Source organism: Zootermopsis nevadensis, unplaced genomic scaffold (assembly GCF_977971745.1).
Source record: "Zootermopsis nevadensis isolate Lab colony 2312 unplaced genomic scaffold, Znev_1.0 Znev_ptg000016l, whole genome shotgun sequence".
Classification (NCBI taxonomy): Eukaryota; Metazoa; Arthropoda; class Insecta; order Blattodea; family Termopsidae; genus Zootermopsis; species Zootermopsis nevadensis.
Window position 1 is genome coordinate 6,715,198 of NW_028259148.1, and position 1,138,475 is coordinate 7,853,672.

At 37.6% G+C, this 1,138,475-nt stretch overlaps 47 protein-coding genes and 5 long non-coding RNA genes across 147 annotated transcripts; 26 read left to right on the plus strand and 26 right to left on the minus strand.

The window, feature by feature from the left end:
* The first annotated feature begins 554 nt into the window (after positions 1-554).
* On the plus strand, positions 555-145,738 carry mnb (minibrain). Of its 4 annotated transcripts, none has more exons than XM_022079645.2 (9): positions 555-2,160; positions 81,267-81,362; positions 87,296-87,513; positions 99,503-99,691; positions 101,849-102,011; positions 105,950-106,236; positions 106,961-107,107; positions 110,613-111,084; positions 126,404-145,738. In XM_022079645.2, the coding sequence occupies exons 1-9, from the start codon at positions 2,025-2,027 to the stop codon at positions 127,066-127,068; spliced, it is 2,373 nt and encodes a 790-aa protein (XP_021935337.2). In that variant the 5' UTR covers positions 555-2,024; the 3' UTR covers positions 127,069-145,738. The 4 variants fall into 4 exon arrangements, with proteins under 4 accessions (XP_021935337.2, XP_087205638.1, XP_021935335.2 ...); XM_087349512.1 differs by having other exon boundaries at positions 101,849-101,996; XM_022079643.2 differs by lacking the exon at positions 81,267-81,362 and having other exon boundaries at positions 556-2,160.
* Positions 145,739-171,095: 25,357 nt separating this feature from the next.
* Cog4 (conserved oligomeric Golgi complex subunit 4) lies at positions 171,096-184,848 on the minus strand. Of its 6 annotated transcripts, XR_002545685.2 has the most exons (13): positions 184,282-184,637; positions 183,598-183,795; positions 183,128-183,305; positions 182,226-182,422; positions 181,762-181,918; positions 180,426-180,688; positions 178,616-178,863; positions 177,042-177,264; positions 175,564-175,830; positions 173,864-174,049; positions 172,435-172,655; positions 171,911-171,989; positions 171,096-171,342 (listed from the first exon to the last, which is right to left on the minus strand). XR_002545685.2 is itself a non-coding variant. In XM_022079618.2 (12 exons), the coding sequence occupies exons 1-12, from the start codon at positions 184,712-184,714 to the stop codon at positions 171,300-171,302; spliced, it is 2,205 nt and encodes a 734-aa protein (XP_021935310.1). In that variant the 5' UTR covers positions 184,715-184,848; the 3' UTR covers positions 171,096-171,299. The 6 variants fall into 6 exon arrangements, 5 of the variants coding, with proteins under 5 accessions (XP_021935310.1, XP_021935308.1, XP_021935306.1 ...); XM_022079618.2 differs by lacking the exons at positions 171,911-171,989; positions 184,282-184,637 and adding an exon at positions 184,691-184,848; XM_022079616.2 differs by lacking the exons at positions 171,911-171,989; positions 184,282-184,637 and adding an exon at positions 184,679-184,848.
* A 26-nt stretch (positions 184,849-184,874) lies between these two features.
* mus201 (rad2 superfamily protein mus201) lies at positions 184,875-202,184 on the minus strand. Of its 4 annotated transcripts, none has more exons than XM_022079613.2 (12): positions 201,718-202,184; positions 200,969-201,095; positions 199,377-199,552; positions 195,851-196,059; positions 194,927-195,122; positions 193,826-194,039; positions 191,051-192,357; positions 189,906-190,004; positions 188,852-189,065; positions 187,931-188,176; positions 186,644-186,831; positions 184,875-186,392 (listed from the first exon to the last, which is right to left on the minus strand). In XM_022079613.2, the coding sequence occupies exons 2-12, from the start codon at positions 201,054-201,056 to the stop codon at positions 185,907-185,909; spliced, it is 3,423 nt and encodes a 1,140-aa protein (XP_021935305.1). In that variant the 5' UTR covers positions 201,057-201,095; positions 201,718-202,184; the 3' UTR covers positions 184,875-185,906. The 4 variants fall into 4 exon arrangements, with proteins under 4 accessions (XP_021935305.1, XP_021935303.1, XP_087205641.1 ...); XM_022079611.2 differs by having other exon boundaries at positions 201,539-202,184; XM_087349515.1 differs by lacking the exons at positions 199,377-199,552; positions 200,969-201,095; positions 201,718-202,184 and adding an exon at positions 198,977-199,003.
* Positions 186,799-188,766, plus strand: LOC110837471 (uncharacterized). The gene is made up of 2 exons (XR_015535298.1): positions 186,799-186,873; positions 187,968-188,766. It is a non-coding gene; the product is annotated as an uncharacterized LOC110837471 (long non-coding RNA).
* Positions 199,434-208,601, plus strand: Su(H) (recombining binding protein suppressor of hairless). 5 transcript variants are annotated; one of them, XM_022079621.2, is made up of 2 exons: positions 199,434-199,568; positions 204,771-208,601. In XM_022079621.2, exon 2 carries the CDS (start codon positions 204,925-204,927, stop codon positions 206,419-206,421), a length of 1,497 nt encoding a protein of 498 aa, XP_021935313.1. In that variant the 5' UTR covers positions 199,434-199,568; positions 204,771-204,924; the 3' UTR covers positions 206,422-208,601. The 5 variants fall into 5 exon arrangements, with proteins under 5 accessions (XP_021935313.1, XP_021935316.1, XP_021935314.1 ...); XM_022079624.2 differs by lacking the exon at positions 199,434-199,568 and adding an exon at positions 202,555-202,578; XM_022079622.2 differs by lacking the exon at positions 199,434-199,568 and adding an exon at positions 202,572-202,678.
* Positions 208,602-213,088: 4,487 nt separating this feature from the next.
* Kua (Plasmanylethanolamine desaturase Kua) lies at positions 213,089-222,757 on the minus strand. The gene is made up of 4 exons (XM_022079705.2): positions 222,313-222,757; positions 221,405-221,616; positions 220,317-220,535; positions 213,089-218,185 (listed from the first exon to the last, which is right to left on the minus strand). Exons 1-4 carry the CDS (start codon positions 222,530-222,532, stop codon positions 217,925-217,927), a joined length of 912 nt encoding a protein of 303 aa, XP_021935397.1. The 5' UTR covers positions 222,533-222,757; the 3' UTR covers positions 213,089-217,924.
* Positions 222,758-231,463: 8,706 nt separating this feature from the next.
* TM9SF2 (transmembrane 9 superfamily protein member 2) lies at positions 231,464-250,361 on the minus strand. The gene is made up of 15 exons (XM_022079635.2): positions 250,045-250,361; positions 248,474-248,541; positions 248,159-248,252; positions 244,939-245,074; positions 244,372-244,490; positions 242,670-242,793; positions 240,488-240,627; positions 239,899-240,075; positions 238,576-238,720; positions 238,092-238,269; positions 237,556-237,715; positions 236,169-236,320; positions 235,424-235,535; positions 235,076-235,247; positions 231,464-234,528 (listed from the first exon to the last, which is right to left on the minus strand). The coding sequence occupies exons 1-15, from the start codon at positions 250,174-250,176 to the stop codon at positions 234,461-234,463; spliced, it is 1,977 nt and encodes a 658-aa protein (XP_021935327.1). The 5' UTR covers positions 250,177-250,361; the 3' UTR covers positions 231,464-234,460.
* A 708-nt stretch (positions 250,362-251,069) lies between these two features.
* Positions 251,070-281,605, minus strand: c11.1 (maestro heat like repeat family protein c11.1). Of its 3 annotated transcripts, XM_087349519.1 has the most exons (29): positions 281,355-281,605; positions 280,775-280,838; positions 279,038-279,183; positions 277,376-277,579; positions 275,751-275,940; positions 274,341-274,492; positions 273,090-273,323; positions 272,585-272,663; positions 272,101-272,288; positions 271,297-271,419; positions 270,958-271,201; positions 269,370-269,549; positions 268,329-268,606; positions 267,720-267,995; positions 266,083-266,297; positions 265,207-265,391; positions 264,324-264,499; positions 263,713-263,961; positions 262,980-263,148; positions 262,606-262,744; positions 261,729-261,882; positions 261,076-261,275; positions 259,964-260,101; positions 259,462-259,576; positions 256,875-257,021; positions 255,939-256,280; positions 254,843-254,977; positions 253,632-253,734; positions 251,070-253,292 (listed from the first exon to the last, which is right to left on the minus strand). In XM_087349519.1, exons 2-29 carry the CDS (start codon positions 280,809-280,811, stop codon positions 253,141-253,143), a joined length of 4,950 nt encoding a protein of 1,649 aa, XP_087205645.1. In that variant the 5' UTR covers positions 280,812-280,838; positions 281,355-281,605; the 3' UTR covers positions 251,070-253,140. The 3 variants fall into 3 exon arrangements, with proteins under 3 accessions (XP_087205645.1, XP_087205646.1, XP_087205647.1); XM_087349520.1 differs by lacking the exon at positions 281,355-281,605 and having other exon boundaries at positions 279,038-279,180; positions 280,775-281,056; XM_087349521.1 differs by lacking the exon at positions 281,355-281,605 and having other exon boundaries at positions 255,939-256,277; positions 280,775-281,056.
* Positions 281,063-282,030, plus strand: LOC147873720 (uncharacterized). Its single transcript, XR_015535299.1, has 2 exons — positions 281,063-281,147; positions 281,754-282,030. It is a non-coding gene; the product is annotated as an uncharacterized LOC147873720 (long non-coding RNA).
* A 1,018-nt stretch (positions 282,031-283,048) lies between these two features.
* Positions 283,049-303,172, minus strand: LOC110837484 (endonuclease/exonuclease/phosphatase family domain-containing protein 1). 3 transcript variants are annotated; one of them, XM_087349523.1, is made up of 12 exons: positions 303,017-303,172; positions 302,664-302,850; positions 300,993-301,204; positions 300,195-300,429; positions 299,322-299,481; positions 298,489-298,735; positions 298,123-298,174; positions 294,500-294,607; positions 293,429-293,560; positions 292,233-292,377; positions 291,595-291,735; positions 283,049-291,081 (listed from the first exon to the last, which is right to left on the minus strand). In XM_087349523.1, exons 2-12 carry the CDS (start codon positions 302,817-302,819, stop codon positions 290,918-290,920), a joined length of 1,752 nt encoding a protein of 583 aa, XP_087205649.1. In that variant the 5' UTR covers positions 302,820-302,850; positions 303,017-303,172; the 3' UTR covers positions 283,049-290,917. The 3 variants fall into 3 exon arrangements, with proteins under 3 accessions (XP_087205649.1, XP_087205650.1, XP_087205651.1); XM_087349524.1 differs by lacking the exon at positions 303,017-303,172 and adding an exon at positions 302,967-303,016; XM_087349525.1 differs by lacking the exon at positions 294,500-294,607.
* A 2,397-nt stretch (positions 303,173-305,569) lies between these two features.
* Positions 305,570-314,841, minus strand: LOC110837510 (CKLF-like MARVEL transmembrane domain-containing protein 4). 3 transcript variants are annotated; one of them, XM_022079708.2, is made up of 5 exons: positions 314,716-314,841; positions 314,212-314,405; positions 313,894-314,067; positions 312,118-312,216; positions 305,570-310,799 (listed from the first exon to the last, which is right to left on the minus strand). In XM_022079708.2, exons 2-5 carry the CDS (start codon positions 314,341-314,343, stop codon positions 310,662-310,664), a joined length of 543 nt encoding a protein of 180 aa, XP_021935400.2. In that variant the 5' UTR covers positions 314,344-314,405; positions 314,716-314,841; the 3' UTR covers positions 305,570-310,661. The 3 variants fall into 3 exon arrangements, with proteins under 3 accessions (XP_021935400.2, XP_087205652.1, XP_087205654.1); XM_087349526.1 differs by lacking the exon at positions 314,716-314,841 and adding an exon at positions 314,517-314,621; XM_087349528.1 differs by lacking the exon at positions 314,716-314,841 and adding an exon at positions 314,482-314,544.
* An 85-nt stretch (positions 314,842-314,926) lies between these two features.
* LOC147873721 (uncharacterized) lies at positions 314,927-317,648 on the plus strand. The gene is made up of 2 exons (XR_015535300.1): positions 314,927-315,306; positions 316,272-317,648. It is a non-coding gene; the product is annotated as an uncharacterized LOC147873721 (long non-coding RNA).
* Positions 316,314-321,621, minus strand: ast (single-strand DNA endonuclease protein asteroid). The gene is made up of 3 exons (XM_022079639.2): positions 321,369-321,621; positions 319,845-320,671; positions 316,314-318,898 (listed from the first exon to the last, which is right to left on the minus strand). The coding sequence occupies exons 2-3, from the start codon at positions 320,667-320,669 to the stop codon at positions 317,297-317,299; spliced, it is 2,427 nt and encodes an 808-aa protein (XP_021935331.1). The 5' UTR covers positions 320,670-320,671; positions 321,369-321,621; the 3' UTR covers positions 316,314-317,296.
* Positions 321,622-332,569: 10,948 nt separating this feature from the next.
* LOC110837481 (uncharacterized) lies at positions 332,570-391,135 on the minus strand. Its single transcript, XR_015535301.1, has 3 exons — positions 390,946-391,135; positions 379,007-382,180; positions 332,570-333,101 (listed from the first exon to the last, which is right to left on the minus strand). It is a non-coding gene; the product is annotated as an uncharacterized LOC110837481 (long non-coding RNA).
* On the plus strand, positions 353,522-372,901 carry LOC110837480 (uncharacterized). Of its 2 annotated transcripts, none has more exons than XM_087349530.1 (2): positions 353,522-353,882; positions 367,533-372,901. In XM_087349530.1, the coding sequence occupies exon 2, from the start codon at positions 367,559-367,561 to the stop codon at positions 369,377-369,379; it is 1,821 nt and encodes a 606-aa protein (XP_087205656.1). In that variant the 5' UTR covers positions 353,522-353,882; positions 367,533-367,558; the 3' UTR covers positions 369,380-372,901. The 2 variants fall into 2 exon arrangements, with proteins under 2 accessions (XP_087205656.1, XP_087205655.1); XM_087349529.1 differs by lacking the exon at positions 353,522-353,882 and adding an exon at positions 365,958-366,525.
* Positions 391,136-393,073: 1,938 nt separating the features above from the next.
* SmB (small ribonucleoprotein particle protein SmB) lies at positions 393,074-397,796 on the minus strand. Its single transcript, XM_022079669.2, has 6 exons — positions 397,630-397,796; positions 397,370-397,463; positions 395,936-396,208; positions 394,718-394,897; positions 394,305-394,391; positions 393,074-393,536 (listed from the first exon to the last, which is right to left on the minus strand). Exons 1-6 carry the CDS (start codon positions 397,630-397,632, stop codon positions 393,517-393,519), a joined length of 657 nt encoding a protein of 218 aa, XP_021935361.1. The 5' UTR covers positions 397,633-397,796; the 3' UTR covers positions 393,074-393,516.
* A 307-nt stretch (positions 397,797-398,103) lies between these two features.
* Got2 (glutamate oxaloacetate transaminase 2) lies at positions 398,104-406,692 on the minus strand. Of its 3 annotated transcripts, XM_022079667.2 has the most exons (10): positions 406,402-406,692; positions 405,139-405,295; positions 404,840-404,968; positions 403,735-403,956; positions 402,802-402,958; positions 400,729-400,827; positions 400,002-400,167; positions 399,546-399,696; positions 398,590-398,744; positions 398,104-398,416 (listed from the first exon to the last, which is right to left on the minus strand). In XM_022079667.2, exons 1-9 carry the CDS (start codon positions 406,488-406,490, stop codon positions 398,622-398,624), a joined length of 1,293 nt encoding a protein of 430 aa, XP_021935359.1. In that variant the 5' UTR covers positions 406,491-406,692; the 3' UTR covers positions 398,104-398,416; positions 398,590-398,621. The 3 variants fall into 3 exon arrangements, with proteins under 3 accessions (XP_021935359.1, XP_021935358.1, XP_021935360.1); XM_022079666.2 differs by lacking the exon at positions 398,104-398,416 and having other exon boundaries at positions 398,483-398,744; XM_022079668.2 differs by lacking the exons at positions 398,104-398,416; positions 398,590-398,744 and adding an exon at positions 398,770-398,996.
* An 823-nt stretch (positions 406,693-407,515) lies between these two features.
* LOC110837491 (ADP-ribosylation factor-like protein 2-binding protein) lies at positions 407,516-424,517 on the plus strand. Of its 4 annotated transcripts, none has more exons than XM_022079679.2 (7): positions 407,516-407,797; positions 408,417-408,536; positions 409,165-409,271; positions 410,035-410,120; positions 410,527-410,623; positions 410,865-410,970; positions 421,252-424,517. In XM_022079679.2, exons 1-6 carry the CDS (start codon positions 407,779-407,781, stop codon positions 410,928-410,930), a joined length of 495 nt encoding a protein of 164 aa, XP_021935371.1. In that variant the 5' UTR covers positions 407,516-407,778; the 3' UTR covers positions 410,931-410,970; positions 421,252-424,517. The 4 variants fall into 4 exon arrangements, with proteins under 4 accessions (XP_021935371.1, XP_021935370.1, XP_021935369.1 ...); XM_022079678.2 differs by lacking the exon at positions 421,252-424,517 and adding an exon at positions 417,293-418,792; XM_022079677.2 differs by lacking the exon at positions 421,252-424,517 and adding an exon at positions 415,652-415,711 and having other exon boundaries at positions 407,517-407,797.
* LOC110837485 (nuclear pore complex protein Nup93) lies at positions 412,313-427,098 on the minus strand. Of its 6 annotated transcripts, none has more exons than XM_022079652.2 (17): positions 426,921-427,098; positions 426,107-426,280; positions 425,227-425,407; positions 424,593-424,721; positions 423,959-424,129; positions 422,700-422,839; positions 421,618-421,848; positions 420,993-421,130; positions 420,408-420,589; positions 419,291-419,482; positions 417,528-417,654; positions 415,559-415,709; positions 414,589-414,681; positions 413,884-414,120; positions 413,285-413,439; positions 412,841-412,886; positions 412,313-412,510 (listed from the first exon to the last, which is right to left on the minus strand). In XM_022079652.2, the coding sequence occupies exons 2-17, from the start codon at positions 426,274-426,276 to the stop codon at positions 412,391-412,393; spliced, it is 2,463 nt and encodes an 820-aa protein (XP_021935344.1). In that variant the 5' UTR covers positions 426,277-426,280; positions 426,921-427,098; the 3' UTR covers positions 412,313-412,390. The 6 variants fall into 6 exon arrangements, with proteins under 6 accessions (XP_021935344.1, XP_021935343.1, XP_021935345.1 ...); XM_022079651.2 differs by having other exon boundaries at positions 426,891-427,097; XM_022079653.2 differs by having other exon boundaries at positions 426,988-427,096.
* Positions 427,099-427,795: 697 nt separating this feature from the next.
* Positions 427,796-430,705, plus strand: ghi (ghiberti). The gene is made up of 2 exons (XM_087349534.1): positions 427,796-428,262; positions 429,784-430,705. The coding sequence occupies exons 1-2, from the start codon at positions 428,175-428,177 to the stop codon at positions 429,906-429,908; spliced, it is 213 nt and encodes a 70-aa protein (XP_087205660.1). The 5' UTR covers positions 427,796-428,174; the 3' UTR covers positions 429,909-430,705.
* A 3,817-nt stretch (positions 430,706-434,522) lies between these two features.
* On the minus strand, positions 434,523-438,839 carry LOC110837486 (Suppressor of cytokine signaling at 36E). The gene has a single exon (XM_087349533.1). The coding sequence runs from the start codon at positions 438,837-438,839 to the stop codon at positions 437,196-437,198; it is 1,644 nt and encodes a 547-aa protein (XP_087205659.1). The 3' UTR covers positions 434,523-437,195.
* A 2,945-nt stretch (positions 438,840-441,784) lies between these two features.
* LOC110837492 (myosin-VIIa-like) lies at positions 441,785-475,442 on the minus strand. 2 transcript variants are annotated; one of them, XM_087349532.1, is made up of 39 exons: positions 475,323-475,442; positions 474,124-474,237; positions 473,398-473,544; positions 472,599-472,783; positions 471,777-471,898; positions 471,027-471,283; positions 470,050-470,215; positions 469,629-469,759; positions 469,053-469,237; positions 468,038-468,248; positions 467,331-467,466; positions 466,229-466,476; positions 465,355-465,510; positions 464,330-464,520; positions 462,380-462,554; positions 461,540-461,590; positions 460,982-461,092; positions 460,198-460,356; positions 459,039-459,230; positions 458,039-458,209; positions 457,476-457,696; positions 456,775-457,021; positions 456,314-456,487; positions 455,534-455,761; positions 454,584-454,760; positions 453,726-453,843; positions 452,577-452,703; positions 451,902-452,071; positions 450,740-450,930; positions 449,992-450,104; positions 449,294-449,552; positions 448,389-448,526; positions 446,543-446,725; positions 445,725-445,926; positions 444,908-445,036; positions 444,445-444,541; positions 443,587-443,684; positions 443,006-443,175; positions 441,785-442,159 (listed from the first exon to the last, which is right to left on the minus strand). In XM_087349532.1, exons 3-39 carry the CDS (start codon positions 473,506-473,508, stop codon positions 441,959-441,961), a joined length of 6,201 nt encoding a protein of 2,066 aa, XP_087205658.1. In that variant the 5' UTR covers positions 473,509-473,544; positions 474,124-474,237; positions 475,323-475,442; the 3' UTR covers positions 441,785-441,958. The 2 variants fall into 2 exon arrangements, with proteins under 2 accessions (XP_087205658.1, XP_087205657.1); XM_087349531.1 differs by lacking the exon at positions 475,323-475,442 and adding an exon at positions 475,022-475,274.
* On the plus strand, positions 463,349-476,174 carry LOC147873722 (uncharacterized). Its single transcript, XR_015535302.1, has 2 exons — positions 463,349-463,854; positions 475,430-476,174. It is a non-coding gene; the product is annotated as an uncharacterized LOC147873722 (long non-coding RNA).
* A 1,465-nt stretch (positions 476,175-477,639) lies between these two features.
* LOC110837490 (inosine triphosphate pyrophosphatase) lies at positions 477,640-480,747 on the minus strand. 4 transcript variants are annotated; one of them, XM_022079670.2, is made up of 4 exons: positions 480,634-480,747; positions 480,067-480,168; positions 479,113-479,263; positions 477,640-478,200 (listed from the first exon to the last, which is right to left on the minus strand). In XM_022079670.2, the coding sequence occupies exons 2-4, from the start codon at positions 480,151-480,153 to the stop codon at positions 477,857-477,859; spliced, it is 582 nt and encodes a 193-aa protein (XP_021935362.1). In that variant the 5' UTR covers positions 480,154-480,168; positions 480,634-480,747; the 3' UTR covers positions 477,640-477,856. The 4 variants fall into 4 exon arrangements, with proteins under 4 accessions (XP_021935362.1, XP_021935363.1, XP_021935365.1 ...); XM_022079671.2 differs by lacking the exon at positions 480,634-480,747 and adding an exon at positions 480,548-480,627; XM_022079673.2 differs by lacking the exon at positions 480,634-480,747 and adding an exon at positions 480,491-480,610.
* A 5,574-nt stretch (positions 480,748-486,321) lies between these two features.
* LOC110837462 (uncharacterized) lies at positions 486,322-495,337 on the minus strand. Of its 6 annotated transcripts, none has more exons than XM_087349553.1 (9): positions 495,137-495,337; positions 493,592-493,750; positions 492,628-492,723; positions 491,926-492,108; positions 491,517-491,691; positions 490,942-491,104; positions 490,144-490,260; positions 489,266-489,408; positions 486,322-486,656 (listed from the first exon to the last, which is right to left on the minus strand). In XM_087349553.1, the coding sequence occupies exons 1-9, from the start codon at positions 495,198-495,200 to the stop codon at positions 486,443-486,445; spliced, it is 1,314 nt and encodes a 437-aa protein (XP_087205679.1). In that variant the 5' UTR covers positions 495,201-495,337; the 3' UTR covers positions 486,322-486,442. The 6 variants fall into 6 exon arrangements, with proteins under 6 accessions (XP_087205679.1, XP_087205678.1, XP_021935277.2 ...); XM_087349552.1 differs by having other exon boundaries at positions 490,096-490,260; positions 495,137-495,331; XM_022079585.2 differs by lacking the exon at positions 495,137-495,337 and adding an exon at positions 494,272-494,505 and having other exon boundaries at positions 490,096-490,260.
* Positions 495,338-495,366: 29 nt separating this feature from the next.
* Positions 495,367-514,190, plus strand: Nup44A (nuclear pore complex protein Nup44A). Of its 3 annotated transcripts, none has more exons than XR_015535305.1 (8): positions 495,367-495,730; positions 497,093-497,249; positions 498,097-498,358; positions 498,821-499,054; positions 499,398-499,552; positions 500,546-500,681; positions 505,342-508,900; positions 511,291-514,190. XR_015535305.1 is itself a non-coding variant. In XM_022079586.2 (8 exons), exons 1-7 carry the CDS (start codon positions 495,620-495,622, stop codon positions 505,466-505,468), a joined length of 1,182 nt encoding a protein of 393 aa, XP_021935278.1. In that variant the 5' UTR covers positions 495,367-495,619; the 3' UTR covers positions 505,469-505,480; positions 511,291-514,190. The 3 variants fall into 3 exon arrangements, 2 of the variants coding, with proteins under 2 accessions (XP_021935278.1, XP_021935279.1); XM_022079586.2 differs by having other exon boundaries at positions 505,342-505,480; XM_022079587.2 differs by lacking the exon at positions 505,342-508,900.
* LOC110837461 (uncharacterized) lies at positions 500,677-520,802 on the minus strand. Of its 4 annotated transcripts, XR_015535303.1 has the most exons (4): positions 520,465-520,802; positions 516,707-519,949; positions 502,610-502,875; positions 500,677-501,121 (listed from the first exon to the last, which is right to left on the minus strand). XR_015535303.1 is itself a non-coding variant. In XM_087349539.1 (3 exons), the coding sequence occupies exons 1-3, from the start codon at positions 520,469-520,471 to the stop codon at positions 502,691-502,693; spliced, it is 3,243 nt and encodes a 1,080-aa protein (XP_087205665.1). In that variant the 5' UTR covers positions 520,472-520,801; the 3' UTR covers positions 502,438-502,690. The 4 variants fall into 4 exon arrangements, 3 of the variants coding, with proteins under 3 accessions (XP_087205665.1, XP_087205663.1, XP_087205664.1); XM_087349539.1 differs by lacking the exon at positions 500,677-501,121 and having other exon boundaries at positions 502,438-502,875; positions 516,707-519,757; positions 520,465-520,801; XM_087349537.1 differs by lacking the exon at positions 500,677-501,121 and having other exon boundaries at positions 502,438-502,875; positions 520,465-520,801.
* A 2,263-nt stretch (positions 520,803-523,065) lies between these two features.
* On the plus strand, positions 523,066-532,197 carry LOC110840538 (uncharacterized). The gene is made up of 9 exons (XM_087349551.1): positions 523,066-523,203; positions 524,312-524,470; positions 525,465-525,560; positions 526,980-527,162; positions 527,361-527,538; positions 528,424-528,586; positions 529,699-529,860; positions 530,692-530,831; positions 531,873-532,197. The coding sequence occupies exons 1-9, from the start codon at positions 523,083-523,085 to the stop codon at positions 532,084-532,086; spliced, it is 1,416 nt and encodes a 471-aa protein (XP_087205677.1). The 5' UTR covers positions 523,066-523,082; the 3' UTR covers positions 532,087-532,197.
* A 5,112-nt stretch (positions 532,198-537,309) lies between these two features.
* LOC110840537 (uncharacterized) lies at positions 537,310-541,325 on the plus strand. Its single transcript, XM_087349557.1, has 9 exons — positions 537,310-537,469; positions 537,625-537,783; positions 537,995-538,090; positions 538,216-538,398; positions 538,621-538,798; positions 539,259-539,421; positions 539,679-539,843; positions 540,298-540,437; positions 541,009-541,325. Exons 1-9 carry the CDS (start codon positions 537,424-537,426, stop codon positions 541,220-541,222), a joined length of 1,344 nt encoding a protein of 447 aa, XP_087205683.1. The 5' UTR covers positions 537,310-537,423; the 3' UTR covers positions 541,223-541,325.
* Positions 541,326-545,427: 4,102 nt separating this feature from the next.
* On the plus strand, positions 545,428-549,426 carry LOC147873723 (uncharacterized). Its single transcript, XM_087349536.1, has 9 exons — positions 545,428-545,572; positions 545,728-545,886; positions 546,098-546,193; positions 546,319-546,501; positions 546,724-546,901; positions 547,362-547,524; positions 547,781-547,945; positions 548,400-548,539; positions 549,110-549,426. Exons 1-9 carry the CDS (start codon positions 545,527-545,529, stop codon positions 549,321-549,323), a joined length of 1,344 nt encoding a protein of 447 aa, XP_087205662.1. The 5' UTR covers positions 545,428-545,526; the 3' UTR covers positions 549,324-549,426.
* A 4,086-nt stretch (positions 549,427-553,512) lies between these two features.
* LOC110840536 (uncharacterized) lies at positions 553,513-557,547 on the plus strand. Its single transcript, XM_087349535.1, has 9 exons — positions 553,513-553,672; positions 553,828-553,986; positions 554,198-554,293; positions 554,419-554,601; positions 554,824-555,001; positions 555,462-555,624; positions 555,882-556,046; positions 556,521-556,660; positions 557,232-557,547. Exons 1-9 carry the CDS (start codon positions 553,627-553,629, stop codon positions 557,443-557,445), a joined length of 1,344 nt encoding a protein of 447 aa, XP_087205661.1. The 5' UTR covers positions 553,513-553,626; the 3' UTR covers positions 557,446-557,547.
* A 5,236-nt stretch (positions 557,548-562,783) lies between these two features.
* Positions 562,784-566,797, plus strand: LOC147873724 (uncharacterized). The gene is made up of 9 exons (XM_087349558.1): positions 562,784-562,940; positions 563,096-563,254; positions 563,466-563,561; positions 563,687-563,869; positions 564,092-564,269; positions 564,730-564,892; positions 565,150-565,314; positions 565,769-565,908; positions 566,482-566,797. The coding sequence occupies exons 1-9, from the start codon at positions 562,895-562,897 to the stop codon at positions 566,693-566,695; spliced, it is 1,344 nt and encodes a 447-aa protein (XP_087205684.1). The 5' UTR covers positions 562,784-562,894; the 3' UTR covers positions 566,696-566,797.
* A 2,575-nt stretch (positions 566,798-569,372) lies between these two features.
* Positions 569,373-576,514, plus strand: LOC110837698 (uncharacterized). Its single transcript, XM_087349559.1, has 9 exons — positions 569,373-569,460; positions 570,224-570,382; positions 571,381-571,476; positions 571,708-571,890; positions 572,113-572,290; positions 572,825-572,987; positions 573,244-573,408; positions 573,911-574,050; positions 575,274-576,514. Exons 1-9 carry the CDS (start codon positions 569,415-569,417, stop codon positions 575,485-575,487), a joined length of 1,344 nt encoding a protein of 447 aa, XP_087205685.1. The 5' UTR covers positions 569,373-569,414; the 3' UTR covers positions 575,488-576,514.
* A 2,724-nt stretch (positions 576,515-579,238) lies between these two features.
* On the minus strand, positions 579,239-594,328 carry ath (ATP-dependent RNA helicase DHX33). Of its 2 annotated transcripts, none has more exons than XM_022080107.2 (13): positions 593,928-594,328; positions 592,981-593,113; positions 591,537-591,702; positions 591,118-591,251; positions 590,354-590,538; positions 588,769-588,844; positions 588,359-588,552; positions 587,666-587,795; positions 587,172-587,303; positions 586,194-586,348; positions 584,567-584,738; positions 583,773-583,973; positions 579,239-582,225 (listed from the first exon to the last, which is right to left on the minus strand). In XM_022080107.2, exons 1-13 carry the CDS (start codon positions 594,122-594,124, stop codon positions 582,028-582,030), a joined length of 2,073 nt encoding a protein of 690 aa, XP_021935799.1. In that variant the 5' UTR covers positions 594,125-594,328; the 3' UTR covers positions 579,239-582,027. The 2 variants fall into 2 exon arrangements, with proteins under 2 accessions (XP_021935799.1, XP_087205667.1); XM_087349541.1 differs by having other exon boundaries at positions 592,981-593,102; positions 593,928-594,090.
* A 121-nt stretch (positions 594,329-594,449) lies between these two features.
* On the plus strand, positions 594,450-605,855 carry LOC110837694 (intraflagellar transport protein Oseg5). Of its 2 annotated transcripts, XM_022080105.2 has the most exons (16): positions 594,450-594,650; positions 594,752-594,912; positions 595,775-595,885; positions 596,585-596,763; positions 597,443-597,532; positions 598,128-598,265; positions 598,498-598,622; positions 598,742-598,990; positions 599,267-599,430; positions 600,013-600,213; positions 601,379-601,526; positions 602,388-602,559; positions 603,082-603,204; positions 603,977-604,116; positions 604,888-605,011; positions 605,642-605,855. In XM_022080105.2, exons 1-16 carry the CDS (start codon positions 594,556-594,558, stop codon positions 605,702-605,704), a joined length of 2,283 nt encoding a protein of 760 aa, XP_021935797.1. In that variant the 5' UTR covers positions 594,450-594,555; the 3' UTR covers positions 605,705-605,855. The 2 variants fall into 2 exon arrangements, with proteins under 2 accessions (XP_021935797.1, XP_021935798.1); XM_022080106.2 differs by lacking the exon at positions 594,450-594,650 and having other exon boundaries at positions 594,773-594,912; positions 595,780-595,885.
* Positions 605,856-607,528: 1,673 nt separating this feature from the next.
* Positions 607,529-667,964, minus strand: GckIII (Germinal centre kinase III). 9 transcript variants are annotated; one of them, XM_087349544.1, is made up of 11 exons: positions 634,816-635,130; positions 633,428-634,027; positions 621,501-621,725; positions 619,891-620,056; positions 619,204-619,361; positions 618,229-618,414; positions 617,643-617,788; positions 615,823-616,024; positions 614,625-614,906; positions 614,031-614,233; positions 611,934-612,323 (listed from the first exon to the last, which is right to left on the minus strand). In XM_087349544.1, the coding sequence occupies exons 2-11, from the start codon at positions 633,572-633,574 to the stop codon at positions 612,281-612,283; spliced, it is 1,758 nt and encodes a 585-aa protein (XP_087205670.1). In that variant the 5' UTR covers positions 633,575-634,027; positions 634,816-635,130; the 3' UTR covers positions 611,934-612,280. The 9 variants fall into 9 exon arrangements, with proteins under 9 accessions (XP_021935808.2, XP_087205670.1, XP_087205675.1 ...); XM_022080116.2 differs by lacking the exons at positions 611,934-612,323; positions 634,816-635,130 and adding an exon at positions 607,529-611,927 and having other exon boundaries at positions 633,428-634,748; XM_087349549.1 differs by lacking the exons at positions 633,428-634,027; positions 634,816-635,130 and adding an exon at positions 667,473-667,964 and having other exon boundaries at positions 621,501-621,722.
* A 1,636-nt stretch (positions 667,965-669,600) lies between these two features.
* LOC110837701 (PITH domain-containing protein GA19395) lies at positions 669,601-691,024 on the minus strand. 4 transcript variants are annotated; one of them, XR_002545791.2, is made up of 8 exons: positions 690,755-691,024; positions 689,659-689,702; positions 688,756-688,833; positions 687,858-687,962; positions 687,307-687,520; positions 685,688-685,787; positions 676,586-676,693; positions 669,601-672,416 (listed from the first exon to the last, which is right to left on the minus strand). XR_002545791.2 is itself a non-coding variant. In XM_022080122.2 (5 exons), the coding sequence occupies exons 1-5, from the start codon at positions 690,935-690,937 to the stop codon at positions 687,310-687,312; spliced, it is 621 nt and encodes a 206-aa protein (XP_021935814.1). In that variant the 5' UTR covers positions 690,938-691,024; the 3' UTR covers positions 687,167-687,309. The 4 variants fall into 4 exon arrangements, 1 of the variants encoding a protein (XP_021935814.1); XR_002545792.2 differs by having other exon boundaries at positions 685,688-685,823; XR_002545790.2 differs by lacking the exon at positions 685,688-685,787.
* LOC110837690 (uncharacterized) lies at positions 670,115-685,465 on the plus strand. Its single transcript, XM_022080101.2, has 10 exons — positions 670,115-670,849; positions 671,747-671,864; positions 672,278-672,480; positions 673,410-673,625; positions 673,707-673,898; positions 675,118-675,331; positions 675,427-675,517; positions 677,191-677,358; positions 677,698-677,951; positions 681,239-685,465. Exons 1-10 carry the CDS (start codon positions 670,115-670,117, stop codon positions 684,037-684,039), a joined length of 4,992 nt encoding a protein of 1,663 aa, XP_021935793.2. The 3' UTR covers positions 684,040-685,465.
* A 1,815-nt stretch (positions 691,025-692,839) lies between the features above and the next one.
* On the plus strand, positions 692,840-703,255 carry SP555 (SPRY domain-containing SOCS box protein SP555). 4 transcript variants are annotated; one of them, XM_022080117.2, is made up of 3 exons: positions 692,841-692,988; positions 696,670-696,782; positions 697,422-703,255. In XM_022080117.2, the coding sequence occupies exon 3, from the start codon at positions 697,468-697,470 to the stop codon at positions 698,191-698,193; it is 726 nt and encodes a 241-aa protein (XP_021935809.1). In that variant the 5' UTR covers positions 692,841-692,988; positions 696,670-696,782; positions 697,422-697,467; the 3' UTR covers positions 698,194-703,255. The 4 variants fall into 4 exon arrangements, with proteins under 4 accessions (XP_021935812.1, XP_021935809.1, XP_021935810.1 ...); XM_022080118.2 differs by lacking the exon at positions 692,841-692,988 and adding an exon at positions 693,662-694,301; XM_022080119.2 differs by lacking the exon at positions 692,841-692,988 and adding an exon at positions 693,662-694,272.
* A 1,582-nt stretch (positions 703,256-704,837) lies between these two features.
* On the minus strand, positions 704,838-715,921 carry eIF3h (eukaryotic translation initiation factor 3 subunit h). Of its 2 annotated transcripts, XM_022080103.2 has the most exons (7): positions 715,794-715,921; positions 715,355-715,481; positions 715,096-715,249; positions 713,118-713,285; positions 711,568-711,817; positions 710,505-710,640; positions 704,838-705,532 (listed from the first exon to the last, which is right to left on the minus strand). In XM_022080103.2, exons 2-7 carry the CDS (start codon positions 715,430-715,432, stop codon positions 705,302-705,304), a joined length of 1,017 nt encoding a protein of 338 aa, XP_021935795.1. In that variant the 5' UTR covers positions 715,433-715,481; positions 715,794-715,921; the 3' UTR covers positions 704,838-705,301. The 2 variants fall into 2 exon arrangements, with proteins under 2 accessions (XP_021935795.1, XP_021935796.1); XM_022080104.2 differs by lacking the exon at positions 715,355-715,481.
* A 60-nt stretch (positions 715,922-715,981) lies between these two features.
* LOC147873725 (thioredoxin reductase-like selenoprotein T homolog CG3887) lies at positions 715,982-722,945 on the plus strand. 8 transcript variants are annotated; one of them, XM_087349564.1, is made up of 5 exons: positions 716,064-716,364; positions 716,582-716,658; positions 717,816-717,945; positions 719,362-719,557; positions 720,096-722,945. In XM_087349564.1, the coding sequence occupies exons 1-5, from the start codon at positions 716,362-716,364 to the stop codon at positions 720,188-720,190; spliced, it is 501 nt and encodes a 166-aa protein (XP_087205690.1). In that variant the 5' UTR covers positions 716,064-716,361; the 3' UTR covers positions 720,191-722,945. The 8 variants fall into 8 exon arrangements, with proteins under 8 accessions (XP_087205695.1, XP_087205690.1, XP_087205692.1 ...); XM_087349566.1 differs by having other exon boundaries at positions 716,068-716,312; XM_087349565.1 differs by having other exon boundaries at positions 716,068-716,308.
* Positions 722,946-723,776: 831 nt separating this feature from the next.
* On the plus strand, positions 723,777-729,692 carry LOC110837691 (selenoprotein T). Of its 4 annotated transcripts, none has more exons than XM_087349562.1 (5): positions 723,777-724,044; positions 725,013-725,142; positions 725,549-725,744; positions 726,515-726,656; positions 728,858-729,692. In XM_087349562.1, the coding sequence occupies exons 1-4, from the start codon at positions 723,875-723,877 to the stop codon at positions 726,625-726,627; spliced, it is 609 nt and encodes a 202-aa protein (XP_087205688.1). In that variant the 5' UTR covers positions 723,777-723,874; the 3' UTR covers positions 726,628-726,656; positions 728,858-729,692. The 4 variants fall into 4 exon arrangements, with proteins under 4 accessions (XP_087205688.1, XP_087205687.1, XP_087205686.1 ...); XM_087349561.1 differs by lacking the exon at positions 728,858-729,692 and adding an exon at positions 728,183-728,527; XM_087349560.1 differs by having other exon boundaries at positions 723,778-724,044; positions 726,529-726,656.
* A 129-nt stretch (positions 729,693-729,821) lies between these two features.
* Positions 729,822-740,757, plus strand: Idua (alpha-L-iduronidase). 3 transcript variants are annotated; one of them, XM_022080113.2, is made up of 13 exons: positions 729,822-730,114; positions 730,612-730,758; positions 731,394-731,534; positions 733,442-733,638; positions 734,828-734,923; positions 735,152-735,437; positions 736,340-736,543; positions 736,753-736,881; positions 737,593-737,854; positions 738,765-738,893; positions 739,727-739,803; positions 740,200-740,309; positions 740,537-740,757. In XM_022080113.2, exons 2-13 carry the CDS (start codon positions 730,619-730,621, stop codon positions 740,653-740,655), a joined length of 1,890 nt encoding a protein of 629 aa, XP_021935805.1. In that variant the 5' UTR covers positions 729,822-730,114; positions 730,612-730,618; the 3' UTR covers positions 740,656-740,757. The 3 variants fall into 3 exon arrangements, with proteins under 3 accessions (XP_021935805.1, XP_021935806.1, XP_087205668.1); XM_022080114.2 differs by lacking the exon at positions 731,394-731,534; XM_087349542.1 differs by lacking the exons at positions 729,822-730,114; positions 731,394-731,534 and having other exon boundaries at positions 730,662-730,758; positions 733,402-733,638.
* A 77,465-nt stretch (positions 740,758-818,222) lies between these two features.
* On the plus strand, positions 818,223-987,597 carry mspo (M-spondin). Of its 2 annotated transcripts, none has more exons than XM_087349571.1 (7): positions 818,223-818,459; positions 966,227-966,438; positions 972,108-972,212; positions 973,569-973,748; positions 982,817-983,052; positions 983,732-983,913; positions 985,651-987,597. In XM_087349571.1, the coding sequence occupies exons 1-7, from the start codon at positions 818,246-818,248 to the stop codon at positions 985,845-985,847; spliced, it is 1,326 nt and encodes a 441-aa protein (XP_087205697.1). In that variant the 5' UTR covers positions 818,223-818,245; the 3' UTR covers positions 985,848-987,597. The 2 variants fall into 2 exon arrangements, with proteins under 2 accessions (XP_087205697.1, XP_087205698.1); XM_087349572.1 differs by having other exon boundaries at positions 983,735-983,913.
* Positions 987,598-1,014,816: 27,219 nt separating this feature from the next.
* Positions 1,014,817-1,022,218, plus strand: LOC110826930 (uncharacterized). 3 transcript variants are annotated; one of them, XR_015535307.1, is made up of 5 exons: positions 1,014,817-1,014,927; positions 1,017,274-1,017,302; positions 1,019,007-1,019,128; positions 1,019,365-1,019,892; positions 1,021,636-1,022,218. XR_015535307.1 is itself a non-coding variant. In XM_022058065.2 (4 exons), the coding sequence occupies exons 1-4, from the start codon at positions 1,014,856-1,014,858 to the stop codon at positions 1,021,768-1,021,770; spliced, it is 1,122 nt and encodes a 373-aa protein (XP_021913757.1). In that variant the 5' UTR covers positions 1,014,817-1,014,855; the 3' UTR covers positions 1,021,771-1,022,218. The 3 variants fall into 3 exon arrangements, 2 of the variants coding, with proteins under 2 accessions (XP_021913757.1, XP_021913759.1); XM_022058065.2 differs by having other exon boundaries at positions 1,019,007-1,019,892; XM_022058067.2 differs by lacking the exon at positions 1,019,365-1,019,892.
* Positions 1,022,219-1,025,683: 3,465 nt separating this feature from the next.
* On the minus strand, positions 1,025,684-1,062,537 carry east (enhanced adult sensory threshold). Of its 5 annotated transcripts, none has more exons than XM_087349576.1 (9): positions 1,062,264-1,062,537; positions 1,057,885-1,061,809; positions 1,056,907-1,057,149; positions 1,055,792-1,055,882; positions 1,054,690-1,054,789; positions 1,052,654-1,052,829; positions 1,051,551-1,051,777; positions 1,050,185-1,050,498; positions 1,025,684-1,048,621 (listed from the first exon to the last, which is right to left on the minus strand). In XM_087349576.1, exons 2-9 carry the CDS (start codon positions 1,061,788-1,061,790, stop codon positions 1,046,878-1,046,880), a joined length of 6,801 nt encoding a protein of 2,266 aa, XP_087205702.1. In that variant the 5' UTR covers positions 1,061,791-1,061,809; positions 1,062,264-1,062,537; the 3' UTR covers positions 1,025,684-1,046,877. The 5 variants fall into 5 exon arrangements, with proteins under 5 accessions (XP_087205702.1, XP_087205699.1, XP_087205701.1 ...); XM_087349573.1 differs by having other exon boundaries at positions 1,057,885-1,061,815; positions 1,062,264-1,062,536; XM_087349575.1 differs by having other exon boundaries at positions 1,057,885-1,061,815; positions 1,062,219-1,062,536.
* Positions 1,062,538-1,062,620: 83 nt separating this feature from the next.
* mRpL49 (mitochondrial ribosomal protein L49) lies at positions 1,062,621-1,063,910 on the plus strand. Its single transcript, XM_022058052.2, has 4 exons — positions 1,062,621-1,062,863; positions 1,063,072-1,063,258; positions 1,063,335-1,063,462; positions 1,063,570-1,063,910. Exons 1-4 carry the CDS (start codon positions 1,062,774-1,062,776, stop codon positions 1,063,714-1,063,716), a joined length of 552 nt encoding a protein of 183 aa, XP_021913744.1. The 5' UTR covers positions 1,062,621-1,062,773; the 3' UTR covers positions 1,063,717-1,063,910.
* A 474-nt stretch (positions 1,063,911-1,064,384) lies between these two features.
* Positions 1,064,385-1,084,237, minus strand: NTPase (ectonucleoside triphosphate diphosphohydrolase NTPase). Of its 5 annotated transcripts, none has more exons than XM_022058044.2 (12): positions 1,083,834-1,084,237; positions 1,080,704-1,080,839; positions 1,080,287-1,080,454; positions 1,079,616-1,079,695; positions 1,077,561-1,077,704; positions 1,076,318-1,076,429; positions 1,075,654-1,075,822; positions 1,075,202-1,075,345; positions 1,074,488-1,074,690; positions 1,073,190-1,073,246; positions 1,072,724-1,072,830; positions 1,064,385-1,069,755 (listed from the first exon to the last, which is right to left on the minus strand). In XM_022058044.2, exons 2-12 carry the CDS (start codon positions 1,080,765-1,080,767, stop codon positions 1,069,678-1,069,680), a joined length of 1,326 nt encoding a protein of 441 aa, XP_021913736.1. In that variant the 5' UTR covers positions 1,080,768-1,080,839; positions 1,083,834-1,084,237; the 3' UTR covers positions 1,064,385-1,069,677. The 5 variants fall into 5 exon arrangements, with proteins under 5 accessions (XP_021913736.1, XP_021913734.1, XP_021913735.1 ...); XM_022058042.2 differs by lacking the exon at positions 1,083,834-1,084,237 and adding an exon at positions 1,083,408-1,083,783; XM_022058043.2 differs by lacking the exon at positions 1,083,834-1,084,237 and adding an exon at positions 1,083,200-1,083,348.
* A 454-nt stretch (positions 1,084,238-1,084,691) lies between these two features.
* On the minus strand, positions 1,084,692-1,096,306 carry Spindly (spindle apparatus coiled-coil protein 1 spindly). 3 transcript variants are annotated; one of them, XM_022058048.2, is made up of 10 exons: positions 1,096,178-1,096,306; positions 1,094,895-1,094,968; positions 1,092,618-1,092,803; positions 1,092,325-1,092,471; positions 1,091,041-1,091,220; positions 1,089,664-1,089,873; positions 1,088,241-1,088,339; positions 1,087,682-1,087,791; positions 1,086,218-1,086,387; positions 1,084,692-1,084,846 (listed from the first exon to the last, which is right to left on the minus strand). In XM_022058048.2, exons 2-10 carry the CDS (start codon positions 1,094,943-1,094,945, stop codon positions 1,084,830-1,084,832), a joined length of 1,170 nt encoding a protein of 389 aa, XP_021913740.1. In that variant the 5' UTR covers positions 1,094,946-1,094,968; positions 1,096,178-1,096,306; the 3' UTR covers positions 1,084,692-1,084,829. The 3 variants fall into 3 exon arrangements, with proteins under 3 accessions (XP_021913740.1, XP_021913741.1, XP_021913739.1); XM_022058049.2 differs by lacking the exon at positions 1,096,178-1,096,306 and adding an exon at positions 1,096,029-1,096,051; XM_022058047.2 differs by lacking the exon at positions 1,096,178-1,096,306 and adding an exon at positions 1,095,816-1,095,927.
* Positions 1,096,307-1,096,466: 160 nt separating this feature from the next.
* Positions 1,096,467-1,101,378, plus strand: Arp10 (Actin-related protein 10). Its single transcript, XM_022058050.2, has 8 exons — positions 1,096,467-1,096,721; positions 1,097,497-1,097,649; positions 1,097,960-1,098,068; positions 1,098,890-1,099,065; positions 1,099,692-1,099,768; positions 1,100,031-1,100,233; positions 1,100,430-1,100,631; positions 1,101,070-1,101,378. The coding sequence occupies exons 1-8, from the start codon at positions 1,096,615-1,096,617 to the stop codon at positions 1,101,201-1,101,203; spliced, it is 1,161 nt and encodes a 386-aa protein (XP_021913742.1). The 5' UTR covers positions 1,096,467-1,096,614; the 3' UTR covers positions 1,101,204-1,101,378.
* Positions 1,101,379-1,102,516: 1,138 nt separating this feature from the next.
* mbt (serine/threonine-protein kinase PAK mbt) lies at positions 1,102,517-1,125,873 on the minus strand. Of its 2 annotated transcripts, XM_022058062.2 has the most exons (12): positions 1,125,747-1,125,873; positions 1,124,737-1,124,966; positions 1,123,416-1,123,628; positions 1,122,330-1,122,482; positions 1,120,726-1,120,920; positions 1,120,340-1,120,513; positions 1,119,291-1,119,479; positions 1,118,236-1,118,496; positions 1,117,399-1,117,543; positions 1,115,782-1,115,897; positions 1,114,876-1,114,914; positions 1,102,517-1,112,601 (listed from the first exon to the last, which is right to left on the minus strand). In XM_022058062.2, exons 2-12 carry the CDS (start codon positions 1,124,953-1,124,955, stop codon positions 1,112,440-1,112,442), a joined length of 1,866 nt encoding a protein of 621 aa, XP_021913754.1. In that variant the 5' UTR covers positions 1,124,956-1,124,966; positions 1,125,747-1,125,873; the 3' UTR covers positions 1,102,517-1,112,439. The 2 variants fall into 2 exon arrangements, with proteins under 2 accessions (XP_021913754.1, XP_021913755.1); XM_022058063.2 differs by lacking the exon at positions 1,114,876-1,114,914.
* A 1,411-nt stretch (positions 1,125,874-1,127,284) lies between these two features.
* Positions 1,127,285-1,136,509, minus strand: LOC110826936 (mitochondrial 2-oxodicarboxylate carrier). 7 transcript variants are annotated; one of them, XM_022058079.2, is made up of 8 exons: positions 1,136,323-1,136,509; positions 1,134,462-1,134,588; positions 1,133,324-1,133,535; positions 1,132,323-1,132,385; positions 1,132,081-1,132,233; positions 1,131,670-1,131,789; positions 1,130,243-1,130,424; positions 1,127,285-1,130,005 (listed from the first exon to the last, which is right to left on the minus strand). In XM_022058079.2, the coding sequence occupies exons 2-8, from the start codon at positions 1,134,523-1,134,525 to the stop codon at positions 1,129,885-1,129,887; spliced, it is 915 nt and encodes a 304-aa protein (XP_021913771.2). In that variant the 5' UTR covers positions 1,134,526-1,134,588; positions 1,136,323-1,136,509; the 3' UTR covers positions 1,127,285-1,129,884. The 7 variants fall into 7 exon arrangements, with proteins under 7 accessions (XP_021913771.2, XP_021913768.2, XP_021913770.2 ...); XM_022058076.2 differs by lacking the exon at positions 1,136,323-1,136,509 and adding an exon at positions 1,135,999-1,136,216; XM_022058078.2 differs by lacking the exon at positions 1,136,323-1,136,509 and adding an exon at positions 1,135,817-1,135,979.
* Positions 1,136,510-1,138,475: the final 1,966 nt, after the last annotated feature.

Sequence of the window (1,138,475 nt, forward strand, 5' to 3'; positions counted from 1 at the left end):
TTACTCAATCTCGCCAGTCACTAAAACCGTGACGTCATACCTAGTTGTCACTGTTCCCACGCGCAGGGGAGGACGTGGATTTGTACGGAAAGGAATCTGTGCGTATTCATTTTTCATTGCCTTAAACAAAGTACTGTCTTCACCAACAAGGTGATAGATTAAGTATGAAGCCGAAATGTCCGTATACACAATAATAGACTGGACTGTAAGCGTTATTACATATAGATTTTGATATATGTAAGTTGATGAAACTTTTAAATTGTCACTTCCATTTCCCTCAAGAAAGGAATTTAAATGGCGCCTTTATTGCGATTGGTTGAAAGTATGCACAATCAGCCAATCATGGTGATTGTTTCCTCACATAGCGACGTGATGGTTTCAGCGTTCATTCACCCAATAGAAGGACATGATGCATTTATCCTTTAGGGATACTTTTCGTGAATTTAAATGTAAACTGTATTTTCATTGGCAGCACGCTTCCACTCGTGATGTCACAAGGTAAAAGAAGCCAATGGGAATCGAGGAAACAAGACAGTTTGGTTGCTGTTGAGACACATCAGACACATCAATCAACGCCAGTATTTTGCTAAAAGCCACGCCTCGCTTAGTCAATAAATTTTGAATATTGAGTAGTGTACGTGTAACATCTGTGCGTTAGAAGTATTTTTGTGCAGTTAAAATCAGATCACTACTGATTTCAAAGATAATAAACCTGGTGACGACCATTTCTCTTGCTGCAAGAATTGTCATAGCGGCTTGCACAGAGCTTTCTGCGCTCGCTTGCTACGCAGCGAGGGAATCACGGGACCCCGATCCACTGTCGTGCGCGACCACGCCAGTTTAGTGCAGTGTCTGCCATGTTTGAAGATTTCTATGCTGTGGGGCGTGCTTCTTCGTTAATGGCTCGTAGTATGGATCATTGAATGATATGTTCAACTAGATTGCGACATTGAAGATTGTCTGCATCGGGGATATCATGGTGTATGCATATCCCAGTTCTAACACCTTCATTGTGCTGGAAATGGTGTCATACATGGTGTGGGAAGCCTCGAATTTGCACCTACAATTTGTAGTAGCTCGAATGAAGTGAAGTGAATGTTTATTTTGATTAATTCTGTTAGTAAACATATTGTTAGTGAGGATGTTGTTAAACTCCAGAAGAACAAACGAATTTTAGAGAGTTATCGCGCAATATTTACTTGTCTGTGGCGGCAGTTCTGTTGATATTTTGCTTCCCGTGCTTTTGACCCGAGTGGGCGAGTCCATTGTAGCCGTCTCGGGGGTGTGTGGATAACAGATGGGGTGTTAAGGATCGAGGCCGAAGAAACCGTAATCGTTTTACCTTGGAATTCTCAGATTAAAGTGTTTGTTATTCTTCAAAGATTAATCAAGAACTGGAATTATACCTATATTAGGTAAACGCTGCATGTAACTAACCGTGTTTGAAAGTAACTTTTGTGCTATATGGGAGAATGATTTTTGCTGCGACTGCTGATTTCTGTGACAATTTGGTCGTTCAGACAAACTGAAGCCGTCCTTACATAGGATAAAGACCAGTGCCCATGAGGAAACGATTAAGTTCTTTATAATTGATTACGTACAATGATGATTGTGATGGAATGATTTACATAGGCCTACCCCAAGTCAAGTGAGTTAAGTGACTGCACCCATGTTGGGTTTGTTTACATTTTATATGGAGCTAGGAATAATAATGATAATGTGCAGTTTCATATTGCCTCAAGTAATTTTATGAATCTAACTTCAAGGTCGGTGAAATATTACCTTTCAAAGGTATATTTTATATTTTCTTGCATTTTGATGTGCAGACAGTGCTACATGGAAATAACTGAAATATAAGCCAATTTAGAAAGTTTTCCATAGAGGACTCACCAAGTAGTTTGGTAGTGGGTGACATTCCGATTATAAGGCCTTAGTGTCTGTAGCTCTGATTGTGAACTGAAAACGTGTTGACTGTAATTCTGGATCCAAACCTGCAGTTTGGTGGCAGCGTTCCTCATGGTTCGATGGTGCTCTTGAATGAGGAGGTATCGCCAGTGGCCACACGGGCAATGGACAGCTCGGTGGTGGTGCAAGCCAAACGTCCTGATGCTTGGCATAAGCACGAACAGTTGATGTTAATGGAGAAGCAGAAAGCAAAAGGTTAGTTTAATTGAGAGTCTTTTTCTATCAGTGGCCGATGTAAAGAATAGAATTTATTTACATTCCATAGATCATTCATAGGCACAAGCCAAAGATGTGGCATGTGTCATAGCTTAAATACAATACTTATTTCTACTTGTTACAAATGTAAATTACATAATTATGGCACTAATTTACACTCAGTTACATTATTACCAAAAAAATAATTACACAAGAAAGCATACCCACTTTTGCTTGCATGTATTTTAAATGGAATCATAAATAAACTAGTATGCCTTTTGTATATTTACACAGGATTGTGACAGCTGATTTATATTCAGATTATGTCACAGAGAAGATAATGATGGCAACATTTGTGCATGATTTTTATTGAAAATTATTTATATGTTATACATTTGGCTGTTACATTATTTATATTAATTACAATATGCATTGTATGTCATCAAGAGCTGTAGAACAAAACTTAACAGTGCTGAATATTTATTTCTGGTAGGAAGTTCAAAAGTAGGGATATGTTAATTTGTTCACATTTTAACATTTTATGTTGTACCTAACAAATACAAAACCTTTTTCTTGGATGGGAGTACAATTTTAACAGTTTGCTACAGGAAGAATGTTTCCATTGTCAGATATTGTTTCAATTATTGTTTTACCACATGGTACTGATTGTGTAGTAGGTTGTAGAACCCATCTGTACCTGATGAAAATTGTACCCCCTTGTCTGTGTTGTGTCAGCTGAAGCATTGTTTCTAGTGTTTCAATTCAAGCAGTCTTTCAGTGACACTTTTCTGCATGTTTAGACAATAACAGTTTAACCTTTTTGTTTATGCATAGCTCTCAGCTGTTATATCATAATTGAAAGCTTAGATGATTATTTTATTATCATGACTTAACAACATAAATATTTTATGTTACTGAGGAATGGAGGTAAGGCTGTATTTATACACTTTTGAACAATACTAAATTGATCCAACATGTAAAATACTAGCATATAAAGGAATCCTTAGCGAAATTATACTGTAACTGTAGGGTCAGTTGAGAGGAAGCAGTACAGATTCCAGATCTATTCTAATTTCTCATCATTTTTAGTTGTTACGCAGGAATGTGTGTCATTTCCCATTCTTTCATCCCTCCGTTTTGAATGGACCTTGTAGCTTTATATTGACAGTCTGTGTTGTGGAACTGCAAATGCATTTATACAGTTATTTATATTGTAAGACAGTTACTTTGTAATTATTTTGAAAGGGGTTTAATGTTTCACATTTTATGTAACATAATTTCTTATGTTTTGGTGTTACATTTGCCAGTACTGGTGCTTCATTACACAGATATATGAAGCAAGTTACTCTCATTGTCAGTACCTCTGTAGATGATTTATAAAATATGAAACTTCATACATGTGAGTGGGGTCATAATGGATAGGAGTCATAAGCAGTTGAATTGCACTTGGGTATCTTCATATTGCATTAACTTGGCCAATTAAATCAAGTATACACGAAATTCTTGCCAGAAAACTTGCAAGTAAAAGACCACTAGGAAGAGCTTGGTGAAGGTGGGAAAATAATATAAAAATGTATCGTATATAAGCAGATTGTGACATTGTGCACTGGATTCACGTAGCTTGGGATAGGTCCAGTAGCAAGCTGTTCTGAACATGGTAATGTACCCATAGTTTTCATAACAATTTATGATTGTCAGAATGACGTACTTTCTCGAGAATGATTCCGTTACTTGAATTTAGTTACTCTCTTATTACTGACTCATATTCTTTGCAGTTCATAATATGTTATTCTGCAAAGGTAAATTTGTACTATGATCCTATAGTGTTACTGAGTTATTATAATGACAGTTGGCATACAATACGTAGGACAAAACTGTGCATTTTGCCTGTCATTAGCTTGCCATAGAAATTTAAAAAAACTCTTGTGATATATGATCCAGACATTACCAACAAAGGAACTGGGAGAAGAAGCTATAAAGTCCTAATGGAAAATAATATTTTTAGTTTGAATAGTTTATATTTATCTGCTATCCCTCCTAGCCTGTCAATCCTCTTGCCTTTTACTTCAGTTAAATGCTTGAGTTTAAATAACAGCCTGGACTTGAACTGTAATAACACAGCATTTGTAGATAATTGTAGTATTTGCGCCTTCATGTGTGTGTATAATTCGTGCTTATGCTTGCAAAAGAGTAATCCCCAATGAATGTTAAGGTTGTTTACAGGCACTTAGTACATTCTTACATTTACAAACACTGTTTATCAACATTGTTTGTTAATGTGATTGATGCAGGTTGTCTTAAACGTATTTTTTCATTGGAATTTAAATTTAAAGTATGTAGTATGCAGCGGATTCCAGTTAATTGGGACACGGGACTAGAACATTTTGGTCCAATTAACTGATGGCCAAATTAACCGGAATCTACTGTACATATAAAAACTGTAGAGAAATTGCATCTTAGCAGTAGATTGATACTAGGACTAACGATCACAATTCTGAATCACTTCATCCACTATCTGTACTAATAACTTGTCCCTCTAAAATTCCTCAAAGTGAGATACCAGGTTCCAGAACTGTACAAAACAGATGGTTATTTATTATGTTGTTCATCAGCAGAAATCAGTCTTCCAGTCATTGAAAGGATGCACGACACAAGATCTAGTACCAAATCAAGAAATAAGACAGTAGGAGCATAAATACTCTGTCCAAGACAAAATGTACATCTTTTTACAACATTTAGATAGAATGAGATTGGAATGATTGCCGTAGCAGATATTAAATTACACTTCAGGAGGAAGAAGAGACATCCCGCACACAAGGCAGAGCTGGAGCCGAAGTTCGCAACGGGTTGTTCGACTTAATCCCTGGATGCAAATGATAAAGATGTTTATTTTTTGGGAAAGTGGATGGAAGAGTATCAGTTTTGTAACTAAATAATTGCAAGCGTTTATTGATTTCATCATGGTCCACATTTATAATTGTTAATGTTGTTCGCAGATTTAAAATAATTTTAAAATAGTTTCAATTATTGATCATAGTCACATTATTATTCCGTTGCTGATTTTTATTCAGTGTCTTGCACATATATGAGTGGAAAAGTCTTGTTAAAGGTTCATGGGAAAATTATTTTTCATTTCTTCTCTCCCCCCCCCCCCCCAAGTTTTCCTTTACCCCTCTTCTGTATTAGCTTCTTTACAAGTACTTGTGATAGCTTCTCAATTGTAGCAGAATTTGTGAAATAGAACATTCCGCCGTCTAGAATCTTTACTGACAGCTTTGTCAGTTGTGCGTAACACACATCCATAACCGGTATCCTGAGTGAAATGACTTGTTATTTTTTTTGAATTTTTCTTATTGAACGTGGATTTATAAACACTGGATTATAATGAAGATGATTGTGCCTCCATCGCTCTGTAGATGGAGGTGGCAAGCACCTCTGAAATGTCAATAAACATCTGCCAGACTGCATGGTGTAACATTCCAGAAGATAGTCATCATCATACGTGGCTCCTTGAGAACCTGAAATTTCACAAACTTATGTTGTTTTGTGGAAGTGAAAATCTTGCGAACTCATAGGAGCACAGTATTTCAGTATCTGAGTTATTTTAATGATCTTATTTTTGAAGTGACATTTCATGGTAATTTTTTGATTTTTAGAGCTTAAAAATTGAAATCTCAAAATTGCCATTCTAAGAAATGTCATGTTTAGAAAATGAAATGGGCATTTAATGTCTGTCAGTTCTCAAAGAACAGTTTTCATTTTGGTTAATTTTCTCTTATTGTTTTGTTCCTTTTGTAAAATTTTGGTAGCAGTTGCGAGAATTGAGGAGGCCATGGACGGAATACGGACCGGGGAGCCATAGAAGGATGAGCTGAGAATGAATTTTTTTAGTGGTTTTATTGCTTTAAATTGTGATCGACGAGTGTCGTGGACGCCTGTTCACCAGCAGAAATAAATTGGTAACTCAAATGTGAGATTTAGTGTGAAGGGACAGAAGTGGGTGTTGGGTAAGAATTTCTAATGGTTCATGCGAAGCCATTTTAACCAAAGGCTGGCAGTGAGGCATGTCTTCACTCAATCTTATTTCACAATTGCTTACACAGGAATACAAGGAAAGCTTTGTTTTGTGATTTGCTTGAATGTGCTGGAAATGATGAAAAATTTTCTTCATAACTCATATCTGTTTCAAATCTGTCCCTCCAGGACGCCATTAAATATCCTTGTAGTGTGCGTATGTCGACCTGAAACTAATTACGTGAGTGGGAGTAGATAAAGTTTGCTGTTGACCTAAGAATACCCATAACATTATTAATTTTTTCTGCCCTTGATTCTCAGTTTATTAATGTTTGATGCGTTATCCGAAATTTTGTAGGTATATTACAGTATATCCTCAGTTTAAAGGATTTTGGATGTAATGGACACAACCTGGTATTGCCAAATTTTTTCTCTGGACACGAGGCATTGGTGGACGTTTTTGATTTTAATGGACTGTCAGTTTATATCTGGAACAGAAGTTATTAAAAACTCGTGCATTGAATTTGCTAATTGTGACTGTGGAAAGAAACACATTTGTAATTTTACAGCTAAAGTTTCTTGGTGAAAACAGCGAGTGGTCACATGGATTGTTATATGAGTCTGCAACACAGACCAGCAGTATAAGCTGTAAAGGCGATTTGTATGACGCATAATATTCGTGAAATTCATTACGTAACAATGACAACGACTTACAGGATCCAGTGAGCACAGATTTGAGACATTTTCAAGTGTTTTTGTCAACCCATCAGATTTGAGGTTTTCAAACTGAAAGACCAATGTTTAAATTGTTTGTAGCCACTGTATGACATGCCCTGTTTGTTTTCTCAGTTACAATTTATTTTGACATAGAAAATATACCATCTTTCTTATTCAGCTCTCTCTTCTTTAAGCATCTTCAAATTCCATATACTCGTAATGTTGTCTTACGGATAGTATTAAATGGCATTGCCTGTAAGGAAAATTAGCCCCATGTTCTTAGGCACCACGCCATGCAGCATAAATAGGTGATTTAAGCAACGTCATGTTATGAAAGCCGATTCGAGTGGATAGAGCATGAAGCTTTTAATGTTCAGGAACCGAAGCACACGTTATGCCGTTTCAGCATCGGATTTATATTTATTACCAAAATTGTGATTGGTGTTGTAGGAGTGCGGTGTGGACCCAAGAAACCGATAGCAAATGTAAATACATCATTAAATGACGTGCGTTGTGTTGATTGGAGAAGAGTAGATTGGATGAGGCAACAACACGAGGACATGAGTTATATGCGTTTGTCTAAAAATAACGAGATCTAGAGACGTTTCGAATTGTAGTGAGGACGCACTTAAAATAGAATGTCAAGCAAGCGGCCTACCGTAGTGCAGAAACCCGTTATGCATGTCTTTTTTTCTGTAATATCTATTGCGATGGCTATACAGCGTTTAATCTGAGTACCTAATCAACAGACGTTTAATATAGTAAATATGTATCTACAGATTTCCAAGACTTCCCGGACCTAGGGAGCGTGTCCACAACTATTTACTTATTTTTTACAAATCTGTTTAAAACTTAGGCCTTTATTTATTATCATAGTTCTTCGAATATCGCTGTTGAATAGTTGGCACACCTGGTTTATAGTCTGAATGTTACAGTGTCGAATTTCGGCCCAATGAGCGAACATCTTGTCTTGGGTTTTTTGAAATAGGCCACTATCGTTTCTTTCGCGGAGCAGCATGGCGGAAAGCAGGCGCCTGGAAATCGAGAGAATTTGGGGGAGATTTCGAGAGAGCAGAACGTCTCCAGTGGTTGGAGAGGAACATGTAGAATATATGCTGTTCAAATATTTGAAAATTTGAAAGTGGAGGGAAGAATTTTTGTCATAATAAATGAAGGTAAAGTGATAAATTGTACTACTACAGTCGATTTAAAAAAAACATCGGAAATGTTTGTGAAAAATTGGTTGTAAGAGGGAGAATATAATTAGTAAGATGTAACAGCAAGTCGAAGGCATGAAGGAATAGAATTATTCACATAAAAACGCGTATCGTATGTTAAGTGAATTGCGTAGATGGTTACAGGTAAGGTCATCTGTTCAACGTTTTAAAACATTTAAGTACCCGTCGTGTTTTATAGCGCATGTCGATAGATTGATACAACAGATAGTGCACAAGTTATTGACGACACAGTAGGTCAATTCGAGATCACCGAGGACGTTCAAGGTGACGTGGAGCTGAGGAATAATTTTAATTAAATTCAAACACATCTCATGTTACCGAACACGGCCTTTTACAGCTATAAGCAGAGTATTCTTTATACCACTTTTCTCCATTTTTATTTCATCGGCTCTGCTAATTGTGGCATAAATACCATATCTAGGGTTTTGTGATGTTAATCCTGAATGATGGTTGTATTGTATTGTAGTTAGGAGCGTGTTTAACTGTGCGTCATATAACACAGTAGAACGTAGTAAAATTACACTCTAGTAGCTATTAACGTTCTAAAAATGTAGTGGATAAAGATCATTAGAAGGAAAAGAAAGAAATGATGGAAGGGGATGGAGTAAAAGATGGAACAAGAGAATGAAAGCTGAAGAGGTCTCAAAGCGTCAGGAAACAATGAATTTAAATGCCAAAGCAAGGGGTTGTAGGCTGACATACCTTTATTTCGGGAACACTAAATATTTTTCGGACGTATTTTTGATGCATACACAAAAGAAGATGATTGCTGTTTGTAATTTCGAATTTATTCTTGGTTTATTTAACGGCGTTTTTTCCCTTGCGTAGGTAATGTAGATTTTTTAGGTTGAATTGTGAATGATACATTGGAAAAGACGTGGAGCTAATGTACCATAATATACATGGGACGTCTAAGGAAAACCATGAAATACATTAGGTTAGTTAGTCTCCGGCTCGAGTTTATAATCTAGGACTTCCCAATTACAAAGCCGTTCACTCGACCGTGGCGTTGGATTAATATGTGATATTATGAAAAATTAAACGTCCGAGCTCTTCATTTTTGTGTTACAATTTCGTTTAGATGGTTGTTTGATTCTGTGTAACAGGCTAAGGTTTTTCAACATGACATCGGTGATGTGTTTCTTGGGGGTGGGGGGGGGGAAATTGAATGATGTCAGCTATAAAGAGGAATTCCAAGAATGCTTGGGCCAATACAGTTTTGCCCACCACAAATTCCCCGTGGACGAGGCAAGAATTTTCGAGTTTGGGATGCCTGTACTCTAGTTACGTAGGGTAGTACTCTTTGGGCGTTGAATGCTTGTCCTCTATTCTCATCACGTTCACATGCGCCATTTAATATCTCTGGAACTGAATTTTAATTCTTCTATTATGTCCTTGATCACAGATTGACACGAGAATCTCATGTAGTTTATATATGGCCCGTTTTCAGAGTGCGATTCGAACCTGCGATGTCAAAGTTTAAGCTCTTTAGAATTACGCAACATATTTATCTTGAAATATGTTACAGTAGCCAGCTGGAATGTTCGCCACGTGCTTCAATACTCGGCTAGGTATTTGGTTGTCTGTAATGTAAGGTTAGTGGAGAATAGAGATTTGGAGTTCCCTGTGTGCGGGTGGATCGAGATGTTTAAAAAAAAGCCGAACAAATGTTAATGTAGACAGGTGAGGACGCCCATCCATATCTACAAACGAACAAACTATTGAGCGCCCTCAAATGATTTTTGGAAACTAGGTAAACGATTGTGGAAATAGCTTCAAGACTGGGCTTTAATATTGCTCAGACTTGGTGTGAACCTCCACGTTAGTAACAGTCTTTACGCCTGTCTTGCGCGACACAGATGGACTACAACTGAACCACACTCGCAGTGTCACTGTGTGACCTTGAGATGCAGTATGACCAGGCCGAAGCAGTGTTTCCAATCATACGACAAAAGATTTCCTTCCAGTTTCAATTCCCCTCGTTGACAACAAGTTTGGCGCTTGGGTGGGGAGACTTTGTAGATATTGACCTTCGTAGATGCCTTTTACGGACCAAGTCGTCTGTGTTGAACATTGCTGCTTCTTGTAGGGTTTGAGGTTTTCACGGCGATGTAAACATTGATTGTGGTCTTCTGACTTGTTGCACCGTGTAGTATTATGGCATGCCTACAGCTGTAGATCACGATCTATATTGCTTCTCCCATTTGCTGCATTTAGTGGCTTTGCTGGCGGAGTGTTGAAGAATAAGACATTGTTGGAGTTCGCAGTTGTGTGGCATTTATTTATTGTTTATTTTACGCGCTCAGTGTCTCAGACTTCCGCGCCGAATGTTTAACTTATGAGTTTAATAGCGATATTCGGTGGGATTATGACGGCTTTTCGGTTTTAATATCACGTACAGGAGTTTGTAGTATTTTAGTGTGTGGCAGGTAGGGTCCTCGGAAAAACCCGCGGATGTTCTGCTGATCTGCGAATTGTGTTGAGAAGGCGTTGCTGGATCAAGCCATGCCGGGGAAGAGATTAGAGCGCAGAACATTTTTTCCCTTCATTGTAGTGTTCAGCATTGGAAGTTCGGGCAGATCAGCGACCGACGTCTAGGCGACAATGTTTTGACTCTGGTATGTAGCTTGCCTGCCTATAATGCACGCGGCACAGTCTAAATGCTGTACCAGCACCTAGCTACTAAGCTCTATAAGTAGCAGTAGTCCTAGGTTTCATGGTATCTGCCGGGGGGGGGGGGGACTCAACGCCTCATTTTAGATTTTTGTTCTAATTTAGTCTCTGTAATTATGTCGATGTCGTTTGTTCATTTTTGGTCCTCTGTACATTGTCGAGGGAGCCGAGATACATGACACTTTTTTGATAGCGATAGGCTGCGGGCTTTACACACTACAGGGGCAGGCATTTATTTGCTTCGTGACCGCGTCAAGCCAGTCTCTGGGGTCTAGTGGGTATCCGGGCGGTTTCCTCGGGGGTTTAAAGCGAACGGAACGTGAAACTTAACTCCGTCTAATGCCGAGTGAATCTGTACTTACGTTGAAAACGGCAGTCTTTCGAGTTGTTGCGACATGTAGTCTGGTGGAAATTTACAGACGTTTAAAGGTGGCGACTGACTTGTAACATTTACTCGTAATGTAACATTCGCGGCGAGCATGTTACATTACACCACAACTGGTGAGGCGCATCGAATGCTCGTTTTGAACGCTCGGCTCGACTGTGCTCATGTGTGCTCCATTCATTTCATTCAATATGTCGGACGTGGAGGTTGTGTTATCTTTGTTTCATTTAATACGCTACTCTTATCTAAAGAACTCGTGAATGCTCGTTACGACGCCGCTCGACTGACTGACTGACTTGTAATGTAACACTCAAAGGGATTCGCGAAAAAACCGACAACACGATGGAGCGCCCGCGAGCGTGAGCAGCTCGCATCGAGCGGCTCCGTTCGCTGTCTTCACTTGTGTAATGCTCGATTTGTAACACGTTACATTACAGGCAAATGTTACAAGTCAGTCGCCACCTTAAGAGGTGCGTACTTACTACATTTTCATCGCCCTGGTGATGGCGGTAGCAAGCACCTCTGACTACACGAGGGAGTAGTTGGATGCTAATTGTGTCGTAGAGAGGGGGCAATGCAGTTTTGAAAAGAGGGAATGGACGCCTTAAAGATGTCTGAGGACTCTGTCCTGAATTGCGGCAGACGTGGATCATGTAGATTTAGTTGTAAATTAATTTTAAGTGATAAAGAAGAAGTTTATTTCCCTTTCGTTTGTTTGACCATCCGAAGTCATAGTTTCTGTCGTATTTGCTTCTGCCATTTGTAAAATTCAGTAAAACCTGCCTATAAAGGAATCACTTCACCATTGGCAGGCCTGTTATACTGTACACTTGCAATCACAAACACAACACAAATACACAGACGAGTGGTACTCATTTTAAGTCCTTTATCTTCCATGGTAACTTCATTTTTTACAAAACCCACTCCTGTCTTTGTTTTTAATTTCTTTCCTTTTTCCACTAAAGTAGTGTCTAAATATTTGGTCGACGGTGGTGCGTAATTATTTCCCTCGTGTTATTTGAACGTTCCTTTTCAGCTCACAGCAAAGTAAAACATTGTAACTTTTGAGTTTGGGCAGAAAATTCGTCGAAGGACACAATACATGTCCCGACAAATAGATTTTGCCTGCTGAAAGAATTTTCGACAATGTTTCCAGACGTTCAGAGGCTTTGGAATAACAACTCCGTTGAGCACAGCCCTTGATAAGCGAGTGTTCACTCAGCTAGTGGGAGAAATCCGCCTTTTATGGAATCAGATTATTCATTACTATATTCACAAAGCCGGTCATTCGTTCCTATCCCAAGACTCACGACTCCTGTTAAATCTTATATCCTGTTTATTTAAGATCCGTTTTAGAACTCTCTCTTAGCTTGCCTAGGCCTCCAAGTAGGTCTCTTCAAATTTTCCAACCAAATTCTGTATGAGTTCCTTATTTCTTCCATGCGTTCTGCATGCTCCGTCCATATCGTATTTATTTGATCATTCTAATAGTTTACTGAAGAGTACAAATTATGAGGTGTGGCATTGTTTTCGACTTTATTCAGTGACTAAATTATTACCTTAGGCTAGTTTAACAGGGGTTTCAACATACTTGATGACGATAGAAAAATCCAGCTTTCGGAACTTTGTGATTTTATGATTTTAAAATTTAGACGTACAATGCCCAAAACAGTTTTACGCGATGAAACGCATCATCGTCACAAACATTGTAACTTAGACGTCCTCATTAGTGTGCAGTTTTATAAGATGATATAGTTGCGTCATATTGTGAAATTATGTATTTAATTAATTATTCGGTTTTTGTCCGTCTAATCACAATTCAAATTTAAAATTTACAATTAAGATAATTAAAATATCATTTGATGTTCCTCATCGAGCAATCGATCGATGTTCCAATTGTAAATCGATTGTTCGATGAGGAACATCAAATGATATTTTAATTATCTTAATTGTAAATTTTAAATTTGAATTGTGCAGTTTTAGTTACTTCGTCCCTCTTGGGCCACCGAAACGTAGTGAAACTATATGCTGGTGGCTGTCTTGTGGATTGTAGATCCTTGCTGCAACAGAAATAATTATAATTGTTATGGTAAAATGTAATAGATTTAGAATACATTGCCCTTCTTTTCAGTCGTTTGAGTTTAGCCAGACAGCAGGTGGATAAGTGGTTTACTTACGTTCTTCCACGCAGATTTTTATCGTATGTGTTTTAATCTTACGAAATGAGTTTGCGTTGTGCTTGCAACGGTTTGCCCTTCAGTTGAAAACTAGAGAAATTCGTGTCTTTAAGAAATTAACTGTTCTGTATGCGTATGATTCGGTGGTATATTGCATTTTATGCAGTTCTTGTACATTAAGCGACTTTAAATATAACTTGCCTGCCAAAATAACAGGTTTTAAACATTCTAATGTTTGTCCAGTTCATTACCCTACACGACTCCCAGAGAAGGTCCTTATACCCAATTACGATGTGGTAGTTGCTGCTAAACTGCATTCCTTGGATGTCGTGACCTGCATATAAGCCAGATTACAGCATCGGCTGCATGTTGCTTGCGTTCTTCATATCACGGAGTAAGCCTGTCATTCATACGCGCAAACATTTCGCTTTTCATCGGTCTGAATGCCGATGTGGAAATTTAACCTCCTGACTCGTTCCATTTTCGTTGCACTTTGCCTCTTGTGTTTTATTATCTATTTTGAAAATATGATATTCAACTTTGCCTATTGCCGCTAGATAGTGGTTAGTACTCTGCTTTCTGATATATACTGAAGAGAGATTTCTGTGTGTGGTATGCATGAATTATATATTGTTATATTCATCAGAATGTCAACATTGAAATTTTCGGTCAACACCAGAATATTTGACCACTTTTACTGTTGAATTTGCTACAGAATGTGATTATGAATTTAATTTCCTTATATCACATCTTTTTCAATTACTGCTATCATAGTTGAAGACAATGAAGCTTAAATTGCCCAGAGAAATCTTGTACAGTTCTTGATGACGGGTCCCATGGACAAAATATTATCTCAGGGTTCAATTCTCTTTATTTTTATTAAGAAAAGTCCATGCAGTTTGATGCCCGTACATTTATTCGTGCCAAAAAAAAGAATAGGAAAAGATGAAGTAGCTCCTCGCCCTGAAGATGGAGGCGGCAAGAACCTCTGAAACGTCGGTAAACGTCTACTAGACTACACGGTGTCACAACCCAGACGACAGCCACAAGTCACTTATTTCTAAGAATTGACTGCATATAGTGTATGCGTCTTGGTGCTTCTGTGTGGTAATGAACACATAAGGTGATTGTTTTCTGGAAACGTGCCCCGTGTAGTCTGGTATAAGTTTACCGACGTTTCAGGGTCGCTTTTGTCCTCCATCGTAACTGCGATGATTTCACCGCATGATGGGGATTTGAAATGTCACTGTACGCCTTGTTTGTTAGGCTTTAGAACACCTTTGTCAGAGAATACGAGAAAACACGCAGGTTGTATGGCCGTGTAGTCTCTTGTCAGCGTTCATGCACTTTTTCACAGCCTTGAAAACCTTAAGTCTCATGCACATTGTAGATTTGATGAACATCAAGGACAGAATAACAAAGAACGCAGTTTGAATGCGTGTGCAGATCTACTCCACGTTTGATTGGGCGTTCGTAGTGCATATTAGCTACTAAGAAGACAGTAACTTGGTTTTATTACTTCGTCGTGGGCGCAGGGAAGTTATACGCAGTCTCCTAATGACTAGTTATTTCACTCTCTTGTAGAAATGAAGTTTACGCGTTGGAAGCAGAATGATAAAGTTTCTGTGACGGTGAAATATTCAAGGCCAAGCGAGCGAAATGTGAGCTCAATTAAAACTGCAACTCGGCATCCTCATGTGTCAGTCACCCGGTGGATGTTTCTGAAGGAGTATTGTACCGGGTTCGTTACCCTGTGGAAGCATCTATCCCACCGAGTTGGCGGGCTGTTCTGGTTTCGTCACACTTGGCCGCTTTTACTTCACTTAACCAGAGAGCTGAGAGAATGACTTTGTCTGTTCATGTTGTGGTTTAAAGATATTTGCTTTACACAAACGTTTCCACATTTTCATGGACACAGCAGCTTGCTCAGGTAGACGAGGCCTAGAATTACGTCTGTGATAGCAAATAAATGAGAGGTTAAGACCCCATCTCTTTCGGTTCCTCAGTTCCAGACAGTCCGAAAGAATTTCTCTATTCGCCATCCAGATGCGCTTTGGGACCCTTATTCAACGTGCGTTTGAACCAGCTGCAGTTTCAGCGCTGTGCTTGTGGTCCGTGTTCAAATTTTACTGCTGTTTTTGAAAATCAGCCAAATTGCGTGCTTGAAGGCCACGGAAGGACTTCACCTCCTCCCCCTCCCCCCTTACCGCTCGGCCGGAAGTCACCTCTAATGCGTTGCTAACTTTGATACGCCACGAATCCTGAGCCGTCTTGGTCTTCGCTGTTCGTATTTGCAACGCTGTAAGATTTTGCTACGACCTTGAAGTATGCAATTTGTTGGCGGCTACTATAATACCGTTATCCCACAGTTGGCAAAGTTGTATCTTCACCACTATCATCATTTGAATTATTTTGTTTATTGGCAGCAGCAACCGTCAGTTCTATGCTATTGGGCGGTGCAGCTTCGTAATGCTGGATTAGTACTGATCTTTAATGTCGAAATGGATTGCTGTATTTTTTTTTTCCTGTGGCTGTTGGGTGTGCAGGTTTGAATTCTGATCGTGGTACGAGCTTCTATAAATTAAGCGTAGCCCAAGCCAGATAAATCCCACCCACCCCCTCATTTTATTTCTGTAATATCTGTTTTATATTTTACTCCCATCTACGCCTGGTTTTCTCGAGTAGTGTCTTCCCTTTAGGCTTTGATCAAAATTTTGGATGAATATATTTTCTTTTCTGCATGCTGCTTGCTTAGCCCTTATCCCCTGTTATTTTATTGCCTTAAATTTACGCTTTAGCCAATTTCAAAAGCGTTTGGCACTTTGGACTCGAGGGAGGTAGTTGGCTAACTGTCCATTCACGTCTTCTAGGAGTGAAGGCATCTTAACGGACGCTGTCTTAAAGCGAGACAGAATTCCAAGCCTTTAGAGTATTTAGTTGGAATGCCATACTTGTCTGAACATAGCTGTCGACTTCATGAATGTATGTTTTGTAAGAAAGAGAGCAATGATTTACTTCTATATAAAGCACTGAATAACAGTAAAATCAGTATGACCGCAAATAAAATTTTGTTGGTTCAAGCGTTATTATCGTAGTGTGGCAAAGTGATTAAAAATAATGCAGTTAACGTATAGGGAAGAGGTCACGAGACAGGGAGGGGTGCATGTAGATTTCTATCAAGTACTGTGGCCCACGCAAATCTACGTTCCATATGCTTGTTTCCGTAATTCTGTCTCTTTACTAGGTCAGCGTTTTATTTTTATTTTATCGCTGTTTAAATTGAATAAATACTGGCAGTTAATTGGTCAGCCATGTGCTGCAGAAATACGGTCATGTTTGATCACGCATATTACTTTTTGTAGTTCGTTTTTACATACGTCCCATTTCGTTACCCTATGTTGAGGTTATGAATCGTCTAATACACGTGAACTGGTATCATGACCTGTTTTAAATTATAGAACCTATAATTCCTTCGTAGAGGGACTGTTAAAGGTACCAGGTTATAAAATTGTAGGTGTGTTTCGTTTTTAACTTATTTTGCGATCTGTTTTCCAACCGTTTAAAATGAACGCTGAGTAGTGATGTTTTTGTGCTTACCTACGTGTCTTAAGGAATTGTCCAACAGACATTTAAAAAGTTGTTAGCGTAATTAAACCTCGTCTTTCTACTGTGTAGAAGTAGAACGTATCTGATTTATTGAAGCAGCTAATTGTAGATTTTTTACACTACATGAAATAAACCTTTTTTTAACGAACTTTTAAGCAAATTTAAGGAAAAAAGTGTGTTCGACATTTATTATGTGGTAAGTGGTGTGGTAGTGGCGATTAATTAGGAATAATTAATTATTTATTTCCTTTTGTTGATGTTATTTTGTTTGAATTTTAAATGGTGAAATTATTTCGATTTGAATTTTTTGAAGCTGATTGCAAGAAATAAGTATCGTTAGTTTGTGTTAATACATTCAAAAAGTATATCTATGTGTATATGAGCGTGTTTTTGGAAAGTTGAAGTAGTTCAGTCCCAGCTTTGAGATTGCAATTATAACGTTCTTTCTATGAAAAACCAATGTATAAAACGTGTTGCTGAGTGTTCGTATGCAGCTTGCGTATTTGAGGTCGTGTTTCTTTTGTTATTTTTACTATGTAATCGGTAGGTCTATGTAGGTTAAAAATTTAGTGCAGGAAGATTGATCTACGAGACACGTTGAGACACGAGTGATTGAGTTTTAAGGCTTCTGACAATAGTGTGGGACAGTGTGTGTAATTATTCTGTTGATCTTCATCGCCAGAATGTTTTTTTTATTTAAAATCACGACGTTCCGGAAATTGGTTCTACTTCCATCTTCAGGTGACCGGTGGGATGGCAAAACCCTACTATCATCTATAATATTTGCTTTATCAAGGGCTGGAATAAAAAAGGGCTTTGTCGTCTAATCCGTCGTTTGAAGACGGAAGTTGAACCAGCTTCCGAAACGTCGTGGTTTAAAGTAGAACAGTATGGATAAAGTCCATAAGAATAATCTTGGTAAAGTTGGTTCTTGGTGAAATTTACAGTGACTACGAAATTATGAATCCAAACTTTAAGCAACATCGCAGTCTTTTAATCACAGCGAATGAATAATTGTAAGATTCATTTGTGAATTATTTACGTACTTCTTAGTCACAAGGAAATTACACACTGTTTACTGTCTCAGTAAAAATACGCGAGATTTAAACATTGTTTTCTTTCTGCTGTAACTAATCACGAATTTATTAGAAGCTGTTAAGAGGATAGCATGTAATATTATTATATTGAGCTGCCAGTAACACTCAACAAATACACAAACTTTGTATAGTTTAATTCATATGTATGATTTTCTCTGTAATAGTGTCAACAGTGTAACTATGGGAACGAACATTGACCGATTGTCGTATTCCGAGCGTGCAAAATGGTGTTTAAACATTTTTGGTACATTTTCAAAGTTCTTGATTTTATTGTTTACTTAAGCTTCATTTTTATTTTTCAAGTCTAAGTACCTTGCCTGACGCTGGGTGTAGTGTTGTTTTTAATGTGCGATGAGAAGAATAATGGAATAAAATTTCTCTGTATTGTATTCAAAATGTGTAAATAACTCCCTTCTGCTACATTCACAAATACCGTGATTTGTTCATCGAAGTATTTGAATAATTAAAACATTTGAATATATATTTTTAAGCAGCTTATGACAGCGAACTCCTACAGTAAGTGAGGGACTAGTCCCGATACAGGTTGCAACCTACCCCAACGTCACCCGCGTAGACTAAACCGATCGCCATACGTAAATGATGGGTTAGGGGAAGAAGAAGAAGAAGAAGAAAGCGTGAATTAAAACTACATTTAACAGCGTTATACTGTCTGAAACGTTGGCTAGCTATTCGACATTTCAAAGAATAACTACAATTTACTTACCATACGTTAAACCTTGAGGAAATTGTCAGAGAAACGACGGACGAAACAGATAAATTTTGACTAAGTGCTTTCGAAATCAACGTTGCACAAGTTTGACCATTCGCCGTGGCGCTCTGTATTTCACAGAAATGAAGAGACAAATGGCGCTATTGCAATGTTCCTTTGTTTCAAAGTGCCCCTCTTTCCCCTCCACAGTTTTTTTTATTGTTTTGGAATGGAGAAAAATTCCATGGTTCTGCAATTATCAGCATCCAATTGTATTTTAGGTTGCATATTTTAAACTGATATTGTATCGAAGCTGTTGTATTCTGAGGCTTTTGTCAAAATTTATGCAAGAATAACTCTGTCTTCGTGTAAAACATTTGTTGTGTAAAATGTTGTAGCCGTTTCAAAATTCCATGATTCACGGGCTCAGGAAAACCGTACAACGTTGCGACGTCTAGGCGAGTGAAGACAGCTCAGAACTAGCAGTGTATCAAAGCAGACACCGCTGTGTTATTAAAACCGCTCTGAAAGGGCGTGTGTTTTTTGTTTGTTTGTTTGTGAAGTGTTTTCGTGACGAAGTATGCAATTTGGTGACGGCTATTATAGATGAAGTGTCATCAGTGACGTAACTATGCAAAGTGTGTGTTGCGAAACGAGTGTGTATCACCCTTGTATTAGACTTATATTAAGATTTTTTTATGGTGTTTCGTTCAGAGAAGGTGGCAGTTCAGTCTCAATATTTGTTGAAAATTAAAAAATATATATAAATAATGTCTCACAAGCCATAAATATTCTTCGTGTAAAATGAACACCGAAAAGTGTAGCTGGAAACTCTACTTTATATTTTCTTATACCGCAGACCTCATAATCCAAAACACGTGTTAGCAGCAGTGTGGCCTCATTCGGCCTACATCGAGCAGGGTTCTGGGATCCATTTAATGTCACTTGTGTGTGTGTGTGCGTGCGCTCATGCATGCATGTTCGTGGGCTTTGCGTCAGCTGAAATCAGCAAAACATACGTCATGATGCCTGCTCCACGTGTAAGGTTATCTTCGTTGATATCTCACCAACAGATTTGCAACATATTTGATTCTGCATATACAGTCTTTATAACTATACGTACCACATTCGTGTCAGAGAAGTTGTTTCCACAGTTAATCATCCAGCGTCCGCAATCAGAACTCACATTGGGAGCTAGATGTTTTTTTTTAAATTATTCATAGGCTTTGCTAGCGAAAGCGCTCGTTTCTGGCATGCGTTTTCAAAAGTTAACAGCACTCAATGATGTTAATCGTTTGTTATGACACGTACGAATGTACGTGTATTCCTGTTTGCCAAGATGGTATTTACCGAAACTGAATATTTCCGTTGACAAAACCAAAACCACTTGTAAACTGTATTGAAATAAATTAAGTCTATGGAGCTGAATTGTACTTGAGAGGTTAATAGTCACTCAACTACTGAGATCCTCTCTTTTATGGAACCTGAAGATTCATTACAGTGTTTAAAAGATCCAGAGGAATGTAGACCACGCATTACAATCTCGTTTCGTTAAGATCCATTTTAATATTATTCTGTCGCCTATGTCTTGATCTTCCGAGAGGTCTCCTCCGTCGATATTTTGTACGCATTTTTCATGTTCCTGCTTGCTGTGTGCCTTGCCCAGTTGTAAGGTTTTTTGGTAGCAGTATACGACCTTTGGTCTCACGATGGCGCTGCTGTCCAAGAAGAGTTGAGTGTGGAGAGGGTTGGTCGGGGTTGCGTGCGTATTGATCGTCTAGACGGCATAGGTTTTGGCGGGGTGGGGCGAGAGACGCCGTCTGGCAGCCACATGAAGTCTGTTTGCGCGACCTGTATGCTTTAGTATTGTGCAGGTAATAAAAACACCCTCCATTCTGTGTCTTGTCGCCGTTCCACCAACTGATCACAGGGCGCTAATGATGTGACAGGGATGTGGTACAACGGGTCTGGATTTGTATCTTGGTCGAGGTAGTCTGATCTTTCGCAAAGTGTTTAACCCCATGTAGCAGTTGAGGGAGGCAATGCGTTCCACGTCAATTACATATGAAAGACAAGGGGATCAAAGGATTAGGAGGGTTACAGATAGGAAGCATATCCTATATCGGTAATGTCTATGGTTTATACAGTACAGTGCGTTCTCTGGCATGGTTACACGCAACGCCTACATCTCGGCTCCAGGCAGAAACTGCATGACCCACCTACAAGCGCGATCATGGTTTTTCCGATGCTAGTCAATTATCGCTGTATAAAAGCAATGAAAGGAACTTAACTATTTTATAAAGGCGATGAAAATTATGTCTCTGTACACGAGACACACATTCTTACCGTTTAAATAGGTTGAAATTAGAAGATGTCTCTTCTGGGTTGTTCGCCTTGTAGTTTGGTCAAAGTTTACCAGCGTTTAAGAGGTCCTTGATGCCTCCATCATTTCCCTGATGATGGAGGTCTAGTCATTTCTTCGCTCACACACAGTATAGTATTTTGAATCATAGGCTTTCCTTAAGTCAGTAAATAACTGAGATTCTGTCGCGTTGAACTCTCATTTTTCTTTAGTAACTGACGAAATGAAGAATATCTCACAAGTAGTTGATTGATTGTGTCGAAATACACACTGACAGCCCCCATTTTAAACTTGAGCGACGACTGTAGGATAATATTTTGTGTGTAATAGATGGCGTGAGCTCTTCTAGGGACTTCAAAACCGAAATTCCCACCAATATCTCTTTTGGAGCCGTTATAATACTTTCTCTATACTATGAAGCAGAAAGTAAAAACTGATAGACTGCGGTATTATTAATATCATAACATGTTCAGAAGCCAGATTAAATTTTTCCTGTCCTTTTCTGGCCCTCCGGCTGTATATTTCAGTTACACGTGCTCTAAATTGAATGAACGGAAGACCACGGAACTGCCTTTGGATTTGCATTCCACAGCTATTCCTCTGTGTAACTACAAAGCAAAGGATTCGATCTTTGTAGGAATTCTATTACTGCGCCGCCATGTCAGAGCTTCGTGTGGTTTTCACGTGTCCGCGAAGTTGAAAGTGAGGGGTCTTTATTCCGTAAATGTACCCGGTAAGGAGAGTCGTGCGCATCTAACTGGAACTAACAGACCCATTTGGCACTTGCATGACAGATATTGCGTGGTACACTTAATTAAACGGCGAATAAGTGGGAGTACTGCATTCCAATAACAGCCCAATAAAGGGCCATTTTGTGCTAATTGATCTCTAGTAAGCATTTTCATCGCCACTGATGGATATATATATATATATATATATATATATATATTTATTACATATTCAATTATACTTTTGACAGGCAATCATCGGCGTAGATTTTACGGGGTTAGCAGAAGGGAACACTGCTGTTTAACGTATATTCACAATACGAGTCAAGAAATATTTTAGAAGTTAATGACACAGGCAAATTCGTTCCTTTTAGAAATCGTCCCATTCTGATTGTTGGGAAATATCAGTTTATTTGATAATCACAGCCCAGTAACTCCTGTTTTCAATAACACTGAATTTACTCAGAAACTGGCACGAAGAATTACTGCACTCCTCAACGTAGACACGTTTCACTCACTACTATGACCTGATGACCGGCCTTTAGAGTTGTAAACTCAGACCAGAGAGTTGGGAGGAAGGAATCGTCACCTTCGACACAAACGGACGGCCCGACTCATTGGTGTGTGGGTTAAAGGCCATAACGGAATGTGGGTCCTATTTCTGACAGAAACGGAAGGAATCAGATATTTGCTTGGAAATTCGGTGGGTGGGACGGGACAGATCACAACATACTCTTCCGCCAACGAATACGGTGTAAGGAGAAGTGAAGTCCGTTGGAGGAAATGAATTAGTTTCTAAAGTGAAAGCTGGGGTTTTTGGAAAGTTGCGTCGAGGGAATTGCGTTGTAATTTCTTTTGCGAATAAAAATATGTATGTAGGATTTGAGGTTTTCACAGCGGTGAGTCTGAAGATTGCTGTCTTCTGGGTTGTTGCGCTTTGTAGTCTGGTCGATGTTAACCAACGTTTCAGAGGTCATACTGCCTCCGTCATCAGGGCGATGAGTATGAAGATTTCTGTCTTCTGGGTTGTTGCGCCGTGTAGTCTGGTCGATGTTAACCAACGTTTCAGAGGTCATGCTGCCTCCGTCATCAGGGCGATGAATTCATCTGAAACGTTGGTGAAAATCTACCAGACTACACGGCGCAATAACCCAGAAGACAGAAATCTTAAAAAAAAATATTATCACATTTTGCCTCAGAGTTGGAGAGTCGCTGGTCTAGAGAATGCCTTTTGGGGAGATGCCCTTTGTCCGTCGATAAAGCTGCCGAAGCCTTTGCCCTCATCTGGTAGAGCTTGCTGAGGTAAAGAGTTGATTTTCCATCACAGCGCCTACATGCCTTCACGAGACAACGAGTAGGCAGGCAAAGGAGAAAATTTGCCTTTACCTAAAATGGAAAATCCATCTACACAAGAAGGTAAAGCCAAGCGAGACGACGCACAATTTAACATGAAATCGTAGATATTAGAATAGGCAAAAAATCATAGGATCACTGATAATGTATTCTACAGTAATCGGTTGCATCAGGAAAAATTGAAAAAAATGTTTCGCATGGTTTCAAGCGATTTTTTCTTCTGCTTTAGTGTAGGTAAGAAGACGCGCAGTGGGAGGAGACAGCATTTGGGAAAAATTGTGTTTTAACCCAAAAGAGCAAGGTTCATTAAGGTACCGTAATATTTCATATTTGTAGCATATTAATGACGTGCGAAATAATAAGTACAAGAAGATTAAAAATGAGAGGTAACTGGTAAAATATTGTCAACTTTGATTGTTACCAGCGGTTTGCTTCCAGTGGCAGTCTCTGCAGAAACGCCTCACGAGCTCTGCAAATCTTCTTGGATCCATGTCTTTCTTTTGTATGTATTTGACATATCTGAACGTCTTAGAAATAAAAACTAACACTGTTATATCCATAATTAGTAACTTTTCCATTAAAACTAATGGAAACACAGCGTCATATCGCCTCCTTCCACCATCGCCCACCTTTTCTTACTGGTAAGACAGATGCTTTTTCGGACAGACGTGGCGTAACTGTGTACAACTGAATGCTTCGTGTCCGCCAACCGAAATTTATATACAGACAAATTTTTCATCACTGTCACGATAAACATGCGAGATAAATATAATGGGAATGAAATATTAAAATTCAGACACTTGCCTTCAACAGCTGTGCTTGAAATTCGTTTGTAAATCACACAAAACTGCTCAAATAAGCGACTGAGTTGGTCAGCGTACATTTTCCTTCGTTGTTTACGCTGCAATGACCACGTTTGCTTAAAATCCCGTATTGTAAAATTACGTTTTCTGAGCCATACGGTCAAGTCATATTCCACTTCCGTAGGGAATTAAATATTTTTATAGATTTTAAATAGTAGTTTTATTTTGAACCCATGTTTACTCTTCCTGTAAACAAAGGAATTAATACATTCGAGTATTCTCAGCAGGTCAGGGAATTTCGTACAGTTTGTGAGGTAATCGGTGTGAAGAAGTCTGTGGCATCTGGTAAGTGTGCTACATTTACCAGCTTCCTGCAAAACACCAGCTAAGGTACTTTCATCTCCTACCCATGTCCGCTTTGCAGTTGTTGGGCATTACCCTTTATTACGTTGAAGGGCTTTGCTGCAGAGAATGTTCAAAGCTCTGGCATCAAGGAAATTTACAATTCACTCGTTGAATCGAATTGTTTGAAACGACTCTGATCCGAAAGCCCTTATACTGAGACTGAACCTTTGTTCTGTCGTTTGATTTTCTGTTAGAACATTTTCACACTTAGGCAGTTGATTGACGATTCTTGGGTTATGCAACGACACAGACATTGGTTAGCGTCAAATGAGGTATGTGGTTATTTGTATGGGATTTGATATTTTTGTACCGCGATTAAGTTGTCGACACTGGTCTTCTGAGTTGTAACGTCATGTGTACTTGAACTTGTAGGAGGTAGTATATAGTCCTTCAAACATTTACATCTACTACGGGTCCACACGGTTTTAACAACTCAGAAGACCGATATCGATGTGATAATTGACGCTCGTTGAAATGGAAATGACCGGGACGAGAAGAGCCACGGTAAATTTTAAGGATCTGTTACGATATTCTTCCGGAATGACTAAGGAAAACAGTGACCGTTTTGTCAACTTAGGTGACGTTCGAAAGGAGCCTTCGAACACAAGTCAGACGTTACTTTAAGGGTAGAACATATATTACAAGTGTTTGGAAACAGGCATATAGCCGCCACCAAATTGTATCCTTTGGGGGGGGGGGGGCACGGAAAGACTAAAACCCCCATTATTGCCCAGCTCTAAGACAACAGTACAACATTGCTGACTTTGCTAAGCTGCGAATTGCGAGCTGTCTTTACTCGTGTGGACTACGCTGTTCAGTGATTTTACTGTGACCTTGATGTATGCAGGTTGGTGAAGGACGGACAGTACAGTTGCCATTTATTTACGTCTGATGATGCATGGAATTTCATAACGTATTAATCATTCCGTTGTTTAGACGGAAGTAAACTGTAGGTTCATTAACCTAGTATTTGAAGTTATGTGAAGTGTTATATTCTGTACGGGCGTGGTATTTATTGTAGTCACATGGGGAGTTTGCATGTACCATGCGAGTTCAATAAAGGTTCGCGCCTCCAGTAGGCTCTTCGTAAAAACGAATAGCGCCTCTATTTGAACCCAGTGCTGTATATGAGAGATGAATTTGCTTTAGTTCCGGGAAAATCCTTAATAAGGAGCATTATACATTAGGATTTGAGGTTCTCATGGCGGTGAGTCCGAAGATGATTGTCTTCTGAGTTGTAGCGCCTTGTAGTGTGGCAGATACTTACCAACATATAAAGAGGTCCTTGCTGCCTCCATAATGCTACGTCATTGCCATGATGATGGAGGCAACAAGGACCTCTGAAACGTCGATGAACATTACCAGACTACACCACTGCAACCCAGAAGACGGCCATCTTTTGCTTTGTAAATTGTTGTATTTAATGCCAGTTTTATCAGGAAAAGTTGACGGATTGCATTTACCTAGTATTGTTTGGGTTGTCAAAGCAAGGAAAATGCATTGAAGAGATAAAAAAATGCATACATAATTTTAGTAGGAAAGCGTGAAAAGAGGTCAGTACTTGGGTCACGTAATCGTAGATAAGAAGTTAATTATTAGAATGGATTATGAATTAGTTGTTAACGCGGATGTTGATTGGATTAAGCTGTCTCATGATCCCTTGTGAACATGATAATGAACCTCTTGATCCACCAAAGGCAGAAAATGTATTTATCGGCTGAGAAACTGTTAGCTTCTCAAGAAGGACTCTGCTCCATGGAGTTGGTACTAAGCCTTTGACCACGGCGGCCTATTCGACTTTGTGTTGTAATTTTTGGAATTCACGCTTATTAATCACGAAAGAAATTTGTTAAGGATTTATGATGCAGTGTCAAGTAGTATCTTCGATGTCATTTTGAAGTTTTGTTTCTAAATTATCGATTCTTTTCTCATTGTACGTAGTGGCAGTCTGCTGTTGAGTAAGATTAGGAATCAGGCTTCTTCCGCCATATTCGTATTTAAGGACTTTTTATTTTCGACCAATAAAGATGTTCCCGGCATTAAGCAAGCCTGCTGGAAACTCTCCAATGTTCGAAAATAGTTTTATGATTGTACGAGGAAATTCCATTTTCTGGTGCGTTTAAAGAAGTGTTGTAGGCTTTATCCGACCTTGTCTTGTTTCTCTATATGACGGTCTTACGAAAAATAATGAAAGTTGTGATATGTTTCAGCGTGATAGTTGGAGTTATTCCAGTGAACGGTTTTATGACTTGTTATGACTTCTAGGCTTGACTTCTGCTGGAGTCATGGAATTGAGGTCAGTAGTTAGTTATAAGGTGAAGAAAAACACTTTCCTGTGAAATAGCACTTTTCCTGTGATATCTATTATTTCATTGCTGTAAAAGCGAGTGAATATTGTTATGAAGTCGACTTTACGTATTTCGGAATTGTATGTGTAATTTAATAATGTAGGATTCTATTATAGATTTTCACTGCGTTAGAGACTTTATTCTTTTCGAATAATTGAACTGATCATGAGCACAGTATTTCCAGCTTGTTTGCGCTCTTGCGCAGAAAATGTAACCACTTGGATTGAACGTTGCGATAATATTATATCGAGCATATATATCATCCTCTTGGCATTCTGAATACCAAGTCCTTGGAGCCTTCTTTGAATCGTCCCATAGAACGTGTGACCTTTGTCTTAAAGAAAATTATGCGTTATTTGGACGAAATTCATAAAATTAAGTCTCGTCAGTGTGTCTTCCCACGTTTAATCTCCGAAACTGCTGGTCTACAATAAAATTTATCGGGTTGAATTTAAACTAAATGCAATAAATTTCTGCAACAACGACTTCTTATTTTTAACATGACATAAAATGCGCAGTGTTATTGGAAGCAGTCGATGTGAAGTACAAGGAAAATCAATTCTGACGAATTTTCTACTATTTTGTATTCACACCAAGCTCTCTTAGTGGCGGACCATTCCTTGTTCGGCTGTCACTGCAGAGGGGGGAGGGAATTCATTCGACACTACGCAAACTGGTGTAACGTCGTTAAATAACCAAAGGATAATACAATACGGACTGCACGGAGGTCAACATACGAGCAGTGTATGAATGGAGGCATCAGTAGTTCGAAAATGTTTCATCATTCAGCTGAAATTACTCGCTTTCCAGTGGCTTAGATTTAGATTTGCCTGTCGTCGTCGTCAGAACTTGTGAGGAAGTTGGCAGTGCGGAGGAATTCTGTGTAAATAGCCGTAGGTATGCCTGGAGAGAAGTGCCTCAAGGCTCTTGTACGCGAGAAACTATTTGTTGCTCCAGCTTCTTTGCGCCTCAGTACAAGCTCTCGCTTTGATCCTTGAAATCTGCACCAAACTTCTTTCCTTCATTCGCTCCAGTTGCTACTGAACTAGAGCACTTGTGGTTAGGGCACAGTTCGATTCCAGTCCACGACAGATAGGTCACAGCATCGATTGAACTGAGAACAGCGGCTAATTATCAGTTGGCCGACATCCTGTTCTTTAGTCTTATAGTTGGAAAGTCGGGTGGGAACAGCAAATGCTGATATGCCTAGGCTCGGGCAGTACAAGGAGGTTATCTTTTTAGCAGAATGCAGGAGAGAGTGGTAGCAAATATTAACTCGATCGCCCACCACTTGCGTGTAGTGTCACTTGTCAGCAGTGGCTAAGACCAGCACAAACAGGTGTAAGAACGTAATTCACAGCTACTGAGGAAGAGGAGATATTTAATAGGAAAGGCACCCAACCGATGTTTTCTGAACAGTCGGTAGAACGCTAAGCCCAGCACAAACAGGTGTAAGAAACGTAATTCACAGCTACTGAGGAAGAGGAGATATTTAATAGGAAAGACACCCAACCGATGTTTTCTGAACGGTCGGTAGAACGCTTGCTCGCGCGACCTTGATGTGGCCAGACCGAGTGAAGGTAGAAAGGCAATTCTCAAGATAACCTGCGCGTATTGCAGTATGTCTGCGGTCTCTTCCAGACATGCTTTGCGATTGGGAGATTTTCCCTCATCAGTATGAAGTTAAACACCAACTGGTTTGAGTTCAGTCACCCATTCCAAATGCTTTGACTTCCTGCCTTGCAAATCAATCGTATGCTCGCGCTCTTATAGTACATGACAGTATGTCTCGAAGCATAAAGACGGTTTTGGTGGGAAGGAAATTTGAATAGTGAACCATGTTCTGTGATCCTAATTGCTTTCTTCTCCCTGATAACTTTGTATCTGGCGAAGAGTACACATTAAGAAGCTAGGCCTATTTATTTTAAAATGGTCAGGACAGTTATATAGTATCATAGAATATAGTTAGACTCATTTCGTGCAACACGTTATTAACTGCACTGAAGTAATTTAAAATCTATTTATTGTTTATCTGTAGGTTACCGATACCAGGCATGTAGTTTCTAGAATTTATTTGGAGTTTGATATTACGTTTAGTGACTTGCGAGTTGTGTCTGTTTTTATGCCAAACTCACGTCACTGATGGCAGAGATAAACGATTAAAGGTGACCGTTGATACTTTATCTCTGGCTGGTTGACTTATTTCACAAGATTCAAACTTTATTATATTATTCAGTAATGCTGCTTTATTCGTTTGCATTCTGTCTTAAAATCAGGATCCGAACTTATTTTTTGACCATGGAAAATATAGTATTTTTCAGGCTAAATTTACGTCTATCGTATTGATTTCACTGTTTCGTACAGGACATTTTTCCGACATTAAAAAAGCCACTTATTTTTGAATCTGACGAATTCTGCTGACAGGTCTTATGACTTGGTTATTTTGTCGTAATGTAGGAACGCTGGTAATAATAATAAAAGTTCTGGGTATGACTCGCAGTATTGAAGCTTACGGTCTTATTGCATACGCTTTGAATTCTACGAGTCATGTGCTGATAATGTTATATTTAGGTAATTTGCGTTTATGATCCTACAATGGAATGACTAGGCTTTTGCGCAGGTCTTGTAGATCGAATCCAGCTCCAGTATGAATCCTTAATAGTTTGCAATTGTAAATGCGTTAAAGATTGTTATTAGACCAAATTATTATTATTATTAGCGTTTTATTTTTCGGGCGAAACATGTACAGATCTTGTGAAAATTTGTTTGCACATTCAACATGTTTTCCGATTGCTGACTTATGAAAAGTATTTTATATGCAATTTGTAATAATTTGTATAATCTGTCTAAAAACAAAATGTTTTATTTCCTGTCAAATGCCGGGTCACAGCAGGTGCCCTTAATTCATTATCGGAGGTATGATGAATGTGGCATTCCATATTGTTGAAGGTCATTATGCCCCTATTATCTTATATTCTTGCGCGTTCCCTGTTGTAATTTTTCATTGAAAAGATGTTGGGATTGCCTCTGGCGGCATTACGTTCATACCAAATTCTGTGAAAATCGGTTAGTTGGTCAAAAGTAGAAGCGGGAGATAGCATGTTGATCTCAAAGCGGCGTCTTCTCTCTTTAGAAAGGCAGGCAGGCAGGCTAAAAACCATAAAAGTTTTAATTCATTGAAGTCACCATTCTTGTAATACGCTGTATGATTGGCCTGATAGAACAGTGAACTGTATCCTTGTTGCGTACTGTCGTCGATTGTCGACATCCAGTTGCACTGTCATCCTAGTAATTAAGGTTTGTTCGCTTTGTGTGCTGACAGTTAACCTAGTTCGTGCATTCTCTGGTGAACTAGTTATGTTGATCACTAGGACACAAGGAAAATAAACTGTTATTCTGATAGGCTTACATTGCGTCAAAGGAAAAAAACAGTGCATCGGGCTTTCAACTTTACAACCTTTATCAGGATCATTAGAAAAAACTTGCGCTGTTCAGTTCATCGGTTTATGAATGAATAATATGTTTTGAATGAGAGGAAGTTACATTTCTACCCATCTCGTAAATTGTCTAGGATTTGTATGTTCTTAGTAACTGACCTCCGAATGTCGTAACAGTGACCTTCATAGTTTCTTCGGTACAGGGTCTATGTTTTCAGATAATGTAATAGTTTTCATGGACGTTATGGATACGAACGCTTTGTATTTGTTTGAAGTTTAATGATGACCAAGCTCCTACTTTCGACACAGATGGATTAAGCTGTCCCTTGCCACATAAAGAACGTAATTGTTAACCAACATACTCCATGGAGCAGTGTGCTTGAGAAGCTAACGGTAACTTAGCTGCTCAAGACATCCCTGGCTTTTATGAAACTGGAAGATTAATTACTATAACGTTATTGAACCTAATCTTCAGCCGATTATTACAGTTTACACACCCACACACTTTTTAATATTATCCTCCGCGTACCATTAGGTATCTCAAGTGGTGGTCTTTCACTTCAGGTCTACCGATGAGACGTTTTATTGCATTTTGAAACACGCAATTAATATAGGTTCTCTCTAACAAAAATACTCTTTTTTGTGAATTTATAACAGCTTTCGGAGGTTTGTAGCTTTGTCTAGTTGGTATTAGCATTTTATTCTCTTGTATGGGAAGTTTTCATATATGAATATAGTTTTCGACGACTGCCAGTTTGAAGCTGTTTGTCCGTCAATTACTCGTAAACAAGTTTCAGATTGGAAATGTCAGCACAAATTCTGTCTGAGACTTTTTAGTCGAGAGGCAATAACTTTTCTCTCTGTAGTCATTTTGATTAAAAGTTTGATGAAGGTTTTCAGGTGTGATCGATCAGAAGAGGCTGCCTCTCTGTGTCTTTGTAGTCTCGTTCAGTGATTTACTGTGTCGTCGTTTAAAAAAAGTTCCAGCGTTCCTCCTCTGCTTGTCTCTTCTCTCGCGTCCCCAAACCGACTGCATTCGAGCGTGTTCATCTCACGTTATGGTGCAGTGGCAACATAACCTGGGATGATTTGGTTTTATCTCGTTAAACGACGCTTCATGTTAGGTTATTTACTAAATGCTGTTCTGGTAAGTTATGACCTCAGTTTTTCTCATCTTATGTTACAGATTTGCGTAGTCTGAAGACTAGTTTAGGTTGGGTGTGACAAATTCTCAGTTTTCTGCAGGATACGTAGGGTGTAGTGTAAAATAGTTGTGAGTGGAAATTAAATAATTCTAAATAATTTATATATTATTAGTTTGTACTTTTTAACTTAACGCGCATTGAAGTTACTTACACGATGTGTAGTCTTCGCTTTTCAGTTTGTGATTTCGTATTCCGTATGTCTGAAGCTTCACAGGGTTTTGACTACATGGAGCAGTCTTGATAAGCCAATAATCGCTGAGCTCGTCACCTTTTATTAAACCCTGAGATTCATTACCGTGTTCACAAGAACCCGCTACTGCATACTGAAATCTATTTGAAGTGATGGCTATGCGCTTGGGTGAGTGCTTTTGTTATTCCTGTAGATGGTAAAGCTGCAGTGCTAATTATGAGCTATGAATTTATGAGCTTCGGGAAGTGAGAAGTTGCTACCAATATTGTACTATTCGTATAGAACTCAAGATGTATAACTTCATTCATATTAACACAATGTGAGGACAGATTTTATAATTACTCATCTGCGTGATATGTTACGTATATGATGCGTTTATGTACGTAAACAGTTGCTTTTGATTATAAGCGTGACCATGCCCGCAGTGGCCATCAATGTGACAGTAAACGCTGAACGTACATTTATCTCGACACTGCTGTTTGTTGGCGACGTCGCCAGTTTTTACGGTTACCGGAGCGTTGACACTCTTGAACGTCGGCCGCTGGTCGCCACAAATCATTGGTTGCGTCAGGCTTTGGAGAATGGAATTTGGTTCTCTATAGATTAGACCAAATGTATACTTATAACGCGCTCCTCACCCTCTTTTTGCAAAATAATGTGGTGCCGTTTGTTTCTTCTGTCAAGTTTCTTGGTCGTGACGGGACGCTCGTGTGGGAACCACATGTCACCTGTTTTAGTCTTGCTATTGGCGCCTTCCTTCCTAGTCATCTTTGTATGTGCGAAGGAACATGAAGAAGCTTCACTCGCCTTGCGAAGAGATCTTTTCCTCTGCTGTTATGCTGCGAAATTGTGACTCATCAAGACCTCACACGGTGCAGTAGGAACGAATTCAACACAAAGCCTCTCTCGAGTTGTGGGTGTGCGGTTCCTGCAGCATCTAAAGTGACTTAATATTCAGTATGAAGGATTTGAGGTTCACACGACAGCAGGTATTAAAATGGCTGTCTTCTGCGTCGTGGGTTGTGTAGTGTGGTAGAAATCCCGTCGTTCATTCGACGGAAGTGGTTGAAGTGTCATCTCTGCACGGACTGTCCAAGTGCCTTGCAGTCTCTAATTGATTACTCTCTGGAGTACCTCATAGACATCGAGAATTTGTGCCAGGATTGTCTGTTGTGTTTTGTTGGATACCTGTCCAGCAACTAAGCCGTCGATAGGGCAGCTAAAGTAGCATTTTGTGCGGTCCCCTGACGTCTGATCGAGCTGTTACTCGCGAAAACCGCCGTCGGGCTGGTTTATCCTCGTGGCAAGGCAGGACGAATGGACGAGTACTCAAGGCAATAAATTGCTGGTGGTGAAGCCTTCCTTGTAGGCGTGGCATTCTCCTTCAGATCCATTAAGAAAGAGGAAGTAATTCTTCTACGTCTCCGGATCGGACACACGCGCCTAACACATGGGCATTTGTTGCGTGATGACACGCCACATATCTGAACTAACGGACCGTTTCACATCCCGGTGAATGTCCACGTTATGGCGAAATCAGCCTTTCATTTACATCAGCACTGCGCGGCATCCGACGTCCTTGCCGATGCTCGCTGTAGTGTTTCTAACTTTTTATCATATTTAAGGGCAATAGAGTTCTATGTAATTTTTAGAGTCTTTCCCACGTTAAGCCTCTAAACAGCCTGGTTTGTGGTTGTAAGTATTTTATTTTAATAAAGTATTACTTTACTTTTGAAAGTATCCAGCTGTGTGTACGTCGGCAGTCTGGTGACTTACCCCGTTTGTGGTACTCATCGTGATTAATAAGTGGCCTCAGAAGATGACTGACGTGCCTCAAACCCCACAAAAATGGTTGCTCTGCAGAGTTCGTGTGTCCGCTTACCATGCTCACGTGCTGTAATTATTTAAACATTCGAAACTGAAACACACGTAAATGATATTCAAGAATTTAGGCCGTACCTGAGAGAAAATGTGTCACAACTAGAAAGGTCGTTTGGGTAATGTTGTTTAAGAACATGATCCCTGTTTACTGTGAGAATCATACGAAACCCATAAGTACAAAGTTCACGAGTTATTGATTATTAAATCAGCCGACACACAGTAGCCACTGGACCTTTGACCTTTGACTTTTCTGAATGGCAGGGAAATTTCCCTTGAATAATCGGTAAATTCCCCACGCGGGAATTCCCTGTCCTGTCACTTCTGCGCGAGCTGTGCATTATAGGGCTTTGTGTGAAGTGTCCGTTATTATTGTCAGATCTTACACTAAACTGGTATGTGGCGACATATTTCAGTAAAAGACTCATCTGTAAAGTGTGGAAATTCATTCAACCGTTTACGAGTTGCATGTGTACAGACTAACGGGGCAATTTTAATACTCGCTCTACAAAGTTGTAGACGGCTCTAAAGCGTATGACGAAAGCTAATCACGTTCGCCATTGAGGTATCCCTGCAGATTCCGAAACGAAACGACATTCATTGCTAAGAGTGGAAGAAAATGCACGCTTGGCTTATCGAAATGCTGATGCTTCTATAAAAGCCCAATTAAAATTCCTTACTGGAAGTTGTTGAAATCTATAGACTTATTTTGTCGGTGGAGTTTATTCTTTTATGAATTCTTTACTAATTGTCTCAGGACGGCATTTCCGTGATCCAGCTCATGGACCGTATGTACACCGGTGTGACATCAAGCGTGTTTTTGAACATGACGATGGCCACATTGGGTTGAAACATGTAGTTAAAGATAATTGATTCTGAACTGAGCTTGTGAAAAGTGATGGACTGAAATAAACAGGAATCAGCGTAGAAGATGTCTTTTATGGATCATGAAGGTTCTTCGCCCTGTTTAACTGCGACCACCACTCCACTCCCAAGTTGGAGGACCGGTCCTAATCAGTTGTCCATGACGACGTATTCAGTATATTTGCAGTTACTGTTCGTCTTCTGCATTTGATAGAGTCGACTTGCGGCTGTAAATCTGAAACCGACATGAATTATCATAGATCTTGATACCATGAAATACATAAGCTTTTGTATTCCAGTCTGCTATCTAAAAACAAAGATTAAGATATACAAAAAGTACAGTTGGACCAGTATCTGACGTTTAGGGAAGAGCACTACAGATTGAATGTGTTCAAGAACAGAGTTCTGAAGAAAATAAGTGGTACTTGAATGGTTGAATTGACGAGAAACGAGAAAAATGCATAAAGAGAAACTTTGTGATTTGCCCACGTCACCATATATTATTACAATGATCAAATAAAGGAGATTAGACATGCACATGACTTGTAATACGCATGGGACGGATTAGAAATGCATACAGAATTTTGATCGGAAAATCTGAAAGAAAGATCATTAGACGTAATGTTAAAAACTGATCTGACGGATACAGGGCGTGGCTGTGAACTGGATTCATGTGGCGGAAGATAGCGCCAGGTAGTGAGTGGGGCTGTTGTGAACATCGTAATGAAACTTCAGATTCCGTAAAATGTAGGAAAATTATTGACTAGTAGAGCGACAATCAGCTTAGCAAGAAGTGTTGCACTGCGTATAGTTAGACCTACTTACCAGCATAGCTCTGAAAATTTTTGACGTGGTGGAAAGTTCGCTTTTTACTGGTGAAATCCGAGTGATTTGCGAAGTAATTGTAACCAACAGCGCGGAATATTGATTTTCTTCATATTGAAACGCAATTTCAGTGCGGGGCAGAGGGTGCTTGTTCGTAGAACTTCATCGGCGTCTCACCTACGTATTAACGTGTCAGCGTTTGTGCCTAGATTTGTGATAATTACGAAAGTTGTTAGAACAGTCGGCATGAAATAAGCCATTTTTGAAGTTTTCTGTTCTGGGTTGTTACGCCGTGTAGTCTGCTAGAAATTTACCGACGTTTCAGAGGTGCTTGCTGCCACCATCACCTGGGCAATGATAATTTTCATACTATTTACCCGTATTTTTTCCATTTATCAGTTTTCATGTATTGGCGTAACAGATTTTAATGTTGATGTTTTGAAAAGGAGAAATGAACTGTTCTTGATGAAATCAGTGGTTAAAGCTCGGGGTTGTGAGCGGGACGAATGTTTGGGAATGAATCGCAGGGCGTTGGCTCTTTATGCTTCGTGCGTACTGATGCACTCAAGTGGCCTTGAAAGGTCAGGTGGTAGGGTCAAGGCACTGAGTCCTGATACCACTGGCCTGCGCTCACTTACACACAAACCAAAGTGTGGTGGGGCACATTACGTGTTGCATTTCGATGAAACGTGTTACATGCAGGGATTTAGGCTGCATCGATTATTTAAAATCTTTTATTATAATTTGAACTCCGTGGAAACTTGCCTGTGTGTCGAATCTCGGAAGTGGTTTTTCTGGATTATGTACTGGTCATGTACTGAGCTAGTGCGTTTGGGGCAGTTCATTTATCGTCGTCTTATGAAGCCGTAAGTTTATTAATCTTTATTTGCTTTTACCATCCGTCCTTCAGTAGCAAATCTGACGGACACAGGGTCTACGTCTTCAACGAATGTCCAGGCTGTTGAGTGATTGATACACCATTCTGAAAATTATTGTTTCTAATATCGGCTTTGAGAGCCGCTTCCGTGAGGGATGTTTTTTCCTTATTCCGTCCAGACGAATGTAGCGATATGCCTAATATATTAAAATAGACCACACTTGTGCAATTAGTAATACATAGTAGGTTTAGGTCTTCTGGATTGTAACGCCTCGTAGTTTGGTAAAAGTTTGTCGACGTTTCAGAATAGGATTTGAGGTTCTCACGGCGGTAAGATGATGGTTTGTTGTCTTCTGGGTTGTATCGCCGTGTAGATGTTTACCGACGTTTCGGAGGTCCTTGCTGTCTCTTTATCGCCATAATTATGGCGTTATAGCTCGGAAGACAACCATCTTTCACGTTTTAGAGTTTTTTTTACTGTTTTCATCATCATCATCGGTAGACTACACGGCGCAAAATCCTAGAACATAGTCCATGTTTTCAATGCCTTGTGACGTCAAATCTCATAATAGGCTGTGTGTTTTGTTTTCTAAGTGCGGAAACGAGTTCTGACTGTTTTATTTATTTTTCAGGTAAGTACATCGGTCTTCTACGAAGATTTTCGAGGATTCAGGTCAGTTCGTTGGATTCTTCGTAGCTAATTTTCCTTGGACCACCTTTAATGTTTATGACGAGAGTAAGTACGTTCTTGTATCTTTATCCTGTTAACTTCGTGTTGACCTGCCACATGGAACATTTGGGCCGAAATGTTATGTGAATATTGTGCCATTTGGGGCCCATCACACGCTTGTACTTTTTAACTCCATATAATCGCTAATATGATCTGAGATACCACCATCTGTATCATCTTTATCTGGGGGACTGGAAATGTATATGGGAATTGACTTTTCAAAATGTGCGCTGGTTAAGTACGTTTATGAATGGGATAATAACAGGACAACAGCTGTGGTAGTGTACTAACTAGTACAGTTATTTTCTGTTAGATGACGCTGATTAACAGTAGGGCGTGTGATTAACAGGTTGTAGACATGCCGACAAAGTTTACATGAAACGTGCTTTGTGTCTTCAAAGTATTAACATGGCGACCGGCACATAAATAATAAACTTACAAGCAATATGAAGAAATAAATGAGAGGGCAGATTGTTATGCTCTTATTGCCAAATGTAAAATTGTAAATGAGAACTTTTAATTTTTGTCAGGTTGAGTAGACCCTCCTCTTTTGAGGGTGTTTACATCGTGGTTTTACTTTTTAGTGGAAAAAATTGTGGCAATATTTATGTATCTCGGCGTAGGCCTTGGCGATGGTGCACGGAGTAAAACATACACGTCCGTAAATGTCGTGCCACACCGGGTGTACTTCAATTGTAATTTTCGCAATTTTTAGAATTGATTGTTGCCCTTGTGTTCGATCACAATGATAACTTTCTGCCAGGAGCGCCAGTATCGCCCCAATATACCAATATTAACGTTGTCGTGTTTATTAATAATTTGTTATACGTATCAATTATCTGAATTGAATTTATTTTGAAAACATGGCATGTGGGAAAAAATTTCCGTTTGGTCGTTATGATTATTAATGGAATACACAATTCATTCACTGAAGATTTCTGTCTTCTGGGTTGTTACGCTGTGTAGACTGGTCGATGTTTACCAACGTTTCAGAGGTCATACTGCCTCCGTCATCAGGGCGATTCTTAGTATGAAGATTTCCGTCTTCTGGGTTGTTGCGCTGTGTAGTCTGGTCGATGTTTACCAACGTTTCAGAGGTCATACTGCCTCCGTCATCAGGGCGATTCTTAGTATGAAGATTTCTGTCTTCTGGGTAATTGCGCTGTGTAGTCTGGTCGATGTTTACCAACGTTTCAGAGGTCATACTGCCTCCGTCATCAGGGCGATGAAGATTTCTGTCTTCTGGGTTGTTGCGCTGTGTAGTCTGGTCGATGTTTACCAACGTTTCAGAGGTCATACTGCCTCCGTCATCAGGGCGATTCTTAGTATGAAGATTTCCGTCTTCTGGGTTGTTGCGCTGTGTAGTCTGGTCGATGTTTACCAACGTTTCAGAGGTCATACTGCCTCCATCATCAGGGCGATTCTTAGTATGAAGATTTCTGTCTTCTGGGTAATTGCGCTGTGTAGTCTGGTCGATGTTTACCAACGTTTCAGAGGTCATACTGCCTCCGTCATCAGGGCGATGAAGATTTCTGTCTTCTGGGTTGTTGCGCTGTGTAGTCTGGTCGATGTTTACCAACGTTTCAGAGGTCATACTGCCTCCGTCATCAGGGCGATTCTTAGTATGAAGATTTATGTCTTCTGGGTTGTTGCGCTGTGTAGTCTGGTCGATGTTTACCAACGTTTCAGAGGTCATACTGCCTCCGTCATCAGGGCGATTCTTAGTATGAAGATTTCTGTCTTCTGGGTTGTTGCGCTGTGTAGTCTGGTCGATGTTTACCAACGTTTCAGAGGTCATACTGCCTCCGTCATCAGGACGATTCATCGCCCTGATGACCGAGGCAGCTGTGAGAACCTCAAATCTTACAAACTCATTCAATATTTGTAGGTTATTCTTGCAAGTTTTTGGTCAGACCTGTGGGATGGCTTATATTTTTATCTAGTCCTGTTTTAATAGATCTGCCGAGGAAAATGTTAATTTCAAAAAGTCAACAAGAGAAAGTGATAGGAATTGTGCTTCATTAGCCCATTTGAACTTAACTGGTAGTAGTTGATTGTTGTGAATACCGTTTAACTTTAATCGTTCAGTTATAAACAGGGAGGAAAAAAAATCTCGTTGCCATATATGGACAGAATCACGCTCTGGTAGCCATGATGGGTTACACACACGAGTGACTGGCTGGACAGATGCACTTTGTGCGCAGAAAGCGTTTTGCACACGCTTCATCAGTTGAAGTAATGATATTACTGGAAGAATGCCATCGTCATTTTATTCGTGTGTATTTTAAACGATCTTTTATCTATTTAAAGTACTTTTACATTTACGATAATCTTACGTAAAGTTAAATACGAAACAGTGGGTTTTACTTTTATGTCTCTTTATATTACGAAAGTGACAACGTATGAGGGTCAAAAGGCGATGAAGTACAGAAAATTGTTTTAAGACAGGTCGTAACTATTATAATTAACCTCAAGGTGCAGGGTATTTATTCTGAAATAAATATTTGTTCAGGTGGTTATGAAACTTTGGCTTTTATGGAACCCCAAGGTTCATCACTGGTCGCTCTGTGACCCAGATGAATTTAGTCCCTACTAGAACGTCCTATTTCTTTATGATCAATTTCGATGTTGTCCTCCATTTATTTCTTAATGTTTTCGGACTAAGATTTTATATATATTTCCTCATCTTTTAATACTTTCTACATGGCCCACCCATCTTGAACTCTTCGATTTTTTCATCGTAATAATTTTTGATGAACAGCACAATTAAGTAAGCTCTCATCATGGTCCCCCCCCCCCCCCCCAGTGTTCTTCCCGATTGTGAATATCCAAGTTTTACACCCATCAAAACACTAGAGAATATTCTAGTTTTGTGGAGGGATTTAGTTTATTATTATATTACTTTTACAGTTAAGAAGAATAAAGTTACATAAAGTTCAGTACGAGTGAGGAAAAGCAGTTTTCTTTCGTTCGTCGTCTCTGCTAATTCGGAAAGCTTATGAACCTACAAAAGGTATTTAATTCCAGAAATCTACTTGAACACTGGCTTTAATCATAGATCCGATTATACCACGATGTGATTCCTAAGCACCGATTTGAAATTACTTATTTTCCAGTTTTAGACAGCTTGATTGGTTGAAATTATTCACATATCTGGAAGGTATCAGCCACTGATATCTGTTTTCTGAGCACCGTGGTTCGATTAGAATGTAATGGCCAGGCGTATTATGGTTCCTTGTACACAAGTCTAGGCACCACCGTGCGTATATTTTTAGCTGATACTGTACCGTGATAGAAGGTAAAGTGTTTTAGAATTTTAAAGTAATTTATTAAACCATGATCTATATTGTGCTGTTTTATGCTCCTTTGTTGTGTATATTTAAATGAGGCAGTGTTTATGTTTTAGTACTAGGCCTACGCTTAGATGTATGTAGTCCAAAATTTTGTAAGTGTATATTCCGTTTATTGTTTTTGTTTTCGGCGTGTGGTCTGTGCGGTGTCTTGAGATGTCGTAAGATATTTTTGTAGTTTAGTGATTTTTTAATGTTTTCGAGGGCGGGGGAAGGTGAGTGCTGTCTTGCTAGGGAATTACCATGTAATATTTTATATATTAAGTTGTAACCAGTCATTGTGTGCGTGTGCTTGTGTATGTATGAAAATGTGTGCGTGCATTATGCACGAACGTATGTGTGTATATATGGATGTAAAACAGCCAACTAGGAAACGCTTTGATTTGTCACGAAGACATTCGCGATTCAGTCACGCGAAGTATGATGAAATCGTCCCATTATTAAAAAATTCTGACCTGCTGATCAATAACGTCATTTCACACACGTGTAGCTGGCTGATAAATCATATCACGAAAGTTGACAAAGTTTAATTCGTATACCATGTGGTTACATTAATTGTTTGGTGACGAGGGATTTTAAATTCAGAGGATTTGCATAAAATGTTTTTAACCGGAATAGTTCCATGTCATTTGTCAAAATGTCGTAGTATCTGCAGTGAATTCTTGTAAAAGTATTTAAATTTGGAGCCCGCAGTGGCCGCGCGGTCTGAGGCGTGGGCCTTGTGCCACTTTGTCGCTGGGACCGTGGGTTCGAATCCCACTCAAGCCACGGATGTTTGTCCGCGTTTTTCTGTGTTGTGCTGTCCTGTGTACAGGTAGAGGCCTCGCGACGGGCCGATCCCTCGTCCCAGGAGTCCTACCGACCGAGCTAACGAAAAGTTGGGACCCGCAGTGCTCAGGCACTTGAAGAACGGGTCGTTCCGAGTATTTAAATTTTCCTAATCATTACGTTACGTAAGCCTGGACGCACACCGGTTAGTCAAGACAAGTCAAATCAAGAGGTGGCTGCGTCAGAGCCCTTTAGTCAGGATAGGTCGCATTGTCGTTTATGGGCGAATGAGACGTATCTAAATATTACTTTTATGCTTTGTATGGGAATAGCGCTTGAACATTCCAGTTAGTCAGTATTAGACAATATATTGACACGGACTAATTTCTTTTGTGTTGTATTGTGAATCATATTGCGATGATAATTGGCAGAACTGAACTGTCCTAAATCTTATCCCCTACTAAAATATCCAGGGCCTAAAATTCCCGTCACACCAGTTTAGAATTCTGAACGAAGTTCACTAAATTATTTGTTGACCGCTCTGATTGTTTAATATAGCTGAAATTCCTATGTGCTTTGGAAGTTTCATCAAGAATATCTAAAACTAAATGTCGCCAAAATCACTTGTAGTCTTTCTTTCTTGAACATAAACGGCCTTATAATTACCGTGTGTGGTAACTTCACATTCTGTTCAGTTCCGCTTGTCACTGTCTAATACAGTTTTTGCGACCAGTGTGTATAATGTATTTTAATACAGACGCTGGCAATGTATGCCTACATCGAAAACTCGCAATTTCATAAAGGTTTAGGTGGACGGAGTACGTAGAGTAACAGTTGAAACCAGCCGTGGGGGAGCGCTTGGTTTTCGTGATTTGTAGGAAGTGTTTTGTATTTTTCCATATTTCCTCTGTTGAATTTTTCATTTATTCAGCCAGAGTAAAACAGAATTCAACGAAACTCTGTTTACAAAATGTTAATATGTAATATGAAAATGTATTTTAACATTTCGTAAGTAAACTCATGTTACGCACCACTGTGACTAAATAATTTTAACCACGGTGGAATTAAGAGCAGTTTAATAAATTTAGGAAACTCTTACTACAGTTAGGTTCAGAATATTGTTTTACATTCCCTTGTTCTTTCTAAAAACCGAAAGATTAAAATAAGCTGTGATGTTACCTGTTTGTCTGTACGTAGACTACGTATAAGGTGTCCCAAAAGGATATATACACATTATAATACAGAATATTAATTAACCTTGTATGTATGTATATTTTTAGGACATTCTATATATGTCTGGTGAACATGGCCCCTCTGATTTGGGAGGGGGGTGAAAGGTTGAGATTTCAGGTTTTCACAGCAGTGAAAATTTGTTAAATCATTTCACACCGTGTAGCGACTCATCTATAATTATATATCCAACAACTATAAATACTGAGCAGTTCTATATTATAGACCAGTGGTATTCAACCTGGGGTACGTGAAATTGAAAAAAAAATTATTTTATGATAAACACTGAATAATCAGTAATGTAATTTATTTAATTTATTTTAGATGTAGATTATATACTATGTATAACTTGAATTATACACCAACAACTTTGGGGGTACAAAGTTGAAGAGAAATTATATCTGCGGGTACGCGAACAAAAAAAGGTTGAATACCACTGGTCTAGACCATACGCGTTTCGGCCTCGCTGAAGATGACTCCTTGGGGCTGAAACGCGTATGGTCTATAATATAGTATTGATCAGTGTTAATAGTTGTTCGATATTTAATTATATGTGGCGAAAATTTGGATTGTGGTGTTCTTGGTTATGACACCTTGTAGAGGTTACCACCGTTTTGCAGGAATCTGTTTCCTCAATTTTCAGGGTGGAAACACTTCTGCAGAGTTTTTGATGTGGCGAATATTCAGCTAATGCAAGAAAATTTCTTTCTTTCCCTGTTTATATATGATTAATTTTGTAAAAATGGTTTGCATTTGTAGTAAACATCACTACCAGAGAGAGATGTATGACAAATGGCAAAGAACGTGTTCGGAAAGTGTGTTTTCCAAACTAGAGTATGACTTACCAATTTTTCAAATTCTTCGGAATAATGTAGGCCCGATTGTTAAAGTAACAATCGAACTATGTTGTTTGGTGGGGGGTAGTATTTTCTGTCTACTGTGACGAAGCATCAGCCCAACTTTTAAATTTTTCTTCTTCTTATATCCGAGTTCAGTTAAACGCATTGATGGTTAGTTCAGAGGTTCCCAAGTGTGGGGCGTGAACCCCTGGGGCGCGCGAGTGTTTTTCTGGGGGAGGGGGGTGTTGTTTGTATGAAAAACTTTTTTTAACGAAATATGGAGAAACATTTTTTACATCCTTTGCATGGTTGAGGCAGTTTAGTTGTCTTACTTTGCTGTAGAATTCAGAGCTTATATTTTATTTCAGTTTTTTAAAATTAAATGCATTTAATAATATATAATTATAAAAAATGTATACTTATAGCTAAATTTTATGTCAGATCTGTTTGCTTGCACTTGTTCTGGAAGAGGGGCGTGAAATTTATGAAATGTTTTAAGGGGGGCGCAAGGTATAAAAGTTTGGGAACCTCTGGGTTAGTTGAATAAGCAGCAGACTATCACTTGTACAGGGTAAGGCTAAGGGAGGCAGTCAGTCGATAGCTTCGATAGTCACTGCGTGCTCGCCACTTGTTCTTTGTCCTCACGCTCGGGCGAGCCATCTGCATAGGCAAATTGCATTTGAAGGGCATCCGCCGTACAGGAACTGCCCCATTACTACAAAGCGAACAAGTCCCGTCCGTGGCCGATGTTATTGCTGTGCTGCAGAAAAATGTTCACACATGTTGCAACGATGGCGACAAATGAAATTACATTTACGAAGAAATTAGAAGCGGAATAAATTAAGTGAATGGTTGCTACCACCTACTTCAGAACTGTCTTCCCGTCTTATGTTTAAACGTAAAGACAAACAGTTTATACTAGCCGCTTAAATTCGGTGTTGAACTTTGATGGTTTCTCATCTTTAGGATGAAAATGTCTGTCTTTTGGGTTGTTTTGCGCCTTGTAGTCTCGTGTAAGTTTACCGACGTTTCAGCGGCACCGCTGAAACATCGGTAAACTTCTACCTCATGAAGGCAGAAGCACCTCTGAAACGTCTGAAAACTTCTACCAGATTACATGGCTTAAGAACCGAGAAACAGCCATTCTCATGCTCTCCTCCTTGAGAACCTGAAATCAGCTGAGGAGGCAAAAATGAAAATTGAACCCAGGACTGTAATGGGTAACCTCATGGATAGCAGGGTTTTTGTTTAGAGTCTGTTCACGGTATCTACCATTCAGTTACATTAATACTCTGTGTATGTAATTGCAGCGAGGAATGGGATCTTACGATATTGTTTTTGTATGTGTTCCACGGGGCAAGGGAAGACCGCGATAAAATTCACCAAGAGTCATCGTATCTCAGCCCCGATTTTGTTTGTCGCACCATTACCTTCATGCGGAATGTTTTTTTATATGGCACACCGTCATTTTCCCATCGTCTCCACTTTTTAAATCCTTACGACAAATGAAAATGCTTTATGCAATGTGCGTATGTTTTTGATCTGAACAACATGGCGATCGTGCGACGAGGAAGTAATATCACGGTAATGAGTCATCGGGGTCCATAAAAGGCTGGGAATTTCTGGCCTAGCTCAGCGATCATCAATTTCTTAAGAAACCTCTGCTACATGGAGTGAGTTATGCGCCTTCATGTATGAATGCCATGCGCGCTTACACGAAGTGTTTGCGTCATGAACCGAGCTATTTATTAATAGCGAAACAAATCTTGGCGAAAGACAAAAAAGAATTCCTTGCAAGGCACTTTGTAAAATCCAACATTACTAACAGAGTTATCCATTTAGAATGACATAGTCAGAGACAAGCAGTAGATTGATTTCACGAACTTATAAACAGTATTCACTGCTAATAACATAATAATTCTTGTGAAACAGTAACCAAAATAAATTATGTACTCACGTGATGGAACAAGAAAGTGAATGTTGTTTCACATTAACCCAGTTAAAATTTTATCGCGTGTCAATAACTGTCAGCTGACCCATTTCTTTGTTTTGGTAAATGAAACGGGAGGACTCATTAAAGCAGCATTTCATACAAATGTTCAGTCCCTGCACTGCACGACTATATCAGTTGAGGACCACATAATAATCCTAATTGAAGTGAAGATATCAAATCGAATTTCCCTGATGAAGGCAGCAAGGACCTCTGAAACGTCGGTAAACGACCCAGAAAGCCATTTTCAGACTCACCGCCATGAAAACCTCAAATCATACATTTTGTCCATTTTTCTTGGGCTCCTGTATGCCGGTTTATCACCTCCGAGGACAGTCGATGTGGGACTCGTGATTGTGTTCCTTTTTCAAGTAGGCCAACCTCGGTCTATCATCACCATTAGACGGGAAGAACATGTTCGTTCGACGACCGGTAGAAGAAATGCCGTGTGTCTAATGTCTTTTAGTTTACATAGTAGGCCCATGTGCGTTTGTTTTCCTTCTACCGGCAAGCTAGTGACGTAGGCGAGACGCGCAGTTTGGACCCGGGGACTGTACTCGGATGCTCTACCAGCCATTTGGGTCCTTTGTTGTGGTTTTAAGTTTGTCCCGGCACTTAACTGTACTTTGTAGCAGGATCTAAAGGAATTATGTGGAAAGGAATTGTATTCTTGACTGTGAAAATATGGGGAAGTAGTGAGAAGCAGCTGTGTTCTGAGAGCTCAATGCTGCGTTGTTGTTAATGTTTGAGCAGAAATGGTTGCGAAAAATAAGTGACGGGTTCAACCGTTTATAATAGCAATCACCAAATTGCATGCTTCAAGGTCACGGGACAAGTCCCCCTGTACTTAACACACGACTCCGAAGACCCCAGAATTGCGTTAGTTGGCTACACTGCGAATTCTGAGCTATCTTTGCCCGCGTGTTCATGTTGCAACGTTATAAGATTTTACTCTCATCTTAAAGGCTACAGTTTGGTGCAGGCTAGTATAACACGTACGGGTTTAACCCCTGCTGACGTCGCAACCGAGTATTTAGCAGTCGTATGCTGTGTTCGAGAGGTCCCGGGTTGAAATCTTATTGGTCCGGAGACTATCCTGACAGGGTTTCCATGGTTTCCGTTAGTTTCACCAGGTACATTTCGTGATCGTACCAGAAATTAGGTCAGTCTCCTCACTTCCATATTTTTTCCAGTTCGTTATTCATTACTCGTCCTATCATTCGACGCTATATATAGTCTGAGCTGCGGACAGCTTCGTCAGATAAACCACAAATCAATAAACATCCAGAGTGACGGATGTCGACGTGATCATCGGGTTCTGTTACGGCTAAATGGCTTCGCTTTAGAACACATTTATTTCCAACAGATACGCAATAACAGAATTTGTATGATTTGAGGTTTTCACAGCGGTGAGTATGAAGAATTCTGTCTTCTGGGTTGTTGCGCTGTGTAGTCTGGTCGATGTTTACCAACGTTTCAGAGGTCATACTGCCTCCATCATCAGGGCGATGAAGATTTCTGTCTTCTGGGTTGTTGCGCTGTGTAGTCTGGTCGATGTTTACCAACGTTTCAGAGGTCATACTGCCTCCATCATCAGGGCGATGAAGATTTCTGTCTTCTGGGTTGTTGCGCTGTGTAGTCTGGTCGATGTTTACCAACGTTTCAGAGGTCATACTGCCTCCGTCATCAGAGTATGAAGATTTCTGTCTTCTGGGTTGTTTCGCTGTGTAGTCTGGTCGATGTTTACCAACGTTTCAGAGGTCATACTGCCTCCGTCATCAGAGTATGAAGATTTCTGTCTTCTGGGTTGTTTCGCTGTGTAGTCTGGTCGATGTTTACCAACGTTTCAGAGGTCATACTGCCTCCGTCATCAGAGTATGAAGATTTCTGTCTTCTGGGTTGTTTCGCTGTGTAGTCTGGTCGATGTTTACCAACGTTTCAGAGGTCATACTGCCTCCGTCATCAGAGTATGAAGATTTCTGTCTTCTGGGTTGTTGCGCTGTGTAGTCTGGTCGATGTTTACCAACGTTTCAGAGGTCATACTGCCTCCGTCATCAGGACGATGAGTATGAAGATTTCTGTCTTCTGGGTTGTTGCGCTGTGTAGTCTGGTCGATGTTTACCAACGTTTCAGAGGTCATACTGCCTTCATCATCAGGGCGATGAAGATTTCTGTCTTCTGGGTTGTTGCGCTGTGTAGTCTGGTCGATGTTTACCAACGTTTCAGAGGTCATACTGCCTTCATCATGAGGGCGATGAAGATTTCTGTCTTCTGGCTTGTTGCGCTGTGTAGTCTGGTCGATGTTTACCAACGTTTCAGAGGTCATACTGCCTCCGTCATCAGGACGATGAGTATGAAGATTTCTGTCTTCTGGGTTGTTTCGCTGTGTAGTCTGGTCGATGTTTACCAACGTTTCAGAGGTCATACTGCCTCCGTCATCAGAGTATGAAGATTTCTGTCTTCTGGGTTGTTGCGCTGTGTAGTCTGGTCGATGTTTACCAACGTTTCAGAGGTCATACTGCCTCCGTCATCAGGACGATGAGTATGAAGATTTCTGTCTTCTGGGTTGTTGCGCTGTGTAGTCTGGTCGATGTTTACCAACGTTTCAGAGGTCATACTGCCTTCATCATCAGGGCGATGAAGATTTCTGTCTTCTGGCTTGTTGCGCTGTGTAGTCTGGTCGATGTTTACCAACGTTTCAGAGGTCATACTGCCTCCGTCATCAGGACGATGAGTATGAAGATTTCTGTCTTCTGGGTTGTTTCGCTGTGTAGTCTGGTCGATGTTTACCAACGTTTCAGAGGTCATACTGCCTCCGTCATCAGAGTATGAAGATTTCTGTCTTCTGGGTTGTTGCGCTGTGTAGTCTGGTCGATGTTTACCAACGTTTCTAGAGGTCATACTGCCTCCGTCATCAGGGCGATGAAGATTTCTGTCTTCTGGGTTGTTGCGCTGTGTAGTCTGGTAGATGTTTACCAACGTTTCAGAGGTCATACTGCCTCCGTCATCAGGGCGATGAGTATGAAGAATTCTGTCTTCTGGGTTGTTGCGCTGTGTAGTCTGGTAGATGTTTACCAACATTTCAGAGGTCATACTGCCTCCGTCATCAGGGCGATTCTTAGTATGGAGAATTCTGTCTTCTGGGTTGTTGCGCTGTGTAGTCTGGTAGATGTTTACCAACGTTTCAGAGGTCATACTGCCTCCTTCATCAGGGCGATGAATATTTCTGTCTTCTGGGTTGTTGCGCTGTGTAGTCTGGTAGATGTTTACCAACGTTTCAGAGGTCATACTGCCTCCGTCATCAGGGAGATGAGTATGAAGATTTCTGTCTTCTGGGTTGTGGCGCCGTGTAGTCTGGTCGATGTTAACCAACGTTTCAGAGGTCATACTGCCTCCATCATCAGGGTGATGAGTATGAAGATTTCTGTCTTCTGGGTTGTTGCGCTGTGTGGTCTGGTAGATGTTTACCAACGTTTCAGAGGTCATGCTGCCTCCATCATCAGGGCGATGAGTATGAAGATTTCTGTCTTCTGGGTTGTTGCGCCGTGTAGTCTGGTCGATGTTAACCAACGTTTCAGAGGTCATACTGCCTCCATCATCAGGGTGATGAGTATGAAGATTTCTGTCTTCTGGGTTGTTGCGCTGTGTGGTCTGGTAGATGTTTACTAACGTTTCAGAGGTCATACTGCCTCCATCATCAGGGCGATGAGTATGAAGATTTCTGTCTTCTGGGTTGTTGCGCCGTGTAGTCTGGTCGATGTTAACCAACGTTTCAGAGGTCATACTGCCTCCATCATCAGGGTGATGAGTATGAAGATTTCTGTCTTCTGGGTTGTTGCGCTGTGTGGTCTGGTAGATGTTTACCAACGTTTCAGAGGTCATACTGCCTCCATCATCAGGGTGATGAGTATGAAGATTTCTGTCTTCTGGGTTGTTGCGCTGTGTAGTCTGGTCGATGTTTACCAACGTTTCAGAGGTCATACTGCCTTCGTCATCAGGGCGATGACGCAACAACCCAGAAGACAGAAATCTTTGTTACCAGAATTGTTGACGGTATCCGTGTTAACGCGGATAGCCTAAGACAGGATCGAATTATTGAATATTGATCTTCGTAGAATACTCAGATGTTCATATTCTGGTATATCTGCATTCGTGAACGATTTAGGCTAAATATTTTTGACGTAGTTGAAGCCATCACGTAAATGTAAGTTTTAAAGCCCAGTTTTTATGTACAATATTCTGGTACTTTGGTTCAGAATATGTTTGGATAACGATGTACTGCTTGTACGTAACGTAGAAGAAACCCGACAAGTTTTTGCGTATGTGAATCACGGAATCTGGTTCTGTTTAGGTTGAGGGTCTACAGATGTGTTAAATTACTGTAGTGGCTGAATGGAATTGGTTGAAAGTCCATGTGAGAGGCATCTTCAGGTCTATCTGAACGTTCACATGCAAAATGAAATTCCGATGTAACTAATGGACCATAGAGTATCAAAGCTGTTAGGAATGGTAAAAGGCAGATTAGGAAGCTGTGGATACTTTGAAGCTTCGCTTCAAAGGTCAAAGCTCCTCTGCCCCGTCACCTAGCTGACGAATTTCCGTGTGGATCCGTAGCTAGAATGCTCCAGTCAAAACAAACACGCCTGCCTGCCACAGGCGGGGAGTGGGCAGGAAGGCACGAAGAAAGATGAGATATCCCGTGGGAAGACGAAATAAAGGGGGAGTGGGAATTGAATTTATGCAACAGTGGTATTAAGCGCAGTCGATAGTTCAGATTGTAGTTCGTAAGTCTTAATTTAAAATTTTATAAACCGTTGACAATTTTTCGGGTGTAAAAGAATTACGTTTTTGCGGATCCCGGACGTTCATTAACGCATTCACAAAATCACACCGGAGTTAGTTCAACGCAGGTCACATTTTCACATCGTATTTATTAAAGATGTATTTTGAAATTATTCGGTCTACTTTTGGGGCTCCCAAGTGATTTGCATCAAACAATTTGGCCTGCATTCTTGGTTTCTCCATGCATACAAGATGTCGATTTAATTGTCGTAACATCAGGCGATGAACACAAACTGTGAATCTCCATTGTCACATTTACCATTTATTCCCAGTCTTTGTGATTCCGATGCTGTGAGGTTGTGAGGACGTTAAACAATTGGAAATGTGCACACTTAGGAGTGCACTAAAATTCCGGATGTGTTTTTGTTACGTTATGACAGGCTGTGACGTCAATAAGTGTCCAAATGGAACAGCGGTACAAGATTCAACAGTGGTATCCATTGTAATTGTTGCAACCTTATGATCAGTGACCATTGTTGTAATGTGATCCAAGCTCTTTGTTGTAATAGTGCGATTAATCACGCAACAAACATGCGTGAACGGTCTTAAAAGCGTAAGAAAACCCAAGAAGGAAGTCGATGTTGCTGAAGAAGCTATTCTTTGCACGGTTAATTATATTAGAAGCGCTGTTTCTACAGCACAGTTCAGTTTACAACCGTAGTTAAGCGAAACTGCTTCCTGGATATTCCACTGTTTCTGCAGACTCCATTACCAGCTGTAGCACATCTTGTGGAAGGTCATGTTAACACGTGAGGAACAAATATTGAACAAGGAAAAAGTGCCTGAAATTAGGAAAGGCACAGTTTCAGGCACATTTAACGCAAAATAAGTGGAGCTTCGTTGACCGTCACAAATACACACGCCGATAGAAAACCCGTTCCTTCCTTGTACTGTCGGATGTGAAATATTACATTTCGGCTGTAGAAGTTGGCGCGTGCGGGTGAAGGCACATGCCTGCATTGCAGGTGTTTTATAATTTCTTCGGTTCACAGAATGCAGTGTAGTGTAAGAGTCCGTACATAATAATGCCGCTCATTGGGTAGAAATTATGTGGGGGGGGGGGGGACAGCGTTTTAAATAAAACAAAACGTGCTCAGACAGACTGTTGGCCTTTTTTGCTGGGGCAGCGAGACAGTTTTTCCTTCCCCTCACTTAATGTGACGTAGTTAAAGCTCGGTGTTGTTTTCCGTCATCTGCAAGGACACCATTTGTAACCATCGTAAACTGTTTGTCTGGTATTAGAGTTGTATTGAGGTGTTTATTAAAAATAAGTTTCAAGCTGCAATAAAAATTCATACAACACGTGAACATCTCGTAAAGAAGGCAAACAACGATTCTATATTGATAGTAGAACTTTGACAACTCAGTGGAACAGATTTTAGGTTGTGATTAAAACGTCTTCGTAGTAATTTGTTTGTGGATGTTTATAAAAACAAGAACACGCCGCTGCAGTTATGGCTGGTGAATGGAGCGAGGTCAAAGAGCTGTCTGTATGTACATGCTTATACCAGATTTGAAGATATGGGTGATACACGTGGTTGACGGCTCCGTCTAGCGAGAGGTTCGTACACTTGTGCCTCGTGTTGGCGGAACAGCCATTGACCCACGGGTCAAAGCTGCTGCAAGTGATCACAACAGGGTTGTTTTTTTTCTGCTTATGACAAGTTATGAATGCTTGGTGAGATTTCAGGTTCTCACTGCGGCGATCGTGAAGATAGCTGTCGTCTGGGTTGTTGCGCCGTGTAGTCTGGTAGAAGTTTGCCAACGTTTCAGAGGTGCTTTCTGGCTACATCGTCAGTGCGATAAGGTCGCCCTGATGGAGGTCATATCTGACAGAAGACAACCACTATATTTATTTGTATTCTTTACTTGATATTGTGAGGGAATGTAGCACGTATTTGAGAAATAAGAAATGTATGACGTCCATATTTTTGGTCAGAACACTTCAAGTTAACAGCCACAGGTGCGTAGGTTGGAGATCTTCAGATGGGTCGCAGAGAAATCGGTCTCAAAAATGTCGACTGCGTTTATGTAACACAAGGGTCCACGGCGATGAATCTTCCGGGGTCTAAAGAAATGGATTTCCCGAACGAACATCTGATTTTCAATACGTTAAGGCATGTTATGCTCAGTGGGTTTAGTACAACGGTTCTAAATCTTTTCCAGACCTTTGGCAACATTGACATATTGAGTCATTAATGTGGTATTTGACACTACTTTTGCTTCGGTATTCTTGTAGTATCAGCATGCATTCCTTCAATTGTTTATCACTAACACGCCTTCGTAGTTTTTGAAACAGAATTTTTGATTGAGTTTATAAGATGACGATACTAATAAGACGTATTTTCTGATATAAGTTTTGTGTTTTTCATCGTGTACCGTGACGTAGTGTTACAAAACATTTAGGCTTACAGTCCACGACTGTAATCTTGTGACTTGCGGGGTGAGGAAGTGGGGTGAAGGAGGAAAGCGTCCGCCTTTAACGCTACGGACTTGCATTCCTTGCAAGTCTCAAGATTACAGTCGTGGGGTGTAGAGGAAATGCGTGGATCTTTGGCGGGTCGCTAGTTTGGAACTTCTGGTTTGGTGTGTTATGACGGCCGCATGCTGTAAACTGACATGCAACCTGCGAAATCTGGGCGAAGTTCCCAGTGTTGCCATTCGGAAGTAGCAGATGCTCGTTACTAGTTTGTAACTTCGGCGAAGTAAACAGATACTGAAGGTTATTGGCATTAGACGTGATGCAAGAATGATAGCATTCAGGGCCATTGATGTTCTGGATGGAAGTTCAAGGCAGAGTCACACTCCAATTCTTCTACTTGACGTTGATACGATTATTTCTTTTTCGTTTTTATTAAGCCTGCGACTTATAGAACGCAGAATTTTGCGGTTTGAATTGTGTGGTCGCTGACGTTTAGCAGACTAGTATGGCTTTCTTCGTATCTTGTCTTTTATCTGGCCGTGCCATAGGTAACGCAATTAGACGCCAATTTCTCACCTCGGAGACCCGACCTTAATCTCAGTGTGATAGGTAAAGTACTTAGAATGGTTATTTATCTCTCTGACGGCTTTCGTTTGCTTTGTCATTCTCCTCATCTGTCACTGGCTCTGAGATAAGCGGTAGGCCCATTCTAGGCCCTCATTTGCAACGTAACCTCTGATATTGAACTTTACCGTCGATATTTGTTTGTACTTGAAGATTTCTGTCTTCTGTCGTATTATTTTTTAACTTGTAAGATTTGAGGTTTTCACAGCGGTGAGTCTGAAGATTTCTGTCTTCTGGGTTGTTGCGCTGTGTAGTCTGGTAGATGTTTACCAACGTTTCAGAGGTCATACTTGCCTCCGTCATCATGGCGACGACAGCAATCTTCAGACTCGCCGCTGTGAAAACCTCAAATCTTACATCTGAAGAAGCGTTGATAAGACAGAAACTAATGTCTTGTGTTGTGCAGTTGAAGCGAAAGCTTACCGATAGGGTAGTAGAATTCTCAAGGCTACATGTTTCCGCACCACAACTGCCATCTTCCAGTCTGGACACTACATAGCGGTGGTGGCACATGAATTGGCTGGCATGTTTTCACCACATGTCACACTGTCTTCTTTTGGGTTATTGTCAGTGAATGTACAAGATTATGCTTTTCTTTGTCGAATAGTGATCACAAATGAAACTATTTTATATATCGTTAGTTATATTTAGAGTTGTTGATAAGTAGAAAAACATTCCATGGATCCGAGAGTCGGTCAGACTGTGGAATGTGGAATAAATCATGAAGTATAAAACATACAGACAATTGCAGTGTGAAATATTAATTTTCACAAATGGCATGTGTCTAACACAAAAAATATTTAAATGTCACGCTGAATCTACTACCGAACAGCATGTTTATCAAACATCATGGTTTTTGCTAATGAAGTTACTGTACTTTAAGGATCGTGAGTCTTTCAACTGTAGGAATTCACCAGTAACATAACATTTGTATTCATGGATCTTTTTAATACTACTTTACATCTTTTATTTTTGTCTGAATTAAAATTCGTGACCCGTGCTATACCTTATATGGCCTGAGAACTTATTTTCACCACCGAGACCCGGTTTCAATTCCAGCTGTCTTCAGGTGACGTCATTAGTGGAGGTGGTGGAGTAAGTGATCACGTACTCACTCATAAATTTCTGTTCTGCCACTTGGCTGATGTGGGAGTAAAGGTAGTATATAATAAAATTATATACAGGACATTAATAATAACATTTTCTTCTCGAATATGTGTTTCCTTCCTTTGGGGCTTAACTCGAAAATATGCTGTTTCAGAAATAAAGGCAACTTTTAGTATCTTGTGTTTGTAATAATTGACGATATTAGGTGATGTAGAAGTAGATTTTTTTTATATTATTTTATATGCTATAAATGGAACGCTTGCAGAATTCTGTGTCAATTTCCTTTATAACTACTCACACCGCAAACCATACACTTGGATACACTTGGAATTCGTAAGCTGTGGCCTATTTGACGTGAAGCAAGTTCTTGCTTTTGCGATAACAGCGTTTCAGCGTATTGTGGCTTAAGTCAGACCGACCAGTACGTTTGGTGCAAGGCTAATACGCAATCATGTCTCGAAACATGATTCTGTAATCTTATCCTCAACCTGAGGTAGTAGTAATTTACCTTGGTGAAGAAATTGGAGACACATTACTTAAACGTGTATTACTTATCGCAGAGTCTTTCCTTATGTACAGACTTAGATATTCTTGTAGCCTGAGCCTTTTCATTCGTGGTGCAAGTTATATTTTTCTCGGGATTTTTAATATGATATAGATAAATATGTTCAGAAGAATCTGTTGTTCTTTGCTTCTAAATTACTCGTTCGATGTACGCTTTACAAAACCTTCGTTAACCTTGCTGTCATAACACACGATAAAATGAAACGAAAAATAAAATTGGATTGTGCTAGACGTGACCATACGAGGCCACAAGGCTACAAAGACACGTTATATTATATTTAGGGACAAGGAAGTGAGAGGTAGAACAAAGGTAAGTGTGTTATAGTTACGAGGAAATGTAAAGAAATCAGAGCGGTCTTAATTTATTTAAAAAAATATGTTGACGGCAGCGGAAAAGATGGCAGATGTAAGCGACATGAATGTACCAAAATTTGTTCGTAGTCTTCATTGTCTTTTGATATGACACGTCTAATATATCTGATGCATTTATAGAACTCACCGAAGAAGGACACCGATCTGTGATAAGATTTTTGGTCAGAGGGTGTGATAGCTAGTGAAACGTAGTCAACACGATAGTTTATTTTGACGGTTGCTGTTACGAGCCAGAGGATATTTTACGATTGGTTAGATAAAAGTAGGTAGGGGTGGACTACTGCTGTGATATACATTTTTGGAAGCTATCGATTGGAACATGTTGAGGTTATGCAACATTTGTCAGCGTATGTGGGTCAATCGAAGAATCAGCATTGATGAAATTACATCTGAAATGAACATCAGTCATGGAAATAATCCACGCAACAGTGGCCTAAGATTAAATGAAATAATTTATTCTGACGGAATCAGCAGACCTGCGAAGTATTTAAATGTATCGAAAAGCAGGGAGAATACATGGAAAATAAGGTGTGGTTATTACGTTAAAATACTGCTCTGTTGTTCACACTTGTTGCACCATACTCAACGAAATGACATCATGAAGATGGCTGTCTTGTGGGATTTAGCGCCATGGAGTCTGGTAGTTTTTCAGCGTTTCAGAGGTACTTGCTGCCTCAAATAACAGGGCGACTTTCTCATCGTCCTGAGCCAGCAAGGACATCTGAAACGATGGTGAACGTCTACCATTTTCATACTCGTCGCCGTGACAACCTCAAAGCCTGCTAAGTAACTGCATGATTTCGGAAGGTTCGATCCTGTTGTGTAATGGCTGTGTGATTCTGTGTTCAGTGTGTCGCCTGAGGTCCTATCGCTGTGTGCACTTTCATAAGATTGGACATATTTTACGCTGCTGTTATGTTTATTACAATTAAAGTAATAGTTCATCACATTGAATTTCGAATTTTGTACATTTTATATGTCCTGCTGGTATTCCTTGCTTTTGGGAAGTTTCCTGAAGATGACCAGTGTTGCTCGAAACATGTCATAATAAACTCCAGATGCTAGATTGCATCAATAACAATTTTAGTCGAAAAAGGGTTGTGTTCATGGTAGTGTAAACATTGTGCCGTGCTATGATTGTTACGTGTTTGATCTATGAAAGAGACGCAACAATGCTACCTATAAATTTGTCTATAAGTAATATTTTGTTTTGGACATTTGTGTGGTCCCTTCCTGTAATAATGGAAGGCATCAGAGACCCCTTGTAGATGTTCAGAAGAAATGTAAAATCGGCTAAGCAATTCGAATAATGGGTTAAATTGCCAGATCATTGGATTTGGCCCCACAAGCACTAGCGTTGTAAAGTTTAAAGTTTTTTCCGCCCCCTTAATGTTAACTTGGTGCAGGTGGCGGCAAGGAAATAAGTGTGGGTCGCAGTCATCAGGGTGAGTGGCCATGCCTGCGTTCGAGACTGCAACATGCCCTTTGTTTTAGACGCCAGGGGCGGAAACCAGGCGGGAGAAGTGGAGGGCACTGAAGACCAGCTGTTCTGTGGACGTTCTCAGAACCAGAGGCGAAGTTTAGGATTTTGTGGCACCGCTAGTACCATATGCGAATTTACATAAATAATTGCTTTCTCTAGGTAAACCGAATGTCGGGTATCTTACTATGTCGTCTTGTGTTAACAGTTCTCTGTGTCATGTTGACATAAGGTTGTCACATGATAAGAAAAATGGAGTAGTGTAGGAATAGCTCCACGAATTTTAACTTTGGTGCTGGATGGATGAAAATGGTTCGCTTCACGCTCCAGCCGTTGTACTCCAGAGAAATGGACATCGGTATTTGTCGAACAGGAGGCTGGCTTGTCCCTAGAACCGGTCCTGCGTCGTGGCTAAGAGAAAATGCTTGCAATCGCTAAGAATCGAACGGTACGGCACATGGCTGTTCGCTATGCTGACTGAGTTATATCTTCTCGTTATATTTGTACCCGAAACGAATACTAGATAAATTGATAATGTAGAGTTATTAATTTTTTGTGCCTTAAAGTTTTCGATGTTGATGTGGAAATGTTTATTATTTATACCCGTAATTTAGCTGAGATTTCGTATTTTAAAGTTAGGATTGATTATGCTGTCTTAGCGTTCGTTGTGTAAATTCTCTCTGGTAACTTATGAACCAGTTCACAGATTTTAATTAATTTCATATTTTGTATGATTTTCTGGTTTCGATCATGTTTCTGGCTGACTTTCATGAACACGGTAATGGGCATTCCGTTTAAAAAATTACCGGGAATTTATTGGTCAGGTAACCGACTGTTAGCTTACCAAGAAGGACCTTGTTCTGTGGAGTGAGTTCAGTGCTGCTGGTGTGTTAATTTCCATACAGAACCACTCCAAACCCGAATTTTAAAGTTTCTGCTGTTCATATTACCAAGAATAGAGAACTTTTCGCTCATTGTACCGCCAGTTATTCGTTAAATCTTACCCGAAAAAGTAAAGTCACCAAAGATTACAGGCTTGGCTTCTTAGCCGCGTAACGCGTAGTGATGAGACATACCGGTTGTGAATGTCACATGCCACGTGTATGAATTAAATATTGTAGAAGATACCAGGTACTTCGCCGGTTTGTTATCTTATAGAACGAATCACACTTGGGCAGTTTGTTCATCCCTGGAGCACTGAAGGACAGCAGTCCAATAGCCTTATGGTAGCGATTGTTCTACGGACGTGTAAGGGTAGTGTCAGCTGGAGTTACAAAACGTCTGTTGCTTATCAAACGGCGAGTTCCACCTGCTGGGTATGGAGATTCTAGGATACCACATGTCTCTTCTAGCTCCACCTGGCTAGGGAAGATGTAATTAACGCTTTCCACCACATGGCAGCTGGGAAATTTGAAACTACATAGTGTAGTTTTGATCTTCCAGGGCTACACGTGTTAAAGTTTGAAGAATATTAGGACACGGTATTTCTAGAGTTCCAAAATTCATAAGCCGTCATCGATTTGAACTTCTGCAGTGAACTACTTACAGTATTTCTTGCTCTCGTGCATTTTACACATTTGATTTATTGAATTGTAAATTAACTCGTGTAGCAGAATCTGCCCTGAAAACTTGCTCAGCTGATTCATTATCGTGTTCAGACGAACACGGTTGGACTCTGTCCCGATCCAGCCAAAGATTCATGTTGCTGTGTATGATCTGAGGTTTTCACAGCGGTGAGTATGAAGATTTCTGTCTTCTGGTTTGTTGCGCCGTGTAGTATGGTAAACATCGACCAGTCTACACGGCGCAACAACCCAGAAGACAGAAATCTTCATTCATATTGCCGCTACTCTCTCGTACAAGCCTGTGTCCATTTATTCCAGGTGGCCTCTTCGCTTCAAGATATGAGACCATATTTGTGCGTGCGTGCGTGCGTGCGTGCGTGCTATCCTGCCCGTGTATCTCGCCTTGATTTGGTGTGTGATAATTATAAAGCCTTCTATTTAGCATTGTCTTCAGTTTCCTTTTCCTTCCCCTTCCTTAGATCCAAATATTCTCCTCAGCACCCCTCAACGTCCCTAAAAATATCGTATTCGCACAACATGCTTAATTCCTGGGGCTCACAAAAATGACAACACGTGTATAACTACAACCAAATTATTTAGCATGCTCGGACGCCTCTCTTTATGATGCCCTGATGACGGAGGCAGTATGACCTCTGAAACGTTGGTAAACATCTACCATACTACACAGCGCAACAACCCAGAAGACAGAAATCTTCATACTCATCGCCCTGATGACGGAGGCAGCATGACCTCTGAAACGTTGGTAAACATCGACCAGACTACACAGCGCAACAACCCAGAAGACAGAAATCTTCATACTCATCGCCCTGATGACGGAGGCAGTATGACCTCTGAAACGTTGGTAAACATCGACCAGACTACACAGCGCAACAACCCAGAAGACAGAAATCTTCATACTAAGAATCGCCCTGATGACGGAGGCAGTATGACCTCTGAAACGTTGGTTAACATCGACCAGACTACACAGCGCAACAACCCAGAAGACAGAAATCTTCATCGCCCTGATGACGGAGGCAGTATGACCTCTGAAACGTTGGTAAACATCGACCAGACTACACAGCGCAACAACCCAGAAGACAGAAATCTTCATACTCATCACCCTGATGACGGAGGCAGTATGACCTCTGAAACGTTGGTAAACATCGACCAGACTACACAGCGCAACAACCCAGAAGACAGAAATCTTCATACTCATCACCCTGATGACGGAGGCAGTATGACCTCTGAAACGTTGGTAAACATCGACCAGACTACACAGCGCAACAACCCAGAAGACAGAAATCTTCATACTCACCGCTGTGAAAACCTCAAATCTTGCAAATAGTTTGTAGGTTGAAATATTGAGTTATTGCATGTGCCGAAACAGAATTGTTATAATGCTCTTTCTTGGAAGTTGTGAGAGACCTGTTGTCGTTATTGTGAATTTGCGGTAGGATGATCATACATTTCACTTTCAGGAATTTTATTTGGACAACTTATTAGCACATCTCTTAACATTAACTGTGTTCATGTCACTGACATAACAATTCTTATAAAACTTGAAAGTTTCTGATGCTTCAGCGATGCCGATTAAACGTGAAATCTAGAGTCTTCAGTTCGCCTTTTCAGTAGTTTTAAATTTATGGCAGTCTTCTGCTTGAAAAGTTTCTTGAAAGTTGCTTCAGTGACAGAGACTTCATCTTCTCAGTCGGTTCATGTTTTTGATTTTATTTAGCGAAGGAAATAGTACAAAATAACGGAATAAAGATGTCCTATTTCAATAAATCATGGACAGTAAATAGGTCTCCGGTTTTTTTTCGTATGGGACGTAGACATAATAGCGAAGGAACTTTGCGTGTCATGGCAGAACGGAAACAAGCATAACGCATTTGACTTTGACTTCCCCGCAGCCCAAGAAAAGTTTTGAAGTTATTAGAAAATTTGTGTTGTTATAAACTCCATGGCTGGCCGAAGACAAAAGTAAAATGTCGTCTAGCCAACAACAAGTTTCGAATGTGAAAAAATGAACGCGCTTTTTCAAGAAGACAATAACATTTTTGTTGTCAAATAATTCCTTCTTAACCAGCGGTGGCTTGTACTTACCGCTGGTTAAACGGAAACTATCATTAGGTAGGATTTGAGGTTTTCATTGCGGTGAGTCCGAAGATGGCTGTCTTCTGGGTTGTAGCGCCGTGTAGTATGGTAGAAGTTTACCCTTCTACCAGACTACACGACGCCATCTTCCATCTTAAGGTAACTGTTTTTCGACAACATTGTGTTTCCTGCCTCTCCTGGACAACTACAATCTCACATCAGAGTTTGAGTTGACTTTATTGCCTTAAGAAATTCGTGAGTCGAACATCTGATGACTTTAATTTTTGTATCTTGTTCGAAATAGAGTTTTAATCTTTATGCTTACAGTACGTATATGGAAATTAACACATAATGGGGCGATAGTGACTGTATTTAATCGGTGAAACTATTGAACTGATTTTAATGAAGTTTAGTATTGGGATGGTCTACAGAAGAAGTTATCAAGCGAATTTCATTTTGGTTTTATCGGTCCGGTATACAAATAAATTGATACTTGTGGATTATATGATTTTAAATCTTCGGTGTTATATAAGTCAGTTTTACCGTGGAGCAGAATACTCACGATTATGATGCAGGTTAGGTTTATATGTATATTGCCTTTAGGGGTACCAACATTATGCCCAGGGAATTGTTGATATGCTATTGGTAGTGCCATTGCGTTTGTAACTGTATTGTTAGTTGTAGTTGTTAATGCGAAACTTCACGAAAGCACGCAGAATTGCAGATATTTGCATGTTTAATCTGTGGAAGTGACTGACTCATTTTTACTAATTTGATACCTTTGAGTTATCTGCCGTGGTGGTATTACCGATTTTAGGACGTTTCTATGATTTCGGTACGTCTCCTAGTGGTATAACATCCGGGCCGGATTTCATTAATATCCGTCCAGCGGTTCTTAACTTGAAACGAACAGACACATATTGTAAAGAACTCGTAAATTAATCCCAAGAGGATCCTGAAAATGGCGGCTTTGTCAGGCTGTAATTTCCGATGCTACGGATCTCCTGCTTTTGCAGGATACAATAATTATCTCACAGACTTATCTTCTTTCTCCTTTCACTCTTAAGCTTGTGAGGGATGCAATTTCACATGCTTTGCGCATGCTGCTTCACGTGTGCTGCTTATAGGCCCTCTTCACTTCATAATGGAACGTATCGAAATGACTCAGAAGTAACGAACATTCCTCTCACAGACTTCCGTTGCCTCACGATCCTGTCGTATGTTGTGGAGTTCGCCTTTGGATTGTATCGGCGGCAACTTCTCCGCCACTATCGCTCGGCGGGTTGAATCACGCGAGGATTTGTAGGAGTAATGGTTACTTTTTGATTTTGTACATCTTCATGTGTGTGTGTTGAAAAAGTCGGTTAAGAAAATAACAGTTTGTTGATGATATATATCACTTTGAGTAACTTTGTTTTCCGAATATATGTCTTTACTCATTATAATTAGTATGTGAAATTAAGTACAATGGAAGATTTTATATGAATGTGGTTTCATAAATCGTGTATGCTTGTTTTTCGTCTTGAAAGGCACGTGTCATGACGAGCTCCTTGTGGATATACCCGTATCTTTCACCGTTTGTTTGGCTGTCTTCCGTGTGTATAGCGAGGAATTTAAAGTAAACTGTACTTTACTGGGTCTTTGGAGAAATCATTTGTCTCTGTGGGTTAGTGTTTAAAATTCATTGCAGTGGTTGCTTGTTGGTAGGTCGTGAGTTCGTTTATCGTTGTATCTGCATTCACTACTGGTTTTTGTCAGGTTACTGGTGAACACTGCTTCGTATTTAAGAGACCCCTTGTTTAAATCTTGACCCAAATGTCACGTTAGTATCTTAAATTAGATCACCGCCCATGTCCTTTCTGATTTATTAATTCATTAATCTTGTCGTTCGACGCTATGTAGCTGCTGACAGTGTTTAATAAACCACAAATGCAACTGGTGAACTTGCAGACCCTAGGCTTTGTCGACATGGCGGTCGTCATTATCACAGATAACTGCTGTTTCGCCACACTGGCCTTAGGCAAGTAACACGTGTGACTGAATTTCGTGACCAACCTATTCAGTTGACAGACCGAAATGGGATGTTTTGGTGTTTTTCAGCAGTCCATGCATACTAATTGCTGATAGTGTACCACGACCACTTCCCATTTTCCTTCCGATTCATCGGTCAGTGTGCATCACATCACATTCTGCATGATAAAAGTTCTTTCGGGCAGTAGTGGAATGTGTCTAACGTTTGGGAATAGTATTTGTTTAAGTCCACTTAAATTTGAAGTTTATTTCAGATGTGAATTATGTACCTCTACGCTTCAAGTGATAGAATCATAAGTGTATCGTGTTACAGTAAGGACGTATGTTGGCTTTGTTATGTGTTTAGCTCAGCATCATCCAGGTGTTGGCGGAATGGTGGTACAATAGAAGGTTAAAGGTGGCCCTGCGTGGGAGTTTCCGACAAAGAGCGAAGGGTGGACAGACAAATGACTCACGCTTGGGATAGAATAAGGGTTGTGGGAGTGATATTCAGTTGACCAGTACATTATTCTCTCGTATAAATTTCACCCGTAAGAATATTAATTTTCGACTTTCGACATTTGCTTTCTGTACTTCGCGATCAAATCGAGACTGGAAATTCGCAGAACTTACCGGAATGCATCTGAGTCTCCGCATACGTTATTTGCGTCTTGCTCTGCAGGATGGCTCATAAGTAGCTACAATTTAAAAGTCAGATTGTGAGTTGTGGCAGGTAGGTTTTCTGGGTGTGTGAAGCCGCTATCATATCAGTAGGCGCTGGTGTGCCTTGCAAATTAAGGTTTTTTACAATCTACTATTAGTTCGGTTATATTATGATTGCCCCAGAAGTAATGTATCCAAATTTTATAGGAATTCTTCTATTATTTTATTATATTTTAATATATTTGATTCATCTGTGAATAAGAATTTATACGGGTGTTTGCTTGCATATGTGTTGAGAAATGCCAAAAACAAATTGTTATTGCAAAGTTATCGCACTGTTAGACATAAATTGTTTTACCCGTGTTTTGTTGAACATACGCCATAGCGGATAAGAACGGCCAAACATTCTGCTTTAATTTTTGCGTATAAAGAACGCTTGATAATCAGAACCAGCCTTTTCGTCCTGACATCATATTCATTAAGCTTCCTCAGTTGTACGTACGTCGTTATCCATTCTGAGAGCCGTCTCACGTTATCTGATGTATGAAGACAGTTGAATCGCGTACTCCACAACTCCAAGTAATGCAGAAGTAGAACTTCGGGACGCTGTGACGTCAGGTTGTCATGGTTGCAGCCGCTACAGCGATATGAATGTTTGAGAGCCGTAGTATCTATTAACGTGATTAGATATAATACTTTGTAGACTGATGCTAGTTTAATGATTTCAGATTGCCAGACATTGTTTATATTGTGTTATATATTTTATGAATTACTGCTGATCAAACCTTAAAATATCTTAAGGAAAATATGGCGTTTCTGGAAATGTATGTCTCTTCCCGTAAAAGATCAGGAAGAAACATCATCTAGGGAAGTATGCAGTTTCGCCCCTTGGGGATGTTTTATACAAACAAAGAAATAAAATTAAGCTTTTTAAGGAAATGTTTTTATGTGAAGTGCAATGGAAAGGAACAATTTTCAAAGGTTTTGACGAATTAAAATAGGAAACTTTTTAAACACCGAAAAATAAGCATGGAACTGTTTGCTTTTCTTTCTTTGTCGCATTCTGTCTGACAGAATAGATTTTTGCTCTGCGTGGACATACGGAACTTCAGTGTCGTCTGAAACAATTTGGTGGGCAGTTGTATAACTATTAGTGATGTGTGTCGCCCGTGCGTGCGTGCATAGTAAAAATAACGCTCCAAAAGTTACATGACAACTGATTACATCATGAAAAGTATAGAAAATATGAATTTCAGTGATATGTAACATGTTGGGTATGTCTGAATTATTGGAGGACGCCTTTGAGAGAGAAGTTAGATACGAGTCGAGAAATCTCAGAAAGTGGTTGTTCCGTTTGCTGATACAGTTGCCCTGTTGTGTTGAACATACTACTGTTGTCATGGGATGGCGAAGTTGGGCGCAAATGCTTTATATCAACAAGAGTAATCAGCAGAGTCGAAATTCGTAAACGGTGGTCTTTTGTATTGACATTTTTCTGGACGTGTGGTTAACAATTCAATGGATTTTGCAAACAAGGTAGGTTGAGGCTTAGTTTGTAAATTCTTCCACAAGAACAGACGTATTTCACCTATTGGTCAGTATGAAGTGTAATTTAAGAAAATAGCGTATTTGCCTGATTGTTCGTCGGCCCGTATGTAACAAGCTATTCCAGCGAGTTGCACTACAGTTTTTGGACACGTTCAAGTTTCGGTCAGTGTTGGACAGCAATGACTGATTCTTTTCACGAAAACCTACACTTTTTCATGCAGGCGAAAGTGACGTGTTGGGGATTCCCCAGGCAGGCGTGCTCTCACTCAGCCACGTCGAGGTATCCCCCGTGATTGTCATCATCCAGTAACACAGGCGCCCACCCGACTCTGACGTCAGTGGCGCCGTTCGTAAAGATCAAATGTGAAATCCTGGCGAACGCACCAGAACTTACGCTGTACGTTTATGTCTTGACCTTTTCAGTTTGAAGTGTAAAGGGTTGCAGAGAACGCGTTTGTAGTATCACCTTTCGCTGTTTTGGAAATGCATGTTCAGACGTCTGTTTTATTAACAATTGTGAGCTTAAAATTTGACGAATATTTGCCTACGAAGTGTGCTCGCCACTAACACAAGCAGTACGTCACGCAGAAGAGGCTGTACCTTTTTTATGTAGTGATATTGCTTTTAATTCCCACTCGATTTGTAGTTTCCCCCAGTCTCCAGGTTAATGCCGTGGGTTATGATGACTACCTACACAGCATTCATGATCAGCTTTCCGTCTCAGCATCTGGAGTTGAAACAGCGTGGTCGGATAACCGAAGAAACATTTAAATCGCCATCCGCTTTGGTGTGTGGGTAAGGTTTTAGTAACATTTCTTTATGGTCTATAAATTGTTGATGAAATATCGGTAGACGGTAAATGTCGGAATGGATTAGTATATTTCTTAATTTTCACAGAAAATACCGGTTATGAGGTTAAATCATTATTTAACGAAAGATGAAAGCTCATACATTATATATTGTTCAGTTTTACCAATTTATTTGCTAAATTTTGTGGAAATTATTCGAATGTTGTTACTAATCAAGTATTTATGTTTTGTGATCATGGTTTATTAAACGATGCTGTATATAACTCAGCGTCGAATTTTAGGACAATTGGTGAATTGGAAAGGATGTCGAAGGAAGCGGCTGTAGCCTAATGATATACTATCCCGGAATTTATTAGGAGGGCCCGAGTAATACCAGGCTAAACTTCAGGATAGCTGGTCTCCGGGTTGAGATTTGAACTCGGGTGGAAAGTTAAGTTGTCTCTGGTAGCCATGAAGAAAGAAGTGTGAGAGAGTGGTGGTATAGTTCCACGCCGTCTTGATCTCGGCACTGGAAGTATCTGAGTGGTTAGCTTCACGCCCTCGAGGGTAGAACCCCCGTACCCTTTGGATGGGAGGCTGGGTCAGAATATCAGCAGCCCTAACCAACCACCCGTACACGATGTTCGATGTCAGATATCGATATGTCATGTGCATCTCTCTACATTTGTATGGTGGGCGGTCGCATTTTTATCCATCAGCTTCGACTTCCACGCACGTGTGTGGGTATGAGGTGTGGGTGGTATTTTGACATGTGTTTTAAGTGTAGGCGCTGCGACCACGTGGGTAGGAAACGTTATCAGCGCCAAGTACACCCCCACGCGTTTGCTTTATTATACGTATTTCCTCTCATCTTGCCCAGCAAAACTTCGTACTTGAAACTACTCTTCTTTTAAAAAATACCTGACAGCTGAGAGGTTAATTTTCGGGATGGCAGGCAAGTACTGGAGTAGAATGCGACGTTTTCTGTAGAAAATTTTCATTCATTTCATATCAAATGCAAATTCCGCCTTACGAAACGGTCTGAATGATTACTTTCTATTAGCTTCACACTAGCCGTCACCATATTGCATGCCCTAAAGCAGCTTTGCTACTCAGCGGGTTCTGAGCTGTCCTAACCCTCCTGGGTTCCGTTGTTCGTGTTGCAACGATGTACGATTATTCTGTGACCTTGAAGCATGCAATTTGGTGACGTCTGCCGTCATTAACTGTACTGTCAGTTCATCAAGGAGGACAGCATTGATGGCCACGTGAAATGTTGAAGAAAAGATAAGTAGGTTGTGGAAATATTAATGTGTAGTTTTTGCTAGCCTAACAGTGTGGAAGGAAAGCATCATGACATTGCTTACATTTTTTTTTGTGTCGGAATGTGACACTCGTGTGCATGTTAGTTCTGTAATTGACTGTACAAGCCAGTGTTGCGAAACAAGGTGCGTATTCGCAATGCACAGGGTATTGACACAATAGCAGCGAGTGGCGTTGACTGTACCTGTCTGGGAGATTATACGTCTCACTTTCTGCGTCACAAGTAGGAAGGGAAACCATTACGTACTATTTTTAGTCTACTCATTGAGCGTAGTGTTCCATCTCCTCCTCTTGAGCTCCCCACACCGTCCTCTCCAATGCATCCTATGTCACTGGCTGTTCGAGGAACCTAAAAATAACAGACTATGTAACTATTTAAACAAGTTTCTGCTTTTAGATCACACTTTTGCACCCCACAAAGCGATCGCTCATTAGTATACTTCTGTCACTTTGCTGTAATAGTTGGTACAGTCTCCTTTATCGACTATTCAGACTCTCGTCACAAGATCTCTTCTGGAAATGATTTTTCTTCTTTTGAAATCACATGCAACTCGTTGATTTATACCTAATAACGTTTCGTCAATTACGGCACTCGGATTAAAAATAGTTGAGCGCTTTTTAATACTTAAAGTTACGTGGCTGAAGCATTGGTGTCTTTGACAACGATTTCATCGGTTGACTTGCGTATTGACGCTTTAAAGCCCAATGGCAACTGTGTCCACGTACTTTGTGGCTTTCGTATGATTCTCGTTGTAAACAGGGATTAGTTCCTTAAACGTCATTAACTAGTTGATCTTTATAATGGTGAGAGTTGTGTTTTCTTTACGGTACGGACTGAATTCTTAAATATTGTGTAGACGAGCTTTGGCTTCTGAGGATTAAGTGATGTACTGTTGATTTAAATTTTATATATTATGTGAATATTACCGAATTGGATTTTGCAGTACCTCGTTACAGGTTATTTATAGATTTATGACAACGATAATAAGTGACTGCAGTTTGTTGATATAACTTGAACATGTACAGAGCCCATTTTCTAACAAGCTGATATGGCGGAACCTAGTATAGGAAGAAAATTGTCACAAATGTCGTCTTTCATGCAGCCGTACAGAAATTCAGAACACTTCCTTGATTGGCTTTCATTTTGTTCGAGAAAATTTATTGAGACAGAAATGTAGTCTTAGTAAAGGTTAAACAACAAGGACTATCGTCCGTGAGGAATAATACAGATTGAGGATGTTAAAAGGGCAGTAATAATGTTCAGTTGGGGAGGAGGGGCATTTGGGACGCTGGGGTGAAATGGGAAATGCATATAACATTTTATTCCGAAAATAGTAAGGGAGGGGAGCGAGAGAACGTGGCGTCCTGCTATTAAGACGGAGTCGAAAGAAATATGACGCGTGTTTTTGACTGAATTCGTCTGGTTCAAGACACGGGAGAAGTGGATGGCTGTAGTGAACTTAATAATGGACTTCCGGGTTACGTAATAGGCGGAGAATTTCTGGACCAGTTGGGCGACTGTTTGTTTCTCAGTCAGGATTCTTTTCTGTCAATGGAAGCGAATGTAAGTTTGCTCACTTCTTCAGAATTTCACTGGGTCATTACGTTGACCCAGGTTTAGTAATTTCTGGAGGCTTAGAATAAAGTTAGGTGACCTTCAGTGGCGTCACCTTCAAACCGTGACGATAAAGTGCAGCCTTTTCACGTGAGATTATTAGTGGCAGACACGCACATTATGCCAGAAGTTTCTGTTCCTTTATTAAATAAACATGGTGTCAAAATTTCACGATAAATTCTGCTTTTACTCAATTTTTTTGTAGACATTTTCTGCTGTGAAGAAAATTCTTTTTATCCAGTCTGCACGTAGTAGCGTTACTTAGGTTGTCCGTTCATTGATAGCATCGGTGAGGTTATATTACAGTAGTTGGTATTACTTGGTTTGTTGAGATGTTACTTCATTGATTTTGCCATTTGGCGTTGAGACAACAGAGAAGATATGAACACTATCCTTCATTTTCTTGCATTGTCACGAGAAACCACTGTGTTACAACTTCGAATTATTTATTATCAACTTTGGTATAAAGTTCATCTCCGTCTCTATTATTTTGGTTATTTTATATGGTTTTTGTTTTGTAAATAATGATTCTGTTTATCCTGAAACGACAGTCCTTCACCACTATGATCATTTGATCCTCTTGCTTGCGTTGTTTAATTAATTTGAAATTTGTCTCTTCATTAGGCTTACACACGTTGGTATTGTTTATTAACCCTTCAGCGTGTATGTCAGTATAATCTGGTAACGCTCGAGGGCATTTAAATCGACTGTATAAGTCAGTGCAGTGCACGCCCGGCTGTTAGCCTAATTCCTGCAGCCCACAAGTATGGAACTAATATCGACTGATATATGATGTTTGTAGTTTATCTGTTGCGAAAAGAATGCTCTCTCTGTTCATATAGGACTAGCTTTGTATTTCATGCGGCTCGGACGGTCAATCTAAATATAACTGCTTGACCTCAAAAGTTATCGGGACTTGCCTCTCAACACGTGGTGTTTGTTTGTGAATGCAGGTTATTCATTTTATCAGTGTCGGAAGTATCATATGATACAGCCATAATTCCTGGAACTAAAGAGAGAGGAAAAAAAAGGCGTATCTGAAGCATTCAAGACTGATCAACGTCGCTTTGTATATGCGTTCTGCAGGTACCGGTGTGTCCGAAATAAGAAAATTTTACTATCCCTATACACAGAAGTATATCTAGGAAGGCTTCTTAGTAAGAGACGGTTGAATGCATTACTGTATAATGAATAGCTGGCCTTCAGTTTCTCAGACAGCTGATACTCTGGCGTAACGGCGCATATTTCTGACACAGGAAAGAATGCTGCAGCCTCCAATACATTACGGAGTGTGCATTAAGCACGAGAAAAGGATAAAATCTATTTATTGGGGTAGTGTGTTAGTTTTTTATGACGTTTCAAATAAAGCCATACGAAACTCAACGTCTAATCCGCATCTACCATTGCTCATACACAGGGCGTTCATATTATAAGGTAAGATTATAAATCCAACATTTTAAGAGTATTTCAGTGAAAATACATAATTATATCTCACATAGTTCGAGCGTTATGATAAATAAAGTGTTTTAGAGCAAAATTTAAATGGCCATTCAGACGCAATTACCGCGGCTCGAGCTCTGTCGCGGTATTTAAATTTACCGCGTCAAAGGGTTAAAGATATCAGTTCAGTGAGAGTAAGATTCATGGAAATGCTACTTATAGTGAAATGCGTTTCTTATGTCTCTAATGCGTGCTGCTTCCCCAGGAATCCTCAGCTTGGTTGATTTGCTCTGCCTGGTATTTGGTGAAAAGTACACAGTGATGCTTTTCATTAAGTAATTCTCTCAATTCCTGTTACCCCCATCTTTTGGGCCCAGATATATTCTCTCTATTAATGTAGCAAACCACACAGTTTTAAAATGTATTATTCTTAAAACAGTTCGTTTTTCTCTCTTTTTCCAGGTGAGTATTTGAACCCTGAAGAGGGAAGGGAAGGGTATGCTGTTCGTACATTGGTTGCCAGTGAGTTTACGGTATGCATTGTCGTATTCTGTAGACCTGGTTCTTGGCTATGGCTTATATATTTATTTCTTCCTCACATTAATTATGTAATTTGGCAGTGAGAAGTGTTCTGACAAGAGTGTAACGAAAGATCAGATATATAAACGTGTATTCCTTTTTATCTAAATGCGTTGTTTAAAATTTTGCTTAACGTTGTTGGGCCAAGCGCAGATTTATTTGAGATACAGTCTTGTTGCAAATTTAATAACACCACAGACATCGCACTACGTATCCGTAAATTATTTTAGTTCTTTTGTGAATATTCGCCAAAGAGAAAAGTATTTTAAGTTAAGGTTGTGGATCTAAGTGAGGTGTTTGTTTTATATTGTGAAATATTTTTTGGTACCTCGAGCCTCTTTTTTTTAGAAGAAGAAGAAGAAGAAGAAACATCATTGCTCAGATTTTGCGCTGTGTAAAATGCGGACCAAATTAGAATCGCCCAATGTCTGTTGGAGTAAAATTCTAGTTACAAATTTCATGGAAATCTGCTCAGTAGTTTTGGAGATTATATGTGTGGAAGAATATACGTTTGGTTATGAATTAATTTTTATTTAATTAAATTAATTATTGTGTGAAGAGCACACAATAAAAATTGTACTGTCGTACGGACAGCAATATTTTGAGCAAGGAATGAAGTAAATTGTATTTCGGTGAATGCAGAAAATGTTAATATGGGCTATGTGAAACGCAAATTTGTTTTTCGTTTTTAAAAATGTAGTCTACAAATAAATTTTCCAAAATACGATTACATTAGAAGCATGAGACGCAAACTCATTTTTGAAGCGTCGTCCGTTAGTTATTACTAACCATGCGATTATGAGGGGTGTTAAGGTGAACGGTATTTTTGTTCTTAATGTACACCCCTGCAACGCCTCTTCGCACTTCTGCCCAACATTGTGAATTGTTGATTGGCCGCACCATTTTCGCAACCAAATGGCGACTATGATGAGTTGCAGGAAGACAGGCTGTCGATTAGAAATCGCGCTTGCCTTGTGCTCTTCGCAACTCCTTGCTTATGCGACATTTTGTTCGCACTTATTAAGCTTGTAAATGGTATATATGGTTTCAAACGCTGCCCGACCCTCATCGAGCTAAGACAGGATAAATCCGTTTATCCATTCTCGAGATATTAGCTAACACAAGCATTTTTTTTAAAATTTCTTTTAAGATTAAATTAAATGAAAACAAAGTAAGACAGTGTTAAACTTGAAATATGTCTCCTTATTGTTCAGTAATCTAAAACCGCACGTTTAAAACAGGATGAAATACGTGACCAGCGAGACCACGCAAAATCTACCTACAAAGATGAGCACACTGAAAATTCTGTGTTTGTACTTTATTTGACTCGTGCAGGTTTCGTTAGATATGGAACCACTACGTCACAAGGATTTTTTCTGACATTAGAAGACAACTAGTAAACCGGGGATTTATGATGAAAATCGCAGACCACAAAGTCCTGCTGTGTATTTAGGCCTACTCCGAACTATTCCTGTCGTATTTTGCAGCGTCCTTTGGACATCTATTAACTTTCTTTTATCTAGAAGTTTATCTAAATTATATTTCCGATTTGATACTTTCGCGGCGAGTACAATCAATAAAATCTTCTTGGGCAATCAGCCGCGTTAACTGGTTACCGTAGTAAATCGACGTTTCGGGATACCGAGGTATCCAGTCACATCAAAACCCTGATGATGGGGACAGAGTTGGTTCTGCTGTTTAAGTAAATAATAGTTTTTATGCTGAGAATACGACGGATCCTGTAAGAAAAATAGTTATTTAATGCTAACGTAGATGGTATATGCAGTTACCGCTGTACTTTAAAGGGCTAAAAGTGTTTGCATTGCGTGGTGTATTACGTTATGATAAATTGATCTTCTGGACTTGTCCATCGTCTAAATATTATATCATTACAACGTTTTGGAAGCGACGTGAAAAAAAAATTAACACATTCTATTTACTCTCGTCGGTCTCCTGGCACTGGAAGGCTATTTATTGGCTTGGTGACGATTATAAAGGCGGGATATCAATGTATGTGCAACTAACTTCATGGAGCAGAACCCGTCTTGAGAAGCGAATATCCGGTTATCTGATCAATAGTCCTCGTCGTAGGATTTGAGGTTTTCATGACTGTGTGTCTGTAGTTGGCTGTCTTCTGGGTTATTGTTCCGTGTAGTCTGGTAGAAGTTTACCAACAGACCCTGTTGATGGCTGCAGGAACCTCTGAAACGTCGGTAAACGTCCACCAGACTACAAGGCGCAACAACCCAGAAGACAAGCCATCTTCAAGTCTGTTGCTGCTTTACCGGTCCCTGAATCACACAGCTTAAGAACCGCTGCTTTGGATGGCGAGACAGCCGAATATTTTGTTTCTGTAACATTTATATCGGAAGTCCGTCAGTGGAAAGTCTTCTGAGTGTAGAAGCGAACAATCCTGAACATTTTATGTACATTTAGAGTTTATTATACAGCCTTAGTGCGAGGTATAAATTAGATTTAGCGACGACACAGGTGGTCGGATGCGATAAGATTGACGTTGAATCACCAGACGATTATAGAGATGTTAAAGAAATGATTTGTGAGGTTGGAGACCGAATTTATCTTCCATTGTGTCAACACGAGCGCGCGCATGCTCAGTTACCTGGTTATTTTAATGTTTTGAACTTTATTGTAATGATCGCATATCTTATGGTTTCGAAAAACAGCTTTTCTCCCCAAGTCATATATTTTATACCCCACTTCAGTCTTTGTTACCCCCCCCCCCCCCTTCCCCGGTTAGGAGAGGGCTGAGCGTAATTTTGGGATCGTTGCTTATCATTCCAATAGGAATACCAGATCTACAAAGCGAATAACTGAATTGACTAAGATTGTGCGATGTTTTATCCGGAAATAGCGTATATTTGTGTCGTTAAACTCGTAAACATTTGAACTCGGCCTGTATATTGAAGCTAGATTGTGTCCAATTTTCATCACTTATTGCGAATTAAGAAGACGATTTTCAACATAAACTGTTTCAGGTTCGAATTCGCGTGTCTGTCAAAAGCTGATCGTTAGTTCGACGACGTTCCGGATGTTTGAGGAACTATGACGTAGTGATCTTGGTCCATGTTAGTTGTGCTTGATTTGGGACGTCGGTGAGTTGGGATGTACGCGACGTTAATATATAATTACACTAACCGCGTTCAGCGCAGAGTTATATGACCCCTTGACATTTTGTGTGCTTTGGCTTCCTCTGTAAAGAGAGGCAGACAAGCAGCACACCCCCCGAACCCCGCTCCGCGTCTGATGCTGGCTGTACCAAATCGATACTGCTCCATTCCGTGCACGAGAGAAACGAATTCTCTCTCTCTCTCTCTTTTATACCTCCCCAAGTAAACTCTTCAAGCTCCCGTAAGTCAAATTTGAGCAGTTGCCCAATTACGACTATTTTAATACTTAGCTTTTATGTTGTCCTTTGGATTACGGAATACAGCCACGGTTTCAGTAAAAATTCTGTTCTGATTTAGGCGATTTTGATTTTGATTCTGAAGGGAAAAGGACCTAGGCCTCGCCATGTTTGTCTTTGCGCATGCCCCGACCAGACTGCGGGAACGGGTGTCCATGGAACTTCGCGATTAAATCATGATTCTGAATTATACAGAATGACTCGTAAGTTTATCGCCTTTATAAAGAACATTCTTACAGGTAGCGAGCAAGGAAATTGGCCAGTACTGACCCTGAAATAACCTAGGAAGGTTAGAATTTATATGCTCACACACACGAAATGTGTAACTATGGCAGTTTTAATTTTTTCGCCTATGGTGGTGCCAAGCTTGTGAAACAATGCTTTAGTAACACATGAATGTGTTTTAGGCGAGATTAAAATCACTGATGATGAGCTCCTGTTTGATATTTATATTGTTTTTTTTTCTCTTTTATGCAAACTAGTCAAGAAAAACTGAACAAAATATTCTGTTAAAATTTGTAGACACAATCTGGATTTAATATTAAACTCGGTTAAATGTTAGTTCAGATCTTAATTTTGTTCTTAATGGTCTTAACATTTTTTTGGTTTAGTCAGCTTCGACACTTTAAAATAAGATTTGAGAAGTGTAAACACCATTTGTAATCAGCCTGTGTGTAGAACTAAGTTAAATGTGGTTATAACTTAGCGGGATATAATGGATTACTTTGGTACTATTTATGCGTATGGATCTGTGTGTGAAGTGAGAGAAAATGGTAGTGTCATAACGATTTAATCGTATTTTCAGATTATATAAGCTTTTGGCACCGTAATATACAGAATGTTCATAGACTTTATATACAGTACAAAACAGTTACTTTTATTAACACTAGCATTACATTGTCCCTCTGGACAACGCTATTTTTCATTTAACGTTATGTAAACAGTAAACAGCTGTCATAAATCCATGCTACCAACCGAGACAAAAATGACAGAGACGTTTTGAACGTGGAATAAGCAGGGTAGAAGCCCCGTCTAAATTTTTAAACACGTGTGGCCAATGGCACAATAGAATACCTTAACCATTCCTGATCATAGACCGACTTAGTTTGTGCCATTGATGTAATACTGAAGTCTTACTACAGGCGACTTTATATTATCGAAAATCCATTATAATAGCAACAGACGTTCTTAAAGATGGTGGACGCAGTTTTGTGAATATCTAAACTCCTCTTTATGTTCCATGTTGGAGTATTTAGTATCTTTTCGATACAGATTTGAAGAACAGAATTTAGAATTTCCATATTCGTGCTTCGCAACTTTGTATACCGCGTGCTTGCGCTGGTTTCCTCCGTCACTCCCACAGACAACGGATAGTTGCTGTCCACCTGCACTGCGGAAGAACATTAAAACATGGGTGAAAGTGCTCAAAGATTGTCGTCTGATGTTCCTTTTTGATTTGGGGTTTACTGACTAGAGGTTGTCTTGGATGTTTGAACGAAGCTATTTCGCTTGGAATTCAATCTTAGGATTTCACATTAAAAGCTTGGAACCTTTGATGTCGAGTTCACAGTTCCATTTACGGTAGCCGTAACTCATTTGTTGGACTACTCCCGATACAACGCCGATATTTTGAAAGATATTCAGTTTTTAGAGATATGAAAAAGTATTGCACATATTCATGGAGTATTTAAAAATTTAATTACATACACATTGTATTGCTTTTTAAATAGGTTACTGTGAAACGTTGTTACAGTCTACATTAAAATTCGCAGAGTCCGTTGGATGGATTAGTTGAAACCACACAGAAGAATAGATGGGCACGTCGAAGATGCGATACGTTCCGATGGTAACGTGGTAATATTAGTATGTTGAAAGAAGATGGCTGTCTTCTGGGTTATTGCTCCGTGTAGAATGTTAGAAGTTACCGACAGGCGCTGATGAGGGAGGCATCAAGGACCTCTGAAACGTCGGAAAACGTCTACCAGACTACACGGTGCAATAACCCAGAAGACAGCCATCTCCAGACTCACCGCTGTGAAGACCTCAAAACCTACGTATTAGCATATATCAAGAACATGAAAGTTGACATGCAGTTTCCAACATACGGGGTTCCTTAAAATGTAACAACCCAGCTAATTTAAAATCGCCGAAACCTGACTTTGCAGATTTATGCAGACGCGCGTGCGCAGACGGAATCGGAAGATGACATCGGGTCCACGGCGCCTTGCCAACGCAGTCGCTTGAGGACTCTTCCGAATGGGGCGGACAACCGGACCGACACAAATAAAAATGAATGCCGGCGTAGAAGTTGTTGGTTCCGTTTGTGTTTCGAGGACAATCATCTTTCCACAGCGGGCTGCATTGGCTGTTAACTAAGTAATAATATGGTGGATAGTAAGCGAAACGTATTCCTTTAACTTAAAGAGAAAAAATGGTATTCGCTTGAAAACGGATAACAGCTAAACTCTTCCATGCAACTAAGTTTATTTTAAACATGTTGAGCTTTCAGACGTTTTTGATTTAATGCCGTTAGTAATTTATTTCATTTATTTATACCGCAATAATTTTGATATTGTTTTGTTAAGTGACAATGTACCTTTGCCCAGTAGTGGCATTTTAGTCGTACACGTACAAGATTTTATTTGTTATTGAACAGTTTTTTTGCTGTTGTCTGCTCTTAACGCTTGCACACACACACATTCTCAGTATTAGAATTTTTTTTATCCTTCTCGTATTCGATAATTTCCAAATAACGTGACGAGTCTCATAAAACTTTTATTATGGTCACATGCGGTCCTCACGTTTCAGACCTTTGATCTTTTTTCATCACTATTAGGCTGCAGGACATTAAAAACACAAGCGTATCTGTTCAATATAATAATTATTAATTATTTTTTGCCTAATTATCTTTTTATCGATTTTCTTATTAAAACGAAGGAGTTAATTGCTGTCTGTGTGTTTACTTTCCACAAATTTCACCGAAATACATGAACATTCGTTCTGAATATTGTTTTCTTTCTTCTCTGCTGATTCAGTTATCGGAAACTGATTGACAGAACAGCGTAGATTCAGAAGGCCTTGACTTTGCTTAATGAACGCAGTGTGTAGCCTGCGATGTTTTGAAACTCTTGTGTTGGTTGGTGATTTTTTTGAAACCACTGTTTTAATTTATTGTAATCTCTGGGAAAATCTTATAAAAACATGATTACCAACGTTACAGCTTGCTTTTCCCCCCTCATTCTCGAGGGGTAATATTCTGGTGACTAAGCGTGATATCACGTGCCATGATAACTGTAACTCCTGTCAAGTAACTCATTGTAAAACGACACGAACAAGAAGTGGACAGCATCCGAGGATTCATGAAAATGGCTTGTTGTGGAGGTGGAATCAAGCAGTTGAAGCAGGTAATTTGTTCTGTGCTAATACCACATTTACCCTTGTCTACCACGAGATGTTTAGTAAGCAAAATTCAGCGTCCATTTCTCACCCCAAGTCTCCTGATTCACTGCTAGATGGCTCTGGCAGTCAAATCGGGATTGAGTAGAAATTGTGCAGAGTCAGTGGGTTGGTCACTCACTACTCATAAATGCACACTTCAAGACCAGGAAACCTCTCAGGAAACCTCTCAGGAAACCAAGACCCGAAAAGGGTTGTAGCGCAACTGACGGTGACCCTTGTCTACCTCGAATCGCCACGTGTCCATCCTCTTGTAGCCTGCTTTAGTTTACTGTCCAAACGATGCACGATGACCAGTATCAATCATGCAAGTAAGTAGTCTGAAGTTTATCGACGTTTCGGAGGTGCTAGCTACCTCCATTACTATAAGGCCGGGCGCAAACGGAGCCACTAGTGGCCGCCACTTGTGGCTAAACACGACCACTAGCGGGATAAACAGTGGTCGGAGGCAGCCACAAGTAGCGAGACACGGCCACTACCTCAGCGAGTGGCCCGGTCGGGCCACTACGAACGCCGTGTCTGCGCTGTCTATTAAAACTTCATACAAAATACAGTCCGCAGCTTGTGGCGGCCACAAGTGGCTGTGGCTAGTGGCTCCGTTTGCGCCCGGCCTTAATCGCGTAGTTTCTCTGTATGTAATATTCTGCGTTGCTATCGACACATTCTAATTTCGGTTAAAGTCGGACAACTATAACGGAAACTTTACAAGAAGTCCTTCATGCCCCCGGCTGTGGAATCCTCAGGTGGGGTTCCCTTCGTGATCAATCCTCTGGCGTGGAAGGACGTGTTCGAATCCCCTGGGAAATCCTGCGTGATGACGTCATTAAGCTATTCATTCCGCCCACTCGGGGGGTTAAGGGGTCCAGTCATCGTGACGTCACTGATGCTTTTCCAAGAGGTAAAATGCCAAAATATAAAGAACGCTCAACGATTGTTACGCCATGCGTACATTCCGAGCTTGTTTTGTTATAAAACTGCAATCAGGAAAACTTATTGTCGTATCATTCTGCCATAAAACAAAAATTTTTGTTACGAAAACACTGGCTTGGAAGTATTTATGAGTAATGGGTTATTGTAGGAAATGTGGAGATTTCTTGTTTGATACGAGTGGCTGTAGTATTTTCCACGAGGGTAGTAAAAAAAAAACCTCGATCCCCCTGTTATAAAATGGGCAACGTTCCGCTTACTTGAAGATTGTAGGCAATATAATTGTTATTCATAGTATTAAATGCGAAGCAGGGGTTACGCTGTTATATTGGACACTTTCCTAATTTAGTAGAACCCAGGGAAATATAAAATAAACCAGTTGAATTAAATTGCACGTGAAATAAAACGAAGACTTGAGACTTTACCAGCAGGAAAAAGAAGTCTTAAGTAGCGGATACGTTGTTATTTATCAACAGTAGCTAATTGACTACGTCTTTTGGCATTTTGCTTGGACACGCAACATTTTGTTTGAGAAGGCGTCTACAGTTTTGTTTCATTAAGCCTATTGTTTTTTGTTCTTGTGTTATTATAAAAGAAAAAAGCCTGTACATTGTATGGTCTATCTTAAAAACAGGTTTTATCGCATCGAACACATAAAAGAAGATACAATTATTCCGTTCTTATTTGCCCATATCATTTAACATGTTTTGTCTGTTTACATATTTTGATGTGTTTTTCGGTTTTCACAGAACTTCGTAGATAAAGCTTGCATAGGCCTGGTGTTTGTGAAGAAGCGATATGAGTTTTTGTCTAAAGATTGTTTTCTCTTTAAGAAGCTACCAAGACAGAAAACCAACCGTTCAGTGCTAGAGAAACGTTTTAATTTTAAGAATTGGAATGTGTTTATGGATTGTATGAGTCGTGCAGTGGGTTATTTCGGAGGTTTAATGCTGAAATGGATGCTTCCTCCGAAATGCTGATAACCACCTACAATACTGCACGGTATCAATTCCCAGAAGACCACAATCGGCATCTTCCCCGCCCTGGAAACCTCAGATCTCATTAACAAACTGTTTGGTAGACGAATAGTCGCCTAAGTTTGTTATAGTGTTATCATTTTAATGTCCGACACATGGCTTAGAAGATGCAGACAGATTTATGGTTTGTTTTAAAATGTAAATGAGTTTATAACTTTTTAGCTAAAAAGGGAAAAAAAAGTTTCTACCAATCTCATTTTCGTTCTGAGGGACGCAAACGCGATATTACCACGAAAGATTTTACACTTAAGTATCGCACGATAAGACACTGTCTTTATTAGCAGTATCCACCGGCTTAATTTTGAGAAGATACGGGACATGGAACCAGACCTTCCGACACCTGTGACTAACATGTATACTAGATTAATATACAGTGCTTGATGTCAAATAGTTTTGCTGGAATTTGAACTAGTTTGGCCTTCCGTGTTTACACTGCTGTCCGACCGTGCACGTTGTCCTAAAAACTGTTTCAGACTGACCAAATCCTGTACATTGGTCGGGGTGACATCGTGTGTTCCGCGTCCGCTTAGAATATTCGGCACATTGAACACAGGGGGCGAGAGGGGTAGCGGTAATAAAGTATTTTCTGTCCTCACTGTGAACGTTGTTTGCCAGCGACAATAGTTTGTAGTAGTTAGCCGTCTCAGTACATGTTTTTAGTTTACGTAGTATATATGTTTAATTTTCGTCTACTCGCAGGCTAGTGTAGGCGAAACGCGAATATTTCTTACATATTCACGTTTCTGACTTAGTTGGACACATGTAAGTTGTGGATATATAATTTTTAAACCTCCATTTATTTTCGTTTCGAATTATCCAACACATTCTGTGAGCATGCGCGCAGCAGTCAACTATTCTGCTTTCTTAGAACCCCACCCCACCCCCTGCCTCGAGGAATTGTTTCACCAGGTGAGCCTTCAGTGTGACAAATGGTCTTTACCATAGAAACTGATATCTGTTTGGTCTCCTTGGAATCGTCAGTCACTTTTACTGTACACTCCACATGGCAATGACGGAGGCAGTATGACCTCTGAAACGTTGGTTAACATCGACCAGACTACACAGCGCAACAACCCAGAAGACAGAATTCTTCATACTCATCGCCCTGATGACGGAGGCAGTATGACCTCTGAAACGTTGGTAAACATCTACCAGACTACACAGTGCAACAACCCAGAAGACAGAAATCTTCATCGCCCTGATGATGGAGGCAGTATGACCTCTGAAACGTTGGTTAACATCGACCAGACTACACAGAGCAACAACCCAAAAGACAGAAATCTTCATACTCATCGCCCTGATGACGGAGGCAGTATGACCTCTGAAACGCTGGTAATCATCTACCAGACTACACAGAGCAACAACCCAGAAGACAGAAATCTTCATCGCCCTGATGATGGAGGCAGTATGACCTCTGAAACGTTGGTTAACATCGACCAGACTACACAGAGCAACAACCCAGAAGACAGAAATCTTCATACTCATCGCCCTGATGACGGAGGCAGTATGACCTCTGAAACGTTGGTAAACATCGACCAGACTACACAGCGCAATTACCCAGAAGACAGAAATCTTCAGACTCACCGCTGTGAAAACCTCAAATCGTACACAACACACGATGTCTTTGTAAGCACTTCCACTAGCATCTTATGATTTTTTTTCACGCAAAATATGTATTTATAAAAAAAATTTGGTAGCAGTATAAATCCATGAACTGTATTTCCTCTTCTGAGAACCAGCCATTTTGATATCCTCTGACTGACTTTTAACAAATACGCAACAGCAAAGCAGCTCGCAACTCGACCGCTGCATTCCAGCTACTTTCCAACATGCCGGTCATTTACGGGAGTTGTAAACCAGTTGCTAGCTCTGAGATCCTCGAATTTGCGTTAGTTGAAGTTTACTTCAGTTCGTGATCATTTACCGGTCAAAATCGAATGCCAACTCGAATTAATCTAAACCCAGCTTTGCAGATGTAATCACTCCCTATGGCCTAGCTGTCAAAGACTCTAATTGTGGGTTCGAATCTCTCTCGTTGCAATGAACGTTTATGATTTGCTTCATTTTCCTGTGCAGGAGGAATTCTTGTATAGTTATTGGCTTACGAGGGGTCATACTGGTTGTTTTAAGGTTAAAATATTTATTGTAATAGAGTCTAGGTCTCAAATAGGACTTGCAGAAAGCCGATACTTTAGTCTGTGTAACATTTATACGAACAATATTATGCGGAGTAAAATTTCATCAGCAGAAAACATACTTAGATGCTTGTTCGTAACGAGAAAGCATTGCTAATTGACGGTTGTCAACATTTTGTACATTTTGAGACGTGTGGTCCGTCACCATAAGCTACGTACATTTATTTGGATCTAAACATATTTTATACGTGTTCGATGATATATATAGTCAGAGGAATGTTTTGTTCACCCAGATTCAACTCGGGCACACACCACATCTGTAGCAAGTTCATCACGAGCGAGACGGAATTGTATGGCACAGAAACACGTTTTCTGCAGGGTGATTCAGGGTAAGTGTGCCGAATTTCGTGGGTGTATTAATCAAGTGTTTTTGAGTAAGACGAAGTCTTCTTAATATGTATTAATCAATTCGGAAGGTTTGGAGAGTCATATCAGACGTAAGGGTGGTTATTGTTTAGTGTTCGTTGCATTTCTCAGTACTCCGCTGAAGTGGATGGCAGTGGTGTACTCACCGGTCTTGTTGACGCCTGCCCTGTTGGAACTATGCGTGCCGTTTACGCTTTATACCCATTATGAAAATGTTTATAAACTACTAATATTTTTGGACCGTCCTTGTAAGATTACAACGTGAAGAACGCGTTTTAGTTTGTGTCGTCGCAAGAATACGTAATTTCTACACCGAGTTATGTGCGTTGAGATATAAAAGCAACTTGTCGACTCGAAGAAGCCAGTGATCTCTTGTGCCTTACTTCATGGCGTTTGCTGTTTGTTTGTTTGGAATATTTGTGTTCTGTGTGAAGGTCATTGTCCTCCGCCAGAGAAAGGAACGCGTTGATTATGCTTTATATGACCTTGTCGCAGGTGCTACATGCATGTTCTACTTCTGGTACGTTTAACATCTCAGTCTGGTATTGGCGACTAGAAGGCACAAGGCACGTAGTTCTAAACCATTTTTTCCGCCATATTTCGGAAACTTGGACACCTCACAATCTTCCTGCGATATTTCTGTTTCGGGTAGTAAAATCCTTCGTACATTTCAGTGCTAGTCTCTGAATGATACACCGAACGAGTTAGCACAGCTCTCGTTCGGTTCGTAACCGTATCGACTTTTGTGTGATAACCGACAATTTTGACATAGGTGTTAACGCTGTGATTTCTGTCAGCCCGTGTGAGAGCCGACAGTGCCATGGATTGAAACCCATGATTGTTTCCCCGCTCATGTTCATTTACGTGTATTGGGGTTGGCGAAGATCTTTCTTACGGGGGTAAAGTGACCGGAACGTGAACCTGATCGCTTCCATGTGGTGCCAGTTTAAAAATGTATCAAATGCGCTGAACTGTAGTTGGATTTATCTGTACTTGTTAGCGTAAGAAAAATGAGGCCTACATTTAGTGTGTACATAATCCACTGCTTTACATTTCAATTATATGACATTTGCCATTCATAACCTCTTCTCACATTCATGCTGTTGTCATGTTTATCTTGCACATTTATTATCTACCCCCATAGAAAACAGGTAACTTAATTAGTTTTCACTGTCTGTTTATTGTCGGAAGATTAGCTAATTGTGCTCAATTAGTGATGAATTTTTAAAGATGTGGATGGAAGCAGTCGGCTCATAATCATGCATTTATCTTGAAGGACTGAGGAAAACCACAAAATGTCCGTAAAATTTTTCTTCATCAGTCAGTTGATCGAAAAAGAGCGACAGAATCAATGTGTCATCACGAAAAACACGAACCAAATTGCTCTCCGTGCATGATTGCGCACCAAAACCAACTTCGAAATTATACAATGGCACTTCATGAAGAGCATGAGGATTTTCTGTGCTTCAGTATCAGTTGCGTATTTTGGTTGTTTTTATAACAATTTGACGTGTACCCACGCCTCGTAAGAATAAAATGTACGTTCTGTCTTAAGAAGTCATTTGAATGACGATTACTGAAACCATCTGCAATGTCATACTCTGGCGGCCAGAGGATATAAGCGATTATTCTTTTGTGAAGCCGCAACTTAGAAACGTTTCACGAGTGTTGGTTGTACATTCTGCCAACAACTGCGTCTTCCCTTAGTCCCAATGCCATCAAGTTCTTCAGTTATTTATTCTGTCAAGAACACCGTACAAATGCATCGTATGGAAACAATTTCTCTTAAGCACTACGCGTAATTTTATATAACCGCGTTTAACAACACTGCGAACTGTATTTGTGCGTATCTCATGAACAACTAACTGAGCTAAGCAGGTAACTCCGTCGATGTGCCAGGAGGCACCGTCTCCAGAGTGGAGGTTTGACGACCAGCCGTCTGCTCATAAATTGGATTTCCTACAGTAGACAGTTAAAATGTACGAAAATGAGGTAGCCTGCAGTGGCTTATTCTTACCGATTTTTATGAAAATCCGTCCAATGATTCAGTTTTATGACACTGGCATGATAGTAACATAAATATGTCTCATAACGAGAGCTGGTGATCAAAACACGATCTCTATTTTTATATCGGGAGAGCACCAGACGATATTTAATTCTACGCCATCAGCGTTCTAATTTTTTTTTCCTCAATATTTTGAAGCTTAATTTGTTATTTATTGTCTGATCTTCCAGACCGCCTGCCACTGTTGTGGGTATGAGATATCTGCAAACTTTAGTTGCGACAAACGTACTTCTGTTCAGGCGCTGGCGTGACCTTGCCGCAAAGAAAAGGAAGGAGGCTCAGAAACAAATAACCATTATTAATTTATTTTAAAAAATGTAATTTTAATCTTTGACAAATTTTTCATTTTAATTTTGTGCCATCTTGTAATTTCTTAGTGAATTTAATAATAATGATGTAAATTGAGTTGATATTTACTCTCGTCTTTTTCATTTCTCCGTATTGTCCGACATTTTCGATTATCTCACCGTCCTTCGGCCATTTTTGGGTGTCTGCTGTATCAGCAGAGTAACTGTGGAGTTCCTAGAATCGTAACGTCACCCACACGCCATGTATGTAAATGACACAAGCGCATGACTTTTTTGTGTGGAAGGCCACTTAAGGATTGTTTTGGGTTGAAGACATTTATTGCATTCATATTGAATGCCTGCGTTATAAGACAGCGGCTTTTATTTCACAAAGTCTGCGAATATAAATATGTGAAGACGTCGAAACGGAGGTCTTGTTGGAGGTGCGGGGTTACGATATAGGGTGTATAACTAGCCGAGAACAAAATTTATCTCACTTACCGACTACCTATTAATTTTTTTTTTTCACATTTGCTGAACAAGGATATTTATTTCTAACTAAAATTCGATTTAGTGTCAATTTACAGAGAAATTTTAGGTGTTCCAGTGGCAGGTTCTAGGTAGCTGAACTTGGCTACGTTGTCCAAGGTCGTGTTTGTTTCTCGCTTTGGTTTCTTGGCTTGGGAATTGCGTAGGTTGCAAGGTAAAACATACCCCCACTGCCAACTGGCATTTCCTCTTCCACTATTATATCGGCCCTGTCTACGGGACTGGGCCACAAATATTCTCCCATGGCATGTCCGGCGTTATAGTGGTTGCATAGGGTGACCAAAAAGTAACGCTACATGTTACAATTGTCGAATTAATTATACTAAAATGATTAAGAAAAGGGTTATCACAAGTTCTGTAAATGTCCACCGAGTTCATAAATGCATTGCTCATGTTTGATGCAACCGGGTGTCACGGAAATGGTTCAGCAGATGAGATATTGTAATTTATTTGGCAGAGGAGATTAGGGAGACTTGTCCCCAAACTCGTTATGACGAGTTATTTGAACAAGATTCCAAATAGTGTTTGACAAAGAACACATGTTGCACTTGTGAAAAAGACATCTTCGCACTTCGACTGCCGGAAGACGACTGACGGACTGGTGCCATCAGGTTACAACAAGACGCGACCCGCTTTGGCTGTTGTAGTCACGTCAATATTGTGGTATTTACCGAAATGTACTAAATTGCAGTCATTAATAAATATTTTAATGTGAGTTACGTTTTTCGATAATTCTGTACAGCGGTGAAATTCATGTCGCCCACGTACATTACAAACCACCTGATAACCGCGTGGCCAGTACGCAGTTACGTTTTGAAATCGGCTTTTCTAATCTTATCGCCTACCTGATGTGGTGCAGTTTATGGGGACATAGAAGTTGATGTTATCGAAATGCCTGTAACTTTAGCAATTTAACTCGCAGTTCTGTCGCAGGACTTTTTACTTCAATTTCAATAAAATCAACACGTTTAAAACAAACACCGGCCCACTTGTAGCCTACACTGTACAGAATTATCAGTAGCCATTTGTAGGAACGCCCACTTCGTATTTCAGCGAAAACAAAAGTAAAACGGATCGTTAACAAATTTCATGGCGTACGACTATACGTGGGAAGATGACATAAAAAGTGGATGTTACATTCAGCAAATATAGTGATTCTTATCAAAGAGGAAGAATACGTTCTTATTATTTTCCTCGTTATATTTATTGTTGTTTTGGCAAAATTTACTAGTTTTGTCTGAACGAGTTGACTAGTAATTTCTTTCTTTACCATCTCATGGAACTACATCACAGTCCAGAGTAAGAAAACAAACGAAGATATTTCTTGGTATGGATGGCGCCGTAGTTTTAACGCTGGACTCACGACATTAGCAGTTATAGGATGGAATCCCACACCTCAGTCGTAAACATTGCTCTCGTCTGAGGCAGTAGACCGTCTTATTGTATTCGTATTTCAAGTGGCTGGGTATTGCAGGATTAAACATTGCTTGTAGTAATATTTCTTGATGGGCTTTGCAATACATTTAAACTAGCTATGACCATGTAAAAAGAATGCATATCTCAGGCAGCGTGGGTTTGACAGTGTGACCTCACGATGTATGATTTGAGGTTTTCACAGCGGTGAATATGAAGATTTCTGTCTTCTGGGTTGTTGCGCTGTGTAGTCTGGTTGATGTTAACCAACGTTTCAGAGGTCATACTGCCTCCGTCATCAGGGCGATGAGTATGAAGATTTCTGTCTTCTGGGTTGTTGCGCTGTGTAGTCTGGTTGATGTTAACCAACGTTTCAGAGGTCATACTGCCTCCGTCATCAGGGAGATGAGTATGAAGATTTCTGTCTTCTGGGTTGTTGCGCTGTGTAGTCTGGTCGATGTTTACCAACATTTCAGAGGTCATACTGCCTCCGTCATCAGGGCGATGAAGATTTCTGTCTTCTGGGTTGTTGCGCTGTGTAGACTGGTCGATGTTTACCAACGTTTCAGAGGTCATACTGCCTCCGTCATCAGGGCGATGAAGATTTCTGTCTTCTGGGTTGTTGCGCTGTGTAGTCTGGTCGATGTTTACCAACATTTCAGAGGTCATACTGCCTCTGTCATCAGAGTATGAAGATTTCTGTCTTCTGGGTTGTTGCGCTGTGTAGTCTGGTCGATGTTAAGCAACGTTTCAGAGGTCATACTGCCTCCGTCATCAGAGTATGAAGATTTCTGTCTTCTGGGTTGTTGCGCTGTGTAGTCTGGTCGATGTTTACCAACGTTTCTAGAGGTCATACTGCCTCCGTCATCAGGGCGATGAAGATTTCTGTCTTCTGGGTTGTTGCGCTGTGTAGACTGGTTGGTGTTTACCATACTACACGGCGCAACAACCCAGATGGCAGAAATCTCCTGACCTCACGATGTTTGTAATTCTTTGAGACTGCCAAGATTCGTAATATAGAAGATTGTTTAAGCATTACTTGGGGCCTTTTCATCATGTTGCTTCGTTATTATCTGTGGACAGATAAATTTTACTAGAAAAGACAACAATGGTGTCCAAAGACAGCTTCGGTCTAAATCGGACGTCATGATCAGTTTATACACGATTTTTTTGGTACCATCGTGTCGGAGCCGATCCCTGGTGACATTATGAACAAGTTCCATCTGATAGGGACCTGTTCATATGTTTCCTAGGCAGGTGATCCAGAAGTGGTTGCCTTCTTCTGTGTGCTTAATGTCAAATGATGATGAAAACGGAGTAATTGTTGGGATGCCACGGAGAAACCGGGGAAGTCCCGGAGGAAAACTCCGTGATACCTGAACCACGGTCTTGCCCAATACAAGTTAAAAATCCGGGCACCATCGGGAATCGAACCCGGGACCCCAGGATAAGAAGCCAAGCGTTCTGACCGCTAGACCACCGTTGCGGTTTATACACGATACTGGAGTAAAACTACGTATTTGCATCTTGTTTCAGGAGGTATTTTTAAGGTTATTAGTGAGAAATTATGTTTTTGTTTCAGCCGGGGAGACGGGGCGGCAGCACCATGCGCCTCTTTATGGGCGGCTGGTGGCCGAGGAGCAGTTGGCTGCGTCCATGGCCGCCGCGGCTGCCACAGGGACGCCTTCGGACATACAAGCCATGCAGGCGCGCATACCCCATAACTTCCGTGACCCCGCGACTGCTCCGTTGCGAAAACTCAGCATCGATCTTATCAAAACCTACAAGCACATCAATGAGGTACGGAACTATTTATTCACCTGCTCAAGTAACGCGTTTTGTTTTGTTACCTGTCTTTTGCTACAACGTTTCGGAAGCTGGACTGTGCTTCTGTCTCCAGGTAAAAAAGGGTGGACTAGTGGTTAGCGTGCTCGCCACTGGACCCAAGGTTCGTGGGTTCAATCCCGGCCGAGGTCGATGGATTTTTTAAGGGTGATAAAATCCATATATTTACGGCATGTAAAAGAACCTTGCGAGCATGATACGAGATGATGTTTCGTAAGCAAAATTCAGGGGCCATTTCTCACCCAATTCTCTTCTGATTCACTGCTTCACTGCTAGATGGCTCTGGCAGTCAAATCAGGAGTGAGTAAAAATTGTGCAGTCAGTGGACTAGTCACTCACTTACTCTCAAATGCACGCTTTAAAGACTATGAAACCTCCGAAAGGAGGCCCTATGCTCTACTTAGGAGTTACAGGAACTAAATTATTTTATTATATCTAACCTAACCAGTTTTACATAATTAATACCATTCGGTTATCAAATAATAGTCAGGCTGATTCTACGTAGAGAATTCAGTTTTACCAACTTTTAGTGAATATGACGTACATTGTCGTCTTCATCTCTCATTTTCCCATCTAAATACTATCGTCAAATTGGAGTCATTGGCTGAAATTCGTCTAAATAATATTTAAGAATTCAGTCCGTGCCTCAAAACGCGATTATTCTCTGTTACATAGATCATCTGATTGACGCTGTTTAAGGAAATAATCTCCGGTTACACTGAGAATCTTACGAAACCCACAAATATAAAATGCAGATTTATTTACTGTTGAAGCCACTGGGCTTTTAAGGGTTAATTGTAGAATCTGAACTATAATTATCTTGTCTGCTAACGTTTTTGGGGGAATTGTTTTATGCATTACAATGGCGGCCCTAAACGAAATAGATATTTACATTATCTGTTTTTCACTGATGGACATAGACAGCTTTATACCTAAGTTTTGCATTGTTCGGAATACGAACCTTACGGCATATCTGAGAAATTTGAAAGTGGTCATTTTGAACGTGGTATTAAGAGCCAACATTTCTATCTTGCGTTGAAATTTCATTGTCAGTCTGTGATGAAATTAGTGACTTAGTTTTTCAAGGACTCTTGCGCTATGAAGCGAGTTATTTGCCTTTTGTGGCCAGAGGTTCGCTCGTGGACACGGAAGATAATCTTCTATCTCCATACCAGCTCAGCTAATCAAGAATTTCGTTACATCTTTCGGCAGTTAAAGCTGTGATTCTTGGAGTTGGTTAATGAGTCCGTCAGGTTTAAGATGTCTCTTACGAATTCCTGTTCAAAGGTAAAGCAGATTGGGATTTTAAAGCGGCGGGCTAAAGACACTCCGAGAAAGCAGCAGTGTCGTCTTTTTCGCAATTCTGGCATAATATTTAGAAAACCACAGATAACTCTGATGAACCTGACGAAACCCCTTGAGTTTCCGAACGCGAGCCACGCACATAACTGTGGTCTGCCGTTATCGTTACTTGTAAGCCGTATTGCTTAAGGCACGTTCTAATGGTGTCTTACGATAGATGGTATAGACTCTGTGAGCAGCTATTCCAATTTATCATTTCCTCGTACTTACGCGGGAGTAGTTTTTCTTGTTTCCCGTCTCCTTCGTCTTCTTTTAGGCCTGATGTGTTGCGGTTTGACATCGTCAAGATAGCTTGTTACTGGGATGCGTGTCTGGAATTAATACCCCATCTGTCCTTTGTTTAGGGCATTGCTTCAATAATGGCACACAGCAGTTACAGTTAACCGTATCTGCTTCTTGAAGGACGCACCGATGAAAAATTTCTGTACTGTACCTCTTTTAGAGCTTGTATGCCATTATAATGTTGCTGGATTTAATTGTTATTGTGATGTATTTGTGGGTGAAATTACAGACATTACAATATAAAAGAAAACCTCCCCTTCCTCACGTTATGGCACGCAGGAAGTGCCTTTATGCTACTGTTGTGCCAAGCGTTGTCCAGGTCGCAGCCGATATGGATTGTAGCACACAGCCGCGCTGTCGCTATCAAGATGAATCTAGTGGGTCCAGACTTTACATTTAATTAGGTTAGATAGTAGAGCAGCCGAACGGGCGTCTTCTGCGTTTTAATTTCAACTCGGAAGCCTTCGTCCGTCTGCAGACGTCGGTCGACCTTCTCGTTCGCTCGAGAAACTACTATTTACAGTGCCCGGTCATGCTGAAGATAGTTCATCCTTGATTGTATGTATCACGTGTAGCATCTTAGATGGAGATGGATGACAAACGGTTTATACAGCAAACAGTTTCCTTATCACGTCGTCCGTATGTTGATGTAGCTGAATCATTGAAAATCCAGTAGTGGCTCGGATGCTCACGAATTGTGTATAGTCTTTTATGGGATCTGAATGTTCATTACCACGTTGACAAGAGCCCGCCGCCGGACCCAATCCTGATTCACTTTAATCCAGCGCACAACTTGACATAACTACTATTTCTTCGACATTAGTTTTTATATTACCCTTCCATCTTCGCCTAGATCTCCCGGAAGGTCTGTTCCCATCGGGTTTTCCGACTGAAATTCTGCATGTATTTCACATTTCTCTCATTTATTTTAATTCCTCTGCTAATCTCACCTTGTTTCGTGTGGTCGCTGTATTAGGTATGATATTTATTTGGTGGAAACTACAAATCATTGACAGCAGAATATTGTTTAGTAAACCGCAATTTCGTTACTGCAGAATTACTTATTACAAAATTCTAAAAATTATGGTTTTGTCCGGTGAATATCCATGTCCCCAGGAAGAGTTTTATATTGGACCGATGTGAACTAAAATTGAATTCTTTCAAAAATTTGTAGTGTATACGCCCCCACCTCCATGGGAAGGACATTCTGTACTCCCGAGGTGGAATTTGTGGATGGATACGGATTATTTTGGTCTGAAATCCAGTGCATTGCGTGATCCTAGACGCGAAGTGCTGTAATTAACAGAAGGAGTAGCATGTATTGAAGATTCCTTGCGGACAAATTATCTTTCTAATGCGGAGAGCTTTTTCCTTAATTGTTTTCAAATGTGAGCTTATAAAGGCCGTCGTTAAAATGGATGTTTACTGGCGCAGACCAGGGCGGGAGGGAATGACATCCTAAGTACGCTGTATGCATGCCGAAGTAGCCTCCAGAGCTGTTCCTAATGACACAAAAATTACTGCTGTCACATCGACGGGTTTTAATATAATTCTGATAATGCCAGTATTTTAGATGCTTTCGCAACCTCTCGGAACCCCTGTTAAAGTCGCTTCTCAGTAGATATGAAACAAGAAAACGGATAGACCCTGTTTGACTGAAGGTAATATTGGAGAATTTTGTGGACGGTATTGAACCGTTTCAGTTTTAATTTAGATCGGACAGTTGTAACGACCGTTTTATTATACAGGCGCGTAAGATTTTCTTGATATTATTTTATCTCAGTATCATTATGTGGACCGCCACGGTGGTCTAGCGGTTATAACGCTGGCCTTGTAACCCTGGGGTCTCGGGTTCGATTCCCGGCGGTGCCCGAATTTATACCTTGTGTCGGGCAAGGCCGTAGTCTAGGCAACACGGAGTTTTCCTCCGGGGGCTTCCCCGGTTTCTCCGTGGCATCCCAACAATTACTCCATTCACACACAGAAGAAGGCAATGGCAAACCACTTCTGGATCATCTGCCAAGAACGTATATGAACAGATCCCACTCCGAGAAAAGGATGGGAGGATCCTGTTCATATGGACCTGTCGTCAGACAGAACACTAAAAAAAATCATTATGTACATAAACAAATACTGGGATTGTTTCGGCAAAAGATAACAGCAATTAAAAACTGTGCGTCCAAGAGCAGCCTTCATCAAATTGCAGGCGTTCGGGTGAAAGCAAAATCATACAACGTTGCAACACACAAGAGACCACAAGAATGAAGTCAGCTCAGAACTCGCAGCGTAGAAAAGATAACAACGCTGTGGTTGTGCGATAAAGGGAAGAGGTTTTGAAATTCCTTCGTGACCTTGAAACATGCAATTTGGTAACGGCTACTACCGTAGTTTTTCAATTAAATGTATATTTTCATTAAATTCGGCAAGATCATGTATCCGGAGGACATAACTGACGTTTTATTACACACTGTTGGTAGTACCAACATGATGGTAATGCGATCTGCGAGGCTGGATTGTAAATTTGTGTAAATCTTGAAGTTTTGTGTAATAATCTTCAAGATATATGCATTGATAGCTTATTTTTATCTTTCTGTAAAAAGGAGACGTCGCGATTCAGTCCGAAAGTTGTACTGGTGGAAAATGGCTGTAGGAATGGATAATGAAATTGTTTAATTTAGTTTTGCTAGCCTGGGCAGTAGAAAGGCATAATAAATACTTAACAGAAGTTATTGATTTAGTGTTTTCCGAGAATTGTTTCAAATGAGCGTTGGAGATCTCAGACGAAGTCGGCGTGTTGTGATAAACACCAGTCGTTGGGCGTGTTCGCAAACGTTCAGATCGGTTGTTGAAAGAGCTCTGTCCGTACGTTCGTACGCGCGAAACAACCAGAGAATTGATGACCTGATTTTGATCAAATTTGATATGGCATAATTGTACATAAAATTGTCTAGCCATTGCTGTTCTAGTTTAGGTCATACGATTTTAACGACCACTTCACGTAAGATCATAAAATAAGTTTTTGGGTTGCTTGTGATAAAATTGCATAAATGGGTCTTTTAGCATTAATTGAAAAAAACCCCATGGGTTAACTCTAGTACTTGGTCTTGTCACAAGTAGGTCATTGTACTCGAATCAAATGCTTTGCTTGTGTCCGCAGAGGATAGCAATTTATAAAACCAAGATATGGAATGTGTACTCATTGGAGAACAGTGACATTCCAAAGGCGTTCTTCACGCCACATCATGTAGGTCATTGTTGCACGATTGTTGTGCAACACTTACAGCAACTACCTTAGGCTATTCTTGCACCCGTGTTGCAACAAGGCGCGTCAGCTACTCCGGCTGTTAGCGCCTTCCTGGGGGGTGTCCCGTAGAGGGCTTAGTCCCCGATAGTTGCTTTTCCTCGTGGGTGGCAAAACCTCTCGTGGGCAGACCATATCCCCTTGAGACCTGGATGACCCTAATCTGAGTTGGTGGAGACTCAGGATCTAAAACAGCGCAGGCAAGGTAACAGGACAAACGAGCTTTTTTTGTTTTCGAAGAAATGTTGTGAAGTCGACCTACCAGCATCAGTGGAACAACGCCTCATGTACGGATGCTGGTGTTTTTAAGCGCGCTCTGTACGGATGGTGAGACGTTTTAAGTGACAATTTGCGAATGGACTTTGTCCTGTAGTGTAGCATCTATCGATTTAGTTTTCCAAAAATTACCAGTTAGCTACGTTGCGATTTGGTACGTGAGATAAGGGAAACATTTCCTCAAACTTCTGTTTGATCTCGCCTGTGTATTCACATCTACAGCTAAACGTGTTCGACCGAAGACACTCGGGCCTCAAGTTACAACGCCATTTTCACCACACCTCCAAAGAGCTCAACGTCCATGGCAGAACTGGTTGAGGAAGGTAGTGGTGAAGGTCATGTAGTCACGTGCGCCAACAAGGGGGTGTGTGTACTTCACTTGAGAGTGCTAAAGTCTTACTTGACAAGCGTGACTTGGAAAAAAGTCAGTGCTACTAGTTGGACAAGAAACGATGTTTTTTCCCGTGAAATTTCTGGCTTGGGCACTGTTCTATTAAATGTACCCCCACCCGAAATAGTTTGTACAGAAAGAACTTCAGCAACAGAACATCTGTAACTGCAACATTTGGCATTATTTATGTAGTAAATAGTTGCCGCTGCGAATAATAAGATAATTCTTATTTTATTCTTTAAAGAAATAGCAGTAATATGAAGTAAGGGTTACGGAGAAGGCACGGTGGTCTAGCGGTTAGAACGCTGGTCTTGTAATACTGGGGTCTCGAGTTCGATTCCCGGCGGTGCCTGAATTTATAACTTGTGTTGATCAAGGCCGTGGTCTAGGCAACACGGAGTTTTCCTCCGGGGGCTTCCCCGGTTTCTCCGTGGCATCCCAACAATTACTCCATTCACACACAGAAGAAGGCAATGGCAAACCACTTCTGGATCATCTGCCAAGAACGTATATGAACAGGTCCCAGTCCGAGAAAAGGATGGAAGGATCCTGTTCATATGGACCTGTCGTCAGACAGAACACTAAATAAATAATAAGGGTTACGGGCAGGAAGCAGTAACTCTACGCACCTTTACTTAACTTCATTTACATACAATCAATCAAATCTTCTCGGGCAATCAGCCGCGTTAACTGGTTACCGTAGTTAACCGACGTTTCGGGAACCAACTCTGTCCCTATCATCAGGGTTCTGATGCGACTGGATGTCTCGGAAGTCGCCTCAAATCCTATTTCATTTACATAGCTTCCCATTTGGCATAATTTCGCCCGCCAGCCAGCACTAAGTTTCATAGATAGAACTTCTCATTGTGTGCTCATTTTAATCGCGGATGTAAAGAGCTTGCAACGTTGACACCCCCGGGGGTAACGGCACTCGCGGCTGGTCACTTCATGGTCTTAGCCATGAAGCCCGGTGCAACTCTTGTAGCCTCCTTACCGAGGTCCATGCGGCCAGCTGGGAAGATTTCCAGGCTATAAATAGAGGTAGAAGCTGTTCACAATCCAAGCTTAGATAGACGTGGGCCAGCAAGTTGACCTATCCATTGAGTGGTACGTTAGTGGTATGGCGACAGGGCATGTAAAGAGAAATACAGGTTATGATGATATTGGAGCACGTATTACGTTTTTGCACTGCGGTAAGTGAAGTTGTGGAAATTATGCGTAACACCTGTTGAATTAGACTCTGCGGTGTGAGAAACAGTGAAACAAATTATAAGATTCAGAAATAAGCTTTAGAAGTATTGACACGTAAAATTGTAAGTCACCCATTGACCGAATTTATATTGATGCTAAATGGAGACTTTAATAATTAAATTTGAACTTGAATTTCTACATCTGAAATAATTTAGAAGGCACTACGGTATTGTTTAAACTACTTTATTGTCAAGGTAAAAGTTGGAATCAAGTAGTTGTATTGCGTAACTAAGCACCACGCGATGCAGACGTGTGGAAGAGTGGACGTATGGCTCTAGGCGTTCTTAACCTCGGCCGTAGTTGGATGTGAATGGTTAGCTTCACTCCCCGGCCGTTTTATCCTCACACGGGAATATCCCCGGTTACCACTGGTATACGGGAAACCGTCTTTCAACACGAGTTTGCCCAACGCGGGTTCGATTATACGCACAAAAATAAATGCGAAGTTTTGGCCGAACGCTGCGTATTTGATTATACGCTGTCCGCCAAACACACAGCTGTTGAAAAAGGTAAAGACGGCTCAGATTTTGCGTATTTGTTTTGGTTTGTTTGTTTGTGAGATACTGGTAACGAAGTTGGTTTGGAAGCAAACGCAGATAACTAAGTAGGACTGTTCACATCTTGTCACAAGGCTACAGGGAAGATTTATTATATAAATTTAACTAACACATCCTTTCAAAATATGACAGTTCAAATACTTGGGGACGACGGTAAGAAAAAATAAATTTACGAGCTATATGAATTCCGGTAAGTTAATTTTGCCCTCCCTTCTGTTAACTAAAAACGTAAAGATTAAAAATACACGCAGCTGTAATTTTGTCTGCTGTTCTCTCACGTTAGGGGAGCAATGCATATTGAGGGCATTAGAGAATTAGGGTGCTTAAGGAAATACTTGGACTAAGGGGTATGACGTTACAGGGTGCTGGAAAATGTACTTAACGAGGAGATCCATAATTAAGAAAGTAAAACTGCCATGGTGGCTCTTGGGAGGAGAGGATGTGTGGCTTTAATTATTCTTGACTGCAGCACTATGGGGGTGGGTCAGCGTGACGCTCTGGCTACTCTTTACCCCCGGCACCCTCAGTATGTTGGTTCTATAGCCGGTCCGGATGCATATGCTGGAAGAAATGTTTTTGCACCTGCTGAGTTTCGAATTCTGTTCGTCTGGTTCGTAGTCAGACTCTATACTGACTAAGCTACCCAACTTAATTTGCATTGTACCAAATATTTGAATAAAAATTTTCTTGGATATTTTCCATCTAAGAAATAATAAAATAGAAAACGACGTTTCGGAGATGGGGCTACAGAGTAGGTATCTGAAGACGGAGATAGAGCCCCATCTCCGAAACGTCGTTATCTATTTTATTATTTCTTAGACGATGGAAAATATCCAAGAAAATTTGTATTCAAATGACTCGCCATCGTCACGAACTTTTAGATTTGATTGTACCAAATATCGTTGCAATTATGAAGTCGAAGAGGAGAGATTAGAGATGCATGCAGAATTTTGGTTCAGAAGTTTGAAGGGAAGAGACCAATCGAAAGGCCTGGACGTCGGTGGGAGGTTAGTATTAAATTAATCGTAGAGACATCGGGTGTGAGGCTGTAGATTGGAGTCATCTGGCTTGGGAATGGCACCGGAGGCGGGATATTGTGAACGCTAATGAACCTTCGGGTTCCGTAAAATTAATTTCTTGACTAGGTGGGCTTGTTGTTATTAGCTTCTCAAAAGAGACTCTGCTTGATGTAGTGAGTTCCTTAATGAAACGCTCTAAACATACGTTCTGCAAAAAAAAAAAAGGCGCAGAGACTGGGACGACGTCTTAGAGACACTAACCGCTCCCATTATTGTATTCATCTTGGCGTTGCTATGCAGAGCGGACGTCGGTCCAGTGAATGCCAGCCCTCTCGTGGTAGACGCTTCCAACCAGATCTGTGACGCCACTATCGATTTTCGTCACTATTCTTGCTACATTCCCCTTTCGCCATCGCGTCGTTTTACCTTCTTCTCCATCTTCGCTCCCTGTCACCACGTCCGTTACAGCCACAGAGGCGAACTCTGATCGCAAACAGATCGTGGGGGGGTGGGAAAATGGCGGTGCTCTCAGATACCCCTGAAGTTATGTTAAAATAAATGACCCGCATTTATTTGACGGCATATCAGATGTAGTTGGTTATTATTTTACATTTACTTCTGCGCTTAGAACATATTTCGCAGCTTTTGATTTACGAATGTGGTTTATGCAGACTTTGGTAGGTGTCGAAAAGGTAAGGCGGGATAAGTAAAATTGTCCCCGCGTTTTAATTAAACGCCGCATGGAGGGAGTGGCCAGCTTCACGCTTCGGCCGTTTTACTCCAGGAACCAACTGGTAAGGAATCTGGGCGCACCCCGGAATCGGTCTAGACTTTGTAACGAGGAGAAAAATATTTGCCTCGGCCTGGAATTAGATCAGCTCGTCGCCAGACATTTTATTAAGAGGTCGTTTGTGTCCTCAAAGAAGTGGGGTGTGAAGGTGTCGATTGGGTCTGTTTGGCTCTGGATATGGCAATACTGCTGGGCTCTTGTAAACACTAACAAAACTTCATGTTTAATAAAGGACGTGGCATTTTTTATGTAGGGCTCTCTCTTACCTTAAGCCTGGTTCATATTTGTAATATGACGACAAATGAAGGTGACTGTCGTGTGGGATGTTTCTGCATGTAGTCCGGTTAACGTTTACAGGTTTCAGAGGTACGTGCTGCCTTCATCGTCAGGGCAGTTAGTAGACCGCCCACGGAATGTTACTGTCTCACCGCCGTTGTAACATGAGCTTTGAAATTACTACATTTTAGTTTTTACCAGTTCGTATTAAAATGGTGTAGCTTGAGGTTCCCACCATTTTAATAAGAATCCCAATAGGAAGATGTAATGGTAGCCACCCAATTGCGATAGAGCTACTGGCAGCGTTGTTAAATAAATAAATAAATAAATATAAACTTGCAACGTCATTCGAAAGACAGTCCGAATCTAGGATAGTATCGATTCTAATGATTCATGTTAGTTTCTTTTTTCTCCGTCTCTTCAAACAAAAATAATAGTCTGCCTACAAAACAAGCCACGGAGTTCGGGAATAAATACAGCATCAGTTTGTTCATTGTCGCAAAATATTAGCTGAATTTATAATAATAAGAATTTGTAATTGCTCATTTTGTTTAAAGAAAAACACGTAAAAAGCTATGATACGGCTATTCTGGCATGAAGGATAGGGAAATATTAAACGGTCTTCGATATAGGTGCCTTCCATTCGACCCCATTGCCTTGATCCGTGACCCGGAGAAACTGGATAATGCTCCTCTTGTTTGTTTTGGCTAGCATTGGGCGCCAGACCACTGAAATTGGAGGAATATAGTGGGCTCTTTACATTTCGCTGACATCAAACGCCATAACATTTTTACTAGATCGCGTACCATATAGGTAAAGAACTAAGTGGTACAGTTCAGTTTTTTAGACATGGCCGCTGTCCAGTCCGAGGGGAGGGTGTGAGGGGAAGAGTAGTGGGAGACGAATCCCCTCTACACACGCGTGCGCACCTTTAACTCCTCACCCGTGTTTCCTGGACTCCTCCGTATCTGTGGCGCATCGTGTTTACAGCGGTCACGTGTAAGGTATTGAAATGTGCATGCATCTAAATGTAGATCACATCAAAATGTATTGACTTTTATTTTTATTATTTGATGTGATGTAATGAGATAAGAGTAAATTATGAGCGCATATCCAACCCTGTTTGGCCCATTTTGATTGGTAGGAGCAATCTCATTTTGTAAGTTACTCAAATCATATGGCAGTAATTAGCGCATTTACTTCAGCTACTTAACTAGGGAAATTAAATCCGTGGCGTAACAGCTCCAGAGAGCCAAAGCCGACTAGCTTGACTGCTGGCCTCACGTTCACATGCCTAAGCAGAGGTGAACGATCATCCAACCAAATATAGGGTGACGTGTGATCAGCACGACGAACCCCCAGCCATTGCTAGTTTTCCTGACCGAATTATGCTACTCATTGTAGCTCCCCAATTTCCTCACGATGCTGGGTTGGCACCGGTCCCATACACTGGTCGAAAGCTTATGAGAATATTTCTTCTCCCCCCGAGATTCGAACCAGCGCTCATTCTGTATCGCCGGTCTAACTAGGGAAATGATCATTCAAATTATAGTATGTATATATTGTACTGCACTGTACTCCAGTTCACTGGAATAAATATGCTGTGTTATATGCAACCCCAGTATGTACTGAATCAATCTACGTAAGATTTGTAAGTGATGTGAATAAATGAGTTGTGTACGAATCGGCATGGCCTGCGGTTTTATGGAAAAGGGTGGACACATAATGACTGACCTGATGAAATAAACTGATGAATGCTACATTGGACACACAGAGTAATACAAAAGTCTTCAGTCACAGGGAAGAAGAGTGGTTTGTTTGTCCATGTGTTGTATAACGACATTGAATTAACTGCAAAGGTTATTTGGCACCATGTAAGATGAGATGATTTTGGTGAAATACTAACTCCGGGGAAGGAGTCATTTCACATCATATTTCAAGGTCTATTCCAGTACTTTTTAAGAATTGCAGAAACCAAAAGAAGACTTGAGCTGGTAGAAGTTGGGATAAAGGGTCACTGGAAAAATTTGTTCATAAAATGACATTTGTAGTAAGATTATCTGAAATAACTTGTCTTATACTTTCTATTTGGTATAAATAAATATTTGCTTTTAAATGTGTTTGATTAGTGAAAGAAGTAGCATTAACATACCTAAATAGAAACCCACAAAGACATTGGTGAAGGGAATTTTGTCAGTGAGGTGTTGATAATAGACTTAAAAGTTGATGGGGTGTATACATTTGCTGTCAATACCTCATCTGAGAAAATATGATCTGGATCTGAAAACCGCAGCTGTCCTATCAGGGTCCTCTTACTTTTCTTTTTTTTAAAAAAAATGCTTCTTCCTTGTAGTATTCAACATTTACTAAGTTACTGGCACATGGTGCAAAGAATTACTGGATTTGCAGAAAACTTAAATGAGAACTTTTTTGTTGCAGGTGTACTACGCGAAGAAGAAGAGACGTGCACAGCAGACTCAAGGTGAAGACAGCTCACACAAAAAGGAGCGTAAATTGTACAATGATGGGTTTGATGATGACAACCATGACTACATCATCAAGAATGGAGAGAAGTTTCTTGACCGATATGAAATCGACTCCCTTATTGGCAAGGGCTCCTTTGGTCAGGTTGGTTAATCGCCATATTGCACATTAGTCTTTCATAAACCAAATTGACGTGAACGATTTGAACTATGAGTCAGAAATATTTAACTTTCAACTTGACAATAGTGTGCTTATTGAGTCCCAAATCACATCTTAGAAAAGTGTTGTTTTTTAAAAAATATGTCAGGCAGGGGTAGGTAATTATTGGTTAAATTGGTCTGTTTAAAGTGACTACAGGTCAGAGGTGTGCGTTAGAAACACTGTCGCTAAAGACAACCTGGGGATGAAATTGACTGCTCCTGAGCGTCTTACCTTGATCGCCCCTAAAACTACTCATTGTTACAGTGAAGATTTCTGTCTACTGGGTTGTTGCGCTGTGTAGTCTTGTCGATGTTTGCCAACGTTTCTGAGGTCATACTGCCTCCGTCATCACTGCTGTAAAAACCTCAAATCTTACAATGTTACAGCATTAAAGCACAGCATGTGGCTGGTAATTTTCTTTGGTGAAGTTGATCAAATGAAATGTTGTGCAAGTTGAAGGCACTGAATGTCTTTGATGCCTTTATTTTCCATAATGGATCCACATTACAGTCCATGAGATCTTAAATTTTGCACACAAACCACCACTTTCATAAACATTGGATGAATTAATTAAATTTACTACAGCAAGTGGACATGCTCTCACACGACACTTTAAAGGGTTTTTTTAATGAGAACATAGATTTGTTCTTCCTTCATTTCCAATTACTATATGCTTTATGAACACAGCCTGAAAATTTGTGATTTTACAATACGTGTATGAGAGGTAAAGTCTGTGAGTTTCAATATATAGATTTGTGTGAATTAAAAAAAATTAACATGTGGAAACACAGAATATCGCCAGGTTAAGCACTCATTCGTTTGCATTTTTTTTATTTATTCACATGTTTATGTATATCTTCTTATGTAACTCTTTACACAATTCCAACATTTATGCTTTTTAAATTTTGCTGATGACAGATACAAAGAAATTAAGTTCTGTGAAAATATTTAATAGGCACAAATCTTTGTACTGAAATGTCTGATGTTCTTTACCCTATTTTGAATTGAATTTGGGATTTCGTATAAGTGCGTATTCAATTTCTTACCACACACAAGTGATCATGTGGAATTACACACTAAACAATTTTTTAGATTCTTTCCTTTCAGTAGTCAATGTCATTGATTTTCACAGTTGATATCACCTGTTTTGTACCTCGACCCATATATAGAAATCCAGCAGAGTAAGGTCCACAGATTGAGATGGCCAAGGTTTTGTACCTCCTCTTCCAGTCCACCATTCTCAGAATTGTGTACCTAATCTTCAACTAACGGTCTGTGTATCAGAAAGTGAGGCTCCATCAAGTCAAGAGATTGGCTATGCCTGTAGAACTGGGTGTATCCTCCAGATCAGTGGTATTCAACTTGGGGTACGTGTACCCCCGGGGGTATGCGAAGACATCTTAGGGGGTACGTGAAATTTAAAAAAAAATATGATAAACACTGAATAATCAGTAATGTAATTTATTTAATTTATTTTAGATATAGATTATATACTATGTATAACTTGAATTATACACCAACAACTTTGGGGGTACAAAGTTGAAGAGAAATTATATCTGGGGGTACGCAAACAGAAAAAGGTTGAATACCACTGCTCCAGATGACAGGAGTGAATGTGGAGTAGCGGTGGAACAATATTGACAAAGGAAAACTGAAGGATTCGGAGAAAAGCCTTTCTGTCCATGGCATGGCCAATGCTTATGCTGACAGTCTCAGTATCAGAGCAGATTACATTTTATTGACATCTGAAACAGTGGATTACATTGGCAGACATGGATTGATCTCGCATGGAGCATACTACCCTTCAGAACTTGAGATTTTTCATGCACAGACTTTCAGAAACAATTCATTTCTTCAGTGTTGGTGACCAAATTAATTTTATCTCTTTTATATCACTGGAAGCCTGTGTAGCCTCTTTTTATTTCTGGCGTTATGCGATGTTATCATATTAGCTTTGAAATAATTTTTCATATAAGTGAAGGTAATTTACAGATGTGCTTGTTTTATTTGAGGTTAATGGCAGCTTCCAACTTTCCTTTACCTAGCCTTCTGCACCTTCAGTTTTGAGATATTTGTACTTAATCTTTTTGTGGCTTGCAGGTTGTTAAAGCATTTGACCATGAAGACCAGTGCCAAGTGGCAGTCAAGATCATAAAAAACAAGAAGCCATTCTTGAACCAGGCCCAGATTGAGGTGAAGCTTCTGGAAATGATGAACAGGGCGGACTCCGACAACAAGTATTACATAGGTAAAGACAAAATAGGTGCGTAACCATGTTTCCGACTAGCCTAACATCACTCATCCACTGTTGCATATTGTCTCAGTATTTGTGTTTAAATTCAGTTAAGAGGAAGGAATCTGGTAAGATAATTTAGTCATAATTATGATGTGATTGGAGGAGAGTCAAATAAAGATGCCCATCGTACACGCCTAACAATGTAGAAATGCTGAAATTTTTGTCTGTACAATGTAACATTGGTGTCAGTGATAGTCAAAGTCGCTGATGAATCATATAGATATAGTGTTTTCCAGAGTATGGGATGAGACTTGACAAACTCTTATTGAAATCAACTTTTGATTTATATTCATGTTGAACCTTTAAATCATGACATAAACAATGTTCAGAGGAAAACAGAAAGGAGAATGATAGAGCATTTTGATTTTGTTATGAAGAGAATGGTTGTGTCAAGTTTGGAAACTACTGGGTTAATGTCTGCTGACAAGGATTGCACTGTAAATAAATAATTAGTGCCTCAATGTTTTAGTAATACTTTCCGTGGGGTTTTTGTCTCGTTTACTACTTATTTCCTTCAGAAATCAATAGAATAAATACTCTGATAACGTACTTGTTCTGTCAGAATTATAAATACAGTTTAAAATATTTAAAGGCTTTATTCAAGTAAAAATTTCAGACTTTCTTTTCTTGTATTATTAATAGTCCTATGTTAGATTTGTTCTGCATCTGTTCAAGCTAAGTTGTTGACATAAGACGTGTAACATTATCATCTATGTGACAAAAGTGAAAAACAAGGCCCAGATGCACCGTATAATGCAAAATGTTGTCAGTGTTACCAAAGCAGGGCCATTCTTGAATATTATCTTTGGAGACATGGAAATAAATATCTTATAAATGGAAATAAATGTCTTACATAATATATCTTAAAAATATGCGAACAATTTAAAGTTCAACCCATTATTAAAATGATTTTATATATGCTGAGTGTGAATGTAAGTAAAATAGAAATTGCATTATAAAACCATTACGTTGACGCGGTAACACGTTTGTTAAAATTTTCGTTCAGTGGTAGATTAAACACAGTTCTTACTCTTGAGCCAATATCGAATACATTTGTATGTGTTTTGGTTTATTCTTTGTGAATTTCAAATAGACCTAATCACAAATTCCATTTTTCCAAACAATGCCAGAGTAGTAGATTAATTATAAACAGGTATTTATGTTGGAGAAACTGATAAATCTATTGCACTGTAATTTTGCAGAAGCAGGTTTCTGAATCATATGCGGTTGAACTAATAACTTTTATAACAGGAATTTTACTTTTATCAACAGAACATGTTTATTTGACAGATGGTGCTGTGGCTCATGATAGATTTTGTTATATTTTTGTTTGGTAATACTATGTCAGTTGTAGTTAAAATTTAGTTTTGAAAAAGTTATTGATTGAAAATGCTGCAGTTATTATTCAAGGGTACTATCCTGGAGTTTTCCTATTGGCTGAGGAAAACCATTGAACACTTCAGTCAGAATATCTGGTGCCCAGGTTGAGATCTGAACAAGTTACCATCCAAATATGAAGTGTAATAAAGTTATCATTACATTATGTGACCCACAATACAACATTGTATGAGAATGAGGTTCTATGAAAAGCCTTGGGTTAGTAAGGTTTTGCAGTTGCGTGTAGATTCTTCTAGTATGTCATGGGAGATGTGCTTCATTTTTGAATATTGTTTAAATTTAGTCCGCAGAAAGAAGAAAGGGCTTCATGGGCTTTGTGTCTAAAGCATGGCAGTCAGTGCTACAGAACTAGCAAGTGCTAATAATTTTCTTACTTGAATTTTTAGTACTTTTGTTGTGAGATGAAAAACCATGTTAAGGTTTAGCTCCCAAATCTGTCCAGTTTCTGGTCAGATAACACAGAGGCCTTGCGTTATTAATGTTGTGTTTTGAGTTCAGTATTATTTTAGTTATTTTATATCAATTCATAGGCTTTAGAGAGTTTTGCACACTGTGGAGCTGCTTTTAGTTTCTACTTTCGCCAACAGGTGCTGTTAAACAATAAAAAATAAATCATTTTCTGATCATATGGAGAAAGCTGTTTTATTCACTGCAAAATGGTTTCTTATAGCAGGCAGTGAAACTTAAGTAACAACAAAATATCTGAAAAAATTGCAGGTGTGCACACAACAGTACACATTAACCCTTTCAGCCTTTGGCGCTTCTATGAAAGCACTTGTTTCTATGCTGCCAGTGCTACACACTTCTACAGAGGGGTCTGACATATAGAGGAGAGCTTATAGGACCTTTTAGTGGCACTTAAACTTTTTGTGTTTGTTTTATTGGGTGGGTGAATTTTGTGTTTGAAAACAGGATTGTCAGTTGGCAATGATAAATATGGCAGACATAAATAGTGACAGAAATATTGGAAAAGACATCTACAACCTTTCTCATTGAGATTTACAATCATAAGTAAGACAAATATAATGCGTATACTCCTGTCAGTTTTAGCAGACTTAGCAGAAGGAGTGTATATCTAGTGTATTGTTTCTTTCTCCCTTAATGTATCGTCTTATGTCAGCCACCCCAGTAAACTCTCCGATCGGAAACATGGCATGAGTATGTTTGAAACACATTCTGTTTTTAAAGGGCGTCATAACTTTGTGCTGCTAGGTCCATGTACTTGTTATTGAACTGTTCAAAATTTGTTTTATAATTTTGCTACATGATTTCAGTTTAAATATTTAATCCAGACCATTAATAATTACTGGAAATAAGATTTTATTATACCTGTTGCAAATAAATGTATTTGAATCAGCATTTAGCTGGAATGAAATGCATATTCATGAGTGCAGAAAGGTATGGAGCCCTGTTACAATGTGTTTGTTGTGAAGAACTCTTCAATGCTTAATCACTTTCATGTTGTGTGTAATCATTTTATTCATATTTAAATTTTTCATTATTGTCTAGTTTGTGCTCGAATATATTTTACCACAAAAAGAGAAGTTAGGTTCTGAAGTGGGGTGAAATATGGGGAAATGCATAATTTATGAGCTTCTAAGAGTGAAATTTTCATGCTTCTCTGCTAAATTGCATGAAAAGATCATAAGGATGAACCTATCAGTACTATGGTGATAGCAACATTTTCTTAAAATTGAGTTAGTAGTTGTAACTGATTCATTACCACTACAGTTATCTAGCAGAACATCTGGTGTTGTATTAATGTTTTTCACACTCAATGTGTAGATATATCAAAAGTACAGAAGCAATTCATGTATGCTACGAACGCTTATTTTTATTTAATTCCTGATGGTAATAATAACGTATGATAATTTAAAAGTTGTCAGTGGCACAAACTTGGTAGCAGATCTTGTCATGCTGGTATTATATAAGTACATCACTCAACATCTGTATGATAAACCTTTATATGCTGGGAGCAGCCACTCCAGACGAATTGTGTTCAGTCTTGCTGTACCTTGTAAGATTTGAGGTTTTCACAGTGGTGAGTATGAAGATTTCTGTCTTCTGGGTTGTTGCGCTGTGTAGTCTGGTAGATGTTAACCAACGTTTTAGAGGTCATACTGCCTCCGTCATCAGGGCCCTGATGACGGAGGCAGTATTGACCAGACTACACAGCGCAACAACGCAGAAGACAGAAATCTTCTTGCTATACCCTGTTTTAGTAGTGTAGTTCATTAAAACATTAGTGTGTTGTAAGAAGTAGATAGAAAACTTTAATTCTTTTAATTATAATGGCATGACCCCCCCCCCCCCATAGAAATCTATTGTAAATTATTAGATATGGAAGACAGCAAGGATTTATTCCCTACCTGAAGTGGACTTTGTACATTACATGTGATGCAAACAAAGATTGTAATAAAATCTTATAGCCATTTGAGGAAGTGTAAAAGAATATCTATATAACTCGTACTGAGAACAGTGTATGAGTTTGTTACTTTGTGTTGTAGTGAAACTGAAGCGGCACTTCATGTGGCGTAATCACCTGTGTCTAGTCTTCGAGTTGCTGTCATACAACCTGTACGACTTGCTGCGCAACACTAACTTTCGAGGCGTGTCTCTGAACTTGACACGCAAGTTTGCACAGCAGCTATGCACGGCCTTGCTGTTCCTGTCCACGCCTGAGCTCAACATTATCCATTGTGACCTCAAGCCTGAAAATATTCTCTTGTGCAATCCCAAGAGATCGGCTATCAAGATTGTTGATTTTGGTAGTTCGTGTCAACTGGGACAGAGAGTAAGTGCAATAATATCATGAACATATAATTGTTGTTCCCTTTGAAATATTTTGAGCAGTAAATTCCTTAGAAATGGCATCCTGTCACTGCTGATTATTTTAATGTCTGTCTAACTCACTCTCGGTCTGAACCCCCTACAAATGTTCGTACATATACTGGCCATCCCAATGGGAAATATTTATGTTTTATTTCCTGTCTCCTAATCATATTTGGAGAATTACTTAAATTGTTGATGCTTCAATAGACCATGCATTGATTTGGAGCAGTGTTCCTTTTACATTTTGGCTGCAGTTCCAAAGTTATTTAAAATAATTGTTTGTTATGAAGTAATTGGTTAACATGTGTTACCTAAATAGGGCCGGTAGAGGATTGAGCCTGTGGTTACCTGAAGTTGAACACAAGTTTTCGAATAGAGAAACAGATTTTTCTGTTAAATAAATGTTGAAAATGCACATTCTTTAAAGCTTGTGCTATGACTGAAGGTCTTGCAGAACTGTCAGGACACTTTACCTATATTCATACTCTACATAGCAAAAACCAAGTACTTGAAATGTTCTAAGTTACAAACCAGTTTGTAGATTCCCTAAAATAGGTCAGCATTTCATTGATTTAAGTTATGAATTTTGTTGCTTTGTTATACTTTGATCTTGGAACATAGGTATCATAGATTTGATTGAACTATGTAAACTTACAGTTCTAAGAAGCTGTTAATATTTTATTCAGATATACCAGTACATCCAGTCAAGGTTCTACCGGTCACCTGAAGTTCTTCTGGGAATTCCATATGACCTAGCTATTGACATGTGGAGCCTGGGATGCATCTTGGTGGAAATGCACACTGGGGAACCCTTGTTCAGCGGGGCAAATGAGGTAGGTCATGGTGAATGCTGAATAGAAGTGTCGTACTCATAGGAAAATATAAACTTATGGGTAGAAACATGGAATATGTATTAAATCCTAGTAAGTAAGTTGGTCCAGAAGTAAACTTAAGGAAAACTGATTGTAGGGTCAGTCAGAATTTGATTGGATTGTGAAATTTGATGTTACATTAACTAATATTAAATTAATTTCACGGCTAAAGAAACATATATACATCTTTAAATGTTGCAGCTGTTTTACAGTAAAACCCCTCAAGTTGGACACTCCTCTATATTGGACACTTATAATTTTAATGAGTGAATATCCTATAATTTTACATATCCACAATACCCTATATCTTGGACACCCCTTTATCCTGGAACTTGGTCACGCCTTTTGTTGTAAGTTGGACAGGTGCATGCATGCACTTCCCTTCAATGCTTTTATGGGAAATGTTTACAGTTAGTATTTTGCTGTTTTGAATTTCTGACTGATGAATGCCTTCTACCTGAGGATTAGCTGATGGTTGAGGGTGAGACATTGAGCACATCATCAGATTGCAGTGAAAGTGTATAGTTATTCTTTTGTTTAACCCTTCACTGGACTATAGTACTATTGCTGGTACAGTTTTACTTTGTCAGTACTGTGCTTGTAACTGAGTTAAACATACGAGGTGCGATCGGAAAGTTTCAAGACTGCGCCTATAAAAACCCGTACACTTATCTCAGGTATTAAATTCAACCATCACCCTCGAAGTAGTTCCCCTGGGAGTGAACACAACGATCCCAGCGCCGCTGCCAAGCCTGGAAGCATCCCTGGAAATCTTTCTTTGTCAGCCTGTCAAGCACCATCTGCGATTCTGCCTGAATCTCTTCTATCGTCTCAAATCTCCTTCCCTTTAGCTGAATTTTCATCTTTGGGAAGAGGAAGAAGTCACACGGAGCTAAATCCGGCGAATAAGGAGGATGCGGGATGACGGCCATGGTGTTTGAGGCCAAAAACTGCCGAACTTTGAGGGCGGTGTGCGCTGGCGCGTTGTCATGATGCAGCAGCCAGTTGTGGTTGCGCCACTTTGCTGGCCGCTTCCGTCTCACATCTTCACGCAACCGCCTCAGGACCCCACAGTAAAATTCAGCATTGACCGTCTGACCTGCAGGAAGAAACTCCCTATGGATGATCCCCTCCTGGTCGAAAAAACAGATCAGCATTGACTTCACATTGCTCTTGACCTGTCTTGCCTTCTTCGGTCGTGGTGACGATGGGCTCTTCCATTGTGAAGATTGCTGCTTCGTTTCCGGATCGTACCCGTAAACCCAGCTTTCATCACCTGTGATAACCTTAGAAAGGAAGGGGTCGGTTGTTGCAAGATCTTTGAGCTCCTGACAAACGAGAAGTCGATTCTGCTTCTGGTCCTCAGACAGGAGCCTTGGCACAAACTTGGCTGCGATGTGTCGCATGTGGAGTTCTTCCTTTAGAATCAGCTGACAGGTCCCATAGCCTATCCCAACAATGTCGCACAAGTCGTTGATGGTACGACGTCGATCTTCGTGAATGGCCTGCCGAATCTTCGTAACATTTTCGGGCGTTGTGCTCGAAGATGGTCATCCAGAACGCTCGTCATCATCGACAGAGGTTCGGCCATTTTTAAAACGTGAATGCCACACAAAAGTTTGTGCACGACCCATTGCGGACTCCCCAAATGCTTGCTTTAGCATTTCATAGGTTTCCGTAGCCATTTTGGCGAGTCTTTGGCAAAATTTGATGCACACGCCATTCCGAAATCACAGGAGGGTCGGTGTAATGCACTACCAAAACGCCCGTAACTAAGAAACAAATGCTAATTCGATGATGCCGGTTGGCACACTGATTCACTATGAATGTAGGCCGCACTCCCTAGCGGCAGAAGTTCATACTACATCCGGTTCACCCTCTATTGACACAGTCTGGAAACTTTCCGATCGCACCTCGTATATGGCCAGTTAGCATTATGTGAATTGCCTAAAAGAAATAATGGAGTTGTGTGAAAGAAAGTTATAATTGGTTTCTATGATGTGACAGTGGGCATTATTGGTTTCTGTGTCACAGCAGTGGATGATGTGTGATTGTTTAAAATTTGGTTAAGTAAGGCTTTCAGTTATTCTTCATCTTAGAAATGTATTAAATGAAGTAAACATCTAAGAAGGGAGAAGGTCAGATACAACAGAAGCACACCTCCCTTGAAGTAAAATGTACCAATGTTTTTCAGCTGAACAGCTATTTATAAAAGAATCTAGCAAATAAGAATACACATAAATGTTTTCACAGCTAGTAGTAACATTATGGACACGTGTACAGCCATGCGTTGTAGTGGAAGGGGTAGGGGTGGTAGTTCAGTACAGCTCTCAGGCATTGAATGTGGAATGGTGGATTGCAGGCTTACTTTAGGGAGGGGAACAGAGAGGGTGTATTAATGGTAGTCAGTGCAGAAAGTCAAATAAAAGCCACTGCTAGTTAGGAATCGGTTGTTATGACAAAGGTGCTAGGAAAATGCCACTTTGTTGCCTTCTTGTATTTACACTTTCTCAGAACTGTATTTATAAAAATGAATATAGTTTCTTCCTTACATTTTTATTCCTCTGAGGTATTATTGGAAATTTGAGATGAGACAAATGTGAACTGTTACATGTACATACAATGTTTGTCCATATCAGTGAGTTCCATTAGCTAGTGTAATAATCATTCTTTACTCCCACCCCTCATCTTTAATGGAGCATCACATTCAAGAGACAACATTTCATTGTGAGTATAATTGCCAGTCTGTTGGCAATGATTTTATATTAGTATAAAGTAATTTGTTTTATCCAGATTAATTTAAAATCTGGATTTAATTAATTACGTCTGTGACTGGGTTGTAGATTGCTTTATAGATGATTATAAAATACCACATCATGTAATATTAATTTTTCTGTTATCTGTTATGTAATTACTTAAGAGAGGCTAAAAGGTATTTTGAACTTTAATGTGTACTCTTTTTTTAGGAAAACTGCTTCATCAAGCTGTGGACATGGATTCTGTTAATGTGCCCTCAGTCATACTATGAAATCACTGTTATAGTGTATTAAACTTGCTTTTGCTGTTTTATCCTTAATCCTTGTAGTTTATCAGAAGTTCGCTAATACATGTAATATTCAAAATACGTTGCTTATATTAAGTCTGCCCATCTATTATCTGGACAGGCTAGTTAGGAAAGAAAGTAATGGCTTTCAGAAAATTATGATTTGGAAATATTTTTGCCTCTTATAAAAGGTATTGATATGTGAATCGTAGGACAAAAGTTGTCTGTGCCCTGCGCTCAGTTTCAGAAACACTATTGTGTGAAATACATTTTTTTTAATGTGCAGTTCAAGGTTCTTTACATTGAAATAGCAAACCAATTGAAGCAATGGACCTTTCAATGCGAAGGATGCAGTGAAGACGTGTATAAAGTACTGTGATGGTTGTGTCAGATACTATATGAATAGTTTGCTCTGTTGTGTAGGTGGACCAGATGAACAAGATAGTGGAGGTTCTGGGCATGCCATCGAAACACATTCTTGATCAGGCCCACAAGGCACGGAAGTACTTTGATAAGCTGCCTGGTGATGGTTCTTATGTGTTGAAGAAAGCGAAAGATGGGAAAAAGTACAAGTTACCGGGTACTCGGAGACTTCATGACATATTAGGTGTGGAAAGTGGGGGCCCGGGTGGGCGGCGACTAGGTGAGCCAGGTCATGCTGTCTCGGACTACCTCAAGTTCAAGGATCTGATACTTCGGATGTTGGACTTTGATCCCAAGACTCGAATTACACCTTATTATGCACTTCAGCACAACTTTTTTAAGAGGACAGCAGATGAAGGCACCAATACGAATAGCAGTGCGAGTAGTGGTAGCACGAGCACCAGTCCTGCTGTAGCCGCCCTTGTTGACCCTGGTAGTCCTGGGGGAGCTGGAAATGGAAATGCACAAATGGGTAAGTTGTTTTCATTTTTTCTTAACATAAAATTTATATGGTGTGTGTTCATACGTATTGTCCCAATGATCTTAATGTTACAATGACATTTTACATTGAAGCATGTGGACTAGCATGAATCCAAACTGTTGCGATTTACAGACTAACAGTGTTCTGCCCACATATCACTTTTTATCAGCAAAGGTTTCATTGTAAGAAACTTGAAATATTTTAATTTTACTATAGTCATATTTGCACTAAGATTAGTCCCTTAGTTTCTAACAAAGGTGTGTCATTGAACTGATGCTTATTCTTGGATATTTTTCTTTGTCTTTTGAAAACATACAGCATTTCAGAAACTGGCTCTGCTTCTGCCATTAGGTAAAACTATGCGACCTAATCCATTAGGACCACTGGATAAAATGAATCTAAATATCCAGGGATTGAGATTAGGTTTTAGAATTTAGAATTTTGCCTGATGATGGAAGCAGAAGCAGCTTCCAAAATGTTATTTGTTTCTGAAACTGATAGATGAAGGAAAATATCCAAGAATTATACATCAGTGTACTGTAAGATGTGTGACTAAATACTTTAAACTAAACATTTGTGTTTTCTCAAATGCAGGTTTAATTTTTTATGGTTATTACAGCAAGATTTGGTTGTTTGAATTTATCTTATTTTTACTTATTTGTGGATCTATGCCCATTCTTACAGAGACTGAAAATGTAAGTGCACATATATCTTGTAATGGTTGTACCTTTTCAGAGTGTTTATTGGTATTATGATGAAAATGCTTTGTCTTTTATATGTCACAAACATAAACTCCTTCATATTTGTAGTAGTTTGGCTGACAATGAAAGACTAGTTATGTGAATGAGTATAAAAATTGATGGGTTTGTATCTGCAGAGAGAAAGAGAGACGTTCATTTTGAGGTGAATTATATAAATTAACACATTTTTTAAGTTTGTTAATTAACATATTTGTTGCAGGTGCCTTATCACAATATGCCCCAATATATCAAGTAGTTTAGATTATAAAGTGGCTGTAAATATGTTATTGTTTTAGTAAATAAATAATTCAGAACCTGCTCAATGAGACAGTAATTTTTTTAAAGACACATTACAAGTCGTTGGTGAAGAACATGACTGTCTTTTGGGTTTTTGTGCCATGTAGTCTGGATCAATGGTCTGGTCGAGGTACTGCCATATCCAAATGGTTCCCATACCTCAGATCGATACCTCACTTGTAGCTTGCTGATCACCCTGATGATTTAGGCAGCAAGCACCTGTGAAATGTCTGTAAAGTTCTACCTGATTTCTCACTCGTTAAGGTTTCTAAACATCCTTCAGATGTTGTGATGTCATGTGTCGTGGTATACTGTGAGTGTAGATTTGTCAGTATGGGATGATGAACTTTGCTCTCCTGTAGAAGCCTCTGCAGGTGACCATTAGCAATTCAAAATCTGGACAGGTTGAGGGGAAGAGGTACAAGTATTTGCTTAGTTCCTTTTAAAGTGAGGGGTAGCATGTCTAGAATTGGCCTGTCTGTATGTTCCTGTGATGTGGACAATTTTCATTTCAGCAGAATAGTTTCTTTATAAAAATTGGTGAGTGGAAATCCTTGTCTGGTGTTACGTTATTTCTTGTTGTGATATGTGTCATTCTGGCACAGAATTGCAGATGATAGTAGCTATGTAACACTTTAGTTACGTTGATAAGCTTTACGCTTCGCTGAATCTCTGGAACCAGTATCACATATTGATTTTTCTGTGGCAGATAAATATGATGCTTCAACTGTACATAAAAATTGTGCAGTTTTGTAAACATTAGAAAAATACAAGACCATTTACACTAAATTTCTTATTCAGTAGAACAGTTCAGATTTTAATGTGGTAGAGAAGTTATGAATTGGAGTAATGTCACTGTTTCAGGAAGTCATTTAACATTTCAGCATAATCAGAAAGATTGATTTAATTAACCAATGCACAAAAGAACGTGCTGTTGTGGTTTCTCTTTATTCCACAGATGAAAATGAGGTTAGTGTAGAAGTTAAATGAGCTACATGATTGTTTATGTATATTTAATTGTTATATCTTCTTTTTCTTGTTTTACTTGCAGAAAGTTACAGATATGAGTATGTTTCTTCATGTTCACATAAAATGGATAACATTATTGTTATTGACGTATTAAAAAGTGAATTAGATATTACACATTATACATTCGAGAATTTCAAGATTTGTGGTGTTTTTAAAACCGGTTGTTACTTTAAAAAATGTGCACGTGTAATGGATCATATTCTAGTTTAATATTTTTAAGAGGTGAGAATGATAGGATCATGTCTGTAATTGTATTTATACAATCCACAAGGTGTATATGCTTGCTTTTTTATATATGTTCTTTCTCTGTGCTGTTTTCAGAACTTACACAGTATATCCCAAAAATATGTATATACGCATTCAGTAAATGAAATAAAGACATTTGTAAACGATGTCATTATGTACTTAAGCATTAGCATTTAGTGAATTGGCAAATCTAATTTATGTGTTTAAAATTAATTCTGTTGGCTTGCTTCATGCTACAGTTGACAGCGGTGAGCAACTGACTGACAAGTACCACCAAAGTTGCTGCTGTTTACATATTTTTTGGATACCTGTGTTTGGCTAGATAGTCGCACAAACCTCATGACCAAGTGATATGAGTATCTTTAATTAAATATAAAATGCAAACTGATCACAATTTTTGAGGAGAAGTTTCTGAGTAGGTTGCATTGTATTCATAGATATATGCATTATAATTATTCTTAAGACAAAATTTTATTATCAGGCTTATTTCAGTACTGTATTCAGAAATAAAAGTTAAAGAAGTATTTTCCTTGCTATTGTCTCAGAAGGAAAGGTCAAAAATAGTTTCTTTGTTATTGCCTTATTTTCAGCAAAGAATTGGCAACATCACAATTTATATTTATGTATTTGTTTTAGAGAACTGTATTGAAATGCCACATTCCCAAATTTTCTGATTTGTTAATGATGTGCACCACTGCTTGATAATTTGAAATTAACATTTGCTAATTTTTAGAAGGGGATTAATGTGTTCTTGTTTATTTAGCTTTTGGAAGTGTATGTAATCTGGTTTAGAAATTACACCAGATCTGGTGATATACATTAACGGAACCGCTGGAAATTCTGCAGATTGTTTATTTGGTGATTTTAACCTCTAAATCCAGCAGTCTGAGTACATAGTGACAGCATAAATTTCCTGAATTTTTAGGACTTTTATGTCTCACCCTGGCACCAGCAAAATGTCATTTGTCTGCCATCTCTTGGTTTAAGATCAAACAAGCTACAGCATTAGCCTTGAAATGTGATTCCACCACTCACATTTATATGGAAGTCTTAGAACAGTGTAGTACAAAGCAGTGTAGTTGTGATATTGGAAGTTATGTAGACATTTCTGACTCTGATGATGTTGCTGCTTCTACCGTAAATCGATATCAGAAAGCAAGGAAATTGAAGAAGAAATAATGGGTGATGCGAGAATGGAGAGACCTAGATTGAGAGATCAGAAGTGTGATTGGCAGTGGGAAAATGTTGACTCTTTTATAACTTCCAAAACTACTTTGATTTTGATACAGAAAAGTACTATTCATTAGAATAGTGTGGGCACAGCAAGAGAATTTATTAATTGTGTATGTTACCTAGACAGATTCTTATAATTCAAATAATGTTTCATGTAGATGAAAGCTATATTGTTTACATTTTGGAGATCCTTACTGTCTCTGTCTTCAAGATGAAGTTAGTGCGTAGTGGGCTGTGCTGATTTCTAGAAACAGATCATTGAGAAACTTTTTTTAATCTGTTGAGCAATAGCCAGTTTATAGTGAAGCAGAAAAGTAGGTCTTTGAAGGGTCAGTCTCCTTTACCTTGAAGATGGAGGCAGTATGGATCTGCAGAATGTCTATAATACAGTGCTGACACTAGGTGCAATCAGTTCAGAAATAGGATTCTCACCTCACTGAACTGCTGCAAAAGCCCGAATTCTTCAAAATTCGTGTTCTGCAACACCTGGCATTTGTAACAGATTGTCGAGAGGTTTTGTGTGGCTATCTTGTCTGCTTCTAGCTGTCTGTTACATTACAGTCTTGAGTTTCTGTTTGTTGATTAAAACGACATTATGTTGTTGCTGAAACTTTGGTGTTGGCTATGTGCAAATGATTAGTAATCCTAATTTGTATTCTGTATTTTAATTTCCTGAAGACCGACACAGTTACTAACCAACACAGCCATGGATATATGATTAAAGCAACAAAAATGCATACAGTATTTCATTTAAGAATATAAGAAAATTATCTTATTCTTTTTACATAAAAAGATAATGATAATAGGGGAAGGTAATTATGGTATATTTCAGGGACATTGCCAATGAACACATTTGACATTATTATTAAAAACAATTGTTTAAGGGTTTGTGTAGGATATGCTTAATTATTCTGCAAATAAGTCTTTATTATGTTTATCTTTCAGTTAATTTTTTAGTATAAATTTGAATTCTTCATATACTATCTGCTGTTGTATAATTGTCATGACTCTTGAAATTGGGATTCTTTGCATATCTGTTTTGCTTTGATTGGCTATATTAAAATTTTGGTTTTGTTAATTTAATTCTAAATACACAGTTTTGGAACTTGGGTATGTGTTTAAATTGCTGTTTTCATTGAATTATTATTAATATCATTATATTGATCAAATTAATTATTATAGTTTTACATAAGGAGCTGTACAAGAATGAACATTAATTTTAAAATATAACTTTTTAATTCAATGTTATCTTTATTAGCATTTGTTGTATTTGACATGTTTTCACGTGAGCAGGGTTAGATTTACGAAGGTTTCTCATGCAAGATGTTTGTATCTGTGCAAAGGAAGAAAGGGAGAAATTATTTTCTGTATTGCTGTTAAATTTAAAAATGGAATTCACTGTTTAATAATTTTAAAGGTACATAATCTTTAGGTAACAGGTGCTCTTCAGGTATCGTACAGAGTGTTTTCCTGTTAAAATGAAACATGTTAATTATTTTGATCATAAAATTATTAAATTGTTGGTTTGACATTTCTGTTGCTTTAATCAACACACATAATTTACAACTTAAGTTTTTAAATGTTGTTCATCATCCATTTCTTCATCAATAATTCATATAATACCATTTCAGATCATCTACCATTTATTAACCTTTCCTTCTAATGCTCTGCATAATCATCTTTGTCTCAAGGTTTTAAAGACTAATAATAAGCATAATTTGTTACCTGCATACATCTTTACCTTTATGCAAAATGCTATGGGGCTCAGAAACACTAAAATCTGTGCACATTTTAGATCTTTGTGGTGCATTGTGATATTTTAAATTTTCATGCTATATTGAATGCTCTGCTTTATTCATGAACATGCCATTATTCATTTCCTTTTTATTACTTAAAATGAGTTATAATAGTAACAGCAGTGTATATGTTGCATTTGCCTAAAAAGCACTCATTAAAGTTTCTCTCCCCCACCTCCATCCAGGATCTTTTGCTGAACCATGGTTCTCAAACTTATAATTTCTGTGGAGTCCTTCAGCAGTAAAGAAAATCTTATGTTTTTAAGTGCTTATTTTTAAATTTTAACTATGTTTTAGGAAGCAGTTTCTGTTGTGCTTAGTTGATGTTGCAGGTAGACCCACTTCTTGGCTGCAAGGGAGTTGAAGTCAAATACAGTTGGAAAGCTCTGTGCTCATGTCATGTTCTGCATTAAGCCAGTTTTGGTATTTCATTTTTATTGCTGCATATCTTGAGAAAACTGTTTCACACAGATATATAGATGGAAACAGAAGTAGCTTCTTCACAGCTATGCTAGAAATATGTACAGACTCTTTCTTCAGACCAGTCGAGAAGTTATTCAGAGGAACATTTGTTGTGTATCTTTCAAACCCATGTTTGTCAAAATGTCAGTTCATTTATCATGTTGTTTTATCATTGCTCTCTGAGGGGGAACCTGAATGGGTTTTATAACCATTGAAAGTCTTCTAACACAAGTGAAAAATACTCTTTCACTGTAGCTTTAGATTTCACATTGCAGTTCATTCAAAAAGTCAGTTTCAGAAAACAGTCTGTGACTCTTTTTTATTCCAACTGCATCCTCTAGTAGTCTATTTTGAATGTGATGGATTCAATTTTTTCATCTTATGAGATAATTGTAGTAGTCGTACCTTGGAATGATAAATTTAGTCCATTTTCTTTGTGAAAGTGTCTTCTAGGCATGCTAACCTCAGGAGCCACACTGTTAGATGTGATGAAAACTGAGAAGGATTGAATCCTAGCATAATGTGTGAGAACAAACCAAAACTCATACCTCATGAAAACCATTTAACCTCCTTGAGCAACAGTAGTGTTGTATAACTGCTACACATCATCTCAGAACATGCTGAAACTTTTGAATTCAGTGATCCTGTTTTCATAAAGTTTACAGCCTTCAAAAGTTTGTCTAACACCATTTTTAGTACCTTTGGAATTCTTTTCACAGCATTAGCTTTTTGTTAAATGATGCAGTGGCTACTAGTGCATTCTTATGTTCAATAAAACCATTTTCCCAACTATCGGTTGTGTGTTGTCTGTGCACATTGTTTCAAACTTAGATGTCCATTTCAGCCATTTTCAGGTTAATTAGATTAAAGTTTTGCCATTACAAGCATCTTCAACTTGTCTGTTATATGCATCTCACAAGCACAAGTGAAACAGAAAGACAGGCAATGTAAGTGGATTCATAAACTTGTGTAGCAAAATGCTGACTGACTGGCTTTAATTAATTCACACTCTGTTATGTAATTCATGTCCTCTGTTCTTCTCTTGGCTGCAGAATTTGAAAGTGGAGCTTTCTTGCAACCTTCAAGTGATATCACAAAAGTATGCTTGAAACTCTTGTCTTCTCTGCAAGATATGATGAGATATTTTAGTAGTCATGGGTTTTGCTACAATGAGCAATATGATAGCTTATTTTTTGTGATATTTTCTATGTATTTTATTTCAGCTTTAATGATTTATGTCAGTTTATTTTTAGAATTCTTCATTTTGTCATATTTACGTCTAAAAATGTTATAGGCTTGTCTTTTCAGTCAACAAGCTTTGTATGCAAAGGCTGATGTTGTTTTGCGATAACCATGGAACTGTTTCCTATAGTTTGGTGGCATAATACACATTGGACCTCAGGCTTGTTGGAATCACCAACACCTGTAATCCAAACTGAAGCTAACTATAATAATATTTAATGTTTAAAATTAACTATAGTGTTGTGATAGAAAGGGCACTATAAAATGAGTTTTGTCTACTATTAGACAATATTCTCAAGCAACACCCCAGGGTTCTGCAGAATACAGTTTGAGAAACACTATTCTAAAATATTTCTAGGACATGTTAGAGAAAAGGTAAATTCTTAAAAATAAAATTGTGTCTTTAAAATTCTCAGATATTACACTTGGAAAAGGTTTACTGTCCCTGACACATAACAGACATCCAGGAATAGGTAATTTCAATCAAAGAATTATTATTCTACTTGAAAATTTAAAATAATCAGGACTATTTCTTCATAACATTTAGATGAAGAATAACTCCTTTTGGCAAAAAATGATAATTCAGAGCTGTGCATTGCAGAGTGCTCCTGAAAGGACTATTTCTTTTATTTTGGATATGACTTGTTAAAAGTATATTATAAATATTTTCCTTAAACGTGCTTGTGGAATCCCCCCTCCTTTTTTTTGAATAGTTAACATTGAATTCTTTCATGTGTAAAATATGATCACATCTACTTTGAGACTTGTATATTTTAATTTGAAATCATAGTCTGAAAGATGTGCTTAGTGATGACAACAGTTTTTATACTTGTCATGACTTAAAAATTCTTCTCTGCTACTGCAGTCAGACAATACTAGGTTGGTGAGACTTATTTTGTTCATACTTCTGTTTGTGGCTAGCAGCAGCTGGAGAATGGCTCCACTCCTGTTTCTGTATCGCTGGTTGTCATTACACTGACCACTAACCTTCAAATAACAAGTAATAAAATACCAGACCAAAACCAGTAATCTTAAAATTAATAATATTAACAATGATGATGTCAGATAGTGACAACCTGTCACCTGAAGGTGGGAGTAGAGCTAACATATGAAATGTTACATATGTCATATGTGGTTGATACAGTGGAGAGTTTCCAACATATTGGTAAAATGAATGCATCATAAACAATTAGAGAATCATGTGATTCCAACCTCAGTGTCCTAAAACAAGTGATTGAATTGAAGCTGAACTGGAAGAAACTTCAGATTTTCTACTACATAATTTTAATATACTTGTACAGAAAGAAAAGTCATGAAAGGCTTATGGTGGTGAAGTAGTTTGTCTTGTGGGTTGTGGTGCTGGATAATCATGTAGGTAACCACCAGTGTTTCAGAGGAATGTGTTGCTTACATTTTGAATAATCTCTGTGCAATATTTATACATTATTCATGGAGGCATTAGATTTCTCTAAAACATTAGTAATGGCTTCTGAATACATCACAACTTAGAAGACTGCACTTGTCATTATATGCTTGCACCTGAAATTAGGTATGCACAGTATGAATTTAAAATTGGCATTTCAAAAGAACTACTCTCACCAGTGGCTTGTATGCAAATGCAGTTTCATGCTTATCGTTTTTGGGCTGCACTGATGAGCCTTTTCTTTTCGTAATGAGTAGTCATGTTACCACTGGACTCTCAGCATCTTCTGTGTAACTTTTCCACATGTGCCTGGCCAACGATCTGTTCTGTCATCTTGTATCATCATACACAAATTTTCACCTTAGTTTTTCCCATCAATCGAAAAAAATTTTATGCAGTGGCTCTTGACTTACATCATTGGCCATGAAGTCCTGCGGCATAGTGAACTACTTTTCCACCGAGTGGCGTTGCTCAGAGTGCGCCCAATGGTGGCGAGTCAATCCAAAATGTGATTGTTACAAGTTTCAAACTAGATGGTGAAAAAAAAATCATATGAATTCCAATTCAAAATTCTAACCCAGTTTATTATTAAGTATGAAGGAGAATATTTAAAAAGGTATTTCTAATAATAGTTTCATTCAGAGTAATATTATCGGACTTATTATGCAGATCTAATAATAAGATCACTTGCAAGAAAAGAAGAAGGATACATTACATAACCTGGAAATCTCTTGATGTGCAGATGTATTACCTGCTCAGTTTGTGACTCGATGACTAACTCTAAGCGGGGGCTCAACTAGCGCTAGTGGAATTCCTCCACATACTTCCTAGTACCTCCAGTAAGTGACCAGCCCAGCTGTGTGCTGGTAGAAAGCAATGGGACTGGACATGACATGGCAGCATTGCATAAACATATTGGAGCACAAAATTATAAGGTCATAATAAGTTCTTCATTGTTGGAATTTTTCTTTAAAGTGATTGGCTGTAAATTATTTCAGTGACTTAACAGTAGTTTCTCACTTTGTTGGACAGTATAGATTTTATAGGTACTGTACCAAAGTTTGTCATATATAATATTAAAATGTTATATTCTCAGTATGCATGCCCCAACTGAGTATAAAGGGATATGATACAAAGGACTGTATTTAGTCTGTTCCCCAAGAACCAGATAAAATTATTTTAACAGTATTTCATTGCAAACATAGATATTTTCAGCGTGATATTTGGGAATGAGAGTTAACATTGAACTAGTAATGATAATGAGATTAGAGTAGTAAACTGGGCTGTGTTAAAAAAATGTGTTTGTCAGGAATAGTGTTCCCACATTACAACATTCACAAGTACCCCTAGACTTTTGCTGACTGATTAGTAGACTTGCAGTCAGATCGATTAAGTCTTCATACACAGCAGACTTCAATCAGGTACTCTTGATGTCAGATTTTTTTGTGTCTGACTGTGGTAGTGACCACTATTTGATTGTTGTACAGATATTGTCTGTAAGTACATTTCCAGTGCAAAAGTTTTATATGGAGAGATTTAATCTCTAGGAAATAATGTTGCGAGACTTAAAGGAATGTCTGATTAATGTAAGACATGGAACTGTTAGACATTTAAGAAACAAGAAAAGGGAATATATGAATGATAGAAGTAATGAACTTGAAACAAACAGTAAGCACAATGTCTATAGGCCTAAATAAATTTAAGACGTAACTTGATAAAATTTCAGAGTGGTGATCTGCTTGTAGTTTCCCATGATGCTTTGAATAGGTGAACAAATTAAGTAACAGCTTTTTAATGAAAATTGGGTTAAAGATATTAGGCAAACATAGATATATACACCTAAGCCTAATAGTTTTTGAGGTTGAGATTGCCATTGAGTTGAAAAGTTATAAATTTCTGGTTATTGATCAAATTGTAGCAGAATTGATCCATGCAGGAAGTAAAACATATTCTGAGATCCATGTACCTATTAATTCTATTTAGAATCAGAATTGCCACCACAGTGAAAGGACTCTATTATGTCTGTTTGTAAGAATGTTGTACAAAATTATATCAACATTTTCTCACAGTTAAGCCCATATATATGGGCATAGATGGAAGGATAATAATTGAATGGCTGTTGATGAAATAAGATGGTAGGGATGAATCTTGGGCTTCCATAAAATACAAGAAATTTATTGAATAGCAGAGCAACTGTTAGTTTATCAAGGAGGACCGTGCTCCAAAGAGTTATTTATTACCACCAGAATTTTTGTACTTTAAAATGAAATTATTATTTTTTCTTCATCCATTTACTTTGGTGATATAATCTATAATTTTGTGTTTTGTCAAATTTATTTTCAAACTAAATTAATAATTTATAGCAAGTTGTATTTAACTTTACCTTTTTTTACTTTCCTGTTATCATCATTGCATTTATTGATTTTTTTGTGATCCTGTTGTATAGTTGAAATTCAGTGAGGAAAGCAGTACATTGTCCATAATTGTATTTGTCCTACTTGCAGTGGGTATTTGTGTGATTATTTTGCCATCACTGCCAGATAGTGTCCGGATGTTTATTCATTAATGTGGCTGAGCTTATGAAATTAGAGTGCTGAGGCACCTAGCACTGATCCCCACTTATGAAAGGTATACATAGGTGACTTATCAGTAATATGTTAGGATTGGAATTTTGCTTATGTAAAAGCAGATGCATGTATATCAGTGAAGGTTAACATTTGAAATGGGATCAGTGATAATTTTTTTTTCTGTCCAGTGTTCCATACCAATTTTCAGAGTAACATAATTGAAATACAGGATGCTGAATGATACGTGTGCATAAATTGCCATCACATTATTTGTTTCACTGTATCAGAATAAAATGCAGTGTTAGACATTTAGCCTGCCTGTCATGTCATGTTTAGCCTTATTGTATTCTGCCTGTTCTTGGCTGAAAAGTGACAGACTAGAATCTGTGTACCTTTGCACTTTTGTTGCCATGTATTCCCGTGAGTATCTGTGCAGTTTTCATTTATAATCTGGCAAACAGTTGAATCTGAAATTCATAATTGATTGCTGCTTACCCCAGTATGAAGTTGTTGTGAAAGGAGTGGTTTGAAAAAGTGAAATTGTGTCTTTACTGTAAAGAAGTCTTTTGTCTGTTCTATGGAGGGCATTACTTAAACATCAGGATGTCTAGTTTCTGTATTTAGAGACTGGGTAAATGAAAAAAAATGTAAGATAGTTATGATAAAATTAAAAGCTGATTAAAATGTGGGAATGCTCACTACTGTTTGGTTTGGAACCTTCTTATTACATCTATGAACAGAAAGGTGAAAAATGCAAAATTATAATTTGACCTATTGTTTTTTGTGGGAAATTTGGTTTCTCATAATTAGGGAAGAATGTAGGTTACGTGGAGGATGTTTCAGAACAGGATACTAGAAAAATATTTGGACCAAAGAAAGAGAGTTAAGGCTGGGGAAAGCTGTATAATGAGAAGCTTTTTGACAACAAACTATTTTCCATTGCTGAACACACTTGAGCATTGATTCCATTAATCTCATAGTAGGTAGTTAGTTATTAAACTTTATTTTTATTGAACTATATATAAAGTAAATATGTAATTTGGTTGAATAAGTTTAAACATTAAAGTATGTTTCTTACAAAAAACATAGTTTATGGACACATTTCCTTGTTGAATACGTGCTTATCATAATGCACAGTTGCTCACTGGATTGTTTTGAAAATGAAATTAATTTCAAAATTTCCCCGTTTGAGAAGAACAAATTCTTTCATGTGAATGGAAATTTTTGTTTGCTCTTTGGTAGAAGATACTTGGAATGTTGGTTCTTTCCCCTTACCCCTGTTCATGTGCTACCTTCTGAATGAGTATCTAGAACATGTCTTCCCCTCATCTTCACCCCATCTGTCACACTCGAGACACTTAGTTAGACATCATACACTCTTTGGCACACTTCAGACCAACTGCATTCAGACAAGTGAGGCCTTGCTGCATTGTAAATAAAATTAAGAGGTATAAATCAGAGTGTAATTCATTCACTTTTCCTTTTACATATAAAAATTATTGAGGCTGATTGAAAGTGTTGTGTTTTTCTTAATCGTACATGTTGGACCCATAAACACACCAGACCAACCTTTACAGTGTTGAGTACTGAATTCAGTAAAGTAATCTTTCAACAGAAAATAGCAATGCCTTCACTTTTGTTTTGGAATGCAGCCTTGTCTCCATTACACAAAGTAGGGATCTTCTTTCTCGTGCTGGAGTAGGTAGAATCTGTGCTTGCTGCATGAGTCTCATTTGTGATATTTTCAGATTTGTTCCTTTGTCATTAGAATTAAGAATTGTTGTGTTTAAATTGAACATCGTGTCATGCATGAACAGTGTAAAATATTTTTTTAAATTAGTTTGTTTGAGGAAAAAGAAAGTAATAACTTTTAAATTTTATGATGGCTTGTGATTGAAATGTTTTTCTTTATATAGAAATGTTAATTCCATTAAGCAACAGAAACTTTAAAAGCAAATCATTTAAAATGAGGGGAAAACAGTGGTATGAACATGATTTTCTTAAATATTCATCTGTGAGAAAGCTATCATTTTAATTGTATTGACTTTTTTTTTTATTTATTTATTTATTTACCGTCAGCTTTCTGTACTAGTCGTAGGTTACTCGAGGTACATTTCATTAGCTGTATTTAAGAACTTGTGGGAGTTCAGAATTATTTGCATTCCAGTTGTATGTGTAACAGAAGGGACACATGCATTGTACCCTCTTCTCCATTATTTACACAACATTTACAGAACATAATGCATAATATATTGTCAAGTTTAAAAGAATTAAGGTTTTCCCCTTTGATGTATTGTCATTATTATCAGTTTTTTAATTCAGGCAGTAATGTGTGTGATGGTGAATGCTACACATAATAATATGGCAATAATGTTTCATAACAATGCAGTCTTGTTACCATATTTCTGAATCTGCTATGTGTGATTTTACTTATTCACAGCTGAAACCCATATATACTTTGTTGCAGTTTGCCTCAATCCATGCCTCACTGTTATATCTTCAGTGTCTTGCAAAGTGTAGCTTTTTTCATTAATTTTTGTCCCATGCACCCATGCCTTTCAAAAGAAAGATAGGTGATGTTAGCATTGTAAGTAGAAGAATAAATAAATAATTTATTAAAAGGGTACTTATATAAATGTATCAGAGTCCACAACCTTTTTAATTAGTTTTGCAAGTTTAGATCATCTCAGGAATGTGTCCTTTTTATGTGGAGGTAGGCCTTTAGCAATTTTATTAAGGAAACAGTTATTTTTTCAAACGTGTTTTTATGGTATAATAAAAAAGCATACACTTTGGATCATATTGATATGCATTGGAAGCTATGGAACATGGATTTAGCGCTGTGTAGTTTAGTGATAATATAAGTGAGTTCCAGTGAGTTGTCTTTGTAGCTAGTGGAAGCAAAATGGCATGACACTATCAGATTTTATTACTGATTGACGCTACATTTGTATTGCCACAGGTGTTGGCAAATGGTGATTGCTCCTTGAAATAAGGAATGATTGCCTCCTTCCAAACCATCGTCTAAATTAAACATATAAAATTATATTCACATTTGTTTGACACTATGTGTATTGTTAAAAGAAGAGTGGACGTTTGTATTCGTGTGGAATTCACATTTCCCAAATGCATTCTCTTTGAATCTGCATTTCTCTTAGATCTCCTTGTTAATTTATTGCAGATATAATTAATGTTAATTTCTTTGGGTACCAATTTTAAATTGAGGTCCCATGGCAGAAATTAACGTTTAACAGTAATTACATAGAGCAGCATTGTTTGGAAATTTCGTCAGATGGATAGATATATTATTTTATTTGTCCTGCTCAAGATATCAGGGATAGAGGAATTTTTAGGGATAAGTAGTTTTGTGGTATGAAAATGGCACAATATTTTGTTTTTAAAATTTATTTGTTTATTTATTTAAGCTCTGAAACCATGTATAAGGAAGAATAGGATTTGGGGTTTTCATGGCGGTGAGTCCAAAGGAAGAAGCCACCTGACCACCTCTTCCAAGGTGTTTTTCTCCATGTCAGTGCTTAGTCATCCATTTATTGCTAATCTTACTGTGAATACAGTGACTTAATTTTTGTCCTCCCCTTCCTTGAGCCTTTGTATGTACGACCCTCAATTACTCTGACTTATGTCTGTTTCCGGTGCTGAGAAGAGCACATCAGGAACAAGAAATTCAGGTTGACTAACAGGGTGAAACCTGCAGTCTGTGAGTGGTGTTGACAAAGTGAAAGGTTTTTCTTTAATGAAATGTGATAAAATTTATTTATGTTGGAACAAACATGTTCTGCAGATGGAAGGAGTACCTTGAAAAATGACTGTAATTAAAAGTGCTACCTGATTGCCTACAAACAGTAGCTTCTTTAAAATAAAATCATGCATTATTTGTGATTACCTTTTACACAAGGCAATAATTATGCTTTACATATCAGAATAATGTGAAAGTCAAATATTTCATAAGATGTTGCTTAGCAGTTGCTTATGTTTCGTCAGCCCTCTGAAGTCTTGCCAGGTTTATTAACAAAAGAAGGCATAGATGTCATTACACATGTAGAATTGTGAAGCGTAAGAAACATTATGTAACTGAAAATGACTTCTTTATCTGAAAATATCTTTGTTCTTCCGAGTATATTCTTTACATCAATAAATTTGCTACATAGGTTAATTTATTGTTAAGTTAAAGGTTGCCTCAACTAACTAAATGTTTCAAGTATGGTTATGATCACCATTTTGTGATTATTAATTGAACTGTCTTGTGCTATGCAGTGTTGGTGAGCTCAGTGTCTGGGAGTTACTCTCGGTCTGACCCCCTAGTGGTTTTGCCTGGGAGTGGGCACCATCATGGCAGTTCAGGCACGGGAGTGCCTTACAGCAACTACACACAGAGTACTACAACACAGACAGCAATGGAGTGCGAGAGTTTCCCCTCATCAGTCACCACCAACTCAGCAGTGGCTCCCCCACCGCGCCCTACACATTTTCACCATGGACATGCACACCATCGTACCTCTCGTTATCAGCAGCAGCGTTCTGGGGGTCTCCTTCCTTCATATGCCCCTTCGTCCTTGCCTCTGGAACTAGCTGGTCATCAACCAGGGATAGATCATGCAGTAGGAGGCTTTATGCCACCTGGACCTAGCTTGGACTGCACTCAAACTGGTAGCCTCAACCTTCCCCTTGTGTCAGCAACAGGGGGCTTCTACCCTGCTGCTGCCACATCTTATGGTGCACCTTCAAACCCCATGGGCTACAACTTTGCAACAGTGATGCCAGGGGGGACTGGAAGTAGCCTCGCAGACTCGGCGACAAGCAAATTGGGTCGGCAAGGTTCAAGCGGGGGCCCTGGCCCCACAGGGCAGAGCAACAGTGACAGGGAGGACAGTCCTATGGTTGGGGTCTGTGTACAGCAAAGTCCTGTTGCCAGTCATTAACAGTGACTGGAGGTCTAGGTTCGCACGCTTGCTTGCTTGCTTGCATAACTCTTTACTAGGGATGGAAGCAAAATGGGCCATAAACGTTGTTTGTTATCAAGTGTTTTAGGGAAATGAACAAACTGGAGTTGTGATGTTCCGCAGATGCAGCAGTAATGGTGATGTGTGATCTTATTTAAGGCAAGTGTACAGTATCACGAATTGTTTACTCAATAATTTTGTACTTGGGGTCTGTCTGTGTGTGTTTTTTAAAGCTATTAAAACAAAAAGAAAAAAGAAAGAAAATGAGAGAAGTTATGGCTGGTTTTATTAAAACTTCTTTGAATTTAAAGTGGTTATAGTCATGATACTGGGCAGTTTCTGTTTTTCTTTCTTTTTTTTTTAATTCTGAATATTTTCAAATGCATGCTCAGAAACACATTTTCTGAAGGGAATTGTATTTGCTTGACATGCCATTCTCAGTTATTTGATAATGACAGACCAGAAGATAAACATAGGTGCCTGCTAATGGGCATTGATTTGACATAGGTTTTCTGGCCTGCAGTTTTGGTTTTAATATTTGGATACTCAAATTGGGTTACGCAAGCATAATACTAAAATATCACTTTATGGCTGGCGTGCGAAACATTATGATGGACTCTGCGTTAATTCTCGAAAAGGCTGTATATTTTTTTTAATCATCGGCTGTCAATATTTCTGTCTGTCAACTCCTACTATAAGTATACCCCTACATTAAAATCTTCTAAAGGATTCAAGAAATAAACATGTTTTTATTTGTGTATAAACTATAACAATTTCACATTCGAACAAAAGAAAAAAGTTTTGAAGTCTGAAGAGTGCTAAGATTATTTTTAATCATACTGCACTACTGGTAATGCAGAATATGTGTTCATTCGGATACTTGGTTAGTAAGTAAAATAAAAGCAGAAAGCAAGAAATCCAGAATGTGGGTAAGGGTAGGAATTATTGCAATTAAAGAACAAAAGGCTTGCCTTCATTTTATATTTTTCAAATCTATTTAACTGCCTGCCTTTGTCTTCATTTGTATTTGCTTATCCTTTCAAACAGTTTCTGATGCCACATGAATGGGAAATACTCTGCCAAGTCAAGATAAATGTTAATTTGAAATAAAAACAGACTTGCATCAAATTGTATGGCTAAATTGTTGTGTTGTGTATAAATAAAAAAATAGGTCCTAGAATCTTGGAAACTTCATAAATACAAAATATTGTACATGGAATTTACATAATGCAGTTGTTTGAAAACAAACGTATACAAGTTTTAACACATTGCAATCATGTACTGAAATTTTTATTTTAAATGTAAGAATAAATTAATTTTTGGAAATGGACTTGCTAGCCCACTAAAGTACAAAAAGTGAGGAAATTAATATTTTATTCCACACTATGCATTCATCTCAGAACAGTGGTTTTGTTGTTTTTGTTAATTTAGGGGAAGCACATGCATTTTATCATTCTAATCCTAATTTAATAATCCTGTTCTTGGCTCAAGTATAGCATAAATGTGGGAACATACATTTCTCCAATATTCAAGGCTAAATATTTCAGCTGTTCTCAATTCATGGTATTGTTTGACATTAACTTTCTTCTGACTCTATTTAGAGAACCCTGGATTTTGCCCTGATATTGAAAATTACTTTTCATTAATTGTTCATAAAATTAATCAAATGGAGCCAGTATGTGAAATGAACACTTTCCTGATACATTATATGATCAGAGCATCATAAAGTTTGTTGACCATTTACCTTGGGACTTTTTTCAGACTTACAAGGGGGGGGGGGGGTGACATTACTTTAGTTCAGTTCTGAGATATTTGAACATATATGAAGTAGTGTAGGTGACTAATTTCTTAAAAGAACTTTGCAACACAAAAAATGTTCTGCATGTAAACAGCCTCTTTATTTATTCTGAGTTCTCGTAACCTGCTTAGATGTCTTGCTGTGTATGGTGGACCTGAATTTTTTACTTCCGCTTATTGTAGGGCTTGTGTATCAAGAGAAGTGACTGAATCTTGAGTCTGTAATTTGTGTTCTGATGTAGAAGTATGCCTTTCAGACTCATCAAAATTTTTTTCCACATCAGTCAGTCACATTTTGTTCCACAGTTACATAGCATTAACCATGCCAACATCTGTGATCACAGCTACTCACAAAAGACTGTCAGATGAATGTATGATATATGAAGTATGAAAGAAATCTTCAAGAGTAATCTCTGTCAGTGGACTACAGATGACTTATTCCATCTGGCAAGAAGAAACTCAAATGATTGTTAAAAATTAAAGAAATTGAAATAATAATTTGTATTCACAAAATTATAATTGCTAGAAGTTAACTCAGGATAATATATTTAGGGCAACATTTTTAAACTGAAGTTTATTTGGTATTAGAAGGAAAATGGTTAACTTCTTCATTAGGAGGCAGTAAAACATGAACATTGTTGAGTGCTAAGGTTAGGAATTATTATTTTTATAGAAGAGATTAAAGCGTTCAGGCTCAGAGATAGTTAAATATGTCAAAATCACTCCAGTGGGGATTCTGCTAAATGTTATAAGATTTGGGGGTGGAAGTGAGAAAATACATGGAGGCATCCTGTAATCCATACACAATTAATACCCCAAATCTGTCAGTCCATCATACTCTAGTTTCCCAAATAGCATATTGTAGGAAAAGTGTTGAATACAAAAAAAATTTCTCATGGAGACAGAGTCCTGGGAACATTTGATTGTTTGCTGTTGGGAAAATTAGGCACAGGAATGGGAAAAAAACTTGCCAGTTTATCACAGAAAATTTTTAAATATAAATAATGTTTATCTTGGAGAAGGAGTCCTGATTTTTTTAGTTCTTTTTTGAAAATGCACAGGGGTATCCACGAAACATGTTATGTCAGAAAAAGCGTAAATACAAGGTTCTCTTTGGAGGTAGAAGTCCAGAGAAATTGCTCGCTTCTTTAAGAATTATGCTTCAGATGCAAAACTACCCTCTCTCTCCCAAATTTTCCATTGTGGAAATAAATATAGAATAGCCAAATTGGCATTGCTAGTAGTAATAATAGTTAAGAGGAATCTTGAAAATGTCTAATGGTGGTGTTTTCAATATTGTGTGTAACTAAATTTCTTGCATTTGGAAAGCATGGCATTTGAATCATTCAGTCCATTAACATGAAACCCATCACTTGGAATACTTTTTCTTGTCCATACATTCCTTCCTGTATTGTATACACCATGTGTTAAAGGGGATTCTCTTCAATATGCCAAGGCTGTGAGTCATGGTTATTAAATATTATGATGGCCCTTTCTTTTCTAGCCAGTTTTAATATTGTTATTTACAAGTTTATCACTGTGAATTTTGTCAGTTTTTATAATTTTTAATATATTTTATACTGGATGTTACGTATGGTTTGTTAATATAATGATTTTAGACATCATTATACTTAAAGCAAAGAGAAAGAAAAGAAATACAATAAAATTACCATTACCATTTTAGGAGATATTTATTGCAGGGTATTTTTGGTGTTGTGCAGCATTGGAAAGTTAAAAATGCCCCACCATTTTGGAGGATCTGTCTCCTTCAAGGCCAGAACAACTCCAAAATGTTGGACGCTTTTGTCTTTTTGACATGGTGCACCACCCAAAAGACCTTGCAGTGAATATGGACCATGGTGAAAACTTAAGTATCATAAATTTGAAGAGAGAATTGGAAACCAAAATCTTAATTATTACATGGCAAAGGCACCAGCATTATTGGGATTTTGGTGTGCATACACTACCTTTCATTGTGGTTCAGACTGTACAACTTTCTGTTAGTTGGGGACATTAAAGAGGAACTGGCCCTAGTCATGTTTGTTGTGTCATAATTTTGAAGCTGTATTGTGCTCTCAAGTATCTGTTGTATTTTCATTTTACCATCAGTTATATAGAGATATTAATTGCTAAGGCTGTGAAGTTTAAAACTTTGGAGGTCTTATAATAAACACTTGAGTGTCCATCTGTATGTTTCCATTTAACAAAATTCCCTGTGTAGATTAGCTATACAACTGTACTGTTTCACTGAGGAACATTAGCACCAGAATGTAAGTTATGGAGTAGTATATTAAGGTGGGTTGACAGATGTGTGTGGTTTATTTATTTGTGATTTATTTAATGATGCTGTCAGTTGTTTGGATTATGTAGCATTCAATGATCGGATGATTAATGAATATTGAATTACAAAATATAGGGAAGGGAGTGGTCATCACCTAATTTAAGATACTATCTTGTCATTTACTTGGATGAACCAAGGAAAGCCATGAAAATCCTCAATCAAGATAGCCATTCACAGGGCTGAGATTTGAAACTGGGACTTGCCAGGTATGAAGTAGGAATGCTAATCATCTGACTGCAACATTCCATTGTTAACAGATGTGACAGACTGCTTCAACACAGAGCTTCTAATTAATTTAATGTATTGTTGAACTGGACAAGAATGGGAAGGTCTACATAAATTTGCAGATGTGTTGGATTTGTGGTTCTCATGGCATTGAGTATGAAGATGGCTGTCTTGTGGGTTTGCTGCGCTGTGTAGTCTGGCAGAAATTTATTGATGGTTCCTTGCTGCCTTTATCACCAGGGTGATCACCGCCTTAATGATGAAGGTAGCAAGGACCTGTGAAACATTGATAAACTAATACCAGGCTATACAGCTCTACAATCCGGAAGACAGACATCTGTTTTGTAAATATGTTGTTTGCAGTTCACATACCTTATTGACCTTGATGTTCCTTCATTGCAGATATACACCCTTTATTGCATGTCTTACCGATCTGAACTGTGAGTTTGTATTATTTATTTTGGTGGTTTAATATCTATGTCTATGTTCATTCTAATATATCACACAGAATACTTTTCCTTTTGTTTTGTTTTATTGTTGTTATTGTGACCAACATTTCAAGTAATTGCTTTATAATGTTGAACAAATGAGAATTATCCTTCAAGAATTGTAGCTATGGTATTCAGCTTTCAGTTTGACTGCTACAGAACTTAGGCATCACCATAACACAAGAGCAGAAGCATTGATTTTAATTTATTTATTTATTTAATTAAGTTTTGTTTTTACAGCATTTTAACCATGAGTTGTGGCCTCCCAGGTTGTGTCAAACTGTGGTACTGGTAGGTAGTTACCAATGTTTTGTATAAATGTATGACCTCCCTGAAGAAGGTGACACATTCTTCCTAAACATTTGTAACTACTCTACAAGATTAAACTGTGCACATACAGAAAACCATAACTCACAATACTGATTCTAATTGCACAGTTTGTATTCTCATTTCTTTCACTGTCAATCTGTGACCCAAATTGTTCATATTTATCTAAAGTTTAATATTATTTGATAAGTAGGGAGGTTATTGCAACATTGATACTTGAAACTACCTCAAAGATGGAATGAGCATAATTAAGTTATGGTTTTGTTACCTATCATACGTAACACTTTTTAGTGTTCCATTCCTTCCAATTAAACCCTTGTGTGGTGACTCCTCTCAGGGTTAAAACAATGGGATCAGAACTAGGATTCTCCAACTAATAATTTCCATATCTCCCCTGCCTTTCCTCACACTCTATATCTTGGATACAACTTGCATGTGTACTCAAGAACCATACATGTTTGTTTTTGCCAAAACAAATTCAAGCAAAACTTCCTGCTCCGTATTCAGTATTAAACTTTTAAGGAAACTGACTCTATTCAGCACAGTCCTTGAGAAGCTCATAGTTGCTCATCTTTGTGGAACTCATATGTTCATTACCATGTTCACAAAACCTGTTGGTGTACCCTATCCTGAGTTGAATGAATCCAGTCCTCACCTTCATGTTTCTGTTTCTGTAAGATGTATTGTAATATTGTCCTCCCATTTGTGATCAGGTCTCCAAGTTGACCTTCCTGACTGAACCTTTTATGCAACTATCTTATTTTGTAATTTCTGCATCACCAGATTTTATAGCATGACTTTCTTTTTTTCTGCTGGCATGTAGATGTGGCATATTTGAAGTTTATTGCTTCTGTTAATAACAAATCACTCCATGCTTGGGCACCACTTGCAACAGTCCAAGGTCTGTTTCTTGTTTTTTATGTGCACATATTTGCATGAAAATACTCTAGGGTTCATACATGGATTTGAAACTGGACTTTATGGGTATGTAGTTTTGGTGTTGTACATGGGTAAAGGTAGTTTACAAAATTCTGGCTAATTATGATGAACATTTGTTCAGCCACTCTTTGATATTGTTTGTAAACAGAACCATACATGACACTTTCCTTTGATTCATAACTTAGAAAAGTTAAATATTGAATTATTTAGTTTGACCTGAAACCTTGATTATGACAAGGTTTTATTACAATTAACACACTTTTCTGATTAATATATCCTGTTCACTAGATTTTTAAGCCGCAAAATTTAATTTAAAGTTTATATGAATTGTGAAACCGTAAACTTTGCAGCAAACTTGCCTTAGCACCAAAACAGTGTCTAAGCCAAATCAGTGTATGAAATGCCAGATGACTACTGGCTGAATAGAAAGTGATGAGTGGCAGTTGCTAGCACTGGCAATTGCTTTGCTGCCAAACTTCAGAATTTTCTCTCCTCAAACTGAATCAAAGCTCAGTCTCATCACTGAATGATCCTTCCTGCTGGATTCTGATTTGTCAGTCAGTGTTACTTTCCAGAATTATACTCTGATTGGGCATTTATACAACTGAAAAAAAAGTTATACAGCTGCTGAAGTATTGTACCATGGAGATGTGATTTAGCCAGTCTTTCACTCTGAGTCTTTCCCTACAATGACATTACTTCAACGGAAATCTGACGAGTTAGGTTGGATGTGTGCTGTAAGGTTAGCATCCTCGCTGTACTGGAAGCATAATTAACAGCTGAGTGATTAAAAATATTAAAATGTAGCTAATTTATGGCACAAATGATCCAAGAAAATGTATGGGTCTCCAAACTTTAAATAAAGCAGCTTTGTGGATATTAGCTTGCACATTTTCTTTAATCAGCAGAATAGCAACAGAAGAATTAATGATGTTCCCATGTGGATTTAACTGTAATTGGCTTGGGATTCAAAGTTCGTTCCCAATGGATCATGAATAATTTTAATATATTGTCAGTTAGTTGACATTCTGAAGTGGTTACCCAGTCTAATACAGTAAAAAATATAGTGAAGAATCAATTTGCAAAATTACTCTTAGAAATTATTATTATCAGCCTCCTATACGATGGGTACCAGGGTCCGTTCCCGGGGGTAAAGCGCGGCCGGGGCGTGATGCTGACCACTCACCCCCATCTAGTGCTGAGGTCAAGAAAGAATAGGAGCTATACCTCCACTCCCCCAATGCACCTACATGGCGTGTAGTGGGACAGCTTACTTATTTATGTAAATGAACATGATGTAATGATCTTAAATACTGAGTCAGTCTCCATATTTTTCAGCACATAATATAAAGTCATGTGTTGTAAGTTTTTATTTCAATAGCTCTTAACAATTTTTAATGTCATACAGGACTGTGGTTCTGTCCCAGCAGGGGCAGGGATTTTGCAGTTTGTCACTTTGTCCTAACGAGGTCTGGGGGCTACCCAGCGAGGCACTGTGCAGTGGTTACTGGGGGGGGGGGGGGGGGGTGCTTTTTCCCTGGGGCAGGCAGCTACATCTGCCATGGCTTGCAGCTGACAATTCACTTTCAAGGTTAAGAATGTGTAGAGCTATACCTCTATTCCAAAACTAGGATATTGCAACAGGAATTGGGTTAGGAAGATAATTCTCTTTATTTTTAGTGCCTAATTTTCAACATTTACTTTTCATGTATAGTATTTATGTCTCATGTATGGGAAAATGTCCCATGGTAGTCGACAGTTCTGCAGTGTTCATGAAAGCAGTATTTAGTGAAAGCTATCATTTCACATCAGTAAACTCCGCATATCTCCACACTGCAACTGGAGAAATTAAATATACCATATATCAGTATTTTAAAAACATAAAAAATCATTAAAAATAGAAAAATAATTTAGTTTTTATATTTTTTTTGCTTAAATAATAATACTAACATTATTATTATTAATGTAATTTTGACACCACAAATATTTTGTATTTGTATACTGTTCATTTCTGCAATGTAAAGTGGAAGAGATATTGATTCAGTGTTGTTCATTGAATTTTAGTGTTTACTGGCATTTAGCAACTAATAAGTATTTTCACTGTTTTAAACTTCGATTTTTTATCAAAGTAAGGATGATATAAAGAACACAGAAGAAGAATGATATTTTGTGCTCTGTCAATGATAAGCACAATTCTAATGCTAACCCCACATCTTCCCTATTTTTACGCATGCTTACAGAAGTCTATTATCATTGTTGGCTTTCCTGCCTGTCCTTGTAAGAGAACTGCTCTGTATCGACGTATTTTTAGAATATTTTGTACAATATTTAAATATTGATGAAATGTATCAAAGACAATTTGTAGCCGTATCTTGCTATCAGTATTTCATTCATGCAGAGACACAAAGTCCCATGTCTACTTACAGTCCATTTTTATAATTCTAATGAATTTGTCATAGTTAACTAAAATTTGAAGTTGTATTAGATTTTTAAATGCGTTGGTTTGTCATTGATGCCAACACACAAGAAGTTTAATCCTTTTAGTGCCAAGCCATACATAAGAATACATGCCACGACAAGCACCAGGCTGATGATAAAACATGACTAACATTTGCCTGATAAGTTTTCATTTCTGTCCCTTTACTTATTGAGAAGTCTTTACATCTTGAGAACCACTGAACAGAGTTTTATTAAATGTGATATTTTGTAGTGTTACTGAGATCAGTGCATTCCAGTTTGGTTAAAATTGGATGGTGGTGGACATTTTACGTGAAGACATCTTTCAGAGAGCATCGTGTAGAGAAAAATTGAACACTTATTTCATATCCAGTATACATTTTCCATAATTCTTACAGTTTTTGAGATATTTAAAGATAAATTATTTTTGTGCTGTCATGTGATAACATGAGAATCTTTGAACTGTCTTTGATTATATTTATAATACGTGTCCTATGTTGTTTGCCTTGTATTTCCTGTATTTGTGACACTTTCACTGCCCCTTCATTATTATGTGTATGCTCAGAAGTTCATAACCCCTGCAATTCTTCGCTCAGTTCTGTCTTGTGCTACACAAAGCACAGTTGTTTTTATAATGAGCCTCCAGATCAGATCCAGCAATTACTGTACCTTCATTTGGCCCATGAACCTCAGGATAAAATTTTTCTCTTTCATTCCTGTTATATGTTTTCAGTTTAAATTGTGTAGATTTTTTCCCAGTGGCATTTTTGTTTTGTAACTCGTAGGCATTCAGTAACATTCTGGAAATTACATATATTGTGACTTCTTTCCAGTACAGGTAGCCCTCGATTTATGCCGGGGATGTGTTCCTGGACGAACCGGCGTAATCGGAATCTGCATAAATTGGAACAATTTTATAATGTAAATCAATGAGAAGTCAATGACATGTGTTCCCAGCACCCAAACATTGACTATTAATATAATGGCATTACATTTAAAGCACTGAAATAACGTAAATAAAATAAAGGGAATTTAAGAAAATATATTTTATACACTTACAATCGGTGATGGTGTGATGAAGCGGCGTTAGCTCTCTGGCGAAGTCCCTGGTTGAGGATCGTCATGTTTTTTAAAGAAGGTGTTTATTGTGGACTGTCGTGATTTCTTTCTTTCAAAATTTTACGATAAGGCCTCATGGATGCCATAACGCATCTCTTTGCTGTAGCACAAGAGAAAATTTGCATATGCAAAAGTTTGCATTTCACAAACAGCTTTTACCAATTAATCTCATTGAAGCAAATTCTTGTTAACGAAACGTACGTAATTGCAGAGATGACTGTATTTATAATTTTTATTCAAAATCAGCGATGTAAGAATTACAATTTAGTATAAGAAGCAGTACGAGAAACATTGTAAAACGTTATAAATAATAGGGTTTTTTTTCACTTGTTGACTTTCTGGTTTCAAAATCGGCGCAAATCGAGGGCTACTGTATTTGAGGACCCTCTCATCTAAGTATCTGTAAGTATGTGTGTGAATTTCTGACCTAGTATGGGAAGATTGTAGGTCTTTGTGTTACCCATTTCCAGAAAACAACAACAAAAGCTTTCTGAGATTTGAGGTTCTCACAGTGGTGAAGATGACAATGTTCTGGGTTGTGATGCTATGTGGACCTGTAGAGAAGATACCAGTGTTTTGGAGAAAATATATACTGTCTCAATCTGTAAGCTTTGAAAAGTCCACGTGGTATCACAGCTCGGAGGAATGCCATCACTGATGAAAGTTTTCTTTTGTCAACTGATGGGATCCCAAAACAAATTTGCAAACAACTTCGAAAGTAGTAAATTCATGAACAGTTTCGTATATTAAGTGAGTTTGGCATGAAGTGGGGAACCTTATTTGAGTCCTACTGTTTTAAGATATGGATAGGTTTGATGGTCTTTATCACTATCTACCAGGACTTTTTGGTACACAGGCTCTTGGTCATTATGATCAGTATCATTTGCATTATTGCCACTGTTATCACTTTTATCAGTAGCCATCACTGTTTCTGGTTTACTAATGCTCAAATTTAATCTGACTGGTCCATCACATACTAACTCAGGAAGATTAATACTCACTTCAGGCCTACTATGCAGAAAGTTTTATAGACTGTTACATCACCTAGTTTGAAATAATAACTTATCACTCACGACATTTACAAAATTTGTTACTTCTTCTTCATTCATATACATGTTCCTGCAAATTAGAACCAGTTTAACAAACAAGAGACTTTACCAGTGAGGCAGTTTTCAAAATATGCATTTTCAAAACAAAGATACACAAAATTTAGTGTCATTTTAAATGTTTGTGTGTAATTTTTGCTATTGATTGTGCTTGTCACATGGTGCCATCGATCAGGATATGTTAAATTATGTCAGTGTCTAACAGGGTCTACACAGAAAATGATAAATTGTTATTAAGCAGAAGTGGCAAACCACAAAATATTATGGCCTGGCTCTAAAAAGATTAATGAGCTGTTATCATGGACGTACTTGATCGTATGCTTTTTCAACCTTTATACTTTGTCCTCCATGTAGACTTCCATGTTTTCCTTTATTTGAAGACAAGAATGACTTCTGGTAAGTTGTGTAGTTAAGGATTTGAAATGGCCGAACAGTTTTTTATTAGAGTGACTTTACCTTGTTTAAGTGTATATGTGCTAAAATGCTTTAGTATGATCAATAAAACAAAGAAATGGGCATTTCTTCTTACCTGTTCGCATAGGGCCTAAAGCTCTAGCAAGTGTGAAGAACCGGGGAAGAAAGTTAATAGATTTCTTTAGAAATGAAGTGCCCAACTCTCTGTATTCCAGGGAGAATATACCTCCAATATTGAGCAGCTGTGCGTAAAATCTTTGACAGTGTTCTTAACCAGGACGAGGGTTTACTTATTATGACTAGTATTGTTTTGGGGTAGAATTCAATTCTGGAACCATATTTTATCGATGCTTGCTGTATGTTACTAGAATAAGAATTAACTAGAATTGCATGTTATGATCAGATATACCAGTAATATACTGAAATGTGAAAAGATTGCATTAAGTTTAAAACAAGCTCATCTAAATATTTAAGAATTCAAACTGTCCCTCAGAGAAAACTTGGCAGGTCCATTACAAAGTTCAGCTGGTTACTGCTGTTCAAGGGAATAATTTCTGTATATATACTGAAAATCATATGAGACCCATGAATACAAAATTAAGAGTTATTTATTGTTAAAGCATGTGGTACCTATAGTTGCTGCTGAGCTTTTAAGGGTTGAATATTGTCAGTTTTTAAACATTTTAGTTTGTGTGAGAGATGATTCAGTTTGATAGTAAGGTGTTCATTCAGATTATTCTGTGCTTGTTCTTTAGTAAGGTTCAACAAGACATAATATAGATTAGTCATTATTTTAATTGCAGAAATCTTTATATCATCCTTGTTGCAGTGGGATTTTTTTCATAAATTCCAAGATAAATTGGTTTTAATCTACATGCAAATTTGTATTAGAACTAAGAAATGAATTTCAGTCTTGACTTGGCAGTGGAGTTAGCGCCATATAAGTGGTATATTCACTAATAGTATGTGAACTGTTAAGATATTTTAGCAACCTACTGCTGGGTTCTTCTTAATTGTGGCAAATCTGTGACTTCTCAAGAATTGGACTTAGGTTGAAATGATAATGGGGATTTTGTTTCCATAAGTACCTACAAACCCTAATTTGTGAAGAAATATCAGTCCAAGCCTCTGTTATGATATACAAGGTCTGACAAAATAATTGGACTGGCAGTGTTGTGCAGTAATTGATACTATTGAGTTGGTGCAGTGTCATATGAGTACATGATTTCAGCAATTTGTGTCAAAAATTTCTTGGGGTAACTTTGTTTTTTGAGTTCATTAAGTGTTATTATTGTCACAGTGGTTTGTAAGAAACATGAGATAAGAAATTTGTTCAGACTTTCAGCAACCCTGATCAAAGGATCTAACCTTTTGGAAAGAACAATGATTGGCAGAGACCTAGGACTTCCAGTACAACCAGAAACAAAATACTATTGTTTCTAACAGAAGTCCAGAGTTTCTGAGGTCAAGAAAAGTATAAATATTTTAGTCAAAGATCAAGGTTGTGGATCTGTCTATTTGACATCAGAACAGCCATCCATTATAAATTTGTTCCTACAAAACAAGTAGTCCTTCCAGTCTTGGACTATTTACTTCAATATATTTATTGAAAAATACCAAATCTTTGGCCAGCCTAGTGGATTTTGAGTTGTGACAATGTGCCTTTCCACTTAGCACTTTCAGTAATGTGATTTTTGACCAAGAAACAGATAACAGTGTTGAAATATCTACTGTACTCAGTTGATTTGATGCTTTGTCACTTTTTTAATATTCCCAAAGGTCTTCTGAAAGGGTATCATTTTGATTCATTTGAAGCTATTAAGAGTAATGAGACAACAGTAGTGAAGTCTTGAAAAGTATTATTTCCAGCAGTGCTTCCAGGCATGCAGAGTTATGAAATGCATGTATAATGTTAGAAAGTGAGTACATGAAGGCAGCTACGGTCTTAAAAAAGGTTAATGACATCCCACCTTCCCTTACAATCAGTCCCATTATTTAAATTGTAGGACCTCATGTTTGTGTCAAACACTGTTGGCAGGGATGTACAATTAAATTGACATTACAATAACAACAAATGTAACAACACATTGACACATTGTGTTAGCTCCCTACCCTCCTTTTTTGCTTTACTGAGTAATTTTGAAATTAACTTGGACTAGTAAAGTTCTCCTTATGCCTGAGGACAATTCTATCAAGGACATGGTGTAAGGTTCCAAGAGCCTTCAGATCTTGGCTCAAATTAGGAGTGGATAATCAGCTTCCTGTTCTTGCTGTCTTTACTCAGTAGCCCAGTAGACTCTCAGCTGTTTGAAACATGCTGTATATCATGTTGCTTCTGACATGGTAACTGCAAATGTGTCCTGCCCAATTCACGTGATTTGTACATGTCAGGTGATCATGGGCCAGTGAAGGAGGTTGATAAGTCCTCCAACTCTATCAGTCTGACATACTGGATTTGGTAATGAGCTTTCTCAACAAAACATAATACTGCAACTACCTTCTGAAATAAGTCATGTCCAGTTAAGCCTATAATGTTTTAATTAGTACACTGACTTCAGGTTTACCGACATAACTGAAGCTGTGAAATTGCTTGTTAAATTTGATGTGATACATAGGGGAACAAGGAAAGTTAGAGCTTTAACTAAATATGAGCCTATGCACATGATAGAAATTAAAATGAAACTCGTTGATATTGTGAGTGAATGAGTGTATGTGTGCATGTAAAATGTTGATGCCATGTGCTCATATTCATTTAAGTTGTCACACTTTCCTAACTTATTTTCCTGTTATGTATAAGTTCTGTCCTTCCAATAGAATTGTTGTATTGGATAGAATTCAATTCTTAAAAATCATAAGTAATAGGTTTTATAATAGACATAAAAGGTCAAGTACATTTGGAAGATGTGCATTGAGTAACATGGAACTAGTTTTGACACCTTGTTATTGTCCTTTAAGCATAGTAGTTTAAATAAACTAGTGCTAGTGTTGCATTAAATGCACCCATGTCAATTTCTACCAAAATAAACACTTCACAGCTGTGGTGATAACTTTTAAATACAAATAATTTCTGTTACAAAATGAGAATTTCATATCCTTGTTAGAAAATATCCCATACTCTCAAATCTTTTCTCATTCATTTTATTTCAAAATTAAATATATTACAGCTTTATGTGGCAGAAGCTTAGAGGAACCTGAAAGTTTATTATAAGTTACAAAAAAAGAGCAATTTATTTCCACTTTAAATATAACTAACTAAACTAGATGGCTTATGGAACCTAAAGGTTCATCACCGAATTAACCAAAGCCCTCCACCGGTCCCTGTCCAGGGCCAACAAAATTCAGTCACCTTCAAATCCTCTCTCCCTTAGATCCTGCTTGATATTTTCCCATCTGTGTCTAGGTCTCCCCAGTGGTCTCTTCCCCCATAGGCTTCCCAAGTAATACTCTCGTGCACATCTCTTGCCACATGCCCTGCCCATCTCATTTTTCTTGACTTAATCACCCAGCAATATTGGAGGAGGAGTACATATTTTTGAGCTCATCATTATGCATTTTTCTCCATACCATGTCCTCTTCTCTCTGAGGTCCAGATATCCTCCTCAACACCCTATCCTCAAACACCTGTAATTTGTGTTCCTCTCTGAGCGTGAGAGACCATGTTTTGCACCCATACAAAACAATAGGCAGAATTTTTTTTGTTTATTTTAATCTCTACATTCTTAGAAATCAGACGGGAAGACAAAATATTTTGAACTTGAAAGTAGCAAGCATTTCTGGAATTTAGTCTCCTAACTTCCTCATGAATATCATTTTGATTTGTTATTGTTGTTCCTCTCTCTGAGGTCCAGATATCCTCCTCAACACCCTATCCTCAAACACCTGTAATTTGTGTTCCTCTCTGAGCGTGAGAGACCATGTTTTGCACCCATACAAAACAATAGGCAGAATTTTTTTTGTTTATTTTAATCTCTACATTCTTAGAAATCAGACGGGAAGACAAAATATTTTGAACTTGAAAGTAGCAAGCATTTCTGGAATTTAGTCTCCTAACTTCCTCATGAATATCATTTTGATTTGTTATTGTTGTTCCAAAATATTTGAACTTTGTCACACTTTCAAAGGATTTTTTATCCATCTAATTTGATTTTGTCTGCTGACAGGATACTAACATGTACTTAGTTTTTTTCTGAATTTACTTGTAACCCCACCTTTCTACTAGCTTCTAAAACTTCTGTGTTCCTCTTTATTGTATTTATATCGTCACCCAATAGATTAACATCATCAGCACATACCAATAGCTGATGTGTCCCATTCAATTGCAAACCCTCCTGCCTATCTTCGAATTTCCTGATGGCATATTGTAATGCAAAGTTAAAGTGCAGCAGAGTCAGGTTTTTTTTCTTTTTTGTTTTCTGTCTGACGACAGGTCCATATGAACAGGATCCTTCCATTTTTTTCTCGGACTGGGACCTGTTCATATACGTTCTTGGCAGATGATCCAGAAGTGGTTTGCCATTGCCTTCTTCGGTGTGTGAATGGAATAATTGTTGTGATGCCACAGAGAAACCGGGGAAGCCCCCGGAGGAAAACTCCGTGTTTCCTAGACCATGGCTTTGCCCAATAGATTTAATTTAAGCATATTCTAATTAGACTCACTAGCTTCTTTGGTATACCAAATTTAATGAGAATATTGTATAACACTTCTCTCTTAACAGAGTTGTAGGCTTTTTTGAAATCTATAAACAACTGATGTATGGTCCGACTGTACTCCAATTTTTTGTCTAGTATCTGATGGATGCAGAAGATCTGATCAATCGTTGATCTGTTACGTCTGAACTCACTTTAAATATGTGTGTGGAAAACAAGTGACACAAACATTGTCAACCTCTATCTTGTGTGTGAACTTATGTAGTCTTTTACATATCATTTGAATATCAGTTCTCTCAGACCTTACACACACAAGGGCTTTGTTATGGTATTTATGATACAGTTGAGCATCATGTTTTAAAATGTTAAGTTCTTTATGGTTCAACTTTCAACAAAGTCGCACATTCATAGGAATTTCCCCCTCACTGCAGTGCACTATGAATCTTTCTGTTGAGTTGACCAAAGTTTAATGTTAAATTAAATGTTCTCTTTTCAGGTATTATGTCTTGGTGTCACAGATTTACCAGAATTAAAACTTCTTTTGAAACACATTGTATGCTTCATACCGATTCCATGCATTGCTTTCAATTTGAAATTCATTAATATCATGATTACAGATAGCTCATCTTACAACAATACAGATGCTTTTTGTACATGTAGGAGATATGATGATTAAATCAGTGATTTGCTTTGCTTGGCTGTCTTATGTCCTAACAGAACAAATATAATAGCATTTGGCATGTCACAAAAAAGTAATTGGCCCATAAATTCTTGCATGTAATTAAATAACAAAATTGACAATTGTCCTTCCTTATCATCACAGTAAAGAGATTCGAAATTACAGTTAGAATTGCACTACTATACTTCTGCATTGAAAATTTTGCCAAAACCAACATCCAAGTTACATGGAAGTTGTATTCATTACTAATCATACACAAATTTCAAAAGGAATATAAATCCTAGCAGATGACAATAAAACTTATTTAATTTATTTTTAAACCTTGATAAAACAGTCTATTTATACTTCGTATTGCTCCATTGTAGTCATTGTGGTGGAGAACCACAAGTTAAAGCAGAATATCCTCTCTTTATACAAACATTTGTCCTTATACTTAGCCAGCCATTCAACTCTTATTAATCAAGATCACTTGAACTCATCTTTTGACAGTGATATACACATTCTTATACACACACAGAGTTGATATGATGCATCCTACAGTTTTGTCATGTTCATATTACAATATAAATATATATAAGGTGACTTTCATTTGTAATGTAATACGTGAAAACATTGTTATTTAAGAAACTGTTTATAAAGACAAAGAAATGCTCCTGTTGAATTTTTTCTATTCATCCAACAACTTGTATGTTTGCAGTAAGAAAATGTTACTACATGAGTTGCCAGATTTTTTAGTAAAAGCATGTTTACGTGTAAACATGTTCGGAACAACTGAGGTCTGCTAAACAGAGTATAATTTCTTTTTTTTGTAATCACAAACTGCTCATAATTTTAGTGTGATTTTTTTAAGAAAGAAAAGAAAAGAAATAAAAACAAAACTGGTAGTTCATATATAATTTCTTGACGTTTTAGTCCAGTAAGACTTGTACATAACACATTGGCTGATATATATATATATATATACATATATATATACACACACACATATAAAAGATTTAAAAAAATGTGAACGTTAATATTTAATGAAATCGGACTTGTCGTTTGTTACTTGTCGAGTCACCAGTTTTACTGCTGACATTTTGAACAATGGAAAGACACACATATTGGCACACTGATTGTTGGAGAAAACCAAATGCAGACTTATTTATGTATACAGTTGAGATTATAGAGTTTGTAAAATGCTGTGCTGAATTAAAAAAAATTAGATAATTGAATAAATAATTTAAAACATGAATCAGTCAGTTTCTTCTGGGGTGTTATTGTTACGTATACCACATTGTTCAGAATGTCTGTATTTAATTTATGTGATGATGATGATGATGATGATAATGTATATACAGTGCTGTTGTGTCCTGTTTTTTGACACTTGTTTTAGAAATGGCATTAGTGGCATCACCTTGTTGCTTTCTGAATGAATGAAAAATATAAATCCTGAAATCTTCCAAAACATCCCATACTACTAATAATTATAATAAAAAGTAGCCTGTATGTATGTCTGGGAGGCATTTGTAGATAGTTCCTAGAATCCACAATAATGCTTTGTTTAGCTCCTCACAATACTCTGGTTTGGAACGAAGAACAAACATCCCAGTCACATGTTGCTGTGCCATTTCTCTAACTGTGCCCTTTTGTCAAGAGGTTAAACCAACTTGTGATTTTAGATTATTTATATGAAAACTGTAGTTTTAGGAGGTAGACCCTACAGGAATAATGCTTTTAGAACATTTGCTTTGGAAGAAATTAAAAATTGTACTATTCTTAAACCCATACCAAGTCTACAGGAGAAATAATTTTTTAAGTTATTAACAATTATCTATTGTAAATATGACAGTGATATTGGTCACTCATTTTATGACTGCATAAGATATATTTTTATTCTCTCTATTTAAACTGTGCAACTTTATTTAGGACTGCTTTAGCAGGTTACCCTCATTGTAGATACCTTTGTGTCCTTTTTGCTCTTTGTATTATAGTTCAAAGTGTAGTGTTGGAGTATTTTCAGATAATTTCCTGTAGCCTTGAAATGGTGGCCTACCTGAGGCCCAAATTGGGTGAGAAACTTTACCGATAAATTTTCCTGGCTTTTTGTTAAATAAAATGAGCAAGAATTTGTTGTAGTTTACTTTGTTTTCAGGCATCAGGAACTGTGTAATCTTGTTTGTATGCAAGTCTAACAAACTACATTCCTGTCTATATTTTTAAGACCATCCCCGAGTTCCTTACAACCTTTTATAATCCTGATGATATCTGTTTTAGTGACAAATTAAGACATTCATTTTTACAGGTATAACTTTGTGTATAAAGTAATACATGGTCAGTATAATCTGTTTGCCAAGGTTTTAAACTATTCAAAAAATAGAAATGAACTCTGTACAAAGTACAGTTAAATATGATTACAGCATGATCGTGTGCAATGTACTGAGGATCTATTTTATTCAGCTGAAATGAGGATGGCAAAACATTTAGTAGAATAAATTAAGACCGCACGCACCTTCTTGAAATGAAGTGGCAGTTGGTGAAAGCTTTATATGGTATAATTATGCTCTGGTTTTGTAACATGTTCTGAAAATTAGCATACTTGAGGTATTAAGTGAAACTTCAGTATAATGTTCCCCATGTAACTTGTCCTCCATTTAGAAGTCACTTTTGTGGTCATAAGAGGAATATATATATATATATATATATATATATACGAGGTGCGATCGGAAAGTTTCAAGACTGCGCCTATAAAAACCCGTACACTTATCTCAGATATTAAATTCATCCATCACCCTCGAAGTAGTTCCCCTGGGAGTGAACACAACGATCCTAGCGCCGCTGCCAAGCCTGGAAGCATCCCTGGAAATCTTTCTTTGTCAGCCTGTCAAGCACCATCTGCGATTCTGCCTGAATCTCTTCTATCGTCTCAAATCTCCTTCCCTTTAGCTGAATTTTCATCTTTGGGAAGAGGAAGAAGTCACACGGAGCTAAATCCGGCGAATAAGGAGAGTGCGGGATGACGGCCATGGTGTTTGAGGCCAAAAACTGCCGAACTTTGAGGGCGGTGTGCGCTGGCGCGTTGTCATGATGCGTCGCATGTGGAGTTCTTCCTTTAGAATCAGCTGACAGGTCCCATAACCTATCCCAACAATGTCGCACAAGTCGTTGATGGTACGACGTCGATCTTCGTGAATGGCCTGCCGAATCTTCGTAACATTTTCGGGCATTGTGCTCGAAGATGGTCGTCCAGAACGCTCGTCGTCATCGACAGAGGTTCGGCCATTTTTAAAACGTGAATGCCACACAAAAGTTTGTGCACGACCCATTGCGGACTCCCCAAATGCTTGCTTTAGCATTTCATAGGTTTCCGTAGCCGTTTTGGCGAGTCTTTGGCAAAATTTGATGCACACGCCGTTCCGAAATCGCAGGAGGGTCGGTGTAATGCACTACCAAAACGCCCGTAACTAAGAAACAAATGCAAATTCGATGATGCCGGCTGGCACACTAATTCACTATGAATGTAGGCCGCACCCCCTAGCGGCAGAAACTCGTACTACATCCGGTTCGCCCTCTATTGACAGTCTTGAAACTTTCCGATCGCACCTCGTATATATTTTTATATATTTATTTCTCTGGCTTTAACTTATCCATATTACATATTCCTATATAAATATCAGGTTTTCAAGACCAATACAATATGTTCTCCTTGATAAAGTATGTCATTGTGTTAGATTGCGATTCAGCAATCTTGGCCGCTGAGCTTTGTGAATTGGAACCTCGGAGCGAGTCACTTGCCAGAAGTTTGCTAGAAGGGATGGACTGCAGAGAGTATTAAACAATTTTAGCTTCTTCACAACTCTTTAGTGCTCTTCCACTCCTGACAGACCTTCGCTTTCTGACATATCACTCGATTCATCACTACCGCATGTGCTGTCCACTCCATTATCTTCAATTATAATACGTTCAATTGCGTCTTCGATTATGCCTTCTTGCTCATAATAAATTTGTTCTAGTTTTTCCACATGCTGACATACATTCTCCCATTCCTCTTGCCCAATTTCCTCGAATCTCTGGCAACACAACTGCTCGACGTCCTTTATTCTAAAGGTTGTCTTCTTGCTTGCAACCCATTGTTTTACATTTGCCCAAATAAGTTCTATGGGGTTTATATCAGGATGGTAGGACGGAAGTCTCAGCACAGTATGCCCCTTGCCTGCCAAAATCTGATCAATGACATAACATTTGTGCTTTGGCTTATTCTTCTTCATTCGCATTTGCAGGGTCTGCGTTTTTTAACTCTCTTGGAGGTTTTATGATTGATATATTTTTTGGACATTGGTAGAAGAACTTGCATGAGTGATCAGCACACTCTGCAAGGCTTCTACCTATACAAACACAGGAGGACGCGGACAAACATCCATGCTTTTAGTAGGTCTCGAACCCACGGTCGCAGTGGCCAGGCGCACGAGGTCCATGCCTCAGACCGCGTGGCCACTGCGCCGGCGTGCTTTGGCTTTTTTAATTTGATTAAATCGTACAATTGATCTTTCAACACGTCACAAAGTCGGATGTTTCTTTCCAAAAGCCAGGCTTTCATTTCGTCCTTTCAGTTAAATGTCTGTGGTTTGTTTATCTGAGTGTTGTGATAGGAGGCGTTGTCAACGACTAAAACGGAGTTTGGTGGTAAATTTGGTATTATCATTGTTTTTAACAAGCGGGTATATTTTGTACTGTCCATTTCATTGTGATAACCTCCTGTTTTCTGCTAGCAGGTAACATTAGGGAAGGCAGATTCTGGTAGGAAATGTATGGGGATAATTTAGAAAAAAATTCAAAAAATTATAAAAACTATCCAAAAAGCGCACAAAACAGAGCCTTGCAGGTAAAGGTAGGGAAGGCAGGTTGTGGCAGGAAACGGAAGGAGGGGATGTTTATAAAATTATGCAATCTTTCAAAAATTGCTGGAAACTGTCCAAAAAGCGGACAAAACTTAAAAAAATTTCAACTTCAAAAAACTTTCGGAAATTTTTGGTTTTGTTCGCTTTTTAGACAATTTCAACTTTTTTTAATTTTTTGAAAAAATTTAAAACAATTTCAAAATTGCCCCATCCGATCATCAGAAGAACACGTCTCTGGTGGTCTCTATCCTGCCACACACGGTCTATGCTTGAATCCCACTATGCCACATCCGGACTGCAAGAATTTTTCAATATTCTCCCTACCCGATCGCTGTCAGCATTGTGCTCTGCACCATCTGGACTTTGACGTAACCTGTCTGACTGATCCTGTCTCAGTAAGGTAAGTCTCTGTATGGCATTGTCTCTAGCCTAAGTTAACCTTACCTAACCTAACCCAACCTAACCTAACTAAACCTATCCTAACCAAACCTAGCCTAGCCCAAGCTAAACCAACCTAACCTAACCCAACTTAACGTAATCTAACCCAACTTAACCTAACTAATCCTATCCTAACCTAACCTAAATTTTGAAAAATTCCACTTTAAATTTTTTCTCAAAATTTCAAAAAAATTTGGTTTTATGCCCCTATCAGACAATTTCCAGCATTTTTTTATTTTTCGAAAGTTTTGGACTTTTTCAAAATTCTCCCCAAGAGATGCATGCCAGCCTCAGTGAATGCCTCATTCTGTCTATGTCGTACTCGGCCTCTGTCTCTCCCGATTGCTGACTGCCATGGTGTAGTGCAGCAACCGGCCTCTGCAAGACTTGCTGTGTGAAGGACCGTGTCTCTGCCTTACGTGGTGTCTGCCGCAACTGGGTCTTACAGAGACGGTACGTCAGAGAACGTATGAGGCACAGACCGCTTTCTTCCGAGACACAGTACATGAGAAACACTCCGAAAGCGACCGGTTCTGCAAGGCATCAGGTGGGGAGAATTTACAAAATTTTGAAAATTTTCGAAAAATCAAAAAATGCTGGAAATCGTCCAAAAAGCACACAAAACAATTTTTTAAAAATTTCACATGCAAAATTTCTTTCTAATTTTTCAAAAAATTTTGGTTTTGTCCGCTTTTCAGACAATTTCCAACATTTTTTGATTTTTCGAAAATTTTGAAATTTTTCAAAAGTCTCCCCAAGAGATGCATGCCAGCCTCGGTCAATGCCTCATCCCGTCTCTGCCGTACTCGGCCTCCATCTCTCCGTATAGCTGACTGCCTTTGTGACTGCAGCAGCCGGCCTCTGCAAGTCTCGGTGTGTGAACGTCCGTGTCTCTGCCCGTCTCGATCTCTGTCTTCCGAAACTGCGTTTTCAGAGACCGTATGAAGCACAGACCACGTTCGTCCGAGACACAGTACATCAGAAACAGTCCGAAAGCGACCCGTTCTGCGAGGCATCAGGTGCGGAGAATTTTGAAAATTTTGAACATTTTCGAAAAATCAAAAGATGCTGGAAATTGTCCAAAAGGCGCACAAAACAGAAAATTTTTAAAAATTTCACCTTCAAAATGTTTTAAATTTTTCAAAAAAATTTGGTTTTGTGCGCTTTTCACACAATTTCCAGCATTTTTTATTTTTTGAAAATTTTCAAATTTTTCAAAAGTCTCCCCAAGAGATGCATGCCAGCCACGGTGAATGCCTCATCCCGTCTCTGCCGTACTCGGCCTCCATCTTTCCCTATTCCTGACTGCCTTCGTGTCTGCAGCAGCCGGCCTCTGCAGGTCTCGGTGTCTGAACGTCAGTGTCTCTGCCCGTTTCGATCTCTGATTTACGTGGTGTGCCGCTACTGGGATTTTCAGAGACTGTACGTCAGAGACCGTATGAGGCACAGACCGCGTTCGTCCGAGACACAGTACATCAGAAACAGTACGAAAGCGACCGGTTCTGCAAGGCTTAAGGTGGAGAGAATTTTGAAAATTTTCGAAAAATCAAAAAATGCTGGAAATTGCGTGAAAAACGCACAAAACCAAACTTATTTCAAAAATTTTGGAAAAAAAATTTCTTGAAATTTTTCAAATGTTTTGGTTTTGTGCGCTTTTTGGACAATTTGCAGCATTTTTTATTGTTTTGAAAATTTTGAAATTTTCCAAAATTCCACCACCTGATACCTTCCAGACCCGGTCTCTATCGGACTGCTTTTGATGTACTGTGTCTGACGAATGCGGTCTGAGCCTGACTCCGGCTCTGCACGGACCGGTCTCTTTATGACAGGGCTCTTACGTGTCGTCTCTGACAAGACCAGGTGCTTCAGGCAACACGTGAGGCAGTCACGGACATGCAGAGATCAGCCCTGCAGAGGCCGGTTGTTGCAGACTCCGAGGCACGCAGCAACTGGGTGAGATAAGAGGCCGAGTCCGAGAGAGATAGGATGTGGCATTCAGCGAGACTGGCATGCATCTCTTGAGGAGACCTTTGAAAAAATTTTGAAACATTTCAAAATTTTCGAAAAATCGAAAATGCTGGAAATTCCTGAAAAGCGCACAAAACCAAACTTATTTGAAAATTTTTGAAAAAAATAATTCTTGAAATTTTTCAAATTGTTTGGTTTTGTGCGCCTTATGGACAATTTGGAACATTTTTCATTTTTTGAAAATTTTGAAATTTTTCAAAATTCCACCACCTGATGCCTTCCAGACCCGGTCTCTGTCGTACTGCTTTTGATGTACTGTGTCTCACGAATGCGGTCTGTGCCTGACTCCGGCTCTGCATGGACCGGTCTCTTTATGACAGGGCTCTTACGTGTCGTCTCTGACAAGACCAGGTGCTTCAGGCAACACGTGAGGCAGTCACGGACATGCAGAGATAAGCCCTGCAGAGGCCGGTTGTTGCAGACATCGAGGCACGCAGCAACTGGGTGAGATAAAGGCCGAGTCCGAGAGAGACAGGATGTGGCATTCAGCGAGACTGGCATTCATCTCTTGAGGAGACATTTGAAAAAATTTTGAAAAATTTCAAAATTTTCGAAAAATCGAAAATGCTGGAAATTCCTGAAAAGCGCACAAAACCAAACTTATTTGAAAATGTTTAAAAAAATAATTCTTGAAATTTTTCAAATTGTTTGGTTTTGTGCGCCTTATGGACAATTTGGAGCATTTTTCATTTTTTGAAAATTTTGAAATTTTTCAAAATTCCACCACCTGATGCCTTCCTGACCCGGTCTCTGTCGTACTGCTTTTGATGTACTGTGTCTCACGAATGCGGTCTGTGCCTGACTCCGGCCCTGCACGGACCGGTCTCTTTATGACAGGGCTCTTACGTGTCGTCTCTGACAAGACCAGGTGCTTCAGATAAGTGAGGCAGTCTCGGACATGCAGAGATCAGCCCTGCAGAGGCCGGTTGATGCAAACACCGAGGCACGCAGCAACTGGGTGAGATAGAGGCCGAGTCCGAGAGAGACACGATGTGGCATTCAGCGAGACTGGCATGCATCTCTTGAGGAGAACTTTGAAAATTTTTTCAAAATATTCAAAATTTTCGAAAAATCAAAAAATACTGGAAATTGCCTGAAAAGCGCACAAAAACAAATTTTTTTGAAAATTTTTAAAAAAATTTAAGTTGAAATTTTTCAAATATTTTTGGTTTTGTGCGCTTTTTGGGCAATTTGCAGCATTTTTCGATTTTTTGAAAATTTTGAAATTTTCCAAAATTCCACCACCTGATGCCTTCCAGACCCTTTCTCTGTCGTACTGCTTTTGATGTACTGTGTCTCACGAATGCGGTCTCTGCCAGACTCCGGCTCTGCACGGACCGGTCTCTTTATGACAGGGCTCTTACGTGTCGTCTCTGACAAGACCAGGTGCTTCAGGCAGCAAGTGAGGCAGTCTCGGACATGCAGAGATCAGCCCTGCAGAGGCCGGTTGATGCAGACTCCGAGGCACGCAGCAACTGGGTGAGATAGAGGCCGAGTCCGAGAGAGACAGGATGTGGCATTCAGCGAGACTGGAATGCATCTCTTGAGGAGACCTTTGAAAATATTTTGAAAAATTTCAAAATTTTCGGAAAATCGAAAATGCTAGAAATTCCTGAAAAGCGCACAAAACCAAACTTATTTGAAAATTTTTGAAAAAAATAATTCTTAAAATTTTTCAAATTGTTTGGTTTTGTGCGCCTTATGGACAATTTGGAGCATTTTTCATTTTTCGGAAATTTTGAAATTTTTCAAAATTCCACCACCTCATGCCTTCCAGACCCGGTCTCTGTCGTACTGCTTTTGATGTACTGTGTCTCACGAATGCGGTCTGTGCCTGACTCCGGCTCTGCACGGACCGGTCTCTTTATGACAGGGCTCTTACGTGTCGTCTCTGACAAGAAGAGGTGCTTCAGGCAACACGTGAGGCAGTCACGGACATGCAGAGATCACCCCTGCAGAGGCCGGTTGTTGCAGACACCGAGGCACGCAGCAACTGGGTGAGATAGAGGCCGAGTCCGAGAGAGACAGGATGTGGCATTCAGCGAGACTGGCATGCATCTCTTGAGGAGACCTTTGAAAAAATTTTGAAAAATTTCAAAATTTTCGAAAAATCGAAAATGCTGGAAATTGCCTGAAAAGCGAACAAAACCAAACTTATTTGAAAAAATTTGAAATAAATAATTCTTGAAATTTTTCAAATTGTTTGCTTTTGTGCGCTTTATGGACAATTTGCATCATTTTTTGATTTTTTGAAATTTTTCAAAATTCCACCACCTGATGTCATCCAGACCCGGTCTCTGTCGTACTGCTTTTCATGTACTGTGTCTGACGAATGTGGTCTGTGCCTGACACCGCCTCTGCACGGACCTGTCTCTTTATGACAGGGCTCTTACGTGTCGTCTCTGACAAGACCAGGTGCTTCAGGCAACACGTGAGGCAGTCACGGACATGCAGAGATCAGCCCTGCAGAGGCCGGTTGTGCAGACACCGAGGCACGCAGCAACTGGGTGAGATAAGAGGCCGAGTCCTAGAGAGAAAGGATGTGGCATTCAGCGAGACTGGCATGCATCTCTTGAGGAGACCTTTGAAAAAAATTTGAATATTTTCAAAATTTTCGTAAAATCAAAAAATGCTGGAAATTACCTGAAAAGCGCACAAAACCAAAATTTTTTGAAAATTTTTGAAACAAAATTTAATTTGAAATTTTTGAAATATTTTTGGTTTTGTGCGCTTTTTGGGCAATTTGCAGCATTTTTCGATTTTTTAAAAATTTTGAAATTTTTCAAAATTCCATCACCTGATGTCATCCAGACCCGGTCTCTGTCTGACTGCTTTTGATGTACTGTGTCTGACGAATGCGGTCTGTGCCTGACTCCGGCTCTGCACGGACCGGTGTCTTTATGACAGGGCTCATATGTGTCGTCTCTGACAAGACCAGGTGCTTCAGGCAACACGTGAGGCAGTCACGGACATGCAGAGGTCAGCCCTGCAGAGGCCGGTTGATGCAGACTCCGAGGCACGCAGCAACTGGGTGAGATAGAGGCCGAGTCCGAGAGAGACAGGATGTGGCATTCAGCGAGACTGGAATGCATCTCTTGAGGAGACCTTTGAAAAAATTTTGAAAATTTTGAAAATTTTCGAAAAATCAAAAAATGCTGGAAATTGCCTGAAAAGCGCACAAAACCAAAATTTTTTGAAAAATTTTGAAACAAAATTAAATTTGGAATTTTTCTAATATTTATGGTTTTGTGCGCTTTTTGGGCAATTGGCAGCATTTTTCGATTTTTTGAAAATTTTGAAATTTTTCAAAATTCCACCACCTGATAACTTCCAGACCCGGTCTCTGTCGTACTGCTTTTGATGTACTGTGTGTCACGAATGCGGTCTCTGCCTGACTCCGGCTCTGCACGGACCGGTCTCTTTATGACAGGGCTCTTACGTGTCGTCTCTGACAAGACCAGGTGCTTCAGGCAACACGTGAGGCAGTCACGGACATGCAGAGATCAGCCCTGCAGAGGCCGGTTGGTTCACACACCGAGGCACGTAGCAACTGGGTGAGATAGAGGACGAGTCCGAGAGAGACAGGATGTGGCATTCAGCGAGACTGGCATGCATCTCTTGAGGAGACCTTTGAAAATATTTTGAAAAATTTCAAAATTTTCGGAAAATCGAAAATGCTAGAAATTCCTGAAAAGCGCACAAAACCAAACTTATTTGAAAATTTTTGAAAAAAATAATTCTTAAAATTTTTCAAATTGTTTGGTTTTGTGCGCCTTATGGACAATTTGGAGCATTTTTCATTTTTCGGAAATTTTGAAATTTTTCAAAATTCCACCACCTCATGCCTTCCAGACCCGGTCTCTGTCGTACTGCTTTTGATGTACTGTGTCTCACGAATGCGGTCTGTGCCTGACTCCGGCTCTGCACGGACCGGTCTCTTTATGACAGGGCTCTTACGTGTCGTCTCTGACAAGAAGAGGTGCTTCAGGCAACACGTGAGGCAGTCACGGACATGCAGAGATCACCCCTGCAGAGGCCGGTTGTTGCAGACACCGAGGCACGCAGCAACTGGGTGAGATAGAGGCCGAGTCCGAGAGAGACAGGATGTGGCATTCAGCGAGACTGGCATGCATCTCTTGAGGAGACCTTTGAAAAAATTTTGAAAAATTTCAAAATTTTCGAAAAATCGAAAATGCTGGAAATTGCCTGAAAAGCGAACAAAACCAAACTTATTTGAAAAAATTTGAAATAAATAATTCTTGAAATTTTTCAAATTGTTTGCTTTTGTGCGCTTTATGGACAATTTGCATCATTTTTTGATTTTTTGAAATTTTTCAAAATTCCACCACCTGATGTCATCCAGACCCGGTCTCTGTCGTACTGCTTTTCATGTACTGTGTCTGACGAATGTGGTCTGTGCCTGACACCGCCTCTGCACGGACCTGTCTCTTTATGACAGGGCTCTTACGTGTCGTCTCTGACAAGACCAGGTGCTTCAGGCAACACGTGAGGCAGTCACGGACATGCAGAGATCAGCCCTGCAGAGGCCGGTTGTGCAGACACCGAGGCACGCAGCAACTGGGTGAGATAAGAGGCCGAGTCCTAGAGAGAAAGGATGTGGCATTCAGCGAGACTGGCATGCATCTCTTGAGGAGACCTTTGAAAAAAATTTGAATATTTTCAAAATTTTCGTAAAATCAAAAAATGCTGGAAATTACCTGAAAAGCGCACAAAACCAAAATTTTTTGAAAATTTTTGAAACAAAATTTAATTTGAAATTTTTGAAATATTTTTGGTTTTGTGCGCTTTTTGGGCAATTTGCAGCATTTTTCGATTTTTTAAAAATTTTGAAATTTTTCAAAATTCCATCACCTGATGTCATCCAGACCCGGTCTCTGTCTGACTGCTTTTGATGTACTGTGTCTGACGAATGCGGTCTGTGCCTGACTCCGGCTCTGCACGGACCGGTGTCTTTATGACAGGGCTCATATGTGTCGTCTCTGACAAGACCAGGTGCTTCAGGCAACACGTGAGGCAGTCACGGACATGCAGAGGTCAGCCCTGCAGAGGCCGGTTGATGCAGACTCCGAGGCACGCAGCAACTGGGTGAGATAAGAGGCCGAGTCCGATAGAGATAGGATGTGGCATTCAGCGAGACTGGCATACATCTCTTGAGCAGACCTTTGAAAAAATTTTCAAAATTTTCGAAAAATCAAAAATGCTGGAAATTGCCAGAAAAGCGCACAAAACCAAAAAAATTTGAAAAAATTTGAAAAAAATTTTAGTTGAAATTTTCAATTTTTTTTGCTTTTGTGCGCTTTTTGGACAATTTTCAGCATTTTTCGATTTTTTGAAAATTTTGAAATTTTTCAAAATTCCACCACCTGATGTCATCTAGACCCGGTCTCTGTATGACTGCTTTGATGTACTGTGTCTGACGAATGCGGTCTGTGCCTGACTCCGGCTCTGCACGGACCGGTCTCTTTATGACAGGGCTCATACGTGTCGTCTCTGACAAGACCAGGTGCTTCAGGCAACACGTGAGGCAGTCTCGGACATGCAGAGATCAGCCCTGCAGAGGCCGGTTGTGCAGACACCAAGGCACGCAGCAACTGGCTGAGATAGAGGCCGAGTCGGAGAGAGACAGGATGTGGCATTCAGCGAGACAGGCATGCATCCTTTGAGGAGACCTTTGAAAAAAATTTGAAATTTTTCGAAAAATCAAAAAATGCTGGAAATTGCCAGAAAAGCGCACAAAACCAAAATATTTTGAAACATTTAGAAAAAAAATTTTAGTTGAAATTTTTCAAATATTTTTGATTTGTGCGCTTTTTGGGCAATTTGCAGCATTTTTCGATTTTTTGAAAATTTTGAAATTTTTCCAAATTCCACCACCTGATGCCTTCCAGACCCGGTCTCTGTCGTACTGCTTTTGATGTACTGTGTCTGACGAATGCGGTCTGTGCCTGACTCCGACTCTGCACGGACCAGACTCTGTATGGCAGGGCTCTTACTTGTCGTCTCTGACAAGACTAGGAGCTTCAGGCAACACGTGAGGCAGTCCGGATATGTAGAGACAACCCTGCAGAGGCCGGTTGTGCAGACACCGAGGCACGCAGCAACTGGGTGAGATAAGAGGCCGAGTCCGAGAGAGACAGGATGTGGCATTCAGCGAGACAAGCATGCATCTCTTGAGGAGACCTTTGAAAAATTTTTAAAACATTTCAAAGTTTTCGAAAAATCAAAAATGCTTGAAATTGCCTGAAAAGCGCACAAAACCAAAATTTATTGAAAAATTTTGAAAAAAATTTAAGTTGAAATTTTTCAAATATTTTTGGTTTTGTGCGCTTTTTGGGCAATTTGCAGCATTTTTCGATTTTTTTAAAAATTTTGAAATTTTTCACAATTCCACCACCTGTTGCCTTCCAGACCCGGTCTCTCGGACTGCTTTTGATGTACGTGTCTGACGAATGTGGTGTGTGCCTGACTCCGGCTCTGCACGGACCGGTCTCTTTATGACAGGGCTCTTACGTGTCGTCTCTGACAAGACCAGGTGCTTCAGGCAACACGTGAGGCAGTCACGGACATGCAGAGAACAGCCCTGCAGAGGCCGGTTGATGCAGACTCCGAGGCACGCAGCAACTGGGTGAAATAAGAGGCCGAGTCCGAGAGAGACAGGATGTGTGTGGTATTCAGCGAGACTGGCATGCATCTCTTGAGGAGACCTTTGAAAACATTTTGAAAATTTTCGAAAAATAAAAAAATGCTGAAAATTGCCTGAAAAGCGCACAAAACCAAAGATTTTGGAAAAAATTTGAATAAAAAATTAAGTTGACATTTTTCAATTTTTTGGCTTTTGTGCCCTTTTTGGACAATTTGCAGGATTTTTTGATTTTGTGAAAATTTTGAAATTTTTCAAAATCCCACCACTTGATGTCATCCAGACCCGGTCTGTGTCGGACTGCTTTTCATGTACTGTGTCTGACGAATGCGGTCTGTGCCTGACTCCGGCTCTGCACGGACCGGTGTCTTTATGACAGGGCTCTTACGTGTCGTCTCTGACAAGACCAGGTGCTTCAGGCAATACGTGAGGCAGTCACGGACATGCAGAGATCAGCCCTGCAGAGGCCGGTTGATGCAGACTCCGAGGCACGCAGCAACTGGGTCAGATAAGAGGCCGAGTAGGAGAGAGATAGGATGTGGCATTCAGCGAGACTGGCATGCATCTCTTGAGGAGACCTTTGAAAATTTTTTGAAAATTTTCAAAATTTTCAAAATTTTCGAAAAATCAAAAATGCTGTAAATTGCCTAAAAAACGCACAAAACCAAAAAATTTTGAAAAAATTTAAAAAAAAATTAAGTAGAAATTTTTCAATTTTTTTGCTTTTGTGCGCTTTTTGGACAATTTGCAGCATTTTTTGGTTTATTGAAAATTTTGAAATTTTTCAAAATTCCACCACCTGATGTCATCCAGACCCGGTCTCTGACTGCTTTTCATGTACTGTGTCTGACGAATGCGGTCTGTGCCTGACTCCGGCTCTGCACGGACCGGTCTCTTTATGACAGGGCTATGACGTGCCGTCTCTGACAAGACCAGGTGCTGCAGGCAACACGTGAGGCAGTCCGGACATGTAGAGATGAACCCTGCGAGGCCGGTTGTTGCAGACACCGAGGCACGCAACAACTGGGTGAGATAGAGGCCGAGTCCGAGAGAGACAGGATGTGGCATTCAGCGAGACTGGCATGCATCTCTTGAGGAGACCTTTCAAAAAATTTCGAAAATTTTGAAAATTTTCGAAAAATCAAAAAATGCTGGAAATTGCCTGAAAAGCGCACAAAACCAAAAATTTTTGAAAAATTTTGAAACAAAATTTAATTTGAAATTTTTCAAATATTTTTGGTTTTGTGCGCTTTTTGGGCAATTTGCAGCATTTTTCGATTTTTTGAAAATTTTGAAATTTTTAAAATTAAACCACCTGATGCCTTCCAGTCCCGGTCTCTCTCGTACTGCTTTTGATGTACTGTGTCTGACGAATGCGGTCTGTGCCTTACTCCGGCTCTGCACGGACCGGTCTCTTCATGACAGGGCTCTTACTTGTCACTCTGACAAGACCAGATGCTTCAGGCAACACGTGAGGCAGTTCAGACATGTAGAGACAACCCTGCAGAGGCCGGTTGGTGCAGACACCGAGGCACGCAGCAACTGGGTGAGATAGAGGCCGAGTCCGAGAGAGACAGGTTGTGGCATTCAGCGAGACTGGCATGCATCTCTTGAGGAGACCTTTGAAAAAATTTTGAAAAATTTCAAAGTTTTCGAAAAATCAAAAATGCTGGAAATTGTCAGAAAAGCGCAAAAAAAACTTATTTGAAAAATTTTGAAAAAAAATAATTCTTGAAATTTTTCAAAGTTTTTGTTTTTCTGCGCTTTATGGGCAATTTGGAGCAATTTTTATTTTTTGAGAATTTTGAAATTTTTCAAAATTCCACCACCTGATGCCTTCCAGACCCGGTCTCTCGGACTGCTTTTGATGTACGTGTCTGACGAATGTGGTGTGTGCCTGACTCCGGCTCTGCACGGACCGGTCTCTTTATGACAGGGCTCTTACGTGTCGTCTCTGACAAGACCAGGTGCTTCAGCCAACACGTGAGGCAGTCACGGACATGCAGAGAACAGCCCTGCAGAGGCCGGTTGTTGCAGACTCCGAGGCACGCAGCAACTGGGTGAAATAAGAGGCAGAGTCCGAGAGAGACAGGATGTGTGTGGTATTCAGCGAGACTGGCATGCATCTCTTGAGGAGACCTTTGAAAAAATTTTGAAAATTTTCGAAAAATCAAAAAATGCTGAGAATTGCCTGAAAAGCGCACAAAACCAAAGATTTTGGAAAAAATTTGAAAAAAAATTAAGTTGAAATTTTTCAATTTTTTGGCTTTTGTGCGCTTTTTGGACAATTTGCAGGATTTTTTGATTTTGTGAAAATTTTGAAATTTTTCAAAATTCCACCACTTGATGTCATCCAGACCCGGTCTGTGTCAGACTGCTTTTCATGTACTGTGTCTGACGAATGCGGTCTGTGCCTGACTCCGGCTCTGCACGGACCGGTGTCTTTATGACAGGGCTCTTACGTGTCGTCTCTGACAAGACCAGGTGCTTCAGGCAATACGTGAGGCAGTCACGGACATGCAGAGATCAGCCCTGCAGAGGCCGGTTGATGCAGACTCCGAGGCACGCAGCAACTGGGTGAGATAAGAGGCCGAGTAGGAGAGAGATAGGATGTGGCATTCAGCGAGACTGGCATGCATCTCTTGAGGAGACCTTTGAAAATTTTTTGAAAATTTTCAAAATTTTCGAAAAATCAAAAATGCTGTAAATTGCCTGAAAAACGCACAAAACCAAAAAATTTTGAAAAAATTTAAAAAAAAAATAAGTAGAAATTTTTCAATTTTTTTGCTTTTGTGCGCTTTTTGGACAATTTTCAGCATTTTTTGGTTTATTGAAAATTTTGAAATTTTTCAAAATTCCACCACCTGATGTCATCCAGACCCGGTCTCTGACTGCTTTTCATGTACTGTGTCTGACGAATGCGGTCTGTGCCTGACTCCGGCTCTGCACGGACCGGTCTCTTTTGACAGGGCTCTTACTTGTCTCTGACAAGACCAGATGCTTCAGGCAACACGTGAGGCAGTCCGGACATGTAGAGATAACCCTGCAGAGGCCGGTTGATGCAGACACCGAGGCAGGCAGCAACTCGGTGAGATAGAGGCCGAGTCCGAGAGAGACAGGATGTGGCATTCAGCGAGACTGGCATGCATCTCTTGAGGAGACCTTTGAAAAAATTTTGAAATATTTCAAAGTTTTCAATAAATCAAAAATGCTAGAAATTGCCTGAAAAGCGCACAAAACCAAAATTTTTTGAAACATTTTGAAAAAAAATTTAAGTTGAAAATTTTCAAATATTTTTGGTTTTGTGCGCTTTTTGAGCAATTTGCAGCATTTTTCGATTTTTTGAAAATTTTGAAATTTTTCAAAATTCCACCACCTGATGCCTTCCAGACCCGGTCTCTGTCGTACTGCTTTTGCTGTACTGTGTCTGACGAATGCGGTCTGTGCCTGACTCCGACTCTGCACGGACCAGACTCTGTATGGCAGGGCTATGACGTGCCGTCTCTGACAAGACCAGGTGCTGCAGGCAACACGTGAGGCAGTCCGGACATGTAGAGATGAACCCTGCGAGGCCGGTTGTTGCAGACACCGAGGCACGCAGCAACTGGGTGAGATAGAGGCCGAGTCCGAGAGAGACAGGATGTGGCATTCAGCGAGACTGGCATGCATCTCTTGTGGAGACCTTTCAAAAAATTTTGAAAATTTTCGAAAAATCAAAAAATGCTGGAAATTGCCAGAAAAGCGCACAAAACCAAAAATTTTTGAAAAATTTTGAAACAAAATTTAATTTGAAATTTTTCAAATATTTTTGGTTTTGTGCGCTTTTTGGGCAATTTGCAGCATTTTTCGATTTTTTGAAAATTTTGAAATTTTTCAAAATTAAACCACCTGATGCCTTCCAGTCCCGGTCTCTCTCGTACTGCTTTTGATGTACTGTGTCTGACGAATGCGGTCTGTGCCTTACTCCGGCTCTGCACGGACCGGTCTCTTCATGACAGGGCTCTTACTTGTCACTCTGACAAGACCAGATGCTTCAGGCAACACGTGAGGCAGTCCGGACATGTAGAGACAACCCTGCAGAGGCTGGTTGTTGCAGACACCGAGGCACACAGCAACTGGGTGAGATAGAGGCCGAGTCCGAGAGAGACAGGATGTGGCATTCAGCGAGACTGGCATGCATCTCTTGAGGAGACCTTTGAAAAAATTTTGAAGCATTTCAAAGTTTTCGAAAAATCAAAAATGCTGGAAATTGCCTGAAAAGCGCACAAAACCAAAATTTTTTTAAAAATTTTGAAAAAAATATTTAAGTTTAAATTTTTCAAATATTTTTGGTTTTGTGCGCTTTTTGGGGAATTTGCAGCATTTTTCGTTTTTTTCAAAATTTTGAAATTTTTCAAAATTCCACCACCTGATGCCTTCCAGACCCGGTCTCTGTCGTACTGCTTTTGATGTACTGTGTCTCACGAATGCGGTCTTGCCTGACTCCGGCTCTGCACGGACGGGTCTCTTTATGACAGGGCTCTTACGTGTCGTCTCTGGCAAGACCAGGTGCTTCAGGCAACACGTGAGGCAGTCTCGGACATGCAGAGATCAGCCCTGCAGAGGCCGGTTGATGCAGACACCGAGGCACGCAGCAACTGGGTGAGATAAGAGGCCGAGTCCAAGAGAGACAGGATGTGGCATTCAGAGAGACTGGCATGCATCTCTTGAGGAGACCTTTGAAAAAATTTTGGAAATTTTCAAAATTTTCGAAAAATCAAAAAATACTGGAAAAAAGCCTGAAAAGCGCACAAAACCAAAATTTTTTGAAAAATTTTAAAAAAAAATTTAAGTTGAAATTTTTCAAATATTTTTGGTTTTGTGCGCTTTTTGGTCAATTTGCAGCATTTTTCGATTATTTTTGAAAATTTTGAAATTTTTCAAAATTCCACCACCTGATGTCATCCAGACCCGGCCTCTGTCGGACTGCTTTCCATGTACTGTGTCTGACGAATGCGGTCTGTGCCTGACTCCGGCTCTGCACGGACCGGTCTCTTTATGACAGGGCTCTTACGTGTCGTCTCTGTCTAGACCAGGTGCTTCAGGCAACACGTGAGGCTGTCACGGACATGCAGAGACCAGCCCTGTAGAGGCCGGTTGATGCTCACACCGAGGCACGCAGCAACTGGGTGAGATAAGAGACCGAGTCCGAGAGAGACAGGATGTGGCAATCAGCGAGACAGGCATGCATCTCTTGAGGAGACCTTTCAAAAAATTTTGAAAATTTTCGAAAAATCAAAAAAAGCTGGAAATTGCCTGAAAAGCGCACAAAACCAAAAAAATTTGAAACATTTTAAAAAAAAATTTAAGTTGAAATTTTTCAAATATTTTTGGTTTTGTGCGCTTTTTGGGGAATTTGCAGCATTTTTCGATTTTTTGAAATTTTTCAAAATTCCACCACCTGATGCCTTCCAGACCCGGTCTCTGTCATACTGCTTTTGATGTACTGTGTCTGACGAATGCGGTCTGTGCCTGACTCCGACTCTGCACGGACCAGACTCTGTATGGCAGGGCTATGACGTGCCGTCTCTGACAAGACCAGGTGCTGCAGGCAACACGTGAGGCAGTCCGGACATGTAGAGATGAACCCTGCGAGGCCGGTTGTTGCAGACACCGAGGCACGCAGCAACTGGGTGAGATAGAGGCCGAGTCCGAGAGAGACAGGATGTGGCATTCAGCGAGACTGGCATGCATCTCTTGTGGAGACCTTTCAAAAAATTTTGAAAATTTTCGAAAAATCAAAAAATGCTGGAAATTGCCAGAAAAGCGCACAAAACCAAAAATTTTTGAAAAATTTTGAAACAAAATTTAATTTGAAATTTTTCAAATATTTTTGGTTTTGTGCGCTTTTTGGGCAATTTGCAGCATTTTTCGATTTTTTGAAAATTTTGAAATTTTTCAAAATTAAACCACCTGATGCCTTCCAGTCCCGGTCTCTCTCGTACTGCTTTTGATGTACTGTGTCTGACGAATGCGGTCTGTGCCTTACTCCGGCTCTGCACGGACCGGTCTCTTCATGACAGGGCTCTTACTTGTCACTCTGACAAGACCAGATGCTTCAGGCAACACGTGAGGCAGTCCGGACATGTAGAGACAACCCTGCAGAGGCTGGTTGTTGCAGACACCGAGGCACACAGCAACTGGGTGAGATAGAGGCCGAGTCCGAGAGAGACAGGATGTGGCATTCAGCGAGACTGGCATGCATCTCTTGAGGAGACCTTTGAAAAAATTTTGAAGCATTTCAAAGTTTTCGAAAAATCAAAAATGCTGGAAATTGCCTGAAAAGCGCACAAAACCAAAATTTTTTTAAAAATTTTGAAAAAAAAATTTAAGTTTAAATTTTTCAAATATTTTTGGTTTTGTGCGCTTTTTGGGGAATTTGCAGCATTTTTCGTTTTTTTCAAAATTTTGAAATTTTTCAAAATTCCACCACCTGATGCCTTCCAGACCCGGTCTCTGTCGTACTGCTTTTGATGTACTGTGTCTCACGAATGCGGTCTTGCCTGACTCCGGCTCTGCACGGACGGGTCTCTTTATGACAGGGCTCTTACGTGTCGTCTCTGGCAAGACCAGGTGCTTCAGGCAACACGTGAGGCAGTCTCGGACATGCAGAGATCAGCCCTGCAGAGGCCGGTTGATGCAGACACCGAGGCACGCAGCAACTGGGTGAGATAAGAGGCCGAGTCCAAGAGAGACAGGATGTGGCATTCAGAGAGACTGGCATGCATCTCTTGAGGAGACCTTTGAAAAAATTTTGGAAATTTTCAAAATTTTCGAAAAATCAAAAAATACTGGAAAAAAGCCTGAAAAGCGCACAAAACCAAAATTTTTTGAAAAATTTTAAAAAAAAATTTAAGTTGAAATTTTTCAAATATTTTTGGTTTTGTGCGCTTTTTGGTCAATTTGCAGCATTTTTCGATTATTTTTGAAAATTTTGAAATTTTTCAAAATTCCACCACCTGATGTCATCCAGACCCGGCCTCTGTCGGACTGCTTTCCATGTACTGTGTCTGACGAATGCGGTCTGTGCCTGACTCCGGCTCTGCACGGACCGGTCTCTTTATGACAGGGCTCTTACGTGTCGTCTCTGTCTAGACCAGGTGCTTCAGGCAACACGTGAGGCTGTCACGGACATGCAGAGACCAGCCCTGTAGAGGCCGGTTGATGCTCACACCGAGGCACGCAGCAACTGGGTGAGATAAGAGACCGAGTCCGAGAGAGACAGGATGTGGCAATCAGCGAGACAGGCATGCATCTCTTGAGGAGACCTTTCAAAAAATTTTGAAAATTTTCGAAAAATCAAAAAAAGCTGGAAATTGCCTGAAAAGCGCACAAAACCAAAAAAATTTGAAACATTTTAAAAAAAAATTTAAGTTGAAATTTTTCAAATATTTTTGGTTTTGTGCGCTTTTTGGGGAATTTGCAGCATTTTTCGATTTTTTGAAATTTTTCAAAATTCCACCACCTGATGCCTTCCAGACCCGGTCTCTGTCATACTGCTTTTGATGTACTGTGTCTGACGAATGCGGTCTGTGCCTGACTCCGACTCTGCACGGACCAGACTCTGTATGGCAGGGCTATGACGTGCCGTCTCTGACAAGACCAGGTGCTGCAGGCAACACGTGAGGCAGTCCGGACATGTAGAGATGAACCCTGCGAGGCCGGTTGTTGCAGACACCGAGGCACGCAGCAACTGGGTGAGATAGAGGCCGAGTCCGAGAGAGACAGGATGTGGCATTCAGCGAGACTGGCATGCATCTCTTGTGGAGACCTTTCAAAAAATTTTGAAAATTTTCGAAAAATCAAAAAATGCTGGAAATTGCCAGAAAAGCGCACAAAACCAAAAATTTTTGAAAAATTTTGAAACAAAATTTAATTTGAAATTTTTCAAATATTTTTGGTTTTGTGCGCTTTTTGGGCAATTTGCAGCATTTTTCGATTTTTTGAAAATTTTGAAATTTTTCAAAATTAAACCACCTGATGCCTTCCAGTCCCGGTCTCTCTCGTACTGCTTTTGATGTACTGTGTCTGACGAATGCGGTCTGTGCCTTACTCCGGCTCTGCACGGACCGGTCTCTTCATGACAGGGCTCTTACTTGTCACTCTGACAAGACCAGATGCTTCAGGCAACACGTGAGGCAGTCCGGACATGTAGAGACAACCCTGCAGAGGCTGGTTGTTGCAGACACCGAGGCACACAGCAACTGGGTGAGATAGAGGCCGAGTCCGAGAGAGACAGGATGTGGCATTCAGCGAGACTGGCATGCATCTCTTGAGGAGACCTTTGAAAAAATTTTGAAGCATTTCAAAGTTTTCGAAAAATCAAAAATGCTGGAAATTGCCTGAAAAGCGCACAAAACCAAAATTTTTTTAAAAATTTTGAAAAAAAAATTTAAGTTTAAATTTTTCAAATATTTTTGGTTTTGTGCGCTTTTTGGGGAATTTGCAGCATTTTTCGTTTTTTTCAAAATTTTGAAATTTTTCAAAATTCCACCACCTGATGCCTTCCAGACCCGGTCTCTGTCGTACTGCTTTTGATGTACTGTGTCTCACGAATGCGGTCTTGCCTGACTCCGGCTCTGCACGGACGGGTCTCTTTATGACAGGGCTCTTACGTGTCGTCTCTGGCAAGACCAGGTGCTTCAGGCAACACGTGAGGCAGTCTCGGACATGCAGAGATCAGCCCTGCAGAGGCCGGTTGATGCAGACACCGAGGCACGCAGCAACTGGGTGAGATAAGAGGCCGAGTCCAAGAGAGACAGGATGTGGCATTCAGAGAGACTGGCATGCATCTCTTGAGGAGACCTTTGAAAAAATTTTGGAAATTTTCAAAATTTTCGAAAAATCAAAAAATACTGGAAAAAAGCCTGAAAAGCGCACAAAACCAAAATTTTTTGAAAAATTTTAAAAAAAAATTTAAGTTGAAATTTTTCAAATATTTTTGGTTTTGTGCGCTTTTTGGTCAATTTGCAGCATTTTTCGATTATTTTTGAAAATTTTGAAATTTTTCAAAATTCCACCACCTGATGTCATCCAGACCCGGCCTCTGTCGGACTGCTTTCCATGTACTGTGTCTGACGAATGCGGTCTGTGCCTGACTCCGGCTCTGCACGGACCGGTCTCTTTATGACAGGGCTCTTACGTGTCGTCTCTGTCTAGACCAGGTGCTTCAGGCAACACGTGAGGCTGTCACGGACATGCAGAGACCAGCCCTGTAGAGGCCGGTTGATGCTCACACCGAGGCACGCAGCAACTGGGTGAGATAAGAGACCGAGTCCGAGAGAGACAGGATGTGGCAATCAGCGAGACAGGCATGCATCTCTTGAGGAGACCTTTCAAAAAATTTTGAAAATTTTCGAAAAATCAAAAAAAGCTGGAAATTGCCTGAAAAGCGCACAAAACCAAAAAAATTTGAAACATTTTAAAAAAAAATTTAAGTTGAAATTTTTCAAATATTTTTGGTTTTGTGCGCTTTTTGGGGAATTTGCAGCATTTTTCGATTTTTTGAAATTTTTCAAAATTCCACCACCTGATGCCTTCCAGACCCGGTCTCTGTCATACTGCTTTTGATGTACTGTGTCTGACGAATGCGGTCTGTGCCTGACTCCGACTCTGCACGGACCAGACTCTGTATGGCAGGGCTATGACGTGCCGTCTCTGACAAGACCAGGTGCTGCAGGCAACACGTGAGGCAGTCCGGACATGTAGAGATGAACCCTGCAGAGGCCGGTTGATGCAGACACCGAGGCACGCAGCAACTGGGTGAGATAGAGGCCGAGTCCGAGAGAGACAGGATGTGGCATTCAGCGAGACTGGCATGCATCTCTTGAGGAGACCTTTCAAAAAATTTTGAAAATTTTCAAAATTTTCGAAAAATCAAAAAATGCTGGAAATTGCCTGAAAAGCGCACAAAATCAAAATTCAATTTGAAATTTTTCTAATATTTTTGGTTTTGTGCGCTTTTTGGGCAATTTGCAGCATTTTTCGATTTTTTGAAAATTTTGAAATTTTTCAAAATTCCACCACCTGATGTCATCCAGACCCGGTCTCTGTCGGACTGCTTTTCATGTACTGTGTCTGACGAATGCGGTCTGTGCCTGACTCCGGCTCTGCACGGACCGGTCTCTTTATGACAGGGCTCTTACGTGTCGTCTCTGTCTAGACCAGGTGCTGCAGGCAACAGGTGAGGCAGTCCGGACATGTAGAGATGAAACCTGTAGAGGCCGGTTGATGCAGACACCGAGGCACGCAGCAACTGGGTGAGATAAGAGACCGAGTCCGAAAGAGACAGGATGTGGCATTCAGCGAGACTGGCATGCATCTCTTGAGGAGACCTTTGAAAAAAATTTGAAAATTTTCGAAAAATCAAAAAATGCTGGAAATTGCCTGAAAAGCGCACAAAACCAAAAATTTTTGAAACATTTTGAAAAAAAATTTAAGTTGAAATTTTTCTAATATTTTTGGTTTTGTGCGCTTTTTGGGCAATTTGCAGCATTTTTCGATTTTTTGAAAATTTTGAAATTTTTCAAAATTCCACCACCTGATGTCATCCAGACCCGGTCTCTGTCGTACTGCTTTTGATGTACTGTGTCTGACGAATGCGGTCTGTGCCTGACTCCGACTCTGCACGGACCAGACTCTGTATGGCAGGGCTATGACGTGCCGTCTCTGACAAGACCAGGTGCTGCAGGCAACACGTGAGGCAGTCACGGACATGCAGAGATCAGCCCTGCAGAGGCCGGTTGGTGCAGACACCGAGGCACGTAGCAACTGGGTGAGATAGAGGCCGAGTTTTGTGCGCTTTTCAAACAATTTCCAGCATCTTTTGATTTTTCGAAAATTTTCAACTTTTTCAATTGTCCCCAAGAGATGCATGCCAGCCTCGGTGAATGCCTCATCCCGTCTCTGCCGTTCTCGGCCTCCATCTCTCCGTATTGCTGACTGCCTTTGTGTCTGCAGCAGCCGGCCTCTGCAGGTCTCGGTGTGTGAACGTCCGTGTCTCTGCCCGTCTCAATCTCTGCCTTGCGTGGTGCCTGCCGCAACTGGGTTTTTCAGATATGGTACGTCAGAGACCGTATGAGGCACAGACCCCGTTCGTCCGAGACAAAGTACATTAGAAAGTGTCCGACAGCTACCGGTTCTGCAAGGCATCATTTGGGGAGAATTTTGGAAGAAATTTTGAAAATTTTGGAAATTTTTGAAAAATTAAAAATGCCGGAAATTGTCCAAAAACGCTCAAAACAAAAAACTTTAAAAATTCCACCAATTATTTTTCAAATTTTTAAATTTTTTGATATTTCGAAAATTTTAAACAAAATTCACTAATTTTTAAAATCTTTGAGTTTGTGCGCTTTTCAGATATTTTCCAGCATTATCTATTTTTGAAGATTTTTTAAATATCTGAATTTTTTTAATTTTCACTGCTTGATCCATACAAGAACCGGTCTCTGACAAAACAGATCTAACACAGGCACGGTCTGACTGACTCGATCTGTGCTTCAACCGGTCTCCGTCAGATACGTTCTCTGCCTCACATGGTCTCTGCCAGACTCCGCAAGTCTCAGAAGTTAGGTTAGGTTATGTTGGGTTAGGTTAGGTTAGGATAGGTTTGGTTAGGTTAAGTTATGTTAGGTTGGGTTAGGTTAGCTTAGGATAGATTAGGTTGGATTAGGTTAGTTTGGGTTAGGTTAGGATAGGTTATGTGAGGTTAGGTTAAGACAGGTTAGAATAGGTTGGGTTATGTTAGGTTAGGTTGGGTTATTAAGGTTAGGTTATGTTGGGTTAGTTTAGGTTAGAATAGGTTACGTTTGGTTAGGTTAGGTTGGTTTAGGTTAGGTTCAGTTAGGTTGGGTTGGGTTAGATTAGGTTAGGATAGGTTAGGTTAGGTTACATTAGGATAAGTTAGGTTGGGTTAGGTTAGGTTGTTAGATTAGGTTAGGATAGGTTTGGTTAGGTTAGGTTGGGTTAGGTTAGCTTAGGATAGATTAGGTAGGGTTACGTTAGTTTGGATTAGGATAGGATGTTAGGTTGTGTTAGGGTAGGTTAGGTTAGGTTAGGTTGGGTTATGTTAGGTTAGGATAGGTTTGGTTAGGTTAGGTTGGGTTAGCTTAGGATAGATTAGGTTGGGTTAGGTTATTTTGGATTAAGTTATGTTAGGTTGGGTTAGGTTAGGATAGGTTAGGTAGGGTTAGCTTAGTTTAGGTTAGGTTCAACTAGGTTGGGTTAGGGTAGGTTAGATTGGGTTAGGTTAGGTTAGGATAGGTTGGGTTAGGTTAGGTGAGGTCAGGTTGTTAGGTTAGGATAGGTTAGAATAGGTTGGATTATGCTAGGTTAGGTTAGGTTGGGTTAGGTAAGGTTAGGTTCGGTTCGGTTAGGTTAGAATAGGTTACGTTTGGTTAGGTTAGGTTGGGTTAGGTTAGGTTCAGTTAGTTTGGGTTAGGTTAGGTTAGGGTGGTTTAGGTTAGGTTAGATTAGGTTAACTTAGGTTAGAGTGTCATACAGAGACCGGGCCTTACTGTTTTAGGATCCGTCAGACAGGTTACGTCAAACACCGAATGAGGCAGAGCACAATGCTGACAGCGATCGGGTGGGGAGAATTTTTGAATTTCTTTTTAAATTTTTCCAAATTTTCAAAATTAAAAAAATGCTGGAAATTGTCCAAAAAGCGCACAAAACCAAAAATATTGGAAAATTTTGCAGTCCAAATTTTTTCAAGGCTTATGAAAATTTTGGTTTTGTGCACTTTTCAGATAATTTCCAGCATTTTTTAATTTCTAAAAAATTTGAAAATCTGAATTTTTTTTCTTCAAATTTTCACTACTTGACCCATACAAGAACTAGTCTCTGACAAACCCGATCTAACACAGGCACGGTCTGTCTCACCCGATTTGTGCTTCAACCTGTCTCCATCAAACTCGTTCTCCGTCTCACACGGGCTCTGCCAGACTCCGCATGTCTCAGAGGTTAGGTTAGGTTGGGTTATGTTAGGTTAGGTTAGGTTAGGATAGGTTTGGTTAGATTAGGTTAGGTTAGCTTAGGTTATGTTAGTTTGGGTTAGGTTAGTTTGGGTTGGGTTGGGTTAGGTTAGGATAGGTTAGGTTAGGTTGGGTTAGTTTAGGTTAGGATAGATTGGTTTAGGTTAGGTGAGGTTAGGTTAGGTTAGGATAGGTTACGTTTGGTTGGCTTAGGTTAGATTAGTTTAGGTTAACTTAGGCTAGAGACAGTGTCATACAGAGATTGGACCTTACTGAGACAGGATCCGTCAGACAGGTCACGTCAAAGACTGGATGAGTCGGAGCACAATGCTGACATCGATCGGGTGAGGATAATTTTTGAGAAAATTTTGAAATTTTTCAAAATTTTCAAAAATCAAAAAATGCTGGAAATTGTCGTTAAAGCGCACAAAACCAAAAAAAATTGGAAAATTTTACCTTCAAAATATTATTAACACTGGTTAGACAAATATGCATTTGTGATAACCAACAAAATAAATGTACAGAAATTTCAATGGAACTAAAACCAATGTTAATGAAAATACACCTTGCAAGGTGCCTGCCGCACCCAAGAGAAATTCATTTTAGAAACAGCACAAATTCTTCAGACTTCAAGATGTATTTTTCACCACTACTTCATAGCTTAAGCCGTTTGATGTCATCACTTCGAAAGTCTGTCCTATAAAAAAAAAACATAAATGTGACTGATAGTTCCAGTTAAATAAACAGTGAAATGAATAAATAAGCAATGTGATACCCCAGACATGATGCCCATTATATATTATTTTAAATATCCTGTTATCTTTCATTCCTCCTGTTCTTGCAAATAAGTATGAGTATCAATAGAGAATAATCTTATGGAAAGTTTCATTCACAAAAATTAAACAAATATAAATTACTATAACTCCTAGCCCAGCAAACAGAGATTGGGTTCTGCTTTCAAGACACAACCTAGCCATGGAAAGAATTTGATACTGTTGGAAAAGATAAAGAAGCTTTATTGTCAGTTGAAACATCCAAGGAAGACAATAAATTATTATTTTAATATAACTGAAGATCACAGAGGCTTATGAAAATCCAGTTTCATATTTGCAGGTTGTGATAATGCGAATAAACTAGTGCACAGTGTGCTTCTACTTTTAAACCAGGCAGCATCAGCAATAAACTGGGAGAACTTCAAAATTATAATTTCCAATATTGGCTTTGTATCTTGACTTCAAAAACAGAGAGAGTAAATGTGTTCTTACAGTTTTCACTGGCGCACTGGGCATTTAAATCTCACCCTCGCAGATTACTTGAAGAGCAGGTTTATGATCATTTTTTCACCTGATACAATTGAAATTCTGTCATTACAGCTTGAACTTCAAATAGAACATTTTGTATTACCTAGACATATTTATTGTACTGTAGCTGAAATACTATCACTCTAAATCCGCTATCATATCATGCAAAGCCCAGGGAAAAATTAAGAAGAAATAATCTAGAATAGAGAATGTTATTGTCATTGAAATGTTAAACAATATGCACTGCCATTTTACAAAACAATTACACACAACAGGAATTCATTTAAAATTCATGCTTTATAATTCTGTTAAAAAGACAAAATTAACTTCAGAAATTTAAAGTTAATATAAAGTAATTTTGTTTAGGTTACTGTTCGTGTATACATCCACAGAAACCCTGAGAACCCCAGGTAGAGAACTACATATCTACACCACAGGAACACTTATAATGTAGCCAGAGAAAAAGAATCTTCCACAGAAGTCCTTACCTAAGGGTCATGACCTGACGAATATCTGCAGGGGTTAGTCTCCAAGTGAGAGGGCCAGAATTGCTACCCCAATAGTCTGAGATCTCAGTCACTCTTTCAAGGTTGAGCACAGTGGCCATCTGTGTCAGGCGGGCAAACTTGTCACGAATTGACCATGATGTGGTGCTTGTGAGGTAACTCACTAGGGCGCGCACTTCCTTGTCAAAGACTAGTCCTCCCAACTGCAAAAAAAAACACTGTTAAAATTCCATTCTATGGCCTTTCTGAAATCTGGGCTCTGTCACCTGTTAAATGTGCGAATTACATGTGTAATTTAATTTTCAAGCATCATTTATGTTTCAGTGTAAGCAAAGAACATCTTATGGGCACATTCCCTCCATTGTATCTTTCACCAAATATTATGGTTAATCATAATGACCACTATGACCAAACCCAGGAGCTTTTGAATAATACACCAGTACACTAATCTGAGCTGGGGGATTCCCTCGTCATTCACAAACATCAACATCTGGTCATTACTCTCTGCCCTGGATGTTTGGGACTGGACCAGCACAGACCCCAGTCCCAAGCTCATTACTACCAGCCCTGGTTGAATATTAGGCTAGTATGGGCTAATCATGTCTGGCCATCTGTCAGTGTCAACTATTTCATATCATACCCACTGGATGTATTGTAAAGACCATCTTCAGAAGTTTCATATACTCCGCAGAGTACAACTTTCAAATCTTGTTACAAGCAACAGAGGCTCAATACAAACTTGTATGCCAAGGATAAGAAACAGAGATCTATTTGCCTTAGCCACAGAAATTCACTGTGAGCTCCAAGACATGCATTATGGAGTCATCAAAGCACTAGAGGCCTTACTGTTGAATTCCATACATATGTGGTATGTCCAATCATGCACAGCTGCTGTACTTCAGCAGCTATAATCAGCATCCCTTAAGTATCTTGAGGTCCAGAGATAAGAAAATCATACAGGGAAAGAAATGGATCGTATGGATGATGCAGATGTCACAAACAGCAGCAGAGAAAGGTAGAATTTCAATAAGTAAGTAAGTAAGTATGTACTTACCACACCACCCTCAGTAAAAATATTAAGATGTTGTGATGAGCCAAGTGGTTTTGAAGATTGCATTGTATTGCATGAGGTTACACATGGTGGATTCTGGCTTCCAAAAATATTTTGACAATTGTATGAATACTGGCAGAAATGTAGGCCAGTATCTTGAATTAAACTGCGTTTAAAGTCTTATTCGAGCAGCCAATATTTAGCTCCTGTACCAAAAATTTTTAAACCACCATGTACAAGAACTAAGCCCACAAAACAGGCAAATCCAAAAAGAACACTGGCTGCTGGCTGTTAATAGTATGCCAATGCCTGTCCTTACCACGAAACATTCAAATGCCACTTATGGTGAAGAATAATTACCCTGTTAAACGTAGACTTGATCACAACCTTCTCCAAATGAGCGGTGACTTCAGCTGTCAGGATGCTGACCAATGTGTCGTAGTTGCTTGTGGTGAGAGAACCTCTGAAGAGGCCCAACAGTCCATCCAAGTTCATTATCAGGTTCTGAACAAATGGTTCATTTGCTTCATAATTTGCAAAGTCCTCCTGAAAATTCCAAGAACTGTTACTTCTCGTAAAAGTTTAGGAAAGTTCATAAATGTATAATGTGCATGTTTCAAATTCTGAATTTATGTTTTATTTATAGTTTATTTTACAACAGTTACAGTGTCTAAACCAGGGATGGGGAACCTTTTCATGTTGGAAGGCTGCATTAATTTAGCTGTAATCAAATAAGGCCGCATTCAAGAAACTTCAATTAGATATACTTAAAAATGTACATTATTTTGTAAAAATCTAACTACTATGTACTTCATAATTTCAAAGAAATGAAAACTTTTTGTTAATTTTAAAGTTAACTAATCTTTTAATGACTTTGTTGTGTCTGCTTTTTGATGGAAAGCATTTGAATGTTTGGTTGCGGCATGGAGGTCCGCAGTTGCAGTTGATCCTCTAGATGGGTATCCGTCATTTGTGACCTTACGGGCGTCTTGAAAAATGTATCAATAAAGATAAAAGGATTTGTTCTGTAAAATTTGGATTCAGTCAAAAGGCGGCATTTAAGGACCTAGAAGGCCACATGTGGCCTTAAGGCCGCATGTTCCCCACCCCCGGTCTAGACCTTCAGATGAGAGAATGACATTGAGTACTGAACTGAAAAGGATGTGGAAAAAAGCCTAATTTAAGGTATTATACTGGCATTTTCATGGATGAACTGAGGAAAACCATGAGAAACCTCAGCCAAGTTAGCCAATGAGCAGGCAGAGACTTGAACCCAGGACCTCCCAAACATGAAGCAGGACAGCTAGCCACTCAGGATCCTGCTGAATAACTAACTAACTAGATGACTTACAGAACCCAAAGGTTCATCACTAAATTAACCAAAGCCCTCCGCCGGTCCCTGTCTGGGGCCAACAAAATTCAGTCACCTTCAACTCCTGTCTCCCATAGATCCTGCTTGATATCCTCCCATCTGTGTCTAGGTCTCTCCAGTGGTCTATTCCCTTCAGGCTTCCCAACCAATACCCGGTGCACACCTCTTGCCCAATCCATGTGTGCTACATGCCATGTCCATCTCATTCTTCTGGACTTAATCACCCTGACAATAATGGTAGAGGAGTACAAATTTTTAAGTTCATCATTATGTAGTTTTCTCCATACCCTATCCTCTTCTGCCCTAGGCCCAAATATCCTCCTCAACACTCTATTCTCAAACACTTGCAATCTATGTTCTTCCCTGAGAGTGAGAGACCATGTTTCTCACCCATAAAAAACAAAAGTCAAAATTATTGTCTTGTATATTTTAATCTTTATGTTCTTAGAAATCATAGGGGAAGACAAAATATTTTGAACTGAAAATTAGCAAGCATTTCCAGAATTTAGTCTCCTAATTTCCTCGTGAATATCATCCTGCTAAATAGCAAATGGATTAATAAAATGCTTATCCCCATAAACTTTACGTTCCTATAATGATATATCTGGGTTTTAAGGGAGGAGATATACAGATAAAGATTCTGAACCAAATAGTGGCATAAAATTCTCTTCAGACTACTGAAACTTACCTCTGACAGCTGATGACTGACAGACAAAAAGGTATCCACCCACGGATTTACTCGTGGTTTGATGACAATGACTCTCAGCTGTTCCATTCCATAGTCAATAACAGCCTTCAAGCTGGCTGCTACTGAGCCCAATCCAGACAAACAGCTTTCCAACTTAACTCGTTCATTTTCTGACATGGTCGTCAACACACTGGGAACTTCGTCCATCAGGCTTCTTCGCAATGTGTCAGTGTATTCAGTGCTTGCATCAGCATTGTTTAAATAAGTCTGTTTGGAAAGAAAATGGCGGTTAAAATGTCAAACACAAACTTTGTTTCTGTCTTCAGTCATTTAGCTTGTTACATTAAGTGAATGAGTATATGACAAAGCCCTGTAGGTGGTTCTTGAGCAAACACTGGAATTTACTGCATTCACAAACAATATAAAATCAGTATCAGTCATTGAATATTTAACATAACATTACATAGAGTCTATTCAGGCTGTGCAGAAAATCCCACGACCAAAATGAAGCTTTGTAACACCCTAAATTTTGTTACTGATTTCTGTTTTATCTATGAAAGTTTGAACTTCATATTATAGAGGGTGAAGGTAAGATGCTTCTGTGCTTAATTAAGAAAAAATTAGCCACTGCTGGGAATTGGAACCCAGCTGTCCACTATGCAGCTAGTCACTATACAGACTTACCTATCCAAGTTCATATAACAGTATAACAAAACTGTCAATTTCATCATTGTCCACATCATTGTCCACATAAGAGAGCTCATTTATCACAGAAAGTTTTAATAATGGATAAAGACAGTTCACACCAACAACTTTTAATCTGAAATTAAACCCTCGTGCTTTTGTGCTGTAATGCTACAAAATTTAAGTTATGTGGCTGAAGATCTGTAAAACTGTTGTTTGAACAGTGACTAATCATGTTAAGATTACTGTGGATACATACATTTCCTTCTCAATTGTAACAAGTTTTAATTTCATCACCAACCTTAATGTGGCTCCATCTGTGGTAATGGTTTGGACATCACTGATACACTAACTCTATGAAGTGCAATAATTTTTCAGAATCTACAAGTCACTTACAAGAAGTTTGCTGTCATTTACGGAATCAAAGGGTTCGTTAACATCTTCGCAACATCCTGTCACTGAACTGAATCCTGAGTCAGATTAATCTAGTTCATGTCCTGATTATCACATCCTATTTATTTAAGATCCAGTTTAACATTATCCTTCCATCTATGCTTAGGTGCCCCATGCGGTCTCTTCCCTTCAAGTATTCCAAGTAAAATCTGTTATGTATTTCTCATCATCCTCCATTGATTCCATCTGCTGTGATTTCATCACCCTAATAATATTATGTAAAAAATACAAATAATAAAGTTCCTCATTATGTAATTTTCTCTTTCCTAGGTCCAAACAACATGCCGTATGAAATAAACTATTCATAGGACAAGGCTGCTCTGTGTAAATGGATGACTCACCAGGAACATAAGACGTGCTTGCTCTGAATCTGATGCCTGCAGGCGACCCTGCTGTATAGAAGTATGCAGCACGCTGTATGCCTGTGTTAGGTCCAGATAACCAGATGGGTAGCCCTGTCGCAGCTGTCGTCTCAGCACTTCACAAAAGTCAGTCTCTAGTAGTGCACAAGCATTATTGATAACAGCACACACACCATCCAGGCTAGAGCTGGTGCCAGCACGACTATAATCAGCATAATAATGACGCATTCTTAAAATAAATGTCTTGTAATCTGTTCTGTTTGAAGTCAAAAGTAATTCTTGAACTGACCATAATAAACAGTGTATTTCTATTGTTAAAAAAACTGTTACAAATGTACCTCCTAAATAGAATTCAAAATACATTACTACTTGAAGTAACCTTCTTGATCTCTTCAGTAGGTTCTAATATAGAGTGGGGTAACTCAATAAATTCTCACATGATCAATCAGCTATAGTGACAAGAACAGTTTCTAAAATATCAAAGTTTTATTTGACACTGATGTGGCTGATTGTCCAAGAACACCTCATTACATTTAGACATTATGAAAATTTCAGACTTGATAAAGACGAGCATTATTTTCATTATTGGGAGTGATAAAGAGCCAAAGACCCTTGCAATAATATTTCCATGCTTCAAGAACTACTACAGTGGACAGAGAAAATCTTGAGGTGTGGGAGACAATACAAAAAGTGAGAAAGTCAGCTGTAGCATGAATGAGTCTGTACACTCTGAACTAAAACACTGACCAGTTCCTTCAAGTTCTTACTTAATGCTTCTTCTCTCACCATAGGGCAAAGAGAGGAATGTTTTGTTACTGGCGACTAGACTATGTCAATGCCATCAGTAATAAGGAGAATTAACACACCTTATATAACATATGAAACCATTTGTGGTACCTGAAATAGAGTTCCTTTTCAACAGAACTACAAACTGACACCAAACCTAATCAAATCTTTTACAGAACTGAGACCAACATAAGTATGCTTTCCTTCAAAATATGAACAATAATTAAAAAGCTGTCCCACTATACACCATGCAGGCACTTGGGGGGAGAGAAGGTATAGCTCCTACTCATTCTTGACCTCGCGCACTAGATGGGGGTGAGTGGTGAGCATCATGCCCCAGCCATACTTTACCCCAGAGAAGGACCCCAGTGCCCACTGGATAGGACATTGGGTGGGCTCCAGAGCCGGTAAGGATACAGAGGCTAGTGCCTCTGTCAGGGATTGAACCCCCACTAGTCCAGTCCATAGCTAGTCACTATACTGAGTGAGCTATATGGGCTCACTAGTTTTAAAAAAAGTGTGAAGTGGGTCCAAGCTGGCTATCTGATTCACGTAGAACAGTAAATACTTTCATTTAAATTAAAATCTGCCTCTCCTACTTCTTTACTTTCTGTATGAAAAAGTAAATACTGATAAAAGGCTGTATTGTTAATAACATCTCAACATTAATACAAGTTAGAACAAATTTTTCATGAGGCATATTACCTAGCCTTACACCTAATAAATAAACAAGATGCAAGATGCATCTATGATTCTCATGCTCTTACCGTATGCATTTCCGGACAATGAAAAAAACATCATCCACCATACTGGATGTGTGAGAGCCCTCTTCCACAGAATCCATTACCACAGCCTTCTTCACACTCTCTTCCATAAAATATCTCTCCAACAGCAGGTAACTACTCAACAGTTCCTGCATTCTATGACATAACTCACTTCCATTAAGCATGGCTTCTAACTCTGATACCAGTGCAGTCCGAGTATCACCACTTGGCACTCCAATCTCTAAGTCATTCTTCAACACACATTAAACAAATAAATAAACATAGGAAGTTATGTATAACTTGTGATAACTTATTTCCTCTAAATGTCTTTGACAAAATAATGAAGCTAGCCAAACTTATTAACATGTTTTTTACATTGTGGCCCTCACACAGTGTTAGATGAGACTCGTACACAATTATGAATGGCAAGTATAGGCCGTTCGGTGGGACATGAGCTATGGCCTTGGTATGTGCAGTGTATCTGCAGCTCGAACAGTGGGTGGGGTGAACTCAGAGCTCAGTTACAAGGCAGACTCGGCCGAGTTCACTTCGTGTGGTAAATTCCATTTCAATAACATTGACCCATTTATAGTAGACCTGTCATATTCACCGTCATTGTTTCTACTCAGCACGAACAGAATGCAAAGCGTGGGCAGAGGTGTAAAGAAAATAGGGGGACGTAGAGTAATACTCAGCCAAAGTAGAGAAATGGTGATAAGTGTTTAAAGTTTTATGAAGAAAGAAGCTGACAGCGGCAATGTGATTAACGTTAATCAAATACAAAATCGTGTTTCTGAAGCTACGCATTTTAAAAGAGTACGAACATAATAAACGAGTGGGAAAATAATTCAGCACACCTCACAAGAAACGGCCAAGAAGGAAAATTGAAACTGATGTAGATGATTTTGACAAGTGTGTAATTCGAAGAACGATTAACGAATTTCACACTACACAAGGTGGGCGTCCTACTTTAAAATCGTTGTTGGCAGTAATTAAGAAAAATATTAACTTCAGTGGCGGGAAGTGGGCTCTTTAGAAAATAATTAGAGATTTAGGCTTCAGGTGGAGGAAATCGGAAAGTAATAGAAAAGTTCTCATCGAAAAGGATGATATTCGTGCAGCAAGAATATCTTATTTGAGAAATATAAGTCGTTACAGAAATGAGACGACAGTGATACCAACAGTTGTAGCAGTAGTGAGGAAGAGGAGAGGGAGGAAGAAGATGCAGAAGAAGATGATGGGGAATTAAGTGGAATTGAAGCTTTGTAAAATGTTCGTCAGCCGCTGTTAGTAATTCAATCTGCACTGATGTTTTTATGTTCAGTAGTACAGAGAAAGGTGTTCCCCTCCGTGCCCTACTGCCGCTAGCAGACAGCGTCAGTACCCTCCCTCACGCGCAGTCCACAGCTCATCACTGAGCGAACGACTAATAGATAAGGATGTGGAAGGTGATGGTCACAGCCTATTTCAACCAACCTTCATCTCAATTTTTTTCCAGTGGGTTTTTTAATATATATAAAGGAAATCATTCCAGGAAAATTAAAGCTACAGAATGATCTACTCAGAATATGGCATTAATCTGCATGTACTCTATTTTATGGTTACATTTCAAAGTCAGAAAAATTGTTCCAGGTGAATCAAAGAACCAAGATATGAAGTAATCCATTGTGATTGATATTATTACCATATATAAATTAGATTGAAATAAAGGAATGAGTGAGTAAATGATTACTGAAATGAGGGCAGTGCTTTGAGTAACAGACAGCTACAGATTTAAAATATCCTTTCCTTATAAACTGGTGTCTTGACTTACCATGACTCTCCTTCTTATGAAGCGCACATATAGCTCAGCACGTGAATGCATGATGGTAAGCTCCCCAAGCAACAGGTCCAGCTCCTTGGGATCCAGCTTGTCTGTTGGCTTGCTATACACATTATTGGTTCGCATGTATTCATTAACTTGCTGCACTATCTTCTCCAAATGCCGACACTTGCTAAACTCAGCCAGGATTCGCTTGCTCTGGCGATCACATTCTCTCTGAAGATATGAAGCCACTGTTAACAGTCGGCCAGGACCTATAGGATGTAAGACATGGCTGTAAGTTGAGATAACAGAGGTCTTGTCTTCAGTGCTGGAAGATAAGACATTTATATAATACTGGGCAAAATGCTAGAAAAGTTTTCATTTTGTACAACTGGATGAATCTTAATAAAAGAGCTCACATTCATGGTGGCCTTCTGAAGCCAAAACATGTAATAAGTAACGTGATATGAATGTGTATAAAGTGTTGACTAAGTATGCAGTCATCACAAACATCAGCAAGAAAAGCAGAAATCAAAGATTTTGGAATGATATATGACTGAACTGAAGTGATGGTACAGAACAAAGAAATGAGCTAAAGACCAGACAAGAAAGTGACTGTACACTGTTACTGACATCCAGAACAGTTCTGATACCTTCCCAGATTCCTATACAAGGGGCTGTTTTTCCACAGACATAGATGACTGCAGCATAAGATCACAACTTTCAAGTTCCATGGTTAACCCTTTAAAGCCCAGTATACCACCTGATTTAAAATTCAGTAACTGCAGTTTGTCCACAGAGCGTATTTTCGGATTTTGTATGATTTCCGTATAAACAGAGATTATTTTCTCAAACAGAACTGACCAATGACCACCTGATCTTTGTCATGGAGAAGTGTTTTATGTTCTCTGTGTTAAGAACTGACTGTTTAAATATTATTTAAATGTGATTCAGCTTTGAAGGATTACATGTGAAACTTTACATCCAGCTTCCATCCTTGTAGTAAATTTTGTAAACTCAGACATCAAATACAGAAACAAGAAAGGAACATAACAATGTCGCTGTCACATGCAAACACAAACTGAGCAGGATGGTGTAGACATGTACGTGGGAGGTACTCAGCTGGGTTATCAGCCATCCTGACTCTGGTTCTTCATGACTTTTCTAATTTCTCTAGGCAAATGCCAGATTAGTTCCTTGAAATAGGAACTACCACTTCCCAAATCTTCACCTATTCACCAACCACAATCGGCTTCTCATCTTATTCAGTGTTAATACGTAACTTCAACTGAAAGACACTGAATGTGAAGCAAGCTAATTAATCACAGTAATAAATCATACAAACCATAGTATGTCTCGATTAGGGGTTGATGGATCTCAATGACTCGAGCAATTCCCTCAAACAAGAGTGTTATAGTATCGGCATAGATAACATTTGCTCGCTTGTCAGATGTGTTTGTTTCCAGTGCAAGTCGCAGGTTCTTAAGAGCTGTATCCTTCAACTGAGAAACAACCAAATTCAATGAACTGTTACATAAAGCAAATTCAAGGTGATTCTGTACAAGGGGATCAGAGGGGTAAGAGGGTATCATATAAGAAAGCATATACTGTACATACTATAAACATTATTACCAATGGCGATACTTTGTAGCTTGCTGTATCTTTTCCTGTGTTGATAATGTCTTTGGTTTATATAGTATGTGCATTTGTTTTCCTTCTATCCATACAAGCTATAGGCACAGGAAAAAGTGCACAGTTTGGACTTGGGTACAGAAGCAGTGATGAAAAGCTTCATATACATAATATTACCTTTGAACAAAGATATGAGGAAAATCTGACAAGTCCCTCATCCTGCATCCCAAGTAGTGGGAATATTTTAAAAAATCTCTCCACTGATGCCAAATCATCAGCATGTACTGCTTCATCAAATTTCTGAGTGACAACAGCACCTAACTGGGTGGCTGCTTCATGCAGTAATGAAAATGAATTTGTGACACTGGTACAATCTGTAATAAAAGATAATTATTAAATTGGTAGCACAAAATTAGAACTAACATCAGCATAATACATTAAAAGTAACTAAATTTGTGGTACACATTCTTCGATGAAAGCTGCCAAATAAATTCAACTTTTTTAATAGACCCATGGTTCATTGCTGTGTTCACAGAAGTGTACCATACCTTTACATCATATTTTGCCTGATCCACTTTAATATTACCCTTCCAGCTCTAATCAAAATATTTTATAAAATCTCATTATTCTCCAAGAGTGATACATTCTGCTCATATTGTCCTTCTTAATTTATTCACCCTAAGAATATCTGGTGAACAGCACAAACTTTGAACCTACCCGTTACACAACTTCCTGTGTTGCTTCATCTCTCTTAAGTCTAACAGTTATTTGTTCTTAATACCTTTAACTATTTTTCTCAATGGGAAACAATCAGACATGATGCAGTCAGCTACTTCTTATCTTCAGTTTTTTTTCAAGAAAACTGTCCATTGGTTGATTTATTATGTATCAATTTCAGAGTTTTGCAATTCAAATTGAGAACCTTCTGAATATGCAGCAGCACACAACACACATTGGTCACGGTGCCAAACCTCTGAATGACTGCATAAAGAGATTTTATTCATCCCTTTGGTTTCCCACAACTGGGTTTTACTAAGGCAAGTACTATACTAGCACATCAGAAACAAGACTTTCCATACCCTCAGCCACATCATCTGCAGTCTGTTTTAGAAGATGCTGGTCCATGGAAAGAAAGCGATGGACATGGGCAGCTGCTTTTTCAAAATCCTCGTTCCGAAGAGCAGTTTGTACGCCATCACTACATAACTGAAGATCCAGTAAATCATGCACCCGTTGTTGGCACTCAGATACCCTGCTCTGAACAGCACATACAATATAAACACACACACAATATAGAACACTTGTTAAAAGATTCACAATACTGAGTTTTAACTACAGAGATTACTTTGCTTCTAGTCATGTGTGAGGAGAATGCTTCTGTATGGTGAACTGGAAAAGATGGAGAAAGATGTGGCCAAGAAAATATTAACCCAAGACTTACATGGACAGATCATTGGAAACCTAGATCATTCCTAATCAGAAACTCAGTTGTATTATTGCTGTGTCAGTCTGACTAGTTTCAAGGTAATATACACACAATGAAACTTACCCTAGCAATATCAAGCTGGCGTACTTTTGAACTGACATTTTCTGCCAAAGTGGAAGTAAATGTTATCATTTCTGCAAGTTGCTGAGCATCGGAATGAACAATCTGCAGATTTGGTAATACCTTAGTAATGCCACGCAGTTTCGCTTCCAAGTGGCATTGCCTTGAAAGAAGAGTCTCCAGTCCATTGTTTATTTCTTCCTGCAATCACAAAAGCAAAACCTCCACATCCTACAGTACAAGGAAAGACATTACAGGTCAAAATGGCAGACAGCAAATGGTAATACATTGCAGTTAAGTTTCACTAGAAGCCAATGTTTTGTGTACAAAAAACTAAATGAAAACTAAGGTTATGTAGGAACTGTGTGTGTGTGCATGTCCCGGTATTAAAATTAGTTTGATTCATGACATCTGAACGCTATGTTTTCTTCATTAAAGTACAAATTAGACAAATGAATATCTCCATACCACTTCTGTCATTAACATAGCCACAAACATTTCTCTGTATACTTTTAAATTTAGGTCACTACATGCACGAATTCTTCAGAATATCCCCCCTATCTTATGCCATGGGATCCACGTATACAGGTTTGTAAATCAATTAAACATAACCTGAAATATTTCGTGTGAATAAAACCTTCTGCATCATAAACTAATTACTTAAAAGTTTCGTGTTTAAATAAATACCTCTTGAGCCACTAATTTATTGTAGACGCTTTCAATACCATCCGACGTACATAATACGTCTTCATTCTTTCCTAAACTTGCCATCACAAACACAATCACAAAAGACACTCTGCCATTTGCTATTTGTATAGTGTTTATCAATCATGCCAATATAGTAAATTTCGTTACTAAATTGGAAAAGACCTCAGAATGGCATAAAGATACCATGGCACCGGTGTTACTCCGGTGGAGACGTGTTTTGGTTTTCACCTGCTCGATTGCAAATTCATGCATGGGTAGTTTCGACAATATTAAATATTCGTTTTCTGTTTGTTCGGCATGAATTTCAATGGAACGTCGGAAACACAATTTCGATTAATTAAATGCTAGGAATAACTAACATAATAGCATGTCATACTTGAATACTAACGTCGAGATCGGTTGTTTGCAACATAAGATTTTCTGTTCTCTCATTTATTCACAGCGGCAAAACGATATGGCGGTAGCAATTGGAGCCACTGTTTTAACAACTGTCGAACTGGAACATTTACTACCATCCAAATTACTCAGTTATCCCTTCCTATTAGTAATACACATATTGTTAGTTATACAGACCTGAGGATAGCTGTATTTGAGATGTAGCGCCGTGTAGTCTGGTATAAATTAACCGTGATCAGCATGATGGCCTAATGATGGACATTGTACCTCTGAACTGTCAGTCAGTTTCTACCAAGTCTAGGAATGTGCAGTATTCCAGACAGTTATCTTCATACTTGCCTCCACATGAACCTAAATTTCACTTTCACAAACGTGGTCCCTGGTACTACACAAGAACTAACTCCACTTTTAAAAAAACAAATGTATGAACTTGTTTAGTTGCATAAAGTCTATATTGTAGCATCCTGGTGTGTATGTTGATTCTTGGTATCACTGCACTTGTATCCATTGGGTGAAAGTTTCTCAGCAGTTCCTATATTGTAAAGGGCAGGGTAGAAAAGAAAAACATACACAACTAAACTCAGGTTGGAATTTTCAGTTTATGTCATATAAAAATATTTATGATGGACTATGGGCTAGGATTATAGTTCAAGGATCTTTTTAAAGAGGTAGAACAAGCTAAACTTGAAGCTCCACAATGGACTCTTTACCTTGTGGAAGATCACTTGAGTATGCATGTTCATAACCTGCTTCATCTTAATTCACATGAAAATAAATTTATATTTAGAAACATATGTGTGCACTACTATACAGCAATTCCACATTCATTATCTTACACCAAAATCAATAATAAATGACTTAGATAAGTATGCATGATATATTACTGTGATTCTGCATGATGTACTCTGCAAACTACTTTGATCCATGCAATGCAAACAATTTATGCAGTTTTGTGTTTATGGAACTGCTAAATTATAGCAAATGGTTCTTCTCAAATGATTTTGCATGTCATCACTAAAGTGTATAATTTTTAAGAATTAACTTCATTTTCAGGGGGGCTCAACAAATATGTTTGTCTATTTATCTGCAATGAGTGACAATTTACAAATGGCAAGTACAAAATCATTTTAAGATATCTCATCTTTATAAGTAAAACATCAAAGTACATGACAAGTGATATTTTTATTTAATCAGTGAATCTGTTTTCTTCAGTCACAGTCACTACTACTTTCAGACAGTTCTGCTTCTATGAGTTCCTGCCGTTTAACCTTCTTCTCTCTTTTTGTACGATCCAGACCCGTTTTAGAGGTGCGGAATACCTCAACAGCCTTCAGCTTCCTCTTCAAGGCATTTATTTTATCTCGCTCTCTTTGTGGAATAAATTCTCCACTAATGTCAGGTATATCACTAGGTTGACTCTGCTCATGCACAGTACCAGACTCATGACTTCTTCCTCTTCCTCTGCTTCTTGCTTTACCATTATCCGGCCGAGTTTTCACATTTGTGTCCGTTTTCTTTTTTCTGCACAAAGAAATGTGGCCACTCTTACTTCCTTCTGAAATGGGCTCTTCACTAACAAAACTGCCAGCCCTCCCCAAACGATGAACAGCCTGCTGCACACGTTTACTCAATTTTCCTTCTGTTGCTTGAAGTTTCGGTATTACTTTGAAATATGAATCCAAAGACATCTGACTCTACAAACATGAAAACAGGAAAATAATAATTAAAAAATACAGTGATTTGAAAATGACATACTATGGGACAGTACATTCCTTCACAGTAGTGTTGCCGTGATGACATGACATAATGACTGTTAGGTAATGTTAACAGCATAATGACTAAGAGCAGAGTTACTATGTACCAACTATTATGTTGGAACTGTGGAAGAGATGGGGTAGTGGCAACTGGTCAATTTTCATATACTGTATTGTCACACAAGTTATACCTTTCTTTCCTCTAGCTTCTTCAAAACAGGGAGCAAAATCTCATCTGTCTTAGTTTTCGTCCAACCAAACTTCTGTCGAGTAAAGTCTCTAAGAGATGTTAAATCTGGTGATCCCCAAGAAAATGTCTCTTTCGATTCATCTACTTTTGGGTGTAGGTATGCATCTACCACTGCCACACTAGGAAATCCTGAAAGTAGTAATGAGAAATATGAACATATACATTTTAAAGGTAATCAGTTCATTTCCTCCATTCAATATCACAAGTTATGTAAGCACTGCAACAAAGAATAATGATGTTATAGCAAATGGAATGTGCATAATATACAGACTGTGTGTGTGTGTGTGTGTGAAAGCCAAAGGTATAATCAAAGATGAAGTGCAGGGGTAAAGAAAATATGGATCATAAGCTGGAAGTGACCTGCTAAAAGATTCAGTGACACCCATGGTGGTGATCAAATACTGCCTATAATAACGTTAATTTTTCATATGCAGTGAAGAGAGACTGTTGTAACTTATAAGGAAAAATACAAATTAAGTGTCTGATGGAAATGAAAAGTTTTGAGATACCCAGCATATATATTTACTAGTTTAAATTGCTACACTGAAAACTGAGAATAAGAAAGTGAAGTAGTGTCCACTCCTGATTTGGTGTTGAGTGTGATACTAATCATAGTTTAGCAGATGTTTGTTATGAAGATGATGAGTTTCCTGTAGAGGTGCTGCAGCTCTAACGATCCACTGACGCTGGAGAAGGGTGAGATCCAAAGTGCAGCAAAGTTTGCATCTCTTGAAATAAATCCCAGCTAATTTTTAATTCAAGGTGTAGAACTGAGGAGAATCTTGGCAAAATTTACCGCTGGGACATGACAATGCCATCTCACTCTGTACCCATATTAAGGAAATTACTTGCAAAACAAAAGTTTTCGCTGGTTCTCATTTCATGCTTATCTAGTTTGGTATGCAGTAAGCTTTTTGTTCCTAAAAAAAACAGCCTTTAATGGCAAGAGATTTCTAGAGGTTCTGACATCCATAGGTTACAAAGTACAACATGGTACATGACATAGTAACTGAACATCCTGAAAGAGGAGTACCAGAAGTGTGTCAGCAAATGTCAGTGTAAATGAAATCACTGTGCAATATCAGTACAAATCTATTGAATACTGAAACAGGTGGCACATATAATTACCACTGGATTTTAAAAGGGGAAGGTAGTAAATGCTATGCACAGTAGCATGTATAGATCATGCAAAAGATGGTGTAGTGAAAGAGATAGTAACTGCATATACCTTCCACAAATTGCACATCTTTTAATTTGTTTTTTAGTGATGTCTTGCCTGGACCCACAGTCATTCCATCATGCCACCACTCTCGGAATTTCTGAAGACCACTGAGAATGTTGCTGTTATCTCTGCCATCAGTAGGAAATGCTGCTAGGATTTCAAGTGCAGTAACTGGCCCCACACCTTGAATCCCTGGTGTATAGTCACTACCAACCAACAGTGCAAGCAGTACCAACTGCTGTCGCTCAAGCTCTGCAGAACATAAGCCACATGAGACTGATGTGTTTTACAGCAGGAGATAATAATCTTGGAAACAACTAAATATATATGGATAAAATCTGGTACAGTAAAGTCTATACCAAAGCAAATTTAATTATGGTTCATACTGATGCAATATAATATCTACTTTACATAAAATTTAACTATGCAGATGGCTGGCTTCTGGGTTGTTGCACTGTATAGTCTGGTAGAAGTTTACTGACGTTTCAGAGGTGCTTGCTTCTTTCTATTACCAGACAAGGTGCAACAGCTAAGAGGACAGCCGCCTGCACACCTGTCATGATGAGAACCTCAAGTCTTACAAAGTTTATCAGATTTTTAAAATACTGCTCATCATACAACAAGTTACCACATAACTTAAAATACAGTGCCTATAAAGATATACAACTTCCACTTTCAATATGATATATATGTAGTGAAATAAAATAAAAAATAATCTATGACTTGGCTGTCTCTAGTAACAATAGTTTAACCAAAATTTGTATCTGCAAGAAATGAGCACCAAAAGTAATGAAGGAATGTAAAAATGCAACAAATACATTGAAAGATATTAGTACTCCAAACATTTTAATTATTGTTTAATTATAACTGTACTAACAATTACATAATGACTGAAATTCTAAAATTCAATATAACAAAGAGGCTTACTAAAACATTGCTTTATATCTGATGCCTTGAAACACAGTACATGTTTCTTCTGGTTGAAAAAGTTCTTGTACACCTTCTGTCCACCAAACAGCCATACATCACTGTCATCAGTAATGGTGCCATCAGTAAGGGACAGTAAGTCCAAGAAGGCACACTGGGCTTCTGCCTCCATTGGAGCTACAATGTATGGAATGCCAAACAGCTGCAGTAGTTCCTACTGGCACAAATATAAGTTGAAGTTAGTCCCTTACAGAGATCATAAACTAAAGCAGTACACATTGTGGATGTTTGTCATGTAACTTTCTTTTACACTGTGTGTTTGTCTTTGGTGCATAACACCCTTACATAAATCACAAGCTAAAGCAGAATATTGTGTGGATTTTCTTTGTCAGATAACTCTCCTATACAGATCATAAGATGAAGCAATACAATGTATGGGTTTGTTTTGTTACATATTTGACAGGAGTTTGATAATTAACCCTTTGGAGCCGAATTGCATCTGAATAATATTTAAGAATCCAATCCATACCACAAAGAAAACATGACTATTCACTAATAAAAAAGATCAACTGGTTAATGCTGTTTATTGTGGGCATCATACAAAACTCATAAATTCAAAATGAAAAGTTACAGACTGTTGAAGCAGGTGGGACACAGTTACTATTTGACTTTACAGGGTTAATTAATGAGGAATGGGGTCCATTTGTTTCTTTGTTAATATGTAGCATCTCCCTCCAGCCCCTTCTTAAAAAATGATAAGAGACTGAAACAAACAACAGACTAATCTTTATTCTATTATTTGAAAAAATACAGAATGTGAAACAATATGGTGGTCACATGAAATATCTTTACAGTTTATTTCAGTCTGATGATTATAATATACATGATTTCTAATAACACAATGGTACAGACACAACAGGAATCTTTAAAAAAATTATCATTGCAACTAGGCATGTTTGTATGATGCACATATTGAGGAACAGAAGATGCACTGCAGAAAAATTAAAATTTTAATGCATGTTCTGTGAACAACAAGCCTTCAGAGAGCTAATACCTGTGCCTCCATGTGCATTTGGTCAGTTATGTTGGCTGCCAATCTCTCTTGTTTGCCTCTCTCTGCCAGTAAGTCTAGATGCTTCTCTTCAATAGAGGTCTGAAAAGAACAATTAACCACTGCACTGACATGTAACAAATGACTTACAGTATCAACTGATCCTCCAAATACGGCTCAATACTTTACATGTTACTATACACATGAACTGTCAGAAACTAATTAAAAGCACAAGTTACTCTTTATACAGGTAGTCCTCGATTTACGCCGGGGATGCATTCCTGGACGAACCGGCATAAACTGAATCGTGTAAATTGAAACTCTTTTATAATGTAAATCATTGGGAAGTCAATGACATGCATTCCCAGCACCCAAACATTGATGAGTAATATAATGGCATTACATTTAAAGCTCTGAAATAACGTAAATAAAATAAAGGGAATTTAAAAAATATATTTTATACACTTACAATCGGCAATTCGTTGCTCCCCGCGATTCTATTGCAACAATACATCCCACATCCAACTAGCCATGTGCTGCATTGTTTTCAAGAAAGAAAGCATCAAGTACATTACACCAGACAGCATTCCCCTTTTCAGCCTTGGTATTCTGTCCAAGTATTTGGTTTATGATTTTCAAACACCCACTCTGTAGTACACCTAAGCCTATGTCCAAAAAAAATTCCCAAATCCCATGTCTTAAAATCAATAGTGACCAACAGTAAGTTGAATTCTTATGAAACTCTTAAAATTACCCAAGGTAATCAATATTTTAAGACCTCATATAATTATGCTTCCACCTGGCTGGGGAAAGTTCAAAATAGGTCTCAGTCTGGACTGCAGCAGAACTGGACAGCAATTACACAATAGCATTAGGAACTGGATAGTACTGATAATTTGGCTGGACCATTACATTGCACTCTGCCTCATATCTGGGAGGTCCCGGGTTTGATTATAGGCCTCGATGCTGCATATTCAAACTGAGATTGCTCACAGGTTTCCTCAGTTCCCCAAAGAAAATTCTGGTAACAAGCCAAATCCTTCCCAGTTAATTATAATCATCTACTCATTAGATGCTACATAACCTGTACAACTGAAAGCATCACTGATAAATTAAGAAACAAAAAGGCACAAAAGCAATGTCTGTACCTGTAACTTTTGGAGTTCTTCAGAGGATAATGTGGTTGTGGTCACTTGAGGCTTCTTAGCTTGTTCTTCTGTTTCTATGCCAGAGATTATACCAACATCCCTTTTCACTTCAAGGTTTTTCTGTTTACAGTCATCCTGATTTACAACATTCCCCATCAGTTCTTTTCCTCCCTTTTTCAGTTCAGATTCAGTGGCTTCTTTAAGACCATTAATTCCACTGCTAATGTCTTCTTCATCGAATCTATAATTTTCTTTTCCCCCTGAACCTGTATGTACGATGTCAACACTACAAGACAGACTGATACCTGTATCTTTCGTCAGTTTATTATTTACTGCTGATAATCTTTCAGATGTTTCTGCACAAAAAATATCAGCAAAGATGTCATCTTCAATTTCAGGTATTTTGTCATGCTTTATTAGTACTTCCAAAGTATTCTTCTCTGAAGCTGTACTGTGAACTGGCAGTGTGGCAACATCTGTTACTTCAACAAAACCTGTATCACTGTCACTGTCACTGTCACTGTCACTGTTCATTTTTTCACCCTCATCATCACTATTCTTCAATCCATTTGCAACTGGGCTTAATACAGGAAGAGAAATGTTGTCTTTCTCTGTTAAGCCCACTCCCTGCTTTGCAGCAAAACTGTTGTTGTCAATGATTTCATCATTTAATACATTTCCCTTCTGTTTATGTAATATGCTGTTCATGTCACTAGTACTGCTAACGCCAATTTTACTACAGCTTGCTTCAGTTGTATTACTAACGTCAGTTCTACTGCCACTTGCTTCAGCTATATTGCTAACAGAGGTACTAATACAAGTTGCTTCACCTATTTTATCCTGTACCATGCTACAGGTAAGGGCATCACCATGACCTTTAAGAGCTATCGCTTTGCTTCCCATTCCAGATGTCGATGGTTGATCAGGAGACAGGAAGTGTTCGCTATTTTGTTGCACCTCTCTTTCCACAGCTTTCTGGTATTGGATAACAGCCAGGATTTGTTGCTGTGTTAGTCCACTATTCTCAAACATGAAATTCTGGGCCAGCTTTAGGCTAACTTTGTCACTATTTACTGACGTCTCTTGAGATGAAGCAAAATCTTCCTCTGAATTTGATGACCAGTCTCCCTCAGACTTTTGTACTTCCAATTCCTTGTGCAGAATTGATTCCTGTACCGCTCTGAGATCACTGTCAGATTCACTCTCATTATCATTAACTTTACAGCCTTCCTGAGTCTGACTGGATGAAGAAGCATTAATATTGGTTCCCTTTGAACTGCTCTTTGCCAGTATCTGTTTTCCAATCTCTGTAAAACAAGTAAAACATGGGTTAGCAATTATCAGAAATTAGGTTTCAATCCTGTGACAAACTCCAGATAAATTTTTATTAACTGTGTCCTACAGACAACACATTTGAAAGTGGTTTCAGTGGAGAAATTAAAAGCTTGCTGTTAGAGAAACTTTTTGAGATGATTTTGTTAGCCATTCACCTAATATACGAGGCGCGTCCCAAAAGTAAGTTTCCCACTCGTCCCACAGCTAGAAAACCTTATATTGCGCGAAGCGACTGTGCGTACGTGATAGAGCAATGACGTAGCATGGCGCATGCACTAACGGCACTTCCCGCATTCTCACAGTAGCATCGTTGCAGCTGTTGAAGATGGAGATTCTTATTCCAGCTCCCGCCGACTGTGAAGTGCGGTCAGTGATAACGCTAGGCCGCACACGGCTCGACGGACAGCAAGTCTCCTGCAGGAGTTCAGCTTGGAGGTGTTTAATCATCCACCCTACAGCCCGGACCTCGCTCCCAGTGATTTCCATCTTTTCCTACACCTCAAGAAATTCCTGTCCGGTCAGCGTCAGCGTTTTGAGAATGACAGAGAGGCGGAGATGGTTGTCACACAGTGGTTCCAATCCCAGGCGGCAGACTTCTACGACACAGGTATTCAAAAGTTGGTCCCACGGTATGACAAATGTCTCAATTCCGGTGGCGAATATGTTGAAAAATAGCTGGACACTTGCTGTATCTGTTGCAATAAATATTTCCTTGAAATTGTGTTTTGTTTCTGTAAACGGCCCCAGGGAAACTTACTTTGTAGACCAGCCTCGTATATTGCATAAATCAAACTACTAATTAAGTTTTAGAAGACATTATTGTTAGATTTTTATACACTGTAATTACTGAGGCAACAGTAAGTAACTCTATTGAACTGGGTGTGTCTTGAAAAGTTAACAGTAACTCAGCTACTTACTAAATTATCTGCCATTTATGAAACCAAAAAATTCATTATAATTTTCACAACAGCTTGCCAAAAGTTAATATTCTCAGCCAGATAAATCCATTTCACATGGTCACATCCTATATTTTTATGATATGCTTAAACATTATCTTCTCAACTGTGCCTAAATTTCTTATGTGGAATCTTGCCTTCAGTTCTCCTGACTAAAATTCTGTATGCATTTATCATCTCAATGATGCACGTTGTATGCCGTCTTACAATGTTTAGCCATCCAAGTCCGAGGCCCTGTGTAACATTCTGTAACATGCTACTTTCTTATAGTGTGTGGGTGCTGGGCCCCCAGCCAACATCCAAGCTAAAGAACTACTCCTTGTTGGCTTTCTGCAACCATCATAAAGAAGTGGAAGGAACTCTTTTATCTGAATAAATAACAAAAACATTCTTCCTCAAAATTTGCCACTAAGAAAAGTTGCCTCAAAGTCAGGTAAATGTGGTGATCATCACAACAGTCAACATGGAGACTGAATAAAGTTACCTTTCACATATACATAGCGTGTGATGTTATCAGAAGCTATTCTCATCCCAATGTTAGAATCAGTAACAACACCCTGTTCACTGAGCAACTCTTCCAGCTCGCCCAAGCTGAGTGACCGACCACCCATCTCTCTTTCTGCATCCTCAAGTGAAACCTGAATAGACCGGCGCTTCAGTAAGCGAGTCATCTGATAACTTGAGAAGTCACCAGATTCCTGCCAAACACAGCAATATGAGGTGCAAACTGATTAATATGTAATTAAATAACACTGCACCAACTATAATGGCTATTAGCAGCAAAAATGATGATAAAAATAGTTTTGGTGCAAAGGAATAATAAGACCATGAGACAAATGTATCATATATTCACATAACAGAAAATTCTTCACCAGTTCTACTGAATTGGATGAAATGGTCACTTTGAAGAAGAAGAAAAAAAAAACTGGCCAAAATGCAGTGAGTCATGCTCAGTAACAGATTACAGGGGAAATTCAAATTATTATATTTACAGCAACTGAAAGTTGTCAACCATCACACAGCAAAACCATTGTATAAATATCAAAAGAAAGAGTTTATAAATGAAAGCTAATGTACAGTGTCAATTAGTATATATGAAAACAGTTCCTAGCATGTAGTGTACTAAAAACAGAAACTATACCAATACATGAAGTATCTTCCAGCTATTATTCAATAAGATACCAGAACAAAATTCAAGATAGAATAAATCAACATTCACAATTAATTTAGACTGTAATCAGATATTTGGATATAATTAAGAAGTATATCTACAATTTTAATGATAGTATAACAAACCTCTGTAAACCTTTAATAATTTTTACACAATATGTACACCTGATGATGGAAACGCTGGTACCAAAACCTGTTGGGTAACAAATTTTATTATTTTAATATTTACCAATAACAACTCTGGGGCCCATGTGGCCTCATATCTGAAGAGTAAAGCAGCCAAAGTCAGAAGCAGACCACTCACTTCTAACTACAGCCAAGGTTAAGAATGCATTATGCCATGCATCACCACCATTTCTCCGTATCTTCATAACATGACAATGAACTTCCCAGATCAAACAGTTAAGATCTTTACCTTTGGCATCTCATGCAATCGTCCCCAAGAACTTTGTTTCCTTGTCTCCTTGAGTTCACTGAGAATATCATGTCGTACATCTGCAGGTAGTGATTTGAAGTGTGAACTATATACATCTACTGCATGCAAATCTGTCATCATCCAGTTTTTGTGGGAGTACAGTTCTTCTTCAGAACTTAATGCATCTTCTTCGCATCTATAAATTGAAATATGTCTTTCAACCTTTGAATAATAAGTAAAGTGCAAAGGAATATATCTGGATATAAAAATTATGCTGGGAAATGTTTCATACATTCGTAACATCCCAATTATATCACTAACAAACAAGGTGCTAAATGGCAATACTGTTTGCTTCCTTTACATTCTGTATAACTCCATAACACAAGATTCTAGACCAAATAAATGTTAAATGACTGGTGATAGGTAACCTTAGTCCATGTGTATTTTATTCGCTGCATGGTACTTTTCCAGTATTTCTGCTCCTCCACGAGTCTTTTGCACCAACGTGACCTATCCTTGTTTGGACTGGCTAACCTCTTAGGGTAGAACAGTCAAGGGCATACATAGTTGGGGCTCTCTCATTCTGAAATCCACCCAATGTGGCACTACTAGCAAAATGTTACGATAACTGATTGAGGAGTGGAGATGGAGGGGAGAAGAAACATAAAACAAAAACTGTGCATGATCTCTGTGTGGGAAGCTCATATATTTCAAGAAGTACAACAGAACTTAATGACCTTAGCAGAATGACACATACTAAAATTAAATTTACCCAACAAGTTTAATGTAAATTCAAGCAATAAATTTCATCAATAACAATCAAGTGATTTGGGGGATGAACTGTGTGTGCGCGTATATGGATCAAAAACAATCATGACCTTCCAATTGTTTCCAAACATAGAAAGACAAGAATTTTCAGCTTACCCAGATAATGTCTCTTCCATTTTTTTATTTTCTGGAGGCAACTCAAACATGTCATTCTCCTTACGCTGTGTAATACTAAGGTCAATATTACTTGCTTTACTGCCAAGAACTCGTTTCAAAGCGGTGTGTTTAACAAGATTCTTCAGTAGTTGTTCTCGAACTCGATCAGCTTCTATTTCAGCTTTGCTCTTGAGCTGGTTTCTTATGGCCTGTGAAATTTAAACGTGATGAGCACAGAGACATACTCTATATCTTCAAAGTCATTTGACCACAAGAGTGCTCAATCTAGAAGGTATTTAATAAACAGACGACTTCTGGATAATTATTACATTCTTATTATTGAAAAGTCTCCATTTTTTGGCCTTGGCTTCATTTCCTCAAAAACTATTTTGTATTTGCTATTTTATATATGTTTGCTTCTTATATTATTCAATGGTGCTACATCAACTGAGGGAATTATGCAGAAAAAAATAAAATTTGGTACAATTATAATGGGTGAGTGAGTAGTGAAATAACATGTGGAGTGAAGCAGTTGTTGTAACAAAATGGCATCTGGAGATGATAGAGTAAAATTACAAGAAGTCTTTCGATAATTAGTTCATAACTAAGGATTTAAATTATGTACTGTCTTTGCCGGTTTACTTTGCATCTGCATTATACTGTAGTAATTTTGGCTTGGTTTGTTATGGCTTGATTTATATAACAGGATGGTAAAGCACTGAACAAATAATGTCCTGAATGTTATATCAATTTAATGTTGGTCCATATCACTTCAACACAATCCCTACTTTACATTAACCTTCAGCAACCACATGTCGCTGCTTACAAGGGATCTAACTGGCCCTGCCTGGCAATGTGTCACACTGGCACACTGCTAAACTGCTAAACCCCACAGTTAAAGTGAAACCAAACTTCACAGATTTTCACAGCAATCGATAATCACGTAAATCTGTATGTGACATAAAATATAAATCTCATCAGGATCTACAAATTTCATTTCAAAAAGTTCTTGATTTAGTGAAAATTTAACCAAATACAAGGAAGAATAAGTTCTGACCAAACAGTGTGATACCAGTGGTTTAATTTATTCATAATAATAGACTTGAACTGTAATAAATTAATATCAAAGCCAGTGTGATATGTGCAAAATCTAAAAGAATGCATTTAGAAAATATATATACTCCACAGGACTACAGCTTATCTTCTTTAAACTTTTAATATAATATATTCTATATCATACTGTAATAGCACCACATTTTTGACAAACCCCTTATGAGAGCATATTTATAATTAGTTTTATTGCAATATTTCCACAATTAAATCATAATATATACATGACTGAATGCTGCAATATATACCCTTACTAAATGTAACATACTGGATTAGTATTTTTCAATCTCTTCCTGTGAAACTTCTTATTCCAGAAGAGTAAAAAGTTTGTCCTGCTATGTGCCATAAAGGCGCTTGGGGTGAGTGGAGGTATAGCTCCTCTCTTTGTTGACCTTGGCACTAGATGGGGGTGAGTGGTCGGCATCACACCCAAGCCGGCTTTACCCCCGAGAAAGGACCCCGGTACCCATTGTAGAGGAGGTTGGGTGGGCCCCAGAGCCGGTCTGGACGCAGAGGCTAGAGGAAAAATCCTCTGCCCCCGTCGGGGATCAAACCCCGGTCGTCCAGCCCGTAGCTAGTCACTATACTGACTGAGCTATCCCGGCTCATATTCCAGAAGAATAGTCAGCATCTTACCGCCTTTTCACCTATTCTCTGCTTCACCAATCATCTAGTATGTATTTATAACAAATCTGTTCATCATGTAAGGATGTCCCTGGACATTGTTCAGTCAATTGAGACTGTGTCTACAGCATTTTAAAGGCTGGCTGTCTTCAACTTCAAGTAAGAAACAAGCACTAACTCTCTTTAGTAGGCCTGATAGAGTAAACACTTCTTTTCAATCCTTGTTTCTTACCTAAATTTACTCACAGCCAGCCTCCAAAATGCTGTAGACATAATCTCACTACAAACAATATCTAACAAACATCATTACATCATGGCATTAGACTACTGTCACAAACCTGCCCACATTGATAAAATGTAATTCCAATCATGAAGACACAGAATAATTGTCACATATTAAATAAAGATTTCTAATGTATATACCACTGAATTATTTGTGATAAACTTCTTAAGCATTATTGAACAAGTGCACATATAAGATCAGAAAAGTGGGGAAAAAAACAGAAAACATTCAATATCACTGTTGACATTAGCTGACAGCCACAAGCAGCCTACAAAATGCAAGATGGATTTTCCAGCTTTACTGTATCCATAATAAGTAATTCAGATGAATACTGATGGCAACACTTTTTCAAATAATGAATCTGTCCCCTATAACCAAACAGGAAAAAAATATAGTTATTTATTTTTACTGTAAACAGGAGTGATTTTTCTGATAGTTCATTTTACAAAATACTGCACAACGTGACTCAGGCAAGGAATCGTTACGATCCACATGTTGAAAACCATTGTTCTACATGTCATTACAGCTTTCTTGGCTGTTTGTGAGCAATTCTGTTCTTTATATGATTGCACATCATTAGCTCACAAAGCACAGCCAGCATGCAAGGTCAATTCTGACAAGACACAGTTCGGTGAACAATAAGATCGTGAATAGATGGGAATGACAAATAAATATATATGAAATGATAATACAAATATGTATTAGTCCCTTCTTTACACAAATAACTCCCAACATAATAAAACAACACAACACTCATATCCTTTGGTTGCAATGCATGCCACATGTGCTTAATGCCAGTTGGTCAATGTTGGAAATGCAAACAAAATTTTGGTCATAAAACCTAATGGAACAGACCATTTCAGAGACCTAAGTATAGGTTGGATGATAATATTAAAATGGATCTTAAAAGAATTTGTGTGACAGTTGCAGAATGGATTTGTGTTGTTCAGGATAGGGACCAGTCATGGGCTCTAGCGAACATGGTAATGAACCTTGACACTACATAGAAGGCAGGAAGTTTCTTGACTAGCAGAACAACTATTAGCTTCTCAATGCCTCTTCTCCATGGAGTTACTTAGTTGTATGAGAATAACACAACAAATACATACCATAGAAAACATAACTTAAACTAAAACAAAAATTCAGAAGATTAAATAACAGAATACGCTGTCAATGAAAACTGTATTGGTTTAAACTAGAATAAAATGAATGAAGCAAATGAATGACACAACAAAAGCAAGCAAAGCAATTTTTCTACAAAAAAAAGTGAGAAGAAATCAAGCAACAAACATGGAGACATAAAGGTCTGAGAATAAAGTGTTAGTTCACATTTGAATAAGGAAATACTTGCCAGTTCCCACAACAACTATAATTATCATAATTCAATTCTCACACAATGACAGGAAGTCAAGGTATGTGTATACTAGATAGAATAACCTTTTGCTGATGAGAAGCTTAATTACATTGGGGGTCATGAGAACATGCAAGCTAGCTAGTCCAGGAACTTACGACAGTCTGCTTCTTCAAGTGGGGGACTCCACCATCAAACACAAACACTGGCTTAATCCTATAGAAGAGAAGCTTACAAATACGGTGAAACAGTCCAAGGAGATGGGCGTTAGGCAAGGGATTCCCATGTGAGTCTTGGAAACCCTTCACTACTTGGTGCAGCCAAATGGACACATCTATGATTATGTTAAGGTCAGTGCTTTATCATAAATTATGAAAAGAAGTTAAGCATGCTCAACATTATACAAGCTATTTCATCCGTATCCAGTAAGCTAACCAGAATAAAAATACAATATTAATGAATGATTTTTTTGGAAAAAGAACAACACAGGACATAAAAAAAGATAATCCTTAATATTATAAATCAGGAGCTTCTATGCAGCTTAAATTTAAAATAACATTCATATCTTCCTTACAAGGTCTAGGTTTATAATACATGTCCTGTGGTTACACACACAAATTCATAACATAATCTGAGTGATTATAACCAACAAATGTTATGTAAGGCTTGTGATAAGTCAGCAATAACAACTGAACCAATTATGCAAATTAATACAATCACACACAAAATAAAAATTATGACCAGTAAATATTTAACTGTAAGAAATTTACGTTGAACCATCTTCTCAGAATAGAAAACATAGTAGATGTATGGTCTCTCAAGACTGAAAACAAAATATTACTGAAATGTTCAAAAACCGAGCTTAAATTAGTACTTAATTTTCATAAACAGTTTACCCAAAGGAAATCATAAGAAAAGTATATATGGCCACAACCCTCCTAATACCATTTTGTCATTTTGACAAAGTGTGGATTTTCACATCAACCTCATTTTTCCTACACCCCAGTAAACATTCAATAAGATATTACATAAGAGGGGTAGCTACTTTATGTTCACAATTATGAATATATAAAAAAAACATTTTACACTTGTGTGATGCAACAAACAGTTGTTCTGTTTTTATATAAGTCCTCTTCTTTCACACAGACACAACACCTTGCCGAAGTTCTGATATGAAGATACTTGAAGCTAATTACTTTCTATAGTAATTGTTATTTTGGTGAAATTTATCAAACTACTTGGTATATTATTTATTAATAAACTAAGGAACAGACTAAAGCATGTTTAGCTTCAAATTGAGCAATGCAAGTATTGTGTTATTGAACTAAAGGATTTTTGTGGGGAGAACTAACATTACATGAAAGTTTTTTGAGAAAAAATATTCCAGAGTAACTAAATAATTTTCAACTGTTAGCATATGTAATTGTATCTTATTATATAAGTTTCCATAACTTGCATGTCTCAGTTATCAAAATCATACTTTACAAAATAATTTCAACTATAAAGAGATGACAATGTGTATTTCATTCATACTCCCAAAAGAACTGTTCAATGATGTACTAGCAAAAACTGAAGACTCATCTCAATGCTTGGAGGTATTAAGAAAATAGCAAAAATGAGAAACAACATAAAAATCAAACTGTGCAATTTTGTCACATATTATTAATCACTATCAACATATACCACAATTTGACACAATTAAAGGTACTGTAACTTGCAAACACATTCTTCCCGATCATAAAAAGGATACCAACTGCAAGCACCTTGTTTTCCAAAGTTTCCAAGGGCACTGGTTTCCCTGATGGATCAAGGAGCTTCCACAAGCCATTCACACCCATTGCTTTGTACCAAACACAAGCACTAACCTAAAATATCACCTTCAAAGAAGAACAGAAAATATATTAATGACTCAAACACCATAAATATCTTCAAATTAATGTTCGAAGCCAACCAGCTGATATCACAAAATCCGGGGTCATTCATACTATGTATAATAATTGTGAGGGGAGGAATACTGCAGCTTGGGAAAGACGGACTTGGCCTTGTACTTGTAGGAGGAGCTAGACTCATGTATTTTCCCATGGGAAAGAAAACTAAAACAATTTATGAGGGGAAGTGCTGAATAGGGGAAGTGGGCATTATCTGTGTTACGTACCATCTCAAGCTTAAAAGTAGGATCTCTTAAACCCACACCCCTCAAGACGCGTGAAATATGATACTTAAAAGCGACAAAAGGAACCTGTACCAAGAGACAGAAGAGGAAAGAGGGCAGTCTCACATGCTTTGACAAAGCATAGATTTTAAATTAAAATTTACGTGCATGTTATGTCCTCTGTTATGAAATTGTCTTCATTCTGTACGCTCGGAACCATAAATCTGTATGCAAGGGACAATGACGAGGAAGATTATGATGATAGTTTTTGCTACTATCACTTGAATGTTCACCACGCTTTAAGCTTCCACTTTATTCATATGGTACCATACTGATTGATGACGTACTGTTGACCACGGCCAACTTCGTTATAAGGTTAGAATTCCTCTTATGAGGTTTAATATGCTACGAGTTTTTACTTCCTCTGCAGTGCTCTTAATATCAGCAAATACTGTCACTCTATATTTTTTTTAAAACGTCCAGCCATAACTTTCTTGAGGTACTCGTGAAAGACGTATTGTTCTTCCCAATCCTTTTAAGTAATGTGAAGGATATAAACAGCTAAATCACCAGCATCCGACATGCATAGCGGATTTACTGTCAGTGTATTTGGTTATTTTCGTTGTTAACTGTGGGTTGGCAAGATGAATTTGTGGTCAATTCTTGTACAGGTTAGTCCTAAAAATAATAACTTTGACGGATGGGAAATATTAAAATATTTTTGGGACACGTGTTGCCGCGTGTTACATACACTAAAATATTTCATAGTGTAGTGCATAAAAATATTACCCCAAATTTCCTAATATGCAATAGCGAAGTGTGTGTGTGTGTGGTGGTGTCTCTTGGTACAAAAAATACATATGTTGCTAATATACTCGTGGTGAAACTGTACATCCTCCGAACCAGTCACGCATCACTCAACACTTAAAAGTACTTTAATTTTCTCATTTCTCTTTCATTTAAATTGCACACACATAACGGAAAGTGCTGTTTATATTTGAAGTTGAGATTTGTTCAAAATCTGTTTCCGTTTAAGACAATCTTATATGGAGATTATTTAGCTCTTGGAAGTCTCTACGCCAAGCGGTTGTCAGATACAAATCTAGGGAAAGTCATTTTCTTCATGTTGGCAGCCGACGACTTGCGTGGGAAAGGGGCCGTGGGAAATTCTCATCACGAGCAGGTGTTTCTCAAATGATGTTTGTGAAGTAAGCTAGAATGGTTTGCCAGTACTCTAAATCAATGATTTTGTACAGTGTGTGAACTGGAAATGGCAAGTCCATGCAGTAAATATTGCTGTTTAAGAGAGTTAAGTGAACTGTATTTTAGTTGAAGAAACTCGTGTGTTGTCTTTGAAAGGTTAGTTAAGTGGGATTTAAATTCGGGTAAGGTTGGTCAATATTTTCGAAATATTTTAGTGTGTTTTGATTATAGAATGCAACTATTTAATGATGTAATCACAGGAGGCGATTGTAACAATAACTATCATTCAGAAAAGCTTATTATTCCATGCCGTTTTGTTTCGTGTCATTTGCATTTCTTTTGTTCAAACTTTGAAAATTTATGTAAATCCAAGGGAATGTAAGGATATGCAGTATTATTAAAAATGATGAGTATTTTGTTTTTGTTCATGTTGTACACTTTACCAAAATTTAGACCCATCGCATAATTTTATTTCATGATATTGTATTTCAGCATCCCATTGAGGTTTTCGCGAAAGCATATATCGTGCATATTACTTTACAGGATGGTTTATGTGCTTCAGAGTTAGTAAAAAATTGCAGGTCAAACCTCTAATACTTTGCATTTGTTCTGTATAACACCTTGCAGTGAGACCAGAGATAGAGAAATGGAGAAAACTGAATGAAAGGGTTTTGTTTTGTTTGTTTTTGCATTGATTTTCACACATAGTACAATGTATATCTGATGGACTTCCGAGAGTCCCAACTTTCCTGATTCTTCAGAACAAAAGTCATCATTGTTTCTGTGCAATATATGAGAACTCTTACTTCCTCACAGGGAAATTTGATGTTGCTGTTTTAAAGGCTGCTTTATTGTTGATAGCGATTTGTCATAAATCCATATAAGAATATATTTGTGCACTGGTCATAAGATGCTTTGCTCAGAAGTAAGTGGCTTTCCTCTGTTCTCATATAATCAAAATCAGAATGATTATGCCTCTGTTGAATAAAATATTTTATCTGAACTCTTCAGGTACAAAGAACACAAATCTTCTGGTAGCTACATCAGTTTAATGTGAGCATTACATTGTTCCTACTATGCATTCAGTCTCTTGATCAATGTCACTTTGAAAAACAGCAGATTATGCTGATGAGTAAGTATGGCAAACAGATTTCAGTCATTTCCCCTGGCTAAAAGCAATTCTTACAAACATAAAAATTGTATTCTCCAGTTTATGAAAGTCAGCATGCTCTAAATGAATAGATGAGCTAAAAAAGTATCAGTTTCTCTCATTAATACACTAATATTTTATGTTGTGAATGAATATATTTAATTCATAAGATTTAGTGAATGGAACATGCAGCAGCCAAAATTGTCTTCTCTTATTCTCAGAAAAATTTCTTAATCCACATTTCATGGGAAACTTCTGTACTAATTTTGAGGAGTGTAATGTGAAAGATCTTCACAGAACAAAATAGCCAGAGCACAGCCTAGAAACTGAGTGATGAGTAAGTTGACACAGAGGTTAACCCAACTTTCACTTGTAGACCTCCTGGGAAAAATACATATATGATGTGAAAACTTTTTTGAATCTAAGTCCTTATTTCTATTGTATAATATTTTTTGGTATTTATCTTCAGCTCTCACCCTAAACTGGGTATTGTATACCCAAGAATAAAAATTTGTGTGCTTTCATAATTCATATCGTATTTAAATTTATGTTGCTAGATACTAATTCACAGATATTTTATATACTGTTGATACATTCAATTTTATTATTCCTCAATGAAGTAGAAACACAAAATTATTGCAAGATACTCATTTTTAAACTCAACTTGGAAACTGACTATCCTCATTGAGTTTGTATGGTATTACTTTCTCTCAGGCAAATTTATGATTGACCCTTCATACAGTGTATAATCTCTGCAGTTTATACATCATAGTTAAATAATGTAGATATCTTTGCTGGTTTTAAAGTTCAATTAGGTCTGTCTGAGTTGTTCAAGCAATGTTATACCAGTGACATTTGCATTTCCTCAGGTGAGAGAGAATGTATCATATTGTATAAATACATTATGTGTGTGTTCTCATTTCAGGAACGGTCTGCTTTGTAATAAACAATGTGTAGAATAGGCTTGGAATTTGGTGATTAAGGTGTCAGTCTGCTAAGAACACCAGCTTTAATATCTAATGTTACATATGTATTCTCTCATTTCAGATATTAAATGACAAAATCAGTATTTTTCATCAGAATTGAATACCTTCAGTGTGGCGTGAAGAATACTTCAGGTCTCTGTTGGATGCATTTCCAACTTGTGCTGATGGAATGTTGCAGTGTTATGAGTGAACTTGTGCTATAGCCAGGTACCACAATGCCACACCAGTTTGGGTTACCAGTCATGGCGCATAGCATGCAGTCACCACCTTCCCCACCCAATCTTTTTGAGAGGTTTAGCTCCATGTTGTACAGACCAGAGGATCAACGGCTCACCCGTGAAGCCATGGAACGGTATCTGCGTGAAAGAAGTGACATGGTAATTGTAATTCTGCATGCCAAGGTAGCCCAAAAATCATATGGTAATGAAAAGAGATTTTTCTGCCCTCCTCCTTGTATTTACTTGTTTGGAGAGGGATGGCGACTGCGCCAGGAGCAGATGTTACGAGAGGGAGAAACAGAACAAGCAGCCCAGCTTTGCGCATTCATTGGAATTGGAAACTCGGATCAAGACATGCAACAGCTAGACCTGAACAATGGCAAGCAGTATTGTGCTGCAAAGACTCTGTATATTTCTGATTCAGATAAGCGTAAACACTTTATGTTATCTGTCAAGATGTTTTATGGGAACGGGCATGACATTGGGGTATTTCATAGTAAACGGATCAAGGTTATCTCCAAACCTTCTAAGAAGAAACAGTCTCTTAAAAATGCTGATTTATGCATTGCTAGTGGCACTAAAGTTGCACTTTTCAATAGACTAAGGTCTCAAACAGTGAGTACTCGTTACCTGCACGTTGAGAATGGTAACTTCCATGCTAGTTCTACACAGTGGGGAGCATTTACAATCCACTTACTAGATGACAATGAATCAGAGTCTGAAGAATTCGCAGTGAGAGATGGCTATGTTCATTATGGTAGCACTGTGAAGTTGGTGTGCAGTGTTACTGGCATGGCACTTCCAAGACTAATCATTCGAAAAGTTGATAAACAGATGGCCCTTCTGGAGGCAGATGATCCTGTTTCACAGCTCCACAAATGCGCCTTTTACATGAAAGATACAGAGAGAATGTACCTGTGTCTTTCTCAGGAACGCATTATACAGTTTCAGGCCACACCCTGTCCCAAAGAACCAAACAAGGAAATGATAAATGATGGAGCTTGTTGGACTATCATCAGTACAGATAAAGCTGAATATCAGTTCTTTGAAGGGATGGGTCCTGTTCGATCCCCAGTAACACCTGTTCCTGTCGTGCATAGCTTACATCTTAATGGTGGTGGTGATGTAGCTATGCTGGAATTAACAGGAGAGAACTTCACACCAAACTTACAGGTGTGGTTTGGAGATGTGGAAGCTGAAACAATGTATCGATGTCAAGAGAGCATGTTATGTGTTGTCCCTGAGATTTCTTCATTTCGTGGCGAGTGGCTGTGGGTGCGGCAACCCACTCAGGTGCCAGTGTCACTGGTGAGAAATGATGGAATCATCTATGCCACTGGCCTAACTTTTACATATACACCAGAACCTGGACCACGTCCTCATTGTCCTCCAGCAGATGACATTATGCGGAGTGGTGGGCAAGTTCCACGCATGCCTGCAATGTCAGATGTACCATGGAGTCAACATCAGCCTCCACCACAGGGAGGAATGTGATGCGTCTGTATCCAAGTTCCTTCTGCTGCAGCTCCATTACCACTACCTTAAGGAATATGAACTATATGTAGAATGCAAAATACATTCAGCTATTATATTCAGAGTTCAACAAACTTATTGAAACTATAACTACATTGTGTGAAGGTTTTGTCTTGAGGCATTTTATTAAAACTAAAATTCATAAGCATTGTACATACGTATATGGTTCTTTAAAATACATTAAGGACTTTAAAACTGTACATACCAATTTTTGTGACTTAGTCATGCTCACTGATTACAAACCAATAAAGATAAAATAATACATTTAACAGTTGATGTTTCCAGATGCTGTTTGTGCTCTTTATTTGAAATATATATAAAATATAACCAATACATATTTATCATATATGGACATCCTCTTTGTTTTATGACTATATAATACATATACAAAAAATAGTTTTTTTGGTAGAATATAATTTCCCAAGGAAGTGAATACTTTATGTTGCTGGTTTTTATGTTAGTCATTCACTCAGACCTGAATCCTCACTGATCAATGTATCATGGACATTACTACTTTTACATGCTGTTTACTTTGAATAGATGTCATCCTTATTGTTATTTAATAATTACAGATGTATCTGGTGTATAAGTGAGTAAAATAGTATTTATGTGAAACGTCTTACGGGCAGGGTAGCAGACAGGGCCTGTGCAATATTGCTGGGTTAATTTAGCATAAAAGTGTCGTGGACCAATGCAGTTTGTATTTTACAGGCACAGTATGAAAGCTAGGCATTCTGTACATTGCTTGTCAGTTTAGGCAAATTATAAAATTTACATATTTTTATTAATTATTATATACTTATTCCAAGCATTTTATAACACATCAAGGCATTCTGTAGAATACCAAGAATGATCCACATGATGTATTTCTTCTTTCATCAAAAGTAATCTGTTCTATTGTGCAATATCATAGGAAGTGTTATAAATTTATTCAGTAATTAAAGTTCCAGATAAAGCCTAGTTTATATTGATGTATGACTGAATACAAAAAACACTACTGAGTCAACTTTATGAGGTTTATTATTATACATTATAACAATTATTATTAATGATGTAATGCAGATGCTTAATTAAAGGGATTATCAAGAGAACAAAATGTTCCCCTAATTCAATTTTCATGCTTGGCATTGTATTAAATGCATAGGCAATGTATGAAACATGTGTTTCAACTTTGCTGTATATTTTATCACTATAGTACACGTAAGTACTGTATTGAATGCTGGATTTTAGGTGTTGCCTGCAATACACATACATGTATTGTGTACACACAACTATGAATCATGTTGAGGTATAAGTCCACGATGACAAAATGGAAGCAGTACAATGTGAACCTTTTATTTCTTAACATTTATGCATTATTTTTCCCTGAATGATGGCGGAGTTTCAAAAAGTAAGGTGAGAATATTTCTATGTATGACTGGCAACACAGATGAGCCCTGGTCATGCTGTGGCTCAAGGTTAGATGATGGCATTCTGTGAGTGTTGTTAAGTTTTAGTTTTCTGCAGGGCAAGCATGGCATAAAGATGACTGCTCGAATAAAGGCTCAATGCAGACAAGTAAGAATGCCCTCCCACTTAAATGAACAAATCATGGAGTGTGCTCAAGCAATGATTCTTGGAAAATGTAGTGTAGGAACTGTGAAAATTGCTGCAAGACTGGGCATTAATTTTTCATGTCTTTGGGGCAAACCTTTAGTATATCAACCATATTTATGCCACACTCCTTGAGCACATGTGGACTACAAATGAACCACTTGGAGCATGACATTGTCTGCCCTTGAGCTACAGTATGGCCAGGTATCAGCAGTGTTGCCAATCATGCAACAAAACTTCCATTTTTCCCTTTTTTAAGTTACCTCATATAATTTCTACTTCAGTAGTGCACTAAGTCTCCTAAAAATCTATGTAATTTTCTGTCTTTAAACTGAACTCTTAATAGAAGACTGATGATACTATGTTGTGGTCTAGTTTACATGGAAATAAGTTATGTGATAATGGAATGTAATTTAAAATGTAAAATTTTTTGCACATTCTAAATAAGGATAATAAAGTTAACACCCAATTTCTCTTACAATTAATCATCCTCTAAGAAGGCTATATGAAACAGTAACATCAGAACAAATATACAACAGTTTCATTCACGTGTATGTTTTAATTTTTTTTTTTAAGTGAAACCAGAAGAATAACATTTAAGTAATGATCTGAAAATCACATTTCGGACATGTTATTGCAGTTTTGAATGTAACATATCTAAATTTCATTAACATTCTCTGTGCTTCGTATGAGATATTTTGCTTCAAGCACTGCATATGTCAGCAATTAAAATTGTTTTTCAAGAGAAGGAAATATAATATAGGTTCATAAATCAGGCCTAAAACTAGCATTTAAAAGGTTGTCTTCATTTATATTTGGGGTAATATATAATTTATCTTCCTTACAAATGTAATTTTGGTAAAATTTATTGTGTCTCAAGACAAAATACAAACTGTTTTCTATAGAGTATAAATCCATTTGAAGATTTATTTGTTTATGTTACCAAGAATGTGCAACCAAAGTGTGGGGTCATTGTTTGCTTCTAACAGTGTTTAGAACATGGAGAAATTCATTGGGAGAATCTTAATTTTTAAACTTGTAATCTCTTGGCTGTGGCCACATCCTGTACTGGTCTATCAAATACTATTCAAAAGTGGATTGAAAATATTTAATACTGATCAGTTTCATGTTAAAAATTGAGTTTTTACAAGTGTATTGGTTTCTGCTTGTCTACACAGAATTGCTATAGAGAACTTCGCTGTGTTAAGCATGATGTTCCAGGTATCAAGCTCTCTTTATCATGTTAAGAATATATATAAACTCTTAGTACCTGTCGGTCCTAAATTACTATTTTGTTACAATCAAACTATAATCTATTGGTACTTAATCCAGTCACATTGCTGGACCAGATATGATGGCATCAGGGCTTACATGTATATTTGGAAAATCACATTAATTGGATTTATTTGAGAGTATAGATAATGGAAATTAGTCCTTTTCTATTATTTTATTTATTTATTTGGAAGGGTTGGTGTCAAAAGTGTGATGCAGTTGGTTTAGTTCAGTAACAGAGAGTAGGAAATGGAGGGTCATGTGGTTTAGTGAAGGAGAGGCTGGAGTGAATCTAGTTCTTTCATTTACTTTATCTCCTACTCCTTACCATTCCCTATGTAAATAAATATAACACAGCCTTGGCTATTCCTGCCGCAGTGCCCTTCATAGTGCAACGCAGTCACAAAAACTAAGAAACTAGACTATTTTGCCAGACGTTTAAAAAAGATTGTTATGTGGTGACTGATAAGGATACAGACACACAAACAGTGTGTATCAATAAAATTATATTAGGTATTAAAGGGATGAGTAAATGAATAGTTTGATATTTCACAGTTGCCTCTAAAACATATATGTTTTTGTATTATGACTTATGATTAACAAAGCAATAACTTTTGAAATAACATCCACTGCAGTGATAATACAATGTTTCATACCAATCTGGATTACTCAACTTAGAAGGAACTGTAAAGTATATTTACAGAATGTTACTGCATTGAATAATGCTGCTCTTGCTCCCATTTTCAAAGTTGTGATGTCTGTTGTTTTTTTTTTTAAATTATAGGTTTAGTGGCATAACTTGTGAAAATAGACAAGGTATGAAGGATGAATGTACAAATGTGTTGATACCATAAGAATTTCTTCACAGTGGAGTATGACACAAGATTAAAAGGATTTGCCATTTGATATTCTTTTGCTTGATAAGTGGACCATTCCTCACTTATTGTCAGAATTGGTGCCAAGATCTAAGACAGCATATACGTAAATGCACAAATATCTACTTAAAAACACCCAGTATCAGGATAATTATTTTGTTAAATAACTGATGCTAAAACATATAAATCCATAATTATGCAGTTTTTACTGGAGCTTCACAAAAGGGACTTGGATTTTGCAGGATGGTGCTATTGTCAAACAGCCAGGGCATTCTGTAGATATCCTGGAGGAAATGTTTAAAGATTGTTCATTTCAAAGGTATCGTGGCCACCCTAACATCTGCTGACAATCTGTGGGATTATATTCAAGAACACTCTTGCACATGTCCCTCAGAAAATGATCAAGGGAACTGATGCATATATTCAGAATAATGGAGGACAGTCGCATCATGTTTTGTGAACACTGATTTATGTTTGTGTTCACCAGATATGGTTTCTGTTTTTGTACAGTTTGAAATCATCACCCTATAATCTCTTATAATTGATTCTGAGTATGAAAAATAGGAGCTATCATGTTCACTCTAAAAGTTACAACTTGTCTGTTAATTTCATCTTCTTTGAGGTCATTGCTTTACTGTTTTAGAATAATTTCAATTAAAATTAAAATAATCTGAAAGTAAGACTGATCTTCAAGATACAAGGTATATGTATTCTCATTTCAAAAAATGTACAGAGATTTGGCAGGTGTCATAACTTCAGTTTCTTATAAAATTTGTTTCATATTTTAACTAATCCTGCCAATTTTGTTACTATATGATTACTTATTTCATGTATTGAAAGTACGTTGAACTTCCAAAACTCAAAATAGGCCACTTTCAGCTAACAGTTCCATTTCTACGTTATATTTGGCTTCATTTATCCTGGCTTCATATCTTAAAAGAAACTACTTTTGGTACAAAATGGCCAGGCAGATAACTGGATCACAACAGTGTGTGAAATAATGAACTGTTGATGTGGTATGCAGTAACCAAATCGATAAATGTAGCTCATTAACTGTTTTGGGATGTGTTCAGTTTCTGCAGCAGAGTGAGAATTCAGTTAACATACCTGTGCCACATTGATTACAAATGTATAGGAAACATAAAATATATAGTTATAATATTAATGTACATTAATAAATATTTATAAGTATTTGGTATAATTTTATTTTATTTCTGGGTTTTTATTTAATGTGACCTCTCCTTAACCATAACTTTTCAGAGCCAAAGCATTTGTTATAGTAATTTAAAAATTGTCAGTGCTTGTAGGATGACACTTCTGTAAGAAGTGGGAGAAGTTATGTTATCTTTAAAATGTATGTTGAAAACAAATGGACACTGCTTTGACACAGCAAATGTAACCTTGTTTTTGCTTCAATAAGTGCATAAAGACAGTATGACAACAATTTCATTCCTAACCCCATTATCTACCATAATACAAACTTCTCATTACTGATTACAGCAACAAACATAGGCAGAATAAATTCTTGAATGATTTCTTCCATATTTTAACAAAATGGGGATGCAGAACTATGCATAAAACAAACTGGAGGAATCATACAAAGGAAATATCATGTACACACAGCTCTAGATATTTTACCTTAATACTATGTAAAGGAACAGAACACTTACCTTATGAAAGATGAGAATATAAAAGTTCTGTTCACACCAAAACACCTGTTGCCCATATCATGACCACCAACTTTGCAAATCAGTGAAACTCTGTGCATAGAGATAGTTTACCAAGAAAAGGTATGAATTAAGCCAAACATTTGGAAAGAAATGAGTTCAAAAACAGAATATACAAGCATGCACATACACGAATCTTACCATTGTAAACATATGTAAAATTCTTATCAGTGTTATGTTTGACTGCCTGAATTCAAAAGACTTTTCCACATACCCTAATATGAGGAATAAAGTAAATGCCACTCACATCTTAGAAGTGTCACTACAGTAGCATCACAAGAAATAATAAAGTATTGAGCCATAAATGAAGCCTCATATTTCAGTCCCCACAGCTCTATTATTACTTGCATAACTCGGTCTCAAATCAGTACTTCTAATCAATGAACTAGTTGCCAGATTTACAATTCAAAACTCCAACACACAGGCACCAATATTAATCTCCCCTCAACATTCTCATCCCAATGAAACAATTAACATTAAAACATATATACTTTGTTCATGGTGACTATGGAGTATAATGCAGACTCCTGTTGGCTACAGATCAGTAAATGAAGCAAACTTTTCCTTTGCCATTCAATTATTTATCCTATTTTTCCCTATTAAATATTCCATTAACTTTATTCATAATACTTGCACTTACACTTATAATAAAGAAATTAAAAAACATGGTTTATACATGTACCTATTTCTTGCAGCAGAATAAGAGGCAGTGAGCACAAACCACTGTGGTTGAGTATTTTGCTCTCCTGATTTGTACTCAAGAGCTCCTGGGTTCAAATCTTGGCTGGGAGACCAGTTATCCTGATGTTTATGTAATTTTCCTTAGTCTCGCCAGACAAATGCCAGAAATATTTCCTTAAATTAGACCATAACTGCTTATTTCTGTAACCTTGCCAATTCAGTATTCACTGATCATCTTACTGAAACAATTGAAATCACTATAAAACAATAAAAAAAAAAAAAAGGTAGTAAATAATTTGTACAATGGCAGTTTCTACGTGACAAAATCCCCAAAAAGGGGGTTCTGGATCTTCTTCCATGTAAAGGCATTCCTGAGAGAAAGATTTTCATGTTACATGTTTGTACAGCTTCAGTGAAGGGCAATCCTGATATTAAAAACTGTAGTGTACAAAGTGACAGCTTAAACGGAGCATCACAAAGTAGAGTGTACAATTTATTAAATGATACAAATACATGGGCGAGCTTAAACTATTCCATATAAACCAACGATAATACAACTGACAGCCAGCAGGATAAAAATGTGTAATTTTTATTTAAAAGATTCAGTACTAAAACTGATAAACTTCTGGCTGTTGTTGTTAAAGGTGCTCAAGATAAAGAGCATTAATCTTTTAGTTTCAATACCGACAAATTCACACTAAAAATTTAAAAAATCACTAAATAAAACAATATTTTGTTGATGAAATTTATTCTTAACCTTGTGTGTTATCATTAGTGATGTGTATATCAATTCACTGTGAACTAGCTTTTGCACATTTGTTTACATTCACTCCATACTCATCATGATTATATACAGGAATGTGTCAACATTATATTGTTGTCATTGCTCTTATTATTCTGGATTGAACTTCTTTCATATAGTTTATTTTTGGACTTTTGGCTCATCTCTTATATCTTTGATATAAATGGTAAATGTGTCAAAGGTGTACAAGAAATATGGATACAAAGCCCCACACATTCTAAGTATCTGCACTTTAGTGATCGGATTTACGCTTTAGTTGCTCTTATTCCAAGGGAAAAGAACTCCCTGTGGCCACTGGTCAGAAAGCAGAGTGGTCTCAAATACACTTCTGATTCTGGTATTAAAAAATTCCAAAAAACCCTAACACAAATCAAATTCTATTCAGTGACTAGCCTGAGCTATCACGGCCCATTTTTTAATACACTGACCCATAAGACCAATCAGAAATATGGAATGAACAGATGTAGGTATAATAAAACAATTTTACATACCAAAAAGAAAACTGTTCAGAAGTAAAGAATTGCACACCATTAATGAATGGTTCTCATTTACACTTTATCATACACTTGTAATCTAATTTCCAAATATTCAAATTTTTCATGGTTACAGAAAATATATTTCCAGCTTAGTTTCTTTGCCATAAACTTGATTTGTAGAAGGTGTATCACATGATCACTGCTTCCTTTACCGGTTACAGTTAAGTGGAAAACATATTTCATAATTACCAAAGTAATCAGCAGTACAGTTATGTGTAGCTGATTACATTGAAAAAGCAGCATTTTTGTGATAAACCTTCTATACACTACTGTTCACTAAATATTATGATAATCAAATCAAGGATTAGATAGGCAGGGCATGTGCCACACATGGGACAGATGAGAAATGCATACAAAATTCTTGTCAGGAAACTTGAATAGAAATGGTCACTTGAAAGACCTAGGCATAGATGCGAGGACAATATTAAAATTGCTAATCTCAAAAATAAATACTGCATGTACAGGGCGCACAGCACTCTCTCGTGACCACCATAATGAGCTTCTGGGTTCCATAAAAAGCATAAATTTGATTAGCTGAGCAACTATTAGCTTCTCAATAAGGAAAAATTCCATCTACTTAGTTACACTTCTGTGAAGGATATATCCCACCTTGAAACTACCCTCAAATCTATTTCAGATTAAATAATTTAATCAGTGAAGGATTAAACAGAAACCATGACAGAGAACTGTTTTGGCTGTTATAAAAAAAATGCTTTTGGTATTTAAAAACTTGAACTGGATTAAAAATTTCCTGGCTACATTGAGCTATTACTTACAAAGAGCTCTGATTTGTACAACCTACCCGTACATTCCACTTTTATAGACTTTGTATATATAATTCAGTTCAACCTGAATTAAAACAAGATATTTCTCTTCACATGACATAAGCAATGCAATATACAACTTATAACTTTTTATAATCCTAAAAACAAAAATTTACTAATTGTCATTTAATTTAATTATGGGTGCAGTAGGACAGAGCATAAATACACTATGACCACAAACACACCATGGCCATCAAAAGATAACAGAATTGTTTGACATCTGTAAACTCATAGAATGTGACGTTAAGCTTGAGAAGAGAACTGTGTGCTTTTAAACATTTCAAAGCAAGAAAGTAAAACAAATCTGATGCAGATGTCAAACCACTCACTTAATGTACACATCATATAAAATATTAATGTTCGATTTTCTATAAATACATTGGTCCACAACTTTCCAAATAATACAAAAAAAAAAGTTTCTCAGTAAAATATGTTTAATATCAATTGAAAAATATAATTTAATTCACTATGAATAAACCTTGACTGAACAAGCTTGAATATAACGAGCTTCACATGTATAAAATCTAATTATGATCCCTACTCTCAATATAAAATGTGCAATTTAGCTTTAAAACTCTCCTCACAACAATGACAAACAGAGGCTTTGCCACACTGAATGTAATAAACACTCAAGTGCATGTAATACTTGATTACAACTTATCAGAGTTAAACAGAATCGACAAGTAAATTTTTTTACAATACACACACTTGCTGAAAATCCAATGTACTAAAATAATTATAACACTTATGGCACATGCAGCTTCGGAGAATGCAGTGCAAAGAGCACCTAGTTCTTCAACACTTCAACAGACAGCACATTTTACCTGCCTGCTTTTTAATACTAACAAAATGTGTAATCTTCTAAATCTACTTGCATTACGCTTACTTTCCCAGGTACCTTACCTTTGATGTTGGGTTAGGGATAGTTTTGAGTATACTCAACCCCAGTTGAAAATTCATGCAAGTGGTGAAGAGCTCTCACAACATACAACAGTTCTAGTAGCATGTTAAAAAAATTCCACTGAAATATCAATACTTAAAAGTATGTTAAAAAATATAGTTGCAAATCTTGCCTCTTGGTGAGAATAGCTGAGCTACAGGGTTAACTTGATGACCTTCCACCTCAGTCTCAATATGTTAAGGAAATTACATTAAAAACAGACGGCTCTTATGGAACAAAAAGCAGTTAGTTGATGGTTTCTCACCACTGCGTCTCAGGTTCACATCCAGGTCAGTCCAGTGGGTTTCGTGGTGGACAAAGTGTCATCTGAACAGATTTTCCTCAGAGTTCTTTCATTTTCCTTTGTTAATATCAATCCACTGTTTATCCATATTAATTTATGTATCATCTGCAAGGCAGAAACTGGGCCGGTTACAGGCTCCAGATCACTGAGACATAGTCTCACCCATTGTGCCAAATAACGAACAAGAAAGAAAAACTGCTATGACAACACAATAAGCAGCAAAGTGTACAAGGCATGTTCAGATTACTGAATCAATACACTGGTGGATATTTTTTCCAGAGATTGTCGCTTACCTAGAAGTTAGGACTACATTAGCAAATGTATTTAAACCCCCTCACAATTTAACTTGTGATACTGTATATAATGTAAACACATTCCTTACCTATCACATTTCATATAAAATAACGCAGGGGTCGGCAACCTGCATGTGGCCCTCACAACTTTTTATCCCATCATATCGCATGATTTTGAAAGTTACCAGTTTGAGAAAGGCAAAAATTTCTGTAATCGAGGAAAACACAGATATAATACACATATATATTATCCATGTGTAAGAAAAAATAACAAAAATATTTTAATGAAACAAAGATTTTGTAGATGTAGGCCTCTTAAAAGTGCATTATTTTGTAAAGGTACATTGTTCCATTGTTCAAACCATACGACACGACACTTAACAAAACAGTATAAAAATTACTGTGGTATTAATGACCGAGTTTTATAAAATTAACAATTGACTTGTCAAGTAAATACCAGGCTATATTTTATAAGTCAAAAAAATAGTTTTCCTTCCTGTGCACATTATTCATTTGTGGCCCTTGGCAATGAGAAGGTTGCCAATCCCTGAAATAAGGTATTGATAGATTTTCTTTTACTGATTGTAATATGAGTATCCCAATGCACTGCATTATTTTAATGTTATACTAAAAAAACAATACTGCAACGCTTTAAGTCACAATCAGCATTATAAATGATTACAAATTACAAAAAAGTAGTTCAGCACTCTTGCATAACATAGATCACATTACTCAAACCCCCAGTCTCATGTGTAAGGCATATACTGAGCCTTTTTATTTATTGGTTAAGCCTACTATTAAGCATGAATTAAATATTCTCACAAACAAAATATGCTGTGAATTATGTGAAATTATCAACGATATTCTTATTATCTATAAGAATGTCTTTGGGCAAGGCTACTACTACGTATATAAGCAATGCATATAAAAATTATTTGTAACTTAACATCCTTATGAAGGATATCCCCTGAGGACATCATCTCTCTCCCACATTTTCATTATATACATGGTCTTTGCATTCTCATGCATAGAATTATGGATACAAAGGAAATGACAAGAAAATAAATCAACAGATGAAAATGTGATCGCTGATGGCATCTCATTTCTTAACATGTCACAATTTCATAAAGAAATTCAGTTAATTAGAAATGTGTATAAAAAGCTCCATATTATATGCAACAACTTGTTCCTCTTGTGAGTGAACCGGCACATCCATTTTCTCTCACTTTCGAATTCGTCAAGAATATCAGTCTCGGCTGCATGACAATATTGTTCCATGTCAGCCATAAATGAGTGAACTGGAAATATATACACGCCCTTTGGTCCCTGAAGGTATATTTATACATCCCCTCAATACTCGTATTTACATTGCACAGTGGCTCATTATAAATAGTTACAATATGGTAATGATTGTTCAATCGACTAGTATAAATTAACATTTTAAATACGTCTCATAATAAAAATATCGACCGGGACTCAATTCACAGCTGCTCAGTGAAGGCTTGGCAACATTCAGGGAAGAAAGGGTTTGCTATTTTGTCCTTTCAATTCACGGGCATCTGTAAAATAACATAATAAATGTGTATGAATATGACTGGCTTGTATAGTGGCTCAGCCTCACGCTCGTTTCTGAGCCCATTTCATGTCATCAGCCCTTGGCCGACACCCGGTCACTTGTTCTATTATCCACTCGAGCATCTGCCAGAAACAAATCTTTTCAAGAGGCCAGTTGAGCCAGCCAGTTGTAATGCAGAAGTACGTCTCATGTGGGGCAACGTGGTGAATTCGATGGTGACGACGCGGTAAAATCACGTGGTACTCTTGGAGGAACACTACCCACGATGGCAAGCCGAAGTAAGTATGGGACCACTTGTGAATCTGTAACACATACAGCATGTGAAGCTACATCATTCCACACACACGAAGTGCTAATTAATAGCAGTAATCATTAAAAAACAGCAACCAACAGCATCTGAAATGTATCACAACTGTTTGGTTACATATAAAGTGTTGCAGAACCAATCTGCCAGAGATCTGGGAGATAATTTCACACAAAAAATGTTAATGCAACATTGGTCCTAATTCCAGATGGAGCTACAGATGTCTGAAGGTAAACCCAAGGAAAATGAAAGACAGCTTTAAGGTGCATACAAGCAAAAATAAACAGATTAATCAGATAAATCTACTGTGACTTTTTAGACATACATCATATAATTATTCAAACTGGCTGTCTTCTGGGTTGTAGCACCATGTAGTCTGTTAGACATTTACCAATGTTTCAGAAGTTGTTGCTGCCTCCATCATCAGGGTCGCCCTGATGATTGAGGTGGCAACAACCTCTGAAACTGGGGTAAATATTAACAATAACAACAATAGAATAACAATAACGTTTTGGATAAAATTCAATTCAATTAATTTATTTATGTGTTTGCCAACAGCAGGAAGTCAATAACAGGCAAACACTGATAATACATACAATAATAATGAAATAATAATGAACAATAGTACACAAACAGATTAACTAAACTTATACATGTACAGTATTAAATATAACTGCCAAGTACACGCAAAGCCAAAATAGAAACAATATTAACACAAAGCAAAATAAATTAAGAAATATAAATAAAAACAAATAATCCACCTAGGGAACACTAACATAATTGTAAAACGTTAAAGAAATATAAAAACAGATAACGAAACTAGATCATCTACAAGACAACCTATCTAGATCATTTCCCTTATTGAGAACGTGCCCTCAAGGGAGACAATGTTTATGCTAAATACGTCCAAAGATTTACATATGTCATTTGCAGCGATGACGCACCTGGCTGAAGGACTATGTCTTAGTGCACTGCTCACACTAAAAGTAGAAAATTCTCTTATTTGCCTAGCCGGCATACGTAAACCAACAGCGTCCATAATGGAATGGCAATTTACTTTGTCCTTAAAGACATTAACAAGAAATAGCGCATCGAGATGTCGTCGTCTGGAATAAAGAGTTCTAAAATTTAAAGTAGATAGGATCAATTCATATTTGCGTGGGATATTAAACTGGAAAAATCGGTAATTGCACAAACTGGCAAATTTTCTTTGAATATTTTCTAATTTATTAGAATCTGTGTGTAAGATTATTCCAAATGACCGAGGCATACTCAAGCTTTGACCTAATTAAAGCATTATATAAAACAACAATATGAATAATGATAAGAATAAAAATACTGACCTTTGGTCCCATTGTTACTGAAAAATGTGACAGGCTGACAGACATGGATGGGCTCAAAGTGTTCTTTGCTCATGTTAAGAGCATGAAGAACACCTGAAAACCAAATTGACATCTGAATTTCCTTCATTCTAAAGCTATGCCAGTTCCCACTTCAACTTTGTCTGCCAGCACCAAACACAAGATAGTTACATCTTAAATTTCTAATTTTTTTACCACTGTCAAATGTGTTGGTCTTCTTCCATGAATGATTGTGCAAAGATATCAAAGTTGAAACATCTGAAGAAGGGTCTATGGGAAGTCATATTATGCACATATTCAACACTGCACACAGCACACCTTCAAGAAAGGTGCCAAAAATTTCAACAAATTTTGTGTATACAGTGAAGGTACTCTTAACCAGTGCTAAATGGGAAGTTTTGGTTGTCGCTGGTATAATACCTAATTTTAAATTCAAATGATTGTGTGTTATTTATAGACTTACCATGAAATGAATTTATCTTAGGTTCCAATTTCTTATGCTAGAGTTTGTACACAGCTTCTGCCAAACACCTAAAAGTGTGACCTCCACATTACTGGCTTTTCATTATTTTATTGTATATTTCACTACATAACCAAACAACGTCAAAGTAACATAATATTGAAGATTTCCGTCTTCTGGGTTGTTGCACTGTGTAGTCTGGTCGACCAGACTACACAGCGCAACAACCCAGAAGATGGAAATCTTCATACTCACCGCTGTGAAAACCTCAAATCTTACATAATATAATATTAATGATCACACCTTACCTGGTTAGTCATGGCTACAAATATCGCAAGAAGAAATAAGTAACAGCTCCATGAGAAATTCTTCTGGACCTCTTCTTCTGAAAGAGTAATGAAGTGCCATGTCATCCGTCCCAAGAAAGGGATCGTCACCATGAAGTTATCCCCATTAGTTTCAATGAAATCATGCCTCGTGATGGATGTTGGGTCAATGTGATGCTCACGAAACGGCCGAAGGAAATTCTGATAACCACAAAAACACATGTTACAGAATAATGACATCAATATTACGGCAGTTCCCTTTTGTGAAGGGGGCTGTCTTGTTCTTGTGATAGTAAACAATATGCGACAATACAGATCAGCACACAACAGAGGAAAAAATCATATGGGTGTTGTCTTTGCTTCGCATATCCTACACGTCTACAGTGGATGATGGTGGCGAGTCCCATGGCTCTGGCCACTTTATACTCTTGATAGTGTGCCTAGTACCTGCTGAATAGGAGGCAGGGTGGTCCCCAAAGACAGTCTGGAGGTGAAGGTAAAGAGACAAATCCTGAGCCATTACTGACTCAATTGTTTGAGTTCCTAGCCTAATCGTGTAATACATTTTGACATTAATACTTGTAATCATTACTGTACATTTAGCCTATTTGTTAATTTTATAAATAAAGCAATGTTTATGGTGACATGACCGCTATTGCTGGGATGGAAATAGGGTTTTTAACAGAGTTATCAGCTTTCATGCAGACTTCATTTAAACACACTGTGTACATTCCCACTACTGCATTTTTTGGTGCTACTGTAACAGTGATTACAGTAATTCCTCTAAATTATAATGTTTAGATGGTCAAAGACAGCAATGTAAGTACAATCATGGAATCAGAATAGCCAGCCTCAGAGTCAAAAATTAAACTTGGGGCCTCTTAAATACAAAGCAAAAATGATAACCACATCCAGTAAATCCGTTGTTAAGAGTGATCTATCAGTCACAGAAAATGTTACAGAAAGGCAGAGTTCATGCCACAAAGTCTTCAGGGGGAGGGTACAGGAAACATGACTGACATTTCTTAAGACACATGAATAACATTAAGTCTAATAAATACAATATTCACCTTGCCAATGATGGGCAATTCCACTGAACCCCATGTGTCTGCACCCCAGTGAACAAGTCCTGAACTCAAGTCAGCTGTGATGATCCCACACAGTGCTGCTACCACAATGGTACTCAGATTCTCCAACCGAAAATGGATAACAATAAAGTAGAAGTTTACCGCCATCAAAGTTATACAGATTCCAACGCAGATGCATTCTTGTGTACGCTTTCCTGAGAATAAAAATTGTAAGAGATATCAATTTTCCATGGCTGTAAAAGTAAGGTATGTGGTCCTCTGGATACACAGTGGAGCCCTCTCCTTGTGGTGTTTAATTCGGTATAGGCAAACATTTCATTATGGAGATTAATTAACCACAAGGACAACTTACCCTTTTAATTAATCAGAATGGGCATATTCCAAGCATTATATAAAAATTTATTCCCTAAGTGCCAAATTGTGTTAGTGAAGTATGAAATTTAAAGTGTCATAAGCCCTCCAAATACGATATAGTTGGTAAATAACATAAATTTTATAATCCACTTAAGTACTTGAAAAGAACACTCTCATATTAAGATACGTTGTGGTACAAAACTTCATAATTACCACAAAAAGAATTTCAACTGTAAGCGATACTTTCAAATCTACGGCCAGTTCAACGAAACAGTTAAATCATGACCATAATTATAATGTGCGGTGAATGAAAATGGGCGTGAACCCAATCTACAACCGGCTAAAGTGGGCGTGTTACTACAAGCCAAATTACACAGAATGCATTACGAAGGGGGTGGCATAAAAGTACGTTCTTTCTACTATGTATAAATTTGGCTGCATTCCCACCCAACATGAATTACATAAGACTTAACACAGTATTATATTTGCTGAACAAAAATTCATGGATCGAAATTCAAATTTAGTACCAATCTTACCTCTGCTGTAAAGATTTGCTAGCTCCTGAGCTCCTTTGTGATGGGGACCCCATCTTGGCTTTATTTTTTCTTCGTGGGTTACGGCTGAATTTGCGTTTGGGTCATCCTCTAACATTGAATTTTCATATATTTGTTGATCTGTCTTTACAGGCGCTAAAAAATTGGACGCCATACTACTTCGAATCACTGCCCTAGTCAATCCATTATCTTTGTACTCCATGCTGTATGGGTCTTAAACGGTATACCGATAAAAATAGCGCATACTCGAAACAAAGTGAAGTAGACGTCATGTAGCTTGTCCAGTTCCTCGTTTTCTGACACGCAGAATGGTCTGACACTTCGCTTTCCTTCTCCCTCACGGGTCAACATTCCCCATCCTCACACTACAAACGTACAGTCGTTCGTTACATTACGATTACATGAACTTTTCCCCCTCTCTCGAACAAATCGAATCGAACGCCGTCAACCGACAGTGGCCACAACCAGTTACGGTAGTGTTACATTAGAGGGTCAGAAATTTCTTTTTGCAGTTTACAATAAATACTACATGTCTTAATACGGTACTGTGACAAATTAAATATCCCACCTAACAAACGAAAACGTTCTCCGTAATGGCATGTGACCAGCAAATATTAAATAGATGGACATCAACCAAGTCGCGAAGTATATTTATCAAGATCACTTGATTTTTTGTTTTTACTTGTATGGAAACAATCAACAAAGAGGGCCAAGACGAATAAATATTGGGCAAAATAAAATAAAATTGGTGTCTGAAATGCAGATTAAAATGTTCTTTAGTAATTTTGATAATATAAAATATTCTTACATAATCGTGGGCTTTTTTAATTCTAAACCACTTGTGTTTGCAAAGAGAGTAAAAAAGTAGGGCAAGAACAAAAACAAAACCATTTGGACTGTTACAAGATAAAGAAAACATGGCTACAGAAATGTTTTATGTCAATTTTGCTGATTGCTACTTGGCAAACAATGTTGCTCTATTTTTTATCGCTCTGAAACACTGTAAACAGTTTTCCACACTTTCCTAACAATTTTGTTTTGTCCTACATATGTCCTCATTGTCACGCATTAAATTATTGTAAGGGAGGTTTCGCTCCGAAGCGACCAGCAACAGGCATGTCAGTGACATCGGTACATGCAGTTGTATATACACAGCCAAAGTTATCCTGCAGAAGAGGGCGGGGGAGGAGATATCATAGAGACTTCCTGTCCTTCGGTTTTACTTCACAACTCATGAACTTAAAATACTGCCTAAAGTGTATTTTAACTTATGTGGTGAAATTCGCCTAGCATACTATGGTTTAAATGCAAGAATTTTGCTGAGGTATTAAACAAGGCATGTACGAGGTGCGATCGGAAAGTTTCAAGACTGTCTCAATAGAGGGCGAACCGGATGTAGTACGAGCTTCTGCCGCTAGGGAGTGCGGCCTACATTCATAGTGAATTAGTGTGCCAGCCGGCATCATCGAATTAGCATTTGTTTCTTAGTTACGGGCGTTTTGGTAGTGCATTACACCGACCCTCCTGCGATTTCGGAATGGCGGATTTTCATGAACAAATCAAATTTTGCCAAAGACTCGCCAAAACGGCTATGGAAACCTATGAAATGCTAAAGCAAGCATTTGGGGAGTCCGCAATGGGTCATGCACAAACTTTTGTGTGGCATTCACGTTTTAAAAATGGCCGAACCTCTGTCGATGATGACGAGCGTTCTGGACGACCATCTTCGAGCACAATGCCCGAAAATGTTACGAAGATTCGGCAGGCCATTCACGAAGATCGACGTCGTACCATCAACGACTTGTGCGACATTGTTGGGATAGGCTATGGGTCCTGTCAGCTGATTCTAAAGGAAGAACTCCTCATGCGACGCATCATGACAACGCGCCAGCGCACACCGCCCTCAAAGTTCGGCAGTTTTTGGCCTCAAACACCATGGCCGTCATCCCGCACCCTCCTTATTCGCCGGATTTAGCTCCGTGTGACTTCTTCCTCTTCCCAAAGATGAAAATTCAGCTAAAGGGAAGGAGATTTGAGACGACAGAAGAGATTCAGGCAGAATCGCAGATGGTGCTTGACAGGCTGACAAAGAAAGATTTCCAGGGATGCTTCCAGGCTTGGCAGCGGCGCTGGGATCGTTGTGTTCACTCCCAGGGGAACTACTTCGAGGGTGATGGATGAATTTAATACCTGAGATAAGTGTACGGGTTTATATATATATATTTATATGCGCAGTCTGGAAACTTTCCGATCGCACCTCGTATATACCGTGGACAAGCCACCAAATTCTTCGAAAAGAAAATTGATAGAAATGCGAGGACAGCTATACTTGTCAAAACAGCAGTTATTACTTCCACGAAAGCACTTATAGCCTCGTTTGAGATCTCATGTTTAAATGATAAAAATAGTAGGCCTCATACCACCGGAGGGAAAATATTGCTGCTAGCAACCATCAAAATGTGTAAAATTATGCATGGCAAAAACTATTCTCAAGCAATTACAGAAACGAAGTCCAAAATTTGCACTCATGATGGAGATGGCAGGTCTGCTGGAACTACAGTACGAGACTGTAATCTTGAGACTTGCGAGGAATGCAGTAAGTCCGTAGCGTTAAAGGCAGAAGATATATTTCTTCCGTCCTCCTTCACCCCACTTCCTCACCCAGCAAGTCTCAAGATTACAATCGCGGACTATACATATGTTCGTTACAGTGTTCTAGAAAACATCGAAGATTTCATGTTCTGTCTACCGCAAACAGAGAGAAGTGATATGTTCAAAGGATGTGACTGAAGATACTTTTTGGTTAGTTTGTGTGGGCATGGAGCAGCAACTGTGACAGGGCACAATAAAAGCTCTCAGACTGACGTAATGAAAGTTGCTTCTCACGTAAACTTTACGAAACACAGCGTTCATAGAGGGGACTTTTCATCACATGACCAATTACATATTGTGCTACGAGAGGCCGTAAAAGTCGCGTATTATGCGAAAACTCGCCCGTTGAACTCTAACCTATTTGCAGTACTATGGGATGAAATTCAAGCACACTAAAATTTTGTTTATAGCATTTGGAGAGTTAGTAGTACTGGGTTTAAAGACGCTATTGCATTTCGAATGTAAAATGGTTATGAAGAGGTGACGTTTTTAAACAAGTATAGTTGAATTCATGGAAGAAATGCACAGGATTTTACGGGACTGATTTCCAACAATATTTGGGGAAGTGGATTGGTCTTCTATCATATTTATCAGATGTACTTCGTTAGACTTTGTCACATCTATTAAGAACTTAGTAGCCATGCACCTGTCTTGTGTTCTAGTGTTAGTACATGGACATGTATCGACTATTCTCACTATTCGTTAATCAACTGTACTTTGCTATGTACCTTAACCGCAATGAAAATTTAACAGTGCAAACAGCGTTACATAATAACTTACGTAATAAGTTTGAACTTTATGCCGACAGGTTTCGTCGGTAGGTCATCGATTCGTTAAATCATGTATATCCATCATCTGGCGGAAATATAAAATTCACCACAACAAGGACGCTAACCGCAAGGGTTGGTGATCGATTGAAAGTCTGAATACGTATTAAGCTACTTCAGAAAACTCCTTGACCTTGTGGTTCTTTCCAAGTATATCCATTCTACGACACACAAATTACGTTACGCAATTATTCTATATTACCGGAACTGACCGTTCTTCGTCCGGAGTTTCTTTGAAAATAAACTGTACTTTAAAAAGGAAAAATCTATTAATTATGATATACATATTCCTGTATTTCAATCTTTAGGATTTGAAACAGAACACAGCAAAATAAACTTCTCAACCGAATTATAATAATCAATCCCCGAATTTAATCTGATCTAAATGTAAGATTTTAACCTCAAAGGCGGAGACAGTATGTTCCTCCGAAACCTTGATGCACGCCTGGAAAAATTGTCTCCGAAAGTGTCCGTTCTTCGACCGAAGTTTCTTATGACAGTCTCACGGATGTGTACTCCCTTTGACCAACTTTCTATTACCACCAAAGCGCCTCAATGTGATCGCATTATGCACTAAACGACAGTCGATGTAACACCGTCGCTGAGAAAGTGACGCTGTCCAAAGGGTTCATAAGAATTATCGTCAAAACTTCTAACAAAAGCTATGAATTTGAATCGTGTAAACTACGATATAATGAGACAGGCAAAGGCTTTTTCTTTTGGGAATAGGATTGGCAGCTCTGGTTTACAGTAGTACGCTCAGACGTCACTTTCTGCGCAGAAACGCAAGCCTGTCTAATTGCTCGTGTAAACATGCGTGAAGACTTGCCTTATTTAGTCTGCACTGCATCACGAACATCCAGTAATGACTAGATGAATCCGCTTTTGTAATTTGGCCACCGTGTCCCATGTATCCCGTTCACGAAATTTCAGTTTGTTCTACTGATCTGTACAGTCGTTCTACATGATAAAAAGTAAATGGACGCCTCCACCTTTCTTAAAACCTAAATTCAACATGGTGTACGCCTTTTCACAAGTCATTGTATTTTAACTATTACACCCCCATATCTAATTCAGAGAACATGCCGTTGGCAGTGTTCTCAGTATTTTTGGTCTAAATTAATTTTATAACGGTTCTTAAGTTTTGGTTTGATTTATTTACTGTATGTGTTTATGGGGCGGATTCAACTGACTCGTGACAGGGTCCAGTGATCGGTTCTTGTAAACACGGGAATGAACCTTCTTATAAAAATCTTAGAATTTATTGGCTCCTGTCAGCTCCTCAAGTATTTACGATATCGGATGCGATTACGCAAGACTTATGAGTTGTAATTCATTTTGTCATTCAGGCTATTTGAAGGTGCCTCCTCACCAGCTCTCTCACCTGTAGGACGAAAATAAATCTGATTTCTTCATTGTCAGACCCGTGTCTTGTCTGTTCGTAAGGTTTGGGAGATCTCAAGTCAGTAGAGTGACTGTTCTGGGCATAAGACCCCAAGTTTCGAAGTCTTAATAAATCAATAAGTTCTGGGAAAATCTTATCAGGCCTATCATCCTTCAACTACTTAATCTATATGATGACGCTATTAGAAGTACATCGTAATTTTTATACTGTACCATAATTAGTTAACCAGTCTGTATTATTTACACTAGTATCTACTCCCATTACGATAAACGTATCAGACATAACTTAAAAGTAGTAGAACTATCAACATGTTTGTAATTGTTAACATATTCTGTTGCATAACAATCGTGGGTATCAGCCTATATAGTGTAACTAGAGCAGAGAGCTACTTTCGGAGCTCCTCGGGGAGTTGGTTGCGTTTTAAAATCTTGAGTAAGAAACTAAACCAACCAACCCCCCCCCCCCCCGAATGGGGGGTTAAAACACTTGACCCCCCCCAAGGGGGGGTTAGTTTAGTGTCTTACTCAAGTCATTTGTTTACTCGGCATTGTTGTGTTGGTACAACAATGCCGAGTAAATAAATATAACGTAACATTGTTTGATGACGTCATTTTTTGATAGACGACAAATCACAAATTTTTATAGTAGAGCGAGATACAATCGACATTCAAAGGCAAGATAACGTTATATTTCGTATCACCACCATATCGTTGTTTTATGTAAAAAAAAAACCGTATCAAAATGTCGCATTTTCATTTTCATTGATATGCAGTACGTAGCACCATCACGGTTCCCATTTGTAAAGCTATCACAGCTGCCATATTAATGTTATCCATAAACCTGGTTTCCTTTTAAAACAAAGAGAAGTCCTCATACTTTGTAAGATTTGAGGTTTTCACAGCGGTGAGTATGAAGATTTCCGTCTTCTGGGTTGTTGCGCTGTGTCGATGTTAACCAGACTACACAGCGCAACAACCCAGAAATCTTCATCCTCATACTTTGCTTATTAATCTTCCATACGGCAGAAATCGATGGCTGTTGTAGTAGCTCCAAGGTTTGTCAATTTCGTTACGTAAGCTCTGACCGAACTGTCTGAAGCTCGAATTCGTCTCTCACAACTACGCCATGCCTGATTAAATTGAAGACAAATCACGAACCGTGAATTACACTTTCTTCGCTTTAGGAAATCAGTGCGGAAGAAAAACTACTCCATTTGTAACACAGAAAGCTTTATACAAGGCTCAGCGAAACGTATTGGGATTCAGGGTCACAGAAGTTGCTGACAAACAAGTCAGTTTAGACCCCGAATGTTCGAACCCACTAACACTAGACGCAATCTACTTATATCCAGTTCACTTTTTCACAAACTCTGTCCTTAATAAAAAAAAAACATTACTACTACCATCATTAATTAATTATCCCGTCACCCGTCTTTCCAAGAAGTCATTCTTAGGAAACTAACAGTCGATCAGACAGTAAAAAAGAAAAAAAATCGCTGTTTATAGTATCCGAAAACTCATTATCATGCTCAAAAGACCCTCAAATGAATCATATTCTGAGCCAAATAAATTCAATCCACAACCTAACACTCTATTGTTTTACGTGCAATTGTAATATTATCCTCTCATCTACTCCTAGGGCTTTAATTTCTCTCTTCGCCTTGAGGTTTCGAGACTAAAATTCTTTAAATATCTGCATTTCTTAATTATCCATCTCAACATAAGCTCAAATAAATTAACGTTATGATAACCAGCCTGATGCAGTTATATTTGTGTGCATAAAAATAAACACTACTGCGTTTAACATGTGAGGTTATGATTGAAACATTGTCTCGCCAACAATTTTTGTTATGTTGTTATACTTTATGTTGCCCGTCTCTCCTGTTAGATGCCTGTACCGGTAAACATTTCTCGCATTCTGCTTATATTATTATATATCTGCTTTTATCTGCTATATTCTGCTGTTATCTCTTCAATGATGTTTACTATAAAACCTCTCACGATCCTTGGAATTACCTTCGTTTATGTTAAATCAGCGTACGCCTATATCCTCCAGATAAGAAAAGCCTTCGCATTATACAGCTCTCACTCTTCTTACTGAGACATGTTACATATCACGTATGCCTCTGTGTTGGATTCTACCTGCAAAAGTATTCCGATTAATTCGTAGAGGTTACAGCACTCGTAAGGTTTATTGAACGATAAGATATAAACACAAGAATAAAAGAAATTAATAAAAACAGTATTTAGATTGTAGATGGCTAGGTTGTTGGACCGTGTAGTTTTGTAGAAGTTTACCGACGTTTCAGAGATTGTTGCTGTGCCTCCAGCTTCAGGGCGATCGTACGGCGCAACGATCCAGAAGACAGCCATATTCGCACTCCCGCCATGAGAACCCAGAATCTCACAATATCTTATTTCATCATAGTTCTAAGTTTCTGTTTACACACCCGAACATATATGTTCCTCGCGAAGTTAACAAATGTTAAGTTGCATTTGAACATGGTTCGTCTTTACTCATTCTCTGAAAAGTACGTACGTAAGGAGACAGTCAGAATTAGTAAGGTTTCACTGGTATCTTTTGTTGTGTGGGTGTTATCTGTGAGGCGTTCATACAGACGGCACATCACACAATTAAAGTCGCAAAAATGGAAGAGACTTCCTAGAAGATCGATGTGTAAGGAGGATGATATTCCTCCATCTTCAGGGCTGAGACCCAGAAGACCAGCATTAACTGGAATTCTGTTGGCAATGGATTCAGACAAGACCCTGCCAAATCAGTTTGTTGGTTGACTGCATGCTAGATGCTTCAGAAACTATCGGGAAGACGTGTTAATGCAGAACACAGATTAACAATCTGGGCTGAAGGAGCCTTGTGAAGTTAAAACTTTCTGCGATTTTTTCTTAATAAAAAAATTATATAGGCTACACAGTATGTACTGATCCTTTTGGTAGTAAAATATTTTTCTGGAACCTTCCAAACAAGAACACAGTTTTTAAGGACATTTTTTATTCACAGCCCAATATGCACAAATTCAAATTAAATCAACCCCATATTAGAACGAGTTGCACTCACCCATTTCCATGAGTCAAGTTAATTGGTGTTAAATTAAAACCAGAAACTATGCAAAGTTGTATCCTCACATCATGTTCTGCATTAAGCCAATTTCACTGTTGCATATTTTGAGAATGTTGTTTCGTGCAGACAGGTCCTATGTAAATGAAAACAGAAGTGGCTTCTACACAGCCACATTTAAAATGCATAAAAATTCTTCCTTCAGACCAGCCCAAAAGCATTCAGAGGAACATCTGTTGTGTATCTTTCTCATCTGCATTTGCTGAAATGACAATTCTCCACATTTTGTTAATAATCCTTGTTCTCTGAAAGCAAACTTAAATGGATTTAGTAACCACCGAGAACTTCCTACAAGATGAAAGTACTTTCACTGTAACTTGTAATTATTGTAAATTTGTCATTACGCCTCAAAGAACATCACTTATAACGCTACCTCAGCATTTCCTGGAGGGACTGGGAAGACCACGATGTCTGCCAGTCTTCATGGCGAAATGTGAATCAGGGACTTCCCAGATACAAAGCAGGAATGCTAACCACTACACCATGATGTCCGGTAACAAGAAACATAAGTACTCTTCAAGTAAGGCTCTCAAAGAAGCTGAATCCACACGGATGATCACCATTATTTCTACTTAACTACTAATCCGTAAAATAAATGAAAGAATGCTTCAAAACCCTAGTAAAAATGGCATAAATAATAAAAAGGAAAGCTTACATTTCAGTCAACAAATTTCTGTATTTCAATACATGCAATTTCAATTCTTGAAATAGTCTTGGTTTGCGAGGTCCACAGACATTGCAGCGTCTCCAAGAGTGAAGCACTTGCCACCACCGAGTCCCCAGTTAAAGCATAAAATTAAGAATAAATGTATAAAGCGAAGCTTTCGCGGCGACTGAAGTCGATGGAAGACTCTCAGGCTTGTAGCCCGAGAATCTCTCAACAAATTAAGAACAAATTGTAAAAAAGGATATTACATGTCTCATGTTCACAAAATTACTCTATTCATTTTGTCTTACCTATCCTCATTACTTTACTGAGTCATTCAATATTGGCTTCTTTTATGGAAATAAAATGTCTCCAGAACTTTACAAGACCTTACAATTCTGGACAACTGAAAACTTATATAACACACTGAGTTCATTGGTTAAATCACAATACCAGCAGACACATAAATAGTACCAATTTAAAATGTATTTTAATTACAATTCTTAGAACGAACATAATTTCTAGAAACAGGATCTCCTAAAATGGAAAAATCACACAACATTTAATGCAACAAGACAGTCTTGTCACCAAATGAGACACGTTTCAAACACATAACAGATGCTGATATATACTGTTTATAACACAAGAACTAAATAAATCCTACAGGAATTTATAAATTTATTAAAGTTTCTGATTAATATTTTAAGAAACTGAGTAATCACTAACAAATGCCTGACCCTTGCACACACCTCACATGTGAAATAAAGTCTTTGCATACATCAAAAGACAATATTTATAGTGTATAAATTAAAAACTCTTTTCTTACATTCAGCAACATAAGCATAAAGTAACATGACTTTAAATTAAGTTGCTTACTACCAAAATGATAACCGTATTTCAGTACTGCACTTAACCTTTAATTGTTCGGTGCATATGAACAGTGAGAATTAATTAATGGAGGCTACTCTTAATTTAAACTTAAGAAATCACTTGCGCTTAAGATTTTTATTATGTATCACATATATGATAAAATGTTTATGAAAACTGTAATATCTAAATAACTGACAACATATTCTGTTGTGTAGTGAGGGTTCCAAACATAAAAGAAATACTGTGAAGAATTCTACAATTCAATCTTATACTGGGTGCGGCAGAGGAAACGCATGTTTTTCAAATGGTTAGTACTCGGCAAGGAGGAGGGTGGAGGATTTCCGCCCCTTGCTAGTAGACAGCTTAGATGATGCAGTTTCAGTAGCCATGGCACCGTGGGCCCGAGAGCATCGATGCAGGTGGTTCATGGCATGTTTCCCCAAAACGTCATCTCCTGTTTCGGTGATATCCCTTGGCCGCCTCGCTCCCCTGACCTATCCGTATGTGACTATTTTTTGTGGGGTTACTTCAAATCAAAGGTCTACAGAAACAAACCATGCAACACCCAGGAACTGAAAGATTCCATTCGCACAGGAAATCACTACTGTGGGGGAAGAAATGTTGGGAAGAGCAATGCAGAATTTCGAAGAGGTGCTGCAAGAGTGTGTACAGAAGGAAGGGCGTCACTTGACGGACGTTATTTTTCGGAAGTAATTCAAAAATGTTCAACAAAAACTGCATTGTAAAACCTTTCTTTTTGTGTAATTAAAACTTTTTTAACTTGAAAATCAACTGAGTTATTGTTATTTGAAAAACATGCGTTTCCTCTGCCACACCCGGTATAATTCTAAAGACCAAGAATAATAATTACTAAAAGGTTACTCTTAAGTTTGCGCAGAAATATGTATTAACCCTTCCACTGATGATCCTCAATGCTATGTGGTCAACCAAGACAATACAAAAAGTTATGTAAATAGTCAATGGCTTACAGGGTTCACTATTTACATGTATTCTACAAGGCAACCTGGAACTAAAAAAGTTCTGAAAGTAAGGAACAAGCAGGAAGTAAATGTTCATAACTAGAAGCATTTTGCATGCAAATGTTTGAATATCAAGAAGAGCACACAAAGACTGCACACGTGTACATGACATCCAAACCAAAATGATAGCAAGACTGTAGAGCTAGACACACATAGAAGTAAAAAATTTAATTCGTTTTCTGCATGGAAATGGCAACAGTCCAACATAAATTCATCAGGAGCTTAATGCTGTGTATGGAAAACATAAGGTGTGATCACGTTCCATAACGTGACACCACACAGCCGGCAGACCCAAAAGTGTTACACAGTCCAGACTTGGTATCCTCAGATTTTCATGTCCTTTGGCTCCAGAAAAACCGAATTTACCGGAGCAGTAGTTTGTGGATTAAGATAATTTTATTGTGGCCATAATAAATGCTGTGTTACAATAAACTTGTGTACCTTACTTTTGGAACATTCCTTATAATTGTATATTTTACATGTGTTTCAAGACATATCCCTTCCACTGTTAGCCAATACTGATCCAAGTGTATGTGCAATAATGCATCCTGATAAAAATATTAACCTCACATCTTTCCTTTCCTTATTTATTTTCTGTGGAATTTCCTGAAACCCAAAACTGATGTCACAATACCCCCTACACTTCAAGGATCAGCTCCATCTGCAAGAATCCACATGTTCCAAACTGGCTGAAATGTTCTGTTCATAATGGTGGAAGGGTTAACATTATCCTTTGCAATCTACCACACTACAAAAGATTTGGAAACAAAACCCATCGTTTAGAGCAATACAGTTTCGCTCGTACTTAAAAAAATCAAACTTCTTAAATCTCAGCTTATATTCAGAACTACTGCAAGAGTTCTACTGAAAAATTATAAATCAACATGAGTGTTCATTCATAATAATAATAATAATGTTGCAAATACTCTTAGTATGCAAATTTCATTTAAACATAAGCCAATGCTGCGCACTACAGATGTGTAACATCTTAATGTCTCACAGTGAAATAACCTCTGTTAATTTTTATAACAAATCACAAGCCCAGAGCACTTAACGAAAAGAAATACAAGCCAATCTGGCCAACTTGTAAACATTAAATTATATCTAACTCTATCATTAATCTAGGCAATTACTGTACAGGTATCTAACAGCTTGACGTCAATGACGAATATCTGTCGTCTGTGTTTAGTCACAAAACAACCTTTCTCAGATTGGTAAGAAATGTCCATCTTCCGTTACGAAGAAATGTTTAAACATTAAATCCATCATTCCATTCCACCAGGAAACTGAAACGCATCACTTCCTGTTCTCAAAATTATGACGTATGACAATGATACATGATTGTCTCCCATTCTTGCTACCTGATGAATTGTATGGCTTTGTGCATTATCATTATAACAGAGCATTGGTTGACAAGAACAATTTACATTCAAACTCCACACAACATACTCAAAATTCCACTTCATGTGGAAAACAGTACTATGATAATTTATGTCTGAACATGTTCTTATCACAAACTTCCATTGTTCAACCAACTGTAATTCTTCAACCGCACTTAATCTACTTTCACCACACTGTAGATTTTCCTTACAAACCAGAAGCACGCAAAAAATCCTATGGATCCTAGAAAAAAGAGAATAATTCAGAGACTGTTGCATATGTTCACATCAAAGTAACTGCCTTCAAGAGGGTGGTCATAAAATCCCATACTTTTATTAAACTCAAAGGACCATCACTGTCTCTACAGAAACCTGCCAGCGGATCCTAACATCTATTTCATAAGGCTCATTTTAATAATATTATCTGACTGATACGTAGTCGTCAAATGGCATCTTCCTTTGAGGCAACCTAACCAAAATGTTAAATGCAAACACGTACACCATCCACCTCACAGCACTCGATTTAATCACTCTTAACAACGCAGGCAAAAAGGAATTCTGAAGCATCAGCCTCACGTAACATCCACTTTCTTATGTCCAAATATTCTCCTCATCATTTTCCTCTAAACACCATGACTTTATGTTCTTCTGTTAGAGCGACAGACTACAAAACAATAAATAACAGCCAAAAAACAATTTACAAAATCCTTTCAAGTTTTATAATTATGGGTATGTTGTAAGATGAGCTCCAGAAGACAAGAATCGATCTAAGTCTTTTAGTAATATCTTACCTGTTAAGAGAAAGAAGAGGAACACCATAATAAGAGTGTATCCAAAATAGACAAATATAGATGCTGCATCTTCAATGTTAAGCTTGGTGACAAAATAGTGGATACAGTACACGAATAGATAGAATGCAGTAAAACCACTTGTGAGGAAACTACGCCACCACCAATGGTAATCCTAGAAACAACAACGACACTCATTACATGTACCAATACATGTGCATATATATTCACAGGAAATATTGATGAAGCATGTTGCAATTTTTCCAAATTTACATTTACTATGCATCTAGCTGCCATAAGGACATACAACATTATTTCAGAAACACTGAAATCAAGTAAAAATTATGTCACCTCTGCACACAAATGGAAGTAGCAGAGCAGGATCGTTGTTTCTGAGCAAGTGATAACAAGTATGATGAAAACCAGGAACAGAAATCCAAACATGTAGTATATCTGACTTGACCTGCAAACCAAGAAATTACAATTTACAACGCAATCTTAAGTAATTCGCATTCCAACATGAAAAATACCTGGCCAAGTTTTTCTAGACACTAGTTTCTAGTCTGACAGACAATCTAGTTATAAACTTGGCCATACATGAACCTAGAGAACAGCAGTTACCAACATCTGTAGGTACCAGTGTGAAAAATCCTCTGAATGTTTTAAACTCTGTACCTCTCGCTGGCCAGACCGAATCCCAGTAATTAAATACACAGATGCAACCTTATGAAAAATAGCAGACATCTTCTAAGCCACTGACTAAAGTTATGAAATAAAAATGGTCCTCATGCAAACAAAAACATGAGCCCAGAAAAATAGTTTATTTTCTAAAGGGTTATTTTCTCTAAAATTAAATATATAATACTTTGTTATTACTCATGTGACAAGGAAACACTTGCTATATTTGTAAACTAATAGGCATCTATCACGCTGTGAAGTACTCCTAAGTTAATGCTCTAATTGGATACACGCATAACCTAACCTCACACTTTGTGCAACTTTTCCAAGAGTAGAACATGTATGTCAATGCAGCTTTTTTTTTTTGCTTTTGTTAAACTAGTAATGGTTATGGCTGGACTCTGTATTATCATCTTACCATAGTGAGTTAAGAATAAAGAACAACTGTATGAAAATGCAGCCAAATGGTAGAACTCCACCCATTATTATTCCTGGAATTGGCTGTGTGTAAAGGCTCTGATCAGGGATTTGCCGAGGAATTTGGTTTGTTCTCACTGGATGTTCAATTGGCTGTAATAACATTAAAAACAACAATGGGAAGTTATAAAAATATTGTACAACTATCAGTAACCTACAAATTCAAAACATGAAGTTTGTGGATTTTCCCCCCTTGCTTTATTACCGTTAGCAACAATAAAACTTGCATCCACTATAATGCATGAAGTTGGACAACAAAAATTAGGAATTAAAGTGAGTGCTAACTGATCAATGTTTTTAATTAATATTTTAAAATTATCAATCTAAAGAAAATAAATTTTATTTAGACAATAATTAATTATGGCAGACTAAATAGTAATGTTTCCATTTCAACAGTTTACACTTACAGAACTAAATCAGACACTTATCCAGCAACATTTATTACAGAATTCTAATAACTATATTCAGTGCCTGCACCAGCCAAATCTTTGCCCAGTCTTGTTCCACACTTCATGCTCCATCCACTTCAACCCCAGAACACTTAGAGCAATTGGATATGAGGCTGGGTGGGCCCCATGACAAATTGACATGCAGTGACAGAGCAAAGTCCCTAAACTTGCTGGGAATCTAAGAGTAATTCTGGTCATCTAATCCATAATCAACTTTATTCAGCTACGCCAAGTTCGCCAACTGAGGAATCATGCTTCGGACTGGTGATACAGAATACGTGATGGTTTGAGTCTCGAGGAAATAAATTTCTCATGAGATTTTCAACGGGTGTATGGGACCGGTTCCAACCCAGCATCGTGAGGAAATTGGGAAACTACAATGGGTAGCATAATCCGGTTGTGAAAACTAGCAATGGCCGGGGGTTCGTCATGCTGACCACACGTCACCCTATATCTGGTTGGATGATCGTTCACCTTTGCTTAGGCATGTGAACGTGAGGCCAGTAGCCAGCTAGTCGGCTTTGGCTCTCAGAGGGCACAGATTATTATTATTATTATTAAAAATAAAAAAGTTAACACTTGACATCTACTGTGTATTTAGATCTTTTTAATGCAACTTCACATTTCTCCTTTTTATCTTAAATATTTTTGAGATCGGGTGGTACACTGTTGAAGATTCTGAGGTCAGTACTGAAGCACCTTTATAAAAACATGAGGCTGGCAATTGATCTATGACAGTTCTTATTCCTTGCATACTGTATATAATTGAATGTCTGAAAAAGTTCTAGGTTACTTACAATTAATTTCAATAATGATATTTAATCACTAGGACTAGACGACTCACTCTGCCAAAATTTAAAAACAAGATATTAGCCATACCCTCTTCCTGAATCCAAAGTATGCTCCGATAAAGGTGAGCGGAACAGAAACTCCAAACCAGAGAGCAAGAAGAGCAATGAGTGTGGTGAAAGGAATAGCTCCTGAGCTGCCCTTGCTCCAGAGAACCAGGTTCATCACGAAGAACAAGCAGAATACAAGGCTGTAACAAGCCAAATTTAATTTATAACTTATTGTGAATTCTACATGATTTTAATTAAATGAGTAGTCTTGACAAATACCTATATTTTAACTCAAACATAACTAATTTTCAAGAAATACCAATATAATTTTAAACTTTAATGAACCTAGAAGCAACAAACATTGTTGCAGCCCTAATTTAGGAAACCACTAAGCATTAGAAATGAACAAGAAATACCTGAAAATGGACTAAGTGACCCAAAACATGTACTGATATGTTACAAGACATGAAAAAGTATATGAATACTGTGTAAAGACAACATTAGACGGAATGTAATATACATTAAACACACAAATAGTATTTGGTAAAAGTACTATCTTCATTACTATAAATTTACCCTGGACTCAGCATTGAAGTAAGAAGTACATTAGATTTCCATTTTTCTCCACCAAAACTCTTGTACACACGAGCAGATACATATCCAGCTGGAGTGCCCAGACAAACAAACAACACCATTGCACAAGTCATCAGCGCTCCACGATTCGCAGGCGACAGGAAACCCAAGCATGCAAATGCTGGAACAAACATCACAGAACCGCAATAAAACAAGTCCTTATGGACTATTGTTATTTGTATTTTATATATTCCTTTGGTATTGATACCATTAACAGCATTCAAACTATTTATTACTACTGATATTTGCATAAGTGTAAAAATGAAGGCATAATGGGTTCTATATTAAAAGCTGAAACTAGCATTGGAACATGAGGTGATGAAACCATTTCAAAAGCCAAACATCACAAAATATCTTGGCCAAACTAGTACAATAACATCTCTATCAACTTTGCTCTATTCAGCCCATAAACCCCATGTAATTTTACCCAGAGTAATGAGGGACATGAAATAAACTTGTGTTCCTGAACCCAGCAGTACAGACAGCAACATTCCTTTGCGAGGCGGACGAAATACATCACCATGCACCAGTTTCCAACCAAACTCTTCCTGTGCATCTTCACCCGAATCAATCTGTAAAATACAGTACAATTCTAGTAACTGTTTAGAATACAAAGGCTACAGAAAAAGTGTTTACAGTATGAAACTGTTTCACAGTAATGTGCAAGTTGTAACCAAAGTATTTTTTTCTACAAAACACCACCTAGCTTATCCCTTATGCTTCATACTCAATGGGCCTCACACATTGTGACATATGCTCATTTCTGACAATGAAATACACCCTATCTACTTTAAAATCAATCAGCAGCACTTAGCACTAAACACATCCATAAATAATGCATAACCACAGTCTTCAAAACTAGTCTGCCATATGGTGAGGGGTGATTTCAAAGGTAATTCAGAGTAACAAATGTTTATGCAATAGTAGTCATATTTCCAACCATTGAGAAGCTATGGCAGTTTCAAGGTACACACAAGAAACATAATTTGGAATATTAATCAGAAGAATTAATTGCTACACTTCATGATATACATCTTACAGATGTTCAAAATGTCTGCCATGGTTAGACCATTCATGTTAGCACATGTAACTACTGACAATTAAGTGGACTTCCTGATGAATAAATTGCCACTTTTAATGGAGGACATGCCTCTGCAGACAAGGCCCAGGGCCTTCTTTCACTATAACAGAGCAATTACACATTTTGGTCATCAGATTACAGCTTACTTAAACCAGGAATATGGCTGTCTTCTGGGCTGTAGCTCTAAGCAGTCTGGTAGAAGTTTACCAACATTTCGGAGGTCACAGATATGCTACAACTCAGAAGACAGCCATCTTTCTATACACCGCTGTGAGACCCTCACATCCTACAACCTGAATCAGCATTATAAAAATCACTGAAATGATCATCATAGAAAAATAACTTGGCTGCCAAGATCACCGGACCTAACCCTGCTTGATTTATTTTTATAGGATCTAGTAAAACAGATAATTGATGGTAACAAAGCACTTGCAAGAAAGGGACTCCTGCATCGAATTATGGACGCTGCTGCTTACACATGAAAACACCCCAAAATAATGCAATGGGCAAAACCCTCTTATTTGGCAAGAGAAAGGCTGTGCATTCTTAACAGTTATAAGATGTATTTCATAACATGTACCAATAAATTAATAAACACAAGATTTCTTGAACTATTATATCTGCAGCATTCATGAAAATATGTGGCATCATACAAAATACCTTATTTACCTGATTATAGCGGGCAATGTCCTTGTGAAGAGTTCTGAGCATTATCATGGCTACCATACCAGAGAGAAAAAGGACAATGACAAGAGAGTTAAGAATGCTAAACCACTGTATATTTGTATGTGGCATTGACTCCAGGATGTAGTCCCATCGTGACGACCATTTGGTGGTATTATTCATCTGAAAAAAACAAGACCCATCTGGACCTAAGTCAGAGCAAGCAACAAAAGGTTAAAGAAATTACACAGGAAAAAGTCCCTTATTTTCTACTCATCAACATACATTAGATTGGTCAAATTGAGAAGGATGAAATAGGTAGGACATAACAGATGCATGTAAAAGGGGAGAGACCACCACATGGGTGACCTAAGAGGTGGGAGAACAATATTAAAATGCATCTTACAGAAACAGCATGTGAGTGTGTGGACTGGATTCATCTGGCTCAGAATAGGGTTCATTGGTGGGATCTTGTGAACATAATAATGAAAAATCAAATTCCTTAAGACAGAGAATTCTCAAGTCACTATAAGCTTCTCAAGGACAAAGCTGAGTGGAATTAGTTTGTTAGCTACTTCTAGAGCAGGATACTTACCACAAACTTGACGCTATAGGAATACACGATATTTAAATCATGTTTCAGTTCGTTGCCTGTTATATCCATTGGGTCTTTCTCAGAACAGTCAAGTTTATCTGGATCTGAGTGCTTGATGCTGCGAGGAGTCACTTTCACAGCTAAATGAAAAGCACAACATTTTGAGGCCAATTTTTGCACTTAAAACACATAGTGAGCTGTAATATTTTAAAGGAACATAAACAGAGAAGAAATTCATACACGTTCGACAAAACAACTGCCAGGGTAAATGGGTGTAAGTCTTGAAAGTTCAGAAAATGAAAAATAATTTTCAAGTAGTTCTCACAAATAATGCTTACTGGTTTTACGAAAAATATACAGAAATATGATTTTCAATTTACACATTAATTTAAGATTGAAGTGACAGTTTTTTGCTATGCTACAGATAATATAAAATGCAGGCAGTAAAGTAGCAATACTTCAGTTGCAATTTCTGGACTTGTACACATTTACCCCAACATCTGAGAAATATAGGGAGTACCAAGAAACACACCATAATCTTCAAAAGCTGTTCTTGCATATTCTTACACTCTGTACAAACTGCAAAAATATTCCATTTAAGAGGAAAAAGGAATCTTTGGACAAAAAATGAGACAAACATGCTTGTAACACAAGTTACAGTCAAATTAAACTCAGATACATACACCACAATTTTGTCTTTTCTTTTACCTTCAAAATCCTAACTACAGTATTCTGTGCCCCAAGGGGCACTTTAATTAATTTATAAATAAATAAATAAAAACACAAATACCCCAACATAAAAAGTTCAATTTACCACCAGTCCATATAACACCTAGGACAAAGTGTGGTGCTCTATAAGGTTCAACTGTATACATAATCCTTCCATCTCATTAGTTTTCTCCATTTCTCCATCTCCGGTCAGGCTGCTATAGGACCACATCAATCTACAGGGTGGCGCACGAAATGATGCCCTATTTGTTTTAACGATAAATCAGCAACCACGTTACGGATGAAGTTTTCGGTCATGTGGGTAAGTGCAGTAGTTCATGGAGATACCATTAGGTGACACATACATCACCTAGCTAACGCGAGGTGATTATGTCACGGTTTCCTGCCAGTATGCAGAAGATGGCAGACAAGGGAAGACTTACAGTTCAGTTTTGTTTTCTGCGGAAACAAAAAGTGTTGTGGAAACACAGAGACGGTTTAATGCCCATTTTGGTACGCGGTGGGCCCCTGCTCCAAAAACTATTCAGACTTCATCAGCAGTTTCAACAGGATGGTACAGTGTTGGAAAAGAAACGTGGACGTGCCGCAAGTGTGCGAAGCCCACAGAACATTGAAGCTGTCAGAGTAGCCATGCAAAGAAGCCCGGGAAAATCAACCCAGAAGGCTACACCACACACAGCAAACGTTTTCTTGGACTTCCTGCACGACACTTTCGGTCCACGTGTGATTTCTCACCGATATCCTGCTCGCCACGGATGTGGACAGAAGTGGCCACCCAATAGTCCGGACATAAACCCCTGCAAATTTTTCTGTTGGGGTTACCTTAAGGAAAAACTGTTTCCAAAAAAACCAGCCTCAATCATGCAACTCAGGGCTTTGATTGTTTAAATGTATGGTGAAATTTCGGAGGATATGTGCCATCGAGTAATCACGAACGTAGCCGTTCGTGTTTTGGAAGTTGCACGACAGAACAGTGGTCATATTAAGCATGTAATCCATAAAGGATAAATCTCCATGAATTGTTCTTTGTGTTCATAGATATATATGTCCCATTATATGAATATTAAAGCCTTTACTTAAACTTTCAGTCGGGTATCATTTTGTGTGCCACCCTGTATGTCTACCGAGGTTTCTAACCAGTTTTCTTTAATGGAAAGAGTGGAAATGCACACTATTTATATGGATAATGTAGCCAGACTGAAGACCAAGAAGGTTATTAGAGGATAATACTAAAAAGAAAAGAGGAGAAATATCTTACAAGAGTGAGAACTAAACTGGACCAGGATAGGTTCTTAATATTGTGTTCTGAGAAGCAGCTACTAAATACTTACACATGGCTATGAACTTCAAATTCAAATAATAATTTCAAATTTTATACCACATACCAGAGACAACATTATTAAGCTAGTTACAATAACAAAAATATATAAAATGTAGCAAGCAGGTTACTCACATATGATACGCCCACCATTAGATCCAAAGCCAACATCCCAATCTTCACCCTTACCACTGTGGTATGTAATGACCAGATCAACGTGGTTGAAGATATAAAAGGTTTTGGGTTTGTTGTAGTTGGACTGCAATTATAATTAAAAGACATCAAGTACTAACTGAACCATTACAAACATCTAGCATTAAAGCGAAAACAAAAAAGGAGTAAAATTTAAAACATTTATAGAGTAACCAATAGCAACTAAAGATTACTTGATACACTGACGTAATAAAATACTGTAGTAATAAATCAAGGAGCAGAATCATTGTAAAGAAGTCAACATTCACTCAGCTGATCAAGAAATCCCCAACCGACGAAGAAAGGTTACGGTTCATTACTGTACCTACAAATGGTCCCTATCCTGAGATGGATGACTCTAACCCACACCATTTCTTGAACAGCCATTTAAATATTATATTCACATGAACAATTCCTCTTTGCGGTCACTTCCATTCAGGTTTTCTGACTAATATTTGCATGCATTTAATCACCTCTGCCATGTATACTACATGCACAAACCATCTTATCCTCCCTGATCTGATAATCATAAAATATTCGATGAAGTGTATACACTACGAAGTATGTCAATCTGAAATTTTCTCACATTTCCTCTTCAGTTCAAATATTCTCCCCGGCATCCTGTTTCAAATATCCTCGATCTAAGTGGGTCCCCTCTGACGAAGCCAGTATACACAAAAAACAAGTAAAATATAATTTTAGATTTAGATCTGTTACTGTTCGCAAACATATTTTCCAAGGATTTACTAGCTATCTTTATATCATGATTCTGTCCTGCATATGAAAGATGAGATATTAATATTACATATTATGCAGGAAGCAAACATGGCACATGTATCTACATCAATATATAAAACTCAGTGTACAGAGCATACCAGTAAAGCACCTTTTAATTCTTTCATATTTTCACTTATTACTTTGCATTTAAGAACTATGATATTTAACATATATCAGTATCAAAAATAACTGTAGTCTGCAAATGAATCCATAGCATATTTTGAAATGCATTAAAGGAAGCTGTCTTTATTGGAAAGTTACTTTTTATGGAAAGAATACGTTTAATGCGGAAAGATAAAGGAAAAGGAAGAATTTAAGAAAATGTAGCCCATGTGAACAAAATTCCATAAGATGATGATGCTATGGCATCAAGATATGCCATGGACAATATGAGTGAGTGCTGACAACATTCAGTACTTATGTGGGAGTAAGACACTGTTAAACTCTAGATGTATATTTAATAAATTATGATATTCACAACTGAACTACCACACTTCAGTTCTGGATCAAAGAAATTAGCAGAAATAGAAGAAAATGTATGTAAATGTGCAACATACATTTAAAACTGGGATATCTTACCTGTATCTCAAGGACATCATGCATTTATCAAAATCCACTTTCAGAAAACTACATCATACACATACTACAATTTACAAAATTCAATTTTTACTGAAAATTGAATAACTTTTTTAACAGCTTAAACTTCAGGGCAAATCTATGTAGGAGGAGGATGCCACTGCTTATATGAGAAAAATAAAAAAATACTCTGTAAATAAATAATTAAACAATTAAGCATGTTTTGGATTCAAATAAGAGCACAGAACCTCGAAAGTGTGAAAACTGAACAATACCGACAATTTGTACATACACTGATAATACAGTCCTGTGATCCGCCATTTTCCCTGACATAACATCCCATGGGGAAGCCTGGGCTACAATACTGACGGTTATCTTCCAAAGGATAACACCACGTTACTGGCATGTTATCTGGAAACAAACCATATTTTATTCCAGATTACACAAACATTTTGCAGTCAGTAGACATACAATGAAGAAAAAAGGACATGGAAGAAAGAAACATAAAAACTGAAACCAGGATTTAGACAAGATATGAAAGAGTAACAATAAAAGTGATGAAATTAAGGATGCATTGGTATGGACATGTTATATGCAAACAGAAATTTAATGATAGCAAGCAAAAAATAAAGATACCAAATAAGAATTAACTGAAGAGACCACGAACAAGATGGAGAGACCAGAGGAAAGATATACAAAAAAGAGTAGGAAAGCAGTGGACACTGTTGCAGGAGGAGCACATAGCATGGAAAAGGATTTCTTAAAACTAACACACTAAGGTGGTTACATTAATGGTAGAATCTGAACTAGATTATAAAGTGACTACCACCACAACATACAGTTCTTGCAAGTTCCTTACCAACAATCCAGTGATGCTGATAATTAAGTCTCATGCCTTTTTTAAGCAAAAGCAGTTTTTCCTCTGAATCCTTATCCTTTATCTTGTATGTTTTTGTACACAATAACTGACAGGGATTATCCTGCATGAACTCAATCTGCAAATATAAATTGGCATTCATTATATGAGTGTCTTAGGCAAAAAAACCATGCCTGACAAAGCTATGCACACACACTCTCTCTCTCTCTTTAAAATTACATTACAATTCCAAGAATCACAACAATGCAGCAATCAGTCTACATATTCAAGATGTTGCATGTTTGACATAAGGTTGAGGACCAACTATCCTGACTGCAGGTTTTGTGACTAGCATCTATTCCTCCAGGATAATTTAAAGCAGGCAACAAGTGCTTTATTTCACTTTCTCTCATATTATCTTAAACCAAAAGCACCCAAGAGGTAACTGTGTGGATGTTACTTGACTTACTCTACAGAAAAGATTCTTTCATAACATTTGTTAGTAACTATAAGCAGCAGTCATTTACTCAGCTAGTCAAGTAATTCCTAAGCTTTGACGGTACCTTGTTTCTTTAAAAGCCACTTTAATATTACCCCACCATCCATATTAAGTTATCCCAAATGGTCTCTCTCCTTTTGGGTTTTCTTATGGAAATCTGTATTAATTTCTCATATGTCCTTCCTACCCACTTTATCCTTCTTGATGTGATTGTGTTTATATTTCATGAAAAATACAAATTATGTGGTACTTCATTATGCAATTTTCTCCATCTTCCTGTTACTTCTGCTCTCTTACGTCCAAATATTTTCAGTGCTGCTTACACATGAATTATCAATTTTCAAGTATAAATACACGGTCATGTAGTACCTCTGCCAATTTTTGTATATAAATAATAATTTTCAGCATCCAGTTACAGACTGCTGCATAATGTTTTTCCTGAAATCACTGGCAGGCACATTTTAGAAGCAAACTATACATATGATTCTAGTTAGTATAATTCATAAAATCACTTAACAGAAGTTTAAATTAACTATGTGCTATTATTTTCATTTTTTTCCAGTACAATCGTTAATAATAGGTACTCCACCTTAGTTTGTTAGAAAATCAGAAACTAGTAACAATGGTCCACTGAAATTCAACAGTGAATGACTTGTAAGACTTGAGGTTCTCACAGCGGTGAGTATGAAGATTTCCGTCTTCTGGGTTGTTGCGCTGTGTAGTCTGGTCGATGTTAACCAATGTTTCAGAGGTCATACTGCCTCCGTCATCAGGGTGGATGACGGAGGCAGTATGACCTCTGAAACGTTGGTTAACATCGACCAGACTACACAGAGCAACAACCCAGAAGACGGAAATCTTCAGTGAATGACTTCTTTCATATCTTTATTGCTTACTCCCACTTTTTCATTTCTTGTATCACATATGCACCTTTAACTCTGTCCTCCTCTTTTTCTGTATTACTGTCACTCCCTTCCAACTAAGAATAATGAAAAATATCAGCCGTGCTACATATCTGAGGTGCTTCTAAAAGCTGCCTAATAGTAATATAACATATAAAATAGAACAGTTCATCACCTAGCATGATTACTGTAGCCAGATATTTTTGAAGGAAGTTAGTTTAAAAACTTGAATTTTTCAAAGAACCATGGGCTGGCTGTTCAGCTTGGTGAGAATTTCCATTGGAGGTGTTTTGGTTTCCACCACCCCACGCCATACGAGGTGCGATCGGAAAGTTTCCAGACTGCGCCTATAAAAACCCGTACACTTATCTCAGGTATTAAATTCATCCATCACCCTCGAAGTAGTTCCCCTGGGAGTGAACACAACGATCCCAGCGCCACTGCCAAGCCTGGAAGCATCCCTGGAAATCTTTCTTTGTCAGCCTGTCAAGCACCATCTGCGATTCTGCCTGAATCTCTTCTATCGTCTCAAATCTCCTTCCCTTTAGCTGAATTTTCATCTTTGGGAAGAGGAAGAAGTCACACGGAGCTAAATCCGGCGAATAAGGAGGGTGCGGGATGACGGCCATGGTGTTTGAGGCCAAAAACTGCCGAACTTTGAGGGCGGTGTGTGCTGGCGCATTGTCATGATGCGTCGCATGTGGAGTTCTTCCTTTAGAATCAGCTGCAGGTCCCATAGCCTATCCCAACAATGTCGCACAAGTCGTTGATGGTACGACGTCGATCTTCGTGAATGGCCTGCCGAATCTTCGTAACATTTTCGGGCGTTGTGCTCGAAGATGGTCGTCCAGAACGCTCGTCATCATCGACAGAGGTTCGGCCATTTTTAAAACGTGAATGCCACACAAAAGTTTGTGCATGACCCATTGCGGACTCCCCAAATGCTTGCTTTAGCATTTCATAGGTTTCCGTAGCCGTTTTGGCGAGTCTTTGGCAAAATTTGATGCACACGCCATTCCGCAATCGCAGGAGGGTCGGTGTAATGCACTACCAAAACGCCCGTAACTAAGAAACAAATGCTAATTCGATGATGCCGGCTGGCACACTGATTCGCTATGAATGTAGGCCGTACCCCATAGCGGCAGAAGCTCGTACTACATCCGGTTCGCCCTCTATTGACACAGTCTTGAAACTTTCCGATCGCATCTCGTAAACTGTTGGCGTCACTAACGGTCAATTCCTGGCCAAGGGCAGTCGCATTTCAGTGTCGCTATGTATCACTAAAAGTTTCAATAAAGTTTTATAAGTAGCTTTTCCAAAACTGTGTCATGTTGAATGCATCCCAGTATCCATGAGAAGATCTCATGATTCTGATGACCAATAGCTAGCTGATAAGAAGTTGAGTGAGGTGTTCGGGCGTATTACTGATAACGTTCAGGTCCATATGACAGCAAACTAACATAAAAGCATTAAACTAGCCTTGAAAAATAACATACATACAAATAAGGATCAAATGCCATCATACAAGGCATTTAATTTTTGATACAAAATAAATCAATTAAAGTGTTTCCCACCTAAAAATGGATGTCTCCATTACTCCAAACCAAACATAAAAATAATATAACTTTTTCACTGAATATATTATTCATACATAAAAATCAATTGTAATACCAAAAACAAAACATCAATAATAGTCCATCTTAAATATGTTGCTTGCGTATTACTAAACTCTGATGGAGTTTTTGTATACAAATAATTTTGAATGATTTCTTTGATACTTCTTAGTACAAATACCATACCTTTTACACTATATGGACAGTACCTTGTACAGGGATGGTCGGATTCTCTCTCCCAAAACAACTTGTCCTAGGTTCTCAACAGGTGATGCCACGCCCTCAACTTGGCAAAAGTCAAAACTGAAACAGAAAGCAAATTATATAGCTTCTTCATCACCTTTCACTTGACTGGGTGGGTGGGTGTATATATGCACACATGCATGCACATGAAAACACAAACACACTCTGAAATTGGTAAAAATGTCAATGAATATTAAAAATCTCATTATGTACATGTATCAAGTATCATTTAAACTTTAACTTACATTCCTACATCTGTTGAACAATATACAAATACTTACTAATCATACTCATAAGGTATGGCAGACTCTTCCGTGTTTAAACGATTCACATACAGTGGGACATCACTCTGCAAGAAGAAAGTTTAATATAAATGCACAAAAGCTGCAATTGGCAGCAACCCTAAATGTCACTTTAACTTTGTTACAATATCAGCAACTAACAGCATAGAAAAAAAGTTACCATACAATTCATGTTTTTATTTACTTCAGAAACTTTCACCTCTCAAAACCTATAATTATAATACATAAAGCTATAATTTCACTTGTTTTGTGTTGATATGCTTACTCCGAAAAAAGGAAAGAAAAATAACTGAATATGACCAGTGTGTTTATAAAATTACCTCATGGTAATGAATATTCCCCAAGAGAATATAAGCAACAAAGGGTGCAAGGACTTCAATACCCAAAAGAGGAGAATACAATAACGTCAAGACGAAGTTCAAAAATGTTTAGCAATTAGATTTGTAAGAGGATATGTCAGCACTGAGTTCAATCAGAATATGCAGGGAGGAGGAGGAGGGTTGAGGAATTTTATATGGGGAAGATGATGAAGAAAATAAACTCAAACTTGATAAAACCCTAGAGGTAACAATTCACTCTCTTTAAACCATAACTACTTTCGGCACTGCCTATGTGCAAACATGCATGACAACAAAACAAGCACCCACATAACTGACAATGCATAATGCACATTAATCAAGATCACATGTGAAGAAGAGTTGATTGTGCTTTTTGACATGAGAGGAAAAGAAACATTCTGAATTTCTTCCACAAGGTCAAACAGTTAATTAAATATTTTCCAAAAAAAGTCTTGCATTGTTTGTGAGAGGCCATCTGAAAGAAAATGCTGAAAAAATGTCAGATGTTGGATGCTCCATCATGACAATACACCCTTCATGTCACTCTCCATCCATCAGTTTTTAAAAGGTATAACATTCCGATGTTACCACAACCATTACTATCCCAACCTGCCATGTGACTTTCAGCATTTCCCCAAATTAAAACAATCAATGAAAAAGAAGTGAACTGACACAAGTGAAGACATAATTTCTAACATTTGTTTTCAATCATTAAAGCAATACATTTGATTGATCTCCTACAGTTAACAAACAGACTCTAAAACAGGATGCAATGGTGGTGACAATTATTATGACTTTAGTAAGAGCAGAATGTGAAGTTCTGCTTCTGTGTAAGCACTATGCTTTCTCAACCATTCCTTTGGATGAAGATGATGTCTGTTTAATGTTTCGGCAGTCATACCCCAAGGATAAAATCCCCAGTATTACATGGATACAGGATCAGGTCTGAACACAGTGGCAAATGAGTCATCTGAATTCCGATGACACACATTAATGAAAATTTTAATGACAAAGCCAAAGAACCAGGACATTACGAAAGAGGCGCACATTACATAAACACTGACATGCCAGTGAGCTGCATTAACGTTCTACTCAGAACTAATATAATTTTGTATGTATTAGCACAACCGAGAATTCTTCGTCCAATTACCGCCCCCTTCCAGAGTAGGAAAAATAAACAGACACAAGAAAGAAACATTTGTAACACATTACCGTGCAAGTTTTGGCTCCAGTTCCATCTCCCTCTTTGCAATAATTAACCGGTGCCAAACCGGGTAAATAAAAGCCATTTGATACTCCAAGTATTACTAAACTACAAATCACTAAACACTCGGACAGTATCATATCGTAAATTACGTTTAAATAAATACTGTCACTCTGTATTCAATATGCTGAAGTATGAGATAAATATTTACAAGACGTAACCTACAAACATTTAACTTAAAATCGGAAATATCTTTCTAATAAAATCGAAAGTACATATCTACGGAATTGATAAAACTTGCAGGACACGTCATGCAATGCATCATGGGTACAAGAATTACAGGCGAAAAATACCAACATTCACAACGGTATCTCAATGCTACAAGTTGGCAACAAGCATAGTGTATTGCCATCTGTTAGCAGTTATTATGAAACTAGTGCAAAGCGTTTGGGGGTGGGGGTAGCAGCCACTGCCAGGAACTCAGCGAGTGAAAACGTCATATAAGAGCCTTCCTACACAATTTGCCCATCCACCAATCATCTCCAATTCAAGCAATGCAATGAACAATTTTACAACCCTGACTCATGGTGCTACAGCAGATCTTAACATCTCCAGAATAATATAAAACCATTATGTCAGCTTAAATTATAACAGGTGGGGTATCAGAATATATAAGACATGAATACTATGACTGGTGTAACCAAAGATATCAAAGTTGTTTTAGTATGGTTTAAATCTATCTCCAAAAGCACTAAATAAACAGACAATCAAAACAAGACACAGCATTTAATTAATTAAGAAATGCCGTGGAACACAGTCCTTGAGAACCTGATTGATCGTTTCTAGTTTTTATACACATTTTAATATTTTAACATTTTCTGTGCAGAGGCACACTTCCCATGGTATGCAAATATATACAGTGCCCAGAGACAATATGTCTATACCTCAGGATATTATGCCTGAGGTAATTCCCAGTCACAAATGTAACAAATATGAACATGAGTCAGATTATCAATGGTTACAGAACTACGGATAGAAATTGAGGATTATTTTAATAACACAAGACACTATAAATGTACTTCCAGAAAGACACTTACTTGACCTTCAATAACTTTTTTCTAAATTCAGCTTGATTTCTAACAAAAGTTTCACTATATTCAGTATGACCACATTTACTGAGAAGCAGTGTTCAATCACCATACTTAAGAATAACATTTTTATTTCATCTGAAACTATAAAATAAAAATTACAATTCAAGTAATTGCCAATAAAAAATTAAATAAAACATGACTAGAAATTCTGCCAATATTTTTGTTACTACAGCAGATGCAGGAAGTTATATGGGCTCATTTATATAAAATTAGTTCTTTCTTGAAACAGGTCTAGCATAAGAGGGAACTACCAGTTACAAAAGTACAGTGCCAATAAAATTTCAGTCTCTTTTCAAATTGTTTTTAGTAAGTCCTTTTAAGACCTAACAAAGAGTCTCACAAGTGTATTCATACCAAACATTATGAGTCAAACATGAAGTACATCAAGGTTACATAGTTTGTTGTCATCCACAAATGACAGTACTTCAAAAAACCATAAACTACATTTATGACAGGAAAAAAATTGGAATGTAAAATTTACCATTGCAACCACCATGTTGACAAATGCATTGTAGTGTCTCCATCATAATGGGGATATATTCTACACATCTCAACAAATCTTTTAACTGTTGTAGACTGTCATGTTTGCCACAAGTACAGCATCTACTCAATGTCACTCCGTGTGCTTATAAACAAAACTTACATAGTTTCAGGTGACAGATTATTATAAACTGGATACTCACTTTGTCAAATATTTTCAAAAACAAAAATACTCTTCTTGACACTTTGTAGTTGATTTTACATGCAAACTTGGCTCTGCCCACATCAGGCAGACACACAGTGTATATGACCTCCTTCCAAAAGAAGGACCTGGATGATTTAGCTTGAATAATGTTCATCATACTAAGATCTAGCAAGTAACACAAAGATATCTCCCTACACAATTGGATTATCTGAGCTCTTCTACTTCAGAGACTTAAACTAAATATCACTCCATTTTAAACATAATTCTATCCAAACCATGGATATTTACTATAGTGTTATATCAAGAATTTAACTGTGGCACATGTTTCAACAAATATGAATCAAAAACTGAAGAACAAGCCACACTTAACATGCTCCTTTCACACCCTAAACTAATGCTTACATAATTGTTGTTAGCAATATCTTGTCCAATTACAATTTACAGTATAGTATACTGGAAGGAAGAAACATACAAGATATATCATGTTTAACCTACTAAAGTAGGTGTTTTATATGAAACACAATTCTTACATTTTTAGTTCATAATTCCTAGATCACTATTAAATGCAACAGTGAGGTGTGTCCATATATAATTCCCTGTAATTGTTTAGCTTCATGTTAAAGTCACAATAACAACATTTGCATACAATTAATGGCAAAGAAATTAAACCATGAATTTGTAGATATGAATATGTGTGTGGGGTTTATATATATATATATATATATATATATATAAACAATGTATTACATAGAAAGCAGGAGGAACTTCAAACTGCAGTCTTATGTTTGGGTAAATATGGTAGTCAGACCAGCAGCTGAGAAAGACACAATCAAACCTTATTTAAAGAGCAGCTGTAACACACTGTAAATGTATGTTAACACTCAAGACTATGGAAGGTATGGGACCATATCTCTTAGCACACACAGTTCAGTCATGCAAATCATTAAAAAATAATTAACTGTTCCTAATTCATAATGTCTAATACAGCAGCTCTGGAAAACAGTGTGCCAGGAGCACATGATGAAACGCAACTTAAAAATAAACTTGGAAATGTTAGCCTTTTATGAAAGAAAACTTTTAACAAAAAAAAAAAAAGTAAAAGAAATTAACTCTATGGGATATTTTGGTAAAATAAAATGTATTCTCAATCACAGGCACTTTAACTTCTGATTAAGGAACCACACCAGCTCTCAGTAAGTAAAATATAATTCCTAGTCTCAGTCTGTTCTTTTATTTATTCAAAGTGAGTCACAACCTCGTAATATTAACTACACCATAACAAGGTAGCTCAAAGCTTTTGCCACCTTTGCTCGCACTCCCTGATCATCATCCTGCAGGAGCTGGATGAGACGTGCACATACTGTATCAATAGGAACTTTGCTTGAAATGTCACAGTCAGATAGATTTCCATACAAATGACCTGCAAATGTAATTTAAAAAAATTAAAATCTTCAAAGACAAATTTCATGGAAGGGCAGGGTAAACGATTTCATTACATGCATTGCAACACAAAACTGGGATTCGATCCCCGACGGGGGCAGAGAATTTTTCCTCTAGCCTCTACATCCAGACCGGTTCTGGAGCCCACCCAGCCTCCTATTCAATGAGTACTGGGGTCTTTTCGGGGGTAAAGCACAGCCAAGGCGTGATGCTGATCACTCACCCCCATCTAGTGCCGAGGTCAAGAATGAGTAGGAGCTGTACCTCCTCTCCCCCAAATGCCTACTTGGCATATAGTGGGACAGCTTTACTTACTTACCAATAAACATAGCTGCATTCCCTCGTATCACTGGCCATGAGCTTTTGATGTACACAAGTGCATTCATCACAAGAGCTGGAGTAATTTCAGGTAACTCTTCAACCTAGATTAAAGAAGACAGACGTTTTCAAGAGACCGAATACATTAAATAATAAAGTAGTAATCTACAGACAGAGATTATGCAAAATTATAATGCACAAAATCTCATATAACTCCTCTTTATTTACTGAGCATCACAATCAAGTGGTTAGCACACCTGCTTCATATCAGATTAAAATCTTGACCCAGAAACCAGCTACTATGAGATTCTTCATGGTTCTCCTGAGTCTGTAGAAAAATGTCAGTATACTACCCTAAATTAGGCTAAGACTTACACATCTTTATAATTTATTATTCACTAACCATCCTCTCATTTGACCCTACATAAGCTAATGAAATTGTCATTAAACAAATCTATAAATAAACCTTTATTTATAAACAAAATTTCTGGTCCTGGGAATATAAATACATTTCCTTGTGGGCTACAACTCTTACAAAAACTTCCATATAACAATCCAGAAATATATATCTCTAGAATGTTCCTATATTAACATTCCACAGTATTTACCAACAAGCTTCATGCTTACCTTGACCCTGGTAAACACCTCTCCCTTTTACCCCCAACTATTCCTACTTCCTTAGTCCTAGTTACAACAAACAAAAAAATACCATCCAGCCATACATTTCACATATTGCTGGCTGCAGTCATGTTATTAGCTGACAAAAAATGGGACAACTCTGTAGGATCTTTTGTAAATAAAAGAAATAAAATAAATATTACACTTGCAGTTCTGTTAACAGAGTAAAACTAACATGCCCATAGCAGTGTAATGGTTCATAATCAAACACAATGATACAGAAATTTTTACTCAAAATGACTCATATAATATAATATTCTGAAGTCTAGCACATGTTTCACAGAACACTGTATATTTAATAAATAAAAGGGGAGATAATTTATGTTTTTGTAGTTGATAATGTATGCCAAGTTCTTCTTTTAGAAGAAGACTAACACATTGTTTTATGCACTGTATTATATGGTCTCTTAGCATACAGAAGGAAAGCTCGAAGGAATTTGGGTAAACAAAAGGACTTTGTTTCATAGATAACATAAATCTATTCAAGAATATCAGGAGTCTACAGAAAACTAAATGAAATTTTAAACAGATTACCATTATCTTCACAAGATCAGCCAGGAACTCTGGGTAATGCAAATTTCCAGCATCTATCAGATGGTCTTGCATCATTGTGTTTATCTTCTCTGCTCCCAACAGAGGACTTGCCTCTCTCAAAGCATACTTACAAGCCTGCAAAAAACGAAGGATGTAGCACAGTGAATGAGATCTAGTCTGCTTTTCATTAATCCATTGGCATGCATACATAAGCAGCTATAAAATATCCTCCTGTTTGGACTGTCGCCACTACGACAACCTGATATGTGTACTTTACCACCATTGATGAAAAGAAGAAATTGTTTAGACGGAGTGCTACTTTTAATGAAACAAATATGGAGTTTTGGAGAAACTCTACTTTCACTACTTTTCTATCATGATGAGAGCTGCATAAAATATATTCTGAATATCAGCAGCAATATCATAGCTAGAATATCTGAAGAGAATAAAACTTCACAAGCATTACCTACAAAGCATCAGAGAAGATGTAACAGTTATCTTCTACAAATAACTATGTTACAAACAAACTACAGGTACATAATCTTCCTCAAAAAACTGATGGTTACTCAGCTGGTCAAGAAATTATTGTATTTATGCTTTTATGAAAGTCAGAAGTCCATCACAATGCTCACAAGAACACTACATTAAATATGATCATAAATCATACTGTATTTCTCAGAGGCCCATTCTAATAAAACTTCCCATGTACATCTAGGTCTCATCAGGTTCAGGTCCAGGTTCATGTTTACACAATAACCACAGCACAAAAAATTGGACATAGATCACTCTTACTTGAAAGGAATAACAAATGCCTAAGGTAACTTGCAATAAAAAAGGTTTGAGGTCATGGAGTCAATGATGACCTCTGTTCTCTCTGTTATAATAATACACCCCGACAATAACCTTACTTCCTACTACTGCAACAATTTATTACAACAATGACCTTGATCTCACTGTTGCAAGTGTGTTCCAAAAACTGGTCTCAGTGCATAAAAAAGTTTTCCAAAAATGAACTTACTCTTCACTGCTTCAACAATGGAACCAGGGTGCCTATGTTAGAGCATAAAAAATCTTAAAAACCATGGAAATAATATACCTTGACCACAGTTTTGCTGCTGTCATCCAAGTGAAGTAGAAGACACACCAAGTTGCTGGTGACTTGTTCTTGAAATGCTCCTTTGGAATTAGTTCCTCCAAATTTTGCCAAGTCTCCAAACATTCGGAAAGCAGCTTCTTGTACATTAGGATTCTCGTTCTCAAAATAGGGCTTTATCCGAAGTGCAACTGATACTTGAACACCTTGCACATGCTCCACATCCACAACTTGTAACATCTGTGAGAACCCTCTCATGGCTTCAAGTGGAATGTTGTTACTACTATCATGGTCATCCAGTCCCTGGATTAGTGCTGACAAAACAGGTTGGCAATGTCGATTCTTCTAAAGGAAAATTGGTGTTTTCAATCATTGCAACTCATTAATTATGACAAGCACAATTCAAATGGTTTACTAATCAAAGTTATTAACTTTTTTCCCATAAAGAGTTTAAGAAAAAACAGCTGGATTAATTTTACCAAAAGATTAGTAATTCATGAAAATGAAAATCTGTCCTCATACATACTTACAAATCTAATTACTTACTCAATAATTGGTAATAAAACATGAAGCTTCAACACCACTAAAATGAAATTCCACATGTGAATATCTTGCTAAGACACTAATTTCTACATAACTCAAACTATTAACTGAGAGTGAAGCATTTTAACTACATACAAGTTGATTTTTTCCTGGAGGCATACAATAACATCTAATGTTGACACCTTTCTTCACTAATCAAAAGACTTGTCTAAAGATATGTTTACTTTTTATTAATGTTTATGGTTCACCTTTTAATAATATGTTGAATTTGATATATGTTTTATTTTTGCCAAATAACAAACAGTACTGTCCCTTCAACACATGTGAGTACCAGTAAGTTACCTTCCAGGAAAAAAGAAAAAAAAACTTAACATATCTAAGATGCAAGATTCTCACCTGCTCTTCTGCAAGATGAGACACAGAAGCCAAGCCCTTAAGACAAAGTTGTCTTACCACAGGAGATGGATCATTCAAACAACTCAAGAGATTGCTCACAATGCTCTCCAATAACACAGCTTGTCCATTGGCATTCAAAGAAACTAACTGCAATTCAACAACATGGAAAATGTTTGAACACATAAAAAAAGGCAATACAGTTTACTTGTTATCTTATATCATAACGATACAGAATAACAACAGTGCAAGATTAAACACCTTTCTTCTACTGACATCACTAATGTAATTTTTTTTACTTTATTCTTTATTATAAGATTTAGCCCCACTAGACCATCACAGTCATGGTCTTCCTAAATTATACTTTCCTCAAGGTTGGTAGTTAAAATCTCTTCTTGGTAATCTACAGGCTGGCATCAAGTAAACATGACTTCACCATTTCTCCTGATATTCCTTAAAGTCACTGGTCATTTTGTTAACATCAAGTAAATTTCTCATATTCTCACTTCACTGTCTGTCTGTCTTTTGAGACCACATAAGAATGTCATTTGTGACGCTTCAATCTTCTTATCCCTAAATGTACAGGTCCAACAACCAGTTCAACATATTAAGCTTGTTTCTGAACCCACATTATAGTCTCAATTGCACCCATTTGTGTATTGTAATGTTTCTTCAGCACCCCATTCATTTTATTATATTTTCTTCTAAATCTTTATTTATTTCCATACTAAAAATACAAAAACCAAAGTATTCAAAATTGTTTACCTGTTCAGAATTACTACATTTACTACAATTTTTGCTCTGATCAAATACATCTATCTTGTTGCTATATGTTCTGATAAAGTCATGATGCACAATTGCAAAATTTTTATTTATTTCATGGGTAAAAAATCAATATGTATACAGTGAAACCTCGATGCATCGTTTTCGGCGGGGGTGGGAAACAAAAACGATGAATGCGGGAAAACGATAGATGCGGGAAAGCATTAGAAATTTAAAAAAAAACAATGTTTCTCTTTCAAAGTTGCTTCTTTTTACCAAAAAAGTCTTTAATGGACAACTGGTTTGTCGAAACTTTACGTTTTAGACCAAACAGAGCACTTTCCACGTTCAAAATGTTTTCCTCGTCACGTTCACTAATATTAAGCGCATAAAAGAACGACTTCACTTTCGCCAATGCAGCGTGTGCTTCGGCAAAACTCGGCAAAGCTTCGGGCTCGCATTCGTCGTCTTCGTCTTCCTCACCACTCCAACCCCCTTTGCTGACAATAACAGGAAGAATGGAAATACTATTACTGCCGAACTCAACGAAACGTAGCTGTAGAAGACCCTGAACCGCTGGAAACGAGATGAACCAGAAGAATGAAAAGTGCCGCCAGCCTTTCCTTTGTACTTATAATAAAAGCATTTGTGAAGAAATTCACACTGTACATGCCATCTGGCATCGCTGGAACGAAATATGAGTGCACCCTAATTAAAATCGTAAAATTTCTGACAATGGGCACCGCCATTCACTCCAACTATCACCCCTGCACCGCTGACCCTCATTCCAAAAGAATGTGCTGGTTGGGCGATATAACAGGTTACCGCTACTGCGTATTCCAAAAACATTGTGCGTCTTTCGGTAATAATTTATCTCAAAACCCAGCATTTTAAATTCTCAGGAACGATCATTGCGGGAAAATTGTGGGCCGGGACTAAGATTTTTGAACGATCGATGCGATAAAACGATAGTTCGAGGAACGATAGAAGCGGGAAAATGTAACATTATTTTATATGGAATGTATTCGGGACCGAACAAAACGGACGATGCATCCGGGAAAACGATAGTTCCGGGAACGATGGATAGAGGTTTCACTGTATACCTCAAATTAACTTCACAAAGCAACCAAGGACATCACCATGTGATGGACATCCCAAAAGCATTCAAACTCAATAAAAGTTACAGAAAATATATGTATATACTTCTACTGTTCGACTCACTTCCATCTATACTTAAATGTTTGTGAATAATTTCCAATTGGTTAAGTACAAAGACACTGCTGTAGCAGTCACAGACACATCAGTGATTCATTTTCATCAAAATCAAAAGGAATTGAACGGAAATTCGTTGTTAAAACCAGTCAAGTATCAGCTTACATCTAGAGTGATGATGTAAGGACATCATCAATGTAAATGAAATTATCATCTGTGACAAGCAACCATGCACACAGAGTTTTAACTCATACCATATTTCATTTGCCAGAGCTGACTTAATGGAGAAGCCGTGAATTTATATAGAAAGTTGATCTATTTACGTTTCTGCTTGCTGTACATGTTACTAAACTAGACTACAAGAAAGAAAAGACAAGTACGGCTTTGAATTGCAGGAGTAAACTCGTATCCAGTAACAAGTTCATTAGTTCTGATTATAGACCAGTGAATTTAGTTACTAATATTTCCAGGCAAATTAAGAATATAAAAGTTATACTTCAGCATGAACTACTTAAAAGAAAGATCTTCTGATCTATTTATCCACTTTTATATTACTATGGTCCTCACTCAAGTGAAACAACCATGTTAACATGAAGTGAATAGTGTGAAAACAAACCTCTGCATAAAAAGCAGCAACTACTATTCTCTGTGGTTCCAAAGAACTGGTGACATACTGGTTCAGGCAGGTCACAAGTCGAGGCATGGACTGAGGCATGCGGTAACACAGAGCTCTGAAACCACAAAAATAACAAAAGTCCTAAATGAACAAAAGTGAAATTCCTCACATGCAAAAACTAATGTGAATTAATATACATTTTTCCCTTCACTTCAGACATTCAATTCTAATATTCATAGTTCAGTCATTTTCCAACCACCAGATACCAAGATACTATTTTCCTGTCTATAAGACACAAAAATCTTATTGACTGCAGTCTTCTGGGTTATGACATTGTGTAACCTTGTAGGTGATTACCAAAACTTCCAAGTAAAAGATGTACCCAACTAGAACACTACACAGCATCAAAGCCCAGAAGACTACAACCAACATTTTCCCTCCATAAGAACCTTGAATAACAAAAACACCTTTATTGCTTAAACAGCATATTCTGGCAGCTTACTTTGTAATAGCAGGAATCATCTCAATGAAAGAAGCAAGGCTATCACCAATACCCACGTGCGTGCACTGGAGCATTGCTTCTGCTACATGCTCACACTTTGAACATAGCAAGAATGATTTAAATGCTTCTACTGCAACTCTGAAATGATAAAGATGTAAGTTCACACATCAGACTTTTAACCATCTTATTTAAAGAATTTTGCACGCAGTGAAATTCAAACAGAATGTGAATCCATGTTATTAGATCCACCAAATACTAGACTGACAGTCTAATACAGCAACACGTAACAATGCTCGATTGAAATTTGCTGGATCATATGACTACGTGATTGAGCAGCTTCATGCCAAACAGTGATTGGAATTGACTTTATTTTATTTTACTAATCTGGATGAAAATTGTAATCACCAGTGGGACAAAGTGCTAACTGACTTCACTGAGGATAAAAAGTGAGCGCTGAAGAGAAAGTAGTGTTACCAAACAGTGCCTCCCAGATCACAAGAAGAAGTGGGAAGACATTAGCAGATTAGACAGGACCTATAGCAACACAAATTTCTTAAGTGCATTGTGGTTATGGCCCATATTTTAAATATAAATCATATAATATTTAAGAAAATAGTAATGACTCAGAAGCAGCATTCCATTCCGTCATAATAGAAGAATATGTGCAACAATGGATCAAGATGAAGGGGCAGCTCAAATGTCATTATTCTACACAAAAGCAATTTGAGACTCAGCATAAGACTTAACCAATCATGAGGATTTAGGATATCACACTTGTTTAAATGGCAAACTATTTTATACTTTCTATAACAGGTGTCACTGAACTGTCATAAAACCTACATAGCTCACAGGATGAGCGGAGAATTGTAACCTGTATTTATTTTTGATATATATTCTACACAACACCTGTGGTAATTTTACACTCAGGTTTAAACTGAAATTTACATGACCTGCAACAATGAATATGAAAAAACTGGGAAACAAGCTAGGTTTCCAGAAGTGGATCATTTTATGTTCAGGTCATCTTATATTTGTGTAAAGAAATTAGTTTCATTGCCCTCCTGACATCACAAACTCAGTCTATCAAGTAGATAAGTACCAATTTCCCATACCTTGCTGGATTCAGCTTATATGCATTTTGGTTAGGAACAAAGACTGACTTGTCTTTCTTGCCCTTTGTATGCTGTGGAGGTGAAGTACCAATATAGCAACTGAGCACAATTAGCATAGTAGAAAACAGTTCTGGAAACCTCTTGACAGCAATCTCTTGCATTGTGGCGAGCCGGAACATTTCTTGCATCGCACTGATAGCCTGCAAAAATTATTATGGACAGCAACACAGAAGTGTACAATAACTAATAATCATATTTATATGCATCCCAGAGTGGAATTTATGAATTACGATCAAAACTGCATCATATGCAACCTTTCTTTTTTATTATGTTTGTTCTAGGTTGACTTTTCTGGTCTAAATGAAACAGAACAAAATAAAAAGGTCATGTGTAACAAAATGTTTGCCGTAATTGTGTTCATTCACTTTTTAAACAACAAATACATTCTGAAAACACAGTAAACATAACTTTACATCTACTGGTATCAGCAAACAACTTCGCACATTTAGGAACATGACAGCAATTTAACAAGTAAATAAAAATGCATATGTCAATGGACCCAACTGCATGACTTGAACTGCTCTCCAGAACTGAACCTGAAATGTTTTCAGCAAGGCACGGTCATTAATGCTATTATATTTATAATTACTCACAGCAAGTGGCTGCAAAGCTGCTATCCTCAGTTTTTCCCTGTCTGTCTGCTCATCATACAGTGCTGCATTATTCATAAGTTGCAGGAAGTGCTCAATAATGTCTGCAGACAGGGCAGGATCTTGAGCCAATACTGACCAACACTCAACCACAGACCTAAAAACATATTTCACAAACTGAGATATGTAGATGATATTAAATTTAATCTTCTCGATTACTCCATCAATCCTCTTTCAAAGTTTGTTAAGTTCTGTAATATGGTGTGCATGCACATGATTTAATTGAAAGAAATTTGAAGCCTTACAAGGTCTGGTTCCTCTAGCATAAAGTATTCTGTCACACACTAAATAAATATAAAGTTTTACCCATTCACATACAAGTCACTATTACGGGAAACTGTTTATCACAGATTATGGCAAAATATAGGTTTCTTGAAACTGAAATTTCCTGAGCTTCTGCTATTCAATACAGTTACACAAATAAAAAAAATACTATTTTATCAGCAAATGGTTATAATTTAGAAGAAAAAAAATAACATTATACGCTAACAAGAAATTTGAGTTAATAGTTCAAAACACAAGTCAGAAGATGCAGGAATGTACTGCTGCAGTCATCTGTTTGATATATCCCACAAGAGAGATAAATATGGGTATATTTTGATGTAAACAGGGAAGAAGGATGTGACACCTTCAAATTGTTCAAACCAGATGGCAACATTATGCAGACCACTAAAAATGTGCTTTCATAGCTTAGCTCACAGACTAGAACAAAATGTTGCTGCAAAAGGAGAAGATTGTTTTCTGATGTGGAGAAAAGTTGAATGTTACAGTGTACAGTAATAAACTAACTTCAAATGTCACAACACATGGGTTAACTCACGTGTCATACGGCAGTGGCTGGTGTAGAAGCCCTGTCACTACAGCCTTGGGGTGGTGATGAGCTAGAGCTTGTATTGCCCGTACACTGCCCATGCGGGTCTGGGCACACTGGATGTTCACCAGTCTCTCCAAAATATTATCTGAAACATTTACATCACATCATGATTTCATTCAAAATGAACAGTACAGAATAGAAGAAAAAAAAACATAATATATATGCACTTCGAATAATCATGGACCAAACTGACAGGTGCAAACTGCATAATTTGCTACAATTCAGTTCACAATCCTTTTATCATTCCATCAAAATCAACTGCAAATATCAATGCATGATGTTATCAATCAAGTCCATATTTCAAACAAGAATTTTCTTACTTAGTATGTCACCGACTTGGTGATACAGCTCTCCGCCATGAGATTTGAGCAGAACCGTAAGCACCACACTGGCACCACTTGAGCTGTATGGCTCCACATCTTCGAGACCATTCACAAGGCTCTCCAAGAAATGTATACGTTGAAAATGAGGTAACCTTGTACATATTATCTGCAAATCAAAAATAAACATGTCAGTAATACACACATCCAAATAATTATATATGTTCTTATGTGCAAAGTAATAATATTAACCAATAATAAATTGCATTATTTTATACGAAGAAGGTTAATATAACAAATGATAGTATGATTAGCATTTCTGTAGTGTTTGTGATTAATTCATTATTACAAATAATAATACAAATAAAATTTAAGTTTCATAAGAAATATATAAATTGTAAAAATTATGTAAAAACCATGCAACAAAATTAAAACACTGAATATAAATTTGTCCCTGTCACAGCATGTACATTAAATATTTCTTGTTTCCCCCTATTCATTCTAAATGTCCTACTGTTTTACAACTGCTGGGAGACCTTTACTTGGAATACCTATAAAATGGTGATAAAATATCATTATAATGGACCTTAGGAAAACAGTTTATCAAGCAGGTTCAAGTTGCAATAACATACTAGTCTTACATTTAGGATACAGCCAGTCAGAATCTTAGCCAGGTCACTAGCTATCCTGACTGAGATATTCTTGTAGTCTTCTTTACTGACTACTTACTTACCTTTGCCAATTCATTTGTAACTTTGAACAATTCATTTGGATCTTCAGTATGAACCTTTTCACGGATTTGTGAAAGATCACTTGCATGGTCATTATCATGATCTACCACATGACCTTCATAAAGTGCTGCCAAATAAAGTACCAATCGCACACAGTCGATAGCCTCCTGCCTCACTGCCATGCAAGGATCTGTACATCGAGGCACCACCTGTCCCAGAATCAGGCCTGATTGGCTAAACTTGCTAGGAGCCTGGAAATATTAAACTGGCAGTTAAAATAGCAGTGCTTTCTTCAGGAGGAAACCATCAGAGGGAAACATAAAACTAGCTTATTTTGCAATAGTACCATTTTAATTTACAGCAAAAGGCATGGAAAGAAGACAAACACAAGTTTTACGTATAGAAAACTATCTTCACACTACCCAATCATGTCATTCTGAATGTGCCAGAAACATACATAGTACAATGTAAGTCAGTAACAATACATCGTTTAATAAATAAAATCATGAAATCTCTCTTAGAGCAAAATATCTTCCACTTATATATATATATATATATATATATATATACATATACACATATTGCTTAAAAACATGAAATGATTGGTAGTCACCTCATAGCCAAAGTTTACATTGCCCAAGTAGCATTGCAGAATGGAATGGAGAGTGTTAATAGAAGCTGCCCTCTGGTGACAGTTTTTCTTAATTAGCCATGGCTCCAAAAGTGTAAAGATGTCATCGAGTGTGGCTGGAGATACAGAGTCCAAGAGAAGCTGCTGGACCAAGGTATCTAAATTATAAATAAAACAACTCGTCAAGGACACAGAACTCATCACAGATTAAAAAACTTCCAAAATTGTCTAAAAGTGTGGTAAAACTTCAATTCAACTTTCAGACCATCATTATACAAGATAAACTGCTTAGGCTGGTCCTAGTTTCCTTTACATAAACTTTACAATTAAAATTCAAGTTTCTGATCTTCATAATTTTGCTGTTCATTCCATAGCAAGGTACACAAATTCAAAACTTGCAATCACATCCCATAAACTTGCAGATGATATAAGGTGTGTATGATGCACTGCAGCGAGATGTGCCCCACCCTCTCAAAAAAGGAACAAAAATCATTCCCAAGTTTCTGTAAACTGGTGTGAGCTTTAGCCAAAACCGATTTTGCAGTTTGGAGGAAGACTTGGATTACTTGGCCTGGCTAGGAGGGTAATGACAATATCATAACATAAGGGTAGATTAAATTCAGGGAATGCTTGTTATGATGAAGTTCAGAATCCCGTCTTCCTGTTGGCTATCTACAAATTTAAAAATTAGAATATACAACACATATAACAACACTCTAGAATGAGAAAATCTCCGTAATAATTTCAATGTTGTATTCAATATAATCCTTTCACTTTTAATTCCTTTCCATTAATGGTTTGGAACACAAAATGTCATTTCAATTAGAAATCATCTCCTATTTCCAAGGATAAGCAGGCCATTTACTTAGGCAACCCAGGATGAGAGTCATATGGTCAGTCCATCCCACATCCACACAGTTGCTGATGTCACCAAGACATTCCTCGGGACTGCTGTCCCCTGCCACTGCAGCTGCAGCGTTGTATACCCTGTCGAAACAGATCTTCAGCACAGACACTCTTTCTTCTGCTGCGATGGATGGTGGCAATTTACTGTAACTCAGTCAAGGAGTCTTGTAACTCAAACTGAAACTAGATCTAAACTTGAAAATAGTATTTCCAAGTGAAATACTTGCAATCTACAATTGAAAAAAATCATAATTCCATTACTGATGAGGATTTTCTGGGGAAAAAGTTAAACCAATAATTCTGTACATTCTATAAAACAGTTCTAAAAAGTAAGATTATATGGAACAAATTCAAGAACAATAATAGCATATGTTTTAATTTAACTGCTAATTTCTAAATTGAGGTATAACATAAACTTATAAACTGAAGACATTTGTTTTGTTATATATTTAAAGTACACAACAGTTTGTAAATACATATCCTGTTTTGCACCATGTAGAAGTAGAAGCATTTCAGCAAATAAACACAGTTTTGAAGACATCTATAAACATGGTTACTGTTTCATAACAATAAAAACATTATACAAGATTCGTGCAAGATTCTCCTTCCAGAGGACTGTGATATTTCATAAATCCACCTAAAATTAGTCTTTTATTCTGTATCCAAAGCCATTCCTTTTAAAGACTAGAAGAACTACATCTCTAAAGCATGTAATTATGTACTAAGCATTAACATGCAGTTAGTAGCAGACATTTAAATTTTGTTCAATGCACAACTGTAGCAACTTGTGAAACAAATTTCTCTGCCCCTCTCTGCATAGACTTCTCAAGGATACATAAGAGCTGCTGCAACACGAAGAACCATGGGATATAAATCCAGTCGCCTATTGTTCAGACCAACGTTACTGTACTGAGGACGCAGTTGATTCAGCGTCTGGTTCAGCACCTCACTACGGCTATGAAGAATTACATTCAATGTGTTGCGATTAGGATGCAGAGCTTCTGCTATGTTGCCAAGTGTTCTGAGTGATGCTTCTCTAACAGATGCATCCTGCACACCAAACAAAACAAACCAGCATCACAATCCTAACTTCATACCCAGGTAAAGTTTTCGGACAACAACATAACAATATCAGAAGTTTACAGCTTTTATAAATTAAACTTTATACTTGTATGGGGTATACCACTTAAAATACAATCTAATGACAATCACAAACTACAGCAAAAAAAATTCTGAAGCAGGTCCAGCCTGATGCAACAGACTCTTCCAACTTCCTCCATAACACTCAAGTCAAGGTCACCCTTGCTGCTAGGCCGCTGCTCATGCCAGTTGCACAAAAGCTGTGCTGGTGCAAACATGGTACATTCAGGAGCTGAATGTATGTTCATTCTCAAACATCACTTTGCAATGAAATCATATGCTGCTATTCGTGAAACACACAACAATGTGTATTCTGACAACAAAGTATCAAATATGACAATATACTGACTGGTGACAAAGTTTCTGTCTGTGACAAGTGGTCATCAATCAATACAAAAACTATAGTTATTGTTGTACCAGTTTCAAGAAGAGTATCAGTTGCAACAACAGAACATGGCTACAATAATTCAATACAGCCACTGGTTTTGCATCTTGTGCAAAAGGGGTTCATGTGTAGTAGTTAGGGTTTCATTTTAAGTGGAACACACCTTACATATTTAATGCATCAATAATTTTTTACATCAACCATACTGAGGCATCTGACTTATTACAGGCATGAACTATGCCTTCATACATTAATTTTAATAATTTCATAATTTTAGTTACTTAATCACACTTAAGAAACAGTGATTAATAAAACATCCAAAACCTTTTTCCTTAAATTTACAATTTTTAGTAATTCAATTTTAAACACAAATTCAAGAACCTTTCTAATGAGTTACACTTGCAAACTAGTTATTGCAGTATATAAGATTTTTTATAGCCCTCAGGCTGATCTCAGTTGATTAGTGTGCCTTAAGATACATGCATGCAATACTTAGGCAACAGGATTTTCACACTGAAGTGTATATGCTTCATAATGATCCAGTTGGTTCAAATGTACAGCATAAATAATCCAATAAAGTTTCTATAAACAGCTACTCATGTATTTTTGATGATACTACAAACCAGGGGTTTTAAACCTTTTGCAGACCTAAGAACACATTCAACCGTGCTTAACTTGCAGGCTGCAAGGTTATAAATAAGAACTTGATGGCAGTTCAATAAAAATGCTACTTACTATTACAAACATGTTCACATATTACACAATAATGTTTTAAACAAACTCAGTCATTATTGAGATATCTCCCACAAAGGCATGCAGGCCACACAAAGTGTATCAGAGAGCCGCATACAGCCCACTGCATGAGAGCCCCCACCAGCACAAATATTTCACATAAAATACAAATAAAACTTAAACTCAATAACTGCCTATGTTTCAACAGCCCTTACCTTTGCAGTCTGGAGCTGCTGAAGCACCCATTGTGTAATACCTTGCTCCAGATGTGGCAGCAACTCACAGCTCAAGGCCTCTAGTGCTAGCTCACCATAACATAACAGCAGTGTCAGTCTTATTCGCTCCACCTCACCCTCATGCTTCACATCTTTCATGAAGCCAAGGAGGCGTGATGATTTGCGGGTCAGCTCTTCCTTTATCAGCCTCTCTAATTTCAGTAATACCAGATTTAAGTGGTTACGAGTACAGATCCCAACTGCTCGTGCACAAGCCTGCAGAAAACAAAGAGTTTTTTCCTTAAATTCTGTACAATGTTTTTGAAGATACAACTGCCAGAGACTAAATTGTGCTAAAAATACAAGTAAAGTAATTCCTCTTTTCAAGTTGTCAGTATATGAAATACAGCATATGTATGCATTAATATGATTGCACAGACTACACAGCACAACAACCCAGAAGACAGAAATCTTCATATTCACCACTGTGAAAACCTCAAATCTTAAATATGTAATATCAGCTGGGATTCAACATTATGTGCCCCCAAATTAATTTCTGAGGCAGACGACTTGGTCATCATACAAGTGTTCAATATTGTGGTGAGATACCTTGCTTTCACTAACTGAATTCTGCCTCATGGAACACAACATAGCATCCAGCTGATGACTGATGAATTGCAAATCAGTGGTGTGGCAAACTGTTACAGCCAGACATTTGTACAGCATCCCCCGTTCCTCTGGGTAGCTCTGATAAAGTGGTGTCTGCTCCATTAACTTCACTCCTAGACCAACTGTCCATTTTTCTTCATCCATCTCAGTTAAAGTTGCTGATAATAATTCAAGAACAAGATCTTCCCAAACTCGTGCATCCCAACTATCTTTACAATCTGAGAAATAATGTGATTAGTACATCATTGCAGTCTCTTGCTGACATTTAAATGAGAAAAAAGCAGACTTAAGATTATACTAATCTACATTAAAGGATGTTCTAATATTAATAAATTCTGGGTATTGGCCCAACAGATTTGTTACAGCCATTGTGGTAACACCTTTCTTTCTACAATTTCAAATCATATTACTACGCTGTAAAATTTAAGTCATCACGGCAGGTGTTCAGGTGAATTCATATTCAATAAGATTAATGATTATGCATGTCAAATTTGGATCAAAATTTAGTTCATGCAATACGTAATCATAAACATTATCCATAATTTAGTTCTCATATGTAACTGAACAAACTTGGAGAGGGGAAGAAATAATAAAGGAAATATGGATTTATGGTTTTCTAAAATTGTTCATCTGTTAAGTTATTTAAAAACACTGTATCACGTTTAATGACATTTAGGATGTGGCCATGGTTGAATGAACATTCAATAAAATCTTCTTGGGCAATCAGCCACGTCAAATGGTTACACAAAAATACCAACATTTCAGGAACCATCTCAGTCTCCCAAAAAAGGGTACTGATCACATCAGAACCCTGTTGATGGGGACAGAGATGGTTCCTGAAACGTTGGTATCTTCGTGTAACCATTTGGCACAACTGATTGCCCAAGAAGATTTTATTGAGCTTAGTCACCACAAAAGCTTCACAAACTTCTTTGTATTCAAGATATTTCCAACTTTTATTCTAATAAATCAACCACTTACTTTCGAGGTAAGAGACCAACTGTGGTATTTTGCTCTCCCAGAGTGGTTTCAAATGGCGACTGACATTCAAAGCATAATTCTTGAGGAACTGAAGAATATGAACTCCTCTGCCAGACTTAAGAGGACAACCCAGTAGCGCCAAGCACCGTCCCAGTACAACATGTGGACCTGTTACTTCCTCTGCATTAAAATACAAAACATACTAATTACAACAACAAAAAATTTTTGAAAATGCCTTTCTATAAGTATTTAAAGCTAAGGTTAAGACCAATTTTGAAAATGCTTAACCCACGTAGTGCCAAGATTGATTAGAGAAGAAGTTGCAGAAGAATTGAGAAAATTAATAATTTGAAGGCCTATTCATCACTACATACTACGCATGATTTGGATGAAAAAAACCACACTCCACCTTGGGATACTAAGCATAAATGGAAGAAAGACTTTAAAACAGATTTTGACGAAATTTTGTGTTATTGTGCAGACTGGATTCAGCTAGCTCAGGATACAGTCAATCAGTGGGTTCTTGCAAATAGAGTAATGGTCCTTCAGGTTCTACACAAGACAAGGAATTTCTTGACCAGCTAAGCAACAGTAGGTTTCTCAAGGAGGTCTCTGCTGCAGGGAGTTCATTAATTAGTTACTTACTTGATTAATACCAGTTTAATTGTAACACTTGTAAAAGAAAATAGCAAAGGGGCTTCTGTGTCAAAGCACCATACTTTGTATGTACAGCTACAGAGAAGTGGACGTTCTTAAACTTAGCATTAGATGGAGGTAAGCGAACAGCTTCAAGCCCCTACCACTTTACCCTCAGTGAAATAACAACTAGTACCCTATGGCTAAGCTTGGTAGCCCCAGAAACAGTCTGAATGTGATAGCTATGAAATTATTTCTGATCCTATTTGGAATCAAACCCTAATTATTCAACCCATAGCCAGTCACTTTACTTTGGTTAGGCTAACACAGCTCAGATACAAAATGCTATCAAAAAGTTTCCAGACACCCTTTGGTGTCACAATAATAATAATGGCATGGAGCTCTGCTGACAGTGTACACTTTTGTAAGGAGTTTGGTAGAAATGCCAATTGTCTAGTTTCTGCAGTGTGATACACATGCTTTCAAGTAAAACCATGGTGAGTGTCACTTACACTTTCTGATTTTAACCACGACAACAGATTTGAAAGTTTTGATAGAACCTCATATAATATTGTCATTTCTTCACACATTCGCTTTCAGTTTAAAGCAGCCGAAGAATATGTACCAGTTCTTCATTTACATCATTTCAGTACTAACTTCAACATGGTTACACAGTAAAAGGCAGCAATGTGGACAAGAGCAATGAACAACATCAACTGGGAGGAGAGAGAAGCTGGGTATACTTTGTCTAAGATTTGTTCCATACACCATGGAAAATTAGCCCTTCACTCATGCACTTTTCTTATATGCATTTTTTCAGGAACGTGTCTACCACATAGGTGGAGAAATTACTGTATCAAATTCAGCAAATACAGGACACTATATTTTATACTTAGACACTAGAATGGGATAATGCATAGCGTTATGTAAAATAACTATGCCACTGACTTACGTGCCAATTTGGCAGAGTTTTCAGTGAAGTTTACTTGGTCTCTCCTTTTTGTTGCTAGAAGTGCTAGACAGCGAACGATATGAGAGCACGCTGGGGTGTACTGACTTGTTAGCAAGCAATGAAGCAGGATTGGCCACAAAGTGTTTTCCACCTGTGGAACTGTGGTTGTAAGGAGATAGAGAGTGTTTGCACAGGTCTCTTGAAGTTCCTCCAGCAAACTACCATTGTTTAAGTCTTTTCCTATCTGACAGGCAAAAGTCAAGAAATAAGATCTGTACAAAGAAATATAACATTTCAGGTATAATTTACAAAAATATCTTAGACAGTTCAGATACTTACAACAGGTGTTGGATGAGGACAACAGTGTTTCACAATAAATTCCACAAAATCTTTTCCTTCAGTACCATCCAAATAGCCACGGTAAGCAAATGCAACTATAGCCTTCAGAAGCACCTTCTTCACCTAAACAAAATTAATTTTCATTTCCAACCAATCATCCTTCCTGACAGAGAGACAAACATAGCATGATGTTGCTACGTATAATAGGACACAGCTTGATTCTCATTACTTAGGTAAGCTTAAAAATTGTACTCACCTAACGTAATTGTTGGAACTTAAAATGGACTGTATACAAACTTCATGTAGCAAATGTAAATAAAAAAACATTTCAAGTAATGGATCCTATTCACTACAAAGATTCCCCAAATTCTTAAGTTGTCATGAGTGTGTCACCATGCAGATAAAAATAATGAGGTTAATCTGCCTTGACTGAAACCTCACAATGCCAGCATAAAACACCAAATATTTGGTTTAGGGAAAAATATTAATATCAAATTCTATGGTTATGGAACACTGAGGAACAAGGACTGAATAATGGATGGTAAATCAGTAAGAGCAGAGGAAAAAGACACCACAGCCTCCATTACCATGGTCCCTAACAGTATTAAAAACAACATGAAAGCAAGCCAAAACTTATATTCCAATTTTTAGACTTAAAAATTATGTCACCATTACTGCAAATAAATAATGTTATGTTCTGTCAAAATCAGTTTCAAGCATCACTCCCAAAATTTACATTTTATCATTGTGTAAAATAACTACAATACTCAAGAAACTTAACTATACAATTAAAGTTTCTCATACCTTGACATTATGTTCTCCCAACATATTTCTCAAAGCAGTTACAAGGCTGGCAATCCTGGAGCGAATGATATTTTCTGATGAGTTCACAAGGTGGGTGACAACAAACAGGGCCTTCACTCTCTCTCTATCATTATTGTTTTTTAGCTGCTGAATCAAAAGTTCAATGACTTTGTCCAGGAAATGGCCCGCTACAAGAAATACGATTATAAAGTGAGGGCGATGCTGATGACAACAACAATAATAATATAAAAAGGTGGAATATATAAAATTTCCAGCTTGATCCTGTAGCAAATATTAAATCTATGTAAATCTTTTTCTGTAGATTACTCAAGCACAGACAAATCTCAGCATTTAACATATCTTATGATACAAAGCATACTGTAACACCACCAAATGTCATGCACACCAGCACTCCAGAAAATCAGAGATTAATACAGAGTAAACTGTAATACACATTTGTATAAATATAGATAAGTTCACTAACCTAAACAGTCAAAACATCGCAGAACTTCATAATGATTCTTTGCAGTTGCAGGCTGAGCGTAGTCTGGTGATATGCATACCTAAATTAACAGAAAAACCTGCATTTACTATAAATATGAAATCTACGGGCAATACAATACAAATAAACACTACACACCTGCAAGTCACTGTAAATACTATGCAATACTCAAATTTCACTTTTGGTACAGGTTTAATTTCAGTTGTAAACAGATTCAGTTATCAAACAGAATGGGTGAAAACAAGAATGGATAACTATACTTAAATTTGAACTAAACCTTTGAGATTTGCATCCATCACTGACCTTTATATTCAGCTATTTTACACATAAACCAACTAATGTCAGACACAAAACAAAAGGTGCAATCCACACCAGAGTACAGTTTCCACATGTGTTCCTTGCACCTTTAGAATTATGAATGTTACCTACAACTTTTGAATCACTTTGATGAAGATGTTAATAACAGTAGAACTATGACTGATCTTACCAAATCAAACATGATATTCTGCAGATTGTCCAAAAGTGGTTCTACAGAACTCCTATGATTAGCAAGAGCCACAAGTAAGACAGCAGAAAGACACTGCGTTACAGGATATGGGTCCACATTCCGTCGGTACAAACCAAGCAGAACAGGAATGAGTCTTGGCACCTGCTCGGAAATTTTCTCAGGTGAAAGTAGAGAAAACATCGGACCAATCGCTTGTAATACCATCTCACAGACCTGTTCAAATACATAGTTTTTTGTATATAAGCATTCTGCTGACTTGATAAATCAATATTTATCACACAATCCAAAAACATTTTGTTATACTGTTGTTATACTGGTACCTCATTAGCCTTGATTATATTTATTAGACAAATAAATCCATTGTTTTATAAATAAGTGCAGTAAAGATCAGAAATTATTTTACTTGTATTCAATCACCATATCAAAAATGTTTTATTAATAAAAATTGTAAGTTTACTAATCTTTTTTATGATACACTATCTTTGAGATAATCTGTTTTAACCCTTTGCGGGCCTATGTCGGATCGAGTCCGACATTTAAAAATCTGAATTCTGGTCCGATGTCGGACTGAGTCCGCCAGGTATTTTACGAATTTTTTACATGATCTGGAGTCAAACTGAGGGTGGCAAACAGTGTCAGCATATCATTCAAGCCTTCTTCTTTGCACTACTTCTATCCTAGTTTTCCTGGTAAGACTAAGGAAAAATATTTCCCACGGTCAGTATTCAAACAACAGGGACTGTGATCCTATCAGAACATATTTTCACCATATTTAGCAAAGTTTCTTCCACTTTATGCAAGTTATAAAAGAAAATCAAACCAGTTCATATTGGTAGTTGAATTTATACAGCTTAGTGGTATTTAAATAGACCAGCTGAGAGCCGCAGTGGTATTTAAAAGGGACCGCAAAGGGTCAAGCTACATGTAAAGTACAAATTATATCAGACCAATTCAAACCAAAATTAAATTCACACAAATGCAAAGATCATAGATTAAATGTCAGTTGGAATAAATATGTTATTAACATGGAGCATGGTGAGATTAAATAACAACACAAAAAACTGGTGAGTTTCATGTGATTAGGAAGTAAAATAGTGACAAACAGAATCACTATAATAAAATTAGAAAAAGAATAAAAATGCAGGAATATTTTAACACATGGTGAGGAGACATGCACTGGAAACTGATTTTTATATCCCTATGATTTCTCATACACTCAAAACTTAATACCTTTGGCTCCCTTGTATGGATCCATGTATTTGCCAAGACATCATAAGCTATATTTATTTCTGATGAAAACGATTCTTTCCTCACTGTAGGATCTGGAGCTTGGTCTATGTTTGCTAAGTAATCAGCCACTGCATCACTGAACCTCCCCAGAGCTGAAAACATGAAAATAAAAACTTAGCAATATATCTAGTTGTGAATTTCTGGGTGGAGTGGATGGTCAACAAAACCTTCAAGGACTATCAGCTTTCCATATGCTAGGCTTTTATATCCACCTTAACAAAACATTGGCTTGGCACATTATCAAATCCTGAGCCAATATAACTCAGCTAGTATAGTGACTATATGAGATTTGAGGTTAACACAGAAATGGAGATATTATGAGTTTCCTGAGTTCTAACATCATGTGGACTTGTACGTTTGCCAACGTTCTTGGAGGAACACAATGACTCCATCTTTAGTGCTGAAGTTATTTCAGTACAACATCAACACTACAGTGAATGACAATATGCTGGATATAAGTTCACTCAGCAGCAAGTTGTTAGGTAAATTTATCAACACCATCTATAAACCAGTTCTAGGGTCCAGCTAGCATCCTATGCAAGGGTACCAGAGTTCTTTCCTCGCAGGTTAAACAAGTAGGGCACAAAAGTAACCACTCACTTCCATGTAGTGCCATACCTCCACTCCAATCTCCCATACATCTATATGGCATGAGCACCAGGGATAATTTGACTTGCTTTTACCTAACAATATTTCATAAAGAGTACAAATTATGAACATCCTCTTTACACAGTTTCTCAATCCTACTGTTACTTCCTCTCTTCGGTCCACATATTCCCCTTGGCAGTTTGTTCTTCTCCTGGGAAAGGGACTAAGTTTCATGCCCATACAAAACAACAGCTAAAATTATAGTTATATCTAGTAATTATACCTCAATCACAAGAGCCACAAGGCAGGTTTAAGTTCATATCAGAAACTACATAGTAAATAATAATGTATACGCAAAACAAATCCATTCAAATAAATGTTAATTAAATTACATATATAACAAGATAACATTATCCAAAAATATACTGTCGTCTCAAGAGAAGCTTGGCATCCACCTTATCTCCTTGTGATATGGATGCACCTGGTGAAATTTACTGAAGAAAATTCAGTTCCGACACTGAATGCCTGCCCTGCCAACCGTGGGTAACTAGAAAGATGGATTATCAAAAGGACATTTTAATTGGAACATAAAACATTATATCTAATCCCCGCAGTTGATAACAGTTATACACAGTTCTGTATCAATTAATGAAAAGGCAAACTTAAAGTAACAACTTCTGAGAAAAGTTTATATACAGGGAAAGTACTAAACAGTAAGAAAGTTTATAACTATACAACGCAAATGAGGACAAACGTACTCACTGTATGAAAATACTTGCTTCATAGCATCATTTCGTAACATGCCCATCATGGGTAGCATTGTACCCAGGGTTGCTTTAACAAATGGTACTATACCAAATACATTAGCCGAAGCTAGAGCTCCCATGGTGTGCAGAATTGAATAGTGTGGAATTACACCTGGCTGGAAGTGCCTGAGAAGACCTCCCAACACCTGAACAGAGAAAAGTTATCTTTGTGTCATCATTCATGCAACATAATAATTAACTACTCTTTAACAAATATTATAATTGTACTTAATCACACTAACTTTAATTATATTTTCAATTATTATCCTTAAATTACAAATTACTAAGAAATGCTGCAGCTTCTTCAACAATAACAATAAATAAATGTCAATAGTCAGTTTTGTTATACTGCCAATACTTACCATCTAGTAAGAAATTATAATACGAGGCGCGTCCCAAAAGTAAGTTTCCCACTCGTCCCACAGCTAGCAAACCTTATAATGCGCGAAGCGACTGTGTGTACGTGATAGAGCAATGACGTAGCATGGCGCATGCACTAACGGTACTTCCCGCGTTCTCACAGTAGCATCGTTGCAGCTGTTGAAGATGGAGGTTCTTATTCCAGCTCCCGCCGACTGTGAAGTGCGGTCAGTGATAACGCTAGGCCACACACGGCTCGACGGACAGCAAGTCTCCTGCAGGAGTTCAGCTGGGAGGTGTTTAATCATTCACCCTACAGCCCGGACCTCGCTCCCAGTGATTTCCATCTTTTCCTACACCTCAAGAAATTCCTGTCCGGTCAGCGTCACCGTTTTGAGAATGACAGAGAGGCGGAGATGGTTGTCACACAGTGGTTCCAATCCCAGGCGGCAGACTTCTACGACACAGGTATTCAAAAGTTGGTCCCACGGTATGACAAATGTCTCAATTCCGGTGGCGAATATGTTGAAAAATAGCTGGACACTTGCTGTATCTGTTGCAATAAATATTTCCATGAAATTGTGTTTTGTTTCTGTAAACGGCCCCAGGGAAACTTACTTTAAGGACGAGCCTCGTATATTTGTATCTCACAATTACCAATGACCAATCCTTTTCACATACTTCCCACTTTAATATTTACAATCATCATGCCATTACATTTTACATAATCCACATTCTGTTCTGTTTTAATTTTCCTTTGCGACACCCCAAAAAGGGCTTTCCTATTGGCCCATACATAGCTCCATCTCCCCTTCTCATCTTATGGTTTTGATTGGAAAATTTGCATTCCTGATCCATCTCCCGTTCCTTTTTAAACCATCTACTTCCACAACACTCCTCATTTCAACCATGATAATGGATACAGTATGTTCCTCTGAAATGTCAGCAACATAATTCATTTTCACATGGTAGCAGCACCCAAAAGCAAGATCAATATCAACAATGAATCACTACTGAATCTTAAAATAAGCTAGTAACAAATTTGTCAGTACAATGACAACCAACCACCTGAAGACAGGAGTACAGCCAAATCCAAAAATGTCCTGTATATAAAAACAACATTAGACAATGAACAAAGTCCAGACATAATATTCATATAACAAATCAAACAATGTCACAAAACCTTTATTGAATCATGACATAAGAAGAAAATGCACATACTTCATTGCAGTGAACTTGTCCCAAAGCTACCAGAATGCCAGATGCAGGCAAATGTAGATCTGGCTGATAGTCTGTAGTCTGAGTTATCTCCTCTAAACTGAAGTCAATCAACTGAAGCACCATGTCACCATCAATATCAGGCAAGTGCTCCTTACATATCTGTTCCATTGTTTGCAACAGTGCTATCAAATGTGATGCCGAAATCTATAACAGTTTCCAATACATGACTCAGCTTCATTAAGTAACATTTAGTTGTACACCATAAATCATACAAATGCATGCACAAATCAAAACAGTCCATGAAATGAAACAATTGCAAGCAAGCATGTATGAAATACACAAGATGGAAGCCATGCCAAACCATGTGATAGCATTATGAGTATAGGAAGGAGACAGGAGTTTTAATAAATCTACTATGTAACAAACCTGTAAACAAAGAAGAAGAGTTGTGATAACACAGACATGACAAATCCCATGATGAGATCTGTATGGTAAATATGGGGTGGTAGGTGTCCAGCATACAGACGAGACTAGTACCAAACATGAAAGCAATGATAACAGAAATTGTGCAGATAACATGTGAGAGTGGCAGGAAGTGTGGGAAAAAATTTGATAGCCCCTCTGCAACACTCCATCAGGATGACAAACCTACCTTGAAAGACCATGCAAATTTTATACATGGAATTTCATATCATAATAGCATTTTGTAAATAGATGAAGTTGTTTTATTACTTTTGAAACACAATCCCAATTTTATTTATGTGGACATATTGAAATTAAATAAAATATGGTATACACCTACAAAATAGTGACCAGTTTCTCAAGTTTATTTTGCTATTGGTATATTCTAATCCTGATACACTAATAGTATTATCCAAGTTAAAACAAACATTTTTATCTCATATTTAGATACTTCTCTAACAAATCTAAATTCAGTGATAAGCTAGACTGAATCAGGCCAGTTTAATATAACTCAATCCATGTCATATTTATAGCAGATCTAGTTACTAGTAAGTATAAATACAGGGTATACACAAAAAGAATGGTGCAACTGTGACTGGCAACTCATTATTGGACATGTTGGAAAGCCGGTTGTTACCCCAACTGAATACCACTGAATACCAATTATGACGATTACATTCTACAACTGGACGGAGCTTCCCCCCCCCCCCCCCATTTTCACAGGAATGTAGGAGTGCTTCTCAATCGTGTTTTTCCACAGCGTTGGATCGGACGAGTTTGATTACCGTGTGACCCAGGGTGCACACATAGAAGGATTGTAATTAACGCATGAGAAACTTGGACAGTTGCCACCGCTGACGGTGTATGTTGTGCCCGTGTAAGGTGAGAAATAAATTCTTTATTAACTTTTGAAACCGCACCATTCTTTTGTGTAAACCCTGTACACATGGTTTGGTAGTAAATAACATCATGGGTGTGCACATACTAAAAATAATCACATAAATGGTAGTCATTATTGTATACCTGTTCCTCAAATACACCAAAAACAAAACACAAGTTTTGACCATTATCTCTAACAGTGACAACAGTCATGGCATAACAGAAAATATACAAGTATAAATCATCAAAATTAAGTTCAATTGCTGCCTGGCTTATTGCATTACCCACAAAATAACATAGTCCTACTAAGATATTTCTTACCTTGGGATTTCTCATCCGACATGAAACTATATTTTTTAGCACAAAATTTGGATGCTTCTTAGCAATTCTCCTTAAAGAAGTAGTGATAATTTCACGCACTGCATGATCTCTGTCAGCAGCTGCTTCAATAAGTGTACCAACAACTACTGAAAATGAAGAAAAATTGTTACCCATTTCATGTTTGTGTATGTATATTTTATTCAACACAGATTTGAGTATCATCTACTAGCAGACAATTAAATTTGTTTATTAAAATTAAGTGGCTATTTTGTACAACTGACAATAAATTTATAGTGCCTTAAGAGGAACCTCACTTTATTTACTTGTCCTAACTTAACTGTCATATTTACAACCAAGATACAGCAAATCATTTATTCAGGACATCCAGGACCTTCCAACAGTAGTAAAACTTATTATCTTGCCTGTGCCTTTTAATCATTATCCCTGCTAGCCATAAGAATCAAGAAATAATATTACAGCAAAACTGCATAGTAAGGTAACATCAGATGTATACAATGACAGAGACCAAATTAAGACCTTACATAAAAAGAAAGAGATTTAATATTGCCTCATCACCCTTCCAAAGCAAACAGTGGAACACTGCAGTTTATCACACCATGTATTATTGTAAGAAACTTCTGCCAATAACATAAAGTGTTACAATGAGAAACCTCTAACCTGGAATGACATTGTCATGAAAGCTTAAAACCTCATAAAAATTTTTTTATTTGTAGTGTTCTGTCTGACGACAGGTCCATATATTATGAACAGGATCCTTCCAACCTCTTCAGGTTGTCAGGGACCTGCTCATATATATATACATTCTTGGCAGAGATGATCAGAAGTGGTTTGCCATTGCCTTCTTCTGTGTGTGAGTGGAGTAATTGTTGGGATGCCACGGAGAAACCGGGGAAGCCCCCGGAGGAAAACTCCGTGATGCCTAGATCACGGCCTTGCCCAACACAAGTTATAAATTTGAGCACCACAGGGAATTGAACCCGGGACCCCAGGCTTACAAGGCTAGTGTTCTGACCGCTAGACTACCGTGGCAAGCAATAAGCTTAATAAAAAAATATGCTACACATATGAAACTTTATAGATATATCATAAACATATGTACAAATTCTGTGCAAACCATTTCTGAAAGTAACAATTACAAACACAGTGACTGTGACACCTTTAAGTTATATCTGACATATGTAACACTTATCACAATCTATGCTAGTGCATATGACGCAGAGAAATGGATTATAAAATTATGTAGTTATTGAGGGACAATGTTTGCAATGTGCCTGATAACAATTTTGACATGTGCATATCACCCAGAGGGCTTGCACTGAAATCAATTAAGTGACATAACTTTGAGAGTTCTTGTTTATGGTCTACAAATGCCATTACTGTGTAATGTATCTTAAAATCATTATGATCATTTAATCTGAAAAGATGACGTAAAGAGTGTAACCTATTCAAAATTATCTCCTAGTATTTTCTGGGAAAACAGTGGCAAACTATAATAAACCATATGCAATCTAACCCAAATTTGTTACATATGTATAACCTAATTTATTTTGATACATTCAGAACAGTTTACGGCATCAAAACTATCCTTTATTAGAATTAATCATGTACATGCACAGTAGCATGTTACCTTAACGTATGAACGCTAGGCATCATATAAAAGAGTTCTGGCACCAACTAGAGTTCTGCAAACAAGTGCACAAACATGAAAGTACTTACCCAGAAGTCGGGAGTCCTTCGCTCCTGAATCCACCATTCTTAATGCAGACTTGTGTTCTCAAAACTATAACAAGTATCAATTACACAGGAATATAGAGAATGTCACTTTTCTGTATCATTTAATTATTTGTCCCCTACTTTGAAAACACATACGAATCGATCAGGCCTACAGCGAACTATACGGACGAAATGACATTTCACAATTTCACTTATTTGTAAGTTCTAACTGAAGGAATACGCAAAGCATGATGAAAACATGTAGTAAAATAGTCAATCACGTGATTATTACTTGCTGAACTGGTAACAGAATCCACAGTCTACTACTTTGGGTACGTACAAGACGGAGCCTAACAGGTCGCTGGAAGCCGGGAAGGTATGGTATAGCATAGCAAAAACCTAGGGCGTGTTTACAGTGACTCTTGTTCCAGGCTTATCATTCCTGCTGACTCAATTCCGAGACTGGTAGTTGACGATTAGGCGTGCCTGTAAAAACTGTTTATTCAAGTAGTGGCAATGACGATGAGGAATTAATGGATATGTGTGCTTCTAAATGGTTCTTGTTGCAACAAGAATTACCTACTGTCAAATAACTGCAATCATGCGCTGACTGCAAAGATGATGTATCACTCAACACATGCGGCACATACATCCCATGTCATTCCTTGGAACATGCTTAGAATGAATTATTAAAACTGTTCGTCGCTGAAAACCACCGATTACAGCATAACAGAAACCTCGTCAAGGAAACTAGAACATTTTGAACACAATTACTTGTTAAGGAGTATTTAATACGTTCTGTCAAAATTGCCACTTTATTCACCACTTACACTACGTGGACTAACCTGGGTCTGCAGTGAGAAGCTACTTCCAAGCTAAAGGAACTGTTTAGCAGTATATTGCGTAATAATTCTTTAAAATTATTCCATTTCCTATGTCATTATCCAGAATCACGATATGAAAATTAAAATTGATTTTGCAGATTTAAGGCATCTAGACGCAGCCTCCAAATTTAATGGAAGAAGCCTGAAGGTTAAACAAATAAAATCTAATGGATAGAACAAATCAGTATACGCAGGGCAGCAAGTGCAACAGATTTTAAATTTTAATTGATAGACCTGACGATGATGGGATGAACATCGAAACATGTCGTCATTTTAAAATGTAACAATATCAAATGTAGAAATGTTATAATTTTATGTGATTTTAACAATCTATAAGCTTGTGTAAAGACGGTGAATAAAATTATTACAATGTAACTGGTTAAAAATGGGCATGAGCATGAACAAAGTAGGTGAATTAGTTGACTCCATGTTAATTAAATTGTAGATTACACTTATAAGAATTCTGATAACCAGGATACTGATAGTAACATTAATGGTGGAAGCTACACTTCCAAAATTTGGGAAATGTCATACCATATCACAGGTGGTGATGTGAGCAAGTTGCTGAATTAATAACCACTGCTCAAAGTAGCTTAAATCATGCCAACTTGAAAGGAATAACTGATACAACAGTAGTATCTAAGGTCATTGTGATGATACGTGCTGTAAACTAGCAATGGCCAGTTATAACAATGTGCCCCACAATTGCTTTGGTTCCCAATACATTCATGAAAAATGTTTTCAAATAATGACCTGTTCCCATTATTGCAACATGTTCCAATGACTGTGGACTATGAGGGATGCCTAGTACCTAGGAAAAAATCATGGTAGACATGGATGAGCCAATATGATGCTCTTCATTCAAGCCAGGGGATGAAGAACACCGAAAGAGGAAAAGAATTTGTAATAATGAAAATAAAAGATATTTAGTAACAACAAAATCACTACGATTATTCCAATGTTGGAAGGAATTTCAGTCTAAATTACCAAATGCTACATACACATCAAGATGCCTAATGTCTTGTATTACATTAACATTCCAATTTAATGTACTTTTATTTGTAGAACTTTGCACAACTTTAACAAAAGAATGGAGAAAATCCTACAGTGAGCAATTAAATAAGGGAGGATGAGATGAGTATACCATGTAGCAAGCAGAGCAAATGTATCCTATGAAACAGGATATGAGTGAGCTGGATTCATGTGGCTCAGGACAGAGACTAGCAGTTGGCTCTTGTGAACATGGTAATGAATTTTTGGGTCTCATAAAAGGCAGGATATTTCTTGACTAGCTGTAAGATTATATTAGCTTCTCAAGAATGAGTGCTCTGAGTTAGCTACATGGTACATTTTATTTAGCAATTGTTTAAAAATATAAAATAAATAAAAGCTATAAAGCAAAATATTTTTATAATCAAACATATCATTATATTCAACATCCTACAATTATGTTAACAATGGATATCACACACTGTAACTGACATGAATATATATTATTTTTTATTCTTTATGTCTTGCCATTAGTATGGAAGTCAAGTGGGTAATATTATTTTAACCAATATTTACTTTTACCAAATTAAGAAGTACTCAATATTGGCACTAGAAATGGAACATTTATTACCATTCAAGACATAATTCATAAACAAACATTTTTGTATTTTCTGTCAGTAGACACTCCTTTGTACAACGATAGTAACAAGCTTCACAATGCTTCATGTCACACAGTCTGCTATGCAACAGCACCCTACTAATGGTAAGAAAATAATCAAGACCGAAGTTTCTATAACAAAAATGTTTGTTTCAAAAGTACTTTATGATACGGTTTATTGAAGTGAATGAACACACACCTGCGATAAAATGAAACAAAGTATCTGGATTTAGCTTTTCCTTTCTCTATCAGACAAGAATATTTACTTTTCTATAATCATACTTACTGTATAAAATTTCCCTTTGTGATAATTTGCATAACAGTGCAGAAAGAATTTTCAAATCTCATAAATGTGAATTGAAAAAAGTTTATTATTTTTTATTACAAACAGACTCATTTTCTGTTTGCTATAAAATAATGGAGAGTTGAAAAGAAAAGAAAAATATAAGTACAATGTAACCATAATGAAACATGTCCTATAATGAGCTTCATTATGATAAACACATGTCTCCATCAATTTCTTATTGTAATATGTAACAAAAACTGTACAAATTTACTACAATGTGTGATTCCTAACTTGTCTTCATTTTTTCCACATATATTTTGTGTAAAATGTACTTTAAATTTCACTTCTAAGGCTATTTACAGCTCAGTCTGATAATCTGCACTGGCAAATGAAAACCGTACACCACATGATATCATCTGAGTATAATTTCACTCATAAAATATACTGGTCTGCCTGCTGTATCAAACAAGGAATTGAAAGATTCTGTTATTATGTCCTGAAGTATGTAAGTGTTCAGTATCAATCATGGAAATGAAATTGAATAGATTAGACTTGAACGCAAAAACTGTGAAGTTGACGTTTCATCAAAATGTGAAACAGGTGGGCAATATGGACAAACTTTCTCAACGGAGTACAGCTTTTGAAAAATAAACTAGTTTTATGTGATGGAAGACCACTGAAATGGAAATGAGTGCAGAATGCAGAAAACAAACTTTGGAGAATGCCCTCTTCAGAGTGGTTCCACCAGGAAAGATCAGCTGGCATGTCAGTTACTGGGACCATTTTTAAGGCAAAAGCAAAGAATTAAAAAACTAAACTTGGTTCAAAACATATATACACATGATGTTTATGTAAACAGTACCAGAGACACAAGTTTAGATTTTCAGCCAACCAGACTATGAAACATCAATTTGTATATATGCAAAAGTAGGCAAATGGACACTAGAATGAGAGGAAGAGTGGTAGCCCATGATAAGTTATTAAATGTTTTTCTAACTTCGTCAAAATTATGATGAAGACTTCAAGAACGCAACATTAAATTTAATTATTTTCATACTACGTTATAGGCAGTTCAATAATGTATAAAACAGTAAACTAAACTTTTATTTTCTTTAAAAATTGGTGTGCTGCAATTATATGCATACACAGTTTTCAGGTATTATAACTGTTTACTATAGTTACTAATTTTTTTAAATTTTGTACATTCTTGCAAATTGATCTTGCATTGTATACATGGCTGCTAATATACTTTGAACAGAAATACAGCAACAACTAATTTGTTTAAAAATGTTTGTTTGTAGCTAAATATATCTTGGACAATCAAACATACATTTTCTCTTTAAAAAATCAACCCTTTCAAATTCTTGGCTGAAAGCCAATTTTCATTTCATTTCTAGCTAAAATATATCTTAGAAAATCAAACAGATATATTTTCTCTTCACACACTCAACCATTGAAAATACTTGGTGGAAAATTAATTTTATACTTAAGATAACAATACATCCCATTAAGTATAATAATGTGTAATTCTTTAATATTTTTGTATGTTATTCATTCTCCCACTTTGTGCTGTTTTCTAAACATCTACAGGTGTACTGCTTTCATATACCTAATGATTATCTAGCAATATTTACACAAGAATATCAGGGAATGTTCCATGAACACTAAGTTCACATTCTACCTGCATTAGCTCTGTACCATATCCCATTCCTAACTGAAACATAAATACACAATATAGGCACAGCAAACTCAGAATGAGTCAGAAAATTCTAAGAAGAATGGACCTTGGATACACACATAACATTTATTGTCCATTGTGCTCCAATTCTCAAGCACCATTACCAACTTTAGCATCACCTGAAGAAATAAAAATAAACCATTCACACTCTATATTAAAACAGAGTTGGGTAAAATAAGCTTTCTGTTCATAATATTTACAATTTTAAAATTCTTCATAATTAAAAAGGTCTATATTTGTCAGGAATGAAAAAAATATATCATTTAAAATGTGCACAAAATATATTATGATATATGTAGATGATAAATGGATTTTACTATATGTACATAAAGTAATGATATAAATAACAATCCAAATATTACAAATGTGGCATTATAACTGTGCAACTGAAATTCTGGTTCCCTTGGACACGTGAAATATGGACTCTACTTTGAATGAAGATGAGGTGTTGGAAGACAACTGTAATATATTAAGCTCTTGTATTAGCCATGCTTATCCCGCACTTTAATAAACATTTTGGAAAAATGTAATGCTTACATAAAAGCTAGTAATGCACTGTATTACAGTTACTACTTATACCAGCTCTTAAGTATGCAAAATTATGAAATGCAACCATTCATTAGTGAAAACCTTTAGGATCAAAATTTTGCATTACAAAGAAACAAATGACAAGATGGCACATCCTCACAAAACATCAAAAAATGCTTCCTTTCCAACAGCTTATGAAAGAAATCACATAGTACATGTAAATGTTAAACCAATGTTTTTTACAATTCCTTATGGCTATTACATGAGCAAATATGCTACATGTGACAGATATAGTATAATATCTTCTGTTTTACATCATTTGAATGTGATATAATATTGAATGAAGTAATAAAATATATAAAATCAAGACACCCATAAAGTTCAGATCCTGGTGCTCATATATATGGGGTACGTGTGTGTGTGTGTGTGTGTCTGTCATGAACACTTTTTAAAGTACACAAAATTTTGTTAGTACTTAACTATACACACACACACACACACAAACAACTTGTTCTTATATTTATAACTGTGTGTCATTCAGTGCCTGTGTTTAGGTCTCTTTTAGTTCTCAGAGTAACAAGTAAGAACTTACCTAAGATTATTAATATACATTTGTGATGGTGATGCATTCTCTTAGAGGTAAATACTGTGTGTATGAGTTCTGTCCTTTAAAGACAATGTGATGCAAAGTGTGATTTAAGAGTTATAAAAATCAATAAGCAAAGAAACGTCATGAAAAGTAATATATATATATATAAACCAGGAACTATGCATATCACTAAAACAATAAACAAATGTGAGTAAAATTCTAAAATTAACTCGACATAATTTAAAGAGAAACATACCTTTGGTATCTATGGGAAATAGCATGCCTTATACCACATTAAAATTTCCAATATTTAATTTACATAAAACAGTTATGTATAACTTATTCATAATTATATCACAGACTATTTATCTGTAAATGTGACATTAATTTTCTTATAAATACAGAGTAGAGCATCTTGCACAAGCAGTTTCTTTGCCAATAAGCAGTATGCATGTAATGAATCATGCACAGACTGCCACCAAAAATAAGAAGTGCACAAATATAGCTGTCTTCTGGGTTACACACCATGTAATCTGCAAGAAGTTTACTCATTGTGATAATGTGCTCTGATGATGGAGACAACAAGGACCTCTGAAACATTGGTGAACTTCTACCAGACTTCAAGGCACTATAACCCAGAAGACAGCCATCTTTGTACTCACCACCATTAGAATCTCAAATCCTATAAAGAAGAACACAGTTAATTTCCATAAATTGTTCAGCATTTATTTTTGTGACCAGTCAGGTGTGAACATTCACTAGTACTTTGTTCATCTATGGCAAAATACTGTACTAAACAATGTTTTCATCTTGAACAAAATTAGTCACATGTATTTGAACCAGGGCAATGCACCAACACACATTGCAAAAAAAGCAATGTCAGCAGTATGGACTGATTTTGATGAACAAATCTACGTGAAGACTGACCATCATGTTTCATGGATCTCAATGTTAATGATTATCTCCAGAGAAACTTGTAAAGACAGTGACCAAAAATAATAAACACATTCTGGAGGTTTTACAGATCAAAGTTTAGACTGTAATTCTAAAAATAATGGAAGGTGAACTTAAATATATCACAGAATTTGTGATGTCAATACAAATTGTGCCTGAATGTTGGAGGATACCATTTATAGTAGGTACTGCTGACAACAGGTAAAGAAAGGGATTTTACTGAAAATTATTTTTGGGTGTTGATAGATACTTCACTTACTCAATGCAGTATCTTGTAGTTTTATGAAAGAAACTGCCTAACAGTATGCACCTCATTCTACTAAAAAGCAGTAATTAGGTTGAAAAAGAAATAAACTGCTCTGTATTTTACCAATGTGTCATTAAAATATAAAATGTGGTACAGCAGGTTATTGCCCAAAGTCCTTAATTTAATTATTCTGAAGAGTGCATACTTAACTATAACAAAATACCAAACAAAATTCATTATAAAGTATTAAAAATATAAACAATGTGAAACAACTTCATCAATATAACATTTTATCTTCTAAGATACATACATTTGTGATTTCAGCTCTGCCCATAGCAAGGTCTAAGGTTACTGTACATTTTAAAATTTCTGATTTAGTTTTTAGCTTATTGTATCATTTATTACCATTCTCATTGTAAATGTTCCAACAAACACGATTGTGAAAGTAATTAGTGTTAAAGATTCCTATGGGCATAATGAAGATCATACATTATGTATAAATATTCACAAACAGAAGGACGTGATTTACATAATCCAAAAGAAAATTGAAAGATTAATTTTGAATCAAAATCAGGATAATACTCAAAGCTTAATATCATGAAAAGTGATGAACCATCAGCACTGTATTACAGCCCGCACAGGGAGACCCTGTAACAGGTCATAATGACAATTAAAATAGTAACAAAGATGCTTCACTGTATTCATATGTGTATTACACACAGGGAAAGACTACTTACTAACAAAAAGATCAATGATACAATATAATTGTGAACATACAGATAAAGCATAACTAAATTACATGATTCCAAACAGCAAAGGCCTTCTTGACAGCCTAACAGTGTGATAACATCCCATTTATACCCAGGTCCTCCAAGTAACCTCTTCCTTCCAGTCTCCCCAAACAATATTTTGTGGGCATTTCTCATCTTTCCCACATGCTCTACATGCCCTACCCATCTCATTTTCCTGATGACATTTGGCAAAAAGTACAAGTTGTGGAGTTCCTCATTATACAATATTCTTTACACTCCTGTCCCTTCTTCCTTATACGTTCAAGTATTCTCCTAAGCACCTTGTTCTCAACACCCTCAGAAATTAGAAACCAACTCACAATATAAATTAAAGTAACAATATTCAACAAACTTCAGTATTTCTTGTTAGCAAATGATCTTCACCCCTCTCTTACCTACACTGTAACATTTTACAACCATAGAGTAACATGCCTTATACTGTATGTTGCAACAAAACCACAGTGATGGATCAAATAAACATTATTGTCATGGCACAAAATACTTTTAGGATATTTTAAACTGTATATAAATTCTGTACATTCCGTCTCTCATACAGTTATCATACTGTCTGCATTACAAACTGATATATGAATTACAGATACAGCAGACAAAAATAACAAGTGTAAGATCTGTGAAACCTTTAACTTACTAGAGACCCATATGCTGGACTTTTGGTGGGTATTCAAACTGCATTAAACAAAAAGGCAGCCAGCAAAAAACCTCAGTAAGTTATTATCATTCCCCCATGTGGCTAGCTAGGGATTCCCCCACCCAATCACTTCTACACACAAAAACATATGTAGGTCTCTATGTAAAGTGCCCAAAATTTTTGTCTGATTGGAGCTAATAGGAACATTTTTCTAAACTTTTAAGTTGTTAGCAAATGTAAAAAAAAAGTATAAAGAAAGAGAAACTGATATTTTCTTGTAACAACTAAGATTACTAGCATTTTCAACAACACTTTATTTATTATATACTCATGTATCATCAACTGGAAGGACGACTTGAGAATGAAGAACTGGAAACAGTAATGACTAATTATTGTTAAAAATTTATTTACATCTTACAAATTTGTAGTTAAACCTCAGTAGTTTTCACTTTCTGAAAATGAATTGGTATTTATAAATCTGTTCTATTGTGTTGGCACAACAATATTAAAGTTATAACACAGAAGACAGACAATATGTGATTGATGACTCTGCTGTAGAGGATGACCAAAGATGAAATCTATACACATCAAGCAACCAACTGAGGTATGATAATGCATTTTCATTTTAGTATCTCTGTCCAGTTAGTGAGAGTGACATTTGTTGCAATTATGCTCAAAATATATAACATTATTCCAAATTTTAATAATTACATGCCTATGTTCAGTAAATTAAAACATAAATATGTTCTTTACTAGATTAAACCAAAAGATGCATAAGTAAACCTGAAAAACAGAGAATACAATGTTTAACAGAATTTAACATGAAAACAGACACTTCTCTAACTTGTAGCAGTATTGGAAAACCTCAAAATAAAAACAAAATGCCAGTTTCACTTCCTACTCTAATTTTTCTCGGTTAGTTACTGTTGTCATACTCTTACTTCCCTTTACAAGTACAACGAAAATTCTCATTATATTTGTTTATATATACATGAACATGCAACAAACTTGAAACGAACCATTATCAAAAGAAATGGGATTGTTTCCCATTTTATACAAATATACTGCCAAAAACATATAATATAAAATTTACAACTAACAGAACTTTCTACTACCTATAACAAAAACTGTCATTATTGATATGTGTAATAATTTAGTTTTGTGACACTTCCTGTAACTGCATAGGGGTATATGTTCCATGAGTAAACATAAAAAATGCTGAAGTTTCAAAGTTTCTGTGGAACCTCTTGTTTCATCTTACCCTACTGTTTGCAAAGTCATAATTTCTAATCACCTCCCATACAATTATAAATTCAACACTTTACACTTCAGCTTAAAATTAAATATTTTCAATGTTCATTGTTCTAGTGCATTAAGTACAGTATTTAATTGATAAAAGAATTCAGACTGGAAAATTCTATTCCATTTAATTCAGTTCATCAGTTTTTTTTCAGTAAAACACTGTGTAATTGCTTGAATCTTAAGCAATAGGTATATCTGACAAAATATATTCCTGGAAGTTTCAAAACAAACGAACAATTACTATTAACCTGAGAATTTCCAATGATTTTTTCATTTACACTTCATGGAAAAATCTTCAGCAAAATGTTCCTACTGATTCATTTTCTACTATCAGCATGAAGTTTCTTCATCACATAAATAACAACGAGGTTTCACGTACAACATACGTGTTTTGCACAGCTTCAAAGGAAGAATCCTAAAGTCAATTTTCTTGCTGAAATATACAATTTCAAACAATCAGTCCATTCTTACTTAGCTTGAAGCTGGATGCAATGCACTAGAACCAACAAACATCATTTCATAGCAGACTATCACTCTGAATAATGTGTTCCATTTGGAAGAACTTTCTCTGCTAGGACTGGTTCTGTGTACAGTTCACACCACACTGGACAGTGCTCGCTTGCTGGACCCCCCCACATCCAGCCTCGAGGAATAGCAAGGTGATTCAAACCTTGTCGAACCATGCCACTCACGCCTATCAAAAGATTACACTTACGTAAATTCTGAAAACACAGCGAGTTCTACCAGTTGCTAGGTGCAAAAAATTAGATGAGGGAAAATTCTTGAATATTTTTAACTGCTCTGCAAAATGACAAGCTTGGTTAGATCAATGATAAAATAAATGCATTTTATGTGTCAACTGTTGCAACATACCAAACATAAGCATCATACTTAAATTCTACATGCAACTGCTCTCTGATGGTACAGGCAGAAAGCTATGCCAACAGCAGAAGGAAATATAAATATATACCAGTAACTCAAAATTATATTGTACTTGCAGCAGTAATTTTACTTCAATGCTTAAAAATTAAAACAAAACTGCCCAGAAATATCTGCATACACAGATTGCGGAAACTTTACATAAATGATTCAATATGACATGCCCCCCTCCTAAAAAGAGACTAACTTTAGAAATTAGGGTTTATGGACATTTTAAATGAGCTAGGATATTATAACCATTCTCTTTAATATTCAGAATTGGTATTACCTGTAAACTGCAACTGTGTTTCTGAGTTGAGGAATATGTTATCTGAGTAATGGTACTCCTGAGCAGCACTGCTACAGCTGTGGGAATTTGAAGACATTGGAATGACACTTTTATACTGCAACCTGGATATCTCATTTTCTCCTGAAAAAAATGTTTTATTAAAATTAATTTCTTCTGTACCAGTGGTTAACCTTTTCTACATACATATTTTCTTATTGGCTCACAGGCAGCAAGTTTATAAATGAGAACAATTTACTGAAATGCCATAACAATTTATAAAAAAGTTATTAATTAGGCCTACCACTGCAAAGAGGTTCACATTTTAATTAATAATTTTCTTCACCAATCACACAGTATTAAAATACATGACCCTTCTTTTGCTAGAGTAACCTTTCAATATCAGGTTTAATTTCTGTTGTTCCAAATGTCAATAGGTTTTGTTGTGCATCATTAAGCTGAACAGTTACTCACAGCACTAATTCCTGCCAAACATAACTACATTAGCAAGATGTGTTTTCTGAGATCGGTCAACTAATTTTCATCATGAATAATTCAGAGTAACATGTATGTATGGTTAAGAAAATACAATAAAAGTAATTAAACATAATATAGTTCTATCATATAAACAACATGAATACCTTTGTTTTGTGACAGTCCAGTGAAGTCACCAAGAATTATAAGCATATCTGTCTGCTTCACATGGCCTTGAAGTATGTTCTCCAGGCTGTAAATATCACTTTTCTGTATGTACATATTTAACAGTGATATTCTTAAATCTTCCACCTAAAAAATAAAACAAAGGCATCACATCAATCATTATGTAACATTAACATTTAAGGCCATGTATCACCACATGGTAATGGCAGTTTTCCTTTCTTATCATCTGTATGTCACCATATGGTGTTGCCTTAAGACTCTGTTATTCTGAGAAGTCTGTAGCTGATGCACTCAGATTTTCATTAGGATACTGTATAAGGCTGTTGCCAATCTTTACATCAGAAATGTCAAACCTTTTGCTGCACATTATTCATACACTGCTTTCCTGTAAGAATGTAAAGCTAAAAATCTGAGCTCATTATGAGGGTTAGATTATTGCCTACAAGATAAAAAATACCAACACACAAAAGCAATTAATATTATTTTTTTAACAAAATATGTCTTTATAATGTTACAACTGCTTATAATTGAGAATCATTGCCATAGGTGCCAAAATCAAGATCAAAATAAAAAAATTTCAATGACAAGCCAGACATATAGCATGTGAGTATAACTTTTTCACATCATATTTCTGTACTAGCTATGCAAACCAACAAGAACACATTTTCACAGCTCAGAAGTAAAGTTGAATGTCACAGCCAAACAAGATTATTCTTTGGTGTGGACTGAAGTCAAATTTTTCACTGTAAGATAATGCACTAACATTTGACTAAGGTCAAATGTCACAGAAATAAGGTTAAATCAACAACAATTCACACTTTCCAGCATGACTTTATAAGGCATTTCTAGCTGAAGCTAACATATGAAAATAAATACTCTTGTGTATGATTGTGGGTTAATCCACAGTGAACAATAATGCAGTTACGATTCAGTGCTTCCCTGGATAACTGTTTGGACAATGTTCTAGATTTCACACAATTAACACAAAAATGAAAGTGGAAAAGAACAAAAAGTTTTCACTAGTTAAAAAAATCCTGAAAATAGAGTGCTCAAAAGCATTTACAAAAAAGTTTTATATTCTGTCTCATCACTTCTCTTACATTTACTGAATAAATAACAAGATAGCTAAAGATATTTGTGTTCAGAATTTATTTTACAATGTACCACTGAATCTAACCTGAAATGTTGCAAGAACTGCTTCAACTTTTGGTGTAATACTGTCCACTGGTCCTGTCACACAAAGTTCCTTCATTGCAGTTAACTCCACTTGATAACTGGAGTCATACAAAAAGCCAAGACCAAGAGACCCCTAAAACAAAAAAAGACATTAACAAAAATGCAAGTTCCACACATACCAAGAATAAATCTACAGAACAAAGTTCATACTGAGAAAATGAGTCACTCAACTGGTCGAAAAATACCACAATTTTCATGGAACCCAAAGCCCGCCATTTGACCACATCCTAAACCAGCCAAATCCAGTTTACACCCTAATTAACCTTCTTGACCAAATATCCCACATATCGAACCCAGTGCTTAACAAACAGCTGAATGTCTAATTTAACAACAGTGTCACTTACTTGTACTGACAGCCCCTTTTAGCTGATTAAAGACATGCAATATTAATTATTAAATTGAAAAATTACACAACTAAAATTCTGAAAACTATGAACATACATGAGGCATTTCACAGGTTTTCTGAATGTTAACAGCAGAAGTTATAAACACAGCAAATAAACAGAAGCAATATGTCACAACATACCTGCAGTTTCCCTATTCAATTTAATCACCACCAAGGTCTACACACTTCTCCCATCAGCAACACAATCACAGCACTTGATCACCTAGTCTCTGATGATACAATTACACTGACATTTTTGTTCAAGGTATTTGTGGAAACAGTGACTGTTTTCAAAGTGGTTTCTTCTCCTCAGCAAACAAAATATATGTACATGGGGTTAGGTCTTTGGAATAAGGACAACTTGCTAGCACCTCTGAACATCAGGCCTGAAGGGACATTTCTTCTGACAACCCAAACTTGATCATTTCCTCCCATCCACATGCTTGAAACTTAAGTGTACTCTTTCACAACCCATAACACAGACCCATGTCAGCATACGCAACTACTGGGCAGCCTACATACTATGTACAACTGGAATTAACCCCACACTTATAGGGAGTTCAAGTTAACCATTACATGCTGGCACCATCATACATAAAACTTCTGGTTCACCACACAATGACTGACCTTGTACTCTGCATTACAATTTTGTGGCAATGCAAACTTCCACGCCCTTTCATTGTCTTTCCAGTCTATCACTCGACGCAGTGTTGGAAAATTTAATTCATCACAAATCTGCAGATTCAAATATTCTCATTAACAACAAATTAAAAAGAAACCAGCAGCATCTTCATTTTTAAGCAAATGTATTATGAATGAGTATTAAGAAAATATGAAATAGGAAGTCACCATAAAATGTCCACATTTCTTTCCAACTCAGTAGCATTTCCTCTGCATTATACTTTCTAATCATTTCTGTGTTGCTTTTCCCTGATATTATGTCTTCTGTGTCACACAATCTTGTTTCAGTATGCATTTTATGGGTTATGTGCATGTGTATATGTTCAAAATTAATGATTTCAAAATAGCTACGCAGGAAAAATCCTGATGCAAAAATAAAATACAAAAAATGTCAAAAAGTAGTCTTTAATTCTAATACTGGGATTCTAGATGTCTCACCTTTATATTATAAGTTTATTACGCATTTGTCCAAAAACTGTACACCTTTTTAGAATGTCTTACTTTGCTTGTATGCTCACTTATTTTCAGCCACATTCAGTTATCTTTTAGGCTTCATATCAGCACTCTAACTCGTTTTATAAATTTGGTTTGTCGCTTGAAAAAAATCACAGCCACTCAGCTGGTCAAGAAATTACCTACTGGACCCTAGCCTTAAAAAACCAAGTACAGATCATGCTGTGATTTCTTGAACATCCATTTAAAAATTATCCTCTCATGTATGCCCTGGTCTCCCAGGTAATCTCTTCCCTTCAGGCTTATCTTCTTATTACTATAAAAATTTGTGATTCCTCGTTGTCTTCAACCAATTTGTCGTCAAAAAATGACGTCATCAACAATGCCAACAGATATTTGTTTACTCGGCATTGTTGTGGAACACAACAATGCCGTGTAAACAAATATCTGTTGGCATTGTTGAAGTCGACACAACAATGCCGAGTAAACAAATAACGCTTCACAACAAGGAAATCAAAGAATATCAAGTCAGTCGCATTATCACTGCTCCAGAAGCAGCACGTCGCATTGTTAACAATTGACTAACAGTTGTCCTAAAACATCAGGAAAGTGAAAGAAGAAGTTATCAAGTATTTGAAGTACCAACTCCAACAAGGTAAAGTGATACTCATTCGATATATTACGATTATGAAAATTATTATAAAAACTGACTTTATGATCGATTTTGAGACGAAGATTTGCAAGGGTGGGGCTGGACGTAAAAAGTTGACTGAACAAGAACAGTTGGCCTCTGAACAGCGACGTAAAGAACTACAACATGAGACCTATTTAAGAAATAAAGAAAAGCGAAAGAAGACTTACATTGATAAATGTAGAAAGTTGACTGACCTAGAACAGTTGGCCTCTGAACAGTGACGTAAAGAACTACAACATCAGACATATTTAAGAAATAAAGAAAAGCGAAGGAAGTCTTACATCGATAAACGTAGAAAAACGTATTCAATAAGAACAGAAGGGGAAAAAAGCAGACGAAGATTTGTAAGGGTGGGGTTGGACGTAGAAAGTTGAGTGACCAAGAACAATTGGCCTCTGAACAGCGACGTAAAGAACTACAACATCAGACATATTTAAGAAATAAAGAAAAGCGAAAGAAGAATTACATCGATAAACGAGACCATATTAACGACATATGTATAAAAACAGACGAAGATTTGCAAGGGTGGGATTGAGCGTAGAAAGTTGACTGACCAAGAACAGTGGGCCTCTGAACAGCGACGTAAAGAATTAAAATATCAGACCTACTTAACAAGTAAAGAAAAGCAAAGGGAGATTTGCATTGATAAACGCAGAAAAACTTATTCAACAAGAACAGAAGAAAACAAACGAAGACTTGAAAGGGTGGGATTGGACGTAGAAAGTTGTCTGACGAAAAACAGTTGGCCTCTGAACAGCGACGTAAAGAACTAAAACATCAGACATACTTAAGAAATGAAGAAAAGCGAAAAACTTATTGAAAAAGAACAGAAGAGCAGAAGAAAACAAACGAAGACTTGCAAGGGTGGGGTTGGACGTAGAAAGTTGTCTGACCAAAAACAGTTGGCTTCTGAACATCGATGTAAAGAACTAAGACATCAGATCTATTTAACAAATAAGGATAAGCGAAAGAAGACTTACATTGTTAAACGAGACCATATTAATAACACACGTAGAAAAACAGACGAAGATTTGCAAGGGTGGGGTTGGAAGTAGATAGTTGACTAACCAAGAACAGTTGGCCTCTGAAAAGCGACGTAAAGAACTAATCCATCAGACCTATTTAATAAATAAAGAAAAACGAAGGGAGAGTTACATTGATAAACATAGAAAAACGTATACAACAAGAACATAAGAGAAAAAAAGAAAAAGAAAAAACAGACGAAGATTAGCAATGGTGTTGCTGGACGTAGAAAGTTGACTGATCAAGAACAGATGGCCACTGAACAGCGACGTAAAGAACTAAAACATCAGAACTATTCAACAAAAAACAGAATAGAAAAAAAGAAGACTTGCAAGGGTGGGTTTGGACGTAGAAAGTTGACTAACCAAGAACTGTTGACCTCTGATCAGCGACGTAAAGAAGTAAAATATCAGATTACAAGAAGCGCTCCGAAAGGATTAGCCATCGTTGTCAAAAAATGACGTCATCAACAATATCACCTTATATTTGTTTATACACGGGGGTTAGTTTAGTGTCTTACTCAAGATTTTAAAACGCAACCAACCCCCTTCGGTGTTTTGGTCAAGTGTTTAAACCCCCCATTCAGGGGGGTTAGTTTAGTTTCTTACTCAAGGGTAAAAACACTTGAATGAGACACTAAACTAACTCCCCTTCGGGACTAACCAAGGTTGGTTGCGTTTTACAAACTTGACCAAAAGGAGCGCCCTGCTCTAGTCAACAAAAATTCTGTGAGCATTTTAATCCCTCACATTCATGCTGCATGTTTTGGCCAACATAACCTCAATTACTTGATTTCATTAATGTCTTGTGAAAAGTATATGATGTAACCTTCCTCTGCTTCGATAATTCCCCTCTTTTTACATTCAAATATTTCCCATAGCACTTTGGTCTCAAATAATCTCAATCCTAAGATAAGAAAGTGTTAGATCTCATTTGAGTTCATGGTAGTTCCTTTGTCTATTGTTTCTTGCATTGTATAAACACACTGTCCTCTCACTTCTATTATTCCTCTTTCTTTCCAGCAACCTATGCTCTTGTATTCAGGCGTTCCTATTAATTAAAGCCTGTTCTTTGATCCTACATTTCAACATTTCTCATGTTCACTGACTGTGTAACTAGTGTGTCAGCTATTTGAAAAGACTCACTGTTTAATTCATAGATGAGCATACACACACATTAAGTAAATAAATGTTGACTAAAGAGAATACATGAATATTCTCTGACTCAGATCAGCTAGTAGTCACATACATGTATATTTGTTTGGTTTCAGTACATTTGTCATATCCTGTCTTATGTTATTTGAAAACAATTAATTTCATGCTTTTGATAAAAAATAAATGTATTAACTTTATTGGAGGAAAATAAATGAATCAAAGGTTAAGTGAAGAATAAACTGTACCTGTTTTAGAGATGCAGCATCTACAATTTCTTGGACAGCAATGACAGAAAAGCTGCAAATAAACAACACAACTGAAACAAATTTTAAAACAGTATCCAATATTTCATTTTGTTTGTTTTAATCAACAGACTGCTGAGCAGGAAACAAGAAAAAATAGATGAACATGGCAAACAGCACAGATGAGAAAGATGAGTAACGCATACAATATTTAGTCAGGAAATGTGAAAAAAAAAGACCCTTTTGGAGACCTAGGCATGAATGGGGGGATAGTATTAAATCACCTTATAAAGGATATAGCGTAAAGTGAATTGATTGGTTTGGGGTACATCCAAGTTAGGAGACATGACACTGAAAAATGCAACTCACCTGTTTTCAAGAATTGTTCGACATACAATTTCCTTAACTCCCGGATTTTCTACTTTCTCTAATGTGAAGTCATGTAGATTCCATGTTGCAATACGTAAAGCTGCTTTTCCATTACGTTCTCCAAGAAAATCGTCCTCTAAAATAGGACGCTGAGAGTATGCTGACAAGAGCTCAAAAATGTCTTTTCCTGGTAAGAAACCATTAGCTGACATGCTTTTCAGTGGGAATGAAGGTGTTTTCCTGGCACCTGGACATGTAACAGAATTTATTTATCAAAATAAATATGTTAACTTACGTACACTCTTATCATTTACTTAAGTTAATTATACTAAACTCTTATATGGTAGGGCAAATGAAATGTAAAAACTAACAAAATGCAGTGTCCATGTGATAAGACTCTCCATATGCAGTACACTTTCAGTAATACACATAAGTAACCAGAAAATAATTAGACAAAGGTAATACAAAATATATTTATTCTAACAATTACTTTTTTAATGTATTCATTCACACATCATATGCAATGTAACCAACAATGCAAGTAATGACACCATTCATATTATGGTCCTGCTACAAGCTACCATTTGTAAGAACCTGGGACAATTGTAGGACTTAAACCCAATGATACTGAAGGCAAATCTTTATTTTTATAAACCAGAAAGAATTGCAAAGCATTAAAAAAAGCCAGTCTCGAAAGTCTGAGACACAGGCTATCATTTCAACCAATTCTGAATCGAAACAGAATTACTGCATGAAAAATTACCATAATATATTATGAGAGTTAAAAGAAACTGTTTTGGGGATCATATAGCATTTTAAAATTAAATACTCACCAGATAATTTTCCATTCATAACAGATTGAGCTAAATTTTGGGATGCTGTAGATATCACAGTACCATTACTGAGGCTACCAGTTGGAGCACCATCAGGAGGAAAATCTACCATTAAATAAGGACGCAAAGTTCCCAGACGCCACTGGTTCATCCCTTTCACCTGAATAACAACATAAAACTCAGCTGAAAATTCCATAAAAGCATTTTACACCCTAGAAAGTCATCAAAATGCTTAAATTTTGAGAATTACATGATTTAGTTAAAGTTTTCTGTGCATTTTGCTTAAACACTGACATGATTGGGATCTGATACATTGACTTTCAGCTTACAATGCAAACTCATCACCTACATTGTATTTTGTTTTTGGATAATAAAATTAAATTACGTAAATATAACTCAACAACATAAAATTTGCAGGAATGGAAATCTGCAAGATACAGTCAAGTCCCGCTTATCCACTTTACCCAATGTGCTGAAAGTCACAGTGAGGAATTAAATTCAATCAAGACTGTGCTTGCTTACATTAAACAACAATCGGAGAAGACCACTAGTGTGACCTTGCCATACAAAAGAGGCTCTAAAGAAAATACCCATTGCCAATCTCTTAAAAAAACTTTCATTCACACAATATAAAATAAACAATTTTTGTTTGTGAGATTTTTTCATATGATGTCACATATTTTCTTCACAATGCCACACATTTTCTTCACAATTTAATATCATAAATTGAGTTATAAACTTAGATGATATTTACCCTCACCTCTTTCTTTCATTTTCCATGAATTTATAATGAACGGCCCAAACTTCCCATAATTATCACAGTTTCATGTGAAGTACGCTAAATTAGATAACTCAAAATGTTATTTCACGAACCTTAATCAAGTCTTCTACCTTAAGAAATAGACCCTTTCTTTCACGGTAGTCGACCACATTTGCTGCCAACTCCTGATTAAATCCAGGCACTACCATCAATTCAAAGACATTTGCTGTATTTATATTTACTGTTCTACTCTGTGAATGTGGAGAGCCTTTAAGATAAATACGGCCATAGTTATTTGATTCTGTACTTGGTAAACTGTCTAATGACTGGGCTCTTGAAGAAGCACAGCTATAACAAAGAACAAAATACTATTAAAAGTCATTCTTCTATAGAAGCATTATACCATGATGGCACTGTAAGGGAACAAAGCCAAAACTATGCTAGGCAATAAGTGGACGTGAGTGATAAGTTTTATGCTGCAGCTTCTTTATTTCACTGGATAGGAGGCTACATGGGTCTCAGAAGTGGTGGCAATCAAACCCTCATCATACAACCTATAGTGAGTCAATACGAATCTTGACCTGTAAACTAGATAACTTGTTCCTTACCATTTTCCTCAGTCCCTCCAAATACTGAGATATTAGTTTAGAACAGCCAACAGCCACTTCTTTCCACATCCTTTTCAATTCACAATACATTACCATCCTTATAATACACTACATAACTTGTGAATTATAATGAAAATGGTAAAGTACTGTTAAACCAAGAGAAGTTACTTCAAGACTGAAAAATGCTTTCACAAAGTGGTAGCTAATGAGATAAGAGTGAGATAAATAATTATTTCTCAATAATATGTAGGTGAATTATTGGTTAATTCACATTCTCAGAAATGTAAAAAATACTCAATGTACCTGACATTTTTACGACGGCTGACACATATCTCTGGTCTAATAAGATCTAGTTTAACAGCACCAATGCCTGACACAAGCGCCAAATCCTCAACTTTCTTAAACCTTCCAATAGCTTGACGGTACTCAACAATATTCTGTGCAATGTTTCGGGTAATTCCTGGAAGTGTCATTAACTCTTCTTCACTGGCTGTGTTAACATTCAACTGATCCACCTGTAACAACACAAAGTGCAGATTATAAAATGAATATCAGTAAATACATTCTTTGCTATTTTAGATACCTAGTGAACCTTAATTACTGCACATGCAAATGTATGGCTGCAATGCTAACCACAAAGCACAGAAGTACGAAGTACAAATGACCAATTTGTAACTTATTTATTTATCTAACAATGTTTTTAGTGGCCCACACTACACAGTGTAAGATGAAACGATGGTAGTGAATAATGATATAAAAGGATGTGGAAGGAAGAAGTTATGGCCTAATTAAAGGTACTATCCTAGCATTTAACTGGGCCATCTGAAGAAAATCACAAAAAGGTTCAGTAAGGATAGCTTGTCTCCAGGCTGAGATTTGAACCCATAACCTCCTAAATGGCAAACAAAAGTGCTAACCACTCTATAACTTTACATTTGATTTATTCACATTGCATCATTCTGTTAGAACTGTGATATCAAGGAAGCTACAAAGGGCTTGGATCATGAATAGGATTGGGGAAAGAAAGAATCTACGAAGAATTTTAGTGCTCAAATCCCTGGAAAAATGACCACCTGAAACACTGAGAAGAAGGGAGGATCCCACAGATACAATCTGAGAAAATTATATATATTAAATTAAATAACCACAGAACAGAATAGCATGTAGTCATGTCAAAAAAGAACATTCAACAAATAAAACACCAACCAGTATTAACAAAACTGGTGTTTTACAACAAAAAGGAAACAAATAATGCAACATAGTAATAATAAGTATATACCAAACTGCAGATTTATGCACAAGATAGTTGTAGTGCATTTTAACTTTAATTTTAATATGCATATAACACCATATCCATATACCATCAGTTACCAGACAATTTAATGATTTTAACCAATTACAATACAATCTAAGTAGTTACATGTACTGTAATAACACTATACAACAACTGTGATGCATTCTGATTTATATAACACACGCTCAGAACTAGTGGAAGCCTATATCAGTTATGAACAATGACATAGCTAAGAAGAAGACATATTGTATTTTAATAGTTAGAATTTAGTTTTCATAATTAAAACAGCAGCACATAGTAATACTGTCCTTTTAGTGTCAAAATATATGCATACAAGTTACCATTTATTTATACTTCCCATTTCATGGGTAATTAGTCAATTTGCAATGCAACACATATTTACAAGACAAAGAAGCCAGGACCCTCAAATCACTGGAATGGAATTTTACCAATATAGCAACCAGTAAAATATAAATTTTATATTTGTATGGGCACCAAAACATTCCCAGGAATTATTGTACACTGTAACAATTATAAACTCAAAAACTGTGCATTGCATTTACAAACATTATCAGTGTTAAGTGACTAGTTATTGCATTTCTTCTGACGATTAAGTACAACACATTTAAAATCAGCTACTAATCTGATAATCACTGTAGATTTTTCGCCAATTTTATTACCTTTAAATCCACATCAATAAAATTGAAAGTAGCACTTAGAGAGCCTTGATGTGTTTGTGATCTTCGTGGAAACGGCGATCTCCATGACTCCCGAAATGATTTTCGTCTTCCCCTTCGGACACCAGTAGGAACACTAGAGTTCTGCCCCATTCTCATTCAAATACGTTCTTGATCGCAAGTGTCATTTCTGTCGATGTGAATAAGAAAAACTAATGTATCAATTACGAAACACAATGAGTACAAAACAATTTCAAGGCACAAAGCTGCATGTAAAACTCCACTATCTGTAACTGAATAACCTACATTGCTTCATCACTTATCCTGCCAAACAATAGTCCACAGATTACCCTTACCTACGTGACTTCATCGGCTGCTACAGAAGCACGGATTACCTATTAACCTGTAATCCGTCAAATCTGTGCTCTAGGCACAGTGGCCACCACAGTCAGACCAATGTCGGTAACTACATTCGTCATTGTACTGCCATCTACTAGCAGCCAGCAGCTATGGTGGAACTACGACCTGGCTATAAGTCATTGCGACGAACTCCCCTTCTCCATAAAAAATAATTAATTTTACACATCTGATCCCTGGAACTGCCGAGTAACTTACATATTAACTATTTTTATTACAATCTCTCAAATCATTTGTTTTGGTTAAAATTAGGTAAATAACACATCTTACTTTACATGAAGATAAACATGTATTTTTATATTCGTGTGTGGGTAGGAAATCCAGATCAGAGGAATCTTGAACCAACTGCACAACCATCGAGGAATCCCATGATATCACCCAGCTATACACCCTGCCCATGCATAAATCACTGGCCCCAGCCAAACTGGGCAGTGGCACCATGGTCAAATCTGACAATCATATCAGAATTATTATATTATGCATGCATTTCTTAAGTAACTAATTTCATGTGAAAAATTAGATGAAAATAAGTTCAACTGATGATATTTCTGCATTCTTGGTTAATTAGCAAGATATATAGGAAGACATGGAATTCTTAACACTGAAGTTTGGCTTCATCCCTGTTTTTTGTTATCTTCTCTTTCCTCCCTCCCCCCTCCAACTTAATATTTCATATTATCACTAACATTAGGGAATATGAATCATCAGCTATAGCAGTTTTATCAAAGCACTTTCAGCATGTTTGGTGACAATGAAAACTTATGAAAGAATACCTACAGAAGTCTTCATTTCACCCAGACAGCTTGTGAAATCAACTTCAGTGAACCAACAAGTGTAATGATTGATCATTTATTACCATCATCTTACTTCTTCTTTCATATTACAATAAAAAGTTAGCATAACCCTGACAAAATCTTAACAGATCAATCAATCAACTCTTCAGTTACAAACAATCAACTACACAGAGTAGAGACCTTAAGAAATTTATAAGTTCAACTTGTAAAACAATTCCCTGCATCTTATGGAATGCAAAGGTTCATTACCATGTTCAAACTAGTCACCACTAGTCCCTATCCCGAGCCAGATGAATCCAGCATATACTATCCCACCATATTTCCATCAGATTAATTTAAATATCATCCTCCCATTTATACCTAACCTAGATCTTCTAAGTTGTCTCCTCTCTTCAGGGTTTCCAATCAATATTTTGTACACAACCAATCTCCACTATGCACACTAATACCCTATCCACCCTCTCCCCCTTGATTTGACTGTCCTAATAATATTTTGTGATGAGCACAAATTATACAAGTTTCTTCAGCCTCCTGTCACGTCAACCCACTTAGGTCCAAATATTCTCCTTGGCTCCATGTTCTGAAAAACACTCAATTTCCTGTAATACAAACACCAAGTATCACCCCCACACAAAACATGTAAAAAAAGATTTTATATATTTTAATCTTTGTTTTTAGAGCAGACAGAAAGACAAACGATACTGAACTGTATGATAACAAACATGCCCCACATTTGATATGCTCTTAACTTATTTGTGAATGCAATTTTCATTTATTTCATTCCAAAATATTTGTTTGAAATTTGCCACATTTTCAAAGGATTTATTAGCTACATTTATATAATGATTTTGTCCTGTAGCGCTGTTTGTCGCCGCTACATGCGTGGGCAGAAAGAACTCTTCTTCTAAGTTTTTGTGGCATGGTGGACTGGCATATTCCCTCCAGCATTTTACAAGAGCACCGTCATATAAGCAGCCATGTGTTGTCTTTATGACGCAAATTCTATTTGTGTAATCTTGGACTAGCGGTTAGAACTCTGGCCTTGTAATCTTGGGGTCTCGGGTTCGATTCCCGGCGGTGCCCAAATTTATAACTTGTGTTGGGCAAGGCCGTGGTCTAGGCAACACGGAGTTTTCCTCCGTGGCATCCCAACAATTACTCCATTCACACACAGAAGAAGGCAATGGCAAACCACTTCTGGATCATCTGCCAAGAAAGTATATGAACAGGTCCCAGTCCGAGAAAAGGATGGAAGGATCCTGTTCATATGGACCTGTCATAAGACAGAACACTAAATAAATAAAAGTCTGGTAATGAGACAAAAACCTCTCAACATTTACTTCTAGAACAGCTTCCTTCTCAATATCTAATAGAGCTTCTGTGTAATCCTTTATGACGTTTATATTATCATCAAATATCTTAACATCATCAGCACCGACCTAAAGCTGATGTGTCACATTCAGTTCCAATTCCTCCGTTTTCCCACAACTGTAAATAGCTAGGTAAAATTTGTATTCGACTGAATGACATTTCACTCCTACCTAAGACAGTATCCTGGTTAACAGTCAACATGTGCATGAACCACAACTACACATATTTACATACACAAGTCTAAAATCAAGACTTTGGTCATAACAAGCAATGTCACAGTATATAACTTTGCTTACATAAAAGAACAAATCAACTTGAACACACTGCTCATAATTATAAAGTGTATTTTATACCCTTGCTGCAGTCTTCACAGTATTATACAAAATATTACATAGTAGTAACAGCAGTAGTATAGGAGTAGCAGTAGATTATTTATTACACACAGTACAGTACATTAATACAGAACTATTCATAAATTTATTTCCATATGAAAATTTAACAATGCTCTGTCAAATATCATGAACCCAAATAAGTGTTGTATCTCCACAAAATACAGGTGTCAGAACTTTAGCTAGTACTTGGCTGTAATCATAACTGGTTTACAACTGAAGACTACAGCACTTCCGCATGACAAAAAATAGTCCCAAAAGAACTACATTATTGACACTCTGTAAGTAGCAAAACTGAGACAACAAACCTGGGGTGTATAAAAGAGATTCCATATCCTTGTTCTCTGTTGCCTTAAATATAAAACAATGAGGGTTTAAAAAAAATTAAATCAGAGTGTTGAGGTACACATAATAAATATTAGATCCATCACTTTTAATATGAATAACATCAATTTGAGACCCTTATGACTAATGTGCAGCCACATAACACAGGACAGAAATTATCTACTTTGAAGATCAAAATCCATAACACACATTTCTGACTCAGAAAAATAAGTAAAAATGAACACATGAAACCTGCTTTGTTCACTAAGAAATGGAATCTCTCATTATCACATCTTGACAGGAATGATTTAACTCAATAGTCAGAGCAACACCTTATGCAGCAAAACAAATGTTGCATTTTACTAAACAGAGCAATTCAGAGACTTCATATAATGTTTCTTAAATAAGAGTAAAACTTCCCAGAACGACTGAATGACTATAGCTCAACAGTCAGCTCTCCAAACAGGACACTGTCTGGAACTACTTTTATATTTCAAAACAGAAAGAAACTGTTCCCTGTAAGAACTAAAATTGTACTGCATAATTAAATAATTGAGCTAGAGAATAATTTAATTTTTTTAAATTAATCTGTCATATACAGAGTGAGAAACAGAATATAAATTAATGATTCAAATGATTATTTCATTGTTTATAACAATACTTTTTCAACTGTTTATGGAATGTAGTTTCAAATGTATGATGGCTTGAATTATGAATTAGAAAGGTTGTGAATGTGGTCATGGCCAGTTTTTTTATAAGATATTAGCCTGGATAAGCTGAGGAAAACCAGGACAGTTAACCACTAAGCTAAAATTTTAACACAGGAATAATAACCACTCAAACACAATTTGTGCAACTAAATTGAACAAGTTGCCCTGATACATTAAACCGAGAAAAATTATGTAACTTCTGAGTAAATCTCAAAAAGAACACTCACAAGATTACACTTAAGAATAAAATTATACCAAAATGTAAATATCTCAATCATGAGAACCATGTACATATATAGTTATTTCCTGGCTGGTTTACCAGAAAGACAGCTGTTATGACAGCAACTCAGAGAGGAAGCAGTCTTGAAAAAACATGTCATTTATTTATGCTATGATGGTATTAGGATAATATAGTGAATTGGAGAATATTAGAGGAAGAGAGCATTATGTTTTTAGTGATAAATTCTAAATTTCTCAGAGACAGATTTAAGAAACTGAACACAAATAGAAACTACATCATTACTATCACTACTACTTGAATCATTATAATAATGTAACTTATCACAAAATAAAGAGTTGTGGGATAAATATAAAAATTCAAAATGTTCCCAAATAATAAGTAATTCTATAATTTTCAATGAAGTTTCTGGTGTTTAGTGCTGAGACTTGCATAATGTGTATTACATGACAAAATACATATTACATGAGATTTGAGATTCTCACAGCAGTGAAAACATGAATCATGGTATTCTGGGTCGTGACACCACATAGTCTCATAACCATACAAGACTACATGCCATCACAACCGAGAAGACCACTATCTACACAAAAATCTATCTAATTCCAAGCTATTCAATGTGTAATCTGCAGGTGGACTTTATAATAATGTTTTAAAAAAAATGGACAACACATCTTGACCTGAAATAACACATAAGAATAGTGCCTTGGAATTCAGAAAACAATGACTGATTTACATACTTATATACAAACACATGTACACATCCAGTAACATCAAATTGAACAGACTACAAATATATTGTATTTATGTGAAATGCTGCCCTTTTCCTTGCTATATATAATTCATCTTGTACGTTTACAGTACAAAAAACATGGATTCTGTACTTTTAATGCCAAAATTTCATTTTTATGACATGCATTTGCAATATTTTTTTCCTCCACTATAAAATGTATCATGTTTTTAAATACCTGACCCAATAAAACAGCCTGAAATCCCAAATGAAAATCACGCTCTGCATTTCAGCATGTATCCTCTCTTCACATAAACATTTTCAAGAACTAGCAATTCATACTTCACACATTATACAATGATTTTACAAACGCTACATGCAGTAACTTAAAATATATACTTAAATAATTCCTTTCCAAAAGAAACCAAACAATATGGCAATTATATCAGCCATAAATACAGTATGTAATATCAGGGCCAACTTATTTTACACAAATACCAAACTGTTTTATATAACATATAATATTCCTGGTGAAGCACTGATGTAATACTTAACATACATAAATTATTAGCACAAAGAGCAATAAAGTTTTTTCTTTGTTTACATTACTAACAATATTAATTAACATAAACATCATTTTTCAAGAACAAACATATAGTACAACATTTACTGCCCTTCATAACCACCAGAACTGCTTGTAAATGTAAATGTAGAAGTACCTAACAGCATTTCTGTACACATGAGATGTTAAAAAGATATTTTTAAATAAGATATGTATTTTATTTTTCATAGTACCAAGCACTCTACATTGACATATCTGCATTTTTTTACCTTAGTTCAGTACTAAGCCAGTATTTTAGAGATATAAAGTAAATTATGCAGTCATAATTCTAAGCAAATACAAGGCAACATGTAAGTGGAAATAATTTTTTTATTTCAAAAAAAAATCTTACGATTAAAATTTAAAAGTGAAAAATATCCATTTATAACTTGAAGCACATCAATTATTAAATGTGCTGTCAAAGTAAATTATTTTAGGTGCTCTAAAAGATCATATTCTGAAGCAATTACAATATGCTTCAGATCAGCAACACTGTACATATCAATGAGAAATAATTTCTGGTAACAATGTTATATCTATAAAACTATGTAAGGTATGTACACATTTCTGTACTCACCACATGGAAAGGCAGAGTTATTTCTTGAAAAAATACATTTTACATTCACAGGAAAAGAATTTGAACAAGTTGTTCAGTTTGTATGACCTGGAAAGTGGGTGTTGATTCTAAATTATATCTGGGTCCTGTGTTTTAAATTCCCTTCCAGCCTGTGTTTATCCTGCTTCCAAGAAAATCATTGCTTTATATATTAGTTTGGGCAGTTTCCCCACTTCCATATGTATATTACTATTGTATTCATTTTTAAGTATATCAATTTCCTTTGATTGTTGCCTAATGATTACAAAAATTGTATAATTCAATCTTGAACCACACTAAAATCTGTACTGGCAGCTTAACTAATGGACATACTGTGTATGTATCATGGCTTAAATTGTTATCCATACCTCCTTATAAATATAAATTAATTGTATCTTCTTAAAGTTATGTGGTCTTATTCTTACAAGTGATCCCCCTTTTGTTTGTACTATTGGTGATAGTAGCTGAGTGGGAAGAAATGGTAAAATTGGTCATGTTGGGGGTGTCCAATAGCAACCCCATGTCCATTACACTTGATATAACATACTTTATAAACTGTTAATAACAGGCTAATCACTTTAAAATTGGTGTGAGAATAATTTCAGAACAAATATTTTATCATAATATGAAGTTCAACTGAAATTAAGTTGAAGACAATGGTAGTAAAGAATAGAAAATATACTAGACCAAATCAAGAGCTGATTTTGAATTTTAAAAATTATGCACTACACAGAACACTTCAAGCTACTCCTGCATCATTACTCTAGATGAAGAATCATTCAAAGATGATCTTCTCCAGAATTACAGAATTCAAGAAGTTTCAAAATTTCATATATAATGCTTATTTCTGTTAATACACTCTGATTTTATATGTTACACATAAATATTAATAATGTATCAGATTGTATTTTTGCATCATACTGTGGTTATACCTGAACATTTGCTCATTTCTGCTTTAACACAACAGTTGTTTACAAATAAAATAATGTGATTATCACATCATTTATATCATGTCATAACTTAATAACTGATCTATAAAGCTCCACCTGAAACATGTCACAGTAATCAGTAATGATATGAAATAAATGATGTGCTAAGTGCATAAATTTATTTATAAACAACTGTTGTGTGAAGACAGCAATTACCAAATAGTCACATAAATAATACAATAAGGCAACATCTCATATGTATCTGTTTGTAATACTCAATGCTGGTCAGTAAACCTGGGCTCATCAATTGTGCTGATAGAGACACTAAAAATTACACATCTTTATTACAATGTTCACATGTAATGGGTTGCAACTGCCATTATAGCATCATAACATACCTTTGAAATAGAGGGTTAAATGATATACCACTTACCCCGAAGTAATACTTAACAAGAAAGCAATCACCAAATTTCTGTACCATCTAAGAGGACCACCAGCAAGAGACAGTGAAATTTGTTACTTAATCATGTTAAGAGCCTCTCAAATATCCTTATAAATAAAAGTAGCAATATATTGCTGCAAGAACATTATCTTTTTACATTTATCATGATCCAACAAATAATAGGATCTGCAAAGAACACATCAGTACACCTTCTGGCAGAGTAATGTAAAAATGAAACCACAAAAGCTCAAAAACAACAGCCCATATTAACATCTCTACTTCAACTTCATTTAATATTTCAATATGATCCTAGATTCCTAGGTATAACCTTTGAGTTTTCTATCATCATTTTCTTGCAAGTACTCAGTCCTCATGATCCTTATTATTTGCATTTACTGTCCAAGCCTCACATGTGATAAAGCAGCATTACTGAAGAGACATGAAGAAAAACCAGCTTTATTTCAGTATGCTGGTGAGGTAACTGTACTTGAAGATTTGGTGACAACACGTTCACCCTGAGCTAGAGCACCTGAACGGACAGCATTGAACTTCAGGAATGCATCATAGCCATATGCAATCATGGCCACAAAACCAAAGAACTGAAATGAACAAATAAACACACCTTTAGAAAGAGGGTCAAAAAAGTAGTTACAAGCAAAGGGTTATTAAGTGGGGATAAGGGAAGTGATAAGGGAAGTGAAGTGTCTTAGTCTCCAAGTGATGAAGGGCTGTAGTTCTTTGGGATAAAAGTTTCATGTACTGTGGTCTGACTTTATATTCTAATCTATTAATTATTGTGATTAATTAAAGGATGTGTGTTTTTGAAATGTGTGTGTGTTTTTGTCTTGTGTGTATGTGTGTCCGTGTAAGGTGGAATGTTTTTGTAGGGGTGGATGTCTAGTTGTGTGTGTAGGGTGTTCTATGGAGTGTACTTGTTTATATTATATGTATTTTGTTGTAATTGTGTAGTGTAAGGACCTCTGCCACCAGGTGCAAACCCAATTGCAGTAATATCATAATAATAATATTCTGTCATAATCTATTATAAAAATTTGTGATTCCTCGTTGTCGTCAATAAATTACGTCATCAACAATGCCGAGTATAAACAAACTCGGCATTGTTGTGGAACACAACAATGCCGAGTACAACACAACAATGCCGAGTATAAACAAACTCGGCATTGTTGTGGAACACGACAATGCCGAGTACAACACAACAATGCCGAGTTTAGTGTCTTACTCAAGATTTTAAAACGCAACCAACCCCCCCGAAAGGGGGTTGGTTGCTTTTTAAACACTTGATCAAGCTCCCCTGAAAGGGGGTTGGTCAAGTGTTTTAACCCTCCATTCGGGGGGTTTAGTTTAGTTTCTTACACAAGATTTTAAAATGCAACCCCCCCCCCCCGAAGGGGTTCTTTGCTTTTTAAAAACTTGACCAACCCCTCCGAGGAGCTCCGAAAGGAGCGTTCTGCACTAGTAAATAAAAAGTGTTTAAATCGAGCATAGTAATCTCTTTTAACACTTTAACTATCTGGCTTCCTTATGCCCTTCATTGACACAAAAGTTTAGTTTATAAATACTGCAAGATCATATACACAACAATCAGTACAGCGTCAAATGCAGCAATGGAATTCTGGTGTATTTATAAACAACCAGAGACAAAACTATCCATAAACACCTAAGTGGTGTTTAGCCGTTAAAGATAATCATGTCCAACACACCTCTTTATCTATGCAATATGTATCATTCATTATAGAAATCTTCACATTAGTTCCATTTGTATCATTTTATGTTGCAAAAGATTTAAATGTATGAGTCAACAAAAAAATTTACATGTTCAGTCACAAATTCACAATATCATTTCAACCCCCCCTACCTAAATGGTAACACAGGAAAGCTAAAACTGCCATTACTTACCGCAGCTGCTCCAAATGCTTCATCATATTTGCCATCGGCAGCTGCCAATGAAGCTGCCAGAAGATAGAAGAATGTCCAAATAGTACAAAACACAAATTCCTGAAAAGAAAAATTTCATAACAAGCTTCAGAAGCCATTCACTACAGATTATTCAATGGCTGTAATGTGTGGTGCCTTACTGATACAGAAGATTTGTGGGAGGGGCATATAGTATACACAGAGGATACAAAATAAATACACAATTCTGATGGAAAATCAGAAGAGAAACTTAGAAGAGACAGTGAAAGATGGAAAGATATTAAAAGTGGATCAAATAGGAGGGTCAAAAGGTATGAAGCAGATTCATCTGGCTCAATAAGGGACCTGTGGCATAATGAAGCATTAGGTTCCATACAAGGCAGACAAGTTTGCAATACCTTATAAGAAACGGATCATTATACCCAAATAACTTTACAAGCGGGCTGCTGTGAAGATTCTTTCAGTCACCTTTGAAGACCGCAGCAAAGAAACAGTGATTTTCAAAGAGTGGTTCTGGAAACCTTAAACACGTCCAGGCACTCAAAAAATACATCACATCATTCCTGCTTTAAAAAAATGTTCAGACAAAATTGTTTTCAGAAACAGATTTGTTCAACACCATACACATAAATACAAAAGGCCTATCCCACATGAACCATGAGTTATGTGGGAGGATCCTATTGTATAACACACAACTAAACTTTAAAAATAAAATGTACCTAACTAATTAATCATACAGAAGATATTCAAACAAAAGGTCCTCATAAACAGTGGCCTGTAGATAATAGAGATCAAAATTTTCATCCACAGTATGTAAACACAAAAGTAATGAACTTGAACATTGTTTCTCAAATGATGATCCACAAACTCCATGTCCACAAGTCTGGGCCAAGGGGTCCATACAATTTTGTTTTGTTCCAATGAAAAAGCACGTGAAACGAAATCTATATGTAAGTAAAGACAAATATGACAAACATTTTAAAAATTTCACAAAATACATTTATCTTTCTTGAATACATATTATTAACTGTGGTACATGGTTTTATTTCAATCTTTCTTTATATGTAGCACAACCTTTCACAAATGGGACCTTTGAAATTACTAGGGCAAGCAAGATGGTTCCTACACCACTTGGTTCCAAATCCAGTGTAGATGGTCCCATTCATTTTAAATTTCCCATAGCTCCCATAGTTGGGGAGGGTGGTGGTGGTAAGGGGTTCTCAAGTGTGTTGAGTACTGTAAAGGGGTCTGTGGACCTAAAATATTTGAGAACCACCAGAACTAAAATATGCTATTTAGGTGAAAATAAGTGAGCAAGAGAGAGAGAAGAGATTGAAACTCTGAGGGAAAGATAATTACCCTATGTACATTTCTCTGAAGTGCCCTGAAACATAACTTTGTGCAGAATGATACATTAAAAAAAAAGCTGTGAAATCAGCAATACAAATGATTTCCTTTCAACCAAACATATTTGGATTGTTGCAACAAAATGTATATTGAAGATTTCCGTCTTCTGGGTTGTTGAATATATTCATCGCCCTAATGACGGAGGTAGTATGACCCCTGAAACAACAACAACCCAGAAGACGGAAATCTTCATACTCACCGCTGTGAGAACCTCAAGTCTTACAAAATGTATATTGTGTACAGGTCATGTTATATCAAAATTCCATTGTTTTACAAGTATTATAAAATAAATAACATAAGAAATGTATTACGTTCACGTGTAATGAAAATACATTCTCAGAACACACTTACTATCTTCAACCATGGAATCCTATAGAACTTCTCAATTACATGAAACAGGTACAAAGCCAATAGTATTCCAGTGAACCAAAATCCACCCATGGCCACAGTATTAAACCAGCTGCCACGTGATGATATTGCTCCATATGATACTGTAATACAAATGAAACCCAAAAGATTCAGCACCTGAAAATAAAAAGAAAACACTAAACTGATCCTGTTCCCATCAGTGTAATTCCTAATATCCGATGTGGAGAAGTTGTGATTTTGACAATCTTCTGGATGTGGTAAAATTAACACTAATTAAAATCCTGGAAATGGGTTACTTACAATCTGTGCTATTTTCAGCATCCCTGGAATGGTCCGAATGTAAAGGGGGTCATAACGAATATTTGTCTGCACAGTGGTATTAGATGATGTGACTGTTGTAGTGTGCTGATCAGGAAATCCTTGATCTGCCATTCTGCTGTGTTAAATTTCCAATTATCACTCCTGTAACTGTTGTTATACTTCAGCAGATATGCCTGAAAACGAAAATAGGTCATCGAAAACACCAGAGCCAATACTACATGCAAGTTTCTTGTTACACGTTTAAACCACCTTTAACCAGGCTAATTATATGATAAAATTTGCACCCAAATAAACAATATCCGACAGCCAGGCAAGTGAAAGTCACTAGTATGAATATTTATCACTTTGTATCATCGCTGAAAATAGGAATACGCCTACTAAATGGGAGGAGTTATTAAATCATTCAAATTACTTGGATACCGCACATTAAACGAAGTAACTTATTTTATAATGATTTTCAAGTTACCACACACTAACTCTTACCAGTAATTTTCAATCACTAAACGCCAATCTAGGTGATTTTTATTAACAAGAGTACAACTAATAAACTAACATCGATCTGACCCAATCTGACGATTTTAAAATGGATCAGGATCGAAAACATAAAGAAATTAAATGTCCTTTTAACATACTTCATTTCCCTTACAATAAGAAATTTTGTATGTAATCTACCACCAAGTACACTCTCATTAACATCCTTGGAAGTTCATCTTTGACGACGGGTTCAAATGCCAAACTATGGCAAGAATAAACATATGCCCCTAAAAGAAGAACAGGTATATTATTTATGGAGGAAAAAACTATGTATTCAGATTCTATGCAGCCTGCTGTTACTTTATATAGTCTAGGTGGGCCACAGAAGCAGTCTGATGTGGCTGCAAGGAAAAAATAACTGCCGGTGCTAGAAATCATACATTGGCTGCATTGCCCAGTTAGGCGTTCTATCTACAATTCTGGTCACCCGAAACTACCATCACATCTGTGCACATTTATGGCAGTGCATTTATCAATGGCCAGAAGGAAAGGATAAGTTTTTGTGCAGATTTCCGGGATTGACACTGGAACAATTTTGTTGTAAAGTTGAAGCTTTTCTATTTGCAGTATTTTTTTTATTTATTTACAAGTTCCAAGAATCCAATAGTGGATATAGAACACGTCACAAACTCAAGTATAAAAACATAAAATACATACATTAAAAAATTATATCTAGACAAGCAGCGTACTAAATTCAAGACAATATAATTAGTATTTTTATTACAATAGTTATCCAATTAAGTACTCATCCACAGTGTAAAACGAGTGAGTAATTAAGAAATGCCTTAATGCAACCTTGAACTTTTTAAAATTATTTGAGGTATTCTTAACCTCTGTGGGTAATTTATTAAATATCTTTATACCCGCATAGTGAACTCCTTTCTGATAGATAGTTAAATTGGCTTGGGGTAGATACAAATTTTGTCTCTGTCTAGTATCAATAGTATGAGAGTCAATGTTTGATGGAAAAAGAGTTTTGTTTTGTAATACAAACAATAATAAAGAAAATATATATTGTGATGCCAACGGTAAGATATCTAATTCTTTGAATATATTTCTACACGATACTCTATTGCTACATCCCATCATTGTTCTAATTGCCTTTTTCTGAAGGAGAAAAATAGTGTAACTACTAGATGAATTTCCCCAGAAAATGATGCCATAGCTCATTAAGGAATGAAAGAAAGCATAATAAATTGTCTTTAGTACTGAAATAGACATATATGGTTTCATATTTCTAATTACATAGCAAGCCTTGCTCAATTTTTTAATAAGTAGATCAATATGATTCTTCCAAGTTAATGCACCATCAATCATAATTCCCAAGAATTTAGTACAGAAGATATTATTAATGAATTTATTATTATAACTTATTGTGACAGTATCTGACATTTTTCTCTTAATTTTAAAATTAATATAATGTGTCTTATTAAAGTTATAGTCTGAGTTACTGTGTTTTGAATGTTTAATTTATTTTTAATTGCAACTTCTTTTTGTTTGTTTAGACACAAATGACTGAATATAGCAGTGGAGAAAAAACTTGTGAATATGGTTATAGAATAGAGCAGAATTTATTTACATTCCATAGATCCTTCATTGGCCCAAGCCAAGGACATACATCTTAGCACAGATACAGTACTTGTTTCTAATACAAATATAAATTACATAATTATGACGGTAATTTTAAGTCATCAACAGTATTACCACAAAAAGTAATTATACAAAAAACCATACCCAATATTGTTTACATTTTATAATAGCTGAGAATTTTTGGATGACAAATTCTTCTATAGAGTACAAGCGAGACAGGGAATCCTTTATAAACTGGCTTAAACTTCTTTATAAAAGGTCTGAATCATGATATAATGTAGTGTAAATATTGTAAAGGCCCTGCAGGAACATATATTTGGAAGAGACTAACTGAAATCTGGATATCCACAGGAGATTACCTTTAAGTTAACGTACTTCTTCAGCAAAACACTGCAATTACACTGGCCTTGCCATAACACTACACACATAAAATAAAAAATAGTTCCTAACATTTGGAAAACAAAAAATGCATAAACAACTTTGTAAGTATAAATGAGTTCAAGACTACAGGATTTAAAAAAAAAGTTGATCAACTTTCAATCTTAGGCAATTGCAATAAATATATATAGTTAAATAAGAATTAATTAAATAACAATAGATCCATTATGGGATTTCAATACTCAGTCATGATTTTTTAACAAGCAGCAAAAGCTGAATTCATACAAATGGAATACCAGGTGTTGAATATATAAATTGTAAAAGTCACCATGATAAATTGTATTAAGTACATGCTGTTACTTAGACCCATGTGAAGAATATTATTGAAATTTAACTTTCACAAATTCTAAAAGACAATTTTCTGAGGTTCTCATAGCGACAAGTAGAAAGATGGCTTTCTTTTGGGAAGGGTGGCATCACTCTGATGATGGAGGCAGTAAGATCCTCTAAAATGTAAGTCAACATCCACCAAACTACATGATGCTACATTCATTTTATGACATTACTGATTACTGCCACCCAAACTGAGGGCATAAAATCTGTTATGGTCTATGAATCTCATGTTTTCAGTCTGTGATCTGACACTGACATTTTCTTCATTACCCCCTGCTGATTTATTATAACATTTCGAACCATTCTTTTTCTTCTTTTTGTGTGTTCTCTTCCTTCTCTGTGTCACTGTTAAGTGTGTGAAGAAATCTGTTACAGATTTTACCATAACTCTGTATAAAGCTGCTACTGAGGAAGCACATTTTAAAAGATGAGTCAGAACATAGTTCTCGACATCTGAATGTTTCTTAAAGCTCATATATGCATTGTAAATAAAAGTTCCTGAATAAAAGTTGTCAACTCGACATTGTATGAAAGGTAAGTTGAGCAGAGCATTGAGATGCTTAACATGCAGCAAGCAGCTCTGAAACTGTGCAAACATGTGTACTACACTCACAGAAAATAAACTCGGATTACTCCTCAGTCCATCATTCATCTGGTGATATTGTAACATGGTCTCAACTAAACACAAACACTCTTCACTTGACACTGCCATCAAAGCATCAGTCACTGAACCACAGTTGTTTTCTCTATCACAAGGCAAATTATTTTTAAACAAATCTAATAATTCTCCACTGTCTCCCTCAATTGTATCAATATCAGTTTTATCTTCATTTTCTTTAACATTTTGTAACATAACAATTTTCTTAAGTTTGTCTCCATTTTGTTTTAAGAAAGTTTTCTTTGACCTGTAATATCCTGCACGTCTGTCAACAACATTCAAAGAAATTATGCTAAATAATACTGCATGAATATGATGTATTGTAAGTGATGGTTCAGACACATTTCTACCCCAGTAAGTCAGGGCAACAATAAATATCTTCCACTCATCTGGAAAACTATTCAAGATGACAATGTCATCAGCATCAAAACCCGTGACATCAAACAGCAGGCTTCTTCTAATGGATACTGGTAAGTCAGGTATACTCTTCAATGGTGGAAACACTTTCACTGAAGCAGTACCATATGTGGGCGACAGAACGAGAGTTTGGAGTTGAGCATTTTTGTTATACACAATATACTGTAACTGTAGCTCATGTGTAACGTTACCAGCTGTGAGGAGGCCATATATGGCACACATTAGTGAGAGACTAATTCTATGGGAGAATGGTAATGAGAAGTTCTCAACTTGTGGTGCAGAAAAGTGAATTTGATGAACAAGCATATTGATGAAACATCGTGGAAGGTTTCCACAACGTAAGCTGTCCTTGAACCAGTCTGGAAACATATTTTGTGGCAGCATATCTATATCATACAACAATGGTTCATCAAGTTTTCTCCTGTTTTCCTTTCCACCCTTGTGTTCATATATCTGAACCGTTTTGATCTGATGTGAATTGTTATCAGTGTATGAATCACTAAATGAATGGATTACATTTTCCTTCCCTTTCAGATTTGCAGCAGTGACAGAGCTGCATTCTAATTCTGAACAGCCTTCCATTGGTATGACCAAATATGGAAACAAATTGCTTAAACGTATTCTATACCCAGCTATTATTTCATTCAGCTTTTTGGTAACAACTTTACGCTGTCGTCCTTCAATGTGCTGAAGGATCTGTAAAGAATTAAAAGGGAATAAACATTACACAGTCCATATAATCATGAGTTGAAATGGGAGATTAACATTAAAACAGACATTTGGCAAGTTGCAAAGTTGTAAACTGGGTCAAGATTATATCCAATGGTGAGTTTTGGTGATATCTGGTTCTATTACTAATGATAAATGGAAAAACAAAACATGCATTGGAAGGTAAGAAAGTGACGTCAAATCTACAAAAACTTAATAATGAAGAACCCAATTTTGGGTTTTTTTTAAAAAACTTTATTTATAGTTTATTTACAGATGCATTCAGTGCCTCAGATTATATAGCATAAAATGATAGGATGACAATAAATAATGAACTGAAAAGGATGTGGAAGGTCATGGACTAATTTCAGGTTCAATACGGGCATTTGCCTGGAATGACTGAAAAAAAACAACATAAAACCTGTCATGATAGGTCTCTGGGCTGAAATTTGAACCCAAGACCTCCAGAATATGAAGTAGATGTGCTAACCACTTGAAGTTCAGTTGTCATATATGAGAAAATTAACTCACAAAATAATAAATATTCCATCTGGTGAAAAAGGAATACTATTACCATAACCTTACACCAACATGGAAAAACTTAATAAATTAATTTAATTAAATGAGGAAAGAATTAAAGATCATTAACAGATTTATACATAAACAAATTATTGTTGTCACAGAACACAGTTGGTCCTGCTATTGGTACTTCAGGCTTGAACTGGATTTGAGTACAGAAAAATTGGGTTTCGAACAAGCACAAGTAACATAATAAAGGTAATCCTCTGATTTTGGATGGGCTGGGCTAGATGGTAAATCAGGCTGTGTAAGGTAAAATTCTAAAATTTCATGCTTTATAGTCTTCAACTCTAGTACAACATAAGTCTTGGAACAACAGAATGAGATGCTAAATGTATGCAATAAACTGACTTACCTTTTCAACAGCTGTCTCCACATTTTCTTTCTTTAACCATTTGAAGAGTCCCATAATTTGTCGTTCAGTTTTGCTTACAGAACAGTTCCTTGGCAATTGTATTTGTGACAGGAAATTTTCAAACATTCTATGTTCAACATAGTCATTCCCTAGCAAAGCAGACACCACAGGAAGCAACGACTTGTCCAAACCACCAAGACTATCAAGAAATTTGTCTCTGTTATAAATCTGACAGTCAATGTGGTGCCTAACATCTGTATACTGTACAGATTCATGCTCTTCTGGCTTCAAAACAACAGTTGAGAATGGTATGTACAGAACATCATACACATAGAAATCTGAATCATAACTCAGAACTGGACATTGCAGTCTTTGAGCTACAGCCGCAATCTCAGCATCTGCCTCAAAGTCACACTGAGCAAATGGGATTTCCATGCTGGCTAACACATCTCTAAAAACTTCAATCATGAAGAGAGGAAAACATTTGAACTTGGACTGTGTTAAAGGTGTAATAATTTTAGCAGTAGAAACTTTGTCTTTCAACCTGGCACGAACAGTAGGCAACTTTCTAGCTTCATATCCACCATCAAAGATCACAAATGAAGTCACACAACTTCTTTTTAGGAGAGAAAAGAAATATTTCACATAATTAGCATATTTGTCATAGTCTCCACCAAATGCAGAATTGCAATTGGATACCAAGCTATAAAGCTGTGATGCTAAACTGTTGCCATCTATAATAATGGAACCATCTTTAAGTTCATATGGTTCCAGGTATTGGTCAGAGTGTTTTGCTATGTAACTAGTTAGTCCCCGAACACCCATTTCTGTAAATAAAACAGCAATAACTGAGCACTAATGACAATTCACTCCTTTTGAGGCTTATTAGCAATAGCAATTGGTAAGTTATTTCATAACAAATGCAGCAGAGAATTGAAAGTGAATGAATTATTTACAAAACTGATGAAAAAATTATGGCTGTGTGGTGTATGATAACCTGTAGATCAGAACCTGGAAAATCTCATCTTATACAATATTTTAAAGTGAATATTAAGTAGATTAGCTTTGATAGTTTAATAGTTGCGATGTAACAAAAACCATGTTAATTGTTTTAAGTGTTTAAAAATTGTAAAGCTGTGTACTGACATTTTGTACTGAAGCATGTAAATATGGCAAGTGTCACATGCATATGTGTAAATACCAATGATGAAGATATTGAACCAGGCGTAAGTAAATTAGTACACAAATTGACTGAAGGTGGTCAAACAAATATGAAGTAATTTTTGAAGATTGTGTTCTGTGTTAAAGATTATAGATATGGACATAAGGTCTACCTCTGGGGTTATGTTTCATACTTTAACATTACTAAAATACATGATAAAAATTAATAAGGACAGTCAGATAAAAATGTTTAATAGTTGTGAATTTATAGTTTACAAATTAACTATTCAGACCACATAAGGCATTATAAATTATCAGTACTTCTAGTTCCACATTCACTTCTTCTAACAACTCCATACCCACCTCATGACTAATCACACCTGATGTGAGAGCCTGGGAGACAACCACTCGCAGTGTATAACAATTTAAATTATACATAAGATCAGTAGATGACACGAGTCACCTAATTGAGACGTAAACAAGAGGCTGCTACGAGCCAACACACTGTGTGGTTTAATTCACTAATTATGGGTAGGACACACAATTGAGCAGTCGAGACCGAATGACGAACTTCAATATCTCCTTGTCAGCAACAGATGGCAATAGACTGGCGACAACCATATTCTGCATCGATGTATATCGATTTTAATCGCTCATTCGTCCAACCCTGATGTTGGAGTGCGTATGGGAAGGGTTTGCACGAATTTTAGTACTGGAGAGTCTTGCGAGCAATAGTCCAACCATGTCTATTTCCACATAAGTTGGAAAATTTTAATGCCCGCTTGACACAAGAGCTTTTTTATACAATGCTTTTTACAAGTGTTTTTTAAGTAGGAGCGTAATGTTCTGGCTGCCTAGACATCAGGCGAAACTACTGGTCACGCATTTATTTCTTCGTGGCAGGACCTGAGAGTTTTGGTTGTCATGACGTCAGACCATGAGGCACTAAGAGAACGAACGCGCCAGAATTGTTACGCTAGATATAACGTCTATCAACTTGTTTTTGTGGCAGATATCCATAGCGGCAGTTTGGTCTTGAATGCGTGCATTGACTGTAGTGATGATTTCAGTAATGTTTTCCGTTTCCTCAAAGTTTCGGATACAGTATAAGAGTATCAAGATTTACGAGTTAAACAAGTGAAGAATGCCAAATCAAGGGACTAAAAAGTTTTACTGGTTTGTGAGATTTGAGGTTTTCAATGCGTTGAGTTAGTTCGACGAGCCTACACGGCGCCAAAACCCAGAACATCACCGGATCACTTGGTTGGTCGTATTATTCTTGGATTCAAGGAACCCTTGAATGTGTAATGAGCTGCAGAAATATCGCAAGTACTTTTCCTTTACCCAGCCACCAGTAACTAATCTAAGCACTCATGACTCTACATCTAGTAAAACAGCTTCGACAATCTCATGTTGCGTGCTTCTAGAACGGATGGAATTCACTACATCTGTTCCGGGGTTAAAATGAAATTAACAGGCTATACTGGAAAATGTTTTATGTTATATTTTTACTTCTTGGGCGCTTTAGGTGTCATTTCGCATGAAGAATATCCTTCTCAATGTCGATGAGCGAGGCCCTCCGAAGTACGGGACCTGCGGCTGCCGCCTCACCCTAAGGACGGTACTGCTTTTGAGAAGTTAATAATGCTCATCTGGTGAAGAAATTGTCTGCCTTCTACAAAACCCGAAAATTCACTAGTGTGTTAAAAAGAACCAGATATTGGTCTCTATCCTTAACCACATGAACCCAGTCCACACTCTCCGCCCTACATTTGAAGACCTGTTTTAATAAAACCCTTCTATTTTTGTTTAGGTCTTCCAGGTGCTCTCTTGCCTTCAGGTTATCAGAATAAAATTCTGTAATAATTTTTCATCTTCCAATGCGTTTTGTATGCCTCGCCCATCTCATTGTCCTAATTTTGTCACACTAATAATACTTAGCAAAAAATAAAAACTATATAGCTCTTCATTTTTCTCCAGTCTCCTGCTAGTTCCTCCCACTTAGGTACAAATATTCTCCTCAGGATCCTGTTTTCAAGAAACTTCCTTTTATGTGAGAGGACAAGTTTCACATCCATACAAAACATCAGGCCTTGTAATCCTGGGGTCTCGGGTTCGATTCCCGGTGGTGCCCGAATTTATAACTTGTGTTGGGCAAGGCCGTGGTCTAGGCAACACGGAGTTTTCCTCCGGGGGCTTCCCCGGTTTCTCCGTGGCATCCCAACAATTACTCCATTCACACACAGAAGAAGGCAATGGCAAACCACTTCTGGATCATCTGCCAATAACGTATATGAACAGATCCCAGTCCGAGAAAAGGATGGAAGGATCCCGTTCATATGGACCTGTCGTCAGACAGAACACTAAATAAAATAATAAGTTTCGATATGTATCTTTGCCTTAAATAGGACAGACAACAAGTTCTGAAGTTATTGTTAATGAGTACATCCGGGACGTAATCTATTCCTAATTCTACAAAGGAAGTATAGTCATAGCTAAAAAAAATAAACAGACGTCCAGATATTAAAGGAAATGCAAGATTTAATAGGCCAACACACATTTGATATTTTTATTCAACGCTTCTTGTCAGAATTAAATTGGGCCTCACGCTAAATACTTTCGTTCAGTGAGCTCCATTCCAGTTTGGATTCCTCCGTGGTTCCATGCTTCTCCATTTAAAACCGCGTTTTAATTGGTTTTCGTCCATTTTTTGATATTTCGCGATTCACCTTGGACGATCTGAGGGGCACTACCTTACTGAATACATGAAGATAATGAAGACGTGGTTCTACGTGATCAGGTCCTATAAATCCAGAACAGGAGGTTATGAAACACGTGTCAATGAGTGCCCACCTTCACAATGTAAACACTAGTACACGTGTAGAAGACCCAGCCTCTCCCCGTCCTTGTGAGGCGGTGGGTAAAACAGAGAACTTGTATTCGTGTCACCCAAGTAGCACGCAGCCTCGGTCACGTCATGGATTCAGTAAACTGTGCCTCAGAGGACGAGCATACTTGCAGTACCAATAGATCTCGAATTACCTCATTAACTCTAACGAGAAGTAAATCCTTTGCCGAGCACATTGGGTGGGGGTCTGAACTCCATTTGAGGCATACGGGTTTTCTGCATTGTGGCGTAATGTGTAGGCACAGGCCTGGCAATGGACCATTCAGCCACCCAAGGAGTCCTGACAAATGTCTATAAGGATTCACAGTTTCAGAAGTTAATGTCTGGAACAGGCCAGAGAGGTTAATCCGTAAAATCTGAAGAAAAGTAACACTTTTCAACTCCCTCCTTCATGAAAAACAAGGGTTCATCACAGCCCGTTGATGGACGCCACATTCATCTCACACCATCCATTTAGCACGTTCAAATGTTTACCATGTGGATCTTCCTCGAGGTTTTCCAACCAAAATTTTGTATCCAGTTCTTATTTTCCACATACAAGCTAATGTTCCTCCAATTTGATTCTTCCTGATGAGCAGAGTTACTCAGCAAAGTCAGCGACTACTCAGTGGACGACAGGGTTTGGATCCCAGCAGGGCTTTGGAGTCGGAGTCGATAAAAATGTACCGCCTCCGACCTCGATAAAAAATCTTAAGAACACTTTCGCTACCGTGTGAGCCGCAGGCGACCTCAAGCTTAGAGGGATTCAACGACGCTTTAAGCCACATGGTGTGGGAATAATGCTTTATAACTTTGGCTCCGGCACCTTGAGAATACAAACTGTCTACAATTCAACCGATTTCTGCAATAACCATTAGACGTGTATTTAAATATAGGTTATAAGTCTAAAATGTAGGCTGATGATTCACGTGGTGGTGATGAAATCTCTTATGGTGCCATTTACCATTTTAGTAGGTTTACCATTATTAATACATATTGAGCTTTTATGAAGGGGTAGGAGTCAGAGTCAGAGATTCTAGTATCGACTCTACAGCCCTGGTTCCCAACATCCGGACCGTCCTTGTAGCCGTGTCAGACTCCTCTTAAGCGCGTACCGCGTTAAAGCAGCCTTTGAGTGAAGATTACCACTTACCTTGATCCAGTGCAGGTGTTAAGAATTATTGGAACTTTACTTCTATCCCCGCCCACAAACTACTTCTCCGGGGTGTCATTCTTGTAAACAGGTTCAAATTTACGTTTTTACACTTCAACTTCAGGTAAACAAACCGTATTTTTAATCATCCAGATACCTAAACCCGAAGAACGCGTCAATGGAAGTTAGGCGATTTTTTCTCAGCATTGTACGAGGCGCGTCCACAAAGTAAGTTTCCCACTCGTCCCACAGCTAGCAAACCTTATATTGCGCGAAGCGACTGTGCGTACGTGATAGAGCAATGACGTAGCATGGCGCATGCACTAACGGCACTTCCCGCGTTCTCACAGTAGCATCGTTGCAGCTGTTGAAGATGGAGGTTCTTATTCCAGCTCCCGCCGACTGTGAAGTGCGGTCAGTGATAACGCTAGGCCGCACACGGCTCGACGGACAGCAAGTCTCCTGCAGGAGTTCAGCTGGGAGGTGTTTAATCATTCACCCTACAGCCCGGACCTCGCTCCCAGTGATTTCCATCTTTTCCTACACCTCAAGAAATTCCTGTCCGGTCAGCGTCAGCGTTTTGAGAATGACAGAGAGGCGGAGATGGTTGTCACACAGTGGTCCCAATCCCAGGCGGCAGACTTCTACGACACAGGTATTCAAAAGTTGGTCCCACGGTATGACAAATGTCTCAATTCCGGTGGCGAATATGTTGAAAAATAGCTGGACACTTGCTGTATCTGTTGCAATAAATATTTCCATGAAATTGTGTTTTGTTTCTGTAAACGGCCCCAGGGAAACTTACTTTGTGGACGAGCCTCGTATGCAAAATTATAAATCATAATTGCATATATGAACCAGTTAAGGGCGTATTACATTAGAGAAACGCTTACTAACAATCAAATCAGAGTTTTTCATGACGGCGAGGACGAAGATTTCTGGGTTGAAGCACTGTGAAATTTTGTGGAAGTTTGCAATTTTCAGAGGTACTTTCTGCCTCCATCCTCAGGTTAATGATCTCACAGAAAGGCAGAAAAACTAAAATTGATAAGGTAAGATAATTTTTCGCGTGGGTCCCATTTTAATTTCTTACACAACGGGAAGACGGCATTTAAGACCTGGTGCTGAGGAGAATACTTGGTCCTAAGGCAGAGGACATTGAAAGGAGGAGAGAAAATTACATAGTAAAGAGATTCATAACATCTTCTCGGTGAACTTCTTTACAGGAACGGGATGAATCAGCAGTCTAAATGTCAATGTAGATACAAAACGTTTTTATTTATTTAATGACGTTGTGTCAATTACAAATATTATACAGAGACCAGACCAAGCAGACCTTATTATTGAAATTTTTATTGCGTGGGCTGGCCAGAATAATATGTATATCATAATTAAACATGTAATAATGACCCCACAGAAGGCAAGTTCAGGGACATATATTAGCATATAGACGTCAATGTTCTTAACTGCGTATCAACGCTAAATTCAACTGTTTCAGTAGCGGGGAAAGAAAATTTACTTATTGTATTAAGTTTATTTTCATCATCATAGGTCATTTGTATATCTTATTTTAATACCTTTAGGTCTGAATTATTTATATAGCCATAAATCTCCAATATTAGTAAGTCTATAAAATATCAGACACGTTTGATGGCATATGTTTGCATTTCGGGCAGCAGTAACGCACTATTTAACGAGCCATATTGACATGAATAAATCGGATCTCGGGGATAAAAACTATTTGAATGGACAACTCCATGACAATGTAATTAAATCCAGAAGAAGTTCACAATTGCTTCGTGTTTGAGAAATCCCTATCACAGTCAGTAATACTACAGATCGCTGTGATTGGTCAATGTGAAAATTGCGCAATGTGTAACGCACAGCCCATCATGCGTGGAGAACCAACCACGTGTCATTCTGGAAGTCAATGACTCTAGATTCGGTCATGGACGTTCATTGGCAAAGGTCGTGCCGAAGAAGTCTTCTGGGAACAGTGAAGAGACTCCAGGTCAATATGGCGGCCACAACTATAAGCTATATTAACAATGGTATTATTAGATATGTAGCTAGGAAGTTTCCATCAGCTCAGATTCCGCAACAGTACAGCCCACTGCGGCTACTTTTAGCGGACAGGGTCTGGATACAGCTGGACAGAATGGATATGTTGAGGGCTGGCCCGACACTTCCGTATTTAAGAAAATTGTCTGTGTTTACTTGGAGATCCAGAATCATATAGTTTTAACCCTTTAAAGTCCAATAGAAATTACATGTCTCTTCTTCAACATAGTGTAACTCTTTATTTAAACAACGATTGATTTCTGTGTTGGAGGCGAGATATTTTCATTTCGGTACGGATTAAATACTTTAATATTATTCAAACGGAATTAAACTTCAGAGGGTTAAATAACTGCAGCAAAAACACGCGTTTACATCGTCCCTACATGTCTACCTGTTCCGCCTAACTCGTCCTTCTGTATTTGAAAACCCTAATAATGTTTCGTGAAGTTTCTCAAGTTCAAGATACTGCTCTTATAGTCGTCGCCGTGCATTCACGGCAACTTCTACACCACGTCTGTTAGACAGATTGCCTATCTGATTATTACAAGGCGTTCTTCATGCCTGACTGCAGCCTGTTGAAGGATAATTTGTCGTTTATTTAAAATTTGTCCGTTAATTTAAGACAGGTACAAACCTTAAAGATCTTCAAAGTGCACAGAAAAAACATTCACATTAAAAATACTTCGGCACTATTTAAATACATTTACAAAGGAAAGTTATTTCTGACGTCATGACAAGTCTTCAGGTTGCAGGTGGATGGATAAAATATCCACTTAATAAAGAGGGTAGTTGGAAATATGTTGAATAATCGCTCGTAAGAAACTAATATGGGGTGATCTTACAGCTTCGGAGTGCAGCTGGGGTTCATAATCCTACGCAGTAGCTGTTACTTAAAACATTTCCTTTGTGAGCTCTTGAGAGCTGGGGATTTCCTGATCATTTGAGCAACTATCATCTTTTCAAGACGGTTTCCAGTTCATTGAGTTGGGTAAGTACACCAGATGATCAAATAAAGAAGCATAACACATAGCATCCATGGGAGAGATAAGAAAAGCATACGACGCTTTGGTCGGTAACAATGAAAAGGAAAATTACACTTGGGAAACCTAAATAACGGCATCAAAGTATTATCTTAAGGGGAAAAGATGCGAGGATTTAACCTTTGAATTCCATAAAAGAAGGGTAATTCCAAGCTACTATTAACTTCTAAGAAGGAACAAATGAACTGTGCTCCACTAGTAAATCAGTTAGTAATTTCATTATCAGGTTTGTCTTTGATCCTTTATACTTCGGTTCTTCCGTGATGATAATTTTTAACGAATTGTTTGCACGAAATGTATAAAGTGACGTAAATTAAACTCATATTCGTCCACATTTTGTTTGAAACCTATTAACAAATTCCATCCTGGTTGTGATTTCATTCAGTCTTTCCAAGAAAATACTGGAACATTATCTTAAAATAAGTCACGACCGCCTTTGTATTCATCATCACTGTAGTCCTACCAGTCGACGGTATAACTATAACCTGTTCAGTTGGCAGACCATTGCTAAATGAACGAAGAAACATATTTCGTCCAATTATGGTAAGTTTGGTATGAGCTATATACGGGGAACACAAATGATCTGTGCAGATTCAAATATTTACTTAATAAAAACGAAACTGTTTACAGAAATAAATCTTACATCAGTGGAAGGAGAACTTCAGATTTACGCTCCCAGTACCCATTGTTAGATTTCTCTACCAGCTTTGAACAAAAGAATTCTGAAGTTCATTTCCCAGTGATGTATGTTTAGTTTATATACAATGTTTAGTTTTTTGTTAAATAAATATTTGAAACCGCAGAGGTACTTCGTGTTCATTCTGTATAGTAAAAGTACTTATTATTTTTGTTTGCATCAGTGCATTGTTGCTCCTGCTATATATGAAGTTAAAATGTTTAAAAAGACTTCCAAGCAGAAATCATAAAGCCTACGTTTTAATTACACAGACTTCCAGTCCTAGAAATCTTACATATTTAATATAATATTTAGGTAATATAAGTTTATAATCCAACAATAATGAACCGCAAGATTTATTAACATCTTTAAAACACTGGATTCTATCGTGAATCAACTAAGTCCAAGCAGGATTTGAGGTTCTCACAGCGGTAAGTACGATGTCTGGTAGAAATTTACCGTCGTTTCAGAGGTGCTTGCTAACTCCACCATGCTTCCTCATCGCCCTGATGATGGAGACAGCAAAGACCTCTCAAACGACGGTAAATTTCTACCAGACTTCAGAGCGCTACAACCCAGAAGACAGCCATCTTCAACTGAATTCAGTTCAACTCCTGACATGAAGATTCAAGGAGCTTACTAATAACACTTCCATTAATAACTCGTCATGGAAAATGTTTCATAATAATTCATTTACAATAATTATTAAAGCAGGTCGTAACAGTCAAGAATGTAGTTCTTATTTTACTTCCAGAAGTTTACTTTTCTTCTTCGTCAGACCAATGTAATACTTAGCTTAATGTGCTTGCAAACCATAACAATCAATTCAACTAAAGCTTCATTACAGTGGTCAGTGGACCGAAGTTCATGACAACAGAAGACGGATAAGACCTTTATTCCATTTGGTGATTGCATAAATAAAAAAATAACAATATATAAACATGGACTTCAAAGAGAGATAAAGTGAAATGGTGGCTGAATTTAGGATAGAGTTCGTTGCCTTGCTGACCTCTCCACGTGTCAACAATTCCACATTTCCCCTTTCCACCTCCGTGCGCTTAACTTGTAGTTTTGGTGTGGGGTCCTTGTCCTCTCCCACGTGGAGCGCGATGCTCCTTATGCCAGGACTTGTGCAATCTCACACAACTCCTTCACCCCCGCCCCTCACGGTCGTCCTGCACTGCCCCATCGCAATGACTCACCCGGCAAACGAGCACAAGATGTGTTCAGGGGATAAAGCTGTCGGAGCGTGAATGTGACCATTCAAAAAGCAACACTTCCAACGTTTCAAAGAAAACTTTGTTCTCAATGATCCAAAACAATAACAACAGAACAAGAGACAAAAATCAGAGATGTCCTTGTGCTTGATTAAGCACACGCCATGAAAGCGTTTTGAGGAGTACAGAATCTCCACGCATTCTTAAACTCTACACTACAAAGAAGAGTGTGTTTTAACCCCGGGAAATGAACTGCTGGTACAAAGTAAATACATTCCAGGCTGGGTGTGTTCAAAACTTATTTGGTTGCTGTGGCAGAAGGAAGTATACCACCCTTTTTGGAATTGTTTCCCACCCATTCATCCAGCAGCCACTTATATAACTTGGCTCAACAGCGACAACATTAGAAGTGCCTTCTCTCTAGATCGTAGAGTGTCTCAAAAGGGTTTATGCGTTATTTATTTTTTGGTTTCATTAACAATAATGCTTTGAACAGTTAGAACTACTTTACGTGAAATCATAGGATGATTATTAAATAATAAATTACAAAGAATGTGGAAGGAAATGACCGTTAACTAGTTTAAAATATTAAAGTATTTGTCCTGAAGGCTTGAGGAAAGGAGTACATGAGGAGAACATCTGGCCTTAAGAGACAGGACGCAGCAGAAGGATGGCGGAGACCCCATAATAATTTGCATTATTCAACAAATATTATTAAGCTTATCAAATAAAGAAGGATGAGAAGGCGGTTTCTGCAGCACACACGGTGGAGATGAGAAATGTGTGAAAACATTTCCGTCAGACCCGGACGTAGATGCGACTGTAGTGTTGAAATGGATATTCAAGGAACGCGGTGTGAGATTAGGCAGCATGAAAGGCACACGCACGCACATCGACCTTGGCCCACCAGCAGTGCGTGTGGCCCATTCAATCGTCGCAATGTGGCCGGGTTTGACTCAGGAACAAGTTCAATGACCCTTAGCTCGCTGCTTGCCAGAGCGACACGTGGAGGCAGCACCAGTCTCTCCACGTGGCAGGCGGTGGTGTGGGGAGATGCTGCGCGCTTGCTGCCCTCACCCTGACTGCTAGGCTACCTCGACCCGCTGATCCACAAGTAAGGTCAAGCCAAATTGTTCGCACAGAGACCTGGTCACACTTCCTCTGTGTACCAGAGTTCACTTTCACGGTTTATGCCCGTCTGTATTCCGTTCTAAACGAAAGCAAGTTTTGACTGATATTCCCTAACAAAATGCAGCCAACCCCTTCACAAGTTCACAGCCTGACCCTTCATTAGCATTCCGTATTTGAATACAATAGACCTCTTCAAAATACAACACGCTGTTCTTTCTTGCGAAGTGCAAACGAAGTGGACGACTGATTAAGCCTTGCTACATATTCTGGAGGTCCTAAGAGGGATGACTATTGTGTCTGAGCTTGTTCGTGGTTTTTCCCAGACCTCCAAGTAAACTCAGGGATATGTACAGCTTGCATCCACGACGTTTTCAATCTATCACTGGCTGTCTAGCAAACACTTGAAAGTACGAGGAGAATTTGAACGGTGAAGCAGAAATGAACTTGGAAACCACTGTGGCCTTCTTCAAGTTCCATTATAAGTCCAGAGGAAGCGAGAAAAATCTGTCAGAAATTACTGTGCCTCAGGTGGAATCCGAACCATGAACCTATCGATTTATTGTTTCGTGCACCGCCAAAATAATCTGTCTTTCCTGGGCTTCAAAGTCACTTCAGGAAGATGTATGTGGCAATGGATGTCAAGATTCATGCTTTCTTAACCTCGACACTAGAAGAAAGTGAACTCAGTTTCAAGCTCCCTGGGAAGAAAACCCAGTACCCATCGAAAAAAATGCTTGGTCAATCCCACATCTGGTATGCTTAAGGGCGAAGAAAATTAGCCCTGTCCCTGCCGGGATTCGAAATCCGTCGTCCATCCCGTAATCAGTCTTTTTGCGAAAACATTCCACATCGGCCTCATACACATGATCGTAACATATCATACCATTTAAAAGCATGAAGATGGCTGTCTTCTGGGATGTTGCGTCGTGTAATCTGGTAGAAGTTTATCGACGTTTCAGAGATGCTTTCTTCCTCCATTTTCTACCAGACTACACGACGCAACTTCCCAGAAGACAGCCATCTTCATACTTACGAGGTGCGATCGGAAAGTTTCCAGACTGCGCCTATAAAAACCCGTACACTTATCTCAGGTATTAAATTCATCCATCACCCTCGAAGTAGTTCCCCTGGGAGTGAACACAACGATCCCAGCGCCGCTGCCAAGCCTGGAAGCATCCCTGGAAATCTTTCTTTGTCAGCCTGTCAAGCACCATCTGCGATTCTGCCTGAATCTCTTCTATCGTCTCAAATCTCCTTCCCTTTAGCTGAATTTTCATCTTTGGGAAGAGGAAGAAGTCACACGGAGCTTAGAAAGGAATTTGGGATCGGTTCTTGCAAGATCTTTGAGCTCCTGACAAACGAGAAGTCGATTCTGCTTCTGGTCCTCAGACAGGATGTGTCGCATGTGGAGTTCTTCCTTTAGAATCAGCTGACAGGTCCCACAGCCTATCCCAACAATGTCGCACAAGTCGTTGATGGTACGACGTCGATCTTCGTGAATGGCCTGCCGAATCTTCGTAACATTTTCGGGCGTTGTGCTCGAAGATGGTCGTCCAGAACGCTCGTCATCATCGACAGAGGTTCGGCCATTTTTAAAACGTGAATGCCACACAAAAGTTTGTGCACGACCCATTGCGGACTCCCCAAATGCTTGCTTTAGCATTTCATAGGTTTCCGTAGCCGTTTTGGCGAGTCTTTGGTAAAATTTGATGCACACGTCATTCCGAAATCGCAGGAGGGTCGGTGTAATGCACTACCAAAACGCCCGTAACTAAGAAACAAATGCTAATTCGACGATGCCGGCTGGCACACTGATTCACTATGAATGTAGGCCGCACCCCCTAAAGGCAGAAGCTCGTACTACATCCGGTTCGCCCTCTATTGACACAGTCTGGAAACTTTCCGATCGCACCTCGTACAGCCGTGCCAACCTGAAACATAATTCTACAAGAAACATTCAGCCCGTTTTAGAGCCTAGTATTTTTTCATAACATTTAATGTTTCGCTCTTATGTAATAACTCACCAAACGTTTTCTCAGACTTATTTTACAGCCTGGTATATTTTTTCGTTTTTTAACTCACAGTTCTCATGTAAAAAGTTTGTCTTTTTTAGATCCCTTTACAGTTAAGCATATAGATTTAATTTTACCAACTGTTGGAGTTTTGAATTTTGAAATTGAATTTTATACAGACGCAAATAGACATACATACTGAATCGCCTTTAAAACCGTACAAAGAGCATTCAATCGAAAATTTAACGAAAACACCAATCACGTTCCTCAACGTGCACATCCATTTTGTTTATTCAGCACAAGAAATTTGTGTGCACTAAATGTAAACCCAGTTTACGGACGTTTTCCAGTTCCAATTATTATTTATTCGGTTATTTATATTGACTTCTGAGATGCTGTAGCTTAATTCTCATAGCATTATCCAGTGTTAGCATTATTAATATCTTTTATGTGTAGCCATGGCAACGGATAACGGTTTTTGTATTAGGGCAAATTCTGACGCAATGCCCCAACTAATTCTGTGAATAACTGTACAGTCTGTGCGAGAGTTCAAGTGACTCAGACGCATTAAGTATTACGCGTGATTACGTCAATTCCGAACACCGGAAAGTTTTCATTTGTTATCTATACTTACTGAAAAATAACTGTATTATGAGGAGTTCGTGTTAGTCTGTCGTTAGGCCATACAATTGCATCTCAGAAACTATTCAATAGATTTCGTTTAAATTTGTTATTGCCAGGCGAATGCTAAATATATAGGAATATTTATTTATTTATTTATTTAGGTTGTGCCCTCTTAACACCGGGCTACACAAGGAGGTTGTACCGAAGTATACGAGGCTCTATATTGGCAACGACCTCAAACGACTGAAGAAAGCAACTTCAAATAAGACAGCATAGCCGTTCACACAGCAGGTCAAGGAATCGAATCCCGGTTGTCCAGGTAGTAATCCATCATTCACTGAATTACTGCGGCGGCTTAACACAACGCCCATCATTCGCTACACTTTTCCGCCTTTTTTTTATTCCTTCCCTTCGTTAGCCTTCCTCTAGCTCACACTATGTTATGACTTACTTCATGGAGCCGAGTCCTTCCTAAGATGCCAATAGTCACTCAGCCACTAAAGAAATTTCCAACGTTTTTGGGGACCCAAAGGTTTACAAGAACCCGACGACACTGGTCCGCATCCTGAGCCAAATGAATCCAGTCCATACTACCCTATCCTATGTCTCTTAGATCCATTTTAATATTATCCTCCCACCTACGTCTAGGTATTTCTAGTGATCTCTTTCCTTCTGGTTTGCCCACCAAAGCCCTGGATGCATTCCTCTTCCTTCCCATGCCCTGCCCAACTCATCCTCCTTGACTTGAACATTCTAATTGTATCTGGCGAGGAGTACAAATTATGAAGCTCCTCATTATGAAACTTCCTGAACCTCCTAGTACGAGGTGCGATCGGAAAGTTTCCAGACTGTGTCAATAGAGGGCGAACCGGATGTAGTACGAGTTTCTGCCGCTAGGGGGTGCGGCCTACATTCATAGTGAATCAGTGTGCCAGCCGGCATCATCGAATTAGCATTTGTTTCTTAGTTACGTGCGTTTTGGTAGTGCATTACACCGACCCTCCTGCGATTTCGGAATGGCGGATTTTCATGAACAAATCAAATTTTGCCAAAGACTCGCCAAAACGGCTACGGAAACCTATGAAATGCTAAAGCAAGCATTTGGGGAGTCCGCAATGGGTCGTGCACAAACTTTTGTGTGGCATTCACGTTTTAAAAATGGCCGAACCTCTGTCGATGATGACGAGCGTTCTGGACGACCATCTTCGAGCACAACGCCCGAAAATGTTACGAAGATTCGGCAGGCCATTCACGAAGATCGACGTCGTACCATCAACGACTTGTGCGACATTGTTGGGATAGGCTATGGGACCTGTCAGCTGATTCTAAAGGAAGAACTCCACATGCGACGCATCCTGTCTGAGGACCAGAAGCAGAATCGACTTCTCGTTTGTCAGGAGCTCAAAGATCTTGCAAGAACCGACCCCAACTTCTTTCTAAGCTCCGTGTGACTTCTTCCTCTTCCCAAGGATGAAAATTCAGCTAAAGGGAAGGAGATTTGAGACGATAGAAGAGATTCAGGCAGAATCGCAGATGGTGCTTGACAGGCTGACAAAGAAAAATTTCCAGGGATGCTTCCAGGCTTGGCAGCGGCGCTGGGATCGTTGTGTTCACTCCCAGGGGAACTACTTCGAGAGTGATGGATGAATTTAATACCTGAGATAAGTGTACAGGTTTTTATAGGCGCAGTCTTGAAACCTTTCGATCGCACCTCGTAGTTCTTCCTTCTTAGGTCCAAATATTCTCCGCAGCACCCTCTTCTCAAACTAAGCATCCTCACTCTGCGTTCCTCCCTTAGTGTCCGAGACCGAGTTTCACACCCATACAAAACTACAGGAGAAATAATAGTTTTGTATATTTTAATCTGTACGTTTTTAGACAGCAGTCGAAAAGACAAAAGTTTCTGAACTGAATGGTAGCAAGCATTACCAGAATTTAATCTGCTCTTAATTTCTTCACGAATAAAATTTTGATTTGTTACTGTCACTCTCAAATATCTTAACTTTGCCACATTTTCGAAGGATTCAGTAGCTTTATGATATGACTTTGCCCTGAATTCTGGTAACGAGACATCAACATACACTTAATTTTCCCTGTGTTTACATCTAGACCCACCTAATTACTAGTTTATGTGCTATTTTATTACTTAATTAATTAACTTTACACAATGGATCTTCCATATTAACGTCCTGTTGTACAATGCTTACAATAGCGAAAACAATTTTATTTTTCACGCTTGTGATACAGAGAATTGTTATATACGATGGCCAGTTCTTGTGCTTGGAAATTACGTACGGCACGCAGCTATGAGAACATGTTGATGAAACCTGATACCACCAAAAGAAGAGAAGCCGAGCGAAATTCCTACCATCAAGACCACCTCGGCAGTTGTTGAGATTTTCATCTTGATGAGGGATGACGTCACGAGTGGTGGCATACACGTGTCGACTTCGGAGTGCTGGGAGAAAGGAGGCATTGACCTCGCGGATCGATAGCACCAGAAGTGGAAGGTCCTGTCACCAGTTGTACCCAAACAAGACTACATTCGCGTAAACTCCCGCTCTGTCCACAGCCTCTCTGTGTTTCTTCTATGGGGGTTGAAGGTTTCTTTTTCATTGTAGCAAGCAAATAGTCAACAATACATAACAAGTATATGTTGTAATCATGGGCATATTCAAAACGTCACCTGATTATCCACAGGACATGGCGAATTAAAGTAAGACACAAAATAAAGAAGAAGAATTTATTTAGTTGTACGTAAAGAGAGTGATGTATAAGGATCTCTTATCTATTACCGAGGTCTTACATCCAGTAACACGACATGATAGTGCGTGGAGACGCACAATCATGTCGTGTTACTGAAGCACAAAATTAGAAATAATATTTTTATTTTCATCGAAACAAAGTACGCTTTAAAGGAAAAGCAGACTTCGACCGCTCCAGATATGTACAATGTCCTGTTTGATGAAGGAGTCACAATGTGTTGAACTTCGTCCAGTTTTGTATACTTGTTATGAATGGTGTAGTATTACAGAACACTACTCTTTTGTTCAGTGCTATCAGGTTTCATTAAATGCTTAAACACTGGACGCCATTTCCGCCGAAGTTGCAGGGCTTTTCTTGTAACAACACCGAGGCTCGATTACCGTCTAATCTCCGTTGTAATTAGCCTCGAATTTGGAAGATGAGCGTTGATCTGGGTCACAAAGAGCTGAGGAGCCGTGGTCCTTGAGGCCCGCCCTCCGTTCCTGTTTCGTCCGCCTAGCACAGGGATGCAGTGTGTAGAGAGGTCAATGCCCCAGGTCCACGTGGCAAGGACAGCAATATGGATGCCACGTGTAGATGCCCTACCCGCCTCGCCCAAGGACGGCATATAGTGGCACGTGCTTAGGCTTAAATTCTGCGTTACAACGCCTTATCCGTTGTCCTAAAATAGGAATCATTTCATGGGGCATTGTGAATAATTTTCAGCGTACGGTATACGTGATGGAATTCAGGAGTTGGTATGCTTTGTTAATTCCTGGGTTTAATAATCCAAGTTCTGCTTCGCCATATTATGAGACCCAATACGATGCAGATTTCGTATGAGCCTGTTGTTTTCAAGGGGGAAAAATATAATGTCCTGTAGCATATATAATCAGAAAGGTTGTAGTGGCCATATTTATGTGAAAAAAGATTCGATGAGGAACCTCTAGGAAAAGAGTTTATTTTAAAGATCGAGGCAATTATGGGGAGAACATTAAGATGGATCTATGGAAAATACATTGTGAAGACGGGAGGCGAGCGAAACTGGCCCAGGATCGTGTCTAATGGCGGACTTCAGTATTAGTTGTATTAAAACTTATTAATCTGCTATCACATCGTTCGTTAACCTTTATGTGTATCAAAAATCACCGTCAGATTCTGACAATGGCGAAACCAGAAAATCACCCAATTGTTCGGCAAATATTCAAAATGCGGTTAATTAATGTATTTTTGGTTTTGTAATTGTTAACATTTTTATTACTTATAGATAAAATGGTCAATGTTAACTACTACGAAACTTAGTTGGCGGGCTGATTCTACCAGTCTGACATAATTAATGTGTTCCGATGGCTCGTCTACTTAAGACAAAACATAATCTGAAATGTGACTGTGGTCGATATACAACCACTGGATTTTCCAGACGACGTAGGGTAGGGATTGTGAACAATATCTTCGCGGGCACAATGATGTCCTCAGAAGGGCGCCCGTAAGAATTTTAAAATGTCTGAACAGAGTTGATGATCTCAGAGCACGTGGTAATTATTCAGTTCTATGACATGGATATCATTCCAGTGCCCTAAATGTTTAAAGTGTAATCAGACATTATGGTAATTGAGGGGTTTGCATGTGATTAATGGTGTCATCTAAGAAAACTACTTGTTATCTATTCCTTAGAGAGGTTACATTTTTTAAACGAAGTGTACAGAGACAGTGTTTTCGAAAATATGAGAACACAGGGTAGACACTCTATTCTAAATATAATTCTTTCATTCGAATGTTTTTGGTACATAAATATCGTACCCGTTATAAATATTGAGCTTCTCCCAGTTTTCCATCACAGACAAAAGTGGGCGAAGTACTGTCTAAAAGTCATCAAGTGGAAGGGAATTAGTAACACGAACGGTTGTAGGTGGCAGTGAAAGTTAAGTTCAAAGTTCAGGTTTCAAATAAATTATTTTATCTTATTCAAATTTATTTTGTGATTTTTGTAATTTTGGCTTAGTGAAATTTGTGGAAAAATGTTTCTTCAGCGAATTTGTGCAGTAACATGTACATATGCCAACTCCTTTGCTAGAAACACGAATGGTATCCATACCACACATCATCATTCAAAGAAATATCTAAAACTCACTATGGGAAAGATAATACTTCTTTTTCATGAAGACAAAAATTAATATTTTTGCCACCTTTAATCAAGTGGTCTATATGTAAGCGGTCCTGTTTGAAACGTTAGAAAGTATTCAACAAGTAAACTAATTCGCTTCTTTATTGAACCATAATGTCCAACAGCGTCTTCAGAAAGAGAAAGTAATTTCTAGTACTAAGTAAGTTCATGTAGCATTGTTCTAAGATCAATATTATCTTCCATCTACTCATAGGTCTTTCAAGTGGTCTGTCCTTCAAGCTTCCTAACTGAAACATTAGATGCGCCATGTCTCACCCATCTCATACATTTTGGTTTCAGCATCCTAATAACATATGCTTCCGGGCTCTTGCAAACTCTGTGATGAACCTTAACATTCTATGATACGCAGTCCATTTTCTGAACAGCTGAGTGATTATCAGATTTTCAAGAAGTATTCTGGTCGATTTAGTGAAATTTCCTTTAAAATACTTGGCTTAAATTTAAGTATATTCTTCATTGCCCTCTTCCTGAACACCTTCAAATTCTGTTCTTCACTTACGACGTGTTGAGGGTTCAGATCAAGTTATGTGTCTTTTAAAAAATATAATGTTGTAGTTATTCATTGTAAATAATGCTTACAACGCAATGATAATGATAGTTTTATTTCAGTTCTAATAAATATAGGAATGACTTACGCGAGAAACCAGACAGTGAATTCGATTTCAGGGTCTCTCTAGTCATGAGTTTAGAGACGTTCATTACATTGTAAATTCTCCCCAATGCGACCTGGCGCTTCCAAGGTTCCTGTGAACTTTCCATTTCGAAACAAAGGACAGCGGCCTGCATGCTAACAAGAGAGTTTACCAAAGGTCGCTGTAGCAAAGTAGGCCTACACTTTGAGAACGTAATGTAAAGGAAAACAAATTCTTAGAATTGATTCTTGAGGGATCACGTGCGCTTCACAATACCCTTTTATCTAACGGTAAATAGCCTAAGGTGTATTCGTGGTTTTCAGTATTCCTTCAAGGGGCAGAAGACCAGAAAATATATTAAAAGGTCTCATCATTTTTATTTAGTTTATATTAAACACGAGATTCAAATTGGGTTGTTATAGCTAATAGAGTGTTGTTATTAAACATGTTATTTATTTCAGGTATTTGGAATTATAACAGTTTACAAACATTATACTAATCTAATATGTGGCTTACTGCATTAAATTATAATATTTTTAAAGAACCGTGTCATGTTTGGGGGCTATTTCTGAGGCATAAATAATAATTGTTACTGTTTTAGATCTGTCTTAGCGCCACATCTCTCGAATGTCCTCAGTTTATGCACAATCCATCTTTTTCATTATTCTGTTTTATGAAGTTTTTTATTAAACAACTCTGGGACTCACGCTACAAGGGTCCAACATCTTCTCTGCGTTGCAGGAATTTATCTCGTTCGCTGTGAGTAGCCGCGCTTGTAAACAAGGCAGTAAATGAAGATTTCTGTCTTCTGGGTTGTTGCGCTGTGTAGTCTGGTCGATGTTAACCAACGTTTCAGAGGTCATACTGCCTCCGTCATCAGGGCGATGAATATTCATCGCCCTGTCTTAGCGCCACATCTCTCGAATGTCCTCAGTTTATGCACAATCCATCTTTTTCATTATTCTGTTTTATGAAGTTTTTTATTAAACAACTCTGGGACTCACGCTACAAGGGTCCAACATCTTCTCTGCGTTGCAGGAATTTATCTCGTTCGCTGTGAGTAGCCGCGCTTGTAAACAAGGCAGTAAATGAAGATTTCTGTCTTCTGGGTTGTTGCGCTGTGTAGTCTGGTCGATGTTAACCAACGTTTCAGAGGTCATACTGCCTCCGTCATCAGGGCGATGAATATTCATCGCCCTGATGACGGAGGCAGTATGACCTCTGAAACGTTGGTTAACATCGACCAGACTACACAGCGCAACAACCCAGAAGACAGAAATCTTCATATTCACCGCTGTGAGAACCTCAAGTCTTACAAGGCAGTAAATCTTACCCACAAAAACCGGGAAATCGCTTCAGAAGCTGAGCGACAGTCAGCTTCTGAATGGCTAAACTTTATTGATTTATTTATTTCCCTGTTTTGGATTTTATTTTCTTTGTTTTATCTTGTATCAGCTGAATGGCTGGCTGATTGGTTAGTGGCATTTCGTGCATTAGAGAAGAGCACAGATTGTACGTAACGCCGTGATAATGCGGCAACTTCTCCGTCAGAAGTGTCTAGCGTGGTGCCTATACCACTAAGGCGCAGCGAAACTGGGCAGTCGTCTTTTTTAAAGTTTATTTTAAAATGCACTGATAAAAATGCAATAAAATTAATTGACTCTACACACGATAATACGAGTACTCCTAATAGTTTAGTATACAAATAAATATCTTGTTTTATGCTGACATTAAACGAAAGCAATAAGTTTATTTGAAAATAACATCGAATTTCACAAGTGTCATAAAATTTCATACATTACATAATGGAATTATAATTAACACCCACCGTTTTTATATAAAGCATGCGCTGATATTACACACATTTAATAAAACATGCAGTATTAAATTAAGCTATTTCATACCCATATGCAATATTATTCAACAACAGAATTTACGATTCTATGAAATACGTTAACTTGTGCTATCGATTTACTATATTTGTAAAGGACTTTTCATCTTCGTATAAAAAGAGTTCGTCTCTCCTATTTTCTCCATTTCTCCGCCTCTGTCATAATACCTAGAGGACCATAAACCGTGTATAGAACAAAAACGATCTATGTCCACCAACATTTCGCAGCGTGGCAATCTGTTAAATGTATAAAGCCAGTAGGCAGCGTTACAACAAATATACTTTCATAAAACTACCATCACATGCAGAAAATTCCATTATTTCAGGGCAGTTTATTCAAAGAAACTTCAGTTCAAAGAAAGGGCCCCTTCGCTTGTAACAACTGCACACCAAAATACGAAGAAAATATTTGGAAATACGTGTTCTCAAGATCCTGATCTAACTTCCCACTCATGTTTTCGAACTACGTTTGTTTTAACTACATCATTTCGTGCCAAATGCACCTTTAAATAACGTAGACGTTGCAATATTGCATCGTTCTTCATTGGATGTTGGAGTCTAAGTTGCTTCTGGTACAGTTTCGTTTAAAAGCAGATGAAACAGCTAGCACAGCTTAATTTACGATACACTGTCAAAGACTGTGTGAAATTCCGAAAGACGACTCAGAAAACAGGAAAAAGGACGTCTGTAAAAAAAATTGATCAGGTTTGCAAATGCTTTGCAATTCCGACTACAGATGGTGCACACGAACAGCTTGTTTTGTAAATTTAATTTCGGTATCGGCCACAAGGTCATGTGCACTAACTTTCATCAGTCTCGTCTTATCTGCAGAAGCAAAACATGCCCCCAGCTGTCTAGTATTACAAAATGGTTGCTGCGTGATGCACATTTTCCGAATTTAAAATCTGTATTTCCCAAACTTTCTGCCTGTGGTGCCATCTCGACAGAAAATAAACTGATGAAACCGACCGACAACTCAATCCTTGGAGCAACCGCTTAGCTATGTTTTTACGTTAGGTTGAGAGATGATATCTCTGACCCAGACAAAACAGTTAAAAAAATTCCGAATATCATAAGCTTTCAGTTTAAGATATCATAAGCTTTCAGTTTAAGATATGATACAGGGGTAAAATAATAAATAATCTTCTGAACTGGGTGATGCAAGCACTCCCCGAATCTAATCTGCTCTCTCGTACTTTTAAATTTGCAAATGTTCCAAAAATATAACAGACGGTTAACTGGATGACTAAGTGGTGAGGAGGTGCAGTTTCTATTCATTTTGATCCCGGTCTCCCAGCACGAAAACACCGTAGAGATATTCGCAGTCCAATTTAGCGACATGCCAGAATTAAAGTGAACTCGACAGCGTGGAAACGAAACATTTGCCACTACGTTTGTGTATTACACATTCGAAGGTACGTTAATGGCTTTCTACAGGTCTCCTTGCCTGTGTGTCTATTTCAGCTATCCGACTCAAGACAGACTGCTTTGGATTAACACGCAGAATAAAAATATGCTTATTACCAGCTAAACACCTCATGAGAAAAGGCCTTGAAACGGGACTAATGAATACACCCACCCGACGTTCTATTGCGTATTACAGCCATCTATTGACAACATAGTCACTGCTCCAGTTACTTGTAATGAAAAAATACAGAGAAATGTAATTAACTGACGAATGATTGTAATTAATGAAAAAATAACAATAACACAATCTTGCCCAGTTCTTTCCAATTCCTATCCTCACAGTCTATTTCCTGAAGGTCTATCTTAATGTTGTGTTCCATTACATTGTTAGTTTACCAAGTAAATGCTTTTGAACGGGTTTCTTATTAAAATATTGTACCCAATAGCAATATTAGTTGGCCTATATAAATTTCAATACTAAATCCTTTTAATCCAATGTTACAAAACGGATCAGGACATTTTGGGAATTTCAGGATATGAAATATAATGAACAATGAAGGAGTTTCCGAATATGTGATAGATACAATTAGTTTTGTTTTTCAGATATCAAGTAACAAATAACCAGCTGTTCTAGTTAACCCATCTTCCTGGTCTCAATATTGCTGTTTTTTAAAGAATAAGGAACAGTTTATTAATGCTGACGAAGTAGACAACTTTCTCTCTCTTAAAATTCGTTACTCGTCTTGAAGAAGGGGAAACTTCTTGGTCGGTATTGTACTGCGGGTAGTAGAATTTAGGTGCCACGTACACACAAAGGCAAACCAGTCCCTAAAACATGAGCACCAAACCGAGTACGTATGTTCATTTGTTGCAAACATACATCTACAGTAAACAATACTAATCAAGTGACGCTTTCGCGGGGACCTGGGAGGGGGGATATTGCAGGAGATTCAAAGTCTCGGTCTTTCATAAAACTAATCAGATTTAGTGATAATACATAGGATATCATCTTTTTATTACTTTCTTACTCGACAAGCCTTTGTTTAATAAAATGTGTAGTTTGGTTTAATCGGTGTAAATGGACCCAGGAAAAACGTATTCTCAACTTCACTATTGTTAGGCCTAACTAGTGCGGATTTTTGCTGACAGAAGAAATATCCCTGATTCATTCCCGACACGTGTCATAATGCGTATGCTTCACTGTCTTCGTGGAACAAGTTCACCCAGAATCCAACCATGAAGGTCAACTTCATTAAGCAACTTACATACCTCCGTGTCTAGAAAGATGTCAAAAATTCATCATCACACAAACGCCTTTCTTTTCGGAAATTCAATGGCTTTCGGATTATGTGAAAAATTAATGCCGTTTTTTTCAGCATGCGTAATAAATTTCCTCCACAGCAAAAGCAAAACCAAAAATTCTACGTGGCTTCTCAACCATCAACTTCTATCACTGAACAAATCATCGTCCATTTGTGAACTTCGTTTCCTATCTTCTATCATTTGTTATTCTTTTTCCGCATAATGTAACTAACTACTTGCAGTAGACTGTTTCTTCAGAAGCTAATAGTCGCTCAGCCGATCTCAATTGTTCTGCCTCATATAAAATCCGAAATATCATTATCATATTCACGGTAGCTCGCCATTGAACCTTATACAAAGCTAGATGAATCCAGTCCACACTCTGTCTTCAAGAATATTTCAATATAACAGGCCTACTCCCATCTACTTCTAGATCTTGCAAGTGTTTTATTCATTTCCGAAATTACGCATGCTTGTTCTAAATCGAACTGTTATTTTTCATTAATCACTATCTATTTTAATATACAAATTATTTATATTATTTTGTAATATTTTTATATATTATTCTGCTGTCGTGGAAATATATTTAAATCAATACGATATTTGAGGTTCTCATGACCCTGAAGTTTTCAGTGTTCGTCTTCGGGTTATAACGCGATGTAGACTTGTAGGTAGATACAAACGTTTCGGAGGAACAAACTGTCCGCATCTTCAGGGCTGAAAATGGAGGCGTATGTCCAACCAGAAGATCAATGTTGACGTGTATGAATCAAGCTTAGACGACTAAAAATTTAAAGTGATGATGGGTCACTATTTGAGATGCGATATAAAGGCAAATGTTTTACTTTATTTTTTCTCTCTGCGGTTTACATGGATTAGACTCCAAGGCCGAAATTCTATTTAGAATTACTGTTGAAACTGCACCATTAGACAAGTGGTAGAGCTCCTAGGATGGGTGAATGGCCTTTCGCAAGGCCTCGGGGCAACGGAACACGTACAAAAACGGTTACGACCACGCCGACAGCGGCATTCAAACCTTGGACCACAGAGTTAGAAGGGTTGTAGATTGTTCCTGGTATTAAAAACTTTAATAATAATTGTTTACAATTTGTATAAGTTATTTGCACCAATAAACACTTAACTCAGAGGACAAATATGTCCGCATATTTATTTCCGAAAGCACTGAAAGGATTTCTTTGTATTTGGTACCGGGAGAGAGTTTTGTCCAGTTGGATAACCGTCGGTTACGTATGAGAACCAATTTACAAGAAACTAAAATCGAACTTCATCGATATACACGTTTAATTTAAAACGTTTCTCTGCATGGTGTATTTTTAACGAAACAAAATAAAAAAATAATTGTTGACTCTAGTATGAAAGCTTTCCAATAATGTAACGGATCTCTACGCATTCATTTCCTCTTCTCTCCGTTACTGAAGATAATAAACACACAGTCGTATTCTAAAACAAATTATTTCAACATTTAAAGAAAGTTTTATTAAAAGTAAAACGAACGTCAATGTCATTTAACACGTACATATCTTAACATTTATTTAATTATACCATAATTTCCTGGAACACGTGAAAAATATTTTTGTGCTTCTGACGTGATTTAGCAGGAAACAGCTCATCCTTACTGATCTTTGTTCTCTCATGTACGCTCATGCGTTTAGAGTCATCAGTTTGAGGTCAAGTACGAACTCTCAAGTTTGTCCATGTAACGCGGAGATTCTCAGCCTTTTAAGACGTGGGTCCACAGTCTCTATTGCGATCCGCCTGGTCGAGTTCGTTCAAACTGAATAGAAATTTATTAAAATGCTACTAACTTAGCCTGTTGTCACAAATAGTTTCGCACATTAGTATTTAATAATTTTCTTTAGTACAGTTGTATCATAGTAAATATTTAATTTATTTATTATTAATTAACTATTTTCACAGAGTGATATAATGTTACGCAGGCCCCAGGTTGAGTATCCCTCGTCTTTGTTAGAAACTCAATAAGGCTTTGAAATGTTACTGAAGACACTATACCAGTTAGCGTCGAGCAATATTTTATAAAATATTACAGTATATATTATTTAAATCTTGTCCGTCTAATCACAATAAATTCTTATTAAATATTAAAATATTACAATAATTAACATTTAAAATATTTAAAATATTAAATGATGTTCTTTATCGAAATATTCGATGGTCTAATGTAAATCGAATATTTCGATAAAGAACATCATTTAATATTTTAAATATTTTAAATGTTAATTATTGTAATATTTTAATATTTAATAAGAATTTATTGTGATTAGACGGACAAGATTTAAATAATATATATTTATTATATCACAATATGACGCAACTTTACCATCTCAAAAATATTACAGACAGATAAAGGCTAGATATTTTTTATTCGTAGCTTTATAATGATTCTTTTTCAACCGCGAATTTTACACAGCGTTGAATCATATACAAATTCTAAAGATGGTGAGGAGGTCCAGTTTCGAAATGAGGTGGTCTCAAATTATTTATCTCTGCACCTGTTTCTTCATACCATAGCAAGTAACTCGGCCATGACTCGAACTGGGTATATAGCCTACCCGCCGAACATAAGCCTTCAGGTTACCGCAGCAACAACCTGCCCGGTGTCAGTGGATAGACGATTGGGCCGCACGTGCGACCCTGACACAGTCTGTAAGTAGTTTCCGCCGTGAGACAGAATGTGGCGGGTTCTTGAAGGCAGCTCGGCCGTCTTGCACGCGCATTCATTTTATTGTCCAGCTCGGGTCAGTGTTCATTCGCTTTTGTTCACTTACGAGAGGCGAAATGTTGATGAAATCTCTGTTATTCGAGAATTATGCCTGGATTAAGCAACAATGATGATAATGTTGATAACAGAAATACTCAGAATATACCGGGCATTAAAAGAATTGTAGAAAACATGTCTTAACACAAAAAAAGATGTATGTGATACACGTAATATTACAAAATGGATTTTATCTTTGCAAATAAAACATTTGTACGGTACGTTAACAAAATTCCTAAAATACGTGCATGAAAAATCAACGAAAACGTAAAAAAATTAACGCCCGGCTAATAAGAATAATTCCACCAGTGAATTTAAAATATTCACCAAATATCACTAAGGTGATCAAATCAAAGATCTGACGGGACGAGGCATGTAATAAGCGTAGGGAAAATGATAAATGCACACGAACGTTTAATAAGAAAACCTAATGAGAAACTTAGGTGTCCATAGAAGAATAACATTAAAATGATACAAAAGAAACATGCAGTCAGAATTTGTACTGGATTTAATTCACTCAGGACAGTGTTCACTGGCTGACCCTTGTGAACGCATTAATAATCCTTTAATGTCCATAAAACACAATGAATTTTTAACCAACTGAGCTACTGCCAGCTTTTCAAGGAGGACTCTGTTCTAGGAAACAGATTATTTTAATTACAAAGTAAAGGTTGTTGTAAATACTAGCAATACTTGGTGTTCGTGTACGTAATAATACACCATTTTTATTTATTAAATATAAAAATATTTAATTAATACCTACATTCTTTAAATTCTGCAGTACAGCCTTCTCCTGATCAAAAATTTTGCATTTCAATTGGAACATTTTTGTCTACGCTGTACAGTCTAAACTAATGACAGTGTTGTTTAAATAAGACACAGAAAATCGATCTTATTTGAGGTTATGTTCAATTTTTCTTTGTAGTTTAAAAATCTTATTTTTTTACTTTTTAATGAATTTAGTTCAAACATAAATCAAAGGAACTCAATAAATCAATTGAAGAAAGACGTGGACCTGAGAAACGACTGATATACAGCGGACTGAAAACATCACGGCTCGATGTTTGAACTCATTTGGGATGGACGTAAGAAATTGCCTTTCACCGAGATTGGCACCCAGCGCCCAACGGGTTTTTTTGACAGTAAGGACAACTGTAACAAGAAGCTGGCCGCTAATCTGCTTCAAGAGGCCCTTGAAAATAGTTGCGGGTTAACCTTGATATCATACAGGTGCAAATACTTGAAGGCCATTGTATGCGACATGCTGACGTGGTGATGGTCGAACTAGTCATGTAGTTTCGTGCCTCTGTTTTCGCCAAGACACCAGGATTTGAAATTTAAATGAGAAGAGAGGTGTACTCCAAACTTACTTACTAGCTACAACCACCCACATACACATGTAAATGTTAACGAAAAATTATTTAATTAACAAATTACTCATCCCCAGCTAAAAGTCCAGGATATTTAAAAGCCTTTCGGGTGCAGCTAAGAAAAACGCAACGAAAGCCTAAAACAGAGCGGAGGTAACGCTTAACGCGTTTTCGACTTTGGAATTAATGGAAGGTGAACGGTGAATGTACATATTCTTCGTTCGGAAAGTAAACCAAAAAATTTTCGTCGTGCACCCATTAACATGCAGCAGGAAGTCTTAAAAACAGACCGTGGTGGAATTCTTAGGAATATTGGCCTCTTCATTGTTTATAATATCTTTCGAAATATTAATTTACGCTGCATAATCTAAAACGTTGGTGAAGTGTTGTAAACGGTAATTTTTTTGATGTTAGTGCGTTACATTGTGTTAAATTGGTCTTATCTCGGCAGAGGAGTCCAAATGAACAATTTAACACCGATGTATCTCTCAAAATTCGCTGTTCAAATTGTCTTCGCATTTCATATATATAGCACGTGTATTTGAAAAGTACAGAAGAATTACGTATTTCTTCCACTCTTGATGATGCAGAGCGTATTTCGGAAGCCAGAAACAAAATTATATTCAAGAAGGAGAAAAAAGTAGATTACATTCAAGGAATTCTTGCTGACATGCAATTCAAAAGCTTCATGTTTCCACAGCCTACATAAAACTCTAAACATTAAGCTGTACAAAAGCATAATTTTCCCTGTTGTTTTATGGTTGTGGAACTGGATCTCTAATCTTAACGAATGAGGAATATTATAAACCCTATAGGATTTACACATATTTATAGATTACATTGAAAAACAGAAACCTAATAGGGTAAGGTTGCTCAAGTCGTACCAGTGCTTAAGTCGTACCACTTGAATTTTGAACGAACTACGACGACAACAGCACATACAACGGCAACCAAATATACATCTGAGTCAACCAAGTTGCTTTACGTATTATTGTCTGCCATAAACCAGCCTCGTTATAAATCAAGTAAGTTTATTTCAATTTTCTTATAATTTTCTGCATATGTTTGGTAGTTAATCTTGCAAGTAAATTATTGATAAAATTATGTACCTTATTAAATATAAATTCAGTAGAATTTACATAATCTAATCTAATCTAATCTAATTAATTTTATTCAATGTTAGGTTATGTTTACTGTTAAATTAAACTTGTGCCGTGTCTTAAGTCGTACCCATATGAGATTCCTAAGTCGTACTGGTACGACTTAAGAAATTACTTCTTGTTTTTACCTACTCTCAACTGACGTTGCTTTCATTCTTATTTTTAGGCCATAATTATGTCAAGGCAGTCAAAGCGAATTTATAATAAATGGAAACAAGAAGATATGGACGAGGCGTTAACCAAATTATCGGAAGGAGTTATTGGATTCAATGAAGCTCATAGACAATATAACATCCCTAAACCAACGTTATGGCGTCATTTTAAAGGATTAAATAAGAATGTCAAATTTGGAAGGCCTAAGGATATGACTGAAAATATGGAGAAGGGGTTGGTTGCACACGTTCTCAATTTAGAATCAAGCTTTTTTGGGCCTACTGCAACTGATCTAAGAAGAATTGCTTATCAATTGGCAGAAAAATATAAATTACCACACCGTTTCAATAGAGAAAAGGAAATTGCAGGGAAGAAGTGGTACTATACATTCATGAAAGATCATCCTTGTTTATCTTTACGTACTCCAGAGGCAACATCAATGGACAGGGCCAGGGCTTTCAATAAAGAATGTGTTTATGGATTCTTTGATAAATACGAATCCATATTAGATGAATACAAGTTCACTGCTAACCAGATATATAACGTTGACGAAACAGGATTGTCCACTGTTCACAAACCAACCAAAATAATTGCTCGGAAATTTGCGAAATAAATTTACCATTATTATCTCGGAAAACACAACAATCCTTTTGCTTGTGCGTGCGAGCAGTTCGCCGTCAGTGACCTAGAACAATCGTGACATATTACCATGCAACAATACACTGTGTCAGCTATTATGCTACGATACATCGATACAACTTGTGTTGGGCAAGGCCGTGGTCTAGGCAACACGGAGTTTTCCTCCGGGGGCTTCCCCGGTTTCTCCGTCGCATCCCAACAATTACTCCATTCACACACAGAAGAAGGCAATGGCAAACCACTTCTGGATCATCTGCCAAGAACGTATATTAACGGGTTCCAGTCCTAGAAAAGGATGGAAGGATCCTGTTCATATGGACCTGTCGTCAGACAGAACACTAAATAAAAAAAACATCGAAAGTGTAGCTAAACAATGGATTAGGAACGCAAACATCTGTTTGTTACATGTGTATGACACGTCTTCACGGAACGTCCATGTAATTATTAGACAAAATCTCGACAAATCAAATAAACTTAAACCCATCACCAATTATTACTACCATAAAACTAAGGTGGACTAGATTGCAGGGCACGCAGTAACTACAAATATGTAAATATTTGTCGTTAAGTCCTTGAAAAGATAAGTTAGGAGTATAATCTTCTATCTATCTCTACTATAAAAATTTCTGATTCCCCGTCGTCGTCAACCTATTTGTAGCCAAACAATTACGTCATCAAACAATGTTACGTTATATTTGTTTACTCGGCATTGTTGTGTTGTACTCAGCATTGTTGTGGAACACAACAATGCCGATTAAACAAGTAACGCTTCACAACAACGAGATCACCAACTACCAAGCCAGTCGCATGATCACTGCTCTACAAGCAGCACATCGCCTCCGAACACCGACATAAGACTATTTAAGAAATGAATAAAAGTGAAAGAAGACGTTACCAACACCAAAAAGGTAATCTGATACTAATAATAATATTCGTTCAAGTCATACTGCTCATTCAAGGGTTAAAACTCAACCAAACCCCCCGAAAGGGGTGTTGGTTGCGTTTTAAACACTTGACCAACCCCCTCTCTCGGGGGGGGGGGGGTGCGTTTTAAAAACTTGCCCCCCCCCCCCCCGAGGAGCTCCGAAAATGAGTTTGACTGGATTCAAATAATTCATTATGGGATCCAAGTATAAAAAAATGGATCCCATAATGAATTATTTGAATCCAGTCTAACTCATTTTCAAGATTTATTTTATTACTAGAGCAGAGCGCTCCTTTCGGAGCTCCTCGGGGGGGGGGGGGTCAAGTTTTTAAAACGCAACCAACCCCCCTTCGGGCGGGTTGGTTGCGTTTTAAAATCTTGAGTAAGAAACTAAACCAATTTTCCCCCCCCCCCGAATGGGGGGTTAAAACACTCGGGTTAACTTCTGGGGGTCTTACTCAAGTCATTTGCCAAGTCATTTGCCAAGCCATTTGTTTGATGACGTAATTTTTTGACTTCAAATAGGTTGACGACGACGACAAATCACGAATTTTTATAATAAATAAGACTTGTAATGAATCTTCAGGTTCTGTATAATCTTCTCTAGGACTCTGCTCCATGGACTTAAGTTACATTTCAGAAAGCACTTCGATGGACCAATTTTGTTTCTCCACTCGTTACTCGGTAGCATTTGTTGATTAGCGGCACAGTGTATAGTGGCACGCTGCACATTTCTACGTATTTCCAATTCATTGTCGTGGTAAACGATGATGTTTATTAATCATAAGTCCAGATTCCTAAACCCTTCGAGTGTAGTTTGTCTCTCGTATCTTTTTTTAGACCTCCCAGGAGCTCTTCTCTCAGATGATTTGTATTCCAGAACCTGTTTCAATATCGTGTCTCAATTCAGGCTATGCAATTTAACCAGTTGTTTTTGGTAGTCCTGAATTTCACTTGCAAAATTTGAAACATTTAATCTTTTTTATATCTGAATTTCGACGGTGATCTAGTTTTGCAATGGGTCTACTCAGTGAAGGCTGTGGAAACATCTTTTCATTAACTTAATTTCTCAGTAACTGAGATTAGCACTTAATAGACGAGTACAAACACCCGACCACTTCGCTTGAGGGTGGAAACATCCTGTTTCCGCAATGTTGCGTTCTGTTCCAAAAACTGGACCAAGTCCAGAACTCCAGTAATACTGACGAGGATATTCCACGATTAGAAACTTTTACAATTAGCTCATTTGCACTGCTTCTAGTCTTCATATTTCAGTTTTATTAGATACTCAGTTCTTAGTAGCATATTACAAAGTGACTTTTGCTGTGGTGTCACGTATAACTTTTGTTACTGGTGCAATTCGTTCACGAAAACTTCTCTAAAAAGCAGACAACACATAATTGAAACTAAACGGTCAGGCACAATATGTGCAGCCTCAACACGTTGTCATTAGCAGTAATTTCTGTATTATCAGCAGCCCAAAACAAGCCGCATTGAGATTGGTCAAGACCTCTTCACTCTCACTTCCCATGACTACACATTTCGTCATCGTGTGTTCACCCCCCCCAACCCGTTCCCCGCTCAAGACGCCAGCCTCAAAGAATATCGAGATTATCACAGAATTCTCAACAAGCACTGCATTTCATCTCATGCTCAACAAAAGACGTTTTGGGCAAAAAGGGTTTCTTAGGCCAATCGCAAACATCATCCAGTCAAAAGTATAATCTTCTTTCAACCAACCGAAACCTTGCACCAATGTCCTAGTGCATAGCAGTAGCTTCGAGGTTATTGGCCTCATTGAGGTGTGCTATGTGGTTTCTCACACAATCCACGTGCAGACAACGCAACTCTCAGTGGGTCATTGTCCACTTTATCTTTTGTCTGAAACAAGCAGTTAACAAAAACCTGTAACCCAAGCCCCGTCTTTAAATAAAATACTGCGACGTGTGTTCGTTGCTTTGATCGTATATTAACGATTATACATAATTTTTCCTTTTTACTTGCTCTTATTTTAATCCTAACATGCAGGAACAATTTAAAGTCGTCCTCTGTCTTCATGTATATGCGCAGCAGTTTTGTTTCAGATGATATTTCATGATATAACAACCAACTTATGCGAATATTCATTTGATTTAACATTTACAATATCAAACCAAGTAACACTTACCAGATATTCCGACTTGGAATAGAAATATTAGTATTTTCGAATTCCAAAATTCCGTTTCAACAATCCTATTTTTATGTTTTTGGAAACGAACCACTGTCACTTCACCTCAATCTGTCGCTCTGTGCAGGACCAAGTGCATTTGGAGGTCCTTGCCTCTGCACGCGCCGTCTGAATGCGAAACCACTGCTTGACGCCTCCACGTGCTGTCTCTAAACGCGTTACCGGCCGAAATTGTAGGTCGTGTGACAGAGCGGTAGAGGGGAAGACGATGTCCCTGGGCTGCGCTAGGCAGTTCGGCCATCTCCGGTTGCGATCGGGCTCCGTTCCGACTTGTAGGAGGTAAACATTAAGGTTCGTTCTCTCAGCTGCTAAGGCGGGTTGGTCGGATTTTGATCTTCATCCGCGAAGATATGGTTTGCAGACAATTATTGTCTTTCGGAAAACAGTGCATTTATAAGTACGGCACTTCCCACTCGGATTATGATGACGTCAGGGCATTGTTGTCGAGTGAAGTGAGTGATGCATTGACTCAAGAGGGGGCTATATCGAATTGACAAGTCGATAACTGCAGAGCGACAACAATAGTGGTGCTAACCCGTTCATTGCTGTTTCTTTATTTTTTGTCGTTTCACGAATGTGAATATGTTTTTCCAAAGTCTTTCCAATTTCGTCTAGCCCACCGATAGTTTACAACAATGTACTGGTAAGTAATTTGATACACATGCTAATAAAAGTAGCTTTCGTTTTTTTTTGTGAAATTTCAGTAGCTTATGTACATGTATTTTGATGTCAATGGTTTTTATTCCACAGAATTTTTATTTTATTTATAATCGTATACTCCGATGAAGTTACATATTGTGTAATTTATATCATTTTAATGCCAATCTGATGCTTCTATGCAGTGGGAAAGAGCTTAGAAAATAGAACATCCCATGCAATTTTTAATAAATCACTCAGCACTGGAGGATCCCTTGGCTTTACGGTCCGTTGTCAATGTCCTTCACTGACCAGCCTCACGGGACTTGGTGCTGACACCCACTTAGAGCTGCTGGGTCCATTAACTTATTCTCGCAGATACCCAATCTTTGTGAAACGAATTTTACAGGCGTGACGTCATTATGCCAATACCGATACATTATCTCGTTTTTAAAAGTTTGATAAAGAAAAAATGTACGAATGGCAGGGTTATATAAATGGAAGTTATCGTACAAGGTGCCTGTCGCAAGGCAGTTTTACCCGTTACTATCTCTTGGCACCATCATAATGGATGCCAGATGTGGACGTTTAAAGAGGTCATTATGCAAAAAATTTAAAGATAAATTATGTACATGTATGGTAGTGGCCCAGCATATCTCTAGCATAACGCGTGTTATTAAAAGATGCAAACCTACAGAAACTGCATTAACAAGTGTACCAATTGGTAGATGCACAGTGGCGGATTAAAGTACTAATTGGCCTATGCTCAGTGGCGGATATTATTGATGCTGCTATTATTATTATAATATTATTTTCATAATCCAGAAATGCTACCTCATTCATGCCTCATATAAAACACAAATGACCATTAATGTCCCTATGTATGTATGTATTTATGGACTGGATTTATCTGGTTAAGGACGTGTCAGTGGCGTGCTGTTGTGAACATGGTACAGAACATTGGATTCTTAAAGTTCTTAAGTTGTTATTTCTTGACACTGAGGACGACTGCCCATGAAGTTAATGGATTACGTTACAAGATCAGAACGGTTTGATGTGTGTTCACAATAAATTTGATAGATCTAGTTGATTTATTTAAAATTCTTATATGCCCCATTTCTATCATGTGTAGTATTTATATACTCCCCGCCCACCTGGGTTTAAATACCACTGAATTGTGCTATCTGTAGTGGCGCCCCTGGAAAACATACCAATAAATAAATAAATACAGGTATGGAATATATTATGGGTTATTAAATGTTTCAGTGTCTCATGCTTCAGATATGCGTGATATTTAAAAATAGCCAAGGATTTCATTCTTAGACTGTATGCCTGAATATTCCTTCAATACCCCTAAAACTTGAATTCAAGTTTCTGCTCTCCAATAGCAAGCATATGGATTTATAAGAAATTTATATTGTTCGTTAGCAGTGTGTAATGAGAGATATTTTCGGGAGTTTGGAAAATATGAAACTGCGGTTAATTAAGACTACAAATAATGACAGATAAGCTGTTGTAATTCCAGCACCTTCATGACCAAGTAGTTTGTGCTTACGTGATCCAAACATGGCGTCGAAAGGACCGTCTAGCGGTGCTCTGCATCAGTAATGAACATTTCTACCTTAGGTTGTGCTAGCCGTGATTATGGTAGGTAAAGATATATTATCTTATTGCCTTTTGTGGTAGTTAAATAGATGTTATCTTAACTGGCATAAACACATCTGGCCTATCCTAAGAATTTTTACCAATACACAACACCGCTGCCACGAAACTTTCGACGCCATATTTGGGTGTCTCGTTAATGCCATAAGTACCCAAATATTTTGAACAAACTTTTTCATACACCTTTAATGACACTGCATACATTTGAAGGCGTGGGTTACGCAAAATTTCTGTTGGCCTCGTAATTTTGTAGTGTTTGAAAAACAAGGGCTTATTAGGAAAGTATGAAGAGGAGGCGATGCTTACAAGCAAATTCGCACCCTATTTCTGTTGTGAAACAGCCCTGTGAGAAAAGTAAGGTAAATTCGTCGACGATAAATGAAAATTATTTTTGCACACTCACCCCCACAAATTCAACCTAATTGATAATTTATGGTCCCAGTAAAAACTTGTTATGGCCAGATACCGATCCCAGGAGGGTCTGGTTTCGAGATTATATTCTGTGTTTACGTTAGTTGCCATCTGCATTATCTTAACACCTAACTATAGAGAGAAATAAGCCGAGGTCGCTCCGGCTGGACGATCTGAGTTCGATTCACGACCGACGCAGTTTTTTTTTCCTTCGCCATCACGCCCTGGATTTCACTCGCGTTTTCCAGTGGAAGTGTTCGGAGCGTGCAGCTGATGATGGTACACCTCCACTAAATGCCGAGGTTTGAGAATGCGTGGAGCCCAGCGTTCCTCCATACGCCTTCATTACTTACAATTACACAACTTTAAAATGATTGGCCATTATGTCTGAAACGTTGTTATGTAGAGCAGACGGTGAGCTTTGAATCTTAACAACGCAACACAAGTAACACTGCTGAAGGGTTCTGTACCCGAGCCAGGTGATATTCTCGACTGCCGTTATGGCGGGAGGGCGTCTTCGAAAATTTTTCCGAAAGACTGATTCGTGTTTTTCACACGATTTCCGCCTAATCCAGCATACAATGGCGATTTATGTGTGTCTTGGACATACTGCATATTGTTATCATGACGTAGTTATGCACATTTTATTCAACCTTGGTAAACTAAATTCCACCTTCTCCCTCAGTAGCACACCTTCTGTCTGCAGGATTATCAAGAATGTTGCTGTACAGTGATTTGTGTCTTCGTATTCGAGAGTACAGGGTTGGAATTCTGAAGGGGGACTTTATATTCTGACGAATACTTTACAATCAGAGCCCTTTCATTCCTACGTTAGTTGAATTACATACTGGATACTGGGAACGACCAGTTCTTCAAGTGCCTGAGCACTGCGGGTCCCAACTTTTTCATTGGCTTGATCGGTAGGACTCCTTGGACGAGGGATCGGCCCGTCGCGAGGCCTCTACGCCCTGGACAGCACAACACATAAAAACGCGGACAAACATCCGTGGCTTGAGTGGGATTCGAACCCACGGTCCCAACGACCAAGCGGCTGTTGGGGAACTACGATGCTATGTATACACTCACAACTTTACAGAAATTAACTTGAATTACACGATAGGGATAAGACAGGAAACTATTTTAACTTTTATTCCTGGCTTCCATAATTACAGCTGCCTTCTAGTGGACGAATGACTAGGTTAACACGAGTTGTGTAGAGTGTAACACTTTTACTGTTCAACTTGTCAGTTTTAAGTCCAGGTGTTTCTGTTTACGGGTTATGTTTGGCAATGCCGATGTCATGCGCTGTTACCACAGTGCAAAATTAAAATATCGTTAACGCTAGAAAGAAAATACCACAGAATTTTCGTCTTATGTGTCATTTTGTACAGATTTGCGACGGACGTGTAAATTCGTTGTCGTGTGTCACTAATTTCAGTGGCGCTGAAGAAAATAAGTAGGTAATACCCGACCTTTGGACCAAACAAGGTAGCACAGTGTCCACTGAAGCCCGTAATATTTATAACTACTTGTCCATGTATTGATCGACCAGAAACGTAGTACCATAATTATTGCTGTTCCAAATTACACGAGGAATGCGCAGCTTCGCTGTGTTTGTTTTCTGGGTGACTCGTCTCTAAATTTACGTGTTGCCGACTTGTTGGGTATATTACGACAGTTTTTAGTGTGCTTTCACTTACTGTCTATATTTATAACATTGTGCTTTTCGGATCAAAAATTTTGTTAAATACTCGTGTTTAATTATTCTATTCACTTGTTTCTGCAAACCGTATACTTGTGCTCCTGGCAAATGTAAATAATTGTTATTCTTTATTAAGTCTTCGATTCACACTACGTAATCCAATACAGTCATTAATATGGCCCCTAGACAACTGATAATTTGGAAGAAAAGTAAAAATCCGTGAACGTAATATTACAATATTGTTCAAAATCAGAATTAGAACTGCGGCAAAATTTAAAAAGGAGCTACGTTTATTATTTAGAGAGAGAGAGAGAGAAACAAATCGTAAACTGTATTTTCATAGGTCTGCTTGTAATTTTACACCAGATTACACGGCTCAACATCTCAGAAGACAGCCATCTGCATTGTCGTCTTCCAAATAGGCAGATATGTTCATGTTGTTGCCAAGCATTAATAACTCCAGAAACAGTTTACGCCAAAATGTTCAAATTTAAAGATGTGGTAATTTCCCTTCCTCTTCCGCAGACAGGTTTCAAAATATATGCACACATTTAACCTTATTCCCCTTCTGTTTCTGCGCACCGCACTTCATTAAAATTCCTTTCCCCTCGTCTAAGTACCGAGCTCTGTATTTCTTTATACTGTTTCAATACAGAAGTTAAACCAGTTATCGGGAATATTGCAACCTTCGACTGCTCACTGGCACGTGTAGCTGACAGTTTGTGCTAATTCATCTGTTGACCCTATTGTGACACAGATTGACCGTGCAAACGACATTGAACTATAACGCGTTGAGACGCCGAGGTCAGTTAGTGACGATGTAGGAAACTATACACGCGATCACACAGGTTGGGTGTCTGATTTCCATTGTCCAATAGCATTAAATGTTGTACGGCGTCTTCAAGCAGAGCGCAAAGACTGTTACGAAATTGTCGTGAAAATTTAAAAACTTGGTAAAGATTCTCCTCATACAATTTATGGAGCATAAGATATAAAATCCGGTACGGGACATACAAGAAACGAAACCACATTTAGAACCAAGTTTGTAACGGCCAGTTTCAGTTCAGTGTAGGCAGCGATAATTTATTATTTGTAGTTACTGTATTATCCTTGTTAACTTCTCTTCGCCTGAGGTTTACGTACAGTGACTTCCACACTCTCTGGAGAGACAGAGAAGGTTTAATCCACCACACAATTTCTGTGGATGATACAACGCTTACATAACTTCTAGTGTCCAACTAAGACCGTCCTGTCCCAGACCTCAGGGTCAGTGGATATATGATATACGAATGAATGAACTGGGTTTGAACACAGACCTTAACTGCAAGAAATCTTCTGACATTCTCCGGGCTACTTACACTGTGGTAGTTTTAAAGTTTTCGAGTTTGTTATCTGCCACGAGGAAGGTTGGACAACCTTGCCTTTAAATATTGTTATAATACACTACGTTCCACTTTACGTGTATTTATAAAACAAGAGTGGACAGATTCAATACTCATAGCATATAAGCCGAAATATATTGTTGTAAAACTTGCTATTTTGGTACACATAACAAATTCCCCGTCCGCCGTCGATTTTTATCTGACCCGCGAGTTACAGATCTTAATTAAATCCGCAGTAGGTCATCGTGTAAGCTGTGGGTTGGACCGATACAGATTAAAATTAAATTCGCCTGACGACTTTTTCGTAGGCCCCCCAAGTACTAACTTTAATTGAATTCTGTTCATTAGATTCGGACATGAAACTGAGGCACAGGACTCCCATTGTACTATCATCGTGCAAACGAAATGGCAATGTTTACTTGAGGCACCTGATTGCTTGCGGTGTTTCAACACACTACATTTTAATAGCCTTGTTTGGTCGTAAAAACGTTCATAACAACACGCTGGAGCTGTTGGAGAGGTTAAAAGTAAACTGAAAAGTATCGCGTTATAATAGGTTATATATTCTATTGTCACACATCGTTCGGTCGGATCAAGTATAAACCTGCTTTATCTGTTTTCGTAATCAAGAGTGGTATGGAGTGCCAAACGTTGGAATGTTTTTGAGACACGGTCGAAAGGCCAGAAAAGGCACGACCTCCCATTTACACACTTGTACAGTGAGCACATAATTAACTGATAATGTAATAATTCTTTCCTAATAGGAGTTACTCTTTTGGAGCTTACGTATGCGACTAATTTGCTATCTAGCTACATAGATTCCAAAATTTTAATTAATTTCGTGTAGCGATACCTTTGCATTTCGTATTGTCTTATTCCCGATGCTGTGACCAAAGTTCGTCTATCAGACAATTAGTGATGAGGCCAACTACTACCTTTTCAGAATACAACATGGTCTTGGACAACCATCCCTTAATCACACTTTAGATGGCTCAGAACCTTCACTTGTGCCATCCCGTGAACGAGTCATCGGTTTTTTTACCCCTTTGAAGCCCAAAGATTAATCTAAATACTAACCAAAGAAGTCCTTTCCTCAAAGAAACACACTTTTCTACTACAAAGATCAATTTAATAATACTATTTTAGGAAGTGATAATTATACGAAACCCCGAGTACAAAATCCAGAATTGTTACAGCAGGTGGTACATATAGTTACCACTCAAGTGACAACAACACATTTCGAACTGCAGACTATCATCAAAGGAGGTGAAACGATCATCAGTGGCGAACATGTAAAGTTACGAAAAACGTCAGTCAGAATAGCCCGTGAGATTCGAGTCCTCTTCCTCATAGCTGCTTGACGAATCCCATAGAGACAGAGGGGCTCAGAACAATTATTGTAACTTATTTAATTAGAATTTAGAAGAACCTCTCTGATTGCATGAAGACGTCGATCAAATTGGGTAATGTACGTATTTCTACTGGCTGAGTTACCCACCATTGTTCCAGAATAATTGTCTTTTTTATGTCAGTTAACTATGATCGAATAGGGCGGGACCTACCCGGACATGCTGCAGAAGGACTTCATTGTTAGCTCTGTGCGTGCTGCGCTGGGTGATGTAATTTGACATCCCTACCACAGGGCCGGTTGGACGAGGTCGGTGATCGCTATAAAAACTGTTCGTACTCCACGTGGCGGCGAGCGACTGTGGTTTGTCACTGCTGTGTTGTACCCACAGTAGTCGCCTCATAGAGAGAGAGGGAAAGAGAGAACTTTGCAGCCGAGCGACAGAGACGGAGATATGCCAGCGGAGGTTTTCTTTTTGTGAAACTAATCTAAATTGTTATACATTCTTCTTCTCATTGCCCTTGTCCAAATAATTATGTCAATGAATAAAATTGATGTCGAATTGTCTGGAGCTCGCATCCCAGTAAATCCATTCTCGAGTGTTATTTGCATGACATAACTGTCACGTCTCTCTTCCTATCAAATTGAAACGTACCTCCAAATTTTTTGCAGTAGACATGTGTATGGTTTTTCTGCACACTGAATAAATCACTTTTGTTGTTAAGATATATTGCGATGTACCGATCCGCTGAATTCATGACGTTATAAAATACTTTCCCCTGGTGTTTCATCGTATTGATTTATCGATATTAAGTGGCATGCAGCTGTTTTGTAGCCAGTCTTAAGAATTAGGAGCATTTCAAGTCTAACGAATGTGATGATACGAACAATTTCTGTAACCTCAGAACGCTTCTAATGGGCGTAAACCTAAATACAGCTTTTTTTTCAATGTCTGTAGCTGAGAACTCTTGGTAATTTGTAATCTGACATATCTGGAACTAACGACATATTTTGACAAAACTTTGTACATGGAGGGGGGGGGCTACATTGAAGTTTGAATTTGATTTTGGTCCTTTCCCAAAATACTTTTAATTGTTCCGAAAAATTATTAATAATATAATCTTCACAACTGGTGTAAACATAAAATATATATCTCTTCGAGATGTATTAATTTTATTTTTAAATATTTGTGGATGTTGTGTACATTCAAGGACCTTCTTACTTCACAGCAGCAGAACCCGAAGATTCAGCACGATTAATACCAAAGCCTACTATCGAATACAATTCTGTGCTAGTTCCATCCACAACTTACCTTCCTTGGTCCTTCACGTAAAACAAATGTCTCAAGCATCTATCCTATATAAACTCCTGACATTCAATGGCAATGTGGACATGTCCTTCAAACATTGCTTGGGTCATTCCTAAGAATCCGTTCAATTGCAAAGAATGAATTATTTATGACTATATTATATGCAGCATGATAAGATTTACAACAGCATATAGGCTATGTAATATGCAATATAACAAAGTACAAGTGTCCTCAAAGTATACCACAAAACACACTAATTAAACTAAAATTAGTTGTTTTATATTTCATGTTTCATGATATATTTACACATATAAAACACAAACAAGAATATAAAATCTTTGCCAACAGATGCTTTGTCAGATAAATGTATTAGCTACGGAGAAATCTAATACTTTCCTGGGGTTTTTAAGTGAAATATAATGCGTTAGAAATGTTGAATGGAACTGTACCATTGCGCGTGCATGATTCAGATAATTATGAACAGGGCTTAATGGTAGAATAATGCGAGAGACGATCTTTGGCGTTATTCGTGTGCGCATGCCCGTCGCGGTCCCTTGGGAACAAAAATTGTAAGCAGCCAACGTAAAACAACGCGTTCCTTTCGATCGGTCATAAGTTTGACCATGGCTCACGTTTTGGTGTTTCTGAAAGGTGTTGGGTGTCACTGAAACAAAAATAGCCATGTCATCATGTTCAGAATGACCTGGGATCAACCCACAGCCTATTGTTGGACTCTTTCCCTGGGAGTGGAAGTGGCCGGTGAATGATGCTGTTTACTAGAGTCTCCTGCTCAGAAAAAGAATGTGTCGAATTTCGTTTTCCTTCGCCCACACGGCGGTGTGCTTAGGACACGGATAGTTACAGTTTTATTTAAGTGAGAATAGAATTATAATTTCAGCCTTGAACACGGAAAACATGAGACAAAGACAGTCTACGACTTGAGCTTTCGATTATATTGAAGAGTATGTTACGGGATCGAGTTTTAAGTGCAAAGTCAATTGTTAATGTCCTTGCAGAATCATGTCGCGAGAACATTAAAGGTGTTATCAGATGTCTGCATGCGTGGGATCTGATTATCATATTATTTATAACACATTGTAAGAAATTGTATGTAGAAGGTGGAGAGCATCTGTTCGAATCTCGTTCGGTCCGTTTTGAGACTGCACTATGAGACTTTTAGAATTTGTCGTTTTTGGTGCTTGGGTGGCGAAGCACAAGTTAATAGCCGATAAAGACGCCATAAGAAATAAGTTCCTTGTTGGTGACCTCAGCATGTTTTGCAGACTACGGTATCCCGTTATGATGTCATAAATTATGTTCTCAAGTTCCCGTGTCCTTTGCTTAGAACAGAAACAAACATTTTGCAAGTAGGCTCTGTATTATCTATTATTTTAAGAGCACCCAATTATTTTTCTCCTCAACTTTTTTCCATTTATTAAATAAATGTTATAAATATTTCACTGCATGCGTAGAATTTTGACATATACACCGTCGACTATCATGGAAAAACAAAATTGTTCTTAGCAAGTGCTGCTGGACTTTAACCCAAGAGTCGAGGAGGCGGTTCATTGCGTCATCTCACGTCTTGCTACATAAGGAGGGTACAAGTACTTAACTGAGTTTCTCTCTTAACATCAGCTGTCCCTCCAAGACTCTATGCGTGTCGTATTAATAAGAGGTGCTTACATGTAATACAGCTTTGATGATAAAAAAAACACTTGGTGTTTTCGTGTATTGAATGGTATTCCATTAGTTATAGTCAGGTCTATTTTTAAACATTCTTTATAATACTGTCCTTGAAAGTTCTTAAAATTTATGTGTTTGCTGCGTAATGTTACATCTGGTTTATTCCTGTGTTGAAATTGTTGGAACGGTTCTTACTGTATAAAATTTGAATCTCATCAATCTTATCTCGCATCCTTTGAGATATGTGTTTACTGGTTACATCAGTTTTCTCAGTGTTAATAACACTGTTAATCTCGGCACCACCGAGTACTATCGAGATTAACACTTACGATCGACATTAACACTTACGATGTGTGACAAATGAGCTATCGATAGTAATCGACAACATATTTTTATACGTCAACGGAAAGTAAGCTGAATACAGGTGATTTAATTAAATTTAATTTAATTTAATTTTGTAGTTAATATTAATTATATATACATACATAAACCATTGAAAATATTCTACAAAACTGTTCACAAATTTCTTTCGATTATATGAACAAATTTTGGTTTCTGTGTGAAATTTCCGTGATATGATGTGTGCTGAGACGTTGCCGATATGACAGAAGATGAGTTAAGCCTATTGGCATTGCACCATGCCATGAAGACGTATAAGGGACGTGAATGTCAGGCTCCACCTATTCTATAACCCGGCGCTATTTGGAAGTCTGGCTGAAGTCTTCACCCGCAATAGGTCAGTTGCTTTACGGTTTATCGTTGTGTACATGCCAAAACCGTTGTTTGGTAAATAAAATCATCCCAAGGATAGTTTGAGATATGTTATCTGAAAACCCAGATGTTCGAGCTTTTTTTTTCCCTCAAAACAACGTGACTGCATAATGGCGCAAGACTTGACGTGGAGACTTGGGCATGGTGGCATTTTATTTATTTATTTAGTGTTCTGTCTGACGACAGGTCCATATGAACAAGATCCTTCCATCCTTTTCTCGGACTGGGACCTGTTCATATACGTTCTTGGCAGATGATCCAGAAGTGGTTTGCCATTGCCTTCTTCTGTGTGTGAATGGAGTAATTATTGGGATGCCACGGAGAAACCGGAGGAAAACTCCGTGTTGCCTAGACCACGGCCTTGCCCAACACAAGTTATAAATTCGGGCACCGCCGGGAATCGAATCCGAGACCCCAGGATTACAAGGCCAGCGTTCTAACCGCTAGACCACCGTGGATATCATGTTGGCATAGCTCCACGTAATTATAATCCACTGCATAAGAGGTTGAGAGTTATTTAAGCACGCTGTTTCAACAGCTTTGTGAAGTATTGAATTGTGAACTGTAAAGGTTATCGAAGGAAACTGTCGTGGCTTATTTTAAGACACTGTCCCGACTTGGAGAGACCGAGAACAACCTTGAAAACGTAAGATTTCGAGTCTCCGGGCCAAAATTCGAAACTGGGATCTCCCACTCACGTAGCAACCGAATGGACAACGGATAGCAACACGTCTGTTTCGTGACGTAATTGTCCTTTGATATCGTGTGTTTCGTAACCTTCAGGATAATTAGGAACTTACACAGTGCATTTCATGTAGATGACTAGAACTTTTTATCCTAAGCTTAGAAATGTTGGCCATTGGGTAGATTTCTGCAGTTGATTACGCCTGAAAAATAAATAAATTTTGTTTTTAAGAGGCCTATGGAGAAGAAATAAGGTATATAAGGCATGGGTAGAGGCTACTTTGAACTGTTCCGGAATTCGCTTGATGAGACAGAACTCTCGAAATCTGATCGAGGTATTCTTCGACCGGTCGAGCATAACCAGCTACCTGTTGAAGCCTTGCTGCCAGTCTGCTCGGTGTAAACGAGAAAAGAAAGTTACGACAGGTGAGGTGTAAGAAATAAGGTGGAGTCTCCCCGAGGTTAATATGACATAATATGAATTTCATCTCGAAGAAATCTACTCACTGGTTAGGTGCCCGAAAAATTTGATCAAACACTGTTCATTAATTTGTTGCATCAGTTTTTTTTGGCATCTTTGATTGGTGTCGATATTTCCACACTGTCATTTTGTAATTTAGAACTTTGAAAAAGTACACAAGAGTTCTCATAGTTGACGCTCGGATGAATTATGAAAGAATGTTCCAACGTGCGAAGATCTCACCGTAATGTTAGAAAGTTCGTAACCAACTGACTTCCATGGGACAGAGGCCTTGGAAGGGTAAGATGGCTTAGCTGGTCAATCTATCTCGTGCAGCTGTCTAAATCCTTCTGTTTTAGGTCCAGATTATCTAAACACTATGTTCTCGAGACAAAGTTGCACGTGAATGTGAAAAATTACACAGAATCGTAGTTCTAAGCTGGTAAATATATTCTATTTGAGTTTAGAGGTTATCGTGGCGGTGACGACAGCAAGATACAAATATTCCGAACTGATTTGTAGCAATGATTCTTCCAAGTTTAATCCGCTCTTCACTTCTTCGTGACTGTAATTTTTTATTTAATATTGTCATTCCAAACTATTTTAACTTTCTCGTATTTTCTCATAGAAATGCATTATGATTACAAGGAATGAGCATCCGCTTTGTTTACAATGTATGCTTTCTTGTTTTTTAATTGGCTCAACACCATTTGGCCAAAAGATTTGTGTGAGAAACCCTTTTCGTCCGCCGCTCTCACTCTCACCGCGGTCGGAAGTTAAATCCGAGAAGCAAGCCCGCGAACTGACCTTTCACAAGCGAATGTGGGGGAAGCCAGTCTATCACTCAGTGAGAGCTAGCACGTGTAGCTCGTAGGAGAGGTGAGGGGGGCCTTACGAAGTCGTTCGGTATATCTCGGATACCTTCGGCTTTGTCATGACGTCAGTGCGCATGAGCGGTTAGGCCCGTTGCGCCACTCCCCCAACTTTGTTTCTAGTACGAAGACTACCTTGCCACGTGCTGTCAGTAGGGGAAGCGATGTAAATACCATAACTCCAACACAATACTCTGAAGATCTCACGCACCCATTCAGTTCGTCGTTTGCCGGCAGCATTGTCGGTTGCGTTTGTCGTCAGATAACTTTAACTCTGTGCAGTAATGGAGGATATATGGGAAAAAACGCAGAAAGAATGGCTAAAGAATTTGTTACTTGCCTATAAACCAAACACATTGCCTGGTAAGAACTGCTGTCGCCGACAACTGCGAATTTTATAATTTGTTATTAGCAGGAAAAGGCACGCGGAAGAAAACTAGTAGTTGCAAAATTAGGCAGTGGATTTAGTTTCCAGTGTGTGAAGACCTTCAGTTTCATTTGGAAGCAAAATAATTACGAAACACATTTTGATTACGAGTTATATAAGAGCGAATTATATATAAGCTGTCATCTTCAGCAAGTTGTGGATATTAGTGGAACAAATTAACTTTAACTTACTAAGCATCTATCAGACTACCTTTTGTTTAATGCACTTTAAGTGTAATTTAAAAGCACAGTAAAATTACACCACATGGGTCTCTCGGTATTTTGAAGGTTTTAAATCGGTTTTCAAAGTACAATGCCTCCCGCTACGTAAATCTGAATAGTGCCGAAGATTAATTCCTCACACAAGTCACCAAATTATTATATGACATTTTTTGTGATCGTTTTCGGTTTCAGGAAGTGAAATGTACAGGAATTCAAGATAATAACTGCAAAGGTACCTGCGAAAATGTGATTATGAACGTGGTTATGAGGGGTAAAATAGTGATTCTGATGAACTAAAATATTTCGTCAATTCACTACTTTAATATTAATTCGCGAGAGACATACGTTTTGTTGTTGATGACAATGGCGCTGAAACTGTCATTTTAATGGGACGTGGTGGCACAAGTTTAATTACGAGAAGTTATTGTAACATGATGTTACATACATAATTACTATTACAACGAAAATAAACATTTTGGGGTTCGAATAATAATTGCAAGCTTCAACTGTTTTAAGATGGTTTGCTGCATTTTATAACAGGCCTAATTCATTGTGAGCTCAGTTAATTTTGAGTGGATTGTCGAATACCAGAGATTGAGAGTGATGTGTTAAATAATCCATGACACATTTTGGATTTTAATGCGAAAGAGCGCACAACTGATAAGTGCGCTTTTATTTGATTTAGAATTTCTGGAGCTGACCGCGTGTGATGTTTGTTTCAGATAACCTTTGGAGCCGAGTATCCGAGATGGTGGGCTACTTCAACACTGAGGACGGCTCAGTTCACGGAAGCGCGGAGTGTGCTGGTCCCATGTTGCCAGAGCAACGCCCAGAACAGCAAGAAGCCCCCGTCAAGCGGCTTGTGTGCAGCCCGGATTTACCCGTGTTCTCGCTCACTCACGCTTTCGAGGAAGCCGCTGCCGCTGCTGTCGTAGAATCGTCTTCACCTCCGGCCTCCGCCCCAGCGCCCGAAGACAAGGCATACGAGTGTTCATTTTGCCACAAGACTTTCCCTCAGAAGAACACGTACCAGAACCACCTGCGTTCGCACGGAAAGGAGGGCGAAGATCCATACCAGTGCAACATCTGTGGCAAAACATTCGCAGTGCCCGCCCGCCTGACGCGACACTACCGCACGCACACGGGCGAGAAGCCCTATCAGTGCGAATACTGCAGCAAGTCCTTTTCCGTGAAGGAGAACCTCAGTGTGCATAGGCGCATTCACACGAAGGAGCGACCCTACAAGTGCGACATATGCGCTAGGGCATTCGAACACAGTGGCAAACTGCATCGCCACATGCGGATCCACACGGGCGAGCGACCACACAAGTGCGGTGTCTGCGCCAAGACGTTCATCCAGAGTGGGCAGCTCGTCATCCACATGCGGACTCACACTGGCGAGAAACCCTACGTGTGTGCGGCGTGCGGTAAGGGCTTTACCTGCTCCAAACAACTGAAGGTACACACAAGGACCCACACAGGAGAGAAACCCTACTCTTGCGACATTTGCGGCAAGGCGTTCGGCTACAACCACGTGCTGAAGCTTCACCAAGTGGCGCACTACGGGGAGAAAGTGTACAAATGCACGATCTGCAGCCAAACCTTTACTTCGAAGAAGACTATGGAGGTTCATATCAAGAGCCACTCGGAGCCCTCGAACACGGCACGGAGCCCACAGCCCCCCGCACTCCCCCCGACAGGGCGGCAGAACACCGACCCGGGCGAATCGTCATGTGCTTCATCCAGTAGCGATAAGGAGAACAAGGGTGACAGCGACTGCGAACCTCCGCCCCGTATTCCCTCCCTCGGGAGTGAGTTTGACCCTGCATCCCCGTCCACAGCTGTGCCCTTCTCCCCGCCCGCACCCTTCCCACAGCAGGAACAGCAGTCACAGCCGCACCCCAACATGCGGGAGCTCTGCTACTATCTGTACCCTGGCGGGGCATCCTACCAGCAGCGTTTTGCGGTGTCGTCCTCCGGGGTGAACCCCGTTTTGCTAGCTGTAGCCGCTGCTGCGTCAGAGGGCCGGAGCCTGTCGCCTATTTCCGGTACCGAAGAACGTAATGCCGACAACATGGTGTTCCGAAGGCGACAGGAAGAGACTCTGCCAGAACCTTCTCTGCCCGTCACCGAACCTTCCGTGTATCTGTGTCCGGAACCCCTCCCGTCCATGCAGCGGCGGTCGTCGCCGTACCACTTCCACCTGCCGCCCCCGGAGTACCTAGAGGAGCCTGTCCACATCAGTCTGCCGCCAACGCCTGCGTACAGTAGCCCTAGCAGCAGTAGCGGAAGGCATCGACGACCGGAGGATGCCGATGAGTCGGAAATAGAGTCCTCCGTGTTGGTGGAGGAGCAAGACCCTCTCCTGACTCCCCCCAGTAGCAACCCAGTGAGTCCCGTCCCCTCTTCCTCGCCAGACCACATCGACCTCGCCATGGTCAACAGAGAGGTTCTCATACTCCCGCCACGAAAGCGCTCAAAGATGATACTCAAGTCCATGGAATCAGCAGCGACGGAGGTGGTGTCCGTCCGATCTAGGTCGGTCATCCACTATGCAAGGGCGTCGTAATGAACTCAGGATGAAGATTAAGAAGGTTTGATCTCACAGACTGATCTAGCTAGACGAAACCTCAATAATGTCTGTGATAAATGTGGTATTCAGGCCTGTAAAGGCAAAACATTGTTCCATTCCCAACCAATGATGAATGTAATTGTGCCCTTCGTGGCACCAAAGCAGAGCAATAACATCGTAAACAGAAGTCAGTGTTCAGTGTCCGCCATTTTCGGAACTGCAGTAAGGTTATTCGTTGTTTCCCGACACTCGTTTGCGTGCGTGTAGACAGACACTCATTCGTGTTAATGAAAATCGTATCCCAAATAAACTACTGCAAGAAAATATATTTCAGCATTGTAAATATATATAAAATATCAAGAATGTAAAAATAATTTAGTGTTATATTGTTGTTCTGGTAGTTCCTTATATAAGCGTGCAGGTTATATATACTTTACTGGTTTGTACATAAGAATCACAGCATGTATGTAGATATAATAGAAAAGAAACATCAGTTATAAGTGCCATGTACCCGATGTAGCTTTGTTAGTGTCTTGTGTTGTACACGTGTCCAATGTGCACTAATACGACGTAAGAAATTTACAGGGATGTATGTGATTGGGTCTTAAGAGTCGGAAAGTAGCAGAGATTTTACGTAGATATGTTAATGAAACCTTCACAAACCCATGCAGTTGATCACAATTTTCTGACCAATTTTTCTAGTCATTTAGTTTCTCGAAATTTCTTACGATAACTAAAGCTACTTCTAAAAATGATTTGCCGAAGCCATTGTTGGCAGGCAGCTATGGACGAAATCTTTGACCACCAATTCAGATACCTATAATGGTATTCCAGTCTTTTTTTTTTGAGTGGAGTTTGAGTTTACAAATGCTTTGTACATAATTTAGTTATCCAAGAAATATGTAGAGAAAAAAAAAATTAAATTTTTACTAGAAATGTGCGTTTCTTTCGGGCCCACACACACCTACCACGAGGCAACTAATTCTAAGTTAAAGCTAACATTTCTAATTGTGTTCACGTCATTTTCGGTAGGCTACGTGCAGAAGATTATCCGAATAATATTTGTGGAAACAAATCTTTCACTAGAAAAGTACGTGTACTTCAACACCCGCCATTTTACAGCTACTAACTAATGCTGATACTGTTTAAGTTTTATTCAGTCACGTTTTTAAAAATACTTCTTTTGTATCGTTTCATATTATCCCGATGTCTTGTTTAAATACGAGAGAGCGTCTTAGATTCCTGACTTTTTATTTCTGCAAAAATAAAATCTTCCTCATCTTTCAAGATCAGTGACTATTCAAAATTAGACCAATCCTTCACCATTTGGCAGGAACTTATAGTCAAAAAATTAGTCCTACACACCGGCGAAAACAACACAGAAAATTTGTGTCTTGAGCGAGATTAGAACCAGCGATCCTAATGTTTTAGTGGTGACTTCTTACGAACCACATACCTCATGGCCTCTTGGGTAAACCATTAAATTAATAAAATTATATTAAGTATTAAAGCGAATAATTTGTAGCGTTTTAATTAGTGTAGGCCTATTAGACGCTACGTAATTCGAAAACTGATTCGTCGATCAGAACATCTGATTCTCCATAAACTAAATTTCACCACCAACCATTTAGTTGACTTCCAGACTTACGCCTAGGCCTCTAACTTCGGGCACGGTGTAATAATTTGGAACCGAAAATTTTTAGGAATACCTCCATCACAAATCTCACCTGAAGATACCCGGAAATGAACCCGGGTCTCCGCAATAAGAAGCCGGCGTTTAAGCTTCTTGAGTTGTGGCAGTAATACCTTTAAAAAGTCACTATTAAAAATGTGTCTGAAGACTTGCTTATTAATTTGATGTAGGTCTATTATTAAAATCATTGCAATCATTTTGAATATTAAGAAAACATTTAAGTCACCTACTGAGTGTATCTGATCCTTTAAGTTAAACGAACAAAGTTACAGTAATGACTTTACGTTTTAACCATCTGAAACATGTTCCGATACGAAATTTATTCCACTTACGTTACATTTTATTTGCATTTTTTTAAGGAAAGTGTCACTTGAAAAATAAATGCGTCGGTTTAACATAAAAAATCCCCGGAAAATATACAGTGTCCTTTTCAAAGAGTCCCACTCTGAACCCATCTGTTTGGCGTTCAACGACGGCTGTTTTCAACGTTGTGACTAATTATGTTTCATTACCTTAACTCTATCGATGCTACAATCGAGATGTATCGATTTGAAACCCACCTCTGTTCTGTAATTTTTTGGTGTATCAAATGAAGTTCCTCAGGCTCTGTATATCTTTATTTCGTGGCATGTTGAATTAAATATCACATGTCAATTCTTGATTTTCCATTTGTAATTATCTATTTTACGGTAGAAGTATAATATATATTAAAAGAATTTTTTTTCTAAAATGGTTGGCGCACGGAGAGGGTTAAGTTGTACGAGTTTTTCGAAACTGGAATATTCCTTTTTTAAAAAAATGTCTGTTCTGTTAATAAGATGTTTCTTTATAAAAACATAACTCCATTTGACCAGTGACAAAACTTTTATGTATTTCATGTGGGATATTCATGTACTATATCCGATAAAATATTCGTACTAACACCGATGCCTGCTTCTATCTTCCAACAAATAAAGTCTTGTGACCGATACAAAAGTGTTTGGTAACAAAATACATGTTTCCTGTAGCTTTATAGTATTGTGTAAACTCCTGAGGGCTCTCCAAAACATCTGTTCTTACTAAGATGAAGTTCAGCATTATGAATAATTTTAGTTATGCCCTATAATGATAAATGTTCTTAGATACGTATCTGAAAGATCGTGATATACAGTTAACAGTAAATTCTAATAATCCGTAGTTTGGATTTAAGTTTGGTAAGCTTCATTACAATATCACGAACTAATTCGAAATTTAGCCACGCTTCGTACAGTTGGTGGGATTACCAGAAGATTCAGACTGCATTTGGATGTGACGCCATTGTTCACTCATAACACAAAAAAATTGAGTATGTTCGTGCGATTTAGTGTGACATGGACGTGTTGAAAGTCTGTGATTTCAGAAATCGTATTATTGCAAGTTAGTGTTACATGTGTTTAATGACAGGAGAAAGTTGGTAATGAGGATTATTTTATCTCTGCCATTATATGTATGAAATACAGTCTTGTTGGCAATGGAAATGGTACAAAGAAAATATTACCGTGATTGGTTAGCAGAGTATATAGCAAAAGAACCAACTGAGTCTTCCGTTGCCAATATTTATGGAATGTAAAATTAACCAGGGTTTATATTTTACTCCGAAGTTCCAAATCGTAACAATTCAGAACATACATTGCAATCACTTGGGCCTTCACTTAGAGGCTATATTATCATCATAAGATGTTTTAAACTGCTCTAGAAAATTTTTAAGTTACACTCGAAAAAATGTAAGCTCTGGTCAGCTTATTAGAATGCAACAAACCACTAGTTAATGTTGTGCAAATAATAAAAAAATTATTATATTTAATAAATTTGTTTCTCAATTATTTATACTGTGTTTAAGCGCAGACCTACCCCACAAGTGCTTAAAACGAAGGGCAGAAAAAGTATTTGGACCTAAAAAGGTTGAAGGAAATATTAAGTAACAGTTGGCAGCGCTGAACTGTTTCAGAAGATCTCTGCAAAGGGTGCTGACGAATTATCGTAAATATTCGCATAGCACTATATTAAATTTACGAAGGCTAAGACGAAAGTATTTACTTTTAGAAGAAAATAACTTAACAATACCGAAAGTGTGATAACATCAAGTCTTATTATAGAGCAGGTAAAAGACCTTGTCATCAAACAGGTAATTACAGTAGATGAGATTTAGAAAAAATTGGGACAATGAAATCAACATTACTTAGGCTTAATAAAACTCAAAATATCATGGATTTTTACTTAGTACTGGTAGTGTCGGCGCAGTAGTTTTTTGCTATGAGCGAGTCACTTTGTGATAGTATAATGCTGTCTGCATCGAGGAGCTTATCGGACTGAACGCCCAAACAAAAGAAATACGCTGACCGTGCCACCTCAGGTACACCGAGTAGGTCCGTCCGCCAGCTCCGCTAGCTTCTCCACCGGCCAGAAACTACTGCGCCGACTATAGTACCATTACTTGCCTGTGGCCAGTTGGACTTGAATCACCAACAACGTAAAAAACCTGAATCAGCAGATTCATTTACCGAGGCCAGTAGCGTGTTATCGTAGAAAAGAAAACAACACCATATAAGGCAGAAACCAAATTTATTAAGCTTGACACAGGAAATGAAAACATCATAAACGTAGAAGATACGATAAGGACAACAACAGAGCGAATTCCACGACAAACGTCACGGAAGAAGCCAAGAACGAGTACTAGAAAAGGTGGAAAGATAAGTTCACACAGAAATTGGATCGGAGCAGGCCGGTGGACCTAAACTTTGAGGAATCACAATCAATGCTATACGATAATGCAGTCCGGGAGGTTACGATGCGCTGCTCGCGTGGCTATGGAGGGGCGGGAGAGAGAAACCATAAGAATACGTATTTTTCTTTAATTTGTTAATTAACGCCCACCTAAATTATGTACCTGGTTGTTGCTAATAGCTTGAGCCCCTAAAACCTGATAATGTAGAACTATCTTTCACAAAGGTAACTGTAAACAGACGAAAGCATTATTGGTAGTGTTTATATTTCGTTTATAGATTTATTTGCGGTTTATTTAATCGCGTTGTTCTGATATACAAAGGCAAATAATAAATTCGAAATTATGTAGTGGTGGTCCAACTGAAAGTACTATCAATATATTTCTATGAACAGACTGAGGAAAACCATGGAAACCTGTTAGGATAGCCGGTTTCTGAGCCGAGAATTGTGAGCTTGGTGAGAACTATTAATTCATTCCATGTTTCGTACGTTGAACAGTTTTTGAGGAAACAAAGTCAGATTTAAGATCACGTATTTTTCTGATTGTTTTCAGCAAAACTGGCGATTTAAAATTCTATAAAAGTCTAATGTCAATGGTCAATGCAACATCTGACGAATTTTGTTTAACATTCAGAGGTCTGAGGGTTCAAAATCGGCATGGAAATTATAGTTTCTGGTTGTATACGCCCGTGTTCAGAGCAGAGGTTCCAGTTCAGCGATTCAATTATTTTAAATGGCTTACCAACTTAAACCAGTTCAAACCGGTTCATGTGTAAATAACAGCGTAATCATCAATGTTAAAAAAGCAGAAGGGGAAAAAAGTTTAACACAAATTTCACAGGTTATTAAAAATATGCAGTAAGATTATTGCTTAAGGACATTCTAACTGCGAAGTGCACATTAATTTTAAATTAACACTTCGTTTTTTCTAAAAGGCAACACGTGGGAATAAGAATGTTACATGCTCACAAAGATTAAATTAGTTTTATATATTTTTAAAAAATACTTTTGAAAGTCAAGAGATTGCAGAATACATTTTCTGAGAGATACTTCTGTCCATATTAAGCACTTAAATAAAATATGGAATACTGATCATTGCTTGTCTTTATTTTAATACGTTAACAATATGACAAAATGAATACCAATGTAAGAAAACCTCTGCTGTGATTTCCGCAAAGCTACAGTAACGTAGACAATTTTATACAATTCAGAGTGAGTCTGTTCTTATTAGCTCGTGGAATGATTTGGATCGCTACCAGCGCAGACTCATTGTCTGACTTCCTGTAAAACGCGAGGAACAACTGTTTTGGGTCTTTAAAAATGTATCGAAGTCATAACAGTCCTCAACATGGCCACGTTAGCTCACAGCGTTTCTCTCTCCTTCTTCAGAGATGAAGAGCAAACCAGACCCAGAACTCTTTTGTAGCAAAAACTTTGTTATTGTCGCCAGGGGAATGTTTTCCCTGAATCAATGTATATAATTGATATAAAGAGCGATTCTCCAAAATAATCTTATAACTTTTATGTTGAGACACGGACTTGGGTAAAACGTGTTCCGACATTGACGTCAATGCCGTATTTGAACCAAATCGAACAGTTCCGATAAGGTATCTGTTTTTATTGTAAATCGTAAGCAGAAGGCTCCCCACTTAATGGTACCTGCACGTTGTGGTGGTGGTGAGGCTTGAGTACCTCAGTGACCCCAAGAGCTACTGGTAGGGCCTCCCTAGCCAGATTGGTCGAGGGGGAGAGGTCAGACTAAAGCCCGGTCTACACGTAACGTCTTATCTTACGTTTTGTTTCATCAGTTAAGATGGTCAGGTAAAACTGACCAAAATCTCATGTCCACACTATTTACGTTTTAGCTACCGTTTTCTGCTCAGTTTCATAGATACCATGGATGAAGTATTACTTGTAGCGATTATTTCATTGCGTCTCGTGAAATTGAAAAGAAAGAAAGTTGTTCGTCGCTCACGGTGGTCTAGAGCAGGGGTGGCCAACCCAAATGATCTTTCGGGCCACTTTGGAAATGCATCATAACTCCGCGGGCCACATATAAAATTATATATCCCCATATTAGATTTAGATACACTATAGACATTTTTTTGGAGTGAAAAATTGAAACATAATGAGTTATTATTATTGTGTTTACTATTATTCTTACATGTAAACATAGATAATATAATAATAATGATACTAAGCGTACATTGTAAAGAAATATATAGCACTAAAAATTAAATATAAAAAATATATAAATATGAATGAAATAAAAATAATGAAATCATTAAAAAATATTTATTTTACTAGTGCGATATTTGTTTCTCCACTCTTTCACTTAGCTTTTGCAAATCGATCTCAATTTGGGTATTTGCACATCGTAATTGGTGTTGCAGGTTAGCGTCCGTTATGTTTGAGCGTGTTTTGTGTTTGGTCAATTTCATTTTCGAAAAAAACGATTCGCAGGTGTAAGTTGAACCAAAAGCGCTAACAACTTTTTGTGCCAGATTTCTCAAATTGGAAAATTTCTCTTTTGTGACGTAAGTGTTATAAAAATCTATTTTTGATTCTGATGTTTCAAAAATGTGTTTTAATTCAATATTGCACTGTAAGTCAACCAGTTCCATTTGGAGATATTCTGGGGCCGACTCGATTTTAACATGAAAGGGAGATGAATATATTTCAAAAATTTTGTTGTATTTGTCTAACTCTAAATTACTGAATCGGCTTTCAAAAGCAGCTGTAAGTTTTCTTATTTCTTTTGCATATTTGATGTAATTGTTACATTTTGATTTCTTAAATTCTTTCAACAATGGAAAGTGGTGAGCGTTATTACTTTTCAATTGCGATTCAAATAACAACAATTTCTTCTGAAATGCTTTCATGTGATTAAATGTATCGATTATAAGGTTATCTTTTCCTTGCAATGATATATTTAATTGATTAAGTTTTTCGACAATATCCACTAAAAAGCATAAATCCAATAACCACTCATCATTTCTTAATTCTGGTACAGGTCTTTGCTTGTCATTCATAAACAAGTCAATTTCTTCTCGTAACTCATAAAACCGCTGTAAACATAAACAGATAATTTTTGAATATATGGATGCACAAATAATGTATTTTTTTAATACATTGGTTTTCACTACTTTGGCCATTATAAAATAAATATATTTTGTAGAAGTGTGATGAATCTCGCGGGCCGGAAAAATGTTCAAGGCGGGCCACATGCGGCCCGCGGCCCGCGGGTTGGCCACCCCTGGTCTAGAGGATGGTTTGCTAAAGAGGGGCAGATTCTCTCATGTGAATTTGCTTCGGGAATTACGTCATGAACCTGAAGATTCGCGTAATTATTTACGAATGGATACGGACACTTATTTGAAATTACTATCGTTAGTAACTCCAGAAATACAAGAAAAGGACACTACCATGAGAAGGGCTATCACACCCCATGAGAGACTGACTGCTACTCTAAGATTTCTAGCGACAGGTAGAAGCTACAAAGACTGACGTTTTACCGGAAAACAATGCTCTAACCGATCCGTTTTCTGAGAGACGTCCGTCTTCATTCAGTTCAGGCAAAACGTCCGTTTCTCTGTCCATACGTAACATTTTGACTGATACGTCTTAACTGATCAAACAAAACGTACGATAAGACGTTACGTGCAGACCGGGCTTAAGACAGGTACCCTGGTCCTCCAGGTTGGGGGTTGGTCACAAGGCTAACAACCTTGCACCGAAACCTCAATCAAAGCCTCGGACAGACGGACCTAACAGAGGACCGAATGGAAGAGGTGAATTGAGGAGGCCATGGACCGAATACGGACCGGAGAGCCATAGAAGGAGAATAAGAAGAAGGAGAAGGCTACTTTGTTACGTCTAATGTTTGTTTCTTTTCAATAATGACATTATGGAATAGGGCTTCATCTTTTCACAGTATTTCTGGCTATTACATTACTGAGGATGGTGGCATATCTCTAAATTGGGGCAGTGATAAGTCTTAAATAAAGGTTCAGTCCGGGTACTGTTTTCAAAGTAATATCACGTCTCGTTCTGTTTCAATTCAACGGTTTAAGAGCTGTAAAAGGTTCGGTAAACCGGTTCACAAAATGTGGTGAATAACATAGACAAGTCTTAATACAGACTGTTCCAAAAATATGTACACACAAATTCAATGAATGAAATAGAGACATTTTAATAAACTAAACCATTACATACGTTAGCACTGGCAATTACTGAATTAGCGAATCTATTGTAGGTGTTCAAAATGACCACCGTCAGATTCGTGGCACAATTTACTGACTGACAAGCGGTCACTGTATTATAATGTGTATACATCTTTTTGGGACATTCTGTACGAATGTTCTATGAAAGAAGCAATTCCATGGAGCAGGGACCTTCTTTAGAAGCTGATATTCCCTCTGTTAATCGATAAATTCCCTGACTTTTATGGAACTAGAAGGTTCATTACTGTGTCCATAAGATCTTGCCATCGGGTACTAATCCTGAGTCAAATAAGTCCCGTCCACTCTTCCACCCGAATTCATTACAATCACTTATAAAAATACTATAATACAAAATAAACAGGCTATTACAATGTATATACAATGAATGGTATAATCACTGCATAATAACATCCTAAATATGAACAATAGACTCGTAATTCGAGTGGAGAAAATGATTTGTCAGAGATGTCCCTGTTTAAAATTGAAGTTATTCGTGGTTAACTACATAATTTGTAAAATATTGAAATAATATAAAATACTATCTCATACATAGTTTGTCTTTAAAAATTTTAAAAGCACATAAAGATCATATTTTTACACGGAAATTAATGATAAAAATTAACAGACTGATTACATTAATGAGAGTGATTTATTATTTTGATAAGAAGTGATAAGTGAAGTAAATATGAATTAAGAGATAGCATTAAAATATTGCAAATAGTGTATCTTAAACCGGACCAATTTACCCAATTGGCTGAATTCGGTTTACGTTTTATGTTAAATGTAGTAATACCAAACACACGATAATTTCAGTAAGATCAAATCATAAGTTTTGCCATGGGCTATTTATGAGGTACAATGCAGATTGGAAGGGAAAAATAGCTACTTGGTATTCAATTTTGCTTCGAATAGCATTCGATTCAGATCCATACTTTCAGCAAAGCGAAATATTAATTCTGTACTTACCAACTGTCCACATATCTTCGTTACCACAAGAACTCGGAACAGACTTAACCCATCTTGTTCTTTAATATATCAGTCACAATACAAACGAAATCAACTGTCTGTACAAAAGAATGGAAACCGTAATAAATTATTTTCGAATTACTCGAAGACAGAAATATACTTCAATTCATAACATTATTCGCGTTCAGTGCTAAAATGACATTTTTAAACAGAAACAATTACAAGGGAAGCCTCGCATAAACTACAACTATAGTTCTTTAAGCCAAAGAAAGTCCACAGACACGCTAAGAAAGTTATAATAAAATCATTGCTTGGACTGACATCCACATTTAATAAACAAATTATTTGTACACTGAACGTAGAACTACAGAACACTGGTTACAAATTTTTAGTACTTGCACACGCCGAGCGTCATTCATTTGTTTAGGCGTGTTTCTACCACAGACAAATGAGCAATACCACGCGTAGTGATTGCAGGTCAATGCTGCTCTCTGCGTTCATAATGCGTACTAAGGGATGATGTCATCAAACGCTACACGTGTAAACAAGTCTGGGCAGCTTTCATTAATATTATATTATTTTACAGGTGAGAGAACTCCAATATGTTGGTGCATACAATGTACAGAAAGTCAAAATTCACACAAGGAAAGTACTCTCAAGGCTTGTGTTTAGGTACAGAAATTGAAATGCGAGATAACTAGAGCACTAGTTCTCAACCTATGGATCGCGAGCCTAAACGAAGTCACGAATACCAATATGATGGATCGTAAACGTTTTATCTAAATTCTGATAATTATATATGACCCCTTTGACAATTATAAGCTATTTAATCTGCGCCAAAAGTCTGATTCAGTATCATATAGGTCACTTGACAGTGCAGTTATGCCAAAATATCGCTGTACAGTCTGTAGGTAGCGTAAATTGAACACGGCACAACTGGAAGCCACGACAAAAAAACTTTATAAAGAAGAGGTTTAAGTAACCATTCATTGAGTGAGTTACATACTGTGAAGTGCTATCAAATAAATAATTCTAGAAAATTACATGCGAAATACGAAAGCAAAACCTGGATCATTGGATGATGGCGATGTATTTTTTAATACTCTAAGTAAAGTAAAGCTGTCCCACTATACGCCATGTAGGCGTTTGGGGTGAGTGGAGGTATAGCTCCTCTCTTCCTTAACCTCGGCTCTAGATGGGGGTGAGTGGTCGGCATCACGCCCTTGCCGGCTTTACCCTGTAAAGGACCCCGGTACCCATTGTAGAGGAGGCTGGGTGGGCCCCAGAGCCGGTCTGGACACAGGAAAAAAAAAAACCGTTTGCCCCCGTCGGGGATCGAACCCCGGTCGTCCAGCCCGTATCTAGTCACTATACTGACTGAACTATCCCTGCTCATATTTTTTAATACTAAAATTTTAAATAAAAGAAGACTTGACACTTCTGGTTTCTCCTAACAAAACTACTGCTACATAAAGAATTGCAATGCCTAAGAAACCGCACACAGTAGCAAAATAATTTATATTTCGCTAAAGATATTCTTTGGCTTCAAGGTCATAACTCATCCATCATGATTACATCTCTTCAAATGAAACTTCATTTATGTGTGCAGAGACGCTAGGTAGTAGGGGGAGTTCAAACCCCCTGCTCTGCCCAATCAATTGTAAGCTCAGCTGGGGGTCAGGGGTGCAACCCAACCAGCGGACCGTCGCTGGTAGCGCTCCTACCATCCTTGGATCGAACCTCGCGAGGTACATCGTACATAATTCTACCGGGCCGAGTCTAGTCTGTATTCTTTTGATAGTGGTTTCAAAATTTTCATATTAATTTTGTATGTGGGGATAATCAGGGTCTGGCAAGGGCACTTATACTGTGAAATCTCGTATATTACATATTTATAAGGTTTAACAGAATTGTTCAGCGCTTGTTAAAATACTACATTTTGCAGAGTTATATACATGCATTTTGTACAAGGTCCATGTTTCCGCATAAACGAAAACTAGTAACAGATAAAAATCTATGTTTTCAAGTGGAATTGACAGACATTCCAATTCTTGCACTAAAGTTATCCCAAATACATGGAAGGTAAATATGTAGTTTAAATCGAGAGTCATATGTATGCCTCCATCTTCCAATATCCATAAAATATTTAACAGTAAAATAAAGTCTCTAAAATTTTGTATTGCTTAAACTATGCTAAAATATAAGTTGTAAAGAAAATTTAGCAGAATTAAAATGTCAGTTTTAACAGCATTACGATATGAAGATGTCTGTCTTCTGAGTTGTTGCTCCATCATCGCCCTGATGATGGAGGGAGTAAAAACCTCTGAAACGTCGGTAAACTTTACTACACGGCGCAACAACCCAGAAGACAGCCGTCTTCATACTCGCAGCTGTGATAACTCTCACTTGGCACGAAGTTACGTATATTTTAACCGTCATATAAACATTTAAAATTATGAAAGTGTTTTTATACATCACTGGACGCTTATATGTTCACAAGCAATCAATCATCTAAAACGTTTGACACACAAATAATGTGTAATGAATAAGATTGCTCGTTGATATTCAATGGGGAAGTTGCTAGTTAGTAAACCAAATAGGTTGCAAATAATCTCGGTGTTGGAGACGCCTGTAAATAGCTTCTATAAAATATTAATATGTAGATCCTGTACAGAACGTTGCTGTATACTGTTAAGGATGTACTGCGCACGCCTCAGAAGAGACTCCCTCGTACGTAAGTGGCGAACATTCGCTTTCACTTAGCATGTTTCGTTAAGAAAACAAGTTCTGAAAAACCCCTTCTCCTCGTAACGAATGATGGGTCCCAAAACCGGTTGCATGTCATAGCAGAGACAAAAAGCCCTTCCACCACTGTTAATCGAAGCCCACAGCCACTCTACTTACCGACTGAGTATTTCGCGATGCCTCAAGACACAACTTGAAACAAAGAAAATATAGATTTACGGTATGATGTCCTTGTGTCTCCCACAACAAGTTTTGAACCAGTTGACGGATTTTCGTGGAATTAGCAATGAACATCACCCCACCCGTCTCCGCACTTCCCTGCCGACAATGATTCCAACATGGCAGCCCTGGGGGTCTTCCGATGTGGGCGGGACATCGGTGCTTCTTCTTTGATAAAATGGCCTCAGCGCGAAATCAGTATTTCTTGATCTGAAGGCAACAAATCATGAAATAGCCACGTGAAATAATGCGTAAACATAGATCACAGTTATACCTACAAATATTTTGCAAAACATCTTCTTCTTTGTCAGAAATTACAAACTTGGCGCTTACTTTCTTTCTTGTAAATATCTGTACAAGCGAAAATGACGTAAATTACATCAATTGATAATTAAACTGTATGAATAACAGTATTCGTATTAATTTTATAGTTCCTCTTATACCCATCAGGAAAACAGACGTTATAATTTATTCGTAGTAGTTCTTGTCGATTTTCGATGTAACATTTATATTTTGTTATTTGAAAGAAATGCCCCAATTGCATAAAGCAGAATTAAACACGAAGACGATCACGAATTGTGGTATTTGAAAAAGGTCGTGACCTACTGCAGCATTCACATCGACAGACTGGGCGAAACATTGAGAAATCTCATAATACCAGTCATTGAGTCCACTAAATCAACCTCCTCGGCAGATCTGAGGTTAAAACAAACTGAAAATAAAATTTTCTCTAGTAAAATCACGCGATGTTAATGTCTTCTTACTTTACGTTTATTACATCTCAGACTGGTTCTAGCTAAGATGGCGGTCAAATGTATGTTGCCTATGTTCCAATACTTGTCGATGGGTTAGGATAACAACGCCCTTGATACTACATTGCTCCGTCGGAAACATATGGTGGAGCTGCGAGCGACATTCCTTGCAATAAAGCGTTGGCTGGCGCACTCTTGCGCCTGCATATTGACCGCCCGGTGATCAACATGCATGGCCTTGACCGCCATCAGCCTCACCCTGCACAGTTAATCTGGGACTCCGCTTCCCGGCTTAAGAACACGACAGAATGCCTTTTGGTACGTGCGTAAACCCTTTCCATGCTTGGTATTACGTGTTCTACGTACAATGCGTAACACTCAAAACAAGAGAAAAACATTAATGTACATCGATACAAAAATAAAATCAGTAGCAGGTTCACTCTCCCAATCTTCCACGTGGTGTTCGAGTCAAGGTCACACTTGTTACTAGGCCGCTGCACATGCGAGTTGCGCAAAAGCTGTGCGGGTGCAAACACAGTGTATTCACGAAGCAGAACACGTTTTCATTCTCGAACAGAACTTCGCATCTTTTTTCGTTTCTTTCATCGTTAGAACGCTTGCCTTGTAATCCTGGGGTCTCGGGTTCGATTGCCGGCGATGCCCGAATTTATAACTTGTGTTGGGCAAGGCCGTGGTCTAGGCAACACGGAGTTTTCCTCCGGGGGCTTCCCCGGTTTCTCCGTGGCATCCCAACAATTACTCCATTCACACACAGAAGAAGGCAATGGCAAACCACTTCTGGATCATCTGCCAAGAACGTATATGAACAGGTCCCAGTCCGAGAAAAGGATGGAAGGATCCTGTTCATATGGACCTGTCGTCAGACAGATCACTAAATAAAAAAATATATAAATATCAACTATTATGATGTCGAATTAGACAGGAAGATGATAATGTAATGTGAATAGGGCTAAGTAAGGTTTTGGAACTTTCAGAGTGGAAATTATATTAGCAAGAATTGTTAAATTTACCCATGATAACTATTTGTACCACCTGTTATAACATTAAATAATTCTGCAGTTTGCCCAAAGAGTGTGTTCTTAACATAAACAGTTATTATTTACCACAAATTAATCGTTTTAATGTTAATGTGTTGTGTTCTCTTTGAGGTACAAACTATTACTTAGAATTTTAGATTATCTTCGTGCTTAAAAGTGTTAACAAAATGTCTGTCAGCTGTAGACCTAGATGTGATAATCGAGTGAGAACTAGATTCCATGGCGATAATACAAAGTTTGATGACGTTTTCGGTGTTGAATATTAATCTAACAGGTATTCTTTTTCACCAGTGATTATTTCGATATTACTGAGCTTTATGCATGCGAATATTGCATAAGCTACTTTTATTTAAAATATTTGTAGATAAGGCAGACATTTTTACGAAATAAAAAAATTATATCAGACTGTATGCTTACTTCTGTAAATAACTCTGAAACAGTGCATTTGTATCTGTAGCGTAACGAACATGATCGTTTACATTACATAATAATCATTCAAGATTTAAATATTAAGCTTACTGTGTGAAGGTGATAAGATATAAGAACCAAAAGTTATGTACAGATGGCTTTTATGTAGAGGGAGTTCAGCGTATATCAAAGAGATGTCCTGTACAAAATTTACATCAACGGGGTTACACATTTAATGATATGAACAAACACACTTATACTGTAATTACAGTGTTATTTCGTCCATACAACAATCGGTAGTGATTAAACTCGTTGAGTTAATTTCAAATAAATATGTAAAATAAGGTATTAAATTAACATTAAATTTATTTTACATGCATAATGAGAAGAAAGGCGTGTTATGTGTAATTTGTACTTACGCTAGGTCCATGATTAGTGTTTTTTTTGCAGACGTAAGTAAGAATCGCAGATCATAATGGCGAGTTGCCTTTGTGTTCATTGTACGACAATTGAAGAATATGCAAAATGGCTGTTGCACCTGCAAGGTTAAAGTATACAGGTCATGCACTTTTTTAATAAAAAAATACGAAGATTAAATATGTAATAAGTTGAAGACTTAACGCGTTGAAGTTATACTATGGGGCGCTATTGAGTTATTTGACTCTCAGCTAGAGCGCTGTTTCGCAAACGTTGAGCCCAGCACACAAGATTTCAGCTGACGCGAATTTTTGTGAGGTACTGTATCTGCGCACACTCAAATATGTTATCTTTCGTAATTATAACTCGTAATACGAACAGACATATTTTGTTTTATTCAAGACGAATATTGACCAACTTGTAACGTCTTCTCAAATTAGAGTAGTCCCACGCCTTTTTTTATTCGTATTTAATCTTGGTAGCATATTAAGGCAATGTCCTACGTAAGCGATAAGAAGCAAGCTGTGCGAGCTGCATAAGCAGCATGGGGTGTCATATGACATAAGGGAATCGTTTGTTGTGTCCTACGTGAGAGAAACACACGGCCTTCCTGCGCATGCGCCTTACTGGCCAGCGCAGCGACCTGCGCGAAAATTTCAAAATATTTGATCTCGGCTTTGGCCGCTGACCGCTTCGCTGTAACCTAGGACAGCGCCACACAAACAGCCAGTTTGATATTTCCGCTTCACCCACGCAACTCGCACCGCTCGCATTTAATCGCTCACGTAGGACACCGGGTAAGAAACGCGAGCCCCCATAAAATAGTGGAAACCTAGATTCCCACATCAACAAATCTGACAAAGGCGTACAGACAGATGCACAAAACTACGAGAACGCCACGAACCATGGATTAAAGTAATTAAATTGAATGTTTTAAAATAATTCCTCTTTCAAAGGCAATACCTGGAACCTCTGACTCATTGCTTCACGGCGTACAGAAAGTGTTATCGTAGTAAAAGCAGCGTTGGGTAACTGCCTTCTATAAGGCACAAACAACAGGGTTGAGTGTAAAGACTATTTGACACACGCTTTAAATTACAATACCAATACACATACGGGGAAACAGTTCGTAATTGGTTCGGGTGGGATATTTTTTAAATCTTGCTTTCGATTATAATTCAGTTAATTTGTTCATGAGTTGACAACAGCCAATCATGGCCAATTACAGCCAGTCACTAAGAACAACAGTATAATAAAATCTACATATGACATAAAAGATCAAGACCTATTGAATATAAACAGGGTCTATAATTAAATTCTTTATTTTAATGTGATAATTCAACAGCTACAGGAGCTAATTACAGTCAGCACAAGAAGATTAAATACACAGAAAAGAAGGACAATACATACATATATATAAAGAAAACGTAAAACATTCCATTTCACAGTACATAACAAAACTGAAGTTAGCAAAAATGCTAATTATCTAATAATCGACTTTAATAAACGATTTAGTATGTTAAAAGATTGTTAAAACAAGTTTACGTTAGACTATTATAGATTTATTTGGCAGCTGAGGTACAGGGAACAAACACACATTTGCTGAAAACAAAGTGTGTAAATATGATTTGAAGCTTTCACAGCGACGTAACTCAATAAAATCTCCTCGGGCGATCAGCCCCGTTAAATGGTTAAACAACAAAACCGACGTTTCAGGGACCGTCTCTGTCCCCATCATCAGGATTCTGATCCCTGATAAATGGGGACATAGACGGTCCCTGAAACGTCGGTTTTGTTGTTTAGCAATTTGACGAGGCTGATCGCCCGAGAAGATTTTATTGAAAGTGTGGAAAGTATCGAAGTCTTTATAATTTTGCTTTGGAACTCTGATGCCAACAGTGACCAAAAACGAAGCGCAGATAACAAAGCTGTTATAAACGTTCCTTATAAACAATACATACAAAATAGTAGCAATAATAATAATTCATATATCTTCGCTCTACTCGCTTAACAGAACATTATTCGTTGCAAAACCTCACATAGTTTATCTCACATGCTCCAAAATATCGTAAAAATTAGCAGATACTTCGAAGTAAAGAATGACAAATTGTTTCGAATGTTTAAACTATATAAAATGTAGGAATCCCGAGAAATACCTAGCCAGTTAGTTGCCTGTGGGCGTAATAACGAGAAGTCATTTGTGATTAGAGGTGCGTCATGCATTACGTTACTAAACGCGACAGTCGACTGCATTTCAAAACATCTTCTCACTGGTGTTTCATGTATAATATATGTAATCGTGTTTGCTGAGTTGCCTGATCCACTTCCGGGGGAAAAAAGTGTTACTAGGACTATGAACTCTGTATTTGTGATTTCCTTTCTTCGAAGATGAAGAGAATAAATGCAGAAAGATAAACAGAGAAGATTCTTATTGCTCAAAATCTATGTACTAAAAGCTAAAATGACGCTACTCATTTTATCCAGACCAGATCTGCACAACATGCAGCCCCCGGAAAGATTTTCTCTGCCCCAGGGGCTATCGGCTCAACCGCGCCGAGCCAATTGGAAAATCGTCTTCCAAAATTAATCAAGTGAAATGAAACCTAACGTTACTTTTAAACAAATGCAGATGATATTTAACTTTTTTCACGTCTCTTTTCATTTTTAAAATTTATTTTATTCTTATAGAAAACATATTTAACATTAATTATTGGCTTTTTACAGTTACGAGTACTTCTCTTTGTATTTCTTCGACTAACAACAACGATCGAATATCGAATGACATCGAGACAGCAGCCCGAAGCACTTCTATCGATTACATTTTGCCCCACAAGTACTTTCTAGCTGTGCAGGTCTGATATAGACAGTTACAAAAACGAACCTTGCTGAAAAAATGGAAAACGATTAAGTTAAAAGAGATATTTAAATAGTTCTAAACGTCAGAAGTAAAAGATCTAGCAAAGATTTTAAAAATATGAAAGTATCAATTACAAACGCTGGAGTCGGAAGTACTTACCCATGTATTAGACACGCAAAAAATGAAATTTTTTTGTTTTCATAATTGATATAATTATCAATACTTTCCTTTCCACATTTTAGTTTCTGTGCCATGAAAATGGCTATATCGTGTCGAAACATATCGCTTATTTAAATTTAAAATGTTAATTATACAGATATACAGCAGGGTAGATAAATAAAGTAATTCAGATTACGCTAACCTTGACCTACCGTGCACGTACTCTGTAATGTTTAACTGTGTGGTATATAATTAGCTACATACACGGTAGCAACATGTATTTACGTCGTTAAATGCATTACAGCCTCGTTTCATGTCTCTTCTGCGAAATGCCGCCAGCTAGCGCACGGCACTGAAAACAGATCAGCAAAGTAGGTCGAGAGGGAGTTGCACATGTCTAGAAAGTGAAACGACGGGACGCGATCGATGTGCAAAACTACGGCCAAGGTCAGCCGTGTCTATTCTTGCCGTTTATTTACTTTACTGTGCGAGTCGGATGTTGGTCGCGCTGCATTCTCGTATCTGAGATGAGTGCGAACTGTTTTGTTACATTTGCTAGCCAGACAGCAGCAGCAGAAACTCTCGCTGCGTGCCTGACCCTCGGCAATGCAGAAGAGCTGAGACTAGACTTGACTACAGAGGGGCTATAGTTCTGCAGGGAGGGGAGGGGTGATTCGCAAGGCCGACAAGCTAGGAGAGGAATGCAAACAGGAAACTATATTGCAGAGAAATGCCTCCCTCCATGATGCCACAACCGCCAAGAACATCATGATGGGAGCCAAATTCCCGGAAATTTCAGTTCACGGAACGCTTCTAAAAAAAGATTCAAAACCGAATTCTTTCGTTGCACAAAACGGAACGTTTTACTTCATAGTAGGCAGGGCCCGTGTTTCCTCAGTCTCTCGAAGCGAATGCTGGGATAGTAGGCCACGAACGTTTCCTTTCACGTTGCTCGCAGTGACGAAGTATGTCCCACAAGTAGAAGGAAACGCCTATAGACTGCCCGGACCGAAACGGTACGACACTTGTACGGGTGAGGTAATAATACATGGGCACAAAAGCAGACTGTAGACTATCCTTTAGGTCATCTGTGACTGTACCTGAGTCTGAGACCAAAAATAGGTTCTTTGCACAAGAGTTTTGTCCTGCTAGTTTGCGTCAGTCACAAGAAAAGTTGACAGTGGAACCACGGTTCCGGAGAATTTGACGTAAATACGTCTTTACGGAAAGGAAGTTTATATATTGGCTTTATTCTAACTATTTCCTTTATACATGCTTTACAATTGAGTAAAGTTTGATTAAAACATTGCTTAATCAACTTGAATTAGTTACGCTTATGATGGGTCTGTGGTAGCTGAATGTAATGTAATGAAATGTAAGGTAAGGTAAGGTAATGTTTTATTTATTTATTATTTAGTGTTCTGTCTGACGACAGGTCCATATGAACAGGATCCTTCCATCCTTTTCTCGGACTGGGACCTGTTCATATACGTTCTTGGCAGATGATCCAGAAGTGGTTTGCCATTGCCTTCTTCTGTGTGTGAATGGAGTAATTGTTGGGATGCCACGGAGAAACCGGGGAAGCCCCCGGAGGAAAACTCGGTGTTGCCTAGACCACGGCCTTGCCCAACACAAGTTATAAATTCGGGCACCGCCGGTAACAATAATGACGAGTAAACAGATGACGTTCCCTAGGTAACCAGGTTACACTTTTTCGTTCCACTTTTTTGCCGAATGACCCTTCCTTATACACGTATTTACGTCAAAAATGGCTTCTTCCTTGAGTACTCGATAGACATGGGTCAAGAAATTCCCCGTCTTCGTGAAATCTGAAGAATCATTACCGTCATTGAATCCAAACCTCAGCTACATCACACCTACACAAATAGCCTGTATGTTAATACTTTCTTCCCACGTCCACGTCCCACCCTGTTCTTTTCCAAATATGATTTTGCATGCATTTCTGGGTTTCCATGCATGCTACATACCTCGCCACTCTCATACTCTTTTGCTTAATCAAGTTAACAGTACTGTACTAGTAAATTAATAAAATGTTATAAAACTCGTTATTACAGGCATATAGTATCGTCATTTTCTGTTAGTTCATCTTTCTTGGGTGCAAATATCGAGACTTAGTTCCCATGAAATACAGAAAGATTCAGACGGTATATAAAATTCTCTGAAGACTGAAAGAAGAAGCTCTGGAAAGTTTCGTGAGAAAAGGTGGGCGAGTGTTAAACTTTTAAAGCATAATACAATCAAATACACGGAATGTCCATAGCTCAGGGGCGTGTTTTAGGTTCAGTTCCAGTCGACAGGTCCGATAAATATGTCAGAAGTCAATCGTTAAAGGAGATACGGGTATTTTAAGTCTGCTGACGGAAATGCAGTGACGTCATTCGGTGTGTGTGTGTGTGTGTGTGTACCAGGATGCCCGCTATCACTGTGCGGTCGACGGAGCGATTCTAAACAAATTCGTTGTTGCTGGTCGAACGCGATTATTACAATTCAGTCTTCTCTCGCTTCCTTGCTACATCTTACGTTTGCGTTCGAGATAAATCGACAACAGGCAAGGGCCATTTTATATAATGAAGAATATATCGATATTGACTACATTTCTTGATAGTGTGACGATAATGCACACGTAACATTCGAAGAATTTCAACGGCGGTACCGGAAGGGTGAGTTTTCAGCAATGTCCACCGGCGACTGAGAGAAAGTGGAAAATTCCTCGAACTGAGACATTAACGACCACAACGACGCCATGTTGGTTTGAAGAACTGCATACTGGAAATGGCTGAGCACATTCAGCCATTAGCGTCCTAATTATATCCGATCGAGATGGCGAACCCTTCTGACATGCAAACTGTCCAGGTTGCACAACCAACTATTTTGCATGTGTAGTAATTTGCTGCAGGCTTCTTGAAGACCAGCAGCTCCACATGAAAATGTTACTCACCGACAACGCTACATACAACAGAGACGAAATAATAAATTCACACTCGATAATCTTCACGCATTCACGGAAAAAAAATTCAGAGCCGTTTATTGGTCAACATTTGGTGCGGTGTTACTGGAAACTAATTTATACCTGCACACAAGAAGTGACCAACCATCTCTCTTGAGGGCTATTTCCATTTCACACAGGGCCAAAATGTCGATAATCTGGGAGCCGATTTTGAACACTTATTTAATTTTCCAAATGTGTCCATCTTGGGCTTCATGTTCTTTTAGTGCACAAACTTCTCAAGAACGAACCTGCACCGTGAGTTACATAAATGACTCATTGGGCGTTACTTTCCTAGTCGTAAGGAAGGAGATTACCTGTTGATTCTTGTGTATTTGCACGAAGCGTCTTGTCGTTTCCTCTTCTGCTCGCGTAACAAACATTACGGCATCTACAACTTAAAATGGGTTCTCAATCATGGGAGCCACACATTAACAAACTTGTGAGGTGAGATAATGTTCCACCAGTCTCGAAGGTGATGTCTGCACAAAATACGAGCATGCGCCTTGCCACCATACCGCCAACATATAGCGAAATGCATTATGGGAGGTCATTTTCATCTTCACGTTTCATTTTCCAAACAGCGGATTTCTATCATGTTTAGGGTGTCTACAATGAAACACTATTTTAGACCGTATAGAAGATTCAATAATCACTTTTCCGTTTCGATTTCAATGATGCTGCACGCATGATTCAATTCTATCAATTTATCACACCTTGACAAGGCACAGAGGAAGGTTTTGTGTTTGAAAGTCAATGAGGCTAAGTCTCAAGGTCGATTGAACCGACAAAGTACGTAAGTAATTTTCCACAGTAACAAATACACGTTGTTGAATCTACGATATTGTGCTGTTATTTAGCGTTACTTCAGCAAATACACTGGTGAAACGGAGGAAAACCAAGAGAAATTTTAGCTATGACAACCAGAAACAGCAATGAGATTCTATCCATTGCTTTAATCTGTAAGATTTTATTGGGCGTATTTTTAACGATCTATGAAAAACAATTTATGTCTTTATGCAATTCATTGCGCACTATTCATAAAACCGAAAGGTTCATAGGTGCTCGCCATTAGATCCTATCCTGAGCTAGTGAACCCAGCCCACACCTACAAACTAACAAGGTACATTTTAGCATGTTAAACCCAGCTATGTCTGAGTCTTCCAGTGGTCACTTCTGTTTAAGTTTCCCAACAAAAACAGGTACACACTTATTAGTTCCAATACGTGCTACATGCCCAGTCAACCTTAATCTTCTTTATGTAAAAGTCCTGATAATATTAAGCGAAGAGTACGATCAGTAATAAAAATAATGCCCACGGCACTGTGCCAAATGCTTCACACGCCTTCCCCGACACAAGCCTGCTACTTGCTTTATCCTGGTTCCCAACTAGTTCAACAGCTACAGGCATATAAAATCTACGCCAACAACCTGTTTATCCAAGATCCTTTTAATATGATAATTACACTTATGCTTTGGCTACGCAAATACCATCCTTCAGCGGATTTTGATTCTTTGGGTTATTTGACAACTTTATTTCCACTGATAAAATCATACGTGAGTAGAAATTAGAATAAGATAAGAAATGGTAAACAAAACATTTGAGAGGTGGCGATAGATAGATCTAGCATGACTCGTTGTAATGTTATGCTCCCACTTTACAGCCTTGTACGAAGCATCCCCGTCAAAATTCCGTAATTCTGAATCGGAAAGGAAAAAAGTAGTCAAATACGAACATTATTATTTCTTCTGCCCCAGATTCTGCACTGACTAATCTAATTTATAACTAAAACCATTTATGCAACAAGCCTACCTGAACAGGAAATACCATTCATTCTTACACTTTCTTAGAAATTCGTACTATTATGTTTTTATATTGTCTTACAAGACATTCTGCATCGTTTCGGAGCATGGCCATTTCTAATCGCAACTATCAGCATTTCCACAGCAACAGGGTTATGAACGTATTTGACTTTCCCTTCGTACAATGCCAAAACAATCACTTGTCACTGACCAACTTTTTTTTGTCAAAGCTCTAGATCCCAACCATGCTTTTCACAGTATTGCCATCTCTAGTTCAGAGTAGGCTTTGAAAACATTATTTACACATTCCAGCGCATTCTCTCGTTTGGTTTGCCAACTACACGGCTTTTGGAAAAGGTCGAGCCACACAACTGCGTATTCATACTTCGGCAAATGTTACATTTTACATAAAATTAGAAAAAAGGAATAGATCAATTGTAATTTAACTGAGGTGGAGGCAGCTGCATAAACCTAAGGCCAAGAACTGTCTCATATACTGTGTACATTCGTGATAACTGCAATTATGTTGCTCAGAAGTGTTATGACTATCAGTGAATTTAAGGAAACTGGCCTAGCAGCTGATCAGGATGTGGCCTTGGGGTGATGCAAATATTATCACAATTTAATAAAAGGAACAATATGGTCACTTAAACATCATTAGGAATATTTCTTTATAGATTCCCTAAGTATTTATTCAATAAAAAATATGTCACACATTACAAGAGGGTGCTTATTCTGTGGCTGTATAGTTTCGCAGACACCATCTTCCCCAACTGTCTCCATGAGTATGTAGGAAGGCTTGTTTGTAATATGTTTCTTGATTCATTTGGCGTGGATAATGTTAAGTTGCTTACAGTGCATTATAGTACTATTCTAACTTGCAAAAGTAATTATATCTGACAGATGATTTTTAAATGCAAGGTTCCCCTGAAAGATTATTTCTAAAGAATCATTATGTATTGTAATTTGGTCAGCAGTTAAATGTGTAGTCACACATTTCATTATCAGGATACAGGCCTTGACATGGCCAGTGTTTGCATCAGTAACAGCAGAAGGTCCATTCACTTATTTGCCACGAATTCAAATTAATATGGACGAGGAGGTCCTGAAATGACAACAAAGAAAAAAATTTAACATGCCAGTAGAAAACCTATGGGCTTACAGTGAAATCCTATCTATTGAAAGCACTACTGAATATTTTGTGATTCCATGAAGTGTTATCTTGTACTAATGTTCTATATGGGCTTTGCTGTTGTAAAATTTCAGATATTACTGTAAATGGAATAAGAAATTAGCGTATTTTATCAACTGCAAAAAGACACTAGTATTATAAATTTATGTAGATATGTTGATGACATTGTGTCCCGTGCCGTAGTCGCGCAGTCTGAGGCATCATGCTTCAGACCGGCGATATGGAATGCACGCTGGTTCGAGTCTCGGGGGAAAATTTTCTCATGAGCTTTCGACCAGTGTATGGGACTGGTGCCAACCCAGCATCGTGAGGAAATTGGGGAGCTACAATAAGTAGCATAATCCGGTCAGGAAAGCTAGCAATGGCTGGGGGTTCGTCGTGCTGACCACTCATTTAACACCAAAATCTCTCGTGTGTACTTATCGATATTCTACACAAAGTAAATCTTGCACACTACTGTCTCAAACATGAATATTCACACTTCCTATCATCAGTGTGGCCAATCTGTCAGAATAACACTCCCTGTTGCCTGTGATTAAGTACGAAAAGCAACAAATGATCGTGCACAGCAGAGAGGCTGAGCTGAGGCACAGCCACCAAAAAATCAAAGACTCAAATGGGTAATCTGCCACCTTTTGCAGTGTCACCTCATGTTCACAGTAGCAAATCGCCTATACATACCTCCTCTCATCATACCAGGTGGTGGCCCTCGCATCCCTGGAGGACCCATTGGACCTCCTCGACCCATTGGCATACCAGGTGGCATACCTATCATCAAAGTGGTACTCCAATTTAATATTCACACATGACACATTAAAGACATACAAAATAAAACTGAGATAACAAATGGCAAGATTTAACTCCAGATGAAATTTTAATAATACTTTCTGATACAGTATTCAGTTTGTAATTTTTGACTTTTATATGAGGCTAAATCCAAACAAATATTCACACCCATTACAAAACCACAGACTAAAACTTTAGTTCTGAATGTGGGAGATATAGCTTGAATGAGAATGCAATATCAAATGGATCATAAAGAAATAGGGTGTGGAAATATAGAGTTATATACAAGAAAAATCAATATAACTCACCCATCATGCCAGGGGGTGGTCCCATCATACCAGGTGGTGGTCCACCAACAGGCATGCGGGGTGGACCTGGCTGCTGTGGCCGCATCTGAGGAGGAGCTGACACCTGTGGTCCTCCACGACCTCCAGGGGTCATTACCTGCTGAGATGGACCACCCACACCTCGGACTGGGCCCTGAAGACCTGCAATATAATTAGCCTGCTTCAACAGTTTGTGGAAGTGTTTAACATTAATACTGTTCACCACCAGAACCAAGGTAGAGCCAACTGCAAGTCCTTCTGTTTGTTGGTAGAACTGCGCATGATTAGGAATGACGCTGGGAAATGCCACAAAGTTCAGTGTTGAACGTAAGACACTGGTAAACAAACCATCCAGTGCAAAATCTTTACAGAATAACAATAATTAAACTACAGCCACTTATTGAATAGCAACAAACTACCAGGACCTATTCAATGAGGTTTTCAGTAGCAGACTACACAGCACTGAATGATTAATGAACAATGAATTGTAAACAATATTGAAGGAAACAATTATGGCATAATTCATGGTACTATCCTGACATTTGCCAGGATAGACAGAGTAAAACCATGAGAAACATCAGTCAGGATAGCCACTTTCAGGGCAGAAATGTTAACCCCGGACTTCATGGATATGAAGCATAAGTGCCATCCTCTTGGCCTGAGGTTTTTAAACCATTTTCAAGACATTATCTTTACATATTTTCACTATAGTGGACAGAGCATGCTAAATGATGCCAATATTCACTACACCCAAAATACTAAAATATCATTGCAGGGTGAACATACGCTTTAGAACTCCTGCAAAGAGATGGAAAAATTCTGATGTAAAGTACTCATAAATATGGAATAAAAGTAAATACATACCTAGCAGACAGCAATGAAATGGAAACTACCTATTGACTGCCATAATAGCAATAACCCCAAACACAGTTCACATCTCTTTATTATTTCTTACATTAAAAGAGGCAGTCAGGAAATCAGAAGCAATGAAGTATATGTACAGTGACAGAGTTAAAGTACATCAGTCTATTAGAACAACAGTTAACTGTACCCTGAAGCAATGTATTATTACAGAAGGGAAATAAAATTTGCTGCTCGAAAGTACTCTACTACCTCATTCCATATTCATCCCTTCCAATTCCATGGCACCTGCTTTATCAATACCTGACAATGAACCACAACTATAAGAAGAGCACATACCTGCAGGAACTCCTGTAGCTCCAGTAGGAACGCCCCTTCCAGCAGCTCGTCCCATGCCAGGTCCAGGTGCTGCTCCAGGAATGGGCACACGAGGAAGTCCTTCTTCTGGAGGAGGTGGCCCTTCAACTGTCAGGGATACAATATTCTCCCCACGCAGTAACACAAATCCAAGGACTCTCTTTTCTTCACGCTCGGGCTGCTTCGAGTTTTTTGGTTTAATCTTACGGAATTCTTCACAGTCTCCGAGGATAAGGTTCATGTGTTTGTCAAATGCTGAAATAAAATTGAATATTACAATGGAATCGAAGGTCAAAGTAATTTGAATCCAAATTTTCTTTCCTACACATAAATATACACAAGCATCTTTGAAAGTCATGAATGCATTATTACAAACATAAAGAATAATAAACCTTTATGGCACAATATTTTCTGCTAAACTGGGATATTCCTGGGGGCCTGCCCATTCATGCAAATAAACCTGTCATGCATGTGGCATAATTCAATAATTCTGCTTTATTAAACACTTTTTTAAATATGGTTTTAGTAGAAGCACATGACATTTTTGAAAAATTCAGTTTAATGTTTAAATGACATAAGTCAACAATACTTTTTTAAACAGTTTTTAAAATTTGGTTTCTAACAAATGCAGTTGATGTACTGAAAAATAATGGATATAATTCAATAAAATGCTTAAATATGAGGATTCAACAAACATATTCTTTGAAATAGTGTTTCATATTTAGTTTCTAGCAGATGCAGATAATGTCCTGGAAAATATATACTAGAACTGCTAGTCGCAAACAACAGAATATATAAATATCAATGTTGACTACACTTCCTGTAATATGAGAAATTAAAAATCAATAGTAATATCCTAACATCATGGGCTTGACCAAATTTGTTAATGTACCACATCCCCTGTATTAAGTAACATTACCACCAACACAAGAGGTAGCTCAGGGAGCAGCACTATCCAACTTCCATGCACAAAGCACCAGGTATGACTGAAAGAGAAGTGACTACATTAAATAATAAATTTTGTGTAAAGTTGGTGTTCCTGGCAGGGTATATTATATCTGGTAGATAACATGATAGGACAGAAGTCAGAAGAATGAGACATACTATCACACATATCGCAATGTACAAGTGTAAGATGTGGAAAGGTGATAACAATGAGAATAAATGTACAATGTTCTAGATTTTTTAAAAGAACTAAAAATGTGAGGGCTTAAAAAAGCAGGAAATGAAAACAGTTAATACTAAGTTGTATTATATCTTGAGAACTGAAAAACGCTACTGCCTTAAACAGAAAACAACTCTAATAAACACGCATATTATATAATATCTTTGGGTACGCCAATGCTTCTGGGATCTTACATACATTAATACACTATTTATTCCTGGCAAAACCGAAATGGCTATTCTATTACATACCCTTAAAGGTTCCTATAAACGTCCTCGAATCCTGTAAAATTATTCGGACCCGATAATTTATATGCTGCAACATTTTGTTGTTCTTGCTGATCGTCTGAAACGTAAATAACATTATTACATGCATAAATAAAATTATAATAAATACAGTAAAAGAATATATAACCTACAAAAGTGAACTACCGGCCTATCTCTCAAGAGCATTATGTATAACAATTTCAGAGTTTTAAGCTTACTACTTATTATTTATAATAAATTCTTACCATCTTTATTAGTAATTATTATGAACTCGACAAATACACGATTACTTCCCAAGAACAACAGTTCTCGGCCAATTCACACACCAACTGCCCCTTTACGCTACAGACTCATGTAACAAATGCTGCCAACATTAAGGTCGATATACCAATACACCGTTCCTACGAGAATAACGCGCGGAGACTGCGTGGTATAATCTTGTTGAAATTTACCGACCGCACGCCTGATTCCATCATCAGGATTGATACCCATTACCATGCAGCAGTATGTAGACACACTTCTTATTACAATACAATGCCGAAAACGAAAATTCAGTGTTACAACAAAACTGAAAAGTTGTACAGAAAGAGAATGACAGTGGGGTGGTGATGTTAAGTTGGTAATAAGGCTAACAACCGAAATAAAATAAATAGGCTAAATTCTCAATTATGAGGAGGTGGTCGTCTTCAAACCCAATCAACGAAAGGTAAAGAATAGTGTTCAGAATAAAAGAGTTCCTTTATATTACAAATATATTTTACAACAATTTTAAAAATCCTTTTCCCAGAATGTATTGAAAAAATCCCATAATTCATAGGTTTACCATCTTCACACATTAAGTCTTGCATAATATCCACTGGTAATGATTAAATGCACTTAGCAGATGAAACATATAACATAATTCATCAAGAATACAATTGCTGTCCTTAAAGCATTTCACAATAATCCCAGGATCTTATTTTTTTTCTGGACCATCCTAAATACATACACAGAAGCCACACTGCCTATCATGCCAGGCACTGGAATGAAATCCTGTATGGAACCAGAGAAGAGGCAAATAATGAGTAAGGATATATTCTATAAATGAAAATTTTAAAATGTAAATATATGTTTAATCTCACATTTTAACATCATCATGTACATTCCATAAACTTATTAAAAACTATAACACATTTCTCACATTCATTAAATTCTGAAACACTCACATGTACATGCTATGTCAGCTGAGTGGATTCAATTACTTGGTAATTTCATGTATGGCATGTGCAAGGTAATCAACATTCTTTGATGTAACTCCAGCCATGGAAATTCTGCCATCTTTGGTCAAATAAACGCTGAAATCCTTCGTAAGACGTTCAGCCTAAAAAATATATTCCGCAAAATAACATTTACAAATTCCTAACCAAATTGCACAATTAAGTAATGGATAGACACAAAGTTATCCAGCTGTTTATATGCCTGTGCCCCCTGTATTCTTACCAAAGTACCAGCTCGTGGTAGGTAGTAATGTAAGAATAAGTGTAGCCAAATATGAAGTTAGGGAAACATACAGATGTGGCTGGTTGGAGTAAGCACGATGTTACTCACAGCCTAAATGACGACAGTGTCAGACCTATAAATTGATACAAAAATTTCAAGTCACGTCTATGCAGTCCTCCAAAACTAATAACTGTCAGTCATACCACAAATATAAACAGCAGGCAGAAATCTCTAAGGGAAAGGTTTTAACATTCGTCATATTCTCTACAATGGTAAAACATCAATAAAATATTGAGGTAAATGCATGAAAACAATTCCTGCAAAGTGCTGATATGTAATTAATGACATATTTTATCAACCAGAGACTATACAAGAAACATAGTGTTTTATGAACACATGTAGCTTCCTTATCCTTAAATATTTATTCATGTTATTGTCTAATTTTGGTGGTGCCTACTTTGTTTTGAAATTATATCAAAATATTTGTAGTTCCAATTTTGCATCAAAGAAATAAATACTGAAATACTTATTCCAATATAGTGATTCCTGAACTGGGTTCTACGAGAGATCTTCCTGGGTTCCTTGTACAAATTTCTCAAAACATTAATTTTTATATGAATGTCAATTGGAAAGGAAATTATCTATTACAATTATAAACCATTATCTGATTCTGTACACATACCTGCTGCTGGTTCATGCCTGTGAAGCAGAACATACCAATCTGGTCTGTGATGTGTGACCAGTCACGCTGTGAGCCTTCTTTCTTTAAGTTATCACGTAGCTGTGTTCGTACAGATATGATACGGTCTGCCATACCCTTTACATCTTGTAGCCTGTACATCACATCAGTTATAACATGGTATTTATCAGTTCTCAATACATTAAGATCTGTCATATCAAACAATGCACATGGTAACAATTGGATAAAGCCATTACTTATTCCTCATTACATCATAACACTATGTATTTGAAACTAGTATGAAGGCAGTAAACACCTCTGAAATGTCAGTTTCTACCAGTCTACATGGCGCAACATATCCAAAAAAATAGCCATCTTACAGATATTTATATCATAATTGTATCATGTTAACATTACATGCTAGCTGCAAATTGATTAATGCAAAAGGAAAATTCTTACCACTGGCTCTTCAACGAAGGATCCGAGAGAATCTCAGTTACGATGCGAGCTCCGTGAATGGGTGGATTGGAATACATGGGCCTGACAATGATTTTGAGCTGTGAAAGTGTGGTCTGGGCTGCTTCCTTGCTGCTTGTAATGAGAGAAAATGCTCCTGCTCGCTCACCTGAAATGAGAACATAAAGAAACACTGCTGATATTCAGAAATGTAAAATTTGTAACCACACTACTCAGTGTTGACCTTACAAGAGTGAGCAACGAGGGAACAGTAGGAACTCAAGGTAGGAAGCAGATCACATATGGAGATGACTGTATTCTGGGAAGTTGCACCATATAGTCTGATGTTTCAAAGGAAAATTGCCCTGATGATGCTGGTAGCAAGCACCTCTAAAACACAATTTATTACTGTTATAAACATAGCTAAATAGAAACCACACGGAAGACACGTATTTCTGTATATCTTGTTTTGAATACACTTACTATTACCATTTTGATAGCCATTTAAACGTGCCCATGAATAAAGTTCAAACAGAGGGCAACACAGTTGCGTGCACATTAAACAGGTTTAATCAGTAGATTACAATACGTGTGTCACCTGGAGATGGTCACAGATTGACTGAAACATGTAGTGGTAAAGTAAGACATAAGATATAATTCATAAAATAAATTGCTGCATAAATAGAATTATTGTAACCAGTGATTCAGTTTTGATAAAAAAAAAACTTACCATAGAGTCCCATGTTCTTGGCATAAGACTGCGTCAAAACAATTTCGTGACCGTTCTTCACAAAGTGTCGAACAGCAAAGGCATCTCTTGCTACATCACCTAAAAGAAAATGAAATGTTAGTAGTATCCATGATACACTCACTTGAACAAAGTACAGTCATCTGTCCTTAACTGAGACATTTCTTCCTAAAACCTTGGCAACTTTAATTAAATAATGCTAAAAAGTGATACAGGGTATGCCCAGAGAGACAGGGAACTTTTAACCCTCTAACAACACAGCATTTAACGGAACCTCATTATGTGTCTGGGGGATATTTAAATATTCACACTCCATAAATGCAATTTGTAAAATTGTTATAAAATCAAATAATGCAGAATTTAGCAGTCCAACATGGCTCTCTGGGTAGCAGAATCTCATGTTTTGCAGACTCAGAATGGGAAGGAGCTGATAAACTTTTCTTCACTTATGATCATTACTTATACACTAATAAAACACAAAAATAATGCCTAAAATAGACACATAAATATAATAGGAGGAACAGAAGACCCTTATCTACAAATCTTCAACATTCTGAGAAACATTAGAATAACACTGACATGTGAGCAATAATGGGTTAATTGTCATTATCTCTTATTGATATCAATGCCATATGGTGGGCAAGAGAGTTACTATGGCTTACTGAGGCTGGCATCAAAGGATTATCATAATGGTTTTCAAACATTCTTAGTTAGCTAGTTAGTCAATGCTATGTGACATACTGTGCAGTACATATGTCATATATCCCTGTAGGTCCTGTACTTTTCTCAGTATGGGATCATAAAAAAAGAACTTGGCACATAGTAATTTGTAAGTATGTGATCTGATTTCTTAAGAAGTATACTGAAAAATTCAATGCATTTAAACTTGTCATCATCATATTCATCAAGTATTAGTCCAAGTGGCCTACCACTGGACTTGCTGCTCTTCGGCCAGTGACCAAATGGGCAGGACAATTATATTGCTTTCAAGTTTCATTTGAACTTGTGCATACTATAAAATAATATTCCACAAATGAACAATTTTTAATAGTGGGTTTTTTACAATTTTCCTTGATAACTAAAAAATTGAAGTTATAATACTGTATTAAACACAAACAAATATTTCTGTGATACTGCAATCATTTGTGCCTTTAAGGCTTAGAATATATAAAAAATGAATTACTTTTGTTATGATTCCTTAAGTGTGACATATGTCTTGCAAAGCAAATTCTGCACAATACCACTATCTCTAATTTCCACATTCCACTAATTTACCAAGATCATCCATATTCATTAATATCTTTCTACATCAAAACTACTCTAAAATTCTACAATTAGGCCTGATTAGTTCACATGTAACACAGTACATATACACACAGATTCTGTTACACACAAAACACACTTGCTTGAATTTGGATGGAAATTCCTCAAAAATCAGATGAAAGCCAAGCTGAAGGAGTGCCTACAAACCATAAGAAAGATCAGAACAATCATCTCGTGCCACCTAAATAAAAATACATGCAATATGTAAATTAAGCAGCAGATAATTCTAATTATATACAGGATAAGTGGCATTTCAAAATAGTGTGAACACACACTTGACACACGGAGACTGAAACCATAATTTTATGTTCTTAAATACCCATCCTTATCATCTAGAACTGTGACACAATCTAAACTTAATTACAACTAATGAACACTGTGGCAGCACAGCGTAAAAGTTCAATATTACTTATAGTAAGCCAGATGCATCCATCTCCTTTCCACTCTAACAAAAATTTATCGAAAAGTTACCCTCCACTTCGTTAGTCCTCCAAGTGGGACTTCACCACCAAAAGTCAGTATGCATTCCATGTCTCCCTCATCCTAAACATCACTATCACAACAATACTAGATCATCTGCATATATCAAAAAATTCCTTGTGATCAACGAGTAATATCTTAAATTGCTTATTCATCCTTTGGTCTAATATCCTCCTAAGCAGGATTTGAAGTTCTCATGGTGATAAATAAAAAGCTGTAGTGTCATGTAGTCAGAGTGATCGACCTACATACCTGATGCAAATCCTTGATATGCCATATCAAAAAATGGAAATAGTTTCTTCTGCTGAACAACTTTGGAAATTTCGGCCCATTGCTCGGGTTTGGGATCCACTCCTGTAGGGTTGTGTGCACAGGCATGGAACAAGATGATGGACTTTTCTGGGATTTTCTGAAAACACCATAGTTACTAACAGTTAATGAATAATTTGTGGGAAATGAAATAAAATTATTCTATAAAATGCATATAATAAACCATTTTGTAAAATTTATTAAATTTAACATCAGTTTATTCAGAATAAGGTGGAAGTTCACTGCTTCAGGCATGACATTCAGAGTTAATACCCAAGCAACGTTGAAGTTCACAATCCAGGCACACACAACACAACCTTGGCTCACCGTAACTCAAGTAAAATTTGGGCCAGTCAACATTAAGCTGAGTAAATCAATTTAGATAATACACCAACTCATGTGCAATTAAACGTTCAGTGTGGTATTACATGAAGTATAGTTTTACAAAATGTGACCTTTTACAGTGCTTTATAACAAACCATCGTTTCATGAATTGTATGATTTTAATAGACAGACAAATTAATATTTTTGCCACTGATGATGACCTCTTGAGGTTGAAACGTGTTTGGCACAGTGTTCCGTTATGTTTGTATGCATGATTTTATATATCAGGTTCCAAGTATAATGGAAGACATACATGATGATCAAAATAATGTGGAAAAAGTAGAAAGAATGTATAAAAATAAGATTACCAAAATTAGCACTGTACTATAAAGATCTGACAAATGAAACAAAGGTTCTTAAATGAGAGTTCACAGAACAGGCTTTACAAACATAAAATCCAACTAGATCAAGAAGAATAATAATTTTCTCAAATACAAATTGCAGTCAAAATGAAAACTATCAAGAATAAAAATAATCATGACACACACTTACCGCAATATCTTGCAAAGCCCCCTGGAAATCAAACCCGCATGTCTTCGGATCATAATACCGATACTGCTGCACATTGAGGCCTGAGTGTTTGAAGATTGGGGTGTGATTACCCCATGATGGTGTTGGTAAATATACTTCTTTGTTTCCGGGAAAGAATTTTGCCAAAAAAGCTGCACCAATCCTCAGAGACCCTGTACCTGAAATCCCTTGTAGTGTGGCATTCTGAAATGAAAGGATAAGAATTTCACCAGTGTTCTAGGAAAACTGATAAGAATAATGGAATATTTATTTCATACAGAATATCCAAAGTAAAAAAAGTATGGTCTACTAACCCCATTAAAGCATCATACGTTGTCCACGATCAATATTGGTTGAAGTTGGGATGGTGGTAAATGGAATTTTTTAATGTTTCTGCATATTTGTACTTATTAAACATATTCAAATGCCACATGGTGTGTGAAATACTGTGGACAGGATCTTCAGAGTAAAAGAAATAATAGTATAATAATATTTTGTGAAGTGTATAAACTATGGAGCTCATTATGCAATTTTCCCCAGCCCCTTGATCACTTCATCCCTCTTAGGTCTAACTGCTAGCACACCATTCTCAGATATCCTCAATCTGGTTTATTTCTTTAACGTGTGACAGCAAATTTCATACCCATACAAAACAACATGAACAATTACAGTTTTGTATATTTTAAACTTCATTTTTTAGATATCAGCCAGGAAGATAAGTAACAAGTGCATGGTAGCAAGCAAACATTATCTGAATTTAGAAACAAATTATTTACATGAACAATATCTTACATAATAGTGTCTTGAGCATGGACTTAGCTCTGATAAATATATTTGATCTATTTCATATAACACAATTATCTATTTCAATGGAAAAAAAGCATCATGCAATTTATGTTGTTTTTGAAGGGCAAACAACATTTTCACATCTATGATTAATTATTATAAAATTAAAACAATAATGTATAATACTTCAGCATGTGACATTTAATTTTCTTGTTACATCAGCTTTTTCAAATAGAGCAAACAATTCTTGATATTTAGTAGCAAACATTCTAAACCTGCTCTGTACATCACAGCTACTTACCAGGCCATTCTTTGATTGCTCATTGTCTTCTCCTAGTGCCAAATTAATTGACAGATTGCAGAACTCTGCACTACCAGCAATAGGTGCATACTCTTTATCCAGTTTCTTTGCACTCAATCGTTCCTCTGCCTAATAGACAAGCAAGAAATTAAGTGATTTAGAAACATATAAATACTCACAAGGTGACCCAACTGAACTGTCACAGAGCTGTTAAAAATGGGAAATTATTTATATGTGCAATTTCTTGATAAGTAACAGAAATATCTTCCTCTAAGGTATCCTTAAGATGCAATAAATACCTTCAGTACACTTGGGAGGACGTAAGGTTTTCCATTGTCATCTCGATATGCTCCTACACCAAGGTTGATTTTCTTTGGATTGGTGTCTCGTTTATATGCTTCTGTAACTCCCAAAATAGCATCTGGTGGGCCCATTTCTACGTGAGACCACCATGAGCTAAAACAAATGCATATAACAACTACAGTGAAGGCATAACGAGCAAATATCTATCATAAGAAAAATGAATAAAGAGCTTAAAACAGCATTGTATATATACATTCTGTTACTCCTATCATATCAGAGTGTCTCCAATTTGTTAGTTTCAAGCACAGACCTAAGAAAGTTTAAGAACTGCAGATCGGAGCTTTACTTGTACAGAAGCTAGAACATGAAGAAGCCTAATGCTATGCTACCAAGTCAAAAAATCAGTTAGCCATCACATTACCTTAATTTCTGTCTACACAAGCCCAAGGAGAACACAAATATCCGTGAAAAAGAAATATAAAAAACTAACTCCTTCTTTAGAAGCTAATAGTACACTCAGCTATATATTATGCTGAGGAGTCCTACTACGTTAACAACCGAACATTAATATAAAAACAAGATTAATGATAGTTACAGAAGCAACCATAGGAAAATTTGATACAGAAATACATGCCATCAACGTTTGTAAATACAAAATCCAACAGTGCACCAGATGGAATAGAATTATTAAGTTGATTGAGACTAAGAAAGCAGGAGAAGGAGGTGGTAGTTATGGAAGTAGAAAATACCTCAGCATTATGGTACGATTGCTGGGGGATTTTAATAATACAGCATTTCCATGTAAACTGATTCCTAGACCAGGATTTGACACTGGTATTCTTCTGTGGTGTTATTTAATACTTTACCAGTCATATAACATGTATAAAATTTCGGAGGTGTATTGTATTAAAAAGGGATACGCCCCACTTCATCATTTGAACAAATAATCCTGAAACCCAAGAAATTTAACTCATGATTGCCAGTGCTTAGTTGAAGCCGGAAATAAAATTTATACACTCGACGACAGCAAAATATTTTTGGTCGACTTAAAAAAAGGAAACGATAATATTTTATGCAAGTATCCAATAATGAAATCTGTATTATAATTGTTATATTCATCACACTCGGATGACCTTCACTCTGACCCTACCAGAAGTGTCACTGCTCATACCTTTCCTACTGTCTCATAACAAATGTTCTAAATTTAATGTCAGTACAATACCCAGTTTTATTTTATATTATTTTAAAGTAAGGCATACCTTGCTCTGCCAACAACGGAAGAAATTCCATACTGATTGTTTTTTAACAAACTAGTCGAAACTGATGCGATTCTCGAAGATGTTGCCATCCTTGAACAAGGTCAAATAGTTACTACTGCAGATTGCTCCTATTCTACAGCACACGGTGCTAATGATACAATCCCATGTAGTATCCGGATTAAGATTACATAAAGGAAGTGACGGCAGAGACCCTTTTTTATCTCATCGACATATATCAGTAACACTAAAATTACATTCAACGAGTATCCCACACAGACCAATCACACTACATGCCAGTTCGGTCAAACACGTTGTCAAAAACCCGCGAATATTTCAGATGTATCCATGTAAAATTTGCGGTTTTCAAGGTGTGAACACGGGTTGTGATGGCCTGGGTTATGATGCCGTGTACCCTAGTTTTGCTCTGAAGATGGAGATGACACGTTCTTCTCAAATGCTGGTAACAACCTATAAGCCTACTAACCAACCAACAATACAGCAGTCCTTGGCACGAAATTCCCCGTCTTTCATGGAAACAAAGTTCATTACCATGTTCACAAGAGTCCGTCATTTGCACCTGTCCTGAGCCAGATGAATCCAATCAGAACCTCAAAACAAGTTTAATATTATCTTCATTGTTCGGAGTGGTCTCTTCCCCACAGGCCACATTATAATCATCACTACTCAAGCAGATTTAGAAGGATTGACAACCAACAGCCATTGGGTCACATTTATCCTCACAACTTGTCACATAAATAAAAAAGTTCAAAATATTTTTGTGAAAGCCAATTGTCATCATATAAGTGAAAAGGTATCAAGTGCTTCAACATTTTTAACATTGGTAAAACGGCAAGAAAACAAATATTGCAACAAGACGACAGTATATAGGAGATCCTGTAAAGAGGGTTGACTGTATATCAAATTAAATGTGTAACACAATCAGAACTTTTCTGTTTTCAAATGCTTTGATGTGTCTGGGTTTGAGCTTACTGATTTGTTTGAATTAAAAACAATTGATGTAATAACGTTACAACAGCGGTAGAGCCATAGATATAAACGCTGATTTACAAGCCGTGTTCAAAGATGATAGAAAGTCGGGTAGTGACATCTCACATAATGCGAACGATTGACGTGATGCGTTTTCAACGAATAGCAATTTTCATGGGCAAGCACGTAATGTACTTATATACTGGTCTATGTCTAATGGAATGGATTCCGTAGATTATTACTAATCTCGCAAATGATGGATGTAGCGGGTTGTTTCCATGTAATTTCCGTGTGTCGAATGATTAAAGAGTTTCTAATTTAGTTACGCATCAATGATGTATTTACTATCTATGGTTCTGTCTTAAGCTATGTTACCTTTCTAGCGACTGAATGATGAAACGATTTAGAGGTTAGTACAGGAATATGGAATTCAGCATAACTTATTAAAGTCAATTATATTACCAGAGCTAATGCACTTTAATATGTATTGACATTGATTTATATTACTTAAAGAAGACACTAATACCTCATTATTTGTATGGCTGTAAACTAAAGTTTTGCCTGACATACCTGACGCTCTTTTACAAATAATCTAGGATTTATAAAGAATGCATGTGTATAAGTATGGATTACACTTTTTCTTTCTCGTAATATTAATATCCCCACATTTATTCTCTCTTCCCTTCAGCCTAGAAAAAATTGACAATACACATGAGAGAGGCCACTGTAAATCATGTTGACAAGAATAAGGATTTTTACTGAGAATGCACTCTAATTAAGCTCAACCAAGCATATCTATGTGGTAGACCAGCTGCTAAAATGACTTTTGTATTTTGATTTGAGCTAATATATTCTGCCCTTCTCTGCAGACAAACCAGCATATATGAAAATAGATTTCATTTACATTCCATAGGATTTTAGCCTTGTAATTTAAAAGTTTTCATTAAGATGGATACATATTTTACATTTTGGTAATTCATAATATAAGATATATCAGACCAAAAAATAACATAAATTTTATGTTTTAGAACAGTGTAGAGGATTTGAAAGTAAATGCAGTGATGACTTGGAAATAGTAAGTACTCAAGCCAGTGACCAGGACATCTTCTTTGACTCAGTCATAGGGCATATTGAAGATATTTTGATGGGTAAGAATATAAATGCTAGTTTTTGATGATTGTAACTTCTAGTTTGACTAAGTTCTGTTGAGAAATAAAGCAAAATAAGTGTAGAAGTGAGACAGCTTACTATACTTCTTATAAAATAAACACTAATAATTTATGTAAGATTTGAGGTATTCACAGCAGTGAGTATGAAGATTTCTGTCTTCTGGGTTGTTGCGCCGTGTAGTATGGTCGATGCTAACCAACGTTTCAGAGGTCATCAGGGCGATGAATACTAATAATTTATGTATTCGAATGTCGCTCTCTATATTCTATGTGTAAAGTGGATTTATGACCTGAAAGAATCAATTTGCACAACTGACTGTACAATGCATAATTGGATTCTTAGGAAAGAAATGGCCCTTAGTATTGTTTTGTCTCCCACAAAAAATAATTTCATTATATCCAACACAAAACTCATGCTTAAAAATATGCTTGTTACAGTAAACTGGAACATAAACTATGTCTCTTACACTGTAACCAACACCTTTATTGTTGAATAGCCATAAGGAATTGATTAATCAGCATGTCACTTCATGCACTGCACTTCTTTGATGTTATTAATTGTTACCAGTAGCTTGATTATGAAATTCAGAGTGTATTTTTGTTACAGAAGAAAATTTCCAAGAACTACAAAAATGTTTCATGGAAAAGTACTGGCATGAGTTTGAAGATGAGGAGGAAAACAAATTATGTTACATGAATATTTTCAAAGAATATGTAAGAATCCTGCATATATCTGTTTCATAACTGAAATTCAGATCATATGAACTACATGAGATGGCATGGTTTTCTCCTGACAAAGCCAAAATGGTTTTTCATTATCCATTTTGTGGTAATGTTGGTTTTGATCCACACCACAATAAGTTACAATAAAGAGATTCTTGTTTTCAGTGAACTGATACTGCAAATAGTTCTACATGATGCAACATCCTAAACTGTACATAGACTTTAACCCTTTTGTCATATATTTTTGGATCAGTTTGTTTTCAGGCATTTGTAGCTTTTATTCTTCTGTCAAGTAAGAGACCATGTTTCACACTCACATAGAACTACTTGTAAAATCACTATTTTCTATTTCCTGATATTCCACATTTGTAATTATTACAGTTTTCAAACAAATAAAAATTGTCCTCCTAATTTAATCTTGAATCTCATTTTTATTTTTGTTGCTCCCAGGTACTTCAACTCTGAAACATCCTCAAATTATTACATACATTGCTTAATTACTGATTTTGGTTTTGTGGTATGTTCACATTTATTTTAGTCTTGGACCAGTTTCTTTACTGGCTTACAGGAAATTTCTGTGTTATTTTTATGGTATTTTTATCCTCAACAAACTGTCATCAGCACCTGATTTAGGCCATTCAATTTCAGCCGTATCTGATTATCTTAAAACTAACTGATGTCATATTCTAGAGTAAGTTAAAAAGCAGTGGGGATAAAGTATCTTGAAGCATTTATAAGAATTTTTTTGTTTCAGACTGACACTATTGAAAAGCATATTGAAATACACCTTGTGAAGATGATACCAAATTTTTCAATGGACGAGTTTATTGAACAGTTACAGTAAGTTCTAACATTTAACATATGTAAATATGATAAATGATAAAACAGTTTAAGTGCATGTGTTTGGAATGAGAAGGGCATTCATATTTTTCTGTTTATGATTTTGTGTGAAAATTTTGTTCTGACTGATAATTTCTTTTGCTGCAACCTGTCAGAAACACCCAATTGAGATGCAAATAATAGCAATTCAAACATAAGACCAAGTAAGACATACTGTGTCCCCTTGGTGGACTAGTGGTTAGCGTGCTCGCCACTGAACCCAAGGTTTGCAGGTTCAATCCTAGCCGAGGTCGATGGATTTTTAAGGGTGATAAAAATCGGCATCACAAGACAGCTCAATAATAGAGTGAACATATTGCAGAAAATGGATCACATTTTATATTCTTAATGGCTCTGTATGTTGCAGGACACGAAAGAATGAGCTGAACGGTGAAGTATTTGAAATGCTGTTTACATTCTCAGATTTCATAGCTTTCAAAGAAATGTTCCTGGATTATAAAGCTGTAAGTTACTATGCATGTTGTTCTAATGTGATTAGCAGCAGAATTGATAAATGAAGGAAAATGAAATACCATACAGAAATTGGCAACATACGCGATTGAAATTCCATCTACAAGACTATGTTGCATCGCAGTTCAGAAGATTACAGTTAACCTCTTCACCGACATGAGAACCTCAGATATTTGCTCTGCTGAAGCATTGAGTGATTTTACCATTCTGTTAACTGTTTGAACTTTTTTTCAGATGAAAGATGGACGAGTGGAAGACTTGAGTAAAGGCATATGTATTACTTCTGGCATTTTACATTAGGAAAAGAAAGATCCTTCTACAGAAGGAATGGATTTGGCAAGTACGTTCTTGAAATATATTTTATTACTCTGTGTTGATGGAACGCAGATACGATTCACATCAGTGTTTATGAATTAAAAGGAAAGTACTAAATATACGTGTTAATGAAAACAGCAGAGAAGCAACACTTAAAATGAAGAGTTTGGCATAAACATTTTAATGTGCATGCAGTGCAACATATCCAGCAGAATCATGGAGGACAAGAGGTTATTGTTTCTAAACAATTTTAGTGTATCCCTATTCAATATTTGCATGGGGAACAAAATGTTACATCTTAGATCAAGGAAAAACTAAAATGGAGTGATTTGAAACTAGAACACAAAATGGATATTTTATACTGCAATATCACAAACTAAACTGTAGTATCAAAATATATGTAATTATTGCACAATTACGTTACTGAAATGAAAGCTTATACGGAATAACTACAATATAGTGACAGCGGCACCTATTTCATATTCTTCCATTTCTATGACAGCATTCTGCATTTATCTTGAGCATTCATAAGTGCTCTGTATAACATTTGTTTCTTAAAGATGGTGAAACCAGTTAATTTCATGTTAGTATTAGTGCTGGTGGATGAACTTTTTTTAATATATATATATATATAAATAACTATAATGATCTGCTATATTTATAGGTTAATATACAGAATCTCAAATGCTGTGGAAACTTCACTTGCATATTGTGTCGCCCAATATGGTAAATCCCTAAACACTGGTCTTATTGCACCAAGGCCAAACACATCAGGTACACACACAAAAATAAAACTGGTTGACTGCAACCAGATTATTGCCAACTGATTTTTGTGGAAATTTATACTCAAAGCAGTCAGATTCTCGTAATGAATTAGAGACACTCTTTGTTTGTAAGGTGACATATTTTGAGGGATGTGGAACTGCATTCCAGTAGCTGCTCTTATGTTCCATGATTTTACATTTCTTCATTACTACTGTGTAGGAAATAGTGTATTTATTTATGCATAAGAAGATAGACTATATGCATAAAATGGCAGGATAATGGATTGTAAAAGACACTGAAGGATGTGGACATGGCCTTATTTAATATTCTGTCCTGGCATTTGCTTGGAGGGACTGAGTTAAACCACAAAAACCTTCAGTCAGGATAACTGGCCTCTAGGTCAAAATTTGAACCTGGGACCCCACAAAAATGATGCAGAAATGCTAACAACTTGTCATGATGTTAAGTCTCAAATGGTCATCTACAAAAGAAAATAAACTGTAAAACTGAAATTTGTTAAGTCTCTCATGAATTATAATTGAGTATGTCGTCACATTGACAGTAGATTAAAACTTATGCACATAGAATGTATTAAAAATGTGTATTGCAAAAACTTTTTATTACCTTAAAAAAAGGACAATGCACCAACTTCATTGGAATCACACGCATGCCAAAGTTTCCTAATGCATGAGAATTTCCATCTGAACGAGCCTGCTATTGGTATCTCCAGGCATGCGATAGGGAACAGTGCCTGCAAAACTTGTGATTGCACGGGCTTTTTCACGGAAATATGCCAGTTGCTGGAACAGAAAATAATTGTAATGAACAAGCAATCAATTTCTTGTAACGTGTTACAAGTATTGATGTAGTAACACAGATTCTTTGAAAACGGTATCAAGAAAATGAGCAAAATATAAGTTAATTTTTGTGGGATGGGACAAGGGTGGCACTGTACCAGCACACAATTATATATTCTTCTATGCAACTGGGAATGCTGATCATCACACAGGGCCAGGGGTTTTCATACATATGTGTATCAAATTAGTTGTTAAGAGGGTAGAGTTTATTAGTGTTACGATATCAACTGCATATGAATAAATTCAATTATCTTTAATGTAAAATATACATACTTTATCTTCTAACCTTCCAGTGCCAGAAGTGTTTGCATCTCCTCCCCTGAAAGAATGAAAAACATTTTAGTGTAAAAGAAAACACCAACAGATAGGTGTGTATATATATATATATATATATATATATATATATATATATGATCTGAAACATTTAAAAAGTAATCCATACACTTTTGTGATGTGGTACTAAAGTACTAGGGCAACTTTACTTACTTTAACTGCACAGAGGCAGAAGCTATTTTTATTTGTATTTCATTAAATATTCACCATATCAAAAATGTTTAGTCAAAAGTTATACAGCTAGATAAAATATATATATTATGCTATATACCAATTCTTTTGTATGATGAATCATTTTTGAGGGGGTGAAAAGGTTACATGAACTAGAATGGACTGTCTGTGTTACATCAGAATCATGAAAGAAGTAACATCTGCTTCACTGACCTTGTCTTATTATACTGGATATAAAGCAAATTCATTGTTGCAAGCAGCACATCTGGGATGTTGCGACATATCTCTTCTCCAAGACGCTTGAAACTGTTCACTCGTTCCTCAACTTCCATTAGAGTCATGGGAATTAGTTTCATTTTCGAAATTGTCTAAAACAGAAAATGCTGAATAAATATGCTACTGGGAAACCTTTCATAGTATATAAAAATGTGTAAGAAACCTGAAATTAAACTGGTACAGACTGGACCAAAACCCATCACAGGATTCAAACTGTTAGTCAAAATTTGTGTATCAGTAAGTTGATACTTATATTCAAATCAAAATAAAGCAATATTTAATACATTTTTAACTGTCAGTTTGTATAGGGTGTACCATTTATAAACACAACAATAATCACATACTACGATGCAAAACCGAAATAAACAGTAGGTTCACCCCCCTTTAACACTGTCTCAACTTATGATAAATGAGTCAAGATAACCCTGGTTGCTAGGCCACAGCTTGTGACAGTTGCACAAAAGATAATCTACTGTTCATGAATTGGACTAATATGAAAGACCATTCCACCATTTGATGAGTTATAAGGAATTTACCTCAAGAGCTTGGTGGTATTCTTGAGCATGATACTGATCAAAGAAAATAAGGAGATCCCGTAACAAAAAGAATGTTGACGCTATGTCTGGAGAACTATTAATCTGCTGTCCCCTGTATCGGCTCGTAATGTTGTCTGCCAGCTCCTGCAGACGTGAACGCAGGGACCCAGGACGATTAACTTGATGTACCACCTGGCTCAACATTGAAGTCATCAAACCCAGAACTTTTTCATGATTCTGAAATAAACACATCACTGTTTATCTCTACCTTACAACTAATAACAAACCTAAAATTAGTTGTATTTGCATTAATTTAAAATTATTACACAAAACAAGAAGGTAAAATCATTTGATATATAGCTTCAATAATGGATTACTTTCAATAGAATGTTGGTATACAGTGAAGTCCTGTCAGTACTACTGTTTATTTGGACTTTATCCATCCTTCATTATTCTAAAACAAAAACTCTGATCCAGGACCTGACAGAATAGGCATTTACACCTAAAGACAACCAGCTCCCAAAACAGTGGCTCTGTTTTAGAATACTGAGTGATAGATCACATACAGAGAAACAGCAATACTAAATGTAATGTACCACTGTTAAAACCATTTAGAATTACAGTGAACTCCTGGCATAGTTTTCTTCTGAAGCACAAAACACGGTTTCATTATGCCACTAAACTGTTTAACAAAGGCATACTTACACCTGCTAGATCATATAACTTAATGGCATCTTCAAACATCCCTTTTCTTTCAGAATCCATGGCAACCTGTCCAATAATAAGCTTTGTATCAGCCTGAAAAAGAGAAATTTTGTTAATTAAATTATTTTTATGAATATTATCATAAATAACTAATTATCTGTAAACAGAACCCAGAGGTTCAACAGTGCTTGCTTTTGGACAAAATCTAAGCCAGTTCTGTCTCACATCCAATACAACCAGTCTCCTTAAGAATCATCTCATCACCTTCTTGGTCTTTCTAGTGGATATTTCCAGAACGATTTCCCCATAAAAATTCTGAATTCATTCCTCATCACCCCGTCCAAGTTACATGCCCAGCCTATTGCAGCCTCTTAGAGATATGACCTGTATAAATTATGAAATTCCTTGTTATGTAACACCCTAAAGTACTCACATACACCATAATTTCTTTAGGTCAAATATTTTTATAGGCACTTTTAAAATAATTGTAATTTATGTTATTTTGTCAAAGTAAGAGACTGTTTTACACCCAGAAAAACAAATAGCAAAATTATTGTTTTGTATACACTAACCTTCAATGCTAACAGATTAAATGATTGAATGTTGTAGTTAAGTGGTTAGATATTTTGCTTCTTATTCAGGAGTTCTTGGCTTAAAATCTTGGCCTGGAAACTGGCTATCCTAACTGAGGATTTTTGTGGTTTTCCTCAGTCCCTCCAGACATGCCAGGATAGTACCTAAAATTAAGTCATGACCACTTCCTTCTACATACTTTCCAGTTCATTACTCACTGTCATCTTCTCATTCAATGCTACGCAATCAAGGTACTTAAAGCGTTGTTAAATAAAACTACAAACAAATTAATTTTCTTGCCCACGACAGCTGAATAAATTAGAACCAACAGCTCAATATCCATTTGAAAGTTATTAGAAAAAATGTTTCAGAAAATCATTTTCAGATTCACACATACCTGCACTCCTTGAAAGGTATCAATAAGACCGGGCAGTCTTAGACCAGTAGATTCCAAGATGCCCAACAGCAAATCAAATTCTCTGGATTCTAGTGCAAGATCACTGACACAGGTCATGAACAAGTTCCCACCTTCAGGGCCCTTCATGTTTCTGCAACCACCACAGGAATGAAGTCACGATAATTATACAAATAAGCATTCAGTACTGGTTAGTCAAGAACACAAAAACAATTACAACTTGTGGAAGATGAAACTTCAACAAGAAGATACAAGAGGTATTAGTACAAGCATCACAACATTCCCCTTGAACTAGCACTAAGGACACACAAGACATCATTTATTTATTTCTTGAGATTCTGACCATCTGATTTTGGGTGTTCCAGGAATCCAATGTTGTAGTTTCCAGATACTGCATTTTCTAGACTTTGGGCATAAATTACATGATTTTTGAAGTACAGTGAAACCTCTATCCATCGTTCCCGGAACTATCGTTTTCCCGGAACTATCGTTTTCCCGGATGCATCGTCCGTTTTGTTTGGTCCCGAATACATCCCATATAAAATAATGTTACATTTTCCCGCTTCTATCGTTCCTCGAACTATCGTTTTATCGCATCGATCGTTCAAAAATCTTAGTCCCGGCCCACAATTTTCCCGCAATGATCGTTTCTGAGAATTTAAAATGCTGGGTTTTGAGATAAATTAATACCGAAAGACGCACAATGTTTTTGGAATACACAGTAGTGGTAACCTGTTATGTCGCCCAACCAGCACATTCTTTTGGAATGAGGGTCAGTGGTGCTCATTGTCAGAAATTTTACGATTTTAATTAGGGTGCACTCATATTTCGTTCCAGCGATGCCAGATGGCATGTGCAGTGTGAATTTCTTCACAAATGCTTTTATTACAAGTACAAAGGAAAGGCTGGCGGCACTTTTCATTCTTCTGGTTCATCTTGTTTCCAGCGGTTCAGGGTCTTCTACAGCTACATTTCGTTGAGTTCGGCAGTAATAGTATTTCCATTCTTCCTGTTATTGTCCGCAAAGGGGGTTGGAGTGGTGAGGAAGACGAAGACGACGAATGCGAGCCCGAAGCTTTGCCGAAGCACACGCTGCATTAGCGAAAGTGAAGTCGTTCTTTTATGCGCTTAATATTAGTGAACGTGACGAGGAAAACATTTTGAACGTGGAAAGTGCTCTGTTTGGTCTAAAACGTAAAGTTTCGACAAACCAGTTGTCCATTAAAGACTTTTTTGGTAAAAAGAAGTAACTTTGAAAGAGAAACATTGTTTTTTTTAAAAATTTTAATGCTTTCCCGCATCTATCGTTTTCCCGCATTCATCGTTTTTATCTCACACCCCCGCCGAAAACGATGCATCGAGGTTTCACTGTAGTAGCAAAAATAATTAATTTCACTCTTTCGTCTACACAGCAATTCAAGCCTCAATGTTATACTAGAAGTCAAAAAGCATAAAATGTACAAAAGAAAAGTTCCTTTCATGAAACTCTGTTCTTCCTCACAAAGAAAAATCACACTCTGGAAATACATGGAAAAAACCTATGAAAATTAATAACAATTAAAACCAACTGTCAAAAATATGTAAAATTTGTGACTGGCTGAAGGGTTATTTTTCTGCTACAAATACATTTCAAGATACCGTACGTAGTTACAATGTTTTTCATGTTAGCCACTCTTCTGACAGAGTGATTGTTATGAGTTAATGTTCCATTTGCAGGAGTTTACAACATTGAATGAGATCAAAAGATGATCATGAATGATACAGATTTTGGAAGTGTCAGGTATGTCCTATTTCAAGGAAAATTACAATAATTGCTAGTCAGGGCATCTGAGATTCAATCAATATACCCATCAAATACAAATCTACTGCCACTAAAACTCTGCTTGATTCTATATGAGTATAAGATAAAGGTTACAAAGTTCTCTAATTACTGTTAGCTGAAATCACCCACCTAAGAAAATAATAGTACTGTAGTGCCTCTTTAGGATCAGTGGCTTCAAACTTGCGAACATATAGCATGATGAGCCGAGCCAAGTTCAGTCTTCGAGCTGGAGGTTCATCACCAGGATCAACAGACACTACAGCAATTCAAGAGGCAATGAAATAGACGTATCACAGTATGGACCCTAAATCTGTATTCAAAATTAATTAAAATTAAGAATAGCTAATTAAAAAACTTAAGTAATACTGCTCATGAAAAGTATTTTATACAGACAGAAAGTGTTGATAATGGTCAAAACTGTCTATTTTTAATATGAAGTAACAAAAAAGTATTTTAGAGGCAACTGTACTGATGGTACAGTAAGTGAAGTATCTAGCTATTATTTCTCTGTGGATACAATATATCTGAACACTTAACTAAGGTAAAGTGGACTGGGACGAAAGAAACTGCATAAATTTTACTGAGGAATTAAAACCCTCGGTTAAACCAGAATCATACTGTACATGTCCACTATCTGCGAAATGACACACACATTGCTTCTGCATTTGTTGCCATTATCACATTCAAATAACTGGTTGTTGTAATAATACTGACAGGCATGTGTTATAATTTTTATTTTCGAAAAAAGAATTTGAAATAAATTATTGAGCTGTGCATTCAAATTGTCACTGCAGAAAATCTTCACTAGGTTACATCAAACATGAGTAAAAGGGTAAATGAACACAGTGAACATTCCCAACACATGACTTTTTGATCAACCTGTATTATACAGATGCATTATAATATTTTTAATTGTGTATTCATCACTGGCCATGATGTTCCTTTATTTAAAATAGAGATCCATTGTTGCAAATCTATTCGCAATGCAAACTCGACACTGCACTGAGTCAGAAATTGTTCTTGCCTTATTCTGTTAAATATTCAGGTGAAAAAACTTTTCAAATAACAGCTGTACATCTTAATAAGATTTACATCTTATGCCATGTACCCATTTCTCATGCAATGAGTCATTTTCATCTTATGTACTACAGCACGAGTTATGTTGGTCTTAATTCCAAAATCCATTCAGTAGTTTTGGAGACAGTCAGACACTACTTCCCAAATGTGTGTACATTTCATGTATTCTGTGTCAAGAATATACATCTAAAGAATAACGACAATAAAGATCTGATAATCAAAGAACAATCTCTTCAGTCAACTACAAAACATGTACCCTTATGCTAACATATATTATGTACATCTTCAGAGAATAAATTGTCTTAAACCACTGCCAATAGTTTGACAGTCTCTGATCTTTGCCATGTAGATTCATGGTCAAAATTAGGCACCTTGGAAAAAATAAGGTTAAATGAAGATTCCACTGTATTAATACCACCCCAAGAGAAGGAAAATTTAAAGTAGAGTTTTCCTTGGTAATTATTAAGCACCACACCATGAAGACATATGGGGAGTGGTGGTATAGCTCCACTCATTCTTGACCTCAGCACTATATGGAGGTAGTGGTCAGCTTTTGTCCACTTTATGTATGGAAAAACAGTTCCCTTTACCAATTAGATAGGATGCTGGGTGGACACCAGAGCAGGTCTGGATGCAGTAGCTAGGAGAAAAATCTCTTGCCCATGCCACAAATTGAGCCAGGCATCCAGCCCATAATCTGGTCACTATACTAAGCTACCCTAGTACCCTGAGAATAGAAATATTTTGTTATTAAGTATCAATTTAGTAACTGTATGTATGAGATTAATCTCCTTGGAGGATTTCCATATACTTACATAAAGGAGCCTGAACATTCGCTGGAATACCTAGCAAATGATGTTCATTGAGTGCTATAGCAATGTGCACAGCATGAACCCGCAGTTTCTCGATACGAGCCAGAAATTCAATTGCTGCTTCAAACTGACCAGTAAGAATCAGAACTTGAAAGTATACATGTGGTTGCTCATGTGCATTGTAGTGACTTTCACCTAAATGTTAAATTAAAGAAAACAACTATTAGAAATATGTAAGATTAATCAATAACTCAGACATATCCTGCATTCATTAATATGTCTGAAACAGCATATAGAATACGTCTTCCTTAACTGGTCCAAATTTTCTTGAGTAATTAGTAAGAACCCTGCTCCACTCAGTTAGTTACTATAACAGTAAAAATAATATGACAATATTTCCTTATCAAATAATAAAGACATATACATATATGCATAAAACAAAGCACAACAGAACCCACAAAAATATGCCAAGGAAGAGTCTTTATTGAGATGGTGACAATCACTCAGATGGCCAAGAAATTTTCTGCCTTTTAAGAAACCAAAAGTTTCATTATCAAGTTCACCATGGCCTATGACTGAACATTCCTAGGCAGCCAAATCCAGCCACCACACTTTCAATCTCCAATTCTTTTACACAAGTATTTAACACTTTCATTGTTGGTGAAGAAAAACAGTTCACAGGCTGTCAGCCAGTATTCATATGAACGTACGAATTAGGCATCAAAGCAATATTTTACCCAGATATATGATAATAAAGTGTTTTTCACTGTAAGATCTGAGATTCTCATGGCAGTGAACATGTCAGCATTGGTGTTCTGAATTGTAATGTCGTGTGGACTTGTAGGCAGATATCATCTCCATCTTCAGGACTTACGATGGAAGCAGAATATTTATCAAAAACACTGGTATCTACCTACAACTCCACGTGGTGTTGCAACCCAGAGGACCGACAATGACAGTGTCTTTTATATTCATAACTCTCTCTTAAAGTTCTCCCATTTGTTGTACAGTTCCTCAACACAAAAAACTGATGTTACAGCACTATGTCAGAACATCCACAACGCATAGCAGAACTACTTATCCATAATATTAAGAAAGTTATCCTTATTGTGATACCTACCATATTCTTCAAGTATTAAAGACTGTAAGTGAGTATAAGTCATTCTGTCTGTAACCTGACTTTCTGTGCTTTCTTCTTCACGAATCTGACAAAGTTTCAACCATAAATAATCATCTGCAGCCTTGGCTACTTCTGAATGTTCATCATTCACATCACATGATCCAATCACACAGTACACAGCTCTGGAATGCACCAGCAAAAACCATGGTTTGATGAAATACTGTCAAAATTTTTTAGATTACAGGAAGCAAGCTAAACTGCATTGGTTGTAGAATTCAAGTTAAATAAATAGAGGCAAAATGATAATACATGAAAACTAATGGATCTTCCATGAACAGAAAAAAGATATCTGAAAGACAAAATGAATGAGCTTGAAACAAAACAGCAAGAACAAAAATATTGGAGATTTGCACAAAAGCATAAATGAATTTAAGAGTTACAATCCTATAAGAACTTCATAAATGATGAAAATGTGTATCTGCTTGTAGATTCCCTCAGAATTCTTAACAGGGGGAAATATTACTTTTGTCAGCTACTAAATGTTCTTGGGGATCCTCAGAGCTGATTTCTCCTTGTAAGACTTACCTCTTAAAAGGATCTGTGGTATTTCTAATATGTCGACGATACTGGAACTTTATCAAAGTCTCTAATCGAGAACTCAGTTTTCTGTCTTTGCTGTTAATAACCTCTTCCAATACTGAACAGAACTCATCCATCCCTGATCTGTAAATAAAAATGAGATATTATTCAAAGACCTAGTAATTAACTCTCTCCACTCAGTATTGCTGTTTCTGTAGCTTCATTCATCATTCAGTATACTAAGAATAAAGTCATTATGTTTTAGCTCTGCTCCCACCTTCAATGACTACTCTGCTGGGTCAGACAGAAGAGGCTCTTTGCAAATCCAGGGATTTCCATGAAAAACATGGTATATGAATGCAAAGAAAACAAAAGAGAGAAACTACAATCATCAAATTTTTGAAGCCACATGACACACGAATCTTGAATTTCAAATACCCATAGCTCCTAACCACCTGAGAATAAGATATTTCCAACTGTTAATGACCTCAGGAATATGATCCTGAAGTACTGACATGACCCAATTTTGAATACATAAACATAATAAACTTTCTAAGGCTTACTAAGTGATGTATGTTTCAATGTTCCTACGAAATAAAATTTAGAAGAATAAAAATGTCTACAGCCTTACCCAGCCTGTCTGGCACAATACAAGGCTGCTGCTATGTCACCGCAACGAAGACAATAATAAACCAGTGGCCAAAATGGTTGATCTTCCACAGTGCCATCTTCTAGACCTGTCATGCCTGGTGGAATTCGAACTGCTACAAAACTACGAACCAATGGAAATGTTCCAGGTACACCACCTCGGCGGGCTTGCTGGAGGTTCCCCATCACAACACTAGTCATATATGTCCTGTATCTGGAACATACATCACCCAGATAATACCAAACACCCAAGTGAAAAATATAAACTTAAAAGTAGAGTCCCAGTAAAACCATAAACAGCAAAACATAGCTAAACAGATTAGAAAGAATAACATGAAGTTATAACCAACAGCACATAAATTACTAAGACAGACACCTAAGAAAAATGCAAGATAAACAAAAATTATATGCAAAGTTGAAAAACTATATAGATAGTCATTTAGTCTAAAGGATATACTACTAAAGCATACAGTATGAAAAGTGTTCAACATAAAAAAACGTTTTAAGACATTATAACTGAGGGCGACTTTGACCAGTGGTCCTGATCTCTAGTGGTAAGGAAAGTAACTATCTAAGCTTCAAGATGTCACTGAAATGAACATGACAATAACTGAATAAAATGTCATCACGAGCGTATACTAGGGAAATTATCGCAAAATGCAACACAGAAGATGACAGCTACACATAAAACAATGAAGTCTTACTAGAAGAGTGGAAGATGTTGGCTATGGTGTAACATCCCAAAGACAGTCATCTTTGATACCAGCACTGGTTATACAAGGTCTTAGTTGGGGCCATGAAAAATACACACTACATACAGGTAAATACTAATTTCATGGAGCAGAATCATTCTTGATAAGCTGACAATCCATTATCTGGCCAATAACTTTCCTGCTTTTTACGGAAAAGTAAGTATTATAATTACATTTCATAATATACATCACCCATGAAAAATAAATCAACACATTAAGAAAATCATAAATATTTCAACTTGGCAGCATAATTGAACAGGAGGTGACAAATTAACATAAACCACTACTAGTAAGAAACTGTGGCTGGACAAACCTGTCTTCCAGATATTTCCTGGCTTGAAAGATGAGGACATTTCTGATCTGTGACTGCATCCGGGAAGCTAAAGGATCACCTGTTGCTCTCGGGGGAACTTCTGACATATAGGAGACCATTTCCCATAACTCACTCACTTTCTGTAACAGACATGAATTACAAGTTGTTATATACAGCAACATACTTCTGACACTATACAACTGTTGCAGTTAAACAGCTTCACTCATTAAATTGAAACAACAAGAACTTACTTAAACCAACAAAAATAAAATTAGTGACAAAATCTTATTTATCACTTTTAGTCTCATACCAACCAAACAATAATCAATCAAAATTCATATAAATATAATATGAAAACTTCCACATCAGAAATTGAAATAATGGAAATATATTAAAGAAATAATCAAGGATTAAAAATAGAAACAGATGGAAAAGAAATAGAATAAGTATCTAATTTTACCTGCTTATAAAATATGACTTTGGGACTGAGAAGAGATACTGACATACATTTACAAAGATACAGCAAAATAGATGCCATAACAAAAAGAACTTTTGGCATATTATATCAAGAGCAACACTTACTTAAGATAGTGAAATTTGAATTTTAAACAAAAAGGAATTCCAGAAATTAAGAGGTAGCTTCTCTAGTTCAAACTGTGCAGCTGGCAAGTCGATAGGAAAGGGTGAATGTTGCCCCCAGGTCTGGAAGAGGTTGAGAACCCTTGCCTTAGCATTAGATGGACACAGTGGCAAAAAGAAAAATCCCTACTTGGAAATGAATCCTGGTCATCCAGTACAGCTTGCATACAACCAACACAGTTCACAGACAACTCAAGGTTATATACCCAATATATTTTGCATCAGAAATAACCGATGTTGTATCAATTCTTGTACTTAGTGAGAAAAGTAAGTTGATAGTATGGGTTGAGTGACTGCATTCAGTCACCCTGTACTTTGTAAAATAAATTGATCTGTCAAAAATAGGATTGAGGTTCTCATGGCAGATCAGTACAAAGATGGCTGTCTTATGGGTTGTAGTACCATGTAGTCTGGTAGTATTTGTAAGGTTAACAAATTAAAAAATGAATCCTGTTTTCTTCCCACAATAATCTTCAACTCCTTAATGACCAAAAATCTCTAATTCTTAACTTTAGATGGCTGGCCTTTAGAGTTAACATATTGATAACTTCTAATTTTCAAGCATGAGGCCAAAAGTCTACATGCAAAGCAACAGATGACACATTCAGTTAATACTGTACCTTATCATTCAAGCTCTCTGCAACTTGAGAAAACTTATCTACTAGAGAAGGCCGAATGATTCCTTGAACCACAACCTTATTGTAGTCTATCACTTGTTTTGCGTATGCCATTTCCTGGTTATCCAGCAGACTTCGAAGTCCACTCTTTGGGGTGTCGCTGATAATCGAGGGCTAAAATCACAATTTCAACATTATTATGTGTTCTTTACATAATATGCATAAATGAAATGTATACAGGGGAGATTGAGTCCATCTACATGTTTCAACTCAAGAACAATGTAATGGATTATGAATAGATAAAAAATTAATAATGGATGATGAAATATGATATCAGAGGTCTTATAAAAAGTTGTAAGATTATTTCAATTTCTGCCCTAGCATAACATATCTATTCAAAGATACCTTTAAATGTAAGATGGTGAACAAGAACTGCAAAAAAAAAAAATCATAACATGAGAAAGTATGTCTTCTGAGAAAACTGTTACTGAGATTCTAATACATACTAAAATGTACCTGCACTTAGGCACCGCTGAAATAAATTGGTTGTGTGGTGAAATGGTTTGAAATGGCTCTTTTTATAGTGATATTCACCCTCTGAATTATTAATTATATAGATAAATTATTTATTTTTAACCTCTGGTTGGAGAGAAAGGTTGAGAAACTCTTCGGAAGTTCCAGCAAGAGCATTGAGTGCCTTCTGTTTTTCCTGTTTCCATTCACTTTCAATGTGTTCCCATTGCAGTTTCTCTGTATCATCAAAACACTGAAACAGTACAAACATCCATATGCAGGTAAGATATTATTAATTAATTTAAAAATAATTCAGCTCCAATGGTTATTAAACACCTGCCACACACAGCAAACAAGCAAACCAACTATATGCAACAGAAGCTAGTAAAATTTCCCATCTTTTATGGAATCTGAGGGGTTCATTATCTTATTCATAGGACAGAAAGTGTAGAGATAAAACTCCACTCACTCTATACTTTGTAACTAGATGCAGGTGAGCAACCAGATTCACATTCTGATTGGTTTAATCGTGGGCTCATAATAGCCACTGGAGATGAGGCTAAGTGGGACCCAGAATCAGTCTGGACATCGTTAAAAAATCCCCACTCCTACCAAGAACTGATTTCAGGCCATACTCCTAGTAGTCAATCACTACTGACTGGCTTGCACTGGGTGTATAGATGCATGGACCAACTAAAAATAACAACAATATATTGTACCTCGTCCTTTCCGAAAGACAGTAAGGCATGGATACTTACACTTCTGTGAGTCTCCTCAATAATTGACAAGATAGCATTTTCCTTTTCATTTTTTAAGAAACTTTGAATATCTGTATCAGGAATTGGCTCAAGAGGTTCAAATGTTTTCCGAGCACTCAAGACCTCAAGCTTTTGTGACAGCTGTGGTAGATCTACTCCTTTTGAGCCCAAAAGTAAATGTCTGGAATTGGAAGAACAAAGACTACTTTTACATTTCTCAGGAATACAAATACAGGTTATGTAGCATCATATTATGAATGATGAACTGTAGACAGAAGTCATGATCTTTTTCTAATTTAAGGTACTTCTAAACTATTTTGCTGAAAGGACTAAGCAAACTCAGGAAAACCTTGGTCAGAACAACTGGTCTCTTGCCTCAGATTCAAACACGGGACCTCCTAATTATGAAGCAGGACAGCCAGCCACAATAATAATATTTGGTAAAAAAGACTAGTAAATGGTAAAACGGTCTCTGTAATTAACTAAGCACAACACTGGAAGATGAGAAGACAACTGTTCCTTGCTTACAATGGAACAAAAAATAAATAAATAAAATGGCAGAAGCCATTCAAAGTAATCCTCCAATACAGAGCCTCCATTTTATAGTACACACACACACACCTAGTACACATTGCATAAAGAAAATTACAACAACAGGCAACACATATAAAGAGCAGCAGATCAGCTGTGAAAAATTCAACACTAAATTGTGGATAAGGGTTCCTAAAATTAAAAAAATAACTGTAATTCTGAGACTGCTTTCAAACAAAGAAAGTAATCCCTTCTTTTAAGGTTAAGACATGATCAGATAGATTCACTTAAATCATGATCATGATGAGCTTTCTTTGCTTCTGTCTAGCCTCTGACAGTAAATACATACGCTTGAATATCCTGTGCCCCAGTTTGTGTCACTCTTGACCATAATTCAGTGGATGCTTCTAAAACTTGGCGTAATGTTCTTTCAACTTTTGGTAGATCACCACTCCCTTCCACTTCAGCTGACAACTGCTCAGCTGCATGAAGTAACTCAGTGAAATCTGATTCTGCCATGATACTGAAATTAATACAAAGAAATATGCAACTGTATTAAATTCTTGTTTCCATTGCTTCCAGAGCAAAGCTTCAGCTCAAAGGATTTACTTGGAGGCAAACAACTTCTAGATTTATAATTTAAATACTATAAATCAGTTGGCATTCATAATTAAATCCATCATAAAATATCTGACAGAACCCCTGACAACTTCCTATGGAAATCTAATAGTTCAACAGAACACAGTTATGGTATCACTGTTCTAACATATTATAAACATAATGGTACCTTTTGTACCTAGTATATATGAATTTAACTGTAGTATTACGTGAGATGCTGTGTTCCTTTCTTAGTAATCCTGTCTGATTCAGTAATACAGAGTTTACCACTTAAAATTCAACCCAACAACAATCACATAGAGCACACAAATGAAGTTACACGGAGGTCCACCCCCATACAACAGACAGTCACACTGTTCACTGCCTCTGTGATTTTGTGGCTACAAGTTTTCCATTCCTTATTTCTCATTTTCTATTTCAGAAATTATATGCTTCCGTTTCTCAATTCTGCTGAATTCCAATCCTTGTTCTGCTTATTTGCGCTCTAAAATAAACTAAAAGACGAAACCACATACCTAATTAGCGGAGTCAAATACACTAATTACCGGAAGAATTATATATGTAATTCATATAAAACTGCCGCCAGCTTTCAACTTCCTTCTACATACTCACGCGACTACAGAACGTGCTTACGCGCGCACACACACACACACAGCTGATTTGTTCAGATGAGTGATGATCGACTGGTGATATCTTGTGTGCTTTGCATGTAATTCTCTGCGTTCGGATGATGTAATGAATGTTTTACTGTGCCTACGAGATAAAGTTCATATTTGTAGGATCCATGCTTCTATCGCAACATCGAAAACCCAAAAGACAGTCTTATCGATACCAAGGTATGCACTTTCTTTTCACGGGAATTTCTAATTGATTATTTGTTTGGGATTTAGATTTATTTTTATTGGTTACTTTTTAATGTACGAGTATGAAATGTTGATAAACTCCTATCACACTACACGGTGTTACAATCCTGAAGACAGCCGTCTTCAGAATTTCTTATAATACACTAGTCTTTACTTTCGGCTTCGATGGACTCTCTCTTTATTTTTCTGGATCTCCTTCAGACTTTGAATTTGTGAAGTCATAATTTAATTTTTACAATGTATGTAAATCCGCAGCTGTTCTTTGAATACGTATAGGCACTACATGGCTTCACTCACAACACAGAGTTGTCTGAACTTGTCTTGTGGATCGCCGTGTGGACGTGCAGGGACATACAAACGTTTCCTAAGAGCGAACTGCTTCCATATTCAGGTTGAAGTGAAGCATACTTTATATAATAATTAGCTGGGGTCTTGGCGACATCTCTCATGACTTGAATGTTTTTCAAGAACGTAACTTCATTTCACGGAGTGAAGATAGGTATTCTATGATAATTATATTCGGAATTCATCTTGTGCTGTTCCCTTATTTCAGTTACAAAACCCTGAACGTGCGTTCAGAAACGTTTATGTATTTTCTCTGAATGTGTTTGTTAAAGTTATTAATAGAATTAATAATATTCTTTGATATACACATATTGAATTACAGATGTTATTGAAGTAAGATACAAAAGTTGTCATGCTCTGCTTTCAGCAGCACCATGCACATGTTATTAGGAACCGAGTTGAAGTAGTCGCAGCCTTCTGAAAGGCATGACACAACTGCGTTTTGGCTGTAGTTGTTACGTTGGCGAAAATAATAAGGCTGGCTGTTGTTGTTACACATAGGAAACAATGGACATGTATTAAAATTTAGTGTTTGATGTTGTCACATAATCTTAAATGTGTTAATTTCAAAGTTGGCCTATTTGCGTAAAGATGATTAAGTCAGCGTGGAAATTTTTATGCTACTGGTACTTTCGGTACTTAATGGTAACAGAACTCTACATGGTAGAAAGATGGGAACGTGGAGTGGTCAGTATCCTTGCAATATATCGGGTTAAGTCATAGTTTTTAAATTGATATGTTTAATTACGTAGTTAATAGTTTAGTTTCAAGAAAAGTGCATCTTTTGCAGTAAAGATTAGGGATGGAATATCATTTGATGCGTGGTTGAGTTATTCGGTTTTTATAAAGTTTGTACATGGACTGGCACAATAGGAGTAGCTAATAGTATTTTGGTATACATAAAATACACGGTTGCAAAATTATTCACACAAAAGACTTGGTCCTTTGATAAATAATGTGTGCAGCCAGGGAATGGTGTTAGAGAAATGAACATTATCCTTTTCATTATGAATGTCTTTCATAAATGACAAAGATGATTTTGTTTCTGTGGACCTGAGGCTGAACCCCCAGATGATACTTGAGTGATTGTGGAACAGTAATGGAATGAAATTGGCAGGGGAAGACTGAAAATCAGAAAAGAAAACCTGTCCCGGTGCCACTTTGTATACCACATCCCACATGGTCTACTTGCCCTAGGTGTGAACCAAGGCCTGTGTAGTGTGAAGCGAGTTAGTGACTGCCTGAGCTATGGCTGTGGCATGGTTAAACAGTTTCTTCATTAATACAGTTACGTTTGCATCAGTGATCCCCTAAGTTTGGAAGTTGGTGATCTTGGAAATTATTTCTCTCTCTGCATTTAGGCCTATATGTGATTCATCTTGTGAAGGGAACCAATTATCATGATGAAAGGCTTACATGGATTTCCAAATAAACTTTTTTATCTTTCTTATGTAGAAATTCCTTTGTGATGAATTAATAATTATTTTTGCCTACTTTTTTAACAGGGTAATGTGGCCACGGTGGGAAATGACTGTGTTAAAATCTAGGTTGGGATGGGAGAACAAATACAAGATTAAAACATTAAAAAATCATACAAAAACATGTGTAAAGATTAAGTTATAACAGTTCAGCAGTTACCTTCATCAAATGTTAACTTTGCTTTGCCTGATGATGATGATGCCATTTTTATGCTGGAAATCTGATTAACACATTATTTTTTAAAATCATTATATAACTTTTAGATGCACCAGCCTTGGGATTCACCCACCTTCCTATTCAGTGGACTTTAGTAGCTCTTTCCACAGTCTGGAGCCTGAAACCTTATGAAGTACAAAGGTCTACAAAGTGTGGGGCTTTATCTTCACACTCCTGTACACCAGCATGTGTGATTGAGTCACAGAGCATGTCAAATCTGTACAGCATTATAAAATGTAAACATTCCTATCTGTGTTGGTTCTATCTTTCGTAGGAGGATTTTGAAGGTGACTTTTAGCATAGTGTTGTGTTGTCAGTTGCTGCATGAAAACATTTGTCATTATGTATCAGATGGTGTATGCATCACACTAGCACATCACGAAATTGTTAACTCAGGAGTTAAAAGTCCCACTGGCAACCCTGAGGTATGGTGTTGAAGGCCTGCATGCCTATTTGATAAGGGTTAAGCATAACTTAAATATTTCCTACAACTTTGGATTAAAAGGTTTATCTTTCCTTAACTCATTTTCATGTGTTGTATTTCTAATTCTGTTCCTTATGCTGGCCTACTTTAATTATGCTGTTATTCTGTATGCAACATCATCAATAATTAGGTATACATTAATATAGCAGATGCCAGGCTCACTACCACAGAACTTTTACCATCATCACACATACTACATACCAGCACAAAAGGAGCAGGAGGACAAGATTATTTCAACTTTGTAACTTTTTCTGGATGAATGAAGATGAATTGTCTGTTTACAATTGTAAGAATGAATTTACATTCCTTATTTTACCATAAACCAAAGAAATTATTAAAACTGTTTGTTGCATTTTTTATGATAATATTCATTCACTTAGTAACTGTATGAGCCGATGAAATATATGTATATCTTACCACATTTATTTTAAAAGACTTGCATTCCACTTTCCATTTGGTGATTAATCCCAAAACTCAAGAATTCTTTATGTATATGAGTTATATCTCTCTTGAAGATAAGTAATACCATCTTTCAGGTGCCACAATCCATCTCCTTTTCATTTTCAATTAAGATTTTGATGCTGACAGCTTTATAACTCAACTTGTTTTGACCCACACTTGTTAATGAAGGACATGGGTGCACAGGGAATGTATCACATGTTGATCTAGATACAAAGAGTTAGCAGTTCTAATAAAATTTTAAATATCAGTGTAGCAGCATATAATAAATAAACTAAACTAAAATATTCTTGCGTGATCAACCATTTCAAAGTTTGGTCACCCAACATTTTAGTACACTCATTTGATATGAAATATTCAAGACATACACAACATATAAAATATATTTATGTACGCTTTCTTCTATACTCTTATGCAAGAGGAAATACTGAGATTGTAAGGAATTACATTAAGCTTAAATAAATGTCCAATATATTTTATTGTCCTGAATGCATTTTAGATTGCAGTTACATCCCCCAAATATCCCAGCACCTAAAACAATGTTTGTCCTATCTATGTTATGGCTTGGAATAATCTTAAAATTGTGATTAAAAATAACAGCTTTTAACAATTTTCATAGATTTTAATTACAACCATAGAGAATATCACCAGTAGTACTGTAGTAATACAACCTCCCCACCACAAATATACACAAATCTTTTTAAAAAAGTTCTTGGGGGGACTATAAAATCAGTATAGTGTATGAGGTGTGTGCACTCATTTACATACTTTCAGTTGAAAGTGATTAAGAAAATGTTCCATTTCTTTACATGAACATGGCAAGGCAATGATGGGGGTGATGGAGACAGTGTATCTTAATACTAACACAAAACAAGAAGCAAGTATATAGACAATGTCTATAATTTAATGGTACAGTGCCAACACCCAAATGTACACTCATCAGCAATATATCGCCATGAGCTTAAAATAAGTTAGTAATGTCAAGAATTGTTAATCACTTGGGGTTCAACCCCTCTATAGAATATCAGCTGTTTATTTACACATTAATGTATGTGAATTTTCAGAAAAACATCTGTGTAAATGGACATGACTGTATTCCATTTTACCAAATGAAGATTCCGATTTAGTAAATGCTTAATCCCCACATACCAACAATGGAAGAAATTGTTGAGATGGTACATTCCATACCAACTACTGATGTATGGATATCAGAAAGTATCTGCACTATGCATTATACTGATTCTATGCCAGAACATGCTATGTTTGAAGTCTTGATCACAACCGTTTATGTCTGCCCCCCCAACTTTCCTGTATATTATATTTCAACATCAATCAGTACCAGATACATTTAGAAAATGGGCCATTAACTAAACACTGGATATGCACGTAACTGTAAAAGCAGCATTAAAGATCACAGTATGGGCTCAGAGACTGTCATTATTACCATAAAATTAAAATTTGGGTGTCTGCATTGCTGAATTTTCTAATTTGCACTCATTATAGTGTGTTATTATGGTGATGGCATGAACATATTTTACACTGCACACTCAGGACTATTACTGCAATACTATATTATTGTGAATAACCTGAAAGAGCTCAACAATTTGAAAAGCCAAATATGTAGAGAGAATATTACATTTATTCAGATATACCCCAATATATCTGAATGTATATGCACTTGCTGGAACAAACTTATTTATAAGAACAGTGCAGGAACAGGTTGCCTGAAATGGCATCCTACATATAATGAAAAGCAGGAATGGTAGAAATTATCCCACAAACATGTCATCACAGATGCAACACAGAAGTGGACAGGACACAATTATCAACTTGGGTGTTCACACACCAGGTTTGCTGTCCATGGTATCCATGTCAAAATTATGGTAAGGCACAGGAGAGATAAACACTTGAGAGACCTGTACATTGATAGGAAGATAATATTAAAACTGATTTTAAAGAAAGGGTTTCAGGATGTGGAATGGATTCGCCTGTCTTAGGACAGGGTCCACTAGCAGGCTCTTGTGTACCTTCTGAGTTGTATGTAAGGATGCAAATTTCTCGAGTGGCTGAGCTGAGGTCCAAAGTGCAGCTCTTCTACATATGCTGATTTTACAACAATTCAGTATCTCACACTTTACACCCAATCTTGTGTAGCCAATATATGGTTTCTTCCTCAGTAAAAAACTGAAATGCAGGATATTGCACCATTTAGACTATTAGGTACTGACTGAAATTTCACAGGAGCTTACTGCCTCTGAACCAGAACAGATTACAGTAGACCTCCGATTATCCAGGGGTGTCTGGTTTAAATTAATAAAAGAAAAACTACTTTCAAAAATCTGCTGTAAAAGTTAGAATATTTGAAGGAAAGGAATAAATATATCAATGGCATATTATTTACTGTATTAACATAAATTGTTGCTAAAACCTGAAGTTTACAACAATATCATTACTATCTGTTGAATTACTTTTCAGAGAACAGTTTATGTACTGTATTAAATTTTATATTAAATCCTATTAGTATATCTTTAACAAATGTATGTCGTGTATGTTTGTAAGTAAACTTACATAGTCGTTGCATTTGCATGTTTTTTTCATGTTTGCGGATTATCCAGGAAATACTGTATCTTTCATTCTAAGAACATGATATTTCTCACAAATGGCAATCTTTCAGTGAGGAACTTTAAGATCAAGTTAAACCATTAGAAAAGATTCTGATTATTTGCTGCCTGTGCCACCAGTCACCACAGAAATTTTGGGTACTGCTTTTACATTTTCATTAATGAAATTACTCTTCAGGAGCATGAAACAGCCAAGACATACTACTAGGATAGACTTTGTTCTGCTACATTTATTAAACATACATTTAAAGAAATCTCAGTATAAATCAATGAGTAATTCTGCATAGCAGTGGATGGTTGCGAGGAGTCTTGTTATTCATATTAAAATAATGTTTGTCCTTATATTTAATTAAAACTGCAACAGACTTTGTTTTTATTCGGTATGTCCAGTGAATATAAAGGCATTTTAGTGTGGATTGGGGCCAGATATAGACCGCAAACATCAATCTTGCACTGAGGTCACTTTTTACAAATGTATTTGAGGTTTTGAATATGATGGAAGACAAAACTTTCACTTAGATAATGGCACTTCACATTTGTTCAGAACAGATGTCACTGCCTACTACAACTAGTCTCTCAGGTCTACGGATTAAAACCAGTGGCTTATCCTGAGGTATATGAAGCTTAACAATACAGATTGTGTAACTGAAGGTTCCAAAGTACAGGTATATTAAAGCAAGAATGGAACATAACTGGGTTAACTAAGATTCATTATGGTGTTCACAAGAGCATGCAACCATTCCCTATCCAGAGCCAGATGAATCAAATCAATTCCCACAAACCCTATTTCCTCATCTATTTTAATATCCTTGATCATCCTAACAATATTTCTTGAAAAAGTACATAATTTTCTCTGTCTTTAATTCTAGACCAACTTCTCCTTATTAGCATTTAAAAGAGCTTTGTTTTTCTTTCTGATTTATGTTTTTACCCACTAAATTAACAACACAAGTAACAGCACAAAATGCAGTTATATACATTTCCAGTTTTAAAAATATAACTTACATAAGTGAACATAAAATGCACATGTGAATGAATGAAATATGTTGCACTCTGCTCTTTGCATTGAGTACAAAGTCAAACACATGGACAGAGAATACTTAACAAAAAGTTCACTTATGCAAATATTAACATGTTTGCTTCAAATTCCTTATTCTGTAAATACAGTTTCTAACATCAACAAGAATTATAGGATGGTACCAAAACCCTGTTAATATAGCTGCAGTTCATGTAGATTATGAGATGAATTCTAATACTCCAATATGCTCAGCATACCACAATTCATTGTCTTAGGAGCATTGCTAATCTAGCAACCAAAACCATTCTGTATATTCTATTCTGTTCATGCCATACTGGAACCAGAAAATACTTTGCAAAATCCCTCTCCATTGCAGTTTCACTGCCCATAGCACACAAAAACTCTGTCCAACAAGGTAACGTAAAAGATTAATAAACAACATTGATTTCTGATGGAAAATTCAAGCAGGAATACAATAATCCAATCCACAGTCTTGTCCTCTTAGTACCAGAATGTGAAATTATGGTCTTTAATGATGACCAGGTTGAAAATTACTATGGTTAAATGCACAAATTCTCAAGTATCAGGCAGTATCTCTGAATCAAAGAAAGAAAACACCACAACCAACAATTCATGTAGGACCAGATCATGCAAATCAAACCTCCATAACCAACATTCTTTTATTGCTACAAGAAACTACATTATGATGACAGTTGTGAAAAATTATGAGTGCTGGCAGGTAATATGTTTCATACATGAAGACTGAATATGATATGCAGTAACAATTAAGTCTTGATAGTTGCAAATTCAACAAAAACTGCATGGTACTTTTTGTATTGTCTGTAAACACTGGCAATGATGAGCTTAAAAATTTGTACTCCTCCCCCAATATTGTCAGGGTGATTAAGTCAAGAAGAATGAAATGGATGGGGCATGTGGCATGCATGGATGGGACAAGAGGTGTGCACCGGTTATTGGTCGGGAAGAGACTGCTGGGGAGACCTAGACGTAGATGGGAGGATAATCTCAGGTGGGATCTATGGGAGATAGGAGTTGAAGGAGACTGGATTTTGTTGGCCCTTCGGGTTCTGTAAGCCATCTAGTTTGTTAGTAAACACTGGCACTGAAAAGGTAAACATGGCTTTACAATACTGAAAATGATAAAACATGAACAAAAATAATGAAATTCTTTCATTTAAAGGAAGCTTAGCATACCAATAGTAGGCACAGGATGATGCTCATTTCTCCTTCATGAAAAAATTAGAGTAATACTTGTAATTCTACAATAATTCCAAAATGGCCATGGTTCAAGTGAAACAAAGGGGGATTTAATTGAAGTTTGAAGGCTGTACTGTGTAAAATTGTTTTTTGGACTTACCCACTGTCAATGTGTTTAAAAAACTGTGGATCTTACAGCACCTAGATGATGGGTAAAGTCAAATAAAACAATTTTAAACAAGCAAGGATGTTTCACAGAGCTACTGTGTACAAAACCAAAGGCAGAATATGGAACTCACAATTCACAAAGAAAACAGGAACTCTTAATATATAACAGACCACTTGTGTTCATAAAAATCTAAAAGCTTCAGATGTTTGTATATTACAATTATTTTTATGGATTTTGTTTGTTATCTAGTGTTCCAAACAGAATTTTCCAAAACTGGACCTGTTTGAAGAGAAAAGGGAAGATGCCTACTCATTTGGGTCTCTTGGGAAGAGCTAATCTAAGGTCAGTTTCTGACAACACCTGATCACAGTTCTTTATATAGATTTATGTGACTGACTGTTCAATGACTTTAATTAGCTCTCTTTGAGACTTCATTCAGTAGGTACTTTCCACATTTTCACTGAGAACAGAAACACCCAGTTTAAAAATTACTGTGCTCTGTTCAGAATACCAGACATTAGACAAAGTCCAGGCCAAGGTATCATCTCATTTAATCTGGGAAACAAGCTCTTAACCAATACAAGGCAGTCTTAAGGTTGAAAGTAAGCATTCTTTGATAAACCAACAGGATGAAAGAAGTTCAGCACCCCTATTCTGCCAAGTGTCACTAGCCACATTTTCCCCCACAAATTATTATATTCTACCAAGAGTAGCATTCAACTGCAGAACCACTGTTTCCATAACTGTGCTTTACACAGAAATTACGGTATTAATTTGTTGTTAAAGTTAAAAATTACATATAATTACAAGAGTTAATAAAATATAACCACCAGTTTTTAAGTGGTTTTACTGCTGAAAGAAATCAACTATATACACTTCGAAGGCTTAATTGTAAACATATAAATACCAGTCCTGAGAAGGATTTGCATAAAGTTAATAATTACACAATTACAAGGATTACTATTATATAAACCAGGGGTGGCCAACCCAAATGATCTTTCGGGCCACTTTGGAAATGCATCATAACTCCGCGGGCCACATATAAAATTATATATCCCCATATTAGATTTAGATACACTATAGACATTTTTTTGGAGTGAAAAATTGAAACATAATGAGTTATTATTATTGTGTTTACTATTATTCTTACATGTAAACATAGATAATATAATAATAATGATACTAAGCGTACATTGTAAAGAAATATATAGCACTAAAAATTAAATATAAAAAATATATAAATATAATTTTTGAATATATGGATGCACAAATAATGTATTTTTTTAATACATTGATTTTCACTACTTTGGCCATTATAAAATAAATATATTTTGTAAAAGTGTGATGAATCTCGCGGGCCGGTAAAATGTTCAAGGCGGGCCACATGCGGCCCGCGGGTTGGCCACCCCTGATATAAACAGTGGTTCTGAAGTGGATTAATTTCTCAGTGTTATGGTTCTTCTATTTTGCCGCTTCTTTACATACAACTGATTGATTCTGGTTCTGAAACTAGTGGATTTTAAAACTTTCATATTACATGTTACAATACATTACTCTAAGAATTATGCAAACTGGTTATTCTTAGGCATCTTACTGGCAAACTGTGTACTTATACATGTTCATTGGTAGAAAACAGTCACTAATCTATGGATGTCTAAGATGGCATGTTGTCTGCACCAGGTACTAACAAATCGGTCAGCTACTTTCTAACTATTGAGCTATGAAGAGTTTATTTTGACTTGACATACCTGCCTAGAGCAACAAATCAATATATTATGCTTATCCACTTTTGCAGAATAGAGGTGAAAGCAATATAACTAAAAGTTGCTCTTGTAAGTTCTAAAATTATAAATATACATCTTTTATTTTTTAAACAGCACCATCTTTGGTTGTTGAATTAAAAAAAAGCATGTTCTGATGTGATATGATATTTACTTCCTCAAACAATCTAATGCTCTAGATCAAATCTCTTCACTCGGACTCTTTGTTTATAATGATATTCTTTCAGGTACCCTTTTAATGCCTTTGGAAGATGGAGTTGGTTGATACTGTCATAGGTAGTCTTGCTGCACACTACAGCTCGGCACAAATGTTGCAAGGGAAAAGTAAAGTTACGATGGAGAGGAAACGTAAGCATAGGTTCAAAGAACATGCAGCAAGATGGGTCCTTATAATGTTCAATAAGACCACAAACTGTTGGAGATGCAAATACACCAGGATCATGAGAATCAAAGCTGAAATGGTGATTCCATTGTTCAATGCGGGCATGAAGTGAACGCCCATATTTACGGAAGCTTACAGAAAATAAATATTCTTCTTGTGCTGAGTCACGAAGCAGAAATGTTCCTTCAGGACGACCTTCCAGCAATTTCTCTGCTTCAAAACGATCCATTTTGCCCCAATAAAAAGAGCAAGATGTTATTTGTAATAAGTCTGGTACCAAACAATGAATATAATCCACCTGTGTATGAACAACACGTTGACTGGATGATGAAAGACTCACATCCAACTGGGACAAAGCTGTAAGAGCTGCCGAATGTATGCTTAAGTGTGTCTGGAATAATGCAGTCAGGTTGTCAATTGTTAATTCTGGGGGACACAGCAACTGGATATGTTGTCCAGGACAGAAGCCGGGAGGAGGTTCGACACCCTCTGCCATTTCCCGGGCCCGTTCCTGCCTGGCTTTTTCATCACAATCTTCAATTGGGTAGTCCGCAGGATTAAACTTAGACATGTCAATTAAGCGGTCTGCTGGTGATGGGGCTGCCACTGCCGCATTTTCTTCACTGATACTGGTACTTGAATCACTGCTTGGGTAAGACTCCAGCTGTCTTGGTGCAGCTTCAAATACTACACCTGCCCCAAGGTGATGTTCTTCTGTTCTTCGATAACTTGTGCACATACAAGATTCACAACCAACATTGGGTTCTGGAATGTCTGTTTCTGATCCCACCCCCCCACAACTACCACCTCCTTTCAAACGAGCACAATTGAATTTAAGAACCCAATTGTTACGCTTCTTCTTATTACTTGAGCTTGCAGTTTCCTTTGGTGATCTCACTGATTTAGCCCGAGATCTTTTCCCATTCACAAAAGATAAAGTTCTAGATGTACCACGGCGCAAACTTCCTATATTTTGTTCTTCAGATCTCTTACAAGGAGGATGCATAGAATTTTCATCTTTACATCTCTTTCCACAAGTATGGTCTTTATTTTGGCATAAGCATGAATACAGAGATCCAGCTTGCTCTACCATATTACCATTTTTTTCTTCACTCTTTGAAGCCTCAGCACAATTACTATATATATTCTCAAAGTGCTGATCTACGCCTTCTGCATTATTACCATTAACATTACTATGTGAAGTGGCTACATCTACAGTTAAACTTAAAGAATTACTGTTACCCATTCCACTTCTATCACTTTCTCCTTCAATATGTTCACTTGAATCATCGCGGTTGATCAATGTATTACCAGCAATATCTGCTGGTATTGTACTTCCTATGTTTTCCATTGTGCTGAAAAGTCCTTTCAAATCACTGAACCTTTGGCCCATCACTATCCTCTTTAGAAAAGGTTTCCACTTCTCCATACACAAAGGTGGTGTACATCCATTTTAAATATTGTTTGCAGTCCTGAAACAAAGTAAAAGTATTAAATTTCCATTACTGCAAGTGTTCCTGGAAAGAATTTATGACCACTATATTTCATACTGCTTCCACCTGACTACAGATGGCAGCCAACTTACAAATTAACAGTGTACTCTAATTTGAAGTATGAAAAAACAAAACAAGTCCAATGGGCAAGATCTGAATAAGTATGGAAGATGTATTCTTAACTATTAAAAGGTATCACACGATATATACACAGCAATACAAAAAATAGGTTAGTCTAATATGATGAGAAATATGAAAAATGTTATTTTGACCTTGCAATCCATTGTTTATAAGATTACTTATAGTATGTTAATTTTAATAACCATGAGGTACAAGTAGCAGACATTATTTTACACATCCTACATAACTTTTCAACATCCTCGCAGTAAGCACAAACACTTGCAAGAATACATTATTTTTAAAAATGCAAAACATCTTTCATCCACACTCTGTACACTTCTGATATGGATTACTGTGCATGATTTCATGGTAACTGATTATGATTAATGTTCTAGAATTTCAGAAAAAGCTTTTGAGAACCCAATTGCTTCTTGGCACGTGTAGTACTGGCCCTGAGGAACATGCAATGTAAGCAAAATAATAATGCAACCATTACAATGATACCGGCATAAGACAGTTTTTAAAATGAACATAATGTACGAAAAAATAACCTAATTCCATAACAATACTTCTTACCTTGAGCATAATGTGGCTCTGGCTTTAATGACCAGAATAATTACGTAATTGAATTGGTTTTGTTCAACCTGCAATGTAATAGTTAAAAATAATACAGCATAAGTTTTAAAATAAGGAGGGCAAGATATGGGCAAAATCTTCATTACAATGTTTCATGAATGAATTCACATGTCACAATGACAAAACAATCAGTCGACGAATATGGTAGCCATCTTGAGCTAGATTCACGAAGATTGAACATGTCAAGACATGTACTGCAATAAACATGAAACTTAACTGTAGAAGTAAACACACGTATCGAATTATTTAAGATTATATGTGCACTTTTATCACCACTTGAAATCCTGTCCCTGTATACAAAAGAAACCCTACGTTTTGATACTACCTTTCATACCTACAATTACATTGTGTTAATTACCAACATCAGCCATTGATACTTGTCATAACATCATACTTTTTTCCTGTTTGTGGGCGAATGCTATTTTGTTACACATATTTTGATTACATGTCACATCACTGTACAATTACACTGCATACACGTACTCTATTTACCTGGACCGACCTGAGCAGGGATTACCTGCAACCTGGGCTCCTTGCTCCATTAACCCAGGAGTGGGAGCTAGCGGAAGTTGCAGTTTTTTGTACGATGACATGGACGTCTCAAGATGAAGCTTTTCAAACAATTAAATAGTTACAAAAATATTCGAATTTCAGTATTAAAATTACATTCTCTAATGAAAGATAAGTAAAACAGTCAATGTGGTTATTTAATAACGTGAAACTGAAAGTTTTGTGATAATATATAAACGAGTTAAAGACGATTTAGTCATCTGAAGTCAAACTCGTCGTAATATTTAATTATTTACACCCTACCTAAAAAACAACCCATAACCATTACAAAAATCTACTGGATAATGCTGTTTACTTTGAAAGTAATATGAAACCGATAAACAAACCTTCCGAGCAAAACGCAAATTATGGAATGTACAGCACGTGGTACATATAATTACCACTAGGCTTTAAAGGGTTAATCATGGATAATACCAACAGTACTATTACTTAATATTATAACATTCTTTTCGAAAACATGCTGACGACAAGAGCCAAAAACAGAATTAGCACAGTAAGAAAATGAGAACACTAAACTAAATAATCACTCAACACCTACTATTGAGATGGTGTCCAAAAATGATATTTGGAGTGCATGACAGCTACCTAACAAGACACACAGTAATAATTATAATAATAAAAAACATCTTTTTGGTTTTGCCTTCCACATGAAACAAATGAAAACAATACATGATAATAACATAGCCAGAAGAAGATATAATATTCTATGCATCAAGATTTGTATACGCCACAGAGAAGCTGATATGATGAAATGCACAATATCTTATTCTTCGAGTGCCTTCTCTGCTAGCAAAGGTTGGCGATCACATCACTAAACTCTTCACGATCCTCTGCGAGACGGAACAAGGCAGCCGCACTTTGGAGAATATTTTGTTACCACGATAGTTTAGCACCTCTGCCCTATTTAAGGGGCACCGGAACTCAGAGCTGTGATTAATAGTGAAGTAGATGTGATTTTCCTTGGGAGTTGTAATGCAGTGGTAATATCATGTTCCATTTATGTAAGGTATAATAACAGCCTGGCACATCATCCAATGGAGACAGTTTCCATGTATGGATAGTAGCTGTAAAAATATTGCATAAGGAGCCAAAGTCAGCTGACAACGAGGCATCCTCCAGCTTGAGGGTTGGGCATAAATGTAAAAATGATTTACACATGAAGGAAAATATTAGGACATAAGAGGGATAAAGGAGGTGGGAAATGTGCTTGGGTAGGATATTACACAATGAGGAATTTTATTTATGTAAGTCATTTTGTGTGAATGATTTTTTCCCCCATTCAACTTACGAAATATACATGAAATTCCTTCATCATGAAAATAAAATTATTTTCCCATGGTATGCATTTGTGATCAATTTAACAAACCAATTTCAAATGTGTCTAACAGAACCAAAATTTTGAGCAGTTAAATGGTGAGCATTTCTGCTTCATATATTAGAGATTCCATGTTTGAACTTCAGAATTGTGGCTGTCTATCTTGTCTTGTTCCTCAGCCTGTCTGGGAAAATTCTGGGATAATACCTTAAATTATACCATAAGAACTTAATACCACAATGTCTGTAATTCTCAATTTATTATTCAGGTTCATATTTATATTTAACATTATATAACCTATACAAATAAAGTTAAATAATTTACTGAGGGAAAATTTTTATATACATATTTCTTTGGCCAATTCTGTCCCAAAAGGGATATAAAGTGAGGTGAAATGACATAATCACTGAATGATCAGAACTGTGTGTGTCCAACATTGAAGGAGGAGCACAAGAGGGATGTGTATGATGTAAGCAAGTCATCCATTTTGTAGCCAAGTGAGGTCTCACAAAGAAGCTTGGAGCCACGCACCAGGTTCCCAATTGAGACATGAAAGAATGTATTCCCTGATGACCAATTGGAAATGCAGGTGAATGGATGCACAGCCAAAATTTCCTGCAAACAAATATGCAGATATTACATGTCCAAGAAGTATGCATGTCATAACCATGGTATTACTAACCAAGTCAAACAAGGAGGTTGATTCTTCTCTGATGTCTGTGTCCTGTAAAACTCATAAAGTCTACTTCTCTGTTGCACAGATTTCTAGTCAACAAGCCTTATGTTTCTTAATATATATTTTTTTTATTATTAGTGTTCTGTCTGACGACAGGTCTGTTTACTTGGCAGATGATTCAGAAGTGGTTTGCCATTGCCTTCATCTGTATGTAAATGATGATGAATGTGAAGTAATTGTTGGGATGCCATGGAGAAACCGGGGAAGCCCCGGAGGAAAACTCCGTGATACCTGGACCACGGCCTTGCCCAACACAAGTTATAAATTTGGGCACCACCGGGAATCGAACCCAGGACCCCAGGATTACAAGGCCAGCGTTCTAACCGCTAGACCACCGTGGCAGTTTTCTTAATATTATATGTAGGTAATGTTCATTAAAAATATACCAAAAAGAAACACAATGTAACACGAGGTGGCATTAAGTGCAGATGATAAGATATCAAATTACATCACTTTTTTATTACCTGCAACAAAATGTGTTACAGAATGTTGTTACTATTATTATGGTCTATTACCTGACTTAGGATAGATTTTTTAACATGGTAATGAACCTTCAGATTTCATAAAAGAAGTGAATTTCTTGACTAGGTGTTTAATTATGAACTTTCCAAAGAAGACACTATACCATATACAGGTAGGCCTCAATTTGCGCTGATTCAGAATAATGCTTTGCTTTGTGATTTGTATGGTTAAAAACAAGAAACAGTATCTGAAGTAATATGTACCTTGGTGTGGGGATGGATTATGCTGATACCCCTCTTGTTAATGGCAACAGTAATCACTTCAGGGTAGCTGCTGTCAGTCGTCTGTTTTACGTCAAAGAATGCAGATCCAAAAGTGGGCCAAATGTGGATATACTGCAGGAAAGTTTCCTTTGCAACATCTGGTTTCATACCTGAAAGACATATAAATAAGTACTTTCTTCTGCTAATTAGTTTGTGTTAACTAACTACATGGAGCAGAGTTCTTGAGAAATTGATAATTTGCTTAGATAGTCAAGAAAATTTCTGCCCTTTATAGAATGCAAGGCTCATTACTACATTTACAAGAGACTGCCAACTATGTCACACTACTTCACTTCTGTTGAATATAAATGTATCACAAAATTAATATAAAATTATAAAAATAGTTAAGAATGGTTTCTGTTAAATTCCAATCAAAACAGAATACTGCAAAAGGAAATTATGACTTGAAGATGTGTTTATAACTTGAAACATGTAATCGCAAGACATAAAGTGAAATTGTTGTGTACAGATGTAGTCAACCAAATCTAAATTATATATAATTGAAGCATTATTATACTCACCAGAATTTTGTGCAAATGCAGAAGAAATAGATTTTTTCCAGTCACTTGTGCTCTGTATTTTCAATAGATTTGCAGGCACCAATTCTCCCAGAATTTGACTAAGACAGTAGTGAAAAAAATGCATTCTTAGTGATTTTTACAAACATTACAGTTATACTGCTAGTGCTAAGACACTAATTTTATGAAAGCCATTACCTTACAAAAACAGTCGCTTGATTTCTGACATTTACTTAAATAAACCAGAAACTGAAAACATCTGGCTTCTCATGGCCTTTATGATGGTGATAATGGACCTCTTAGTTCCTTAACAGGAAAACTGATGTTCAAGAACTGCTCAAAGGAAACATAGAGTCACTTTGCGGTTCAGAAAATGAGTAAACTGAAAGACACAACTAACATTACAGAACAAAATCCTTCTCAAGAATCTGATAGTTTCCAAGCTGGTAAAGACATTCTCTACCATTTATGGAACACATTACTGTGTTTACTAGAGCACACCATGAGCCCTTATCCTGAGCCAGATGTGTACTATATGTCTGCCAATCTACTTTTCCCAGATTTAAGCCTAATAATATTTGATGAATAGTACATATTATGCAGTTTTCTCCTTCCTACGATCTAATATTTTCCTCAGTATTTTGGTCTCAAATACCTTCAAGCCATGTCCTTTGCTTGAGATGAGAGACCAGAAAGTTGGGGGGGGGGGGGGGGGGGAGTATACTCTAAAGGTAAACTGAGTAAAATGCAATAACAACTTATGTTTTAATGTAAATTACAGTTAATTGTTACAATAATTAATTAATTAATTCATTTTTTACTTTTATAAATAGATCAGTTGAATGAAATTTTCATACATACGGAATTAGCTGAAGCTCTGCCCTGCTGTCTCCAAATTTAGTTCTATAGAGAAGAGCTGCTATATTAATGGCATCATGTTTGGTGACTTTGTGGTAGCCTACAAATATAAGATTTATATAGTATAACAAGGGATTCTGATTTAAAAAGTAACACAGGAAATGGATTTTAATCACTTGAGAATCAATGAATAAAAATACGTAAGTTGGCTATATATCAGCCAATATTTATTCAGTTATCAGAAATGGCACATCAGTGTAATATTTCATCCCTGCATGTTTACTTTATACAACAATAAAACAAAAAGTGCTCATGGATGTTACTGTTAAAGAATGGGACAAAATACAGGACATAAAATGGAAGAAACAAGAAAAGAAAAAAACATACACAACAGAAATTGACAAAATGTAAGTTATGAACCGTAAAATGCGAGTTTGAAAAAAGCTGACAACCTTCTAGTACTCACCTCTCAGATATTTTGGCATTTCCTGTGGAAAGTGGAATATAAGATCAGCATTTTTATCCTTTCCAGGGACTGTATTAAGCCACAATTTCTTCATAAAAAATATCTGATACTGGTAATTAACACCTCCAGCTATAATAAATTAATTACATCACAATATAATTATAAAAATAAAACCACTTATTCTTTTATTTTTTCTCTCATTCACTCATATATCATGTAGGGTATGAAGAGTGAGCCAATTCAAGGCTGCACTGCCACAGAGATACTCTCACTGCAATTATAACAAGGCCTATATATATGTGTTGCTTCTTCAATATTAGTTTGATTTAAATTATTCACTTTGCCATTAGTTTGAGTACTGTTAATTTTCACATATGTTTTCACCATGCATTTCTGTCCTGTTAAGTTTATATATAATTTATATGGTTTCTTCAAAATACATACAGCAGATGGTTGACTACATTTTTATAGCAAAACAAACAGTTTATAAAATTTAAGTTTTACCTGACATTTGGTGTACAAATATTTTGCTGCCAAATGTTAGATACTCACTGTTCTGGAAACTGTTTGATTTAACTCATTATTTTAATCCAGAATAGGGCAATTATTTTAATCCAGAATAGGGCACATCTGATGATAAATTGGTATATCATCATATTTGATGATTCAGTTTATACAAAATATTTTTAAATATAACTGGACTTAAACTAAACTTAAAATATCATATTTATAGTGATGGGCAAGTATCTGCAAAACTGATACTTTCATTATAAATTGATCTTCACTGTATTTACATTTCAAAGTAGTTTTTTCTTACCACTACGTGATGGCCGTGCCTTCTTCATCCAGTCAGTAAGCAGGCGGACAAAATCAAAAAAGAAATCTCCTTCAGGGACAGAGAACACCTTATCCCATAGCTTCACAAACAAGCTAAAACCTTCACTTGTGCGTAGATCCAACCGTTCTGATATAGTCTGACACAAGTCTCTAGCACGGGTAGCAGAATCCACTTCAAAAGCCTTGGAATGAAGAGAAGATAGTTTAAAAACCAAACCTGAACACAAAGTTCTTGGTTATTTTGTATGAATATTTAAAAAAAAACAGTAATACTTTAATAAACCCTACAGTTTATAGTAAACAACTCTGCTACTGTCCTTCTTGGTGCTTGAAAAAAACCAAAACAGAATGAACCCCCAGAGTTTCAAAATAAAAACCAGATAAGAATAAAGTCCAACATAACTCTTCTCTCCTGAGGAGCTGATGTAGTTCTTAGGATTACTCAAACAAACAAAAGAAATAAGTCCCAAAATAGAATGTTACATTGACAGTCTGTCTATGAAACAATTTTTAATCATAGTTTCAATGTTTATGAAGGTGGATTCTTACCCCACAGTATCGCTAAGATGTAATTTAAAACCAACCCATATGAAACCTGATTTAACATACCTGCAGCTTAGAGATCCACCCAGGGTGAGAATCAGACACAGACTGCTTACAGAAACCCAAACTCTGTACAAGGCAAAGCCAGACACTTGGTGATCCACCAAGGTTCATGAAGCATGATGGGAAAGGTACAGATAAACTACTCATCTTACTCGAGCCATGGAGCATGGCTCACAATCATACTCTAATTACCTCATCATTGTCATCAGGGAAGTAGACCTTGTGGAAGATCTGAGTGGACTTATGCTGGATAGCTTCAACTTCGACTTGGTGAGGTGGATATTTCCTCTGACCATTCCTGAGAATTCTATGAATGCGGTGCAAAGAATCTCGTGCAACAGGATGTTGACGAGAACGTAGAAACTGTGTTAGTTCCTGAAATAATAAAAAGTTAAGCATGTCAAGCACAAACATAAACTATTTTTATGTAGAATTTCTCAAGACAATAACTAACTAACAAACCAATTTACTAACACTAACTACATGAAGCAGAGTCATTTTTGAGAAAGTGGTAGTCACTGCCAATGGAGTGGGGTACATTTCTTATTGGCACGTTAAATTATTTTCCTGGTTTCTGATTATCATGCATGAATCAGCAGTGACCATAGGCACATGCCATGAATGGATATAAAATCAGAATTTAATATCACAACAGAAATGCATAAAATTTTAATTACCAAATTGGACAAAAGCATCTCTTTTCCTCTGATTGTTATCTAAATTATACGAGGTGCGATCGGAAAGTTTCCAGACTGCGCCTATAAAAACCCGTACACTTATCTCAGGTATTAAATTCATCCATCACCCTCGAAGTAGTTCCCCTGGGAGTGAACACAACAATCCCAGCGCCGCTGCCAAGCCTGGAAGCATCCCTGGAAATCTTTCTTTGTCAGCCTGTCAAGCACCATCTGCGATTCTGCCTGAATCTCTTCTATCGTCTCAAATCTCCTTCCCTTTAGCTGAATTTTCATCTTTGGGAAGAGGAAGAAGTCACACGGAGCTTAGAAAGGAAGTTGGGATCGGTTCTTGCAAGATCTTTGAGCTCCTGACAAACGAGAAGTCGATTCTGCTTCTGGTCCTCAGGCAGGATGCGTCGCATGTGGAGTTCTTCCTTTAGAATCAGCTGACAGGTCCCATAGCCTATCCCAACAATGTCGCACAAGTCGTTGATGGTACGACGTCGATCTTCGTGAATGGCCTGCCGAATCTTCGTAACATTTTCGGGGGTTGTGCTCGAAGATGGTCGACAGAGGTTCGGCCATTTTTAAAACGTGAATGCCACACAAAAGTTTGTGCACGACCCATTGCGGACTCCCCAAATGCTTGCTTTAGCATTTCATAGGTTTCCGTAGCCGTTTTGGCAAAATTTGATGCACTCATGAAAATCTGCCATTCCGAAATCGCAGGAGGGTCGGTGTAATGCACTACCAAAGCGCCCGTAACTAAGAAACAAATGCTAATTCGATGATGCCGGCTGGCACACTGATTCACTATGAATGTAGGCCGCACCCCCTAAAGGCAGAAGCTCGTACTACATCCGGTTCGCCCTCTATTGACACAGTCTTGAAACTTTCCGATCGCACCTCGTATCTACCATAATGAAAGTGATTAATCACTCCTATGAAAAAAAAACCCTCTGTTTAACAGGTTTCAGATTTAACAGGCACAGTCTGGTATTTACTGGACAGAAGGCATTAGTGGACATTAAAACTAAAAAGTCTGCTAATGATCATTGGATTTTTTGTGCTTCATTATCTATTCACACTGCAGTGTTTTAATGAATCTTGTGTCATTGTTGGTGTCCACTTCATATTACTAATTTGTTTAATGGTGTTCCTAATTGAAATTATTGGCCAAGGATGCATTACTGGCATCATAAAAACAACTGTGCAATTTAACAGACAATCAGCATTGCTGGACAAGTGTTCCCCCCCATAACTCTTTTAAATTGAGGATGTAGTGCACACAGTAATATTCTAAAATCTTTCTTTATATACCACTCAATTCTACATATTTATAAATGTAATATAAAGTTTACCTTCATCAGAGTTTGACTACAAGAGAACACCCCAGTAGCCAGCCACATAAGTTCCCATCCTCGTTCCTCACTCAGCCGGTTCCTGTTGTCTGTCAGCTGTTTCATTATCTGGCAATATATCTCATCACGTAACATATCCTGCAGAGTAAACAATCCATCTGTAATAACTTTATATTTTTTCAATAATGCTTCTCAATAGTGCTTTGTACCAATGTACCCTTTTGGCCCATAAAACATTTGTGGAATCAAATATTGAAATAGATAATAAATAAAAATAAACTAACTCCCTGGAACACAGTCCTTACTGAGAAACTGATAGTATTTCAATAGATCAAAAAATTCCCTGCTTTTATGGAATCAAAAGTTCATTACTGTACTGACGGCAGTCTATCATCCGATCTCATTCTGAGCATGCTGATTCAGTTAACATCCTCACATACTAGTTCTTCAAGATTCCCCAGATGGGCTCTCCTGTTCATGTCTTCTGAACAAAATTTGTAAGAATTTCTCACACTCCATTTTATCACTCTAAAACATTTGATGAAGAGTATAAATTATGAAGCTTTTCAGTATCCTCACTATGTAATTTTCTCCTTTGTTCTGCTACCTCATCTTTCCAAGTCTAAATATTTTCCTCAACACCCTGTTCTCAAGCACTATTAATGTACGGGCTTCCTTAGGGTAAGAGGCAATTTTCACACAATTACAAATCAAATCATAAAATTATAGTTATTACATTTTAATCTTTATGTTCTTAGACAGGAATATAAATTCTGAAGCATTCCCTGAATTTAATGTGTTGTTAACTTCCATGTGAATACAATTCTGACTTATTACTGTTGTTCCAAAATATTGTCTGTACAGTTCTAATAACTCACAGTTCATATTAAATTGAAGTATCTTACATTTTTCAGTGCACCACTGAATATCTTGTCTGTATACTCTATACCAGCACGTGCATGTCTGGTTGGCAGGTCCCCCATGTATTTCAGGATAGCAGTGAATGCTATGCAAGCTTCAGCAGCCAATTCTTCATGGTCCATCAGTTTCTGCAACAGTGGTTTCTTCAGAGGCTCTCGGGAGTGTTTCCACAGTTCCTCCTGTGTGGTGCGCCTCGCTGATGTCATCATTTGACCTTTGGGGATTGTGACAGGTTGATTGGCCCTGTACACAGAACCATTAATTTATAAGTTGCATTCTTAATGTAATGATGATAAAATGCATAGAACATTCAAATCAGAAAATGCAAAGGGAAAAGAGCACTTGGGAGATAAAGGCATATATACGATGATAATAATAATAATACTAATACTAAAATATCAAGAAAAATGTATTTCCAACAACGGATTCATCATCCCTGGTATACATTATACCAGTGATTTAAAAAAATTACAAATATTTACCACCATCTTTCCCCTGTCCCAGTACAATAAATTCTACAACACTTATGATGTATGCTAGGTGACAAAAAACTTCCAAATCCTACATCTATATCTCTGAAATAACATTTTGTAAGACAGCAATTAGAAACTCCAGTATCTTGAGCAAGAAACACTGAAATTCCCCGCTTTGTAAAACTACAAGAATGTTCACATCAACCCACCTGAAATGTTGACTGGCATATTTAGCCAGTGTGTACATCTTACGACGAGTGAGTGTCAAGTTTATCTGCTGCTTGCTCTGTTTACCAAATGCACCTTCTTTCTTGAATAAAGCCTAGAATAAATAAATTGAAAACTCTCTTTATTCTGTGCATTTTCTCCTCTTTATATAAGGTGCCCAAAATCATGTCTAAGGGGTGATTTTGGTATTAGCAGCATTGAACCTTTGGGTTAAATTACCAAATAGTTTAACAATTTAATAAGTTAAACTTTAAAGACACTGTTTCATTGTTAATGAACTAGACAAGGCTTTTATGTGTAACAAACTTCAACTTCCCAATATCAAATTTCATGAACTATCATTTCTCGAGCTATTATGATATGGTAAGTTGATGGGAATATTTTTACTACTTTTAGTTCTGAATGCACCTAAAGAAGCATTGATGAAGAGGGAAATCATAAACCTAGCTAATACTCTTCTTTCCCAAAAGAACCAGAAAATGTACGTATACCTATTGTAATATGTCCAGTGGCAGACACTGTAATTAATCTTCAGGTTCCATGAAAACAAGAGATATCTTAACCAACTGATTATCCAAGGTAACTGGGAAAAGCAGGGGCCCAGATAATGGGCAGGTCCTAGATCCCACCTGGATGCAATGGCACTGGTATAAATTATTTCTATGCATAGAATTACACTAATTTTCTGTAATATGACATAATTGTGATGGAACAGTACAGTTTACTTACTAAGATATCTGATGGTGGACGTTTTATTGCAGGCAGCACATACACACTCTCTACAGGGAAGCATCCCTTCATTCGTGTCCTCTCACAGTAGCCTTCACCCCAGTCACCTGACAGTACACTTTCTCCTAGGTTTCCATCTGTTAACTCAATCACATCTCCCTTCTGTAGTATGAGGACTGACTGACCATCAACTGTATGAAAATATTACACTTTCATCACATATTCAGTCCCTTACAGTTTATATATACTGAAAAATATAACTAAGTATAAAATTTAATCAACTACACATAGAAGTGGCAAATTTAAAGAAAACAGTATTATATCCCTTATCAAGATAATATATTTTCAATAAAATTGTCTTGAGGAACAAGCTGTGTCAGTTACAGACAAAAGCCCAATGTTTTGGAGACAATCTCAGTCTCCATCATTAGGAGAATGAGCCCTGATGATGGAGGTGGAGACGGTCTCTGGAACGTTGGGCAGTTGTCCGCAGCTGATACGACTTTTTGCCTAACTCCTGTGGAGTTAACGAACTTCTCAGGAACCTGAATACTAGAGAGTAAATAATAACTTAACCAATTTATGTGAAGTACAGTAAAAAAGTCTGTCAACGTTTTTAATGGCCTCTGAAAAATGCAGTGTTTATGTGACTTCATTTTGGAAAAAAGCATACATAAATAAACAAGGTGATGTGCAGAAACATACATTCACGAACTGTACGAAGCCATTAGTTATAAACACCTTCACTTTTGAAAATCTGAAAATTGGTTAATCTGTAACCAGCTTCTTGGTCTCCTTTGGTACAAAAGTATCAGACCAAGAATGATACCACTGTCCTCTCTAAATCTAGTCTCTGATGATTACAAACTCTTCTCAAGAATTAAACCTCTCTTGAAGAGAGGCAAATTCCACTCAACAGAAGAGGTTATGACAGTAGCACTTAAGATCACAAGACAAAGGTTACAAGAATGCTTCCAGCAGTGGTACATGCACTGGCTGAAAGCTGTGAAAGCAGATAACAACAACTTTCCAGGTCATATGAAGTAAAGTCTACAACAGCGACGGGTCAGCTCACATACACAAAATGTTAATGAAATTATCTTACTCTAACATGTAGAATGAAAGTAATAATCAAGTTTAAAATCTGAAAGGTGTGACATACCCGGTGGGCTGTAGTCCTGTAGTGCTATGACATACCGAGAGCGTTTCTTCAAGCCATCCAGCATGTAGTTCACCAGTTCATGGAAATCCTCAGCAGTCACACATTGGAACACAAAGTCATGACCATGGATTGTTGAAAGTGAAAATGAAGGGGCTCCCCCTAGATTAGTCCTATAAAGTTGACAATTTTTAAAATGTTAATCCCATTTCATGAAATACATTTTTTAAGAAGGATGAGATGAGTAGTAAAAGTATCATGCATGGGGGAAACAAGATATATGTATAAAGTTTTGGCTAGAAAATGTGTATTAAAATGACAGTTTGGGAGATGGGTTGTAACAATGACAGTCTTCTGATGTTATATTTTATTTTAGTTAGGTCTAAACTTCATCATACATAACCATATTTTAAAGTAAATATTCTTCGCTGTTTGTGTGCTTTCTGTACTAAGTTCTTTTGTCTAGCATAATTATGAAATGTTATCATAATTGATTTATTGTTATTTTTATTGTATTAATTAGTTTGTCTTTTCTGTTCTTTTGCTGTACCTGTAATTGGTCATTTGGCTGTTAATGTAACATATTAAAACAGATAAGTGAATTTAATTATTATTTAAAAGCAGATAAAAGTATGGGTATATATTACAACTTTCAGGTATTAATGCAACTGAACTTACTTATTGTGAACTACACCAGTGATTTCTGGGAATGACAACTCCAACAGAACTTGCTCTTCATCATCAACAAAATAAATTCCAGTCCAGCTAACTGCTAGTATGATATTGTTCTTAGGCATATCTGGCCCTGCAAAATACAATACAATAACCAAGACTGTGAATCAGGCAAATGTAACATGTTCATAAGATGAAAATATCATGCTTGTACTATATACATTTATGATGTAATTTTGACTACCTCCATAGAACATCCTTCAGAAGCAAATGGCCAAAAAATGTCCCTGCCTTTTATTAAACCTGAACATTCATCAACATATTTAAAGTTCACAGAATCTACAGTCATAAATGGAAGAACAACATTAAAATATATAACAGAGAAAAAGGTTGTGAAGTTTAGATTAAAATAACTCAGAATACAACCAACTGGCAGGCATTAGAGAACATTCAGATTGCATAAAAGCACAATATTTCTTGACCAGTTGAATACCTAATAATAATAATCTGTGGCGTAACAGCCCTCTGAGAGCCAAAGCCGACTAGCTGTCTGCTGGCCTCACGTTCACATGCCTAAGCAGAGGTGAACGATCATCCATCCAGATACAGGCTGACGTGTGGTCAGCATGATGAACCCCTAGCCATTGCTAGTTCTCATGACCAGATTATGCTACCCATTGTAGCTCCCCAATCTCCTCACGATGCTGGGTTGGCACCGGTCCCATACACCGGTCATAAATCTCATAAGAAATTTCTTTCCCCGAGACTTGAACCAGCGCGCATTCCGTATCACCAGTACGAAGCATGATGCCTCAGACCGTGCGGCTACGGCGCGGGACCAGTTGAATACCTATCAACTTTTTAATAAAGAATCTGGACTAAAGAATTAGTCACTTCTGTGTATGTTATACGGCAGACGATCTAAGATAGATTTCAGGTTTCCACAGTGATCCATATACAATTCTGGATGTGTTCTTCTGGACTATGACAACAGAAGAAACCTGAAAGTTGTGCAGTATCTACATTACTGAAATGTGTATAGTTAGCATAAAAATATTAGCAAAGACAGAGATGTTACATTACGATTAAAAGTATGGTAATGTATATGTTATGTACTAAGCCCTGTACCTTCATACAGTCGTGACAATATCATACCTGATATTTTCACTGTCTCATAAAATCTTGAAAATAAAAGTGGCCACTTCATCATGGCATATGCCACAATATCCTCTTTCACTTTAATGTCAGATACTTGCTCTTTTGCAAAGTAGCTCTGTAAAATAAAATAAAAGCTTACATTACATTTATACCTAACTCCATATTACAATATTATCACAGATGCAAACAATTCCCTTTCTGAAATGGGGGTACCTATAACATAGATTCTGTTAATCCTGACAGTGGATTTATAATGACAGAGGTAATGTATGGATCAAAGTTGACTAATGTTCACAATGCAGACTTGTAATCCTTACATTCAGACAGTTTCACTTTGTCTGAAGTGAAGAAATGGGAAGGTTTTTTTTTTTTTTTTTTTGAAAAATCAACACAGGATAAGTTTGGTCTTGAACCACAGACCTTTGACATGGACAAATTTCTTCCTCATTCATCAACTTCCCCTCATTACTACTAAGATTAGTGCTCATACTATCAAGTTAGTAAATCCTTTTTCACACCACCACAAAACAGACTGACAGTGCATGGAAGAGACAGCCATCATATATAGAGAAGATATGAGGACATATTAAATAAACAGTTGCATACAACCAACAAAAGGTGGTCCCCAGCTTGAGAGTTGGGCAGGAAGCCATCAACACTTCAAATAAGAAGGTAGAATGTTATAAAATGTTATACAGGGCCTCAAATTTGAACCAATTCTTTGGTGAGATCTTGTAAAAATGAACATTTCGGTTCCATAAAAAGCAGGGAAATTCTTGACCAGCTAAGTGACCATTAGCATCTCAAGAAGAACTCTGCTCAATGGATTTAGTTAATAAAAGCTTGAAGCTTTACCTTCTGGAATGCATCTGCAACAAGCCTCTCCCATCTGCTGAGTACTTTATCTCCACTGTTTTTCAGGAATTGATCAGGAATGTAATTGGGCAGCAGACTGGATAACAGTCTTGGATCAAAGTTTGCACCATTCTCCACATAATACTGTTGGGCGGCCATCATGGCAATGTCACTTTCCTGAAATCAAATTGAAGTTTTGTTCACTTTAACACATTCTTTGTCCTAAATTTGGAGTTTCATCTCTGACTTAGCACTTGGCTGGTAACAGATGAAGGTAGTATAGATTTTAATAATAATGATAACAGAAATACACACAAAGTTTCATCCAGAAGACCTAAAGGAAAGAGATGATTTGGAATAACAGGCACAGATGGGAGGATAACATGAACATGAATCTTAAGGAACAGAATGTTCGGGTAGAATCATTTGCTTCAAGAGACAGACCAGTGGTGGGCTCTTGTGAACATGGTAATGAACCTTTGGGGAATTTCGTGAGTACATGAATATTAAAATATCATGAAGCATTCAAATCCAGCAAGTAAATTATAATGAAAACAGCTTAATTAAATTACAGTATATAGAAGGAGCATCGTTAGACATATATGCATGTGGAAAAGAATAGGAATTAATTGTATTCAATAATTTTGTTTCTTTCATTTTTAGTTTATTTTTCTTTCTTAAGAGGTTGGTGGTGGTGGGGGGGGGGGGGGGGGGTTGCTTATGAGCTTACAAAGTTATGTGTGTTCCTTTTTCACTTTTGACCAAACAGACTGATTTTCATGAACTGTAGTATGAATATGAAGCACAAAGCAACATGTCTGATTGGCTAATATATTATGACACTAAAGCAGATGGTACACTTCGTTATCACCGACATCTAACAGATGTTCAATATATGTTCGCCTTGTACTTTGCTTTTATTTATACAATATGCAGAATTGATAACTGACCTTGTCACATCGGTATTCACCAAACTTGGCTCCTCGAACCACTTGCTGAAATATGAGATTGGTAGCCACAGCATCCTCTGTAGGATCATGCCAAGGAGCAAAAATCTCCTTACGGAAGAATAATCTCCAGGGTGCATTTTTCTCTTGTGCTCCTTGTTCCTTAGCATACTGCTCACATTGCGAGATGGCATCCATCACATGGTCTCCTTTGTTTCCAAGAGAAGAAACCTATATGAACAGTAATTTAATTGTGCTTGTATTTACTGCAAATAACAGCACACAAATTTTCTCATATCAATTTTAAAGTCTGAGTATTCAAAACTTGTTTCTTACTTAAATATTTCTTTTCCCAACTGTTCCCTTCTAAAGTTTGAGTAAACATATAAAAAAATATCTCATTTCTTAATATTATTTCAATACGTTCACATGGCACAACATGAGTACGAAGTCTTTAGTGGAGTATTTCAACCAGGAGCTAAAGAAATCAGAAGAGGAAAATTTTCTTTCTTCATTTTTAAACAGGCCTCTTTGAAGTCTCATATTAATGAGTATGAATATTCTGAGTTGTAGTGCTGTGTAGTCTGGTAGAGGTTTACCAATGTGTCAGAGGTCCTTGCTGCCTCCATCATCAGAGAGATCACTCTGATGATGGAAGCAAAAAGGATATATTTGCCACTAAAATTATTACACACAGATAGAAGTAAGGAATAATAAATCAAGATTCTTATCATGATAATTTATGCTAATGCAATGCTGAAAATATTATATTGATATATTTACCTTGTCGAACAGTGCAATGAAGAGAGAGAATCCAAAGTGATCCTTAAGTTTGATGTTGTCATACAGCTGGTTACACAGTTCTTCAGCAGTTGTAGATGAATCTGCACTCAGCTTCTTCACAGTGCCATCCATGAATGTAACGTCTATCACAATAGGTTTCTTTGACTTCGTGGCCTAAAATACAACAGACAAGAATGTTCAACCATAATTGCTGATGATTACGGATGAAGATTCAGAGCAACATGTCACACAGGAAGGTTTATGTATCTCAGGAAATCATAAATTCTAACAATTATTTATTTATTTCATTTTCCTTAGTGTATGCATAATGGCGGATGTTTCATAATTTAATCTTCAGTCTACATTAAACCTTCTCACTCATTCTCAATAGTTAACGTTTTAGTATATGGTTCATAACCTAATGATTTAGCTCCAAATACAAGACATTATGAGATACGAACCTGAAGTTCAATCCAACTAGGGGGCTGAGTTCGCGGTCCATTCTTGAATGTCCTATCAAGTCGACCTTCACAATAAGGAGCATAACCAGGTGGACCAGTGCGAATGAAATTCTTGAGGTAATTAACAAATTCCTCTGAAGGCGGGAAGCAGCCCACACATAGTGACAGCAAAATCCAGCCACGAGCATGAGATGCTTTTGATGGATTGTTTGTCAGCTGCTTGCAAATCTGGCAGTAGATCTCATTCCTGTAATAAGAATTGAAAGTTACAGTTTAATTCTGACTCTCCAACACTGATTTCAAATGAGATATACATTTACAGTCTTATTTAATTATATTAATTATTCAATAAATTTCTGTGCACACAAACACACATATCAGATGGATGAGCATTTAGCTTGTATTCATGTTCAAATTGCAACTGAAACAATGTCTTGACCATCTCTTTCTGCTTGATTTTAGTAACGTAAAAGTTATTAAACTCATTATGCTCTTTTCCTGTTGCTTCCAAATTTTCTCCTCAGCAGTTTCTCAGACACCTTCAATCTATGTTCTTTCCTTAGATTATGCAACCAAGTTTTATTCTGATACATATGAAAGAACAAGCATTACTGCAGTTTTGTATGCTTTAATTTTTAGGTTCTTAATAAAAGTCTTGGTTACTAATATATCTATTAGTGTTCAATTCCTTAATGACCCACCTGAGCTCAGGTCTTAGAATGCCATGCCCTACAGTGAAGTGGAGCTTTTCCAGGTTAGTAGTGCGTCGTCCTTCTAGCCACAGCGTGTAGTTGCTAACAGCAGATTCATCTTGCAGCAAACCCCTCACATTTTCATTCAGTTTGTTCTTGCGCTTAAGAGTCATCGAGATCATTTTACGTCTCTCTGCTGCAGACATCTTTTTTAATGCCATTTCTTCTTCCTAAATAATAAAATATTTGTATAAATGTTTAACACTTCAGTACCTGAACTACTAGTCAACAATATGTATATGTCTTATTCTCTTACAATTATATATTATTTATGTGAAAATAACAAAAATCAATTAAAAATGACTGTCTTGTGGGTTGTAGTGCCATGTAGTCTGGTAAAAGTTCATCAATGTATCAAAGGTCTTTGCCACCTCCATCATCAGGGCCGCTCATTGCCCTGATGATGAATGCACCAAGGACCTCTGAAATGTTGGTAAACTTCTACCAGACTACATACTGCTACAACACAGAAGAGAGCCACCATCAGAATCATTGCATACAATCTCACTCACCTGTATCTGTCTCTCAGCTTCCTTAAATTCCTTGCTGCTAATAAAATTCCTAGTCAGTGTTTGATTTATCTTTGTCATTACAGGAGTGTTGTCTGGCTGTTCAGTATCATACCGAGGCTCTGCTAGGTCACCCATAAACCGAAGAATGGTAACCCAAAGAGCTTTAGCAGCCTGCAAAAATGTAACAGAATATAGTATTTGTAATACTAGACCGCTCTTGGATCAGTCAGGTAGGTTCTATGAAGAAGTCTGGTCTCTCAACTCTCTGATCTGTTTTCATTAATAATTTAAGCATCAGCACAACCACAACATGCCTAGATTGGCTCTGTGTGCGTTGTCCAGAACAATGCTGTCTGACAAATTACTAGGATTTTAAATGCAAACTGCCTCACTTTCAAATTGCCTTTATAATTTTAACTATCACTGTGGTTAGCACAGGATCAAAAATAATCACTATAAACTAATTAGCACAGATCTAATTTTCGCATGACATAATCAAATTTCAAATGCCTGTGAAATAATGGATTTTAAAATTTTTAATATATTTATTTCATATCTTAAATGACATACTTCTCTGAGTGACTGGTTATTTAACCCCTTAAAACCCAGTGGTAACCATGTATATTCACTTGCTTTAATAATCGATAACTCTACATTTTGTCCAGAAAGTGTATTTATTGGTTTTGTGTGATTCTCAAAGTAAATAGTGATGATTTCCTTAAACGGAATTGACCAGTTGATCTTTGTTATGTTGATGCACTGTGTCTTCTTTGAGGTTAGAACTGAATTTTTAAAAGTTATTTAGACAAGCTTTGGCTCCAAAGGGTTAACAAAGCTGTATCCTCTACCAAAATTACAGAAAGTAAGAAGATGACAGAATGCCAAAAGAATTACAAAGGAAATGGAGAACCCAAAAAATTTGCTTGATTGCAACTTATAAGCCATAAATACAGTGTGGACTATGGACGCTGCATACTACTGTCCACCATACAAGACTTACCAACTGGTCAGCTGGAAGTGGAAGATCTAGAAGTGAGTGCTTGATGGGCCTTCTGGAATACTGGTAGTTAACATTTCCACAGAAGTACATTGCAGCATACTTTCTGAAGTTAAATTCAGATAAGCTGCCTGTAGTGTCTTGAATTTGCGGTATGCTTATTATTTCCTGGTCAGGTTTCCCAGTATCCATAACCTATTGAAAGGATGTAAGCAAAAACAGAATAATCAAATACAGAAATAAGGTTTACCATTAAGCATTTCACATTAGTTGAACAATGAAACAACCAATATTTCCACTTTCATTATTCAAACCCACAGGATTAAAACCTGAGCTCTACATATCTATAATATAAAACATTTCTGTCTCCTAACATTTTCTTCTGTCCTATTTGGTAGTTACTAAGAGCAATCCTTCTGTCTTATCCTGTTTCCTTCTGTTTTGACTGTCTGGAGGTTACTATGAACAATATTTCAGTTACAACCATTTCACATGTACTCATTCTATTATGTCCTTAATTTCAGTAACTTCTCTTTTGTAGCATTCCTATTTCAGAACTTGCCTAATACCTTGCTTTCAGATTTTATCCCTTCCCATTTATTTCATAATACTCTGTATAAATTTCATTTCTTCTACTTTCAATCTGGTTACATCTCTCTCAGTCTAACAGCAACATTTAAGCTTTGTATGTTAAAACAGGAAAGTAATATGATTCATATAACACAATTTTAATCTCTGGACATTCTGTAATTCTACAGAAAAAGTAGTAAACTCTGAAAACATTCCTTGTCTTATAGATTTCCAAATTTTATTTCTGTTCATTGGTTGAAAGACCTTCTCACTGACCATTCACTTCATCACTTTCTAATATCTCAGGCCCTTCTCTAAGAATTAATACAAATAATAATTTGCTAACAAAACAATGTAACTATACTCAGTACTAATTACAACAATTTCTAATTTATATATGTTATAATTTTAAGTAATTTTAAACAACATTATTTTAAGTTTGTGTATAGACGGAAAATAAAATATTGTATCAACAATTTCTAAGTAAATAATCATATAACATATCTCACAGACTGGACCAAGCACAAAATAAAAGCAAAGGAAAGAATTCAACCAAATGAATACAAGTAGAAACAGAATTTAGGAAACTTACCCCATACACAGTGGCACCAGGAGAAACATGACCACTATCACCAGTACTTGGATCAAGGAAGTCAAACAATGTGTCAACATCTGGAGGTTCATCTTCCATATCAATAGTGCTTTCAGGCTCGATGTCCTTTACCTCCTTGTCCAGTTCAATAAGACGTTTCTAAAAAGACCAGTTTTTCATTCATTTCTGAATATCATTGTTAATACTAGACTACACTAGATTATTCGTTTTTGCCAAAGGATGCGTCAATTTAAGAAAATACAGGTATGTTGTGACTTATGCCTCTTCAGTGTGACCTATAACACACATTAAGTTACTGCTCTTAGGAACATCTTATAGTTACACACTCCAGCATCCACACAGTTTTTTCTGCATCCTGCACCCTCCCTTTGACTCATTTCACAAAAAGAAAAATTCAACTCCTTTGACCTCATAAATTAAAGCTGTTAACCAAAAATTATATAAAACCTTTGATGATAACCCAACTTCTAACACTTCCTGTAATTAACATTCATAAACCTCATCCATTCCTTAAACAGGATATAAACTCAAGACCATGCAAACTGAGTATACAAAAACCATACTTTTCTAGCTGTTACCACACAGGAAAAGGGGATTAAAACTGCTGTAAGAAAGGTGTTATTGGCCACACTTTAAATCCGGTATTCAATGGTTTAATGATATGCTATCGAGACACAAGGCCAGCTAGAATGTGCAAGAATCATGATGCATGGCCAATAAAAGTTAATGACAATGTCCACACATTCAGCAAGATTATAGCTACCTTGTAATTTTCTTCTGCAATTTCTCTGTAGTTCTTATGCCCAGCTTTCTTAAGCTCTGCTTCTTCCTTCTTCCTTAGCTGGAGAATTTCTTGGAGTCGTCTTTTTCTGAACTACAACAAATTAATTGCAATAAATTTTTTATCTACAAAAATGGGTATACAAATCTCATTAATTTTTATCAACATTCTGATGGTATTTAAAATTAATAAGAAACCATTTCCATCAACAGGACTTACTGGAGTTATCTCTTTATAAATTAAAGGTAACAAATGTCTTAATTAAAAAACAACATGAACATAACAATACACTAACTTCACAAGCCATCAGTCAACATGGGAAAACTACAAAAACAACAGCTTTAGCCATTTCAACAAATTTTGATACCAGGAAAGTTTTAAATGTATAAAGATACAGTAATATGATATATCCACTCTCTTTAGCAAACACAACACATGTTCTTTTACTTCTGAAATTCCAGCAAACACATATGACAACATTTCAATGAATATGAAGCGCTGAACAATTAAAAATTCAAGTGATGACAAAGTGAAACTTACCTGGGATTTCTCTTTTAATGTCTGCCGCACAAGATAACCACGACAAAATGCCTAGAATAGAATACAATAATTATTCAGATTAATAACTGTGATTCTTAAGTAAAAAGTTATATGTTTACATTTATATGATTCCCCTTCTATTCTATCTTAAAATATGTCCATACCAACTAATGACGCTGTTTGTTAATTTGATACTAATTAAATTCCTTTAAACTTTTTCTCTTGGATCTATAACACATAATATCACATTATACATATGGTCCAGTGACACACGTTAGAAGTTGAGTCTTTTAGGGCCCAAATGGGTAGGTAATCACCACCTTTTCCCCCGAAGACAGAAACATATCCAGTTTCCAAAACATTGTTTTCTTTTTGAATATTACACACTGAAAAACCCAGAAATCCAGTAATACTCTTACCAATACATGTCTTGGTCCATGCCAAAGTTTCTGTGCCATATGTTAACGAAGGCATACAGTAACTTTTCCTATTCTTGCATGCGCACACACCACAAAGGATTGGTGGGGTGGCAGCGGTAGAAAGAGCAGCAGCAGCAGCAATAGTATTAATAGTTGTAGCAGTAGTAGCAATGAGCATAATTTATTTCTATTTGCTATGTGCCCAATATGCTATGTCCAAAATCTCATAATCAATTTTATTTTATATATATATTTACTTAGCAAAGCTTTCACTAGCTCAGACCGTGTATTCTGACTACAATTAACCAAAATTGGATATTTTACTCTATATAAAATTCCTGTAATTAGTTTCAAGAGATTAAGAATTTGATTTGTCTGACAGTCTGACCAAGCCAATGATTTTGAGTGTTCAGTAACCCACCTGAAACTTCGAAATACGAGAACGGATATTACTGAAGCTGTGTTTTAGCTTCCTTGAATGAAGAAGAGCCTGTAGTCGAAGATAGCCTTGTCTCATCTTCTGGTACTGGAGACGAGGAACACGGCCACGCCAGTATTTCTGCAGTGTCAATGCAGCTGACCGTAGTCTCAAGAATCTACATATAAATACACACATAATTTTATATAACCTAACCTGAAAATGGTTCACTGGCTGGTAATCAGAGAAACCTTGTAGTGAATGTACTAATCTGGTGAGATTCTTAGTGCAAACTAATGAAAGGAATGAACTTACAGTGCCACAACTTTATTTTCTGTCACTTTCACTACTTGAACAAACAAAACTGATCACCACATCCTAATCAATGTAAATACCAGAAGCAGTTCTGTACTAACTTATTTCATTTATCAACTGAAGTCATTTGATTATACTAATTTCATGCATCAGGTTCCTTCTCAACATTAACATAGCTACTCAAAAAATTCTCCACCTTTTAAGGGACCCAAAGGTCCCTTACTATGTTCACAGGATCCCTACTGGGTAGAATTTCTCTTATTGGCAAATTTCATAATAAAAGGTTGTCATATTTTAATTACTGAGAAATCACATTCTTCAAGTTCACTACTACAACCTGCATAAAACTTACATACATGTTTTGCATCAGTATGTGATTACAAATACATATGAAAAATTCATAAGCCCATACGCAGTTAAGAAATGCAATGCCTTATCAGTTGTGTTACCTTGTGGATTATAATACTGTCTGTCAAATGTGACAACTTTACAAAATACATGATTTATATGCTGATATTTTCGTAAATAAAAAAAATCTAGCCTTATCATGAAAAGAAGCAACACTCTTGTAATTCAATTCTAAAGGGTTTTGACGATGGTAGTTTACACTTAAAATTATTCATTGTCAGAACTTTTTCCATTGTCTGTTCTTTAACCTCTCCGCGCGGACCGACGTGAAAATTCGTGAGGCATAAATACCCCCTAGTGGATATCGGTACAGTGTACGTCGGCTGCAAGCTTAATTTTTGTAGCCCATAACTTTTTAACGAATAACGCCAGCGGAATGCGGTTTGCACTGCTTTGTTCTGAAAAGATAACTGTATGTGGACATATGGCAACACCGCCACATTCCATTGAGTTCTACCTGGGAATCTAAAAATAATATCCTGACCTTCTCATTCTCATCATGGATGTCTCTTCGTCTAGTCGCGTACTTACAGAAGCAGAAAGACGTGCACTTCTAGAAGAAGTTTTGGATGAAAGTGACTGTAAGTATAGTTCGGACACCGACAGTGCAATAATAGACATTAATTATACACAGTTGGTAACAACTGGAGTTAGTGATAATGAGAGTGACAAAAGTGGTGGCGGTGAAATACACGAAGCTCAACTTCTGATCCACATCCTTACACTGCTCACACACAGGGCGTTCATCTTATAAGGTAAGATAATAAAACCATCTTTTAAGAGGATTTCAGTGAAAATTTTTTAATTATATCTCATATAGTTCCAAAGTTATGATAAATATAGTATTTTAGAGCAAAATTTAAAGGGACACTAAGAACGTATTACCCCAAGCTCGGACTTTAAATCTCTGTGGCAAAGGGTTAAAATCACAACATTTCAGAGGCTGGTCCTGTCTCCGTCTTCAGGTGAGAGATGCCTACTCTGTTGTCCAGTGACAGAGACCAGCTCTATCTAAGGGACCCAACAGAGTAGGTACCTCTCACCTGAAGACGGAGACAGAACCAGCCTCTCAAACATTGTGATTTTAAAGAACAGATGATGGAAAAGTCCTGACAATGAATCATTTTAAACTCTTGTAATTGTTATGAATATAACTATATGCTTTATTAATGTTTATAAATATCATAGGAATGATTATAAAATGTTAAAAATATAAAAGAAAGGCTTTACCTCTTCCGATACACCCATGTCCGGATACTCCTCTGTAGCACCAGAATGCTCTTTGTAAGAACTCTCTCCCTCTCCTGTTCCAGAAATGTGTCATGAGCATCCTTCAGAAAGACTTTGGTATGTCCCAGCTGGTAGTCTTCCTTCCTCAGCACCAGCTGACAGATTTTACTTGAAGCAGCTTTGCAGTCAGTCTGTAAATTAACAGCTCGAGATTGGTTATGTCTGGAGAGTTATAATTTAAATATATAAAGATGAATGTCTTCTGGGTTATTGCTCCATGCAGTCTGTTGGAAGTTTACCAACATTTAAGAGGTACTTGCTGAATCCATAATTAGGGTGATGATAGATGCAGGAAGTATCCCTGAAATGTTGGTAAACTTATACCAGACTACATGGCACAACAACCCAAAAGACAGTCACCTTCTTACTCACTGCCATAAGAACCTCAAATCTCACAAATATATTATCTGAGATCAACAGCTTACAAGTATAAAACAATTTAAAATTAGTTAAATCTAAACATCTGCTGTTACAAAAATTCTAAGTCTGAGCGCAAACACTGAACAATCTCTGTTATTACTTTCACCACTACCATCATCATCATGATTATAAACACCATCATTATCCTAAAATTTAGTGCTTCAATTTGTCTTATTCCTGGCCAGATATGGTCTCATATGCCACCTTGTGGTTGATATTAAATAACAGGCAATAAGACTGAAGAATAAGGGAACAAGCTGGAAGAAATTTAGACTGGGATCCAAAAGACATGATCAGACATAAAAATAACTCACATATAACTTTCAATTATATTGTACTACAAATAACAGAACTGCAATATATTCTGAGACAAAAATCTGTAAAATGAATAAGTAAGTACACGTTGGCTGTGTGCTATATAAAACTGCTGCTTTTGAGGAAATAGGACACATTAAACACACATAACAACAATAAAACTTTTCAATAAATTAAATTAAAAACATTCTTAATAGAAGCTAATAGCAAACATTTACACAGAAAATCACCTTGTGTGCATGAGGAGTTCCTGGTGCAAGGACTCTGTACCTCTCAACAAACTCTCGGAAGGCGTGACGAATTGGATAACCTGCTCTTCTGATTTTGGCAGTTTCCATCATGCCTGAGTAGCGTAGTTGTCTGCAGCACAGACTTCGATCAAACACCTGAATACAAAGGACTATATTATGCATCTAAAATGTGAAAATCAAAGCAATTAATGCTAGACAACTGACTGGATGATCAGGGTTCAATTTCTGGCACCAGTAAGATTTCTTTTCATAATTACAGTACAACCAAATCATCTCTGGAGGTCACATAACCTCCAATACAATTCCTATCAAGGTCTCATTCCCAGGAGTTAAAGCAGCCACAGTATGTAAATGACCACTCACTTTCATCACATACCATAGTTAAGAAAGCAAGAATCTTTTAACTCCACAGCCTATTTGAAGGTACAGGTATTCCTCATTATAAGCATGTTCTAAAAGTGTGATTTCATTTTAATGCACTCACCTAATTTACACTGATTTCAATACTTACTTTAATGCGAACTGCTTGCTGGATGATAGAGTGTGGTGATGAGAAGGGGGAGTAGAGTGTTGCATGGCTGGCAGAGGAGAAATGCGAGGGGTGAAAGGAAATTTTCTTTCAGATTTCACTCTCTGCAACTTTTCTTTGGAATGTAGGAGCCCACCACTGGACTTATCCTTAGCAGCTGAATATAATCTACCCCTCACATCTTCTTTAAGAACCATTTTAATATTATTATCCCACCTATGTCTGGGTGTCCCAAGTGGTCCCTCACTTTAGGTTTTCTTCGTAGGGATTATTTCATCGCATTCATTTAATAATATATGTAATGCACCATAAAATACAACATACCTTTGGTTTCTTAAGAGCGTTAGGTTTGATACATCGTACAAAGAATGGATGACAGCTGCTTAATGTCTTCATGAGAACATCAAGAGATTTGCGGAACTGTGCAGATAAAGTCATGGTTCGTTTTTTTGTGTCATGCTGGTTGATGGACAATTCCTCAACAAACAGATTCTTCAGAAACTTGTTGCTTGCAATGTGGACCAATTGTTTCAAGTCTGTGCTAAATGAGTCTCTGTTCTTGTCCAAGAAACCTGTCATAACAAGAAAGTTTGTACTTAGCCAAATACAAAAATAAGAACCATGAATGTAAATTTGTCATTTTGTTTAAAGTTTACATTCTATGCCTTTGTTATATTTATACAAATTCAACACAGAGCACATCCCAATGTCTTAGATAAATTTCTATCCTTATGGCAAAAATGCAAAATACATTTCCAAAAAAATGTGAAGAATTTCTTCACTACCTAAGCATACTAATAGCTTCTCACGGGCTACAGGACTATGCTCCATGGAGATAGTTATTCTTTATGTAACGATCTGTACAGTGCCACTAAGATGCAGCAACAACCTGATAAAACGGACAGTATATGACCAATTTCTAACTGTTCGGACACTGTACTGAAATGAGGGAATTTGAAACATATTTTAAAATCAATTGCATATGACTTTTCACTGATATTAAAATTATTTGGTTATTTAATGATAGTTTTGCAACTGTTTGTTATGTACTGTCAAATGAATGTGAATAATGAATTGCAAAGAATCTGGAAAGGAGTGGCCATGGTCAGTAAAAGTTACAGCCTATGGGCTGGGTTATTGGGGTTTGATGACAGTACAGAAAGCAAATTTTCTCTTCACAATGTCCAGTTCAGTTCTGAGGCATACCTAGTCTTCTATCAAGTACATACAGAGGGTGATTTCCTCAGGAGTAAAACAGCTGACCACACCCAGCCATCTGACGTTGAGGTCTAGACTGTAAGGAGCTTTTCTATCATGCCCCTTATATATCTTTATGGCATGGTGTTTAGGCCATGAGAAATCTTACCTTTATATTATATACTTCTCTTCAGAACAGTGCATGCACCATTATTAACCCATTACTTACCTTTTACATCATAGAACACTTTTCCAGCAAAATGACTCAAGCCAAAGGCTGGAGTCTTGTCAGACATAGGCTTCAGGTAATTCTTATTTCCTTCATGTGTCTTATGAACCTTAGTTAATAATGTTCCATCGGTCCCCTGAAATGTAACGAAACCACGTGCTATCAAGGATACTTTAATTAACCATCTTACGAAGATTCAATATGACAATGTAAACTAGTTCAAGATAGAATGAAATGGTGTGTTTTATACGAGATTTTCAGCATCCATAAAATAAGTCATGAGGATGAAGTACAAACATTTAAAGATCATGCTTCTATGTAACTCTACAAAAGGAGTTCAATTTAGGAAAAATTCATAGATATAACTACATAAAGCAGTCCTCCTTGAGAAGTTGATAACCAATCAACTGGTCAAGAAATTTCCTGCTTTTATGAAACCTGTAATTTTATTACCATGTTAAAGACAGCCCAACACTGGACCTTATATCGACCTTGTGTCTAAGGTTACGACCCTGTGTGACATCTCATAATATACAAGCTACAGGATCACCCCTTGTTAGATGCCCATAACTTATTATTCAGTATACTTGCAGCTACTTCCTGCACCTGGCGGCTTCTTCTACGATTTCTCTACGTTAACGTTACATTTTTAATACAGTACAAACAGAAGATTAAAATGGGACCCAATCAAAGAGATGTTTCCATACCTTTGGAAATCTTGATTCTTCATCAATTAAAGACATAATATTGATGGGCTTTACTCCAATCAGATCCAGGATGTCTTGGTTGTCAACAAATGACATGTGTTGCCAGTTGATACCCTCGCGTGTGTATTCCTCTTGTTCAAGCTTAAAAATATGCTGGACAAAGAATTGTTGCAGATTCTCATTGGCATAGTTAATGCACAACTGCTCAAAACTGATAAGGACAAAAAAGAGAATTATGAAACTGAAAGGGCTAATAAAATGGAAAGGCAAATTCAGAAACAACTCTCCATGGAACAGAGTCCTTAGAAGCTAACAACGATTAAGTTAAGCGAAATGTTCCTATCCTATGGAGCCTGAAGGATCATTACTGGGCTCATAATAGCATGCCACAAGTCCCTGTCTTGAATCATATGAATCCATTTCATGCCTTATTTTCCTCAGATCCATTTTAAAACTACCCTCCCATCTGAGGCCAGGTGCTCCAAGTACTTTCCTCTCTTCAGGTTTTCTGACCAAAATTTTGTATGAATTTATCATCCCCATGCATGTTACATGTCCTGCCCATCTCACCCCCCTTGGTTTTATCATACAAATATTTTGCTAAAGAATACAAATTATGAAACTCTTCAATGTAAAATTTTCTGCAGCTTCTTGCTAATTAATCCCTATTAGGTCCAAATATATTCATCAGCACCTGATTCTCAAACATCTTCAATCTGTGTTCTTCCCTTAATGTGACAGACTTAAGTTTCACAATTATAAAACATATAAAATTATAATATTTCAATGGATCAGACATACCTGTAAACGTAAAAACTTCTGTCACCAGGTTATTTAACATACTAATAATGGTTTTGTACAAAATTTTAAGGTATGTATATGATTTAATTATATTCATAAAAATAATATTTATCTTCTCCATTATATATTAAATGCACCCTTGCAAAAATAGCTAACAAAATGTAGGGTGTGGATATTATGCACTTAAATGTTTGTAAATCAGAGACACACAAACCTGTTGGTGTCAAAATTCTCAAATCCAAAAATATCCAGAACTCCAATTGAGTTCTTTGTTTTTGCTTTGGGTTTGAAGATGGTAATATTGATTTTCTCTACAATCATGATAAAGATCTGTCCATAAATTCCCTTCACAAAGGCATCTCGGACTTCGACAGCTTGCTCTACAGACAGATTAGATACCTATAGAAGACAAATACAGATCTTAGGCAACATTCTGATTTGTTTACAACTGATCGTATCATGTCAATCCTCCACTGTGCCCAACACAGTACAACATAAAAATAGACAATTACTTGTATAAAAAATCATTATAAGGCTGTCTTAAAAACTCTTTCTTGTTAATAATATTTGGGAAACAACTCAATGATTTATAAACATTCTGAAATAAATGCTGTTGTTGTTATAGCTATTATTCCAACATTCATTAAATACTGCCATGAAATTAGAAAACATGGACAAAGAAGTTGTATTATTCCCTTAATTTTATACATTTACTGCACAAAAATTTTCCTCCAAATTTCATGGTTTTACTTTCTTATGAGCCATGATAGTTCAATTTTTCACAACTTACTACTTTCTCTCCATGTGCAAAAATCGTCTTTCTTGTAAGAGCATCAACAAGCAAGTCTTTGGAAACCCCCAATATAGCTGCAACTTTCTGAACTTGTGAATGATCTGGAATTTCTGCGGCATCAATATTTGCTACGAAACAGAACAGACACATAGATTATTCTATACATGGTACTGCATGTTTAAAAATATAAAACAGAAATTGGACTTGTGCACTAGACAGGTTAGTTTCCTGTTATGAGTAATCAGTCCTAATGATGGCTTTTAGTTTTACCTTTATTACAGGTGATGGTTACAAATTACATGTAATTAAATCTGATCATGAACCTCAGACTTCTGGCACAGAAGACCAACAAGCCTGTCCTCCTTACTTTCAACCACAGAGATAATTAAGCAAATATTACAAATTTAATTCAACTTACCAATAACAAGTCCATTATATTTCACATTTCCAAGATGAAGAATGGCTGCAAGTAATCTGACAATATTCAGTACTTCCTCATCAGAAAAGTTCAGAACTTTCATAGCAGATCTAATATCAGCAAACTCAGCTGCATCGTCACGTCCATCACAAGTCAGACACTTTCCCTGGCAAAACAAGATCACCATGCACTGCACATTAAACATAACGTTGCAAATATTTTAAGTAACAGATGTCCCCCAGCTAAATTACCAGTCTATTGGAGTGTTAAGTTCAGTGGTGGGGCTGCCACCTTGATGCACCTGAACTTACACTAGGACACGCTCAGTCTAACGTCATTCATTGAAGCCTTTCCTGCAAGACAGGTTCTGGTCCGCAGTAGCTACACTATTAGTGGAATAGCCTGCCACTTCATTGAGACATGCAACCTCTTCCACCATGTAAATGTGATAAGTAATCATATTTGAATTAAACACATAAATACTGCTGAATGAAAAAGCAGGGCATACGAATTATGAAGCAGAACACTTGCAATATGTAAAAAATTGTTAATTACATTTTTTGAGCTACAGAGGAACAACTGTGGCTTGTCCAAATGATCTGTCTTTTTCACTATTAAAAAAATAAAATGTTCTGAACTTCGCCTCTCCAAACAATTGTACAAGTCTAATAAGAAGAATAAATTTACTTCTCTAACTTATGTGATACACTAATCTGTTTCTAAATTGACACATCACAAAAAAATGCATGTAAAAGAATGAAGGTCAGCCAGTGATGTAAAAAAGAAAAGGTTACATACATTTTCTGAGTTCTCATACAAATCAGCAGCATATTTCTTGTACTACAAAAAACCCCTTTGCTTTCTTTTTTTTCAACTTTACACTAAATAATCAGCAGTTGTGTAAAATTTTATCAGCAACTTTCAAAGTGTAATATTAAATTTTCTCACTGTTTATCATGTGGAAGCACAAAACTTACCCCTGTCAGATAAATATATTGTGATGGGTCAGCCAAGTCCAGAGACTTCTTTTCATCCTGACTCAGTCCTGCCAACATACTGTAGAAAATGTGATAGTTACGTTCTCCGTTGTTCTGAGACACTATGCGGGACTTCTCTAGAAGGTACTGCTCAATCTGAGCGCCTTCTATAGCACCGTCACTGTTGAAGTTTATATCTATATACTTCCCAAATCTTGATGAATTATCATTTCGGACAGTTTTGGCGTTTCCAAAGGCTAAGAGAAATAATGTAAAACCAATTAACAATAATGTAAATAAACTTTTTTATTAAATATACAGAAAAACCTCTAATACACTTCTACACTGATTTTAATAAAATATTATGTTAATGATGTAGTCCTTAATGATCTTCATAATGATATTCTTAGTACAGGACAGATTGTATGATCAGAACTGATTAGTGCATAAGTTCTGGAACCAGGTGGTTATGGTCTGTATGAATGTGCTACCCCAGCATATGAGTCTGGCGAGGTAACCTGTTTGAGATTCTAATTACGCACCTTCCAGATACAAATCTATAGCACCACTACTGCATCAATATGCTCAGGAGCCCATGGTTTTCTTCAATACAAAAGAACTCATAATCCAAAGACGTTTCTGTTTCCACACTTAAGAAAATATCAGACTACAGACTAATGAAACAAACTGAAAACTCATTATATAAACAATCATATTTGAAATATTGTCATAGAACAAGTTCATTTTCACCTTCCAGAATAGGATTTGCTTCCAGAATCTGCTGTTCAATCCAGGAATGTTTCCCACTTACAGCTGCCAAGTAACGTAAGATAAGCTTAGTGCTTTCAGTCTTTCCTGCACCGCTCTCACCACTGCAAAAACCACATTAATGAATATATTAAGATCCTGTATAAAATTCACACTCATCAATTAAGAGGATACCAAAATTTCCACTCTGAAAATGGTAAGATTCAGATTTCTTTTAATGCCTTCCCTTATTATCCAAAGATATCTCGGACTGTTGATTTCTGCAAATAAATATTAACCAAAGTTAATTCCTACCTAAAGACTTAAGATGAAAATACATAACAATAAGTTATGTCTTGTTTTATACGAGTGTGAGACCTGGTCTGTTACAAGAAACAAAAGGCTGGGAAAAATTACACAATGATGAGATTCATATGTAAGACTTGAGGTTCTCACAGCGGTGAATATGAAGATTTCTGTCTTCTGGGTTGTTGCGCTGTGTAGTCTGGTCGATGTTAACCAACGTTTCAGAGGTCATACTGCCTCCGTCATCAGGGCGATGAATATCGCCCTGATGACGGAGGCAGTATTACCTCTGAAACGTTGGTTAACATCGACCAGACTACACAGCGCAACAACCCAGAAGACAGAAATCTTCATGAGATTCATAATTTTTCCATTACAAAGATCAACTGATTCAGGGTACTGAAGTAAATAATCCCTGTTTACAGTGAGAATCTTATGAAACCCATAAAACAAAATGAAGAGTTATTTATTGTTAAAGCAGGTGTTACGCTCAGCTTTAAAAGGTTAAATCACACACACCTTATAACAACACACTGGTTCTGCTGAAAGCGCTTCATGTCAGTGAAGCAGCTGTCTCCAATGGCAAATACATGAGGAGGAAGCTCACCCAACTTGCAGTCCTTATACATGGCAACATCCTTGCTTGTATAAATAGGAAGAACTTGGTATGGGTTAACAGCTACTAGGATTGACCCTGTGTATGTCTGAAATCACAAAATTACCTACTTATTTGTACTGTTATAAAAATGTAATTGGATTTCATGTAAGAAGTGGGTGTGGCTTAATGTAAGATATTCTGGCACCTAACTGGGAAGACTAAAGAAAATGATTAAAAATCTCAGCATAGTCAGTCTCTGGGCCAAGATTTGAACCTGCCCCCCCTCCAAAAACATGAAGTAAGAGTTAACCACTCAGCCATGATTAGTGAAAATACTGATGAAATGTCAAGTCACAAAGAAAAAGGTGTCCTCTTTTGTACTGTACTAAACTGAAAGAGTATAAAATACGCTGGATTTTGGATCGTTTCATGCAAGATCAAAGCCAAAAATAGTCCTGCAGACAATAATCTATGGTAATGCTTCATTAATAATGTGCTTACACATGAAATTGCATAATTAAAATTAATTAGTGTAATATGTCTGTGCAGTTTGCTACTTTTCTTTGTGCTCAGGGTATTTATAATCACTTTCTGGCAAAAACAATTTATGGATTTGGTATTGAACATAAAATTTGTTTTAGATTAATGACAATAAACTTATCTGAAATCCAGTACTCTGTAGAACAAAACATATTTTATAAAAGAAATACTGCTACATACATAGATCAAGTCTTGGTTGTAACGGTAGTGCAGATTTCTAAGTATGGTATATTCCTGTAGATCAGCCAGTGTTATCATGTCTTCTACACCAAGTGAACTTGTTGTATGCATTGGTTTCAGCACCAGGTCTGCTGGAACTACCACTTCCTGCATCAAAGAACACTAGATGTGGTTTTTGTAATTTTGGAACGAGGTATTTTGCTGTGTTTTCGATTGTACTGATTAACAAAAGCTGACAACACAATGCTTTTTATCAGCCCAAACTAATATAACCGACTCCACGGAGAATGGTCGTCCTTCAGAAGCTAACAGCCACTCGGCTGGTTAAGAATCTGTCAACCTTTTATGGAACCGGAAGGTTCAGTAATGTATTTTAGCTATAACATATAATGGGAAGAAGCCACTTGGATATCTAGGCCCAGATGGAAGGATAATATTAAAATGGATCTTAAGGAAAACATTATGTGAGAATGTGGACTGGAATCAACTGGTTCTGGACAAATACAGTAATGAACCTCTGGGTTCCACAAAAAGAAAGAAATTGGTGAAATGAGTGACTAATCAGCTTCTCAAGGACTGTGCTGCATGGAGTTAGCCAGCTCAATAAAATCTTCTCGGGCGATCAGAACCCTGATATCATTAGCCAGCTCACCTAAAACTTTCATCAACTGAATTCAGTAGTTTTATATGCTGCCACCATTTATTAATGATATAAAACAGACATACCTCACCACTATCATCCTTGACTCTAATATTCTTGCCCTGAGTGCTGAGTATCTTGACTCCAACAGGAACATCAAACTCATCATTGCTTGTTGCCTTCAGCCAGACATAGCCTCCCTGGGGAGAAAAGAAAAGGGGGGGAAAAAAATTGTCACAAGGTAGAAGTGAAGTACAACAGATGAGTATACAGGTAGCGAACATATGTAAAGTAAAGCAAAGCTGTCCTGCTACATGCCATGGAGGTGTTCAGGGGAGAGAAGGTTTAGCTCCTATTCATTCCTGACCTCCACATATATGTGGTTGAGTGCTTAGCATCATGACCAAGCTGCACTTTACCCCTGGCAAAAGGACCCTTCATACCTATCGCAGAGTAGGCTGGGTGGGCCCCAGAGGCTTGAAAAATCCTTTGCCCCCACCAAGGATCAAACCCTGGTCACCCTGTCTGTAGTTAAGACATCTTAATGACAGAGCATAGATACATAACTTCCTCTTTCTACCTCATATTTACATAAACACTCATAAATTTTTCCTCTAGCCTCTGCGTCCTCTGGGGCCCACCCAGTCTCCTATCCAATGGGTAACAGGGTCCTTTACCAAATGTTAATACTTGATTCCATAGTTTTTGATTTGAATCTTGTATGGAGATCACAAATTTAAAACGAAGGTTGTATGGGTTCACTCAAGTCCTCTCCAGGTAAATGACAACAAAGTACCTTAAAACAGGTCATAAAGTTTTTCTCACATCTGTATAACCTCTGTAGTAGATACAGTGTAATTAAGCAAAAAAAAAAGGAACAAATGTTACATTCATATACACACACTGAAAAATCTTCTTGTCATATTTTCTGATCTGATAATGCCAATCTCATAATACAAACAGGCTTTAATGTTGAGTACTTACAGAAACTATAGCTTGGGACATTTTGTGGAATTTTGACTTTGAATCAGTTTTAAATTACTTTAAGACAAAACATAGCAACTTTTCTGCTTAGGAACAAACACCAGTAACACAGTTGACAGAGCATGTATGACACTACATTCTCAGTAAAATAAAACACTTTTGACACCTGTATCACTTTATCTCAATTCTGTATCTACAATATTACTATATGACTCACTGATTCCTATTCAATGTTATCTCATCCTATTGCAAGCTGATAGCTTTGTAAACCATTATCACTATCATCACATACTCAAGTTACCTGCCACACACCCACAATCAATCAGCAAGACAGCTTCTTTTGACCAGTAAATATAGCTGCTGTTCACCAGTTTGCTTATTTAATTCATCTCTTTTGTTCTAAGACAGATATATGAAGATGGCTGCCTTCTGGGTTGTAGCAACATGTGATCTGGCAGAAGTTTACCGAAGTTTCAGAGGCACCTACAGCTTCCATCATCAGGACAATGACTGATTGGTCCTTTGGTAGATGCTCTTAGCAGCCTCAGCACTAGATGGAGGTGAATGGTTGGCTTCACACTCTAGCACTCACTGGATAGGCGACTGGGAGGGTGTGACAGTTGGTCTGTATATGGTGGCTGAGAGAAAAATTCCTGCCCCTACTGGAAATGGAAACCTGGTCATCCAACCTGTAGCCTTTCACAGTAAACGGTAACCATACATCCTGTTTTATGGAAAAAATTTATACTCCTTTACACAGCATATCAGATAAAAAGAATCAGCTTTCCAAAGGATTAATAAGCCATTTTAGCAACTGGATGTACAGTATCCCAAAAATATGTACACACACATTCAATGAATGAAATAAAGACATTTTAATAAATTAAACCATTACACACATCAGCAGTACTTAGTGAATTAGAGAATCTAGTGTAGGCATTTCATATGCCACAGAACACATGCAGATCAATAACAATGTTAATATTCCATATTATAATATGTACACATCTTTTTGGAATATTGTGTATTAATGGAATTTAATTCATTTGCTGTCCTATCAATTTAGTTTTAAGCATGATATTTGTATGTTGAAGATTAAACAGAATACATGTCGTCCATAGATGATATGCATAAAATAAACATACAATGGGAAGACCATCTCTCCATTCATCCTTATCTCTGGACCCCCTCCCCCCCACAATATGTTATAAAGCTAAAAGTTTTAAGGAAATTTCCCTGAAATACAAATTCGTTCCAAAATATCTACTTTTATGTAACACCGAATTTTCTCAAATACAGTTCATGGTACAAAATTGTTAATGTCTGTTACCCTCATTTGTAAGGAACTTAACCATTTTGAAAAGTACATGTGTAAAGGAAGGACAGATTATCATATAATGCTTAGAAGCTATCTTAGAAAATATAACTAATTTTCATGCATTGGTACTAATGAACATGGTATCTGATATCCTGCCACATGATAACATTATGATGTAATACAACTGATTAAGTATGTAGTAACAAGAAAAGAACGTCCATTTCAATTCTATTTACAGATAAATGACATGCTATATGGCACTTGAGTATTTCCAAGAGAGGGAAGAGATGATAGCAGATAGCAGGAAGTTCTACATATCTTATTTTCAAAAAAATGTTACAAATTTCTTAAAATAGTTATCTGATGCAAACTGTATAATTGGGAACCAAATCAGTCTTCTATATTCAATAATTTATGTTAACATGCTCATGAGATAAAATTCTACAAAAACATGTTGAAAAAATAAGCATTCATAAGGTCACTCAAAAATGGGAAAATATCAATGCAACAGAATACACTCAGAAAGGTAAGGCCTAATTAGCATAACCTTTGATATATTCATTCATTTAAGTTTAATTCCAGTATTCTAAAATTTTTGCACCATTTATATCCAACATTATTTTACACTGGCAGCTACTTACAGTTCTGGTAGAACTCCAGCAGTTAGAGAAATGATGCTAAAGGAAGATTAAACACTCTACATTTTAAATGAATGTGTCAACAGACATAAACATGTGAGATAAATTTCCAGTTTGCTATACATAACAGTAGGAAAATCTTGCAACAAAACACAAATACCACAAAGAATTTGAAAATTCTTTCATAAGTACAGAAAGTGGTATAGAAATATAGATAGAAGTATATGAACATGTCATGACATCAAAATCAGTAAAAAATATAATAAATAAATAATGTAAAACTGTGACAATGTTTAAAAACCTGAAAACAATAACAGAGTAAAACTTAGGTGCACCAAAAAATTATGGAACAAGTTAGAAAAACATTTATAACCCCTTTCCTAACTTATAAATCACTAAAGATTAAGAAATATTGTACATCAAAATTTAACCTGTTTGTTGTTTTCTATGACAGAGATATGGTCTTTAACCCTAAGGGAAATATATAAGTTGCATTTTAAAAGTGCTGAAGTAAACGATTCAGACCTCAGGGAGGTAAATAAATAAGGAATTGAAAAAACTTACATAACCATGGATTTTATGTTAAAGATTCCTCTCTCACTACCATTAAATCAAGGACGGGATGGGCATATAGCTTGAATAGGAGAAGCAATAAATGCATGTAGACTTTGGATATTTTAATGTATACATTCAGAACTGGGATATACAAGTACAATTTAAATTTTCAACAATTCTGGCATGTCTCTCTGGCAGATATACATACATACACACACACACACACACACACACACACACATATATATATATAAAATAAACTCTGTGTACCTCCGGTATAAAAATTACTGAAATAAAGCATTGAAGTTACCTCAGACTCTTCTGTTACAAAGAAAGCTTTTCCTTATTACTAATAAAATATTTCTTGAATTCTTGAAGAGCTTGACTTCGATGCGAAATCTTGTTCTTCTCTTCCTTAGGTAACTCAGCGTAAGTCTTATCATAGCCTAGTGGTTGAAAACAAGGGTCCCATCCAAACTCACGAGTGCCCCTGGGGCTGACGATAAGACCCTCTGTCTTTCCTTGGAAAAGAAGTACTTCATCATTCTCACCACCTGGAGAGTACGCAAATGTGCACACAGCATAGGCAGATTTGTCTTCCCAGCCGGCCAACATCCTGTACAACCCTTCTGGCCCAAGCTTTTCCAGAAACCACTTAATGTAAGGTCCTGTAGAATAAAACACAGCTAGTTATCCTTCAATACTTGTTCAGCTGCAATGTTACTAAGTATTAAGTGAGACACGAATGATAAATAGATAAAGATTTTGAAGGAGATTGTGATGATATATTTGTAAGCATATCCTGGCATGACCAGAAAGTGTGTGGGAGATATATATTATATTTATATATATAAAACACACACACACAAACTCAGCATGTGTTACAGAAAGTTTATGAAGAGGAACCATTTAGGAGAACAAAGAATTTTACTGAACATCATGGTCAAGTCAGAAGCACACATACTTCATATTCAGGAAGTCCTGTGTTCAAACTTGGCCTAGAGTCCAGCTATCCTGACTGACCGAAGGAAAAGATTTATTGTTGGGAAAACAAGTGATGTTACAAAAGATGGAAGACTGTACAGGAAAATGCCTTCATGTCTATTTAAATAATTCAGTAACAGAAAAATTAGTCTGTGTAAAAGTGTGTACATTGTGACTGAAGAAAAAAATAGCTCACAGTGGAATTCAAACACCTTATGTGTGGAAACAATGTGACCTCCCACTGTGCCACATTGGCTGCATTTGGAGTACCACAAAACTGAAGGAAAAGTACAATTATCGTGTCTTTAGTACCTTACAACTATTCTATGAAAACTGTCTTCTGGGATGTTACAACACACAGTCTGACAGAAGTTTACAGACATTTCAGAGGTGTTTGTTACTTCCATCATAAGGGCATTGTCCTGTCTGCCAGACAACACAACACAAAATCCAACTGCCAAGAGAACTTGAAACCTCACAATTTTGCAACTTAAATTTTCTCATTCAATACACAAATGCAAATATGCAGGTACACACAATCTCTCACAAAGTAATAATGCTACGAATAACATGAAATATCCTCTTTATAATTTTACCTGGAAGACCATTTAAAGCATTGAAACAGAGGCAAGTATCTTCAGTAACTACAGGACCTCTCACTATCCTAGCAGCTTCTTTACATTTGTTAATACAAATATCATTTATTTCCCCTTGACACTCAGGTAAATCTATCTTTCGGTTCTCAACCTGGAAACATGTATGATCATTACATTAATAAGAAAATTAGTCTGTTCAAGATAATATCAGATTTGCAGAATGTGCAAGTACAACAGTAGAGTTTAAACATGAAAAAACACACAATACGTTTGAACTACATATATATGAGAAATCATACAACAGGGACACAAGTTTAAAAATCAGAATACATCACATACAGATATATAAACAATAACCTTGTAATTTGAAAGGAAATGAACATACATACACAATTATTAATTCATAATCTTTTACTAACAAATTCTTGAATTATTACATTTTAGGCACGTGATATTTCAGAATTTTATAATGCCACCAAGTAATCAATTCACGAACTATAAACAATGCCATTTGAGTGATAAATTCAAACTGGACAACAGGAATATGAGAAAATGAAACGTGCCAATGGGGCATGTTCTGCTAGCCTGCCACAATTTAATATAACTAAGGTTATGTGGTAAAGTTTTCTTTTGCATGAAATTCATATAACTTCAAAAGAAACAACCAAAGGATTTTGATTTTAATTATTTTCTGTTGCTTATCTAATCTCTTTTGCATTAAATTAAATTAATATATCCAAGCATATAGCTGAAAAACTTGTAACCATGTAGAACTCAACTGGTGTTGCCAAATATAGAGAAGAATTATGCCTTCAATGTTTAGTTCACATTTTCTACTCAAGTGCATTATAATAAAATTTCAATTCCACTCTCTGTTCAGAGCAATGTGATGTAATGACATTCCTCGGCATTAATAAGAAACTAGAACTACATTTGAGAGACATGCAAATTTACCATGTGTGGGAATGACTTGCCCAGTATGGCAACAAACTCTTCTACCTTCTTCACATTACCACTCACGAACACTATAGGACGTACCATCACAATTTAGAGATACTGAAACAGTAAATATATATTAAGAAATCTGATTTAATTAAATATTGAACATAACAGATTAAAGTTTTGCACCTGCTGGCAATAGTAGCCACAAATGACATCTAAGTTCAATTTTGTATCTCATTACAAATGACAAACTATTCGTGTGGAAAACTGCACAGGAGATACATGGGTTGGAAACAATGTGGCAAGCAATGGTCAACCGCGAATGTACCGAAGCAATAAAGAATTGAGTTATGCAGAGCCATGCTAAATGTGCCTCGAACGATGTAACAGATACCACAACTCGTTTTCTACCGAAAGAACACGACCTATTACATACTTCAGCAAAGAAACAATTTAATCTGCACATTGTAAATAAATAACTTAGTTTATTAACTGAAAGAAAATCTTATTCTTAAATTAAACTTTTCAATATTCTCCGTTAAATCGCGCATTCCTGGAGCGCTGCCTATTAAAACTTACTGTTTGAATTTAGTATTATAGAACGCCTTCCTTCTACCACATAAACCGCTTCGTGGTCAACCGGACATGCAACTTTAGCAATAGAACGATACAATATCGTTCTGCCATCTATCATTCAGGGTAGATTAATACAATGCATGCACATGTGGTGGTCCATGGTTGTAATTTGTTGAAGGGGAGGGAAATTCAAATCTTAACACCTAAGCATGAAACACCTTGCTTGCTAGAAGACATATATCAAGAAAGGAAGCGAATTATACAAATATACGGCGACCGGACTTCCCTATAAAATAATGAAAGTCCTCCTTAGCTTATTTATACTTACAGCTGCCCTCCATCAGCATCTCAAAAAAACTTATGACATAGAGAGAAGCAAAGAAAAAAGAATGTCCTATATATTTTATTTTTAAGATAGTGTAATTGCGTCATATTGTGAATATTCTAACAATTATTTATTTTAATCCGTCTTATCACAATATTTAATTTTTTTTAAATTTTTTAAAATACAAAATTTCATCAAAAACAGCCACTCTCTTAAAAGAATACTGCAATTTACCAAATACATTCAACATAAAAAATTCTATAAATTTAATTAACGAACTTAATGAACTCAACCTCAATAGAAATTTACATATGTGTTCATTCGATATCACAAACATGTACACTAATATCCCTACAGATATATTACAAGATATCATCCACAATATACTAAATAAACAAAACCTCGATACACAAATAATAAACGAAATTAAAATAATAACAAATCTTATTATTAATCAAAATTATTTTCAATTAAATGACAAATACTGGCAACAAAATACTGGACTACCTATGGGTGCCCCCACTTCAAGCATATTATCTGAAATATTCCTCCAATACTTAGAACATAATAACATAATAAACATTTTAAATAAAAACCATATCCAATACTATAGCAGATACGTAGATGACATATTAATAATTTACAATACGGAAAAGACAAATATTCAACAAGTACTTAACGAATTTAACAACATAAATCAAAACATTCAATTTACAATAGAACTTGAACAAAACAATACAATAAACTACTTAGATTTAACTATAATAAGAAAAACAAAAAGATTTGAATTCAAAATTTATAGAAAACCAACTACAACAAGCACCATAATACATGCCTCTTCTTGCCACCCCTTGGAACATAAACAAATGTCCATCAATTACTTACTAAACAGAAAAAATCTATATCCAATATCTACAAAAAACAAACAAATAGAATTAAACATCATCCAACAAATTCTCAGTGAAAACGAATATAATAATCACAAAATAAATATAAAACCTAATAAAACAACAAAACCTAACGAAAATGAAAACATACAAGATAAATGGGCCACTTTTACATACATAGGTAAAGAAATCAAATTCATAACAAAACTATTTAAAGAAAACAAAATAAAAATCGCTTTCAAATCAAAAACACAATAAAAAACCTCCTCAAACAAAAACCACCAATAAACATAAACAATCAATATAACTTACCGGGTATATAAAATTAAAATGTAAAGACTGTCCATTAACATATATAGGTCAAACTGGCCGCACTTTCACACATAGATACAAAGAACACATTGCAGCCATAAAACACAATAAAGACAGTTCTGCATACGCAAAACATATTATAAATACAGGATATGCATATAATACAATAAATGAAACAATGGACATATTCAATTCAATTCTTTATTATTTGTGTGCTGTATCAACAGCCTGGTGGCCAATTACAGATACAGCACAGAGATAAACTCACAAACACAGTAAAACATAAAAGGTAAAACAAGCAATATATAAAATACATTGATACGGAAAGTACACAAAAAATTACTACTAACTACATTAGGATATTTGTAAAATAACATGAATCAATTAAGTAAATTATGCTATTATAGAATATGATTAAGTGTGACAATTTTCGTCTCGAATATGTCCAAATCCCTGCAGACAACATTAGCAGCTGATGCGCATCTAGCAGAAGGACTGTTTTTGAACAAGGGGCTAAAACTGAACATAGAAAAATCTCTCAGATTCCGAGCAGGGACACGGAGACCGACAGCTTCCAGAAGGGAAGGACAGCATTTAAAACCGCGGTAAACCTGTGCAAGGAACAGTGCATCACTGCAATGCCTTCTCTTACGCAGGGTCTGGAGTTTTAAATACTCTAACGCATCAGCGTAGCTGTAATGAACTTGGGGGAGGAAACGATAGTAGCAAAGGGCTGCAAACTTCTGTTGAATACGTTCCAGTTTGTTGGCATCAGTAGTCGTAATAGAATTCCAAAAGACCGAGGCGTACTCGAGCTTGGATCTAACTAAGGTTACATATAACATATACAGGCAATCGAGAGAAGAGAACGGAAAGGTTAATGTGCGAACAAGACCCAGCAACTTAATACAATGTGAAAATATGTGGTCAACATGGTTGTGAAATCGGAGCTTGGAGTCGATAAATATTCCCAGGTCTTTAATGGTATCGGTACGTGTTATGGAGGAATGAAAAAGTTTGTAATCAAAGATCAAAGTAGTGGTTTTCCTGGAGAAGGAAATTACTGTAGTTTTACTAATATTGAGTTTCATGAAGTTAGCAGTGCACCAACCTTGTACCGAGTCAATGTCAGTTTGAAGTTGATTGCAGTCGTTGGGAGATTTAGTGGCATGAAAAATTTTGATATCATCAGCGAAAAGAAGGCATTTAGAATGATTAATTACTTGGCATATGTCATCAATAAACAAGTTGAAAAGTAGAGGACCCAAAACAGATCCCTGTGGAACTCCAGAGAGGACTACAAAAGGAGACGAAAGAGTTCCATAAACGCGAACCTGGGATTGTCTGTTGGTTAAGTAACTACGAAACCAGTGTACATAACCATCAGAGAGTCCAAAAGCACTGAGCTTGTTGAGTAATAGATTGTGAGGGACAAGATCAAATGCACTGCTAAGATCAAAATAAACAGCATCAGCTTGACCCTGGGAGCCAACTATTGGGTTAATAAAATCAAGATAAGTTATGAGATTAGTAACTGTAGATTTAGATTTAGTAAAACCATGCTGACAAGGATTTAATTTCGACTTTATGTAATGTGAGATATGATCATAAATAACAAGTTCAAATAATTTGGAAAAAGTATTAAGTATAGAAATGGGTCGGTAGTTACTAACAGTGGCCGAGTTACCTTTTTTAAAAACAGGAACTACTGCTGCCTGTTTCCATAAAATAGGGAAATAATTCTGTGCTAAACTTAGATTAAAGATGTGCTTGAGAACAGGAACAAAGATTTCCGAACAACCCTTTATAACAAAGCTAGGAATGTCATCAAGTCCGACAGATTTGGAAGGTCTCAGACGACGAATTGCTTTACAAATGTCCAATTCGGAGATAGGGGCTAAAGACAAGAAGTCAGAGGACTCCACAGGGGAAGGGGATACGCCTAAAGAGGTACTGTAGACCGACTGAAAATGCTTAGCAAATGCATCGGCAACAGAATGGGGTTCAGCCAAATGAGTGCCGTTAACCTCAAGCTGAATACAGGCTTTTTCTACGTGATGCCACGTATTTCCAAAATTGCTTGGGCTGCGACTTTAAATTGTCGTCAATCGACTTCAACCAAATATGTCTGTCAGACTTGATTGTAGCCTTCACTAGCTTGCGATAGAAGGAAAATTTACTATAAAAATAATCAGAGTTGTTCTTTTTAAAACGTCTGTAAAAGAAATCTTTCTTCCAGATGTAGTACCGTAAGGCACTCGAAAACCAGTGGGGGAATTTTGATTTTCTTGTAAACCCGCGGGGAACAGCCTTATCTATAGCATTTAAAACAACCGAGCTCAGGCTAGCGACAGCATCATCGACAGCGGTGATACTGTACATGTATGACCAGTCATAACTCGACAGAATGCTATACAACAGGGTGTAATCCCCAGATGCAAATTTACGGTAGGAAAGTTCGGAATTTCTTATACCTGTTTCCAGGGACAATGGGACATTAATAACAAAAGGTGGGTGGTAAACATCCGGCTTTACAATAAAAGTATCAATAAAGCTAGTACCCAACTCACTGAAGTTCGTAAATACAAGGTCTAGGAGACCACTGCTGCCAACAGTTTCCATGCATTGTCTGAGGTCGAGAAGACACGCGGAGGTGTAGATGGCATCTCCCTTGAGTTTCGAATAATAATGGCAGTTAGCCAGAGGGAGACCGCGCTTCCAGTCAAAACGAGGGGTGTTAAAATCACCCATGAGAATAACCCGAAGATTTTGTGTGTCCAAATTGTTTTCTAGAAATCGAAAGTAATTAGCAACAACTTCAGGTTTAACATCAGGCGGAAAGTAATGGTTGCCAATGAGTAGATTTAGACCATCAAAAGAGGGGATTTCAAATAGTACAAAACAAAAAACATAGGAATACAATAGAAAAATATTACATACAACAAACATATAAACAAAACATTTGTCTAAATGACAATAACATATTCCTTAATAACTCCATCTTCAATGCACTACAGATCATTAACCCCAACCCCCACAGCCACCTTTCACTTACTCCTTCCACAAGCAACCACAGTCAGTATTGACCCACACCTATACGATGACAGTCGTACTTCTGGACATATCGGAACAATCACTCCTACATCTAGGGTATGTTTTATTTTAGATTTACTTTTATTTTATATTATTTTTATTTATATCTTACTGCTACTTTCTAACTATAATTTATATATTTTGCATTTTATTCTCTAAATTCTTTTATAAATTCTTTCAAATTCTTTAGTGTTTCTTTCAATCTTCTACTTACAGACCGATATGTTCATCTGATAAAATTTAAGAAAAGACAACACCTCGCCCAAAATTGAAAAACAAATGGCATGAAACATCACCAAATGGAATCATATTTGAGTTTTAAGTTCGTAAATCTTTTACACCTGAAGATGGTTTTATAAAAACTGAAACATGTTGTGTAAAGAATGTTCCAAAATGTAAATCGATCAATCGATATGGAACATCAATGATATTTTATTATCTTAATTATAAGAAATTTTAAATATTGTGATAAGACGGATTAAAATAAATAAATATTTTATTTTATTGCTACAGCCTTGCTGCTTTTTTCACAGTTGTGTGCAGTTCTGTGACTGATAGGTACTTCTCTCTCCATTATCACTTTGGTTCACCAAGCCTCCTATCCTCATGTATCAAGCTTAAAGCATCCAGAGCATGAAGCTGAACACATATGTCCTCTAGAGTAGATGTATAAAACATGTGGAGCTTTATATCCTTGACATCTAAGCAACATGATGGCCAAGAAACACATACCTAATTCGATTAGTAAAATAGCCTGAACTTTACCTTTTATAAATCACATTATATTAGGTAACTTAATTGCCTCCTTTGACAAACAAGCACATCTATGTTTCTAAACAGTAATCCTTCAGTTTTTATTTAATGTAACAAAGCATAACAATTAGCAGAGTTTAGTGACAATGATGTTAAAATGTTGACTGGGGACATGGTTATGGAGATGTCAGTTGTGGGCTTTGATTTGTTATGTCATGTAGTCTTGAAGGTGGTATCAAACATTTTATGAGAATAACATTTCAGAAGGACATCTCACCTCCACATATAAGACTGTATGCATCAAAAACAAGAAGCTCACAATTTGCATAAAATATTTTATTACCTATTCTGTGTACATGTATGTAAGTTATAAGAGTCTGTCATTTTATACACATACATCCAGCAGATAAGGACACATAAGGATACACAGTTATGTACAGGGTTACAATTTCAAATCGACAAGAGTTGCCACAGCAGACTGGAATGCAGCATTACAGTCACAGGATACCATGTTGTGGATTGTTTCCTTGCGGGAACCCACATAATTATCATGACTATCTGGACCTCCTACTAAGGCACCTGTCAGTACGTGGTAATTTGGTTCAGCAGAGTTGTATGTGTCCCAATCACATGGTGCTGGTGCATCAGGGCATGAGCTACAAGGAAGACATGTATTTGGTCAGTCAAGTTCAGTCCTATTTACATGTACAGATATAGGTGTAGTATTCCTTTTTGTGTCCATTTCACTTCTTCCCAAATTTTGGAAAGTTTGTTTTGAACAAATTCTACAAACCTTTCATCAATTCTGTTGTCGGTCTGTATGTAACAGAGTCTGAACTATTTGACTGATTTTGACCAAACTTAGAATTACAAGCCCTATATCCACTATATGACATTTGCAGTGTATGAGAATCAGACCTACTGTGTAAATTTTATTAATTTTAAGGGCCATTTTAAAGCGAGGCCTAACTAAGTGATTCTGTATAGTACATACCTATCCTTTGAAAGATTTTTGTTATATGTGAGTATTACCACGTGTAACTCACCCCAGTAGCCTCTTTATTTAACTAAAGGCCTTATTGAACATTACCTTACATACCTGTATATTTTAATTCTCTGACAAATTTCAACTTGATGTGTGACACTTAGCCCGTGTTATGTAAGTCTTGTCATGTTAAAAGTATCATTCACTTCAATTCACTGTAAGGGGCACTTTGTATGAGGACACATCCCTTCAGCTCTCTAATAATTTGAATGGTATTTTGTATAGATACTAGTAAGTATTACAATGTGTAAGTTTAATTCACTATAATTCTTTTTATGGTCACTTTTATGTGGCAAACAAAGATTTAAGGCATGTCTCTGATTAGTACGATTTCAGATTTTCAAGGTGGTGTGTCTGAAGATGGCTGTATTCTGGGTTATTGTGCCATGTAGTCTGGTAGAAGTTTATAGACGTTTCAGAGGTCCTTGCTACCTCCGTCACTCATCACCTTGATGAAGGAGGCAGCAAGGACCTCTGATATACTTCTACTAGACTACACTGTGCAACCCAGAAAACAGCCATCTTCATGTCTGAATTCTTTGAAAGATGTTGATAGAAATGTATATACAATACTTAGTCATATATTATATTAGTAGATCTATTACCATGTGCAAGTTTAATTCATTTTAAGGGCCACTTTGCTTAACCCCTCGCTGAGGGAAGTCGTCTCCAGACGTGCTGGCATTTAAATTTAGGTCTTCGGAACCACGTTCAATGACGTGCGGCTGTAAGCCTAATTTCAAATGCCCATAAGTATGGAAATAATAACGACTGATATATGATGTTTGTAGTTGATTTGTCGTGGAAAAAATGATCTTTCTGTTCATGTTGGGGCAACGTCGCATTTTTGGATCTGTGATGGCAAAGTCCGTGTATGAATGCGTGACCTAAGAGTTTACGGAATCTTCACTGTGGTGATTGTTTGTGAAGGGAAGAAACGTGCCTGTTATCCCAAAAAGGTTTATTTTACAATCTTACCTAATGCTGTGAAGGACAGAGGGGAAAAAAAGTATCTGAAACGGTCAGGGACCCCATAATTTTTCTATAATATATGCCGTTTTCATGTTTCGGTGTGGCAGAATAACAACATTTTAGCACCCCTACATTTACAAGGGTATGGAAAGAAGCCTTCCTTGAAAGAGACAGGTTATAACTGTTATGTATGATGCATATATTTGGCCTTCAGTTCGGGGTCAGATGGTGGGGTGAGGCTGCAACATTTCCTCCCGCTTATTCCTGACACAGGCCTCATTGCGTGTTATGCAGGAAACGCCAGAAAAGAATAGAATCTCTTTATTTGTGTAGTGTAGTGTGGTGACGTTTCAAGAACTACATACAAAACTCAACATCTTCCATTGCTAACATACACAGTGTTCATCATATAAGATAAGATTACAAAACCAACTTTGAAATTCTAATCCACCTGCTTCCATTCCTCACACAGAGTGCTCATCTTATAAGGTAAGATTATAAAACCATCTTTTAAAAGGATTTCAGTGAAATTTCATTATTATGTCTCATATAGTTTAAAAGTTATGATAAAAAAAGTGTTTTAGAGCAAAATTTAAATGGACATCGAAAAAACCCCCACTGTACGAGCTCGACTGCGGCATTTAAACACCCCAGCTGACGGGTTAAAGAGACTTATATGACTTTAATAAAAAAAATTCTAGTCATCTCTTCTTAATTTTATTCAGAGTACCATAAACTATACATTCCTTGTTTATTATTTTCATAATATAAGTTGACTTGGTAGTCTTAACAGCCAGTACTTAAACTCGCTGTTCTGATTCATTCTGTTCATTCGGATCTTGAAGAATGCTGAAGACTTAGGTTGTATCTTTTACCCTGTTATCTTCTCTAATTGAATTTTCTCTTCAACTGATGTCATGTTTGTTGTAATATCAAGAACAGTTTTTTAGTTGATTCAGAAGTCAGGAGTAACATGATTTAGTATGGTTTATAATTAAAACTCTTAGTGTTCCTAAAAAATAAAATTATTTTTCTTGATATTTTTAATATTAATATGTATGCCTACTTTCTGTGCCATGTAAATACCCAGTCTGAATCATGGAATCATTTACAAAATTCTTTTCAATTAAGTCATTTAGCTTTGTGTATTAACTTAACCAAATTATGCAATGACATCCATACCAATGTCTACTCCTTACTGGCTTCAACAATAATTGCACCTGCATGGGATATAACCATAAAATATACCTGGATCTGTGATGTGGATGAGTCGGTGGATTTTTGCCAAAGCCCACTACAAAGCTGCGGCCTGAATCTCCCAATATGTAATCGATCTGCGTTTTGAAAAATTGCCTATAAAAAGCACCACCACTTGCTCCCAAGTCTTCTAACTGAAACAAAATATTGCTATTAGTTTTATCTACAAATTTTGCTGTGAGGCACCATATTTCACATTTATGAAACACCAGTGTCATGTACGCCTACAGCTTTGTGCAGTGCAAGGATCATGAACAGCCTATGATTAGAATTCTTTAAACCAAAAATTTATATGATGCTGAATGTACAACATACTTAGGTTATCAATAATTGGTATGCAAACTTATGTAAATTGCTGAAATCAATTCAATAAAGATTACATACTAAAACGTAGGATTCCTGTGTATCTTTGCATGTTAGCCTTATGCATTTTAATAGTTGTTTAATCAAGTATTGTGAGGGTGATCAAGTCTGTTGGGACATGCAGCATGTGTGCGAGAGATGAGAATGCAAAAAATATTTTAATAATAAAATATAAAGGGAAGGAACCACTTAGAAAATGTACGTTAACATGGGGAGATAATATTAATAGGATTATAAAGAAAACAGATTGTAAGTTATTATCTGACTAAGAAATATATATGCACCTTTGTCCTTACAAACACTGTTATGAAGATTCGACTATAGAAGGCAGTAAATATACTGATTGGCAAAGTGACTAGTCCTTCCTCAGATTAAGCTTTATTTGGACTAGTGTTACTGTCTCCAAGTCACAGATATACTTTTTAGTCTGATTCATATAAAGGCAACTGAATAATTACCTGAAAACAAATGAAAGCCGCGTTGGCAATGTGACGCAAAGGACCTACATTGTTCATATAGACGAGGCCCTTCGGTGTCCTCTTCTGCGAATCTGCCAAGTTGCCGCAGTAACTTATCACTCTGTCTTTATAAAGAGGTTTTCTCGTCAGCCTAGCCAGCAGAACCTGTAGAAGCACAGTTTGGCCTAACAGTTTCAGTGGGAAACTGAACATGTTGACAATCTTTATTGGTTCAAACAGCAAGACGGTTAAAAGATAACTTCTTGCACAAAGAATGAACTCCATTGCCAAATCCTCCGACATCATATGTAGAATAATTCACTGCTACAACTTCCGAAACATCAAGATTCAACAAACGGCGGAGCTAAAGCCCAAAAACGGTTAAAGAAACTACTGGGCAAGAACAAAAAAAAATAATGTCTAATTATGAGTTTAAACCAAAATAAACTAACTATTTTTTAAAATGGATTTCAACGGATAGTAACATTCTGTTGCCGTAAATTTCAGGTTTTTAGCAACAGCTGATTTAAACCAATATTTTAAATCATCTCCTTTTTATAGTTAACCATTCTTTTCAAATGTTATAAATTTTACAACAGATAATCAACAACAATTTTTAATTTTCGTCCAAACCAGACAGACCCTGGTAAACTGCCCCCAGATAATTGGAAGTTATACATAAGGTGGGTTTTATGGTCTTGGATTTGTGCAGTATTTTCATTGTTCAAAATGAGTGCTGGTGGGACATAAAAATGTTTCCGTTTATCAGAGTTGAATCGATTTACTTGATTCACTGAACTGAATGATCTTTTATAACGATTTTATTAATTATCTGTCTGTACTGACCTCAATTCCTGTGATCTTCGAATCCCAACTGAATTCGCTCCTCCAGTATAGGAGATCCAATTTTTTGTACAGGTATTCAGCGGTGGTCAGGTAGCTGACATCGCCAGTTGCTCTGTACAGCCAGGCGGCTCCCCAAACCAACTCATCATCATAACTGTAGGAGCTGAAGAATTGTGAAAAACTCTGTCGTTAATTAATGCCCTCCGAGACAGTTAAGTGTATAACTGTGATGTACGCAGCTGTGTTACATTACCAAAAACGTCGTGCCTAATAAGTTTCTCTTTTCTGCGAATAATCCCACCGTGTTTTACGAGACATTGCTTATAACACTAGAACTCTTATAAAATAACTAACTCCCCGGTAGCAGAACCGCAGGTCAAACACCAAAGCCCACCACCGTACATTTTAAGCCAATTTCAAAGTAATATAATTAACAGCAGTGTCTTAGTATTTCACTATTATTTGTGATAGTGTAAACTATAACAAACACCACAGAATTTAATTCAATCATGATTAATGTTTACGTTAAGAGTTTGTAGGTTTCAAAATGAAATAAAGACTTTAATAATACTTACTTATAGGAATCCTTTACATCGATAAAATCACTGTATTTTCCGCGATATTTATTGGCGAAGTCAAAAAGCTGCTTTGCGTGTGTGATCAAAGTGTTAGCATAGTTGGAATCTGTTCTATTGAACACAATGAAGGCTGCAGCCAGGGCAGCGGCCGTCTCTCCAGCCAGATCTGACCCTAGACACACACAGAACTTGAACTGCAATATTTGTGTACTGGGATTATAAATATACAGACAATGCTGTAGAATAATTCCAGAATAAAGTTTCAGGTGCCGTAGTAAATGTGATGTATCTTCCAATTTTAGATCTCGGAACTGAGGACGATGAAATAATGTAGCATAGGCTGCAGTGCCTCCTCCGGATAAGTTGTGATCATATATAAAAAAGGACAATTTTGATGAAAGTTTACCTGGATGCGATGTATTGATCTTGAATGCGGGTCTTTCCATTGTCATGTCCTCGGGGCGCCCCCAAGTTGCGCTGTCCAATTTTCGTAGTCCTACTTGCCCGTAGAATTCATTCTGGCTCACGTGCGCCTTCAGGAAATAGTCCGTGGCCCATTTTATGGCTTTGAGACCATCATCCAAGGCACCTGCAGATAACAGTAAAGTACTGGTTGCCCGAAATGTGAGCATAAGGCTACTGCTACTCTCAGGTTTGGCCCCAGTTTTGCAGTCGACTGTCCTCTGTCTTACTGGCCGAACCAAAAAACAATAAAAAAGTTGGCACTATGGTTTATTTATTCTAAAATAATCTTGGCACTCTTGTACTACTTGTTTATGTATTTTTATTGATTTTGATGTGTTTTTGAAGCCCCATTTGTTCCATGTTTATGGCTGAAGTGGTAATGTTTGCCTACATTCAATTTAGACAAATCCCTCCACTTCCCAGCATCGACACTTCAGGTCTGAAGATGGAAGCAGTATATTTTCCTAAACATTAGCACTTACCTACGAGTCTACATGGTGCCAAAACCCAGAAGGACATCACCTTCCTCCTCGCCACCCTAAAAGAAACTCAAATCTTTACTTATTATTTGCTGATTCAGTACACTGAACAGAAGAAGGTACTAGGGCACTCAACACTGCTGTGTGGTCGGCCTATGACGTACCTGATGAAGTGTATCCTCCTTCATGGTCCACGAGTCCCCAAGCCAGGACAGTGGTTGTGTACGCCATAGCGAAGCCGAACTTGACATAGTCACCAGCTGCAGGAACGTAAAATGATAAAGACTACCACATAAATGGGGTAATTCAGTTAACATTTCGTGGAACACGTATCAACTAAATAAAGAAAAAACAATATTAAGCAGACTAAGTAGGCTAAATTTATTTAGTTATTACCTGAAACACAATGTGGATTTGAAAGAAAACAAATATAGACATACATTACAGAATAACATTTTTAAATTAATGATTTATAAGTAACTTTAGTACAGTCCTTCATGAAAACCACATAGTTGATCAGCTTGTCAATAAATTCCCTGTTTTTTATGAAAACCGAAGGTTTATTGCTGTATCCATAAAAAAACCCAGTGTCCCGTTTCCGGGGAAAGTTGAATCCACCCTCACACTCTAGTCACTTAGTGAAAAAACGAGGAAACAGAGCAGTAATTTGGGTGATCATTCATAAGAGATCCTACACTATGTCAAATACTTCGGTTTTTTCTTTGTTTTAAACATGATGTCTTAACCTTTCTCTCTTCACACACACACACACACACGAGCAGGAAAACACAAGGCAGCCTACAATCAATGCCAGTTTTAGTTACACTCAATTTGTTCTTATTATTGTTTTTTTGCAGCCGAAGTTTCAGCTTAAAGGTACAAAAGAACTAAAAGTTTGTGTGTTATTATTAAAGGAACTGTAATATAGTAACTGTAAAATATTTTGCATATGGTCGTGACAAATGGGTCTTCCATTCATAACTTCTAACATACCAACAGATGGGCAAGTGTTGAAATATAGAATTAAGTTCAGTTTATTATTAAAACTCTCTAGAAATATTTGATAATTACTCACATCTGAACTGTATATTTTGAAGGGACTGGCATTTGAAGTTGTGGCGCACTTACAATCATAGTATCCTCCTGTGAGGTCCTCGCCATTTTCTCCCTTGTCATTGAGGGCTGAATCCTTCCTCCACGTGACCTTTTGATCAGGCGGTAGTTTTCCCGATCTCTGAGCTTCGTAAAAGAGGAGCGAATCGCGGAGTACTTCCGCATAATCGTAAGCTGTAACACAAAGAATAACCGTGTCCACTTATAAAATACAAAATGAGCTGGTCTTAGACAGGATAGGCGAAGGAAGAAGTCTATGGAAAAATCTTACCAGAAGAAGAGATAGGAAGGTGGGACACATTTTGAGGAAATGGTAATGGAAAGAACAGCTGAAGGGAAAAATTGTAGGGGGAGACAAAGATTGGAATATGTGACGCAGATTTTTGAGGATGTGGGCTGTAAAAAATATGTGGAAATGAAGAGAGTGGTGCAAGATAGGTGAAAATGGAGGACCACATCAAACCAGTTGAAAGACTGATGACAAACAAACAAACATGAAAACAACTCCTACTTCTGCTCATATTCACTGGCTCAGGATAAAATAACATGATAGGCCTAAGTGTTTTTTCAAACGACTTTAATGGCACACGTCACTTTTGTCAATAGATTTGAAACTTGGAATTGGATAGTTGTGATCGATAAAAACGTCCTTAGAAACTGGTAGCAAAACGGCCTGATCATCCGCTGTTGTTTACCTTGACAAAGTGCAAGCGCAGACAGAAGGCAAATGATCTGCATTTTGATTGGCACTGTTGACTCTATGGAATTGGTTGAAATTTGTCTCTCGTTTCGTATTTATACGTAACACCCATATCAACTAAATGTCACCTTCAGTGTCAAACTTGGTTTCGGCCTATAATTTGAAACTTCCGTATTTGATGTTGAATGTGTAAAAGCAGGTGAAAATGTTTAGAACATATGGTTGTAAAGGATTTATTTTTAATATGCCCACCCCTAATATACCATTATTTGTTGAACATACAATATGATTTTTCTGAAGGACATCGGATTTTATAATTATATAATTGTCATGACCTTGTTGGCCTGCCTACTGTAAGTTTCTGAAATTCTCAGGTTTACAGCATTTATATAACATGACAATAACTCACACTTCCTGTGATTCAAATATATGTTGTATTACATCACTTTCATACACGTTACTCTTGTGAGCCAGATATTTTGTTACGACTGAATAAAATGTTCTAGGTATTCAACAAAGACTGAAGAGTCGGACCATTCGTTTATACACACCATTCCCAAACACCACTTCGTCCACCCTTCAGCATCCATTCTTTAAAATGAACACGGGGAATAATAAACATCTGTGGGATACTATTACCCAAAATATTGACGCAGGCTATGCATGTAATATTATAGCCCCTTTCCACTTATGTAACACTGCCTACTTGTTTATTGCCCTATTAAGTAACAGCCTTGTAATAATGTCTGGAGAGTGTATAGTTATATTGGCTGTTTCGTCCAGATTTTAAATATTGTTTGGAATAAATTATAGTAGGTTAAAATGTAGTCGCTGATCGATAAACAGGTAAAATAACTTACACGTCAAACTAAAGTAAGGTGACACTGATGTACTAGTTTCCTGTAACAAAATGGCTGTACGCATAGATTAACACAAATAAGATATGTTGTCATGAAACCATGATGGGAGGATAATCTCAGGCGGATCTATGGGAGATTGGAGTTGAAGGAAACTGGATTTTGTTGGCCCAGGACAGGGTCCGGTGGAGGGCTTTGGTTAATTCGGTGATGAACCTTTGGGTTCGGTAAGCCATCTAGTTAGTTAGTTAGTCATGAAACCATATGCAGTACGCCAGATAAACTGTGTGTTATAATCCGTGGCTATCGGTCTACGTCCGTAGCTGTCGAAGGCTTTGTGCGTCGGTAAATGTGTGGTGATACGTAAGTTTAGGTTTGTTATTTTGTTGACCTTCAACAAATTAAGCAGAGAATTACAGAACTTCCAGATTAAGGTTATCTCTTATTAAGGGCTCGAAGTAGACGCAAGACGGTATCGCCAGTTAAATGTTCGAAGCCCATAGTATTAATACCGAGCACAAGGATCTTATTCATGATGTTGCGTATGACTTCTATGGCCTACGAATGGCTACCTGTTCCAGTGATCAGTTTGTTAAGGTAACGAATGTTCTGTTACACTGAAAACTGCACTTGCGGTCTTCTTTGATTCATTCCAAAAAAAATAGATTTTTCTAAGGTTTTGACATATTTCATAATGCAGGTATTTTATATGTTAAAATACGACAGCATTGCCAAGTACCCAAAAAGAGTCCAAGTCATTATGAACAAGCCACTGTTAAACCTAGAACAGACATAATGCCAGCCTTTTTTGTACGTTATCAGAACATATGATAGTTTTAGAAAAGGAAAGAATTATTAGGATGTGTTACTAATGCATACTCACACAATATAATGTGTTTAACCCAGTATTACATGAAATTGTGTGAAGTGTTGTTTGTTAATCTTAGCAATTATATTGTGTTGTTATTCTTCTGGACTAAATTCATTATCAGAAATTCTAAAGGAATACCATAATGTTTTGGAAGGGCTTGTCAGTCCTACTCTCAGTCTCTGGTTGCCTTAAGTGAACTAATTTGAACCTGATAAGCAACAGAAGACTTATCAGCAAGAGATAATAAGAAGACATGGAATAAAAATTACAGTATTATATTTGAAGATTTTAAAACCAACAAACCAATAAGACCATAATTAAAACCATCAAATGAAACTAAAAATTTGATACCAAACACAATATATATATATATATATATATATATATATTTTTTTTTTTTTTTTTCCTAATTCTCCTGTGCCACAACCGAGAAGACAACCATATTCAGCCTTAGAACTCTTTCTTTTTAATATACATGTTAAGTTTGAATTAGTTAATGATGAACAGTTTGAATGTTAAGATAATCTTGGATGCCTATTACCTGTGAAAAACTAGACTGATATTAAACTATAAATGTGAGAAATTTAAATTGAGATATCTATGAGTACATATTATATACTACAGTATATTAAAAATGTTACATGATCACTTATTGACAATATAAGAGGAAACAATGTGTGTAAGTACTGTTGTTTTTAAACATGTCTTTAAATGATTAAATCACAGAACAAAAGAATGATGAGTGACATGAAGAAATTAGTGCTGCTTGCATGATGAGTTTAGAGAGAAGCCATCTCAAAGCAAAGATGATGTAAAGTAAATCGTTGAACCATATGTCAGTATGGAGATGAGGATGAGAAAGACATGTTTAACTGGAAGATTCATGTGGGATTAATTGTATATGTTTGTAAGTTGAAAAAAAGGTGTTTTGGGAAAATGTAGAGACATGAAAGATGAGATGGCTAACTCACAGGATTAAAATTATTGGAAAGACAATGAAATAATATATTTCATAGCTACACATTGCATTGTTTTGACTTACCTATAAATTTGCAGAATTCTCCAGGTCCAAGTTAATTTGTTCATAGGTGTGGGACCAGGATGAACATGAGAATTGGAACTTGACAGCAACCTGGAAGGCGCATAGTGGGTCGGTTTGGAAGGTAACATGGGCCCATCCTGAATTTGGACAAGTTCTTGCTACATGTTCTTTTGATCGTACTGCTGCTGTGTGGGAAGAAATTGGTTAGTAAATTTCTAATATTAAAATTCAAAATAAAGATTATACACATTCTTGGAACAATTTTTCTTGATAGTGTTATAAAAATATTAAAATATGTGTATGAAATGAAGTTTTTCTTTCTTAGTTATTGTATGCATTGTTCGTGTAATTTTATTATGTTTATTGTTCATGTTACAATATACTACTTTTCTTTGTTGCATCAGACTGAATATTTTTACTCTTCACTTTTATGTGGTATTCCCAAAAAACCCAATTTTTCCATGAAATCCATGTTGGAAGAAGTAATATAATTTTCTTTGATCCTTAATTTGTGACTATGGTTGATTCATTATACCAGTGTGTTTGGCACTGTCTTTGAGCTACGTTCGGCGTACACAGTGTACTTGGAGTTGGCATAATTACTCTTAAATATGTAACTATCTGTTTTCTTTAATAAGAGAAGGAAAAACATAGGTTACCATTTACATTGCTTTGCCGATACAGATGCATCGCAAAGTTCTTCACACTACCTAGAGTCAGAAATTACAGAGCAGTTCTTAAAAAAGGTTACAGCCTTATTGATGCAGCAGCTCGGTAAATATTGGCTACTGCTTGTGCAGTATAGTAGGAAGAATAGAAGTGTCCACCACAGTCGTCAGTCTCCCAACAATAATTTCAGTTCAGTGTAGGAAAGAAATCTAACCATACTACCAATTTAAACACAATGGTGAAGAAGAAGAAGAAAAAGGAGGATTGGTTTTTTCTCCCCCAACTTGTCCCTTGTGCACGTGAATGTGAAGTTTTTAAATGCTCGGTGATTGGATTCAACACAAAATGATGTTTCCAACTGTTAATTTTGTAACACTGCAGTTGGTGAAAGTCCTGTGCCTGGCGAGCGAGGGATGAAACATTGGGTCCGCCGAACCAACCTGGTGGACTCTCGAACTTCTGTTACTGACGTAAAGTTTGCTCCAAAATCTTTGGGACTTCTTCTGGCTACCTGCTCAGCTGATGGGGTTATGCGAATTTATGAAGCTCCTGATGTCATGAATCTTTGTCAGTGGACATTACAGCATGAGGTGTCTTGTAAACTTCCATGTAGCTGTCTTAGCTGGAATCATTCTTTTTCCAGGTAAAAATTAATTTTGTATTAAAGTAATTAATTTATTTAATGAATTACAAGGGTGTACTGAAGAGTAATGTCTGTATTTTTTTCTAAGAAACAAATCCATTTAGTGGCATAAAGTAAACCACTCTTTAGGATACAGTGTCAATGCAGAATGAAGTATGCGGTAATCGAGTTCTTCACTACAGAAAACATTCCAGTGATTGACATTTCTATCACTATGAACTCATGAAACTACGTGCACATTGACAGAAGCACATGAAGTGCAGATGTGTCTGTGTTGAGAAATAATTTTGTAAAATTACAGAGTAAAATTCAAGAAAGCACCTGTTTTTGTTCCAGTGAAGTATCTGTCCCCATTATGGAAATAATAAATAGATTTTTCTTTTCAGCATACCTTTGTAGTTTTCATTGGACTCTGAAAAATTTGAATTACTAGCCAAATAATGGTTCTTAATGTATTTGCAGATTACATCATCCTACGTTGGCAGTAGGAAGTGATGATTCAAATACTGGCAACGGAGGCAAAGTATTCATTTATGAATACAGTGAAAACTCTCGCCGTTGGTCAAAGACTGAGACATTGGCAAGTGTAACAGAGGCTGTCCATGACATTGCTTTTGCACCAAATTTGGGTCGCAGCTTCCATCTTCTTGCAATTGCTACAAATAATTTGCGAATTGCCTCTTTGAAGCCTTTGGTGTAAGTATTGTGTCTGACCATGAATGTGTGTTGACAAATGGATAAATGATTGAGGGGTATGACTTATGAAGTACATGCTGTTTTTTTTTAGAATGAACCAGGGGAAAGCTGTCGTGAACATATTTTTATTTCATTCAGTGCACTTCTTCGGAGTAAACACTTGTATCATCTTTGCCTAAGGTTTTCCGTGCTATTTAAAATAATACAGTGTGATTTTGATTTAATTGAGAACTGTTATGTTAAGAGTTTGGTACATGCTAATGTTTATTACATTGTGTGGTGGAATCCAGTTAATCTTGTATGAGAGGTGTTACCTGAAGAATTTTGTTATTACATGTTTTAGGGACAGCACAGTTCAGAGTGGTCACACTAGATTTGATATAAATATGGTTGCTCAGTTTGAAGATCATACCAGTACAGTGTGGAGGGTGTGCTGGAATATAACTGGCACTATTCTTGCCTCTTCAGGAGACGATGGTTTTGTTCGCCTGTGGAAATGTAAGTGATAAATGCAAAAGGATTACTTTACAGTAAATTATATTTGTAATTTATGCCTATGCAGAGGATTGTTTCTGCTACCTGTGGTACCGTGCAAGCACTACACAAAATGAATACAAGCATTTCCAGGCAGAACTCATGCCAAGGTAAGTTTATATTCCATTATTTGAATGTAGTTTAGCTAACTGATTAGAATGCCAGGTTCCTGTGTTGATAGTCATAGGGTTTAGGATTTATTTTTATACAAGTTGGAATTTTTTAATTGAAAATACATTACAAAGATATGGGGTATCGTCAGTAATTGAGATTAGGTCTCTAATAGACCACTCAGTCAGTGTACTTGCCTTCCATCTATCATCCTGAGGGTGGAAACAGTTTTTGAAATGTTCTTTTCAAAATACCAGATGATGGACAAGCTCAGAATTTTCCATCACCGGAACCCTTTACAGTTACTTCATGAGTATATTTATAATCTCTCTTCGTAACAAATTTCATATTCCTAGCTCCATTAGTTAATTAGTTATGACTGTAAAGCTGCAATCTAAATAAACGTGACTATCATATTTGCTCGATTTTAAGATGCACTTTTTTCACATTTTTACATTTCAGGAATCAGGGTGCGTCTTACATTTGATAGTGTCTTACAATCAAGAAAATATGGTATATATCACTTTATACATTATATGATTTTTTAGTAGTCACCATATAGAGAGGGCAGAATGATTTTATATAAAAGATGTAATTGGTGCTCAATATTATTTAGATGTTTAAATTAAATGATGCATTTACTAAAAGATTATGCAATAGAAGAAGCCCACATTATCTGTGTATCTGCAAAATTTTAGACTTACAGTACACTTGGTAATATGAAATATATTACTCTCCTTAGTAGCAAATGAGAATTAAACTGATGTATTGGAAAGGTGGTGTTCCACTTTTTCTCATATGCTAAGAAGTATGTAACGTTTAACTTGAATTACTCCTCATTTTTAGCCAATTACTTGAACAACTGGAAATCTGTTGCTGTTCTGAAGGGTGATGGCACACAGGCTCAGACTGACTCTTCTACGCCGGCAGTTCCGGGTCCATCTGGTGGTGTGGCAACCACCAGCCAAAGCTCCACAACCAGGTATTATAAGTTGGGTACCATAAGCAATCCTAACCAGGTGCCTTGGCATTGAGATATTTTGATTGAAATTCGAAGTAGTGTGTCAGCTGAAATCACTGGCCAATTTGAGTGAATATGGTTTGTGTTTATAATGAAAGGTATTTTATTGGTAAGTCAGTTTTGAAGAGTTATGTTTATGACTGAAGTGAGCTTCATCAGATTGTGGGACATGCAAGCTATTTTTGTACTATTATTTTGTACTTTACAATTTGTGAACAATTTGTTCCGTGTAATAAGAATTAATAGAAACAAAATGTTAAATTTTTGTAGCTTTTCTTGGCTTTCTTTATATAAAAAATAAAGTGTTGTAGATGTGAATCTGTATTAAGTTTTCCTCTTCGTATTCTATGCATGATTTGCATGCTCCTTTGTAAACTAAGATTCTCTTGTATCAGTGACTCCTGTGGTGAATTAAAATAATAAGGTTCATTGTAAAATTTGTGCTGGTATCAATACAGAACACACAAATGGTCAGAGAAGGGAGGAAATTCACACCTTTGGAATAAACTAACATCAGAAGTAACAGATGAAGTAGTAAAATATGTGTTACGAACTTGTCACTTGAGAGAGAGTAAGAACTTCATAATTTGTACTTTTCAATATATATTATTAGGATCATGAAATCAAGGAGAAAGAGGCAGAATATGTGTGTGGCACTTGAGAGAGATGAGAAATTCAAACAAAATTTTAGTCAGAAAAGCTGGAGGTAAGAGACCATTTCTGAGACTTAGATATAGATGGGAGGGTGATATTAACTTACACAGCTTAAACACGATCCAGCTGCCCATGTATTGCAATAGCATACTATTAAACTGTAAACCCAGAGTTAAAAGTATGGCTGACAGTCCTGTAGTATGGGGATTTAAATCCTATATTGTATGATAAAGATTAATACAGATTTTTAAGAAATACATTGTGGGTGTATGAACTGCATTCATCTGGTTCATGATAGAATATAGTTGTGAGTTGTTGAAAACAGTATGAGTCTTGAGATTCTATTAAAACGTAATTTATTGACTGGCGGAACAACTATTAACTCTCTAGGAAGGAGTTGGTAAAAACTGAAGATGATTCTCTTTTGGGTTGTAGTGCTGTAATAGTCTGGTAGAAATTTACCAATGCTTTAGAGGTACTTGTTACCTCTGTTATCAGGGTGAAGAGTCACCCTGATTATGTAAACTTCTGTCAGACTATCTAGCACAATAACCCACAAGACAGCCATCTACATACTCAACACTGCGAGAACCTCAAATCTCACTTGGTAAGAATAGTTCATAGTTTTTTTAATTCTTTCAACCTCTCTCTGCCTTGGTGGTTGGGGGCTTGCTTTTATTTTTGTGTTGTATATAGGGGTAATTGGGTTGTGCAGAGTATCACGTTTCAGTATCTCCAGCATTTAAAGCTAAGTCACTGGTCTAATATGAAAACAAGTTTGAAATTATGAATACTGGTCTGTTAAATGTTACCATTACATACAAAATTTTATGGGTTCTTTATTTGTTGGAAGGCACTGGTCTTGTGTTTAATAATCCGAAAATGCAAGTAAGACATAACTAGTAAAGTCCCCCTATTGGATACTTCAGGGGATTTGATAATGATAATTCTCTTTGTGTAGTTATAAAAGTTGCAGAATTTACTACACAAGATGCACAAACATGTGCAATGCAAGGACTATGTAGAGCAGCTTATCACAAAATATTGTTTCTTGAAAAAAAAACAACAAAAAAAACCATGTGAAATACTAACAGATATGCACTTGTGACTGTGAATGTGAAGCATAGCTGCCGATCAGACTTGCATCTTGGTGGCCTCTATATTAAATTCATCAGGCTTCTAAGTGAGTGTGAATGTAGTATCTTGAAACAGAATAACAAAATATCACCACGTACCTGAACCTTCAAGTTATTAGTACATTTGCCAGCCTTCTTCATTATTTCCATAATTCTTGTAATATGAGCATGATGATTAAGCTAGAATCCAATGGAAAGAATCATCCTCCAAGTATTGATGCCAGTTGATAATGGAACATAACGTCTTGTGTAGTTGTGCAGACCCTCATAAGTGCCACAAGAAGAATTCTTCCAGTAGTGCCCCCTTCGTTTAAGGATGTCAAATACTCGGAGGAATGTTGATGCGTCCAAGTCTTGTGGTATGTCTGTGGGAGATAAGTTCATAATAAGCATTTTGTGTACACACTTTTCAGGTGTGTTGTGATTTATATTGTAAGTTTATCATTTTTAAAGTTGTGTTTTGCTGTATTCTTACATATTGGTGGAAAGCAGAACAGGTTGTCTTTGAGGTGATGATAATACAGGTTGAATGTTCAGTGCCTTAGACTATTTGTGTATTCCTACACCCTATTAAATACCTTGTGCTGGTTTTCTTTTAAGTGCTTGGTATGGAACTATAGTGTTTCTGCAATGTATGCTGTGCATTAACTAAGAGCCAGTTGCTGCTTTGATTACATACAGCCTATGTAAAACATAATGGAGCAATGTCACATTCAGAAATAAAGGTACAGAATAAGGCATAGGATGAAGGAAGATAAAAGAAAGAAAAAGATAGGAATGAAGAAAAAGTATGAAATGTAGACTGATGTTTTCAATTAAGTATCTTAACTCTTCTTGTGTGGGGCTGCATAACATATACAATTTAAAGGCTTTGACCACTGTCCTTGTATATTGTTGTATAGTTTAGACTTTTCTATTAGTAAGTTTTTATGTAATTTTGATTCTTTTGATTTATTTTGTGTTGTAAAAGAATTTTTTTCTGGTGTTGGTTTAAACATATCGTCTTGTCTCCCAACTGAAGTAATAAATCAATGTGAATTTTGGCTTGCATCACAAATTGGTGTTGCAAAAAGTGTTCTGATAATGGCATACATCTGAGGTGGGTAGTATGATGTACAGAGAATTTGTTACATTAATACTTGTAACTGATCCCTTATGGGTACAGTTTAGCTTGCAAAATGTAAAGTTGTCCTTGTGCTTAAGAATGTGGCAGGAAGACCTTGACACTGGATGGAGATGAGTGACAACGTCGTGTCTGGGGCCTTAAGATACAGATCCACTAAGTTGTAGGTTTTGCATCTTTATTTGTTCAAGGCTTAAAAATGTGATAAGTGAAATAAAACTTTACATATTGAGTATATAAGAACTTCAGTTTTATTGTAGATGTTGCACAGACAGAATTTTCATAATATGAAATACCTATCAGAAAGGTTGTAATGCTTGATACTACTATATGTTGGATACCACACTTTCTAAAAAGTTGGGAGTTTTGTTGTTGAATAAAGTTGAAACAACTGTGAGGAACTTCAGTGCACAGTTCTGCAGTCAGTTTAGTAAGAGTTCGTGTGCAATTTGCTGCAGTGTTTTATTCCGTCAGATGATAATTTTGTGTTTTTGGTTGGACAAAGCTGATCAACAGCTGTCATTGTCCGAGAATCATCACTGCCTTTATACTTGTGGTAGCTGAAAGATTATGACCTTAGATAGGTCATTGATTATAATGACTGGCTAAAAACAGGATTACTGATGTTTGATTATTAGCAGCAGCGAAGATCTTTCTCCTCACAATGTCCATACTGACTTCAGAGCCCACTCGTGTCTAGTGTCATGGTTAAGAATGCATGGAGCATTACCACCACACTACCATGTCTTCATGGTGTGATGTATAGTCACAGGGGCAACTTTACCTCTAAGTTTATTTGTACAGGCACTCAAATGTACAAAGTAACCTGGTTTTCCTTTGAAAGTTGGTCTGAAATGGACTGGACCTTAATGCTGTTAAGACACAGCCATTGTATAACTCCTTAAAATATTCTTACAGTGAAAAACACTAATTTTTATACAGTAGTCAGTAATCTATAATGTACTACTGCTAAAGGAAATAGTCATTAAATCTATCAGACATTTGAACTATTAGTATCTTTAATTTATGTAATGTAATAAAGTATTTTATAACCAGAAATAAATCATTTTCAATTTTCTGTGTAAAATAAAGCAAAATTGTCTCATGCAGTGAACCTGAGGTACAGTTGGACCCGCAGACAACTGTCTTTAGACTGAGAAATTTTTGAAGCAACATAAGGCTGTCAATGTTCATTTTCTGGGTTACAATTCTGTGTGCACTGACAGATTGATACCAGCATTTCAGGGAAAGTTACTCTCTCCATCTTTAGTACTGATGTGCTGAAGATGGAGACAGTGTATTTCTTCGTAACGTTAGTATCTGCCTACAAGTCCACGTGGTGTTACCACTCAGAAGACCAAAACCAACATCTTCACTGCTATGAGAACCTCAAGGCTGGTTCACTTAATGGCAACGTAGTAAAGCATACTTACATAGTCTGTAAAGCCCAGACATCTTATTTTAACTTCACCCCGTTTAAAGAGTTATTTTATTTAATATGGCCGCAGAAATGGAGATGGGGAGCTATGTGTTAAATGGTTACTGTGACTAATTTTAACGGACATAAATGTTTTGAAGAGTAGTTGTTAATTTTTCTATATTCAAGTGTATATTACATGATTAATAACCATTTTATTGACTCAAGGACTATTGAATGGTAACAGTGAGAAACACATGACTGTTTATCGGATATGTTGCATTTATCTAGGACTTCAGAGGAAACCTCAAGCAAGTGGCAAGCTCCAGTAATAAAGGGAAGATTTCAGAAGATGACGTGGCTTGGCTCAGATCCACCCCCACCACCCATTGAAAAAAACAAACCATTCAAAAAATGACTAAGGTTGAAGGTATTTTAAGTCATGTACATAGGTGTTACAAGGATTATGCTTGCTTAGTGAGCTAGAATAAACTGAGATACCTTGTTCATTTGTCATGTGCTTGATGAATCATTTTTGCAACTGCATATCCTACATATCCTTCCAGTCTTTATACTACACACTGTTACATCACAAACATGATTGTTATTTATTATTAATGCAGTTTTCTTTTATGTTTGGCATTATCCTGTTGTATTACTTAATGTCACTGAGGTGACTTCTGACAATCATTAAGAAAGGTTACAGATTTGTTCAAATCCTGTGTGCTGTGGGGGATTCTACCAATAGAACCCACTTCTCCATAATAACTCTATTGCCATCACACGTAAACCATTGAAGTACATTTCTGAATCAAAAGCAGTGATTATACACACGTGCAAATTAAAGAAGCTAAATGTTCCTTTTTCTTTGTGTAGTGCTGGAAATAGAACAATAAAACTGCTAGCAGAACCTGAAAGCTGAGCACTACTAATACCATAGTTGACCATTGGACATGATCCTGTCATTTGCATCCACTTCCATCTTACATCTCCCTGAGATCCATTTAAATTTTATCTTCCCATCCTTGGTCTTCGCGCTATATATTTTCCAAGAGGTTTCCCCACCAAAATTTTATGAACAGAAAACAGACATGATGGTAACAAAAGTTTTTAATAGATCAGTGGTGACAGAGTTTTAAACCATGAGTGAAAGGATTAAAACTTTATTGTACTATACTTCCTGTGAAATGTGATAATTAAATAATGTCCTGCAGTTTAGTGAAATCCTGATTGTTTCATAAATCTCGAACCTATGTAGTGAGTTAAAAATGTATAAGTAATAAGATCATGGCATAGTATGGGTTGGCTTGGTCCCTAACCTGAGCCAGATGAATCCACTCCACACCCTTTTCTTTAAGATCCATTTTAATACTAACCTGAGTACACACATCTTTCAGGTGGTGGTCTCCCTCTTTGTTTCCTAAACCATTTCCAATATTCTACAGAATATTATTCGGGTAATGAAATTAAGAATCATTAGATGTGTAGGGCATGTAGCATGCATGGGAGAGATGAGAAGTTCAGGCAACCTGAAAGAGGAGACCACTTGGAAGACCTAGGCATAGATGGGAGAATATGAAAATGGATCTGAAAGAAATAGGCCATGAGAATGTAAATTAGATTCACTCTCTGAGGATAGGGTTCGTGATGGGCTCTCATGAACGTGTTAATGCACTTTTGGATTCCACCGAGGTCAAGGAATTTCTTGGTTAGCTGAGTAACTATTAGGTTCTCTAGAACAACTTTGCTGCATGAAGTTGGATTTCAAAATTTGAACAGGATAGTGCCATTTTTCCAAATGACATATTTGCTTACAGGTGTGTTTTTATATAGTTCCTGCATGGCACACATGTATTGATTATAAGAAATAAACTTAAAAAGTATTGCTAATTGTTGCCATTAGTAACTGAATGTAATGCAGTTCTGCTGACAGTACTAGTTGAAGGAATATCTTCATGTAGGTATCAAATTTTACTTTGCCATTTGCCCTTGATGTTTCTTGCATGTTTAGATGTTTAATTGCACAGAACAAATGGCTTAACACCCATTTATTCTCATAATTTACTGGTGAGAGTAGCCATGGTTATGTACATATGCATGAAGAACCTAAGTAAAGACATTAATAAAATGCTAACTGTATGTACCATAACCAGACTCTTATGTGCACATATTTAATATTATGTCACCTTTATTTTTCAACTTTGCTTTAGAAATATGTCATTAATAAAGTCCACGAAAATGTGTAAGTTTTAGTACTGAATGGAACAAATAACTTTGGTCTCTGTCAATGACATTGAATTATTTACTGGCTAAAAACATAAATACCAGAAAGAATAACAAAGAGAAACTTGCTAGACTCTAGTAAGGAGGTTTATATAGAAATAAGCACAGAGAAAACTAAGTAATTGTTTGTGTCTCATCATCAGAATGCACAATAAAATGATATAATAATAATGATTTTGATATCTTTGCTTACTCGTAGGCATATCCTAAAGTAGATGGTATTGCTTCATCTATAAATAATCATGTTACTTTTTGCTTTGTTTTAATTATTAATCTGTCTGTTTCCTAGGAACTTTATTATTATTATTATTATTGTATTTACTTTGTTTTGTTGTGCTGCATCTGTAATTGGCCGACTGGCTGTTGATGCAGCACTCTAATAAAAAGAATTGAATTGAATTGAATAACTTCTTATCTCGCATGGAAGAGATTACAAATTTGCAAAACTATAATTTTTATTTACTTTTGTTTGGCTGTGCAAGTTGATGTTTCACTATTAGAGAAATATATAGAAGGTGGATTGTGGCCTTCTTAGTTGTAAAGCCACATAGTCTTTTAGGTGGAAACAAATGTTTCTGTGGAATGTATCATATGCACAGGCTTCTGATTTGGTCATTTAGTTTCAGAATTCCAGCCCTCCATGATTTTCTTGGACGTTACTAATGGTATATTTTAGAATGGTTTGGATTTGACCCATGATTTTCATTCTTATTAACAGTAATGTGGATTGGTGTCATTTTAATGGGATTGGGAAAGAATGTACGTGTAGGGGGAGAGTAGTTCTAGAAGACTACAAAGTATGAAATAGATAAGGTAGTTTACTGACTTGCCTTGAAAAAAATTCTGGGTCAAATTTGAACCACCCCTTAATGTGGATTGGAATTGCATGAAAGGAATGATAGATTCTTGAATTTCATGTGACAAAGTATGTACAAGTTACAATGAAGCAAACAAATTTCTTATGTATTTAAAATTCAATAAAACGGTTTGTACAGTTAGCCAGGGGTTCTCAGCCTTTAACACCTGGGGCTTTTTGCATTTTCTTATAAGAATGAACAATTGATTCATGGGCTGCCAGGCCATCATATTAAAATTGTTGTTCATTTATAATTACAAACAGATTCACAAACTCCTCAATAATCAGTTAACAAAATCTGCCATTTTTAAGAAACTTGACTACAGTTTTGCTTCGGTACTTTGCAGTATCATGTTTAATTTTTGTTGTATGCATCTGCCCATGTGTGATCAGTAACACACGCTGTTCATTAATCTGAACAGCTGCTTAGTGTTAGATACTGCCACATCTGATAACAAAATAGAGTAACACTGTTACAAAAAATGTATATGGGCTGCACAGAACAGATTGGTGGGCTGCATGTGGTACTCTTGTACTATGCTACTATTTGGAATTTTTAACTTTGTTTTAAATTTGAAAGATGTGGTGATAGTTGATCTATTATGCCAGAATCAATATTAGTGAACAAAAATTTAACTCACATTCAAAGTGGAAAATGCTAAGCAGACACAGAAAATTGACAAAGGGCCATCCTCTTAAATATGTTGTAAGGTACGAGATCTTCATCTAAAAGAACTTGTATATTTCAAGTGTATTTCAAAGACTGCACTGCAGTGGAACTGTACATGATTTTGAATGCTGAAATAAATTAGGATGTTATTTTCATCAAGGTACATTAAAAAGGTTTCAGCATTAATAATTCATTACAGTTATGGCTGGAACTTACTAATATGATGTAAACTAAAAAGATAATATTTTGATATATGTAATTCATTACAGCAATTCAAATCTAAACTTTGTTTTTACTTATTTTTTGTATAATTAAATGCCTGGCATTTGGTCTGTTAATATTAATTGTAATGACACTGAACCTCTTTCATTTTACTCATAGCATGTTTATTAAATAGCTTAATGCTTTAGAATATTAGGTGTGCTTATTGTTGTCAAAATATTAACTCTGATCTGTTGATTCATATGTATAAAGAGCGTTGTTAATGAAATGCAAAGCCCCTTTCTGTTTTGTCAGCCTTCTTGTTGTATGAATAAGTTGAAGTGCATGTGCTTGGGAAAATGTCATTGTTATCTGCTTCCTTGGATCATGAACCAAATTTATTGCCATAGTTCTGTTTTTTGTCAGACTATAATGACAAAAGCTGGGTGTGATAATTGTCAGTATGTGACACAGTGCACACAGTAACTAGTCCCAGAGAATTTTCACACTAGTTAAATTTTTATATTCAGTTACACATTAAAGTAAGTTAAAAGCAGATGGATGCTTTGAATCAGTAACATGAAACATTGTACGTATAACACAAGTTTCTGTGACATTAATATTATGACAATTCTTAGCTTTTCAGTAGTTGCAATATGTGTGCTGTCCTGTTTCCATGACTTTGTAATTTTCACAGGTGAAAATGTAGTGTGTTACATAAGCCAACAAAACACTTTACTAATCACAACACAAGGAGCATGTGAACTAATTTCTTTTGAGAACTCTAACATATGGCATATTTGTTTAAGCAGAAGTTAAACGAATTGAGGCTGATTTTGCAATTGCATTGTGAGGAAGAGAAGCTTTTAGTGTGAACTGTCTGTTTGGTGTTCTATATGTTATTATAGTGTTTTTTCCCCCAATTTTGTTAAACCAAGTTAAAAATCCAAAGGAAAGCATGTAGGTAAATGTGTAAGCCTGATATAGTAATTTCTGAGGTTACAAGACTGAATAGGTTATTGTATTTGTTTTGACAGACACAGTTTCATAACCAAATATCAAAGTGAACAGTGTAAAATTTCAGTGATACATATGTATAACAAGCTGTGTGTTGCGTTATTAAAAACGTTTATTATTAGGTAAGTAAAGTGTAAGTTAGTTCAAGAGTTAGAATCCCGTGTATATCACAATGTTGTGACAACCTGTAGACTTATAGGTAGATTGCAATGTTTAAGAGAATCACTTTCTACATCTTCAGGGTTGAAGTGGCCATGCTGGGAAGTGGAGAGATTTATACAGGATGACAGGGCCCTTATACCTATGACCGATTAACTGAAATTTTCTCGAAGACAGTGGCACATTGAGTTGGTTAATTAGTTATTGTAACCTCAGAAGTTACGTAGTGTCAAAAGTCATGTTACAATGATTGGGAATGATGTGTCAGGAGAGATTCTGACTCAAGCAGTCAAATATTGCACAGCAATGTCTGCATATCTAATTCCAAAGTCAGTTTCAAATTTCCAAAGACAAGTATGGGCTCATTACTCTTGAGATACACATGCTTGGTTTATGTACTGCAATATCTTTAGATATAACTCATAAGTAAGCTTAGAACAATTGTAAAGTTTGCTGTATGTCTTCTGGTTCTTAATTATCTCCATAGCAGTAGCTGAGAAAATATAGTTGATTCGTAGTGTTTTAGTTGGTATATTAAAATTTATTATTAAACAAACTAAATTCCATAACTAAATGTTTCATAGGATTGAAAAATATGTTTATTAAAGAGTTGAGTAATTATTAGTCTTTGGCTTGTGGTTTTATCCTAGAAGACCACAATCTACATTTTCATTGCTATGAAAACCTCAGATCTCATGCATTTATTTATCTGGTGCTCCAGACAAAATATTCTTAAAGGCCATGCAGTGTTTCCTCTATGTCCATGACAATGAAAATAATTCTGTGTTCGAATGTTTCACATGTTTTAGTATAGGATGTATTTTATTCTCATATATATTCTTCCTGAGGAAACCTGACCCATATTTCAGCAAAGAATTATTTTACACAACCTGTAACTTACACAGAATTCTAGGACATGATATAAGGGAAATGTTCAAAGTAATTGAGAATATGGTTTTACATTGATTATTATTAACATCATGTACTGGTCAAGGAAATATAAAATATGTAAAAGTATAATTAATATTGTGGCATACTGTTTGCTTTTTTCTAGCATGGTGCCGGAGAGAGCACAAATCCAGAGAGGAGTAATGAATCCCTACCTGTTTAGACTTAGGAAGAGTTTCAATTCCATATAAATTGTGGCATGTTACAATACTGCATTGGCTGTGAATACCATTGTTCAGTATTACTGTATTGATTGATATGCTAAACAAGAATTGTTTACACTAATTTGGCTGTTTTACTTTATGTGTTTGTAGAGCTTAAGTAGGCCTTATACATAGTTGGATATTCTAAGACATTGGTTACAGATAAGATCAGAACAGTTGTCTCTCATATACAGTTTCTTAATGGGTTGAGACATATTTATGAATTCACCAGTATAATTAAATATGGAATGGGGACTTACATCTTTCATAAAATTGATATTTGGTCAGTATCTGTAAATACTGAACGTTGTTTAATAATTACAAGATTTTGTTAGTATAAGTTACAGTTACTGATCATGAATATTGTTGTGTGTTTGGTACAGTATTCAAGACAGTTCTGTATTTAGTTGCCAGTTTGATGTAGGGATGGGCTTTCTGTTTCCTGTTGTCAGCAGAATTTGTGTTGCAGTTTTGTTCATGTCCAGAACTGGTATCCTGATGTAATGGAAGTATCAAATTTTACTATGATTAATGACATACGTTTATAACGGAAAAGTAATGTTTGGTCTGTACCAGTCACGAAAGGTGCTGTTCTCAAATTTACTGTTCTAACCTTTAAATTAATACTTATAAATCCTGGTATTAAATACTTAATGCCAGAGGTGGTTAGCATACTGTAGACAGGCCTATTTATGACTTACTTTTATGAACTGTTAGGGTATGAAACATCATAATTGTCATTGCTTATTCTTCAATATGTCAGGAAAATAATGCACCCTAAGCACTGTCATCTTGTGCTGCACTCTAAATATCTTTTTTACACAATTTACTTCCATAATTAAAAACAGTGGGAGAATTAATTGTTCTTAAGCTGTTTGTACTAGTGTTGCCAACCTCTTTTCAGGAGTATTTTAAGTGATGATATAACTTTGCTTGTACACACAACTGAGAGTGGAGAAATCGGACATGAATTGTCTTTCCAGTACAGTGATAAATATCACCAAATCATGTGTAGGCCTACAGTTTAAAAAAGGACACATTTTTAAAGCACTTAATTCATTTGCACTGTGTTTTAATTAGCATTGTTAATTTAATCAAATTTAATTAATCTGACAAAGTTTTTTAAAGTATCTTTGTGGGGGTGGGGTCTGCCATCTCTGTCCTATAGTCTCTTGAAGTAAATGGTAAATATGATGCAAGACAAACATGTTCATGGACTATGACTGAGAATCCACTTTACTGCCATGTGGTGTATGCAGTTGGTTTTATTTAGTTATTAATAGTAAACTGCAGTTTAAAAATTGTTCTACATCTTCAGTTTTCTCAAATAATTATTTAGGTAAGTAGAAAACATGTGCAAATATTTACATTGAAGCATATGATGGAAATAAGCCTGCTACCATCATCAGGTATTTTAAACCAACAAAGGAAAATGTGTCCAAGAATATATATAATTTGAAGCTGAAATTATGTTTTGATTTGACCATACTAATATCACTTAATACAAATTATATCACCAATTGAAAAAATTAGACTCACTAAACCATACTGAACCCACTGCTGAATCTTGTTCTAGAAGTCAGGATGTGGAGAAATGCAATATAACTAACCCCACCCCCCACCCCACATCACCATAATGCAAAGGAATTTTAACAACAACATGCCATTGTTGTGTTATATAATAAAACAATTTATTTTAGATTCCTCCAGTTGTAGTGGTCTGGCAGTACACTACTAGCCAGACTGGAACATATACCACTGATTGAACCATTAATGTTACTATTACATTAGTGGTTAAGGGGCTTACGAGTATTTCTCATCAGTATTGTTACTCAACGTTTTAAGGATGAAACACAATGTCTTATGTGAGGATACTATAATATAATATTATTTGAAGATTGCTGTCTTCTGGGTTATTGCGCCTTGTATTCTGGTAGATATCCACCAACATTTCAGAGGTCCATACTGCCATCATCTGGCGCCGCCCTAGTGATGGAGGCAGCCCGGACCTCTGAAACGTTGGTGGACATCTACCAGACTACACGGAGCAACAACCCAGAAGACAGAATTCTTCAGACTCACCGCTGTGAAAACCTCAAATCCTACATAATATTATTTATAAATCTATACTTCAAAAGAACATTTATTTTATTTGTACTAACATTTCATATTTGATCAATGCACAGTATCTATATTGAGTGCTTTCAAGCACTGTACTATCTAAATATTTGTTAATTATCTCACACATATTGAGAAAAACAGGAACAGTATTAATAAAGTGATGTGAAACAAATGTAACTGGCATGATAAACACAGCTGAACTGTGATACAAGTGGTTAAATAAATTATTTCAAATATTGGTAAAGTAAACAGCTGATATTGTTATTTTATGTCATCAGTCCCATGTTTAACAGTGTTAGGCTTAATAAATTTTCTTGCAGACTTGAAAAACAAAGGAATATTAATTTAAGAAAGTTTTATGTAAATACAGCTGTCTGTACGCTGTTAGTGTGATCAGCTTTATCATATGTAAACAGGAATGACAATATTACATTTTATGAGCACTTAACTGTATTTCTAGATTCAGGTAAACAAGTCTTGGTATTTGTGTAGAATCTAAAAGAAATGTGAGGTACGTACATTATCACTATCTTATGTGCAGCATTGCACCAAAAGAGATTCATCACATTACACTGCTTGTTCATAAACATATTTCAGTATTTATGGTACAGTAACATTTTGTGAATAGAAAGGAACTTAGTAAATTATTGGTTGAAGGAAAATATATTAAATATTGCAATTATTTTATGTGTATTCAGTGACTTTACTTTAATCCATACTGACATTCCTATAGTAAATGTATTTCATTACCAGCAATATCAGTGGGACAAAGATATGAAGCCTTGAAAAAAAATGCTGCTCAAAATATAACTTGCGTAGAAACTCTAGCATTTAAAGTGCCTGCTTCCAAGCACAGGGAAGCCTGTTTTTGAATTTCCTGGTTGAATATGAAAGAATAAACTTTATACAATAAAATGAAATCATTTTAGAAATTATTCATACTGTATATAGAGAAACTTTAAAATATGAAAATGCCTGATTTAAAACCAAGGCGTTTAAAGAAATTTCAGAACTTAACATCTTGATGTGCTTGTGTTTTTTGCCTCCTTTGATTTGACCATCAAATTCAGAGAGAGGTGCACAACTCATATGTGAACACAAGTCTTGAATTCAATTAAATGAGCTGCAATACCACAAATAAATTTCTAGCTCAGAGGTGAAACAATTTTCATTGTTTTGTTCTAATGAGCCATCTTCAAAAGAGCTAACTGCAGCAGGTAGAAAATACTTCCTCTTTATATGCTTTATGACTTTTGACTGCTGAAAATCAAACGCTGCTGCCTTATAAAAATCAAATCAAGAAGCTGACTGATTATACATTTCAAACCACTCACACCATGTACACAGAGCAAGACAATCATAACAAATGCATGAAATCCCAACTCTGTGTTCACAAGGCTTAAGTCTTAAGACAGTTGGTTATGAACAGATCAGTAATCCATTTTATAAGCAACATTCACTGTAGCCACCTAAACAAATCAACCATTGGGTGTTTCAAATGCATTTACGTTTGTAACTTGGGGAACACATTGGGGGGAAATGTGGTAACATTCAATAAAGTAGTGTTTTACTATTTGTTGTGCACTTCTGCTCTCTACAGACCTATTCAACCAGTAATGCTTCATTACTCCTTCTCTGTATTAGCTAAATGATTGGTTTTATCCACCTGTGTATCTAATAAAAAATTGTTACCATAAAACACTATTGCAATGTGCTTCTCTCTGTCTTTGTTCAGAACTGTTGGTGTCTTAGTCTTCAAACAAATAGTGTAGGTTGAATATGGTAATTTATTATGGGCAGTACTTTTTGTGGCAAAAGGAGGATAAAGTTTTTCAGGACCTAAAAGTCAAGAGATTCTTTGATCCATTACTGTGGGTAGTGTGGATGGAGGGGTGATGGTTGGGCTTTCTTGGATAGGCCAATACGAATCGAACGCTTGAGAGATACACGGCTTCGATTGGCCCTCTCTTCTGTGAAGTACTTGCATGTGTTTGGTAACTGACATTGATCCTTCCATTCAAAGTTGTGTTCACCTTTGGATGGAGCTATGAAAGACAATGTGACATTTCAAAATTTTGACAAATGAAGAAGAAATGGTACTAGTGAATATTATCATAAACCTACTATGTTATTTTTATTAAATTACAATATCTCACTTTTGAAAATATGTGTCTACCTTAAAACCACTCCTTACATTAAAATGAAACATGCTTGACTCCACTGATGTAGATTTTCCAACTTTTAAAAATTTCCCTAGCATATGTGAGTCTGAATCAAGTAGCATCTAAAGAAGCACAATTTTTCTGTTAGAGAATTTTACTGGAAGGTGGAAGAAATATTTATTTTTGTTTCTGTAATTCTTAATTTTCATCAACTATTAAATTTACAGGGGGTGACATAGAACTGAACCATTAGTACCTCAGCCTAATTCTTTTGAGGTTCAGATCACTACTGAAAAACTGAAAAGATATAAATCATCAGGTGTTGATATTATTATGGTAGAATTTATCCAAGCTGGATGTTAACATCCACAAATTTACTGATTCTGTTTGGAGTAAGAAAGAATTGCACAGCAGAAGAAAGAATCTATTATTGTACCTATGTATCAGAAGGATAATAAAACTGTTTGTAGTAATTATCAAGGAATATCACCAGCTACACAAAATTTTATCCAGTGCTCTTTTATCAAGGCTAATTCACATGCAGAAGAAATTATTGGGGATTATCAGTGTGGATTTTGACATAATTCATCAAATGCTGATAAGATATTTTGCATTTGTCAGATACTGAAGACCCGGGTTCGATCCCCAATGGGGGAAGAGGATTTTTCCTCTAGCTTCTGCATCCAGACCAGTTCTGGGGCCCTCCTATCCAATGGGTACCGGGGTCCTTTCCTGGGGGTAAAGCACGGCCAGGGCGTGATGCTGACCAGTGACCCCAATCTAGTGCTGAGATCAAGAATGAGTAGGAGCTATAAACCTCTCCCCCCAAGCGCCTACATGGCGTGTAGTGGGACAGCTTTACTTTACTTTTTACAGATACTGAAGACTACAGAGTATGAAACTATTGAAAGTTGCATACTAATATAAATCTGACAATCGCTTCTGTCAACATTATAATCACCATCATAATTATGTCAATGAGGACTGGAGAAAGGAAGAGTCACAGTTATAAATAGACTGATTAATTTGAATTTACCTTTTATGATTTGGTCTCTCATATACAGCTCTTTCTGATTCATATCATCTCCCATCCAAGAAATATCTTTTGCAACATCTGGAACCTTGTGATCTGAGTCTACATCCATTTTTGAAGTATCTTGTAATTCCTCATCTTCAGAATCGCTCTCATCATTATTATAATCACAAAAGAAACCTTCATTGGTCTCTGACTTCTGTGACTTTGAACTAAGGTTAATAGGCAACTCACAAATGTCAGGCTCTACATTTATTGATTCCAAGATTTCATACCTTGCTTTCTTGTGTACAGAAACAGACTCCAGGTAGAGAGCTTCAATGTTTCTCTTCAAAGCTAAATTCTGATGGTTTCCATCTTTCAAACCATTATTATTAAATTGATTGTAATTGTTGAAACACAAGAAACAATAATTCTTATTCCACAAGTTGCTGAAGCTTCTTATATTTGTTTGTACTGTAACATCTCGTGTTGGTTTTGCCTCTGTATAACATGATATGTCATTTTCATACTTTTTAATAGCCATGTCCACACATGAATGCAGAGTGTCTTCTAGATGTCTGTTATGAACTTGAGCCATTTGATTGTGACTGTAGTTATTCTGTATACCAGGACAAGATACTTGTTGTGTTTGATTATTTACTTCCCAACAATCTGATACAGACTTTGAAGCTGAATTATAAAAAACGGCTTGTTCATTCTGACCAGGTAGATGTTGATTTACATCACTGCTACAAACGTCATCTGGTGAAACTGATCTTGTGAAAATTTGTGATTTTTGTGCAGATATGTATTTTGGACTTGATATATTGCCCCTTTTCATATGAGGTTTATATCTGTTATGAATTTTGCTATTAGCTTCAGTAAGGTCATAGATTTCTTCCTGTGCCCCATGTGTCTGTGATGTAGGTACATCCACCTGGCTTTTGCTTGTATTAGTATTACTTGGTAAAGTTAGTGCACATACTTTGTTTTGAACATTTTCACCATGGGCATAATTACTATCACATGCTGAAAGTATGGGATGAGAATAGTATCTCTCGTCTGTATGTGTCTTCTTAGTTTTGGGCCTGTTCTGTGGATTAGCATTATCTGACAGGATCTGAACTTTGAATTGTGCGTTTCCATCTGGAATTATTGTATCAACACTGAATATTTTTTCACTGTTGGGTAGTGAGAGCAAGGGATTCTGTTTTTCATTTCTTTCATTGACTTGATCTTCATTTCCATTTATATTTTGGCTGATTTCAGATTCCAATTCAAGGGCATTTTCTCTGTACCAAATATCTGAATCCCGAATAGTTCCAAATGGAACTACATGGGCATTATTACCACCATTCATGTCAAATGATGGTGAATTCAACAGTTTCGTTTCTTCATAAAATATCAGATTATTTTTTGAGTGAAAATTATGTAATTTATTACAGAGTTCATTAAAACAAGTATTTACATTTGATTTAGTGTTAATAACCAAATGGCCTGACTCAATTGTGTGCACATTTTTGTTAGAGTCAATAAGTACTGTTTCTTCTTCAGCAGTTTCATAAGGAACTGCGTTAAGCGTGTCATGAGGCATTGTCTCTGTGTCCTCTTTTCCCTTATTAACTTCTGTGACAGCCCCCAGCAGTTTCGGTATATTTTCCTGGTGAATGTCTTCACATTCTGTGAAAGTCTCACTGAGACTGTCACTTCCATCATCAGGTTCGTCATCTGTGCTACTGTCAAGCCAATATGTAGGTAAGGATGGTTGAGACAAGCTCTGTAATTTATGGAACTTTATTATGGGATGTCCTCCAAAACCAGTTTCATCTGTACTGTCTCTTGTAAAATCACGTAAATGGTACACTGAATCAGCATCCATTGTTTTCTTCTGCATTTCAATGTCTGATAGTTCTCTTCCATCTGTATCAAGACCGTGTTCCTCCAAACTTGTTGACGCCTCACTTTCTATTGTGACATCATCTTCATGTAGCACAACACTTGATGTAAAGGGTTCATTATTTTTATTAATTACCTTTCTGTCATCAGAATATTCCCAGATTTTAACTGAACTGACCTTCCTACTACTGTCATCGAAAGATATGCATTCGGCTAACATGCTTGAATGCTTGTTGGAGCAACTTGAAATGCTGTTTGCGATACATGCAGACTGAATATGTCTGTTTTTACAGATTGCATTGTATGTTTCTAGTACTTGACTTTTCTCACCTTCCAGCCATGAATATGATGTATTAAACAAACTTATGTTATCAGTATACAATGGCATTTCTTCATTAAAAAGAACAACAGGCAAGGAATACCAGAGGATGTTACTTGCATGCAAGTATTTTGTTTGCCGAGTTACTGACAGATCAATTTTGCTGACAGTTTTATCTTCTTCTAAATCACTGATATGATAATCACTTTGTTCACCATGATTCTCAGAGGCACTTGCCATGTTGCTGTTTGAAACACACAACATTTTGTATGTTGTACTTGAGCCAGTGTCATGTACGTGATGACTGTTTATCGCACTATTACAGTTTTTAAGGAACTTGATCATTGTGGATATAACCGCGGTATCGGCTTTTACGAATGCCCGCTGTAAGTGATCAGCATAAATATTGCTTGCTGACTCTCCAGCACCCCAGGTATTTAGATAAGGTGCATGTCTGTGCATGCAAAACTCATTTATTTCCAGATTAAACAATAATTCTCTCTCATATGGATGTTTCTCCATTTGAACTCTGTCATATTTATGTGGACCAGTTTGTATTATTGTCAGAAACTGTTTGCTTTTGACAAAATCTGGCAAGTTCTTCAAAACAGTGACACTTACGTTAGGAACTCTGGACTCTGTTGAGTTACAGATTGTTCCAGAATGAATAATTTTTGTATGTATAATATGATGACTTTTGGCTTTAATTTCCATTGATGATGTAAGTTTGTCATTTTTATTGCTTGTTGGGTACCAAGGCAACACAGTAAAGGATGATGGAGACAGCAATGTAATGGTTTTACTTGTTGCATCCTTTCTAGAATAACCATACTTTTTATTTATTGCTTCTTGGTAATCTGTAATATGAGTCAGTTCACAGCCCATCATTTGAGGTTGTTGAATAACCTCTGCATATAATGGAAAAGGGTTGTCTGTTTCCATATTTATGTCAGACTGGGTATGAATATGCTTATTATAGGTTACGTCACTGAAGTTTAATTTAGATACGTTTGAACCACTGTTTTCAATATTTAGATGACAGCGCCTATCTGAAAATGGCAGTCATTAATTACTTTACTGAACGAACATTTTAAAACAGGATCTGTATCAAGAAATTAGTATTTTAGTAAAACAATACTGAATTTACTGCTTTGAATGTAACATAAGACTTCACATTATTTACAACTGTTTACCATTTTTTGTATATTTTACAGGAGCTGATAGTTGATATGATAAATTAAAAAATAGTGGCGGGCAATTAAAACAATCTTATTTTTCACAAATGCAGTATATTTTAGTAACAATGAAAAACGGTTCGATTTGTCCCTGCACTATACAAAATCTAACTACGCAGAACAGCTCAAGCTATATAACAGTGACCTTCACGATATTTCCCGAAAACTAATGTTTCAGAGAAATACTATAGGCTACCAACCTTTTTGTATAACCGGTTACAGTAAAAAATGCCGTGAATTGAATTACATTTATCGTCCGGTATGGGTATTATGCATACCTTGTTATTCATAATTACAGCTTTATCATTATTACCGTAATATATACTTACGTAACATTTCAAATACCAGTTCAGAGAAATCAGCTAAGTTTAACGATATTTTCTACAAACATGGGCGCAAAATGAAGGTTACTGTATCAGTCACGACAGTCGATTATCTTTATCGATGTTACCTATGGATATAGGCTCATATAAACAACTGGTGTCGTGGGCCAAAACCGAAGGACTAAGGAAAAGAAAATATCTGCAATAAAAACTTTGCTACCAACACAATAAGTAAGTAACAATAAGTATGGTGGTTCATCATACATTTCCTATCCATTCTCAACTGTGTAACCAAGGAGTGGGAGAGGCGGGGCTGTTGTCAGCGTGACGAAATACGAAGTACTTCTGCGTCGCCAGTGCTTGGGGGTGGGGGTGGGGGTTGGGGTGGGGGTGGGGTTGTTGTTGTTAATTCCTGACCCACTTCTTGTTGGACTTAAACTTTTACTCGTCCAGCTGTCCGTGTTTGTCATTATTCATTATTAAAACGTCTTAATTACATTTTAAGTTCTGGAAAGCTAAGTTCGCCGCTTGACACGAAAATAGGATGATACAATACTGTTGCCAACAAAACTGCCTAATTATGACAAAAACCAAAATGCGACAGCTGTAACATACGGCAGTGGGAACTTTTTTCAGACAAAGGATGAACTGGTGAATAAGTGTGCTTTAGATTTGTTGACAATGGACTTACCGTACCTAATAAATAGCGATCTTTAGTTATGTGCAGTAAATACAAGATTAATGGCCTACTTCTATTATCAAGCCGAGACGTTTGGGATTTCACGAGCCTCCACTCTTGGGGACCACCAAAGAACTGGACGGTGTACCAGTGACAACGGGACAAAATCTGTGGTTTGTGTCGATGTTGGGTCGTGACTGCGTCGCATAGAGAATATACGGACTCCGTCTTCTGGGGATGGAACTTTTGCGTGTACCTTGTCGGTGTCAGAATCCAGAATATCGACATTTTCACTGATATGAGAAGCTCAAATTTCGCATATGTGATTTGTGCAAAATGAAGTTCCTGAGAATTTTACAAGCGAAGTAATTCAATTTTTGGGCCTAATTTTTAAGCACTTTAGTGTTTCAGTGTATTTGACATTAATACTGCTCGTTTTCGACGATAAGGATTTGCAGCTGAATCTGAGGCCGGAAAGGTCTATGTTGACAAAACGTCGCGTGTTTGAGTTACATGAACAGGATTATTAATCGTCAAATCGTGCAGCATGCCATGTGCATTGACACCATTTCAGTTGGCAAGGGCAATTTTCTTTGTTGTTAATATGATGTGTGTCACAGGCACGGTTATTGATTTATTTGTTATACAACATTTTATGTTTACTGACGTCGTTTTAGTTGGCAATGAGAAGATGTTAATATTGAGTTAAGTCTCTGAGTTACAGGAATTGTTATTGTTTTATTGTGTACGAATACCATCTCAGTTTGCTATGACAATATTTTATCCTGTCACAAATGTTATAATTATGAGATCTAAGGTGTAATTAATTATTAAGTCTTGCGTATATGAGAGCGAACAATGACGTGTATCGGATAATGGAAATGTCTGGAAAATTACAAATTGTTAATGCTATCGAGCTGACACTGGCAAATAATTCCTGAAGTAAAAATACCAGTCTGGTATTTTACTGTACGTGATATTTTTATCCACAAACAACGAACTAGCTTTTAAATTAAATTTAAATTTTGTGCGCCACATGATCAGCACATTTCATTATCCCTGGTTTATTAATTTAAAAAATATTCAGCGAAAACTAAATTATGAAGCTAGCTTTTTATTAAGTAATTGTTTCATTAATCTCCCTGTTACTTCTTAGGTTAATATGTTTTCCTCGCTTGTTTGTCCATAAAAGCCTTCAATCCATATTATTTTCTTAAGGTGAGACACCAAACTTTGTACCCACATGAAAACGTAACAATTAACTTTCTGGGTAATTCAGTCTTTAGGTGTAGACCATGAAACTGGATATGAAGATGATGCTTTGATTCACTAACTATTCTTTTGTTTACCATTTTATGTCGGACATGCAAACGCTTTCGTAGATAAAAAAAATAGAAAAAGGTAAACAGTAATTCTGATAAATAATTCTGTCGACGATAAAAAAATTCATGGTTATTACTGATGTGTGTATTTATATACTATTTTTATAGTAACAGGTGATAAAACGTTGAAGGCAGTACAATATAACTCGCTCTGGGACACAGACTTTGAAGTCGGAATTGTAAAGCACCAAGACATTTTCTCTAATCTTTATAGGTCGTGCATGTCCTAAGACTGATAAATATATACAGCCAAAGTCTTTTGGTGGAAAGTAATGTCACATCGCTTGTATTACAAGTGTTACTGAAACAGCGCATATGGATAAATTAAAATAATGAACGTGCATCTGCACATATGCATACAAAAATATGTTCACCAGATGCAGTTCTCAACACAAGCGTCGATTATTCCGCAGTATATCACAACACGTGACAGAAAAAAAAAAGATTCTGCTATAAACATATTTGTTGGTTTCGTTCTTTTCCCACGATGCAAACTCAGGTGTTCAATGTTACAAATAAACGAGCCCTGACACCCACTGTGACAATCATGCGACTGCTTTTAGATGCGTTCCGGGTATAAATACGAGGTCGGGGCGCTATCCGAACCACTTTTCGGGGAACATCCACTGCCACCGACAATGAGGGTCTTCGTTTGTCTTCTGTCGGCGCTCGTGCTTTGCCAAGGTAATCTACTGAAAAGATTTATTACGGTCGCTGACAGGACCACGGATCGCCAACCATAACTAGCACCTTGGTGGTGCGAGAATTTGTAAATATCAATAACAATTTAGCCTATAGATTAGTCACTTATGAATTAAAATCAAAAGGTAATTTTCGTTCTACAGACTAAATCTCATCTCTGTTCAATGCCGATTAGTTCTGAATGTTTAGATTGTGATCAGATGTCAAATTAATTAAGGGATTTCGATGTAAGTAATGTTTTGGAAAATGTCTTGATGTGTGAACACGAGATACAAATCTATTTTTAATGTAATTTGCATTTTTGGTAGACAGTGCCCGCTATTAATTTTAATCTCCTCGTAATTTCCTTCTAGTACTGCGTTGAGAATTCGTTTCACTACACTCGAATACCATAGACGATATTTACTACAGTCAAAATTGACGAAATCCATTTCTATAATTTGAAGGAATATGCAATCCGCATAACACTAGTAGCACCAATTGTTACAACGACGACTGTAAAATATGTAATCTAGCAAATTATCTTCGTAGGATTGTCGACTGTTATGAACGAAGGGCAACGTGGAAACAAATAGAACAACGGAAATTACGTTGCATTATTGAAGAGGCATTTGCATGTCGAAAACAGCATGTTTCAAGCTTTTCATTTAGGCCAACTATTGCAAGGTTTGAATATATAATTTATAAATGCTATACGTCCGATGATTAATAAAAAAAATCCTGTCCTGTCTTGCTTGATTTTATAAAGCCGACATTAGGTATGAAAATGTTTTTTAAACTAAAATCCGAGGATATGCAAAAACAATGCTCAGTTTTTAAGCGTTAAATGAAGGAAGAAGGTTTATAAGAAAAAACAAACAAACAAACAAACAGACATGGTTAAAAACAGAACAAAGTCATGCAACCCAACTCTGATCCAAATCCACAACTGAATTAATTCAATAATAGAGGGCAACCAAATGGACTGGTGTTGGTATATTTCTCACTTGCTTCGAGCTTGGAGAACATTCAGAATGTCCGCGGTAATTTCACTAATTACGATTCATCTGCGAATTAATACAACTGTCACAGATAAATTCTTGTGTTACAGCTTACGATTATGGCGAAGTAATTCGCGATTCGCTGCTGTTCTATGAGGCACAGCGATCGGGGAAATTGCCGGCTGATCAGAAGGTCACGTGGAGGAAGGACTCAGCCCTCAATGACAAAGGGCAGAAGGGCGAAGACCTCACAGGAGGCTACTATGACGGTAAGTGTACTCAGAACACGTCGGCCTACGTGCATCCAATCTAGAGACCGATTTCTTATCACTTCTGCTACGTATTCGAGAGGTCCCGGGTTCGTATCTAGGCCCGAGACCGGCTATCTTGACTGAGAATTTTAGTGGTTTTTCCCAGTACATCCAGGTATATGATCGGGTTTTATCTTCAATTTGGTTACTACCGCTTTTTCAATATTATTTCGAAATCGTTCTTCATTAATCATTCTACCATTCGACTCTCTACAGTATGAGCTAATGACAGGTTTATTAAATAAATCACACGTAAATACGTAGTACGTACGTAGACGTTACGTCCAAGTTTTAAACTTAAGGAATAACTCAGATTCACTTTTTCATGATACCGGTACAGCTTAGCTTTATATTAAGTAAGTGAGTGAATTTTCGTGTTCTAAGAAATTGTTCACAACTCACATCTCGGTTTGTACTTCAGAAATTTTTTTAGCGTGAAGGATTTTAAAAAAATAATCCTGATTTTTTATCACTTTTGCTGATTTACACGCTAAATGCCACACGCGCTACCGACTTTAAAATCCTACCGTAAAATGTTAAATTTTCTAGGTAAAATTTGTGTCAGATACATTTTAATAAAATTTATATCTGAGCATACACCATGGCAATTTGTAATTTCTGAAATAAGTGTTGTCAAAGATTACAAAATTAGCTTTTAGTTTTAAAAAAATAGTACCAATAGGGGCTTCTTAGCCCTTGGGTCCAACGTGGAAACTTCTTGGCCCGAGGGAAAAAAGTCGAGTTATCTTCATCTAGAGGAAGAGATATTTAAAGATTTTGTCAAAGTGCGTATGTGTTGTAAGAGGTTCAGTATTTCTGAAGAATATATTAATTTTATCTTTGCTATCTACATGGATAATGAGGTCTGGCGAAATTATGTTCATAATCCTAATTATTTTTGGTTTAACAAGACCCAAGAAACGACCATCGCTAACTTCTAATATTTCTGCAGCTGGTGACTTTGTCAAGTTCGGATTCCCTATGGCCTTCACAGTCACTACCATAGCTTGGGGAGCTTTGGACCAAGAGGCAGGATACACCAAAGCAAGTAAGTACCTGACAGCGATGCTGAGCGTGTACCATTTACTGCACCACTACCATATATTAGTCCACTGCGTTTCTTTTAGTAGGCTTACGTAATTATAAGTGACGTTAAGAACATACTTAAAGCATCAGATTCAACACTGAAGGCTGTAGATCTTTGATGAAATTCAGAGAGACGTTTTTGAAATAACACTTAACCCACTAAATGAGATAACTGTCTTGTAAATTCGTTACAATTTTTGCTGTCAATTTCAAGACCGTTCAGCTCGACTTCCTATAATGCTAGTAAGCGGTTTTCGACCTAACGGAATAGTGACTGTAGGACGATAATTGTCTGTTATACTATTGATATTGTAATACTATTACCCTGTAATTTTGCTTTACTGAAAATTTATTAGTTCCTTCAAAATCTAAAATGAAAGCTTATAGATACTCGACTGGTTCTTAGAATAATGTTACTTAAGACAAAATGAATTATCCACCGGCCCCATTAGTATTATTATAAATAAGTTCAGTTTTTAATGTTTGTCATAAGAACATACAACACTTGCATTCTCAAAAGTAATTAATTTCAATATCTCTTATGCTAAGAATCGTCCTTAAAATTGTTTAAATATAAATTCCCATTCAAACATTCTTAGAAATGAAACTATCGCGTGAATATTAATTTTCGCAGTTTGTCGCTATATAATACATTTCAGAATTCAACAAATTGTGTGTGAAACTAACCTGAGGAACACGATAGGGCCTGTTATTTATATGGATACAAAAGAATAAATAAAATGCTGACAATTATGTTTGAAACTAAATACTGTAGATGATGCTGTGAAGATAAATGTTCTTGGCTTTAGGGATACTACTTTTTATTATAATATTCAACGATACTTATCTAATGACCAGGCTTATAACCTTTGGGGCAAGAAAGTTTGATAACAAATGTAAGCATTTATCGTATTTTCCTGCAGTAACACTGTGGGCACTGTAGTTATATTTAAATTTAAACATTTAATTTTATATAAATATAAAAAATAAAACCAACATGAACAGAACAAATTTGATGTTTCCTCAAATTCCATTCATGTGTGAAGTTACTGGCAGGTTAAATCAATGACAGATAATGACGAAGAAAAAATTTCAAAATACAATTTGTTACAATGTTTTCGGCAGAGAATAATCAAGAACATGTTAGACACCTTTAAGTAACAAACACTGTTCAATATAGGCCTGAGAGAATAGGTGATCTATACCACTATCATAAACTTTTGTAAATAACGATTCAGTTGCTATTAACAAACTGCAAATATTACGTATTATTATTTCTTTATCACCTCGTGAAGCAACTTCAAATCATTCCCATTTTCCCATTACTCTTTCAGTCTCTTAAACGGCACAATTTTTATAACTGCCTTACCATTGTCTTTAGATGCTCTGGAAGACGTTAGGAAAGCAATTAAATGGGGCACGGACTACTTCATCAAGGCGCACGTGAGCCAGAACGAATTGTACGGACAAGTAGGACAAGGAGATGTGGACCACGCATACTGGGGGCGTCCCGAGGACATGACGATGAGCAGACCAGCGTACAAGATCGACACGGCCCATCCAGGTAAACTTTCATCCATAGGTTCTTTGACGTTTCGGCATCTTATCAAGTGGAGTCACAAGGTAAAACATCAATATTAATCTAGCACAAAAATTTGATATGGAATATGCTTCATTCTAAACCTATTTCATAGAACTTTGTATTTGTAAATATCAAAGAACTTATTTATCTAACAGGAAATTACGCTTTGTATCATTAAAGGGTCGGATCTGGCAGGAGAGACAGCGGCCGCCCTGGCTGCAGCTTCTCTCGTGTTTAAGAAAACGGATCCCACATACGCCAACACCCTTCTTACCCACGCCAAACAGCTTTTCGATTTCGCCAACAATTATCGCGGCAAATACAGTGACTCCATCACCGATGCACAGAGTTTCTACTCGTAAGTATTATTCAACTATTAATTTTATCGCAAAGATAAATTTATTGTAAGCATTAATAACTCTCAAAGTAACTGTATCTAACCTCAATGTTTGCATGTCAGTCCTATAATGGAATTACTTCGTAACTGCCATATAATATATATTACGAATTAAGACTTTGCACAATTTATATATAATTTATACAATCTGAGTATTGACATATAAATAACACAGCGATGAATATGTGCTGTTATATTTCATTTGATAATACTACTTGATTATGAAAAATGTTTTTGTTTTTATAACTGTAATATTGCTCCTTTAAACAAAATGTATTACAAGTGAATTTTTTTTAAAATTTGTATGGTTTCGAATATACATAAATGTTTCAAAGTAACAAAGGATAAAATATCAAGACTAGAAAGGTGCATTCTTACCAGAATACAGGCGTTCTCTGCATGTTCTACATTATCACTAAATGTCTTTTGATGCAGCCGCCATATTATTTTACATTATTCAACTGAGTATTTTCCAAGGTCTTGTATTATCCGAAAATCTAAAACCAATGGCTCTACTGAAAGTGGCGCTAGTGTCGATTCTACCTCACAAGTTTGTTAATCTGCCATGTTGGTATTACCAATTGTACAAAATTGAAACGTACGATTTTAGGGTAGTCATAAATGGTAAAACGTCAACACCAAATTTTATTCAAATCCGTCTACCGATTTAAGAGTTGAATCATTCGGGCAGAGAGACAAACACGCATTCGCCTGTTAACAGTAGGTGGCTTTCCATAATTAGGTGTACCGCGGGAAAAAAAGTAAGTAATTTACTAGCCAAAACGAACATACTCGCTAACACTGAGACAATCCAGAATGAAATTCGATTCTTCAAATCCGCAACAGATCCGGCGACTACAAGGACGAACTGGTGTGGGCGGCAGCATGGCTGTACAGGGCAACCAACGACAACACCTATCTGACCACCGCTGAACAACTGTACAATGACTTCGGGATCGGATACTGGAATGTTCCTTTCACCTGGGACGCAAAATCGTCTGGAGCAGTGGTGAGATATCTTTTGTGCCTTACGGTCACGGTCTGACACTAATATTCCTAGTAGGGGTATCATCAGCCGACTCTGTCTTTGTGCTCCAATGCGTAACCAAGACTACAATTGTCTAGAACGGAAGGAAATTTGCGACGTTTTTATGTTTGTTCAAATACAAACACGAAACATACATCTTCGTCATCTCGAAAGCAAATTACGTGCTGTAATTCAATGACTTTCTACACGGCAGACATAATTGTAGTGAATATTGTGAGATTTTACGTTTTCACGGAGGCGAGTTTGAAGATGGCTGTCTTCTGGGGTGTTCCACCTTGTAGTCTGGCAGAAGGTTATTGACGTTTCAGAGGTCCATGCTGCCTCCATCATCAGAGCGATGATTGTTCTGTTGATGGAGAGAGGAAGCACCTCAAAAACGTCGGTATAATTCTACCAGACTATACGGCGCAACAACCCAGAAGACAGCCATCTTCGTTGTAAATATTATTTTGACTTTTAAGGATCATTTAAAAGACTTAACGAAAATATCTTTTGAAATTTTAGGCACTCATGGTGTTAGCGTTCAATACAATTTACTTCTGATAAACAAATGCTATAATTTGTGAACTTTATTAATTTAACTTCAACTTAGGGCCACTTTACTCATGTACCAAAACGAATTGTTGCCAATACCTTTAGATCGTTTGATGGAATTTTATGGGACTTGATATGCCACACTTTATTTATTATCACGTGTAATTTCAGTGCATTTTAAGGCCTGTTTTAAGGGTGAATTTTGTAGCTCCTTCTTGTATTTTCTGCAAATCCCCAATTAAAATATACTACAATAATTTATTCTCGTGGAATTAAAATTTGTATTTTCAATGTTTGAATGAGTTTTCGTTTACAGAGTCTCAATATCATTATTTCAGTACTATGAAGCATCTTGTAATACGCTGTTTAATTTCGCAGTTTTATCAATGTTCCTATCTGTTTGAAGAATTCTGGCATAACTTTAGGACTAAAATAGCGAAAAAAACATTTTCTTATTGCTTATGTTTTGTTTAAAATGCTTGGTACCGAACCGGAACAGGGACTTTTCCACCAGTAACTGTGATATCGAATGTTGGCAGGCTCTACTGGCTCAGATCACCGGCAAACAGACTTACAAAGATTCACTGAAGTCAATCTGCGACTCGCTCCTTTCTAGACAGAAGACACCAAAGGGTCTCACTTTCATCGATCAGTGGGGATCTCTGCGGATGGTTTCCAATGCCGCCTTCATCTGTGTCCAGGTAATCAATCACTGATACACTGAATGTTTATTCATTACATAAAGTTTTTCACATGGTACGACTGAGGTACAAAAAATAATCCAAAACGTTCACATACGTATATTTTAAAATTAATTAAATGCTCACGGAAGGAAAACAAAATATGTTCAGATGTTCAGTACAGTATCAGGAGGGTTTATAAATTTTTTGTACGTACATACTATAATTTAAGGCTATATAAAATTACTAAAGCATGCACATAATGACATTTGAAAATCTCCTGGAAAGTAAATGAAATTAAGTCTTTTCGCGGAATTAGCCATGTTCAGATGGAATGACAATCCATTGTTTCGGAGACTGTCTTTGTCTCCATCATCGGAATAATAGGACGAGACTCATTCTGGACTTGAAGTTCTAAAACACAAGGATTGTGTAATGATGACGACGATAATAATAATAATGTTTTGCTATGTCTGGCCTAAGAAAAAATGGCGCCCTTGGAGACAACTATTATGTTTAGGATTTGAGGTTTTCACGGCGGTGAGTCTGAAGATGACTGTCTTCCGGGTTGCTGCACCGTTTAGTCTGGTAGAAGTTAACCGATGTTTCAGAGGTCCTTGCTGCCTCCATCATCGCCCTGATGAAACGTCAGTAAACTTCTACCAGACAACGCGGTGCAACAACTCAGAAGACAGTCATCTTCAACAATTCTGTTGGATCCGGTAGATCGAATTATGCCCGACTTTTTAAAAATCAGGCGACGTACAAAGTACAAAACAAAGAAGGTGGTAATATAGGCTAATGCTGGCTCAAGGGAAAATGCACAATAAATATGAATACAAATGTTTACAGGGAGCGGATCTGGGCATCAATGCCGATGCTTATCGCCAATATGCCAAGCAGCAGATCGGTTATATCCTGGGAGATACTGGACGCAGCTTCGTTGTAGGGTACGGCACCAATCCACCCACTCACCCACATCACAGATCCAGGTATGTGTCACGTGTCATTTCTAATTTAATTACACGCTAAATGCGTTACTAATTAATAAATTATCTAAGCACATTTTCTACTATTAATAAACCAGCTATGGCGCATTATATTTGCCAATTAATTTAAATTTAATAAAATGAGTTTCATGAGTGGTGAAACCTCAGATTTCATTATAGCGTTGAAGAAAGCCTGCAAATAAATTATGTCCTCAGCCCGTTGCACCTTATTTATCCTTGGTACATTTTAATAATATCATCTCATTTACTTTTAATAACCTTATTATTCTGTTACTGAGAAATTGTTACAAACATTACGTATTTTTTCACATTTCCAATGCGTCTCTCATGCCCCATCTGTCTCGCCCTTCGTATTTCTCCTCCTTGTTAAAAATAAAAATTAATATTTACGAATTGGCTCATTGTTTATTATTCTCCTTTAGTTCTTTACTTCAACTCCCTCTGGCCTATACTATAAATACTGAAGATAAAGTTTTATACCATAACAAACATCTAACATTTAGCCTTGCACGTGGCTAAGTTCTTGGCTTCTACAGAGAACATTTGAAAATAAAGATTCCGAATTGAATAGCAACAAGAATTTCCCGAAACTAATCTATATTTACATTATACGTATAACTTAAATTCGTAATTTATATTATTAAATTTTTTTGTAAAGAATTCAAACCTAGCCAAACATATTTATGGCTTGTAATTACAAGCCTCTAACACAAATTTCCCGTTGAATTTTACATATTTTCATAAAAACAGACGTCGTTTTCACAGACGAGTAGCTGATAAGTTCCACTTAGTACTAGCTCCGCAGAATCATCTTTTACTCTAGATAAAATGGCCAAGCTGAAATCGAACGAAGAAGTACATCGTTGTTCATTATATGTTGCAATCAGAAGACATTGAAATGCAGTGACAAGACAGAGACAAATACTCAAACATTTAGGTCGGGAAAATAAAAATTACACGACAGAGAGTTATGTCGAAACGTGAATGTGGAGTCGGATACAATGTGCTTTATTCTCATCCTAGCTCTTGCCCCGACGCCCCAGCGGTGTGTGACTGGAACACATACAACAGCGCCAGCCCCAACTTCCACGTCCTGACCGGAGCCTTGGTGGGCGGTCCTGATAGCAACGACAACTACAAGGACGAACGCAGTAATTACGTCTCCAACGAGGTCGCCACAGACTACAACGCCGCGTTCCAGGGTCTTCTGGCTTACTTGTTAAAAAATAACCTGTAATGTTAAGCGTCAGACCGTTTGTTGCTATCCGATGGATGTTTTCACCAAATGAAATCAGCACTGTAATATCAAGACAGAATATGCAATAAAAAATATTTCTATATAGTTATACGTGTTGTGTTTTCATTTTCTTTTCAGAGTTATACAAGGGATGGTAGAATTTGGTCTTAATTAAGTTACAGGCTCCAAGCATTCTACATCAAACCAATATTAATTTTCCTTACAATTTTCTCCAAGTTGTCTCATTTTAACTGCTGCTCTCTTAACCATAAAATACATTATGTTTACTACAGGGTGGGTGGGATGTAAGTAGGCATTAAATAATCGCTATAGGTTTTGTAATATTAATGCAATTATTATGAAAATAATGTGTACATATACGTCACGAAATAGGATATCATAATTCGCGCGTCGGTGGTGTGTGCAGTGGCCGAGAGAGGCAATGGCAACAAAGATGGCCGGCCGCATGACTGTTCAGGAGCGAGCAGAGATGGTGGCGTACAGTGAAGGGAAGAAATGCCACAATCCGTCCGGAGACAATTAAGAACTGTCATTCGAAGCTTATGACCACAGGTTCGGTTACGGACGCACGGAGAAGTGGCCGTCCATCATCCCGATCTGAGAAGAACGTGGCGTTGGTGCGGGAAATGTTCACCCGCAGCCCGCATAAATCAACACGTCAGGCTGCTCGCGAAAGCGGACTCTCGAGGCACACGATACGTACGATGTTAGAGAAAGACTTGAATTTTCGCCCGTGGAAACCCCATTACGTGCAGGACGTTGGCTGGGACGACGAGGACCTCACGAATGGCCTGCAAGAAGTCCAGATCTCACGCCCTGTGACTTTTTCCTGTGGGACTGGGCAAAAGAGGAGGTGTACCGGACAAAAATATTTTATTTACTAGACGATGGATAATATCCAAGAAAATATTTATTCAAATGATTATTAATAATCCCAGTTTCTATTCTAAAATCCACCAAGATCCTTAATGTACCTACAAACATCAATATATAATCGATGACACTTTTGCCAGATTGATTAACAGAAGTATTTGGCTTTTGTATCTATTCCATAATTTCCATTTAATATTTCAGGTATATTTCTTTCGTAAAATTCGGTCAGCAACTTTCCTTTTAAAATATTCTTTCTAATTCTACATCCAAAACAACTAACATAGCCCTAACTACTTATTAACTAACACACAATCCCATTTGTATTTGTTGAAATTTCTGTAAACATTTTATCGATCCCTTTTATACTATTGAACTACCTATCCCCTATCAAAAATCGAGTTTTTTGCACTTCCTTTGGAAAAACTTTTGCACGGTCCTTGCTCTTGGGTTTTCGCGGCTGAAGTGCAATGAAAGCTTTGTTAACGGGTTTCGTTATCTTGGTGTCTTTGGACTAAGGGCTATTGCTAATGGTGGAAGGAGGCTCCCATTACGCAACATTCCCTCTGCGAAAATAACTTTTGTTTTATGGATGCTCGGGGGACTGAACCCAAATAGGTTCGGATCGCATTAGCTGAAAGCTTTTGCAAATGGCAGGAGAGAAATCTCTTTAGTTGGAGGCCACCATGAATAGAGAAGCGGACCGTGCCCCTTTTACACTAAACCCTGGATTTTACCTTATCCTGAGGGAAATCAAGAAAAACCTGTCAGGGTACTTAAATAATATTCGATACTAATGGTTTTGTCGACTTCACAGCCCTGTTTTGGGCAGCGTCGACTGAACTGCTGAGGAGCAGACATCTTCAGGTAACCGAGGGTAATTTCATACTGCCTTTGGTAGGCGCAGGTTCCTTCCAAGTTTCCGAAGTAAGGGGTTCTCCACAAACGTAGATAAATTTGAGTCGAACTCTTAGTTCTGTCGTAAGGTCGGAGAAAAATAGAATCCGCACATCCTCGTGAATTTGCCCGTTTCTAACGTAACAAGCTTGTTAGTTGTATCGGGAAGAAACTTGGTTTGCAATACTTGCAGCTTCCAGATATCGCTGCGTCCAACGGACTTCCATACGGGCATGCATAATTGCTTTTTGAACTGATAATCTGCTTCTAAAGGAAAACACCGTTTATGAGATCCAAAGCCACTTCTTCTAGTACCAACATTTTTTGAAATTGGATTCCGTACATCTTCGTATACAGTTAGCCTAATTTAAATGTGTTCGGAATTAAGATATATAACTCTGAAGTCCGTGCATATTAAACGTCTTTTACCTATTCTACATGGTTCGTAACAAGATGCTTTATTACCATTCTTCGTCAAGTTTGTTTGAAAATATGCTGTCAAAGCAAGGTAACGAGAAGGAAATTAAACTGATCGGGTCAGATAAACTTCTTGTATATGTTGGTGATGATAATTTTTTGAGCAGAAACATAAATAGTATAAGGAATAACACAGAAACTCTATTGGGCGCTGATGAGGAGGCTGGTATGAAAGTAAACACATAAAGAAAATGTTTTGATATCTCGTCAGCAGAATATAAATATAAAAAATTACAAACATAAATAATAAGTCATTCGAAAATGTGAAAAGGAACATGTAGAAATATCAGCCAAAAAATTACTTACGTGCTGATTTTGAAAGATAGACCAGAATAGATAAGAGTTTTTTAAAAAATTAACAATTGAAAGGATAATGAAGCAGTGATAAAAGCTTCTTGACTTTTCTGCATTGTTGTCACCTTCAATTATCTTGTACTGTGTTTATTTTCGTCGTGTTCGTTGTAACTTTATTTCTGATCTTGTCGAAAAAGTCACAAATATATAAACAAAAACAACCAATTTCAGCACATGACGTCCAGACTTCTAATGATTCACTGGCCACCATTTGATCGATAACTGAAATAATGTTCAGTTTAGTGGCAAATAATAAAAACATCTCGTAATAATCAAAGCTATAGACGAATTATATGGCCTGCATTAGTTCATTGTCTGATACCGAAGACATAGTTAAATAACTTATTTTATATAAGATTTGAGGTTTTCACAGCGGTGAGTATGAAGATTTCTGTCTTCTGGGTTGTTGCACTGTGTGGTATGGTCGATGTTTACCAACGTTTCAGAGGTCATACTGCCTCCGTCATCGGGACGATGAATATTCAGAACACACAGCGCAACAACCCAGAAGACAGAAATCTTCAACCTGTTTTATATATAAAACTGATGTTTTATGGCTTTTCCAATTGTAGATCGGTCAATTTAAACGCGAGAAACTTCGACAACACTCAAGTATACATATATGTATCTAGCCGGAATAAAATCTGTAACAATTTAAGTACACTATGCCAAAACCGTGAGCATGGAACGTGGTCATCAGATAAATCAGAACTCAAAAATACATAACGACAAAGCAAACAAAATACAGTAATTGGTTCCATGTACGCTTATGTATGGTTCCACCAACCACTGTGCCACTTGAACAATCTCAACTATGTTGACGATCATTATGAGTTATATCTTTGTTTGTACCAAGTTATTTATTGGTATGTTTTGTAATATTCCATGCGTACTGACGCCAGAATCGTTTTGAACGTTGTTATGTACGTGATATTTTTAGTAGATAAACATCAATAGTTGTACTGCACAGTCTTTACTTGTGTTTCAAATCCAAATACTACTTTCGTCGTAAGCTGTCCATACGTCTGCCCGTCCAAATGTGGCAGGGGCAAAAAAATACGTGGCTAATTTCCATCAAATTTGGTATGGTACATGTGAAACGGATTTTATGCACCGATCATTTCAATGGCAAGGTTTCTGTATTTGAATAGAATTTTTCATGCACAATCAAGAATACGATTCACAAGGCCTCCGATATTCCGAGGGCGGTTAACCGGCGTATATCTGGATTGAACGAAAAATAATTCAGAAAATCTATTGTAAAAGTTAGAACGTTTAATAAGAAAGGAATAAATACAACAATTTTACATTATTTAACGCATTAACATGAGTTAACTGTTGTTAAAATCTGTAGTGTGAGACAATATAACATTATTACTATTAGTTGGAATCCTTTTAAAAATAGTTTGTGTGTACCTCATTAAATTTTATATAAAATCCTTTCTGTTAATAGTAAATCTTTAAAAACTTAAGTAGGGTATGTCTGTAAATAAACTTATGTATTTCTTGCATTTGTGTTTCACTTTTATTTTTGCGGATTATCCAGGGCTTCAATTATACGAAGAAATATATATCCCAAGCAACCCGGATCATCTGGATACTGAATTGTTTATTTGGCGTTTTGGGGTTTGTGTCCAACGTATACACGATACTGCGTGTACGCCGAGACGAATGAAATCCGTGATTGAAGATCAAAGATCATGGAAACAGCATTAAATATTCCAGGTTTTTAAGCCAGACCGTTAAAAGCTAATGCAGTAATTCACATTTTTGGTAAGTCAGCTATATCGTTTACGAAACAAAAATAATTATAAATTGTGTAATTCTTGGGTATAAAATCCTTTGTCTATGGTCAGATTGGAAAGCCGAATATATAAATCAGAATGACAAAAAAAGTCTGCTTCGCTCGAACTTTTAGCCTCACCAATGCAGCAAAAATAATACTGTAATAATGTGAATAATGTCGGCATCTATTTCACGTTTCTCCTACTATAAATTCCACACAAAAGCACTGAAATACATATAATTCGCCAAGAGCACAATTTCGGTATGAAAGTTCATTTGTGTTAAAAAAATCATAAATATTAAAGTATATGTTTTAAAATCGGGACTCAAAGTTGTAAATGTGATCATATTAATGCCAATCACCTGCCATATCGAATGGTCTAAGACGGAACACAGAAAATAAACGAAAGTGGAACATTGACCCCCTATTCGCCATTGGATAACACCGAAAAGTTATTAAAATTAACAGATATTTTTCTTTAAATCATGCAGACATAATCCTGATCCTGTTCAATAGACATAGCGCATAAATTAGCGTAATAAATTGAAGGTATACAAAACCCACGTACCGACAAATACGACATTTTGCAGGGATGTTTGCTAACAAAGGGAAGAGGATTCAATTCAAGAAATTATTTGTCCTAAATAATTCCAAGAATACATTTCTGAAACGAAATTGACTTCGTGCAAACTGATTATTCCACAGTATCTCACTTCGTCAGAAAAAACAAAACGACGAGGTGCCATAAATTTCATACGTCGGCATGTTGCAGTTTCACACAAATAAAGCTCAGGTGTTCAGTGCTACAACTGAACTCGGAAATAAGGTGACATTGAGGCGACTGTTATTTTTATTACGTGTGCTTCGGGTATAAATACGAACCCGAGGACCTATCCAAACCACTTCTCGGCGAGCAACCACCGCAACCGATAATGAGGGTCTTCGTCTATCTTCTGTCAGCGCTTGCGCTCTGCCAAGGTAACGTACTGAACAGCGTTATTAGCGACCATGACCACCCCGAACGTATCAGAAAATTAAGAAGACTTTAAAAGAGTCTCACGTTCAGTGAGACGCCATTCAACTTGCAGGACTAGAAGTCTCCTTTAATAACGATAATCATCATTGTGTTACAGCTTACGACTACAAGGAAGTGCTCCGCGATTCGATACTCTTCTACGAAGCTCAGAGATCGGGAAAACTGCCCTCTGATCAGAGGGTCACGTGGAGGAAGGACTCAGCTCTGAACGACAAGGGCCAGAAAGGCGAGGACCTCACAGGCGGTTACTATGACGGTACGTATCCTCAAGTGACGTAGCCTATAAAGTACGAATGTCAAATGCCCACGAAAAGGTACGTGAGGCTTGTAAGTACACACCGTGGAACAATCGTAAAGCGCACGATAAACCCAAAAACAAAAACGCAACAGCTCCCGTCATACATACGATGGGTTTGAATTGTACCGAAATTGGTCCACATAATTTGATAACTTCTTTGTTTCCACAGCTGGTGACTATGTCAAGTTCGGTTTCCCTATGGCGTACACAATTACCACCATAGCTTGGGGGATTGTGGATCAAGAAGCAGGGTACAACTCAGCAAGTAGGTACCTAAATCTTATGGCGAGAGAACTTTAATTGTACTCGCTAGCCGAAGGCTTTTGTCATCATCCTCATACGAAAATCAATGTTTCCGAACACACGTTATCCGATCGTTGATTGTCACAGGCGCTCTGGCTGATGCTCGCAAATTGATTAAATGGGGCACGGACTACTTCATCAAGGCGCACGTGAGCCAGAACGAATTGTACGGACAAGTAGGACAAGGAGATGTGGACCACGCATACTGGGGGCGTCCCGAGGACATGACGATGAGCAGACCCGCGTACAAGATCGATACGTCCCATCCAGGTAGGATTCACTTAAATGGCCCTCTGCTTTCTCAATTACAAAACGTATCCTCAGGATACATTCTTCATATTCGAGTCGTAACATTGGAAGATACACTTCAGATAATGCGGCGGTGGATACTTCAATTTTAAATCACTGTATAATTAGAATTATAACAGCCCTAAGAACCAATCCAGCACGTACAACGCACAGCAGCTTAGAGTTCGCCCCGAATGCTTCTAGGATCGGATCTGGCAGGAGAGACAGCGGCCGCCCTCGCAGCAGCTTCCATCGTGTTCAAGAGCGCCGACTCCGGCTACGCCAGCACCCTTCTCACACACGCCAAGCAGCTGTTCGACTTCGCCAACAATTATCGCGGCAAATACAGTGACTCCATCACCGATGCTCAGAGCTTCTATGCGTACGTCTTACTGATTTATGTTATTTGGAAGTATCACAGAATTCTCGTTACCTGACAAACTTTCTTCATTATGGGAGAGTCTGTCAAGAATTGCTTTGATAAATACCCTCTCATTTACTTATTATGCACGAATCAAACGATCTGCACTACCTCCATATTGATATTTCGATAAAAAGAAATGCTTATCAGCACACATAACTTCTGAAACCTCCACCGTGGTACCGAAAATTACATATTTTAACGACGCCCATAACATTCGTAATTTATGTTCTATGAATTTTAAATATTCGCACAATAAGCATTAGATAGAATTCAGAGCGGCCTAAGTTCATAATATCTACAACTTTTGTATTGAATTCAGCACTCCGTTGCTGATGGCAAATTAATGAATCGCTTATAAGTGATCCAACAGTCATTACGAGACAGGAATATAAATGCCTCGTCTTCAAATGTGCAACAGATCCGGCGACTACAAGGACGAGCTGGTGTGGGCTGCAGTGTGGCTGTACAGGGCAACCAACGACAACACCTACCTGACCAAAGCGGAACAGTTATACAACGATTTCGGCCTTGGGAACTGGAACGGTGGTTTCACTTGGGATCAGAAGATCTCTGGATTACAGGTCAGAAAACTGTGGAGAATTACGCACAGACGAACATTAATGCAGTGTTTAACTCTTTTACGAAGACGCAATAATTTGCATCTGATAGAATCTGCAATTGATGTCACGTTTTCCAGGCAACGAAATACTCGGCCTGATATCGATTCTCATCTCGAATAAATGAAATAGACAGAAAGGGGTGTGAGGGCTAATCACGAGATGCGATATCGCTTTCGTGAAGGCTCTCCTCAACATAAATGTGACGGTATCTTTCACAGGTGTTGCTGGCTAAGATCAAAGGCACACAATCTTACAAGGACAAGGTGCAAGGCTACTGCGACTACATCACGACTTCCCAGCAGAAGACACCAAAGGGTCTCGTATACATCGACCAATGGGGCTCCCTTCGAATGGCTGCCAATGCTGCATTCATTTGTGCTCAGGTAATCAATAATTGTGTGGATGGAATATTCACAAGATGTGATCAGGTGTATACAGACGCCAGAAGTATGGAATTATAAATGACTACTCCTCCTTCTACACTTATTAATGAGCTTCTGTGTTCTGTATTTGTTGCGTGCGAACGTTTCTGCTGGAATAAGTCATCGTCACTATCTCTAATGATGACGATGATTACAAAGACTATGTTCTGCAGAAACTTTCAGACATCGACAAATATGAATCACTGCACCGAGCAACAACCCATAATACATACACCATATACAACATTTAGGAAAGTAAACCCTGAAGAAATTCTTGAGAAAGGAGAAAACATACTGAAACACAATGTATCTGAGAACATGACTTACGGAATGTTTCGTTTCGTGATACACACGTTGTTTAGTATCACAAATACATTAAGAAGGCATATTGTGAATATAAGGAAATGTGTTTCAGGCCGCGGATCTGGGTATCAATGCTGCTAGTTACCGTGCATTTGCCAAGAAGCAGATCGATTACATCCTGGGAGATACTGGACGCAGCTTCGTGATTGGCTATGGCACCAATCCACCCACTCACCCGCATCACAGATCCAGGTTTGTGTCTCTTCTGCTCTTTCCACTTTCTTGCTTGTTAATTACATACCATCTTTACTCTTAGAGTTCTATTAACTCTCCGTCCCCATTCGCTTTTAGTAGCTAATGTTCCTGCTGAAATCTGGTTCGTGTGATCGAACTGATATTTGACAGACGCTGATGGGTAAATATGTGAGGCGGTTAGACATTGTTGCACAGTTATATTCTGCGTCTACTACATGCGTCTCAATGTTTTCCTTTCAAGTACCTTCGGCCTCATTGTTTCTTGCGTCTATAGTGAAGCACACGCCTAGGCGTTTCATGTTTTCTCGACTGAGGATTGAGCATTCTCTGTCATGCTCATCCGACACCTTCGCTATCTCAACCCAGAAATGATGAGGGGTAACTTAAGTTGGCACTTTGCATCAGATTATTGTGCAGTTCTTTACCATTTCAACTCCATTAGAACTGAATGTAATCTACCGTGCAAGGTTCAAGATAGTTGTCGGTACGTATGCAAGCGACGGAAGAACCGCCAGGGTATAATGAATAAAGCCCGCTCTTACGGAGTTCATGCTTTTGCTTATAACAGCTCTTGCCCCGACGCCCCAGCGGTGTGTGACTGGAACGCATACAACAGCGCCAGCCCCAACGTCCACGTCCTGACCGGAGCCTTGGTGGGCGGTCCTGATAGCAGCGACAACTACAAGGACGAACGCAGTAATTACGTCTCCAACGAGGTCGCCACAGACTACAACGCCGCGTTCCAGGGTCTTCTGGCTTACTTGATAAAGAATAATCTGTAAATTTACGCATCAGTGCTATGACATAAATGCGATGGATGTGCGCAAAATGACAAGAAAACTGTAATATTACAACGGAATATTCAATAAAATATTTCATTTCAAATATTTGGATTTCATTCTCAATATACTTTTAATGCCATGTGATTGGACGATGTTGTTTGTTGGTATAATCCGATTGCTCCAATTTCCTTAGTAACCACTCAATAGGTAGGACAAACGCAATGCGACAGAAAGCGTACGATGGGTGTTCCTTCGATGACTATTATTGTTGTCTCCCAGTAAATTGTCAATTTGGTCGTCGAAATGCGGAACGTTCTTTGAAGTACGCACAAGTACATACGTGCAGCTCGCGGGATTCAAATCCCCATTCACAATATTTCGTATGCCCAAATCTTTCCCTCCACCGACGGAGAGAGTGGTCTCCTATTTCTCGTAATCCACATCCCAGAAAAAGACAACGCCGAATCCAAGAACTAACAATTTCTTTGTTTATTTCAAAGCGCAGGACTGAAAGCGTCGTGTCATTGCGGCACGTGAACAACTTTCTGTGTTTCCAATGACAATGACTGCGAATTGTCTTTCTCTGCACCAAATGTATAATGAACTGCAATGCTATTCAAAATAAAATATAAATTGATATCATGGGAGTCCCAAAGGATATTAAATAGATAGTATTTATAGAAGGTCAACGTCATGGTAAATAATGATTCGTTATTAGACAAGGAACTTTTCTAAAATTACATACAACACTGTACTTTGGTCGCAGGCCAATCAGCACCATTCGTTGTTACGAAGTGTTACAGACATTTGAAGCGAGGGACCTGGACTTTAGGAGCGACTTCAGGAGAGTGTTCTCATTTGACTTGCCACCGACTCTTTAACCAGTTCCTCGGGTGTATTCGATCCTGATTACTAGCAGACTGAAAGGACTGCAGGTCGCCATATAGTCAAGCAGATGCCGTTATAGGGCAATTGCACTGATGGATGAGCAGCAAACCTCACTGAAACGTCGGCCAACGTTTACCAGAATACACGGCACTTGCATCCTAGACGGCAATAATCTTCATACTCGTCACAATAAGAAAACGATATCATTAGTAGGATTTAAGTTTCTCACGGGGACGGCACTAATTTTGCTGCCTTCTCTCTTGTAGCGCCGGCACTAGAAACCAGAATTTATGCAACTTCCAACCTAATAAATCCCAAACTTTTTTTTTGTAATTGAAATCCGCGTATATATACACGCTTTTAGGATAACTGAAATGCGATTAATAGTAAGTTGTGGCACCATATTAGTTCAGTCCGTACATATTAAACTATTTCTTATGCAGTTTCCATTGACAATCATCTGAAGCGAGGTGTTTACCACTATTTATTCTAAATTTTATATTAAAATATGCCATCATGAAAGAAAGTAACCAGGAAGAAGTTGAAAATCTTCGGACACATAAGCTCCTAGTTTAATCTTATAATAAAAGTTGATTAAGCAACTATATAGTTACAGTAAACGGAAGTACAGACGCTGTATTGGACGCTAATTAGGAGGTTAGATGGAAGTAAATGGAGAAAAAATATGTTATGTGGTCATGTGTCATCACCATAATACAGAACAAGTCTGAAATATAACTATAGATAATAAATCCTTCGAGAATGTGGTAGCAAGTCAGTAACAAATCTATCTTCACGTTGTGTTAAGGGCAGACCAAATTCAGAAAATGCTTGTAAAATTCAGCGCAGGAATTTCGTATTCCAGATTTGCTTAAGAGTTATTGAAGATCAAATTTTATCTTATAATTTGTTGGGCTCAAGACATGGACTGTCACGTTAAGGTAGGAACTCAGATCCAGGATGCGTGAGGACAGAGTGCCGAGGATAACATTTGGACGTAATAGATGAAATGATAGAGTAAAAATATTGCACAATAAGGACCTTCGTATTTTGTATTTTTCGCTAAATGTTATTAGTTCGAGAAAGATTATGTTGATGGGTCATGTAGAACGTAATGAGAGCACGAAAAACACTTGTGGTTTATTCGGAAAATATTAAGGAGTTATAACTTTGAACATCTGAACTCAGATGGAAGGCTTACATTAAAGATGAACCTCAACAAATACGTCTGAAAGTGTGACCTGGCTTAATTTAGCCCAGGAAAAGATTTTGACAGGTTGTTGTGATCAGGGCTACACTCGATATTCCTCTCTGCTTCTCAAAGAACGGTGACAAATAGAAGTTCATATACAAATGTTCTGCTGAGTAAACGTGAATGACCCTGCCATCAAAGTAGCAAAATCTACATACGACAGTCAAGTGATTTGGAAAAGAGGAGAAAGTATCTAAACACGGAAAAAGTTTCCAATAAAATGCTGCACTTTGATCAGAAATTAGTACTACACGTAATAATAATCAGGGAAGTAGCGGACACTTCTATGATTTACAATAGTTGATTTTGTAGTGCCAAAGATATTTGTATTTGAAACTTATAATACTGTAAGGCTCTACATAAGGTCGATCAGCCCACCTGAAAGTGCAAAACTTAGGCAACAAGCAAATATGCAAACATGCAACTCGCAAGAACCAAACCATTATTACATGGTGCGCTCAAATCGTGTGCGACTGACTGTAAATGTGATCTACATATTAATCTCTCAAGCAGATGAATCGGAACTCACAAACACACGTCAACGCTAACAAAACACAGTACATGTTATCACATATGGATATGTATGGCTCCATCGACCAGTGCGCCACTTGAACAATCTCGGCTATTTATGAGGACGATGATTATAATTTATATCTTTGTTTTGCACTAATTAAGTTATTTATAGGGATGTATTGCTACATGACATGCTTGCTGACGTTGAGAGTTTCGAACGACATGAAATAGTCGATATTATTAGTATATTTTGACGTCATTAGTTGTGCTGCATAATTTTCACATATGCTTCAAAAACTACCTTCAATTTTCGTCGCTCTGCTGAGATCCGTCGTTAAAGATCAATGATTTTGGACATCTTAATAAAGATATAAGGTCTTGCAAACAACCTATTATAAGTCAAGACAGCAAGTAATATCTTTTATAAGTCACTACTAAAATGTACAAAACAAAACTATTTTGAATTACTTAGTTTTGAAAATAATACAGTTTGTCTATGGACAGATTCAAACACGGACATTGAACCTAGAGAGACGATGACAAATCAATGAAAAATAAAATAAGTACCTGATTCTCTGGAGCACCTAAATTCACCAATGCAGCAAAATAAATCATTGTTTACGTGAAAGATAAAACTTATGATTGCATTTTCTCTGTAGCAAATAGTTACTGGTCTGGTTCTGCTTTACAGAAAAACAGGCAGACAAACAAATATAAGAAATTCAGTTTCGAATAACAAAATCTGCGTGTTTCGGTATCCTCTTAATGCTGTTCCTGGTGTAAATTCCATATGAGGAATTTGAATCTTATAGAGTTAAATATTACAGTACAAAACAAGGAAACAGTTCGAATAAGTTGGACTATTTGTGGGAAAACAGCTTGGATATAATTTTATTTTAAATGTAAGGGCCCAAATCTTTAAACGAAACACCGAATCAACTCGAGTATCCTATCGTATCGACTGCAGAGAAATGTCATTAACTTCTTCGTCTTAAAGTAGGCAGACACATGCTTCACTCCGTTTAGTAGATATTTGGCACAAATATGCCTGTAAACTAAAGATATGGATACACCACGGACGAATACAAGGAGCTTACAACCGAATGGAATTATTGAGCCAGCTGTACGCTTCATCCTTTCCGCATATGTACAAAGAACAATTCAAGCTCTTAATTTTGATGCATAAAGCCTACACTCAATCGTTCTAATGACTAAGAGAATGAAGGTTACTGACCGCTGGAGATAAGTGGACCAAACTATCGGTAAACATTACTTATAGCACATATAACAGAGTAAAATGTAAAGGACGCTTGCCACCAAAGGGAAGTGGTTTCAGAGCTGCAATATAGAAAAATGTATAAAATAATTCCAAGAATACATTTCTGAAACGAAATTGTCTTCGTGCAAACTGATTATTCCACAGTATCTCACTTCGTCAGAAAAAACAAGACGACGAGGTGCCATAAATTTCATACGTCGGCATGTTGCAGTTTCACACAAATAAAGCTCAGGTGTTCAGTGCTACAACTGAACTCGGAAAATAAGGTGACATTGAAGCGACTGTTATTTTTATTACGTGTGCTTCGGGTATAAATATGAATCCGAGGACCTATCCAAACCACTTCTCGGCGAGCAACCACCGCAACCGATAATGAGGGTCTTCGTCTATCTTCTGTCAGCGCTTGCGCTCTGCCAAGGTAACGTACTGAACAGCGTTATTAGCGACCATGACCACCCCGAACGTATCAGAAAATTAAGAAGACTTTAAAAGAGTCTCACGTTCAGTGAGACGCCATTCAACTTGCAGGACTAGAAGTCTCCTTTAATAACGATAATCATCATTGTGTTACAGCTTACGACTACAAGGAAGTGCTCCGCGATTCGATACTCTTCTACGAAGCTCAGAGATCGGGAAAACTGCCCTCTGATCAGAGGGTCACGTGGAGGAAGGACTCAGCTCTGAACGACAAGGGCCAGAAAGGCGAGGACCTCACAGGCGGTTACTATGACGGTACGTATCCTCAAGTGACGTAGCCTATAAAGTACGAATGTCGAATGTCCACGAAAAGTTACGTGAGACTTGTAAGTACACACCGTGGAACAATCGTAAAGCGCACGATAAACCCAAACACAAAAACGCAACAGCTCCCGTCATACATACGATGGGTTTGAATTGTAGCGAAATGGGTCCACATAATTTGATAACTTCTTTGTTTCCACAGCTGGTGACTATGTCAAGTTCGGTTTCCCTATGGCGTATACAATTACCACGATAGCTTGGGGGATTGTGGATCAAGAAGCAGGGTACAACTCAGCAAGTAGGTACCTAAATCTTATGGCGAGAGAACTTTAATTGTACTCACTAGCCGAAGGCTTTTGTCATCATCCTCATACGAAAATCAATGTTTCCGAACACACGTTATCCGATCGTTGATTGTCACAGGCGCTCTGGCTGATGCTCGCAAATTGATTAAATGGGGCACGGACTACTTCATCAAGGCGCACGTGAGCCAGAACGAATTGTACGGACAAGTAGGACAAGGAGATGTGGACCACGCATACTGGGGGCGTCCCGAGGACATGACGATGAGCAGACCCGCGTACAAGATCGACACGTCCCATCCAGGTAGGATTCACTTAAATGGCCCTCTGCTTTCTCAATTACAAAACGTATCATCAGGATACATTCTTCATATTCGAGTCGTAAAATTGGAAGATACACTTCAGATCCTGCGGCGGTGGATACTTCAATTTTAAATGACTGTATAATTAGAATTATAACAGTCCTAAGAACCAATCCAGCACTTACAACGCACAGCAGCTTAGAGTTCGCCCCGAATGCTTCTAGGATCGGATCTGGCAGGAGAGACAGCGGCCGCCCTCGCAGCAGCTTCCATCGTCTTCAAGAGCGCCGACTCCGGCTACGCCAGCACCCTTCTCACACACGCCAAGCAGCTGTTCGACTTCGCCAACAATTATCGCGGCAAATACAGTGACTCCATCACCGATGCTCAGAGCTTCTATGCGTACGTCTTACTGATTTATGTTATTTGGAAGTATCACAGAATTCTCGTTACCTGACAAACTTTCTTCATTATGGGAGAGTCTGTCAAGAATTGCTTTGATAAATACCCTCTCATTTACTTATTATGCACGAATCAAACGATCTGCACTACCTCCATATTGATATTTCGATAAAAAGAAATACTTATCAGCACACATAACTTCTGAAACCTCCACCGTGGTACCGAAAATTACATATTTTAACGACGCCCACAACATTCGTAATTTATGTTCTATGAATTTTAAATGTTCGCACAATAAGCATTAGATAGAATTCAGAGCGGCCTAAGTTCATAATATCTACAACTTTTGTATTGAATTCAGCACTCCGTTGCTGATGGCAAATTAATGAATCGCTTATAAGTGATCCAACAGTCATTACGAGACAGGAATATAAATGCCTCGTCTTCAAATGTGCAACAGATCCGGCGACTACAAGGACGAGCTGGTGTGGGCTGCAGTGTGGCTGTACAGAGCAACCAACGACAACACCTACCTGACCAAAGCGGAACAATTATACAACGATTTCGGCCTTGGGAACTGGAACGGTGGTTTCACTTGGGATCAGAAGATCTCTGGATTACAGGTCAGAAAACTGTGGAGAATTACGCACAGACGAACATTAATGCAGTGTTTAACTCTTTTACGAAGACGCAATAATTTGCATCTGATAGAATCTGCAATTGATGTCACGTTTTCCAGGCAACGAAATACTCGGCCTGATATCGATTCTCATCTCGAATAAATGAAATAGACAGAAAGGGGTGTGAGGACTAATCACGAGATGCGATATCGCTTTCGTGAAGGCTCTCCTCAACATAAATGGACGATATCTTCCACAGGTGTTGCTGGCTAAGATCACAGGCAAACAGGCTTACAAGGACAAGGTGCAAGGCTACTGCGACTACATCACGACTTCCCAGCAGAAGACACCAAAGGGTCTCGTATACATCGACCAATGGGGCTCCCTTCGAATGGCTGCCAATGCTGCATTCATTTGTGCTCAGGTAATCAATAATTGTGTGGATGGAATATTCACAAGATGTGATCAGGTCTATACAGACGCCAGAAGTATGGAATTATAAATGACTACTCCTCCTTCTACACTTATTAATGAGCTTCTGTGTTCTGTATTTGTTGCGTGCGAACGTTTCTACTGGAATAAGTCATCGTCACTATCTCTAATGATGACGATGATTACAAAGACTATGTTCTGCAGAAACTTTCAGACATCGACAAATATAAAACACTGCACCGAGCAACAACCCATAATACATACACCATATACAACATTTAGGAAAGTAAACCCTGAAGAAATTCTTGAGAAAGGAGAAAACATACTGAAACACAATGTATCTGAGAACATGACTTACGGAATGTTTCGTTTCGTGATACACACGTTGTTTAGTATCACAAATACATTAAGAAGGCATATTGTGAATATAAGGAAATGTGTTTCAGGCCGCGGATCTGGGTATCAATGCTGCTAGTTACCGTGCATTTGCCAAGAAGCAGATCGATTACATCCTGGGAGATACTGGACGCAGCTTCGTGATTGGCTATGGCACCAATCCACCCACTCACCCGCATCACAGATCCAGGTTTGTGTCTCTTCTGCTCTTTCCACTTTCTTGCTGGTTAATTACATACCATCTTTACTCTAGAGTTCTATTAACTCTCCGTCCCCATTCGCTTTTAGTAGCTAATGTTCCTGCTGAAATCTGGTTCGTGTGATCGAACTGATATTTGACAGACGCTGATGGGTAAATATCTGAGGTGGTTAGACATTGTTGCACAGTTATATTCTGCGTCTACGACATGAGTCTCAATGTTTACTTCTCAAGTGCCTTCGGCCTCATTGTTTCTCGCGTCTATAGTGAAGCACACGCCTAGACGTTTCATGTTTTCTCGACTGAGGATTGAGCATTCTCTGTCATGCTCATCCGACACCTTCGCTATCTCAACCCAGAAATGATGAGGGGTAACTTAAGTTGGCACTTTGCATCAGATTATTGTGCAGTTCTTTACCATTTCAACTCCATTAGAACTGAATGTAATCTACCGTGCAAGGTTCAAGATAGTTGTCGGTATGTATGCAAGCGACGGAATAACCGCCAGGGTATAATGAATAAAGCCCGCTCTTACGGAGTTCATGCTTTTGCTTATAACAGCTCTTGCCCCGACGCCCCAGCGGTGTGTGACTGGAACGCATACAACAGCGCCAGCCCCAACGTCCACGTCCTGACCGGAGCCTTGGTGGGCGGTCCTGATAGCAGCGACAACTACAAGGACGAACGCAGTAATTACGTCTCCAACGAGGTCGCCACAGACTACAACGCCGCGTTCCAGGGTCTTCTGGCTTACTTGATAAAGAATAATCTGTAAATTTACGCATCAGTGCTATGACATAAATGCGATGGATGTGCGCAAAATGACAAGAAAACTGTAATATTACAACGGAATATTCAATAAAATATTTCATTTCAAATATTTGGATTTCATTCTCAATATACTTTTAATGCCATGTGATTGGACGATGTTGTTTGTTGGTATAATCCGATTGCTCCAATTTCCTTAGTAACCACTCAATAGGTAGGACAAACGCAATGCGACAGAAAGCGTACGATGGGTGTTCCTTCGATGACTATTATTGTTGTCTCCCAGTAAATTGTCAATTTGGTCGTCGAAATGCGGAACGTTCTTTGAAGTACGCACAAGTACATACGTGCAGCTCGCGGGATTCAAATCCCCATTCACAATATTTCGTATGCCCAAATCTTTCCCTCCACCGACGGAGAGAGTGGTCTCCTATTTCTCGTAATCCACATCCCAGAAAAAGACAACGCCGAATCCAAGAACTAACAATTTCTTTGTTTATTTCAAAGCGCAGGACTGAAAGCGTCGTGTCATTGCGGCACGTGAACAACTTTCTGTGTTTCCAATGACAATGACTGCGAATTGTCTTTCTCTGCACCAAATGTATAATGAACTGCAATGCTATTCAAAATAAAATATAAATTGATATCATGGGAGTCCCAAAGGATATTAAATAGATAGTATTTATAGAAGGTCAACGTCATGGTAAATAATGATTCGTTATTAGACAAGGAACTTTTCTAAAATTACATACAACACTGTACTTTGGTCGCAGGCCAATCAGCACCATTCGTTGTTACGAAGTGTTACAGACATTTGAAGCGAGGGACCTGGACTTTAGGAGCGACTTCAGGAGAGTGTTCTCATTTGACTTGCCACCGACTCTTTAACCAGTTCCTCGGGTGTATTCGATCCTGATTACTAGCAGACTGAAAGGACTGCAGGTCGCCATATAGTCAAGCAGATGCCGTTATAGGGCAATTGCACTGATGGATGAGCAGCAAACCTCACTGAAACGTCGGCCAACGTTTACCAGAATACACGGCACTTGCATCCTAGACGGCAATAATCTTCATACTCGTCACAATAAGAAAACGATATCATTAGTAGGATTTAAGTTTCTCACGGGGACGGCACTAATTTTGCTGCCTTCTCTCTTGTAGCGCCGGCACTAGAAACCAGAATTTATGCAACTTCCAACCTAATAAATCCCAAACTTTTTTTTTGTAATTGAAATCCGCGTATATATACACGCTTTTAGGATAACTGAAATGCGATTAATAGTAAGTTGTGGCACCATATTATTTCAGTCTGTACTTATTAAACTATTTCTTATGCAGTTTCCATTGACAATCATCTGAAGCGAGGTGTTTACCACTATTTATTCTAAATTTTATATTAAAATATGCCACCATGAAAGAAAGTAACCAGGAAGAAGTTGAAAATCTTCGGACACATAAGCTCCTAGTTTAATCTTATAATAAAAGTTGATTAAGCAAATATATAGTTACAGTAAACGGAAGTACAGACGCTGTATTGGACGCTAATTAGGAGGTTGGATGGAAGTAAATGGAGAAAAAATATGTTATGTGGTCATGTGTCATCACCATAATACAGAACAAGTCTGAAATATAACTATAGATAATAAATCCTTCGAGAATGTGGTAGCAAGTCAGTAACAAATCTATCTTCACGTTGTGTTAAGGGCAGACCAAATTCAGAAAATGCTTGTAAAATTCAGCGCAGGAATTTCGTATTCCAGATTTGCTTAAGAGTTATTGAAGATCAAATTTTATCTTATAATTTGTTGGGCGCAAGACATGGGCTGTCACGTTAAGGTAGGAACTCAGATCCAGGATGCGTGAGGACAGAGTGCCGAGGATAACATTTGGACGTAATAGATGAAATGATAGAGTAAAAATATTGCACAATAAGGACCTTCGTATTTTGTATTTTTCGCTAAATGTTATTAGTTCGAGAAAGATTATGTTGATGGGTCATATAGAACGTAATGAGAGCACGAAAAACACTTGTGGTTTATTCGGAAAATATTAAGGAGTTATAACTTTGAACATCTGAACTCAGATGGAAGGCTTACATTAAAGATGAACCTCAACAAATACGTCTGAAAGTGTGACCTGGCTTAATTTAGCCCAGGAAAAGATTTTGACAGGTTGTTGTGATCAGGGCTACCCTCGATATTCATCTTGGCTTCTCAAAGAACGGTGACAAATAGAAGTTCATATACAAATGTTCTGCTGAGTATAAGTGTATGACCCTGCCATCAAAGTAGCAAAATCTACATACGACAGTCAAGTGAATTGGAAAAGAGGAGAAAGTATCTAAACACGGAAAAAGTTTCCAATAAAATGCTGCACTTTGATCAGAAATCAGTACTACACGTAATAATAATCAGGGAAGTAGCGGACACTTCTATGATTTACAATAGTTGATTTTGTAGTGCCAAAGATATTTGTATTTGAAACTTATAATACTGTAAGGCTCTACATAAGGTCGATCAGCCCACCTGAAAGTGCAAAACTTGGCAACAAGCAAATATGCAAACATGCAACTCGCAAGAACCAAACCATTATTACATGGTGCGCTCAAATCGTGTGCGACTGACTGTAAATGTGATCTACATATTAATCTCTCAAGCAGATGAATCGGAACTCACAAACACACGTCAACGCTAACAAAACACAGTACATGTTATCACATATGGATATGTATGGCTCCATCGACCAGTGCGCCACTTGAACAATCTCGGCTATTTATGAGGACGATGATTATAATTTATATCTTTGTTTTGCACTAATTAAGTTATTTATAGGGATGTATTGCTACATGACATGCTTGCTGACGTTGAGAGTTTCGAACGACATGAAATAGTCGATATTATTAGTATATTTTGACGTCATTAGTTGTGCTGCATAATTTTCACATATGCTTCAAAAACTACCTTCAATTTTCGTCGCTCTGCTGAGATCCGTCGTTAAAGATCAATGATTTTGGACATCTTAATAAAGATATAAGGTCTTGCAAACAACCTATTATAAGTCAAGACAGCAAGTAATATCTTTTATAAGTCACTACTAAAATGTACAAAACAAAACTATTTTGAATTACTTAGTTTTGAAAATAATACAGTTTGTCTATGGACAGATTCAAACACGGACATTGAACCTAGAGAGACGATGACAAATCAATGAAAAATAAAATAAGTACCTGATTCTCTGGAGCACCTAAATTCACCAATGCAGCAAAATAAATCATTGTTTACGTGAAAGATAAAACTTATGATTGCATTTTCTCTGTAGCAAATAGTTACTGGTCTGGTTCTGCTTTACAGAAAAACAGGCAGACAAACAAATATAAGAAATTCAGTTTCGAATAACAAAATCTGCGTGTTTCGGTATCCTCTTAATGCTGTTCCTGGTGTAAATTCCATATGAGGAATTTGAATCCTATAGAGTTAAATATTACAGTACAAAACAAGGAAACAGTTCGAATAAGTTGGACTATTTGTGGGAAAACAGCTTGGATATAATTTTATTTTAAATGTAAGGGCCCAAATCTTTAAACGAAACACCGAATCAACTCGAGTATCCTATCGTATCGACTGCAGAGAAATGTCATTAACTTCTTCGTCTTAAAGTAGGCAGACACATGCTTCACTCCGTTTAGTAGATATTTGGCACAAATATGCCTGTAAACTAAAGATATGGATACACCACGGACGAATACAAGGAGCTTACAACCGAATGGAATTATTGAGCCAGCTGTACGCTTCATCCCTTCCGCATATGTACAAAGAACAATTCAAGCTCTTAATTTTGATGCATAAAGCCTACACTCAATCGTTCTAATGACTAAGAGAATGAAGGTTACTGACCGCTGGAGATAAGTGGACCAAACTATCGGTAAACATTACTTATAGCACATATAACAGAGTAAAATGTAAAGGACGCTTGCCACCAAAGGGAAGTGGTTTCAGAGCTGCAATATAGAAAAATGTATAAAATAATTCCAAGAATACATTTCTGAAACGAAATTGTCTTCGTGCAAACTGATTATTCCACAGTATCTCACTTCGTCAGAAAAAACAAGACGACGAGGTGCCATAAATTTCATACGTCGGCATGTTGCAGTTTCACACAAATAAAGCTCAGGTGTTCAGTGCTACAACTGAACTCGGAAAATAAGGTGACATTGAAGCGACTGTTATTTTTATTACGTGTGCTTCGGGTATAAATACGAACCCGAGGACCTATCCAAACCACTTCTCGGCGAGCAACCACCGCAACCGATAATGAGGGTCTTCGTCTATCTTCTGTCAGCGCTTGCGCTCTGCCAAGGTAACGTACTGAACAGCGTTATTAGCGACCATGACCACCCCGAACGTATCAGAAAATTAAGAAGACTTTAAAAGAGTCTCACGTTCAGTGAGACGCCATTCAACTTGCAGGACTAGAAGCCTCCTTTAATAACGATAATCATCATTGTGTTACAGCTTACGACTACAAGGAAGTGCTCCGCGATTCGATACTCTTCTACGAAGCTCAGAGATCGGGAAAACTGCCCTCTGATCAGAGGGTCACGTGGAGGAAGGACTCAGCTCTGAACGACAAGGGCCAGAAAGGCGAGGACCTCACAGGCGGTTACTATGACGGTACGTGTCCTCAAATGACGTAGCCTATAAAGTACGAATGTCGAATGTCCACGAAAAGTTACGTGAGACTTGTAAGTACACACCGTGGAACAATCGTAAAGCGCACGATAATCCCAAACACAAAAACGCAACAGCTCCCGTCATACATACGATGGGTTTGAATTGTACCGAAATGGGTCCACATAATTTGATAACTTCTTTGTTTCCACAGCTGGTGACTATGTCAAGTTCGGTTTCCCTATGGCGTACACAATTACCACCATAGCTTGGGGGATTGTGGATCAAGAAGCAGGGTACAACTCAGCAAGTAGGTACCTAAATCTTATGGCGAGAGAACTTTAATTGTACTCGCTAGCCGAAGGCTTTTGTCATCATCCTCATACGAAAATCAATGTTTCCGAACACACGTTATCCGATCGTTGATTGTCACAGGCGCTCTGGCTGATGCTCGCAAATTGATTAAATGGGGCACGGACTACTTCATCAAGGCGCACGTGAGCCAGAACGAATTGTACGGACAAGTAGGACAAGGAGATGTGGACCACGCATACTGGGGGCGTCCCGAGGACATGACGATGAGCAGACCCGCGTACAAGATCGATACGTCCCATCCAGGTAGGATTCACTTAAATGGCCCTCTGCTTTCTCAATTACAAAACGTATCCTCAGGATACATTCTTCATATTCGAGTCGTAAGATTGGAAGATACACTTCAGATCCTGCGGCGGTGGATACTTCAATTTTAAATGACTGTATAATTAGAATTATAACAGTCCTAAGAACTAATCCAGCACGTACAACGCTCAGCAGCTTAGAGTTCGCCCCGAATGCTTTTAGGATCGGATCTGGCAGGAGAGACAGCGGCCGCCCTCGCAGCAGCTTCCATCGTGTTCCAGAGCGCCGACTCCGGCTACGCCAGCACCCTTCTCACACACGCCAAGCAGCTGTTCGACTTCGCCAACAATTATCGCGGCAAATACAGTGACTCCATCACCGATGCTCAGAGCTTCTATGCGTACGTCTTACTGATTTATGTTATTTGGAAGTATCAAAGAATTCTCGTTACCTGACAAATTTTCTTCATTATGGGAGAGTCTGTCAAGAATTGCTTTGAAAAATACCCTCTCATTTACTTATTATGCATGAATCAAACGATCTGCACTACCTCCATATTGATATTTCGATAAAAAGAAATGCTTATCAGCACACATAACTTCTGAAAACTCCACCGGGGTATCGAAAATTACATATTTTAACGACGCCCACAACATTCGTAATTTATGTTCTATGAATTTTAAATGTTCGCACAATAAGCATTAGATAGAATTCAGAGCGGCCTAAGTTCATAATATCTACAACTTTTGTATTGAATTCAGCACTCCGTTGCTGATGGCAAATTAATGAATCGCTTATAAGTGATCCAACAGTCATTACAAGACAGGAATGTAAATGCCTCGTCTTGAAATGTGCAACAGATCCGGCGACTACAAGGACGAGCTGGTGTGGGCTGCAGTGTGGCTGTATAGGGCAACCAACGACAACACCTATCTGACCAAAGCAGAACAGTTATACAACGATTTCGGCCTTGGGAACTGGAACGGTGGTTTCACTTGGGATCAGAAGATCTCTGGATTACAGGTCAGAAAACTGCAGGGAATTAGGCACAGACGAACATTAATGCGGTGTTTAACTCTTTTACGAAGACGCAATAATTTGCATCTGATAGAATCAGCAATTTAAGTCACGTTTTCCAGGCAAGGAAATACTCGGTCTCATATCGATTCTCATCTTGAATAAATGAAACAGACAGAAAGGGGTGTGAGGGCTAATCACGAGATGCGATATTGCTTTCGTGAAGGCTCTCCTCAACATAAATGTGACGGTATCTTCCACAGGTGTTGCTGGCTAAGATCAAAGGCACACAATCTTACAAGGACAAGGTGCAAGGCTACTGCGACTACATCACGACTTCCCAGCAGAAGACACCAAAGGGTCTCGTATACATCGACCAATGGGGCTCCCTTCGAATGGCTGCCAATGCTGCATTCATTTGTGCTCAGGTAATCAATAATTGTGTGGATGGAATATTCGCAAGATGTTATCAGGTCTATACAGACGCCAGAAGTAGGGAATTATAAATGGCTACTACTCCTAACACATCCTCAGCTTTTACACTTATTAATGAGCTTCTGTGCTCTGTATTTGTTGCGTGCGAACGTTTCTGCTTTAATACGTTATTGTCACTATCTTTAATGATGACGATGATTACAAAGAAAACACTATGTTCTGCAGAAACGTTAAGACATCGACAAATATAAAACACTGCACCGAGCAACAACCCATAATACATACACCATATACAACATTTAGGAAAGTAAACCCTGAAGAAATTCTTGGTAAAGGAGAAAACATACTGAAACACAATGTATCTGAGAACATGACTTATGGAATGTTGCGTTTCGTGATACACACGTTGTTTAGTATCACAAATACATTAAGAAGGCATATTGTGAATATAAGGAAATGTGTTTCAGGCCGCGGATCTGGGTATCAATGCTGCTAGTTACCGTGCATTTGCCAAGAAGCAGATCGATTACATCCTGGGAGATACTGGACGCAGCTTCGTGATTGGCTATGGCACCAATCCACCCACTCACCCGCATCACAGATCCAGGTTTGTGTCTCTTCTGCTCTTTCCACTTTCTTGCTTGTTAATTACATACCATCTTTACTCTTAGAGTTCTATTAACTCTCCGTCCCCATTCGCTTTTAGTAGCTAATGTTCCTGCTGAAATCTGGTTCGTGTGATCGAACTGATATTTGACAGACGCTGATGGGTAAATATGTGAGGCGGTTAGACATTGTTGCACAGTTATATTCTGCGTCTACGACATGCGTCTCAATGTTTTCCTCTCAAGTACCTTCGGCCTCATTGTTTCTTGCGTCTATAGTGAAGCACACGCCTAGGCGTTTCATGTTTTCTCGACTGAGGATTGAGCATTCTCTGTCATGCTCATCCGACACCTTCGCTATCTCAACCCAGAAATAATGAGGGGTAACTTAAGTTGGCACTTTGCATCAGATTATTGTGCAGTTCTTTACCATTTCAACTCCATTAGAACTGAATGTAATCTACAGTGCAAGGTTCAAGATAGTTGTCGGTATGTATGCAAGCGATGGAAGAACGGACACGGTATAATGAATAAAGCCCGCTCTTACGGAGTTCATGCTTTTGCTTATAACAGCTCTTGCCCCGACGCCCCAGCGGTGTGTGACTGGAACGCATACAACAGCGCCAGCCCCAACGTCCACGTCCTGACCGGAGCCTTGGTGGGCGGTCCTGATAGCAGCGACAACTACAAGGACGAACGCAGTAATTACGTCTCCAACGAGGTCGCCACAGACTACAACGCCGCGTTCCAGGGTCTTCTGGCTTACTTGATAAAGAATAATCTGTAAATTTACGCATCAGTGCTATGGAATAAATGCGATGAATGTGCGCAAAATGACAAGAAAACTGTAATATTACAACGGAACATGTAATAAAATATTTCATTTCAATTACTTTTATTTCATTCACAATAAACATCCAGTGCTGTATAACTGTAAGTCGGTGGTAATGTTGGTCCTCATTATCTTTTGGCTACATTGGTCACATCCTCTTTGGATTTTCTTTAGTTTACCACTGATTAGATCAGTGATTCCCAAAGCGTGGGATTGCTTATAGCACATTTTATTCTCGTACAAATCTGCGTCAATCTGTAAATGATCGATTTGATAATCTAGAGGTATGAAAATCTTATTTGACGTGCAGGTATAAATGTGAAGCTATATAGAATGAAATTAGCTATCTCAATTTTATATTTGTGCAACTGTAGGTCGGTAATCGTGACTGTTCTCAGTGTCTGTCCATATTCGGGGACTAGATACGCCCCATCTTGCATGACCGAATATCTTTACAGATCAATGATCACACATGTCATACGAAGTACGATTGGTTGCCTGAACATTATTAGCTGTTACCAATGGCAACGTTTGCGTGTTTTATCTTTGTTTATATTGATCAGATTATTCGTTGGTATATTTTGAAATATGACGTGTACATCGATGATAGAACTTTCTCAAAATTATGTTAAATAATTGATACTTCTATAAGTTTTACGTTAAAGTGTGTGCTGAATAGTCGAAACGTACTTTTTTGCCTACAGAAAGCCACATCTGGAGCCCGTCTCTTGTGAAGGAACCTCCTTTTGTCTCACTTGTTGACAGTCATGATGTGCCTCCTACCAGATCGGTGTAGCAGGTTTTCTTGTTAATATTGTCGGCTTAAACTTTCGGTATAGAAGGGATCTGCAGTGCGTGTCTTATCAGATGATGACACAAAGTACATTTTAAATGAGAAACTAACGCACTTATGAACTGTAAATTTGTTGACGGAAACGTGGATTTTGATGTGAAGAGTTACTAGCACGGATCCGATAACAGTCACTTGTAATTCAGCAGCTGCCTTCATTCTGAATCCTTTAACTTAACTTATAAATTTGGAAACTTTAAAATTTCTAAAAGAAATCTGATGAATTTCCAGACGTGGAGAGATTGGATTTTCGTCTGTCCACTATCAACGTTGACATGAGAGGGCGTGTCGATGTACCGCTGTAAAACCCAGTCTCATCAACCTTCAGTTAGATAAATCGCCATCATGTTATCTCGTCTCTGATTGGTCAGCACGAATGGAACTTCCCTCATAAGAATATACAAGAAATTTTCCCTTTGGCCGAGATTACAGTATCGTGTGCAAACGTACATTTTGACCTATTTTTCCTCAGTTACGGCAAGGATGTTTATTGGTCCCCTAAATAATAAACATGATTTTTCCAAAAAATATCCCACTCTTTAGTTATAATAACCCAACACTAAAATAATTAAATTCATAGCGAAACCCCCCCTTAAAGTTTATAATCGGAAACAATAAATCTTCTAACTCTTTCAATCATCATATTTTTTATAACACCAACTGTGATTTACCATAGAATATACCATTTCTTTTTGGAAATGTCTAGGTACATCTACTATTGTTTCGTACATGGGAAACTTTCTTTAAAGCAGCGTTAAGATAACCTATGTAGGATTTCTGGTTTTCACGGAGGTGAATCTGAAGATTGCTGTCTTATGGGTTGTTGAGCCGTGTAGTCTTCGATGAATGAGCTTATTCATCGCCCTGATGATGAAGGCAGCAAGTTCTCTGAAACGTCGGTAAACTTCTACCTGACTACACGGCAAAGCAACCCAGAAGACAGCCATCTTAAGATAATTTGTTTTGCACAACTCCTTAAAAGTGGCAAACAGGCACCCATCTGGCGGAAGGGTTGCCATGGACAGAATGGATGTAAAATTAAAAGACTCCAGTACTGGATTAAACTGATATTAAACTTCACCTATTAGGTAGTAGTGAGCCGCTGTACTTTGGTTTCGGACCCATCAATGCGACTCTATATCCATCCACCGGGATGTGGCAGGGCGAAAGTCACGCGAGTGATTCAAATTAATTTAGTCACTGTGGTCCTATCAGAGACAGATCACTGGTTAAGTCAGTAGCACAATTAAGCTGTTCTAATGAACGTATTCGCTAAAGAGTCTGACAGACTTATTGAACAGGCTAATTCTTTTGTGAGACTTTGACACAGTTGGATAAGACTTGGAAAGCCAAGTGCAAGCTTCTGTTATCCTAAAATGATTAATAGTGTGGACCACCGTGTACTTTTTATTAATTCATCAGTGGCTTATTTAACGACGCTTAAATGTACTCATTTTTCAATGTCGTTTTGGGACGAACGTTTAAGGACATCGTCGTGGATAAATTTACAGTATGCTGCCGGGATTGTAAGTGGGGTTGGGGGTTGTCTCCGCCTTGAGTTAACGCCACCATTCTCGTCTATCAAATAGTTTGAATGGGCTAGCTTTGTTTACAAGGACTCATCGGGAGTCTCCATGGTATACCAGAGTAGATCTGCTCTGGCTGCCCAGTTCGCTACTACTTCATCGTCGTGAAGGAAAGTTCTAATGTGGAATTTCTGTTCGAATTTTTCAATTTGGAAGACTGCATACGGTAAGGGTAGCTGAGTGTCATGTCACATAGACGTTTGAAAATATCTGCCATCTGAACTACACTGCAAGCCTGAAAGTATTTTCAAAATAAATTTTGACATACATTTTCACAGAAATCGCTGTGTGAGCTTACTTTATATTAAACGGCAAGTACTTTTCTCTCGACGGAATCGTCAAATGTGTATGAGAGTCAGAAGATGTACATGAGCAATGTCCATTTCTTAGCAAATCATCAAAGAATACGCCTATGAAGAGAATTCCCGTTCCATTGTCTCTTATGACCACGGTTTAAAATTATAAAATTGTTTGTATGAGAGCGTGTAATGGGGGATTTGCAAGTGGGTATAAAACAAAAGTGAAAAGTGGGGCGGATAAACGAAGGAGGTGTGAAAACCAGGCATCAAGAAACCAAGAAAAAGAAGAAGAAATGGTGTCCAAAAACATAAGTAAAAATCCAGATAGCAGACCAAACCTGTGATTACAGTGATGTCTTTAGCTTCCGGAAGGGACCAGTTGAGAAGAAATACAATTAAAGAAATTGAATTATGATTCATGAAAATGAGAGAAGACAATATCGGAGTTGAAACATAAAAACTTGTCTTGTATATTGTTGCCAGGACGTGCAGTGACCTTCCTAGACGGGAGGAAACACGTTGCGGCCATGGTTCATTTTCTACCTCAGCACGAGTTAAGCTAGAAGTAAAGTAATTTTGTCGCTGTCTCTCATAGTTCTGCGTTTCACGGAGCACTTCATTTCTGGCATACGCATTGACTCCCGGTGGATATACGAGGTGCGATCGGAAAGTTTCAAGACTGCGCCTATAAAAAAACCCGTACACTTATCTCAGGTATTAAATTCATCCATCACCCTCGAAGTAGTTCCCCTGGGAGTGAACACAACGATCCCAGCGCCGCTGCCAAGCCTGGAAGCATCCCTGGAAATCTTTCTTTGTCAGCCTGTCAAGCACCATCTGCGATTCTGCCTGAATCTCTTCTATCGTCTCAAATCTCCTTCCCTTTAGCTGAATTTTCATCTTTGGGAAGAGGAAGAAGTCACACGGAGCTAAGGAGGGTGCGGGATGACGGCCATGGTGTTTGAGGCCAAAAACTGCCGAACTTTGAGGGCGGTGTGCGCTGGCGCGTTGTCATGATGCAGCAGCCAGTTGTGGTTGCGCCACTTTGACGGCCGCTTCCGTCCTTTAGAATCGGCTGACAGGTCCCATAGCCTATCCCAACAATGTCGCACAAGTCGTTGATGGTAAGACGTCGATCTTCGTGAATGGCCTGCCGAATCTTCGTAACATTTTCGGGCGTTGTGCTCGAAGATGGTCGTCCAGAACGCACATCATCATCGACAGAGCTTCGGCCATTTTTAAAACGTGAATGCCACACAAAAGTTTGTGCACGACCCATTGCGGACTCCCCAAATGCTTGCTTTAGCATTTCATAGGTTTCCGTAGCCGTTTTGGCGAGTCCTTGGCAAAATTTGATGCACACTCTTTATTCATGAAAATCCGCCATTCCGAAATCGCAGGAGGTTCGATGTAATGCACTACCAAAACGCCCGTAACTAAGAAACAAATGCTAATTCGATGATGCCGGCTGGCACACTGATTCACTATAAATGTAGGCCGCACCCCCTAGCGGCAGAAGCTCGTACTAAATCCGGTTCGCCCTCTATTGACACAGTCTTGAAACTTTCCGATCGCACCTCGTATGTTCTTTTGATATCTCATTTTCGCTTCTGATCTCTTCTGAATTTCCCAAAATCCCCCGCTACAAACATTAATCCCTTTTCTAGACGTTTACTACTAGAACCTAATGCAGACAATCAACTCGAAAAGTTTTGTTTTTATAAGAAACATGCAATTAAAACCTTCACACAAAGACTAAGTAAATGCACAGTGAATTATGTGCCCGCGCCCCCGTTTAAATGGAACATGCTTGTATATGATCATAATTAACTTTTAACCAAAATTAATTGATCGTTGAGAAACATGTCAAGCTTTGTCAGAGTTACGCTAATGGTAATTTACATCCATTGATTTGCTATTATGAACCGATCATCTTCATAATGTTGTAAGAATCGTCATCACATATATTGGTGCCATTTTAACTTCTATGTTTGCGTAAGGATGCATTAAATAGTTCTGAATCACGGATAGACCATTATAACTGACCGTCCTGAATACTATACATTTATTTCAATTACAACATAGTACAATGTGTAGAAATATACTAATACTAATTCTACAAAAATAAGCAAATTATAATATGGAACTGAGTCTACTGATGAACTTATCAGACAATTACTTTGGCATATCAGCACAGTTACCTTTAGAATTAAATTCCTATTGTTTTAGAATTAAATTCTAAATCTAGCTGTACCACGGGCTACTTGAATGATGCTCAAGGACGCTTGGAGTTTAGCGGACACCATTAACAGAAATTAACACAGAGCAGTAAAAAAGTAATAAAATTATCAATAACAACAAAATAGACAAAAGTGGAACACATGAAACGAAATGTCGACTAGCACTTCCAAGAAAATATTTTCGGATTGTCAACGTCATAATGAAAAATGGTTACTCCACAGCCTCAATCAAATAATCGAATGCTATAAATATCATACGTAAATGTGGTGCAGATTCAGGCAAATAAGACTCAGGTGTTCAGTGTTATAAATCAGGTCTGACGACTAAGGTGACATTGAAGCGACACTTACTGCGTGTGCTCCGGGTATAAATACGAACCCGAGGACCTATCCAAACCACTACTCGGCGAGCAACCACCGCAACCGATAATGAGGGTCTTCGTCTATCTTCTGTCAGCGCTTGCGCTCTGCCAAGGTAACGTACTGAACAGCGTTATTAGCGACCATGACCACCCCGAACGTATCAGAAAATTAAGAAGACTTTAAAAGAGTCTCACGTTCAGTGAGACGGCATTCCACTTACAGGACTAGAAGCCTCCTTTAATAACGATAATCATCATTGTGTTACAGCTTACGACTACAAGGAAGTGCTCCGCGATTCGATACTCTTCTACGAAGCTCAGAGATCGGGAAAACTGCCCTCTGATCAGAGGGTCACGTGGAGGAAGGACTCAGCTCTGAACGACAAGGGCCAGAAAGGCGAGGACCTCACAGGCGGTTACTATGACGGTACGTGTCCTCAAATGACGTAGCCTATAAAGTACGAATGTCGAATGTCCACGAAAAGTTACGTGAGACTTGTAAGTACACACCGTGGAACAATCGTAAAGCGCACGATAATCCCAAACACAAAAACGCAACAGCTCCCGTCATACATACGATGGGTTTGAATTGTACCGAAATGGGTCCACATAATTTGATAACTTCTTTGTTTCCACAGCTGGTGACTATGTCAAGTTCGGTTTCCCTATGGCGTACACAATTACCACCATAGCTTGGGGGATTGTGGATCAAGAAGCAGGGTACAACTCAGCAAGTAGGTACCTAAATCTTATGGCGAGAGAACTTTAATTGTACTCGCTAGCCGAAGGCTTTTGTCATCATCCTCATACGAAAATCAATGTTTCCGAACACACGTTATCCGATCGTTGATTGTCACAGGCGCTCTGGCTGATGCTCGCAAATTGATTAAATGGGGCACGGACTACTTCATCAAGGCGCACGTGAGCCAGAACGAATTGTACGGACAAGTAGGACAAGGAGATGTGGACCACGCATACTGGGGGCGTCCCGAGGACATGACGATGAGCAGACCCGCGTACAAGATCGATACGTCCCATCCAGGTAGGATTCACTTAAATGGCCCTCTGCTTTCTCAATTACAAAACGTATCCTCAGGATACATTCTTCATATTCGAGTCGTAAAATTGGAAGATACACTTCAGATCCTGCGGCGGTGGATACTTCAATTTTAAATGACTGTATAATTAGAATTATAACAGTCCTAAGAACTAATCCAGCACGTACAACGCTCAGCAGCTTAGAGTTCGCCCCGAATGCTTTTAGGATCGGATCTGGCAGGAGAGACAGCGGCCGCCCTCGCAGCAGCTTCCATCGTGTTCCAGAGCGCCGACTCCGGCTACGCCAGCACCCTTCTCACACACGCCAAGCAGCTGTTCGACTTCGCCAACAATTATCGCGGCAAATACAGTGACTCCATCACCGATGCTCAGAGCTTCTATGCGTACGTCTTACTGATTTATGTTATTTGGAAGTATCACAGAATTCTCGTTACCTGACAAATTTTCTTCATTATGGGAGAGTCTGTCAAGAATTGCTTTGAAAAATACCCTCTCATTTACTTATTATGCACGAATCAAACGATCTGCACTACCTCCATATTGATATTTCGATAAAAAGAAATGCTTAGCAGCACACATAACTTCTGAAAACTCCACCGGGGTATCGAAAATTACATAATTTAGCGACGCCCATAACATTACTAATTTATGTTCTATGTATTTTAAATTTTCGCACAATAAGCATTAGATAGAATTCAGAGCGGCCTAAGTTCATAATATCTACAACTTTTGTATTGAATTCAGCACTTCGTTGCTGATGGCAAATTAATGAATCACTTATAAGTGATCCAACAGTCATTACGAGACAGGAATGTAAATGCCTCGTCTTGAAATGTGCAACAGATCCGGCGACTACAAGGACGAGCTGGTGTGGGCTGCAGTGTGGCTGTATAGGGCAACCAACGACAACACCTACCTGACCAAAGCGGAACAGTTATACAACGATTTCGGCCTTGGGAACTGGAACGGTGGTTTCACTTGGGATCAGAAGATCTCTGGATTACAGGTCAGAAAACTGTGGGGAATTAGGCACAGACGACCATTAATGCGTTGATTTACTCTTTTACGAAGACCCAATAATTTTCATCTGATAGAATCTGCAATTTAAGTCACGTTTTGCAGGCAACGAAATACTTCGCCTGATATCGATTCTCATCTCGAATAAATGAAATAGACAGAAAAGGGTGTGAGGGCTAATCACGAGATGCGATATCGCTTTCGTGAAGGCTCTCCTCAACATAAATGTGACGGTATCTTCCACAGGTGTTGCTGGCTAAGATCAAAGGCACACAATCTTACAAGGACAAGGTGCAAGGCTACTGCGACTACATCACGACTTCCCAGCAGAAGACACCAAAGGGTCTCGTATACATCGACCAATGGGGCTCCCTTCGAATGGCTGCCAATGCTGCATTCATTTGTGCTCAGGTAATCAATAATTGTGTGGATGGAATATTCACAAGATGTGATCAGGTCTATACAGACGCCAGAAGTATGGAATTATAAATGACTACTCCTCCTTCTACACTTATTAATGAGCTTCTGTGTTCTGTATTTGTTGCGTGCGAACGTTTCTGCTGGAATAAGTCATCGTCACTATCTCTAATGATGACGATGATTACAAAGACTATGTTCTGCAGAAACTTTCAGACATCGACAAATATAAAACACTGCACCGAGCAACAACCCATAATACATACACCATATACAACATTTAGGAAAGTAAACCCTGAAGAAATTCTTGGGAAAGGAGAAAACATACTGAAACACAATGTATCTGAGAACATGACTTATGGAATGTTGCGTTTCGTGATACACACGTTGTTTAGTATCACAAATACATTAAGAAGGCATATTGTGAATATAAGGAAATGTGTTTCAGGCCGCGGATCTGGGTATCAATGCTGCTAGTTACCGTGCATTTGCCAAGAAGCAGATCGATTACATCCTGGGAGATACTGGACGCAGCTTCGTGATTGGCTATGGCACCAATCCACCCACTCACCCGCATCACAGATCCAGGTTTGTGTCTCTTCTGCTCTTTCCACTTTCTTGCTTGTTAATTACATACCATCTTTACTCTTAGAGTTCTATTAACTCTCCGTCCCCATTCGCTTTTAGTAGCTAATGTTCCTGCTGAAATCTGGTTCGTGTGATCGAACTGATATTTGACAGACGCTGATGGGTAAATATGTGAGGCGGTTAGACATTGTTGCACAGTTATATTCTGCGTCTACGACATGAGTCTCAATGTTTACTTCTCAAGTGCCTTCGGCCTCATTGTTTCTTGCGTCTATAGTGAAGCACACGCCTAGACGTTTCATGTTTTCTCGACTGAGGATTGAGCATTCTCTGTCATGCTCATCCGACACCTTCGCTATCTCGACCCAGAAATGATGAGGGGTAACTTAAGTTGGCACTTTGCATCAGATTATTGTGCAGTTCTTTGCCATTTCAACTCCATTAGAACTGAATGTAATCTACCGTGCAAGGTTCAAGATATAGTTGTCGGTATGTATGCAAGCGACGGAAGAACGGACAGGGTATAATGAATAAAGCCCGCTCTTACGGAGTTCATGTTTTTGTTTATAACAGCTCTTGTCCCGACGCCCCAGCGGTGTGTGACTGGAACGCATACAACAGCGCCAGCCCCAACGTCCACGTCCTGACCGGAGCCTTGGTGGGCGGTCCTGATAGCAGCGACAACTACAAGGACGAACGCAGTAATTACATCTCCAACGAGGTCGCCACAGACTACAACGCCGCGTTCCAGGGTCTTCTGGCTTACTTGATAAAGAATAATCTGTAAATTTACGCATCAGTGCTATGACATAAATGCGATGGATGTGCGCAAAATGACAAGAAAACTGTAATATTTAAACAGAATATGCAATAAAATATTTCATTTCAAGTCCTTGCATTTTATTTAGAATATTCTTCCAGTGCTATGTAGGTGGATGATGGTTGTCGGGGCGGTTCTCAGTGTATGTTGTTATAATCAGCAATGTCGGCCACATCCTGGAAGCGCCAGTGTCCTCACAAACCATTGATTACCTCAGATATACGCAAAGCGATGAACCATATAGTGCATGTTACATCAACACAAAACGGAAAGTATGATTTATTTTCTTCGACAAACTGTTAATACTAAGACTAAATAATTTATTTCATTCCGGCTAATATATACAACTGCTGGTTGGTTATTTAGTAGAGGTAACCACTGCAATTTATCGAGACGCTAACGGAACTAGCATAGCCATATTAATAGGTCCCCCTCCGGAACCGTTGACGTCTGCTTGCTATCTCGACGATGGGAAAAGTCACCTGTGACTACTTGGAACTTTCCTGGCAACGAAAATGGCATTTTACTTGCGTTTAGCTATCTTTGTTGAAGTTTTTACTTATATGAGAAACTGCTTTAACTTTATAATTCAACACTTCTGTACTGAGAAGCTCACTAGAATCTTACGTATTTCTTTCAAACCATATCTAACTTTCCTTAATTTTAATTCACTTTAAGGTCCTAAATTCTTACATTACGGTAAGAGAAAATTCCATCAGGTTAGCACATTATCACCAGTTAGTTACAATAAAGTGTGAACAAATTCTACATAAAAATAAAATAATCAGGACTGTCGAAGTTGTTGATGAGTAGAAAAAGGCACATTCTTATATAAATTCACAACAAGGGTATTGGAGCCTGTTTCAAACTAACGTTGTGTAAGAGTAAATTTGACGCACAGACAATGTTAAAGCAAATCAACACTGACGATTATTGCATTATTTCAGTGGACTCTGTGCATGTTGAACGGGAATGTTTAACTACTATTAGGCAATTATCTGGTTCAATTACATTTTGTTCCTTTAGGTTGGTGCACTTATCTTCGCGTTGTCTGTGTTGGTCATCTGGGTTGTGAGGTCGTGAGAACTTAATAGTAGTTACTAAAGCTTCTGAAGAACATAAACCAATGAAGAAGTAGAAAGTACGTTTTTCCGGAACGTTACTGTCAATTTACAAGTCCGTATGTTGTCAGAAGCTACAAGACCAACATCGACAACTCCACCGCTGTGATAACCTCAAAGTCATAATTTTTAGTGCTGGATAAAGGAAATGTTAAGAACATAGAAGATTGTCAGGCTAAACTTTAAACATCTGAAGTGCATATTTTGTTACTGCTGCTGTGTTCAATGATGCTGTTATGCTGCGAGTATCTTTATCATGTATTTATTACGTCTTTCTTCCTCTTCTTTTGTTCCGGTTTACTTATAACAGGATAACATAACACAGCTTTATCATGATCATCCACTGATCTAATCTATATTGATAATTAATTGTATCGCGTTTCAATTAATGACCAAAGACGACTCAGTTTGGTGACAAATGATAAAATCACTTAGTAAAAATCCTAGTTTCATAAGTAGTATATGATTTATATTAGGTCATTGTCTATTGCCACTTTGTATGTTTACTTCCAATATAAAACTGATAAAACGCTATAGCTATACAGATGAACGAAAAGTCCATCGCAAGGCGGTAGACTCCGAGAACACGAAAATCTACAAAAGTGCAGCTGGATCATCAAATTAACAGTCACTATTTTACATCAGTCCAAACCGTGTGTGCCTCCGATCGACCGATTAATCTGTACTTCCTATACTCCAAAACTCCGAAATATACGACGCTCTCGCGAGGAAACCACAATTCTTCGCATCTCGAATTGTATGACCCTAACCATCTGGCAATCTGTGTTGTTGCCGATGACAATGATTATGAATTATGTCTTTGTTTGTTCTGAACAGATTATTAATTATTATGTTTTGAAACATTCTGTGTGGACATGCACGCACGCACACGCACGCACGCACGCACACGCACGCTCTCTCTCTCTCTCTTTGAGTTAGGTGCCTTTGAAGTGAGTGAAATGATGGACGTAACACACGTGTCGAAAAGAACTCTCAAGAAGATATTCTTTAGATGGCTGTCTTCTGAATTGTAGCTCCGTGTACAGTCCACGACTGTAATCTTGAGACTTGCGGGGTGAGGAAGTGGGGTGAAGAAGGACGGTGGAAAGATAGCGTCTGCCTTTAACGATCCGGACTTACTGCATTCCTTGCAAGTCTCAAGATTACAGTCGTGGACTGTACTCTGGTAGTAGTTTACCGACGATCCAGTGGTCCTAACTGCCCCCGTCAGGACGATGATTCGGTAAATTTCTACCAGACTCACCGCTGTGAAAACCTCAAATCCTACTTGGATATTCTTTAAATATGACAACCTTCACGAAAACTGTTTATTCCACTGTGTGCCATATTATGTGAGTACAAACAATATAATACGCTTCTATAAAACACTATACAACTGTGTCGTACAGTTCCACACAAATCAAACGCGGGCATAAAGCGTTATGAATGAGCTCTGACACCTAAGGTGACATTCATAAGATTGTTATTACGTATGTTCTGGGTATAAATATGAACCCGGAGACTTATCAAGATCAATTCTCTGAGGACAACAGCAGCCAGAGACAATGCGGATCTTCGTCTTCTTTCTGACAGCTCTCGCGGTTTGTCAAGGTAAGAGGGGGTTAAGCTTCTTGCGTTGTTAGAAGGTCCTTTACTTGATATCCAGCCCAGCACAGCACAAAGTAAAGCGATACGTGTAAAGAAAACACTGGTTGAAGGCAAAGTTTTGAGTTAAAGTTGTAATTCAACGTATTTAATACATTTCCACCATCTTTCGTAAAGCACCAGAGAATATTTATTTTCGAATATATTTGATTTCCATTCCTTTATGATTGGATCAAGATGCACGTGATACCGTAGTCCTGAAAATACTGACAGACTCAAATAAATACCGAGATTTAAGTATAATCTTAATGAAGATAAAAATGCGAGCAGACGATGTCGCAAAGTAAGTTTTATTAATGGGAACGGCCAGAAAATTGCTATAAAAATAAATATTCTGAAAACTTAGAATATTTTACACATGATGGTCTTCTGTTATGTCCATAGCAGTGAAATTGAAAGGGCGAAACAGAAAACAAAGAGATTTCTCGCGGAAGGCCCATAATAATCCGAAATATTCCCCCCTTTTAGAATCATAAACAAGGCTCAGAAACTTCAAATAATATTTAAAAATCCGACTTTAGATAGGAAAAAAGTGAAAGCAGGTTCAAAACAAAATAATCCTGTAACAGTTGAAGTAATGCTACGCGAGCCATTATGAATCATACACATCACAGAACTAATTCAGTCACGTAAACAGGAACAGTAGACGGAATATGGGTGTTCATGTCAGTTGTAAAATCGTTAATGATCATCATGTTACATGGTACAGCTTACGACTACAAGGAAGTGCTCCGCGATTTGCTACTCTTCTACGAAGCTCAGCGATCGGGAAAACTGCCCTCTGATCAGAGGGTCACGTGGAGGAAGGACTCAGCTCTGAACGACAAGGGTCAGAAAGGCGAGGACCTCACAGGCGGTTACTATGACGGTAATTGCACTAACAAATACATGCACCTATGCCCAAGTTCTGAACCCCAATAAAGCACTCAACACAACATTCTCATAGCACAAGTCAATGTTACATTCGGGCCAATAAGTCAGATACATCGCTGTACCTGCATATACATAAGTTATTTAAGTTCAATCCTCTCTTTAGCTCGATTATTTTATCCAGGAAAATATCCTTGGATAGTAGACCATTTACTGTACGCGAGAGAAAACTTCCTATGACGTATGCGTCCTGAGTAGACATGTACCTTACTACTAGCAGACCGGAAAACGTCGTGCTTGTTATAATTGGTATAAACGTTACTGGTAATACTTTAAAACACTGGAAGTTAAAAAGTAAATAATAAAAACAAAATAAATAAATGAATAATGATACTACGGACAGCGGAAAGTATCAAAGACGTGGGAGAAATATCTTTGTACTAAAGACCAATGTTCTGTACTCAGATATAGAGGGTTACACATGCGCACAAGATCACTTGCCTACCAGGCCGTCCACGTCACAAACACTGACTGTCAGTACCATAATTTTGTAACAAGATCATTTACCCAGAGAAAAGAGGCATGGAACCGATTTTAACATGCTGTGAATTTTGCAATAAATTATTTGGAAATGTACACAGAGCACGCTTGTACCATTTCCTTCTTCTCCCACTGTTGGCAAACTGTTGCATTAAACATTTTAATGTGCAGGCCTAAGGCGTTTTCTCATTACATTAATGATGAATGATCTGGACACGAAATACAGAAATTTTTTCCGCTTAGTAATTTTTAAATATGTGTGTAAGTTTATCATGTTTTTGATTGACACAGAAAATGACTGGCACATTAATGTCTGTTTATGTCTTGTTATCCGACAAAACTCTGCTTACACTATAAACGTTTGGTAAGTCTATAATTAGTAACATGATATGGCTTTTTATAAATGACATTCGTGTGGTAGTGAAATGCGTCTGTATGGTTTTTGTGTTTCCACAGCTGGTGACTATGTCAAGTTCGGTTTCCCTATGGCGTACACAATTACCACCATAGCTTGGGGTGTTGTGGACGACGAAGCAGGATACGTCGCAGCAGGTAAGACATACGAAGTTACGAACAGAATTCTTTAAACGAATCAGGGAATCTGTACCAGAAATTTCGCATTAGGATTTGTAAATAAATACAAGATTACGCTTACGACGCAAAACAAGTATATTGTGAATTTTCTCTGATGTCACTTGAAAATGCTGCTAAAAGTCCTCTCATCTTCCTCATACGAAAATCAATGTTTCCGAACACACGTTATCCGATCGTTGATTGTCACAGGCGCTCTGGCTGATGTTCGCAAATTGATTAAATGGGGCACGGACTACTTCATCAAGGCGCACGTGAGCCAGAACGAATTGTACGGACAAGTAGGACAAGGAGATGTGGACCACGCATACTGGGGGCGTCCCGAGGACATGATGATGAGCAGACCCGCGTACAAGATCGATACGTCCCATCCAGGTAGGATTCACTTAAATGACCCTCTGCTTTCTCAATTACAAAACGTATCCTGAGGATACATTCTTCATATTCGAGTCGTAAAATTGGAAGATACACTTCAGATCCTGCGGCGGTGGATACTTCAATTTTAAATGACTGTATAATTAGAATTATAACAGCCCTAAGAACCAATCCAGCACGTACAACGCACAGCAGCTTAGAGTTCGCCCCGAATGCTTCTAGGATCGGATCTGGCAGGTGAGACAGCGGCCGCCCTCGCAACAGCTTCCATCGTGTTCACGAGCGTCGACTCCGGCTACGCCAGTACCCTTCTCACACACGCCAAGCAGCTGTTCGACTTCGCCAACAATTATCGCGGCAAATACAGTGACTCCATCACCGATGCTCAGAGCTTCTATGCGTACGTCTTACTGATTTATGTTATTTGGAAATATCATAAAAATATCGTTATCTGATAAATTTTCGCCATCATAGGAAAGTCTATCAAGAAGCACCTGGAAAGATATCCTCTCATTTACTGATTATGCATGAAGCAAACGATCTACACTTCCTCCATATTGATATTATGATATAGACTAATGTCTTTCTTATATCCCTGCTGGCAACACCACTTGCTCATGAAAAATACCACAGGTTTCCATATCTCTAACACTCAGAATTTCTACATGATGAATTTTAAGTTACTGTACAATTAAGTGTTAGATCAGTGATTTACAGTGCAGCATATCCATAATACTAATTCTGGTTATACCGTTATGATTTCAGAGTTACTAGGGACGGAATATCGAGGTGTATGCTTGATGCTATTCACAATAATGTACTCAAACCGTGTGTAAGAGAATAACGTCTCCTTACTCACAGAATTACTTACAATTAAACTTAAATGTTCAGACGACTTGCTCATATAAATCGGTTTTCTTCCAATCTACAACAGATCCGGCGACTACAAGGACGAGCTGGTGTGGGCTGCAGTGTGGCTGTACAGGGCAACCAACGACAACACCTACCTGACCAAAGCGGAACAGTTATACAACGATTTCGGCCTTGGGAACTGGAACGGTGGTTTCACTTGGGATCAGAAAATATCTGGAGTACAGGTCAGAAAACTGTAGAGAATTATGCACAGTCGAACATTAGTGAGATGATTAACTCTTTTACGAAGACCCAATTATTTACATCTGATAAAATAAGCAATTGAAGTCACGTTTTCCAGGCAAGGAAATACTCGGCCTCATATCGATTCAAATCTCGAATAAATGAAATAGACAGAAAGGGGTGTGACGACTAATCACGAGATGCGATATCGCTTTCGTGAAGGCTCTCCTCAACATAAATGGACGATATCTTCCACAGGTGTTGCTGGCTAAGATCACAGGCAAACAGGCTTACAAGGACAAGGTGCAAGGCTACTGCGACTACATCACGACTTCCCAGCAGAATACACCAAAGGGTCTCGTATACATCGACCAATGGGGCTCCCTTCGAATGGCTGCCAATGTCGCATTCATTTGTGCTCAGGTAATCAATAATTGTGTGGATGGAATATTCACAAGATGTGATCAGGTCTATACAGACGCCAGAAGTATGGAATTATAAATGGCTACTACTCCTAACACATCCTTAGCTTCTATACTTATTAATGAGCTTCTGTGCTCTGTATTTGTTGCGTGCGAGCGTTTCTGCTGGAATAAGTCATCGTCACTATCTGTAAGGATGACGATAATTACAAAGAAAACACTATGTTCTGTGGAAACGTTCAGACATGGCCAAATATGAAAGATTTAACCGAGCAACAACCCAAAAATATATGGATAATCGTATGCCCTTACACCCCCTATATAATATTTAAGAAACTGGAGGGTTCTTCCTAAAGATAAATATCTTGGGAAAGGAGAAAACATAGTCGAACACAACGCATTTCGGAACAACTTATAGAATGATGCGTTTGATAATACCTACATTCTTCATTACCATAAATAAATTAAGCGGGCATACTCTAGAGATATGAAATGTGTTTCAGGGAGCGGATTTGGGTATCAATGCTGCTATTAATCGTGCATTTATCAAGAAGCAGGTCGATTACATATTGGGAGATGCTGGACGCAGCTTCATTATAGGCTATGGCTATAATCCACCCACTCGCCCGCATCACAGATCCAGGTAAGTGCCACTTTTAAGTTTCCAGTATCTCATTCAGTCGTTAATTAAATAACCTAAATAATTCTATAACTAAAAGCCAGTGTTTGTGCTGCTGCTCTAGTCTGTGGTCGAAATGAAATACTTCAGTGTGCTAATAACTTATCGCTAACTTCGGTATCTTAGCATATTGCACAGTGTCATATTCTACATCTGCAAGACGCCTTCAGCCTGGCAGACGCTTTCTCATTTCGCGATGTCCCGGTGTTTTCTCAATTGAGAAGAGTGCCACGAAGATCTTGCCCATCGTTCTCCCAGTAATGGTAAAGAATTACACTCGTTACAGTTCTCAATCCATACATTGTTACTTCAGTTCGTTTCGATCTGAATGTCTTTCTCCGCGAAAAATTGATAATAGTCGATGAAAATCGTAGCGAATGATGAACCTACGGCTCCTGGAATATGTTGCATGACGGGATGGAGTAACTACATACCCAGAGAAATGAAAACTGTGGGGGACTCCAGAAGGTAAACAATGTTCGGGTGTATCGGCCGAACCACAAATTACGTCATCCGAGACGCGTGTTCACGAGTTACTTCCAGAATTTTATTGAAATCCTACTAATATCGTCACCTGGGATTCGTTGTTTCTAGAAAATTGCACAAGACTCAGAAATGTAATGGAACAAAAACCACGTATTGCCTCCGCGATCTATGCTTGAAGTACAGATGTACTGATCTCACGAAAATTACAACGACCCTTGCGTATTATATTTTTGTGAACCCGTGTATATGCATATAGTTGATTTATTTTTTTGTAGAATAAGTGGATAATTACATGTTTGTAAGAGCAGGCTTTTCCTTCTGCTTTATGGTGTTACATGAACGACTCATAAATTCGCACACGCATATATCTGTTGAGTTCCATTTCCCTACTGAGACTTTCTTGGCCATTAGCAAAGAAAATACAAAAGGCAAGCTGAAAATCAATGGCAGCGAAGAGTAAACAGTATTACATTTCGAACCAATCAGGTAACAACTGTGTCCGCCGATGTAAAAGTCAAATAATATTAAATACGTGTGACGGGTTGGACAGACACACAAGCAAACTTTTCGATAGTGAATAAAATACTGACAGAACGGGGAAGGAAGACAAAGAAAATACGAAAAAAACCGGACATAACAGTTGTAGCAGTGGCTGTATGTGAAACTGATGCCGGATACAATGTGCTTTATTCTCATCCTAGCTCTTGCCCCGACGCCCCAGCGGTGTGTGACTGGAACACATACAACAGCGCCAGCCCCAACTTCCACGTCCTGACCGGAGCCTTGGTGGGCGGTCCTGATAGCAACGACAACTACAAGGACGAACGCAGTAATTACATCTCCAACGAGGTCGCCATAGATTACAACGCCGCGCTTTTGGGTGATCTTGCCTACTTGATAAAGAATAATCTGTAATAGTGCACCAATCAGTTTGGTCTTATACGACTGATGTGTGCAAACATTGAGAAAAAACTTTTAGCGTTAAAACGGAACCTTCAATAATTTTTTCCCTTAAGTTACGTGTATTTTATGTACAACATTCTTAGTGTTTTTAACTGTAGTATAACGAGCTAAATCGGCCACATTATGGACGCTTCAATTTGTATACAAACCACAAAGTGGCGTATAAGCCGGAGAATATGTTTTGTTTTAAACCTGAACTTACAATATTAGGCCCAACAGTCACATCTTGTAACACACTTGTAGGCGCCACAGATATAATGCTAAAATAAATCAATTAAGAGGTAAATGTATTTGCAAACGCCGAGGAAAAAGTTGTAGAGATTTCTACCTACACAAATCGTAGGATTCAGAAGTAGAACAGAAGACGTACAAGTAAATGCTAGCGCCTGCAATAATCTGTTTCGATTCCACGCCGCACGCAGCTGTCAAAGAAGTTGCCGCATTAACACGGGAAAAGTACAGCAACATGCCTGAAGTTAAGTCTATGCCATTTTCACATTTCCATGCTTGATAATATGGAAAGATGTCCGAGTGAGCAAGTGTCTATCTGAACAGCTAAACTATTTCCAGTGTATTGATTAAAGTCTTATAATGACAGCATAATACTCCCCAACATAAGCATTTCAAATGACTGAAATGTAACCAACAGTAAATGCACCGAATATATGGTCCCGACATATGACTTGGTTAGGTCGTTAAAAAATTAGAATCTGATAACTATTGTTGCAACGTAAACAAAAAGAAATTTGCAGGAAAAGTGATTAGTGTAATGCACACATCTGTAAACATAGGGATAAAAAATTAATATAAAACGAATTTTATGAGCAGTAAATTAAATCTGAAATGATTATGCAAGTTATATATATGTGTAGTAAAATGGAGATGGTCAACATGTCTCAACATGCAATGTCTAAAAAAAAAAAGGTGTTGTACCTGGAATATTTTAATGAATAAAAGTAAAAAGATATTTCATCTCTTACATATAGACAATGAAATGTGAAGTAATTATAAATTTTGTGACTTATCGTTACAAATGGGATATTATTCTAAGTTACCATGAAATACTCCACAGATATTTATTTTATTATTTAAGTTTGCCAGTGCTGTGACATAAAACAAATGGGCAAACACAATGATAAACAAGTTATTAATCAGAAGGAGGGGGTAGAAAGCTTTTGTACTTACATGGGAACACCAACTATCGACGTAAACTAGTCAAGAGCTGCAACGAAACTGCATGTCAGTGAAAGAACGCATTACCTAAACCGGTTTAATGCTGTGTGTTTTGATTAAAATTTCATAGATGGGGTTGATAAGGTCCGAATAAGATTTGTTAATGTAAGTGCCTCTTTTACTAAAATATATATATGAACATTTTCTGGAATATTCATGTATTGTCCCTTGGTAGCCACATACAAAGTTGTCATGGTATTCTCTGTTGTGTGCTGGGTATCCAGAAGGAGTTGAGCGCACCTTGAATTAGTTTTGTTTCTTCTTATGGCTTAGACATGTTCTCTACACCGGGTCTGATAGACGTATTTAATGGGGCAATCCTGGCATGTTATTGACATATCATTAATAAAATACAAATTCTAAAATTTCGGCCTATGGAGACCTCTGTCACTCCGCTCGCCCTGTCTCTTCTAAATTGTAACAGAATGCCCCAAAACCACAGAGCCTAATGCACGAACGAGACGGAGATAAGTTACCTGGAGGCAAAGTATGGCTTGGTTATGACCTTGAAGCAGAGCTTTTAAATCAGGGAAATCGGTTAAGGTCCCATTGTAACAGGTCCATAATAAATGGCAAAAAGGACTATTAAAAAAACTAACACAACAGTCACGGCAGGATGGGACGAGTCTTCAGTCTGTGGCGTTCGCGTGTGGTGAACTCATGGTCCCAAATTAAATTCTTTAACTTTCAGTCGGTTTAACACATAGCACTGACCTCTGAACGTATGACTACATGGTTCATGTGTTGTTTGGAGTGCGAATAAATGTTTATTACATACGCAAGTACGGACATTCAAAAATAAATATTATCAAAGTGCCCATAGTTTGCTTTTCATTGGCCAAGGCTCGGGACAGAATGACACATTCATCTCATGAACTACTGTTGTGTTTACCAATAAAAATTTGAAAACTTAATTTCATCATGATTATCGACATGTTAAACAGGCGAGCTAAACAGATAGCAGAGCAACAGAAAACTAGCGCCTTCCTATTTAACAATAAAGCAAAAGGACATTAAAATATTCAAGTTAAAAATATAGTAAAAGTTAGCTTCTTAAAAAAATTTAAAGCACTAAATCGAGCATTACCGAGTAAACATATCGACTGCCAACACAAAAATACTCTTCTGTGCTATTTGGTGTGCTGAGTTCACACACAAACCTGGTACGTCATTTAACCCGAAGTTGGCTGCCCTTGTATAAACTAATAGCACGAGTAGCAATTAGTATTATATGTGACTTACTTCCAAAGTCTTCACTGGGTGTATGTTCCAATAAACGGGCCTTCAATCTCAGGTCGTCAGTGGTGATGAACTCTGACTGGAAAACCGTAAGAGAACCCACAGAAAACATACTTTTGCACACAAGTCTTGAACACCGCGCCCTCTCAACACGCCATTTTCCACTTAAGTAGAGTACCAACATGACGAACGTAACGGCGATAAATACAAAATCATTGTTGGAATACAAGTCAAAACACAACTAAATCATTTGATGTTATTTTAGGTTTGTCTCCCGTACTTCAAACGTCAAAAAATAGTTCTTAAGGAACTGGTTTGTCATCCCTTTTCTCGATTAAGCCACATGCTTTTGAAACCTAATGATCAGTAAATGAAGATTGTTTCATCGTCCACCATCCCAACCAAAGAATAAATAGTAACAAGTCTCCGGAAGAGTCGGGGATCAGTGTTTCTCGATGTATACGATGCGAGCTGAGAAGATTCGGTTTAAACGATAAACGAGCTTACTTTAATCAAGAAGCGCGTTTTACCTTCCCAGCAGTAGCATTCAATTGATCTGTATATAGCATGTTTTTTCATTATATTCTTTTCAGTACATTGCATACTGAATGTTAAAAAACGAGAGGCCCACATTTTAAATGCAACGTTTTTACTGGGTGTATTAATTTTCCTATTTGCCTAAGTTTGTTGTATTGTTTCACCTGGCAACCATATTAAAAAAGTCCCCCCCTTCCTGGAACTGTCTGTAACAGCTTACCATAGATGAATTACGAGTAACAGATACATGTTTGCGGTCTGGAAGCTCTACCAAAATCCAATCTCTGGAAATACTTCATGGGAGTGCCTGCCAATGACACCTAACCTAACTTCATCCACTCCAAACTTCTCCAACACACATTTCAACATCTACCTCCAGTTTTTCATATATCTCATACTTAAATAAATTCCACTCAAAACTCTGTTTTTCTCAACTCTAATGTATGCAATAAAGTCCTGCTATCTCAGCCTTCTTCTTTATATCACCCTAACAAGGGTGAAGAGTAATATTTATTACTCAAGTCATTCTTTGGAATTTCAGTGTACCTAGTCAGTTCAACTTCAACAAACGTCAACTTATTTTTTCCAGAATTATATTTGGTGCCCTTTAGAGATTCTAAGCCACTGAATCCAGATCTGACAACAAAAATTCTGTAGCATGTATGTTTTTAGAAATAAATAAAAACTTCTAATATTTAGGAATTTAATCACTTTTATTTGCTAAAATGTTACACAGCTGATATAAGAACTATTATCCCTTACTCTTATTCAGGGTGATAGTAAACTGTGAAAGGAAAAATAAAGCTATAAAAAGTTGTTTACCCTTGTACTGAGAAAACTATGTAATAGAAATGGAAAATATATGTTTATATTTAACATGTTCAAAATCTCTTTCTGTGATAATTCATGGCAGAAGTATAATATTACCAACTACTACCCACGCAGAGATGCGGCCTGACCAGCTGCCACTTGGCTGTAGCCCCCTCAAACAAACAGAAAGTGGCCAACAGATTGATAAGAGCGAATGTGGTCTCAGGTCCTGAAAGGTTGACAACCACTGTTCCAAAGTTTACAGCCATGGCTATGCATGTAGAGTATCAAATTCAATATATTTTACTTCATTATGGCTTATGCCCCATGTCAGTGGTACGTGACTGGAAAGCATACATCAGTCAAGATATCAATTTATACACATGCATTGGAGCCTTGGCGAGTGGTCCAGACAGCAGCAACACCTACCAGGACTGTGTAAGATTTGAGGTTTTCACAGCGGTGAGTATGAAGATTTGTCTTCTGGGTTGTTGTGCTGTGTAGTCTGGTCGATGTTAACTAACGTCTCAGAGGTCATACTGCCTGTCATCAGGGCGATGAATATGCACAACAACCCAGAAGACAGAAATCTTCATACTCACAGCTGTGAAAACCTCAAATCTTACAAGATTCTATATTTTCAAATCACATTATCATGTGGCCCCCTATGTAATTGCCAGTACCATAGACTACAGTGAAATGAAGATGTTTTCAAAAGACCAATAATTAAACATCTGAGGTAATTTTTACATTTGGAAAATGGTAAAAAAAGATATCGGCTGCCAGATTTGTGAGGTGTTACCTGGAACTATTTCTGACAGGGGACAGCTATGAAAATCCCCCAGAAAATAAGTCAACAGGATTTGTTTCAGAGCCCAACTGTCACAAGCATAAGATGAGTGCAGCTACAAATAACTTTTCCTTTGGAAAAAATAATGGTCTGAGTAATGTTCAATACAGCACTTGATTCTTATCATTTGAACCAGGCCCAAACCAAGCCCAGAACTAACCGTTATCTGAGCTACTGGGCCCAGGCCCCAGGCTGAGGCCCAGACCTATACAACATGCCATCACCCAGAAACAGTATCCACATTATCACAGAATTGAAATTAAAGTCTCATGTCTTCTAAATGGCTTCATAATCTTTCTGTTCATCTAAGTTAATTTCTCAATTTATCTTCGTTTTTGTACATTTCTTTCTCCAGGAAAGAGTTACCCATCATACAAGAGATAACAACCACTGGAAGCAAACACAGACATGCATTAGAGTTTTAAGGCTCGTTAAATACTTTTAATATATTAAGAACTTTGGTCTCTCTTCCTTTTCCGGTTTAACAATGTTTCTACTTTTTCCGGTACCCTTTACAGGTCCCCAACTTTTTATTACTTGGCTTGAATTATGGACATTCGGTAGGACTCCTTGGATGAGGGATCGGTCCATTGAAAGGCCTCTACCTGTACACAGGACAGCACAACACAGAAAAACATCCATGGCTTGAGTGGGATTCAAACCCACAGTCCCCGTGACCAAGCAGCATAAGGCCTATGCCTTAGACCGCGCGGCCACTGCGGACCCCAAAACTTTGGTCTCACTAAATTTTAAAGAAATTAAAAAATAAAAGTCACATCAATCAGTACTTTTACTATTATTGTCTATTTAGTATGCCCTGCCAAATATGTTTTGGCTTCATGGAAAGATCATCAGTGGCTGTGTATCTAAATATCTGGTTAAAACACAGAGCCAAAACACATATGGCACAGTAAGAAAATAAACAGCCGACAATAATGGGATAATTAACTGGCTGATGTAACTTTTGTATACAACTTGGCATGACAGATTTTAAAATTAAACAAAGAGTTTAAAAAAAAATTAAAAACTAACTAATTGCACTTAGGACAGCCCACAGTTTATGAAAACTGAAGGTTCATTACTATATTCACAACAGCCAACTACTGAACCCAATACTGTGTCAGATGATCAGTCCACATCCTCACATCCTATTTCTTCAAGATTTATTTTAATAGTATCCTCCATACTTCTCAATACTTACACTGACTCTATTGATATGATCTCCGTTAGTCACACGGTTTTTTATCCTCCTTTGTACTTATGAAGTAGATACATAAATACATATGTGCTCTGTCCATCCATTTTCCTCTTATATTTAACACATTTTAAACTGCCTGGAAATATCAGTCTACAACTGTAGTTTGGTCATTCTGTCAACCATGTAAGCTTCGGCAACAGTACTTAGAAATATTAATATCCCCTTTTTCCATACATTCCCTAAAACTCTTCTTCATCTGTGCCAAGTTTGATTAGGATGTTCAGGGTATTGGTACCATGCAGACTTGTCAGCAGATGTCAACATTTCAGAGAAACATGAAGTCAGCATCTTCAGGGCTGAAACTGGAGGCAGTGTGTTTCTCTGAAATGCTGACATCTACTGACAAGTCTACATGGCATCAAAACCTGTATCATCATCATCTTCACTACCATGAAAACCTCAAATCTCACATACTACCCGAGGTTTATTTACTAGCTTTTGTATAAACAATGACAACAAATGTTAAACCCTGCATCACATTGAAAATAACTGACCTTGGGCATTTTTCACTTCAAAAGCTTCTATCAACAAGTCTTAATCTGTTCTTTACCTTTGTTTTAAAACACTAACGGGCACAAGTTAAAAGTCGATGATGTCGCATATATTCTGGAACAATGTCACTCAGCCACTCAGGGTCAACCTCTGTAACCTGTCTCAAATAGCATCTTCCAGTCTGTACAACTTCAGTAAATAAAACACAATGAGGTTGAGAACCATACAGTACCGATGAAGGGTGGATGGCAACTGTCTGTCGCGATTCCACCTGGTAAACAAGTCAAGGAAAGAAAATATTCTCAGACAAATATAATCCAATTTGTTTTTATGAAGGTCACCAGAACAGTTTTAAGACACAACCAACAGATCTAAATGCACACTTTAAAAGTTCAGAGCAGGAGCTTTCATAATTTACGAGGTGCGATCGGAAAGTTTCCAGACTGCGCCTATAAAAACCCGTACACTTATCTCAGGTATTAAATTCATCCATCACCCTCGAAGTAGTTCCCCTGGGAGTGAACACAACAATCCCAGCGCCACTGCCAAGCCTGGAAGCATCCCTGGAAATCTTTCTTTGTCAGCCTGTCAAGCACCATCTGCGATTCTGCCTGAATCTCTTCTATCGTCTCAAATCTCCTTCCCTTTAGTTGAATTTTCATCTTTGGGAAGAGGAAGAAGACACACGGAGCTAAATCCGGCGAATAAGGAGGGTGCGGGATGATGGCCATGGTGTTTGAGGCCAAAAACTGCCGAACTTTGAGGGCGGTGTGCGCTGGCGCGTTGTTATGATGCGTCGCATGTGGAGTTCTTCCTTTAGAATCAGCTGACAGGTCCCATAGCCTATCCCAACAATGTCGCACAAGTCGTTGATGGTAAGACGTCGATCTTCGTGAATGGCCTGCCGAATCTTCGTAACATTTTCGGGCGTTGTGCTCGAAGATGGTCGTCCAGAACGCACATCATCATCGACAGAGGTTCGGCCATTTTTAAAACGTGAATGCCACACAAAAGTTTGTGCACGACCCATTGCGGATTCCCCAAATGCTTGCTTTAGCATTTCATAGGTTTCCGTAGCCGTTTTGGCGAGTCTTTGGCAAAATTTCATGCACTCTCTTTGTTCATGAAAATCCGCCATTCCGAAATCGCAGGAGGGTCGGTGTAATGCACTACCAAAACGCCCGTAACTAAGAAACAAATGCTAATTCGATGATGCCGGCTGGCACACTGATTCGCTATGAATGTAGGCCGCACCGCCTAGCGGCAGAAGCTCGTACTACATCCGGTTCGCCCCCTATTGACACAGTCTTTAAACTTTCCGATCGCACCTCGTATATGCTTGATAAAAGATTTCAGGATGATGAAATCATGGAAGATGGGAATGAAACATGCATGGAAGCAATGTGAAACACATACATTTTATCTGGAAAATCTGAGGGAAGACGTAGTATAATATTAAAACGGATTTTAAATAAGGTCTAAGGATGTCAACCGGACTACTCCAGTTGTCTTGAATTTAGATTTTAAATGCCAGTAAAGTGGAACAAATATTTTTCCAAAATTTTGACCCCGTCCTAACTCATATCTAAGGTCTGTTATACTTTTCAGATTTACTTCCACAGTAACAAAACGCCTAGTTTCTTTATGTGGACACAGACATTAATGTGGTAGGAAGCCAGAAGCATGCCTAATGTACATATACAAAATTCTTAAGCAAGAAAAGAATGAAGCAAACCAAGCCCTTCTCACAGTAGCAGATTTGACACCACGCAGCCTTTCAAATATATTAAGTATATGAAACAATGTAACGTAACTTACAGTCAGATATTGCCGTTCTCTCTGTAGTTCAGCTATGTTCATGAATAAACCAGTTACGAGACACTTTCTCACTTGATCCATATTCTGGCCACAAGAGGATATACGCAACTTGCATCGCTGACAAAGTTCAGCCAACTGAGAGCGAACTTCGCTTGCATACTGAAGGTTACGCACATTTAAGAAATTCTCATGACACCATTGCTGTAAAATTTAATTCTGACTTAATACACAAATTATCTAAACTCCACTATGCTAACTTAAGATACTGGACATAGGAGGCACTACAATGAGGGGTGTGAACAGCATGAGGAAGAGTGATGAGGATGGGTAGAGGTGTGCCAACTTGGAGTTGGGAGAGATAGCACCAACTTAGAGGTCAGGTAAAGTACCTGAAAAATTTGTGATGCATACAAGTGCTGATGAAACTACAATGTTTAAATTTTGTAAAATAAATATACCTTTGTATATACTATTTTGTTTTTAACAAAACAGATGGGGTCATTATGGATGCTGTATAAAATCCTTCTGTCTCCCGAGCCAGCTTCTCTCTGGTCTGGTTGCTAAGAAACCTACATTGACTGCTGTTTTATCACTAGGAGACCATATGCAATTTTTATGCAAAATCAATCTATTTTCTATTTCCAAGACTTACCACCATGCAGCAACAGAACAGTATATTGCCATTTATGAAACCCTGTAATTCACATGCTGCCTTAAGCACAGCATGCAATAAAATATGGATGATAATTTACATATTTCAGAGCTAATATTAATTATCTGGACTCTGTACATACCTTCTTCTGAGTAACAGTGCTGAAACTTCTATATATATTGAGCAGAGTAATGTGATCGCCTGATGATGAAACAAACTTTCCATGAGCCACTACTGCCTGCTCACGTTTGCTGGGAGGTATGATAAACACCGATTCACTTGACAACAAGGCCACTATACTTAGAATTTCCTCTCTGAAATCACAACCAGAAATCAATTTAGACTGTGTAATGATAGTGATGAATTTTTGGTATTCATGCTTCAAAGAAGTTTTGAACACTTGAATAACAACTGTTTAAGAAAGGGTTCATACTATGGGGTTGATCAATTTGTTATGCTCTTATTTTCCTTATTCCTGTAACAAACAAAGGGTTAAGAGTATCAGAGTAACCTTTCCTAAAATAACATGACTATTATATGGTATGAAGCAGTGTAAAATAGCATACAAGACGACAGAACATCTATGTGTACATAAGCGTATGGTATATCATGGAGTTGTTAGTTTCTTTCAGTGATTGATGGGTTACATGGCCACAAAGGAAAAATACATGTGACCAAAACAAGTTCTTACCACACCATATTTTCTTTCTGTTTAAATGGCAAAATTACAAAACAAATTTTTAAATGATACAGTAAAATGTGAACTTGTGTTTGGAAAATAAACAAAAGGAAAGCATACAATAGAGATGTTGGGGAAGAAGTTACAAAAAATTGTAAGAATATAAGATAGGTTATCATGGCAATGAAGATGCTGATGGTCTTCTGAGCTGCAATGCCATGTGGACTTGTAAGTGGTAACAATGTTTTGGAGAACATAAAACATACTAAGCAGGACATCAAACTTTACAAACTGTTCCCTAAATTTTGCCACTAACATTAGGAGCACAAAAGTAAACCATGTAGACATTTAAACAAAAGGTGTGCTACACAAATTTTATGAGTTATTAATACTTTTAGCTCAAATAACTATAGTAAAAATTATTTCAGAAGAAAGATGAAAGTGTTCTGTGTTAACAAGTTGTATGTAGTGTAGCATAACTTCTAAATAAACTGTTCTTTAAAATTAATATTTCTGCTTTTTTACATGTATGCACTTTGTATTTTGACCACAGATTAATTTTATAAAATAATTTACAGTAAAACTTCATTAATTCAGACCTTCTATAATTATAATTCGCCTTTTTCATGTATGACTTGATATATTTACACATAATTATGTTCTGTAATTTGGGCTTTTCACTAATTCAGACACCTCCGTCACCTAATAGTCAGAATTAGTGGGGTTTTACTGTAAACAGTTTAACAGCTTTAGGATGTATTTCAAGATGAAAGCTCAGGTTCAACATCAGAGACTGCAAGTTCAATATGTTTCTCCAAAACACTGGTATCTACCTATGAGTCCACACGGCATCACAACCCAGAACAATAACATCTTCAGCGCCTGAGAACCTCAATCTCATTTAAGATATATAAGTTCATATATCTCCATTAAAACGTATATTAAAGAAACTAAACGTGAAATGGGTAGTACTAGTTGAAAAACAGGTCTAATAACAAAATTCAGTGATGACTGTTTTCAATGTTAATGTTCATTAACAGAAAGGAATAAGGTAAATAGTGCTATAAGTTGTTATTTTTATCTTACTTACAAGCAACCATAAACTTCAGCTGAGAGCAAAATCTTGCTAAAGCGTGGGTCAAGTGGAAGCAGAGCCATTCGGTGTCCCAATTTCGTCAGCTTAGTGCCTTCTGCAGTATCAATAGCTCCAAGTTGCTTCAACTGCCATAGTGCACCATTCACAGACTAAAAAGTATATAAATCACAGTATGAAGAAACTGATATTCACAAAGAACTTGTATATGCATAAAGAAGTAGTATAACTTCATTACAGTATGCTACATCAAACAGATGCATGTATGAAGATTTCCATCTTCTGGGTTGTTGCGCTGTGTAGTCTGGTCGATGTTAACCAACATTTCAGAGGTCATACTGCCTCCGTCGTCAGAGTGATGAAGATTTCTGTCTTCTGGGTTGTTGCGCTGTGTAGTCTGGTCGATGTTTACCAACGGTTCAGAGGTCATACTGCCTCCGCTATGGGGCGCTGATGATGGAGGCAGTATGACCTCTGAAACGTTGGTTAACATCGACCAGACTACACAGCGCAACAACCCAGAAGACAGAAAGCTTCATACTCAATCACCCAGATGACGGAGGCAGTATGACCTCTGAAACGTTGGTAAACATCTACCAGACCACACAGCGTAACAACCCAGAAGACAGAAATCTTCATACTCATCGCCCTGATGACGGAGGCAGTATGACCTCTGAAACGTTGGTTAACATCGACCAGACTACACAGCGCAACAACCCAGAAGACAGAAATCTTCATACTCATCGCTCTGATGACGGAGGCAGTATGACCTCTGAAACGTTGGTTAACATCGACCAGACTACACAGCGCAACAACCCAGAAGACGGAAATCTTCATACTCACCGCTGTGAGAACCTCAAGTCTTACAGAAGCATGTATGTTTACTTGCTCTTTTTGTCGGCTTATTTCTTCTTCCAGTTATTTTCTATTTCAAATCTCTTATTTTTTGCACTAAATAACTATAGAAAAACTTACCTCTCTTGGTGGCATATCCATGAAGTCAAACGTTAATGTGTCAATCTTAAGAGCAAGGAGCTGTAGTACAACATTTGTTAAGTTACATCTCTGAATTTCTGGGATGGAATTTTTCAACATTGTATTAAATTCCTGAAAATATATGCACATCCTTCAATAAAAGTAAACTGTATCTTATATAATGTTAACATCTCCTTATCCCTTCTTTAAAGTTGTGTCAATTTACTATACAACTAAAAGATCATGTATTTCTCCATTTAGGCAGGCATTTCCTGGAATCAGGCAATTATCATAAGATCTTGCTAAATAACATACTGTGCTTTGTTGTAGCATGGTAATTTCCAGAGGAGACTTGAGAAAATCAAGGAAACCATCTTTCAGGCTAGCCAGTGCTTCAGCCAAGATTCAAATCAGGTAATCTCCTAAATATTCATCTTCAACTGTGACAACATATACACTGAACTAACTTGCAGTTTCAAATGGAAGCCTCATACCTGCCGTGTATAAACTCGGTAACAGAAGCCAGATGACTCTCTGCCAGCTCTTCCTGCCCGTTGCCATGCCTGAGCCTGTGATATCCTTTGGACTTTTAATATGTCTAGCCCAGTTCCTGGATGATGGGTTCTGATGATAAACAGTGCATCACATTACAAACAGAATAAATAACTCCTTAAAGTAGAATCCATCTTGAAAAGCTGATAACTGTTCAACTTATCCTGAGCGAGTTACATCCAGTTCACCTCCAACCCTGCTGCTTCAAGACCCACTTCATGTTATCCTTCCATCTATGCCTGGGTCTTCCAAAAGATCTCTTTCTTTCAGAAATTATGCGCAAAGAACTTAAAATAATATTTTTTGAAACCTGCTAAATTTGAATTACAATGCAGGATAACAAATGAATTATTACATCACTGGTAAAACATATTTCACCAGTGAGGTACATCCAAGGTAGAGATGGACAGGGCCTGTGACATACATTCAAAATTTTTGCTGGAAGAGACTACTTTGAATGCACAGATGAGACAATAATATTGAAACTAACCTTGAGAGATATTAATTGTAAAGATATAAGTTACATTCAGCTGGCTTTGGGTATGGTCTCATGACAGGTTTTATGAATATAGTGATGAATGTTTTGAGTATTACTACAAAGAATTTTTTTTATCAATTCTTCAAGTGCTACTTACCTAACCTTAACCATGCCACTGTCAATGACGTACTTGATTCCGCTAATTGTAACTGAAGTCTCAGCAATGTTTGTACTAAGAACAACTTTTCTCGCTCCCTGAGGAGTGGATCTGAACACATCCAATTGCTGATGAGATGGCAGAGATGAATATAAAGGGTACACTTTCAGACAGGGGTAAGTGCCCTCCAGATCCTACAGATAAAATATACTGTCACATAAACACTTCTCAAAATATTCAGTAAATAATGAAAAGTTCCATACAGTTTATTTAAAAACAAAGCATTAAGAAATATTTAAATTTACCAGTAATTAATAAATACACTTTCTTGCCCGACATGAATTGACAAAACTTCCCCAAGGAGTTAAAAGCTTTCACTTGATTTTCAAATATCCTTAAATGAAACTCACCTTTGCTATAAGTCTAATGCTATGTGCCATAGCTTCAATTTCTTCTTGACCAGTTAAAAACACTAATATGTCATGGCTGAAAAAAAAACAACACTTTCATTAGCTAAATATCAAAAGCAGTGACACATAGTTTCTACACAGAATAAGAGAATAATACCCACACTAAGCAGGTTAACATGGCCATAAGTGTCACAATAGGAGATAACCTAATTCAAATCATGGCCAAGGACTGTCTATCCTAAGTGAGATTTTAGTGGGTCTTGTGGTCTTCTGGGTTGTAACACCACACAGTCTTGTAGCAGTTACCAACATTTTGGAGTAATGTATTGTCTCCACCTTCAGAGTAAAAAGTAAAGTAAAGTAAAGTTTGTCCCACTATACGCCATGTAGGCTCTTGGGGGGAGTGGAGGTATAGCTCCTCTCTTCCTTGACCTCAGCACTAGATGGGGGTGAGTGGTCAGCATCACGCCCCGGCCAGCTTTACCCCTGGGAAAGGACCCTGGTACCCATTGTAGAGGAGGCTGGGTGGGCCCCAGAGCCAGTCTGGATGCAGAGGCTAGAGGAAAAATCCTCTGCCCCCGTCGGGGATCGAACCCCGGTCGTCCAGCCCGTAGCTAGTCACTATACTGACTGAGCTATTCCGGCTCATCTCCACCTTCAGAGTACAACTGAGAAAATTCAGTAAATTCCCTCAGTTCTTCCATGTGATTCAAAGGATAATACCTAACAAATAGATCACACTGCTTGCCTCACACATAAGGCCTTTCAACAATCAACTAACAATTTTCACTCAATGTTACATAACCTAGTATAAGATACAAAATCATAAAAAGAAGCTCAAACTGACTTCAACTCAGCAGTATTGCAACCACTTCATATTCTGGAGGTAAAAAGTGAGCACTTTGGCCAAACCATTGATTATTCTGATGTCCTGTATTGTTCTGTTCTTCTTAGTGAATGCTATGACAATTTCAACTCACTCAATTCATAAAGCAAAGGCCTCCTTGTAAAGCTTATAGTTTTTCACCTGGCCAAGAAATACCCCATCTTTTATGGAACCAAACAATCCATTACCCTCAGCCAGTTCAATCCACTGCACACCCTCACATGCTATCTCTTTATCTTAAAGAAAACAATAACATTATCCTCCCCAGTAGTTTCTTTCCTTCAGGTTTTCTGACTAAAATTTTGTATGCATTTCTCACCATCCCCCTGAATGCTGCATGTCTTGCCTGTTTCAGCTTCCTTGATTCAGTCACTCTAATAATATCTGGCAAAGAGAACAAATTATGAAAAAATAAAATTCCTCATTATGTATTTTTCTCCATCCTCTTGCTACTTACCACATCTTATGTTACAGTTACTGCTATGCATGCACCAGTTTTACTGCTACTGTCAGACTAAAACATTTCTGAATTTGCAATGCAGAGACTAGAAGCTTGAGATAAGTGGTCAATGTTTTCAGTTCCAGTAACATGTAACAGCAGACATTCTCTCTCCTTGTGACAATAGACACTTCTAAATATAAACAGCATCCAATGTAATGATATAAAAGGCAGACACTATGAGTTCATCATGCACATACTTCGCTGGTGCATCCCGATGTATCTGAAATATCGTGACCAAACAGCTGAAAACGTAGTCATCCTGAGTCTGTACCGCATGAAAAACTTGGATTGGATGCTGCCTTCCCTCCAAATATAATATACGAGCATTGCCAAAATAATCACTGAAGTGATCAACATCCATTGTAGCAGACATTACTACAATCTGAAAAAAAAATTGAGAAAATTTCTTTTCCATACACCCATAAAATGGAATATTTTTTTTTGATTTCATTCCACGATGAATGGCAGGAGCAGTTAAAAGAGTAGCTATATGACCTAATGAAGATAACGACCTTTTAAATTAAAAATTCACTCCCATTTGGCTACACACCTTCCAATCACAACATAAGATTCCCTCATTACTCACAACTATAAACAACACTGCTAGGTATGGTGTTAGTCACTTTACCTTCAAGATTATGACAGTAAACTTCTTTGAAATGATGATAAACCAGCTTTTCATCATCAAGCAAAACCAAATTATCAACAAACCACCATCAAAGCCTAAAACTTTGGTTGTAGACAAAATATGAATATTTGAAAAATGGGCTCTGATATAAACCCTGCAAAATTATAAAATTTCATCTCAGAGGAAGTATAAACTTATGATCACCTAAAAGAAAGGAGAATGATTACGTTATCATTCCTGTAACAGGCCACCTAACCCCAAGAGTGAAAACCAAGATTCTTTATCTTTTACATTTATATACACATACAAACAAACAAAGATCTACTCTCTGACCTTCAAGGGCTTCAGATGTTTCTCTTTTCTAAGTGCTTGTGCCTGCTTCACAATTCCGAACAACACATCTGTATGCACGGTCCTCTCATGAGCTTCATCTAACACAATTATGCTGTATGACATTAATAATACATCTGGAAAAGACAAAAAAAAACCGCTGTAAAACAACCTGTTAAAACACTATAAACCTCAGTCAGGACAACCTCGTAACCACTGAATTCAAGATATATACCTCACCACTTTACAAATCTGCTTGTTCATGGGAATTTATAGTGAAGTCTGATCTAATACAGACTTACAGACATACACAAAGCAGTGACATGCCTGTAATTAACTGATTACATATGTTTATCAATCTTAGCTTCATACTACAAATCTTTAATGTTTTGAACTAAAATTAAAAACAAAGAGAATCTCACCTAACATTGCTTCTCGAAGTAACATGCCATCAGTTAGGTATTTTAATTTTGTGCGTTCTGATGTAACATCTTCAAACCTCACGGAGTAACCCACAGTAGCTCCTAGATCAGAATTCATTTCTTGTGATACACGCTGAGCCAGAGTTATGGCGGCTACACGCCGTGGCTGAAGAATAGAATTTACAAAATCATATAAGGTACAATCAAAACAATTCTGGTTAAGTGTGAATAACAGAATGAGCCAACATAAACTTGCCTGCATGCATGCTTGCCAGACAGGCAGATGACAAGAACTACAATAATGAATCAATTAACAAATCTAATCATCAAGGTAATTGTTTTGGTCTTCTTGAATCACCAGAAACCCCAACAAATAAATAACTAAATCTGCTCAGCAAATAGTCACTCAGCTGGTCAAGAAATTCCCTGTTCTCTACGAAATTCATTACCATGTTCATAACCGTCCACCACTGGATTCTACCCTCAGCCATATAAATCCAATCTATAACCTCACAGCCAATTTTTTAACCTTTAATTGTCATTATTTAAATTCCAGGCACACTGCTGGCTTCTACTGTCTTCGCCAGTTTCAACTGTCAGTGACAAAATGCAGAATTTAATTAACGAAGTTATATTTTTAAGGTAGAAAATTGAAATAAGAACAGATTATTAAGAATGAATTAATGTACCTGTAATACAAACATCTCAAATGACAATTCTTTATATATGCAGCTTAATTTACATTGCATTTGAATAACATGCATTTCTTTCAGACATTTCTATTATTTATTCCATGAAATAAAAGAAAAGTAATCATAGCATTAAAACTGAGCCAGAACTTATGAACACTCCTGTACATTATCTCAGAACTCACATGTTAATTATCATCATTGTTATGCAACCCCCCCCCCCCCCCCCTCAAGGACACTGTACTGTGTAAAGATGGTAATAATTAACATATAAGTTTATTCTACAACATGATGCTGTAATACAATCTTTTGCTTTCTCAGGTTGATGTAAGTCAGTATGCAAACTCTAAGAATACTGTTTCTTAAAAGCCAGAGTTTATATTCTGAGAAGAGAAACATTTTCAGTGCTTCTGTTTACAAAGCCTCCCAGTAGGAGACATTTCAGCAAACTGACACGTAACAGAAAAGTAAATTTACTTTGCCTTGTGAACCCAGAGTGCAATGCATCATTATGAATATCAGTGCATGCCAGCATATGGTGTTGTAGGACAGCAAGACTGGCTATGACACAGCAATTGCAAATATGACTGATAAAGGAACATATGCAGACTTGAAGATGATATGGCAGAGCAATAAAATCAATTTGAAACAAAAGTGAATTAGTGGTTTCAGGCATTATGGTAGTAAATTTCTTTATCAAAAGCTTATAACATGCAATATTATCAGTTCCTCAAAATGTAGATAAGCATACTCACCTGAGTGATACCAATAATCCCATCTCTAGCCAGTCGTACCTCATGCATAAATTGTGGAATCTGCGTTGTCTTACCACTGCCAGTCTCTCCAATAATAATTACTGTGGGATGTTTCAGAATCTCTGAAATGAGTCTGTAAATAAGTAACCTATGTGTATACTGTACATGTTATTTTGATAGCCTGTGTCTCCTTAATCAGAAAACTAGCAAGAGAGCCTGTTTTTGTGAGTATTTCTTACTGTGCTAAAATTATGATATTGCTTATTTTTTACATCACACATCTTAAACAAACTGTTACCTAGGTGTTTGTCAGATTAGTATTCTACAAACATTTTTATTGAACAACATTAGGATGAATGGGATGCCTATAAAAACTACAAAAAAACCTCTTTATCCTTGTCAACACTCACAACTGGAAGTGTCTTGGAAGCAATCAGATACCAAGTTATTGGTTAAGGCATTCCCAGATACCCACAGTTATATTATAAAATTCATCAACACAATAACAGAAGAACCTAAGCAAATGCACAACTGGCTGACCACAGGAATAATGTACCTTCTTCCTAAATCAGAGGATACAAAGAAACATTACTCAATATTCAAAACATTAGGCAGTGAAACAACATAAAGTCGGTACTCCCACATACCCAAGTTAGTACGTTAATATTAAGATATAACAACAGTACTGTGGAATGAAGGTGTACAAACTGATAGGGCGGCCACTTATTCTAAACTTTCATGCCAGGTATGGGTGAGTAATCAGCTGCACGCTGCGGCGCTTTAACCCCGATGAAAACGCCACTGCAACCCACTACATATGAAGCAACGTGCATTCCATAGCCGATCTGGTAGAGTGGTACGACGAGAAGTCAATGGCTTTGTCGGGAATCGAACCCGAGCCGGACACTCTATCAAACTACCATCCCAACACTAAAAACTTCACGTACCTGTTTCGTACACCATATACAGGAAGGAATTTTCTATGTTGAAGTAATGTTCCCGGTCCAGGCTGTGTAACTTTAGTTGGTCCTTGGTCAAGTCTTGGTTTCTTTGGACTACTACTGAAGTTTACAAAAGTTGTAGATTTCTTCGTTGGAAATTTAGAAAACATCTTTCCTACCACGAAATTATATTTGGAATCCATTTTAATTCCAAAATAATACTAAAAACCCCTTTACGCAATATAACCTCACTTCTCTCTACCTTCACGTTAACACATCAAAACGTTGCGCGTGCATCCTTGCGTATTTTGTTACGCATAATCACAGATGATGACCGTCCAGTTCGACAACATTGTTTCACGTCCCTATTAGCTTTACGTAACTCTGTTTCCATCTACATTTTCCTTTGAGTCATCATCAAATACTTCACTTACGTTTAAAAGTATAGATTTTAAAAAAACTGTGTATGTGATATTCAAAAGCAAAGAAATGGAAGAATTTTATACCATTTCATTTCACTGCACTGAAATAGTTGGCAGCAGTTGATTACTTTGACAAGTGCGTATAAACTCACAGAAAATAATAAAAATACAAACATTGTTAGGATTGTTTTGTCATTTGACGTTTGTAAAGTATGAGATTTAAAACTTCTCTTTTAAAGGAACCTAAACATTCAGATCTTGTAGGTTGTGTTGGGTGGAGCAATACTGAAGAAGTTTATTCTTGTGGGTTCGTTGCTTCAAATACTAATGTCGAAAACTATTTGCAATATTACTGAGGTATCCCTAGATGGCTTGATATATATTCGGTGTCCACTGTTTATATTCTAGAGATGACCATGCTATTTTGAAATGGAACCTGGTAACAAAAGAAACTGTTCAAGTGGCCAACCTGCCAAATGAATTATACCCTACAGATCTACATTGGTTTCCAAGAGGCCAGATAGGTAAAAAACAAGGACAGGATCTCCTTTTAGTGACGGCTGCTGATGGTATGTATGCAATCTCTCATTTGGAATAATTTTAACATGTTTTTTTTTCTTGGGCAAGTTTGTATCGATAGTACTTAATGGTACTTGACAGAAGAAAGACTCTCATATATTGGTAACATGAAATAGTTGGATAAAGCCCTTAAACCACGATTAAGTTACAGTAGTATTAAACTTTTTGAGAGCAGTACAGCACAGGAGTACCCCTTCTTTGGCTTGATGGTACCCAAACCATCAGCCCAGTGATTATCTTGTTCTTGGCAACAGTTCACAGTCTTGGTGATTCTTCCTCCAGGAGCCAGGCTTCAATGTACAGCCACTTGCCTGTGTCCTACCTGATCGTCACATGAGAGTCCCTATCCATTCCTTGGCTTTCTCCACTGTAGCATAGAAGACTGCAGCTTCAAAACATACTGCTTACAAAAATTCAAACTTGGGCTTTTTCTTTTTCACATACTTGCAGACAACTAAAAATGTGCATAATATTTGACATGATCTATAAATGAACAAAATTTCATGTTAGTTTTTGGTATGACAACACTGACAGTTCACTTGTAAGAAACAGTGTAATCTTTGTGGGAAATTATTTTATATTATGTTGTTGCACCATGCAGTCTGGTGGTAAACTTCTACCAAACTACATGGCACAACCCAGAAGACAGCCTTCTTCAGACTCATAGGCATTTCTTGAATTTAATATCCTCTTTCCTTGACATGAATCTCATATTTATTTATGTTGTCCTTGTACATTTAAATTTTGGAACATATTGATGACTTCAATAAATGGCTACAACACATACGGTTTGGCCTTTCATGGGCTGATTTTATGTTTTTTCTAAGCACAGTTGTATGTTTTATCATTAAGGGAAGTTTCATCTCATCAATAAGAATGGTAGAATTGAGAAAAGTGTTGATGCACACCAGGGAGCTGCTCTGACTGGGCGCTGGAGTTATGATGGTGCTGGGTTACTTACTGGTAAGGCATCTACAGTAAAGTCTACTTACAATATAGATTACATTATGGCCATTTCAAGTGATTTGAACCCCAATACTCCAAATATATCATTGTGGCTGGTGTCTGTTATAATATGTTTGGCTCTCCTGACCTTTGCGTGCCTTAGCAGTGATGAAGAATTCTGTTTCTGAGTTGGTGATATCTACAAAGCCAACCTGAAACCCCTAATAGTAGGATGATGGCTTACTGTAGCTTAACATGCACTTAAAACCAATTTGTTCCTAATATTCCCCAGGTTCATGAAAGTTCTAGAATTGTCAGAAGGGAAAGGCATAAAAAATGCTTTTCACTGGTCAAGAATCTGAAATTTTGGAGCAGAAATCCAGCTCTTGTAGACCAGCATACCTCCCCCTCTCCCTCATATAGTTATATCTGACTTCCTAAGGAGTTCTGATTGTTTTTATGTTTAAATAAATAGCATAATTTTATTTTTGTTTGCAAAAACATTATCATGAGATACTACAAATAATATTAAAGCATAAGCAAATTAGCAACAATTAACAAGGACAGCCTTAGTTGCAGCACCATCTGAGAGACCCTACACACAAGGGAAAACTGAAATCACTGTTAAAAGTCCCCAGAAAACAATCTAGACAAGAAATTGGCAAGGATTCTACATCTGGAGTGATGAGAGTTAATTCAATTTTCTTTTTGTATCAGCTGGTGAAGATGGCCAAGTTAAGATCTGGTCTCGAAGTGGAATGCTGCGCTCAACTATTGTGCAGTCAGACACACCAATTTACAGTGCTTCATGGGGACCTGACTCCAGTCAAGTTCTATACACTTATGGGAAAATGTTGGTTATAAAACATTTGACGCCAAACAGCAAACCAAATAAGGTTAGTCACAAATATAATTTTTAGTATTTCAAAAGCCAGGAACAATTTCACACAAAGGAGTGAGACTTCAATCCCAATAAATGCAAGTGTTTGGGTTATATGCATCTGTTGTATCTGTGCATAAATAGCTGCCTTACTTGGTCACCAGTTATCTGGAAAATGTATTGAAACTCAAGCATGTTTTTCTTACTGTATATTAGTCAAAATATGCATGAAACACTTCCATTATGGAAGAATCGACTATAACAGCCCAACTCCTTAGCCAACGTGCTCTTGCTGGTTTCTTGCCTGAGTAGTTTTGATATGTTAACACAGACACTGGTGTAGTTTTCTTACAACTTAATATTTTAGGGAGTTGCCTGTATGATGGAAACAAATGGCATGGCACTGTATTGGACTTGATTATAATGCTTAACAGTACATTTGTTGGCAGGTGATGACTAGTGGGGTCTTTGCTTTACCAGGGGGTTCCCTTTGAAGTTGAATAGGGAATTTCTGTTCCAAGGCTTTTTTGGGTGCAATGTGAGAGTGGCAGTATATGGGGGGGATGCTGTATAAGGGTTTGACTGTATCTTGTCATATCAAGTTTGTTACCTAATCTAAAATAATGTGGTTTGAATTTTGTGCAGATATGTGATTGCAGTGTAATTTGTATTTAAAGAGGGATTTTTTATTTTAGTGGAAGGCACATGATGGCCTCATATTGAAAGTTGCATGGAACCGAAGTAATGATCTCATCATATCTGGAGGCGAGGATTGTCGATACAGAGTAAGTTAATTTTTTAGAAACGTCAATTTATTTAATAAAATCTTCTTGGGCAATCAGCCGTGTTAACTGGTTACCGTAGTAAACCACGGTACTACTACGGTAACCATTAAACGCAGCTGATTGCCCGAAAAGATTTTATTGATTGTACTCACCACAAATCCTATGTCAATTCATTTGTCTGTAATTTGAAGAAATTAATTAATTAATTTCAATAGTGCTATGACTCTGTGATCAGAGTAGGGACAATGCACTTGTCTTTCATGCCAAACAAATCACTTTCAAATGGGCAAGAATATATGTGGATAGAAGAAATAATTTCCTCAATCTGTCACTTCTGACAAAGTTAGAATTTTGATACACCAAAAAGCAAGGTCAAGCAGTCCTTCCACACCATGGATTTCCTACATGCAAATGTGCAACTGTCAGAATATCACATAGTACAGTAAGGGTTCTGAATTCTGTTTGTCAGTATAAGGTGAGGATCACAGGATGAAATTTATGCCTGGCAAAAATCACTTGTGAGCCAGTGTAATATATTTCTTACCTTTCTATATTCCTTTGGACATAGCAAACTTGTACAGTGCTATCCTTATAGGTGTGGGACATCTATGGCAGGCAGTTGTACTCCAGTCAGCCCCATGATTACCCAATTACATCAGTTTCCTGGGCACCAAGTGGAGACTTGTTTGCTGTTGGTTCCTACAACACATTGAGACTTTGTGACAAGGCTGGGGTTAGTGACTAACTTTAACGTGCACTTTGAAAAGCAAGTATTTTTTCATGTCTGTCACTTTGCATGTACCAACATTGAAGGCTATGGGATTCATTTTAATGAGAATTTTGTATGCTAAACCTGCACTAAATTTTGTTGAACCTTTACATATTTCTTTTGAGTTTGATGGCAGGTATTAAAGGCTGAAACTATGTCTCTTATGAACTTACATTATTTATATCTGAATCCTTAGTGGTCACATTCTCTGGAGAAACCCTACACTGGCAGTATATTCAATATTGCATGGTCAAGTGATGGAACCCAAGTTGCTGGGGCTTGTGGCAATGGACATGTAATCTTTGCTCACATCATTGAACGGTATGTACAGTTCTTGAACTAGCATGTTTGCAACCTATCACCATACAATGTATATAGGTTCTAGATTAAATTACAGTGTGTTTGTTTGTTTACTGTTAATGGGTCATTCCTTCTGTCAGGCGATTGGAATGGAGGAATTATGAGGTGATAATGACCAGTCGCAGGAGTATCAGTGTACGGAATGTAAGCAATGATGCCTGGGAGAAACTGGAGTTTCCTGATCGTGTTATTAAGGTGGCGTTGGGCTATGGCCATCTGGTGGTGGTCACTCCATCACAGTGCCACATATACACTACAAAGAACTGGAACACTCCAGTCATATTTGACCTGCGTGAAGGTTCTGTCTGCATGCTACTTCTGGCTGAGAGGTTAGTTTCTTAGAGTAACTGCATATGGATGGGAGGTTAATATTAAAATTAAGTACAAAGGTGTGAGGATGCAGATTGGATTCATCTGACTCTGGATAGTCTTATGGTGCATTATTCTGAGCATCGCAGTGAACTTTTGGGTTCCATGAAACACAGGGTATTTCTTGAGTAGGTGAGTGACTATGTGCTTCTGGATGACTGCTTCATGTAGTTTATTGGTTAGTTATACTTTGTGACATACTTTCATTCCAATTGTCTTATTTATGTTTGGAACAGGCATTTCTTGCTGATGGAGAAGTCTAGCTTGAGTCTGTACAGTTATGAGGGTCGCTTGCTGTGCTCTCCAAGGTGGCAAGGGATGCAGCCAGAGATCGTGAACCCAGCATGTGTCAGTATCAGCTCTGATACCATAGCAGTGAGAGACCAAACAGATGAAAAGTGTATGTTAAAAATTAGTTATATTCAATAAAAGTTTTGTTAGGCATTAATTTTTGGTAATTAAAAACTTGAAAATTCTAACTTTAGCTATAATTGTACATTATCCTACACTTAACATCATGTGTTGCACAAGGCAGGGATATTTCTGGCACTAAGGGAACAGTTAGAAATCTATCAGCAAGTGAATGTGTGTAGATGTTCCTTGATAATAGTATACAAATTATGAAGTGACTAATTGAATCTGGCAGGTACTCACATTGGGAATTTACATTGGTAATAAAAATCTGCAATGATGCACATGAATTGGAAGATTCTAACAGGTTTTAGTAGGTTTATTTGGCACCATGACATCTGTGTCAAGATAGCTCCTAAATGTAGGTAATAACTGCTTCCATCCCCATTACTCTTTTTTTTCCCCTTGACATCTATGCCCATTTTGATAAGTGTTTGATGTGAAATTACAGAAAAGCAAAGAAAGAAGCCTTTCTGTTTTGGATTATGTATGTACATGTAAGTAAAGCTGCAAGTGTTTATCACACTGCTGTCAAGATGATAGTTATGTGATCCAGATTTCTCTGTTTCAGTGGTGCATTTGTTTGAACTGGGAACAGCACGGTCACTAGTTGATGCCCCCCCTATAAAACACAGAGGTGGTGTAGTTGAACTAGCCTTGAACCAAGCTGGGTCACCAGGCGAACGGCAGCTTGCTCTAGTCGACAGAAACAGAGACTTGTACCTTACCAACATAAGAGGCTCTGCCACTATGAAGAGACTGTGTAAATTGGGTTAGTTACATTTTGTTTTGAGATTCATATCACAGGCAGGAAAACTTCAGTCTTATTTCTTTCACTGTCAATGGCAAAAATATGCCCTCTGGCTAAATTTTACTGTTACAATTAGGGTATTAGTACAATATTTCAGTAATTTACTCAGAATCTTGAATTGATGACATTTGGGAGACATAGGCACAGATATGAGTTAGAATCCAGAATTTGTTAATACTTGTTCAAAACCATATTTCCAATTCCTAAATCAGAGGATGAGCTCACTTACCTACAAGCATGATGCAAAGTATCACATAACTGCTTCAGTCTGAATGATTCATCTCAAAGACCTAGTACTGTAGCTACCACTGGTAGCAAGATGGTTTGTCTGATCACATCTGTACATCACAGCATCTGAGAGGAAAGACAAAGATCTTGCTAGTGATACAGATCATCATTTATACATAACATTACTTGCTCTCCTAGTGATCTTAGAGATGTAAAAAACCATGGCCTCTTTCCTGATTATATAATTCAATATGCAAATATAATCCAACAATGTATATTACCAAAATTAAATAATAAAAATAAAGTAATGATTTTGAATCACCTAATTTCCATAAGAATGCCCTCAAATTTCAACTGTCAATGAAAGAAAAGAGTACAGACTGCCTAAAAGTTGCATTCACTACAATAAAATTAAAAGAGAAATGACTACATGGGTTTGGTTATACAAACAGAATGGATAGAAGAATTATATCAAGAAATGCATCAGAATTTAAATTAAAGGAAAGAGGCTTTTGACATTATCCAAAACAGGACGGTTCAGCCAGGTACTAGAAGACATCAGAAGAGCTCAAAAAGGAGAAATTGTAGGGCAACAGAAGATACTGGAGACTTTCTGTCCATCAACCAATATATAACACAGAGAGACTGTGCTAGAAGAAGAATAATAGGATCCAGTGGTAGGCTCTAGTGGACATGGGTTCTATAAAGGGCAGGGAATTTCTTTACTGATATAGCTGAGTGACTATGGCTTCACAAGTACAGGATTCCGCTCCATGGAGTTAGTTACTTCGTCCCTTACAAATGTGTGTATGAGTAAATGAATCTGAAGCATTAATCTCTTATCTTATTCTTCTCTATAAGGGGAAATAGATTATGTATACGCCTGTTCATCTTTTAGGGTCAATGATCCAGTCCCTGTGTTGGAACAGTGATACAAACATGTTAGCAGCAGTGCAAGACACCAACCTTATTGTCTGGTACTATCCAAATGTACTGTATGTGGATAAACGTTTAGTGAAGAAAACTGTTATCCATAAAGATGCCAGGTAAATTACTTTGGTATGATTTATTAAATGGATAACCCCAAATAAGAGTTAAATATAAATATGTAGTTTAATAACTGAATGTATGTTTCTCCCCTCTGATGAAAATTTGTGGATGAGTGAAAAAATATATCACTGAAATCATACATCCATGAGTATCCAGAAGTATGTCTGTTTTCTTGAATGTTACAGAAAAAAGAATCCCACAGATCATCAGGTGACTAAATGATTCGTGGTTTCAAAAGGTCATTCACAGTGTAATTTCCAACATGTCAGATGTAGTGGTCATATTTCTGTGACTTGGATATCAGAGAATTTATGAGGTGCAACATACCCCTTATGTTGCTATCATAGTGCATGTATGTGTGCACTCAATTGTTGTGAATAGGTTAATCTGTTAAAATTCTCCTTCCTACCTCATGTATCTGGACTATTTCATATAACGATAGAACATATTCCTGTCATTGATTGCCAACTATTGTATACAAACACATATGCAATACGTAAATTGTTTGTAGGGGTTCACCAGCGAAATGCGTGATGGTAGATTTCTTGTGTGCCTACATTATTTAAGTCATACTGTTAAAAAAATGATATATATGCGCGTGCATGAGTTCACATATAGCATACATTTGCTTATTCTATAAAAAGATAACTTCTTACAGTTTGTTCTAGTTACACAGTTGATATGTGTAGGTTTTTTAAATTCATTTCCTTTAAGAAATGAGTTATTAAAAAGAAACAAGTAGAAGTATGAACAAGCAGAAGAACAGAGTTAAGAGTTGGGGTTTCATGTATTACAATTTTAAAGGAAGAAGCTTGTGGAATTATAATATTTAATTTGTACATACCTTTTAATTCCAGTGAATTTGGTAAAAATCCTGTGGTGGTATCATTTGATGGAAATCATCTGGGTGTAAGACGTTTGGATGGTTCTCTTGTGACCAGCAGTGTATCACCATTTCATTCTGTTCTTCATGGCTATGCAACTTCCTCTCGGTGGGATGATGCACTGCGTCTCTGTAGGTTTATCAAGGTATTTACAAGGTTTAAAGTGTCCATGAATTGGCAAGACATACATTAAATATGCAAGTCTGAGTTTTAGTAGGGAACTTTTTTAATGCACGTTATATTTGTGCAAGTATTCGTTTAAACTGCAATTGTATATTATCAACAAAATCTCTTAAATTTTCTACATGGAATTGATACGAAAATCAGTTGAAAAATTAATTATGATATTCGAAACAGAATGTATAATTACTGTTTGTCTGAAAAGCATACACATAGTGTATTTTCTCCGTACAATTAAAAATCACTTAACTTTAGGTTCAAAATTGTTAACACATCTAGCATAAATAAGCGATTGCATTTGCAACTTACACACATTAGAACAAAACAATAAATCATAGCAATCAAGTACATTATTAATTAATTTTAAGTCAAAAACTTAGAACCCTTACTTGTATAAATGATGGATTGTTATGTTACAGATTTCATTGTAATAACTAGGAACTAAAAACTAGCTGAATGTTTTGGGAATACTGAGTTACTGTTTCAGGACTCCACCTTATGGGCATGTCTTGCAGCCATGGCAACACATGCAAAAGACATGACTACTGCAGAGGAAGCTTATGCGGCTATTGACGAGACCGACAAAGTTACTTACATACAACACATTAAGGTGATATTCTATATAGAAACTTGCTTTATTTCACCCATTAATGCCCAGTAGCATATTTATGGTACAGGATATTTTTAAAGAAATTTCTGGATGAAGATGTCTGTCTTCTCTGTGAAAATCTCAAATCATAAGACTTATGTTCTATAGATACGACTCTGGTCGTTAATGATATCAACTAGCATGCAACAGCATTACTGATTCACAGTTGACTTGCTGTAATTGCTCAGAATCTATTTGCTAACATGACTTAAGACATTTATCACAAATCAACAAACAGCCTAAAGCAAATTATTAAAGTCTAGCAGAACAGCCCTTTGAAATCAACAGGAAATTGAAAATATTAATACAGGCCTCATATTTGTTATGCCTAGTTGCAGATAAAGTTACTCCTTACTATTATAACAGTAAAACTCATTTCTTGCCATGAATCGATATAATAAGTCATTCTTTAGAATTAACAAATCAATAAATATTTACAGTTCAAGAAGAATGAGATATTACAAATTGGTGAAGGGAAAAGTAGTGGGGCAAAATAATTACCAGCTTCCACATGGTATTATGCACACAGTATGTATATGTATAGTGCATGCTGTGACATAAAATAGACCACAAACATGTGGTACAAACTGTAAAAATTATATTATCTTCATTTCTTATTTCAGAAGCGAATGTTTGAAAATGTCTTTGTAGCAACAGCCTTTTGTAAAAGTGTCTGCAGTTTCCTTTAAAGAGGTATTGGCTTTCTCAGTTAATATACCTTTTATTGCTACAGGAAATTCCGCAACATGCAGCACAGTTAGCAGAGATGGCGCTACTTGGTGGCAATGTGCAAGATGCAGAGAGCATATTACTACAGAATGGACTGGTGTTTCGATCCATTATCACTAATTTGAATTTACACAATTGGAACAGGTAACACACCAACTAAATAACTAATTCTGTTAACAGAACCAGAATGTTCAATACTGTTGTAATAGTATCATAAATATAAAAGTATTTTTCCTTCCAAATAGTACTCATATGACTAGTGGGTGGAAGAAGTGGGCAGATCCAGTCAGAGAAACGGTACTGCATGGTACCGTTCATACTGCCACTTTATGTCGCCATAATGTTGAATGAATGAATTAGAGTAACATGTGGATGTCTGATGTGTAACCAGTGGCAGGGATATTGAACACTTGTAAATAAATCTTAACAAATGTTTTCTAAGAAACTGTGTATTTGGTGACAATAAATTGTCAAAGTTGTGCATCTTATTTTGTTGTATCATAGAGGAAATTACAGAGTACAAAAGAAAAGTTACTCTTGGCAAGGCAAACCCAAGAAGATTATTAATTTTTTCTGTTGTGAAAGTCAGGCACAAGATGTTTCAAAAGTTGGTACATTATAGGAAACATTTTAAATCATTTCTTAATGGTGCATTGTAGAAAACCATATTTATTTTGGATTCCCATTGAATTTCAACAAGCATTGCTAATACATATTTAAAGTATATAAAGGATATAAAACTGCCTATTTATAAGCCTCAAGACTATACTTACATCATCATCAGAAGGGCTGAAAGGAAAGAGCAAATAAGCACATGCAATGAAACAAAGTTCACTTTTCACTGGGCAAATGGGAAAGATGAACATACACAATGGCAATTTATTTATATCACATTATGTGTTTTGAATGTTGCAGAGCATTGGAACTAGCCATTAAGCACAAAACACATGTAGACACAGTTCTCTTCTTTCGCAAAAAGTATCTGGATGCATTTGACAAGCCAGAAACAAATCAGAAATTTTTACAGTTTAAAGATGAGGTAAGAATCCTTTATAGACCATGAGATTAGTACTCTCATAATTGCTGAAGATCCTAAAAGATTGGAGTGAGGATAGCGAGTCTCTGGGTGGAGATTTAAATTCGGTACCTTCTAAATACAGAAGAAATCACAAACACTCAGTTGTGGCAATCAGTGTAAGTTTTTATGAAATCTAACTTTCTCCATCAGACACGCTTTGTCATGAGGACTCATTACCATAATTTGTTTTCCAGAATCTTCAGTTTTTACAGGAATTATTTTTGATTAATAAAACTGTATTTGTGAATACTGCTCCACCATCTTTTAGGGATTAGATAGTAAGTAAGTCTCAATGTGAACAATGCCTTCATGAAATGCACCTGTTTTCATCAGTAAATAAACTAAAATACCCAAATTGATTGTTTCTAGGTTTAAAGTTAATTCAGCTACAGTGATCAACATTAGTGCAACTATCAGTATATTAAAGAAATTAAACCAAAACTTTAAGACTAAATGACAAGTAACTTATCCTAAATTTGAAAATGGTATTTCCTACACACAGAGTGTAATTAAAGTAGGAGGCTTTAAGAGACTCATACTACCACTTTAATTCCTATATGTACTGTTAATGTGTATTTATCTTTTGTGTAGGTGGAACTAGATGCAGAAAAAATAGCACATAAGATACAAATGGAATATCAAAGGGAGTTATAAGAAGATGAAGTTCCAGAAAGATACAACACAAGTAAACAGCACATTATAATGTAATATTATATACTGCACATAAAAGACTACCATTTTGCACTGTACACTGAAAATCACTTTCTCAAAAAGAAAAATAAAGAAATAACACCATATAAACTAACTAACCTACTTTCAGCAGGGTGCTTCTTGAGAAGCAAATATTTACCTGGCTAATCAAGAAATGCCCTGCCTTTTATGGAACTTTAAGAAGCATCATTGTTTTTTCCTAACCTGAGCCAGATGAATCCAGCCCACACCCTCTTACATATTTCTTTCTATTCTAATATGACAATTTACAGCTTCACAGTGAGCAAACCTAATTGCCTTCTTAGGCCATAATCCACATGGTGATGAAAAGAAACCAATGTTTCAGGAACCATTTAATCCCCATCTTCAGGTATGATTGGTGTCTTTTGACCCCTTAATTCAGCTGATGGCCTCAGAGGATTTTATTCGTGTTAATATTATCCTCTTATCCATTCCTTGGTCTTCAAAGTCATATCTTCCCTTCAGGATTCTAACCTATGCATTTCTTATCTCCCATGGGTCCTAAATGTCTTACTGACCTCATCCTCCTTTATGTGATTATCTCAATATTTGTTAAAGAGCCAAACTATGAAATGTCACATTATGCAGTTTTCTCCAATCTCCTGTTATTTCTTCCCTCTTGGGTTGAAATATCCTCAGGTCATATACATTTGTGGTTCCTAACCTTTCCTGATTCACAAAGCAGGATTGCAACCCAATCTACCTCATAATTTGCAGTACAAATAATGATAAATTAAATTATTACTAGCACATCTAAATATGATAATTTTCAATTAGCTGACCTTACCTTGCACAAGAGGGGAGTAAATGAATTATTATTAAAGAAACTTCAGTAAGTACTTATAGTTAATAACATGTATTGCCAATGTTAGCATTAATGTTCCTTAACCCTCATACAGACTTAAAATGAATCAAGTTGTCAGAAATCAACCATACCTTCGAGTCAGTAAAAGGAGAGAAAAGTAATCTTAACTTACTTACCTAATGTGGCCTCTGTGCTTGTTTCCGTGAGCAATGTTTATCCAGATAAGGTTCAGTGTTGCTTAATGCGACATGAAGTAATGCTCAACCATCCATTCTGTTTTGCCAAAAATGCTCCTTTACAGATGGACGTAGATGGGGATGGAAGCAGCACTTTAATTGCAATTTCACTTCAACACGCTCGGGCGAAGGCAGGCAGGCTGGCTTGTTTCATTTTAATGAAGCTTCTGTCACATTAAAGTTTAGCAACTTTTCTTCTTGGATCAGTGTTAGGCATGTCCCTGTTCTTCTTCTTTATTACGCTGTCTCCTTTACAGGAGGTTGGCAACATATTATGAACAGGATCCTTCCATCCTTTTCTCGGACTGGGACCTGTTCATATATGTTTTTTAGGCAGGTGATACAGAAGTGGTTTGTCATTGCCTTCTGTGTGTATGGAGTAATTGTTGGGATGCCACAGAGAAACTGGGGAATCACCGGAGGAAAACTTTGTGTTGCCTAGATCACAGCCTTGCCCAACACAAGTTATAAATTCGGGCACCGCCGGGAATCGAACCTGGGACCCCAGGATTACAAGGATGTCCCTGTTATTCATGAAGACGACTGCTGGATACATACACATTTTTATGCCATAAAATAAATGAAAAAAATATGCCAGAACTATAAATTTAACAAACATAATTTACTGAACAATACAGAAGACATTGGAAAGAAATGTTGAAGGATGAGCTCTGACAATAGGTCTAACAGTGGGAAGGATGATGATTATATCAGTTACTTATTTTTATTGTATTATGTCTGTACAACCAGATCTTACATATTTAATTATTAATGTATGCTGCATGTATTCATTCAATGTACATAGTTCATTGCCCATGAATGAACTGTACAAAGGTTAAAATCCACAATCACGAAATATGCTACAAGTACAAGTACTTGAATATCTTCTACAGAGAAAAATGTAAACAATTAAAATTCAACAATCATTAGTGTACAATGTTTCAACATTTAATATTAAAGCATTTGTCTTGATGAAACATATCAATCTTACCTTTCCCAGTATCCCACTGAAAGTCACAGGAAAAAATTTGCTAAATCAACTGTTAGTTTTTGTGGGGTAGGGGAACTGTAATGGTTGAAACCAAAAGTTAGATAAACCTGTATTGTTTGCACTTTTATCACAGTAATTGATAAATCCTTTTTTCTTTTAATTCACATATGAAACATTCACCACTTTTTATGTGAACCACCTAGTAACTGAAATATCTTGTAACTGCATCTTAAGGATTTATACTATTACTTACTCATATGATAGTCAATTACTATATTTACATTAGTGTTAAACTTAACTAACACTTTTTTTCAGACATTCACAAAAGAAACAACGCATTGGCACTTTCTGGGGGCAGAATGTGGCATATTAGTTGGGTTATCACATGCATACAGTAATACTGGAAAGTGATTCATTATTTCACAAGACACAAGTATCACCAGTTTGCAGCCAGTTCTAGCTACCCACCATGACACAGAAGTGAGCCCACAATCTGCTACATCAGTAATAAAGACTACTGAAGCCATTTCAACCATACTCTAGGAAGACAAAGTCAGTCATTTTAATAGGAAGAGAGGAATTTAATTAAAATGTAAACTACATGGCAATAATGAAGTACAGTGTAGGTGGCTGCATGAGAAGAAAATACATTTATCTTCTGCCACATTCTGTAATGAATCAAAATATTCTTCTACTCATAATTTATAAATGCAAGGACTATTTCAGTTGAAAATATTCAAACTTAAATTTACAATGCCAATGTGGATACTGTTTATGCATTATGGCACTACGTATATGTATGCTGTATTGACAACTTCCCCTTGTAGTGGAGACAGTTCAGATATCTGAAACATTGGCAATACCACCTACATCTATGTAGTGCTATCACCCAGAAATCCTACATCCAATGCTGAGCATGCTATACAAATATTACTGTATTTCCTTGAATTTAGGGCACACTCTTTTCACATTTCAAATTAATTAAACCAGGGTGTCTTACATTTGATGGCATCTAAGAATGTTGAAAAATTATATTGCATAACTAAAGTACAATAAAAATATTCATGTCCATATCACAAAGTTAACAACAAAGAAGATTCTGAAAGTATTAATGCAAAGATGTTTTGTTTGAATATTGAAAATTCCTATTATATGATTTTTTTCTGAAAACATTACTAAATCAAGGGTGTGTCTTACAATTGAGGAAATACAGTATTCTTCATGAAGAGGCATTTTCTGAGAAATTCCATTTCTGCTGACACATGAAGATAATACTATATATATGTACCCCTCTATAATATTTGTAATATGTTTTTCTACATATACCAGCGCCTTTCCTGTAACTTAACATTGCAGAGTGCGCTCATCTTCTGCATCACGCTAGCAAACCAAACACTGAAGGGCACAGAGGAGAGAGGAATATCAACAATACAATGATGTTCATTTAATCTGCACTTCTGTTGCTCTCTACAAATCCTCCCTCAACTTGTCAATATTTCACAGAAATACATTATATAATGACCAAATAAAAATGATATACTGAGCGTATTTGTACTCTTCATTTGGAATTACTAACAGACAAAATAATATTTCTTGCTTTTTTACTGATACAAATGTGATATGAAAATAATCAGAATATTTTTATTACATATATTTTCTATTATTTGATGACAGCTGAAAATTAGTAAATAAAAAATCATCTGCATATATTTCAGTGAAACTCAAGTTCAGTATGAAACAGTGACATGAGGTGCTTGTTATTCTTATAGGTCTTGCTATGAAAGAGGAAAGGAATAAAGAGGGGAACGAACTATAATTCCACAACAAGGAAGAGCACGTCAACAATTTGCTAACACTTGTGATCTCAACTTGTAAATGTTGGTTAACAACTCCTCATTTCAAAAACAAATGTCACAGATTCTAGAACTGCAGTCAGATAGTAGCACATATGGATTCAAGACTACCAAACAATTATATATAGATTTCTATATATATATTTATATGTATATACATATCTAAAAAAATACATTCTTGTAATCAAGAAAAAATATGGACAAGTCTTGCTAAAAGTATCCACTCTACATGTACAATATATACACACTCATCCAGTTAGCATTCTAATAGTGGCAGAGGGCAAAAATCAACAAATATAAATATGGAAGTTAAACCACTGGTTCATTATTTTCATTCAGTGGGACAGTTAACAGAAAGAAATTCTAATAACATGTTCAGTATAAAAGATTTAGTGGTAATAACTACTGAACACAATTTTCACACACAGTATATATCCTTCCAGACTTTCAGAATTCCATAAAACTGCACCAACTTTATGATATGTGACCTAGCTAAGTATGGCAGCAGACAGTTAATAAAGAAATTCATACTGTGAGTCTACGTAAGGTGACTGATAATGACTGTGTACTATAGTACCAGGAAAATGATCTTCTACTTGACTAAACTAAAGATACATTACTGGTGCTGGAGGAAGTCTACAACATACATTAAATTAGCTGCAACACTATATTTATTCTTACAATTCACACCTGTTAAAGTAGGAAGTCTTTTGTGTCATCAAGGAAATATTTTTGCATTATCTCAAACAGCAACAGCTTCTGAATGTCCTTGTAAAAGAAAAAAGGCAGCAAATTATGCTTATACAAATTTTGTAAGAACAAAAAGCAATTAAATATTCTCATAATAATTAAATTGCACTCGTGTATATAACAAAAGTGAGCAGAGAAGCAATAGAACATAGTTGCTGCTTCTCTATCGTGGATTTACCAAAGGGAAGGTAAGATTAATTTTCCTATTTCTGAACTTAAAAGTGAATGTCACTCTGAATTCAAATCATACAAATTGTTTGGGGTTCTCACAGAGGTGAAGATACTGACAGCAGATATTCTGGGTTTTGACACTGCGTCGACTTGTAGGTGGGTACCAACATTTCACAGCAACACAACACTATTTTTCAGATGTTTCTTTGAAACACTGGTACCCACCTACAAATCTGCATGGTGTCACAACCCACAAGACCACCGACAAAGTAACTTACTATTTAAATCTGTTTCTACAGTAAAGAATCAATCTCGCTTTTTGAGGCCAGTCATTTAAGATATGATTTGTATATTTTTATTGTAAAGAATAAATATAGTAAACAGCATCCAGTAACTGTTCACTCAATTCTTGGCAGGAGGTGGCTTAAATTCAACACTGCCTCCCTTACAGATGAATACAGTACTTCTTCCCTGATCCCTTAGCTCTAGCTATAACCAAGCACTTATATCAATGTTTTATAATTCTTTGCTATTAATGCAGTTATGAATATACACTCTTGACTCATATCAACCTCTACTAGGAAATGAAACTAAGATATTTAGATTCTGTTGTTCTTGTGTGTTTGAGAGTAACACCAGAATCCCATAATCTCTGCAGCTAAGTTTTCATATGTGACTTCTCATCATGGTGGCATTACTATAGTTCTCTCTCAAGTTCCTCATCCTGCAAAATTAAGAACGCTGGTCTTGGCAGGCCATAAAGAAGATGTAATAGTCATAAATATAGGCCATACAATAATGAACATTTTTTACACTTTAGAAAATAAAAATGATGTTTAACAAATGCTAATAATGTTATGCAAATAAAATACTAGTGCCTACTGGATGGGTAAAACTTAGAAAGATCACATCTATGACCTTGACCTGTCATGGCCAGTACTATAGAATTTATTCCCAAATCTACAGTTCATGACAGAACTGAAATACCTATTCCACGTATCACATTGTGCCTTATGCCTTGATATGAAATACCATCTCTCTCCTTGCACAAAGAAATCTTCCTTATAGTTATGTGAAATAACTGGCACTTTGCATTTATTTCTGTTTCAGCCATGCTGCCAGTCAGAAACTGGCATACAGTAACAAAAACAAGTTCAGAATAACCACAAAATTGTAACTCCATCCAAAGACAATTTCAGAATAACCACGAAATTGTAATTCCATCACTTAATAATACAAGGAACGTATTTATAAAAATGACACCAACTGCTGTACAAGGGAGGTCCTGAGTTTTTGCAACACTTCACCTCACTGCAGTCTGTTCTTCTATGACGTGTCCCTGCAATGAAATAGTCACTATTACTGATGTCACCGCTACTGCATCAACATCTGCCTGTTTGGCCATAATGAAAGAATCCAAAAAGCATTTACTGGTCATATTTCTATTTGTTCCTGATGGTAAGGTGTTGAAGATGATGGCCAATGCAGAACCTCCAAACCATGGCAGTGGCATGGTGTAGGATGAGGAAAGACCTCAAAGCTGCAATCCATGGAACTTATCCAAAAACATGTTCCTGGACTAAGGGTCTGACAGGCTGCGAGAATTAAGTTTTTCTTGTTGTGATGGCGATTATGAACATGAATGTCTTGTAGGATGTTGTGACGTACAGTTTGGTAAAGTTAATTTACGTTTCACAGGTGCTTGCTGCCTCTTGTCATCAGGGTGATGAGCAAGCTGTGGACAAGGAACTGGTTTGAGATAGAGAACCAAGATACAGGATCCTTGTGTGCAATTTATTCATCACCCTGATGATGAAGGCAGCAAGCACCTCTGAAGCATCAGTAAACTTCTACCAGACTACATGGAACAACATTTCATAAGAGTCACCTTCATAAGGATTTTCTGTTTTTCTGTGTGTTCTGTCTCTTATTTGGCTAGAAAGGCTTGAGATTATTGTCTTTCGTATCCCTGATGCCAAATGGCCAATTTTCCCTTAAAATTCTTATGAGGTAAACCCTGTGCCACAGTACTTTAATTCCCATGTTCAACATGTAACTATAAAATATTCAATTTTAATTTTTAAAAATATATAACTCTGTTACAGCCGCTCATTTAAAATAAACTGTGCAGCATACACAAAACAAATTTTCTCATAAATTTAGGGGTAGCATCCTGGTGTGATAAGTGATAAATAAATATACATAATGAAATTACCACTGACACACCTGTTTGAATGAAAACGTTAATCACTACACCTGCAGGTACTGTTCTTAGTATAATGGATGCAAACATCTGTTAAACCAAGAAAAAATCCAGAAGATGGCCATACAGGCTGAAATATACAGTGCACTGATTAATGTTTTAATAAAAACAAGGGCATGTTGATGGTAATTTTATTTATATTATTTACTTACCAAATTTTCTCATATTCACTGTACACATCTGGTCTCCACACAGTCAATTTCTTGGATATCCAGCAGCTGAATTTGTGACCCTCTTAATTAATCCAGTGTCTTACCTCATTTACAGATAAAGGATTTATATGAACTCAAATTTTAATTTGTTAGCCTATATTATAAACAGAAACCTTAATAATGAGAAGTGTCTTAGATCTTAACAGAAATTGGCAAACATAAGAAATGGGATGAATTGAATATTGCTGAGTCAGCTACAGTGCTGTCCCCATATTACTCTTATGGATCAACAAGTCATACAGTGGATATGGTGCTAGTCTTTAGACATTAGTTCTCTGAATTAATTTAATATGGCTCTGAAGTATTCCACACAAGGAAACCAAACATGAGATATTCCTTCTTCGATATTCACTATGTTCAATCTTTGTCTTTTCCTTATTTTAGGAGAAAAGATATACTTATGTCACTGCATATATAACTCTGAACCAAAAGTTTGACTATCGTGTAACTTTCATTATCATCAGTGGCCAGTTCACCTTCAAGTTTTTAATTCCCTACCATCAACGATTTTAATATTATGGCCCTGACAACTTCTGAGATGAGAGTGACAGAAATACTATTCAATGTATAGCCTTGAAATGTGTTCATATCTTTGAAAAATACTGGAACTATTATAACATTATTTTTTCTTTCATTTTGTGTGTGTGTATATATAACACGAATTAACAACACGGACACTATGTGAACTCCATGTCTGTTTTTTATTTTATACTAGTAACCACTGCACCACATGTGAAATTCTAGCACAAATGAAAAAAACAAGATTATGTCTGGCAACATACAGGTACTGGAAATACAATTAGCAAAAATCATGAACAGAAATATATATATATACATATAAAAAAGTAGGATATATACTTATTAACTTATATTTATGTATGCACATGGAAAGCAGCATGTATCATAGTGCCTTCTCTGAATGTACTGTTAAAATAAATACTTTATGCACAAAATATTCAGTACTCACCTAGTAAGTTTGTCCATAACACCTTTTATTCTAGTCTCTGTTACTGCAGGTAACAACTTCTGAACCATTTCACGCACAAACAAATCACTGATTCCTGGACTGGCACGTTCTGCTAATTCAAATGCATTCTTTAGCTCTTCAATTGCATCTGTCTTATGGGAAGACTCGGGACCTCGGGCATTATAAAGATGCCGTCTCTGAAGCTACAGTGAACCAAAATATTTTGTTTATAACTTATTCTTGTATGCACATACTGACATAATTCAAGCACCTTTACACTTTCAAATGAATATGTTCAATCCACTATAAAATACCTATTTTACATTGTACTAAAGAATAAGTTTCAAATTTTATCTATTTGGGAAGTCACATTTCTTATGAAGCTTACTATAATGCAAAAATTGCATGCATATACACACACACACACACACACATCACTCTCTATTAATGATACATCATCATCATCATCATCATCATCATCCATCATACTGCCTGTTACTGACCATGTAACCATATTAAAGTGAAAATCAAAACAATGTAAACAAAAAATGACAGTACCAGACTGAATACAGTATCTTCATCTTTCTAACTCACCTCTGAAATAAGAGGGTAGATAACACCAGACAGACACGGAGACCGCACGTGGCTGGGTTTGCTGCTGCTACTACTGCTATTTGTGTTGGCATCCCGGCCCCTCTGAACAGGTTTCTTCTCTCCGCTTTCTCCAAGCTCTCCCCGATGATCCAATGGACCCATTTCCTTCGAAGTACGTTTTTCCCTACTATGAGCTTCCTTAGTCTCCCTTTCTCGTTCTCTGTCTCTGTCCTTACGGTTGTCCACGATGGGAGCTGCTGGAGCTGCTGTGTGGGGTCGTGACTGGAACACAGACCTCCTTTCAGAAATTGACTTGTGAATGCAATAAAACCAATCATTCCATGAAAAATTTAAACTTCACTTAAAATGGATATAAACTACAATTTAACAGCACAATGATCACATTCTGATTTTCACTCTTAAAAATGGGCATCATATATGAAATTTTTTTTAACATAAATATGGTATTTGTGGTTATTACATAAACTTCGCAGTGGCACTATATTTCACTGAGTTTCATACGAAAGTGTCTGTCATTCCTCTAAAAATTTCTGATCATCTATTATGACAGTAAAAGTTGTAATTATGAAGGTCAAAGTTAAAATAGGCTCTGTCTTATTACTGTCTTTCTGTACATGAGATCAAGTACAAGTATTCCATTTCATGAAATAAGAACTTTTAATCCTGTGGAGTGTTTTAAGTTACATATCTAAAGATATCAAGAGCCTAAAAGTGCTCAGAAAAATAAATTTTACTTCCACTGCTTCGTACATTGCAATTCATGCCTATAAAACCTCCAAATCATAAAAAATCCGAAAACTGACATTTTTAAAATTAGCAATACCTTCCTATATTCTATATTCAAGACAAGTCTACTTATGATTTGTAATTAACTCCTTCACTGCGTAATTTTTGCCATAAAAACATCTTGGCTGCGTAAGTAAATCTGAATTATGCTTTTAAATAAAATAAGCAAAAGCTTCTACATGTTGTCAAGGGAGACCTACCTACTCTTCCAGGATAAAGAGTTGTGCATAAATGTGAGATCTGCAGTCCAACTAAGTTTAAACTTTCAATAACTCAAGTTCCACAGAGTCTGGCTGCAAACATGCCTCACAATATTGTGAGCTTTGCAGCAAAAGAGTTAAAGATATATTTGCAACTTCACATGTAAGTCTTCATGCTTCCTATTACTAACCGGTGTGGCCTTTTCACTCCTGTAATGGTTTAGATTTGAATCTTTTGGAGGAGATTTTGTTTGTGGAGGTCCTGAACCATTCTGAACCTTCTGAGGAATCTTATGGTTTGGAGGTTCATCGTTAGGTGGTTTTATGGAGTGTGGGCCTTTAACTGTCATGATCCATGGCTCATCCAAATCACTGTCTTGTTTTGATTCTTCTCTGTAAAAATAGTATATATTAAACAAACACAGGTATTGTATTTAAACACCATAACGTAAAGTGATATGACAAGCAGTCGGAGCCCCATGCATTCTTGATCTCAGTCTTAGATGGGAAACTACCACTTCCCACCCTAATGCTACTATTATTCCCATACTTCATAAAAAAAATGTGAAAGAATATCCCATATTCGGATAGGGATTCATTCTTTATAACAGTTCTCATTTCAAAAATGTAATGCATAAAATCCATTTTTATGATATACTGGAGGAGGAATTACAGAACATGATGGACAAGTTAGTGGAAACAGGTAGAGAGTATGGAATGGAAATCAACATTGAAAAATCAAAGGTAATGAGGATAGCACCGAGAGCAGAACCACTGAACGTTGTAGTTGGAAACCAACAGCTGGAGAATGTGGAGCACTTCAAGTACTTGGGAAGCATAATCACGACGGATGCTCTATGCACCAAGGAGGTAAAAGCAAGGATAGCCATGGCCAAGGCAGCCTTCGTCAAGAAGAGGATACTTCTCACTAGCAAGTTGGGCTTGGAGATGAAGAAGAAACTAGTGAAGTGTTACATATGGAGCAGAGACTTGGACACTCAGGAAGAAGGAACAGAAATACCTGGAGAGTTTTGAAATGTGGTGTTGGAGAAGAATAGAGAAGATCAGGTGGCCGGATCGAGTGACCAACGAAGAAGTATTGAGGTGAGTCAACGAGCAAAGAAACATTCTGCAGGCGATTACACGAAGGAAAGCTAACTGGCTGGGACATATTATGAGAAGGAATGGATTACTGAGTGATATCATCGAAGGCCAAGTTGAAGGAAAGCGAGGACTGGGAAGAAGACTGATACAGCTAACCGACGATCTTAAACAAGGAAAGAAGATGAAGTTTCAGGATTTGAAACGAGAAGCTGAGAATAGGGAAAACTGGCGAACTCTTTTTGGGCAGAATAATGGACCTGTCGTCAGACAGAACACTAAATAATAATAATGCACTCTGCTAACTAAATCCAGGGCATTTAATACCGACAGTACTCCAACAGTTGAACTACCAAAACAAAAAGGTCAATTTTAAAGATTAACTACAGAGATAACACACACACTGTCTAACCTAGGAATATGATAATGTGTTGCTTAACAAAATCCAGTCAATTGAATCTCAAACTGTAGAAGACACAAAGTAATTTACACTGTTCAAGAAGGAATTTACAGGTTTAACCTTAAATTCCCTCCACCCTCTGAAATGGCTGAAACAAGATGAAAAAAGTAACCTCTTCCTGATAACGCTTAGTTACAAAAGTAAAGTTTAATGATTCAAAGACTTACTAACATGTCTGTCAAGAGTACAGGTGACTCGTAAATAAAACGTCGCTTTTATTGACTGATTTTTCTCCCCTCCTACAACCTCTTCACACTTTCCACTAAAATTTAATTTTGGCAATGCTATTTACTTTTACAGAATCAGATATATAGGCAAAAATGGCAGCACTTTAGGTCCCTACACAGAACTCTTTTAATTGTTATTATGCATAATTTATGATCATTATGTCTTATGTAACATCAGTTTAATGTTTATTTTAAAAAAATATGAATAACTTTGGATACTTACGAATCAGAATTTTCTGATTCTGTTTCACTTTCTTCACTCCTTTGAGACTTCCATTTTTTATATCGATCTATAAGGTCAATTAAATAGGAATTTTTCTTTGCTTTTCTAATAAATGGAAACTTGAGCAATTCTTTAGCTGTTGGTCTCTGAAAGTAAAAAAAGAAAACAAATATTAAATAACATGACAAATACAGTTTATCATGTAACTTACAGGTCCTTTGTGAAAAAGTAGGTTTAACTATTCCTCTTAAAATTCTGAACAGAAGATGACCTCCAGATATGGATATACTGAATTCACAGTTGCAAACAGCTGATAAAGGGTGGTCTTCCAGTTCTGGGGATAATACTCCCTCACCATAAAAATGTTAAACAGGGCCCCATACCTACAAACACAGAAATTAACCTTCAGGTCCCATGAAGGTGGGGAATTCCTTGACCAGCACAACAAATGTCAGTTTCTCAAGGAGGACTTTACTCCATGGAGTTAGATAGGAAATAAATACAAGCGTCAAACAATTATAGTTCCAATAAAAACTTGGAAAACTATTGACTCCATACTCAACACACACAATTAAATGATACTTACATTTTCAGGATCCTTATTGAGGCAAGCTTCTACAAACTCTTTAAACTGTTTTGTGTAATTTCCTGTGAGTTGTGGGGGATTATTTTTAGGGATTAGGAAAAGTACCCTCATGGGGTGAAGCTCTGAGTTGGGGGGTTCTCCCTTGGCAAGTTCAATGGCTGTAATTCCTAGTGACCAGATATCAGCCTGTAACAATAAAATCATACCTCAACAGAAATTAAAAAAAATACTACTTATCTAAAAGGGTTGAAACATTACAGGTAGTACATATCTTCTATTCACAAGTGATTAACTAAAATTGACTTTTAACTGACTGATTAAATTTACCATCAGATACAGAGACACTTCATGCAAAACCACAACATGATGTTGCTGGTAGCCCGTCCGTTGCTTTGCGTCACTACAGGCCACCAGCAACACCACACTACCTGCTGTTTCTTATTTGACTTCACAGATATGGGAACTGAGTCTGTTGCAAAACTGAAGTAAATAAGACGCAAAATTGACATAGATCTGATCAGAGAACCTCTAAGTAGGTGTGTTCCTAATACACGGATGCTGCTGAGCTTTCAAAAGTGGCATACATGTCATAAACTGCACATGATGGCATGCTTATGAGACTAATAATAGTGTATCATCAAAGAAATACAGTAATTTTGAGCGTAATATGTCATAATGAGAGACAAACAAAAGACCCCATACAAGGTACGAGCTTTACTAGAAAAATATTCTGCAAACCTTAAATGGGAAAAAGTACTGTGTTATACAATCACAACAAATAAACTAAGTGACACAAAACATGTATGAAACACATTACAACCAGGAAACCCCTCAATCTATGACTGCAAGATATTGTTAGTTAATTACATGTGTGTTCATAAATTATACCCTTATCTTTGGGTTACAATTATACTTGAAGAATATACAGTTATCACTTTCAACAAAATGTCATGGTGGTATAGGAAACAGTTGTACCTTGGAGTCATAAGCTGACTGCTTGATGACTTCTGGAGCCATCCAAAATGGTGTTCCAACAAACGTATTCCTCTTGCTGGTGGTGTTTGTGAGTTGCCCTGCCACTCCAAAGTCTGCTAGTTTAACATCACCCATTTCACTCAACAAAACATTGGCAGCTGAAAAAATTAAATCAAAATGCTAACAGAAACTCTACACATAGCAACCGTTTACACTCTTTTGTGCAAAATAAGCTGTTTGGGCTAAATTTGATACTTTGATCACAAAAATGACAGTTATAAAGCTGTAATATAATCAGATTCTTCATATTATCAATTATTTTTTGTCTGTTTTAAATAATGATGAGATAAACTTTTATCCACTTATAAAGACATCATATTCTCACATTACAGTTAACAAAAGATATTAAGAATACAAAATAAATAAATAAAATTTGGTTCAAAATTCAAAACACACTAGTTTCTTTTTCTTCCTCTTATGCTCTGCAAAAATATTAATCCATCATGGCTGAATCCCACCTTCCTTCAGTGAGTTGTTCCATTATATCATCCAGTTGATCAAGTTCATGATATGCAGTACACAACTTTACTCTTGATCTCCAAAATAGCAAAAAAAGGTAAAAGGTTTACTTCCCCACCTCTGTTACATAGCAATGCCTTGATTTTGATGCAAACTGTCCAACTGTACCTTTGATGTCCCTGTGCAGTTTTCTTTCACTATGCAGATAGTCTAGACCCTTGAGAACTTCTCTGAGTATAATGGCAATATGCATTTCTTCAAAATTTCCAGCTTTCATGAGATCCAATGCTGAACCTCCTCCCAAATACTCCATAATAATCCATAGCTTTGTGCCCTAAAATGTAACAGATAAATACAATAAACATTACAATAACTATACAAGAGCAACCATTTCTGAAGGATCATTATTAATGAATATTTTCAACAAATGACTGATAGTGAGATTTTAGGTTGTCACAGTGATGAGTAAGAAGATGGCTGCCTTCTGGATTGTTGCACTGTGTAGTCCAGAAGAAGTTTACCAACATTTCAGAGGTACTAGTTACATCTGAAACACTGTTATACTTTATGAAAGACTCTCAGGTTTCAAGCCGCATCAGGTGGCTGAGTGGTGAATAAACCATACCATCTGGCAACATTTCGAGAACAATCTCTTCTTTCATCCTCAGGGCTGCTGTGTACCATGATTCATGATTAATTTATTGACCATTCTAACTCCTCGAGTATCACAGTGAAATTACATACACACCAACATATACACTTAACTTTAATATTGTTATACAAATGATGCACAATCATCAAAGACCTGATCAAAAAACAAGCTTTAATACTTCAAAGAAGGAAAAAGAGAAGGCAATTTAATTGGGCCTCGTGCTGATGAACGAGGTACACCCGGAAGATGGATGTGTTGAGTTGTTGCTTTGTGTAGCCTGGTACAAGTGTACCAACGTTTCAGAAGTGGAGGGCAATAACCCTGTTGTTGGAAGCAGCCATGGTCAGAGGGCCCAGATTTTAAACTGGGACATTCTGAATAGTTAACCTTTACACTGTGATGTTCGGTTCACAGGATGTAATTTCAAGATTTGTTGCCACTGTTTAATGGTATAATCCAAGCCTTACACAGGAATCAAAATTAGACAAAACTTTTTCCTGTGTGTGTGTGTGTGTGTGTGTGGGGGGGGGGGGGGGTCTGTGGTCCCAAGAATACCAAATGAAAACTAGGGTCAAATTCCCAAGGACCCTCAGTTACTGTGGGGTCAAAATTCTGGGGCGAATAATAACGCTTTCGAACTGCTTATGTTACATAGCGTCAAATAAATTTAGTTTGGTGGTTGTGAATTTTATATATTACCAAATATATTCGGCAGAATGTACCTAGTGATCTGTTTGTATGTATTTTTGCTACCGCGGGCCACAAACATTATTTCAAGCATTCACCAAACTTGCAAACAACTCACACAGAAAATTTCAATTCAAAAACTGAAGGCAAGTTTACAGCACAAAACCCCCACCAACATAGCATGACTATGTACACAGTTATCGCCATGAAACATAAAAGTAAATATAGATAAGAGTAGTAGGCCAGCAGTGAACTACATTTACTGACATGTTGAGTTGCAATGTACTGCATCCACACATCAGAAGAAATCTGCCACCCTGCTTTGTAGTTTTCTGCCTAAGGCCTAGGAGTTCCTATGGCTCCTAGTGATGAGGAAAGAAGAATAATGTGAGCTACTGATACCCATAATCTAACTAATCATAAGTAATGTAATACTAACCTTGAGATAGGAGCCAAAGTATTTGGTAACAAAAGGGCTGTCGCATTGTGATAACACCATGATCTCCTGCTGAATATCTTCGATTTCATCTTCTGCCTCTTCAAGGTCTATTATTTTGATAGCTACCACTTGTTGTGTTCTATTGTCGATACCTTTGAATACTTCGCCAAACGATCCTTTGCCTATTCGTTCTTGTTTCGTGAAGATCAGTTCAGGGTCCACCTTCTGGAACAAACACACAGTGTTACGGTACTGGTTTTCCAATTACAATACACTCTGAAGGATAACACACACAAATACAAGGAGATTACAGAATTTCAGCTTTTTTTAAAGGTTCATTACCGTGTTCGCAGAACCATCCGTAATACTAAGATTTGAGATTTAGACGGTGGAAAAGATGATTATGATGTTCTTATGTGTTTTGGCGCCGTGAATGCTTCAGCCCTGAAGATGTTCACATTATATTTCTCCGAAACACTGGCATCTACTGACGAGTCTACACGACGCCAAAACCCAGATCACCACCATCAATCTTTATATTATCCTCCCATGTACGCCTGTTTTTCGAAATCACTCCCTTCCATTCTGGTTTTACGACTAAAATTATGCATGAATTTCTCATCTTCCCCACGCGTATTGCGTGACCCACCTCAGCCCCCTCGATAATACTGGTGAAGTTGCAAAATTACGAAAATCCTTCTTATGTAACTCTTATCATCCTGTCATTTTATATGATATGAACTATCATGTTCACATACACACGAACGAATTTATTTTATAAACCAAACTTAGCCTAAAAAAGGATTAACGCTTTATTTCTGTGTTTAAATAAATCTGATAAATTGACAAGGAAAGTGAACCTATTCGTTCAGAAGATTTACGATACCGTATCCTACCCGAATTATTTATTGTTTTCTGTAAATAGTGAATTCAGTCAGCACAAATCATTTATAACTATTTTACAGCTTTTTATGCACACAATCTTCCTCCAGAGACTTTGACCCGTTATCACTTTGAAATGACATCATCTAGGCCACGAGAAAAAATAATAACCTATCCGTGATCTACACCAAAGAAGATTATCCCATGTATTCCAAATTAAAAGAAGTTGAACATGAAAAAGAAGAAAAACAAAGGAAATAGAACATCCGGAAATATTCCTATTCTTCTTACCCGTCTGAAACAAAGAACGGTCATTACATTAAAGTTTCTTTATCTCAGGTTCATTTCAACTACAAGGGCGGAAGCTAATTAAGCTTCGTGCTGGGCAGAGGCTACTTAAGCGTACACAGAAATTCACTTTCGTCTTCAGGAGGGATAACATTACAGACATCAGTTCTGTAACAGCGAAATGTCTGCGTATTTTAACCGTCCATATTCAACCACTGTACGGAAAATGGACACAACCCGATATAATTCCAACATTTTATCATTAGTCTTGCGGGAATATTTATGATTTACTGCCAGTAAAATCAAACAGAAGTTCAAGAAATAGAATATGCACTTCTCCAAACAGAATGCCTCTCCAACTTTGTTTAAAACAAGTACACGATCCCGCTTTGTGTTCATGACACCACCCCACTCAATATACCGGCAAATGATCTCTTTTGCAGAGTGAGAGCCCAAGCTACGTGTTCGTCTTGCACAGGCCTAATTAAATTACACAAATGCTATTAGCTGCAGATGTACGAACCAATACAACACCTTCGTAAACCAATTACTGTACCTCAAATTAGATTACACCCACTGAGCTGGACTCATAGTTCACATATTTTCAGGGGGTTTACACCCGCTGGTGACGATGTACTGACATTCACAAAAAGAATCACAGTTCAGTACCGGGGGGGGGGGGGGGGGGGGGGGGTTTAACAGAACGAGCCAAATGATATTTCGAATGGATGAAAAAAACTCAAAAGGAAATTGGACGAGCATTCCTATGCGCTTTCTGGGTGACCCTTCGACTATACGAGGTGCGATCGGAAAGTTTCAAGACTGTGTCAATAGAGGGCGAACCGGATGTAGTATGAACTTCTGCCTTTAGGGGGTGCGGCCTACATTCATAGTGAATCAGTGTGCCAGCCGGCATCATCGAATTAGCATTTGTTTCTTAGTTACGGGCGTTTTGGTAGTGCATTACACCGACCCTCCTGAGATTTCGGAATGGCGTGTGCATCAAATTTTGCCAAAGACTCGCCAAAACGGCTACGGAAACCTATGAAATGCTAAAGCAAGCATTTGGGGAGTCCGCAATGGGTCGTGCACAAACGTTTGTGTGGCATTCACGTTTTAAAAATGGCCGAACCTCTGTCGATGATGACGAGCGTTCTGGACGACCATCTTCGAGCACAACGCCCGAAAATGTTACGAAGATTCGGCAGGCCATTCACGAAGATCGACGTCGTACCATCAACGACTTGTGCGACATTGTTGGGATAGGCTATGGGACCTGTCAGCTGATTCTAAAGGAAGAACTCCACATGCGACGCATCGCAGCCAAGTTTGTGCCAAGGCTCCTGTCTGAGGACCAGAAGCAGAATCGACTTCTCGTTTGTCAGGAGCTCAAAGATCTTGCCGGATCGCCGGATTTAGCTCCGTGTGACTTCTTCCTCTTCCCAAAGATGAAAATTCAGCTAAAGGGAAGGAGATTTGAGACGATAGAAGAGATTCAGGCAGAATCGCAGATGGTGCTTGACAGGCTGACAAAGAAAGATTTCCAGGGATGCTTCCAGGCTTGGCAGCGGCGCTGGGATCGTTGTGTTCACTCCCAGGGGAACTACTTCGAGGGTGATGGATGAATTTAATACCTGAGATAAGTGTACGGGTTTTTATAGGCGCAGTGTAGAAACTTTCCGATCGCACCTCGTAAATACTGAGGTTCAGGAGCGGATAGATCAGCGTATCATAGAGAGTGAACCATGCTCGAATGAAATTTGTAACAGATACCATTTCGTAAAATATTGATTAACATATGTTAATAATGGCATATGTCAATGAGTTTACATAGTCTATAAATAGCTACAGATATGGCAAAAGTTTGCAGAAAGATCATAATAACTTCTACAGCAAATCCATAAGATTCGGCTGTTACACCGCCTTCTAAAAGTGAAAACCCGTAATCGAACTCTCTTTTATAAGGAAACAATAGCGAAAGTCAGGCGCCATGGGAATACGAAGGTAATCTGACAGCCAGGATTACAGTGAAAACAATTTAACCATGAAATGACGTGACGACAACTTCCCTTTCAGCATGTGAATTCCTTGTTTAGCTGTTGAGTAATTCTCATTAATTTATCGCATTAGATATTGATTATGTTATCAAAAAACCTGACACTGATAATTCCTGCATTCTTCTGTTTGCTAAGTGGAATGTCATAACATTAACAGAAAACAAGAAATATAATAACGCAAGCAAAATCCTAATGAAAAGTATAGCTGCACTGTGCTTCTGAGCACATGCACCAGCGTTCCTTTTGAGAACCTAATAGTTGCCCAGTTAGTCGAGATAATTTTTGGATTTAGCGAGTTCTTACTACTAGTATATCTGAAAACTACGCAACATGTAAATTTGTCCTTGAGTTAGAAACTGGTTCAATGAGGCGTATTCATTTCGATACCTGCACCGCTCTCAAATCGAAGTAGAAGAAACAAGATCGACAAATTATTTTACTTCAGACAAGCAGGCCTTGACAAATATTAAGAAATCTACTTGTAATACAAAATGTCATGATCTGGCTCACACAATCGCCATATTCGAGCAATTTTTAAGTTAAGAAATTAACAACAAAAACTCCAAAATACGAAATTTCATACATACGGAGACTGAGATAAAAGATGGCGAAGATATTAGGCGCATTTTCGAAACTTACCTGCCAACGCGCCTAAAAGGCACTAATGTCTGTGGGAGCGCATTCGTAGACTGGGCAAATCTTTCGCTACATGAGTGATTTCTGCATAATGGTGCGTCTCACCATTTGCGAAAAAGGTACTTCCGTACCACAAACAAACAAGTATCATCCTTGGAACGCAACACATACCTGCACCGCCCCTTGTGTCTCACGTTCTCCCGAAACTTAACGTTTGAGATTTGATAAATCCCACAGCTGATCACGACGCGTTCCTGTACCCAGCCGAGATCGAAACCAGGTTCTCCAGCCAGTAGCCACTTTGCTGACTAACCTACCTCGGCTCATAAATATGAAGCAATACAATGACAAGTCCTCAACATGAATGCAAGGGCTGTGGACGACATACCAGGCACGCAGTTAGCATTTTCTATGGCGTGAGACCAGAATGAAAAGGTTTGCAGAAGCAGGAAGTGGGACACAATACAGAACACCAAGAAAAGGCCAAGGACGGGCCACGAATATGAACTGGCATTTACCCGTGCCATTTCCAAACCTGCGCCAGCCGTGTCGTCGAAAAGCCTTTTCTTTCTTGTAGACTCTCCTCCGGCAAATCCTGGAAATCTCTTGTCCACCTAGGCTTTTTAAAACAAGTTAAAAAATGAAGATTGCTGTCTTCTGGGTTGTTGCGCTGTGTTGTCTGGTAGATGTTTATCAACGTTTCGGAGATCATCTCCCTGATGACGGAGGTAGTATGACCTCTGAAACGTTGGTAAACATCGACCAGACTACACAGCGCAACATCCCAGAAGACAGAAATCTTCAGACTCATCGCCACGAAAACCTCAAATCTTACAAGTTAAAAAATAATACGACAGAAGACAAAACCGTCCCAGTATTTAAGCACTACGTCAGGAAGATGTAAAAGTTACTGGGGGGAAATTTCCACGCATTATAGCATCGGCACATGGTGGTAAGTTAGCAACTTCACGCTCTGGGATAGCGCTACAGGTACCATTAGACAGAGGATGAACCTAAAAGCCGGTACTGGACTTTGTACTCCAGCAAATGCGATCAAATCAAAGAGACATGAGTCACGCACGGGACAGTGTAGAAACACGAAGGAAAGAGACACTTGAAATAAGTGGGGAGATAACATTAATATCTCGCTCCAGATAGAAACAACCGTTTGGCGGGATCCATACGAGACGAGCCATGTATTCACCAGCGGTGCAACTATCATCTTCTTCAGAATTATTAGATGAAATACAACAGTATACCGAGACAATATCCTCCATGTTCCGCTATTTCAAATTTTTCTTTTCTATCATAAAAGAGTGTTAACTCGTTCAGCCTGTAGATTCACAGGATGATAGAAAAGTAGGTAGGCGCTGGCTGGCCTTGGTCACGCTCAAGCGACACACAGGAATAACGGAAGTTGACATTGTGGTATGCGAGGTGGCCTACAGAGCTAGGAACCCTAACGGCAATACACCGAGGCTGCTACCTCTTCTGATGTTCAAATCCGCGTACCTAGTTCATCGAGGGAGAAGGATATGACAATCTAACTCCACGGAGTAGAGTCCTTATTGATAAGCTGACAGTCACTCAGATAGTCAATAAATCCCCCGGATTTTACTAAAACCGGAGATTCATTACCGTGTTCACTGCAGTCTGCCACGAGGCCTTATCAAAGCCCATCTACCCCAAGTTTTCCAAGCGGATTTTACCCTTCAGGACTTCAGAACAGAATTCTGTAAGTATTCATCATCTTTTCCCCAAGTCCCACTGTTCAATCCAAATTTGAAGTTCCTCGCATAATTTCCTCTATCTTCAAGTTATTTCTTAATATTCAAGTTCTACAAAGGGCGAGGATGTGTGGACCAGCTGAGCGACCACCAGCTTCTCAATGAGTCTGTTCAGTAGAGTGCGTTAATTTTGTGAATACATAAATTGATAATCTATCGGTAGCACATCTGATTAGTCGCTGCAGCCAAGCACTAGTTATATAACAAATTACAAACGGGACAACTTTATTAGTGTTGATAATGAAACGTAGGCAATCCCTGCAGTCCAGCAAATAAGAAAAACATCATTTCAGTCCGTGCAAACGCTACAAGATAACCAAAAATTTATCGTATACCACGTACATTTCGAGGAAAATTAAGGAAAAAGGCATGATTTCGGGGAACTTACAGGGCTGTACCGATAGTATCCGATTATAATTTATTTCAGAAGATTCAATTGCTAAAATCGAAGTTGGTAAATTTTACAATTTTTCCAGGTGGACACGTGTTTCTTCAAGCAGACGAAAATTACGCAAAACAAGTGGTTTTACTTACATACTTCTATGAGTTAAATTTACTAGCAATTTCCGCCACAATACGACATGAATTCCTGTAACATAGTGTCACAGCATCACATCCCGAGGTCGCTTTCTAATATTTCCCAACAGGCTTCGCTGCCGCCATCATCAAGGACTTCATCAAAGAACGAGATACTGAATCTATGAGGAACACAGGCAGACTTCTACCTCAACCTATTTAAAATATATCTGGAAAGTGTAAAGGCACTAACAGAGTCAAGGGCGTATACATAATTTTCAAGTATAATATTTACAATTCTGAATCTCTTGCAGATCCTGACATTCGTTTGACACATGAAAAAACACCTTTAACATTGCTAATCAAAAGTATAAAAAAATACAAATATGGCCGTCTTCTAGATTGTCGCGCCGTGTAGTCTGGTAGAAGTTTACCGACGTTTCAGAGGTGCTTCCAGCCTTCATCATCAGGGCGTCGGTAAACTTCTACCAGACTACACGGTGCAACAGTCCGAAAGACGGCCATCTTCACACCCTTCCATTCACGACATATTTTAATATTACCCCCCCATCTATTCCTGGTCTTCCCAATTGATCTCTTTACTTAGACTGTCCGACCATGAATCTATCCAGTTCCCTCTGCGTTCTAAATCCGTTAAGCAGGCATAAGAAGTATATCACGCTGACGGCCAGGCATACGCCCATAGAGTAGAGATTAAATTTATTAAGATTAGATTTGCATGACCTTAAAGAAGTAAAACACAAGGTACAAGGGTGTGGATTAGATCCACATAGCTCAGTGGCGAGCTGTTGTAAACACGTATTTCTTTAGAAGATAAGGTTCGTTGAACAGGCCCAGCTAAAATTAAATTGTACAAACATTTTATGATGGATCACAGTAGGGACAAAGAGACAGAGAAAACGTCACTGGAATAAGTACTGGGCAGGGGCAAATTCTACTGTTCTTTAAAATAGTTCCATCTATGCAGAAAATACAGTAAAATTTATTAACAACTACACAATTAAGTACCAGACTTTCGTGCATAATTTTCAAATGTATATCTATATATGTTAGTTAAATTCAGTCTCACATAATCTCAAAGATTCGGTAGCCATGATTATTAGTTTTATTGCACACTAAACAAACATACACTTGATATTTATTATTTATCCCATTAAAAATTAACAGTTAGGCCTATATATAATACACTTCTTTCATGTGTTCAATAAATGTATATTTTATACAAGGTTTGAAATGATACAAAAATAGCTTTCTTTAGCCGCTGTCACATTTAAACAAAGTTCCTGTGTTCTTAAATGCCTCAATCGTCTATATGTTTAATCCTTTCCATTTTAGTGTTGTGACTCATTTCCAAAACCAAAATTCCTCATGCAGACATCATAAATATAGTATCTTACAAGCACAAATTTAGGTAAAGGCCCTCAGGGCGACAAACAAGTACAATGGCCTAGGTACATAATGCCGAAAATACTTCCTGTCGAAACTAAACAGCACTTGGAATGCAAAGTTCTTTCTGCCAAGCCGATAATCTCAGATAATTACCACAACGCCATTTATGGAACACGAAGGATCATTACCATGTTCTCCCATCACTAGATTCTCTTATAAACCAGCTGAATCCAATCCACGCCTACATCTCCCACCTCATGGCGTATCTTCCCTTCTATTTTGTTGAGAAGAAGTATTGTACATTTCTCATTTAACCCAAAGAAACTGAAGGGCAATGTGCGGGAAGGTCTCGAGTTCAATCCCGAAACTGGCCATCATGGAGCAAGTGTATGTCCATTGGTGGTAGAGGCATACTCACAAGTCCATGCTCATGCACTTTATTATCCTGCATATTAAAGTAGCAAAGAGGTCAAGTATGACAAACTGGTGCTGTTGTGTTACAAAGCACAAAAGCGTTCTTATGCGTACTTACGCAACCCCACACACACAAGATAACTGTTATATACAGCAACTGTTTACTTTTCTCAGACTTTTATCTCCCGCTCTGTATAAAATGTTCACTTCTGCGAAACTACTTACGCCTATAATGTAGTTTCGGTATTTTCGTTCTAGGGGGCAGACAACTGTCGCATTTTTAAATGTGCATACGCAGGAAATAATTTAGCAATTTAATGACAAGTCATTGGTAACACGGCAAAATTAGAAGAATAAATTCTGAACATAATTATTTATAAGATAGTGTAATTGCGTCATATTGTGAATATTCTAACAATTATTTATTTCAATCCGTCTTATCACAATATTTAAAATTTCTTATAATTAAGATAATAAAATATCATTGATGTTCCATATCGATTGATCGATTTACATTTTGGAACATCTTTTACACAACATGTTTCAGTTTTTATAAAACTATCATCAGGTGTAAAATATTTACGAACTTAAAACTCAAATATGATTCCATTTGGTGATGTTTTATGCCATTTGTTTTTCAATTTTGGGCGAGGTGTTGTCTTTTCTTAAATTTTATCAGATGTACATATCGGTCTGTAAGTAGAAGATTGAAAGAAACACTACAGAATTTGAAAGAATTTATAAAAGAATTTAGAGAATAAAATGCAAAATATATAAATTATAGTTAGAAAGTAGCAGTAAAATATAAATAAAAATAATATAAAATAAAAGTAAATCTAAAATAAATCTCTCAGCTAGTAACGCAAAATTTTCGCCTTTTATGGAGTCTAGATGCTAAATGCCATGTCCAAAATAGGCCCCAAGTCCAAAGCAATATGTAGGATTTCGTAACATGCTAGTTTATTACGGTGAGTGGTTGATAACCTTCGCCCAAACACCTAGCTGTCAGTCTGTTCAACATGTTCCCAGCTATCCTTCATATCTGGAGGGCGTTCCTCCACCAGGAACCTGTGGATGCGTCGGGGCATTGGGATAAGGGACCTACTTAACTCGATAATTATACTTAATCGAAATTACAAAAACATATGCAGCGTGTAATATGTATCGGTACATGGAAAACTTCCACATCTACATTAGTAATCTGAATGCTCAATAATGTATAGCCTTATGCAGACTGCACTCATAACAAACTTCCTAACTAATTACTATATAATCAGTGGATTGTTCGGATGAGTAAATAGTGAATCTAACACAATAACATTCTAAGTTTCAAGCATCAAGTTGCAATCATTATCTTTGTGCGCTGCCTTCGATAATGCAATACAGCTCATGAGTCCGTACTTTTAGCAAATCTATATAATTATGTCACTGAACATAATTACTATTTTAAGGTATATCAATATAACTGCTTTTAAAGAATTTGTTTTTTTATCAGATTCTACGTTAAAGTTTTCTAATACAAACTTAAAGTGCCGCATCGTCGCCATGTAATTTAACTGTTAACTTGCGAACAAATATTCCATGCGTGATTTGTTGGTATATTTACGTTCCACTCAAAATTTCAAACACCCAGATCAATTGGTTCATTGGTTGTCACAAATTGAAATAAAAAGGAAAGACCACCATAGTGTTTGAAGCCCTCCAAACATTACCCGAACAAAATAAGACATTTTTTTCATTTGTGCATTATCATACATTTGAAGACCCTAGATTAAGTGTCGTTCCAACCTCCAAAGTTTGCTAGTCCGCCATATTATTACACATTTTAGAAAATTAACAAACACGAGTTTGGTGCGGCCTCCAAAGGCATAAAGTCCGTATCAAATTTAATTAAATTCCGTCTCCAGTAGTTCTCGAGTTTAAACGCGTGGGCGGGCAGACGGAGAGACATGAACACCTCAACATGTATTAAAATTACGAATTTCTTGCAGATAACACCTAAAAACGTTCGTCAATTGCATCAACATTAGACCAGTCATAATACATAAACACTGAGTCTCTGTCAGCCTACACGTATACATATGAAAACTTAATATAATTCGAAATAGTGTATATATATATATATATATATATATATATATATATATATATAATTCCACTCAGTAATATAAATGCGACTTAAGTCTTACGCAAACTAGAATGTTCATAATTAGAACAGATTACGGAGACTTTAACGCCAGAACAAGCGACGAACTCAACTACAGTAGCTATAATGACGTCAATTCCATGCCAACAGGAAGTTCTAAATCAACAGATTTCCCCAAATAACGATTCTGTACGGTATCAGCTGATCCACCTTCCGAATATAATCATCGATGCTGATCGATAATCCTACTTGCTCAGATCAAGAAATCCTCCGACTATTACGGAAACCGACTGATCTCCATATTGAAACTAGATGAGTCCAGATGACGGCTGTCTCCTGGGTTGTAGAGTCGTGTAGTCTGTTAGAAGTTCACCAAAGTTTCTCCTTGCTGCTTCCATTATCAGGGCGATAACGGCGCTACAACCAAGAAGACAGCCATATCCATGCTCACAGCCGTGAGAGTATCAAATCCCACCCAGATGAGTCCAGAACATACCCTCATACCGTATTCATCTGCCATATTTACCCAATCCAGTTTCATATTTTACAGTGAATGTACTAAAATTCTTTCGACTCGAAACGCGCGAAATATATAATCGTTCGGGTCTACACTTCAGGAACTGGCGTATACTTCACAGAACATACTCTAAAGTTCAAAGGGCCCAAGAGATCGACAAGACTCAGGTCCAAGTTGTTCCTCCCACTCGTGAAACTGTCTCAAGGTTTTGGTAACGACGAGACCTGAACACGAATGGCGTTTGTAGTATGATAAAAGCGACTAAAGTTAAAACCCTGAGTAAACGGCCACTGTACGATTAATAGTAGGCTCATGTCCGCTGGTTTTGTTAAAGTCTCTCAAAAGCATTATGTGGCAGAAACACATACAGAGGGAAAGGCGATGGAGAAAAATACGAGGAGCTCCATAATTGTTATTATTCACTCTTATTAGTAGCAAAATAGAATATGACATGGGACGGGCTCGTTCTAAGCATGGGAAAGATAAGAAATGCGAACAGAATGTTAGTCGTAAATCTCAAAGGAAGAAAACATGAGAGACCTAGAAATTGATGGAACTGTAATAATAAAGTGAGTCTTAAAGAAACCGCGTGTAAAGGTTTGTACTGAATTCATCTGTCTCAGGCAGGATCTAATGGGGCTGTAGTGATCTAGCTATTATATCATCGGGTTCCACAAAATTCGGAGGAATTTCTTGATCAGTTGACGACTATCAAACATTCAAGGAAAACTACACTAAGAAGAAAATGTAATACACACAAACCAACTGTAATTTACAGAATATTTTACTTGCAGTACGTTCTCTTGTATTGATTTGTCATTATATGTCACAATAAAATAATAAAGAATTGAACTGAATTGAAAAACAGTAAATAAGTGTTACAGGGGATCCAAAATTGGAATTTCCGTCAAAATACAGAATGAAGATAATTAAGAAAGAAATTTGATGTTTACAAGTCGGTGACGATATGATTATGTTTCTGGGTTTTGGCGCCGTGTTGACTGAAACGCTGACTTCTACTGACCAGTCAACACGGCGCCAAAATCGAGAAACACATAATCATTGTTCAATAATAAAGAATATAGCCACTGGCCGAACTGTTTCTTAAAATGAGTTTCTTCTTCCCGACACAATTTATATCGTAGGCCACATGCAAGGATCAATCAATGGTCATTACCAAGACAGTTTTGAACTGCGGTGACATCCATAATTCATTCTAAAACAAGCGTGGATATTGACACGCGGAAGAGCTGAAAAGGCAAGACCTCACATACCAACGGTCCTCGCTGCTTGCTCATTCTGGCCATGGTGGGCAGAGTCCATGTCTGCCATCGCAAATGTGGGCTCGAGTACTGACCCCACTGCTGCCGGGAGCTGTAGGGATCCGCTTCGGTGACCGACGGACAGGTGTGCCCCCTCATTACGTCCGCGCCATAATCCACTTGTTATAGTGTTCACTTAATATCGCTCTTTGTTATACCAACTTCACACGGAGTTCAGTACCCAAATACTGCTATGGGAGTTTGGTTTACACTTTTCACTTCTGCTATAACACACTTGTATCTCAAACACAACGGAAATATTAACGACACCTGACACTTAAATATTACCGGGAATATTCTCGTTGCAGTTACACCACAAAACTCTTAAGCACTGTGGTACCTTTTGTTTTTTGTATTATTGTTCGTCACTCAGGGCCAATAACTACCAAACACCCTGCAGCATTGGAAACAAAAGACGCTTATATGTTTAATATTATTAACACTGTTGAAAATTCAAACAGGATATCATAATTACATTTCCATGAATTTTAACGGCCATCATATGTTAACGACAGTTTAAAGCGGCCTCAAAACTTCAGAAGACGACGCAGACTGCCAATTTAAAAACACATATTTTAAACATAAGAATATATCTAGACACCTGTTCATTCCTCCATAACTCCCTACCTGAATACCCTAGCCAACTAACCCCTTCTGTTTAGATATCACGCACAGTATATGCAAAAACTTGGCCTACGCTACGAAATTATTCAATAAATTCTCACAGTCTTCGTAGCAATAAGTAAGGCTATACAATTTCAGTATTGTAATTACTTACTTCAACTTTGGTATAGGACTAATAAGTTTTTCAAAGTCTAGTATGCATTCCACAACCTTTAATTATACTTGATATCTGAAATTTCACAACATAACTTCACGTATAACCCGTTCCCAACAACCAGAGAGAACAAACCTCACAGAACTGATATTAAGAGTTGCCTTCTCGATCTGTATCGTTGCAAATCGCAATTTCTGTAGTCTTATACGTCTGTACGACTTTCTACCTCACCGAACGCATTCCTCGACAAATGAGAAAGTTCGGGCGATAATACACAAGAGAAAATATAATAAAAAAACACACGAACTATAATTTCCAGCGTTGGGCTAAATTCAATTCACTACTTAAGGCTGCTTAAAACGTCTCTCATATCAGTAAACATCTGGCAGAAACCATAACAGGATTTTTCTATAACCTTTCACACTCAAGCACAAAACCCAAATAAATTACCATAAACAGAAGACAGAGTCACTAATAAAATTATCTTCCAAGAAATTGCATCGCGTAATCAATTTTTTAAGATGTACATATCTTAAAGTATTATAAATAAGAACAGACTCACACTTGAAATTAGAAGCACTAAAAATTATGTAAACTGATCAGATTAAACACTGGTTACTACTAAATATCGTTTGGAATCAGTACGACCAACTTTACCAGTAAACGCAATATTACGTTTTACTGAAAGAACTTTGAACGATAACCTATTGTTTTGCTCACAAACGAAAGTTTCGTCGTGAAGTCTGGTACTACAGCACTGTCAGGTTAGTAGAATCACATTCGACTGCTCACTTCCTGCTAAGCCCGTTCGCTTCGCAAATGGAGTCGAGACTTTACCGACACGCAAGCAGTCCGCCCGTCCACTCGTCTCTCTGGGTCACCCAACCGAATGGTGCTCAGTACAGTAATCGCCAACCGTAACATTTACCGCAGGATATCTGTTGTACTGAAAGCCGAATCGACCACTCCGCTTCTACGACAGTACGACCACGCCAAAACAGGCGGGTTGTGTCACTGCATACAAAGTATGACCCTCTCCTTTAGCATGAAGATGGCTGTCACACCATTTAGTCCGACAGAAGTAACCAACGTTTCAGACGAGCTTGCTGCTTTAATCACCAAAGGCCATTGCCCCGATTATGAGGTAGGTTACGTCTGAAACGTCGGTAAACTTCTACCAGATTACACGGCGCAACAACCCAGAACACAGACATCTTCATATTCGCCGCGGTGAAAACCTCAAATCTCATCCCTTAGTAATTAATTTTTGTTTGAAAACTGTTCAGGAAAATATTTGGAACTAGATGAAGTTCTCAGGACGCCTGATGTTAGTTGTTGATGGGCTGGGCATGTGGCTAGGTATGAAAGACGAAGAATGGATACAGAATTTTGGTGCAGAAACCTCTAGGGAAACCAAACACATATGTAAGATAACACCAAGATAGACTTTATACCGATATGAATATATGGCTATGTATAGTAAAAGGTTACAATACCCCTTAAAAGACATACGAATCTATAAGTTCATTAAATCTCAGCTATTAGGAAAATGGGTTGTGAGGATAAGAGGTAATTTAATGGTTCAGGATCGTGACCAACAGCAGTCTTTAGGTGATAAATCTTCTGGTTCTGCTGCAATAATGATTGAGTTTGTCTGTGATAATAAGTTAAAAAAGTGTTAAATGCTGGTACCGTCATATGCCTTCTATGGTAGTGCCCGATTAGGATATCTAATCTAATCCCACCACAAATGTAACGCCCGCTGAAAATTCAACTCAAAGTCTACTCGTGTCTTACATCAACCATAAAGCTCAAAACGGCCAGCATTTCAACGTGGTCTTCATCGCTCATAATCGTCCTATAATCGATCTTGTGTGTCATGGGAGCCTACATGTAGAACCTGTTCCAATTATCAGCCCGTACACATACGAAAGCCTTTTTATCGAACAACATACCGGCTTTCATAAAGTGAGAGCAGAACACACAGCATCACCTACCACATTTTTCATTAAGAATGTTTCCATTTTCCAACACAATGCTACAACGTTACCTAACAACACAGCGAGCAGTCCTTTGTAAGCTAACAGTCACTCAACTAGCCAACAAATTCACGCCCTTCTGTGGAATTTTCATTCATTACTGTGATCAAAACAGCCCTGCACTGATCCCAATTATGAGCCAGATGAATTGAATCCATGCCCTACCACCGCTTATACTAAAGATTCATTTTAACATCCTCCCATATATGCCTAGATTTTCCAAGCGGTCTCTTCTATTTAAAAAAAAAAGGTCGCTTAACTTTCGAAATTACACGCGTCAACATTTACATACAATACAATTAAAAAATATAACTTTAAACCCGACACAAAGGAACACAAATGCCAGATCGCAATAAAACATGCATATACAGACTGGCTGTGGCATTTTACGAGCATGCGCACTACGACTCTCAGACATACATCGACACACAATGGCCAAATTTTACAGTTTTTACGTATCACGCCATTTGGCACAAACCTAAGTAAAAACCTTGGTCAGATTTCAGGTTCTCATGGTGACGAGTATGAAATGACTGTCTTCTGGGATGGAGCAACACGTAGTCTGCTAGATACTGACCGACGTTTCAGAGAAAATTACTAACTCCACCATCAGAGTGATAAGTGTATCGCCCTGATGACGGAGACTGCACGATGCAACATCTCAGAAGACCCCCATTTTCAAAATAAAAAGCTGTTATGAAACAAACCTTAATTGAACCAATCCCCTATTCCTTCACTTAAATATAACAAAAGACATCTTCAATATATCTTACGTGTTATGTCTGCTTCGGGCTTGAAGATCTCATAATTGAAAGAGTTTCCTTATCATTGCCTTCATCTGATCTAACAACGCAACGTTTGGCGCAGAAATCAGATTCGTGGTTTCGACAGCGATAAGAATTTGAATTGTGGTTTTCTACATTATAACACTCCGTAGCCTTGAAACTGATTACAATGTATCGAAGGAACTTTTCGTCTTAATCTTCAGAATATAAAACTGTGGTTTTCTGGCTTCTGATACTGTGTAATCTTGTACGTAGTTACAAATTTTACAAAAGGAATCCTCGCCTCCAACTTCATCGTACAAATTCCACCCAAAAGAAGAGAGGACTTCATCCAAAAACGTCAATAACTAACCACAACACAATGTCATGACCCAAAAGATCGCAATCCTAATCTGGTGTGGCATTTTATAACTGCCTACGGGGCAGTCATAAAATTCCAATAGGAGTTTCCCACTTTATAAATTATTCTACGTATTTAAGTCTTCCTTTCTTTAATACATAAATACAAACCAGATTTCTGAACTACAAAGTGGTTACAACGCCATCATGCATCTGTACACCGGCAGCTAAAAATAAAAATATGTACTTGTCAGTGAACGCTTTCCGTATTTCGTTAAAAATGTTCACGTAGCGTTAATCGCCATGAACACCGCGATGTCTAATACCTCCACTCCTGGTTCCAAATCATCTGTTTTCTCTCTCAACAAAAACACTGAGACCGCCGGTTTGATATCGGAAAAAGCTCAGTCGCGAACAGAAAGAAGTATTAGTGAAATGACTTTATCGCTTGAATGCCCTCTTCATTGGTGAAACACTTTCTTCCTAGTGCAGCGAAATTAAGAGAAGAGGTAAGACGGAAGTTTATGAAGAATTCCCTGTTACTGAGGCATCACATCGCAAAGAGTGCGGCTTGCTGAAAACATTTCGTAAAAACGGTCCAATTCGCGGCTGTTCCAAGACACGCTAAGCCTACTTTTAGCACCAAGTGTCAGAAAGATCGGATATGCAATACATACCGAATATCGCGAAATCTTACAAACCCGTGTCGTAGACTTGCGTTGCAGACAGATGTCGGGTAGCAATGGGCGCACTAACTAATAGGTTATATAATAATGTATGGTGTAACAGATAAACAGCTCTAAGCTCCACGTTCCCGCCGCTTTGTACCGGACATCCACTTATCTGGAGACTGATTGGGCACCAGACCCAAACTGGAAAGAGTGACGTAAATAAAAATTAAAAGGCTCTTCCGGAAATTGCACGCCGATGGCCCAGGTCACAGCCAGTCACTGTACTAACCTATTTCGGCTCATTCACCGATACGTAAGGTCACATGAATGTCTTTAGAAATCATGTGATAGAAACCGTCAAATACACAGCCGTAACTTACCACACAGACTTGACTCTTTTACCTCGTTGCTAAGTACTTCCTTTGGTGACATGGTGATGTCATCCAACTGGTTTACTCACCTATAACAAAGAAAAGATACAGTAATCACAGCTGTCAATAAATGTGCTGACAACACTAAAATACACATTGAGAACGTGATCGTTTTTCTAAAGAATGGAATCGCAACTATAATCAGCTGTCCAAATGGGCTTATCAGCTTTTCCAAACATTAATCAATTAACACAAGCGGATAACATCCCTGAACGTAATATTCGTTCGCTTTATCTGTACAAACACGCGAGCACTTGTTATAAAACGAAAAAGAATATGAATTCCCTTTAAGTTTGTATTAAACGCTGATGGATCACGGACAATCCTACGCAAAGATTATATTAATTAGACCCACACCTTTTTATGGAGGTATGGGCGTTTGTCACTTTGTTTAATGACCTTTCGTCAACTGTATGGGCCTGAAGGTCAAGATGCCTGTGAATGTTAAACGGAGAAATCGGAGAAAGACACAGTCGTCCGATAAAAGGAACGAACTTGTATGGGCCGAGGAAAATCACGAAACCGATACTCGGGCCAAGTTTCCAACATAAACCTCGCAAATACGAACCAGGGTAACCACAGCGGAGTAATGACTTACTCCATGAAGCAGTCTTCTTCACAAGCCCATAGTCATTGAGCTAATCAAGAAATTCCTGGTCGTTCATGGAATCCCAAGTTTTAGAAGCCTGTAGAGTTCACAAGACCCCAATCTCAATCGGCATCCTCGGCCACTTTAATAACCCATGTCCCTCTTTTACACTTGTATCTCCTAAGCAAAGCAAAACTACGTCTTAACACAGAATCCTAAAGATTTTGGAACAGTACAAATGCGCACATCAAAGACTAAATTATCACACGGACTGTGTAAGCATCACGCAAAGGGCGTATTTGGAGGTGTGGGTAAAACTAAAGAATTTCAGACTTCAGTAATGGAATAAGATGAGATATAAGTTTCACATTATCACCGTTTCACTCCTCTGAATGGACACAGATCTTTGGTTCCCCAGAGCCGTTAAGGAAGTTATGAAGTGAAAGAGTGAGTAACTGAGCTTCAAGGCGCTTCAGCAGACTATTCACGCCCGAATAAAAAAGGTTCAAGCTAAAATAATCTGACAGACTCGGTTTAAAACTCCGTGTTCGTCAGACTGTAAAGCGGTCTCACAGATTTTTGCTAAAACTGCAAAAGTAGGATCGGTCAAAAGATATTCAATGAAGTGTTTGAGAGATAAATCACATTAACCCAATCGAGATTTAAACCCTGGTCATCCAGTTCGGAACCACTTTACTGAGCAGTCACAGCGCACGTCCACAATACAGCTGCTGCTGCTGCTACTATTTCCATTACCACCATCATCACCAACACTAGTTTCACAAAAAGTCGCTCAACTAGTCATGAGTCACCTAAAATGTCATTACCTTGTTCACAGGAGAACGTCACTGATCCCTACCTCAAGTCAGACGATCCACTCCACAGTCACGTTACATCGTAACATTATTCTGCCCGCTACGCCTAAGCCCAAGTAGCATTTCCGTCAAGTTTTCCAAGTAAAATTTCGCATGTACTTTCATTTCTTCCGCGCGTACTACACGCGCAGCCCACCTCGCCTATTGACAAAATAACAACAAACAACCTCGAGAATTATTAACCTTTTAGTCTATTCCGGCTTCAAGGTTGAACCCAAGAGCGAACATTCCAACACCTAACAAAATGAGATTCCAAGTTCTCAAGGAGTTGAGTACAAATATATCTGTCTTCTGAGTTGTTTCGCCGTGTAGTCTGGTCGTTGTTTACTGACGTTTCAGAGGCGCTTGCTGCCATGGAGGCTTTAAGCACGTCCAAAACGCCAGTAAACTTTTATCATACTACACGGCGCAACAACCCAGAAGTCACCGTCACCTCTAACACTATTTGATAAAACGTACAATTTATGAAGGTCCTCCCATCGAGCACCCTAAATCCATTTTCTTCCCTTAGGGTAATACACCAAGTCTCAAGTCCATACAAAACAACACGTAATATGGTTAACACTTAAAATTATACAATATATGTTCATATAAACGTTAAGAACACTAAGTTGATGCTGGCGAAACAAACATGCAACTTCGATAAACCCTATGCCTGGCCTCATGTCCGGGTATAATTTACATATTTCGACAAAACACGATATAAGGAGTAAGCGACGACGTTCCTCAGTAAGCGAACATAAACTTTCCAACACAACCACATTCCAATACTCAAAGGTTGTGATGTCATGCTTATTGACAGATAACCGGACTTATTTCTGAACAGCAACTAGAACCACTGATGAGTTAGCGTATACTGGGTCAGGTGGGTATAATATCAGCAACGTAGCGTCAAACCGTTATTGGGATTCCACTCTGTGGGGTTGCAGTAAGTGTTTTGATGGTTCACTATTTATTTATGCGTAATAAATATAACAGGCGCATTAGAACACAAAATCAACACGCGTGTTTAGTACAACTGGATAAAAATACAATTGGCATTAACAAATCATCTATGTTACAGCAAATCTATAGTGTGTTAAGCCACTTTTATACAAAATGAAAGACGTTAACAGACGACAAGAAATTCAGCCGTCAAACAAGTGAAACAAAGTCGAAAAACATAAGTGGAGGTCTGACAAATCATTGCCGAATGACTGTTCGGATGGCAGTAGAACGGTGACAATGATTTTTCGGACAGAAAATCGAAACATAAAAAGTAATCAGTGAAACAATTAGAAAAGAAATGTGCTCGAACCACTAAACAGGACAGTTGGAAGAACACAATTTTTGAACGAAACTATGGCTGATGTTAATACCTGGGCCCTACAGAATGGCGTAAAATCAACATGCCGAAGTTTCCAAAAGAAAATTCCAGTTTTCGAGACAGAATAAAAGGTGACTGTAAAAATCAAAGGCACAAAGAAAAATCATTAGGAACTTGTTCCTCAACAACAACAATTTTTTACCTTCAAGTTTATTATTATTATTTATTATTGACTGCAAATGGGTTTATACCCGGTGGCAGTGTCCTACAATAACATACAAAACAATGAGACAGAACAGAACAATGAGATACATCAACACAATGAGACAGAACAAAACAATAAACAAAAGGACACAACAAAAACAATAAGACACAATAAACAATGAGATACATCAACACAGAGACAGAACAAAACAATAAACAAAAGGACACAACAAAAACAATATGACACCCAAACAATGGGATACATCAACACAATGAGACACAACAAAACAATAAACAAAGGACACAACAAAAACAATAAGACACAATAAACAATGAGATACATCAACACAGAGACAGAACAAAACAATAAACAAAAGGACACAACAAAAACAATATGACACACAAACAATGGGATACATCAACACAATGAGACACAACAAAACAATAAACAAAGGACACAACAAAAACCATAAGACACAACATACAATGAGATACATCAACACAGAGACAGAACAAAACAATAAAAAAGGACACAACAAAAACAACACATCCCACTCAAAATCAACCAACTCATAAATTACAAAACCATCCAACCTCAAGTACTTAACTTAAAAAAAAGAACTTAATACCACCTAGACATAAGACAATAACTGTAATGTATTACAAACGTCATGAACTGATGCACTCACACAACAATACAATGAGACACAACAATACAACATACCACACTCAAAATAAAACATCTGACACAATAAAAAAACACACATCCACTAATTAATCACAATACTTAAGAGTGGAATATAAAGTCCGCTCTCAGTACATGAAAATTTTATCCCAAAGAACTACAGCCCTTCATCACTTGGAGACTAAGACACTTCACTTCACTTATCACCATTTATTCCCAACTTAATAACCCTTAGCTTGTAACTACTTTTCTGACCCTCTTTCTAAAGGTGCCTAATTTACAGGGGAAAGACTCTAGCACGCCTGGAGGTAATTGGTTCCAGCTTCTTATGGTCCTATTTACAAAGGAATATTTGCCTACATCCGTTCTTTGTTTCCTAGTCCTAATTTTCCGAGTATGATCGTCCCTGCCCAGGTAGCATGGCTTTAATAATCTATCCTCTATCATTTTCCAAGCCCGGCCCCCCGTGTATGCTTTGAAAAGGGCGCACATTCGGGCTATCAATCTACGCTGTGCCAATGTTTCCCAACCAGATTCGTTCGTGAAATTAGCAAATTTAGCCGCTCTCTTCTGCACCCGATTTAGTGCTCTTACCTGTCCTTCCCTGTAAGGGTCCCAACACACAGTTCCATATTCAAGTATCGGTCTCACTAGCGACGTATAAGCTAAACGTTTCGTATTGTTATTTCCCTTTTTTAGTATACGCATTACGAAATGGAGAGCCTTCCATGCTTTAATTAGTGTATAATTCACATGATCTGCCCAGCTCAGATCACTGCGAATAAGTATTCCTAAGTACTTAAAGCTATTTGCCTCTGGAATTAATTGATCCCCAAAAAAGTAACTCAGCTTATCCTTCACCCTAGCTCTATTGAAGCTGACTGCTTTACTTTTACCTGGATTTATCTTCATTTCATTTTCTACCGCCCATTCCCATAATCTATTCATATCTGTCTGTAACTTATCAATGTCACTACTATCCATTATTTTCCTGTATACTATACAATCATCAGCGAAAAGCCGTATATTTGAATCAATGTTTTTCCAAATATCATTAACATAAGCTAGGAATAGCAAGGGACCTAATACGCTCCCTTGCGGCACCCCTGACGTTACCCTGACTTCATGAGATAGCTGTCCTTCCACTCTTACTCTTTGCGAACGTCCTAAGAGAAATTCCTTTACCCATAACACTACCCTCAAGTCCACACCGGTTGCAGCAATTTTTGTAATCAGCCTATCGTGTGGGACTAAATCGAATGCCTTTGAGAAATCTATTATAACCGCATCAGTCCTGATTCCCTCGTCCAATGAATCAGCAACATCTTGACAAACCGTGACTACTTGACTTTCGCATGAGTACCCTGGTCTAAACCCATGTTGACCCTCATATAACCACTCACTCCTTTCCCAGACTTGCCTTAGATACCCTGCTATAACGTGCTCCATTTGCTTGCAAACCACCGAGGTTAAACTGACCGGTCTATAGTTCCCAACTACCGATCGATCTCCCCCTTTATAAATAGGGACCACTATAGCTTTCTTCCAGTCCCCTGGGATAGAATTGTTGTTCATCGTTACCTCCAGCAGACGCGCAAGGTATGGAATCATTGCTTCCCCACCTAACTTTAAAATTTCCCCGGGGATGCCATCTGATCCGACGGATTTATTTTTCCCGATTGCTGCTATCCGTTTCCTTATGATATTGATACTAATGGTAAACGTTTTATCTGAATCTGTTGATTGGATTAGCTGGTTATTTAGCGAAATTATCCGTTCGCAACTGAATACCGACGCATAATAAGCGTTAAGGGAGTTGGCCTTTTCTGTTTGATCTGTGATGAGGTTTCCTTTAACGCCCTTGATTGCCGGAATAGTTTCTCTATTACCCTTACGTCTTTTAACATATTTGTAAAACTCTGTCCAGCTTCTCCCCTCTCTTTGCAAGACCGAAGTTAAGAATGTCTCCTGAGCCTTCTTTTTTACTATCAGCAACTCCTTGGATAACCGTTTCAGCTCCGCTTGGTACTGCCCTCCAGAATTTCTCTTATTATAAACCCTCCTCACCTTTACCTTCAGACGTTTCACTTCCTTGGTATAATATTCCGGATCCGGATTTTTACTCAGGATTCTTTGAGGTACAAAACGATCGATACCCTCGAAGACTATATCCTTATAGCTTTCCCATATCTCTTCCACGCTACTACCATTTCCAGCCCATAATTTAAACTTTTCCCGAAGAAAGCTTTGTAATCCTAAAACATTTGTTTTATGGAACATGGGGACTAATCTTTCTACCTGCGGTTCACGGATTTTTTCTTCCCATTCCACTTCTAATATTACCCCACTGTGGTCACTGATCCCCTGCACAATGCTGCAAGAGGTGAGCGAACTTTCAGGCCGGACCAGGTAAACATCCAGCAATGCATCCCCTCGGGTTGGCCTATCGACTACCTGCTTGTACCCATTTTCCCATACCAGTCTATTTATAAATGCCTGATTTCTGCTAGTACCTTCCACGTTTCCCTTCCAATCTGCGTAGGGCAAATTTAAATCACCCCCAATGATACTACGCTTCGTAGAATTTCCTAAATGACTAGTTCGTGCTGCCAATCGTTCAAAAACTTGCATGTCCTCGTTAGGAGCTCTGTATATTCCTATAATTTCCCACGAATATTTTGTATCTATTCCTTTCACTTCTACCGCAATCATCTCAAAATCCTCATCTACCCATAACTCCGTACAGGCAATGAAATGTTTAACACATATGAAAACCCCACCACCACGGGCAGACCTATCTCTCCTGAAAGTTGTAAAATCTGTCCTAAAAACTTCAGCATTGCTAATATCTTCTTTAAGCCAAGACTCCGTGCCTATAACAATATCGGGGTTATACGTGTCAACTAAATTCCAAAGCTCTAAGGCTTTATTATAGATACTCCTACAGTTAACCTGCAGCACCACTAACGACTTGCCTTCAACCCTATATGCTGCTACCGAAGTTAAAGTTTCTGCCCCTGCCCTAGCTTCTATTTCCCTACTCACCAATTTACTCGTCTCTGTTCCCCTTATTTCATGCAAAGCCTTCTGTTCTCCAGTTGATGAATGCCGCGTTTCCCTGGTTGTCCTCGTTCTGTGAGTGCCGTCCACCCAAACGTGTCACGTCTTCCTTCGTGCTGCTCCTCCACCATCAAGTCCACTAACTCTAGCGTACAGTTGTCCTAATCGTCTCCTTCCCCGTCCATTCAGATGCAGTCCATCCCCAGCAAAATCCCCTTCCTGTATCCAGCTGTTCGGATCAACAAATGTAATTCCAAGGACGTTTGCAACCCAGTCTAATCTCTCATTTAGAGCACCAATACGCCGCCATGACACATCTCTACGCCTTAGCACTCCACTGAGGACAAGGTTGCAGTTCCGACATTTATTCTTTACTGTAGTCACCAGCGAGTACACCTCTCCCATTACCAAGTCCAAATTTCTCGTCGATCTTAGGTCATTTGTACCCACGTGAATAATAACAGTTTCTGGACTGCCTAGATCCGTCCCTTCTATTCTTCTGTGCAACTGCTCCGTTCTAATACCCGGAAAACACTCCACCGTCATATCTGTGTGCTCTCCTCCAACATTGCGCACAATTGAGTCTCCCAGGACCATGCACGTTGCAGCCTTTCGCTTTTCGGGCACTATAACCTTTTTCCCAGCTCCCGCCATTCGCAACTTTTCTTCAAGTTCATTGTTTCTCATCCTCAGTTCATCAATTTGCCGCAGCGCGTTATTTAGCTGATCCTGAAGCATTCGAACACTTGCAGCCCTGCACTTACCACAGCTCCAGTTCTCCCTTTCAGCTGCTTGAGACTTCACATTCCCACAACTATAATGGAACCAGCGTCCACATGACTCACATTGGATTCCGGATCTTAGGTTCCTGCCGCAGCCAGTACATAAAAGTTTCACAGAACTATCCCCTTCCGCAACAGGACCGGGATTTCTTTCTACTCCTCCGATTACCAGTAATACAGCTATAACCAAGGAATTCAACATCGTCAACCCCAAGCAGTGACCAGTAGTTTGGTTAGCGTCACCATGCCTAGGCAATCCACGCCACAAGCATCTACCTGCCCAGCTACCCACTCTCGCCCGGTAATCTTCCAGGTAACAACCCATTTTCAACCCTTATACAGGAGCTCACCACAAACACGTCTGAACACAACAACAGAAAGTGAGAGACTGAACAACAGAAAGTGGTAGCATATTCGCAAAACAAAACTAAATCTTTGGCTGGACAAATTAGTTTTTAATCAATACAATTCTTTCCACACAGCATTTTCGGTAAGGCAATTTTTTACCAAGGCCGCTGTCAATTACCCACAATATCCACATAACTCAGCCCCGTGTGACTGTTTCATGTTCCTGAAACTGAATTATCTCCTTAAACGGGTCTGATTTTGAATCACTTGAATACGGGGCTAAAAGAAATGACCTGAGAGGATTCAAACACTTATTTAATAAAAACTAAACGGCATACAGAAATAATTTTTACACCACTGGAGAGATAACTTTGATTAAAGTTATCGTATGAGAGAAGCGATGCAACTCCGACGATCGCCACCAGGAGAGCAATTGTCGACATAGCTGTAAAATGGCGACTCAACCCGAGTAAGCGTTCTGTGCCCTCGAGTTACATTCCACGTCTGATAACACCATTCAATTTTATTTTCGAAAGTTCCACAAACAACCTCCATGTGCTAATTCATGAATCGCCATTTTACTATCATGCCAACATTTGTGCTCCTAGCGGCCGTCTTTGGAGTTACGTCACCTCTCCCGCATGCTACAAAGAATTTGAAAATCTCCTTCCAAAAGGGTTTAATTTCTGCATGGCGTTAAGTTTTTGTTAATAAATATCCCAAACCTCTGAGATCATTCGTGTTCACCCTGCACACTCAGAAAATTCGATTACAGTTCACTGAAGAATTTAGGAAGACGATTTCTAAACATGGGAGAGACCTTGAGATGAATGTATGCAAGCCAGAAGCCGAGTACTTCAATTGTGACCACATTCAATAAAGTTTAATGATCAGAGTCAGTCCAGTTATTTAAGTGTAAGACCTCGTGTGAGATAATGCCCTTTACAATGGTGCCATACCAACTTCTGTGCAGAGTCCCAGTTGTCTGGCTGAGTTTTGTTCTTCCGAAGCACCATCGTTCTCAGGGCACGAAGTAGACCTCGAAGGTATCCCAACGGGCGCAGGTCTGTGCGAGGGCACCGCTGACGAAACTCAACGAACTTTCGACCCACTGCGACTATACAACGCACTCCCAGTCTAATTAATTCCACACATTTGCTGACGCTTTGATGAAATTGTCACACTATCTAAAAATGTAATTTGTCATCCAACACAATTCAGTCTGCCAGTTATGGATCTACCTAATTATCTCAAATAATAAGACAGCGAACTCTTTTTCAAAACTTAGATAACAGACTCAGATATAACGACTATGAGCACATTTCGCGCATTCTTCATGCTGCAATGGAATTTAAACTCGCAGCTTCTAAAAAATGACTCTCCACTATGCGTTCGTTATCTCAGTGATTTCCTCCCAACGTTCGGGAACCACAGTTTGGTAACCGCTGCTTTAGAGAAAAAGTAGATAAGGATGTCATTTGAAAATACGTGTTTAATTAAAGCCATCTGTACACGAACGTATTAAATCCAAAAATCACGCTCCTATAGTAGCCGTAAGTAGCGACAATAAGCACATGCAGATTTAACTGAAAAGTGCAGTTTCTCCAGTCTTGCTGTGTTGAATCTGTCTCCCTCGCCATCTGTTCGAGGCCGCATTATCAACTCCTGTCAAGAGTTTTGAAACATCTGACAGCTTCAAGTCCAAATAAACTTTCACAGATGGAACTTCACGACTCCTAGCACGGCGATACACACGACTATGAAAACAGTTTGTTCGTTATTTCTTCAGAATCTAACTTTTTAAACGAAGCCGTCGAATGAGATGAGAAGATGACTATGGAAAACTTTGTCTATGATCAAGGGGAGCTTCAATCGGTTAGCCGATATACGAAACGGGTACCTCTAACTACAAATCAGAAGCTTTACCACAACTGCAGTTTTCTCGGATATCAGGAATGAAGCTGAAGATGGCTATATTTTGGGTTGTTGTGCCGTGTACCAACGTTTCTGAGGTCCATGCTGCCTTCGCAAACACCTCTGAAACGTCGGTAAATTTCTACCAGACTACACGGGGTAACGATTCAGAAGCCTTCGAGTTTCTTTATTGTTGGCGTAACGTCCTAAAGGTCACAGGAAAAGAATAGCTGGGACACACAAGTACTTAACCCAGTCTTGAAGAAATAAAGTGAGCGTCTGGGTTAAGTTCCTTCGTTAACTCTACGGGCAAATGGCGAGCTCTTCTGAGCACGGTAATAAAGAATCCGATTATATAATCTATTGAATTTAAAGCTCTGGGAAAAAGTGGAAAGGTTCTGTCATAACACTCGTTTGTAGGGGAAGAGTAAAGGTAGGCAAAAGCCCTTGTAGGACAATCAATACTTCGTACCCGAAGGAGTTATGAGACGATCCCAGCATTAACGTAAGTAAAGGACGAGGGAATGACCAGTGATCGGCTGCAGACATCAAGTACAAGGTGAAAAAGTGGTCATTACCTGACGAGCAGTTGCTGGTAGGAGCACAGGAGACCACCATCAAAATAACAGGTGGTTGAATGTGACACACTTTACAGTTTAGAAGGAAAGATGACAGAAACATTCAACAAGTAAGCCCTACTGTATCACAAATGTGTTTCATCCATTATAATTAAAGATCACAAGATGTTATATTCATATGTCGGTTAACTCTTCATGCTTTTACTTCTCTTTCTCATTGTATTTCGTTTTTATTCCTTTTTCATTCGATTTCTCTTTCACAACAATAATAATACTGACCGCACTCAAACATCTTAACCTGAAATTTAAGCGCGCTGACTTTCGAGGACAAGAATAAGCTACACCAGACGACTGTATTACTTGTAACATAAAATTAATTCAAATTTCCCTCACTTCACTCGTCCATTGCAGCGTAACTTACTCTCCACAATGTCAATGGAGTAGTTTTCTCAACTTGTGGAGACAAAACAGCAGTCTTGCCTAGAACACAATTTTCTCCAACCGCAAACTGACTTCGCGTAGTTTTATGCAGATGTGTAATAAAGATTTTAAGTACGATTAATGTCTGAAGTATTACGAAATCATAATAACCGATCCTTAAAAATCCAATTTAATACATAGTACATAATAGCCCACACAGTGACAATTTATGAATTCAGTTCCGTCCAGCGGGCTCCCTTCCTTTTGTGAAGAACAGCATTAGCTGGTGAGCAGGACAGAAAGTCATAAAACTATGCAGAAGAGTCCTTCTTGAGAAGCTAACATTTCGTTCAGCTAGCATAGGAATTTTCCTGCTTTAATGGAACCCTGATTCATTACCGACCTCACAAGAACTCGCCAGATACCCTCACGCCCTCATTAAGATACTTTCCAATACATTCCTACCAACAACGATCAGATCTCAAAAGTAGGCTCATGCATTCCGATTTTACGACTTAAAAGTTTATATCGGATCATCTCCCTCGTACGTACACGTCCCACCCATCTCACCCTCTTCACATGATGGCCCTAAGCATAGTGGCGGTGAGGATGAAGATGGCTGTCTTCTGGGATACTATGTCATCGCCCTGACTATGGAGGCAGAAAACACCTCTGAAACGTCGGTAAACTTGTACCAGACTACACGACGGAACATCCCAGGAGACAGTCATCTTCCCTATCATGATTGAAGACTACAAATTATGGGGTGTACAAACAACACTAAAACAGAACTGGGAAGTAGAGACAATATTATATCTTTCTCTCAAGCACGTTCATAAAAAGAATTCATACTGAATCTTTCAATTATATATACCACTTTATGTATTTAAACCTGCTCACTTCATTTGCAGTAGACCTACACTGATGAAAAGGTTAGCCAGACTTATTAACAAGTAGCAGCAAACAACATACTGCCTAAATGCCAACCATATTGTAGCAACTACTTGTAATATCTTTCATGGTTTAACAATACTTTCAGTTTATTACGATACGAATTTATATGACAATGCTACATAAACCCACATTGATTCGCTTCTGCGTTAAAATCCTTCTGATAGTGTGACATTCATCCAAGCCTTCAGTGACAAACTGTGAACAGCTGTCTACACCAGACAGTTCAACAATATGGGTAGATAACTGTTGCAAACCAAACTTTCTCTAAAACGCAACTGGTAGACATTCATACCAAAAGAATTAAATTCGTTATTTTAGAACAACTATAAATCTGCAAGCGACAGCTTATTTATTAACACAAAGACACTCACGACTTTGATTCCTCAATGAGACTAATGTGAAAAAGGGTTGTGACCCGCCCCGACCTAACTCCGACTACCCTCACGCAAGCCACTCCCGACAACTAATGCGCCAACAGCGGCTAGCAACAAACCACGTACGCTACAGCAGCGCCGTCGAAACGCCTGAATATTGATCCCAAAACGGCCTGCGCCCTCACTCAACACGTGGCAAAACTATACGCGACGTCGCCTCAGACCCCGTACAAGTATTTCGCATCCATCACAGGGCAACGCGTTCTTCGGATGGCCATCGAAACAATTCCTTTGCACAAGTGATCATGAAGATGGCTGTTTGCTGGGTTGTTGCGCCGTGTAGACAGGTAGAAGTTTACCGACGTTTCAGATATGCCTGTTGCCTCCATCATCACGGCGATCTCAAGCATATTTGAAACGTCGGTAAACTTCAACCAGACTACACAGCGCAACATCCAAAGACAACCATCTGGAAGATACTTCGATTCTTGTCACAACCCGGAAGACCAACCTCGACGACTTCACCGCCTGAACCTGAAATCTCTAGTGGATTCTTCGGCGTTCTGCAAATAAATCTCCACGGGGGAAGCGATCCGGAATAAATGTTATTAGAGGGGAAAAAGGCAGTCGAACCGCCACCACGTCCACACTGACACTGGTCAGCCCATCCCATCTCCTATCCAATGGCACCGAGCCGGTAAGGTCTTACTCCTGAGATTAAGCAGCCGGAGGGCAAATACCCACTCACCTCCATCTACTATCGGGTTAAGAATGCGTGGAGCCATACCTTCACTCCCCAATACGTCTTCATGCAGCGAAGTTTAAGCGCAAGGACAACTTTGGCTGTGTAATTACGATATCCACAAGATAATTTTGTATTAAATATACGAATAATCCCAAATATAAAGGAAAATAAAAACGTAATACAACCTGTCCAAAAACGAAGTCTCATTTCATTTCAAACATTTTCAGGTCTGTGAAAATATAGATCACAAACACAGAACTATCCTTAATAAACAAGGAACGGCGACACAAAAGCAAGACAATTTAAAAATTCAAGAAAAGTGTGGTTGTTCTTAAAACACTTATTTTTCACACTGATACGGAGGCGAGCAATGACTATAGTGTTCAGACATTGTAAAAGAACCAACAGCCCTTAATAAACCCTTGGGCTCATGAACAAAGAGTTTATTGAACGCAAATTATTTCAAACCAGCGAACATCATTCGTCTGAGCCAGCTAAGGTCAGGGTCACCACCACACGCGAATGTTGCTGCACTGCGGGCGGTATTGATCCCAGGAGAACACAACTTCCTCTTATACCATACGCTGACTGCTGACAAATTTCGATCACTGAATTCTTCGTTCATAAGTAAACCACGTAAATATTATTGAACATCACAAGATTTCAGAGTTATTCAGTCAGCATTTTGCAAGAGACGGCAAACAAATCACAAAACGCAGCGATATTTTACTCGATCGTTTTCAGACAATTCCAACTGAAGGTTTTCAGGAGTAGCTGATGCCAAAGTTCGCGTAAAAAAATCAAATTCGAATACTGCGAATCTGATTAATAAATTCCCAGCCACGAACAGGGACCGGGACCAAGTCATGCGTTTCAACTACGTCACTAGCTTGTGGGCAGCAAGAAAAGGAAAGCGTGTACTACGTAAACCAAAAACATCACCTGAGAAGGCAATGCACAAATTACAGCCACTGATAAAAAGTTTTGTTTCGACGGTTTCGTCACGACCACCGCATGTTCCACTGCCGTTCACAAGAGCTCGCCACTGGTCCCTGCCGAACGTCAGATGAATCCAGTCCACCCTTCATATCTTATCAAATCTCATCTGAGGTTATTTCTCCCAAAACGGAGTCCAGACTTTCCTACTAAAACGCTAAAAGCACTTCTCGACACAGTTTCTCTTAAACCAGCACAGTACCGGATATAAAAGGGCTAATGAATAACAAAAACAAAAGCGCGTGCACTGCGCATTACAATAAAAAGTCAGACTCCTCTATACCTCAAGACTGTCCTTAAAAGTTACAGTTACAAACTGAGTGAACATAAGCTAGAGCAGAGGGCGCTAGAATGAGGTTCGACAACGCTTTCGATGACGCAATCTTAAAAGTGATTTTCCTGAAATAACCTAGTTTTAAACAGGTGTCGCATAAGACATGATGTGTAATTTTATGGATCCCAACAACGTTCATTCAATACGTTTTATACAGAATACAGAGATACGCCCATTCTTATCCCATACTGACTGTCTTTCTTTCCTTTACCCTTCTCACACATTTACATTTCTCCTATATCCCTTTCTCCTTACTTTAAACTCCGAATAACAATAAAAATCAATCAGCCGCGCTACATAACGCGTTATTTCAACGTTTCCGTCGCCCGTACTAGAAATAATACTAAAAACTGACAGCAGCACTTGCAAAACAAGACATCTTGTCATCTAGAGTCATTACTACAACTTTTAGGCCTCTGTGAACACAACAAAACAAATACGAAGATGGATATTTTACGATACAGAGATGAGCATTTCGTAAAAGTCATTACAAAACAAATATCTCCAAATATTTTGACTTCAAAACAAAAAGTGAGGTTACGTGATCTTGCATAACCAAAAGCAGCATGCAGTAAATGTCCTCGCATTTATATATAAAAATAACAAACGTAACTGCCAAGATGTTTGGTTTAGAAAAGACAATAACATTATTCGTAAACTCTGACGTCAGAGCCTATGGCATGTACTACATTCGTGTGAATTAGTTCGTGTTAATATCACACATTCCTCATCCCGAAAACAACACGTTATATGACGTAAAATGGTTTACCAAAACAGAAGCAACAGCCTTTCAGTGAATCATCTTACGATCAATTCAGCACCTATCCAGCTAATATCTATTTTGACCAATTTTACCAATTTCATGGTTTCTCTCAGTCTGTTGTCTTGTTTGTTCATGGGTTTTAACAAAGTTTTGCCGACGAAATATATAACACGCCATCGACTTGCAAATTATTACGAATAACAAGTATTATACGATATCGTACAGAAATTAAATCAACAGCAGCCTATTTAAGATCTGAACACGCTGAGAATCTACACAAACCTCTTATAAAAACAGCCGGTCTCCGGCCCGAGATCAGATCCCCAGACCTAAACACAAAGCAGGATTAATAACCACTCAACTGCAACGTCCGTCAACCCATAATTAACGTAATTATAAATATATGCAATTGACATCGCATTAAACGAAAGGGTACTCGACTAAGAACATACTCATCGCATTATAGAAGTGATCCCCACCCCCTAAAACAAAGTACGAGAGAAAGTGATGTAAAAAAAATGCTTGTATAACATATTTGCCACTTACTTTGTCCCTTATACCGTTTGTTCAATGGATATGACTTATAATGCTGTACTCACTACAAATTTTGGTTACTCATGCGCATTCTAGCAGCTAGGAAAATTCCTAATGACAAACAGCATGCCTACTCTTAACATTGCCAAGGGTCAATGAACGATAACTACGTACGGGACCCGGTAGACTTGAAACTAGAATATCAGTAGCGACTACAACTTTAATACCCGTTCGTTATTGCATTTGGATATCGAGATGTCAACTGCAGGCATCACCACCAAACGCCAAAACAAGGGAATGGCGATTTTGTTAAATGGAGAATGAACATGTCAATAAACAGCAAACTTATTTTACTACATTCTCATACTAACAACATAATTTCATGGAAAACTCCTCTCTAAGACAATGACAATGGATCAGATGGTCAAAAATTATTAGACATTCATTGTATATGAAGGTTCATTATCGTGTTCACAAGATCCTGCCAAGGGATCCATTTATTTAATATAAATAGCAGGATTAACATCTTCCTATCTTCGCTTAGGTCTTGTAAGAGGCATTTTCCCTTCAGAGTTTTTGACTAAAATCAGTCATCTCATCCTTGAAATTTTACCAAAGTTCCTTATTACCTTCGGCCAAATTTAAAAATAAATACACCAAATGAAACTAACGGGGGGGGGGGGGGGGAGAGAAACAACTACTTATATTTTATAAAAACTCTTAGAATTAGAATACTGATATACTTTACGAAATTCTGAAAATGACGTATTAGGAATTGTTTTGCACTGACCGGATGTATTCACGTTGCCTACTAATGAGTTCTAAAACTGCTATCACACCTTCCACTTCCTACAATGCTAAAGATAAGAACTTGTAAAACAATCTGTAAAAGTTATTATCTCAGGTTATCAACAATCATAAATTACGTGTTTTGAAACACTGTTTCAGTAAAATATGTGGAACAAACGCCGAAGAGCGAAATTTAGTACTTATCTATACAATAATCAAATGATGGTAGCTCAGCTGGTTGCTATTTGGTTGGTGATCGTATGTTATCAACGGGTTCTGTGCAAGGTAAATGATAAGGGATTTTGGGCCTTGTGAGATAATATTTGTGTACATTATAACTGTTGTTATGGCAATGCTGTAAAGGAAATTTGGGCCTTACGAGATATTTAAGACAATGTTTACTACTTCACATTTTTCGGCCATTCTTGGCGGACAATTTGTGTTACATAACAAGCAACTTCGTGAACACACAAGCCATCTAGTAATGTCAGGACTGTTAAAACCAAACGTGATTCAAATGAGCTAGTCACGGAGATGATACGGGTGAGAAAAACAATGAATACAGAATCTTTCAAAACGTCCGAAGATAACTCCAACTAACTCCATGGAGACTCAGAAAGTACACTCTGGTATTCAAGAAATATCCTACGTGGATCATACTATAAATATCTGGCAAGGAGTACAATGGTCAACCTGAGAATACGTCATGTGGCGAAAAGGGGGCCACTCTACACGGAACGAGGCTTCAAAATAATATCACGATGGATGGATCTTCGGGAGATACGATACAAATGAATCGGATGGAAATGGATCAGTATGGCAGTGAATGGAAGAACTTGGTATTAGCGGTGTTGAGCCTTCAGGTACTGCTACCACAACGTTAGCACTCACGGTAACTTGAAAATAATGTTCCAATCTAAATAACACTTTACTTCCCCAATGAAAATACCCAGACATTTAACTTTCTTAAATCTTACCTTGCTTTTACTCGATCGTTTCACGGTTCCACTCGGCGTTCGATTATTCCAAACCGGAGGCATAATTAATTACCTAGACACCGTGCAACTATGGACACATGGTTCCTACAAGCTGACTTAATTATTTCAGAAGATGTGTCAGATTTCTTAATTAACATCACGATCAACCACACTTCAAGCACAGGACAAATTATTCACAAATTTTAAATATTACTAAAGGAAGTGTTAATTCGACAACCCTCACATCACTAACCATCAACTTCAGTGGCTACACGTATCAACGTAATCACATAAGCAAGAATCTTACAACTGATAACGGTATATCTTATCGCAACCAATTATATTTTTAAATTCTTACGTATAGATGGTGTCACCTTTAATAAAGAGAAATGTGACTAGTACTGACATACCTAGCTCTTGATTAAAGCTGTTTTAACTTTGGTGTAATCAAGTTCAGTACCCATGAATCCGTATTACACCCGAAATCAAACATCAGTTCACGACACGCGATTATTTTCTCAATGGCGCACATCGAACATAAACCAACCAACATTTAAGACTCTGAGCGGCACATTCAGTATCAAAACCTTGTTTTAACATACATCAATAATAAGATAAAACCTCATAGGTGGCTCTAAGAAGGAATTTACTTTCTTCCACGCCCGCAGTACGAAGTACATGAAATGAAAACACGATGCGGTCACGCACGGCGTTCATCTGTTCACACGTCTGCATGTTTCACCGCCAAAAACTACGAAGCAGATTTTAATAAATTTCGCCTTTCGGTCTACACTACAATCTGTCGGGACAATTTTCCTTTGAAGAGCATCGGTCCATAGCAACGCTTAATTTGCATACAATTCATTGTCTTATTTATTTATGGTTCATTCAACGACGCTCTCAGCTCCGACTAAGCTGCATCGAATAACAGATTGGAAAGTATGGGGAAGGAATAGGTCGTAGCCTAATCTGAGGTTCGCTTAGAGAAAATGAGAGTAGACGCACGAAAACGTGGTCTTCAGGTCAAAATATTAACCCGTCATCTCCCGAATATGCAGCAGGAATGCTAATCACTGGCCCGCAATACTCGGTAAAACTCGTATCTAACTTTATTAAAGTCTTAAGCAATAATTAATATCCACTGGCACAAGGAAATCCAGTATAACGTGTGTCCGTGTCCTCCAATAACTTCTGATTCAAATGTCGAATTCGTAAGAACATCTTGTTACAGGAGTCCACGTCATCTTTGTACTTGTAACTTCCTATCGTCAATAATAGTGCCAAAGTAGCTCAATGTTCTAATGTATGTAAATGCGGCCGCTAGAGGACCCACTGTTCAGCCCCCCAGATGACACTAGTGAATATGGAGCAATGCTGAAATAATAACTAATACTGCGACAGGAGATCTATGACAAAAACCTGGCTCAGTCAACACTGTGGTTAGGCTACGGGCCGAACAACCCATCGCTTCCAGACTCCGGGATCCACGAGGTTCTTTTTATCAAACTGGTACTGGGGGGGCTCATACTTTGGGGATGAGTTTTACCACTCATTTCTATCAAGTACCAAGGTTAAGAACGAGTCTGCAATATGTAGTACTTAGTTAATCACAGAGGTAGTGTTACCTGTTTTTTAATCTTTACACCCGTGTGTTGGTCTCCCCCCAGTTAACTTCTGAACCAAATGACGACATTACGTATGTCACCAAAAACCACAGCGAACTTTATATACTTCTTATTTCCTACTGTCAATAATCATCTGCATGTATGCAGTTTAAAAATGCAATAATGTCAACTTCAAGAAGTGAAAACGGGCTAACGGAAATTATGCAGAGTCACTAAGGTGTGTAACTTACTGCCTTTCTGTGTGTGCTTAAGTTTACGAGGTGCGATCGGAAAGTTTCTACACTGCGCCTATAAAAACCCGTACACTTATCTCAGGTATTAAATTCATCCATCACCCTCGAAGTAGTTCCCCTGGGAGTGAACACAACGATCCCAGCGCCGCTGCCAAGCCTGGAAGCATCCCTGGAAATCTTTCTTTGTCAGCCTGTCAAGCACCATCTGCGATTCTGCCTGAATCTCTTCTATCGTCTCAAATCTCCTTCCCTTTAGCTGAATTTTCATCTTTGGGAAGAGGAAGAAGTCACATGGAGCTAAATCCGGCGAATAAGGAGGGTGCGGGATGACGGCCATGGTGTTTGAGGCCAAAAACTGCCGAACTTTGAGGGCGGTGTGCGCTGGCGCGTTGTCATGATGCGTCGCATGTGGAGTTCTTCCTTTAGAATCAGCTGACAGGTCCCATAGCCTATCCCAACAATGTCGCACAAGTCGTTGATGGTACGACGTCGATCTTCGTGAATGGCCTGCCGAATCTTCGTAACATTTTCGGGCGTTGTGCTCGAAGATGGTCGTCCAGAACGCTCGTCATCATCGACAGAGGTTCGGCCATTTTTAAAACGTGAATGCCACACAAAAGTTTGTGCACGACCCATTGCGGACTCCCCAAATGCTTGCTTTAGCATTTCAGCGGTTTCCGTAGCCGTTTTGGCGAGTCTTTGGCAAAATTTGATGCACACGCCATTCCGAAATCGCAGGAGGGTCGGTGTAATGCACTACCAAAACGCCCGTAACTAAGAAACAAATGCTAATTCGATGATGCCAGCTGGCACACTGATTCACTATGAATGTAGGCCGCACCCCCTAAAGGCAGAAGCTCGTACTACATCCGGTTCGCCCGCTATTGACAGAGTCTTGAAACTTTCCGATCGCACCTCGTATTTCGGTCTGATGAAATTTGAAAGAATGCTGCTGATCCGCGTGTACAATGTACTCTGTAGATTCTGTGTGAAACATACAAGTATCCTTGTGTTTATAATTCTAAAGATGCCGATTTGATGATCGACTAAATTACCGACGTCTTTGTAAGTAAAGACAGTGCTACCAAACTAGAAAGTCATCTGGAAGGGATGTTACAACTGGCATCTGCATAACACAGAAAAATGCAGCTATAATGCATAATCACCCCATTTCTAGGCTACGAAACTATTTCATGCATTTTGAACAAATGGTCCTGTATTCAGGATGAGTTGCGAAAAAAATCACCTGATGCCTATTAAGCGCAGATTAGAGGATATCTCCTACACACTTTAATCCACGCATTTAATTCATTCTCGTTGCATGTCCTATCTGCCCAGAATGAACAGTATCTTAAGCTATTTGTCCTTCAGCTCAATGCTGGACTAAAGATCATCTGATAAAAACGCCCAATTACAACCCAAGGGAACCGTTATCGACAACCCAAAATCCCAAGTTGGAACAATCTTGGGCAACTATAACAGGAGGCTCTATTACGACTTGCAACGTAGAAAAACAATCACCGGTAATTTGTTTCCATCCTCCTGTTACTTCCCCTTTCTCATGTCTAAATATTCTTCTATTCAATCTGTTTTTCCTTTGGCGTGAGAGAATTTCACATACTGAACTGAATAGTAACAATGCCCATAATGTAATCAAAACGCACAGCAATTTTACCTCTGTTTTGTATAAGTACAAAACTTGGTCTCCCACGTAAAACAAAGACAGGGTGAGATGGTAATGAAGACGTCGGTATTGCCGACAGAGATTGAGGGTGTTTGAAAACAGGACGCAGAGGACAATATTTACGCCCAAGACGAAGGAAGCAACAGGACGCCGCATAAAAACGCTTACCCTTCTTATTAGGGCAATCAAAACAAAGCGATTGATAAGGGCGGCTATGTAGCATGCAAAGGAGATATGAGAAATGTGTACAACATTTTAGTAGAAAAACCTGTTAGGAAGAGGCTACTTAGGATGCCTGGGCGCAGATGAAAATAAAATATTAAAGTAAAACTTAAAGAGCTTGAATGTGACGATATAGATTGGTTTAATCTGGCTCGGAATATGGGCCAGGTTCGGGAATCTTGTGAGCACGGTCATGAAAATCCAGATTCCATTAAAGGTGGGACATTTCTTCGCTAGCCGAGCGACCACTGGCAAATCAAGGACTATGCTCCACGAAGTTGTGTTATATAAGACCAATGACTAAGAATATCACGAAATCATCTGACGTATTCGGCTTCGGTTCGTTTTTTCGATTCCAGAATAAGAGACATGGCCGATGTCGCATTTGATATTGCACTGACACCATAAATACCTTTCCTATAAAGCCGGAATAAATGTGACGCCTTTACATAAAAGAATATCTTATATCTTAATTGCATCCTGCTTGTGTTCCTCAATACAATACTTTTATTTTCCGTCGTTTCACAAGCTTATTGTTAAAATCACATAAAATTTCACATAAAATTGTTACATTTTTAAAATTGACGACATGTTTCGATATACAATTCTATCATCGTCAGGTCTATCAAAATTAAAATTAAAATCTGGTGTATCTGTTGCTCTGCTTATATTGATTTTGTTTTTACCCGTTTTTGATTTTATTACATCTCCAGGTTTCTTCCATTTAATTTTGGAGACTGCGCCTGGGTGCCTATATCGGGTTGTGTGTGATGTGCGTGTCCGTTGTTATTGAATGGCATTGAATTGCTGTCTGCCATTCAATAACAACGGACACGCACATCACACACAACCCGATATAGGCACCCAGGCGCAGTCTCCAAAATTAAATGGAAGAAACCTGGAGATGTAATAAAATCAAAAACGGGTAAAAACAAAATCAATATAAGCAGAGCAACAGATACACCAGATTTTAATTTTAATTTTGATAGACCTGACGATGATAGAATTGTATATCGAAACATGTCGTCAATTTTAAAAATGTAACAATTTTATGTGAAATTTTATGTGATTTTAACAATAAGCTTGTGAAACGACGGAAAATAAAAGTATTGTATAAAAGAATATACTCATCACAATCAGGCACCCGATTATCTTTATTCCAGGTACCTGTGTTATCTTAGCGTTACTAACCCATGCGTCATTGCTTTTTCATAACACATGAATGCTTGAGATACAGATTACAGCAGCTGAAATCTAAGCATTACAAATCCTACGTTTCACTGAGGTGTGGAGTCTAGGATTAGCATTCATAAATTCCTTGACTAGTTCACCTCATAACGAATAACAATGACATACAGAAAAACTTGTGAAGCTGACCATTTCTGTTAAGTTGGTCCCTACAAGACATCTAAAAGCATGAAAAGCCTGATACATAATGTCCCACTTAACGTTGAACCCGCCACAACAGAACGCTACTAAATGGGGACCACCTATACTTTATGTACACGGCCAACTTGGTCAAACGTCAATCTACAACCACTCCCAGTCTGAGCCATATTAATACAGTCCACACCTTTCCATCTTATTCCTTTAAGATCCATTATTACCCGCCCATCTATCCACAGGTCTTCTGATGGTCTCTCCCCAAATGATTTTCCAACAGAGTTTTGAACCTCAATCTCCTTAATTTGGTCATCTTAATAGCACTTGCCAAAGATTAGAAAATATGAAACGATTATGCAATTTTCTTCAGCTTCTGACAATTTCAACCCCCTCATGTCAAAGTTTTCTCCTCAGTGCCCTCTTCTCAAATTCTGTAGGAACATGTTCTCTCTCTCCCCCTCCATCAAACGTGTCAAATTCTCTGGTGCCAACGATGTTCCATTACTATTCTGCGCCAAGGCAGAAAAACACGGTAGCACAGTAATTGGAACATCAGCTTCATAATGTTACGCTGTCCTGAGTTTAATATCATGATGTGCTTTCATGTTTCAATTTGGCACGTGTGTAATACACCATGAATGTTTAAACAACAACATTTAAGGAAACATTTCAAATTCTGGAAGTCAGAAACTTGATGGTTAAAAGAAAATTTCAACACTAATATGCATCAAATACCTTTCTAATGTTACTGCACGATTATTAATTTTCTCTATTAAATATAATAAATGAAAGACTGGGTAACAAGACATCTGATAACTATACATTCACAAGTTATGGACTTCTTGCAACTGATAATGAAATATCAAGGAACACCACTGGAACATGCCAAAGAAGTTGGATTTCCCAACAAAAGGCCTCTGGAAAGCAAATGCATGTGGCTCTATATTTACTGTTTGGTTTCTTTAATGATTTTCTTTTATTCAAGATGGCTGTCTCCTGTTTTGTAGTAAACCCAGAAGACAGTCAGAATAAAAGAAAATCATGGCATGGTTTACCAAAACTTCTACCAGACTACACGGAGCTACAACCCAGAACACAGCCATCTTCACACTCACTACCATAATCCTACTTTCTGTAATTCAACTGCACTTCTTAGCAGTTTTCATGACGTCTGTTTGCCATTCTTTCATCACTGAGGCAATTAAAAAACTGACACAATAAAGAAATAGCCAATGACCTGCACAAGCTTCTTAAAATAATAAGTAACTGTTTTTTTAGAGTCTCACATTACTGCATATTTATTCCTTTCGTATGATATTTTCTCCAAAAATTCCTTCCCAATTAGATTCCTGAAGTAAGCTACTAGTGAAATCATGATTCCTAAGGTCCTACACAGGAAGAGTTTCTATCCACAAGAAAACTGGTTGCGCTCTACATGACAGCACAGTATTCCAGAAATATTTGTTCTTGTTGCTGACACATCACTGACACCAACTTCATCACCATCAACCACCCCACCATGAAAATCAGGTTGTGTTATAGGCCAATTATCTTCCACTAACTGGGACTACAAATTGATCATTTCAGTGCCACTACCATCAGTTTATGAAACTGTAATGTACCCTTCAGCATTCTTCATCACTGTCAGCTGCTAATACAAAATCATCTGAGCAGTAGCAATAAACAGACCTGACATGTTTCTTACCTTTATACCACAGAATTTCTCTGGATCCATACTTAAAGTTCTAAAAGCAAAATCCAATGGAAGGCAAAAGGTATGAAAACTGTTGGACACCTAGTTGTACCTGACACAAAGTCCATGTTGAAGGATGTGTACCCATCTGACAAAATGAGTTACAAAACATACTTTGTTATAAAATTAATATATTTCACATAAGCCTATTTACTGTATAAGTTTCTGTATTTATATCGTCAACATGCCGTCACAGTGGCCCCATGGTCTGAGGTGTGGGCCTTGTGCTGCTTGGTCACTGGGACCGTGGGTTCAAATCCCACTCAAGGCATGGATATTTGTCCGCATCTTTCTGTGTTGTGCTGTCCTGTGTACAGGTAGAGGCCTTGCGACGGGCTGATCCCTCGTCCAAGGAGTCCTACCATCTGTCTAATAGATCAAAGCCAACAAAAAGTTGGGAACCACAGATGCTCAAGGCACTGAAGAACGGGTCATCTAATTATCCTAAGTAAGTAAGTATATCTTCAACACAAGGAAACACCTACAAATAACACAACACTACCAACCTTGTGGTCCAAACTAAGACTTACAAACAATCTGGTGGAAGAAGATGGAACTGTATACAAGAAAAATCACAGGATATCGGCTGTCATATTGTAACTTCAAAGTCACCATACAAAATCTCTGTTCATGTATTTGTGTTGAAAGACTCAATTTAAATTGTCACATAAATCTAAACTCTGGATCTAAGGATTTTTTTTTTGTCAGGATGTGAACAGTAATATGCTTCAAAGTTAAAATACCATCTTGGTTTTATCCAAGTTCTGATAACACCAAATCATGGTACAGTTCCAACTACCATGGCAGGGTCCGGTGGAGGGCATTGGTGAGTTCGGTGATGAACCTTCGCGTTCTGTAAGCCATCTAGTTAGTTAGTTCTTACTACCATTAATACAGTGTGAAGAGTCAGCTGTTATTAATAGTAACAAAGGACCAAGTAGGATATGAGTTTTCCACAGCAGTGAGTACGAATATGGCTGTCTCATTGGCTGTAGCATCTCCAGCACAGGCTATTCAAACATAATGAAAGCTGGTAAATTATATGAAATGCCTGCATTCAACAAATCCACATACCTTCATTTCTATAATGAAAGGTGGGCTCGGATAGTTTGGTCAGTATAAAATCTGGTTACAGCTGGCATTGGTAATGCCTGGCCTGCAGGCTGGATCCACCTCGCCATCAGTGTTAATCCAGCTTGTATAAACTTTTACAATTTTGCAACGCATCATTTAATTCATGTTTGAAATCTATTTGATGTGTAAAATATCAAGGTGCTTTATGTTTTTAAAATTGGAAAATCAATATTTGTATTTAATCATTACACTAGCCTAGAGGTAATAACTTCTTTGATATCATGGCCTGCAGCCATGAACAGAAAACTAGAACCGGTCTGAGGCTACTTAAATCTTGCCCATATACTACTACAAATTCCATAAGTTCTCATTCAAATTTTTGCTTATATTAATAATAAGCATATTCTCTGTAAAAATGATATGTTATCATGTTTTCACGTTATCATTTCATTCCCTCCATATCTTAAAATATGCGCTGACAATATAAATGGGTTTTGCATGTTATCAAGGTAACCAGGTCAGTTACCCCATCTGTAAGTGTATGGCCTGTAAAATACTTTGCCTTGACAACAAATTAATGTGATATTTGCACAGAATTATACTCACTACTGTTGAAAACTTAGCCATTAGCATTAGGTTTGTAATACTACAATACACATGTCATAAGTTTCCAGGATGATATAACTACAAAATCAACAGCTAAAATTCTGAAGATGCAAGTCTCCTTGGATGTTGCGACATGTAGTCTTGTACAAACTGACTGAGCTTCAGAAACGCTTACTGCCTTCATAGTCAGTGCAATGAACACACAAAAGTTATGTTTCTCTGAAACTTTGGTCATCTACCTACCAGACCACATGACATCACAATCTAAAGCAACAAGAGTCATCTTTACCACATGAGAACTGAAAATCTCACAGCTAAAGTTTTGCAAATGTTATGCTTAGATTTTCATAGCTGGGTTTCATTGTGGAAACTCACTTTTGGGGGGTGAGCTGTGTTGAATGTTAAGGTTATCCAATGTTTTAGCAAATATGAAGTTTCTATCTTCAAGGTGAATGTGTACCAGTTTGGAAGCCCTGGTATTTTTATTGGTGGGTCTGGCTTTAGATGCTGTCAACATTCTACAGTCCAACCAACACACATTAACCCTGAATATATATATATATATATAAAAAAATAAAAACAAAGTTGCACATTAAAATGTTGTACTAATTACTCATCTCACATACATGTCCCGCCCTTACCATACTCTCAATTTGATCATAGTAATAGTATCTGATGACAAGTATAAATTATAAAGTTCTTCATTATGTCACTTGCTGTCACAGTGGCTGCATGGTCTGAGGCATGGGCCTTGTGCCACTTGGTCACTGGGACAGTGGGTTCGAATCCCACTCAAAGCATGGATGTTTGTCTGTGTCTTTCTGTGTTGTGCTGTCCTGTGTACAGGTAGAGGCCTTGCGATCGGCCGATCACTCGTCCAAGGAGTCCTACCATCTGTCTAATAGATCAAAGCCAACGAAAAGTTGGGACCCGCAGATGCTAAAGGCACTGAAGAACAGGTCATTCCTCTTTCTTCCATGACCTTTGGTCCAAATATTCTCATCACCTTGTTCTCAAACACCCTCAGTTCAGCCCTTCAGATGAGAGAACAAGTTTCATATTCATACAAAACAAGGTTAAATTACACCTGAAATAAGTGGTAATAAGTAAAGATGGCTGTCTTCTGGGTTATAGCATCATGTAGTGCGGTACAGCTGGTCTGTACACAAAGGCTAGAAGAAAAATCCCTTGCCTCTACCAGGGATCAAACCCAAGTCATCCAGTCTGTAGTCAGACACTATGACTAAGCTACCCCAGCTCCCTATTGATAATTAATGTTACATAATAAAAATGATTCTCCAATAGCAACAATAAACACAATTGCTCAATAATAATAAGAAAATACAATGCGACCAATATAAAAACTGGACCATTTTTACACACATAGGTAAACATACCAGGAAAACAACTAACCTTTTCAAAAACACAGATATCCACATTGAATTTGAAAATACAAATACCACTGTCAGCCATTCAAAACTAAAAACGAAACCATACTGATAAAAGCAAAAGCAGTGCCATCTACCAAATGGCTTGCCAAGACTGGGAACACTCTCAAAGCGCATTACAAAGAACATATATTAAACAAGGATGTTGGAAAAAGTCCAGACAATGAATAATTTTAAGTGAAATCTACCAATGTCAGAACCTTTTTGAGTCGAATAACATATATAAGCCATAAAAACCAATAAAAGTAATTAAAGTATAGACAACATATTTTTGTATCCTCACCTGAACACAATGAAAATTTATAACATAATTCCTTTGCACATCCACTATTTGATACAATTATTAGACAAATTGGCACTATGGCCTTCTCTTCACATCCATTTCTGACAAGCTGATCAACACATTCTTTACCTTTGGGCTAAAAGCAAGTACCACATATATATTACAACCCCATCCCCCAGAATTTTTTACTGTAAACACATCCTTGTAATAATATAAATTTTGACTTAACAGGTTTTGACGTTCAAGACAGAAGTTCAGAAAAATAGTATTATTTCCTACAAGATATATTATCCAAATTTTATTGCCAAATCCACATTATTATATAAACTACAATTAAGTGCAGATGCAGGACCCATATAATTCATGACAGATTTGATGCTTTATTATCTGAATGTCTTTGGCGATGGTCTTTATTACTCCTTTCTATCTTATGGAATTTTTGGCAACAATCTTGTAAAACAGCTTCCTTTTTTTTGGACTTTTTGAGCCTTGCAATACTGCTTTCTTTCATTTGGACAGATCAGGAATAGCTCAGTCTACCAGATTCAGTGAAACAGATGTCTACAACCTTTTTTACCTGAAGAAAAAGCAGTCCATCCGCTGAAATGTTTTGATTTTTAAGATTTTATGAAAAAAATAGATAATGGATAAAGTAAAAAAGTAGTTTTTTTAAACAAAACATTCAATTCAAAACACTGTCATACAGTTAAATTTTTATCATGTACTGTGTGCCACCTGATAATTGCTGTGCAAGAGACTGAAACATGCAGTGGCCCTACTTAATATATAATTAAAAATGTATTATGTAGGCAGGAGAAATACTTTAATATGCATGAGATTTACAGGCACATGATTACAATAAGTTAGTCATTTCTTAGTAATATAAAGTAATCAACAAGTAGAAAGTGAGTCAAAAATAATTCTTTACATGCTATTTTAAATTGTTTACAGTCATCATCGTCATGGAATGGGCTAAATAGCCTGTTGTGGCTCAAGTAAATTATTTACTGTTTGTGAATAGACATTTAATTTTGAAAAGAAGCTTGTTGTACACATTTGTCCCTGCATAGTAGACTCATGTTTCAAAGACCAAGTTTAGCATCTAGTCTATAAATTATTATACTCTAAAGTAAACGAATTCACTTCATCCTAACTCAGGAAACCAAAACTAAGAAATTTAAAATTCACTTCAGTTTATAACCTCAAATATAGGAAACCTGTCATTAAAGAGCCCTGTGAACACATGAATGAAACAGACGATCCAGTTCTATACATCTCTGTGCTCATATATGGCTGGCCTGTCATTAAGCTACAAGTACAGTGATTACATAAAGGTTTACACAATCTACATGTCAACTGTTCACCAAACAAGAACATACTATATATCTCCTGAAATTCGTATATATATTTACTCACCTCATTGAAGGCCATACTTCCACTGTCCAAGTTGTATAATTACAAAACTGACCAAGTAAATTATTGTAGGTGGTACTATTGTCTTGTGGAATGTTCACACATGAATAATCACTTTTGCACGAACTATCACCTATGTACTTTAAACAGTAGCCAATTCCCATACGCTATACATTTTTACTTGAATACTGTTTTCTTTTTACGGCAGAAATTATGCATCCAAATCACACGTTGTCTGAAATCTTCACATTCCTCAGGTGGGATAACAGGCCCAATTCTGGATCCTCTCAACATAAACATAAATTCAAACAAAAATAAAGGCTTAAACGTAAACTTACAACCCACTTCATTACAAACACATAAGTGGCATTTCGGAAAGATGTATACGTAGGAACATGTGTGCATGAACGCAGAAGTTCTATAGTATTTGTTTCCACATCAACATATCAAACACACACAACAGCGCCATTTTGATTTGATGTCACAACGAACCGGGTTACGTTTGCAGGCAGTGGAAGACATGACGCATCAAAACATAGTTCAATTTATGCGTCATACAACCCTGTAACTTTTCATTCTTCACATACAACCAAAAATATTCAAAATTTATAAATCAATAACAATTAACAGCATCGCTTTATATTAAGTAGGGAACCAATTGCTCTTACAATTTATAATATAACCCATTAGTGGTTTAAAGGCCTTCCGCATTCTAGTTCATACAACCAGCCTTCCTTCCACTGAAACACTTTTATCTCACACATTAGCCTTTTCAAGACATGGATGCACAGTTTTCGACGTTGGTGCAACATTCATGAAAACTGCAATATATGCAACGGACTTCCGATATATTTACAAATATGAAAAACTGGTAGTAGAACTGGAAACAAGTCATATGCATTGCTCTACAGTGCTTTACTACACCCAGTTTGTTTAGAGTGTCAGCAATGGGGACAGAGGCCCATGTTACTGCTGATACAAGTCTATTCTTGCAGCCCTAACCATAATAGGTGTGTTGATAATTATATTTCACTGGTCCCTGTCGAAAACGGTTTCAAATAAAAGCTGTCTACCTCAGTGAAACATAGCCGATGCCTAATGATTGGGGGATGGGAGGGTGATGTCATACCACTTTTTATAAATTCTAAGAGCAACCAACGGGAGCTTCGCGGTTGCAAGCCGGGAGTAAATTTTGCTCAAGAAAAACTGAAAATATCGAGTTTGAAACAATACCCCAAAAATAATTTCAAAGAAATATATGGATTTTCAAATTAAAAACATTCACAATTAAAACCCCAAACTACTGTAACATATTGGACAGTTGTCAGTTATGTGTCTAACTACGGATTGGGTGACCGAGGTTCGAAACCCGACAATGTCTTTTCTTGTAGCCTCCATCTCCAGACCGGCCCTGGAGTCCAACCAGACTCATGTCCAATGGAAACCGGGGTCTCAACGCGCGGCCTTGGCGTGACGCCGACCACCCACCATCTAGCGTTGGGGTCAAGAACGAATAGAAGCTCTACATCTCCTACAAGCGCCTCTGCGGCGTGTAGCGGGACATCTTTCCGTAATGACTAATAGATTCCAGTAGATATTTTGTTGACAGGTGTTAACATTTAATTTTTTGCAACAAGATCAAATCGGCTTGCAAAGTTTATTTAAACACCAGTGTTAACAGTTCATTATTTGCCGTGTGTGAACTTGTTCTGGCTGCTAGAATTGCTTTCCTCAGGCTATCTTGAACACGGATAACATTATTCTGAATGTCGAGAATATCTGGCTTTCGAGCTGTCATGATGTTACTTTACAAGTTGGTTTTACATTTCTGACTAGTGTTTTCCCAAGTTCAAATGGAGTTGTACAGCGATGTTTAACACTGCGAACACAGTATTAGCAGAGTTTCTGTTTTAAATAGACAGGAGTGTTGTATTTTATCACTTACAGTCAAAGGGGAAAAATTATTTTACAATCAGATACAAACCTAATGCATATGATTATACACGTATTGGGTTCGTGTCTTACGATAAACAAAACAAAAACAGGCAGTTCTCGATGGCTTCATTTCAGAAAAGGCCAGAGTAGGATGAAAGTTGGGTTGGGTAAAAGCGTAATAAAATTAAATTGACAATTCGCATTTGCCCAAGTTTAAGATACTAATTTATTTTTATACATTTAGCGTGATCATTTAATAAACCCATCCTTTCTTCAAGAGCAGTTGCTGATTATGAAAATAATGGAAAAAGTGGAACCAGCCTGTTAAAAATACCTCAGTGCAGTACCAAACACAGATATCCTTCCATGGGTCCACAGGCTTACATGAATCTATTTGATTGATGTATTACCAGTGATCTCATACAATAGCACCTATTGATTTTAATGCCGTGAGTTGTATCCAGGTCAAAGCAGTGCGAGACACCGCGGAAATTACGTGACTGGTTAATAGTCACGCACGCTAGAATGCGCATATAAGAGGAGGACGATGAAAACCACGAGACAGGGCACAAAGCAGCGGTCAGAGACACAGACAGGTACAGAAATACTCAGAGTTATTTATAATACATCCGGATGTGCTATGATTCTCTGATACGAAACATCCAAACAATGCATACTCTGATATCGCATTGTTACAATGATTATCAACTATGTATTATAACAACATACACATGCCGGATTTCACCCAGGTTGACTTCTACGACAATATCGGAAGTAGGAAAGGAATGGAATCCTCGTGTAAACAGGACGTCGTGGACAGAGGAATGGATGATAAAGATAAAGAGGCAGAAATAAGCAAAGTGATATACCTGGTTTCAGCAAATCACGTTTCGGGTGACGAATTTTATGGTTCTCAGGGGCAAGAATATCAAAATGTCAAGGAATTAAATAAGAGCAGTGTAGTAGTTGAATTAAGAAAAGAAAATCTGCGAACGTTCCAGGATGTGGAAATTATAAAACAAACTGTGAAAAATGTCGTTGAACTGTGCCCAAGACAGATAACTGTACAGGGTGTTGCAGATATGGATGTAATAAACGAAACAGCGGCGAAGCTGCAGGATTTGAGAGTAGGTGAAGGAGATATTGACATAAAAGAACAACCTGTCGAAGACGTACATCTAGTGGCCTCTGAGATACCTGAAGTGTTAGAGCATGCACCAGAGAAAGACAACGAAAGTGGAGTTCCCAACAGACAAAATCCCAGCGATAAAACGGATACAATTGTGAAGATTGAGGGGTTCAGACCAAAATCCGGAAAAAAGCGTAGGAAAAGTGCGAGTAACGAGGGATCGCTCAGTCGGTCTGTGTCGCAGTCATTAAATTCCACTCAATTGTCATGTGAAAAACTGCTGAAAGTTAGGGAAGCAGTGGAACGAGCTATTAGGGTGAGTAATCTAACTTGCCAAAAAATTGTTACATTTATTAAGAATATTATAGCCGGAACTGAATGAAGTAAATGAGGTAGTTGTATAACTTCTTAAACCGTAGCGGTAACTATATGTACCACCTGCTTTAACAAACAATAGCTCTGCATTTTGTCCAGAATTTATTGTTGGATTTTGTATTATTGTCAGAATAAACAGCTATTTATTCCCTATACAGTGTCAACCAATTGATATCTGTAATTGAGACACATTGTGTTCTTTTTTTGAGGCAAGAACTGGATTTTTACGTATTATTTTGATGTGCGTCATCTTAAAATGGTAAAGTTGATTTATTAATTTCTTGTGGGAGAATATAACTATGACTATTATGATGATTAATGCGAAGATAAAGGGATTGGTCTAAAGTAAATAAAGAAAAAAACATACATAAATTAATCTAACATGATAAATGAAGTCTTTATTTACTAAACCTATATGTAATTAATGTTTCAAAATTTAAGCATTTGAAAACAACGCTAACTGATACAAAAGAGGGTCATGAAAAAATTAAGAGAAGAATACATTCTGGAAACGCATATTGTTATTCAGATCAAAAACTGTTGTCACCTCATCTACTTCCCAAAATGCTGGTTTTGGATATGCAATGAATAACAGTAGTTTACCATTGTATTGCATGAAATGTGATCTCTGTGAGCAAAGACCACAAATAACAAAGCATTCACAAAATAATCTGGGTCTAAGAAGGATATAATAAATGATCAATTCAATAGGAAGATTGCAGTCTTCTGGGCTGTTGTGCCGTGTAGTCTGGTTTTAATAGAATGCTTTACTTTATATGCAGCATGTTAAGCTTCTAAAGCATTTAATCAGTGTTTCACTTATTTTAACTCTCTACAGGAGCACAAGACATTCACTGTGCAAGGAACATTCCCAACAATCCGTGAAGCCATGAGACAACGAGGTTGGATTGAGAAGGAGACAACTCGAAACAAAACCACCATACATTTGGATGATGGTAAGAAATTCTTCCATTACAGCAAGGAATGTATGGCCTAAATATAATTTCAGTCATCAATGTCATTTGAATGAAACTATGTCACTAAAAATGCCTACCACTTATTACTCTAAAATTGACATTTACATACATTTCAAGATGTTTTAGAAACATGTTTCAGTGTTAATAATACCATTTCCAAGTTATAATATACTAATAAGAATATTAAAATTCCATATGTTATTAGTTGACATACTGATAACATCTGCAGCCATACACTACAGAGAATGGAACTATTAGGAGATGCACAGTCATGGACTGGTGACCAATTAACCAAGTCAACCAAGGGGTCAAATTATGTCACATTGCTATGAAACTGTCTCTCTAATTTAATAAAACAATTCAGCCTCCCATTTACATTTTTAAATTTGCAGCTTCAATTCCAAGCAGTATATCACTTCTTGCCACCTTAACACAAACAGATGGGAGGAATACAGAGGCACTATTCACAGCTCGACTTCTTCGTAATGTCAATGTCGACTTCCTGTGGACGATGAGGAGTGAGCCCATAGACTGGCAAGCAGTTCAGAGAAAACAAATTGTCAACAGATTTCCAAGAGCATATTTTACCACTAAGGTAATTATACACATGGTTATTAATAATTAAAGTAATTAATACTATTATTAAAATAAATATATGATTACACCATCAGATCTGCAATATGCACTTGTGTGTGTGTTCAGGTTTACTGTTCTGCATTTGTTTGTTTTCAGCAATGTTCTATTTAACCTCACTGCAGACTGGGTGTAAAGTTAAGTATGAAAATATTTATATGTATGAATGACTTAAGGAGGCTTGATAGCATTGCAAAACTCCCTCATATAAAACTTTATATAGCAACACCAAGCGACTGATTACAATTTCAGAAGCTCACACTTGTTATATAAAAGAATTCTGAAATAAGATTACAGTTTCCTTCCCACTCTTTGTTGATATGCAACACAGAATCACACCTAACCTAACAAAGGCTAAGAAGATTAAAGCCACAAGTGTCTGCCTATCCATCAGTCTATGCAGATTTAAGTTTGGGGTAACTAACCTATATTCAAGAAAATCAATAGGAACAGCATACCATTGGATATCAACAGATCTCTGATTAGCTTCACAGTACCTGCTATCAACAATACCAATATGGCAGCCATGAGAACTTGTATGGTAAACCAACACCTTTCTGTATACAAGACTACCAGCACTCAATTTACAATCCAGAATTAATGTATGGTCATGCGTCTTCAGATGTCTGTGATTTTTATTAGAGAATTTTAGAAAACTGCAAGAAGACGATATACTGTTCATTGGTTTGAAGATTATGAAAGATGATTTATTATAACTCGACACTGAACAACAATAACAACAACAAAAAACTGACATAGAATCTACATGTTGATTTGTTATGAATATAATTACTTGTAGTACTGTTAGTACTGAAACCCGCAAGGTCTAACCCATCAGAACCCTAAAACAGCATCAATAATATTTGTTTATATGTAGTCGATGCATTACAGGTGGGGCTGTGTGCCTGTCTGCAGCACATGCACTGGTTCTGTGAAAATGATGTATCTCACATCCTGTTTCCACGATGCTACAATGTGTGCCAGCCAGATGAATTAACAGCATTCACACATGATTTTCGGATCACGGCGTGTCTTGGTTTACTCAAATGGCTAGTGAGTAAATATGAGAAACAGGGAGAATCATCTTTAAAGTCTGCAGAGGGGAAGGTACAGCTTAAACAGAGTTCCTTATCAAACGTATAGAGATCCAGGGAACTACATGAAATCCTGAGTAATACTGTGTTTCAGATTCCTTTTACAGCTGTGGAATTTGCACTTAAACGTTGCCAAGAATATATTGGTGTGCAGACTCATGAGGATATAGACCAGCCAGAACCAATTTCTATATGGGATCACCAGTGGGATCAATTCCTCACTTGGTACTACTTGGCTGTTCATGAAAACTTTCTCCTGTTAGAATGCAGGACAGCATCTGTTGTGGTATGTAAATGTCCGTACCTCAGAGTGTAACTGAGTATGAAGTAAAATAATGGATAATTTGTCAAATTTATTTATGTATAAACATAAAAAGAATAACATGGAAAGGTCGGAACACTTTTCAAAGAAATGTCTACAGAAATTTAAGGTTTAAATGCGTCATGTTTGTGTTTTATAATCAAAATATATAATATAATTCAGGTCTATACACAAACTTTATTTACAGATGTTAAAATTTAAAATTTGCGCTATTCATCGTTACAACAGTATTGTAACATCGTTGTAACGATGAATAGAGCAAATTTTAAATTTTAAATTTTAACATCTGTAAATAAAGTTTGTGTATAGACCTGAATTATATTATATATTTTGTCTACAGAAATATCTAAAAATGAGAATATTTGTGTGGTGATTAAATATCTCTCAGTATTCTTTAAAATTTTGTCTATGGTTCTTAATTTCTCTGCTATTCCATTTAGAGGGTTCAACAACTTTTGGTTACCCACTTGTAATATCAAACATAAATTACGTTACAATGCTAAATACTTTTAGTATTAATGTACAAAAATTACATTTCAACTATATATTTTAATTCCAAATATTACTGTCCCTCCCAATGTTGTGAACCATATCCATTGTGATATGTCGAATTTATTTGTACATTTATAATTTGCATTACAGAGTCTATACTATGGCAACATCAGCATTTCTCATTATGTTATGTTGCTATGTTACAGAGTTGAACATAACACAGCTCTGAGACCCAATCTGTCCTCACACTTTATCACTTTACATAAGGCCATTCACCATGTACACAAATTTATTCAGTATACTTTTGTGTTTATTTAAAGGAAGTCAAGTCTACCTAACAATTTAATTTAAAGGTAATCAAGTCTACCCGTCTACCTAACAATTTCTTACTGTTATATAATTTGAAGCTTTCACGCCAAAGTAACTCAATAAAATCTTCTTGAGCGATCTGCCACGTCGAAATTGTTGAGATGAAACCGACGTTTTCAGCGACCATCCCTATACCCATCATTAGGATTCATCTTTTAACCATTTAACACAGCTGATTGTCCGAGAAGATTTTATCGAATTTCTTACTGCTTTTAGAAATAAAATGCCATGTCTTATTCTTATAGAGATATAAACAAGTGTTGAAGTGTTAATATCTCTATAATAATTGCTTTTTCAACCTGTCTTCGATGTGTACTTTCAGGATTTATATGATTCAGCAAAACATGTTCTTCTTGATATCAGGAAGTTCTGGCCTCAGATAGATCTTGATGGTATAAACAATATCTGGATAGTTAAACCTAGCGCTCAGTCCCGTGGCAGAGGAATTCAACTGATAAACAAACTTGACACAGTGATGGGAAAAGTAAACCCTGTAGCAATGAAGGAGTCCAGATATGTGGTGCAGAAGTATATAGGTCAGTTATGTGCAGTGAGCAAAGACAATGTTCTGGTTCTGATACCACTGTTAATCCCTAAATTTTGAATATCATTGTTTCTGTTTTAATTTCAGAACACCCTCTACTTATTCATGATACAAAATTTGATATTCGTCAGTGGTTTCTGGTCACAAGTGCCCAGCCACTAACCATCTGGATGTACAAGTAAGTTTATATGGCCATAAAGTGTGTAAATATAGATAGTATAAATGATGAAGGTTTGCACAACAAGACTGTCATTTTATGAAATCTGGTTAGCAGAATTATTTCTTCAGTCATGTGAGCATTAACATAATTTTGAGCCTCAGTTTCTAAACTATTTTGAAGTAATATACTTTCTGCTGTAATAATGTCTTAATTACAGAAAGCCTCTGCAGTTTTTTTCTTTACTCTGCAAGCCCTAAAATATGAATTCCCTCTCTTTTAGTTTATAAGTCCACTGGTGAAACTGATAGGACATAGCATTGTCTAGAACAGGGGTCATCAACCTGGTCCCTACCGCCCACTAGCGGGCGATTCAAGCTTTCATGGTGGGCGGTGGGGTTTTTGTCCATTGTTACAAATTTTATTCTTCGTCCATATATCGAATACATTGCTAACAACTTCGTGAGTTTGACTTTTTAAAATATGCTTTTGCAATTTACTTTTGAATTCCATCTCTAAACTTTGAATATAAATAATAATTAACCGGACACTTCTCAAAGTATACTCGTGGACGAGGGAGCAATGGATGAGCTCCGTAGCCAAAGGCACAAGTTTAGTGCACATAATGAGGGGGCTCACTACCGGCCATCACTCGGTCTTCGAGCTGTATGGTGATGGGCAGTACGTGCGGCACCGGTGGGCGGTAAGGAAATTTTAACATCAACAAAGATACAAAAGTGGGCGGTAGGTATAAAACAATTGACGACCCCTGGTCTAGAACAATATCTTTACAGTTCTTGACCTTTGGTTTTCATGGTTAGAGTTTAATGTGCAACTTCGGAGTTTGGGGATGAGCTGCAGTGGAGATTAAGAATTATCCAGTATTTTGACAAACATTGCCATCTTTAGTGTAAATGTATAAAGGTTGGGCACTTTCAGAAGCCTTGCCAGAACAATAAATAATTTTCAACATTCGACACAGCTCATCCCTGAAAGCCAAAGTTGCACATCTTCACAGTCCCTTTATCAGAGGTTTGAAAATATGAAAACTTCACAAGATATGATTTTGAAGAAGACAATAACAATTACCTTGCCAGCAGCAGATGTTTCCATTCCAAGTAATAAATATTTGATTTTGGTTCACAGTTTTGACATCATATTCATCAAGATTCACTCTGCAGGAAGTTTATACTGAACCTGAAATTATAATTTCCTGTCAGCATTACACATTTCAATTCTTTCAACTGTTTTAAATACATATTTATATTTTAAAATAAATGGTCACTATCAAACTCCACAAAGCAAAGTCCTTCCTAAGCTGCTGATACTTACTCAGCTACGCATCTTTCATGGGAACAAAGGTTCATTAACGTGTTCATAAAAAGATAAATTTTTAATAGAATCCTCCCATCTACATATAGGTCTCCCAAGCAGTTCATTCCCTTCATGTATTCAGACAAATTTTGTGTGCATTACTAATCTCCACAGTGTGTGCTACATGGCCCCCTTCTTGATTACTCTAATAATAACTGGGTAAGTGTACAAATTTTAAAACTCAGATTCTTACAACAGAAATACAAACAGCTCAATGAGCAGAAAAGTTCCTGAAGCCACAGATCCCCACAGCCAATACACATGTTCATGCCACTTTATCACATTGCCAAATTAAATTGTGTAATAAATTACTGTTCCAGAGAAAGTTACCTGCGTTTCTGTTCACAACCATTTGACCTGATGAATATGCATGAATCTGTCCATCTATGCAACAATGCTGTGCAATGCAAGTACAAGAATGGAAAACGAAATCCACTATTACCTGATGAAAATATGTGGGACTGCTACACATTTCAGACATACCTCAGGTATGTTCATATCATTTTAGTGTCATCTCAACCAACTTTATCCTCACAAGTTTAATTCGTTAATTTGTGATAATATTTTTGTCAATAATATCAATGTGAGATTTCAGGTTCTCATGGCAGACAGCATGAAGATGATTGTCTTCTGGGTTACTGCAGCATGTAGTCTGGTAGTTTACCGACTACATAGTGCAACATCCCAGAAGACCTACGTCTTAACAAAAATTCTCAGTCTTGATGTTTTGCTTATAAAGAAAGATTTAAGATTTCTCTTGCTTATAGAAAATAAGAAAGTCAAGTAAATGTGGGAGGGTCAGTCAGAAACACTGCTTGTTTATTCAGAGGAATAGGTCATGCCGATATGTGGGATAAATGCATCTACCCTGGCATGCAACAAAGCATCATATGTGCCTTGCTTGCATCACAAGAATATATGGATAGACGGAGAAATTGTTTCGAGCTGTTTGGAGCTGACTTCATGCTGAGTGAAGATTTCTCACCGTGGTTAATTGAAATTAACTCATGTCCTTGTATGCAGTCTACTACAAGTGTCACTGCCCGTATGTGTTCACAATGCCTTGAAGATGTCATAAAAGGTAGGCTGTCAATATCTACTAAAGATATGAACAGAATATGAACATAGAGTTTATGGAATTACAGTAGGGCCCCGCTTTTCGGCGATCCGCTAATACGGCGCTTTTCAATTGCGTGCATATGCCCCACGTGCTCAACAGCTGAGTCAGAGAAGTGTGTCCCGCCAACCCCTGCAAGAGCTTCCGAACCATCACCGAAACGAATAAGATTCGTTGTAGAGTCAGATGATGAAGATGTGCCATCTCCTTCATCCTTCCTACTATAAACATATTAATTTTCAAATTTATATTCACCAATCACTGTAAGCTGAAGACGAAAATATTTTAAGGTAAGCAATGTGTGTACTACTGATATTCATTTTACTTTCATATCGTTTTCTTAAGGTACAATTTGGCTGCACGCGACAGAGACAAGCGACCGAGGCAGGCGACAGAATTGCGAGACCGAGACTGGTCGCTTCCTGTCTGCTCTCTGTACAATCGTATGAAGTACAATTACGAGCGCGAGACAAAGACAGGCGACAGAGACAAAGCACAGGAGACCGCTCTCGGACCAGTAGTGTCTCGCGACGGGCTCAGGCAGCACGTGTGTTGTTGAGTAAAATAATGGCAGAAATTATATTTACTGGTGACCAAGATGAGCAATTGGTAGAATTAGTAGCAGTAAACCGACCACCGACAGAAAGATCCTTCTTCACGTCTGGTTTTGAATATTGAACTCATAGGTTTTCTTTGTTTCTTTCGCAACAAATAACACAGCAACACACCATCTTCTTCGATTAACCTTTTTAGAAGCATTTTTGTACTCATTTTTCACAGAATATGTGCACGTATGTCTCAACAAAACAAAGAAAAAAAAATCACTTTGCCGCATGTCTCGGTCGTCACCTCAAAAGTGTGTGGCGACAAGCTGCGATGTGTCCGTCTCCCGTCTCTGTCGCGTGCAGCCAAATTGTACCTTTAGGCCTAGCGCTATTGTGCACTTACTATATGATAGTGTAAAGATCTTATTAGGCTTTGATATGCATTTGCAATTGAAAAAAGGCAAAGATTCGCTTTTCGGCGGGAGTCTGGTCCCTAACCTGCCGTATGTGCGGTGCCCTACTGTATTTAGAATAATTCATATCAAAACTAAACAAGATTGTAAAAGTATATAGTGTACATTTAACAGGTATGTTCACTGGAAGAATTACAAATGACTCATGATCTTAAAATTTCTGATGAACCTAATCTAATAATGTATTTATTATACATGCAGGAAAATAATCTAATCCAATACTTACAGATTTTTAAATTGAAGTTCTTCCATTTTAACGCAAAGATGAACCTAACCAAACATCCTAACACTCTGTAATAATAATATGTAAAATAATTTATAGCTAAAAATAATGCTCAAAAAATGCTGTTACAAAGAAACAAAGAATGAGAAATATAAGCCAAGCTATGTACCATATAATTTCAGCATTTTCACTGAGGTTCACATTTGTTTATTTATTTCCTGAGTGCAAGCAACCACCCAACCATACATCAAACTGGCTTTCATATAATACAGATAACCTTTAAGTTGCTATGGGAAGGTAAAAGATTTTGAACTGTGTGGTAGCAATTTTTCATCACATATAATCTGCTTGTAACTTCATTAATATGATTTTGATTTGTTCTGTCACTTCCAAACCACAATTTTTAATTTTTTTTTAATTTTTAATAATTTATTACCTACCCTTATTATATGAGTTTGTCCTACATTCCTATGATGAGACATGAACTTGCTGTGTGTGTATATATGCACTTAGTTTTCTCTGCTTCTGCTACCAACTTCTTTACTAGTTACACAACATGTTTTTTTTTCTTTTTCCAGCAGTACTCATGTTTATAGTTGCCTTCCCATTTAATTTTTACAAAATTATTTTCAGCCACAACTGTGAGGTCAATGCAATTAAAATATCTCGTGGTGATAATTTTATCTTATTTCTTGTAGCCTCTTAATATTAATGTCACTTTTCTAGGGCATTTATTTTGATCCAGTCAGAGTCTTGTAATATAAGATTATGCATATTTCATTCATTGGAAATTTGATTACATATGAGGGTGGATCATATAATTCAAGAATTGATTTTATTGTCAGTAACATACTTTCTATGGACAGTCAACCATAAACATTGACTACTAATTTCACAGCAGACTGAAGTATGGCAATGATTTGCATCCATTATGAGTAAAAAATATTTGTGTTCATAATGGACACAACATCGTGAAATGGCTGACATTATAATAAATGTGCTTGAATCAACTTTTGTATGAAAGTTGGAAAGACTGCCACAAACAAAAACCTAATCTGCATTCCAAGAAGAAACAGTCACAGAACATTTGAAGATGACTGATGCCACAACCATCCATCTTAAAATAAGACTGGAAAGGTGTACTCTTTGGACCACACTGAAGTTATCTAGATGTTCTTCATGCCACATCAAGAGTGATCAGGGCAACCAAGAGAATAATACATGCAACAATATCAATAGCAAAAATGGTATCAATGTTGCAGTAATGTGGCACAACAATAACTTCTGTTCAAGTAGTTGTAACAATGCCCAGTTCAAACTGCTGCTGAAAACACAACAGACGGACATGGACAGGCCCATAAAGTGTTCTTCATTTGTGCTAGAACTTCACATTATTTCACTGATGTGCGGTTTGTTTTATTTTGTCTGTAAGCTTCCTAAAAGACCTCCCCAAAGTTAGGTGCCCTTCCTCTAACATGCAGACAACAGAATGAATAATCAGGCATTTCATTTTAACATTCATAAGTCTTTAACAAACTGAAGTAGAACACAAATGACCTGAAAAAATGAATCATGACAATGCACTGTCCCATTTGATGCTGCTCTCTATGAAATAATAACTGACTGATTGTGAGTACAAGTTCAATTGGTTTCCCACCCACATTATACATTGAATGTAGCAGCTTATACTTTCTTCCATTTCCCAAAATTAAACATATCAAGATGGAAATATGTATGAGGAAGTGCCAAATATCCAAAGTGCAAATGTGACTTGAACAAATTGTTTAAAAACAAGAATACCATAAATGTTTCAACAAGTCACAGGGCCACTGAAATTAATTCACTCAATTAGGAAAGGATTACTTTGAAGGAGATACAATAATTAAAAGATATGGTCTTTTAAGAGAGAGAAAAAAAACATTCCCACAATTTTATGATCCACCCTCATATTTTTGAATCCAAACCAATTTTAACAAAAGAATGACTAACATAGTGGCATTTATTTTTTAGTGGTGGTTGATAAACGTTTTGACAGGAAGGCAAGTACAGGAATGTTTGAACTAATCTACAGGCAGCATATTTCCCAGGCACCACCATACCTGGGAATGAGTTTATCTGTGCGTGGAATTAAAGTCCACCATACAGTACCAATTCCAAGATCACGAACCAGGAGTGGTAATATGGTAAATAAACCCAGGGATGGGTCCGAAGAACAGGAATTACACAGCAGTGGTCCTGACAGCAGTAAGAAGAGAAAAAGTGTAATGGTTCAAAGTTCATTCAGTATTGGGCCTATGATGAAAAATTTAAGCGGCACTCCAGGGGAGAATAGGTGTGATGATTGTACACACAACACTTTTGCACAGAATAAATCAAGAACAAGTTTTAAGAGTGAAGAATTATTCAACCAGGTGTCTAAACAACTTGTAACAAAGGGAAATATTATGGCAATTCATTCAGAGGATAGTTTTCATAAACAAGACATAAATAGCAATGATCCTAAGTATACTGCAAATGTTAATTCTAATGTAAATAACTCACAGATAAATGATTCAGAATTTGTGAACAGTGTACATGAAGATAAACTAGAAATGAATCATAACTCTGAAGAATTAGAATTTTTGGACGACTCTGAAACCAAGGTAAAAAACAATCAAAACATTTGCAATAAAAGTAGTACAAACTATATGTATGTCAGCTGTGAAGATGAAGAAATGCAGAAAAATGAAAATGGATCCAACTATAAAGAACAAGGATTGCCCAATAGTACATCAAAATGCATGATGAAAAAGGCTGTCAGGTCAAAGATTTGTGACAGGCATCGGTTAATCAACAGTAGTCAAGAAAATATTCAGCAAATTAAAAAGTCAGAGGATGGTTCTGATGAAGGAGAATCAAGTAATGGACCTAAATCTAACATAAAGAAAAACAGAAGAAGCAGCAGAGTAAAGAATTTTAAGTCTGAATGTGTGGAATATGGGACAGATAGAAATGGGCCTGACATTACTGCACAAAAAAACACAACCGTTATAATAAGAAAGTCACGCTCCTCTTCAAAAGAGCATGAACCAGTCATAAGTGGCTTGGAGGAAACTGTGGTTCGGAGGCTGAAGAATTCAGGTTGCAGCAGCACTGAACTGACACTGACAAAGAAGAAAAGTTGCAAAGTCAAGAAAATAAGTGAGAGTTGGAAAAAGCAAAACTCACTCAACAGTGGATGTGAAGCTACTTTTGAGAAAAAGAACAATATTCAGATGCAAGATTCAGGAAACAGTTCAGAAGAACAAATATCAACAAACAATTGGCCTGAGAATATTAGGGAAACAAAAAGAAGTGCTGCTAAAAAGATAATAAGAAACAGTTCTGAGGAACAAGAATTATTTGTAAGTCACATGGAAGACACTGCATACAAAATCAAGAAGACTTATGACATTTCTGAGGAACACTTCAATAACGAATCTGAAAACAAAGCTTACAAGAATTATTCCAGAATTAAATATTTAAGACAGAATTCTGAAGATCAAGAAATCAGCAGTGAGCCAGAATATCCCTTACAAAAGAAGAGAAAGAATTCTTGGGGGAAAAGTTCAAGTGATACAACTGGGACAGAGAAGAAGTGCAACAGAACAAATCAATCAACAAAGAAATCTACAGAGAAAGATGAAGTTAGTAATTCTTTCAACATGAAGAGAAAAACTGAGAATACAGCTGAGCAAATCAGTTCCAAAACTGTAGATTCTGTTGAAGATTCAACGCATCAGTTTAACAAAACCCAAAAATCAAAAAGGAAAAGTCACAAAACTGCAGTTTGTGTAACAACAGAGCAAAAAGGAGAATGGCCAAATAACAAATCTTCACCTGGATCCAGCACAGTCATCCATAGCAAAGGAAGTCAAATACAGGGAATCGATGTTATAGATATGCAAGAAACTGAGCAAATTCCTATGAATACAGTTTCAGTCATAGAAGAAGTAGATGATAAAGCAGCAAGCAAGTTATGGTCATATCAAAAAGAGTGTCTCAGTATTTCTCATCTTACTGAGACAACTTATCAAAATGTTGAAGAAGTCACAATGAAACCAAAAAAACTAATGTCTTCTGGGTGGAAGAACAGCAGTGATGCAGAGAAGTCAATGGAATTTTTTAAAGAATGGAGACAAAAATTAGATCATACCAAAGCAACCTGTGAGGATATGTTAGCTAAACTTAAAATTGGTAGAGACAATGAGAATATTATCAATAAACCTAAGTATTATTCCATTGATAAAGGAATTAACTGGGAAGATGGGAGTGCAAACAAACCTACTATAAGTGACATCATCAAAAAGTTATCACAGACTCAACCTGAAAGGGAGTTCTTCATGTGCAATATTGGACGGAGATTCATTGATACAATACCACAATACATACCTAATAGGAAAGAAGATATAAAAATAAAGCAATGTGACCTAAGCATGATTATTGGCGATAACATAAACTTTGTAGCAAAGCATAACCAAACATTAAGTTCAGAGCCTTCTGATCAGAAACTGTCTATAACTCCACATGTTTATAGCCCTTCTGTTAATGGGAACCCTGTGTCATTGGCAATGAGAGGAATTCTTCCACATATAAAGCAGAGAAATAAAGAACCATCTCCCAACAAACAGTTCTGTAGTGATCATAAAATGGACAACTTCTATGCTGTTGGTATACGTTTAAAAACATCACAAGCTAGTCATAATCTGAAGAAACATTTCTTGTTACCACTTGGATTTGATCAATGTCTTGGTGTAAATTCAACTGCAACACCCATGGAAGGAAGTTTATAACTAAACAGAAATTAAATCTGAAATATACGAACATATACTCCTTAATCACTTGATTTTATATTTCATATCATTATTTCATATTCTCTTCATGGTAATCATTAACATCACCAATACAAATACTTGGTGTTTCTTTGGATATCCATAAATTTATATAATTTATCCTTTCCATCTATTTAGATTTTAGTAAAATTTCTGTAAGATTTTACCTCCAGTGCTTCAGTAGAGGGTTAACTTTTTTAAAAAAGCTATACAATACCCTAAAGTATCTGCTCTATTTATTAAACTATTCCATAAACCGTAAGAGATACAGAAGTACGTAAAAATAAACTCACAGAGCAAAATTTTGGTTCAACTGGAAAAGGATATGAACAAGGAATAAAGTTCTATAGTGAAGCGGTTAATCAATTACATTTTCAAGGTCCATAAATGGGGCAGTCTAATTCAAAATGTGTAGGATGTAAGCTTATGCACTTCCCATAACATGACTGCACATAATCAGATTTTTATTACATACTGCCATGTAAAAATCCAGGTTGCTGCTTAGTGTTTCTGTATCAGTAACTGCAAAGCTGACTCAATATGTGCACTTAAATTCTATCTGTATTCCACCATTCACAGAACCCAATACACTTACACAAGAATATATGAAAATTAATAAAATATGTTTTGTGGGTTCAATCTGCGGAAGTATAGGTTAGAATACTATTGGATTGGTGGACTGAAACAGGTGACATGAACAAGAGAGATTACAGAAGCAAGTCAGATGAAACATCGTTTTGTACTAGGGTCTCTGAGATAAACAACAATAACATCCCAATAGACCTTTTAAGGAGTGTGGGACAAGGTTATGAACTAAAACAGAATCTTTTATGAAAGAAATGTGTGACAGTTCTTGTAGTGAGTGACTATGGCCTTATAGATCATTACGTCAAAATGCAAGTGCAATATTTAAGCAGTGGTGGTGGAGCCAATCGCAAGGCCCTGGGCAAGATTGATTATCAAAGCTCTTTATGGAGAAGGGAGAATACATGTAAGGCAACAACGGCTCTTTATAAAAAATATTAAAAGATTGTCATTTACTCTCCACAGGCTTTTATAAAAAAATTATCAATTCCTTCAACATTGTTGTGAGCCTGAGGTAAAAGTATATGTATATGTCTAACTATGGCAACAGTGAGAAAGGGAAATTCTGATACAAGCACAGATGTGAGGCACACAGGACCCTGTGCCTTCACCCACCCCCTTCGCCAGCACTGTACTTAAGTGAATTCAATATGCCACCCAATTTATAAGGCATATCAAAGTATGGCACTTGAAGTAATAATATTATAATATGTTTAACGAAACATTTAAAAGTAATAAATTCATGTCACAAAAATTGAAACCATGTAGTAAGAATTATTAATAAATATTATCAAACACAGAACAGATTAAGTTCTACTTTCTTTTGAATTAAAATTCTGGATATTTGAGAGAAATTTAACTTTTAACATTTTTCACTTGAAGAGCTAGTGATGATTCCACATTAATGCTACAGCAGCATCACTTGTGGGAGGAAATATGTAATAGGAACAATGTATCTATAACCTGCATAAGTAAGAATGCTTCAATTTCAAAGTTCCCTCACAACAATGGACACTTGAAATACCTTTCAGCTCATATGAGGAGAGATGTCATGTCCCTGGAAACATTCCATGCCGTATCTTCCTCAGGTTGTAAATGGAAGAGACAGTCTCCAAACAGTGTAGCTGTAAACACACTGCATAAAGAGAGGAGAAGTGGTCCTGCAAAATGGAGGTGGAGGTGGGAAGAGGCTAACAATTCCTCAATGTAAAAAAGTAGTGTTACAAAATTTTATGCAGTTCCTCAGACATGGTCAGAATATCTGAAGGAAAGAGATAAACAACTTCAGAGAGCTAATAATATATTTAAATAAATCTTAAAGCAATAGACAATGCAGGTGTAGAATGGATTAAGTCAGCTCAGGATAGTACCAGGTGACGGGCTCTCATAAATACAGTACAAACTACCAGGTTCCAAATAACGCAGAGAAATTCTTGGCCAGCCGAGCAAGTATCAGCTTCTCAAGTACTGTGTTTGATGGAGTTATCTAGGTATCTTCATTATATAACCATTTCTACTGTATGCTCTGAACTGCAACCTCATCTTGTTTGTCATGGTTATGGTCTGTGTCCTCCTTCAAACTTCTACAAGAAATCAGCACTTTGTAGGTGCTACATCACCAGCACAAGAATAATTTTCTGGCAACACTGAGTCACATGTGAATATCCAAGAGTCTATAATAACCCTTCCCCTTATTTCTGCTGCTGATTTTCAATAACTCGTGCAGTGACTGCATAAGTACAGTAGTGTTAATACACAACTGCTCACAATCACTAATTTAATGAACAATTCAACTACCATATTCTTCTACTCTACTCATTTCATTACTTAGTTACATTCTACTACCCGTCCTACAACCTATCCATCAGTCGGCCCCCCCTCAACACAACCATTTCTCTCTACTTGATAAATGCGTGGCAGTCTTCAGAAATCATAACATATATGGCTCCATAGGACTTTTCTACGCTCCTGATCGACTGCGTATTTGGTCGCATGCTGCTTAAAATGGACTGATTATCTGTTTTACTGTGTTCCAGCAAACAGTAAAAATTATGACATACTATTTCTTATCATCAATACTGATTACAGAGGACAGGACTGTTGTAAGGGTATGTTTGGACTCTGATCATATTGCTTAACAACTGTGCTGATGTGTCACCTGAACCAATAATTAGCCTGGAGTGGAATATTCTTTCATTACAATATTCGCCAGTTTACCGATGTTAGATATACTGTATGTGTAGGATCTGAGGTTCTCACAGCAGTGAGCATGAAGACATCTTTCTTCTGGGTTGTAGTGCCATGTAATCTTGATAGATTTTTACCAACATTTTAAAAGTCCTTGGTGGCTCCATTAGCAGAGCAATGAAAGATGATGGAGGCAGCAAGGACCTCCGAAACATTGGTCAAGTTCTACCAGATTACATGGTGCTATAACATAGAAGACAGACATCTTCATATTGTAAATGGACCTAACAGGACAGAATATGTGGAAAAGTGTTAATAGTCTCAACAGCTTAAAGTGCTTTTAATCATACCAGTGCTACAAACTCATAACCATAAATGACAGATAATGAAATAGCAATGAACTTTTACCAGAAACTTGCATACTCATTCTGCTTATAGAAATATCACAATAATTACCTATCATTGTACTTCATGGCTCACAGAATCAAATGCACTTGTCTTGTGGTCAGCAACATTAGGACTGCTTTCATATGTACAGATCGTAACACCATGGCGATGGGCTTCAGAAAATTCTCCTCTCAAGCCAATGTAATATATTTTGGTTGTTTCACTTCCAAAGTTTCTTGGAAAATACAATGTCAGATGATGGACTGAAGAAAACTTCACTACCCTGCAAAACATTTATACATTACAAACAAAATATAACTAGAATGATTATCCAATAAATGGTAAAAACTAAAGTATCCAACTTATAAACCGCTTTGCTAATAAGGGAATTATCTGCATGGAAAAATACAAGACACTTATAAAGGATAACTTACCTGTAAAAGGATTTTGAAATTAAGTGAACTGAGGTTATGTTTAAGATATGCAAATTAATATTTTGCATGTTGCACAGACCTTATGGTCATTGCCTATTAATATAATTTATCTTCAAAAATAAAAATAAATTGTTTTATCATTTTATAACAACACTCACAGCTAAGCCTACATATATAAATACTAACTTTGTGGAATATTCTAATGTTCCTGTATTATCTGGATGAAGGTCAAACTCCTGATCCACTGGTGCGCTAACATCGTCAAATGTCATGTGTGGTCGATTTTTATACCTGCAATATTGTTCACAAGCAAAAGCAGACATTAAACTTTTTATAATAATTAAAGCAATGTCATAAACATTAATTTCAAATGAGAATGATTTTGCTCAAACATTTTAATAGCTAATCATTAATTAGAATTAATCAGACTATTTTTGAGTCAGCACATGACAGGTTTCTATTATGTTATAATGGATAAGTTTATTTTTCAATTTTTCCATGTCATGAATAACGTATCACACGTCTTTAACTAGTGTAAATCTAATCTTAGAATAAACAGCACAGAGTTAAAGTCTTCAAATCAAGTAGGATTAATCAATTTAATTTTGGCAGTATATCTTCTTCCTCAAACAAAATTCCCACTCCTCTTCTACACTATTCAGAAAACAAACAACAGTTACTAACTGAACATCATATAATGTTGTAGCTTCAAAAGTTCAAAGGATAGGAGCCATGCTTCAAATGTGGCAATACTAAGAAGCCCTTAGCTATAGCTGCCTTTAACTTTAGCCACTATTCAGCAGTTGCCCAGCCTACCTGTCACAATATCACTATATTCACTTCTGTCCATAACATTTTGGAATTATCAAACATAAATATGGATATGGTGGTCAGTTTCACACATTGTTTAGTTTTATCACAGAACAAGAAGTAAGACTTCTTTCTTAAATGGGACATCTGCCCACTGCAAAGTCTCTCCAACAAAGAATTACAGTGATCAATGTCCATGCCCTTGGTAAACTTTCCAAGAACCTGACTGCCTTAAAATGTGTGACTACTTGGATCAGAAATTACATACACTTACAATTTCATTTTTGATGGGTGTGAATCCATTTCTCCACCAATGACAATAACACCTTTCAACTTCACAATTCCTGTGAATCTGAAAAAATTCAGAAGAAGCAAAATATATCAATCACAAATGCAGTTCATTTGGAAATGTACTGTTTCAACGTAACTGAGCTTAAAAGATAGTTTTCAAAACCTTACGGTACAACAGTCAGGAGAAATCAGAGTAATTCATATTAAGACTATAAACCCTGTATGATCTCAAGCTTTCATGGTGACTAACATTAATAAAATCTTCATGGGCTAACAGCCCCGTCAGGTGGTTAAAAATCACCAATCTTTTAGGGACCAACTCCATCCCCATTCTCAAGATTTAATGTGATGTCCAATCCTGATGATTGGACAGAGCTGGTCCCTGAAACATTGATATTTAACCAACTGAAATGGCTGATAACCCAAGACAATTTTATGAAGATTGTGGATTATCTGTGATTTTCCTCAGAGCCTCCAGATAAGTACCAGGATAACTCAAATTATGCCACAACCACTTCCTTATATATACTTTCCAATTCATTTGAAATTTGATGCTACAGAATCTGAGCTACTGTCAGAAACATTAAACTATAAATACATAAGTATTTAATATATAAGGGACCAAGCAATGCTTCTATTTTTCAGGCTGAGAATACCAGACGTTGTTTTTATATCAAGACAGTAAATTCCATTTAATTTTTTAATGAGTTTACTACAAGATCTGATGCACCTGTTACTGTAAAATAATAAGTTAGTGAAGTGAGTTTTTTTAACTAAAATGATAATGTTCCTTCTCGGAATCATTTGTACTCTATCCAATGCTTATATTCTGCACAACTGTAAAAATGGGAAGGGTAAGCAAATATAAAATAAACTTGAAACTTACGGAACATTAAATAGCAGTTCTTCATCAACATCACTCTCCACATACTGTAAAAAAAAAGTTTATTCAATTAGTAATGCATTTTGTTCTGCATGGACATACAGTACACATTCTAATTCAAGGCCACATTAAAAATAAATGTAAGAAGCAAAATATTACCAGACCAAAGAAAAATGTTAACCTTTTAGCAGATGTGTGAAATAATAAAGTAAATTTGACTTATAATATGATAAAGGGCAGCATCTAACATGTATGTATAAATAAGAAAGTTGATCATTACTTGCTTTAAAGTTGAATAATAACTGTCAATACACAAATAAAATAAAATCTTATCTTAATTGCAATGCAACCTTTCTCAAAATCAGATATAATACTTATAATTGTATGATTCGATTGGCACAGATTTGTTTGTGATAAAGGAATATAGCACATGAAGGGAAGGCTAATGTTACATAGGGTTGGATTTAAGGACAAATCCTGCCCATTAAGTTCATACAAGGAATGAACATAAAAAACAATAAAATGAAAGCTATAGTAGGTATTTGTTATTAATGCAGTCAGTATCTCAGATAATATAGTGATGAATGATAGAATAATTACTGAACAACAAACTGGAAAGAATATAGGAGGAAGATGTTGTGGTACAATTCAAGGCACTATCCTGGTATCTGTCTGAAAGGATTGAGAGAAAGTACAAAAATCTCATTAAGAATAGCTATTCTTCAGGCTGAGTTTTAAAACTAGGACCTCCCCAGTTTGAGGCATGCTCTGGAAAGCAAATCCAATAAGGTGTGAAAAACAAAAATGACAGGAGATCCAGTATCTCTATGCAAATAAACTTTTTTAAAGGGAACTGTGTTAGAAGAAAACTAAAACTCACATGGTCTTAAAAAATCACGGTTAGTCTATATTGAAGTTCAAGCTATCCTCTGTTTACCGCAGTGTTTCCCAAGATTTCAAAGAAAATTTTTAAGTTTATCAAGTTTCTAACCAAACATTTTCCATGTAGAAAACTTTATTTATTACTATGCCTTACTAAAAGAACAAAACTAATTTTGGACCAGAGTTTTGTATAAATACTACGATACTAATCGCTAACCTTTTCAAAATTCAATCGATCTTCCCATACTTTAAATACGTTTTTCCCGGAACCCTCACTTTTCTCATTCAGGCATTCTAGATTTTCAAGATCAATTTTGGAATACAAGCTATACTGCAATCCCATTTCTGGTGTTTCGTCGTGATTATGATCTCCATCACAGCCATGCCTGTGTCCTGACATTGCGACAACAACAACTCATTGGTACAAATTGTGCTCCTTGACAGCCACAACAAACCACAAGCGCAACGCATTATCATAACCACAGACATAGTTATCGATGGCAAACGCCACGTCGATGAGTATTGTGCTGCCACCATTTACAAGTACAGACAACGACGAAGCACGTGTCGTAATATCCCAGTCAATAAAAAAGTTAACTACTCTCCAACTTGCAATAACCCTCTCCCCTTTTCTTCCATTTTAGACCAAGAATTATTTTGAAAACAAAGAAAATTCCTTACGTTCAATGGCAAATATCCCGTTGTTGCAAAAATTATTATTGATGGCAATGTAATGAAACAGATTTCATGTTTTATGATACGGTAGCTAAACTAAACAAACGTAAATTTTGTTGTACAACAACAAAATTGATATTTTGGAAAAGATGAGAGAGGAAGATACACTCTTAAAGTTTTATCAGATCTTTGCATTGTTGTATGGCTCAGCAATCTGAATCCGGACTGAGTAACGAAAGATAACTGGATAGCTGAAATTCGCTTCTTGCAAGTTCAGGTTATGATAGCCAAGAAACAGTGAATACATTAAGACAAGAGTTGCATGTACCCTCGCTGCTATTTACAGTCAATAAATACCAAGAACAATTATATGACTACCTGGGAAGAAAGAAGAAATTCCGAATTCCAAAGATAGTGCTGAAGTAGGCGACAAGCCGAAGATGACCACGATATGCAGTATTGTTGGATTTCCTTTCAGCTAAAAAATTCCTATTGGCCATTATGTTGTCAGATGGGGGCATCTTTATCATACACCGTCAATTATTTAACAGTCGGTTGCATTGTTATTTAATAAGGCTATGCTATTAAATAATATCAATAATCTAAAATAAAATAATTCATCAGCGTATTTGACCAATACTAAACTTACTTAATTTTAACTTGCTAAGCTATTTTAATTTTTATTCTTATATACACGAGGGAAACATTAAGATACTGAAATACGTGGTAGCAAACATTATCGGATTACCCAAATTTAATTTGTTTTAGTTTCTTCGTAAATGCAAATTTGATTTGTTACTGCCGTTCCCCCCCCCCCCAAAAAAAAAAAAGTGAACTTTTTCCACTTTTTCGCAGGACAATTAACTACCTTTATATTACGGCCCTGTCCTGCAGTCTCGAATAAAAGACAATTGAATCGTGGATTAACAGACAAATTTAACTCGCAGAAATTATCTCTGTCAATTGGAATGTCGCAAATCATCTAAGATTGGGGAAAGAAAGTGAACTTCAGCGCACACGACTGACTATATGCAAGGGGGAAATATTTGAGGGGCGGTAATACTATTGTCATTGTTCAAAAATCACTGCTGAGACTTGCGCAGCGTGTACTCTATGGACCTAATATAGGTCTGCTTCGTATTTAGTAGGCTACAGGTTAAACTATTGGCTTGAAAACCAGCCATCTTGAATGCAGGTTATTGTAAAGTCTCTCATTAACCTCCAGGTAAATTCTGGAATAGTATCTTACATTAGGCCACTACCGCTTACTTCCATATAATATCCAATTTATTTTTCATTATCATTCTTCTATTGACCGATACACAGTTCGTGCTACTGACAGCGTCGTTAAATAAGCAAAAATTTAAACAAATAAATCGCCTGTTTTGGTTACATGGAGGCAAGTGTCTAACCCACCATATGATGACGTCATAATCATTAAACTAATTTCAAAGGAACGTTCCACCCAGAATAAAGTCTGGCGGAGAGTTTATTCCTTTCCTATAAATCATGCAACAACGAATGAGTAACCTCATAACTTTGCGATATTTACCTGCGCATATGTCGTGAAACTCAAGCGAGGGGAATTATTAATTTACTTATCGATTCTCCCAATTTTAGGGTCGCATGTCGTTCCGTCGCGCAGTCGCCGTCCTGACTTCGGTCAGTAGGCGCAGAGCGAGATGCCAAACACGATATGGACGTCATAGTTACCAGAGGTCGTCGGCACAGATCAGGAGTTCAGACGATTCAACACAATATTTTTATAATCTGTGGGTAAGTGAAAATGTATTACACTCGACTGTCATTTCACATTTTTATCCAGACTATGAAAAAAGTTGCAGGTAGAACTATTTGCTATTACAGCACACTCTTGTGGACATTATTATTCAACAAATATCTTGAAATGTTTGACGGACCATCAGACTAATGTGGACACAGAGCTTTTCAGACATTCAACCATTTTTCAAAACCGTTCGGTCTTGGGAGTTATTTACAAAACATGTAAACGCCGAAATGTTTTTTGTGTTAGCAAAAAAGTTACGTTTCAAGATTTATAATGCTGTATCTAAAAGACGAGAATGAAATAAATCTAGTACTATGCTGAAAATATGTTAAATGCTGTTTTAAAATATATTAATAAAAATTCATTTTATTACAAATATTTTAGTAAAATAATTTGAAAATTCTTATCTTCATTCAACTTTATCAGACGGTAGAGGGTAGGAATACAGCTAACTGACGATAAGGAAAGAAGATGAAGTTTCAGGAATTAAAACGAGAACCTGAGAATAGGGAAAACTGGCGAACTCTTTTTGGGCAGAAGAATGGACCTGTCGTCAGACAGAACACTAAATAATAATAATAATAATAATAATAATAGAGGGTAGGATGAAAGAGGACAATACTTGGACTTACAAGCTGCAGCAACAGAATACAATATATCAACTTTACTGTTGATTTAAAGCTCGTCGTTTAAAATACCAGTTCTTTGTTTACAAACTAACTTTCAATCCACATAAACATTTGTTTGGTCTCCCCAGACATTTCAGGGGCGGTTAAAATATACGACACGCCTTCCTCTAAATTAGGTTTTGGGTAGACAGTACAGAAAATGTTTCAACCATAAAGTCATTGATCTATTTATTGTGTAAACAGAGCAATTATCAGTTCGGTATACTTTGAAGGGATCGGTGTATACATAAAAGATTATGCAGAACTCAAGGTAGTGACGTTATAACCAGTCGACATGTTTTAATGAGTGTTCAATTCCAAATGAAATCAAAATCTGACATGCGCTTCAGGATCTGAAAGATGTGACAGCCTGACGGTGGTCATTCGATCGGTTACGTCGACAGTCCACTAGACGAATCAAGAAGTAGATGGACAGAAACAATTCTCCCATAAGAACTGCTGTACATAACTGTAAATAACTTGAACATTCAACAGTGTATCAATTCGTGTGGGAAAATCATGAAACTCATCGACAAAGGAATATCTCCTTTCTGTGAAAATTGTGAAGCTGAGCGAGACACGTATGAAGACAACATATGTGTTAATGTAGGTCTGGTTGAAGTGTGTTCAGAAAGGTATGGCTGCTTGTCCCGTCTTGGGTTTGTTTTAAGAACTGATGTGTGTGATGTATGCCCGCTTTTCAGTGTTATGTTGCCCGGTGTAGTTACAGGCCCTTAAACGGGCCGATTCTTTGTCCAAATCTCGAGAAACATTCACTTAGCGACGTTTCTTGAGAACGGGGAGTAGCTTTTGAAGTTGAATGATTATAATGACGAAAAACGGGATTGTTCAATTGCATAGAACGTATTGCAATGTTGCCTCGCCACATTGTTAATTATCCAGAAACTTAAGCGCCCTCATAAGCTAGATACTTTCTGACTCTTATCAGAATGTACAAGAGACATTTACACATCCGTTATCGTATCAGTAATTTACATTGCAAATTCTTTTAATTAGGGTAATAATGTCACACAAACAATTATTTCAGATGTCATGACGGGGGCATGGAGATGGCAATCTTTTGAGTTATTGCGCCGTCTGGTAGAAGTTTACCAATTTTTCAGAGGTCATTGCTGTCTCCATCATCAGGGCGCACGAGGAAACAATTTGAAACATAAGAACCATAATCACACTGTCCCTTTCAGCACATCACCTGGCCCAGGGTAGTTCCTTATTTCCTATCTCTGACCTTTCATGTTATTTAGACCAGTGGTATTCAACCTTCTTTGTTCGCGTACCCTCAGATATAATTTATCTTCAACTGTGTACCCCCAAAGTTGTTGGTGTATAATTCAAGTTATACATAGTATATAATCTACATCTAAAATAAATTAAATAAATTACATTACTGATTATTCAGTGTTTATCATAAAATAATATAGTTTTTTAAATTTCACGTACCCCCTAAGATGTCTTCGCGTACACCCGGGGGTACGCGTACCCCAGGATGAAAACCACTGATTTAAACCATTTCCTCTTCGCATATTTCCTTTGCTTATCATCCTCATTTAAAAACAAATGACAACTACATGTACCATCTGTTTTAACGACCAATGACACTGTATTTTGTATTTATGTAATTCTGAGACTAAACATCGATTGTTTCCTTGAACAACATTAACCAGATGATCTTTGTAATGGAGAAATACGTAGACAAACAGCTTTAAAGGGTTAAATAACCCACAAACCAAACTAGCAAACACCTTCACCGAAAAGGTGCTATTTGACGACTGAAAGCTTGTATATTTATAAAAGTCTACATTTGCCCAACACTCTGTTAACAATGTGAGAATAGACGTTTGCTTATTACCAGCTAGTTATGCTTTTCCATAGAACAGCGAAAACTCCCTTTACGGTTCTCGTGCAAAGAAAGTTTGGGCGGTACATTTTATTGATCTGTGTAGCCCGTTGCCTGGTTACGAGGCGCCATGGGGGAGGAGGATTTAATCGAGCCAGTATCACATAGCTACGAGAAACTCTTTACAAAGAAAATGATAATAATCTGTTTGATTGACAACTACACTTCATGACGTATAGCCTACGTCATACTTGAGACCTCTAACTGTCTTTCAACTCTGAAATATATCCGTTATATGGTCTTATATGTAAACTATGTTTTCAGGATGTCTGGGAGTAACAGCATACGCTATGCGGAAGGGATGACCAATTACTGGATCATATACCGCCATCGTGGATAGTCCTATATTGTGTGATTAGGCTATGATCACTGATAAAGCGCTTGGTCTCTTTTGGTTAAAGGATTAGCCTAAATCTACTCCATTTCGTTGTTGGACACCCGCGATTTTTAAATTAACTATGTACCACGAACTGCTTACGAAATATTTTTGAAATTCGATATGGGCGTTATGTAAAGAAATTGTTATAAGCCTAACGGACAGATAAGGCAGACACAGAATTCATATGGCAGTATTTAGAACGAGATTTCAATACTCACTGTAATTGAAATCCTTTGAGTGGTTTACGTAGGTGACAACATGGCCCCCTCGCCGTTATGATAAATTTGTCCGTGTTTATTAATCACGCTTCGCGAGGCGGGAGTGAAGAAACAGCTCTACGTATTCTTAACAGTGTTACTCGATTGGTGGGATGATTGGTCATATTTATTCCCTAGATGCTTTTCCCCCTTGGGAATGAGCCCCATTACTCAGAACACGAGGTTAAATGGGCTTCAAACCAATCTGGATGTGACGCGAAGAGAATGAACTCTGGTCCAGTCGGGAATCAAGCCCCGTAACTAGGCTCTATACTGATCCCCCCCCCCCCTCTAGTCGCTACTTCCCCTAAAATTTACATAAAACATAGAAATCGACCAACGGACTATGCAGCAAGAGGCAGGGTGGCCAACCTGGTACTTATATGAGGCAAATTGTTCCACAGTTTACACTCACTTGTCAGTGATACTTCTTGAAATCGTCCTTTCAGCTTTCCTGGACCATTTTGTAAATGCATCATCATACCAAAGCATCACACCATAACAATGTATATGAGAAGTGGAAGTTTACTCCACACATTCTCAACCTCTACATTCATTGGAGGTGAGTGGTCAGCTTCAGGCTCCAACTGTTTTAACCTTGGTATCCAGCACCTGTCTCTGATTTGGTGGTAACAAAATTACTACCCCTATCAGGAACTGAACTCGTCATCCATTCCAGTGTCACTTAACCACCTTAGCTGATCTGGCTCACCAGTTTATGGTAGCCGAATTGGTCAGCTAAAGAATGTTTGTGTTTAGAGATTTATTTTTGCATTGGTTACTCTCCTTTCTAGTGTATACGTCTTTCATGTAACAAATTTTGAAATGAATTGATGGATTTTTCTTTTAACTTGGTATAAATATCATGTAAAGTGATAACTTTCATACTGGCACATTTACAATTTATATTCCAAATGCATAGTTTTTAAACGCAAATAAATATTCGTGGTTACTTCATCAGACAGCCTCCGCAAAAATGGCATATTTCAATGTGATGCATGGATTTCATCACCAGAAGAATATGGCAAAAGTTTAGGTCTGGAAACAACTGGAAATCACACGGTGCCAAGTCAGGACAACACATGGGCACAAATTGCTGCTACAAATACATTATTTCATATTTTCTGTACCGCTTATCCCAATTTATAAGCATATACAGAACTTATTTTAATGTTAAATTATGAGAAATATAATTCTGTAGTGTTACAGGAAGTCTGCATGCCAGAGAGTAGCCCTGGGACCAGGTGATGGCCACTCTGCCTTTACGACACGGTTGCGACGACCACTGGACGTGGAATCGGCGAGACCGCAGTCATGAAGTGCGGTTGTATGGTCCTGAACTCCGGGTAGCTCACTTCCACCCCGACTGGAGCTGTGGTACAGCAGGTGTAAGGGGAACAAGAGTCCTAAACAATGGTCGTTATTATTGGGAGCTCTGTATCTCGCAGCGTATTTTTGGCACAAGCATGATGTTCGGTATAGGTACCAGACGTGCACGGCTGCATGTCGATCTGTTCAGAAACCTCCTGGGCGAGGATGAACACGGTTGGGGATTGTCACATAAAGGTCTGCTGTGGCACAGCGGTCGATGGACACATTACACAAAACCATTCCGAGAAAATGAAGCGACAACCGTTGGTGTTCTGTTTGATGGCATTGCAGGTACTCTAACATATTACAAAGATGGTACCTGTCTTGGAGTTGCCTTTAAAGGACTAAATGAGGTGCGTGAACCGCTGTATCCCATAATATGTTCTACAGCAGCCAAGACAGAGATGACACTTGCTCTCATGAAGCGAGACTTTGTGAATCTCCAGGACAGGTGTCGTGCAGTGATCCTTAAACAAGTGAGATCTCAATCGCAGCTTGATAAACTGGCTCTACCACAACGTATTAAAGCATACCTGAGTGAACCGCTGGCAGACACTATACAACCATTTCAACCAGTTAACACATATGTAAATTCAGTGTGACAAATGAAAGTCTGCTCCACATTTCATGTTAGCCACTCAATTTTTATCACATGGCAGTAAATATTAGTGTTTAAAGTGGGTTACAAAACAAAAGACTATGGTGTAACATTATCTAGTAGAAACATCTCAAGACAAGAGCAGAATGCATTACAATGTCCTTACTAAGAGAGGTAAAAATTAATTATGATACAATAGACAGAAACAGTTAATTAGTGAGTAGTGAGAATCTGGCGATTTATAAAAGTCACATGGTATAGTTTGTTTCGAAACCTCGATCAAAGCCTCGGACAGACGGACCTAACAGAGGACTGAATGGAAGAGGAGAATTGAGGAGGCCATAGAAGAAGAAGACGTGGTATAGTTAATATAGTAAAATCAAGGCTAGGTTGTCATAGATTAGAAATGCACACAAAATATTGGTGGAGAAACTTTCTAGAAGACAGAGAAGAATCTTCGATACGTTGTGAGGTGGCTGATACAGGCTGTTCAATAATGAGCTTTGGTACTAGGGTTGTTGAACCTTCAAGACTTGTTACTAAATACACGGAATTAAACAAGCTTCTTATTGGACATGACACAGTCAACACTTCAGTATTAGCCACTATGTTATTCAATATAATATTTTTGGATGTCTGAAGATTATATGCGCAGCGCAAATTATATTCATTAGTGATCCATTTCCATTATTTAGCAATGCAAAACTGTTGACATTCTGACTGGTTGTATTAATATATTCTGATATATCAACTGCAAAGCTTTATGCTTCATTAACACAGGTGGCAGTTAGCAAATGGAAGAATGATAAACCAGGCACAGTATAAGTGTGTCTATTCAGAATATGATCAAAATATTTCTGGTTATGTGAAAGGATGTAAAGCAGAAGCCCCAATCACTTCAGTTTTATTGTTTAAATTTCCTTAGTGTCTGATTAAGTTTATGTTATTATCTAAGACCTACACACACTTATCACAATTTTTAACCATCCACTGCAGACGAATTTTGACAAATTAAGATTGCTTCTGTAATGAAGGGTTAAACAGTTTGATTGTTTTGTAACAACAGAAACACTTTGATTTTAATATAGTAAATTAAAACTCATTTAAATATTAATAGTTTTTAAAATTTCAAACAAGGACAGATTAATCTCACAGGGATTTTATGCAAATTTTAATAACATTTTCTGCCTATTGATTAACTACAGTATGGGATTATGCTTTCGTGGGTGAACTGTAACATTTAATGAGTAATCTTTACAGTTTATGTAAGATTAAAGTATTGTACAGCACAAAAACTGCTCAAATATGGCTCTTAGCTGCACAGTGGTAAAGATTTTCACAAACCAATCAATATTCAATATACATAATGCCATGATTTTCAGAGCTCAATCAATATAACTATTTGTGAAGAAAATATTTCAGGATTTATTTTAGTAACATCTTACAGTCTCTAAAACTTGAAGACCAAATTCTGAAGTTTAGATTTTGTATGGACAAAATTTGTTTTTAACGAGTCTAATTATTTCAAATGAGAAGTACAGTATAAAGGGTGCATGGTGTTACTAAATCAGAAGAATTTTTTGCTGAGCATGTGGTGTCAGACCTGAGTTCAACAGTAAGATTTTACAACTTTGTAGTGTGGTAGTTCTGTCTCGCCTGGCACAACAAACGGTCACTCACCCAGAGACTATCTGGATTTCTTCTTCAGTAAATTAAATTACATAACTAACCAACAAGTAATGTGTGCAAATGGAGACTATATTAAGCAAACATAAATTACATTTTATACGGAACAAAACTACGGAATGATTTAATATACCATTTGTTAGGCATTGCTTAGAATAGTATACGACCACCATTTTAAACACTATCAACTAATACAACATTGAAAAGTGTTGGAACCCTTATATTTGTGCAAGGTGAAAGATCAGATGTATATACACCTAACAATATACATAATATTTAAAGAGCTTCTGAATTATTTAAAGTTAATTTTCTCTCAGTCTATCATAAGTGTCTATTATAACTTTCTTTTCACACCCTTAACACTGCAGATATTAGCAGAAAGTCACACTGAGGTTGATTTAAATAATTGTAGAGTTGCCAAGAATGACTACCTTCCAAATTTACACAACTGAAAATATTCTTGTAAAACAAATTCACAATCTAATCACCTACATGAAAGAAGATTAGAACATTTTTAATATGGAAGGGAAGTTGCAATGTTTTTCACGGCAGCTCTTCAAATGTTGTATAGTAGCCACACAACTGTGTTCACAGGCAACAGCTGTATTTTCCTTGTTGGCTTTGAAGTGTTACATTACCATCAACATTTGTTGACAATTTATATTTATATCTTAAATAATATAATTTAATTCTTTTTAATATATAAATTCAACTGATTTATACAGTAACTGAAGGTTATTCATCATAACTGCATGGAACACAGTAACCAATACATAAAAGAGTTATCTGCTTTTATATGATCTGTAGGGAAAATACATGTCCACAAGAACTTGAAATTGGACTATAAACTTTTAAAGCAAGACCCTATACAATAAGTCATCAGCACCATTATCACCCTCAAACATCATTATCACTACTATCATGATTATAATAATAAAAATCAATCTTTCATACTTAAATGCTTGTCAATAAGAATGAACATGATAAATCAATGTGTATAGTAATGGCTAATATAAAAATTTATGACACTATGAACATATGAATAATAGTTTTTAAGAATATTATTAAAACCTACATTAACAACAATAACAGATATTTAGTGCGTGCATGTGTGAACATCTCTGTGAAGTGGTTAGCAATCCTGTCATATTCAGGTCATGAATTAAATTCTAGACGCAGATATTGGATAATAGAATTGACATGGCTTCCCTCAGTCCCTTTAATTCACTGTTCACATCATCCTACCATTCAATGTTGCGTAATATATACAGCTGAAAAAATGTTTGAAGAATTAATCAAAGAGGGTTAAGATCATTAATGAAAATCATTTCCTTCTATTGCATCTCTTGATGGTACTTTGACATTCATAAGAAACCAACATGGATCATACTAATTTACTGTAGTCTCTTTCATGAAAATAGATTTAGTCTAGATGAAACATCTTGATAAGTACTTCACGGTAACAATCCCGTGAATCTCTTCGCCTGTGCCATATTAATGGAATTAACCACGTTACAGGTTCTATGTGTAAATTTTATAAGACATACATTTCTTATATCAATCACATTAATATGCAAACCAGTAATTTTCAATCAATATTAGCGTGTACATATTGTTGATACTTTAATACTAATAATGCCTTTGTAAACATATTGCATATTTCAGATGGTGTAGTCAAAATGTTTTGAATGTAATCTGTTGAGAGAATTTTCATTTTATTCCAGACATGAAAATGTCAACTAAACACAGAAATTCTGTTTTTGTTACCAGTAATTGATTTTTCCTTAATTTTCTTTGTTTTGCTTTATATAATGCAGCAGATACACCCCAATCTGTAAATATTTGTAGTTAAATTATTACTATGTACTATCACACTAAGCATAAGCAGAAAGAATAATTTGATAATGTACAAGAAGACATTTTGTGGAAAAATGGAGTAGTTTATATGTCATTCTGTCAGTCTGGTACATTACTGCAGGACACAGGCCTCATTCAATTTATTTGGAAGAGTGACATCAGTTTTAGGATAAAATAAGGACTGAGCTTTTATTTTAAATAGCAAAACAGAAAAGCAAATAAATAAAAAGGTTCCTGTCATTAAAATGAGACCAAATGAATGGATAAATGCATATGCAGAAAATAAAGTAATTGTTATGTAATAAAAGTCATGGATTATTACATCAACATAAAATATTTTTACTCTAATATCATCCACTTAGCATTACAGAAACAATTAACCCTTTAATGTCCAGTGATATCTATGTGCGACACCTATTTTATCAACAGATAATTCTCATTTTACCCACAGACTGTAATTATGGATTTTTTATGACTGTTAGAACAAACAGCTATTATTTCTGCAAACATCATTAAGCAATAGAGCTTTGTAATGGATAACTTTTATTTCTTCTTAGAGGCAGGGACTGAATTTTTCAATATTATTTAGATGAATTTCAGCTTCCAAGGGTTAATGACATGTACGATTATATTTGTATAGACACAAGTAACATCTGCTTTTACCGACTCTCTTCAAGTGTTGGACCAAATAATTTATAAACGCTGTTCAATAATTCTCAGCACCTTCAGTTTTATCTGCTGATGTATACGTAGTCTAGAATATCTGAGATCATGAATGCCTGAATTGAATATGGTGTTTGAAGATTGCTTTTTTATAATGTGTGTGGATGTTAAGACAGTGAAAAATGGATTCCAAAGAATGAAGTAAATAAACTCATATTTATAAATTTATCTGGTGTGTTTATAAAGTGTGTGGGTGTTAAGACAGTGAAAAATGGATTCATGAAGAAAGATATAATCAAACGTGTTTATAAACCTACCTGCAGAGTATGAGTGTTGTTTAAAAGTCCTATGACGTATTCAAAATAATAGTTATTAACACTAATTTATATATTTTAAAAATTATGTTAAAATGTCAATGTAACAAATTTTATTTGCTTTTATAATGTATTGCAGAACTTGAAAATATAGCATTTCATTATTTTGTTTAGCTAGAAACATGGACAAAAAGTAGTCAACTTGATAAGATAAGTGAAACAGACAACAGCCATTAGTGTTTTGAGTGCCGAGTTATTTCTTAGGAAACCATCTCCTATATACTGCACGAAATATAAAAATACTTAGAAATTTCATCAAAAGATGGCAAAGTTTGTACAATTTGTCGCTGACATACAGATCTCATTAGTAGAAAAAAGTTATAAATTGGGAAATTCTGGGTGAGGCAGAGTCATATGGACAGCACTATCCCACGATATGTAGGACACAACTGTCAAAGAATTAAATGCATATGGTAATGGTTTTTGTGGCAATGCTGTTCTCTTCTGAAATAATGTATCAATAAAAACATTTCAACCACATATAAATTGTTTTTCAATCATAAACAGTACCATGTTTTGACTCTAGATCATTGTCTGGCAGATTCCATGTATTACTGTCTATCAATGCAGGAGCAGTCAGATGACTCAGTACAGCTGTTCATCAGCATGTACACACCAAGTCACTGACAGTGTAACAAGATTTCTGGTTAATCAAAACATATTCACACTGAGTTTCTAATTCTCATTCTGAAGAACATTGCACATTGAATGTGTCAAATATTAAACGTGCATGACTCACAATATAAAAATGATATTGTTGCAACCATAAGAAGCATGGCAAGACAGAAAAGTAAATACAAGGAGTGTAATTCAGTAATTCCAGTGTTTCCAATCCTAAACTGATTTGCATTGTGTACTTTATCTCATATCACAATTTGTATTTCAACTATGAATATACGGTGAAACCTCGATGCATCGTTTTCGGTGGGGGTGGGAAATAAAAACGATGAATACGGGAAAACGATAGATGCGGGAAAGCATTAAAAATTTAAAAAAAACAATGTTTCTCTTTCAAAGTTATTTCTTTTTACCAAAAAGTCTTTAATGTACAACTGGTTTGTCGAAACTTTATGTTTTGGGCCAAACAGAGCCCCTTCCACGTTCAAAATGTTTTCCTCGTCACGTTCACTAATATTATGCGCATAAAAGAACTTCACTTTTGGCAATGCTTCGGCAAAACTCGGCACAGCTTCGGGCTCGCATTCGTCGTCTTCCGCTTCCTCACCACTCCCACCCCCTTCGCGAACAATAACAGGAAGAATGGAAATACTATTATTGCCGAACGCAACGAAACGTAGCTGTAGAAGACACGAGATGAACCAGAAGAATGAAAAGTGTCGCCCGCCTTTCCGTTGTACTTGTAATAAAAGCATTTGTGAAGAAATTCACACTGCACATGCCATCTGGCATTGCTGGAACGAAATATGAGTGCACCCTAATTATACTCATAAAATTTCTGACAATGATCACCCCTCATTCCAAAAGAATCTGTGCTGGTTGGGCGACATAACAGGTTACCGCTACTGTGTATTCCAAAAACATTGTGCGTCTTTCGTAATTAAATTCTAAAAATATCGCGTGAATTTCGTTATAATTTCTCAGAAACGATCATTGCGGGAAAATTGTGGGCCGGGACTAAGATTTTTGAACGATCGATGTGATAGAACGATAGTTCGAGGAATGATGGAAGCGGCAAAATGTAACATTATTTTATATGGGATGTATCCGGGACCGAACAAAACGGACGATGCATCCGGGAAAACGATAGTTCCGGGATCGATGGATAGAGGTTTCACTGTAAATGTACACAGAAATATTTTACTGAATGAGCTTCTAATAATTAGCTCCAACAGTTCATTATTTACTGCTATAAAACCAAAAGAAAAAATAATTACACTTGATTGCCTAATCATTATTTTATATTTATGATACATTACCTTCAAATGCTACCTCTTACCATAAAAAATGACAGCACTTTACACTGCATTTCCTCATATACACATGAATATAACTCTGCAAGCCTCTTTGTTCTTACAAACGAAAGTAGGGACAGAATAAAATCACAATGTACATTCCAATTTATTTATTCTCCACTCATGGAGATACATTATCCTTTGCCTAAACAGTACTTGTTTCCACTGACAAAAGACACAATTGTCTACGGCAATGAATTCTGAAATTCATAACTTGCATACAATTAACTGTATCTCCAATCATAATATTCTAAAAAAAATTTACTCGTGTCTCCTAATAAGTGTCCAGGCTCAAAAGACAGTAGATTTTCTTCTTAAATAAATATTATTTTCAGAAATTTTAATTCAAATAGGTTTGGAAAACATGTACAATTTTGAACTAGGGACGATTTAACGAACTGCACAAACAAGTCCAGATAGAGATCTGACAACCCTAAGGCATCTCCAGAACAGTAGACATTCCTCATATAAATGGGAAAGAAAGTGGTTTACAATATTTGCACCAAACAAAACTATTAGACAGGAGAAATAGTAGTAATTAATTCCCATAATTCTTGGTTCATGGAGCAGCTTTACCTTCTTTGGCAGTCTGTAAAGCTTGAGTGATGTACAACTTTGCCAGAGACTGTGAACAGAACTGTGAAATGTGCTGGCTGTATGTGTTGATCTGACCGGACACAATCATAGGATTCAGACGCTGTGGTACTGGTATGGGGCGAAACAACTTGTTCAGGTCTTCTTCAGGAAGAGGTGGTTCATCCTTGGCCTGTCTGGCGGCATTCTCTTGAGACTGTTAAAAAAAGACAGAGTACCTTTTAATACACAATAAAAAATGATAAACACACAAGAACAAAAAGTATTTACTTGAGGGTACCTTTAATCTTCAATCAATTTTTATAAATTTATTTCATTATAGTGACATGAACTCGGAACTGTGCTTCATTCACATGGAAGGCCGGCCTACAAAGTCCTGTTTGGCTAAGGTAAATGCCTGGGTTGCCTATATGTTCTATGATGAAATTTCAGAGAAGTGGTGGGATCACAATGTAAAACAATTGTTATCAACAATACTGGAAACACATAAATAACACTGAAGCAAGGGCCCACACAAGAAGAAAGGACATGCAGGAATGTATTGTAACGTGGGGCGGTATTTCGACCCTGGATTGTCAACCTCGATTTATTCACGTCAAATTAAATCAGTTACAGAGGTCTGCACATACAGTCAACTCTCTGCCACAACAACAGTCTTTGAGTCTCTGTTTCCTGTTCTCAACATGCGCGCACACACTCTCACAGTCCTCCAAGTCTATCTGGTCCCCCGAGCTCGGCAATCTTCACACTCTTCGCTTACACATCGGCCCGTAGCACCCCACTGGACACACGCTGGCTCCTCGGCCACCACGGTCCACGTACCCGGTGCCCGCTCACGCAGCCGACCTGTCCTTACTCAGCGTCGGCCCGTAGCACCCCACTGGACACATGCTGGCTCCTCGGCCGCTACAATCCACGTACCCGGTGCTCTCACACGCAGCCAACCTGTCCTTACTCAGCGTCGGCCTGTAGCACCCCAATGGACACACGCTGGCTCCTCGGCCGCCACGGTCCACGTACCCGGTGCTCCCACACGCAGCCGACCAGACCTCTTGTTGGCTCCACTCTCTCGACTCTACCACACACTTCTCTTACACCCGATTCACAGCTCTGTTCTTTCCACACTCATCGTTTATCGCTTGCCACCGCTGTCCGCAACAGCATCTCGCTTGCAACTCACTTCTACATCCTGACTCACACCTCAGCTCTTTCCACACTCTCTCCAAAGCCGCTTGCCAATCGGCTTTTAACCTTTCGACGTGTTTCTACATGTATATACGCGGGCATTTAAATTTGAGTGCTTGTGGTTTTACGTGCATATACGCAAGGCTGTTAGCTTAATTTATAATGCCCATAAGTATGGAATAAATAACGCCAGCGCGATGAGGTTTTTACTCGCCTGTTGTGGAAATAAAGCTCTATGTGTATACATATGGCAACAGTGTTACATTCCACAGACCTGCACCGGAGAGTCTAAAAATAAACGCCTGACCTGGTAGTTTATAATGGCTGTCCCTTCGACAAGTCGTCCTCTGACGGAGCTAGACCAAATACAAGTTTTAAATGAAGTTTTAGAAGATGAGAGTATAAGTAAATATAGTTCGGATGATGATAGCGTATTTGACATTGATTATACACAGTTTGTGACACCGGGAACTGTCGTGGTTAGCGATAGTGATTGTGACAATGGTAGTGGCGAAATACAGGACGACATTGTACAGGCAGGTGTGGTTTCCAACAAGTTTTTGTGGGAAAATATAGACTCATTTCCTGCTTCACGAGAAGCATTTTTTAATATATGTGGTCCCCAGTTCGACACTGCTGAACTAGATGTCGTGAGTTCATTCGAAAATATTTTCGATATAGCTCTAGTACAGCTCATTGTTGAAGAAACCAACAGGTATGCTCAGCAGGAGATTTCTAAAAGTGCCCATCCTCTCACATTTCGCTCTAGGATTAGGAAGTGGCAAGATGTTACAGTGGACGAAATTTACGTGGTTTTGGCTCTATTTATGTTGATGGGCATTGTGCAGAAGCCTACACTTAGATCTTACTATTCAAAGAACCGGCTGCAGTACACTCCGTTCTTTTCTGAAACTTTACCTCTGGAAAGACTAGAGCTAATTACCAAATTTATGCATTTTGCAGATAACAGTAAGCAAAATGAATATCACGGACCTCCCAAACTTTTCAAAATTTATCCAGTCATTCAGCACCTAAATAACAAGTTTCAAAATTTGTATCTTCCATCCCAGAACATTGCGATAGACGAGTCCTTGACTCTATGGAAAGGTCGTTTGTCCTTCAGACAATACATACCCCTCAAGGCTGCTAAATTTGGCATAAAAACGTATGAACTCTGCGAGTCTAGTTCTGGCTATGTTTGGTCTTTTCTCGTGTATACTGGAAAAGGCATGGAACTGTCGAATCGGTTTGTGACTGCAGAAACAAACAAAACTGCAGCAATTGTAGTCACACTGTTAGAACCTCTTCTTGGTCGTGGACACACAGTGTGAATGGACAATTTTTATAATTCACCAGATTTGGCACGTTTTATGAATTCCAAGAAAACAGACTGCGTTGCAACTTTACATGCCAACAGAAAAAATGTCCCTCCTGAAGTGAAGAACAAGAAATTGAACAAAGGCGAGCACTGTGGTCTACACTCTGGCGATGTGGCAGTTCTCACGTGGCAAGACAGGAAGCGAGTCACCATGTTATCAACATACCACAAGGATGATATGTGTGTGACTATAAACAAAGCAAAGCAAGAACAAACAAAGCCTCTGGTTGTTTGTGATTACAACAAAAACATCCTGGGAGTTGATCTGAAGGATCAAATGTTACAGCCATACCTGCTGGAACGAAAGAAAGGAACAAAGTGGTACATGAAATTATTCAAACGATTACTTAATGTTGCAATACATAATGCGATGATCATGTACCGCTTCCTCCCAAATAACAAAAACATAGATACCCTGAAATTCAGAATTTCATTAGCACAAGGACTAGTGGAAAAACACGGTCCTGGTGTTCCGCGTCCTGTACACGGCCATCCGTCAGTTGAGCCCCCACCCAAAAGACTCTCAGAACGACATTTCCCGGGGCGTATTCCACCAACAGGAAAGAAGGCAAAACCTCAAAAAAGATGTGTCGTGTGTACGAAACACGGGATAAGGAAAGAATCCATTTATTGGTGTAGTGAATGTGAGGCAAGGTTGTGTATAGATGGATGTTTTAAAAACTATCATACGAAACTGAACTTCTAATCCACCTGCTTCCATTGCTCACAAACAGGGTGCTCATCTTATAAGGTAAGATTATAAAACCATCTTTTAAGAGGATTTCAGTGAAAAATTCATAATTATATCTCATATAGTTCAAAAGTTATGAAAAATAAAGTATTTTACAGCAAAATTTAAACAGGCATTTAAAAAATACTACCGCCGGAACAGCACAACAGCGGTATATGCGGGGTATTTAACCCATCGACGTAGTGATTTAAATACCCCACATATACTGCTGTTGTGCTGTTCCGGCGGTAGTATTTTTTAAATGCCCGTTTAAATTTTGCTGTAAAATACTTTATTTTTCATAACTTTTGAACTATATGAGATATAATTATGAATTTTTCACTGAAATCCTCTTAAAAGATGGTTTTATAATCTTACCTTATAAGATGAGCACCCTGTGTGTGAGAAGAGGTTCTAACAGTGTGACTACAATTGCTGCAGTTTTATTTGTTTCTGCAGTCACAAACCGATTCGACAGTTCCATGCCTTTTCCAGTATACACGAGAAAAGACCAAACATAGCCAGAACTAGACTCGCAGAGTTCATACGTTTTTATGCCAAATTTAGCAGCCTTGAGGGGTATGTATTGTCTGAAGGACAAACGACCTTTCCATAGAGTCAAGGACTCGTCTATCGCAATGTTCTGGGATGGAAGATACAAATTTTGAAACTTGTTATTTAGGTGCTGAATGACTGGATAAATTTTGAAAAGTTTGGGAGGTCCGTGATATTCATTTTGCTTACTGTTATCTGCAAAATGCATAAATTTGGTAATTAGCTCTAGTCTTTCCAGAGGTAAAGTTTCAGAAAAAAACGGAGTGTACTGCAGCCGGTTCTTTGAATAGTAAGATCTAAGTGTAGGCTTCTGCACAATGCCCATCAACATAAATAGAGCCAAAACCACGTAAATTTCGTCCACTGTAACATCTTGCCACTTCCTAATCCTAGAGCGAAATGTGAGAGGATGGGCACTTTTAGAAATCTCCTGCTGAGCATACCTGTTGGTTTCTTCAACAATGAGCTGTACTAGAGCTATATCGAAAATATTTTCGAATGAACTCACGACATCTAGTTCAGCAGTGTCGAACTGGGGACCACATATATTAAAAAATGCTTCTCGTGAAGCAGGAAATGAGTCTATATTTTCCCACAAAAACTTGTTGGAAACCACACCTGCCTGTACAATGTCGTCCTGTATTTCGCCACTACCATTGTCACAATCACTATCGCTAACCACGACAGTTCCCGGTGTCACAAACTGTGTATAATCAATGTCAAATACACTATCATCGTCCGAACTATATTCACTTATACTCTCATCTTCTAAAACTTCATTTAAAACTTGTATTTGGTCTAGCTCCGTCAGAGGACGACTTGTCGAAGGGACAGCCATTATAAACTACCAGGTCAGGCGTTTATTTTTAGACTCTCCGGTGCAGGTCTGTGGAATGTAACACTGTTGCCATATGTATACACATAGAGCTTTATTTCCACAACAGGCGAGTAAAAACCTCATTGTGCTGGCGTTATTTATTCCATACTTATGGGCATTATAAATTAAGCTAACAGCCTTGCGTATATGCACGTAAAACCACAAGCACTCAAATTTAAATGCCCGCGTATATACACGTAAAAACACGTCGAGAGGTTAAATCACCACGTCAACGGGTTAAACGAACACAACAATAAACAAACGCAACAATGTCATTAAACAGACAACAATTATAAACGAATACAACAATGCCAAACGCAACAATATCTATAAACAAACAACAATTATAAATGATACAACAATGTCAATAAACAGACAACTAAACTGTTTATTGACATTGTTGTGCTGCTCTCATCTCAACACGTCACAGCATATAATCTTACCCTTTTCTGCAAAAAGCGATGCTTGTCCTGTTGCTGACGGATCACTTGTTGCTGGTAACGATTGAACTTGATAGCTTCCTGGTTCAGTTCATCCACTCGGTCCATCAGACAGCGAAGCTGGCCTTCCAGCACAGATCTAAACAACAATACAGTATACTGTATGTATCCAAATACCATATGCCTCCACCCACCCTCCCTCCTAATGATGGAGGAAACGAGTACCCCTAAAATGCTGGTAAACTTCTACCTGACCATGTGGCACAACACCCTAGAAGACAGCCATATTCAACAAATAATATAATGTTACCTTGTTCACAAGAGCCTGCCAGTTGGATCTAGTCCACTCTCTTATACCTGAATTAAGGCCCACTTCAATATTACCCTCTCATTTGTGCCTACAGCTCCAAAGTAAACTCTCGGAGATGCAATGTACGAGGCGCGTCCTCAAAGTAAGTTTCCCTGGGGCCGTTTACAGAAACAAAACACAATTTCATGGAAATATTTATTGCAACAGATACAGCAAGTGTCCAGCTATTTTTCAACATATTCGCCACCGGAATTGAGACATTGGTCATACCGTGGGACCAACTTTTGAATACCTGTGTCGTAGAAGTCTGCCGCCTGGGATTGGAACCACTATGTGACAACCATCTCCGCCTCTCTGTCATTCTCAAAACGCTGACGCTGACCGGACAGGAATTTCTTGAGGTGTAGGAAAAGATGGAAATCACTGGGAGCGAGGTCCGGGCTGTAGGGTGAATGATTAAACACCTCCCAGCTGAACTACTGCAGGAGACTTGCTGTCCGTCGAGCCGTGTGCGGCCTAGCGTTATCACTGACCGCACTTCACAGTCGGCGGGAGCTGGAATAAGAATCTCCATCTTCAACAGCTGCAACGATGCTACTGTGAGAACGCGGGAAGTGCTGTTAGTGCATGCGCCATGCTACGTCATTGCTCTATCACGTACGCACAGTCGCTTCGCGCAATATAAGGTTTGCTAGCTGTGGGACGAGTGGGAAACTTACTTTGAGGACGCGCCTCGTAGTAACTACTGCAACTTACGCTGTCCCTAAGTCAAGGAATTTACTGCCATCTTCCTCTGGAATCATGTCTGCTAGCTCAGACAACATAATGTTTGTCAGATGAGAATTCTTGATAACAATGGGGACTTCCAAGAACAAACTTTCATAGCCAATCTTTAGGTTCCTTAGGGCTTCTGGAGTGAATTCATTGTCCTTATACATCTGTATCGCTTGTGGAGTCAAGCGATAAGCTTTCACTGTAAGAAAACCACGAGCTGTCTTCTGAGTATCTGTTTGGGCAAATTAAACAAATGAATATTTCATTATATATACTGTTGTTTAGAACAGGTGATACTTGCAATGTGTATGATAAATATTAGAATGGAGATTTTAGTTTAACCTTCCTCTCTTCAAAATCAGTTGAAAATGGCTAATGTTTAATTTTATACAAGAATTACAGACTGCACCAACAAATCGCAACTTATGTTCATATCCTATAGACTTGGGAGTCTGACACTCTGTATACAAAGACGTTACAGCTCTTGTGGAAATAAAAACATTTTTCAAACTCTGTTATTTCACCACCATGGACTTTGACTCTATAAAGGAAGATTTCAGTGCATAAGGTAAAAAGATACAAGCAGTATGAAGGCAATAGAAAACTACTCTGTAGTTTAATAAAAGAGCACAAACACAGATAAGTACAACATATAAAAATATAAATGGCAAGATTTATACATTCAAATACAACAAAAATAAATACGTCTATACAACTAACACCGACCTTTACAGAAGAAGACATTAATCGCAAACTAGAAATTAATGCAAAATACAAAATCCTGCATGAATACATAAGATCCATAGAAATGAGAACATGCAATAACAAACGTTAAAACACTGGATTAGGTAAAGGAAATGAGCGGTGTTGTTCCTTTGGAGTTACCTGCCCAAGCCCTTTTTTGGAAGAGCAAACCCTTTGTAAAATACTCACTTCTGTTTATAACTGGCCTAAACTATTAGAATACAAATGTAACTGGGGGGGGGGGGGGGGGGTGAAAAACACAAGTTCACTGGACGAAATACTAGGTAGTCTTTCAGAAATTCATAATAGTGATATGATCCAAATAAATTCATAATTAAGAAGACTATGCCCCTTGAGACCAAGATAAATATTTAAAGCTGTTACCATGACCAGGGTTTAATTGAAAATGAGTGAGGGAATGATCACATTTCCAACTTTAATTTCGGAGCAACTTGTTCACTAAAAAAAAACCCCTCAGCTTTTGCAGATGTTTATTTCTGAACACACCTCCAGTACATAAGACAAGTATTTTCTTCTCTAATAGATATAAGCATATAAAATTATTTATAAATTACTTGTTTTATCCAAAAGAGCTTTATTACTATTAATAACATAAATCAATAAAGGGAATATATACATCAAAGCTGACTATCAGCATCAGGCAAAAACTGAAGTTATAAGTTAATAAAACAGAAATGTAAATATAATAAATGAGAAAATGCACACATTAAAATAAAATTGTGCCTTGCAGCTAGAACACTTACAATTCCACCATAATATGCACTCACCATATATGACGACAACAGATTCTTCAATGGATGTCTGGTAATGATATTGTGATTCCAACAAGGGCAAGCTAAGGAAGTTTCCAACATCTGCACTTTGATACCAGCCAACATGGAAATGATCTACATTAACTCTTCGTAAACGTCGCATCATTGCTAGCTGGTACTCCTCTGGAAAATTATTTTAATTTGTGTAACAAAGCCAACATATCCTGTGAAATGATCAACTTTCTTTTTGATCTACATATTTAGACTGAGAAATCAATATGACCAAGTTCATTCTTCCCATTTTTATGTCTACTTCCAATTACTTATTATTACTTATTTCTATTTATTACCTATCTTCTTACTTCAGTAATGTTACATTTAATTCTTTATATGTGTTTGAAATTGTGTACTGTTTTAATGTGCAAAGCATGCATGTAACATATAAATACTATATGCTTCACTCCTTTTATCGAGTGTTTCCAAAACTGCATAAATGATGTCTTTGGTAGCTTGACCAAATGGATTACAGCTAATAAAATTGCATTCAATTCTGACAAAACGAATTTTATGAAATTTTGTATTAACAGCAAAACTTGTGTTAATCTAAATATAGGGTATGATAAAACAAAGATGTACAAAAAATAAAATTTTCTGGCCTACAAATTAACAATAACCTTAAACTGGAAAACACATATTCAATACAGTCACATCATTTTTCTGGGAAAATTCAATGGGGAGCAAAAGAGTATTTTATATCTAAAATAAAATCATTAGAATAATGGCTGGCACTAAAAGAAGAACCTCTTGTAGGGAAATATTTATTCTTCCACTAGCCACCAAATTCTTGCTCTCATTATAATCGTCTGTAGTGGACAAAACTCAGATATTAACAATAAAAGTACAAGACACAGATACAACTTTTGTGTCCTGAATATAAAATCCAGTATACATCAAAATGGGGTTTACTATGCTGGATTAAACTATCATCACCTGCTCTCAAAAGTCTAAGTCCTATTCAGTAAAATAATTTACCATAATATGAAGTTCAGATATTATAAATACATGTGAGTAATAAGGGTGATGCTTTCTTCCATAATTATTTTTGCTGCAATACTGCAGTAAACTACAAATGTCACAAATATCCACTTATAACTGTTTTATAAACAGGTATGACGCGCTTCCACAAAGTAAGTTTCCCACTCGTCCCACAGCTAGCAAACCTCATATTGCGTGAAGCGACTGTGCGTACGTGATAGAGCAGTGACGTAGCATGGCGCATGCACTAACGGTACTTCCCGCGTTCTCACAGTAGCATCGTTGCAGCTGTTGAAGATGGAGGTTCTTATTCCAGCTCCCGCCGACTGTGAAGTGTGGTCAGTGATAACGCTAGGCCGCACACGGCTCGACGGACAGCAAGTCTCCTGCAGTAGTTCAGCTGGGAGGTGTTTAATCATTCACCCTACAGCCCGGACCTCGCTCCCAGTGATTTCCATCTTTTCCTACACCTCAAGAAATTCCTGTCCGGTCAGCGTCAGCGTTTTGAGAATGACAGAGAGGCGGAGATGGTTGTCACACAGTGGTTCCAATCCCAGGCGGCAGACTTCTACGACACAGGTATTCAAAAGTTGGTCCCACGGTATGACAAATGTCTCAATTCCGGTGGCGAATATGTTGAAAAATAGCTGGACACTTGCTGCATCTGTTGCAATAAATATTTCCATGAAATTGTGTTTTGTTTCTGTAAACGGCCCCAGGGAAACTTACTTTGTGGACGAGCCTCGTACAATGTTTGTGCCATGACATGTAGAACATGTTTTGCATAGTCCTATGAAGGATCTACGAAATTTTAATAAATTCTATTCACTCAGCTTACTTTCTCAGTTTTTCAGTACCTCTGATACCCATTTTTCTCTAAAACAGATAATACTTTCTTAATTCAGGAATAAAGGGTCTTCATACATGGACAATATGGAACATTAAAATCAAGCATTACCTTCATCCATACTTTCGTCATTAGGCTTCGGGAATGGAAAACAGTTGGTAATTTCGAGGCAGTTTTCAACAACCAAACCTAACAGAGCTCCTTGTGCAACTTCCATATTTCCCGTCGATTCTTCGTGACTGTGCTTAACCATCTTCATAACGGCCTGAAACAACATAACCTTCGTGCTAAAAGAAAACACGCATACCTGAAGATAGGAATAATAGTTATTTATCAGTACTACGTTAATATTAATCCTCACTATATTTACCAAACCATCCATCTGTACATAAGCGATAGATGAGTCATTTTCTGGCAATCGCCTAGTAGAACCACGACCACTCGCCATGTCTGAAGAAGTGGACACACGAACCAAATATCAACCCAGATGCGTACACCTACGCAATGTAATGCCGTTAAAATTATGATGCGCCCTATGAGCGATTCTCAGGAATACACAACGTTGACGTGACAGTAGCGCTGTCGATAAGAAGGCGAACTACACTTAAACCCTCAAAATTCATATTCAGCCCACAACTTAGACTACTAAAATACCAGAAAACTTTATCAATCTAAAAATCCCCTGTAAGCAACAAATTATAATATTACAATACTTATTAAAAGAAAACACGAAATTTAAGAAAAACCATAACACTACACAATCCCTGTTTTACATATTACATGTGAAAGGTTCAAATAATATATATTACCACTCCGCTCAATTATATCCCATACAACTGTGTCTTTGTAATTATATTCAGTCTTGAGCAACCAGTTACACTAAGATTTTACTAATCGCCCTGATTATAGAGGTAGTTATAACCTCTGAAACGTCGGTGAACAGGGTGACACTGACTCTCCGATCGTTTCAGGAGTTACAGACAGTGTCGGAGTAGTATTATCTGTGTGTCGACGTTTTATATCCGTGGTTCATATTACCACAGAATATAAAACCATACAGATTAGTCAGGTTGGAGCATTTTTCATACTTGCCCTGAAAACCACAAATCTTACCTAGTAAACTAATTTAGTTGGGATAGCGGAAATGTTTGTTAATTATAGTTCCAAATCTAATATAAAAAACCCAAATTAAAATAAGAGCATCGCTGACTGAAACTGTAAAACATTACCAGCTAAATAAATGGATGACATTTCACCATTCTTCATGCTTTTCCGTGTGTTTTTGCATATAATGAATACAAGGTTACAGTACTGTCAATAGAACGTAGGTATTTTGTTTGAGTTCGTGCTATGGATTGATGTACTGTGGTCATAACTATGGTTTGTGCGCATTTGTTTTTCCTGTTTCTATATATATTTATATGCTCGAAGTTCTCTGAACATAACCTATGAAAAAATGGTGTTGATTATGAAGTAATCATTGATGGGTAGCACATTGTGAAAAGAGATGACAGATAAAAATTATTTGAGTATTGAATTTCTGTGTACGATTATGATTTTACTTTGTGTGACAAATGTTTTTGTTGTTTCGCAAAAGTCGTCTTCCGTTGGTAACGATGCACCAAGTCCAGAAGAGAGAAATAATTTAGAGCCGACGTTAAAAATTTTATATTGGTGGGTAAAGGTGAAATGTCATTAACTGATTAAAATGTTATAAGCGTTTTAAAGTACAGGCAAATATGAAACCTCTAATCCACAGACACAACTGAAATTAATTGCAGACTTGTAACCACAGACGGAACATGCACAACATTATATGGATGCGGATCTATATTTCAGCTTTCGATGATGAAGTTTCACAAAATGGCAAAAATGTGATGTTGATCTAAAAAATATAATGAACTTTGTTAGTTTGAGTGTTTACTTACAGTTACTGATCCAGACAAAAAAAAATACCAACTTCCCCACGGTAAACTGGCCCCCATGCCAAATAGTCAGTGGCAGGTTAGGATGTAATTGTGGTTTTGATGGGGTTTTCCCACTTAACATTTTTTCTATAGCTGTGCAGAAATTGGCAGTTTCGGAATTTTATCAGTTACTTGTGTTCCAATACAGTGTTGAAGATAATATAAGCATAAATTTAATTTAATTCTGCTCTTAACTGAGAGCTGTGAAGTTTAAAGATACAGAAAAGTAGCAGGTTTTAGGTTCTTACAGCACAGAGTATGATGATGTCTGTTTTCTAAAGGAATATGTCATGTGAAAGTGAGACACTACAATAAGAGTCAGTAAATTATTTAAAATAAATCCCAATTTTACTGTAGCTGAACTCTGTGAATTCCATTAGGATGTTTAACTAGAGAAACTCGTGTAACTTTAAGTATGTCTGCTTCCCCAGCAATCAGGTTTGATCTCTCAAACCATGTTTTCTTCCTCATGTCCCAATAAATCCTGTGATAACCTCTTTGTATACAACACCTTCATCTATACCAGTCACACCTATTGGAACATACCACAAACTAAGCACACATACCTCTTACCATGTGCACCTAGATCCTGAAAGAGATTAACATTATTCACTTTTCCCCATTTTAAAACTTAAAAGAGATATCTCATTATCATCCATTCTTAGAAAACTGTGCAGAACTATATGTACATTCCACCATTAACAATGCTAGTTAAAACTTCTGACCACTAATGAACGAAAAATGTCATATCACTAATGTTATTGTCCTCTCATTGTGCTATAACCGAGGAAAGAGGTGGAAGGGGAGGTACTTGTGTATAAGCTACCAGAGAGTCAATTAATTAATTAAAAAATTAATTTTCAGTTACTCGTGTGGGTATCGAAAGGTGTTTGAGCAGTATGCAGCCATGCTACAGCAGAAATATCCAGAGATTAATGTAGAAGGTGATCTCTACCCACCCTCAGATTATAATGTAATGTTAGCTAGAGCTCTGGTATGTAAAATATTTATACCCCTCTTATTTATATAAATTAGAATTATAGTATATGACAGTATATGTTAAACACACTAAACTCTTCTTACCAAAGAAAGTTTGTGTGCATTGATTTGCTATGAAAGCTTCAAGACTTATATATGTTAAGAAATAATGTGATGCCAGTTTTGAAGAAAGTTCACTGTGCTGCAGCAGACAGCTGGATTATTCCTTATATTTTATAACAGTGATTCATAAAGTGTTATCTCCAGGGCTGCATTGAGTTATTTGCTCATTATGTATTTTGTAATGAGTTATGTCGTTACCTAATTCCTGTTGGTATGTTGGTTCCGTGGAAGATTTAAATATTCTGAACTTTCCATGAAGGCAGAGAGTTACAAATGCCCTTGCCTTTTATTGGAGTAAATGTACTTTTCCGTTTCAGCTGAGATTGAAGATGTACTAAAATGTATTGAATTTAATATGGAACCTGAAGATGGCTGTCTTCTGGGTTGTTGCATTGTGTAGTCTGGTAGAAGTTTACTGACGTTTCAGAGGTCCTTGCTCCCTCCATCTTCACCCTGATGATGGAGGCCTGACAGACTCCCTAAGGCCCACAAAAGGGCTGTTTCTCAGACTTCTCTCTCTTTCTTTCCTTCTCTCTGCCTCTCTTACACACACACTATGACATGCCCACACACTCCTATTGGTTCCCACCCTGTTGCCTGAATCTGCCACCAGTCCCCACTGGTTAGGAAACTTCTTTTACTGTCTGGTCCCTATAACTCCAGCACTTTCCGCTCGTGTGGCTTATTCATCGTCCTGATGATGGAGGCAGCATGGATCTCTGAAACATTGGTGGACATCTACCAGACTACACAGTGCAACAACCCAGAAGACTGCAATCTTCTGGATATTGTAATAGCAACATAATGGCAAGGTCATGAAACCCCACCATTCATCTGTGTAACCTTGTATTATTAGTATGCGTGTGTCATATTACTCTTGACAGTCTTATATAAATAAATTATAACTATACCAAACTTACCTGATCTAGTCTGTAACTGAACTCACATTTTTGGTTAAATAGAAAGTAAAGTTTAAGTGATGATATAGCTGGCGTAAGTATGTTAATATATTTTACAAGTAACTGGACTTTTTGACTGTATTGTAAAGTTATGTGCAAAAGTAGTTTTACTCATTTTTTTTAATTCAGCCAAGACACTTGACCAGAAGTCAAATAATTTCATTGTGGTAGAGTATTTTAATGCTGATGCTGTTTTAACTAAACATTAATAGTTGAAAGTGACTGTAAACTCATAATCATTTTCAAAGATTCAAAATGGAGATCTTCAAATGCAAAGCAAGAATGTTAAACTGCAGGTCGAAGGACAAGCGACCGTATGTCCTAATATGCCACACTTTTTGTTTGTTAAGGGATCTGTCAAAGTGCTGCTGATCGTGTGTATCCTTGGAAGTGTAAATATCTTCAGTTGGCTTGGTCAGCAAGCACCCTCATGGTGGACATGGTGTACCACAAACAAGTTGTATTCATGTGTGATGATATTTTTTCTTTGTAATGCAATAGAAGGACAATTAGTATCAACTGGAGCTTTTGAAATCTCATTAAATGGTAAGGAAGTTCAGACAAGGTTCTAAAGCTTTTGCATGTTTATTATTAAGTCTTCCCCTTAATCATAACTGTTGTTAACAATTATTGTTGTCATTATTTGATAGGTAAATGACCCTGATACTAGAAGCATATTGGTCCTAAGAGAGAGAAAGTATTAGGAGGATGTAGAAATTTACAAAATGAGGACCAAATTAAGTTGTTCTCTTCAGTAAATATTATTAGGGTGATTAAATCAAGGAGGAGATATTTAAGTATAAATTAATGGTTGCTGTTAAAATGAAACATAGTGTTCTGAATTGGAGAACCAGTACTGAATTTACAGAGAGAAATATTTTGGAATTTTATCATTTTTAACTTAGCATTAATTTGGTATAAACTGACTGTATAGTCATTCCACTGTTTAAAAGAATGTGTGTTTGGTTTCCATGCTTTACAATATCAACCCCTTATTACTTTTCTTGTTCATGTGCATTCATGCTAAGTTGCATGATTGATGCAAGAATTAAAATGGTTATGAACTATTTTATTTCTTTTGCAGATAAACCTGTGTGGTCTAAACTTGAAAGTGGAAAAATTCCTCAGCCTCCAGAGTTGTTCAGAATAATAGAGAACCACATGCACACTGCAGCATAAATATTATAGTGCTATTTCTTATAATTTATATAAAACATACCAGTATTTAATTCATAAACAGTGATATTTAATTATTTGATTTTTTATTGAAAAGGCTGTGTTCAAAAGAAGTTGTTTTCTGAGAAACTGATGACTTTGCTTTAATAGAGTGGGAGATTATCAGAAAGCAACTTGTTCTTATTCAGGTAATGTATTTATACTTTCCTATATGCCTCATACTACCGGGTCTACAATTTATGAGGCTGTAGTCGTGCTTGCATTGTGTGGTCGGTCGGCACACTGTTGATGTGGGCAGGAGTTGTGTGCTTTCTTCTGGTGGGTGACCGGCGAATCAGTTTCAGTGCCGCTAGTAACAGCGAACTACGAATATTTCTCGTCACTAATACATGTTATTACATTAATTGTTCTTACCTTAAATCACAAAAGATTTTCAAACTGACTTTCTTGTGCTTGCAGACAAGCTTCACATCTCGTTAATATGTTTCGAAATACTCGACAAAGCTCTTCTGGGGTAAGTGCCAAAATCAGTTGCCGAATATTTTCTTTAAGTTCTTCTGCATTGTGCGGATTGTTTACACAAACCTTGTTCTTCAGCATGCCCCACAGGTAAAAATCGCATGGGTTTAAGTCTGGGGAACGTGGAGGCCACTCATCGATAACTTGTTCACCAAACACTTTTCTTAATGCTAACATCGACCGATTAGCTGTGTGAGCTGTAGCATTGTCTTGCATGAAGAAACCATAAGTCTTTTCTTCATCGGTCATTTCTTGGAAAAAGGGTCTAAGTATTAAATTTACATAATGTTCACAATTTATTGTTTTATTATAAAATATTGGCCCTATTACACTTACACCAGGAAAACGTCTGCGAAATTTACGGCGGCATCTTCCGTAGGATGAATATTTGGCATATGTTTCGACTAAGAACACACGTTGCTTGGTACTATACACCATATTATCAACGTCAATCCGCAACGAGAGACGCGATGAAACTGATTCGCCGGTGACTCATGGGAAGAACGCGCAATACTCCCCCCCACATCAACAGATTGCCGGCCGACCACGCAATCCAAGCACGACCGCAGCCTCATAAATTGTAGATCTGGTATTTCATCACATGGTGTACATTTTAACAACTTTGCTTTGAATATACCATTATATAGATTAAAGGAAACGGGTTTTGAACTGAATGGGATACGTCAGCTTTTGGTCCATGCTGATGTATGCTAGAAAATTCTTTGAGATTACCAGACGACAGTGAAACATAGAAGGGGGGGGGGGGAATTCTATACTTCTAGCTGTCAGTGATTTTGGTGCACATAATTATAACTTGAAACTATTTCCAGAAGGATATTCAACGTATGAGAAAAGAATAAACAGTTACAAATTATTATAGGGAACAAGCTTTCAGACTAATGTCAATCTGATTTTGTTTTAGACACTGCTGTGAATATTACTTCTGAAAAAGTGATTGGTGTAGTCCTAGCTACATGCATATAATATAAGTTTTTGAGAAAGCATAGCTCCATTTATGTATCAAGCACAACATTTGATAAAGAAGGTAATGCATGTGAAATAATATAAGATGGGGTCTGGAGAAAGAAATATGTCAAACTTGTTGAAGTGAAATCATTGTGTGAGTGAAATATTCGAAACAAAATCAGGAAAGTTTTGTGCATCATTTCATTGGCAAGAGTAAGTATCTTGTTAGTTCCTTATAGTGTACATTTTATTTATTTAATGCATTGTTATAATTAGAGTATATTGGATTTAGTGAGTTTAAAAAGGCAATGTTTTTATTTTTTGCCTTTACAGCACTGAGTTACTGATCACATTTATGCTGATTATTGTAAAATATCATCCACAGGTTAGACATTTTAGATATTGCATTGCTTCTCACTTGTACAAAAGTTTTTAATTGAAATACAGTAACAATTTTGCAGGGGTATAACCTCTTTTTCTTTCTTTGTGTGACTTATTTGCTTTTGTTTATTTCCCAAGTTTTATGATATAAGTACAGATTATGTGAAGGCTATTGAAGGTTTTTGTTAAACAAGGAAGATACTTAGTTTTGAGTGTACTGAAATAATGAATGGCTTGGAATATGTGATTTTATAATTTCATTCTGTTTTCTTCAGTATTTCACATAAGCAAAAGATATGAGTGTATGAATTAAAAGAACATTTCTAAAAGCTTGAAGTACTCATCAAATATTCCCAAAGTTCAATAAAAATTAAATGCTGCATATTTGTAATGATAAATGATGATAAGTGATTTTCCTGTTACCACCTTGAGATCATGTGAGCAAAATAGACTGGGAACAATAATGCTGATGTTTCTTATTAATAGTTTGGAGATTTAAAATGTTACCACTTTTCTGCAACATGTCATGAAAGAGATATTTATTTGTATGAATTTTTTATCTGATTAATTTTATTTAATTTTGGTTAAGCAGTTTTAATGTCTTTATGTCATTCTTAATATAATTTAGAAGACATTGGTTTTCAAGTTCATATTATCCACTTAAAAATAAGACAAAATATTATGATTTTGGTGAGATTTCAGGTTTTCACAGTGACAAGTATGATGTTTCACCATGTAGTCCAGTAGATAGTGACATTTCAGAGGTTCTTACTGCTTTCATCATCAGGGCCCTAATGATGGAGGCAGTAGTCACTTTGAACAACAGCCTTGAATTAGCACATTTGTATATATCTGTTTGTTTCCTTGTGGAATAAATTGTTTTCTGCAACTATTGCTTTGTGTAATACTCATGTTACTAAAATGTGAAAGGCCTCTACTATAAAATGGAAGCACTACATTAGTGCAAGCATTAAGAATGGAAATATGATGTAATAGTAATTACTTATAGTATTTACCAGTTGTTTGGTTTCCAGAGTCATATTAACGTACAATTACAATGGTTCTATGAGAATCAAATTCTTCACATGTGACTAACTGTACAAAAGAATGCCTACCCTTGACTATAGCTGTTTTTCGAAGACATACATGTATGATGGAGCACTTTATTATACTCACATCTTTTACTTGTCACTGGCAATACAACATATCCTGAAATTTATGATTGGCAATAATCAACCTGTATAGCCAGAGTTACCTACAGCGTTGCTAAATGAACTAAAAATAAAAGTATGTAACAAGTGTTATTATTTCCTGTAGTTTGTCAATCATTATCATAACATCCGAAGATAGCAGTGTTCTGGAATGTAGCGCCGTATAGTTTGATCAGGGCGCTAAAAAACAGAAGACCGGAATATTCATATTCACCGCCGTGAGAACCTCAAGTCCCATTGTGACATCTATCCTCGTATCGTTCAATGTATGTTTTGTGCACCGGTAGATGGTGTTTTATAGTTCTGCTCGGACTATACTTTGTTTTTCAAAGGCAAGTAATCTTGGTGTGAAAATTTGAAATGTATTTTTCAAAGTTAAATTTACTTGCTATTAAAGTGGCATTGCAATACGTAACTTCTTCGTATTTAATAATTCATAGCTCACAATTAGGTGCTTAAAATTACCAATGTGGTTTCGTCTACCTGGTCACGTGTTGGTTTATTTACCAGCAATCTATGTTGGTAACCTTGGTTGCAGTATCGTAGAAAACATACCACTGCTGCGTTGTCATTGGAAGTTAAAGGGAAAGTGTGGTTGTGTCGTGTAATAATGGTGGAAGTTCGGTACCTGTCTTTCACACTTTTCGTATTTTTTGCTGTTTTCACAATTAAAGATTTATTTGTTCAGTCGGAATCGTCGGAACTAGACACGAAGGAAATACCCGTGACGAGGGTGGGATCAAATAAGTTTATCGGACCGACATTAAAATTCCTGTATTGGTAAGCATTCAAATATCCAGTACTGACAGTGATTGATACTGGATTAGAACGTTAGTATGATAGCAATACATTGCTCTTCTGTCTTAATTCTACAACAGTAAATTACGTCAAAAGGGTTAGGTAAAGCCTTTGTTAGGAAATGTCAGAAGCGGGTTAGATGTACGAGACCGTAAATGTTTGCAGAAATAATACCTTATAATGAGGATGATTATTGGTAGGGATATCATTGAGAAAAACTTTTTCGGTTACCACGTGACCTGGCTTGATACAGTTAACTTCAGAAGATTCTTAAATGTTTTCATTGTTGAAATTTCACAGCCACTCAGTTCTCCTCTTTGACAAACCACTTGTGGATTCTGAGCTGCAAGGAAACTGATTATTTTCTCTTTCTTATTTTTGTTATTGTGGACGGTTGTTTTGTCAACTCTATAAATAACAGAAGTTTTACAGAGCTACATTCTTCTACTTTACTTTTATATGTATCTTCTTTTTAATTGTTAGCATTATTTGTTTGTTTTGTAGACTTTTTCAAGCCCTAAATGCAGGGTGATTGAAAAGTCACGCAACCATTTTAAAATATTTATTGATTGTTGCAGTTCAGTACAATTTGACTGGATTAATAAACATGAAATATCGCTGTCTATTTAGAGCCCACATAGGTTATGTAATGCTGTAACTTATTTGCACCAGTCTATCAGTTATCTTCAAATTGTTGAAGTGCAAGGATGTCTTTTTCACAAGTGCAGCAATTGTCCATTGTCGAACACTGCCTGGCATCTTATTCTTATTTAACTTGCCAGAATGAGTTTAGGGATACATTTCCCAGTTCTCCTGTACCGAACTAATCTACAATATCTCTTATGGTAAACAAGGAAGCATGCCAGTTCAGAATATTTCAAGCTTATAATCTTCATTTGAAGCATAATATGATCACATAAATTTACACTTTGGATGTTTATATTTTACAGCTTTTCTTGTGGGTATCAGAAAGCATATCAGGACTATGGGAATATTATACATGGAAAATATCCAGAAATCACAGTAGAAGGTGAACACTATGTCCCCCCTGGTTATAACATGTTTCTTGCAAAAGCATTGGTAAGTAGAATTATGTTATTTTACAGTGTGTGTGAGAATTATGAACAAGTAATTAATTATTCTTACTAAATTTTGTTGAGTGGAAAGGAAAGAACTGGCAAATGTGCTTCTTTCATTTGTTAAAGAAAGAAGCACATTTTTTATTTTGATATTATGATTTGTTTTGATATGGGCATGTTTCTCACCATGTCTCTTCTGCTTCACTGACAGATGACTCTGGCATTTGAATCAGGATTGAATAGAAATTGTGCAGAGGCAGCAGGCTTGCCATCTACTACTCTGAAGCACTAAAAGAGACTAATATGACAATTTGATTTTATCAACTGTCCGGCTCAGTCAAAAGGCTTAATCCTTGAAAGTGAGATGAAGTATTGCTTGTATTAAGTTGCTTTAATTCTGTTTTCAGGGAATTGGAAAACTGCTTATAATAATGTGTATACTGAGTGGGGTGAATATTTTTGATTTCTTTGGACACATAGAACCATCGTGGTGGAAGTGGTGTGTGGAGAACAAACTTTATTCCTGTATGATGTTATTTTTCTTGTGTAATGCCCTGGAAGGGCAGTTGGTTGCAACTGGAGCGTTTGAAATATATTTTAATGGTGAGTAGAATATTGTCATTCTAAAGGGTTCGAGAGTGATATGGTATAGTGACTGACCACGGACTGGGCGACCAGGCTTTGATACCTGACAGGGGCAGAGGATCTTTCCTCTAGCCTACATGTCCAGACCAGCTCTGGGGCCCACCCAGCCTCCTGACCAATGGGTACTGGGATCCATTCCTGTGGGTAATGTGCTGCCAGAGTGTGACGCTGACCACTCATTCTTGTCTAGTGCTGAGGATAAGAGTGAGTAGGAGCTTTATCTCCTCTCCCTTCAAGCATCCCAAGAACCTCAGTACCCATTGGTTAGGAGATTGGGTGGGCCTCAGAGCCAGTCTGGAAAAATCCTCTGCCCCTGTCGGGGATCGAATCCCGGTCGTCCAGTACAGTCAGTCACCACTGACTGAGCTACCACAGCTCATATTGTTCAGTAAACAAATAAATTAGAACTTTTTCTTGATCACTTTTAAAGACAACTCCTAATCCACTGATACTTAGTGTACCCACAATTTATCTAAATGAATAACACAGTAGATAAAAAGCAATCATGTTCAAGGTGGTATGATTTTTTTATTCTTGGAATTTTTTCCTTCTGCATGTCTGAAATAAATGTGTCTTTTTAGTATGACACAGTTTCAAGTGATTTTGAACCTGAAGCAAGAGACAGCAGATCACTCCAAAACATCAGCAGTATGTTATAGTTGTATTGTGTCAGTGTTGTACTTTAGATTTATATTTTGATATTAAATTTGTACATGTATGGAATATAGCTTTTTATTTTCAGATGTGCCTATTTGGTCAAAGCTTGAAACAGGCAGAATACCTCAACCACAAGAGCTTTTCCAGATTATTGATAATCACTTGCAATTCCAAACAGAAGTAGGAGCAAAACCTGGATTTGCAAAATAATGGGTTGGTACTTTTTCACTGAAAGTTTAATTTTTATGTCATGGTTTGATGATGACTTGTCTGTTTGAAGATTTATCTCATTGAAGTGGAGAAATGACAAATAATGGCTAATTAGTTCATGTTAAGATGCCTGCCTTAGGTTTGGAATTTCACAGCACGAATTATAAGTACACTGTTCATTTTATTGTGCTTGATGTTTGATAAAGTACTCAGGTATGTACTTCACATAATTCATTTGAAGTTGTCAACTCAATCTTTGACTCCCTTTGTAAGCTTATACAGTGAAATCTGTGTACTAGTGAATCAACTAACTCCATTTCATCTAGAAAAGCTAATAGGCTCTCAGCTGTTCAAGAAGTTCTAGACTTTTTGTGAATCCTGAAGGTTTATTACTGTACTCACAAGAACATGTGATTGGACCCTGTCTTATGCTATTTGAATTCATTAAACATTCTCATGTTTTTTGTTAAAATCCATTTTAATATTATCATCCTCTCTGAGCCTAGGACTTTCTAGGTGTCTCTTTCTTAAGGTAAGCATTTTACATCTCTGCCATACAAGCTACAAGCTGCATGTGCTGTTAATATCATCTTTAATTTTATTACCATAATAATGTTTGGCTAAGATTACAAATTATGTAGTTTCTTATTATGTAATTTCCTTCATCGTCCTGTTAATTCCTCTCTTTTAGATCTCAGTATTCTTCTCAGCATTTTCTCTTTCCATAGCATGAGAGACAAAGTTTCATATCCACAGAAACAAACGGGTAAAACGATAGCTTTTGTATATCTTGGTCTTCATGATTTTAAAAGGAAATCTGAATGTCGTGGTCATGTGGTTAGCATTCCTGCTTCACATTCAGGAAGTCCTGGGTTCAGATCTTAGCCTGGAGGGCTTGTAACCTGACTTTTTCCTGTTTTTTCTCAGTCCCTGCAGGATGTCAGGATAGTAACTAAAATTAGGCTAAGACTGCTTCCTTCCACATCCTTTTCAGTTCATTATTCATTCTATAATTTGATGCTGTATAATCTGAGGTGTTTATAGTGTTGAATAAATAAACAAATTGATGAGGTTGAGAAGGTAAAAGTTGCTGAACTGACTGGTAGCAAGCATTATTCATATTTAATGTGCTGTTAAAATTCATCATGAATACTGGGTTGTTTTCTTATCACTTTTCCCCCCAAATATTTGATCTTTGTCATATTTTCAGAGATTTATTAGCTATCATTAGAATATGATTTTGTTCTGCATTCTGGTGTAAAGAACCATTGTAATATAATTTTCTGGTCTCCTGGGCATTCTCTTGCAATGACCCTTCCTAAACAGAATGTGCATGTATTTGTTGTCTGCAAGTGCGTTCCATAGCTTTCAGCCCAGTCTTCTTTTATTTCTTCACCTTAAAATACCACTAATAATTTATTTCTCATAGGTGCATATATTTTGCTCAGCACTTCATAGATTCCAATTCTTACAATAAATGTCCTTGTTTTCAAAATTTCTAATTGTAATTTCCTGTTTTGTATTTACAGATAAATGATCACTCAGGAATGTTCTGTATTGCTGCCTATGTAGATATATACAAATATGAGATCTACAGATGCCTTCATTGACAACTTTGAACAGATGTAGCTTTCAAAGTCTGAGTTTCCATGAATGCTAAAATCCTTTTAGACTAACCATATAGAAAATTTCTCCCTTGTACTGGAATGTGGTGTGCAGTGTTTATTTTGTTATGGAACTGACAGTTTGCTTTAATGTGATGTAGCATTCTGGTGTTATCATCACTGTTGTGTGTGATTTTTACAATGGAGACGTAGGTGATTTCATTTGACTTGAGTACAGAGTTAATAATGTTATTAAAAGAATTTCATGAACTTTGAAGTGTGGTTATTGTGAATGTGCCAAATGTTATTTTTCAGTAGGGTATCTTAAATTTTGACACCAGTAGAATGCATAGTTCTTGTTCAGCCCTACTTTACATTACATTGCATTATTTTAAAAAAATAAGGGAATATGTGGAAAAATGTATATAAGAATGATTCATTTGGTTTGGTTTAAATAAAAATAGAAATTGGGGATATTCAGATTAATGTAATGGCAGCAGACATACACACATTCTTCTTCTTCTTCTTCTATGGCTCTCCGGTCCATATTCGGTCCATGGCCTCCTCAATTGAGGTTTCAAAATATCTTCCTTTTTACAGTGCAAGGTTGTTAGCCTTACGACCAACCCCCAACCTGGAGGACCAGGGTACCTGTCTTAGTCTGACCTCTCCCCCTCGACCAATCTGGCTAGGGAGGCCCTACCAGTAGCTATGCTACTGCCAGCATAGCTCTTGGGATCACTGAGGTACTCAAGCCCTACCACCATGACAAGATGCAGGTACCATTAAGTGAGGCATACACACATTAAAGATCATAAATTTTTATTTGAAATGTGTATGACCAATAGGATGACTAAAGTGCTGAGATAGCTTAGTGTGGGCTGTGAGCTTGATAGCTGGGGTTAGATTACCGGTAGGAGCACAGACATTTCTTCACCGTTGCCCTCAGACTGGCTCAGATGCCAATCCATCCATTAAGTGGGCACCAGGGGACTTGCTCTACCCTAATGGGGGTGGGGAAAGAAAAGTGCTCAGGGTATGAGGTTTAGTACTCACTTCCATCTAGTGCTGAGGTTAAGAGTGCATGGAGCTATACCTCCACTCCCTGGTGCTTATATGAAATTGGGGGATTCAGATCTCCGTAATATGTGGATGCCAGCCATACTTTAACTACAGGATTGGTTTAATGCTTTAGCACTGTGATTAGGCTGTGATGATGCACAGCTAACAGACGTTAATTAAACACTTTACCTTTTACTGTATATAACTTAAATTCAAAGTTTTGTTTTTGTGTCATGTTTCTGCTGTAATATCTATAACCAATTGAATGAAGTTTTGATGATTAAGTTAAAGAATGTCACTTGCAGTGGTACTGTTATGTTAATCTGTATGGAAATATGTTATTATAAATAAAACAATTCTTTGTTTCACCCCACCAGCATTGTATCAGTAGCAGAAGTTGAAATGTAACAAGTAAGATGTAAGGTTCATTTTGTATGCTAATAAACCTGTGGGTACCATTTCTGGTACCAGCCAAGCTACTATCAGCTTCTCAAGAAGGACTTTGCTCCATGCAGCTGCTTTTAATGCTGCCTAGCATGATTAACACATTTCAGTCGCCCTGCAGCATATTTTTGTAGTCATTTCGGATATGAAAAGTTATAACGTTGGCATCCATGCTTCTCATTGTCAATCAGCTGTCTTTGAGAGCAAGTTCCATCTCCATCATTTAAAAACGCGAGATTAAATCTCTCGATTGTTTGACCCTGACCTTTAGCAGCAACGCCCGCTCAAGTTTGTAATGTGAGTGGTGCTCAGACATAGCTTACTGATAACGGAGATTCATTCAGATCACAGGTAAGATTGTTATTCTGTATCTGTTGTAATAAATTTCGTGCAGTCTCAAACGTAATGCTGTTGCGTCATGTTTTTTTTTCAAATCGTATTTTTTTTGTGAGGCTTATATAACTAAATAACTGACCCATAGAATACGGCTTTCCGAAGAATTAAAAAAAACATGCAATGGGAAGAAGGTGATCGGGGCCTGGATGTGCAAGGAGAAACAATAAATTCCTGTCAGAACATTCGGCCACCAGGCTGATGTTTAAACCAGTAGGCTCCCGAGCAGAAAGCGTGAGGCGTGACGTTCAGGTCACTTTTTCGCCCGTTAGTTATGGCGCTGTATAAACTGCAGATGCCTTGAAGCGGCTATTCCATATGATGATGGTTGTTAGAAGTGAGATGAAAATTTGAGACAATCTTTAGTCATTTGTACGTGTATTATATCATGACGCCACTACAGTTTAGCAAGGAGCGGATAATGTTAATTTTTTCCAATTATTTCACTGTTCTAGCCTTTTCATGTATTCACTACCGAAAACTGCTGCCATCTTATGGTGCTTCTCCATAGTAATTGTAGCGCGAGAGCCCCGAGTGATTGTAAATATTGCAGAGCCATCTGTCGGTGAACTTCGGCACTTCTGGGATAGCACAGGACTATGGTATTATGATTAATTTCAATAAATCGGTCGTTCGGTTTTTCTCTGTTTGTTTGTTTATGTCATCTGTATCGAGATTATGATAATTATTTACAAAACGCATACAAATACAGCAGATTGCCGCTGTTTAGGCTACGTTTATTGCTTCGTGACGGTTGAATTTTCGATTCCCAGTAGGGAGAGATATTTTGCTGTGCATTATTACGCCCGTAACGGCTGTGGGAGCCATCCAACCAGACATCAAGTTAACATCAGTGGCCTTTTCTGTGAGACTAAAGCGGCTATAATACGAAACTTAACAACTAGTACCATATTTATAATGATTTTATCTCCCCACCACTTATCGTTTTATTTATTTTTATTTATTCAAATCTCAGCTCGGAGGGAGACTCCTGTAACTGAGGTATTTCGTGATTACTCTCAGTCCCTAAAGGCAAATTCCGGGATAGTGCCGGGTTTTTTTACATTCTTCCCGATTCATTACTACTAATCGATATAACATTCGATCCTTTATTATCTAAGCAATTGAAAATGTCGTTACGTATGTGTTAAATAAACAAATAGACGAAAGAACGAAGGAACACACAAGCAAACAAACGAAGGAATGAGCAAATAGTCTTATGGTGATAACTTTGCAGTCCGCCAGCTCCACGCTCTGTTGTCGCACGTTTTCTGCTGGCCGAGGACGAGCGCTTCAACTTGGCGCTGATCGGTTCTTTGCCGCATCAGTCATTATCACAAGTCCGGATACATTGGCTTCTAGACCTCATCACAGTGAGGTACTACTACAGCGCGTCTGAGGTCCCCGCTTTACAACCTGGTATGAGCGCGGCTGTCGTGTCTCATTTCGTCAGATATGTAAATATCGGGTAGCAGACCTAACTGAAAACCAGAAGCATCACATTCTACCCTACTCATCATTAATTTTCATCTTGCCATTTTATTCGATGCTAAATAGCTTCTAAAATACTATTATAGACGTAAAATGAATCAGTAAAATCGACATCTATAACACCTTGGTTTAGGATTGTTCTCAAATTAAATTTAAAAATGCATTTTCGTTCCTGAAGTTACTAACTCCTCCGGAGTCAATAACTGCTAAGTTGAACTAAATTACTTTTTATGCAACCCTAAGGTTCATTACCTTGTTCACAAGATCCGGCAAATGATCTAATCCCGAACCAGACAAATCCAACCCACGCCCTCACACCGAAAATATTTAAAATATTTGGTCTAACTCATGAATTGTGTTTTATCGCTAGATTATAAACTTAAATATAACATCAAAAACACAATATACATAGAACTAGAAATCTCTGCAGTAGGAAAAATGTTTTTTAAATTCTACAACCAAACATTTTTTATCTTCAAGCTTTATACCATTTTAGCCTACGGCAGCGCCTTAGTCGATAAATAACAAGTATTTGGCCCGACAAAAGAAACAATGTGACAAAATTGAAAGGATTTCCGGACCATTATTTATAGTATTGTTTTCAGTCTGATGGAAACATTGAAATGGGTCTATAAATTTAGAAGGCGAGTCTTTTAAAGTGATTTGTCGAGAAAGGCCAGTGGTTCTCCACATGAGAGCGCTGATGTCAGTGTGTGGCTATTACATAGAATAATGGAATTGCTAGTGCCGTTTCTCGCTTTGGTTGAGATAACCACAGTCGCTGATTGTTAGTGACAATGTACAGAACGTCTCATAAGTCCGGGAACATAGGAGAACTCTGTTATATGGAAGAATACAAACGGAAAAGTTGTTGCAAATTATGTTTCCGGTCTCAGGTGTTGGAATATTTACCGACTAGCCCTTATGGCTCTCCACTCTTTGCTACCAGCAATACAAATTTAACTGAGATGAACGTCATAATTAAGTGCCTAGAACTCCCGCGTCGTATTCGGGAGGTACCGGGTTCAAATCTCGGCCTCAAGACCGGCCATCCTGACTGAGGTTTTTCGTGATTTATCTCAGTTCTTCAAGGCCAAGTCCGGGAGAGGATCTTAAATCAGGCCACGACCAATTCCTTTCACATCCTATCCAATTAATTGCTCACTATCATAGTCTTATTCGACGCTTTGTAGTCTGAGATATTGAAAAAGTGTTGTTAAATAAATAAATTAACGGGGGTGTTGCCACGTCGACATGTTAGCCAAAGAGGGATGTATTTTCGGAGTGGGGGATGTCGTTCCAGAGTAAGGGAAGCAGTACTGAAGAAGACACAGGTACTGCACGAAACACGAAGTGGACGAAGCCAGCGAAATGTCATGTCAACTTAGCAACATCGAACATCGCCGTAACTTCTTACTACTGATAATGTAAAGAGTGTAGCAACGTAATGGCTGTTCCTGGGCAAAACCTCAAACACTTTAGATTGGAAACACTTGATTTGTAACAATTTCTCCCTCTTTATATTTTTCTGTATTTTGCCAAATAACAGTGTTTTCTGCGGCTGGAACTTACAGAGTGTATATGTATCTGTTTTACGTGTAAATGTAAATAAATATGTGTATACATCTTTTTTTTCCATAGAATGCGTCAGAACTCGTAAAATATTTTCAAAGATATGTCAGACTATGTCGTTATTTGCTTGTATTTTGGACTCGATAACACTACTGGATTCTAATTCTGAATTCTTGAATAAGAACTAGCTGTTTTCCTCCTCACATTTCTACACGATGGAAGCCATCTTGACGACTCTGGAACGCCGCTCTACAACTTTACGTTGCTGGATCAGTTGTTCGACTGGATGCAGATCTACAGACTCAATCCTGGGTTCGAATTGATGGGGAACCCATCTCACCTCTTTCGTGACTTCAACAATGACACACAAGTCGAGATGTGGAGACATCTGGTGAGGCAGGTGGCTAGCAGGTACATTGGTAGGTTGAAAAAGGATACAGTGGGATATTATAAGAGACAGGGAGACTGGTTACGGTCTAGACGACCGTGGGTCGGTTTCCGTGACGGGTAGAAATTTTTATCTTCCCCACAACTTCCACGAAAACACTCATATCCATTTAGTTTTGAACTATAAGAAGCATAAAACTTCTCTCGACGTTATAATAACGTGGTTCTTAGGCAAGGGGACAAATTTATTTTTACATTTTAAAAATTTAAGTATTAGACTCAAATATACATGGCGTGTTCTGTGTTATCATGGTAACGACACTTTATAAATTTCACAGGGAAATATCGAACCTAAAACGTAGGTTCCTTTATTAATTTCAGTTAGATTTTATTGTGGGTCTGTAATAAACTTTTAATTACTTTAATCTCCTTTCCACGATGTCTCATGTGAGCTAAAATCTTGTCAATCTTTCCTTGTTCCACTGGCGGAAAACGTCTTCCCCATTCATCATTAGCGCCATAATCACGAGTCCCCAAAACCAAATCTGTCTTTCCGCGTTATCCTCCTTACAGTTAATTTTACACTTTACCACAAAACTGAAAATTCTGGCACAGTAAGGTTCGTACTGGCACTCAGTTCCTCGGGAGAAGGAAACGCGTGATTTTTATTTCAAAACCGCAGAGGACTAGACATAGGCGTGAAGAAATGTAATAAATTTTATCTTGACAACCTCAAGAGAGAACTAGGAATGAAATATGTGGGGAAAAATCGACTGGAATAAAAATTTAAAAGTCTGTTTTATGAGCGTAAGAAAATGCCAATATATAAAGAAATCGTGCCTGCAAAATGTAGCCATCTCATGAACAGTGTCTGAGAAAAAGTTAAAGAATATGACAGATTTACTACTATTGACATAAAAGGTACAACCTCTTATCTACACAGGTAAGTGCTTCAGCATCGTCCTTATTGTCATGGCGTAACTTTTAGATAATTTGATCTCTTTTAACCAATCAAGGCCGTAAATTTCAACACTTGGGCATGCCTTTTCTTTACAATGACTTTGAGAAACATGTTTGCAGTTTGTGAAATGAAACGTATGAAATTTGAACGTGGTTTTGTTAAGAAACAGAAGTATCAAAACTCTCGAAACACGTTTATAAGGTAGGATATAACGTCAGTTCCAGATTTTATTGTATGCCAATTGTAAATTTTATTTTCAGACCGCTACGGGCTTTCTACAGTAGAACAATGGCGATTTGAAACGTGGAACGAGCCTGATTTGAAGAGTTACAACATTTTAAACTTCACTGTAGAGAGTAAGTAACGCAGTGAATATGACGAATGTAGTCCAAGAAATCGGTTATGACGAGTTATGGTATTTCATGACCATTGAATCTATACACCTTCAAGACATGGTTATTAGAAACAGGAACCTCGTGTTTAACTCACGAGAAGCTACGAACGTTTATATGAAGATGTTAACATTACATGTGAAAATATGTCATGACATAAAACGTTATACCGTAACTCCACTGTACTTGCAGGCTATATGCGATACTTCGAAGCGTCTTCTGGGGGCTTGCGAGATGCTGGGCACGGGCGACTGCGGTTTGGGGGCCCCGCGGGTCTGTTTAAGACTCTGGAGAAGCACCCTTTGTGCTGGGGGTTGTTACAGCACTGCGCCAACCAGACTGCCTGTTCTCTAGACTTCATCTCGTTCCATAAGAAAGGGGCAGCCTCCAGCGCTGCAGTGCTGGAGCAGGGCCTGCAATTCGCTCGTGACCTCAGCGTCATGTTTCCATCTTTGGGAAGAATTCCATTAGCAAACGAGTGAGTCTCGTCGATATAAAACAACGATTATAGGAAATCTGATATTTCATTCGTTCGTCTGGCTAGGGGCAGCGAGATTTGGAAAACGATTGAAACACAGAGGAAAATCGTAAAGAACACGAGGAATTTTTAAATTATGTTTGACGTGAGAAAAAAGAAAGTAACTTGAATAACGTGTAATATTTTAATTTATAGGCAGTTTATGAATTGAAGCTTGGATCGTAGGTTATTTAATGTATCTCAAGTTCAGATGTTATTAACTCTTGAAGACAGTCGGTAATGCTGCGTTTTGCATATATATATATATATATATATATATATATATATATATATATATATATTTATCGGTTTCATATGATTTTCAAAGTAAACTACAATTATTTCTCTAAACGGCATCAACTGATTGGTAGTTGTAATGGTTATGGGTTGTGTTTTCTTTGAGGTGCGGACTGAATATTTAAATCTTTTTAAGACGAGCTTCAACTTCAAAAGAGCTGCGTATAGGCTTTAATTATAAAACACGAAGTCTACATTAACTATAATGCAGGTCTATATCACACCGAAGTGTTTTTCAATACCAAGAGCTCATCTTTACGACATCCAGGGCCCTAAATTTAGGCTTCTTCAGCGTATACTTGTAGACGTGCCCCAGAAATTTACTACGGGTACGTATTGCACTGTTAGTGCCAATATCCCAGCTTCAAGAATTTTCTGTCTTCTATAGGTGTGCCATAACACACAAAATAAAGTTATGTAATTTCAGTTTCTGTAAGAGGTGGGTAATTTCTTTACTAGCTATAGGATAAAGGGTCTTAGCATTCGTTCGCTTGCTTCCTCGCACGCAGACTGTTCCTGTAGTGGTTACGACAAAGACAGCCACGTGTTGCTATGTTTACTTGCAGCGAGGCAGATCCTCTGACCGGCTGGTCCAAGAGTGAGCCCTGGAGGGCCGATGTGAGGTACGGTGCCATGGTCGCAGCGGTGATCGCGGATCACCAGCACGTCATGGTGAGACAGCAGGGGCTGCCACTACAACTGCTCAGTAATGACAACGCTTTCCTCAATTACCACCCGTATTACTTCACGCAACGCACTCTGCTGGCAAGGTTAGCTATTCATCGCTTTGGTGGTGTAGTAGCGTCAAATGTAGGCTCATATTCAAATATTTACTAACAATAGCTTATTTGGATACCCAAATAACTCCATAAACTGTGATTACTTCCGAAACACAACATAATAGCACTTTTTATGTATCCGGTTTGCTTTAAGAACGCCATGGGAATGTGACGTTAAAAAATTTGTCTGAATTTCTCAGGTTTCAGATGAACGAAACAAATCCGCCGCACGTGCAGTTCATCAGGAAGCCCGTATACACGACAATGGCTTTGCTGTCATTTCTTGGTAACCAGGAGCTTCGCATGGTTGTAAAAAACCCCGACTACAGGTACGCTTTATTACGCGTATTCAGTGCATGAAATGAAAGTGTATAATAGGAAAGTATATATATACCTATATTTAGTACCTGTGGGGGTTTACAACCTCTCATTCGGAAGCTAACGTTGCCCTAATATCTGTAAAAGATGTTTTGCCAATCGATCGTGAACACAGTGATAATAGATGGCAGCAAGATTTCGGCTGAAGGTCGCGACAGACGGACAGAACTTATCCATGCCATAGAACACAATGAAAACCTGAAATGGGTTTCAAAGGGCTATAAAAATATTAACTTCCATTGTAGTGTTCAGAGTAAATAACTGTGATTTCCATACTGTAAACATAAACTTTTCACAATTTTTAGTTGTTTTTAGCTCTTTTAATCATCTAAAGGGGTTCCGTATTATCAGCATCCTTTCTTTAAAATTTAATTGAAAATTAAAATTTTCGGAAAATATATTTTGTATATTAAAATTTCGAGAGCAGTATCTGAGAAACAATAAAATTTCAACAGAATTTTGTATCCTATTACTACATATTTGAACAGTGTACACGTTACAAGCCAAGAACCTAGTGGGGTTCCATATTATCTCCACTGCCACTGTTCGAAATTGAAGTGTTGGCTGTCAAGTCAATCCGAAGATGTGGCAACGTCGCAACCTCTGCGCGAGTCACCATCCTTCTTGTTTGACTCATGCAGTAGCTAATGGTTTCTTCGTAGGCTGTCGGTTCTGGCTGCAGGTTCTAGTGGGATAGACCCCTGGACTGGGTCGGTCCTACTGGTGTTCAACAACGACACAGGTTCACATCCCGACGAAATTCTCAACGTGACGCTTCGGGTGCTTAATGTGCCCGGGGAATCCCCTCGCTACGTCTTATACCTGATGGACAACGTACTCACGAACCCTGCGCAGATGTGGCTGCGCAATGGAGCTCCTGTGTTTCCAGAACAACAGCTGAGAGCTCGAATAAGAGCTGTTGAGGTAAGGAAAGAGCTGACCAGCCTCATTCGCGTTTTTACTTATTTGCCAACAATTATAGTGGTAATATTTGTATATGGCGACGTACGTTCCTCGTTCTTTCGCAGTCACTCTTGCGCAGACTCACTGATTAGGACTCAACTGACTACCAGGGCTGTGAAGAAAAGCCTTCAGATGGCGAATGATTTAGTTGATCATTTCTTTATGAAGCGGTCTCTGAAATTTAAACGCGAGATAGAGGCTGTCATGGCACCAAACATAAAGGGGTATAAGAATATGCAGAAGAAGGCAAAGTAACCGAAGATCATTTCTTTCTTCAGTAAGTCTTCTGTGGTTTTCCTCCGCCGTCGATAACGTCGACAGCTTTCAGCCACCACATCGACTTCATCCCAACAAACACCAGCACAAATGTTTTTATATTTATAATGATTAATTATAAATATTAACCATCATGTTTCGTCTGTCTTTGGTTTCCCTAAAGCCATTTTTTCAATACGGCCTTAATTTCGCGTATTGAGTCAGGACGTTGACACAAAGAATTGAACTGAATTGAAATAATCATCATTATTATTAGCATCATCTAACACCGTGGAACAGAGGACGTCTTCAGAAGTTAGTATACTTTCACATACTTAAGAAATTCCTAAAATTTTACGCAACCTAAAGGTTCAGTACATGGTTTACAAAATCTCGCCACTGTACCTTATCCTGAGTCAGATCGCATGTTCACACCTTATTTCTTTAAGACTTTTTAAAAAATATTATTATTATTTTGTAGCGTGTTATCATCTTATGACACCTCACTGACGGCATATCACAGTGCCATCACATGACAGTAACCAACATCCCATCAATTAATTTTACAAATTTGTAACGGACAGTTAAGTGAAATAAATATGTGGTTTCTTGACAGGGCCCCCATCGTGCGAGGGGCCCCACGCGTGTGCCCCACTCAGAGAAGCTACGCCTCTCAGTGCCGCTAAAATTACCAAGCGTTGGTCTTCTTCACATCTGCGCTAAAGCAATGCAGGGACCAGGACACGTGAGTGTATTTTTCTGTTAATATAGGATGAACGAGTACATAATATTTCCAATTTACAAACGAGACGCTTTCTAAAATTCCGTAAGTTCCCCCCCCCCCCCCCCCCCCCGTAATTTGGTATTCGATTTCTAATAGAATTTTATAAATAATATTAGGTTCTGAAAGTAACCAAAACAATATGGCTGTTTATAACTGCAATTATTTTTGTTAACTCTTTACAATATACAATTTTTGCTGCTGTTACTCCACTGAATTCGCAAGTGAGATGTTTTTAGTACCAGTAATGAGAAAAATCAGAAACCAATTAAAGATTACAATACTATCCGACTTAATGATAAAATATTTTTATTACTAACTCGAAAGCTGACACTGTCAGGATAGGATAATTTATGCTTATGCAATCCGTGGAATTTAGACTGTACATTTCGCCGCCACAGGTAATTCCCAGAGCGACCACTGCTTCACACGTTCAACTGACACAGATTAATATCAAGGCAGGGAAAAATTTATTTTGTAAGTTTGATGTTTTTGTCTGGGGGACTTATTGTTTAGTAAGTTTATTGTCTGGTAGCACAAAATAGTGTGGGTATGATGACGTAGTGGACAGTTTGGTCGAGTTTCTGCCCTGCTTATTTACTCAGGTAATTCTTCCTTCGATTTCTATATTCTATAATTATTAGACACCACGAAAACATTAAGGAAATTTTGCAGTGTTTTTAGTCGTATTTCGATTAGTAGTTTCGGATAAGAAACAAGCAGGGTGACAACAGACCGACATGATCTTTGAGCTTTGTACAAAGAACTCGTTAAACGTCATTGTGTTGACGTTGCAGGTGTCTCGCTTAATGGTCTGCAACGTGACTTACAACGAGGTTATGCTCTTTTGGAGTGACGTCACCGTGGTTACGAGGTAGGTATCCAGAATTTAAATTTAAGGTTTAGTCGAATATGTAATAAAAATTATTTAGTATGTTTATTTACAGGGGCTAGAGTTAGAAACAGCAAATTGTTTAAGTTTTATTACTGAAGTCGTGAAAATAATAAAATGGAAATTAATTATAAGAGGAACATTGAAAATGTCCTATGTCTGAGAACTGCGTCCTCTTAATCTCGAGACTGGATGTAGTCTAACGCTTATGCTGAATTTAACCGCGTAGAAATTATGATGTAAATATCTGTGTTGGGTTTACAGTCGTTCTTGATGTAGCAGCGATGCCAGAGATTGAATCTATGTTTCTCAGTTTACACTAACTGTATACTCATGGCTTCCTTCATAAGAGAATTTACGAAATTTCATGTCTTACAGGTGCATCAAAACATACGAAGTAGAATTTAACTCTGTGGTTTCTGACAAATTTCGCCGTGTCAATTCGCAAGATACCATCTTTCTATCGTACCAGTACGCAGTTCCATCTGGTCAGTATATATTCTCATTATCTTTAAGTGATACTACTTAATAGTCTATAGATTGACGCACTGGAACGAAACTAAGAGAACAGTTACTCATAAAAACTTCGTTCCAGCTCGTGTTTTGTTCAATATTATCTACATCATTAGGTCTGAAGTCGTCTGAAACCTTTTCGCATCTTCTATTCGTACGCTCTTAAAGAGATTAAGTTTACTTATCTCTGATTTATTTTCAGACGGAACCCAAGGCGAACGAGTGATAGGGTCCTACAGGGTTCGAGCTGTTGACTACTGGAATAGACCCGGTCCCTTTTCATTATCGGTACATTATCCTGGGAACTTCTCTTGTGCTTAAAATTTCAAATATGGCGTCGGGATTTGTAAGGGACCATTGCGCTTGAAGTATCTACATAACCTAACCTATCAACAGTCAAATGAATAAACTAATTACACGCTATTTATTTTATTTTTAAAACAGACCTCCCCGATTCCTATTCGGCGTGCTATCATCTTTCATCAACAGATTCTAACTGTATATTTCCTCTCTCTCGTCATGCCTTTCATTTCTTCATTCTATCCATATATAGCCACAGTGGTCAAGTTGACTCTAATTAAGGTCATTAAAGAACTAAATAAAGAGGTACTAGGACAGAACAAAAAAAGATGAAATAAAACATAGCTTCAGCCTTGAATTTGTACTTTATCATCGCATTAACATCAACTATCGACCTACATTAATATCGAAGACATTAGTAAGGCTTTAGGAATGCTGCAGTGATACATTACCAACATGAGCTACGTAGGAACTCCATTTTGTTATCGTCACTCTATAACTACGAAATATCACGTCTTTCCGTTATATTCTTGTTTTAAATGGATTTTCGAAATATAGAAATCGATATCACGTTGAAAGTTTAATTCATACGAATATTGAAAAATGTTTTTATGTAACGATATTGGAATTTTACGTTGGATACTGGTAAAAGTAAAAACAAATTTGTAAATACTATCTAGATTTTAAACAGAATAATTCTGTATTTGTTAGGTCTGAACGTAACTTTTGTAACTTCCTCTTTTGAGTAACACAGAATCAGTTTTATAATAATGTGTATTTTTATTAGGCTGTTTGTATTTAACGCGATGGAAGCATTACGGATCACTGTTTACATAACGCGGGCCAATTTTTGTTAGCACAATCAATCGAGCAAGTGAAGCAGGGTACACAGATTTGCGGAGATGTGATGCAGAGCGAAGCACTTTCGTGTTTATTTCTGTTCAATAAATTGTTTTTATTACTAAACATTTTAAAAGCGCCACCGTCGTGTGAAGGCAGAACTAACAATTGCAAATCTGTACTAACAAAAAATGCACATGTACCACAAAGTACGAATATTTTTATTATTATTTCTATGTAGATGGAAGCGTATGAAGGAAAAATGGAGTCGACCATTTCTTCTCGAATCTTCTCTTTAAGTGTGTTCTCGATGCTGTGCGTTTTCCCACAAGGTAATGCCTACATGTTGTATACGTATAATGAGAATGTGTTTGTCCGATCACATGTTTCATATCTAAAAACAATATATAATTCAGTAATTCGATATTGATGGTATGCATTAAAATATGTTGAGTCAATTTATTTTTGGTTTGTATATCTGTCGAATATAAAACTTACTAAAGCCAATCTTTATAGACACTTTTCATAAAAGGTTAATCCAACAAACCATATGTACATTACATAAAATATAGATTTAATTTACGCAATCATGCAAATTTTATGGAGTTATTTTTGTATATGGCGAATATTTAAAGAATAATCACGATAAATAATTTATGACTTACCCTGGCAGTGTGAATGTATTTGAAATTTGTATTTTGGTTGTACCTTAAAAGACAGGGAATTTTATGACCAGCTGAGTGACTATAATATTTTCAAGAATTACTCTTTTGTATAGAGTTAGAACTAAAAATAAGTGTTTTAACTCGCGTAAGCAATCAAATTAGCTTCTCCATACAGCATCGACATTATAAGTGGCGGAATGTGAGGTCTAAATAAATGCCTGTCTCTCCTCTAACTTTTGACGGCGCATAGCAGCCGGAATGGACTCATAAATAGTAATCAACTGGGGCATTCCGCTGTGTAACTATTACGCAAGGTTCACAATGAGTTTGTATTTAGTGTCCTCCCGTCGCAAATAAAAGCTGTGTTAAAGCAGAGCTTTATTTTTTAGATCCTACAACGAAAATGATACGGTTATTCACTTGCAACTATGAAACAATAAAATGCGTAAGGTTTATCGAAGTTCAGTTTGCAGAAAGTATACTCAGTAAAACACCAGTTATTTCCAGCGTTTCTGTTCGATTCACAAGCTATTCAAAGTCGCTGTATCAACCACAGAAGTTGAAATAATGAATATATAGGCCTATTATGAGGGTCAAAGTAGAGAGAAATCTTAGGTGGCCTAGTTTGTGTTTCTGTAATAACTGAGGAAAACCACGAAACGAATTTGTAGACCCTATAGTATTTCTGCGCCTAATATTCAAACGACGTCCCTCCTAAAAGGCAGTTAAAATAGTTGCCGCTGTGAAAATTTGTTCTGTCTCTCCTTGTAAGTTTATTTTGTCGGACGCGTGAGGTCTGCATGTGGCTGTCTTTCATTGAAGCCTGTCGTAGGTTCATGGGAGGCCGAGGAAATTGACTCTGTCACGAGGCAGTGTTGCTGACGAAGGGTTAATTTTAATTGTCACTTTTCATTAGCGTAGCAATAACATTTCGGGTTGGCCAATGGCGAAGCGTGACTTTATCAAAGTCTTAGACAAATCTCATGACAAGGGGGTTATGAAAATGTTGGCAATTACGTATATACGTCGTACTTCATCTCCCATGATGCACAATAATAAGTCATAACAAGGCATACGCGTACAACAAAGGTTACATAATTAAAATCACGAGAATCAAAAACCAGGACGCATAGGAAGTTAGCGGTCCAGATCCAGCTAACATCTTGGCTTCGAAGGTCATGTAATCCCTCTTCCCTTCAATTCCGCAACAAAATTCTTTTCTAACTGCGCCTGCGCTAACAGCAGATCAACGTTAAGCCACGACTAGGCGGCTCAAGGTACAATTTGGCTGCACGCGACAGAGACAAGCGACCGAGGCAGGCGACAGAGACGGGAGACGGACACATCGCAGCTTGTTGCCACACACTTTTGAGGTGACGACCGAGACATGCGGCAAAGTGTTTGTTTTCTTTGTTTTGTTGAGACATACGTGCACATATTCTGTGAAAAATGAGTAGAAAAATGCTTCTAAAAAGGTTAATCGAAGAAGATGATGTGTTGCTGTGTTATTTGTTGCGAAAGAAACAAAGAAAACCTATGAGTTCAATATTCAAAACCAGACGTGAAGAAGGATCTTTCTGTCGGTGGTCAGTGGTCGGTTTTCTGCTACTAATTCTACCAATTGCTCATCTTGGTCACCAGTAAATTTAATTTCTGCCATTATTTTACTCAACAACACACGAGACACTACTGGTCCGAGAGCGGTCTCCTGTGCTTTGTCTCTGTCGCCCGTCTTTGTCGCCTGTCTTTGTCTCGCGCTCGTAATTGTACTTCATACGATTGTACAGAGAGCAGACAGGAAGCGACCAATCTCGGTCTCGTAACTCTGTCGCCTGCCTCGGTCGCTTGTCTGTGTCGCGTGCAGCCAAATTGTACCTTTACAGCGTCCATGCCGTCTATGGCCACATGCCTGGTAGGTTTTTTAAATCGCAAACATATGACGTCCTTACCAGGATGTCAGGGGATATTTTAGTCGGGAGACATGTTATCCTGATTGAGGGTTTTCGTGATTTTTTCCAGTTCCTCGAATCAAATGCCGGGATAGTTTCTCACATTAGACACACGACCACTTCATTTAATATAATTTCAGGTCATTATTCGTTACAAAATAATCTTTCATTTGACGCTATATAGTCTGAAGTGTTTAAAAGATGGTTAAATAAAACGAAAATAAATAAGTAAAAAACCGTGATCGATTTTAGGCACTTTTTGTTCATGACTTTGCTGTGTATACTGGATTTCTGGCATACTTATAGCAAATATATGAAATATTTTGTTTCTGTTCCATCCCTTCTCTAGGGCTACCGAATGAACACACACACGGATCTCATTATAGTGTGGGACCAAGCACTTCCTGTCTGGGGGAAGCGGCGATATCTCCCTTAGACCGTCGAGGCACTTGTGTGTGAAATGTGGACGGGCTGTATAGCATTCAAACGTACGCCATCAGGAACATAACAGTAAAATATAGGGATGTACAAATCTGTCATCCTGCTGCCTCGATTGCATGTTTTATCTCACGAAAAATTCAACGGATTTCGATTAAATTTGTTAGAAGAATTCGATATTTAGCCACGGCTAAACGATGGTATTCGAAGGTAAAATTTATACTAGATGCAAAGTAATGGCGAATTACATCATATAAACTGAAAGTGTTTCAGAAGATGTGTGGAACAATAAGAAGAAGAACAATGCGAAAGAACGCTAAGAAGCATAACTAAAATGTTATAGAGTAAGGGCAGTGTTTGTATCGAATTAAACGATCGATAACTGGGTAAGGAATAAATCGGACTGAAAAAAACATCGTCAGCTGAAATGCAATTCTTAAGACGAGGGGCTGCATTTACCTTCCTATGTTTAAAATAGACGCAGAGATACAGAACGACTTAAATATCTGTAATGTAAATGAGAAAATAGGAAGTCAAATGAGAAATTGGTATGCACACATTTTAAAAATTTACGAAAATTCACTTCCGAAGGCACTTTTAAATTATTACAGGCCAAAGGAGCGGAGGAATAAGAAGACAGAGACAATATGGAAAGATGAATTATAATTAAAACAGAACGAGTTAGAGGACATTATAATTTCTGAAAAAAAAGAAGCCATTAAATAAAGTTGAGTGTATTTATTGTAATTTCATATCTAAATCTGGCTGAAGCAATGACAGAATTTGATCTGTATTAGGGAATGCCCGATTCGATTCTGTACCGGGACACGTATTATGCTGGCAGAAAATTTTTGTGGTTGTCCTCAGTTCCTCCTGGACATAACCGCTTCCTTAACGTTTATCAAGCGATGTTGCCTCAGCTGTTGACACGCGGTAAAGAGCGCGTTTAGGGAGGTGGACAACCCTGTCCAAGTGGTAGAGGCAAGCTTTCCCCAGTACACGTGCTCCGACGTTATGTGGTCACTAATTAATTGCGTACCTTCTGAAGAGCAGGACACACGCTCTGCTATTGACAAACACTGAATGAGAGGGCGTTTTGACTTCATAATTAAAAACATTTCTCATTTTATTTTCCACAAGTCCCTCTCATGACGTCATAAGAGTGGATGCACATGGCTGTTGTGAAACGGTGGATTGTATTTTACGAAAGAGCATAATATTTAGCTGAAAAGTTGAAATTATTCTATTTGGGTTGTTCAGTTGGTAGAATGCAGAAGTTAATAATGAACGGACTCGTGTAACGTTGGTTCTGCAAATTTCATAGCCGAGGTTTCATGGACAGTAGGGAATAAGACACATTCATCATTACAATGATCCTGTAACTATAACGCAGCATCCCGGTGCGTTACTCTTCATACGTATAATGTTTAACTGTCACTTTTGCAAACGCTGTTTACAACTTTCTAATGACCAGAAGTCTACGTGTCAAACATTGACCTGGAATTAAGAAAGATTTTTCTGAAGTTATATGATTGGAGCACAGCGTTATACGGAAGCGAAATATGGTCAGTGGGAAAACCAGAAAGAAGAAGGATAGAAAAATTTGAAATGTTGAAAATTAAGTGGACTGATAAAGTACAAAATGAGCTGGTCTTAGACAGGATAGGCGAAGGAAGAAGTCTATGGACAAATCTTACTAGAAAAAGAGATAGGATGGTAGGACACATTCTGAGGCACCCAGGATTGGTTAGTTTGGTAATGGAAGGAACAGTTGAAGGGAGGAATTGTAGGGGGAGACAAAGATTGGAATATGTGACGCAGATTTTTGAGGATAAGGGCTGCAAAAAATTTGTGGAAATGAAGAGATTGGCGCAAGATAGACGAAAATGGAGGACCACATCAAACCAGTCGAAAGACTGATGATAAACAAACAACAATGACCACTTAGAGACATCGAAATCGAGGCATAGATGTTTTGTGATTTCCCTCAGAAACACATGAAAACAACTGGATAGTTCCCTAAAATAGTCAAAAGAAGCTCTCTTTAACTTTAACATGACCAAATTCCAAGTAGACGAATACGCGTAATTTTATAAACCAATTATCATTTATTACAGGCTCATTTTTCCTCGGCAGTAATTAGTATATAATTAAATAATTTAATTTCAGAAGTAGGAAATCCGAGTAGCCGTTATTTCAATGTCGTTATTTATTTTTCTTTTGTTTCGTTTTATTGTCATCTCGTTCGTTTCTCCTTTATCCGGCCTTCGCGTGATTCTCAAGCGGATAGATCAAGATGAACAGTGCCATCTGCGGTTGAACGTCAGTGCGAATACTCCCACAACGCAACTCAAGCTTGTATCTCTGTTAAGAGATAGGGCTGTGGAAACTGTTCTATTCAGCTTGAGGGATCGCCACTGATCTGTGTTGTCGATTACAGCAATAAATTACCGAAGATCGTCTTCCACTACTGGTAGAGGGGATTCCTGTGCAAAGGCTTTCATGAAGGCGTCACAATTGAATTAAAAGAAACACCACTTTTTAGATCATTGCGACTGATTTATTAATAGGTGAGGTATATAATACCAGTTAGAGAAGTGTTAAATTATTCTCTCTTAAAGAAAATATATAAATAAATAAATCAGAAACTTTGCATTTCTGAAGTTACAAAAATTTATGCTCGTAGTTATAAATGCATAAATTTGAATTTCATATGTGTTACTATTTTCAAAATTATGAATGTCCGGAATCCGGAAACATATGATCCCAAAATAATAATTTTTTGAAACGCTAACTCAAATTTGTATATAGTGACTGATCAGATATATGTCTTGCATGATGTTTACCATTCACAGTACAATGGGAGTTGCAGAAAATATTTCTTTACGCTAAACTTCTGTTAGCGGTTGCAGACAACGGCGGGCAGTGTTATGCCTGTTATATCTGTAACAGGATAAAATATAAACCAGCAAGAAAATAATGATAGGAAAATACTAAATATATTTTAGCTGGATTGTAACTGGTAATCGTATTGGATAGGCTATACTTGTCACTCCGCTGAAACACCCTTCCCCTCCACAAGTTCACGTACACACAGTTCAGGTGCTGTTATACAGTCCTTTCTGAATGGTCATAAAAATGTTTTAGACAGGCCAGAAAATACACGTAATGAGGAAATAACACGTTTTTCGATACGCGATATGAATTAACTTTCATGAGCTTATATTTGGTTAATTTGCTAACACTGCCAACAGAATTGAATTGTTGTTTAATCGGGCTACTAAAATTACCATTTATTTATAACAGCATGTGTCTTGTATGTACGTATCTTTAGATAATTAAAGAAGTCGGTGAACTATCGATTACTGTGGCAGAGTTTAATTTTGTGGTTCATGAATGGCAAGATTGTTTTTAAAATTTATTTTTTGCCATCCTGTAAGTACAAATGCGTGTGTTGCACCTCTCAGTCGGGGTGACCCTGCTTGTAAAGCTGTGCTTAATCCCATGAAATTGCCATAGTTCATGGTTGTTTAACGGCTTTGGAAATAAATGAGATTACAAATATTATCTACCTGTAATTACACCGTAAAATCGCTGCTTTGTGTACGTACTTAACATTTACCAAAATGGATACCGAAATGAAATATATTTAATGATTCCGAGCGGGACTTAAACTAAGTAAAAATATAGAAAATAAAATATTGAATCAGTTCGAATTCAAATTTATATCCAGTATGTTATGCCTACTTTAAGGGCATATTGCTGTATTATAGATTATCGTCAAATAATTTATAACCTGCAGTTAATATATCATGAAAAGCTTCTCTAACGATTTAACGTTGTGATTAGCTAGACTACTAATTTATTGCTAAAAGATACGTCATCATTACAGAATACGTTGGTAAATGGGCCTTGCATGCTTTACTGAATATAAATGAAATATTATTAAATATGAACATTTAGAAAATTTGCTTAATATCTGCTTCAAAGATTTGTTTATTTCCCCCCTCAATTGTTGCAGTCTTCGTTTGAAACAATAAGAAGAATTTGTCTTCTTTCAAAATGTTGTGTTGGGCCTGTAACCTGAATTTTTAACGTCGTTAATACCTACGCCCTTCGCTATATTATATATTTATGCTCTCATGTAACGTGGTCGTTAAAAATGTTCGATATAAATAGAAATTAAATGGGTTAACAGTTTTTCGAAAAGCCTTACACAACCGCCATGTTGGTATTATCGATATAATTTAAATTACATACTCTGGCATGCTTTTATGACAGCGGTTAGAACGCTGGCCTTGTAATCCTGGGGTCTCGGGTTCGATTCCCGGCGGTGCCCGAATTTATAACTTGTGTTGGGCAAGGCCGTGGTCTAGGCAACACGGAGTTTTCCTCCGGGGGCTTCCCCGGTTTCTCCGTGGCATCCCAACAATTACTCCATTCACACACAGAAGAAGGCAATAGCAAACCACTTCTGGATCATCTGCCAAGAACGTATATGAACAGGTCCCAGTCCGAGAAAAGGATGAAAGGATCCTGTTCATATGGACCTGTCGTCAGACAGAACACTAAATAAAGATAAAAACAACAAGACGCTATGGTTTCTCAGTAGGGGCAGTGATTTTTTATTTTGGCACCGCAAACAGGCCCACCCAACTTCGCATCTCATGCATACCGGGTCTCAATCCTCGGCGGTAAAGCGGACGAAGTATGAAGTTGATCGCTCAGCTCCATCTGTTGTCGAGATAAAAGACTAATCCATTCCGCGGTACATCTTCATGGCGCGACAATGTATCTTTACTCTGGCACGCGGTTCGTAACAGTTTAACGAAAATCTGTTATACTTACATATACACACACACACACGCATTTATACTTCGGAATCTTCCGGATCTGCCTTTTAGGTAATCTGCAGAATGATCTTAAATAAGTATGGAAATGAATGGTACTGGAGACCCATTTGCGTGGACCTCTCGACTTCTAAGATTTATTTCTACACTTCTTTTGTTTTGTGCTTATTTTCTGAAAAAAACTTGCGTCATCATTTGTTACAACTCGCACTACGTAAGCGAGACAGACCCCTACCCCCTTGTTCTTCCAACATTGCCCTTATGAAGAAAAGGAAAAATAACAAATGAGTGTAGGAAAGCGAAGTCTCGCTGCAAGAGTTCTTTTCTGTGGCAGGCAATCGTTCATTGGTCCGGAAATGAATAGAGAACCATTTCGTAAAGTAGACTACGATGAATGAAAAGGGGGGGAGGAAAGTGATATAAAACTGGGGAAAAAGAATTAGAGTTTTGCAAAGAGTAACATCAAAATATAGGCCTTGGAGCAAACTTCAATCCTTCCCACTCCCAAGTGCCAGATCTGCTTTCTGCCATGAACGGTGTGCTTCGTCACGTAAAGGACAAAACATTTTTCATGGAGAATATTAAAATTCTAAGATATGTGGCCCACTGTGCTCTCTTGTGCAAATTTGAAGCACATGTTTGTGAAAAAGAATTTAGACTGTGCTGAAAGTTTGATTCGGATTTATTTTAATGTACGTACGATATGAAAATGTGAATGAAAGTGATAAATGTAAAAAAAATACCCACGCACACAAAATGGAAATGTAGATTCTGGTCTTCAGGATCAACTTGTCAGTGGTTACCAACTTTCGGCAGGAACATGTTGCCTCCACCTCCAGGGTAGAAGTCCGGTCGTTGATGAGTAGAACGTAACAGGAAGGTTAGAAAATGCGAATAAAAGAAAGAAGAAACAGGTAAGAAATAAATACTATGCTAATTTTGAAGGACACTCTCTGCACCTTACAGTTAATGAGTCGTAAAGACGATGTGCATTTTATTATTTCGAAACATCTGAATGTTTTCGCTCTGCCATCGTGCACCTGAAGTCATAACTGTGTCTTTGGGTTCTGCCATCTGCTGTCTGTGTGTGGAAGTGAGAGAGACTTACAGAGGGCGTTGGGTGGAGTCGGCCAAGTGTCATCTGGCGATGACAGTTTTCAATATTCGTGGGTCTGTGCCACAGAATTTTAATTCTGTGTTCGGTTTTTGCTATGGCCTTGTCATTAATCGCAACAGTCCGAATATAATTACCAGACTATTAATTCTTCAGCTGTTTGAAATGTTAGCGCCTTACTGAAAATACTGGAGCAGCGTTTAACCTGGACTTGGTACCAAGTTCTAGAACTTTTGTAGCATTCACGGAAACGATGAGAAATGATACAGAAAGATAAATAGAAAACATGAAGGGAAGAGATTATTTGAGAGGCCTAAGAGTAGACGGGAAAACCGGTAACAGGTCTCATAAAGTATGAGGGTAACATTTAACGTGTGAGATTTCAGGTTTGTATGGCGACGAAAATGTAAATGTCTGTCTGTTAGATTGTTGCGCCGTGTAGTCTGGTTCACGGCGCAACGGTACAGAATACAGCCGACTTCATGCATTAAAAATGTCTCAGGAGGGTGTCTCTAGTGGCTGATTTTTGCGAATACAGCGACGAATCTATAAGCGGAAGTACTTTTTTTTTTGGCTAGGTGAGCGACTGTAAGACTTTGAAGAGGGATTCCACTTACAGCAAGTAAAATTTTCTTTAAAATAAGCAGAGTAATGATCTTTGCTAAATAAATCCAGTCGGTGTATACATAACATTGAGTCATGCTGTTTTTCGAGCGAATTAAATGGGCTAAAGTGTTCAGAGATTATACACCGCTTATTGAACGCTGTGTTTAAACAGGGATCAAGTCGGGCCATCAGCGCTAATGCATCCATGACACACACAGTAAAACTTACCACATAAATCTACACGATTCATCAGCCCGTTTGAAATTTGATGTCAATTTACGTTTTCTAAATCCACACTGCTACATAAAAGTTTCGTGAACGCATTTAATTACATTTTTAATATTTTTTATTTATTTTATTTGTTTAAAGTAACATTACGATGCTTGGATCAGGCGTTTCAGTTACTTGAGGCAAAATGTTGATATTAGGCACAACTCACCAAGTGATTACTTGTGGATTTGTATGCGTCATCAACATCGGTGTTCGTTTACTGCATGCACATTACTATTGTAAAGATATTCATAATCCTCAGAACCATGAAACATGTTCATATACAAGATTTGGAGAAAAATGTAGAGTTGTAGACCCTAGTGATAGCCCCTCCCCCCACACACCCACACACGTACACTTATTCACGTCCTGAAAGTACTCCAGTGTTATCCACAACGAGCTTTTCTTAACACAATCTTTGAGCGTCTACTCGTACAATAGAGGTTATGTTGTAATTAAATTGTAATTGAAGCTAGACGCGAATAATAGATTAGTAAATAAAGAAACTTGTTACAATGTATAAATACCTTTCAATGTGCAGCTGTGTAATAGGCCATTGTTTACTATAAGGCTAGTGTTTTTATATTGATGATCTTATCGGCCGTGAGCTTTTGACTTTCACTTACTGCCCAGCTGTCTACAGTCCAACACAGAAGTGATGATAACCATTCAAGTAGCACTGCGAAGTAGACCTTGACAACTCGATACTTGTATCAACTTCTCGCTTACTTGGTCGACAGATTTCCCACAATTGTGGAACGTGAATTATCGTGTTTACAACAATCACACTGGACCCTGTTTTGAGCTGTCTGAATTCAGTCCACAACTTCACACCCTATTTATTAATATATTAATAAGATCTTTTTCGGCTAGGTCTTCCTTCGCTCCAGATTCTTCGATTAGAATTGTGTATTAATGTCTCATCTATTTCGTGCTTAATACGACCCACCCATATCCTCCTCTACTGCAGAAGCAAGTTTTACTTTCTGTCTCTTAGATTCAAATTATCTTTACTGCGTGATTGTTTCTGTAACATTACATCGTCTCTGTCTATATGGCAAAATGTAACCCTTGACAGAACGCAGGTGTAGATTGTAACAAGAATCATTCCGATTTCGTGTCTTACCTATGAACCAAACGTGTTTGATATTCACTCAAAAGACTGTGTATCAAAATGTGTTTGAGATGCGGAAGGAGAAGGAAACACTATTAATTTTATAAAATGTTTGGCCTAACTATACGCAGAACCTTAACCTCGTCACTTGCGTGGGTGGAAACATGTCGGAATTACAAACGGATGACTACATATAAACAATGGCTTTTGCGTCTTCTTTTTCTGCAAAGTGAGAATGAACATAGAAACGGAGACTTTAAACACGTAACAGTATAAGAGATCTTTATTCTTAGAATCCAAAATTGATATGCGTGTAAATACGAAATTTAGATCTGCCAGCAGAAGCAGCCATCAGAATGAAACACGTGTGAAATCTAATACACGCTGTGCCTCTCGGGACCGTGGGAAGATCTGAAAAGCAACCAAGTGTTGACTGTGAATATGGGAAGTCTGTTCGTGACACCGAAGGACGGGCGTAGTTCATGCGCACGGTTTCGGAACAGCCATTAGGACAGGTACTTCATACTGATGAGTTTTACGTCATTCAAAGGACGAATTTTGACGAGGGTGGGTGTGAGTTGAGAGAATTTTCTCCCACCTGCATCGAGTGAAAAATGCCCACGTGCGTAGTTCTTGTGTTAAACGGAGGAAAATTTATGAATTCCTTTGTTCTTTAGTTAATGAAAAATGCGAAATGTCCAATGCATTTACGTTGTGTTGACAGTTCATCTATACATAGTTCATCATAGTTTCAATGTTTATTAAGAATCCAATATATGTTTCGATCTTAGTTGGTCATCTTCAGGTGGTTATCTTTAACTGTTTTAAACTAATAGATATGTCTTTGAAGTTAGATACATATTTTCCGTTGTTGACTTCACAATGTAATGGATTGTGTCTTAAGCACGTTACCTATTTTAATAGAGTGAGCTACGTAGGTGTATTTACTGGTGGAAAGCTCTAGCATGACCTGATAATTTGTGTTGACTTCCTATCCGCTTTCTTTTCTGGTTTTTCGAAAATAGTGCGCCAATATAACGTTTTGTGTGGGCAGAACAGTCGAAAATTCGCGCCGTGATGCTATTGAGTTTCGTGTCGTTACAGCTTTCAATGCCCACCTTTCGTTGCACATGGCGTCTTTTAACGTTCAGCACCGAAATAAGCTCAAGGTATATTATACCCTTTCTTTCAATCTCCTCCTGTATGTGAGTAATGGAGGTGTAGTTGAGAAAGTTTCGGTCAGTCCGAATTTTGCATGTTTTGAGGTTCTAACTCATCGCCCTGATGATGGAGGCAGCAAGAACGTCTGAAACGTTAGTAAACTTCCAACAGACTACACGGCGCTACAAGCCAGAAGACAGCCATCTCCAAAATATTGCAATACAAAATACGTTTTGCCAAATCACTATCGAAGGAAAGGCAATATATATTTAGTGCGAAACCAACGTTTTATGTTTTTGACTAGATCTATACATTCCGAGTCCGGCTGCAACCAACAAACCGGAACTCAGCATCAGTAGAATGAACGCAGTTTACACAGTTCCAAATTACATTTACAATTTTATATATATCTTCCGTTGATTTTATAGCCATTTATTGTAGCTAATAATAAATAAATACTACACTAGAAATAATATGTTGCACAGTCATAAATTCTTTTGTTGACGAATTTAATGTACATTAAATAAAATAAACAAATGCTTCATATAAAATTATAACTAACTACTATAATGTATAACTTACGCGGCTGTTACCGGAAAGCCGAAGTCATACATCGAACTTCAGCCGCGAAGACCTACGGACAAGAATAACTGCGGTAGGCTATCACCACGGAGCAGATCGGATAGCCGCTGAGCTGTTCAAGTGGGAATCCGCTTTGTATTGAACTCGAAGTTTACACTTTACACGAAAGGCTGGACACTGGACTTCATCTTGTAGCGGTCGAAACCAGTCTATACCCTCATATTCTGTGTTCCACATGTCCCACATTGACTGTCCTTGGTGCGAACCCGGGCCTCCGTGCTGAGAAGACGGCGACTAGCTGCCTGTTCTACGGCAAAACTATGCTGTCTAAATACCGTATGTCTTTGGATACATTACGTGAAGGCGGAGACGCAGTTGAACTGGCGTGGAATATGGTGTAAAAGCTGGCTTTCCGAATAACTTACTGTACCTTTGGGGTACACAAAAGTAGAAAATTCCTATTATTTCTTCAGCTATTCATGGAAGGCCCAAATGTTATCTGTGAAGTTACAGTGCAGGTTGTTTAAGCTTCCCGGCTATTATCGCTGCTGAAAACTCGATTCTCAGATGTTTCTGTTATTTCAACAAGTGAACTAGAGGCGTGACAGTCACGAGACAGTCGAACATCGTGTAGTTTTGGTGGGAATGGCGAGGAAACTACAGACCGTTGTCAGATGTGCTACAATATGTTGATGTTGCGTACGTCAAGTGCAATTTTGAGTGTTAATAAACGTTATAAAGTGTGGCGGTGTTACGATATTGTACACTGTGGCTATCAAAGTACAACAGTGTTTGCTGCAGTAGTGATACATTCAGTTTGTGATCTCTATAGTGTTGCTGTACAGACTTGTCTCTCGAGTTGCTGCGGCTAACCTACACTTCAAGCGTCACAGAACAGTGTTACCACAAGACTTGTAAGTACAATGAATGGATAATTTGTAACGTATGTAAACTCCGAATAGCTCAGCCAGGGTAACGAAATAGTTTACACAATTTGTTTCTTGCATTTAGAAGGTAACATTTTTACACCTAAATAACACCAAAGGAAGTTGCATTGTCTATCATTTACTCGAAGATGCGTCGTTGCAGATGGACTATTGAACTGTACCGAGCTCATTTTTAAGTTCTTTCGTGTTGCATAATATCATTCAAAATTTAGTAATTAAAGAAGTTTTGATGGTGTGGTAGTCTTTTAAAATATTCACAACAAAGCAGTACTTGACTGTGTGATTTAATATTTTTGTACATTAATTCCGGAACTTTTTGTCATGTTTCCTCAGCGTAGTAGACTACGTAGTTAAATGTGGGTCTAAAATCAATTACAGGATAGAAAATATTTATTCTTCCATTTCGAAAATTTAACGCTGAAGCATAGCAATATTGTTTTTATTTTTGGCTGACGACAAAATTTGCTTAAGTTTTTAGTTTTGTAAAATATGGCACATAGACGTAGGCCTATGTACGTGTTCTTTTGTAAATGAGAATAACTTTATAATAAGGTGACCATACAATGAAGTCTTCTTAGAATGTCGGCAAACTTAAAAAAAATTCGTACCACTTTGACTTGCTTGCTAAACTCAATATAAGCACGAATGAGAAAGATGAAAGAAACCGCTAATAACTCCATCGCTCTGGTAGTCCAGAAATTCCAAGCGTTTACTTAAGAGGCGCAAAGTTTTGTTACCGTAACCACAAAACCCAACACTGGTTTCTATCCTGAGCCAGATGATTCCACGACACACTACGTCTACTTATTCCAAACATTATCCTCCCTCAACGAATGTATGTCGTTTGCTGTTAATTAGTTTGAAATTCTGATAGATGGCAGTCATGTTTCGAACTGCAATGATGTATGTAAAACGGGAGTACTTTTTTGTGATACGGTATACTGCATTTTAAAGAACAGTCTGACCACACTTATAGTTTCTTGATGTTAATGCAAGATCTCTTTGTGTATCTGTTGGTGCTCATGCCACAGAGTGAGGGGGGAGGGGCATAGCTGTTTTATCCTCTCCGTTAATCCACTAAAATTCGTCTGGGAATTTCTGTACAGTCCCGTTCTCAGAAGAACCGCTTCGTGTAATTGCAGTCCTTAACACGGATTATTTACTCTGGCCTGCTCAAACTCTATTAATTTTGAGATAACTAGAAAAACAGCGAAGCGTTAACAAGTGCTTTGTTACGTTGTGTACAAGTAAACGTATATACCAGGCCACAAAGCAGTATATAAAAATTAAAATTAATTAATGTTGTGTAGCAACAATTTTATTATTTATATTTACGTAATTACAAAACATAGTACAAAGCCATTCACCTCAGTCTCAAATATGATCTTACGTCGAGGTTACAATAACTATGCTGCATTGTAGAACATGACACAATAAGACCCTTAAGCATTATCATGGAAACACTTGTTTTATTTTAACAGAAAGCCGGAATCTCTTAACAGCAAATCCTATGAGGATTTCTTGATCAGTTAACTGACGTAAATACGTCGCTAATTGTGCTGTCCAACATTTACCGGACAGAAATGTTTTGTTTGTTTGTATATTAGTCAAGCCTTTTCTCTAGAAATATGTAATTACTAGTACGCCGGAGTCTATGTACATTCGTGCTACGCGGTTAGATACATTTTTCCTGTTTTTTAAACACAATAACTTATTGAAATATCAATATGCGCTCTGTACTTTTGAAACAAATGATTTCAATATAATATTTACATACAGTGTAATTACTATACCTGTTGTGCTTTTAATATTGGAATTGTTTAGGAATAACAGACCTGACCAACGTATTTCGCTCTGACTAAAGCTTAAAGCAGACGGTTCGTACATATAAAGGGTTAAAAATTGTGATGTTAAGAGAATTTTTCTCTCAGGTTCAAATTTATATTTTTCGTAGGCATAAAACCAATGACTATAATTCTCAATTAGAAAATGTCTATGTCTGGAGTCCTTCTCGAAGGTATCACCACCTTGTCGAAGGCAATCTGCCGGGTGAGGAGGCTTGCGTGCTCAAATGACCCTTAGGGCTATGCCGGCCTGAGCTTCGGCTCATGGTAGGGTCACCCAAGCCGGACAGGTCTAAGGAGATGCGCTAGACTAAGAGTGATACCCTGGTCCTCCAGGTTGGGGGTTGGGTGTAGGGCTAACAACCTTTCACCTTTAAAAAAAATATGTGTTACGAAAAAATCAACCAAGCCTCGGATCAGGACGGACTCTTTGGCACGACCACGGCAATTGAAAAAGGACATGAGATTTGGTACCTGGAACATTAGGAGCCTCTATAGGGCTGGGGCACTGAAATCAGTGTGTAGGGAATTAGGGAATTATAAGTTAGACTTAGTGGCAGTGCAGGAAGTGCGATGGGAGGGGGAGGGCACGATCCCAGTGGACAATTTTACATTTTTCTATGGAAAGGGGAATGACAATCATCAGCTAGGGACGGGTTTTTTTGTTCATAGCAGAATTAGGGCAGCAGTTAAGAGAGTAGAATTTGTTAGTGACAGGTTGTCTTACGTAATTTTGGAAGGACGTTGGTGCGACATCATTGTCCTTAATGTTCATGCCCCAACTGAAGACAAAAGCGATGATATCAAGGATAGCTTTTATGAAGAATTGGAATCAGTATTTGATACATTTGGCAAGTATCACATGAAAATTCTGCTAGGAGATTTCAATGCAAAAATTGGGAGGGAGGATGTCTTCAAACCCACAATAGGCAGCGAGAGTCTCCATGCACTTAGTAATGATAATGGCGTCAGAGCAGTGACCTTCGCTACGTCAAAAGATTTAATTGTAAAAAGTACAAAATTTCCACACCGTGATGTTCATAAATACACTTGGACTTCCCCAGATGGCAGAACACACAATCAAATAGATCATGTTTTAGTAGATAAGAGAAGGCAGACAAATGTAATTGATGTGAGATCATTCAGAGGAGCAGATTGCGACACTGATCATTATCTGGTGGTAGCAAAAGTGAGGGAGCGGCTTTCAGTAAGTAGACGAACTAAACAAAATTTTGACACAGAAAGATTTGATTTGAAAAAATTAAGTGAGGGAGAGGCAAAGGAACAATATCAAGTTGAAATTTCGAATAGGTTTCAAATTTTAGAGACAAATGAGGATAATGAAAGTGTGGACATCAACAGGGAGTGGGAAAATGTCAGAAACTGCATCAAAATTTCAGCAAAAGAGAAACTAGGATACTACAGGAGAAAGCAAAATAAACCGTGGTTTGATGAAGAATGTTCAAAATTAATAGATCGAAGGAAGCAAACAAAATTTCAATGGTTGCAGAACCCAAACAAAACAAATGCGGATAATCTATGTAACGTGAGACGTGAGGCTAGTAGAACCTTTAGGACTAAGAAAAGGGAATACCTGAAGGGCAAAATTGCTGAACTTGAGACAAATAATAAGGAAAAAAACATCAGAGACCTGTACAGAGGCATTAATAACTTTAAGAAAGGATATCAACCCCAGACTAATTTGGTAAAGGATGATAGTGGCAATTTGCTTGCAGATCCAATAAAAATTGTGAATAGGTGGAAAAATTTCTTTAGCGAGCTCTTAAATGTTCATAATACTGGTGATATTAGACAGATTAAAAGGCATACAGCTGAACTGTTGGTGCCAGAACCTAGCTTAGATGAAGTGGAACTAGCCATTGGGAAGTTGAAAAGTTATAAATCTCCAGGAATTGATCAGATTTCGGCCGAATTAATTAAAGCAGGTGGCAAAGGGTTGCATATGAGGATCCATAAGCTTATTCAGTTAATTTGGGATAAGGAAGAGATGCCACATCAATGGAAGGAATCCATAATTATTCCTATTTATAAGAAGGGGGACAAGACTGAGTGTGGTAATTACCGAGGAATATCGCTGCTATCAACCTCATACAAAATTCTATCCAACATTCTTTTGGCAAGATTAACCCCATATGCGAATGAAACTATTGGGGATCATCAGTGTGGGTTCAGACGAAACAGATCAACGATTGATCAGATCTTTTGCATTCGTCAGATACTAGAGAAAAAATGGGAGTTCGGTGGGACTGTACATCAGTTATTTATAGATTTCAAAAAAGCCTATGACTCTGTGAAGAGAGAAGTGCTATATAATATTCTTATTGAATTTGGTATACCAAAGAAGCTAGTGGGTCTAATAAAAATGTGCTTAAATGAAACCTGCAGCAAAATTCGAGTAGGTAAATATGTATCTGAGACATTCCTCATCAAGAACGGTCTAAAACAAGGAGATGCTTTGTCTCCCTTGCTCTTTAACTTTGCGCTAGAATACGCCATCAGGAAGGTCCAAGGTAGGCAGGAGGGTTTGCAATTGAACGGGACACATCAGCTATTGGCATATGCTGATGATGTTAATTTATTGGGGGACGATATAAATACAATAAAGAGGAACGCAGAAGTTTTACTAGAGGCTGGTAGACAAGTGGGGCTGGAAGTAAATTCAGAAAAAACTAAGTACATGTTAGTATCTCGTCATCAGAAGACAGGCGGGCAAAATTATCTTAGGGTAGCTAATAAATCCTTTGAAAGGGTTACAAAGTTCAAATATTTGGGAACAACAATAACAAATCAAAATGATACTTGTGAGGAAGTTAGGAGGAGACTAAATTCCGGAAATGCTTGCTACTTCTCAGTCCAAAATATTTTGTCTTCCCGTCTGATTTCTAAGAACCTGAAAATTAAAGTATACAAAACAATAATCTTGCCTGTTGTTTTGTATGGGTGCGAAACATGGTCTCTCACTCAGAGGGAGGAACACAGATTGCAGGTGTTTGAGAATCGGGTGTTGAGGAGGATATTTGGGCCTAAGAGGGAAGACGATGGGGCGTGGAGAAAACTGCACAATGACGAGCTTAAAAATCTGTACTGCTCCCCCAGTATTGTGAGGGTGATTAAGTCGAGAAGAGTGAGATGGGCTGGGCATGTAGCGCGCATGGATGGGACAAGAGGTGTGCACCGGGTACTGGTTGGGAAACCTGAAGGGAAGAGACCGCTGGGGAGACCTAGACGTAGATGGGAGGATAATCTCAGGCGGGATCTATCCGAGATAGGAGTTGAAGGAAACTGGATTTTGTTGGCCCAGGACAGGGTCCGGTGGAGGGCTTTGGTTAATTCGGTGATGAACCTTCGGGTTCGGTAAGCCATCTAGTTAGTTAGTTAGTTAGCTATGTCTGGAGTATGGGTTAATACCACAACAAAACCAAAAAGTCCATTGAAGTTCTGCTGGATTTTGCAAAGATAAATATATACGTCCCATTACCGGTCTAGTGCATGCAGACTACTAGGATGGAATCCGTGTTTGTGTCCACTGGCACAAGCCAAAGATTTAAATTACCATTTTTCCCCTTTTTATTTCGTATTTAAATCAAATTATATGGTTGAACTGCAATGGATAGCAAAGATCTGACTCGAATAACAGCGAGCGGGACTTCAATGGGCGTCTTGAAGATTCCGCCATAACTGTGAATAGCATTTTTATGACTCTGTAGTACAGTCACGTCAGGTACATCTACAACGTTAAACATGCCACATTCAACTCTGATTCAAGAGCGAGGTAAGGATGCAAAAACGAGAACTGAGATTCTCCTGTCTGTTATAGTCTTGCGGGTTGTGACGCCGTGTGGACTTGTAGGTGGCTGCAGTCCTTAAGATTGAGGCAGCATGTTCATCCGAAATGTTAGTACTTACTTAGAAGTCTGCATGGTGTCACATCTAGGATGTGTACAGTTTTCTAATGTGTTGTGAGATCTGAGGTTTTTACAGGTTTGAAGACGACTGTCTTCGGAGATGTAACGCCATATAGTTCGGTACATACTGAACGATGTGTCAGAGGAGATTACTACCTCCATCTTGAGGATAATGAATCTACCTCATTAAATGGTGTTAAATCCCAAAAGACAGCCATTTCTAGTGTCCCATCATTTCCCCTTTGATTGAGACAAATACCATTCCGATGTTACGAGAAACAATCAATAATAAATTATGTTTCACCGAGTCATAAGTTCTATTATTAACAACGGCACTAAACCTGAAATGGCCAGTTACTTTTCACTTGATGGGGGGGGGGGGATATGTTTTAAAATGCTAATGAGACAAATTCTGTAATATCATTGCTCATTATCATAAATAATTAACACTGACGATTTTCTATAACAAATTGCGTAATGTAAGATTTGAGGTTTTCACAGCGGTGAGTATGAAGATTTCAGAGGACAGAAATCTTCAAATTGTATTATTATTATTTTTAATTATGCGTCCAGGTGAAGTTTTATAAACTCTGATTGGTGCTCTTGCACTAAACAAAATCAGGAATGGGCCTTGCTGAACTTCTTCGTGCGCACAATGCCTCAACCATGTTATTCTTCTCTATTTAATGACTTCTCTAAAAACTTTCAGGCGAAATGAACAAATTATGAAACTCCTTATTATGAAACATTTTAAATCCTCCTACTGTACTGGAAGCAAAGTATCTGCAAACCTGAGCTACGTCACAGTAAGAGAGGAAGAGAAGATGGAAAGGGCAAAGGGCTTTTCCGTCCTCCCTCGCCACTTACCTTTGCAGACTAACATGGCGGAATGACTGGGAGAGGTAGCAATGTGTTGAGTTGAGCGAGAGATTGACACAATTAAATCCTGCGTACTGAGCGATTCGTTTCCATTTCCTGTGGTTGCTAACTTGCTTAGGATCACCAGGTGTACCGTGTTTTGTCTCAGTATTAGCTGAGCGCCTTGTCTCATAAACTACAGACCAGAAAAAATGCTGTCTAGTGTTGTCTGGGATATTTAACATTATCAGTTTTGTGCCTGGAATTTGTTTAATTATAGTTTTGTTAACCCTTTCTTGTGGAGTGTTTATTTAAACAAACTGCCTTCTGTTAGCAGTGGACACGGTGGTGAATAATTTATATTGCTGGGCAGCCACAAATATTTCGTTTTAACTGCTGAGAGGCAGCAGAACGCGTCTATTTTACTGATCTCAAAATAAATTACGATCGTCTGGGCTGTTGCGCCGTGTAGTATTCTGGTTTTGTGCCAATGTTTCAGGGGAACATAATGTCTTTACCTTCTGGTCTGAAATGAGGACTGTTATGAAGTAGGTGGTTTATATAGGGGTAGGGATAGGAGATGGATCGGGTCTGATCAAGAGATTAAAGTGAAGTTTATTGTACTTCGAGGCAGTAAAGATATCACCATTATTTTGTAGGATATTGTGTCTCGTGTTGACGAAGCGCTTGTAAATAATATTTAAGAATTCAGTCCGTACCGCAAAAAAGACAACACATTATACAAAAATCAGTTGTTTAATGCTCTTTTAGGAAATATTGTTTATAACGAGAATAATTTGAAATCGAGCAAAGTGCAGAATTATTGTTAAAGCAGATGGTACGTATACTTTTCACTAGGTTTTGAAACTTTAATGAATAACGACTACTTTTAAAGTTTAAATAGATGTTTATACAGTCAACCGTGAGAAACAATGTTCCAAACCACCTGCTAGTGTTACTAGGCATGAACGGACTATGCGACACTACAATTGTAACTTCGATCAGAGATTCAGAATAATTCAATCTGAGAGACTACATCGTTAACTGAACCACGTTAATCACATCAAGGAGATCGTGACTGAATTTAATGCCTGTGTTGGAACGTGTTGGAAATATGAATCCGTTTCCTAAATTGAGTTTACATGCTGAAAAATTCTAATAGATCTTGATAGCATTCAGTTCAGAATTTACCTTCCGTTATCTTATATAAAACCATATACGATACTACAATTCTAAATTTTTTGTATGATTGTAAAATTTATCTTAATGGGAAATCATAGGTCCAGGGTGTGTGAGAGCAGACTTTTGAGGAGAATTTTAGCATCTAAGAAAGATGAATTAACAGGAAGCTGGTGGAAATGACGAAGTTTATTTAAGCGTATTGTAATCTTCATGAAACAGCATTAGGTTAACACAGTAAAACAGAATGAGATATACATAATATATGCAGTGAGGATGTTTTGGCGGCTGTGCCGTTAGGACTATGAAACGCGGGTAACCAATGCAGTGCTCGCCCATAGAGGAAGTTTGTGCCGCCACCTCATTCGACGGACATCCACAATGTAGTAAACATGGAGCAATAAGAAATGAATATAAAGTGTTAGAAAGACAACCTCTGACACGTAGGCATGAATGGAAGGATTATATTGAAATAAATATTAAATACTGTGTGAGGGTGTAGATTCGTTCCATCTAACTCAGCGCGGGATCCAGTGACGTCAATGAACCTTCTAGTTCCGTAAGAGTTGGTGAATGTTATGACCAGATGAGCGATTATAAGCTTCCGAAGAAAAACTTTGGCCCATGAAAGTAATATTGTCGTCTTTACATACGTTTCAAATTCTGTTATGTGAATTATTTTTAACGTTAATGGGAAATCAACTGTAAACCAGCGTTGAAAATAAATTAACGTGAATTTTTGTACGCAGCTGTTGCACGAAATATGGGAAGTGACTGTCCCTTACGTTTAAAACTTCATGATTTTATTTCACTACGAGTATACTTGCGAGAGCAATTCATAAAATATTCTCTCGTATCGAAAAGTGCAGAAATCTGTTTGAAAGCCAGCAGTGAACGGGAAAAGCAAATCTTCTGTGAGTGGGCAGATTCACTGCCTACCTCGAAAGCTACTGCAAATTCAGACTAGTGGGGCAAAACGTACTGCAGGAAGCTACGGTGATACAGGCCGTAATTTTATCTGCTACAAACGGAAACTGAAATGATGAAGACAGTATCAGGAGACGAGTTAAAATGATATAAAATTGAACTTCATAATATTCATTCTTTATGAAGGCCTAAGTGACTGTGCAAAGAGGGACGAGTGAGACAATATGGGGGCCAATTATAGGTTTCTGAAAACAAAGTTTCCAAGAAAATATCTAGGATAGGCCAACGACTGAAGACCCAGGCTTCCTTCTAATATTGCGATAGCCAAATCTTTGTTCTGTTCTGGGAGCAGACATAAATAAAAACTGGCCAGAGAGCGATATAATGCTGGCTTCCTATTGGTCGATAGCTGGGCAAGTACGTGAGCTACGTTCACGACCTGTACTTGTTTCTCGCTAAGATCGCAATCTTATTGAGCCCATATGGCTCAGATTAAAGCGCTGTAGCTTGATTTCGAACTGCGCAATCATGTCCCTTGTGTTACAATGAGATGTGCCAGGGGCAAGGATCGAGGTTGTAGTAACACAGAATTTTGGTGGGGAAAACTCCTGGAAAATGTGCACTAGGAAGACCAAGAAGGAGATTGGTATTTGAGAGTTAGGTCTGAGGATTTTGGAAGGCTTTGAACCTTCGGGTTCTGCTAACAGTGTTATTTATTGGTCTCTAGGAAGATTCAGATAAATAACAGTACCTAATTCATGCAGAGTTATTTTTTAAACAGGGGCGGAAAATGAAGGGTTTATTATCTAGAATAGTAAAACGCAAGATTCTTGTCTTGTAATGTTTAATAATAAACACTGGTTAGGCCAGCCTGCTGTACTCAGTTTTTTCGTTGAGTAGTGCGGGTTGCTTATCCCGAGACATTTATTCTTTGCTTTCATCCGAACCTGTATTTACGAGAAAAGTTGCTAGCAGCCTGACCGTCTATTTCTGGTTAAGATACGGTTTATGTGGCAGCAATAGCTGTTGGTCTTACGCAATCATTTAACCTGCCCCCTCCCCCGGTCGTTCTCCTGCTCAACCCCCTGTGAGATACAGACACTGCCTAATCACAGTAAAGACCATGTGGTAACTCTGGCTGTTAATTCCGGGTTTGTCACCCAGATCAGTCCACGTCCAGTTTGTAGTGGACGTGGTGGCACTGGGACAAGTTTTTCACCGAATTCTTCTGTTCTGCTCTGTCAGTAACTTTCCGGCTTCTTGAGTCATTCATAAAGTCAATGTATCTGTTGAACAGTTGAATGAGAATATACTTCTGAAAGCGTGATGTGTAGACAAATTATTTAGCTTAAGAGTCAGGGTTAATGAATCGGCGAAGTTGCCCCCCCCCTCCCCCCCAAGCGGTCCGTTGGTTATATTGAAGTGGCTAGCTGAGGCAGTCTGTTGGGACAGACAGCACCTCAGACGGCTGTTACGAGAGTACACGCGGACTAGTGCTCGATTTATGTCCTTTATATCGATTCGATATGAGCACACAGAGCCATGTTTTTTCCGTTTGGAAAACTACTCCTAGCAATACGGCAGTTAAATGCAAAAATCCAGGTCGGAAAATTACGTGGGTCCCTGTAGGATTTACGTAATCTGCCGTGTTATCCGAACTCTGCCGTACTTATTGATGTTTTAAAGAATGCATGAGGCGTTTTCAGAGCAAGATTCAGTAAATTCAGTTCCGGTAAAAATAAATTTATGTTTATATATTCGCTATGCTCCAAAAAATATATCTACTGATTCGCATTTTGATATTCTTCATGGAATTTTACCGCGCACAAACCTGCTTATTATTAATGTTTCGCTGTTTTCGAGCATATGAATGAATTGAACTATTATCTTTTACTGTAGTTTTTAGTGCTTGATTTAAATTGGCTTTGTATGGCTGTTGTAAAGCAAATGAATAAATTTAATTTATTATTATTCCATAGACCTGTAATGTTCCGATTGAGAATTATTTACGAAATTATGGGATATTTAGGCGTGTGGTAGAACTGTTTAACAGAGTTAGCCAAGATAACAGGTTAACATGAAGTGAAGTCTTCGATTTTCATCTCACATAAAGCTCGCAATGTTTTATTGACAATAAACGTGTTTAGTTGTGGTAGAAACAAGTTAGATGTGTAGCCTTTTTTGTACTGTGAATTGTGAGCCAGACAGTGAGAGTCATCGGAAAACCCACAGCTTCATACCCGACCACGAGGTTATACAATTTTCGAAACCACTGCTCGCCTCTACCTAATGCCGAGGTTAGAAAGGCTTAGAGTTGTATCCTTCATACGTGTTCATGGCGTGATACTTAATTAGCCTAAGTGCAAGGACAACTTCGCCGCTTTCGTACGAAAACATAAGGCATAGTCGACTAAATCGTCAGAGAACATTTGTTTTACGGCACTAAATCCTTTTTTCACCAAGCCCTTCATTAATGGATGGAAACACTTCTAAAATAATGAAACCCAGAAGAAAACACAGACATGAAAATAATCAGTAAGTCAGATCACAGAAGACATTGTAAATGGTATCGGGCACTTTCCTCTAAATATTGCCATGTACCGTAGCCAAACGTGCGTAGTTTAACTTTAAGACCACGACAGAGGACTATGAGAGGTTTAAATTAAGGGAATAAAGAAACAATAAACATCGCTCTTATGCAGAAACCAGGTGTGCGATGGCACATCATGGCCGTTTGCTACGACCATCGAAGCTCTTACGCGGTAGTGAAAGGTGTTCCATTGTGCTCGGTTATAAACGATACAAATCGCTTATAGTTACGAAGTTTCTGAGCGATACATACAGCCACGTGCATTTTTATTGCCCCAGAAACGGTCTGATACGGCAGAGTTAATTATTGATAAGCTGAATGAAGCCTGGGTCTGCATTCTTACGAATAGACCCGGTGCTTCTGTAGAATTACAACTTAGGGCATTTTCTTTACGGCCTCGAGGACTGACGAGGGTGCAGTGAGCACGTGGGGCTATGAATTTTGTGTACAGTTCAGTTTCTCAGACGTGACCGCTGTAGATTAAGGAATTAAAGGGAGATGTGGGTTTGTTTATCTACGACTTAGGGATGAATGAAGGTCGTGGCGTGCTACTGAAAGAGAAAACAACAGGTTTGTTTGAAAATGCCGCCTATTTAGAGAAAGTTAAGATTCAAATTTCTCCACAGCCAGTCACGCGATTTGGTTAGGATAGTTTAAAAATTTATGAAGATGTAAGCTCTTATTGGAACTCATGTTAATCTTAAAGCTATCCTAAAAAGAGTAATCGAAGCGATTGGTCTGTATTTTTTCGTGAAAATAATTATGATTTGTGCTGTCTTTCCGAAATGTTTTTTTTACGTCTGCGAAGGATTTAGTGGGTCTCATTGACTTGTCCTACATTCTAATGCACATGTCAAAAACATTAGTCTGATACTGGCCTAATTTACAGCTACACTGCAGATTTATGGGACTTGCTAACTCAGACATCAATTCACGTTCTTCAGAGCGACAGATACGTTTTTAAACTTATAAAAACAAGTGAAATAGCATTATAAATTTAATATCTTCAGGTTAGTAGCCTTGTTTTGTCCTATTTTTGTCCTAAAATGTTTCAAGACCGGCAATTTATGCCAATGAGCAAGTATATTAATAATGATGATAATGTGTGCGTATACTTTATACATGTTGCTGGTATCAAAATATTTTGCACAGTCTTCTTCTTATGTTCTTGGGCATAAACACCAATTTGAATCATCCAAATTATTTATATGTAGACGCGAGATTTTAACGTCCCCCACGACTAATTAAGCCTTCAGTTTCCTGCCCCGCTAATGAATGGGATCGTATGTTCATTAATCAGAACGCACGCCACTTAGCGTGTAGTTACCTCACATGGCGGTAATGCTGTGCTGCTGAACTTAATGGGACTGTTAATTTCATTTAGCGTTACACTTTACTGTTCCGCCTCTAATGACAGTGTTACTGGATGTTTTCTGACGCCAATTTTAACAAACATTCTACTGTGTTAGTGTAAGCCTAATTATAGATTTATATTTATATGTTGTATCCCAGCATTTATATTATAGGTTTCAAACAAGATGGCGAATGTGCGGTTACTCAGAAACAAGAATTGTTATATAATGAAAAAAGCTGTCCCACTATACGCCATGTAGGCGCTTGGGGGGAGAGGTGGTATAGCTCCTACTCATTCTTGACCTCGGCACTAGATGGGGTTAAGTGGTCAGCATCACGCCCCAGCCTTGCTTTACCCCTGGGAAAGGACCCCAGTACCCATTGGATAGGAGGCTGGGTGGACCCCAGAGCCGGTCTGGACGCAGAGGCTAGAGGAAAAATCCTCTGCCCCCGTCGGGGATCGAACCCCGGTCGCCCAGTCCGTAGCTAGTCACTATACAGACTGAGCTACGCCAGCTGATTGTTATATAATGACAGAAGATAAAACAGTCAGTTGTTTATACTGATATTATCCGCCAACGCGCACTGATTTTATAACTTAATAAAATTTGTTTTATTGAAAATAAAGTGTTTATAGTGATGGTTTCGTATTGATGACATTTAATGTAATTTTTAAATGGGAGATGGAGGATAGAAGCGCAGATGCAGTAGAGACAACGTGGAAGTATAGTTTTTAAAGATGTTTAATTATTTTAAACGAATGGAGTAGAATAATGTGCTTGTAAAAGGTGTTCCAGATCGGCTCTGAAGCGCAGTCTCAACCATACTTTGGATAATTGAGCCTTCTTCCCCTAGGGCAAAGTTGACCTTCCTGCTACCACCTTATTCGTGTTTTATATTGTTCTGTCACCAGAGCACAATGGATATCCATCATGTGGGTGCCTCCCCTCTAAAAAAATTAAGATTTATGTTGTCAAGTTGATAGAGACCAGGTTGCTTACTTAGAACGTGGAGGCGTGAATCACAAAAATGTTCTGGAATAAGTAAAATTAAGCTATGGGGTCTGAATTTCCTGCTTCGTCCTGTTCAATTCAGTTCATTTGGGGAAGTTTCTGGATTATTTATTCAAGCTGTCGATGAGTTGTAACGAAACAAATTGTTTAGAATTGTATTGTTACGCAACCTGACAAATGAAGTAATATAATGTGCATCAAAAACAGTGGGGAAAAAGGAAGTTAATTAATTCCTTAATTAATCAATTTAAAATAGAATTTTATATTTATTAGTTTGCCAATGTTGTTTCGGGCAGTGACAGTTAACTATCAGCTTCTGGCCCCACCAACCGTTAATTTTTCAGGTGTATTACTGAAGTATCACATAACATTTGATGGACGTCTGTGTCCAAACTAAATTAACAGTAGCTCTGAAGGTTCTTACAGTATGAAATAAGTTTGTAGTATTATTGAAGTATTCTGTTGGAAGTTTAGGTCATTAACTCACATATTCTTTCCAGAATTCTGAAATTAATTGGATTATAGCTGAAGTAAGCAGAAACACTACACTACAAGCAATTTTTAAATTAAAATTTACAGTTGAACTTCGGGACATGCTTTTGTTTGAAAGCGACCACGGATTGGAGAACCTATCGAAGGAAAGTCTGTTGTTCGGATGTTGTTAAATAGTTACCAACTATTAGCACTAGCTGAATAAAGGCCTATTTTAATTTTACTGATGTTTCAAAATCTAGATCTCTCTCTTTTTATGGAACCAGAATGTTTCTGCAGTTTTCACAAGAGCCCGCCACTGAACATTTACAGTCCGTCAAATCTAGTCAACACACTCACACACTGGTCCCTGAAAATCAAGTTTAATGCTGCATTTCAATCAACGAATGAACCTCTGAAGCGGCCATCTCCTTTCAGGTTGTCCACTGATGTTTTGTATGAATTTATCGTATCCGGCCCTTCCTCTTTTATTTAATTACTCTAATAATATTTGATAAGGCGAACAATTCCCAGAACCCTCGTGCACGGTACTGGACGCCTAGAACGTTGAGGTCTTGGGTCCGAATGAATGCCGATCGAAGTTGTCGAAGTTCTCCTACGAAATGTGTAAGAGTATGCACAGTTTCAGAATTTAATTCTAAATCAGGATAGGGCAGAGGACGTAAATTGTAAGAACACTAAAGAAGAAGTGATCAAATTATGAAATAAGAAAGAGAGTTCTCGACTTTCTGCTTATTGTATGAAGTCTGTGGAGGCTGCCGTTACCCCAAGTTAAAATTTCTGCCAGGAGACTCAAAATCGTGACCGAACTTTTCGTGATTTTCTCAGTTCCTGCACGCAAACTTCGCGGGTGGTACTTTAAACTAGGACACGACCGTCTCCTTCCATACCCTTTCCAATCGTAATTCATCAATCTTTTCGTCATTAGACGTTGTATAGTCTGAGCTATTAACAGCATCGTGAAATGAACCACGAATAAAGAAATTCATACAACACGTTTTGATATCGGTATGACAGTTATTGATTTTGAGTGGAATTAATTAATCTGACGAACAATTAAAGTCGTAAATATAATTTATTGCATGTAACAAATATCCTTATGATTAACTGCCTAACTGCATTACTGCATGAAGAGTAGTCCTTCTTGAGAAGATGACAATAATTCAACTAGTCAAGACATTTTCAGTCTTTTAAGGAACAAAAATTTCATTGTCCTTTCTCAACAGCCCACAACCTGAATTCTGTAAACACTTTCGCACCTCATTTCCATTTATTTTAATATTATCCTCTGATCTCCGCATAGATATTTCGAGTAGTATCTTTGTTTCAGGCTCCCTAACCAAAATTTTGTACACATTCTTATGTCTCTCATGCGCTACATTCTTCACCCATCTTACCCTCCATGGACATGAAACCTCCAGAATGCAAAAGTGGTACAGTGACCAACTCACAGAGAATTTAGAGCCCGTGTGGACAGAGCCCAGGCAGTTCTTAGTCTTGGCGTTAGATGGACAGGAGTGGTCATCTTAAAGCTTCGACCGTTTTACCTCTGACACCCTTCCGGCCGAGAGCGTTACTGCACATGGCTGCGAAAAGACGATAACCGCAAGGCAGGAAATGTACATCATACGCTAAGTTTTGACAGATTTATTAAAGGAATAAATAGTTCGTTGTTGCGTTTAATTTGCTGCAGCTGCAATAAATGCAAACGTTATTTAGACATTCAAGCGAAAGCTAAAGTTTTTCCTTTGCCAAGCACTAAATTATAAGGGAACAGTAGAAAGACTCCACACATTCGTTATCTCAATAGTTGATCCAGGTGAGTGGTTGGCTTCACGCTCCAGCCATTTTATCTCCATATCTCCAGGACAAAAGTGTAAACAGGAGGTTAAGTGGAGAAGAAAAGATTCGCTTTCTTTGACGGGAATAAAACCCATTTTCGTTCACTGTATCGAGTTATAGCCTTTCTATCACTCTGTTAATATAGCCGGTGCCGTCGCTGAGATTCGAACCAGCAAACTCCTGTTGCTTTTCTCGGTTAGCGGTGCTTACCCAAGCTGCCAGGGATGTGATGAGTAGGGTATAGTGCGTGAACTTCTGTGATAAATTGTGAGCAGAATAAAATTACGAGAGATCTGCTGTACATTACATCCCTCGCGTTTGGGACCCCTAGGTTTATAATAAAAATAATTCATGACGCAGCACAGTTTGTTGTGGGGGCAGATTAATTGTGTAGACCATTTATGATTATATTATTCTGTGGAATATATGCTGCGCGGGTATTTGGCGAATGTTGATGATCCGATTTCATTGTGCATGTCAGTCATTCACAAGTAATTTTTCTTTGTAAATTATAAAAAGTGACACTCCGAATACCATTGTATAAAAACACATTTAATTACAAATTAAACATTACCTATGGCTCCAAATACAAAACAAAAATGGAAAGCTATAGGGGATGAAGGTGGAATGGCGGTCAGGCATGTTTATAACAAAAGACAACAGCTTTCAGCTGGTGCTTTCACCTGATATTTGATTCATTGAATTGTAAAAGAGAATTTAACCATCTGCTTCTGGTACAGTTAAAGAGATATTTGCTTCTGTTTGTTTTGTGATTCCTTGCTGTAATACTTTTGATTCAAATATTTGAGTTGAGTGGACTTTTACTTAGAAGTCGTACGTTAAATCGATTTAGTTGTGTATACATTTTGTAAGGTAAGCTATATGAATCATACCTTGAATAGGAAGTATTAACATTTTGTTTCTGAAAATCAAATGTTTTTATTGTTTCCATTTTTATATTTATTCTCGGTTTTCCCCGTTGTCCCACGATTCAGAATGTCTGTCAATTTTAAATCTCTATTGAAAACAATCCTTAAGCACAACAACCTTGTGTTTGTTGTGTTTCCTGTAAGAATAGGATGACACAACCATTCAGTTTGTATCTCAAGAACCATGTATCAGAGTTGGTAACACTGTAATATATATAGTTTTCTTGCTTCCCGAATCAATATAACGAAGTCATCTAGATTGTATCATTCAATTTACTGCTCTTCGGAACTATATTACGAAGTAAGTGACCCTGAATCATTTCGTTTGCCTCTCCCATGTCTCATTTTTATTAAATAAGTGGATGTTATATGATTTAATTTTATGCTGTCCGGAACCAAAGAGCTACCGAAGTGGACTGCTCTGTACCATTAGATATGCAGCTTCCAGGATCAATTAAACAAAGTGGGCGGCGATGTATCGATTCGTTTCTCTTCTCAGAATCCATATAATTGTGTGAATGACGACGTAGCATTTAGTTTGCTCTTAACAGTACAACAAAGCTCTGCTTTTTGCTGTGTATGTAATTACAATGTGTCTGAAACAGAAGGCAAGTAAATTACAAGTTGGTGCTGATATAACCAGAGTGTCAAGCACACACAGTGCCTTGTCCTCGCTAAGACAATTCTTCATTCAATACAGCGAGAATTCACATTCAGCTACTAGACTCTACAGTAGCAGACCGAAGATCTAAAGTGATTATTTCCAGTCCGTAGAATATTGTGCCTGCACATTGTCTGTTTGTAATGGGTTTAGTTCATTACGTATTTCGCCCTTGTTTAGACAATGTAACAGTTGAAATGCTTTTAAACTATACGTGCCTGCTACCCCGAGCTTAAAACTTGTTTAATATTTTAATTCCTCTTTACTGTTTAATTCTGTGAAATTTCTGTCAATTGATTGGTTTAAAATACACAAATGTATTACGCTGATATTATTTTAATGACAGTAAAATTTAGATTGTAGAAACAATAATTTTAACAAATTATTAGTTATATTTGTTTGGATAAAGGTGAAAGTGTGCAGACAAAGGAAAAATATACAATTATATTAAATAAAATAAACTGGTTGCTACAGAAAGAAATTATTATAATTGTAGAAATCTGTTCATTGGTTCAGTAGTTATCTAGGTAAAGTACACAAACACCAAATAAAATATCGTATAACTCATTTCTTAATATAAGGACGTGTGTCATAGACACTCGATAACTTTTGTATTTAATTGGCGTAGGAATCGGAGTACTGTGATATTTAAAACACGCGCACACGTGTAAAGGACATACAAATATTTGTTCAAAGCAAGAACAGCAGCATCCTGTACATGATATGTTGTTTCTAGTCGAGAATCAGCTTTTAGGAAATGCAGTGCGTGTTTTGTTTTGGAATAAGTATTGCGCAGTTGAGCAAATGAAAACAAACATTGATACAGATCTGTTCAGGTTTTGTGTGTATGTGTGTGGAACTATTAGGTATACAACGCTTCATTTATTGTGTTTCCTTGTTGATTTGTGCAGTTCTACTTCAGCATTCTAATTACAACACAGTATTATTGGTTCTAACTAGAAGTACAGGCTAATACATATACAGTGTTCTGCTGCAATTCGCTCGGTTTACACCCTACGTTAAAGCAAGAGTGGATTGTAATTCATGACGAGAATTTTGTTGCAACTCACAAAAGACAAAGTAAACTTCTTGAACAACTCGTAATTAATTATTCACATTATTTAGTAATTACTTGTTTGTATGGAAACAAGCGATTAATCAGAGTCAAAACAAAGTTGGCCATTTGACGCTGTTGCTTACGAAAGACTACAAATTAAAATGATTGTAGGACAAGGCAGATTAAACTCGGCGACTGTTTGCTACTTTCGATGTCAGAATATATATATATTTTACCCCGTTTTATGCTTGATAATTCAAAATATATAGAGTTACTAATATAACTGTTTTATCGGTGAAAAATCTTGTCCATTATTTGTAAGGGTTGGGAGTTTGAGAATGGCGTGCTGAGTGGTATTATGGACTTAAGAGGGATAAAGTTAAAATGGGTGGAAATAATTGTGTATTGAGGGCCACATATGTTGTACTCTTCACTAAGTATTAATGAGACGATTAAAGAGGTTGATGTAGGCGAGACGTGTACAACGCGTGTGGAAGATGGGAATTTTTTACAAAAGTTTAGTCGATAAAAGCCACTTCGAAGATCTAGATGGCAAAATGAATACAACATGAAACTTTCTAAAATGTCAGCGGGTTCTGGTCTAATGATAAAAATGTAGTAGTTAATGAGCCAACGGCAAAACAAGGTTGTATACACTGGTTGGTAACGGGACGGCGGAGAAAATTACATAATTAGGATAATTAGAGTATTATTGACGAGCCGGCGTAGCTCAGTCGGTATAGTGACTAGCTACGGACTGGGCGACCGGGGTTCGATCCCCGACGGGGGCAGAGGATTTTTCCTCTAGCCACTGCGTCCAGACCGGCTCTGGGGCCCACCCAGCCTCCAATCCAATGGGTACCGGGGTCCTTTCCCGGGGGTAAAGCCGGCCGGGGCATGATGCTGACCACTCACCCCCATCTAGTGCTGAGGTCAAGGAAGAGAGAAGCTATACCTCCACTCCCCCAAACGCCTACATGGCGTATAGTGGGACAGCTTTACTTTACTTAGAGTATTATTACACACGAAGAGGTTCAAAAATAATATGACGAGGAAGCAGACTTTGGTTTTGGCCACGGTCCTTCACAAGCGACCCGGTTCAGATTTGAACCCAGCACTTCTGAATATGAAGCTTGGGTTCTATGTACCATAAGGCAGTGCCGAACACAAAGTATAAATTGTGCTCTGGTATGTTATACGAAGGGAAAAGCAACAGATAAAATCAAGAAAAACCTAGCTTCTTAGAATTCATGGCTGTCCGTGCAACCGGACGCAATCAACATTTGTGTGGGGAGGTTTCTTTCATAGGTCTCAATTTTCCTCTCTTCTTTTAGTGGTTGGTTAAGGACGAGATACAACCTGAATGTACGATTCCCTCAAATATCAGTCCTCTTGCCGGACGACGTCTATAATAAAACCACAAAGAGCTCTCTGTACTGCACTCTGTGAACAGCAACTTGACTCAAGAACCTACACTGGATTCAAAACAAGGGGAAGGAAATAAAAGAGAAGGCAGAAGACATTTACGACTTTCCTCGAGCTGTATGGCCTTTGCTTTCACTACACGTTTAATCTGATCCTGAAACTGTTCTGTTTCATTACTCTGATCGAATACAAAGGATACTGTCAAACGGGTCCCTCATGCGATGTTGAAAATTCAGTTCTGTAAGAAAATCAATGATGATGATGAAATTAATTCAAAATTTATATGTAAAGTCGCCACTGCGTCATTGAATTTTGGTCACTGAAGAAACTAATGTCGTGAAAATCTAAAATTTATGTCGTGTGCAGCGTTGATTTTGGTAACCAGTCACCTAATACAATGGAGCACAGTTCTTGAGAAGATGGTAGTCGCTCATGTAGCCGTCTGCCGTCTACAGAAAATGAAGGTTAGTTTTGTACACAAAAGCCCAACACTGTATCGTATCCTGAGCTAGTTGAATCAAGTCGTCACTCTCACACAATTTCTTTAAGATCGATCCACTTTAATATTATCCTTTCATCTACACCTAGATATCCCAAATGGTATCTTCTCTTCAGTTTACCGTTTATGGAGATAACTGTGTTATGGGATATTACTCCGTGTGGTATGGTAGAAATTGAGTACTATATTTTCACAGCGGTGAGTATGAAGATTTCTGTCTTCTGGGTTGTTGCGCTGTGTAGTCTGGTCGATGTTTACCAACGTTTCAGAGGTCATACTGCCTCCGTCATCAGAGTATGAAGATTTCTGTCTTCTGGGTTGTTGCGTTGTGTAGTCTGGTCGATGTTAACCAACGTTTCAGAGGTCATACTGCCTCCGTCATCAGGGCGATCGCCTTAATGACGGAGGCTGTATGACCTCTGAAACGTTGGTTAACATCGACCAGACTACACAGCGCAATAACCCAGAAGACAGAAATCTTCATACTATATTTTCCATTCATATTCGTCATAGATTTATGCTCTTACGTCATCTTTATTACGCCCAGATATTCTCCTTTGAATTTTCAGTACACAGAGGTCATTCCCCACAAGGGAGTACCTGTCCGCCATTTTAAAAGCGCTCAGTGCTGCAACTGAATTTACCGCATTGCGGGCCGTGATAGGGAAGAAAACAGTGCAATTGCAGCGTCAATGAACATTAATTTAGAATTATGGAAATTTGAAACTGTTGTGGGACCGGTCAGACCATTGCTGCATGGAGATGGTGACATCATGTCGTGCCATTTGTTTTGATTGCGTGACAGAGGTTAATTTATTGGTGACAATCGGCTGGAATAGGGACGGACGATAATTTTTACTCAGAGCTGTAAGTGATCTCGGGCCCAGCTTCAGGTAAAGAAAAGCATTATTTTTGATAAACTGATACTTGCTCAGAGAGTCAATAAATCCATTCTGGAATGGAAACTGATTATAATTAACGTATTCACAAGTGATCGCAATGAAGACACATGATTTAGTCCACACCCTCGCAAATATTTATTTAAGATTCGTTTGAATATTATCCAGCTATGTACGTCTACGTCTCTCATATTTGAGTGAAATTAGGATTTCAGACTTAAATTTTATATCTTTGTATTTTCCATTCCCCCGCCCGACCGTCTAATCTCTCAGCGTTGAACTCGGCACACAAAAGAACTGAACCAATCAATTCCTCATTCTTGAAAGAAGCACTTGCAATGTACGTTGGCAAGCAAATGAGTAGCTGTCTGTAACCGCCCTATTTTCCATTCACATTAGACTTCAACAGCTTTCATTGTCCCCTCGAGACGCAAAATCACTTCAACAAATGCTGATTCAATTTGCACACACTTTCTATAAGCCTTCGCGTCTGAATATTAATCCTGACAAATTTATCGTGCCCTTTTAATTCCGTTTGTTGTTTGAAACTTAGTTGGAATTATTGCACTTAAATCCACGCTGATGATGAAAAATGTTTGTGATTAAGCCGTTTTAAAAACGGGCTTTAAGTGCGTAATTTATTGCCACTTGTGGGTTTCCTCTATTGTCGGGGGTTACAGATTCTGTAGGGGGAATTCCCTTGCCATAGCGGGTCTAAACTAATATCCGCGCTGCTTGTATTTGTTTTACCATCTCTGTAACCACAGTGAAATTGTCCACCTGAGAAACACTTCGTAAGTGCAGAGGCGTACTTGGACGATGTTGTTATTCTTGGTCGTAAGGCCGTGTAGATAACAGCGTTTCGGGAAAATATACTCTCTATCTTCAGGGTTGAAGTGGTGATAATATGTGTCTCCAAGACGCTGGTACGTAAGAGTCTACAGGGCGTCATAACTCAAAAGAACAATTCTGTAATTTTCATGGCCGTGAGAACATCAAATCTCACACAATAAATATTTCGTAAGCTCCTGAATGTTACACTTCTTGGAAACTGATAGTTTTATTCCTGAACGTTGCAATGGAACTGAAGTCTGAAGGTAAAACAGCGTAATATTGATGTATGATCTGGATTTCATCACTTTAGTACCCTGAGGAAGAGGACGAAGATGGTTCTCGAAACATTGATTTTTTCGCCTTTCAACCACCTGACACGGTTGGTAACCCGAGAAGAATTTATTATAGTGTAATAATAAATTATTATTTTATTAATGTCTTTACTTACACAACTAAGTTTTTTATAATATGATTCTAATGTTCCAATTTATTCTTATTGGTAATATTCCATCCGACTTCCTCCACCATGTCAGAGAAGGTTCTCCATTCCCTTAGGTACAACGGCAAAGTACGAGCTAGTAGTTCACATCATTGAGGTAGATTAGAGGCCGATGATTTTGTCAAGAGACTGTTTGTCAACAGACCTCCATTTGGCTGACTGATCGCCCACAAAGAGCAGAACTAGTCTCGGCCAATATAGGGCATGCTATTGCACGTAATAAATTAAGCTCGTATATATAACAAAATATATTAATAGTCAGTACAGTTTCAGAAATGTGTCAACTGCAGAAATAGTGTACAGTAAATCATCATGTGACAGACAGAAGTAAACATCTGTTTTAAATCATAACAGAAACAAAATGTCGTCTAGTGTAATGAAGGTACTTCATGGCTCGTGCAATCTGGCGTATAAAAGGGACTGGAATTAGCTTGCTTATGTCAACAAATGTAAATGCTTTACAGTCACGAAGGTTCACAAATACATTCACTGCGAATTATGGCAGAATTAGACTAAAGACGCAGAGGAACTACAGATTTTGTACACAGTATGGAACATTAGAATTACTTATAACGCGTACATTACTTGACGATCTCTTCATATTATACATATGTTTATATTGAAGCGAAATTTGTGAATTAGTATCTACTGCATTTCTTTCAAAGAAATTTAATTATTACAGTTAATAATTTTTAAATCAACACATAGATATTTTAAAAGATAATTTGTGTATGATGTACTTAAATTTAAACCAAATGTGACACATTAACAGAGGTGGGCATTGTGGATGTCCTATTTTAGAATGAAAAGCGTTTGTCAGTAATGGACTGATATGTGTAATAAAAGCTGTTGAAATTTTAATGACATATTTGCTGTAATCAGAACCAATAAATCGATTATTTAAAGTGACTACAGAATGCATATCGGCGAACGGTGAAAGTTGGAAATGCGTATCAGACTACCAGCAAAATATAATGTAAATTTTAAGCTCGCTAAAACCTAGTGGTAAATATGTGTCCCACTCGGTTTAATAATCAGAAAGTCTGAATTTCTGTCTGTGCGTTTCATATGATTCTCAGTGTAAACAGCGATTATTTCTTTAAAAATCTTTAAGAGTGTTTTATAATGGTGAACTGTGGTGTTTACTTTGCGGTACGAACTGAATTATTATGGGCTAGGAGTTCCCGCAGTTTTTAAATCATTATTTGTTGCCTGAGAACTTGTCATAGGCCTTATCATTCGATACGTTTTGTAGAATATTACATAAAAATTGTTTTATCCTTAAACTCAACATCTACACCGACATTCGAACCCAAGACAGTTTTTAGACTGGGTTTGGCGCCATTTTTATATTATCCTTAATTTCCAAGCTGCAGGAAACGCTCTCACCGGGACTCAAAATCAGGATACGTTTACGAAATTTTTGCCTTTCTGTGTTGTATTCTTGGTTTCAAGGATAAACATTTCAAGTTTAGTGCAAATCGGTGCGACCGTTCTTGAGACAAGTAAAAAACTTACCCACAATTTCCATTTTCTGAGTTAGGCGTGTATGAGATTTCTTAGGCAAGCTCCGAATTTAAAGGGTTAACGTATTTCAAAACGTTTGCTGAAATATAATAAAATTCTATTGAACATGCAAGAGCGGCACATCATCCTTTTTCAGGAATGGGAGAGACATTACGAGCGAATGAAACAATGGTCTACACACGCCTTGACTCTAGAGAACTGTCTGGAAACGTGCTGTAAAACGTAGGCGCGTCCTTGAACAGCGCGGTTTGGCAGAGATATAAACTCATTATCAGTAATTTTCCATGATACCTCGTGTAATGAAGGTGGTAGCCCTTGGTGTGCTCTGAGGTTATCACGGAGACGACGTCTTCTGGGTTGCAGCGTCGTTCAGTCTAGTAGAAGTTTGCCAAAGATTCAGAAGTCGTTGCTGTCTCCGACTCTCGTCCAGCCACAGAGAGCATAATATTCTTTTTCCCTAAAAATGAAATTTTTTAACTTTCTCGAAAATGCCTTGCAAGGAAACAAACACACAGTTTTAAATATAATCCCCTTAAAATATACAACTTGTAAACAGAATTTTATAAACGTAATTTATATTATAGGAATAATATAAATTTCGTTTATAATTTAAATTAAGTTACAATATACAAACGCTACCCCATGCTTTTGTTTCCATTTACTAATAATTATGTAGTTAAATTGAAATGTTTAATATGAAGTGGAATGAGCTTAAAGTTGACTGTACGTCCTCCGTAGTGTCTAGATTTAGAACCTAGAAATTCTTCCCAGACAGCAAAATTGTGTGGGTTTGGGGGCAAAGGGACAATGAATAATATAAGGACTGATCCAAAAATAAAACAATTTTGCTTGCTTTTACTGAAAGTTTATTTGCTGTTTCATTGTATAATTGATGCGTGAGGGGAACAGAATTAGAAGCGGATTTCGTTGCCTTAGCACGGCTCTGCTGTTGTCTTGCATTATTCAGCTGCCATGTGACTGGGCAGCTGGACAGGACCTCCTGCGCTAATGATACCTCTTCCACATACAGATCCCCAGTAAGTTGTTTGTTTTAACATCCCCTTATTTTGCTTAGAGGCTAATGACAGCTGTAATAGGTTCATTGTAAATTGTTGAAAATGCGAAAAGGATTAGCGTGTGTCCGTTTATATATAGAATCGACTGAAATGAGAAGATGTTAATTTGTTTACCCAGCCAAGAAGACGTAAGAACCGAAGAACAAATGGACGGGCGGAGAGATATGTACATGTCACTATTATTTTACTGAATTACTAATTACCTACCAACGAACGTAACTAGCTCAGGAACTAACCAACTAACTAACTAGCTTCATGGAGCAGAGTCCTTCATGTGAAGCTAATAGTATACTAAACTAATAACGAAATTCCCTGCCTTTTATGGAACCCGAAGACTCATTATCGTGTCCTTAAGACTCCGCCACTGGTTTCTGTTGTGAGCCTTGAGAATCCAGTCTACACCCTCAACCACTTCTAGGTCTCCCACAAGATGTCTTCCTTTCAGGTTCCCAAATGAAACCGTGTGTGAATTTATTGTACATAATTAGTCTTCTTCTTCTTCTTCTTCTATGGCTCTCTGGTCCATATTCGGTCCATGGCCTCCTCAATTGAGGTTTCGAAACATCTTCCTTTTTACGGTGCAAGGTTGTTAGCCTTGCGACCAACCCCCAACCTGGAGGACCAGGGTACCTGTCTCAGTCTGACCTCTCCCCTTCGACCAATCTGGCTAGGGAGGCCCTACCAGTAGCTCTTGGGGTCACTGAGGTACTAAAGCCCCACCACCACGACAAGGTGCAGGTACATAATTAGTCTACAAGACGGATTATAGCATTAAAATGTGAAATAAAAATAAATGTAATTATCTTAATACAACCGGGTGATGTACTAACTATTGTTAGTAATACGGCATTATTCTATCACCCTGCCTTGTAATAATCAATAGGCTATTCATTTATTATCTCGATTCTTGTGAAAAGTTTCAAGGGGTTTCAGAAGTTATAAATTGTGTGTAAAATGTTCAGGAAATTGCAACACCAACCGTAATAAATGTTTTTTTTTGTAAAATTATAGCCGCGTCTATCTCCAAAAATGTCTCAGAAGTTTGATTTCCTTGAGGAGGTGAGATATCTTAATGACGAGGAAATAAAGTGGTTATCCTTTCTGTGTTTACATTTAGGAAATTATATAACTAAAGGATTTTAGCCAGGAATATTCATTTCAGGAACTTAGTTATAAATTCTTTACACAGTCGTTAAATATTAAACGTACGATAAGTGAAATTTAATTATTCTTATACCTAATAGTCTCCCTGGAGCAAGTTTAATGCAGTGTAACCTTGATATTCTGTTTTCCAAGACCCGTTTCAGCGCTCTCCTTCTGACTCCGCCAAACCCTCCTAAGTGTTCTCTTATCTTCAGGTGTTCTGATTAAAATTATGTACGCATTTCTCATCTCCCTCTTGCCTGATACGTGTTATGCTCATATTATTCAGATGATAATCGTTTATAATATACGATAAGTACAAATTAGTAAGGTCCTAATTATGAACTTTACACCCGCCGTTCAGTTAATTTTTTCTCTATTCGATTTAAATATTCTCCTCATCACCTTGCTTAAAGTCACCACAACTCCATGACCTTCGGTGGCATGATATTCGTGCCTATCTAAGCTGTAACGCCATATAAACTCCAGTGCAGCCCTGAAGATGGAAGTAGTATTTTCTTCCGAAACCTTTGGTATCTGCTTACAAGGACACATGGCGTTACAACCCCGGAAAGCAACATGGTCGTCTTCGTCGCCGTGAGAACCTGAAATCTCATATTTTCATTTCGTCAATTGGTGTCTGTAACAGTCGCGTGTTATTTATCAGGGGAAGAGCGGGCATTGTGACGCTGTGCCTGAAGCAGAACTTCTAGTGGGGGAGTTTAATTACAACACTACGCTAGTGGAGGGGTACTCAACTGATTTTAAGAGGGATCTAATGGAAGTGGCTTCTGTTTTAATCCCCCTCGACACCGCCTTGCAGAGACAATGCTTTGTTCTTGTACAGAAGTGGCTTAAAGACTTGTATTTCACTGGCATTGGTTTGTAGAATAGTGTATGTCTAAAGATATGGCTGACCAGGGCTAAGAATCATCGAAAAGCCAAAGTTGCCACTTTCGTGAATAAAGTGTTTGCTTTTTAAGGAATCCAAAGATATATTTCCGTGCTCACAACAGATCGTCATTGGACCCGGTCTGAAGCTACCGGAATCCAGTCCACTCTTACACCGTGATTAAGATTTATATTAATATTATGCTCCCATCTATGCGTTCGTCTTCTACGTATTTTTTAAAGTTTTTCCGACTGAGAAAATATATTAATTTTGATCTGTCAATGCGTGCTGCATGCCCTCCTCATCACATCTTTCTTCACATAATCAGCTCAGTAATACTTGAAGAGTACAGATTGTGAATATCATCACTATACAATTTAATTAAATTTCTTTCGAATACGCTACCTTCTGCGTTGGCATGTTATATTTTGTCTTATTGTTGATAAATCATGTTTTACACCATTAAAATCTTAATTAAAATTAAAATTACGATATATACTTGAACCATAGATTTTTATTCAGGACACAGTAGAGAGGTGGACGAGATTTTAAATTAATCTCGTTTCTTTTTATTTGTGTTTCTTCTGGGGGAACACTACGTTGTGAGTTTTTATTTATCCGCTCCATTATTCAGACAGCTTTGTGATGTAAGAACCTTGTATACACGACAGGGATGTTACATAACCCAAGGTTATGCATATAACTACGTTTGATACGAAGATGAGAAGCGTCTCTCTTTTACTTCTAAGATCGGATCGTAATGGCATTACCATATATAGGACCTAATAATGTGTTTCTTTCCGATACGAACTCGTAACAAGGCTGGGTAATAGAGTTGTGTTTCAAGCTCAAGACTGCAAAATAGATCCTTTGATTTAGAAGCTACTCTCATTTGCTGCAAGGCGTGGGTTGTTCGGCTGCAGCTCTGAGTAACGGTTTCAAACCGTGATTTATATCTTGGCGCGTTCGCGATGGAAAGTTGCTAAATGGCTCCTGATAGTTAAGCCACGTTGGTATGTCCGTCCGGCTATCTACATGCAATAGGCGCAGGTTTACGAAAATGTTGGTTAAAATCTGGCACAGTAACAGACGCTTCACTGGAGACATGAACGCGTTTCGGAGCACGTCTCAGATGTCAGTCATGAAAAAGTTATAGTAGCAAAAATGTTTCTAGAGAGTTGTGTAGAGAGATGACCTACGCGTTTTATTGTATATATATTCTGTGAGTTGGAAGCTACCCTCAGTTTAGAGTATTGACATTCTGCGCCTCCAAAAAATACGCAACTTTGATGAGATAACTTCTATAGAATGTAAAACAACATAGCGATCGTGTGAGAATTTTCTCCAGCTTTTACTTTTACTGTGATAAGTAATGGGCAAATGGAACTGGGAATATGACATTTTGCAAACAGATTACGCATGAATATTGTATATATTTATGCCAACAAACAAACGTGGGGAACTTTAAAGTTATATCACAAATTCAACGCTCTAAACAGATCTCGCATTTATCACTTATCAGCATTATTTAAAAAAATTATTCCCCAAAGAAAATACCTCTACTATTTACCCCCCCCCCCCCCCCGGCTGTCAAAGAAGTCTTCAACAATCTGTAACAAATTTACAATGACAGTAACAAAGTTGTGACTTTCACGACTAAAAACAACTTATAAATGTACGCAGAGACAAAGCATAACATTATTAATAACTAATTATGAATGTTGCTCTAAGCTCTGAGTTTATAAGAACACTAAATGTTTTCTTAAGATGTATGGCTATCAGCTACTGAAAGAAGACTCAAAACAATGATTTGTTTGTCTGGAAGTTGTTGAACGTTACTGTATTAAATGCAGTGATTATTTTGCCAAAGGATTTATAATGCAATTAAGTGTGAGATGGTAAAGTTGCGTCATATTGTTATATAATGAATATATATTATTTAAATATTGTCCGTCTAATCACAATAAATTCTTATTAAATATTAAAATATTACAATAATTAACATTTAAAATATTAAATGATGTTCTTTATCGAAATATTCGATTTACATTAGACCATCATTTTGATCAGATTTTTAGCTGTCAACTACGTAGCGAAGACGTCTTGCTCCAGTCGGAGACTTGCGGGTGCCATTCGGACACGTTGTTTCCGCGTGTAGCTGGGATAAAACCTCAACAGCATGTCCTAATGCCTGTCACATTTATACAGTGGAGATGGGAAGGAGAACCGTGAATAATAGATGTGTGTGTCTGCAGATGGAACATTCACTGTACGACTGGGGCTAAAATACACAGAGTTCTATGAAGTGAACTGGTAACCGCTTGACTCCGACCATGCGTAAATTTTGATTCAACGAAGCTGTTTCAGTGGCGAAGGTTTCAGATACCAGTAAAATAAGCTAAGGAGTGGATGGCCCGGGTTTGATTCCTGGTAGTTGGTAGAGTGTTTGCTCTCCATGTAATCCAAATAGACCCTGGGAACCACTTAGCCTCTTGACCAATAAAAACCACGGGCTCTTATACAGGAGGGATCTAATACGATACATTTTTAATATTGGGCTGAAGACGGGAATGGACCCAAATTCAAAAATGTCGTGTAAATGAATTATATATCAGACACTGGGCAATGTACAACGTAAATATTTTATAGAGGCATTGTATTGAAAACGTCCAGCGTTCGATGCCAACTACCTTTGCTAATATTATAGTAAAAATGTAGTGGCAAACCTGACAGTAAAATGACATCCAGTCAGCTGAAGACGGAGATATAACTCCAGAAACATGGCGTATATGAAATATAGGTCTACCTCAGACAGTGGAAAACGTAGATAGAATGTTCTTGTGACATGAACATATGCATGTGATTTTCTGTGTTGTGTTGTCCCGTACATAGAGGCCTTGCGGTTGGCCGATACTTTACAAAATTGCCTGTAGACTCATTTTATAAATTAATTCTGATTCGAACATAAAAAGTTTATCAACGAAAGATAAATATGAGAAGTATACAATTTCAGATTCTCTCTCGCTTTCCGATTTTCTGCACAGCGACATTGCGTTTGGGATACAAGTTTGCCGCGTCCCATCCCTCAAAATAAAAGCCTAGATGTGACCCTGAGATAAAATGCTACAATTGCACTGTAATTTTCCTGATACGCGAGCAAATATTGGGCTCGCGGAGCGCACGACCGGCAGGAGAGAGGGAACCTGCTCTCGTCCTAATAGCCTGCAGTTGTAAATATTTTTGGGACGCTTTTTACGTACATCCGATTTGGGGGTTTGGAGCTGCGTGTTGCCTCATGCATGAGGATTACACACTCGTGCGTGTATAAAAACATTCCTCTGTATGCATGACAAGCCCCTAATAAAGCACTGTGCAGTACGAATCTTTCAGTCTGCCTAATCACATCTTTGTACCTCGAGTGGAAACGCGTATGATTCGTACTCGGAAGGCACTTGGTTTGAATCTCGATAGCTGTTGCTCACATAACTGAGTTCGTTTTGGACAAGCGATGGGTTTGTTACTTTAGAACGTCAACGACTCCTTACATTCGTATCTCTTTCCGATTTATAGTTCATGTTCACATTACAGGTGATTCTCGTTATGGGCGGGGGTTAAATTATTGCGAATCGCCGTGTATGTTAAAAACACGTAAAACGGAAAACGTATGAAAAGAGACTTTTTGATGTTAAGTTCCTGCCGGAAATCTGTTATGCTAATTTTATTGTCTGCTTCGTTGCCTGATAAAGTTGGAGAATTTCAAAGACAGGTAATAAGATTGACCGCGGATAGGATGCTGATGCTTCTTATAATACTGAAATAAAACAGTGGATAGCGAAAGCGTGTATAACGAGAGTTACCTGTGGGGCCTATATACAAATGGGCGCTACGTAGTTTCATCCGTTGATGAAGTGTCGTAAAATAACCTAGTAACTTAATTTAAATATGCAGTAATTTAAGTTTTAACTGCGGTGTGCATTTAAATTATATTTTTCTGTACAGTTTTGCTGTTTTATAACAACATTTTCGAAGAACATGCTGTCTCCATATTCGTGATTGAAGATGGAGGCAGCGTGTTCCTCGGGAAACTTGATACATGGTCACAAGACCAAATGGCGTAAAAATTTAGAAGAACACAATCTAATTCAAATTCAGTTTTATACGGTAAATTTTAGGTATACTTTTTTCAGCTATTTAATCGATTTTTTATCGTTAAGAATGACGAGATGTTATCACTGTAGTTACAGAAACCTTCCATTACACCGTATTCTGGGAAAGGTGGACAAAGTTTGTTTTTCAGAGTAGGTAATTACAATGCATGCTTTGATGTTAACCTTCCACCTCCACGAACGTCTGTCACGTGGTCGCCACATAGTCCTTCCATATGAGGTTTGCAACAGAGTTCCAATGTCTTTCTTGTTAAGCCTGAGGTACTGAGATCATTCCTGTTTGTCCACTTACGCTAATGAGATAGTTTAAGAGTCCAAATGAATGTTGTGTCTGTTAATACAGTGCAGTATAAAATGATAAGGACGTTGTGTTTACATGGAAAATTGGTAGTAATATACTGTGAAGATGTGTGGCATCTCACAGTGCCTAAGCACATAAATATATGTGACACATTTAATATGTTAACTTGAAAATGAAGTGAAATAATAGTCGCTGCAGAAGATTACCTGTTTATCTTACTTAACGCATGTGGTTTACAGAAACATACTACTTAAATTTTTAAATACTTGTCTATAACAGAAAAAGAAATATATAAAATTTAATACAGTACATGCTGACTATTTTTAATTGGATTTTAACTGATAGTAGCAACGTTCTACTGTTGTTCATGTCAGTTTTAACAATTGATTTATTTTAATACGTCACATAATGCCATTGTTGTATTTATTACCTTCTTTTTAAAAAATTCTTATTTTTTCAACAGGTATTCTAAATTTATTTTTAATTTTTGTTTAAACCATATAGAGCACGGTTAATTCGCCCCCGGATAAACAGAAGTCTGCTATATATACAGTGTAGCCAGTTTGAGTAATTTCTTGTTTGATTGCTCACACAGAGGAAATATTTAAACATGAGCTAAAACGGTGGAAAACCTCCGAGTAATGTATAGTACTTAAAATATCACCGCTGATATGTTTCATTGTTTTTCTATTATAATGACATGCTCTGGAGGGGGAAGATAAAAGTTCTTGAGGTACAAAGGAGAGGGAGAAATGGGAATTGGTATCGAGATAAGGGAGAAATCACTCCCCATTGAATTTCAACGGGCATAAGAATGATTACCCATATTATTCAAGAATAATGATAGGGCGGAAGAAATGATAGGAATGAACGAAAAACAGGAGCAGGGGAGGAGATAAAGGGTGGAAGAAAGTGTATGAAAGAAATTTCCATTGAATTTAAATTACCGTTTTACAGGAACTGTAAAATAAAATAATGAAGCAAGAAGAATTTAATGGAAATTATTATAGATAATATTTATTATTTTCCAGAAGATGGCTGTCTTCTGGGTTGTACCACACAACACCGCGAAACAACCCATAGGACACCATCTTCATAACCCCCGCCGTGAACCCGAAATCTCTTTCTCTTTGTTTGTTTGTTTATTACATTGGTTCTGTAGATGTACTTCCTGGAATTCATCCGAGAACATTCCTTTCACAAATGGGGGGAAATTAATTTCAACTGTAGTTGAATTATTGTTGGTTATTTTAATGGGATACTGGAAAGCTTAGCAAGAATATCAAAAAACGAAGGAAGATAGAAAGGCAGAAGAAATGAGGACTGAAACAAAGATAAGAAGGAGGGACCTTATTAGCAAAGCACAAGCCACGAAATATGAAGGAAATATTAACTAAAGGAATTTGTGTTTGAACGGATAAAGTAATGTTTCATAAATTTTTGTTAAAAGAACAATTTAAAACACGAATATATTAAAAATCGATGTATATTTTGCAATTACTACTAAAATTTTATCGGTTGGGTATCTTTGAGAAACCAGAAGAAACATCCAACGAACAGTGTACTTATATTTATTAATATTTACTTTGATAGTTCTGATGACATTGATACAGATTTGACAATAGTAGATGCTGTTATCTTACGATTATCAACATCTGCTTGGAAACGTTCTAATATTCTGAAGTCATTTTGTGCGCCTGTATTTTTGATTTTCTCCTTATAAACCCGTCATTAGACAAGCAAGTACAGTTACCATTACGTTTAAAAGACTTTATGTCCCGACATTTCTCCTACTCTGAAAGACAGGCTTTCGTAAATGCACTAATGTAGAATAAGTTGTCGCATGATCTAGGGGTTAGTGGCCGACACTAGATCATGCAGTATGTAGGATTTAAAGTTCTCTCGGCGGTGAGTCCGAACATGGCTTTCTTCTGGGTTGTAGCACCGTGTAGCCTGGTAGACATTTACCGACGTTTCAGAGGTACTTGCTGCCTCCATCGAAGCTACAACCCCGAAGACAGAAATCTTCATATTGTTTGTTTTTATGCAATTTTTTTCCTTATCCTTTCTTTCGTTTGTATTACCATCTTATACAAAATGTCGCTGCCTAGTGGTTGGCAATCGCGATATTTTTCGTGAGATCAAACAGCGAGGCAGGATCGAATATGTGGAATTGGATGTGAACGATGTATCCGTAACGCTTTTTCATTTAGTTGAAATTTCACGTGTAGTCAACAAAATGTTCGATTGCTGTACGCGTCGCGGTGGGCCGTTTCTCGAATCGCCGCGAGTTCTGTGCGATTCGATAACCTACGTAATATGCATTCCATTTCCGTACAGGAGCGTGGAGTTTTGCTGGCCGCACGCAGCGTCTGGTACCACAGAATTTATTGCTTTCAATATGTAATAGCAACATGGACGTCGAGATGTAATATATCTGCAATATTTGAGATATTTCATAAGCGCATAGCCTTTAATACCGATTTGTATGGTTTTATCGAATTAAACAGGCTTCACAGCGTGCTTCTCAAACATTCTATTACCATCTATTCAGAAAATGTTAAACATGCATTAACACAACGTACCTTCAGCGTATCATATCACGTCATTTAAGCATCCATTCGATATTCGAACGTCTTTACAAAATAAGTTGTGTTCTCCAACATCTTTACAAGACTCTTTTTAAATCCCACAAGACTTTAAATTACAAGGCCAAGAGGAACTTCAATGCAGTATTATTGATTCCAATAACTTATCCTGCCTCTCAGAAACTATCACTTTGTACTAATGCAGTCAATCATATTTCTAAACCTGACAGCTCCATATTAGCCTAAACAGTTATAAATTTAACGCAATATATACATTTATAACAGTGAATATAATTAAAGGAAGACGTATACGTCTCACGTAGTGTCGTTAAATGCCTCAGAAATAAGACGGTTATGTAAAAATTCTTATATTTAATTACATGTAAAAGTTAGCACTTTTATTGCATAAATAGATCTGTAAAATTCCAGACTACGGTTTCAGTAAGCACTATCCATGCTGAATATTAATCAGATACATAAAATTCTGAGAGACGAAAAATGCTGATGAACGTATCTTAAATACAGCTTTCTTCGCCAATGCATAATTGTAATTTTATTATAAGGTAATTCTATAAAGTAGTCATAGACCACTCTTACATTTAGTTTAGAGTGGAATAAATACTTCTTTAATTCTTGTTATCGTCTCTTCCCATCACACTATTGCTTTTTTCTCTTTAGTTGTGTCTTCGCATTACGACAGTTGTTTCTTTTTGTTCCTTACTGGCTCTGTCACTAATTTGAGAATTTGTTTTTGCGACGTCTGTGTGTACGTGAGAAGAATACAATTATGGCAAGAGAGATGCCGATCGCATGGAAATCATTGCGTGTAGGCCTCCGGCTTGACACTGAATTTAAGAGCAGGATATTTGGATTTCTGTGTTAATAAATATATACAGATCTATGTCCAACTAAAACTATAACAAGCCATGGAGACTATGAGACGTATTTTATATAAGTCACCAAAATAATTTTGCGGAAGAATCTGATAATTTTCACATACAATTTCTGAAACTGGTGTCTAAGAACAAATGTAAAAATGCCGAAAAATTATATTGTATGGCTAAAGCCTAAGGAAAATCTTAATGACTTTGACACTATTCATGTGACAGTAAACACAAAGAAAGCGATGAAAATGATTCAGAAAGTATTAATACAAAGAAGTTTTGTGTTTTAATATTGAAAAATTCTTTGTAATACAAGTTTTCCCCCTCTTCTTACAATCGATGGCTTTTATAAAATTGAGGAAATAATGTATTTATAAAACATCTTATCGGGAGATGATAAATGTTAAAAAATCTTAGTTTGAAACTTGAACGGAAGTGTCCGTTTGGGAGAGTTAGACGTAAAAAATAGAAAAAAATTGATATTAACGAAAAAAAGGTGTGAAGCTACTGAGGTCGGTCAGGATCGGTATAATCCTGTGGCTTGGTTTAACCTATATGTGGCTCTTAAAATACGACCGTTCTCCGTGTGCGATTACTCCCATGCCGTTTCGAGATGACTCGATTTATGATCGAGAATGTGGCGCCTTCCCTATCGCACTAACATCACTTGATTTAATGGTAACTGGACTGCCACAGCGTCCAGCTACTAAACAACATAAATTTTCTTCGGTAACGTCCTAGGAATAAGGCTTTCACTCCTTCACAAATCGATGTGTGGTACCTTTTGTTTTTTGTTTTGTTTTGTTGGTAGCTTTCCCTTCTGTATCTTTCTGTCTTAATTGTTCGTATCTGATTTTGTTAATCTCTTAATCCTATTGAAGTTGAATTAGTATGACTGCCAGAAATAATAGTGGATCGTCTAAAATCAAAACCGGTACAAGCAAATGAATAAAGAAAAATGCTAACAAGAAAAACTTTCAATAATTCGCCAACATCCAGAAAGCACTTCGGTGGTCATCGGAACTTTTATCTTACTTTTCAATCAGCTTTACTAAAATAAGTTTTCGTTCCCAGAAATTAATTTAGATTCTTGTAATAGAAATGACATGTTTTAGGCACGAGAATCTCTTATTTTAAAGTTCAGTAAAGAAACTCAGCAGTGTTGTTCTGTATGTGACACTCCTGGTAAAATTATTATAAAATTGAACTTAACCAAACCAAATTACCATAGCTGATTTATATATCATACATAGAATCTGCAATTTATGTTCAGTTCCTTTATAAAAGTATTGATATATTCTAAAGGAAATATTTTATAGATGCCTATAATTTTGAATCTTTATATATCCCTTCTTCCTGCTGTTCTCGCTGTCCTTTTGTTGCTAGATCGTATACATTTTAATGCGAACTTACAAGACTTCTTTACCATAGCGCGACGCCACGGTCTAATAATTTGAAATATATGAAGCGACTCTTTCTTTTGGTTTTAGATTCTGACTCAAACGAGGAGTAAGAATAAGTGTTCTTTTTTGCAAGACAGTAAACGAAGTTTCATGCATAAGTTAAGAAATGTTACATTGCTCATGAAGTTTAATACATACACATATAAGACTTTTCTTATATACGAGTGTTTAAAAGCATGAATTATAAATTTATGTAATACTTATCCTAAGGATCCACGATATTGGTTGAAATATTTTTTTATAGCTGTAAGTAACCAGCTAAATAAAATAAAAATTAAATTCTGGCTGTAGGTTGTGACAGTAGAATTAGAAAAATTAATATGTGACTCAGACCTAACTGGTAGGAGAGTTTGCGTGCGTTTGTGTCCCTTTCTATTGGGGGAAATACGTAGTTACGACATGAAAGCAGAATTATGATACATAGTAGCTAAAGTAAATAAATATTAAAATTATAATAACAACAAATGTTAGTCGGGATCATTTTAAAACAGAAGTTAACGTTAATATTTATTCTCATCTTTCGATTTTAAAGGTGATAAATAATGAACATATGAAGCTACGTGTCATTTAATTCTGTGCCAAAAAATCTGTGTTCACAAAATGTTACAAAATGCTGAGAGTTCTAATATTTGTGGTATGTCTAGCATCTGTCAGGCTATGGAAAACAAGATTAGTGAAAATCACGCTCCGAAATATATAAGGCTTGTAGTTTCTATAGGCCTACGTGTCTATTTTATAATTTAAGCTAGCCATTGTTCACACATAGAAGCATTTTAACAGTTTTATGCATTCTTCGTAGAACTTCTTGTCACGACTTGTAACTTGAGTGACTCACCAAAACGCAGGTTTCTGTGTTGAGACGCGCTCACTTCACCTGCAGGTGAAGAAACAGGAAAAAAACCACTACAGAACGCAGCTGAGGTTGGAGAGTCGAGTAGTCAGTCCAGTGGAGCGCATAAACTGGAGGACATGTTGCTGCCACTCCAGGGGCAATTTGGCTAGTGGCAAGTCACGACCCTACGCAGAAATTGATCGTCAAGCAGTGCGGGGCACGGCTCCTGCACACGAACCTGACAGAACTCTGATGCATCAACAATGGTTCGGGATGCATAACCAACCAGGAGACTACTCCATTTGGAATATTCGTACATCTTCAGTTGTAGTTCTTCAATTTGGGACTTCGTCATGTAATCGCTCACCTTATTTTTGAGATATTTATGCAATTTGTTTATTTTAACGTGGTAACTTAACAGCTACAGCAACCAATCACAGAGTCAGCACAAAAATAGTTAATACAAAGAAAAACAGTACGACACATAAATGTAATAAATGTCATTCTGTCACACAGCAGTGCTGAAGGCAGCTAAATACAATAACTTCCGACTGACCGATCTAAACAGAAGTTTCTGTGTCAAAAAGTTATTACTGTCAAACTTAATATAAATCTCACTTACACCTAAGGCACGACGAATGGTTATGTTGATCCAAATGGCAGAGAAGATGAGTTAATTATAAACGAATTTTTACAGATATACGTTTAAGAGATTTTAGTTAACGTAAGTCAAAATTGGGCACAATAGCTGAATCTGCTGGTATCTGTATTAAAACGTAGATATATGTCATAGATAATGGAAGAAATTCCTTCAAACTCATATTACATGTAACAGTATTAACATTTCGAATTTAGAATATTAATTTGATAATAATACTCACTCAACTCTTATCACTTAACAATAACGGGTGCTACGGGAGTGGCTGAGCACAATACATATACGCGCGCACTCTTTAATTATGCAAGAAAATAACATAAGAACTTCGATTTACAAAGGCCTTATTAGGGTATTCTTGACTACAGTGCTTCTGAGTAGGATAAAATGGCTGTCGCAATACGAAATGTTCTAACGCGTTTCAAATAAAACCTGTAGATACTAACGATTCTCTCTCCTTTTGGGGAAACAATAAACGCGTTGAGATTTTGGGTTCTCACGGCGACAAGTGTGAATATGTTGTCTTCTGGGTTGTTGCAAGGCGATCACCCTGGTGATGGAGGCAGTAAGCGCATCTGTCGGTAAACTTCTATAGGACTACTCGGCTCAGCAACCCAGAAGACACAGTGATCTTCGTATTAATCGCCGTGAGGACCTGAAATCTCATTTAGTAAACTTTTATGAGAAGGCTAATTTTAGCTACGTTAGGAAATTTCTTTCAGTTCGGATTTATTCAACGCCCTGATGATAGAGGTAGCAAGGACCTTTGAAGCGTCTGTAAACTGCTATCATACTACGCTGCGCAGCCATATTTGGACTTAGGAGGACAGTGAAGAAGACGTGAATCGTCATAATTTGTATTTATCATAGAATATTATGAAGGTTTTAAAATCTAGGAGGATGAAATGGTCAGGGTATGTAGCACGCATGCGAGAGATTAGAAATGCGTAAACAGTTTTATTTTGAAACAGAGAAGTGACGAAACGATTGGGGAGAGTCAGGTTTAAATAATAGATTAATGTTATAAAGTATCTGATGGAAACAGGTTGAGAGGCTGTGGACTGTGTATGGTCTTGTGGCGTGCTGTTGTGAACACGACAATAAATCTTCGGGTACCATGAAAGTGTTTGAATTTCTTGACTAGATAAGTGACAAGTGGCTCCTCAATAAGAATTCTTTCTCGCCTATGGACTTAATTATTTAGCTTAAATTTTATGGTTTACTAAGTATATTGGGAGGCTTGGAGGGAATGTCGCTTATAAAAACTTCTGCACGAAAACAGTTCCTGTTTTGTTGCGGATAATCCCGTGAGTGGATGTTCCATCGCCGGGCCATCGCTTTCCTATTTCCTGCTTATTTCCTCAACACACATCTCAGTACATTCCGACTCAAAAGTGATGAGACACCAACTGGCTTATTCAAGGATGTTTAATTTTAACACGAAGAACATCCAAACTTTTGTTATGTCTTCTCTCGATTAAAAGTAATGTAGTACTCTGTTACAGAATTAATTATATCGACTTAAAATTAAAATAAATGCCTCAGTTTACAGTGACTACATGATTCTGCTATTGAATCGTATCGTGAGTCAGTTTAATCAAATTTTCATCTTAAACCCAATTTCTTTAACAAGCACTTTAATATTATCCTCTCATCTATACATAGGTCTCCCAAATGTTTTACTTTGTTCAGAACTTACAACTAGAATTCTAAATATACTACCAACTTTCCTCGTGCTTTTCCCTTGATTTAATTACGCAAAAATATTTAGTAAATTGTTCAAATTATGATAGCATCTCATTGTGGACTCTTTTCTGGCCTACTGTCAATTCATCCTTCTTAGATCAAATATTTTCCTCAGTACTCTATTCTCAAACACCCTCAATTCTCATTCTTTTGTTTAACAGATCAAGTTTCATAATTATAGAAAACAGCAGATTAAATTGTTAAGATTGGTGGATATAATTTGGTGTCTTTCTGTTGTTCCCAAATGTTAACTTCGGCGCATTTTCGAAGTATTTATTAAGTAATGTCTGCAGTAATTTAATATTAATGCAAATGGATGATGCAACTCACAGAAAACGCTCTGGTAAATGTATGTGTCCCAAATCGAATTTATTTATTTATTTGTGTTTATTAAAGCAAGATTGAAACTGTGCATTTGCTATTCCTTTCTCAGAGCCGACAAGACAGTTGCAGTAGCTATATGAAATAGGCAAATAGACGCGTTTTGGAGTTGAATTTATCCACTGATAAAACGGATATAACAACGTTACACTGATATTATCGCATTTATATTTCCTGGTGAAACACTCAGGTTTGAAATTACGGACATTTCCGCTCTGAGCAAATGAAGCCGCTCCTCTACAGAAGCGTGGGGCTTACGTTTTGATTAATGACGAACAGAATCAGAATTATGGACAGAAGACAAAACTACTTGGCGTCGACATAAGGCCCTTGACAATGGATTTTGCTGAGACTGAGTGTTCGAATCTCGCATGGATATTCGTCCTTGTTTTTCTACTTTATCTTGTGGAGATACGTGGACTTATATCTACCATCTAAGCATATCTATCACCGGTCTGTGATTTAGGGAATCTAAGTTAGAGGAGATCAAAGCTTGAGCGGACTCTTGAGCCAAGAAGAAGAGAAAGCCTAATGATGTGCCGTGTTGTGGTCCTGATGGATAGAACTTGGGAGAACTGAGATTTATCAGAGGGGCGCTGAAACAGATTATCAATCAAGATGTCATTAGTTTTTTATTATTTCCGTAACTCATCTGCCATACCTCTAGAATGGACACTGCCTACAGTAGATATACGTCGACGCAAAACTGAGGATTAAATAATAAACATTTAAAGATTTCTAAAGGATTTAATAACGTCAGTTTTAACAATGCTTATTAAAATAGCAAATATATTTAAATTACATGATATACTACTTACGTCATACGTTAAGAATAATGCACCAATTATCGTTGGTAGACCAACATTTCCAACAGTCATCATATTGCTCTTTATAGTTTTAATACAAATGCGAACTAACTTCCGTGTGAATTGTTTTACTAGTAAACTAAGCAGTTTCTTAAGTAACACTGAAGAGGATTTATATATAAATATTTAAATACTGGGTATGTAATTTTAGTCAGATTTTATACTGCTCCGTGTGGTAATATATTAGTTGTGATTAATATGATTCTATGATTAGACGACTTACCTCTGTATTTTTACCTACATACATACATTACATGTATATTTAAGAGCTCTTATGTCTGCCAAAATTGTCCGTGTTGTTGATGTTCACATTGTCTGTCATCTTAAGGCAAGCGCACAGGTTGAGGGTGCCTGAGGACAACTGCTGATGAGAACATCTGGTCCAAAGAAACAATAAGGGACAATAGACAGAGAAAATTACATAATGGGCCCATTGTCATTGAGACATGGCTCGTTCTCAGGATACGGATACATAAGGTCCCCAGACGTAGATATATTAGAATATGATTATTAAGAGTCGCGGACCACCGACTAGAGGTGGTCCTAGAATTTGCGGGTTAGACGGGCGCTGCAGACTCCACACCGTAAAAATGTCAGCATATTATGAAATGCTACTCAGTGCCTTCGACATGGTGGGTTTTGTGAATATGGGTATACACGTTAGAGTTACGTAAAATCTGGCTGAGCGACTGTAAGCTTATCAAGAAGGACTCAGCTCAGCGCAGTTGGTAATAGGATATTAATAAAATGTGCAGGTTGTGTTGTGTTATGAGAAGGGTCGGCACTGCTCCATAAAGCTTGCCAACATCGATGTAAATTTTGTAACTTTCAAATATGGTAGCGCTGTTCGACACTCACAGCTGCTGAAACACTGTTTTGCGTTCCCCTCTTGACATTTAACGCGATGTATTTAGTGGGATGCATTACACAGAAATACTATCTGGTTTACAATCGATTTAAGATTTATTAATGGAACATCGTATGAAAGTACATTAGTCTGTTGCCTGTTGCTATTGTCCGTTTTACTTTAGTGGGTTATTCTATAGCCATTAATACTTGAATCGCCGCAATGCGTATTAAGTTTAACACAGGATTCTGACGTAAATCACCGCTGCACAAAGGAGAATTAATTGAAGCTGGCTAATGGTAGACATATAGGACTGGTGGATGAGGTATTATTTATTAATGTTAATTATAAAATATAGGAGGCGCCAATGTGAAACGCAGCATCGTTAATAAAACCGGGAGAGCTTGTTTCGGTAACTGGTATAAAGTTACAAATATAGACTTTTAAAACAAATCAAGATGTGCCTCTTACTTTAAACAAACGTTAAATTGACGGTTGCATGCAGACTTTGATTTTTGTTACTGATACAAAGAAACAATAGAAGATGGAACATTGAGATTTACATTGTGGGAAAATAAGAAAAAATAATAATGAATATGTTCATATTTTTAGTTTCGCCGAAAAAACAATTATGTTTGAAACTTTTAAAAAACCAATTCTTGTTAAGACATACTAAAACAATATTAAACTATTGTTGATTTTGGACTTATTGGTAGTAACGCCACGTGGTATGTACCGAGATGGAGACAGTGTTAAAGTTGAAAATGTCTGCTTCTTTACCTTCCAAATACGGAATGATATTCTTCGATCAACATAGTTTTGTCCTTAACAGTCGATTATAACCCTTTCTTAACCCAAATATTTGAATATAAAATTAATTGTCATATTAAATTATAAAAATAACTCGAACACTGAACGCTCGACTTAAAATATACGGTTCATTGCTATTTGCAAATAGTATTAGATATGACGTACAGTGTGTTTACATAATCAGAAGGAAACATTTTATATATAAAATAATGTAGTCTCTACTGTTAATCAGTTTTGTCAGTTATATGTATATTCTTTTTTGTAATATGATGATTTGCTTATCTTGTTAAAAGATTACACGTCTTTTACGGAACAAGAAAGTTTAATACCGTCTTCACAGGAGCCCACTATTTTTTGTGTAAAGAGCCAGATGAATCCACTCTACACCTACACAATTTTCGTAAGGTTCGTTCCCTTCGCATTAGAAATTCGTTTCGGAACATACAGCTTGCAAGAGTGTCAGAGGAATATACAGCTCCTGCAGTCGAGTTATTTTCAGGCGTCGAGGAATGAGATTCTGCTGGAAATACAATGTCGATTTTCATCCCTTTCATTCGATACCCTTCTTCACGAGTGTCGAGAGATCTAAGTTACGACCAGCCCTCTCTTCCTACTCGTAACTACACGACCAGTCGAGATGTCTGAAATTGCTTGGATAGAACTTCGGTTCCTCAATGAGGAATGCACATCAGTTGTCTTACGCTCAGAAGTCATGGGAGCTCGGTCTTTAAGATGTAAAACTCATGTCTTCTGAAGCGGAAATATTTCAATAGTATTCATACAATAAAAAATAATAGGTTTTTATTGCTTGTCTTAGGAAGTTTAGAGAAGATTAAGTTCGGGAATGTTTTCTGATGTGAAGTTCGCATCCGTCTTTTATTTCCTGTTTAAAAGTACGGATTAAAATATAGAGAACTGTGATTTAGCCTCCTAATGTGTCGAACTTAGTCTTTTACCTTTCGAGAAGAATGTCGATTATGGTGTCTGAGAGCGAAGTATTGAGGAAAGCATCTGGACCGAAGAAAACAGAATTCAACAGAAGAAGAAAATTTTATGAGTACCTTTATAATTTCCGGTAAATAATTTTCATTTTAGAAACGGGAACATTTATTCTGCATTTTAATATAACTAATTTCGTTGTAAAATTTGAGGTTCTCACGGCAGCGAGTTTGAAAATGGATGTCTTCAGGGTTGTTGCACTGTGTAGTCTGGTAGAAGATTACCGACGTTTCAGAGGTCCTTGCTGTCTCCATTATTAGACCATTGATATGTTCAAACAATTTTATTGTTCAAGTACACGTTATTTAAAGACACGCCAGACGAAGAAGAGGCACTTTATAGCTAGGATTTTATAAATTCATTTTAAATTATATGTAATGAACATAATTTAATGTTTTTATTTTTTAAAGTTCTTTCAACGATTCATCATTTTTATTTAAAACTATATGCTTCACGTATTATTGTTATTATTGGTTTATTACAACAGACAGCGTAGGTTAATATAAGTAAAATATATTACTCGAATACTTGATCGCCTCAGAAAATACAGATAAAACAATCAACATCTCCGTTTATTGTAATTGCATTTTGCGTTTTGTCATCAATTGAATTTGTATCTGCAGTAAATCAACACAGAACTGGTGAGAAATGAAACACCCCAAAGAAGCATTTAGAAATGCTGTATAAATTTTAGGTCAATTCATATTTTCACAAAAATGCAGACAGCGCTGTTGGTTTTGCTGTTCACATGTTCTCCATAAATATATTTTTTGTGGCTTCCACGTGGTATCGTATATGATTTACACTCCCCCTAACGAAGACCCGTCTTTGTTGGAGGTTTTGTAACTGCTAGAGATTTGAGTCGGGTGCACAGAGCGCTCTAGTGGCGATCTCATCTATCATCTTACTGAGTCTTTTGTTCTGAAAATGATGACGCTATTCTGTAACAGGGACTACAACTTATGCTGCCTTTATATTTGCTTATTTTCTTTGAAGGAGAGTGTATAAAGAAGAACAAAGAATGTAAGACGAGAAGGAGAAGAGCCTCTTTTAACCTCTTTACACTTTTGATACTTATATAACAGTCACCAGCGCTCAACCTAAGAGGAAACCTCCTTTGTGTTCAGAGCGCATCGGTTTTGCAATGGGAACAAAGGACGTGGCATATTTCGCGTTATCGGCGAGAAATATTTGATTCACAGGTCTCCTCGTATCATTAGCATAGTCAAAAGAGGACGGTTAATATGACCTTATGAAGTAGCTCAGATGGAGGAAACATGAATTACAAACATAATTTTTGTGCGGAATTCCGTGAAAGCAGCAATTTGTAGCATCTAGAAGCTTTAAAGTTTGAGGTGTTTTACTTTCATCTTACGTCACTAGAGAGTTGGAATTACAGTTTATGGTTGTCAGAATTACAAGAACTTTTGTATTTGGAGTGAATTAAATTTCATGTCCATTTATTTCAAACTACTTTTCCTTCAGCGCTATTACTCCAGGTTAGATTTATTTGTACCTATTGTGTTTTGTTAAAAAGTAACGCGGAATCTGCATAAAATATAATAAAAAACAAACGTAGTAATAATGCCAGAGCTATACGAGGTCGTTTTCTAAAACCCAAATGGTCCTGAATATAATGCTATGACTGCAATGTACAAGAGCAGGCAACATTTTAAACATTCATATAATTTTAGAATAAATATAAAAAGCACAGCTGGTTTTATGTGTAAGTACAGCGCCATGGAGCTGCGTAGGAGAATGGAGAAAAAACTTCACTAACTGTAAATGTATGTATGAAAGAGAGATAAATAGTTAGCTTAAGGCTACAGCCGCTGTAAACCCAGTGGAGGCTTGTGACGAAAATAATTTTCCTATTCCCTGTTGGAAATCAAACTCCGATTTTCCAACTCATAGTCACTGTATTTACTGAGCTTTCCTTAAAACGTCTGCCCTAGTTTTCTTGCATATGTGTGTTCCGTATATTAATAATTAAAAACAGCGGGCTATTGTGAAGAAGGTAATGAACCTACGGGTTCTGTAAATGACGACGAGGAATATCCAGGCCAGCTGGGCGACAGTTAGAGTCTTAAGGAAACTTAATTTCTTCTTTTGAAATTTTTTAGTTTCGTCGAAGTATTTTTGTTAAATCAACATTTTACCCGATGAATTGCTGTTATAATCTTGCCATCTTTTTCATCTTTCGTGTATTATTTATAAGTTAAATATGCTTGATCAGAGCTCCTGTAGAATATTTTAAATTTTCTCTGTTTTATAGTTGAATCGTGGCCAGGTTTTTAGTACAGTTCCCCCTCCCCCAATTTCATTTATTTTTTCTTCCTTTGTGAATCGTGGGAGACGTTCTGGTAGAAGGGGAGGGTTTAACTCTCCCATATGGATCATTTCACGAAAAAAGTATTTTAGTTTCCTTCTGAAATAACTTAGGGGACGAGCTTAATCCGTATGGTTCAGGGCTGCAGCGACTTGATGCGATATCCATTGATTAATTCTGTAAACTAATGGTTTAAATTTCACCAGGGACAAGAAAACAAAAATATGAATGTGCAAGTGAAAATTCCTAATGGCACATTAAATATGTAACTAAATAAATATTAAAATATAAAACTAGCTCTAATATTGCTAAATTCCTTCTATAGACTACAATAGTCGTTCATATAACATTTATATTCCTTCTTTAACCGATCCATATTATATATTACTAATTTTATTCTAATGTATATGTAGTATTAGAATGGTATATTCCTACGTTTTATAATTCTGCATCGTTGGTGTAATTTATAATAATTAATATTAATGAAGCAACTTAAACGATAATTATTATCGTTTAAGTTGCTTCATTAATATTAAGTCATTCACTACTCAAAATGTGTCCTTCTACTTCACTTTCTCATTTCAGAAAATATTGTTACTCTTTTTATAACATCTTCATCTCCTTCTACCCACAGAGCCTATATACATTTTCCATATTATTTCCTCCTCTGTCTCATTTTCCAAATTCTAGTCTAAAACCACGCTGACTCAGTTTTTTCATTTCTTGCAGAACAAACTGTGTATTCTTCCCTAGTCTAATTCAGTTCCATGTCACAATAGAATATGGAATTACTCATTTTCCATTACATTTGCAAACGAATTCTGCCGTCCGTATTACATTTTATTTACTTTACATGTCCTAACCACACTGTTTGCTCTCTTGTGATATTGCCAAATATATCGCAGTCCTATTTTGTCTCATTATTTCTCGTATTTATGTAAACTCATTCTTATGAACGGAATATGGTGACGTTTCGAGACTAATGCTGATGACATTATAAAAACAGACAAACTTACCATTTGCATACGAACAAGAATCTGATACAGAATCACTAACGATTTAACTACATAGGTTGGTCACCCTGCTAGTTATTACTTTCACTCGGAAGTCCCCTAAGGAGTCAGAAGGAAGCCGTGTATTTTCTGGTAAACAATTCACGCGTAGAAGATCCAGTCCCCAATCGAAAATTTTCTGGTCTGCGTCGTTTCACCCCCCTCACTGTCTGAGATAAACCCCTGTAGCGAGATATTCTTCATCCCCTGCAGAAACAGCAACCCTACGGTTCAGTCATGCAGAAGTTGTCTCCAGGATTTGGTCGGATGTTTATTAATGGAAGAGATGCCACCCCTTGCTGCCAACATTTCCAGCCCTCACATCCCTGTGCGTGATTGTTCCACAAGTAAATTGCCTGGCACTGAGCGGAAACTACCGCGGAGCTATTCTGCTGGATAAAGAACTAAACGCAGGCCTTCAAGAACAAATGAAAACGCAAGGAATTTCGATTTTTTTTCGGATACTGTGAAAGAAATGTGTGGGTGGTATTTTGAAAAGAAACCTCGCTTTGTGTCCTTAGATGGCAGCAGGGCCACGACTGTTCATGCTGAATGCCATTACTTGTTACAAAATATTAAAACGCCGTTTCTTATAAGATCACTGAAGTTTAATTTCAGAATTATGTAACGTAGGGGTTAAATTTTGATAGATAAAATGAGAAGTACGATTTAAATACAGGCATACTTCGGAGATATTGCGGGTTCGGTTCCAGACCTCCGCAATAAAGCGAGTCACACGACTTTTTTGGTTTCCCAGTGCATATAAAAGTTATGTTTACACTATACTGTAGTTTATTAAGTGTGCGATAGCATTATGTCTAAAAAGACAATGCGAGAATTACCAAAATGTGACACAGAGACACGAAGTGAGCACATGCTGTTGGAAGAATGGCGCCGATAGACTTGCTCGACGCAGGGTTGCCACAAACCTTCAATTTGTAAAAAAACGCAATATCTGCGAAGCGCAATAAAACGAGGTATGACTGTACAGATTTCAATGTAGAGACCTCAACACCAAATTTAATCGACGTATCCAGATAGGTTTTGGGGGGAAAACGTGATAATTGATGGACGGAGGGAGAAATTGTACTTTAAACTTATTCAGCTTAACAAACGTCACCTATAGGCCACTTAGTATTACCCGTTTTTGTGAAAATATGCTTCAGCACGCAGTACCTATCACATCTTGTCGGTTGTTGTGTTCATGACGTCTTCACCGCATTGAGAACGCCGTGCCTAAGATGTCTCGCACAGAGCGCGCGAAGTGAATACAGGTTATTACATGAGAGGCAATATCCGCCCGTCAGAAATCTTGCATGTTTCATCTCCGAAACTCCTGAACGAAATTCGTTTAAATTTAACAGTGAAATCTACCCTGAACGTTGCTTGACGGATTTAATTTTGGTCGTATGCACTCACAACAACCTCTAATTTACATTACGCTGAAATTAAACTCCAACAGTTTGAATTATGGCTCTCGGCGCAAAATATTTGTTTGTCATAAATTATAGACTCATTACTACAAAGTTAAAAATTCTATTTTGTTAATATTTAATAAAAAAAATCGGAATATGCAGTGGATCTGCAGTAGAATTTTGGCAATCGATTTATATTGGCAATATATATTGTTGCAACGTATTCAAAAACCTTCCGACTTTTAGAAATATTATCTACAGTAATCAGAAAGTAATGCAATGCGACCTGAAACAGATATGTATTTATATTATAGCCTTTAAGTGTTGTCTGTATGTATTCATGCGTGTTGAAAAAGGTATGTATTGTTAGTTTTAAAAAGGCGTGTGACTTTGTTGCATGTAATACATTGTTGTTTGCTCCCTCACATTCTGGGCTCTTCATCAGTGGTTATGAAACAAAGCTGGAAACCGTAACCTGTTGAAACCTTCTATGAAATCAGACTTTGGTTTATATTTTATGTACTAAACGAGCCAGTTTTTATTATATGCGCACTTTTGTAACGCATTTGATCTGGCAGACATACGTATATAACAGAGAGGTAGAATTATTTCAGTGTGTAAAGAGCTGCTTTGTAAAGGGCGTATGAGAAAAAATGGAATGTTCTGGTTATATGATATTCGATAACATTGTATTAAACTAAATACATTCATTAGTTTCATTAAGTAATTGTTAATTTTGGCTTCTCTATTGTGAATAGAGTTTGTTTCATAAACGTTTACTTATGTTGTTCATAAATTTATTTATTATTTTTCCTAATATACGTTATATAAAGCTATAGCTTCCTCAAATCTAAAACTTCTTGACGATGGTGAAGAGTCAATTGAATAAATTTTTTGGATATTATCCATCGTCTAGTAAATATATGTAGGAACCTGAAGACGGAGATAGAGTCCCATCTCCGAAACGTCGTTTTACGTTTTATATTTACTAGACGATGGATAATATCCAAAAATTTTATTCAATTGACTATAGCTTCCTATTTTGGAGCAGATATGTCTACTTCTTGTAGCCCGTTTAATGTTCAAGTTTAAGGTGAGGTTCGTTTTCTGGAGCCCCGAAGACGTATTTCGATTGTTACTTTGATTGATATCTCGCGGACATTAATTCCTAAATTTTTTTAACTATATATTTAGCGACGCTAGTGTCTTTTTCGCCTTAGATCTCACTTCCACCATTCTGGTGTTACTGTTGACAAAAATATAATTACAGAACAGTTCAATGCAAGTTTCGTGAAGATCTGTCGATTGTTTCCTAAGTAATTAGTTGAATAAAAATTTCCTTAGATATTATCCATCGTCTAGTAAATATAAAACGTAAAACGACGTTTCGGAGATGGGACTCTATCTCCGTCTTCAGGTTCCTATACAGTTGGGCCCACTAGATAGAGCTAATCCCTATCTCCGGACCAACGCTCCCATAGATAGAGTTCCATCTCCGAAACGTCGTTTTACGTTTTATATTTACTAGACGATGGATAATATCCAAGGAAATTTTTATTCAATTGACTCTTCACCATCGTCAAGAACTTTTAGATTTGATAAATAATTAGTTGTTCCTACGAACAACTGACTTCTTCTTATAATTGGAACTATGTTTTGTTTTAAAGTATGGAAAGTGGACTAATAATGTGCATTATATTTATTTTGTACAGTCTATACACAAACGTTTGAAGTTTATTGGTGTTGTAAAAATTATATAATATTAAAACATTTTGTTGTGTAAAATATTATATTCTGTGTCTCTTCACCAGCCGTCAGACGCACGTTACTCTACACAACATCTCTTGATAAATAAACGTCTGACTACAATAAGCAACATACCATGAAAATGGAAAGCTACAAACAGAACTACAGATCATTATAATACATTGCATCAAATATCTAATAGTTTTTAAAATATTTTAAATTGATAAAAACCTGAAGACGACGGTATTACCCGTCGAAACATGTCGTTTTAATAAAAGCGCTAAAAAATATAATGTAAAATCGTATTTACGATTAAGAGCGCTAATATAATATTTTACACAACAAAAGTTTTAATATTATATAATTTTTACAACACCAATAAACTTCAAACGTTTGTGTATAGACTGTACAAAATAAATATATTTAATCAAACACAAACATGACGCATATAAGATACAAAATGTGCATTATGTTTACATCGATACGTGTCATTTATTGTTGGCACTTAGCGAAACGTAATTTAAGAACTGCCCTCACCATGGACTGTTTCATAATCTGAATGTGTACCCGATAAAGCAGGTAACAACCCCACAGTCAACTCGAGGGAAACGTTTCAGGAAATGTACAGATATCGCCAATCAAATTGATTGAATTCGAAAGCGATGTCCAACGAAGAAAGGATGAAAGGTACAAAGCTGAATTTAATTAAAGGGAAACGCCTATAGAGACCTCCTGCTAAAGTCTACTGTACTGCAAACAGCTACTGTTTAACAATGGAACATTTCAATAGGCGTTGTATGTATGCGTTAATAAAGAAGGTTTAACTTATTTGTTATGTATAATTTGTTTTGTTTGTTATTTGTATTCTTACCAGCAATAAAGCTCAGTTATCACCCGGGATCTTTGTGAAATAAACCGTACTGGAAAAATTATACCTTATTTAATGTCGCAGTGTCATAAATAGACTAGGTGTATATATTATCGTATACGAGTGTTCGTACACTTGACATAAAAATGCATGGCTTTTTTAATTCAGCAGTCCCAATTATCTGACGTTTCGATTTATCCAATAATAATGCATATAAAAACACTTTCATTTACTGTGTAAGAAATTGATTTGGTATTTACCCTCGTAATTTTTCTTGGTGTTCCGTATTATCTCACATTTTCGGCCCCTTTTAGGTCTGATAATCGGAACGCTACTCCATTATGAATATAGCATTAATTTTCATAAAATTTTCTGTTATTTATCATCACGATGCCGCATAATGACTACTACTTGATACTTTAAACGGTTGATAAGCAAGAAAACGGCGACCTGTATGCCATTTTTGCACGAAAAGGGGCCTGGTATGGCACGCCAGGAAGAAAGGGAGAAATGAAGGTGACAACTGAAAAAAATTCTGCAGAAGAATTTTGTGTCGGCCTATAATATTTGTGAATGGGGTCCACCTGATACGTTCTCATCTCACAAATGAGCACAAGGGGCGAAGGCAAAAATTACGGCACAGCAAATATTTTCTGAAAGGCGGAATTGTTACAATATTTTTGTTATTCAGTGTAGATACTTTTATTACACTAAATACATGCTACTGACCTGATATTGTTTAGGGACTGGTCATGTTGGTTGGGTGAGTATAGATACGTCTTGGAAGACATTTAGTTGGAAGGTTATTTCGTGAATAAAAGATTAATATATTAACTGTCATTGGAGATATCAGTAAAATCTGTTTAAATCGGTGAATATCTGGATTCTATATACACACTTTAGTTTTATCGGTGTCGAAAGTTAGTAATGTATAACCAGGGAGAGAGATGAACACATGGAGTTTTGGATGAATGGGAAGTCATTTACTGAGTCAATCAGCCGGTAGGACCGTTTAACTAGCCACATAGTAATTAGTTGCACATGCGTAATTAATAGTGGAAGGACCAATAAATAAATCAACGGTGGAATAAAGTAAATTCCGACAAACACAAATGTTTCTTAATTGTCTGCCTGTTTGTCTGTCTGTCTGTCTGTCTATCTATCTATCTATCTATCTATCTATCTATCTATCTATCTATCTATCTATCTATCTATCTATCTATCTATCTATCTATCTATCTATCTATCTATCTATCTATCTATCTATCTATTTTGCTTATAAGTAACTGAATAATAGTTTCTAAAATAGTTAATATAAATGGTTTTCTAGTTATTGTATGTTTTACCTCTTAATATCCGTTTTGGAATCGAGAACTGCAGACAGTCGATCATGCACTGTAAATTTCTGTACGATCGATATTGATATCTTGGTGGGCTGTGAAGCTGATTGGAACATTGCTCGTATAATTGTGTGCAGATAAAATCTACTCAGCGGCAGCATGAAGCATTTCACGTCATGTGGAGACGATTTTCCACATCCGTCCGAATTATGCAAAATTATAGTGCATGGGAAGCTCACAGTACTTTGAATTAAATTCTCAGAATTCCGATTTTAGCTGTACAGTGCAATGGATGTGGATAAGCAAGTTCGTCGAACGTAGTTAAACAGTATCGGTTTCAGTTAGTGCTGGAAATATGTTTGTTTACTTTAGAAATAATTTAATCCTTTACAGCCGAAAGAGAGAGAGAGAGAAGGAGATAATTTGAAAAAGGTTGGCAAAAGAGTAGAAACAAAGAGAAATTTGTGTGGGAGAAGTGACAGACACTTTAATAGCATTGTAATGGAGTACGGTAACATTAAACAATTGAAGTATGGAGCCAGGCATAGAAAGAGAGGGGGAAAACCTGTTTACCGGGTACTGAGATGATTAGTTCGTTAGGAATTTGGACTGTATCTGCTGTTCATTGTATTGTCGTTTCTGCTAAACTAAGCTGATGAAGGAAGATGCGATGGACTAGATTTGTAGAAAGCGTGGGAAATATGAGAAATGCATGCAAAATTTACTTTTTAAATAATGAAGAGACTAAACCACTTTTGAGACCTAATAGTAAATGGAATAGTAATATTCAATTATTTTTAGGGAAACATGGTGTAAAGTCCTTGACTGGATTAAGCTGGCTGAGCACGAGGATCAGTAAAGAACTTCATAGACACTGTATTTAACCTTAGATTTCCATAAATGAAATTTGCTTTTTGCCAAAATGAACAACTGGCAGCTGTTTAAGAATTGCTCTGCACCATCGATGTATTTATTTGGCTAATATTTTGTTTATTCCGCTTCTTGGGATGGTTCGGAGTCTCTGTCGAACAGTTTCCCGGCAAACTCAATTAGTGAAGTCGATCGCTGTAACCAAGTGGTTGAAAACTCGCCAGTCATTTGTTTGTGGCTGACTTCACGCTTTTATTAAATCACTCGAGTAATTAGTGTCAAGAGGAGCAGCAATCCAGACCTCCATTTTATTTCATTCACATGTTATTTGTTTCGTATTTTAAAATTAATGGACGTCACTGTCTGGTTGAAGGTGACATTCCAAGACACACTCAATGTCGAAAGAACAACGCTTTCTGCCGGTAGAGATGTTAGTCCCCAGGGGTCATTAACTGGGCCAATATTTTAATTACTTAGGAGAATTATGCCCGCGCTTTTGAAATATGGATGACCTTCGGAAGAGCTCAACCGTTAATCACACAAATTAAATGGCCAGATGGTCTGTTCATTGATCGACAAGTTAAAAACTAAAGAACGTATGGATAGCTATAATTTCAGTACACCAAGTAAATTAAAATAAAAATTTAATATGAAGTTAAATTTGTATTTTCTAGATATTAACCTACACCTCTTTAATATCAAACCATAAATTGTTGCGTTGCACCATCTCACTCGAAAACTGGCCCATCAATTTACATTTCTACAACAGGTTTCTGAATTCTAGCCTTTGTCAAGTTTATAGAATTTACAAGTACGTATTCTAGCTCGACGCTCGTTAACAGACAAGGTACCGCTGAGTGATTAATTTTTTATGCTTTGTAAATGACCTTTTGTCACATGATCTATGGGAATGACGCATCCATGTACGAGCATGTGAGTGAGTGGAGTTGATCCATCATACGCTGAACAATGCAAGTAGTTTGACAACTGGTACAGATATTGACAGGTCATGTCATGGATTCCCCGGTATAACATACTGCATCGGGCTCGCAGATTCAGATAACTTACCTAGATCTATAAAGTTTGTCCCGCTATACGCCATGTAGGCACTCGGGGGGAGTGGAGGTATAGCTCCTCTCTTTCTTGACGTCGGCACTAGATGGGGGTGAGTCAGCATCACGCCCCGGCCGGCTTTACCCCCGGGAAAGGACCCCGGTACCTATTGTAGAGGAGGCTGGGTGGGCCCCAGAGTCGGTCTGGACGCAGAGGCTAGAGGAAAAATCCGTCGGGGATCGAACCCCGGTCGTCCAGCCCGTAGTCAGTCACTATACTGACTGAGATATCCCGGCTCATTACCTAGATCTATATACATGCAATTTGTTGAATGCGACGGAAGTTTTCAAGGGTGTGAAAACTGGTTTCTTACTCTGAGGGGAAAGTGTAACTGCAGGACTTCTGAAAAGGGCGCTGAAAAAGATATTTGGACCTAATATAAAGTGACAAGAAACTGGAGAATAATGCAGAATGACAAACTTTACAATTTTTACTCGTCGCAATATGTTATTAGAACGATAAAATTAAGAAAGATAAGATGGGCGGAGGATGTAGGACGCAGCGGAAAAATTATAAATGCGTACCAAATTTTAGACTTAAGGCACTAGGGGAAGGACGGTTTTGGAGATATTATTATATTTAAATATATCCTAAAGAAACAGGGTAAAGTGACGGAATCTTGTGACCGCGATTATCAACTTTTGGGTTCATATGATTTCGGGAATTTTGTGATAGCTGAGCGGCTGCTGTAAGCTTTCTTAGGACATTGTTACTCAACATTTTCATGTATTTGTTGCACTAACTTCAGAACAGAAACAATTCTGTTGTTGTTGACTGTTTAAGTGTGGAGCCCGTCACAGTTTCCGCGCGGCCAGGGGATTGAGCCTTGATCTCTCGGACTGTGGGACCGTGGGTTCGAATTCCATATCGATTTATTGATGTTTCTCCTCTTTTTTCTGTGTTATGCTGCCTTGTGTAAATAGAGGCTTTGTGACAGGCTGATTACTCCAAAAAGGAGTTGTACTAATGTCTAAATAGATTACAAAACCTTCCATATATGAGGAAGGCAAGCTCTTTAATGGACTGTAGAGTCACGGATTAAGTAAATAAGTTTGTTTAAATGTAGCCTCTCTCACGACAACATATCATTCGACTAGCTATCGACTAATGGAAAATAACTAGTTCAAGTCGTAACCAAAGAAAATCGACAAATTTTGTTCGATAAATTAAATGCCTGTTTTAGCATTGAAATGGAAAATATTTTTTGTTTAATTAATCAAACTATAAATCGTTTTGTGCAATGTGTAGGTATGTTGTACACATTTTATATGAACTTTATTTAAATTCATGGAATCGCCAGTTTTTAAACGTTTCTTAAAAGAGGTAATTTTTATAGCCACCCTTGATGCATTTCGTGCATCCCGTGCCAACAAATCAAAACCATTTGTGATGGAGAAGGGCTGATGGTAATGTGATGATGATAACGCGGTTATAACTATTAGCGTATGAGGCAGTATATCAGAGGAGTCACGCGTAAATTGTCTCGTAATTCAGAAGCACATGGGATAAACCACCTGTCCCCCTTCCCTCCCTGTTCTGTGTAACTTTGCTTTTAATGCCATCTCTTGTTTGCTGTCAGTGGCAAGGCTTCCTAGAGGAATGAAGTGCTTCTAAAATCCTGACAGTGACAAGATTCGAAGCCTTAAGAGATTTAGATTTTGCTTAACAAAAGCGTATCTTGATGCGTTAATTAGGTCTCGCTTATCAAACTTCGGATCTGAGATTTAGGATATGTCAGGTTAAACAAATGTAACGCCATGCCACTTGCTTGCATAAAAAACTCGTATTTATACGTCGTCCGCCCAAAATTTCAGAGCTCCGGGTTTGAAGATCGGCACGGACATTGGCTATACTGAGATTTTATGTGTTTCTGTCAATTTTCCTTGATAGATCCTGGAAAATAAATTTTAAAATATTTCACGACTGCTATCTTTTACATACTTCCGAATTAATCATGAAGATATGCAATACAAAACCTACGCGGTTGAGAAATAATCGTTAAAGGAACCAAGAATCAATTTAATAATAGGCCAATGTATCATCATTATTTCAGAAGAAAGTTTGCTGTATTTCAAATCGCCTACGTTACTAAATTTAATCAAAATCCATTTCGTTGTTTAGAGAAAGGTGTGGACTACGTATTTTGGTCGTCAAGTTTTCTTTTAAGTGCAGAGTGTAAAGAATGCGTCATTAAATTTCTGTAGTGCAGCTGGACGAACAGAACCTCAGTAGACCTCGCTAATTCAGCGCAATAGCGGAACAATGGACAAGCCTGCGTTGAAGTGAGTGACCTGTTACAATTCTTCATTCCGCCGTTGGCATTAACATGCTGGGAGTCATACGAGTCTGAAGCTACGCCAAGTATGTGGCACCGAGTCACGTATAACATCAGAAATGTATGAGTCGAGCCGAGAAAGCGAGTTTACAGTTCAGTAACACAACACCCAAAGTTTGATGAGGTAGCTGAGACCTGGTGGATAACTTTGTGGCACCATGTCAGGTCTCGGCCGGGTTATTCCGTGGTTTTATTTCCTTCAGTATAGCCAATGACGGAGTAAAACTTATAAGATAAATTAAGGGCGTGGGGGAATAGGAGCGAATATAGATATTCCTGCGTGCTATAACGACTCATAACTTTATTATAATTTTGGGGTTGTGTTTAAATAGGCCACAATAATTCTTCTCCCCGATTGCATCATATACGTACAATATTATTTTGTCATTTGACGATAGATAGAGAGGGGTATACAAAAGCTACTTTTGTCTGTGTGGACTGGACCATTAATGGGCCCATTGTCCTTTACGTTAGCGAATATGCAGCATCAGTGGAATTATCCTGGCAGGAGAAAACAGAAGGTCTTGAAAAAAATCTGTCCCAGTAGTACTTTGTCCACAACTCCCAACCTCGATTACCCTGGGCTCGAAATGGGGACTCAGCGGTGATAAGTCGGCGACTAACCACCTGAGCTACAGCATGGTCCTAACGCTAACCAAAACTATTTTCACTCACAGGACATGAAACTTTTGAACATTTGGTATGCTATTCGACAGTTCAGAATATTATAGGAAACTACTTCGTCAACTGGATGATCGAAATTTGATCCCCGCAAGGCAAATAGGCAAATTCAAGGATATCACGTTCTAGGAGTAACAACCTCAGCTCTCTCAGTCTAACTCTCATAGAAATAAAATAGCCATAAATAGTTTCTCAACAACCTTCACTTGCTTCAGAACTCATTTTCAATATGCTTATTCGGTTATTTACGCTGTTACATCTTATTCGTTTATAAGACGCCGCACTAACATTTGAAGTTCATCTATGCAAAAAATGTCCAAGGCCCTTCAGTATTCTCGCTTCCTGTTACAAACTTGAGACTTCTTCCCAGTCCTCCAACCAAGAGCGTACAGCTTACCTTGCAAGAGCAATACGGAAGTCTCCAGTCTGGTAACGAGCTAGCCAACCAACCAAGGATGTTGTTAGCTGCTTATAAACCTGGTAAAACAAAGAACTGGCACGTCTGTTATTCTCCCCCTCCCCCGCCGCCATGTTGACGCGGTTCCTTTGTTCAGATTCGCATGGTCACTTGATATTCCTGTCAGGTGTCGGTAACTTCCGCTCGCACATTTCAAGCAATATTCAGATGTCGAGACATCTTCCGTCCAGTCGCTTCTTTATTTCTGCGGCTGAAACGAGCCGATTGTCTTAGTGCAAGAGCCAACTTAATCTACCAGTTATGTCCCGCGTTCGATCCCTCAACTACTTTTATTAGGAGATAGACGTTGGTTTCCTTTTAGAACTGGAAATTGCGAATTATACCTGCAGTGGAAAATTTTGCTGAACAAAGTTAAAGTAAGTTTATGGTTTGTCACGGCGGCGCGTATGGCTTGTTGAGCCGTGTAGTATGGTAGAAGTTTATGGACGTTTCATAAGTGCTTGCTGCCTCACGCTATATCAACTGCAGTTCATTATCGTGAATCAAATGCATGTGGTGATTAGGTAAACCAGCTACGCTCGCAGTGAAAGTCAGCCTCAACTATGTTTCTAACACCTGAATGGCTGAAGCTAGCTCATGATGCGTTATATCTGATAAGTTTTCCTGTGTTACAGCCTATGGAGTACCGTTGAACCACGAAAGTAAGACAGAAGACTTTGTTTTTCGTTATTCGAAGTTACGACCTAAAATGTTTCATGTGTCGTATTTCATAAAGGTGGCGCGTAGTTACACTGAGATTTTCTCACGGTTCTGCAAGGACATGTCATCTGAACGTTTTCAAATATTTGTGTAAAACTATGCAGCACACAGTGAAGAAACTTACGTAATTGTAAGAGCTTCATAGATGTTTACATAGTGTGTGTGAGATATGGCGTAAATCCGATGGCCACTAGAAGCGACTCGGCCCGAACAGCGAGTTTAATTCACACATCGGGTTGAGTCGCCATTTGACTGTCATGTAGACAGTTGCGCTTATAGTGGCCATCGGTGGATATGAATCATCTGTCCCAAACGCTGCAGTTCCAGTGTTGCAAGTTTCAGTTCTGTGTGCCGGTTGGCATTTGTTAAATAAATATTTTGAACCGTTCAGATCATTTGTGCTTACCTTGTTGACATATCCAGAGGTACAAATTTGTACGTCATTAGTTAAACTTGTTTTGAAAGAGAACGGATATGAATTTTTACGTAAGCTTTCCGTGATACTGTGGGAGAAACGCTATACAGAACACTTATGAAAGAATGAATACGAAAGAAAGGTACGTCGTTGAACAGTAGAGTATAAAGAACTCCTGTCTTTATACGTTGTCACATAAAGTACCTTTAACAGAGTCAACAAACTTTTATGACAAATAAAAAGTTTCTAATGAGAAAATTAAAAATTACGACGAATTTCACCATGTTATAAAGTTTCAGTGCTTTAAAAAAATTAATAGAATTTTTAATACGTAATCTGAACTTTTTTATAACGCGGTAACATGTCGAGTAAATCCAGATGGATCTACTGTGCGTTTTATTTCGGTGTAATTCTTACCATCTATTTGCGCTGGTATATTCTACTTTGGTAAATTAACTTCGGCTACCGGAAGTGCAGTGGCTAACTCTCGATGTATCGATTGTCATCTGAATTTTATGTAAGCGACATGGGCCTAAGACGGATTCTCGAAACTGGCGTGTGAACTTGGACTAGATAAAAGTATTTCAGTTTAGAACGGGCATTTAAGACGACGATAATGAATATTTCGATTATCCTGACCATGTGGGGGACTATTTGCTTTTCGATGAGAGTTCTGCCTCATGGGGTTAGTTCTGTTGGAAAGTGTGAACTTGTAAGACCTAGAATGAGATAAAAAATTAATATTTCTGGTTTTGTTGATGGCGGTGGTGAACTGTCTCTTTATACTACCTGCGAATTTGGCCTACTTCGATGACTACTAATTAAAATACACGTAGAATGAAGTAATTTCACAGGTGTTGTTCTGGCGTACAACGTTTCGGTTACTTTAAAGACACTTTGTAGTAGATGCGGATAGTGCCAAGTTTGTAACAGGATCCGAGATTATTGAGGAGTATGGGAACATTTTGCATATACATACTTAAAAGTTTTTCAGTGTACTTTACTTATGAGAAGTGGATTATAGTTTGTAATAATCGAGTAAATGTAGTGGAAGTGTGTAATATATTGAACTTTGCTCAGCTTCATATCAGCTGAATGCGATGAAAAATAGCTTCCTTTTCTGTTTGTGTTTTTTCTTTCCTTGGCGTTGGTAATGAAGGTGTTTAATTAAGGGCCTGCTAGCGGATGACTGCGCCATGAATCATTACTGCCGTATCTACACGAGATACGCCCTGTTTAATTTCCTATATGACATCTTTACTTCCTCTCTTACTCCGTACAGCGTTGTTACAAGAAACTGGGTAAGTTAAACGGTAGAAATGCGCTGTGTGTGTCTGGGATAGGGGCTGGAGCAAGTAACCTCTGCCACGGACATAGGGATGAACAGATAAATATCTGTACTTTTTGTTTATAAAGTTTAATCTTTGTCTCGCAAGCTGAATGTGACCCCTTGGTCTCAGACTGCATATGCTGTTACCGCGTTAAATTGTGTCATATGCTTCATGGTATTGCACTAGGACAGCATTATAAAATTAAAACGTTAACGTAAACAAGATTATAAAACTAAGACAATTTGTAATAATAACATTAGATGAAAGAATAAAGCTACAAGATAAGTTACGCGGTAGTATGAGCTTAGTAGCAGCTTACCTAATATTTTGTTGATATTTTATTTAAATTCTAAATTTTCGTTTATATTTTACTTTAATGCTTAATTTCCCGATGATACTTTATTATATTACAGTTTGTTCGCCAATCAATGTAATTATAATATATTTACGATTTTTTGTATTTACCGTGACCTTCCAGGGCCGCGTTCCTTTATCTCAAATAATCTTATGACCAGTCCATAGGTATACTAGAACTGGTAGCCCCTCTGTAGTGGCTTCCACGGAGATAAACTCCAATAAATGGTAAAGGTGGGTTTCTCACAATTGGTGAGTTCCTGCCCTCGGTTTGTCTTCTCACCTTCCCCGGATTGACCGATACTCTCAGTTCCCTGAGGTGGTATACCAGAACCGCTTGGTCCATTCTCAGAAGGATCAATCTCTCTTATGTGGCTTCCGTCAAATCTTTTTAATTTTCGTGTTCCATCTTCGTTCCACGAGACCTGGGGAACACAGGTCTGCACCCGCAAAGACATTGACACGACGGTGTGCCGTTCGGTGCCCGAAAGGATCGTTAGCAACACTTCTGTCACCTCACCGCCTTAGTGCCATGCCGCCTTTGACACTCTAACTCACATAGTGGCTCATCAGTTTAGGTTTATGACTCGTGTGGTTTTGGATCACTCGAAAACTGTGATCCCGGGTTCGAATCCCGCTCAAGGAATGTATTACTATTTTATATTATTCTGCCTCAAGAATCCTGCCATTTGTATGATCTGAAGCTTTCACGGCGACTAAGTATAATGAATTCTACTCGGGCTACCAGCTGTGTCGGGTGGTTGAAAGGCGAAAATACCAACTTTTCAAGAACCACCTTCGTTCTCGTCCTCAGGGTACTGAAGTGGATAGAGATCCAGTCCGTGTTATATATGAACGTTGATATTTCTACCTTTCAACCAACTGACACGGCTGGTAGCCCGAGAAGAATTAATTAAAACTGCCGTTTGTTTGAGAATTAATAATTTCAGAACCACTTCCGAACCTTAAAAGACCTGAGGGCCCAGTTCGTAGAAGACAAAGACGAAGAAGTGATTTAATGTAATGTCATATACAACACCCAATAGAGCGTATAAAAATAACAGAGAGAATTTACGACCCAGTTTGGAGTAGGACCACAGATAATTCTTGAAATGTCAAATGCAGCTCCGCATCCATCAATAGTCGATGTGGTCAAGCTGATTCATATTCACATTCTCTGCTTTAAGTGCAGAAGGTAACAGGTTGTTCACAAATAACATGAACGTTAAATGGGGTACATCATGGTGCACGGAGATAGTACCTGTACACAATTTTCCAGGCATTTCATTAAAAAATGTATACAAATTTATTCTAAAGATATTTCAGATAAATTAACACAGCCTAATAAGACCTCAACTTTATTCTATGTATCTACTGTTCTGTATTGTAAACGGTTTTAATAATGTCGTGAACTTATAGACATTTTTGCGTTTCATTTTAAAGTACACGTAAGAATGGATAGACACAGTCTACGAAAAAATAGGTTTTACAATTCTCATTTCAGAGTGCGTATACCACATTTCATCACAATCCGTTGTGTGCCTAAAATAGGACGGAAAAACAGCGATATAGAGAAATAAAATTGATTAATCTTATATTATCCCATGATTCCTAAACTTTATTTATCCATGGACACTTCTCTGAAACAGATCCCAATCATAAGCTAATTTTCACCTAAAATGAATTTTTTTATGTGTTTATATATTTAGGAACTGTTTGGGAATCACTATTAAGCCGGAAAACAAATGAGACAAAATATGACAACGTTTTAAGAAATTTATCTATAGGAAAAAAAGCCAGAAAGTAACACTGGTCTAATTATAATAGGGGCTGTTGACTTAGCCACTAGGTGATGGCCATCGTAAAAAATACCCACTTTGACTTCTAAGTCGAAGCCTCCCATTTCAATGCTTGTGTTTACCAACACTGTGTTTATGTGACGGAAGGAGCCGAGAGTAGCCGAAATGGCCGCGCGTACTGGGGTTAGGTAGCGCTGCATCTGACCCGTTTCATTCGAGTATTTGCGCTGCTAGTAAGTGGTAGCGAATGGCGTCCGGTAAGATAATGCTTCTGTGCGCGATAGTGCTGGGGTGTTCAGTGGTGGCATTGGGGGCGCCCTATCCAGAGGCGGGAGGAGAGCCCTGTCAACCAGATAAACTCACCGTCTATAAAGTGGTGTTACAGACTTCCTGGACTCGGGATCAGTTCCCGAAACACTACCCGGACTGGAGACCCCCTGCACAGTGGTCTAAGCTAGTGGGTGAGTACCATACTTGCCTGTCTTACGTAAGGTACAGGAAAGATAAAAGCTTGTTTCCATCGGTATGCTGTCTTCTTGCTACGTTTGTGATGCCAGTGGAAAGACAGTGCGTGATGAGACTGGTACGAGATGTCGCTCGATTATTAGGTTATGTTATGACACTCGAAATTACAGGTTATGTCTGTTAAAGTGTATATGTTTGAGCGCTTGTGACGCAACGGCAGGTACGTGGGACGGATCATTCTTTTAACGTACTTTACCGGTATTTTTTTAAATTAAGGCGGGACGCATGAAGGAAACAATTCATAGTGTGGATCCGAATTATTTCTGTGCCAGCACGATCGATTGGAATTCAGGTCTAAGATACAGAAGATATATACAGAATTTGATCGAATGTGGTATGGTTTTCAGAAACGTTCTGTGGATCTACTGGTAGGTGTTAAGAAGAGTTGCAAACGACGTTATTTTTATCTTAGAAATAACAAAAGCGTAAAAAGCATTATTATGATGGAAAATATTGTTGGTCTTTTTACAGTATTTTTATAAAATATGAAAGCCTAATGAAATTCACAGCTAAATATACGACGAAAGGCTTTCATTTGTCATATTTATATTTTAATGTGACTGGTTCCTGAAACTTGAAAATAATTCATTGTAAGTGAAGCCTTAATGAAGTTTGTTTATAGTGAGATTTTGAAGTGATCAGATATTGCTCTAGGGTCATTAATACATTTTAGCGCCGCCCGTATAAAATCGGATTAGAAAAATGCATTCTTGCTTTTTTCATGCGTCTTCCGAAAATCGTAATTTTTCGCGTTATTTAATGCAAGTTCTCTTTTTAGCGCTGGATTTATTTTGGTTTATGGGCAATATAAGATATGCTCTTAGGGTTTGGGAACGTCTGCAAATATTAGTGAACTGGGCGACAAGCAGTAGGGTTGGTGAAGCGGTACGGCAACCTCACGAAACGTGACCAGAATACTGACGAAACGCCGCTCCGTTGTGCTGATCAAATTCACTTTTTGGAAACCGCTTACGTTTTGTTTGCGATGTCACGCTTTTTTTACTCTTATAAAAACAATCATCACGCGAAAACGAATGTGAAAATTTTGTTGAGTACGTAGTTAGTCCGCGAGAGGCAGCTCTTTCTTTGCAAGGCAACTGGTATTTTCACATACGGATTCATCTCTAACCTTTCTGTTATACTATGCAGCTAGCTTCCGTAAGCGTTTAGACAAACTAAAGTTTTTCTTTTCTGCTTATTACAGATTATAATTTAGCTTATCCGTATCATGATGTTACGTTAAAGAAATTAATTAGGCCAACTCCAGGGATATTAAGCTGTGGAGAATGTGTTCAAGAAATTTATGGAACACAAAGGTTCAGTTACTGTGTTCAAAATAGCTCGCCACTGGTTCCTACTATGAACCATACGATCCATCCACCTCTGTAAAATTAATTTTAATATTATCCTTCACTATTCTACACCTATATTTTCCAAGTGAACCTTACTTTCCCTTCAAGCTATAAACATTTATAATGTCTTCCATGCGTTCTACATACTCTATCCATCTCACCTTTCGTAATTTGATCACCCTAATAATAAGATTACCTGAGGAGGTAGTTTTGGCTATGAAGTTGATAGGCGAATGACGTCTTGATGTGATTACACCTGGAAACTTATCTGATGCGACTGGGCAGACGTGTCTCGTTAGAGGGAACTGTCTTCAGGGCAAGATAAAAGTTGCAACTGTGTGTCGTACCATGTACCAAGAGGAAGCTATCCCCAGTATTAAACGCCTCAGAATCAGCAGAGGCGCATAATGATTCAGCGATGGAAGCGATCCCATCTGAAGGAAGAAACCTGAACTGGCAATTGTTTAATTAGTATTGGGTAGGATGGGAAATTCATTGCACAGCGCGTTCCGTATCCGCGCGCGATTTTGTGAAATTTAAAGCCGATGCTACTATTTTGTAGCGCAATTTATAGGATCATGTATTTTAGCGAGTGTAACAATTGAAGCGAATTTTACATTATATGAAAATTATTCTTGTAATGTAGTTTTAATGCATGTGCGTTATCAGAATTTGTATGCTTCTGTTGTTATAAAATGTGACATCTTGCTCTGATTAATTAGTTCACAAAAATTTTAATGAAACAGCATGCGATTACCAGTAAGTATTTTGTGCACGGTAGCTACATAAATTGCAGACGAGCTGTATTAATTGCCAGATGTGATAATATTTTTTTTTATCTTGCTTAATCGATTCGCTGCTATGGAAAGAGTGGATATTATGTTGCGTAGCAGTGTGTCACACGAAAAAAATGATGTTTATAAAATAACTTAATGATAGTCACGTAATTACTGTTTATTTAAAGTTGTTGGGATGTAAAATCATAAAATGAAATATATGGGCATATAATGCTTATTAGCGAAACGTGAAATACACACACGATTTTGGTAGGTAAATCATTGGGAGAGAGGCCTAGACAATGTTGTAATTCATTGTGGAAATATTGCTTCGGTAGCCATGATCATTATTTTATTGTTGTTTTTTCATTATTTTATCTTCCCGTTTCTTAACTTACCTCTCTTGGTTTCATATGTTCTCTCTTTCAGTTCCTCCTTTTTATTCATAATTTCTCTCTTTTCCTTTATTTAGCCTATGTGTTTGCTTGCTTTTCATTTATTCTTTCTCTGGTATGAATGAGTAGCCGATGGAATCCACGCCTAAACCGCGCGGCTTCAGTTGCCTGTCCATAATGAATATGAATTATATTGTTCATTAGCATGCCGGATAGTGTCTCAAAATCGGTCGGGATGGATTTTCGTAACAAATACTGTGCTGTATTAATTCTGATAAAACCAATTGTATGTAGGTTTGACAGGAAACGTGACACTTTCGTGAAGATTAATACACACGCAGTCGAAAATATATTGAGGACGTGGTGGGACCAATTGCTCAGTTCGTAGTACATCCTCATTAAACTCATCCCAGCCCGGCTAAGTTGTTGACTGCCACTACGTCGAGAATCCTCGATCGGTATTCAAACCCAGTAATGAAGCCCTCTTATGCTGCATAGCTCACATCTCTGTGTCATTTCGAGCATTACTAACAAATGATAGCGTGAGAACGAGGGCGTTAAGCATATTTAACTGATAGACCAGCAGGGAGTCACTGAAATCAGGGTCTCTCTCTGCATTTTTGTGCGTCTTGTGAAGTATTTCACTGTATTCTTATGTGTAATAGTATAACATGTTTCTGTTGCGAATACGTTTTAGTTCATGCAGTAAAACTGATTTATATCTAATTGTTTTGGTAATTTTTGGTCTTTCGGAAACGTAATCCGAAATTGTAACGTTGGGCTTGTGGGAAACAACTAATCGCTTATGAAATTTTGTTTCACGAACTGTATCGGTTAACGAAACTGTTCGTAAAATTTGGGACTGCACGCACATCAAACTTATGATATAATGTTATTTATCGAAAGAAAGATTATTGCAAGAAATTTGAGACTGTGCTCCCCGTAACTGATTAAATGGTTAGTGCGATCTCTTTACACGAATTGCATATATATAATGTTAAAGTTCGGGTCGTTTTTGCTCGACCACATGTTTAATATCCAAAATAATCTCGATTGTGCTTGGTGCTGGGGTTATGCACTGTTGTAGGTCGAAGTTTATTTTCGTCCATTTAGGTTCAGTGTAATCAATACTTTATTTGAATGTCGAAAACTGCTTATAGGCGTACAACAAAAAATGTGACACGCCATTAAATGTCAGTGTCATTAAGGGAGTTTTTAATTTGAAGTTTTTTATGTTGGGTTTGTATTAAGCTAGTGTAAATGAACTAATAGTTACATCCTTGAATTATTGTGAGTTTAATGTCGATTAACGCTCTCAAGAATAGAATATGTGAGAACTGTCATTACTGAGGCTACAGAATTATAAATAATACATTTAGAGATAGAACAAATTTATATTATTTCGGCAAACTGTACTTTCTTCTCTCGCTTAAGCCCTAAACGTATTGCTCGTTTGTCCTGGCCTGAAATGACAGCCATGTTTCTATCTGTTTCGTGATAATAGATTACTAATTGCAGTCTGTGTGTCGACATGACGTCTGCTTCATGACAAATTTAGATTTGTTCCTCTTATTAGTGTATGAAAATGATGTAATTTTATTTGTCAGTGTGTTGTCTATGTTTGAACATACTGTAGTTTCATACATTAGGGAATGAAATGGAGGCTTCATGATACCTCATTTTGTGACTTTTTTCTAATAGTCTTATAGACAAGTGCAATGAATGCTTTACGTTTGAAATATAAAATACGTTGTAAAATTTGAGGTTTTCACAGCAGTGAGTATGAAGATGTTAACATCGACCAGTCTACACAGCGCAACAACCCAGAAGACAGAAATCTTCATAAAATACGTTATGCGAATAGAGTTTAAACAAGCAACACTTCAGTTGCCGCTGATATTGTCAGTTAATTACGCTACGTTACTTTAATTTGTTAATGAACAGACTTCAGAGGCCGGCGTTCTGAAGCGACCTTTAGGTACTCAGCCCAATTTGCACTACTTGGCGTCTTATTACTCAGAGGAGGTATTCGGCCGACGAACAATGTAATAATGACATCATCAAATTGTTGGAGGTGATCGACTACGGTCCTAGTCGGTCTTCTGTGTCGAGTGTATATTTAGTTACTAGCATAATGGCCCCAATGCGGGGAAATTAGACACACGCATATATTTTGTATGTGCTATTGCCCAAAACTTAGTTTTCTTACGCCTTGGAATCAGTAAAATTTGTAGGAAGGTAAAGGTTTCGTGGATTCTAGTACCGGTTAAAATGTTTTCTGTACCTTGGAACCTAATTGTAGCAGAAGGAAATATATAAGAAAAAATTTTATGGGTGAGGAGGTACAGATCCAAAGCCCACAGGTCTGGTAGAGGTGTCCTGGGTTCAAATTTTGATGAAGATGGTTTTCTGTATGTTACAAAATAGTTGCAGTAGATGGTGGTGGTCTGCAGATGGACTGACTATCGGTATTATAAAACGTATTGAAACAAATAGTTTTCCTGTTTTATTGCACTTGAATTGCTTATGTAATTTGCGGTAACTTGTAAGAAAGAAAATGCTTTAAAGAGCGTCTTAAATGAATCCCCGAAACGCTGAAACGTTTTTAAGATCCCAGCGCCAATTAATTATGTGGCATGAACTCCGGACGACAGAGTCCAGATGTTCTTTAGAAACACCAGAGATGTTTTTATCGCGTTGTGTCTAATTGGACACTGGAGGTATTAAATGGGGTTAACATTCAGAGAAGTGTGACGAGTTACTTTTTCTCTTCGTTGCAACGCGTTCTGACAAATTATATTAGTACATTACAGCGAGCGGTATCAAGCAGAAAGTTGTCATTTCCAACTATTAACAGTCTTCAGAAACAGGGCTCCTTGACTGTACTCCAATGTACCACATCACGACAGGACTGTCAGTTTTAAAAATTCGCAATGTACGCGGACACAGGGATCTTCAACTACATTATAGCGGGCCATGTCACACAGTAGGTGTTGTCGGCTTCAGTCCTTTGGACGCTTTTATACAGAATGTTACTTATGACGTGATGATGGTACAGTGAAGGCGAAACAGTGACGATTAATCGATACGATAATCTGACAAGACGACAGTCAGTGCCGCCTATCGCCAGAGAAGAGAAGATTAATGTATCGCGAGTGTTTTAGTGTTTCGCTGGGGTAGCAACATGGATAATTTCGTAATTCTTCTAGGTCATTTTGTTTAGTAAAAACGAAGTCCAGAACTGGAAAATATAAAACTTGCCGGTTTACATTATCACAATCGATGTGTGTTTTGGAACACGTTGCTTCTCTCCACGTGTTGCTCTGTTTCTGTATATCTCTCACAAGATTACAACAATTTCAAACATCATTGAAGATGATTATTATGGGCTGTAGCGCCGTAGTTTGGTAGAAGTTTAACGACGTTCCTGATGTGTTTGCTGCCTTCATCATCAGGGAAATGATGGTCCTGATGACGGAGCCATCTTCATAATCGCCGCCGATAGAACTTGAACTCTGATTTAACTTCCTTGTTTCATCGTGTATAATTATTTATAAATTTCACTATTCTGGTTCAGTTCACTGGCTTCTGTCAAGTTTACCCACAGCTTTTGTCGAAGTTCCGATGTACCTTACCTAGTATTTCTTTCTTTGTCTTCTTCCATCTTCTCATTCACCAGAAAACCAATATTTCCTCATCTGATGACATGCCAAATACTGAAGCGTTGTAGGTTATAACATTTCAGTGGATCATCTCCGTTGAGCGAGGCCCATATCATGTCATCTATCGCATCGACATCATATCGCAAGTAAAGTTAGTTCTGTGTTAGAATGCCCTTAGAAATCTTCAGACACAAGGCTTCTCACATACATTACAGCGATCCGTATCGTAGAACGGATTGTCAGTTTTAGCCCCTTACAGTTTTCAGAGTGCTGCAGTGTGTGCAATATGTTTAAACCGTGTTTTGAAATATTTGAGACACACTTATTTTTTATCTGTTGAAAATTAAAGTGCAAACTTAGTGGAACTTAGTTGGACTTTGAATTGAGAAATACAACGCACTAATGTTCTTAATCACATTATTTGCAAAATTTGCGTACAAACATGTAATTTTCTGCACCTAAATATTGTCTATGACACCACTTCATGCAGAATTTATTCTTTGTGAAATTACAAGCCACCGACAGTAACAACGTAACCCATTTTGTTTAAGCAGCGTATTTCATATGTGCACCTCGGTTGTGTTGTAACATCACTTATTTGAATGAACTGAGGAAAATAACGAAAAATCTCATTCAGTCAATTGCTAAAGTCGAGATACGAAAAAGGGGACTTAACAAATGTAAAGTAAGTCATACCATCACGCTGCCATGTTTGGTGTTTCACCGTTCCTGTCATGAACTTTGTGTCCTCTAAGATAAATATTTTATAAGATTATTTCTGGCGACTTGTAAGGGGTTTCCTTCGGTACTACGCTACACTAAAATGCGCTGTGCCAATGGCGAGAGGGTTGTTTATAGGAGCGCCGTCTGTTGAACCGCTCTTGAACTCTGTCCTCACGACAAAGATCCTCCTCGCATTCCTCGATGTGGTCAGCGCTGTCACGACTCCCGGCATCTCTCTTATTCTCTTCATTACTAGAACGACCTTGATGTCGACTTCTGTCTCGCACGTAACTCAGTGTTTTGTTTCCGCGGTGTGGCTGGTGTGCAATACAGTGTGTGTTTGTGTAAACACAGGGGCATGGCGCATATTGTAGTCTGCTCATTTTACAAATGTTCGCCGTAGTTCAGAACACTTACCCACTTTTCGGTAATAGTATCCTGGCCAGATAAATGCATTGTAATTGTTTAATTAACGTAATGATTAACATTTAATGGACGCAAAAAATATAATTTTGCCTGTTTGTTTGTACTGGCGTTAAAGTGATCTCTCGCATTGAGGGGAGAACGCAGATTGAGGGTGTCGGAGAGTAGAATGCTGTGGAGAATATTTAGAACTGGAGAAAACTGCGTGCTACATGCTTAGATGTCATCATCCTACACCCGATCATACAAAATAATATTTTGTGATGGGTACAAATTATGGTATTCCTCACTGTGCTTGAGGAGATGAGAAATGCGTGCAGAATTTTGGTTGGTATGTCTCCAGGTGAAAGGCCACTAGGAAGACGTAGGCAGAGGTAGCGGGGTGATATTAAAATGGATCTGAAGTTACCTGCGCGTGTGTGAGCAGGTTTAACTTCTGTCAGGATAGGGATAATTGGCGGTAATTAACTTCCTAGTTCCGTGAAAGGCTGCGAATATTTTAATTAGCTGATCAACTGTCAGCTTGTCAAGGAGGACTCGTACTCCATGCAGTTAATTAGTTAATATGACTATTTTGCATATGTATTTTCGTTTCGACTTAACTTACCTGACCTTGATTTTATCAGCCTGATAACATTATGCTTATGTGAAGAAAATAAATTATTAATTATTTTCTTTTTGCCGAAGTATGATATTTAATTGATTAAAAATGATGCGGTTAACGTATAATTATAAGATTTTTCCGTTCTTTTCATTGTGTGTTCTTGACAGCTGTAGTCCTGTTGAAGTTGACCGCGTTAATGGATGTGGGACACTTGTACATGTCTGCCCGTCGTCATATCTGAAGTCGCTGAAACAGAAAATGAGCGTTCTTTCCCGTGGATTTTCAACATGCAAATCGACATCTAAGCCAGTTTCATACAGAGACATTTAGGAAAGAGCCGTCTGTTCAATGTTAGCCGCATGAGCATATACCTCTGAGGTACTAGGCTGATTACATAGGCGTTTCTATAGTGAAGAGTCATATTTTCAGGCTTAGATGTACTCACCAGAGACGCAGTGTCTGCAGAGGGGAAATTATCTTTACATCGAATGTGACATTTTTCTGCGGCGTTGATTTATAAACTGTGTCACCTGGGGAAAGGCCGAGCGCTTCGCCAGGAAACTTCGTGTATTGCCTGACACTGGCTGTCGTCTTCAGGCGGCTGTAGTACAAGGGACACGGCCCCTCGAAAACTAATCTTAAGAATCTTTCTTGTGTTGTTTTTTAATTACGGTTCTCTCCGGAGTTATCCGTTTAAGGTAGCTGACGTTAGTCCACGTCTCCGGAATTATTTTTTGTTATCAACCGCGGTGGGAAAATTGTGGGCCTTCGACTTGTGAAGATTAAACAAGAATTAAAAAATGTTTTCTTTACTAGCTTGCATTTCTCATCGCTTCTAATGTATATTTTTCGTAAACAATTTTTTTTATCAACCAGCCTAGGTGGTTAAGAAGTTTTCCTGCCATTTATAGAACCTGACTTCATTTCCATATTCATATAAACCCGCTACTGGACCCAGTTCTGACGCAGTTTAATCCAATCCACACCCTCAAACAGTGACCTAGGACAAAATTCGTGTAAGGGTTACCAAAGCAGTAACATCGGATGACGTTAGAGCAAGAATGACTTACGGCGCAACAGTGCCTCCGGGCCACATTAGTGCAGTAGTTACCTACGTGATGAGGAGAACGTTTTGGAATTTTAGTGTACTCCAAAGAGTACAGTTTTCAGATCTTGTTACATATCGATAAAACTAGTCCATCTGTGTTTATGATCGAAAGTATGTTGCCCACGTGCATGCCTGGTTTATTAAGGCTGACTAGTAACAATTATTCTTTTGTTTCTAGGTAAGTGAAGCATTTGTTTCGTTGCCGAAGTCATGACGAATGAATACAGCCCACCGACAACAGTAAGTGACTTGTTCATTTACATAACTGACAGCATCGAGAAAAGTGTTATGTCCTCAAGCAGTCTAAGAATTTTCTGATATCTTTCGTTATCAGCGTTGCGAAAAAATGCCTGATACCTATATAATTTCGGTATTGACTTAATTGTTCTTAACGTGTTAATAGCAACATTTTTTCAATTAGCTTTCCAAAAACACTTCAACTTCCCACACTTTTATCTACCCTTTATGCCTGTTTTTTTTACAAGGAGACCATATGAGCATAATGCATAAATCTATGTTTACCGCTGTATAGTCGCTAGGCAATGTTGTACAGTTTAGTGCATAAATGTATTTATTTAAATTTAACAAAACTCGTTTTTACGCGACGCATCACATCCTTTCGTTTTCAGAATCGGAATTTATTGGTACGTTATTTAATCTTTGTAATTTGTAGTACTTCAACTCTCATGTCAGTTAAAGTGACCTGCCGTTCTTTACATGGTTTTTGAAGTCTGCTGAGGATTCTTGTGGAAGATAAACCCTTTAAAGCCCGGTGGTAACTATGCGTCCCACCTTTTTCAACGATCAGTAACTATTCAGTTTGCATTGATGGTTTTTGTATGATTTTTACTGTAAACAGGGATTATTTCCTCAAACAGCATTAACCAGCATATCTTTTTAATGGTGAGGTATTGTGTTTTCTTTGCGGTACGGACTGAATTCTTCAGTGTTATTTAGACGAGCTTTATCTTCAAAGGGTTGAGAAGCTCTACGTGAGTGCCTGGGGGATTGGATTAGTCTTGTGGGTTGCGACACCGTGTAGTTTTTTGCATTCTTATAAAAGTTTCGGAACAAGATATCGCCTCCATCGAGTAATATTTTAGTTTTTTATCAACGATTCGGAGAAATATTGTCTGCACCAGCAGGGTAGAAGTTAAACCCTGAACATGGAAACAAAAGAGCACACCGCTGACAACTCACTTTGTCATGGAAACCTCAAATGCCATTCTTGCATGCGCATTATATAACTAACTTTGCTCGTCTCAATAAACCAGACACCAAAATTATGTGGCAAGAGTTTACATAACTCAACAAACAATGTTTCCAGCAAGTTATGCCAAGATGTAATGCACGTGACTTGTGTTAGGGATGATTCTGTCGGATACTGAGGTTTTGTGATATCTTGGTTTATCCACCCGAATAAGGGATATTAGCTTGTAATTGCAGTTTATCCATTTCGATAAGCCGTTTGACTCTAAATAGCGGCCTTAGTTAATGCAGTTTTTAAGTTCCCTACGATCTGTTTAGGGAAACAGTGCGGAAATAATTACGGTTCAGTATATTAGATTGTTTTATTTTAATGTAAACAAGTTCTTTCGCGTTTCATTAAATTGACATTCCATTCCGCCGGGCCTTACGACATTTCTCGGGCCTCCAAATTTTTCCATCAGCTTCTAACCTCCCTCTACATCAATTTCTTTCATAACCGTCGTGGTCTATTTTAAGGTCCGTTTAGGGTGAACAACGAAAACAATGTAATTAATGTTATTAGATGAGAGCATGATTATGTAAGTGAAAATAAGATTAGTAAGTTTGTATTGTAGTTTAACGACACTGATCCAACTAAACATGCCATTCAGTGTCGAGGGAGGAAATCAGCTAATTAGAACTCCTGGGAAGTTCCCGTTTCGAATCCCGGCGCTGAGTATCCTAGCTGAGATACGTCCTGCGTGTTCTCCAGACAGTGCCTGGATTATGCCTTAAAATTGGTCAAGACTAAATCATTCGACATCAGAATTTGTCATTCACACTCGTAGAGCATCGAAGGTATTGAGTTGCTGATAAAGCGTTGTTAAATGAAACAATAAGAAAGCGAATAAAAGTTTACTGAGTCGCTTAGATACAGTCGGCCCGTGGCCCACCACCAAGAGACGTCTATTTTTCCAGGCAGTTCAGGGAGATAATACAATTTCACAGGAATATAACTCGTATCGAACACAGGCGAAAGTTCAGCGTAAACAAATTTTATATATTAAACGTGGATTTGCGTTGTTCAGAGTGCAAAGTTACTCGCTTGCTTCTGTAATCCTGTTTGAAACTGCTTTACGCATTGGACTGATGACAGCTTCCTTTTACTGTATTCAATGGAATGTTTTGTTTTATGACCGGTACCTACTGTTTAAGCTGTAATGTTCAGAAGGAAAAATACTTTTCGGAGTTTCAGTTGCAAGTTTTATGTGTTATCTTCGGGAGGAGTAAGTATGGTTTGTCATTTCGAATCTTTTATTGTCCATTTTTCGAATATTCGTTCAATTTCAATTGCATTTTCCCAGAAACAGGGCTTGAAAGATTTAAACTTCTTAAGCAGTACGTTTAGAATTTCTTGTCGGAAGATCAGGATAGTTTGAACAGTAAAGTGGCAAAACTACACAGTACAAACTCGGCGTTTACTAGAGAACCTGAGGAAAATAGGGAACTATAAGGAATGTAGGTCTTGAGTTTAATCTGATTTTAAACGTTCTGCAGGTTAATCTGTGAATTAATTATTGTGTATTACAGATGACTGTCAATGGAGCACAATAAAGGGAAGGCTTCGTGAAGTCAGAGGTTTTAGTGTTTATTTCAGGAAAATGTGGCAACGTTGCAAGTGTGGAAGTACAGTGATATATTTGTAACTGAAAAATAAGAACAGAAAACAGGAAAAAAGGTTAAAGAGAAATAATAGAAGGTGAAACAGGAAGAAGGGAGAAAAGCATTTGGCAGGCTGAGTGAGTAGTTGGCTCGCTGAGGATCTATCCTTGGATGTAGTCGGGGACACCGCTCTTACAGCAAACATTTTAACCACCCTTAATCTCGTCTATGCAGACCCGGAATTAGCCAGTCGTGGTGCTGCCATTGTTCTATATTTATTTGTCTTTCTTGTTCGTTAGTTCTTTGAAAATTGATTCACCCAAAGGAAATCCTAAGCATCTAGGGGTAGACGCAAACACACCATTAAACATTAAATGTTACACGACGTTCAGACGTATAGACCAGTGGTATTCAACCTGGGGTACACGTACCTCCGGGGGTACGTGAAATTTAAAAAAATATATTATTTTATGACAAACACTGAATAATCAGTAATGTAATTTATTTAATTTATTTTAGATGTAGATTATATGCTATGTATAACTTGAATTATACACCAACAACTTTGGGGGAACAAAGTTGAAGAGAAATTATATCTGGGGGTACGCGAACAAAAAAGTTTGAATACCACTGGTATAGACTATAACACAAATCAGGTAAATGCAAAGTCGCTCGCCTTTGAACAGAACACTATGACTTTGTATATTCATTTCGCATCATCCCATGCTTGTCTGTGCCTCGTCAATCTTGTATTTCTAGTCCTCATATTAAATTTAAGACAAATTAAGATCGTATTTTATGATTTTCTCCATCCACCTGAAATGTTCTCCTCTTAGGTCCAAATATTCTTCCCAGCGTCTTGTTGTCAAACACCTCTCAAGCCATATACAAAGAAATACAACGAATGATTTCATCACTTCCGGTTTTCGAGCTTAGAAAATGTCAAGCGGTTTATTTTTGTTGCATAGAGTGTGTAGTTAAATCTACAAGTTCTTAGGTAGCAGATGGGAAGATGAATTATTAATCTGAACGGTTACAAACGTTTCTTCAATATAAGCTGCTGAATTTGAGGTTACAAGATTAATGGTACGTAGATAGACGGATAGCGGAATATGGATGGATAGATGAATCGATGTAGATGTCTATTATTACCCGTTAGGCGTATACATGTCTCGAAACAAGAAAGTGAAGTACTGATAGTGAGTTGGAGAAGTAATAGAGAAATATACGTGTTTTTAAATGAAGTTTAGATTATTTGTGACTTTTCAAGAATGCGTCTTGACAGATGTCTACATTATCCTTATGTTCTGTCTAATACCAGTCAAGGAGATTAATTGATGATAACTCGATAGAACATAGCTTACAGAACGTTGTAATATCTGTTAACGTCGGTTCCAATTTCTATCATTTGTCATTAAAATTAATCTGTTACTTCCACGTCTGAAATGAAGGATTTGCATCAGCAATGGGAAAACTGTTGTATGGCAGGTCCCGCTGCTGAGTGAAAGACGCTGGTTAGAGGCCTGTGAGCAGTCTGAAAGATGTGCTGGCTGCGAGAGGATTAAATATCACAACCGAAAGTTTTATGGCGAAATGACAAAGCACTCAGCGACACACAAGACGCCATCTGTATCTCGTTCTCTGGCACGGTAAGACAAGTGACCACACTGATCACTCATCTTAACGGAGATAAAAGAGTTGGAGTGATGGGACAAGTTAGAAGGCTGTGCGCAGTGCAAATAAAAAATGTGTGCCGTGAAATATGGTTTGTAAACAGCTTCGATCTGTGGAGTACTTGAAACCAAGAAGGGTCTGATTCTGAAATGTGCCCGTTCATAATATATTTTTACTGGTATTCGACTCTAACATGTAAGTACATTTACAAGCATGGGATGTAATATTTCGTGTGTCTACCAAGTAGAAGTTTTACAAATTACCTATCACGTTTTGCAATAATTAGATTTTTAATACTACACTGAAACGTTAATCGAGATTAAGGAAGCTGTACGAGGTGCGATCGGAAAGTTTAAAGACTGTGTCAATAGAGGGCGAAGCGGATGTAGTACGAGCTTCTGCCGCTAGGGGGCGCGGCCTACATTCATAGTGAATCAGTGTGCCAGCCGGCATCATCGAATTAACATTTGTTTCTTAGTTACGGGCGTTTTGGTAGTGCATTACACCGACCCTCCTGCGATTTCGGAATGGCGTGTGCATCAAATTTTGCCAAAGACTCGCCAAAACGGCTACGGAAACCTATGAAATGCTAAAGCAAGCATTTGGGGAGTCCGCAATGGGTTGTGCACAAACTTTTTGTGTGGCATTCACGTTTTACGTAGGTTACACAAAATCTGATGGCGTCCATACATAAGTTACAATACGGACGATGAAACAAGACCTTAATTCATTATGAGCCGAGATTACGTTTAAAGATGGACACTAGATATTATCTCCAAGACCACTGCCGAAAGTCACCCGTAAATTGAGTTTGTATTTAACTGAATATCGTTCAGGTGGTCAAGAATTTTCTTGCTGTCTATGAAAGCTTAATTTTCATTACCGTGCTCAAAGGAACACATTGCTTACAAGTCTAGGCCTCATGTAGGGTTCTGTGACATTCGAGGATGTAGCATCTCCTCTTCTCGGCTGACCACGACACTTTTTCATACTAACAGCCGTCTCCTGTATACGCAACCTCAGGGCTTGACATGCCTTGGTGACAATGGACGCCCTTAACACTGCCTGGATCTTCAGAGTTGAAACTCCACGTGTTTCTAAAATTAAGTGGTTTAAACTTGTCTATCGAACGGATACTTAAAACATTTCCAAGGAAGAATCTACCAGCCAATAAAGATTACCGGCTAGGCCGAAAGAAATTGACTTTACATCAGTTTGGATATGGGTGTGATTTGTTAGTTTCCATATTAATGTTATCAGCAGATGCTGTCTGGACTTTAATATTGAGAGTTATAGAGACAGGACTCGTCGAAGGTAACTTGAAGGATTAAACTGCATTAGGATGAATTTCGTAGTTTATTTATTTCGTTAAGTATTACACTGCGAGAAAATGGAAGTTTATTTTCGGTAACACGTGGAATAATGGGTGGATCTTGTTTCTTTAATGCGGAGTTCGAAAATACCCTCAAAAGTTATCTCCCACGTATTCTGAGTGAATTTTAAGTGAAATTTGGACTTATTTAAGATTCAGATCGCATGTTGAATACGCCTGAAATGTGGTATCTGGTGATTTGAGTTTCCGGATTGCCTTTTGGGCACCGCCTGCTCGTGTACAGCTGAATAATAATAGTAATAAACATTTTTTATATTATTCTCCTGGATGGTAGTGGTCTGGCGGCTCACTGCAGATCAAGTAAATGGTGTGGGCGGGTTGTATACGTGCGGGGGGGAGTGGGTGGGTGGGTTGGGAGATACGTACAAAATTATAGTTGAAAACCGCGAAGAGGAGAGCACTTTAGAAGATCAAGGTATAGATGGAATAATAATATTAGAAATGTTAAGGAAATAGTGTGGTAGGGTGTGGGCTTGATTAATTTGGTTCAAGATAGGACCTCAGTCCGTGTCTCATAGAAAACACAACCCATTACCATTACAAAGATCAGTTGGTTAACGCTGTTTAAGGAAATAATCGCTGTTTACTCTGAGCTGTATGGAGCCGATAATACACTGTGGGCAAAACGCAGATTTACTGACTGTTAAAGCAGATGGTACATAAAGGAACCACAAGACTTTAAAGGGTAAAATAATCTGTCGGTTCGGTTGTCACTAGGTTGTTTTTAGCTGGTTGGCCCATGTGGTGTGGCTTTGGTGGTGATGATGGTTGCTTCGGAGGCGGCGGGGATTATGATGTTGGGAGTGGCTGTGTTGATTATGATTGACCCTCTTGATAACTTTGCAGGCTCACAGACGAGATTTCGATTCGTCATAATGCCAAGGTTGGTCATGATCCTACAGGGACCAGAAAACACTGAAATCTTGTGCTTTAATCACGCGAATGGCTGTTTATTATGAATAATGCACATGGAGTATCGAACAGCGTTCGTTGCCGAGGAAAGATGAGGCGGATACATTCATCTATATTTATCGAGGTCTTCCGAAGTCAAGAGCTGAACTAGGTTATTCGTGATTTCTCGCAAAATGAGAGTTCATACACGTGCTCAGTCAGGAGCAAAATGTATTCAGTCACATCTTTTATATTGGGTTACCGATACTCGTATTACAATGAACTATATTTCACTAAAAGGTTTTAAGTCTGTGACGATTGTTAATATCTAGGGTCAAGAACCCCAATAGAAATGTTTAAAATATGGTGGTTTATTTCTAAAAAAACTGTTTTCCTTATGTATACACACAACCATTCACTATTCAGTAGGCCTCTCAATGTGTCAGTAAGTCAGTAAGTCAGCCAGCCAGCCAGCCAGCAACCTACTAGCCAGTCAGCCGGTAACTCTCTCCGTAACTCATTAACTCAGCGTGTCACTCTCTGACAGCCATCTTCGAACTCACAGCCGTGAGAACCTCAAATCCTGCACTACTCAATAGCTCACCTTGTACCCTACACAACTGCACATAGAACTGTTGTGCATTCTAATTAATCATCAAACAGTACGCTATAGTATTCAGTAATACCCTACAGTGCAGTAAGTTTACGGTAGATGTAGCAGTTCTTAATGTTTAAACAAGCCAGAAAACGTCTTCACAGCGTGAGAATTACTGTCAGGATCTGACATTTGTAACATGAACCACATAACTCCAGAGCACTGCTTATATCAATACCGATTTTAATGTATTTGTTCTTAATTTTTAATTGGTTATGACTTCATTACGGTGATAATTCTCCAACCGCACGATTTTGAGGACAGGGTCAAGTGAACTCTGAAAAATGTCCTGAGTCTCAAAGACTCTGAAGGTTACAGCCTCGAACTCTGTCCTGGAGACAAATTCGTCATCCGGTCCGGTTCTGTAAAAAAACCGCGAAACAAATAGCATCACATTCCGTCCTTACAGCATTTTCTGTTGTTTCTTGTTTCATCAACGTGAATTCTGTTTTATTTTTGGTTGGTTCCAAATGCGGAAGAAAATAAAAAGCTAGAAGACTTTTTTGCGAATGGAGGTTCGACGTCATTTAGGCAGGAAATTTCACGAACGTCAGCCCATCTGGTTATCCATTTCTTGGCGTGGCTGAGTGAGACAATTGGCAGAAATGTATATACCTAAGACTTTCGCCTGGATCAGTGGCGTTTCAGCCTCCACGGGCGCTTTAAAGAGTCTTTATAACTCATACCTTATTACCAAAAGAAATCTTCCGTTTTCGTATTTTGGAAATACCGGTGTTGAGCCATCAGACTTTATTACTCGATATCAGTTTATTTGTTTCTTGTCACGCTATTTTAGGGTTTTCTTATGTCCCCCGTGTGTGCTATCTGTCCTTCAATGTGTCTTTTATTTAATATTAAAATATTAGGGAGGGTTACGAATTACAGAGTTCTCATATATTTTCATCCACTCCCATTTCGTTACCTCTTCAAGGTCAAGATGTCTTTCTCCAAAAAATTCTCATAAACACCCATCTATTCATCCTCTAGAGTGAGATCAGTTTTACACCATTGTAAACCACAAAGTTATAATTTTCATCTTTACAAGGAGAAAATAAATGTTCTTTGCTTTTGTATCTTGTTCATGTCTTTGTTTCGTTTTTATTTGTTCGGAATTTTAGCTGTTTCTGCCTTATCTTTGGTTTACTTTTTCCTTTTTTCCTTTCCCATCTTCTGATTGATTGGGTCCTTTGGCGTGTCGCGGCTTAGAACTAATTTTGGGGCAATAGATCTTGAAACATCTAATTTGATATGTCATCAGCCCATCTCAAGATATCTACCATCACAAAACAGTAGATTACATCGCAGATGGATGAAGACTTATATGTCTTGAGCGGTATTCGAAGACGCCGTCCTTAGAGCGCAAACGTTTCATGTACTGCACAGGCCGACAAGAGCTGTTGCTGTTTGTACAGCGGGCCCTCAGGAGAAGCAAATCGCCCGCCACTGTGTATCTCGCAGTTGGTACCAATTGCCAACATCCGGCGCGAAGGGAATACTTTGTTTGTTTTCTTATCCCATCGACATTTCGATCCATGTATATACCCGTGTCGTGTAACGTTGGTGTTATTGTTTGACACAGAAACGACATAAGTGATTACTTTTCTTTTCTACGCTAAACGAAAATCAACTTCAGGTAGAATTCTACTGCAGAAAGATCTTTTTCGTATTTAACCCGATAACTTTAAACAAAGTGTGTAAAGATACATTTATATTCTCTTCAGGTCTATAGATTTCCTTTGTGAATGTCTAACAAGGCACATTTAAAAAACTTAATTTTATTTGTCCACGTAATATTATTCTCGTTTAATTTTGTATAGCCAGCAATTATCTTAGATAATCGGCCCTGAGTAATATAATCAGATAATTTAGTATCGTTTACATAATCTAAACTTCAGTGCTGTGAGTTTCGCAGAATAACAAAGCTTATAAATTACAACGCGGTAAATTGTAGGATACGACATGAAATTTAACGCAATAAATTATTTCGCTAGCAGACCTCGCGTTATTCGTAACAATTATCACAGGAAACATTCGGTAATGAACCGAAATTAAACAGCCTGAAATGTCTACAATTTATAATAAAACATTATTAATAACGTTGGTTTTACCATAAGCAAGGCGTGACATCGTGCACACTGTTGCAGCACGGTATGACCGCAACAGTGATGGGTTTTTTTTTTCATTTCGTGCTTTCGCGGTTTCCATCTGTTACTTCAATGGTAGCTTGTTTTTGGCGACAGCCGTGGGCGGTTTGATATTGATCTCCATTGTGCAGTTGTTAGCAGGTATTGAGACCACTTTTATATGACAGATGTTAGTTAATTAAGGCCCCTCATTTATACAATCTTATGCTTCAGTATATGGTTCGTATAGCCTACAGAGGATAAGTTGTTTTAGTTGTTATTGTTTCACAAAGGCATGTCAATTTCATTGGAATCCTCACTACTCATAACAGAACAGAAGGTGACTCAGATACAGCCATACTAATTTAGTGTGGCTGTTGACTTGAGGTGCGCATTAAGTCGAGTGCATAGTGATTTCTTATGAAAGAATGACAATGGATTCGTGACTGACATTTCTGCAATTAAGTGAGACTAAATGTAATTTCATTTTATTTAGTAATGAGGGCTGAAAAATCGGCTAGGTTGTCCAGACCGTGGGATATTCTCCGGTAAAGCAGATTTAGTGCGAAAGTGACTACTCGCTTTCTCCTAGTGACGTGCGGTGGTACTTTGTGTCAATGTCTGTGATCTTACATGGTTTGTTACCAAGGTAATGGGTTAGTTTTATCTTCATGAGTTAAAGTTGTGGTTGGCTTGTTGCACCGATTCTGTGTAACTATCACAGTTTCGTTTTTCGCTCTTTTGTGATTTCTTTAATATCCCAATAACAACACATAGAAGGATAGCTTTAGTAGTAACATTGTTTATTTTTATTCACGAGGTACCGGATTTGAATCTCGAGCCAGAGGGTTTTTTTCTCTTATTTTTCTTGGTCTCGTCAGGTTTCGCGTGATTATACCTAGAAACAGAACATTTAACTTCACGTTAAAAATCTTTACAGAGTAATCATTTAATTATGTTTCCATAATTGTCGACATTTTATAATTTAACGACGTACAAACAGAATAACAAAAGAACTCAGACGTCATCAGAACATTAACTGCAATAAATTGGTTTACTGTTGCTACCTTCGGATGATTTTGAAGACCTTTCAATAACTTGAAGATTGCTGTCTTATGGATTGTTGCGTCATGCAGTCTAACAAACTAACTAAATGGCTTACCGAACCCGAAGGTTCATCACCGAATTAACCAAAGCCCTCCAACGGTCCCTGTCCTGGGCCAACAAAATTCAGTTTCCTTCAACTCCTATCTCCCATTGATCCCTCCTGACATTATCCTCCCATCTAAGTCTAGGTCTCCCCAGCGGTCTCTTCCCTTCAGGTTTCCCAAGTACCCGGTGCACACCTCTTGTACCATCCATGAGCGCTACATGCCCTGCCCATCTCATTCTTATCGAACGTCATGTAGTCTAGTAGTTTATTTTGACGATGGAGGCTTCTGGTACCTCTGATACGCCGGTAAACTGCTACCACGCCGCAAAAACGCGGAAGACACCTGTCTTCACCCGCCGACGTGAGAAGCTAAAAGCTTACTTCCAAGGCCTAGAGGCAAAGTGGACTATACAAATAGGGCACTGGGCTTATTCTGTCTTAATATTTTAATTCTGTTTTCGGATGGGCGGTTACTATAAACATTGCAAGTATGTTTTTTGTTATTTTGTATTTTTTATTAAGTTGTATTTTGTCCTTATAAATAAATCGGTATAAAGTGAACAGTTATTTTCATATGAGTGGATTTAATTTATTGCAGTAACCCCATCTTATTTATAGATAGCTTTTAGTAGAATTACGTTATTAAATTTCTTTCAGTTGTGATTTAATTACAATTGAGAATATTTTAATGTGAGGGGAAAAGGTCATTCAATGAATCGATACATGGCCCTGAAGTGATTTTATTATGAAAGTCGTGGAGAATTATGTAAACTTTAATCTGTTAGTAGTTTGGAAGATGAAATAGACACGAATTGCTCATTTCTAGTTCATTGTATGCTTTCCGCGACTGATACGTCCCCAGATATGCGGAGAGAGGTAGAGATTGAACAGGATAGCAACGAAGATACGGACGCTTATCTGTTTGTTGAAGTTAGCACAGCTCGTGGTTCGCAGTTGTACGGCATCCGAGCATGTAACATTTCATAGAAACATTTCAATTAACTCCATGGCTGTTGTAAACCTGAGCGTAGCAAGGTCTAGGAAGAATGAATTAATGACATTCTCCTTGCTTTATTTTGTGTGAGAGGGTGGTTTATTTAACGACGCTGTCAGTAACTCTGACGGTATAGAAACGGTTGATTTAAAAATCGACTTGAAAGGATACGTAAGAAGCGATCTGGACCTAATTTAAGGAACTATCCCGGCATTGGATTGGGAGGACCGTTGAAAACAATGAAACATCTGTCAAAATGGCCGATATCCGGTCGAATATTTGAAACTAGGGCCTCTCGAATGTGAATTCGAGGCATGACTGCTGAATTTAAAAAGGCATGATTGTAAATGCTATACATTAACACACTGTTCAATAACTTGACTTTTTTATTTTTCAGAAATAAAGTAGAGGCTTCGGGAATTGTTATGAACCGCTATTCAGCCCAGCAACGTGCGGTAATTGTTGAATTTTTTGCGAAAAATTGCTCAGTGTCATTGATGCAAAAAGAATTTCACAGAAATTTTAACACCCGAATGTCTGTAGCGAATCTTAACGCAGGACTTGCTTTTTTCTGTACAATATCCAACTGGTGCTGGCCTACGGGCGATTAATTAATCATGCGCCATCTTTTAGCTCTTTTAGAAACGTGGCATGAGTGTGCAGACTGGATTCAAGTGTATCGGAATAAGAGCCAGGGTCAAGATCTTGATAACTCGATTATGAACATCGCGCTCCGTGTAGGTGGGGAATTTCTAAATCAAATGAGCAACTGTCAGCTTCTTGAAGTTCCACAGCGCAGCCTCGTGTCTTTTTTACGTAGCAGCGCTTCTTAGTCAGGTAATATTGCTGTCTGCAGTATGACAGCAACGTTACGTCATGAGTGTTGCGTGTAGACCATTAAAAAGTTGTTGCTTGTGCATCTGCTGACCATAACCTTACTTTATCTTATATTCATGATTCCCTACTTACCTTTCTTCATTCCTTTGTTTCTTTGTGCCTTTTTCTTTCTTTCGCCAGTGTTTTATCCTCTTTTTTTCGTCGTCCCTCCTTTTTGTTCCACTCCTTTCTCTCCTTTTCTCTGTGTTATTCTTCCTTTCAATGTTATACCCCTTTTTGTATCTCTCTTTTCCTATTTCTTCATGTTCTTTTGCATTTCCTTGTATCGTGACCCTCATTCTGGCCTTCTGTGGTTTTGTAACATTACAACTCTTCGCTTTCTCCCTTTGTGTTACACTCCGACATATTTAATCCACTGTAACCTTCGATGTCTCTTCCACGAACACAAGACATACAAAGACCAGTTTACAATTGTTTTGTGCTCGTATGAAAAATCGTGAAGACCCGAACACATTTTGTGTGCACACTATTGTATAGGAGCACACAACTTCCTTGTAATGGACTGAATACAATTGTAACCAGGAAATGTTCCTGAGTGTGGACAGTGTAGTGTCATGATGTCTCGCCTCGTTGTTCAATCTCTCTCGGGATAGTTGTCGCACAAACGCGGCCAGTGGCTCGCATTAGCTGCAGCAATACACACAGTAGTGCACAGTCAAGGCTCAACACGAACGCTATGGCGTGTAGCATTCTCTGTAGCCGTGGTGCTCGGTGATAATTCTCGCAGTTCGCAAAAAAAAAAAAAAAAGTTAATGGATGGAATTGTGTAATTTTCACATTTTTGTCACTGTCTCCCATCCGACCGACATTCAGTTAATTTCGTCTGTGGAAATTGTGGCATTATTACGAACAGACAAACATTTCTGTAAGCACTCTCAATATATTTAAACGTAGTTAAGTAATTAACTTAACAGGTTACTTAACAGTAATATTTTCTAGCGGACGAATCAGTACGGCTGATACAACATTCATTACTGAACTGTTTTTGTAATGCGAGTTAATTTTATATGTGCATTGTGGTCAGTTTCAAAACAGGCTTCTTCGGGAACAAACACGATCATGTTTATGTTTTGTTGTATTTTGATATTAGTACGTAAATTTAATTACGTTAAATCTCAATAAATGAAACTCAAAATGTGTTACTGATCTGGATTATGTATTTCAGTCGATAGAATGGATAAAAATTGTTTTTTTTGAAAAAATATTTCCGCTGGTAATATTGTTCCTATTTGGAATAATGGCATAAAAGTAAGATTTTCATGGTTTTATGCAGAAATGAACATGGTATCCAGGTGTTCTGAGAAATTAAAAAGTTCTTAAACCACCGTTAAGTAATTTTGCATTCATGTACGAAACGGTTTAAAATTCTCTCCTTGTAGTTGGATCTTTTGCGTGGATCGCAGCGCCAGCCGCTGGAGACGTCCGCTCAGTCTGTAGAAATGTATGGAGCGTTGTGGTTGGCTTATGTAGTGGTTTAAAGCGGATATAAAACAGTCATCGTGGGCGTTATGTAGACTCCCGTTATGATGGATTGTTGCTTCAGACGCGCGCTAAACGGTGCTGAGCAAACGTGCTTGATACGTTATTTGTAGTAAAATATCTTACATAACATAGTACGACAAATTGAGGGATATGAACATTTTTCTTTGAAAATCAGTCTTAAAATACAAATCTCCAAAGAAAAATTCCACAGGGATTTTTCTCTTAGTTGGGCCCTTTTGCCTTGGGAGCATTTTCGAAGCATGAAGACGTAAGGGAAAGACGGTAATGTTATATAAAACCTTTCCACGGTGATAAAACCTAAAAGAATATGTACGATATTTTGGGAATTTAGTACGAAAACAAAACTGTATCAAAAACTACACAGACACTCCAAGTACGGTAAAGTTATTTTCATAAGATGGCAGTGTTTCTGTGCCAAACCGCTCTATTGCCTATACAGCAAAAAAGCAAAGTTTGTAATGTAGTGTTATGGATTTCAAAGCAGTGGTGCCATTTGGAAGTAGCGAGAGGTCGTTTGCATACTTAAGGAAAACTTGAGCATGTTTTGAGCTCGCAATACTTCTTAGACATAATTTCCCTTCGAATTAAAATGCCAAGTTACTTGTTTCGTTGTTTTAAACTTCTTTTGATCGCCCCAACTACAAACCATAGGATTACAAATTCAAATGCTCCATAGTTAATTTCTTATGTTTATGCCGTAAAGTGGTTCCATCTGTTATTAGTCTGTGGAAGATAATGTATCTATGTAAAATTACAATTTTTTTCAGCTTTATTTAGTGAATGGTGGAATTCGTTATATGTATCTAAGAGGAACATGCATAATTCTTTGTGTTGTGAAGTTTACAGAAATTTTAATATGAGCCATGACATAACATCCGTATTATGATTTCATTTATCCTCAGGCTTGGAATAAAATGGAGAAATCGGAATGCATGCACATTTCTGTGGTTATCCTCAGAAATTTCGAGTGATTGTCGGAATAATTTGTGGTTTGTGGTAAGAAATAGCTTATTATATCCACGTATTTACGAGACAATTTGGGAACGACAGTATCAAATCAAAATTGTATTCATGACGACATTAAAACAGTTTAATTTCAGGAAATGGTTGCTAACTTTGAGTTCACAGTAGTTTGTCTTATCGTCCCCTGCATAAAAAAATACATGAAGTTTGAAATTGTCAGAATGATCTGTGAATCTGGATGTGTTGTGTTCAGAAAACAGATTTTCTTTGAGGTCAGTGTGGTAAGGAGCATATGTAAGGGAATTTTCGAGTGATTGTTGGAATATTTTGTGGTTTGTCACAACTCATAATCATCGTAACATCCATCATCACCGCCTACACAAACATAGCTGGGATGCGAACCTGGTAATCAATCAATGTGTCAGAGCGCCGTATCAGCTCACTGACAATTACGCAACTCGTTGTATGAGTGTCGTACATGTGACCTATTTTATTGGTATCCATTTTGTTGGGCTCAGGGAACAACAGGTGCCCTAATTCCTTTGTTACCTTGCCCTAAGGTGCACAAACATATTCCATGAAAGACGTTTTGTTTGGCTGCTAGCAGAGTTGACGTAACGTTTGTATCCGTCGAGGACAGCAGCGCCATTTCATAGCCTGCGGTGTCATCTGGAACGAAGCCTTATCGTACGAGCACGTAAATGCGAAGTGAAAACCAATGTAAGCACAGGAACATTTCTTCCAACAAAGGGAAACGTTTTAACGCAAAAAACGCAAAATACTCTTCTTGAGTTATTTATTTTGTTCTTGTGGGTAAGTTTCGTACTGAGCTCCCCTGAAACCTAGTGGGGTAGACCAATCATGTCACGACTGCAAGAAAATTGGATTCTACTGACTACTGACAAAGCATGTGTAGAATACTTGAAGGAGCTACTGAAAGAGAAGAGAGAATAAGGTTAAGTAAGGAACGAAGACATTATGAGTAGGTTAGCAAGTGTTCTGCATGACATGAATGTCTGACTTGAGATTTGAGTCACAAATGGATAAATGCGTAGCGTACGTCGGGATTGTTAGATTTTTTCTTCTCTGGCGCCAATAATTTTCCCGTTGGTCCCAAGTGTCAAGAAATCTCTCATGACTTGATACAGAAATGACAAATTAAGATAGTATATGCTCAGATATAAATTGTTTAAACGTGTTTAAATTAATACACAGTTCAACATTACTTTAAATTTGCTCCATCAAATGTTTGTGTCTGGCATTTTTTATCTGGAGAACATCAATTTTACGGTAGGTTGCACGTAAAGAAATAAACGCAATTTCTTTCTCAAATCCTTTGAAATAAATAAATAAATGAACATGTACTAATTAGTAACAAATTTGAAGGTAACTTCGCGGTCCTGGTTAGAAGTCGTCTGGACAGGACGTGGACCTTGATCTCAGATGATTTCTTTGTTACAGATTATCCCTGTAACTCTACTATGGTGCTACGTGTTCTTTCTCTTTATTTGGATTAATCTGATAATATTTTGTGAAGTGTTCATATTGTATACCTCATTATTATGCAGTTTTCTCCATTTTCCAGTCGCTTTGTCTGCCTGCTCTTAATATTCCCCTTACTTCTTCTCAAACACTTTCATTTTACATTACTTTGTTTACTTCTAACACGTTATGCCTAAAGCACAGGGCAAACCGTAGAGAGTTTATTAACTTATACTGCAGCATTACTGCTTACGTGAACTAGGATCCCTTCAAAATATAAAATATAAATTATTTTTAGTCCTGAAAGGATAAAAGTAACAGCGTAGTGTCTGTACGTACGGATTTAACGAGCACGCCTCTGTGAAATTCGGTTGACTCGACAGATCTCTGTATAATACGTTACATAAACAAAATTCTAGCATATTCGGCTAATAAATATAATTTAAAAACCTTAAATATCCCGTTTATACACAGTTACCTCAGATATTCTGCGCGTCTGAAGTCTTGGAATCGATTCCCTGGGATGAAGCGTGGATTTGTCATTAGTTAACCTCTCATCGGATTGACCACGCAAAACAGATATGTTTGTAATTTTCTGCAACTGTTTATATAAATAATAGCCTGATTTATGTTATATAAATAATCGTTTGATTTACGTATATTAGTTTCATAGCTTATTCCGTGTTTTGAATTAAATATCCCACAGAACACAAACCCCCGTGCTTGCTTTTTGCTATGTTTATCCAATCCTAGGTTTTATCACCCAAATAATTGGGGGAGAGCACAAATTATATGTCCTGTTATTTTCTCCCTCTTAGGTCCATGTGTTTTCCTCAGAATCTTGTTTCCAAGCTCAGTCGTCATATTCTTACATTATTATGAAAGAGAAAGTTTCACATCAGTACAAGTAAACTCGAAACTTTGTGAATATTAATATTGTATGCTAACCTCTGCATTTCTGAATTTCGTTAAAGTGATTTTGCTCAGAGCAGTGTCAGAATATGAACCATGCGTGTGCTGTTTCGTGTTCCCGAAAACAGAAATCTTCATGAAATGGTCTCAGTTCTAACCACATGAAACTGTTCGGAACAATGTGGCGATGGTACAAGAAGAACGTTGCGGAAGATATTTTTAGTCTTGGCAGAGACGTTGGAAGGGGCATATCATGTTAAAAGGCGATTTCTTTTCTTGAAGAATGACTCCTGTTACGTAATTGTCACACGTCGTATTTTTTCACTCTACTCCCAATATCTGCGAAGCGAATACAATGGGAACTTTTCTTCCCATGAGGCGCTTTTGTACACGCTTTCAATACATTGCGCTGTTCGATAGTGTTCTGTCACATTTCACCAACGCTGCCGCTTGGAGCGTCATGCAGACAGCCAGCTAAATTGAATCATCCATCGGGAATAGAGCTCAATTTGGGATTTTATCGAAAATGACAAGTTCAGACCTCTGCTTTTCCAACAACGAAACAAGGTTCAAATTGCTTCAATTGAATATTGTCCGAATTTTAGTTATCAGTGGAACATTCATATCTTTTCGTAACGTCACGCTAGAGTTTCTAGTGCAGAAGGAAGTCGATTTGAACTATTTTCCGAAGTCAAATGTAAACGATAATTTGTTTATTTAACTCGCTCTTGTGTGTATTTAAACTAAGAATTTCAGTGTTTCCTCCTCTGGTGTGGATTAGCAATGTTTGAGTTTAATCCAGTTTGAATATTGGCCAGTGACTGGCTATTCTGATGTATTCTCTTAGTCTCTTCAGGCAAATATTGGAATACTGCTTTAAATATGCCACGACAGCTATCCCTAACATCTTTGTCCATTGATTTTATATCTTAACTGCAGTATTTCACGATTTTCCTCAGTCTCGAAAGGGAAATGTTAGGCTGGTGTGTGATGGTTACTGTGTCCACGTCGGTGAGGCTGTTGATATTTTGGATTTCGGTGCCGTATAGACGCGCAGGTACGTCTTCAACCCTGAAGATTTAGACATAATATTTATCCGAAACGTTATCATCCACTTATGAGTTTACACGGCGCCAAAATCTAAATCATTATTTTTGGCTGGTATTTGAAATGAGGATGAGGTCATTAACGTCTGTAACATTACTAATTCGTTAGTCGTGACTACCCTGTTTTTTTTCCGGATTTCATGTGAAATAGGTGACAAGGCGGCGTGAAATAAAAATGAAAATAACATAAACCGATTAAGCATATATTTTCTCTTGCATTTGTTTTCGATGTCCCTGAATGCCGAAAGTACAGTAGGACCTGGTTATGCACCATACACAGAATTGACTGTTATAACCAAAATCGAGATTACATTTTATATTAAAAATCACTAACATTTTGTTTAACTATTCTATAGATGTTGATTCCTAAATAAACCATTTGTATTTTAATTTTCTGATATTTACAACCGTCAGAATATGCCTGTGAGTTGAATAAATTTGCAAGATAGAGCATCACCAATTACAGAACAATTAATCTTTTTCCACGATCATACTCTAATAATTATTTTAATAATCTTAACAACAGTACTATATCTATTAATATCAATAACTACAAATAGAAATGTAAATCTATATATATATATATATATATATATATTAGAAGGACAAACAATTGAATTAATTTGAACAATTGCACCAGCTGTAATCTTAGTATTTATTACTACCCTGTCACTACGACTACGAAATTCTTTCTTAAAATTTTCATATCCAAGTAAAATTTCTTACGTTAGCCTTTGCATGTGAAATGCCACAATAGCTGAGAACAAGATGGCTTCTTTTCTTGTTGATTCCATGACACGTGCCTGCATGTGCTTGGTTAGGGTGCCTTTACTCCCTGAATATCGTATTTGATATATTATAGGGGAAAATAATGCAACGCGAGGGATGAAGTGGAGTGAAGGTAGTATCTACCAATGAAGATGGATGGAGTGTGGGTTGTGGAGACTATCTGAAACCCAACCCCATAAAAAACCGAGGTAGGAAACATTGAAGGGAATATAATTGGATGGATGAATGAACATGAAGACGTATAAAGAGGAGGAAGGGTTGCGTAGGCAGTAGGGTGGAACTAGGGGATGAGAAGCATAAGAGAGACGAATGGACAGTGGTGAGTTCTTTCTGAGTGCGTTCGAGATGAAACTGCGTCCCGTATGTTGAATGGAGAAGACCCGTGTTTCTGTGTATCAAAGTCGACTGCTGTAGAGAGCTTCGTGTGTTCTGTCGTTCGCTTTGGCTGTGTTTCGCTATGTTCTAGTGCTTTTCAGGCTGTTCTCCGCTTAACCCCGGGGTCACCGGAAGTTTTATAATACATATTTTAAATATAAATGACAGTTTTCAAGAAAGTTTATAAAAATATTTAAAATCGAAAGCCCTTAAGTTGAGCTCGGCTATGGTTGAACGTGTTGCTTATATTACCGGAATCTAGCATTATTATATTACATTTAATGCAATGAAATCTTCTAGGGCAGGCGAGCTAATGTTGAGTGGTACGCGAACTAAGTAAGAAAATTAAAAGTTAATTCAATTCAGTTCATTTATTAAAATTAACATAAATAACAGTTTTCCCTGAACGTATTTAGTTTATGGTATATTTAATGTGTTAAATTAGAATTAGTGGTACGCCAGGGAAAAAGGTTGAGAACCCCTGTTCTAGGGCGATCGGCCGTGTGACTAGGGAGTTCATGCGTTAAAATGACTGACTGCCCGAGAAAACTTGAATGCATTCAGTCGCCGTGTAAGCTTAAAGTATTTTTTTGTGTGTAGTATGATTATTCGCACTCTACAATCCGATGAACGTAAAAAATAATATAATGGTAAATTACTTTCCTTCAGGATTAATGTTGGCAGCAGTGAAATGGATGGCGGATGTGAATAATGTTTTACATTTTCCCATTTTTGCATCTAGTTCGGTGATTCTAAGGAGATATTTTCTCGTGGTCGTTAAGTTTTAATACAAGCTGATTAGCTTTTTGCAAATGTTCTTTTGTCGATAATTTATATGATGAATGAAAGTTATCAATAGGCCACTTTTTTGTTTCAGTCATTAAAATTATCTGCTGACGCACTTGAGAACCACTGACTATAGTAGTCGTCACTAAATTGCTTGCTTCAAGGTCACAGAAATACTGTACAACGTTTCAACACGAACAGCGATATTCATTCGAGTAAAGACAGCGCAGAGCTCGAACAGTAGCTAAGCTAGCAATGCCGTGCTGATGACTTAGAACCTCGCTAAAGGGGAGGGGGGTTGAGGTCATTCCGTGGCCTTGAAGCGTTCAATTTGCTGGTGGCTAGTATTGTTGGTACTCAGTAGGGCAACTGATAGACACGTTTAACGGGGCCTCTATGTTCATAAGTTGCACCAACGAAGAACAACGATCTGTGATAGGATTTTTGCGGTCGTAGGGTGTGAAAATGATGAAATTTACGGGAGAATTGCAGTTGAGTGTAAAAGGAACAGACTGATCAGCGTGTGGGGTACAGCCTACAAATTGGTACTGATGAATTTGCATCTACAATGAGCATCAGTCATGGGATGAATCGATGCAAGAATGGCGTAAGACCCATTTTATTTAGAGAAAACTGTGGCTGCCGGACCAAATGAATTTAAAAGCAGGGCGATTATTTGTGAATTAAAATGTGTACGCTTCAAACGAGGGTTAATGTGTAAATACTTTACCGAAAGTTGCAACAGAATTGTACCTTTAATTGTGTATTTTTGTGTGAGATGTGCTGGGACAAATTTAGTGCGAACATAAATTTTTGAGTTGTTTGTCGAGTGGGTAAAGTCGTAACCATTTTTCGTATTGCATTTTAAATGTTAATATCAGTATCTTAGTTCGATTTCAGGTACATCATCTAAGCCGTTTTCTTTGAGTACAATATTAATAACATCAGTCCATATTCGTTTCCTATTCGATCTCTGACGCACACTAGCGTCTTGTAATATACAGGTAATCATTTCATTTTTTCTTCCTATTTTTGTTCCATTCTCTTGGCATTCCAGTAACCACTACTGCCAACCTAAACTTTTGATCCAAGGGGGGGAATAGCGAAAGGCGCTGCTTTTTAACGCGCGAGCGGCAGATTTTGATTTGCAGCTATAAAAAGAAAAGTTCCCCCATTTCTCCTGTCTTTGTCAGGAGACTTGTCTAATTAGTGCCTAAAGTTGGGTTCTTACCGCATAGAAAACAACTCCTCACCATTGCAAGTATCAGGTGGTTCATGCTGTTCAGGGAAATAATTGTTTATTCTGAAAGTAATACGAAACACTTAAAGATATTTTATGGGAAAAATGTAGAGTTATTGAGCATCAAAGCAGGTGGTATATATATAATTACCATTCGGCCTTAAAAGGTTGATAGTAAGGTATTCTAAAACTGATTCTTTGTGATTGAACTTAAGTGGACGAAACGTTTCGAAGAGGAGGTCGAAGGGATTCAGTGAAGTATCGAATACACAGTCACTGGAAGAGGAAGAAAGCCTTTTTCGTACATCATTGGAGTTACAAAGCAACTAATTTGTTGGGGTATTATTAGATCTGTGGCGCGGGGGCGTGACTGGGTTTGGGAGCAGAAGACTGCAGCGCGGGTGTGGGGAGGGGAGGGGGGAACTGAAACGAAGATCTTTCACTGCCAGACCGTCAGTCCGTACATCGGTGAGCTACCAGTTTGCGTTGTCACGTCCAGAGAAACAAACTACAATGCACGGAAAGATTCCCGTACTCAACTCAGAATGAAAATAAGTCATACAACCGATTTCTTTCTTGTTGCGGTGGGTTGAGACTGTCTGTCTGTGGAACTGGGCCTCTGTCCATCCCCCTTGTGAATATTTAATTTCTAAAACTGTATTGCCGTATTTTTTCAAATATGTAAATATCTCGCATCTTTGTTAGACTATTAGTAAATTATTCTTATTTATCTACACACTTTTAAATGACGTTAATTAAAATGCAAACAACAGTAGGACCCTTTACTGTCTTAGCTGACACGTAAAGTGGATGCAGTGAAAGAAACGTGTAATGAAGAATTTTTACATTTTGTTAAATTAACACATAATTAAAGAATGTAATGCATTTTTAATTACTTACTGTCGTCCAAAGCCTTGTATTTGTCAAATAGATCGCTTTATGCATTGGCTGTATTTAACTGCTGTGGACAAATCGCTTTATGTAGCAAATAATTTATTTAGTCACCTGCAGTAAGACAAACCGAAGGAAAATGGGAACAAATGCGCTGTATTGGCTTTTTCACTGGTTAAGATAATTGTTTAGGAAAATGTTTTTAAAAAGTTTTTCGGAGAAAGTGACTCTCCTTGTTATAAGAAGGGCAAATACGATGTGCAAAAGAGAAATTTGATGAGAAAAGTAAATTATCAGTATGAAGGATGTTTCCACTACGACTACTTCGCCCCCTGTCGTCAGGCGTATATGCAGTGCGTCGTAAAAGTTCTGCGATAACTGCCTATGCACGGAAAGATAACCAAAATCAAAACAATAAGATGGCTGTCTTCTGCGTTATTTGAGCCGTGTAGTCTGGTAGAAGTTTCTGAACGTTTTAGAGGTGCTTGCTGTCTAATCGCCCTGATGATGGAGGCAGCAAGTACCTCTGAAGCGTTGGTAAATTTTTACTAGACTACACGGAGCTACAACCCAGAAGGCAGCCATGTTTGTACTCACCGCCATGAGAATCTCAACGCCTGCAAAATGAATTTGCCTTCAAAAGCTTATAAAATTGTACGTCATGTCGAGAAAAAAACAAAATATTTTATAAAAAGGCTTATTAGGGAATGATAATAATTGATAATAGACTCACTCCATGGATCACAATAACTCTAGCTTGTAGTATGATAGCCCCTCAACTAGTCAGAAAATTTCCCGGATGTTATATAATCTGATGGTCTATCACTGTATTTGTAAAAGTCCGCCAATGGATCATACATAGATCCAGATGAATGCATTCTACACCCTCGTACCCTATATCTTTAAATTACCCTTTAATATTATCCTCCCATCTAACTCCTTTGTCTTATCTCTTCAGATTTTACGAAAAATAATTTTAATGCATTTCTCCGCAAAAATGGCTCTGATTGTTGTTAAATACCTTACGAACTCTGAAAATCAACATTAAAGTCTTGGAGATATGATACAGTGCATGTCTGAGATTAGGCAGTTTAGAAGCTGGAGTGAAGCTGTGTGTGGTTTTTAAAATTTAAAGTCTGTGTAAAGGGAACGCGCTAGGGAGTCTTCAATTATAGAGCGGTCGGGGTGTCCCCAGGGATGGAGCGTGTTGTTGTGGGTGGAAAGAAGGGACATTGCAAGGGCGGAAGGGTGGAGAGACTGCCTTGGACACGTTGCGTCATCGTAGTGCATTAGCTCATTATTATCACAACACCTAAAGCCTTACCGCAGCCAGTCTCCGGGAGTTTGTAGTGCCCATGACATTTCGACTCTCTGCTGTTAAAGAAACGTCTAGGTTAAAATTACAAAACAGTGATTTTACCTGTTTTTTTAGAGTAAATAACTTGGTTCTTGAGCCTGAGGAAGGACATCGATTGTGAGAGAATATTTGGACTTATGAGAGGAGAAGTAACTAACTAGAACCTGGAATAAACTACACACTGAGGAGCTTCATAACGTGTAATCTTCACCAGACAGCGTTAGGGTGAGGAAATCAAGGGAGAAAAAATTGGTGGACATTTACAAGAAACGAGAAATGCATACACAATTTTAGACGGATATCCTGAAGAGAAGAGACCACTTAGGATACCTAGTCATAATTAGAATTTAATATTACATTTTTTCGGTTTGAGGGTATGGTCTGTTTTACGTTGGGTCCAGTGACGGGTTTCTGTGAACACGGTAATGAATTTTCGGGGTTATGAAAGGCGGGGAATAGCTTCTGAGAAGGACTTTGGGCCATCGAATGATTTGGCTGAGTCTGACGGATGGACTCAGTGACAGATACATAGACTACATATACCTATAAGGGTTCCGTGTGACAAAGTTTGTTCATTTGAATCCCTAAAATCGAGAAAAATCATCCCAGTAAACCCGCGCATCATAGTTTCTCTTGAGAAGCGAATCTTGGCAGTTAAAACGAGAGTCGTAATAGAACAGGTTAGCCAGAGACGCGATATCCAGGAACACTTAAGGGCTGTACTAGAAGAATGAAACGGAAATATAGTCAGTGAAACATGGAAAAGATAAACACAGACAAAGCTGGATACTAAATTTATACAGAATGACAAATGAAAGGATCCAAAAATAGATTATATACAGTATAAACGAAGACCGAGGCAGACCATGGGACAGTTAGAATGTGTAGGCTTGTGTGAAGTCGAAATAGACTTGGATAGCCTTAGCTGTGGATTGAGAAAGAAATTAATTATTTCTTACAGAAGTGGTAATTTGTTAGTGAAATATCGATCAGTTTCTCAACGATAATCCTGAACCATGTAGTTGGGTGTAAATACAATCTTGGGCACTTTTATAATCACTCTTACGATTGTAATGTAATGTAATTTAATTGTTATTATAGAAAACAAATATTGTACAAATCAAGTCTGATCTACAGTTGGAAATAAATTATTTCATTCACAAGATGTTGAAGAAATCAGAACGTTATTAATAAGGTGTTTAACCAGTTATTTTACGACACAGATGTTACACAGAATAGAATTGAATTATTTATATATATATATATATATATATATATATATATATATATATGTGTGTGTGTGTGTGTGTGTGTGTGTGTGTGTGTGTACACAGAGACTAAATTGTGAACCTGTAGTGATTTGGAATGAAGCGATCTGAGGTCGGGATTCGAAGTCGGTACCTCTAGTCGCGTTGCTATCGCAGAGTCGGATCGTCTGGAACTTGTCACGTGCGGACGGACCCATCTGTCGTGCATCCCATCACGTTAACAAGCAGACATCAAGGCCACGCCTTCGTCACTTGAATGCAGATGAGCTCTGCCAGATCAGCATTCAAAGTTTCGGCAACATAACTCGGTTAGCATCTTGTTAAGACACTGCTTCGTGCCTTTACCAGGCGGACGTGGAGATTACTGCTACAAGCGCCGAACACCACGTCACACCAAGAACGGAATCGATATACTGACGTTCGACTTCCTTTCCCTTCATTCATTACGGATTTAGACTGAAAATGTTATATACAAACCCATGTACTTCTTATCTATCTGCTTGTATACTGTTTATTTACCTGTGTATCTGTAATTATTACGTACTTAAAATTTACAAGCGTGTATACCTATGTGTAATTTATTTATCTATGTACGTACCGGATATTTACTTATGTAATGTTATATAACTACAGGATTATGTTTTGCCTACGTACCTACATTATATACGTGCCTAATATTTACTTATATACAATTACGACAAGACCGGAAAGTCCACCAGTAATAGTAATACTGAAAAGAGTACACCTTTTTCCATAAGTATTCTTCATGCCAAATCACGTGGACCATTGTTCGTCGACATGTGTTCTAAAATGGCATTTGGCAATTCTTGTACCAGTGTTGCAACTGGGAAAATGGAAGCACATGGGTGTCCAGGTAGGGAAGATGTGGTCCGTGGGGCAAAGCCCCAAGAGAAACAGTCAACGAGGCAAACATCCTAGGTAAGCTCCCGGGAGGTAAAGACAAAGGGGTTAAATAATTCGCGTTTGGAGTAAGTAGACTTTGGGGGCATTAAATGGGGATGCCCCGAAGGGGATTGTTTTTCGAAAGTGGCCTTCATTTTGTGGGTGGAAAAAAACACACTTGGAGTCAGTTCAGATCCTCCTGAGGCCTGTATAATCAAACCTGACATGGTAGAGACTCTGGGGTTTCCAAAGCAGTGAAGGCTAGGCAATGCCACTGAGGGCAGAGTACCAGAGTGATGGAGTCCGGACGGGGCGAAGGCCTACGGCAACCAGTGGAGGTCTAGCCCAGTATGTACGAGCTCTGTGAGGACAAAATATGGATTTCCAAAACCCCGGTGGGCTAGGCACAAGGTAAAAATGCCAGGGGGCAGAGCTCCAGGAACCGAAATCGCAGGGGAGTTGGTCCCAACGAAGCAAGTATCGTGAGGATTGCACTGGGTAGGAAAACCCCAGGAATTTAACGTGAAATCCCGTTTGGGACTAGGCTTGGGGGAAATTTCATTGAAGAGACGTTTACGAGAAAATAAAGTACAGGATTGGAAAGAGGTCTCTTTAGAGTTCACTTAATTTAAAAGGTGGTCTTCAAGCCGCATCAAATAAGTGATTGTTGTACTGTCAAACGCGACAACTGACATGGACAACCCCTTAAGATGTTCTTTTGTCTCCAGAGCTTGAAGAACACCTAACAGTGTGAGCTTTACGTAAAATATAGTTGACATTAGACAAACACTGAATTTAAATTTTTTCAGTAATTTCGGAGACTAAACATTTAAACAGGCCCCTGCACTCCCTTTGTGATGGAACTTAGTTCAAGACCTGTTGAATTGATAACAATCTCTAGACAGTTAATGGCTCATTCCGTAAAGAATAACCAAGAATCGAAAGTTGTGCTATCAATTATCAGCAAATGCTGCATTTGAAATTATATTCAATATTCGTCCAATGACGTAGCCCGATGGCTCCTCTTTCTGATAACGAAACCTCGCCTTTATTTGAAACAGGAAAATTCGAGGACCAAATTTAATCGAAATATGTTGCTTCGTATGAGAGAAGTAAAGGTAAATCTGACACAGGACACGTATTTAGTTAATTTTGTTTGAATTTTTAATTACCGAATGCAGATCAGTAGTGAACAGCAACTTGGTTTTCGAAATGTCACATCAGCAGGACTCCATTCGAGACCGATTTAACACAACATGGCAATCCACCCACGGCCGATTTCAGCTAATATTTCAGGACAATTCTGAGACTGTAGATGTTGTCGGGATCAGTTCAACGCTGCTCCGAAACATGAAGACTATAGAATGAGGAGTTAAATTACGGAATTAATTAGTTACAATTTACTGCCATTGGTTCACAGTCGGGGATAGACAAGCATGATGAAGTGAGTCTACATGGAAGAGTGAAAATATGGCAGAACTAAAACACTGTTGCTATGGTAACAACGTAATTGCATGTTGAGACCACCTTCACGTCGTGTAAATGAAGTTTTGCGATTTTGGTAATGGAACATGACGGATCACGGCACTGGAAAGAATTCTCAAGTGTCCATGAGATGGAATAAAAAATAAAAAGAAGAGAATCGATAGGAGTGGCTCTGTGAAATGAAATGTAATCAAAACATGGCATAAATTTAATTTGCTAACTAAAATAAACGAGTTGGCTGCTTTGCTGACAAGCTAGACGTTCGTTCTTTTAGTTCCAAGTTTTATATAATCGAAAGTAGCAGCTAACACGTTGTTAGTTGATGTGTTTCAGGACCTGAACATGGTCGTTGGTCTGGGTTTTAATGAATATTGGGGGGGGGGGGGGGGTTGAGGGTACTTTTATACGTGTAGGAACTTAAGAAACTATGTTTACAGGTAGATATTAAGAATAGTAACGGTTTAGTGGAAGGCTAATTGTAATGCGTATATATCTCACTTATTTGGTGTGTTTTAGTAGTAATAATGTCCATTAAAGTAAGAAACTCACCCAGCGTTTATATTCCCGTGTGAATAAACGGAATCTGTAACAGCTCAGAGGCTCATCTGTGTCAGTTGTCAAACCAGCGAGATGTGTTACATTCATGCGTGTAGTTGCATTTTAAAATGGATCTTAAAGAATAGAATGTATCAGATTTCAGTATCCCAGATGATGGCTTCAGATCAGAGAGGATAAATGTGAAAAATGAATAGGAAAGGGCGTGGCAGGTAATATCCTGGTATTTGCTTTTTAGGGACTGAGGAATATCTCGAAAAACACAGTGGTGTTATACTTTCTCCGGCCCGGGATTTAAACCCGGCGTCTCCGAATACGAAATCCAAATTTTATTTGAAACATTTCCCAATATACCATATATTTTAAGGAACTCATAAAAATAGTATAAGGTGGTTTTTCGTAGAAGCAGACCGACGTTTTAAAGGTGCTTACTGCATCCATTATCAGGAAGGTCGCCCTGATGATGGATACAGTAAATTTTCTGAAACGTCGGTTAATATTTACGAGACTACACTGCAGAACATATCAAAAGACAGCCATCTTTATATTCGTCGCCGTCAGAGCCTGTAATCTTTCTTAATAAGAATAAATAAAATTTGAATTCATTCAGTGTAATTTTCTTCAAAGCTATCCTATTGAGAAAATGAACACGAGGACCAGTGATGTGTTCCACGTAACAAAGAACACGTCAGCAGAATTCGTGGGCTCCACTCACTGATTTTGAATTTCTGAGTAATGAATGCCTTTAGAATTTTGTTTCAGGTAAATATAAATTTAAATCATGATAATGAGTCATATATTTGCAGATTACTACGAATGTGTTATGTGTCAGATACATATTTGCATTCGCTTGTTATGGATGTTATTCAGTCAGATTTAATTAACATATCAATGCGTCTGAGTACCAAATGCTTAGAATCAATTAAAAATCTGTACAACGCGAGGCTGCACCTGAAGCCTGTAAGCGAATATACTTCGCAATTTTTATCTGATTTCAGTAGAATGAAGAATATTTTATCAACGTTTGATCTGAAAGTTAATATCTTCTTGGATGCTGCGCTGTGTAATCTCGTAGAAATTGACGGACGTTTCGGATTCAGTGGACTGAGTAATCCTCCTGATGGTAGAGGCAATATGAACTTCTGAAATATCCACGAGATGGCATCGTCGTTGTCATACTCACCGCCTTGAGAACCTGATATCTTACAGTGCAGTGGAAAATCGATGTACCGCGGCTGTGATCATGTCCCCCAATGCGATTACACATGTTTTACATATTTTACATATAACGCGGGTACTGAAGCTGTCCCCTCGAAACCCGCGTTATATCGAGGTTCCACTGTACTTGGCCTTATGCGGAGATAACAGGATTTGAGTTTACCAGTGATTTCCATATATCCTCGGTGTCACCAACTGAACGTCTTTTAAGAAGTTTTCCTAACATTGATCTGTAGCCTGTATATTCTTATGCACATGCCCAGTCCATCGTAAGGACCCAAAGATCAATGGCCTATACTAAATACGAAGTTTGTTGCATTACGTAACATCGTGAACTGCTCAGTTCATCCTCTGCAGGTCAAAATGTTTTCTTCAGTCATTTGTTTCAACCGCTTGTAATCTGTTAAGTTTTCTTCAGGTTAACACAAAGCAATGGACATAGTCTAAGTCTGTCTTCAACAGAAGGGATGGGAACAGTTTTCGAAATGCATAATGAGCATTTTCAGAATTTTTTTCTCCTAATTTGAATATTAGTCTTTTTTTACTTTTGGTCCTGAATACTTAAATTTGTAACATTCCTAAATTATTTGTTACATATATATTACGACATTGTTGTAGATTTTGGCTTTGTGTCGTGTTTTATTTATATTTGCTTATGACCCGTTTACTTATTGAATTTTTGCTTCTTTTGGAATTTATGCCTTCCTTAGCGATTTGATTAATCTATATATATAATTACATTATTTGTACCATTCAATTATATTTGATATTGCTAGTGGCATATTGTGGAGCAAAATCCAGTGGAGATAAGGCATGCCCATATTTAGCCCATAGTGAACTCGAAACAATTGTACATTTCAGCGAATTAAATACCAGACTGTAACAAACTACATTGTCCTATAATTATGTACCTTCTTCCAGCATCTGTTTCATTGAACAACATTCATTCGGCAATTCAGTCCCATCCTCTGCAGAAAAAAAGACTGTGTTGAAGTTTTTGGTATTAAGCAACCGCTAAACTTTCCCTCTCACTATTTTACTGACTAAGTGGGTCTATAAGAAAGCGGGCTATTCATTTGACATATCTGGGAACTGCCATGTCAATACACAAAACAGACTTTAATTAAGTCCCATCACAAAGGCCATTAGTCCCAAGAGAATGAGGTTCTCACAAACTTTATACGCCGTGGATGAAAATAACTTTCCGGACATTCCACGTCAAGTTTCAGTTAATTACACCAGTTCATGGAAATTAGTTTCTTAGCGGGATACTAATGAAAGGGATGTCCAAATTTCATGGAGCCGATTAAATAAAACTGTATTTAATTATAATACGTATAACATACTTTAATGCAGAGCTGCCCACTGCGAGTAAAATATAGTTGGTTTGGAATAGAGTACTGACATGCAAACCCGTTTCTGTGTACACAATAGATCCCAGAGGGTTCAAGGGATAAAAATGAGTAAATGGGTACTTTTGTGAGGCACTGATATTTTCAGTTACAACTTAGCAATAATATATACGCCTATGTGTTTGTGTGTCGAAAGTACCCCCTGCAAAATTAATCAGATTTTCGACAATCAGGATTTTTCTTAGCAGCTATGAATTAAGGGAATAAAATAATATATGCATTTTTGTAACTTTAAAAGTTATATTAATTTCGTATTTTCTAAATTGCCTTTCTGGTGTCTCGATGAAAGGCATAGAACGCTAATTAAATTGTCTTAAAATGTAATTATAGTTGTACTAATTACCTTTCTTCACATATCCGGTCTATAACGTACGGCTATTAGAATATATGTAATATAAAGTTTGGTAACTTGCTCGTGTATATAATTTAAACATACATATTCGGATTATGTTATATCTTGTAATATCTTGGAAACATGTTGGAATATGTAAGACTTGAGGTTCTCACAGCGGTGAGTATGAAGATTTCCGTCTTCTGGGTTGTTGCGCTGTGTGCCTCAGTCATCAGGGCCTGATGACTGAGGCAGTATGACCTCTGAAACGTTGGTTAACATCGACCGGACTACACAGCGCAACAACCCAGAAGACAGAAATATTCATCGCCCTGATGAAGGAGGCAGTATGACCTCTGAAACGTTGGTAAACATCTACCAGACTACACAGCGCAACAACCCAGAAGACAGAAATCTTCATACTCATTGCCCTGATGACGGAGGCAGTATGACCTCTGAAACGTTGGTAAACATCGACCAGACTACACAGCGCAACAACCCTAAAGACGGAAATCTTCAGACTCATCGCCCTGATGACGGAGGCAGTATGATCCCTGAAACGTTGGTTAACATCGACCAGACTACTCAGCGCAACAACCCAGAAGACAGAAATCTTCAGACTCATCGCCCTGATGACGGAGGCAGTATGACCCCTGAAACGTTGGTTAACATCGACCAGACTACACAGCGCAACAACCCAGAACACGGAAATCTTCAGACTCATCGCCCTGATGACGGAGGCAGTATGACCCCTGAAACGTTGGTTAACATCGACCAGACTACTCAGCGCAACAACCCAGAAGACAGAAATCTTCAGACTCATCGCCCTGATGACGGAGGCAGTATGACCCCTGAAACGTTGGTTAACATCGACCAGACTACACAGCGCAACAACCCAGAACACGGAAATCTTCAGACTCATCGCCCTGATGACGGAGGCAGTATGACCCCTGAAACGTTGGTAAACATCGACCAGACTACACAGCGCAACAACCCAGAACACGGAAATCTTCAGACTCATCGCCCTGATGACGGAGGCAGTATGACCCCTGAAACGTTGGTTAACATCGACCAGACTACACAGCGCAACAACCCAGAACACGGAAATCTTCAGACTCATCGTCCTGATGACGGAGGCAGTATGACCCCTGAAACGTTGGTTAACATCGACCAGACTACACAGCGCAACAACCCAGAAGACAGAAATCTTCAGACTCATCGCCCTGATGACGGAGGCAGTATGACCCCTGAAACGTTGGTTAACATCGACCAGACTACTCAGCGCAACATCCCAGAAGACGGAAATCTTCATGTTGGAATATTATTGGAAGTTCTGTGTTGTAAGTTATAGGTTAAAAGATTAATTGAAATTAAAAACAGAATTATTTATTCTAAATTATATTATGTATAAATTATATTGGTAATAAAATAATAGTATGTTGAGGATGAAAGTTATTGTGACCTGTTTAAAATTCTAGTGCAACACAATCATGGTGTCATTGATATTGTTTTCTCAGTTTACACTGGTTACGTTGAGTAGATTATTTAATACTACATTATCTTCTGTGATTTTTCGTGTATCGCATAAAATACTTTCTTGTGGTCTTTTATCCTTATGCTTTGGGACACCACACAAGAGCGCCGATTGTCCGGTTAACAAAATAGTAGAGCCGATATTCGCATATCTCGCCACATAACTATTCGCCTTGGGTGGATTGTATAGCCTACGAACTGGATGCAACCATGTAACCATAACTACAAACGAAGTAAAATATTTACATTTTGATGCATACCGCTGTAATACCCTTAACGTACACAAGAACGATGGTAATTGTAATTTGTTGTAATTTGAAGTTTATTCTTTTATGTATTTTACATTGTGTTTGTAAATCATATGTTTTGCTCTTCAATTGTCAGTCAGTACATATTCAAATATGACACACAGACATTCTCTTCTGGATAATGAGCGGAGTGCAGCTTATAAAAGTTTAATGGATCCACTTTTTCTGGTTGTTGCTTTAGCTGTTCTTTACGTCACTGCCCTGTTAGTGAAGGTGAATTTACCCATCGGAAAATAAATTGGCTTGGCGGAAAACGTATTTCCTAATTGGATTTCCATCAGATCTCAAATTTCAACAATTGAACCCCAGCATCTGAAGCGAAAAATACATTCGGAAGTTAATATTACATAAAGCTCCTTTTATAAGTCTTTCTCACTGATGATTATTAGCCATTGAAGCAAAAGTATCGACAAGATTCATTCGCCCTCTGTTTGTACGACAAAATGGCAGAATGAAAGTCAGGCCCTTATAAAAACGACAGCATGTTGTGTTCTCTAACACATACAGTTTTTGATTGGAAATATATTGAAATGGCGGTATCTTTTGAACTACATTCGACTACAAAGGGACTTGGGGAATACGCCCACAAAAACTGCAACATAATAACGCTGTTTCGTACGTCGGTAACCACTGACCTTTGTCGACGTTTGAAGGTGCTTCGGGTAACTGCTTCTTACGGTCTTTCGCAAAACTATTATAACGATGTTGATTTTCAGGAATGTCCTTTGACCTTTGCATAATCCCCAAAAGGATATGTCATTGCTGACTGGGCGAACAGGTAAGCCAATAATTCGGTCCTCCTCCAAGCAGGGTATTTTACAAATGCCGCGCAAACTGAAATATGAGGTATGCCATCTTTCATTTATATAATATCAGAGCCGTGTTTCAGGAAGAGATAATATAAAATAGCTTGGAGGGGAAAGAGTTTATTATTTAATAGACGAAATTAATTATTACGATTAATAGCGACGTGTTTCATGTTCATATGGTTTAAATTAAACAAAATTCAGATAAATTACAATGCATCTAATGAAAATATAAACTATGTTATTGTTTTTCAAAGCTTTCCACACAGTTTTATTAAGCGTATTGTCCAGTTGAATTTATTTGTATGTACTGCTTCTGTACTTTCATAACAAAATACATGTTTTATATATAATGAACATTCCCCCAAGCCTTTACAGTTTAAACAGTGTAGTTCTGAAAATTATGTGATATAACCGAATACTTAGCTTACATAAAGCGACATATTAACAGTAGATTACATTCTAAAGTTGTTCGCTAAGGTGGTAATTAAACAGGTGAGGGAAGATGCACAATTAAGAATAGGTTACTTAAAATATACAGAATTGTAGTTTGTACCCCATCATTAGAATACAGTCGCATAATCTACTGCTGAATAAGGTGCTCAAAGCAGCATGGACATTAAAATGATCAGTTGATTGAGTTCTCTTGTGCCTCCTTTCGGCTTTCCTAGTATTCTACGTACCTTAATCAGCAATGCCATAAGGACATCGGCTCTTCAAAGGTACATCACTGTCTCGCTTGCTGTTGGTTTCGCTCGACGAATGAAATGGACCATGTCCACCGGCCTCTGGACTTGAATTCCAGGGCTCCTCAACTAAAGACTTAGAACGAACGTCGCCGCTTCGTATTTGGGAGTTATCGAGTTCAGAACTCGGCACGGAACCGGATATTCCGATTGACGTTTTTGTGACTTTCCTCAGACTCTTCCAGCAATATTGCATTAAATTATGCCACTACAGCTTACTTCGATATAATTTTCATTTTATTCGCTTTTTAATCGTTCTATTATTATACACCGAAACGTCTGAGTAAATTAGAACATTAAATTAGAAGTAAATGAAATAGTAGCCAGTTTACCTTGGACTTGGGAAGAGTAAGGATTTCCGAAACGTCGTCAGTACTCTGTATCAGTATGATGCCATCGTCAAGAAACAGAAAATATATGGTTACCGATAGAATAGATTTTCTTCTTAATGTTGATTCTGATTTTTGTGGCATCATATGGAAATGGGCAGGAGAATAGGTTCCTCTGAAACGTCGGCAACACAACCATTTCCACACCCATAAGCAGGATCTCCACCGATAATGTACACCCGCGAACATTTAAAACCTGTTTTTATTCTCTTCTGTAAAATATACAGGTATCTTACAGGTAATAAACGTTATGGTTGCACCTGTATGGTTTACGACGTAATTTTTGCAATTAAGGAAATTTATGGGAAACCTTACAAAGTTTTGCTTCAACTTATGATGCTAATTGTTAAAGTGAAATGATAACTAATGGCAAATTAAATCAAAACTCTTTACGTCATTAAGGAAATAGAAAAAAAAACACTTGTACGGAGAGGCATCTCAAGATTGCTTTATTTTGCTTCTTACTTCGTGCCAGGAGACACGAAACATAGGCCCGTTTAAAACACATTATTTGCTGGAAATGTAGACACTGCAGTGGAATAACCCAAACATTAACTGCACTGAGTGGATCCATTATTTAAGACTCCCAAGAGCCAACCGATTTGATAGGAACTTTCTTGTTGTGTCGAGAGACGTAGAGCGGTAATCAGTGAATGTACAGGGCGTGCATTAAGATCCCACGAAGACACGGCAAGGAACATGTATATGGGATTTTATTGGTTTCGTTTCAGGGTAATTGTTATCATTGTAGAATAACATTAATTTGTATTATTATCGTTGTTATTGTTATCAGACGCCTCTAATGTTCAGACCTGGAAATAGTTTGAGCAAAGAAGTTGCGTTTTCTTTTTAAAAAATTGTATAAAAATGTATATATAATTCAGAACAGCAGAGTGAAGCTACCGAACTTCACAAAAAAATGGTTTCCCCGAATTTCGTAGATGATTAACTGTCATAAAAGCGAATTCTTATTTCGTTATGAAGTAAAGCCTGGAATTAGCTTTGTAAAACGTAGCGAGCTGTAAAAGAATATGAATAATAAATAGCTTAGTGAAAGGAGAATGGAAATTAGTAGGAATCAGACAGCCGTTCATGATGTTGATGTCTGTAATTAAACATTGGTGCTAATTAAAACCTCATCCCTGTAGCGCATTAATTTCTTCGCTAATGAACGGTGTTTGTTGTTTAGTTAAGTTATTTTAGCAGCGGGACTGGGAGGGAGTTGGGCTTTGCACTACATCATCATGGGTTTGTGCAGGGGAGAAGTTAGCACCCACAAGTAACTGTGCTCCGGGCCTCACGCCACCGCCTGATACATCGCCGCATGAACAAGTTAAGTTAACTCAGCAGTTTCGGAGACAGGAAAGCATGTCCTCATGTTGAAGTGCAGTGGGCACTCGACTCAGTCGGCCGGGTTTCGACACCCTTGAAAATCTGTTATTTCAGTGGAGTTTGAACGGATTTAACCCCCCCCCCCCCACATTTTATCATCTGTGGGAGAATCCAAGGGTTATCGACGTTTACTGAATTTGTCTCTGTTCCGAATTACATTTTGCCAAATATGATTGGTTGATAGATACTATCTGTAGTTATGAACCAATAAAAGTGTTATGGAGAAAGGTATATAATTATGACCCTAAAATTTAGGATGGTGGAATCGATGATCAGAAAAACGCAATGTATGACACGCAGAGGGACAACGGAAAATCTAAACCAAATTTGTCAAAAGGCTGTTCGGAACGCGGACTTCTGAAATTACCAAGGTGGAATTTAATGTAAAAATTGTTTTAAAGAATCCGTTTTATTTGCCGCTGAAAGAGAACTTATTATACAGTTACGTTACTTATTATTATTCGTTATTTCCTTATTTTACCGTGCGATGTTATGCTCAGTTGTTTATAACATGCAGTGCTAGAAAGTAAAGGTCACAGCTTAACTGCGTCAGAAGCCGCGCGTTTCGACTGGGTTGAGGAAACCATAGCGAATCACCGCTGGTATTTAGGCTACTGCGATATTTGTTGGTCAGTCCGTAAGTTTTGTGGTGGTGATTTAACATTTTGGCAAAGAAAAGTGAGGTCAAAGATAAAACTATAAATAATTTCGAAATAATCGAGGAGAATCTGCTAGGGATATCGACACTTGGGTACAATATCGAAACCATCTCGATAGCTGTGTAGAGCCGTGTGGTTTTATTTCCTGTGTACACGAACGTGAAAGTTGTTTATCTGACCATTCCGGACTTTTTTGTGCGGAGCGTGTAGTTTGCACTGGGTTGATGAGGTGTGTACGTATTGAGTTAGTGAGGTCCGGAAACTTGTGGACACTTGCGTTGACAGAACGTACATTGGAAGTAAATAAAAACAAAGTTCTCTGGGAGTTTACATAGGCAACAAATCGTATCGTGCCTACCTGGTATTGTTAGGAGGGTGAGATCGGCTGGATATGAAGTTGGAGTGGATAATAAATCAATATAGAATTGCACGGGAGGATCTCTTGGAAGGTGGAACATTGGAAGAACACCGTCGACGAGCTGAGAGAACGATATCGAGAGGATCTTATGAAAATACATTATTTGATGAAGGGTATTGGTTTTGATTGAGATCGTGTGCAGTGGTGGACTGTTGTGTTAGATGAATTTTGGGTCCGTTTAGAGTTCTTTCGTAAAATTTCTCTCAGTTATTTTTATTTTTATGTCTTTAAGATTTTTCATGTAATGTAAGCATGGATGTTGTTACTTTCTAAATAACTTATATTAGGTTTCTGCTGAAATATCTTCAAATGAAACCCGTTCGTGACGCTGCTAACGAATAAGGGCATTTGTAAGTGAGCGCCATGATATGTGGATGACACACCAGCAGTAAATTATGAGCTGTTCAATAGAAGGCTGTGTTACAGCAAAGGAGTACAGTGTACCACTTATAAATGCTTCATTACTGGTGCAGAATCCGTCGAAAAACGACCAACGAGCTGTCATTCAAAGATTCTTACATCGCCATCGACTCAATTATTGTGGAACCCTCAGAGACTTTCGTACCGCCATCAAAGGGAAGTGTTCCCGTATGCTCACGAGGGATATCAACGTGTTGCATGACAACCCTCGTCCGCCAAGTAACCCACACTGTCCAGGACACGCTAGATCGTGCTCCGTAGAGCCTGGAAATGTCACCGTGTGACTTCATGTGCTTCGCCCCTTCAGGGAGGCCCTGTGGTGGTGTAGATTGGGGTCGGTTGAAGGCGTCCATGATGGGATGGTGCAGTGGTTCAAGTAACAGACCAGGGAGTTCATACCGGAAAGCATCCATCAGCTGGTGCGTCAATGGAATGCCGCCTGTCTGTAGCAAACTGCGTTTAACGGCATCCATCCATTCGCCCAGAACAATTCCCAGACGGGTTTCATTTGAAGAAGCCTCATGTTTTACTCGAAACTAGAAAATTGCATTTGAAATTCAAGACTTTTGTTCTACCAGTTTCAACTTTCAAATTAAGGTTTTACAAGAGTTGCATAAAGTATAAATTGAATGTCTTGAATTATCCTGACTTGCATTATAGTTCGTTTTATGTCCTCCATCTACTTTTCCCGTCAGCTTGGTTATCCAGGCAGCGTAATGTTATCCGGATAGGAAACAGACGCTGCAGGGGCTGCGATGCGACAAGTTTCTTATTTTGCATCAACAAGTAATCTAAATGATGAACGTAGTAGTATCTTATATACGAATAAACTGAGAGAGAAAATTAATAATACTCTTACTTATAACTTAAATTTATTATTATTATTTTCCCATCTATTCACCACTTTATGGGGTATGTACTTCCATGTACCCGAGACAGACTTTGTCCCTAAGGTACATAGGGCAGCAGCTATTTCCGGGATACATATTGTTTTTAGCAAGTGCCACATGTATTATGTAATTTTATTTTATGAAAGCGTCTTTTGAATGTTGTATGAAGTTCCCAAAATGGCGGTCTTCTGCAGTTCCCTGATATCTTGTTCGCCCGGGATGTTGGCCAAATATTTCCTGAGTGCCCTGGAGACAGTTCCTGTCGCTCCTATAACTATTGGGATTACTTTTGCTTGAACCTTCCACATTCTCTGTATTTATTATTATTATTATTATTATTATTATTATTATTAAGGAATGTTGATAATGGCTCGGTTACCTATCCTTCGGTTTTGGAAACTGTTGGTATCGAAGTTTTAAACAAAGATTCAACAGACTTCGGTACTCTTTAAAGTTCATTATCAAGCAGCAAATTTCTTTCTGAATTAAATCTGAAGTTTCGTGATGAAGGTGTATTATGAATATAACAAACTTCATGGACTTGTTAATTTAATTAAATACGCGACGTTTCGGAAATTGAAGTCTGGCTTCATCTTCACGTCAAACCTGCTTTGTTAGAACCAACCGATTCAGCTAATCCCTATCTTCGGATATAGTTTTCTAAACGTCGTGTTTAATTAAATTAAGACGGTGGATAATGATTAGGAAGTTGTTATATTAAATGCCTCTCTGTTCGCTGCTCCTTAGCTGCCAGTGACATTTGTTTAGGCCTAAATTTAAAATTTTTGACAATAACATTTTTAACATGAATGTTTTGTTTGAATAGATTAATGTATAATTACCAGGTTTGATATATTCAGCGTTATTATGTGCTATGTACTAGAATGTTTTAATATGTTAACTTCATGTAAGCTGACTCTGTGATTGGCTAGTGTATCTGTTGCGTTAGGACGTTAAAATAAAGAATTTAACTGAATAGCATCGAATGTTGGCCTTATCCTAGAAATACTGGAATATATACAGTCATCATTTGAACGTTAATCTTCGGTAGGTCTATAATCATAACTTGCAAAATTGTGTAAATGTCGTTTAATAGATACTTGTGTTTGTTGTTTCTCCTATCTGTCCGTCCGTTGCTTGTCTGATTTAAATGTGGATTGGCTTATCAACAGATACTAATTTACCATTTTTGGCAAAACTCGGTATTTTATATCACTACTCTTTGGTATTTTTAAATTTTTGGTTTTATTAAATTTGTATTAATCTCAGCAATATCAAATAGCTGAATTGCGAACTTGTGTGGTAGGAACTAGAATAATTTAATATACGTTTTTGAACCTTTGTATGGTCATAGATTATTTTAAATGGAAATAATGAGGCAACAGCGCGAAACGTGTTAGATTTAGTGATAATTTAAGCAGACAACTGGCGCTTTTACAGTGATGGACATTTATAAACACGTCTACACCAACATTTTGTGTCTTGGTGTGCTTAGATTGAATATCATAAAGTTGCATTCAGTGTCTCCTGAGTGTTCATTCGAGAAGTTGGCTTAGTAATGTTAATTCCATGACGCAGAATGCATAGCGAATGTTAATATTCGTAACCTCTGGACTTCGAATGTTTCTGTAACCGACAAATCGATGAGAAAGATTCACGTGTGGGCGATCATACGAGCTTGTCTGAACGGCTGTCAGCTCGTATGGGTTTGTTGTCATGGTAACTTTCTGCTCTCCAAGAAAGTAATGGTCTTTCGAGGGAACTCTAAAGTAAATTGCGTTCTGGGAGGTAACAAAAATTCATGTTGACACCAAGTTTGAATGCATCCGTGAATCTCAAAATATAAATGGAATGGGTAAAAAATTTCACTATATATATCAAGACTGAGACATTCGGGATTTGATACCATGGGTTCAGGTATTGTTTATGTTCATAATAAATTATTGTAGCTTTTTATTTTATTTTTGCACTAATTGCTTCTTTTACTAATTATGTCCCTTCTTTATTTTTTCTTTCCTGAAATTTGTTTCCCTTTTATCGACACGTTATTAACAGTGTATCATCATCATCATCATCATCATCATCATCATTGCATGGCCTGTGCCAACCCAGACATAATCCTGAGGTTGTGAATGTTCTGTAGGACTGGGGGCCAGCTAATCAGAAGACACTTGTCTTCCCAACAAAACACGGTAAACTGCGGACTGACTTCTGTGGTCCAAGTGGGATTCCAACCCACAGTCCGAAAGTTGAGAATCCCATGGCGAGGAACTAACCAGTCAGGATCATAATGAAGACAATAACTTCTCCTGAAACATTGGTCACTCAGTATCTTCCAGAATAGGCGGAGCTACATCCCAGCAGACGGTCATTTTCACAGTTTTAAAATTAGGATGTCTAATTTGGCCTTGTTAAGATATCCGTGCCCTCCTATTTTCTTGCGCGTCCTAAATTCAAGGCGTACATTCGTACGTTCCCGTTGCGGAAGACACATAATCATTGCTTTCCAACTAAACTCACAAACTTCTGTGAGATTTCTGCAGCTAAGAAGCGGAAATTGTTCTCCATCACAAAAGAGTCTTGTGGTATATACGATAACATCTCAGAGTTGGCTCAAATTCCATATTAAATAGTCACAAAGGAGGGGAGACTCATTTCTAAACCATTAAATTCCCCAATAAGTTACGACGGACTAAATGTATACGGCTAACTTTGGCTTTCATTCGTGTTTAATTTATGTAAACTAATTCTTTTGTGTAAGATCCAAAGAGGAAGCACACATTAAAATCCGCGCGTTAATAAGGATAAAGGAAATTAATTAAACGCAGAGAAGAGTATCTTTTGGCTTTATTCTCCGATTTCGCAACACGCGGTCTATTTCTTGGGGTCTATTACTGATAGTTCTACTGCTTGAGGTGGGTTTGAGATGTTCTGAAGAGCTGGTTTCCAGATTTGTAATAGAGAACTGTTTCTTCCAGGCATGAATATTTAACACACCCAGTTCAGCGGATACACTTTAGATAACGTCCGGCTATTTCTAAAATACAACGAAGTTGGATGTTCAGTAGACATAATCGACTTCATTGATTTATTAAAGTAGGCCCTGCAGTGCGCAGGGCAGCACAAAACATACGCGAGCGACATGAGACCCGCTGGCCAAGGGTTGGTAATCCCTGATTTGGACTGTTGTAGTGTATTGTAGTGTTGTAGGAGGGTAGCCCGTATTTTGACATAATCTCCATAGAATAAATCTTCTGGACTGAGGTCGGGTGAACGGGAAGGCCAAAATAACTATTCTTCTCTCGTAGACTTTTTTCGCGAACTAGGCCTTTATTGAAAGCGTTGACAGAATGTGGGAGGGAGGCTTAGTATAACGGTATACATTTTCTATAACCTCTTTGCTTGTTGTTCTAAGTATTACTGGGTGAACTATAACACCAAATTTGACTTTTGTGTCCATTAATTATCCCCTTCATTCGTATTTGTTGACTTTGTATCTTCTAAAGAATTTAAGAATTCTGTGTGCCATCTCTAAGCTCTGTCGTTGGGTTTAAGAGCCGAAGGCAATGATAACACAGAATAACAGCGAAAATATGTTTGAACAAGTATCACGTTGTTGGCTTCTTCAGTGATGTCATTAGCAGAGCCCGGAAACGGTTCTGCAAATCGCCTTTGTCGTTTTTTTAACACTTTCGTCGAGGTTTCTTTACTGACTTTGAATGTAAGAGATGTTCCTTCAAGGACTCCCTATCTACCGGTCATACCGTAGTGTCATGGTCCCAGGCGACGGGAACGACCCTCCTGCAGCCATTCATGTCTCCAGAAGTAAACGTTGCGACAATGCGGTATCATTCATTTTCATGGTTCCTAGGGCTGCGTTTCCTCGTGTCATTTCACCCAGTGAAAAGCGGTACCATCCTTCTGCACTATTGGAGCATTCAAAGCAGAAGTATGAGAAAGTTTCCTTCTCTGCCTTGGTATAGCATAGGCTGTGTTAGTCACCGACTACTCTCACCACGGAGGCGCTGGTTCGTTGAAAGTGGAATTTGTGGTGAACAAAGCGTTATTGAGGCAGTTTTTTTTAATAAGAATCCTTGGGTTTTTCCACATTAGTGTCAATCCAAAGTCCCCCCATGTATCACGTGGTGTTTGACAATAGACCTGCTAGCGACCGCATATTCACAGAGAGACTGTCTCAGTTCAAAGAAATTGAAGTAGGATAAAGTCTTCAACTGGGAATTAAACTGATATAAACGTTGATGATGACTGTATTCTGGGTGTGTTGCGCTGTGCAGTGTGGAAGACGTCTAAAGACGTTTCAGAGGTGCTTGCCGCCTACATTATCAGGGCTATCATCCCACAAAACAGCCATCTTAATACTGGTCGCTGTGAGAACCTGAACTAACTAACTAGCTAGATGACTTACGGAATCCGAAGGTTAATCACCGAATTAACCAAAGCCCTTCCCTGAACCATTTCCTGGGCCAACAAATCTAGTCTCCTTCAACTCCTATCTCCCATAGATCCCGCCTGATATTATCCTCCCATCTATGTCTAGGTCTCCCCAGCGGTCTCTTCCCCTCGGGCTTCCCAAGCAATACACGGTGTACACCTCTTGTCCCATCCATGCACGCTACATGCCCCGTCCATCTCATTCTTCTTGACCTAATTTCCCTGACAATGTTGGGGGAGGTTTACAAATTTTTAACGAGAACCTGATATTCAATACAATTTAAAAGTTATACCAGACTATCTTACTCCTCATATAATAAGCGTAATGGTTATACCGCAGTGAATTGGTCGCCATAGTCTATTTTGTGGCATCGTTGAAGTTTTAGTCTGCAAGGGCCTACTTCCAAAAACACTATATTCAAGAGCCTCCTTTTTGCATTTTAAATGATGTCGAGAAATTCCGTCATGATGGTTTGTTTCGTGAGAATCTCGCAGTATCTGTCAGCAACGAGTAGACATTGAATCATTTTTCGAATGCTTCTGTTCCGTGTCGTATCATCTGTACCGCAATGCTGAACCGAGTGGCGTTTACTATATAAGAAGGCGAGAAATTTAATCCGTATCACGGATTCAGTGGATATTCATCAGTTATGAATAATTTATGGTGGAGTAGGCCACTATGCTTTCAGGATACAGAGCGTGTGTTGAATAACGAGGGGCGATATTGAACAAGATGGCGATACGATACTTTGCGCGGCGGATTCAGTGTCTCCCCGCCACTTAACGATGTACAGCACCACGAATACGTGGTAGGAGAGAGAGGTCAAAGTTCGATGTATGTATCGGTCTTGTTGGCGTTTTGCACATATTTTTAGCAAGGTGTTCAATATTTTTGTTCTTTCTTTTTGTCCCATCTTACCGTCTTTTTATTTATTTTTTGTCTTTGTCCCTGTATGTTTTTCTTTCTTTGTTTCTGTCTGTTCCAGCTTTTGTTTGTGCCATAGGACGCTCATTCGTAAATACTTTTGCGTCGATGCGTCTCTTTTGTGAGCCTGAGTCAGCCATTTTCTTACATCATTGACTGCAATAGTCGGAGTTTCTTCGGTCATCCAGACGCCTATTGCAAAGTTTTAAATATTTAAACAGAAGCAGTGATCAATTTTAATTCGGAAATTCAAGCGAAGAGATCCCTATGGAAATCTGGGCATAGATGAGGGGATATTAAATTACATTAGAGATAAAATTTTGTGAAGAAATGTTTTATGAACGAGGATACTGCGTTTTGAAGCCCGTCTGGTGTTCAAAATGTTTGTATGTGCTTTCATTACTCATTACAGCCTATATATAGGTATATACTTCCCGTTGAAGCGGTTGTTTGTAATTTTAGATAGCACGTCCTTTTGCGGTTTATGAAACTGTGAGCTGAAGTGAACTGAAGTAAGTGTCTGTGTGAATTCAGTTTCTCGATAACTAATAGCTACAAACAAGCTTTCGTGGAAGACGCGTTGCTATGTACGCCTAGTTAGTTAGGCAAGCTTAATTAGTAACTTACTTAGATAAGGCGACTGCACGTTCCATGTCAGATAAAGAGCACTTAATACGCAGCAGTAGGGAATTTTCTGGATACGCCAAACTAATTTAGTAAAAATACTATAAATGGAACAACGTTTCTGTGAAATACATATAGATAATTACAACCCAATTTTTTCTATGCTATTTAGTTTATGCGGGTCGATAGGTAACTAACACATAGGACTGATCCATTACATAAGACAAGCTCGGAGCATAATTTGAGCACATTTTAATCATTCTGAAGTACAAAATCCTGATGTGTTCTCAGTATTTTATTTTTCGTCTTTGAAGAATCGTAATTCTTACACAGCCCACTTTTCACAATGTTAATTTTTTTCAGATTACATGTTTCGACTGATAATGAGTCATCATAAGGTCTGTAAATTATAATACGTTACTACAAATGAAATGTTTTTGCTGAAATCTTTAAAATCATCAACACAACAGAATAGACACACATGGAAACGAAAAACAACGAAACGATTTTCATCATATAGCACTGACATGGAATTAAACATCGCAGAGAAAATGGTTACAGCGTAGGTCTTTATATGTTTCAGAGGATTTTAAACATTATAGGAGAAAGAACGTTAAAATGCAAAAACGTGATGTAACTTTTGTGTAGTTTATACCCTTGACGATGCCTGATTACAGCCGAAACATGAAACTTTTTCTTCTATGGAGGCGGCAACGTGACGTTTAAGTCCCGTTATGAAATTAGCATTCTGCGCGTGTGTTGGCGTGATTCGTCACATAACCCAGCGATATCGCGTTGGATTAAAGAAAATCCGCTTATTTTAAACCAGTTGCGTATTTTTTTCTTTTGAACACTTCCTTTGAAATGGCGAAGTTAATTTTTTGGGGAATTACGCTAACAGATCGAAATTGTGTACAAGAATAAATTACGTGCATATTTTAGTCGAGGAATTTCTGCTATTGTCTAGTTTAGAATTCATTGTCTTCTCATCCCTTATCTAAAAACTGTCAGTATCCAAAACCACATTTTAGTCTATGTGGTTTTGGATGTTGTAGTGTATGAGTATAAAATGGTCTTTCACCCAAAGGAAGGAAAGCGCATTGGAACCGGATTACCTATTAAGGACAATATAGGTTTATAGCCTATACCCTTGAGATATGAAGTAAATGAAAGACGCATATCGGTATTTAATGAAGAGGTTTACAACTTGTTGGCTCCATGATGAGGATATTCATGGTTCGTACTCTTACCAGATATTATTGTGATCAAATTAATGTGAATAATGTAGGAGGGTAATGTAGCACGGAGGATGGGTGAGAAGTGGAAATTATCAGTCGCAGAATCTGTAGGAAAAGATCCTGAACTTCAGTGTAACATTAAAAATTAAATGTAATTTTGTGGCTTAGGATGTTGCACCATGTAGTCTGGTAGATATCGACGGACATTTCAGTCGTATAATGACGCATTACCCTGATGATGGAGGTAGTAAGCTCCTCTGAAATGTTTGTCAGTATCTATCAGACTACACAGCTGAAAATCCCCGAAGACATACGTGTTCATATTACAAGAGCCAGTACGTCTGCGTGGGTATAGCTCAGTCAGTGGAGCTAGTAAGCGATTCTAGTCGGTATGGCCTGTGTTCGCTCCTCGGTCAAGAGCCTATTTTATTTTCTTATTGCTACTACGTCCTGGAACCTCACACTAGTTAAAGCGGCCATATAGTAATAGCTGACCACTTTCGTGCTTTTAATACTGAGATTAATACGCAAAGCTTTACCTCAATGTCACCATAAATCTTCATGGCACCTGCTATAGTATGAATATTATTTGGTCATAAATAATCAGTTGTATTTCGGTGTAGTTTATTTTAAGAAAATCCTTATCAATATGCGGATACTTTTTGTAACATGTATCAGTCCGTAGAATTACACATGTTCTAAGATGAATCGTAATGAATTCTAATTTTAATAGAAATATACTAGAAGAATGGACTTTGTCTAAGCACTCACTGTGGGGAGATGTATGCCAATAGTTCCAAAGAATAAAATTTTCAACGCCGATATTTAATAAGCTTTCTGCTGTCGTTAATTTTCGTATTTTCATTCGTGTAATACAATTATTTTAACGAGCTACATTCGTCATGCATGAAAATAGAACGACTTTTCAATCTTCCACATAGCTCTTGATAATCGATCATCATAATAAGGTTCTATGCAGATGGAAGTGTGAAAAGGAGGCAGCTGAATTATCCTGTATCCAACCAAACACTTCGCTACACAAATATAGCACCAGTTCATTGAGAATAATGATGACGCTGACGTATATACGTTATTATTGTTGAAGAGTTGTCGACATTCTTTTATTGAAACAAATAAACAGCTCGAGGGCTGATGCCGTTCCGCTTTCCGAGCTAAATAGTGCTTGCAGTTTAATTAGAGAACACTCAAGCTGGCTCGTGAATGGACGCTGTAATGAAAGAAACATGTACAGAACTTGAATTCTTGTTAACAGGGCATAGAATCATTTTGTGGTGTGTGAAGGAAGATTCCTTACGTGTCCTCCACACGCTGTGCGCTTAATGGAGACACCAGGTCTATGTGTTGTTAGGTTATTTGTCGACACGTTTAATATCTAAAAGAGCTTCGTTAAAGTTTTGTGCTAAAGGTGTTGGTTAAAGTTAGTTTGTATTCATATTCGTGTACTGTAGCTCCTACTTAACAATTTAAAGCCGACTGGCAAGTATTTGAATCAGCTGCTTTGAAAGTCAGTAATTTGCATTTTTGTATTGTAAGGTTTCGTAGTGAATCTCAGAATAAACAGTGATTATTTCCCTAAACAGCGTTAATATATTTTTATTGGTGAAGTGTTGTGCTTTCTTAGCGGTACGGACTGAATTCTTAAATATTATTTGGACAAAATTTAGGGTTGAGAATAAACAAAGAGAGGAGGGCGAAAGGGAATAAGGCGAGCGTAGAAATGAAAAAAAAAAATACTTACGGAAGAATAGTATGAGGAGGGAAGGAAATTAAGTAGAAGTGAAGAAGAGATATGAGGAACCGATTAATTATAGAATGTGTAGGTACGCTTTATTTTATAAAATGTTTAGGGCTGTATTTCATGGAAATTTTCTTCTCCAGAATAATATTGACGAATTGCAAATTAAAAACAAAAACTCCAGAGTGAATCTTCATTGCTTCATAAAGTTCCGCATAACCCATTAAGTCTCTTGTGCTGGTCTTGTTTCAAGAGCTTGATATTAAAATATGGCACTGTTGCGATGTATGCTGTGCATTAACCTGCTATGAGCCAGTTGTTTACTTGAGTGTATACAGTCTGTTTAAAAAAATTGTAATGGAGTGACATCCCAAAATGGTTGTATGGAATAAATCACAAAATGAGGTCAAAAAGGAACAAATACTATAGCACAAAATATTGAAGATGTTTTTAAGTAGGTGTGTAGTTGTCTTTCTGGTCTTAATAACATACAGAATTCTAAGGCAGTGACATGCAGCCTCTACCGTTAACTAAAGTTTTCAAGTATGATTTTATTTTGATTTGTTATATTCGTTGTTTTGGGGTATCCGAATTGCAGGGTTGATCGGTTGTTAGTGGTTGGGAGTGTGAATGGGTCCGGTTGTTGTGTGACTGCTCGCTTGCGTGGCTTTGCGCTTGAAGCTAGTTGGCTGCGCTCTTATGTCAAAGAGCTTTTCGTAAGCCGAGGATCACTTCTGCGATTTCACTCGCCGATACTGTAAGGTTGTGCAGAAGAAACGTGCGCCAACTGCCCCACACACCTCAGCTTTTATGGAAGATTTCTGTTACCTCAGACACGTGAAACAAATAGGAAACGCCTGTAACAAGTATACGGCATGTTTATGAAATACACAACATTTTAGGGACGTTTTATGCACAAGAATAACATAGAAAGTATTCGAATGCGGGTCTCTGAGCTATGACCTATTGAATTTTGGAAGGAGGGTGGAAAGAAAGAATATGTAAACCCGTCTACATGAATGAATTTATCTCTTATTTCTACGATACAGATTATTGTTTTGACAACAGATTATAAACGATGCGTAGTCATATTATGCAAGTGTTTTTCTTTCTGCCGTCAATAAAATAACACGTGATTTTTTATTTTGGTACGTTTAATAATTCTATCTATTCATCGTCGTTATCATAGGTGAAATAATAATGGTAGCTGGGCGAATTGGAACTAGGGAAATATTTCCACGGAGAGAAAGTCATGGGTCTCGCTCGAACTGCACTGCGGCATGCATGTACGTTCATTTTATCAGGACTGTAACCTGCGTGTCAGATATTTAACGCGATGTGTAACTTACAGATCTAGTGAGAAAATTTAATCCGAAATGAAACACGATCGAGGATTTAGCACCATATAGTCAGGTAGATGTTGAGTGGTGTTTCAGAAGAGTTTTCTGCATCCATCATCAGGGTGATGAAGTGTCCCAAAAGACTCATCGCCGTGAGAACCTCAGAATTCACAAAATGCAATCTGTGTTTGACGAGAACCGCCAGTGAGAGGTCTCTGCCGAGTAGCTTGTGGTGACATGGCTCCAGGAAGTTAAATTAAAAATGCAAGGCGAAGAGAAAAGCTAAAATGAGCTAGGGAAAGGAAAAAAGGAGTAAGAGAAAATGGAATAGAACCGTAAAAAGTGTAGTTCTGAGCCAACATGCTGGTGGTAGCTGTTATTACCCAGGAATATGGAGTGGTAGTATCTGCAGCACACGTGAAGCTAATTGGGTCGTCAAGGTGGTGCCCCTGTTTGTAACACGATAGCTCTCTAGTACTAGAGGCGCGCCCAAGTGTCTTCCTATAAAGTTACTGTATTCTTTCGCGGTGCACCAGTGACTAGTAGCTGTTCCATAACATAGATTAGCACTGTTGGTTGGTGTCTACCTGGGGCTTCTGATTGTCTTCAGATGCTTGCGTTTGTATGAGGGACAAACTAAAGTTGTAAATGAATAAGTATACAACTTGGTAATTAATTATTGTGCTCGATTTTTGTTATTAAAGTCTTTCATTGCCGGAAACTTTCTAGGTATAACCTTACAATTTAACATCGTCGTGAAATGTGCAACTTTCATCAAACAAAAATATTTCATATGCAATTTGTATGTACATTTGTGATATATGCATATAAAAATGCGATATCCCTGTCATCTTTTTCAAATGGGACAATAAATATTAACTCTTCGCAGCCCCTGTGTTATAGGTTTACATTCAACAAAAATTATGAACAAAACTTACAAACTGTTTGAAGCATCACCAACATTTCAGACGTCTCAGAGATAATTAAATCATGCTAGTGACGATAGACTCCTAACAAGTCGTAAACAACGCCAACTTATTTGCGCATTTTGAAATTCGCATCCCTCGGGAAATAAGTACTGTTTACAAACTTGAGCCTTGTTGGACGTATCTCCCTCCATCACTGAAGTCGCCAACTTAACATTTTATGATTCACACGGACATGAGTATGCAGCGCCTCTCCCGGAGTCGCTAATTAAACTACAGGGTTTGCAGGCTGTGTGACGTGTGCAGCAAGTAGAATGGACTGACGTCATAAAGTTTTTAATTGCTGTCGCGTGCAGCACTTCCCGACTTGTTACAAGTATTTTTCTCCTTTTAAAGATGCCGTCTGTATCAGACAAATGACAGTGCTTGGCGCATGAGTGTAATATTAGCAACAAGGAAAGGATTCCAGACTCTGTTACTTACGTCATAGTGTGCCTTTTTATCTAATCGACACAGCACGATCTACCTCGTTATGCAGCAAAGAAAGTTGATGGAATCGTAACATCAGAAATAATTTTTAAGACTTTTCGAAAAATTATATATATATATGTATATATATATATATATATATATATATGTATATATATATCAATTTGGTACTGTAATGAGCTTAGATATGTGATCGTCATATTTTCGTCCTATTATTTGTATTAACGTATGTTTTTAAAACGTTTTTCATTATATAGTTGCCCATTTTCCATGTACACAATCTGCTTTAAGAACCATTAACGCTGTAATTTGTATTTATAGGTTCTGTATGGTTCTCAGTGTAACTAAGGATTATTTCCACAAACAGCGTTAACAAGCTGAGCTTTGTATAGGTGATGTGTTGTGTTTCTTTTGCGGTAAGGTCTGAATTTGTGAATATTATTTAGACGAACTTCGGCGTCAAAGGTTTAACCCGAATCGCCTTCAGATACCATATAATCCATTGTCGGTTAGATATGGAGTGCAAACAGTGGATTAAGAATGCACGGTTAAGCCTGAGCTTTGTTTACCGACCTGTTTTACTTCTGCGTGCTGTAAGATCTCGCCGTAGCTGCCTAGGAAGGGATGTGTGTCAATATTTCAGTACTGTACTTTAGCCCGTAAAGAAAAATGGTTCCCGCCCTCATGGTAAACTTTGGTAAATGAATTAGCAGAAAACTGTTTTGTATCATGTTCGTGATGTGAAATAATGGCTGTGTGGTGTTCAGGCGGTTACAAGCCGTGTTCAGTTTAAGATAGGTTTGAACTGAATTCCAACGTACTTGTACTGGACTTCATTTTTAATATTAATTTATTGGGCAAATGTATAAATGCCATATCAAGACAGAACTTGGTGAATTATGGTAAGAATGTTGGTGTAGAAACACACGCATTGAAAGCTAAGTACCTGGATCTGGGATTCGAGGTTCTCAGGGCGGTGAAGATGTCAGTATTGGCCTTCTGGTTTGTAAATTCGTGTGGACTTCTAAGTAGGTACCAACGTTTCGTAGAAACGCTTGAAAATGGAGATAGCAAGCACCTCTGAAACGTCGGTAAACGTCTACCAGACTTCATGGCGCTACAACCCACAATACAGCGATAATCAGAGGAGGTGGAACTGTATTTAATTAATTTAAAAGTTGATAAACTTTTGAAATGAGTAGGCGATATTGAACCAATTTGTCATGACGTCACAATTAATTTGCTACACTGTAGACTCTAAAATTTTAATATTGTGAGGATCTGAATACATTACTATGTTATATAAGCACGCAACGCTGTGGGAATACCTCAGGGTGAGTGGTGGGTGAATTATTCAAAAGCACTTTTAAATGAAGTTGACTCACATTTACGACCTTACGTAACGAGAATGTGGTTCCTTCGTCATGATTCTTCCGTATCTGGATACCTGGGGCTTTTTATTGTTCGTGGTGTGTTGACATCGGGTTATATTGTCATGATGGACCTTACTTGTAGAAAGTTATGGGATCAGCCATTTTTGGGGGTTATTTTCTTTTAGAGGAACCAATCATAAACATGGACTCACATGTTTAAGATTTCATAACAAACTGAGTGGGTAAACACTCCTGCTATGTATTCGATAGGTTTTCGTGTTTAAATTTCGACCCGCGGACCGTCCTGAGCGTGGACACAGAAGTAAAGATCGACGTTTCGGAGAAAAACTTTGTGTCTCTCTTCAGGACCACGGATCCACACAGGGTTACAGGCTATAACAACAACATCGTTGTCTTTGCCGTGAGAACTTAAAATTCCACTGGCTCCCCTGACAAGTTTGTCGTGGTTTTTCTCAGTTGTCATTATGTTCGATGATGGTGTTTGTAAAAAAATCTGTATAAAATCAAATCAGACCAATAGTCCTGGTGTTGGAGGCGGCGAACACCTCTGAAACGTCGGAAAACCCACCAGACTACACGATGCAACATCGCAGAAGATACCTACAGACGTGATAACGCGCCTGAGAGCATCACATGTACACATCCCGTAGTATAAATTTACTTTGTCTTTGTACGTGTGCTTAAAACGTTAAACCTGAGAAAGATGTGTGTAAAATCCTAAATGTTATTTTAGTTACGACGCTGTATTCGAAATTAATTTTCGGGAGCTCATAATTTCCGAAGTATAAAAAAGTTCGCCACTCTGCGGAGAATTGTGTCTTTTATGGCGACATCAGACAGGCGTAATGGAGTTCATATTGTTGAGCTTATGAAACAGTTTTACGACGTGCTATTACGTCGAAGTATCCGTAAATAATTTAAAGTTTCTTGTCATGATATTACTGACGCTTCCATGATACAAGCGTGGGATGGTTTCAACAACCTACCTGTTCATTCTGTTACGACAACTAATTCCAGAGTCCCCTGCAGAGCGGTTTCGCAGCAGAAAGACTGTCATAACACCGGCTCGGCCGTACGTCATGTGACCCAACCAGCTGAATTGTGTAGTGGGTTGCAGAGCAACAGGGGAATCGTCAGTTTCTCCGTATTAGTACAGCATATGACAGTCATTCTAGCAAATGAAACACACCGCAGAGCGGAAAAAAAGTTTCTGGTAGAGAAATGTCATATGCTGTCATGAGTCTGGTTATAGTTGGTATGAGGTGTCCGGTTTGGTACGTACATGTGTTCGTAATTACATTGGTTAACACAGATTCAAGTCTGCACAAATTTCCTACAAAATTTAGAAGTCAGCATATATAAATATAAGATATGGAAATGTTTTAGTATGTTTTATGACATGAAATACTCATTGTTTTCACAGGTAAGATACAACGATCAGAATATTGTAGTACAGAAAATACGTTATGGCTACCCGAGTTATTGTATTTATTCAGGCCTAAACTAGAATAAATTAACCGTATCAGTTCGTCAATATTACTTATATACAAGAGGGAGAATGTAAAAGAAGGGGGATAAATGTATACTGAGGAATTTTATAATTTGTATTCATCAAATCTAAAAGTTCTTGATGATGGTGAGTCATTTGAATATATATATATATATATATATATATATATATTGGATATTATCAATCGTCTAGTAAAATAAAATATAAAACGACGTTTCGGAAATGTGGCTCTATCTCCTTCTTCAGGTACCAACTCAGTTGGGCCCAATAGATAGAGCTAATCCCTATCTCCGGGATTAGCTCTATCTATTGGGCCCAACTGAGTAGGTACCTGAAGACGGAGATAGAGCCCCATCTCCGAAACGTCGTTTAATATTTTATTTTACTTGACGATGGACAATATCCAAAAAATTATTCAATTTTACTCATCAGTTTGTATTACATGACGACATAAAAACGAATTAATGGATGAAACGTGTATAACGAACGATTGAAGTAGGAGCATTACGCAAAGAAAGCTAAAAAATGGAAGGGACCATTTTGACCAACTAGTTATATAGGTTAGGATGATATTGAAATGTATTAAAGATTTTGGGTGTGAGAATGTGGACTGGATTTGTATTAATCAGGACACATACTAGTGGCTGTCTCTTGTGAATACGACGATGAACCTTTGGAGTCCATGTTTGTGTAAAATATGTCTATGTTAAGTTGTTCCCCGTCACCACGGCAGTGGAGTCATTTAGTTACTGAAAGAGGAAATAGAATTAAGGTATAGATGGTAATTGTGAATACACTGGACGAGAAGACGATGCCATCCGACAAGGGGTGATCCTCTGGTTTGAGGGAGTACAATGTTCTCATCAGTTTATCTTAAAGGTTTCTGGACTCCGCGGAACTGAACGAATTCTTTGATCGTGTCGAGTAGTTTATTATCGGGCACTCTGCCATAGTGTTTGTTTATAAAGCCAGATATAATGAAGATGCTCATATCGTTCCTGTAGTTGAACTGGTGGGTGTAGAGGCACTGCTGTAGATTTACATCCGTATAGTACCAAGTTCAAATCTTAGCCGATTTGATCGGGCACTCTTAGATTTTCTTCCAGGCGAATTTCGATATAGCGGACCACATTGAATTTATGCAACGCTCTTCTCCTTTCAGACCCATTCTATACATCATTAATTGTCATCCTGTCGTCTAATTCAGTAATATGAATTTAAACAACGTCATTAATTAACTTAATAATCTATCAGTCTAAACGCATTGTAATGTTAAAGTGCTTGTAATGTGAGATGTAAGATATATTTTGTGTTGTTTCTCAAACGTACCCACTGGTATTGATTTGTGAAACTTCCGTACTTTTATTTATTTATTTATTTCTTTACTGAGCTTTGCTCTCTTTACGGAAGACTTGTGTCCGTCTGTCGCCGCCCACCTCCTTAAGATCCATCTAGCTAACCTCCTATATTCTTCTTGATCTCTCCGTCGATCGTTTTCCAAAAGGATTTCGTACCAAAATTCGGTATGCACTCCTTGCCTTCCCCCCATGCGCGTTACATGTCCAGCCGATCGGATCATCCTAAATTTCGCTATCCTCACTATGCTACAGACTTTAATTATTATAATTAAACAACCATGCTCCCTTTCCGTGTTCTTTCTTATATCTTACTAGTTTTGTTCTATATTTTACATCAAACTTTATACAAATATTCTCATCTCTTATGTTCCTTTATTCTGCAACATCGCTACAGTTTATCATTCTCTTAGAAGCTCTTAGAAGCTACTTCGTGGGTAATAATAACCTATTTCCTGCTCTAGAAATTCTTTGCACCACTTTCTCGTTTCGAAGCGTTTTAATAAACATCATTCTCCTCTAACTTCTGTGCTTGCTGGTAACTTCCTCTTCGTAGCTCTCGGTTCGGTAGTTACAAAGGTGTTCAGAACTTGAGGAACTGATAGTTTCTTAGGCTTCCCATAAATTGCCCCTTTGTATGGAACCCTGAGATTTTTATAGTGCTTGCAAGAAGCTTTCGTGACCCAATCCACACTCGTACAATATGTTTCTGTTAAGATCCATTTAATGTTGTACTCTTATCTGCTCCTGTGACTCCCGTAATATTTTTTCTTGTTAGAATTTTCAACTAATATTTTCTATGAATTTCCCTTCTTTGCCATTCGTGATCCGTTCATGACCTCTCGCTTTGTTTCATCGCCTTAATAACATTTAATGATTACGAATTACGAAGCTTGTTATTACATAATGCTATCTTCCTATGATATTATATAGTTTCCTGTATTCGCTGTAAGTGAGGTTAGGTACACGGTAGTTTGAAATCGTTATTAGCTTTTGTTGATCTCCATCAATTACATTAAGTAAGCTTCTACAATGCGCTTTGTACAACTAAACCCTAATGCTATCAGTTGCAGAGAATATTCTGTCGATCCTGTATGTGTATCAAGCCTTTGTGTGAAATCGTGATTCACCACAGAATTTGAATTTGGAACTTCACGTGTGCTGTGAGACCGCCAATTAAATAAGTGTGTTGTTGATATATTTGCAGTCGATCGACACGGCAGAATGGGTATAATCCCTGCTTCGAATTCAGGAGGTCTTGAGCTTTAATCTCGACAGAAAACGTCCTTACGGAAATTTTACGTGGTTTTATGCAGTTGCTGCGTGAAAATGCTGGGATAGTACCTTCAATTACTACACAGTTTATTCTTCAACATCCTTCACAATTAAATCTTCATTCATAATCTTTTTATCTGGCGTTATAAGTAATTAAAAATGGCGTTAAGTTGAATTATTTGATTAGCCAAATAATCATCGATGTATCCTGTTCTGTATGTGTATTTATTTCATATAGGCTATTTAAGTAGACAATGGTTCTGAGAGGCTGATTTCTGCGTATGTTTTGTACTGCAGGCCAGCTTTTTCATAGAATATATTTCAACTTTATTTGAGCGTAATGTTTTTATACTAATACTAGTAAGTTTTCCGTCAGGTATGATGGAAAAATCTAACATTATAAGTACATAGTCATAAATATTATTCTATAATGCCCAAAATATTTTGACAGTATTGCCATATATTCATAAATATTATCCGATGAAGTCCTCAAATCTCTCAACAGAAAATGATCATCAAATAACACATATTTTTTCCTGATGACGGAAGCAGGAAGGACCTCTGAAACTTTGGTAAAATTGTACTAGAGTGCATGGCGCTATAACCCAGAAGACAGCCATCTTCGGACTCCGCCACGAGAATCTCAAATGCAACATTTGCTTATTACACATACAGATAGACTACAATTGCGACTAAGAGCATATCTGCGGAGGAATGTCTAGTTTTTCTGAAACAATTAATACGTTTTGAAAGAATCTTACGAAAGAAAGAAAAAGAAGTTCAGTTCTTTTCCTTTTGATGTGAATTGTAGAAAATTGGAATAAAATTAAGTGAAAATTGCTATAAATTGAAGTGGAAGCTGCATAACTAAGAAGACAAATGGCTTGTCGCTTTTCATTTCTAAAAATATTGTTGTAAAAGCAGGTCGGCTTTCTTTTGTCTTCCGTTTTTCCTCCACCCCGACTGCCGTCAGAACAATGATTGAGGGTTTTCCTTGGAAGTCTTAATTAGAAAAGCCAACCCTTCCTCCCACTCTTTGAGACATGAGTGGGGATGCTCATAACTTTTCCCACTCATTAGCTACTTACCTCTTCTCACACTTCTTCCCCAGTCAGGAGGAAACGTTATTTTGGAAGAACTTGACGGGCATTTGAAATTAGAAGCGTCTGGAACATCAGAAAAATTAATAATAGAAAGACGGTTACAGAGAATTATGTGAAAGTGTGAATGGAATTTCATATAACGCTGCATTACGTACGTTACTAGAATTCTGATTCTGGTTTTAAGAAATTAAATCTCTATTAAAATTTAATTTTAAATACTTTTATATACAGCATCGCCGAGGGAGATATGTTTATACGTTTATAATTCTGTTCACGTTGTACTCAGTTTGTGGTTTAGCATTTCGTCAACAGGCGAGCGTTTAATAGATACTGACTGACAGCAACATGGTTCACAAGCGCACTTAAAGAACCACGATAAAGCCTTATATTTATGAATACCTGTGTTTTAATCACGTTTCTAAAAACAATGTTGCGATCTTAATCCAATGATAATTGCATTTGAAACTTAATTGTTCTAAGAGTATTGAAGGGAGAAATAGCCGAAACGTGAAGCTACCCGCGATCTGATATGTAGTGCTGAGGTTAAGAATATGTGGAGCTTTACTTCTTGTTCTACGTACGTATTTATGAGATTATGATTAGGCACAGGGATTACTTTATATTCACACTTCAAATGCGATGCATCCATTACTTATATCGGGATATAAATGCGTACTTTCCACGCGAAGCTAAAGATCTAACCCTGAAGAATGTACATTGGTTCGTGAAGGGTTAGCGATACAAAAATGGCTGTAGAACAGGCGTTCTTGGCAGGAGGTTTGTACTAAGTAACTTGAGTAGCTGATAAACGCTGTTAGTCAAGTGAGTCCACTCTCTTTACTAAATCCTCTAGGTCCTGCCACTGGACCGTATCCGATTCCAGATTAATCTTCAGCCCCTATTTGCTGTTAAGTTATATTTTATTCTGTCATATATTTCTATGCTTCTCCTTTAGATTTTATTACAGAAGTTTATTTTGCGTTCCTAATCTGCCACATGCGTGCGAGATTATTCTTTTAGTAGGATAATCTGAAAAACGGCTAGAGCCGTAGAAAGATTGTTTTTAAGCTTGGAAAAGTCGTGACAAACAAGAAACAGAATAGTTTAATTGAAGCTTCATTTATTGAAACTGTAAACGAATTGGAATTCGGATCATTAAAGCTGATATTACGTTTATGTCACTGAGTTGCCAGTGCTCGCGGGAATGAAGGCTTCAAAATAAAAATAAAAGGATTTGAGGTTTTTTAGGATGGTGAGTCTGAAGATCGCTGTCTTCAGGGTTGTTGCGCAGTGTAGTCTGGTAGATGTTTGCAGACGTTTCAGATGTCCTTGCTGCTTCCATCATCAGGGCGATTCCTACTCACATCGAAACGTTAAATAACTTATTTATAACGTTCATCAAATGTATTTCAAAGATATAGGTGTGTTTTGACTTGAATTTCACAGCCTTTTTTGAAAAACTGTGTGCACCACGAGAGGACAAACTTTACCATGGAGTTAGATGCCACAGGAGAGTTGTATTTCACTTAAGTTCACTTGCAGTAAGTAAGGTACTTGAAGGGAATATGGCCGCGCCAAGTTTTTATATTTTTTCATCATATCAAAAGGGTTTTGAAACAAAAGCGATATTCGCATGACGGTAGGACTCATTTAGCTACATTAAAAAAATATTACTCTGCATTGCGGTTTGCAGACCATTGCTGGTCACCCCTGTGTTGCCTCCTTGTATATGGCAGCCAAAGCAGAGCTAAAGCTTCCAGTAGCAGTGCCCGACGTTTTTCCACGGTATCCCTCCATCCCTCACCAGTGCGCTCTGCCCCTTTTTTTACAGGAGAGAAGGAGAATAAAGCACACGCTGGCTCTAAAACTATATTTAGCTTGGTCTAGAGGGGTATCTTATGTCGTGCTCCAGAAGTGTGTTTACAGTGTGTTAACACTGTGCACTTGAGCACCTGATCAAATTTCTGGGCGTGTGCGTTTTAGGTCGGATTATAAGACGTGTAAGCGCGGTGAGGGATTGAAATGTTAGGTTATGTAGGTAAATGTGTGGATTAGTAAATGTTCATGTTTAAAACTTTAGAACGAAAAGTTTTGGTGTTTTTGTTACTGGTGAAATTTGAAACTTCGTGTTTTAGAATTCTAAGTTGGACCATCACTTTCAAAAAACTAATATTTTGGATCGGAGAGATTATTTTTAAATGTTTCCCTGAAGGTGGCAGCAGTACTTGATAATAATTGTCTCTTTTCCCGTAATAAAATATAACAAATGGTTTCAACTTAAAGATATTTTACCGTGTTGAATCGTGGCATGTAATTACGTCACCAATACACAGGCTACTTAGTAGAAGTGTTAGTGTTAGTTATGCGGTAGTTATGATCAAATGCAAAACGTGTAACCCTCAAGTTGACTAAAATAAACCACGCCAAATATAAATATATGAGAATAGATATTTTAGGTAACGATTGTTAATTAAGCACGAAACGTAACTGGTGTTATGGTGATCTTACAACGAGATTATGTACTGTAAGCTACAGAAAAATTTATTTTTTCCTAGACATAACTCACACATATGAAAAAGAATTACTTTACGATTAGAGTCTGACTGAAATGAACGTAAATATTTATTTCAAAACCTCAAGGGAGAAAACTGTTTGGAGGACCTGCACGTGGATGGGAGAATGTTAGAGAAAGAGGGCTGAGTTGGAACAGAATGGAGTTATTGGTGAGATATTGCAATTAAATTTTGTGTTAAATTTCAGCACTCTAACCCAGCCCACATTCGCACATCCTATTTATATTACAATCATTTTAATAATATCCTCCCATCTACACCTGAGTCTACCAAGTGCCCTTTGTGATTTAGATTTTTCAAGTTAAGTTTTGTATGCCTTTCTCCTATCTCTTCTGCATGCTACATTGACCGCCCATCCCATCCTCATTGACTTTGTGGTCCTAATTAGGTGAAGAATATAAATTATAAATCTCCTAATTATTTCCTCTCTCTTAGGTCTAAACATTCTCTTTGGGGCGTTCTCTTCTCAAATGTTCTTACTCTAAGCTCTGCCTTACGCTGAGAGACAAGTTTTACACTCATACAAAACAGGAAGCAAAATTATAGGTTTGTATACTTACTTGAATATTTATTAATGCCCAGAGAGAATGCTCAATTGGAAAAAGAGAAGGAAATAATTTTAGAGTTTAATTCGTGTCTATAAAGTACTCGAAATATCTGCTTCAATTCGTAGAAAAGTTATTTTTGTGGCTAGTATATATTGATGGAATTTTGTTTTGCGGTTACACCGCGTTTATTGAAAAACAGAAGGTTATTACAAACCATCGTTCACTTTCAAATCTCTAAATATCTCGTTGTGATTAGTTTTTGAGACATATATAGTTCGATAGGTTATTTATTAGGTCTATATTAATATTGTGTTGGGCTTGTCCATTGCCTCAAGTTCATTTAATATATACCATGTTTTGGGGGATTTGTCCCTTCTGTCGTGCTGCGTTGGGTGTTCTACTGGTCTAAACGTTACTGTGCTAGACTGTACGCAGATGGTCCTGGGGTTGATTCCAACCGTCGCCATAACTCTAAAATACGTTAAAGGTGCTGTAAAATCTCTAGTTATTGTGATGATAACCTACCACCAGAAGGAGCGAGTAGAGTCAGCTCCAGAAACTTCGAAAGAGATTCTGGCAGTTTTTAAACTTAAACCAACTTACCTCATAGCCTGTACCATCCGCTATAAATATAAATCATGTTATTGCTCTTCTCCAACCTCCGTGTCTGTGCCCCAAGAACGAGTTTGAAGGTCCATTTTGCCGGAATTATAACGGGAGGTACGCGGTTCAAGTCTCAGCTGTCCAGTTTGTGGTTTACTGCGACTTTATTCGTAACAGATGAACGCCTGGTCTGAAATTACTTATTTATGGGCTGTGTTTAGTCGAATGAATACTTATATAGGATATATATATATACTAACACTTTTTTCATATTGTTAATGACAACGATTGTGATCGAACCCCAGGCTTTCCGAAACGTCATGTGTATTAAATGTGCATCAGGCAATGAATAATGTCCAGCGTGGTTCGTCTGTTTTTCAGGAATACTGTTCAGGTAGATTCTGGTACCAACGAATCTCACATTCGAAGTCTGTAAATAACAATGAAGGTGAAGCCGGAAGCCGCGGTCCGGTAACTTGCTCTGCTCTGCATAATTTGAACATCTCCATGAGCCAGCATCTCTGCAGGAGATGTTGGCCCATAAAACAGCTATTTATAAGTGGGTCAGACCCAGACGTTCTGCATTATTTCCATACAAGAAGTAACGGGTGTCGTGTTCAGACTTTTTGTTCCCATCCTACAAACTCTCTCGGTTAGCCTTTCTTTCGTCATTTCACCAGTATCAAGGTACAGGGGTTGTGAGCCCAAAATACCAACCGAACCCTAATTTCAGATTTAGGGTCTATGTATCGCCTGTCGGTAACCTAATAGAACTAGATCGTCAACCTGAACAAATAATTTAAATTCTAAATTGTGTATTCATATTTGTATGTACATTTTTAAAACTCCAATGAACCTTATCTGTGAGGATTTTCCACAAATACTGTGAATTATTCTTCTATAGTTTCTTTCCCCTAAATCCCTGTTTTAAAATTATTTTTTTTCATTTCATGTTCCCCACATTTATAGGATTTGAGGTTTTCACGGCGGTGAGTGTGAAGATGGCTGTCTTCTGGGTTGTTGTGTCGTGTAGTCTGGTAGAAGTTTGCCGACGTTTCAGAGGTCCTTGCTGCCTCCATTATCAGGGCGATGGGTAAGCCGTGCGTGTGAAATTTTAGATATGCTTGTTGCCTTCATCTTCAAGGCGACTAGACGGCGTAACAACCCAGAAGACAACAGTCTTTATATTCGCCGCCATGAGAACCTCAAATCTCACTCATACGCAGCGTCGGACTTGGATCACCTAAGCAACGGATAAGGCGATTTAAATAATTCAGGAGGCACATAATTCACTTCTGTGGACATGGGAAGAAACTTTTTTCCACAGAAGCGGATAATTCTTAAGTTAAACTACTATTAACTTTCCACAAAGCCTATCATTGTAGAGTTCGTAAGTCAGTTGGTCGAATGGTCGATTCGTTAATTGCTTAGTAAAATTACATGGTAGTTTCCAGGCAGAAACTTTGAATGCCTGCTTTTGGTTACTTGAACTCGCCAGAACTTTATGGTCAGTCTGACCACTGGAGTAGAAGGGCTATGCTGAAAAATGTGTCTAACAAGCAGTTGCCTTCAGGAACCAGTCTTGTGGCAAACTGGGAGGAGACAGTTCGTATCTTCACACTTGTTTGTTTCAGAGCTCATAATATAAATTTCTCGGTCGTAATGGCGCAGTTGTCAACATTTGACGTGTATAGAGCAGACATTGCCTCGTTAATGACAACGTGTTCTTGCCCAGTACTGGAGAAGACGTATTATTCTGAATTCCAGGAGGGCTGTGTCGTCATGTAATCAGAATAAGGAGTTTGGCAACGTTTTAGCATCAGTACAACGAGACAAGCCACAAAACACGTTTATTCTCAAGTTCGGTTGCAAATCTGTATAAAACTAAGTTTGAAATTAATATCTTTGAGATTTCAGAGGTCTAAAACGTCTTAGTAATAACGATTGATCGCAAAATATTCTGTTTACAAGTGTTGATTCCATTAGGCAGCGTTCAGATATAACTAAAAACGTGTGGAGGGAAAAAGTTTACATAACGTAGTACGTAGCACGGTTGATATTTTTGTTGTTTTAAGGTGAAGGGTTGGGAAAAGAACGGGTGCAAGGAGGGAGGTTAATGTATGCAGGTACGGTTAACATGAACGGTCTGCCCGTGCAACATAACAAATGCATGTTATAAAGTAATCGAACGATGTATATTACAAATGACACTTGCCACAAACTCTGAAAGGTCGAACACTGCATAAAATGAAAACTTATAATTGCTTTAACGAAGACTGTAGTAACACTAATGGAAAAGAGATACGTGCATTTAGCGGAGAACGATTTCTCTGGTGTTAGCCTGGCTAACACTTTGAAGAACGAAAAATAACAAGTCTTCCGTCTTGTTTTCGTGGTTCAGTGGTACTCCATACACTGGAATTGAGCAGAACCGATCAGATAAAATGCATCGTTAGGCAGCTCCGGGCAGCCAGAAAGGCTTTGCTGGTCAGCTGGTCGATGTTTACGCTCGCGGCGAGCGTATGAACGCTAACAACGCCTGGCTGGCTTGCTGGAACTGGCAAATGATGTATCTTATGTGATCGGTTTTCCTGCCTTCCAGTGTATGGAGTACCACTGAACCACCGAAGTCGACAGAAGAGGAAGATGGCTGTCTTCTGGGTTGTTGCACCGTGTAGTCTGATAGAAGTTTACCGACGTTTCAGATGTGCTTGCTGCCTCCATTACGAACGCTCTGCCCGTGGTATTTTATCACTTATCTGTTGTGTGTCCCCGGGATTTCATATGTAATTTTTGAGTCTTGTTTGAAAGTTTTAGTTGCTACATGAGTTAAGAAACTGCATAGTTGATATATCACGCCCTTGTGCTCAGTTATTATTAATAGCAATGGGTTTTGAAATCTTTATAAGTTTTTATATTCTTTAGATATTTGTGTGTGCACTTGAAGCATTGTATCTGTAATGGCCAACAGATGTTGCTGGACACAGATCGTGTCGGACATATAGCAGATGTTTGTGCCTTGCTTTCTTGTGCTTTGGGCAAACGTCGTATTTTCTAAAGTAAATGTCATAACGTTGTAACTGTCATATTCTGCGTTTTTCCGTAATCTAATTTCTACTACTACCCACAATATGGTAGTTGAAATGTCAGGACATTTCTTGACAAGTTGAAGCCCAGGTATTCGTTGGCAACATGACGCGCGATGACTATGGAAAGGTTTTATTTAAATAAAGCAGCAGTTTTTACTCTGGGCTCGACGGGGTAGGTCCTGGGGCTTCATCGTGGTTTAATGAAAAATCATATTTGTAAGCTAAAGGATATCCCGAAAAAGCGCCGAATATGCTCATACGCAATTGTCGCACAAATGGTAACTTTAGAAACCTCGTTAAATAGCTCAAGATTTTTTTGCTCGGTTGGAATTAGGAAAGCTCTGAAATATTCTTAATGGAATAATCAGTTTACAGGCCGAGGTTTAAACCTGCGATCTGTAGAATACGAAACCTCTGTCTAATCATTGTACCACAGAGTAGTTGAGATAAAGACATTAGTTTTGGGATTTGAATGATTTTAATAATCACTTTTCAAGAACAAGATGAAGTAAGGGAATTAATTTCTTATTTTTCATTGAATATTTCTGCCTTTTTGTTGACTCATATTCATTTGGCTTTGAAAGCTGCATCGTATACTAGTATTACATGCGTAGAATATAAATGCTATTGAAATACTGGTAAACCTTAGGCGTAGTGTATTTGTTGAGCTATAAATATGCTTACCTTTGACTACAGCATCGTGTTAAATAAATAAGCACGCGGCAACGTAAGACCTGAATCATCTGTACATATATCACTGAGGTTTTTATGTCAAGTGGAATTACAGGTTGATAATAAAATAGTGAGTTGTAGCTTCTGTCGTCCTTTTTTTTAAAATCACAACTGCAAATAGTGTGGTGTGCGGTTTGGAAGCTGGACAAGTTATGAGTTATATTTCCGATAAAAGAGAAGTGCCATTCTCCGGCCACAACCGCTAAGATGTGAGAACTTGGACGGACGCCAGGCGTAGTACGGCATCATCATCATCGGGCCTTTATCATTGCTGCCAACTGCAGCTGCATTGCAGTTATAGACGTCTTTGTCGGGAGAATTTATTTTGGAACACAAAATTTTGAGCTATAACTATGAGTTCGAAGTGCAGATAATTTTATTTCATTATTTCCTTGGTGGTCGTCCATATTTGATTGTTCGTTTAGCGTATGATGAAACCTAAATTAGTTTCAACCTTTGTTTGTACACGTAGGAATAAAATTAGTCCAGGAAGTTCCATGCGTCTGTGAATTATATCAGTATGTTTAACCAGACATGCACACACTGCTGGAACATATGTTTCCAATACTGTGGTAGGTTGGTATGTGTGTACCCTTAGGGCGTCGGACATACTGTGTTTTAATCAACAAGGATACGTAAAAAAATATTCACTAAACATTTGCATATGTATTTTAGCTGGATACTCTGATTTGGAAATACCACCACCACCACCACAACAACAACAACAACAGCAACAACAATAACAATAATAATAAGTAATAATAATGGCGAGCCTCAGTTCTTGACGGAACGTCCAGTGGTTAGCTCTCCTGCTTTGTATTCCGGAAGGCCTCGCTTTAAATCTCGGCCTGGAGACCTGCTGTCCCGTCTGAGAGTTTGCTTAGTTCTACTCAATCCCTCAAAGCAAATGCCGTAATAGTACCTTAAATTAGGCCACGACCGCTTCCTTCAACATCCTTTCTAGTTCACTATCATCCTCCCATTCGACGCTGTATTGTCTGAGCTACTTAAATAGCGTCGTTAAATAAACTGTAAATGAATGAATAAATAAATAAATACGAGGTTCTTTCCCTCTGAGTAGATGGACTGCAGTTTTATCAGTTATTAACATATTTAAGGAAAAAAGAGTTTTCTACCTGATTGATAGAGTTTATAAAAATGAAAGCAGTGGAGCTGATTTGTCGCTTGTTATTATTAAACTATCTTGTGCTGTTGGTTTTATTATTCTTTAACAGAAGAAATATTAACATGCGTCATTTCATTTAAAGGCCGCCAGCTACTAATTCAGAAGCTGATTTCAAGCTACCCACGCGCGTACTTGTTTTCGAGAAAATCGAGATAAAATATCGGCGACACGTGATAACAAAAGGTGCAAAATTTCTACTACTGTCACAGCAAAACAGTTAAACATTTACGACTAATTTCACTTTCTATTGCCAGTTATCATTATCTTTGCCTCCAGCAACGATAATAACTATAATAAATTAAGAATAAATTTATGGAAGTGATATGAGGAAACCACAGGAGACGGGCACATAATGAGGAGCTGCATTGTCTGCAGGCCTAGTGTTCATAAAATATTATTAGGATTGTTAGAAAGGAGAATGAGATTGGGGGACACGTTACACCTTCTCGAAAAGGATCTGTGTTGTAGAGTAGAAGAAAAATGACAGGATTTGAGGCTGATATAACAAATATCTTACAGACGTCGTTTGTGTGCGTGGGAAGTGGATTAAACTGGCTCAGGACAGAATCCAGTGCTGAAGGGGAAAAATGTGGAGTTGTGGAATGGATATCTAAGTGGCTTTGTTTTAACTTCTCACTTATTTAACTAGAGTTTTCCAACTGCATATTTTCGAAGCTTTAGGTGGTTTCGCTTGACATGTCGGTTTTTACAGACACAGTATGAAATATATATAGTCGTGACCTACTTTAAGCTACTGTCCATTTATTCGAATGGCTGTGAAACATGAATTTAAAATGATATGGATGGAAACATTCGCGGCGTGTTTTAAGGTATTATTTCAGTAACTCGTCTGTTATTTTGGAGACTGGCTCTGTTTAAGGAACTTGCCAGAATAGAAGAAAGATTCAGTCTCCGAAACGTTTGTTTTTTTGACAAATAATCAAGACGATTGGCGGTGTTCAAAATAACAGTCGCATTTATGGCAAAACGTCATAGTCAGAACAGAACCTTTTAGTCTTTCTATTTCAGTGTTTGTGTGGAAGGAGCCACTCTTTCGATTTGTGAACACACAGCAATAATTGTATACATTAGATCACAGCGTTCGGTTTGATGGACTGAAAAGTTAGAAGCAATGGCCGCTTCTCGCTTCCAGGTTGTAAGAGTTGCCATCGATTTATTTTCTCATTCGATGTCTTATGTTTACGCGATTCATAAAGGAACGAGTATTGCAAAAGATATTTTATTGTGTTTGATGCCAAAAGGACTTGTATGATAAGATAATATTAAAATGTAATGCCGAGAGAAGTAAAGAGGAGTGCTTATCGTAACGGAAGGTAAACTTTCACTTTTGTACCTGTTACTGACGGACTTGAGTATAAACGTTTGTTCGCAGGTATCAGGAAGAAACAGGAAAATAAATTTTATTTGTAGGGGAAAGCACTTCGGTGTTTGTTGGTTAGGTGCCCCACAAGCCCACAAGCAAGGCCGTTGTTCTAATTAGAGTTGTCACCCCCTTGTGGAATTCTGTTACCTGCGCGTATGCTGTGGGCACCAGGGAGCGATACCAATAATTAACGCAGTTCGTGTTAAATTTCTAAATGAACTTCTTCCGAGAAAGCTCACACGGCCTCTGAAAATTAATTTTCATTATTGTTACGAAAGTTTATTTTTATGATACAAGGTAAGCATGAGTTTCAAAAGATCATTAATTTGTTGTTTATGTAGGTGGTTAGACTACGAATGGGGAAAGTGGAATATTTGACTTGCGGTTTCACAGCGCCCCTCAAGACTGCTGGTTTATTCGTGTCGCAAAACAAAGCGTCCTACAGTCCACGACTGTAATCTTGAGACTTGCGGGGTGAAGAAGGAAAGATAGCGTCTGCCTTTAACGCTATGGACTTCCTGCATTCCTTGCAAGTCTCAAGATTACAGTCGTGGACTGTACTATGTTCTGCTGTGATACTGAGAGGACATGACACGAATACGAAAATCTTACAGAAGCCCACACTACGACTACAGATAACATGAGAATGTATTCTGCTATTGAAAATTACTACTCTGAACTTTTATTGAACCGGTAGTGTTACTGACCACTGGAACATCTGGACTTATCAGACACGCGTATTTTGAGATGTTCATAATGTTTGCATAACTGTAAGCTTTCTTTAACTGTAGAGGCCCTGGGTTAGAATTCCGATTACGTCTATTAGCCGAGTTAGGGACGGCCATTAACGTGATGAATGGAGTTGGAAGTCGCAGCTGGAAAATTTTAAATTTTAAATTACTTACATACCACACGTGCGCACTCACGCACGTACACACATCTACACACCAGCATAGGGGAATTCTGATATTTGGCAAAATACTGAAAAATGTACCAGGGTAAAGTGTGTGTTCCCGTAACGGCTTGTCTTAGGTAAAAGAAACTCACATTTGAGATTGGAAAAACATGATTTGGTACAATTTCCCCTCCTCCCGTTAGGTATGAGGCTGGGTTAGCCGTTAGATATGAGGCTGGGTTAGCCCAGGGTCTGAATATATTAGCTGAAGGTAAACACGCTACCCTGCTGGGATTCGAACCCATGTCATCCTGCCCGTAGTAGTCACTATATTGACTATGCTGTCATGACTCAGTGGGATGAAGCTGTAATTTGAGGGCGTATGTCTGTTTTTGTGTTACAACTATGGGATTCCACGGCTTGCTGCCTCCATCATCAGGGAGATGAGACTTATGAAACGTCGGTAAACTTCTACCAGAATACACTTCGCTGCAGATCAGAAGGCAGCCGTCTTGGTATTCGCCGCCGTGAAAAACCTCATATCCTACAGAGCCCCCACCGTCCCTATCCTGAACCAGTATAATTCATCCCATATCCCCACTCTCTACTTCTTTAAGATCCATTCTAACTTTGTTATTAATATTCATTTACGTTTTCATTAAAACATTTAGGCGCATTAGAATAATCGATAGTCTTTACTTCGTCTTCGCCGTCGGCAGTAAATCTGGAAGTTGATGTCGGGATGCAATATATCTACTTAATCAGAAAACTGTCTTGGGCGATCGATATCACATGATGGTAAGAATGTTTCCCTATTCTTTAAGCCCAGACCAATCAGAGTATCAAATTTTAAGGCTACGGGTTATCGTTATCTGGGGATAAGGCGGCCTCAGAGTGAAGGCGAACAAATGTCCATTTCAAGAATGTTCGAAACGAATGAGAAACTCAAAAGGAAGGAAACAACTTGTAAGATCTAGAAGTAGATTAGAGGATAACATAAAAATTAATCATAAAGAAATATAGTAAGATGATATAGATTGGATTTATCTGGCTCAGGATAGAACAGTGTTGATCTCTTGTGATGACGCTAATGAACTTTTTGGTTCTATAAAACGCGCTGGAAAATCCTTATTGGCTGAGTTACTGTCAGCTTCTCTGTAAGATTTTTACTCCATGAAGTCAGTCAGAGTCTTGGCAAGTGTTTTGGGGGAATGTTCATACAATATTAAATCTGATGTTTGTATATTTGAGGAGCTGCACGCATTTCCGAACTTGTTTAATGAGTTATAAAGTAGCACAAAATAATTTCATGAAAATTATGCACTTCGTATTCAATCGCTAGAGCAACTTAACTCTTACTGCAGCCAGCTAGTTCCCTGTTTCGAAATTTTGTGTGACAAATAATCTTGCGAATGAAACTGCGAAGAGAGAGAGAGAGAGAGATTTCACAAGGGAACGAGAACTCCATAAACGCGGATAGCAAGAGCAGACGACAATAATAGTATAATTTAAAGTGTCTCCTGTGTCTAAGAACCGCAGTATTTACGAGTAGGCTTACAAGAGGCATCGAGTTGCAATTCCGCGCTTTGTGTACTTTGCCACAAGATGGCGGTGATGTCCAGCTTCACGCTTTGGCGGTTGTAAATCAAGGATAGGTTAACTGGTAGTTTGTGCTATGAATACAATATCGAGAGGGCATCCCAGCTCGTCCGACCGGGGACCATGATAGACATCGCTGATCGTGACGAGAATCAGCCCGACTGAGTGAGTTCAAACGTGCTGTAACCGGGACTAAACTCAGCGTTTCGCCTACGTAACTAGCTTTTGGATAAAAAGGAAATAAACGCAGATATTACCAACTTAGGAGCTGAGACAACGAGCTCAAAGTACTGACGCTGGGATATTGGAGGTGTCCGCTTCGAATCTTGGGTTGAACACTGACTATTTCAACAAGTCTTCACCCTCTTCCTAAGTCCGTTTAACTTTCTAGGGGAGTGCGTCTAGAAGTATTCTACGACAGCTTCCTGCCCTATCCTTTCCACTTACAATAATTGTTCTTCATTTTATGCTGTATTACTTGACGTCTGGAGCAGCGTACATGAATAACGTACAGTCTAACCAAGATTAACACATCACACATCGATAATTCAAAGACTCAGATTTTCATGGTGTAAAATATTTTGGTGTAATTCACGAAACATAGACAGGTCACATTTTTTTTTTATTTGATGAATTGACAGTTGTAGCGATGCAGCCTTGTGTCAGGGCATCGAACCACTGATCCCAGTTTAAAGCCAGTGTCTTCCCACTTGCCACAAATGTACTTCCATGGTGGGGGGGAGTGGCTAATAAGAATAACTAGGGTGACTATGAGTGTAGGGCTAGGTGGGGGTGGGTGGTTGAATGATCGTGTGACAGACAGACAGGATAATCCATCTTCTTCACCCTTCAGTGCAGCCTGTCATCCCTCAAACTCTCACCCCCTCCCCCACACCCTTGTCAAACGATGAAAATCGCCCGTTGGATCGCTCCAACATCCCAGAGGTTGCGACTGGAGTGAAAATCATTCAAGTAGTTCATTACGGATTAAGCTGTACTCCATAAACGGAACGGGTAATGATTTTTGGAGTTTTGAGCATGATCAGTTTTCTTCAGGGTGTAGTAGTGTTAAGAAATGGAGTTACTGCCGACGTTTCAGAGATGATTAATGTCTCTATCAGAGCGATATCGCTGTGATGGTGGATGCAGCAAGCACCTCTGAAATCCTGAAACGTCAGTAAACGTCTATCAGACTACACGGCGCGACAACCCAGAAGACAACCATCTTCAGACTCACCGCCGTGAAAACCTCAAATCCAGTTTGCCTGTTGGTGTTATTAATATTGTGTAATTAGAAAATACAGATTTTGGAGACGGCTAGTGATTTATGCTCATGTCTAGTTTCATATAAATTCCTCAATTGGTTTAAGAGTTGTCAAGGGGGAAGGAGGTCATGAAAGATGTAAGATGGCCACTGCTCTGTCCAGGAGTGCGAAAACGTGGTTTACGAGACATGATTTATGGCTTACGTTTGGTCACAGAAAACATATCAGGATCACACCTTGTTGAGCGAAGGTCCGTTAATCTTACAGAGGTCTGCTGCAGAAGTCTAAGCGTCAGTGAGGAATTCATATTTCAGACACCATTAAAGCACGTTCCGGAAATCTATAGTCGAACAGAGTGAAAAATTTCACATTATTTTATAACTAGGAAATTATATGTCAGTAGTGACGGAAAACTTAAAATAGTTCTTAAAAAATATCTTTATTAAAAAGTGTGATAAAGTAGCATAGAAATTATAATATTTATTTGTATTTGCTTAATTAGGATATCTGCTAAACGTTAACACTGTAAACATCTCTCTTGCTGCATGTACACAGCAGATCATGGATAAGCGTTGTATTTTTTCATTGCATTGCATTGTTGATATAGAGCAGCAAGAAATAATGTTTCATAACAAAAACTTAAAATAACATAATGAAATTTTATACAGTGCACTGATACCGAGGTTAAAATAACTTGTTTTGCGTTATGTACGTCGTAATAGTCTACATGCATATAATAGCCCATAATAGAAGTATATGGTTGAATGATCACCAACCATCACTAGTCTAATAGATACTGAAAGTTAGAAGTCTTTAAAAATCTCTAATCCCTCTCCTTTTATATAATCATTTCTCTTGTTCCTGTATTTCTTTGATAAAATTAAAAACTAATAGGCCTAATTACATATTTGATGCATCCATCAGAAATTTATCTCACCCAACCTAAAATTTAGTCGAAATTTTGCCAACATTTCAGAGGTAAAACATGCGGTCAGGCGAAGAGACAGCCACTACTTTCCCATTATGCATTAATTTTTCTAAGCTCGTGCGAAGACCACATAGTGAACCGAAAACATAGGAGATAACTAGACGTACGTTAAGGTAAGGAAAGTAGGCGAAAGCAGTGTCGAATGAAATGTAAATGTAATTAAACATTAAATATGTTTTAGCTTGTGTTGGGCTTCAGTCAGTAACCTCACTTGGTCGTTCCGTGTGCTCCGCGTAGGAACTGAGTGAAAAATATTACTCCATCAGAAGGAATCCGATATTTTTACGCACCGCTGCTCTCTTTTGTTTCATAGCCTCAGCGAATTTCTGTTACATGTATGCAGACGCTCTTCCGCCAGGCGACGAAACCTTTGAACCAGATTTATTGAATTTTTAGTAACATAAATTTATAAAGGGCAAATGAATGGAGTGTATCCCAGTCTATACGTGAGAAAGTATGTTTTGGTTTCTGCTCTTACCACTACAGGCGTTTCTTTATGGTGGTATATTGGTGATAGTTTCTGTTACTAAGCTTGTGAAAGCAAATAATGGCTTGTGGTCCTGAAATTATCCTTCGTCTGTGCCTTCGGAAAGGTCGGTGTACTTCAGGTCGCCATCGGCTCCAAATCGCTCCCTCAGGACTCCGAAGAGATGGAAATCAGTTGGTGCGAGGTTTGGACTCCGTGGAGGGTGGTCCAGTGCCCCCCTTAAAAACATATGGCTTACTGCTTTTCCTTACTTTACGAAACAACCTTGTATGTACCAAATTCTGAATTAGAAATGTGGATATAAAACTCGAAAAAGCTTAGTGAGTTGGGAAGGAAATTGACTTTTAGTGTTTAAACTACGTTGATGCAGAATGTGATTTGAGATAGATCAAGCTTTGCGGTCCTTCTGAGGAGACGCGAGTAAAATAAAACCAAAACTTTTATTTGTAGAATACCAAAAAATTCTTAAACTTGTTTAAAAAGTTGATCGCTTCAGTGATGTGGAATATATCCAAATTATAGCCCAGTTTTGCATCCGAAAAGGTACATTAACTGTGGAAATTAGACCATGGAAAAGATTTACAAATTTTCGAAATAGCCATTTTAAGTGTTTGATGTAGCAAGAGACCCGTGGCGGGCTGTTGTGAACACGATAATGGACTTTCGGGTTCCATATCAGACGGGGAATTTCTTGACTATCTGAAAAATTATTAGCTTCAAAAGGTCGACTCTTCGCCGCGCAGTTTAGTTATTTGTTGAGCTGGATGCTTTTTATTGTAGGTGATATTAAAATTAAAATGTCGCGTTTCTCATACCGTCTGTGTGTGACATATTGAACGCCCACCGCATCTTCTTTGTTTTCATCTCTCCACTGTAGAATGAAGATTACATATTACGAAACTCATTATGCGCTTTTCTGTGTCGCCATTTCTTTTATCCTAGGTTTTCATATTCTCCACAGCACACACACCCACCCAAGTTTCTTAAAATATAAAATAGATATTTTTATAGTTGTTACGGAATCTTACTGATGTTAGAGGCAGCAAAGATCTCTGAAACGTCGGTAAACTGTTATAACACTACACACAGCAACAACACAGAAGACAGCCATCTTCATACCCGCGTGAGAACCTGAAATCTCACCAAGAGGGTTTCTGTTTGTGGATTGTCTTCTGGATGTTGTGTAGTGTGTACTAACGGGTTACTGCCTCTTAATTAATTTATAAAGCGAATCCGAAAATGTATAACACTGGTTACAATCACTAATTTAAGATGGTTTCATAGAACCCTAAGGCATGTGTTATAATAACATAATTAAGTGGATAAAATGATGGAACTAATTGCAGTACCATTACATTTAAGAAGCACCACGGAAATATTACCATTTAAAATTTATTTTAGGTCAATTAGTTTGAGTTCACAAGCAAACGCAAAAAGATGTAGGCAACCTTGTCGAAGCCATGATGCTATGAAGTTGTGTAGCGAAGAAGTTGCTGTTCTAGCAAATAAATCACCTAATCCTGAAACTTGAAAGTCCTTTTCTGTTTTGCAGTCAAGCAGGACATTGATATCTTGAGGGGTGAGACTGTATTCTTCTTGCAGTGAAATTGTTTTGTCAAAGTCATTTTATTCTCGTGACTTCTTGGAGTGTAACAGTGCGGGAACGTGGGATCACAAAAAGGAAATCGAAACGGCTTGTTACTGATGGGTGGTGCATTGCAATGGACAGTTGCGGCCATGTTGATGATGTGTCAGACGCGGGTTGTGTCTCAATTCAAAATCTCAATCTTGTAAATATGTGTGTGTTTCCAAAGTGGTTTATTCTGTCAAATATACTAACCGGACGGTTATGTGTGTTTAACGCCACATTCTCCACGCAGGCTGTACGCACAGCCTATTGCATCACTTTATTCTTCAGTCACTCCAGAAGTGCCGGGTATTTTAACTCTTGAACTTCAGTACACAAATGCAACTCGTAAGGTAGAGCGTGATAACAGAGGACGCCATTTTGTGTGAGATGTTACTCAGGACTACCAAACGTGCCTAAAACCAAGGATTACCATAAATCAGTAAATACATTTCAGTTTCAATGTCCTCATCCGATAAATTTGTTAGCTCCCTCTAGATCTGATCTCTCAAAGGGTAGGAGGAAACGTATTTTGCTTACAAATTTGTAGAAATTTGTAGATTTGCTGTTCAGTTGCTCCAGATAGCCACAATTTTCGACCCTTCAAGTTGGTCACACTGCTTTCCATCACACCCACACGAGGGACTTCAGAGGCTCCCTTCAGCCATCGCTGATTTCCCTAAGGACGAGAGGGACCCTCGTCTGGCTGCAGCCTCCTTGGAGCTGCGTAGATTGACGTACAACCAAGTGGAAACACTTTACCTGTGGTCCTTGCACTTGAAGTTTCCAAAAAATTGACATATGATTTCCATTACCAACTACTGTTAAAATAATTAGGCCTACGTGCTTATAGTTTTCGTTTCAGCCATCTTCTTTCCTGCCTTCATCCTCATATGTGCTGTATGTGGGTGGACATCACTATGATAGCATAAATTATGATCAGATACAACTAAAATGAATTTAGTTAAAATTATTATTTTTATTTTCGTCATTTTGTTTTGTTTTTATTTATATTTTTATGCTGTCCTCTTCCTCTTTTACTTCTTATCCCCTCCATCCCCCCTCTCTCTCATTCTTTCTTTCTTTTCTTTAGAATTTTTAATATGTTGTCAGTATTCTCGAAATTCAGTGCAAATACAATGGCACAGTTATCAAAACTACACCAATTTAAAATTTCTTCCTTAAGTATTTGTTATATCAAGATGCGTATCGTGTTGAGATGAAAATGTTGTCAGTATTTTTCTATGGCTTTTCATTCAGTCAAAAACTTCGTCTAGTGGGTAAAAGTATCTGTGCATTGGAATGTAAACTACACTGTAGTAGATTCACTGCTGTGTCCAAATATATTTGATTGTTTTAACGCCGAGGAAAGTTAGTTACGCGTGTAGATGCGGTTTGAGTGTTCTTTGTGTCCTGCAAAATGTTGCCACAGCTATAACATTCTGTTAACGATCATATCTACATATTAATTGATGAATTCACTTTGGTACACTATAGGAAACTTTCAGGTTTTAGTGTCTGTAGAAGCTTCTTCACATTAAGTTTAATTTATTCGTACATAAATTAATAAAGTATTACTCTTTAACTTAATTCGAAACCCTATCGCCTCTACCATCTCAGGTTAGATAATCCAGGCATCAGGAAGACTTGACTGCCCCCAGGCTAGGCCACTTTCTGGGGACTTCATCCTCCGTGGGCCACCCCTATGTAATGCCCCAACCGACACGTTTACTTAACCCCTGGACTTTACCACTCACGTTCTTCAAACACTTGCTTTGTTGAGGTCTATCTTCTGCGCTCTTAGAGCTTTGTCCCCACGGCTTCTAACCCTGACTACCACACCAGGGCTTTGGAAATCAACTTTCTGCCATCGCAGGGCTTCCAACATGTTGGGTTAGAGCTTCACTGTCCTTCGCAGATCATTGGCCTCTCCGGGCTGCTATATTTTGGTGCCATTCCCTCGGGGATTTCCCTCTGTGGCATTGCTTCTCCTTACCTTGCCCTTGCTGTTTTGGGCACCCATGTTTCTTTAACATCTCAGGTTAGATCATCCAGGCCCGGTACTGCCCATGGGGCTAAAAGCTTAAAACCTCTACATTTGATGCTTCATTTGTTGGGGACTGACCCTCAGCGATTTTTGGTCCAAGGGCTTTGCCCCACCTCTTCCCTACCTTGAAAACAAGGACTCGACACTTCTATGCTATCTTCATGCTGGTTACATCGTTAGTGCAAGAGTGACTTACGGCGTGAAGAACTTCTTTGGAATGTCGGTGTGTTCAGTCGTGTTTATTGTCGTATGAATAGGCCTGCATGTTTTGCGCAGTATAATTTTTTGTTCTTCTTTTATGTCACAGTCTCTGTTTTCGATTTTCCTTTTAGATGGCTTCTTGATATCATCCAACGCGAACATCTGTATACAATTTTAGAATTATATGGTTTATCTGTGCCATTTCTCTAACAGTTTGTGCTTTGCAATTTCACAGAACTGTTAAAATCTAATTGTACGCTAACATTACTGCCTCTCTGACATTTTATATTACTGCCTAAGTAATTGAAATTTCGCACATGATCTAGTTTTAAAGACACGAGACTCAAGAGTCAAGTAAAAAGCAACTTTAGACTCAAGTGCTCTTTTCGAGAGATGTGGATTTTGCACTCAACGAAGCGATCACTTGGATTGCAAGCTAACAGTTAATAATGGACGTAAACGCGGTGGGTTACTGCTACAGGCTTCAGGTAGAGACGTAGTGAGCAATTAAACCAGCGTAGATGCTGATATCTGAGGCTTGAATGTTAATTACTGAAGTCAGAGATCCTGAATACATCATTGCTTGCTGCTCCTTCGTTTTCTTTAAAACAGCTGACATGTGAGATCCCTGTGCATGTGGAGTTTCTCCGCAAAATGGCTCGCTGTGTCTAATCTTTGTGTCATCCATCAGCATGCGATCAGTTAAAGCTAAGCCGTCATAGTGGCACATAACTAAAGTACCACTGTATAAACCCCACAAACACTGTTCAAGTATAGAACTGCACATTCGAAGAGTTTGTTAAACAAATGTTACTGTTAGCTCGTAAGTATACCAGTTGTTACAATACGTCCATAAACACCATTCCTTCCCATATATTTATAATTATCTTTCTTTGTCTGAACGCTGAAATAACCATGACAGATAAGATATCCAGAAACTGTAATGGTATTTCTGTCATTGTGAAATCCTGTAATGCTTATCAGAACAGACAGACTGTATAAAGTACTGTCTTCAGAAGTCTCAAAGCGTTTATGTCAAATGCGAGATTCGAATGCTGATGGCGATTATTCGTGCTGGATCTTACAGAAACACTGTTCAAATTTCAGCTACAACTTACTTCTCTTAAGTGAGAAAGGCAAACTGATGGGGTTTATTCTGCAGCCTTTGTATTTGCTGAGAGCTGAGTCGAGGAAGTTCTGGTCAACTTTGAAAAGGCGGTTTGTAGAACACTTAACTTGCCGCTGACTGTTCATAAATGCGCGTCTCAAAGTGGTTGCCGGGTCAGAATATTAACTCCAAGTTCAGGCAAGACCTCTACCCTGACTGCAATATCCAGTTAACTTTAGAAACGTCGATGATTGTCTTCCCCTGAAGCATGAGTATCAGATTCCGTGGGGTTCATATAGGCACGTGCAGAAATTAACCAAAGTAACATGTTTGTATCCTTTTGTGGACTTGGTCAAGAAAATCCCACACAGAGATTAAGACATAACTAACTCCATGGAGAAAAGTCATTCAGAAGCTGCTAGTTGCTTGTTTGGGCTCGTTGCCGTGTTCACAAAAGCCGGAAGCTGTCGGTATCCTTAGCAAGCCGAATCCAGTTTAGACCCCAAGGTGTTTCGAGTGGTTTTTTCCCCCTAGAAAAATTCGGTAATGGTTAGCAACACTCTTTTCCCCAAAACGACAACTTTCTTTCTGAATTACTCAAACAGCAGCTAATTCTGATTATATTTCCTTCCTTCTTCTTGAGCCGCCATATGCATGCTACAAACTTCTATCGATGGAAGTATATAATCTTTTAGGAATCTAAATGTACATCGATTTCGATTTTACTGGTTTTCGTTTCTTTATTCGAAATGGTGTTTATCTCGGCAGTGAAAGAAACAATATTAGTGGATTTCCTAACATCTGATGTAGGAATACTTGAAGCTAGCACATTTCTTCTTCTTCTTCTTATACGAAATGTCGTCTTCTTATAAAGTCGTATAGCTTAAAATATTGAGCGTACGCATTGGAAAGGATGCCAAAGGATTTAACAGTGTCTTACTTTAAGTTACTGACCCGAACTTCCTTGGTAGTACTCAATAAAAATAAAATTATGTTCGGTTGAGACGCAAACCGAGTTTTTTAATGTGTTACCGCTGTGATAATCCGCTCGGTTGACAGTTTCAGTGTCCCTTGGAGGAATAAAGCACAAAAAAAGTATCTGACGTTATAAAAATTCCGATAAATAGTATTGTTAATAGTATTCTACGTTAATAAAATCGGGCTTGCTTAATTGCTAATTGGAATAAAACCGATCTTAGCTTTATAGAAAGAAATTGCAATTAAATGTGTTTAACTATCACGAAAGAGTGCAGATTAGCACTGTTGCAATTAATCTAATCTAATCAGATTGTGCAAACATTTCAGTAAATAATTGGCTGAAATTTGATATCCACTGAAGTGTAACTGTCGACATCCCGTCATGCCTGCGATGAGACAAAATACATGCGCAATAACAATGCGTGTTAGTTTTAAATGTTCGTATTTACTGAAGTACTGAACTGACGTTGATGAACTGGTGTCATAGAACGCGTAATAGTTGGAAGTTTCTCGTTTCAGTAAAAACATATTCAGTATGTGACCCCTGTATGTTCGGCTTCCCGTAACTGCAGTCTTTGTTTCTCCAACGATTCTCTGCACATCAACAGGTGTAATTTACCTTTTCAGTTCTTCAACCGCATGTTTCGTTATTCATGCAAACATGGTCTCTCAGAAATCTTCATAAGTAATATTCTTAGGTAAACAAATACGTTGGTCGAGACCACCAACTCGAAATCGTTTGTGATATCGATTAGAGATGACAGTACCATGAAAATTTTTACTCAGGTAATAATGGCGCACCATGAGCCGGGATAGCTCAGTCAGTATAGTGACTAGCTACGGGCTGGACGGCCGGGGTTCGATCCCCGACGGGGGCAGAGGATTTTTCCTCTAGCCTCTGCGTCCAGACCGGCTCTGGGACCCACCCAGCCTGCTCTACAATGGGTACCGGGGTCCTTTCCCGGGGGTAAAGCCGGCCGGGGCGTGATGCTGACCACTCACCCCCATCTAGTGCCGAGGTCAAGGAAGGGAGGAGCTATACCTCTACTCCCCCCAAGCGCCTACATGGCGTATAGTGGGACAAACTTTTACTTTTTTAATAATGGCGCACCACACCGTACATTTCAGAGAATGAAATAACGTCTCCTATACAGCGCTGGGGTTTTTCATTGCTTCGCACAAGCATGTTCTGTTTATTGACGTATATATTTAGGTGGAAAAATTCTTCTTCGGTGAATCGAATTTAACAAATAAGTTCTATTTTCTTCTACATATTGAATAATGAACCACAAAAGGCGACTAATCTATGATAACATCGGTCAGGGATTGTTTTATTTCAATTTTGTAGAGGAAAAGATTTAAGCTTTGTTGAGCAATGGTTGGAGTAGACTTTTAAATCCAGCTGTTGAGATAATAGTTTGAAAATTTTTCTTGGGCTGCAAACATTCATACAATGTTTCCAGACTCCAGACTTCTCTCTAACAGAAACAGTGCGTTCGAACATTTTCACAAATCTCGGAATTGTTAATCTCCCTGTGCCTTCTCTGCAGTTAAACCTGTCTTACGTACGCCTTATCTTTGTCGTACTGGGAGTATCACTGACAGGTAACACAGTCTCAACGGTTACATGTCCTACAACACCAAATTCATTAAAGTCGGTGTAATATATAAAAGTACCTCGTCTTATTTTATAACTCTCTGCACTGCAGTTAACGTCGACGTGTGGTAATTCTGCTTCAGAAATGCTCCAATTACGTCGAAGATAACGGCCCTGTAACAAAATGGGTTTTCCTTTATAAGTGCCGTAAAGACAAGGTGCAGTGCCCCATACGCTTTTATTTATAGTGGCCATTAGCTTTGAACTACGCATCTGAACCCTGGAGCAGTTTTGATGTTTTAATTAGGTTATGGTTCACCTATTTTAGTGATGTCTTTAGGTCTTGAATTTCACAGTGTCTGGCACTGTATCTTTTTAGCAGTTTCTATAACAACCGCTGTATTGGAAGTCGTGTTGAACTGAGAGTGGCCACATAAAATAAGGACATGAGTGGGACGTGAAACATTCCAGAAGAAACAAAACTGTCTTAATATAAATGTGATTTTAAGTCTTCACTAGAAGACATAAGGGAAAAACAATTTTAAAATTAATCTTACAATAGTATTTATTGTACCCATAAGGTATTTTAAATTAAGTAGTTCAGAATTGTGTCCGGTAGCAGTCGCTGATAATCTTTCGGTTCACATAACAGATAATTACTTGAATATCTGACGTTCTATGAACTCTAATTACTCTATTATAATGTCAGTTAATCAGCTTGTCATTTGGTTGTTGTTTAACTGACTAATTTGGTGATTAGACAGGTCGTTCGTTAATCAGTTTGTATGAGATTTAAGGTTGTTATGGAGGTAACATTATCGTTTGTTGCCTTATGGGTTTTGAACCCTTTGTTCTTGTAGGCGGTTACCAGAGTTGTGTTGGAAAGTTGGTATACTATATACTTTACGAGTGCACGTTACAATCCAACAAACCACAATTGACAGTTGATCAGTTTGTCAGTTAGTAACGAATATCAATTAATGAATCAATCAATGTTATATATACCTAACCTGCATAATTAAAAGAGGGGATCTAAGTAACTAAAATGAGTCACTTGACGATTTTGTCATTATCATTGTCATAAGACTCTATTTTATTTACATGGTTAAAACACTTCGTTCATTAAGATAAGAACAATCAATTTAATAGTGCTATTTTGTTTAGGCGCCTGACATTAAAGTTCGTTTGAAGCGAGTCGTAATCCATCACTTACCTTACCTTCTTAGCTGTTGCAACGCCGTCTGATGTTAGAGGTCTGATACTAAAACAGCACAACGCCAGGAGGGGAATTAGTCCGCCACTTCACCGATTTAGCTATTACATTAGAGGCCTGATGGTAAATTAGTTTGTTGATCAGAGTCTGTCTAAAAGGGAATGCTTTGTCTTAAAAAACGTAACAAATGTATGGAGCCATGACTCATCTAATGGTCGGAGTGCAACGTGATACCATTTGTTTAGCGAGGCATCTTTCAAAACAGTCAAGCTAATGATGTCTCCCGCAGGTAAACTGAAATTCAATACAGAAGCTATAATAACCTGTAATTTGGTTAGTTGAACCTCAACTTTAACAAGGCAGGTATTGATAATTCCATTAGTAATGTGATCACTCATGGGGGCATTATGCTTCAGGAGTAGCTCGCGAGTCATTACACTGTACTGCGTTATGGCATAATGCATCAAGGATGAGATTACACATTCCTGTTTGTCTCTGGCAGGTCGGTGGGCCAAATTCCGAAGCTTACGTTAATGATTATTGTGCTGGGATTCTAGTACTGTGATATTTGTGTAAACGCTTTATAGCCTACATTACATTCTGTTTCATAGTAGATTTATACAGAAAAATGTATCCACGAAAAACCTCTGGGAAAGAAGTCACTAGGAAGACCAAGGCGTAGACGGAATAAATATTAAAATTGGTTGTAAATAATAAGGTACACGCCTTGAAATATTGCCGCAAAAAATGTTTTTCGGTATATCTTTCTGTACTGTCTAAATACCTTCAAGTGATTCAAAAGACCCCTCTTTCTGAGAGAGAAAAGTCACAGTTGTCAAAATTAGATGAATACATTTCCTTTTTGGTCAAATATATTTTTGTCATGGTGAAATCTTGCTTGTCCAAGGTTTGGTATTTCTTGACAAATGTCCTTTGTAAGATAATATTAATAAACTCAGATATGGAATGCTTTGTTGACAGTTTTCGAGAAAGAAATCCTCATGGATTTCCCTTACATATCAAAACATAACTTCTCCCGCAGTTTAGAAGACCCACCATCGCTTCGTATTATAAACATCCTCTTTCAAATCTTGGTCCGTAAATTGTTTACGCTGACGTGTTTCCTCAGTCTCTCTAGTGAGATGCATTTGAAGTACTTTGATATAATATGCATTACCAGCGCTTGTGAATACATTCTTTCCAGTTCATCATTTTCCATTCATTACGTGGTTTGAAGCGATATAACCTTGAAGCAAGAAAGAGTGTCGTTAAATAAATCAAGGAACAGTCAATCAATATAAAAAGTATTTTTTGTCACAGTGCATTTAATGTTAATACAATAAAGTGGAGGAGTTGTTAAACATGTCTTGCATTTTTACAAGTTTGTTAGTTCTTTGCAAACTGATCTTATTTCTTTGTTTCAGGTAAGTGTGTGACAAATCCACTTCACTGCCATTAACGACGTTATCCATTCTGAATGTAAGTAGATCGCATTTGCTAACTTCCTCCAATATGCTTTCACAGTGAACGCGCATGATACGAGATATGACTGATGGCCCTCAGACGCAGAAATAACTCGACTTTGCCATCTGTTGCTTCTAACGTGAACAGAAATTTCTGGAACAATTAATAAACCTGACTTTGCATTAGTTTACTTGTTTACTTCTTGTAACAATCTTTCAGCGAAAACAGGTCCGCGTTTTCTAAAGTTAAGAAACACAACTGAGATTTTATATGTAGCATACTAAAGAGAATGGGTATCTCATGACTGGTTCGTATGCGGGAGACACAGAGTTTGATTCTAGATGCGAATCAAATTAATTGATTACTGACTCAGAACAGCTCATATATACCATCGTCTTTTTCCGAATTTATTTCTCTGTTGATTTCGTATGGCTTGTGACGCCGTTTGGACTCGTAGATAAATATCAGCGTTTTAAAGGAACGTACTGCCTCCATCTGTAGTGCTGAAGGAGGATTCCACGACCCTGTGACAACCCAGAACAATATCGAAATTTTCACCGCTGTCAGAACCTCAAATCAATGTTCGGTATGGTATGGCAGTACAAAGACTGTGGTCTGCCTCATTCACTTGGTGAACGTGTAACACTTATTATTCGAGGTATGTTTGCTGCCAAGTGAGTTGATTATAGTTTCCGCTCCAAACAGGGCAAAAAACGGCACGTGGGGAAGCATGAGACGGCATGCAATTGTAAGACTTGAACACTAAATTCTTGTTGATCACACTCGACTTCTGCTGTCGCACAAACACGACCGGAATACGTTTTCGTGTTTATTATTTAATACGTTGTAAAGGTAGCTGGTGGAACTTTACGAGTCGCCGAGATAGTTTGGTACGTGGACACCGATTCGTTATTTAGACGGGCGGAAGTTGGGCAGGTCGGTAAACGTCTACTAGACTACACGGCGCTACAGCTCAGAAGACAACCATCTTCATATCTGCCGCCGTGAGAACCTGAAATGTCTCTTACGAATTAAGGCGTTCCTGCTTTTAAGCACAAATCAGACCTTTGCGGTACAGTAGATGGATTTGAGTGATGTGAACTTCACGATTCGGCCTCGTTTCCATAATCTGAGCCAGTTGAATCCATCCGACATCTTCACACCCAGTTTTAATGCCCAGTCAAATATGTTTCCACCTACAGCTGGAACCATAGAGTTTCTGTGGTCAGACAAGATGGAAGCGATGCGTTTCTTCGATGACGCTACTTCTACAAGATACCGATTGACAAAAGGTTCTGAATCCAATGGAAGGAAGCACTCACCGAATTTTATCTGTTCTTAAATTAGTGAGTGTAAGTTTTGTTTGCTAATGTCGTTCACACACAGACCTGTTTGAACTTGCAACATTTTCGACGAATTTATTTACTTACTTGTATAATAACTTTGGATTCTGGTGACCATGGCACAAACCTTCAGATTCCTCTACCTAGAAAGTGAAATGGTAAGAATTTAAACTATCGATTTTAAATTATATTTCCATTTATTTATTACTTAAAAACAAACGAACAATGCTGTAACGTGTTGTGTAATAGTACCGGTTATATGAAGCAATCCGCTACAGATATTATCATTCAGTCTACGTTCTGTATCATTTCGTGAAGGCTTACATGGCCTTAAGGACACGCTGCTTACGTTGCTGTTGGTTTTAACCAAGTCTTCCTTCGGAAACATCTGGAGGAAACCTTTCCGTTCACTACGTATTTCCTTGCTGTTAAGATTGACTGCTTTAAACCAAATGTATCCGAACAGACTTGCTTATAGACGAACGATTGTTTATATAATGTAGTTCAATTGTAAGGGGTCCGCAGTGGCCGCGCGGTCGTTGGGACCGTGGGTTCGAATCCCACTCAAGCCATGGATGTTTGTCCGCGTTTCTCTGTGTTGTGCCTTGCGACGGGCCGATCCTTCGTCCAAGGAATCCTACTGAATGTCTATAGATCGAGCCAACGAAAAGTTGGGACCCGCAGTGCTCAGGCACTTGAAGAACGGGTCGTTCCAGTATCCAGTTCAAATGTAACCTTAAGTGAGGTGTCTAAGAAAGAGTGACTTTTAGGGAAAAGTATAGAAATAAAATAAATATTGAGAGGTAGTATATAAGCACACAATTTTAGTCCGATGAACTTAAAAGAAGAGAATCTGAAGATGATAGTTAATATAAACACTGACGTGAAGAAATAAAACATGGGTGTCTGAACTGTAAGTAATCTCGGCGAGGATAAAGACCAGTGGTGGGTTCTCGTAAACACGGTAACGAACCCTTTTCTTCCATAAAAGGCGAGGAATTTCTTGATCAGTGGAGCAATTATCAGTTTCTCAAGAAAGATTTCTCCGTGGAGCTAATTAGTCAGTTAAAGAGGAAATATCATGACCTTGATTTCTCAGAAACACCTGGTTCGAAGATCGGCTACCCTAATTAACGTTATTATCAGCATCATAATATTATTTTTCTTGTTCTTCTTCAGTCACTCTAAGAAAATGCCTTTAAACAATAAATATATTTCGCCATCTAGCACAGAGGTCTCGAATTCGCTAACCCATACCAACTTGTCCCACGTAGGCATACAGGCCATGTTGCTTGGACAAAGTATCAACTTGTAGTGTGTACTTAGCGTACCAAATTTCATCGCATTTCGTAAATGCAGAGATGCAAGGTAGAGGGAAAAAGTTTTTGTTTCCCCGGGGGAAAGAAATGGAAACTTTAGAGGGAGTAAACTGAATGGTAAATCTGGGAATGTTGAAAATTTTATGGACTTTCACATTAGCAAGTTGACGAAACTGTCTGTACATTACTGTTATGATCTTTACGCTTAACTTTTCCAGTCCAGTCACTCAAGTTCTTGGGAAGTACGTTCTGAACTGCATTAATTTGCAGTTCGACGGCCGACTGTTAAGGTTTGAGTTAATTTCTGTTATAGTATGATTCTGAAGATATAATTTAAACATACATGAGACCGGCTCTGGGGCCCACCCAGCCTCCTCTACAATGGGTACCGGGGTCCTTTCCCGGGGGTAAAGCCGGCCAGGGCGTGATGCTGACCACTCACCCCCATCTAGTGCCGAGGTCAAGGAAGAGAGAAGCTATACGGCGTATAGATGGACAAACTTTACTTACTTTACTTTTTATGAGACGCGAAAAAATAAATACTAAAATTCATAGGACCGCTAATAGAACTATAGTATTTTCAATATATCGAGTCCTTAAATTTTTGAGGTATTAATTTTATATTGCTGAAAATTAAAAATCTTCCCCGTTCTTACCATGATTTAAAATTTCCGTGAATTTCACCTGTGTAGCTGAATGATCTCGAAGTTAAACCACATCGGACAGCCCTCTTCATTGTACGCCGCTTATGAATTGTGTTTAAAGAAGGTAAAACACTTGATTCAGAACGAGATCTGTTGAGTCACTGTAGTGTTGCACAATTCGCCTCTTGAGATCGTAGAATTATTTATACGATAGCTGAAAGAATTGTTCTGACTGCAGTTGAATCGGGATTTTTATTTTACCCACATGGGTCTAGAGGGTGGGTAGCGAATGGATTCGTGAATCATGGATGTGATGTAGGAAGGCGGAGCGATCAGAAACTTGCTTACCCGTGGTCTTAATATTCGCATGGGACACGAAGTACGAAGCGAGCACAGTAGGCAAATACAGAACTGTTCAGTGACACCCACAAATGTTGCGTTTGTCAAATGTTTTACATAACTTCCTTACGCACGTAAAGTGCTATCAGTTTTATGTTTTTCTCACGAAGTGCATAATTCAGCTTTTTGTCCACATGTCTTTCAGAATATTTTATAAAAACAGTAATTTAATTATAAATTAGATTCAATTTTAAGTTGAAGGTTATACTAAAAGTTATTTTATTAAGCAGTGTACGGATTAGAATAGGACTTTTTTTGGTTTCATAGTTGTCTTTTGAGTGATTTTTCTATATCTGTACCTTAATTTGTGAGATTTGAAGTTCTCACGGCGACGAGTATGAAGTTATCTGTATTTTAAACTGTTACGCCTCGTGGTCTGGTGAAAATTTACCGAAATTCAAGAGAATATCATCGCCCTGAATATGGAGGCAGCAAGCATCTCGGAACCATCGGTAAATATCTACCAGACTACACGGCGCAAAAGCCCACAAGGCAGCCATATTTATCTCTTTGGTTTGTAGTTTAGTTCAAGTTTCGAGAGAGTTCTCATTTCTCTGGCTGGCATATCAATTAACTACTTTTCTCTGTAATAATTTATTGTGAATATTTATTTGACTCCCGTATATTTCGTTTTGAATTCTGTTCAATCTGGTATATCTCGTAACATATAAAAGTTTCCGGTTCCGTTGCTTTAATTCTTGTCTACCTTAACTAAAGTTTCACGTGCATATAAAAGTGTGGATCCCGCCATTACGTTACCACGTTTAGTCATATTTACGTTACTTTGATATTAGTGCTGTATTTATTGTCTGATGTATCCCTCAACATCGATGCACGTCATTATTTGCACCGTAATCAGATTTATTAACTCTTCTCTATATAGAAAATATCAACACTTAATTCAGAACGCCATCCACTGCAATTCTGTAGAGGATGTCAACATTTTCACTCAGAATGTCGTTCTACTGGAAAACTCTAGAGGATGTCTTGAGAGTTACCCGAAACAATATTTTATCGTTGAATGGAATAGTTGAATTTCGCTGTCCTCGTCGGATGAATTGTAGTTCTGTCTGTTTCAAAAAAAAAAGAACCGGTTACGTAAGCTTTTGCACAGGTTTTAAAACCGCACGCGTCTGCTTTATTGCCGAACATTTAAATGCAGCGTGCGGCCACATGGTCGTACCCTTACATCTGTTGCTGCAGATTAGTGGGGGGGGGGGGGGGGGGGGCTATCTCGCGACCCCATTTTGGAATCGATGAAGCGTAATTTCGCCCTGCAAGAAACTAGCAATGCCATAAGATCGATACCCGATCTCTCAGACTCAAACTAAGTCGATTAGCTCTGCTTCAAGGAAGCATTGAACTTGAAGAAACTGGGCAGTGTCTGCGTTGTGTAGTGAAGCAAACTTAAAGGTGATTTCGATATTTAATCGAGATATTGACGGTGTGAAAGTACTCGAATTCTGAACCTGACAGAAAACCGATGCATAGATGTGAGAGTAATATTAAAATGTATCTTAAAGCAAGTGTATTGGTTAAGAGATGCCAGTAATCACATAACTTAATCACTAGCCGGGGCAAATTTGTTTTATGGACTTGTTAGGGGCTGCAGAACAAATGTCAAACCCAGACCTCAGTGCCGCAGATAGTATTATGTACTCAGAGAACTCGACTAGAATAATGTAGTCTACTCGGCACAGATGAGCAACTGATAGTCAAACCGGTTGCGTTTAATTAGGAACGTCGAAGAATAACTGTGTAACTGGATGCCTCGCTCCATGCAATTTCAACAAACGGGCCGATGTTAATGACTAATGTCTGACACTGCGTTATTCAGACTTACATGACAGAATTCAATTTCAGGTTGCTAGGTGATAGCTGCTCTTCTTGAAAGACAAATTGCTTCTGAACAGACGCTATTGAAAATCGAACGTAGCATTCAGTGTTAGACCGACTTGTTAACTCCGTTCAGGAATTTCGAGAACATAAAAGGATTCCTCAGGACTAGGCTACATGCTAAGCGAGTTTTAGTGCACAAAGACAATTTTCCACCCCACATTGTTGGTATACAGATAAACCCTATAGGTTAGAGTGCTTTTGGAAAAGCTAATAGTAACTCTGCTGGGTCAATAAATTCTCTGTTTCTGTTATTCCAAAAAGATGTATACGGATTATTAACCTCGTTATCCATCTACATGTGTCGTTTACGGAATACATGGGCGATGATAATTTTGAACGCCTACACTAGATTCTATAATTCACTAAGTGCAAATGCTGACGTATGTAATGGTTTAGTTTATTAAAATGTCTCTATTCTATCCACTGAACGTGTGTATACATTTTCGGGAGCGTTCGGATCTTCGTGAGATTTGAAAGCAAACACTTTTACGCTTAAATCTAAAACTTCTTGACGATGGTGAAGAGTCAATTGAATAAAAATTTTCTTGGATATTATCCATCGTCTAGTAAATATAAAACGTAAAACGACGTTTCGGAGATGGGGATAGGGATTAGCTCTATCTAGTGGGCCCAACTGTGTAGGACCTGAAGACGGAGATAGAGTCCCATCTCCGAAACGTCGTTTTACGTTTTATATTTACTAGACGATGGATAATATCCAAGAAAATTTTTATTCAATTGACTTTTACGCTTGCTACTTGTTCTCAGGAAAGGTAAAGACAATTTACTCCTGGTCAAAGCATTCTGGACCTCTATACCGATTGACCATGAGGTCAGTTTCACACTCCGACCACATCGCCATCGGGGATGTAGACCCGACGTGCACTGGACGGGAGACCTGGGAGGTCTCAGCTGGTCGGGTTGTGGTGACGAACAAGAAATTATCAGAACTGGAACTTATGTCATCGAATCTATTGCCAGTCGCTGGCCTGGCTCACACATTAGTAGCAGAATTTGGGACCTCAGTACGAATATAATATTAAAGTGCATTATCGGACACAATTCTAATCGAATTCCGCCCTCGTTCTATCATTGCAACCGATCGCATTAAGATCCGTCGTAGTGTTGTACAGAATGGCGTATAATTTTCATCTGTAGGAAAAAGTGGGACTGTAGTGTGAGCTTTGCATGGTTTTTTGGCTGCAATTCGTGTATCAGCTGAATCTTGTATGGAGAAAGCAAGTCCTGGGTCAATATTCGCTGCGACCTTTCGGGTGTTAGAATTTCTGCGAAATTCTATCTGCTTCAATGAAATTGAGCAATTTGTTTTTATGAAATAACGTTTCTACAATTGCTGCATGCTTCTGATCTATACAGCAATTTCCCACGCCTCTATTTTATCTCTGAAAGATAAAAATAATTTTTAAATAAAAAAATCCAGTTGTTTCAAACCGCGTAATTAATAACACCAGTAAGCGATCACTGTCACTACTCCGTGCATCGCGCTTAGAATTGCCCAAGAAAGAACACCCCACCCTCAAGCCCGCCGTCATGAATCTAGAGACGGTGGTGAGGTCTGGGTGTTGACGATAGATGTCGTGCAGAAAGGCTTCTGGCAACTCACTGCAACATCGCGAAACGGAAGTGTTATAACTTCTGAACAGTTTTATGTAGAATCGCTTCACGCAAGAAAATAAATGGACGTTCTTCCGGCCTATAGGAAAACTTTGGTTCGGATTGTTGATACAGAAGTGGCGTTTGGAAAACAGAAATGCGTATTCTTTCCTTCCGTTTCGTTATTTGTATTTCATGCGTCCTTCTTTCTTTATTCATAAGACGATAAACAGGAAGCAAACACCAGTAACTGTCTCTGTTAAGCAGCGATCTTATTCAGAAATGAATACGGCTAAGAAATTCTGAATAAAAATTAAGCCCTTGTGTTCATTGCTGTGTTTAGTTGATAATATTATTACGTTCTTGCTTTCAAATCCTTTTCACTGTCCGATTTTCTTAATAAGGTCGTCGTGCGATTTTGTCAGCTTAAAGTGATAATATTTCCATCGAACTTAAGATATGAAATGTTGCCTGACTGTGTTTATATTAAAAAATGTATTGATATAATATGTTAGAAAATTTGAAAATAACATGGCGGCTGCACGAACTGTTTTGATGCAAGGATTGGATTTCATAAACCATTGTACTTCTTATGGCGACGGTGAAGGTGCATTATGCATAGGCCGATTGGTCTTGTCTACGATCTATCACGTCTTTTGATATATCTGTAAGGGTTTAAGTATATCCACCCCAAATTATTTGCACAATTTGATACAGTTTATTGTAAGGAACTTTTTCTGAGATTACACCTCCAGGTAAAAATAATCCCCAAACTACATCAGATCAATAATCTGTCATCTGTACATACTACTTTGCAATAGATAAGTTAAAGGAAGTGGGGAAGACAATTTGAATTGGAAATGGAGGAACGTTTTGATGCGATTTGTCGTTCGAAGCCAGACAGGTGTCCCGATGCACACGCCACCACTGCTCAGCCCAGATCAAGCAGGTGTGTGAATCAGTTCTCATAAAACATTGACTCATGAGAGGCATACGAATCAAATGCCAACTCCAGTGGCGGATTGAAATTTCAGTCGCGTATAAACGTAATGTGAAGGGGAGAAAAGTCTCCTCTGAATAAAAATTTCCTTGGATATTTTCCATCGTCTAATAAATATATAACGACGTTTCGGAGATTGGGCTCTATCTCAGTCTTCAGGTACCTACTCTGTTGGGCCCGATAGATAGAGCTAATCCCTATCTCCGGACCTAAATCTCACAGAAAGAAAAAGGCAAGGAAGGAAATGTGAAATTGTATCACTCTCTAAGGGAGCGTGACGTCGAATCAAAGCTGTACTGATGATGTTTGTGGTGGAATCGTGGCATTTATAAGGGTTAACTGGAATTTGGTGTGAGGTTTGGGATTTGGGGTTTTCACGGCGGGCGGAAGATGTCGATGTTGAACCGGGTTTTAGCGCTGTGTAAATTCGTCGATGGATGCTAACGTTTTGAAGAAAAATACTGTCTCCATGTACCGACGAGTCTACACGACACCGAAACCCAGAACAGCATCGTCAAGAATGTGGTGATAAAATAAAAAGTGTTCTGGATGTTTTCCATCTTCTAATAAAATCATAAAATTACACGACGTTTCGGAGATTGGATAGAATCCCATCTCCGAAACGTTGTGCAATTTTATGATTTTATTAGACGATGGAAAACATCCAGAAAACTTTTTATTTTAAAAGTGCACTATCATCACAAACTTTTAGATTCAAGAATGTGGTGGTTCTAAGATGCATTCGGAATTGGTCGATGTAGTGGAAGATGTTACTTTACCAGAAAGAGACAACATATTGATGAATCATAAGGTAATCTACTCGACCAAGGGCAAGAAAGTGATGAATGTTGTTGAAATTTGACAGGACCGAGGACGGAAATATTTTCTGAATGCTGCTATCAGATAACACGAAGGGGCAAACGAAGAGCTGAAAGAAACACTCCTAGGCCACGCTAGTTGGCTTCGGGATTCGGTCATGCGGTTTAGCAGAAGGGAGTCTGCAGTAGGCCGCGCTGTCCGACAGCATCTGGGTTCGTGCTAACAGGTCGTCATTCATGGTTGTCATTGCACAGCTAATGAAGTTGGAAATCCAACATGTTCGAGTCTCGCGTTTATCATTGTCCCCCTGCAAACCGACTACCCGCACAGCTGACCGCTTATTATCTGTGTAGGGTTTAATTACAGGTTACAGTAGGACGTTACCGAACCTCGGACGTCAAGTTGGTAGTCCGCTTATTTGCGGAAATAGTGTTCCACCATTTCCCCGCGAACTATTTCAGGTCGTGTTTGACAGAGTTAAGTTTTTAGGCGTTCTTTGCGCTTTTGCATGAGTGAAAAACAATTTATGGCCCCGTTCTTGTCTGTTGTCGATGTTTTTGTCATAACAATGGAGCCAAAGGTCTCATTGTTGCAAAGCAGTTGGGCTCAAAGCTGCTCATTTCTGTGCTACTTTCGGACAGCGGATCACATTAATATAACAGCGACCTAAGTGGTGGCTTTCTGAATGTCACTGTACTCCAAAGAGTACACTTTTTCAATATTGTTAATATTCATTTGCTCTTACATAATAAATTAAGGCTTTAGGTATCATAGTAACAGTATGTCCGTCAGAGAATCTGCTTGCCTAAAATATTATAAACCAATCAACTAATTTTCATTGAATTTTGTACCAGTGTCTTCCTAAAATGCCATCCCACATTTAAATATTTTAATTTCTTGCCGTGAATAATACTAACATGGCGACAGTAGGGTCCGCAATCGACCTTCGCGATCGAGTGATTAGGTCTCCTGCTTCGTATTTGGGAGGTCCCGGCTTTAAATATTGGCTCTGAGATCGGCTACCTTGACTGAAGCTTCCTGTGTTTTTCCTCAGTTTCTCCAGGAAAATGCCAGGGTAGTATCTTTAGATAGGTCAATACTGCTTCATTTCATTTATTTCCATATCATTATCCACAATCTTCTAATTCGACTCTGTATAATCTGAGATATTTACGAAGTCGTTAGATAAACCACAGATTAATAGATAATATAATTAGTGTCCAGTGGTGGGCTCTTTTGAACTTGATACTATATTACAATAAAAACATATACACCCAATGAAATTCTTTTACAAGGCAGCAATGGATTTTGGGTTTCTCGAAAAAATTCTTTACTAGAATTGGAAAGATGTTTTAATCGTTGTGCGGGAATTGTCGTTATTTCACAGAGATAGATCAACACTTCACCCAGGTCATCAAGGGAAGTCAGTGAAAGTAAAGTAAATCCGCCACTGATGGATCACTTTGCGCTAGCAGAGACTAATGGGCGGGGATTCCCCTCACGAAGCAAGCAGCATACGTATTGAATACGCAGTGTCTCTGCGCGCTGATGCCAAGTTAACTATCCTCCATCCCTTCTCTCCTCCGCTCTGCCCTAACTGAACTTCCAGAAACTTCTAGACGTTAAATCCCCGGTTACAAAATCACTTTTGTCACGTTACGCTGGTGCAATGCAGGAGGAAAGGATAGCAAAGCTGTTAGGTTCAAAAATAAAACCTGTAGCCGAAATATATGCTAAAAGGTTTCCAAATTTTAACATTAAGAGCCAGCATAAGTCACAGGTAAAGTTCTCGGAAGGTAAAGAAGGTGTCCTAAAAGTAAGACGTTAAGCGCTCCTGTATTACAGCAACACGCAATGAACACGTGTGGGAACTGATGTAAAGTTACAAGTAATTTAATGTTTATTCTAATATTCATATACACACTCAGTGTTTATGAAATACGCGACACCACGTTAAATGCATATAAAGAACAAGAAAAGGCTATGTAAAGTGAGTCCTTGCATGCTTCGTCTTTGAGTTATGGCTTATTTTATTCTGTAAGATGAAGAAGAAATATAAAGTGTAAACCCGTCTAGAGAGAAGTGTTTATTTACAAATTTCTGATTCCAGCCTCACAGTTTACTGTTCTTACAACAACAAATTACAAGAAAAGAGCCCAAATTGTTGTCGTTGTGCTTCTATACTGCGCTGCGTTTCTCATTAAGGATTTTCGCTCTACAAATTTCAGAAGTGTAACGAATTAACTCACTCAGGTTTTCTACGATCTGTTCTTGATAAACTGCATCGCTAGCTGTCGTAGCACGCACGGTACTTTAAGATGACCGCACATATCATAATCCAAGGAGTTTAAGTCAGATGATCTTGCGGGCCACAGTTCGAAATTGACGCGTTCACGGATCCATGTTTAAAGGGATATATTTTGTTGCTTAGATTAGCAGGACATGCCTCAAAATTGATGTGAGTTTCAGAAGCATTCTATGAAAAACTATTTGCAGTTCTGTTTTTGCACGAAGTTTTCAGGTGCTTCCTGCTAAATTGCTGTTACATACGCCGTCTCCATACTATTACTAGGATTAATACAAGAGTTGGCAGTAATGCATTGCTTCATTCCTCCAACGTAGGGCCCAGTATGACCCTCTCTGTGCGTACCTGCCCCCACATTTTCGTCTCAAAACGTTTACAGTTGTCTTCATAAACCATTCACTGCATATAAGGATGTTTCGAAGTCACTGGAGAGGTACCTTTAGTATGTTAATTTGTCCTTTGAGACACGAGAGACAGGGAAATTTTGTTCTTGCTGCACGTTCAAGGTACACACTGAATCGAACTATAATGAAGAGAAGAGAAATCATCTTAAGAGGAACCAGAAGTTCAGAAGGCGAAGGCAGAAGACGTCTTAAAGTCTCTTGGTCGTCAACTGTCCTCTCTTTTACGTGCCTTCAACACAAAAAAATGTACTGAAGAGCAAAGTCCTCGAGTAGGAAATTTGCGTCTCCTGTGGAACCCAAAAGTTTATTACCGTGTTTACGAGAACCCGCCACTGGGCGGTGTCCTGAACCAGTTTATACTCTCCAGTTATGTATTCTTAAGTGTTTTTTTAATATTATCCTGTCTTCTACATCTGAGCTTTCCAATTGTGAATTTCTTCTTGAAGGGTTAACTACCATAATTTTTAAGCGTATCTTAAATGCGTGCTACATACCCCACTCGATTCATTCTTCTCGATTTGATCATTCTAATATTGTTTTGAGAGGTGTGAAAATTATGAAACTTCATTGTATACTGTTTTGTCGCTTCTTGTCTTTACATCTCTTGTATATGCACAGATATTCTCAGTGATCTGTTCTCAGACACTCTGAATCCTTTTTTTTTTCCCCTTAATGCTAGAGACCAGATGACAGAAAATTCATACTGTTTATGTCCGCCATCTTGATCAATGTTGCCAAGATTACTTTTGAGCGAAATTAATTTTATACGCACTTTTTAACTTTCCTTTGTGGTTTTGACTAAACCGATGACAATTTTACGACTGTATGAATTTAATGGTTTGCCTGTTCTTGAAAATAAAGTATAAACATGAAAATACCCAAAAAGTAATTCCTTGAAATGAAACAGGTCGCTTTGGACATGCCTGATTGCATAATTTGTAACTTGGTAACATCTCAGCAGAGGACTGCTGCGTCCTTAATCAAAGCAATACGTCCGTATCTCCAGCCTTGAGCCGGCCTTCGTCTTGTTGACAGAACTCCAGACATTCTGTTGGGGGGGGGGGGGGGGGGGACTATCGGATTAACAGGCAAAAAGATGATTGAATCCAGTATTAAATTATATCCGGATATCGGCCTGTCCGGCTGCGAAGGCCACAGACCATAGATTCACACATTCAGCACGCAACCAGAATATTAGCATTCAGTGTTTCACCAAGACCAACTGCCACGGTTGTAGAAATCGACTAATTTGGAACTATATGACCATTGCATTGCGTTTACTATACATTTTATTAATTTACTGATCTCTCCAATGAAGTGATTTAAATATCTTGGACAAAAACATGGTATCAGTTGACGATGACGTAACGCATAACTTACTCACATCTTATAAACATTGAGACGTGGCGTGGTTAGAGGCGAATTCTCCACCCTTCTGTCTACATCAGGATCCGTCCTGAGTGAGACAAAGCATAGGACAAATGCTGCCACACTTTATAAGCATTTGAAAGACTTTAGCCTGTTCCGAATTTCGTCTTCCCTACCAGAACGCGGGACAGACGTATTGAGTAAGGGTCCATTGTCAGACAGTGAACACCATTCAGCTCGGTGACATCGGGCCTGACTGAGGCACTATTATCTTAATGGAAAGTACTTGAGACACACTTTGAAAGCTTCTAGCGAATAACACAGCTCCGCGTCTCAACTAGACATGCTTATCTGATATGCCACTGTAGGATGGTCTTTTTGATTGTTCCACATATTCAACCTCAGTTGCATCAGATTATGGCTTCAGAATCAATGTTCCTGAGTGACTTTTCTCGCACACGAGATGTGTTCAGTGTTTTGATTACTTACATAATTGCCAATTTATAAACTGGCAAACTCCTCGACATACAAGAACCCCAATATTCGTTTTCCTCAAATTAGAAGCTCTTTAACTCAGTCCTCTCCCTCGTCCTACCCCTTCTAATTTCCCCTAATTGTCCTCTTGATCATCATGGTGACAATTATGATCTTTGACTTTCCTGAACTCTGCGTAACTGGGTCTGTCTTAAAATTCTCATAATCGCTCGGCTCAAGTTATTTCCCGTCATTTGTGGAAGCTGGAGGTTAGTGTCAGTGTTCAGAAGAGACTGCAATGGAATTCCATCCTTAACGACTCATATACAAACCACACACTCAAACGCCATTTCCTCAAGATCCACTTAAATTCACATCTACTTTCAAGGTTCCCAGGTTTCAAGTTTTTGAGTAATATTTTTTATGCATTTTTCATTGTAATATAATACATTCCGATCACTTAAGTAATTTGTGGGCCTGCATGAATTTCATATTTCTATATGCTCAGCCACTCGTAATAATTTTTATTGATTGTGGTTCATTCCCTTTTATATGTATGCAGCAATCTGCATTTCGAGGAGAAATCAAGTAGTAATTGACGTTCTAAGTTATTTAATGATTTGTTTTATTCCTGTTCTTCTTCATTTGTAACTTTTATTGCTGCTTTGTAATATGCAACCCTAAACCGTCTGCCACACTACGCGACACAATATCCCGTGAGACAACCAGCTTCGTATTATAATTAAATTTTAAGTGTAACTACGGGCATTTTAATTTTATCTTCTCTAAGATAGCTGTCTTAAGGGTTGTAGCGCCGTATAGTCTCGTAGAAGTTTACCGACGTTTCAGAGGTCCTTCCTGCCTCCATCATGCTACCTCATAGCCGAGATGATGTAGACATCAAGGACCTCTGGTTAACTTCTACCAGACTACACGGCGCAACAACCCAGAAGACAGAAATCTTCAGACTCACCGCGGTGGAAACCTCAAATTCTACTTATTTAATCGAAATGAAGGTTTAGCCCACGAATATGTTTTTTTGAAAACTAATATATATGATAATACGGAATACTAATGAAAAAGACGAGTGTAAATACCAACTCATTAACTCATCATTTATGACATTATTAAATTACGATGAAAATACAATAAAGCATCAAATGAAAGAAATTTCACAAAATATGGTATTAAATATAATGAATATTTTTAAACGAATGAGTTAATTTCTTTTAAGAAATTTGGAATACGCATTTGCTTTTGAGCCTCCATTCTTTTCTTTGCGGCACGGCAAAAATAAACTGTGTGATTAATTCCGCTACGTGCCGAGTTACTAGTTACAAAATGGAGCGTCCCGACACAGGTCGGATAATCGAGACTATACTGTATCATTAATTATATGCTCCTAATGTGGCTCATTTCTCCGAATCGGAAATTAAATCGACTCTGTTCAGTAACAAGAAGCCACACAAACTACATTTGATAATTTATTGTATGACAGCTTATGAAACACGTTCGTCTTTTTTCTTTTTTCTTTTTTACACTTTGCATCATACGTCTTTCCCAGCTTGCTTTACGTGTTCAGACTACGTAATTATCTTTATTATAAGACCATCCATGTACCGGGTCAGAGATGAAGACCCTTACTTGGGTGTGATAACGTACCCGAAGGAGAGATAATAGATAAGTATGGAGTAAATATGGAATGATCAATAGCTGGGAAAATCCGAAGAACTTGTAGAAAATCCTCTTCCACTGTTACGTCATCTGAGATGACTCGAACTTGAAGTCACCCGGAATTGAACCCGGATACCCACAGTAATAAACCGGTGTTTTGCCTGAGCGCCATATTCGGATTATAAAACTCAAGTTGTAGGACGAACACTTTGAAGTTAGGTCTTTACGAACTTTAGTGTTTAATGAACTTAATGATTATGGGTACCTTTTTTCTCATAGCCTTTGTACTTTTAAAGAAATGTATTCTGTTTTAAAGGAAAAGTAATCCTACACTTTGTATGAAATACGTCAAAATTATGTGTACTGATTTCCAGAATGGAGGATGAAGTAGCTATGTGAAAACGTCGCTGCATACGGAGCGCTGTACGTAACAGAAAATGAGATTACAATTCAATTTTCAGTCCCGGATTGCTCGTCCCGTTTAGTTATCATTCCACCAACCCAAAGACATTAGGACGATGTAGTTTAACATACTGCCCTGACGTTTTCATCTGCATCTACGCTCGATTTGTTCGCAGAGATGGAACACGGATTTGCAAAAACATGCACAGTGTAGTCTGTCCGTCTGTCGGTATCTCCACACGTACAACTGGAACATAACATCGGAGCAAGTTTCAGCTTTTCAATTAAGACTCTGAAAGATGGATGGGTTAGATGTGATAGATGCCATTGGCTACTTTGCAATGATGGAGAGCTGATGGGCGTGTCTACAAAAGGATAACATTTTTCATTTGAATGCTTATTGAATGAGTTAAGTAATATGAACAAAAGAATTTGAGTGACGTAAACAATAAAACTGCTATCTTCTACTTTGGGGTGTAGTAAAGGGATATCTTAATGACACAAGTAGACAAAAATGTAACCAATTTAAATCATGTTACCTTAGATTTCTCTGGATGTCAGCGGTTCGATTTTAAACCGTTGTGCAGTGGAAGATGACTTGTCTTATGGGTTGTTGTGTCTTGTAGATCGACAGAAATTGAAGGACGTCACAGAGCTGATTACTGCCTCCCAGTGTTCTGAACCGCATGGCTTTACTTTATGACACGTGGAACGCACAGATTCGCCCCGACTACTTTACATATGACTATATAATTTTACAACATTACTGTATTAAACTTCACTGTGTATTTATGAAATGAAGCTAGATATAAAACAGTAATATAGAATCTTTGCTTTGCTGTTCGTCCAGCCCGCGTTCAGACCGGCTGTGTGCCCATTGGTACCGGGGCTGAAGCGGTCGAATCAACTCACTGAAATCTAATACCGAGATTAGGAATGTGAGGAGCTTTATCTCCACTCCACTTCACACGTCTTCACGGTGTGGCGCTTACACGTGGGGACAAATTTGCCGTTAATCTTCCCCCCCCCCACAGTTTGTTTCGATGACGTCAGCTGCTACGCCACTGACCGCAATTGTCGGAACAATAATATTCCTTCATATCGGCTGTTAGATGCGGTTTGCCCAATTAATCACTTCGTTACTAGCATAATGAAGTTTATAAAGCCTTCTCTTTCACAGCCCTGCAGAGTAATTCACAGGCTACCACCAATACATCCGCTTTATTCCATAGTTAGCCATTATTCGAAAGCTGTTCCATAAACTCAATTATAGTTCTTATAGGTCTACGTACTAAGATACTTCCCTTAACACTAATACACAACACTCATTATATATACTTTGAAGTGTGTTAATTTGTTCTGGTTTGCAGTGAACAATGCTCCTTTGTGTGCAGGGAGCTCTGTACGAAATAGATTGTGCTGGCTCAAGAGGGGGAAGATAAAAGTGCAAAACAAACAGGACAAAACAGTGCAGTGTCTGAAATTACTTGTTAAATATTTGACTGGGTCCATAGAAATGTGACTGATAATGATCTTGGAATTTCGAATGGCTCTACTAGAGAGGATTAGCCTGACATTGTTGTGCATTAATTTGGTCTAACCATGGCCTTACTTTGATATGATATTGGCCTGTCTTAGGATTGCCGTTCGGGAAAATTTTACATGTATTTTAAATTACCTTGAACTCAACTTCATAGTTAAAATGCCTCTGTTTCATAGCTACTATATCCTAGGACTGACACTGACGTGACCTAGGAATTACCTTGAAATAAATAAACTTAATAACCTACCCTACCCTAACCTAACCTACACCAACGTAACTTAATCTAATATAACGTACTGTAACCTAATAAATTCTAACACAACTTAGCATAATGTAACCTAAACTAACTAAACCCAACCATACACAACCCTTGAATATCTGACACGAATGAAAGCTGTTTTCCCGATTCTGAAATTCTTCGATAATTTTTTTAATGTTTTTACAAACTTCTTAAGTTTACTCCAGAGGTCTCTGTACGCCTGGTGGTGAAATGGTTATAGGTGGACGTTACCACCATATCGACATGGTACTATCGGTGTTTGAATCGAAGGGGAAATCTAGAATGCATCCGAAATAATCGTGTAATGTTTGAATGAAAAACTGCATGGTTTACAAGTATAAAAGTGGAAATTTACGAATCGATTTTATTTCCTTTTTACTTTAAACGGTAAGGTTACCCACACTGTTTCCCCATTGTTGTTTTGCATTGTGTGGTATCATTGTATACAGAGACATGCTTTTATGTGTGTGTGTGATTCGTTTTTCATAAGGTCTGTATACCAGAACCTAAATATTTCCAATAAAAGTCACAGATCTTATTGCATTCTGTGTTCATGTAATCACAGTCATTGTTCGTAAGATGAACGTTATTCGATGTTGTGGTTAGTAATGTGCGTGGGTTACGTAGAGTAGGGTTGGAAGTGTACGTTCGCCTGAGATATCAGTTTCGATAAAATTCCTGAAGTGGTTTGGGAGTTGTAACACGGGAACTTTGGACATACAATCTTCCTCTCGTGCAAAGACCGCGTAACAAAGAAATTGTGCTGTAATTTAGTTGCTGTGAGGACTTGCCCTACTGAACAGAAATATCATAGTTCTAAAAGAACAAAGGCGAGGTTGTTGCTATGTCTGTGGACAAACAATAGGATCACGCGCGAATACTCGGTGTGAGGTGCAAGACCGTATGTTAGAGAAGAAAAGTGATTGTGTTACCATGACAACGCCAGGCGGTGTAAGAGGGTTGGGAAGGAGGAGCAGAGCGAGAAATGTGCAAAACTTTTGTCCAGTTCTTTTATACTTCAGGCGATGTAGTAACGCTTCCCGAATTGAATAAGTAACAAACTTTAACTTAACATCACTTGTTTAGTTTACGTAAGTAAACATTAATCAAATTCTAGCCATCTGCACGTTTCTAGAAAACAAATGTTACTGTTTTTAAATGTCTTTTTTCGAAAATTATGTTCATAAATTAACCCTGTAGAACTCTGTGTTATATTTATTTTGTGCTTATAAACACATGAAAGTTTTCAACGGTATATAGGTACATTCAAAATAAAATAAAATAAAATAAATTTGGCATTGGCTTGGCAATGTAACTTCAGAATCCTTGGCATTACTTATGAATCCACAACTCAGAACATATTTTGTGTTCATGTGATGGCTTGTTAGGTCTGTCATACTCCTCAGGCTAGGATATTACGATTACTGTGAAGCACTGGTGGAGGGATGATTGGCTGGGAACACAGAAACCTGTACCACAAATCCCTTTCGAACTAAACGTGGATCTAAGATTTGAGAAAATGGAATACAACTGCTTGAAGGGCAGCGACCCTCTGACAACCACTGGTAAACACATTGTCAGATGGTAAAATTTAGTTATATCATCCGGTGATAGAAATGTCGTATGTAACATTCTATTCACACGTTTCCTCGCTCTACTGACATTTGCGGTCGGTCTATAAACTCATTCTGGCTATGTAGCGTAGTTGACACGGTCATTACTTATCCAGTACCCCATAAGTGGGTCAAAATGAGCAATGTGATAACTGGCATGTTAATGTTCAACAATCGTTTTACAGAGAAGTGAAATTCTGTCAGAGAACGGGATAAAATCGATGGAGATACAAGTACTTTTAACTTAGTGGTCCAGAGAAATCGAAACTCGTTCAGCTTATTAGGATAAGTGTGCATAGGTGTGTACGAAGTCTAATATTTGGACTTGTAACCAATCACAGGCGTTTTTAACGTTTACTGTCAGATAGCGACCGCTGGTATACCGTAGACCAGTGGTCCCCAACGCGGTGCCCGCGGGCGCCAAGGCTTTTTTGGGTGCCCGCGTTGATAAGGAAAGAGGTTATACTGAATAATGAAGGCCGTTCAACCACGAACATTATAAAATCAAAGAACAGATCTCGACTTACTGACGCCCATCTTGGCGACTGTTTGCGAGCAGAAACATCATCCTACACTCCCAAATTTGAAAAACTGGCCGATGAAATGCAGCGCCAAACATCACACTAACTTCCCACTTGAGTAATAATAATTGTATTTATAAAAGTACGTATTTTTGATTGCGTAGTTTCTTGTATCATTAAACGTCGTGTTGTTTTGTGTATTATTTGGTGTCCATATCTTATTTGTCCAGAGAAAAGAAAATTTGGCTTTGTTAATTGGTTGGTGCCCGCCACGATCTCATAAACTCTCAAATGTGCCCGTGGGCACAAAAAAGGTTGGGGACCACTGCCGTAGACGACTGAACTTTCTAAAGTTCCAGATTATACATACTCTTCAGTGCTGCCACACCACTTCATTTCAAGGGGAAAAAATTCCCGTATCTCATGAAAATAAGACACACTCTAGCCGTGAAGCATCCGGCGCAGATCAGATGCGGATTTTCGGTCTACATGAACTAAAACTCGTAAAAAATTACTCTACAAATGATTAATTAGTTCTTTTAAGTTCGTAAATTGTTAAGTAAAGTTGTTGGTGCTGCCTTGTTCATATATACCAAATTAGCAAGCGAAGGTTTCCTTTTGAATGATGGTGAGTTTTTGAAAAGCCGCTACTAAGTTTAAATGGAGTCTTCCAACCGTCACTTAACCGAACCAGAACTAACGTCAGTTCAAAACGAGTTTAAGCACGGAAATTGATTCCCATCCACTCGGTTACACAAGCTAAGGCTTTTGCTTTAATTTAAGCGATGTAATGCTATACTAACAGGCATTGAACTCGGTAGCAGAGACAGCAGGAAGTATACATTGATTAGAGCTAATGCAACTCCCAATTGATCTTCACTGAATGACTGCTACTGGTCGTGCGTTGATTGGGTAACACCTTGCTGATGAAAACTAGCAGCTACTTTCCAGTACGAAGATGGTTGTCTTCCAGGTTGCAACGCAGTATAATCTTGTAAATGTTTACCATCATTCTAGAGGTCCTGTCAAAGGTGCTGAGAAGACGTATTTTCTTGTTATAGTTACACAGTCGATCAGTGTCCTTTCAGAGCCTGTGGGACTAGAGAGATGAACTGGGCGTATATCGATCTGAACAAAAGTCTAAAAAATAAACATTCAAATTAGCAAAAGTGAATAATTATAGGCTAATCCACTGGAGTATGTATTTTGATCTAACCTGTATTACCAGATTGTTCAGCTTTAAAATTCATTTGGGCTTTACACTTACAAGTAATTTTGTCGTCACCTTTGTCTTTAATCGTTTGGTGAATTGCAATCGCAGAAATTTACGCTTTCAAATTACAAGTCGCAAGTGTAATTGAAAATAGTTCAGTGCGAACACATTTATTCACTCTTTCCGTCTTTAACACTATGTTTCTGTACTCTGGAAATATATTATACCAATTTCTGTTCCCTCTCTTATTATCGTCATTTAACTACACTTCTTTTAAGAAGTGATAATTTACAGAGTTCCTAATTTTGCACTTCTCTTTATTCGACTATTGCTTCTTCTCTCTCAAAGATTTAAATATTCTCCTCTGCGCTCTGCTGTGAAACTCCCTCAGCCTTCGCGTGTTTCTTAAAGGCTTGTATACATTTACAAACTGTTTACAGTACCTTCAGACACTTTTTCGTCTATGTTTGCAGACTGTCGATGAACACTGTTACGCGTCCAGACATCCTACTGGTCAGCCACGTCAAAATATGATGTCATTTTGCTGAAGTTTGCGTTGGTTATATTTTTTCCTTGTTAAATGAGAGTTACCGACGAAGAAATCATAGATGTCGGACTAAACACTTTCTGAAATGAGGGTCGAGGTATGGAGATTATCCTTTGGCATATTTGAATGTAAAGATATGCCTAGCTTAAGAAACATTGTCGGAATAACACCAGCCGACTTTGAAGTGTTGCTACTTATTATTGGTTCAAGAATATCGAGATTCGACTTATTCTTGCTTGTCGACCTTCTGAGTACTTGCGTTGGCGGTAGCTGACGGTGATTTGATGTCGTGTTAAGCAACAAGTGCACACTTTCAGACATTCTATATTTCTTTCCACTTCTAGTAGGAATCAAATGATGTGGAAGTTTAGAGACGATTACAGATGTTTAAAATCTTCATACCGTTCACCCCAACCAAATGTTATTGGTCTCAAACAAAGCTGTTTCACAGTTGTGTGAAATTTGGTCTCTACCTCGGACTGTAAATGCTGTAGGCAGAGTTAACGAACAGTTTGCAAATAAGTGTCATCCAGAGATGACTTTCTTCTGGGTTGTTGCGGCGTGTAGTCTGGTAGAAATTTACCGACGTTTCAGAGGTCTTTGCTGCCTCCAGCATCAGGGCGACGATGATGGAGGCAGCAAGGACCTCTGAAACTTCGGTTGACTTCTACCAGACTACACGCCGCAACAACCCAGAAGACAGCCATCTTCGGACTCACCGCCGTGAAAACCTCAAATCCTACAAGTTTCATCCGAGTTACGTTAGATTTTTGCAAACAGTCCGCAAACAAATATTCGGCGTGAATGTAATTCTGTTCACCGTCATTCCACAGAATTTGAACTTTGCTACGTTTACGAAGGATTTATTTAATAATGTTGTGTATTGAACCCTTCCTTCTGCTGTATATCGACTTCTTTTAAGCGTTTCCATCTTTTCGTCACACGAATTCCTGAGGACAGGCAACACCATTTTTCTCAGATAATAAATTTTAAGCTATTTCTCTGTTGTTATTTCTGAGTTTTTCTCCAACGATTGCAATGCGCTGCGATGTTTTATAGCGCCATTTCCTCTCAGACTCTGGCGATATTAGAAACCTAGAAAGTTTGAGAACATCGGATAACTCTTACAGGTTGGTATACGACCCCATATTCTGGTTTTATGTCTACCCTGCGTTACCTATGCGTGCATGCATCTTTCCCTCTTTCCTGTCATTCTATTTTAATTTCCTCACCTCTTCCTCTTCTTTCCTCTCGTATCCTTCTGTTACCTTTTCTTTAATTTCCTTTCCTTTCTGTATACTTCCTTTCTCCTCTCCTTTTTATTTCTTTCCATTTCAATTATTTATGCCTTCCACATCTTACTGCACATTTTATCCGTTCCCAGCAAAACGTCTCTGCTAGAAATTCGACTCTTTGTATGTGTTCATGTTTGCTACTTCGCTTTGTGATTGACCTTAAAATGGTCTCTCGGTTATGGGCCGTATTAATAAACGTTGATCCTGGAACGCGCTGCTTATCAGAATGCCAGATTCGTTCTGTGGCTACAATGTTACGAATTTGAATTCTGCAACCACTTACACCACCGAGCCGGAAATTTCTAATACTAGCCCAGTGTTCGAGAGATTCATGTCTTGATCTCAGTTAAAACATACCCGACAACAAACGCTCATCTGAAGCTACAACCAACGTGTGACGTTTATTGAATATCTCGATGGATAATAATCCCAGAAACGTAATTTTGTCAGTCCTGTGTATAAAGTGGTATTGAAAAGCAATTTAGATAAAGAATCATCTCTTTCCTTACCATTTATATGAAATGCATCGTACATAGACCTGTAAGAACATTTTAAATATCCTGTCTAGTTTTATGGGTGTATAAAATACAGTGAGAATGTTGAACAGTTGTATCAAGAAGATTTATGTATTTTGGGTTATTGCGCCGTGGGAAGACTACCGACGTTTCAGAGGTCATACTGCCTCCGTCATCAGGGCGATGACATTCATCATTCTATAAGGCATAAACACCCAGAAAAATAACAGAGTTATGAAATTATATGATGATCCACTGGCCTACCAATCGCAGTTGTAAAAATTGAACACTGTACTTGAAAACGTCGTCAGTTCGCTGCCTTTCGCTTCGTTTCCTTCCCCGTCTGAGACCGAGTGAGAAAGTCTCCTGCTGTCACATATAAAGATATAAAAAGATTGAGCAAGCTTTCCACAGCAGTCCAAGTTCTTAAAGGTTAACTCCAAACTTAACTTTTAACTTATACAGATTAGAAATGGAGGAAGCAGTCAATCTGTTCGACATAGGGATCTTTATTTATAAACTTCTCCTTCCAGTATGTATTCTACGAGGTGTTTTATCTCGACGACTTGTAAGAAAGTAACGTACGACCGGTCTACTCTGAAAAAGAAACACCTGCTCAGACTTGCATTACTTGAATTCAATAGGTCGGCCGACCGACCGCACTGCTCATTCTCTTCGTCCCCTTTCCGGCTCACGTCTGTAGATTCGCATCAGCGACCTGGAACATCTGAATGGCTTAGTCCGCAAAGTTATACAATGGCTGACATTCAGAGTAAAGGACAGGCACCAGTACTTTGATCGCACGCCGATTAATAACGGAATATTCAGGAGCTTTCGTGTTAATCGTGTTAGTTCAGCTAATACTTTGAAAAAAGAAAAACAGAGTCTTCCTTTCGTGGTTGAGTGGTATTCCATACAAAGGAACACACATGAACCAGCTCCAGCTAGCCAGGCATTGTCGGACGAGTTAACACGGTGAGAATTTTCGGAATAGTAGAATGTAGTTATCAAATTCTGGTGTGGTAATTTATGTTGTGGCCAAATATTCCTCCGGGAACTGCACAGTTTGTTTACTTTAGTTTTATTTTATGAAGTCTGAAAATTGAAGCATTACGGATCTGATTTCTGAAATTTTGCATCACGGTCATATCAAATTTACTTTTAATTAATTTCGAAGTGGTTTCTGAATGCGGGTGATACATTGCATTTTGGGAACAAAAGTAACAAATTAAAGTATTGTGATAGTTGATTTTTTTATCACTGGAAACTTGGGTCGTTGTCTACTAGGTTGTAAAAGGTTTCGCCTGATTAGACTACCAAAGAAATGTTGACGTTGAAAAATATTTTACCAACAAAATTGGAGAACTTATTTACAAACGGTGGAAAGAGATCTCATGCAGGAAGGGTTAGATCGACCAAAACAAATATGGAGAGACAAAGACAGTCTTGGGTTTCATAGAAACAGAACTTAACGACGTATCTCTGCAATGTTATTATGACTGTGATAAACAGACTTTGTATTAACGTAACTGCCATCTTCCTTCCCATGAAAATTTTCGGTGTCTGCTGTAACGGTGTAGTATTTTAAAACGCTGTTTTCCACATTTTTTGTGCAGTTCTGAATCGTTGGTTGGTACGCGATTTTTGTACTTACGACCTCAGTTATTTTTCGGCTTGTCGGTTTATGCAAATTAATGCGGTTGGAAGCGACTTGATAATACCGCAGTCCACGAAGAGACATTCATTCCACAGTTTTAATGTTATTGAGTCCATAACCCGCTTAAGTGGGGACAATTCAGATAATTCCACCCACTCATCTGCTAAGAGAATGAGTCTCTCTCTCTCCTCTTGTTAATTCAACAGTGTAATTCGTATGTGGCTGGAAAATAACTTCTAGGGAACGCTTCTAATCTTCCAAGCAACTTCACAAATGTAGTGCCTGCCATTTTCAGTCTCGTATTGCCTTATACTCAGGGCTGTGTTAGTAATTGAAATATTTTTAGTTCGTCGCGAAATAAGTGTAGTGTAAGAAGACAAGTTGTGTGAAGCTGTGAAGACTTTTTGGTCGGGCGCACAGTTGTCCCACATTCCCCTGTGTGACGTATTTATTTAACGTCAAGTATGAGGTTAATTTACAAACTCCGTGGAGTACTGTTCTTTGTGGGAGGACTGTAGCCGTTCAGCTAATCAAATTGCCCGCCTTTATGGAACGCGAAGTTAGGAAAAGCCAGATGTATCCAAATGACACTGTTCTTTTAAAACCATTCCTTCTGTCAATACGTAGGTCCCTCAAGTGATCTGTTCCTTTAACTTTGCCTTCTAAAAATGTATATGTCTTGCGCATTCTCTGTTTCCTGATACAAGAGACGGCCTCTAGATATGGAAGATGAGTATGAATAAGTAGTCGCTGACAGCCGAAAAGGGGTAGTCTTTCAGATTGCGGTCGGTCGTGTGGTTTGACCAATGTTTGCCTTAAAATGCTGATAGTGATTTACGAATTGACTGTGTTTCGATTCCAGGCAGATTTATTTCATTCACACGTGAACGTTCCATAAACTAAACTTCGTAACCAGGTGAATAACAATCAGGTGCTCAGAAACTTTGTTTTGTGGATTTAGTGAGATAGCTAACCAGTTACTCAAATAGCTAAGTTAGTAGTTAGTTATGCCGTTGGTCATATTACGTAGACACAGTCGAATGATATTATTTAATCATATTGCAAGTTACTTAAGCAGTGGGCCAGCTTAATACAGGGGAATTTCTTAGGTAGATGAGAGATTATTGGCCTTCCAGGAAGGACTCTTGCCACATGGAATTAGTTACTCAGTTGTAATGTATTCTCTTTCGTCACAGAAAGTCGCGGTCTTTTGGTGTGATTCTTGAGCAGCTGGTACTAATTTCGCTGATAACTGTGGGCTGCTTTACGCTGTGTAGGCAGCGAGTGGCTTTGCACCCCCTCCTCACGTCAAAGATGTCTGACGCAGCATTTTTGGTACCACGGACCCTCTCCCCAAAATTATCTCATACGTTTTGATTAAATAGACAAATTAAATCTGTGTGGAAGTTGTGATTTTTTTCGTCATTTTTAACCCGGTTTTGGAAAAATGTGATTGAAACCTTTGTTGTTGCAGGAGTACGATATTACAAAGAGTAGAATGTACTCGACTAGCTGGCCCCCAGAGGTCCGCAAACCCCTGGTTGAGATAGACCCATTTAAAGAATACATTGTTATGTTATGTTAGAGGGCATAATTGTGGCTCAAAGAGTTATGAATGTGATGGTATCATATACGATATGTAGACCTGTTGTTTATGATTCCGTGTATGTTTTATTGTATGATTCACCAAGTTATCAATTATCATTCCAGGCGACTATTCTAATTTCCAAGTGCTGCAACAATTAGGTAGCTTTTAGGAGCATTTATAAAGGAGATTGTGGTACGATATGGATAAAGCAGATAAGGAAAATGGGTAAAGAATGGAGATACAAAAGAAATTATTCCCCGTTTTATTTAAACGGGACTTTTAAGCGGTATTTTATATTTTTCCCACATTGATGGCCCTAGGACCGTTTTCGGGCCGCTAGTTTTAGTGTCCCGTTAATGTTTAACAACTGGATGTTGCCTTTGGAGTTTTCCATTTCCTTTTAGCCACTGAAAACTTTATGTTGTGCGTTACTAGTGTATGTTTCGTGTCTTCATTCTGCTGTGGAGTGGTGAGGAAGAGAATATGCAGTTTTGGAAGCCGCCGCTACCTCCCTCACAGATGGCGGAGCTGTGTTACAAACACCAGATCCGTGTCTGATAAATATAAATTATTCCATGTTCACTCTGGTGCATTACTTCTGTTTTGATATTTCAAGTGCGCGTGCTTATGATACTTTTTGTTTTCTCGCGTTAAGATTTATTTGCAAATAAAAGTCTAAACACGAATTATGAAAGATTACTTGTTTTTAGAGAGTGTAATGTGCTCTCCCGACCCAAAGGAAAGAACGTACTTTATAGTGTTTGAGAATGGAAAACTGAAGAGATTACGAGTTTGAATCTGAGAGGAAGTAATAACATTATTGAGAAAACTACGTAATGAGGAGCTTTATAATTTGTGTTATTCAACAAATATGACTAGAATTAATAGCTCAATAGTTATTAGACGAGTGGGAAATGTGATGCGTTGTTTAGTAATTTGTTCACGTTTCATTGAAATTTATAGCTAGGAACACACAATGACAGTGCCAGTTCTGAATAAGTACTGTTAATTATAACTGAGATTTAAGATTATTCATTGTCAGGACTTTTTCCATCGTCTGTTCTTTGAAACCACGAAGTTTCGGAGGCTGGTTTTGCCTCCGTCTTCAGGTGAGAGGTGGTTTTAAAGAACAGACGATGGAAAAAATCCTGATAATGAATAATTTTAAGTGTAAACAACTGTCGTCAAAACCCTTTAGAATTAAATAACTGAAATTGTTTATTATGTTTAAAAATACTGCCAGGGGGGGGTTTATTGGCGCTTAGGCACAACAGAAAAACGTTTTCGTCGAGGGCATTTTGTTTTTGTTAGTTATGCTTCTATCTTACACTCTGCCTCACTTAAAAACGGGGTTTGCCCTGTTATATCCACCTCCTGTTTGTTTGTAATTTGGCACGGCATAACCTGCTCCATTGTTTTCATTCGACAACAATTTGCCATAACTTAACCTGATTATTGTTGACTGACATTGCAAATTACGATTGTTGAAACTCACGAGTGCTAAAGTTCAGTGAGATGTGGGTAGGGTGACTGTTAATGATAAGCAATAATTCATGAGAAAGAATGCAGTTACAGTATATGTCTGAGGGGTATGTTAGTCGGTTCCGAAGGAACGTTTGTACAGTGAGACAAGCCGATGTGTACCGCTCGGTGTGCAGCATCGTCAGATAAGATGTGGTCACAGTAAATTTATTGTCTCTAGTTCTCTCTGGGCAGTGGTCAGTGTCGCCATTCTATTTTACAGACCGCTAGTAGTCCTGTTACGTTATGATATACACTCCAGTGAATTGTGTCTGTGAAAACTGTAGCGTAAATTCCAGTCCTTAATATAACGCACTTAGGTCTGTTTTGCACCCGCCCTGTCTCACTTTCAGCAAGCTCCGCCCTTATTCTGAAACACTATACTACCTGTAATATCGAGCGGAATTCAATTCGAATTTAATCGCAGATTTTGTCATTTAATCCAAATTAACAAGATAATCACTTTTGTGCCAAATTCCTCCGCGTATTGATCTGATTTAAGGGGTGGTCAGTTTGTAACGATGTGAGGAGTGTAATTTTATGCTACCCAAAATAAGAGTGCATCTGTAGTTTGCATCTTGTGAAATGCAAAGGCCTTATTAAGTGACTGGAGTATTAGACAGGTATTTATAAATGTTTACCAACTCAAACCGTCTTTTTGAAATTTGACATTTTAACAGCGTTCAGATAAACACCTAGGGGAATATGTATATAAGGAATATGCAAATTTTAAAGGGCGGATAAGCAATGCTGATGTTCTAAGTGTAGAATGTTCATGGCTTTCAGTGTAGTTTGCCACAGGCCCTAAAGAACGTTTCGTATTTAATGTATATTTAGTACAATTTGTTATTCATGCATAGGAAATGTTTAAATTATGCATTTTGTTGCTTCTCAGTTTCTTTCAGTACATCTGGAGTTTTTTCTCGCAGTCATCACTTCGGAATTTTTTTGTCTTTCTTCCTTTTCAGGCAAAAGCTAAATGTCATCAAAACTGCATAATTGCAAGTTCTTGCGAGACCGGTAAATATTTTTATTGGATGATTCAGATACGTTAAGTGTCCATATAGCTGACCATTAATGAATAGCCCTCTGAAATTGAAGCGTTATTTGGTGAATGGTGTCAACGTTTGTATCAACGTCTAGGTGGGTTTTACATCACTGCATTTTAAATTATTTTCGAAGATTGAAGGGTGTAGGAATCCGTCACTTATCGACTCGATCATAAATATAAATCTTTATTAAGTACAGACTAAACAAGTTGACGCTCTTTTTAAGACTAGATAGTGATCTTCAATATCTGGCGCAGCGTTTCTCAACCGGGGTTCCCCGGAACCTTAGGATTCCACGAGCAATCGCCGGGGGTTCCGCGAGAAATAGTGATGAATAGGATAATCATATGTAAATGTTTTTTTGAGTCATTTTTATGTTTAATTTCATATTCGTAATTTTACTATACACGTACGACATATTCTCGGAAAATTCTTGGGTGTTATAATAAAGTCTTCAACCTGTTAGAAATATAATAATCATAAGAAATATATTTAGCGACGTCTATACGGCGCCAGCGTGAAACCGCCTTTAGTGGTCAGTGTACAGGAGCTGTACTCAAGATGAGATTTACTGACCTATCCCTGGACAAGTTCTGGATTTCTGTGAAAGAAGAGTATCCTGCCAGTCATAGGAAAGCAATAAATATATTGCTGCAGTTTTCAACCTCTTACATGTGTGAGCAAGCTTTTTCTTATTTAACAAGTATCAAGACCAAAGACAGAAATCGTCTCCTTTCAGTTGAAGATGAAATCCGTGTGTGTTTATCTAAAGTTCGACCCCGAATTAAGTATTTGTGTACCAAAAGACGAGCACAGTTTTCACATTAAAAAAGTAAATTTTATTATTTAAATTGGCTTCAAAAATAACATTTCCTTGACACATATATTTGTTCATATGACATTTTACTTTGATTTATCTTATGCCTTTTTAACATTGTCAATAAACGATATAGTTATTGTAGTTGTTATTATCTGTTTTCGTTCTGTTTATATGTGTTGTATACGATTTTGGTTATTTATGTTTATTTTTTGTGTGAATGAAAATCTCCGTATGAGGTCTCTTGAACAGGCAGTTCGATTTCAGTTTTTTTGTATTGTCAATAAACTTGAGAAAAACGTAATTTTTTGCGTAAACCAGCTATCAGAAAAAATATATTAAGTTTTCCTTGTGAACTTTAAGTTTATAAAAAAGAAAGAAAGATATCAATAATGATATATAATAATTTTTATTTAGGGGTTCCCTGAGACATGAATATTATTTCATGGGTTCCGCAAGGGCAAAAGGGTTGAGAACGCAGATCTGGCGTTTCTCGCGCATAATAAAGGCTCAGTCTGATAAGATTTTTCTTTTATTTTATGAGTTTAAGGGACGTGATAACGCCGATCTAAATATAAAAGACTGATCGATGTGGGGCGTGGGCCGTCATCCCTCGGACACTGAGATTTTTGGTTCGAATCTCGCTCAAGCATGGATGTTCGTTTTCAGTGTTGTGCTGTCCTGTGTAGGTAGAGGCCTTGCGAAGGGCTGATCACTCGTCCATGGAGTCCTACCAAATGTGTAAATAGATTAAGAAACCTCCCATGTGTGAGGAGGCCAAGATCCTCCAAGGATTGTAGAGCCACTGGTTATAAAGAAAGAGGGAAGGAATTAAATAAATGAAAGTAAGAAATGGAGGAAAGAGAGGAAGAAAGGAAAGTAGAGAGAGTTAAAAGTAAATAATAACTTAATCATGATGCATTCTGTTGTATTTGGACAAGATTTGATACAAATCGTCAAATACCAATGAGTGGACAAAGTTGTTATATAAAATTAATGTTTAATCCTGAATGTTTCGTACCCCAAGAATATTAAAATGTATCTTTTTATGCGAATACGTAATTAGGTTCCCTAATTTAATGCCAGAGTTACTCCTTACATTACCACAGCGCATTTTGGCGCCAGGTATTTTGAATTTGTTGTCTGGAGACAGGAATAATGCAGACCATGTAATGAATTGCCCATAAATTTACTTGTGAAGAGACACACAGCTTGATCGTAAAAGCTAAATGATCAAACGTTAAATTCCTTGATCGACTAATCGTAAATTTACTATGCGGGGAACAGCTTTTTATTTTGGACGTCCCTGTCACAGCAGGGGGCGATCTGTCGGGAGATATTTGAAATATATTTTCGCGTCGAGGTTCATAGTGAAATCTAATGCATTTTTTGCGCAATTTTCTTGTAGATATAATAAATTATAGTCGTAGGAAAGCAACCAAAATGTGGTATTGACAGGAAAACAGGAATTTCGACTACTCGCTATTCAGGTCACCTCTTCAGCAACTAAATCAGGTTATTTCTCGGCTGTTCTGCGGGATTATTTGTTAGTAACTGCGTTGGCACTTGGTGGAAGTTACAGCCGGTAGCCAAAGCTTTTATAGCCACTCGTATGTAATACAGGATATCCACTGCTGAGTTGTAGAAACGGAAAGCTAAGTCAGTTGTAAAATGACCGGAGGCTATTCTGTTGCATGATTGATGGTCAAGTGATGTCAAGAATAACATAGCGAATTATCCATTGAAAGGACTAATAGCCTATGTCTTGTTTTAGAAGGACAGAAATTGTTCGCTTAGTACAGAAACAAAGAGCCTCCGGACAACAAATCCATTGAAGTTGCTGCTTTATTTTTAAAGATTAAAATCAGCTGACACTTTCACAGCCCTGTAACTTTTGTCGGTGTGTGTGGGTATGAAGTAAAGAGTTTCAGCCTAAATTAAGAACATATTCTTCTTCTTCTTCTTCAGTTGGCGCTGCAGTCCTTGGTGGACCCTCGCCTCCTTAAATTATGAACATCGTTACTGTTATAATTACGAGGGGAGAGCGGACTGTGAGTGGAATTTCGGCCGCCAACGTTAAATCCCCCCAAAATTAAAAACATAAATTCAAAATGTTTAAGAAACTATTGATGAGAACATTTGGATCTAAGAGTGAAAAGCAACAGACGGCTGGAGAAAACTGCGTGTTGTGGATGAACAGACTGTCTTTTAGGATGTTGCGCCGTGTATTGTGGTAAAAGTTTAACGACGTTTCAAAGATACTTGATGCCTCCATCGTCAGGGCTGTGAGATTAAGATCATCGAGACAGCTTGTATCTCTGAAACGTCAGTAAACCTCTATCAGACTACACGGCGCTACCCAGAAGACAGCCATTTTCATGCTCAACGTTGTGAGAACCTGAAATCTCGTCTGCATACTGTGGAACTTCGTAATTTGTACTTTATGATGGGCGGAGCGAATAGCACTTGTGGAAAATATGACAGATGCTTTCGGGAATTTTGTTGGAACATGTGGAAGACTGACAGAAACCACGTCGAAGCCGAGACACGATGGGAGAATAATATTAAAATGTGCCTTATATACGGGTGAGTGTGGAATAAATTATTCTGAGGAAAGGTGACCTATGGCAGAACCTTATGAACTAGCAAATGATCCTTTGGGTTTAGTAACAGCGGTGCATTTCATTACTATGTAAACGACTGTCAGCTTTACAATAAGGACTTTGATCTATGCATGAAGTTAGTGCTGTATGAACGAACTTGTAGTCTTCTAACCTGAGTTACCAGTCTGATGTTTTCGGGACAGTGAAGGGTTCAGTTGGAGTGTAGATAGACTTTGGGCGAATCTCAGCAGTCTGTGCTGTCTATTACAGAAATACAAAATTGCTTCGGAAATGTAAATTCACCGCAGAAACAATTTTTCTTTACCAGACCAAGATTTATCTCCGTACTCTTCATGTTCCAAACTGTAGACAGAAGTCGATTTGAACTGAACATCTTTCCCCTCTAGCAGACAGCATCGAGATTACATTTCCATGTATACTGTATATCTCAGATCTGCATTTGTGGTGTTTCTATTTTCAACAACACTTTCTCTCTTCCTTGCTTGTCTATTTTTTTGTAGTACTGCCTTGTACTGTACTTCTATGTTCGTTCTGACCTGTTCCCCCCTGCCTTTCAATGTCTTTTACAACTTTTTTATCATTCGCGTCCGAACGAACAGAACTACACGACATTACAGTATCAAACGATACTATTATGTTGTTCTTCTATGTTGTTTACTTTGTGTAAAGTGATTTGAAATACCGAAACAGAACTAAATGCTTCCTCTAGCTAACATAACTCGAAAATAATCTGATATTGAAATAAATAGGTTGTGAGAATATAAATTGGACTTATCTGGCGCATGAAAGGGTTGAGTGGTACAATGTCGTGAACACAGTAATGAATCTTGGGGTTTCATACAAAGTAGGGAATTTCTTGATCAGTTAAGCGACTGTTAGATTCTCAAGAATGACTGTTCTCGGTGGAATTAAATCGACTGTGATATTTATATGTTGCCGACATAAATATGCTCTTGGTATGGCTAATCAGTTGTAGAGTTGTAAATTGTTTCCCTTTGCATTTTGTCATGTGTACTGAAAAAATACTTCATGAATAGCATCTCCTTATATATTCTGTACCTCGATTAAGAATATTTAAAATAATCGTTGTTATTTACAAATATATCTCGTTTATTTTGAGGTACACGAGTGAACCCACACGAACCAAAGTGGATGATATAATGGTACCCATTAACTTAGAGAGTATACGAAATTTAATAGAAATCTGTTGGACCGATTGGAATGTGAAATGTGTTAACACAGAAACGAGTAAGCATGGTGTCCTCTTTATATGTTATTTTATGCAATTCATGCAAGGAACCTGCTACAACTGATTACCCTCTAGCATTAAGCCAGTTGTGAACTAGGACCAGTCACGAACCCAGCAGTTAGCATCCACACGTTACATAACTTGGCAGCGTAAGAGTTAACACTGGGTCCCTGAACCTGTCCTGTTTGGCTGGCCGCCCGCTCTTCTGCTTATGGACCCAGAAACCAAGCGTCTGTTTTGGCCAGCTATTAACTTCTGTCGGGTTCTTTCTCGGACAGAGTCCGGCAGTTATAAAATAATGTTTCCTAAAATGTTGAACTCGACAATTTCGGCAATGTTTAATTTCAAAAATAAATATTGTACGGTACCATGTGATGTGTTGAATTGACTCCGAAGGAGACAGCGTGGCTCTTCTATGCATTAGAGAAATTACATTCCACTCTAATGTCGAATTCAGTTTTACAGCTTTCGGTATTACAGTTTTAGTTTATACCAGGTGCCCCATAAGTTCTTAGCTGTAAGAGAACTCGATTATATGGCAGCATACTCAGAAATGTAAATAATGAAAAGTTGTTGCAAATTATGTATTTTCAGTCAATATATTTTCTTTCTTAGGACGAGCCATTACGGCGCTAAACTGTTTTCATTAACAATTGTAAAAGTTGTGGTGATTTTGCCACCTTGACAAAACAGCGAAACGGGAATGTTTTGCAGGATTTCATATAATACATGTGTCTCCTTCATTTACGCTTCTTTGTACTTTGGAATCACACACGCCTTTCGCTGTCATGTAAACATAGCAACATCGCCGTAAATTTTACTACTTTTAATTAGTGTGAAGTGACGTAATAGTCCATCCTAGCTAAAAAAAAAAAAGTACCGGGCCCTCGAGACTGGAAACATAATTTTCAACAACTTTTTCGTCCTTAAAATTTTTCAATTTTTTTTATTTCAGTTCTCTGTGACTGGAGTCGTGTGGGACACGCTGTATATGAATAAATATGCATCTCAAATAGTTAAGTCTAGAGAATTTCGTGTAATTTCTCTCTTGTCTGTGTGTTTCAGTGTACATGAGCAGTTACTTGGTCTAGACAGACCCGTTGATAAACTTTGTTTTCACAGTGCTTCATGACACCGTGATATTTCATACCAGCTGTGCAGCTGCGGGCAGAACAAATTTGCACAAAAATATAGCATACTGCTGCAGTTGTCAGACTGACCAGAACAGATAGTCCTCCATGTATTTATCACTAGCTGCTAACAGCCGTTTACATTACCATAAATGCAATATTTATGTATCTCCCTTAGGAAGGGTTACGAAATTTAGTCGGAAAATAAAACCGAAGATGCCACGTAGAAGACTTGGTAGCTGAGGGTGTGGATTGGATTCTTCAGGCTCAGAATAGAGACCATTAGCGGAATCTTGTTAACACTAATATACTTTTGGTTTTAGTAAAAGGCGTAACAATTATCGACCTAATAAGAGACTAGCACCATCGTAAGAAGGAAGCTACTTTACCGTTTTAAGATGAGATAGTGGAGTGTTGATACAATGTGTCAAAACACATAGTAATGCCATCAATTTGAAAATAACATCTTACCAAAAACTGTTCTCAAAAGCCCTTACATGAATTTTTGCCTTAAAGCGAAAGACAAAGTTTAATATACATACAAAAGCATGTTTTTTTTTATTAATGGCATTTAGACTAAACTGAAACTTTCGTGGATGAACACAGAAATTAAAGTAGAATTCAGTCATTGGAAAAGTCCTTCTTAAACGTCAATGAATATAATAAAGAATATTAATCGTATACTTTTAGTAAAATGCAGGATTTTTTGAGTTTTCGCGCCGTGTAGTCTGGTAGTTTACCGACGTTTCAGAGGCTCTTGCTGCCATAATCAGGACGATCGTCCTGGTGATGGAGATAAAGTTTTTCTGACTACGGCGCAGTAACCCAGAAGACAACAATCTCCAGACTCACCGCCGTGAAAATCTAAGGTCTTCCAAACAGGCTTATTTGTCAGTAAATCTCAACTCGTATAAACAAGGGGACAGATCCCGTGAAACGTTCATCAAAGTTGGCATAACAATGCAGGCCTGTGGTGTCAGTTACAGACGAGAAGTATTCTTTAGGAAACATGGCGAGGCCTGCTTGTTCGTCTTCTTTGCTAATTTGTTTCGGAATGTTTTGTGAGCTAGACAGCATGACGTCAGTGCAGCATTATTTCACGGCGTAGCCGGGGGAATTTTGTTAATAAGGCGGCATTCTCTTTCATGCTATTGAGAGCGAGGTCTTTTACCTTTGAGATGTTGGTCGCCCTGACATCTGCGTCTGGCCGTCATTGTCTGCTCTTTGCATTGTTTTATACTGACTGGTATTAATAGACGCCCCGGTGTCCAGTAGGAAGGAAGAGGCGAAAGTGGAGCGTGAGGCTACTCGTCTCGTAACGTAATTAAAGTTTTATATGAAATGCCAGCCTAAAGCACGCCTCGTTCGCTTCGTTTTTCTTGTAATAAAGCGCCCTGAATATAATGGAATGTGTATTTCTTATACAAAACTTCTTTCCAGTAGAGCCTTCATCGTATAATTAACCCTTTGTAGCCTATTGCTAATAAAATGCTTACCTGTTTTAACTGTATATTTTGTATTCTGTATTTCGTATGATTCTCGCTGTAAACAGGGGTTATTTCCTTAATCAGCGTTAATAAATTGATCTTTGTAATGATAAAATGTTGTAGGATTTGATGATCTTATGGCGGTCAGTGGTTGTCTTCATGAAATGTTGTGTTTTCTCTGACTTAATTCTTAAATATTGATTGATTTTGGTCCATATACTTTTGTGTACTAATTAACTAACAAACCATCCATCATAATCTATCTTATGAAGCTTATAGTCGCTCAGTTGGTGAATAAATAATCCGGTTTTTGTGTAATACTGAGATTAAATATTCTCAGCCAGTTTAATTCAATCCATACTACCACACAATATTTCTTCAAAATCCTCCCTTAAACTCCGAGATGTCGGGATTTGACACTTCCCCCCAGACTTTCCTACTGTTATTTTGTATGCATTTATCAAACCCCTACGCGTCCTAGACATCCTCCCTCGCCATTTCAACCTGCATGCATTTGACTCTGTTATGACTTCATTTTACAGTGATGTAGATGAGGAAAAAGAACAAAACACAAACTTTTTTTCCGGTGTGTACTGAACACGGAGCCCCTGGTCATGAAAAACACTAATCTGATTACCGATAAGCCGTATCTTTCTTGTTTAAAGAATCGCATTACCTAATATTTGTTTTTGTTCGTAAATTATTAATTCGAGTAATGGCGTGATGTAGTTCCTAAATTATTAATGGATTGTAAAAAATGTTGCAGGAAGTAAAATAAAAAAGGCTGAAATATTATGTGTGAATGTTGTGAATGTTTTGTGTCAAGCTGAACTATAATATACAGCGTTACGGGTTTCATTTTGTATACTAGAAAGCTTGGTCGTAGTTCTCTGTAAAATTAAGGCTGTGTGAGGCATTTTTTGGATTGAAGGTGTTTTATAACAGATTACCGAAGAGAATGTTTGGACACAGCAGAATAAGAGATAAGAGAGTGTTATAAATGATGACCTTTATAATTTATATTGTTGTATATATACGGCGTGATTCAGTATTTACTTTCATAAATTTTAGGTATTATTTTGGTCATGAAGAAGTAAAACTGAAAAGGCACCAAGATCCTGAAATTTCCTGTGTTTTGATTTAGAGTCCTTTAGAATTTACACGTGTTGAAAATTTCTTGGACCGCATACTTAAACATGTCTACACTTCCAATAGTGTTTTTGCATGTGCAGGTAGTAAATGGACGTTTTGTGTGTTTACTAGGGGTTACTCAAGTATGCGAGAAAATTTATTCTGACATAACCGTTGTCATTGTGCATTAATATGATTTTGGAAACTAAATTGCTATTAAGTGCTACAAGCAATTTTTTCTTTTATTTATTTATTTATTTAGTGTTCTGTCTGACGACAGGTCCATATGAACAGGATCCTTCCATCCTTTTCTCGGACTGGGACCTGTTCATATACGTTCTTGGCAGATGATCCAGAAGTGGTTTGCCATTGCCTTCTTCTGTGTGTGAGTGGAGTAATTGTTGGGATGCCACGGAGAAACCGGGGAAGCCCCCGGAGGAAAACTCCGTGTTGCCTAGACCACGGCCTTGCCCAACACAAGTTATACAGCATCATAACTCATTTCATGAGTCGTGAACCATTGAACTTCTCCGTTCTGTAGTAGAGGCCTTTGGCGTTTAAAGAACACAGACATTGCACAAAATGAAGGATGAAGAAATCACTTCCATATCCAAAATGAGGTACAAATCACCATAGATCATAGTAGTTGAGTTACGTGACCTCTCTTCATCCGAAAACATTACAAACCACAGCCGATTAGAATACTGCAGAGACAAGTACTGCACTGACCAAAGAAAATTTAATCCGGAATATCTCAGGACATGCTGCATATAAAATTAAAGTGGATGTAATGTCACAAACGTTTCTGGACCAATGTGTCTTCCTATTTCATTGTTTCTGTGTTTTATACAATTATTCAAAGACTATGTTAAGGCAATATTAAATCACTCTGTACGTTTGTGTGTAGGTGTATACGTATTTATTTTTCCGCTTTCGTCTATCTTTTGAAGCAGTAACGTCAAAAAATATCGTAGACCCACACATTCTTTTTAAGATTCGTGAATTGAGTTCGAACGAGCTCACTACAACTCGCAATTTAGAATTATTCAGAAGAGACTCCAGAACACTCTGTGTTCTAAACGAACGTATTTTGTTTCTATGTGCAAGTGTAGCGCTGTGAAGTTTGGTAGAATTTGACCGACGTTTCAGAGGTGATTTATGCCTTTATCATCAGTACGATGAGTAAGCCTCCGAGGTTATGCTTTGACTGACTGGTTCCTACATCTGAAACTGATTCGTCGCATGCGGTTTACTCATCGTCCTGATGATGGAGGTAGAAATCACCTCTGAAACGTCGGTCAACTTCGATCAGACTGCAGGAAATGCAGCCCAGAAAACAACCGTATCCAAAGATCAATGTAACGGATTATAACTTACTATCGTCAGAAATCGCCGGACTTGGAGGAATAATATTTTGACTGAAGAACAAAGTCGTTTGGAGTACAGAAAGTTGAAACTTGTGTGAGTGTGAATGAACCATAACTAGCACAAATAACTGAGAGCGAAAGGCGAATTCAGCATCTCACACCTTGTGGCCGACCAGTTTACTGTGTTACCGGGCGAGACTAACATTTGAACAAGAGTGGCGTAATGCGCATTCTTTTATTATTTGTAAATAAGAAACACCCTTGAAATGTAACCTTCGTTAGAAATACCTGCAAACGCACATGAGAATATCATATTTTAGGGAGATTCCTATACTTATTTAATGTCAAATTGATTCTAATTATTTATTTAAGTACATATACGTACATACGCACATCCACGTACAATAATGGAGCATAAATATGTGGCATGTATACATATATATTTATGAAACAAATATTAATTGAAAATTATCATTGCGGATTAAAGCAAATGTGCAGTATAAAGAAATAAAGAAATGTAATAGGAATGTGAAACAAAACAAATCGACGCTATTTAATATTGGCAGGCGTTGATGATTCATTGCGTTTAAAAGTCGGTGGCAGGCTTTAAGTTATAACTTACTGGGTGGCGTGTTCTTGTAACAGAATTCCATTACTTGTAGCCTACCGAAAAAGGGATATTACTCGTAATTTTCGAACGTGTTTATGTAAAAATCGTTGCTTGAACGCTCGTAAATCTAGGTATGGGTCTCAAATTGTAGTTTTTCCCCCCATAGATTATAAATACTTCGGTGCATGTCAGGATAAGGTCAAATCCATTTATCTTTACGCCTGAGCACCACAACGTAAAGGGTATAAGTGGCTCTTAAAGGGGAAGCTCTATTCATGTTTTCCTTCGCATTGGAGGTGAGTGGTCACATTCATGCTCCGAACATCTTTACAACCTGACCACGACAAACGTTAAGGAAACTGTAAATTGATTCATTAGTGAACACTGCAGACAGAATAAACGTGATGAAGTAAATGAGGAATTAAGATATAGGGTACAAATATAAATATCATAAGTAAAACCACAATAGTTCTGTTAGACGTTAGGAAGGAGGTTTGTGTAAATACAAACGTAGTGCCTCCTTACCACAACGCAAGACAAAATCATAAAGTAATAATAGCTGACAAGTACGTTGAAAATATGTCAAGAGTTCCAATATTCTGGAACGACAGTAAGGTATCAAAATTACATTCAGGAAGAAATTTAGTGCGGGTTTATTTCGAGGATTGCTTGCCACCATTTTATTCAGAATATTTTATTATCCCAACTCCGATCTGAAACGTAATATTCATGCATGCAAAAGTATATTTTTTTTGTTTCACTTGAAACTTTATCACTTACTCTAACGAGGGCAGAGTATTAGTTGAAGGAGTGAAAAGAGGATGACGAGGAGAATAAAAGTGTCAAAGAAAGAATTAAAATAGTGTCAGAGAAAACTGCTTATGAGTAGCTTCATTATTTGTGGTACCTACTCCGCAATCTTACGAACTACTCATTCTGCCTTGCAAGAACTCAGGAACGACTGCATTTTTTTATGGAGGTTATGTCATTGGAAACCATTCTGTTAGGTCCTTTTTACGCTCTATCGTGAGAGAATAATTCGGTATCGGTATCTTATGTTGGCCTGTCTGTCGGTCCAGTCTATCAGCCGTGATCTTGCTGCCATCTACCGGTGGTCCTACTAACTACATATTATAACTGTTGGTATGGAGGTTATGACACACATGTTCTTCTTAACTTCCTGCAATCCCTGATAAAATTGTAGCGAATGCTCAGAAGTCTTGATATGTGAGGGTGATTCCCCATCATGACGTCATTGTAAATGATCCCATGCGACGACCGATGATGTCACCGGACTTGATTTCAGTCCCTACACTGAAATTAACTCGAGAACAGCTCAATAGATATGCATGTTTCCGCCATTTAAAGGGAGGTTTCAATAGGGACCTACGGTAAACATTTGGAATCAGCACAAAAATATTGCTCATTCGACAGTCAATTAACGTGACACAACCTGAGTAGACAGCGCGGAGCCAAATACCAGTCAAAGGAATGCAACCGTTAACTGAATACCTCTTCGTCTTTCAGTGAATAAAAAAAAGGAACACGACTGTGAAAAGGTGACCTTTCCAGTTTTTTCACAAACTTGACACGCGTCTTCGTATTTATTTTGTGCTTTTTTTAATGTTATATATCAGCTATAACGAATTGAATATACCTGAAATATGTGTTAATCAGCTAGTGTTTACAGACATACTCAGAAGTAATGATTGGATTTTTGTTAAATACACAATTTTCTTCGGTGATTTAATCTTCCCTTAATTTCTTCCGGAATTTAATTTTTATCTGTTATTCCATTCTTAAGTTGGCTGTTTGATGATGCATTTACGAAGGAGTTTGTAACTCTTCGTATAATATAATTATGTCAGACATTCATCTGACTTACATGCTTGTTCTATCTTAATTTATTTCCTACTTATTGTTTTGTTCATTCATTCCACTTTATTGAAGTCTTACTGTAATTCAAAATCTGTGCTACCTTCTAACACACACATAAACTTCAGTGAAGATTATCGGCCTCGGGATTTGATTCAGAGACCTGCAGAATGTGAATCAGATTCGTTACCGCTGAGTTCACTCGCTAATAGCAAGTTGTAAGCTTCCAAGAAAGTGTTTCCACCAACAAGCACTCTCTACCTTCAAGAGCCCATGCATGAAGGCACGCCATATTTCCACTCACCGCACCTTATCCACCATCATCACACTGCACACAGAGTTCATTATCTTTGTTATCGTGCGATATATTCTGTTCGCCTCAGTGCATAGTATATATGAAGTGAGACACGACAACCTCCCAATAGGACGTTTCGAGATATCGAATCCAATGTGGTATAACACACATCATGTTGCCCTATCGCTCAGCTCAGAGTATTAGCAGAAATCAGCGTTGGCAGTCGATTAAAATTTGTAATTGATTATTAATTTACCTTGATGCGGGTAATGGACCATTGCGTAACTACGCGGAGCAGAATTTTGCCCCAGAAGCTAATAGACAATCATCTGGTGAAGAGGTTTCACGTATTTTCTGAAACCAGGAAGTTTACTGTTGTGTTCACAAGAACGTGACATTGGCTCCTTCCTTATCCATTTAAGTCCAGTCCATACCATCTTATTTTATTTCTTTAGGATCGCCACAAATGTATCTCGCAGCCTATTTCGTTTAGAAGGATAGAAATTGATTCTTCAGTCTTTTTTGGCGTATGTTCGTGGCCTAATTGACTACTCATTTTACATTAATGTATCGTGTTTTGGATTCCGTTTTTGGACATATTTTCAAATGTTCTAGCTATTTTTTAAAATATTTTTTAGCATTGTGTTGCAGTAATTTGTTTACAAGAGCTGAGTAAATTGAAATAAACATTAAAGTATGCTTTAAAACATTCTCTGTTTCTGGTTAGATACGATGTTCTCACGGTGGTGAGTACGAATATGGTTGTCTTCTGGGATGTAGTGTCGTGTAGTCTGGTAGAGATTTACCGACGTTTCAGAGGTACTTGTTGCCTCCATGATCCTGATGGTGGAAGCTGAATTAATCTGAACCTCTGTACATGTTCAGTTTATCTGTGGGTACCCAACGCTGAATTCCGTTTATTAAGCTTTGAGGAGTTTATTAAAGTTTCATACTGAGAACTCCATGCCGTGATTTGCTAAAATGGTTCAGAATCCATTAACCCAGGGTACTCAGAAAAGCGGTGCCATGACACTGCACCAGACGACAGGACTGAATGCTCCAGAGACCGTTCTGTGGAGAATCTCCATCCATACGATGTATGATGACCCTCAGGGCAAAGATCATGTTAAATACTAAACAAACAGGAACGCTGTGTGTGCAGCACTCTGTTCTGTTGGCCAATAAATCAAACAGGAAGCCATTAAGAAGGTCGCCCGCAGGCAGAATTTCAACACAGCCATGTTAGTGTAATAGCCACAAAGGAATGAGGAAGATGCTGACATTATCATGGCCTCATTTACGCACAAGTTAAACTGGCCGTGGTAAATCAGAACTTTCCTGCATGTTGGTTTGGTTGGCATGGGCGTCGAATTTCGAAAGCGAATAGGATCAATAAGGCGCAATATATAGGCTGTTTATCGTACCGAAAAATATTGTCATACCATATTAATGAAGAGACTTAATTGTTCTCAGACACTTCATTTTATATATTTTATACTTTTTTATTATAAGGTATGGATTTTGGAGTTTGTCAATTTTCTGAAAAATTAACTAAAATTTGGGAAGGTGGATTTTGCTTCCGCTGTCAGATCTGAGGCTAGTCAATGTGGAGGGACTTAACAGATCTGCTTTCTGTCCTATTCCCCTTTCTTAACTGGAAGCAGAAGTAAAATCAGGCAACACGAACCTTGTTATTTTATGATTCAGAGAACGGGCTTTTTTCCAAAAGATAAAATTTACATTGTATAACACACCTTCGTCAAAAATCTTCAATCTTTTATTACCTCAGATGAGGGGGCAATTATGGGTTCTTGTAATGACGCTGACAAGCTTTATGACCATCAGCTTCTGAAAAAGGGACCTTTGTCAAAAGCCTCGAAACTTCGATTAGCTCAAATGAGGGAGCAATTATGGGTTCTTCTTACAAAGCTGTCAAGCTGTATAACCATCAGCTTCTGAAAAAGGGATATTCTCCATGGAGTTCAATAGTTACCGTTATTAGTTGCCAGTGTATTTTATAGTATCATTATTGTTAATATGTACCGAACTACTTTCCTTTGCGAAAGAATGTCGACGTTAAGAGATAAGGCCGAAGGAGGTCAGAATTTGCCATTAACTTGAATGTGTATTGGCTGGAACAGAAATTGGCACAAATGCGGTTGGCAGAAATGTTTGTTTTAGCGTGTTTTTCTTGGACTGCTAGTGTTGACTGTACGTCTTCTCGTCCTAGCTGCTTATGTGATTCATAGTGATACGAATTTCTTGGCATAACTCTAATTATTTTGGAAATAGCTTCTTAAGTTTCCCAGGATTAAATGCGGAATAAAATTCTTCACTTCTGAACATCAGAATCACACTTTCCGTGTGAAACTTTGCCATGGATTGAACATAATCGACAGGATTTAATCTCAGCATCTAGTCCTTCGCAGTTTCTTTCCGTACTATAAAATAAATAATTGCAGCCGTCAAATCCAGCTGTGTAATTAATGAAAATGGCTGTCTTCTAGGTTTCATTTTCAGAAATTTCTTCATTGTGCAAGACTGAATGCATATATAATATCGTATAGTCCTGTTTCATTAATATTTTTCCCAAAATAAAGATTTTGTGTACTTATTCTACAATATTTGTCAACGTCCATCGTTTGAGGTTCTCTGTGGTTGTTACACATATCAGTATGGTGACAGTGTAGATGGTAAGTGGTAAATTGTAACTTATGGAGAAGAATCCCTCTTGAGAAGCATAATACTCATTTAACCTAGCTAATAGAATGTCCGTATGGAAAACAAAGGTACAACATGGCAGTGTTTAGAATAACGAGAAACAGGAGCCAATTTAATCCTGTACATATCCTTAATCTCGAAAACCTTCCTTGTGTTATTTTTTTCAACATTCCGCTTTCTTTTGTCTAAGAACCAAATTTTCTCCGCAGAATCGTGCTCTCAAATAACCACAATTTATATCCCTTCCTCAACGCGAAGGACCAGATATTACAATCGTACAGAACAACAGGTAGAATAATAGGTTCGTCTATTTTAATTAATGGATTTTTAGACGGGAGGCAGGAAGATAATTCTGGGCTGAATGGTAAGGTTTTCTCTTAAAACATTAATGCATGTCTTCAGAATATCATCAGTTTTTGTCGAAACAAATTTTCCGCCAGTCTGCTCGGAAACACGTGTTGACTGTGAAGATTCTGTATGTTTCTATTTAACTCTTTGGTCTATCGCCCGTTACTTTAGACTGTCTTCTGACATGATGAGCTTCCGGAAGTATACACCTTCTAGGTCTGTGTCGCCACTGACCCTGTTCAAAAATCTCGTTGCTAGTGTTCGTCATTTCGTTGCTAAAATGCATCGTTATGCAAGCAGCCGATATGTTCACTTCACTGCACCCACGCGATGTAGCAGATGGCGGTCACGAAATTCTCATGCTTTTGTTAGAATACATTGTGAGTCGTGGTGTGATACTTTGAGGAAAGAATATAAATTACAAATGTATGAAAAAGCTGTGCTTCGGAAAAAATATGGAACTGTTGAGGATAAAAGAAATGAACTGCGTAGGATAATACATTACGAAACGTTTCGTGTTTTGTACCTATCCAGGCGGTATATGAAATGTTTCTTATTAAACTGTTTGCTACATTTGATTAATCACGTAGTTTAATAAAGAAGCTTTTATGTGCCATCTGAGGATGGTCGGAACTGATCGAAACATATCGCGGAAATAAGACACTGATAAAACTATATTGACGGAATATATTTGCTACTATCTATATTAGAATTAAGATTTTGTTTCAATAAAGACGAGATTAATGAGAAATCACGTTACTTGACCAAACTTCTCTTACATATTTTTTATTGCTATGGAAACGGTTCGTTGTTAAAAATGGAGCTCTGACTGTACCATCTAGCCACGTATTTGAACCTGTTCGTCAGTAATGACATCCATACCTGTAGATATATGCAGTGTATTCTACACCATTTGCGAAATTTGCGGTCGCAGTAATGGATTACTGGCGACTGCATTGTACGTGTCATGTGGTTGTACGGCTGCTAGGTGTAATCGAGACCCTCAGATCGATTGATTCATGTGTTGGCCGTCAAGGATGAGTAACTGATAAGATGACGCGAATGAACAGCTTATCCTAACACACACGAAATAATTCCTTATTTACAATCATATCAGGCCAAAGTGACTTTTTTCTGTATAATCTCGTTTCCATTTGCTTTGATTTTCTTTTCTGTCCATTTCGTTCTTCCATTTTCCTTTGTTTCATTCGCACTTCCTTTCCGTCTTTAGGCGCTTCTTTCTTTCTTTTTTCTGTTTCTATTTACGTCTTTTACTTCATATTCCCTTATTTCATTCTTCGTTTAATTTATTTATTTCTCATTTCTCTTATTCTTTATTCATTTCATTCCCTCTAACTTTTTTCCTACCCTCACTTGTCTTTCTCATCTCCAGTTTCTTATTTTCTTTCTGCCTGTGTCTTAAGAGGATAATTGATGTAAGTCGGTATGATATGGCGTAGACCGAGCGCCTTCATACAGTTTTTTGTTTTACGCCGGATGCGACTGCAGCTCCATCACGCGGCACAAATATCCGCGACCACAAGGGTGTACAAAGAAACCGTAGACCACAATGGACGATGTCTTTTTGTCGACTCAGGTTGGGAAGTTACTATTTGAACAGGGTGAGGAATCAGTACGACGTGTTTTAGAAGACTTAAGATGTGATGGGAAGAATTTGACAATATGAAATCACAGAATATGATGATAAATCTCCGACTTGTATTCGGAAGAGATCTGAATTGTGTCTTACTGACTGACTTCAGCCTTTTGAAACAAATACCGCTATTGTACGTTAAACTCAACGTGTCTGTCCACGCAGCTTACATTATTATTAACCCTATCGTGAAGTTTACCCGTTCCTAAACCCAGTAGGCGCTGTTGTTCACTACGTTGTTTTCTTCTGGTGCCCAGGACTCAGTGGCTTTTACTTCATTTCTGTTTGGGTATTAAATTCGTCTCCGTTGCATGAATGTATTTTTTTTTTACAAATTTATTTTGGTAGGCTTCAATTTTACAGACAACTTTAAACATCTAATGTCTGTTTCCTGTATATTTCGCTGTATTAAATAGTAAGGGTAGTGGAAATTTCATTTGTAAAAGGGGTTGCTACCCTTAATCTTCTGAATCCTCATCATAAATGGCTACTTGCTCTTGTATTGGCTTATATCCATGGTAACTTAGACTTGAATTACACTAATAAGACTTCGCAAAAGATTTAACTTAGTGAACATAAAGACAGAAGAGTACTCTTTTTGCTGATGTTGTTAAACACAGAAGTTTTAATTTATTCACAGAAAACATGCTTGGTTTTAATGAACTGGATATCTAGTTAATCCCATTCGAATGTAAAATATTATTATTAAGCTATGTTCACAGAATAAATCCATATTATAAGCTTTTGTATTCATTATTTATTTATTTATTTATTATTTTACTAGAGAGATATTTCGGACAGACTTCGGTTGTTCGCCCACCTATAACGAGTAATATACTTTTACATCGTATTAGACTATTTTTTATGTCCATGTATTACTGTAAAAGCATAATACTCTTGTAAATTCTGTATGGATATTGTTTATATATGTCAATTTTAAATACCACCGACCGTACCAAAATTAGAGATAAACTCGAAATATTTAACATAGACATGTGTAGTATGCACTTTGCCCAAGGAAAACATATTAATTTGAATAATTGTAGTGGTCTGTAACATAACATGTTTACACTTGCAGTTAGTATATAAAAAAGACCTTGTTCCACTAGGATTCGACCTGTTATCATCTATGCAGTTCGTTAACTCATGAGCTAAAGTCCATTCTGCCGTTCACCGTCAATATCATTTTAATTTTGTACTGTCATTCACATCCACACTATTGGCTCTATTAGTGCGTTATCGTGTTCCGTAACTATTGGATATAGCCGGAGGTAGGCCTGTATTGCACATGATTTTATATTGTGTCATCCCCTGAGGTCAAAACACAAACAAAGAACACGCACCACCATTTTTTTTTCCAAAACTTGTTATTACTAAAACAGGTAAAAACAGACTAGAAATCAGGCACTTCTCGGCCTTTAAGTCCATCATCAGTGATTAATATGTGCTGCATTAGTTAAACAAATTATAAACAAGTGTTTTGGTGCGGGAGAGGTTTTCATAGACAGTGAAATTAAAATGTGATACCAGCCACATTTTAATTTCACTGTCTATGGAAACCTCTCCCGCACCAAAACACTTGTTTATAATTTGTTCGGCACCTGCAAAACTTACATGGACAACTTTTTATGGCGTTCTACATTACGAAGATCAGGTTTATCCCCACTGCCACTAAAACGTTTCAACACGAACCTGCTGGTCAGTGGACAAGTGGATCGTAGCGTGTAAGTGAACCACACATCTGGGTAACGTGAAAACCTTAAATTTAAGTGCGATGCAAGGTTTAAACTCATCATCTCCTAAGGATTATACATGCCTAAACACAAACCTAGCAGTAAGAGCATGTTGTGTACAATACCGGCCAATGTATTTGATTTTAATTTAATCGCATCCACTTTAATTGTAATTCAATTCAACCTATTAATGTGTATATTAATAGGGCAATTTTACTGCCTAGGCTAATTTCCAAAATATCTTGTTTACATCTTGTTAGACTAATGTAGCACATATTGATCACTGATGATCGGTTTTTTAGGCCGAGATCCCAGTTCCATCTGTCCTCGATTGTCACAACCTCTCTGTAATATCCACCTCAAAGCTGTCCTCACATATCCTTCTACATTTTTTAGTGAATGTTTCTCCAAAAGATTTTCTCAAGAAAATTTTGTATAAATTCTTTGCCTCCTGGCTTTATTCCACTGTCCGAACAATACTAGATGACTTGTGTAAATAAAAAAATTCTCGTTAATTTTCTACTGCAGGAAGAAATCGATTTGCGATGTTAATAGAGTACTTCACAAATTAAAGACGAAGATGAGGGCAAAGAGAACTGAGAATAACGGAGAGAATGACTTAAAGACAGACCGAAATAGGACCAGCAAACGTCACAACACCGTGGAAACTGATGATAATGATGTGTAGAATAAAAATGTTTCTACGAAATACTGAGATTTAAACAAACACGACTTTAAAATTACGGAGCTTATGCCAGCGTGATGTGTTTCTTTCTTTCTTTCTTCTAAATGTATTCAGAGCAGGCTGCTACTGTTTACTGCGGTAGAAACTGTGACTTCCTCTCGAACAAAAGAATGCTGCAGTCCGTTCCTTTTCAGGCGCAGTGATGCTGCTCTCTTGTAATTTGTCAGAAACTCGCCATTTGCTACAACATGTATAATGTTGCTAGCAAGTTTTTGTGAAGAGAGATAATTTTACAAGAACAACGTTCCAACACAGCAACTAACTCCTGGTACATAAAACAGTTGGTTTGTGTGTAGGAACCCAGAAGTTTATTCTAAAACGAATGCCCCATTCCGAAACAGCATGAATATATAGATAAAGAGTGTTATCTGACGCACCACGACCTCACGGAAACAGCGACAATGAAAGTGAGGGATAAAGAAGGCCTAGCCAACAGAACTTTAAAATGTTTCTTTGTTAACAAATGGACCGTGTTCGAACAGCAAGCCACAGCTTACAATTGTGCCACATTTATACTAAGGCAGTATATAGATTAAGTGTACTATTCTTTATAGTACTTTTACGTATTATATTATGTACAAAATACTTTAGTAAATAAGGGTAAATTGTGTATGATACCAGCGAAAATGTCAGTATTAACTAATTTTTCGTAAAATAAACTATATGAAATTACGAAATTTATTTTTTATTGTGTATATGTCATCATCCGTAAGCAATTTTATATTTTTAGTAGTTTGTTTTGGAAAATAAGATTGAAATACTGGTGCTTTCAGTAGCATTAAGAATTACTTGTTATTTATCAATTTGTTTTATTCGTATATATTTCCACCAATTCAGTAAATGATTTTATCGTACTGAACTCCCAATCTTTTGTAATATTCGAGGTTTTAAGACGGAAGAAATGTGAATTCTAGTTTTACTCTAAATATGGATGTTTTATGTTATTTCAAAACGAAACCTTAAAGATCACAGTCCACACATTTATCTCTTCCAGTAAGGAGGCTGTAAGGAACAACTATGTGTTCATCAATCCAATTACACGTTTCTCGTGACATATCCGAATGTTTTTGCTGGATCATGGTATTAAAGGATCGCGTGTCTCACTTAAAAGTCTTTTATAATAAATCGCTGTCGGTGCCGGTGTGGACTCGACTAAAGTAAACAGAACGTACGCGATGTTGACTGCGTGTTGTGACACAAACCGGCTGAAGTACACGCCAAATGGAAATATCTTGTCGCCGTGACAGTGGTGTATTTCACTCGAAACACTGGAAAAGGTAATGCAGCAAGTGGAAATAAATGTACACTAGTGTTTCAATATTCGTTATCGTAGTTTTGAGAATGTATATGACCATATAAAAGTAGAAAGGCTACTATTATTGCACATTGCTTCGAAAACGTTTATATTTTGAGATAACGCATTTTGAGTTTGTACATTGAACGTGCTGAGATTGCTGGTTGGAAATTTATTGGCTAGTACGGTACTTGTCTTTGTTGGTAGTGTTTTAATTTCTTATGGTCTGTTATGGTTTGGGATGCCGGGATGTTGCTCAAATATGAATATGGTATGAAATGATCCCTCCGAGTGGATAGTGAAAGTTGGTGGTTTCATGTAATAGCCTGTAAAATGAACTACCCAAGCTAAGAATTAACTTAGGCAGAACAATTTTATCTCCAAACGCCGAAAACCAGTCTTCATTTTGAACACCAGCAGTGAATTAGCACATTTATATTTATTTTCTTCATTCATTATCAAATAAATGTTCTGTTTTATTAATCCTTAATTTTGTGCAATGTCTGTGTTCTTTAAACGCCAAAGGCCTCTGCTACAGAACGGAGAAGTTCAATGGTTCACGACTCAAGAAATGAGTTATGATGCTGTAGTAGTAATTGCTTGTAGCACTTAATAGCAATTTAGTTTCCAAAATCATATTAATGCACAATGACAACGGTTATGTCAGAATAATTTATTTCGCGTAGTTGAGTATCCCCGTAGCAATCGCTACGAAAACTAACTTTTCATGACTGCCTTAATATGGAAGACAACCTACGTGTTTACAGCTGTGCGGTACAAGAGATTTGCAGCATATGTCGATTTTAAGGGCCGTATCTGAAAATAGATACTTTTCTAGACCAGCATGTATTTGCATTTTTTTCCTTATTTACGTTCATATACTCAAATTTATGAAATTTGATATTGTATCATTCTGTATTTCTTTTTTGCCAAACTACTAGTATGCCACATTAAGGGGCGTGATAATTATGTGCCTGTTTTTATGTTTCATGTTCGTTGCGTAACATAAAACAACTAAATGCACCTCGAGACTGGTTTATAAATTTATGGGTCCTTGCTCGTGTGATATTGTTAATTACGCGCTGTATACACGTGAAACCTTCTGCCGGCGACTTGACTAATCAAATTCCTCGCCTGTTATGAAACCCTTAGGCCCATTTCTGTGTTCACATGAACCCACCCCCGTACCTAGTTCTGAGCCAGATAAATGCAGTCTACATCCTCACACCCTGTTTAATATCCACTTTAATATTATTGTTAAATATTCCCCTGTATATCTCAAATACTCTCTTTGGTTAAGATTTTCCGACTTCATTTTTGTTCGAATTTCTCAATTCTCGCCCGCATGCCACATTCCCTGTCCATTTTTCATCCTTGATCTATCACCGTAATCATTCTTGACGAAGAAATGTATAGAAATTAGCATAATGCCAATTTGCAGACAAGGCTTACGTCGTATTTAACAATTTATTATTCCATTACTTAAAAATGATCAGTTCATTGAATTCGCCGCTTTGTGTTTTGCTGTTTGAGACGGTCAATTTCTGTTTGCCGTGTGTAATTCATACTGGGGAATCGGGTTTTAGCGTTGAGAAAATTTGAACGTGATATTCTGCAGTCGGATGCTGGGATGTTGGATTAACTGAAGCCGCAGACTATTGTCTTGCTACATTCCGTCCCAAATGAATTATTCAAAAGCGTAATTATATAGCAATACCACATACATTAGGTACTTCTCAACGGATTGTTTTGTAGAACACGCGTTGTTATTCAAAACTTAGCTCTGCTCGTCTAAGGATTCCTGGTTTCTCAGGAAATGTAACTTTCCTGAAGTTAAAATGTTGAGTCTCGATGCTTATCTTAAAGCAACTTGCCTGTTTTCATTCTTCACAGCTGCACACATTTCGAATTCTGAATATTTCATACCTCCGTAACAGAACATCTCACTGACAATAGAGACAATAAAAGCCCGACTTTCCAACACCGCATATAGATGTAACAAGGTCTTCCGTTTGATACCAAAATTATGAAATTATTATTTATTCTATCTTCCGTCCGAAATACCTGTACAACCAACCTTAATCATTACTCATCACCCTAATGATGGACCTCTGAAACGTCGGTAAACATCTACGAGACTACACGGCGCAATAACCCAGAAGACAGAAATATTTAATATTTGTCTTGTTTAGTTGGATCGTACGGACTTATGTCTCTGATATTCTTTAGAAATGTTCTTCACAGATTATCTTCTCACAGAAACACTTCAAACCTCATCAGCGCCACTCGCTATTGTTGTCATGGTATGTTCCATTTGGTGTATCTCCCGTCTTTTATTGTCTTCTGCTCTTTTGTTTGTATTTGCATTCAAAGAGAAGGTCTGAGTACTTTCAGGTATTCTTTCCAAATGTTCTTGCCATTTATTTTGATAGAATTTTTATTACTGTATTGATATCTGCTGTGATAAACGCCATTACGTAAGCTACGATCTCGCTGAGAAAAAGCATTTGTGAAGTATTCGCTCTTCTCATTTGTTCTTTTATTACGTCCGACATTAGATTCAGGCATGGTTGTTCCTCTTTATAATTCTAGTAAATTTTGTTTTTCGTATTTCTATTGTAACATGCTTTTATAATTTAACAGAATTGTTGAATTTTGTTTAATTTTATTTTATTATCGTCTTATCTCTTTTAGCGTATAATGCAGCCTAAGTAATTGATATGTTTTCTGGAACAGTTTCACGTTTCATATGTGCTTCATTTCACTCAGTAATATTTTGATTTTAATGTTTTTTTCTGTTTGTTCGCTACATTTTTGTTACTTGGTATACAATGTCACTTATTAACTCTTTGAAACCGAAGCTCGTATAAATAATATTTTAGAATTCAGTCCATACTCCAAAGATACACATTTCATCATTACAAAGATCAGCTAGTTAATGAGGTTTGAGGAAATAATTCGTGATTACACTAAGAATCATAAGAAGCCCGTAAATGCAAAGCGCAGAATTATTGATTTTGAAGCAGGTGGTACGTATAATTACCATTGAGTCTTAAAGAGTTAAATAAATCCTCTTTTTATCCTGAAGGACGAGGTCATGTTTGTTCCATGGTATAGTTCTGTTTGCTGTCATTTGTCGATTCCACAGTATAGTAATCTGCCTGCCCTGGGTTTTTCTTAAAATATGACTGTCTTCAATTTGACGTTAAGTCTGGTTGACGTTTATCTTTGTTTAATAGGTACTTGCTGCCTCCAATCTTCAAGGAATGCGTCCTGTTGATGGAGGCAGCATACATCTCTGAAACATTTACAAACATCGACCAGAATACTAAACGTAACATCGCAGTTCCCGATTTGTAAGTCAGAAAAATCCTTAATGGTCTGGGTGTACATATATAGTCTATTCTCCCATTTCTCTTTCGTATCTTGTGTTATCAATGACCTTTGGCTTTGTTTCCTCTCCATTTTCGTAGTTTCTTTCCATTCACTAAGCGTACTCAAATCTACTTGAATTCTTGTTGGAATTTGATTTGGTTCGGCTGTTATCATGATATTTTATGATACCTACTAAGGGATCTTCTCAGACGTTTAAAATATTGACTAGTTCTTCTTTCTGCGCTCCTTCTAATTGGATCGGCCCTCTTGCTGCTGCTTTCTCATTTATGATACAGCTTGTCTTTATCTGCTGTATAGTAAAACAGGTCGTGCATTGTCAGCAGATTTCTATTCTTCGTCTCAGTATTCCTCAGTTCATTCAGACTCCAATTTATTTCTCCAAAGCTGCTCATGTGCTGAAGTATTGGTACAGCGAGCATTTATACCGCCTTCGTTTTATTCTTGGCATTCAATTTCGTTTTCAAAATCAACCTCAATTTTCCAATATATCCCTTTCCCAGTTTATACTCCATCGTGTCATGTCGAAACTTCCCTTTCTTCAGCTCCTACGTTTGGATTTCTATTCCAATCTTTGTTCAAGCCATTGTGTTGCTGTTTTATCCTTTATAAATATTCTGTAGGACAACATTGTTATGGCTGTTATAAAGCAAATAAATAGTAGTAGTCATTTCTAGTATATTTCTGAAAAAGTGTTTCGATTACATATTTTATGTTCAATTTGCTAAACCTAACCTCAAAGTTGCTTGAGACACCGAACAAGTGGAATTCGCTCCGAACTGGTCCGAGGTGTGGAGAGGATGTCCCTTCATCTTCCATCGCAAGGATCACAGCTTGTCCTGGGCAGTGCGGGTTATATATGAACGGACATTGTCATGAAATTTGGTGACACCTCTCGTTAACATGATGGCGGTATGAAGGCCTTGGAGGATTCCACGGTAGCGCAGTGTATTCATGGTGATGTAAAGGTCCTTGAATGCAAGTCAGTGTCAGCAGTCCGTTGAAGTTATGTTGGACGGATTCACTTCTAACGAATAAAATAGTTCTCTCCCTTACCTTCATTATCCAGCTTCTGCCAGGCACGCGTTGTTAGTGCTCGTAACGAGCGTAAACATGAACTATCGTGCTAACAATTCATTTTATCTGATAGATTTGGGTGTGTTTCAGTAAAACGTGTGCCACTGAACCAAGAAAGTAAGACGGAGAACTTTATATTTTCATTTTCTTAAAGTGTCAGCCGGGCCTAGGTAAAACAAATTAGGAACGTGATAAGGTAATATAATTGTGCAGCAAAGTCAGGACGTCGACTGCTAAGTGGCCGACGGCTTTGGATAAGCTATATTAAGGGCAATGTTCTTTTGCGTTCGGAAAGTTTGTAGAATGATTACAGAAGTTACAGGCAAGTCGAGAAGAAAAACTTTCGATGGAGCGTTGTAAGAGCAGGTTGGTGTTCCGATGAAAGTGTCAACGAGAAATGACTCCTCAAGTTCTCCATATGACCGTTGATGTTGAATGGGGAGATATATGTTCCCGCCGAACGAATGGCCCTCTTGCAAAAGAAGTGTCACACAATCCACTTAAAATTCAACCCCCCAACGTGGAACTGTATGGTGGTATCAGTGGCGTAATTTTCTCTTCTTATTCTCTCCGCCTCTTTTCTCTTCCTAGACAAGTTAACTCCCGTGAGATTACTCAAACCAAACTAAATTGTATTCTGATGGTTTTTATGCGTTTCTTGCACTACGTATATGCATAAGTGAACGCAGTAAGGGGGTGTAAGGTCTCTTAAGTCCGCTTGTTCCATCTTCCAACCCGCTGGATGGAATTTATTAGTTCGTTTGGTCGAATTTTATTTTGGGCTGTATCGATCCGCTTGCAACTCGAATCGAGCTTAATCAAATTCTTGATGAAGATTTCTGTCTTCTGGGTTGTTGCGCTGTGTAGTCTGGTCGATGTTTACCAATGTTTCAGAGGTCATACTGCCTCCGTCATCAGAGCGATGAATATTTCCGTCTTCTGGGTTGTTGCGCTGTGTAGTATGGTCGATGTTAACCAACGTTTCAGAGGCCATACTGCCTCCATCATTAGGGCGATGAAGATTTCTGTCTTCTGGGTTGTTGCGCTGTGTAGTATGGTCGATGTTAACCAACGTTTCAGAGGCCATACTGCCTCCGTCATCAGGGCGATGCAACTTAAACACGGTACAGTTTGACAGTCAATTTACCGAGTAAGTTATCTAAAGCTGTAACGTCCTAGTGCATCCTGAGGTCCCTGTTTCTAGTCCTGGCAATTGCATTGCTGTCCTCATTGAGCGTTCTCTTAATCGTCATTGTTTCCCCCAGGTGAATGCCGGTTGTGCCTTAAAATGGCCCCTTCCTCTCCGATCCTTTCCCCTTTTACCTTGTTATATCACTCATCTGTGAACGTGTTTCTGTCTGCGCAGGCCGTTCGCACAACAAGTCATTCGTGCTGTTCCGCCTGGGGACGCGGGCGTCAAATGGCGTCAAGACGTTCGCGGAAACGGGGCGTACTGACGTCCTGGAGGAGCAGACGCAGGGCGAGGGCGGCGTGTACGACGAGTTTAACGCGCCACCCATCAGTACGGGATCAGGGCGCACAGAGGCTGAGTTCTTCGTGGACGGAAACCACTCCAGGGTATGCCATCCTCATTGCAGTTCGAGTGTGTTGATGTTTATTTGTTAAAGTTACAAAACATGCTATTGATGAGATGATCAACATCACAGATGTTACACTGTATGGTTTCTTCTACTCGTGTTTTGTGATACAGAAGGCATCTAAACATGTTCGAAGTAAAAATTATTGAGAGCCCTTATGACAAATGTTTCATGTAGGTATGTATTGATGGTCGTATTGAATCGATATCTTTAAACGTCAAGTTCTTTCTATATCAAGTTTGAAGAGAATTGTTTCTGGACCCAATTAGGCTGAAAATAGGTGCTGTTAGTTGACATACATAAATTATAAACTGCATATAAAAAGTTTCGTAATTTTGGACAATCCAGACTGAATTTTAGATCAAGTAATACATGGGAAATAGCAAAGCATGGAATATGTTAATTTAATGAGAGAGAGACAGTTCAGTTTTTCACATTACTGTCTGAACCAGCTTCAAGCATACTGCGATTTTAAACATGGCAGTATTTATTAAATGGATGAAAAAGCGTGGAGGTGCGCACTCAGTTCATTTTACCTTATTCTTTACGCCGCCCTAAGAAGTAGATAATCTGGTCCCTACAGTACTTACGACAATGAACTAGCTAAAAGGTCTGATAAATATGTAAGAGCTAAGCCAGCGAGCGAACTCAGTGCTGAGTCCGCTTAAGACCCCGGACTGCTCCTCCGCTGTGTAACGAGTGTATTTGTGTATTTCCGTGCCCAGTGGAATACATGTGGAAGTTCTGTGATCCTCAGAACGCTGTGTAGCTCAGTGGTTTCAGTTCCGTCCTCAGGGACGTCTGACCGCCCAAGTAAATGCCATTCGACTGCTACGATAACAAATACCTTCCTGGGAATTCTATTAAGAAGGTTTATAGTTCGTGTGTCCGTCCGTCTGATAATCCCCTAATGGAACATTATAAGCGCTGGTAGACTTGCTTTTGTGAATTTCGGTATGAAGGACAGGACTTTGAATCTCGATTCTTCTTGATGTGTATTAATTATTACGTAGCCTTGAGGATTTAAAGAAGCAGCGCGAACACAGACCGAAGTTCTGCACTGACGATATTGAATATGAATAAATGGACTGGAGGTTTTGAATGGTGATAAGTTATTGTAAAATATCAATGTTTTTATTAGTTATTTTTAAAAAGGTGAAGTAATAACACGAATAACGGGCTAAATTGGTAATTACTGTTGAATCGAAGTGAATTGACAATCATAATAGTTGTGTGTGGTGCCTTATTAAAACACATTTATGAGTAACAGTGATTGATATTAAAGCTAAAGCTGTAATTCTTCGAAATCATAAGTGGTGAAGTGTTTTAGAAATTTGAATTATATTTTAATGTACAATTAATCTGTTTCTACTAAGATTTTATTTGGATATCGAAGAAACGAATGCCGGTTTGCTCTAGTAACACACTTTAATTTGCTGAGACATATACTGGGCTCTTTACAACGCGTTCCTGTAAATGTGTCTGCTATTATTTAATCTATAAATCCGTGTGGTTGGGCTACAATAACACTTCTCGTTGACCCAGGATCTCCTGAGTTCCGCCTTTGAATCCTGTTTGTAATGACAAGGCATTTATGCATTTAAGTAGAAGAATACAAATATATTACTGCCATTTCCAACTCCTGTTAAATTAAACGTTTGCAATGAACGAAGGAGCGGTGTAATGTATGAAGGAACAAATGACACTCATTTACACTATAAAGTTCATTCTACTGAAATGCAACAAGGACTTAAAGGAATTACCTTAGGGAAATAGGATGTTAGACGTGACACCGTTGGCTCCAGAACCTAGCGTGACATTATTATTTTGTAGCAATGGTCGGCGCTGAATTGATTGTCCAAGTTGTCTGTTATTTGGGGTTTTCTAAAAGTCGAAGCGGCAGAATTTTTATCGTTTGTAAATTTCCTTCTTTTTAATTTTCTATATTTTATTAAAGTCTTTCTCTTTTGTTTATTTGTTCTACCAGATAGATTTAAAGTTGTTACTAAGTGCTAAAGGAGTGATTATCTCTTCTGTTATTTGTCCGTGCCCAGTTCTGCGGCCCATTTCGAAACACCAGCTTCTTTATAATTTAGCGTAATATATATTTTAAACCCAATAAAGAAGCCTTTACACAAATATTGTGGAAAGAAAGATTTTTGAAGAAAATCGGCGAGGTTTAACCATTTGACACGGCTGATAGCCCGAGAGGATTTTATTATTTTTTTAAGAAAATCCGTCCAAGTTATAGATTTCTATATGGCCTTGGGTTTTATTTTGTTTCTCTCCAAACATTTGAGCAAAATTGTAAATCTTGTTTTGGTAGCTTTCAAAATTAGTTATCAGTTTCTTATATCCCATGTACATATACGAGGTGCGATCGGAAAGTTTCAAGACTGCGCGTATAAAAACCCGTACACTTATCTCAGGTATTAAATTCATCCATCACCCTCGAAGTAGTTCCCCTGGGAGTGAACACAACGATCCCAGCGCCGCTGCCAAGCCTGGAAGCATCCCTGGAAATCTTTCTTTGTCAGCCTGTCAAGCACCATCTGCGATTCTGCCTGAATCTCTTCTATCGTCTCAAATCTCCTTCCCTTTAGCTGAATTTTCATCTTTGGGAAGAGGAAGAAGTCACGCGGAGCTAAATCCGGCGAATAAGAGTGCGGGATGACGGCCATGGTGTTTGAGGCCAAAAACTGCCGAACTTTGAGGGCGGTGTGCGCTGGCGCGTTGTCATGATGCGTCGCATGTGGAGTTCTTCCTTTAGAATCAGCTGACAGGTCCCATAGCCTATCCCAACAATGTCGCACAAGTCGTTGATGGTACGACGTCGATCTTCGTGAATGGCCTGCCGAATCTTCGTAACATTTTCGGGCGTTGCGCTCGAAGATGGTCGTCCAGAACGCTCGTCATCATCGACAGAGGTTCGGCCATTTTTAAAACGTGAATGCCACACAAAAGTTTGTGCACGACCCATTGCGGACTCCCCAAATGCTTGCTTTAGCATTTCATAGGTTTCCGTAGCCGTTTTGGCGAGTTTTTGGCAAAATTTGATGCACACGCCATTCCAAAATCGCAGGAGGGTCGGTGTAATGCACTACCAAAACGCCCGTAACTAAGAAACGAATGCTAATTCGATGATGCCGGCTGGCACACTGATTCTCTATGAATGTAGGCCGCACCCCCTAGCGGCAGAAGCTCGTACTACATCCGGTTCGCCCTCTATTGACACAGTCTTGAAACTTTCCGATCGCACCTCGTATTTCGAAGCTCTCACCAGTGCTGAAGTCAGCACGCTCTGTTTGCACTGGTTGCCGGAAGAGGCAGTTACTTCCAGTCACATGGGTGACACGCACTGGTTCCGTTTCGGCTTAGGCCCGCACTTTGCTTCCAGCCAACACAGACTGCAGATGAAGCGTGCACTGTCGCATGGGAGAAGCGCAGACCCCAGTTTTGGACGCATGAAATTTGTATCAGACGAAGCAAACACTGAGAATTTTGCCCATATTTTAGTGGCGTAATGAGGGATGACGATGTATTTTTTCCTCGGAAACTTCAGGATGCCATTCTGTAAGTTGTTTCAACCTGTTGAATGTTATCACCTCTACATTAACGTAAATTACATGTTGATACAGTTTAGAGGCACAAAAACTGTGTAAAATGGATCAGATACACAGAATTTTAATGTTTGGATGACTTGACGAACTTTTTATACGTAAATCTTGTTTTCGTACTTCAGTTTATCCACTGGAGCGGCTGTCAGTGACTTGAAGTCGATCCTACGTGTTTAATTTTCCTAATTTACGTTAGAACTGCGAGGCGATTCAAGGAAATTTTTTTCGGATTCCGCGTAAAATGTTTCGTACGTTCCATAAAATGTTCAGTGTCTCTCCGTAACACTCGTAAAAACTTATTTTGGCGGTAACATCTCAACGTAACTACTTGCAGAATGACGTATGTGTATAACAACCCAGCGAACAGTACCCGCTTTATTTTTTAACTACTGGTCATAGATTGATGATCTCTTTCGCTTTACTTCAAGCATCTGAGCCTTGGTTGAACGCATTTTCGCAAGAAGAAACATGATAGAATGAAAGTTACCAAATACTTGTATAAAAATGATAAGGTATTGCTAATTTATGTAGCGGAGCAGATGCAGTAAGCAGGGCGTCAGCGATTTGTATAGGATTGTATATTTTGTTCTGAGTTGAGGTGGGCTGCGCAGAAGAAGTGCGCACAGCCTCGTACGTGGCGCCCCAGACTGCTTCGTTTAGGAAATGCTTTTTTCCTATTCCAACAGCCAGTCCGGGTGTCATAGGTGATGAATGACTGAGTGTTCGCATTCGTTTCTTCACTTGTTCATCCATTCTTCTGTAAGATGGAAACCACTGCATTGCTCATACATCACCTGCTACTTATTCATCACAGTCGATACATGTATGCCCTATCCCCATGTGGGAACATTGCTTTTTCCTTGAATTATCTTATGTAGGATCCGTTGCAGGTTATTTAAGCGCAGCATCAACAGAAGATGAGGATATACAAAAACATTATCGGGTTATGATTTTTATATTTTTGGTTTCGGCGTCGTGTAGACTCAGCGGTGGATTTCGACGTTTCGGGGAAACAGACTGTCTCCATCTTCAGGGTTTAAGTGGCTATGCAGGACAGTGGATAGATTTATGTAGGGCTTAGTCTTCGTTTCCTCTAACTCTATAAAAGCCCTCCGCTTTCCAGCATAGATACTTAAGCTCTGAAGATGGAGAAAGTATTTTTCTCCGAAACGTTGGCGTCTACTGACGGGTCTACACTACGCCAAAACCGAAGGAAAAGAACATTATCAATAAAAAAAGTGTTCAGAAAAGGAAGAAGCTGTCGTAAGGTTATTTCATTGTTTTCCAGGAAGATTAAATTTGTTGATAAGGATAGTGAGGGGTTCAAGGTTGGCGTCGGGTGAAATAAAGAGTGTGAGGTATACGTCACATTATAACGAGCGCGACGTTTTTCGGTCTGCTAGTAGTGCAGCACGTTTATTTCCAAGCTGCATACGTCACAGGAGTATTTGTGCCACACTGTAAAGACCTCTCGGAGATCCCTGCCATAGAATGCAATGTTTTAAGAGTCCTGTACACAATTTTAAGCTTTTATGAGCATTGAACACCGAGCATATTAGAATGCCATTACAGTTGTGGCGTAATAGACGCTTGTAATCAGCTTAGTACTTCGATATTGTTAATTGGTTTCCTCTTCAGAAGCTGACATGTAGCGTAACATGTAATTTCACCGGTGAACATGAAAGCAGTTTATAAAACTAAAGTATAATTATAGTAATATACCATAATTTTACAGATTTTTTTTTATCTGTTACGTTTGATAGCAGTGGAATGTTCTATGCAAAAGTTTGCTGATAAAACCGATTGCATTTCTCTTCCATATTCATGCGATTTATGATGAACTATTTGTCTTGTTTAACATGTAACATACATCCGCAATGTCAGAAATGATCCTGTGATGTAATTTATCCAAGCCCCGACATCAGTACGTCATTGCGTATTGACTCAGTGATAATAGTATTGCTATCTGATGATAAAACATGTGACAGTTGTTTCATATTTATCGTAAATTCTTTGTTTGTGTCTCGTTTAGGTGTCACTCATGTCGAGGATTGTGCCATCTCCTGATTGGTTTATTGGGATCGACAGTTTCGATCTGTGTGTGAATGGGAACTGGTTGGACAGCATCACTATCGAGGTGAGTCAGTCTCTGAAATACGTCAACAATATTTGCGCCAAGACAAAGCACGTGGCCCCCAATCCGTTAAATGGTAAAGTAAATAAATAGGTAACACTCCATCTATTATGTGTATAGTGTATGACATGCTTTCTTAAAATATGAAGCGCGATATGCGATATATACTTGACGCAAGATATATCCGAGCTGTTAGATACACTCGTTGGCGCTAGTAAACCGACGTACCGGGTGGAGGGCAAGCTTGACCCCCCCTTACCCTTTCTATCTTCCCTTCAACTTGATGAGATATATTTTGTCATACGCTTACCTATCAATGTTGACATCAGTCGTATTTTAAGAAAATCGGTAAAAATTTATTTTTGTCTCTATGTGAAATGAAAATGAAAACTTTCCAACATTTTCCCTTATGGCCCAAACATCAAATGTTACCTATTTACGTATAGTAGTTTGAGGAATTAAACATGCTTACAGATTAATACGATCTCGTAGTTGTGCTTTAATTCTGTGCGTCTTGTGCAAAAACTATTTGTAATCCCATGCAATAAGTGTTGCCCCAGAAACTTCTCCACAACCCGTTTTAAACACGCGCGGCGTGGCATTACGTGAAGCTTTGTAAGCTCAGTCCGTTTCCTTCGCATTTCTGTCCGTTCAACTTCCGTAATGAACTAAGGGAGCTGGAGGGGGTAGTAGAATTCCTTCTGAGTCGGTAAATTCGTATCGAACATTGTTTTTATACACTGTTCAGTCGATACCAAAGACGGAGTCCTTGCTATAGAAAATCGATTTGAATACCGGATTGTTTTCTCGACTTTGTACGATGCAGAGGCCTCAGGTGTTTGGATTTATTTATTCAGGAGATGTGAGACTGTAGGACAAACATCGCGTGTACTCAGATTTTATGGACTTTAAAAGACAAAAAATTTGATAAATGACTACACCAAATTAAATTATAGTTTTTGTATCAGATTAATGTGAAAAATAAAGTTTTTTTATTAGAGACAACTTGGGTTAAGTATGCATAGATGTATATTGAAGAAATGTAAAGAGGTTGTGGATGTTAATTGGCTTACTAGGTCTGTGAAGATCAGTGGCGGATGAGTGTACAAAATAATAAACACTGAGTTTTCACAGGAGGCTGTGAATTTTAGTGGCGAATGTAGGAAATATAGTTATTCACAGAGTCTGCCCCTGTAATGAAATTCCCGTGAGCATATTTGCCTATTCTACTGGTTAACTCCTGTCCTATTCGTTTTTAAAGCTCTTCTGTTTTGTGACGATTCGGCGTGTCCTTGCATTAACGGTTCATTCGCTTCTCAGCGTGGGTTCCACTGTGATCACTCGGTGGTATTGTTTCAGGTGGACCCTGTGGATGCTGGAACGGACAATGGGTTTACATTCACAGCTCCCAACTGGCCCACGGAGCCGCAGGGGTTGATCTACAGGGTGACAAGCCGCTATCCAGCGCACCCCGCCAGTTCATTCTACTACCCTTATATGAAGCGACTACCCCCCATCGCCACCTTTCAGTTTATCAAGGTAAGAGAGAACGCTGTAGTCCGCAGCGGAGGTTATTGGAATCAGACCTGCATGATGTATTAGCACCGGCTGTTGCACGCATGGAGGGGTAGAACTATTTCATAAGTATTTGTTGCAAACAGATGATCCCTGTTATTAGTGTAGATAATATTTAATTAATCTCCGTGTTTTAAACTACATTAACGTGAGGGCATATTAGGGCTATAATTTTCTGCTTGGATAGTTTAGAAGTGTAGTTAATTGAACATATAAGCCTAATTAAATGAAAATGTAATATATTAATGTGATTGATTAGAGACAAATATTTTGAATTAGAATTTATTACAGTGTGTCACGTAGAAGTTTACTACTTCGGAAATGTATAAATGTACACGGGTTAATATCAGCCTAGGTATTTTTACCTGAAGATGGGAGTAGAACCAGCTCCCGAAACTTAGTGGCTTTGTTTTTAGAATACTTGACGATGGATCAGGTCCAGAGAAACAACAATGGTGTACTCCTGCAAAAGAGTCATTGGGAATATCTTGCTCATACACAATACTCCCGGCACTTTGCACCCAGTGACTTTCGCCTCATTGGTCCATAGACCAGGTTCGAAGAAGAAGAAGAAGAACACTTGTAAGGTGGTGGTAATGTGAAAATCGAGGTGCGCTGGAGGGTGCAAAAGCTGTGTCCAAATTTGTTCTTTACGAGAATCGAACAGGTGTTCTTCAGGTGGGAGAAATGCCTCAGTCACTCTTGCGATTATTGAGAATTTGGGTCTGTGGTCTGTCGTTATTTTGGGTGTCTAGGTTGGAGTACAGACCTTTGTAGCAAATCTTTGATGTTACGTATCGACAACCGTGCGTGGTAGCACCGTGTAGTATCGGCAACTTCTCCGACTTTGGTGTCATGATGGTAGCCTAAACAGTGGCGTATAGGTAATGCCTTTGAATAAACGTGTATCTTATCATGTCTTACGCTTTCAGTGCATTTTCCAATTATAATGGAGAGCTGATGTCAAGGCACGTGGCCTGCCCTGTCTCATATCCTGGATTTCATAACGGATTTCCGTTGAATTTGGCACGGAGGTCTGTTTTACTTCGAGTGAAATAAATTTCCTGTTGGCCTTTGTTATCCACTACAATTTCACGATGCATGAAAGTCAAGTCAAACCATTACATTTCTAACATTCAGACAGCTTATCATGCAGATCATTGCTGTGTGGAATAAATTGTAGATGTCACTGATGTCGGCAACTTAATTTGAATATTCCTTCGGTGTGGTAAATATTTAATAGAAGCGTGATGCTGATCACTCACCCCCATCTACTGCTGAAGTTAAGAACGAGTAAGACCTATACCTTCTCTCCCCCCCCCCCAACGCCTCCACAGCGTATACCGGGGAGAGCTTAAAATATTTAAGATCTACATCGGGAAGTAATGGATTCCTCTGGCAAGTAGTGTTTATCTGCGTTGTGATTAGCTTTTCAGCAATTGATTCGTAACTTGAATGAGTGAAAACTAATGCTGATGATGTACATAATTCCACACTTGTTACATATAATCCTGTCCCATGCATTTCGTAACTGACTCTGCAGTTTGATTTCAGGTGACTATATGTTGCGTGTGTGGTTATGAACCAAAGACACGTTAGTTAGTTAATTTCAGTTGAAGAGTCGCCCATGAATCCTATTCGCTAAATAAACCTCACAACTCAGCTTTCTACATGTGCCTGTCCACACAGGCTATAATAACATTAGCTTGATGCGTATGAAGTCGACCGAATAATTAGTGATGGTCATTTCAATTGCACGCATTTCCTCTCAGCTGGGCAGAATAACTAAATCATATTACAAATCGTGCGTACATGCGTAGCTTACATGCCTGTTTATGTACTGGGCTTTATCTGATGTCCTTACACGTGTTTCATTCCCATAGTGGCGTGTTAGTGCGCGTCCACTCCACTAGAGGCACTGACAGAACGGTATCCAGTGCAGGGAGTTGGGTGAAGTTTACTTCTTGTTCTACTTAAGAATGGTTTCGTTCGTGCCGTGTGGTAACGCGGCGCAGAAAAGTTTAACACCATTTCTAAACATAAATTATAAATAGTTTAAAACAAAATGTATCTTGACTGCGTTCGTGACAGAACTGAACTAATTTCAATATTTTAAAGGCGAATTGGATTTAGCTGGCTGCGGACAGGGTGTTATCTTGTGACTACGGAAATAGTTTTTCATGTTTCAAGGACTTTACGCCACAGAGTTAATTCATTCGTTGTTCAAACCAATCGCGTTGATGTACGACACGAAAACGTTGTAGTGAGATGAGTTTTGCACCACAGAAACCGAGGTTAGCGGGCAGACACTTGAAGATTGCCTCACAAGAACTGTCTACATAATTGATTATCCCTGTACGGAATCGTGGCTATCAAACAAGCTGACTGACTTTCAGAGGACGCCTTGATCACTTGAACTGCCTAATCAAAAATCGTCAAATATCATGTAGCACCTTGGTACGTCCGTGTATGTTATTGTTGCGGTCAGAGGGTGCATTTTGCATGAGTGTAATAAACAGAATTATAAGGAATTTCTAGCCTGTCTACAAACTGACTTCACTTATAGACAGAACGCTCTTTACATCATGAAATGAATGGTGATTGTTTGCACTCAAATACCGTTGGATATTCCGTTCATATATGACGACTTGTGTTACCTGATTCTTCCTCACACTTTGTAGCTTGCGACTTAAGGCGTTCTTTTCTGCTTTTAGTACTTATCTTTCACTCTGCTTAAGCTGAACATTTCGACGTTGAAAATCCAAGTAATGGACTCATTATTTGAAAATCCATTCGAACGTAAATGTTGTCCAACTTCTCTTTTAATTTTTTAGTGTGTTCTTTTCCTCCAGAACAATGTCTTTTGATAGGATCTCCTCCCTCTTTTTCTAAAATATCAACTGCATGACGTATGCTCTATAGACCCATCTTATGTAAATATCTTCTATGGAAGACTGCATTTCATTTTGCTAATGCACTGTCACACTTACGGAGTAGAACTGAGATATGTGTATCACCTACGAGGCTGAATCCACTCGATCTTACTGCAGTAAGAGGCGCATGCAGACAATGGGACAGCATCTCGGCTCAGTTGTTCACTGAATGTCTTTGGCGGTGTTGTTATATCACCCCTTTCACCATTTTGGGCTTTATCCATAGTCTGTTGAAAGGTTTTTTAAAGTTTCTCAAAAATCGCAACGATTCAAAGGATCTATCTTCCTTCATATTCGGATAAAAAGAGGAGGCACTCCGTTGTATCCTAAACCGAATTTCTCGATCGGGGAGAACGACAAAGGATGGGTCCATCTTTCAAAACATTGTGATTTTTAGGATTTTTTAAACAAATATCAACAGATGATGGACAGAGTCTTTGTAAGGAAGTAGTGAAGCTTTCCACCCACGTTTAGTAATAAACAAGGCAGCAAAGATAGCTCAGTATTTCTTTGTTTGCTTTATTTTACTGAAATACATTAAATTAATGCATAATGAGATAATATCCGTCTCTCGGCCTGTATATTTTTCTTTCCAGATTTCGTGATGGTCACACTAGAAAGACATTAGAAAGAATGAATTTGATTTTATACATTTCCGTCTGCTCAAACTCTTAATATATATGTAGCTCGAATCGAATTAAAAATATCTTGTTACAAAATATTTTTGTATGGTTCAAATATAAATTTACTTAGATTCCCAAGGCTTAATTTTAAAAACCTTTTTGATCACATATATTTAAGGAAATTTAAGCAAATATAATTTATTTCAACGTATTTTGATATCCCCCTGTTGATTGCTTTTATTAAAAGTAGAACAAAGCAATGTAGTAGATACGTAACTTTTTTATTAGCTTTATAAGAATAGTTTTCTGTCTTAATTAAATGAACACCGATATCAGTGAGGAGAGAAGAACAGCAAAGAATGCATTTGTGAATTGACATGTCTGAGCAATTCCATCAAACTTTGGTGCCAGAGGGCGCCATGAGTTTAACATATGTTGATTTCAGGCTGTAAAAACTGTAAGCAGTTCCATTCATAAGACTTCTGGTATTATGGAACTTTTAAATGTTAAAAATTCCGATGTTTCTAAGATGCATGCTGCCTAGTTCAGAGCGAAACAATGGGACCAGAACATTAACTCGAAATTTCGGACATTGGTCTTACAAAAAAGTTATAATAAAATGTATCTAAAACTTTCACGGTGACTAACATCAAAATTCTTCTTCCATCTTTTTTTAATGAATTAATTTCCGATTACCAGTTATATAGAACTTCAAATCGCCGCGCAGTCTCCTTCACTAACAGGCCAACAACCCACAAAATAATTTCTTGAACAGAAACTACAATTATTATAGTAGCCATCGCAATGTAGCACCTCTTTTTCGCACATCGTAATAAGAGCGTCGCCTGCACACCCACTGACCCGCTATGCAGCTGTAGCGGAGAAGTTGCCGAAGAATCACGGCTGAGTAATGCTAGTAGCTCTAGTGCCTGCGCTCCAACCTTCGCCTTCAGGCACACTGATCCAGAAAGGTGGCCTTGTAGTTTCGAAATGCTTTCTTGCGATGTTTCATCTCTCATGCGTCTTGATATCACTTTATTTACTAACCACATCCGTGTGGAGCACAGACCTTCTTAAGAAGTTAACGTTCCTCAACTGGACAGGAAAGTTAGTTAGAAAGGGCATTTGCACATTAGAGTCTATAGGACAAGCATCCAAAATTTTTGCCCCTATCCTCTGCAGCTGGTATAACGCCGCTAAACATATTCATGCCATTGAAAGACAGAGAGAACTTCGTTAACTAGCGTCACGCTACACCTTGTGTGCTTCCTTTATCCTCCAGAAATGAGCAGTGTTTGCAGACAGTCTGAGGCAGCTAACCTGAGCAGTGTGGTGACATTTATTTTTTATGCGCATCGTAGCCATGTTATAGAGGCATTTTAACGATACCCGTGGGAGATACCTACCGGCAATAGACGTGCGTAGGACTGTGTCGTGACTGCCTGCCCTCTGTCACTTGCATGTCAATGTACCTCTTCTCGTCTATAGCTTTGGATGATCATCCCACAGTGGTTCATATTCTGTTAGGGCCAATTCGAAAATTCAAATGATAAAGCTGTGGGTTCAGTAAATATGAAGTACTTATAGATATATTAAAATGCCACCATTTATGAAGCTAAACTAATTTCTTTTTAAATTTGATTTTAGTATGCTACCGTCGCTCCAAAATATTTTATTTTAGTCATATTTTCGAAGTATTTATTAGTTGTCTTAATACTATGATTTGTACTGCATTCTGTTGACATATATTCAGGTTATTTGCTTTTATTATCAAACCAACCATCTTATTATCGCCAAAAAGTGCTTGTATTTTTATTTAAGGCATTCGTACAATAAACTGACCCAAAACACACATTGGCAGCTGATGCATCCAGCTGCATTACAAACGCTCCACGTTTTCCTGGACCTCCATAATCGGTTGTAACTTATGCTAGTCGACTCAGTTATTTAGTCATTCAAACGTTTAATAAACATAACAGTAGGATATCTGTTAGGTTAATTTACATCTATTGACATAATCAATTCAGTAAGCCAATCAAAATCTTGATGATTGTTGTCGGGAATCGATCGACTAGTCTCCCAAATGCAAGGTCTGGTAGTTCTTCATCTGCCCGTACTGTCATTATGTTGGAGCGCATGAACAGGTGTTCATGAATTGTGCAATAGGATCTGTGTGAAAGCTGCTCTGTCAGAATTTCTGTGTCACAAAAGGAATACTAACTATGGCAGACTGCTGCATTATGGAGCCGCGAAGCGTAATACATCGCCGTTCACTCAGATGGCTCTCAGATTTCATATATACTTAATGAATATGTATTGTCCGTTTGGAAATCTATCTACATGTTTCATGGCGTGAAACATGTACCGAATTAAGATTATACTTGGCGAAGAGTTGCGGAATTGTCGGAGAAATCTCATTTCGGCCCAAATTTGTTCGCTTCACCAATTAGTTTACATGACGTTCAGTTCAAAATTCATTATATGTAAAAGTGGCTTATCTTGAGGAAAGGTTAGCAAACAAAAGCGAAATGCAATACATAGTGGAAATTTAAGTTTTCATAATAAATGATTTTGGCAGAACTGAAAGAATTTTCATGTAAACTTGAAACCAGTTCTTTATTCCTGTAAGAATCGTATCTGAATTAGTAAGAGTCGGAGATGTCTGTCTAGGGCACTGCTTCCGAAACTTTTTCCTTCATTACCCAAAACCGCTTATCAGAAAGTCCTTTTTACCCAATGTAGGTAAAACACTAACTGCACAGAAAACATATTTTAAACATCTCTAAACATTTCAGCGGCCACAAAAAATTTGGTATAATTATTCACCATGAATATTTCATCACGCAGGTCCCAGCAATGAGTACAAAGCCACTGCTCCATCTTATTTACTAAAAGTAAAGCTGTCCCACTATACGCCATTTAGGCGCTTGGGGGGAGTGGAGGTATAGCTCCTACTCATTCTTGACCTCGGCACTAGATGGGGGTGAGTGATCAGCATCACACCCTGGCCATGCTTTACCCCCGGGAAAGAACCCCGGGACCCATTGTAGAGGAGGCTGGGTGGGCCCCAGAACCGGTCTAGACGCAAAATTGGCAGCAATTGGAGACAGAGTACACCTCAAATCGTATTCGGGGTTCAGCAAACAGTTTCGTTTTGTGCTGTTTATGAAGGCAAGAGTGGAAAATCCTACTTCACACATGTAGGTGTAATGTGTATTCCGAGGTGTGTCGTTACCCAAATAAAAACCACTTTTACCCATTTTTGGGTAATTTACCCAGGTTTGGGAAGCACCGCCGTGAAAACCTCAAATCCTACTTAGTAAGAGCCGAATTTCAATTTATTCTATTACATTTTGGTAAACACGGTTTCAGATTGAATATCTTTATTTGAGGCAATGCTCATTAATAAGAAACATTATGTGCTCCAAACCGAAAATGTACTAAAGTCAACTTCATAATGCGATAAAAGTAATCCAAGGTTTAAATAATTGAGTACGTTACACAGTAACAGCTGTAACAAACTGAATTTAAATTAAAAGTGTAACTAGGAAAAGTAAGCAATAAAAGTAATTTTTGTTTCCTTTCGAAATTTATGGCTAAAAGAAGGCTTTTACCAATGGTAAGCTATGGATGTAAACATGAACTCTTATTTCAGGGAATTAAATAAACTGAAGCAAAGCACACAGTAAAATTTTCGACCTCAGAGGGACGCTTGCAGTTAGCAGTCAGCTTTGAACGTTACACGATAAGAATTTTCGTGATTTAAAGCGATCTCCAAACAGTGTTACAACAGTGAAGGTGCTGAACGTCGTAGTCGGGCGGTTGGCATTCCTGCTTATTCTGGAGATCTCACTTTCAAATCTCGACCCTGAGTCCAGCTGTCTTGACTGGGTTTGTTTCGTGGTATTCACCGGTCTCTCCATCCAAATTCCGGGCAGTACCTTAAATTAGGCCGTGTCAGCTTCCTTTCCCATTCCTCCCAATTCATTAGTCACTTCAGAACGTCTACTAGACTACACGGTGAAACATCTCCGAAGACAGTTATCTTAATTGTTAGACATCCTGACTGTTGGTTACGATGTATGTCGCACATCAGAAGAATTATTTTAGATCCAGGTCACCGTCACATTTCATGCAGCCCCGTATCTGCTCGATCTTGGCGTAGTGGCTGACGTTATATTTGTCACTGTTCCATGCAAAATTGTACCACTGGGACTTCAGAAAATCTTGTGAATACAACCACGAAATCATAAGCAGCAACTTCTTAAAAGTACGTTTAGTTCTTTTGGAATGACAGAGATTGGAGACAATATAAATAAATTAAATAAATGGTCCACAATTTGTATTCACACCAACTATTAAGGTCACTGATTGTTTCTTTACAGTACATACCTTACGCTGTACTGACCTTTTTTTAAAATAGACAAACTTTTTTTAACAAAATGAGTAGATCTCGCACGAATCTGAACTTAACCTCCACCGAGTTTCTCAGCAGTCTGCAACGGAGCTTTGTGGACAGTGAATAGTTTCGCCTACGTCAGAATTGTTTGACAGTGCGTAATGTACCGGGATTCGAACCGAGTATCTTTCAAATGCAAGTCACTTCCTTTATAGACCTAATACCTCACTTCATGTACATTTCTTTTCATAGAATTTTACATTTATAGACACGAGGCGTATTGTGTAGATACCTGCTTAAAATTAAATAATAAGCCATTTTTACCTCTGACACACCATTTAAAACTGACTAAAGGTCGATAATGTTACAGTACATCAACTATGGTACTGGAAACTTATATGTTTTTTTTTTTTTTTTTTTTTTTTTTTTTTTTTTTTTTTTTTTTTTTTTTTTTTTTTGGTTATCAGTCCTAGGATTGGTTTGCAACCCCATTTTGGGGCTGTTTCTTGCGAAGATACCACCGTGGTTTCGCCTTGCCTTCCGTGGTCAGTCTTTATCCATCAGACTGGAAGAGAAAGGATGCGGACAAACATCAATGCCTTGAGTGGGAGTCGAACCTACGGTCCCAGCGGCCAGGTGCACGAGGTCCCTGCCTCAGATCGCGTGGCCACTGCGGCCGGCAGCTGTTATTTAATATTTTGATTTGAAAGAAGATGGATGCCTACTGGTTTGTAGCGCCGTGTAGTCTTGTAGAATTTTACCGACGTTTCAGACGTCCCTGCTGCGATCATCGCTCTGATGATGGAGGCAGCAAGGACATCTGAAACTTCGGTAAATTTCTACCAGGCTACACGGCGCTACAACCCAGAAGACAGCCATCTTCATATTCACCGTCGTGAAAACCTCAAATTGTACTTTGATCCTGTGGATTCCTAAAGCAACTGGTGAAACTATTCGCATGAATGTTGCGTTTGAAGGAGTACAAAGTGAGTGAGGTGTTTCACCACTCGGAGGACGACGGGCACCAAGAGCCACTGCGCCTGGAACACAGCAAAAACGAAACAGTCTGCTTTTCAGGTGAAGGAGTACGAACTGAGTGAGGTGTTCCACCACTCGGAGGACGACAGGCAGTACGAGGTGCTCCGTATGGAACACATGACTCGCAACACGATCGACGTTCTCAACAATAACGACATAGAGGCGGAGATCGAGGAAGAACGCAGAGAGCAGGAGCGACGGATGCAGCAGCTCAGCACTACCACGCATGCGCCGATAACTTCCACAACTGGGACCGCCACCCTCGAAAATTCCGCGTGAGTTTAACACAATATTTGCCAACAGTATTTGTAGCCATGATTTATGTCTGATAATTGGCCTCACAACTGATCTCATTCTGTAATAAGAGCTTCGGTAAAACGATTTCGCATTTGAAATAAAAGTTTTGTTGTTCGAGAAGAACATGCCAAAGAACTGTAACAATATTTTGTCGGTATGTTACATATTAAGAGCTAGGTTACAGGTCGGCGTGTATTTCATCGATGATGGTCTTCTGGGCTCTGACCATTGAGATGGGAGCGATACCTCAGTGAGGAGCTACAAGGCCAAATGACGTCATAGCCCAGAAGACCACCATCGACAACTTCACCGCCATGAGGACCGCATGTCTCAGATGACTTGCAGGTAATTCAGCCGTTGAAATGTTCGCCTCAGTGTGTCTTGAGCAACTTCAGCTGCTGATTCGAATATTATTGTTCTACCTGCAGTACGGACGCCAACATGCAAGTCTATGTTCGGATGATCATGAACGTCCGTCAGTGACCCACATTTTCGTACATATGTTGCCTACATTTAACATATTTATTTCGCACTTTCAGCTTCCTAAATGTGACTTGGGACAATACGATAGTGTCTGAATGCCATGGGAGTAGTGGACTGTTACCAGAGAACTGATTATGGTTTACTTTGTCTCTTCAGAATATTTCCTTGTTTCAGCAGTACGAATCAGATGACCTTGGCGCGGGTGTCTGTGCCTTCAACAGGCATTATTCCGAAAGGTGACAAGGACGCCATCTTGAACAGCATCGTGGAGACGTACCGTACTTCGACAACTGGCGACAAGGATCACCACCGCAAGAAATACAAAGGAAAGCCCCGGAATAAACTCCACAAAATTAGTAAGAAATTGTCGCTATTATTACTAAGTATTTTATGTGAATATAGATATTCCATATCCGCCCTGAAAACTGATGTCTGAATTTGAAGAAAAAAAATATCAAAATTCGCCAACACCCGCTTTCTGCCGGACACGGTTTTTAACTGACTTTGTCTCTGAAGGAAGCAATCTCTGCAATGACCCGGTCTGCCTTACCCCGACTTTGACGGAATCAGTCTCCGACGGAATCGGTCTCTGCCGAAGAGATGTTCTGCCGGGCCTCATTCGTGTCGCACAAGATCTCTGCGTGACAGTGTCTGACCCTTGTTCTGCCGGACTCGGTCTCTGCCTCACCCGGTCTCTGCCCTATCCCGTCTCTGCCTCACCCGGTCTCTCCCGTTCCAACACTGACGGACTCGGTCTCAGCCAGGCCGTGTCTGCAAGGCCTTTTTCGGAGGGGATATAGTGAGGTTAAGACCGGGTGAGGCACAGATCGAGTGCGGCTCTGATCGGGTCCAGCAGACGCCGGTTCTGGTAGGGAGCAGGAAGCGAATATTTTGAAAAAAAGTAACATATTTTTCAAAATTTCTAAAAATCAAAAAATGCTGGATATTGTCGAAAAAGCGCATAGTTTTTTTTCGAAATATTCCCAAAATATTTTGAAGTTGATATTTTTCAATTTTTTTTAGATTTGTGCGCTTTTAGGATTCCCCCCCTTCAAAATTCTCTCCTCTCGGTTTCCACTGCATACGGTCTCTACCTGACTTTGTCTCTGACGGAAGCACTCTCTGACGATAGCATTCTCCGCCTGACCCGGTCTCTGACGAACTCTGTCTCTGTCGGACACGTGTTCTGCCGGGCCCGATTCGTGTCGCACCAGATCTCTACGTATCTCGGTGTATACTTCATCCCGTCTCTGCCCCACCCTTTTTCTGCCGTCCCGTCTATGACGGACTCGGTCTCTGCTGTACTATGTCTCTGCCGGACCCATTCTCAGACTGATCTTGTCTCTGACGTACACGGTCCCTGCACGATGCTTTCTCTGTATGACCCGGCTTCTACGGAGCCGTCTCTGCAAGGACGTGGTTCGGCACAGACCCGGTGGGCACATACAGTGTCCGGCAAAGGCCGGGTGTAGCAGAGACCGGTTCGGAGACACCAGTTCTGATAGGGATCGGAAGGGACACGATATCATGGCAGAGTAGGGCACTTGAGCTGGGCAGGGTATGAGTGCAGGACAGGGTAGAGAAGAAGAGTGCAATTATGGGCTTGTCAAGAGGGCTGGACAGGTTAGGGCAGGTGTCGAGGTCTGAGCTGGGCAGTAGGGCAGGGGAGGCCACAAGTGTTGTGATGGGCTGGGTACTAGGGCAGGAATATCAGGCGAGGATAGAGTAGGGCACGAGCTCTGAGCTAGGCGCAAGGTATGGGCAGAGCTGATCATGGCACAAAGGCTGGAATGGGCACCTGTTCAGGACAATCCAGGGTACGAGGGAAGGGCATAAAAGGGTATGGTAATACACAATGGCAGCGGAGACGAGGTCAGTGCAGGGCACGAGGGCAGATGAGAGCACGAACGCAGGACTTGGACGACGTTTGGGCTGGTCACAAGAGCTAGGAAGTACCTGGCAGTGTCTCAGAGTATTAGCCGACCACTATGTTCGAGTTTCGGCCGAATTTCCCAGGTTGCTCATTTTCCGTAGTTATTCCGGGAGAATTTCGGAGTGTGTTTTACACTAACATGAACATGTGACATTTTTAGGGCCACCGCGCGACTGCCGGGTGAGCGACTGGACACAGTGGGGGCCGTGCAGCAAGTCGTGCGGTATTGGTGAGATGACACGAAGACGCGAAGTGATTAAGCACGCGAGGCGCGGCGGCATAGTGTGCCCGCCGTTGCAGGAGACGAAGTGGTGCGGCAGTGCTAGAGCGTGTTCGCGCGGATACTTCAACTGGTAGGTTCCCTGACCAACAGACACTTCGACTCTACTCTGTGGCTGCCTCGGCGGTCACTACAGCCGGTTACACACCGGCAACATTGCAGTAACCATCACTTCTCTTGGGTAACATCAAACAAGGTGGTAGTTACGAGACTTTAAACATCTGGTAAGTCCATTGTGACCTGCGAAAGAAAAAAAACCTGTGTGTCAAATGGCGACGAATTGTATCAAAGAGGATATTTTAGTCGCATGACGCACAATAATTTGCTACCAGAACAATTTTCTCCCAGTTTTATAAAATAATTCAGAACTTAATTTTAGGCTATGAAATGAAATGTGTTCATGGGCTCTTTACGATGTTATAGTACACAGTCACAAAGTACTATGACGATATATTCGAGGATAAACTGAAGATTTTAAGCAATAACAAAATATTGTTTACATGGCTTTCCGTTAATTTTTATATAGTGGTATATAAAAAATAAACTACTCAAAAATAAATTTTTATTACAAATTACTGTACTTTAAATTTTATACGGGCGTATTTCAAAGTTGAATAACTAGCTCATACTGATTATGGTTCTTCGGTTCTAAAAATTATTTCCATCTGTTTCAAAGAAAGAAACTACAATAACTACAATAATAATATTAATAATAATGTAAATGCTCAAAACAGAACATGTTCCTCCTATTGGATTAAAGTAGCACAGATTGAATTCAGCTTCAGTATAGCCTTGAATAACCAGTTGTATTTTCAATAATATGGATTATTTTTTAACTTCAACTTTATACTTTATAATTACCATGAAGTACATTCGTCATGACAAAGCTGGGCCTGATTCTCAGTTAAATATAAAAAAATATTTCTTAGAAAATGTAATTACTGTATAAACCACACATTTGCAGATTGTATTCATAAACACTGTGACTGACACAATTGGAAACTGTCAGCGTCGTAGTGAGTGTCTTTTATATAAATCAGTGAGTGTCCTTCGTCTCCAATTTTCAGTCTTTGAAAGTCCACAGTCGATTGTCATTGTACGGTTTACTCTGCTGAATGTGTTTCAAGGCTGAAAACGCTGTCACGTGTCCCAACTTCTTTACCGAGATGTTCCAGAAACTATGGACAAAAATTTATATATTAATTCTGTAATTTTGAAATGTTTAAAAAATTGCAGTTTGGAAGTAACGAAATCACAGATAACAGCAGTGTTTATAAAATGTCGTCGTACACTACAAGTACAATACGGAAATTAAATGAAATGAAAAATCATCTAGATTGAAAGAAATTAAGCATTTTGATTCGTTCTGGACAAGTTGGCAAGTGTTGGTGTGTGTGAGATAATTCGTGTGCTCTCAGTTTGTTGGAAGTTTGTATGTCGTTTCTTATTTGAAAGTATATTAGTAATAATTTGAAATGAAAGTAAGTAATATAGAATGGAGATCAGCGTTTTGACAATCGGAAGTCGAACAATCCTTGTAGTTATGTACCGAGTTCTTGTGAACATTACTAGGGAAACGTGAACTTAAGTAGTGAATAAACAATCCAACCAACATTTGAACTGTCTTCTACAACTAGTGAAATAATAACTTGTTTATAGTAATGAATAACCAACCCCATGGTTACAATGCAAAGGCTGAAGTGAAGTTGCATTAATTTCTCTTATAATTATAATTAACATGTGAAAAATTAGGTAAAATTTGCTGAATAAGAGCTATATACACATATATAAAGGACACAAGAATAAAATACACAAATAATTTTGTGATTTTAATTTTCTTATTTAATTAAAGACAAAATTTTTGCCATGAAAGAAGTGCAGGGTATCAGGTGAACCTTAAAACTATATGTCTTTATTATTAATATTCTGTTCTCGTTCTTTAATTCCGAACAACCCTTAAACAAATTAAGAACATTTATTTATGGTAAAACAACTCTTTGTTACATGCATACAAACCTGTGCACGTAGGAATTCCTGCAGAAAGAAAGAGCAATGGACGACAGTAAAACGTATTATGTACAAACAGCTGATTCATAAATACACTGCATTCTAAAAAAACATATTTTCCACACCTTAACTGATAAATCTGTATACATATATACTGGTGTTTGTCATCATTTATTTTAATTGTGACAGCTTGAATGTTAAAAGTTAGACACAGGAGCAGGCTTTAATTTTCAATTTCCATTCTCCATTTCATTCTTTACGTATTAACAAATAAGTAGCAGCACAGGGTTGAAGATGGCTGTCTTCTGGGTTCTTGCACCCTGTAGTCCTGTAGAAGTTTACCTTCGTTTCATCGGTCTTTACTGCCTCCATCATCAGGGCGATTGAGAAGACAGCCATCTTCAGACTCACACCGTGTGAACCTACATACCTATGAGTTGGGAGGCCGGGGTTCGATTCCCAGTGCAGGTCTGGAGCTGATGGAGTGCTCTGTGTAACTTGCAGCTCTTTTTTTACCTGTGGATAACGCAGTTTGAAACCAGGTTTGTCGCAGCGGAGGCAGAAATATAAAATTATTCTTCTCTGATGATATTAAAATAATGATTGTTATATGGCGCTGCAGTTCACATATCTTTTCATTAGTTCATGTCTTTGCCAATAGAGGGCGTAGCTGGTCACATAGCTTTCAGTTTTCGATGTTTCTATTCGGGCTACAGGACACCGAAGGAGGTGAACGAGTCATAAAACTTTCGCGGGCTCATTAGTTTGTACCTTCCTAACAGATGGTGAGGCAGTTCACTTACCTTTACACTAGTTCATGTCTTAACTAATAGTGGGCGTAGCAGGTCATACAGCTTTAAGTTTTCGATGTTTCTATCCTAAGAGACCCTGTGAGGCACAGATCGCGTTCGTCAGGGACACAGTACATCAGAAACAATACATCAAAAAATGCTGGAAATTGTCCAAAACGCCCACAAAACAAAAAAAAATTGAAATTTTCCACTTTCAAACCTTCTTTCAAATATTTCAAAAATTTCAGTTTTGTGCGCTCTTCAGACAATTTAAAGCACTTTTTGATTTTTCGAAAATTTTAAAAATCTTCCAATTTGCCATGCATACCAGCCTCACAGAATGCCTCTTCCTGTCCCTGCCGGACTCGGCCTCTGTATCTCCCGATTGCAGACTTCCTAGATGGCCGTGTTTCTGCTCGTATCGGTCTCTGCGTTACGTGGTGGAAACTGTCCAAAAAACGCACGAAACAAAAAAATTTGAAAAATTTCACATTCAAAAATGTTTGGTTTTGTGCACTTTTCACATAATTTCCAGCATTTTTTGATTTTTCGAAAATTATGAAAAATTTCATTTTTTTTCAAAACTCTCCCCGAGAGGTGCATGCCGACCTCAGTGAATGAAACATCCTGTCTCTGCCGGACTCGGCCTCTATCTCAACCCGTTGATGACTGCACCATCCGGCCACTGTACGACTCACTGTGTGGCCGACGGTGTTTCTGCCCGTCCGTCTGCCTTACGTGGTGTCTGCCGCACCTGGGCTCTTCATAAACGACACTTCAAGGAGCGTGTCAGGCACAGACCCCGTTCGTCAGAGACACAGTACATCAGAGACAGTCCGACAGAGACCGGTTCTACAACAACCTGTCTATGCCGGTCTCGGCCTCTATCTCAACCCGTTGCTGACTGCCTCGGTGTGTACACCAACCGGCCTCTGTACGACTCGGTGTTTGGCCGATCGTGTTTATGCCCGTCTCGGTCCCTGCGTTACTTGGTGTCTGCCGCACCTGGGCTCTTCAGAGTCGGCACGTCAGGGAGCGGGTGAGGCACCGACCGCGTACTTCAGAGACAGAGTACATCAGAAAAAGTCCGACAGAGACCGGTTCTGCAACAACCTGTCTTTGCCGGTCTCGGCCTCTATCTCAACCCGTTGCTGACTGCCTCGGTGTCTGCACCACCCGGCCTTCGTACCACTCGTTTTGTGGCCGACCGTGTTTCTGACCGTCTCTCTTTCTCTCTGCCGCATTTGGTCTCTTCAGAGACGGCAAGTCAAGACGCGTTTCAGGCACAAACCTCGTTCGTGAGAGGCTGAGTACATCAGAAACAGTTCTACAGAGACTGGCTCTGCAAGGCAACAGGCGGGGAGAACTTTGATAGAATTTTTGAAAAATTTCAAAATTTTCGAAAAATCGAAACATTTTGGAAATTCCCCAAAAGAGAAAGTACATCAGCAACAGTCCAACGGACACTGGTTCTGCGAGGCATAAGGTGGGGAGAATTTTAAAAAGAAGTTTTTAAAAAATTCAAGGTTTTCGAAAAATAGAAAAAGGAAGGAAATTGTCCAAACAGCGCAAAAAATAAAAGAAATTGAAAAATTTCATATTCATAAATTTTCCAAAAATTTTGGTATTGTGCGCTTTACACACAATTTCCAACATAATTTGATTTTTCGAAATTTTTGAAAATTTTCATCTCTTTTCAAAACTCTACTCGACAGATGCAAGCCGCCCTTCGTTAATGCCACATCCTGTGTCTGCCGGACTCGACCTCTCTCTCAACCCGTTTCTGACTGCCTCGGTTTCTACACCAACCGGCTACTGTACGACTCGTTGTGTGGCCGACCGAGTTTCTGCCCGTCTCGATTTTTGCAGCATCAGGGCTCTTCAGAGGAGCGTGTCAGGCACAGACCGCGTTCGTCAGAGACAGAGTACGTCAGAAACAGTACGACAGAGACCGGTTCTGCAAAGCATCAGGTGGGGAGAATTTTGAAAGAAATTATGAAAATTTTGAAAATTTTCAATTGTTTTTCAAAAATCTCACCAAGACATGCATGCCAGCCTCGGTGTGTGCCTCACACTGTCTCTGCAGGACTCGGCCTCGATCCTTTCCGATTGCTGTCTGCCTCGGTTTCTGCATCAACCGTCCTCTGCAGGGCTCCATGTGTGACCGACCGTGTCCGTCTCGGTATCTGCCTTACGTGTTGCCTCCCGCACAAAGGCTTTTCAGAGATGGCACGTAAAAGACCGTATGAGGCAGATCGCTTCGTCGGAGACACAGTACACCAGAAACAGTCCGACAGCGATACGTTTTACAAAGCTTCAGGTGGGGTCAATTTTGAAAGACATTTTGAAAAAAAATTAAAATTTTCAAAAAATCAAAAAATGCTCGAAATTGTCCAAAAAGCGCACAAAATAAAAAATAAAAAATTCCACGTTCCATAAATTTTCCCAAAATTTCAAATTTTTGTTTCTGTGCGCTTTTCAGACAATTTCCAGTATTTTTCGAAAATTTTCAAATTTTCTTTTCAATACTCTTACCAAAAAATGCATGCCAGCCCCGGTGAATTCCTCACCTGCCTTCCGGACACGGCCTCTATTCTTCCCGATTGATGTCTGCCTCGGTTTCTGCACAAACAGCCTCTGCAGAGCTCGATGTGTGACAGCCCGTGTCTCTGCCCGGCTGGGTGTCTGCATTACGTGTTGTCTCCCGCACTTGGGCTTCTCAGAGACGTCACGTCAGATACCGTGTGAGGCACAGACCGCGTTCGTCAGAGACACAGTACGTCAGACAGTCCGAGAGCGATCGGTTCTGTATGGCATCAGGTGGAGTGAAATTTGAAAAATTCCACTTTGCAGAATTTTTCAAAAATTTCAAATTTTCTTGGTTTTGTGCGCTTTTCAGACAATTTCCAGCATTTTTCGAATTTTCGAAAATATTGAAAATTTTCAAATATTCTTTTCAATACTCTTACCAAGCCATGCATCACAGCCTCGGTGAATGCCTCAACCTGTCTTCGGGACTCGGCCTCTATCCTTCCCGATTGCTGTCTACCTCGGTTTCTGCACAACCGGCCTCCGCAGAGCTCGATGTGTGACAGACCGTGTCTCTGCCCGTCTGGGTGTTTGCATTACGTGTTGTCTCTCGCACCCGGGCTTTTCAGAGACGGCACGTCAGATACCGTGAGGCACAGATTGCGTCCGTCAGAGATACAGTACGTCAGACACAGTCCGACAGCGAGCGGTTCTCTATGGTATCAGGTGGGGTGAATTTTGAAAAAAATTGCCTTTTTTAAATTTTTTAAAAATAAAATAATTCTGGAAATTGTCCAAAAAGCGCTGAAACCAAAATTTTTTGAAAAATTTCACGTTCCAGAATTTTTTCAAAGATTTCAATTTTTTTTGTTATTGTGCGCTTTTCAGACATTTTCCAGCATTTTTTGATTTATCGAAAATTTTGAAAATTTTCAAATTTTCCTTTCAATACTCTTACCAAGAGATGCATGCCAGCCTCGGCGAATGCCTCAACATGTCTTCCGGACTCGGCCTCTATCCTTCCGGATTGCTGTCTGACTCGGTTTCTGCACCAACCGGCCTCTGCAGGGCACAATGTGTGACAGAACGTGTACCTACCCGTCTGGGTGTCTGCATTACGTGTTGTCTCTCGCACCTGGGCTTTTCAGAGACTGCACGTCATATACCGTGTGAGGCACAGACCGCATTCGTCAGAGTTACAGTACGTTAGACACAGTCTGACAGCGACCGGTTCTTTATGGCATCAGGTGGGGTGAATTTTGAAGAAAAATTTAATTTTTTAAAAAATTTCAAAAAATCAAAAAAATGCTGGAAATTGTCCAAAACGCGCACAAACCAAAATTTTTGAAAAATGTCACTTTCCAGATTTTTTCAAAAATTTCAATTTTTTTGTTATTGTGCGCTTTTCAGACATTTTCCAGCATTTTTCGAAAATCTTGAATATTTTCGAAATTCCTTTCAATACTCTTACCAAGAGATGCATGCCAGCCTCGGTGAATGCCTCACCCCGTCTTCCGGACTCCGCCTCTATCCTTCCCGATTGCTGTCTGCCTCGGTTTCTGTACCAACCGGCATCTGCAGGGCTCGATGTGTGACAGACCGTGTCTCTGCTCGTCTGTGTGTCTGCATTACGTGTTGTTTCCCGCACCTGGGTTTTTCAGAGACAGTAGGTCAGATACCGTGTGAGGCACAGACCGCGTTCGTTAGAGACACAGTACGTCAGACACAGTACGTCAGACACAGTCCGACAGCGACCGGTTCTTTATGGCATCAGGTGGGGTCAATTTTGAAGAAAAATTGAACTTTTTTAAAAATTTCCAAAAAATTAAAAACGCTGGAAATTGTCCGAAAAGCGCACAAACCAAAATTTTTGAAAAATTTCAAGTTCCAGAATTTTCCAAAAAAATTCATTTTTTTTGTTTTTGTGCGCTTTTCAGACATTTTCCAGCATTTTTCGATTTTTCGAAAATTTTGAAAATTTTCAAATTTTCCTTTCAATATTCTTACCAAGAGGTGCATGCCAGCCTCGGTGAATGCCTCACCCCGTCTTCCGGACTCGGCCTCTATCATTCCCGATTGCTGTCTGCCCCGGTTTCTGCACCAACCGGCCTCTGCAGGGCTCGATGTGTGACAGACCGTGTCTCTGCTCGTCTGGATGTCTCTGTTGTCTCCCGCACCTGGGCTTTTCAGAGACGGTACGTCAGATACCGTGTGAGGCACAGATTGAGTTCGTTAGTGACACAGTACGTCAGACACAGTCCGACAGAGACCGGTTCTGCCACTTCCTGTCTCTGCCGGACTCGGCCTCTATCTCAACCCGTTGCTGACTAACTTGGTGTCCAACCAACCAACCAAAAAGGTAACTGAGGGCGGAGGCCTGCGCAAGCGCAAGCATCGTCTCTGCCTAGGTGAAACCATTCCTGCGCACAAGGCGTATTGCTGGAAATGGTAAACGGTCTTATTTAAAAAAAAACGGAAATTTTGCTACCGCTAACGGGGTTTCGTCGTGACGGGAGCCTCGACCATTCAAACTGGGATCTGTTGCTGCTGATGGGAGGTTATCCCGTCAGGCAAGTTGTCCAAAGGAATTTGGTTGGTTGGACTCTGAGGTTTGAACCCAGAGAGGGAGGGGCCGTTTCGGCTGAAGGCCTCTGCGGCATGGGGGGAAGATCACTTTAGCTGATGGCCTCCATGATCGGGGGGGGGGGGATGGTGGCGAGCCGTGCCCCTACTAAGTTATACCCTGGCATTCGCCTTACAACTGAGGAAAAGCACGGAAAACCTCAGTCAGGGTAGCCGAGTAGTCTAACCACTCGTGCCGAATTGGCCGTCGTTTGGGGACGGCCTCGGCTGGCCTGCTGAACATCGGTCGCCCTCGGTTGCCCTTGGGCGACCTCTGGCAGCCCTCGTTCGGCACGAGTGCCTCTCGAGTTGCCGGACTAAGGGGTTCCCCACACCAGCTAACCTCGAGACAAATCTCTCAGTCAGTGCTCTGGTGTGGTCGGCAAAGAAAGGGACCCCCAGATCCTCATGTACGAGGGTCGCTCATTAAGTAATGCCCCACATTTTTTTCCTCAGAATATATTTATTCAAGATGGCTGAAATTTAGTGACAATATAAATCAATGTTTCCCTTACACATACTATTTTTCCACATAGTCCCCATCAACTTGTACGGCTTTACGCCATCGTGGAACAAGTGCGTGCATGCCTTGCCGGTACCAGCTCTTGTCCTGTGCACGTAGCCATGTCCTCACTGCTTGAATCACGCTCTCGTCATCTTCAAATCTTGTTCCGCGGATAGCATCTTTGAGTGGCCCAAAGAGATGAAAGTCGGAGGGTGGATGGGGCAGCACCGTCCAACCCAATTTGGTGATTTCTTCCCGGGTTCTCGGACTTGTGTGAGGGCGTGCATTGTCGTGCAGGAGCAAAATTTCTGCTGGATGCTTGTGAGGCCGAGCTCGTCGGAAACGCTTCTTGAGGGTTTCAGGGTCCCGATGTACGCGTCTCGCACCTCTTGGCATTACATCCACAAGAATGAACCCATCACTGTCCCAAAAGACAGTCATCATGACTTTTCCGGCGGAGGGAGTTGTCTTGAATTTCTTCTTTCTCGGTGATTGAGGGTGATGCCACTCCATTGACTGCCTTTTTGTCTCCGGCTCAAAGTGGTGTATCCAGGTTTCGTCACCTGTAATGATCCCTCAGCATCAAAACGCTTCCAACAATTCAGAAGAAATTGTTTTCCTTTGAATCCTGTGGTCTGCTGTGAGACTTCGTGGAACCCATCTTGCGCACACCTTCGAATATGCAAGAGCCCGGATAATTGCAATTACACTTCCATTGCTGACTGAAAGCTGTTGGGCCAATTGTCGAGTTGTGACCCGCCGTTCCTCACGAATAATGGCATCCGCGCGGTTCAACATGTCTGGAGTGGTGGCTGTGGCAGGACGCCCAGAGCGCGGCAGATCATGGAGCTCGGTTTCTTCACTTCCTGAATCTTTAACTCTCTTAGCCCAGCGACCAACGGTGCTCCTATCGACTGCACAGCTTCCATACACAGCACACAAACATTTATGAATGTTCACCACAGTTTCTTTTTCAGCAAAAAACAATTCAATTACAGCTCGTTGCTTGTAACGAGAGTCGTTCACAGACGCCATTTTAACAGTTCACTACAGCTCCGCCATTGGTTGGAATCATTTGAAACTCCGTACACGAACGCGAGAAACATCAAATCTCAAGCATGTAAAAGTACACTTTTCTATCTTCATTATTGGCTGAGAAAAAAAATGTGGGGCATTATTTAATGAGCGACCCTCGTATTTGCCTGTTACTAACGTACCAGGGCGCGCTAGTAACAATGCGAAGACACTTGGATTGCAGAACTTGCAGCTTCCGGACGTGGCTGCGGGCAGCTGACCTCCAGATCGGGCATGCGTAATCCATCATGGGACGGATGAGCTGCTTATAGAGCAGCACACCGTTCCTGATGGACAGGCCACTTCTCCTATTGATGAGCGGGCCTAGCACACGTAATCGTTGCGCCGCCTTCTTTCCCACCTGGTTGACGTGCGCCGACCAGGTAAGCCCGGCGTCAAGGGTGACCCCCAGATACCGAGCTGTTTTGACCCATTCGATCGGCTGTCCGAGAAACTGCACCGCTCTGGGCTGTTGGATGCGTCTTCTCGCCGAAACGAAGAGAACCGCGGTGCTCTTCGAGACGTTGATAGCAATCCTCCAGGCCCTGAGCCAGAGCTCAAGTCTACTGAGGTAGGTCTCCAGATACCTGACGAGAAGCGTTGGGATACGGGACGTGGCTACTAGAGCCGTGTCGTCCGCGTACTGTGCTAACTCGACGTGGCGGGACGGAGTGGGTATGTCGTTGACATACAGACTGAAGAGCACAGGGGAGAGAAGTCCGCCCTGCACAACTCCAGCCCGCATGGCTCGACGTGTAGACGTGGCCGACTAGAAGGACGTTTGGAATGTCCGGTCAGCGAGGTAGGAAGAGATGGTTTTCACCAAGTACGACGGGAAGTTGAGGACGGTCAGTTTGTATAGGAGGCCTTGGACCCAGACTGTGTCGAAGGCTTTGGCCACGTCCAGGAAAACCGCGCCGGTTAGCCGCTTCTCATCAAGGTTTCTGTTGACCCTTTCGACGAGGCGAGCCAGCTGCAACGACGTGCTGTGTCTAGGTCGAAACCCAAACTGCTCGTCGCGCAGCAGCCCGCGTTCGCTGACCTCGTGTAGGACCCTCGTTAGGAGGATCTTCTCGCAGAGCTTGCCGACCATGTCGAGAAGACTGATGGGTCTATAGGAAGAAGGTAGCGTGGGGTCCTTCCCCGGTTTCAGTATGGACACCACGCGAGCGTGTTTCCATGCCGAGGGGACGGCGTTGAACACTTTCGTGAGAAAGGTTACCGCGCGTCGTGGGAGATGTCTCAGGACCCTGTTCGGTATACCGTTGGGGCCCGGAGCCTTGCCAACCTTGAGTCCCTTGATGGCCTGGGCGACCTCCGAGGGACTGGTTAATTTCGGTTCACTTGCGGGGGCATACTCGTATGCTCGCATCGCCTCGTTAACCATGTCAATTGCAGCCGGGTCCGACGGGTTGTCTACCGGCTGGATTTGGACCTCAAGGCTGTCGGCCAGGGCTTCTGCCTTCTCGGGGTTCGAGAGAGCCAGTCCTCCCGGCACTATCAAGGGGGGCGACGGAGTGGGGACTCGCATCACCCGCTTGGTCATCTTCCAAAGCGACTGGTCCTCGCAGTCCAAGGATTCGAGCGTGTCGCTCCACTGTTCGTTCCGCCAATCGTTGAGACGATAGGTCACCGACCTCTGGAGTCGATTGACCTGGGTCTTAAGAGCGGGGTCCCTCGTGACCTGCCACCGCCTCCTCAGCCGGTTCTTCGGGCGTATTTCATCCCGAATACTAGCGGGCAGAAGCGGTCGCCTGTCAACGCGGGGTCGAAGCTTGGGAGCGGACGCTGCTGTGGCTTCCAGGATAGCACTGGTCAGCTCCTCGACGCACTTGTCGATTGCCTCCTCGTCGTTTACCACGGGGTTCCCCGGGAGTCTGCTTTCGAGGCAAGCCTGGAATGCAGCCCAGTCCATTCTCGCGAAGTCCGGGCGATCATGCAGGTTTTGAAAGGACGATCGGCACGTGGTGTCGATGAGGACGGGCAGGTGATCTGAGCTGAGTGCGGAGCATACAGTCAGGTGCACCGGTAGGACGAAGTTCTTGATGAGGACAATATCAAGGACGTCGGGTGTGGCGTTGTGTGTGTAGGGAGCCGTGGTTGGGGAATCCGGCCCGTAGATCAAGCAGGAATTTCTGTTGGCGTAATCACGCAGGAGCGAGCCCCTAGCAGAGATCAGCCTAGAATTCCAGTCCGTGTGCTTCGCGTTGAGGTCACCAGCCAAGAGGACCGGGAAACCCCCGCTGAAGCACTCGGTCAAGTCCGACTCAATCCAGGGCCGGGTGGGTGCGAGGTATGCCGCCACGAGCTTAACTTTCCTAGTTGCCAGCACCAGGTGAATGGCGGTTGCTTCCAGTTGCTGCAGACCCGAGACCGGCACAGGGTAATGATCAATGCCCCTGCGGACAAGGATCGCTGTGCCGCCCCCCATCGTCGGGCGGTCCGTACGGTGGCAAACGTAGTTCGCGAACCTCAAGGCCCGACCCGACGTGAGGTGCGCCTCGTTCAGGAGGCAAACATCGACTCCGTAGTCACCGAGGAACTGCTCCAGCTCCAGCTTCCTGCCGCGAACACCGTCGGCGTTCCAGTAAGCCAGCCGCAAGGCTTTACCACCGTGTCCTCTAGGCCGTGCAGTCATTGTCGGCCATGAAGAGGAGAACGGTTTTGAGGAGGGCTCGCGGACGAGACCCCCCGGGTGGGAGGGAATGGATCGCGGCGAGGAGACGGCGTGTCAACTCGACGCAGACCCGTGGTGAGAGGGTCTCCAGGATATCTGAGATGTCCTGGAGCGGCGACTGACCCTTGGGTGGGGTGGGGTCAGTCTTCTTGGGGGCAGGTGCGGGCTTGTTGGGAACAGGTGCAGTGGGATTTGCCACCGGCACCACAGGCCGAGCGGGCTTGGCACGGCCGGCCTTAGAGACAGCCTGCCGCTCAGTCCGTGCAATGGCGCCAGATGGCGTTGGGGCGGAGTTCCTCATGGCCGCAGCCTTGACGACGCGGCCACCACGGACCACGTGGTTCCACCCAGGGCCCAAGTTCTCCTGGTCCAGAGAAGGCTTAGCTGGCGCCGATTTGGGCTCTGGCAGGCGCGTGGAGACGCCGTCCTTTCTGCCGCGATCCCCTTTCGCACGCTGTGCAGCGGCCGCCTTGGCTTCCTTCCACTTACTGCAACCTCTATAGTTCGCAGTGTGGTTGCCCCCGCAGCTGCAGCACTTAAGCTGCTGCTTGGGGGTGGCACACGACCCGGATGGGTGAGCGTCCCCGCAGGCCACGCACCTAGGTGCATAGCCGCAGTTTCGCTGCGTGTGCCCGAAGCGTTGGCACCGCTTGCACTGCATGGGCCCCTTCGGTGAGACGTACGTCTCCACCTTGACCCGCAGACCGCAGATCTCGGTAAGGGAACGCACTTTCGCCACGTCGGGGCCCCGTGCTACCGACACGATGAAGTGTGGCGTAAGGGGACGATCACCGTCCTGGTCCATGGCCCGGCGCGTCGATCGGAGTTGCAGGACACCCTGCACAGCAATGTGCATGGCGGCCAGCTCCTCGCGTATCTCGGCCTCGGGCATGCGCACGCCCAGGTTTTTAATCACCAGGCGCACGCACCCATCCTCGGGGAGGGAGAATGTGTGAAAACTCACACCCTCGCCCTCACCGAGGGAACGCAGGACCCTGACGGTGGCCCGGAACCCGTCGGCGGTCTCAGGCACAAGAGTCAGGTTTTCTCCCTTCATCTGCGCCACGATCCCGCAGGCCGACTCCGCGCGAATCCTATGCAGGAAACCGCGTACGTCCTTCACCCCAGAGACGTACACCGGGGTTTTGTTACGGCGCTCCCCCGGAGCCGTTTTGTCCACTTGAGCGTGGAAGGAAGAAGCGGCGTCAAATGACATGCCAGTGAGCGGCCCGGACAGGTCCCCGGAAGCCCGGGGAGACCTGCGCCCAGGTGCCTCCTCCATCGAGGAAGCGGGTCCCGGCCGGGAGCCGGGACCCTTGGCTGCGGGCTTCACTGTCCCGCTTGGCGGTTTCAGCGCGGCTGGGTGAGCGGGGGGAGGTCCGCGGGACGACTTCACGTCCCTCACTCCTTTAACCTCTTGCGAGGCCCCGGCTTTAGTGGGGAGCGGTGCCGAGGAATCCACCCCAGCAGTCGCCCCTTTAACCGGTCGCCCGGCCACTACTCCGGTGTACGCCGCGCTGACCTCAGCATAACTTCCGAGTTGCCGGCCACACGAGGTGGCTTGTTCGCCCGTGGAAGCGTTGGTGGAGGTTGCTGTTGCTGCCGCCGCCGAGCCATCGGGCCGATGAACTTTTGCCGGTGCCGGCAGAGGAGTGGACCCGGCTCCGGACAGTGGCCCGGGCGCCGGGCGCCTAGATGCGGGTTCCGTCGAACCGCCCGAGTTGGACAAGTCCAACTCGTTGGCTTTCCTCTTGCCAGCGTTGGCTCGAGTAGGCCCTCCGACCACGGCTGTTGCTGCTGTAGTTACTACTACTGCTGCTGCTGCTGCTGCTGCCCGCTGTCTCTGCTTTTCCGCTTCGATGGCGTCCATAAGCTGCTTCCGCACCTGCTGGAGCAGCTCAGGGAGGTGGGCCTTCAGAAAGGCCAGCTCACCTCCTTCCATACCTCGCCGAGCGCTGAGAAACTCTCCGTGGACAACTATCCGTGAACAACTATTCGTGGACAACTATCCGTGGACAACTCTCTCTCTCACTCGGAGTCCATCCACTAACTTGGTGTCTGCACCAACCGTCCTTTTTACGAATCGTGTAACCGACCGTGTTTCGGACCGTCTCTCTCTCTCTCTCTCTCGCTCTCTGCTTTACGTAGTGCATTTGGTCTCTTCAGGGGCGGCAAGTCGAGGCGCATGTCAGGCACAAACTTCTTTCGTGAGAGGCATAGTACATAAGAAACAGTTGTACAGAGACGCTCTCTGCAAGGCAACAGTTGCTGAGAATTTTGATAGAATTTTTGAAAAATTTCAAAATTTTCGAAAAATCAAAAAATGATGGAAATTCTCCAAAAAGCGCACAAATCAAAAAAAATTGAAAAATTCTACGTTCAAATTTTTTTCAAAAATTTCAAAAAACTTTGGTTTTGTGCGCTTTTCAGACAGTTTCCATAATTTTTAATTTTTAAATTATTTTAAAATTTTAAACTGTTTTCAAAACTCTCTTCGAGAGATGAATGCCGCCCTTTGTGAATGCCACATCCTGTCTCTGCCGGACTCGACCTCTCTCTCAACCCATTGCTTACTGCCTCTGTTTATGCACCATCCGGGCACTGTACGACTCAGTGTGTTGCCGGCGGTGTTTTTGCCCGTCTGTCTGTCGCACCTGGGCTCTTCATAAACGATACTTCAAGGAGAGTGTCAGGCACAGACCCCATTCGTCAGAGACACAGTACATCAGAGGCAGTCCGACAGAGACCGGTTCTGCAACAGCCTGTCTATGCCGGTCTCTGCCTCTATCTCAACCCGTTGCTGACTGCCTCGGTGTGTACACCAACCGGCCTCTGTACGACTCGGTGTTTGGCCGACCGTGTTTATGCCCGTCTCGGTCTCTGCGTTACTTGGTGTCTGCCGCACCTGAGCTCTTCAGAGTCGGCACGTCAGGGAGCGGGTGAGGCACCGACCACGTACTTCAGAGACACCACAGCCTGTCTCTGCCGGACTCGTCCTCTATCTCAACCCGTTGCTGACTGACTCGGTGTCTGCACCAACCGGCCACTGTACGACTCGGTGTGTCCGACCGCGTTTCTGCCCTTTTGTCTGCCTTAAGTAGTGTCTGCCGCACCTGGGCACTTCAGAGGAGCGTGTCAGGCAGAGACCGCGCTCGTGAAAGACCAAGTACATCTGAAAGAGTCCTACAGAGACCGGTTCTGCATGGCGTCAGGTGGGGAGAATTTTGAATGAATTTTTGAAAATTTTCAAAAATCGAAAAATGCTGTCAATTATCCAAAAAGCGCACAAAACAAAAAATTGAATGATTTCACATACATTTTTTTCAAAAATTTCAATAAATTTAGATTTTGTACACATTTCAGACAATTTTCATCATTTTTTAATTTTTCGAAAATTTTGAAAATTTTCAACTCTTTTGAAAAATCTCCTCGAGAGAAGCATGCCGGTCTTCGTGTATGCCACATCCTGTCTCTGACGGACTCGGCCTCTATCTCAACCTGTTGCTGTCTGCCCCGTTGTCTGCACCAACCGGCCTCTGTACGACTCGGTGTGTAGCCGACCGTGTTTCTGCCCGTCTCGGTCTTTGCCGTACGTGGTGTCTCCCGCACCTGGGCTCTTCTGAGACGGCACGTCAATGAGCGTGTCAGGCATAGATCGCGTTCGTCAGAGTCAGAATACATCAGACAGTCCGAAAGGGACCGGTTCTGCCACATCCTGTCTCTGCCGGACTCGGCCTCTATCTCAGCCCGTTGCTGACTGCCTCGGTGTCTGCACCAACCGGCCTCTGTACGACTCGGTGTGTGGCCGACCGTGTCCCTGCCCGTCTCGGTCTCTGCGTTACGTGGTGTCTACCACAAACACCGAGGTCGGCATGCATTTCTCGGGGAGAGTTTTGAAAGAAGTGTAAAATTTTCAAAATTTTCGAAAAATGAAAAATGCTGGAAATTGTCTGAAAAGCGCACAAAACCAAAATTTATAATTTTTTGGAAAAAGTTTCGAATGTGAAATTTTTCAAATTTTTTTGCGCGCTTTTTGTATAATTTCCAGCATTTTTCGATTTTTCGAAAATTATGGAATTTTTCAAAAATTCTTTCAAAATTCTCCCCACCTGTTGCCTTGCAGAGCCGTTCTCTGTAGGACTGTTTCTGATGTACGCTGTCTCTGACGAACGCGGTCAATGCCTGACACGCTCCTTGACGTGCCGTCTCTGAAGAGCCCTGATGCGGCAGACACCACGTATGGTAGAGACCGAGACGGTCACACACCGAGGCGTACAGAGGCTGGTTAGTGCAGACACCGAGGCTGTCTGCAACGGGTTGAGATAGACGCCGTGTCCGGCAGATGCAGGATGTAGCATTCACCAAGGCCGGCATTTATCTCTCGGGAAGTTTTCAAAAAGTTGAAAATTTTCAAAATTTTCGAAAAATTAAAAACTGATATAAATCGTCTGAAAAGCGCACAAAACAAAAATTATGAATGTGAAATTTTTCAAAAACTTTTCTTTTGTGCCTTTTTGGAAAATTTTCAGCATTTCTCGATTAGTAGAAAATTTTGAAATTTTTCGGCTTCTATCTCAACCCGTTGCTGACTACCTCGGTTTCTGCACCAACCGGCTTCTGTACGACTCGGTGTGTGGCCGACCGTGTTTCTGCCCGTCTCGATCTTTGCCGCACCTAGGCTCTTCAGGGGCGGCATGTCATGGAACGTGTCAGGCACAGACCGCATTTGTCAGAGACACTGTACATCAGAAACAGTCCGACAGTGACCGGTTCTACGAGGCATCAGGTGTTGAGAATTTTGAAAGAAATGTTTAAAAATCTCAAAAGTTTCGAAAAATCGAAAAATGCTGGAATTGTCCAAAAACGCACTTAACAAAAAAATTGAAAAATTCAACATTCAAAATAATTTTCAAAAATGTAAAAAGAAATTGGTTTTGTGCGCTTTTCAGACAATTTCCAGCATTTTTTTTATTTTTCGAAAATTATGAATATATTCAACTTTTTCAAAACTCTCCCCGAGAGATGCATACCGATCTCGGTGAATGGAACATCCTGTCCCTGCCGGACTCGACCCTCATCTTTATCCGTTGCAGACTGCCTCGGTGTCTGCATCAACCGCCCTCTGCACGACTCCGTGTGTGCCCGACCGTGTTTATGCCCGACTCGGTCTCTGCGTTACGTGGTGTTTGCCGCACCTGGTCTCTTCAGAGACGGCACGTCAGAGACCGTGTCAGGTTCAGACCGCGTTCGTCAGACACAATATATCAGAAACAATGCGACAGACACCGATTCTGCAACGCATCATGTGGGGAGAATTTTTAAAGAAATTTTGAAAAATTTGAAAATTTTCGATAAATCTAAAATTGCTTGAAATTTTCCAAAAAGGGCATAAAATAAAGACTTTTTGAAAAATTAAACTTTCAAAAAAATATTTAATTATTTCAAAAAATTTTGGTTTTGTCCGCTTTTCAGAGAATTTCCAGCATTTTTTGATTTTTCGAAAATTTTGTAAATGTTCAACTTTTTTAAAACTCTCCCCATGAGATGCATGCCAGCCTCGTTGAGTGCCTTATCCTGTCTCTGCCGGACTCGGCCTCTATCTCTCCCGATTGCTGACTGCCACGTCTGCAACAACCGGGTTACAGGATACCCAAGGTGAGAAACGCGTTCTGTAATTTTCGCGGGTCCATTATTTCGTACCTTCCCAACAGATGGCGCGGCAGTTCACTTATCTTTACATTATAGTTCATGTCTTTGCCAATAGAGGGCGTAGCAGGTCACATAGCTCTGAGTTTTCGATGTTTCTATCCGGGTTACAGGATACCCGAGGAGGTAAACGGGTTAGAAACTTTTCGCGGGCCCATTAGTTTATACCTTCCCAACAGAAGTGGCGGCAGTTCACTTATCTTTACATTATTTCATGCCTTTGCCAATAGAAGGCGTAGGTCACATAGCTTTGAGTTTTCGATGTTTCTATCCGGGTTACAGAATACCCAAGGAGTAAATGGGTTAGAAAATTTTCGCGGTTCCATTAGTCCATACCTTCCCAACAGATTGCACGGGAGTTCACTTATCTTTTCATTAGTTCATGTCTTTGCCAATTGGAGGCGTAGCAGGTCACATAGCTTTGATTTTTCGATGTTTCTATCCTGCTTATAGGATACCCAAGGAGGTGAACGAGTCAGAAATTTTCGCGGGCCCATTAGTTTATACTTTCCCAACAGATGGTGCAGCAATTCACTTATCTTTACATTAGTTTATGCGTCGGTTTACGAGCGAGTTCCGTTCCAAGTCGTTTGTTATATGTTTTTGTTCGTTATGTGTATCTTGCATTTCTGAGCGTATACGATACGTATCGTATACGTTAGCAGCCATTTTAAAGCACTAAAACCATGTACTAAACATCGAATGGTCTATACAATACGTTTTATTATAATGTATGTATGCGTTGTGGTATTTCGCTTAAATTTTCAAAAATATATTTTTAGGTCACCAAATGCAGAACTACACTTGACCGTCTAATATAACCTAGACAAAGCAAGTGATGATCCTATTATATTATAATAGGGGGGATCACCAATTTCTTTCCCACGAGAAAACATTCTACGCGGTGTGGCATGTAAACTAACGTTTTTAATTGGCTAATTAGTTTTAATATCCAAGAACAGTTCAGTATAATTATCATGCAATAATTTTGATAATTATTGTAATAAATACATTTTTAAAAGTTAATTTATTTAAATCTTACAATTATGTTCACTATAAGTTTGGCATTTCGTTTTATAAGGAACTCTATATATTGGCGACTTTAAGAAATTTTGAATGAATTGTGACATTCGTTATAGCGAATATTCGTAAACCGAGAGTTGCCTGTATTTGGTTACTTAATTACACTGTTGCAGCTTGAGATGTTATGTGACATGAGATGAGCGTTTCAGAATGAATGGTGAGTTGGTAAGTATTTGGAAGATCAATTTCGTGTTGTGTCTAAAGGTATTATCTCAGCGTTCATGTGTAGTCAGCTACCTGCAGGACAGACTGCAAGCCAGCTGAAATTATGACTTTCCAAAAAAAATACAAATATGGAGGGTTAATTGTTATATGAACCTGCTCAATTAATTTTCTCTTCATTATATGGAATATCCTTGTAGACTTTTCCTTAGTAAAGGTCCCATTGGACAAGAAGTCGAAGCTCCAAGACACTGATACTCAAAGCAAACTCCCTGATGATGTCACCAAGTCAGGCAGACGCAAAACACTCCACTTTCACGAAGGTCATTGACATCAGACAACTCTGACGTCACTGACACCATTAATGTCAAATTTCAAAGCCTCGCGAACACCCAAGATTGTTACACTGTGAGTGTCTAGCTTTGGTGTATTGTCCCAGCGTTTCAGTAGACAATCTTAGGAAAATCAGGAAAGCTATCAGTCACCGGTCTCTGGGCCAAGAACCAAACCTGGAACCACCTGAATTTGAAGCACGAATATAGTACTACATCTACTATTATCATTATCACCTACAATCTAACTCGTATGTCGGTATGTATCATTAAATGAAAACTTTACATTGTTAATGGCAATATCTATAAGCAGTGCTTTGAAGCTCATGTTTGTTGCACTGCAGTGTATGAAATATGACAAACATTTCGAAACATTATCATTCTTTCCTGTATGTAACCCATTTTTCTATCAGATTGTTTTATTACACTGCCAATATGAGTAAAAGTCCTCGTTCACGTTATACATCGCACACTGTGTAAATAGTTCCTATCCTAAATATCAAAACTTTTAAAAACATTACCATTATTATTAAGTGTAATTATGCGTAATTACAGTGCTGGGTTCTTCAAATAAATAAACTGCTGGCCCACGAGCAGCTAAAGTCTGGGCGATTTGATAGCTTATCACAATTCCTGGAAAGTAAGAGTTTAGGAAGAATATAAGCAAATTAATAATACTCTAGTTACTAAACGCAAAGGGCCATTAAGGTATTCAAATTTGAAGATAGTCTAACATATTTTAAACAAAGTCATTGCTCATCTATGAGCCGACGTAGTTCAGTCGGTACAGTCACTGGCTACGAACTGGACGACCGGAATTCGATCCCCAACGGGGGCAGAGGATTATTCCTCTAGCCTCTCTCCCCAAGCGCCTACATGGCGTACAGTGGGACAGCTTTACTTTTACTAGTGTTAATCTATACCAGTTAAAATTATTCATGGAAACGAATGACTAAACTGGGCAAATATATATATATCCTGCAAGTACGATTATTTAAATAGAATATTTTGAATTTTTTAACTTTAAAAATAAGAGAAGTTGAAACAATAAAGAAGTCAACACTTTTCACACCACTGACTTGACTCTTCTAATTTAAGAGAGTAAGGTCTAATAGAATTTATCATTTTACAGCACAAAACATTTCGCTCTGTTTGCTCTGGGAAGCAAAGCCGACATTTTACGTGAAGTTGTCAAGTCCACAGTAAATTATAATGAGTGGTAGGTACTTGTAAATACATAGACGTTACACAAAGTTAAAAAAGATAAATGTGCGAGCAATGGCGAAGAATAAGAGAAAAGAAACAAAATGAAATTAGAAACAAACCAGAAAATAAATAATGAAATGAGATAATAATTTATGTATTTCTTGTGATGTTTCTAAATTTGATGTTTTTCGTTACGGTGACAAAAATATTTAATAAAATTAATATAACCAGATGTATTTAACTATAATTTAACCTGTATTACGTCGTACCTTTGACGTTGCACAGGGTGTAACAAATGTATGGGCAATGAAGAGAAAATTCCGATGAATATAAAATCAGAAAACTCTGATTTGCTGTATCCCCTCGTGGTTTGGAGCAGAAATTTCAAAATGTTCTCTGTGACAGAGAAACTGCTTTATCGTTTTGTTAAACGTGTCCCAAACAATATAAACCTTGCCATTTTATGACAAGTAAAATTTTGTTTTCACAACGGTCTAATACAGGTGGAGTCGTAAGGACCAAATAAATTTCTTACAGGATATTTAATGATAAATCTATCGTCTCCCCGTATAAATTCGTTACATTATTTGGGAAATGCAAACAGATGGACGTTTAGCCACGATGGATAAAGGTCACGTGAGAAACGAAGCACTGATGAGATGATAATATTAAAATTAATCCTACAAAATAGGGTGAGGATGTGGTTCACGATTGTATCCAGTGGCTGGATACTGCATGCAATAATAATTAATCTTCGTATGAAGATGCTTCTTAACGGACCTCGGCCGTGTTTGAACCCGCAAAACTTAAGTCCAGTGGCAAGAAACCGAGGGCAACATGAAAGTAAAATCACGGCTTCCAGAAGATTTAAAACCACTAATTTTCTTGCTAGATCAGATGAAGAAAATTAAACTAAAATTGTCCCCCCACACGCCATGTAGGTCGCTTGGGAGGGGGGTTACAGCTCCTACTCATTCTTGACCTCGGTACAAGACGGGGTGAGTGGTCAGCATCACGTCCCGGTAACCACTGGATAGGGCCTCAGAGCCGGTCTCGACGCAGAGGCTTGAGGAAAAATCCTTTGTCCCCGTCGGGGATCAAACCCCAGTGGTCTAGCCCTTAACCCAGTCACTATACTGAGCTATTCCTGCTCTCAGATGAGCAAAACAAATTTTTATACAGGACAAAAACTGAAAGGAACAAATGCAGTTGATGAGATACAAGCCCACCAACAAAACCGGAGAAATCATTTGGAATTCTGTTATCAACTTAAGGAAAGACGAGACTGAGGAAAACCCAAACGACGCTAAAGTTATCAAAACCTTGGAATTCTTAGAAGCAAGCCTTGATGGCAATAGAGATTTCTGTACCTGGTTACATATTATTAAATAAGAAACACATTCTGCAGCAGTATGAACGGACTACTTAATACTGCCTATGCAGGAATACCAAATAAATATATACACATTGTTCTGTATCACTTACATAGAATTGCTTCTGGGAATTTTTAATACAAATACTGCAATTTTCACCTCGTGGATACTATATTTTTTCTCGCAAGAATCTAATCTAACTTAATCTCCCTGACTGTGGAAGGTGAGTTGCAGTTAGAAGGGTTAAGTTGGCTAGTCGCCCCGCCCCCTGCCAAATCCCTTTTCAGAGCTTAGCGGTCGCCATGTAATCCCGCCCTCTGCCCTCTGCAATGCACCAGCCTGATACTTTATTGTCTAGCACGACACATTTCCAATTTAGATTGAATTTCATCCAGGACTGGCAGAGAATTTATTTCTATGAGCCTGGTAAGCAAGTCGTGTTAGTGGACTACGTCTGAAAACAACTGGAAACCTGGGATTTACTACAAAGTTCAGCTGCCGACGCAAAAGCGAAAGAACATCGCATTTGACAACTATTTTTAATAAGATGGTCATCTGCTTCGCAATTTGAACGAACACCTAGGCCCTGCGACCACCTATCCCGAGGTGTAACACATCCGCAGGTCATGGCCTCGCGTTTCAAACTAACAATGACGCCTCTGCCTTCCTTAACAGCTACCTCACTTGCAAGCAAGGAAAACAAGTATGTTAGCAAACAGTATCTTCAGTTTCAGTAGTCATACCATTAAAAGTCTCCACATCGATCACCACGCTGTTACGTTACGCTCTCCACGAGCGTCAACCTCAACCAGCTGTTAACAACGCGTGGCTGCCTGGCTAGAGCTGACTAAAGATGTATATTAACTGATCGGTTCTACTATTCTGGTGTATGAAGTACCACTGAACCACAGAAGTAAGACAGAATGATTTTTATTTTTCGTTCGTCAAAGTGTTAGCCGGGCTAACACGGTTAACATGAACTGTCTGCGTCTAATTATGTTAAAACACGTTACTATCATACACAGTATTTTCAGCTGTTGATAAGTTTCACTGAAAACATAAAGCAAGTTAATGTGATTCAGTAAATATAGGTTATGTTATTCCCCATTCTTCAACTAAAAATTAAGTTGTACGAACGGCAAAAAGATACAGCAACATGAAGGCACACCTTGAGTGGGCAACCAACCCATGTATTCAGCATGATCTCCACATATTACCAACATTGCCATGTGGTTAGTTCCATACTTGTAACGTGAAACAATTCAATATCAACATTAAAAAATTTAGTAACATTTATATCTATAAACAGTGATACAGTATGAGGCAGTGTAGCTCAGTCAGTATAGTGACTGGGCGATCGGGGTTTGATCCCAGACGGGGTCAGAGGATTTTTCCTCTAGCCTCTGCGTCCAGACCGGTTCTGGGGTCCACCCACTTTGTGCTGAAGACAATTCAAGTATCCAAACTGACACCCCAACATACATTTGAGTTACAATTTTTTATTCTAAATTTAACTCTGTTGTAAGTAATCATAGGTCACACAAATCGTGTGTTATTTTTGTTAATTTTTCATAAATACGTTTCTATGGCTCTTCTGTGTCCTATGGTTTCGACAGTATCGTGACCGACCCCGCCCAGATGCCCCTTACAGAATCATAGACTGCACTTTAATTTCTCTTTAGAGGCATTTTAATATTTTTTTCAGTATTTAGTGTCTGTCAAGTAAAAGTAAAGTAAGTAAAGTTTGTCCCGCTATACGCCATGTAGGCGTTTGGGGTGAGTGGAGGTATAGCTCCTCTCTTCCTTGACCTCGGCACCAGATGGGGGTGAGTGGTCAGCATCACGCCCCGGCCGGCTTTACCCCCGGGAAAGGACCCCGGTACCGATTGTAGAGGAGGCTGGGTGGGCCCCAGAGCCGGTCTGGACGCAGAGGCTAGAGGAAAAATCCTCTGCACCCGTCGGGGATCGAACTCCGGTCGCCCAGCCCGTAGCTAGTCACTATACTGACTGAGCTATCCCGGCTCATAGTGTCTGTCAAGTACTATTTATAATGAAAACAACAGAACGAGGACAGCATTAAAAAAGACATCTTGGGTGTCAATGAAATGAAATGAATATGTTGCTGGAGGATTTGGAGATACACAGTTAAGAGGGTGAGAAAGTTTTCTTTTCACCAGGCAAATAATACAAGTTTTCACGCTGTCTGTCATCAGATGTTGATTCCAAAGTGTTACAAGTTTAACTGGCATTGCAGTTGCTGATGTATATGACAATGAATTTATGTACGATTTGAGGTTTTCACAGCAGTGAATCTGAAGATTGGTCTTCTGGGTTGTTGTGCCGTGTAGTCTGGTAGATTTCCACCAACGTTTCAGAGGTAACCCTGCCTCCGTCATCAGGGCGCTGAACACTGGTGGAAATCTACCAGACCACATGGCGCAACAACCCAGAAGACAGAAATCTTCATGACAATGAATTGCATATCAGATGGCATTTAATGATGAAGAATGTGATATTCTTATATAATTCATAGAGAGAGATGATAAGATACTTGAACAGCCACAGAGAGAAGATAAATGTCACATTCCCTTTGTGTTCTGTGTACAGAAACGTCATTGTATGTAAGGAGACTTAAGCACGCTGTTACAGATATTGTTTGCAAGAATTTTCCTTGGTACAATGAAAAAATTAATAGATCGGCTGTTAATTTCAAGTCATTTTATCATTATTTATATAAGTACTGAAGCATGTTTCATTAACTATTGTCTATTATGAGAAAACGTTTATTGCCTACGTGTTTAAAAATAAGTTTTCATCACTACAGTAAAAGCCAACCGTGTTCAAATTTCTATCTGATAACACAGTCCTTTATTTGTTCTAAGTAAAAGTTTCAGCTTCTTTACTATATAAGACTTGAGGTTCTCACAGCGGTGAGTATGAAGATATCCGTCTTCTGGGTTGTTGCGCTGTGTAGTCTGGTCGATGTTAACCAACATTTCAGAGGTCATACTGCCTCCGTCATCAGGGCGATGAATATGCCAATAGGCAACCAACCAACCAAAAAAGCTAACTGAGGGCGGAGGCCTGCGCAAGCGCAAGCATCGTCCCTGCCTAGGTGAAACCATTCCTGCGCACAAGGCGCATTGCTAGAAATGGTAAACGGTCTTATTTTAAAAAAAACGGAAATTTTGCTAACGCTAACGGGGTTTCGTCGTGGCGGGAGCCTCGACCATTCAAACTGGGATCTGTTGCTGCTGATGGGAGGTTATCCCGTCAGGCAAGTTGTCCAAAGGAATTTGGTTGGTTGGATCTCTGGGGTTTGAACCCAGAGAGGGAGGGGCCGTTTCGGCTGAAGGCCACTGCGGCATGGGGGGAATATCACTTCAGCTGACGGCCTCCATGATCGGGGGGGGGGGGGAGGGTGGCGGGCCGTGCCCCTATTAAGTTATACCCTGGCATTCGCCTTACAACTGAGGAAAAGCACGGAAAACCTCAGTCAGGGTAGCCGAGTAGTCTAACCACTCGTTGTGCCGACTTGGCCGTCGTTTGGGGACGGCCTCGGCTGGCCTGCTGAACATCGGTCGCCCTCGGTTGCCCTTGGGCGACCTCTGGCAACCCTCGTTCGGCACGAGTGCCTCCCGAGTTGCCGGACTAAGGGGTTCCCCACACCAGCTAACCTCGAGACAAATCTCTCAGTCAGTGCTCTGGTGTGGTCGGAGGTGCTAGATTTATAGGCTGTAAAGTGAAAGGTGTAGCCTGCCCCGAGCCAATGGGAGCAGGCATGGTAGTGGACCAATGGTAGCACGTGGGCGAGAAAGTAGAGAGAGAAAGGTGAGTTTGGTTGTATGGATCAGGGCCCTGAAAGGGCCAAGTTAGTGGTCTGGTTGGTTCTGGCGGCGCACTCTTGCTCGCTCTCGGAGTCCTCGAAGTGTGTGAATAAGAGGCTTCCAGGACCGGCTCAGGTGAAGTCCATCTTCCCTGTTAAAATTATCGGGATGTAGTTCGATCTCGATGGCTTCCCTGATTATCCGATCCATGTAGCCGGTTTTTGAGGAGAGGATAGAAGTGTCCTCGAGCTGTATATGGTGTTCCATGTTGAAGCGGTGTTCAGCAACCGCAGATTTCTCGGGCTGCCCGAGCCGGATGTGGCGTTCGTGCTCCTTGATCCTGGCCTCAACGGAACGGCCTGTCTGGCCGATGTAGACTTTACCGCACTCGCAGGGAACGCTGTATACGCCAGGCGTCTTCAGTCCTAGGTCATCCTTTACCGGCCGGAGAAAACTGGGAATTTTCTTTGGCGGAAGACCAACAGACTTGATGTCGTGCCTGGCCAGCAACCTGCTTATGCGGTTGAAGGTCGTCCCGACGTAGGGCAGGAAGGCAACCGAGGTTGGTTTTCCAGTAGGCGGTGGCAGCCTCGCAGGCGGATTGAGAGCTTTCTGAATCTGACGGTTGCTGTATCCGATTTCCTGAAGGTGGTGGTGAGTGTCTCCAGTTCACTCTGTAGGCTCTCGAGGTCGGAAAGGGCTTTAGCCCTGTGTACCAGGGTCGAAAGCACGGCCTGTTTGTTGGACGGGTGGTGATGGGAATTGGAATTGAGGTAAAGGTCGGGATGGGTTGGTTTTCGGTACACCTTGTGGCCTAATGTGCCATCAGGTGGGGAACCCATAGCCACGCCGTCGGTCTGTTCGTAGAACCGGCCGCCGAACTTGAAATATGAAGAAGTTAATACAAGGTGGAACAGCCTCAAGACGTCGCCATCGAAGTGCCGTTCCAGGAGACGTAGGGCATCACCAACGGGTACCATGGTGAAGAGAGACACGACATCGAAACTGACCATGATGTCCCCAGGGCCCACGCGGAGCGACTTGATAGTATTGATGAATTCGGTGGGGTTCTTCACGTGACGTGGAGAGTGCCCCACCAATCCACCGAGTAATCCCGCGAGATATTGGGCAAGCCGGTAGGTTGGAGCGCCGATGGTGCTTACGATGGGCCTGAGGGGAGCTCCTTCCTTATGGATCTTGGGTAGCCCATACAGTCTAGGGGGCCTCGAACCCTGGGGCCGTAGCTTTTGGATGACCTCCTCTGGAAATTATGACTTCTTGAGAAGGAGGTTGGTCTTCCTTTCAACGGCTTCCGTAGGGTCCTTGGACAGTAACCTGTATGTCGGGGCTTCCAGAAGGGCTCGGGTCTTCCCGTTGTAGTCGTCGGTGCTAAGGACAACCGTCGCGCTGCCCTTGTCAGCCGGGAGGACCGTGAGGTCCGCGTTATTCCGCAGGGCTCGGAGAGCTTTCCTCTCAGCTCCGGACAGATTGTCTTTCGGCTTCTTGGAGGCTCTCAGGATCCGCACGGTCTCTTGCCGGACCTCCTCGGCCGCTTCCACAGGTAGGGAGCGAACAGCTCTCTCAACACCGCTCAGGAAATCCTCGATGGGCAACACTGTAGGTGCCACTGCATAGTTCAAGCCCTTCCCCAGGGCAGCGTAGGCAGCATCCTCCAGTGGCCTTCCGCTCAGGTTAACCACAGTTTTCTTCGTGTCGGTCCGCGGGCCTGCATGTTGAGCTCCATGCAGTCGTTGGAACTTCTGGCACTGCCTGTACAGTGTGTCCGTAAAATAATGGTGAGGTAACAAACAGTCATAGTTTTGGAACAAAGCAAGATAGAGACATGAAATAAACGTCAAAATAAAGAGAAACTCTCCAAGAATCTTACCTGTTCGATAGATTTCGATATGCGCTCCTTTAGTTGCCCTGCAGACATCAAGACGATATTCAAGCTCTTGCCATACACGACCGAGAACATCTGGTGTGATAGATGAAACAGCTTCAGCGATCCGTTCTTTCTAATGGCCCAAATTTGTTATTTGGACAGAGAACACTTGTTGCTTCACATAACTCCACAAATAAAAATCCATAGGGGTAATATTTCGAGAGCGTGGAGGCTAGGCTATCCACCCTCCACGTCCGAACCATCGCTGAGGAAATGTTTGGTTTAGGTAATCCCGCACGAATGTGGAAAAATGTGGAGGAGCTCCATCTAACTGTAGAATGAAATTCTCCGGTATTTGGGGCACTGCATACCCTTCTAACATATCCAGGAAGTTCTTTTCCTTCACAGTTTGTTCAGCAAAAACGAAGGGGCCAATGACTCTGTCTCGTCCAATTGCGCACCACACATTAACTTTCGGGTTATCACGTTGATGTTCCATAATGACATATGGAGGTTCATTACCCCATATTCTAACTTTATGCCGATGGACTCGTCCCGAAACATAAAACGTAGCCTCATCACTGAACATAAACTTGTCTAAAAATTCCCCATCATGATCTAACCTATCCAGAATGTCCGTAGCAAATTCGAATCGTTTCATTTTGTCCTGTGGATAAATTTTATGTAACAGCTAAATTTTATAACCAGTAAAGCGTAGTCGTTTCTTTAAAACGTTGTGAACAGTTGTTTTTGAAACGCCTAACTCTACAGAACACTTCCGCACTGACTTCTTCGGGCTACGCAGATAACTTGCTCGCACAGCTTCAATGGTATCGTTAGACACTGATGGTCGTCCTGGACGTGACTGCTTCAGTAGGCTGCCCGTTTCTTTGAGTTGTTTGTCCCAACGGCGAATGTTATTTTCGTGTGGTGGTTCTTCATTAAACACACTACGGTATTCACGCCTAACAAGTGTAACTGACTCAAACTTAGCAAGCCACAAAACACATTGAACCTTCCTCTGCACCGTAATCATGGCGACTAACACGCTTCACGTGGCTATTGACCTTGTAATACAGCGCGCATGCGCTAGAACCTGTTTACGTAGCGATAAATTGGAGAGTTTCTATTTATTGTGACGTTCCAAAACTATGACTATTTGTTACCCCACCATTATTCATATTCGTAGGTAAATAATGTTCCTACGCCATGGTGTTTACATAATTGTTGCCAAATTGCTATGGTTACTCTGTTCAGTTGTGCTGTTCTGTGGTATTAAGAATACGGAATACGAAGGGAGTTAAACATGTTTAGAAAAGAACGTAATAACGAAAAGAATTTAAGCAGGAGATGGTGGCAATTTTTCTGTACAAAAAAGGTAAGCAAAATTTACCCGATGTTAATTGTACGAACTGTGTCCGTGTAACGAAATAAGAACACAATATAATTTATTTGCGTTTCATATATCCTTCATAGAGCCACGGTGGTCTAGCGGTTAGAACGCTGGCCTTGTAATCCTGGGGGTCTTGGGTTCGATTCCCGGCGGTGCCCGAATTTATAACTTGTGTTGGGCAAGGCCGTGGTCTAGGCATCACGGAGTTTTCCTCAGGGGGCTTCCCCGGTTTCTCCGTGGCATCCCAACAATTACTCCATTCACACACAGAAGAAGGCAATGGCAAACCACTTCTGGATCATCTGCCAAGAACGTATATGAACAGGTCCCAGTCCGAGAAAAGGATGGAAGGATCCTGTTCGTATGGACCTGTCGTCAGACAGAACACTAAATAAATAAATATAAAATATATCCTTCATAGGCCGAAGCCAAGGATGTGGAACATGTTATACCAGAAATACGGTGCTTGTTTCTAATACAATTGTAAATAGTCATTAACAGTTTACAGCAAAACTAATTATAGAAGGCATCACCATCATTACTTACATGTGTTTATAATAGTCGAGAATGTTTAGCATATTCTTCTATGGAGTAGGAGGACTGAAATACTAAATTTTAACAAGTTTTTGAAGAAGAGGCTGTGAGAATCTCTGAAATGTCCATTAATATAGACCAAGTACAAGGCACAACCTTCTCTAGTGTCACGACTTCTTTTCTGTCTGTTCTGCTATAACCTATCCGGCCACATTTCTAAGAAATTACATTTCGCTTGCTTGAATTATGACTGCTTATGTCTTTCGCAATGTCCAAGTTTTACTTTTAAATCTGTAAATCTGGCAATGAAAATATTTCTTGGAGAGCTACATAATTAGTGCTCTTCGTCATATATGATTATAATAATAAAATAAACTAGGATGAGATGGGCCGGGCATGTACCAAGCATGGGGGGAGATTACAGATGCGTTGGAGAGGAGAAACTACCTGTGAGACATCTCAGGGATGGGAGGATAATATTAAAATAAACCTTACATAAGATATGTAGTTGTGAAAGAGATTTTTTCTGGCTCAGCATAGTTACGAAAGGTGGAGTTTTTTCTCGCGATAATTAACGTTCTGATTTCGTAGAACAGTAATATTTTTGCCCAACCGAACAACGACTAGCTTCTGAAGAAGGATATATTTAATATACGAGGTGCGATCGGAAAGTTTCAAGACTGTGTCAATAGAGGGCGAACCGGATGTAGTACGAATGTAGTGAATCAGTGTGCCAGCCGGCATCATCGAATTAGCATTTGCTTCTTAGTTACGGGCGTTTTGGTAGTGCATCACACCGACCCTCCTGCGATTTCGGAATGGCGTGTGCATCAAATTTTGCCAAAGACTCGGCAAAACGGCTACGGAAACCTATGAAATGCTAAAGCAAGCATTTGGGGAGTCCGCAATGGGTCGTGCACAAACTTTTGTGTGGCATTCACGTTTTAAAAATGGCCGAACCTCTGTCGATGATGACGAGCGTTCTGGACGACCATCTTCGAGCACAACGCCCGAAAATGTTACGAAGATTCGGCAGGCCATTCACGAAGATCGACGTCGTACCATCAACGACTTGTGCGACATTGTTGGGATAGGCTATGGGACCTGTCAGCTGATTCTAAAGGAAGAACTCCACATGCGACGCATCCTGTCTGAGGACCAGAAGCAGAATCGACTTCTCGTTTGTCAGGAGCTCAAAGATCTTGCAAGAACCGACCCCAACTTCCTTTCTAAGCTCCGTGTGATTTCTTCCTCTTCCCAAAGAAGAAAATTCAGCTAAAGGGAAGGAGATTTGAGACGATAGAAGAGATTCAGGCAGAATCGCAGATGGTGCTTGACAGGCTGACAAAGAAAGATTTCCAGGGATGCTTCCAGGCTTGGCAGCGGCGCTGGGATCGTTGTGTTCACTCCCAGGGGAACTACTTCGAGGGTGATGGATGAATTTAATACCTGAGATAAGTGTACGGGTTTTTATAGGCGCAGTCTAGAAACTTTCCGATCGCACCTCGTACATCTATGTGTAATTTTAATTTAAATTTCTCCAGCGGGTGGATAGATATAATAATAACTGTTGAACAATTACAATGGCTTGTGTTGGTGCTTTACAAATTAAACTACTTTTTCAGTATTTCTTTGGTGGCGATTGTAAACAAATGATTCAAAATGATTAATATTTTGTTTTTAATGTTTTAGACCGTACAATGCATCATGATAGTTTTGTGACTAAATACGATGACCAGACACGCGATTTTTCAGTGTCTAGATTTCCTATTATGTATTATTTCTTCTTTTTTTCAGGCTACTGCCAAAAGTGATATTAGAGTCAGGTATGTAAACTGCATTGTGCAAAATGCTAAACTCTTAGTTAAATACATGAGATGCATCAATTGCTTAGGCTATTGGCTCACCTATACTGAACTTGGCTAATATTGGCTATTATACTCCAGTATCTTGTATAAGTGGGCGCAACTAGAATTTGGTACTGTGCCATCTCAGTATCTTACATAAAAATCAAATTTTAAAAGAACATCATACCCCCACTTTTTTACAGTCTACTTGAGAACTGTGTCCATAACTCCCCGCCCCCCCAAAAAAAAGCTCATTATTGTGGCTGATTACGTTCTGAAATGATATGTATAACTGCACTAAATCTAAACTCAACTACGGCACACTTACACAATAGAGCAGAGGTTCCCAAAACGTGGGGCGCCACCCCCCTCGGGGGGGGGGGGGGAGTGTTGTTTGTATGAAAAACTTTTTTTAACGAAATATGGAGAAACATTTTTAACATCCTTTGCTTGATTGAGGCTGTTTAGCTAAATTTTATGTCAAATCTGTTTGCTTGCACTTGTTCTGGAAGGGGGGCGTGAAATTTATGGAATGTTTTAAGGGGGACGCAAGGTATAAAAGTTTGGGAACCTCTAAAATAGATGGTTTCTCCAGCAACGCGTCGTAAAAAAAGGCAAATACAAAACAAAGCTCCTTTTGAAAAGACAACTCTGGGGGAAAAGTATATATCGAAGTTAGGCGCAGGGTTGTCCAAGAAAACGGTGCGTCGAAGGAAAATGTTTAGCACAGAAGATATGAATAATGATGTCTTCAGAATTGTAGCGCCGTGTAGTCTGATAAGTTCACCGACGTTTCAGAGATACTAGCTGCCTCCATCATCAAGGCAATTATCTCTCTAATAATGGAGGCAGCAATTATTCCTGAAACGTCGGTAAGCTTCTACCAGACTACACGGTGCTACAATTCTGAAGACGGCCACCTTCACTCTCGCTGCAATGGAAAACTCAAACCATACAGAGAAAATTTCCTTTTGGAGAAACAAAAGTGGGAAAGTTACCGATGTTTCATGTAAAACAATGCTCACGGATGTCCAGGAATTTCATGCAAGCGCGTTCAAGAAGGGACATTATATAAGAAATATGTGATAATACTATTATCTTCTTTCTGTTGCGAAATATTGACACACGGGTGCCCAAAATGTTCACGAGTCGTCGTTAAAGTAGTAAATAAATAATATTCTCCTCTTGAAAAACACTGCAAAATCGATAATTTTTTATTACTTTGTAAAATGGGCACAGGTTTGTCCACAAAACTCGGTACTTTTAAGAAGTAATAGCAAGAAGATTTCTGTCTTCTGGATTGTGTAATATTTGATGCTTCATAATGGTGTTTCAGTAGCTTGAATAATGTCCATGTTTTAAATACTTGATATTTAATACTGCATGAGTATCGTATGACTATTGCTAGTCTATGATGATATAATGATTTGTATTTAATTCTGACATTTATTTCTGAAATGTTTTGCTGGTATGTAACATTAGTTACAGACTCATTATAAAAGAATTAATTACGTTTCATGAAATAAACATTTTATATTTTTAACAGCAAAGGACTTAGAAATGTAAATTGAAGCATGTGTAGAAATTTGTATTAAACTTGTTTTGTATTTCATGTTGAGTTCAAAGAACATTGTCAATATTACAAAATGGAAAAGTAACTGTTTACAACTCTTTTGACTACAGGCCCGCGATGAGGAAAACGTCTAATAAAAATGAATTACCTTTAAATAACATGGTCGAATGTCATTCAGCAACAATTACGTCTGTAGAGCTACAACAATGGAAAGAAGTGCTGAAGCAAGCAGGTTCAGTTCAAAAGAGTACTAATTGTTTAAAATATGATCACACTGATCTTCAGAGAATTATTGAAAATATGAATAAATGCATTTTTGAAAGAAAAATCCCATCAATAAAGATGGATAATTATGCTGCTGTAGATGCAGAAATTGAAAGACATCGTAGAAAATATAACAACAAAGGGAAATGCCATATTACAGAAGCTAAAAATCCCAACCTTAAATTTAAAATTAAATCCATGCAGGATAAGGTCCACAGCAAAACACAGTTAAATAAGGATATTACGCATTTCTTGAAGAACACTGAAGAGAGGCTGGTATCGCAGGATAAGAATTCAACTGAGAAATTTCATGACAGGAAAGACAAAGAGAAAACATTATTTCGTGAGTACAAAAAGGTAATAAGAGATTGTTTGAAGGAGCTGATGGAGGACCATCAGAGTGCCCTAGAAGAAAAGAATAAATATATAATGAGTTTGGGGATAATTATAAGCAAACTGACAAAACAAAATGAGATGGCAAAGGACGAAATATGTGAGAGAGAACAAGAAGTCTCGAAGTTAAGGGCTGAGAATACAGATACGTTGATTCTCCTCAAAAAGGAGCACCAATGCGTACTAAATTTAAAGATGAGAATCTTAAAGGATTTCAAAGCCAAAATCATTTTCACACCAAAAAAAGAGAGGTTCACATCGGAACTTTGTGGCAGAGAATACCAAGGGAATGTATCGATGACTGAATATAAAGAGATTGGAGTTTTTGCGAAGAACCAGGTAAGCCACTCCTTTCATTCCTATTGAGGATGTAAGTAGTTAAATCGATGTCTGAGAGACAAGTTAAACAATGCCCCCACCCGTCCTCATGTAATAAATATAATATAATCTATCCATACAATTTCACTTTGCGTCTTATATTTAGTTCACTTGTGATGACATGTTTTGCGGTTATAAACCCATCTTCACATCACGATTATCTCTTCCATATTATTATACTGTTGTTAAACACTGGGATTCTAATTGTCTGAAATAGATATTAAATGCCATTTAAAATAAGTGTTACAACACTTCACTTCGTTGACGTAAAATTATGACAGAGAATTAAAATCAGTGAATTAAAAATCAGTTAAGAATGTTTGCTGTTAAATTCCAATAAAAATAAACGTCTTTTCTTAAAACTATGTGCCTCACCAATGTGCAATCTTAGTTATAATTATAATGTTACAACATTCCCATGTAAAATCAGGTAAGTTGGAGTTGCCATGGTCATATTAGTGAAAAGTTGAGAATGGCAACAAGTCACAGCGTGCATTCTGTAGAGCCTGAGTAATTGTAGAGATAATACATATCAAATCTAAAACTTCTTGACGATGGTGAAGAGTCAATTGAATAAAAAATTTTTTTGGATATTATCCATCGTCTAGTTTTATATTTACTAGACGATGGATAATATCCAAAAAAAAAATTATTCAATAGAGATAATACAGATGAACAGTATACATGTATCCTATTTAACGGCATTTGATTATTCTGACACTCTTGACATATTAATATTAAGCAATAAAAATTGTTTGACAAAGCATATCACATTGAGACAAAGAAAGAAATACCATGAAGATTAGAACAAAAAGTTTAGTATGACCACTCGATAGAAGTCTCTGGCACAGATATTTAATTTATCCTCAGAAGTGTTAAAGAAGTTAAATTATAATAACAACCAATTTTGCTTTTGCTCAAGGTCCGTTCTCATGCCTTAAAATTTTGAACTTAAAAGCTAAAATCTTTGCATTTATTCTCTGTGACACAAGACTCTTTAAACTTTTTATAACAATAAACTTAATTGGTTTTTATTTTGTTAACTGATCATTTGCAATTTGTTACTGTCTTTGACTACATGCGCCACACAAAAAGGGAAAAGCAATTACAAATACTCGTAGAGAATAGAAAATTAATTAAGTTGGTGTTTCTGGAAACTTGCACTAAATAACTCAGTTGGTAGACAATTGTCACATTATTGCCTTCTGTAGGTCAATTCATAGCAGAACTACGTACAGACAATCTGACAGATTGCCACTTTACCGTCACTACTCCTACATGGCTGATTACCATACGTGTATAAACACCCAGGTTCACTTCCTATTCCACTGTTCAGTCTTATCAGAAACTGAGCAAAACAAAAATACTCTTAGAAAATTTAATGAAACTATAGTCAGCAATTACTAAATAAATCAATACTTTCAATTCAGCAGTAAGGTTGATGATATGCGGACTCTGATGACTCACAACAGCAATAGCAGTAAACAGTATTATAATTATTCAATCAATCAGGATCATTATATTGGATGTTTTGATGTATTAAAAAGTAATTGTAACTGTAAGTTAATGGTTTCAAATATTAAGAAGTAAAGTGGCAAACCCCAGCGACTTACATTCTTTGTGTGGCTCAATCCATAGCTTCTCAACATGGGTCATCACAGCCTTGCAAGGTCTTTGATAAATGTCTTTTATTTTTTTTTTCAGAAAGGTCCAAGGAAAAGGACAGAAAAGAAAGAGGCTCTAGTTTACTCATCATATGCAGAGAATGGTACACCTAGGCTTGGCACACAAAGACATTTGGCGTCACTAAAGGCAACGAAACCTGCATTATTGATGTAAAAGAAGCCTTTGTACAATAATTTGAAAATTTGAAGACAGCAGGTTTCATTTGAAAACCATTATGGTTACGCTACATTATGCCAGACACTTTAGCTAGGCGTGGTTGGATTCGGATAGATTGCATTAGGATGCCAAGCCTTGGTTGGGTTAGGAGGCCAGACCTAACCTAGATTAACCAAACCCGGCCTCCTAACTAAACCTTGGCTTGGCCTCTTTACTCAACCTACCCCATCCCAACCACACCTAGCTAAACAGCCTACTTTAATTTAGCATAAATACTGTAACTACCACACTACATATTAGTCTACTACACTTAACTTTATCCTTTATAGTGTGCACTACCCTACAACAAATTGTGTCAGCATCACAATCAGATGATTCATAATTTTATGTGTAACAATGAATGATTGAATTAATAAATAAATGAGTTTGGTGTCATAAAGTTAAATCTTGTTGACTTTTTTGCCCCCAGTCTGTTTGCAACTAGCTGGTCAATACGTATGCAGTATCTTGCAGGAGAACTACAACATCAACAGTTATGTCTTGATAACGATCACACAATTGACTTTAGTTTGTTACAGTTATGCCATGGTATGCAAATATTTCTTACAGTATTTAATTATTTAGGTTAGAATTTAATTATAATTTCTAATTAAACAGAATGAAAAGGAGATGCTTTGGCACTGCGATTACTTTTTTTAAAGGTCGAAACAGCGGGAAAATTTCCAGTTCAATGAATGTATTATATGTGTGAGACACTTCATCTCACAGTTTTTCCAGCTACCAACTCCCTAACTGACAAACAATGCAATAAAATACAAACTTTGCTACAGAATCGATTTCCAAGTGTGAGCAGAAAAACAAATCCTCACATCGATTCTTATGTAGCAAATGCTATCTGTGTTATCATTGATCTCTTAAATGGAATAAACATACATGAACAATTTTTAATGTGTTACTCACAAATAAACATTAAGCTTGGTGAACCAACAGTATAAATTAATATACAAAGTAAATTATATTAATGCATAAAAAGTACTAAATATCTTGAATTTTTTAGGTTCTGTTTTTAGTTTTCAAATATTTATTATTATGGCTGATTTTTTATACACAGGCAGGGGGCAAAGTTGAAAACATAGTGAATTATGAAAATAATTCATAAACATTATCATCCCTGCCTTTCAGCAAGGTAGTGCTGTAACTTACAGCATTATCAGTACATATTCCCCACCCCAGTACATCTTATGGGGAACATGTAGAGCAGGGGTGGGGAACCTTTTCATGTTGGAAGTCCGCATTAATTTAGCTGTAATCAAATAAGGCCGCATTCAAGAAACTTCAATTAGATATACTTAAAAATGTATATTATTTTGTAAAAATCTAACTACTATGTACTTCATAATTTCAAAAAATGAAAACTATTTGTTAATTTTAAAGTTAACTAATCTTTTAATGACTTTGTTGTGTCTGCTTTTTGTTGGAAAGCATTTGAATGTTTGGTTGCAGCATGGAGGTCCGCAGTTTCAGTTGATCCTCTAGATGGGTATTTGTCATTTGTGACCTTAAGGACATCTTGAAAAATGTATTAATAAAGATAAAAGGATTTGTTCTGTAAAATTTGGATTCAGTCAAAAGGCCGCACTTAAGGACCTAGAAGGCCACAGGTTCCTCACCCCTGATGTAGAGTATATCTATAATTCATTCTACACATTGCATCAAAGAAGCAACTTAATTCCCAAGAAGTCATGATTTCCTGTAAATAACTGAGAAGTTTCTTCAAGGTTCGCTCTTTGCATACTCTGCACAGATGGAGATCAAGAAAGACATTCCCCAAGTAAGCATAATTTGAGTTTTCATGGCACCAAGTCTGAAGATATCTGCTTTCTTGGTTGTAGTGTCATGTAGTCTAGTAGAAGTATACCAACCTTTAGGGGTCTTTGCTGTGACTCATCACCCTGGTCATGGAGGTAAACTTCTACAACCCAAAAGATAGTCATCTTCATTTCCCAGGAAATTTTTCTGGCATTTTTGCATTAAATGGGATGGACTTGTTTCCTTTCAATTAATGTTCACTTATTTGCGATATTATTGGATATTGCTATGTCGGTTTATAAATGTTAACTTACTGCTCGCAACCAATTCCTAACCTGAGCCGGATGACTCCAATCCACACACAACACACAGAAAAACATGCAATTTTCTCATCCACCTATTTGTTTCACAGGTCCGTCCCATCTCATCTTTGATTTCACCATTCTAATGCTTCGGTTAAGATAATAAAATCACAGAGCTCATAATAAAAAATACCACCAACCTTGTGTCACTTTAACCCGCTTCGGTGAAAATATTCTTCTCGGTATCCCCTTCTCATAATTTGTTCTTCGCTGAATTCGATAGACAAAGTTTAACTCCCATACATAGCGACAGGTACGATCGAAGTCTTCTATATTTCAGTATTTGTGTTTCTGATAGAAGATTGCGAAAATTCCCATCTGCATGGCAGCAACTGTAAGCAGTAAAGAAAGTATTGCACAAAAAACGATCCTGCAGCACATTGCACACGATATCTTTATACAAATCCTTTGATCAACACTATTAAATAATGTCCTATGTAAACCGGACACAGGCTGTCTTCAATTTTCGGGTGCACGATACATCGTTCTAGTGAAAACGAGTAAAACCGGTTCAATTACGCAAACAAAACCTGCTTTATCAACTCTTTTCAAGGAACTGGTCTCTTAACTTTCCTTTGGGACATGTTTTTGTTCTGTCCATCGCTTAATAGAACATAACTTACTCTTGTAATTCATTTTTCCACTTAACACAGCAACCATCAGTTTCTCAACCAGGAGTCTCCTCTATTAATAGTAGGCTATATTTAATATCATCCTTCATAATTATTTCATGTTACGATCAACCATTATGAAATACGTACGGACTTGGTCAACTGTCCAATTAATGTTTATCTTCATTTCTGTTCCCACGATATTCTCCGACTCGTACCTCTTATTTTTTCGTCACATTTACAAATCAAAAATTGATCAGTTCCAGATGCTGTGATGATTTGACATTGAATCACACATAAGTGATAATTTCGACCTTTGCTAAGTTCGATCTTCAATAAACATCGAAACTTAGCACTTCCCTCCCATTGATGTACAACGAGAATCGAGTTTTCCCACTGTAGCGCAACGACCCTTCGCCAGACAGGTTGCCTGCCCACGTAGGCTGCTGCCTATCCCACCTCACAAGTTCCTTCGCCCGCCATGTTGGTATTGCCGAGTTTTACAAATTGAAAAATGCTATATCAAAGTACACTGAAATAGCGTAGAATCCATACCAAATTTCATCCAAATCTGTCTCGATTTCAATCTTGCAGTCAGACACGACCAGCCCACAATATGTTCTTCACTCATGCTATGGCATGAAGAACACCTAATGACGAAAGGCTTACTCTTGGGGCACACCAACATTCCTATGTCGTTCTTACACTAAATTTAAACAAGGTCATTGTTGACCTTTGTTACTTCAAGCCAAAGAATTAATCTAAATCCATATATCCCTACGTGATTTTTTTATAGTGAGAAGTCCTATGACCAATTGTGCTGCTGGTGGCTCACACAGCCTGAACATGCTTTACTGTTTCCTAAATTAACACTGCACCAGAAATGAAAACACATATACCTTAAAATAAAAAATATATAAAAAAAACTTGTTCAAATTTATTACAAGATTCTTTATTTCCTGACATGGTGACAGTAACTCTGAAGTTGAGAACTACTAACTGAATATTTTACTCTGGGATCCATAGAAAAATAATATAAATAATGTACTTAACAGATACATATACCGAGTCTCACTGATGAAAAAGTTTAACAATGCACATTAAAATAGTCAAGAATAATAAACAATATCTTTCATGAAATATTTATTTACATAAATCAACATGGGATCCACTTTTCTTATCCTAGTATCAAACAGTTTTATCACCACCACCATTACCATGAACCATCTACAGTATATTTTTACCCTTCAGTTACATCTGCACATCATTCTATCTGACATTGCTTCATACATAAAAAATAAAGGTTACAAGAATGAAAACTGACCTTTAGGCATGATGTGCATGTCGTGTATGGTACGATATGATATGCAAGTTGGGCTGGGCACATATCAGAGTATATTTCTTAAGAAAACTACATCAAGAAGCATTTTATTCTTCTTATGCTTATGTTGCTGTGTAACTGCTTGATAGTTTAAGTTAACACACAGGATTTGGGGTTTTCATGGCAGCGAGTACTAAAATGGGCTGTAGCACCATGTAGTCGGGCAGAAGTTTACCAGCTTTTCAGAGGTCCTTGCTTGTGCTACAACCCAGAAGACTGCCATCTTCTTGAGTTAATATGTTCACACTCATACACTAAAATGATTGCCAAGTATTCTGGTGTTGCAATTTTAGTACAAACATGAACACTTGCAATGAATGGATGTCGTTGGCTGTTAGATTTGATCACATGAAAATAGCAGACTTAAATTATTGTTATCACACTGCCTAAAGGGGTTAATTCAAGATAAAACGAGGGGAGCGAATGAAGGAACAAATAAAAATTATCTAACCCATGTATTAGGATGGAGTATTTTTATGTGTGTAGTATCAACAAGTTTTGACAGTTCTTTCAAACCTACATATACATGCTCTAGAAAAAAGAGGAAGAATATGAGATCCTGTAAAAATAATTACATAAACAGGTCTTAAAAATTAGCAGCTTATAGTAACATGTAATTTGTTTGTTTTTTTTCCCCCAAAATTATCTGTAAGTTCTAATCTGATAATTTAAGACCAGTATAATACTAAAACTAAACCTGAAACCAAGTATTACATGAATCAAAGTTTCTCTAGGATGTAAGCTACACATAAGTCACCTATGTATAATTCATATGAATGTAAGTGAAGTGGAAACTGACAATGTACTAGAAAACTCTAACAAATGCTGTTTAATAAGAATTGTTATTTATGAAACATACATATTATACAACATGTCTGGAAGTATCATAAATGAATAATGTACATTAGATGAGATCTGAGGTTCTTGCAACAGTAAAGACGTCAGCATTAGTCTTCTGGGCTGTAATGCAATGCATAATTGCTGGTAGATACCAATGTTTTGAAGGAACATACTGCCTCTAAATTCAGTCCTGAACATTGACATAACACATTCCTCCAAACTGTAGGTGTCTAAGAGTACCTACAAGTTCACATGGCACTCCAAACTCAGAACACTAACACTGATATGAATATTACAGTTGTTTGACAAGTTAATTTGTAAGTGTTTAGGAAATACTGTTATGGACTTTAACCAGACTCCTACCCACTGCATACTACGGGCTAAAGCAGCTGGGGCATGAAGCTGACCATAGACCTCCATCTAGTGTCAAAGTTAAGAATGCACAGAGCTACACCTCCATTATCCCATGTCTTTGTAGTGATATTCTTAGGCTGAAAGGCAACTTTGGCTTCTAACCTATTCAAGAAATAGCAGTAGATAACAAAACAATTATTTACTTTTACAGGATTGCATTAAAGACCAGAGCATCAAAGAATACATATCTCAAGTCCTATAAAGAAAGAAGAATTATAGCATCACTGTCTTATGTTATAACACTGAATCAATGTACACCCCTCAAAAAAGGGGGGCAGATATTAGTATTTCTTTCTGAGAAGTGGCACAAACCAGCAGCATGTGTAACTTTAAAACAGAAGCCATTAATAAGGAACTGCATGAGCCCTACTGAAGAAGAAACATGAGAAAACAGCAGTAAGAGATGTAAACATAAGAAGTGTGTGGGCATACTGGCACACCACTAGCCAGTCAGAACCCATACAATCTAAAACCCTGTAAAATGTGACTGGTTTCATACTTGTGAGGGGAACCAAAAAGTATTGGTTAATTTTTATTATTTTTTGTGTTTGTTATTTATCAGTGTCTGCCTGTCATATGCTCGTTGCTGCTGGTAAACACTCCAATATAGAAACTAAATTTTTAATAAATCATCCAACTAACTAGATGGCTTACCGAAACCAAAGGTTCATCACCGAATTAATCAAAGCCCTCCACCGGACCCTGTCCTGGACCAACAAAATCCAGTCTCCTTCAACTCCTATCTCCCATAGATCCCACCTGACATTATCATCCCATCTATGTCTAGGTCTCCCCAGCAGTCTCTTCCCTCAGGCTTCCCAACCAATACCTTGTGCACACCAAACATGACATAATGTACAGTTGTAACACCTTCACCAAAAATGCTGTATTCTACCATAAGATTATCTCAATGGAGTAAATAATATAGGTACATGTCAAAAGTCAAGTAGGGATACCGAATTTCCAACAGCATGAGGAGCAGAGCTGAAAATAATTCAGACATCTGAGGAACATAAACGCAAAAGGCACTGTTAGATGATTCTAAATGTAGCAATATGGCACTGGCAGACAAACTGTGAACCAGATCACTGACAAAAGCCATAATGCCAATATTAATGAAACAACCACACTGTTAGTAAATTCAGTGCTGTTTCTCACACAGGGTAAAGCATGTGCAAGGGAGCTAATACATATGCTAATCATGTTGCAGAAGATAAGCAGCAAAACAGTCTGCAACGAGGATTTTAAATTATGCAAAATTCAGGGTGAAATTTTCCATAATAGATTACCATAAGTGATTAATCAAGAATTCTCAATCACAAACAATAAATTAAAAGCTAATTGGTGGAGTAACAGTACAAACAGTTGCCCTGTAAAGTTAAAAAGTTAAAAATGCATAACAAAGTCGGGAAATTTGCTATGTCATACTAGTGGAATCCATTCTTCTTCAAACAGCAAATTAGTCCAATAAAAGAAATTAAAAATCCTGTAAATGGTTAAGGCCTGCATCCAGAGATCACATCTGATATGCACAAGACAGACATGAATGTCAACCTGATAAGCAAACTTGTTACAGCATTAACGAAGAATAACGAAGTCTTTAAATGTAAACAGTAACTAGGCAAAAATTCACCACTAAGAATTACTTATGGCCATAACTACTGTGCTAGAAAAAGTATTGTGATCCCTGTGTTTAGCACAGCACCATTAATATGTACAGGAGGCTCAAAGTTTAAGCTTTACACATTCTTAACAGTTGCATTAGATGGAGGTGAGATTTTAAAACCCCATCAGGCACTTTAACATCAGTCATACAAACATCAGACAGAAGGTAGATTATGGTTCTTTCTCTCAGCTTTAGTGATACTCTACAACATTATTAAACTTCGATTTTGCATCAGACATGCAGGTACAGTGTGTAAATATTATTTTAAAAATTGGTGATTTATACAAGATCAAAAAATGTTACTCTTCAGTCTGACAATAAAGTAAATGCATAAAAATAATTTTTCAATTCTTAGAAATAATTTTATTGTTCTGTCTAAGAACAGTAAGTTATATACTTGCTAAAATATGCTTACTTTTTATTCAATGGTCTGTAACTACCTCTGCATTGTGAGAATTAAGGTTCTCACAGCAAGTATAAACATTACTTCTTCTGGGATGATGCATCACGTAATTATGATCAAGACAGTAAGCTACTCTAAAACATCAGTCATTCATCTACCAGACTACATGATGCAACATCCAAAAGATTTTACATTAATTGTAAAATCATGCATTTCACATGCAAAAGGAAGATACAGCATTTCACCATGCATATGAATAATAGGGGTAACTGACAAATCTGTCCTGCATATTTATTAAAAGAGAAGAGAAGAAATATATGTACACTTGTTTCATTTCATTTCTATAAAACTGTCAAATGTTCACACAACTAGAAACCAAATACCTATACCTAATGGGTTTAAAACAATCAGCTTAGCTGTGCTTTGAACAAAAATACTATTAGTAGTTCATGAAGCTGCCAGTCTTTCTGATTCAGTCACACACATATTGTTATTATATTATTATAATAACAAAAAGTATTTACAATTATTACTATTCATATCTGCATCTTTTTTTATACATAGGACTCACACTAAAATACCATTTTTAACAGCAGAAGGACGTGTAAGAGTCTTCTTTCCACTCTTTCTTTATTTAGTTCTTGTAACAATCCACTTTAATGTGTGGATCACATTTTTGGAATATTTTGAGCAACTCCAAAATTCAACCCAAATTGTCAGATTAGGGTGAAATGAGCTAACACTACTAGTATAAAAATATTTGTGTCAGTATTTTACATACAAATACATGCTTCTGTGTGTGTCTGTATAATGTGTGTGTATAAAAATAAACACAGACTTAAAAAATCAGAAACTTTCTATATGTTATAGAGAGAAGCTTCTAACTCCAACCCACACTTCAGGAAATAATGCAGCACTTGTGCAGTAATGTAAAAATAAAATAATGATAATTTGATAATTTATTTCAACATGGAGATAAACAAGTTTTGAAATGTACAATAACATAACAATTCCAATGCATTAGTCAAAATTTGACCTCTGTAACAACAGGGCTGTCAAAGTCTATTAAATGTTCAGGGGTGGGGGTGGGGGCATGTCAGGTGCCTCTCTGGCTGATGACATAATTATTGGACTCCCCATATGAGTGCACAGCTGGCCGGGCATTCCTTAGATGGATTCCCCACCCTGTCACTTTTGCACGCAGAAAAATTTGAAGGTTTTCACCTGAAGTGTCTGATTTTTAACACTGGAATATGTTGACAAATTTTAGAACTTCTGGATATCAAATCTATGAAACATCATACTAGTGGTTCTTGAGTTGTTATGTGGGGGCAGACAGACATAAAAGTTAAGAGGTGCATTTTGCAACTTTTAGCTCCCAATGCTTATAAAAACTGATACTACATTCCACCCTTGGTTGTAAAATTCAAGATTCAGACTATGACCTATATGAACATAAATATAGATATATCTGAAGCCAATAGTCTCATAAGCATGCACCAGTTACTGCACATTACATATCAGTAATGATAATTCTGAAACTACTAGAATAATGAATTGCTTAAAGTTGGTTTTATAGAAGAAATTATTTGTGACTTTAGAAGAATCATGAAATCAGATAAATTAACAGAAAATTAAAATGTGGAAACCTTAGGACACCTGTTTCAGAGCTTATTTCCTAACAGATGTCTGAAGAGTCACGACATCATCTGTTCAACCTTCTTTACAAAGAACAAAAATACTTCTGTATGTAGTTTTCACATTAAGTTAAAACCATAAAACACACACATATCTGATCCATTACAATAAATCACATAACATTCTGACATTCTTCATGTTTATTATTGAAGCCCTTCACTAGATGAGCCTTTGACTGACAAGAATCACATCAGCCATTTTTCACACAAACTAGTATTTATGTTTTCTTGTTATTGCAACAACACAGTCTTAATCAGATTACCTTATACTTAATTATGTATACAGGCTGTATCAAAATATTCTCATCCATTTTTTCTGAATACCTTCTATTACTCACACACAAAGCAAAACCAAATAGGTTTATTATCCTACATTATATATACTTTGACAATTCAAACAAACTTTCCTTTTTATTATGAAATAAATATTATGTTTTACAGTAATTAATAGAAACAAGTAATCAAAGTCAGAAGGTTTGTGATGATTGTGCATAATTATATGCAAAAATTTTATTTTGTGCACCATCTAAATCATAAAATAATAAAACTACAATGTTTCAAATGTATTATGCTTCTTGAATGTAATAGTTTAATTATTTTATACTTTACATTATGGACAAAGTCAAAAAGGATAATTTTACATATCAGAAGCATATGTATTTATGTTCCATTTGCAACACTGTATGATCCAGTCAATAAGACATGCTCAATAGATATTACTTAAATGAATTTGAGTTAACATGTATTCTTACAAATGAAGCTATTCAGACTGAAAAACATACAATCTTCTGAAACACATTACATATGTCTCAATGCATAAGCCACTCATGAAAATCATGCATTGAAACAGAAACACTTCCAAGTGTAGATTTGTGAAGAAGAAAAAGAAAAACTATCCTTCCATCACTTTGTTTCATTCTTCTTCTTCCTTGGCGCTACAGTTTAATTACTATGGATAATAATAACACAGTAGAACAGAAACTTGTGACAATCATACTTCAGTTTTAACAGAACCATCAGGCATTTTAATGTTCTAAATTTATACATATTAAAATAATTATAAGAAGGTTAATATTCAACAGTGACAAATATTATACAGCACATGAAATAAATTTACTTTCCAAAACAATTTTTTCAATTTAAAATAATAACATACTAATGTCATTATAATATTTGCTTCCAAACACCTACTGAAATATCTTTACTGGCTTGCCAGTATTTCCTGATCCTTCTGCTCTATTTAAACATGTTTAAATGAGACCAACTAACACACCATCTACATATAAAAAGTTCAGTATTATTGCAAAACCTTGGTATCTACAGAGCTAACTTCTTCATTCCAGTATCTAAGTCACTAAATCCATATGTACTTAACTTTTAAGAAAACTTGACTATTTTCCATCTGTACAATGAATCTGAACTGCATGTTCAGTTTGATTTTGTGGACCCTGCATCTTGAATTTATCCATTTATTAACTGTAAATCAGTGCTTTCTAATCATAGTGGCAGTGAATGTGAACAATGGGTATTACAATAAAATATTTATATAGTATCTATAAAACATATGTTAAAAGTCTACATAGGTTCATACCTTTACAAATGCTATGGATTTTCACAAATACTACAACTGTAGAGTATAAATTAATTCTATCTTGGCTTTTCAGGCTGCAGCATACTATGTTAACAACCCTCTGCAAAAAGAAAAACCTTCCTTCTTCTTCAAATAAGACTAAACCTGGCAAGCCACGTGAAAGCCATGACATTGGCATTCACCAACATTATGAAACATAAATAATGAATTCACATTGTGTACACAGAAACAGTTCAAATACTGGAAAGTTAACATAATTTAATCTTCTCTCCCTATTCTTAATAAAATTAATTCAGCAGTTTTATTAATCTCTTATAATCATGGCCTCAAGTACCACACTTTTATAATGGCAAACCAATGCAGGCCTGAAGGTAAAACTTTCTTCTTCACGCTTCAGAGAATTCTGCATTGGAAGTTGTTCTTCAGAAACAACCACATGAATCTCATATAAACAAAATAAAGCCAATTCCAATGTCAACAGACATGGCATGTTACAGCTTCCAGTGATGGTAATGGAGTCAATTTTATGTAAGGATGGTGACAAAAATACCATAATTCCATCAAACAATAGTAATAAATACCAAATCCCATTTTCATAATTAAGAATATGTTCTAGATAATGCTGTGTCCAAACCGATGCAAAATAATGTGACAACCAGAAAACAATGAATTTAAACTTTAATACCAGTGACCAATTCCTCGTAATTTTCATGGCTTCATTCAGTTTCTGCTCTTCACTGGATCCAATAAAGCCAAGCTCTAATTTTTCAACAGGATACGAAATGTATATTACAAATTTATATTTTATATGACAACCTGCCAAAATGAACTCCTATTTTTCAATTTACTTCAATCCAAAATCTGATCATCATGGACTACTATGACTGGTTACTTATTAAATATTAATATTTAATAAGTCAGAACATTAAGAAGTCACAAAAACCAAGCAAGAGCCCCTGAATCATGTAGCAAGACTACATGAATACAGAAAATGTAAACAAACTGAAAACAGTATTGTAAAATATTTCACAAACATATGCTGCTAATGTTAATTCAATCAATGGGAAAAAACTAAATACATGTTCCATGTCTCTGTGGGGGTGGAGTTGGTACATAAATTGAAAATATGATAAAGTTCAAATTCTTGAGAATAACAGTTTAAATAATAAAATTACATTCACAGAGAAATGATAAGTGGATTAAATTAAGGGAATACTTCCTACTCACTCCTAAAATTTCTATATTCCTATATCCCAACAAATGCAAAGTACACAAAATATAATTTTATCTGTTGTTTTGTATGGATGTGACATTTGGCCTCTCATCCTAGGAGAAGAAATAGACTGTTTGAAAACAGTGCTCCAAGAAGCCTATTTGGCCAAGAGAGACGGGAAATAACAGTTTTCTCAACAAAAGAATAATAAGGTGCTTCATAATTTGTACTCTTCAATAACTATCATTACGGCAACAAATAAAGAACACTGAGATGGGAGAAATGAGAAATCCATACAAAATTTTAGTCAGTAAGTAGGATTTGAGGTTTTCATGGCAGCAAGTCTGTTAACAGCTTGCAAGGTAAACTACCAGACTACACAGAACTACAACCCAGAGACAGTCATCATTAATCAGCAAACCAGAAGGGACAAAACAACTTGGGAACCATAGGCATGGATGGAAAGTTATTACAATGGATCTAAAAACAATGGGTATGAAGATGTGAACTTCATTCTTCAGGCTCAGAATACACACCAGAGGTTGCCTGTCTGAAAATATTAATGAATTTTTATGTTGTACCATTTCTTGACTAGCTAAGTGATTTTCAGCTTCTGAAGAACTCTGTCCTACTTGATATTACTTCTTGTGGCTACAGCATCCTGTGAACAGAAGTAAAGCTGTCCTGCTACATGCCATTTAGGCACTTGAGGGGAGAGTTAGTATAGCTCTACTCATTCTTAACTAGATAGGGGTGAGTGGTCAGCGGGACAACGCACTTGCGCTATACCCCTGAAAAAGGACCTCAGTATGCATTGGATAGGAGGCTGGGTGGGCCCCAGAGCTGGTCTGGATGCAGAGGCTAGAAGAAAAAATTCTCTTCCCATTAGGGATCGAGCCTCAGTCTATAATCAGTCACTATATTGATTGTGTTGCCCCAGCGCCTCCCCACCAACCAATATTCTCTTCAATTTTATTTTCTTTGGCACTGACATAATTTATAATACAAAGTCACAATATACGTGATATAAACAAATTCATGTTTGATATAAAGAACAAAACTATCTGAAAATAAATATATATTGGGGTGGCAGCAAAGGGGTTAAGGAAAATGGACTTCATAACACTAAAACACACTACAGTAGTAATATTTTGTATACAGACCTTGAAAACAGTTTTGATGCAATGGACCATGACTCACCCACAAAACTAAAAATCAAAAGTACTGCTAGCCTGAATCTAACACACAGGCCTACCCCACACACAAAAATATCGAATTTGGATGTCTGTAATGTAATATAATACTATTTAGAAGTTTATGAGTATTTCAAAGAGTCTAATAAAATCAGGAAGAACAAATGAACACTTGACCCTTGTCAAACCTTATAAGTGGACATCAAAAACAGTTTGATGGTAGAAACTAATATAGGAAGATAAGCAAAAATTATGTATGCAAAACGGCCTGGTTTAATTGACATGTTCTGGTTAAGAAAAAGAAATTCACAAACTGCACTTGACTACCGAGGTCTCTGAAAACATTATGGTGTAAGTAATAAGCAGCAATAGTGAATCACATGACAATGAGCAAGAATAAGTTCTGTAAATTAATAGAAAGACCGAATCAGTTCACCCACAGCATGACAAAGAAACAGGCTAAGCAAGATTTACTTAAATTGTTTTGGCAATCTGGTGATGACCAGAATATACAAAATAATTGTCATTTGTTTTGTATGGGTGTGAAACATGGCCTGTGTTTGAGGAAAGAACACAAATTAGAACTGTTTTAAAAGATAATTCTCAGGTAGATAACTGGATAGAAAAGGATGAATTTAGATTATTGCAAATGATGAACTTAAAGAGGTGGGGAGATAACATTGATATAGTTTAGGAAAACAGGCTCAGAGGAAAACAAGTGGGTAAACTGGGGCCAGAGTCATGCCAAAGTACTAAATTTTGTATTGGTGCTATGAAGCAGAATACATGAAATGTTGGAAAATAAACCTGACAAATTTCGCACAAGATTTAAAAACAGTCAGTGCATATTTTGACTCATGTTTGACCGAGTACTAAACCTTACACATGAATGGGCAGTGGGGGGTATTACACAAATTTTTAACCATGTTATATGGATGTGAGTACTCACTCTCCAGCTGTTTTAACCCCTAGAAAAGTAACTTTGATACTCTCTGAACAAAATTCATTGCACCCGAATTGGTCTGGACATGGTATCCTGCCAGGAAACAAACTCCAGTCATTATACAGACTTCCAAAAATACCTGACCATGTACATTCACCCTGAAGATGGCAAATGCAATTTTTGCTGAAATGTTGGGACAATTCTCTACAATCAATGTGGCTCATCCCCAAAACCCAAAGCTGCACACTGAGCTTCTGCCTGTCTTACTTATGAAACACTTGGTGAAATGCATATGAATCAAAAAGGAAATTAAACCTGATATAGAAACATTACTCAAGCAAACGTTGTGTCAAATACCTCACTAATAACTGATCTTGTTATAAACTTTGCACAGGAATTATACTAATGATCCATTAATGTCAATAGTTTTAAGATGTTTATTCTTTCTTTTCTTTCTTTCTGCTTCTGACTATGAAAATATTAGTGTTTTTTGCCATGTCCTATCAACTGCACTGATTATAAAGTAATGAATGAAATATGATTACAAATTATGACTTCTAGAAGGATACACAAGGAAGCAGATATAACCTACTTTAAGGTCCTGTCCCAGAATTTGCCTGGAGGTACTAAGAAAAATAAGATTTGGCCAGGATAACCTCTCTCCTTGCTCAGGATTGAATTACATACTTCTTGAACATGAAGCACGACTGTCAACCATCAACCACAGAGTCCAAATTCTATTTTTCATATAACACTCAGAATGAAGAGCAGAACTAAATCTATGACAAAATAGGAGGTAGCATTTTTCAATATAGAAATGTGAAAATAACAGATACTTCAATGTAGCATCAACAAATATTAATTTGTGAGACTAATGCACTTCCTTGTTTTAAAAATATAACAAAGTGTTACCTCAATTTAAAATCTGGTAGTCTGCTGTAACTAACATCACTCTCGATTTATCTTGTTTCAAACCATCAAAAACTAACTTCACATAATGGCTCCACAGAAAATATACTAATTCTGCGGGTGTCAGCACCTTCAGCATGCATTTCAATATGGCATGAAGCAGTCTCTGTTCCATCTTACAAGTATGAGCTTCATGCATGTGCAGCAATTCAAATAAGAGAAAATATGACTATAGAAAATTAATATTCTAATTTCTTAATAAGTTTTGACTGAACAAGCTCTTGAAAATACATCACTGTAAGAATATGTATTTTTTATTTTATGCACCATGATTTTTCTATCTGTGAATTTCCTTGCAATCAAAATAACATAAAAAAATACCTTAGATCAGGAAATGTGAAGAGACTTCAGCTCCAGCAGCTAACTCATCAAGTTATGTGTGCACACTGTACTGTTAACTTACCAACTGCACATTCATTCCTCCCCACATAATGCAAAAGCTTGACTTTAATGTAATTTCACAGATTCTGAGAAAAAAAATATTACTTACAACTTGATGCTATGGGCTCTTACAAGCATTAATGTTCTTGAGGGTTTTGGAACCATATATACTCTAGACAGATAACATTTTGGAAAAACATTGGCATCTACCTATGAATCTACAAAGTCCCAAAACCCACATCATCCTCATCACTGTGAAAACCTCAAACCACATTCATACAAACATTATTTGCAAGACTATATTAATTAATGAAGTCACCACTATTCCATACTCCTCAATAAAAACTCTGAAAATAACAACTGAAAGTGTACAAAGGGGCAGGAATTGAGAGTAATTACAAGAAAATCTCATAAAAATGAAATATAACAAATGTTATCCACAATCATCATTCTAACACCTTTTTTAAACACACAATTAATGCAAATAATGTGGATAACGAGTTCATGCAACTGTTTGTGGGACCAAAATCTGATACAGGTCTAGACTCATACTCCCCTACTCCATATTTTCATATATTTCATTTCATTTCTGCACTAAAACCATTTCCATCATAATATTGAAACCTCACACTGAAAAAAAAGGTACAATGGAGTGCTTGCTCATCATATGAATATCAGGTTATACAACTTCATACTGCAAAGGTACAATTCATATGCAGTATAGTTCACATAAGAACCACATTACCAATTTTGCAAGATGACAGATGTGATGGGATGGTTTCCAAGTTCTCCTTCATAATGGAGGGTGCTAACATCCCTTAACACGTGACAAACCAGCTCACTACAACACATAAAAATGGAAATGCCAGTATTTTCAGGAGTCCTTTTAAAACATTCTACTTTCATTCATGCTATAAAAAACAAAAGGATTTATATTTCCATCACATATGATTACATGTTTCATTATTACAATAATTACTCTTTTTTTCAAATTCATTCATATATGTGATACTCCATTGTATTAAGTGAGGTACCTTAATGACAAATTTATTTGTGCTTCCAATATTTATAACTTTTCATTTCACAATTTGTAAAAATTTGCACATGGCATATGGAAAATTAATATGGTTACATTTTGATTCCACATTTATAAACAATAAAGTCAATGACCTCAACAAGGTACCCACTGCAGTCAACATTTCTTTGTTTGCAACCTTGACACTGTACAGCAAAACTCTGGTGCTAAATTTAACAATTCATTTTATACAAGAATAATGCACTGAACTATTTCATACACAAAGTGTGTACCTCAGCATTTCCCTTTTCAGCTACTATAATTTTAATTTGATATGAAAATGCTATTGCTTTTTACTGTGTTATACCTGAGTGTCTTCAGTGTAATTAATAATTAATAATTTTGAAGTATTAAACAAAAACATAAGATGGTATTTAAATTAAAACATGAAGATGGCTGTCTTCTGGGTTGTTATACCATGTGGTCTGGTAAAAGTTTACCGACCTTTCAGCATTTCAGAGTTGCACATAGTGCAACAAACCAGAAGTTAGCAATCTTCATACGCATCAAAATGAGAACCTGAAATCTCACAAATTAAAATATGTTTTAAAAAATGCCAGACACCATTAAGTTGTATCTGTATTTTCAACTTCTGTTGGATCACAGAGAATATGAGACACAAACATCCACCATAAAACAGTCATACCCTCAAACAAGACCTTAAAACAGGTTTCCCCAAAATTTCCAGCCATCAATATCACACCACCTTTTTAAGCATACCAGTCATAAATTACAGTTTCATAAATTACTTTTACAAATGTTTTGGTTGTTCCGCCATATTGCTGGGCACATATATATATCTACATTAACATTTCCTTCAACAACTGTACAAACTTCTAAAAAAATAATGTAAGCAGATTATAGTATGTTGCATGAAAACAATGTACATTACAAGATATAACTATGAAATGTAGGCACTCACTGATCATGCTTCTCAAAACTTAGAAGTGTCCTGATTTTAACTTCTGACATATTAAATAGAAGACCATCTCAAAGTACAGTTATTCTTCACGATATCTGCGAGCACAAATCAGATACAAAAGCAGACAGCAAGATGCATTCCTGGACATTGTTGTGTAGGGCAAATGTTTCATGTAAGGGTTGAAATCCCAGTTAATATAAAATTACATTTATTCATTAAAATGTTTTTTTTTCTTATTACTCTTAACGTTTTAAGAGACATTGTCCCTCCATCAAAACCACATTGCCTGTTACCACATAACCACATGTTAAAATTGAAACAATGTAAAAGAAAAAGTAGTAAATATTATATATATAAAAACAGTAATTTCCTGTAGCAGTAGTCACTACAGATTTCCATAATTCTTCTAAAGCAGGAGTTTGTGTTACTAACTTCAAACAAATATTAATGAATTTGAATTAACTTATTTCATGTTGTAATCTGAACCCTTTATTAAGACTTTGCCATCTAATAACACAAGGTAACCAAGGCACAACTGCAGGAACATTATGTCTAAAACACAAAGAACATGAATTAAGCCAACCACTTAGATCATATTGGCAGTGACAATAAAAATAAGCATGATATAACTACCATGAAAGTTACATATATACCATACTCTACACCAGTACAAGATGTTTCACTTAAAATGCAACCCTAACTACAACTGCATTTGTAAGCTTTGGTTATATCAATATAAGTTGTATTTTTTTAGTTTGTTAGGAACAACTTACATAATACGAGTCAATGCTATCCGATGCCTGACATGTTTCATGTCACAAACATTTCTTGTGTCTGTAGATGACTGTCTTCTGGGTTGTAGCGCCATGTAGTCCGGTACAAGTTTACCAACATTTCAGAGGTCTTTGCTGCCTCCATCATCAGGACCTCTGAAACATTGGTAAACTTCTACCAGACTATACAGTACTATAACTCATTAGACAGCCATCTTCAAACTCACCACCATGAAAACCCCAAATACAATTTCCCATGTCTTAAAATGTAATCACCAGTCAGTGTATTGTTGTCTTATTCAGTACCTCCTTGTCAGGATACACAACACTAAATACTTCATGAACAGCAGCAGACAATTCTGTTGCAGATGTTTAAGAATAAACATACATTCTGCTCTCAAAAGCACAATGTTCCCACCCACACAGCCTTTACGTAATTGGCATGAGTAGTAGCCTAGCAATGAGGATGACCTTGACTCTAGTGTTATGGGCAGACCACAAAAGTCTGTTATATGAGGATGGACCTGCTTCTGCTTTCACTTTTGTACCACAGGATGCGACTGCTGTTGGATTGCATTTTAAATGACATGAAGATTGCTGTCTTATGGGTTGTTGCACCATGTAGTCTGGTACACATCCACCAACATTTCAGAGGTCATGCTGCCTCTGTCATCAGGGCATGACCTCTGAAATGTTGGTGGACATCTACCAGACTACACGGCGCAACAACCCAGAAGACAGCAATATTCAGACTCACCGCCATGAAAACCTCAAATCCTACTTAAATGACATGATCTGCAAACAATTTTGTAATGCTCAGACACACCTTGTTGTAACAATCAATTAGGGATAAGACAAGACAGGCACTGACAAATGTATTAATTAATTAAGTACACTACATGTGAGTGTTGTGATGAAGGGACAGTGTATGTTTGTCTGTATAAAGGATCTTAGCCAGTATAAAATTCACCTGATGTTCTGGAGGAGGAGGAGGAACAAAATTTTATCAGAAAATATGCGTTAATAAATAACCGAATAAGATCACAGACACGCATTCAAAGAATTAATGAAGGAAGAATTCCACAGAATATAATCAACATACAACTCAAAGTAAGACACACATACACCAGTCAAGATGGAAACAACTGGTTAGAAAAGTGTCATATAGAAAGAAAGAAAATTTGAAGAACAGACGAAGAAGAGAGACAGGTGGAGAGGTTTAGTTGCTAGGTGATCTACACAAAAATTTCACATCGAAAGCAGAAGTGTTCTTAGACAGTAAAGTCATAATTAATAGAAATACAATACTGGTAACAGCTGTTAATCAGATGTGAACTTCAAAACCTCAATAGTAAAAATTATTATTAACACACAATTTTACAAACCTGTATGCCAACTCCTGACATATGCTCGCTTCTGCAGTGTTTGAGCTGGTTCTCTATTTAATCCTATACCAAGTGACTTTAAAGCTCAAATCTACATATTTTGATAGACAGTAATGATCTTAAAGACCTGCATTTTAATTAAGATTGTTTTTGAATACATTTTCATAATTAATGTGTAGGATTTCTAAATTATGCACATGTATTTTGTGAAGAAAGTTGTTGAGTATGTAGATACCATTCATGAAAGTACAAGAAAAAAATATAAAAAGGCATCTTGGTCAAATATGCAGCCAATATGACATTTGCAGAGATTTAAGGCAATCCCTGCACCTGGATATGAATATTACATGATCGGGATTCGTTGAGATCTTACAAAACATGGAATGTCACCCAGTTAAATATCTTATGGCAACAATACAGACACACACATTATAAAACATCTTGCCCAATTCTTAAACTTGTAGCAGTATTTAACTATTTATAAGTACTTCATTACTACTGTATTTATTTAAAATGTGTAATAACATGTCATGGGCATCTCACTGAATTTATGTACCCTCCATCCCAAATTGTGAACCTTCACCCAATTTTCTTATGCAGTGAGGAAACATTTGCCAATAGTATAACACATTTGACTATCTGACGTTTAAAAAAATTGGCAGACAGAAAGACTATGTAAGTTTGATTGATATAAACAATTTTTTTATCTACTAGGTGAAAGACAAATAATGTTTAAGCAGCAGATGTCCTATTTGTTACTATAAGCATGATAAAATAGTATTGTTACAGTTTGAGAACTAAACATATGTTCATATCAGCATCAAAAAGTAACTGGATTTCAGAGAGATTCCGAGAAGTGTTTCAAAATAACATCTACTTCCAATACCGGTCCTAGATTTGATTGCATCTAAATGTTATATCAGAGCTGTGTTAATCACAGTTGGTTAAAATGTTCATCTCTTTCAAGCTAGATGACATTAAACTGAACATTAATAACACTGATTTTTGATTACTAATTACCATTCAATGAATGTTCAATATTGTGGGAGGAAATGGGTCAAATTTTGTAAAATGACTCTCTCTTTGTCACATACACACAGATATGGATTGCCAAGGTAGAGCAACTTTCTACTGGATTTTTGTGCAATTTGCTATCCTAAAGTACAGATATAGTATTTGAGCTCCTTTACAACTAGAACTAAAACATGGAAAACTAAATATTAAGATATCAGATGGAATTAATTCCCCCCTGTTCTTGTCAGATTCAAATGGCTAATTTAAATAAAACATGGATTTGAACTTTCAAATCCACACAGATTAGTGCAAAGACACATCAGTCCGAGTGACATGTATACATGGAAGTAAGTAGCTGTCACTTGTAGGAAAATGTTATATTTACCTGACTACAAGATGTCTTCAGATATAAGTACAACCCCCACTCACAGTGAAAAATTTTATAACTTGCCTAGATAAAATTCTTAGGTGCAATTCTCCAGCATGAACAAAACTTCCTTTCCCCATCTCTTCGTAACAGTCCATTTTAGCTCCACAGAATGTTCTTTCTGGTATGACTTGCACCTAGTATTAACTATTCTTTACTTTCTTCGACTGTCATGCATTGGCCCCAGAAATATTGTACTTCCTTGATGCTATGCAATATTGGTTTCTCTGTATGCACGATAATTAATCAAGAGAACAATGGAATCTGCATATCAAGGATCTCTTTTGATTCCAAGTTGTCCCCCATGACCTGCTTTGTGCAACTACTGTTAGTTGACACAATCACTGTAAACACTTAGAAAACTAGGACTATTAAGATACGTAACGTCAATTACCAATAAATCCTCACCATCAATACTAATACTGCACACCATACTTTGAAATCAGTTCTCAACAATTACCACAAAGGATCACATGCATTTAAGAACCGAGTAGCATCTGGTAACTGTGGCAAATCACAAAATCACCATACCTGTACAACACTTTAAGCAACTCTGGGTTAAGCGGTAGCAAAGATGTTTTACATACAAATTCATGTAAGATGGATGTGTCAAAGACAGAATGACAGTTTCAAGAATATAAAACAAAATAAATTTAATGACAATATAACAAAAATGAAAGTCAAATACCAAAAGCTTTTCAAATTTTTTCATACTGAGGTAATCCACTGTTGCCAGATGTCAATTTTCAAAAAAACAATAAACTACTACTACTACTTTAATTGCTAATAAAGGTTAATTTTTTACATTGTAACTGAAGTAACAAAATGCCTGTCTTATAGTCAGGTAAATATGATATCACAAGATTACAAATTCCTTCTAAGCAGTAAGAACTATTTCACTGTAATTGTGGTTGTTCAGTCAGAGCATGGCATAATTTTGAGATGGGGACTCCATGATTTATGCACATGTCAGGATGTGCACGCACACAAAAAAAAAACACAGAAAAGGAGGAAAAAACTGCAGCACATTGAATGATTAATTAATGTTTTATATCCATTTTCTTGAAAATTAAATGCTATCAACAAAAATATTTGCAGAGTATAAAATATTATTTCTCACTTGGACCCAACTCGTGTCAAGTTTTGACTTCTTGGCAACTAATGATGCAGTAAAGAAATCAAATGTAAAAAGAATGATTATAAAGAGACGTGAATTTCTTTCATTGTGTGACAGATTATAGTAACATATGAAGTGATACTGTATTTGGTATACGTGGAAATAAGATAGAAAACTGTGCTCAGAAAGAAAGTACCGGTACATATTAATTTTTCTTTTGTCAGTTGAAACATGAACCTGAACACATAGTGAGTTAAATACAAGTGGTTGTTAGACATTACAAAATGTCAACTGGAATTTATGATAAAAATAAACAGACTATTACCAAAACAGCTGATATGAACATATGTGTTGTTTCAAGTATGTTACACATTGTAGACAATTCTGTTTTTCCTTAAAGATTATGGCAGATATTAGATTAGCTACCCACAGTCAACACAGCTCAGAAGAAATTGTGTCAATTCTGACAATGAAACTTTTAGGTTATACTGTATGTAACTTTCATTCCATCAAATAATTACTGATTGTAAATTTGATCCCACAGCCCATCACAACAAACACTATCTCGTTTCTTGGCATGACACAAAGATACCAAATATATGACTTCAGTGAATGACCTTTTATGAAATACACTTTTTCACCACTCAAATTTTATACTTTATTCTTTATCTGACAGTTTCATTTTTGTACATTTCCTTAATTATGAAATGCTAATTAACTGTTTAATTACATACACTGCTGCCTTATGAAAGATGATACTTTTCCAGCTTTTCATAATAACCAGCATCACTGCCACAGTTACTGGATTAGTCCTAGACTTCACGTAACCAGGGCCTCCCAAGGCCAAGACCAAAATTACAAAAACTAAAATCAGTAAAATAATGAAGGAACTTTGTTACAATAGATAAATTACTATCATCATAGTTGTGGACAAAACAGCATTTATAAGTATCAGATATATAAATTTGATTATTACAATCAATAACAAGAGATACGTGCTTCACTTCTAACTAACAGCACAACAATAATTTCTTCACAAAAACATATGTGCTTTCAAAACTAAGATAGGTTCAATTCCAACTGCCAAAGCAATTGCAGTTTAAAGCAAAAAAATGTCAGTTGGTATGCAAAATAAAACATGATTATGACAGATTGGTATATACTGACAACTTTTGCTTTATGAACAAGATGAGTCTAGTGTTGATGTTCCGATATTCAGCACATAATTCAGTTCTTGTGGAAGGGTGCGGGTTGGGGGACAAAAAATGCCTTACAAAGACCTGGCACTGAGAAATGTGTGATAACTATGACATAATTTTATGAGAAAAGAAGTTGGGTGTTATCCAACAGGAAGTTATGGCAGAGATCAAAGTGATGGATCAAATTTAGAAAATTCAGGATAGGTAATAAGAAATTGCAAAGGTGGGACAAAAAGGAAGAAGCAAAAGAAGGTGGTCCACAAAAGAGTAGAATAAAAGAAAGAAGCGAAATAGACAAGTTTAAACCAATATGATACTGGCTGTTCAATGAGCAAGCAAGTTAAGTAGAAGGGCTGAATAAAAAGGGGTAAACTCAGGCTTTCTTTAGTCTGTATCTGTCTTTTAGAACAAAATCATGGGGGTGTTTTATTATTTCAGCGGTGGCTCTTATGGTGTGTGGACATGGTTCTCCATTCTAATGTATCCGATTAAGAAAAGAGACCACATCACATACATTACATTCAAGGAAACAATTACTGCATTTCTAGGCTAATGAAGAAGCCATTTTACCAAATGGCAGCCTGCCACGGATCCATGATACAAAAACTTGGTGTATACAAGATTCCCCTGCCCCTTTGTGAAAGTGTATGTCAGCCAAATGGGCTGTCACATCTCCACTATAATCTTGGAATACATCAGACATGCGATGGAAGAACCAAAGATAAGCTGTACCCAAACACTGCGCAGATACAAAACAATCTGGACTTTCAATCCTCACAATCATGAAAGCCATTAAAATAATGAAACACACCTTGACTTCATCCTTAAGGGCAGGCAGACTATGCAAACCTGGTTTAATCTTTCTTATCCCATTTCTTCCTATCTTTCATTCTACCTTTTCAATTTTCAAAAATTTCTTTTCCTGAGTCACACTGTACCACTCTGCTTCGCTGCTCACACAGTGATTTCACTCACCTCCTACTCAATACCACATCTGTGAAAGGACTTATCCTCCCACCACCACCATCCCACAGACATTTACTCTGAAGATGACATCTGCAATTATTGCTGAAACATTAGACCATCTTCAACACTCACTGTAACTTATCCCCAAAGTTGAAGTTATATACATCACACTCTAGCCATGAAAACCTAAGGATAATAATCACGAATCAAGTTTAGAGGAATACATAAACTGACAAATTCTTAAAATGAAATTTGTTACAGTACATTAAACAAATACAATGATGATGATAATAACAATATTATTTAATTTCAACAGTGATTCATTATATTTGGTTAAATAACCATTTAAAACTGTCCACACGATATACAATCATGCAATGATTCAAATATTATACACATTCAAACATTGCATAAAACGTTTCTGAAAATAGAAACTGATGCCTTCATTCTACTTGTCAAATATTAGAATTTTGTGAATTGCTCTTAAAGAAACATAGGTTCTTTCTCTTTTCTCATTCAAAGAGAAATGAATATGACTGAAGTTAGGTGTACCATAACATCTGTGAAATATGTACAATAACATGTAGAATTGACAACACCATGGTTAACACAAAGCATAAACATGCTCGTACTATTACATTTCCAGATTACAAAACAACCAACTAAAACCTTCCTCATGTCTGAAAATTGTCTCTTCTGCACAGAAGTTATGACATTGGGTGATTTGCAATCTGGAACTCAAGGCATTCTGGCTCAGCACTTTGTTAGTGGCAAACTATCCTTCAGTTCTGAAACTGCTTCTTGCAACACAATCTCTTTTTCCTCTAGAACTGCTTTTGTTTTCATTAAATCTAATTTTTCTGATGATGGTTTGACTTTGGAAACACTGTCCCTTTTAGATGAAATTGCTTTTGGTTTTAAAGTAACATCCTTTTTCTCTGTAACTGCTGTAACACTAATTTCTGGTTTCCTAGATAGAATGATGCCAGTTGGAGTAACAATTGTAGAAGGTTTAAAGGTAGTACCAGTGCTTGTCTTTGGTAACAATGACACTGATATATTTGGTTTTTGGTTGCTCTTACCACTCTGTTGTGTCACATTTTGATCCCACAGAGCTGAGCCATTTTCAGTGGCTAAGGATCGGACATCACAAATCAAAGGCCCAAAACACGAACTTTCTTGCTGCTGCTCTCTTTGAAACTGATGCTGCTGTTGCTGAAATGATTGAATGTGGCGTATCTGTGTCAAACCTGGCACTATGGAGAAAGATTTACCACCAGCTGTGACTTGGAGAACATTTGGTATCCTCCTGCTCTGTTGAAAGTGGCTCGCCACTGAAGTCGCAACCGTGTCCATTATCACTTTTCGGGGAACAGGAGATGGGGAATTTTGTGGGAAAGCTGTGAACACTGGCATACGAGACTGGGACGACGAAACTCCTGCTGATGACACTGATGTGAATGTCACTGGCCGAGGCGCTATGCTGACACCGGACATTCTGGTTATTGTTACAGGTCTTGTGGAACCATCAGATGCTGTAAGAATACCACCTCCCAGCCTTCGTTTCAAAGGGAGATCTATTACAGGTACTGATGTGGCTGAAGTTGTACTGGACAAATGAGGTGAAGAAATAAAAGGAGAGCCAAGATGAGCACTGGATGGATGCCCTTCATAGGCTTGAATACGATTCTGAACACTGTTTACATAGTTCGTGGCTCTGGAACTAGCACTGGGAGCAAGAATCAACTCCCCTGATCTCCAATATTTCTCCAAAAGAATAAGGTGACGAAAGAAACTCGAATGATTACCATATGGACGCTGTAGCTGTTGGAACAAAATTTTAGTGTCCTTATCAAACTGAATGGTAGCCGTACATTTCTCCCACTCTCCTCGTCTGTTATTAGAAGTTTCCTGCTCCTTCTTGCCATGAAACTCAAAATTTGCATGCAATGGAAGTTCTTCAACACCAGGATAGAATGGCTTGCTGAGTGAATCATGTACCGGAGTAACTTCAAGACCATCTCGTACTGGAAGCAGTATGGACCTACTGCTCGGTTCTTCACTTTGGTTGTAATTCAAGTTGCTGATCTTACCACTGCCCAATTTCAACTTTAACTTTGTTGATTTCACACGCCCTAATTTCAAGGTCTGCTTTTGAGATGAACCAATGTCATCAAACAAAATTAAGTTTGAATTTGAAGCCCCATTACCTAAACTACTGTAATCAATCATGGGTGTACTGGCACCTGACCTGTCTATGGATACATCACCAAGGCTACTGAAGTCTATTGTAGCTGGACCAAAGGCATCTCCCAGATGCTGGTTCTCAGACTGTGAGATCAATTCACACTTACTCTTGGTCCCACTGTCATCCTCACCATCAACTTTCACAGCAGCTGACGTTGTAGCTTTGGTTTTCCGACGTTTTTGTTTTGGAGGGGCTTCCTCTGCAGTTTCTTCATCCACCTCTTCTTCTATATTATGGAACTGAAGAAGCCTGGTTAAGAAAGAGAAACTTTTGTCAGATACCTTCACTGGCCTCTAAACTGGCTATTATCTAAATCGCACATTAATTTTCTAGATGTCATATTTTCAACAACAGTTATACACTCTTTACACAGTGCAATGCTGATATAATTAACAAACAAACAAAATTAAATCCAAAATCAAGTTATTCTGTAAGTGAGAAAATCTCCATTTCCGTTGACCAAAGCACCTATCAATAACGATTTGTCCGTTAGAATGAAGGAAGCTGTATACTCTTGCTGCCATAGTTTGTGGATTTCTGTATGATATGAGTAATGAATAATCAAGAACATCTCCTGAAACTGAATTAATCAATTCACAAAGCCCGAGCTTTTACAAATTCCACTGTCACTGCAAGATCCTGGCCACTGTGCATCAATACTCATAAATACTTTTTTAACACTGCATTTAGCCATATGCTGATAATGAAAGGTCCCTTGCAATTTAAATACTGATCTCTGTAGCGTGAAGATTTGGCTACTGGGACATGAGTTGATTATGTTCTATGGTTCCAACTGCAGTAGAGAATGAAGTGTTCACTCTTTCTAGTTTCTCCTTCCTATGGGGAACATTTACAGATTTTCCCATAGTTTTAGTAAGTATAGACACTGTATAAACTCCAGCTTTTGGGTATGAGCCACACCGATATGGCTTATGCCCAAAAGTCAAATTTATACATTAAACTCCAGCTGCAAAAACCTAAGGACAAAGAATCACAAACATTGTAGTTTAGTAGACAGTTTTTATATGTATCCCTATGCCTTCTGCACCTCTGGCATGAAATTCTAGAGCACCTATAACATTTGCGAAGACCTGAATATTTGATCTTCCATTCAACCTCCTCCTGCATTGTATAGGCTTATCTTTGGAAGGGTTAAGATATACTAACATAAAATAAATGTTAAACTAAACAGATTTTTGTTGAATGGGATTGGGATTTTACTGTGTTACATTGAAATTTCGTTTCGTCAATACCTGTTATTGTGAAATACTATTTTGTAAGAATATATGGTACTTTGATAAGGGATGAAACATATTTTTGTTATACTAAAACTCTACTATACAGGCATTTGCTATACTAAGATTTCACTGTATTATGTTGTCTGCACTAATACAGCAACCTAAACAAGACAAAGTTTTTATATTTAGACACACGCACATACATGCAGTGTCCCAAATGACTGAAATAATGACATTTTAATAAACTAAACCAATACAAATGTCAACATTGGCACGTAGTGAATTAGCAAATCTAGTGTAGGTGTAATGTGTGGACCACATTAGGTTCCTCTTATAAATACAACAAACAGACACTGATAACAAGGTTAATATTATAATGCGTATACATCTATTTGGAACACATTGTATATTAAGTTGTGATGAACTTTACATTTAATTCTTTATAACTGCATAGTACACTGACTGGAGTCTCAACACATATCAAGTGTGACATAATAAGGCACTACCTGTCATGACTCTACATGCAGATATTTAATTCAGAGGAGAATATCTCTAAACTTTTATCATAGGTTACCTTTTCCTGTAGCCCTGATAGAACAATTTTTGATTCCCTGCCAACTGTGATGGGTCTTTATACTTCAACCTGACAGACGAGAAGTAACGACACAGTTTGCAAACAAACAGTTTGTCTGACAGATGTGCAGGGATGCCATCACTTTCAAGGGCAGTGTTCAACTCATGCACCTCTGGTCCGAGAGGGTACATGTGATTGCGAGTGAGTCGTCGCTTGCAAATCCCACACACCATGAAGTAGTCAATCCAAGTGTAGTGTGTCAGACAGAGTGGGAAAGGTAAATGCTGAGGCATTTTATCCATATCAATTCGAACCTGCATAATGAAAAAATATTCATATTAAAATGCACATTAAAGAAAAATGTCTTCTTAAAAGCCTTTTTACATCACATAAACATGCGATATAAGAGGAATGTAAATCTACTCTTTGCTTGGTGGGAGGGCGGGTGGATATTTTAGTTCAGTTGTGTGCTCTTTAAATATAAATAAACTAATGCATATGAGTGATTTTTCAAAACACTATCAACACATAAACACCCTCTAACAAAAAAAAATCTGAGAAAATGCTTGTCAAAATATTTTAAAAACCCTAAACATTTCAAACAGGAAATCCATCAAACCAGAACCTTTTATATGGATGAGAAAACTGTTCTATGGGCATAATAACAGGGCTACAAAGTTTTGCTTCACATGGCTGAACAAAGTATCTACTTGCTGGACAACCATATCCTCCTAAATAACACGAGTATCCTGGCCAAGAAATCCAGATACATGAACAAAAATCATCAGGCAGGAAACAAATAAAATCCATCCTAATAACATGAACAGAGAGAAAGGGTTCTCCCTTAGCAGGTCATGGAAACCTATTATTCACATCCTGAAGGAACAAAAGAAGGTTCTTTCTTAGAACATTTTTTAAGACACTTTTAGCAGCAAAGACTATACAGCACTGAATGAAAAAATTATTGGTGAATAATAAATTCGAACAGATGCAAAATGAAATAAATGTGACCTAATCTGAGGCATTTTCTCAGTATTTGTATTGAGGGACTGAGGAAAACCATAGAAAACCTCAAGTCAGGATAAATGGCCTCTAGGCCAAGATTCACTCAAACATGACATTCGGTCTCTCTAAGAACAAGACGTTTCCTTCTGACCCAGACTTCTTTACTCGGACAGTAATATTTCACGTGTTACCTATGCTCTGATAAAAGTTGATAGCCATCTTTGTTTTTGCTTATTTTATGAACAAAATATTCAAAGATTGTAAAATATTTTATATATACTCAATGCATAACAAACAGTTACACGATAAGCTCCAACTTATGCGCCAAATATGCAAGACAAGCATATTTAATTTTGCATACCTTCTTAGCAATACTTCGTTTCAACTTGATGAGCCACTTCCTTCTGACATGATGTTCAGCAATCTGTGAGCAACCCCGGACACAACATGGTGTTTTGATCCGTGATGAGACACTTCGATGGTGCTGTCGCTTTTTGTTTGGCTTGTAGGATGGACAATTTGCCTTACGATCTACATGCCGATAGCACGCATCGCACAGGCATGAGTCAGCTGTCAGATGTGTTTCCGCTGCACAAATACAGAATATTATTATTAAATGTTAATTAGTGCAACCCATAATACAGTTATTATAAAGTTCTGTGGAACTAGAAAACTGAAGTTCTCTAAAGGAGTCAAGAAATGTAAACTTTATGCAGAGTTATACATAATAAACACAGAACATCAAGAATTTACTCAAGTTATCGATTGCCATTACATCAATAGATTTTTATAGCTTATATTTTAAAAACAGTAGTGAGGGTTGGGACTGGACCTGGGATCTTTTGAAAATCAGCCTAGTATGCCCCATTAGCACAGTATAATAATCTCCCTATAGTGAATGGTACACTTCACATCCACCAGTAGACAGGGACCACTGTGTAAACAGGTCCTTAGTGCACACAAGCTTTCTTCTTTCCACACACTGCCTTAAACAACATTTATAACCATACTAGCTAGAAAAAACTGGGGTATATTCTTGTAAGAATTTTTGTATAAATGTGGTGCAATTTATAAATTTCCCCTTGATTTTCTAAAATCAAAATTAAACTGAAACCTAAAGATGGCTGTCTTCTGGGTTGTCGCGCCATGTAGTCTGGTAGAAGTTTACCAACGCTTCAGAGGTCCTTGCTGCCTCCATCATCATCGCCGTGATGAGTCATTGCTCTTATGATGAAGGCAGCAAGGACCTCTGAAACATTGGTACACTTCTACCAGACTACATGGCGCGACAACCCAGAAGACAGCCATCTTCAGACTCACAGCTGTGAGAACCTCAAATCCTACAAAATGAAGCCTGTTTTCTTGGAGAACCATTACTTTACTGTTGTCTATAATAAATGGGCTACAATGACCAGGTTCTTCCATCGCTCTCCTTCCACGGTTTTAAATGAAACCGTTATTTACCTTGAAGTATTTTCTGCTGTCGTTCACTACTTTTTAGCTGTGCTATGTGACAAGGAGTATCCAGGGAACCAAACTTTCCAAAACAATAGCTGCAGACATCAGAGCATAGGCGACCTGGATGTATGGAGAATGATGAACTTTTCTCTGGGATTACCAGGTTCCCACTTTGTTTGGTGCTGTATAAAATAACAAAGGTATCTGGACTAGAGATCAAACTCACACAACAGTATTCATCCAATATACAAACTTTCATTATATACCAATTACTAGAAATTATTGATAACAGCATATACATTTCATTTGCTACCAGACCATCTTATTTGTCTATTGTTTCAATGTGTCACATTCGGTTTTAAAATTCTATATGTAAAATTATATTCCGAAATAAGAAAACTACAAACAATAATCCAATATCATTCACTCTGAGAAAGTATCCCTTATTCAAAACTATAATGAGCCCTGTTTTAAATATTAAAACCTGTTTCCACAAAGAGACCATCAAATATGGTGCAGTGCAAATTTTTCCTTGTAATTATTGTCAAAATCAATTGTTAATCATAGCCACAGTATTGCATCTTTATCATGTTCTGTTTTAATCAGAGTTTGTCTTCTTGTCTTTATGCACCATAAATCACTGCTTGATCCAGGCCACTTTACTCTTTAAATGTTACTCCAACATATGTGCTCTGTTTTTTAATGTAACCCACCTGTGACGGAGAAACTGTTTCACTATATACATTGGCATGGGAGTGATGTTATTTAATGCAAATTTCTAGTGTGATAAACATACAATGCTGACTATGACTGACAATCATTTATGTTGACAGTTACAAGTAAACAGCTTTACACAACACATTTGACAATGCCCTCACACGAAATAGTTTCAATAGGAACCATTTCAGTTTAAAATAAAGGATACTGCCTCACAGCCAATAACACTGGATTAATGTTTTGTCATTGTCTTACAGACCTTTAGTAATGCTATAAGCTCAACTGTTATTTTGGACACTGTCCATCACTTTGATAATTGTTAAAAAACATGTTTCACAAAAATGAATCTGTATGTCGTAGACAGGTGCTTACATTAATGGGGTACGCTTAGATATAGATAGTCTGAATCACTGGGCCAGCAGTGATGGAGACTAAATCAGTCTAAGGGGACCCACCAGAGAAGACAACACTCTCTTACCTTCACCTGATCACGGACTCAGATCCAGTTTCTGAAACGTTGTGTGTTTATCAACAAATAACCAAGATAATGAACAATGTCCAAAATAACAGTCAAGCCTAATACAACCCACCATTGAGAGAACCCTATTTAGCAATGCTGTAACTACCACGGCTATCTGCTGTACATAACAATTAGAATGTTAGGCACAATACACTAATATTAGCCAATCTATATTTCACCTGAGAAGTGTCTCCATGCACAGAAAACCTCCATATATTCTCTAAATCACACAATTCAAATAAAGTCAATTCATCATTCTTCTCAGTGATGTGTAAACAAACTTCACATTCATTTTCTGACTACCTTAGTTCATGATTAAAAAAAACAGGCTTTCTTTTTTAAATCAAAGGTCAATTTCAGCACATGCCAATGAATGTTTTAAATTTAAAAATAAAAACTATTGAAAACCAACCTGACCAGTGCCGTTCCTTAGTGTATTCTTTCTCTCTGCCAAAAACAACAAATGTGATATGTAGAACGTGTGAACAAATGAGAAATACATACAAAATATTGCCTGGAAAACGTGAAGGAAAGAGACCACTTGGGGGAGACATGTCTAAATGGGAGCATAATATAATAGTGGATGTTAAAAAGATATAGTATGAAGATGTGCACTAAATTCAACTAGTTCAGAACATGGTAATAAATCTCTATGGGTTACAAAAACAAGGAATAATTTCTTTACCAGTTGTTGCAGACCCAAACTGTATGTACCTTTTAATTTCCTTTTTTCAAATACATACAGCAACAACATTCACTGTTTACTTAGGGCATTATTTTGTGTACATATTCACATAGCCCTCACCTTTGAGCTTTCCCATCATCTTTGCTGCTAATTTCTGGACTTAGTCGATCACCAGGATTGCTCTTGTCAGCAATAAAATGGGGATTACTGCTAATATCTGCTGGAGAAAAATGATATGGATTATGAACAGTGATAATAAACAAATATACACCTGAAGATTTCCGTCTTCTGGGTTGTTGCGCTGTGTAGTCTGGTCGATGTTAACCAACGTTTCAGAGGTCATACTGCCTCCGTCATCAGGGCGATGATGACGGAGGCAGTATGACCTCTGAAACATTGGTTAACATCGACCAGACTACACAGTGCAACAACCCAGAAGACGGAAATCTTCATACTCACCGCTGTGAGAACCTCAAGTCTTAAATATACACCTGACTCCTTCAAATACATACACTCATCCCTAATTATATGAGCTGAATCCATTCTGAAAAATAAGTCGATAAGAATGTGTCAGAAGAATGTAAAATGAGGGACTACCAAAATTAGAACTTCAACCAGTGAAAAAATTAAATAGAGGCCATCCCAAGAAAATATGGAAAGACTAGTTCTTGGAAGAGAGCTGAAGAACATGGCCTTAATAAACCTAGAAAGTCAATTAACATATTGACTAATGATGGGGCAAAGTTCACCTGGCCATGTCATACTAGTAAACCACCGAATCATTAACCCCAGAGTTAAAGTCCAGCCAGTAGCCCCAAAGTATGGTGGATTAAATCCCACATTCCTGTATGAAAAGAATACTCCAGCGGTTTGTCACATAACCAATACTATTCTTATGAATAACAAACAGTGAAGTTTGTGCAAGTCCTATTTCTTTCTTTCAGTCCGCTTTCTCTCTTTTTCATTTTAAAGGTGGTCACCCACAGATATCGTGTGACTACTCTACTAAAAAGTGTATTTTAGCAGGAACACAAAGTTGCACAGCAATGACCCAGGATCAGATTAATGTAATGCCCTGCATCACACATAAATGAACAGACATTCTTCTCACAGAACTGAATGCTACTATACAAAATAAAGAATTACATTAAACTTTAAAACTGATATTTACTATCTATTTTTTATTTTAGGTTAAATTGTTAAAAAGATTAGCAACACAAACCAAAATAGCGGTAAGAGTATGCAGGCTTCAGGCACTTGCGACTCCCAATTCCAAAAGCATATGGATCCTTGGTGTTATCTGATGTTCCTGTCTGAGAAAAGTAAACAAAAGTTTTAAGTTATACATATTAATCATAACAATAGACATTTAATACTTACAAACAACACTGTCTTGTAACACTTTCAAAATTCAAATGGAAGAATAATATTAAAATGGACATTTGAGACATAGACTAGGATTATATCAATTTGCTGAACTGACTCAGGACAGGCTCCAATAGTATAATCTGTGAGCATACTTATGAATCACTGGGTTCACTACCAACAGGGAATTTGACCATTATGAATAACTACCAACTATTCAAGGAAGACTCTGTATCATGGACCTAGTTATATGTTAAACGCAAAATATGTATTTTACAGTGAAATATTTTAGCACTATTCATTGACTGACATGGCAACTGCAATGTTAGCAGAAATACCAACTACATTCACAACATGTAACGGATGAAGCCCAAGAACCATTACTATATTAAGCTTAGCTAACCTGTTGACTCTGACAGTATATATTATTTGTAACAACCATTACATATTTTCTTCTTCTCCTTCTTCCTATGGCTCTACAACCCTGTGTCTTGGCCACCTCCTTTCAGAGGTTTCCTGATATATATATTATGGACATTTGGTACGGACTTCTTGGACGAGTATTCAGCCAATCGCAAGGCATCTACCAAAGACACAGGTGATGGCAGCTCAATTCTGCTTATAAAACATCTCGTTCATGCCTGCAAGGTTCTTTTACATGCTGTAAATCTGTGACAAGGAACCACCGGTTTTACTTCCCCTCCAAAGGAAGTAGTGTTAAGGATTTTTGTTACCGTTAAAAATGTATTGACCTTGGTCAGGTTTGAACCCACAAACCTTGGGTCCAGTGGCAAGCACACTACAACTAGACCACCAACAGCAACCATTACATATTTTACATGCTATAATTTAATAACCACTTAGTGTAATGACTTCTAGCTATTTCATGTATGTAGTAATTCTGTTCATTACTATATTTAAAACATTCAGAAGTTTATACTAAATAATTACCCACCAAAAAGAAAAACTAACCTCTTTGCAGATGCTATATTCAATTTTTCCTTGTCCATCAAAGTCCAAATCTTCAAATTCTTCTTCTCCTTTCTCCATAGAAGGTTCGTCCACACTACTGTGGGCTTTTCCATGCTTCAACACCAGCTTTAAAGGTGTTCTGCGCTTCTCAGGTGACGATCGCTGCAACTTGATCACTGTCTTCAGAGTTCCAGTATAGTTCCCTTCACAGGGCCTCTTACGACTGCCAGAAGCAACACCGCCCTACAAAGCAGTAATAACTCTTAAGACAGATACATCACTCCACAGTAAATATGACATGCCCACACAAAATTTAAAAATCATACTTCACACACACAGAATGTCTCACTACACATAATGGCCAGATTTTTTGGAGCCCATTCTACAGGCCATCTGAATGGGAAACAAAACAGAAAACAAGCTTCATTCAAGACTATTCCTAAGTTAAGCACAAGTGCATTGTAGCACTTAAAACAAAATAAATTTTCCTTAAAAACTGTTGTATTACCATCTAAAGGGGCTTATAGCTAAAATATTACCAATGTAAAAATTGATTTGAATCAGGAGACTTCGGTGAGAAATGGTGGCTAAATTTTCCTTACAAAACATCTCGTTTCATGCTCTTAACATTCTTTTACATACTGTAAATCTACAACATAGGACCACCGGCTTTACTTCCCCTCCAAAGGAAGTTGTGCTACAGATTTTTATCACCCTTAAAAATCCATCGACCTCGGCCAGGTCCAGTGGCAAGCACGCTAACCACTAGTCCACCGAGGGCAACGTACTGTCTCTATACATTTTTATATCTAGTAAAATAACCTAAATTATCAAGAGTGGAAAACCGAAGACATACGAACATTAGTAAATAAACTGGCATTTCAAATTCTTAACCTCTCAAAAAAAACTGTATGTGTAAAATGTCAATATGTTCCCTCCCTGAATACCTCTGATAAGTGCTCAGATGTTGTACAGTACCTGCATAGCTCGAAGAGGCTGCAGTCCAAGAGCACTGAGGACTGATTCTTTGATGGCTTGCTCTTCTGGACTCACATCCTCTTCCACAAATGTGTTTTCAGAGTCTGTGACTTTGGAATTCTTTCCTCCAGCATCTAAATGTCTCGAACTTTCCACCACACTACCATCCGCGGAATTTGAAACATCATGGAGTGACTCGCCAACTTCAAATTTTGAAACACTGTGCAATACACTGTTCGTATCAGGTATGACATGTTCACTGTGTTCTCCTGATACTTTATCACACTGTTCCACATTCATCTGGAAGACTTCTTCAGAAAATGATTTACTGCTGTCACTTGCCTGTCTAACTTCACTTGAACACTTTGGAACACAGGATGGAAATTCTTCCTTGGTAGAACTGCTTGCATGCTGATCCTTGGAATCACAGAGACTTTCAGAAATATCACTCTCACTGCCTTTCACTATGTCATCTAAAGACTTGTCTTTTGAATCACAAGACTTTATTTCTTTAGAGTAAAATAATGATGGTTCAATAGTGTTATGTAATTTATGAACTTGTCGCTGATTCACATCACTAATGCCATCATTTTCAACATCCTTTAACTCACTTATGCAATCCACTCTATCCTTCTTCATCTGCGTCACTTCAGGTAATTTGTTGTCAGTCTCATTTTCAAATTTACTGTTTGATTCAATGCTTAGTATACTTTTCTCCTTAACTACTGACTCAACAACAAATGTATCTTCAATATTTGTAATGTTTTCATTTGCATTCTTTACTACTGGCTTCAAATCAAATGAATCTTCATTTCTGACAGTATTTTCACTGCCACCTTCAGCAAAATCATTCACATCAGAAGTGACCATTTTTGGTCCCAGGATTTTCTGTTTTTTATCTTGGTCCAAAATTATTTGCTTTTCTGAAGTCTTTTCAGGTTGAACAATAAATTCTTTTAGCAGTTTAATATCTAAATTAGTATCAGAAGTTTCATTTTCATTTCTAATGATAAGCAAATCAACACACAAGGTATTTTCTTTTTCTTCGCTCAATTCTTTTTCTTTCCTAACATAAATATCGTTCTCCTTGGAAGGAACACTGTGTGTTTTCAGAACAGTTGTGCTGGTATTAAGTGACAAATCCTCTGTCTTGTGTACGCTGTTTGCCTCAGCAACTACTGCATTTTTCCTTCTTTCTACTTCCTTCATTTCGCCACTGTCTTCTGAAATCATCTGAGATGAAAATGTAACATCTTCACTACCCATGTTACTACCCTCTTCAGTCAAACAAACAGATAATGATTCTGCTTCATCTTTGACAACATCCTGGCTCTTTTCTTGCAAACCAAGTTTTGTTGACTTTGTTCTACCAGCTGTTATACAGTGAAGCATGGCTGCTCGTACTTTTCCAACTGATGAACGAGTTGATCTACGAATACTTCTACCTCCTTCACTAGCATCACTTTCACATTCTGCATGTATTACCTGTTCCAAACCAGTCTTCACTTTATGATCAGAAATTTCTGGCACTTCAGAAAGAACTTGTCTTTGTGGTTTATCAGGTGCATTACTATACTCATATCCATCGTGAACACTGTGAGATACTTCTTTACAATCTATCCCACTACTGCTATTATTTACAGTCTCATTATGCTCAATTATGTCACTAACTGCTTCTTTACAATTTTTAATGGTCATGCCCATAACACAATCCTCATTAATGGCTGTTTTTATATGATGATCAATATCAGGGTTAGTTTTACTGATAGAATCATTAATGTCAATCACAACTCTACCACTACCACTCACATCTGTTTCTAAATCATGACTGACTGAATTCTCACATTCCATAATTGATTGTTTGACTGAGTTCTTGGAATCTACCTTACTTACAACATTTTCACAATCTACTTCACTGTCATGAAGGACTGCACTGCCATCATCCTTAATGTCCAAACCAACTTTGCTGTCAGGACCCTTTCCACATTCTTTTCTGTTACATCCTTTCCCGTCAACGCTGAAACCACTGACACAATTCCCTTTACACGCAAGACTTACATTACAAACAGAATCACTTTTAATGCCTGGCAAATCCGATTCAACAACAGACTCAGAGGGAACATGAGAATTTTCCTTCTCTTGCTGCAGACCAGTACACATATTAAAAGTATCTTGTACTACATCACTCACAGGAACACTTGCTGTACAACCTTCAACTGATGCAATGTTTTCAAATTCTGCTGACTGCTTCTCTTCAGTGGACGAATTCAGAACCACAGCATCTTGGCTAAGCGAACAAGCATCACTGCAAATGATGGAACTCTGGTTTTCTCTAATGTTTGGAGTTCTCGAACCCTCTTTCTCGCCCGAAACATTTAAAGGATTCTGAACAACATAGAAAACACCACTAGAACTAGGGCATTCCTGAAAAATCTTTTTGTTCTTCATGGCCTTCAAATCTCGAACTTTTCTTGTTGATTTATCACGAAGATGGTAAAGACCTATGTCAATTGATAGATTTTGCCCATTGTTGTGCCCCATTTCCTTCAAATCATCATCATCTTGTGCAACCACTTTTTCAACTGATGGTAAAACATGTGACACTCTCTCTTTTGATTCCGAAACTTCACTCTCCGAGTTGATATTCTGGATATTACAATCATGACTAGGCTGATTTTCAGTTGAATTAATGATGGTTTTCTCAGAAGGAACAGGTTCTGATCCGCACAAATTAAAATTTGTGTCTGTTAAATTTTTCTCATTTTCAATAAACTTTCCAAGATCTGTTTCACTTGGATCTAATAGCCTGGTAGAGACTACATCTTCTTCTTCTGTCTGTGGGGCAAACTCTTTCCCAATAGAGTCAAGAAATTTGTTTCTGTGTATTAGCTCTGCAATTTTGTTAGAAATTGATTTTCCTAAACAGCTATCAGGAGAAGTTTCTGACTGGTTTCCTGAATATGATGAACTATGAACACCATGTGTTGAAAGTTCTTCGCTTTTTGTTTCATCCATTGGTACCTTAGAATCCAAGTCAGAATCCCAACTTGCTTTGCCATTTTCCAGTCTTGGAAAATCATAAACACTACTATCGCTTTCCGCAATGCTTGACTGATCATCTAAACAGGTTTCACTTTTACTGCCCAATTCACTACCACTGCCATCTCTGGTCGCACTAAGTAATCGTCTTCGTTTGGAGTACCTCACGTCAAGACCTTCCAGAAGACTAGGATCTTTTAGTTTTCTTCTCTTTCCATTTCTCAAAACTCTAGCTGGGGAATCTGACCTTGTAACATACGGTGTATTACGACCTCTCACTCCATTCCGTACATCTGGATTTCCAGTCAATAATTTCTGTGTGGCAAACCTTCGTAATTTTGGACTCTGTACTTTTGTAGTAGTAAAGTTTGAATCATCTGATACATTTGTATCCTCATATGTTCTGCTCCCCTGTTTACCGCCTTTCGAAACCTTGTTAGTCTTACACAGTCGTGAGCTCTGCAAGCGTTTTGAATCTTTTGAAAGTGAAAATAATTCATTACCTAAGTTTGTCCCACTTTGAGATGTTCCTGTCTTTTTTAATTTATTGGTTTTACGCAATTTGGGGTTTTGAGAACCCCCTGCAGGTTTCCAACATGTAACAGAGCCAACAGCTAAACTACCAGGATCTTTTACAGATGTTTCTATAGCCTCCAAACACTTTCTTGATTTAATGCCACCTGTTGATCTCTTTTTGACAGCAGATTTCTTTCCTTGATTCACATCCTTCTGCACTTGTTTTGATTCTCTTATTTTACTATTAACTTCATCGTCTTTCGTAGTTTCCGTTACTTTACCAGTTTTATCAATTTCTTTTCTAACCCCTAATTGCTTACTGCTGAGTGGTTTTTTTTCTCTACCAGCCATCGTAATTTTCAGTCAACATCTGTAACTAAAGGAATAACTGAATTAGTTATGACACCTCAAACTCGTACCAGTATATACTTTAATTCTGAAAGGTCACTTACCACAGAAAACACATTATTCGTGCTATACATTACAAATGGAAGCATGATACACGGCCAGTGTTTTCATAAGTATAGGAATTTTTTGCATATTACAGCAAGATGGGAACAGCAGCAACACAATTAACATTAAGACGAAGAATGAGGTAATAAAATTATGTTCTGCTTTTTTATTCATTAATGTTCTCATATATTTAAAACTGTCAATAACAAAGGGCAATATCACTATGTGATAATCGGTAAAAAATTACATTTTATTCTTAAACAAAAGACGATCGGAGGTGAATCAGTAATACTAGCAACATTTTAAGTTGCGTTTCTAACACTTACGCTATACTATGCCTTAAATATCCCTTGTAGAAACATTCAGCATACCTTCTCCTGTATTAACCATTATAAAATCTTACACCAAAGCCCCTCGCTATTACGAAAAATTGTTTCAAAAGTTGGAGATGAAGCACACACTGAAAACACCTTCCTTGTTTCGTGTTCTATAGCGCCACCTATGCTCAGAGACGCACGTAGGCCCTAATACGTTCAAAATGTATATTAGAAACGAAACACATTCATACACCTGTCTGGTAAATAAACTGAACTGAATATCTACACTTTCAGCTAAGGCTGTAATTAGTTTCAAAATTAACATATGCAATCAAATATAATTAAATGATAAAATAATGATGCGCGCTTTCTCCATATTGGCAAATAGTCACAGCCGCCAGAATCCGACTGAAGCGGTTATTTATAAGGCTGTGATCAGTCTGCGAACAAAATAAACATGGTTTAGGAAGGGGGAGTAAGAAACCATGCCATTTGTGTAATAATCATATAATTGTGCTGCTGAATGGTGTAATTTTATAATTTATTCTGTTAAGTATTACAAACATGGCATCCAGAGGATTAGCCATCAGGTGCTTGCAAATAAAGAAATTCGGGCAGTTGCTTCCTTCATGTCAGACGGTGCATGTAATATCGGTAGGGCATTTATCTTGAAAACATATAAGTTATTATGCAGTCATTGAGTATTTTTTGTTAAATTTTCTGTTGCCTTGCATTTTGAATAGTCGATAAGAATCATCAATTTCGTGTAAGATTTAAGTTACTGAGTGCATTTGTAATCTCATTCTTTGAGGTTATGATTGGAAGGGTTGCTGACTGACATCAATAACTTTGATGTCCACAGGTGCAACCTACAAGAGATTCCTCGTACCGGTCTAACAAACCTATTGGACCACCAAGTCTGTATACCGATGTAGAGATATCCACATCACCTGAAGAATGGAAATTTGTGGAAAGGCTTCTACCTAAAACATTTGTTCCAAAACCCACAGTAAAATCAGACTATCCATCAGGCTGGAAACCACCTGCTGGTAAGAACAATTTCATATGATACAGTTCATTTTCAGAGTCATAACTATTTAAAATGCATTTTTAATTTTCTGTTAGAATCATCTTGCAGTCATCCATATTATGTTGAACGAAATAGGAATCACATGTACCCACTGTACCTCAAAATACAAGGTCGTGGAGAAAAGAAGACTACAAAATTAAAACATATTCACGGAGACATTTGGGTATGTTGAAAAATTATTTGTATAACAAAACTGGTTGAGTTAACTGTGTGTTTGCAATAATGGTAAATTTAATTTCTAATGTATACCTCACTTATTTAATTTTTCAGGCCCTACATGATGATTTGAAAAAGTACTTGGAAGAAAGGAGCAAAAAGTATGTATTTCTGCAAATACAGGAAGTTTCTGGGCACATAAATATTAAAGGAGATCATTTCAGTATTGTTGAAGAGTGGTTACAAGATAACGGATTTTAATTTGATGATGCAATAGTAGGATAAATTGCTATGTATATTTACATACAGGTATATATACCCAAGTGGATAATTATGTCATGTTCACTAAGCTTTGTAATGATGCATTAGTCTTCACTGTAATAGATAAATTATATAGAACTCAAAGTTATTCCTTGTATTATTGAAATGTGAAATAAAAATATCTGGGATTTTTATTCAGTGTACCAAATGAGATGAATCCTAAAATCTGGACTGTGACATAGGATAACTACTGATCCTTGGTTTTTCTTGCTCGTCACTTTTCACGCCCACTTCACTGTCCACTGTTCACAGGGTGTTTGAAAAGTGACGAACAAGAAGTACAAAGCAACAACAACATATCAGGATTGCTACACTACAGACCAGGAGATATACAACAGGACAGCCATCTTCATACTCAAAGCCATGAGAACCTGGAATCTCATTAAAGACCTCTGTTATCCAACATTGTTATTGGTTTGTCTGTCAACTAGCCATAACTAAAACCATACCCAGTAAAAAGCATTGTCTTAGTGAATTAAGTAAGACTTACATTTTACATCTAAATACGAGATTAATATTATTTGTTGTGTGGAGATGGTCACTTAATCATATATGTGTGATAGGGAACGTTTCAGTAATCTCCATCATGCATAATAAAAAAAAAGATATTACCTCAAGAGTATTATCTTATATTAGCACAAATATGTATAATACTAATGGAGACTGATCTTTAAAAAACAACCACACCATTAGCACCAGGTGTTCACACCACTTTCATTTCAATCACAACAGATATTGCTAAGAAAAGTAATAATCATGTACGTGACAAAAGACTATACTTAAAAGCAAAATTTACAATAAATATATGAAAGTTTTATAACAATTCACAGCATGTAAATTTCCAATTCAAATCTCATACCTTCAATCTTCATAAGGCACTTCATAAAGAAACATCACATACAAGACAGCAACCAGCGTTGCAGTGGAAGACTAGTTTACAAAGTAGCATCCATATTGAAAGGAAGTTACATAAATAGGGTGAGTAACTTATGTAAATTCTTGCAACAAATGTATCATGTGTTCATGCACAATCATTAACATGCCACTGACGCTTTCAATCTTAATGAAGACAAAATTTGATGGTTGCATGTTTACCACAATTCACTTGATTGCAAAAATTTAAACATTTGAAGTATGTCTGTAAATATAAATATACCTCTTGCCTTCAAATCTCAATTTATAAAATAATTGTTTGTAATGCATAGTGTGCTTTCTTATTTGGCAGAGATGTTTCATTCATAACAGAGAAGGAATTTTCAAATTTTATATTCATCACAAAACATAATTTGTCAGTATCATGCAGAAAGTCATTACCTAACATCTTTATAACTCCATTTAAGTAGTGCATAAAACTGAACTTGTTAGGAAGCAATTGTCAAAGAAGTCACTGATATCTTCATGTTTAGCTACAGAAAGAATTTGACATTTAATTAAATGCTGTTTTGATGCAGGTGACAGAAGAATTTTAAAGCTCACTTTTCTCAAAACCATATAAAATGAAGTTAGTGACTTACATGACATCAACAATTTGTATAAATAAATAAATGGATAACTGTGAAAGCAAAAAGGCACCTATCAAAATATCAGACTGACTGGTATTTTAGTTCCAGATCCTTCAATGATAAAACTCAGAGAATAGCCATCTGCAGAGATTTTAAATGTGACACAAATTCTGTCATTTTTCTCTATTTCCCTTCAAATCCCATATTTTGATTCTCTTTTTATTCTATATGCCCTTGTTGTATTCAGATCTGAGTTCTGTGACTAGGAATTGGTCAGAGATGGCTCTTTTCTGGGTTGTAGCACCGTGTAGTCTGGTAGAAGTTTATCAACACTTCTGAGGTCCTTGCTACCTCCATCATCAGGGTGATGAGTCACTACAGATGTTACAACCCATCTTTGTACTCACCGCCATGAGAACCTCAAATCCTACCTAGGAATTTGTCCATTACTTGACCTCAGAACATGAGTCAATAGTTATTCAACTGGTCATATAATTCTCTGTTATACAAACTGAACATTCATCATCATTATGCTCAAAAAAGTCCACCAATTACCTTCATCCCAAGCTAGTTAAAATTAATTTACATTTTCATAATATACTTTTCTGATATCAATATTATATCCCAATAAGGGCCAGAGGTTATACAGCCTATGACACTAAGGTGCTGAAGTCTCTGCTTACAAAAAAACTGTCGAATGAATAGTTGCATCTCAGTAAAATCATTTGCCTTGATTGGGATACATATTGTCCTCACGTCGATACATAAGGTATTTATTCCACATGGTATCATCCGTTGTGGTTTTTCAACCCAAATTCTCTGTGTATATCCCATCCTTTTTTTTAATTAATTACCTAACAGTATCAAGGTAAAATATAGATATATCAGACCCAACCCAGATGTCTCATATCCTGTTTTTTTTTTTTCATTCTGAGGAACATTGTTACCAATACTAAATCGACAGTCACTGACAAATTTAGATTTACAATTTCTATAGTCAAATACATTCTGTTTTACATTATTCTTGAATCTTCACCAAGTTTACAGTGCTAATGCTACTTTTAAATTAATCATGTGGTCACACCTTCCACAAGGAAACCATGTATCTATCTGATGAAGCTTTCATAATACACAAGGAATGCCCAGAGCTACTGGAAATTAACTTTCTAAAAATTAGTAAAGAACTATTACCATCTTATCTAAAGGTTTCTGATGAAGGTATGTCACTGATGCATATTCTTGAATACTTCATCTTTTCATTTAAAAAAACACGTCAGAACCTGGTTCTGCTTTCGTCATTAGGTAAAACCATACAACCTAATCAGTTAGATCTGCTGGAAAGCACTAATCTCAGCTTCTGAAACAATATGTATTCTTACATTTTTAAATTAATAGGTGAAGGAAAATTTCCAAGAATATGCATCAGTCTTGCTATGGTGATCAGAAGCCAACATTGACATGTATGCAGTTAAATAGAGACTGAAGTAACCTTCTAATGGTCTCCTCACCTTTCAGAAAGTTTACCTTTTATCGTAATTAATAAACAGTTTGGCATGTGGGTGACATAACAATTCAAAGGAAATGATAGCAACTCTATTAGTTAATTGAAAATTCATTTGACTATGAACTTGACTTCATGACTTGACTGCTATTCAGAACTGAAACCCAAGAAAAATACTTCCAGCACTTCATGGCCAAGACTTCCACTGCAACCATTACTAGCCCATTAACAGTCACACACACACCAAGTACTTTTCCCACAGTTATGCCAAGTTCAGTGTTTCTCAATTGATGCACCATTATTTTGTTATATACATAAGAAAAACAAATCTTGAGATGATGGAATGAGAATAGCAAGATGTCTGCATATATGTAGCACTGACGTAAACAAATGACTTGAGAGAGTTGAGCAGGCATTATCAATAATATATTTCAAAATACTACCCCAGCAATACCTTAGGAGAATGGCAATACTAATACATATGTGTATATAAAAACTGTTCAAATTTCATATGTAAACACCTCACACATGATAGCAGTGGCACTACATTCTCTGGTGCATTCTAATGCAGTGTGTGGACCAGACACTGATGAGGTGATAAAACACTTTAGCAATAATATATATACCATATATTAAATAAGTATATACATACAAATTAAATATGTTATGACATGAATCAAGAAGTGCTCACAGAATGCATACAAAAAAATTGTGTACTAAATTATGCGCTACAGTTGTTAGAGAAATATGAAGTATCAGCAGCAAGTTTGAAGCATATACTCAGCTTGTGCCATAAAAACTTAATTAACAATTCATTTGCGCAGTCTTCTAGTTTGCATGCACTCCATTTGAATGCACCAGCAAATACAGTGCTACTGCCAGACACTGCCATCACGCATGTCACCAAGCTCAGAATTAAGCGTGACCCACCTCCCACTGTAGCATATTAGTTTATAAAAAATTATCTGAAAAAAAAAAAATTCCTTCTCACATTTCAATCCCTCTTTGTTCTACCATCAGTTAAATGTAACTTCATTTAAAGCATACAATTTGGTTACTATCTGGGTTGCAACACTAACATTTATTAACCTTTAAACAACGGGGATTTAAATGGCATAGTGATAGCAGCCCTATGGAGTTTCTTTGCAGGTTTTTAAAATTTTGTGCACGCTCTACAGAAAACTTTAATATTATCTAAAGTAAACATGATAAATTGACAAAATAAAAGCCATATTTATTCGAATAGAACAGAGAATACATAGTGTTCTTTAAAAATGCAGTTAATATCTTAATTGACTAAATAGGCCTTACTAACTTTACTTTGTTCTTTTGAAGCTCATTCGACATGGTTGTGAACTAATGACCACACAGAAAAATTTGTCTCCCGTACTTCAGTGGATACACATTCTCACCCATCATGCTGAGGAATGTGAGCTTTGATTAGGGGCCTGAAAACGAAGCTGAAACCCACTTGACAATAACAATGTTTAATTCTGTTTATGGTTATATTTTCCGGGTTGACATCTCATGCTGACCTTGTAAAAACCCTAGAGAAAGTGATTCAATATTTGCAGCTCCTAAAATAGGCCAAAAGACGTAGCCAAGTCTTCCTACAATGTTGCAAGTTTTGAGGTCCCCTCCGGGAACATTCGTAGGACTGACTACACAACTTACGTTCCCAGGCTGGGAACGCTAGTAAGATAAAGGTTAAAGTAGTGTGAACTTTTAACAATTTCTCATACTTTTACTTTTGTCATACATAATTAAAAAACACAATTTAAATCACTTATTAGGACTTACAACATCCTTAATGTATATGCTATATTGTCATTACCATTAACATATCATTTATTAAAACCAGTAACATCTTGTGTGTGTGTGTGTGTGTGTGTAGGTTCCCAACTGGTTTGGTGTTATCTTTTTGCTGCTTTCTCAAAAGAATGTAATTTTAAAGTAAAAATCTGAACTCATTACGAGCTTAGATGATTATCTGTGTATATGCATAAAAATCACAAAAATTACCAACACATGTATCAAATACTCAATACTATATTAAAAAACACTTTTTTAACTGCTTCAAGTTGAGAAAACACCACCTTTGTACAAAACAAAACTTTCGGCAGCTTGGCAATATTATGCAAACTAACAAGAATATGTTTTCATAGCTCAGAGAGTGAAGTTAACTGTTGCAGCGAAAGGAATAAAGTCTAATTTCACAGTATGTGGTAATGCATGGACATGAGTTAAATTTGATGCAATGGGAATAGGATTATGTATGATATGACTAAAGAAAAGTGAAACTGTTGAAAACTAACACTATTGAAATGTTAGGGTTGCAACCCAAGTACTAGTTAAAGTGTACTTGCAATGATGATCTTTTACAGTTGAATTACCTATTGACGGTACAAAGAGGAACCAAGACACATGAGAAACAAACATAAGTTTTTCAGAGATAAGTGTTGATAGTCAGAAGGGATAATTTTAATAAAATCATTCCAGTTCTACTTACAAAGTTAAAAGCACAATTACATTATTCATTCTAACCCTTGTACCAACAATACCAACAAAGATAATTGGGCAATACTCATGGCCACAATCATCAGTCCTTTTATATGCAGTACCTTCTTCCATTACATACACATCCCATTTATATTAAAAATCAGTAATTCAAAACTGTGAAGAAAGGAACTAAAAATCTACTGTGCAATACACTCATATCACCTCGGTGCTTCCATAAATGAGCATGCACTCAAACAACACATCAAGCAATGCTACATGTGACCTACTGCTCCAAATGTGACGCTAGCATAGCAGAGGCACAAACAGTAGAGAAACACAGTACTACAAAAGTGTTATCAAAAATATCACTATGTACATAACAATTAAGATTAAACAATCCTAGAGTCCATTCTGTAAAATATGGAATGCTGCTCCAAGCGCCCAACTGATTTCATGGCCATCAACTTGTTTATAGAGCTGAAAGACAAGTGTCAACTGATTATATAAGTTCATATAATTATTATTATTTTTAATGCGGATTTTATCATCGACATCCTTGTTGCTATTTTCATGTTCACCCACAAAATCAATATGAGGCGCGTACACAAAGTAAGTTTCCCACTCGTCCCACAGCTAGCAAACCTTAAATTGCGCGAAGCGACTGTGCGTACGTGATAGAGCAATGACATAGCATGGCGCATGCACTAACGGTACTTCCCGCGTTCTCACAGTAGCATCGTTGCAGCTGTTGAAGATGGAGGTTCTTATTCCAGCTCCCGCCGACTGTGAAGTGCGGTCAGTGATAAAGTTTTTGAATGCACAGAGCATAGCGCCGATCGAAATTCATCGTCAGCTGTGCCGGGTCTATGGGCCTAACGTCATGAGCAAGCAGATGGTGCGTCGCTGGTGCAGACAATTTTCAGCAGGTCGACAAAGTGTGCATGATGAGAAGCGCAGTGGGAGGCCATCCATCATTACAGACGACCTTGTGGAGCTTGTGTAGGAACGCATTATGGATAATCGTCGCTTCACAATTACGGAACTCAGCAGTCATTTCCCGCTCCTTGTTGCACGAAATTGTCACGGAGCACCTGTTGTTCAGGAAATTGTGCGCCAGGTGGGTGCCGAAGCAACTGACACCAGAACACAAAACAAAGCGCGGAAAGTGATGTGCACGGTGTTCTGGGACAGACGGGGCGTTCTCCACGTCGACTTCCTGACCAGAGGTGAGACGGTGAATGCTGAGCGTTACTGCGAAACACTGCAGAAATTGCGACGGGCCATTCAGAACAAGCGGCGCGGGATGCTTAGTGCCGGTATTGTCTTCCTGCACGATAACGCTAGGCCGCACATGGCTCGACGGACAGCAAGTCTCCTGCAGGAGTTCAGCTGGGAGGTGTTTAATCATTCACCCTACAGCCCGGACCTCGCTCCCAGTGATTTCCATCTTTTCCTACACCTCAAGAAATTCCTGTCCGGTCAGCGTCAGCGTTTTGAGAATGACAGAGAGGCGGAGATGGTTGTCACACAGTGGTTCCAATCCCAGGCGGCAGACTTCTACGACACAGGTATTCAAAAGTTGGTCCCACGGTATGACAAATGTCTCAATTCCGGTAGCGAATATGTTGAAAAATAGCTGGACACTTGCTGTATCTGTTGCAATAAATATTTCCATGAAATTGTGTTTTGTTTCTGTAAACGGCCCCAGGGAAACTTACTTTGTGGACGAGCCTCGTACAAGGCACTGCACCACTGGCTACTGGCCTCAGCCAGCTGAAACTGCAAACATCATGTGGCAAATTCCAGACTTAATTTTGTATGATTTTATGACTAGTGAAAATTTTAACATAGTGCTAAAAATGTCTTCCCTCAATCCTTAACATAAGAAAGGTTCCAGACACACACACAATGCATCTGGAGTAAGTAAAGATAGTGTTTACATAGTGTGGTAATTATTTCTGTATACTTTTAGGCACGTCTTATTCACACTACACTGGCAGAGAGAGACTGCTGTCTCATATAATCAGATCCATAACTCCATAATGCGGACTTTACAACTACCACATCTACTACTCCACTGGTTATAACTTCACTACTCTGGCCTCTGTAATATATAGACTTGTACCAAAATATGACAATGCCAGATCTTCTATAGACATTCTTTCCAGTGTATTTCCACATCACTGAACATAGAAAAATATATCCCATATTAATGCTACATACAACATTAATTTTAATCGCTGTATTTTAGCTTATAATATTTTAGTATTCTAGCACACACACATAAATAAAAAGAAAATGTTTGTATGTTACATAACAACTTCCATTTTAAAGAATTCTGTACATTGTAAAGAGCTTGAAGATGGCCCATCAGACCAAAACAAATTCTATCATGCCAATTTTAAGTATTATATAAATAACAACACATGAATGGGGTACATCAGCTTCTGGTCCATACTGATGACATTACTTTACTATACAAGATGCTAATAAGGAGGTAATAATATATGTAAATACAGAGAAAATTAAGTATATATTCATCGTATCACCACCAATAAATCCTTCAAAATGTGGCTAAGTTCAAATATTAGAGAATGACTACAACAAATGAAAATTGCATTCAAGACTAATTAACAGCAGATTAAATTCTTGCTACCGTACAGTTCAAAATCACATGTGTAACTAACAGATTAAAATTTACAAAATTATTGCATTTTGTTTTGTATGGATGTGAAACTTTGTCTCACACATTAAGGGAAGAACAAATATTGAGGGTATTTGAGAACAGGATACTCAGGGAGCAATATGGAAGTTGGACTGAAGCCAGTTTAATGTATGGCAAATTAATTTTTACTTGGAGGCTGAATGAGTTAAGTGACTGCAGGCCAGAGAGGCTGCAAGAAATATTCTATAGTTAAAAATATGTCAAAATAGCTAACAATTATTCACACTGATTGATCCTACTTTGTAGGTATGAGAATTGTATTACCAGGACTAATAATTCACAGACAGCATATTCTAAACTCTGATCAGTGCTCTGCAGGTATTAAGACATGCATCAAATCAAATCTGGAGTGGTAACCATCCTGACTTCCTCAAACCCAGATGTATTAATAGATATAGTAAATATAAATAATACATACATGAACCAGGGAAACCAAAACTTGAATTTCTGTCAAAATCTACTTTTTGTTTAATCTGTTTATTATGGAATTACAATACTTCCTCAATTGAATGAATGAGAGCTGAAATATTAATAAATAGCTGTATTGTTAATGTTAATTGACCATCACCAGGAGCAGACTGGACATTTTGCATGCTACATACAGCTCATGGACTGTAATTTGCCAATCCATAGTTTAATGCATAAGAATCTTCCAAGATCTGCACTATTCTGCTGCATTATACTTTGGTTTCGACAGTATCAAAAATGGTTACTACTTACATGCAGCACTTTATCTGGAGATAGTCCAAAGCCTTGCTGAAGTAAAACTGATATGAAACTGAGGTCCAAACACATGAATGGCTGCTCAGCATTTGGGGTTTCACATGCTGCAGAATAAAAACCAATCACTCAAAATCTAAACTAAAAATCTGTAAATTATTATGCATTCTTTGCCTGTCCACCCGTGACAACCACTGGACAGATGAAATTTGGTAGACATTATGCTGTTGAAGACTACCCCAAACATGTACTTTCTAATTTCCTACAATCAGTAATACCAACATGGCAGATGAATGAATCTGTGAAGTGACAGCAACATTAATATCACCAAATATAAAGTCCTGAAATAATATATGGTAACAAATATAAAAAATATATAACTTTTTAAGATAATTCTATGTGAACTCTAAAACAATGTGACTGCATGAAACATTACAAAACGTAAATCCGTGTTCGACACACTTACTTTTATTCGCAGCAATGTGGTAATCTCGTACACTTACACCACCACCATTAAATGGATCTGTAAAGAGCAGAGCAAAGCATTTCACTGCTTGTAATGACGTATATTTAAAGACAAATAGCAGAGCAGATCCTAGTGTACCAGGCTGTGCTAAAAACTGTTCAAAAAATTGTTGATAATTACTTTGGCATATTAACTTTTAACTAAATTAATAAAATTTTCATATATAGTTTTTATCATTATTTTTGGACATCAGGGTGGAGATCCTTAGTGCAATGACAAAGATGCAGGAAATTTATCCTGACGATGGCCACGCTGGTTCAATACATGTTGTTCAAGTGAAGAGAGTATATGAAAAGTGCAGAAAAATCAAGTATTATTCTGATGGAATCAGAAAACTTGAGGACCAGTGGAAAAAACAATGGAAGCAAAGTGACTGGAAAAAAAGGTATGTCTTCGATGCAATTACTTTGTTTAAACTTACAATAAAGTAAAGAATTGCTCTCATATACCGGTAGCCCTCAATTTACATCGGGGGTATGTTCCTCGACGAACCAGCATAAACGGAATCGGCGTAAATTGAAACTCTTTTAAAATGTAAATCAATGGGAAGTCAATGACATGCGTTCCCAGCACCCAAACATTGACGAGTAATATAATGGCATTACATTTAAAGCTCTGAAATAACGTAAATAAAATAAAGGGAATTTAAAAAATATATTTTTATAATCGACAATTCGTTGGTCTTCGCAATTGACTGCAATTCTTTCATGTGACTGATATGTACAGTCATCTCTGCTGTTATGCGATAGTTGCATTCATGTAAGACGCCGACCTATAGAAAATCGCGTAATAAAAATAACCCCGGTACCTCCACAGAGATTAAATTAGTCCTTTGAAAGTTTAAAGCGCCAGGAATGAAACTGCATAAGAGCAAACTCGCATATGTAAAAGTTTTTATTTCACAAACAGCTTTTACTGATTCATCGATCTCGGAGCAAATTCGCGTTAACGAAACATACGTAATTGCAGAGATGGCTGTTACATTGGGCATATGAACACTAGTAATGCATGTTTGTCAAATCAAATATGCATAAGAATTTAGTATTCTGTAGATTAGCTATTTTGTTAGTACGACTATCTGCAATGATGTTCTTGAATTATTGTATTTTAATAGTTATGAATTTAATTTGCCTTACTTTTATCACTTGTACCAAAGGTGTACTGGCATAAAATGCTCAGAAAACCCATTTTAAAAGAGAACTCTTATGTTTGTAGTGTTCTAACAGCAAAGCACTTACCTATCAGGCCATATTCTGTAGCTCTATCATAGTAATATGAGAAGGCACTAATTGTCTTTTGATTAAGTTCTTTTGGCTTATCTACTTTTTTGTTCACATAAGCACTAATAATCTTCAGACACTCCTCAAACTTCACTATGGGATATTTCTCTTTCACAGATCTGTCTGCCTTCACTTCCTTATAATGAGGTTTCTCTGGTCCCCTGCAATGGATGTTTATATAATCACAATTGTTATTCATTAATGACCATCCAATACAGTAAATTACATACATATATAAAGTCAGGTTCTTGTTATGTTTACTTTACTTTGTTTTAATAAGTTGCTTATATGTCTGATACAAATCAAAAATATAATATAAATGATACAGACAACAATAACTATTAATATGGCTAGGTTGCTGTGCCGTGTAGTCTGGTAGCAAGGACCTCTGAAACATCGGTAAACTTCTACCAGATTACACAGTGCAACAATCCAGAAAATAGCCATCTTCACACTCACCACCATGAAAACCTCAAATCCTACTTAACAATAATTATGTCATAACCCTGAATAGTGTACAATTTGCTACAAAACATATTTAAATATCATCTCAAGCTCTCAGTGTCCAAAATTGTCGATGTCTTTAATCTCTAGGACTGTCATTAGTATGAATGGTTACTAACTACAGTTTTATATTTAGAAAGAGATACGGAAATGGATCAATGAACTTACATGACTGCATAAGTAACACCACCATAGCTCCACTTCGTATTAATAATAGGATTAATGCACTTGCTCCTAAGTGTGGTGGAATCCTGTACATTTCCAACAGACAGAATTTCCTTCCGAGCTGCCATCAGACCAAGACCTAAATAACTATAAGTATGAACAAAATTAATTTCAAATTACAGGATGTCCAAAACATTATTACAGAGTGCAATCAAATTAAGATTCTGTCCATAGGACTATATTTAAGAAGACATGATAAACAAAACTTCAGCGTACATTCTCACTCCCATGTTCAGGCTGAAAATTCTAAGAAAACTGTACTGACAGCAAAACAAAAGCTTCAGTTAAGTAAAAATTTGAGAACTAATTAATTAAGTATTGAAGTAAAATACTGTTCTGATTGAGATAATTTCAAATTAACTGTTTCTTGTTTTTAAGTTCATACTTGAACTTACCTCTGTGCATAAACAGTAACATTATGATGGAAAGCTGATATATGATGTAAAAATTCTGGTTTAGTTTCATCAAGTGTCGCTTGATCAGTAGGCATAAATGTAACTTGTGTAGAGCCACCTCCTAAGTCGAGGGCTGCCAAGGTTTGATCTTGATCACCACCAAAACGATCTGAAAATCCAACAGTTGTCTCTAGAGCCATCTCATTAACTACTTTTGGTTGGAGAAATATATGGGTAATACTCATCCTTTTGCCCAATAGGACACATTAATGGCCAGTCCTGAGTGCCCAAGATGCAAGACATAACTTATTTGAAAACCAAACCAACTGAACATAGCACTGCATGGTATTTAAATCTTTCAATGCCAGGCTCAAAAGATCCTAAAAATACAAAAAAAATATATATATAATGTTTGTTGAGTTTGTATATGTTAAAATAACAGTGTGGGAAGTTTATAAGTGTCCTTAATAAGTACAATTTTAATTAATTATAATACAGAAGATGAAACATAACTGGAGTTTACTCAAACGAGTGAAAACTTGGCATACAATATTTGTGCTTTATGCAAAAAATAAAATATCCCAGTGAGAAAGTGGTCTTTATCTACAATATTGAGCAGGACGTTTTATGGGAAGTATTATAAAGTATCAGCTTACTGTCATACCGAGGAGAAAGTTCACAGTGAACCATGAGAAGAGGCCTTCATCTGATCCATCCATAATGGACACAGAGTTCTCATTTGTCAGGAATGGAGATGTTTTGAATAACTTCCTAACCTGGAACAACAATAACAATATTCAAGACCAAACACAAATAAGCCAGTGAATATGTAAGGTGATACAGATAATGTTCCAATATATTGTACATGTTTGGAAAATACAGTGTGTTGCCATTTACAATTCTTGTGCTAACACTGGCTATAATTCAAGCCCAGGCTACTACTTTAAACTCCACAAAACACAGTCCTTCTTGAGAAGCAGTCACTCAGCCGTCAAGAAATTCTACATCTTTTATGAAACCAAAAGGTTCATAACAAAGTCCTAATGATGAGTCCCTAGAGGAGTTAAACGAAGGCAGGATTGCTCCATATCCACCATCTTCTTCACAGACAAGAAACTGTTGCTGGCAGAAAACAGAAGACCTGCAGACAATCACTACAAAACTAAATTAAGACATGAAGAAGCATGGTTTGAAAATTTTGAGCAAAAAACAAAAAATATGGCTATACATGGATGCAATCAAAGGAGTGTGAAAACTGTAATAGATAGAGAAGTTATGGTGTGGGTGTCTGCATTCACATACTTAGGCTGTCAAATATCAAATTAAAACATAAAATGGACTAGATGAAAATATGACAAAATGTAACAAATGAAATGGATGTATCAAGAGAAACTTTGGAAGAATCATGATGGAAGTAAAACAGAAATACACAGTTCTGAAACTCAGCCTTAGATATGTATGTGAATCACAGGTATTACAAATACAAGAAACACTCAGAATCTGCACAAATTAGTTTGTAGCCAAGCAGTTTGGTACAGTGGCAACACTCTCAATAGGTAATGTCTGCATATGTGCTGATCAATATCATAACAGTAATAAATTTCAGATCGTAAATTCGTAACTGTCTTGGCGAAGATACTGGGATACTGGGAACAACCCGTTCTTCAAGTGCCTGATCACTGCGGGTCCCAACTTTTCATTGGCTTGATGTATAGACATTTGGTAGGACTCCTTGGATTAAGATACTGAGGTAAAAAGAAAATAAACAATGAAGATGGACAAGAATACAAAGAGAAAGAATGTAGTAACAAACAGGAAGAAGGTACAGTAGAATATTAATATTAAGATGCTAAACTTATAATTTCTTATGTCATCTGTATAATGCATTGTTCTACTTCATGACTCACTTCTTCCAGCAAGCCTTCAGCCTTCTCGACAGCCAGAAGTCGCAGCCCAGCTGTGGCCTTCATAGCAAGTGGTGTGTTCTTCAACTCTGATGGTGGTATCACCTCCTTAGCTCTTTCCAGCAGTTCTGCTATCTTCTCTGCTCCCTGAAAAGTGTCACCATTAAAACGTATGACAAAGTGTGAACTTCAGTTTCAGGATCACATACAATGATAAAAATAATTTTATAACAGCTCAAAAGTTAATGTCATATTAGGAAAACTAAACAAAGCTAAAAACATTCAGAGTACTCATAGTTATGGTGTCCTTTCACTGGTGTCTGCATCTTAACATTGTGTGATTTGAAAGAAGATGGAGGCAGTATGTTCCTCCAAACCAATAGTATCTACATATAAGTTCACATGGTTTTATAATCCAGAAGACCCAACAACCACATCTTCACTGCCATGAGAACCTCAAATCTCACATAACTGTCCATTTCCTTGAGTATACACAGTCACAACCATGGGTTCCAGAACCCCAGCAGGACAATGACATCTTGAAATAAGAAACACAAGGAAGTGTGGGTTTTATGAAAGGAGTGGTGATATAACCAGGGGCACATCTGAAGTGTCTTTAGATATTTCTGTCTGGTTTTAACATTTTGTGGGGCAATAACTATAAAAGGCTTCTTGGAAAGAACAAAAATATTCCAACTTCAAATGGGTGAGTCAATTATAAATGAATTTCTGGCAAGCCTACATAGAAACACATTAACCATACAAGATAGTCTTCTTTTGAACATACAAAATTATTAATAGTATCATGATATATTAGGGAAATATAGCACCATTCATCCAACTACAAATAATAGTTACAGAAAACACTACTTCCCATTTGACTGACAAAGGTTAAAGTTGAATAGGATGGACTCAATTTCCTGTACATCTGGCACTTGCTACGACAAATAACAAAGCACACTGCCAAACTTTTGAGAGAGCAGGTTTATACGTAACCAAAAATCAATCCATCATTGGGCATGGTCAATCGTATGTAGCTTTGTCAAGGGCAAAGTCTTCTCAAGGCATAAAACTCAAATAACTGGACAAATACAATATAATTAGAAATAAAGTTTACAGTAAAGTTTTAACACACTGAAGCCAAAGCTCATCTAAATTATATTTAAACATACAGTTCCTACCACAAAGAAAACACAAGATGTATCCATTACAAAACTCAACTTATTAATACTGTTTAGGAAAATAATCAATGTTTATTCTGAAAATCACATTAATGCTTTGAAACCCAGTATTATTCTCACTGTAACCAACGATTATTTCCTTAAACAGCATTAATACCTTGATCTTTGCAATGGTGAAGTGTGCGGACCAAATTCTTAACTATTATTTAGATAAGCTTCAGCTTGAAATGTTTAAACAAATACGCTCTATGTAACAAAACTGCAGTCACTTAATAGCACAGCATGCGGTGCATACAGATACCTTTGGACTTTAAAGGCTTAAGTGAATATAATTCTAAAAATAAAAATGAATTTACTAAATGTTTATTTCAATTTTATTTCTTTCATTTACCTCATTTTTCTTCATTACAAAATCTCAGAAGTGAGGGAACAAAAAAATAAAGAGTAAAAACAGATAACAGTAATGAGAAGGAGAGGAAGGGAGGGATGTATGGGAACCCCCCAAGCTGTGATGGAGCCCCTACTCATATTTTCTTTTCTTGCTACTATTCTGTTTATCTTTGATATCATGCTGAATCACAAGATACTTCCCACATCAATATCACAAGCGATGACATTCACATTGTTACCCATTCATAATCAATGAATCTTACTCTTAACTACATATCATCGAGGATTAACATCCAATTTCTTCTTTACTGGTTTATGTCCTGTTCTCATCCTTGATATTAAACTGAATTTAAACTCACTTGCTTAATCATTCTAAGCAGAAATAAGTAATAAGTTAAGTATAATTGGCCAGAATTTAACTTGACACTCATATTCAGGATTTTTCTTTGCTGTTCAGGATCAAAGGATATATATATATACACATTACCTTTTGTGGGTTGTCAGCAAAAGAAGAAAGTCCTGGTTTTACTTGCACAAATAGCTCGTGGTCCAATTTCAAGTTTTTGTCTGAGGAAAATTATGAAGTATAAATTAATGATAGACACAATGAGTAACACTTATAAAGATGATATCTATGACCAAGATGATAAAAGAATCAGGATTCTAATCTGACACTTGCTAGTAGAACCACACTTCATAAACAATTCATACAGAAAAACATGCTGTTCAATAGTACATCAAACCATATCCACATACACAAATATAACCAGTATTTAACACAAGACAGAGCTGCACTGCTGTGCAAATAATTTTAGCAGCAGTTTCTGTTAGAGTTTTTGCAATGAGTTATGCAGTTCTTGCCAGGAGCTGAAACAAAAATGTTGCCATTCCCCATCATTTACATGGATACTCCAGGCCAAGCAGCAGGGCATTTGAAAGAAACTATAGTGGATTAACATTTGCTGTGAATGTTGTTTTGAATCGTGTGTCAGCCACAGTTGTGTGAAAACATACATTTATTTTATTAGTCCTTTAGCTTGTACGATGCATGATGCCAAAATATTTCAGCTAGCTTCTAAAATTTTAGTAAATTTGTCCATCAATTCATTATGCACCTGTCATGCTTCAGTGACAACACATCATAAACATCTCTCTTACCGAAAACAGATTCATGGAATGTAAAAGCAAGCACACGAGAAGCCGTACTACCAGCATCTATTATAACAGCATATGAATGCTTCTGCAACCCCAAGATAAATGCCACTTTATCCAAGACATTTGTTGCATGGGTATATGGACTCCATGGTAGCACATCGAAGTACGAACCTATGAACAATATTTCCAAGATTATTCCATGGCAGTTAAAGATTAATAGCAATCTGTGAAATACATGAAATGTTCTAAAACAAAAATCAACAAGTCTGAAATAAAAATGTCTATGGAGAAACAACTGAACACTACTACATTCATCTTGTCTTCCGATAAGACACTCACTGCATGCAAAACTGTTGGCAAACTTGCTGAGGTTATGGTTCCAGCAATGATGTCTTCGCTTGTTTCCACTAGGTCACTTACCTATCACAATAGTTGAAACTACAACAAAAGCTGTTAGTATAAAAAAGCAGTGTTGAATTTTCATTGAGCCTCTATTCTGTGAAGGGTTCTTCTTTGGCTTATTTGAGTGGCTTGGTAGTCCATGATCTCCAGTATGCTGTAACAAAATATTCAAAAGATAGTAATAGCTTGGTTTTTGTTTAAACAGTACACATGTATGATGCAAATAAACACAAATAAGATCTTCCTGTTATCACCAGAATAACCACCACATTTACAGTATAAATATAATTTCTCATATACCTGTACCTAAAAAAAATGCTAGGAATACAAGTTCCAAAACTGAGTTTTTTATACATATAATTAAAATCTGTATCTGATCACTCACTGTACAAATATTTGTATTCACTCCATTCAACAAAATTTATCCAGACAACGGGACAAGGTCTTCAAACTTATGGCCTTGTGAATGCTGCTGGGCATGACCAAATTAAAATCTCAGTCTCAATTACATTTGTGAGAAAGTTTGATTGGGTATGGATTTTATTCAGACTGCTATGTCCCAGAAAAGGTTTTAATTTCTCCTTCATATTTTATGTTTCAACAATATCAATTATAGGCAACAAAGAAGTGTGGTTAATATCACATATATTTGAGAGATTCATTGTAACTGTTAAAAAAATTAAGGGCTTAAAAAAGTTGACAGTGGAACCACGGTTCCGGAGAATCTGACGTAAATACGTCTCTGTAATGTAATGAAATGTAATGTAATGTAATGTATTGTAATGTAATGTAATGTAATGTAATAATTCTTATATAAGATTAGTACTTTTGATATTCTAAAACGTTTTTACCATCATAAAATTATCTAATCTAGGACACACTTCATCTATAAGCAATTCACAGCTCAGCTCTTTCCGCAATAACGAAAGCGGATTGTTGACGGCAGTAAACAGATGACATAACATAACAATGCACGGAGTTCACATAAAAGCTGACCATTGTTGTCGGTCCATATTTACACATTGTTGATATGGATCTTTCACATTTTCGTTACACATCTTCGTTATGCCTTTTTGCCAAATGACCCTTCCGCATAGGCGTATTTATGTCAATAAATGTCCTGACAGATGCAACAGTATGATATATACATACATCTTTAATTTATGATGGAAAACAGCTGCGAAGGGCATTTAGTGTTTCAAATGGAAGCTATGATGTGGTGATGCATCTAGTGTCAACAATAGCAAATTCATGTAGAAATGTGACTATGCACAATTGGCATGATTAGCAAGAGATTTGTTGACAAAAATAAATAACAGTGACTGGTGCACTATCAGGTAACAAGTGTGAGATACCTCTGCAATTTGTGAATAATAAAGACAAAGAAGTTTGCAGCAGTCTTTTTGGGATTCAAGAGGTCACAATACTTATGTCTTACATCCTGAAAAATGAGAATTATACTGTTATCTACTATGCATTTTCTAGGAAATACTGATCTGGGTTGACAAAGGGAAGCATGAAAAATAACAGCATATAAAAATTCAAAAGGTAGAGTTGACAAAGTGGATAAAATTGTAGAAAAGTACATTGTTTCAAGAAAGTGCTAGAGGTGGCCACTCTGAATTTATTTTTAACCTACCAGTATTGCCTGTCTCAAAGATTATGTAATATTTCTATCAAACAGTCATAATGAAGTACCACGTTTTAGCAAAACCAGTAATCATTCGCCAGTTGGAACAAAAATACAAGACATTTTAAAAATCCTGAAATTTCTTAGTATGTTAAATAATTTTACAAGACAAAGATGTTTATTCTTATTCCTAAGTATACTGAAAATATAAAAATAATAATCAGAAAAGAAGATGCTGAAAAATCCTGAACACAAGCATAACTGACAATACAGAGGTGTTGCCCTGTGCAACCATCTACATACTAGACTGCATCACACATCTGCCAGGTTAATTTATACCAACTTGGATATATGGTAGGGTAATCTAGTTCATATAATGGACTGAATATGAGCATCTGATGGTGCAGAAATTAAGTGCTGGGCATAAGTGTCATTAGTCAGCCTGACATGCTTAGAAAGTCACATAGACATAGATCATAATTAGACGTGCTAGCCGCAACAACACTGTTTTCATCAAATTCTAGTTTTAAAAAAACAACTGTCACACCAATACTTGTTTTATATACATAAAATTCTTAAAATTCTATAAATATTTAAAATGGTATTTAACTCCCATGATAAACAGATATTTGCATGTTTTTGGAACATTAAACACTATACGACATTAGGTTACATTACCTACTACTTTTTTCATTTACATCCTATAGTCATTTCATTGATTAAAATTTGGGGTCATCTAAGAATCATTACTTCCCGCAATATCAATTGCTACTATTTTACACTGCCTACGTCCACGCCATGCTGATCATAATCTTCCTATGTAAAGGTTAGATTGAACATGAATATAAACTAATAAGGCAAAAACCAAGCTTTTCATAACTCACAGAATTGTAAACCATGAATACAAATAAAAGTAAAAACTACCACAGCTCAGTATAATACAACTTCACTGTCGAGTATATTATTGAATCGTCTGCTGGTTGACATCAATGCACCCTACCGGATAGACATTCATATTCGTTGGCGTACTTAACAAAATGTGAACTCCAAACTTCATCACGGTCATAAAATAATGTGATCATTACGTTTTACCTTCCTCTGTCGCACTGAGGCCATAATTTGCTTGATTCAGTTGCTGGAATGATTAGACTTCCAGCGAAAATTGTATACTACACTCTGTCGGCAGCACTAACAAAATGCAATTCATAGAACTATATGAACGTCCTTGGAAGCTCCATTTATGAAAGTAATGGACACTACGGAAAACATGACAACTCGTGATTGATTAGTGTTTGGATAAGATAATGTAAATATGGGCAAATACGAAGCGAAAACTTATATTAGAAGCAGATACAGTATCTATAAGTCACTCAGTTCTCTTTCTTGCACACACGATTATACCAGTTTGCTGCTAACGTTCCGTTGCGTTCATAATAGCGTGATGCACACGAACCGTAGTTACGAAACAAACCATGACTTTCCTTATTGTAATTACAATTGCTTTTAACCTTTACTCACTGGATCGTTGTGAAGTGTGGGGGTAAAACGTAGTTACCGAATGTCACAGTAGACGTTTTAGACATTCGTAACACGTTAGAATGTTTTATTTCGTTCATTTCCTATCAGTTAATTAACTATAATTAGGGGTGCGTTCTTGCATGGTTTTCCTAACAAAAAAATCAAGTCCAAAATTTCTGACGTGGTGTAAGGTGCGAAAAGTTTTGAAAACAACAAAGAAATGCTGAAGAATGGCAACAAACTGATTCCTGTGAAGTGTGCTTCCAGCACAAGACACTGAGACAGCTAATGCTGTCATACATACATCTTTATTACATTCCATGGATCCATAAGTTAGTCATGAAACAGAACAAGCAATCATTACTGATTCTCAAAATGACACGTTGTGAAAAATAAGTAAAGCAATTTGTGATGTTGGGAATGTACTGAACAGAATAATTTGTATTATCTGTGTCTTGTCCCTTTCATTAGTCCAGATAATTGAGAGTTTACTGTGGCTATACACAGGTCATTTTGAAGTTAGTCCACCACTAAGACAAATACTGCAGTACTTGATGCACCTCTACATGGTTTAATATCAGCCTCTTTCTTACAAAAATTACTTTCATATCTTATACTAAAATTACACTAAATTGAATATAATACTGAATCTTAATTTAAAACATTTACATATATTATGATTTTTTTTAGATAAAAATGTTCTATGAGAGTCTAAACACACATGTTACAACTTTAAAATGTCTTCACAAATAATGGTATATTTTGTGTAAACATGAAAATCACAACTTAAAAGTATTTTAAATGACCAAAAAACTTGATCCTGAAAATCACATACCTAGATTTGAAGATTCCAAGGTATAAACTATACAGCTTCATTTATTTACACTTACTGAGCAACAAATTCATTGTTATAAACTACATACAAAGCACACTACAGAAATAACTTATTTTTGCCACAATAAGAGAACTGGAACTCACAGATGACCATTGCTGCATTTAATCTTCCAGTTTTTCTGTAAAATATGGTCAAAATTTAGGTTAGTGCTTCATATTGAGAACACAAATAAGCAAACAAACAAACAAAACATAACAGCACCAATCAAAATTATCCACTTCCTATAATTTCTTTACATGAAGTATATAAAACTAAATCACAATGGGAAGAGCAAGGTCATCAATCTAATTTCTACTGCAAAGATGATGGAAAACAGCTGGCAATTATCACCTTCTCAAGAACTCTGCTCAGTGGAATTAATTGAATTATTACACATTTTATTTATGAACCATGATTACATATTCAAATCAGACGTGAAATAGATGCCATAACTAACTAGATGGCTTACAGAACCCAAAGGTTCATCATTGAATTAACCAAAGCCCTCTACTAGACCCTGACCTGGGCCAACAAAATCCAGTCTCCTTCAACTCCTATCTCCCATATAACCTGCCTGACATTATCCTCCCGTCTAGGTCTGCCCAGCAGTCTCTTCCCCTCAGGCTTCCTGACCAACAACCAGTGAACCCCTCTTGCCCCATCCATGCATGACATATGCCCCGCCCATCTCAATCTTCTTGACTTAATCACCCTGACAATATTAGGGGAGGAGTATAAATTTTTAAGCTCATCATTATGAAGTTTCCGCCATACCCCATCGTCTTCTCTCCTAGGCCCAAATATCCTCCTCAACACCCTATTCTCAAACACCTACAATCTGTGTTCCTCCCTCAGAGTGAGAGACCATGTTTCACACCCATACAAACAGGCAAAATTATTGTTTTGTATATTTTAATCTTCAGGTTCTTAGAAATCAGATAGGAAGACAAAATATTTTTAACTGAGAAGCAGCAAGCATTTCCAGAATTTAATCACCTCCTAACTGAAATAAATGCCACAGAAAATATAAACCACAACTTTCACAAGATGAATGTCTAGTTTAAGGGGGCCCAAAATAGGTACAACAAAGCCTGTAAGTGTAAAATACACTATATAAATCTATATAGTTTTGTTTCAATATGGAGTTCAATAAAAAATTCCCAGACTCAACCTAGACACAGCCATTTTCAAAGTGTTTCCTTGAGCCATAATATATTTTAGCCACTACTGGTTACAATTCCTTGAAGCAGTTCTGGAATTTCTGTGACTGGATTGTATGCAGAACTTATTTAGTTGCAGGAATAATCTGCTGTTCACTGTTGAACCTCAGACTTCTCTATAAAAGAGTATGATTCTTAATTACTCAATTGATAGTCAGTAAACCCAGTATCTGAATGTTCATTTACATGCCTAATGATTAAAACTCCATACACAGTATACTATATTGGAACATGTATATCAACTTGTTATGCAATAGAGATATGCCATGTACTGAAATACAAGGCCCCACCTTTCTTCTCCTTCAGCTGTATCTGCAGCTCCATAACCTGTACTTTGGCATGTACTAGTTCCACCTCCTTCCTACGGAGTTCTTGCTGTGTATTGAACAAGGTCTCACTGCTGAACAGTGCACAGACAGACTTTGCCTCCAGTTCTTCTTTTAGCTTTTTACATTCTTTCCTGTATATCATAAAAATTGAACAAAGGTTACATATATATCAAAATAATTATTATTCTTTATGTACACAAATCAGTGCCAATTTCCCCTCAGAAATAAATACCATACTGTTAAAGTTCAGAAGTAATATATACATAGTCATAAACACAATGCCTGTGGTAAAACATTTGAACTTTAAATATGTACCAACACTACCAATATTACTTATAGTAAATGAGTTTAAATGAATCTTGAAATAAAGCATCCCTTTGTGTGTATTATAATATAGTACTCATACTGTCTACACAATAAAGTATTATGTACTTAAGCCATATGTTTCAGTCATTTTATTGACTGTCTTCTGATGGCACAAAAATACAGGATAAAAAATTGAACTGAATGACTAAGTTAAGAATTAAGAAAGTTAAAATAATAAAATTATAAGATTCAAATATTTTTTGATAGCAACTGAGAGGATCCAAATAGGGGCATTTTATGTGATTAATGGTCAATCTGTGAATTTTAAACTAAAATCTGGGCAATATATTTTGTTATAAACGTTCCAGTTTTTGTGCATGGACTGATTAACTAGAATTTCCAGGCCTGCAAAAACTACGGTTTTATTATTGTATATGCGGAGATGATCGGATCTAATGTGAAGGACGTTATACACATTATATCAGTTACTTAGCCACAGTCTACAGAATATGTTATCAGTTCAACTAAGTCAAGAAAACAAAGCTTTGTCTGAAGAGTTAGCACAGTTCTGAGTTTATTCTTGGTGGTATATATGAACTTATGCAGAAGAAAATACTACACGGGAGTAAGGAAACAGTGCGCGTACTGACCTTAAGCATTCTTTGCATTTTGTTATTGATGGTGAACCTGTTTTTGGATGCCAGCAAAATGCATAAGTTGCTTCTTGCCGACATTTTATAGAACCGAAAAACAAGAAATAACAGCCCCTTTAGGGGACCAACGAGTGGGTATGGACAATCAGCATGGAAGGTTGCAATATTCTATGCGGTTGGATGTTGATATAGACGAACAGGAAAGATAGACAGGAGTAACAAGACAGGACATGATCCTGATATAAACCAGCTGCATCCTGACCTTCCTCACTTCAGCCTTGATGATAAAGGCTGTACGGTTCTCTGATATGTCAGCCATAAGCCAAGTTCTATACAATGCTAGCCCCCAAAAGCAAATTCAGTATCAATAATGCATATACTGCTAATGGTTGCTAAACAGAATATGGATGACATTATTTGTGGCATAACTATCCAAAACACTTCATAAAAAATGCAGCATCCTTACCGACTGGATTCAATATATGCTTCAACAAACTTCAATGTAGCATTATCTGCATTGCTGATGACATATGGTGATTTCTGCCCTTTCAATTTCTGCACCAGTTCCTCCAGATCCTTTTTTGTTACAAAAAAAAAACGTTATAAGCATCTGCAATTAGTGTAATAATAAACCTACCCAGACGTAACCTAAGGTTACCACCATTATCTCAGTTACCATGGTAACCTTCGTTGCCATGGATTACCATGGTTTCCATGGTTCCTCCATATAACTTTCACACCATGGTTACCACATTTACCTTTGTTCCCATAATTACCTTGGCTTCCATCGTTACTTGTCACTGAGTTGACGCATGTGGACAGACAGAACATGCATGGCCAACCCTATTTGCATAAATTTAATGCACCTTGTGCAAACTTGAGAATGTTACAGAATTGCAAAATAAAGTACCAAGGAGCTGGTACACCAATTGAGGATAGTAAGTTATTCATGATGATAATAATATAATAACGTCTTTTCTTTGTTGTATTTGATGCAATATGCTGAATGTATAAAATTAAATTACCTTTATGCGGGTTCTGTATGACGCAATCAGTTGTTTTTCCTGTTCTTGGGTTTCTAACTGCATTTGGTCCCACTTTTGCCTCAAGAACATTAATTCTGCCTGCAAACATGCAAAAAAAGGGAAGTAAAAAAAGGGATCTGTAAGTTCTGCTATGATTCTGTGCATTATACCATTACATCTGTAGTTGACTTCCTGTCTGTAAAAATTCATTATACAGGAATAGGGGATTTAAATTCATCCACTATGATTTTAACACTGTCATTGTCAAGTGTGTCCAAAACGTGGTTGTATTGCCGCCTGCAGTTGGATAACTTATATTAAAAAGAGAAAGATGGTAACTGGTGTAGAATCTTGTTAACAAAGTGTTTTTTGTACTCTCAATCAACTGAGATGTCCAATGAAAGGACTGGATGGACACCACAAGAATTCCAAAGGTGTTATGGTTATTATTGTGTTTACCCACTACTTGCATGTTTATCGAGCTCACTTTCAATGTCAAATGAAACTTCTTCATAAGAACCAGTCTCAAAAACTAGCTCCTTTTCAATTTCTTTATTATTCCTCAAAATGTACACCATTATTATGAGAATATTTTATTCTGTTAAGAGTAATGTATTATTCCATTCTTGCCCACTATCATAACAATAACACACAGGACAGACTGTGCTCAAAATTTCTGATGATGGTCTAACCCACCCCTCAAACTACAAACACACAAGCAATAGTAGTAGCACTCCACAATTCATCAATTTATTTTATTTCAAATGCTTAACTGGAAAATATTTTAGCAGGAATAGTTCATAGATACAATAAGAACATTCATAGCCAAACACCCTAGTTAAAATTCAACCACCAATTCCATAGTATGAGAATTTAAATTCCCTATTCTCATATGATAAATGTTAATAGTGATCACACAGATTATGTGTAAAAAACTTCAATTAAAATTTCTCAGTAATAAATATGCCAAAATTTGGATACCATCTTGTCAATACCTTGACTCTCCTAGCAAAAGATGATGAAAGTTAAAAAAAATTGTTGTAAACTACATAACAGAAACACTGACCAGATTTCATGATTCCACTTCAGCCGTAAAAGTGACATATACTGAGATGGTGAAGCATACAAGAAGAAGGTGGTAAAATGCTATTAATAGCGTTTCTGAATTTGGCCTGAAGTAACAAATTTATTACAAGTTAGATTTTTACTATCATTTATATTTCTTTCAAGAAACACCAAGTCCACAGGAAAATGTTGAGGTTCAAGACACATCCACTTAATCAGAGTTCTAAGACAGTAGACAACACCGTGCCAGAACCAAAATATACCTGCGTGTTTATAGCAGTATGATACTGGCATAATGACACTTGGTTTCCAGGTTTTATGAATGAAAGTAATAGAAGGCACAGCTTGGTGAACTTACACTGAACCTATTTTCTTCAGCACATTTATCCATGTACAGTTTCTTCAAATGACGATACTTCTGAACAGCAGCATCAAGGTTCTTTTTCATTCTCAGCCTTTTATCCTCAACTTCAGCAAACAATGAGTTACCCTTTTGTCCACAAGTTTTTGGATCAGACTTGATGATCTCCAGCTCATTTCTCATTACTGCAAGATCCTCTTGAGCACTCTGCAGTAAATATACAATAATAATAATAATAATCCGTGGCGTAACAGCCTTCTGAGAGCCTAAGCCAATTAGCTGGCTGCTGGCCTCACGTTCACATGACTAAGCAGAGGTGAACGATCATCCAACCAGATATAGGGTGACATGTGGTCAGCACGAAGAACCCCCAGCCATTGCTAGTTTTCATGACCGGATTATGCTACCCATTGTAGATCCCCAATTTCCTCACGATGCTGGGTTGGCACCAGTCCCATACACCGGTCGAAAATCTCATGAGAAATTTCTTTCCCCGAGACTCGAACCAGCGTGCATTCTGTATCACCGGTCCGAAGCATGATGCCTCAGACCACGCGGGCCCAATAAATATACATGTGTTATAATAATCGTATTTGTATGCATCCTGTCATTGTATTTCTGAATTTGGATTAAAATTCTGTCACTCACAACCTTTTTCTTTTATGTTTATTCTAAGGCAACATGTTTCAATCCATGATTCAAGTACTGAGTGTTAAATTTCATAAAGTGTTCCTGTTAACAGATTATATGCAGTAATTATAAACATGCTTTTACTCTTGTCACAGTACTTATATGCCCTGAGGATGGTCCAAAATGTACCAAATATGTCATCTTAGAACAAACATATTAAAGAAAAAGGTTGTGTGTGGCAGAATTTTAATCTTAATTCGTAAGCTATGCTTGAAAATTCCTCAGTAGATACTTCTGATTCACGTGTTGAAGATATCCAACAAATTAAGGAAAATTTATTGGATGCAATAATTAAGAGATATTCTCTAAATTCCCTGTTATTCACAACTTAACAGTGTAATGTATTCTTCTATCTATTTACATATTATACTAAAGAACCTGTTGTTTATCCAGTTAAAAGGTTGAAGAGCACAATTTATATTTACATTTATATTTATATTAAAAAGAAGTAAATAAAAAATATTTTATTTGGTGGATTTGCTATTCATATCCAAAACTGTTTCCAAGAGAATTATATTACTTTTGAAGATTTCTGTCTTCTGGGTTGTTGCGCTGTGTAGACTGGTCAATGTTTACCATCGTTTCTGAGGTCATACTGCCTCCGTCATCAGGGCGATGAATATGCCAATCAGGTACACTAGTGAAGCACTGGTATTACATTGTCAGGGAAGAATTCACACATACCTTAAGGCAATTCATACAAGATGTCAAATCCTCCTGTTTTGCTGCTAAACGTCCATTGGCTTCATTCAAATTACTAGTTAATTCTGCCATTTCACTTGTGAGTGCAATATTCTTGTCTTGTAGCTGCTGATATTCCACATGGATTTCTGACTCTTTCTCTTGTAATATTGCATTTTCCAGCTGAAACAATAAAATAATCTAAATGATCTGATTGCCACGTCCTTTCCTCACAACAGTTACATGTTTCTTAGCATAATGAATAGGAATCTACATAAATGATCTGCTATAAAGCAACATTTTTGTTATTGTAATCCTGAGAGGTATAAATTGTCAAAGACCAAGATGAGGATGTACATTTATCTTATTAGAATTGCCAGTCTAAATGAATAGAAAATATTTGGTAATTTACTGAAAAGAAAACGCTAGATAGGAAAGGAACATTTACCACTCTAGAGAGGAAGGAATTATTTTCTCATCATTGCCATGAAAAGTTGTCAATTTCAGAATTACTAATACAAAAGTATAATTTCAGACAAAATAGAGAAGAGTTACTTCAATCCAGTTCACATCACTACAGCTTGTGACTAAGGCAGGATTCACATTAAAACAACAAGCAACAGGCAGTAAGTGACAGGCAATTTCACATCGACGGTATATTCACATCTAGGAAAACAAATGCTTGCTAGTTTGTAAAAAGTCAGCAAATGAAGTGGTCATTGCATGCTGCATGTTGCAAAAAAATATGCAAATTTGCAAAAGAAAATGCCTGTAGGCATGCTCTTTCAACAATAACAATGTTGGTGACAGCATGATTATTAGAAGACTTACTGCTGATCCAGAACTATTTCAATTTTAAATACTTTGTTTCATTGGATTCACCTGCAATTTACAAAAGAGTACAAATTAAATATTAGCAGTCATCCTTGAAGAGCAACTTATTACGTTGAGGTAAAAGTATTTTCATTGTATAGCCAATTGGTTTTTAATAAATAATTAGTTTGTTAATTACATTATATATTTTCTAACATAGAAAGATATACGTGTATGTTTTAAGTGGGGTACACACTAAGGAAGCAAAAAGGCATAAAGGAAGAATTAGTAGTAGTATTTTACAATGGGGCCCTACACACTGATGAAATGTCAAGCATGCAGTATGAAACACAATGAGACATGTTTCACGGTTGATATAGAACCAGGCATATCTCTTGCTTCAGCTTCATTGATGTTTCACAGGAAGAGATTCTTAAATGATTTCTTTGTACTTTCTAAAGTTATAACAAGCACCTGCAGTTCTTTCAGCACATCATTATTGCATGAGTCAGGAACTCCTTTTAACTGTTTCTCCAGCATCTTCACTTTACATGCCATTTCCAAAATTTGTGTCTTATGAGCACCCTCTTCATATCTTTTATCCTTCTCCAACAAGTCAATCTAATAACAAAACATAACACCACCATTAAATATAAAGAAAAATTGAAGCATTTCATTTACTGTGCACACCATGACATCGTGTTAGTAAAGTAAAGTATTCCATGGCGAAAACATAACTTAAAATCCTCTTACCCACTGTTACTTACCTTGTCTGACAGCTCCTTTACAGAATGTGAATATTTTTCCTCCAGATCTTTCACTCGGAATGCAACCGCCGCCTGAGCTTTGTCGTACTTCTTCTGCATAGCCTCCAAGTCAGCAGAGAGTTCCTTCTCCATCATACGTGAAGTAGTGAGTTGAATTTGAAGCTCATGAAGTTGCTGTTCATACACCTGTGAACATAAATTGTTTCAGATATGTTCCACTGTTTCGATGAGGACCTAGAATTGTGTCACATCTTCAAGAGAATAAGACACAAGGCTTTTAACATATGGGTATTTTATATTTACGTCTTATCTATGTCTTTACTGCTTTCTATGGAGATACCATTGCACTACTATTATTTTCCTAATGTCTGCAGAATATAGAAAATATGATCAATCCACCTTCATGATCCACAATAATTCATCTTTATGTGGATTTATCATCACCAAAAACTGTCAATATTTTGCACAAAGTTAATTACAATGAGAGCCCTTGGAAGATACTACAATCAATTTCATGGCAACTCTTCCTCATTCCAAACAGAACATACGAGTTTATAGATTTCAGAATATAGTAATTTCTTCTTAACTGAGGAACTGGCAATTTATATATTTTATAACAGCTTCATTATCTCACATTTTAGAAGAATCTACTGAACTTGCTCAAGTCATCCATTTCATACAACATAAGATATCACAGAGTAAAAATAATGTTATTTTTGTAAGAACACAGAACACATACACATGCACTACAGCAGTAGTCCCCAACCCAGTGCCCGCAGGCGCCATGGCGCTCGCCAAGGCTTTTTTTGGGTGCCCACGTTGTTACGGAAAGAGGTTATACTGAATAATGAAGGCCGTTCAACCATGAACATTATAAAATCAAAGCACAGATCTCGACTTACTGTTGCCCATCTTGACGACTGTTTGCAAGCAGCAACATCATCCTATACAGTATATAGGTACATTCAAAATAAAATAAAATAAAAGAAATTGGGCATTGGCTTGGCAATGTAACTTCAGAATCTTTGGCATTACTTATGAATCCACAACTCAGAACATATTTTGTGTTCATGTGATGGCTTGTTAGGTCTGTCATACTCCTCAGGCTAGGATATTACGATTACTGTGAAGCACTGGTGGAGGGATGATTGGCTGGGAACACAGATACCTGTACCACTTCCTGTCTGCCCACCACAAATCCCTTTCGAACTAAACATGGATCTAAGATTTGAGAAAATGGAATACAACTGCTTGAAGGGCAGCGACCCTCTGACAACCACTGGTAAACACATTGTCAGATGGTGAAATTTAGTTATATCATCCGGTGATAGAAATGTCGTATGTAACATTCTATTCACACGTTTCCTCGCTCTACTGACATTTGCGGTCGGTCTATAAACTCATTCTGGCTATGTAGCGTAGTTGACACGGTCATTACTTATCCAGTACCCCATAAGTGGGTCAAAATGAGCAATGTGATAACTGGCATGTTAATGTTCAACAATCATTTTACAGAGAAGTGAAATTCTGTCAGAGAACGGGATAAAATCGATGGAGATACAAGTACTTTTAACTTAGTGGTCCAGAGAAATCGAAACTCGTTCAGCTTATTAGGATAAGTGTGCATAGGTGTGTACGAAGTCTAATATTTGGACTTGTAACCAATCACAGGCGCTTTTAACGTTTACTGTCAGATAGCAACCGCTGGTATACCGTAGACCAGTGGTCCCCAACGCGGTGCCCACGGGCACCATGGCACTCCCCAAGGCTTTTTTCTGGGTGTCCGCGTTGTTACGGAAAGAGGTTATACTGAATAGTGAAGGCCGTTCAACCATGAACATTATAAAATCAAAGCACAGATCTCGACGATCGTTTGCGAGCAGCATCATCATCCTACACTCCCAAATTTGAAAAACTGGCCAATGAAATGCAGTGCCAAACATCACACTAACTTCCCACTTGAGTAATAATAATTGAACTTATAAAACTACGTATTTTTGATTGCATGGTTTCTTGTATCATTAAACGTCGTGTTGTTTTGTGTATTATTTGGTGTCCATATCTTATTTGTCCAGAGAAAAGAAAATTTGGCTTTGTTAATTGGTTGGTGCCCGCCATGATTTCATAAACTCTCAAATGTGCCGGTAGGCATAAGAAGCTTGGGGACCACTGCACTACAGGTTTAAATAAAACAAAAGTATATGGTTATGTCTAATACCAGAACTTCATGACAAAAACGCACATGTTCGTATGTGATCATAAAACTGACATAAATACCTCAACAGTCTGCTGTACATCCTTCACTTCTTGCAAACTATTGCTTTCCATTGTAGCCAAAATGTAGAAACAATCTAACAGGATCAAAAGAAACTCAATTAAAATGTTAAAAATAGTATACCAATTTAGGATGTTCCCACACAGACATGTTTTGTTTTCACAACTTTAAGAACTGTAGCAGCATTTTACTTTAAATCATAGCTTGATTAATCTTTCTCAGAAGTAAAAATCGGACATCTGTCAGAGAATAGTGCAACTATGTCTTAATTTTTTCTGGGCAAAAGATTTGTAAGTATCTGGTTATTAAACTGTGAAAAAATACATTTTGATAGTATGTCATAACAATAATAAAAGACTCAGAATCACTTGAGCCACATATGACTTAAAGTCACTTACTTTACCAGGTTGCATATCAACTTCTAAAAATCCAACTACTGAATCACTTGCTGTTATGTCATATTTGACATAAAGCTATACCAAAAACCTTCTAAACCACTAATATTACAATATTATGTTAACATGCTTTGCTATGAGGACTGTCACATAGCTCCTGAGAACAGAAACTTTAAAATTAGTCTACTTTGCTTACTTCTATTCAATCATGTCATATTATTCTCTGTGAAAACTCAACATGCAGCAAAAAAGCATTTTACATCCAAAATAAAATCATTAGAATAATTACAGGCACTAAAGGGAGAGCCTTATGTACAGAATTTTTTAATAAATTTAATATTCTTCCACTAGCCAGCCAATTCTTGCTACCATTATTATTTGTAGTAGACAACACAGAAAAATCATTGTCTTCGACCTATGAAGACTTTATGGGATGTATATAATTCTAGTCTAGTCTATCCTATTATATAAAATGGCAGGTTTAAGACCACATCAAAATCAAGAATGGTCATATCTCATTAAACACACCGATATTAGAGCTTTAATCACGAACGTCAGTCACTTCTGAACATTTAAACACTACATTAGCGCATTTGTATTCAAAAACAGAGGAAAATTCAAGTATAATCAGGTTGACCAATATTGATATAATTACATTCCTTTCACACCAAACTTTCTAAAAAATTCTTTCCCAGTTTTAATTCTTGTCGAAAATTCAAGTCTCCCGTTTTTGTTCCTTACCAGCATACAAACGTATTCATATACCAGAAAAACTAAACTGCAGGAAACACGCAAATAAAAATAATGGCACTGATATGAATAAACCTTTGAAACGTCGGTAAACTTCGAACAGGCTAAGGCCTTGAGAACTTGACCCCATAAAAACTGACCTTGAAAATGATAACTGCAATGTTTTCCCAAATGTTTGTTGACTCCAGTCAATTAAAAAACCGAAATTATATACATCACGGTGCCATGAATTGCGTTTCCCAGGTCGAGGAATCTGCCCCCTCACTGCCCACCGATCCTAGGGAGTAAGGGGAAGCGAAGTCGATCTCAAAACCGTCTATTAGACATAAACTTGTGTAAAGGGATTGACAGTTGTAACTAAACGCCCATTGTCCATAGGTTTGGTGAAACGTCTATCGCGTCTCGGCTTTTTGTAACCAGACCACAGATGATACCAGAATGGCTTAGGGTTGTCTATTCTCTCGAATAGCTTGCAGACAGCTGGTGAGGTATATTAAGTTTGAGATATGGCACGAAATTGTTTTATGGGTAGAAATGCACTGTTTGTAGTGTTCCTTTCGACTAACAAATTTTGTTTATGCTGCCAGTGACATTTTCCAGAGTTTTCAGAATGCCGTTGTACGAAGGCATAGGTTTAACTGAAAAACAAGCCGTTGTCATTGATATTGGTGCTGCATACACGAAGTAAGTAAACAAGACAGGAAAGGTGTAATCCGCACTGGAATGCGTTCTTTGCCAGTTTTAAATTACAAATAAAAGATTGTCAATTATATTTCATAGCTTCTGTCTATACAGATTATTTGGCATTGATGACTTACGCAAGTTTATGATTTTGAAGGTTAAATACATTAGCTCTATTGTAGCGTTTTGATTTTGTAAGCTTCCGGTCGCGGGATGGAATCCTCATTACTTTCTTTATTTTTTTTCTTTTTTGCATGTAACCACATTATTATTTTACAAAATAAATTACTCTTCCAAAGTTTTGTATTTTCAGAAAATCTTTTACCATACATCATTGTATAGGCTTACACAAGTGGAAGTAGAGTCAATCCCTCCTCACAGGTTTGTTTGCCTACCATGTTGGTATTTCAGATTGGACAAACAATTTAGAATAGTCCCAAATGTCATACTGTCCATACCAAATTTCATCCGGCAGTTCTCACGTTGAATCATGGTGACTGCTAGACATGGCCAGTCCTCTATATGATCATTTCATGCAATTTGTGCAAAGAAAACATAGTTAAGTAATTTGAAGTTGTGATTATATAACTATTCATTTGATGCTAAGTAATCAATGTCATAAATAAAGTTCATACCCGTGAATGACCAGAATTCTAGTCACTGATCATGTTTTTCTATCATCTCTTGTTTAGTCATAACCATTGCTCCCTTCTACTTTTGGTTTTTGCAGTACACAGTTTGGTGTATGACATATTAATGATTAGCTTGATTGTTCTAGGTTTGGTTTTGCTGGAGAATCGGGACCAAGATGTATTATTCAGACAGAAGTTAAGTGTCCAGAAACAAAACAAGTGAAGAAAGTGTTGCATTATTCAAGCAAAGAAGACTTGTATGACCTCCTTGTTGAATTTATCCACAACTTATATTTCCGGTACATAAATGTGATTTTTTAAGTTTGGTGTTTTGCCATCTAATTTTCTTGCAACCTTAAAGATACTGCATGCATTTGAAGATGGCTGTTTTCTGGGTTGTAGGATTGTGTAGTCTGGTAGAAGTTCACCAACGTTTCAGAGGCTAGGGTGACGAGTCTTAATCATTGCCCTGATGATGGAGGCAGAAAGGACCCCTTAAATGTTAGTAAACTTCTGCCAGACTACATGACATTACAACCCAGGAGACAGCCATCTTCAAACTCAACACTGTGAAAATCTCAAATCCTTAATTGCATACATTTATTTCAGGCATCTTCTTGTCAGTCCTAAAGATCGGAGAGTAGTCATTGTTGAGTCATTGCTTTGTCCAACACTATTCAGAGAGACTTTAGCCAAAGTGCTCTTTCGGCATTTTGAGGTAGGTTATACCATTACCAGTAGACTTCTCTTGGTGTGGGGACCGTGTTGATTTTAAGTTGCTGCTGAATGTTACAGTGTAGCAGTTTACACTCCTACTTATTCAGAAGAGAATCTTCAGGCAGAGACCACATATTCACACAGAGGTTTTTGTGGTTAATCCTTTTAAACCCACATATATGAAAAGATCACAATTCATTCTTTACACATCCTTCCCTATTCATGATTTGTAATTATCCTGTCTTGTGCAGTTGATGAAGTGTCATTAATTAAACCAATAAACTGAACTCTAGCTCCATTAGTTCTTATTATATCTCTAGCAATTGATGTAGTCATAATATATCCAAGTAGGAGATTCTGTTCTTAGTAAGTCATCTAATTTTTTGGTCTGTAAGATCATATGCTATTAAGAATGTTAAAATAAATAGCTATATTCCTGTTACCACATTTCATTACCTTTCTAAGTGTCTAAATGTTGTTGCTTTATGAGAGAAGTCCAATGATTCAATGTTTTTTGTATTTGGTTAATACAAATACAGACTAAAATCCTAAAATGGACACTGACAGTTTTCCAACTATCTTTATTGAGACATTTATTAATTATTCTAGATGTTTTTCCTTCCAGCAAGACAATAAAAGTACAATAACTTCTTATCCTTCAAGGTAATTATTAGACTATACTGGAAGCATGGTACTTATGAGATGAGTCACTGTGCTGTAACTGCCATACCAGGTTCTCAGGCCTCAGAGCCATAATTCACAACACTACTAATTTCTGCCTCTTTACTTTGTAATTATTTTGCTTTCAATATGCATTTTCAGGTTTCATCTGTACTGTTTGTTCCATCACACCTGGTGTCGCTGTGCACACTTGGTGTCAACACGGCTGTCATCCTTGATGTGGGATATATAGAGGCAGTTTTAATACCTGTGTTTGAAGGTGTACCCGTATTGCACGCGTGGCAAGCACAGCCCCGGGCTGCGGAAGCTGTTGAGAGGTGCCTATATTTTATGTGCATGCTAACCTTTTAAAATAAAGAGACCATAGCAAAAGAAAACAATCCAGTAAAATATATGCATATAATTACCATGCTGACGAGCAGTTTAACCATCTTTACTGCTAAGTCTAGTGGTTCTATAGGCTATGCAAGAACTGGAAAATATATTAAAACTTACAACAGATAAACTCTTTGTTAAATAAGAGCCAATATGTGTTTAAGTCAAACATTTTGGTTATTATTAGTTTTTCATTAGAATGACAGCCTGTTTGTTGTGAATCGGCATGCTGTGGTTATGTATTTGGAAATTCATATGAAGTGCTATGCCTATCTTATAACTAAATTTTATTATATTTGAGAGATAGGCTATATGGTAATTTTTGAGGTTATCAGGCAAATAAGAGGAAGACTGAATGGACAGATTGCACATAAGCCTATCTTCTGAGTTATCCATTCTAAACCATTATTTTGTGGTTACTTGCCTGAGGGTTGGTCACATCCATCACAAATGCAGTCATCTTGTGCCCATGACCCCGTTTGTGCTCCTTATCATGCAGAACTGTGTGGTATATGTTGTTCACAGGACAGTCATAGTTGTTTGTATGTTTCTTGTTATTTTGTTCAAGCTCACTGAAGGCTTTGTTGTTGAGTCATAACAATGACAAAGAGGACTTTCCAGAATCTGCAATAGAAGATATAAAAGGTTGGTATAAAACACTTGTTTTACAGCAAATAAATTAATTTGATGTAATTATATTTTAAGATGTTAGTTATGAAAAAAGTAACTATTTTGTTGAAAGTGTTTAATTATTTCTGAATTCTGTTTTTTATTTACACTCATAGTTTTGAAATAGCTAACAGAATTTTAGTGTTTGCAGTTGCATTCATTATTACAAACATGTTTCATTGTACACACACTGTTGCTAGTAATTACTGACAGGACGACTATTATATTTTTGTTTCAGTGCGAACATGCTTTGTAACTAGTTTGGAACGAGCTTTGCAACTAGAAACAGTTGAGCCTCCACCAGATGTTGTATATCGAGAGGGTGGTACCAAGATATTCAATATCCCTGGGAAAGTCAGAGAAGCTGTATATGAAGTACTGTTTGAACAGGACAATGATCAGATATCTATTTCTACAATGATCCTTGATGCTATTATTAAGGTAAAATACTTTTATCTTAATTTTAGATACAATTTTATGTCACAGTTATAGATGGCCAAAGTGGGAACAAACAGATGGTTTGTTAGCTGAATGCTCCATTGTTATATTTGGACCAATAAAGAGCCAATCCTTATATTCACTTTCCTGGCCATTGTAATTTTGAACCTGGTTTGTAATGTTGATCTGAACTCCTCAGTGTCCTATAGATATGAGAAAACCCCTTGCAGAGAACATCCTGGTGATGGGCGGCACCGCCATGGCCCCTGGCTTTAAGGCAAGACTTCTGGGTGAACTGAAGTACCTCCTGCAGCAGCCCAAGTATTCATCCAGACTGGCACTTAAAACCTTCAAATTTCACAAGCCACCAGCCAAAGAAAACTATGTTGCCTGGCTTGGAGGTAAGGACTGGCTTCGAAGTAGCTGTCTTCTGCCATCACTCAATTTTATATCAGCAGTTGTACCACTATTGGTAACACTTCTGCAATCTCTTTATTCAACTTCTTTAACCACTTCCTTTTTTATCCCAATTAAATCAGGTTTAACATTTTGTAGTTCACTGACAGATATTTAAAATAATATCCCCATCTTTGGTCCTGAAGATGGAGACAATATGTTTCTCCAAATTTTAGTATCCACTTACAAGTTCACATGGTGTTACAACCCAGGAGACCGTCAACATCAACATCTTCACCACGGACAAGAACCTCAAGTCTCATATGAAGCTCCTCATTACACATTTTTCTGCAGTATGCTGTTTCTTCTTTTTCTTGTTTCTAGATATTCTCATACTTCCTCTTCCTATAGTAAACAATTATAATTAATTCTTTTGATGATAGGAGCCATCTTTGGAGGAACAGATATGATCTCCACGCGATCTCTCACAAAGGAAGCATATTTGAAACACAATAATGTACCGGACTGGGCTGACTTATCATACAACTGCCGAGAAGAAGACAAGATATCATTATGAAGTGTCATAACATTGTTCTCTTTGTACTGATTTTGTTATAATTTCAGCTTTTTTTTACTGTTATTCACAGTATATATCCATGCAGCTGATATAAAGCCATCACCATATATGTGACAATGTATAACACTTATTCTTAATGTATTTAAATTGTCAAATAAAATTTCATCAAACAGTATTCTATGATGATTATCTGTATCCATAAACAATAGACACACAAAATTTGTCGTAATGGAGGTAGGTTCATTTAATGATTCAATACATGACATTAGTAATCTCAATCTGTCTTTTGATAGGGTCAACAATCACTTCTCCCCATTTTGATGGGAAGGAATCCTCACTTCATATTCATCAAGAATGACAAGGTGAATGTATGCCCAGTGTGGTTTATGGCACCCTTAAGTTCATCCACAGAAAATGGTGAATTAACAGTAACACTGGAAGTATTTGATCTTCAATTAGTTTTCCTTTTTGCCTACCAGTTTACATGTCTCACACATGACCACTTCACAGGCATCTCAGGCACAGTACTTCTGCTCCACTGCTTTTTCAACACTCATGATCAACATAATTCTATCACTGACTTCACACTTCTTTATTGCACAGTCAATTCAACAACTGCCCCTCACCCCACGGGTTTATGATAATATAAGGACACAGGACACAATACATTCTTCAAGAAGGTATGAGTGATTATGAGCATGTGTGACTGTTTATGAACCTCTTTCTGTTTCTTACTGTTGTTCTGAAATATTTAAATACAAAAATAGTTCTTCTGACTTTTTTGTTTAACTCTGACAATGATTTTGATTTCATGACATTCTAATGTACATACATTTTTTCTATATTATTTCAAGATAGTTCTTTCCTGGCTTCTAAAATAATTTGTTTTATATTTACAATACTTACGTTTCACCTAAAAATTATCAATAAAACATACGAATATACGATAACAATGAACAATTAAGAAGTAAAATATATGTGTTTCTCCAATGAATGGAAGGATGATTACAATTACCGAAGATGACCCTCCATATGCTTATATTTTCCACGTAACTTCAACATATTTAAGAAATGTCTCCAGTTCATGTAAATACCATCCTAATCTTCAGTGAATAATCTTCTGGAATACAAGTGACAATTCTGTAAATATTACACCACAAGAAAGTTCACATATTTCAAAAGAAATATAGCAGCATTCCTGTATGAGCTGGGACCTTGAAAATATGATTCTTAAGTGAAATGACTGCAAACAGAAGTACTATTTCCCATAACAACAAAGCATCTGAGACATTCTGTACATAAACTATTGAAAATTTCTAAGTAATACAATTTAATAAGCAACATTAACAGGCAATATTACAGAAAAATCAGTAATACAGGATCACAGAAATAAGATGAAATCCATATTCAGTAGTAGAAATTAAGCACTTTGCTTCTACTGTTAATGAAAGTTAAATTTGCATTGTGGCAGAACTTTGCTAAAAGATGTGATCACCACCATCAGTAAACATAACCAGTTACTATGTTACAATTTAATGTACAAGTTAAAAAACGACAACTCAGGGATAGTAAAAATAGTGTACTCTTGAACGAACTGGTTTTATTTTTACCGTTATTTAAAACTGCATTTATAGAGATATTTACAAATGTCAAGCTTCCACCCAAGTTGACAATCACTGAATTGTGCCCATCATTCTAAAAAGTCTCTACACCTGTTATAACACTAAATTTGTAATTATGAAAATTTACAATTAAAGTTAAAATAGGCTCCATCTTATTTCTATCAATATGCAGAATAACAGAAATAATTACATATTTCTAGCCAGTCCCTGCCAAACTTTGGTGGCTGTAGAACAATGATGCACTGAGACAAAGGCAAACAGAACAGATAACAATGTTGTTAATTTTGATACCAATAATAATAATGTAATAGTAACAGTAATGTATATTTTAACAATGCAATACGAACAAGATATGAATTGGAATTAAACTCAATGGCGTCTTGATGTATTTTGAAATGTTTCTTGTAAAGAGAACCTTATTGCAAGTATCTAAGAAAATGACAGATGACACAAATCTTTTTGTAATACATTCTTGTTTTATGTAGATGATATCATTTTGTTATATCATTCTGCAACATAATTCTAAAATACTGTAATTGTTAATACAAATAATACATAAATAGTGTAAATATATGACAAATAAACATACAGGATTAAAATGAGTAGTAATGCAGGTACAATAATTATTTAAAATTTTATAAGCAATGCTACTTTGTATGATTACATATGTATCCATGTAATACTGACCCTACAAATTAGCAAAGAAGTCAAAAGATAGTTCTGGTGATGTGACAGTAGGACTGAGTATATTACAGGGTTCACATTATATTTCATAATTGCCTATGCCCCTGAAAATGGCATACAGCCATTTAGATCACACTTTCTATTACACTTCATATCCTATAACAAATTTTTCCTAGATTTTCAATTTTAGTCTAATTTACTATGTGAGTTTATGAAACTCTGTTCTGAAGTCTTCATTTTGTGTAGTCCTAATAACTTATCCTCTGCTAATTTTATTTGATCTCTGTCTTTTCTATTATGTAAGTCTAACTCTTAACATCAGTGTACATACACACCAAACCTCTCTAATATACTTTATACATATCCACTAATGAGATATTTTGAGTCCGAAACCTGCAACATACCTGGAGCAATGGTAATATAAAAAGGCATGAAGGCAAAGCTGTCCTTGGTCTTTCAGCACCACCACATAGATGTATAAGGGATTGGAAAGAACCCAGTACTCGCTAAACAGGAAGCTACTAACATTAAGTGTTCTGCACAGAATACCTTATGAACACATTCTGTCTGTTACATCTTACAGCTGAGAGATCATGTTGCAAACTACAAGTGGCCATGTGGTGCCATCTATCAGTCACCATTTTAACTACATGATATCAAACACACTGGATTATGTTAATTATGATCATTATTATTAAACGGTGATTGAGGAATCTGATTACTGTTATTAGATTATTTCATTTTATCATACATCATTAGGCATTATTTTTGTTTAGATTAAGAGAACAATTCCTTCTGGACATGTTCTTGGGCTTACTCTACCTTCAACCTCCTGCTCCCAGGCTTTTGTAATCCATGGCTTTGCCTTGGACTTGGCTACCCCTAGCCATCCCACACACCAATTTACAGCTGTGGACCTGCCCACTAGGAGGCCCAGGGGTGGCCAAATCCAGGGAATAGGCCACAAATGGAGCTTGTTCCCCAGGGTTTGCCATTCAAGGGGCAACATCCTATCTGTCAATAAAAGCTTTCAGTCAAAAGATTATACTTCCATCTATCAGTGACCATACAAACTATGTGATATCACACACAATGGAGGTGCAGAGTACACAATGCCAATCTTGTTTTAAGATTTCCAAACAGCATATGTGCTGTAATATATTTAATTTCACAAATTATAATAAATTAATCTATACCCAGACTTGAACAGTGCATGTCAGTGCAGTTCATTACACTTCCTTCATGCACAATAAAGCAAGGTCGTGCAGGTAATAAATACTCTATAGAACATGGCATTCTCCCAAATTCTACTGCAGTTAAAATTCAAAATCAACCTTGCTTTATTTATCTCCACAGAAATATTTTCCTACAGATGTGAGACAACACTAAAGTCATGCCACTATTCAAGTATACATAATACAAAGGAATGACAACTTATAAAACATTTAATGTAGTGAAGCCACAGATATTTTTCTGAAAACCTGAATAGCTTTCAGATGAAACTTGGACATATGAACAGTGAAAGAAAAGTTATCAGCTTTACAATGAAGTCAATACCTCCAATCTCTATTTAAATTTCTTAAAAAATGTCTAAAATTATCAATCAAAAATCCACACTGGGAGGAAAAAAGGCAATTTCACATGCCCCCTCATAACTATATATACAACTTGTATACCAAGCAATATTTTACCATGAACAAAATATGTTTGAAGGCCACATACAGTTTTAAATAACATTCTGATTTTGACACTCAAAATTATATAAACGCTTTTTGATTATTCAATATGTAAAAGCATTTAGGCACTGATTTCATTTTGGGTATGCAGAAGAAATCAAATTCAAAGATTTTAACAAAACTCTGTAACACCTTAGGACTACTAATTTCTAATTTCCTATTATCTTTCATGAAAATAATGATCACACTTCAGAATAACTACTTTTGGGGAATAGTTATATATGGAAGTGTTTTATCATTTTGTCTGCCCTCTATTTCACACAGATTATCCTGGCAAACATTTTAATTTTTTCTCAATAGAAACAACCTTCAATGCTCTGAGCAATACCAAAGACAGTGCACATGCTCCATACATGCATGCGGTAAAATAAAATTAAAAATAAACAGGATTATTGCTTTGACAAATGTTCCTTAAAATGATGTACACAGCACTGTAATCTATTCAGTCACTTTATGAAGCTGCCCAATAAGACACAAATGGACGGCTTAGACAAATGGTTGCTACATTCCTAACAGTTTAAATAATACTGAGTGAAGTAAAAAAAATAGCTGCCTATATGTATGCAAAACAGGCTTAAATTTACACTTCCTCCCTCTGCTGATACAATACTATACAATTCAACTACCTTATAGCAGTGTGATTTGGCATTTCATTTAATGTATTATATACATTTAAGGATTTTTTGCTGTATTTTTTCTACATTCTTCCATGTTATTACATCACATACACAACATTACCACATTCATACATATCAGTACAGTAAAACCTCATTAATTTGGACTGTCACAGATGAAGGTTTTTTTTTCTATGGCTCTCCAGTCCGTATTCTGTCCATGGCCTCCTCTGAATGGTGAAAAGCCCAAATTATAGAACACTGCTACATGTAAATATTTCAAGTCATAGTTCATAACAACAAACTCCGCCTCTGTGATGTATCTTGATATGTCACAGTGCCGGTCCCAAGCCCGGATAAAGGAGGAGGATGAATGGATGGTTGGTGAGCTTTTAGGAGGATGCCAGTGCTGGACTGACTACCTCAATAAATCTAGAAAAGTGCTCAAGCTGATAATTTTTCAGCACAACCATCAAATCCTACCCTCAAGGAGGGGGGATGAGGGCAAGTACCCAGCGCCTCAAAACTGAGTCTTTCTGGCTATGGTATGGTAACCCAGATAGAAGAGTCCCTGGTCCTCCAGGTTGGGGTTGAGCGCAGGGCTAACAACCCAGCCTTGTAAAAAAGAATAAAGTTGAGAATAATTTGATGAATGAAGCCGGACTGTCCTCACGAAGACGAACATTAGCAAGGAACAAGGATAAAAATATGGTACTAAATATTGGAACGTGGAATGTGCGCACTCTGTTACAAGTAGGAGCAATGAATGGTATAGCTGATGAAATTATAATATATAGAATGGAAATTGTCGCTATACAAGAAATTAGATGTAAAAGTAAGGGAGTAATTAATAAGGCAAAATTCTCCATATATTATTCTGGGAAAGACGACAGACAAGGAGAATGTGGAGTAGGATTTATTGTTACCAGACAAATGCGTAAGGCTGTACTGGCCTTTACACCAGTAAGTGAAAGAATATGTACACTTAGAGTAAATGGAAAATTCCATAATATAATCCTTGTTAATGTCTATGCACCAATCGAGGGGACAGAAGAGGTGGCAGTAAATGGTTTTATGATGAATTGCAGTCTGTATGTGATAAAATTTTGAAACATGACATGATAATAGTACTTGGTGATTATAATGCGAAGCTTGAGAAAGAAGAAGTCTATGTCAAACTATTTGGAAGGAATAGTCTACATGAAGAAACTAATAATAATGGCCTAACAGTAGCACAATTTGCAGCTGCAAATAATTTAAGGGTCAAGAGCACATACTTCCCAAGGAAAGATATTCATAAGGGTACTTGGAAAATTCCTGGAACGAATAATTTTAATCAAATAGATCATATATTGGTATCTATGAGATGGGCGACAGATGTGGAAAATGTGTGCACATTCCAAGGGGCAAATTCTGATTCGGACCATTATTTAGTTGGGTTTAGAATGAAGCAAAAAATATCTATGGTTATGAAAGGGAAAATGGAAAGAATTAAACGATGGAATGTAGACAAATTATAAGATAGTGGCACAGTACAGGAGTATCAATATAATTTAAACTTAGAATTACAAAAGATAGAAAAAGGGCCTAATATTGAAGATGAATGGAACTGCATAAAGAATGACATTTTAAATACAGCAAATATAACTGTTGGAGAGACAAGAAGATCAAGAAATGAAGATTGGTATGATGATGAATGTAGATCGGTCGTGGAACAGAAGAAGCAAGCTAGAATGAAATGTTTACAGCGAAATACGAGAGCTAATAGAAATCTTTATAATGAAAAACGGATATTGGCCACCAGAATATGTAGAAAGAAGAAAAGAGAAATGTTAGGAAGAAAGATCGACAGTATGATAGAACACCATCGTAGAAATGAAAGTAGAAAATTTCATAAGGAGCTTAAAGAAGTAACACAAGAATACAGACCTAAAGCTGTAGCATGTAAAGATAGTTGAGGAAATTTATTGACAGAGAACCGTGATATTGTTACTAGATGGAAAGAGTATTTTAGTGGTATCCTGCCCGGAAATATAATTGAAACAGAGCAGCCGACATATTACACTGTGGATAATTATATTGAAGATCCTACGTTCAAAGAAGTACAAAAAGTAATCAAATGTCTGAAAAATGGTAAAGCACCCGGAAGTGATGGAATTACTGCTGAACTACTAAAAAAAAGGGGGAGTCAAGTTATGGGAGAGAATACATAATCTGATATTGTTAATCTGGAAAGAAGAAAATATTCCAGAAGAATGGACCCTAGGAGTAATACAACCTATACATAAAAAAGGAGATAAAATGGAGTGTACCAATTATAGAGGAATTACACTTCTGAATGTAATATATAAAATATTGTCAAGTATTCTATATAATAGATTGGTTGTATATGTAGAAGACATGTTAGGAGAGTATCAGTGTGGCTTTAGAGCAGATAGATCAACGATAGACTAGATATTTGTATTCAAGACAGATTCAAGAGAAAGTCTATGAATATAATATTGACTTACATAATTTATATGTGGACTTCAGACAAGCATTTGATAGTCTCAATAGAGACCAAACGTTAAGCGATATTCTCCTATTAGAGATACGTGAGGCTCATTAGAGCAACGTTGAAAGACTCCAAGGCATTAAGAGTAGGTGGTGAGCTAACTAAACCATTTAATGTCAATATGGGAGTTAGACAAGGAGATGCTCTCTCAACAATGCTTTTTAACCTGACGCTGGAAGCATCTATTAGGAAACTTGAGATCTCAGGACATATAGGAATAAAATCAATACAAGTGAGTGTGCATGCAGATGATATAGCTATTATTAGCAGAAATAAAGATGCACTGGAAGAAACAGTATTAAAATTGATAGAAGAAACACAATTAAGGGGGCTAAAAATAAATGAATTGAAAACAAAATATATGAAAGTTACAAGAGCAGCAAGAAATGTCACAAATAAATTGAGAATAGGACATTATAATTTTGAACATGTGCAGAATTTTAATTACCTGGGTTCACAGATTAATACTATAAATTCAGTAACTAATGAAATTAAAGCACGTATTGTGAATGGTAACAGATGTTATTATGCCTATCAGAATTTAATGAAGTCTAAAATACTGGGGAGGGAACTTAAACTGAGAATCTATAAAGTTCTGATAAGACCAGTAGTCACATATGGATGTGAAGCCTGGACATTAACTAGCTTTGATGAGCAACAATATTTGAACGCAAAATATTACGGAAAATCTATGGTCCAATACAGAATAGTGATGGCTCCTGGAGAATTAGGATGAACCATGAACTAGATTGTATCATACAGGGAGCAGATATTGTGAGGCTGATCAAAAGCAAAAGGTTACCTTGGCTTGGCCATGTTGCAAGAATGGAAGGAAACAGGGTAACTAGAAGAGTGATGGAATGGAGACCGATGGGAAGAAGGATGAGAGGGAGACCACGGAAACGATGGATAGACGACATGGAGGAGGATGTGAGGACGATGGGAGTAAGGGGATGGAGAAGAATTGTGAATGATAGGACAGAATGGAAAAAATTCATTGAACAAGCTAAGACCCACACAGGGTTATAACGCTATAAGAAGAAGAAGTTCATAACAACACGAAATCAATTCACAATCCAGCTACACATGTTAACTTACATGCTATTAAGAAACAATTATGACAAGTTATAAAAATATTTATATTAAAAAAATTATATAAAACATTCAAATCAAATAGAACAAGAAGTCAGTCTGCATTATAGAGGCTTCAACTCAGCGAAGTCCAAATTAGCAAGGTTTTCTGGGCAAGAAACGGGGATGACAAACAGTATAAGAAACATAATTTTGCCTAAACTGGGACTGATCAAAAAGCTCTGAAACAAAGTCGTGTGTGCAGATTAAAACCAATCAGGATGTTTACATACAGTGACACACAATACAACATAAAACTATGAACAGAACATTCAGAATCATGGGTTTCAATAATTCTCAAAGTACAGATGTTTGTTTGCATTTCTTAGTGCTGTCCTGTGTACACAAAGGCTCTGTGACGAGAGAATCCTCATCTACAGAGTCCTAAATATTTAATTTCTTGCCCTGCTATATTCTATTCTAACAGCATGCCCTACATGTTATGATGAATAATTAATTTTAGTTACTGAATCAACATAAGAATGATAATTCACCAAAACAAGCAGCATTACACATAATAAATACAAAGAAATTGATACTACAGTAAAAATTTCCATCCTTAACTAACTACAAAGGATCTTATTTGTTGTGTTCCCAACAATACAAATAAACTTAAATTGTAATTCATCAAAACATAACATATCTTCTGTTATAGTTCTGAACTCCATGTGATGTATAATTTAGTAACTATATGGAACAGAGTCCTTAGTGAGAAGCTCAGCTGGTGAAAACATTTCCTTGCCACAATTTAAGCATACTCAGATGCATCCAGTCCACACCCTCACACTGTATTATTGAAAATCAATTTTAATATTATCTATGCCTAGGTCTACAAAAGTCTTTTTCTTTCAAGTTTCAAGTTCTGCCAAATATAAATACTACAGTGACAGCAATTTTATTTCATGAAATCCCAGAGAAAAACAATTGTAAGAATTAGCAACCTTCATGTTAACTTTAGAAATTCTTTTCAGATGGATATTGCAGTAACAGTTTTGCATAAATCATGTTCTTTAGCACAAGTAATTATTTTTTGTGGAATATGAGATAATTTGGATTCCAATAAGCTGAGCAGAAAAGTATTCTTTTCCTATACACATATAAGCAGTTAGAATACAGATCACAACTAGATGTCAAATGCACGACATAAACGTAATGAACAGCACTCAATTTATTAACTATTTATAATGCTGACATCCATTCCACAAATTTTCCCTTCTCAAATGTTTTCACTTGTAAGCATCTTACACACAGGCACTCCATAAATACACAACAAATCCACATAAAATAAGTCAATTCTAAAGGGTTCTGACAATGTAAGATTTGAGGTTTTCACAACGGTGAATATGAAAATTTCTGTCTTCTGGGTTGTTGCGCTGTGTAGACTGGTCGATGTTACACAGCACAACAACCCAGAAGACAGAAATCTTCAGTTCTGACAATGGTTTATTACAATCTGGATTACGGAGGTTCTGGACTTTATCCTCATCTATTATTTTAAGAACACATGTTTAAAAAACTCTATCTGTTTTTCTCCAGATCCAGTTTTTCAAACATAACGTTTTTTTAGAATACCAGACAATGGATAAGTCCAAAAACTCAGTAATCCAGACCACATAAAACAGAATAACTAACAGAAAAAGTCTATGGAATCTTGTTGCATTCACAGTTATGCCATGCATAACCTTACAGTATTTAAAAATGACATCCTATCAGCATAAATTCAAATGTCACAGGGAGGTAGTTTTATTATATTCCTACAAACAGAATAAGTTGATAACAATTAAGACACCAACAGAAGGCAACTTTGGGAAGTTTATCCATGTCAGTTCTATGAATAGGACAGTGTTAACTTAATTTTAAATCCACAAGAGAGTATGTGGCAAGAAGTAGAATCTAAATTTCAAACTGTGAGCTATGAAAGTATAAGTGCCTTCAAAATGTTATGAATCCAAATACGTAAGTTGCACTGTTTTTGTATATAATGACGTTCTGCAAAATTCTGTAAAAACTTATGACAAAGGCCATACACATATGTTCCTCATAAGAAGAAACAATTATATAATCTGAAATTTTGAGACGGAAAAGATGAGGAACACTTCTGTTTGATCTGAGGCACATACATTGCATTCTATCATTAATAATTATACACATGTGAACACTTCACATTTCTGTTCATATATTGTCTCATACACCTGCCATCAGTATACGACAAAATAAAAAGCAACACCTCTTGGCCATCCCTAACAATACTGTACCAGTTTCAAACTGCCTCAGTATGGAGGTCTTTAAAAATATAGAAAATTCATGCTTATACATATGCAAAAACAATTTAAAAAATCCTAAATATCACACATGACTACAAACCTTTGTGGATCCTCTTCAGTAATACAAGTCACATTTTCAATCCATATGTTCATGGCATTCAGTGGGCATGAAATACAGAAACAGTTTAAACCATCCATTGTCCTACCACACTGAAATTTCTTTATAAAACAATTAAACTTAACACTTATAGTAGTAATAAATATTATAAAAAGTCACTTACCAAAATGTAATACAGACAGTGACTACTTAACAGCATGGATCAATTTACAGTGCATAACAGAGACACCTTATAAAAGAATGTATTGTCTCAGAATAAAATGGAATTTGAGGCATATCAGTACAAAGGGGAGAAACCCATCCATCTACAGATGCCAAACTAACTGCCTCAACATATCACTGAAAGATAAAAAGAAACTAATTATAACCTGTAGCATATTCACTAAATGTTTGCTCTTTCTGTATACTACAGTAAGATAAAACAATGCAATTAATGACTGTTTAGTACGGAACAGTGAATCCTCATTTAATGCGGATACACTGGAACCAAATGCTGTTGGCACTGAAGTACTTTTAGCAATTACTGTGTCGAGAGCCTCTCATAAGTGGGACGAGCAGTGCAGGGGTGCCAGCCTGTCGCAAAAATGGGTGCTGCAGCAGCTCAGCTGCTGTTGCTCTCTGCACAGGATCCCGCACCAACATGCGCTCCAAGAAACCCTGCAGTCTTGGAGACACCTGAAGCAATACCGTGTCATTATTACTTTGCCTAAATGCATTGCAAAACCTAGAGCATGATATAACACAATTTCTCATATGAGACTGCCGTGAGCTTAGCTGAAATGTTCCCCCATCCTTAAAACACTAAGAAATTAAGCCATATGTAGAGTGCAAAATGTTTAGTTTCTAAAAATCACACGCTTAGTTCGAACCTCTACTGGAATGCTCAGCAAATAACATAGGTAAATTACTAAGCTAGATAAGAACATTTTTGCAACATATAATTCCCAGAGACTAAAAATATATATTAACACAGAGCCAATTTACAATAATTTGTAAAACACTACAAAAGTTTTTCTAAGAATAAGACCTGTATTTATGTTTTCAAAAATAATATATCTCCCATGGTGTGCATTTTCATGACATGACATGATGGTTTTTGATTATCACAATCAAGAGCCGATACTGATAACTCAAGTTGTGTCATGTCCTGAGATGAGTTATTTTTCTAAGGAAATGGTTTTTCTTTCCTTTTGTGTTCCTGCCATCATGCCTCATCAAACATGCAAATTAAAAAAAAAAAAAAACACACACACACACACACACACACCCAACCACAGCGCACACAGAAGACTCAGTTAACAATTTAAATGGTAACAGTTAATTTGAAAGCAAATGCACATTGAAAGCTAAAATAATGCTTTCAAGACAAAAGAAGATAAAAAGCAAAACCCAGTAAATTCTAATGAAATAACATATATTTTGTGGGAACAAAAACCACTCAAATGGTAAGAAAGTTAATGGGACTGCAAAAATATTTATGTGAATTATGGGAAAATATATGAGGTTATTACTCTAATACTTAGCAAACAAAGTGAAAGGACAAGGCTCAGAACAACTATATTCAAATAGCTGAGATATGAAAAGTACATCATATATTAAGGTCTTTAACACAATGAATGTTAGAATGTTTTAATTAGTTCTAGTATCTGTAAATAAAATCTTCATTTAGTAACATGTTATGCAGTTAGGTAGATTAGCATGAAGAAGGTCAGCTTTACTTCTTCTCATCCCATAAAATGTTTAAGTCCTAGTACTTTAAAAAAATGTCAACTAATTTTGATATAATTCTAGACATTTAATTAATTGTAGTATGTACAAAACAATTAATTCTTGTGAGAAAATTTTGAACAAAAATACTAATTTTCTCAGTTCATATCAAGTAAAACACAAAATCTCAGGCTGTTCTGGTTTATCTAAGCTTCTTACTTTGTAATGTCTCCCTTGTGCTACCTAATGTACAAATTCTACTTTTACCTCTTTACTGCTAACAGCATAAATCTACCTGAGTGACTAGACTCTATGTTACTATGGATATTACAAGTAGTTATGAAGCAGAATGTTCAGGGTGACAAGCTAGATAATCCCAGTATCTTCAATTCATATCCTGCTAATTACAGGACCCTTTAATCAACGATCTGTTCAGATACAAACTACAGAAAAGAAAATGTGCAAACCAAAAACCCAGAAACATTAAGAATCAAATCTGGTTTGCTCTTAAGTTGTGAAAGAAGGGAGGAGTAGGCCGAGACTGATCTTACATCCCCACAAGGTATGATTCATGTACAGAATGTCTACAAAGGAATATATACATACACACGAGCAGTTAGAAAGTAAGAATTTTAATCAGTTCAGTTTCAATCAACAGAACAATTAGCTTTAAATTTTGATATGACAGATAGACTATATGGTTGACTGGTATGTAAGTTATCTATGTAAATTTGCACAAACCACTGAGGTCATCGGTATCATTACTAGTGAGAGTGAAATACAATAAGAATAAAAGAGAAATCAATGAATCCGGATAGAATATGAACCAGAACAGTTTCCCTGCTACAAATCAAAAGCAGATCAGCTGTGTGTCCAACACATTAAGCTTGATGAGATGTCACTGTGCCAGTCAAAAGCAAATCAATTACTTATTCTTATGTGAGATTTGAGTTTCTCACAATGGTAAAGATGACAATGTTATTGTTCTGGGTTTGACACCATGTGAACTCATTGGCAGATCCAATGTTTCTCAAAAAAATTGGTACCTTCCTCCAAATCCACATGGTATCACAACCTAGGACAGCAACATCATTTTTCTTAATCATCATGAACTTGTTAAAATTTTATACTGTAGCAGATTTTTTAAAATCTACTGAGTATCCCGTCAAGAATCTATGTATATTATGATATTAGTTTGTATTAGAAGTATCAATCAAGCAATATGTTTAATTAACTACTTACCTTTCTTTGATTAATCGACTGATTAATCGGTAGAGTGATCTGTTAATAAAAATATATTTTGTCATGAAAAATAGCAACTAATTTCTTATTACATGAATAATAAACATGCTACTTAAAATCTGAAGCTTCTAAATAATAAATAATTTAAAGTGAAAAATATTAAGATGAATCATTATACAATAAGAAAAATGTAAAAAAAATCTCAAAATCTTTATAACAGTTAATAAAATGAGAAGGAGGGCATGTTTTAACAGGCAGTTATTTGGCGAAACACAATACTCAAAAATACAGAAGCAGAAAGTGTAACATACTGCAGTAAGAGCACAAGAATCTGCAGCTAGAATCAGTACAGTTCTGTGGTTTCCAGTAAACACTGCCTAAATTTTAACAAAAACACTTTACTGTCGGTTGTAAGGAAAATTACAATTAAGTGTTTAAGCATCAGTTACTTACATAAGAAACCAGATAAAATTTGGTAAATTAACAAATAACACAATAACATGGTATGGACATATTTTAAGAATGAGCGCAGAGAGAATCCCAAAGTAGATTTCAAACATGCATATAAACGGAAACACGGAAAAGCTCCCTCCTCAGATCAAGAAGGAAAACAATGAGTTAGGAAGAGATATAATACAGAAGAAGGAAGGAAGAAAATGGAAGAAACTGAGGAAGAGGTGTGGGAAGAAAGATGTTGAGGGTAAAACTTGGTTGTCAGATGACGTATATAAAGTGTAATATTCTTAGGAAGAATAAGAAGAAGAAAATTATGCTGCCAAAATATATATTCATTATGCACAGCAGGATTCAAGTACTTCCTTGAGGTCTGAGACTGTACAGTACATCAAGAGCACAGTTTCAATTTGTTCCTTTTGGTTATAATTTCTCATCAATCACAAAACTCACCTTGTGAGTATTCTTCAGTTTTGGCGGAGGCATATCACGTATTCTGCGCATAGCTTGCAGTGGTGGTTCATTGAAGAATGGTGGCTCACCATCTACCATCTCAATTACCATAATGCCTGTACAAGGAAAGTGAAACATCTGAATAACAACATTCCGTGGCCAAAATGTTTGGATTCTGTCAATAATAATGTCCTCAGAATCCAGTTTTCTGTATTTTCCTTACTAGAATGTTATCTGTTCTTTCATACCACTAAGAGTGACTCAGGTACATACAACTGTTTCAATAAAATTTCATAAAACTAGTATAAATGAAGTAATTCTAATTCTAATTAAACCAGTCTCAACAAATAATCACACATTATAAAATAACACCTATGTGACATACTGAAGTTGACAGACATCATGCTGAAGGCACACTTCAAACTGTTAATGAAGGTTTTTCAAACATATTTTGAATAACATAAATGAATCAATCAATAAGGGGTAGCACCATGACTGTTATCATCTATTGTGCATTCTCTTCTGTGGTTAGCCCTCTAGCAATCTTACATCTTCGAAAAAGTGCAAAATTTTACTTAGTTGGAGTCTTGTGTTTATCATTTGGTTTCACGAAGTGTGATCCAAAGTGGCAACATCTTAAATCAGCCAAGACCTCACAGTCATATACAAGTCTATCTGTCTCTTCTTTGTCTGTTGCATGTTTGGCGAAACACTACCATTACTAATTGCTTCTTCTTTGTTGTGACAACTCTCACAAGCTGAGCTGTTTGAATAGTGTCCCTTTAATTGACAGAAACCTGTCACTTGTTTCAGATGGTTCCTCTTAAAGTTCCCTAATTCTTTTGGCAGATGGTTTTTGAAGGAAACACTTAGCAAGTTCTTGTCCAGGTGTAATCTTTTACATTTTTCTTTGAACTGTTAAAGTTAAAAAGTGTTCAGTCTTAATTGAGCCAATAAAATGGAAGTATCTACACTTCAGTATTAAGTTTTAAGTAATATGTTCATATAATATGTAATATGGATTGTCAAAGAGCAAATTACAAAGACAGTACGGATTACATTTTCAGCACTCCACAATTTTGAAGAGCAATAACGAAAACAATAACAAAATACGACCAGCTATTCTGTCTGATGAAAGTCTGATAATTCCAATCATGACATTTAGAACTAGTCTGTAACATAGCTGATGAACTTTTGTAAGCTACAGTCAATAATTGGTAAAATGTGCATAGGACCTTTATCTCCACAGAATGGATCCTAATAAGCTGAACGTTTCAAACACAATAATGTTTTTATATATATATATATATATATGTCTTTAAATTCTCAATTCAAATGATGCTACACATTCCAAGAATGTAGAATTATTCTTCATTATTTTCATGTCTTCATAACAACTCGTCAACAAAGAATAAATCTTTTCAACACTGCATCAACAGTTTTTAATCATTAGTGCTATACTGTGATACACGTAAATAGATGTGAAGACACAGACCAGGAGATTACTGGTCTCAACCATTTTCAGATATTACAAGTACCAGGTGGAATGAGAACTTCACCAATATTATAAATTTTCATTATATCAAGGTTGCATCATCTCAGTTATTTCAGTGTTACCTAAAGACCAGATATCCACTTCTGGGCCATACGGCAAACGGGAAATAACTTCTGGTGACATCCAGTACGGTGTTCCTACCAATGACTTCCTCTTGGGCAATTCCTGCGATACTTGTGCACAGAAACCAAAATCTGATAGTTTTACCTGTAACAAATCCCAGTTACCCACGTTAAAGCAACATTTCTGAAAATATGCAGACTGCATGAGGGACAAAATGACATTTTCAAACACAAGAAACTGAACAAACAACTTAACTGTATTATGTTACATGGTCCCAGTCACGGTGCAAAATCTACCAAGTGTACACAGTACACAAACACATGCCTTATTTTATCATAAACTAAGAGATCAAGTGAAATGTGATTTTTAAAAACACACAGTTTGAATCTTTAGCTACATTTCATGTAAGACGTAGCTTGTAGAACGCGCAGAACATAAATTCATAGCAAGGTATATTTTTACCTACATGGTGAAGAACAATTTGAAAAACACTGAGGTATTTTTGATTCATTAAAATAATAAAATGCCATGACAAATGTATTACAAACGTATTGTTACATCAAGAAATGAAGAATGCGGTATTCAAAATATTTAATTAATCTAATTACAAATGAAAATGCTACAGCAGGCTGAAGTGGAAAGTCTTGTAAAACATTCAACTTGCCCGAGCTACACTGTTTGTGTTGCAACATTGTATGATACTGCCATGAAGCTTGTGATTTGGAGCCACACAATACAGAGAAAGAAAAAAATCTCACATTAAGATAAATATGGCATATTAATTTCGCGTGAAGTGCAATGCCCACATTAAATGAGAGGCATCACATGTAACATACCCTGCCATCAGCTGCCAGCAATATGGAGTCACTCTTAATATCCCTGTGTATTACACCTTGTGAATGCAGATATGCCAGTGCCTTCAAACACTGTTTGCAGACGGTGGCAATTTGTTCCTCATCCATCCTAGCATGTGTAACAATATCCGTGAGTGCACCGCCCTCTAGAAACTCCATCACCACCCACAGCTCATCTTGCACTAAGAAACTGTCATACATCTCAACAATATTTGGGTGGTGATAGTCCCGCATGATCACCACCTGGAAAGAAAGAGTTTTCACTGAAAAATAAGCCATATTTAGGGACTTCATTAACAATGTAACAGGGCTGGTAAGGATAATAATGCCAAGAAAGGTAATAAAAAATAATTAAAAACAGGACTGAGGTAATAAAAACAAAATTATTTTATCGTCTCCACTGGTACACTTTGACAGCTGGCTGATTGGGCAGTTTCATTTATTTCGAAAGTTGTGAACTGTGCCTAAATGACTCAAATCAGTTTACTTATTAAACAACTGATCAGTTACTTACAGTGAAGCTTTGTGATAATTTTAGATATTATTCTGAAACACCTGAATTAATTTTCTGTATGTATTATAAGTAGAAAGTTCCGCATCGTAGCCGCGCAGTCTGAGGCATCATGCTTCGGACTGGTGATACAGAATGCACGCTGGTTCGAGTCTCGGGGAAAGAAATTTCTCATGAGATTTTCGACCAGTGTATGGGACCGGTGCCAACCCAGCATCATGAGGAAATTGGGGAGCTACAATGGCTAGCGTAATCCGGTCGTGAAAACTAGCAATGGCTGGGGGTTCGTCGTGCTGACCACACGTCGCCCTATATCTGGTTGGATGATCATTCACCTCTGCTTAGGCATGTGAACGTGAGGCCAGCAGCCAGCTCGTCGGCTTTGGCTCTCAGAGGGCTGTTACGCCACAGATTATTATTATTACAAGCAGAAAGAATAAAATAAACAGAATGACAATAGGGTAACCTAAAAATCTAGCATACCATAACAAAGCTTAGATAAAAAGATAAGTTACTTGCACCATACCTCATTAAATAAGAGTTCTCGACGCTGCTGTTTACGCAAGTCCATCTTCTTAACTGCAACTTGTCTTCCTGTGGTGCGATCAACAGCAATACAAACAGTACCTGTTGAACCTTCTCCTATTTTCATAAACTGCTCCAGATTTTCACGTGGGTCACCAGGACTGACCACCATCTGCAGAGCAGCACGAAACTGCAACAAACATTCTGTTATAACTACAGGTGTTGTTGCTAGCAACTACAAAGTGGAGTCTTTGATAAGCTTATAGTTACTTGGATTGTCAAAAAGTTCTCCACATTTTATGTAACCCAAAGGATCATTACCACATTCATAAGAGACATAATCTAATCATATTTATTCAAGATATATTTCAATGTACTGCCAAAATTAAAGTTCACCACAAAAAAGTGTTTTTTCTTGTGAAAAGTATTAAAAAAAGCCTTCTGCCCATGAAGAAATATGCAAAGCACTAAGAAAGCATTGCATGTTACAACTAAAGCATCCAGCAATGTAAGAGACAACAGTCACTCACAACCACAAATAATAAATCGTGATATGCATGGTGTCACAACTTAAGACAAAAGGGACTTTAACAGATCCACATTATTCTTTTACGATAAGTGTAAACTGTCAGTTTTTTTACTTATGAATACAAATTTAATTAAATTGGTAATACAAAATAAACAGAACTGTTGCCTGATTTGAGGGGGAGGGGTAATTTTTACCTTTTCAGACGTTTAACTGCTCATAACAAGTATTTGTTATGACAACAATTTCTCAACTTCCTGTCCTCTCATAATAGACATCTACTGTAGTTTCAACCAGCTCTCATACTCGCAACCCATCCACCTAAGATCATTTCATTTCTTCTTGACCCCTGATCTTCTTAACATTTCAAAAGAAGTTTAGACTCCAAAATTATGTATACATTCCTTACACTCCCCATCCTAATGACATGTTCAGCCTGATGTAGCTGTTGAGAATCTATCTATTATAATACAATTTATTATTCATGTTTTTAATTATTCGTACTTTCTCTATATGAAACATACTTGTTCATGTGTAAGCCTCTGCTGTTCATGGTGCTGCTTGCTGGCAACAGCCTGACTGGCTGCTGCAGCGACAGAAGCTATGGAAGTTGATGGCTTCACATTCACATTTTGATTCTGATCTGGTGATGGGTGTGCTGCAACACGGGGATGGTCGCCTCCAATTCCAGGTACAGGCTGCAACACAGAAAATACACTGCAGGCTTCTATTTCACATATATTGCTTCTCTTTTTAGAGTATTTTATTTTCCTAACACCGGAACTCATCCAACAGAAACTGATACATAATTTCTAACATTTTCTGCTTCATTCCAATCTATTATGTTTTAAAGAATGATTCAATTGGATGAAAGAAACATGGAAAAATATAGTACCTCCTAAAAACTAACCTTGTTGATGTTGTGTGAAACCTGATGCACGAGTTGAGACATGGGTCGTTGCAACTGCGTTGGCTGTGGACTTGGACCTGTAGAGCTGGTTGCAGATGTCGTTTGAAGATGAGGTCTCACAATTGGATATGCTGGTCCCATACTGTATGGGCCTGGACCTTCTGAGACTGGTGGACCAAGATTGTTGTGAGGAGTCTGTAATTTTAAATGCCTCAAGGAAATTCTAACCATATCTGTTTCTTATTTTAATACTGTACCATCACCACTCAAAGCATTAATTAAAAAAAATATATTTCAGCAGACACAGCTTTTGAAATTTGTATTCAAATAAATATACTGTAATTATAAACAGATCATCAATCACAGATTAAAAAGACCTTACTGTAACTATATCATCACTGCTCCAAACTATACTGCATATTTGGAAAAATTTTAAACTGAGGAAATTTAACACTGAGATAAATGGTCTGGCTACCAGCAAGAAAACTAGAATTGATAATCATGAAATGAGGACAAAGTGTAAATTATAAATGTATATTATTTAATTACAATTAAATATACTGTCACTTCTTTTATGCAGACTATGGTTTAACAACGACAACAAAGTTACAATGAATGGCTCAACCCACAACAAACAATAATGAAAATGACATCCCCCAAGTTAAAAGCAACAAATATAAATCAATAAAAACTCAACACCAAACACAATATTAAATCTAAACACCAGTCCACATATCATGAGAAATGCACCAATATTTTGGAGGCGCTTGCTGTCTTTGTCATCACAGCACAGATGATAGAGGCAAGCAAGCACCTCTGAAACACTTCTTCCAGACTATATGATACAAGAAACCAGAAGACAGCCATTTTCTTACTAGCCACAATGATAATCTGAAATATCACTTAGTGTGAATATTTATGTCATGTCATAAGATGTAACCTAAAAAATATCATTTTGGTCATTTCTTCGCTTCTCCTTTTGTTTGCTCTATTGAGTGCCCAATTCTTACATCAATATAACAGAATAAGATCAGTCATTACTTTATACATTTTTACTTGTGTTTAGAAAAAAGGTGTGCATCATATCTGGATAAATACGGTAGTAGTCCTTACTTTTCATGTTTAAAGTAAAGCTAACTTAATACAAGTGCATTCTTTTCAAAGTTTTATCATCATACAAAACTTCATTCCACTGCAATAAAAGGTGCTATTTCTCCTACCTCACACGTTTTCATTACCAACATGTTGGTACTGGTGACGTAAGAAAGTTAAATTTCACAAGACGGAATGGAATAATGTTCACACTGCATTTTACAAAACTGATCATTTATTGTCTACAATACTGACACTAGTATCTGAATGAGATACAGACCAGCACACACACAGAGGTCAATAACAGAGTTCTGAACAAAGAAATCTATTCCCTCACTCATACATTGCTCTTCATTCTTTCACACCTCAGAAATACGACACTAAGTAACATCAAAGCAAATTCTATCTGTTAGTAACCGGATAGGACAAAATGAAACCAGCAGTTCAAGTAAATACATATTTATGTGTGTTGTATAAAAATGCCCACATACAATATAAGCCTCTTTTGTTACCTGTGAAGGTAGATTGCCATTGACATGATTCTGGTGGTAAGGAGGCAGACCTCTGTATTCAGACATGTTCTGTGCTGGGGGACTCATGGGTGACCTCACTTCATGACCTTGAGACCAATCAGCTGAAGGTCCATCTTGAACATTTGACTTTATCTAAAAAAAAAATAATAATAATTTGTTCCAAATTCCTCACTCATGATATGGAAAAAATTAACTGTAAAGTCCAAACATCACCATTACAACGGAAAGTACACTTTCAATCTGTAGTGTGTGTCCGTATACAAGAAATTATAAATACTATTCAAGAACATTAAAAATTCAACAGAAGAAATACATGAACATTCTCTGCAAAAAAACATCTTATGCAACAGATTCTAAATATGGATTGGTGTGTAGTACATACTGATTTTTTTTGAGTGGCAAAGTCTTAGAGTCAACTGTACTTGACTATAAGCAATCTCATTTAAGCTTCAGAATGAAATAAATGTCTCAAGAGTTCTTTGTCACTGGTTACAATCATAGAACATTTTATCAACAACAACAATGAGTACTTGCAGATCAGAAAAGTAAAAATGGCATAAGGCATACAGTTCCACATACAGAATAAACCCCTTCAGAACACATACATACCATGAATAAGCTGCTTTGAAAGATTATTCATCTGCTGTGACTCAGTCTGGTGTTACGGTCCATAGCAAAACATATTTGTTGAATCAGAGGCCCTTTTTCTCTCTATCCTAAGAAATAAATATTGTTCCATTCCCTCCACTACAAGAAGAGTTCATCTTATAATTCATAATACCTGGACCTGTGAAATGTTTAAAATCGAGAGGAAAATGCAGCATAAAAATAACTTTGTACTGCACTATGTTCAGACAAGAAATGTTCTGTTTCATTTCATTCTCCCAGTTCAGGATTGCACGACTGAAAGTTTAAGGCGTGGCATCCACGAGGTGTAAGAAACTGCCAGTCTGTTGTATACGTCACGTCATGCCCATTCAAACAATAACAACTCTACCCAATTACATTTTACTCTTTGTAATAATATATAAATACTGTTCCAGCCTACAGAATCAGTCTACTCACATAACCAGAATCTCGATGGTCACGTCGATTACTAGGATACGGATGTGATGAAGCGCTCATCACCTCTCCTTCAGGAACAGATGGTGGAACATTTGCATTGGATCTGTAATCTCTTCGTAACCTTGGAGGACTGGATGATCGTAATGAATTGGAACGTGCAACATTTGAAGTTTTTGGAATGCCATTAAGTCTTGGGTCCCCTCTGACTATAGTCTGTATAACAAAAACAAATTTTTAATTATAAATCATTAACATTAAATGCCAATTAATTAAAAACAACCTGCTGTTTAAACTACCTACCATAACCTGTTATATAATTAATTAAACTCCATGGACAATAGTCCTTGACAAGTTGCCAGTCTCTTAGCTAATCAAGATGTTATACCTTTTATAAAAACTGAACATTCATTATGTTCCCAGCAGTTTTCCACTGCACCCTGTTCTGACCAAGTATAATACAGTCCACACTCTCATATCCCACCATTAAGACCAATTTTAAAATTATCCATCTACATCCAGGTTTTCCAAATGGCCTCTTCCCTAAATATTTTCAGACTGGAAGGAAACTGTAAGGAGACAAGGGAAGATGGAGATGGAAAGAAATTAGGGAGGAGGACAGATTCAGAAATATTCCTAATAAAAATTATGAAGGCCCATTTTTCAGCTAGTCACATTGAAAATTTGAAAAATGTTAACAAAATCTCATTAATCACATTTATTCATCTTGTACTAAAAACGGGCACAATTATAATTTTATAATACATTGACTACTTACCCTGCATACATCAGATTCATTTGTTTGGGCTAATAACCATATATAAAACCAAAATTCAGTGACTAAGAGGCTTGGGAATAGTTATGTTGGGGTTGGTAAGTATAATTCAGAAATTGTTGTCAGTAACCACCATATTGTAACGCTGCTCAATGACAGTGTTATACTGGATCTAACAGAAATATTTAATCTCTCTAACAGACACTAAGACCTGCTGAATTTCTACCTGCAAAACAGACATACAGTGCATCCAGATTCTTGTCTTATTCCAGCCATGGCCAATTAGGAGGTTATGTGCTGACAAGATTTGTAATTCATCGTTTACAGTACATAATAATCATTGCTCTCAAATGCCAAGATGGTTTGTGTAATCTATATGGAATAATCTGTACCCAATGCATCAGATACTTTTCAACAATCTGTAGTTTTATAATTTGCTTCTTCTTTGTTTTAATATCTTAATACAAAACTATAAATTCGGAAAACTTTAGTTACCTAAACAATGTTGCCTCTACTTCACAGAGGTTACTTACATTAATTTCACCTTACCTTTAGATCTAAAATTTCTGTTGGTGTTATTTCTGATGGATCCACTAAGGGTAGTGGGCGATTTGTACTTTTCAGGATTTGATTGTTTCCAACGATGCTTGCCCACTGCAGAGGAAGACCCACATAACGTCCCTCACGTTTATCAAAGCCAGTGTGAACGCGGTGTTCAAAGTTTGTTGGTGGAGAAATCTGTGGCTTCTTCTTTTTCTTTGAAAACATGTCTCCAGTAACTAAAAAACAAGTTTTAAATGATTACAATAAGTTTCCTTAATATTAAGTTGAGAGATTTTCTACTCATCTACAACCATGACTCTGCAAGCAACGATTTACTAAATGATGATCACTTGTGTTCATTTCTGAATTTCAGCTTTACTTAAAGTTGTTAACCCTAGTCTATTTCAACTTTTGTATTCCCCATAAATGTTGCTGAATTTGAAGTTTATTAACAGCTAGTGGTCAAAACACAGATCCACCGTACCCAGGAAAATGGTCATCATATCTATTATATTGGTATGCTACCAAAAACATTAAACAGCACTAGAACATAAAGCCTCACATTTCTATTGAAAATGTTCTACCTTCAGCTGAAAGGAAATGAAATATGCGTGACAATAAATATAAAAGAGTCTTTCCAGCCCATTCCGAAACGGGATGTGTTACTGATTGTAATGACATGTACGGCAATTATTATAGACCATAAAGCACATCCATTCTAATTAACCTCTAATTCAAAATAGAAAGTTAAACAGCATTTACAAAGTTAAAACAAAGTGCACATATTTTCTACTTCAAGTGTATAAAATCAGTCTGGTTGCAAGAAGACTAGCATTTGGTCATGGTAACTGAAAATTGCAAATTTCACATCCTTGATTAACTTGGACCGGACAGGTACATCACCAACTGACAGCCAGACAGTTCTGCTCATAATTCGGTAATATATTTAATGATAAGCCTGATCATTATGCTCGTTACTTGTAATGCATACATATTTATCAACATAAAGTACTCACATACAGGAAGTTAAAATGTTTTAAAGTAAATAACGATTCCTGGGAAACGCGGTACAGAATAACAATCAACCACCATATTGCCTCCTTTCGTGACTTAACGGCACCTACTGGCAACCTTCTGCAACTCAGGAATTCGATGTCAGATGACGTCATTTAGGTGTTGCTTAGTGTAATAAAACAACGCATGGTCACTAATACAGAAATGTTACCTGCGAAAGTATCCAATACCAAACACCATTGGTTGGAAATATGTGACGTCATCATATTCCACTGCTCTAAGAATTTCAATTAGTCCTAACGAAATCGGTAAAAAAAATTAACTGCTATTCCTTATCCAATTTCCCCACCCCCAAGCCCAAACAATTCTAATTTTAACAGGAATCCAAAATACGTTTTCTACGAAACAGTTAATAAACCTTATTATGATTAACATTAAAATCTTAATAATAACGTGGGAAAATGAATGTAAAACGTTTTATGACGAGCAAAGACTTTTGGGCATACTTGCGTCAATTTAACCTATATGTAAAACAATTTTTCAAAATTTGTCTCTACAATGGTAGCTTTTTTTATAATGCTGTGTTCAAGTGTCGGGCTGTGGTTTTTTTCCTTCTTGTTAAGTAGAGATGGATAATATCTTACCTTTTGTCATTAAAATACTACCACAACATGATGCTTTAATACATTATGCATTCGAGTCAAAATAAGAATGTAAATTGACACATGAACTTGAAATGCAAACCACTACATTGTAATATAACATGAACATGGCATATTTATCTACTTATGGATTATGTAATTAAACTATTTGTTTCCATTTGCAATGTTTTGCTCATTATCTAGATAGCTGAGTGGTCAGCTACACACTGCAGCCAGTTTACCCATGAGGAATCAGCTCCAGTAGGAGGTTTGGTGGGCACCACAAATGATCTAGATAATATGGAAAACAGCAAAATCCCTGCTGGAAACAGAACCCATGTTTTCCAGCCTATAACCTAGTCACTATATTGACTGATATATCAAATCTCCCACTAATACTCCACCGCATCTGGAATGTCATTTAAACCATTTTAATTTGAGGGGATGAACTGAACTTCAAACAACATAAAAGAAGGTGGGATTATTTATCTGAAAATAGTTTTGAAAGTAAAATCAGGATATAGATGTAATCCAAGTTCAAGACTAGCTCTGCCAGAGGGATCAAAGATTAGTCTTTTGTCCTCCTTTCATACCTGAAGATAGAAGTACAACCAACTTCTGAAATGAAATGTTACTCCCCCCACCCCCCAAAACAAAATAAGATGTACCATTACCAAAAACCTTCAAACTTCTATCAAATTTCTTAGTCATGAAGTAGCAGTCTTGGATTTCATTCTTAATCCAAGTGACAAATGTTTACTCAGTCACATATAATAAACTCATATCACTATAAGAAAATATTTTCACTATAATTTACTTGTATATTAAACTTGCACGTGGGAATCATAAACATCCATATATATATATATATATATATATATATATAACAAAAATAAACATTTCACTTAGGAGATGCAGCTTTTATTTGCACCATAAACTAGCACAATAATTAATTGTATTAAATCTTAACATTGTATAAATACACTGATATACAAAATTCACTTTCCTAATATCACCTCCATCTTCAGGGTAAAAGCACAATTCATTCCTTTTATGTATCGGTAACTACCTACATGACCACATGGCAACACACCCCAGATGACGATATACAAGACAGAGGAGCATAAACAATTTTTTTAATACAATAAATGTTACTTTTATGTTCACTGTATTAACATTTCTGTGTGAAAATATGTTCTGGGTTAGCTAAATATTTTATTTGTACAATAAAGAATAACAATAACATAATATAATTTGCTGCACTGAAATTAATATACAAATAGGTTACTGACACCTTTTTATAAATACCTGTTTCTTTTAATTGATATATATTATTATTTTAAGATTTTCTTAAACACGATAAATACTTCGGAACTTCATTCCATTTTATTCGTCTGTACATTAACCAAACACACTACCTTAACTGAGAAACATGCGACACTTCTCTTTAATTATTGCACTTTCCCATACGTAACGTATTAAAACCAAAGTTAACTTATGGGCTCATTAAAAGGTCACAGAGATGCCCCATGACTAACTCATTCTACTTTTTCAGGTACTTGTAACACACTGACAAATAAGACATGGCAGAGTTCCTTTTACAGTAGGGTTCAACGGGCCACGGCCCTTAACAGACTGTACAACCCTTCTTCAGAACCTGGGTCACCCAGCTACTCAAGAAATTCCCTTTAATTTATTGAACATGAAGGCTCATTACCATTACCACGTTCACAAGAATGAGCCACTTGTCCCTATCCCAAGTCAGACAAATTCAGTCCACAACCTAATTCCTTAAGATCCATTTTAATATTATCCTCAAATCTATGCCTAGGTCTTCTTAATAGTCACTTTCCCGCAGGAATTCCAAACAAAATTTTACATGCATTTCTTATTGCCTTCATGCATGCTACAAGTCCTGCCCATCTCATCTCCTTCATTTAAAGGTACTTATCATATTTGCTGAAGAGCAAAAATTATGGAGCACCTTACTATGCCTCCAGCATCTTGTCACTTAATCCCTTTCAGAATCAAATACTCTCCATCACCGTTCTCAAACACCTTTGATCTGTGTTCTTCCCTTAACGAAACAGACCAAGCTTCACAGCAATACAAAACAATGAATGTAATTTTTATCTGTTACAATTGTTCCCAGATATTTGAACTTTATGTCACATTTTCAAAGCATTTATTAGCTATAACAATATTTTCCTGCAGTCTATTGAGATATGAACATAGGGTTTACTTAATTTTATCTGCGTTTACTTCTAAACCAACTACTTCAATATTATCTAATAGAACATCCAACACTTTCCTTCACGGTATTCAAGTTTTCATCCAATAAATAAACATAAGAAGCATAGACCAGAATCTGACGTGTCCCATTCAATTCTAAGCCCTTCTACGCTGAATATTAATATTAAGCAATACAATTTCTAAGCCTAATGACTTTGCATTTCTTTTTGATACTAGTGTCACTTGTCCATTTAAAGGTGTAACCATGTTCTTCATAAGTTGATTTATAGTCAAACTAAAGGTTAAGAAGTTAAAATTAAACAGTCATATACAATATTTTCTTTTGAAATTATACATATGAATAATATGTCTTATAATCAATGGCTTTGGGAATTGAATTAATCCCAAGAGAAAGAAAAACATATGGTATCTGCAATATTACAAACTCTGTATCTCAAAGTTTCAACCTTGCGCTTACTTTATAAATTATTGTTTCAGCTAAATGTGGACATTTTTAGTAATTATTTCTATACTACATTAAATTTTGTTAATAAAGGACACAGACATCTCATTACTTAGAAATGAGAAGTAGATACAGATAGATTCTGCCACTGGAGTCAGCAAGGAGGAACGCTTAACAAGTAGGAAAAAACATTTCTGTCTCTGGACTATTACGTTAGTCTATGTATTCTGTTGCGATTTCCTTTACTTCTGAAATTACAGTAATTGTTTTTTAACTATAAATGGTAGAACATCAAGCAAGTGTTCCAACCTGATTCCTAATCTAGAGGCTATCACTTTCAGTCATGCTCGTGAAATTTGTTTTTAAACAAACACCAGTTCTACCAAAATTTAAAATGCACGAAAAGTCCAAATACAACTGAATAATAAAACTAAAAAGTAAATAATTTAATGCTACTTATTTGTCATGTAGCTTACAAAAATACACCGGCAAGAAACTTCCCGAATAACAAAAAAGTGAGCTGAAGTTAAATACCATAATTTTGGAAAAGGTTGGAAATCTCTGTTCTGTCCCTATATGTAACCCTCTTCAAATTGAATCTTCTACAATATTATTATAAAACATATAAAGTTATGCAGTATATGTACTGAATAAAACAGGTACGTTCTATACAAAAGAATAAAATCTGCAAGATCTACATCTACATTACAGGCACTTGAAGGCATGATCAATACATGAATATTGTGTTGATTCCTGCAGCCATTAAACCACATCAAGTGAGGGTTAAATGAAGACACAATGTATCTAGTCTGGAAATCTTAAAGTCAGATAGTGGTACACATAATCATACACTACTAACATGATTGCACCACCTGGACCAAGACGTAAGACTTTGGGTAGGAGACCTTTATAGAGAGCACGCCATCTGAAACATTAAAATAATGCAGAGTTATAAACAGGACAGAAAAAGTTAAAATATTTGCAAATGATAGCAGCAAATCAAAATCACATGCATTAAGAAATTGAGAGCAGACTAAACATGGGGAATGCTTGCTACATTTCAGTTCAAAGTTTGTCATCTTCTTGTCTGCTGCAACAGACTAGCAGTGAAGAGGCTGGAAAGAACTCTTAAGAATAAATGCAGAGTGGCAATAAAACTGACCCTTCTTCTCTGTACACAATAGCCATTGAGCCCAAAGTAGTCCTGTACTTAATTTCTCCCGCAACTGGTTGTGGTCCTTGAATCCGACTTTTTGCAACATCAAATGGGATATTGACACAAGATGCCAAAGTTCCTGATACAAAACCAATGCCAACCTTACGGAAAAATTCTTGCACAGGATCCTGTAAACAAAAAAGTACAAGATGCATACTTTTAGAATATAATCTCCATCTTATTTCAATATCAAACATATCTGTACATCTATGACACCAAATACATACTAAACATACTATTAGAGGTATTTTTGTTTGTGAGAAATTTTAATTAGCACACACACACACACACATTAAATAAAAGCAAGCTGATATTCTGACAACCCACTTCACACAACTATAATGATATAGTCCTGCTTTTGTGGAGTTTAGACCACCAAAACAAGTCTTGTGTAATAAATTCCATGACACTACACTAACTGATTAAATAATATTGTAAACTTTCACAAACCATAAATTTAAATATGCCATTGCCTAGCAACCTAGATAAAGGCTATGCCACAGAATTTATGTTATGAAGAAACAGTTATACAGATTCAAAATCAGTTGTAATTCTATACATATACTCCAATACAAGTAAAAAACCAAACAAAGTGACAGACTTACAAATTATTTGCTTGCAAACAGAGTTAACCTTTCATCTGGAATGTAGCTTGTATCTGATATATAAACACATTATATTAGCATTCTGACTTAGTAGTACAATTCTAAATATCAGTTATATGTGATGTAAACAGAAAAGACCTTCAACCATTACCAGCATGCTTCAGCAAATGACATATATAGTTTGGAATTCATAACACCAGTCCCATCAAAGGAACAACAATTTCCTAATATAAGCACAGCACATACAAAATTATGAAAATAAAAGTTAACATACATGGAAATGTTAAGATATATAAAAAATATGGAAATGTTTGCATTTGCTCAAATAATTCAACTGATGGCATTACATATCAGACAGCATGGATACATTACATGCATGCCTAATAACTATATTTTTGTTGATGTATTACTAAATTAATTAAAATAATTTATTCAGAACACCAAGATTTTGCTAAAGAGTAATAAAATTACAAATAAAAATATTTTTACAATGCAGAACAACAGGAAGGATGAAGAGTCCATCAAACACAACAGCTGTCCTGTGCCACAAGACGAGAAAGTGGCTCACAGGAGTAGTCGGACTATGTATAAGTTCATGTAACTACTGCTAATACATGCAACAGTCTGGTCACAGATTGTGTATTGATAACACAATTTACTTTCCACACGATGGATTCTAACCCGAATTTTAAACACACTAATAACATACAGCATTAGTCATTGCATGAATGGGCAAGCTTGTGAGAATTCAAACTACATAATACACACCTCATATTCTGGCAGATATCCTTTCACCGAATGGTAGAATCCAAAGTAAACCATATTGAACACTCCATTTCTTGCAATTGTAGCAGTCACACCCTTGTTGAGGCCCCGGAGGCCAATACCCTGCAACATGTTAGTTGACGGTAAGATTTCAGGTTCTCACAGCAGCAAGCACAAAGATGACTGTGTTCTGGGTTGTTGCATCATGTCATCTGGTGTAAGTTTACAGACATTTCAGATAAGCGCCTTGCCTTCATCAGACTACACTGCAAAACAACTCAGAAGACACCATCTTCATGTTAGATGACATTCAGTTTAAGATGGCAATATTTGTTGAAAGGTTAAATATTCATACACTTTTCTTGGACAGAAAGCATAGATTCAAGAAGACATTTTTCATATGCTTACTCGTACCTGAGTGGACACAATTCGCTTTGTGACTGTCCATGTACTGGGGACCTCTCTCAGATGAGAACGATTGGCTTGCAATGAGACTTTCACTACTTCAAATGGGTTCACAAGGACTGCCTCTGTCACACCTGCACCCAAACCTGCCAGTGAAAAAGTCTGCAAACAAATCAGACTGTGCACTCAAGATGAGATTTCTTCCACATACAAGTCAAATGAATGTAATAACAACAGAAATGGAAACATACCAGAGGTGTTGGAGAAGACGAACCAAACAAGAAGAACTTTTTGTACTGCTCAAATGTAAAAAACTGCAATGAAATCAAACAAATTCAATTTTATACATTGACCATAATTTGTACTCTTCACCAAATATTATGTGTATGATGAAACAATAGATGATGAGATGGACTGAGCATATAGCATACATGGGAAGGATGAGAAATGCAAAAAACTGGCAAAATTTTATTTGGAAAACCTGGAGGGAAGAGACCAATTGGGAGACCTAGGCCTAAATGGGAGGATAACTTCATTAAAATTATCTTAAAGAAATACATACCTCCACTGCCTAACAACACATTCTTTTGATATACTCATTTCCTCCTTAACATATTCTGTCTGCAATTTCTTCTCTAACATTTTTTGCTGTCAATTTCCATTTCACCCTGTCTTAAAGACAATTTTCATAACTACACATATATGTGCCTGAAACAACATTTAATCCAACATATTTACACGCTGTACAAACCTTCTGAAATTTATATCTTAATGTGCTTTCCTCTGGTTTCCATATAACTACGCTATCTACATACACCATAATCTATGGTATTGCATTCACTTACACCTCTGCTGCTCACCTTACTGTCTTATCCATTAGCACATTAACAAAATAAGTGACAAAAAACTTACATGTTTAAACTGTCTAATGTTTGAAAACTTTCAGGTTTCTTGCCATCTATGACCACAATGTTTTAATTCCCATCTCTTATATATCTGCCTCACTGAGAGAAATGAATCAAATGCTAACCTGCTCCCTCTAAAACTAACTGTTCTTCTCCAAATGTACTTCTCATATGTAATCTTTAGAGCAGTCATTTCTTTCATACTGCTCTAACAGAAAACACCCTTCTCTTATAAAACCTCTATTATCACAGGATTATTAGTTAATATTTGTAATCTAAGCAGATTATCAAATGCCCATTTCTTCCTTAGTACACTCTCAGATGATACGTCTCCTAGTTTCACTTACTTTAACTGCCCGTTTTGGAGTCTCAACTAAAATAGGAGGTAACACACCCTTCCAGAATGCAAAAAATCCCTCATTTTGATACATTTTCTTCATGCAGTCAACAATGCCTGTGTAGTAGGTGGGATCTTCTGGGGCAAGGACTTTGTTACTTTGGATTTGAAATCTTGTCTTCACCAGGTCAAGGGGATGCATAATGCAAACTTCCACAAAACCTGAAATTTATTAACAAAATCCATATTAATACATCATGTACCTTACAACATTTTACTGACTAGATGCATCTCATCTTGCTATATTTTGTTGAGATATTCAAATTTGACCTGGAATCTTAATAACTTTTCATAAACGATTATATGAATTGGTGTAATATTTGCGGGCATTTCATATTTTCCTCCTCAACACATTAACTGTACTTACAAGTATGTACAATGTCATACTACAATATAATGTCCATAGGAGTTAGTAAAAAGGTGTAGCAACAAAACTGAACATCAAATTTGAACAATTCTTATAAAATGAGAGCTTTTTTTATAACTATCATCAGTTCCACTGCATGGCCTAATTTAATGCTCTCATTGTTAATGACATATGAGTTCTATAATTAACCTCTAATGGTTTGTTACAGTATTTAATTAATTATATTAACATTATGCCAAGATTCTTAAAACACATTTGTACCCGGAAGGATTTGTAAACTTTGATCAATATACTGCATAAGAACTAAAATTTTAAACTATATATCAAATCTATCACAAGGTAAACACCCAAGAATGAGATAGATATCAAAATGGGAACAACAGGCCATGAAAGATGTTGCAAAGTATAAACAAAGAACATCATGAGAAACTGAAAAGGAAGAAGGGATGTAAGATTTGAGGTTTTCACAGCAGTGAGTATGAAGATTTCTGTCTTCTGGGTTGTTGCGCTGTGTAGACTGGTCGATGTTAACCAACATTTCAGAGGTCATACTGCCTCCGTCATCGCTCTGATGACAGAGGCAGTATGACCTCTGAAACGTTGGTTAACATCGACCAGTCTATACAGCGCAACAACCCAGAAGACAGAAATCTTCAGGAAGAAGAGATGTTTGAAGACATCTTAAAAAGATTAAAATATAAAATTTGTTCCTTATCCCTACCTGCTGAGCCACCTGCTCCAACCTGCATTGCAGCTTGTTTCAAGAACTTCCTTCCCTCTGACATTATTTCTGCACTTCGTATGAAGTGTGATCAAATAACCATTCCTTCGTAAATGTAAGGTGTCAGCTGTAATACAATTTCTCCAGTTACACAAAATAAAATTTGCAAATTAAAAATAAATACATGCAAAATGAAAAGGGTATGAACAAGCGTACATTTATTTATAAAAAGGCCTTAAGAGACATAAGAGAAGGAGAATATTAGAGTTTTAAATTTAAACAAAATAGTTCTTCAGCATTATTCTTGTGATTAGTTTTTACTACCCACTAAAATATACATTCATGTCATACATTCATTACTACAAAAGACTAGTTACATCTTAAAATTTGTTTACATACAAAACATACAAAGTTTTGCAATAAAGTCATGAGACTGATCTTGTGATTGACTGATGGTAGCATTAGTTCGAACACTGACATCAGTGTTCTGGTTCATTCCATATTTTTCAATTACATGTAAATATTTCTCCAAATAAAATTAAGTTCAGTTGGGTTAACTTGGACCCAAAATGTCTCTTCCTTTACCATATATATAATAAAGATGGCAGTAAAAACACATCACACATGAAGATCCAAATTCAATTTGTCTCTTTCGTTTGACTGTTGAAATTTATCACAGGTTCCATACTACTGGGCATCTGACATTGTATTGCTTAATATACAAATAACAGCTCCGCCATGGATAAGACTACATGTCAGATCTCTCATCAAAATGTATTACTGAAGAAGTGTTGCAAATAATATGGTAATATAAATTACAACATGTGCACATTCAATTTGACAACATTAAAGCATGCACATTCGACAAATGGGAAATCTTAAAACTCGAAACACAAAATAACACACTTATAGCAATGAGTTTCACGTTTTACTTTGGGAAAATATTCTACCTCTTATTTTTCGTAAATCAGCATTATTCCAAATGAAGAAAAAGCATTCTCCTCCCACCATGTGACTAAAAATTAAGGGCTGTAACGTTCATGACATCGTTTATAGTACTCCTGACTGTACCTCGTAAGTGCTCTACCCACATACATGCCACCAAATTCTCGTAATTTTGAGTGTGCAAGATTTTAGTTATTATAAATTAGGCACAATTCATCTGAAAATCACACGTAAAACAATGAAACATATTCAGAGTATATATTAATAGAATAATTTTGTTGTTTATACAACCACTGTAAAATTAGATTTTTTAATCACTTGTAATTTTAGTATACAAGAAAGTTCAAAGTTACTGGCAAGAAATTGGAATTGCTATCTATGTGCCTATGAAACCTACATGAAAAACATACATGTAAACGTGCACCAGTATCAATTTTTGGACACTATCACTTTAATATCACCACTGACTAAGCATTTTTTACATGCTCACAAATGAGTTGGAATTATAAATACACACACGACTTCTGTTTCTCATTTCATCAAATGCAGTCTGCCTAATGCACACAAAAATTAATACCGTGATCATGCTCACCACAAGCCTTGTAAAGAAGACATACATTAATGGCCTTTAAGACGAAAATTATATTTAACCTAATAAACAGTAATGACTCATAGCGAATTATTCATGCTGTCTGCACTGTGGACATAGCAAAATCCTAACAGCAGACGAAATTTCCCACACGGCTGGAATTCGGAAGTGTGCTTTACAGCTACAAAATCCAATTAATGTTTCTCCTTCCATTAGACGCACTAAATACGGAGAGGCGATTGAACAATTGAAGTAAAAAATAATTCAGTACTATAGATGTAATAACTCACATAATATTGCGTACTTTCGTAAAGCATTATTTCTTACCTGCTTTAATGCAAAGCTGTTTAATACAATTTATTCATAAATATGTGTATGTTTTCACAGTTGAAACTAACTGGTAGTCAATACTGCATTCTATCATCAGGTACTAATCATGACTTATGACATGACATATGCCAATAAATTTCCTAACTTCTCACAATCTCCCTCACAGCACATCAGCAAAGTCCTTGTGAAGCTGATAGCATGTTCAGGCAGTCAAATGCTTGGTCTTATTCACAACCCATTTCTCTAAGATTTATTTTTGTAGTATTCTCCCAAGTGGTCTCTCACCTTGAGTCTTTCCATCCAAAGTATTGTTATGTATTTTTCCATCACCCACATGTCCAAAATATGACCCATTCATCTCATCCTCCTTGAGTTTATCATCATATTTGGTACAAATAGAGAGCTCTTCAGGATGCTATTTTCTCCAGCCCCTGGACTTTAACATTTGAAACCTACCTTCTACTTTCATCAGACATTTTGTCAATGAAACCCCAAATATTTTGTTTTTCACTCAATATTCTTTCATAGCACTTTGGTAGACAGTTTTTATTTAATGTTTACTTATTTTGGAAGATGTTTATTTATACTTTAAAAGGGAATTCCTAACTTTCCTAATTTTTATTTTAAAGTGTTATATCTGTGGACACAAATGCTTTGCATAGATGCCACAAAATGGCAAATATGGTAGGTTCTGAAGTACTTGTGGCAGAAGACTCACAATTAAAGACTGCCTATCTGATATTTTAAGTGGACATCTGCAGCAATACGCTTGCTGCCACTTGAACTTCACCATCTGAAGTGAACGCATCTTGGAATCATTAATATACTGACATAGATGGGAACTGGCACTTGTTTCCACTTTTCTCATTCGTGTAAACTAATCTCAACTGCTTCACCACTGCTCAATTAGTAAACTGCAATACTGTGAACAAGCTTTTTGAAGATCTCTAGCAACTAATATTTAGCACCCAATAGCGGTGGTTATGGCAAACTTCCTAACTTCCTTATTGGCCGAAGTACACATGGGTGATTCATCTGTCAATAAGTGTCATTTATGCTCTTCTTATAATTACATAGCTGAAATGTGGAGCAGTGATTCCTGCATCAAAACAAACAGTACTTACCAGAATGACACAATTCAGCTTGATATGTTGTGCAGAGATGTGAAATATTACTTTTTCCATTCTCCATGATGTAAATTATTAAATTCTATTTATGTATCCCAAAAATTTACATTAAACAAGCAGAAACAAGTAACCTGCCTTCTACTGGCAGTTAAAAACCATCAATAGTGGTGCCACTCACACATGGTGTTGAGTCAAAGAATTGCAAAGTGTCATTTTAAACATGACAAGCATTGAAAAATGCTGCCATAAAAACATAGATTTTGAAATGCCAGAATGTCTGGCACCATACAATTGTTACAAATTCTCTTACCAGCATTTTTAAAGATACTTATTACTTACGACTGTTGTATAATCCCTCTATTCACGATATTTGAGTTTCTTCTAAACTGACTTATCCAGCCATTCCTCTATCATTTTCCTATAAATTTTGTATTCTTAAATGTCATTAGAACCTCTTCCAGACCTTCTTTCAAAATATAATTTTATTCTATAGTCATGAAATGGAAATTATATAATAACTTAAAATTTAAATATCCTTCATTTCTGTATTTCCCTAACTTTAAGATGCATATTTCTACATTTACATTTGCTACATAAATACAATGGTCTACTACAAATGGTTTTGTTTCCTCGTAGTTTTATTCGGATGTTATGAATAAGGAATCTTAACCCACAGCCTCCTGATGTGTTTTGTACAGCCCATGCACATTTCTGTTGTACTGTTAACACCTTATGTAATCAAAAATAAAGTTACATTAAATATTTATTTTGAAGTGGATAATTAATTAAATATGTCGACAAATCAGTTACAGAAAATTATTGAGTATGTTAATATGTGTACCTGTTTTTGCAAGCAAGTTAGTAACACTTTTAATAAATTACCACAAAGTTTTAATAAATCATCATTTATAACCTGAAATCCCAAAACTTTACAAGAAGGAGTTTTTGCTACTACCACCAAGATCTGCACCGGCGGCGGCTCCAGGCGGGCTCGCGCCCTGACCCTTCCGCGCACACCGCCGC

Bases quoted from the DNA above. Each gene is read 5' to 3' on its own strand.
- LOC110837485 (XM_022079652.2), bottom strand. From the start codon at position 426,276: ATGGCAGAATCAGATTTCACTGAGTTACTTCATGCAGCTGAGCAGTTG. The intron at 414,121-414,588 runs GTAAGTATGCCT...TGTTTATTTCAG, and splicing joins AGTTATATGATCTAGCAGGT to AATCATGAAAAAGTTCTGGG. The intron at 413,440-413,883 runs GTAAATTCCTTA...TTTCTGTTTTAG, and splicing joins AATACCACCAAGCTCTTGAG to ACAATTTCGAAAATGAAACT.
- Kua (XM_022079705.2), bottom strand. From the start codon at position 222,532: ATGGAGTACAAAGATAATGGATTGACTAGGGCAGTGATTCGAAGTAGT. The intron at 221,617-222,312 runs GTAAGATTGGTA...TTTTATTCTCAG, and splicing joins AGCAAATCTTTACAGCAGAG to GAAAGCGTACACAAGAATGC. The intron at 218,186-220,316 runs GTAAGGTGTGAT...TATGTGTTACAG, and splicing joins TTGTAGCCATGACTAACCAG to ATTCACAAGTGGTCCCATAC.
- LOC110837484 (XM_087349523.1), bottom strand. From the start codon at position 302,819: ATGAGAATGGGGCAGAACTCTAGTGTTCCTACTGGTGTCCGAAGGGGA. The intron at 294,608-298,122 runs GTACAGTTTATT...TTGAATCTGCAG, and splicing joins ATGCTGCATCTCTAAAACAG to ATTTGTGATGAATTAAATTT. The intron at 293,561-294,499 runs GTCAGTCATTGT...TTTTTGTTTTAG, and splicing joins ATTGTAATGCAGAGTACAAG to GGGTCTCTTGGTCTTGGCTT.
- LOC110840536 (XM_087349535.1), top strand. From the start codon at position 553,627: ATGAGGGTCTTCGTCTATCTTCTGTCAGCGCTTGCGCTCTGCCAAG. The intron at 553,673-553,827 runs GTAACGTACTGA...ATTGTGTTACAG, and splicing joins AGCGCTTGCGCTCTGCCAAG to CTTACGACTACAAGGAAGTG. The intron at 553,987-554,197 runs GTACGTGTCCTC...TTGTTTCCACAG, and splicing joins CACAGGCGGTTACTATGACG to CTGGTGACTATGTCAAGTTC.
- LOC147873724 (XM_087349558.1), top strand. From the start codon at position 562,895: ATGAGGGTCTTCGTCTATCTTCTGTCAGCGCTTGCGCTCTGCCAAG. The intron at 563,870-564,091 runs GTAGGATTCACT...GAATGCTTTTAG, and splicing joins GATCGATACGTCCCATCCAG to GATCGGATCTGGCAGGAGAG. The intron at 565,909-566,481 runs GTTTGTGTCTCT...TGTTTATAACAG, and splicing joins CACCCGCATCACAGATCCAG to CTCTTGTCCCGACGCCCCAG.
- LOC110837690 (XM_022080101.2), top strand. From the start codon at position 670,115: ATGTATTATAACAACATACACATGCCGGATTTCACCCAGGTTGACTTC. The intron at 675,518-677,190 runs GTAAGTTTATAT...TTACTGTTCCAG, and splicing joins CTAACCATCTGGATGTACAA to AGAAAGTTACCTGCGTTTCT. The intron at 677,359-677,697 runs GTATGTTCATAT...TTGTTTATTCAG, and splicing joins ACATTTCAGACATACCTCAG to AGGAATAGGTCATGCCGATA.
- LOC110826930 (XM_022058065.2), top strand. From the start codon at position 1,014,856: ATGTTTAGAAAAGAACGTAATAACGAAAAGAATTTAAGCAGGAGATGG. The intron at 1,014,928-1,017,273 runs GTAAGCAAAATT...TCTTTTTTTCAG, and splicing joins AATTTTTCTGTACAAAAAAG to GCTACTGCCAAAAGTGATAT. The intron at 1,019,893-1,021,635 runs GTAAGCCACTCC...TTTTTTTTTCAG, and splicing joins GAGTTTTTGCGAAGAACCAG to AAAGGTCCAAGGAAAAGGAC.
- eIF3h (XM_022080103.2), bottom strand. From the start codon at position 715,432: ATGGCGAGTGGTCGTGGTTCTACTAGGCGATTGCCAGAAAATGACTCA. The intron at 715,250-715,354 runs GTAAATATAGTG...ATGTTGTTTCAG, and splicing joins ATGTACAGATGGATGGTTTG to GCCGTTATGAAGATGGTTAA. The intron at 710,641-711,567 runs GTAAGTTGCAGT...ATTGTTGTTTAG, and splicing joins TTCCTTGACTTAGGGACAGC to ATCTGTGCTGGAAGGCCAGC.
- mspo (XM_087349571.1), top strand. From the start codon at position 818,246: ATGGCGTCCGGTAAGATAATGCTTCTGTGCGCGATAGTGCTGGGGTGT. The intron at 973,749-982,816 runs GTAAGAGAGAAC...TCTGCTTTTCAG, and splicing joins CCACCTTTCAGTTTATCAAG to GTGAAGGAGTACGAACTGAG. The intron at 983,914-985,650 runs GTAAGAAATTGT...TGACATTTTTAG, and splicing joins GAATAAACTCCACAAAATTA to GGCCACCGCGCGACTGCCGG.
- LOC110837691 (XM_087349560.1), top strand. From the start codon at position 723,875: ATGGTGGAAGTTCGGTACCTGTCTTTCACACTTTTCGTATTTTTTGCT. The intron at 724,045-725,012 runs GTAAGCATTCAA...TATATTTTACAG, and splicing joins ACATTAAAATTCCTGTATTG to CTTTTCTTGTGGGTATCAGA. The intron at 725,745-726,528 runs GTGAGTAGAATA...TTTTATTTTCAG, and splicing joins GTTTGAAATATATTTTAATG to ATGTGCCTATTTGGTCAAAG.
- c11.1 (XM_087349519.1), bottom strand. From the start codon at position 280,811: ATGGTGGATTCAGGAGCGAAGGACTCCCGACTTCTGG. The intron at 279,184-280,774 runs GTAAGTACTTTC...CTTCATTTTCAG, and splicing joins GAAGGACTCCCGACTTCTGG to TAGTTGTTGGTACACTTATT. The intron at 271,202-271,296 runs GTAAGTATCTGA...TTTGCCTGTCAG, and splicing joins GTCCTCATCCAACACCTGTT to ATAGGAAAAGACTTAAACAA.
- LOC110837492 (XM_087349531.1), bottom strand. From the start codon at position 475,042: ATGTCCCAAGCTATAGTTTCT. The intron at 469,760-470,049 runs GTAAGTTGAATT...TCTGTTTCGTAG, and splicing joins ATATAATGGACTTGTTATTG to CAAATATTGATGCCGCAGAA. The intron at 462,555-464,329 runs GTAAAGCCTTTC...ATTTATATGTAG, and splicing joins ACATGGGTGTATCGGAAGAG to ATTCTTGAGACTACGGTCAG.
- Spindly (XM_022058048.2), bottom strand. From the start codon at position 1,094,945: ATGGAAAGCAATAGTTTGCAAGAAGTGAAGGATGTACAGCAGACTGTT. The intron at 1,091,221-1,092,324 runs GTGCTTGTTATA...TTATTGTTTCAG, and splicing joins ATGTGCTGAAAGAACTGCAG to CTGGAAAATGCAATATTACA. The intron at 1,086,388-1,087,681 runs GTAAGGATGCTG...TATGATATACAG, and splicing joins GCATATATTGAATCCAGTCG to GAAAGAATGTAAAAAGCTAA.
- LOC110837510 (XM_022079708.2), bottom strand. From the start codon at position 314,343: ATGGCAGATCAAGGATTTCCTGATCAGCACACTACAACAGTCACATCA. The intron at 314,068-314,211 runs GTAAGTAACCCA...TTTTATTTTCAG, and splicing joins TGCTGAAAATAGCACAGATT to GTGCTGAATCTTTTGGGTTT. The intron at 312,217-313,893 runs GTAAGTGTGTTC...TTTTCTTTTCAG, and splicing joins GGATTCCATGGTTGAAGATA to GAATTTGTGTTTTGTACTAT.
- mbt (XM_022058062.2), bottom strand. From the start codon at position 1,124,955: ATGTTTTCAAAGAAAAAGAAGAAGCCACAGATTTCTCCACCAACAAAC. The intron at 1,122,483-1,123,415 runs GTGAGTAGACTG...TTTTTTTTTTAG, and splicing joins ACCATCGAGATTCTGGTTAT to ATAAAGTCAAATGTTCAAGA. The intron at 1,115,898-1,117,398 runs GTAACACTGAAA...TTCCTTGTACAG, and splicing joins AGTGGATATCTGGTCTTTAG to GCATTATGGTAATTGAGATG.
- TM9SF2 (XM_022079635.2), bottom strand. From the start codon at position 250,176: ATGATACTGTCCGAGTGTTTAGTGATTTGTAGTTTAGTAATACTTGGA. The intron at 240,628-242,669 runs GTGAGTAACCTG...CTTTTCATTTAG, and splicing joins TAATGGTGGGCGTATCATAT to CTGTGAAAGTGACTCCTCGC. The intron at 235,248-235,423 runs GTGACATAATTT...TGTTGTTTCTAG, and splicing joins ACTTCCATTTGTGTGCAGAG to GATTACCATTGGTGGTGGCG.
- LOC110837698 (XM_087349559.1), top strand. From the start codon at position 569,415: ATGCGGATCTTCGTCTTCTTTCTGACAGCTCTCGCGGTTTGTCAAG. The intron at 571,477-571,707 runs GTAAGACATACG...TGATTGTCACAG, and splicing joins AGCAGGATACGTCGCAGCAG to GCGCTCTGGCTGATGTTCGC. The intron at 572,291-572,824 runs GTACGTCTTACT...AATCTACAACAG, and splicing joins GATGCTCAGAGCTTCTATGC to ATCCGGCGACTACAAGGACG.
- Arp10 (XM_022058050.2), top strand. From the start codon at position 1,096,615: ATGCTGCCAGTGACATTTTCCAGAGTTTTCAGAATGCCGTTGTACGAA. The intron at 1,096,722-1,097,496 runs GTAAGTAAACAA...TGATTGTTCTAG, and splicing joins ATTGGTGCTGCATACACGAA to GTTTGGTTTTGCTGGAGAAT. The intron at 1,098,069-1,098,889 runs GTAGGTTATACC...ATGCATTTTCAG, and splicing joins TGCTCTTTCGGCATTTTGAG to GTTTCATCTGTACTGTTTGT.
- LOC110837462 (XM_087349552.1), bottom strand. From the start codon at position 495,200: ATGCGTACAGCCATTTTGTTACAGGAAACTAGTACATCAGTGTCACCT. The intron at 493,751-495,136 runs GTAAGTTATTTT...TTTGTGTTACAG, and splicing joins ACCTTACTTTAGTTTGACGT to CTTACGATTATGCGGAAGTA. The intron at 490,261-490,941 runs GTCAGTACAGAC...GTGCTTCTACAG, and splicing joins CGAAGATCACAGGAATTGAG to GTTCTGCTGGCTAGGCTGAC.
- Nup44A (XM_022079586.2), top strand. From the start codon at position 495,620: ATGTTCGAAGCCCATAGTATTAATACCGAGCACAAGGATCTTATTCAT. The intron at 495,731-497,092 runs GTAACGAATGTT...ATTTGTTCATAG, and splicing joins CCAGTGATCAGTTTGTTAAG to GTGTGGGACCAGGATGAACA. The intron at 497,250-498,096 runs GTTAGTAAATTT...GTAACACTGCAG, and splicing joins TGCTGTGTGGGAAGAAATTG to TTGGTGAAAGTCCTGTGCCT.
- Idua (XM_022080113.2), top strand. From the start codon at position 730,619: ATGTATTCACTACCGAAAACTGCTGCCATCTTATGGTGCTTCTCCATA. The intron at 735,438-736,339 runs GTGAGTCTCGTC...GTTTACTTGCAG, and splicing joins AGAATTCCATTAGCAAACGA to CGAGGCAGATCCTCTGACCG. The intron at 737,855-738,764 runs GTAAGGAAAGAG...GTTTCTTGACAG, and splicing joins CTCGAATAAGAGCTGTTGAG to GGCCCCCATCGTGCGAGGGG.
- mRpL49 (XM_022058052.2), top strand. From the start codon at position 1,062,774: ATGGCATCCAGAGGATTAGCCATCAGGTGCTTGCAAATAAAGAAATTC. The intron at 1,062,864-1,063,071 runs GTAGGGCATTTA...TGATGTCCACAG, and splicing joins AGACGGTGCATGTAATATCG to GTGCAACCTACAAGAGATTC. The intron at 1,063,463-1,063,569 runs GTATGTTGAAAA...TTAATTTTTCAG, and splicing joins ATATTCACGGAGACATTTGG to GCCCTACATGATGATTTGAA.
- GckIII (XM_087349544.1), bottom strand. From the start codon at position 633,574: ATGAGGGGGCACACCTGTCCGTCGGTCACCGAAGCGGATCCCTACAGC. The intron at 621,726-633,427 runs GTATGTGAGGTC...TGTTTGTTCCAG, and splicing joins GCAAGCAGCGAGGACCGTTG to AAGGTGGACCCTGAACTGAT. The intron at 614,234-614,624 runs GTGAGTTAGAAA...GGTTCACTGTAG, and splicing joins TCTACCCTCTTATTTCAGAG to CTTCAGAGACGGCATCTTTA.
- LOC110837480 (XM_087349529.1), top strand. From the start codon at position 366,447: ATGGAGGATATATGGGAAAAAACGCAGAAAGAATGGCTAAAGAATTTG. The intron at 366,526-367,532 runs GTAAGAACTGCT...TGTTTGTTTCAG, and splicing joins TAAACCAAACACATTGCCTG to ATAACCTTTGGAGCCGAGTA.
- SP555 (XM_022080120.2), top strand. From the start codon at position 697,468: ATGGCCACTCTGCCTTTACGACACGGTTGCGACGACCACTGGACGTGG.
- LOC147873723 (XM_087349536.1), top strand. From the start codon at position 545,527: ATGAGGGTCTTCGTCTATCTTCTGTCAGCGCTTGCGCTCTGCCAAG. The intron at 546,902-547,361 runs GTACGTCTTACT...AATGTGCAACAG, and splicing joins GATGCTCAGAGCTTCTATGC to ATCCGGCGACTACAAGGACG. The intron at 547,525-547,780 runs GTCAGAAAACTG...TATCTTCCACAG, and splicing joins AGAAGATCTCTGGATTACAG to GTGTTGCTGGCTAAGATCAC.
- mnb (XM_022079645.2), top strand. From the start codon at position 2,025: ATGGTGCTCTTGAATGAGGAGGTATCGCCAGTGGCCACACGGGCAATG. The intron at 2,161-81,266 runs GTTAGTTTAATT...TTGTTCACCCAG, and splicing joins GGAGAAGCAGAAAGCAAAAG to ATTCAACTCGGGCACACACC. The intron at 87,514-99,502 runs GTACGGAACTAT...TTTTTGTTGCAG, and splicing joins CCTACAAGCACATCAATGAG to GTGTACTACGCGAAGAAGAA.
- Cog4 (XM_022079614.2), bottom strand. From the start codon at position 184,365: ATGGCAAGTTTAGGAAAGAATGAAGACGTATTATGTACGTCGGATGGT. The intron at 180,689-181,761 runs GTTTGTATGATT...TACATCCTATAG, and splicing joins CCTAATCGAGACATACTATG to GTCCTGGCCGACTGTTAACA. The intron at 175,831-177,041 runs GTGAGTCATCCA...CTTTCCAAACAG, and splicing joins AAGCACGTCTTATGTTCCTG to ACTTATTTAAACAATGCTGA.
- LOC110837701 (XM_022080122.2), bottom strand. From the start codon at position 690,937: ATGTCAGGACACAGGCATGGCTGTGATGGAGATCATAATCACGACGAA. The intron at 688,834-689,658 runs GTAAGTTTCAAG...GAATTTTTTCAG, and splicing joins GAACTGCTATTTAATGTTCC to ATTCACAGGAATTGTGAAGT. The intron at 687,521-687,857 runs GTTAGTATTTAT...AATGTTTTGCAG, and splicing joins ACATTAGAATATTCCACAAA to GGTAGTGAAGTTTTCTTCAG.
- LOC110840537 (XM_087349557.1), top strand. From the start codon at position 537,424: ATGAGGGTCTTCGTCTATCTTCTGTCAGCGCTTGCGCTCTGCCAAG. The intron at 538,399-538,620 runs GTAGGATTCACT...GAATGCTTCTAG, and splicing joins GATCGATACGTCCCATCCAG to GATCGGATCTGGCAGGAGAG. The intron at 538,799-539,258 runs GTACGTCTTACT...AATGTGCAACAG, and splicing joins GATGCTCAGAGCTTCTATGC to ATCCGGCGACTACAAGGACG.
- mus201 (XM_022079613.2), bottom strand. From the start codon at position 201,056: ATGGGTGTGAATGGCTTGTGGAAGCTCCTTGATCCATCAGGGAAACCA. The intron at 194,040-194,926 runs GTAAAGATCTTA...TGTGTTTGGCAG, and splicing joins GATTGCATGAGATGCCAAAG to GAATCTGGTGACTTCTCAAG. The intron at 190,005-191,050 runs GTACAGACATTG...TGTTCTTTTCAG, and splicing joins AAGAACTCCAAAAGTTACAG to ACCTCTATTGAAGAGAAGCA.
- LOC110837486 (XM_087349533.1), bottom strand. From the start codon at position 438,839: ATGGAGAAGTGGAAACCTTTTCTAAAGAGGATAGTGATGGGCCAAAGG.
- ghi (XM_087349534.1), top strand. From the start codon at position 428,175: ATGATTAAGTCAGCGTGGAAATTTTTATGCTACTGGTACTTTCGGTAC. The intron at 428,263-429,783 runs GTGGAGTGGTCA...TTGGATTAAAAG, and splicing joins CATGGTAGAAAGATGGGAAC to GTTTATCTTTCCTTAACTCA.
- LOC110837491 (XM_022079679.2), top strand. The intron at 408,537-409,164 runs GTAAGAATATAA...TTTTTGTTACAG, and splicing joins TATTGAAGATATTTTGATGG to AAGAAAATTTCCAAGAACTA. The intron at 410,121-410,526 runs GTAAGTTCTAAC...TGTATGTTGCAG, and splicing joins GAGTTTATTGAACAGTTACA to GACACGAAAGAATGAGCTGA.
- LOC110826936 (XM_022058079.2), bottom strand. From the start codon at position 1,134,525: ATGTCAGAGGGAAGGAAGTTCTTGAAACAAGCTGCAATGCAGGTTGGA. The intron at 1,133,536-1,134,461 runs GTAGGGATAAGG...AATAAATTTCAG, and splicing joins TGGAGCAGGTGGCTCAGCAG to GTTTTGTGGAAGTTTGCATT. The intron at 1,132,234-1,132,322 runs GTATGTTTCCAT...ATTTGTTTGCAG, and splicing joins CGTCTTCTCCAACACCTCTG to ACTTTTTCACTGGCAGGTTT.
- LOC110837490 (XM_022079670.2), bottom strand. From the start codon at position 480,153: ATGGTACGTCCTATAGTGTTCGTGAGTGGTAATGTGAAGAAGGTAGAA. The intron at 479,264-480,066 runs GTAAATTTGCAT...ACATGTTTCCAG, and splicing joins GCAAGTCATTCCCACACATG to GTTGAGAACCGAAAGATAGA. The intron at 478,201-479,112 runs GTAAAATTATAA...TTTATTCTACAG, and splicing joins TGCTTTAAATGGTCTTCCAG to GACCTTACATTAAGTGGTTT.
- SmB (XM_022079669.2), bottom strand. The intron at 396,209-397,369 runs GTATGTAATAGA...ATTTTATTTCAG, and splicing joins GTTTATAGGAACCTTTAAGG to CATTTGACAAACACATGAAC. The intron at 394,392-394,717 runs GTGAGTTATATT...CTTTGATGATAG, and splicing joins ACCACCCCCTGGCATGATGG to GTATGCCACCTGGTATGCCA.
- ast (XM_022079639.2), bottom strand. From the start codon at position 320,669: ATGGGTGTTCGGGGACTAACTAGTTACATAGCAAAACACTCTGACCAA. The intron at 318,899-319,844 runs GTAAGTCAGTTT...AATTCTTTACAG, and splicing joins TGGAGACAGCTGTTGAAAAG to ATCCTTCAGCACATTGAAGG.
- east (XM_087349576.1), bottom strand. From the start codon at position 1,061,790: ATGGCTGGTAGAGAAAAAAAACCACTCAGCAGTAAGCAATTAGGGGTT. The intron at 1,055,883-1,056,906 runs GTTAGTTTTTCT...TACTTTTCTCAG, and splicing joins AATATAGCATCTGCAAAGAG to ACAGGAACATCAGATAACAC. The intron at 1,054,790-1,055,791 runs GTTTGTGTTGCT...ATTTTTCTCCAG, and splicing joins ATACTCTTACCGCTATTTTG to CAGATATTAGCAGTAATCCC.
- LOC110837694 (XM_022080105.2), top strand. From the start codon at position 594,556: ATGAGATTTAAAACTTCTCTTTTAAAGGAACCTAAACATTCAGATCTT. The intron at 594,651-594,751 runs GTTCGTTGCTTC...TTTATATTCTAG, and splicing joins GAAGAAGTTTATTCTTGTGG to AGATGACCATGCTATTTTGA. The intron at 598,266-598,497 runs GTTAGTGACTAA...CTGAATCCTTAG, and splicing joins GACTTTGTGACAAGGCTGGG to TGGTCACATTCTCTGGAGAA.
- LOC110837461 (XM_087349537.1), bottom strand. The intron at 502,876-516,706 runs GTAAATTCAAAT...TATCTCCCACAG, and splicing joins GAGAGACCAAATCATAAAAG to ACATACCACAAGACTTGGAC.
- Got2 (XM_022079667.2), bottom strand. From the start codon at position 406,490: ATGGCAACATCTTCGAGAATCGCATCAGTTTCGACTAGTTTGTTAAAA. The intron at 402,959-403,734 runs GTAAGTGTGTGT...TGGTGTTTTCAG, and splicing joins GGGCTTTGCAAGATATTGCG to AAAATCCCAGAAAAGTCCAT. The intron at 399,697-400,001 runs GTAAGAATTTTC...TGTGATGTACAG, and splicing joins CCTTCGTTGAAGAGCCAGTG to GCTACAAGATGTAAAGGGTA.
- LOC147873725 (XM_087349563.1), top strand. From the start codon at position 716,492: ATGACAGATAAAAATTATTTGAGTATTGAATTTCTGTGTACGATTATG. The intron at 716,659-717,815 runs GTGGGTAAAGGT...ATTAATTTTCAG, and splicing joins ACGTTAAAAATTTTATATTG to TTACTCGTGTGGGTATCGAA. The intron at 717,946-719,361 runs GTATGTAAAATA...TTGTTTGTTAAG, and splicing joins TAATGTTAGCTAGAGCTCTG to GGATCTGTCAAAGTGCTGCT.
- ath (XM_022080107.2), bottom strand. From the start codon at position 594,124: ATGGATTCCAAATATAATTTCGTGGTAGGAAAGATGTTTTCTAAATTT. The intron at 588,553-588,768 runs GTGAGTTTCATT...TTTTATCTGTAG, and splicing joins GCATTAGACTTATAGCAAAG to GATCTGGAGGGCACTTACCC. The intron at 587,304-587,665 runs GTATGAGGCTTC...ATATATTTTCAG, and splicing joins ACCGAGTTTATACACGGCAG to GAATTTAATACAATGTTGAA.
- NTPase (XM_087349579.1), bottom strand. From the start codon at position 1,081,650: ATGTTATGTCATCTGTTTACTGCCGTCAACAATCCGCTTTCGTTATTG. The intron at 1,075,823-1,076,317 runs GTATGACAGTAA...TTGGATTTTCAG, and splicing joins CACTGTGAACTTTCTCCTCG to ATCGTTTTGGTGGTGATCAA. The intron at 1,074,691-1,075,201 runs GTAAGTTCATTG...CATCCATTGCAG, and splicing joins GGTGTTACTTATGCAGTCAT to GGGACCAGAGAAACCTCATT.
- LOC110840538 (XM_087349551.1), top strand. From the start codon at position 523,083: ATGCGTTCCGGGTATAAATACGAGGTCGGGGCGCTATCCGAACCACTT. The intron at 527,539-528,423 runs GTAAGTATTATT...AATCCGCAACAG, and splicing joins GATGCACAGAGTTTCTACTC to ATCCGGCGACTACAAGGACG. The intron at 530,832-531,872 runs GTATGTGTCACG...TTCTCATCCTAG, and splicing joins CACCCACATCACAGATCCAG to CTCTTGCCCCGACGCCCCAG.